General features: G+C 37.9%; 6 protein-coding genes, 1 long non-coding RNA gene and 3 pseudogenes across 47 annotated transcripts; 6 read left to right on the top strand and 4 right to left on the bottom strand.

Moving 5' to 3' along the window:
* Positions 1–27,621: 27,621 nt before the first annotated feature.
* On the top strand, positions 27,622–28,209 carry LOC132660387 (NADH dehydrogenase [ubiquinone] 1 alpha subcomplex subunit 5-like; annotated as a pseudogene).
* Positions 28,210–518,021: 489,812 nt separating this feature from the next.
* Positions 518,022–526,664, top strand: FZD8 (frizzled class receptor 8). Its single transcript, XM_060658952.3, has one exon. The coding sequence runs from the start codon at positions 521,230–521,232 to the stop codon at positions 523,309–523,311; it is 2,082 nt and encodes a 693-aa protein (XP_060514935.1). The 5' UTR covers positions 518,022–521,229; the 3' UTR covers positions 523,312–526,664.
* Positions 526,665–554,380: 27,716 nt separating this feature from the next.
* Positions 554,381–557,433, bottom strand: GJD4 (gap junction protein delta 4). The gene is made up of 2 exons (XM_060658970.3): positions 557,370–557,433; positions 554,381–555,937 (listed from the first exon to the last, which is right to left on the bottom strand). Exons 1-2 carry the CDS (start codon positions 557,431–557,433, stop codon positions 554,892–554,894), a joined length of 1,110 nt encoding a protein of 369 aa, XP_060514953.2. The 3' UTR covers positions 554,381–554,891.
* LOC132694948 (uncharacterized) lies at positions 555,914–561,069 on the top strand. The gene is made up of 2 exons (XR_009617570.3): positions 555,914–556,042; positions 556,891–561,069. It is a non-coding gene; the product is annotated as an uncharacterized LOC132694948 (long non-coding RNA).
* A 23,989-nt stretch (positions 561,070–585,058) lies between these two features.
* On the bottom strand, positions 585,059–900,295 carry CCNY (cyclin Y). 3 transcript variants are annotated; one of them, XM_060658953.3, is made up of 12 exons: positions 900,197–900,295; positions 899,704–899,811; positions 899,294–899,360; positions 664,450–664,524; positions 644,064–644,098; positions 628,884–628,984; positions 622,489–622,524; positions 619,032–619,089; positions 618,826–618,945; positions 600,286–600,452; positions 591,256–591,418; positions 585,059–587,425 (listed from the first exon to the last, which is right to left on the bottom strand). In XM_060658953.3, the coding sequence occupies exons 4-12, from the start codon at positions 664,514–664,516 to the stop codon at positions 587,309–587,311; spliced, it is 864 nt and encodes a 287-aa protein (XP_060514936.1). In that variant the 5' UTR covers positions 664,517–664,524; positions 899,294–899,360; positions 899,704–899,811; positions 900,197–900,295; the 3' UTR covers positions 585,059–587,308. The 3 variants fall into 3 exon arrangements, with proteins under 3 accessions (XP_060514936.1, XP_060514937.1, XP_060514938.1); XM_060658954.3 differs by having other exon boundaries at positions 900,164–900,265; XM_060658955.3 differs by lacking the exons at positions 899,294–899,360; positions 899,704–899,811; positions 900,197–900,295 and adding an exon at positions 816,209–816,412.
* On the top strand, positions 816,412–917,833 carry LOC144617001 (uncharacterized). The gene is made up of 6 exons (XM_081796085.1): positions 816,412–817,170; positions 820,239–820,279; positions 895,556–896,853; positions 897,099–899,027; positions 903,271–903,316; positions 917,592–917,833. Exon 1 carries the CDS (start codon positions 816,536–816,538, stop codon positions 817,067–817,069), a length of 534 nt encoding a protein of 177 aa, XP_081652211.1. The 5' UTR covers positions 816,412–816,535; the 3' UTR covers positions 817,070–817,170; positions 820,239–820,279; positions 895,556–896,853; positions 897,099–899,027; positions 903,271–903,316; positions 917,592–917,833.
* LOC144616957 (transmembrane protein 126A pseudogene) lies at positions 851,108–853,034 on the top strand (annotated as a pseudogene).
* Positions 893,274–921,201, bottom strand: LOC132695412 (52 kDa repressor of the inhibitor of the protein kinase-like; annotated as a pseudogene).
* A 225-nt stretch (positions 921,202–921,426) lies between these two features.
* Positions 921,427–995,114, bottom strand: CREM (cAMP responsive element modulator). Of its 33 annotated transcripts, XM_078450264.2 has the most exons (11): positions 993,914–994,173; positions 989,108–989,222; positions 985,368–985,468; positions 974,384–974,507; positions 957,089–957,235; positions 953,184–953,281; positions 952,681–952,823; positions 942,997–943,185; positions 931,909–931,944; positions 927,738–927,894; positions 921,427–922,165 (listed from the first exon to the last, which is right to left on the bottom strand). In XM_078450264.2, the coding sequence occupies exons 3-11, from the start codon at positions 985,409–985,411 to the stop codon at positions 922,021–922,023; spliced, it is 1,083 nt and encodes a 360-aa protein (XP_078306390.1). In that variant the 5' UTR covers positions 985,412–985,468; positions 989,108–989,222; positions 993,914–994,173; the 3' UTR covers positions 921,427–922,020. The 33 variants fall into 33 exon arrangements, with proteins under 33 accessions (XP_078306390.1, XP_078306392.1, XP_078306388.1 ...); XM_078450266.2 differs by lacking the exons at positions 989,108–989,222; positions 993,914–994,173 and adding an exon at positions 995,026–995,114; XM_078450262.2 differs by lacking the exons at positions 989,108–989,222; positions 993,914–994,173 and adding an exon at positions 994,317–994,559.
* On the top strand, positions 994,816–1,153,211 carry CUL2 (cullin 2). Of its 7 annotated transcripts, XM_060658974.3 has the most exons (23): positions 1,048,472–1,048,652; positions 1,049,069–1,049,225; positions 1,049,675–1,049,801; positions 1,070,653–1,070,793; positions 1,081,156–1,081,258; positions 1,084,995–1,085,089; positions 1,092,545–1,092,650; positions 1,098,982–1,099,064; positions 1,122,746–1,122,842; positions 1,122,935–1,123,045; positions 1,126,333–1,126,495; positions 1,129,384–1,129,508; positions 1,131,019–1,131,126; positions 1,132,066–1,132,125; positions 1,132,820–1,132,948; positions 1,133,058–1,133,144; positions 1,134,128–1,134,280; positions 1,134,542–1,134,619; positions 1,139,692–1,139,758; positions 1,145,842–1,146,044; positions 1,147,798–1,147,899; positions 1,149,018–1,149,134; positions 1,150,160–1,153,211. In XM_060658974.3, the coding sequence occupies exons 4-23, from the start codon at positions 1,070,675–1,070,677 to the stop codon at positions 1,150,289–1,150,291; spliced, it is 2,238 nt and encodes a 745-aa protein (XP_060514957.1). In that variant the 5' UTR covers positions 1,048,472–1,048,652; positions 1,049,069–1,049,225; positions 1,049,675–1,049,801; positions 1,070,653–1,070,674; the 3' UTR covers positions 1,150,292–1,153,211. The 7 variants fall into 7 exon arrangements, with proteins under 7 accessions (XP_060514962.1, XP_060514956.1, XP_060514957.1 ...); XM_060658975.3 differs by lacking the exon at positions 1,049,069–1,049,225; XM_060658976.3 differs by lacking the exon at positions 1,049,675–1,049,801.
* The last annotated feature ends 222 nt before the right edge of the window (positions 1,153,212–1,153,433 follow it).

Genomic DNA, 1,153,433 nt, shown 5'->3' with positions numbered 1-1,153,433 from the left:
AATTTTCTCATCTATAAATTAAGAGGTTTGATAGATAGGAAAGCCCTCTTGGAACTATTGTACCAATAATTCTTTAAACCTAATTTCGAAAAGGCTCACCCGTAGGAGATATTGAAGACTGTGTCACAGTCAGCAACTAATATCAGGGAAAGAAAAGTTAAGGCTAATTTTCTACAGCAGCTACTTTTGCTACAAAATAATAGAATTCATTTCCTCCTCTCCGCCCATTGCACCTCTGCATGGCTGTTAACCAGATTTCAAATTGACAGGTTTAAAATTCCATCTCATTTCTTGCCCACCCTAAGCTCAAATATCTAATGAGCAGAAAAATGACCAGAAGACAGGAAAGAGGATAAAAACAAAGTACTAGGATGATAACGAAGAATGTGACAGCTGAGAACTGACTGCTACTTGTTGACCTGTTCAGGGAGCTTCTTGAATAAATATATGTGGTTTAATTTTTTAACAAGGTTTATTTTTCAAGACCCTTCCCCACAAGAATAGTAAAAAAGAAGTAAAACAAGATCATTTATTAAAATGGTTTCAGGCATTCAAAAATCAGAAGAAAGAAAGATGAAGTGTAAAAAGAAATCTGGGTCTTTCTAGAAAGACAACAGATAGTAAAGGATTGAAAACCTCTAAGTCATAAGCATTTCCTGGCATGAGCCTAATCTTTTGTCCTCTGTGACAGTCCCAGTTACAGCCTTGAAGGAAGCTCCTATCAGTAGCACCCACCAGCACCTATCCGTGGGTGTGTGGTCACCAGTGAAATCTCCCCGCAGTTAGTACAGCTCTCACCCATGCCACTCTTATGTGGTCGCACCTTCTGATAGCAGTTACTAATTCTCTAAGCACCTGTCCTTTCACCCTGTCATCTGGTCACACACATTCTGAAGCTGTAATTCTGCATAGTGAAATTCTCTCATCTCCACCCCCACAGAGTGGCTCTTTCGAAAGCTAGCCCTGGAAAAGGCCAGAGACCCATTTATTTCTCATATCTCAATCCCACCCCTGTCAATACCCAACACTCTCTCTCTCTCTTTCTCTCCCTCTCTTTCACATACCCATACCCACCCACACACACCCCACACACACACTTTTTTCATAAGAAAACCAAGGTCCAGAGATATAAAGCAGCTTAAATCAGTGTACTAGTCCCTCAGCGTTCATTCCACCCTCTGTATCTCCTAAGGATGGTAATTAAAGGAGCTCTTTGAGATGCAGCTTGATCATTCAAAGGAGTTACACTAGGGAAGACCCATAGTGCTGCACAGCATCATACTCCTTGCTTCCACTTTCTTCTTATTATGCAGAAACAACATCTGCACACGTGCCACAGGAAGTCTTCCAAGGAAATGTGCTCTTTGTCACTTCATGAAGGCCGTGACTAAATGTGGGGACTAAGACAAAGGAATGGTGGAAAGAGCATGGTACTTGGCAACAGCAGTTTATATTATTACTACTTATTAATTTTATACTTTTATGTAAGTCATGCAAACATCCTCATGTTCTAAACTTAAGCATGGTATATGAAAATAATTTGTGAATAGTGAATGTGTTGGGAATACTGGATTTAGCAAAAGCCTCATTTTTCTTTTTATATACAAACCCTGCTCCAGAAGAAACAAAAAGCAGATGTGGAAACAGTTCAAGCTACAGTCCTAATTGTTTTACTATCCCCAACTAGTTATGCAAACTAAGCTCCAAAGGGACCCTGAATTTTTAAGAAAGAAAGTGTTTTTTAATAATCATAGTCGTTTGTCAAATGCACTCTAATCATCATTGGGATTTGTATAGTGCTTTACACAAAGTTCTTTATAGCTTCCAAAGAGCTTTTTCTTTCATTAATTGTAGTCATAGCATTATTAAGCAGTGAATTTGGGTTTGAAACCAGGTCTTCTAACTCTTATACTATTATCCTTTCAGTTTACCCAGTATCTGAAAATTGTGGGTGAATCTGAGATTATGAGAGGAATGGTGTGCATGTGAATTTAGGACTATTGTTTTTAAGTAAACCAAACAATGTTAATGGTTGAAGGGACCTTTTACTACTAGGAAGTCAACACATTTTATGCACAGATAAATGGAAGCCTGAATAGGAAAGAAAATTTCAAGTTTGGAGATATCTGATGTTACATCCTTGGCTGGAATTCAGATATCCTGATGACTACATTACATTCACCCTGGGCACATGCACACAGATTGCTGCTAGCACACAGATCCCTGATTTAATTAGTCATTGACTTTTCTCCAAGCGGGAAGAGCCATCTTGGCCAACTCACTTTGAGGATCACATTTCCATTACCAATAATAGACAAGTGCGCTGGCACGCATTGTAGAAAAAGAGAGGAGGTGTAGTGAGGTGCTTTTGGGCACAGTTTCCTCAGAAGATAGGGACTCAAGAGAGAGGCAACACTTTCTTCTGCCTGTGGAAGTTGTTTAGCTGTGGATGTGATGCCTGGAACTGCTGTAGCTAGAATGCAATCCTTAGGAACCAGCCTTAGAATATACTCAATTTAGGAAATGAATTAGTCTTCATTATTTAAGTTTAGAGTTTTGTGTAGCAACATAATGCATTCTTATTAGTTTAAATCACTTTGAGTTGTAGTGCCAGGCATTGTGCTTAATAAAGATAAAATATCCACACGGATGGATGGACAAATGGACTAATGGACGGATGATAAATGGATGAGTGGATATATAAATTAATATAATTATATAACTACCTATTATTTAATGCTCATGATAATCCAGAGCAAAAATTATTATGTGTATATTACAGAAAAGGAAGATACAGCTCAGAGGAGTTAAATATCTGTCCAAGGTTATATAGCTTTTGAGTGACATAACCAATTCATACTCATCCTACCTGACACATCATCCATGCATCTACTGCTTCCTAATACAATTTAGAGATACAAGGAATGAATATCTGAACAGTAACGAATGTTTTCCATTTCTAATGATACAAATAGCTGTTTCATAACAAAGTACAGGTGATTACCCGGAGAATAGCTTTCTACACACAAAATTAGAACTAATTTCTCTATTTATTGAGTAGTGACCCAACAATTCAACAAACAAAGTAACTAGAATGACTACATCATCTATTAGCTAATTCAGAACACTTTTGAGAGTGAAATGACATACTATTAATAATTAAGCCATCACAATAAGCATAGACCCAACTGTTCTATGATAATTGGGATATACGGTCAATCTAAAGGTAGCCAAAGTGCACGTCCTGGATCTCTCTGTTAGAGACATCAACATAAAGAAAAATACAAATGAATTGATGAGAATTGTCTCATCCTCTCCCTGTGCAACTGAATCACTCCATACCCTTCCCTATTACACATAATAATTAATAATTTGTTCTGAAACTAAGAGTAAAAAATATAGTTCAGGAGTTTGGGGGTGACTTGGGGGTTGAAAGCAAACAGTTCCAGAAAGAACTCAAGCTAGATAAGCAGTAATAATGGTACTTATCATTTTACCAACTGACAGGCAGGGAAGAACAATGTAGGAGAGGGAAACTGTGCCATGAAAAATTGAAATAAAGAAGAAAACAAAATAGAGAGAAAATACAAAAGAACTGGTCCTGAAAGAGAGCTGGTATCCAGGAGCGTATTTTACTTGCCCTATTTCACCATAACCCTGGGATACTTTTAATTACTTGGCTCTTTTACAAACAGCGCCTGACTATTTTGTCAGAGGGTCAAGGATAACAGCGGGACCTGCCCTTTCCTTGTGCTTAAAGGGACACCACCCCCATATACTTTCAGGGACACCCAACCTGGAACGACTCGTCAAGGACACGCATTTTTCCTGAGCGATCTTTCCCCAAAAAAAGCCTCTCCCGGAGACTGTGCTTGCTAAACCCGTGAGAAGAAGTCGGCATCATCAGACACTGTCTAATAACCCAGAATAAGATTTTGTCTGAGGTGCAGCAAATGCCTAGTCGATCTCATATTTAGTACTCACACTGAGACATGTCCAGACAATGGAATTAGAGACACAAAAAGGAAAACCAATGAATAAAATGCCAATGTTTAAAAAAAATTTTTGGAGAAAAATAAGACATGATTCTTTTTCTTTTGCCTTTTTTTTTTTTTTTACCAGTTGAGGAAATGTGCCTTTTTCCTCAAATGACATAAATTACACTTTACTAACAAAGCCATTAGATTAAAACATTCAATAGGATGCAAGAAGATTTAAACTGGGAATTTATCATATAGCAGAGTTAATTAAAAGGATGCTTGTGTAGAAAAATCCAGCCTATTTTTACATAAGAATGAAAAAACAATCATGTCCATAATAGGGTTAAAAAGGATTATCATTTTCATATTTGTTACTTCTTCTTTAAGTTTTATATTTTGCTTCTCTCCTTAACTGTAAATCTTTAACATTGCATAACCCCAATTAAGAAAAATAAAAAGCAAAATGAGAGCCTGTATTCATAGAGGAATGCTCTTGGCTAAGGCCCCAGATATTTTTTGTATCTCCAGTGAATTGCTTGTAAAATTTCCAGGAAGTTTGGGAAAACTTTGCATTGACATCACTCAGCAAACCTTGGAAAAGTTTTACCAGGGGAAAGATTGGAAGCCAAGCTGACCGTCTGGGGTACTGATCCTGTGATATTTGTAGACTTGCTTAATGCTGATGAATTTTGCAGAAATCTCCATTCTCTCCTTCTCTCCTAGGTTTCTAGTTTATTCAGGAATAAGTTAATAATTCAACCATGTTTTGTTTTATCTTTTCTCCAGTTTTTCTGCCTTCTCAGAATTTTGTTATCTTTGTTTAATATTTTTGTTGATGTGGAAAAGCAAAGAAACTAAATTTTAGGTTTATTTTACTTTAAATCAAAAAATACATTGCAAACCTACACAATTGATAAGTTTATACATAAAAATTGTATTATGTTTGTATATTTAAAATTATGATTGGAAATTGTCAATTTTAATTTAATTTAATTTAAATGTGAATCTTACAAAGAAATATTGTATTAGTAAGAATATATTTTTGAGACAAAATATGTGAACTAAAAAAAGTGTGAGCATTTACATGTTGTAGTGTTCACTACTGTGTACTCTTGGTCAAGTGTTTTGGTAACAGTTTTATTGAGATATGGCACATATCACACAGTTCAACAATTTAAAACTGTACAATTTAATAGTTTTTGTTATATGTGTATATGTACAATCATCATCACAGCCAAATTTACAATATTTTCATTACCTTAAAAAGAAACTCCATATGTTAGCTATAGCCTCCTTATCTCCCTCCCCCTATTTCCATCCTCAGTTCTAAGCAGCCACGAATCTATATTCTGTCTTTATAGATTTGCCTATTCTGGAAATTTCACATAAACGGAATCAGGTAATATGCGTTGTTTTTATGACTTGCTTCTTGTACTTAGCTTAATGTTTTCAAGGTTTATCCTTGTTATGGTGTGTATCAATATTCCATTCCTTTTAATGACTGAATAAAAGACTTTTTAAGTATCTAGATTTGAATTGTTTTTTTTTTCATTTAAGTCATTAAATGACTTAAAATGAAATTCTGATCTGCATTGATATTAGGATGCTTCAAAAATACATTGATTTTAAATTCTTAATATTCTAAAATTTTCTATATCTTGCTAAATTTTTCTATAAAAATAATGTATCAAGTAACAAACCTCTTTCTGAAATCTATCAACAAAGAACTAAGTGTTCAGTAAAAATATACATGATTATTTGTTCAATAGGGTCAGGTTTTTTTAAAGGAATGAATCAGGTAAGATTTATTATAGATATTTTGGGAGAAAACTTTTACAACTGAAAGGATTTCAAGCATGTTTTGTGTTATTACATGATAGTTATTATTTATTGAAGACATTATATATTGGAGTGCTTACATGTGAGGTGCTTAGTTCTTTGCACCTTCATATTTATTGGACACTTATGTCAACATCTCCCCCAGCTGACAGATGGAGGAACTGAGGCTTTCTTAATTTTCTGGATATTTCTCAAGATAACAAGTAACAGAACCTAAGTTTAAACCCAGAGCCTAATTTCATATCCTATTTTCAAAACCCTATTTCAAAACCATTACTATGACAAATGTAAATAAGTGGAAAGAATTTTAGATGGGATACTAAACACCTAGATTCTGTAGTTAACATTATACAGTATTTGATTTATCACATTTCAATCCATTTGTTCATCCCTTTGTCAGTCCATCACCCCATATTATTTTTTAAATTCAGTTCATAGCAGAGTCCAGTTTGTGGCATTAGGCAGCTCAAAGCATAAATCATGGCTCACCTTCTTAATAGTTTCTCAGGCTAACCTCCGTTTCCTCATCTGTAAATTGGAAACAGTAATAGTACTATGGAAGATTCTTTGTAAGAACAGTCCTCATTTTACTTCTAAAGCTATGTCCCATTGTAAAGTGACTTTATAACTCTTCCCATCAAGAGGCAGAGTCTATGTTCCTCCCCTTGAATTAGCGCTGGTCTTGTGGCTTGTGACTTTCTTGGGCAACAGAAAAGGAGCAGAAATGATAATGTGCTTGTTCTGGACATAGACTCCAGGAATCTTCTGTCTACTCCTTCTCTTAGAAACCTTCCCAGCTGCTACATGAAGAAGCTTAGGCCAGAATGCTGAAAGCCAGATACTATATGGGGCTATAAAAACAATACAGCTCAGCCCATTCTAGACCAACCTGCCTCCTGATAACCCAACAGCTGACCACAGATTCACAAGGGAGCCCAGCAAGACCAGAATAATCACCCAATGGGCTGTAGCTTAAATAGCCAACCCACAGAGAATCATGAGCTAAACAAATATTTATTGTTTTAAGCCACCAAGTCTTGGTGTAGAACACAATACAAAATTGATACAAGAATCTACTTCACAGAAGTATTGTGAGGATTAAAAAAGATATAAGTGCTTGGGGTTGTGCTGATATGCAGGAAATAGCCAGTACTAATATTAACAATCATAGTTACCATCATCATCATCATCATCATCATCATCATCTAGGCATAAACTACTATGGTTTCTTAATGGTAACTCTAAGATCCTCCTCCCCTCTAACCGTAATAATGCTTCCCTCTCTTCCTCCCTTGGAAATATTTTCAGGCCCAGCCCAAATGTCACATCCTTGGAGAAATCTTTGGGTTACCTGCCAAATTAGCTTTGTCTTCTCTTAAGTACTTTGTTCATTTCACTAATACCATACTGTGATATGCATATTTGTATCAGTGTCTCTTCCCAAACTATACTGTAAGAATCCAGAGTATATCTTATTCTAATTTGTGACCTCGGCAATAGCATACTACTCAGTTAATAGTAATTAAATAAGTGAATTTTTAAAAAAGATCCATAATGCTTTATGCCAGAAGCTCAAAAACCATATTTGGTGTCCTTATTTTATTCATATAGGAAATCACTTTCCGATTTCTTTTCAAACCTAGCTTTTTCAGACTAATGACATCTAAATTCCACATTCACCTTGGAATCTTGCACTTATAAATACATCACAATCTAAAACTTTCATCAGAACTCATTCATCCTTTAAATTGTCTTAAGTTACTTATATAAGAAATTTATGCCATAATATCTAACATTTGAAACAAAGTGTGAATGTAATTGTGTGTTGTTAAATGAGGACTTCACTCATGTCCAGGCAAACACTGATTTATTTACAGTTAGAACTGTCCTTTTCCTCTCTGGAGTCATTTTGTAAATATTTAGTGATAAAATAATTAGTAAAGAAGAAACATAGCCTAAGTCATTAAAGCCATGGGGGGAAAATGTCATAATTACAAATCACATACAACTCGCCAACCTTCTGACTCGTCAGTTCATCCTTAATTGTTTGCCTTTACATCCCTTATTTGCACACTGTCACATGCAACCAGCTAGAACTGTAGAACATAAAAGATACATATAAAGTAGGAATTAAATAGGGCATAGGAAAGGTAAAGGGCATACTCTGTTGTCAAGTTTAATTAATTTGATGGTAAGTTTTATAACACCTTTTATATGTAATATGTGTTTAGTAGTTATGTTTCATCACTAGATGAAACCTAATAAAGTAGGTAGAATACCCAGAATAGGATCAGTGGATACTTTATGGACTGGAGAAAGCAGAGAAAGGACTGTCAACATGAATGAGTCTTTAAGACCCATCATTCTACTTTGTCTCTATAAAAAGTGTATTATTTCAAAACTTACTTTTGATGAATCCTAATAGTAGAAAACAGAAATCTGGAGGCAAGGTTTTTAGCTCCAGCTTTTAAGCTGTCTTCTCCCATGGGTCTGAGTAACCATAACTTTTCTGTGACTCCATTTTATTTTGTTCACTTGTCTGGCTACTCTAACTGTCCTTGTGTGGATATTATCCCCCCCCCCCCAAGAAAACTATTATTGAAATATTCTGAATTGAACTGGGCTCCCCTGTAGCACATGTTGCTCATCCCCCACCAGTAAGACTGTAATTGTCTCTGCCCACAAAACAACAGATTTTGGTTTTCTGTTTTTCCATTTTTGTTACTCTAGCCCTCACCCAATACCTCAAACAGAAAAATTATTTGGTAAAAGGTGGGAAGATTAATGGAATATTTAATAATTCAAAGCTTTGTGCTGAGCTTTGTAAGGGATCCAAAACCTTTCCATATGCCCTCTCAGGAATGTTACAGTCCAAATGGAAGATATGACATGTATATGTGTAAAATCAGATAGCTTCATATATATATATATCTTCAGTATCTTCATGTTTACATGACATATTGCCTAGAATTTTATTGTTTCACCAATGTTGATAAGGAGATACTGGTAGCATATTGTTAAGTTTTAGGAGTATTTAGATTTAATTGGTCCTAAAACTGCAGTCAGGATCAGCACACTATGTCTAAATGTACAAATTAATTATTTAACTGAACTCACTTTATTTTTAATGTAGGTTATTGACTGGCAAGTTACTCAGTAAAGTCAATATGGTTACAGCACATAGCACAGTCTCATGGTAAACATGCAGCTCCAATTGCCTCTTCACAACAATAAAAAGTGGATAGATAAACATTACCTGCCAGAGCAAAAGAAAGAAATGTATATCCATGAAAATTTCCTGAGTATTCTTTTTTTTTTTGCCTTTTTAATACCATTTTAACCATTTTTACATACAATTTTTATTAACATAAGTATGCAATCTGGTGATATTAAGTACATTCACAATGTTGTGTGATCATCACCACTATTCTCCAGAAGTTTTCTATCATCCTAAACTGAAACTCTTTACTTATTAAACAATAATTTTCTATTCCTCTAGCCCCTGGAAACCACTACGTTGGTTTGTTTCTATGAATCTGCCTATGCTAGGTATTTCAAGTAGGTCAGATCATACAGTATTTGTCCTTTTGTATCTGGTTTATTTAACTTACCATGTGTCTTCAAGTTTCATTCATGTTGTATCATGTATCAAAATTCATTCTTCTCTATGGCTGAATAATATTCTATTGTATGAATATGCCACATTTTGTTTACTCATTCATCTGTGGATGGACATTTGCATTGTTTCTACTTTTTGACTATTGTAAATAAAGTTGCTATGAATATCAGTATACTAAATTATTTTAGAGTTCCTGCTTTTAATTATTTTGAGTATATACTTAGGAGTGGAATTGCTAGTGTTATGGTAATTCTACGTTTAACTTTTTGAGGAAATGTTATACTGTTTCCAACAGTGGCTATACCTTTTTACATTCCTACAGCTATACACAAATATTCTAATCTCCATCCTTGCTAACACTTATACAATTCTTTTTTTTTTAATTTTTAATATTTTATTTTATTTTATTTTATTTTTGAGAGAGAGAGACAAAGCGTGAACAGGGGAGGGGCAGAGAGAGACGGAGACACAGAATCCAAAACAGGCTCCAGGTTTCAAGCTGTCAGCACAGAACCCCATACGGGACCTAAACTCACGAACCATTAGATCATGACCTAAGCCAAACAAAGTCTGATGATTGACTGAGCCACCCAGGCACCCCATTTTATTTTATTTTATTTTATTTTATTTTATTTTATTTTATTTTATAAAAATCACTTTTATGGATATGAAGTGGTCTCTTTCTGGTTTTGATTTGCATTTTCCTTATGGCTATAAGTGTTGAGTAAATTTTCATGTACTTATTGACCATTTGTATATCATCTTTGGAAAACTCTCTTTATCAAGAACTTTTGCTCGTTTTTTAGTTGGGTTATTTGCTTTTATTTTTTTCTTGTTCTTAAGCTGGAGGAGTACTTTCTAAATTCTAAGATATTTATACCATATCAGACATGTGATTTGCAAATATTTTTCTCATGTTGTGGATGTCTTTTCAACTTATTGACAGTGGCCTCTGATGCACAAAATTTTTAATTTTGAAGTCCAACTTAACTATTTTTTCTTTTATTTCCTATGTTTTTGGTGTCATATATAAGAAATCACGGTCAAATCCAGTGTCATAAAGATTTTCTCCTATGATTTCTTCTAAGAGTTTTATATTTTTTTTTCTTATAGTTAAAATTTTTTATTCATTTTGAATTAATGCCTATATAATGTAAGGTAAAAGTCCAACTTCATTCTCTTGAATGCATCTTTCATTTTCCCAGTACCATTTACTGAAAAGACTGGCCTTTCCTCATTAAATGGTCTTGGCACCCTCATTGAAAATTATTTGACCATATATGTGACAATTTATTTCTGGACTCTCTATTTTTTTTACCATCTCCTATGTACCCAGAAACTACATATACTGGTACTATGCACTATGCAAGAGAGAAAATCAAGTGGAGGAAAAATGATGGAGGAGAACCTTGAAAAGATGCAAACTTACTGAAGTCATAAGAAAAGGGTGTCTGTTACTCCTTGCAGGGTAGAATACCCAAAATAGGATTAGTGGATTTGAAACAGTAGAGAAGGGATTCCTAAGATGATTTTTTAAGAATCTACTGAGAGCTGCCAAGTATCCAATCCTTGGACTGAAGAATGGAATTTATTGTTCTTCCTATATTATGTTTTAATTTTCTTTCACACACAATCATCCATCCAATTATTTTGTCTTTCTCTTTTTACCATTAACTTACTATATCATTTTGTATTATAAAGCATGTTACACTGATTGATTATGAGTATCTCCAATGAAAACAAAATACACATGGAAGGAGCTACACAAAACATTTAAACTATCCCTCTATGCCTTTATTCCTTTTCTCACCACCAAAACTTTCATTCACTACGTAAGTTAAGAAGTTATAAATATGGAGATAATGAGGGACAAATGCTATTCAGTCTAACACAATTCATTTAACTTTACATAGAATCTTCAAGGCTATAATTTGAGACGAAGACTGAACTCTTCAGAGTTCCCTTTCACAGAGAATTTCTGGCTCTGAGAGAATTCATTGATGAATTTTCTGACTGACCACCTAGACTGGAAACTGCAGTCTGATTGGCTGAAGTCAGCCATGGTTAGGTTTCTGCCAAAGATATTTTTTTTCTAAGTTTATTTACTTATTTTTGAAAGAGACAGAGAGAGTGAGCGGGGGAGAGTCAGAGAGAGAATCCCAAGCAGGATCTGCACTATCATCATGGAGCCTGATGTGGGGGTTGAACTCACAAACCATGACATCATGACCTAAGAAGGAACCCAGAGTTAGTCACTTAAAGGACTAAGCCACCCAGGTGCTCCTCTGCTCAAGATCTTAATGGCTATTCACAGAATTTTCTTTTAATGTTCTAAGAACTTCCTACTTTAATAATCGGCACTTATCAAACATTAACAATAAATTAATCCATGTCCACTTGTTCATAGGCACTCATGACAACTGTTAACCTTCAAGTCTTACCATGTGCTTTTCTACATTTCAGAAGAAATTCTCCATTTCCCAACCAAAGCCATTGTTCAAATCCCACAGCTGGCTTGGCACTCACCACACAGTGGAATTCTAGATGCTTCAGCTTGCTTCCTTCCCTTGAATGCACTCTTGACCCAACCCTGGGCAGAAAGCACCTCAAGGCAGGGATTGTGTTCATCTTTGGCACAATTTCATCCATTGTGCTTGGCCCTAGATGTCTCTGCCCTTGTATAAATATTAAATAATAACAAGACAATGACTGTTCTTTCCCCTGGAGGGAAGGGGATGTTTTCCAGTACTTACTTTCACCTTCCTCACTTATCATTTAAACATTTTAACTGAAACCTTTATTTTTAAAAATAACCAAACAATGTATATACAAATGAAACCTAATTTCTGCACACTATTATAGTGCCTTAAAGAAAAACACTACTCACAAAAAAAAATATTGGGGGAAAAAAAACATTAAAAATGAAATGAAACTTTTTTTAACACAGTCCATGAGCACTCCATACATTCTCATGTGCCTTGCACATCAGCTGTTGCTAGCAGGGTAAAAGTAAAATTATGAGGTGTAGTGTTCGTTTTGTTAACTACCGAGAAAGGAAAGCAGGTCTAAACTCAGGGAGGAAAATGTGAGCATTGTGAACTGCCATGTCTTCCTGCCCCTGGGAGATTTATTTATTGGAAATTATATTGTGAGGAAAAAGTCTAAATAAATTAAGTCCCTAGTTATTATGTCACAGGTAACTGCGTTTTAGAATATAGCCACAATTTTCCAGTTATGTAAACTAAGCTGTCAAGCACTTGTTATTTTAAAGCTGGAACCAGGCAGCTCCCCTGACAGCCTTGCAGTCCCAGCTCCCAGCCTGATTCATGGCTGGTGCTGAGACACAGGAAGTTCGTGTCTGCTATAATCTAAACACCATGAAAATGGAACATAAGAAGCAGTGCAGAAAGGTAAAAATAGGCTAAACCCCATAACCCAGACAAGAACCATACAACATACTTGGAAGAAGGAGAAGGAAAAAATTAAGCCTGTGGAGTACAGCAGCAGCTTATTCACAATTAGGGATATCCAGGCCCAGCCACAGTGTTTGCAAGCCCCAGTGCAAAGTGAAAATGAAGGGCCCCTTGTTAAAAAATTATGAATTTCAAGACAGGGACAGCAGGGCATTAAACCAAGTATGAGGGCCTGCTAAATTGCCTAGCCCTGTTAACTGCACAGGCCACTCATGCTTGAAGCTAGGCCTAAGGCTACCTTTTAAAAATAGCTGACTAGTTAAGAAGAGTGAGATGTCATTGCTACAGATAGAGAGAAACAATGTCCCTCATCTGTATTTTTCTATAACAACATTGTGCTTTTAAAATATAAATATACAATGATACACATTCTATACATTTTTAAGCTTTTTTTAAAAAAATGCGTGGTTGTATAGCAAATGCTTACAGTCAGTATAATTCTTTCCATATTTTTCTGCTCAGACATAGTAATCTGAATTTTACATCAATTTGACAGGAACAAAATCTGAACTCGTTGTTTAGCTGGAAATTATATTCACTGCTCCAGGATTAGACACTGGGAGAGAACGTTTATTTAAAATACACTGTTATAAATCTGTTTGTTTGTTTGAGGAGAGAGAGTTTGACCATTCCTACCCTAAATAAAGGTAAGCTATGATTTGTTTCTTATAACAAAAAATGTATATTTTACTGCCCACATTTCTTATTTAAAAGGAAATTATTCTTTTCTCTTGTTATACTGTACCTAAAAGAAAAGGGACAAATTTTTGTCTTCAAAAACAAGAATTTACAAAAGTAAAAAGCATGAGATTACAGGGGCAGCAGAGTTGAGCAGCAAATCTGATCCTCAAAGCATCTTTCTTTTTAGCAAAAAGGTACCTTTTTGGCAGGGGATCCTGAGCCACTGCCTCTGGGGCCTTCTATTCAGCTCAGCTCAGAGCAGAGAGACAAGGCACCCCTAAGGAAGCTCCTTGGAACAGTAACATTATCTGCCATAATTTGCCTGCACCAGAGACCCTGTCAACAGGCAGTGGTAGGCCATTCTGTTTAAACTGAAGTAATTAAATCTCTCTGCTCTCATAAAAGTAAAATAAAATAAAAATACAACTGTCTGCTGCTGGTCGGTGGAAATACATTGAGTGGAGTTAAATTTTAATTTCACGGTGCAAGTGTTAAGTTATTGCCCTCTAAACTTACTGCCAATTCTACATGAAATCTCACCACATTTTAATAATTCGTCTTTTGTTTAGGATGGAAAAAGACTTAGAAATAGCACATGTGTTATGATTTGAAGGGAGATTTTTATGTGCAATTAGGCTCCTGAGAACCACAACAACATAATGACATTCAGGTTCTCTAATTGGACCAAGAGGAAACCATCATTTCTGAAATGTTTTGGGGGGACTTAACCTTTGTTCACCTTCTCTAGAACACTTGAAATTATTTTGATAGTGTCTGTTTATTTTCAAGATTTAAATTTAATTTTAAAACTGCATTTTATAGATGTGCATGTCCATTATTATGTAAGATTGTTAATAATCAGTCTCTTTCATCACATTGTGAAACTATCAAGAAAATTGTCATTTATAAATAATTCTACATGAGTCTTTAAAAACTTGTTTTTTAGCATAATTTTAAAAGAACCCCACTCTATGCCAAGACTCAGAGCCAAATAAATATCAATAGGTAAATTATGTCTGCAGCAACTAATCAGTAAAAGTTAAATATTTAGAAAATGTCATTTTGGAATATTAATAAAAGTCTCAAAGGTTCTCAATGATGAGCATTGAAAGAGTCTTGACATAGTCTCATATATATCTCATAATTTTTGCATAACTACATCTAACTAGTGAAATCAAAATGTTAAATAACTTTAAATGAAGAAAGTAGAAAAGAACTGCTTTAGTTTGTTTTAATCAATATTTTATATTTTGCTAGGACTATGCTGTGTTTGAATCAATGATTCAATACATCCCTTGTAGTTCAATTGATTTGCTGCCCTTAGACATTCTGCATAGCTATTAACGTAAAATGGAATTAAAATAGAATGCTGTACAGTCAGAACTGAATAATCCATATGTAGTTTATCCATACTCCAGGGTATCTGAAAAGACTACTTAGGGAGTGAATCAGCCTGACATCCTCCATATGCTATTGACTTGTTGAATTCCAAATTCTTTAATCTGAATAAAAATAGCATTTTCAAACTGACTCATATTGGAGAGATCCAGCTACATCAAAATCAATAATTCCTTAGACACAAAAGAGTGCATATTCACCAAATAGAGCATGGAATGCAAAGCAAAGGTGAATATGTGTGTGTGTGTGTGTGTGTGTGTGTGTGTGTGTGTGTGTGTGTGTATATTCATTCTTGGCCATTTATATATGTATTTTTTAATGGGGCAAGGATTTAAACATCTAGATAACCAGAGTTTAATTTATAGAATATTTGTAATTGGAGTAAGAAGAAAGTATAAGTATCAGGAATGTGGGTGATAGGTGAAACCTGGTAAATCAGCTCAGAGTAAAATGTTCTCAGATGTATGGTGACTTAATTCAGCAGGGTTTTAAGTTTTCAAGCAAGGAATAATAAATAACCTATGCTTATTTCATATTTTCAAACTAGTTCTTGACAAAAGCTTCCATTTTTAATTTATGTTTATTTTAATCATTTTCTTATTTGCTGTAAGATATCTCTGAGTTATCTTCACTGCCCTTTATTTCAGGAAGTTCAAGGATGAAAGTTTTCAATGGTCATAATTCGAAATCTAGTTTAAGTAACCTTAATCCCCTGGAGCAAATCACCTCCATCCTTCAGCTTCTCACAATAAAATAGAATTCACAGAACATAAATGCAAACATACATATATATGTAGTGGCAATTATGTGTTTATACCTATATATTTACATATAGATGTGTATATGTATTCATCTATATATCTATATAGGTGTATATACACATAGACATATGTATTTTTATACATACTGTGAATGTATATCCATTCAAATGTCCCCTAAGGCAACAGACTTAAAAGGCATAGATCCAAGAGAAACTTTGAGAAGTCTTTGGACCCTGTCTATAAATAAATCGTTTTCTTGGGTCATTTCAAAAGAGATGGTGGACATTGAGCAAATAGTAGTGATTGTTGAGTCTGGATGATGTATTTGGGGTTTAATTGTTCTATTCTTTCCACAAATGTGCACGTTTTACAATGTTCATAGTGAAATGTTAAATATAATAAATGGAAGGCTATGCTGTTATTTTGATTTTCTTTTTTGTTGTTTTGCTTTCGGTAATTGTTTTTCCTCATTCAGGGAATCATAGAGTGCCTGGATGGCTCATTCGGTTAAGCATCTGACTCTTGATCTCAGCTTAGGTCTTGATCTCAGGGTCATGAATTCAAGCCCTGTGCTGGGCTCTGTGCTGTCAAATGTCATCAACAAAATATAAGACACAGTGTTATATTATGGAAGATGAACCCTGACAATTAAATTATTGAAAATCATCTCTCATCCCTTTATAATTTATTTCATTTTAGTTTTTTACTTTTATTTTAGTAAAAACTCTTCTAGAATTATTTAGACATCAAGATTATCATACAACACTTAAGCATACATAAAAATGAGAATATAAACAAAATAAATTAGTAAGAATTATTTACTTCCTACTCTGATTAGGAGGTGCTAAAGTCTATAACTTTGCACACAGTATCAACCTCCATACAATGAAGAGCATTGATGATGCAGTATTTCTTGGGAGTGCTCCATTCTTGTCTCCAGAAATTTTTTCCGAGCCACTGACACCTATTCTGTAAGTTTGTATGTGTGCATATATGTGTAAATTCTACATATATAGTATTATTTGTCTAAGCTTTTTATTTTGAAAATTATCAAACCTGTAGGAAAGTTGAAAAAATGTATGATGAATACTTGTAAACCCTGATATATTATACATATTACACAGTTGCCTTATCTTTCCCTATTTGGACTTTGACAAGCCATCTGAAAATAAGCTTTGACATCATGACATGTCACTCTTAAATATTTTAGTGTGCATCTCCTATGAAAAGAACATTATCCAACATAGCCATAATATCAGCATCCTATTAAAGAAAATTTACATTAAATCAGTAATACAGTCAATCCATATTTAAGCTTCCATAACTGTCCCAAAATGGTCTTTTGTAGCTGTTTTTCCCCTGATCCAAGGTTCAATCAAGTTGGTTATTACATCTGTAAGTTTATTCTATTATGGTATAGTTTCCTATATTATATGTGTGTGTGTGTGTGTGCGTGTGTGCATCTGAATGTGGTTTGTATTGTGGAATTAACTTTGTTGGAAAGTCCAGGCTATCTTGTTGAATGTCTCACATTATAGATTTTCCTAATAGTTTCCTCATGATTATGTTCACGTTAAACATTTTTGATAAAATGTTACATAAGTGATGTTATATATGTCTAATTATATCACATCAGGAGCCAAATGATATCAGTTTGTTCCACTATTGGTATTGCTAAACTTAATTACTTGATTAATCTGATGGCTACTATAATCTCATTATAAAGGTAACATTTCCCTTAAAAATTAATAAGTATCTATTGAGAAATACTCCAAGACATTTTCAATATCCCATTCCCTCAGCAATCTATTACATAACATTTTTAATATTCATTAATATCGTCTGTATAAATCAATCATTATTTTAGAAGTTAGAAACCATTCTGCAAGTTTTGATACAGGTTGCATCTTAATCTAATCCAAAAATATCAACGAAGGTATATATTCAACAATTTGGATTCACATAACTTCCAATAGTCTCTAAATGATACATCAACTAAATTAATAAGATGTTCTAATTGTTCTGTCAGCCATTAACAATAGTAACCAAGTTTGTATTTTCATAGGCAATGGCAAGTACCATATATATGGATTTGTCTGGACAACAGGTAAGGTATTCATAATAGGTCCCTCCCCTGCCTCAGCACCAACCTTGGTTCTTGAGTTCAGTTAAGAAAGAATTCAGAGCCAAACTTTCAAGTAAGAAAGAGTTTAATAGCAATTTAAAAGAAAGTATACTCTCAAGATGGGAGAGTGAACAGACCCAAAGGCAGCAACTATACCAGGGGGTAGGTTTGTCTTGTTTTTTATACTTGCATGGGTTATGAGTCATACCTAGGGTGGTCGCTAATTGAAGTTCCTTCCAATCATCTTGGGGATTCCTCCCGTAGTTCGGGAAGGGAAGTTTTTGGCCCTATATGGTCCTTGTTGGAACTGTCATGGCATCCCTCCTCTGCACAGGGTGGGATCAGAACCTCAATGTAGGGGCACCTGGGTGGCTCAGTTGGTTGGACTTCAGCTCAGGTCTATGAATTCGAGCCCCCTGTTGGACTCTGTGCTGACAGCTCAAAGCCTGGAGCCCCCTTTGGATTCTGTGTCTCCTTCTCTGTCTCTCTGCCCCTTCCCCACTTGCACTCTGTCTCTCCAAAATAAATAATAAAATCTGTCAAAAAAAGCCCTCAGTGTAAATATATTATAATAAAGCTATAGATTACTGTAGGACAGCAATCATAGGGAAGAACACATGCATATCCCCCCAGGGTCTTTTCAGGCTGTTTGGAACTTGGGCAGAATGCCCTTTTTAATAGTCAGAAAGCATTTGTTCCTTCCTCATATCTGGCTAACTGTCCACTCTATCAAGATGTCACAGAGATGGTACAATGCAAAAGAAAAAAAAATTCATCTCAGAATGAATGAAATAGGGCAGTTCTGACTTTTACCAACCAAGTAGTACTACTTGCTTTTCTAAATACTTTTAACAATTCCACAAAAGAAGAGATGAATTAAAGAATTAATAAATTAGACGAATTAGTGAATGAGTGCATGAGTAATGGAATGTGTGCTTAAATAAGTGCAAGTGTGATATTAAAAGTCAAATATACTGGGGCGCCTGGGTGGCTCAGTCAGTTAAGCGTCCGACTTCAGCGGGGTCACGATCTCACGGTCCGTGAGTTCGAGCCCCGCGTCGGGCTCTGGGCTGATGGCTCAGAGCCTGGAGCCTGCTTCCGATTCTGTGTCTCCCTCTCTCTCTGCCCCTCCCCCGTTCATGCTGTGTCTCTCTCTGTCTCAAAAATAAATAAATGTTAAAAAAATTTTTTAAATAAATAAATAAATAAACGTTAAAAAAATTAAAAAAAAAGTCAAATATACTGTTATGGAAATTCAATCATAAGAATGATTTGAAAATTTAATACGTGCTATCTGGAAGACTGCTCACAAAAACAATACCCATACAGAGATTAGCATGCAGAAAGTTTATTAGGAAGAACTTTAGGGATTAATAACTGTGGGGGAAGGGAGGGATTGCACAGGAGATTCAGCAGAACTGGGTTTCACTGTAGTCACAAACAAAGGCCTCAGTAGACCCCTCTGGTTGCTCTAAAGCTGGAATGATTCTTCAGAATTGACTTGAGTTGAAAGGAGGGGACTGAGACATTAAACTTCCAACTTGACCAGTCACTGAATGCAGATTGCCCCCTGGGAGTGGGCATGACCTTGAGAAAGGTGATTTTTTTCTGTCAAGGGCAATTCCTAGAAAGATCTGATAGCTAAGGGAATGAGTCTTTTAATTCTGAAATATATTTGGATACTAACAGGTATAGGCATTTATGGAATAGGTAGATCTGAATAGCATAGATGATAGGGACTTATATATAACAGATTGCTTGCTTGTTGAAGATTATTTAATTTTGTCAATTTTAAATATATTATTTCTTTTTTAATGTTTACTTATTTTTGAGACAGAGAGAGACAGAGCATGAATGGGGGAGGGTCAGAGAGAGGGAGACACAGAATCTGAAACAGGATCCAGGCTCTGAGCTGTCAGCACAGAGCCCAACGCAGGGATTGATCTAACGGACCGCGAGATCATGACCTGAGCTGAAGTCGGCCGCTCAACCGACTGAGCCACCCAGGCGCCCCAATTTTAAATATATTATTTCCAAAAATATAACAAGTGTAATCATACTATATACAATCAAACTCTAAGGTTTTATCCATAGTTTTGATGTACATTATAAAATATTGATAATGTCATTTCATTAGACATACCACATTGTCTAATATTATGGTTATATATATATCGGTAAATACTCTATACTTGTTTGTCTATCAGTTAATTTCTTTCAAGTTGGAACTTCTGATATCCTGGATTGCCTGTTTATTTGTTTGATGGATTTGTGAAATGAAATATCTCATTCGGGGCGAATTAATAATAGTTTCTCTGAAGACTTATGTTACATTAGACATTTTATAAATTTTGCTGAGTATTCACTGATATTCATCTACTTTGAGAACACAAAAGTATAATTAAATTAAGCTACTGGTGTAGACAGCTTCCAGTTTTAGTCATTCTAAGTACATTCATTTATTTCATAAATATTTTTCCTAAATATACTATGGGCAGACGCCAGGCAGTAAATATATAATAAAGAGCTAAGTTTAGAGAGATTGAGCTTGACAAATAAAGCAACAATAAAAACAAAGTTAGATTATTACCATGGCAATGGGTCTGTAGAAACACAAAAAGAAGGAATCAAAGTCAACCTGGCTGAATGAAAACTTCCCAAGGTGTTAACATCTTAATTAAATCTTAAGAGAGTAGGAGTGGGTCAGGCAAAGAAGAGAGGATGGAGGTAGAGAGAACTTATGGAGATAATAGTCATTTGTTAAGCATTTATTATGCATCAGACACTCACCCAAGTACTTTACATGTATTATAACATAATCATCAAAACAACTCTTTTGATCATATCCTATGACTGCTCTTTTTTTTTTTATACATGAGGTTTCTGACACTTAGAGAAGGAAGGAAAAAGCCCACACACTCACACAAGTAAATAGCAGAGCTCAGGTTTACACCTATAGGGAGGTAGAGAGGTGTGAAACAACATTGTATTAGGAAAGAATGTGAGAAGATCAGGAAATTTAAGACATAGTCTGAAACCAAATCATGGATTCTCTATGTTGAGTTTATGACTTTGAACTTCATCGAGGGAGATGAGTGACAAGATTGTATTTGTATTCTAGGAAGATTATTTTGATATCATTATGAAGAATACATTGAGGTTGTTAGGAAATAACTGCAGAATTCTAAGCTGTAAGCAGTGAGTGCTGGTAATAAAGCAGTGGCAGAAGTGAGGAAAGAGAGACAGATTTTTTAAATTAAGTTTTGAAATCAACAGCACTTTGTTTCCAGTTAGCAAAGAGTTAAAGAACAGAATCTGCTAGACTTCAAATTTCTATCTTGGGAAATTCGATGGATGGATGGATTCACTAGGTAACCTAAATACCATAAGTATTTGCAAAGAAGATGATTCTTAAATTCTTACAATATTATATCCTAATATGACAATATTTTTCCTAGAATATCAATGTACTACTCCTTAAAGATCTTTGTACATGGTTTCAGTTTGAGCCAGGGTTCCTGTTTCCATTGTTCCATTTCTTTCCATGTTTCAATATGCTGTAGACCTTACTTCCTTGTTTTCTTCCAATCTTTCCCCCTTTACTACTTCAAGAGTTAGAAGGAAATTTTCTGACAAGTCAACTCTCCTTGGGTATCAGTTATCTATTACAGTGAGATAAATTATGCTGAAAACAAAAGATTACATAACAATGGACATTTACTATGTTATATAGTTTCTGTCAGTCATGAATTTGGGAGCAGCTTAGCTAAATGGCCTGGCTTGGCTTTTTTCATAAGGATGCTATCAAAATGCTGGCCAGGGCTGGTGTCATCAGAGGGCTTATCTGGGGTTGGAGGGCCTACTTTCAAAATAGCTCACTCACATGGCTATTGGCAGGTGGCCTCAGTTCCTTACAATGTGAATCTCTCCATAGGGCTGCTTGACAGGGTATTGTTGTGACATTGGCAATTGGCTTCCTCCAGAGCAAGAGAATAAGCATGGAAAAAGCTATAATGTCTTTTATAACCCAGTCTTGGAAGTCACATACCATTACTTCCACCATACTCCAGTCTTTAGAAGTGAATTACTACATCCATTCCACAACCAAGGAGAAGGGAGATAATGTACTTTAGTTAATAATAATGTATCAATACTGGTTAAATGGGGGAGAACTGAGACAAAGGCAAGAGGTTATATGGAAACTTGCTGTACTGTTTGTTCATTTTTTTGTAAACCTGATACATCTTAAAAAAATAAAATCTAATAATTTTTAAAAAGAAAATTAGAAAGTCTGGATGAAAAAGACAATTCAATTTTTATAGCAAGTGAATAAATATCAAATATAAGGAGAAGGAAGGAAGGAACGAAGGAAGGAAAGAAGGAAGGAAGGAAGGAAGGAAGGAAGAGAGTGAAGGAGGGAGGGAGGAAATGAGGGATGAATTATAGTTATCTTTCTAAAATTTTTAAAATTTCTTCCTCTTAACTAATTTCTGTACCATCAACACCAGACTGTGATAATTACATATTTTTTATATTTGATCAAAATATTATTTTATAAGACACTCTGAGATCTAAAGGAGATTCTACTAGACCAGAGGGTATTTTTATGATTCACTGCCTTGAGTAGCGTTCTGTCTCTCATCACTTCATAATAAAAGAGAAACATACAACTTGGTAGTTAACAAAGCTCTGGATTCAGGCTAAATGAGTTTAAACCTGGTTCCATCACTAATTAACTGTGTGATGTCAGGTAATTAGTCTTAGGCATATAGTAAGCATTTAGTGTTTTGCCTTTAAAGCCTCAATATTAATGAGAATGAATAAAATGATCCAGTTTAAATTTCCTAAGTATATCTTTCCTAGGATATTTCCAACAGATTTTCATCAATATTGTTCCCATTTAGAAAATCCCTCTTTACTTCAAACTGAAACCTTCCACTTCACATCTCTCAGGTTCTCTATAAAAGTAGTTTAATTTTTAATCTCCATCATCCTACTTTGTTACATAACAGAAAATTGGAAATACCTATTTTTCTTCAGTTTGGCCAACATGGGGGCAAGTTCAGTGCAGCAGGATCTGCCTGAGCAAAGTCATTGAACCCAAACCCCACAAATGCTGCACCATGAAGCTACAGAAATGGTGACCTTAGGAAAACCATCCCCAGAAAGGCTATAGAAAATTAAATTAAGATCATATTTCAGAAAATATGCTTTTTAGAACAATGATACCTGCAATCTCATATATTACATTCAAAGCTTCCTTCCTTTGATGATGTCCTGAGCTCAAATCCCTGAGAAGCTTGGCTATGAAAGGCAACACATATTCCCAACATGAGGTCTTTCTATTTCAATTTTCTAGCTGTAGCAACTCTGAATCCACAAATTTCAGTGATGGTTATTACTAGATATATGACATTAGTTGTACTCTCTTTTTTCCACTGTCACAGAAACTTAAGATTTTCCCCTTTCCATGACCAGCCTTGCTTTCATTAACTTATCTACTGTGCCTTTGAGAAATCTTAAATGATTGAGCCAAAAAGGGAGGAAATAAATTTCTGCCTGGTGACACTTATGATTCTAGGTCCAAAGACAAGGATTATTTTATTTTATTTTATTTTATTTTATTATTTTCTTTTACTTATTTTATTTTTAGATACAAAGTACTGAAAACCCAAGAGCTATTAATTGATAATGTCTCTGTCACACATAAACCTAATTTGCTTCTATTAACTACTTACACTAATAACATAAATCACAAAGGCCATTTATTCCTTCATCTAAAATATGATTGATTATATTTCCATCTCTGCATGATATTTTTTAATGCCAGATATGCATGTTACTTTTCTGGAGCACTCAAAATAGCTTAATAATTCTCTGCAAACTGAGTTGCCAAAGCTGCACTAGAATTTTGATGTTTCCATTAATAAAAGATACATGCCTGCAGGAGGTACAGATTTGTGATCTCAGGATCCAGAGTTTAGGGTCAAAGGGAAAATGGCTTGCATCTGTACAATGATTAAATGTATGTTCAGAAAGAGGAACTCTAAAGTGTCTATACAGATCTAACAAGACCTATTTGGACCTGGGGCTTGCCCCTGCAGGGTGTTTTTTGATAGCTTTATCTATGTCAGACACTGGGGCTCTATCCATTCTCACTTGTCAATATGCCATGATAGCTTCAGAGCTGGAAACAGGGAGATGATGGGCCACACGAAGAGAAACCTGAAAGTCAGGGAACCATTTCACCAACTCCCTACATAACCTAACCAAAATGCAATGTCAGAAAAAAAAGAGACAAATCAAATGTCAGAAAAAAAAATTAAAAGGATGCCAATCAAGCCTAAAAATGGAATCTGTAATTAGTAAAGAACTTAAACTTCTCAAAAGAAAAACTGAAGTAAACATACTTAAGAATCAAATATTAGTCCTAAACATCTGCCTCCTGGAGAGTGTAGGAGAGAGAGCACCATGAAAAGAGAACTGAAAATAAATAGAATCTAGCAATACTGTGTTTCCATGAAGGCTTATTGTGCTTTTGAAAGTCATTTTAACAAAAACCTTCCAATTCATACAATCTAGTCTTTATTTGTTTTAATCAATACAATTTTTATTATGCCCTTTCCATACATAAAGCACTATGCTAGATGTAAAAGAAAAACAAGAATCAACTGAGTACTGATCTTTTTTTTGTGAATTAAAATGGATTTATTTTTGTTCTTCTAAAAACAGATACTAATTGTAAATATCTAGAAAAAATATGCCAAAAACTGTAAATACTGTCTAGAAAAAACCACTATTAACATCGTGGGATATATTATTCTAGTCTCTCAAATATATAAACATGAAAATGTTATATATGTGTCTCTATATAAACGTGTATATTATAAAAGGATATGCTTATATACTTATAATTTATATGTAATATTTATTTATACATGCATACACTCATGTACACACTGAAACATATAGCATTAGTTTGTTAGGGCTACCATAACAAAATATCACAACTGGGTGACTTAAACAATGGGGATTTATTTTCTCTAAATTCTGGAGGCTAGAAGTCCAAGATTAAGGTGTGGGCAGGTTTATTTTTTTCTGAATTCTCTCTTTTGGCTTGTAAATGGTTTCTTTCTCACTGTGTCCTCACATAGTCTTCTCTGTGCATACCTGCTTCCTTGGTGTTGCTTTATCCGCGCAAATTTCCTCTTCTTATATGTCAGTCAGATTGGATTACCCTAATGATCTCATTTTAATGTAATCATGTCTTTTAAGGTCCTATCCCCAAATATATTCACATTCTGAGGTTTGGGGGATTAGAACTTCAAAATATGAATTTTGAGGGGACACAGTTCTGCCTAAAACATACATACATAAGTATGTACATACAGAAAGAAAGAGGGAGATTTCTATTTTCATATCAAATGAAACCCTGTTAGGCATCCTAATTTATAATGTGCTTGTTCATTATCCATTGATATATTTTTGTCATATATAATTAATATGACTATGTAATAGGTTATTCGTTGAATTTAAATTTAAATCAATTTACTAAATTGCTATTATTCAACACTTAGATTGTTTATGATTACTTAATACATATAAATTATCTATCTATCTAAACTTTATATTAAACCTACATGTACGTTCATTTGGACTTTTGAAGGGGTTGTTTCTTTAGGAGAAATGACTGTAAATGGAATTGCTGGATTAAAGGATATGCACATGATACTTATTTTTTTTTAATGTTTTTATTTATTTTTTGAAAGAAATCATAAGCGGGGGACGGGCAGAGAGATAGGAGGACAGAGGATCTGAAGTGTGTTCTGCATTGACAGGCTGACAGCAGCAAGCCCGATGTGGGGCTCAAACTCAAGAACTATGAGATCACAACCTGAGATGAAGTCGGATGTTCAACCGACTGAGCCATCCAAGTGCCCCATAATACATATTTTTAAATAACTCTTTAGAAAGTTTTGATTAATTTTCAAAAGAAGTTTGAGTACTTTCCAACATCCTGATTATACTATTAGTGTTTATTTTCATCTTTGAAAATAAGATAGGTGGAAAATATTACCTTGGTTTTGTTTTATTTGCAATTATTTGCTTACTATTGAATCCAAGCATCTTTTTTTGTTTATTGTCCATTTTAATTTATTAATTTTTTAATTCCATGCTATATCTTTTGCTCAATATTCCATTAGGATGTTCCTTTTTTCCTTATCAACTTGAAAGAAACGTTCACATATCAGAATTAGTCATTTGCCTATAGAAACTAGATTTTTTTTTCAGATTCATGGTTAGCTTTCTATTATTGTTTTATAGTGTTTTTCTGACATTATAAATTTTTTTTATCTCCTGTTTTTATTTAAGGTTTTTGTTGTCAATCTATGAACATTTCCCTATGGTTTTACAGTTGGCCGTGCATAGAAAGGCCTGACCCCACGGGAAAATTGTTTGTATATTCACCAATTTGCATCAAGTATTTTATGGATCTGTTTTGGTAGTTTTCAATTTAGTTACAGTTAAAGTATGACATAACAATGTAATATTGCCCATAAAATATGGTTAGCTCATTTTGTTAAATAAATAGTTCACTTTTTACTTAATGATTTGATGTGTCATAATACTATGACATAATACTATATGTATATTTTAAGTTAATTTATTTATTTTTGAGAGAGAGAGAGAGGGAGGGTGAGCACGAGTTGGGGAGGGACAGAAGGAGAGGGAAAGAGAGAATCTCAAGTAGGCTCACATTGTTAGTGCAGAGCCCGACAATGGGCTTGAACCCATGACAGTGACACCATGACCTGAGCTGAGATCAAGAGTAGGACGCTTACCCAACTGAGCCACCCAGGTGCCCCTATAATACAATATTTTAATACTATAATACATATAGACTGATGGTTCATATACTATATTTTTATCTATACTTGTCTTGATTTACCTTACCATTATAGTCTGGTTCTAATCTAATCTACTAGAAAAATGTTGTCTATTTATTATAACTTCATAATATGTTTTAATATGTGAAAGGATAAATTATTATTTTTTCAAAACTTTCCTAACCATATTCTTTCATATGTATTCTTTAAGATTAATTTAAGAATTATTTTATCAAAATTAAATCATACCAAGAGTTTAATTTTTAAAGATTTAAACATTTAAATTATTTACTCTCATCATCCAGGAAAACAGAATGCCACTTCTTTTATTCAGCTTTTATTCTATGACACCCAATAGAGTTTCATAATTACATGTCTTATATGTCTTTTATTAAATTTATTCTTGAATAATTTATAGATTATTTGCTATTGTGGATATGTTTATTTTTCAATTGTATTTTCTAATGTATATAGGAAAGCTATTATGTCTTGGTATCTTTACTAAATAAATGATTACCTATTCAAATTTTTATTAGTTCAGATGATTTTGTAATTGATTATCTTATGTTTTCTACAGTATCAAAAAATAGTAACTAATGGCAAGTTCATTCCAAAGTGAATGGATTCTTATTTCTTTTTATTTTCTTTTTATACTTGTTAGGACTTCCAGAACACTGTTGGTTGTAGAGGCAAGAGCAGGCATTGGTAGTTCTTGTCATTAACAGAACATCCTTTTAGTGTACCTTCATTCAGCATGACATCTGCTCTTGGTTCAGATAAAACATCTTAACTATACCTAGTTTACCATAGATTTGGTTTTTAAAAAATTTTATGGGAATGGATTCTAAATGGTTGTCATGGCAAGTTTCCTGAAGAAAACCACCAGCCTTATAGGATTGGTTTTTTATGAGTCCACACAAGAGGCTAAGAATATTATACACAAAGGTTCTTGAGGTTCTTGAGCAAATTCCTAAAAATGTAGCATATAGAAAGTATACATAACAGATTACAAATGAGAAGCCTAGTATGGTTAAAATGGAAACAATTGGTTTTTTTGTGTTTTTTTTTTTGTTAACGTTTATTTATTTTTGAGACAGAGAGAGACAGAGCATGAATGGGGGAGGGGCAGAGAGAGAGGGAGACACAGAATCGGAAGCAGGCTCCAGGCTCTGAGCCATCACCCCAGAGCCAAACACGGGGCTCGAACTCACAGACCGCGAGATCGTGACCTGAGCTGAAGTCTGACGCTTAACGACTGAGCCACCCAGGCGCCCCAAAATGGAAACAATTGTTAAGAAATTAGAAGACCAGCTTCAGGGTGGCCACCTGATTCTTCAGGCTGAAAAAGAACTCGATCTGGCAAAAAAAAATGATACAGTGGAAACCATGGGAAACTTTAGTTTTCAGAAAAGCCTTTTGCTAACCAATGGAAATGGTCAGTATAATCATCATTAAATGACTAGTGTGTTATATTTTTTAAAAAATGGATGCTGAATTATAACTAATGTTTGTTTGTTTGTTAATTGGTCATGATGGCCATGAATTTTTCTACTAATATGAGGAATCACATTACTGTATTTGCCAGTATCTAATAAGACTTACATTCTTGGACTAAGTAAAAATTATTATGCATAATCTTCTTTTCTTTTGTCTTCTGTTATTTTTAATTAAGACAATATTTGATACATGTAAACAAACATAAGCAACATATGCATAAGTTATAAAACATAACTTCTTCTTTTTTTTTTTTTTAATTTTTTTTTTAACGTTTATTTATTTTTGAGACAGAGAGAGACAGAACATGAACGGGGGAGGGTCAGAGAGAGGGAGACACAGAATCTGAAACAGGCTCCAGGCTCTGAGCTGTCAGCACAGAGCCCGACGCGGGGCTGGAACTCACGGACCATGAGATCGTGACCTGAGCCAAAGTCGGACGCTTAACCGACCAAGCCACCCAGGCGCCCCAAAACATAACTTCTAAAAACACTCTCAAGAAATTTCCACCCAGGCTAGGAATAAGAACATTTTCAATGTCTTATATATCAGTGCCCTGTCTGTCCTATCAAGCCAACCAGTGTCTTGAATTACATTATGTACTACGTTCTTCAAGCACACTATCTGGTTGAACATGCTAATGATTTTTTAGAGATGTTTTATCTATATTCATATGGGAATATAGTTTATACTGTTCTTTTCTACGTTTTTGTAGCGATGTTTAAAAGTATCAAGCCTCAGGAAATTGAAAAGCTTTCAATATTATCCTAATATAAAATTTATCTGTTCCTTGAATTCCTGGTAGAGCTCATTTTTAAAACCAAAGGTTAGGGAATAAATTCTTTTGTGACTTGTCTCATTCTTTATAGTTTCTATTGTAAGAAGTACTTTACTTTGTTATGGTTTGTCTTGTTTGGGGGTTTTCCTTTTAACTCTTATTGCTTCACTTTTAGTGATTCATATTTCATACATAGCACACACACACACACACACACAAATACGTTAGACCAAAATTCAAATTAATATTTGTTTTTCATTAATGATGTCTATGTAGTCTAATTCCTAATGTCTGAACATGAATTTCATTTGGCTTTTTTGTTAGGTTTTCTCACCCTGCAATTGAATTGTCAATTTTATGACAGTCTTCTTTAAAAAAAAAAAGACGCTTTTTGTTTCTTTGTTTGTTTATTTGTTTGTTTTAGGCAAGGAGATCCTATAGATTGAAAGTAATAAAGGTTGCTGTAATGTCAAAAAATTTTTTTAATATTTATTTATTTGTTTTGAGAGAGAGACAGAGAATGCAAGTGGGGTAGGGACAGAGAGAGAGGGAGGGAGAAGCCCAAGCAGGCTCCACAATGTCAGCATAGAGCCTGACTCGGGGCTTGAGCCAATGAACCGCAAATCATGAGCTGAGCTGAAATCAAGAATCAGACGCACAACCACTGTGTCATCCAGGTCACCCAGTCTCCTTTTTAATTGATTAAATATCTTGTTTTTATTGTTTTATTCCTTTTTAGCAAACTGTTCTCTCTTGGTTCTGGAGTTGATCCTTAGCAGTAAGGCCCTTTATTCAAATTATTATCAAAAACTTTAACTCAAGAGAAAAAAAAAAGGTAGAATTTTGCTGGTATAAACAAAATGGAGATCTAGAATCACACAGACAAGAGAGACTGATAACAAATGCTAAAGATTATAGTATATACTGTTTTCATTGCTGTGAATTTTTAAATGACATGAAATGTTGGTTTTTGTTTTCTCATTGAACCTGTCAACATGCATTTAAAGGGTGTTTAAAAATTATTTTCCAAGGAAACTGTGTTTTAGCTTTTAGCTGTGTTTCTATAGCTTTGTTGCACTCTACAGTCTGTTAAACAGACTGCAATTCTGACTAGGTTAGTCTGTGTGAGATTGCTTTGTGGCTTGTGAAAACAGTAGTTTTGTATGTTTCAAACAACACTTTGGGGAATGTATTCATGTTTTCCTTATTACCAATTTTTATAAATACCTCATAAATACTTAAAAATAACATTGTTTTGGGGGCGCCTGGGTGGCTCAGTCAGTTGAACACCTGACTCTTGATTTCAGATCAGACCATGATCCCAGAGTTGTGGGATTGCGCCCCATGTTGGGCTCCATGCTGAGTGTGGAGCTTGCTTAAGACTTCTCTCTCTCCCCTTCTGCCCCTTTCCCTACTCATGTGTTCTCTCTCTTTCTCTAAAAACTAAAAAATAAAAAAATAAAAAAATGTGTTTTCTTTGTGAAATATATAACCTGCATGTTTATTAAAAAATGCTCAACATCACTCATCATCAGGGAAATGCAGATCAAAACCACAGTGAGATACCACTTCACACCTGTCAGAATAGCTAACATTAACATCTCAGGCAACAACAGATGTTGGTGAGGATGTGGAGAAAGAGAGTTTCTTTTGCATTGCTAGTGGGAATGCAAACTGGTGCAGCCACTCTGGAAAACAGTATGGAGGTTCCTCAAAAAATTAAAAATGGAACTACCCTACGACCCAGCAACTGCACTATTAGGTATTTATCCAAGGGATACAGGTATGCTGTTTTGAAGGGACACATGCACCCCAATGTTTATAGCAGCACTATCAACAACAGCCAAAGTATGGAAAGAGCCCAAATGTCCATCGATGGATGAATGGATAAAGAAGATGTGGTGTGTGTGTATACACACACACACACACACACACACACACACACACAACAATGGAGTATTACTCAGCAATCAAAAAGAATGAAATCTTGCCATTTGCAACTACGTGGATGGAACTAGAGGATATCATGCTAAGTTAAACTAGTCAGAGAAAGACAAATATCATATGACTTCACTCATATGAGGACTTTAAGACACAGAACAGATGAACATAGGGAAAGGAGGCAAAAATAATATAAAAACAGGGAGGCGGACAAAACAGAAGAGACTCATAAATATGGAGAATAAACAGAGGGTTGTTGGAGGGATTGTGGGAGGAGGACTAAATGGGTAAGGGGCATTAAGGAATATACTCCTGAAATCATTGTTTCACTATATGCTAACTAACTTGGATGTAAATTTTAAAAAAATAAAAAATAAAAAAAATAACCCCCCCAATTAATTTAATTAACCATATTATTCGGATGCTGTATAACAGGGGCTTTTCAACTTCTAGCCACAAACTCCTGCTTGCTATATAAAATTGCACAGTGTCTATAATTTCAAAAATTTATACTTACCATTAATTTTATTTTGCTAATACTGCAATTTATTTTGAAATTTTAGAGAACACTTAAGGAGAGTATGAAATTTTTATGTTTATAAAAAGGGAGAATTGTTTTTTTTAAACCATGAGAATGACTACTTAATTATTTTTGGCTACTTAACTGGTAAAGTATAAGACAGATATGTTATACCTTCTTACTTTGAGATCTTATAGTTTCTCCTTATGTTTATATGGGTTATTTCTTTTAATATGGTATAATACTTCAGGTTCATAGTGATACATTTTTGCTCATCTTTATTCTAAATCATATATTCTATCTCAAGATAACATTCTTTTCTCCCATTTAATATGTGTTTATTTTGAATTCTTCTTTGTCTGATGTTGATATTGCTTATCTGCTTTCTGTTGGTTTTCATTAGCTTGATATACCCTATATTTTCAACATTACTCTCATTTTTGTTGAAGAGTGATGCCTTAAAGATAGAATAAAAATGAACTTTTTTCTATTAAAGTCCTTGTTTTTCAAGAGTAATATATTTTACTTACATTTGTTTTAATCATTGTATTCTTATTTCAGTCTTCTCATGTCTTCTTTTTTAAAATGTCTTTATTTTTTTGTATTTTTTCCATATTAATTCATTAGATCATTCAAGATATTTATTAAGCACCTGTGTGCCAAATATCATTGCCCAGTTAATTTGTCCTTCCCCTAATTATAACTGTAATAGAAATAGTCAAAATTTATTAAAGGTTTCCATAAAATAGATACAGTCTCCAAATTTCAAGCTACATTAACAGATTTAATACTTACAGCAGGTAAGTTGGTACCATTGTTATACCCATTCCAAAGAGGAAAAAAGTGATGTAAAAAAAATTCAAGGGGTGCCTGGGTGGCTCAATTGGTTAAGCATCGGACTTTGGCTCAGGTCATGATCTCTCGGTTCATGAATTCAAGTCCCTCATTGGGCTCTGCACTGGTGGTATGGAGCCTGCTTGGGATACTTGCTCTCTCTCTCTTTCAAGATAAATAAACATTATATATATATATATATATATATATATATATATATATACACACATATATATGTATATATATATATACTTATATATACAAATATATATATATATGTGTGTGTGTGTGTGTGTGTGTGTGTGTATGTATATATACACACATATATATTCAGAGACTACTCAAGGTAGGGAGTTCTGTAAGTGGTGGAGTCAGGAAATGGAGCCGGATAGTCTGACTCCAGAGCTCTCTGATTTGGAATTTTTTTTTTCTATTTTCATTCCACTGGTTATTCCATCTTTAAGTGTATTTTCACTTATATTTAGCAACATGAAAATGGAACCAAATTTGTGTTTATTCTCTTAAAATTTTCATCACTATATTTTCTCCTAAGAGTCTGGGTCCAGTTCACCACCCTGTAGACTCTAAACTCCATACTCAGTCTTTTCCACCACCCACCTGGCACACAATAAATACTTGTGAATATTGCATAGATGAATAGCCATCCATATTTACCTATTTGGTTTTGTGAGATATCCAATTTGTTCTTCATTGCTTCCATTGAGTTACTTCTTAAATGTTCGCCATCTTCCATTACTCTATATATTTTCACATCAGTCCATTTTGATAAAGTTAAAACTGTCACTTGAATCTCAATATTTTTCCCATTCTCTTTAGGAAGAACTATGTTTCTGATTCACTTGAATGAGTCCTCTTTTTAGAATATATCCCATATATATGGATCTGAGAATAGAATATCTCATGATTTCACTTTATATGATTTGAGTAAATATTTGAAATTTTTTGTCGTTATTGAAAAAGAATCAACAGAAAATCTAGACAAGCTATTTTTAACCAATAGCTCTCACTAAAATATGTGTAATTTCATTAAAAGAATGTGAGTTAGTTTTGTTTAAACAGAACCACATAAATGTATCAATGATGCTATAAAATATTTTTCCCTTAAGTATTTACTATTCCATAGCTTTAGAAAATCTGATTTATATATAAGAAAATGGAAAGGAGTACCAAGTAATTAAAATGCAAGAATTGCCTCTGCAGTCAGCAATCACACGCCACCACAATCCACATCAGTACACATATACGAGGCCACAATCTCCTCACCTCATGGAGATACTCTGTGTAGCCATTGTATACACCGTGACAATATTCTCTTCTGTTGATTTTTTCCCAATGCATGTAAAGTACATTATTGGCTCTTTTTCTCCTTCTCAATGACATGTCATTATTTGCTAAGTGTTTCATATGGGTTTTAGGAACTCTATAGCTAGAATATTTTTGTTAACTAGACAAAGAACATGGCTCTTTTCAAATTGCAGGTTAAGTATCCTGTTTGGGGTGGGTACAGAAAGAACAGGCAGAGAAATGCCCTCTTGGCTGGAAGAAGGGAAAAGAATTGAGTACACATTATAAAAGCAATTATTCCCTTTGCTGTAGAGTATACAGAGAGAAAAGTAAGAAGGCCAAAGAATTACTAAAAAGGAATTTGCTGCTTCAGTGACCCTGTTAGATACCTGTTAAGACCTTTTGCTTCCTCCATCATTTCTAACTAAATCTCAGCAAAAAAGAGAAATCTAAAGAAATGGTGGGAATTATGTTAGAACTGGGCATTTTCTTCTTCAGTGTCACTGTAGCTGTTATTCCCTGGCAGCATAATTGTAACTAATTAGAATCTAGTTACATACAGAGACAGCATTAAAACTCTTTGCTTATTTTTTCTCCCTTGATGGTCACAGTTTGTGCTTATATCTGTTCAGGGCAGGGGAAGTTTCAGTTCTACAATCACTTTTCAAGTTTAGTTTTATCTGTTTATTTTTTCTTCCAAATAATTTGCACAGATTTTGACATTTCGCTGCGGACTCCATGAACCACTTTCAACACTCACTGCCAGGTTAACCACTGAGTCCACTCAAGGCAGGATAAAGCACATCTATTACCCCAGTAGCTCTAATTGCAGGATAGCCAGAGGGTATCCATTTGGTCTATAATTAGGTCATTTCTCTCTCATCCCCTGCAAGTGTGTATAATTATAAATTAATTTAAAATCCCACTGTGAGAAAAGAAATTCGCTGTAATATAAAGGAAAGACAAAAGCTGCAGGAAGTATATCTTTAAAAACATTTTTTGGCATTTCCTTCAAAACTGATCCTTAAACCGGGTTTTCATTCTACTATTCATTTTCCTAGCTAGGAGCTTCATCATTGTGCATTTAAATTGTGGGTCAATTTAAAGTTCTACTGCAGCTTTAAGGTTTTGATGCTTCCTGCAGAATTTACATTAGCAGATCAAAACTATTCTTTGGGAGAAATAAAACTCATTGAGAGGCCAGTCTCTGAGTGATGCTTAAAGGTGTGGCTCTGTGCAGGCCCTGACACGATAACTTGTTATGTTTGGCATTCTCTCTAGGTGCCACACGTTGGCCCTTTTAACACTTGCCTTTCTGTTTTCACAATAAAAATGTTATGTGTTATACTAGGGAAGATGAAACATTAAAAACAAAAACTGGTTCACACTGCATACTGCAGTAGCTGTTCTTTTCATCTGTTTGGCTAAGCTGCTTCTGTTTTCCAAAACCATGGTTAAATGTATTACCCTGCACACTTTAGAGAGATGGTACAGGTGAAAACATGCATGTCTGACAACAGGATAACCTCAACCAAGCTATTGAGTCAATGTTTTGACTTGCTAGACTTCTTGTTTCTGTCAGGAAATCAGTCTCTTTCGTGGACTTGGTGGAAATGTGGCAGGTGGTGCCTAAGCCAAGACAGTGTGTGTAAAACCTAAACTACATGTGTGACTTTTTTATTTCCTAAACACTGAAAAATGAGAGAGTAAGCAAGAGACAAATGTTCTGCCATCTGAAGAAGAGGTATTGTATTTGAGTACTTTCTCTAAGAATATCCTGCTTAATTAATTAGAATCACTATAGAAATGTGGAACATTTGTTTTTCAAAAAATAATTATTTTACTGTTTTGCAAAGATCCTTACCTGCTTCTTACATTACTATCCATTTAGAGGATAATAATAATAACACTTCACACTTACACACTGTTCTAAATTCTTAGCATTCAATACACCCTACAAAGTGTATACAAAGAAAGTGAAACACAGGAGTTTAAGAAATATGATAAAGGCCTACCCAGGAGGCCACTGGAACTCAGGCACTCAGTTTTGAGAGTGCTGCTCTAACCACACAATGCCATACCAGGGTAATAGGAATAAAGCATGACCAGCCAGATGCCACACTCTACATGACATGGGAACCTGAAAGGGCAGGAAAGCATTTGACTGGTACTCTGCAAGTGCTCACCAACTATTTTATGGACTTAATATGGCAGCATCTTCTTAAATCTAGTGATACTATATGGTCAAGTTTGCTATACAAAAGATTATCTCTATCCAGAGAATAGCTAAAGATATATCATACCACCAGGGAATTCCATAGTTAAAAGCTGCAGAAACTACTTCTGATACAACCAAGTCTAGTTTTAATTTGTGTTTATTTGGCAACCAAATGAAAGTAGAGAATGGAATGCTACTGAAACCATTCCCATCATCAAAGGCTTTAAACTCTCAATAACATATTCTCTCATAAAAATAAGCATAAGGAGGATTTTACCAAACACAGAGGGGAAAAGTTTTGTTTTCAGAAAGTCATAGTTCTTACTTCTATTGTTTGAAATTTTAAAGACATTTGGATTCAATTAACAAATAACACTGAATTTTGAATTTTATGAGAAGCTAATCAGCCTAATATATTTCCTTCAAAACAGGTGAGAGCAAACTTCTATTGTAAAGGGCCAGATGGCAAATATTTTGGGTTTTGTGGGCTATATGGACTCTGTCACACCTATTCTGTCATTGCAGCACAAAAGCTGTAGATGGTAGTTTTTTTTTTAAGTTTTTTTTTTTTTTGAGAGAGAGAGAGAACAAGCAGGGGAGAGCCAGAGAGAGAGGGAGAGAGAGAATCCCAAGAAGGCTCTGCACTGACAGCATGGAGCCTGATGTGGGGCTCAAGCTCATGAAGCATGAGAACATGACCTTAGCAGAAACCAAGAGTCAGATGCTTAACTGACTGAGCCTCCCAGGTGCGCCCATAGGTGATATATTAATAAATGAGTGGGACTGTATTCCAATAAAACTTTATTTACAAAAACATTTAGTTGGCCATATTATGCATGCAGGATGTAGTTTTCCAATTCTAGAATTATAACATAGAAAGATCATGTATAATTTTTACTTATCTTCTAGCAAATAATAATATATTTATAAATCAAATTATTTTTTCAACATGACAATAAATTCTAAACAAGACCATTTCTATATTTAAAAAACTCCCATATTTTACCCAATAGTATACTACTTCTGCAATTGTCTTCTAACTCCCATGTACTCACCATGGATTATATTCCTCTATTTCAATAAATTGATATTCAGACCCAGCCAAAGTTCTAGAAAATTAAGGGAAGCTCTCTAATCTTATACATAGCTGTGAGATCTGAGCCAACACTAGGTACTATATTGTACTTCATAAGCATCAACAGCAGCATGGCCCATGACTCCATTGAACATCACATGGCAAAACAAAATTACTGACAGCCAAGTGTGTGGCAATCAGTGATTCTGCATCCCTTTTCGTCTGTCTGCTCCCTTCCTGATGAAAATATGCACATTTTTAGTATCCAAACCAAGTTCTGGAACTAACCAAACTAAATAGATTCATTAAGCCAATGCATTTTTTAGAATTCTTCCCGGAGAGAGAACAGAGAGGAATGAAGTGGTAAAAGTGCCTGGCATAAGTGAACTTGATCTTTTGTCTATAATTAGCTTTAAATTTGGGATACCCACTTTTCCTGTCCTCCATAAATGGTTAAGAATTTAATGACTTCTTAATGAATAAATGTGTTTGTTGAACAAATTTATTGGACATGCCCTGCTTTATATCTAATATAAATCTTACTTTTTAGTAAAATATTTTTAGACAACTGGAAAGATTTATAAATGACACAATGAAATTATCTTTTTAGGATCACTGAATGAAGGGCCTCAGTTTTTTTCTAACTAGATGCATTACTAAAGCAATCATTTCTGAATATAAACTATTCAAGTATACAATATGCCCAATTTGTTCTCAAAATGACTGATTGATCTCAGAATTATGTTTTTCTCCTTCTCCTTCTTCTTCTCTCCAATGCAGATAGAGTGCCATTTTCCTATGGACACCTCAGAGTGTCTATTCATCTCAAATTAAATCACCGAATTCTTGAAAGAACTAGGTTTTGTTAAATCATATAATCAGTACTTTTAGGGCACTAGAAATAATTTTTAAACAAACATAAATTATAATGATTCCCAAAGGGTAGGAAACAAGACCAGATATCTTTGTGATTTTCTCCCGGTGCTGGTTAACTTCTCATGTGTCCTCAGATTTGGGGCAATTCTCTCTGGAGGATCTCTACAAAGGCTTCGCTGCCTGTTAACACTAAAATGTCCACCTCAGTCCTCATCTATTTGCCCAGATAGGTCAAAGTCACAGCAGCTCAGGAAAACCCAAGAGTCTTGGAAACTCTGCAAATATAGCAAGGTGCTCCTTAGTCTGTTGGGAATGAAACAGAAATCTGGCAGAAGGTCAGGAGAATTCATTAGCTAGGCAGTGCAACACAGCCACTGTGAGGCAGAAAGTGGATTTAGAGCAAAAGGCTAATTACTCCAGTACCCGGTTCAATCTCCTGCTAGATTTACTGCTAATTAATTTTCTCTTCATTTTTACCTATCCAGCCAGTGAATCAGGAGCTATTACTCACTTTCTGCTATTCCTCCTGTAACCATCACTAGTTTCTGCTCCATTAGCAAATTGCCTCTTGAGTTTCTCTTTTCTAAAGGTTGGTTGCCTGGGCGATCTCATGGTCTTGACCTTGGGAAGGCCTTTGAGCAAAAGGACTTAGGGCAATCAGCTGCAATGATTTAAAAAACAACAAAATGGGGATATAATAATGAAGAAGGGGGGTTGCTACTTTTTTCTTTTGCTTCTCTCATAAGGAAAGAAAATTATTTTTTCATGATTCTTATATTTTTCCTATTTCTTAAAGAGTTTATGTAAAGAAGGCATAATTTCTAGGACTGGTGCTGGTCAGGGAAGTAAATGCCTGTGAATAACCACACAGAGCATATGGTCAGCATTGAATGGAGAAAGAGAGAAAGAAAACAATCTCAAATGCTTTTATTTAGATTTTATAAAGATTTATAAATGTCTTATTTTAATCAAACATCAACACCCTTAAACACATAAGAATATAATGCAAGCCTGTGTTTATATGCACCATCTAGTACTTCTAAAGAGTTGCTATCTACGAAAATAACCAGTGTGATACAAGTTTGCTATGCCAGAACTAAACAATGCTCCAATAGCACCAAATAACAGCTTTCTATAAACCAAAAGGAAGCTTATTGACTGGTTTGTTTCAAGAAATTTATTTCCATAATGTGTCTTATGTGTTTTCTATGTGTTCCAAGATGACATAGAGCTTTACTATTAGCTTCCTTTTGAACTGAATTAAATGAATGTTTAGACATATGAGCTTTTCAATGGAAATATCATGGCTTTGAATCCAAGCTGTATTAAATATACTTTCTAGAGCTGAGGTCTGTGGATAAACACATATCAGTTATGAATTTTGGTTTAGAAGGAATTGGAAAATGGATCAGTAAATTAATAAATATAAGGTTATGAAAATATTGTAGAGGAAAATGAAAAGATGTTCATAAACTCCTAAATATTAAATACTGCCTATAAAAACAATCTCTACAGACTGTTTATGGTGGCCCTTTATAACATGAACACTGTTCATGGCACCTCAATTCTTGCCATCCATTCCATGGAAACAGGTGGCTGAAGGCTTTCTACCTTGCCTAAGAATCAAAACCCTGTAGTAGTGGATAGGGTGACATTCTCATGGGTTTGCCACAGGTAATTTATTTGGGCTTACTTATTATACATCAGCTACTTCAATTGAATAAATCTAACTTCCTGAAGTAAATTTTTGTTTTTTGTTTGTTTGCATGTTTGTTTTATTGCCATAGATGTCATTCTCAACACTTTTCTCTCCTGGAATCCTTATTGTATACTTCAGAAAGACATGGGTATCTTTGGAGAGGTAAATACGAAAATTTTGCAGGTTTTTTCTGTGAAATGAGACATATATAAAATATTAAAGACATAGCCATAATGAAGGCAAACAACCATATGATTTAATACCCACTCTACAACTACCCAAACAAACTATTTCAGAATCAGTAAGCTAGGATACCATGACTTTCATGAAATAATAATCAAAAAAAACCATGATATCATCAAAATATCTACACATGACACCAGAAAGTTTAAGTCTTAAGTTTTAGATGATTACATATAGTTGACATTTAATAACAATATTTTCAGATGCTATAAAATTATCTAGATTTGCCAATTCTAATATAACCTAATAAGATTTATAGTGATGGTATCAATGGTATTTTGGAGATAAATAAATGAGTTCATAAATAATAGTTATGGCATCTTTATCACAACAATTTAGAAATGTAAATGGCCAATAAAACTACATTTTATATTAAGGATCCACTGAGTTCTGGCTTACTTCATGGGAGACCAGTTAGTATTTGGGAACAGAAAGGGGAGAAAGATGTGGGGGAAGTTGCTAATACATCCTAACAATATCAAGAGACTCAAGAAAACTGCTATTATGAAGGCTGGGAGGAGTTCTAAGGAGCTTCTAAGGAGCTAAGAATAATCCTAGGCCACATCCAAAGATTATATCTGCTCTGAGAAAAACATTCATGGGATTTGGTTCTAGAATTGAGTGGATCCAAAATATTCATATTATTCAGATATTCATTCCAGAAGCTAAGAGATTTTAGAATACCTATAGAGTAGGTTGGAAATACAGCATAGGTTTCAGTTAGTGAAATATAATTTCACCCAGACTTCTTTACCCCTAATGAATCTTAACATTAAACATCCAACTAAATGTCATATCCAAGGTGAATTGTAAACATTTACATGATAGTTGTAAAGCATTCCTAGAAAACAACTGTAAACAAATTTGTCTGCTTTATTATCTATCCAAAGGAGAAAGTATTTAGTCCACAGGACATCGTTGGACCATGATTTAGCAGTTCTGATGCATAAAGAAAACAGTAGGCCTTGCTAGCTTCAGAAATTAAGTCATATGGAAATAAGAGAGATTTTAAAGTGCATTTTTCTCATCGACTAATGTTGGGTGTGCCATGCCTTAAATCCCTTCCCATGATGGAAAGCATACCCATGCTATGGCATCATGGGTAACTCATTTTATTTCTTGAGCTACAATTTCTTCATCTGAAAAGCAGAAATGATGATAGTTAACTTTCAGTAAAGATTAAATAGGATAATGTATGACATATTGCCCAAGAAATAGTAGATAATTAAGAATGTCCCACCAATATGCCTTCACATAATGGGGAGGGATATTATAACTGGGCAAGTTATATGTCAGAAAAGACTTTTATGAGTTTATTCAAAATATTTGTAGATGTCTAAGAAAATAATAATTTCTTTGAAGTTAATTGCAACCTGCCCGGAGCTTAAACAGAGGATCTTTTAAATAAGAGAAAATTCAGCTTTGTAATAATATGGATTTATCTTACCATAAATAACTGAAATTAGCAAGAGAAATTATATACATATGTGGGCCTATTTTTCAAAAAAAATGGAAATATAAATATTTGGTTAAATTTTATTATTTTTTTAGTTTTTTTTAATGCTTATTTTTGAGAGAGAGAGAGAGAGAGAGAGAGAGAGCACAAGCAGGGGAGGGACAGAGAGAGAGGGACACACAGAATTCAAAGCAGACTCCAGGCTCTGAGCTGTCAGCACAGACCCGACACAGGGCTCAAACTCATGAGCTATGAGATCATGATCTGAGCCAAAGTTGGACACTTAACCAACTGAGCCATCCAGGTGTCCCAAATTTTGTTTTATTATTTTAAATGAAATTGTCTCATTATCTCAGTATTTAGTGTGTTAATGAACACACCTACTATAAAAGACTCTTTCTAGGTTTTAATCATGACAACTAAAATGTTATTGTTCTTGATTATGTTAACTCCCTTCTGCTTTATTCTACCACTGTCACTACTGTGATTAATTTAAATAACTTGTAGAAACCATGGAAAATAAACTGAACATGATGTCTTAATAATTTCTTAGAAAATTTTTAATAACCAAATATATTCAAAATTTCATTCCACTTTGTTGATTTACATTCTCACATTTTAAAAATAGATGTTCACTTTGTATTTCTAATCCTCCCACTTCCAGGTAAGTCTGCCCTTGCCCATAAGTAGGGTGAGAAGCCATCTCCTTTTTTACATAACAAGACATTTCACATACAAACATCTTACTTCTTTGTCTAAAATTATCCCTTAATGTTAAATTTTAGCCTGAATATTTCAGGCAGCTATGAAAGCAGAAAGGTTAGCTAAAAGGTATTACCTATTAAACCATCATGGGCCCTTTCTTGCCAAAGTATTGGACCTATGGGAATGGATATGGGAAGAAAGGAAGGAAAAACTAGCATTGGGTGTTGGAGGAATTCTTGAATCATGACACACACATTCCCGAAGGGAAGAGCAGAGCACAAAGTGGCTGGAAGAGCCCAAAGAAAACCTAGTCTACTTCACAATTTCGTCATGGGCCAAAGCTGATCCTGCTGAAGTCCTTCCTTCCTGCAGCCCACAAAGTACCCTTTAATTTATATACCTGCTTCTTCTCAGGCAAGTGGGGGATTATGAGTGCAGCCTTTGCCTGCTTCCCTTTACCTACACTAATCTCACAGCTTGATGCTAAGGCTAATTATTTGACTAGGATCGTAAATCCTAACAGTTACTGTGGAGTTAACATCATTGGAAAAATAGAACCATTTAGCTGAAGAAATCTATAACCTAGTTTGTGCTCAGCCTCTAGGCAGTAAGAGTCAACTGACAATTCCAAGTAGTAGTGCCCACATTCTTCTTATAGAGCTTTAGGTAAGAAGCTTTAAAAGTTTCTTTTTTTCAGTGTTTTACTACTTTATTACTAGGAAAGCATTCTTTAAAAAAAATCTTTCTGGTACAATTTAAACCAATATCCCTTTGTCTGGAGGTCAAGTAAAACCAGGTGAATTGCCTGAGAAAAAGTATAAACTTCATAGCTTTACAGACCATTCATAGTGTTGGGAAGATCCTTAGAGATCATTTAGTTCATCTCCCTTATTTTTCTTCTGGGGATTAAAATACAAGGTTATACAGTTACTTCACCAAATTCGAACAATCATAGATCCCCATGAGCTTTAATCATATGCATTATAAATAATTCTAAATCATTCACCCTTGGATGACAAGGCTTTCCCAGGAAAATAGATAAGCTCAAACAATATGAGTAGGTTTAGTCAAGAGTCAGACCACCTGGGTTCCAATGCTGGCTCTGACACTTACTGTTGAGACTTTAGGCAAGTTCACTTCATTTGCCCTTCAATTTCCTTATCTGTAAGATGGCATCAATGGTAGCACTGACTTACAAAGATGTAATGAAGATTAAATGATCCCATGTACAACATTAATAACATATTTTTATGTGTCCAGCACTATTCCATGTGTTCTATGCATATTAATTTCTACAGCAAACCTTTGAGGTAAATACTATTTTCTCATTTTACAGATGACAAAACTGAGAAACTCATAAAAGTGCCAGGCACATAATGAGTAATCAATAAACTTTAGTTGCTGGCATCATCGCAATTATCACTCTCATTAGGAGGTGGTGATTTACATGTAGATTAGGTCTTTTTGAGCAGACTGGTTTGCTACTATGGTACTTCCAACCCAGGGCAGTTGATGAGCTCAGAAAATGTAAGCATTAAAACAAAATTTTACCTGAAAAAAAAATCTGTGGCCCAAAGAAAATCACAAACAGCATTTCAGTGCCAAATGAAAATAACAATGGCATTATTTTTTATTTGGAATTATCTCCATGTTCCTCCCTTTGGTTGTATGAATAATAAAAAGCACACGAAAAAAAAAACCTTTTCCCCCAATTGCTAATGAAATCCCCCCCCCCAAAATTGCCATATGTTACTATAGTATTAAGATTCTTGAAATATATGGCATTCACATGTATTTCTTTTTTCCTGAAATGTTCTTGTGACTCTTGACAGCTCATTAACAATCCATACAAACCCAAGCTGGGCTTACATGTGCTGTAACCAACTGCTCTCACCTCTCAGAATATAGCTGCCACAGGCGTGGACTGGGCAGTCTGGAGGGAGGGTGGATAGAGAGAGAGAATGTTTAGTAAGACTTCTCAGCCTCCCCTGCTGGCTTTTATTTTGACATATGGGGCTGTAACCCAAAGTGCACAAGGATTAGAGATGTCATTTTATGTCAGTTGTAAGACAGAATACAACAGAAACTGAGAGCAGATATACCATCATTTGTCGGCAGTGACACTTCCAGAAGGGAAGATGCCATGGTCAAATCAAACAGCCGCCTTTTCAGATAGGGTTTTTCTTTGCCCAAACTGTCAGCAGTTTTAACCAGGGAATTTCACAAGCTGCAAAACTCAACTTCTTGCAAGAGAATGATTCTACTTCTCCGCAAATGGGTAAATGGAATGGGTGGGTGTAACTTAGAAGCTGCTAGAATCCCCGAAAAAGAAAGTCACCAACACAAATCCAAACCTGACACAATTGGGTTTCCAAGTAGTTACACCTACCTAGCATTTCGTGGGTTATGCTAGAACATAGCAACTAAACTTAATTTTTCAAAGTATAACTAATTCCAAATAATTTGCTTACATAAAGAGTAAACAGGGGTGCCTGGGTGGTTCAGTCAGTTAAGTGTCCCACTCTTGATTTCTTCTGTGGTCATGATCTCAGGGTTGTGAGATGGAACTCCCTCTGGGGGTCTGTGCTGAGCTTGAAGCCTGTTTAGGATTCTCTCTTTCCCTCTTCTCCTCTCTCCCCACACTCCCTGCCAAAAAAAAAAAAAAAGTAAACAATAAAACGTATGGAGTAATCAGCAGGGTACTAAAAAGGGGATTCTTCCACAATACATAATTTGCTTAGTAATAACTTTTTATATTTATTGAACATTCCTTATATGCCAGGGAAATTGCTTTGTATCCCTTATATGTTGTCTCATTCAGTTCTTTTATTTTTTTAATGTTTTATTTATTTTTGAGAGAGAGAGAGAGAGAGCATCTGTGAGTGCCTGTGCATGCACGAGCAGGAGAGGGGAAGAGAGACTGAGACAGAGAATCTGAAACGGGCTCCAAGCTACAGTGCAGAGACAGATGGGGGGCTCAAATCACTGACCATGATGTCCTGATGTGAGCCAAAGCTGGATGCTTAATTGACTGAGGCACCCAGGCATCCCTCATTCAGTCCTTAAAAAAATATGAACGTTAGGCTCAGAGGGCTGAAGTATGCTACCTACAATCACATAAGAAAAAAGTGGCATAGCCAGAATGCAAACTTTTCTTCTTGATTCTAAAAGTCATATTCTCCCCTAATGTTCATTCTCTCAATATGGGGCACATATTTCCCAGAGGCATCTGTTCAGAGGCTAGGGTGCATTTCAAACAATAGGTAAAAATGATGCAGCTTCCCAACATTTTACTGTAGGTATAGAGAAACAACAATTTAAGTGTTTGAAACTTAGAAATATTATGTTAAATGTACTTCTGCAAAAATCTCCACTTCCACTTTTCCACTCCTGCCAGTATGAATATTTATTTGTTTATTTATTTGATAGCTAGGGAAAGAAATACTTATATGTAGTAGGAGTTTTGAAAAGTTGGTGACTGATTTACATAGCTAATACCAAAGTAGACTTGTTGACACTGCAGATTTCTTAGAAAGTGGGTGGAAGATCACAAATTGGACTTTAAAATAAATTCTTAATTTTAATGCCTTTTTTAAAATTTCAACTTCATAAATGATCGCCAAAATATGTATTGACTATGTTTAGTATCACTACTCACCAAGGGATTATCCTTAATAACTTAAAAGTACTGAAATTCCAAGGTTTGTGATTTTTTTGCATCATTCTTCACTTCTTTCTCTCTCTGTCCTTTGAGAGAGAGAGAATGAGCTGGGGAGAGGAGCACAGGGAAATAGAGAGAGAGAGAATCCCAAGCTGGCTCCATGCTCAATGCAGAGCCCAAAATGGGCTAGATCCTACTACCCAGGATCATGACCTGCAACAAAATCAAGAGTCAGTTGTTCAACCGACTGAGCCACTCAGGCATACCCAAAGTGATATAATTTTTAAAATATAGTTTCAAATGAGGACAAGATTGGTAGATAAAAATTACAAGTCTTAAGTATATTATTGATACTGAGAAAGACCAGTATGGGCCAAGTGAGATAGATGGTATGGTTCCTGAGTAGTCACAATACTAATACGCTTGTAGCAGAGAAGGTAGGACCACGATTCAGGCCACAATGGCAGTCAAAAAAACAAGGCATGCACTATTCATCCAAGCTTATGTACAATATGATTAATATTACTGTAAGGATGAAAATGAGTAGAAACCGTGATGTCTCTCGTGCAACAAAGAAACAAAGAAACAAACAAAACTACCCAGAGTAATAACTATCAAATTGTTGTTCTTGAAGTAAATTTAAAACAAATCATGCACATCTCAAAGGAAACTCAACAGATTATTACAAGTAAACAGAAATTACATTAAATTTTTTTTTAAAAAAACAGCACAAATCAAACTAAAAAATTTTAGTCTTTCAGGTTTGATAACCAATTTCAGAATCACTTTGAAAGATGATGTTTATGAAATAAGAAAATAAGGTAAATTTCTATTCTTCAGATATGAAAAATATCTCCTTTTGATAAAGACAGCAAAGCTAAAGAAAAAAAATTACTTCATTCACACATATTGCCCAATAACACACTTTTAAGTGACCAAAAATCCAAATTGAATTGGTTAACAGACTTTAGGTTCTTGGGCAATTAGTTCACATTATATTTTAGATTTTTTCACTATATTTATACTGATTTTATCTATGAAGATATGTTTATTGAAAATGTTTATAGTTTTTTTCTTTTTAATTTTTTGAATTTAAAATTTTAACAATAAAGATATTTATATGAGTTATTTGTCAATCTAGCACTTTTCACTTGAAGAATACACATGTGCCTGTGTGGATAGGGAACAATTTACAAGTGGTTAAAACTATATGAGTCATCACTTACATCGAGGCCATCAAAACCCCATTTTTGCCAGTAATTACTGAATCACTCAGCAAGAACACCTGTCTCAAATAGTTTTATTTATGATATTGTTTACTTTATTCATTGATGGTAAGAATGTTAAATGTTCTTAAAACAATAAAAATACTGGTTTGAATATTCGTTCTTTAGAAAATCTGAATTAAAATGGAAATGAACTTTGGAAGTTTGCTCTACTACATAGATCTATTCTGGTACACTCAGGGGTAGATGATGGACAGCATTTTTATACTCACATTTAATTATTATTTTTATTTGTGAAATATAGAGAAGGTAACACATTTTTTAAAAGGCTAAAATCCTGCAAAATGTTTGTTGACCTAGAGTTAACTTGTTTACCAGATATATTCTTAAGGCTGAATACCTTAAGTCAAGGCAAAGCTACATGTTTCAATTGCCTATGAAGATTGCTATAAGGAAGGTAAATTGGATGAAGAAATTTGACATTGGAGATTATGAATCATTGGACTCTTGATTTGCTGGTGTCAAAGTATCTATGGTAAGATAATCTAAAACCATCTACCATTATCTAAAAGAGTGTGAATGAGTATTTTGCAGTCATGGTAATACAATCTGATCAATGTATCAGAGACCCTCATAGTATATATTGTTATATATAACAAAGTGACCTAAGAGATACAGTTAATGAATTTCTTCCGCAATAGCTTGAAACACCAAGAAGCACAAACCTCAAATGCCCTAACGGCAACATAAATTAGTGAGCCTGAGGAAGTAAGAGAGAATATCTGCTAAAGGCAGTTATTTTACTTTCTTGGGGAAGGGTCCAAATTTTATTCTCAGGTCACTAGTATGTGACCCCTGTACTCTAATATGTCCCTTTTCTGGCATAATTTTAAGTATCTCTTCTCAGTCATTATTCTGACTTTACTTCATATCAGAAAGTGCCATTTTGTAGAGCTATTATGTGAGTCAGGACCCTTAAAACATGTGATGTCAAAATGGGACCAATTGGTCTGAGCATTGATCTTGTCACTCAAAATTAGCTTTATGTAATGAGTATGATTTTTTGAAATTGCAAGTGAAATTTGCATCAAAATGCATTGTCTCTTAAACAATGGCATTTAAAATGAATTTTAACTCAAATCAGCCATTGTTGATCCATTAGCCAATAAGTGAATTTAGTTTTGTTTTAATTTGTCTTTTGAAGATAAATGATATGAAACATTAAATACAATGTAAATGAATCCTGTAATAAAACCTTTTGCCACTTCTTTAACTCAGTAGATTGTTTAAAGAGCAAAAGTTGGAGAACATTCAATAAATTAAAAGTTTTGAATGAATAAACCAAAAGGTAAGACAAATAATTTTATAATTAAAGAAGGAAAATCTTTCAAAGAGAAAATAATAACACTTTTTAGACAAATACTGACAGATTTTCTAAAACGCAGACTTTCTCTATAGGAAACTCTAAAGGCTATTCTCTAGAAAGAAAGAGAAAGTAATATGTCTGGAAATCTAGTCAAACGACGGTTATACAGACAACAATGGAAATAATAATACATTTTATAGAATTTAATAAAATAGAGTTTAAAATAGAGCTTAAAATATTTGCATTAAAGTATACAAAGTGGAAAGAAAGTGATCATAAGCATGAGATTTTGAATTTTTTTTTAATATATGAAATTTATTGTCAAATTGGTTTCCATACAACACCCAGTGCTAATCCCAAAAGGTGCCCTCCTCAATACCCATCACCCACCCTCCTCTCCCTCCCACCCGCCCATCAACCCTCAGTTTGTTCTCAGTTTTTAACAGTCTCTTATGCTTTGGCCTTCTCCCACTCTAACCTCTTTTTTTTTTTTTCCTTCCCCTCCCCCATGGGTTTCTGTTAAGTTTCTCAGGATCCACATAAGAGTGAAACCATATGGTATCTGTCTTTCTCTGTATGGCTTATTTCACTTAGCATCACACTCTCCAGTTCCATCCACGTTGCTACAAAAGGCCATATTTCATTCTTTCTCATTGCCACGTAGTATTCCATTGTGTATATAAACCACAATTTCTTTATCCATTCATCAGTTGACGGACATTTAGGCTCTTTCCATAATTTGGCTATTGTTGAGAGTGCTGCTATAAACATTGGGGTACAAGTGCCCCTATGCATCAGTACTCCTGTATCCCTTGGATAAATTCCTAGCAGTGCTATTGCTGGGTCATAGGGTAGGTCTATTTTTAATTTTCTGAGGAACCTCCACACTGCTTTCCAGAGCGGCTGCACCAATTTGCATTCCCACCAACAGTGCAAGAGGGTTCCCGTTTCTCCACATCCTCTCCAACATCTACAGTCTCCTGATTTGTTCATTTTGGCCACTCTGACTGGCGTGAGGTGATATCTGAGTGTGGTTTTGATTTGTAATTCCCTGATAAGGAGCGACGTTGAACATCTTTTCATGTGCCTGTTGGCCATCTGGATGTCTTTTTTAGAAAAGTGTCTATTCATGTTTTCTGCCCATTTCTTCACTGGGTTATTTGTTTTTTGGGTGTGGAGTTTGGTGAGCTCTTTATAGATTTTGGATACTAGCCCTTTGTCCGATATGTCATTTGCAAATATCTTTTCCCATTCCGTTGGTTGCCTTTTAGTTTTGTTGGTTGTTTCCTTTGCTGTGCAGAAGCTTTTTATCTTCATAAGGTCCCAGTAATTCACTTTTGCTTTTAATTCCCTTGCCTTTGGGGATGTGTCGAGTAAGAGATTGCTACGGCTGAGGTCAGAGAGATCTTTTCCTGCTTTCTCTTCTAAGGTTTTGATGGTTTCCTGTCTCACATTAAGGTCCTTTATCCATTTTGAGTTTATTTTTGTGAATGGTGTGAGAAAGTGGTCTAGTTTCAATCTTCTGCATGTTGCTGTCCAGTTCTCCCAGCACCATTTGTTAAAGAGACTGTCTTTTTTCCATTGGATGTTCTTTCCTGCTTTGTCACAGATGAGTTGGCCATACGTTTGTAGGTCTAGTTCTGGGGTTTCTATTCTATTCCATTGGTCTATGTGTCTGTTTTTGTGCCAATACCATGCTGTCTTGATGATGACAGCTTTGTAGTAGAGGCTAAAGTCTGGGATTGTGATGCCTCCTGCTTTGGTCTTCTTCCTCAAAATTACTTTGGCTATTCGGGGCCTTTTGTGGTTCCATATGAATTTTAGGATTGCTTGTTCTAATTTCGAGAAGAATGCTGGTGCAATTTTGATTGGGATTGCATTGAATGTGTAGATAGCTTTGGGTAGTATTGACATTTTGACAATATTTATTCTTCCAATCCATGACCAGGGAATGTCTTTCCATTTCTTTATATCTTCTTCAATTACCTTCATAAGCTTTCTATAGTTTTCAGCATACAGATCTTTTACATCTTTGGTTAGATTTATTCCTAGGGATTTTATGCTTCTTGGTGCAATTGTGAATGGGATCAGTGTCTTTATTTGTCTTTCTGTTGCTTCATTGTTAGTGTATAAGAATGCAACTGATTTCTGTACATTGATTTTGTATCCTGCAACTTTGCTGAATTCATGTATCAGTTCTAGCAGACTTTTGGTGGAGTCTATTGGATTTTCCATGTATAATATCATGTCATCTGAAAAAGCGAAAGCTTGACTTCATCTTTGCCAATTTTGATGCCTTTGATTTCCTTTTCTTGTCTGATTGATGATGCTAGAACTTCCAGCACTATGTTAAACAACAGCAGTGAGAGTGGGCTTCGCTGTCGTGTTCCTGATCTCAGGGAAAAAGCTCTCAGTTTTTCGCCATTGAGGATGATGTTAGCTGTGGGCTCTTTATAAATGGCTTTTATGATCTTTAAGTATGCTCCTTCTATCCCGACTCTCTCAAGGGTTTTTATTAAGAAAAGGTGCTGGATTTTGTCAAAGGCCTTTTCTGCATCGATTGACAGGATCATATGGTTCTTCTCTCTTTTTTTTGTTAATGTGATGTATCACGTTGATCGATTTGCGAATGTTGAACCAGCCCTGCAGCCCAGGAATGAATCCCACTTGATCATGGTGAATAATTCTTTTTATATGCCGTTGAATTCGATTTGCTAGTATCTTATTGAGAATTTTTGCATCCATATTCATCAGGGATATTGGCCTGTAGTTCTCTTTTTTTACTGGGTCTCTGTCTGGTTTAGGAATCAAAGTTATACTGGCTTCATAGAATGAGTCTGGAAGTTTTCCTTCCCTTTCTATTTCTTGGAATAGCTTGAGAAGGATAGGTATTATCTCTGCTTTAAACGTCTGGTAGAACTCCCCTGGGAAGCCATCTGGTCCTGGACTCTTATTTGTTGGGAGATTTTTGATAACCGATTCAATTTCTTCGCTGGTTATGGGTCTGTTCAAGCTTTCTATTTCCTCCTGATTGAGTTTTGGAAGGGTGTGGGTGTTTAGGAATGTGTCCATTTCTTCCAGGTTGTCCAGTTTGTTGGCATATAATTTTTCATAGTATTCCCTGATAATTGTTTGTATCTCTGAGGGATTGGTTGTAATCATTCCATTTTCATTCATGATTTTATCTATTTGGGTCATCTCCCTTTTCTTTTTGAGAAGCCTGGCTAGAGGTTTGTCAATTTTGTTTACTTTTTCAAAAAACCAACTCTTGGTTTCGTTGATCTGCTCTACAGTATTTTTAGATTCTATATTGTTCATTTCTGTTCTGATCTTTATTATTTCTCTTCTTCTGCTGGGTTTGTGGTCTTTGCTGTTCTGCTTCTCTTTCCTTTAGGTGTGCTGTTAGATTTTGTATTTGGGATTTTTCTTGTTTCTTGAGATAGGCCTCGATTGCAATGTATTTTCCTCTCAGGACTGCCTTCGTTGCGTCCCAAAGCGTTTGGATTGTTGTATTTTCATTTTCGTTTGTTTCCATATATTTTTTAATTTCTTCTCTAATTGCCTGGTTGACCCACTCATTCGTTAGTAGGGTGTTCTTTAACCTCCACACTTTTGGAGGTTTTCCAGACTTTTTCCTGTGGTTGATTTCAAGCTTCATAGCATTGTGGTCTGAAAGGATGCATGGTATAATTTCAATTCTTGTAAACTTATGAAGCGCTGTTTTGTGACCCAGTATATGATCTATCTTGGAGAATGTTCCATGTGCACTGGAGAAGAAAGTATATTCTGTTGCTTTGGGATGCAGAGTTCTAAATATATCTGTCAAGTCCATCTGATCCAATGTATCATTCAGGGCCCTTGTTTCTTTATTGACCGTGTGTCTAGATGATCTATCCATTTCTGTAAGTGGGGTGTTAAAGTCCCCTGCAATGACCACATTCTTATCAATAAGGTTGCTTATGTTTATGAGTAATTGTTTTATATATCTGGGGGCTCTGGTATTCGGCGCATAGACATTTATAATTGTTAGCTCTTCCTGATGGATAGACCCTGTAATTATTATATAATGCCCTTCTTCATCTCTTGTTACAGACTTTAATTTAAAGTCTAGTTTGTCTGATATAAGTATGGCTACTCCAGCTTTCTTTTGGCTTCCAGTAACATGATAGATAGTTCTCCATCCCCTCACTCTCAATCTAAAGGTGTCCTCAGATCTAAAATGAGTCTCTTGTAGACAGCAAATAGATGGGTCTTGTTTTTTTATCCATTCTGATACCCTATGTCTTTTGGTTGGCACATTTAATCCATTTACATTCAGTGTTATTATAGAAAGATACGGGTTTAGAGTCATTGTGATGTCTGTATGTTTTATGCTTGTAGCGATGTCTCTGGTACTTTGTCTCACAGGATCCCCCTTAGGATCTCTTGTAGGGCTGGTTTAGTGGTGACAAATTCCTTCAGTTTTTGTTTGTTTGGGAAGACCTTTATCTCTCCTTCTATTCTAAATGACAGACTTGCTGGATAAAGGATTCTCGGCTGCATATTTTTTCTGTTTAGTACACTGAAGATATCGTGCCAATCCTTTCTGGCCTGCCAAGTTTCAAAGGAGAGATCAGTCACGAGTCTTATAGGTCTCCCTTTATATGTGAGGGCACGTTTATCCCTTGCTGCTTTCAGAATTTTCTCTTCCTCCTTGTATTTTGCCAGTTTCACTATGATATGTCGTGCAGAAGATTGATTCAAGTTACGTCTGAAGGGAGTTCTCTGTGCCTCTTGGATTTCAATGCCTTCTTCCTTCCCCAGTTCAGGGAAGTTCTCAGCCATAATTTCTTCAAGTACCCCTTCAGCACCTTTCCCTCTCTCTTCCTCCTCTGGGATACCAATTATGCGTATATTATTTCTTTTTAGTGTATCACTTAGTTCTCTAATTTTCCCCTCATACTCCTGGATTTTTTTATCTCTCTTTCTCTCAGCTTCCTCTTTTTCCATAACTTTATCTTCTAGTTCACCTATTCTCTCCTCTGCCTCTTCGATCTGAGCCGTCGTCATTTCCATTTTGTTTTGCATTTCGTTTAAAGCGCTTTTCAGCTCCTAGTGACTGGTCCTTAGTCCCTTGATCTCTGTGGCAAGAGATTCTCTGCTGTCCTGTATACTGTTTTCAAGCCCAGTGATTAATTTTATGACTATTATTCTAAATTCACTTTCTGTTATATTATTTAAATCCTTTTTGATCAGTTCATTAGCTGTTGTTATTTCCTGGAGATTCTTCTGAGGGGAATTCTTCCGTTTGGTCACTTTGGATAGTCCCTGGAGTGGTGAGGACCTGCAGGGCACTTCCCCTGTGCTGTGGTGTATAACTGGAGTTGGTGGGCGGGGCCGCAGTCCGACCTGATGTCTGCCCCCAGCCCACCACTGGGGCCACAGTCAGACTGGTGTGTGCCTTCTCTTCCCCTCTCCTAGGGGCGGGATTCACTGTGGGGTGGCATGGCCCATCTGGGTTACTTGCACAGTGCCAGGCTTGTGGTGCTGGGGATCTGGCGTATTAGCTGGGGTGGGTAGGCAAGGTGCACGGGGGCAGGAGGGGCAGGCTTAGCTCGCTTCTCCTTAGGTGATCCACTTCAGGAGGGGCCCTGTGGCAGTGGGAGGGAGTCAGATCCGCTGCCAGAGGTTTGGCTCCACAGAAGCACAGAGTTGGGTGTTTGCGCGGAGCGAGCAAGTTCCCTGGCAGGAACTGGTTCCCTGTGGGATTCTGGCTGGGGGATGGGCGGGGGAGATGGCGCTGGCGAGCACCTTTGTTCCCCACCAAACTGAGCTCTGTCGGGGGCTCAGCAGCTCTCCCTCCCTTTGTCCTCCAGCCTTCCCGCTGTCTGAGCAGAGCTGTTAACTTATGACCTCCTAGACGCTAAGTCGGGCTTGCTATGGGAACACAGTCTGTCAGGCCCCTCTGCTTTTGCCAGCCAGACTCGGGGGCTCTGCTTGGCCAGCGAGCCTCCCCTCCGCCCCGGCTCCCTCCCGCCAGTCCGTGGATCGCGCACCGCCTCGCCGCCCTTCCTACCCTCTTCCGTGGGCCTCTCGTCTGCGCTTGGCTCCAGAGACTCCGTTCTGCTAATCCTCTGGCGGTTTACTGGGTTATTTAGGCAGATGTAGATGGAATCTAAGTGATCAGCAGGACGCGCGGTGAGCCCAGCGTCCTCCTACGCTGCCATCTTCCCTCTCTCCCTCCCGAGATTTTGAATTTTTCAGAAAGACGGTAAAGATACTGATTAGTTTTAGACATTTTTTAAATGTTTATTTATTTTTGAGAAAGAGGGAGAAAGAATATGAGCCAGGGAGGGGTAGAGAGAGAAGGAGACAGAGGATCCAAAGCAGGCTCTGTGCTGAGACCAGAGAGCCCAATGCTGGGCTCAAACTCGCATACCATGAGATCATGACCTGGACTGAAGTTGGACATGACTGAGCCATACAGGCATCCCTAGTTTTAGACATTATTAAGTTCTGTTTAACTTTATTATGCTGAACTTGTTCAGGTAATAATTAAAATATAAAAATAGGGGAAATAGAATAAAAAAAACAAGTACTTTAAAGAGGTGAAGAAAAGTAAAACCTAAAAAAGTGAGACAAATAGAAATAAAAAAATATGGTATCAGTAAGCCTAAATATTCATATAATAATAATAAATATAAATAACCTCCTTTTAAAATATAAAAATTATTTTTTATAGAAAACTGAGTTTCAAAATGTTGAAAGGAAATTACATAAAAAAATACACCAGGTAAATAGTATTTCCTTCCTCCTTCCAAAACAAAGTTGCTGATGAAGCATATTACCAGACTTAAAGCAACAATTATATCTACAGAAAAATATATAGTCTCTAGATAATAGTGAAATATTCAATTGACCAGGAAGATGATATTAAACTGTAAAATATATAATGGAAAAATTGAAAAAATTATAATGGGAAATCCCATCATAGTGGAATGTTTTAATATTCTCCAAGAGTCATAATTTATTAGAGATTAGAAAATTTGAGCAAAACAATTCAGAAACTTAGAACCTAATAGACAGTTACAGGATATTATATGGAATGGTTGAAGAGCATTTTTCAAAACTCTTGAAAATTCAGAAACATTTAAAGACATGCTATACCATTAAGCAAGTCTAATAAACATCAAAAAATCATGTATCAGGAAGAATACCTTCTCTAATCCCAACACAATTAAGTTATAAAAAGAACTTTTGAATCCCGTAAATTGGAAGTGTGTGAGATGTAACTTTGAATAGCTCACAGATTATATATAATATGTATATATATATTGGGATCCATGCTGATAGTGTAGACCCTGCTTGGGATTCTCTCTCTCCTCTCCCTCTGCCCCTCCTGTGCTCTCTCTCTCACTCTCAAAATAAATAAATAAACTTAAAAAAAAAGAACTACATGGTAAAGATATTAAATATAAATATTTGTGTGATTGTGCTAAAAGACTAATGGTAATTTTAAAAGCTAAAATTCTTGTACTAAAAAAGAAGGAAAGATAACATTAATATGTCAAACATTTTCTTTAAAGAGTTAGGAAAAGAAAACAGAATAAATGCACCAAAAAAAGCAAGCAGAAGTAAGAAAATAATAAACCAAGAGCAGAAGTTAATAAAATAGAAAGAAAATTAGTTCTTCAAAAAGAATAATAAACATGAGAAACCCATCACAAGACTGAAGAAAAAAGGTAAAAATAATATTAAGAACTAAAAAGAGAATATATTTAGTCAGACAGGAGAGACAGTCTCTATAAGAATATTGGGAATATATTTATGCAAATAAATTTAAAATCTTAGGATAAATGGACAAATCCTTACAAAAATATAAATTACCCAAACTACCTCAAAAAGAAGTAGAAAACATCACTTGCTACATCCGTTTTGAAAAATTGATCACACTTTAAAACATCCTTACCAAGAAAGCATCAGTTGTTTTACAGATTCATTCAGTTACACATTCACGGGAAAAAAAAATTCTTTCAGAGAAAGGGAAAAGGGACCAGAGTAAGGGAAACAGAACCCTCCCTATTGTTGAAGTCATTACAATCTTGTTACCAAATCCAGACAAAAAAAGCATGAGATAAAAAATAATTATAGGCCAATTTCACTCAAGAACATAAATGCAGAAATCTAAGTAAAATATAAGAAAACAAATATAAGATAATGTATTAAGACCGTATGACCTCATTGGGTTTACCTCAAGAGCACAAGAGTGGTTCAACTTAAGGAAACCTATTAATTAAATGCACTATCAAAATAAAGTAAAAAAAAAATAGGATTACTTCAACAGATGCAAAGTAAATAGTGAATAAAATTTAGTACCTATTCACAATAAGACAAAACATTAAATTACAAATAGTAGGAATCTTCTTTATCTGAAAACATTCCCTTCAAACTCAGGAGCAAGACTAAAATCACCATTTCTTTTCTTTTCTTTTTAACTTTTATTCATTATTGAGACACAGAGAGAGACAGAGCATGAGTGGGGGAGGGGCAGAGAGAGAGAGAGACAGAACCTGAAGCAGGCTCAGGGCTCTGCAGGCTCCAGGCTCTGAGTTGTCAGCACAGAGCCTGATGCAGGGCTCAAACCCACAACCGTTATGAGATCATGACCTGAGCCGAAGTCGGACGCTTAACCAACTGAGCCACTCAGGTGCCCCTAAAATTACCATTTCTGTTGAGCATTATCATGTATATCTAAATTTTCCATATTGGATAAAATAATAACAACAATAATACATAATAATAATAATAATAATACCTTAAAATATAAGGATTGCAAAGGAAGGAACAAACATTCCTTACTTGTAGATGATATGATTACTACATGAAAAACTCCAAAGAACGTACAGATAAATTACGTAAATTAATAAGATACCTTAGGAAGATTTTTGGATATATAATTAATATTTAATTTAGTTGCATTTTTATACACTTAACAGAAAATGCAGGTAGTTAAAAATATCATTAGTCTTCTTTGTAGCAACAAAAAATAAATAAGATAAGAAGTTTCCTGGTGTGGCAGTTTTATAATAGGGCTCCAAAATGCATTGCTATTCCTTTCATTCAAAGGAGAGTTTGTGACTGTTTCTGCCATTGTAGCAGAAATGATGCTATGTGTCTTTCAAGGCTACATGGCAAAAATTTGTATAGCTTTTACCTTGTTCTCTTAGAATACCTGCTCTTACTACATTTGCTTACGGGGCAATCTCTTTTAAACAAAGCCAACACACTATAAGAAGATCAATTTGTGGGGCACCTGGGTGGTTCAGTTAGTTAAGTGTCTGACTCTTGATTTTGACTAAGGTCATGATCTCATAGTTTGTAAGTTCAAGCCCTGCATCAGGCTCTGCGCTGACATTGTGGAGCCTGCTTGGGATTCACTCTCTCTGCCCCTCCCCTGCTCCTGCTTTCTCTCTTTCTCTCAAAATAAATAAACCTAAAAAAAGATCAATTTGCATTGAGAGACCAGATAGAAAGTTCCTAAAGCTGGTGTTTTTGTAACTCTAGTTGAGCATCTAGCCAACTGTTAAGATCACCTGCCAGCAATGTAAGTAAATCATCTTTTTTGTTTGTTTAGACAATGAATTTATTTGTTGTTGTTGTTGTTTTGTTGCTGTTCATTTGTTCAACTTAGTTTGAAATGGGTTATAGGATATATAGCTTCAGGCATTGTTGGATCCAGGTGCTCAAATGATGTTGGAAGGGTTCTGGCTATCTTGTCACATCTGGAATCTGCATCTCACTGTATGTTTGTGTTATTCTCACATAAGCTATTTCCAGGTGGTGAGAAAGATGGTTGCTAGCATCCTAGATCTTTATCCTAATGACTCATGATATTATCAATAAATATGAACGTGGCAGTAAAAGATGAGTAGATGGTCTCTATTCAAGAGCCATGTACATGTTTAATAAACATCAAACAGTCCACAATTTTTCAAAGTTGAGCCCTCAGGTGATACCAGCTTCACCACCATCACTATCTGATGGTCTGATTAACACTGTATGACAGTGTTATACACAAAATAAGAACCAGTCCCTAGTTGAACTATCCCAATCCATATAACTATAAGGGCTGATAACAAATTATTATTTTAAGTCACTAGTTTTGGGATATTTTGTTATACAGAAACTATAATAATATACCTGCCAGTAAATATAATTAATATTGTGTAAGATTTTTATGAAGAAATTCCAAACTTTTATTTAAAAAATACTAAAGAAGACCTCAGTAAAAGGAAATAGATTGATTTTTGGATGGGAAAGCTTACTAACATAAAGATGTCACTTTAGACAACTTGATCCTTAGATTGAATAAAAATCTAAAAGGCAATTTCTAGATAGATAGATAGATAGATAGAGGATAGATTCTAAAATGCATTGGGAAAAAAAGGCCAAGAAGAGCCAAGACAATTAAAGAAAAAGGGAGAAAAAAAATGAAGAAGACAAAGGAGGAGGAGGAAGAAGAAGAGGTGAAGAGGGAGGAGGAGGAGTGGGAGAAAGAAAAGAAAGAGAGGGTGGAGGGAGAAGTGGAGGGATGGAGGGGGAGAAGAAAGAGGAGGAAAAATTGGAGATGCCATGAATCCCAGATATCAAGAAATACAATTAAGCTACGGTAATTAATATAATATTAATGTAGGGGTAGACTAATAGACCAATGAAGAAAAGAGTGCTTGAAAGTAAATCCATGCATATAAGAAAACTTGACATAGAATATCTGTGACATTATATAGTTCAGTGGAGAAAGAATAAATTACTCAACAAATAGTACTTGGGTATACACTCATATACGTGAAAACAAAACACACAAAAATCACTTAACATATAAAAATCAGTTCTGGATTGATTAAGTCTTATGTGAAAGTCAAATTATTAAGACATTTAGAAGAAAATGTGTTCCTTAATACTTCATGGTAGATAAAGATTTCTTAAAAACAAAGAAGAGAATAAATCATAAAGAAAAAATTTTAATTTTTTTTACATTTATTTATTTTGAGAGAGGCAGAGAAAGCGCAAGTGGGGGAGGGCCAGAGAGAGAGGGAGAGAAAGAAAATCCCAAGCAGGCTCCATGCTGCCAGTGCAGAGCTTGATGTCGGCTCAAAATCACAAAACTGAGAGATCATGACCTGAACTGAAACCAAGCATCAGATGCTTAACCTACTGAGGCACCCAGGTGCACCAGGAAAAGCTTTAATATATTTTACTACATTAAAATCTCTTGATCAAAGACACCAATTAATTAAAAAAAAACATAAATTAAAAGATGATAATTGCAACACATATCATTTGACAAATGATTAGTCACTACAATTGTATAAATTAAAAGAATCCTATAAATCAAACAATTCCTCTAAATTAATGAGTAGCAAGAAAATGGCAAATAGCATAAGAAGGCATTTGAAAGGGAAATATATTTAGCCAAAACTCACTAGGAATAAAAAAAGATGTAAATTAAAATTGCAGTAAGGCATTGTTTTCCTCCACATCAAATTATCAAAAATCAAGAAGTTTGATCATACCAGAGTTACTCAAGCCATGGAAAGTAATTTGGCATGTATTTTAGCATTGCCAACTAAAGCTTAAGATGGTGTATACATTTAGTCTAATAATTACATTCTGGAGAAAATAAACAGATGATGATGATGATAGTAATAAGAGATGATAAATAGATCTTATAGATGACAGATAGATGATAGCTAGCTAACTAGATGATGATGAGATAGATAGATAGATAGATAGATAATAGATGATAGAAGATATTCCATAAGAAAACCTTCTACATAAGTATGAAAACATGGAAATGTACAAAATTGTCATACAAATGCTGTTTATAAAACAAAAAATTGAACATCACTCAAGTGTTTATTGATAGAAAAGATAAATTACACACACACACACACACACACACACACAAATATCCCAGAACATTGAAAGTTATTCAACCACTGATATGTTCATCAACATGAATTAATTTTAAGGCAAAATGGTTAGTGAAAATACACATAGCAGAAGAATATGTATTTTGTTATTCCTTTTCTATAAAGGTCAAAAATATGCAAAGCTAAATAACATAGCATTGTTTTTTGGGCCAGCATGTATGAAGCTTAGAATTGTCATTTCATTCTAACAAGTGAAAAGTTGAACAAACTGAAAAATCAACAACTCTTCTTAGGTCTGTAGGAGAAGGGAAGTTATAGGACAAACTGTTGCTTTTAACTGGAGACCAACACTGGGGCTCCTGGGTGGCTCTATTGGTTAAGCGACTTCACCTCAGGTCATGATCTTTCAGTTTGTGACTTTGAGCCCCGCATCGGGCTCTGTGCTGACAGCTCAGAGCCTGAAGCCTGCTTCAGCTTCTCTCTCTCTCTCTCTCTCTCTCTGTCTCTCTCTCAAAAATAAAGATTTTTTTTTTTAAATTGGAGACCAACAGGCAAATACAGAGAATCACAACCTACCAGAGTAGAAACTCAAGAGATGAAATCTCTGTAGACCAGGCCAGAGTAGGAAAATCTGAATAGTACTTGATAAATTGTTGGAAGATTAGTATGGACAACTCAGAGAGTTAAAAACTCCAGAGGAAACCATTTAGTCATGGAGGGGCCTCACATTTTTGTGAATGTTAACTCCAAGGGCCTGAAATGGTTCTCACAGTGAATTTCAAAGAAAAATCCCCTCATGGTTCTGATTAGAAGAAGGGCAAGAGCTTGAATGACTAGGGGTTTAGAAGAGCCTCACTGTTTTGATGAAAAGGAAATACTCAACTTCAGTCCACTCAAGTCATCCTGTCTCAACAAAGGAATGAAGAGCAAAAAACCCAGAAACATGTATGATATTCATAGCCCAGAGTTTCAACCTCCCCAAAAGACTGAGACCTATTCATAGAACTATAGAACACTTCCCCTCTCCCCAAACATTACTATCACATAACTAAAGGCCTATTTACCTAAAATCCTTTACCTAGTATATCATGTCCAGCTATCAAGAAAAAAATTAATATATACACTAAAAGGAAAAACAAAACCCAGTTTGAAGAGACAAAACAAGCATCAGAATGAGACTCTGATATGGAAGGGATATTGGAATTATCAGACTGGAAATTTAAATTAATTATGATTAATATGTTAAAGGCTCTAATGGATAGAGTAGACAGCAAGCAAGAACATATGGGCAACGTAAGCAAAGAAATGGAAATCTTAAGAGACAAAAAGAAATGCTATAGATCAATGCCTTTGATGAGATTATTAGTGGAGTGAACATGTATGAGGAAAAAAATCTCTCGGTGTGAGGTTATCTCAATAGTAACCTCCAAAATGAAAAGCAAAGAGAAAGAACTTTAAGAAGAATGAAAAAGAATAGCCAAAAACTATGGGGTAAATATAAAGGGCATAAAATATATGTAGTGGGAATACCAAAAGATAAAAATAAAGAAACAGAAGAATTATTTTAAGCAGTAAGGACACAGGGACACCTGGATGGCTCACTTGGTTAAGTATCCAACTTTTCCTCAGGTCATGATCTTGTGGTTTGTGAGCCCTGCATTGGGCTCCATGCTGACAGCTCAGAGCCTGGAGCCTGCTTTGGATTCTGTGTCTCCATCTCTCTCTGTCCCTCCCCCGCTCACTGTCTCTCTCTCTCAAAAATAAATAAACAATAAAATTTTTTTAAAAAACAAGAAGGACACAGAATTTCCCCAGATTAATGTCAGACACCAAGCCGTAGATCTAGGAAACTCAGAGACACCAACAAGAACAAATGCAAAACAACAACAACAAATCCCTACACCTAGGCATATTATTTTCAAACTAAAGAAAATCAAATATCCTAAAAGAAGCTAGAGGATAAAAACACCTTACTTATAGAGAATCAACAATAAGAATTACAAGTCTTCCTAAGATATCATGCAAGTAAAAAGAGAGTTGAGTGATCTATTTAAAGTGTTGTGAGAAAAAAATAACATCAACCAGAATTCTGTACCCAGTGGAATTATTTTTCTAAATTGAAGGAGAAATAAAGAATTTCTCCAGACAAACAAAAATTGGGGGAGTTTATAGACTTGCCCAGCAAGAAATATTAAAATAGTTTCTCTAAATTTTTTTAATGTTTTTTTTAAATTTTTTTTAACGTTTATTTATTTTTGAGACAGAGAGAGACAGAGCATGAACAGGGGAGGGGCAGAGAGAGAGGGAGACACAGAATCCAAAACAGGCTCCAGGCTCTGAGCTGTCAGCACAGAGCCCGACGCGGGGCTCGAACCCACGGACTGTGAGATCATGACCTGAGCCCAAGTCGGACGCTTAACTGACCAAGCCACCCAGGCACCCCAATGTTTATTTATTTTTGAGACAGAGAGAGACAGAGCATGAATGGGGGAGGGGCAGAGAGAGAGAGGGAGATACAGAATCGAAAGCAGGCTCCAGGCTCCGAGCCATCAGCCCAGAGCCTGACGCGGGGCTCGAACTCACGAACCGTGAGATCACGACCTGAGCTGAAGTCAGACGCTCAACCGACTGAGCCACCCAGGCGCCCCTAAAATAGATTCTCTAAAGATAGGGAAAGTGATATAGGTCAGAAAGACAGACATGAAGAAAAGAGCATCAAAAAAAATGAAGGTAAAATAAAATTTTGTTCTTATTTTTGATTGATCTAACAGATAAGAGTTTGTTGAAAATAATAATAGTTACAATATCTTTGATTATGAATGATTATGTGTATATACTTGCTTATGTATGCTCATGTATAAGTGAAATAAATAAAGGGAATGATTCAAGAAGTTGGAAGGAGGAATTAGGATTAATTTGTTATTGTAAGGTACTTACATTACCTGTGAAGTGGTATAGTGTTATTTAAAAGTGGTCTTGGATTAGTTGTAAATGCTTATTTCAATCTTTAGTGTGACCAATAAAAAAGTTTTTTAAAAAAAGCATAACTCATACCCCACCAAAGAGGAGATGTTGGAATCCCATAAAATCCTCAATTAAAATCACAAAAGGGAGAAAAAGACAAAATAAGAATAGGAAAAAAGAATAAGGTCAACAAACAGAAAACAGTAACAAATACCATAGATTGTTAATCCAACTACTTCAATAATCACTTTGAATATCAATGGTCTAAATGCATCAATTAGAAGACAAAAATTATCAGAACAGATCAAAAAGAAGAGCCAACTTTATGGTGTGTACAAGAAATCCACTTTAAATATATAGACACATATAAATTAAAAGTAAATGGATGGTTACTCTGGAAACTATAGAACACTTATGGAAGAAATTGAAGAAGACACAAAGAAATGAAAAAAAAAACAAACATTTCATGTTCATGGATTGGAAGAACGAATATTGGTGAAGATGTGGAGAAAGGGAAATCCTCTTATACACTTGATGGGAATGCAAACTGGTGCAGCCGCTCTGGAAAACAGTATGGAGGTTCCTCAAAAAGCTAAAAATAGAACTACCCTATGATCCAGCATTGCACTACTCAATATTTATCCAAAGGATACAAAAATATTGCTTTGAAGGGGCACAGGCATCCCAATGTTTATAGCAGCACTATAAACAATAACCAAATTATGGAAACAGCCCCAAATCCATCAACTGACGAGTGGATAAAGAAAATGTGGTATATACATACAATGTAGTATTACTTATCCATCAAAAAGAATGAAATCTTGCCATTTGCCACAATGTGGATGGAACTAGAGTGTATTATGCTAAGTGAAATAAGTCAGTCAGATAAGGACAAATACCATATGTTTTCACTTATATGTGGAATTTAAGAAACAAAGTGATGAACATAAGAGAAGGGAAGGAAAAATAAAATAAGATAAAAACAGAGAGGGAGGCAAACCATAAGAGACTCTTAACTATAGAGAACAAACAGCATTGCTGGAGGGAGGTGGTGGGGATGGGCTAAATAGATGATGGGCATTAAGGAGGGCAGTTGTGGTGATGAGCACTGGATATTATATTTAAGTGATGAATTACCAAATTCTAATTCTGAGACCAATATTACACTGTTAACTAGCTTGAATTTAAATAAAAACTTGGGAGAAAAATAAATAAATAAAATTTTAAAAATAAACAAAAACAACACATAATAAAAATAAATTAAAAATAAATAAATTTATTTATATAAATAAAAAATTTTTCTTAACAAAAAAGAACACATAATAAAAATAAGCTTTTTTGTGCTACAAAAAAAAAAAAGTAAATGGATGGAGAAATATACTATAGCTTTGGATCTGACCATTCCTTTACTTTAAACTCTCATATTCTATTTTTTGTGGGTTTTTCCTGCATTTTATTTTGTTTTATCTTATTTTATTTTATTTCATGTTTGCCAGTAAATACCATCAAAATTCACTAGTGGAGCTGAACATTTATTTTTTTACTTTAAAAAATGTCATTATAATTGTTTATATATAAGTATGTATATATAATATATATAATATAACATATATTTTTTTCTGGTCAATGGATACTAAAATATATTATATATATATATATATATAATATATATATATATTATATATATATATATGTATATTCACATGCACACATACACAACACATACACACACACACATAAATACATAAATTCTTTGATCTCTCAGTACCACATCTCCTCTGTGTCCCAGATTTCCAAGGCAAATGGTTTGGGAACTACTGCCCTGTATCTTTTAGTGTTTGACAGCAATAATGCTGATAATGGTGAAATTACTTTTCTTTTAAATGAAAGCAAGAAGCAAAAATGGATAGAACTGAAAAGAGAAATAGATGAATTCACTTTTATGACTGGAGACTAAGGAGGCTTCTCTCAAAAATGGACACATCCAGAGCACCTGGGTGGCTCAGTTGGTTAAGTGGCCTATTCTTGATTTGAGTTCAGGTCATGATCTCACAGTTCAGAGACTGAGTCCCACTTTGGGCTTCACACTGACAGCACTGATATTACTTGGGATTCTCTCCCTCTCTCTGCCCTTTCTCTCTCTCTCTCTCTCTCTCTCTCTCTCTCTCTCTCTCTCTCCCTCTCTCTCTCAAAAATAAATAGTTAAAAAAAAAAAGAAAAAGAAATGGACACATACAGCAGATATAAAATCAAAAGGCAGAGCTGACCTGAACAACATTATCAATAACTACATTTAATTGGCATATATAGCCTACTTGATCCGAGAACAGCAGAAATACACATAATTCTCAAGACCACCTGGAACATTCATCAAGATATACCATTTCTGAACCAGAAAATACACCTCAACAAATTGAAAAAGTAGAGATTATTCAATGCCTACTCTCAGACCACAATGAAATTAAACTAGAAATCAATAACAAAAAAAAAAAAAAGCTGGAAAATCCCCTAAAAATTTAGAGATTAAACAATAGACTTCTAAATGACACATAGGTCAAAGAAGACATATCAAGTGAAATAATAAAATATTTTGAACTAAATGAAAATGAAAATACAACTTTTTAAATTTTGTGAGATTCAGTAAAGGGAAATTTATAGTATTCAATGCATATGTTAGAAAACAAGAAAGATCTAAAATAAATCATCTAGGGGCACCTGGGTAGCTCAGCCAGTTGAGCGACTGACTTCAGCTTAGGTCATGATCTCACAATTGGTGGGTTCAAGCCCCACTTCAGGCCCTGTGCTGACAGCTCAGAGTCTGGAGCCTGCTTGGGATTCTGTGTCTCCCTCTCTCTCTTTGCCTCTTCCCCACTCATGCTCTGTGTCTCTCTGTCTCCCAAAAATGAATAAACTTAAAAAAAATAAATAAACCATCTAATCTTTCACCTTAAGTAACTAGGGGGGAAAATATATGAAGAGAAAAACAGATTCTTAAATACAAAAAAAAAAACAAAAACAAAAAACAACTGCTTGTTGCCAGAGGGGAGGTGAGTGGGGGAATGGATGAAATAGATGAAGGGGATTAAGAGTCACAAACTTCCAGTCATAAAATAAATAAGTCGCAGAAATGAAAAGTACAGCATAGGAAATATAGTCAATAATAATGTAATAATGTTGTATGGTGACAAATGTGACTACATTTACTGTGGTGAACATTGAGCAATGTATTGAATTGTCAAATCAGTGTTGTACATTGGAAAGTAATACAACATTGTATGTCAATTACACTTCAATAATAAATAAAAGTAAATAAATTGCATATAAAAATTAAGCTAGGATAAAAGCAGAACAAATTAAATCCAAAGTAGGCAGAAGAAAGGAAATAATAAGAATTAAAGTAGAAATCAATAAAATTAAAAACAAGACACCAATAGAGAAAAACAATGAAACCAAAAGCTGGTTCTTTGAAAATATCAATAAAATTAATAGAAGAAAAAAGGAGAGACAGCACAAATTGTTAATATTGGAAATAAAAGAGGGGCATCTCTACAGATAATTTAGACATTAAAAGGATTATGATAGGGGCACCTGGGTGGCTCAGTCAGTTGAGCGTCCGACTTCGGCTCAGGTCACGATCTGGTGGTCTGTGAGTTTGAGCCCCGCATCGGGCTCTGTGCTGACAGCTCAGAGCCTGGAGACTGCTTTGGATTCTGTGTCTCCCTCTCTCTCTCTCTCTCTCTCTCTCTCTCTGCCCCTCCCCCACTCATTCTCTCTCTCTCTCTCTGTCAAAAATAAATAAACATTTAAAAAAAAAGATTATGATGAATATTATGAACAACTCTATGCCCACAAATCTGATAACCACGATAAAATGGACTAATTCCTTATAAGACACAATCTTCTAAAATTCACACAAAAAGAAATAGACAATCTTAGTAGGCATACATATGCTAAATAAATTGAATTGATTAACCAGATGGATTCACTAATGAATTCTTCCAAACATTTAAGGTAGAAATTATAACAGTTCTCTATAATCTCTTTCAAAAATAGAAAGAGGACTACATGCTAAGTCATTCTCTTTCTATGAAACTGTAACTACCCTAATAGCAAACCAGATAAAGGTACTATAAGAAAAGAAAATGATAGACCCAAATCTCTCATAAATATTGATGGAAAAATCCCCAACAAAATTCTAATGAATTGAATCCAACAATATATAAAAATAAATATCTACCATGACAGCATGAGATTGATCTCATGTATGCACGTTTGGTTCAGCATTCAAATATCAGTGAATGTAATCCACCACATTAATAGACTGAAAAAGAAAATATGGTCCAATCAATAGATGCAGAAAAAGTATTTGACAAAATCCAACACCCATTCATGATATTGAAAAACTCTCAGTCAACTGGGAAGGAACTTCCTCAACTTGGTAAAGAACATCTACAAAAAACTTAACATTAATGTTTAAGAAAACTGAAGCTTTCCCACTAAGATCAGAAACAACGTAAAGATGGCCCATCTTATCACTCCTTTCAACATCATGCTGAAAGCTCTAGCTAATGCAATGAGAAAAGAAAGGGAAATAAAAACTACACAGATTGTAAAGGAAAACATAAAACTGTCTTTGTTATAAACATTGGGGTACAAGTGCCCCTATGCATCAACACTCCTGTATCCCTTGGGTAAATTCCTAGCAGTGCTATTGCTGGGTCATAGGGTAGATCTATTTTTTTTTTTTTTGAGGAACCTCCACACTGTTTTCCAGAGTGGCTGCACCAGTTTGCATTCCCACCAACAGTGCAAGAGGGTTCCCGTTTCTCCACATCTTCTCCAGCATCTATATTCTCCTGATTTGTTCATTTTAGCCACTCTGACTGGTGTGAGGTGGTATCTGAGTGTGATCTTGATTTGTATTTCCCTGATAAGGAGTGATGTTGAGTCTCTGAGAAAAAAATGTGACTGTTGGCCATCTGGATGCCTTCTTTGCAGAAATATCTATTCATGTCTTTTGCCCATTTTTAATTGGATTATTCTTTGGGTATTGAGTTGTGTAAGCTTTAATATATTTTGAGTACTAACCCTTTATCAGACATGTAATATGCAAATATCTTCTTCCATTCAGTAGGTTGCCTTTTAGTTTTGTTGAACCAACAATCATAAAATTTGTATGAAACTACAAAAGACCTGAATAGCCAAAACAATCTTTAAAAAGAAAAGCAAAGCTGGAGGCAACACAATTCCAGACTTAAAATTATATTATAAAGCAGTAGTAATCAAAACAGTATGGTAGTGGCACAAAAATGGACACATAGATCAATAGAACAGAAAACAATACCCAGAAATAAACACAATTATATGGCCAGTTAATCTTCAACAAAGGATGAAAGAATATCTGATGGGAAAAAGACAGTCTCTTCAACAAATCGTGTTGGGAAAACTGGGCAGCTACATGCAACAGAATGAAACTGGACCACTTTCTTACACCATACATAAAAATAAACTCAAAATTAATTAAATACCTAAATGTAAGACCTGAAAGCACAAAAATCCTAGAAGAGAACATAGGTAGTAATGTCTCTGACATCGGCCATAGAAACATTTTTCTATATATGTCTCCTAAGGCCAGGGAAATAAAAGCAAAACTATTGGAACTACATCAGAATAACTACATCAGTGAAGGAAACAATCAACAAAACTGAAATCTCTGTAGCTTTTTAATTTCACTGTAAACCTAAAATTTCTTCATGAAATAAAGTCTTTAAAAAAAAACTATTTAGACTTTGGAGTGTGAAAAAAAAAAGAGCAAGGAAAGATAGACACAAAAGTTAGTTAGCTCTGAGAGCAGAGGTAAGAATTTATTAAGGATGGCAACTAAGAAGGTTTTAAAAATATTAGTAATATTTTTTTTTAATTGAACAATGTGTACAACAGTGGAGCAGCATCTTTTTAGACTTGAGACCCTTACTTTTATTTATGCTTTGGATCCTACTCACTCCTACTTTACCAAGAAATCTAAGATATTTTATTTTTTCTCTTGTATAATCATTTCCCTTAAAAATGCCCTTGTTCCACACAGTATGGGATTGTGAAATACAGAAACTATGTCTTCTATATATTTTAACATTCATAGCACCTAACTTATTGTGAAAGTTACTAAAGATGCCATATTGATAATTTTTTAATATTCTGTATTTTATGATTTGACATCTTAAAAAGCTTCCTGGCCAAGGAGAGATAGATCCTGATAGGGCTAACCATTTCCTAGGGTATACTTTTCAAGAACAAACCAATCAGTTCAAGTCTACACCCCAACCACTTGCTTATCTAACTCTCACACACCAAGGTCTAAGTCATCCCTGACCCAGGTACCACCAACCACAGACCACCCCTGGAGCCCAAATTTCCCAAGAATTACTTAATCCTAAACTCTTTATTCTGATTTGCCTTGTTTTTTCCCACCAAAAAAAGGAAAAAAAAAAACAATAAAATCTCTACCCTAGACTTTTCCTTTCTTTCTTATCTTCTGCCACCTGACCAAAACCTGGCACCTCTCCTGGCCAGGTGGCCCTGCATAGCATGCAGTGACTCTCTTTCTGGGACCTGTAAGTATGATAAACTTCCTCCTAAGTCTAGTTTTCATGTCTTCCTATGGCTGCACCAACTTTACCATACCATCCTTAGAACAGATATCATATAAACCTTTCTGTAGTCTTGCATTTCTTAACAGATAAATCAGTTTTTTGAAGCCTGCGTGCATCACTTATAGCTTCTGTAACTTTTCAGAATTTTGTGTATTGTGTATGTCATATATAAATGCTTCTTTACACTGGAATCAAAATACACATTTTACAAAGTGAGTTCAACATTTTAGCCAGTTTTTATTATTGATACTTAACATTTTCCCCACATTTAGCCAGGTTGTTTAAGCCTTCAAAACACAAGATTATTTGTTACAAATAGCCAGTATCTGTATATGGTTCAAAGCATCCACATAGAGAAGTTGAGTCTCTCTATGGAAATTCATGGGTTTTGTCACACTTGTTCTGGAAATCAATGGATTATAAAATTAGCTCAGGATTATTTTTAGTTTGACTAAGAAGCAACTCATTAACCTGGTATATCCAATATCAATGTCATTTCCTTGGAGCAAAGGCAATTAAGGTGGGAGGAAGGGAGAAATAAAAATTAATAAAAATTTGGCAGAATTGTCTAATATAGTTCCTGGTCAGATTTAATTGTGTCTGGGAAGCTCTTATCATCCCACATAGAAATCACTTCCAGGTTTCCAGAATGTCCCTGGTGACTTATTTGGCAGTAAGTAGTTGTTATGGCCTCAGACATGAACCAACAAGAGGGCCGACTCACTGAGTCTGCACAGACCTGATATGTGCCTTCTGAGCCCCTTTGACAGTTAGGGTCATTACAGTACATTTCTCATGGGGGGAAAAGTGTTGTTATAGAAAACAACATGACAATATTTGACAATAGCAGTGCTATGGGGCCTGAATATTGATTCTAAATTCTAGGTTACCTAAATACATGTAAAAGAGGGCCATGGTATAGTTATCAGGAGAGCCAATTACTCGAAATGCAAGGGAAACATTACTTTCATTTTGATCTACGTGACATTGAAGCATATTTTATCAAACAAGCACAAAAGCTCAAAGCTGTATCAAACACTATATTTCAAAAGGGTCAAAAACAAGGAGTAAACTAAGCGTGTATAACTTCAACTACCAATAATTTAAAAACTAAAACACTAAAATTTTCAGTATAGATAAGGCTTTGTTTAAAAAGAAAAACAGAATGATGAATTCTGTGAAAGCAGAGAGGAGAAGAATCTACATCTTTCCTTTCCCCCATTCCCACTCCTTGGTTTTTACCACAAACCATAAAAAGTAGCTATACTGAGTCCCAACCACAAATGACCTCTGGATTTCACCTGCAAAGAGAATTCTGCTCCAGGACTCATGGGACAAGAGGAGTGTAAGCCCAAATGCAGCTCAGGTTTACTCATATAAGCCAAATAATTGGTGAGTTTGGCTAATATTCAAGTTCATTCTGAAGCATTAAATCAAAGTGTTGCAGGTTTGGTTCCAACATTTCAGAATGCCTGTAGCAGTGAATTACAAATCAGTCACCTTCCTCCCCCTATAATCAATCTAATCTAGGTGACAGAAGCAAAGTAGTGCCAGGACCTGGCTTGAATGACAAAAATAAGCCAAAGAATTAGCACAGTAAATTTCATTGTTAACAGCTCTTCTGAGGAAGGAAGAGGGACTGAAAAAAGAAAGGAAGTGATCCAATAGAGAAGACACTTGGAAGAGAAAGGAAAATCATTTCAGTGCAGAATTAGAGAGAAAGAACAGGAATAGAAAGCAGAGAGAAAAAAATCTTAACACACCCCAAGTTAGGCTAAATTGTAAAAGACAGTTGGTAGAGCACTCTGAAGTTGAAAAAAAAAAATTAATGGAAGAAGAGAAAATGGAAGAGACAAAAAACAAATTGGAGAAAATGTGCATTTCCCCAAGGATATACTAGAAGTAAAAGCTCACAGGAAAAGATCTCTGAGGAAGGTGGGAGATGCTGGCTCTGGCAAGAACCAGAAAGGATGTCTGAGAGCCTGAGACATTAACTCTTTACTTTCTAAACATTGAAAACAATGAGGTTATCACTTGGAGAAAAAAATTGTTAAATAGATAAATAGTTTTTAATTCACCAGAAATAACACTGAAATATCAAGAGGGAACAAATGTCAATTATGCTTTTCAGACCAAGACCATTTTGATAAACAAAATTGCAATCTCTAGCATATAAACTCACAGAACTAGGAGAATACTCAATTAAATCTGAATTTTTTTATAAATAAAAAGCAGATGTGAGGAAATTCTAATAAGCAAATGCATTACACTTTCTTTTTGCAAAACATAAATTGGGATGTCTCGATTAATAGTGACACCAGCCTCCACTTAATGCCTGCAAAGGAAGATTCTTTCGGGTGAGAAGACTTACTGATGCTGCTACATGATGCTAAAAGCATTTTGGTCTAAGAGACTGGGAGGGATGGTGGCTGGAGGTGGCTGGGGAGATGGAAAAGAAATGATCATCTTAACTAATGAATGGGATACAAAGACAGGACTCAATAGCAATTCAAGCTTTCCAAAGCAAAGATGAATAACAATGGTAAGTGAAAGTAAGCATATGATATGCTAAATGTTATTGCTCTATTTTTAAAATGTCATTGTTAAACATTTCACTTTTATGAAAAAACAAAAATCAGTTTCTTTCCCCTTTTCTTCATGTAAAAGTCTATATTGTTATTAATTAAGGCTGGAACATTTCATCTTATTTGACAGATTCTTCTACTACGCTATAGAAAAGAACTTAACTCAGAACTGTACAGCCTTCTCCACAGATTCTAAATAATCATGGCTCCATAGATTATCTTCCAGTGTCTGTGAGGAACAGAAAGCTTTTCCTAGAATATGGGGGGTGGGGAGGGGTAATTCTGAAGCAGACTAAAGGCAGTTTTTCCCTAGCTCTCATGTGATTTTTTAAGAGCCAGCCGGTCTGGAAAATGTTGAATTTGTTTGTAGGAAAGGTAAACACTGCCAAAATCAACAAGTTCCTTCCTTAGGGGGCTGTAGAGAAAATTGGTCTACAGATTAAGACAGTTCAGACAACTTATGTTGGAGTAGAAGTGAACCCCTTCGGCACCCAGGTTTTACCCCAGAACTCTATTAGAAAGCTGATAAATCTCTGTTGGAGGAATTACAAACTGTGTACTCATGAGGTTAAGGAAATTAAAATTGATCTCTTCTATAAATATCTTAGACAAAGTGATTTTATTTAATGAGTAAGTAGGCCAAGAGGCTTAGTGAATTGGGTTAAATGGCTCAGCCACACTGGCTACATTGCTTGTTCTGTGTGACTTAACTGATTAGACCTATATAAAATGGTTTCATAGGTGATTGGTTGCAAGTCAACAAAAATGTTTTGACTAAAATGGAATGGCTAAACATTTTCTGCATGTCATGTAATTATGGGTGCCAAATAAAAATGCAGGACACTGGCTACATTTGAATTTCAGATAACAAAAATTTTTTAGTATAAGCATGTCCTAAATATTGCATACAACATATTTATACTAAAAAAATTATTAATTGTTTATCTAAAATTCAAATGTAACTGTGTATTCTCCTTTTGTATTTACTAAATCTGGCAAATTTACCTATAATACATATAAAATAGAGTATGTGTTTTTTTATACCCCCCACCAAAAGCACACTAATTTTATTTGAATAAGTATAGCAAATACCTATGTATAGAACCCTAAAGATTAAGTATTATTTATGAGAGAAAAGTCCAGGCAGGGTTTCCTAAGAAGTTAGTTATAAGAATTACTTTAGGGAATTGAATTGCCTGAGTTTTCTTCTAGGTTGCATTTTATAACTATCTGGGGAGTTTTAAAACTCCCTGTGTCCAGGCTGCAACTCAGACCAATTAAACCAGAATCTCTGGGTGGGACCCAGGCATCTGTACATTTTAAAGCTCCTCAGTAATACCATTGTGCTGCTATCATGATAATCACTGCTCTAGATGGTACCAACTTGCCAATCTACCAACCTGCAAATACATACACACACACAATGCTCCCATTTGAAATGGCATTTAGGTTAGCAGAAAATTTGGTTAGTTTTGCTCCTTCCAGTTTTGGAATTTATAAGAATATATACTGCTAGTGATGGGAATCAGATGGACAGGTGAGAAATAGTAAAGATGAGAAGGTTTTTTTGAAGTCTAAACTAGATCTTCAAATATAGCAGCCTTATGAACTTTGGATATGCTAAATAAAGTTTAATATCCATAAATCTATGTTCTTATCAAGATATTAAAACTATATAAAGATATATATTTACATTTACAGTCCATGGGTAGAAGTCACAAATTATATGTTTCAAGTACATATTTTCCCATTGTTTTATTGTATTTCTTTCCAAAAACGTGATCTAACAATGTCAGCCAGAGAAGTCTGAAAAATTACAGAAAGCCCCAACCAAATTCATTGCTTTTTATTCAAAGTATGGGTTCCTTTCCATACCAATGTACTCTTTAAATTAGTGAATGTTGCAAAGATCACTAAGGTTACTTTTTCTCAGCAAATGTAACTGACAGCTGAGGCAAATGTATTGCCTGAAGATTAATAAAGAAAAATTCTTGCTTTATTTGTCCTGGAAGTTGACTGATAAGCCTGCTGCAGTGCTGCATGCTTTCAAGCATTCCTTGTCAGAAAGCCCAAAGAATTGTTATGTTATTAAAACCCCAACCCTAGCACTTACAAGGAGAGTTCCAAAGCAAGCTTCTATATCTTATCACATACCACTGGCTCCACAGTGCATTTTGACACAGAGTATATTTACTTTCAACACTGACAACATTCCCTTTGCTCTACTCATGTATCCTAAACTCTCCAGGATTTAAGAATTCCATGTATACTTTTCAATAGGTTGTATTTGTAATTTCAGCCCTGTAAAGGATAAAAGAGTTAAATCTTTCATTAATAATGAAGGATTGATAGTCTCTACATATACATACTGATAAAAGTTTTAGTTTTTCTGGCACAAAAAGACATAAAGAATAGAAACCATAAAATTATTTCATGTTTTACTTCATCTCAAGTCCCTTATGAATACTAAACACTGTGCTTAAATGCAAATGTTTTCCTTTGATGGGATTGTGCCTTTAAATTAAGGGGCACATACTGGACACGTGACAAGAGAAGTCATCTGTCACCAGATTCATCCCAAAATGTACGTGATCACTATGATTCTGTTCTCCATTCTCTTCTCCTCTTCCTCTGTCTGTTCTTAAGCAAGTCTTTAATAATTTTCTATGTGTGTATTACCTTCAAATATGTATTTCCACCTCTAAATTCTCTTAATTTAACAATCTCACTTTCCAATTGTCCATATAATATATCTCAGGTTCCTAGGCTAAAAATTGTGAAGAAATTTTGACACATCAACCTTTACATAGTCAACAAGTTTACCCATTCATCCTTCTTTCACAAAAGTTTCCATTTATGTCCTTTAATATACATTCCTACTGCCAACTCCCTGCATCAGACTTCATTAGTTCATAACCCAACTATTACCTCAATCTTCTAATTGGGTTCCCTTTATCTACTCCATATATATTTCTGATAATGATATTCTAAGGGGAAAATAATTTAAAAAATTTAGTGTGCTCTCATTTTCTAACTGACTGAACAGCACCATGCTAAAGATATAGAAATCAGAGTCTGAGAGTATCAGTGGGGAGAGATGCTAGCAAATACTTTGAGATCTCAGTAGGCACCCTGGAAGTTTAAACCCTACAATTGTTGGAACAACCAGAGATAGAATTATCAATACAAAAGCCCAAAAAACCTGTGACACAGCCTTATGTAAACTCAATTCTTGATCAGATTGTCATCTGACCCTACTGTATGGTTCTAGTACAGGCTAGGATAAACTCTCTTGGACATAAAAGTTAATATTCAGAGCCCACACGATGACCATTGTTGAATAAAAAATTTACTGGGCATACCAAGAATCATGACTAAGAGAGAACTTTAACTCTCATCTAACCAAGTTATTAAAGTTATCAAAGATGGACTCTAGAACAGATATATTTAATATTTTAAAAAATAGATGGCAGAATAGAGTATTTTACTAGAGAATTGAAATGATTAAAGAAAATAAAATTCTAGATTTGAAAATGTGATAGACTGAAATTTAGACTTTGATAGATGGGCTTAACAGCCAATTGATACAGCATAAGAAAGAATTAATGAACTTGTGAAGAGAAACTGATAAAAGTATAGACCAAACCAAAAGAAAGAATAATAAAGAGAAGAACTCTATCCATATATGACAGAGAGAAAATTATAACATATATAACTGCAAGCTCAGAAGAAGGAGAGAGAGGGGGACTAAAGAAGAAACAATATTTGAAAAGATAACAGATTTTCAAAAACTGACAAAAAATCAGCATACAGATCTTAGAAAAACTGTGGATCTCAAGCAGGATAATCACACATGCACACACAAAGACCCCACAACTAGCCATATCATAAAGAAACTGCTGAAAATCAGAGACAAAGGGAGTATTTTTAAAATTTAAAGAAACATATGGGAAATTTATTGCCAACAGACTGAAACAAAGAAAAAAAAAATTGGAGAGAAAATGATCCCAGGTAGCAACATAAAAATGTGGGAAAAAATTTAGAGCAACAAAATGTATCTGAGTGATTGGAACACAGTATAATGATTGAATTTTATGACCAAATAAAAATAAATAGCTCTTCATTATGTGCACTCCAGTATCAGTCTCCTCAGTTAGTGCTGCATCCATGAAGGCAGGAAATTTGTCTTATTCTCTATTGTATCACTGGCGACTAAAATGGTGACTGCTATATAGTAAGTACTTAAAAAACATCTGTTAATTGAATGGCTAAATGGATACAGCCTACAACTTTGCACCATATTTGAAAGCATTGGGCAATAATAGATATGACTTGAGCTATCAGAATGCAGTATTAAGGAAATTATGGACTGAGATGAAAATCCATGTTTATTTTTTGGAAGGAAAGAAGGAAGGAAGGGAAGAGATAGAAACTCAACACAATGCTGTGGAGCTAACACAGAGAAAGACAGGGTGAGGCTTCAAGCCCATGGTAACCTCCAGTCCTAATACATTAAAAGGAAAATTTTGTAGCTGTGGTATAGAAAATGCAGCCAGGTTTCCCTCTAGATATATTTAATGATTTGTCATTTGTGGATCAATACTGTTTCATAGGTCATAGTAACAATTTTAAGAGCACCACAGTAAGGCTAATAATGCCTACAATGAGAATCACCATCAAGAAAGGGAATGAAAGATGGTGCATATGTTAGCAGGTTTATAATCAGTGAGACTCACTGCTGTTATCCCATTAAGTTGGAATGGAATGGCTGTTTCTGTAAGTGGATAATGTGACTCCCTGCTACTATCATCTCAGGGTGCCAACAGCATGGCACCGCTATTATCATTCTAGGGTGGTCATGAGCTCATGCTATTTTCTTCTACAAGTTTGGGGAAAGATATGTTGCTGTCACAACAGGCTAATAGTAAACAAGTGTCATGGTATTACACAGGCAGGCAGAGAAAAAGGAAACAGACTTGGATCTTTAAAAAACTAACTACAGCCTCATTTATAAGTTTCAAAAATAAGTAGTTGATGACTAAGAGCTTAAATTTTCAGATCTCTCACTTAATTGGGTCTTGCACACCTGTCTTTGTATTTGGATAAATAAAAAAGAAAATGTAAATTACATGTTACAGGATTGTGCAGAATATAAGTTCCAGTAAGAGTTGTTCCCTTTTTCCCACTAAAGTTTTAGGTACTTATCATCTAAATGTATCAATTACATGTCATAAAAAGCAAATACCTAACTGCTGTTAATATTACGGTTTAAGTTTGGATTATTTGAGAATTTCATATTAGTCTAGCATTAACTGAGCTCATGTAGGGGTAAATTCTTTTTTTAATTCCATCACTTGTTCTCTATTTCTATAAACAAATTTTGAAAGTCTACACACACACACACACACACACACACACACACAAAATCCTGTATAAAATCCATCTAGGATCTTCCTCATTAGTAACTGGCATGCTTTCATAATTCTTTCTCAACCAGTGAGTTTGGTAGAATAGTCATTTTAGACTTATTTCTGTCCTTGTTTGTCACGTCTACGTCACAAGGGTGTTGGAAGGATTAATTAGTTAACATGCAAGATTCTTTGAAGATGAAAAGCACTCTGAAATTGCTGAGCGGTGCTAGCATACCTCCATAGTACATATTTTTCCTTTTATATTTGTAAAAATTCATCCACCTCCTCTTAACGATTCTTGCCGACATTATGTACTTGGAGTACCTTTTTAAAAAATTTACTAGCCTTATCTTTTCCTTCACAAGGCGTATAGTATTTATCTATTTATGTCTTCATTTCTTTCCTCTCTGTTTTCCTTATTAGTTTTTTTCTTAGTAAGAGGTCCTGAAATCTTACTGACTAGTTATCTTTTTCCTACTTACATTTTTTTTGTATTTATTGGAATTCTAGACTGGTGTGCCTAAAGATCACTACAGAGAAAGGGAACAGTCACTATTACCAAATCTTAGAGGCTTAGGCCATGAGAATCATTAATTTGGATTAAACAGAACAGTCCAAAGGGCAGGCAAATCTGTGCAATTCACTGAGCAAGAAAGAATCAATTGTTTTTTTTTTTTCCTACAGATCTAATTTTTTCATAATGAGTTATTTTAAATGTCTTTTATGAAACTGAAATATATATTCAAATAAATCTGATGAGGTGCCCCCAAGTATTCCAACTTCTGACTCTGGATGCTGCAGACAGTGGCGCTGGACACAGGAGGAGGAAAGTTCCTTTAGCAGAAACAATCTGTGATTAGAAGGTTCATTTCCAGTAAGCATCTAAACTTAGAGATACTTATCTAGAGTTATCACAATTATTTTAACTACCTAAGGCTGTAAAACAGAGGTGATTGTCTAGGAGGAGACTTTGGGGTTTTATTCACAGAAATAAGCCCTTATTTGTGCACTATATTTTTGACACTTTTTATTTTGATTATAAGTGGGACTGTGAAATGTTTAAATATATCAAATGTGTTCAAATGTATCAGCTTTTTATTTTTTTAACATTTATTCATTTTTGAGAGACTGAGAATGAGCAGGGGAGGAACAGAGAAAGAGAGGGAGGCACAGAATTCGAAGCAGGCTCCAGGCTCTGAGCTGTCAGCACAGAGACTGACGCGGGGCTCCAACCGACGAACCACGAGATCATGACTGAGCCGAAGTTAGTTGCCCCACCGACTGAGCCACCCAGGAACCACTAAATGTATCAGCTTTATATTTTTTTAATGTTTATTTATTTTTGAGAGAGAGAGACAGAGCACGAGCAGGGAGGGGCAGAGAAAAGGAGAAAGAGAATCGGAAGCAGGCTCCAGGCTCGGAGCTGTCAGCACAGAGCCTGACACGGGGCTCAAACTCACAGACTGACTGAGATCGTGACCTGAGCCTAACTCGGGCTGTCAACCAACTGAGCCACCCAGGCACCCCTATGTATCAGTTTTTTAAAAGAGGTGTTTGCTGTTTGTTTGTTTTTTTTAAGCCCCCTGACTGCCAGCGCACCTCAGCCTGCCTGAGCACCCTGGAGGCCACATGCCACCCTCCCTGTGCCTATGCCAGGGCAGAGAGGACTTGGCAGCTGACTGTCCCAGGAGTTGGAAGCAGAACTCTGTCCGGGAGTGGTGGCGGGGCTCTGTTGGCTCTGTCTGGAGGTGGGAGGCTGAAAGAGATGTTCTTCATATTGTCCCCAAAAGATTATGGTACTGACCAGTATCTTTATGAAAAACAGAGGTTACAAAACACAGCCACATGCAAATACTTTTGTCTATGTATTATAAACTTAATTCAGCTAATATTTAAACATATTAAAATAACAGATTTCTCATACTTCCTGTCTTGAATGAACAGAAAGCTATGAAACACTGCAAAATGAAGTGGAAGATGATTTGGCACAATATATTTCCTATTATATACAACACACACTCACACATAAGTATATACGTGTATGTAACATATATCTTTATCTATATATCTACATCTATAGATATATAGATATATATATATAGATATATATATAGATATATAGATATCTATAGATGTAGATATATGTATATATATAGATATGTAGATATATGTATGTATATATCTACATAGATATCTATAGATGTAGATATATGTATATATATATGTATATATGTAGATATATACATCTACATCTATAGATATCTATATATCTATATATCTATATCTTTCTTAATTACAATGCTATTAAAGGACAGCATATTTCAAGAAAAATCCCATTTCCTTATTTTGATTCACCAAAAAGTTGTGCATAATTAATATATACAATTTTATGGGGCATCTGGGTAGCTCAGTTAGTGAACCATCCTACTTCAGGTCAGGCCATGATCTCACAGTTAGTGAGTTGGAGCCCCATATTGGGCTCTCTGCTTTCAGAACAGAGCCCACTTAGTATCCTCTCTCTCTCTCTCAAAATAAATAAACATTAATAAAATAAACACACACACACAATTTTATGAGTTTGGAGATAAGTATACACCCATGAAACCATTACCCCAATGAAGGCCATTCAGCCATTTACCTCCTAAAATTTCCTCCCACACTCTTTTATTCTCTAACTCCCTCCACTTCCTCTTCCTCTTCCATCTTTCCTCTCCTCTCTTCTCCACTTCTTTCACCTCCTTTACTTTCCTCCTTCTCCTTCTTTTAGTATTATTAATATTATTATTGTTATTATTATTATTTTGTGATAAGAACACATAAGTTATACCCTCAGTAAATTTTTAAGTATACAATACAGTATCATTAACTAAAGACACTGTGCTATACAGATCTCTAGGACATATTCATTTTGTGTAAATGAAACTTTATTTTCTTTGACTAGTACCTCCCGCCAACCTCTGGCAACCACTATTCTGAACACGGCTTTCACGAGTTTAACCAATTTACATTCATTATATAAGTGATATCATATAGCATTTGTATTTCTGTATAGTATTTTTATCTCACTTAGCAAAATATCCTCCAGGTTCATCCATGTGGTTGGAAATGCTAGGATTTCTTCTCTTCTAAGGTTGAATAAGTTTCATTGTATGTGTGTACAACATTCATCCATGGATGGTTGTTTTAGGTGATTCTCCATGTCTTGACTATTGTGAATAATTAATGAACATGGGAGTGCCTATATCTCTTATGGATCCTTACGTCAATTCTTTTTGGATAGATACTCAGAAGCGGTATTTCTGGATCACATAGTTGTTCTATTTTTAGTTTCTTGAGGAATCTCTATACTGTCTTCCATAGCAGTTGCACCAATTTACATTCCCACAAATAGTGTACCAGGGTTTCCTTTTTTTTCTACTTTCTCATCAACATTTGTTACCTTTATTTTTTTTTTTGAATGATAAAGTGACATCTCATTGTAGTTTGAATCTGCATTTCCCTGATGATTAATGTGGAGCACAATTTTATATACATCTTTATATGTCTTCTTTGGAGAAATGACAATGTAGTTACTTTGTATATTTTTCAATTCCGTCAGATTTTTTTAAATTTTAACTTGTTTTATTTTTTATTTTTTTTAATTTACATCCAAATTAGTTAGCATATAGTGAAACAATGATTTCAGGAGTAGATTCCTTAGTGTCCCTTACCCATTTAGCCCATTCCCCCTCCCACAAACCCTCCAGCAACCCTCAGTTTGTTCTCCATATTTATGAGTCTCTTCTGTTTTTTCCCCCTCTCTGTATTTATATTATTGTTGTTTCCCTTCCCTTATGTTCATCTGTTTTGTCTCTTAAAGTCCTCATATGAGTGAAGTCATATGATTTTTGTCTTTCTCTGAATGACTAATTTCACTTAGCATAAACCCTCCAGTTCCATCCATGTAGTTGCAAATGGCAAGATTTCATTCTTTTTGATTGCCAAGGAATACTGCATTGTGTATATATATATATATATATATATATATATATATATATATATATTCTTTATCCATTCATCCATTGATGGACATTTAGGCTCTTTCCATAATTTGGCTATTGTTGATAGTGCTGCTATAAACATGGGGGTGCATGTGTCCCTTTGAAACAACACACCTGTATCCTATGGATAAATGCCTAGTAGTGCAATTGCTGGGTTGTAGGGGAGTTCTATTTTTAGTTTTTTGAGGAACCTCCATACTGTTTTCCAGAGTGGCTGCACCAGCTTGCATTCCCACCAACAATGCAAAAGAGATCTTTCTCCACACCCTCGCCAACACCTGTTGTTCCCTGAGTTGTTAATGTTAGCCATTCTGACAGGTATAAGGTGGTATCTCATTGTGGTTTTGATTTGTATTTCCCTGATGATGAGTGCTGTTGAGCATTTTCTCATGTGTCAGTTGTCCATCTGATGTCATGTTTAAAGAAGTGTCTATTCATGTCTTTTGTCCATTTCTTCACTGAATTATTTGTGTTTTGGGTGTTGAGTTTGACAAGTTCTTTATAGATTTTGGAAACTATCCCTTTGATATGTCATTTGCAAATATCTTCTCCTATTCTGTTGGTTGCCTTTTAGTTTTGCTGATTGTTTCCTTCACTGTGCAGAAGTTTTTTTTATTTTAATGAGGTCCCAGTAGTTCATTTTTGCTTTTGTTTCCCTTGCCTCTGGAGACGTGACGAGTAAGACGTTGTTGCGGTCAAGATCAAAGAGGTTTTTGCCTGCTTTTTCTTCTAGGATTTTGATGGCTTCCTGTCTTACATTGAAGTCTTTCATCAATTGTGAGTTTATTTTTGTGTATGGTGTAAGAAAGTGGTCCAGGTTTATTCTTCTGCATGTCGCTGTCCAGTTTTCCCAGCACCACTTGCCAAAGAGACTTTCTTTATTCCATTGGATATTCTTTCCTGCTTTGTCAAAGATTAGTTGGCCATACGTATGTGGGTCCATTTCTGGGTTCTCTATTCTGTTCCGTTGATCTGAGTGTCTGTTCTTGTGCCAGTACCATACTGTCTTGATGATTATAGCTTTATAGTATAGCTTGAAGTCTGGGATTATGATGTCTCCTGCTCGGTTTTCTTTTTCAAGATCGTTTTGGCTATTCAGGGTCTTTTCTGTTTCCATACAAATTTTAGGGTTATTTGTTCTAGCTCTGTGAAGAATGCTGGTGTTATTTTGATAGACATTACATTGAATATGTAGATTGCTTTGGGTAGTATTGAAATTTTAACAATATTTGGTCTTCCTATCCAGGAGCATGGAATCTTTTTCCATTTTTTTGTGTCTTCTTTAATTTCTTTCATAAGCTTTCTATAGTTTTCAGTGTATAGATTTTTCACCTCTTTAGTTAGATTTATTCCTAGGTATTTTATAGTTTTTGATGCAACTGTAAATGGGATCGATTCCTTGATTTCTCTTTCTGTCACTTTATTGTTGGTGTATAGGAATGCAATTGATTTCTGTGCATTGATTTTTATATCCTGCAACTTTACTGAATTCATGAATCAATTCTAGCAGTTTTTTGGTGAAGTCTTTTGGGTTTTCCATATAGAGTATCATGTCATCTGCGAAGAGTGAAAGTTTGACCTCCTCCTGGCTGATTAGGATGCCTTTTATTTCTTTGTGTTGTCTGATTGCTGAGGCTAAGACTTCCAATACTATGTTGAATGAGTGACGAGAGTGGACATCCCTGTCTTATTCCTGACCTTAGGGCGAGAGCTGTCAGTTTTTCCCCATTGAGGATGATATTAGCATTGGGTCGTTCATATATGGCTTTTATGATCTCGAGGTATGATCCTTCTATCCCTACTTTCTTGAGGGTTTTAATCCAGAAAGGATGCTGTATTTTGTCAAATGCTTTCTCTGCATCTATTAGGAGGATCATATGGTTCTTGTCCTTTCTTTTATTGATGTGATGAATCACATTAATTGTTTTGCAGATATTGAACCAGCCCTGCATCCCAGGTATAAATCCCGTTTGGTCATGGTGAATAATTTTTTTCATGTATTGTTGGAGCCGGTTGGCTGATATCTTGTTGAGGATTTTTGCATCCATGTTCCTCAGGGATATCAGTCTATAGTTCTCCTTTTTAGTGGGGTCTCTGGTTTTGGAATCAAGGTAATTCTGGTTTCATAGAAAGAGTTTGGAAGTTTTCCTTCCATTTCTATTTTTTGGAACACTTTCAAGAGAATAGGTGTTAACTCTTCCTTAAATGTTTGGTAGAATTCTCCTGGAAAGCCATCGGCCCTGGACTCTTGTTTTTTGGCAGATTTTTGATTACTAATTCGATTTCCTTACTGGTTATGGGTCTGCTCAAATTTTATATTTCTTTCTGTTTTAGTTTTGGTAGTATGTATGTTTCTAGGAATTTTTCCATTTCTTCCAGATTGCCCATTTTATTGGGACATAATTTCTCATAATATTCTCTTATTATTGTTTTTATTTCTGCTGTGTTGGTTGTGACTTCTTCTCTTTCATTCTTGATTTTATTTATTTGGGTCCTTTCCTTTTTCTTCTTGATAAAACTGGCTAGTGGTTTATCAATTTTGTTAATTCTTTCAAAGAACCAGCTTCTGGTTTCATTGATATGTTCTACTTTGTTTGTTTGTTTGTTTGGTTGGTTGGTTGGTTGGTTGGTTGATTTCAATAGCATTAATTTCTGCTCTAATCTTTATTATTTCCTGTCTTCTTCTGCTTTTGGGTTTTATTTGCTGTTCTTTTTCTAGCTCCTTAAAGCGTAAGGTTAGGTTGTGTATCTGAGATCTTTCTTCCTTCTTTAGGAAGGCCTGAATTGCTATATACTTTCCTCTTATGACTGCCTTTGCTGCGTCCCAGGGGTTTGGGTTGTGGTGTTATCATTTTCATTGATTTCCATATACTTTTAAATTTCCTCTTTAACTTCTTGGTTAGCCCCATTCATTCCTTAGTAGGATGTTCTTCAGTCTTCAAGTATTTGTTACCTTTCCAAATTTTTTCTTGTGGTTGATTTCGAGTTTCATAGCATTGTGGTCTGAAAATATGTATGGTATGATCTCGATCTTTTTGTACTTACTTAGGGCTGATCTGTGTCCCAGTATATGCTCTATTCTAGAGAACGTTCCATGTGCCCTGGAGAATAATGTATATTCTTCTGCTTTAGGATGAAATGCTTTGAACATATCTGTTAAGTCCATCTTGTCCAGTGTGTCATTCAAAGCCATTGTTTCCTGATTGATTTTTTTGATTAGATGATCTGTCTATTGCTGTGAGTGGGCTGTTGAAGTCTCCTACTATTATGGTATTACTGTCGATGAGTTTCTTTATGTTTGTGATTAATTGATTTATATATGTGGGTGGTTCCACATTTGGCACATAAATGTTTACAATTGTTAGGTCTTCTTGGTTGATAGACCCCTTGATTATGATATAATGCCCTTCTGCATCTCTTGATACAGTCTTTATTTTAAAGTCTAGCTTGTCTGATATAAGTATGGCTACTCTGGCTTTCCTTTGTTGACCATTTGCATGATAGATGATTCTCTATCCCCTTATTTTCAATATGAAGGTGGCTTTAGGTCTAAAGTGGCTCTCTTGTAAACAGCATATAGATGGATCTCATTTTATTATCCATTCCATTACCCTATGTCTTTTGATTGGAGCTTTGAGTCCATTGATGTTTAGAGTATGTATTGAAAGATATGAATTTATTGCCATTACAATGCCTGTGTAGTTGGAATTTCTGGTGATGTTCTCTGGTCCTTTCTAATCTTTGTTGCTTTTGGTATGAATATATATATTCATTTATATGTGTATATATACATATATGTGTGTATATATACACACACAAAACTTTTATCCTCTTATAAAGTCCCCCTTAAAATTTCTTGCAGGGCTGGTTCAGTGGTCACAAACTCCTTTAATTTTTGTTTGTCTGGGACACTTATCTCTCCTTCTAATTTGAATGACAGCCTTGTTGGATAAAGAATTCTAGGCTGCATATTTTTCTGATTCAGCACATTGAATATATCCTTCCACTCCTTTCTGGCCTGCCAAGTTTCTGTGGATAGGTTTGCTAGAAACCTGATCTGTTATCCCTTGTATGTTAGGGACTTTTTTTCCCTTGCTGCTTTTATGATTCTTTCCTTGTCTGAGTATTTTGTGAATTTGACTATGATATGCCTTGTTGATGGTTGGTTTTTGTTGAATCTAATGAGGGTCCTCTGTGCTTCCTTGATGTCTGTGTCTTTCCCCAGGTTAGGAAAGTTTTCTGCTATGATTTGTTCACATAACCTTTCTACCCCTATTTCTCTCTTCATCTTCTGGGACCCCTATGATTCTGATTTTGTTCCTTTTTAATGAGTCACTAATTTCTCTAATTCTTAAATCGTGGTCTTTTGCCTTAATCTCCCTCTTTTTTCTGCTTTATTATTCTCAATAATTTGTCCTCTGTATCACTGATTCTCTGTTCTGCCTCATCCATCCTTGCCGCCACTGCATCCATCTGTGATTGCAGCTCAGTTATAGCATTTTTAATTTCATTCTGGCTATTTTTTACTTCTTTTATCTCTGCAGAAAGGGATTCTAATCTACTTTCAACTCCAGCTAGTATTCTTATTATTGTGATTCTAAATTCTGGTTCAGACATCTTGCTCGTATCTGTGTTGGTTAAATCCCTGGCTGTCATTTCTTCGTGCTCTTCCTTTCATGGTGAATTCCTGCTGAATTCTGTGATTCAGGTTGTGCAGATTGTTGTGTTAATACTCCAATCAGTTTTCTATGTGTGTAGGATGGTTTAGTGTTGGTATGGATGTATTTCATGGACACAAGACACACAAAAAACTTCCATGCTGTTCTGTCATCTTGGATCCTCCTCAGGTCATTTAGATTTTTTACCATTGAATTATGTGAGTTTCTTATATGTTTTGGATATTAACCTCTTATCAGATATGGCTTGCAAAAATTTTATTCCATTACATTCCATTGCCTTCTTGTTGTTGATTGTTTCCTTTGCTGTGCAAAAGCTTTATAGTTTGATGTATTCTCTCTCGTCTATTTTTGCTTTTGTTGTTGTGTTATTGGTGTCATATTCAAGAAATAATTGCCAAGACTAATGTCCAGAAGACTTTACCCTATATTTTCTTCTGACAGTTTTATGGTCTCGGGTGTTAAGTTTAAGTCTTTAATCCACTTTGGGTTGATTTTTGTGTATGGTATGACATAGGGACAAATTTCATTCTTCTGCATGTGGCTGCCCAGTTTTCCTAATACCATTTAATGAAGAGACTATTCTTCCCCCATTATGTATTATTGGCATCCTTGTCAAAGGTCAGTTGACTGTCCATATGTAGGTTTAATTCTGGGCTCTCTATTCTGTAACACTGGTCTATGTGCCTGTGTTTATGCCAGTACTATACTACTGTTTTGATTACTGTCATTTTGCAATATATTTTGAAATCAGGAAGAGTGATGCCTCCAGCTTTGTTTCTCTTGCTTAAAATCATTTGACTATTTGGAGTCTTTTGTGGCTCCATATGAATTTTAGGATTTTTTTATTTCTATAAAAATGCTGTTTGGGATTTTGATGAAGATTGCATCGAATTTGTAGGTCACTTTGGGTAGTATGGACATTTTATTTTATTTTATTTTTTAATTTTTTTTTAACGTTTTTATTTATTTTTGAGACAGAGAGAGACAGAGCATGAAGGGGGGAGGGGCAGAGAGAGAAGGAGACACAGAATCGGAAGCAGGCTCCAGGCTTCAAGCCATCAGCCCAGAGCCCGACGTGGGGCTCGAACTCACGGACCACGAGATCCGTGAGATCGTGACCTGAGCTGAAGTCAGACGCTTAACCAACTGCGCCACCCAGGCGTCCCAATATGGACATTTTAAAAATATGAATTCTTTTTATACATAAACAGGGGATATCTTTTCATTTATTTATGTCTGCTTTAATCTCTTTCATGTGTTTCACAATTTTCGGGGTATAAGTCTTTCATCACATTGGCTAAGTTTATTTCTAGGTGTTCTACTCTTCTTGATGCTATAAACATCATTGTTTCTCTAAAATTCTGTTTGGATAACTTGTTAGTGTGGAGAGATGTAACTGATTTCTGTACATTGATTTTGTATTCTGTGACTTTGCTGGATTCCATTGTTCTAATATATTTTTGTGAAATTTTTAGCGTTTTCTACACATGCATTCATGTCATCTGCAAAAAGATATAATTTTACCTTTTCCTTTGTTATTTGGATGCTTTTCATTTCTTTTTCTTGTCTATTACTCTGCCTGGGATTTTCAGTACTATGTTACATAAAATTGATGACAGTGGGCATGCTTGTCTTATATTGGATTTTAAAGGAAAAGTTTTTAGATGTTAACTGTGGGTTTTTCATATGTGGCCTTTATTGTGTTGATGTAAGTTCCTTCTATACCTAATATTTTGAGAGTTTTTATCATGAGAACATGCTGAATAGTGCCAAATGTTTTTCCTGCATCTTTAAAGATTATCATGTGATTTTTTTGTTTATTTTGTTAATATCACATTGATTAATTTGCACATATATAACTATCCTTGCATCCCATGGATAACTCCTACTCAATCACAATGTATGATACTTGATATCCTGTTGAAGTCAGTTTGCTAATACTTTGTTAAGGATTTTTGCATCCATGTTTACGAAGGATATTAGCTTATACTTTTCTTTTATAGTGGTGCCTTTGTCTGTCTTTGGTATCAGAGTAATACTGGCCTCCTAAAAAGTGTTGAAAGTGTTATTTCCTCTTTTAATTTTTGAAAGAGATTAAGAAAATTGATATTAATTTTTCTTTTAATGTTTGGTAGAATTCATCTTTGATGGCATTTGCTTATGGTTTTTTATTATTATTGTAAGACTTTCATTATGGATTCAATTCCTTTATTTGTTATTGGCCTATTTATGCTTTTTATTTCTTTTTTTATTCAGTCTTGGTAAATTGTATTGTCCAATTTGCACAGAATGTCCAATTTGTTGAAATAAAATAGTTTATAATAGTCTCATGACTTTTTAAATTCTTATGTCATTGGCTCAAATATCTCTTCTTCCATTTCTGATTTTAATTTATTTGAGTCTTCTCTCTTAATTTCTTAGTCCATCTGAATACTTATCAACTTTGTTTTTCTTTTCAAAGAACAAATTCTTCATTTTGTCTACTTTTTCTATTTTTCCTCTCTCCTTCCCTTGCCTCCCTCTTTCTCTGTCCCCCCACCCCAACCTCTTTATTTCTCCTCTAATCTTATTTCCTTAATTCTAACTTTGGACTTAGTTTTTTCCACTTTTTCTAGTTCCTTAAAGCACAATGTTAGGTTGTTCATTTGAGATGAACAATTTAAACTATAAATTTCTTCTTTTCCAAGTAAAACTATAAGCTTCCCTCTTTGTACTACTTTTGGCACATACCATGAGTTTGATATGTTGTGTTTTCATTTTCATTTGTCTTAAGATATTTTCTAATCTCCCTTTTGATTCTTCTTTGATCCAAATGAGATACAAGAGTATCTTGTTTTAATTCCATGCTTAATTCCATGTTTAATTCCAAAATTTCATTTTCTCTTTGTTACTGATTCCTAGTTTCATTACATTGTTGTGAGGAAACAAGTATGTTGAATGATTTTAGTCTCAAAATTTTTAAGATTTGTTTTGTAACTAACATGATCAATCCTCCAGAATGTTCCATAAGTCTTTGAGAAAAATGTGCCTTCTACTTCTGTTGGAAGGGATGTTCTGTATATCTCTGTCAGGTCCATTTGGTCTATAGTGTAGTTCAAGTTGGCTGAGTCCTTATGGATTTTCTGTCTAGATGATCTGTCCATTATTGTAAGTGGGATATTAAAGTCTCTTACTATTAGTATATTGCTGTCTATTTCTCCAAGTCTGTCAATATTGGCTTTATATATTTAGGTGCTCTGGTGTTGGGTACATATGTACTTACAATTATTCTATCTTCCTGTTGAATTAACATTTTTATCACTACAGACTTTTTTTGTCTCATGACAGTTTTTGACAGTCTATTTTGTCTGATGTACGTAACATCTGCTCTCTTTTCTCTTCCTTCACTTTCAGCTTATGTGTGGCCTTAAATCTAAAGTGGGATTTTTGCTAACTACATACAGTTGTATCTTTTTATATTTGTTTTGCCACTCTATGTCTTTTGACTGGATACTTACTCTATTACATTTAAAGTGATTATCAACAGGTAAGAACTTAGTATTGCCATTTTATTAATTCTTTTGTATGTTTTATAGTATATTTTTGTTCTATTCCTCTTTTGCTTACTTCCTTTGTGATTTGATGAGTTTTTGTGCAGCAATATACTTTCTTTTCTCTTTATCTTTTTTTATATCTGCAATGTTTTCTTTCTTGTGGTTAGCATGAGGATTATATAAAATTTACTCTTACAACAGTAATAATACACAGCCTATGTGAAGCTTGTAACAACTTAACATCAATTGCATACAAAAACCCTTCACTTTCAGGGCACCTGGGTGTGGGATTACTCCGTTAAGCAACTGACTCTTGGTTTCATCTCAGGTCATGATCTCATGGTTCATGAGTTCAGGCCCCACATTGGGCTCTGCGCTGTATCAGTGCAGATAGTGCTTGGAATTTTTTATCCCTCTCTCTCTACCCCTACCCCACTCATTCTCTCTCTCCCAAAATAAATACATAAACTTTAAAAAAAAAAAAAACCTTTCACTTTTACTCCTCCCCCTCAAGGGAGTGTTACAAACTCCCTTAGTTTTTGTTTGCCTGGGGAAGTCCTTATCTCTCTTTTATTTTTAAAGGGCAGTTTTATTGAATATAATATTCTTGTTTGGCAGGTTTTTAACTTTCTTTAAGCACTTTGAATATATAACCTCACTTTTTCTGGGCCTGCAATATGGCTATTGAGGAAATCCACTGATAGTTTTATGGGGGTGCCCTCGAATATGATGATTCCCTTCTGTTGCTGCTTTTAAAATTCTCTCCTTGTCTTTAACTTTTGATAATTTAATTATCATATAGCTTGGTAGACCTCTTTAGGTTCAAGCTTTCTGCCACTTTCTCATTCTTTTATTCATTTGACACTCTCAACAATGCATGTATTTTTTTCTTGATGGTGTTCCCATAGTCCCTGCATGTTTTCTTTACTCTTATTCATTCTTTTTGTGTCATTGTTCCTCTAAGTAGGTAATTTCACGTGACCTGTCTTCAAACTTACTGAATCTATCCTCTGCTTGATTTTGTCTGTTATTAAAGCTGTCTATTGAATTTTCTATTGAAGTCATTGTCCTTTTAAGCTCCAGAATTTGTTTTGGTTTTTATGGTTTGTATCTCTGTTGAACTTCGTGTTTTGTTCATGTTTTGTTCTTTTTTTCATCTAATTTAGTCATCATTCTGAGTATTTCACTGAAAAATATCTTAACATTTTAAGGGGCACCTAGGTGGCTCAGTTAAGCATCTGACTTCAGCTTAGGTCATGATCTTGTGGTTTGTGAGTTTGAGCCTCTCATGCAGCTCTGGGCTGACAGCTCAGAGCTTGGACCCTGCTTTAGATTCTGTGTCTCCCTCTTTCTGCTCCTCCCCCACTTGTTCTGTCTCTCTGTCTCTCAAAAATGAATAAATGTTAACAAAAATTAAAAAATAAAAAATTAATATATTTTATGATACTAAATCACCAGTATTTCTCCTCAATCATTACACTTAAGTTACTACCCTATGACCCAGCAATAGCACTACTAGGAATTTATCCAAAGAATACAGGAGTGCTGATTCACAGGGGCACATGTACCCCAAGGTTTATAGCAGTGCTTTCAACAATAGCCAAATTATGCAGAGAGCCCAAATGTCCATCAACTGATGAATGAACAAAGAAGATGTGGTTTATATACACAACGGAATACTATTTGGCAACAGGAAAGAATGAAATCTTGCCATTTTCAGCAATGTGGATGGAACTGGTGGGCATTATGCTAAGTGAAATAAGTCAGAGAAAGACAGATATCATGTTTTCACTCATATTTGGAACTTGATAAACTTAACAGAAGACCATGGGGGAAGAGAAAGGGGAAAAAATAGTTACAAACAGAGAGGGAGGGAGGCAAACTATAAGAGACTTTTAAAACCAGAGAACAAACTGAGGGCTGATGGGGAGGGGATGGGGGGAGAGGAGAGAATGGGTGATGGGCATTGAGAAGGGCACCTGGGATGAGCACTGTGTGTTGTATGTAAGCGATGAATCACGGGAATCTGCTCCCAAAACCAAGAGCACACTGTATACACTGTATGTTAGCCAACTTGACGATAGATTATATTGAAAAAATCAATATATTTAAAATTCTCAAAGCTGTATAAATGTACAAAAAATATCCCAAATATAACTTTTCTTATCATTTTAATTATTCTTCAATGATTCGTATTAAGAAGTCCAATATATTAAACATATCTCCCTTTCTATTCTGGGAGATTGGATTACTGTTACTAAGTATTCATCTCTTCTGTATAGGAGAATTATATATCAGTGTCTATTCCCATGTGACTTACAGAGATCCCTGTGGAAGAAGTATATATTTATATCTGGCCAGTGACTTACCATGACCAACTAGAGACTTTAAGAGCATCGCATAATATATTTCTCTTTCTCTCTGCCATCAAACATATTAGATGGAAGATGAGTTTGGGCCTGGGTGTAAAATGAAGGAAATAACCAGAATAAAGCTATCATTTAATCATAACAAATCATTTTTTTTAATGCAAAAAACACTAATGTCCAACTGAGAAGGTAAAACAAAGGATAGAAATTATCAGAAAATCATGAAAAAACTACCCAGGTTTAACAACGACTTTTTCCAAAAATGAATGGAGAAGACATGCACCAGAACATATTACAATGAAATTTCAGTACAACAGGGAAAAAGAAAAAAAAGAATCCTAAGATCTTTAAGAGAAAAACAAACAACCAAGTCACATTAAATACTCAGGAACCAAGTAGCATCATAAATCTCAACCACAATGCTGGAAGCTAGAAGGCAACGGGACTATGCAATCATATTTTGAGAAGAAATTATCAATTAAAATGTGATGTATAATCAAGTTTTTAAAACCATGTAAAAGTAGAATAAATACATTGTCAGACAGGCAACTCCTCAACAGATTTACTACTTATACATCTTCTATTAAGAATTTACTAGAGTATGTACCTCACTAAAATAAGGAGTAAACTCAGAGAATGTTGGATGTAGAATAAAAACAGAGGGAATACCTAGGCTGATGCTTTACCCTAATTTTAGAATGACCACCATACACCAGGTACAGAGGGAAACAGCTTATATTGGGGCAGTCAAAAAATTTTAGGCTTTCATCAAAATTAAATATACAGAGTACCTGATGCATCTGAATGCCTTGCAAGGGGAATAAGATAATTGGGAAAGACAGTGTGGCTTGAATTCATAGGAATGTAAGAAATAGAAATACAAGATAATTATTAGTGATAGAGAAAAAAAATTTCAGGAAAGGCAGAATACCATTAATTTAATAGCATCTACATGGCTTTGATAATATAAACACTGAATGTTAATTTACCAAAATTAATACATAATTCTACCTGAAAGATAGAATAGGAAAAGCACATGTGAGGTGGCAGAGATGGGAGGAGGAAATAGTTCAAAGGCCATCTTCAGTTTTGGGAAGAAAAAATGACTAAGAGGTAGCAATATGAGAGTAATACTTAGAGATATGATGCTATGAAAGAAAAATACTTAAAAAGAGAGGAAGATAAAGAAGATAAGAAAAAAATAAGAGTAAAAGGAGAAAAAGAAGAAGAAAAAGAGAAACAAAGGAAGGAAAAAGAGAAGGAATAAGATGAGAAGTTTATATAGAAAGATTCCATCATACCAGATATCAGAACTTCTTATAACACTACAGTAGTTAAAAGAATTTGGTAATTACATAGAAATAAAAAGATAAATCAATGGAACAGAATCTATTTAAATTTGTAAAAAATACCACACATACAAATAAATTGACTTGATAGGGTGGCCTTGTAGATCAGCCTGAAAATTATGAACACTAGAAAGTACAATGCCAGGACATGGCTAACCATATAGGAACAATAAAATTATACCTAACTTTGCAATATACATGAAAATCAATCTCAGATGGAGTAAAGATCTTGAAAACAACCCATAAAAATCAGAAGAAAATAATGGCTATGTTTATGAGCTTGGTGTAGGAAAAGATTCTTACACAAGACAGAAAAAATGCCAAACATAGGAAAAAAGATTGACAAATTTAACTATTTTAAAATTAGCAATGATCAAATATCAAAATACATTATAATTAAAATTAATGAATAAGTTATAGCATGATCAAGTACATTTGCAAAAATTAAAGTAAGAAATTATTAAAATCCAAAATATATTAAAAAAAAGTCCCCAAAATTAATAAGTAAAAGGCAAACAAGACCTACAAATGGGCAAATAAATCTACAGCTGAAAAATGCAATGGCCAATAAATCTAGGAAGAGAAATCCTCACTAATAATTGTGGAAGGGAAAAATAAAAGAACAATTCACATTAAAGATATTGGCATAAAATTTAAGTTTGATTATACCAAGTATAGATAATGATAAACAGTAATTGGAAACCATCTTCTTTACCATTGAATATTCTTGTCTCTTTTGTCATAGATTAATGACCATAAAAGTGCGGGTTCATTTTTGGATTCTCTATTCTGTTCTATTGATCAATATGTCTGTTTTTGTGTCAGTACCATACTGTTTTAATTACTATAACTTTGTGGTATATCTTGATATCTGGAATTTTCAAGTGTCCATTGATAGATGAAAGAGTAAGATGTGGTGTACATATACAATGAAATATTATTTGGCCATAAAAAGAATGAAATCTTGCCATTTGCAACAACATGGGTAGACCTAGAGGGTAAAATGTTAAGTGAAATAAGTCAGAGAAAGACAAATACCATATTATTTCAAACTTATGTGGAATTTAAGAAACAAAACAAACAAAGATTTAAATAAAAAACAAAAAAGCAGACTCAAATCAAAGAACCAACTGGTAGTTGCTAGAGGGAAGGTTAGTGGAGGGATAGGTGAAATAGATAAAGAGGATTAAAAGTATACAGAGAAAGACAGATACCATATGGTTTCATTTCACTCTTATGTGGATCCTGAGAAACTTAACAGAAACCCATGGGGGAGGGAAAGGAAAAAAAAAAAAAAAGAGGTTAGAGTGGAAGAGAGCCAAAGCCTAAGAGACTGTTAAAAACTGAGAACAAACTGAGGGTTGATGGGGGGTGGGAGGGAGGGGAGGGTGGGTGATGGGTATTGAGGAGGGCACCTTTTGGGATGAGCACTGGGTGTTGTATGGAAACCAATTTGACAGTAAATTTCATATATTAAAAAAATAAATAAAAATAAATAAATAAAATTTAAAAAAATAAATAAAATTAAAAAAAGTATACTTATTCTGATGAGCACTGAAAAATGTATAGGGATTGTTGAATCATCATATCGTACACCTAAAACTAATATAACACTGTATGTTAATTATGCTTGAATAAAGCTAGAAAAATAAATAAAAGAAACTATTTTAAAAATAGTTACAATGCTTACCACTAGTTACCACTTACAGTGTATTGAGGTTATAAGCTGTCTTAATCTTCTGGAGAGATATTCAGCATTATCTACTAAAATTGGAGCAAGTCCCATGACTCATCAATTCCATTTACAAGTATAAATACCATAAAAACTCCACTTTATGGACAAGGGGACACATACCAGAATTCTTGTGATGATATTTTTATAGCATTTTGAGTGTAAACTAAATGCAAATGAAAATATAAGAAGAATAGGGGTGCCTGGGTGGCTCAGTCAGTTAAGCTTCTGACTCTTAATTTTGGCTCAGATGATGATCTAATGGTTTGTGAGTTCAAGCCCCACTCTGGGCTTTGCACTGACAGTGTGGAGCCTGCTTGGGATTCTATCTCACTCCCTCTCTCTCTGCCCCTCCACTGCTTGTACACACTCTGTCTCTGAAAAAAAAATAAATAAACTTAAAAAAATAATAAACACATTGTGTGTATTGACACATGATGGGATATTTATAATAATAAGATGAATTAGAGCTGCAATGCATTAGAAATCTCAAAAATACATAAATGGAGAAAAGTAAGGTGTATAAGAATATGTACAGTATGATGCAATTATACAAATTTAAAAATATGTAATATGTTGCTGAGGAATATATACTATAAATACTTCATGGGAATAATAAATAACCAAAGATTTATGGTATTTATCTCTAATGGACAGGAAGGGAAATGTGATCAAAAACAGTCTATAAAAAAAAAAAGTTTATCAGTGGCTTCAGTGGTATTTATAAAATCTTACTTCTTAAATGGGGTGATGTATCCATGTATATTTGTTATATTCTTTTCAATACCTGAATATATCTGAATGCCTGAAATTGTAAAGGGGAGTAGGAGGTATAGGCTTCCAGTTATGGAATGAATAGGTCATGAGGATGCAAGGTATAGCATAAGGAATACAGTCAATGGTATTGTGTGGTGACAGATGGTAACTACACAGAGAAGCATAGCATAACATATAGAGATGTTGAATCATTTTGTGGCACATCTGAAATTAATGTAACATTGTATGTCAGATTGATATAAAGTAAATAAAACAATCAGCTGGTTTTTCAAAGACATTTTAATTCTAAGATGAAAATTATAAAGATATGAAATATAATTATAGCATCTAAGCATGGGTATATTTAGCCTTGAACAATACCTATGTAGTCATAATTAAACACTGAATAGTGATTTAATCAAAATTTTTAATATGCTTTTATTGGAAGGATGGGGAATGGACATATTTTTTACAGCAAAGAGTGTGTGTAGACAAGCTAAATCATTTTCTCCCATAGTGGCAACCTAAAAGAGAGTATCAAAACCCATTTATTTAGGAATATTAAGGTACAAGAAGAATCAGAAATATAGTTGCCTCTGGGAAGCAGGATTCAGGAGTTTGAAAGGGCAGATAGATGACTGCTATTTGAATGCTAAGCTTTGGAAGAATGTTTGAGTTGTAAACTATATATGTATATGATTTTGATAAAAATAAATTTTAATTTAAAAACATAAATTAAGAATCTACATCATACAGAACAGACTCTGTAACCTAAACTGAAGCTACACCTAATACTGACCTATACCTGCCAATAGGCATGGTTTGAGTCCCCTTCTCTCTGGCATGCTTGTGTTAATATCATCCACTGTTGTTCAGAAAAACTAATATTTTATCTGTCAAATAACTCAATTGTAAAATTCCAAAACATCAAAATAAATTTTTAAAAAAGCACTCTCATCCTCACTACCTGAGAAATCAAAACCAAACAGTAAATATGACATAGAAAAAAATAAAATCCATAACTGTGACAGCTCATGTTACTAGCCATTTGTGGAAAAACAGAAAATAGAGATGCAACAGATTATTAGGTAATCTTGTTTCCTACAATATGTATTCTCTAGTGGTTTATATAGCCAGTCTTGTTTTGAATGACTTAAGAAAAGGCGTCGCTCAGCCCCACTACCCAGGGAAATCTATGCTGTATTAGCAACACAGCACCTGCAGTGATAGCATCACACAGATGTGCTAGATGGACTGAGAAATAGAAACAACTCTTTGGGGAACAAAAAAAGAGAGACAGGGAAACAAGTTTCTGAAAAAGTATTCACTGACACTAGCATACCATGTAATTTCCCAGGATTAAAAAAAAATCCAGAATTTGTAGAGAAAATATTTTTCACATTCTAAATTTTGTGCCATTTCACCTACATTAAAGGTGGCCATGGCACCAGCCAGATTTAAGGAAAAGTCAGTAAGACCCCCAAATCCAAGTAATTTATTAGAGATGTAGAGGAAGATGAGAAAATGAATCATACTGAAATAATCACAGAAAATATTTTTTATCCTATTTATCTGCATGTAAATATAGTGAGCTGCAATGAAAAGCAATCTGTCCTAAATGATTTTTGCCAAATTATTCCTTCTTCCATCCCAGAATGATCTTTTCCCCCAACATTCACTTTCTTATCTTTTTTGACAACAAAGACATAGTGAATGATGCGCTCTGCTTTTTTTGTTTTTCTTTAACCAAGTTGAGACATTCATATACTTTAAACTTTATTTATTGGGTACTATATGAACCTCAGATGATATACGCAAAAATAATCACAATAGAGACTACTACTGTTACTACCAATAGCATTAAACTTAAATTACCTCTTTTCATCCTCACAATGAAATTCGTACTTCCTGGTTGTAGGGTAAAACTATTTGGTGCTTCAATTTTCACATCTATAAAAAGTGAGAATGACAGTAGTTAGACAATACTTCTAACTCAAGTAATTGTGAAAATAAATTAGTCAATGTATGACACAGTGTATGACACATATGTATGACACATAGTCAGTGTTTGACACATATAACCTATTATTATTATAGGTGATGTAAGCCAGATCCATGGCTTTAAATGTCATTTATATATGCTCAAGAGTTCCAAATCTAGGTCCCTAGTACTTATCTCTCCCCAGAACTGCAAATTCATATTTCCAAATGCCTGATTTAATCTTAATATGGATGTCTAGTAGCCATGTCAACATTAACAACATTAACAAAACATGTCAACATTAACAACATAACATAGCCATGTCAACATTAACATAACATAATCAGTGGGACTCTTGATTTCTTCTCCTCCCCAGAAGAAAAGCCAGCTCTTATGCTAGTAGACCCAGGAAATAACAGCAAATGAGGGTCCATATAGAAGTGCTTACTTAAGTATACAGATTACACAACCAAGTGCCCTAGGTTGAAATCCATCACATAACTACTTTTGTGACCTTGGGCAAATTATTTACTCTCTTGGTGTCCCAGTTTTCTCACCTTAAAAGACTGGAGATAATAGTAGCTTCCTTGAGTTGTGATGAGGTGTCAATACAAATGCTTAGAACCATGCCAGGTACACACAGTAACCACTACATGAATGTTATGTACAATTATCATGTTCATATTAATCATTATTATATTTTTCTTAATTACTTAAATAAAACAGCTAGGAGTTATCTTTGATTCTCTCCTTTACCCTTCACACTGAACCCATGAGTAAATCCTATTGGCTCTGTTCCAAAACATATCTCAAATCCAGTGACATATACACTACTACCATGTCCCTATACTGGGATCAGTCACCAATACTTCATGCTTGACTGTCACAATGGCCTCCCAAGCAGTCTTTCTGCTGCTACTCTTGTCTTTCCCCCATCCTCATCCACTATCCATCACCAAACCATAATGATGAACCATTTCAAATGTAAGGCAGATCAAATCACCTTTCTAGTAAAACTTTCCAGTACAACACTCTCCTCACATTTTGAATGGAATCCAAACTCTTCATTTAGTGGAGTGTCTGACAACCGAGAACACAGAGCTAGATCACCACTGTGTAACCTAAGACAAGCTATTATAACATTCCGTGCTTTAGTTTCCTCATCTATAGGATGAAGATAATGTTAGCACTCAGCTCATGGGCTGTATTGAAAATGAAGAGTTCATAGATCCAAAATGCTTAGCCTAGTGCCTGACAAATAGTGCACAGGGTATACATGATTAATGTGTATATTCACATTTTCCTCTTCCTCCTCTTCCTGTTATCTCTTACTCTCTAGCCACCACTGCTTTTCATCTGTTCTTTGAATAGACCATGTTCATTTCTGCCTTGAGACTTTAAAACAGCTGTCCTTCCCACGCAGATTGTTCTACCACAAGATCGTCAGGTACCTGGCTTCTTGTCTGAAGGAGCTTAATTGTGTCCACAGAAACTCCTTCTCTCATAAATCACCCAATCTAAAGTAGACACTGTGACTCCCTGTCACATAATTTGATTTTATTCTCTGGATAGAACTTTTCAATATCTAATTTTAAACATAACTTTTTACCTATTTATTTACTAATTTTCTCCCCTGCAAAAAATAAACACACATGAGAGAGAGCAGAGATGGAAAGAGAAACCCAAACTCCATGAAAGCCGAGATTCTGCTTGTCTTGTTCCCTACTATATCTTTAAAGTCTAGATTGGTCCCTGTTTTATATGGAGTGCTTCATAAATATTTATAATTTTCTGACAGGGCACTTTATTTAAGGGCATCTTTAAATACTAACATCAGCTAAGACTAATAACATTGGTTCTGATTCCTGAAAAGTTAAGAAAGCAATGACATAGGGTGTTTAATAAATATTTAGATGGTAAAGGTATTTCTATTTTGTGCATATCTAAGGTGAATATATCATAATAGTATATAATTGCTCAGTATACATAATTTTTCTATTTTGGTGCTTTGAGTACAAGATTTAATTTAATACATGAGTTATATAAAGACTATAAACATAATGTCAATAAACAAATCAATAAATAGGTAGCATATTGTATTTGCAAATCATATTGTATGTACATTTCTTGACAAATCTGGATTTACTGAGCAGTCTCCAGAGCGGCTGAGAAGCAAAGGGAATTTGTTAAGAGGGTATTTAGTGAGGCTGGATTCAGTTGCAAATTGTTTTCTCTCCTTGCAGATGTGAATTAGCTGAGGTGTGAAGTCATCGTCATAATTTGGCACATTATTGAGGTGCTTGGATGGAGGATTTCTAAAAAAATAAGCAAAGAATTAAACTGTGGGAGAGCTTGCAGTGCAGCTGGAAATAGCAGTCTCTGATGAGTGAGCTGAGCCAACAACCAAAATTAAATAATGCTCTGAAAAGCGATCCTGCCTCAAGCACTCCATTGCACTGCTTCTCTGACATCCCCTTGCTAAGGTCAGCAGCCAGGACAAATTTAAGACTTACAAATACTGCCCTTCAAAGACTGACATGGAGCCAGATTTAAAACCAGATGCCTATTTGGAAAGGAAATTAGGAGGCAGCCTGAAACACGTTACATGAGAATATTATTTATTTGATCATGTATTAACTGAAACATCAACCATTTCAGTCTCAAACTGTATTGAGTAAGCAGTGATTCTATGAATGTACACTGCAGTAATTAAGCGAAATGCCATGTGTTAATGCAAGATGAATGACTATGTTGCAAATATCTCAAGAGGGCATGTAGAAACCGTGACTTAATAAGCTACTACCCCAGAATAGTTTTGTCTATTAATGCTTTGTAGATTTTTATAGAGATATTAATGCTTATAAATCTAAAAGTGGGCCCATATAACTCATAAAGGAGTTATTTCCTTATTTTGTGTTATGAACACATTTCTTCAGCCAAGGATCCTTATAGAAGTTCTCAGTTCTTGATAACTTTATTTGGAAACAATCAACCAAATGGTATGGGGTGCAGGGAAGCTCCCTCACTGAAACAAGAGTCACACATGGTTCACAGTTCCTGACATCAAAAGTAGTGAACACAGAAAATGCAATCTATGTGATATTTTTAAAAGAATATTACAAATAAGAAGGGCTCTTTTCACTTTTAGTTATATACATGGTAAAGGTGTGAGCAGTTCTGAGTTTTACCAAGGTAGGAAAAGCCCTCTTGGAACTAACATAGTATTATAATTTTGTGAAAGGTATTTTTGAACTACCAAACTGGTGCTGATGATGAGAGAATATTGCTTTCCCCTGAAACTGATTTTTTCATTTCTAATAACCAAAAATGTGTTCTCATTTTACTGAAATACCACCACTGTTTTCCTGGAATATTTCTCAGCATCTTCCCCTATAATGTGAGCCAGACTGATTAGTCTATAGTATCTTTCCTCTCAGTAGGGAAAAAGTGTTTACAGTTTTCCTACTGCATTCTGGCCTGGGTCAGGTATGGGACAGTACATATGACAAATATTTACTGATGATTCTCTGTGCTCCAGTATGTTTGTAGGCATTAAGAACTACAACTAAACACTGGGTTATATGGACTCCATGCAAAGAGAGACTTGATTGGGACCAGATATTTTTATTCTCTGGAATGTAAATTTTATTATTTCAGATATAGCATAACTATGAACCAAAAAATAAATGGACAATAATTGGCAAAATGAGGTGAGTGGCAAAATTAACTCTTCAAAAAGGCTCTGCAGTCATAATGATGTATCAAAAACATTAAAATGTGTTTCCAAATGTAAAATTTAGTGTGGAAATAAGAGTTAAGGACATCATGGGACATTCCTTGAATCACTAATACTTTTAAGTTATTGAATTTTGAAGTTTGTTATTCATAGAAATTTACTTGTTTTGAAGTTTGTTGGATATAGAAGTTTATATATAAATAAAAACTTAAAATTCGTTAAATATTTCCAATTATTTTCACACATTATTTGCATTAGTATAAGTCTGAAGCTTATTAAATACAAAGTAATAGCATTTTTACAGTATATAAAAATGTACAGTCTTCTTCTTTGTTACAGAATTCACTTCTGAGCTGAGAGTTACTGGCCAGAATGACTGATTAAGACATTGGTGAAGTACAGGGTGAGTAACCAAGTGTGCTCCTGTTGTCCAGAAACACCTGCAAATGTTCTAAAGTGTGTTGGTCCTAGTTCTCAGTTGCTATTTTTTTCCTTTTTCTGAATTAAGAATTCTTATGACCTGGTTAAACAAATATTCAGTGGAAGGATAGCCTATATTTCATGATGAAATGCAGGGGAAAATAATATGCACCTTGTCTTTCTATGACTAATGCAAAAATCTAATCATTCCTTCCATTCCATGGCCCACACTGGGTTTAAACAGCTAGAGCCTGTCTGCCAGGTAAAAAGACTTAATGTCCCTCTTGAGAAGAAATTAACTGCTAAAACAGACCAACGTGAAATGGAGTTTTGTCTTCTGTCCTCAATACAACCATTTTTCTCTTTTAATCTTGTTCTTCCGTTCAAGCAGAATGAAAACTTGGAACTTTGCCTTGAGAAAATTTCATTTCTAAGGCTCAAATTCTGGGATCTCGTTTAATTGCAGAGGTGAGCTACCCTTGTAGCACTTTTAAAATCAGTCAAGTCCCTGCTCAAGAGCAGAAAAAGAATAAAGTGGTGTTCTACTTCTTAAGTCACACATTGCTGTGTAGAAACCCTTATTCAGCACAACCTTGCTGAATTAATTAATACTGCAAAATTAACATAGCCCAGATAACACAATCGTAGCAAAAACAAAACAAAACAAACAGACTCAGGTGTGTGACTCAGGCTTCCCCAGCCAGCATGGCTATGGCTTTTTATCCAGGGATATCAGGAAGGAGAATGCTGAAGGGGAAAGTAGTCTTATTAGAGCCTTCAGCCAATTGACAATAAAGAATTCTTCTGGTAAGATGACTTATCTCTTACAAAATGACAATTGGGTTCTACAAAGTAGAAAGGTATGTTTACTAAACAGGAATGTAAAAAGGAAATCTGATGTATTAGTAACAAACAAAACCAGTAGAATAGATGATAGACAACAGATAGATGATAGATGATAGATGGATATGAAGAGATGTACTATAAGAAATTGGCTCACACAATTATGGAAGCTGGCAAGTCCAATGATCTGCAGAGTGAGTCAGAAAGTTGGAAAAGCCAGGAGAGCCAATGGTGTAGTTCCAGTCGAAGGCTGGCAGGCTTGAGAACCCAGGAAGAGTCAGTATCCCAGTTTGAAGATCATGACGCAGGAGGAATTCTCTCTTACTCAGGGGAGGGTCAACCTTCTTGTTCTATTCAGGCCTTCAGCTGAATGGATAAGGTCCACTTACATTATGGAAGGCAGTCTGATTTACTCAGTCTATCTATTTAATGTTAATCTTGTAAAAAAAAAAAAACACCCTCACAGAAAGACCCAGAATAGTATTTAATTGACAATCTGGACACCAGTTGGCCAAGTCGGTTTGAGACATAAAATTAACCGTCACAACTGAGGTGTTAGTTCATGTGATGTGAGGGGCAAACCCCAGCATAGCCAACCTGACCTCAAGCCTGCATCTAGTCCTCTCCTGGCTCCTATCCACAATAAATGTATAGAATGTTTAGATGCTTCCTTTCCTTGTACTTCTTTAATTTTGTGACAGATCAAGTTGTATTCCATGGACCTATTTATAACCTAAAAGAATACTTACATAAGTATATTTATAACCTAAAAGTATAAAGATCCAGACATGACATTGACTTATTTCATTTCTTTATAAATATCTCCTTTACTCTTCCTCTTCACCCTTTTGTTTTTATCAATGTTCAGGCAAACGGTCTAAATACCTAATAACTTTCATTATACATTATCAATAAGTCTATAATCCATGAAAGAATAATTGGTATTCCTTGATGTAGCTTCTCAATCAAAAATGAAATACCTGATCTTTGACAAAGAAGCAAAGGAAATTCGATGGAGATAGTAATCTTTTCCATAAATGGTGCTGCAGCAATTATGGGGGGGAAATGAACCCAGACACAGATCTTACCCCTTGCATAAAAATTAACTCAACGTGGAAAATTGTGTTGAAAGACAATGAAAAACAGTAAAAGTTATAGAAAAACTAATAGGGGAAATGTATATGACCTTGGGTTTGGCAATGAGTTTATTGATATAATAGCAAAAGTATGATCCATAAAAGAAAAAATGCTAATTTAGACTGTATTAAAATGAAAAACTTCTGCTTTGCAAAAAATATTGTTAAAAGAATAGAAAGACAAGTCATACATTAGGAGAAAATATTTCCAAAACATGTATCTGATAAAGAGCTTATGTCCAAAACATACAGCTATTAGAATGATTAAAATCCAAGAAAAAACCTGACAATACCAAATTATGGCCAGGATGTAGAGCAACAGGACCTCCCATGCATTGCTGGTGGGAATAAAAATGGCATAGTCACTTTTGGAATGGCAAGTCATTTTGGCAGTTTCTTACAAAGCTGAAAGACTTTTAGCATATTACTCAACAATTGTACTTTTAGGTATTTACTCAACTTATTTGAAAATCTGTACCCACATAAAAACTTGTGCATGAATGTTTACAGCAGCTTTATTCAAAATCACTAAAACTGGAAGCAACTAAAATGTTCTTCAAAAGAAAATGGATAAACTAAATGTGGTACACCCATACAATAAATGATCAGGTCATAAAAACACGTGGAAGAATCTTAAATACATATTGATAAGCATATTGATAAGCTTCTAAAAGGCCATATATTGTATTATTGCAATTAAACTGTATTCCAGAAAAGGCAAAAAGTTTTAAAGATTTTTAAAAAGTTTAAAGATAAGTCGTTGCCAGAAGTTTAAGGAATGGGGTGGAGTATTGAGATGGTAAGCCACATAGGATTTTTTAGGGCATTGAAATTACTCTTTATGGTAATATAATAATGGATACATGAGGTATTTGTCAAAACCCGTGGTTTACAGCACTAAGAGTTAAACAACGCACAACACATTTTTAAATGTTTTTCAGAAGTTGGACAGATATCAGGATAAAATACAGATTCAGAAAAATCTAACTTGTGCACAAATGTATGGAACAAATCACTGAAGGGGATGGGAAGGTTCTGTCCTCAGTAATTTGGAACTGAACAGACTGTAGGACTGAAGGCAGAAAGAACTGCAATGCATTATACTCTAGTTGCAGTTTTTTCCCACAGGGGTCCTGGCTAAATCCGATTCTATATATGTGTATATTAGAGTTGAATAATTGAATAAATGCACAGTGGATGGTGGAAGCCAGGTTGGAGTTTACAAATAAGCTAGGAAAGGAGGTGCCTTTGATCCATATGGTGATAGACCAGAGTGAGAAACATCAGTATGAACTCATATTGATTTATTAATTGTAACAAATGCATCAAACTAATGTAAGATGTTATTAGTAGAAGAAACTGGGGTATGAGAACTCTCTGTACTATCCTCACAACTTTTCTGCAAATATAAAGCAGTTCTTTAAAAAAAGGTAAATGTATCATCTAGTTACATGTTATCTTTAAATTTCATTGCAAGAATTGAATTATAAAAAACTGTTATCCAAAGTTCTATTTTGAAATTTATTTTATAAATATCACTATGTTCTAAATAAGTTTATATCATTTATTTTAAGGAGTTAATCACACTGACTAATTAATTCACCTTTCTCTCAATGTTTTTGGAAGATCACTAAGAAAAAAAATTTCCAATGAAAATCTGAAAATTCCAAGTATCACAGGGTTACCCTGTCCCTATAAACTGAAGAGGCTATTTCAGACCAGCCATGTACAACAATGGATTTTTTTTAATGGTTCTGGCTGAATTTATTTCCCAAGTTCTAATGCTTTTTAGTATTATGTTTCACAAAAGTAAATGCCAAAATAACACAAAATTGGAATAAAATAAAATATCAGAAGCCTAAGTAAATCTTTGAATTTACTATGTTAATCTTGTTGCCATCATGCAAGACCCTATCTAAAATAGGCAAGCAGATGACACCCTACTTCACTTTTGTTTATCTTCCAGAAAAAATATGCAGATTCTTTCACATATTTAATAATCCCTCTTCCAGGGTCCCTTTTTAGGTTTGAATTCAATCTTTTATACTGTTGCTTAATACCATTTCTTCCTATTGTTTTTTCAAGTAAAGATAGAAAACAGTTACTGGCTATTTCCTGCATAGCCATCATGCATGTGTATATAAAGATTGTCATCAAATAACCCTTCTCTTTAGGTTAAATGAGTACAGTTCCTTTAACCTTTTCAATTCAAAGCCAATCCTTTTGTCTTCTTGTGGGCAGTTATTATCTGAACACGTTTCTAATTTGCTAGTCATGTCTTTAGTCCAGCACCAAAGACTTAAACTTAACATTCAAGACAATATATTTGTAAACCCTTGTTTGATCTTGGAGGAAAAATAGCCTATGAAAAGAATAGGGTTATCTAATTTTATCATTAAAAATGAATTTTACTGAAAATATTTCCAACTAGAATTTCAACCTTGCTTTTGTGCATTTGGATACAAAAGGGAATGTAAAATCTGATAGAATATAACTTTTTGAAGAACATCCCCGCCATGTGAATATTAAAATACAGGCTATTTGTTGGGACACTAGTGTAATGGATTGGTTGGCAAATTGATTCCAATATAAAGTAATAATGGAGGAAAATACTCGATATTTTGCCATCCCTGGCAGCTCTCATTTCAGGCAGCAAGATTCCTTAACTGTGAAAAGGCTTTCCTGCTGCTCACAGTATCTGTAGCCACATAGCTTTTGGAAGAAAATTTGCTGCTTTTGTCAAATAGGCCTAAAGAGACATGACATTGTCCTCTGGGCTCTGCAGGAGATCCTCTCCCATATGGAGGCTTGGTCATTTGGGCCTATATGAATAGGATTAACTCATCCCTTTCACAAACACAATGGGTTACTTATGTGATCACAAAGGAAAATATATGTAAAGTACTTAGCACAGGTCTCCTAAGGATCCAGAAAAATAGCTAGCTCTTTTTTTAAAAGGGAATTTGCAAATTACAAAGTTAAGGCGTTGTAACCATAGTAGAAAGATTTTTTTTCCAATTTTGTAAATGAGAATTTTTTTTTCTGACAATTTCTATTTGCTTGGTTATATGGAATTTATCTTAAATAAACAGGACTCCTGTCCTAAGAGATTTGAGAAGTGAAGTTGACATTCTCATCCTCAGCTCTAAATGGTGTTACACCCTTAACCAGTTTGTAAAACCAAATTCTAACCTGGTAGTTAAGGTAGTAAGTGTTCTGACTTTTGGCTATCCCTTTCCCTCTCTCTCTCTTCAGAAAGTCTTCTTAGTTCCCTGAAACTCTTACCTAGGAGCTCCTTGCCAAAGGCCCTAGCCTCTCTCTTCTATTCCAGCCTCCATTTCCTCCCTTCCCTGTCTGACAAGCCATGGAATAAAGCCTCCTCTTCTCTCACTTACAAAACCCGAGCAACCTCAACTTTCACACTTACTATGTGAGGCCTCCCCTCACCCCCAGGTCCATCATATACTGAGATACTGACATACCATCAATTCCAGTGCAGCCAGTACTGTGATTATGCATGATTGTTAATAACAGAGAAATAAGTATGGACATATGGGCATAATACCATGTGTCCATGAGGGGGGCCAAATACACAAATTGAGAATGTTCATCATCCCCCTGTTGGGTTGTCTTAGGAAGCCCCAGAAGATGTGACCCATACCTTTTAAGTATACAGTGGATCCTCATATAATATAGCATTATATAATACATCATCTCCAAGGATGATAATTACTGGACTGGAGTTTCAAGACTACAATAAGCAACAAGACATCTAACAGTGCTGTGGATTGGGAAAGAAGTTCCTAAGAAAAAGCAGTACTCTAAGTCTTGTTAATCAAGATTTCTCTGTAACAATTTGAAGTTGAAGTAATGATTTCAGATCAACAAAACGCCTCTGGCTAACTTACCTAGGTAATTGAGATACATTTGGCATTTTTTGTATGAGACATCTGGACAACAAAACTTTTCATAAGAACCTATCAAATAATTTCTTCTTTAGGGATTTTCCTTTTCAAGAATAATTATTTTTTTTAAACCTAATCTCCCCCAACTTTTTCCTCACACTTGGACATGTTCAAACCAAGATGCAGAAGCCCGCACCTGTTGCTAAGTAACAATTCTGCTTTGAGAATACTCAAATGTATGAATATATACATACATTTTAAAAAATCAATTCAGGGCTCACTTTTGGATTTTCAGTGTATTTGAATCTTCTTTATGGAAGGGATATATCATAAATATGGCTTATTTACAAGCTTCTCAATAATGCAGCACATGCAGGGATTTATAAAAAAAAAAAAGAAGGAGAAGGAGAAGAAGGAGAAGAAGAAGAAGAAGAAGAAGAAGAAGAAGAAGAAGAAGAAGAAGAAGAAGAAGAAGAAAATAGCTACAGCATCAGGAGCCCAAATCTTTGTTTCAGGTCTGGAATGGAGCTTTAATCTCACACCTTGAGAAGCCTTATCAGTGGAAAGAAACCCAGTATGGCAGCTTAATAACATCCCTTCTATCAGGACTTGTGTTCAGAACTGTGGTGTGCATGGCAGGAATCCTGCTTTAGGAATGCAGCTTCTGCTCAAAACACATTAAAAAAAATACACCAAAATGATGTACAGGGACTGCTACCCTGAATCAGACTTACATCCTTTTACAAAGAGATTGCATTTTAAAAACTGTGGTAAGGGGGCACCTAAACCATCTGCCTTCTGCTTCTCAGTTGCCTGTCACAGAAGGTCATCTGACTCAAGAAAAGAAACATTTCCATTTTATAAATAGAAAGGGCATTACAAATATATTTTGCCTAAAGAAAAATATTAATGAGATAAATAAACCCAAATTTTGGTAGAGTGTCAGCCAAAATATGTTCATCACTGTCAGTTTGAGTCAATCATGCAACATTCTGAAGTTAGGAACAGCTTGAGGCCATTGCTAAATTGGGATTATAAAAGATGTCTTCATACTCAGGATCTGTAATTCCAAGGAAGAAGCAGGATGAATTTCCCCTACTCTGTATAAAAGAAAGACTGAAAATTACCTAGAGGAAAGCCTCTCTTTGTGTTTTATTTTAGTTACAATCACCTCCCCCTCCTTACCCTACCACCACTGCATCCAGAAGAAACTGCTCTATTCCATGGTTGAAATATACAATAATTACAATGTCTGAGGCCAAACTGCCTATGTTTGAATCTTGGATTCCCAGGTAATTCTATGGCAGTTAGCAAATCATTTCCCAGTACCTCAGCATCCGCATCTAGAAAATGGAGATCATAATGAAAACTTTAGGGATTTTGTAAAGGTCAAAAGAAATAATAAAGCTTAAAGTTGTCAGGTGAGTGTTCAGCATGCAGGTCAATAAATATTAGCTATTATTAATAGAAATGCCCAAAGCATTTTCTCTGAGCCTCTTTCTGTGCAAATCTTACCACCTCAAAATATTTGGAAGTTCTGTGTTGAAAGCATCTTTAAATTCATCCAGCACAATGCCTAAAACAACACTTTTTCTGAAACAAATGTAAGATTATCTTTCATACCTTGAAAAGTCTTCATATAAATGTATCACAAACCTCTGCATTTTCACTTTGATTAATGAGGGCAATATTCTTTCAACCCAATTATTGATCACCTATCACTCTCCATTAAAATATACCAATATTTGATTTTAAAATTATTATAATTTAAATTGTAGACCAACATGAAATACTTCTGCTTTATCATTACTAAAATTGGGAATGTGAATTCTGCTCCATCCAGAATGAGGGCAATGGAGAGCAAGGTAGCTCAGGATGAAATCCCATAAGAACCTGGCAACGACATTGGACGTGCACGCTTTTTGTGGAGGTGACTTTCACTTATCCCCATTGCTAAGGCAGCATCATCAACCATGGCAAATATTTATTGTATATCTATAGTTCTATGAAGAACCTGCCATATGTTTATGAAATACATGATTTACAATAAATGTATTAACATTTATATCTAAAATTGATAATTTTTTGACTCTCTAGGAAGTAATTTCTTGAGCAATATATTCAACATATTTAACTTTTAATAGTCTCTAACATAGTACATTTTCTTGCTCACATGAACTAAGGACAGCAACGGGATTAGATTCTCTTTCTCTTCAATGCCTGAACACATGTATTCCCTGATGACAAAAGGAGGTTTGGACCAGGAAAGAATTCTTCTATCATGCTCTGTATGTCTTTTCCCAGAGGGCATAAAAACTATAAGTGAATTCCCATACAACTCAGGTAATAGAATAATCTTTACTCATACTATAAATAATTTTATCTTTTGGGTATAGAATTATGTTTTCAATTTAGAGTAAATTAAGTAGCATAACACATACTACCCTGCCATTAATAAAATAAGATTTGGTGATAATTGTCAGATTTTTTAAATTATTACAATCTTACCTTATACTGTAATTATATAAGTAATTGTGACAATCCCACAAATTTATTTCAAAGTTTCAGTTAGGTCTTTAGACCACTTAATGTTATTTTTAACTTAGTTTAAAATTCATGTGGATAAAGGGGAAAAATGGTGAGGTTTTTTTTTCCTCTTGGTTTTATTCATTCTTTTCCTCAGAGTTCTCCAACATCTATTTTAAAGCTCAGTTGATAAACAATATTTTCTTCCTAGTAACTTGGCACTTTGTACATAAAACCACCACAATACTATTATTTATTCTTTCACATAAAATGAGAAAATATGCAAAACACACAGACACACCCAAGAGACACACACAGAACCACTAATCAAGAGAAAAGTGTTGGTCAGGACCCAAAATAGCAGGTAAGTTGCTGCAGTTTACTGAAATTAAATCAGCCTAGGGTTGACACAGACCCAGCCAAGACCTGTTGACAGAAGCTTTAAAGAAGCCCTACTAGACACATTTCAAATTACTCTCCAGCCCTGGAAAATGGGTCATTTAAAAATCTATTGGTTTTAAAAGGCATTTTCCTGATGATTTAACCTTTGCTTGGCATGAGCATTTATGACTTGGCCTTTAAAACCCTCTACAATTCAGTAGTGGTAGTTGTTCCAGGTGTCAAAACTGCTTAACAAACCATCCAAAACTTGGTTGCTTAAAACCACAATCATGGAGCGCCTGGGTGGCTCAGTTGGTTAAGCTTCTGATTCTTCATATTGGTTCAGGTCATGATCTCGTGGTTCATGAGTTCGAGCCCCCTTTTAGGCTCTGCACTGACAGTGCGGAGCCTGCTTGGGATTCTTTCTCTCCCATTCTCTCTCTCTTTCTGTCCATTCCCTCTTTCTCTTTCAAAATACATAAATAAACTTTAAAAATAAAAAACAGTCATCATTTACTACCTCTCAGTTTCCAGAGGTCAGAACTTTAGCAGTGGCTTGGCTGCTCAATTCTGATTCAGGTGCCCTCATGACAATATAGTCAGGTGAGGGCTCTGGCTGGGATGTCACCTGGATTCTTCTGTCATCTGTCTGGTGCCAGGGCTGGAATGACCCAAACTATGGGGGCTTGTTTCTCAAGCATCTCCTTCTATTTCTATGTGTCTTTCTGTGGGATTTCTCTCATTCGTGGCCTTTTCAAGGGAGTAAAACTTCTACCATGTCAGCTCAGGGCTTCCCTGGTATGTGGAAGAGAGCAGGAGAGCAGAAGCCCATGGGTCACCCAGCATCATTTTCACAATGTTCTAATCATTAGAAGCCAGTCACTAGCCCTCATTAAGAGAGAGGAATTAGGCTCCCTCTTTTTAAAGGAGGTGTTCAAAGAATTTCCATATGTATTTTAAAACCATCTCAGCAGTTATGCCTAATAATTAGTTGTTGTCATAAGTACTGGATGGGTTTTACCCAATATAATAACAAGCATAGACTTTTCTTCCTTAATAAATTTTAAGCTTAAACACATGCCATATTTCTTCATTTTTTATTATATGCTGAAATAATTCTTAAGCAAATCCCTTGCAAATTTATATTTGCCAAATAAATAAATATATATATATATATATATATATATATATATATTATAAATAAATAGGACAAATAAAATAAACACAAATATGTGAATGAAATGTCCATAAAGATGTCAGAGTGATGACATAGAAAATATTATCAGGTTTCTGGTGCCACTTTTTTGCTATAACTCTGAATACTGTTCTTTTGCTATTCCTCTGTATGATATCTCTCAGAAAAGATAAAGGTTGGTGCTTTTAATAAGTAATATTCACCATTTTAAATGTGGGTAGAAATGATGGATGTGGAAACTAAATATCCTCTTACTTTCTCTTACAAAATCATTACCCCCAAATCACTGACACTCTTTTCTGGAAAGTTTGACATTGAAAATAATTCTAGTTTTAAGCTGATGGAAACTAGAGTAATTATTAACCAAACTCAATAAGTAGTAATTAATTTTTGCCTTCTTCTTTGTGCCTCATGAAATATTTCTGCAATCAACTGATATGCCACCACCTGGATTAACACTAAGATGTTTGGTATTCGACAGGTGTTAACACTGACTAAGAATCAGAGCCTTTTAATTAGCAAAACTCATTTTGTGGAGGGCAAGTTAGGCTTTTATCAATTAAAAAAATCCTTTTTGAATAATAATGAAAATTTAGCCCAGAACTTGAGTGTCACCATAGAGGTGACAACAGGCAAAAAAAAAAAAAAAAAAAAATCACTAAACCCAGAAAAGAAGAAACAAAAGCCAATGTTTACCCCCTTCCACAATGTTCCCAGAAAGAATTCTAGTGGATTTCCTGCAGGGAGGTTAAAACTTGGAACTCTAAATAGAGTAGCAAAAACCTATAGGAAATATGGAACCTAAAATCAGCCTAAGATTAGGCAAAGCAAATCTGTAAAAAGCAAAATGCACATGCTGAGAATTTTTTTTAATTTTAGTTTTAAGGTTGCCAAATGTTATCGAATCAATGTACTGATCTATTATTTCAGGTAATTTCCACATTTTTCTATAATAAAACTTGATGAAATTAAAGAGGAAGAAATTATCAGTTCTAAATGTGCCTCATATTTGCCAATAATTGCCACACTAAAATAACCAAAATAATTTAAGAACTAAAGAAAGATACCTTTCACAGGAGGAGTGTCTTTGTCTACCAACTATCATAGAGAAAATAAGTGTCTATTCTTGTGGAGAATGTCAAGGCTGAGGCCAGAAACCCCTGTAAAAACTGTTTAGTAAAGGGTTGTGCTTTTGAAATAAGTAAAAAAAAAAAAAGAAAGAAAGAAAGAGAGAAATTACAAAGTTAATTGCCAAATATACTACATACATAACATCCTTTTTATAATGGAAAATAGAATTAATTTTTAAAGCTGAGGTATTTTCTTCAGATATATTATTTTCCTAATTCCTATAGTTTAGAAGCAGATTGGCCCTATCGGCTGTTTCACATAAAGTATTAGAATGCTGTCCTTTGAATTCACACCCTTATATTAATAGTCCCCACCACTCCAGAGGCTTTGTTATATGGCTAGGGTTTTAATACACTTTTAAAATATAAGCAAATTTGAAATTATAGTTTTAGAAATGTCTAGTTAAAAGCCATAGTGGAGGCCAGGACTAAAGTCAGGGTGATCAGCTCTCAGCTATGTTAACTTTAATTTCTCACAGAATGCAAAAAAACACCAGAATGGAAGTGAAAGATCCAGGTTCTTCATATCCTGGACAACAGTGAGCTCTGAGAGTTGGAATGAAGGCTGTCTCTTGGGTACTCCATTTCTAAATCTGTACACTTCACTAATTATCTAACATACCTCCAACTCTCAACTGTTAAGATTATTTGAAACCAACCCTACAATCTCTGTAAGAAGGCCTTAAGCCTAAAATGAAATTCCAAAAATGAGATAACCAAGAAACAAACTATTACTTAAATTCCCCTTTGGACACTCTATTTGGTTATGATATTCTCAGTCTGGTACATAAAGACTAGCCAGTTCCTATTGCTAAACAGACACGTATACAAGGTCACCATTAATTTATTCATAAAACATTTATTGAAATTCAGCTAGATACAAGATATGGTAGCAGACACTAAGAAAGAGGCAGGAGTAAGACAGTTTCTCCCTGGAGTTGCATGCACAGGGATCTGAGACAAGCAGGGCTCAGAAAATAAAACATGATGTTGTACAATTAAGTGATAAAACAAGTGATTGTTATATTAGGGCATGTGCAGAGGGGAAATGTCTAACCATTTTGCTAAATGTAACAATGGCTGGGAGGGCTGTGGCTTTAGTTTCCCTATAATCTCCTTCAGCATCCTGCAGAGTTACCACAAATAAACATAAAATCTATACAAGAAATGGTGTGCTTGCCATGCAAATGCACTTTCAAGACAAGTCCCAAAGTTTCTACATCCAACCAATGAATCATATCATTGTCCTGTTCCTGAATAAAAATGCTGACCTACCCTTGTTTATAGTCATTTTTTAAAGAGACAAGATTTAATTGTTTAGTGACTAATCAATTCAGTTTGGAGCTTATATCCACTAGCCCGCAAAAGCATGCATTAAAAATAATGAAAAGGATATAGAGGGTTCCACCTGAAACTAAAAATGTAGACTTGTGCCTACAAACAGGAAGATTTATGAAACCAGGTCATGAATTTAGAGCAACACATCACACATAGGTACCTAGTCAAAAGTTTTCCCTTCAGTCACTAAGGTTCCTCTCCATAAAGATGCCGTGTTTCTGAACAGAAACTGTCCAGATTATAGACACTGGATGAAGTGATTTATCCAGTCAGACCATAATAGATGAATAGGGAAGATCTGTAGCAACATGTGTAGATTGAGGAAGAATATTTTTGTTAATTCTAGTTTTTACTGTGTGTGGCCCACTAACTCAGTCTTTATTCAAATAGTTATTTAAGTTTTTACTTTCATCCTCCTCTTTCCTGTCCTTTATTCCCCCATGATGGACTTCAACCCAAATAGAAGGGTCCTGCTATGTGGCAGAGGAGAGACACAGCTGAGATGAAGAAAACAAGGGGGCAAGTGGCAACAAAGGAACCTCAAGAGAGAGATAAGTGGACCATCAGGACAAGCCTCCCAGACTTGAGTTAGAAATTGAGACTTCATCTTATGGGCAGTAGATAGCCACCGAAATGTGTCCAGGAAGAGAAAAGTGGTGGAGGAGCATCATCAATCCATTTCTACACTATCTCTCAGACCTCAGAATGGAGACTACACCAAGGCAACTTCTAGAATAGATCATCAGGCTTCCATGAGGGCCCAGCAGTATGAGCAAAACAAGATGGTGACTTGAACTTGGCTGATGACAGTAGAACAGGAGCAATTCAAGAGGAACTTTGGAAGCAGAATCAACAGATTTGTAAATAGACTATATTTTTTGGCATGATAGTTTGAGTGTCTAATATCATTGCACACTATTCCTGACATCTCCAGAAGGATTCTGTTTTCTTTACATAGTCCCCTCTCTGGAACAGGAAAAGTGGGCAGCAATTCTAACACCTAGAGGTGACGGTAGCATTCCCATTTTTCCAGTACCCAATGCCTTGGAATAATTATGACCTCCTGAGTACCCAAATTCAAATTGAATTATATTTAAATTATATATATTTGAATTATATATTTAAATTATATCTAAAAGAAAATAGTTTTTAAAAAATTCACAGTAATAAGCCCTTTGTTTTCATTTGTTTCTACCATGTCTGTTACTCAGTAGGATCTGAAACTGAAATTTCAAGATACCCTAAGAAATAAGATTCCTCTTTTGTTTCTGACCACATGGAAGCAAAAATAATAAGACAGGCTGAGAGTCATCATGTTTACAGAAAAATTCTTAAAATAAAAAATAAAAGATTAAGCATTTCACATTCTGAATCCCTTTTCAAACTGAGCCACATTATTTCCATTTTCAAAATCATAAACTAGTGAGGATTTCCTATTTGTTGTTGTTGGCATTATTCAAATGCATGTTTTACAACCAGCTCTTTTTGAAGGCTTTGTGCTGGTTTGTTTTTCATGGTGCCTAGCCATAATTAAAATAGGTTGGATTTTGAAAAACATACAATTTTTAAGATAATGTTAGTTTTAAGAGAGAGTGCATTATCACCATTGCTCTTTGTAGATTAATCTTCCATTAAGTGTTACATCCAGAAAGTATTAACATTCAGGAAGAATGTAAACAGTACCAATGACTATAAGTAATTTGAGGATGGGTTTTTGGTGGAATAGTTCTGGAAGATGACTAAATTCTCTAGGCATAAGTGCCCTGAAACTAACAAAGCACAATAGATGTAAATTCTCAAAGTGACAAAAAAATATCCTCAAATAACACAATATTATGAAGTAGAAATAGCAAAATGATAAACAAATCCAATTTTCCTAGGAAAAATCTCAGGAAGTCATTTTCCACAGACTCTTTTTATGAAAAAATATTTGTCTTGAAACAATTTACAAACACAGACACATACACAAACAAAAAAAGATACATTAAATTAAGATAAAGGAAATGGGCAATAAGTAATGCAAGGGGCTCTGAGGAGAGGTTACAACTGTCACCATATCAGTTGTCTCTTCCTAGACCTGTGGAAGATGCTCTTCTCAATCCCACTGTATAGTGTAGACCAAAGAAATGTGAGGGAAAGTGGCATGTATCACTTTCTAGCAGAGGCAATGAGAATTCTACATGTGATTCTCCAGGTTCTCTCTTCCCTGCCACTTCAGCTGAAGAGGCTGTGTGTTCCCAAGAATAAGAGGTGGAGACAACCTCCTCTGGACATTGGACAGAATATCTGAATGGATCAAAGTTCTTGCCAATCTGCTCAGGGTTTTGTTTATTCTGCCAAGCCATGGAAATTTGAGGGGTTTTGTTACCACATAACTTAGACTGTCCTGACCAATACTGTTAGTGATTATTTTGAAAAGAAAAAAAAATTGTTCACCAGAAAGTATGGATAAATTAACAGTGATATAAAGCATATAAACTAATTATTCACAAAATGTTATTAAAATATTAGGTTATTTATATCTATTAAATGCTCTACATACATTGTCTCATTCAATCCAGATGTGGAAAGTAGAGTTTAAAGGGATTCAGTAATTTACATTATTTCAAAGAGAGCAGGATTGGGGCGTCTGGGTGGCTCAGTCAGTTAAGCATCTGACTTTGGTTTAGGTAATGATCCCAGGGTTTGTGGGTTCAAGCCCCACATGGGGCTCTGTACTGACAGCTCAGAGCAGGAAGCCTGCTTCAGACTCTGTATCTCCCTCTCTCTCTGCCCCTCCCCTGCTCATGCTTGTTCTCTCTGTCTCTCAAAAATAAATAAATGCGGAAAAAAAAAAAAAAAAGAAAGGAAGAAATAGAGCAGGACTTCCACTGAGTGGGTCTGATCTGAGAGCTGTACTTGGGACTGTGGTCCCAAAGGAAAAGTTTTACATAAGGCATCACCTGGTAAAATTACCGTGACTCAGCAGGAGAAAGAAACGTTTTCCTAGCTCTGAGTAGACTGGAACTTGGCACATGAATCTTTAAGTAAGGAACATAACAGACAATTTATTTGATAGTAAAAATTAATGAAAAGAACATGGGCTATGGGATTTGACAGACTTAGATTTAGATTCTGGAGTGATCGCGCTTTCTGAGTGAGATATTTAAGAAAAAAATCAAATGCATACAGTGTCTGATGAAATCCAGTGCTCCCTAAAAGAGATACTGCCTCATCTTTTTTTTTTTTTTACTTTCTATTTCAAAGTGTGGTTGAAATATTTCAACTAATAGTATTCTGAAGTAATTCAACTTACAGAGTTGAAAAATAGCATTCACTGAGATTTAAAAATTGTTGACATTTTATCACATTTGCACATGCTCTCTCTCTCACACACACACACACACAAACACACACACACACACGTCGTTTTGCTATGAAACATTTAAGAGTTGCAGACTGGTGTCATCAAAATGCAATGTAAGAGACTCCAACCTCCATTCCCCAACAAATATTAACAATTATACAGTTATCCATGAACAGCCTGAAAGAGCTCTGGAGACCACTTAAGAAATTTTAGCAACACAATGGAACAAAAAAACCTGAGAATAACTGCATACTTCACCAACTTTTGCTTCACAGATATCTGCAATCACTGACACCTGTCACTGGAATTCCTCTCCACCCCACACTCCTACCTACCCCTGACCATCTTGGAGCCCTGGAAACAGCAACCAGCTCAGGCTCTGTGGTTTCACAAATGCAAAATGCCAGACTGGATCCTACAGCTGATCCCCTCTGCTGTTTATGGGCTCAGGGCTAGCCCCTTTGGCTGTATAGTTGTATGCTGCTGGCCTCATGTCCATCTCCCACCTTCACTACATTGCACACACCTAACAGGAGATTGGTCAGCACCAGGAAGAAAAGCCAATGGTCAGGGCCCCTGCAAATGCTTATGGGCAAGATAAGACCCTGTCTTCTATCACTAGCCTGAACCACCATGTTTGCCTGTAGCTAGTCCCTCCAGCTACTCAACTATATGGTCTTGGCCTGATTCTCATCACCAGAATCCATGGCAGTGCACATGCTTATGGGGGAGATTGTGAAACCATGGGAAAACATGTCAACAGCCAGGGCCCTGCAACTGTCAGTGAGCCTGCAGTTGATCCTGAACCTTGCTGCCTGCCCTGGTCCACAGCACTAGATGTATGTCGGCAACTGGCTCCTGCCACTAAATATGCAAATACTCTTAGCCCCTGTAGCCTAGTGTGCTCATCACCAGCTCTAGCTCCCACCATTCTGTGCCCTGATCCCTTGTTGCTAGGCCTACAGATGCCACTGAGTGTCTCAATAGACCCCCCACAGTATATAACAAGGACCAACAGTTGTCAATGCTATGGACCCCAGTGGTCCAAGCCAAAGGGACATCATGCTCCCATAGATGTGATGGCACCCCTCCCATACACCTGGCACCTTTCACCATTGAACCTGGGATCACAACACACTCCGGCATGCTCCCACTCACAGGTGAAAGTCTTCCCTTACCAAAATCGGTCCATAAGGTCTGGAAGAGGTTAATGCTCTTTCAAATGTTAAGACACCTACACAAGGCTAGGGTATCAAGGAAATATGACTCCACTGAAGAAATACAGTAAATTTCCTATAACTGGCCTCCAAAAAATGGAGATCCAGGAATTTCTCAACAAATAATTCAAAATAATTAGCTTACAAGAGAACACAGAAAAACAATTTAAGAATATCAGGAAAACAATGCAAGAACAAAATGAGAAATTCAACAAAGAGACCAGAAATCACAAAAAAGAACCAAACAAATTTTGGTACTGAAGAATACAAAGACAGAACTGAATAATTCAATAGAGAATTTCAATAGCAGACTTGGCCAAGAAGAATGAATCGGTGAGCTAGAGAAGATCAATTGAAAGTATCTAATCTGAGGAGCAAAAGAAAAACAAATGAAAAGGAATAAAGAACGCATATAGGACTTATAGGATACTATTAAGAGAAATAATGTATTCATCATTGGAGTCCCAGAAGAGAAAAGAAGGAGAAAAAGGCAGACAGCTTATTTAAAGGAAAAATGACTGAGAATGTCCCAAACCTGGAGAGAGACTTGAACATCTAAGTTCATGAAGTTTATAGGACAACCCAAAATTTTAATCTAAAAAACCTCCTCCCAGATATATCAAAATAAAACTGCCTAAATCAAGGAAAAAGAGAGGATTTTAAAAACATCAAGAGAAAAAATTTTCTCTCATAAAAGAAAGCCACATAAGGCTCTCAGCAGATTTCTTACCAGAGGCCTTGCAGGCCAGAAGAAAATAGGATGATATATTCAAAGTGCTGAAAGAAAGAACTAGCAACCAAGAATACTTCACGCAGCAAAGTTGTCTTTTAGAAATAAAGATAAGATAAAGACTTTCTAATAAACAAAATATGAGGGAATTCATACCACTAAATACTCCTTACAAAAAATGCTGGAAGGAGTTCTTTAAGCAGAATTGAAAAGATGTTCATCAGTGACATTAAAACATATGGAAATATATAACTCACTGGAAAACATAAGTATATAGTCAGATTCTGAATAGACTAATGCTTTAATATAGTGATGTGTTAACTATTTAACTAGCATTTTAACTAGCATAAAGATTAATGGAAGAAAGTAATAAAAATAGCTAAAACTACAATAATTTTTAACAAATATTCAATATAAAAATTTAAATTGTGACATCAAAAATATAAGAGGGGATTAAAAGGGAAGAGTTTTTGTACATTACTGAAGGTATCAGCATAAATATCAGCATATATATTACATTATATATCTAAAATCTATATAAGATATATGTTGTTTTCTATAAGCTTTATAGTAATCACAAAGCAAAATCCTGCAGCAGATTTGCAAAAGAGCTTAAATAGAAAGGAATCAAAGCCAATACAGAAAATCATTAATTCACAAAGGAAGGCAGGAAAGAAGAAGAAAGGAACAAAGGAACTATGAAACAGCCAGAAAACAATTAACAAGTTGCCATTAGTAAGTCATTACCTATCAATAATTATTCTAAAGGTAAATGGATTGAATTCTCCAACCAAAAGACATAGGTATTGGACAGATTAGAAAACAATAATTAACTATATGCTGTCTACATGAGACTCACTTCAGCTTTAAGGACACACAGATTCAAAGTGAAGGTATGAAAAAATACATCCCATGTAGATAGAAACTAAACAAGGACAGGTGTAGCTATATTTATATCAGACAAAATAGACTTCAGCCAAGAAGGGGAACAAGAGACAAAGGTGATTATGTAATTATAAGGGGGTCGGCAATCATAAATATATTATAAATTATGCATATATAATTTATAACATATACAACATTCTACCCAATGTTATAGCATTTAAATATATTAAACAAATGTTAACAGATAAAGGGGAAAATAGAAAGAAATATAACAGTAGGGGACTTCATACCTCACTTTCAACAATGGCTAAATCTAGACAAAAAAATCAGCAATGAACTGTTGGACTTGAACCATACTTTAGACAAAATTAACCTAACAGACATATACAGAATATTCCATCCAACAGCAACAAAATACCCACATACTTCTCAAGCACCCATGGAACATTCTCCAGGTTAAATCATATGATAGGTCACCAAAAAAAAAAAAAAAAGCCTAGAAAATTTAAGAAGATCGAAATCATACCAAGTATGATTTTCCAACCACAGTGGTATGAAACTAAAAATCAATAACAGAAGGGAAGCTGGAAAATTCACTAATATGTGGAAACTAAGCAACACATTCCTAAACAACCAATGGTTCAAAAAATAAATCAAAAAAGAGTCAACAAAATAAACAACAGGTAGAACTATATCCAACTAAAATACTTCTGCCCAGTAAAACAATCAACAAAATGAAAAGGCAATGTATGAAAAGGGAAAAAAATTGCAAATTATATATCTGATAATGGGTTAATTTCTGAAAAATATAAAGAACTCATACAACTCAATAGCAAAAAAAATCTAATTAAAATGTGGGCTGAGGTACATTTTTCCAAAAAGACACACAAATGGCCAACAGGTACATGAAAAGGTACTGGACATCACTATTCATCAAGAAAATGCAAATCAAAATAACAGTGGGATATCACCTCACACCAGTTATAATGGCTATCATCAAAAGGATGAGAGATAACAAATATTGGCAAAGATAGAGAAAAGTGTTCCCTTGGACACTGTTGGTGGGAATGTAGTCTGGTACAGCCACTATGAAAAACAGGATGGTGGGTCATCAAAAAATTAAAATGGAACAACCATATGTCCAGCAATCCCACTTTTGGATATATACCCAAAGAAAATGAAAACAGGGTATTGAGCAGATATCTGCAAAAATTGACCTCTGACCAAAGTGTAGATCCAAAATATTGGCCCTATCACCCCCATATTGAGAGTCATCCTGCAGTTCAGGGCTGGCCACTCGCTGCTCACAAAACACAACTTACGTGAGGCTTGCTGATGACCTCCTTGAAGCCCAAATGTAGAGAAACATGTGCACTTCATGTGACTGAAGGATCTGCTTTCTACTGCTTTGAATGCATATGAAAGTTTCTATAATAGCATCCTAGCAGGTTCAGTAAAACCACATATAAAATAGTCTAGGGTCACCTAGGTGGCTCAGTCGGTTAAGTGTCTGACTTCAGCTCATGTCATAATCTCGCAGTCCATTGGTTTGAGCCCTGCATCGGGTTCTGTGCTGACAGCTCAGAGCCTGGAGCCTGCTTTGGATTCTGTATCTCTGGTCCCCACCCCCCCCCGACTCCCATTCTGTCTCTCTCTCAAAAATAAATAAACATTAAAAAATTTAAAAAAAATGTAAAAATGCCACTATGTTCCTGACATTCATTTTCCAAATTGGTAATGGAAGTACATGAAGAAGAGTTTGCAGTTGGGCAAATTCAGAAAACGATCAATCATTTTCCCTATCCGGTTTATTGTGCTTTGTTTTGTTATTGTTTTGGGTTTTTCAGATAGATAAAAAAAATAGCAGGGGGTTATGAAAACCCCTTATTAGTAGGGCAAACAGAAACTTAAAATTGGCCTCATTTATCTTAAAAATCAGGTAGATGCAGTATATGATAAGTAACCTTCAACCATGACCGTCCAGTAAAATGTACATCTCCTAACTAAAAAAGGCTTTGCATCAAATGAGAATAGTTTTCATGTTGGAGTCTACGAACACCTAGAGGATTACCAGCAATGAACCATGTTCTCATTTAAAGAAAGGGTACATGTTTTTGGAGAGGCTCTAAAGCATTAATTAAATTTGCAAAGTAGCCCATGTTGGGTTAAAAACAACTCCAATGATATCAAGTGGTTGGTGTTGTGTGATCACAGGGGTCCTGGGCTATTTTTTCTTCTCTGACAGCTGATTTCTTAGATCTGATATCTATCTGACCCTTTGGATGTTCCCAATCCCTGGCTGTTGTACACTCTTCACCCTTGCCTTGTCTTTGCCTGGATTCTGGACCGCGGAATCTGCTTCCTCCTCTGTGATCTTATATACTTTTTTCTGCCCATCCACAATTATGTCAGACTGGCAAATCCTACCTTCCTGCAAGAAGGTTCCTGTTGTGTGAGTTATTAAAAATATTTATGATAGTCTTCGGCAATATGCATCATCAGGTCAATAGAGATGTTAGGAATAACTTATATAAAGCCCTGAAGTGTATTTAAGCCAAATATAATGGTTGTAATTTGTTTTTAAACACATACATTAGAAAATAAAGTTATTACACTCTGTTATTTAACTGAGTAATTTCAAAATGAATATACTCTTGGATAGCTTCCATAACTGAGTTATACATCTATATACTGTTAGGATGTCCCTGGAAAGGGATGGTCCTCTCGTCAGCGTGCCGGAAGAAACTGAAGGGCAACCAATCACCAAGCGCCAGCACAACCCAATGGCGAGCCCTGAGCAGCTCTCCAGAACGGAACTGAAGGTCAACCAATTACCGAGCAACAGCACAACATGGCAGGAGAGAAAGACCCACCTGAGCCTAAACCTGAGCCTAAACCCAGAACTGCTACAGCTTAAAAACCCTACCCCACCATATCTGGGCGCTACTTCTCTGACTCTCTCCTTGAGTCACGGAATCTCGCCCGGAACCTTAGTTCCCAATAAAGCCTTAAACTGCAAAAATTATTTTTGACTCTAACTCCTATCTTTACGCCGCACAACGCCTGACACTAACATATACCTTTTAAATGATGGAGAAATTATCATTGTTTATATATGAAATATGGATAGCACAGGTCAAATACTGACTTGGTGAAGGACAAAGCAATGAAAATTATTTGTTCTTGAATTTCTTTGCAATGATTAAGTTAAAACGCCGAGCTACAGAGAAGTGGAAATTCAAGGATTCACCAGAATAAATGATGGTATTTTCCATGGAAGATCAAAAATTATATAATATAATTAAAACATTTTATTAAGAGGAAGGCACATTTTCTAAGAACTTGCCTAGAATCACAATTATGACCAAAGGCTTCAGTCACACTAACATTTGACTGGTTCGGTAACTGTTTTTGCTGGGGGCACAATAAAAAATCTTAATTTAATTTTTTCACTATTTTCAGGGTCAGATATCCCCAGCAGGCACTAGAGCATTTGCCCACTGACCTGCACTTTTCAGAGGAATGTGAAAGAGCAGTGATAACTAGAAATCTACCGAGCTTTGATTCTGACCCTCCATACTCCCCCTGGCAATGCATTTAAGTCCTAACCATAAAAAACTGCACCTCTACTCATGGACTGACATCATGAGAATTATGCCAGCCTGAAGGAAAACTTAATCAATTCTGAAGGAGGAAAGATGGAGTAAAAATGTCACGTATAAAGTGGTTGGCAGAGTGAGAACATCGTGCATTTGTGTACACTTCTGGTTTATAAAATATTTTACATAGATTACCTTATTTGATACTTCCATCCACTAAGTGAGGTATTTTTAGCCTTTTTGACAAACTGTAATTTTTCCTTAATTATCGTATGAAGAAGAAACATCGGGGTTGTGGTGTTACATAATAGTCCTGTATACAATGAGGCCAGCTCCTCGAACAATCCCGCTAGTATCATTTCTACATCTTTCCACCGCTGCTAATGTGAGCAAGGAGTCATGTTATCAAGATGGCCTTTTGTTAGCAGTTCTGAGCATGCAAATATGGAAGTTTCCCTTCCTGATTCCTAGCCTCACCCTTCAGAGAAGTTGCCACATAATTAGCCCTCTACTTTCCTTTACTCAGCAGCTTCTTTTTAAAGCCTCACGTCTGGGAGGAACCTGCTTTCAAGTTAGTAATATGGACAGACTTCACCACTGACAGGCCACGTCTGTTCTCGCAGCTCAGTGGAAGAGCCAAAGGAAATGAGAACAAGAGCAATTACAGAGGCCATTCATGTTTACCTTTCTAGGATTTGGTTTCCTTGTATTTAAAATGAGGGACCAGGACAAAATAAATCTCCAAGATCCATACCGATTCAAACATGAAATGTTTGCAGTTTGTTAAAAATATTTGTAAGTCAATCTTGCTTACAAAACTTGTCTGTAAGGCCACTGAAGCATCTTTAGAGTTTCTATTAATTTATACTTTCACTGCCAATGAACATTTTGATCCAAACTCACATCTAAACAATCCCACAGCTATTATCACAGCCTTGTAAAGAGCATCTGAAATGCTAGTAGAGACAACCCTTACCTATAAATGACTCAGGAATATGAACAGCATGTGCAAATGCCCCTTCCTCCCTTTGTCTCCTCACCTCTGGAACCCCTGGTGCTACTGCCAAAAAGCCATTCTGGGCAGGCAAAAAAGCTTTAGAGAAATTGGAGGTTCAGAAGTAAAGAAAGGAAAGATACTGTGAAAAAGGAAATGCAGCATGGAGCTGACCAGGGACAGGTGCGCAGAATGAGCTGACCTCCACCAGCCCAAAAATATCTTTCCCCTACTGTGCCTGAAGTTTTGACTTCACTTTGGCATGCTGACTGAAATCGCATCACTGAGACATGCTTCCTGGATAATAAGCAGTTTTTTTTTTTTTTAATGCAACTAACTTGAGGAGATTTCAGAGACCGTCAAGCCTTTCATGAATTTGTGTGATTTCATTGTTTTCCTCCTAACACCCAGCTGAGATCAACAATCCTCAGTTAATCAGAGTTTTGAACAGCTGGAAAGAAAAGGCAGGTAATTTTGGTGAAAGATAATTTGAGAGAATGTGCTAATTTTGGCTAATATTGATGGAGAAGTTTAGAGGTCTGGAAATTAGGGCACGAGAAAGTGGAGGGTTTGTAGATACCCGAGAAAGGAGGTGCTGGCCAGTTTGCCAGATGCTGCATGCTCTTGAGAGTTAGGTGATATTATTTCTTTTACAGGTAAGGAAACTGAGGCTCATAGACATAAAGGAACTTGCCCAGGGTCAGGGTCAGATCATGTTAGTCACCATTTCACACTGCCTTCACTTTTACTCTCTTTTTTACCCTCCTCCTTTCTGTTTTCTTACCATGCTCTTCTTCACTGCTACCAGCATTTAAATGAAGTGGGAAAATGTCATTCAGTTACAATTTCTGTGATCCAACCTGGAAGAAAATATGTTTTGGTCTCCATATAGCTAACTTATAAATGAGCTGTTGGGATACAATTGTTCTCAAGTTGAGTAATTCACACACTTTTGATTTTTTTCCAACTACATAATTCATTGATGAAAACTGTTGAAATAATTCCTTGTTTGTAATCTTGTCCAATTATTACACAGTACTATAGTCATAGTAGACTATAAACTCTTCACACAGGGACTTTCCTGCACTGGTCATACTAGGAATTCAGTAAATGTATTGAATCAATAAATAAAAGTGAATGAATAAAATCTAATCAAAATGGCCTACTCAATAATATAGTTGTATGCAGTTATGTTTTAGACTAGTCACCACAGAAAACCATGGACTAACTCTGGTTCTGGCTGCCAACAAAAGACAGTTCAAAAGCAACTGTTGGTGGCATCCTTTATGTGGTTTAGAATGAACAGTTAGGACATGTATACCTTTAATATGGCCTGGGATTTTTACTCCCTTTTTTTGGTAATTTTTAGTCTTTATTTTTATTTTTTAAGTTTATTTATTTTGAGAGAACAAGAGCATGAGCAAGAGAGGAGCAGAGATAAACAGGGAGGAAGAATCTCAAGAAGGCTCCACACTGTCAGCACAGAGCCCAATGTGGGGCTCAAACTCACAAACCATGAGATCATGACCTGAGTCAAAACCAAGAGTCAGAGGCCTAACCAACTGAGCCACCCAGGTGTACCTAGTCTTTATTTTCATATCCAACAGTTTCTTTTAACATAGAGTTGATAACAATGAAATAATTCTGGACCAAAAGTAAAGAGTTAACCTTGAAATTTTAAGAGCATTGGTGATTTCAGGAGCAAAATCTTATGTAGAGGTACATTGTGTCATAAATCACGAGCAAAAAAAACATAGCCACATGGAGTTAAGTAGCTGAGGTATTAATGGAACAGTACCATTGTGGAGCCTTTTAGGAGCAAAAGCATAAATCTCCCTCTATTTCCATGATCAATCTGTGGTCCAATCTAAGGGGAAAAGATTGACCACTAGTTAATGATAGATCTTTTGTAAATTGAGCTTTCTGAAGCAGCAGCTCAAAAAAAATTACTTAATAAGGAAATATCTGCAGTGGAATCATTATTTCCAGGACATGACATAAATATGGGAGAATAAGACAAATATAGTTTGAACCATGATCCCCTTGCCTGAAGGAAGGGGCAAAGATGCCCTATCAGAAAATAGGAACTGGATGTAGGGGAAAGGTTTCAGGACACCTGGCAGTACTAGATGCAGGAGCTATGCAATAAAACTACTTGAGTTCAAACTCCACATTCACCACATCCTATCTGTGCAGCCTGGACAAGTCATCTCAAACTTCCTTTATTTCGAAGTGGAGGCTGATACTAGTCCACACTGTAGGGAGGAATCCTGAGACCTAAATTAGTTAATACATGTAAAAGTTCTTAGAAAAGTGCTTGGCATAGAGTAAGCCCTCCACGAATGTTAGCTTTTCACTCCATGCCTCAGTATGTATGAGACCTCAGACTCAGTGAAGTCTCTGCTTCTCAGGATGTCATTTGTCCCCTCAAGATGACACAGTGAGTCAGCACTGAGCCCAGGCCTTGCTCTGCAAGCAGAATTAGTGACCCTCTTGGGGAGTAAGCATTTGTCATTGTACTTCTCAAGACCATAGCATAGAATTAGAGTTGGGGAGATTACAAAATTCACTGCAAGCATTTTCCTATTAACAAAGGAGTTTTCTGAACTGCTGCCTTCGTTCAATTACAAGAAATCTGCTACTAACTAGTGGTCAGCCCACCCCTTAGCTTGGAGATGTGAAGTGTAGGACAAAGATTGCCCACAGAATTGGAAATTTAAGATTTTGCTATTAAAAAGTTCTAAAACGGTATCAGTTAATCAATGCTTCAGCTACTCTACTGCGATGACTGATGTGTGGCGGTATTTTTTTAATTCATGATTTATGATTCAATGCACCTGCTACAAGTTGTTCTGATCCTGAAATTTTCTATGCCCTTAAAATTCCAAATTTAACTTTCCTTCTTTGCCCCAGTAATGTCCTTCCCTGAAAGCATTCTTTTACATACCCATGAATTTCACCTCCAGTCACAATTCGTTGCCCTTACAGTCACTCCTGAGGCTGAGTCTGTCATAACCTCTTTACGTATAACTCTCCCATCAGCATTTCAGCTCAGAAAATTCCAGGCACAATTGCCTTCTGGGGATCTAAATCAGGTTATGGTAATGTGACAGCTCATTCAATATCCTGTAACTCCCCAGCCTCTCGCCATCAACTCCCATTCACAAATTCATATTTTATAGAAAAACTTTAAATGAAAGCTTAGATTAGGCAAAGATTGTAGTTTGCTCCAGATACCTGCCGGGATTTACATACTCCATGGAGGAATCTGACTAACTCTAAACAGCAATTAAACACATTCAATATATTTAAAAGTTTGGGTGAAGGCAGGCTGACTGTATATAAAGGACTGTGGTCTGGAACTTGAATGAGGCACCCATACATTTCAAGTTTCAAACTTCCTTTGAGCACCATGGCTATACCACAGCTCTTTTGGTTCAGGAGGAAAATGTCTATGTCAAGACCATGTTCAAGTAGATCATACTTTTGAGAATCTTGGAATATTTGGTCATGGGAAGTGTATAGTACATGGGCAGACAACTAAGTGGAGGTCAGAAGGTTGAATCAATGAGCTTTACTGCCAAACCACTAATATGGCTTTTGTTCTTGGACAAGCCACAACTCTCATAGCATTCATTGTTCATCTATTAAATTAAGGTAAGGCAAGATGACTCCTAAATCCCAACCATAATCCATATTGAAAGGTTTTTCCATGTACATTTAGCATCCAAGCCCAACTGGCAAGTCCCAGTCTAAATGTAATACTCTTAGTGAAACTGTCTCATGCTGATGGTTCTATACTTGCCCATTTTGGGGGGAAGTATATTTACAAAATCTTATCCTAATACCAAATTGGTATAAATTATTTATTTTTCCTTTTATAGGAGTAATGAGATAGGTTTTCAGTTTTGAAAACATGTCTATAGGTCATATCTGAATGTGAACTTATTAGCTGTGTCAAGAACAAAATTCCTTTTGCCCAAGTCAGTAGAACTTGTCTTAAAGTTTTTCTTTGTTTGTTTGTTTGTTTTTTTGTTTTAATTCTCACTTATGAAATCACTGTTTCATCTAGGAAGACACCAATAAGGAAGACATTGAGGTACCTGGGTGGCTCAGTCTGTCTGTTAAGTGTCCAACTCTTGATTTCAGCTCAGGTCATGATCTCATGAGCCCAGAGCCCCATGCCTGGTTCTGTGCTGACAGCAGGGAGCCTGATTGGGATTCTCCCTCTCTCTCTCTCTCTCTGCCCCTCCCCCATTTGTAGTCTTTCTGTCTCTCTCAAAATAAATAAACTTAAAAAAACAAATAAGACATTGTTATGGTAGAAGGAGACTATGTTAACTCTAGAAAACCTAATCCCAGTTCTACCTCCTGTATAAGTGTTCTTATGTCTATGTTACTTAGCTTCCCAATAGTAAATAGAGAAGTAGAGGTAGTCTTTAACATGCATTCTTTCTATAAAATTCTGTTATTCTGGAAAATAAACTCCCCTTATTTCAGCCTAAATTCTTGTAGGGAAAAAATTTCATGTAGGAAAAATGAGTGTCAGGTAGATAAAAAGCTATCTATAAATAGCTGTTTAATATAAAACAAGTGAAGCAGAGGTATCCACTGAATTCTACTGCACTCCAATTTATTATGAGCATGAGAAAAAAACAGAAGATTTCAGAGGAGGAATATAAACATATGTCATTGCCTTTTCTGGCAACTCCTTAACTATTCACTTATAAATTCACATTAGGAGCATATATCTCCCACAACATACTCTGACGGCTTGTATGCCATGTTTGCAGCTAAACAGAGTATTTTTAAAAATTATATCATGCTATTTACACTATCACAAGATGAGTCCTGTAGCTATATCCTTTGAGATTTTCAGTTGCCACAAATGTACCTACTCTAATGCATGGCTGAAAGATTGCAGAAAGTTTATTGTTGTATTTGGGATTGTTCAAGACAAGGCAGGCATTAAAGACACTGCAAATCAGGACTGTAGCCAGAGAAATCTCAGCTTTTTCAGAACTGATGTTTTTATGTCTGGTTAAAGGTAATCTCCCAATGTACTAAAAGCTGTTGTGTTATCTGGGGAGAGATATTAATGGGCTGTGTGACCTTGAGTGACTCCCTTAGTTTCCTATTTGTAAAATCAGAACTTAAACCAGGTATCTTTTCCAGCTCTAAACTTCCATACCTCTAAGAATTAATGCTTTCTTGTAGATGAAGTTAATCCTGATACAGACGATACAGTGTAGTTCAGATATAACCCAAACAAAATCACATCTTCCCCAGCACAAAAACAACGTTGAGACCAAGCAGGATTTACATGGGAATTAGATCTGGCCTCAGGTTTCAGCATTATTATGAGTTCTCACCAGAGTGCTCTGAATTCTCCTCCACCCCGTTCAACTGCGCAGTAAATCTTCAGGATGTGAGATCAGTGCTAGGTCAGATAAATAAATGAATCAATGTTAAGCAAATGCAGTAAATCATCAGCTTCCCTCACCTCAGTCTCCCTTCCCTGCCAAATTCCTATGGAAACAAACAAACAAAAAAAGTCAGAGGAGAAAGGAAAGCAGAAAATATTTTCGGCCTACTACATGATTTGTGTGACCAAGATTGCCCTACATTTTATCAGCATGGCCTCCACCTGCCCTCCCACCTAGAAGAACTATTTTCAGCACATAGGCCAATGCTTATTTTTGTAGATGTATTAAACCATATCTCCTGTTATGCAGTTTTTTGTTAAGGAAGTTATTCCTTAAGCCCATCCAGCTGTTTTCTCAATTGTACCTTTAGGAATAAGGGGACAGGAAGCCTGAGAAGACATAGCTAATTCAGCACTACCCCTCACAACTACAACCCAAGAAAAATATCTCACAGGAACTTACCTTGTTAATAGCAGATCAGCAGCACATCCTTGTATGAAGGACAGTCATCTCAATTTCTTTAGTTGGCCATTGTTAAGTCCTGGGTAATTACTTTTCTCATTCTAATTTAATTTGCATTAAGCCTAGTGTGTTTAGTTTTTGAGACCTAACACTCAAATCTGGCAGACATTGGCCTGTGGTTAGGAATGCAAGACTCCTGGGAAAACATCTGGTCTCATTCTGAATAAATGCCTGAATTCTCTATATTCTCATCTGAGAACTCTCTGAATGTCCTTCCTAATGGAGTATATGCTGCACATACTTTATTTTAAAATATAAACAGATTAACAAATGACCACTGAGGGAACGATCAGTAGGAGAATGTTTGATACTTTACTGTGAATTGATCATTAAAATTATTCATAAAATTATCGTATTATTTTAAAGAACCACATGCCAACTTAAGGCATTCCTATTTGACAAATAATTTTGAATGGATTGCAGTCATTTTAGCTCTCTCCTTTATTCTCACATTGTCATAGTGCAAAGTGTAAAGTAACGAATAACCTTTTCATATACAGTAACTATTGTGTGGTTACTAAGGAATAGAAAACATCACAAAAAGACTATGGAGATATTTATTTATAAATTATCTAATACTCATTTAATAGATACTGTTAGATTATCACCAACATACAAAACATGCACACACATGTACCTATATACATACATGTATATGTATGCACACAAGTACATACTGTACCTATATACATACATGTATATGTATGCATACAAGTACATGTGTGTATGTATACATTGAGCAATAAATTGGGAGTGTTTTTACTTCAATTTATGGGCTATGTTTGAGAAAAAACATTTTTTCCAAACTAATATTGATGCATCTCTAACTTAAGGCATTAGAATACTATTTATCCATTTCCTTTATTGTAAACAGAACTTCCAAGAAAACACTAACTTAATTCTAATATTTATCTTTGTTTACAGGCCAGAAAGCTGAGAGACTGTGAACACTTAAGTTGATAAAATGTTGCTGAAGCATCCAATGTAAGTGGATAGGGAGTATAGTTGAATTTAATGAGAGCAAGAATGAAAAAATCCTTGTATTTCTGCATTTTCTCCTTCAGAAATGGCACTTGACATTTGTGGAATCAGAAAATACAAATGACCAAAAGCAATGTATGTCAAACTCAAAGCCTTAGCTCTCTGTCTTGATTTGATAATTCTCAAGAGTTAACATTAGTGACATTCTAATTTTGCATAGACAAATGACTAGTGTTTTATTTTTTACAATCAATAAGTACAGTAATTTGCTATACTCCATTATTTTTTTCATTAATTCTCCACAGCAAGTAGTGGCAATGAAATATTGCCATTGCATATGTTATATTCTCCTTTTCCAGCCCTCCTGAATATATTGAAAATTTGTAAAAAGTCTCAATAAAAGGTCTTATTAACAGAATATCCAAGCTACCACAATATTCTAATGTTTCATCTGAACTGCAAAGAATCACTGAGTATTCCTAGATTACAATAAAAGTCATACTGCCTCACCATATGGGATCCTTGAATTATGCGATATTAGTGACACATGCCTCCATTTCCTCATTTTCTCAGATTTCTCTGAATACTTTGAAATTCATCCTCCTCACAAGGCTCACTGAACACCTCATTGGCATACATTCCTCAGTTCTCCCCTTCCTTACCCAAGCCACCAATGTCCAGAGGTTGCTAAAAATATCTTCTCTGTGGAACATATTTATAACATTTTTGACCTGGTGTCTCCACTGTAGGCATTTCAGCGCCAGGGGCTCTTTGACACTGTCACAGCCTATTTTGATCCCCAACATTTTGATACAACTTAAAAAAGTAAAATAAGATACTATAAGATAAGCTTGTATACTCATAACTTAATGTGCAAAGCCTTACACATTTCAGACCTACAGATTGTAAGGTGGGCATCAGCAAAGAGATATGGGTCAAGAATGCAGAGTCAGAGATGAGACTGAGGTTGGTCAGACCAACTACAGAAGACAGAGCCATGTTTTTTGTGTGTTTTTTTTTAATATATGAAATTTATTGTCAAATTGGTTTCCATACAACACCCAGTGCTCATCCCAAAAGGTGCCCTCCTCAATACCCATCACCCACCCTCCCCTCCCTCCCACCCCCCATCAACCCTCAGTTTATTCTCAGTTTTTAACAGTCTCTTATGCTTTGGCTCTCTCCCACTCTAACCTCTTTTTTTTTTCCTTCCCCTCCCCCATGGGTTGACAGAGCCATGTTTAACAATAACGCCTCACCCCCAAAACAGACAACCAGCCACTCTGAGCAAACTATCTGCTTTTTCTCTGAGAAGTCATCTATATTTTGGAAGCTCTATAGCACAACTTTTCATATTTCTCCTTTATATTTAACAATACATAATTAGAATGATATAAAAGTGAAAACATCATTTAGGTTGTACAAGAAATCTGCAATTACAATTCTTTTAATATAGTTCATATATAGAACATCTTTGTCTGTGGAGACTAGGACCATTAGCTCATCTGGAGGCAAATCCACTTTAAAACTGAGATTTCACTTCTGGCATGATAGCATGAGGCCCACTCTCCAGAAAAACTTGTCAAAATTATATATTAATTATTAAAATATTAAATTATAAAAGATATATTAATAATGTGTGTATTTAATTTGTATTAAACATATACTACATATAATATATTTCTATATAGATACACACACACACATGGGTCTTGACTGTCCTGTCTCAGTTGGAAAGATAGAGGTTCTATATTCAAAGAGGCAAGCCAAGAAGACTTGGGGATGTTGCTCTGTCTCCCCCAACTAAGCACTAAGTTCCTAAAGAAGTGGTGTCACATAGAGAGAAGCTTGGTCCTGTCTCATCCCCAGCTCCTAATTCTTAGCTCAGAGATTTTTGCCTGGGAAGAAAGGGAAGCCAATAAAAGCTATTCTTTTCCCAAATAACTGACTTCATTTGCAACAGAGAGCAAAGCAGTTAAAGCCTAAGGACACTCTCAAAACAGCAGAGGTTTCTGTGATGGCAATTAGGGTGAGGTTGGTGGATTCACTGACAATAGAAGCTAAATTATAGCCTAAGTAGTTTGCTGGAGCAAACTGGTGAAAGAAACAGTGTAGAGGAGCCTTCAGGGGGTCAGAATGTATCTCAAATACTGACCAGATAGCAGGGTGAGGTCAATGGTAAGAGGCAAAGAAAGCCCTGTGAAAATACTGTCATCCCAACATGACTTTTGACAGAACTAAGGCTGTACTCCCAAGGCACAACATCAGAAGTTTCACACTGTGGGATGGGGTGGGGCACGGCCCTCACCACAATAATGCAGTTACAAAACAAATAAAAAACAAGCAAAACAGCCAGATAAATAAAACTAACAGGTACCAAAGCTCCCCTCCCCCGCCCCCACTTCAGAAGTATGGGTAACTACTACTGAGAGTTGGTAGACTATAATATCTAAAATATCTAAAATGTCCAAATATGCAGGAAAAAAGGTAAGTATTACCTATAAACGGGGGCGGCGGTGGGGGGGGGGAGGGGGCGGTGGGGGGGGGGGGCGGTAGGCAATAGAAACTCTGAGAGAGCGACCATATATCATATTTAACTGACAAAGCATTATAAATATGCTCAAAGAATTTAAGAAAAAACATGATTAAAAAAGTAGAGGAAGGTTTGGTTACAATGGTGCCTCCAATAAAGAATATCAATAAGGATATGGAAATTATTTTAAAAGAACCAGATGGAAATTCTGGACTTAAAAAATACAATAACCAAAATGCTAAAATATTCTAGAAGGGCTCAATAGTAGATGTGAATCACCAGAAGAAAGAATCAACAAATTTAAAGATAGATTGAAAGAGATTATACAATCTGAGAAGCAGAGAAAAAAAAGAAAGAAAGAATGAAGAAGGCCTTAGGAAAATGTGAGACACCATGAATTGCAACAATGTGCCTTTAATGGGAGTACCAGAAAGAGAAGAGGGGAAGAAAGGAACAGAAAAAATATTCAGACATAATGGCTGAAATATCCCCAAATTTATTGAAAAACATAAATGTACACATATGGAAAGCTCAACAAATTCCAAAGAGAATAAACAAAAGTGATTCACTTTCATAAACAGTAAATATGTTCAAAACCAAAGATAAGAAAAAAATCCTAAAGCAGCAAGGGAAATGTGACTCATCACTAACAAGAGAATCCCAATAAGAATAATAGCTGAGCTTTTATCAGAATCAATGAAGGCCAGGGACAGTGGTATATATTAAGATGTCTCAAAACAATAACAACAGCAGCAGCAGCAATAACAACAGTCAGCCAATAACCCTATATCCAACAAAGCTGTTTTTCAAATATGAAGTTAAAGAAATTCCCATATAAACAAAAACTGAGACAATTTGTTGCAAAGTAATATTACAAAAAATACTAAAGAAAATTCTTCAGGATTAAAGCAAGTGATCCCAGAGGGTAAAAAAAATATATAAAAACAAAGAGCACCAATGAAGGCAACTGTGTAATTTTAAAAGAGATACAAATGTGTATGCCTTTCTTTTGTTTTGTCAACTAATTGAGGAAGCAATTCTATAAAACAAAATGCATATATTTTCCAGCTGAAATATACAGAAATGTAATATATTTGTGGTTTTTAAAATTTTTTTAAATGTATATTTATTTTTGAGAGAGAAAGAGACAGAGTGTGAGCAGGCGAGGGACAGAGAAAGAGAAACAGATCCAAGCAGGCTCCAGGCTCTGAACTGTCAGCACAGAGCCCAATGAGGGGCTCAAACTTATGAACCATGAGATCATGACCTGAGCCAAAGGCACATGCTTAACCAACTAAGCCATCCAGGGACCCCCAGAAATGCAATATATTTGTAAATAATAGCACAGAGGATGTGGTTGGAGCAAAGCTGTAGTGGCCTAAGCAATCACTCCAAATGGTTACTCAAATCCACAAGAACAAATCAAGAGATCCAGAAGTGATAAGAAGGGCAATATAACTAAGGCTATAAATATATTCTTGTTCTGCCTTCTTCTCCTAGCTTCTTTAAAGGAGATAATCCTATATAAGGTAATAATTATAAAAATAATGTTGGGTTTGTAACTTTTATAGTGTAATATGTATAATAAAATTATTACAGAATGGGAGGTGGGAATAAAACTTTATAGGATTAATATTTCTATATTTCATTGGAATTAAGTTAGTACAAATTTGAACCTGATACTTATATGTTAGTATGTTTATGGAAAACTGTAAAAGTGACCACTAAGAAAGTAACTGTTAGGAATACTGAGAAAAAAATCATTAAAGAAATTAAAATGCTATGTTAGAGACTACTTGCTTAAAGAAAAAGAAAATAGAAAAGGAGTGATAGAGGAGCAAAAAAGAGACATATAGAAAACAAAAAGTAAATGACACATGAAACTCTAACCATATCAAGAAAGACATTAACTTTGAACGGTTAAACAATCCAATCAAATGTAGAGATTCTCAGACTGGAATAAAAAAACAAACAAACAAACAAAAAGCAAGATCCTGGCTACAGAAGACACACTTTAGATTCAAAGATATAATTAGATCAAAACAATGAAAAAATACTTAGCCTGCAAACGCAAGCACGAGGAAGTTGGACTGGCTATACTAAGACACAATATACTTTAAAGCAAACAAAAAGTTACTAGAGATAAAGAGGAATATTTCATAATGATAAAAGGGTCAGTTCATTAGGAAATATAAAACTGAAAACATATAAATACATAACAAATATATACCAAAATACATGAAGCAACAAGTGATAAATATTACCAGATAGATAATCCAACAATAATAATTGGAGACTTCAAAACTCCACTTTCCATAATGGATGGAACATTGAACATTGAACAACACAATGAACAAACTAGACCTTATAAAATAGGTCTAGACATCTAGACATCTATAAAATACTAGACATCTATACAATACTAGACATCTGAACAAACTAGACATCTATAAAATACTCTACCCAATAGAAGCAGGCCATACATCATCCTTAAGTGTACAGAGGAATATACTGTTCTAGGATAGACCATATACTAAGCCATAAAACACACCTCAATACATTTTAAAGGAGAGAAATAGTAAGAAGAATGTTTTCTGACACAGTGGAATGAAATTATAAATCAACATAAAATTTTGAAAATCCCATAATTAGGTGAAAATTAACAAAATCTTTTTTTTAAGTTTATTTATTTTGAGAGAGTGTGAGGGAGGGGCAGAGAGAGAGAGAGAGAGAGAAACCCAAAGACTCTGCACCATCAGTGCAGAACCTGATGTGGGGCTCCAACACTGGGTTCCATGTGAGCCCAAACTCAAGGATCTGTGAGATCATGACCTGAGCCAAAATCTGAAGTCAGATGCTTGACTGACTGAGCCACCCAAGTGCCCAGAAATTAACGTATTCTTAAATAAACTATAGGTCTAAGAAAAGTCAAAAGAGAAATTAGAAAATACAGTAAAACCTTGGTTTGTGAGTATAATTGGTTCCAGAAACATGCTTGTAATCCAAAACACTTGTATATCAGAGTTAATTTCCCCATAAGAAATAATGGAAACTCAGATGATTCATTTCACAGCCCAAAAATATTCATATAAAAATGATTACAATACTTTAATATAAAATAATAAAAATACAAAATATAAAGAAAAATAAATTAACCTGCACTTACCTTTGAAAACCTGTGTGGCTGGTGTGAGCAAGGTAAGAGAGAGGAGGGTGATTATGTAAAACAACTTTCACTAAGGGAATCACTATCTATTGGCTCAATGGAATCTTTTTCTTTTTGTATAACTTTAACAAGGAATCTATCCAATGACACTTGCTTTTGCCTCCTTTTGAGGATTTCACAGAAATGTGACATTGCGTTCTCATTAAACGGATTTATCACTTGCACTGCTACAGCCTTATTCAGGTGGTGTTTTCTACAAAATTTTGCACTGTTTCCCACATTTTACACATCTCCCTAATTTCATTTGAAGTGAAGGATTCCTCTGCCTTTTTCTCCTCCTCCTCTGCAGATGTAGACTTATAAAGTCTTGCAATTTCAGCCACTAGAACTTCTTGATGATTTCCTTCTTTACTTCTACCTAAATCATCCCCTTTTCCTTACCACCCTTCTTTTTAACATTTTTCTGCATGGGGTCCAACTTGCACCAATGTTGACTACAGTATAGTATTAATAAACTCCTGTCATATACTGTATTTAATGTAACTGGCAATAAGGCAGCTGAGGAAAAGGTCTTTATCTGCAGTCAGCCTGACCTAGAATGAAGCAAAGCACTCCTAAACCTACTTTTGTATGGAAAAGCGAAGGACTGTCCATACATGCTTTGAAGTGACAAAAAATACACTAGTGCCAGTTGTGGGCACCTTCCAACATTCTGAAAAATTGCTGATTTCTGCCAAACTCTGCAGCCTGGGACTGAGCATCCAAGCATGGGAGATGCTCACCCACAATCTCGCAGCAAGAGAGAGAGAACCATTGGCTCAGTTGTGGTCATGTGACCTTCAGCATCACATACTACTCAAATTGCAAGACATCATTCGTTTATCAACTTAAAATTTATTAGAAATGTTTGCTCATCTTGTGGAACTCCTGCAGAATAAGTTACTCACAATCTAAGGCTTAACTGCACTTTGAAACAAATGAAAATGAAAAGAACATGCAATTACTTATGGGATGGAATTAAGGCAGTACTGAGAGGGAAATTTATAGCTGTAAATGCCTGTATTTTTTTTTCAATCTTAAATCAGTAATCTAATTTTCCATCTCAAGGCACCAGAAAAAGAAGCTAAACTTAAAGCAAACATAAGGATGGGAATAATAGAGTGGAAATTAATGAAATAGAGAATAAAAAACCAGTAGAGAAAATTGATGTGACCAAAATCTGGTTCTTTGAAAAGCTGAATAGGATAAACTTTTATTAGCTAGATTGATTAAATACATGAGAAGAGTCAACTTGCTAAAATAAAAAATAAAAAAGGGGCATTACTACAACCCTACAGATGTAACAGGAATGCTACAAGCAATTGTATGCCAATAAATTAGATAAAATAAATGAAATAAGAAATTCCTATAAAGACACAAATTACAGAAACTAACTCAGTCTGAATAGGTCAATAACAATAGATTGAATTAAGAATTAAAAGAAACTACCCAAAGAAAAAGCCTAGGTCCAGATGTCTTCCTGGGTGAATCCTACCAAACATTTAAAGAATTTGTACCTGTTCTTCACAGACTCTTCCAAAAAATAGAAGAGATGGGACTACTTAACTCATTCTATGAAGCCAGTATTACCCTGATACCAAAACCAAAGATATCACAAAGAAAACACACTATGGACCAATATCCCTCATATATACAGAAATAAAAATCCTTTACAAAACATTAGCAAATTAAACCCAGCAATATATAAAAGGAATTATATCCCATAAAAAAGTGGGATTTATTAAAAATAATAAGGTTGGTTTAACATCTCAAAATCTATTAAGAGAAAGCATCAAATCAATGAACTAAAGAAACCAAAATAATATAATTATATCAATAGTTGCAGAAAACACACTGGACAAAATCCAACACCCTTTCCTGATTAAAAAAATATAAAGTCAACAAACTAGAAATAGAAGTGAAACTTTTCAATGTAATAAGGGGCATCTATGAAAAACTAACATCACATTTAATGATGAAAGACTAGGGGTGCCTGGGTGGCTCAGTCGGTTAAGTGTCCGACTTCAGCTCAGGTCACGATCTCACGGTCCATGAGTTCGAGCATCGCGTCGGACTCTGGGCTGATGGCTCAGAGCCTGGAGCCTGCTTCCAATTCTGTGTCTCCCTCTCTCTCTGCCCCTCCCCCGTTCATGCTCTGTCTCTCTCTGTCTCAAAAATAAATAAATGTTAAAAAAAAAAAAATTTAAGAAAGACTGAGTTCTCTCCCCTTATGATCAGGAACAAGACAAGGTGTCTGCTCTCACCACTTCTATTTAACATTGTACGTAAGGTTCTTGTCAGGACAATTAGGAATAAAAAGTAAATAAAATGCATTTAGGTCAGAAGGAAAGAAGAAAATTATTTTATCTGCATATAACATGATCTAGTATGTCTACAATTATAAGGAATCCACTGAAAACTATTAGAACTAATAAAAGAGTTCAGCAAGTTTGCAGGATATAAGGTCAATATAAAAGTCAATTACATTTCTATACATTAGCAATTAACAACCTGAAAATGAAATTAAGAGTACAATTCCAAGGGTGCCTGGGTGGCTCAGTCAGTTAAGCATCTGACCTTGGCTCAGGTCATAATCTCACAGTTCATGTGTTCAAGCCCCTGTTGGGCTCTGTGTTGTGCTGAAAGCTCAGAGCCTGGAGCCTGCTTCAGATCCTGTGTCTCCCTCTCTCTCTGTCCCTCCCCTGCTCGCACTGCGTCTGTATCTCTCTCTCTCAAAAAAATAAATATTAAAAAAAAATTTTAGTTACATTTTTTACAATTGCATTTACAATAGCAGTAAAAAATAAAATACTATACTTAGGAATAAATTTAATCAAGGAGGTACAACTCTTATACTCTAAAAACTATAAAATACTGGTGAAAGAAATTTTAAAAGATCTAAATAAATAGTAATTATTCATATTCGTAGATTGAAAGATTTAAGATGGCAATATTCCCCAAATTGATTTACAATTCAGTGCAATCCCTATCTGAATCCCAGCTGGCTTCTTTGAAAATTGACAAGCTAAAACTAAAATTTATGTAGAATTGCAAATGACTTAGAATAAGCAAAACTGTGTTGAAAATAAAGGATAAAGTCGGAAGACTCACATATCTTAATTTTTAAAATTTTTTTTAATGTTGATTTATTTTTGAGAGACAGAGGGAGACGAGCGTGAGTGGGGGAGGGTCAGAGAGAGGGAGACACAGAATCAGAAGCAGGCTCCAGGCTCTGAGCTGTCAGTACAGAGCCAGACACAGGGCTTGAACTCACAGATCGTGAGACCATGACCTGGGTCAAAGTCGGATGATCAACGGACTGAGCCACCCAGGTACCCCACATATCTTAATTTTGAAATTACTACAGAAAAACAGTAATCAAGACAGTGTGGTACTGATGTAAAAGTAGACATATAGATTAACTGAATAGAATTGAGAGTTCAGACATACACCCATCCATCTGTGATCAAGTGATATTGAGAAGGGTAAAAGATTGCTCAGTGGGGAAAGAATGGATTTCTCACAAATGATGATGGACAACTTGATAGCCACATGAAAAGAATGAAGTTAGATGCTTTATCTAACATCACATATAAAAATTACTTCAAAATGGATCAGAGACCTAAATGTAAGAGCTACAACTTTAAACTCTTAGCAGAAAACATAGAAGTACGTCTTTATGACCACAGATTTGGTAAAAGTTTCTTTGCTATGACACCAAAAATCGCAAGCAACAAAAGAAAAAAATTAGACCAATTATATTTAATCAAAATTAAAAACTTTTGTGCCTTAAATGACACTATCAAATAAAGTGAGTTTGTGCTTCAAAGAACACTATCAAGAAAGTGAAAACACAATCTTCAGAATGGAAGACAATGTTTGCAGACTATGTATCTGACAAGGTATTTGCATCCAAGATATATAAAAACTCTTACAACTCAATAATAAAAGGACAGATGACTCAGATAAAAATGGGTGAAGTATCTGAACATAGATTTCTCCAGAGAAGATATACAAATAACCAATAGGCATATGAAACAATGTTCAAGATAATTAGTCATCAAGAAAACGCAAATCAAAACAACAATATTATATCATTTCATCTACACTCAAACACTGCTGGTGGGAATATAAAAAATGGTGGAGACACTTTGAAAACCAGTCCGGTAATTCCTCAAATGGTTAAACTTAGAGTTATCACATGACTTAGAATTCCACTACTACATATTTACCCAAGAGAAATGAAAACATATCCACATAGAAACTTGTACACTAATGTTTAATAGCATTATTAATGATAACCAAAGAGGGAAACAATCCAAATGCCCATCAACTGATTAATTGATAAACAAAATGTGTGGCAGAGCTGTACAATGGTATATTGTTTGACAGTGAAAAGTAATGAAGTACTGATACATGCTGCAACATGGATGACCCTTGCAAATGTTATTCTAAGTGAAAAAAGCCAGTTGTAAAATATCACATAGCATATAATTCCATTCATAGGAAATTTCCAGAATGGAAATACAGAGCAAAAGTAGATTTGTGGTTGCTCAGGGCTTGGGAGAATGTGAAATGAGAGAAAAAAAATAACTAAAGGATAAGGAATTTCTTTTTGAGGTACTGAAAATTTTCTAAAATGGACTAAGGTGGCAGTTGCACATATCTGTAATACACTAAAAATCACTGAATTGTACACTTTAGAAGAGCGAATGCTATGGTATGTAAATTATATCTCAATAAATCATTAAAAATATATAAAGTCTAAAAATATCTTTGCTTTTTTTAATTATAAAAGTTACATAATTCAGTACTGGTAATAATAAAAATAGTTTTCAAATCTTTAAAATAAATAAAATATAGTTAAACTAAAAGAAACGATCACTGCCTATAAAAAATGTAAGCAATGCAAACATGAATAAACAAGACCCATAAACTTGGTGGGCGAGGGTGGAGCAAGAGGCAGGGATATAACTTTAAAACACTTTACTCTTTGATAGGGTCATTTTTGTGTAGTTCTGTCAAAACCGATTATTCAAAATGGCTTTGCCAAAATGCCCCCCATTGCTGTTGGAATTACCCTTTGCTGCGATCAATTCATCTTCCAAATTTTTTGATCTGTTAACAGCTTTGTTGCCACCTTCCAAGAATCTGTGGCCCATTCTTTCATTTCAGGCCATTAAATTAGTTAGTTGTTTTGGGGGTTTTTTTTGTTTGTTTGTTTGTTTGTTTTAATTCATAGTTCAGCACCACTAAACTTCTACTGATTTTTTTGAGAAAAGAGAATAAGTTAATTGTCTTACCCTAAAACCTAATCATTCTCTGTTCTCTTTATCCTTTTGCTTTGCTGGCCAGAGACTCACATCCTGTTTTCTTTGAGGTTTTGTTTTGGTTGGTTTTTTGTTTCTTTTTTTTTTCCTTTCTCAGTCAATCCTTCAAGGCACTCTGCCCATATTTTTCCAATTCTGTTTCTGTCTCCATTACAAATGTTTACATATGTTTTTAAATAAAATATTAACATTTTAACATCTTTATTAAATAATTGTATTAAATTGTTATATAATTCTATTCAGCAATGACAATGTAGTTTTAAAAAATGTGTTATCTTAAAACAGAACCATAGACTAAAAGGAAATCCTAGACTAAAGGATATAAAAAAATTAGATCATAAATCCAAAGGGTCACATAGTTTGTCTTTTTATAAACCAGGAAAAGAGCTAATTTTGATTCAGCTTGTAAAACTATGTGCTTCACTGTTGCTTGCAAAGTAGACTTCTCTACTCTTTGGACATTTACAAAGATTTTTTCAACCCACAACTGTTAAGCATGTTCTCAGCTACTGAGAGGGTTGCCTTGGGATTATTCTTGGCTTTATTTGTTGGGTTTTTTTTTTCCAATTACAAAAAAAATGCATCCACTGGTCAACTTTTATGTATAAATGCTACTAAGCTTGCTTCTGCTCTAATGACATTATTTTAACATGATTCTAAAAATGACAGGATAAGCATTGCTCTAAAATTGCAACAGTAAAGCCAATTGCATATTATCTCAGAGCTAACACTACTAAAATAATACAAATTAAAGAAAGAGTAAAGGAGAACAGAAATAAATACAATGCAGATGCTTCAAGTAAAAGTACTTTAATAAGGGAGTTATACAAAGAGCCTTGGAAAAGGTTAAGGTAACTAGCGAGGACTACTGAGACACCCAAACTCAGAGCAGTGAGAAACTATTAATACCAGGAAGGCTGAAAAGACAGGGAGATGACAATGTGCTGTCAGAGCCCTGTGAGAGCATCTGGAGGGCAGAGACATCCAGCAGGAGCTTCTGTTACTGAGGAACACTGGCACAGACACAGACAAGGGAGAGAATAGGGAAGATCATCCCAGATCTATCTCTTTCCTCTGGGTCTTTGCTTTTCAGCAAGTGTCTCCCATTAGCCAAATCTAAGAGAAAACTGCCAACCGTGGAGCCCAGGAAATGAAACCTATAGGAATTAGCTCCCTTACGCATAAGGAAAAGGCCAGGAGAGGAAATTTACCTGTGGAGGCAAACATGGACTAGGTACTAGGAAAAAGGAATCTAGAAATCTCAAGAAGTATCCCTGCACCAAATACACAAGACCCAGAAGTAACTGCCAATTTTTAGCTCTTATGTAAAAACAGTATAGTTTCCAAAAGGTATTTCCACTGATACATAGAATGTTCATTTACCTTTGCTGTCTCCTCAAGATTTCACCTCTGAAGAAGAACCCTTTTTTCATGGTCATCCTCTGGCTATCTAAATGATGCATTAAAATTTTCCTGGAAAGAAAATTCAGAGGTTGAAATAGACACAATGACATTCCTTTTATGGGGTCTGGACTGAATACTGGAATGCTCAATCAGACTGGGGAAGTCAGATTATTGGTCAAGAGGCCACCACCTCCCTCTTTTTCTTAAAGCTACTGCCTGTACACTGGCATCCTTACCCAATTTAGTCTCAAAATGCAGGTTTTTATCTTATAAAGCCATTATCTTATAATTGTCATAACTAAGCTATCACTATTACCGAGCAGCACAGAAGTCATCACAGAATAGATTCAAATCTCTGTAAGTGCCTACAGGCTTGATCATATCAGCATCATTGTGCTTGTGTCAGGCAGGGTGACGGCAGAGGAAGAATTCTACTCTGATGACTCAATTGAAGACATTTTAATAAGACAACTGCAGAAGTGTGCACAGGGTTAAGGGCAACTGCAAAAGATTGAGACACCCAGGAATTGAGGGAAGATCTTACCACCTTTTGAGCAGCAGGGGCACAGACGGACAGTGGATAATGTGACCAAATCCTTGTGAGGGCTGGAACTCTGGAGGAGGAATGGGAAGAAACTGCAGTTATGTGGAGTGACATGGCCACTTCCAAATATAAAATACAGAAACAGGGAGGAAGAGGTAAATTCCCCCACTTCTCTCTCTTTCTCCTTCTAGCCTCTAGCTGACCTCTCCCACTGGCTACACCTCACTACCTGGCACTGACAAAGGCACTCAGGTAGTATGGTCCATTGGGGTCAACCGTCCTGGTACACAGCAGCAAGACACAGAAGAACAGGTTAGGTGGGGGTGTGCCCGATGGAAAATAGCCAGAACAGCATCCCTGGATAATAACTCATTAAAAGTACTATAAAATAAATAAAATATTGGAAGAAGCCTAGATTTGACTCTTTTCCAAGGGGACCTAATTACTAAAATGCCAAAAGATATTGCTAGTTATATAACAAATGTCTTAGTCAAACCTACAAACAGCAGTAAACTTTCCATTTGGGGGCTAACAGTGTGGCTCCGGCATAGAAATACTAAGAATACAATCCATTTTCTGGAATTCTGTATGTTAAATGCATATATAGTGTATATCTTCTATTTTTGTCTTATTGGTAACCTCCTTCAAAACTTTTTTGGAAATAACTTTATTCGCTAAACCAACTAAAGTGTGGTATATTATTTTGAAAGAGTGGGATTGTTAATTATGGAAATTATTTCAAATATAAATTAAGTACTATGATTTGGGATCAAAGCACAGTAGAAAGGGATTTTCTATATCACCTTATTTTCTTGTTTAGTATGCACAAAATTATATGTCTCCTTTCCACTCCAGCTTTATTATATCTGCCACATCACAAATAATATGATGAATCACAAAATGTCCCTATGGTCTGATGCATTGTTTTTCTGAATTTGGCATTTTAATTGCTTTTTCATTTTATAATGCGGGCAGCAAAATTGGTTATAGATCCAAAATTAAGCCATATTGGTAAACTGTAAGAAGAAATATTGCATTACAAATGAAAATTTCACCAAATAAAGTTTCATTTAATTGTAGCTTTTGTAAGGACAGCATTCCTCTAGTTTAATCTTCAGATACAATTGTTGCCATGCCTTTTGCTCTGTTGCTGTTAGAACTACATCTAATAAGGTTAACTCTTCTTTTGATATTATTTGAAGCAAGCTGTTTACACAGTTGTAGCTTTATAATGACTCCAGAGACTTTAAGCTTCTTGATGTTTTTTATTAACATTTTAACATCTAGGACTAAAAATAAAATATAAATTATATTTTAAATATTTACTTGGATCTCTTATGATTGGTTATTTTATAATCTCATGTGCCTTTAAAGAAAAATTTTAAAGAGTAATTAAAACATATCTTTCCTTGAAACACAATGAAACTTTTTAAATGGCTTCTACTTCAAGACAAATCCATATTCACCTTTCTAATTTTCCCGTATCTTATTGAATGGTATCTCTCACATCCTCATGTAAGTACACATGCAAATGCAAACACACACACACACACACACACACACACACACACACACACACATCCATTATAGCACTGGGAAAAAATAGATGGATTAAGATTATATTAATGATTTGGAAACCGTATAATTTCTATAAAAATAAAAACAAAACGATGATATTACCAGACACCTAATTATATAAACTAATGGCCTAAGATCCAATTCAGGGCAAGGAGGGGACCTCTAGATAAGTTAAATGAATGCATTTTCTTAACCAAACCCCAGATAAACAAACAAACAAACAAAACAAAACAAAACAAAAAAAAAAAACACTTTTTCCACGTTCCACATCATGGAACTCCGCAAGCCCATTGAAATCATTGATGGCTGAGTTCATGCTATGTTCTGTGCACACAGAGGATAACTACAGCACTTCTCATGTTTCTATCAACAAAACTGCTCCTCTCAGGAAATAAATCTGTCACAGTGGACCCCTTACATGGACAGTAAGTCTAGAGACACACAAGGCAGTCTTCTACCTAACTAGCCTTTTCACACCACTGTTGCCAAATGAGCAAAAACCTGTCAAAGATGGAAGAAATATCTCCCAATGTGCTCCACCTGTAGGGGAAATTCTTCCTTCCTTACTTGAAGGAGTCTGTGGCCTACCAGCATATTCCCCTCCCACATACCTTAAACAGAAACACACCAATCAGTAGGTCCAAGAAAAGCCTGTAAGCTTGGTGCTTGGACTGCTTCTCCTACACTTACTTTGTTGGTGGATTCATAGCTTTAAATACCAGCACTAAACCTGTCACTCACAAACTACTATCGTTACCCTGGATGTCTCCCATGAACTGCACATGTACACATCCAAATGCCTACCTGTATCTAGATATCTAACAAGTATTTCAAATATAGCATGTACAACACTAAACTCCTGATCTCTCCCTAAAACCTTGTCTCAATAATAGTTATTCCTCCTTTTCGACACTTAGGCCTGAAATCTGGGAGTCATCCTTGACTCCTGTCTTTCTCCTATATCCTATGTGCAATATGCCACCAGATCCTTTTTTTGTTTTTCAAATTCACCTAGAATCCTACTGCCTCTCACAGCTGGCATTGCTACTACCTTGCCCCAGCATCACTGCTGTTCCCCTAGGATAATTGCAATAGCCTTTTCTAACTGGTCATCCTACTTTCACTCTTGCCCTGTTGCTATTATTCTCAACATGGCAGCCAATGTGATCCTCTTAATATTAATCAAATTGTCATTGCTTTACTCAAAACCTCTGATGGTTCTCAATTTCAATCAGACTAAAAACCAAAGTTCACAAAACCCCAGATTATTCAGTTCTACATCACTCCTTGACCTTATCACCAATTCTTTGTCCTTCAACCCAAACACTGCAGTCATAGTTGCCTCCATGCTGTTCTTGGAACATTCCAGGCACATCCCAGCTTTGGTCTCATCACACCCATTGTTTCCTTGTAATGAAACACTCCTTCTTTGATTCATCTTTGGCTTGCTTCTTCACCTGCTTCAGGCAGGTCCTTGCTCAAATGTCATCCTTTCCATAAGACCCACTCTGAATCCTCTGTTCAATTTACAACAGCAACCTCCCTTCCCTGTTAGCATTTCCAATCCTCTATACCCTGCTCTATTTTTCCCATAGCATCCATCATCTGTATTTTCTGTGTTTATTGCCTTGCCTTTCTCTCCCCACTACAATATAAGTTTCTCATGGCCAGGTATTGTTGCTTTTTTTAAAATTATTGTTTCCCGAGTGCCCAGAACAGTGCTTAGCTCACAATAGCTCACAAATTTATTATATGCAAGAAATGCCTGTTGAATGAATTAAATGAAGATCTCCAAAGTCAGCTCCCATATTCAAAGGGAAATTTAACAGTGATCTGCAAAATTCCTGGTGGCCCTTAATATTGATCAACCTAATTATTGATCTATAAATATAAATAAATAGACACTTGGTCATTTATAAAAAATCAGCAGCCTTAAAGAGGGTAACCAAACAAAATAAGCAATAAAAACACTCCTGGTAAACAAACAAAACATTAGAACAATATGATCATTTCAATAGACACAGAAAAAGGATTTGACAACACACAACATCCATTCATGATAAAAACCCTCAACAAAGTAGGTGTAAAGGGAACATACCTCAATATAATAAAGTTCATATATTAAAAACCCACAGCTAATATCATCCTAAATGGGGAAAAACTGACGACTTTCCCTCTATGGTCAAGAACAAGATAGAGATGTTCACTCTCACCACTGTTATTTAACATGGTACTAGAAGTGCTAGTCATAGCAATCAGGCAACAAAAATAAATAAAAGGCATACAAATCAGCAAGGAAGAAGTCAAACTGTCCGTTTGCAGATGACATGATGCTCTGTGTAGAAAACTTGAAAGACTCCACCTAAAAACTGCTAGAGCTGATAAACAAATTCAGTAAAGTCACAGGACAGAAAATCAGTGTACAGAAATTTGTTGAATTTCTATATACCAATAATGCGACAGCAGAAAGAGAAATTAAAAAATCAGTCCCCTTTAAAATTGCACAAAAAACAGTAAGATACCTGGGAATGAGCCTAATCAAAGAGGTGAAAGACCTATACTCTGAAAACTATAAAACATTGATGAAAGGAATTGAAGATGACACAGATAAATGGAAAAACATTCCATGCTCATAGATTAGAAGAATAAACATTGTTAAGATGTCTATACTACTAAAAGAAGTGTACACATTTAATGCAATCCCTATCAAAATGCCAACAGCATTTTTCACAGAACCAGAACAAACAATCCTAAAATTTGTATGGAAGCACGCAAGACCCCAAATAGCCAAAGCAACCTTAAAAAAGAAAAGCAAAGCTGGAGGCATCACAATTCTGGACTTCAAATTATATTACAAAGCTGTAATGATCAAAACAGTATGGTACTGGCACAAAAATAGATCAATGGAACAGAATAGAAAACCCAGAAATGAACCCACAACTACATAGTAATTAATCTTTGGCAAAGAGAAAAGAACACGCAGTGGGAAAAAGACAGTCTCTTCAACAAATCATGTTGGGAAAACTGGCAAGCCAATGAAAAGCCATTGTTTCATTCAAAACAATGAAACTGGACCACTTTCCTACACCATGTACAAAAATAAACTCAGAATAGATTAAAGACCTAAATGTGAGCCTTAAAACCATAAAAATCCTAGAAGAGAACACAGGCAAGTAACCTCTTTAAAACTGGCCATACCAAGTTCTTTCTAGATATGTCTGCTGAGGCAAGGGAAACAAAATTAAAAAAAAAAATAAACCATTGTAACTACATCTAAAGAGCTTCTGCACAGTGAAGGAAACAATCAACAACACTGAAAGGCAACCTACAGAGTGGGAAAAGATATTTGCAAGTGATATAGTCAATAAAAGGGTAATAGCCAAAATATATAAAGAACTGATATAATTCAACACCCAAAAAACAATAATCAAATTAAAAATGGACAAAAGACATGAACAGACATTTCGCCAAAAAAGACATGCAAATGGCCAGAAGACACATGAAAAGATGCTTGACATCATTCATCATCCAAGAAATACAAATCAAAACTACAATGAGATATCACCTCACACCTGTCAGAATAGCTAAAATCAACAACACAAGAAACAACAGGTGTTGGTGAGAATGTGAAGAAATAGGAATCCTCTTTCACCGTTTGTAGGAACATAAACTGGTGCAGCCACTCTGGAAAACAGTGTTGAGTTTCCTTAAAAGTTCAAAAATAGAACTATCCTTCAATCCAGCGATTTTACTACTAGGCATTTACTCAAAGAATACAAAACTATTAATTCAAAGGGAATGTGTGCCCTGATGTTTATAGCAGTATTATCTACATTAGCCAATTATGGAGGCAGCCCATGTTTCTACTGACTGATGAATGAATAAAGAAGATGTGGGATGTATATATATGTGTGTGTGCGTGTGTGTGTGTGTGTGTGTGTGTGTGTGTGTGTATACACATACAATGGAATATTGCTCATCCATAAAAAAGAATGAAATCTTTCCATTTTCAAGTATATGAATGGGGATAGAGAATACTATACTAAGCAAAATAAGTCAGTCAGAGAAAGACAAATACCATATGATTTCATTCATATATGGAATTTAAGAAAAAAAAAATGAGCAAAGAGAAAAAAGAAAGAAAGGCAAACCAAGAAACAGACTCTTAACTACAGGCAACAAAATGATGGTGCTAGAGGGAGGTGGATGAGGGGATGGTTTAAATAGGTAATGGGGATTAAGGAATGCACTTGTTCTGATGTATGGAAGTGTTGAATCATTATGCTATACACCTTGATATATCACTATATGTTAACTAACTGGAATTTAAATTAAAACTTTAAAAATAAACAGAAAATTAAGGAATAGGTCAAGTTATTTTTTAAACAAGAACTGTGAATCTTGGCTTCAAAGACTATCACATTCACAAAAGAACAGGTTGTTGTGCCAAAGGAATCATCAGAGAACCAGAAAGTCTTTCTGGGATTTAAAAATGTACTTGATAGAATTTATAAACCAATAAATGAATATTATTGCATAACTGTTGCTTCAGAAAACTGAATTGGTGATTTGGAACCTCATCTTGAGCAATTCTTCCAGAACTTAAAAAGAAAATAAAATAGAAACTACAGAAGGGAGCTTAAGAAATATGGATCCAAAACATATAATATTGACTTATTAGAAGGAGAAGAGAATGAAGAAAATTATAGAGAAGAAATAGTCACAAAAAAAATCTCCTGAGCTGACGATGAACTTGGGGTATCAGGACAAAAGTGAACCCCAAGTATCACAAAGAAAAGAGTGTATCAAATTAAAATAAAATATGTATGTAGATATTTTCTTGTCAAAATTCTATAAATAAAAGAATCTAATTTTTTACAAAAAAAAATGCTTACCTAGATGAGAAAGACATTCAAACTAACATTAGATTTCTTAATTATAATTGTAAATACTAAGAAATATCTAATTGACAGACTACTAGAGAAGAACATGTCTATAAATGTATAGATTTAATATATGTTTCTATGCTCTGACATAAAGTAATTAATTAAAAGCTGTTTAATACTTATGTGAAATACATTCTTCAATTCTCTTTTCTCACATAAACATTTTAAACTAAAGAAACTCTTCAGGAAAGGAATTATTGTTACTTCTCTCCTCTCCTCTTGGAAAAAAATCTTAATTACTTTAGACTTGCTACAGACTAAAGCACCATAATAAAAGGTATTAGGAAGGAACTCCAAAAGTACATTAAAAGTATAACTACATTTAAAAATAGAAATAAGTAGGGGCACTTGGGTGGCTCAGTCATTTAAGTATCAGACTCTCAATTAAGGCTCAGGTCATGATCTCATGGTTTGTGAGATCAGGCTCCATGTCAAGCTCTGCATTGACAGCACTGAGTCTACTTGGGATTCTCTCCCTCTGTCTCTCTCTGCCCCTCCCCTGCTCATGCTCTCTCTCTCTCAAAATAAATAAAAATAAACTTTTAAAAAATAAAATAATAAAATAAGTACACTACATCATATTAATACACTCAGATCTAATAAGACTGATTCACAATTACTCACAAATCTTGTACATTAATTTGAAACAAGATCAATGTATTTAATAAATGAAAGCTGATTTACATTAATCATCATGTGGGAAAGTATGAAATAACTATAATTGGAAAAATGAAGTAAACATTTATATATGAGATACATAAACATACATATCTATCTATCTATATATACATACATCTATATATATAGGTAGATAGATATAGATAGATACATAGATATAGATATAGATATAGATATAGATATAGATATAGATAGATATATATAGATTATAGATATAGATAGATGATAGAGATATATATAGATAAATATAGATAAGATATAGATAGATATAGATATAGATATAGATAGATATCTCGATACACACACACACACACACACACACACACACACACTCCTTAACAATTACCTTACATTTTTCATTCCTCCAATTATTCCATGGAATCATTTCCACTGTCCCCTTCCCTTATACATCAATAACACAGCAAAAGACATAGTTAGTAGATAATTATGTTTCCTAGGATTTTTGCTTTTGCAGCTGATGGACCTCATCCTATTTTATATTCCCCAACTCATAAAGGTTCTAGACATATTATTCATAATTATGTCTATCTACTTATTGAAATGACTATTATTAGATCATTAGGGAGGCATATCTCTTAAAAATACTTATCTTGGGGCGCCTGGGTGGCTCAGTCGGTTAAGTGTCCGACTTCAGCTCAGGTCACGATCTCGCGGTCCGTGAGTTCGAGCCCCGCATCGGGCTCTGGGCTGATGGCTCAGAGCCTGGAGCCTGCTTCCAATTCTGTGTCTCCCTCTCTCTCTGTCCCTCCCCCATTCATGCTTTGTCTCTCTCTGTCTCAAAAAATAAATAAACGTAAAAAAAACAATTAAAAAAATACTTATAGCACATATATTGGCATACCACTAGAAACAGTATGAGCAGAAAAATAATTTGTACAGCAAATAAGAAAAATCACTTACATTACACAAATTTTAAATATTCAAATCAAATGGAATATAAGCTTACCTTATTCTACTTTCCTACAATGATACCCATCATACTGAATACAATACCCATCATACTGAATAAAACACATTTCACATATCATGTTCAATAATTTATTTAGCTTCATAACACACCAATACACATATACATACATATCACCCTTCCTAGTGTATAATTTTGAATTCGACTGAATTAAAGTTAATGTGATAAAATTGTACATATATCCATACACACAAAGCTTAAATAATTATCTATACACCAGTGTTACAATTACTCCAGGCATTCTGATGAAAGAATTTATAGTTTTACAGATGCTGCCTAAAATTTAGGTGAAAGATACCCTATAAAACCAATACCATAATTGCTGGGGGAAAAATTAGTGTGCAGAATAGTTTTCCATCTATGCCTCTCTTGTGATCATTTTAGTAGACAACCTAAACATCAATCCAAGTTTCCTTTCTCTACATATTGTTAAGTGTTTTCCAGTGCTAGAACACTTCTTTGAATCAATGTTCAGGTAAGACCCTCATGCTTCTCAATGGTTTTGTCTGATCATTGAATACCCACAGAGTGTGGCCTTTTGTTGTCTTACCATTAGAAAGTAAGTGTAACATCCATAAGCAGTGACAGTTGCCATCCCTATCAGATCTCTTTCACTATCTTTTGAGGTAGGGGAGAGGTCACCAAGTGTTACATGTAGAAAATAGAATTCCTATTCTACATTGTTTTAAAGCTTTCCTCACTTGTAACAAATACTTTAGTATCTTTTAGCTTCTCTAGTAGCACTAACTCTCTTGATGTTTCTTTAAAAGAGGTATTCTCAGATTACAATCAGCTTTTCCAGTGTCTTCACCAAAAGAAGTGAAAGGAATTAGATAGTGAATACCATACAGTTTTGTGGATAATATCTCCTGGACTGCTGACATGATATAAGCATTCTCTGCTCAGATCCAGCACGTACCATGTGTATACCTCTGAGGCCAGCAGCTCACATCAGAAAAGCCCCTAATCTAGGTTTCAGAGCTTCTTCCTTTCAGTTATAATAAATTATAATTGAAGAAGTGCAATATTAAAGATAATTATAACATACCATCCTTCCTCTGTTATCCTCTTTGAAATAAACATACAGAAACACACTTTATATTTTAACAACAAACTCATCTCCTCAAAACACATGTTTCAAATGCTTCTCTAGGATATCCTGAGAAATGGTGATGCCATTTACTGAAAGGTCTGACTTGACATTGAAGAATAGCATAGATCATGGAAATCATAGCCATTTCAACATATTATGTTCACCTAAGGTGGCCTTTTATCCAGATACTACACATCTATGAGGCAAGTAGATTAAAGGGACTTGTAATATGGAAAGGGGACTGCCTTGGCAGACAACCTAATAACATTCCACTTATCTTTCTGTATTTGAAGTTTTCCCAGATATACACTTCTCTCATTTAACAAATAATCATTGAGCGACTACTCTGTGTCAGGCAGTGCACATTCTGAAGATGCATAGGGAGCAAAGACAGAAATAGTCCCTTGCACAAGAAGATCACTGGTGCCCTAGTGACAAGGCCACTCCATTAGGGTGCTCTGATGAGGCAGTGCTGGATATGAGCATCACCATGGAACACACCCAATTTTCACACTGAAGCCCATCTGAATGAATCTGGCTCATCAGCTGGGAAATCTGGTGTCAAGAGACTTTAATAAAAACATCAAAATAAAAACTTTGGAAATCTTTTTCTCTCCAAAAGCTGCCTGTTAGACAATTTCTATAAAGTTCTAGCAAATCCCAGAAACTAGAGATAAATAACTTTCCCATGAGATTCATAAATTATGAGAAACATTAAACTCAAGAAACTGCCAAGTTTCCAAAAGTTACATGTTTTTCTAAGCTTTATCTGAAATTCTGGTCATACCATGAGGCCAGTTAGAAAAAAAAAAATAACCAATCCATGAGCCTTGCATGTCATAGCTGTCTAATACTCCCAACAGAATTCTTAGACAGGACTACATTTTGTTTTTAAGTAGTACATGTAAAGTTAACCACTTGTATTTACCTTTAATCTGCTTTAAAGATAAACCTTGGACCTAAGGTTGAAGTTTGGGTTCTCTCCTTATATCCCACGGCATGCTGGACTTCACCCTGAGTGGCTTCAGCCCCCAGGCCTGTGGCAGCCAGCTTTCCTGCTTGTCCCCTCCACAGTCCAATCTCTTTATGAAGACAAGGTCCATGTATCCCTTGGTCACCGCTGTACATCCCAGTGCTTGGCAAATAAAAAGTACTCATAAATATTTTTGAATAATTGAATAAATAACAAATTAATGTGAACCTTATTTAAAAAAGTATTATATAGGTATCTATGAGTTAATATCTTACTCAAATAAAATTTATTTTGTTTAAAATTTCCTTACAAGTTTATTTTCATCTTCATATCTATAAGGTATTATAGTCAAGATATTTCTAGATCAAATCCTGCTTGAATCAGTGACTTCAACTTCTCTGCTACTTCAAGGTAGTTGCTGTTAGAGTACTATGAGCATAAAATGAGAAATACTGTAAAGTATTGAGCCCAATACCCTGTTAGATGTTCATTTTGTTTGCCAATAGAGCACAAATTGGTATTCCACCATACAGGGAAACAGATCTTTGGTCCACACCATTCATTGCTGTTTGCAGCACTCTTAGGGGCTTTGCCTCAAAATTAAACATGGGACTATGCCTAAAATAAGGCATGGTTTTTTTTCTTTCTTTGTCTACTCAGATGAGGTTGTTGTTTTAGAAGCAGCAACAGACTTTAACAGAACAAATATTCCTATAACTAGCCCCTCCTCCAATTTCTGCATCGCACATCTACAGAAACCCAAAATCAACAAAATGATAATAATCAACTTTACCTGAATCACAAAATGCCATGATATACATAACATGCATTCCCTCACAGCTGGCATTTGTGTAGTGTTGGTGAGTGCAGCCCTTACACAGGATAGTTTAATAATTCCACATCTGGAAAATGTATACACAAAGATGTTAAATAGGATGGTGTTTAATACAGCAAAAATATTTAAAATCTAAACCTCTATTATTTGACTACATTAAGAATTTAACAAAACCATCCTTCGTACAAGGTTTCAGGATTTTTAATTGATTTTTTATAATCATATATATGCTTAATATCTATAATGGGAAAGTCTGTATCTTCCTATTAGGAATGTATTCAAAACTATCTAGGTAATGAACAAACATGAGAAAAAGAAAGAGAGAAAGCAATAAAATAGTTTCTGGAAGGATGTTCAGCAGAATACTAACTTACAGGTGTTCATATTTTTAAACTATATAACATTATAGTGGTTAAGTTATTAAATTTATGTATTGTCTTTTCTGTTACACAGACAAATTTAGAAACCATTGATACATAGGAAAAGATCTTCACATGTCCATCTCTATACAACTTATTTCAGGGCAATGATCATTATTTGTTGGATAAATATAAACATATAAAATAAATGAACAAAATATTGAACAGAATCATAAAAATATCATATATACTATCTGGAGAAAAAGCAATGAATTTGAATCCTTGGTAAATAATAAATCTTGACAAGAACATTATGGGCCAAGATCTCCTTTCCACTGAGAAAAGAAACAGCCAAACTAAGCTAGTTCTTGAATAAAGTTTAGAACTTGACAGAGTTGTGTTTTGCATCCTCCCTTTTTCCTCCATGTCAGTTTCACACTTGAACACTCAGGACTCTCCTATTCTCTCTCCCACTTTTAACAAAACCTGCTTTCAGGAAATTATTAGATATCTGTTATGTATATGTTGACATGAATTCAGTTCATTATTTCTCCTCCCAGGTGTCTTGGTGAGGTTTTAGGTTGGCTAATCTTCTTTTGCTTTGTAGTCAGGTTCTTCAGTCATCAGACTCCAAAGTGATGTCTATGATCCTAAGATGTACAGTTAGCTGATGCAACTTGCTTAGAATGCATCATTTTATGCATCAATTCTACGTTTGAACTGGATGTGAGGAGTTGGCTTTTAGTTATGTGTTCAAAAAGGATTGGTAGGTTATGGGCTGTGCATGTGTGCAGCCTCAACATCAGTATTTAGACCCCACTGATGAGAAGAAAACAGTTCAATAAGTACCTAGGTGATTCCTGTAGATGATATTGGCTGGTTTGATCCCTGATACTTGGCCATTCTCTCCCAATTAGGAGTATATCCAGCTCACTCTATGTGAGAGAAGGCCCAGTGACTGTGCCTCAAGGCCCACTTAAGGCTGCAGGACCTACATCAGGTCCTAGATTGCTGTCTCTGCTGGGTCCCACTGGTGGAAGAATTGCTCCTCCTTTGACAACCAAGACCTACTTTCTATGTGGACCCTTTCAGGATGACTCCACCTGACTCTTTCCTCCCTCTGCATACACAGAATCTAATAAAGAGTTGAGAAACCAATTCTTTGGACTTACCTCTTTCGCAAGACACAAGTACAACTTGCCTGTGCTTTAGTCATATTCTGTGAGACTGTATCTTCATGTAAAGGCTCATGTATTTAAAGGAAAAATAAACTGCTTTTTCTCTACTTCTTCCACTAGTGCACTGTGAAAATTATGGAATGAAATGTTTTTAAAATTCATCACCAGTGACCAGGATCCTGCCTCAGCACCTTTGGACTTGCTATTCTCAATCCCAGACTGTTTTTCCCCAAATATCTGCTACTTATCTCCAAGTTTTTACTCAAATGTCATCCTCTCACTGTTTCATGAACATTCTATGTAAATCTGCAGCCCCTTAACCACTAGGATTTCTTATTTCCCTTTTCCTTCCTTAATTTTCTCCAAGCAGTAATTAACATGTTACTTCTTCTATATCCATTTTATTTATTGACTATTTGCCTTCAGTGAAACATAGACTCCATTAGGGTGTATATTTTTGTTGTTTCCATCTACTTCTGTGAACTCAGTGCCTAAATTTGTGTCTGCTACATAGTAGGTATTCAATACATGTATGAAATAAATTATTGTACAAATATTTTATAATTATTACAATAGTTATTGGTGTAGGGTTTTGTGAGAGAGGAAGTTAAGTCCGTTGAGAGGGGCAGAGAAGGCTTCACAGAGGGTGTAACAATTGAGGATGGATGATTGGCACAAAGCAGTCAGGCAGAGAGGCTGGTGAAGAACATCTGGCAGAGAGTCAGCATGGTAGTGGCTTTGAGGCCAGAATTATGTGGTCTAAGACCTGACAGAAGATAGGTGCTACTGGAGAAAAGCAAAGCAGAGGGTGGTCTGAATCTGGATGAATGTATCAAGAGTCCAATCGTTAAGGGTACGGGAGCCATGTAGGCATTTTGGATTTTATCCTAAGAGGAGGGGCCAGTTAACCATTTTAAGTAGAAGAGTGATGTGATTATATAAGTGTTTTAGAAAATTTATTTTAACTCTAGTGTAGAGAATGATTAAAGGGGGGCAAGACCAAGTAGGAGGTCTCTACTCTCATGAAGCCTATATTCTCAGGAAGACAGGAAGTAATACATAATCAAATATTGTATTTCATCAATTCAAAGCACTCATTTTTCCACATTTCAAAATTTCTGAAATGGGAATGTATTACAACCAACAGTGTCTTAGATGTGATAAAATATGGTGAACAAGAAAACAGGAGATAATGATTTGAGGAAAAACATAATGACATGACAGAGAGTGACTATAAGACCCCTTTGGGATGAGTGGTCAGGCAAGGCCTTTTACATCCTGAGGTTTAAACTGAGATCTAATTGACCAAAAAGAGCCCTCTGTAGCAGATGTAGGAAGAAAACATACAAATCAGAGGGGACAATTAGTATTAGGACCCAGGGATAGGAATAAGGTTGGTGTGTAGCAGTTATCTACTGCTTAGTGACTTAGTGACTTAACACAACATCCTGTGTTTGTCACAGTAGGTTAGCAGTTTTGGCTGGGCTCAGCTATAGCACTGCATCCCATGACCACTGAACTCACTCATGTATAGGGCTCACCCCATGTCTGGAGATTGAGTGAAGGTTGGCAGAGATAATGAAGGAAACTGAGCCATGTGTTGTTCATGAAACAGCAGGGTAATTCAGTCTTCTTCCACAAGCAGCCAAGGAGAAAAAAATTCCCAGTGTGTAGTGTTTCTCAAGCCTCCTCTTATGTCAATTTTGTTCTTGTCTCATAGGTCAAAATAAGTCACAGGACCAAGTCAAAGTTAATATTGGAGGGCCACAGAAGAACATGAATACAGGGAAAGGTGACTTATTGGGACCCTTTCTGTGACAATATCCCACAGTGAGTTTGAGGAACAGAAAGAAGGCTAGTGTAACTGAAGCATAATCAACCAACAGAGAGTGGTGGGAGATAATGTATTAAAAAAGGAAGGTAATCAAGATTCAAATCATATAGGCTCTCATAATCCAGAAAAGGTCTGACTGTTTTCAAAGTGAATGGAGAGACACCATAATGTTCTAAGAAGGGAAATAATTTGATTTCATGTACATAGTTCATTCTAGCTACTTATAATTCATAATTATAGATGTACATTATTTAATAGGATGAGAATGTAAGCAGGAAGCCAGGGATCCTGGGAAAGGACAATTGTGGTGTGCATAAGGGAGGTGGCAGTGAGAGACGTGGATGAACAGAAGATCCTGAGGAGGTAACATTAAGACCTTGGTTAGATCTGGAGCATAAAGACCACTGGGAGCCTTGGTCTCTTCCTAGTAACTCATCCTAGTTCCTGCAGCTCACATGGTTCCCAGGACCCATGAAAGGCCTTATTCAAAGCTAGCACCTAGTACATTTGTTAAACAAATAGATAGATTAGCAGGTTAATCACCCCTTTGATTTTAACATCAACTGCAACTGCCTAGACACAGGCAGAGGCTGCTAACTAATTTAGGATTTTCATCCCATTCTGGGATGTTTTGCTGCTATCTTTACTGTACTATTTGTCTTTTGCTGTGTAGCAAATTACCTCAAAATATAGTGACTTACAATAAGAAACACTTATCATCTCACAGGAATCAGGATGGTTCTGACTCAGGGTCTCTCAGGAGACTGCAGATAAGATGTTGACCAGGACTGCAGTCATCTGAAAGCTTGACTGATTTGGAGGATCCCCTCCTAAGGCAGCACACTTACATAGCCAGCAATTTGGAGCTGAAAGCTGGCAAGAGGTCTCAGTTTCTCCCCGATGCTGGCTTCTCCATGCAGACCTCTCCACAGACTGCTTAGACATCATCACAACATGCCAGCTGACAGCAAAAGTCTCCTCTTTAGGACCTAGTCTTGGAAATTACACATCATCACTACAACCACATTCTATTAATTATGAGTCACTAAGTTCAGTCCACATCCAGAGGGAGGACAATCAGTTTCCACTTTCTGAAGGGAGATGAATCAAACAATTTGTGGGAAGATTATAAAACCACTATACTACTAATAAAAATCACCATCTTTGGAGTAACAGATATCAAGAACTGTGCTTGCTATTTTTTATATACACTGTCTTTTATATATTTATTATATACACTCTCTCACCTTTACCTTAAAACTTGTACCTTACAGATGAGGAGACTAAGGCTCAGAAGGTTTACTGACTTGTCTAAGATATCAAGGTTATAAAGTAATAGAACTAGGACTCTGAATCCAGTCAGTATGATCTCAAACTGGTTTCTATTTTATACTCCCACTGGGCCTTCACTCTTTCTCCCAACCACATACAGAACCTTAAGGAAAAGCTTGGCAATTCAGAAAACTAATCACGTATAATGCTTCATCTGTTTATTTTAAAACATCTGCTGCACTGAAGCACTGACACCTTTCTTAAAAACATAAAAGCATATTAATTTGAATCTCTCCAGAATTGTGATAATGATTAAGATGCATAATTTAAACTTTTAAATGAGTTGATGATATAAATAAGATTGCATTTAAAATGTGATCGTTTTCACATTGTGCAAAATTAAAAACCAGTACTTTCAGTAAAGCAGGTCTAGTAAGACTCACATGGTTTAATGTGGGTCTTTTTTAAGTTTATTTATTTATTTTGAGAGAGAGAGCAGGGGAGAGGTAGAGAGAGAGGGAGAGAGTGAATCCCAAGCAGGCTCCGCACTGTCAGCACAGAGCCCAATACGGGGCTCAAACTCAAAAACCATGAGATAATGACATGAACCAAAATCAAGAGTCAGAACTGATTCACATGGTGTAAAACTCATGAGAATCTGTCTCTTTTGGTACTGGAAACAATTAAATGCTAAATTTCTGCAAAGACATGCTTTTCAACTGGTTCACTATTTCAAGCTGACTTTCTTCCTCATCCTCAAAGATATATGGTATATGGCATCTTTATTAATGTGTTTTCCTTATTTTTATTTAAATGTGGTGTGATTGAAGATATTTTAATGCCTTGAATCCAAACTACTAAAAAAAGGATGCTAATAAAGGAATATCTTTTGAGGAGTACTTCTGACACTCGTTAACATGCTAAGAAATGTAAGCTCCAGCTGTACACAGAAGCCATTCTGCTGAATCTGGAGATATGCTCATCTCAGATTATGCCTGCTATGAAAAATAAGCTTATTTTAGAGGGCCCTGAACATCTGTCCTGAAAAATGTTGGCTTACATAAAGAAAAATGCAATAGAATAGAGCCTCCATAGCGCTGAGAGAATGAGTTAGAATCAGATTCCCCCAGTCTCTAGCCTGTGGCAGACACCTGCCTTCCAAACCAGCTCATACTTATGTATGAGTGAGGACCAGGCTGGCGTGAGAGAGGCCAAGGTGCATGCCTATTTGCCTTCTGGGATTCCTTTATGGATCTCCCACTGGGAGTTTCATATAGTCCCCAGAAAGCATTTTCATGTTTTTCCCTGCCAAGTCACCACTGTCTGTCTCTATGAGTTTTTATCTAGTTTATGTATGGTATATATTCTCTCATATTTTCTCACTCTCTGTCTCCCCATACTTCCCTTCCTCACAGGCACACTATCAGGGAAAAATCTGCCACTGTCTGCCTATTTTAGATGCGATTTCTAGTAATTTTGAAAACAAAGTATATTCTGCAAAAGCCTAAATAATAATAGCTAATTTCTATAGGAAGAGCTCACTGTGTGCCAAATACTCTTCCAAATGCTGGTCACATATTACCGTAATCCTCACCACAACCTGTAAAGAAGGTAACACTATTGTTCACATTTTATAAAGAGACCCAAGGCACAGAGACCAAGTGATATTCCTACTATCCTGAAGATAATAGTGGCAAAGCCAATGTTCAAAGCCCTGTTATTAATAACTCTACCCCAACTGCCTCTCAAGCTATCCCTAGCTAATACAAAAAAAAAAAAAAAATGCAACCTGAGTAATAAAAAAGGTTTAACCTTGATCTCCAATGTTCAGATAGCTTTTGCTTTTTCAGCCTACATTTCAGGAAGTCTATAATCCTATTAATATGTGGTTTATTATTCTGTGAATTTGAATAGAACATGGATCAAATCAAACTCCTCAAAACACAATTACACACTAGCCAGCAAAAGAATGGTATATGTTTATACCTACATCATCCTGAATACTATAACATCTAATATTTGTGTTTTACATGAGAAGCAATTTGACCTGAACAACCATCCTGTGTAGATGGTTCACAGGATGTGAAGAACCAGTGTGTTGGAGAATCAGTGTGTCTTCCTGGTTCTGGACGAGATGTCCTGAATAATTATAATTCTACCACTTAAGAGTTGGTTGTTGTCTGTACCTCACCTCTCATATCTGTAAAATGGTCATCATAATGATACTGACCATGTAGGCTTGAGGATGAAAAAAGTTAACATTATTAAGCTATTAGAAAAGTGCCTAACACATAATAAACTCTTAAACCTGTTAGCTGCTATTTAACTTGAAGAGGTACTATTCTCACCCCCATCTTATACATAAGGAGACGGGAAAAGAAAGGTTGGATGGCTATCCCCAAATCATACAAGTAGTTAAAGCAATTCTTGACCTCAAACCAAATATTCTTTTCATAACACACAATCTTATGGAGAGGCTAAAAGAACACAACTCCATTTTACAATTTGCATCTGTCAGTCTCACCTTGTTCTCTCTCCACCCCACATGAAACACCATGTTATGGTGCCATGTTTACAACATCATTTCACCTGTAGAGCAATGCTGGTGAAGACAGTGAAGTTGCTGATTTACCACATACACTTTTTGGAATTGCCAAATTATGCTAACATTTAATATTTCCCAAACATATAAGCCCCTCCAGATTTAGAGACAATATCCTAAATTATTAAATGTTCCACAGTGAATTCTTTAATTATACAATGCTATTTTAGAAATGCTGTTGAGTGGCAGACTGTCATCAGAGGCAGCCATAGGATAAGAAGCAGAGAGAGGCAGTTCAGCCTAGGGGATTTTAACCTTTTGCTCTTGCCTGTGGCTGGATAGTGACTCTATCCATGGAGTTTACAGAGAGTCTGCCCATGAGGAAGGAGGTCATGCTTTGCTGGAGATAGAAGTACACACACAATCAACTGATAAACCCCACTGGTGACACCCCTCTTCCCAGAAGTCTTTCAGACAACCCATGTGAGACATACTGTCCCCTTTCCACTGTTCATGTAGTGAGACTCTTGATTTTACATGAGCACAAATATGAGGGATTTGGTTGGGGGGAGGGACAGAAAAATCGTCACTCTTAATAATGGCCCTATATGAATCACAGACTTCTAAAAGCTGCCATGTTCAACAGGTACAGAATATAAAATAGTGCAAATCCCCCTCTAGAAGCTCACAACATGCTAGGAGCAATGTGACCAAATTTAGTTTCTGTAGGAATGAGATCAAAAAGAAGCTAAGTTAATGTGTAAACAGGAAAGTATTTTTTTAGAGGGTGGACCTTAAATTTTGACCTTCGTATTGAAGAAAGAGTGAGAAATGGAAGACTATTCTTACATGGTAAGAATGACCGCTGAGACAGGGGCGCCCAAGAGGCTCAAGTGCTTGGGAGCTGAGGGGCTATTTAGTGATGTGGGTGTCTATGTTAAGGAACTGAAGACCAAAAAGTTCGGAGGCTGTGGGAAGACAAATGGATGATTATTCAATGGAAAGGTCATTTTCACTTGGATGCCTTTGAAACTAAAAAGTCTTCAAAACTCTAAGTTGAGACACTCCAAAGATTTCTCTTTGGGCTTTATTTAGAACAATTTCATGATATGAGTGTTACCCAAGGCATGCTAACATATTTCATCTGAAGGAATGATAATTTTTAAGTTTTATATAAATATTTCCTAACTCCTCATTCCATCCTGGCTAATGGAGAAAATGATATCTTTATTAATCAAGTAACTTAAAGAGAGTAATCAAACATGCATTGGCATGGGCATTAGTGATATATATTCATTCACAGAAAAGAAATGTACCATCATCCTATTTTTTGACCTATTTCTATTTTATAACTTTAAACATATTTGGGGACATGTTTTAGATAGCTTGCTTATCTTAGAGACTGGGTCAGAAGATTACCTCTCAAAATCAACTGGGAGAGGCATGGTATTTCTAGATCATAATACAAAAAAGCACAATGTCATAATATAAATAACATTGTACAAAATAGAAACCAATGAGGAAAGCCGAGTCTTACCAAGAGAGGGCTATTTCACATATGGTAAAATTTACCATGATATAATTCTTGAATCTTTATATTACCAGATTTTTTCATTTTAACAGTTTGTTTATTTTGTAATAAAAATTTTATATTTTCCCCAAATTAAAATAGAATGTGATTTATATACGAGAGTATTTCACATATGCATGGATTCTGATTATAGAGAAAAATATTTATTGGGCACACAAAAGTTGGAAAGTAATATAAAAATGCACTAGAGCCAATATTCAAATGATGTACCCTTTAAAAGAGCAAATTTGTACATAAAGTTCTTTGAATACAAAGAATCTTACATAATTGCCTTCTTAGTACCACTTTGGGGACATTTTTTTATTTCAAGTTTTCATTTAAATTCCAGTTATTTAACATATAGTGTAATATTAGTTTCAGGAGTAGAATTCAGTTGATTCATCACTTACATACTCAGTGCTCATCACAAGTGCCCTTCTTAATACCCATCCCCCATTTAGCCCATCCCCCACCAACCTCCCTCCAGCAAAGCTCAGTTTGTTCTCTGTAGTTAAGAGACTGTTTAATGATTTGGGGCACATTTGTTTGACCAAACATTAAATACACATACATGCATGCGCAGACACACACACATATAAAAACACACACTCAAGTTTCAAAGTAAAACTTAGTTCAATTATCCAGCTAATATAAGCTTCTCTTCCCAAACTCTGCTCTTTTCCTCAGTTCATCACTGGCTCCATTTTTAAGATATTTTGGGGGGAAAAAATTTTGCCTAGCTTCTTAAATGTAATAAGCTCATTTCCCCTCCCTCATACAGCCCCAGGTTGCTTGGGCAAGGGAAGTGACAGGCTCAGTGTCACCTCTCCTTTCCCTGATGATAATGATCCTCCCTTACATACTTAGATGCTTCCTCCTGAAACCTGAGGCATTTTGCCTCAGGCTATCTCTTTTCTTAAGAGAAATTGGACACAGCTTAAAGATTTGATTATTCTGACTTCCACAGTTCATTAAGATAGCATCACAAGCTCTGAGTCCAGGGACACCCAGAAATGCACCAATTCTGCACAGAGTTTAGTTACTATTTCTGGGTATTTGCATCTGTCTGGAAAGTGAACCATATAACCCAGTCACAGACATCATACTCAGTGTCTGTTAGTTTGATACAACAGAGGTCATCCCATTTCTGCTCAAAACCGTCAATGATTTCCCTTTCACACACCCCATAGTCCTTCCTCATGCCATCACAGGCTAATAGTTTTTTTAAAAGATAAAGAACAGCAGAACAGTGCATGCACAGGGCTAACAGGTGTCATAAGCAACTTCCCACCTCCCCAGTCTGTTAGTAACATCAGTGTTTCCTCAACCATGATGGGCTGGCAGTTGCAATGGATCAGGAGGCCTAAGAACTTCACCTGTTAGCCAGGGTCTGTCTTCACAATCCTCCCCTACTAGGATTTTTTGACATTTCTTCCAGAAAACATTTTTTAAAAAGAAAAAGAAAGAGCCTAATGTACCATCTGACTTCAAAGCTTAATCTGAAGTAAATACACTGACAATTCTTCCAAATCATCAGTTTTCCTGTGTTTATTGCTTTGCACTGGTATTTTTACTCCCATCTTTTCAAATAACTGGCAACTCAACTCCCAGAAACAGGATAATTGCCAGCCCTCTGGTTTCCTCGCTTCCCACTTGAGCTGACCACATGGGAGGTTAGGGCTCTGATGAGGTATCACTCACCTATAGCAGAATCATAGTCTCCAGTTGCTCCGGACAAATGAAAGAATTCCAATTTACCATAACTCCAGCATTTGGAGAGCACAGCTACAGATTCTGCCAAAAAGATCCAGCCCCTTGACCAATCATTTTCTATTAACTAATATGTTTAAAAGATTACCCAATATCTTGGAAAGAAAAAGGGAATAATGCTGCTCAGTCTGTAAAAACAAGGCACTGTCTATATAGAAACAAGACACCCTGTTTTTTTTTTTTTCTTTTGCAAATCCACACTTAAAGAGAATCCCAGACCAGAATGCAGGAAGATCTCCTGGATGACCTTCTCTCCATTTCCTGCCAAAGAAGGAATAGGCTCCTGAGACCATCCAGCAGACTGTGAGGAAGTCAGGGTTACATTGCTCCAAAAATCTTAGGGCTGAGCAAAGTTTCATCTTTAAGACAAATCTTGGCACTCTGACCAGGTCATTGTTTAATGAGAAAATGCTTAAGATTTCACCATGGATTCAGAGTCAAAAGGCAAGAAGGCAAAGAAAAATGTCTTTTTACAGACAATAGGCTTTAGAAATATCAAAGAGCTCCCTTGTAGAGCAGGGATCTACCAGATGAGTTGGTAGAGACTGGAACTTAAGAATTAGTCGAAACAATGTTGGGTGTGAAACAGAATTGGAATGTGTCTATGTAGCTCGTGCACAGTATAGTTCTGGAGCCCTATCTATAAAGGGAAAGGAACTGAATGCCTTTCTAGTACTGTCATCTCCCACCCTACCTCTGATATGCTCATTTAAATAAAAGCAGAAGTATTTATTAAATCAACAGTATTTTGATGGTAGTAACAAAAGACAGCATTTATATGGTAGATTTGTTTTTTGTTTGTTTGTTTGTTTATTTGTTTTTATATGGTAGATTTTATACCCATAACAATGATGTGACACAGAAAATATTATGATTCTCATACTGACCACTGACTACCGACTCCTGAAGAATATTTCCCACTAGCCGCTTTGTTAAAGATCACCATGGTTTCCTAAGACTGCCAATGTCTTCTTCCTTAATGTGTCAGCTAAAACCCCTGTATATGCACTAAATCTGAGTCCTGAGCATTTTATTTTTAGATTTTTGCATACCATCTAATTAGTGGTGATTTCAACCTAGATAGGCCCTGTCCATTTTGTTCATATTTGTCTTTGTCCTCCAAATGTGGCTTCACCCACCATGAAATCTGAAAACTAACAAACAAAAAAAAGCCAATGTGGTGTGTAAGTATTCACATCATTCACCTACAAAGTACTCTTGAAACTCCCTTTATACATCCCATGTTTCTATTCATCCCCTCCAATGCAAAATGCAAAAGAGTACTAAGAGTAGATATATAATAAACCAGAACTGAAATTCACTGCTGTCTGTGAAATGGCTCATGTCCTAACTTCCTCAGTAACAATGACTGTTTAAATTGCTTGCTACCCTTTAATGATAATGACAAACTTTACTGATAATGGTGAGTTAAATCAACCAACCTCAGTATTTTGAATTAAAAAATTCACAGAGTAGAATAAAAGAATAGTGAAGGAAATCAAACACAAATAACAATAACCAGAACCATAATATCACTATCACTAACATGGATGGAGTTAATTATCATGAAAAATAAATAATTGGAAATAATTAATTAATTATTGTGAAATATAATTAATTAACCATGTCACCATCCTAATTAACTAGTTGGTATATAACTGTCATTATATGACATAAGATTTTGAGGAGTGTAGCACAGAATTGCTAACACTAGCAGGGAATGTCATATTATTATTATTATTATTATTATTATATCATAAAAGGGTATAGTTTCATATATTATATTATGCATATAACAAGTTATACAACAGAGATGACATATTATATAGATCATATTTAATGATCTAAAGAAGGGAAAAGGAAAGAAAAAATGAGCAAATGAAGGAAAGTTGGTCTATATCATTCCTAGATAACGCATTGCAGGTGAGGCAGAGAGCTGGCCCCTTTGCCCACACTTCACTCTTCTTTTCAATTCATCTTCAATACTCTTGTCAGAATGAACTCTAAAATAAAAATGATTATTCTATGCTTTCCCCACCCCAGCCTACAATCCTTCTGTAGCATGCAGTGGTATCTTTCAATTCTTTTTACTGTAACTCACAGAAGTACATTTTATGTCTTGACACACATGTATGAACACACACACAAGTAAAAAGTATATTTCATGAAGAATAGATTGGTAGTTGGCAGGAGCTGGGAAGGGATGAAGGTAGATGTGGGTAAGGGAGACCTATGGTAATGATAGAGTTCTGTATCTTGATTATGGTGGTGAATACATGAGACTACATGTGCAATGGAATCACATGGATCTCTATGTGCACACTCAAATTAATGTGTACAAAACTGGTGAAGTCCAAAGAAGCTCTACTGATTATACCAATGTCAGTTTTCTGGTTTTGCAGGACTGTGTTTAGAATGTTAACATTGGAGGAAGCTGGAAGAGAGGTGCCTGGGACCTCCCCGTGCATTTCTTTTCAACTTCCCATGAACCTAGAGTTGCTTCAGAATAAAAAGTGTTTTTAAAGTTAATAAAAAGAAATTTCACAAACAATACTTAATATAGGTGATATACTCTGATATTTTCTATTCTAGTCCTTTGTATTCTTTTTTTTTTTTTAATTTTAACACAGGCTATAACCCACCGAGTTATTTCATGACTTGTGACTGGATTTTGACACCCACAATTCGAACAACACTGACCTAGAAAAGAAAGCCCTAATCATTTAGCATGATCAGAGATCAACCTTTCTATTTTCATCTCCCATCACTCAACATTGGATCCCAATGCTGTACAACCTTGGGACATACTAGTTTCTCAATAAATGCTGAACAAATGAATGAATGACAGATGCAAGAAACATGTTGACTTTCTTCTACCTCATCTTGCTTCTAACTAAAACTAATAGAACAAACTTTATGGGGATCTTCTGTGTATGTTAATAACATTTGCGTTTATTCTAGTAATAAAAATATGTTCAAAGTAGATAATTTAAGAATATAGACAAGTAAAAGATTAGAACAGAAAATCATCATTAACTAATCCTATAATCTCCAGAGCTAATCACTAATATTTTGATGTTTCCCTTAAAAGGTTTTTTATGCATAAATGTGTATAAATGTGTGTGTGTGTGTGTGTGTGTGTACATTTTATGATGTTGGAAACAATGATTATATCAATTTATGTATTATTTCTTTTTTTAAATTTTTTTTAACGTTTATTCATTTTTGAGAGACAGAGAGAGACAGAGCATGAGTGGGAAGGGGCAGAGAGAGGGAGACACAGAATCTGAAACAGGCTCCAGACTCTGAGCTGTCAGCACAGAGCCTGACGTGGGGCTCGAACTCATGGACTGTGAGATCATGACCTGAGCTGAAGTCGGACACTCAACCGACTGAGCCACCCAGGTGCCCCATATTATTTCTTATATTATTTATTGTTTCTTATTTCTTTTACCATATAACTTGAGCATTTTCCATGCCATTCAATATTCATTGAAACACCACTTCTAAAAACTTCACTATAGGGTTGTGTGTTAACCTATTCTCCTATTTGAGCACCTAGCTTGTTTTCAGCTTTTGCCACCATAGATAATACTGCAGTGAGCATCCTTAAACATTCGTTTTCATAAAAAAAAAATTTCTCACTATCCTTGAGTAATACCATGTTTTCATTGCTAGTTTGGAAGGCAAAATAACAGTTCACATTGGTTGTTGGGGGGTGATAGTAGCTGATGGAGTCTGTGGCGTGCCAGAAGTGTAGACCCCCTTGACACACTCACTGAGGTCAGGCTTTGGAACAATGTGACCTGGACTGAGGGAATGTGAACTGACTTCCTATCATCTGAATACTTGTTCTCCTTTTATTAATGTCAAAGATAAACTTTTTGTAATAATAAACATTGATCAGATTACATAGGAAAACACACGCTGTCCCATACTTCTGAGCCATACAAACGTGCACCCAGTTTCACTCTTGGCAAACTGTTCTGCCACCCACTACACAAGGCCTCCAGACAGGGCCACCATCTCTCTGGGGTAGGCTTGCCTCCCCCTGGTTCCCTCCCTCCAACCACCCCAGTCTGCAATCATCCAGTCCATGTGCTCCAGAGCCGCAGTGAATGTCAGCCTCTCATTGGCCCCTTGGCCCCTTCCAGCCATGGAGACTCTCCAGACCTGGCCCTTCTAGGGCCTTTCCCTGATAACAAGGGATCCAGGCACTCCAGGAGCTACTCCACTCATCCACTGCCCAGTCGGGCCTGTGAGCACTGGGGCAGTGCCATGTTCTCTTCACCTTTCATGGGGTCTTGTGTGTGAGGAGCCCCTGGAACACCACCTGCTTACAGGGACCCAAAGTAGGGGCACTGGCAGCTGCTCCCAACTTTCCTCTCTCTCCAAAGGACCTTTCCTTCTCTTTTCAAAGGTATGCACAAATAACACCTCTTTCCTGGTAAAGAGAAGCAGATAAATACAGCATTGGCTTTAAGAGTGTTAGAATAGGAATTGGGACAGGGTTCTAGCCCTAGGGCTTCCATTCCCTAATCATGTAAGAACAAGCACCGACAGGATGTCATCATTTCTTTATGATTTTCTTTGCCCGCAAATGGTGATATTCATAGTTGCCTGAACAAAATGAGAACAGCATGAGGTCATAAAGGTGACTGTGTGTGCAAAGTGGTACCACTGTTGCAGGTGGGCAGTAGCATCATTGCAGGAGGAGGCAGTAGCTTGGCAAAGTCCTCACAATATACACAGTCACCTCCCCAGGCCAGGCACCTCACCTGGTGGGAAAAGTTCCTGGGAGCAAATGCATGCACAAAGAACAAAGGCAAATACTCACATCCCTTGCAACTTTGCTGCCCAGCACACTCCTTCTCCGTGCTGGCTATCATTGTGCCCAAAAGGTAAAAATAGCTCCGCTTTCAAGCTTCACCTCAATAAATTAGGGTTAGAGGCCAAGGTTCTAGCAGAGGGAACCTTACAGCAACAATGGGATGGCCCCTAGACCAAGGAGAGGTTAGGCCTGGGGCACAACCTTCACTAATTTGCCTCCACTGACTTCATCTGGCTCTGACAGCACCACCCACCTAAAGATCAGATGCATGTTCCTTGATACTGAGTGGTCTTTGAAAAATGAATATGTTCAATAGAATCTATTTATCTTGGGGGGAAATGAATATAATTCCAGTCAGTGTTCAAAGACACTATTTTTTTAGCCTGCACAGTAGCATATGGTTACGGTAAGGTAGCGTGTCAAGCCAAAGTCTTTTGTGAATCCAGGGCAAAGCTCTTTTCCAATGACATAAGATAATTATGAATAGAAGGGTGATCCTCCTTCATGTCCAGCAGGAGCTCAATTCTGACTATTCATATTGGTCATACCCACTCAGAATGACAAAATCATTTGATGGACAGTAGACAGATATGCATTATTCACAGAGGCATCTTCAAAGAAATTCCATAAATTATAGTTTCCTGAAACTGAAAGTTCCAGTGAGCTGGCGGTGAATGCTAGGGGTGAAGAGGTGTAATCAGCGTGAGTATTGTTCCTGGTTAATTTGTCCCTTATAGGTGGCTGCATTTTATGCCCCAGGAAGAAGGGCTCTCTTTGTATTTTCTCAGAACTGCCTTCACTCTTCCCAGAGACTGCCTACAGTTACTGAGTCTTGACCTGGGCTGCATATTAGTATTGCCCTGGAGTCTTTTAGACTCCCACTGCCAGGGTCACTCCTGAGAGATTCTTCATTGATCTGAAGTGAGGCCTGGGCATCAGTATTTTTTTAATCTCTGTGGTTGATTCTAATGTGCAGCCAGGTCTAAAAATAATGAACTAACCACTATAATTGCTTAAGAGATTTGCACATTTTTAGCCAACCAGGTTGTGTTCTTGAATACCTTTCCCTGTATACTCAGATTCCAAATACATAAATCAAGGTCCATTTAAGTCTGGGTTCTCCAGAGAAACAGAAGTAACAGAATGTATATATAGAGAGAATTATTTTAAGGAATTGTCTCCTGCAATTGTGGAGTCTGTCAAGCCCAAAATTTACAGGGCAATCCAACAGGTTAGAGACCCAGGAAAGAGTTAATGTTGAAATTCAAGTCCAAAGGCAGCCTGGAGGCAGAAATCCTTCCTCCTCAAGAGACATCAGTTTTTTCTCTTAAGGCCTTCAACTGGTGAGGCTGATGCACATTTTGTAGTGTAATTGGTTTTATTTAAAGTCTACTTATTTAAATGTTAATCACATCTAAAAAGCACACTCACAGCAACATCTAGACTGGTATTTGACCAAATGGCTGGGAACCATGCCCTAGCCAAGATGACACAAAAAATTAATGATCATAGTAACCTTCAATGGATGCATCTGAACAGTGCATAGATGACTCAGCCCCTTGGCCATCTGGCAAAGTGCTTCAACTCTGTACTCCTCCAATTCTTCTTTATTTACATTATTGACTAAAGACTAATTAGTTCATGTTTGTATCTCCAAAAAGAACAGGTGTGGATACTAAGTGATGGTCACCAGTAGGGCTGGAGAATTCTGGGAAGCAGTGCAAAAAGCATTTGAGATTGAAGTCCTGGAATCAGTTGGAGAGAGAGCTGACAAGATATCAAATGGACACATGAAGCTAGGATCTAGAAATAAAGTAACAGCTGCCATTCCCACTTAGTTACTTCAGGTAGGGAGCTGAAGGCTCTCCATCCTAGAGCAATTGACACAAACTATTGACACAATAGTTTCAATCCAGGCAGATAGGAAAGGGGAAAAAGTGTGTTCCCATATGCAAGCCCTGTAAATGAGGAGCCAGCACCAGGCCTATAGAGAAAGTTCTACTCACCATCAGGCCAGTAAGAATCATTGTGATATCTAAAGTAGGTCATCAGCACAGTTGTTGACCAATACCAGTTTATCTTCTAGCTATATGAATAACATGAAAAACTTAATACCAAATTGAAATATAAGATATGCCAATCAAACACCTTCCACTGCATCAGGGAACACTCCTGCTTTCTGGCTTCCTTCAGTAAGGTGGAACAGAAAATTGAAGGCATGGAGAATCATGAGGTTGGTGAATACATTCCCTAGGATCCTTTCTAGGCTGGTGATAGGCTGACTGACAGCCTCCCTCCACCAAAGTTCCTACAGACAAACTCCTCCTCACAATCCTTTTTTTCCTCTCCAGGTTCAGGCTTATAAAGGTGCACACTGGCACTTGTTATCAGAGACTGCAAGTCAACTGCAAGGTTAGGGAAAGAGTGGGGGGTGGATTCTGAAGGCAGTGGAAGGTATCTAGCAGATAGAACTTGGAAGAGGTTCCTACATTCCCATGCCTTTCTCATTGGTTACTCTTTCCTATCAGGACACTGGTGATACCAGAACCATCTACCATGAATGTGAGACTCAAGCTTCCTATAACCAGCCATGGGTTCAGAACGAATGGCAATTATCCAACTCGGTTCAGAAGCAAGGCAAGTATACCAATTGGCTTAAAGCTAGATTATGTCTCTATTGTGTCCCACCTGTGTGACCTTGGAAAGGTAACCTCTGGGCCTCAGTGCCTTCATGGGTAAAGTAGGGATAGTGGTATGATCTCCTAAAGACAGTTGCTTTGAGAACTAAATAAGTTAGTACATTTAAATCACAGCATAATACCTGGTATATAGGCATACCTTCTAACTCTGGATCATTGGTTCTCAAAGTACATTCCACACACTCCTGAGGGTCCTAAGACCTTTCAAGGGGGGACATGTGGTCAAAACTATTTTCATAATAACACAAAGACATTATTTGCCTTTTTCATTCTGCTGACATTTGCACTGATGATAAAAAGCAGTGATGGATAGAACTACTGACACCTTCACACAAATCAAGACTCCAAAAGGCAGTAGTGGCCGGGTATTTTAGCCTTCACTGCCACAAAGTCAGAAAAAAAAAAAAAGTCAACGCTACATAAGAACTTAAGAATGTCCTCAGTGTGATAGAGAAGTAAATTGATTAATTTTATCAATCTCAACACAAGAATGCATGTCTTTTTAATATTTAGCATGACAAAACAGGAAGCATGCACAAATCACTTTTGCTGTATACCAAAGCTGGGATAGTACTTGTGCATTCATTTGAATTGTGGACTGAACAAGTCACTTTTTCAAGGAATAGATTTTTACCTGAAGGAACTATGGACAGACAAACAATAGTCCTTCAGATTTGGGTATTTGTCAGGCATTGTCTCTAAAATGAATGACATGACCTTGTCAGCTCAAGGGAGAGGACTGACAGAACTTGCCAATGATAAGAATCTAGCTTTCAAGTGAAAACGAGAACGCTGCAAAACTTGTGTCTGCCACCATGAGCTTGACAGCTTCCCAATAGTTAGAGACTTTTCTAAAGAGACGGAGGAATGATATAACAAATGTGATCTTTTGATGTTGTTTAATGGAATATGTCAGTATATGGAAGATCAATACAAACTAATATTTTCCAAGTGACCAGTGCATGAAGTTACAAAATTACACACAGGCATAAGATCCATCCTAAGTCTACAATAGACCAATAGATTATAATGTAGCAGAATTGTCCCTTCCTTTTGCTTTTGTTGTTATTAATATGGTTTCAGATTCTATGACTGCAACTAACTTTTAAGAAATTACTTCTTATCAGAGTACCTGGGTAGCTCAGTTGGTTCAGCATCCAATTTCTGCTCAGGTCATGATCTCATGGGAGTTCAAGCCCCACATTGTGTTCTCTTCTGTGTGCCCAGACCCCGCTTCTGATCCTCTGTCTCCCTCTGTCTCTACTCTCCCCTGTTCGCTCTTTATCTCTCTCAAAAATAAACATTAAAAAAAAAAGAAGTGACTTCTTGTCGAATTCTAGTATAATACCACAGAAGAATATTTGCAATTATTTGAAAATGCTATTAAAATACTTCTCCCCTTTCTAACCACATATCTATGTAAGGCCAGATTTCCTTCAGCTTTTTCAACCAAAACAACATATTCCAACAGATTGAATGCAGACGCAGATAAAAGAACCAGCTGTCTTCTTTTAAGATTTGCAGAAACAATGCCACTCTTTTCACAAAAATGTTTTGTTTTAGAAAATGTAATTGTATTTCATGAAAATATTTTATTTATTTTAACTTGTAAGAGATTTAGTATTGTTATTTTAAATATAGTAATAAATGTTTTAAAATTTCTCATTTTTCTGATTTCTCAAATCTAACACAAACTGATAGAAATTACCCACATAAACAAAAATTCTTTGGCATGTTCAATAATTTTAAAGAATGTAAAGGGATCTCAGTATCATAAAGTTTGAGAACTACTGATCCAAGTGATCATTATCACACAACTGAAGCTAGTCTGGGAGAACATCCCACCAAAGTAACAATCCATTGCTACAGTATCTTTGTAATTTTGGCCCTTCAATTTGCTCTCCCTGTTTCTCTTCATCCACCCAAATCCTGCTCATTTTTCAGCAGACACATCTGAAGTGCGCTTAAGTCCAAGGAGTCCTTCCTGGATAACGTAAGAATGACATCACACTATCCCTTACCTACCGCTTTTATGTCTATGCCTCATAATATGTTCTTTACTTGTCCAATGTTACACATCTTATCACACCAACTTGATTGTAAAGCCTTTGAGAAGAGAAACTCTGTTCAGTAATTATTTTCCCGTATCCAGCACATGGGTACATAATCTACATAATATAATTTAAATGTGATCATACAAATTGAATGTATGTATCCGCGTAAATCATGTGTGGCTTTTGCCACACAGCTTCCCCCTAAGAAACTGATCTATTCTCATGGCCCTTACATTTTTATCTTTGTATAAATGAAGAACCTTCTATACACATTGTTCTTTATTTGCTAAAAGGACTTTTCTTATATTTGGCTAATGCTTATCTCAATAAATGCTAAGTGGAGGAGACAGCATATTTGATCCTGTCTCTTTATTATTACACACTTTTCAAATACATCTCCCAGAATCTCATGGCCAATTATAATCGCTGAAAGAGCTATGGTCCCAATAAGAATCTTTTTAAATTTTTTCTTTTTTCAACGTTTTTTATTTATTTTTGGGACACAGAGAGACAGAGCATGAACGGGGGAGGGGCAGAGAGAGAGGGAGACACAGAATCGGAAACAGGCTCCAGGCTCCGAGCCATCAGCCCAGAGCCTGACGCGGGGCTCGAACTCACGGACCGCGAGATCGTGACCTGGCCGAAGTCGGACGCTTAACCGACTGCGCCACCCAGGCGCCCCTAAGAATCTTTTTAAAGCTGGATAAGCTATGAGATTAATTGTGGAAATGTGTATAGGTTAAAAAAAAGTAGTTTTAAAACCACAAATGTGTAATAATTATATTACAATGCTGTGGTTATGGATGATTTTTTCTGTTTTTCACAGATGTTCTCTAATGATATTTGTATTATTTTTTTTTTTTTACAGTTCTATTGTTTATTTAAAATCCAGTTACACATTTCTTACCAGTTGGGATTTATGAGCACATAGATCAAAAGCCAACTGTGAAAGATTATTTGGTATATGAACGATCCTCAATAATGTTGTTATAAAAAACAACAACTGTGGCTTACTTGGTGGGGATTTACATGCATTAAATATTGCGTAGTGGGAGTTCACAAAAAATTCTGGGAAGTTTAGGAAATAATATTGGCAGAAAACAGAGCAAACCTAGTAGCCCAGAACCCAGCCAAGTCTGCACCGGAAAGTATGGCTATGGTCGCAGTGCTGGTATTGCCTCCCCTGGACAGTCACCACTGCTATAAATTTCTACGGAAAGCCTCACAGTGTTGGGCAGGACGATCTGATTGGCCAAGTCCAGGTCACACCGGTGGTAAGAAGTGGGGAAAAGGGATTATTTGTCCCTTCCTTTTGCTTTTGTTGGGAATCTTGGCCCTCCCTACCATCAAGATCTGCATGATGAAGGAGAGCCTCCAAGCAGAAGGGTGTTCAAATGCTGGAAAGCCAAAAATTGATATATATTCACACATAATGCTATATACAACTGAAGCATTTGAAAGGGCCACGAGTGAAAATTACAGTAAAATTCATTTCAATGAGTTAAATGAATAATGCTTTCCTTTCACTTAAGAAGAAAACTATTTTCTGCCTTTTGAAGATATGCTGAAAGTCTCAGTTCTATTAGGCTGTATCTTATGGCAGCAGATAGCTCAACTTACCATCATCACTCCTTTTAAATTTTGCAAACCCTATCCACTCTTCAAGTCCAATTTGAAGTTCCTACTCGTCCATGGGGTAACTTAAGTGTTCTTCTGCTAAAACAATTACCTACCCATTGGCAGAAATGTATTTGCAGACACTCTAGAATCTAAATAAAAGAAAATGTTAGGATGAGAAGAGTAATTCTGATGCCAACTACATCTATTGAGAAAACAATATCTAGATGCTGCTGTTAAGCAGTTGGCAGTCAACAGGAGTGTTTCAACCATGCAGTCTATCTGGAAATATAACACAGTGGCTTACTATTTTCACCTGGAGCTACTAGCTTTCATTTCAAGTCCCACTTTCTCTATTTCCTGGTGATATAATCAGGGTCAATTTACTTAACTCTCCAAACTAGAGTTATCTCAACTGCAAAATAGTAACAATAATAGCTCCTACCTCTTAGGATTGTTGTTGGGATTACATGAGATAGTGCACATAAGTAGCAAGAGCCTTATCGATATCACTTGATAAATGTTAGCTATGATTATTATACATTGACCTCAATGTAGATTTCAAGTTTAATTCTTCCTGGAAAGTACAGGATGTAGATTTACCCTGCTTGACATTTAAGTAGCCACTTAATATTAGAAGATAATTCAGCTATTAGGTAACATATTTTTAATGGCTTAAATTGTCTCATTGTTTTGTCCCAAGTTTTAACTGGTTCACATAAATTTCAGTCCTGTTAAATGGTTACATCAAGAATTTATACTGCAGGGCTAAAACACAGGACAAAGATGTGATCCCTCCCTTGGAAAATGATACTCAGGCAAGCAGGAAACATTACAACCTGCTTAGGAAAAGGAAGAGGAAATGAATTTGCATGCTAAGGAGGGAAGTGGGGACAATCACAAATAATGCACTGCACTTGTGAGCACCTCCAAAGTATTCTGAAATGTTATTCACTGCTGAGAGAGGAAATCTGAGTTGACATGTTATTTTCTGAACTGTTTATTAATACATTGACTGAGGAAGAAGCCGATCAGCCTTTAATCCCATCCCCCAATTCAAAGTCAGTGTCTTGTCACCAGCTCTCTCTGCTAGCTGAGAGAAGGGGAAAACTAAAATTCTGAAAAAGCTGTTAAGAACAGTTAAGAAAAGAAACCTGATCTTCACCAACACCCCCCCCCCCCCCGCCTCCTTGCATGAGTATAACAAAGCTTATGCTTTCAGTGGGAGCATCTGAAGTGGAATTTCCATTAATCTTGGGCCAAAAAAAAAAAAAATGCCTTCTGTTCAGCTACCAATCAATCAGCCCCAAATGAAGGAGGCGGTTAATGTTTTTTACCCAACTGAACCTCTCTGCCTCTGGACTAATATCAGAGCTAAAGAAATTAATCAGGCACATACTGACGGCAGAGCTTCAAACTGTAATCTACCTTGATGGATTCTAACTCTGCAGTTCACCAGTTAATGGGAAAAACAGACCTTACCAGGGGCTAAGAGGTAATCTTGCTGCCACAGTAAACAGCATAAATGCTATTTTGACATAATATAGTAAAGTGACCAGAGCCCATCACTCCCTTGAGAAAAGGGAAGAAAAGAGGGGATTAAAATGTATTTTGTGAGATTGGAGTGAGACAGAAAGAAGGATTTACTGATACCTAGAGGTGTTCAAAATTAGAATCAGTCAGCTCCAGACATGATTTCAGCTCCTTTGATTTAATCTTTCTTCTTTGGAGTTTTTTAAATATCAGATTAGCTCTGGGGCGCCTGGGTGACTCAGTTGAGTGTCTGACTTCGGCTCAGGTCATGATCTTGTGGTGTGAGTTCAAGCCCCACATGGGGCTCTGTGTTGACAGCTCAGAGCCTGGAACCTGCTTCAGATTCTGCGTCTCCTCTCTCTCTCTTTGCTGCACCCCCCACACTCTAAAATAAATAAATAAATAAATAAATAAATAAGCTATGTTGTTATGAGTTCATACTTGAGTGAATAAGGAATAAAAAAATATTTAAAGGGGTTCCTGCATGGCTCAGTCAGCTGAGCTTACAACTTTGGCTCAGGTCATGATCTTGGGGTTTGTTGGTTTGAGCCCCACATTGGGCCCTGCACTGACAGCTCAGAGCCTGGAGCCTGCTTTGGATTCTCTGTCTTCCTCTCTCTCTGCCCCTCCCCCACTCATGCTCTATCTCTCAAAAGTAATTAAATGTTAAAAAAGTTAAAAATAAAAAAATAAAAATCAGACTACCTCAGATGCTGCTCTCCAACTACTGCTCCTGACCAGAAATGCACTCATGCACTTCTGTCAAATAAAAATTGGGAATCAATAGATTTAAAAAAGGGTCAGTTTCAAACTCTCTCAGACCAAGCACAAAATCCAAACCCCATATCTGCCTATGTTTATAGCCACCTGTTTAAACTAGAATCTATGGAATAAATCTACAGGACACCAAACCTTTAAAAATTCAACTCCGCAAGCATTTATTAAGTAGCTATTAGTGCAAAGTGCTAATGTGTTGTGCTAAGTGCTACAGGATCAAGAGATGAATACAGGTCGAGTTTATGCCCTCATACAGCTAAGAACCTTATTGGAGAGACAAATATGCAAACAACTATAGTAAAAAGCAAAATTATATAAGGAGTGGAAATGGAGAAATAAGGAAATGCTGCAGAATGTAACTGGGATGACTCTCTTTTTCCCTCTACCACAGCACTGTCACTTGCATTAAATGGTTGCCAAAGTAAATGACCCAACGGTTGAATCACTGCCACCTTCCTATTATAATTCTGCACATGTCACTTTCCTACAGAGCCCTTAATCAGCACATTCATTTCATTCACCAAGATTGAAAAGACCTGACTGCAGAATATTTGCAGAAGGTTGTTTTTCCATCCGTGACCAGTGTGGTTTGGAAAGTTACTATCTTCAGAGAAAGTAGAGGCTCATAAAATAGTGTAATTTTCCTCTTCAAGATCTTTGCAAAAATACCTGATATGTATTGACTAGTATTTTGCAAATCAACATATGTGAAAATTTCTAATTAGCATATTATGGAATCATATACCTCATCTTTTTTCTTCCCTCTGATCTCTTCCTAGTTGTAATTAAACCAGCTGTGGCTATTTAGGCCTTTTTCATGTTCCAAGAATAACCTTCCGCTCTATCAGAACCATTAGAAAAAAATAAAGTCTTAACATTGCCTTGGATGAATCACACCAGGATCTCATTTGAGTCCATAATTAAAATCCATTTTAATCCATAGCACATAATTAATCTAATCTAGTGGGCCTCAGTGAGAGACTACCATAATAAATGCTCTTCATGTACCTGATGGAAATGACTAAAAAGAACTATCCCACCAACTACCTTCCACGACTTCAAAAGATCCATGAAACATTAGAACCACAAAGAACATTAAAAGCTTTCATTTTGTAATCTAAAAGAAGAAATAGTTACCAGGCACTATGCTAGAAATGTATCACATTCACCCTACGTGCACCTGATCAGGTATACATTGTTGTCCCTCTCCTAGAAATGGATAAAGAGATTTGGAAGGGTGGAGTCAGGTTTTGAACCCAGGTCTCTTGAACAAGGTACCTCTGTCCACTGATCTGGTTCCTGCCCTATGCTGACCCCCTCCTCCCCACCCCAAGGGTCGACTGAGTTCATGAACTTCATGTGACAGAGGAGGAGTTGGGTACTCCCACCATGTTGGCTATCAGTCCAGGGCTCTTATGGCTGTGCAGGCTAAGTTCAGAGAGGTATGTGACTAGAGGACAGTGGCCTGGTTCCAATCTGATGCTGCCAGAAAAGAAGCTCTTAAGATTCCCATAGGACAGCTGTCCCTATCTTTATTTTCCCTCTTCCTTATTCTTTATTCTAATACTATGTTCTTGATACCAAAACAGAGTGAAAATTTAATTCACCTTCCCACAAGTGACCACTTTTTGGTATCATTTTGGATGTTCCCTGTGCCTTTGTATTCTATAAAGACATCTTTTCACATTTATGCAATTATTACATTTCATTCTATGATTTGCTTTTTTCTTTTTTTAATATGAAATTTATTGTCAAATTGGTTTCCATACAACACCCAGTGCTCACCCCAACAGGTGCCCTCCTCGATACCCCTCACCCACCCTCCCTTCCCTCCATTCCCCCCCCCCCCCCCCCGTCAACCCTCAGTTTGTTCTCAGTTTTTAAGAGTCTCATGTTTTGGCTCCCTCCCTCTCTAACCTTTTTTTTTTCCTTCCCCTCCCCCATGGTCTTCTGTTAAGTTTCTTAGGATCCACATAAGAGTGAAAACGTATGGTATCTGTCGTTCTCTGTATGACTTATTTCACTTGGCATAACACTGTCCAGTTCCATCCATGTTGCTACAAAAGGCCATATTTCATTCTTTCTCGTTGCCACATAGTATTCCCTTGTGTTTTTTTCACTTAACATATCTTAGCGATCTTTCCGGATTACATTAATATAATTCTCAATTCATATTTTCCACACATTCATATAATCCTGCTTATTCATTTGAACTTATACTGAGTGTCCTATTGTATGAATGCACCATGATTTCACCAATGACATTTAGTTTGTTCTCAGTTTGTTGTTTTTACAAATGGCCATGTAGAAACACAAAATTATAAAAGTAGTAGAAGAAAAATACAAGAGAATGTAAAAATGAAATCCTAGGCAAAAGAAAATATATTTTCAACAAGATCTAAAAACCCAGAAAATAAAATATTTTTAGTCTTCAAGCAGTAACATTCTAAATTATTCAAAATATAGGATATTAGAAAAAAGAAAAAACACTTTCAAGGTAAATATCAGAGGGCAGTTAATATCCCGAATACATAAATAACCCCTGTAAATAGGTAGGAAAAAAGTGCTATATTGAAGAGAATACAACTATTTTATATGAATGTGATGCTTTCTTTTATCTCTTTTTTATAGTCACAATAATATATTTTCTAATGTTGAACCATCCTTGTACTCCTGAATTCAATACATCAAAATCAAGTACAGTTTTTCTTTTAATAAGTTAGGATTAAATATCTTGAGTACTGCAATCAGATTTGTTCATAAGATTGAAGTATAATTTGTGAGAAACACATTTTATTATTATTTTCACCATTTTTTCTGTTACAGAGTTTTTGACATGTTTTTGTCTGAAAGTGATAATTTTTGAAGCAGAATTTAATTCACATTAATTAGAACTTAATTCTGTAATCTCAGTTTCTCTATTTAACATTCATTCTTATTGATTTCTGCCCCTTCTTTTTAAGTTTTGTTTTTATTTATTTTACTTTCTTGCTTTTGGTTGTATTGGTCAATTTTTCTTTATTGCATTTTCCCCTCGAGTTATCTAGAAGTGATAAAGTCCAATACTGTTTTATTAATAGTTGCTCTTAAAATTTTTACACACTAAGATAAGTATGCTTATTTCATTATTCTCTTTAGAAACAGAAGGAAACTTAGTGTGCTGTTATACTCACCCTTTCCTCACCACTCCTGGGTTGATAAATACCATTGATTTTAGTTCTGAATTGCTGCTTACTGTCTTTATATTATGCATTAGTAGTTATTTTATCTTTTCTGTACTTCTTTGATCACTACTGTGACCACCATCATTTCTTAAATTCATTTTTCATTTCAATACCATCTATTATTGAATATTGAATATTTGTTTCAGAGACGGTTAGTGTATGGTAAATACTGAGTTCTTGAATGTTTCAAATTGTCTTTATTTCTCCTCATGAACTTACCATGTGAAACATTCAAGGTTGAATATATTTTCCTCTCTTTTGGCAGGGAAGGAGGTAAAGAAGGGGTATGTTCTCAGTCAGCCAGGTGGACCCACTTTTGGAAAGGGCTTTATTGTCTTCATTAATGAGAACTCTGACACCACTGGGATTCTTATTTCTCTGTAGGTAAGTTGTTGCCATCTTTCCTGAAAACCCGTGCTTTCTGCAGGTGGTCTCTCACTTTGGTCTTTTGCTACTCATTGTGCACAGTACTGGCCATATTCTCTCATTCTTAAGGCTGAGAATGGTCTCCCCTTTATGGAAATTATCTTTTAGTGTTTCCCTAAACAGTTAAGAACACAGGCTTTAGAAACAGTCTGTTCTAATCTCCTCCACTACTTACTAGCTCTGTGGCTTTAGGCAAATTGACTAACCTCTCTGCTCCTCATTTCCTTCATTTAAAAAAATGGGCTAGTGGGGCACCTGGGTGGCTCAGTCAGGCATTTGACTTCGGCTCAGGTCATGATCTCATGGTCTATGAGTTCGAGCCCTGCGTTGGGCTCTGCGCTGACAGCCTAGATCCTGGAGCCTGTTTCATATTCTGTCTCCCTCTCTCTGGCCCCCCTCTTTCCTGCTCTGTCTCTCTCTGCCTCAAAAATAAACATTAAAAAAAATTTAAAAATGGGCTAGTGATAGTCCCTACCTCTTACAGTTTAGAATTAAGGGATGAGTCCATTTATGAGAAGTTCTTAGAAGAGTGCCTGGCACATAGTAAGTACTTGATAATTCCCTTTTTTCACAGTTCTGTTCACTGAATCATTTCTGTTTTCTCTGGAAGTAGTCAGCACCCCCCTACCTCACATTGGCTTTCCTTAAACACCTAATAATCCTTTCTTATCATGATGACTGAAAAACCAGGTTAGCTGGGTTAATGAGTACAGATGACTGCTGTATGTCTTGTCTGCAGTCACGTGGCATTGTTTTCCCAAAATGTCTGAGAGCTGACTGCTCTTACCTTTCCACCTGTTTTCCCCCATGCATGTTTTAGGCTTTGCTTCCTCAACCCTTTCCAGCTTCCAGGGATTCCTCACAAGTTATCCAAAGATAACTTTCTCTCTAACCTTCCATTTCTCTTTGCATTATTCTTTTAAAGACTTATTTTACATTTTTAAAGGGGAATGGAGTCAAGAGGGGGAGAACATGTGTCCTCACTTAGCCCTCCAAATGCAGCCCCTTTTTGACTACTTTTTACCTCCCTTTTCTCCTGCTCTTTAGTGCATCTGTAGGACAAATTCCCAAGTCTGTGGCATGGCTTCTAAGACCTTCTATTCCTGGATTTGGTTCCTGCATATCTCTTCCAATTTACCTCTCTCCGCCCTCCTTCTATCACACTCTATGCTATAACCATATTGAATACAATATTTATTTCTTAATACATCTTCTTTCGCCTCTTGGTTTTCACTCTTATTCCTTCCTTTGTCTAGTGACTAATCTTCCTTTGGGTCTCTGATTCTGTTTCCTCATTAGTAAAACAAAATCTGGGAACAAATTATCTTTAGGAATCCTTTTAGCTCTTAAAGTTTATGATTGTATGCAAATATACTCCTTGACATCTTAACACTTTCTCCTACTTCCTCAATTTAGTTCAATGTCACATATTCTAAAGAAATGTGCAGGATACAAATGCTTAATTTTTTATCTTAGTTCTCTATATAACACCTCAGACTTACAGAGCTTTTAATTGCAGCCAACATGTTTCTCAAATGCTGAGTAAGGAATTAATGTCAACACAGCAGGTCAACATAGAGATGACTAAGAATAGTAGCCCAGCTATCTAGTTAACACCTCTTTTAGTTTGGAGCCTTGATTAAGAAATGGTTTCTGACAGCGCCTAGGAAATTTTCATCAATTAATAGAAGAAACTCAAATTCTGATCTTGAATTGCAACACTTTTAATAGAGATTTTTAAATTTTCCTCTCAACACCAGGGGCAACATATGTGACCATGTGCAGTCTTGCTGATAACAATTTGCCCTCTTGTAGTTTAACAGAGAGAGCAGGCAAATAGTTTGCCTCGGATTCCAGTCACATTGCCATTTCGTCCCATGCTATGGGGCCAGAATAATTTTCTATATCCTGCTGTAAATATCACTTCTTCAGAACAACTCATAATGTCTTCTTAAGTTCTACCTCTATCCCCCACTCCTCAGTTTGTTTCTTATGTTTCCCTTCCCCCAGGAATGCCTTGCTCTCTGGAGACTTAATACCATCATAATCCCTATGTCATAAAAGACAAAACCTGTCAATAAATGCTGCAGCTGTGGTCATGGAAAAGTAGGAAATTCTCTTTAAATCACCATCTCTGAAATGAAAAAATGTCTGGTCCAGAAGGACATTATATGCAGTCTGGAAAGGTCTTCACCAAAGTCACACGGGAAGTGGTGGTTTCACATTGCTACAAACACTGTCGTTATTGTTCACACTGATGAATAGTTTCAGTTCTCGCTAATATGAAATTCCACCAAATGAATATCCTGGAAAATAATCTGAAACTCCAAGAATAACACAAGTATGAGTTTACTCTCAGGGTATCTGAGATTCAATATATTGACCTCTTCATCCCCAGTAGCTATGGGACCATATAATTTATCATCCACACTGAAACAGGATTGAGAGTAAAAGATCTATTAACAGCTATATCAGGTCAACAGGTACAAACAAGACTATCTTGGTAAAAAGAACTATATCTTATCAAAGATAAATATACCAACTATAGAACTAAGTCTCTACATAAATCACTTGTCTTACTGCATATTATGGTTCAAAGAATTAATCAATTCTATTTCCTCTTAGAGAGGAACATTTATTCCCCACTCTTCATGATTCCATAAGGAGGCACTTGAGTGGGACTTGCCCTCCCTACCCCATTTCTTGTCCCCCAGCTCATTTGCATCTAGCTATTAGTGACTTTTCTAATGAGTTAGTAGAGGAAAGTGATGACAGTGTTTTCTGTTCAGCCTCCTAAAAGCCAGCCTGCCTACGAAGGATATGATGCTGGTTCTCTTTCTACCTTGCAGTTGCAGCCTGCTCCAGGTGGCAACCTGGAGATGCCCAAGCCCACCAATGACAAGGGCATAAGTATATCTAATCCATTTCGGATGTTTGAACAAACCCTTTGCCCACAAATCAAGAGCCACATTCTCCAACTGAATTTATCAGTAAGGAAGCTGACTTTAGACCTACATTTATCTTTCTCCTTGTTCTTAATTCTCAATTGCTGAAATGGAAGGAAAAGTAATGGGTGTTATGTTTTGACAAGACTCTTACCATTTTTGTTTGCATTGCTGGCTGGAAACAGAAGCTAATGAGAATCTCAGGAATGTATAAAAAAATAGCAGGCATAAAATTAGGTAGACAAGCATCTCTTATCTTTTATGGTAAAATAAATACCTTGCATTTTACTTAAAAGGTAATTTGAATATAAGATTTTTTAAAGGATTCAGCATCATATTAATTTTCACACACACACACACACACACACACACACCCCTAAAATGATTCAGCCATAGGAAATTTTCTTTTTAAGGATATTCCTCCTTAAGGAAGAAATCCAGGCAGAAGCACTGGAGAGAGTACATAAATATCTTAAAAAGGTGGCAGTTTCCAGAAACATAAATCCCATAGACACATCATCACAGAGAATGTTGCAGTATCTATTTTGCATACACACATGCTCACACACACCTTGCATGCACACACATCATATACACTCACACACACACAGCATTCTAAACATTACCACAAGAAAAAGATGTCCACTCTTGTCACTTTAATTCAACATAAAAATAGAAGTCGTAGCCATAGCAATAAAATAAGAAAAAGAAATAAAACACATCCAAATTAGTAAGGAAGTGGCAAAGCTCACTATTTGCAAATGACATTGTTCTATACCTAGAAACCCTGAAGACTTCACCAAAAAAAATTAGAATTAATAAATGAATTCAGTAAAGTTGCAGGTTAAAAAATTAGTACACATAAATCTGTTACATTTCTATACACTAATAACAAAAGAGCAGAAAGAAATTAAGAAAACAATTCCATTTACAATTGTGTCAAAAAGATTAAAATACCTAGGAGTAAACTTAACCAAGGAGGTGAAAGACATAACTTGGAAAACTATCAGACACTCATGAAAGAAATTAAAGATAATATAAATAAATGAAAAGATATACCATATCCATGGATTGCAAGAATTAACATTGCTAAAATGTCCATACCACCCAAAGCAGTCTACAGATTCAATTCAATACCTTTCAAAATACCATTTTTCATAGAACTAGAAAAATTAATTATAAAATGTGTATGGAATCATAAAAGACCTTGAATAACCAAAGCTATTTTGACAAAAAAGAAGAAAGCTGAGAGTATTACACTTCCAGATTACAAGATATACTACAATGATACAGAAATCAAAGCAGTATAGTACTAGCACAAAAATAGACACAGAGATCAATGGAACAGAAGAGAGATCCCAGAAATAAACCCACACTTATCTAGTCAATTAATCTATGACACAGGATGCAAGAATATAAACAGGGAGAAGATAACCTCTTCCATAAATCACGTTGAGAAAATTAGACAGCTATATGAAAAAGAATGAAACTGGATGACTTTCTTACAGCATACACAAAAATGAACTCTAAATGGATTAAAGACCTAAATGTGAGACCTGAAACCATAATACTCCTAGAAGAAAATCTAGGCATAATTTCTTTGACGTTGGCCTTAACAAATTTTTCTAAATAGATCCCCTCAGGCAAGGGAAACAAAAACAAAAATAAACTATTAGTACCACAACAAAATACAAAGCTTTTACACAGTAAAGGAAACCATCAATAAAACAAAAAGGCACCCTACTGAATGGGAGAAGATATTTGCAAATGATATATCTGATAAGAGGTTGATACCCAAAATATATGAACAACTTATATGACTCAACACCAAAAGCAAACAATCCAATTTAAAAATGAGCAGAGGACCTGAATAGACATTTTTCCAAAAAAAGAAATACAGATGGCCAACAGATACATGAATAGATGCTCAACATCACTAATCATCAGGGAAATGCAAATAAAAAACATAATGAGATATCACCTCACAACAATTAGAATGGCTAGTATCCAAAAGACAAGAAATAAGTGTTGACAAAAATGTGGAGAAAAGAGAACCCTTGTTCACTGTTGATGAGAAGATGTAAATTGGGGTAACTACTGTCTAAAGCAACATGATGGTTTCTCAAAAAAATTAAAAGTAAGAATACAATTCAACCCAGTAATTCCAGTTCTGGGTATTTATTCCCCTAAAAATGAAAACACTAATTTGCAAAGATATATGCATTCCTATTTTTATTGTAGAATTATTTACAAGATATGGAAGCAACCTGTATTTATCAATAGATGAATGGATAAAGAAGATGTTTTACATATATAAAATGGATTACTTGGCCATAAAAAGGAATGTGATCTTGCCATTTGCAACAACATGGATGGACCTAGAGGGCATTATACTAAGTGAAATAAGTCAGGCAAAGACAAATACCATACAATTTCACTTATTTGTGAAATCTAAAAACCAAAACAAAGCAGAAACAGAGCCATTCATGTAGAGAACAAACTGGTGGTTGCCAGAGGGGTTGGGAGAGGAGGGAATGGTCAAAATGGGTGAAGCAGAGTGGGAGATACAGGCTTCCAGTTATAGAGTGAATAAGTCATGGCAATGAAAGGTGCAGCATAGAAAATATAGTCAGTCGTATTGTAATAGCATTATATGGTGACAGATGGTAGTTACACTTGTAGTGAACATAGTATAACATATAGAGTTGTCCAGTCACTATGTTGTACACCTGAAACTAATGTAACATTGTATATTGGCTAACTTCAATTAAAAAAAATCATCATTTGTATCATTTTCCTCTATTTCTAACATGAACAATTGCTGAAGTTAGTGATAGATTTGGAAATAAAATCTCCCTAATGAGCAGGTACCAAGAAAAGAACATACTTATCAAAACATATATTGATCATTTTATCATGTCATGTCACAGGGCTCAATAATCTTGAAATGTTCAGTACTCCTAAATGTTGACTCTCTTGTTAATGAGACAAAAAAAAATTTTGTCTAATTTTTATAGCCCGCCAGCCATCCTTTAAAACTACTAATTATTGCTAGATAACTAATTCCACAATACAAACTATTTTCAGTGTAACATTATTTCAAAAGATACAAATGAAATATCAACAATTTTTGTCAGATTTGCTTCAGATTATGCTAATTCTTTCTTTTACTTTATTATTTCTTAAAACTGGGAAAGGCAAATTAATTAGCAGCTGTTTGAATTAAGAAACTTCTAATTTCTCCTGATAAGTTATGGCAGTTGTATAATTAATATTTTAACCTACTTGCTGTCCCACCAATTGGAATAGCAAATGGCTTTTAGACAAGGATCAGCTGGCACTAGACACCACATGCTTTCACCCAAATGCTCATGTACACTGTGTTGAGAGAGCTGTAGGTGTTAGTTTGTATAAATCTACCAATAAGTTTATACTTTTAAGATGTAACAAGAGAAAAGGAAGTCAGTGCACCAAGAATCGACTCCAGATTTAGGTTTGTGCAATTGTGAGGTACCTATCTTCCTAGGTCTTTATGTTTCTACTAAAATATTCACCCCTGTTGGTCTAATTATAGCCCCAGAGGAAAATGGAACACATGCAGTGAGTGGGAGCACAATCCTCAAAGATTACCCACGTGGAGAGAAATGGGAAAAATTGACTTTTTTCCAGCTTCATCACCGAACAAAAATAAGTATTTTTCACTGAGCAAAGGTTTGCAAATTTTGCCATAAGCAAAACACATTTTTATTCCATCCTGAGTAATTTCCCATGATAGAAAAATATTTCCACCTCAATTTTGAATTTTTGGCTCACAAAATACTAAAGCTTTGTCAAGAGGTGAAATACCTAACCCCAAATAATTTGGGTAACGAGGAAACTCAAGGATAAAGGGGGGATTTTACACACTCTTCCATGTAGTTCTTCCGGAAATGTACAAGACAGGACATTTGGAAACCCCCGGCATAAACCAGGTAGTGTCTTGGGGGGTTTCAGGGCTTTCTATGAACACAACACCATGTAACTTCTGGATCAGGAGGGAAGAAATTAAATAAGTTGTCCTCTCAGCCCAAAACAACCCATATCTGCAATCCTATGCATACAGCACTAGAGCATACCCAGCAGAACTGCCCCCACCAATCAACACTTGTACACACCATTTATTTGACAGAAATGCAGGTTAAGCCCTGTTGGGTGTTCAGAGCTCCCCAGTCAGTCTCTATAAACTGAAAGAAGTATCCCAGAAGCACATCAGATCAGGCCTTCTACTGCACATGAAGGGGAAGGAACCCAACTCTCATACACATTTTTCTCTGTTACTATACTACAAAATGCATGAAGACAGACCAGGTCTTATTTATATTCACATGTCCCAAAATGCTGAGGAGGCCCTGGCACATAACACGTAGTGTGTTCTGATGAATGGTTTCTGCCTTCTTCTATTTTCCTATGCCTGTGTCTTTTGTAAAAATAAATCAATCTTCAAGAGATCATATGTTTCCTGAACTAAGAGAACTGACCCCATGTTTACTGAAGATTTTCCCCTGAGAGATTCATCCCACCAAAGGGATTTGTCCCAAGTCATCTTCACAAATGAGTTTTCAAACTAGGGGTTACATCTATTCTTTGATGATTTGAATTGACCCATGATGTCATTATGACCCTACTCATAATACCAATAGTGTAGTATAGGTTAAAGAGCCCTTTCTTAGTGTAGGTGGTGTACCTGAGTATTTGAAGTTCCATATAGCTCCATAGCTCTTTTGTATGCCTGAGGCTGTACATGCACCAAAGCAATAATGTCCACTCCCAACAGAACTAATCAAGGGAGTGAATGGAACCATTGCACATCCTGGAGAAGTGTCAGCATACTTGCAATGCCCATTTCTGCACTAAGACAACTTAGAGGGTAAAAGAATGCTTCCCTGTATCACTGTAGAAGTATAACTGGAAAAAAACAGAAAAATTTCCAGCTCAGTCTTTAGGGAAAATATGACTGCCCTAGAGAGGACAGAGGAAGAGCAGACAAAGGCAATCAGAGACTCTCTTTCTGCACATGCTGGTACAATTGTTAAATAAGAAAGAAGCTAAAGAAGCAGATTTACAAGGGCTACTTATCCCCACAGATGAAAATCCTACTCTGAAACAGAAAAAAAAAAAGAGAAGAATTTCTCTTTAATTGTTTTCTAAAGAAAAGAGAGGATTAATAAGATTCTCTGTTACCATGAAATTAGCAAAGAATGGTATTTTCCACAATCAAAAATTATTTGCAACCTCTGAAGGGGAAGAAAAAATCATAGAAGAGATAATAGATATGGACTATTTGGCCCACCTCCCACTTCCTTCAGGATGGAAGATATTGATCACCTTTTTCTTAATTAAAAAAATAATAAAATAACTAAATATAGTTTCTAAATATATGAACAGTTGAAATCTAAGCTAACATTGCTATCAGATATTTTTCAAACAATATTTGATTTGTTAATTTTGGTAATCAGTTAGTGCTCTAAACCAGTCCAATTCAAGACCCCATGGAAATTATTCTTGAGTCTCAAAAAAGTTAAATTTATAGTTTAACGAATTCAATTTTTATCTTGACATAGTACACATAATGGACAGTTCCACTGCCTTGCCCGTTCTTTTTTTATTTTTTTTTTAATATTTATTTATTTTTGACAGACAGAGAGAGAGACAGAGCATGAGTGGGACAGGGGCAGAGAGAGGGGGAGACACAGAATCCAAAGCAGGCTCCAGGCTCTGAGCTGTCAGCACAGAGCCCGATGGGGGGCTTGAACTCACAGACTGTGAGATCATGACCTGAGCTGAAGTCAGATGCTTAACCGACTGAGCCACCCAGGCGCCCCTTGCCCGTTCTTAATAAAAGAAAGAGAGAGGTATCATGAAAACCCAGAGATACTAGAACTCTCAAATTCATCCTGTTCTGACATCATTTCCCTTACCAAGTCTATACACTAAACATTAATTTCTACAAGGAAGTGTGAGAGTTGTATTTCTAGTGATATACAATGAGTTTCTCAGCCATGATGAGATAAAATGGAATTAATTTGGTATCAAAGACATTCAAAGAAATATTTGGTATCCTTAGGACAACAAAAATACAAATTATTTCAGAAATTTTTAATGGAGTGGTATACAAGGAATCTCTCATCAGAGTATAACTCAGAATTATACAGTCTGACTTGAAGCTTAAACTGAATTTATGAGTTTAGCAACCAAGAAGGAAATTTTAAAAATTCATCAAGATTTTAATAATCATAATTTATATAGTCACATCAACTTCATATAAAGGGGAAAGTGTATACTTCAAGTTAGAAGAATAAGGTTGAACTTAAAACGATGTTTATTCCATGCCTGACCCTGGAGGAGTCAATTAATAATAAGCATTTGTTGAGGAGCTAATGTGCTTTAGGCACTGCTCTAATAATTTAACATGTGTAAAGTCATCAGTACTCAAAACAAAAAAAACCTATGACATAAACATTATTATTAGCTTCATTTTATAGATCAAAAAACTAAAGCACAAAATGGTTAAATAAGTTGCAGACAGTTGCAAAGCCAATAAGTAGCAGAAGTGGAATTCAAAGCAAGGAAGAGTCAGACAACAGAGTCCAAACTCTCACACCACTATACTGCCTCTCAACTTAAGTTCATTGAATCTTAATCTCCTCAACTGCAATTTATGGAAAGTAGCATCTACCTTATTGTTCTGAAGTCAAAATTTGGAAGCATCTTGATAAAGAGCTAAAACTAACAAAGATATAGGGCACTATTGATATACTGTTAGCATAACATATCCATTGTATTGCCTAGCAGAAATCCCTGATTAAATCTACATTCTTTGATGTAACAAGAATAAGTGTTGTGAGAGAGGAAGGAGAGAGCAGGATTAACAGAAAGGACAGGATGCTCCTATATATTCCAGAGAATTTAAGATACACAGCCAACAAAAGAGATGTTCATCAGAACGAAAAAAAAATCCTGTAAGAATAAGTAATAACATGTACAAATTCTCATAATTCTTAAGTGGATGGAAAATACAGTATTATCCTAATGTGAAAAAAAATATGTGTCTTCTTACATATAGAGCACTGGAAGCATGGAAGAACGGAAGAATGAGCATTAAGATGCGGAGTAATAGCACTTCGCTTAAGGCCATGATGGAATAACAGGACCAGACTTACTATCCTGCCTTAACCAAATAGAAAACTAGACAAAAAATGTATAAAACAACAGTTTTCAAACATTGGGCAAGAGGAGTGCAGGACAGTGATCCCTGAATGAAAGAAAACAAATGAGATGAATCTTGGAAATGCCCCAGCTCACTGCCTGGAGAGTTGCCAGCTGTCATTGCAAAAGAGGAGAATCAAAACAAAGTCTATCAGTCTCACTAATTGGAGGAAACAGTGTTCAGAATTTGGGGAGGCTAAGGTAGACAGAATTTACATAGTAGAGTAACAAAGAGGTGAGAGATACATAAAATGAAAGCTCCAAGTATCTGAGAGGGGTCCACTTGAGTCATTGGCTTGGTACTATCTACACATACATGTAGAGAAATTATTGAAGTCATAAAGGAAAGCACCAAAAAGGTAGATAGAATAATACCTGGAGTACACATAGAGCCAGGAATGGTTTACATTTGTATCAGTCATAGTGAAAAGCTGTATAATAGATGGGCCATCAAGTAAATTCTGAAAAACAGTATTGCCTTGATAAAGACAACAAATTAGTCCCAGACAAAAGGTTACTCTGGACTTACCTTAAAAGTGCTTAAAAACAATTTTTCAAAAAATAAAATTGATTCCCGACTATCAAAAGCAGGTCCCAGAACAAAGCCCCCAAATAGTTAAAGGAATACAGAAAAATATCCAACATTTACCAAAACCCAACCAAAACTTGCCAGGCATGCAAATAAGCAGAAAGATAATCAGAAAGTGAAAAAATCAACTAATCATAATAATAATTTCAAGTGATAATTTCAATAATAACAATAATCAACAGACCAGAAAAATATACATGTGACAAAAGGATTAGCATAGCTATTAAAAACATATTCTGAATGCTCAAAAAGGTAGAGAGAAACATACATGGCAAGGAGAAAAATAGATAATATAAATAATACCCAAATGAAACTTGTAGAGATGAAAACCAAAATATTTGGAGTGAAAAATCATTGGATGGGAGTAACAACATATTAAACACTAAAGAAGAAAAAATCAGTGACTTTGAAGATAGCAAAAAAGAAAACTATCTAAAATCAAACACATTAACAAAAAATCTGAAAATATAAGAACAGAGCAGTAATGATATTTAGGACAACATCAAGTGGCCTCATATATGGTTCCTGAGGACAGGTGAAAGAGTGAAGAGACAAATAATTTAAAGGATTTGATTAAAAAGTGTAACCTCAAAATTTGATAAAAATGTAAACCCAAAGTGAAAAAAAAGTAAAAACTATACCAATTCCCATCATAATCAAATTGCAAAAGGCACAGCAATAATGAGAAATGCTTAGTAGCAATCAGTGAAAGGAAAAAAATCTAATTAAATACAGATAAAGTTTAAAATAATAGTGAAAAAATAAGAATCAGAGCAGAAATCAATGAAATTAAGAAATTTCCAAAAGTTGGTTCTTTGGAAATATCAAATAAATTGAAAAGCCTCTAGCTAGGCTATATAAGGAAAAAAATAAGATACAAATCACTAAAATCAGAAATGAAAGAGGGGACATCACCATAAACACCATGGAAATTAAAAGGATAGTAAAGGAATACTATGATCAATGCTATGCCCACAAATTTGACAATGTGAAATAGACAAATTTCTTGCAGGACACAATTGGCCAAAACTATATAAAAGAAGATCTGAATAGGCCTATATCTGTTAAAAAAATTGAATCTATATTAATAAACTTCCAAAAAAGAAAGCACCAGTCCCATGTGGGTTCACTGGTGAATTCTACCAAAAATGTAAGGGAGAAATTTTACCAGTTCTCTATAATTTCTTCTAAAAGATAGAAGCAGAAGGAATACTTCCTCACTCATTCTATGAGGCCAACATTACCCTAATAACAAAATCAACCAGAAACATTACAAGAAAAGTAAACTATAGATCAATACCTCTTGTGAACATAGATGAAAATATCCTTAACAAAATATTAGCAAGTTAAATCCAACAATATATAAAAAGAATTATATACCAAAAAACAAATTATATGCCCAAAGCAAATATAGCCTAGGTATGCAATGCTGGTTCAACATTCAAATATCAGTTAATGTAACCTATCATACCAACAGACTAAAAAAAAACACCCATTCATAATAAAAACTATCAGGAAGCTAGGAGTACAGTGTAACTTTTTCAACTTGATAAAGACTATCTACAAAAAACCTACAGCTAACATCATAATCATGAGAAACTTAAAGTGTTTCCATTAAGATCAGGTATAAGGCAAGGATGTGCCCTCTTACCACTCCTTTTCAACATCATTCTTCAATTCTACCTAATGCAATAAGACAAGAAAAGGAAATAAAAGGTATATTAACTCAGAAGGAAGATAGAAAACAGTCTCTGCAGATGACATGATTGTCTATGTAGAATATCTGAAAGAATTGACCAAAAAACTCCTGGAACTAATAAGCAATTATACCAAGATTTCAGGATACAAGGTTAATATACAAAATTCAATTGCTTTCCTACATATCAATAATGAACAGGTGGAATTTGAAATTAAAAAACAATACCATTTACATCAGCATCTCCAAAGATGAAATATTTAGGTATAAATAAATCTTGCACAATATATACAAGATCTGTATAACAAAAACTACAAAACTCTGATAAACAAAACCAGAGGAACTAAATAATGGAGCGATATTCCATGTTTATGATTAGGAAGACTCAGTATTGTCAAACTGTCAGTTCTGTCTAACTTAATCTATAGATTTAGTCAATTTTATTTATTTATATTTTAATTTGAGAGAGAGAGAGTGCATGCAAGTGTGGGATGAGGGTAGAGGGAGAGAGAGAGAGAGAGAGAGAGAGAGAGAGAATCTTAAGTAGGCTCCACGGTCAGCACAGAGCATGACATGAGGCTCCCATGACCCTGGGAGCATGATCTGAGCCAAAACCAAGAGTTGGACTCAACAAACTGAGCCACACATGTGCCCCAATTTAGTGTAATTTTAATTAAAGTCTTAAGTTATTTTGTGGATATTAACAAACTGATTCTAAAGTTTATAAGGAGAAGTAACAGACCCAGAATAGCCAACTCAATATTGAAAGAGAATAGCAAAGTTGGAGAACTGACACCATCCAACTTTAAAACTTACTATAAAGCTATAGTAATCAAGACAATGTGGGATTGGTGAAATAATAGATAAATAGATTGAAGGAACATAATAGAGAACCAGAAATAGACCCACATAAAAATAATCAGTGATCTCTGACAAAGAAGCAAAGACAATTCAAGGAGGAAAACAAAGTCTTTTCAACAAATGCTACTTGAACCACTGGACATCTATATACAAAGAAATTAATCTAGACACAGGTTTTACATCCCCCTGAAAAAAATAACCCAAAATGTATTATAGACCTAAATATAAAATACAAAACTACATAAGCCTAGAATACAACTCTAGAAAACTTAGATGACCTTGGATATGGTGATGCCTTTTTAGCTACAACACCAAAGACACAATCCATGAAAGAAATAATTGATAAACTGGACTTTATTAAAATTAAAAACTGCTCTGCAAAAAGCAATATCAAAATAAATAGAAAACAAACCACAGACTGGCAGAAAATATTTGCAAAAGACACATCTGCTAAAAGACTATTATCCAAAATATACAAGGAACTCTTAAAACTTAACAATAATAGGGGTGCCTGGGTGGTTCCGTTGGTTAAATATCCGACATCAGCTCAGGTCATTACCTCATGGTTCATGAGTTGAAGCCTCACTGTTAGGCTCTGTGCTAACAGCATGGGGCCTGCTTGGGATTCTGTCTTCCTCTTTCTCTGCCCCTCCCCCACTCATGTGCACACGCACGTGTGTGTGAGTGCGCGCTCTCTCTCTCTCTCTCTCAAAATAAATAAATAAACTTAAAAAAATTAGGGACACCTAGGTGGCTCAGTTGGTTAAGCGTCTGACTTCAGCTCAGGTCATGGTCTCATGGTTTGTGGGTTAGAGCTCCACATGGGGTTCTGTGCTGATAGCTCAGAGCCTGGAACCAGCTTCAGATTCTGTGTGTGTGTCTCTCTCTGCCCCTCCCCTGCTCGCACTCTGTGTCTCTCTCTCTGTCTCAAAAGTAAACATTAAAAATTTTAAAAATAAATAAAGGAAAAGAAAAAGAAAAAAAACCTCAACAATAATACAGCAAACAACCTAATAATAAAATGGGCCAAACACTTTAAAAGACACCTCACCAAAGAAGATATACAGATGGCAAATAAATGTCAGAAAAGATGCTCTACATCATATGTTATCAGAGAAGTGCAAATTAAAACAACATTGGGCTTAAACTACATATCTATAAGAATGTCTAAAATCCAGAACACTAATAATACCACTGGAAAGGAGGTGGAGAAACAGGAATTTTCATGCATTGCTGGTGAGAATGCACAATGGTTCAGCCACTTTGGAAGACAGTTTGGGAACATCTTATAAAACTAAAAATACTCCTACCATACAATCCAGCAAAAACACTCTTTGGTCTTAAACCAAGTGAGTAGAAAACTTATGTCCACAAAATACCTGAACACAATGTTTATAACAACTTAATTCATAATTGATTAAACCTGGAAGCAACCAAATGTCCTTTAGTAAACTAATGGATAAATACACTGTGATATATGCAGGCAATAGAATATTATTCAGCACTAAAAAGAAATGACTGTAGAACTATGAAGAGTATGAAGAGTCATGGAGCAAACTTAAATGCATATTACTAAGTGAAAGAAGGGAATCTGAAAAGGCTACCTACTGTATGATTCTGACTATATTACACATTTAAAAGGAAAAATGATGGAGACAGTAAAAAGTGGTTGTCAGAGGTGAGGTGGGAAGGAGAGTTAGAGCACAGAGGATTTTTAGGGCAGTGAAAACACTCTATATGCCATTGTAATAATGGATTTTATACAACTTATCCAAACCTATAGAATATAGAACATCAAGAGTGAATCCTAAGGTAAACCACAAAATTTGGGTGATTATGATGTGCCAATAAAGATTCATCCTTGGTAAAAAATGTGCCATTTTGGTGAATGATATTGATATGTTGATAATGGGGAAGGAAGGGTATGTATGTGTGGAAGAAAATCTCTGTATCTCCCTTTACACTTTGTTATTTACCTAAAGCTGTTCTTTAAAAAGACTTTGAAAATATATATGGAAAGAAAATAATAGAAATATATCTTTAAAGTAAAGAAAGAAAAAAATATCAACCTAGAATTCTATATCCAGCATACATTTCTTGCAAAAGATGAAATAAAAATGTTGATAGACACACAAAAGCAGATAAATTTATTGCCAGCAGACCAGTGCTTTAAGAAAGGTGTAAAAAAATCTTCGAGCAAAAGGACTATAATACCTGATGGAAATACAGTTGACCCTTGAACAATGTGGGGATTAGGAGCACCAACCCCATGAAGTTAAAAATTCATGTATAACTTTGGACTTCACCAAAACTGAACTACTAATAGCTTACTAGTGCCTGGAAGCCCTATGGATAACATCATTATTCAATTAACACATACTTTTATGTTATATGTATTACATACTATATTCTTGCAATGAAGTAACTAAAGAAAAGGTTATTAATAAAATCATAAGGAAAAGAAAATACATTTACAGTGCTGTACTATAAAAAGATCTGCATATAAGTGGATCCATGCAGTTCAAACCCATGTTGTTCAAGGGTAAATTGTACACATCTATCCCATGTGATAAAAACCACTGGAGATTATTAATGCAGATAAAGAAAAATAGCATTTTTCTCGTGTGTAGTATCTCTTTAAAAGGAAACTGACCAATAAAAGCAAAAATTCAACAACTTTGATAAAATGGATAAATGTCTTGATATTTACAAGCTACCAAAGCTCACTCAAAAACAAAAAGTAATAATGCATAATCTTAAAGGACAATAAAAATAAAAGAAAATTTATAGTTAAAATTATTCTTTATATAGCAAATTCTAGGACCAAATTGGTTTACTGATGAATTCAACAAAACAAGAAAGAAATAATGCCAATTGTATTTAAACTTTTCTAGAAAACAGAAGAGGAGTGGAGGGGACCCATTTCCACCTTACATAAGGCCAGCATTTCCTTGATACCACATCAGAAAAATATATTTCATGAAAGGAGCCATAGATCAATATGCCTTGTGAACAGACACAAAGTCCTTAACAAATTATTAGCAAAGTCCAGCAATATACCAAAGGATTATATGTCACCACCAAGTTGAGTTTATACATGGAATTTAAGATTGGCTCAATTTGAACAAAGCAATCAACCTAATTCACCATATCAAAAAACTAAAAGAGAAAAACTCATGAGTGTCTCAATAAATACAGTTAAACAAAATCTTGACAAAACTCAGTTCTCATGATAAAAAAAAAAAAACACCCTGCAAATTAGGAATAAAAGAAAATCTCCTCAACCTAATAAATGATATAACCAAAAAAAACTGCAGCTAAACCAAAACAAAACAAAAACCTGCAGCTAACATCATATTTAATGGTGTTAATAGAAGGACTGAATGATTCTCTTCCCCTAAAGGAGAGAACAAGATAAGAATGTCTGTTGTTGTTACTTCTACTCAACATTATAATGAATGGCCTATGAGTGTAATAGGCCTACCAGTGTAATAAGGTGAGGGAAATAAATCAAATGCATATATATCAGAAAGGAAAAACTTCATGCAGAGACAACTTGATGATTTATTTAGAAGATCCTTAAGAATTAATCAAAAATCTTCTAGAACCAATAAGTGACTTTATTTTTTTAATTTTATTTATTTATTTATTTATTTATTTATTTATTTATTTATTATTTAAATTGAAGTTAGTTAATATACAGTAGTCTTGGCTTCAGGAGTAGAACCCATTAATTCATCTCTCACTTATGACACCCAGTGCTCATCCCAAAAAGTGCCCTCCTTAATGCCCATCACCAATTTAACCCATCCCACCCTACTCTAGTAACCCTCAGTTTTTTCACATATTTAAGTCTCTTATGGTTTGCCTCCCTCTCTGTTTTTATCTTATTTTTCCTTCCCTTCCTCTATGGTCATCAGTTGAGTTTCTCAAATTCTACATATGAGTGAAATCATATGATATATGTCTTTCTCTGACTGACTTATTTTGCCTATCATAATACCCTCTAGTTCCATCCACATTGTTGCAAATGGCAAGATTTAATTCTTTTTCATTGCTGAGTAGTATTCCATTATTTGTGTGTGTGTGTGTGTGTGTGTGTGTGTGTGTGTGTGTGTGTGTATACCACATCTTTTTTACCCATTTATCAGTCAGTGGATATTTGGGCTCTTTCCATAAGTTGGCTGTTGTTGATAGCACTGCTGTAAACATTGGGGTGTAGGTGCCCATTTGAATCAGCACTTTTGTATCCTTGAGATAAATTCCTAGAAGTGCAATTGCTGGGTCGTAGGGTAGTTCTATTTTTAACTTTTTGAGGAACCTCCATACTATTTTTCCAGAGTAGCTGCACCAGTTTGCATTCCCACCAGCAGTGCAATAGGATTCCCCTTTCTCCACATCCTTGTCAACATCTGTTGTTGCCTGAGTTGTTAATTTTAGCCATTCTGACAGGTGTGAGGTGGTACTTCATTGTGGTTTTGATTTGTATTTCTCTGATGATGAGTGATGTTGAGCATCTTTTCATGTGTCTGTTAGACATCTGGATGTCTTCTTTGGAAAAGTGTCTATTCATGTCTTCTGCCCATTTCTTCACTGGATTGTTTGTTTTCTGGGTGTTGAGTTTGGTAAGTTCTTTATAGATTTTGGATACTAACTCTCTATCCAATATACTATTTGCAAATATTTTCTCCTATTCCATCAGTTGCCTTTTAGCTTTGTTGTTTCCCTTGTTGTGCAGAAGCTTTTTACCTTGTCAAGGTCCCAATAGTTCATTTTTGCTTTTATTTTCTTTGCCTCCAGAGACATGTCCAATAAGAAGTTGCTGTGGCCAAGGTCAAAGAGGTTGCTGACTGTCTTCTCCTGTAGGATATTGATGGTTTCCTGTTGCACATTTAGGTCTTTCATCCATTTTGAATTTATTTTTGTGTATGGTGTAAGAAACTGGAACCAATAAGTGACCTTAAAAATGTCGCAGGAGGGACACCTGGGTGGTTCAGTTGGCTAAGCATCTGACTCTTGATTTCAGCTCAGGTCATAATCTCACAGTTCATGGGATCAAACCCAAAATCCAGCTTCATGCTGTTTTTCTTTCTCTCTCTCCCCCATTAGTGTTCTTTTTCTCTCTCTCAAAATAAATAAACATTTTTAAAAAGTAAAACTAAAAATGTCACAGGATACAAGATTGATATACAAAAGTCATTTATTGCTATTTATTAGTAATACACATTCAGAAAATAATTTTTTTAAAAGTATCTTTTACAAAATTATGAAAAGTTTATTGAGAAATTTAACAAAAGATGCTAAAACCTGTACACTGAAAACTACGAAACATTGCCAGAATTAAAGATCACATAAATGAAGAGATATGTCAAATTCAATATTGTTAGGAAACCAGTTCTTCCCAAATTGATCTATATATGCAATGTAATTCCAATAAAAATTCCAATAGGATTTTGGTAGAAATTGACAACGTGATCCTAAAATGTATGTAAGTATGCAAAGGACCAAAAATATCCAAAACAATTTTGAAAGGAAAGAACATAATTGGAGGCTTTGACTACCTAATATTTACTAGAAAGCTGCACTGTCATAAGGCAATGTGATGTTGGCATAATAATTATTTTTCAGTTGAACAGAATGTAAAGGCCAGAACTAGATACATACTTGTAAGACTAATTACTATTCAACAAAGGTGCCAAGGCAATTCAATGGGGAAATAATCTTTTCAACAAATTGTACAGACACAATTGGATTTTTATATGTAAAGAGACAGAGACAGAGACAGAGACAGAGACAGAGAAAGGGAGGAAGGAAGGAAGGAAGGAAGGAAGGAAGGAAGGAAGGAAGGAGAAAAGAACAGAATATTGACTCTTACTCTTGCTTACTTCACATTATACTGAAAAATGTGGCCCAGACTTAAATGTAAAAGCTAAAACTATAAAATTTTTAATAGCAAACATAAAAGAAAACTGTAGGTTTTCTTAGTACGTCTCAGACTAAGCATATGTGGTTTTTTTGTTTGATTTGCTTTTTAAATGTTTATTTTTGAGAGAGAGAGAGAGAGAGAGAGTGCATGCTTGTCAGGGAGGGGCAGAAAAAATGGGAGACAGAGGATCTGAAGCTGCACTGACAGCAGAGAGCTGATGTAGGGCTCAAATTTACAAACCATGAGATCATGACCTGAGCCAAAGTCAGATGCTTAAACAACTGAACCGCCCAAGCATGTGTTTTTTTTTTTTAAGAGGATACAAAACCCACAAAGTATGAAAGAAAAATTGGTAAATTTGAATGCTTCAATATTAAAATATTTTGCTCTTCCAAAGAACAGACTGAGACAATTAAATGCAAGCCACACACTTTAAAAAAAATGTACAGGATTCCTAGGTGGCTCAGTCAGTTGAGCATCCAACTTTGGCTCATGATCTCGTGGTTCATGGATTCAAGCCCCGCATCAGGCTCAGAGCCTGGAGCTTGCTTCAGATTCTGTGTCTCCCTCTCTCTCTGCCCCTCCCCCAACTCATGCTCTCTCTGTCTCAAAAATAAATAAACGTTGAAAATAGAAAAAAATCAGAAAATGCTTGCATAATGTTTATGTGGTAAAGGACAGAGATATAGAATATACAATTGACCCTTGAACAACATAGGAATTTATGGCACTGACCCCCATGCAGTTAAAAATCCATATACAAGTTTTGATTCCCCAAAAACTTATCTACCAATAGTCTACTATTTACTGAAAGCCTTATCAATAATATAAACAGTTAGTTAATACATATTTTGTATGTGGTACACCAGGGTGGCTCAGTCAGTTGAGCATCCGACTTCAGCTCAGGTCATGATCTCGCAGTTCACAAGTTCAAGCCCCACATTGGGCTCGCTGCTGTCAGTGCAGGGTCCACTTTGTATCACTGCCCCCCTCTCTTTGCTCCTGCCTGACTTGCACATTCCTAAAAATAAATAAATATTTTTTTAAAAACATATATTTTATATGAGATATATATATATATATATATATATATATATATATATATATATATTATATTGTATTCTTACAATAAGGTAAGCTAGAGGAAAAAATATTAAGAAAATCATAAGAGAAAATACATTTATAGTACTATACTGTATTTATTGAAAAAAATCTACATATAAAGGAACCCACACAATTCAAACCATGTCATTCAAGAGTCAACTGTATAAAGAATACTTATAACTCTCTACTAAAAAGATAAAAAAAATTTAATGGGCTAAGGATACTTTCTCAAAAATAATATGCAGATGTCAAATAACTACATGAAAAAATGTTCAAAATTAATATTCATTAAAGGAATAGAAATTAAAACCAAAGTGAGGCACCACTACATACACACCAAAATGACTACAACTAAAAAAGTATTACAATATCAAATGTTGGTGTTAGTTTCATCCTAAATGAAGCAACCATTTTGGAAAACAGTTTGGCAGTTTCTTATAAAGTTACATATGGAATTTACCATATGACTCAGTAATACCAATCCTAGGTACTTACCCAAGTGAAATAAAAAGGTATGTCTAACAAAGCCTTGCACACTACATGAATCTTCAGAGCAGTTTTATTCACAATAGCCAAAAATTGGAAATAATCCATATGTCTACCAATTGGCAAATGGATAAACAAATTTTGATATAGCCATGCAAAAGAATACTATTCAGAATCTAAAATGAAGATCAGACTACTGATTCAATGCAACAATATTGAATCTCAAAGCATTATGATAAGCTAAAAAAGCCAGTCACTAAGGACTTTATATTATATGATTCCATCTTTATAAAATTCTAGAACAAACAAAACTGTATTGCTAGCATATGAGTGGTTACCAGGGTCAAGAGTTGGGGGGAGTGGTGTTAGAAATGATCTATATACTATGGTTGTGGTGGTGGCTATGCTACTGTAAATATTTGTCAAAACTCACCTAAATGTAAAGTTAAAAAAAGGTAGACTTTATGTATAAATTATACCTCAATGAACCTGATGTACCCTTCCCATAATGTCCAGTGATTCTTACAAGTTATTATGAATAGTTTTTTTCTCCTCACTTTGCTATGGTTTTCAAACTTTCTATAATACATATGAATTACAATAAAATATAAAACATGAAAATTCTATAATCACTAAATACTTTATGTCTAACTAACAGTAACATAAATAAGGAGAACATAAAGGAATTAAGGGAAGTCATAGAGATACACATCATATGTGTATAAAGAGTTGGGAAAGGGGGGGGTGCCTGGGTGGCTCAGTTGGTTAGGCCTCTGACTTCAGCTCAGGTCATGATCTCGCGGTCCGTGGGTTCGAGCCCTGCGTCGGGCTCTGTGCTGACAGCTCAGAGCCTGGAGCCTGCTTCGGATTCTGTGTCACCCTCTCTCACTGCCCCTCCCCGACTTGTGCTGTCAATCTGTCTCTCTCTCTCTCTCTTTCTCTCTCTCTCTCTCTCTCTCTCTCAAAAATAAATAAATAAATAAACATTTAAAAAAATAAAAATAAATAAATAAATAAATAAGAATTGAGAAATGGACTTCCATTCCTAGATATCATGATAGATATGTGAAGAAATCCTCTAATAACGAACCTATAAATGATGGATGAAACATTTAAAGAAACATAAAATAAAATAAAAAATGTTTAACTTTTTGGGAAGTAAAAGAATCATCTGAGGCCAGATAAAATAAATGCTGTACTTTGTCAAATGATTTTTCTGCATCTATTGAAATGATCATATGGTTTTTATTCTTTCTCTTACTGTTGTGATGTATCATGTTGATTGCTTTGCAAATATTAAACCACCTTTGCATCATGATGCAAACATGCCACTTGATCATGGTGTATGACTTTTTTTTTTAATATATTGTTGGATTTGGCTTGCTAATATTTTGTTGAGCATTTTTGCGTCTATATTCATGAGAGATATTTGCCTGTAGTTCTTATTCTTATCTTTTGTGGTGTCTCTATCTGGTTTTGGTATCAGGATGATACTGGCCTCATAGAAGGAATTTGGAAGTTTTCCTTCATCTTGTATTTTTTGGAATAGTTTGACAACAAAAAGAAATAAAATGTATCCAAATCAGTAAGGAAGAAATAAAATTTTCACTATCTGCAGATGACATGATACTATGTATATAAAACCTTAAAGACTCCACCAAAAAACCCACCAAATCTGATAAATTAATTTAGTAAAGTCACAATATAACAAAATCAATTTACATAAATATATTGCATCTTTATACACTAATAATGAAGTAGCAGAAAGTGAAGTTAAGAAAACAATCCCGTTTACAATTACACAAATGTAATAGTATATCTAGGAATAAACCTAACCAAAGAGGTACTCTGAAAACTAAAACATCGATGAAAGAAATTTAAGGCAATGTAAAGTAAAGGAAAGACATTCCATGCTCACAGAGTTGGAAGAACAATATTGTTAAAATATCTATACTACCCAAAGCAATCTACACATTTAATACAATCCCTATCAAAATCCCAACAACATTTTCCACAGAACTAGAGCAAACAATCCTAAAACTTGTATGAAACCACAAAGACCTTGAATAACCAAAGAAATCTTGAAAAATAAAAAAACTGGAGGTATCAGAGTTCCAGATTACATGTTATTTTACAAAGAGTAGTAATTAAAATAGTATGGTACCAGCATAAAAATAGACACATAGATCAATGGAATAGAACAAAAAACCCAGAAAGAAACCCACAGCTATATGGTCAATTAGTCTTCAACAAAGTAGGAATGAATAATACATAATGGGAAAAAGACAGTCTCTTCAACAAATGGTATTGGAAAACTGGACAGCCAAATGGAAAAGAATGAAACTGGACTACTTTCTTTCACCATACCCCAAAATAAATTCAAAATATATTAAAGACCTAAATATAAGATCTGAAACCATAAAAATCCTCAAAGAGAGAATAGGTAGTAATCTCTCTGACATTGGCCATTGCAACATTTTTCTAGATATATCTCCCAAGGCAAGGGAAGTAAAAGCAAAAATAAACTATTGGGTCTACATCAAAGTAAAAACCTTCTGCATAGTGAAGGAAACAATCTACCAAACTAAAGGGCAACCTACAGAATGGGAAAAGATATTTGCAAGTGACATATCCAATAAAGGGTTAATATCTAAAATATATAAAGAACTGATACAACTCAACACCCAAAAAACAAATAATCCCATCAAAAAATGGGCAGAAGACATGAACAGACATCTCTCCAAAGAAAACATCCAGATGGCAAATGAACACATGAAAAGATGTTCAACATCACTTATCATCAGGGAAATGAAATCAAAACTACAATGATATATCACTTCACACCTGCCAGAATGGCTAAAATCAAAAACACAAGAAACAGTAAGCGTTGATGAGGATGCAGAGAAAAGAATCCTTTTGCACTGTTGGTGAGAATGCAAACTGGTACAGCCATTGTGGAAACCAATATGGAGGTTCCTCAAAAAGCTAAAAATAAAACAACCTTATGATCCAATAATTGCACTGTTGGGTGTTTACCCCCAAGATACAAAAACACTAATTCAAAGGGATACATGCATCCTGATGTTTACATTATTTACAATAGCCAAACTATGGAAGCAGACCAAATGTCCACTGATAGATGAATGGGTAAAAAAGGTATAACACACACACACACACACACACACACACACACACACACTCACACTCACACACGCACACACACACACACACACACACTCACACACACACACACACACACACACACACACACTGGAATATTATTCAGTCATAAAAAAATAAAATTTTGCCATTTGCAACAACATGGATAGAGAGTATAATGCTAAGTGAAATAAATCAGTAAGAGAAAGACAAACACCATATGATGTCTCATACATGGAATTTAAGAAAGAAAACAAACAAAGGAAACGAGAGAGAGAGACAGAAAAAAAAACAAGAAATAGACTCTAAAATATAGAGAGCAAACTGATGGTTACTGGAGAAGAGGTGGGTGGGGGGATGGGCCAAATAGGGAGTGGGATTAAGGAGTACATTTATCATGTTAAAAAAATTAAAAATGTAACATTAAAATGTGTATATGTACATACACATATTAGGAAATTTTAAAACATGGAAAAATAACTCTTGTGTCAAATAAGAAAAAATAATATAAATACTTAAAACTGAATGGTGATAGAAAATACTACTTCTAAAAGCTGTAAGATATATTTAAAATTACATAGATAGGGTTATGGTCTTACACATACATTTGAAAAAGAAGGATTAAAAATAAACAAGCTGAGTATATCATGTAAACATTTTTCTTTAAAAAAAGTTGTGTTAGAATAACACTTCTCAAAAGAAGAAGAAAAAGGAAAGAATAAAAATAAGAGAAAATAAGGCAATAAAAAGTATTTTTAACATTACAATATTAACTATATTCCCTATGTTGTACATTAATCTCCACGACTTATTTATTTTATAAGTGGAAGTTTTTACCTCTTAATCCCCTTCATCTATTTTTTTAATGGTACAAAGTTGGTCTGTTGAAAAGACAACTATATTGGTCAAATTTGGCAAACAATATAAAGAAAATATTTGGAAAGACACAAACAATATAGGAAATGAAAAAGGGACAGTGTGACTGCAGAAATGAAATGGATGTATCTGGAAAGGGACACATGGGAACTTTTAAAGTTACTAGTACTATTCTTTCTTAAACTTGGTGAGTACAGTATTGACATACATTTCTTATAAATTATACATAAGCGATGGATACATATATGTATATATGAGCATGACTTTTGTGTGTAGATATGAAATGTTATTACTTTATATTCACACTTTGTACATGTGAACAGTATGAAATATCCATATAGAGATAGGCATATATGGTGAGAGAGAACTGGAAAAGGTGGGAAGAGAAAGAAAAGGGGGAGGGGAGGAGAAACCATGTGAGAGTTAAAGAGAAAGAGGAAATGAGACAGAGAAGGCAACACAGAGGGCAAGGAAGAGAGAGAGAGAGACAGAGCAAGCCAAGGACCTAAAGTAAGAGAATTGGTGAGAGTGACCAAGAAACAGAGCTTTGTCTTTGTTTCTGTTTGTGAGGCTGGCATGGCACAATGAGAAGGAGGCTGTAACTGGGCTTCTAGACAAGGGTTCCTTATGTCCTTCATCTCCCATCTCAGACATTTTTCTGTTTTAAGTTCCAATATGGTAAATATAGAAAGATATGGTTTATGTAAATACAAGCTCAGTTAACTCACCTAACCAGAAGTTTCCCCTGTTCTCTATGGGCAGCACTCATGTATTCTCTTTGTTCTTAATTACTTGTCTCACTTCCACACCAGCATCCAAGTGCCCAAAGATGCTGTTGCAGCTTCTTAGACTCATCCCTATTCCAACCTCTCCCACAATCACACACTCACACCTCCACACAAAATACCTAGAACCCGCTCCACACACAGTTGGAGTCTAATAAATGTTATTGACTTGACGAATTCATATTCCATTAACAGGTAAGATGAACTGAGTGAAGATATTGACTGAACCCAGACCCCTGAACTTGAGCTTTCTTCTAGCTTGATCACTGTGAACATCTTAACCTTGACGTAATCACACCATTTTGTCATTCCTCAGTTTTCTCACTTCCAAACAACATCCTCTATTTACCTGAGTTCAGGTGTCTCTGTTGAAGGGTTGCCTCTCCTTCAAGCACAGACCCATCCAAATCACCACCTCATGTTTGATCCCCATACCTAATGCTTTTACCAGTCAGACTGGCAGCCAGTGTTTTCCACTCATTCTCCCTTGTCATTTGCCAAGTAACATCACTTTCTAATTTACAAACTCCTAAAACTCCTCATCCATGCAGGAAGCCTAACTGGTTAGATTAGAAAACCACCCTTTTCCTGAAAACCCTGTCAATTTACTGAGCCTGCCCTTTCCCTGCTCCTCCTCATTCCTTCCAGGCATTCCAAATAAAAATGGAAGAAAGAAGAGTGAGAAGGAGAGAAAAAGGGAGAGAAAAGGGGGGAGGGAAGAAGGAGAAAAGAAGAGAAGGAGAGGAGAGAGGAGGGAAGAAGAGGAGAGGTGAGAGGAGAAAGGAGGAAAGAGAAAGAGAGGAGAAAGAAGGTAGAGGAAAGGAGAGAAAGGTCTAGAAAAAATGACTTGTGTGGTAACTCCATGAGAGAGTTTGCAGGACAAAACCCCAACTCTTAAATAAGAACAAGATCTAGAGTACAGTACCCAACTGGTGCAGCAACCAAGATGAGCTCTGTTAAATTAGTTGGTGTATAAATGACCAAGAGGTAGCCTCAAGAGTCTGCAGTGAGGCTGAATCTACAGCATCTGCTGTGGATATGAGAGGGCTGCTGTGACCTGGCACAACCTCATGTGTGCTGTTTGGGGTACCAATGGAAAAGAGGCTGGGTGTCTGGGAAGTAAAAAGGGAGCATGCTGCAGGGAGCAGGACTAGCAAAAAGTGTAAGGTAAAAAAGACAGACTTATTTTGCAAAATCTATAACATTACCTTTATGGGTACATAAATTTATTTTTTTCTTTTCAGAGTCTGAGTCCTGCTGTGGAATGTACATGTTGTGAAATTCCAGCACATTATGAGAACACAAACTTTTTCTCTTACCAGTGGGATTTATCAGCACAGAATCTTTTACTTGAAGCCAGCAAAATTTTCAGCGTAGGCAGGAGCAGTGTAATGAACCTCTGTTCATGAATAAAGGCGTTTTTCACCTGCTGAGGCCATTAGTCATTATCCAGGGTCTCACTGTGACATGCATGGTAGAGAAACCAGTCCACTGAAAATAAGATAAATTGGTAATTCCAAGTTTGCAGGATGAGTGAGCCTCCCATCAAGTCTCTTCCCTTTTACATTTTTAGGTTAAATGAACAGGTGTTATCATTACCATCTATATATTTACATGTACACCTTCATAAATTCTAGTCACTCTTCCAGGGAACAAGTCAGCACAGGATATGAAAGAATTAGCATTCCTTGAGCACTTTGTTGGCTGTCTGGGGTTTACAACACCACTCAGGTCTTTTCCCTGATGGAAGTCTAATTGGGGAAGCATAGAGATAAACAAAAATAAATCCCAGTCATTATCGTTTACAAGAATCCACAACTCCAGTTGCAGGAATCTCTGGTAAACCTGGATTGGAAAACACGGCTTAGGCTAGGTAGCTTCTTGAATCTTTATTTTGGAATCAGCCTACTTGTTCAGGTCTGTAGAGACAGGACAAAGACCTATCAGACTCCAAGAAGTCTGACTTAGCGGTAGGCTGCAGAACCCAGGCCTGTCTCACATGCCCAGGTGCCAAGGAGATCAAGAGAAAGAGAGGCCAACTACTCCCAAAGAAACAGAAGTGGGAAAGAAGGCAAGAGAGCCTGCTCTCACCTTCAACACAAGTGCTGAGCCCATCGGGGAATGAATGTCAACTGCTGACTAGGTAGAGGACTAATGAATTAGGAGGAATAAGTACGGAGGTTGAGAGAAAACAATCATTTCCAGTGTTCCCTCTTACATCTTTGGGATAGACTGAAGTAGGAATGTGAAAAGAGGAAAGTGAAATCTCCCACAGCATTTTCCACGTGTTACATGATTGAATTCTCACTCTTCCCATGTAACATATATATGGTTATCTCTATTTACACAAATAAGGGAAGAGAGGTTCAGAGGTTAGGTTACTTGCACAAGGTTAAAAAGTAAATAAGAGTGTATACCTTAAAACCTAAATCTACTCCAGGATTCATTTCATGTTCACTTCATTACACCTTGATGACCAGGACTGCTGTAACAAATTACCACAGATTTGGTGTCTAAAATAAATTTATTATCTTATAATTCTGGAGGCGTTAGAAGTCCGAAATCAAGGTGTTGGCATGGCCACACTCCATTAAAAGATTCAAGGGAAGATCCTTCCTTGCTTCTTCCAGCTTCTGGTGACTCCTGGTGTTCCCTAACATGTGGTGGCCTCACTTTGCCTCTGCTTCAGTCTACATGTGGCTTTCTTTTCTGAGTATCTGTAGTGTCCTCTCCTCTTCTTACAAGGAGACAAATCATTGGCTAACTCAGTGTGACCTCGTCTGGTATGGTTTGAATGTGTTCCCTTAAAATTCATATATTGAAATCTAAACTCCCAGAGGTGATAGTATTAGGAGGGAGGTGTTCTCAAAGAGGATCTCAGAGAGCTCCCAAGCCCTTCCCACAACATGAAGATGCAGAGAGAAATCACCAGCTATGAACCAGTAAAAGGACCCTCATCCAACCACACTGGCACCTTGATCTCACACTTCCAGCCTCCAGAACAGTGAGAAATAAATTTCTGTTGTTTATAAGCTACCCAGCTTGCAGTATTTTGTTACAGCAGCCTGAATAGGCTAATACATCATCTTAACTAATTACATCTGTGAAGACAGTTTCCAAATAAGGTCACAACCTGAGGTTCCAGAGACAACCCACTACAATAACTTTTACAGGGTGACCTTCTCAGCCAACTAACTAGGGAGTGTGAAAGGGCACTACAGGGACATGCAGAATGGTCTGTGCTGTGCACTAGATTTGATGGGCAGTATGCTTAAGGCATAATAAGGACTGAATCTACATGATAATAGAACATTAGCTGTAAGAGAGTCAAATCAGCTTTGTGGAAGAGGGAAGGGAATATGAAAAGGAGGAGAAGAGAAAGAGGTGACAGTGGTCATATGCTTATGTTTGAATTGATTCCAAAGGTTATTGGGATGTGCTCCAGGAAGTTTAAATTAGAGGTGCATAAACAATACCAACAGGAAAAATATGATGCTTGCTTCTGCTTGCAAAATAAATTAGAAGGCAGAGAAGAGTTAGAGTTAATAGTGGTATATTCGGCTCAGCTTTAGCTGGTTGTGGCTGAGGAAGAGGGACAGAATGAACTAGAAAATGTCAGGAAATATTTAACAAAAGATTAACTGTGAAGGGCAAAACTAAGAGAGAGGCCAAAGATAAAGCCAAGTTTGAAAAAGCTACTGTAAAAAGCTACTGTCAGTCCCAGTAAGGGACGGGTGGGATTTCTAACAACCACCTAGCCCAACAAGAACCAAAATATAGCAAAGCAAATCATGCACTATGTGGAGAGAGAAAAAACTACACCCCCGGCCTAAAATGCCAATGCTCAGCTTCTCACATACAGAAAGTACAACAAATTTCCCTGTCCAAATGGGGCTGCACCTTTCATTCTGAGGACTAATCTCAGCAGCCAGCTGGATGGTGCCCAAGCCTGAAGAGGTCCTCTTGCCTCCTATGAGTGGAGGAACATCCTCAGCGATGATTCTGGTTTAGGCTGAATATCTCCAATATCCCAAAATTGAACACTAATTGTTTTATTATTTTCTTCTTGGTTCTTTGGGTTCTTTGATCCAAAAGATCCTTTTCCCCAACCATTTTTGGTCTATCATGACTAAAGTGGCTATGTATATTTGCATACAAGTCTGTGTGTTCATATATTCTATTAGATTTCCAGTAGAGGAGTGACATCTAATTTACATTTTCAAATAGGCTAGGTTTCAGAGCAGTTTTAGGTTCACAGTAAAATTGAGCAGAAAGTACAGAGTTTCCATATGCTTTGTGCCTACCCAGACACAACCTCCCCCACTATCAACATCCCACACCAGCGTAGTACATTTGTTGACCTTTATAGATACATCATCACCCTAAGTCTATTTACAACAGGGCTCACTCTTGGTGTTGCATATTCTATGGATTTTGACAAATATATAAAGTCATGTACTCAGTATTAAAGTGTCATACAGAGTAATTTCAGTGTCTTGACAATCTTCTGTGCTCTGCATATTCATGCCTCCTTCTGCCTAATTCCTGGCAACCACTAGTTCTTTTACTAGTTTTACTAGTCTCCATGGTTTTACTATTTCTAGAATGTCATGTAGTAGAATTATACAGTATGTAGCCTTTTCAGAGTGGCCTCTTTTGCTTAGTAACATGCGTTAAATTTTCTCTGTATTTTTTCATAATTACTTTTTTTTACTGTTAAAAAATATTCTATTGTCTAGACATACCCCAGTTCATTTATTCATTCATCTACTATAGGACATCTTTGTTGCTTCCAAGTTTTAGCAATTATAAAGCTGCTACAAATATCCATATTCAGGTATTTTGTGGACATAAATTTTCAATTCATTTTGGAAAATACCAGGGAGAATAATTGGTGGAACTATGGTAAGACTATGTTTACTTTCATAAGAAACTACCAGACTCTTCCAAAGTGGCTGAACCATTTTGCATTCCCACTAGCAATGAATGAGAGAGTTCCTATGGCTGCACCTCCTCAACAGCATTTGGTATTATCAGTGTTTTGAAATTGGGCCAATTTAATAAGTGTGTAGTGGTATCTGTTTTAATTCACATTTTCCTAATGACATATGATGTAAAGCATCTTTTCATAGTATATTTGCCATCTATGTTTTATTTGGTGAGGTCTTTCAGGTCTTTTACCGAATTTTTTAACTGAGATTTTTTTTTTTTTTACTATTGTGGAGTTTTAATACCTTTTACATATTTTGGTTAAGTCCTTCATTAGATATATCTTCAGCAAATATTTCCTCCCAATCTGTTTTCTCATTCTCTTGACAGTGTCTTACACAGATCAAAAGTTTTTAAAGTTCAATTATTTCTATCATGTATCCTGTCTCTGGTGTTGTGTTTTAAAAATTATAGCCATACCCAACGTCAGCTACATTTTTCCTATGTTTTCTTCTAGGAATTTTATAGTTGTGGATCTCTATGATCCATTTTGAATGTCCTCTCCTAAAGGATATAGGGTCTGTATCTAGATTATCTAGGTTCTTTTTTTTTTTTTTTTTTTGCATGTGAATTTCCAGTTGTTCCTGCAGCATTTCTTGAAAAGAATTTCTCATTGTATTTCTTTTACTTTCATCAAGATAAGTTGACTATATTTATGTGGGTCTATTTCTGGGTTCTCTATTCTGTTGCATTAATTTGTTTATTTATTCATTCACCAATACCACAGGGTCTTGATTTACTATAACTTGACAGTAAGTCTTAAAGTCAGGTAGTGTCAGTCTTCTAACTTTGTTCTCTCAATATTGAGTTGGCTATTTTGGTTTTTTGCCTTTCTATATAAACCTTAGAATTGCTTTTTTGATATCCACAAATAACTTGCTGAGATTTTGATTTGGATTGTATTGAATCTATACATCAAGTTGGACAGAACTGACATCTTGACAATGTTGAGTCTTCCTACCTTAAACATAAAATATCTCTCCACTTATTTAAGTCCTTTGATTTTATTCATCATTTTATTCATCACATTGAGAAAATTCATCACATAATTTTCTCCATATAGATCTTGTACATATTTTGTTGGATTTACATCTAAGTATTTTTAGAAATGCTAATGTAAATGGTATTGTTTGTAATTTCAAATTCTATTTGTTTGTTGATGTTATATAAGAAAGATATTAACTTTTATACATTTAACTTGTACCTTGCAAATTTGCTATAATTACTATTTTTTTAATTTTTTTTAATGTTTATTTTTGAGACAGAGAGAGACAGAGCATGAATGGGGGAGGGGCAGAGAGAGAGGGAGACACAGAATCAGAAGCAGACTCCAGGCTCTGATCCATCAGCCCAGAGCCTGACTCAGGGCTTGAACTCACGGACTGCGAGATCGTGACCTGAGTTGAAGTCAGACAGTTAACCGACTGAGCCACCCAGGCGCCCCTGCTGTAATTATTTATTAATTCTAGCACTCTTTTGTCAATTCTTTCAGATATTCTACATAAATGATCATGTCATCTTCAAAGAGAGTTTTATGTCTTCTTTCCCAGTTAATACAGCTTTTACTTATTTTTCTTGTCTTATAACATTAGATGGAAATCCAGAATGATGTTGAAAAGAAATGATAAGAGGACGCATCCTTGCCTTGTACCTGACCTTGGTGAGAAAGCTTCAAGTTTCTCACCATTAAGTATGATGTTAGCTATAGGATTTTTTGTTCATTTGTTTGTTTTTGTTTTTGATTTTGTAGATAGTCTTTATCAAGTTGAGTGAGTTGCCCTGCATTCCTGTATTACTGAGTTTTTATCAAAAATTTGTATTGGATTTTGTCAAATATTTTTTTTGCATATCTTGATAGGATCACATGATTTTTATTCTTAGCCTGTCTCTGTGATGAAAAACAATAGATTTTAGAGTGTTAGATCAGCTTTTGCATACCTGGGATAAGCCCCATTTGGTTGTGGCACATAATTCTTTTCATAGATTGTTGAATTTTATTTTCTAATATTTTATTGAGAAGTTTTCATCTATGTTCAGGACAAATATTTGTAGTTTTCTTGTCTTATAAGTCATTTGGCTGGGTTTGGTATTAGGATAATGCTGACTTTGTAGAATGGGTTAGGACGTATTCCCTCTTTTTCTATCTTCTGAAAGAGATGGTTAAGAATTGGTACCATTTCTTCCTTAAATGTTTAATAGAATTCATAAGTGAACCTATTCATGCCTGGTATTTTCTGTTTTGGAAGGTTATGCATTATTGATTCATTTTTTTAAATAAATATAGGTCTATTCAGATTCTCTATTTCCTCATGTATGAGTTTTGGGAGATTCTGTCTTGCAAGGAATTGGTCGATTTATTCTTGGTTATCAAACATATGGGCATAGGGTTGTTTATAGTATTTCTTTATTATCCTCTTTATGACTATAGGATCTGTAGTGATATTTCCTCTTTCATTTCTGATACTAGTAATTTGTGTCTTTTTTTTCTCAGTCTAGAAGAAAAGAGAAAGTCTAAAAGCTTTTTTATTTTATTGATCTTTTCAAAAAATTAAACACTGGTTGTTGATTTTCCCTATTGATTTCTTGTTTTCAATTTCAATGATTTCTGCTATTATTATTTCTTTTTTTCCTGCTTATTTTGGATTTAATTTTCTCTTCTTTTCCTAGTTTCCTAAGGTGGAAGCTTACATTATTGATTTTAGATCTTTCTTCTTTTCTAACATATGTTTTCAATGCAATGAATTTGTCTCTATCCACTTCTCTTAATGTATACCACAAATTTTAATAAGTTATATTTTCATTTTCATTTAGTTCAAAATATTTTATAATTTTTATTGAGACTTCTTCCTTGGCCTTTGTGTTATTTAAAAGTGTGTTGCTAATCTCCACATACTTTTGGATTTTCCATCCATTTTTTACTTATTGATTTCTAGTTCAATTCCATTATATCTGAGAGCAGACATTGTATGATTTCTATTCTTTTAAATATACTAAGGTATGTTTTATAGCCCGGAATGTACCCTGTATTAGTGAATGCCCCATGTGGGTTTGAGAAAAATGTGTATTCTGCTGTACCTGGGTGAAGCAGTCTATAAATGTCAATTATGCCTAGCTGACTGATGGCATTATTAAGGTCAACTATGTCCTTATTAATTTTATGTCTTCTCATTCCATTTCTAATAAAGGGGTGCTGATGTCTCCAACTATAATAGTGGATTTATCTATTTCTCTTTACAATGTTTTACTTCACATAGTTTGATGTTCTACTGTTAGTTCCATACATTTTAAGGATTGTCATGTCTTCTTAGACAATTGATTCCTTTATCATTATGTATGCCCCTCTTCATCCCTGATAATTTTTCTTGCTCTGAAGTCTGAAATTAATATAGTTAGTCCAATTTTTTTTTGGTTAGTGTTAGCATGGCATATCTTTCTCTATCCCTTAACTTGTAGTCTACATGTGTCTTTATATCTAAAGTGCATTTCTTGTAGAAACATATAACTTGGGTCTTGTTTTTTGATCCACACTAACAATCTCTGAATTTTGATTGGTATATGTAGATGATTGACATTTAAAGGGATTATTGATAGTTTAACTACAACATTTGTTACTGTTTTTATACTCCTTGCTCTTGTTCTTTGTTTCCATCTTTATCTTCCACATTTTCTCCCCTTTCTGGTTTTAAATGATGGCTTTCCTTAATTCTATTTTCTCTCCTTTGTTAACACATCAGTATTTCTTTTCTTTTTCTCTTTTTTTTAATTTTTCTAATGGTTATAGTTTGCAATATATGGTTACAACTAATCCAAGAGAACTTTCAAAGAACAGTACACCACTGTATGAGTATTATTGTTTTCCCCCTCCTGTACCTTGTATTATTGTTGTTCTTTATTTCACTTATATACATAAACTACAATTATCAAATACATTGTAGCTATTACTATTTTCAACAAACTGCAATCTGCTAGAACAATTGAAAGTAAGAAAAATAATAAAAGTTATTTTACCTTCACTTATTCTTTCTTTAATGGTCTTCTTTTCTTTTTGTGGATCAAAATAGAAATTGGAATGACAGATATCAATCTTCTCTAATAAGAACTTCTTTACCAGTTTTTGTTAGTCAGGTCTAATGGCAACAAACCCCTTCAATTTTTGTTTGATAAAGTCTTTATTTCCCCTTCACTTTTTAAGAATTATTTCACAGGGCACAGAATTCCAGGTTGGTGGGTTTTTGTTTTTTCTCAATACTAAATATTTCACTTCCATCTCTTCTTGTTCACATGGTTTCTGAGAAGTCAGATGTAGTTCTTACCTTTGCTTCTATATGGGTAAGGTGTTTTCTGCCTTTGAATTGTAAGTTTTCAGATTTTAAAAAATCTTTTATTTTCTGCAGTTTGGATGTGATATGCCTACATATAGTTTGGGTTTGGGGAAGTGTTGTTTTTGGTTTTGTTTCGGCATTTAACCTATTGGTGTTCTCTGAGCTTCCTAAATCTGTGGTTTAGTGTCTCACATTAATTTGAAGGAATTCTCTGTCATTATTGATTTAAATATTTCTTCTGTTCCTTTCTCTCTTTTTCTGATATCCCCATTATGTGTATGTTATACCTTTATAGTTGTCTCATAGTTATTGGATGTTCTGTTCCTTATTTTTTATCTTTATTCTCTTTGATATTTAGTTTGGAAACTTCTATTGACGTATCCTCAAGATCAGAGATTTTTTTTTCTCCCTCAGCCATGTCCAGTTTGTTAATAAGTCCATCAAAGGCATTCTTCATTTCTGTTACAGTGTTTTTTATACCTAGAATTTCTCTTTTATTCTTTCTTAGAATCTTCCCTCACTTTGCTTAGACTCTGGCAAAATCCCAAAAGTTTAGGCTATGGTAAAATATTTTCTCCCGAGGGCAGGCCTTGTTAAGAAGAATGGAATGACATGGTGTATTTCAAAATACTTTTGTTACTTTTCTCCCTGCTAGAAGCATGAAGAGATTGTTCCCAGATATTCATTGTAAGAACCTGTTAGAACTCCTGAAGATAAAATTCAGCAACTCACTTAGCATAATAGCCTCTAGAAATGTAACTATTTCTAAGGAATGTGTTTAAAAATAATGCAATTCTATTATTAAGTGTAAGAGAAATGGTAGATGTTGACTAAAATCTAAAAAGTTTATATGTTGCCTATCATATAAACTTTTTAGATTTTAGTCAACAGCTACCATGTTTTCATCTACCAAATGAAAACAGATGACCATTCAAAAGAATTCTGGAAATAATCCTACACACACACACACACACACACACACACACACACCTCCCACTCATCTGTCAATGGATTCTTAGGTTGCTGTGACAATATGGATGGACCTAGAGGGTATTATGCTCAGTGAAATAAGTCAGACTGAGAAAGACAAATACTATACAATTTCACTCACATATGTAATCTTAAAAAAAAAGTGAGTAAACAAACAAAAAGCAGAATCACACCCATAAATACAGAGAACAAACTGACAGTTCCCAGAAGGGAGGGAGTTAGGGGATGGGCAAAATGGGTGAAAGGAAGTGGGAGATGCAGGCTTCTGGTTTTGGAATGAAAATGTCAAGGAATAAAGGGCACAACATAGGGAATATAGTCAATGACATCATAATAGTGTTGTATGGTGACAGACAGTAGCTACACTTGTGGTGAGCATAGCATAACCTATAGAGAAGTTGAATCACTATGTGGTGTACCTAAAACTAATGTAACATTGTATGTCAACTATACTCAAATAAAAACTTTAAAAAAATAATTATGGGAAATGTAAATGACAATATTTTAAAGGGTTTACTTACCATCAAAAATAACTCCTGGGGCTCCTGGGTGGCTCATTTGGTTAAGTGTCTGACTTCAGCTTAGGTCATGATCTCGTGGTTTGTGGGTTTGAGCCCCACATCGGGCTCTGTGCTGACAGCTCAGAGCCTGGAGCCTGCTTCGGATCCTGTGTCTCCCTCTCTCTGCCCATCCCCTGATCAAGGTCTGTCTCTCTCTTTCTCAAAAATAAACATCAAAAAATAATAATAATAAGTAACTCCTATAAACATGTCAGTCACAGATCTCCTGGATTACACCACATCATAAAACAGAGGCACCATTCTCAATTGCCATTGTTTACCAATATATGATTAAATGCATTATATCCACAGCAAGATTTATGTACTTCAGAAACCCATACAGTGAGAAACATGTGTCAGATGATCTATATTTTTCCATGGGTACCAAGACAGTCTCACTGTATCCTCAGGGTTAACACATCAGTGAGAATTACAGGTACTTGTTCTTGTCCATCTTCTAAGATATGAATATTGTCCCCTTCTAAATGTGCTCAAGGCAAAACTTTGGAGACAGTAAGATTTCTGTGCTCCAAAGATGGTATAAACTATTTTTGAAGGTTTTTATTACTGTTACTTTCAGATACTGAACTCTTTCTAATATCAAAATTTCCTGGGTCCTATTTTCTTTCAAAAAGCAGTGGATTATGTTAACGCTCTATGCAGAAGGGTTAGGAAATAGACTTTAATGCTATAGCTTGTAAAATCATATCTCCTTCTAGACCAATGTTTCTTAACTGTTTTTCAGTCTTGCCCCCTTAAGGAGCTTTTTTAGACATTTTTTCCCCTAATCACAATCTCAGCCACACCGTAAAATTTTAATACCACAGATATGCTGTATGTATTGCAGCCCCTTGGAGGACCATACAACACTGAATATCTAAGTTTTTTGCTCCACCCCCAAAAACTAAATTTTGTCCCTTTGGGGGTAATATATTGCCTTGAGAGTCATGCTCTAGATGCTAAAGATGTTTCATACCATTTTTGGTGGAATATTTTTATGACAGGGACTGTATCCAGATTCTTTCACATGTAATAATGACACTGAGGCCTGAGTGTCTATGTCAGATTTCCTTCAGGAGGTCAAGTTCAGGTAGACCTGCACCTTAGGAACTTCAGTGGGAACAAAAGAGAGTCTCTGGTTATACCTTTATCACCAGATTTGCACAGTCAAGCACCTAGCAGGTAAGTCCTCCTCTGCAAAGTCCCCGTGGACTAGAACAACAGTGAAGGGAAGCTCTGAATTTATCTTATTTCTGAGAATACCATTTAACTGGATTCTCGAGTCTGTGGCTCTCTCCAAAGCTGGACACAAAGCTCATGGAAGAGATTGACACAAGACTAGACCACTAGTCCTGTGTCTAACCCAGACCCAAAATTAATAAACTCAAGAGGGCAAACCAGATGTGAGGGGTATAATAAACAAGTGTTAAATATTTCATCTCAGGTAAACAGGGGTGGTTGCTGACCCAATACGCTTATTAAAGCTGAAACCATTCAGGGAAACAAACTTGTTTTTGCCTTTCCTACCCCAAACCGACACACCTCTTCCATATTGCCTGCATAGTTCATCTACTTTAGTTTGCCTGAAAATCTTGCAATCAAGTGAACCATACAGTTTCTACTAGAAAAGGAAAGCTTTTTACATCTTCAGTGATGATGATTCAGTTGAGAGTCAACCATTCCTAGTCCTGAGATCCCTATGGTTTCCCTCATGCCCAGGGCTCTGGAAACAAATATGACTGGTAACATGAAAAATGATTTCCCCACTGACCAAACTCCTAATTCCTCCCCAGAGGATATCAAAATTCTAACACCAACAAAATTATACTGTGAAATAAAAATATCATACTCATCCTATAACTATGAAAAAATGTAATAAAATGTTGCATAAGGAAAACCAACATCTATATTAACAGTATCCCCAACAAAGAAGAGATTAAATTTTATCTGCAGCATCAGTGGTGTGAATAAGAGTTACATTTTATACTTCATTTTCCCGTATTTTGCTTCATTACTAGATTTCAAAGTTCTAAAACTTAATGCTAGCTTTTATAATTGCCTATTAAAAATGTACCCAAAAGGTATCCTACCCTCCCTGAAGATATATACCTATCCATTGTGTCCCTTATTTCTGTCCCACCATGTTCTTTTCAAGGTCCTAAAAGCGAAATGAATCCACCCACATGCCCATCATCCAGTCTTGTCCTTTTGCGATGGATTCAGCCCCTTCCACTTATGCAGTAGCACAGCCCAATCATCTTAATCATATATTCCCTTGTCCAAATTATTTCAGTATCCACTAGAATCTGACTACTTGAGTTCCTGTGTATTTCATTCTTCAAGAGTTAATGGAAATGTTTTGCTTCTTGGAAGAAGAAGAACTGAATGGAATTCCCACCATGGTAGAACTTCACTGTTAGATATTAATGCCCTACAGACCCAGTGTGAATTGACTCATTTTATGATTTAGCAATTATAATGTGAATACTCAAAACTATATCCCAAGAGTTATTATACTCAGCTTAGTATAGTTAGATGATGTAGTTGAGTTTTAATTGCTGCGAATTTGATATAGAGTAGTGTATTTTTTAGATACAAAATTTCACTTAATGGCAAATAAAGTTCTGCCTTCATTCAAAATATCCCTCCTTTGTCCTCCAGCCTTCACTGACCCTCTCTTGTAGAGGATCCCAATTAGACTAGGAAATCTACTAAAGTGAGCAAAGGGGTCAGGGGAAATGAGGGAAGGGTGAGACAAAAAGGGAATGGGAATAAAAGAGAGAGGGAGAGACAGGACAGCACTTCCCATACTTCACCCAGAGGGGATCTTTTGCCAGACATTGAATTTCACTCCAAGTAGCTTTAGCAAATATGGGTCCTTTTCACACAGTACCTCAAGGGATTTCATTTGGAACTTTGAAATACTTTGCTAGTGCAGAATTTCACAGCTTTGCTACAAACAGGAATATGATATTTATGATTAGCACTTTTACAGAAGCTCCAGGCCACAGACTGTCGGTGATCACAAGCATAGAAAAAACAGTCAGCAGAACTGTAAGATCCATGCATTGCCCTTAAACCATACTTACTGTCTGGATCACACAATGGTCCTAATTGTCTTAGTAAAGTTATTTCTTTATATGTGTATTTCTTCTCTTCCTTAAATTAGAAGTTTCTTGAAGGCAGGGATTATATTTTTTTTCACCTACATATTTCCTACAAGACCTAGCAAATATTATAATAAATACATAACTATTTTATCAGCTGATAATTACTAGTGTATGATATTAAAATAATACACATGGATTTCATCACATTGAAGTCATTTCAGGAAAAGTACCTAATAGACAATTCTTTTGAAATTCAATTGTTTACATCACCATAAAAGGCAGATTTAATTAAATAATAACTAACCTTTTCCTCCTCTTTCTCCCAAAATATAAAAATAAAATAGTTTGGTTGTAGTTTGGATAAGATAAGAGATGGCCAGAAGCTATCCACCCCCACCTCTGGACCACCCTACTATCCACCTCTAGGCTATCTGCTCCAACTATTCACCTAGAAGATAAAATTTCTCTCTGGGTGTTTATTTATGGAAGGCAGTGATATCTGACTAAGAATAAGTTGAGGAATAGGAATAAAAACCTTCTAGCCCATCTCTTTTGCTCTTTTATAGCTCATAGAGAGTCTCCTTAACAGACTCACCTATTTGGATATTCTCTGCATATAAATGTCAGAAAATAAAACATACAGATCTGAAAGTATTTGGCCTCCTCCAAATCATTAATGAAGTCCCTAGAAAAACACTCACGCAAATGGACTCTGGTTTAGCTTAAAGATAGTATTTGCCTCAAAAGCTACTATCTTTTGTTTATTTCTACTTATTTCCAGGCTTAAATACCTGGGAGAGTTACCCATGACTTTATGTTGCAAACCTGTCAATGGCTGATTTATGATTTAAAAGGAGGCAGAATAACGACAGTTGTATGAATGCAGATGTAGGCAGAGACTCCTAAGGCTTCATTCAGGTAATGTTCACTCAGGGTTCCATGAAGGCTTAGGCCAGTGCTAGAGGCAGATTAGCAAAGAAATCTCTGAGAACTGAAAAAACTTTCAGTGTAGCTGTGTTTCCCCATATCTTTAAAAGCATGGATATTAAAAGGGCTCTCTCTACAAGCTAAGAGGCTATGGGAAGGGGTGATTCTCTTCTCTTCCTTTAAATATGTTGACTAAAAATATATATGTACATTGTTTGATAAAACACATGGGGAAATGTTTTTTTCTTCCTTTTGCAAAAGAAGGATAAAAATAAAACAAAGTAAAAGCCCTGGTGCTTTGGGTTTTATCACTAATCCCAGGCAGTGTTGATCACATGGAAGTCCCTAGGGCTCAGGGAAGCAGAACCATCCAGACTAAAGACTGGCAAGGACTCAGAGAGGCCTGCAGGGGAGCTTTGCACCCCTGAGGCCAGGGTCTCAAAAAATGGCACGCACCCAGTTACAAAACCTTAGAGATGCAAATTACTGCTGTTCTATTCCAATTGGCTCTCCAGGACTAAAACTGAAAAGGGAGGAGGTTTTGTTAAGATCTACCCTAAGATATGAGAACCAGGAGCAAGAATTCAATGGGGTTTCCAGTTTCAATTTTGGCAAAGCCAAAGGAGATAGTAAAGAAAAGTAAGCTGAGCACCTGGGGCCTGAGGAAAAGTTTCACCTTTCTTTCAGGATTTGTGAGCAGCTAGTCTTTTTCAAATGATCCCAGAGCTTAATGTTAGAGAAATCTTTGTGAGGATCTGACCAGAGACAGCAATATATACCCCCAGAATGCTGCAAATCACTCAAGACAGGCAGTTACCTATTTTATCTTTGCAAAGGATCCCCTCATTCACTTTTTCATGCAACAGTAGTCACTGAGTACCTAGTCTGTGCTAACTGCTGAGATGTTCACAGAGAGCAAAACCCACAGAGCCCTACCCATATGAATTTCACAATGCATCAGGGAGAGTCAAAGCACCACATTAAACATTATAAGCAATTTCTATAACTGAAAAGTGTAAGATGTTATGAGATCATATAATAGGGTCCCCAGAAAAGTGATGATTGTAGAGAAATTAAATGTGCATATGGAGGTGGAAAACAACATGTCATAAGATGAGACAGCATCCTATGAAAGAAGTGTTGGTGTTTTTTGTTAGGTAGCCAAATGCTTCAACTATCATCATATGTTTCAACACTGGTCTTTATGGCATATTCAAATTACTGTAACTCCTCCCCCCCAAATCTAAGCAAGACCAATGTGACTACCATTGTAATAAATATTTGCTAACAGAAAATTCTAAGATCATATCTCAGGTGTACCTTGAACTAATTAACTACTTAGCTTAAGTAGAGAAAAAGTTCACTGCAGGCACTTTCGCAGTGAAGACAAAATACAGAGTTCTTTTGCATGTCTTAGCACATTTTTAACCAATTAAAGTCCTGAGGGAAACAATACCAAAAATGATTTTATAAAGGCAGAATTTAATTTTAACCTTCACATTTTATGTCTTGAAAATGCTTAATGAATTGTGGTCGAGATCACTAAAATATATAAGCACACATATAGGTCACAAAAAAAAGGGAATGATGAAAAATTAGTATTTCTTGGTCTAGCTCCTCAGAGACATTGATGGTGATTAAACGAGTTTTGATCAGATACTGGTAACAGTAATATTAAGCATTTTAAAGAAAAAATATCTAATTGATTTTTTCCATATGTGATCCTATATTAACAAAATATTTATTCCCTTATAAGTATGATTTCAAAGGATGCTAAAAATTCATTGACAGCTACTATAGTAGACTGCAAAAATGGCACCCATTCTTCACCTGCATTGTGTCCACATTCTGCTCTATAGCTTTGTTTTGTTCTTATCCTTCGGTTATGTCATTCTAGCTAAGGACACCCAAGGTCAACAAGCAGCCAGCAAATCCCAGAAGTATGAAGGAGCCCACCCAGACAAGGTCAGCAGTATATCCTATTCACATGAGCAATAAAACTTCCTGATGCATGTAGTCGAGGATCATGGGTGTTTGTTATATAGCATTAGTGTAGCAATACTAAAGCAATAACCATCGCAAAATAATCATATTTCCAGCACACTCAGTTCTCTTGCACGTATGCTCTACATTACCCTTTTGAAAAATTCCATCTAGTCATTAATCTAGCTTTCTCCTTGTTATGCCCAGAATTCGTGATCCCCAAAGCCCACTAGGGAGCCGAGTCCGATGCAAAAGCAAAGAGCCTTTATTTGAGCTAGCTCGAGCTCAATCCCCTACCTGCACCGACACAGCGGTGAGATGTGGAGGGGAGGGGGGGGGAAGCGAGTTTCAAAAGGACAAAGGTTTTATTGGGGCCTAGGGGCAGTTGTGAGGGTAACCGCTGTGGCCCCAGCCAATTGGCTGGGGAAGGGTCGGAGTCCTGTTACACAGGTCAATGGGCGTGTTTTGATCGGGAAGTTTGAAGGGATGAGTGGGAGGTTACTCAAGGGGAGGAGGAGTCAGCCGGCGTAGGCCCGCCCTTTCACTCCTCCCTTCACTCTAACATTTGTATGGCTAAGAAATGCTGAATAAAACCATAAAACCAATCATATAGGGGGCTTTTAGAAACTGATGCTATCCCATTTCACCTATTATCTCACACAACTGAGTTAACTTATTCTATGTGTTTGGTGAGATCCTTCCCCCATTCTCCTCAGGAGCTGCTTCAAACTTTCCTGGTGTTCCTCAAGCCCCTAACTTCTTCACTATATCCTTTATCCTAAGATAAATTTCCCTCCATTTTTCTTATAACCCCAGGTGAATATAGAGACCCATGTAGTCCAGTTTTGGAGAGATGTCTAATTCAGTAAAACATAGTCCTCCACAAGAAAGTGTAAAGTAACAACAATTCTTCACTATTTTTCTCTTAGAATATAAAAATAGAATCCAAATGTATAACTTACTGCCACATTTATTATAATTCTCTTTCTTCATTTTCTTATTTAGTCCCTTTCAAAAAATGACAACAAAAAACCTCCAGAAATTTTAACCAACCCCCAAAATCTCTCTCACCCATTCTAAACAACTTCTTTTTCTAATTCCTTCTGTCTATATATTCAAAATACACAATCTTAGGTCCAAAGCTAAACTTGCTGAATCCAAATTGCTATGGAAGAGGCTGGGAAATTTGTGAGTTAAAAAGTACCATGGGTAATTCCTATAATCAAGTGAGTTTGGAAAGCACTGCTATCTTGAACTCTGGTTCTCAGTCTTAGTTACATATTGGGATCTCTTGGGAAGTTTAAAACACTCCTGATGCTTGTGCCTGCCCCTGAACTCTCCACCCCAGGTTCTGATTTAATTGAAATGGAACAAGTCCTGGACATCTGTACTTTTAAGAGCTCCCCAGGTGATTCTAATGTGCAGCACAGTTGAGAACCAGTGGTCTTGTGTAATATCATACATATATTGCCCCAGGTGTACAGGGGAAAACACTGCAGGCATAACTGGGCATATATTTGGAAGAAACCAAAAAACTCACATATGTAAATCTTTCCCCTACTATAGTCCAAACAAATACAAAGCCTATTTCCCTTTAAAATGAAGAGCAAATGAAGGTTATGGGTTTCTTCTTGCATCCAGAGCAATTTCCAGAATTTGGGATATGGGAGGAGGGATGAAAAAGAAGGTAGAGAAAAATGAAATGGGATAATGTAACACATTATAAAAAGTTTACTGAACACACATAGTAGAGACCAGAACTCCTTATTTTATTATTAATTAAAATACCTCAGTATTGCACATTTTTTCACAAAGTATACAAAGAGAATATAACTTCCTTTTTCTTTCTTTCTTTCTTTCTTTCTTTCTTTCTTTCTTTCCTTTCCTTTCCTTTCTTTCTATAGCAGACCTAATCTTCCACTTCAAACCCCTTGCTAAAGAGGAGAGAAGACAGGGGACCAGATAGATCTATACAGACAATCTTACAAACTCAGAATGATTCAATATGCAAAGAATTCCTTGTGGTAACTAATCTCTTTGTCAAGGTCATTTTTTCAAGGTCCAGATCTTGGCTCGTGTAGTCTTCAGCATCATGGGAGAAGAGATGGTGTGGAATCCATGTGTCCACTGGATCCTTGGTGTCTTTTGCTGAGAGTGTCTTCTCTGGTCTTGTCCCTGATATATAACCCTGAGGCATGTGGCTACTGTTGTCTCCCCTTGAAGAATGACATTCTGGCTCCTATGAGTGCATTGCCCCAACTTTGAGCCTTTAGTCTCAGAGTCCTTCACATACATTATAGCCTCTACATTCTGACCTCCAGCCTCCAACATCCAGTGACCCTTCAGCAGCTCAGCATCCCCTCAGTAGAGCACACACAAATGTTTGAATCCTCTGCACATCATGTACATGCAAAGGGGAGCCAAGGGTGCTGCCATGGGCCCATTGTTCTGGCCTCCTCCTGCTGCCATATCCACTCATTAACCCCACACTGGGTTAGATGGGTTCTGACCCAAAGTCTGAGGTGTTCGTAGGTATTGTCAATCTTCCCCAGGCCATGTCCAGGGGAGCAGGCTGCTTGCCTGGTATTCTAGTGCTCCTTCATGCCTATGTGATGTTTCTAAAAGCACCACCACTTTTATTCTCACCGCCATTCTCCACACATTGAAGTGATAGGGTTTCCTTTGGTTCTCCTTGCCTTGTTTCATATCTCTCTCTATCCTAATCCCTGTCTTATGGCTCATCCTTAATGGAAGAAAAAGATACAAAGAGAGAAGTTGGCTTAAATGTAAGAGAATATAAATCATGGAATATTTCAAAAAATAACATTTCTCTTATGCAAACATTCATCCTAGTTATCTTAGAGAAAAAAAATTGGCAATAAAATCGATATTGTCCAAATCTTGTTTGCAACCTAATCTAGCTACATAATTTGTGGGGCCCAGTATGAAATGAATGTGGAGCTCCTGTTTCAAAATATTATTAATAATTTTAAGGGGCACCTGGGTGGCTCCATTGGTTAAGCGTCCAACTTCAGCTCAGGTCATGATCTCACAGTTTGTGAGTTTGAGCCCTGTGTTGAGCTCTGTGCTGACAGCTCAGAGTCTGGAGCCTGCTTTGGATTCTGTGTCACTGTCTCTCTCTCCGCCCCTACCCTGCTTGGGTTCTCTCTCTCTCTCTCTCTCTCAAAAATAAACATTAATTTAAAAAAAAAAAAAGAATTTTGAGACAGTGATATAGAGCTTCAACCAAACGTGGGAATCTTCTGAGTTTTACAGGACACAGGTTGTACATCCATGACACAAGCCCTGACTGCAATCATACTAGAAGATAACGTCTTTCCCCTTACCTACCAGATTTGTGGCAAAATCTGAGGATAGACAAAAAAAAATCAAAGGAATCAACTTGTCTTATTTTTGAAGATGTCTTTCAAAAATAGTCATTTGTACTCTAAGTTCTTCAACCCTCCTGCTATATCCATCCTCCAGTTAAAGGGGAGCTCCCTGAGCTAATCAAAATGCAAAACATAAATGTTTCCCCTCTTTTCCCTCCCTCTCTCCCTTTGATATTTGAAATAAAGTATGTTAATCTCAATACACCTTTACTTTACCATCCAGTTAATTATAAGGCTGTCAGAGATTCGCCTTTATGGAAAAGGTTGTTCAACATGCCACATTCACTCTGGGCATAACAAGCCCTCAAATTATAGAGTAAATGGCAGCTTAATGAAAAGCAAAAACAATTTTTTAACAACAATTTATACTAGTTTCTCAAGATTCATCTATTCCTCCACTCATATCCAGGATATGGCAAAAATGGAGAGTAATGCCACAATTCATTTAGGTTGCATTGTCTTGAGAAACTACTTGCTTCCTTCAGAACAGATCTGAGTATATTTTATATTGTTGTAATTACTATTCTGCTAAGATTCTCTTTCAATAACAACATATTATCAAAAGATAAATTCACTTTATAGTACAAGAGAAAATTAAGCTATTGAAAATACCCACCATTATTCTTTGCTTAATGACTCCAGTAGTGCATTATGGGGAGTTCCTAGCAATATAAGAGATATATGAATGATATAAATATGAACTATACAGGAATACCTTGGGGTTCATTTAGCCATGTAAGAGCTTTTGGTAAAGCAATGGATGAATCTGTTGGCAGGTGCTTCACCCTAGTACAAACTTTAGTATAGTCCAGATTTCTAATTATCAATATTAAAGAGATTGGGTAAATTGACAGAGGGACAAACTGTTTACTTAGCATTAGGTTAGCAAATTGTCGTCTATACTACTTTATGGTGGTAACCATGTGTGAAAACATATCTAGATGTATTTACCATATAAATGGCTCTAAGGCAAAGCACCAAAACAATGAGCAATAACAACAATAGTTAGTGTGAATTGAATTCTAAGGGTTTAATATGTACTCATTCATTTAATCTTTTCAAGAACTCTATGAGCTAGGTACTATCATTACACCTATATCGTAGATGGGGAAACCAAGGTACAGAGAGGTTGAGTAACCTCACCACAATCACTCAGCCAGTATAGTCACAGAGGTGGAACTCAAAAGGAGTCTACCTCAAAAGTTTGCACTCTAATCCATACACTATACTATTTCTCACAAGAAAGCAGAAGACAAATTTAAGAACTATACCATAATAGCACAAAATTTAGAAATCTAAAATTCACCTGGCTTAATATCTTTATCTTACTCAGAACAAATGGCATGACCTTTGAATATTAGATGTACAGGCAGTCATAGCCAGGACTTAGCACTTGAATTTGAATGCAATAGCATTGTTAATCTGTTCTAATCATAAACAAGTTTATAAAGCATTATAACATAGCTAGCTTTATAAACATGTCTCCTTCAAAATAACTTGAACAATTTTATGATAATTTAAGCAAATTAACAAAAATTAACAATTGATTGTAAATTTAATTAACTGCTTTCACATGCAATTGCCAATGATTTCTTTCCTACACAGTAAGTCACCAGCTTGCACATTTTTAACCAGATGCTAAAATGTGCAAGCGAACTCTTAGCCTGCTCTCATTTTCCAAGTTAGGGGTGAATCAAATCACCCTGAGAATTGGGGTCAGCTGCCTTGCTAGGAATTTGAATTATGACAGAGAACTACTTGGTGTAAAGCAATTAAGTCTGACCAGTCATGATGGCCATTTAATGAGCCTCCTTGTGGCAGAAGGGAGTTCACTCTACCTGTCTCAAATAGGTTGTGATATGCCATAAAGCTAACGTAATAAATAATTTAAATGCTGAAATATTCCAGTAGAAAGGCTTTCTTGCTGACTGTGTAGTACCTGGCTGTACTGTCATAAATGGAGACAGTAGTTAGGAACCTGCCCACTGATTGGTTAACTAAGAGGGATGGGAAATACAGCACCTCTTTTTATGAGTAAAGAGTTAAAACACTGGTTAAGAGTTGAGGATATTTGTGCTTGTACATTACATCCATTTATCGGGCACAATGGACAGGCCCTGTCTCCTATGTCAGGCACCTAGAAGGCATGGCCCTGAGATTGAATTAATGGTGAGAAGAAGGATGTCCTATAATTACACAAGAAATCACATACTATGCCATTTAGCCAGCAAAGCTGAGTGGTTTCTGTAGATGGTAAATTAACCCAGTGGGGATTGGGTGAATATTTCTGTGCAAAAGATTTCTTTATTCATGAGAATAATTGGATATTGAAAAGTCATCATGTATTGTATCTTGATTTGAAACTGTCAACTGATATGAGAAACCTTCTCCCTCCCTGCCCCCTCTCCTCGGCCCTGTGTGTCTTTTGCTTTGCTTTGCAAATTATGGAGTCTTCTAGCTGCAGTGATGCCCACAGCCCGGGACCAACTATAGCTCCCAAATCACAGAGGCTGGGTCATAAACCCTCAGCTTGAGGAACCTGTCCTGATCTGCACTGTCCATTTGTGTCATTAAGTGACCCCAGGAAAAAAGAATAATAATTATATATTTTTATAAAGAAGATAAAAGAACAGTCCACTTTTAAGGCAGAAATGTGAGCATTAGCTTCAAAGTAGCATCCTCTAGAAATTAAAAAGTGCTTACTTTTACACTTACTGCATGCATTTGCAAGCATTTTCTTTCCACATCCACATTCCAAATATATCATTTAGAGAGAAAACACCAGACAAATGCACTGGAAGTTCACAAGTTATGAGGTAATTGCATTAGCACATAGAGAAAAGGGAAAGTATGCACAAAATCCTGATTGGCATTTCTCTGTTTAAAAGGCATTATTTTCCAATACCTGAGCATGCCCAGAGGAGCTGTCTCTGAGCAGCTGTGAAACAGAACCTTTTTACTTCAGGGTTAGTGCAGGGAGCTCATTAGCACCGGCTCTACCCTCAGCTAAACAGCCTTGTTTGCATATTGAAGCAATAGAATGTGAAGGTGTTAAAAAGGAAGAATTGCTGCCGCTACTCCTGACTGACATGTCTATCTGGGCTCTTGTGTTTACAAGAGAATAACGAAGCTGCCCCAAAGCCCCTACTGGGCCTGATTATTATGCAGAGGCTTCTTAGATTATGTATAATTGATATCCTTTTTCCCTCCAGCTAACCAATGGCAGCTCTCAAGAGTAATGCTAATTCTCCTGCATCTTACCATCCAAGCAAACACTGGAAATTGCTATCTTTCTCTCTGCTTAATAATTTTTAAAGACCAAAAAAGTGACATTTACGTTTTTTAGAAACACAATGACTGTACAGTTGGTGTGGGTTTACTGCTTAATAACAATCATTGAATCAAACAGTTGAGAGACAGTATTCAGGACATGCTTAGCCTCTGTGTTTGTGTGTGTGTGTGTGTGTGTGTGTGTGTGAATGTGTACTATGTGCTTAATAGAAATACACTGAACAACAGTCACTCTTTCTTTAAGGCAAAGTATTGCATCTCATAATCTCCCTTCTTTTGGGGTGGGAGTGGGGAGCAGGTCCTTCAAGACAGTGAGCGCTGTGCATTTGAATCCCAGTTTACATTTGAAACACTTCAAAAAGAGCCACTATTACTTGCAATTTCTAAACATACCCATGTCTTACCATCAGCTTCCATTGGGATGGTTCTTTGGTGCTTTAAGTCTTGGAAGTTATTTTTTGAAGGGGAAAGTCATAGATATGTGACATAATTAGGTGAAAGGGACACAGTACAGCTGGATTGTGTCTCTGATCTCAGTTTGTAGACTGCTTGGAAGAGAGAAATGAAGGAAAGGTCAATTGGTGGTATGAGTTCCCTGTACTCCAGCCTCCTGGACACCACTCAGTCTCCAATGTCGTCAAACCTCCCAACCTCTTGTAAACATAGATATCAGTGTGCTACTTGGAGTTTGGAGCATATCAGCTTAAACATGTCTACCAAAAGACAGCAATGACAACCAGTTCAGCTAAAGGACAGTTCCCAGCATGGATATAGTACCTAGAGAGGTATCCAGACAGCAGAACACCCTCAGCCCTGATACAAATCCAGACATGGCTCTAGAAGCAATCTTCCAAAGAAACAAGAAAGTTTGGATCCAAACTGGTGAGACATATTTATTTTATAAATTTTGTTGAGCAACTATTTAGTGCCAAAAATAGTCTAGAAGCTAAATGTGAGCAATGTTGGGTTTGTACCTCACTGAGCTCACTGTCTGGTGAGGGAAAGAAACAATTGAGTAGGCATTTGGAATAAATTGTGATGTGAACCACAGTAAAGGAGGCACAGGATGTTCTGAGAGCACTGGGGAAATAAATCCTGGACTTCGGTCAACTTGTATAATCAAATTTTCTCCAAGCCAGGAGAACCAGGAGACCTCTCCTGTGCCCAGAATGACTCAATCTGAAGACCCAACCTGTAGGAAATGATGTAAGACCTCAGGAAGAATGAGGCTATTCTAAACTCAGAGTGGGCTCTCAGTCTGACAGCCTGTCCATGCCATGGAAGAAATTATGGCAAAGCATGATTCTTTTCAGCGATAAACTATATACCCTCAAAAAGCTTCCTTTAATTACTCTTTGTAGACTTTCCTTAAATTTTACTTAATTGGTTTTAACTTATATTTATTTCAGTTGCTACTTTTTGGGGAACTGCATTCCCCAGAATTGCATTATTGTATGAAGAGGAGCTACAAACATGGAAAGAATGGAAGTTGGGTGCACAGTGAAGAGTGATTCCATTTTTTTCTCCACTGATTGCTTGCTTCAAGTCTATTCTCAAAGAAGAATGAATGTAAGGCATAAGGTCATAGATGGCTCAATTCAGCTGGATGATGTGATGAAGAAAGAGCTAAAGTATGAGAAAAAAATAAAACAAAAGATAATTGTATTTTCATTCAAAATAATTTATCCCACAATCTTGGCAATGAGTCATAGTGTAACCCCAAATTCCTGATGCTTAACCAACCTCTGAAATTTAAGAGGGGGTTTGGTCATTAATCTTAATCATCACACTCACCAGTATTCGTGCACCTTGAGGAAATTCTAGCACTTTGTGTTTGAGTTGGAATGTTAAGAAAACAGCCATTCCCTAGTGCTGCGACAGCTTCATTTCTAATCCTGGCCTTTGGGTAGGGCCAGGGTGGGAGTGGGGTTCTTTGAAACTGCAAGAAGCAGCAGGTCAGATCTGGCCTCAGTTTCCCTAGTCAAACCACATTCCTTTTCCAGGACTCCCTTTAGGGAGAAAAGAAAAAAGGAGAAGCCTCAAGCCCACAAGCCACTTAGTTACCAGTTTTTACCCAACTCTCCAACATCCACAGAGTTTCCTCCTCTCCTATAATTCATCAGCCAAAGTTACCAAAGACAAAATTTCAGCAAAACCAGAAAGATACAGCCTTTGAGAAAACAACTCAGGTACACATATGTCCATATTTGTCACTCTCTCCTTTAGACTGTGGGTCAGCAGATATAACGCCATATTCCATGAACACAGAAATCTGCATTTCTTCCCTATGTTTCAATATTCTTCTCTTTGAATGAACTTCTTTAAGGCTAAGGTTAATTGTGTAGTTTTTATTTTTAGGTTAGTTTATTTATTTATTTATTTTGCCTAGATTTTCTTCCAGATCTATTCCCTCCAATTATCTTCAAAAAGCAAGGCAATAAGAAGGGGAAAAAAAGACAGATTGTCTCTACTAAATTACAAAAAGAATTAAACAATCATCTGTATGCAAGTTTCTGTCTGGTATCATCTTATGTTGCACCAAGAATATCAAAGCCCTTCTCTTTCCATTAGTATGACTAACAGAATGTGACGGTCTGGTTCAGACTAATCCATGTTAGCAGTACTTACAATCACTTTGGAATTTCTCCACAGCATCTCTTCTACAGTAGGATAGACTCCAAAAAGGGAAAGGGAGAAAAAGTTTGCTTCAATTTTAATCAAACAGAAACAATAAAGATCACTATTGTAATCATTGTGCAAATTGTGTAACATGAAGAGTTTCATTCAGAAGCAAATAAATGAATTAATATGAGAAACTTGCTCTGCCCTATATAGCAAAGACAAGGAAAACTGGTGAGGAGTTTAAAACAGTTGTGTGCATAACAGGACAGTCCTGTATAGGGAGCCTCTATAAAGTGACAGAGCTACCTTGGGGTGCCTGGGTGGCTCAGTCAGTTAAGTATCCAACTCTTGATTTCAGCTCAGGTCATGATCTCATAATTCACCGGTACAAGCCCCACATCAGGCTTTGTGCTTACAGCACGCAGAGCCTGTTTAGAATTCTCTCTCTCCTCTTTCTCTGTCCTCCCTGCTCACAGGTTTGCTTCCTCTCTCTCTCCCTCTCTCTCTCTCTCTCTCTCTCTCTCTCTCTCTCTCTCTTTCTAAATAAATAAACTTAAAAAACTTTTTCTTAAGTGACAAAGCTACCAGAATTTAAAAAAAGATGAAGTTCCCTCCAGGAATGCCCAGACTTCTGGGTGAAAGATTTTGCAGAGACAAAATAAAACAGAGGAAATTATATGCGGAGGGGAGCTGAGAGGTTGTAGGCAGTCAGGGGAAGAGGAGATTGACATTGAAGATATTCAAGATGGTTCCACAGGGAAGGTAGGAAATGATGTTTTGAAATATGAGTGGGAGGAAAAGGCAGCCCAAGAAGAGAGAGCATTCTATGAAAAGTAAGAAGATATTAAAGAGGGTGAGGTCTAAAGGAAATAGAGGGCCTAGAACCTGGAGGTTCTGGAGGTCCTGGAGGAGGAACAGGCCATCACATTGGAAGCCAGCCATAACATAAATGCCTTTGTGAAAATTAGTTAATAGACCAACAGTAGAAGTTTATTGAAAATTTGTTCTCACAAGAGCATCCTAAAATTCAGAGTGCCAGCCAATGAACACAAAGTTCATTATAACCTGAACTCTTTAAAATATAGTCAAGATTGGGGTGCTTGGGTGGCTCAGTCGGTTAAGCTTCTGACCCCGGCTCAGGTCATGATCTCCTAGTTCGTGACTTCAAGCTCCGTGTTGGGCTCTGTGCTGACAGATCAGAGCCTGGAGCCTGCTTCAGATTTTGTGTCTCCCTTTCTCTCTGCCCCTCCCCAGCTCACACTCTGACTCTCTCTCTCTCTCTCTCTCTCTCTCTGTCAAAAATAAATAAATATTAATTTTTTTTTAAATATAGTCAAGATCTACAAAGACTTTTGAGCAGTTATGTGGTTTTCCCAAAGCTGCTTGCCTAAAGCTCTAGCATGTCCTTCATAAGACAGTGCCTCAAACTCTTACACAGAGTCATTTATGCTTATATTGAAGAGAATTCTAATAAATTAGACTGTCTTCATGGATTTGAACTAGTAAATTGAAGGGATGGTATAAGCTATTAAATTGACTTTGACATTATAATAAATAATATTTAAATGAAGAAAGAAAAAACTTAAAAAACCCAGTGATCTGACATAATGAGTCGTAATTTTCCTGATTGATGAAGATTTAATTTTTAAAATTTTAGAGCAGTAGAGTGCTAAGTTCCAGCGACAAAATCTGAATACATATTTAAAAGTAATATCTTACTTTCATGTTAGTACTGATGATAAAGTTGTACATGTTATTAAAATATGTTTCTAAGCATTCCAAAGACTGTACTGTTATAATCTGAGAATTTAATTTCTAAGAAACTGCATGTTATCAAATGATAATATAAATATAATTGTTTAAATCAGTATTCCTCACGAGGCGGTGATTTTGTCTACCAGAAGCCATTTGGAAATGCCTAGAAATATTTTTGATTGTTACAACTGGGGAAAGGAGTGTGCTACAAGTGGACAGGAACCAGGAATGATGCTAAATATCCTATTTGCACAAGACAGCCCCTCATAATTATTCAGCCAAAAATATCAACAGTACCAATGTTGAGAAATGCTGATTTAAATGAAGGAAATGTGTTAGGGTCCTAACAGTTTCATATCTATGACATCAAATTTATTTTTTCCTAGAGAACTTTCAATAATAAAGAAGATTAATAATTATATATAGTTGTGTGTATATTTTAATTAGTAACTAAAACACTAATTTTTTAATCAAAAATGAAAAAAATAAGTCTAAATATAACTAAGTAAGTATGCAAATAAACACATGTGAAACAGCATATGACCAATCCAAAATCAGTGAGTTCATCAAAATAAGTCAAAGAGTGGGGCGCCTGGGTGGCTCAGTTGGTTAAGCACCTGACTCTTGATTTTGGCTCAGGTCATGATCTCATGGTTTATGAGTTCAAGCCCCTGCCGGGCTCCCTGCTGGCAGTGTGGAGCCTGCCTGAGATTCTCTCTCCCTCTCTCTGCCCCTCCCCTGTTCATGCTCTCTTTCTCTCTCTCTCTCTCTCTCTCAAAATAAATAAATGAATAAAGTTTTAAAAAAATAAGTCAAAGTGTAGTACACAATCACCATGATAAACAAAATCAGTGCCAGTTGAGAAAGCAGCCATATGTAAGGATACAATATGTAATAGCTGCTTTGCCCATGTGAAAGAGGCTGGTTCCCAACCAATGAAAGTCTTCCCATAATCAATAATTGTCTCTAAATTGTTAAATCATGTCACTAATTAACCAAATTCCATTTGGATATGAAAATTTTGAAAAGTAGAAGAGCTCCCTTTACCATAGACTGTCCTCACAAAGGAAGGTCTCAAGTTAATCTACTGCTTAGTGAAAAACAGAAGTTGTCTGCTTCTATGAATTTAGGTTATTTCAACTCATCTCCAAAGTCATAAAATACCAACCTTAAAAAACCTTGAGAGAGGCACCTGAGTGGCCCAGTGGGTTAAGCAACTGATTCTTGATTTTGGCTCACGTTATGATCTCACAGTCCTGAGATCCAGCCCCACTTGGGCTCCATACTGAATATGGAGTCTGCTTAAGATTCTCTCCCTTCCTCTCCTTCTGCCCCTTCCTTGCTCATGTGTGCACATGCACACAAGCACACAAGCACACTTGAGCACATGCTTTCTCTCTAAAACAAACACATATGTATGTGTGTGTATATATATATACATACATATATATATATATATATATATATATATATATATATACCATGAATATACTTATTCAAGGGAATAAGTATCAATCCATCAATCCACAATAATCATCATCGACCAAATGCCCTGTTTAACTTATTCCTTCACTGATAGAAAGTCTAAGGATACAAGAATACAAACAAATCAAATGTATATTATGTCATTCATTTTATTTAATGTAGACCCAAAAATTAAAGTGGAAGCAGGCATGAGAATAGGCTGGATGGTTCTCCTAAGATATTTCTAGCATTGCATTGGATGAAAAATGACTCTAGGATAAAGTAAAGGGTGTTTTATGAGATCTCTCAGTTATATTGTATCCCTAATGCAGGAGCAAAGGCCCCAAAAGAAATCTGTGATATTTCAGCTTGCTGTCAGGGCAGGGGTGAAGTTATGACAGCCTCATGGCCAAGCCTCCAGTTTGCTTCCTAAATGAGACTACAGCCACCCTGTCTGGTGGACCGTAGCCACTTGTCATCATGTCCTAGCACTACTGGACATGAGGGAAGTAAGGGGCTAAAAAGCACTGGAGAATGTCATTTCACATATATACCAATAACCATGAGTTTTATGGATTCTGTTCATTTTTATGGACACACTACCTTACTATTCTTGAGGTCAGAAAGCTTTCATACCACAAATCACTAGAAGTTCAACTTCTGTGAAGAGTGAAGCCATATTCCTCTGATAGAGGAATATTGAGATCTATCTTCACCTTCTTTCCTAAAGTGATATAAAATATAATATTAAATAGCATCCCAATTGATAATTAGAGTTAGCTCCTCTCCTGTGGTCAAAATCCTCAATCACATAACAATATATGAGTGGATAATTCCTTGGGCTTTTCCAAATCTTTATGATTGGTCAATAATTCTAGGGAACATTGGGTTTTTATAATGTATTTCTGTAATACATCCTCTTCTGAGATAAATCAATGATTAGTGATAAGAAAATAGAAATGAGTTTATTCTTTTTCAAATTAATAAATGTTTCTCCCTCTTGTTAACTCCAGCTAACTCCTAGTAAAGCGATCTTATAATATTTTTCTGAATATGTATGCTACTACCAATTATTTCTCTCTTGTCAGCATGTGAAATGTTTTCTCACACTTATGGACAAAAGGATTTAATGCTTCTGTTAAGAATTGTCATTTGTAGTAATCAAAATAGTATGGTACTGGGACAAAAATAGACACATAGATCAATTGAACAAGACAGAAATCCCAGAAAGAAACCCACGATTATATGGTCAATTAATCTTCAACAAAAGTGGCAAGAACATGCAATGGGAAAAAGATAGTCTCTTCACTGACGAATGGATAAAGAAGATGTGGTTTATATATACAATGGAATACTACTTGGCAATGAGAAAGAATAAAATCTGGCCATTTCCAGCAACATGGATGGAACTGGAGGGTATTATACTAAGTGAAATAAGTCAGAGAAAGACAGATACCATATGTTTTCACTCATATGTGAATCTTAAGAAACTTAACAGAAGACCATGGGGGAGGAGAAGGGGGAAAAAGTTACACAGAGAGAGAGAGGCAAACCATAAGAGACTCTTAAATACTGAGAACAAACTGAGGGTTGATGGGGAGGATGGGGGAGAGGGGAAAGTGGGTGATGGGCATTGAAGAGGACACTTGTTGGGATGAGTACTGGGTGTTGTATGGAAACCAATTTAACAATAAATTATATTCAAAACAAAAAAAAGATAGTCTATTCAACAAATGGTATTGGGAAAACTAGACAGCTACTTGGAAACCAATGAAAGTTGACCACTTTCTTATGCCATACACAAAAATGAACTCAAAATGGATTAAAGACCTAAATGTGAGACCTGAAACCATAAAAATCCTATTAGAGAGCACAAGCAATAATGTCTCTGACATTGGCCATAGCAAAATTTTTCTAGATATGTCTCCTGAGGCCAGAGAAATAAAAGCAAAAATAAGCTACTAACACTACATCAAAATAAAAAGTCATAAAGTGTTAGTATCTAAAATATATAAAGAACTGATAAAACTCAACACCCAAAACTAAAATATTCCAATTCAAAACTGGGCAAAAGACACAAACAGACATTTCTCCAAGAAGACATCAAAAGGGCCAACAGACACATGAAAAGGTGCTCATCATCACTTATCAACAAGGAAATGGAAATCAAAGATACAATGAGACATCACCTGACACTTGTCAGAATGGCTAAAATCAACAACACAAGAAACAACAGGTGTTGGAATGGATGTGGAAAAAAAGGAACACTTCTGCAGTGTTGGTAGGAATGTAACTGTGGAAAATAGTTTGAAGGTGCCACAAAAATTTTTAACTAGTACTACCCTAAAACCAGTAACTATACTACTGGGCAGTTATCCAAAGAATACAAAAATACTAGTTCAGAAGGATACATCCACCCCTCAGTTTATTGCAGAATCATTTACAATAGCCAAATTATGGAAACAGTCCAAGTGTCCATTGATAGATGAATAGATAAACAAGATGGCACATATATATATATATATATACATATATATATATATATCCATAAACACACACATATATATGCCATTTCATATATATATATATATATATATATATATATATATATGGAATATTATTCAGCCATAAAAAGAGGGGAATCTTGCCATTTGCAATAGTGTGGATGGAGCTAGAGAGTATTATGCTAAGCAAAATAAGCCAGTCAGAGAAAAAAAAAATATCACATGATTTCACTCATATATGGAATTTAAGAGACAAAACAAAAGGGAAAAAAGAGAGAGAGAAACAAACCAAGAAACAGACTCTTAACTATAGAAAACAAACTAATGGTCACGGGAAAGGGGGTAAAATAGGTGAAGGAAATTAAGAGTACATTTATCATGATGAGCACTGAACAATGTATAGAATTGTTGAATCACTGTATTGTATGCCTGAAACTAATACAACAGTGTTTGTTAACTACTCTGGAATCAAAATTAAAAACTTAATAAGAAAAAAAAGAATTGCCATTAATTTGGATTTCCCTCAATCCAATTCAAAACCAAAAGTTGTTAAGTTGCAGCCATAATGATGGCTTCGGAAAATAAATAGGAGGCAAAACCAAGTGCTCAATGTGTCACTGAGACCTGCTTTCTTGTTCTTGCTGTTGCTGTTGTTCTTATTTCTGATATCTTAATTTAGCAACTTAGGGTGAGTTCTCCTAATATAAAGTCAGAGGTATACAGTGCTGGTGGGTTTCTTGGAGGTTATTCTTTTCAAAACTTTTATTATTTTTTCTTATCACAGAAGGAAACTAGTGTTTGGAGAGGTTAAGTGATTCGCAGAAGGGGCTATTGCTAACTCGCAGCAAGATTGAAACTGCCTGGCTCCAGTCCCAGACCAGCCCTAGCACTGTGCCCTGCCTTCCAACCCCTGGGTTATTTTCTTACCAGCCCAGCATTCTCTTAAAGGAAGGACACACCCTCCTCCCAATCCCTGAGTACCCAAGGATGGCAAGGGGCTAGGGAGGGGGAGTACAAAATAGGGCTTTCCTCCTTGGTTGCTACAGCTGCTGCCTGGGAAAGGCAGGAAAGTATCTGCCCAACACTGCAAGACGGCAGGGAAGAAAACCAGCTTTTCTGCAGAGCTGGATTGTGACAGATCCACGCTCACCTCTCAGGGAACACCGTCTGATCCATCTGTAATGAGTGACAGCTGTGACAGGTGTAAATACCCCTGTGTTGTAAATTTCATGAAAGCAATACACCTGGGCCATCTGGCTCAACACTGCAGCCTGCTGTGCACTCGTCCTAGACACCCCAACTGCTGGGGAAAGCACAATGCATAGCCCATGCCTGACAGCGAAGGAATAAAGGGGGAAGTAGGCAAAGCCTCCAGACTGGCAAAATATCACAGTTCTGTGTTTGGATCACTGACTGCCCCAGTTACGTGCATTTTTAAATTTATATCCATTCATTTAAACTTCAAATTGGCTCTATAACTTAGATAATATCCTCATATTACTGATAAAGACACAGACTCAGAGAGGTTAAATAGCTTTCACAGTGTCCTGAGCTAATCAGCAGCTGAGCCATGATTTAAACCCAGGTCTGTTGACTCCAGTACTCAAGATTTTTATTACTATACTAAAACATTTTTATCCTTCGTTTCCTCCCTATGTTCCTCTGCTCCATTGCTCCAAGAGGTGATAATAAGGGTTTATTAATGTAAGAAAAATCAGTGATCTGTAAACTCTCACCCTAGAAAGTCTAAGTAGAACATTTTCTTAGCCTTTTAGAGGCTGCTATGGGGCCAGACATAATAGTTAAACAGCTGGAAGAATCACTTTAATGACTCACTACAGCTGTACTTTCTTCTCTCTCTCTCTCTCTCTCTCTGTCTTTTTTTTTTTTTTTTTTTTTTGGCATTGGCTGTTTGGATTAAAACATGGAAAATGTAATGAAATCTTTTCAAGAGAGGAGTGAAAAACTTACAACAGAAGCTGAATTCTGAAATACATTGAGATATGATGACAGACAAAAGCCATCATAGGGGTTAAGTACAGCAGGGTGTTAACACTACATCTGTTCAAGAGCAGGGTCCTGAAAACCATATGGCACTTCATGCCAGACATCACCAAGCCCTTACAGATCCTGCCAATGTGTTTACCCATCAGTCACCAGTTCATCATCATGGCTGTGGATTCATGGAACTGAAGATTCAGAGATAAGGCTATGATTATAAATTATTCCCACACATGATTCAAGGTTTGTATGGCATTAGGAAGCTGTTTAAAACAACAATACATAAGAAATTAAGAATAAAAGAGAAATCTGAAAATCACTTTTTTAAAGAATTCTCAGGAAAGGGTCAAATTTGAAAGGCCATTACAATTCCAGGTACATTTTAACACATCTGACAGTGACAACCTCCATTTCTACATAACACACATCCAGGCACTAGATGATCATTGAAAACATGGTCATGCTAGATGGGGCAGGCTCTGATGTTCTACAGATTTTAGAAGATGTCTTATTATTTGGGTAATTAGTGTTCCAAAATACCACTACTATGTCTATCAAGCTGTGTATAAATTATCTATTACTGCATAACAAACCATCCCACAACTTAGCAGTGCAAAATAACCAACCATTTATCTGGTCACATCTCTGGGGGTTGAGAGTGAGAGTGGAGTATAGCTGGGATGGCTGAGGTAGTGATCTGCTCATGTATTATTGGCTGGGCTCCTTCATGCATTTGCAGTCAGTTGGCAGATCAGCAGGGGATTCCTCATCTTAGGTGACCTCACTCACATACCTGGCAACTACCTGGGGCTGTCTGCTAGGGCACTTTGGTACACGTTCATATGGCTTCTCATCTTCTAGTTGGCTAGGCAGGGCTCTTTTTTTTTTTTTTCATTATGGTAGAAGCATTCCAAGGGGCAAGAGGAGAAACTACAAGGACTCTTGAGGCCTTGCTCAGAAGCCATGAAATAAAACATCCAGTGTTCTATTCAGCGAAGCAAGTCACAAAGTCAGTCCAGATTCAAGTGGTGGGGAAACGGACTCCAAGTCTTAGTGGAAAGAACTTCAAATAATCTGTGAATATTTTTAATCCACCACAACATGTTTACAATATCCTGTGCCATGAACTTCCACATCCTTTAATTATGATAGTAAATCCCTTTTCTGATGGACATTGGTTACTCTATTGGGTCTAGAGTCCTATACTGAGCTGTAGCCTGTTGGGTTCTGGTTGCCCCCTGTTCCTCAGAGCATATGTGTTCTATTAGACCATAGCTACAATGTTGTTCCAATATAAGCATGCTCTTATCATGGCAAGAAGCTCTTGTGGCTCCTATCCTTATAAGATCAGACACCAGGATGTTAAATTTTGGGCCAAATCATTCATCCAATAAACGTTTACTAGGTTTCTGTTATGTGTCACTAGGTACTAGATACTTGAGGATTTTCTGCTCTTTTTTAAAGATAGATATGCATATGTGTAACTAAATTGCATTGCAATATAGTAATTGTGCTACAGAAATATGACTGACAAACTTACGGGCACCAAGGGCTGGGGGAACTTGACCAAAGAGGAGATATCTAAATTGGACTCTAAAGGATGAATAAGAGATTTCTAGTTGATGATGATAGAGAAAGAAATTTCAGGTAAAAGAAGCTACAAAGTCATGGTGAGATGTTTTGTCATATTTAGAAAACCCTAGTAAGTCCTGTCTCATGTGGACATGAAGGTAAGCACAGGGGATGAGGCAGAAGAGGTAGGTTAAGTCATATGGAGAAGCAGCTAAACTGAGAAGTTTGTTTCTTATCCTGCAGGCTAGAATACAGCTGCTAGGTGTTCCCAGAGTTGTTGACCCTCCCAATAACTAGGATCTCTGCCCATCCTAGTGAATCAGAAGAGCGTTGGAGCCTGGGAGTCTGAGTTGTTAAAAAATTGCCCCAGCAGACTGAAGCAGCAGACTGAAAAGATATTTCTGTGGAAGAATCACCCAAGTTTTATGGGGGTGGGGTGAAGGGGAGGTAAATCAAAAGGAGAAATAAATAACTTTACTATTTCCAGCTCTGAAGTATAAGTAGATAGAAATGCCATTAGATGAGTTCCAATATTTGGAGAACCAACTTTAGGGAGAATGATAAAGCATTTGACCTTAGACATGTGGAATTTGAGATATTAATAAGACGTCAAGGTGGATCTGTCCATATGATAGTTGGTAAGTGTATTTGAATCTTCAAAAGTAGTAAATAACCCTAAATTGAAAGATATCAACAAAAGTGGCAGCAACTAAACCAGGGCAGTAAATGGGTTGACCAGGGACCATGCAGAATAATAGCTCTCAGACTTTAAAGGAAGCAAGTATCATCCAATAAGAGGCATAGTCCTTGGGCCATTCCCTAGAGATTCTGATCCAAGAGGTCTGGGATGTGGCTAAGGGATAAGTTATTTGTAACCACAAGTACAGGCAATTACTGGGACCATATTTTGAGAAACACTGTTGCAGAAAGAGCATAAAGATAAGTCTGACACAATTCCTGAGAGCACTAACAAATAAAAGAGGCAAAGAGGGAGAAGCCAACAATGGAAGCTGTTGTAGATTGAATTGTAAACCCCTGAAATTCATACGTTGAAGTCTGAGCTTCCCTAGTACCTCAGAATGTGACTGTGTTTAAAGATAGGGCCTTTAAAGAGGTAAGTAAGGTAAAATGAGGTCATATGCATGGGCCTTAATCTAATATGACTGGTGTCCTTATAAGAGGAGATGGCACACAGACATGCACAGAGGGAAGACCATGTGAAGACACAGGGAAAATATGGGCATCTATAAGCCAATGAGAGATTCTCATTGAGAGAGAAGAAGCAAACTCTGATGACATCTTGATCCTTCAACTTTTAGCATCCAGATCTATAAGAAAATTAATTTCTGTTGTGTAAGGCACCCAGTCTGTGCTACTTTGTTTTTGTAGCCCTAACTAACTAATACAGAAGCTACAACTGAATGTCAGAAAGGCCAAAACTGAAAATAAGAGAACATATGCCCAAAAAACTAGGGAAAGGGGCAAGCAACAGTATCTGATTCACAATGAGATAAGAAAGATGAGGCCTAAAAAGAGGGCAATTGCTAAGGGACCCAACAAGACAAGCAGCAAGAGTGATGAGGCATAAAGCAGATTGTCCTAGGTCAAAGACTGACTTTGGCAGTTGTGAAGTAGGATTTGGGCTGATACCTTGAAAGGTAGGCATATTTGAGGGTAAGTATTTTTAGGATAAAGGAGATTTTAATATGTTTGAGACTAAGAAAAGAACCAGCAAAGAAGGCTATGTTGACAGATTAAAAAAAAAATTAAGGCAAGGGACAATGAAAAAAATAGAAAGAAGTAAAAGTACATGTTTAGATAGAGGGGGAGGAGAAAGAGAAAGAAGTGAAAGAGATGGAGAGGGAGAAGAAAGAAGGATGAGGAGGGGAGGGATCAGAGGAGAAAGGTACACCTTTTTCTACAACAGAAGAGAAGGAGAGGGGCTGGACTCCCGCTGCTTCTCTCCTGGAGAGAGGAGGACTGGGTGGCTCAGTCAGTTAAGTGTCCAATTTTGGCTCAGGTCATTATCTCTCAGTCTGTGAGTTCAAGCCCCATGTCGGGCTCTGTCCTGCCAGCTCAGAGCCTGAAGCCTGCTTCAGATTGTTTGTCTCCCCCTTTCTCTGACTTTCCCCCACTCATGCTCTGTCTCTCTCTCAGAAATAAATAAACATTAAAAAAATTTTAAGAAAAGGAGAAAAAGATGTATTATAAACAAATTTGAGATGGAATGTTGGACAGAGAGGAAGTTGATGCTCTATTTCTGAAAATAGACATTTATATTCCTAGCAAAGTAAAAGGTGTGGTTATCAGCTGAGACGGGGGGTTGGGGTGAGAATTTTATTTAGATTAAGTGAACACATGGGATATGTTGAATGGGAACCCATACAGATGAGATATGATGAGACCAGGGTGATCTAATTTCATCCAGTTTACAGAATAAACAGGGGGTACTCAGAGACAACATTTCCGAATGCATCTGAAAATACGTCATTTCAGACTTCATATTTAGCTGCTTGGTCAACACAATATTATCCTTAAAATTTAAGGGTATGAGATGAGAAAAATAAAAGTCAGACAAACTGATCCATGCAGTCAGCCATTTTGTAGAATTAAGAATTGGCTTTATAAATTCTGTTTACAACTCTTTATTAAGTTTCTTATGTATGTCAATATGGTCACTGGAAAAGACAGGAGTTACAAAAAAATGAATAAGATCTAGTCTTTGATCTTGCACAAGTAATAATCTAATAGGAAACATAAAAATTGCATTCAGCATAAGTGCATAAATCTATAGATAAACATAAGGTAGAGAGGGAGTGACAAAGAGAGATAACAATGACTAACTCTGTCAAATGAAGTCAAAGGAACTCCTCGGTGGGAGTTCACCAGGAGAAAAGGCCAGGAAGGGGCGGGGGGGGGGGGGGGGGAGTATGGGAGACTGGGAGATAATGACCCCAGGCAGTGGGGACACACAAACCAAGGCATGGCGACAGTGAACAGCCTGAGTTGTACAAAGAACAGCATATAACATGAAAGTGGTGTAATTTTGGACACAAGGAGTTAAATGGTAAAAATAAAATTGAAAGTCAGACAAAAAGGTATGGCATAAAACTGAGGGCCCTATTTACTTGGCGAAGGGGCTGCAGACTTGAACAGTAGGCAGGAGAAGCCACGGGTACATGGAGGATTGCTTGGGACAATGGATTAGAAAGAGAAAAGGTTCAACAGCAGTAAAAGCTTAGAGAACACCAATATTCAAAGAGAGCAAGAAAGAAGCCTGTGGAAAAGCCTGAAAAGAAGCAATCTGCACAGGGGATGGAGAACTAGCTGAAAGTGCCATCAGAGAAGGAAATAGAGAAAAGAATTTAAGGGGAGCATGTTGGTCCACAGTGTCAATGTCACAGAAAGGTCAACAAAAGACCTAAATTCTATTTGATCTGGCAAACAGGAGGCAATAGATATTAGCAAGGGCAATTTCAATGGTGTGGTGACAACTAAGGGGTTAGTATCTAACCCCTTTGACCTTTTAAATTTTCTCCAATGTCCTCATACCACAGTCAACATAAGGTGTCAACAGGTAAGTCATGATTTCTCATGGTCTAGATAGTTCTTCCCACAGACACAGCTATCTGAATTTGAGAATGTAGGACACAATACTACCAAAATTATCCTAAAAAGAATATTCAATATTTAATTAAGAAACAATTTAGACAAAAATCAAACATGTAAGTACAGTTAGATAAATTTCTTTTTTTTAATTGTGGTAAAGACTGTTAACATGAGAAGTACCCTCTTAACAAACACTTAAGTGTACAATTAGGTATTGTTAACTGTAGGCTCTATGTTGTACAGCAGATCTCTAGAACTTAGTCATTTTGCATAACTGAAAACATGTGGATTTCTTACTAATCTAAAAGATGTTGACATTTCCATTTTCGTGGCCATTTACCCTGGTGTTCCCTGGCCTTGAGTCAACTAAAGCCTGCTAAATTTATCTCCTCCAACAGGAGCACATCCAATGGTAGATGTGCCTTTTTTTTCCTTTTAGAGAGTTTCCACTTGCCCTTGATCATGTATGTCCAATAAGAGATACCTAATTACTTGCAACTGAGTAAGAGGAAGCCTGTTAGGTTTCTTCAAACTCTCTCTGACTCTAGTGCAGTTTATTTTTGCCTTGTAGTAAAGAAAAAAAAAACAGAAATGATATAATAGCAGAAATCGAGTTTTACAACATTTGTTTTATTTTCCAATCAGTCATTCCATACCCTCCAGTACCTAAGGCTTTCCCAATTCTTCCTAATATCAAGGACCCAGAAATCTTAACATTAACTATCCTGATTACAAGGAGTTTTAGAGATTAATGAGTGCTGTTTTCTATTGGCACCACATATGATCTAACGTTTTTAAACAAAATATACAGTGTTTTTAACATAAAAGAATCTTGCTTTATCTCAATAACAACAATTTTATACTCTATTTGTTTTAAGGATGTCAGCAAATAAATTAGCATGATACCATATGAGGTATACCCATGGACTAGACTTTAAACAAAATTGAGTTTCTCTTCCATTGCCCTATCAACCAAGATTTAAGTGACTTTCTTCCACTCCTGATACCTACTCACCCTGAGATAAGAGTTCTAACCTCATAACTTATAAAAGCAGCTGTTTTAACAGACACTCCTAAAAATTTTACAAAAGACTTCAAGATCTTCAAGATCTAAATACTGAATTCCTAATGATGACATTTTAGACCCTGTGGCAACCGAGCTCAATTTGGAAGAAAGAGGTGTTGTCTGTTGCCTTTTAATCAACCTACACATGTATACTGATACATGGGGTTGAACAGGGTTGGGTTGGTCTGACCCATGGTCTGAAAGTGCCTACAGTGGTTGAAATTGGGACCACCCAAGCACACCTATGATATGTTGATGTCTTTCCCTCTCAGGGTGGCCATATGTCCTTCCATGCATAAAGCATCCAACCTCTCAGAACATTTGTAGCTAGCCAATCTATTTCTTGGCAATCAGAAAGCAAGCTGTTGAGTCTGCCAGCCTTACCCACCTGTCATGTGTCTTGATCTCCAAACAGCTGGTGAAAACCAATATCACACTGAGCGCTAACCCCTGCTGTGGAGGTGGATGTGGCTGGGGAATAAAACACACACATGTTCATTAAAGCTCCTTCTGACTTTGCAAACACATTGTGACAAGTCACACACTATTCTGAACAGAACCACAAAGGCTTTGGTTTTGATTACATGAGATGTCTCTGGTAAAAAGAAGCTATTTTTCAGTGACATGTGATGTCTGACTCCAGATTTTGGGTGGAGCCCCAAGGACTCTGCCTGTAGAGTCTGTCTGTTCCATTTCCATATACTCTGGGCTGAATTCTGTCCTGGATTAGGCCAGCCCTCCTAGCAGCAGGGAGCCTGGATGGGAATCTTTTCCCAGACATAGCCCAGCAGGGCTAAGATTTTCCCATGCAAAAGAAAAAAGATGATCTTCCCTCATCACTGGCTCCATTTATCTTGAAGGCAACTATTTGACACATTGCATTTCTCTGTTGTAAATGAACTCAATGATGTGAGACTTCCAGGTTATAGCCTTACTGTGAAGTATCAAATGTTACAATCCATATCTTGATATAATAAATTTAAGACTTTAAATCTAGTTGGGACTATCCATCAAAAGAGCTGGGCTGTTCCAGAGGAACAGCCTGGCAAGACTAGTGCTATGTCTTTAAGGAGAAAAGGAGTGTAAAAACCAATAACAGAGTTTTTGTTTATTCATTATGATTTTTAGGATACCTCACAAGGAGAAGAGGAAATGGCAAAGGGCAGACATAACGCCTTTTTATCATTTACTATGTGTTAAGTGTGCCACGACCCTCTGGTGAGACTTACTTACCTATGTACTTAAATATTCCTAACCTACTCTTTCTGCATCCACCCGACACTCCTCCATTCCTCAGATTTACTTTGTGGCATCTTTATCCTAATATGAGCAAAACCTGCATGTAGGAAAGGACCAATTATTTACACATGCATGTGCAGTTAAGTCAATGTGACCCCTATTTCCATTAGATTTAAAACCTCATCTCTGATGGGGATGAGAGAAGGAAGACTTTGATGTTCTCTCATTTACCTTTGATTACTTTCCTTTGCCTATGAAATAAAGTCCAAATTCTTTAACATCAACAAATATTTGAGTCTTAAACATGTTTATCATGTAGCCCTAATACTAAGGAGGAAACAAAAACCATCTATCAACAGAGGACATGATATATAACCCATAAATATTTGCTGAAAGAATAAAAGAGCAAATGAACCAAGAAGTGGACAAAGCATCTATTATCATCCTTATTTGTGTTTGTGGTCTCATTGCAGAGGTAAAATATTTATTTGGGGTTACCATAACTGTGTTCTGAATCAATTAGGAAACAGGCAAGTAGCAGGAAAATGAAAATCAAAATAATACCTTCATTACTGAGAATGGCTGGGTTGGAAAATGTGCCCTTGGTGTATGGCAATAATGGGCCCCCTAATATGAAACTCCCAGAATTAGACAAAATCACCCACTCATAGACACAGTGAAAAAACACAGGATTTCATGTCAAAGTTGTCCTCAAAAAACTTCTCAAATAGCAAAGCAAGGAATAATGTGTTGAGCAACCTGGCTCCCATGACAGAATGACAGAGAAAGGGGCCATGCTATGAGCACCCAGTTTCTTTCTCATCCAAGGTTCACTTCTCAGGGCAAGAGGCCAGTGTGTTTAAGGAAAAATCCTTCTTCCTGGAAACAAGCAGAGTTGAGAATAAGCATCACTCTCCCTTGACCATTCACTATGAAAGTTGTCCAACATAATATATAATTACATGACAAAGAACTAGGGTGAACAAGAATTTTATGGAAGGCAGACATCATCTAACACATTGGATTAATAGAACCATCTGGGCCTGAGTCTCAATGGGAGGGTTTGAGTGGAGGAAGAGGTATTTGTGGGTGGTGCCTGTGGAAGAGCAAAGCTAGAAATGAGCATACAATTATCCAGTCTCACTTCTCCTCTTCACTCCTGTCCTTAAAATGCTCTCATCATTCCCTGCACATGCCCTCATGTCCAGTCTCTGTACCTCTGCTTGCACTGGTACAATATATATTCACACATTCATTCAACATATCTTTTTTTAGTCCCTACTAACTGCCATGCATTGTTAAATCCCAGAATTGCCTCTGTGAAAGAATCATTATCTTATACTTAGAATGTCATTTTTTCAGTGAGACCTCTCACCAAGCAAGTGTGAGGAAAAATGTAAGCTACGGAAAGTGCATCCCTGTGCTACATCATAGGAAATTAGCACACCAAAAACCTTATAGAAATTACAGAAATAGGTCAGCTGCAAAAGGACATATAGGGAGTTACATGTTACACTAATTCTTAGTGAATAAATATCATGTAAGATTGGAGCAAAATTATTATAAAATAGGTATTTGTGAAGGCAAATTCTAGCTTATACCACATCCATAATTTGGTTAGAAGATACTCCATGAACACATCAGGGAGAAAAAGCAGTTGTTACTGATATTTTGTTTTGCTTTTACACACAGAGCTTATTAAAATTTCTTTCTATTAAAATCATATCCTCTCAATCTTTAAAATAAAGTAAATCATTTAATTGTAGAATTAATCAATAAGGAATTTTAAACTAAGCCAGAAAGGTGTACAACACCATGGATGGATGGAGTACAGCGACGCTATTCCCCATGGTGAGCAAAAGAGAAAGGTTTGCATCACCAAGGGCGAGTCTGGGTGACTGCAAGGTCACCACTTGATGAGTGGAGATAGAGTCAAGACAAAAAATAAAGTCAGGAAAGTCAGTGCTGCTGGGGAAACAAACACACAAAGCATAACTCACAGTATTGGAAAACCCCCAACATTATCAGTCTCAGTCAGGATATAAATCAGATTTGTAGTTAACCATTTGACCGTTTACCTGAGGCCAATAAATTTCAGGGAAAAGCATGTCCACACATGCCTACTCACTGGGTTCTAGAATCTCACCTCCTTACGTTCTCCAAATATGTATCAGCAGGGAATTGAAGAGCAAGCAAGAACTGTATATAGGCATCAGGAATGGAAGTTCATGTGTACTGCACCACATTAGAGGTAAGCACAGAGTACTAGCTGAGACACAATTTTTAAAAACCATCTCCATGCTATATGAAAAATCCAGAGGAAGCCTCGTAAGTCTTTCAGAACATAATCATGCATCCATGAGGTACTGCTCCTATTTCTGACATAGCAAGACAGAACCAACAGACCCAGCATTGCTGGAGCACAAAAAGCAGGAAGGAACTTTCAGAAGTCACTTAACGGGGAAGAGCCTCAAAAAGAGCTTGACACAGGGAGAGCCTCACATAGTAGGCGAGAGGCAAGTGAGTCCAATTCAGCCTACTCAGTTCCACCAAGAGCAAGTTACACAGTGCCCTCATGCATCAGTTTCCTCAGCAATAAAATGGACTGGGGGGCCCTCAGTAGGTTTTTTACTTATTTCAAGAGCATGATGGTTTGACTAGAGTTTGCTAGTAAATACAATGGAGTATTACATTAGGTTTTTGCTTTGACAGCAAAGTGTCTTCATAAAACACAATTTAAAACACTGAACTCTGGTTGATTAAAGAATACTGCCTTAAATAATTTGTAAATCCTAAAAAAAAAATGAGGAATACCTTATAAAATGTCTTTCAGAAAAAAATATAAATAAGCATACAAACAGAATTCAGTTCACAAATAAAGGTAAGCAAGATTTGAAAAAAAAATCAAAGACTCAAATTAATATGACGTGGAGAAATTTTTGGCAAGCAGAAGGAAATGTGGAAGTACTTTGTCTCTCTTACAACCCAGCCCTAGGCTAGACATGAAAATCCAGTAATGATAAATTAGGCTAAACCAATAAGTGGGTGTATGTACACCTGACATTTGTATCAATAGTATATATACTAGACACAAATTATCCAGACTGTATTTCTGCAAAGACTGGTTAGAAAAGAGATCAAAGTCCATTTGAAGTGGAAGAATTGTAATTTTAAAATTAAGGAAAGGGACAACAGATTAAATTGTGTGGTTCCTGTTGCCCACTATGATAAACCCTTCAAAGTCTTCATTACTCTTTCTTCTAAATTCAAAACATAACCAAGACAACAAAAGTAAAGGTGGTTGGTAGGATTCCCCCCTGCCCACTCCCAACCAATGCCCTGTCTTTTGGCGGGGGAAGGGAAGTTCAGTGGGAGTTGAGAAGGAAGCAAGTTCTGAATTTCCTGGCTCTATAAGAAAGCAAATCACTCACATTTTACACATGATTCGTTTATTTAACTTTCCCTGAATAAGGGACTTTCATGCCTGCTCCAGCTGGCCAATTCACCTACCAAATAATGCCTCTATATTTCACCTGATAAACAATTATGATACAGCAAACTTTATCTCAATTGCCCCATAGTCCCTAGCACCTTTGAAAGTTCTTCTTTTATTCATTGGAATATCCCTAATCAATACCAGAGCAGTGCATTCCCATAGTTGAGGTAAAATAAATATCAGATGAGAGAAGAAACAAATGCACCACAGAAGAAATAAATACACTGGCCAAGGAAAAACTCACTGATGATAGTGGATTGCAGGAATGTTTAAATCCATCTTCTGGCTTCTAATTCCTCCAGATTCACAATCAACTCCCCTTCTTTAACCCTCCTCTGATCCCTCCACTCCTCTAGAATTCCTGGGTTCTTTTGTCTCCTTGTCAAGGAGATATGGCCAATAATTAAACCCATCCATTTTATTATGTTTTTAAAAAACTTGGTCAGATAGGTGAAAACTTTTGTGTAATCTGAGACTAAATCAGGAATTGGGGTCTGCTCCATCCCTTCACTTCTTTTTCAGTTTCATGTTACTAAAATAACAAAGAATTAGCTGTGGTGCTGTTAATGATATTTGGTCTTTCAAGGCTGTCTCCAGTCCACAAATTGTCTTTTTGCAGCAAAACATACAGAATCATGTGCCACTATGATTTGGTCTTACTCTGCTTCCTCTATTATTTTGTTTACATTACTTCCCCACAGAGCTTCCCCCTTAGGCTTACCCCTGACATGACCCTAAAATGCTTTTCTCGAAACCCCTTCTCTTCCTTTGCCTTTTTAATGCCCCACTCAGATGCTACCGGTGATTTAATGACTTACACACTCTCTTTTCTGACTTTTTTTTCAAGGTATAATTGACATACAACATTAGGTGAGTTTCAGGATGTAAACCATAATGATTCAAAGCTTGACTACATTCCAGAATGGCTACCACAGTAAGTCCAGTTAACATCCATCCTGATATATAGTTACAAATTTTTTTTCTTCTGATAAGAACTTTTAAGGTCTATTCTCTTAGCAACTTTTAAATATGCCATATAGTATCATTAATTTTAGTCATCATGCTCTACATCATGCATTACATCCACAAGACTTATTTATAACTGCAAGATTTTACTTTTTGCCCCCCTTCACCCATCTCACCCACTCCCTCCCATACCCCTGGCAACTACCGGTGTGTTCTTTGTATATATGAGCTTAGTTTTTTCATTTCATTTTGTTTTGTTTTATTTCTTAAGATTCCACATATAATTGAGATCATAGAGTACTTGTCCTTCTCTATCTGACTTATTTCACTTAGCAAAATGCCCTTAAGGTCCATCCATATTGCTGCAACTTTTTTGACTTTCTATAGCTTTCAACAAATATGAATTCCTCATTTACTGCTTGCTTGCTGCTTTGTACTTTCCTCTGATTATCTAGTGAGTTTCAGCTTGGTCTGTGCTTGAATGCAGAGTTCATGTCTTACACTTCTTTCTAATCCAGAATATACTTATCAGCAATATGTGTCTATTTGCTAATTCATTGAAACCACAGATTTATCTCTGTTTTTTAAAGGGAATGTTATACCTTGTCCATATCATGTTGGTTGTCTTTAGTAAAAATAATATCAAAGGACATAGCTTTCTAAGTTGCTACATCCCTAAAACTGTTATACAGCACTGGGGCATTAAAAGGATCAGGTATATCTCTGACCAAATTAGGATCGTCTCTCTCTCACAAAAATTGTACAATCGTAATTTACAATTGTAAAATTCCTGGATCAGGCCCTTAACCAAGAGTATCTACTTTATTTGCTTCTTCATTTACTTTTCACTCATTTACTTATTTATATATTCAGCATAGACTTTATAAACACCTATGTGGAAGGCACCTTCTAAGTTTCTTTCTCTTTCCTTCTTTCTTTCTTTCTTTCTTTTTTTCTCTATCTCTCCCTCTTCTTCACTCTGGAGAATGTCAATAAACTGAAAATCATGTTGCCTGATATACACAGAGCTGCATAAACACATAGGTGCAAATTACAGGGAGCAATCACAAATGATGACACCAGATCTGTGGTGTGGTTCAAGGAAGTATCTCGACACTCCAGACTTCACACATTCTGAGTTTATAGCTGCACTGACTGAGTCCAAGCTGGTGTCTACAGCAGAAGCTCTCACATAGCATGTTGACAAAATATGTTCAATTAGGTTGGTTAATGCATTTGGCACTTTTTTTTCCTACTGTTGTCTGCCTTTTGATGTCTAGAAAAGTGCCACTTGCTAACCAAGTTACCCAATTTGAAAGAAACTCCCCCTTATTCAGAGCTTTGCATGGCCAGACTTGCCTTCTCTCTTTTAATTCCATTTAAGTATGTTCTGGTCTCTAACTTCAAGGCTGCAAACTTCAAGGGGGTTGACAGAAGAAGGGAAGAAAAGAACAAACCTGACATCACATCCTCTTTGCCCTTGAAAGCTACTGAATGGCTTCTTGGTCCATGGGTTTATTTGTTTTCTAATTTTTCTTCTCCTCTCTCTCTCACCAACTAGTTTGTAAATCATTCAAAGGTAGAGTTGCAGTTTTTAAAAGAGTGATCCTATGTGTAAGATCCTTTAGAATCTATCCCTTAAGAAAGGGAAGCAGGTAGCCTGGGTTCCAGCCCTGGCTCTGTCATATATTAGCAACAGAACAATAGCTAAGGCAAATAGTACCATTATATATCATTTATTTCATCAGTTTTATTTTCCCTCCTTTATAAACAAAATTGAAAATAAAGAAAAACAAGAAACTGAGGTGATTTATAGTAGTTAAACAGGTTAAAATAACATGAATAAGGAAAATGGAAGAAAAGATGAACAAAATAAATAATTTACAAAACATATGTACTATGAGTACCAGTTGGGGATTTAAATTAGGTATTAAGGTGCTTAGTGATCTAAGCAAACAGTATCACTTAGATTTAATTTATTTAATTATCTGTACAATTGGAACAAAGAAATACACCTAAATTATTATATAACTAGCAGTGCAGTGTCTAACACTGACAACACCCTAAAATAAATTAAATCTAAATTTAAATATTTTTGAGCACCTGCTATAGCAAGATCATTTTGAAAGTTTAAAATTCTGTAAAATGCTATTATTTTGTTAACCTGTGTGTCAGAGCCATAATATGCTAAAAGGGGATCATTGCCTCTGATGAGCTCATCACGAACTGTGGCTAGAAAACAAATCTCAGTACGATTTTTATTTTCCTGTGAAGAATTTGAAATTTTACCAAAGACTACCACTATTTCTATAAAACTAGAAAAAACTTGTGCCAGTGGACACTTTTCAGCCAAAATGTCTTCTCCATGTGGTCCTCAATGCTCTCACTTATTTCTGGGTCATATTTTATAAGAGTTGGAATATGCTATATTTTGCTGATAGTTTTTCTTGTTTAATGATAATTAATAACATTATTTATTCAATACTTTTAATTATTTTTAAACTTTAAATTCACAGAAAATGATATAATCATTTAGTGCATTTTTAGGGTATGATAGCAGCATCTCAGTTTTCACAGAAGGTGTTATGGGTCATTTTTGTAAATGTATAAGGTTTCATAAAATTAGAGTTTAACTCTGAGTTGTATAAAGTCACTGAGGATCACCAGGGTGATCTAGCAGCTGCTATAGAGCTAGCACAATCACTACTCTACTGAATTTACAGCTTCCTCTCTCTCCCACCCACCACACACAAAGATGTTTGGTGAGATGCTTACATTAGGTGGGACCTTTGGCCTCTTTGTCACCCTCCCATATTGTGGCTGGGGAAAAGGAAACCTTGTCAGACTGACATGATGAGTTAGTGGCAGAAGTGAGGCTCTAGTCAGGTCTCTGAATCCAAGTTCTGTGCTCCATCCACCTTGTGTATAGAATTTTCAACATTTATGGGAAAACAGTAGGTTCTATAGTTTTCCTATGTAATGACCTTATGCAACAAAAATCAGGAAATGTTTGAAAAAGTCTGGGAGATGATCTGTTAGGTCCTCTGAATTCAAAGAGGGTGCCTGGGTAAAGCAAGGCAGGATGAGTACACAAACATACAAACACATACCTACATCCAGCACACACATACTCACACATACATTACACATACATATACACACATACATGCACACAAAGAGACACATACTCCTACACAAATACACGCAAACACATACACACACACACAAAAAAAACCCACACACTACATACACCTACATACACATACACACACCCACACTCATATACATACACACAGTACTGGCTAACAATAGATGATGAAAATGTTTAAGGATGAAGAATTAAAAGTTTGAGATTACTGAATTTATTTACAGTGCACCTGATTCATATATACACTGAGAAGACTTTGCTTTGCACATGTCATACTAGCTTACTATAACTTTCTATTGTTTGTGGTCTAATCTACACATTATAAACACTTTGTCTTGTTACTTTTCAAACTTTCACATGTGCTGAAATTAGACAGCTGGGCATTGCCCTCTAAGACCCTATAAAGCTTTGAAAAGAAACTTTTACAGTCCATAAAGAAAGAGTAAACTATGCCCCACTACACTATGTAATTTTTCACATTTTGGAAGAGACCACAGCTTCAGAAAAGTCTGAAAGGGGTGATTGTTAGGCCTAGAAATTGTACCTTTACTGCTGGGAAGTAGAGGATGCCGCATAATCTTCCTTTCAACATGCTTCTGAGAATGTCTTTAATGCTGTATGGGAATGTCCCTTGGCTCTGCCTTGTTCCTCTCTTGACTAGCCCAAAGACTGTGTGACTCTATTTAACAGGCATGAGATAGTAACAATCACACCAGATTGTTCATCTGTAATTTGAGATTCCTGGAAGAAAAGTAATGCACAGTAGCTTATGTTTGACTTTAATAGTTGAATTTCTTTCAGAGTGTTGATGATAGAGGAAATATTTCTCATGCTCCGTCTGGTTGGCATGTCAGAGTTAGGCTTCAGAGTCAGACAAGTGTGGGTTCAGACCTCCAGGACTGCTGCTTGTTAGTGGTGAGAATTTGAGTGAACAATTTAACCAAACTTGAACCTATCCTTTCTTGTTTTTAAATGAGAGTAATGCTACATACCCCACAGGATGCATTGCAAGTGACTGACCCATAATGGACTCTAAAAACATTTGTTTTATTTTTTCAGTTCATTATTCACACCTTCAAAACAACCATTATCTCAGGGGGAATGATGAGTATTATGCAGAAAAAGCAATTATTTTATTGTCTTTAATTTTTCAACTATCTGCTTTAGTAAATTACAGAGGGACTTACAAAAGATTAATAAAATATTTTCAAACTAAAATCATAATTTTATTGATAAGAATACTGTTATTAATTAATAATAGCATCTGGGGCACCCGTGTGGCTCAGTTGGTTGAGCGTTCAACTTCGGCTCAGGTCATGATCTCATGGTTCATGAGTTTGAGCCCTGCATTGGGCTCTGTGCTGACAGCTTAGAGCCTGAAGCCTGCTTTAGATTCAGTGTCTCCCTCTCTCTCTCCCCTGCTTGTACTCTATCTCTCTCTCTTTCTCTCTCTCTCTGCCTCAAAAATAAATATTTTAAAAATTAATCAATAATAGCATCTTGATCAGTTCTTCATTTTTGACAACTAGAAAATCCTTCAGTTATTTATTGAGCAAGAAATTAAAAAACGAATGTAACCCCTTATCAATTTTTGAGCATTTTTTAACTGTTAATTTAACATCAGTGTAAGAGAACTTTTAACCCTGCCCCCAGCACTAACTACAAAGGCAATTTTAGCAAAACATAAAAGCAATGTTTATGAATTGTGTCCAAGTCATAGTTTTTGTCTTGGTTTTGGGTTTTGTTACATACAACACCTGCTTTTGTGTAAAAGATATCTCAAGTCTATCTGAGTGTCTATGACAGTCCATCTGAAATCTAAGAGACCAAAGAGCTGGCAGCTGCCGCCATCTTCAGATAGACAGCTGGGGACTTCTATCCATTGCATGGCAATGACATCTCCTTTACCTGGAAATTCGTTGTTCCAAATGGTTCATTTTTCCCCAAAACTTGATCCAAATCTCTAATGTGTAGGCTTAAATAATTACAGTGCCACATATTCAAGAAATCTTTGACAAGTTTAAAACTTTTATTCACTCATATGATAAGTGCTGCTTGTGGGGTAGGCTTGATTTATGCTAAAAACCAACAGTAATATTGTAATCTATTGCATACACACACACACACACACACACACACACAATGTCAAGCATCCAGAGAAAGTTTAAAATTTGGGGTATGTAACTAGGCATTTGTTCTCCACTCTACACAAGTTCAAATACTTATTAACAGATTTTTAAAATTTTTTTCAAATAATCATTTGAAAAGAAACTTTCTTATAGATATGTATCCCTAGTTAAACTACGTATGCAATATAAGAACATACATCTACTTAGTCTCAGAAAATAAAAAGGATGTAAAACTCTGTGTTTTATTATTTTTAGGAAGTAGAGGATCCAGTTTAAGATGTTCCCCCCAGATGTTTGCTTCATGGAAAGAAGCCAACAGTGACAAGAAAAACCTGACTCTGTCCAAGATAATCATTATTAAGCAATGTGTCTGGAAATGTGTGCCATAAACCTTAAAAAGTTAAAACAATTATAGACATTTCTGTAACTACTCGCTGCATATTTCCTTTACTGGAAATGGGGTTATTTTTTTTTCTTGTTTGCTTTCTGTTTCTTTTAGTTAGATTTTTTTTTCCTTACAGGAAAAAAGGATAAAAAAAGATTTAAAAAATTTGATAATGCATTTCTACCTTAATTCCATTTATTATTTTTTAACTTTTTTTAAAAACTTTATTTATTTATTTATTTTGAGAGAGAGAGAGAGAGAGAGAGAGGGAGAGAGAGAGAGAGAGAGAGAGAGAGAGAGAGAGACAACAAGCAGGGGGAGGACATAGACAGAAGGAGAGAGAGAATCCCAAGCAGGCTCCAAGCCCAACACAGGCCTTGAACTCATGAACCGTGAGATGATTCATGACCTGAGCTGAAACCAAGAATTGGATGCTTAACTGACTGAGCCACCCAGGCGCCTCTTAACTCCATTTCAATATTTAGATTTAAAACTCAAAACCCAATAATAGCATTCACATTTATTGTGTAGTGTTCACCAGTCTCCTCTCTAATCATGCAAATGCACATTTTCCAGACTTACTGGATGTCTCTAGCCTGTAGCCTGAGTGAGCACTTTTCCTCCCTCAAAACTTCCTTCTATGAAATTAACTCAATAAGATTTTCCCTTTAGGTCATACACCACAAATTATTACCAGGACTTCGGTATTAATCACATCAGACCAACCGAAGAAGGTCAATTGTGAGTCTGAAACAGTTTGGAAGGATAAACCAGAACACTTGGGCCTGTAAAACTAGTTCCATTATATACAGTAGCACCTGGATGGAAAACAGGCCACCAGCAAATCATTGGTACATCAGGAACCTCCTCTCTGAGACTTTATCATCAATTAGATCATTTAAACAAGAGTGAGTGCCCAAGATATTCCTAGATGAAATGTCAGAGGTCATGTACTTATTTTGCATAAACAGCTTGAAACCGGACCATGTGAGCAGAGCCAGCATTTGACATCCCATCTTTCAATCTTTCTTTTGTCCATAAGTGGCCCCATTTAAATTAAACTTGGCAGTGATGCAGTCATCTGAAAAGCTTGACCAGAGTGTGGAATTCTGAAAACTGTCACTGTGACATAAAATGAAGCCCCCTGGAGTTGCTATAAGATTTTTCATCTAGGGGATGAATGGCTACATGACTAAGGAACTCAAGTTCTGATCCTCACCTTGGGACACTGGAACTACAGTGGAGTCCACAAGACCTCACAGCTTCATGTGAGCCCCACAGTAACAAACATGTATACAGAATATTTTCACACTCTCTCTGAAAGCAGTAAGCATATTGTATGATATGGCTGTGGCATCATATCAATATGAATGCCCAAATGGTTTAGGTGTAGGTTTAGCTGACCAGCATTGGGAAAATTTAGAAAGCAGGTGAAATTTTTATATTTTGCTAGCTTCCCAATTACTCCATTAGCATGCCATTGCCACATATCAATGGCTAGTTCTCATGATTCAGTAAGATGCAAACTTCCTTTTTTCTTGTAAGGGCATAAGATATTGTATCAATCTATTAAGTCTTATTTAAAAGAATCTATTAGTGTACTGGGATCTGTTTTTAAAAAAACTGACTACACAAAGGAACAATGCACAAATCCCATCCTGAGAACAGAAAGTTAAGAAGATATTTGGGGACTGGCATCTTCCTAGAGCCCCTCATTCAGTTCAACCCACCAGATGGCTGTCTGCACAAGCTACAGTGAAGATGACCCTGGAGAATGTATGTACTCTGGCCCTGCCTGACCCCAGCCCAGAGGAAGAATCCTCAGGGAACATTCAGATATCCACACATTTCAAAAGAAAACTTCTGTATGTTCTATCCTGGGCCTTCTCCTTTTGGCTGAGGTAAAGTAGAAACACAATAAAATCAGCTATTGTGTAGATGATTTTTCAAAACTCCATTATGTGACTAATCAAATTGGATCAATCTACTTTAAAATAATCAGCCCAGCTATGTCATAGTTTGTCTTCAAGGGTTTAATATATACTACTAAGGAAATGAATAGAATTATAACTTATAGTTTTTATTTTTTTATAATTTTTTAATGTTTGTTTATTTTTGAGAGAGAGAGAGAAAGAGAGACAGAGCATGAGGAGGGGAGGGGCAGAGAGAGAGGGAGACACAGAATCCAAAGCAGGCTCCAGGCTCCACGCTGTCAGTACAGAGCCTGACACAGGCCACCCAAGTACCCCTTCACTATTGAATTTTAAAAGTCCTTTATATATTTTGAATATTAGCTGCTTATCAGATATACAGTTTGCAAATATTTTCTCTCATTCCATAGGTTACCTTTTCATTTTATTTATTGTTTCCTTTGCTGTGCAGAAACATTTCACTGGATATGGTCCCACTTGTTTATTTTTTATATTGGCTATGATTTTTAGGATATGACACCAAAAGCAAAGGCAACAAAACCAAAAATAAATAATTAAGACTATATCATGTCTTGATATGTAAATCACTTTAGCAATATATCAAGTTCAAACTTTTAGTTTTTTAACATGAAGAAATAAGGGCCCAGAGGTAAAATAATTTATCCAACGTCACAGGCAGTCATTGATAGTGCCTGGCATAAATTCCTCTACTTGTGGGTTTGAGAACGGCAAAGGGCATGTATGAACTCCCAAATATAAGTTTCTTTTTATATATTCTACCAGTTAGTCATTAATTTACCTGATGAATTCTTTTTTGAAAATGCAAAATTATACTGAGAGGACTGAGGTCAACAATAGGGAGGGAGGCAAACCATAAGAGACTCTTAATACAGAGAACAAACTGAGGGTTAATGGGGAGGTGGGGGAGAGAGGAATATGGGTGATAAGCATTGAAGAGGGCACTTGTTGGGATGAGCACTAGGTGTTGTACATAAGCCAATTTGACAATAAATTATATTAAAAAATAATAAAAAATAAATTTTCCAGCCTTGCAGAATTCTATGATGTTGATGAAGGCAGAGGGGGAGACAGAAGTTGCCAGAAAAGCAACCCCTGATGGAAACTGACAGGACAGCTGCATGGAACTTTGTAAAGCAGAAGGCCAACACTGGTCTCATAGATGCCTATATATAGACTCTTAAAAATTAGTTTAGTGTTTTTCTATTAAAAATGGAATGAAAAAAGTCACATATGTCATTTGAAACCAATATCACTCAGCATTTTAGTATATTTTCTTCAAGTTCTGTGTATACATTTTCATAGAGCTATGACCAAGCAATTAAATGATTTTACTCATTGAGTATCAACATGTTGCACTAAAATGAAGTTACTTTTTACTAAAATATAAGGTAGGAGTCAAAAATAATACCACAAATTTTCTGGCCTCTGTAGTCAAAGGTCCCAAAACGTCATCATTGTTGAAGAGTCATAGTTGGGGGTGGAGGAAAGTAGAAAAAGAATATGTTTTATTTACATAAAAGCAAACTGGAAAATAAATAATACAGTAAACCATGAGTGTAAGTGGCCCAAGCTAACTATTTCCACTTTCTGAACATGTCTGAGGGCATGTCGTCCACAAATACCAAAAGTTACACTGAATAAACTGAAGAGCAATTAAAGGCAAATCTCTTCCTCCAAAATGTCATAGCATGAGTGAATTAATGGTAATAAAAATATTCAGTTAACCAGAATTAACATAATAGCCAACCATGGTGATTAAGTTAGAGTTTTTCCCAATGGAACTCCAATTGTCTTAAAGACAACTATAAGCTTCCAGATCTTGTGTTCCAATACCATTCTCCAAAAAAAGGAACCAGGATACTATGGAGATACGATTCTAGGATGAAGGCAGGGATATGCAAGATGAACTTGGAGCATCTTGTAGTGCCAGAAAATAAAGTACTCAAATAAAACAAAACAAAACAAAACATCCCATAATGATGAGGGTATGTCAAAAGGAAGGGACAGGAACCAAGTGAATGAATCCCAATGTCCAAAGTTATAACAATTTGGATAACTAAATTACGTAGCATTGAATTATAATCCAAAGTCTAAAATAAATATCCTTAAGCCCATACTGATAAATGAGTAAATTATTAAATGGAGAAACGGAATATACAAATCTCGTCCTGTGTAAGAATTCCAAGTAAATTATGTAGATACTTTGCCCTACAGGAAGGGGAGCATAATGCCCTGATCCTTAAATGTGGGCTGTTTCATGATCTCCTTCCAAATATTACAGTACAAGAAATGGGGGAAGGATAAGTTTAAAGTGGGGATATTTGACAAATGCTACTTCAGCCAGGTGATCAAGGTCAACATCAACAACTGATATTATATACCCTGGATAAGATATGATGAAAATGGCAGTTTACCTGTGTGATTTTCCTTCTCAAAACCTATAATCCCAGTCTAATCATAAGAAAAACATCACACAAATTCCAATAGAGGGGCACTCTACAAGAGTAGAGTTCCTAGTGTTCCTCAAAACTGTCAAGATCATAAAAAAAATAAAGAAGGTCTCAGAAACTGTCACAGCTAAGAGGAACATTGACTGAATAATTGTCATGCAGTATCCTGGATGGGATTCTAAGACAGAAAAGGACAAAAATTAGAAAAATCTGAATAGTTCTTAGTTCATAATAATGTATCAATATTGGTTCATTAATTTTAACAAGTAAGTGTTAATAATAGGGAAAACTATGTATAGGGGGTTTCAGTATGGTGAATTCCCTATACTATCTAGCAATTTTTCTGTAAATCTAAAATGATCCCATTAATAAAAAATAAAATAAAATATAAGATTCATAATAAGTCTTTAACAAAAATGTCCTACTTGGTCTATTTCTTGCATGTAGCTCCTAACAAAATAAGTCTCTTCAGGTGGGGAATGGTCTACGCATCGGTGGCTCTCAACCCTGGTAGCGAATTTAAATCACCTAGTATATTTTGATATCAATAAATAAGAATCTCTGCCAATGGGCACCAGTAATTTTTTAAAGCCTATCACACTACCAAAAGTCTAGTTTGCCAACAGAAAAATTTCATACTACAAAATACTAAAATTGCACCTTTGGTCACCAGCATGAAATGTCTTCTTTTCATGGTAGAAAACAAAGATGCTCCCTTTTTCTTTCTCCCTTGAGAGACTTGGGAGATTCAGCAATTATTCTGGCAATATAAAGATAAGCAAAATAGTAACTATACCAACGTAACAAATTTTAGAAACTTTGATGCTTTAAAGCTATAAAGCATCAAATTATAGAATCCCTCTTCTTTTATTTTCTTGGAAAATTATTTAAGTTATTGAAAATTAGTGTTGTTTGAAAAGAATGATGAGTTTGAAAGAAGAGCAGAAAAATGAAAATTTTTATCTTAAAATTTAAATTCAAGGTATCTAAAGTTCTGATGAACACAGACAAAATCCCTGCTAGCTTTAAGAAAGTGCTATCAACACCACCTTTCTGGAAAACAAAAAGTACACATAGCTTCCCAAGTGCATCCTGGACAGTAAATCACAAGACAAGCCCTGAGCCCCTGGTTAAGACTACAAAGTGTGCTGATCCCCAGCTCCCAGCATAGCTTACGCTAATGAAACAGGGGCTTCCCAAATGGTTGGGAAGCCTTGCCTGGCTCTAAGTCTGTTTCCATCCATTTTCATAATGCTGTTTTAAGGATAGGAGTCCATCTTAGCCATTCAACCAAATATGCGTCATTTATAGACTTATTGAACTCTCCTGTGTTGTGAAATCAGGAAGCTGCAACACAAATGTGAACACAAATATGAAGAAACTCAAATATGAAGAGAGGAATCCAGGGTTTGTTTTCAGCCCCTCACTGACTATCTGATCTGGAGTGGTCAAAGAGTGTGGAAAGCCCTGAAGATAGCAGGGTCTATCTCAACAACTGGCTTTAGCTGAGGTGTTTTTTTTTTTTTAAAGGGGGCTTCCATCAGACCACTGGTTGCTTAAGACAGCCAGAGAAACCTTAGAAGGAGCTATAGGCCCTTCCTAGATGCTTCTCTCATCAAATTAAACCTCTGGTTTGTGCACTGTGATGAAGTAGAAATTACAGGCATTTTGAAGTCAGAAAACATATGGCCTAAGTGCCAGTCCCAGTCTGACAAGATGAAGGTCAGTTTGTTTGAACTTCTGTGCCTTAGTTTCCTCATGTGCAAAATAAAGCTAAGAATACTTAATATATGTAAGGATGGGATTCTAAAGATCAAATGGATAACATATGACTTCGCTTTATACAGTGTAAGTAGACAAAGGGCACACATTTTTAACCATAATATTAATATTAACTATTTTAAGGTCTACCAAAAACTGACACTCTCACCTCCCACTGACCTTCAAACTCAGCTCATATATATTTCAACCAGAAATACTTACCTTCCACCCCCCACCTGTGTGGTTGCATTTCTTTGCCACTATCCCTGCCTCATTCATTCTTCAGTACCCACATCCCTTTTCTTCTTCAGCACTCTGCTCCATATCTGCCTCCCTCAGGAAGTTATTCCACTCAATCACTCAATGCCAGTCACTTCACCACCAAGACCCACAGATACCTTTGCATGTATAATCAAAGCTTCCACACTTGTCAAAGAATCATAAATTCAAATTTTATAAAGGAGGAAACAGAGGTTCAGATCACCTAACTAGCCTATTAGTTGGTGGCAGAACAGAGACCAAATTCCAGATTTCCATGGAATATTTGCCAATATTTGGATCCAAAGCTGACAGCATTAATTATGGCAGTGTCAATGTTATTTACTAAAATACATAAACATAGTTCTTAAATACAAAATATGGATCTCTAAAGTCTCATTTTCTAAGCACTAGTTAAGTTCCCTATAACCAAGAAGTGTAGTTGGTTCACCTAAAACAGGTAAGTGACGTAGAAGCTTGGAAATGTGTCTTGACAACACTTAGTATGTGTTAGATACACAGAAGAGGCTCAATATTGTTTGGCGAGTCGGTACATGCATATATGAATAAATCAGGATTCATGATGGAAGCATTTATCAAAACCTTCACATAGGTATTCTACTAAAGAATTTGAAAGCTTGATTTAGCACAGAAATTCATTCCTTTTCTAGAAACTTAGACCTTTCAAAATTAACTTTGCAGAATTCATGTGCTGTTTAGAGACAGTATTCCACATGCGCAGAGGTAGAAGGCAAAAAAAGGATTATATATTACACTAATGCAGTTCTAATCAAAATTCCAGCTGGATTGTGAAAAAACAAGACCAATGTAGGTAGAATTACTCTACCAGACATTAAGACACTGTACATGCTGTAATGATTAAAAGATTATATCTCTGGTCCAGTGATTTAAAAATTGAGCATTGTAACAAAATGGAGAGTTTAAAAACAGATCCATACTCATATGAAAATTGAGCTATGATAGAAGTGGCATCACACATAAACAGAGAAAACATGAATTATGTAATCAATGGTGCTGGGGAAATTAGCTCATCATAATGAAAATGCAGTTATATCCCCATCTTATTCTAAAAACAAGAATATTCAGATGGGTTTAAAACTTTAGTATAAAACAAACTATTGGGGGAGAATAGCTTTATGATACTGGGATCAGGGAAGATTTTTTTGAGGATGTCCAGAAAGGTACTACCTGGAAGGAGAAAAATAGGAAGATCTGATTACATCAAAATTAAATATCTCTACTCCACAAAATATACTACAGACAAAGTTAAAAGACTGGTGAAAGATGGGAGAAGATATCTCCAATGTATATAACCAAGAAAAGTTTAATACCCAGAATATTTATGAAACTCCTATAAATCAGTAAAACAAGAGGCAACCCAACAGAAAAAAAAAAAAAAAGGATACAAATGGGATGGCTGATATGAAGAGATGTTTGTCCTCGCTGGTAGATAACCCGAAAATTTCAAAACACAGGCATTGATTTAGAGCTACACTGACCAAAAAATAAATATTCAGACAATAGCCAATGTCAGCAAGCATGAGAGGAAATAGGAAGTTTCACCTGTGCTAGTGACTTTGCAAATACGTGTTATAGCATTTTGGTGGGTAATCTAGCAATATGTCATAAAATTGTGTTAGCAGATGCCCTATAGCACAGGAATTTCTTGATTTGTACCTCCAGAGAACTCAGTAAACACAGAGATATTATAAAGATTGTATAATAGCAAAATAAGGGGGAAATATTTTTAAAATGTGTTTTATGCATCCATATTAATCAGAGGTCAAAAGAAATGATTAATTACCAAAGACAGAGCTGAAAAACAATGTTGAGAAAAGTTCAACCTGGTATATAGCACACTGATATTTAGGTCAAGTTCATGGCACATGGCAAAAATATATTTTTCACAGAGATTCATATGTAGAAGGAGAATGTCCACTAAAAATATGAGAATGAGTACCTTATGGAAGCCAGACAACTGGTAATGCAGTTGGGAGACAAAGGAAGGAAAAGGAGGTCTGAGGCTGGAATAATTATTTTAATGGATACAAAAAAAGGAGCAGCGTTGGTCATATTCGTACAATTTTGTGCACTAAGAGGCCAAAACAGTTACAAATAATAAAGAGAACAGTTAAAATGGGGTGGAGCAGAGAAAGTAAATTACCTATCTTTAATTTACAGACAGGTAATGTAAAGAAGGGGTTAACCTACAAATTCACTGAAGTCAGAAATTTCTTTGGGTGACTGGCATCCCCCCCTTGATAGCCTTTCATAGTCAAGGGGTAATTGAGTGTTAATTCTGCTGACCTTATTTGCAGCATGCCTCCATTCCTGCAGCACCCCTGGCTGTCAGGCAGCATGCTTTACATAGCTGTCGACTTCATGTTTTTCTTTTGACTGAATTTTTTTACCTGAGGCATTTCAATCCTGTAACTTCAGCAATCAATTTAGGCCCAAAGCAGCACAGGCCTCTGTCCCCTCCAAGCAGGTATTTGCATGTGAGCTAACAGCTTAAGCACCAGGGAAATGAGCTAAATCCAAACAGATGTAAGAAGTAGGACTGTATGCTAAATCACTACACAGTCAGCTCATTTGCCTGCCATGGAATTACACTTTGTGTGTGAAAGTGAGAGTGAGTGTGTGTGTGTGTGTGTGTGTGTGTGTGTGTGTGGTGGGAATATGATTAGTTAAATTTTTATACTATTTTTAAAGCTAATAAGCTATTTTTAATGGTGTTTGTTTTAATGATCCTGAGCCAATATTTTAAGAAGTAATCATGAAATTCTAATAGCTAGATATGTCATAAAAAGAAAAATCATTTAAAACATAACATAAATGAAATTATGCTAAGAAAATCAGAATATTTTTTTTATTTTTTAGACAACTCAATTTCTTCAAAATAGAACCCAAAAAGGGTATGTGATAGGATGCACTGTCAAGAAATGGAATGTAACTTATACAGAGAATTTGTCATTATATATTAAAAATTCTTAACCTCCAAAGTGACATAGAAGCCATTTTCTACTCATTACAAGGAATTCTGGATACAGGATAAGATATTTGTTGGGATTATGCAAGCAAATCAGTAGCATCATTTATTACATCCAGATCTTTTAATCAAGGGAGAAACTGTCACATCCATTGCCGTCATTTGTGAAAGAAGTAGCCAGAATCTCAGTTTCCTGTATCCTCCTAGCTATGTTATAGAATAAATCTAGTCTAAATAATCAAGCCTATTGATTGGCATATAAGGAATCTCAGATCCAGGTATTTTTTTGTGAGTGTTTGTAAAGAGAACAGCTCATCTCTCAGCTGTATTGTAGAAGAGAAGAAATGTAATGCCTTCTCAGCTGGCCTTCATGGATGACAATCAATATTTTTAACCCCACCCAACACACTGCAGGAACTGAGTCCCTACTAAAAGTCACAATAAAATAATTTTATTTACCCTATTGGCCAGCAGGTCAGTACTGAGGTAAGAAGTAGTTCCTTAGTAAAAAGCAACACATCCATTTATGTAAGTCAAGAAAAGCCTAGAAGCATATAGAAAACCTAAATTCAGTAAGGAATAAGTTTGTCTGAAAACTGAAGCTAACATATTTCAGTCCACACCATTGAGATGAGTTACTGGAGATACAGAGAAACAAAGACAGGCATTCTGTGGGAGCCACAAAACATAAGGTAAATAATGGATATTCTTAGCAGCAGCATTTGTCCCAATTATATGAGGATTAATAGGAAAACATTTCACCTAGGAGAAACATGTTCATGGGTAAAACATTGCCTTTAAAAATGAGCGATGCCTCCTGCCCATGGGGCTCATGGCACCTATTAGAAGTCATGATTACTGACCATGCTGCCCCAGCATCTTAAACACAAGCTTCCCCCTCCATGAACCACCTGGACCACCAGCAGTAGGAAGGGAAGTCAGCAATAGGCTTCCCATTCCCATTTTAGTAGTGATCCATAACAGGAACTCAGAATGCCCAACTGAAGATAAGACCATTTTGCGTTTGAAGTTTTAATAAGGTAACTTAAGATGTGAACAGAGAGGGAGGTGGAGGATGAGATAGTTCTAAGGCAGCATTTCTCCAACTGTAACATGCATATGACCCAGCTAGGGATTTGTTGAAACACTGATTCCAGATTGGCAGTTCTGAGGTGGGACTGGAGATTGTCTAACCAGCTCCTGGAACTGATGGTCTGACCACACTTTGAGTAACCAAGTCTAAAGGAATAATGAAAAAAAAAAAAAAAGCTAAAGGGGATGATAAATGCCAAAAGTCTTCTAATGTGATAAAATGATAGGGGAAGACACTGTTAAAGTAAATACCTCTATACCTTCTGGCCTCAGGAGGAATGTGTTTTCTGGAGGTACTTGAAATCCACCATGGGGGCCCTGAACTCTCCATTTCCCCCAATTCTGCTCCTTTCCCCATGTGCCTTGGTCTGTGAGTGGTGTCGTCAGCCTCCCAAAGCCTTGAAACAGAAAACTCACATTTATTTTCAACTTCTCTCAACCTTGCTCGATTTTCTTTCCCTTTCAAACAGGGAAATGCCTCCACATTGCTACAAGCATTATAATTCCAAATCTCAAGAGTAATCTCTATTATGTCACTGTTAAAATTCCTCCTGCCTGACACAGCTTTCCACCCCCTAAAGGATAAAGAATGAAGCCCTTAGCAGGTTTCCAAGACCCTTCATAATTAGATCCCAGCATTTCCTTCTGGCCTCAATTATTATTGTTTTCCCCCTTTTACATTCTGCTCCTTTGCAGGGATCTGCCTTCACTTGGACTCAGGCCCTGTTCACAGTGCCGTAAATTCAGCCAGGTCCTTCCTTGGCCTGTAGCAACCTCAACCCAGCAGTCAATCTCCAGTACTTCTTGACCTGGAAGCCATCTTATTCCACAAAATTCAGGTCAAAAATTGTTTTCTCCTCTACAGAGTATCCCAGCTCTATTAGATCCTGACACACGGTAGGCAAACAAGCAATATTACCAAACAGTGTCAGAGAGTTGTAGTCTGACTAGAATGGCTTCCTCTGAGGTGTTCCAGCCACACAAGTAGGATGCTAGCTCAGGTTTGGAGACGGGGAAGACAGAAAATCAGATGGAAATTCTCATGTTCCACAAACTTCCATTCTAGCCATTGAAATTTAAAGAGTCCTATAATTCAGGGCCTCCAAAGCTTTTTTCTTCATCATCAAGAACAAGATCTGGAGCTAAGAGATGTTTTAAGGCACTCACATAAGCACCTAAACATAGAGGATCTAAGGTGGTATGGAGTAAGAGGATATTTTTGCATCTTCTCAACATCAAAGTTGTTGTTCTTTTATCGACCACTTTACTCTAAAATAGATCTCAGAGCAATTTAGAAGCTTGGAAGAAGTTTCTAAAACCTTGCTTAATTGGCCCCAGCAAAGTGGTTAATAGCATGAGATGAACAAGCAAGAAAAGGCACCAATGATGGACTATCACACTTGTTTTCTCAGATGCCAGTGAGGGTTTATTGAAGTGAATGCTGTTACAGGACACCTGGGTAGCTCAGTTGGATTAGCATCCCACTCTTGGTTTCAGTTCAGATCATCATCTCACAGTTCATGGAATCAAACCCATGTGGGTCTCTGCACTGAGCACGGGGAGCCTACTTGGTATTCTCTTTCTGTCTCTTTCTCTGCCCCTCCTGTGCTCATGCTTGTTCTCCCTTGCTCTCTCTCACTCTGTCTCAAAATAAATAAATAAACGTTTTGTTAAAGCTAATGCTATTGGGTATTTCTGGGGCAACAAAAGAAGGAAAATAATATCTAAAGAAATGAAGTTCATAACCATTAATTTGAGTCCATAACATGGTCTAATGAGAAGGACAAAAGAAAATCATATTTTTCCATGAGTTGTAAACATGTTAAAAAATAAACAAATATCTTTGGTGTGTTGAAGGAAATAATAAGAAATTTTCAGTCCACTATTATATTTCCTATCCCTCACACTGGAAACAGTAAAAATGTCCATACATTCATTTACTCATTCAATCAATCATTTAACAAGTATTTATTGAGTACTTTGGTGGTTTTTAAAACATTTCCATAGATTCTTTGAAACTTCCTCCCCACCAAGGAAGTTAATTCCCCTCCCCTTGAATATGTTCTGGTATATGATGTCATTAACCAACAGAGGCAGTGGAAGTGATGCTTCTTGACTCCCAGGATAAGTTAGAAAAAGGGCATGCAGTTCTGCAACATTCTCTTGGGGTATATGCCTTTAAACTTGAGTCACTGTGTAAGAAGTCAAGCTGCCCTCAAACAGACATGTTGGAAACACCACATGGAGAAACCAAACAGAGATAGAGAGATAAACCTAAAAAGCACTGGCTGCTCCAATTGAGTCTTCTCAGCCCAAGCAAAGACATGAGTGAAGAAGCCTTTGAGATCAGTCTAACCCAGTCACCATCTGACTGCAATCACATGAGAGACTCTAAGCAAGAACCTCCTACCTGAGCCAAGTCAACCTCAGGACCACAAGTAGTAATAATAATAAAAATCATAATAATAATAATAAACAATTGTTATTATTTTACACCACTAAGTTTGGGTTGTTACCCAGCAGTAGATAACTGGAATAAGCAGCTACTGTATGTGAGGTACTGTGTAAGGTATTGAGATCTTCCTCGTATGGAGTTTAAAACTTGCTGACCAAGCACTCTGTGTGAAGGTAAATCTCTAAATTTGCAGTCCAAATAGCAACATAGGAAATATTCATATAAACAGATATGTACCAATATAAGAAAAAAAGACAGATGCTATAGTTTTGAAGAGCAAACAGAATTGACTGGAAAAAACAAAACTTTTGGAATCTGCACAGAGAAAGAGTCAGAAAGGAATTAGGAACTGGGTTAAATGTCCAGGATTTGTGTATACATAAAGGTGCTGGAGGAGGGGAGAGGCATTTTTCCTGAGGTGGTGTGGCCTGCTGTAGTTTGGGAGGGGGTTCCCACACAGGGAATGTGTGAGGGAAAAGAATAGGAACATCAGAAGGAGGCAGATGATAGAGGGTCTTGAAGGTAATAGTAAGGGTTTAAAAGGACTAAATTAACTTTCTGGGCAAGTAGATAGTACTGAAGATTTACAACACATAGAATGCTGTGATGAAAAATACAAGACATCCTGACAGTGGAAGGAACATGGATTGATATATTGGAATTTGCACAAGAAGCAAAGAAACCAATCAGGAAACTCTTGAAATAGTTTTCAAACATCGTAAGAAGGGTCTTTCACTCTATTGTAAACCCCCTCTCATGACATGCCCCACCCCAGCTCTTCCAAAATGTCACTTTTTGTCCCTCTTGTCTGTTTCAGCTGTTTCTGGACTATTGTCTCATGGCATTCTCTACTGATGCATGTTCCCGTGTGCTGGGATCCAGTTACCTGGGCACTGCGGCCAGCTAGCAACTGAATGGGTGGGCTGTTCCGTCACCACGCCCACTGACAGCTGCTTCCTGGTAATCCACGGGGTTCTTAGTGCCTATCATTTGTTATGACCGTTTGATCCTCTGTGCTCTACACAATATCATTAGTTCACCGATGCCTGACAAGTTTTATCCTAAAGCAAGTGATACATGTAAAGACACGTTCAAGTGTTCCCTGAAGTAGAAGCATTCCTGGATTTTGGAAGAGATGATATGTAATAACAATTATATGGCGCTTTCATCTTCAAAGCCTTATGCAAACATTATCTAATTAACCCTCATTACATACCTGGGAGGCAGGGAGACATCATTAAACCTGAGTTTCAGGAGAAGAGATTGGAAGCTGTAAGTTAAATAGCAAATTCTCCACCAGACAGACTTGACTTATGGTGGCAAAACTGGTGCGGAAGAGCCCCTAACTCTTACTCCCATGCTGAGGCCAAGGACGAAACTCAACACTGAGGTGTTTGATATATTACTGGGGTCATAGGCAATATTTCCTTGTAAAGTTTATTAGAGCACAGGGAAGCAGACTGTATTCACACAGGGAGGTAGGATTCTGGGGTGCTAGTACTGGATTTTTACTGTCTAGTATGACCTCTCTGCACTTTGAATACTCATCTGTCAAAGAAGTCCTATTAGTCTGTGATTGCCATCATATAATGGCACTAAAACAATTCATGAGAAGAGCGCTCAGAAAATGAGCTCTAATGAGGTTGTACGATACAGATCATTTTAGCAGCTGGCAAAAATTGTAAGATAGGTGAATCTTCATCTTCCCTTTTTTCAAAATTTCCACCTCATTCTACCACGCCCCGCCAACGGCAATGTCCCTCATTACCTCTCTGAGCAACGTCCTCAAGATCTCTCTCCCTGTCCCCCATCAAACCTGCCTCACAGTCACTGAAATGCAAAGCAATTTGAGGTTGAACGTCAGCTGTCCCAGGGGGGTTTTCATTTTAACAGAGGGTAAAAGTCCTATTCAGCCAAACTGAAGTCCTGACCATGGTATTTTGGCCACAGGAAACTGACTTGTAGAGGAGGTACCTGGGGTGGTGGGACCCTTCTATCTTACCACCTTGAGCCTATAGCAACCACAGTAGCAGCCAACATTCTTTGAATGCTTACCAGTGCTAAGCTTTGTTTTAAAAGGAAGTCTGGTGTCATAGTTAATAGCAATGTTCCTGGTCTTTCTACAACTAAGAGTTTGCTTTGTCTCTCTGTGCCTCTGTGTATTCATCTCTAAAATGGGAATGAGAATTTGTCCTCTAGTGTTCATATGATGATAAAACGAATTAATGCACAAATGTAGCTGCCATTATTATACGCACCTTACTTATACTAACAAGTTTGTGTTAGTACAATCTTACTAGATGGGCACTATTTCTAGCCCCATTTTACAGATGAAAAACTCATGCACATAGGTGAACACACTTGTCTCAGTTGCACAGCTGATCAGTAGTGGAGTTGGGACTCTTACCAAGGCAGCCAGACTGCAGAGCCCAGACTTGCCACCATGCTGCACTGTCCAGGTTACAGTGTCCAGGGCCTCCTGAAGACAGGGCCCCAGTGCAGCAGCAGCAGGCCAGTGGCTACAAGCCTGGATTCAAGCTGTGACTCATCCACATGAGACTCACTGAGGGGAGATCTCCCCCTTCTCTCTCTCTTGGGATTTTTATCTTTAAAACAGACATAATATCTACTATACAAGGTGGCTATGAAGATGAAATACTGGTGCAAGGAGATTTTGAAAATTCTTAAGTGTTCTCTCTTCAAATGTGAGGAATTATTATTATCTACTGCAGGATGAGCTAAAGTGGAGCAACTATAAGCAAAAGGCTAAAGGGAGCCAAGCTCCAAAGGCCTCAGAAGGTCACTTATGCCACAGAGGATCCTCAGTTCTTAGAGACCAACAGCCAGAGGAACTTAATCAGAGCTAGGCTGGGAACCCAGGATCCCCAGTACCTTTAGGGGGCTGGGGGTAGTCTGGGGCAGACCCCATGCTACAAACTATTTATATCCTGCCACACAACCTTCCCATCCAGCTCTTAAACCAAGAAGCCTGTCATGTTCCAAGCACTGTGGGAAACTACCCTTCATCCCTCCCAGAAGCCCCTCTAAGGCTGAGAAGATGTCCTGGGGACTATGGAACCCAGAGGTAACCTTTCTTCTCTGAGAAAGGTAGGATAAAAGGGCAACCTTTGCAGAGTCTGCAGGGCCCCAGTGTCCTGAGCCCCCACCATGGGGACTTTATCAGCCCTCCTGTCTCTTCTGTTTTATGGCAGAGCCATGCTGCAGTCCCCAAGGTGCTGTGGGCCACTCTGGTCATTGCCTTGTTGAGGGTCTGAGGAAAATGCACTGCCCAGCACTTGGGAGAAATTCACCTCAACTTCTGCAGACATGTTATTCCTAGTGTGTGGCCTTTTAAATAAAGGCAAATGACCCAAACTGCTCTACTGAGGATGTTAGAAGTTGTGCATTATACATTTTCAAATTACTGATTCATTTTCTCTTACGGCAGCAAATCTGCTTTCACAGCTAATCAGAATGATCTCTTTTAAAAGTCATTACTTTCCTATCTTGTGCTTTGGTTAACAAGAGCCACCATCCCACAGCTGGTATAAGAACAAACAAAGAACAAAGGGCAGCCCTGAAAAGACAGTCTCCAGCCAACACTCCCAGTTGCATCTTCCACCTGCAGTCTCGGCCCAGGTGCCAAACTGGCTAAGGTGACAAGGTCGGGATAATTACCCTGGCAGCTTCTGAGCTGTTCTGGGATCCATCGCTCCATTAGTTTGCTCATTGGCTGCCACACCACTGGGCTCCTCTGAATGCTATTTCCTGTCCTCACAGCTTGATTTCACTACAATTTGCACATACTTTACCACTTATGAATAATGCCCCCATTTAAATCTGTCACAGGATGCACTATATTTTGGAACCTACTTAATGGCAAAGGTGAGTGCTTTGCCCAAAAGTGTATGTATTTTCAGATTCCTACTTGCCACTGGTTTTCTAAATGCCACCTCTGGTCCACAGTCTTTGCCTTGTTGTTGTCACAGTATTACCATTTAACATGGATCAGGTATGCTCTGTGTGTCCAGCACTCTAGCAAATAAATAGAAACATAATGTTCCTGCCAAGTTGATTTTTTATTTAACCAGAGTGAGCAAGAGAAGAAACAAACAGTAGGAGAAGATGTACCCTCACACTGAGGTTAGACCATGGTAAAACTGGGCCAGGCGTCTTTGTTGTGCAGCCTTCTGATACCTCCCACAGACAGCTGCTTCTCCGAGGGAGACTATTGTGGGGAGCTTCACGGAATTTTTCTTTCCTGAAATAAGGTTACCACTCTATTTGGGACATCCCCTAAAACAAGATTCTGGTCCTGCTCTAGGCAGCCCCACTTATCCACCACGACCCTGACCCACACCTCTGACCCCCTTTGGTCTGCCACCCCCATCCTATCCTTCAACCAGGAAAGAAGGCAGATTTGAGAATCCTTTATACACTCAAGGGAAATATTTATCACACCTGTTTCATGAAAACAGACTTTGTATAGCTTGGGTCCTTAAAGCCAAAAGTAAGCCAATGTCACCTTCTGGAATTTCTCGTCTCAATTGGCAATTGGGTGACATTGGTACTTTCAGCTACATTAACTCTTATTTTAAAGTTAATATTGACCACAATTATGAAATAAATCCAAGAATCAGCCAGGGCCAGGAGAGTTTATATCAGACAAAGTCTCACAAAAATAAGGTCATAAAGAGATGGAAAATCAGCATAAGGCAGGGGATCTGAGAGGAATTGGCAGGTATTCCATGCCCCAAAGCCACAAAGAAGAGTGTTGTCCAAAGCATTTCCCCACAAGGGTGGAGCCAGACACCCATGTCTGAGGATAAGCCTCAGGACAGACCTTCCCAGAGCTTAGTTGGAATTTTGGCCTGAGCCTGGGAGTTTATTCCTCCCCAGTCATTGAGTCAGGAATTTTGAGTTGCTCTACATCAAGACTCAGTGCTGTTTCCTACTCTCATGGACAAACTTCTTAGCAGAATTCGAGGAGTAATTCCTGAGGACAGAGGCAAGCTGTCCCCAGGGTGTCCGCCTAAGAGAAAAGCAGATTATCTTTGGTTTCTACCTTGAATTATCTCACTTGACCAGTTCTGGCCCACCTCCCCCACCTTAAGGGTCTCCAGGCCCTGCCAGAATCCTTGAAAACCTCTGCTCTGAGTAGACCTCCAAGTTGAGACTAGATGTACTGTATGTGGAGTCCCTGCAAGGACAAGTAGTTGATTCCTAAGAGAAATGCTCTAACCAGCTAACCCACAGCACCTACTTTGTACCTGGAGTGGGTGCCAACTGCTAGCCATTTAAGCTTGATTCTTTTCAGAAGCTCTAATAAGCTCATGCCCAGAACCTGCATTCTCCAGTTAGCCTTGAAGAAGGGGCAAGTATGTGTGCCCTACCCAGTATAGCCTTACAGTTTATAAATGTTTACAAAACCTATGAAAGAGAGACTATTATTTTTGGCTTCATTTTAGAGTTAAAAAATTTGAGGCTTAAAAACTCTAAGAAATTTCTCCCAAGTTCATCCAGTTAGCAAGCAGTGGGGACAAGATTAGAACTCAGTCTGTCTAGCTGTTATTTCAAAGTAAACTACCTTTTAGAGCCACAGTGGTTGTAGAACAGGGACCTTCTCTACCAGAATCGGAAGTCAGTCTTTTTTATGGGAAAAAAAATCAGGATAATTCTTAGATTCTCATTACATAATATTTTTATTTACTGACATGTTGTTTGATCACACTCTTGAGTCATTTTAAGTCTATTTGCTTCATCTCCTCATTAGACTCTAAGATTCTCAAGGATAAGCACCATATTTCCTTATAAATGGTGTTCTTCTGGGGCACCTGGGTTGGCTCAGTTGGTTAAGCATTGGACTTTTGATTTCAGCTCAGGTCATGATCTCACGGTTGTGAGATCGAGCCCCAAATCAGGCTCTGTGCACTGACCACGTGGACCCTGCTTGTGATTCTCTCTCTCTCCCTCTCTCTCGTCCCCTTCCCCACTCACACTCTCTGTCTCTTTCAAAATAAATAAATAAACTTTTTAAAAAATGGTGTTCTTCCTTACTTAGCTCCATTAAAATAATCTCCAACCTGATTACAAAGTCTGCCTAACCTGGCAGGACATGGCTTAGAAGTCAATCTTTGGAATTTTGTTCCATTTTTTAAAATATAACTTTCCTATTGCATCAGCTGAAGCTTCACCATGGATGTATTACTCCTGAGACAAAAGTTTATTCCTAATGACACTTATCCACTTAACCACAAATAAAACTCTCTTAGGTCTGCTATCATAAAACACAGACTGAGTAGCTTACAAACAACAGAAATATATTTCTCACAGTTCTAGAGTCTGAAAGCCTGAGATCAGGGTGATAGCATGGTTAGGTGAGGGCCCTCTTCTGGGCTGCAGACTTCTCATTGTACCCTCTCATGGCAGAAGGTGGCCAGAGAACCCATTAGGGACTTTTTAATAAGGGCACTAATGCTATTTATGACCCACTCACCTCCCAAAACCCTCATTTCCTGCTCAAATTGGACAACCTAAAAAAAAATGGATAATTCCTAGGAACATACACCTACCAAGACCAAATCATGAAGAAATAGAAAATATGAACTGACCCATTTCTAGTAAGGAGACCAAATCAGTAATCAAAAACCTCCCCCAAAAAGCAAAAGTTTAGGACCAGATGGCTTCACTGATGAAGTCTATCAAATATTTAAAAAAGAATAGATACTAACCTTTTCAAACTCTCCCTTGAAAATAGGAGGGAACACTTCTAAACTCATATTACAAGGCCAGCATTACCTTGATATCAAAACCAGACAAGGACACCACAAAAAAAGGGCCATAAAACATAGATGCAAAAATCTTCAACAAAGTATCAGCAAACCAAATTCAACAATATTAAAAGGATCATACACCATGACCAAGTAAGTGGGATTTATCCCTGGAATGCAAGGATGAATCAACATCTGCAAATCAATCAACGTGATACACCATTTTAACAATCTGAAGGATAAAAACCTGATCGGGAACAAGACAAGGGTGCACACTCCCATCATTGCTATCCAATAAACTACTGGAAGCCCAAGCCAGATCCATTAGCAGAAAAAAGAAATAATAAAGGAAAAAGTATAATTGCCTTTGTTTGCAGATGATATGTGGAGAAAATCCAAAAAACACCACCAAAAAAACTGTTAGAACTAATCAACAAATTCAGTAAAATTGCAGGATACAAAATCAATATACAGAACTCATTTGCTTTTCTATACATTAGTAACAAACTATCAGAAATAAAAGTTAAGAAAACAATCCCATTTACAATTGCACCAAAAAAAAATAAAATAAATTTAGCCAAGGAAATAAAAGACCTTTACGCTGAAAACCATAAGGCATTTTTAACAAGGGAAAGAAATATGGGGCACCTGGGTGGCTCAGTTGGTTGAGCGTCCAACTTTGGCTTAGGTCATAATCTCATGGTTCATTAGTTCAAGCCCCCGATCGGGCTCTGTGCTGACAGTTCAGAGCCTGGAGCCTGCCTCAGATCCTATGTCTCCCCTCTTTCTGCCCCTGTCCTGCTCGTGCTCTGTCTCTCTCTGTCTCAAATTTTATTTAAAAAAAAAGGAAAGGAATTTTAAAGACACAAATGAATGGAAAGGTATTCTGTGCTCAAAGTTTGCAAGAGTTAATATTGTTATAAAGTCAAACTAATGCAAGCAATCTCCAGATTCATTGCAACCTCTACAAAATTCCAGTAACATTTTTGCACAGAAATAGAACAAAGAATCCTAAAACTTGTGTGGAACAACACAACACCCCAAGTAGCCATATCAGTTGAGAAAAAAAAAAGCAACACTGCAAGCATCACACTTCCTGATTTCAAACTATATCATAAAGCTATAATAATCAAAACGCTATGGTATTGGCACAACAATGAACACATAGGTTAATGGAACAGAATGAAGAGACCAGAAATAAAACCACACAATATGGTCAATTAATGTATGGCAAAGGAGCCAAGAATATACAATAGGGAAATGTTAGTCTCTTCAGTAAATGGTACTGAGAAAACTGGACAGCCACACACAAAACAATAAAATTGGACCACTTTTACCATACATGAAAATCAACTCAAAATAGATTAAAGACCTGACCATAAGACCTGAAACCATAAAAATCCTGGAAGAAAACATAAGGGGTGAGCTCCTTGACATCCATCTTGGGGATGATGTTTTTGGATTTGCCACTAAAAGCAAAGGCAACAAAAGCAAAAATAAACAAGTGGGACTGTAGCAAACTAAGAAACTTCTGCACAGCAACTGGAAACCATCAACAAAATGAGAAGACCACCTACAAAACTGGAGAAAATGTTTGCAGATTATGTATTTCATTAGGGGATAATATCCAAAATATATAAAGAACTCATACAACTCACTAGAGGGAAAAATTCCAATTACAAATTGAGCAGAGGATCTGAATAGACATTTTTCCAAAGAAGGCATGCAGGTGGATGACAGGCACATGACATGAAAGGTACTCAACATCATTAATCATCAGGGAAATTAAAAAAAAAAAAAAAACCACAATGAGGTATCACTTCATTCCTGTCAGAATGGCTATTATCAAAAAGACAAGAAGTATTGGTGAAGATATGGAGAAACAGGAACCCTTGTGTACTGGTGGTAGAAATGTAAATTGGTACAGTCACTGTGGAAGACAGTTTCTTCAAAAACTAAAATTAGAGCTGTCATATGATCCAGTAATTCTACTTCTGGGTATTTATCCAAGGAAACAAAAATACTACCTAAAAAGTATCTGCACCTCAGCGTTCATAGCAGCATTATTTACAATAGCCAAGATATGGAAGTAACCTAAGTGTTCACTGATGAATGAATGGATAAGGAAATGTGGTGTGTGTGTGTGTGTGCGTGCATGCGCGTGTGTGTGTGTGTGTACACCCAACATGGATGGATCTTGGCATTATGCATTAAAATGCATCTTGGCATGAAAATAAGTCAGACAAAGACAAATACTGTCATCTCACTTCTTTGTGGTATCTAATAATAAAATGAACTGATAGATACAGAGAACACACCGGTAATTTCCAGAGGTAGGGGGTGGGGTGAGTGAAATGGGTGTAGGTGTTCAAAAGGTACAAACATTCAGTTAGAAGATAAATAAGTCCTGGGATGTAATATCTACAATAGTGACCATAGTTAACAGTATGCTATAGTACATTTGAAAGTTGACAAGAGAGTAGATCTTAAAAATTCTCATCATAAGAAAAAAACTGTAATTATGTGTGGTAATGGATATTAACTGTATTTATTGTGGTTGTCATTTCTCAGTATATGTATATATACATATACAAAATCATCATTTTGTACACCTAAAACTAATGCAATGTTATATGTCAATTATACCTCAATTAAAATACAAAGAATTTCAGCAAAGGCACATAGAGAGTTCCCTCCAAAAATTCAAAACAGATTCTGAAGATATACTTTGATGTACCACATATCATCTTGAAGAGAATAGACATTCCATTGTAATGTTAGGGTAGGGTTTGACATTTTTAATACAGCATCAGTAAATTAAAAGAAATCATGATCCCCTAGTGTTTTGATCAAAAGCTTCATCCCCTTATTTACTAAAGAAGTTATTTCATTAGAATTATTTTGGTGTTGATTTACTTTGGACACTCAGAAATAGGAATTATTAAAAGACATTATTTTAATTGAGGACAAAGGATATTCTCCTTAAAGTTAAAGTCAAATTTCATAAAATGTAAAGTAAAAATGCATATAGTACTAAAAGATTATTGTCCCAGTTTGAAATAGACTTTCAGTATGCATCCTCATTGTCAAGAACCCAGAAATATCATTTCTGTGAACCAAAAGGAAGGCCTTTACTGAACCCATGGAAATCTCAACATAAGAATATTGAATAAAGCCCAATTTGACTATGAGTTTCTGGATACTGTCTCCAGGGAAGAATTTAAAGAAACTGCATACCATCAGAATACATAAGAGCAGGAATGTCATCAATGTAAGGCAAATGAATCTGCTATAATCTACATAGATGCATACTAGACTACTATATAAGCATACTATACTAGAAATATAACAGCAGACCTACACCAATAATAATAATAATAGTTTTTTCTTCACCTAAGTAGTGTAAGTCTCTCTAATGTAATTCATAATTATTTTGAAAACATAAAAATTGACAGACAGGGCCACCTGGATGACTTAGTTGGTTAAGTGTCCAACTCTTGATTTTGGCTCAGGTCATGATCTCACTGTTTGTGGGATCAAGCCCTGTGTTGGGCTCTGCGCTGACAGTGTTGAGTCTGCTTGGGATTCTCTCTCTCCCTCTCCCTCTGCCCCTCTCATGTGCTCTCTCTCTTTCTCTCTCTCTCTCTGAAAATAAAATAAACTTAAAAACAAATTAACAGACACAAATTTAAGAAGTAAACTTCTCCAGGGGCACTTGGGTGGCTCAGTTGGTTAAGCATCCGACTTTGGCTCAGGTCATGACCTCATGGTTTGTGGGTTCAAGCCCCGCGTTGGGCTCTGTGCTGACAGCTCAGAGCCTGGAGCCTGCTTCAGATTCTGTGTCTCCCTCTCTCTGACCCTCCCCTGCTCTCTCTCGCTCTCTCTCAAAAATAAATAAACATTAAAAAAATTTTAAAGTAAACTTCTCCATGTCAAAGTCAAAGTCTGCTTTTGAATAACTCAAAAGTCTTATAAATATGATTACATGTATAAAGTATTTAATGTCCACCCCTTGGTTCATTTTGCTGTCTTTTCAAATACCTGGTGTCCCACAATAACAAAATCCTTGAATTAGAGGGTGACATTACTTTCCAAGGGTCTGGTGACTCAGTACTTCACTCTTCTTCAATCATCATATAATAAACATGGAAAGGAAACAAAGCTGACCTGAATATTCCTGCCACCTGTTGCTCATGATACCTTCCCATGCTTAACTATGGCTCTGGGCGATAAGAGTAGGGAGAAGCAAATCTGTTCCCCAGCATGTAATGTGCTTCTAGCGGCTTCTCTTACTTCCTCTATTTCTGCAGCACTCTGGTTAATGAGTCAGTTTGGAGTTTGGGTATAACTTGTTGTGTAACATTTGTGTAACCTTGATTTTTAAAAACAAGCAAGAAAAGGACAAAATTTTGACCACTACTTGTAGATTTGTTTTTCTTCTTTGGACTATATTTAAAAAAAAAAAAAAGTAATGCTTCTTAGTTGTGGCTGAAAGCACTCATTATCTTTATCATCAGAAAGCACTCATTAATTCCTAATTGGGCCAGGTGCTTCAATTAGAGATGGCACCATTAAATTTGGAGTTATAGGAAGCTTCTCATTGTACTCATAATGGAAAGATGCATGTGTCTGAGAAGGGTTTGGCTTCACATATTTGAAAGTATGTTCAATCCCAAGGGATTTGTTTTGTGTGAGTCTCTAGATAGCAAGATGTAAGATGAGAGGAGAAGGGGGGGTATATTCGCTTGCTTGCAAACAGACACTAGTGTCTATCACTAAAATATAGATATGCACATATCTATATTCCCCTGAAATAAGTCCCTATAATGAAGGCATCTGCCCCTAGAGAGTAGCATATTTAATTAGAATGGATTTATGTACGGCTTGACTCACCAGGATAGCCTCAAGAGATGAACATCTTGTTATGGGAAAGCCCAAGAGGTGTAGCCGCCAATCTTCCTCCAGCCGACTTGGCACAATATGAGCACTAAGTACAGGGTGTTCTGCTTGGAATAAAGACACAGGGTCAGAGTCACTGGCTTCTGCTCATTTTTCAAGAATGGCCTCTCAGAACTCAGGTTTCCCTCCTGTCCCACATTAGGTAAACCTGCTTCTGTGTCAAAGCTGAAACTTCAAGAACCCACAGCTTTGCCTCTCAGCTGCTGTAATTAGCAAGGAGGAAGGGCCTCCTTCTACCCAAATTCATATCATGAAGGATTCCTAAATATAAAGCACCCAATCCTTTAAATGCAAATATTTCCTCTTTCTTCTATAACCAAAAAAAGCACTCTTAATAATACTTCACCTAGGTCCATTTTTTTCCATTAATCCCTTCTAGAAAATAGTAAATTTCTTCAAAATAAAGTTTTACCTTGTCAATTATTAGAGAAAAAGAAAAATGTAACGATTTTAAAGGGATGGTTTTTTATATAATTACTATTTTTAAACTAAAATAATGGGTACACACATTAAAATATTAAAGAATGGAATGTTAAAATAGCTTACATATAGCACAGTCCCTTTCAGTTGACAAAAATCTGATGAATCTTTACAACTGTTTGAGTAGGGCAAGGAGGATGTCACTATCACTCACACTACTCCAGCAAATCATATTTTTCTCTGGTGAGTTCAAAACTATGAAATACATACAGTGCCTGGGTGACTCCGTGGGTTAAGTAAGCATTAGACTTCCGCTCGGGTCACTATCTCACAGTTCATGCATTCAAGCCCTGAATTGGGCTCTGTGCTGACAGCTCACAGCCTGGAGCCTGCTTCAGATTCTGTGTCTCCCTCTCTCTCTGCCCCTCCGCCGCTCATGCTCTGTCTCTCTCTCTCTGTCAAAAATAAATAAAACATTAAAAAAGAAAAATTAAAAAAAATTTTTTTTAAATTTTAAAAACTATTAAATAGAGACTGTAGTTCTAAATTATAAGAATTTTAAGTAGAATTATAGATTGTATTAAAGTAACGTGATGGAAACTGCCATTTTGTACACGCACATATTATCCCAAACTGCTCTGGTCATTTTTATTGGCTGACTAGCAACTTCATTTTGTTTGTTTGTTTGTTTGTTTGGGGTTTTTGTTTTGTTTTGTTTTTGAGAGGGGTACTTGGGGGGAGGTGGGGAGAGAGAGAGAATATCTTTAGGAGGCTACATACCCAGTATGGAGTCTGACTCAGGGCTCAATCTCACAAATGTGAAGTCATGACTTGAGCCAAAATCAAGAGTCAGATGCTTAACCAATTGAGACACCCAGGTGCCCTGACTAGCACTTCTAATACAAAATTTATGTAATCATTACTAGTGTTCATTTTAAAATGACTACATGTTCATGTGGAAAGTAATAACTTAGCCTCTTGGGTCACCCCTCTTGTCCAGCATGGATAACCCGTAACAACCCTTTGACAACTAACCAATTTAACTGAAACATTTCATATCAAAAAAAGTTTACAAGAGTGATTCCTTTCTCTTACTGTGTACATACACTCAGCTACCCTGGTGATCATTAGCAATGCAGAAAATTGCTTTATCAGGAGACTCACCAAATAAACCACAGATATTTAGCAAAACTGAAATAGAAAAAAAAAACCTTTCCAAGAGTTTATAGCAAAAAGACACAGGCAAAGAACACAGGCTAAAATAATGAATAGGCAGCTTAAGAAGAGGAGGCAGAAAGAGTAGCAAACACCCTCCCAGGGTTCATTATGCCTCTTGAGCTGCTGGTAGTAAAGTTAATTTTTAAATGCTTTGAGGTGATTAAGAAGCTGGGCATCACTCTAAATGTAAATAAGTCCCATTTCATTTCCTTGAAGCTGACTCTGATTGGGGCAGTCACCAGCTACTTAGCCTGCTGATAAATTTAAGATCCATAGTCTAGTTCATAATTAACCCTGTCTTCTTATAAAGTCAAAGCTTAGCAATCTCATTTGTAAATACAAGCACACCCAGTGACCTTGTTCTCAACAGTTTCACTGGGGAAAAGTTGGTGTGTCAGGGAAAGCCATGTTAAGATCCGAAAGCCTTCTTGTGTTGTGATGGAGTGCTGACCAAATATTTGGTGGAAAGTGATGTTATTTCCTTTAACCAAACCAATCTGGAAAATAATTTGAGAGATCAATCTAGCAATTGAATTTTGGTCCTTTTTTTGATAACAAGATCTCTGTCCCTTCAACTTACAGGTTCTGGAAGGAGCCCAATGAATTATTTATTTCCCACTCACTTGCTCTTTCTCCCTGCGTAGGCTCTATTCATTCCTCTATCTTATCGTAATAAGCCAGGTCACCGCTGAACTGAACTTAAATCACGACTGCTTGGCATTGCCTGCTTTACGGGCCTGGATGGCCTACTTTATATTGTTTGTACTTCAGTCGGTGTGCGGGTGTAAGATTGTATAACTGCTTTACCCCGGGGACCCTCATAAAAATGAGAGGGTTGGCTCATAAAACTGTCCCACTGTGCAAAACTGTAAATAGCTTCCTTAGAGGCAGGATGAATCCAAGGCTGCAAAAAGTACAAACCATCGGTGCTAGAGAACAGAACCGCCCCCTCTAGAGTTTGTATCTCCGCGGTCCAGTGGGGTCCTGTTTGTCCTGAGAATTGCAATGCCAATTGTTTTATCCATGTTTTGCAACTCAACACCATTTCCTTACTTGTATTTCCCTTCTATTTCCTCTTTGAAACTGTTTTCAGACACAGGAAAAGGCCAGTAGGCTCACATGAGGACAAGGCCCCTGCTGGGGCACGGTCATGTTGACAGGCCAAGTGATGATTTGTCATCATCACTGTGTTTACATGAGGGATTAAATAAATAAACAGTCTCTGTACAGCTGCTGTTTTTACTATCTGCTTTCAAGATTCAGAATGATGTTCCAGGATAGATAGACTCTGACCCTAGTATATTGAGCAGACACAAATTGGGGATTATTTAGATACATATATTGTTTGTAATTCTTCCACCACCAGCACGTTGGGACATACTAAATATCTTCTGCAGTCAGAATAACTTCTCTTTTTTTTAATGTTCATTTATTTTTGAGAGAGAGAGAGAGAGAGAGAGAGAGAGAGAGAGAGAGAGAGAGAGAATGAGAGCACACACAAGATGCGAGGGGCAGAGAGAGTGAGGGAGACATAGAATCTGAAGGAGGCTCCAGTCTCTGAGCTGTCAGCGCAGAGCCCGATGCAGGGCTCTAACTCACTAACTGCAAGATCATGACCTGAGCCAAAGTCGGACACTCAACCAAATGAGCCACCAGGCTCCCTCAGCCAGAATAATTTCTTAGGAAACACTGAAGGCCTAGTAGAATCCAAGAGGACTTCACAGGTACAGATGTGGCAGCTGAGAGAGCTGGTTCTTCCTTTTATAGGTATTGTGAATCTGAGCTGCAAATTAATTGCAAGCATACATTTCACCTTTCCTAGAGCAACTCGATCACAGAGGGAGGGTACAAAAAGGTAATATAGCTAGAGCAGTGGTTCTCAAAGTAGAGTCTCCATTAACATCATCTGGGAACTCATTAGAAATGCAAATGATCAGACTCATGAACCAGAAATTTTAGGAGGGAAATCTGGAAATCCATACTTTTAAAAGTACTTCAGGCAATTTTGATGCAGCTAAAGTTTGAGAACCACTAGTCTAGAAAGAAGACAGCATACAGCAAAGCTGGAGTCTATCATCAAACTACTGTGTGCAAGCCCTGGCTCTACTGATCTGGGATAAGTTATTTATATTCTTTAAACCTCCATTTCCACATGGAAAACAGGCAGTAATAATCTGTTGGGACCATTTAGTGAATTTTTTGGTCTGTTGACACTTAGTACAGGGCCTGCTAATATAAAATACTCAATAAATATTAGTTCTCATTGTTTTTACTCTTAAAAACACTAGGACTGAAAAAAAGGTCTATGCTCAACAAATGAAATGAACAAATGAATCCATAAATAAATGACAGCATTACAGATGGTCAGTTTGTGTTGAGAAGGAAAATACTAATGGAAATATATAACTAGATCTCTGCTTTATGAAACATACATCAGAAAAATAAATGTACTCTTCTCTGAGATCCTGTTAACATCAAATTGCATTTAACAAATGAAAAAGGTAGGAAGAGAGGGAGGAAAGAAAAAAAGAAAAGTGGAGGGAATGGAAAGGGTAAGAATTAAGATTAGTTGTTTTCCTGCATTGCATTATAAATGCAGACTGTGGCTCTGAGCATGTATTTCCTCCAAGTAACCTACCCTAGAGCTGTGAGGCCCCAATGCCTTTAGGGTCTTTATTCTCTTTTCCTTTACCCCTTCTCCCTGCAGTTCAAAGCACCTTCTTCTTGCAGTAGAGGTACCTTAGGTTTCCCCTAATTCTGATGCTTGCAAAGTAGGAATGTTGGAGAGGTTCTGAAAATACCAGGTAAAAGGAGGTGGGGATCCAGGGACTACTGAGGGGAGTTCAGACTCCTACTTATGGGATCTTCACAGGCAACATCCATTCACTGTATCTCAGTGGGTATCAGATCGTGGGATAATAGGGACCATCTGATCATGGCTTTAGAAAACAGTATGGCCACACCCAACCCAGGTTGAAAGTTAGATCAGGTGAGGAAATGGAAACTACTAGCTGGAAATCTTTGTAAAAACCAGCTGAATCTGATAACTCTACTGCCTTCACTTTGCTGTGAGAAAAATCTGCAGTGACTTGATAAATTGAGAAAACCTTTGTTTTTTTTTCTTTTTTTTTTCCCCCCTAGGGATAAAGTCAAGAATTAACTACCAGACCCAAATGGAGACTACCTGTCTTTCATTCAAGCCAATAGTATATTTCCTGTGCTGGATACAACTACCAAATTCTACAGGGAAAACAAAGAGATAGCTGCAGAATGTTCACAGGTAGATCTTCGAAGTTAAGCTGAGCATTTCTTCATTTTTCTACCCAAAGCGGATCTTCTCCCTTCTTTTCATGGTTTCCTAAGGAGTTATAACTTAACATCTTATTAAGTACAGTCATAATTGAGGAATATAAAAGTTGCTCCATTAAGGGAGTGTTACCAAGTCGACAATAAGAACTCTCATCTCTAAGAAAATAACACCCTCTATGCCTTTTTTAATTGTCATTTACTGAAACACTAGAAGCAGCAAAACAGTAATCCACAGCTGTGTAGACAGTGAATAAAAACACCAACTCAGGGGGCGCCTGGGTGGCTCAGTCTGTTGAGAGTCTGACTTTGGCTCAGGTCATGATCTGGCAGTTCGTGAGTTCGAGCCCCACATTGAGCTCTGTGCTGACAGCTCGGAGCCTGGAGCCTGCTTCGAATTCTGTGTCTCCCTCTCTCTGCCCCTTCCCCACTCATGCTCTGTCTCTCTCTGTCATCTCAAAGATGAATAAATGTTAAAAAGTAAAAATAAAAAAAAATTCCAGCTCAGGAGCCAGAGATTCCAGTCTTGGCTCCACTGATTAGTATGTGGTTCCACTTCTCTAAGCCTCAGTTTTCTGAACCAGAAAGTGGGAAAATAGTACTATTTCCTTCAAAGGGTCTTGTGAGGATTAAAGAACACATTGTGCATATCACATAATAGCTGGCACCTAGCAGGAATTTATCTGTAATTTACTACCTCTACAGTTTTACAAAGAACATGTACTTACCCTGCCCCGTTTGATCCTGACAGCATCAATATGAGGCAGGCAAGCATTATTATTGTCACCTCCATTTCACAAATTAAAATGAAATTAGATCAGATTGATGAATTGACCTGCATTTGCTCACATAGCACATGGTAGATAGGCCAGCACTTAAATCCAGGGTTTCCAACTCCAAAATACATGCTCATTTTACTACACTATTTTATACTTTTGGGTGATTATACATTTCTTTCATTACTCACATAAAGTTATTTTACTTGATTCTAACAGCAATCACATGACACAGGTGGGGTAGACATTGTATTTTGCAATTTGTCAAATGGGAAAACAAGTTAGGGCACCAAGGTTTGCTAGTGTCAGGGCAGCAACTAAAACCAAGTGTGTTGCCTTTTTGACTGGTGAAGAACCCCCAAAAGAAGAAACAAACTCCTCTTAAACTACAATGGAATCTAGTTTTTCAATTACTGCTTTAAAACTTTCAAAAATTAACTATGTTCAATTTACAGAAGGTGCTTCCAGCAAATCCAGTGCAGTTAACCTTTCAGAACTTTTAAAGGGCAATTTATAATCAAAGGTGGGAAAGATAAGCTATCTAAGTTATCTAATAAATATGCATCACCAGGATTCCGCCTAATCTTAGGCTCTCACTTTGCAGACTCTGGGGTTGAGGGCTGGGGTAGGGGAGGCACACAGAGGGACGGCAGGCATTGTCCACTGGTCTCCTGGCTCCTGGAGCCACCTGGGCTGGGGAAGCCTGGGGCAGGGGAGGGAGGTGTGGCTGGCCCAGGCCTAGTGGCTGGCCTCGCCAGCCCCTGGAGCTCGGGTTTTCCCAGGAAATGTCACCTATTCAGGTGTCTCAGGATAGCCATTTCCAGACGGGAGCAGGGCAATTGTTCATTGAACTCGGCCCAGGGAGAGGAGATGTTGTGGCTCTGCAGGAGAGCTGGTAATTTTGTAACCAGCAAATGAAAGGGCAGAGAAGAATCACCAGGAAACCTTTCATTCTGAGGTATCTCTAATTTGTGCAATTATGTAAATGCATTATGCAGCTCTCCTTAGATTCAGTACTGCAGGGATAAGGGATATTCAAGCTGTCTGACAAGGTTCACTTGGTCTGTTTACTGGGTATTTAGTTGGAAGACAGAGGGGTCAGAGTAGAGAGCTTTATTCAAATATTTCATAGTTTTGGAATCTTTTATTTCTGCTTCATTTTTTAAGTCTTAGACTAAAGCAGAAGACTGAGACTTTAGTTCTGTACTACCATCCAGTTTTATAAAAATTATATACAGACTGACAGTCTCTAAATAGAGTTATTTCTCTACAACAAGCAAGATCAGAGAAGGCAGGCACATGATTTGACAATAATGGAGAAGGGGAGAGGATTGCACACCCACTGGAGGAAGGCTGGGGTCTTGGGAGAGTTAGTAGTGCAGGACCCAGCCAGAACCACATCAACGAGGTCTTGGCCACTGTGAAGATAAGATACCAAATTGAAACTAAAATATCAAATAGTGTCAGTCTTTGTAGGCATTTTGCAGTGACAATTACTAGTTTTTAAAAATTTATTGGCTTGAAATTCATTTTGTTTTGTGTTCCAGAAATGTTGTAACTAGACTTGATGTTCAAGTAAAGTAACATCTCACATCTGGTAAAAAGAAATCCCTTTGTTTTATACAAATTTCTTCATTCCCCAATGTGTGAGCCTAAGCACAGTTGCAGTTGAGAGAAGGAAGGCAAAGTGTACACTGGAAGTCAAGTGAGGGGAGGGAGAGCTCTCCAAAGGCCGCAGGGGCTGGTGGTGATGGGCCATGGTCACGGTGTCAGGCCATGAGTGAAGACAGTCCACAGTAAAAGACTAAGCTGGGATACCAGATTGGGGCAATTCAGGGGCTGGATGGGGAGAATTAAGAACCTGGAAATGGGTATGAGAAATTTATAATTATTGCATTTGTGGCTTAAAACATCCCTAAAAAGTGATTTTTTTTTTTTTTGGTCTCCATTTTATAAGTGAGGAAATAGGCTCATTAAAGTAAGAGATTTGCTCAAGGTCATGCAGCAACTATAGGGTAGAACAAGTCCTACATACCAGGCCTCAGTCCAGTGCTCTTCTGGATGTTGATGAAGGCTGTTGCATAGAATGAAATCCTTATTCCAGGGCGTGATGGACACAGAGGTTGCCACCTGATTCCCATTTCCCCCTTCTTTTTCAGATATATATATATATATATATATATATATATATATATATATATATATAAAATCTATCAGATTATATTCCATTGATGTAACAGTTAGTCTGCATTTGTACCTCCAGAACTAGTCTCATTCCTTTCTTTCTCACTCTGTTCTGTGCATCATATGGCCTTCTTTGCCCTTTGGCTTCTGTTTGGGATCAGCCTTGGGAGGCCCTAGCAGCTGGACCAAGGCTCCTCTCTACTGGACTCTCCACAGCTATAACTATCCTTGTGTTTCAGGAACACTCTTCCCTCCCCTTGCACCTCAGGCTTAAGGGAGGTACTAATTCCCAAAATTACTAGCCCCCAGGAGCTTTGCTGTTCTTTACTGGCCCCTTTAACCCTGCCCCCACCTCAGTATTTTGCTGGTTTATTCAATTCTTTTGGAATCAAGTGTTCCATCTGATTCTTGTAGAGACTGCTGTCTTTGCCCTTCCACAGGGTAAGTCTAAGCTAGTCAATAGATTGCATTCCCTTGACCACTGTTCTTTCCAGGAATTTTCAAGAGACTCAGTCTTAGCCAATCAGCCTGAAGAGAATGGTGCATATTGCATGTTTAAGGGAACTCACTGTGTCTGTGTCTGTTTATCTCTCTCTCTCTCTCTCTCACACACACACACACACACACACACACACGCAATTCCCATTGCCAGGAGCCACCACAGACAGCACCACAGTGAAGCTGGTTCTGAGGACAGAGTAGGAGGACAGAGCAAGCCTGGGTTCTTCATGCAATCACTCACCTACTGATAATACTATATCTTGAGCCAGTTCTACCTTTGGACTCCCAGTTATTTGACATAATAAATTTTCCTTTGTTTAAATCCGTTTAGGCCAAGTTTTTCTACTGCTTGTAGTCAAAAGCATTCCCAAACAGAGAAAGGGGGGAAAGACTGGAAACAAAGAGACATAAGAGACTATCACATTTGTCCAAATTGTAAAAAGAAAAAAAAAAACAAAGACAAAAAGAAAGAGAGAGAGAGAGCCTAAAGTAGGACAATGGCAGAGACAATGGGAGAGTGGGAAAGAGACAAATCTTAGTACATATCTTTTCTGTATGTTGCATGTATGATAAATACAGAGCCACATAAAAGCCAAAACAATGTGTAGAAATCATCACATTAAATAAATACCCAGATAAACTATGTTGAAATTTGTTTCAGAGGTCAGACATGAACATGCTGTAGATAATATAAGGAATTATCTTTAAGATGGTTTTATGTTATCAGGCCATTCTAAATTACTGTTTCAATTTTGTCAGATATATTATTGTCAGAGTTGGAGACATGTGGTCTTCTGTCGGTTCTAATTTTTTACTAAATATTCAAATGGTACATGGTGTTGGAAGCATTACTTATATGTCACCTGTAATATGATTTTCTGTAAATAATGGCCACACATTTTATATCTTAAGTCCTCTAAGCATGCATTTTAAAAAATAAAACCTGCACTAAACCTTTTAAAATGTTTTGTTAAAATGAAGAATTCTCCTGTAAAGCAAATAATCACATTCTTGATATGTGTGCTCAGATTTATAAATTCCTATTTTTGCCTACAAAAAAAATTCTTAAAACAGAGCACAGTTTTAGAAACTCAGTCTCTAGAAATTACATTATTGAATCAACAAAGATTTATTGTTTATGTGATACTTTTCTGGGTACTCTGAAGTTCAAAAAGTCCTCAAATACTTTTTCAACAGCCTAGTTAAAAGAATACAACAAGTAAGCTTTACTAGAAACCAAAAAACATAGGTAAAAAAAATGCATTAAAGCTTATGCTCCCAGAGCATAAGATCTCTGGGAGTTCACAGTAGGCAGAAATCATATAGGATCAAAATAGTCAAATAATAGCAGATATGTGTTTACTTCCCCAACTCTTTCCAAATGCCTTCTAGAACACCAAGCCAAAGCTACAATCTGCATTTCTCAGACTACTTTGGAGCTGTGGGCTCTGGAGATAGTCTAGGTGCTGCCTAAGAGCTGCACCAACGTAAGAAGTCTGTCCTCTGTAGAGGCAATCACATATACAGCTGGGCTATTCTTACTAATGCAGTAGCATAAGTGTGGGCTTCTGTGGTAACACTGGTTGAAGTTCTTGTGTCCCTTCCCTATTATCATAGATGCAAAGAGACATGAGGTTGTGGCAGTGGAATTTTCACTACCTTCTTACATCTCCTGACTGGGGTGGTTACCAGCAGTGTAGCATCCAGACCTGGTTTTCACACCCCCTGGGGATTCTGTAAGCTATTTAATACACATGAATAAATCTTCTTGCTTAGACTAGCTAGAAGGAATCTAAGAACCCTGTCATATAAAGTCAAGGAAGACTACAGAAAACAAGAAATCGGAGCTAAGCATTTGAAAACTGGGTAGAATTTGAATATTGAAAAAGAGAGAAGAGGAAATTCCAGGTGACAAGAGACAAAAAAGTAACAGACAAAAAAGACATGTGGAAAATGGAGCAGAGGGTTCTAGAGACTAAAACCAATGACACTAGAGGGTTGATATTGAAGAGTTGCAGAAATTAGATGGAAGAGGAGGTCAAGCTCAAGTTGCCCTGTAGATCCCTACCTGACAAACTAACATAGCTTCTGTTTTTACCCTAGGTTCAACACAAAAGGTACTAAAGACAGGTAGATATGATATACAGCCATCAAACTAGAAAGCAAAATTGATCAAAGACTGGAAAGCATTAAAGGAGGAAATAATAAACAAAATAATAGATAAGTAAAAAACATGAATAAGAGAGAGGTCCTAATCAAACTCTAATTATAACCCAGAGGCACCATGGCATAATGGTTAGAAATGTGAAGCCAGAACCAGATTCCCTGAGCTTGTATCCTGGCTTCTAGCTGTATCATTTCCTTGTTGTGTAACTCTGAGTAATTTCCTTAACCTAACTGTGCCTCAGTTTCCTCATTTATAAAAAGATTTCATCTACTTCATAAGGTTAATGTGAGGATTAAGTGTATTACATCTATGAAGTTGTTGGAACCATGACTGGGATGAGTAGTCACTACAAAATTGTTTGTTACTGTAATTAATACATAAATATAAAAATACATAAGCTATTACATTGAAATCAGCTCACCAATTAAAACCTTGTAGCTCAGATTGGGTTAAAGAGAGAGGACAACTATATTCTCCATTTAAATCTTAAGAATACAAAGGTTGAAAATAGTGCAGCCACACTGGAAAACACTATGAAGTTTCCTCAGAAAAAAGAAAAATAGAACTACCCTGTGATCCAGCAATTGTACTACTCACTGTTTACCTAAGGAATACAAAAATACTAATTCAAAGGGATACATGCACCCCCAATGGTTAAAGCAGCATTATCTAAAGGAGCCAAATTATGGAAACAGTCGAAGTGTCCATTGACTGATGAGCAGATAAAGAAGAGGTGGGATAGATATACAACAGAATATTATTCAGCCATAAAAAGAATGAAATCTTACCATTTGCAACAATGTGGATGGAACTAGAGAGTATTGTGCTAAGTGAAATAAGTCAGAGAAAGAAAAATACCATATGATTTCACTTATATGTAGAATTTAAAAAAACAAAATAAATATGCAAAGGAAAAAAAGAGAAAGTAAGAGAGAGACAAACCAAGAAACAGAGTCTTAACTATAGAGAACAAACTGATGGTTATCAGAGGGGTGGGAGCAGGGTGGGATGAATGAAACAGATGAAGGGGATTAAGGAGTGCAAGTTTTGAATCAGCTATATTGTACACCTCAAACTAGAATTGCACTGGATGTTAACTACTTGGAATTTAAATAATAACTTAAAAATAAGTAAGTAGATAGGGGTGCCTGGGTGGCTCAGTCAGTTAAGCATCTGACTTCAGTTCAGGTCATGATCTCACAGTTCATGTGTTGGAGCCCCATGTCAGGCTCTGTGCTGACAGCTTGGAGCCTGGAGCCTGCTTCAGATTCTGCGTCTCCCTTTCTCTCTCTGCCCCTCCCCTGCTCACGCTCTGTCTCTCTCACTCTCAAAAAATGAATAAATGTTAATAAAAAAGTTTTTAAATAAATAATTAAATAAATACAAAGGTTGAAATATAGAGATAAAAATGGATCATTAACTTATATGCATCTGACATTATAGCTTATCAAAGAGATTGAACAGAATCCTTATAGTGATAAATCAAGCTGTCAAAAATTAGCATATAGAATATCTAAACAGTGTGACTAATAAGCTTGAAATATTAGACATGAAAAATCATACCTACCAAACATAAAAATGATTTTTTAAACATACATATGGTATTTATAAAACCTGACCAGTAACAGACCACATAGCACTCCTCAATAAATTGCAGGAAAAAACAGTATAGACCATGTTTGTTTATCACAACAAAGTAGAAATGGAAATCATTGATAAAAAATGCTAGCTAAAAAAAAATTTTAAGACCATATGTCTAGAAACAAAAACACCACTAAATATATCTTATTTGAAGAAGTTATGTGAAATTTGAAAATACTTAAAACTGAATAATAAAAATGCTTGTGTCAATATGCATGTGATAAAACAAATGTAATACTAAAGATGAAATGTATAATTCCAAATGTATTTACCAGAAAATAAGAGAGATAAAAAAATAAATCACCAAAGTATACTAAGAGTACATGTAAATGTAGGGCTTATTTGCACTAAAAGCTTTTCTCTGTAGTTTTAATTCAGTACAAGGAGATTTAAGGAGACATAAAACCTTCTTAATTTCTCCTTATCGAAGATCTTAATTTATGTTCTTCTAGGGACTGGCAGAATCATGTTCCTAGAGTATTTCTTTTCCATCATTCTATCAAGGCTTGGTGATATGACTAATTTTGCCCACGCCCCACTCCTTATCTAGCAACAAGGCACCAGCTGCAAGATTCAGTACCAGCTCTTCACCTTCCAGTCACCAGGGTCCTTAGGATTCTTGCCCCCAGGCATCTGTGCCAGAAACATTGATGAAATCCCCTGACTCCCTTCTTCCCAGGCAGCCCCAGACATGCAAGACTTACACAAACTTGTCAGGTCTTTCTATTCTCCGGGTCTTTTTATTTCCCCTTATTCCTAAATATTGATTTGGAAATATTTCTGATTAATACAATAAACTATCTATTTACCACTTGTAGTAAATTTCCTCCTTTCTTCAAAAATTAAAAAATATATAAAATATAAAATATGATTCAATGCTCTGGAGATAGATGTGTATATATTTACATATACATATCTACATTAAGGATATATATCTATCTATATCTATCTATATCTATATCTATATCTATATCTATATCTATATCATCTATCTATATCTATATCTATCTATATCTATATATATGAGAGACAGAAACAGAACACTTAGTTCTTTTTTGCTCTAAATTCTAGGGATATAGCCAAAAAAAAACCCAAGATGTCAAATATCCCCACCCTGGGACTTTACAATCTTGGACACAAAAACAAAATAAGTCTATCAGATAGCATGATGATGCTGAGGAGAAAAGTAGAGCAAGTAATGGATAAAGAGTACCCAAGGGTGTGAGAGAGACAGGTGGTAATGATCCAAGGACAGAGTTAGAGCTCAAATCTGACTCCAGTCAGAAGAGACAGTAGAATCATTCTCTAGTTGACCAATACCAGAATCTCCATCACTGTAATTCCCTCTTTTCTTTCATCTTTACTCCCATCAAGGGACCAATGAATTTCTTTATGTTTTTTTTTATATTTCTAATATTTTTGCAACCTATTTATCCTCCCCATTTTCCAAATGTGGATGCCTCTGTCCTCTTTCTTCTCCCCAAGACCCTACCCACAGCTTGGCCCTTCTGGGAGCTTCCCAGGAATGTTGGCCTAGGCCTGTCTCCCTGATGTCTACATTCCATCCAGCAACTCTCTTCGGGTACTTAGCATCACTGCTCTAAACTCTTGCTAGGAACTCGGCTTTTTGAATACAAAGGAAAATCTCAGCTAATGGTGCTTTGAGTACAAAACTTTCTTTGTATCAAAGTACCTGAATGAGAAGAAACAAAAAAGCAAATTATAAACTCTTGAAGCTATGCCACAAAGGTCCACAGAGCCTCCTGGAAATCTGAGGATTTTCACTGTGTGGCTTCTGAAACCTCTGCTTCCTCATCTGTAGAATGGGAGTGAATAATCCCTACTTCATAGTATTGTTAGGACTGAACAGAATTGAGTACTTAGTATGTGCCTAGTACATAGTAAACCAATCGATGTTTCTATCACCATCATTTCAGATATAAGGTTTCTCTTCTGCTTCTCCTCTTGGTAATCCTTCTCCCTGCATTCAGATTCCCAGAGTTACCCTGAATTCCCTCCCTCTACCTCTCCCTAGATGAAAGTTTAAAAAGCAAGTCTGTTATCACTCATTTGTACTTGACCAGTAGTGTGATCCTAATTTATTGGGGATAAATTTCAGTGTGTCACCTCAACCAGTGTTTACATTTTGTTACATTTATTTATTTTTTAGAGAAAGAGAGAAAAAGCACTAATAGGGGAGGAGCAGAGAGTGAGGGAGACACAGAATCTGAAGCAAGCTCCAGGCTCTGAGCTGTCAGCACAGAGCCCCACATGGGCTCAAATTCACAAACTGCAAGATCATGACTTGAGCCAAATTCAGAAACTTAACTAACAGAGCCACCCAGGTGCCCCCAGTATTTGCATTTTAAAATTTCAGTCTAATTTCGGAAGATTTTCTACCATACCAAGGAGGTTGGGAGAAATATGGGCAGTTAAGAGGGTTTGGAGTGAGCTTCCAGAACCTCTCCTTCCTGCTTCCCTGAAATGGATAATTAAAAGTTCATCCAGTTGCAGCTGTGGAAAGCTACCACTGTGGTCAGGGACATTTTCCAGAATCTAACATTCAGCTCCCTGAGAGCCCCTCCTCACTTCTCCCCTCCTGTCATGAATGTTGAATATAGGTTTCAACCTACAATGTGTTCAGGAGAGTTCTGAACACCATAGGAGACATCTTGCCTTTTGAGAAATGCAAGACATGCTGTTTGCATCTTTTCCCACAACGAACCCAGCTATAGGAATGTCTGTATGTGATGCTGTTATAAGTAATATCCCAGTCTTCTTTGAACTTTGGTTTCTCACCATAAGTGAATATTCAGTATCAAGTTTTTTGGTCTCCCTTTATGGCGTGAATTTGAGTAGCTCAAACCCAAGATGCAAGAGCTGACAATTCCCACAGCAGAAACTGCCAACTAGGTGTCTAAATCTGCTAATGGAGCCAGAGCCCAGATTGAGCTCCAGGTATGTCATCAATGGGAAACCAAATCTTGTTCTGACTCCATAGTTTTAAAACAAGGGTAATATGATGAAAAATATTTAGGATTCATTACATAATAGGGCCTGGTCTCCCCCCTCCAAATACAATTTCTTTGAGAGAAGAATTAGTTTCCTATGTGTCCAATCAATCCTTAGCACTGTGTATATGACATAGACTTTGTCACCTTTGGTTAATTAAATATACCCAAAAACAAAAGCTGTGTTTTTCCACATTCCATATCCCATCAGACATTGTTCATGGATGGGCCCCTATTGGGAGGGGGCAATCTCTGGGAGCCTTCAACTCTTTACTTTTGGTGTCATGCACATGATGAAAAGAAATTGGACAATGTCATCCAATGGATGACTGGAAGGAATTCCAATGTTAGCAACAACACTCAAAAAAGAGTACAATAAAGTTCTGAGACTAAAATATAGTGTCTTCTGTTGAAAGAGACAAGACTTATGAAAAGTTTCTACCATTTGTGCAAGCTTTTCCTTATAAAGCACTGATTAGAAACATGAGATTGTAAATTACTTCTGGCTGGTAGGGCCAGTTTTTACTGTTGCCAATTACCATACACTCTGGATTCACAATGCAGAGACTTGTGTGTGAGCAAGTCAACCTTCTGGAGCTGCCAATGATGAAACCAATTCTGAGGGAAGAGCCACCAAGAAATGAGATTATTAGCTACATGGGCAAAAAAGAAAATGCTTAGTGAAAAAGAAAAAATTGTTTTAGAAAAATCACCTGAGCAACAGAATCCCTTGCTTTCTTTTAGCAGCTTTAAAGATAGACTATAATAAGCACCAAGGAGCCAAGCAGCTGAGCCTTGTTATTCTCAGCTGCATCTAATCGCACACCTGTTCACATTCATTAACCCTTAATGTCTGATAGCATTTCCACAATTTCCATGGAAGCTGGCATTTTCTCCTCACCTCAGTAATGAACTGTGCAGGGGTGTGCAGCTAAAGAGAAAACCAGTGAAAGCCTGGGGATGATGAGCCCATTCAGTGTTCGAAGGGTCCTAGCTGCACATGCAATGGGCACCCTGGTCAATGGACACCCAAGTGAAGAAAGACCCTTTCTGTCCAGTGACCCCAGGGGGGGCTGCAGTTTAGTATGACTTCTTGTTGAGCCAAGGGCAAGAGCTCTTTCCTCACCCAATAAAATGCATTCTCATTACAGGCTTGACATTACTTACAGATAAACGACATTCCCATTGTTCAATATTCTCCCTGGAAGCCTAACTCACACGGACAGTAATCGTGTTTAGCAGAGTATCCAAATTAACTGGGACCTGACGGTTTCAAATGACCTGCACAGTCTAATAAGTCCTTGTACCAAAATTATAAGAATTACACACAAAATCTCAAAGGTATTCATAGCCACAAGGGGTGATATTGAGGAGGGAGGCATAGATACAGTAAAAGTTATTTCTACAATGCCCTTCTTGTGATTGCTCTGACTCAGTCACCTGAGTGACTGAGCACTGATTTTGCTGTAATGCTGCTCGTGCTTTTATATTTTTTCTGTCAGCGTTCTTATAGCCCAGTTAGCATTAACTTCTAGAGAAGGCCTGTCATCTGTATGAATGTCAGGAAAACCCTGGGCACCGGCTAGGGCTCAAAAAAGTTTTCAGTGCCTGACATTGAAAACTACCCTCCAGTCGGCCTCAGCATCATGACTTTCTTTGCCCTCCCTCCCCATTCTTATTCTTTTCCTACCTGTAAGAGAGAAAAGCAGAAAAGAAATGCCTCCAAGAGAAGTTGATTTTGGTCATCAGTGTGGAAGCTTTGCCAGGTCTGAAACATAATTCTGAGAAATGTTGCTCCCCACTTTTGGCTCAGAACCAAAATGTGCCTCCTCCCTGAATTCCGGGCTGAGAAGCACTTGGGAAGGAGACACCTGGAAGGGACAGTCTGTGTTCCCAGGCAGCTGAACCACTGACCTGGGAAACAGTGTTCCAACCAGCCCACAAACCTTCCTCACCTTCAGAGGGCACATGTTGTTTTTAATTCCCTGTCCTAGATGTATCCACCACAGACAAATATATATCTGTCTTGGGGCCTGTCCTGGAAGCAGAGGGCTTTCTCTGCTCACATCACATCCTCATACTTTGTACAACACTGGCATGGACTAAGCATTAAAGGGATGTCTTTTGAATAAACAAGCAAATATGTCAGTCTATCAACTCCCTTCCTCCATGTTCCTCTGTCCCTCAGACTTCACTGTGGCCCTTTATGATTTTCCTTTCCCTTCATTCTCACCTGGCACTCTGATTTTATCTGAATGAAAATGTTGAGGAAGGAACAGAAAGCACCATGAGAGCTTCTCACAGAATCTCTTCATGTTGGTGCCAATAGACACAAATACAAGGGTAGTTCTTGTTCCATGTTTCAGTGGTTGAATTTGTTATCATTATCATTATTATTATTATTATTTATTACCTAACCAGTTCCCCAGATTTCATGAGAAAAAATTAGATCTCCTATCACTCTACTAAATGCTTACTAGTTTAACTTACCAAAGCCAGTCCAAAACAAGGGATTGATCTGAAAGACCTGGTAAATACTTGGGATGTTGTAGTAAATTAGAGGGGACAATGTAATGCCACCTTTTTGTACCAAATTTCCCCCCTACTTAGTTCATCCTTTCTCAGAGTCTATAAACAGATATAAATGGTTTTGGGTCCTTTGTTGCCACAATTTAATTTTACACAGGATTCACCTACCTCTACATTTTACCCCTCCCCAAATGCAACAGCTGTAGCTGCTTTGAAGCCATTGGATGGGGATAGAGTTCATACAGGATAGATTTATTTAGGAAGACACTTGAATAGGAAATTGAGATCACATTGAAAGAGTGAGAAATTCGCCATTATTCAAATAGGGAGCCTTTAGAAAGATTGAGAATAGGGAGGAAGAGCCTCTAGAAAGTTTCTCTTCTGTGCTTGTGAGCCACCCCTGCCTTCAGCAGCAGCTCAGAAGCCCACTTGACTTTAGACAGTAGAGGAAGCTTGGAGGTGGTATGGGAGGAGGGGCTGGGAGGCTGAGAAGAATCTCACAACCCTCCCAAGCCCAGGAGAAGAGACTCAGCAGCCACCTAGGGCCCCTCCCCAGTCTGACCCCTGCCCAGGTCCTCTTCCTGAACACATACCCTGGACTCTGCTGGCAACTGTGAGCACTGGAATGGGATGTGGGATAGAAAAACAGTGAAGAGGAAGGATGTGGAAGGGATATTTTAAAATAAAAAGTGAAGAATTAAAAAACAATGTAATAAGAGCAAAATGAGAGGGGTAACACCTGGAAAAGCTCTCGTGGGAATTTGCAATACCAACATAGGAATATCTGGAGGGAGACACTACTCCATTTCATTTGATGAAAAACGCCTGTGGTTTCTAGCAGCTATATGTAAATTGCATCAATGACCTTCTCTTGTTTCCACTGCTATGCCCCAAGTCCAAGTTAAGGTCACCTCACTTGAACTATAAAATAGCCATATAACCTGCCTCCCTGCCTTCCAGCTGTGGCCCTCAAACTGTTTTACACAATGACCAAAGGCTCTTTTTATTTTTTTTTTATTTTTTTTTTTTTCTTTTTTTTTTTTTTTTTTTTTTTTTTTTAATTTTTTTTTTTTTTTTCAACGTTTTTTATTTATTTTTGGGACAGAGAGAGACAGAGCATGAACGGGGGAGGGGCAGAGAGAGAGGGAGACACAGAATCGGAAACAGGCTCCAGGCTCCGAGCCATCAGCCCAGAGCCTGACGCGGGGCTCGAACTCACGGACCGCGAGATCGTGACCTGGCTGAAGTCGGACGCTTAACCGACTGCGCCACCCAGGCGCCCCAAAGGCTCTTTTTAAAACATAAGTCTATCCATTGATTCCCTAATTAAGACTCATTAATGGGACACACCTCTCTCAATCCAAACACAGATAAGAAATAGATAATATAGAAAAATAGAAAACTAAAGGCATTAATAAGGATCTAAAAACAGGATAAATCTCTATATTATCCAGAAACAGAAGAGAAACACAAGTTTTTCTTGCTCTGCTGAGGCCAGGGCCTGTAAGATACCCATTCTAGAAGGAGGCCATAGCAGCCTACAGTTTGGGTCCAGTGGGGTAAAGAGGATAAAATTCCTCCACTCAAAAATAGGGATCCAGGCTAGAATTACTTAATAACTCCCACCCCCACTCCCAATAAGGTTCAAAAAAGAAAGTAAATAAACTAAAATTTGTAGCTAACCATCCCCTGGGGGCTAGAATTTTTAGCAAGCTACAAGTCCAGGAAGAAAACAGAACATAGAAATGAAGTCCCCAGTCAAGTCAGGAAGTAAGCCATGATACTGTCCCCAGTACCACTGTGGGACAGGAGTCCTCTAAAGCCAGGTTTAGAGCAGGGAGTCCTGAGCAGCTGGGCAAAGGGAACCACAAAACCACTGGCCTAGGAAGGGTAAGCACAAAAGGAAACAGAAAAAAGAAAAACAAAAACAAAAGCCTCCCACACAAAATAAGCCTGCAAAGCAAAATTCCAAAACAGAGGAAGAAATCTAATACTGAGGTAGACAGCCAACAAAATCAACGTTCAGAACATGAATATGTCCCATAGGAAACTAAGTTTGTGGGAGTCATGTGCCAAACTTTAAAATAGATATTTGACTTGTCCAATAAGATAAATGAATAACTTCCATTTTAAAAGACTGAAAAATTTTTGAATAGAAATAAATGAATAATATAAAAGCATTGAGTTGAAAAAAACTCAGTAAATGCGATATTTCTAGCCCTGACATAGAGAAGTGGTGCATTGCAAGGAATGTACCACAGAGAGATTTTATGCAATTGAGATACACAGAGAATGACTTGAGCAGCTCTAAATACCCAACAGAAGTTCTCAGACAAGGAAGTGGAAGCACTATCCAGAATTTAAAATTGTCCAAATTTGAAGAAAGACATCAGACTAATATTCAGGTGGAAAGTACATTCCACGTACCAATCAGGGTAAATAATGGTAAAGCCATTCCCAGAAACATCAGAGTAAAACTCTGAAGAACATGAAGAATAAAAAGAAAATGTTTACAGCTACAAGAGAGAAAACAGATTATCTATAAAGGAATTACATTTAAAATTACAGTGGAACTTCTCAACAACAATAGATGACAGAGACAATGAAATTATATCTTCAACTTGAGAAAAATTAGTAAATCTCAACCGCAAATTTCATACCCAGATAAACTATAACTCAAGATTCAAGACATAGAAAAATTAAAAGTACCCACAGACCCTCATTTAAAAATATTTTTTAATTAATAAAAAATATTAAATGATTAATTCAAGAAAAGGGGGAAAAAGGGTAAGTGAAATGTGGCAAAATGAAGGAAAACTGAAAGGTGACCAGAGAAAAAGATAAAATGTTTTGGTAAATACAAATATTAAACAGAAAAACAAAACCTTGTTTTTAAAGGAAACAAGAAACAAATACAAGATGGATAGAATATTTTACAGATAGTTTATATGTGCTAAGGACCACGTCACATTCAGAGGCAGGATAGAAATGCTATGTTAGAAAAATTTATAACTAAAAAGATGTTGGTTTACAAGTTAAGAATAACTAAAGAATAGAAACCAAATGTGTAGCTTCCAAGATGGAGCTTGGGAAGAGGGCAGAGTAAGGAGACTCTGACCTCACTCCAACCCACATTTATATCAATAAACCAGAGACTGATCCGAAGAGTGGCAGAACAAATTCCACAACTAAATATAGAGAAGAAGCTGCATCTAAAAGTTTAGGAAGATCAGAAAAGCATGGAGAGGCTTCCTGCAAGAGAGGGGGAGCTGTCCACCTGGATAGGGCAGAGAAATGGGCCCTCACACCAGGAAACTCACAGAGGGCAGACTAATCCCCTGGGCTTTAAAAGTCAGAGGGGCTGAATTCTGTGAGTTTTTAAAACTAGTTGGACTTGGAGCCTGGAGCTTTAAAAGTCAGCTGACTCAGCACTGAATAAGCCAGGAGGGCAAACAATAGCCAGGTCTCTGCCCCTAAAGAGATAGCAGACTGCACAGAAAGGCAACGTAAAAAGGGCAGTATGCATAATGTGAGGGGCAAACAGGAGACAGATATATTCATACTGATTTCAGAGTGTGTTCGGGAACTTCCTTGAAAATGAGGGAACTGGCAGGACCATTTTCCTCCTCTACCCCTGCCCCCAACATAAACACAGAGCTACTGCAGGACGTGGCACTGCAGAGACACTTGGTACCTAAACTACTAACAGCACACTATGCCCATGAGTTCTCCTGAAGAATTGTCCACTCCAAGTCTACTAGTCTTAGCCATGGGCTCAAAAAAATTTTTGTTGAAGTTGCCTGTGCATCCCACCTGGCATCAGATGCACAGCTGCCAACAGGTGCTGCATCAGACTCTGCATGGTGACCAACCACCTGGTCCCAGCCACACTCAGCCATCACCTTGCACCACACTGAACCTCATGCCTCTGGTCACTTGGGTGCACATCCCCCAGCCACCACATCACTTTGGAGAATCTGTTATAGGACTAGTGGCCCAGTACAAATTTGCTAATAGTGCCAACCTGCTTCAAGTTCCTGGTGAGCACACCACCCCAAAACTTGCCTGGATAGGTTCTATTAAAACCACAGAGAGCAAGTACAGCACACAACAGACAGAAAGTCAGTGCAGACAATTGCACTGAAAGGAAAAGTAACTCAGACACAACAGCAGGGTATAAGCAACACACACAGGATACTCTCCTGAACTGGCAGGTTCTGGTGAACAGGGGACACTGTACTGCAACGCACTCCAGGACCTCTTCTTCATAAACTCACTACTTTCAAGAGCAGAAGACATAGTTGACTTTCCCAACACAAAGAAACATACACAGAGAAGCAGACAAAACATGAAGACAGAAATTTATCCCAAATGAAAGAACAGGACATGGACATGGCCAGAGATTTAGGCAAAACAGATATAAGTAACATTCCTGGTTAAAAAAAATGTAAAGCAATGATCATAAGGATACTCACTGAAATTGAGAAAAGAGTGAAGGCATGACTGAGACTCTTAAAACAGAGATAAGGAATAATATATAAGAGATAAAGAGCTCGATAAATGAAATGAGAAACACGCTTGATAGAAAAAGCATCAGGATGCAAGAAGCAGAGGAATGACTTATGGACCTAGGAGACAAAGTAACGGAAAGTAATCAAGCTTAGCACAAGAGAGGAAAAGGATTATGCAACACAAGAACAGACATGGGGAACTCAGTGACTCTATCAACTCTAATAACTTTTTTATTATACGAGACCCAAAATGATAAAGAAAAGGGGACAGGAAATTTATTTGAAGAAATAATAGCTGAAAACTTCCCTAATTTAGGGAAGGAAACACATATCCAGATCCTGGAGGCACAAAGAACTCCCATCAAGATCAACAAAAGCAGACACACACCAAGACATACTGTAGTTAAATTGGTAAATTATAGTGATAAACAAATTTTTTAAAACCAGACAAAAGAATAGGGGCACCTGGGTGGCTCAGTCAGTTAAGCGTCTAACTTCAGCTCAGGTCATGATCTCATGGTTCATGGGTTCAAGCCCTGCATTGGACTCTGTCCTGACAGTTCAGAACCTGCAGCCTGCTTCAGATTCTGTGTCTCCTTCTCTCTCTGTCCCTCCCTGACTTGTGCTCTATCTCTCTCTGTCTCTCAAAAATAAATAAATGCAAATTTTTTTAAACAAAGAATAAAGTAACTTACAAGGGAAAACCCATAAGAGATTTTTCAACAAAAATTTTGCAAGCCAGAAGGGAGTGTCATGATATATTCAAAGTGTTGAATGGGAAAAATCTGCAGCCAAGAATATTCTATCCAGCAAGGCTATTATTCAGAATATAAGGAGAGATAAAGAGTTTCCCAGATAAACAAAAATTAAAGGAAATCATGACACTAAGCCAGCCCTGCAAGAAATACTGAAGTGAACTCTTTGAGTGGAAAAGAAAGACCAAATGTAACAGTATAAAGGTAGAAATGACAAAAGTTAAAAGAGAGAGAGAGAATCACAAAATCAGTAAAAATAAATACTTCTGTCAAAAATCAGTCAAGGAATTCATAAAAAATGATATTGTATATAAAAACATACAGCTAAAACATGGGGAGGAAAAGAGAAAAGAATGGGTTCAAACTGAAATGACCATCAACTTAATATAGACCGCTATGTGTAAAAAAAAAAAAAAAAAAAAAAAAGACTGCTATGTGCAGAAGTTATATACAAACTTAATGGTAACCATATATCAAAAACACTAATAAATATACAAAGAATGAAGGGAAAGAAACACAAATATATTACAAAAGAAAATCAGCAAACCATGAAAGAGGTAAAGATAAGAATGGATCACAGAAAATGTTCAGAAACAACCATAAAACAAATAATAAAATGACAACAAACACATTTCTATCAATAATTACTTTGAATATAAATAGACTAAATTCTCCAATCAAAAGACATAGGGTAAGAGAGTGGATAAAAAACCAAATCCATCTATATGCTGCCTATGAGAAATTCATTTTAGGTGTAAAGATACCTATAGTTTGAAAGTGAGGGGATGAAGAAATATCTATCATGCAAATGGCTGTCAAAGAAAACCAGAATAGCAATACTTACATCAGACAAAATAGAATTTAAAACAGACTGTAACAAGAGATAAAGAAGGACTCTACATAATAATAAAGGAGATAATCCAACAAGAAGATATAAAAATTCTAAATATTTATGCACCCAACATAAGAACACCCAAATATATAAAACAGTTAATAACAAGCATAAAGGAACTAATTGATAATAATACAATGATATTAGGGGACTGTAACATCCCACTTACATCAATAGAGAGATCATCTAAATAGAAAATCAACAAGGAAACAATGGCTTCAAATGACACACTGGATTAGATGGATTTAACAGATATATTCAGAACACTCCATCCTAAAACAGCAGAATACATATTGATTCAATGCACACAAAACATTACCCAGAATAGATCATATATTATCCCACAAAACAAGCCTCAACAAATTCAAGAATATCAAAGTCATACCATGAATCTTTCCTTGACCACAACACTTTGAAACTAGAAGTTAACCACAAGAAAAGATCTGGAAAGACCACAAATACATGGAGATTAAATAATTTGTTACAAAACAATGAACGGTTCAACCAGGAAATCAAAGAAGAAATTAAAAAGTATATGGAAACAAATGAAAATGACAACACAACCGTCCAAAACCTTTGGGATTCAGCAAAAGTGGTTCTAAGAGGGAAGTTTACAGCAACACAGTACTACCTCAAGAAGCAAGAAAAATCTCAAATAACAACCTAAATTTACACCTAAAGGAGCTAGAAAAAAAGCAAAAAAAAAAAAAAAAAAATCTAAAACCAGCAGATGGAAGGAAATAATAAAGATTAGAGGATATATAAATGACATAGAAACTAGAGGGATGCCTGGGTGGCTCAGCCAGTTAAGCATCTGGCTTCAGCTCAGGTCATGATCTCAGGTTTGTGAGTTCGAGGCTCTGTGCTGACAGGTCAGGGCCTGGAGACTGATTCAAATTCTGTGTCTCTGTCTCTCTCTGCTCTTCCCCAACTCACGCTCTGTCTCTCTCTCTCAAAAATAAATAAACATTTAAAAAATAAAAAAATAATAAAAAAATAAATGACATAGAAACAAACAAACAAAAAATAGAACACATCAATGAAACCAGGAGTTGTTTCTTTGAAAAACTCAGTAAAATTGATAAACCTCTAGCCACACATATCAAGAACAAAAGAGAAAGGGCTCAAATAAACAAATCCCTAATGAGAGAGGAGAAATAACCGGCAACACCGGAGAAATAAAAACAATTATAAGAGAACATTATGAAAAAATATATGCCAATGAAGTGGACAACCTAAAAGAAATGGAAATTTCTGGAAATTCCTGGAATTCCTGGAAACATATGACCTACCAAATTCCTGGAAACATATGACCTACCAAAACTGATATAGGAAGAAACAGAAACTTTGAAGAGACAGATAACCAGCAAAAAATGTTGAATCAGTAATCAAAAAGCAACAAACTAAAGTTTAAGACTAGATGGCCTCACAGGTGAATTCTACCAAACATTCAGAGAAGAGTTAATATCTACTCTTCTTAAACTTTTCCAAAAAATAAAAGTTGAAGGAAAACTTTCAGATTCATTATATGAAGCCAGGATCACTCTGACAACAAAACCAGATATAGATACAACAGAAAAAGAGAACTACAGGCCAATATCTCTTATGAACATAGATGCAAAAATCCTCGATAAAATACTAGCAAACAGAATTCAACAATACATTAAAATATTTATTTAACACAATCAAGTGGGATTTATTCCTGGGCTGCAATGGTGGTTCAATATTCAAAAATAAATCGATGTGATGCATTACATCAAGATGAGAAAGGATAAGAACCATATGATCACTTCAATAGACACAGAAAAGACATTTGACAGAGTACAACAACCATTCATGATAAAAAAAAAAAAAAAACCCTCAACCAAATATGTTTAGAGGGAACACACCTCAACAAAATAAAGGCCATATATGAAAGAACCCACAGCAAACATTATCCTAAATTGGGAAAAACTGACAGCTTTTCCCCTAGGGTCAGGAACAAAGACAAGAATGTCCACTCTCACCACTTTTATTCAACATAGTACTGGAAGCTAGCCATAGCAATCAGACAACAATAAAAATAAACAAAAGGCATCCAAATCAGTAAGGGAGAATAAAATTTTCACTCCTTGCAGATGATATGATACTATGTATAGAAAGCCTGAAAAACTCCACCAAAAAAACCCTACTAGAACTGAAAACAAATTCAGGAAAGTCTCAGGATACAAAATCAATATACATAAATCCATTGCATTTCTATACACTGATAAGGAAGCAGCAGAAAGTGAAATTAAGAAAACAATCTCATTTACAATTGCACCAAAAATAATTAGATACCTAGGAGTAACCGTAACCCAAGATGTGAAAGGTCTGGTCTCTGAAAACTGTAAAACACTGATGAAAGAAATTGAAGATGACACAAATAAATGGAAAAGCATGCCATACTCATATATTCAAAGAACAAATATTTCTTAAATGTCTATACTACCCGAAGAATATACACATTTAATGCAATCCCTCTCACAATACCAACGGCATTTTTCAGAGAGCTAGAACAAACAATTCTAAAATTGTATGGAACCACAAAAGACCCCAAATAGCCAAAGCAATCTTGAAAAATAAAAGTAAAGCTCGAGGAATCACAGTTCCAGACTTCAAGTTGTATTACAAAGCTGTAGTAATCAATAGAATGCTACTGGCACAAAAATAGATGCATAGATCAAGGAACAGAATAGAAAACACAGAAATAAACCCATGACTATATGGTCAATGAATTTTCAACAAAGCAGGAAGGAATATCCAATGCAAAAAAGACTGTCTCTTCAACAAATGGTGTTAAGAAAACTGGACAACCATATGCAAAAGAAATAAATTGGACCACTTTCTTGTGCTATACACAAAAACAAATTCAGGATGGATTGAAGACCTAAATGTGAGACCTTAAACAATAAAAATCCTAGAAGAGAGCACAGGCAGTAACCTCATTGACATTAGCAGTAGCAACTTTTTTCTAGATATGTCTCCTGAGGCTGTGGAAACAAAAGCAAAAGTGAACTATGAACTACATCAAAATAAAATCATCTTCACAACAAGAGAAACAACCAACAAAACTAAAAGGCAACCTATGGAATGGGAGAAGTTATTTGGAGATAACATATATAATAAATGGCTAGTATCCAAAATATATAAAGAACTGGTACAACTCAACACCCCAAAATCAAATAATCTAATTTAAAAAATGAGCAGAAGACATAAACAGACAACTCTCCAAAGAAGACATATAGGCGACCAACAGACATATGAAAAGCTGTTCATCATCACTTACCATCAGGGAAATGCAAATTAAAGCTATAATTAGATATTACCTCGAACCTGTCAGAGTGGCTAAAATCAACAATGCAAAAAACAACAGATGTTGGTGAGTATGTGGAGAAAAAGGAACACTTGCACTGTTGATGGGAATGCAAACTAGTGCAGCTACTATGGAAAAAAATACGGAATTTCTTCAGAAAGTTAAAAATAGAATTACCCAAGTACCCTATGATCCAGCAATCACACTACTCGGTATTTACCCCAAAATACAAAAAGAAAAAAGAAAACAAAATTCAAAGGGAGGCATACACACCTATGTTTATAGCAACATTATTTACAATAGCCAAGATATGGAAGCAGCCCAAGTGTCCATCAACTGATGAATGGATAAAGAAGACACACACACACACACACACACACACACACACACACACTAGAATATTATTCAGTCATAAAAAACAAAGAATGAAAGAATGAAATCTTGCCATTTGCAACGACATGAATGGAGCTACAGAGTATAATGCTAAGTGAAACAAGTCAGAGAAAGACAAATACCATATAGTTTCACTCAAATGCATAATTTAAGAAGCAAAACAAACAGCAAAGAGAAAAAGAGGAGAGAGAGAGAGAGAAATCAAGAAACAGACTTTAACTATAGAGAACAAACTGATGGTTACCAGAGGGAGGTGGGTGTGGGGATGGGTGAAAAAGGTGATGAGGATTAAGGAGTGAGATTGTGATCAGCACCAGGTGTTGTTTGGACCTGTTGAATTACTCCATTGTGCACCCAAAATTAATAGAATACAATGTTAACTGACTGGAATTTAAACAAAACATAAATTTGAAAAAATAATAAAGTAAAATAAAAACTTAAAAGAAATGTGTAGCTTCTAAATCTATAAAGACTTAACAGGGAGAATCTGGAGTGCCTGGGTGGCTCAGTCAGTTAAGTATCCAACTTAGGCTCAAGTCATGATCTCATGGTTCGTGAGTTCAAGCCCCACGTCGGGCTCTGTGTTGACAGCTCAGAGCCTGGATCCTGCTTCAGATTCTGTGTCTCCCTCTCTCTCTCTGCCCCTCCCCAGCTTATGCTCTCTCAAAGATAAAAATAAACATTAAAAAATTAAAAATAAATAAATAAAAGGGGGAATCTGTAAAACTTTATCAATCTAATGGAGTAGAAAAAGCTGATAAGGAGTGATAGTCTAAAAAAATTTTAAAAAGGTTGTTAAAACTATATCAGTAATAATAATAATTGAAAAGGATTCACCCATCCATTAAAAGAGATTAACTGATTTGCTTAAGAAAATAACTCCCACCATATGCTACTTTCAAGAGATGATCTAAAAAAAAAAAAAGAAAAAGAAAAGAAAGAAACTGTAAGTTTAAAATACAGAAATAAATAATATGGCATGCAAATACATTATTTAAAAACAAACTTATTACAATTTTAATACTAGGGAAAAATTAAGGAAAAATGGATAAGGATGCATAGAAGTGGGATAGAAAGGAATAGAACTATATATAATTCTGCATCCAAAGAAATGGCTACATATATTCTTTTTACATCATTATTTTCTAATGATGATGTTTTGGTCACAAAAGAAGTCTCAATGAAAATCAAAGATTTAGTACTCTATAAACCACATTTTTTTTTACCAAAATGTAATTAAGTTATAAATGAAAATTAAAACATAACACCAAAAAAAGTGTAATTTGAAACTTTAAAGTGCTCACAAAAGGAACTTATAGTTGAAACAAGAATTCACAATAGAAATCGGTAATGTTTAGAACTGAACAATAGTGAATTAACTGCATAAAAACTTATGAGATGAAGCCATAAGGATATTTAATTATATAATTAAGGTGTTAACTGTATTAATTTTAAAAATTAAGATCAAACATATATGAGTTAAATATTCAATCTAGACATGTGGTGGGAAAGAATACATCTAAAAAAGAAAATGGAAAGGAAAGAAAGCTGGTTCTTTGACAAAGATAATAAAATAGACAAATCACCCATAAGTCTGGTTAAGAAAAAAGAGAAAATACAAATTAATAATATTAAGAATAAAAAGAAGCCATGATTGTAGGCATAGAAATATGTAAAATTGAGATAATTCAATAAACTATTTTATAAAAATAAATTTGAAAACTTAAATAACTTTTTAAACATTAAAAATTACCAATATTAACTAGAAGAAATAGATAACTGAATAAATCAATAATTCATTTTAAAATTAAATTAGTAATCAAATCTCTCTCAAAACTTATCAGACCTATAGTCTTCTAGAGGTTGAGTGTTACCAAACTTTTATGCAACAAATAATTTCTCTTTTACTGTTTCAAAGTTAGATGAGAATAAAAAGGTACCCATTTGGTAAGTATCAATGTCAAAAGAGACAGGAGCAATGTTGCAAATACATTTTTAAAGGTATTTTTAAAAAAATTTAAATTAATTTTTACAAAGCAAGTCAAATTTAAATGCTTAAGAAAATATTATATGATATAATAATATAACTATTGCCAAGACAAAGAGAGATACAAGTATTTAAATGATATTTCAACTTAAGAAATACAATACAATACAAAATAGAGATTACAAGAGAAAAATTGTCAAGTCAATAAATTAAGGAAAGGCATTTGATAAAATTCAACACCTTTTCATTATCAAATTGTATTTGAAACTACAAAGAATTAGGAAAATTATTAAACTAAATAACTTACTAATAACAATATTAATATTACACTTCATGGTAAAACTTTAGAAAAATCTTATTCAAGTCATGGAGTTTTTTTAAAGTTTCCAGTTATCACCATTTGTATTCAACATTACACTAAATGTTCCCTTCAAATCAAGAGAACAGGGGGAAAAAAGGTATATGAAAATTAGATGAAAAGACAAAATTTTCCTTTATTTGTAGATGCTATGATCTTCCACAGAGGGAATCCAAAAGACTATAGCTAATACTGTAGCCCTCATACATAATACCAAAATTTTACAATGGTATAGGTAGGTTTGCCACCCTCTCTAGCTTTCATGCTATAGTTTTATACATATCCACACATTTTTGTAAACACCACATTGTTATAATTTATGCCTTAAATAAGAATATGTACTTTAAAGAAATTAAAATGAAAATACAGTGTTTTAAATGAAACTGTTTTATAACCATTTCTGGTGTTCTTAATTTCCTCCTAAAGAACTGGATCATTTCCCTTAAGCATGACAAACTTCCTTCAGCGTCTCTTGTAACTGAAGCATTTCTTGTAAGCATCGCCAGGTTGGCTGGCAATAAACTTTTTAGTTTTTTAATCTGAAAATGTTTATTTATGTATTATGATTACTATTTCAGAATATTTTATTTAGGTGTAGAATTCTGGGTTGGCAGCGTTTTTCTTCTTTTTCTTTCAGCACTTTAAATATGTTATTTTATTGACTTCTGAACTCCATTATTTGATGAGAAGTCAATGGTCATTTCAATAACTACTTCCAATTATATATTGTATCATTTTTCTCTGTTTTCAATATTTTCCCTTCCTCTTTTTTTTTTTCAGTTTGGCTATGATGTTCTTTGGCATGTTTTTGTCTACTTATTCTACTTGGGATATACTGAGCTTCTTGAATGTATAAATTTATCTTCCACGAAATTTGGAAAAAAATTTTGCCATTATTTCTTAAGTAAATTTTTCTGTCCATTATCTCTCTCCTATACTTGTGGATCTCCAATTATGCATGTGTTAGATCTGTAGTATTATTTTATATTCTCTGGGGCTCTGTTCATTTTTTCCAAGCTTTTTTCTCTCTGTTCTTCATATTAGATAATTTATATTGATCAATTTTAAGCTAAATGATTTCTTCTATCATCTGCATTCAGTTGCTAAGCCTATCCAGTGATTTTTTTTGTACTTCATATATTTTATTTCTCAGTAGGTCTAGGATTTTCATATTTCATAGTTCTTACTTTTCTGCTGAGATTTTTCTCTTTGTCCATTATTAACATATTTTCCCTTACACCATTGAAGATTTTTATAATTTCTGCCTCATAAGCCTTGCCTGATAATCCCAAAATCTGGAGATTGGTATTTGTTTATTTTCTTTCCCTAGAAAATGGCTCACATTTTCCTATGTCTTCAAATTTGAATAATATTGTTGTATCCTGGACATTGTGAATATTATGTTATGAAGACTCTGAATTCTGTTACAGTCCTCCTAAGAGTTTGGATTACTTTTACTTGTTTACAAGGCAATTAAGACAGTTGGACTGAAGCTGAAAACTCTGTGGCTTAAATGGCAACTCAAATCTCAGTTCATTTCTTTCATCTTTAGCTGAGCTTCTCAAACTCTGTCTCAAGTACATTTGGATCAAAAATCAGGCAAGATTTGGACAGTTTCTACAGAGAATCTGGGGATTCCCTCGTGGGCTCTCTCCTTTCTATAAATCCTCCTTAACTCTCCATAGACTTCAGCTGCCAAAATTTGTCTTCTCTTTCTTCATGTCAGAAATACTATAGATATTCTTGAATTTTAGCTGTCCCACATGGCAGAGAATCCCGCCCCCCCCCCCCCCAGTTTGCCTAAAAATGAGACACTCATCTAGGGCTATTGCCTTATTCCAACTGTTAACTTCCTTCCATTATATTCCTGCTTTGGTTAACCTTACAATGCCTTGAAAATTATAAGTACTTGGTATTAATCTGATAAGAAATTTATAAGAACTGTATAAAAAAATTCTTAGTGGACATACAAGGGGTATGGAATCAATGAGGAAGCAACAATATTTATGGATGCAAAAATTCATCCCTGAAAAAATTAAAAATATCGTATCTCCAAAAACAAATCTATAAAGTCAAAGCAATTGTGGTTAACAGTCCAAGAGTGTTTTTCATTGACAAGCTGATCCTTAGATTCATATGGATAGCAAATTTAAACAACTGGAATAATTACTTACCATGCAAGATTTTTATAAAGTTCTGTTATACACTGTATAGCAGTGAGATCCAAAAATACACTAATGGAATGCAACAAAGAGTGCAAAAGAGGACCACACATTTTGAAAACCAAGTATATGACAAAAGCAATAATAGAAGTCAGTAAGGAAAAAGTTGGAAAACTCTAATGGTGTTAGAACAATGAATTATTCATATGGAAATCGAGTAGAATTATATCTACACACAAAAATGAATTCTAGCTCTATTAAAGATATAAGTGAAAAGTCAAACTTTGAAACTTTTGACAATAATATAATAAATTCATTTTCAGCACCTTGAGAAATTATTCCTTAATTTGGACAATGAAAAACACAACCCATAATGAAACTATGCAACATTTTAAGTAAACTAAAGGTTAAAATTTACTGCATATCAAGAAACATCAAGAACAAGAGTGAAAAGTCAATGAATAAAATAAATCACTGAACTGGAGAGGTTATTTACTATGCATACAATCTATAAAGGATTAGAATCCATAGGTGCAGAAAACTCAAGAAGAAAAAAAACACATAGTAATAAGCATGAACAAAGGACAGGAAAAGGCAAATCATTGACAAGTTGATCTTTTAATTCATATGAAAGATTAATTTAAAGAACTAGAACAAGTACATGCTATATAACATACCAAGACTTACTGTTAAACCATTGTATATATCAAGATTGAAAAACAGACAATGAAAAGTAATTTGTTGAAAGTAGCATGTATTGTTCAATTCAACAATTCTACTTCTAGGCATATTTCCTTAAAAAAAACTCCTGTTTATATGATAAGCCATGTACAAGAATATTCTTGGGGGGAGGAGCCAAAATGGCAGAACAGCATGGAAGTTTTTTGCATCTCATGTCCATGAAGTACAGCTCAACATTAAACCATTCTAACAGCTAGAAAACTGATTTGAGGATTCACACAACAATCTGCACAAGCTGAACCACAGAACACAGCAGAAATTCACCCCAAAAGAAAGAGCACAAAGAAATGACAGCCAGGGACTTAACAGATACAAGCAAAATGTCTGAACCAGAATTTAGAATCACTATAATTAGAATACTAGCTGGAGTTGAAAATAGATTAGAATCCCTTCCTGCAGAAATAAAAGAAGTAAAAGCTAGTCAGTATGAAATTTAAAAAATGCTATAACTGAGCTGCAATATCAAATGAATGCCATGGCGACAAGGATGGATGAGGCAAAGCAGTGAATCAGCAGTATAAAGGACAAACTTCTGGAGAATAATGAAGCAGAAAAGAAAGAGGGAGACTAAGGGAAGAGAGCATGATTTAAGAATTAGAGACACCAGTGACTCATTAAAAAGGAACATCAGAATCATAGTGGTCTCAGAAGAGGAAGAGAGAGAAGGGTAGAAGGGCTATGTGAGCAAATCATTGTGGAAAACTTTACTAACCAGTGGAAAGACACAGACATCAAAATCCAGGAAGCACAGAGGACTCCCATAAGATTCAACAAAAACCAACCATCAACAAGGCATATCATAGTCAAATTCACAAAATACTCAGGCAAGGAAAGAATCATGAAAGCAGCAAGGGAAAAAAGTCCTTAACCTACAAGGGAAGACAGAGCAGGTTTTCAGCAGACCTATCCACAGAAACTTGGCAGACCAGAAAGGAGTATAAGGATATATCCAATGTGCTGAATCGGAAAAATATGCAGCCAAGAATTCTTTATTCAGCAAGGCTGTCATTCAAAATAGAAGGAGAGATAAAAAGTTTCTCAGACAAACAAAGATTAAAGGAGTTTGTGACCACTAAACCAGCCATGAAAGAAATTTTAAGGGGGACTCTATGAGGGGAGAAAAGATGAAAATAAAAAAAAAAGCAACAAGACTAGAAAGGACCAAAGAACACCACCAGAAACTCCAACTCTGCAAGAAACATAATGGCAATAAACTAATATCTTTTAGTACTCACTCTAAATTTCAATGGACTAAATGTGCCAAGCAAAAGACATACAGTAACAGAATGGATAAGAAAACAAGATCCATTTACATGTTGTTTACAAGAGACCCACTTTAGATCTAAAGACACCTTCAGATTGAAAGTAAGAGGGTGGAGAACCATCTATCATGCTAAAGATCGACAAAGAAAGCTGGAGTAGCCATACTTATATCAGACAATCTAGATTTTAAAATAAAGACTGTAATAAGAGATGAAGAAAGACATTATATCACAATTAAGGGGTCTATCCACCAAGAAAACCTAACAATTGTAAACATTTATGCTCCAAATGTGGAACCACTCAAATATATAAATCAATTAATCACAAACGTAAAGAAAGTCATTGATAACAATGATAATAGTAGGGGACTTCAACACCCCACATACAGCAATGGACAGATCATCTAAACAGAAAATCATCAAGGAAACAATGGCTTTGAATGACACACTGGACCTGATGGACTTAACAGATATATTCAGAACATTTCATCCTAACGCAGCAGAATATACATTCTTCTCCAGTACACGTGGAACGTTCTCCAGAATAGATTACATACTGGAACACAAATCAGCCTTCAACAAGTACAAAAAGATTGAGATCATACCATGCATATTTTCGGACCACAACACTGTGAAACTCGAAGTCAACCACAAGAAAAAAATTGGAAAGATAACAAATACTTGGAGACTAAAGAACATCCTACTAAAGAATGAATGGGATAACCAAGAAGTTAAAGAGGATATTAAAAAGTACATGGAAGCCAATGAAAAGGATAACACCACAGACCAAAACCTCTGGGACACAGCAAAGGTGGTTATAGGAGGGAAGTACATAACAATCCAGGCCTTCCTACAGAATGAAGAAAGTTCTCAGATACACAACCTAACATTACACCTTAAAGATCTGGAAAAAGAACAGCAACTAAAGCCCAAAACCAGCAGAAGACAGGAAATAATAAAGATTAGACCAGAAATCAATGCTATCAAAACAAAACAAAACAAAACAAAACAAAACAAAACAAAACAAAACAGTAGAACAGATCAATGAAACCAGAAGCTGGTTCTTTGAAAGAATTAACAAAATTGATAAACACCTAGCCAGTTTGATCAAAAAGAAAAGGAAAGGACTCAAATAAGTAAAATCAAGAATGAAAGAGGAGAGATCACAACCAACACAGCAGAAATACAAACAATAAGAGAATATTATGAGCAATTATATGCCAATAAAATGGGCAGTCTGGAAGAAAAGGACACATTCCTAGAAACACAAACTACCAAAATTGAAACAGGAAGAAATAGAAAATTTGAACAGGCCCATAACCAGTAAAGAAATCGAATTAGTTACCAAAACTCCCAAAAACAAGAGTTCAGGGCCAGATGTCTTTCCAGGAGAATTCTACCTAACATTTAAGGAAGAGTTAACAGCTATTCTCTTGAAGCTGTTGCAAAAAATAGAAATGGAAGGAAAACTTTCAAACTCTTTCTATGAGGCCAGCATTACCTTGATTCCAAAACCAGAAAGAGACCCACTAAAAAGGAGAACTATGGACCAATTTCTCTGATGAACATGGATGCAAAAACCCTCAACAAGATATTAGCCAACCGGATCCAACAACACATTAATTTATTCATCACAACCAAGTGGGATTTATACCTGGGATGCAGGGCTGGTTCAATATCTGCAAAACAATTAACGTGATTCATCACATCAATAAAAGAAAGGACAAGAACCATATGATCCTCTCAATAGATACAGAGAAAGCATTTGACAAAATACAGCATCTGTTCTTGATAAAAGCCCTCAAGAAAGCAGGGATAGAAGGATCATACCTCAAGATCATAAAAGCCATATATGAAAGACCCAATGCTAATGTCACCCTCAATGAGGAAAAACTGAGAGCTTTCCCCCTAAGGTCAGGAACAAGACAGAGATGTCCACTCTCACCACTGTTATTCAACATGGTAGTGGAAGTCTTAGCCTAAGCAATCAGACAACACAAAGAAGTAAAAGGCATCCAAATCAGCCAGGAAGAGGTCAAACATTCACTCTTTACAGATGACATGATACTCTATAGGAAAACCCAAAAGTTTCCACCAAAAAACTGCTGTAATTGATCCATGAATTCAGCAAAGTCAGGATATATAATCAATGCACAGAAATCGGTTGCATTCCTATACACCAACAATGAAGCAAGAGAAAGAGAAATCAAGGAATTGACCCCATTTACAATGGTACTAAAAACCATAAAATACCTAGAAATAAATCTAACCAAAGAGGTGAAAAATATATACACTGAAAACTATAGAAAACTTATGAAAGAAATTGAAGAAGACACAAAAAAATGGAAAAAGGTTCCATGCTCCTGGATAGGAAGAACAAATATTGTTAAAATGTCAGTACTACCCAAAGAAATCTCCATATTCAATGAAATACCTATCAAAATAACACCAGCATTCTTCACAAACCTACAATAAAAACAATCCTAAAATTTGCATGGAACCAGAAAAAAACCCAAATAGCCAAAGCAATCTTGAGAAAGAAAACCAAAGCAGGAGGCATCACAATCCCAGACTTCAAGCTGTATTACAAAGCTGTAATCATCAAGACAATATGGTACTGGCACAAGAACAGACACTCAGATAAATGGAACAGAATAGAAAACCCAGAAATGGACCCACAAACATATGGCCAGCTAATCTTTGACAAAGCAGGAAAGAATATTCAATGCAATAAAGATAGTCTCTTCAGCAAATGGTGCTGGAAAAACTAGACAGCGACATGCAGAAGAACGAACCTGGACCTCTTTCTTACACCATACACAAAAGTAAACTCAAAATGGGTGAAAGACCTGAATGTAAGGCAGGAAGCCTTCTTACTCAACACGTCTCTGGAGGCAAGGGAAACAAAAGCACATATGAACTATTGGGACCTCATCAAAATAAAAATCTCCTACGCAACGAAGGAAACAATCAGCAAAACTAAAAGGCAACCGACAGAATGGGAGAAGATACTTGCAAATGACATATCAGATAAAGGGTTAGTATCCAAAATCTATAAAGAACTTATCAAACTCAACACCCAAAATCAAATAATCCAGTGAAGAAATGGGCAAAAGACATGAATAGAAACTTCTCCAAAGAAAACATCCAGATGGCGAACTGACACATGAAAAAATGCTCAACATCACTCATCATCAGGGAAATACAAGTCAAAACCACAATGAGATACCACCTGACACCTGTCAGAATGGCTAATATTAACAACTCAGGCAACAACAGATGTTGGCGAGGATGCAGAGAAAGAGGATCTCTTTTGTGCTGCTGGTGGGAATGCAAACTGGTGCAGTCACTCTGGAAAATAGTATGGAGGTTCCTCAAAGAATTAAAAATAGAACTACCTTACAACCCATCAATTGCCTACTAGGTATTTATCCAAGGGATACAGGTATGCTGTTTTGAATGGGCACATGCACCCCAATGTTTATAGCAGCACTATCAACAATAGCCAAAGGATGGAAAGAGCCCAAATGTCCATCGATGGATGAATGGATAAAGAAGATGTGGTATGTACGTGTATACACACACACACACACACACACACACACACACACACACAAATGGAGTATTACTCGGCAATCAAAAAGAATGAAATCTTGCCATTTGCAACTACATGGATGGAACTAGAGGGCATTATGGTAAGCGAAATTAGAGAAAGACAAATATCATGTGACTTCACTCATATAAGGACTTTAAAATGCAAAACAGATGAACATAAGGGAAGGGAAACAAAAATAATATAAAAACAGGGGGAGGGACAAAAACATAAGAGACTCTTAAATATGGAGAATAAACAGAGGGTTGCTGGAGGGGTTGTGGGAGGGGGGATTGGCTAAATGGGTAAGGGGCATTAAGGAATCTATTCCTGAAATCATTGTTGCACTATATGCTAAGTAATTTGAATACAAATTTAAAAAAATAAATTAAATTTTTAAAAAAGGATATTCTTAGCAGCATTGTCTGTATCAGCCAAAAAAAATAGGAAAGTTCCTAAATGTCTATTAATTGGAAGATGCATAAATAAATAATGGTATATTAATGGTATTGTCACACACTAAAATATCATTAGCAGTAAATGACCTTACAAACCTTACAAAACCATATTATATATTATTTTGGCTATATGTAAAGTTTTAGTGACAATGTAAAAGCCTGAAAGTGAATTGTGGATACAAATGCTATAGAATGATTATCTCTGAGGAGATGGTGAAATCAACAAGGTATGCATAAAGGTTTTATAAGTACATCTACAGTGTTACATTACTCTAAAACAAGAAAATTAGGGCAAAATGTCCAAATTTAATAAAATTCTGTGGTCAATACATAGATCTTTGTTTATTACATTCTATAACTTCCAATATGTTTGAAATATTATATTTCAAATGCAAACTTTTTGAAGATCATGCAATTGCTGTTCATTGTTCTGAGTATAAAGATAAGAATTCCTAGTTTGACCTAATCAGCCACTCTCCTCCTGGCTCTTTTATTTCCAGTCTCTTTCGGCTTCCCACTGACCCTTACTTTCCCTGCCTCAGGGCCTTCATATAATATATGATTTCCCTCTAATAAGAACACTTGCATTTCATCCCAGTCCCTTAGCTAACTCCTCTTCCACAGTCAAGCTCAAATGTCATCTGCTGAAACCATTATTCTTATCCGTCCACCATAGAGCAAGTTAGGTTCCCGGTTACAAACTCTCACATGCTATGAATTTCATTTCCATTGTCCTTACGAACCTAAAACTAATTTTTTATTTATATAATTTTTAAAATGTCCACTCTGTAAATCCTAGCCTTTTGCTAGGCTTGACACATAGTATATGCTCAATTGTTGTGTTTGAAGAAAGTGAGTAGAAGAAAGTAAAGAGGGGAGGGAGGGAGGAAGAGACGAAGAAAGGAAAGAAGGTAGGAAGGAAAGGAAGGAAGGAAGGAAGGAAGGAAGGAAGGAAGGAAGGAAGGAAGGAAAGTAGGAAAGGAAGGAAGGAAAAAAGGAAGGAAGGAAGGAAGAAGGAAGGAAGGAATCACAAACTAAGCACCGTATTTATATAAAATTATAAATACTGGAAAAATGCCACAGGCAAGCTATAGCATTTTTAAAGAACTGCAGAGATTATCTAGCAACCAAACTCTTGCTTTTTAAATAAGGAAATGAGACTCCCAAGAAGGTGACAGTTAATCACCTGGCTGCTAGAACCAATCCTAGAATCCAGATCTCCAATGGTGATCTGCAAGCTCTTTCCACTCTACCAAGTTATCAATTAGCACTTTGGTGTCAGAATAAGTTTTGACCATGTTTGTTTTCAGTTTATTATATGATGTGTTCACAGCAACACTTCTACATATAGCATAAGCAAATGTTTGTATGCTGACTGTGAGTGTTTAATATTTTGCTACTTGACAAATCTCACATTTCCTATCTTTTAGCTGTCACATGAAATAAAGAGAAATCAGTCATATGCTTATTACCTTGTAACAAAAAGAAAGACTGTGTGGTTTTTGTAACCTGTCCTCCAACAGATGCCATTCTGAAACACCTGACAATGGATATTGAATATAAGTTCAACCAGTGGGGAGAAAGCAGTTGTTTACTGAGCATTTTGGCCATTATGAATTTTTGGTTGTGGATGGCAAGTCAAGAGAAGTAGAGGAGAAAAGACAAAGATAAAGCAAGATTATACCCAGGATAATGTTAATTTCTTAAAATCTATACTGAAAAGAGCTTGGGGGCTGGTTTCTATCAGCCTACACTCAGTTTTCCAGTGTTCAATTAGATACAATTACTGGTCTATAATTCTATATTTCCAACAGGAGCCCAGTTGTAGGAAGCCATGATTAAGGGCTCCTGTAAATTGGCCCCTTGTGTATTAGTCATTATTTTAATATTCACTGTAACAACATATTCAAGAGTGTATCTGTATATTTAAAAGGGTAGACAGGAATTATTCTGTGTTAATACCAGGCATTAGTTTAATGGATAAAGCATTTAATTTAAGTGAAGTCTGGTAAGAGCAAATAGAGTTTTCAAAACTTGGATCTACTAAAACACACAAACATACTCAAATATTCTCATACACTAATACTCACACGCACACTCATACACTTCTTAATTTATTATTAATGCAATAAATATATATTAGAAAATAAATATGAAAGATTTGTTTCTGAAGGATTTGAAGAATTTCAAAGCTCTTTTGTATTTTAAAATAAGATAACAAAGGTGATGCTGATGCTTATTATGATGATGATGATGATGATGACTATTGATAAAGAAGATTCACTAACATTTCCATTTAATTATATAAACATAGGTGTTTGCTATGTTCCAAGCATTATACTACGCACTTTACATGCATTAATTATCTTAACCTTCATAAGATATTATGATATAGGTAATTTTATTACTCCATTTTACAGTAGACAAAAATGAAGTATTCCTATCCAAAAATTATCTAACTTTAAAGCCTATTTGCCTAGCCACTTTGCTAACTGTCCTACCTGCCCCACATTGCTCCCAATAAAACTGTCACATGCACATGCAACACACCACACACACACACACGCATGCACACACACACACACACCTCAAAGTTCACTTGTACAAGTATATAGTGGAAACCGAGTGGGGAAAACTTTCATTAAAATATTTTAAAATAAAGGCAAAAGGAAAAAAATTAAGGAAGCAAAAGCAGATCTACATACTGAATTCCTCAGGTTCTAGAATAACTAATCTAACGTTCCCCCCTCCATGTTTTAATTCTGAGCACATGGCAGCACAAACTCTTCAGTCATGTTGGTTAGTATAGAATTTTCAGACAATTCAAAGTCCTGACAGATGTTTGAGCCTAAACATCAAGAATTTATAACATTGACAGCCCCACATTCCTGATTTTTTGTGCATTACAAAGAACCATACTCCACATAGTTCGTCTGTTTATTTTAAAATAAGTAGAGTTGTGGGGTTTTATTGCAAAAACACGTTAAGTGGCATTTTCAGTTAAGAGGACCACACAGCTGATAAAAATGAATGGAGATATAGCAATCCATGTCTGAGAAGGAAATCTAATTTCATACAATTTCTATGAGTATTCAGAAGCCATGCAAATGGAAATAGCCTGTTTCCTAACATTGGATAAGAGTTCAAATGCACTAATTGAATCCTGAATGTCCAGAATTCTCAAACAACCATCATAGCCATAAAATACCCAATTTCAAAGGCATCCTGAGCTCAGATGAATTTTGAAAGCAAAGCAGGTGCCTGTCCTTTCATATAAAAATGGAACTTTAAAAGTGAGAGTGAATTTTCTTCTTACCTTAAGTAATGTTGGAATAAACAAAAAAAATGACATTAAACTTATGGAGAAAAGAAAACCTAAAAAGGCGAAATAAGTGAAGGGGATTAAGAGGTACAAATTTCCAGTTATAAAATAAATAAGTCACAGGGAAGAAAAGTAAATCATCCAGAATATAACCAATGAAAAAGACTTAATTAAATAGAAGAAAAATCGAAATACTTCCATAACTTTTCAAATAGATTTCTTTTCCATTTTGCTTTTCCCCCTCACACGCCCTACCAGAAAGAAAAAACAAGCAAACTCTTAATGGGAAGGGAGGAAACGGGACCATGGTTACCATATTTTGTTCCCAGATCTCCAATACAATGATCAATACTTCCAAGCTGAACAGTAATTTTACTGTTAAACAAAGAATGGCATTCTCAATATAATTCACTAAAAGCTATTAATGCTCATCACTATAGTATAGAACTCTATAATAGATAGAAAGATTTACACAGGCAAATTTAGTTTCTCCTAACCTTCCTCTTGTTGTATGTGATTTTGGACATATTAATCTGTCCAAGTCTCAGCTTCTTTGGCTATAAATAAGAGCAATATTTGCCTACCTTCTAACACAGGAAAGCACCTAAAACACCACTGGGCAGACACACAGCATACTGAGTTAATCCAAGGAGTAGAGTTTTTAGAGAACATCATGGAAGCAAAGAATTTCAGAATCAGAAGGAAACTTACAGATCATTCTAGTACATCCTCTTCATTTTAAGGAAGAAGAAACTGAGAATCTTACTATTCATTAGAATCTTTTAATATTTAATAGGAGCACATTAAAATGATAACTAATAAATTAGCTGATTGCAAAAGATGGTATTGACACACAGTAAAGTCCCCAATGAACAGGGCAAAGCAAGGGCCCAATACATTTTAGTGGAAGAATGACTTCATAGAAAGACTTTGCCAATACAAATCTTATAATCCCCAGTTTCTCAAGAGAACTCAAGGTCAGCCCATTGTTTTTAACTAAGGCGTCTGGCTACTTGGCTTCCCCTTAACTGGCACTGAAATAGGGGTTCTTTTTCCAGTGGCTTGCTTCCAATCCTTCCAGTCAGAGCCCCAGTTATTACAACTATGTAAAAAAAATGCCATTTATTCCCATTGCTGAATTGTTGTCCTTTTAAATTAGTTCTATCTCTGAGAAGTTAAGGAGAAGAACACAAAGAGAAATAGTTCCCATATAATTTTTTTTCATACACAAGGCCTGCAATTAACTATAGAATAATAGAATCTATGATTTGGGCCTTATTCCAACCTCCCAGTTGTTGAAAGAATCCCACCTAAAACATGAATGACCTGGTTCTCCCATCTCAGAATATATCTGGGTTCAGGCATTCCCTGTTTGACAAAGACATCTGTTCCACTTTTAGATGGCTCTATTTCATGGAAAAATTTTTTCCCTAAAATCTGCCTCCCAAAACTTCTTCCCCTGATTCCTAGTTCTTCCTCTAGAACTACAGCTTGTGTCCTGATGTATTAATCATATTTTTTATTCTCTATATTTTTATGATATTTCAACATCTTGTGGTTGTAAGGCTAGCTGACCAGGAGTAGACTGCTCCTTGCAGGGCTAATTCCTAAACTCACCTGTGAACATGTTTTCCAAAAACAAAGCAATAAATCCCAATCACTTCTAGTCACCCCCCAGTCACTTCCTTATCCAACTCTCACACACCAAGCCAATATTTCCTCTGCCCTAAATCAACTTACAGCCAGAAATCAGACAACTGGAAGTATCCCCTATATCCTAAACCCTGCTAGAATTATTCAAACTAGCCAATCCTAAACTGATTCCTTTGTCCTGCCTTGCCTTTCCCATGGAAAACACAATAAAATGTATGCTTCTCCTCACTCTTTTCTGCCTCCTGACCAACACTGGTGCTTCCCCTTGTGGCCCTGCATGACATGACATGCCCCTCATCTAAGGATTATAAGTAATGTAAATCTTCTTTCAATGGCATTAACCTTTCTATGTTGTCACTTAATCACCTCTATAATGTAATATCCCACAGGTACAATCATTGAGATACCAGATAACCCATTGAAGGATGTTATCTTGTCCCAAATTTCCCCTTTATGACCTGCACTCTTATCCTTCATTACCTTACTCAAAACTTGAAGGCTACTCTAGCCCATCCATGTCAGAATCTGACACAGTCTTTCATATAGGGGAGCTGAGCATAGTCTTTCATATAGGGGTTGACAATTTTAGAGTGCTAATGGACTCTTCTTTGACCTGAGCAATTCATCAATTCAGCCATTATCTTTTTGAGTAACTAATTTACAATACTGGTTAAAACAAAACTTTCTTGTTAACAAAAACCTCCAATTTCATTTCATGTGAACATTTGTTAGACCAAACTTTCTCAGTCATTTCTTACACAATTCATTTTTTTAAACCAAATGTTAGAATTCACTATTGTCTCAATCGAGTTTGCAGGTACCCACCAGGACAGGATACCTGTACCTTAGTATTTATATATTATAAGTAATATATAACATAGTATACTTCACAAATATATATCACACAAATTAGTATTAAAATGAATTCAAATTCAGATTTAAGTCCTATATTTTCTTATCTTATTTTTTGCATCTTATTTTAGTTTTTGTTTTTATCTTCCTGTTAAATTAAATAAATAAAAATCTCCATTATATTTATCTTTATAGACCAGCCTCCTTAATTGTATCTTGTGAGTGCTCAGATATGTGTTTTCATTGGATTCTATGTTAAATCTTGATCATTTCATCAATTATTGTCCAGTCTGCCTGGATTTGCACAGATGTCTTCTTTGTTTTCATGCTGCCATTGACAAATGTACTGAAACATATGAGACTCTGTAACATTCCCCTGAGACCCTCTTCTCTTTAAGATAATGTTGGTGACTGATGTATAGTTGTTCACAAGCTATGGATCCCTCTAACTAGATTACTCCTTTCAATATTTCTCCCTACATATATACCAAGTGCTTCCTGAGTGTCAGCTATCATTATTATCATTATTTCTACCTGAATACTTATATCCTACCATGAGAAAATTTTTCAATGATTTTTAAAATTGTTATTACATCAAGTTAATAGTAATGCACTACTCTAACAGTAATCACTTTTCTTTAAAAAAAAAAAAGGAAATGGGTTTGTTTCCTTTCCTTTGTGTACAAACACTGGCTCACCCATTTCTATTCTGAGCACTCTTTCTGCCTTTAACAATATATTCTAGCTTCATTGATGCAAATTGTGATTAAATTCACCACAATAACTTCTCCATCATCCTTATGCCTTGCACTCTAATGGTACTTCACAATTTACAAAAAAAAAAAAAGAAAGAAAGAAAGAAAGAAAAGAAAAGAAAACTTTCACAAAATGTGGGGACTCAGTGAATCCCCTGATTGAAGATATCAACTCTACAAGGCATAGAAAATGGAATTGCTAAATTTAAATTCAATTTTCTGTCTGTATGTCCAGAGCTCCTTGCATCCTACCACAACAAAGAGGAAACAAGACAATTCAGGCTCTGTGATTTCTTAGCAGCCTATAGAGACCATCATCTGGAAGTGGAGACAGGGTCCATTTTAAGTATTCAGGAGGCTCCTGCAATCATCTCTGCATCCCTCTTGTGTTTCACTCCCCTCCTTGTGAGGTTGTTCTCTACTTCCAAGTATAGAGGTCACCATACCTGATTACAAAGATAAAAAGCCCTAAAATATATATTTACATGCACAAGAGTTTACATTCCTTTCAATATTCTTATAACTGTAACTCTTGACCTGGAAAATCTTTCCAAAAAAGACTTCAAACTGCAGCATTCAGCATGGAAAACATTGCAGAACACCTTCCAAGAGCAATAAAAGTAGAATTTGTAACACTTGGTTGGTGGGGAGGGCGATGTGTTTACAGCTCTAAGGTAGAGCCGTGCACAGCTGCTCTGTGCTTTTTCTCACGGGGCACAGTTTCAAAGCCCTTCCTTCCTCTGTGCCCCAAATCTGTTTACAATAGTCTCTCTCCTCCATAGTACTTGCCACAGGTAGTTGAGTGTGAATAATGACAACCAAAAAAAAAAAAAAAAAGAAATAAAACTAAATTCCCATTACTAAGGAAAAACTCAAGCTAGCCCTCTGGGGGAGATGCTCACAAGGATTAATTATATTGTAGGAGTTGATATCTTTCTTCATTTCCCTTTCCAGCAGTTTTGCAAATACATTTTTCCACATTTTTAAAGAAATGTAAGAACTCCCAAGTTCCACAGCCAGAAAATCCTGACAGTCTCTGATAGCTGAATAATGGATGAAGCTCCACTGTTTACTTAGCAGGGGGAGGGAAAAAAAGGGTGATAGAGAGGTCCAGATAAAGTGCAGGAATCTGACATCCTCTTGTACTGGACAATGGTGAGAAGAATATCCTGGCTTCTATTCTTTTTTTGTCCATGAACAAAATGTATATGGAAACAACAGTGCAGTATGAGGTTTATTAGCATTTCAGGCCTGTGCCTAGAGTTAATCCAGGGATTCTACTTTGTGTCAATGTGATTGCTTACTGAAGTAAGAGGGTAAGACCTGGAACATAGATTGCTAAGCATTTGCATCCCAACAATCTCAGATCTCTCTTGCACTACCACTCAAGAAAACTTCCCTGATATATTGCATAATTTTCTCTGGTAGAAAACCCCTCCAATGTTGCCACATATTCACAAATTGGAAAATTGACTAAAACATTAACTTATAATTAGCAAATATTAAGGTTTTCTTTTCAGGAAAGTTTAATATTTCATTGCTGATTAATTCACATTCCCATACTCCTTTGTAGGGCCAACCATACCAAGTCAGTGGAGTTGAAGGCTGTCAGGGTGTTTGTCTTCAGAGAGAACCCTCCCCATAAAATCTCCCACAATGCCTGTCACAAATACCTAAAATTCCACCATTAGAGATTCACTCTTTTGGTTCTGGAGGCATTTTAATCCCTGGGGGCTCTATTAAAATGCAAAAACTCTGAGAAGAATAACAGCATTGAAAGCTATTATTAACTGACAGCAAGGAGGCCCTTGGGAATCGGACACAGGATAGAGCCTGAGAAATAACTACAGGAAATCAGGACATAAGGAGAAGGAAGGTAAGATGGCAGCAAAACAAACTTTATCTACTGCACCATTTTTCAGGGGCAAGGCAACCCTACTTTTGGTATTCCGTATACTAGGGAATTCCACTCAAGGTGGGATGACAGACACTATGTAAGCAAATTATTTTCAGTTGTGCTAAAAGAGAAAATCAGCAGTGACACATAATATATTTATGTAGAACTCTGACTTTAGTTAACTATGTTTAATCAGGATGTTGCCCCTGGACTTTCTCCTTTAATGCCTTGAAATAGTCACTTGGGCTTGTCAATAAGGGTTGTATCTAAATCATATGATTATATGCTCATGTTCGTCTATTCCTTCATCCTCCTGGGAAAAAACTAGAATCAATGCTACCATGATGGAGTTGGCAAGATGTATAGAATATTTTTCTGTCTTAGGAGACAGCAATATGGGAACTTTATTTCTTGTTTGCTTTTAAAATGGTGTATTTTAAATACACCAGGAGTGTTCCTTTAGAAAACACAGAAGTGACTTACACTAATAAGGTCTCCAGAAGAGAAGGACTTGGAAGCTACTAAAGCTGACTTTCTGAATTTCAGGAAAATCTGTCTTCATCCAACATATTGCTGGCTTGCATCAGCAAGAAATGGTCCTGGAGCAGTCTCTGCATCCTTCAGAGATGCCTCCTTCCTTCAAAGGGTAATCTGAATACTAAAAGTTTCAAAAATGTCAGAAAAGATTGAAATTCTGTTATTATTATATAGTGGTTGGTGTGTGTGTGTGTGTGTGTGTGTGTGTTTAAAGGTATAGATGCACAGTGAGAAAAACTACAGTGGGAGATTAAAGTTTTCCCAGAATGATACCTTAAAGTATTTGAAGGTATTATGCCTAACATTGGAAGAGAGAGGTTGAAAAAAATGTTTTTATATTTTTTTATGTACCTGTAATAAAAGATTATGGAGGTATTGTCTATGTTTTCTTTATTGTCAGTGTTGTCATTTTTATAGTATGAAGAAAGAAGTATTTGACTTAAACCCAGACCCACCTCAGGGCACTTCTAGGTGCATTCAAAGCTCTGCTCAATGAAGTGTGATCAGTCAGCAAAGGACTTCTAACCAGAAGAGAGGTATGGTCTAAGAAAGAAATCCCTAGAGAAATAAAATGAATAAGCCTTAATAAAATTGTAGATTTGGGGTGCCCAGGTGGCTCAGTCGGTTAAGCATCCAACTCTTGAGTTCAGCTCAGATCATGATCCTAGGGTTGTGAGATCGAGCCCCATGTTGGGCTCTGTACTGGACATAGAGATTCTCTCTCTCCCTCCCATTATGCCCCTCCCCCATGCTCGCTCTCTCTCTCTCTCTCTCACACACACACACACAGATATACACAAAGAAAATTGTAGATTTGAAAAAAAAGAGTAGATTTATTTCTTTAAATCTTGCTTCAAATAGTGCCTTCACTCTAAGTGAATAACAATGTAACTATAGTTAATTATAGATTGATGGTCATATTATTATTTTAACAAAGGACTATACTTTTGTTCAGAAAGCCTAATCAAGATGTCTTTGACACTCGTCTGAGTTATCTGAGCATGATGCATATAGTCACTATACCTTAACATAACAGGCACTCCTCAAACATCATGTGCTCCATATCTGATGGCCCAGAAGAACAAAAAAAAGGTCAGAAGCACCTAAGAAAAATCCAGGAAAATCCTAGGTCAATAAAAAAGATTTGGTACCACACATACCACGAAAAAACAAAAGAAACAAAACAAAAAACCCACAGTTAATGTCCTTCTGACCATGGTTCAAAAGCCTTTATGTATGTGAAAAACAGCAAGGTCATTTTCTGAAATAGCAAGCTTATTTTCCTCTAAGCACCGTGCAATGGCCTTGCTCTACATTCTGCTCTCTCCAGTATAAAGAAGGAGGAGCAAGCATCTGGAGGGATTTCCTGAATTTGCCTTCAATAGTCACTTCTGAAAGAAGTAATAATGAATCAGTGACTGGGGACAATCACTATTTTTATCATAGATGTGGAGGTACACAAGTGTGCACATACATGCTGTGTTTATTAATTTTAAAAAGACAGTTGCATTTGTTGCTGATAATAGTCACAACCATGCTTTCAATCAACAAATATTGAATACCAATTGGATGTCAAGGCAAACACTAAATACTAAGAAGGAAAAAAATAAGAGTTTTTGACATTTAGTAGGCTAGGCAACTATTCAATAGAATAATGACAGTATAAGATATTAACTGTTACAATAGATGTATGTGTGAAGTGCTATGAGCTTTAAAAGCTGTCACTATAGGGACCCCTGAGTGGCTCAGTTGTTTAATCCTCTGAGTTCAGCTTGGGTCATGATCTCAGGGTTCACGGGTTCAGGCCCTGTGTTGGGCTCTGTGCTGATAGCTCAGAACCTGGACCCCTCCCTCAGATTCTGTGTCTCCCTCTCTCTCTCTGCCTCTCCCCTGCTCATGCTAGCTCTCTCTCTTTCTCTCTTTGAAAAATAAACATTAAAAAAATTAAAAAGTAAAATAAAACTGTCACTATAAGAATTATGATTATGTATTGTGATTAATTTTTTAAATAACTTGAATAATTACTTTGTAGTGAGCAGTCACTGTGTGGCAAGCATATACATAATATCTCTTTTGCTCTTTACCCCTCTTGAGTTAAGTACTATAACCCAGCTGAGGAGCTAATTTTTCAAAATCAAACTGCTATGGTAGAGCTGATGGTATCTAAAGCCAGGTCAGGCCTGACAATGGCCATGATCTTAACCACTAAGCAATATTAAGTCATGGTTCCAAATCCTAAAATATATTCTGTCTTCTTTATCTTGGTCAGTGCTACTATACACTGCTCCAAAGACTTCTAGAACTCGTCTTTGAAAATTATACCCACTGTTTATAGCACACATTGTTTAACCCATTTGTACTGGGTACAATTGATCCCCAAAGAGATGCCCCTGGTACCTTAAGAATGAAACACTCTCAAGTAATTAAAATAAAAAGTCAGCAAACTTCAGCAAAGTGTCCCAGTGGAGAGCCATGTGCAAGGAAATATTCTGAGGTCATATAGGAGACAGTAATCTTTGTTTGGGAGCCAAAACACACTTCCCTAGTGAGGCTGCAGGATACACATAAATAATCCAGCCTGGAGAAAGGTCAACTCTGAGGCTAGATCCAGGGTTAGCAGTGACAGCTTGCAAACCAATTGCTCTGAAAATCTTCAACAAGTCTGGCTGAGTACCACAGGGAGAGTGGTGCTGAAAGCAGATAAGACTTAACTCCTCTGCAGGAGGAGCCAACCTTGAACCCTATTGTTGCTCAGTAGATTTTATTAGGCATCACACTGCTTTCTCTGCTGCGAGGGAAACCACAGAGCAGACAAGTGTGCTCCTTGAGGGACAGGAAACATAGGCCACAGAGCATTCAGAGAGGTCACAAGACCACAGGGCAGCAGGCAGGAATCAATAGCACTGAGCAGAGTCCAGGGGGATCAATGACCCCTAGACTTTGTGGCAGTTTAGCAAACTTGATTAACAGTGCATGTGGGGTTGCCCAAGGCTGTGAAGGCAGTTACAGACACCAGTTTTTAGAGAATCAGCAGATTAAGACTGAAGTGCACAGTGAAATAGATCTGTTAAATATAATTCCTAAACAAGGATGCCCAACAAAGGCAGACCATATGGTCACCTATGTATGATTTGCAGAGTCCAGGAAACCATTCTTCCCTGGTGCCTCCAGGCCCGAAATTGCCACTATCTATTCTCTGTGTTAAATTGTTTTTCTTCTTCATGTTATACTATTTTTAACTCTTTTACTATGAGAAATTTCCAACATATACAAAAGCAGGGAGAATGGTAAACTAAACAAACCCCCACATATGCATACTGAATAGCAACATTTACTAATTCATAGCCAAACTCTACCTATTTTCTACCTATTCCTTCCCCCTACTCTATTGATCTCTACCCTATTCCTTCCCCCTACCCATGCACACTCTACTGCATTTGTAGGGGATAAATCCTAGACATCATAATATGGTTTTATCTGTAGTACTTCTGTTTGAATCCCTAAAAGGACTTCTTTTTTAAACACACCACACTACTATCACACCAAAAATACATTGAATAGTTCCTCAATATCTTCAAAGATCCAATTAATGTTCAAATTTCCTCTGTTGTCTCTTTGAATTAGAACTTAAAAAAGGACTATACATTACAAAGGATTGATATGTCTCTAAGTATTTTTAAACCTTTATGTTTCCTTCTTCTCCTCTTTATTTTTCTTTGCAATGTAGTCACTGAAAAACTTGGGTCTTATGTAAAGTTTCTCAAGTTCTGGATTTTGCTGATTGCATCCACGTGGTGTCATTTAATGTATTCCTCTGTCCCCTGTATTTCCCGGTAATTGAGTCTAGATATGTGATCAGGTTCATGTTCTGTTTATTGGCAAAAATGTGTCATAGGTGGTGTTTTACACTTGCAACAAGAAACACATAACATCACCTTGTCTCTCATGTTTTTATGTTACCTGCCATTGATGATTATTGTCAGGATCTATTCATTTAGGATTGAAAAATTATATTTTACTTCTATCATTTCTCTTTTATCTAATAGGTAGAATACTTCTATGTGGAGAAGCTGGCCCTCATCGACAATCTGGTTACCTAGGGATGCAGGATAAATGTGCCTCTGAGGAGCCAAGTGTTCTTGAGTCTTCTCCTCTATTTACTAGTTTCTAAAATTACCGGTTGTTTCACCAGCACCCTCAAAAGAGTCTTTTACTATGATCCCACTGACTTACACATGACTGATATATTACAGTCCATTGCTGCTACTAATACTCAGGTTACCCTATCTTTTACCAGTGGTAGCCTCTTCAAATTGCCTCAAAGTTCCTTTTGACAATAACTTTTAATAACTTGCTTACTTGGTCACCTTTTCTATTTCCTGCCCCTGACCTGGAATCAGCCATTTATCTAATAAATGCTTGTTCTCAGATATGAAAGGTCATATTTGAGACCACAATCCGCACTTACAGGCAATAATCGATGATGAATTGATCATTATTTCTACATCTAGGACTCAACCAGGGTATATCTTTTTTCCAAAGAAAACATATTTCATGAGTTTATATAAGCATTGCCAATTAAAATTTATGATTCCAGGGTTTTAATCTCTGTAATATTATATTTGTACATGTTTCTCTTATATTGAGATTAGTTCCTAATAAAAGTAACAAAATTATGCAATTGCCTTATCTGATAGTAGCTAATAGCTTTAGACTGGCGACACCAATATTATTCCTAAAAATATGATTACTAAAAACACTTCAAGATTGTTCAACAGTTTGTTGTTGCTGTTTTGTCCTTAGGGCATACTTCTCTAGAGCTGTATAAACAAATTATTGTGTTTAAAGCCACTTGAAATAATTCTCAGTGTGGTTATGCCACCAATTTGATATATGGTTAGGTTTATTAATTCATTTTGGTACTCTTTTTATTTTATTTCTAGGAGTTGCTTATTAAACTTAAGTTTACTTTTTGATTTTATAGCACACTTACATGGTTCTAAATTGCAGCTACAAAAGAAAGTATATTCAGAGAAATTTACCTTCTCTCTGTCTTCTCCATTCTGTTTCATCTTTCCACCTTGAGTAAATTTTTGTTAGGTTTTGGTTTATTACATATAAATATGTATATTTGTTATATAAACATGTATTTGGATAGATAGATAGATAGATAGATAGATGATAGATGAAGGAATACACTCACACAAATATGTATATATGTATTCTTATCCCTCCTTTTTAGATAAGTTTAGATAAGTTAATTACTCTTCTTCACTTAAAATATCTTGGAGATTAATTCCTAACAGTATATAAAATATTTCTCACTTCTTTTTATAGCTACATAATACTCTATTTTGGTGCTAGGTCATAGTTTTCATCTAGGTCTGCCTGGATTGATGGGTATTTGAGACATTTCCAATCTTTTGCTATTGCAAATAATACTCCAATGACTGATCATATCAGTATATCTTTTTCTTTCTGTCTCTCTGTACTGCTGTCTTTCTGTCTTTTGTTATTGCTGCCATACTGTTTTTAGGAGGCAAATAATTCTCAGAGAGATAGACATGTATTAGTGATTCTCACTTCTAGGTGCATTGGCTTATCAGATTCTAGCTTAGAATATGCATTCAACTGTTTACTAAAATAATCAGAATCATTTATTTTCTGCCCAGGATTTAGGCAGTATGAGAGCAATTGGCACAGAAAAGGAGGTTTGGCACTGAAATTTGAGACGGAGAAGTAAGAGGTTTACTAGCCCATTTTATAATTTTGCCTTTATCAGGGATTTAACTGAGATCAAAATGCTTACATGAAATCTTTACTTGCTTTTCACAAAGAATATAATTCACTTGATGTTACTTTTCTTTCAAATTAGCAGAAGTCAAGCATATGTTCCTTTTGGTAGCCATTTTGTATAGTATAATTTGTTTTATTGCAATCATTTAGATAATACTAGTATTAGTAGTAAGACTTATGGCGTAGGCATGCATTTACCCCTGAACAGCTACTTTAAAAAATGCAGCAACCTTCATAAATTGCAACTTCCCCTTTACTAAAGAATCATGGATCATCTACCATTTCAGGGCAAAATAATTGGAATTTAAATAGGCCACTTTTCACTCCTTTAAGAACCATCCTCCAAATTCCTAAAAAGAGCCACCAAGACAAAAGAATTTTAAAAGCAAACCATTTATTTTTATGAATGAATGACAGAGAAGGATAGAGAAGATTTGCAAAGTATTTGGAAAATGATAACTGTAGCTAGACTAATTTTTTTTCTTTCCAAATTTTGGTTTGAGGCTTGGTTACATTTTTGCTAAAAGGAGACCAGATAGAGAGGTGGAGTTAGAAGGCCCAATAACCCTTACTGATCTCTGCATGAGGTTTGAGGGGCTATGGAAATTTAGTAGGACTAAATTTCATCCCAGGAAAAATTGCAAGGCAACACATTGATAAAAAGAAAGAGGAAGAGTATACAAGTGCAGGGCAGTATGAGAAGAAATGAGAAGACAGTAAAAGCTTTGAAGTAAGAATATCACACAGCAACTTTTACTTTTGTAAAGGTATCAACAAGGCAAACAAGGAATAAATTCCTGACCAATGTCCACCATATGCTGAGTGCCAGCTGAGCTTCTGATCCTTTGTATTCTGTCAGATGGGAATTCCTGTTTACCTTTCAAGACTAACCTGCGCATGAGGTTTGTCCCTAATCTCCACTAATTTATGGACATTAGTTTGTTCTGGCATGGCTGGTTTAAATTCTTCTGGGTATTTCTGCTATGCTGTTGTCATGGCAACCTCCATGTTATAAACCTCTGAGCTCAGGGGAGGGTTGATTACATCTGGAAGGAGGAGCATATTTAACCAGACAAGTGAGGCATGCACCCAGCCTTCCAGACTGGGCAGACTGGTGGAGGAGGGATGGATGGCATGATGATGATAAGAGGGAGGGAATAAGTACTCTAGGCATCATTTTCCAGAGAGATAGACATGTGTAGGTGACTCCTCTACAACAAATCCATTTCTAGGCACTGCCAAGACTCTCCACTGCCTATCCCGTGAAATCTAATTGCCTCAGCTTACCCTCAGATGTCTTCCACCAATATCCTTTTCCCTTTCTCTAGTCCCTTGGAAAAACTCCTGCATCAAGCCAAACTTAACTCATTGGCACCAAATTTTGCTTGCTTGTTGCTACAGTCAACTTGGGTCCTCAGTTAACCCAAACCACTTTCTCAGCTTCTCTCTGTCCCCAACTTCAAAACCCAGAGAATAATTTACTCCTTTCAGTAAGCCTGATTCACCTAATCATACCTCACAAGTCTTTACTCAGCAGGGACTATGACTGTACCTGGTGCACAACAGTATGTATTTGCAGACATCCACACTCCTCCTTTACTTTCCAAGCAGGATGAGGAACTGTAGACCAAATCTGAGCTTCTAAGATATAAGTGTGGCTGTCTCATGTGTGAGAATGCATCTGCCTTCTGGATGTTTACCTCTAATGATAAATTCAAGGACAACCATTTATCACTTTTGAATGAACCACAGTTTTAGAATGCTCATTTCAGAGTTTCTCTCCACTGGCCCAGATAATCAGCATGCCTGTCTGACTCCTCCAGCTCCATGCTCTTCCCCATTACTTGTGTAGCTGGCTCCTGATCATCCAGGATGAAGTGCAGACAACACCTCTTCACAGAAGCCTTCCCTCACCTTGCAGAAGCCTTCCAGTTATTCTTACTGGCTTCTCACTATTTTGCTTTCATCATAACATCGATGATTTCTTGTGTACTATTGCATTATTTCTTTATTATCTCTGTTTCCTCACTAGAATGTAAGACCCAGAAAATAAAGGAGTTCATCCATCCTGCTTGCAACTTGCCCCTGGAATAGTTGACTGGTATATATTGCATAATCATTAAGTATTTGTTGGTAAGTCAGTGAATTAACATTCTAAGAAAGGAGTTGTGATTTTTCTTTAATTATTCTACCCCTTCATTTACAATAAAGTAACTACCTGATATCATGGGAAGTTTTCCAATTCACTTTAAGGTTCTTTTCTTTTGTTATTTTTACAATGAGAAAGACCAAGGCAACAGCATTTCCAGAGTTCTTACACCCAGACTTTCTCCATCCCATCGTTTGGACCTAATTAATTAACTTGTCAGATGCCAAATGCAGATGACTTCAAGATTTTTAATAGACTTAAGAGGTGTTTCAGAGAGTTGGAAGGATCTTTACAAGCCTATGCACAAGGACTGGTGTAGAACCACATGACAGAAAATGGGACAAGGATTCAGAGTGTTTAAATGCTCATGTCATAGGAGTAGTAATGGATCAGATTGGCATTCTACCTGGGTCTTTTAATTTCACATTAGCCATTTGTTCCTCAGATCTTCTAACACCAATTTCCAAGAGGTGGCATCATATCATGAAAGGAATCCTAGACCAGGACTCAAAAAATCTCTCTTTATTCAAAGTTTGGCTTGTCATATGCTGGCCATGTGACCTTCAGCAACTTTGGTGTCTTAGCCCAGGCTGCTATAACAAAATACTAGCTTATATACAACAGAAATTTATTTCTCACAGTTCCAGAGGTTGCAAGTCTGAGATTAGAGTGCCAGAATGATCTGGTTCTCATGAGAGCTGTCTTCCATGGTGCAGACTGCTGACTTCTCATTGTATTCTCCCATGGTAGAGAGCACAGATGGAAAGAAAGCTGTCTTGTGATTTTTATGAGGACACTAATCCCCCCCCCTTATGACCTCACCTAATCCTAATTACCTTCCAAAGGCTTCACCTTCTAATACCATCAAAGTTGGGGGTGGGGAGGCTCAACATATGAATTGAAGGGGGGAGGCACAAACATTCAATCCATAATAGCTGGGAGAGCAACCCCCTGCCAACTTTATATGGTGGCTGTGATGAGCAGAGGGATAATGTACATCAGAAGACAACAGTGCAAGTAAAGAATGTATCCCAGTGGGTTTGTGTCCTGACTGCCTGTCATCCTACCCTCTTTGCATCAAATCTATTCCAGAATCTTCTAAAGCAAGAGAGGAGTCACAGGTGAGAAACTCGATGGATTGGGGCACTGGAATGGGGAGTATCTAGAGAAACCTCTTCTGGAAGAATGAAAATGTAAATAGCAACTAGCACTCAGGCAATTCTGCTTACTGAAGTGAAGATCAGCTTGCATTCTCTTGGCAAGTCCTAGAGATACATTTCACAGAGACAACAGGAGTTAAAGATGGCGTGCTCCAGCTAGCACATTTCAGTAGGTTTAACACAACAAACCCAAAGGAAACAAACCAGCCCCAAAGGGGACTGAGCTCATAGCTCTCCATCCCATGACTGACAGTTAATACTCAATATGGCAAACTGCTGGAGGATATTCAGCAATTCCATTCTGTCTCCAACTGAGGATTCAGATCTGACAGGTCAAATGAAACAAAATCATCCTTTACTCCTTCCTGATCAAGTTTTCCAGAGAAACTGGTGAGAGAACAAAAACAAATCCCTAGAATAATCTTTTTCACAGAATCCTTTTCAAGCCTATAACTAAACTAAAACAAAAGCCAATAATAATAAAAAAAAAAAGCTAAAAGTTTTTCACATTTTAGTTGAATCAGGATTTGTGTTATGACCTAGATAAGTGGTTCTTATATATTTTTTTCTTTTTCCTTAAGACACTATTAAAATGAGACTCTTAATATTCTATCATAAAAAGACTTGAACAAATGTATAATTTATGTTATGATTTTTGAGAGATTTTACCTGAAGGAAGTGCCAAGCCTATCAGAGCTCTATCAAGCTCTCCTTGAAAATGCTTTCCATTACTAATAGACAGAACCTTTTTTCTTATTATTTATACAAGGGCTTCTTTGATTTTCTGTGTGTGACACTTTGGGATGAAAAACTGGTGACTGCATTAATTAAAAACAAAGAGGAGATGTCTTATTTTTTCTCTCCAGACAAATTCCATTCAAAGTCCCTGCAAGCAGACCTCAATGTGAGCCTACAGCCTGCCAAGCAGAGCCCAGAACTCAGGTTTTTGTCATTTGATCTGATACAAGCTTAAGTCACTGATTAGAACCATTAATTGGTAGGTAAGATGAAGCAGTTAAGTGCTAAGTGGTAGAAATAGGCTTGGGTGGCAGTTTGATCAGTCATCTCAAAATCTAAAGAGAAAAGAAGACTCCACCTACCTCCTGCCACCTCCTGCTTTCTTCCCCTCTCCTTCCTCCCCATCCCCAAGTGCTGGATCAGACTTGAGAAAAGAAGAACAAAGGATGTGACATCTGCCTCAAAATGCCTTAGGAAGAGGCTGTCCTCCACTTAGCCTCACTTGGAGGAATCTCAGGTGCCTGGGAGACAGCATTATCTGGATGCAAATCATGATCAAGAAGTCCTATCTTCTCCTCCCTGGGAAAACCACTGGCCAGTAAATGACAATATCCTTGTATAAGAGAAATGCACATGCTTTCAGTTGTGTTATTCCACTGGAACAACACAACATTACTGAAAGGACAGTATGGAACTTTTGCATTTCAAGGATGAAGGATGGTGGGTTTGCCCAAGATTCCCTTACTAGAGAAAGAAAAGACTCAACTACTAGAACTGGGAAAGCAGATGGGTTTTTCATCTCCGGGTCAGTGCTCTTTCTTACTTCCCCACCTCCTTTAAATGAGTAACTATCATAAGGCAAAGGAAGAAATAAATACTAGACCTGATTTTTATCATCAAAGGGCTTCCCATTCTGTTTGGAAACACAGAATGTCATGTGTCTGTGAGTTACCAGCTGCAACATTTCAGTATAATCACTGTGTTGCTATGTAAAAGGCAGCGAGTTTATACTTCCATTGTGGGAATGGTCAGTTCCTGGGTGCTCGTTAGAAGGCCCAGCCCAGAGAAGTTCGGCAGCACAGTGCCACAAAGGGCCACACAATGAGTTCTTCCTTCATCATTATTTCCATTGAAAACTGACATTTTGCAGAGCAGTATGGCAATTCCTCATTAAAAATAGAGTCACCATAGGATCCAGCAATCCCACTTCTGAGTATATACCCAAAAGAATGAAAGTAGGGTCATGAAGTGATATTTGTACACCCATGTTCAACATTATTCACAACATCCAAAAGGTAGAAGCAGCCCAAGTGGCCACTGAAAGACAAATACATAAACAAAATGTGGTGTATACACACAGTGGAATATTATTTGAGCTTAATAAGGAAAAAAAAATTCTACCCCTGCTACAACATAAATAGACCTAGAGGATATACTAAGTGAAATAAAACAGTCACAAAATGACAAAATAGTATGATTCCACTCATATAAGATACTTAGAGTAGTCAAATGCATAAGGACAGAAAATAGAATGATGATTACCAGGAGCTAGGGAAGGTGGGGAGGGTGCATTGTGTTTAATGGGTTCAGAGTTTCAGTTTTGTAAGGTGAAGAGTCTGGGAGATAGACGTTGATGGCAATTATACAACAATGTGAATGTATTATTGACACTGAGCTATAAACTGGTTAAGATGGTAAATTTTATGTTATGTGCTTTTTATCACAATTTAAATAATAATAAACAAATTTTTAAATATTTGTTAAGAACTAACATTTTGTGAATGAGCATACTGGGTATCAAACCCAAAAATGGGTTTTGTGGTCAAAGTAATGACTTGTAAGTAGCATGATAAATATTAGAAATTGTCTTTCACTGGTGATATTAACAGTATCCAGGGTACATGGATTCACTAAAATTATTTAGGAACACTCCCCTTCTTGCATGAAGTGGTCAGAGCCAGGCACAGGGCCTGTAGGGAGTTCCCCTAAGGAATACACCCAAAGTCTAGCACAGGTCAGTACAAGGTGCAGTCAAGTGCTTGGTACTGACTAGAAGATACAGAGTCTACCTCAAGAGTGCTGTTGGGCTTGCCTTGACATACCCTTTGTGGTGGGAACACTAAAAGGCCAGAGGCTGGGTCTTCACTGCAAGAACAGGTTTTATAAACTGCTTTGTGCCTACTTGGAGTGAATATTTGACTAATAAATGTCTGTATATAAGTGTCAGTTCATTATAACCTGATAGAGAGGGTATGAAGGAGTAGCCATCCCTTACTACCTCCAACATCTCATCTCAGTGGCTCTTTACCAAATTTAAGCTAAAAACTGCAGAGAGGCAGATCTGCTGTGAAGCTAATGACACTTCAGCTTCAAGGCTTCAAGCTTCATTGTATGGGCCTCTTCTCAGGCTCCGTATCTAATTTGCTGGTCACAGTTTTGTAGTCTTTATCTTAACAAGGGTCACCTATTGAATACATTTCAGGCTCAACAATACTTGGCTAGGCCTCTGACCGGAGAATGACTAAGTTAGCTTAGGTCAGTTCCAAGGCAGGTTATCTGGAAGTAGCAGTCTGCTTGTTCTCCCCTTCTCTCTCCCTTCGTTGGTTCCTGAGGGCTGTTTTCTCTTCCCCAACCCATGAGATTAGGGGGATAATGTTACCTAAGTTTGAGGCAATATCCTCTGCATCATGTCTGCAGAACCAGATGTCCCCTCCAGGACTAGATAAGACATGGCTGGGGGGGAGGAGTAAGGACTCAAGAGGAACCATGGAGTCCCCAGGTGACACTGATGAAAGCCTTCTGGCATAAGAACAGGAAACATGGTAGAGGAGCCCAAAGGAAAAATCATCTTTAGGCTCGGAAGCCCCAATCACCTGTGGACAACTGACATATGTCAGTCCCCTGAATGGGTATAGAAACTTGAACTCTCTGTGAGGTAATGTGAGAATAAAAGGAGAACCCTAAGGTACAAACAGATCTAACCAATGGAGAATTTCCCTATGAGTTGGACGTGGTGGTGCCACTTTGACACATAGGTTAAAATGACAGAGAATGCTACAAAGCAGCAGCACCACTGATCATAGAGAAGACATCAGAACTAACAGAAATTCAGGGTTGGCAATCCGGTCTGAGTTCAAATCTCTGTCTCATTGCTTACTAGCTGTGCTGTCTTTGGCAAAGCAGTCAATATCTTAGAGTTTGAGTTCCCTCTGGTAAAAGTGGGGGAAACAGTAATTACTTTTTTTAAGGATTATTTTATGTCTTAAGTGGAAAGGAAACACATGAAATGCCTGCATGTAGCAGCTACTCAGTAAGTACCAGTAAGTATACTAAAATGGCCTAGAACGCTCCACTTTTTAGAGGCTGCACCAGCTACTGGGTAGGGTAGGATCATAATGGCAAAAAAGTCTGCTTTGCTCTCCACAATTGAGTTACTCACCCCTTCCATTAGGCATTATTTCACTGCAACACAAACCCAGAATTTTTTACAGGGCTGGAAAAACTGTATTATTTTAGGTGAAAACTAAACATCTCTGTTCCTATTTTTAAATTGACATACTTAAAGTTTGGAACCAAATGCGTGCATTTTTTCCACCATCCAGCATTCCTGCTCCAGCTTTTACGTACCAGGACCTGCCCAAGTCTCCTGGCCATCTCCACTGCAACCCTGTTTCTGGGTGGGCATAGATTTCAGCTTGACTTACTCATGCACTACCCCTTTCCTGTTCCCTGTGTGTGCTTGGCTACCTGAGGTTCCTCAAATAGTTGTCTGCAGCCAGGTTATGACCACCCAAGACAAGGAAGCAACAAAGCAGAGGCAGAATAGAATGGATTTCCTCTAACCTCCCCAACTGCTCAGGGAAGGTTGACAGGGTCCTGGCAAGAGTCCCCCAGCCCCCAAACCAGTCTACCTTCTTCTATCCCATGTCCTTCCAGAGAGAGAAAAAGGGAAGCACAGATTGTGGGGTTATACTCATCTGGGTTACCCCAACTGCTCCATTAAAAAAAAATTTTAATCTTTATTTTTTTGGGAGAGAGAGTGAGACAGTATGAGCTGGGAAGGAACAGAGAGAGAGAGAGACACAGAAGCAGGCTGTGAAGCAGGCTCCAGGCTCTGAGCTGTCAGCACAGAGCCCAACATGGAGATCAAACTCACAAACCATAGATCATAACCTGAGCCGAAGTTGGATGCTTAACTGACTGGGCCACCCAGGCGCCCCTAGCTGCTCCATTTTAAACTGTATTATTTTGGTCATACCACTTAAGCTCTTTGAGCCCCATTTATCCTTATTTGTAAAATTAAGAAAATGATATATATGCCATTGGGTTGCAGAGAAACAAGCTGTACCATGCCTAATAAGTACCAGGTATCTAGACAACACAGTACCTGTGTTAATTGTTATTATGAAGAATGTTCTAGAATTGTTGAGTCACTATATTGTACACTTGAAACTAATATAACACTGTATGTTAACTATACTGAAATTAAAATTTTTTAAGTAATTAAAAACAACAATGTCCTACAGTGAGTGTCTGACTTCTCAGTTTCTTTTCATGATGTTCTCACAACAAGCAAACCATCACTGGCTAGTAACTCAGAAGTGTAGGAAGTGCAAGGACAACAGGGGATGGTTTGGGAACACCCAGGGAAGCATGCACCATGAACATGACATGGTTGATGAGCTCCCATAGTGGGGAGCAGGGAAGGAGCACAGGCAGGATGATGAGAGAAACAGCTGATGCCTAAACTACCCTCCTGTCTGGGATAGGTTAGAGTCACCACAGGCACAACATTCATCAAATCCTGCTGGAACAGCATGGGCAAAAATACCAACTATTTCCATTCTGGCTCAGCAAGTAATAGTTGCACAACTAGCAAAACTGACTTCATAACACAGCCTTTGGAGAAAGAATTATTTTCTATTTTTTTCCTTGGTAAAAGTGTGGTGGGTGCTATTTAGCAACTGCAGGCAGTGCAGCCCCATCAGAGCTATGTTCCTTGTAGCAGCATAAAGTGGTGCTTTTTCACCCTTTGGAGCCCAAACCTCCATTCCAAAGTCAAGGAAAAAACCAAACAGCCTATATTCAATCAGAGGTAGCAAAAGTAATTGGGATACGCTCGGCTCACTTTTCATATTCTCTTAATTTCAAGGCTATATTCTTTTCTCTCTGGTTATGTCTCTGAAGTAACTTGAAAACTTATTCTTTTTCCTTTGCCTTTCCCAAGGTCATACCTTTTCTGGTGTCTGTGGAGAGCGTTCATATTGAGGAGGAAGGGGATGTTCCCGGCTTTTCCTCTCTTGCCTTTGTGATTTCTTTCTGTTTGGGCCACAGAGGGCTTTGCAGGAGAGCAGAGATTTTTTTTTTTTTTAACTTCATTCATTGAATATTCATCAGGTGATGGATTCTACCTCAATGATCAGCCAAGGGAATAAAAATAGTTTGCAGCCAGCTCTCTGCCACAGATAGAGCTCCAAACCATTGTAAGGTGGAGTTTTTCCTACCGGGTGAGGTTACGACAAGCAGCTGTGATTTCCCCAGACATAGCCCCATGCTCAGAGTAGATGCCTGTCAAACCAGCCCCCAGTAAGTGGCAAGAGTGATCTCACTTCCTTTCCCTAAAGGTAACTGTCCTCATTACTCTCATTACCGAGCTGAATGAACCTTGGGTGCATAATAGAATTTTCTTTAAAATATTCATCATCTGACAGCTGATATTTCAGCCATATTTCCTTGAAAACTACACTGGGAGAGGAAGGCTGAGCAGCAGTGCTCAATTAACTTACTATTTTGCTCACCTTCTGAAACTACTTTTCAAGCCCAAGTCATTAAAAATTCATGGCACCATGTAACATGTTACTCTCCTGTGAGCTCTCTGAGCAGGACAGAGGTGGCCACCGATGCTCCAGCGGTCCCTCCTGCATACACAGCAGCAGCTGTAGAAACCAGCATTTCTCTTGGCAGGAATAAATGGAAACTCCTCCTGCTTTTTCCCCTTTGTCCCCCCAAGTGCACCACTTCATGCAAGAGGAATTGATACCCCTTTCCAAGCCTTTTATGGGTCTTCCAAGTAAGCAGACCAGCTTTTTCTTGGATTCCAGATAAAAAGGAAGCCACGGATATACAGGAACACATTTGAAACATGGTAAGTGGGAAAAGGTGTAGACAGACACACCTGGATTCACATGCCAGTTTTGCCACATAGTTCTCTGAGCCTCAGTTTCCCCATCTGTAAAATACAAACAAGAGTTACATTTCAAGAATTGGGAATTGCATGGAGAACATGCACTGAACATGCATCACTGATGTCACACTGATGTTAACATCACTGATGTTAAATAAAAGCCCTCCCTCATCATGGGGGCAGTACTCAGTGGCCACTAGACCACACACATCACACTATAACACAACTGGCTGCCAACTTGTCTGCCTCCCCTAACAAGGGACAAACTCCCTAAGCCCAGGGCCTATGCCATGTTCACCTCTATCCTCAGCGTTCAACATGGTCTGATATATGAAAAGAACTCAATGAAAGTTTTACAAGGTAATTATAATTATTCTATGATAATTATTAATTCATATAATAACTACATGTAATTAGTATAATTATGCATTATAATTATTCATTTTTAATCTATACGAATAATATTAAATATTAAAGTTGTATATAATAATACATAAGAATAACATATAAAACTATAAAGTGAGCACCAATTAGTTATTACCAACATTATAACTTTCAAGCAAACTTTTAACAGAAAACTGACCAAAATAAGTTATACTTCTAATTACTACTGCTGCCAGAGCCTAGGCAAGCAAGAATTTCACTTCAGAAGAGAGCAACTGAAAACAAAAACTGGCTCTTTGGACATGGCTTAAAAACAAGCTTGATAATTGCATCCTAGTTGCTAATGGACATTTGCCCATAGCCCCTAAACCATCCCATAATTTGAAAATTTTCAGTTTGTTTGTCATTTCTCAGTTTTCTGAGGTTAGGTTCTGTCTCCACATCCAAATGTTCAGAATCTTATTCAAACCAATCCAAACCACTCTGGTCTAGAAATAGGACTTGAAATCTGGCCAGCCTGGGTTTTTATGCAATATTTCCAGTACTTCTGCTTTCAAAACAAGTTGGTGGAAAGAAAACACTAGACAAGCCATACTGTGGTATTCCAGAGCTTTCCCAGTTCAGCCTGGAAATTTTGGTGTTCTTCAGAAAATTGTGAGATACAACCAAGAAAAATAAAAATAATACTACCTTACATTTGTATAATATTTGATGGTCTGTGTGTAGCTAATGTTTATTTAGCACACTGTGTTTCACACATAATGTCTATAGAATCCTCCAAACAACCCTGTGAAAAAGGTATTCTCTCCTTTTCACAGAGGATCCTTTTTACAGGGAATTAAGTGTCAAGCCCAGGTTCTTGGTTTTCTTAAAGCTTCCACATCATTATCTTATTCAGTCATCTGGGAACGAAGGACAGCAGGTAATGTGAGCTCTGCCATGCAGAAGCAGGGTCAGAAAGGCGACTTTCCCAGGATCACACAATCAAAAAAAAAGCAGAACTGTGGCAAGAACTCAGAGCTCTGACTCCTGGGTCTGCACTTCGACACATCATGTGTATTCTACATATAAAACCTGTTACATTGTAACTACCATCTCAATACTTAGGTTGTTGTTGTTGTTGTTGTTTTTAATTAATTATAGAAATATAGGTGTGCCATATGTAACTAAAAGAAGTAGCCTAGGTTTGAGTCAACTTCTAATGTATTCCAACACCATTACTGTAGCATTTTACCCCCACCATGCAGTGAAACAAGAGTTCAGTAATGTTGATACTAGGTCTACACCCCCAAACTGGATAACAAATAACAATTTACCCTGACTACAACATAAACAAATTAATGAAGATTGAAAGGGTTAGTAGAATCCAGGCCTCAGTAAATCTAGCTTACTTCTTTTAAGGCATGATAGGGTAGCCTTTAGTAGCTTCTAGATTGAAACCCTTCATCTATTTACTGTTCTGATATGGCTGGGAGGGGGAGGACAGCAGAGTGGTACTTAAATTATCCATGTCTCTGTTTTCTCATCTGTAAAATAGGGATACTAATGTTGCCTACTTCATGCAGGTGTTGTATTAATTGAATTAATATATGCTAACCCTTCGAATAGTCCTTAGCACATAGTAAGCACAATATAAGCTTTTGCTATCATTATTGACTACACTGATCCTCTAAATGAGTATTGCTGCCTTATTGTCACAATGACTCCTGTCACACGTGCATGCATATTTTCTATCCCCAATGAGATCATACATTCCCTGAAGGAAAAGATGGTTTGTTATTAATTTGGTCCCCATAAATTCCCTGCACAGTAGCAGACATATACCAGGTGATTAACACTCTTAAAAATACTCTTATAAATAGCCAATTAAAAAATCTTACACTGCCATGTACCAACTCAAAAATCTCCAATGATTTTGTTGCCTTGGGGATCAGATCTGACCTTCTCAGCTAGGCAACCAAGTCTCTCTTATGAGGCCTGATACATCTTCCCCTCATTCTCCATTTTGCCTCCGTTGATTCACTCACCACATCCTAGGCATGGGTTCCCACCTTGCTGCCTCTGCTTATTTTCTTCTGTTCCTGGAGTACCTTCCTCCTACACTCTGCCTATCCACATCATTCGCCCCCTTCCTTCCTAGTCCAGCCAACCCCACCTCTTCTCAAGATTTCTTCTCCTCCTCACCAAGTCAGGCAGTTACCTTCATCTACTCTTGACTCCTATCCCTTGTAAACTACAATTCACTTGAAATGTCTCATATTTAGTCTTAATTTTTGGTCAAAATATTACATATGGTTCCATCATACTTACTCTTTTTTTTTTTTTTTTGCTTTTTTAATTGTGGTAAAATATACACAACATAAAATTTACCATTTTCACCATTTCTAAGTGCACAGTTCACTGGTTATTAGATACATTCATATTGTTATGCAACCATCACCACCATCCAACCCATAACTCTTTTCATCTCATAAAATTTAAACTCTGTCCCCATTAAGCACTCATTCTCCATTCTCCCCTCCCCAACCAGCCCCTGTCAACCAGGATTATACTTTCTGTCATGATTTTGACTATTCTGAGTACCTCATGGAAGTGCAATCATACAGTATTTCTCTTGGTATATAATCTTTTTAATATGCTGCTGAATTCTGTTTACTAGTATTTTGTTGAAAATTTTTACATCAATGTTCATAAAGGACATGGTCTGTAGTTTTCTTTTTGTAGCATCTCTGGTTTGATAACAGGCCAATGCTGGCTTCACAGAATGAGTTAGAAAGTTGTTTCTTCCTCTAAATTTTGGAAAAATTTGAAAAGGGCTGGTATTAGTTCTTTAAATGTTTGGTAGAATTCACCAGTGAAGCCATTAGATCCATGGCTATCTTTGTTGGGAGATTTTTTATTACTAATTCAATCTCTTCACTAGTTATAGGTCTATTGAGATTTCCTATTTCTTTGTGATATAGTCTTGGTAAGTTTTGTGTTTCTAGGAATTTGCCCTTTCAACTAGATTATCATACAATTGCTCATTATAGTTTCCTATAATCATTTTTATATCTGTAGAATCAGTACGAAAGTCCCACTTTCATTTCCAATTTTAGTAATTTGAGTCTTCTTTTTTTCTTAGTCCATCTAGCCAAGTATTTGTCAATTTTGTTGGTCTTTTCAAAGAACCAACTTTTGGTTTCATTGATTTTCTCTGTTGTTTTCTATTCTCTATTTTGTTTATCTCTGCTCTAATCTTTATCATTTTCTTTCTTCTTCTAGCTTTGGGTTTAGTTTGTTCTTCATTTTCTAGTTCCTTAAGTTATGAAGTTAGAGTGTTGATTTGAGATCTTCCTTTTTTTAATGTTTGTTTGTTTGTTTGTTTGTTTGTTTGTTTTGAGAGAGCACATGTGCACGAGTAGGATAAGGACAGAGAGAGGGAGAGAGAATCTCAAGCAGGTTTTACACTGTCAGCACAGATACTGACACAGGATTCAATCTCACAAACAGTGAGATCATGACCTGAGCCGAAATCAAATTTGGACCCCTCACTGACTGAACCACCCAGACACCCCAGAGATCGTTCTTGTTTCTTTTTTAATGTTTTTTTTTTTCAGACAGACACAATGTGAGCAAAGGAGGTGCAGAGAGAGAGGAGGAGAGAGGATCTGAAGCAGGCTCCATGCTGACAGCAGAGAGCCCAAGGTGGGACTCAAATTCACAAACCATGAGATCATGACCCAAGCCAAAGTCAGACACTCAACCAACTGAGCCACCCAGGTGCCCCTTTCTTGCTTTTTAATGTAAGTATTTACAGCTATAAATTTCGCTCCTTGGCACTGCTTTTGCTGTGTCGCGTAAGTTTTGGTATGTTGTGTTTTTTGTTTTCGTTCCATCTCTAAGTATTATTTAATTTCCCTTATTTTTATTTTATCCATTGGTTGTTTAAAAATGTGTTGCTTATTTCCACAGTATATATCTATCTTTGTAAATCTACTGAGACTTAATTACGGCCTAACATATTATCAGCCTAGAAAATGCCCCATGTACACCTGAGAAGAATGTTTATTCTTTTGTTGTTGGGTAGCATGTTCTGTATATATCTGTTATATTTAGTTGGTTTATTGTGTTTTTTAGGTTCTCCATTTCCTTAGTTTTCATCTGTCTAATTGCTCTATCCATTATTGAGTCGGATATTGGTATCACCAACTATTATTATAGAACTATATTCCTCCCCTCAATCCTGTCAGATTTTGCTTCAGATATTTTTATACTCTGTCATTAAGTGCATAATGTTATAATTGTTATATTGTCTTGCTGTATTGAATCTTTTATTAATGTATTAACACCCTATTTTGTCTCTTGTAATGTTTTTTGTATTTAAAGCCTATTTTACTCTGCTCTTTTTTTGCTTACTATTTTCATAGATTATCTTTTTCCATCCTTTTACTTTTAAACTGTTTATGTCTTTGGATCTTGAGTGAGTCTCGTGTAGACAGCATATAGTTGGATCACATATTTTTATCCATTCTGCCAGTCTTTGTCTTTTGATAAGAGTATTTAATATATTTATATTTCAGTAGTTACTGGTAAGTAGCTTACTTCAGCCATTGTTTTCATTTTCTATATACCTTAAAGCTTTTTTTGTTCCTCATTCCCTGCATTATTGTCTTCTGTATTTTTTATTTTTTATAGTCAGATTTTTAAATTCCTTTCTCATTTCCTTTTGTGTATATTCTATAGCTGTTTTCTTTGTAGTTACCATGAGTATTACATTTAACATCCTGAAGTTATAAGGATCTAATTTAATTTTAGAACTGTCTAACTTCAATAACATGCAAAAACTCTGCTTCTTTCTTTCTGTCTCCACTCCTTACAGTTGTTGATGTCCCAGAATTACATCCTTATGCATCATGTGCCTAAAAACATAAGCTAATAAGTCTTCTAAATGCATTAGCCTCTTACATTATGTAGAAAACAAGATTAGGAGTTACACACCAAAGTTATAGTAATCCTGGCTTTTATACTAATAACTGTTTTTTTTTCTTTAAGTTTATTAGTCTCTTAAATCATGTAGAAAATGAAAAGTAGTTATAAACTATTGTTACAATAACACTAGTTTTTATAATAATCTATGTATTTACCTTTATTGAGGTCTTTATTTCTCCATATGGCTTCAAGTTACTGTATATATCCTTCCATTCACCTTATAGGACCTCCTTGATCATTTTTTTCAGGACAACTCTAGTGATCACAAATACTCTCAACTTTGTTTTTCTGGGGATGTCTTGAATTTCTTACACTTTCGAAGGGTAGTTTTGCTAGATATAGGATTTTTGGTCCACAGTTTCTTTTTTCTTTCAGAACTTTGAGTATATCATTTTACTGTCTTCTGACCTCCAAAGTTTCTGATGAGAAATCTTATTATGGATTCCTCGTATGTGACAATATTTCCTTCTTGCTGTTTTCTGCTTTTGCTTTTGAAATCTTGGTTATAATGTGGGTTTCTTTAACTTCATCTTACCTGGAGTTCACTGAGCTTCTTGGATCTCTATATCTTTCATCAAATTTGGGAAATTTTCATCCATTATTTCTCCAAATATTCTATCTGTCCTTTTCTCTCTCCTCTGTCTCTGGGACTTCCAGAATGATGCACACAACAATACAACCATGATGTTTGTCTGTTGAATGGAGTCCCACAGGTCTCTGATGTTCTGTTCACTTTTCATCAACCTTTTTTCTTTCTGGTCTTCAGAGTCAGTAATTTCCATTGTTTTTTCTTAAGTTCACTGGTTCTTTCTTTTGCCTGCTCAAATTTGCCTTTGAATGCCTCTAGTAAAATTTTCATTTTAGTTTTTTTTTTACTTTTCACCTCCAGAATTCTTTTTATGTTTTCTATCTGTTCATTAATATTTCCATTCTAGCCACATATTATTTTCCTGGCTTCCTACACATCTTCTAATACTGTGAGCACTTTGAAGATAGTTGTTTAAAATCTTTGTCTAGTTATCCAGATAGCTAACAGACACATGAAAAGATGCTCAACATCACTCATCATCATGGAAATAGAAATCAAAACCAAAATGAGATATCACCTCACACTTGTCAGAATGGCTAAAATAAACAACACAAGAAACAACAGATGTTGGTGAGGATGCATATAAAGGGGAACCCTCTTACACTGTTGGTGGAAATGCAAACTGGTGCAGGCACTCTGGAAAATAGTATGGAGCTTCCTCCAAAAGTTAAAAATAGAACTACCTTATCACCCAGCAATTGCACTAGTAGGCTTTTACCCAAAGGATACAAAAATGCTGGTTTTAAGGGGCACATGCACCCCAATATTTATAGCAGCACTATCAACAATGGCCAAATTATGGAAAAAGTCCAAATATACATCAAGTGATGAAAGGATAAAGAAGATGTGGGATATATATATACAATGGAATATTCCTCAGTGATCAAAAAGAATGAAATTTTGCCATTTGCAACAACATGGATGGAACTGGACTGTAGTATGCTAAGTGAAATAAGTCAATCAGAGAAAGATAAATATCATATGATTTCACTCATATGTGGAATTTAAGAAACAAAACAGATGAACATAGGGGAAGGGAAGGAAAAATTAAATAAGATAAAAACAGAGAAGGAGGCAAACCATAGGGGACTCTTAAATATAAAGAACAAACTAAGGGTTGCTGGAGGGGAGGTGAGTGGGAGAATGGGCTAATTGGATGATGGGCATTAAGGAGGGCACTTACTGGGATGAGCACTGGATGTTATATGTAAGCAATGAATCACTAAATTCTACTCCTGAAACCAATACTCCACCATGTGTTCATATAAATTTAAATAAAAATAAATTAATTAATAAAGTCTTTGTCTAGTGTATCTGCCATTAAGTCTTTCAGGGACATTTTCTGTTGATATATTTTTTTTCTTTGAATGGACCATACTTTCTGGTTTCTTTGTATGCCTTGTGATTTTTTTGTTGAACACTAGACATTTGAATCTAATAATGTGGTAACTCTGGAAATCAGATTCTCCTCTTCCCTTGGAATTTGCTGGGTTTCTTTGTTTTTCTTTTTGCTTTATTGTTTCATGTTGTCCCTGTGCTGAGGATCAGCCTGAGGTGTAAATTTAAGATTTTCTCAAGTCTTTTCTGAGCCTTTCCCTGGGCTAGTGCGGTCACTTTCTAATTTTTCCCTTGTATACAGTTGTTTTGTTTTTTTAATTTCCTAGTCTTTAATGTCATGCTTCTAAAAGGGGAAAAAGCAAAAAAATTAAAGGGAAAGAGAAAATGACCAGCTCTTTAAATCCCCCTGGAACTCACTTCAGCCAGAGAGGGAGGGCTTGCAACAATGGTGGGGGTGAGGGGAAGGTGCAATAACAATGGCTGCCAGCCTCTTTGTCTGCACCTCTGTAATTAGAAGCAGCAATTAGTGATCAGAGTACAGATCACTGATATTTGGAGGATTTTTGTTTTTTTCCACCCTGGCTCTCATAAGCTCTGTGCAAGTTTCTCTAGGAACACATGCACAGTTGCCTGCTGTGTGGCTAGGGGTGAGTGATGGGTAGCTGCTACTGTGCTAAAAGCTAAAATTTATCTAAATTAACTTCAATTTACCCACCAAGTACTCCCCTGGAAGTTGTAAGCCTTCAACAGACTCCAGAGTTCCAAAATGGTTACATCAGATTCTGCCAGTGCAATCACTAAGTCAGGGGACAGATTCACGGTGCTTCCTACTCAGCCATCTTTACAGAGCCTCTCTCATGTTTATTCTTTGATTATATCCTTGATAAATTATAAGCTGGGAGTATGACAGACATTGTTCATCTTGATTAGCATTTGACCCCCAGAACAGCACCTGGCACATGCTAGAGGCTCAGTATTGTTGTTGAGTAACAAATCACCCCCAAAAACTGCTTGCTGAGAATAAAAATAATCACTAATTGCCTCTCACAGTTTCTATGGGTCAGGAATTCAGGAGCAGCTCATCTAGTCGTTCTGGCTCAAGGTCTTCTCTGAAGTTACAGCAGGTGTTGACCAGAGTCACAGGGATCTGCAGTCTCCTAGGGCTGGAGGATCCACTTCTGACATGGCTCACTCACCTGGCTGGCAAGTTAGTGCTGGCTCTTGGCAGAGGTCTCACTTCTTTCCAGAGGGCCTTCCCAGTGGGCTAGTCTCCCAGCATAAGTCTGACTCCCCCCAGTATGAGCAATCCAAAGACCAAGGCAGAAGCTGCAATGCCTTTTAGGACCCAGCCTCAGAAGTCATTCAGTGTCTAGGAGAGCTGGTTATTATACTAAACAATCAGTTTTGGTGTCTTCTCCTTCACTGGTTTGTATGCTCTTTGAAAACAAAACTGTCAAAACTTCCTTGTAGAATCTGGCACAATGCTTTGTATCTAGTAAACATTCAAATCTTTAATGTATTTATAATTAATAGGAATATATTTGCCATTATATAATTTTCAATATTTTCATAATCAGACAAATTATGACTTAATTTTTAGGTTTTCACTGAATAATTATTTTATTCAGATGAATAATGTTTCAGAAAATAGAATTCTCGGGGCGCCTGGGTGGCTCAGTCGGTTAAGCGTCCGACTTCGGCTCAGGTCATGATCTCGCGGTCCTTGGGTTCAAGCCCCGCGTCGGGCTCTGTGCTGACAGCTCAGAGCCTGGAGTCTGTTTCAGATTCTGTGTCTCCCTCTTTCTCTGACCCTCCCCTGTTCATGCTCTCTCTCTCTCTCTGTCTCAAAAATAAATAAATGTTAAAAAAAAAAATTAAAAAAAAAAAAAAAAAAGAAAATAGAATTCTCATCTTCAAAATTCTTTAAATAAGCCAAGAATTTTGATGGACACCATCAGGAACAAGTTGCATAGCTACTGAGCGTTAACACTTTGTGATTTTCTTATTTGAGCATTATGTCTACATGTTTGAGGTTTTCATTTGCTTTTGTTGGCATAAACTCACTGTTTCTAGACCACCAGTACTCCTAAAGACCAAAATTAATTGCCAGTTTTATATGTCTAAATGATAGGGATGCCAGATTGTTTCAAAATAAAACACATCTAAATTTAATAAAGTTCAAAGGAAGAAATGTTTATTTATGGATTAAAGTATATAATGATCTGTTGCTTTTAGTTATTGAAATAGTGACAGCTCTTCTTAGCAGGAGTAGGGAGGATGAACAGGGAAGAGCAAGGGAGAAAGTTCTTCTCTGATGCTGAGAGTGAATCAACAATCCATAGAGACAAATAAAAAGGCTCTGGGTCTTTTGACACCAGTTGAGAACACAGATAATATACTAGTGAAGTCTGAAGAAGGAAAGGGGAGGCTCTGGTAATAGGGCGGAGGTTTTGTTCTGTCAACTCATCACACATTTGCACAGGGATATCTTGACATGTCTTCAGGAACAGGGCATACTTTGTCCCTTTGGGGCACAGCTTTGCTGGTTGTTGAAGTTCAATGATATCACAAAGCATTCCCAGAGTTGTTGGAATGGAAGGTACAGAGAACCTAAACTATAAGCCCACCAAAGAGACTTATTTACATGTCTTTTATGGCAATCACATCCTTGTTAATGCATTGCTTGAAAATACATCATTGGGTACCATGTTTTTTGGAGAAGAAAGAACTGGACAGCTGTCATAATTGAGCAAAATTCCTGAACGGTTCTCTACAGCCTTTCATTGTTTCTAAGGATTTGAGAACATCTTAACAATATTTTCCCCATTGCAAAATAGATAAATTTCTAATTATACTTATTTTACAGCAAGACACTTAAATAATTACATTCCTCATTTTGTTCAGTCTAAACTTGTGCTAATTCTAGGATTTTGGAATATTGCACAATGATTTGATAATTTAACATTTAGGTACATAATTTCTATTAAATGACTTTCAAATTTATCCAAATGCTATATTAGCTTTCTCTGAAATGAATTGCAGTTTACATTTGGTGAAAGAATGTTAGATTTGGAGTCAGAAAACCCATGTCTCAATCCCAAATTTGCTGCATATTTCCTACGTGATCATGAATTTATCACTTCTCAGAGTTTCATCTCTGTTCCTTCGTATATAAAGCAAGGATAATCTTATTGCTGTCTGTATTCTGTAAGACTGCTGTGAACATCAAAAGCCATTGATGTATGTGAAAGCCCCTTGTAACATAAGTGTTTTGCAAGAGTGAAATATGTTAATATTTTTATCTTACATATAAGATATGCAAGCAAATGTTCCCACTAACATTCAGTGTGTCCTCTGTTTCACCTGCTACTGCCACCACCACCACCACCTCTTAACCCCAGAAAGCTAATTCATCATGCTAACTCTATCATAAGCTCCTGATTTTATAGATGGAAATTGCTCATGTGTCAAACTGTGTGATCCTCACATAGATTGTAGATTACTGATGCCCCTTCAAGCCTTGGTTCATAATATATTACTACCAATTTGAGAGGACAGAAGTAATTTTCTCACAGATCCAATTTTAATCCCAAATGTTGTGAAATGAAACTATTTTCTAGCCCCTTTCCTTCTCTATGTTTAAATAATTTGATGCATCTTTTAGATGGATTAGAGACATGTTTTTACTAATGTGAACATGAAATGGTCTCAAGAAAAATATTGGACCTGACATCTAATTACCATCAAAAAGAATAACTCAGTAAAAATAATGCTGGAATCAAAAACCACAACTTGGCCCATACCATCTTCACTGTTCAAATTAAAGATACTAAATAACTCCACCCAAGAGGCTAGTTTAGTTCTTTTTTGGTATATTGTGTAGCTAATTCCCAGTGTAGACAGGCAGGAGTATTTAAGACCAAGTGGTCCATAGGGATTATAGCACAGTTCTTCCATGCTCAGGCCAGCCAACTGGCAATAACTGCCCTTTGACATTTTCCAGGCCCCACTCATCCCTTCCATGATCTATGCATGGAACAACAGGGTTTTAACCAAGGAGACAGATCCAAAGCTGCTCCACAAAGCTGTTCCACACTGGGGCAAGAATGGCTTTCCCAACAAGGAAGTATTCAGTTGGTGCTCCTCAACCTTCATAAGAAATGTCAGTTTTGCCACCTGTGTGTCTGGTGTCTGATGAATTTGGATGTCCCTTCAATCAGCAGCAGAGGTTCTGCCCTCCAGGCACTTGCCAAAGAATACAGGTTTGAAATCTCTGCTCCATGTTGCTAAAAGCCCATGGAAACAAACAATATTTCAGAAAGGAATTGCTCACAGTCCCTTAAATACATTTCTTAAATACACACAATACCTTTCTTTTGGAATCTGGTACCAAGAAAAAGCCTATTTCATCTGATGAATTACATTTTATTTTATCAGGCAAACAGAAGTATAAAATCTATGCCTTGGCATACATGTATTTAGAGCTACATTTAGTATTGAATTATAAAAAATTTAAAATTTTACTTCCATCCTCCTTTCTCAGTCTATGGTATTTAATTTTCATTCAGATATTCTTAGTGCATATAAATATACACACACACCATCATCATCATCACCATCATCATCACCACCCTCATCGATGTAAGCAATTTTGGAAAGTAGGTAAAATATAAATATTTTAAATAAATAAATCTTATAATTCTACCATATATGTTAGAGCCTAGAAACATAAGAGCCTGGAAACATAAGAACGATGTATACATTATTTGGATCAAAAATATCCTCAGTATCTCCTGAAAGCAAACCCCTAGCCCTAACTTGACTAATTCCTACTTATTTCTCAAGAATCATCTCTGGAACTACCATATCCAAGAAGCTTTTCAATTCCCTAGAGCTCTGGCCATAGTTGGAGCCTCCACCCTATAGCCAAAGCTGTCTGTCATGACCCAACCATATTCTCTGCTGTGACCTGTGAGCTACCTGAGATCAGAGACTGTGTCTCGCTTCTGAATGCCCAGCACCTAAAACAAAAGGCCTGACATAAAATAATGACATAAAAAATGTTCATGGCATAAATATGAAAATACTTACACCACCTCTCTTTGTAAGAAGAGCTTTGCAAAGAAGATAATAAATAGATACCAAATATTTGATTTTTAAACTTAAATTATTAAAGTATACACTGAAATAAATCAGCTCTTTATATGTTGTTCAAACATCAGTCTTAATCTTATTTGAAAAAGGTGAATTGGCATGATTCTAAGTAGTACACTCTCAAAATACTTTTAATTGATGCTATCACTATACACAACTGCATTAGTAAAAAACATAAGGTAACAACATGTATAGTCTTAGCCAAATGTAGTATAGCTCCAACACAGAATTACCCAAGTGGCCTTAATATTAACCAGAAAATCAGAAGAATTTTTGATCATTAAGAAAACACATACACGGAGCAGATTGTCCATGGTAGAGTGAGATGGTTAATAAAATGAGAAGATGAGATGCTAAGATTCTATTTATTTTCCCAAGCTTTTGATATTAGATAGTCACAGTAGCCGAGATATGGAAACAACCTAAATGTCCACCAATGAACAAACGGATAAAGAAAATGTGGTATAAACACAGAATGGAATATGGTTCAGCTTTAGGGGAAAAACAAAAAAGGAAACCCTGCCATTTGTGACATGGATAAACCTAGAAGACACTACATTAAGTGAAATAAGCCAGGCACAAATACTACACTATACAACTTTTTATGGAATCTAAAATAGTCAGACTCATGTAAACAGAGAGTAGAATGGTGGTTACCAGGTCCAAGTGGAGGGGGAAATGGGGAGGTATTAGTCAAAGCGTTCAAAATTTCAGTTATGCCAGATGAAGAAGTCCTAGAGATCTACTGTATAACACAGTGCCAATAGTTTGCAACACTGTATTATACGCTTTGAAATTTGTTAAGGAGGTAGCTCTTATGTTAAGTATTCTCATCACAATAATAATAGCAACAATAAATAAGGCAGGAAGAAATTTTTAGAAGTGACAGATATATTTACAGCATAGATCATAGTGATGATTTCATAAATGTATATTTATCTCCAAACACATCAAGTTGCAAAAAATAATAATAAAATTAAAAATAGCTTCAATAGACACAAACCCATAAATACACAGACACAGAAGCACACCTTCTTGTTTCTTCCTGTTTATGAAAGTTCATTTTGCCCTTTTCCTTACAACTACAATGTTCCAGAAGTGTAAGTCCACATCATAAGAGAAATAGATGAAGATTCTTCTGCTGTCTTAGTCACTACTTAGTTATTGATGTGTCTGTCAAATGTGCTCACCTCAACTGAGGAATTAGTGAAGACTGGAAACTGCCTATTAGCTATCTGCTAAAGGACAAGAGTCAGAGCTCAGAGACAGAGAACCATCACTTATCAAGAGAACAGGAGGCAGTGACAGGAACTGGATGTGCATAAAGACCATAGGTGGTGTCCAAATGTCCCCCAGAGCAGCTCACTGAAGATAGCACCAAGGTCCAACTTCATATTTAGATATCTTGTATAAATACACACAGCATCTCACACATCTAGAAATGTCTACTTGCATGTGCTAAAGAGAGAGGCACTTTAATGTGACAGCTTTAGCTGAACTGAGTTTATGTAAAGAATAAAGAAGACCTAGAAACTGAGGAGAAGATGTGATGGGAGAAGTCAGTTATGGAAATGGCACAAGAATTTATCCTTCTTAATTTGAACTCATGTCTGAAATAAATAGGAAACACACCATTCCCAGTACACATTCTGGCTCTGAAAATGTAGCATTTTCTCTTTTCTCTCTCACTGTATCTATTTGTCTTCCTTTTTGCCTTCCTCACACACCATCACATTCACACAGTTTACAAAAAAAAAAAAAACTGCTTATTTTCTTTGGTAGTCCATTCAGTGTTCTATCAAATTGCCAATAAGACTTTATTCACTCCCCTCCATGGATAAATAGCATGCAGCTACCTGTGAAAATCCATGCAAGTTTGGAGACAAATAGTGAACTGTGGTGTGTGCATGTGTGTGTGCATGTGTGTGTGCCACGCGCTGTGTGAACATGTGTATGTATGCACTTCTTTGTGCATGTGTGCATTTGTGTGTGTGAACACGTGTGTATGTGTGTGCACATATGTGTACATGTTGGGTGGGGCATAATCAGAAGGGAGACAGAAAAAGAGGAATCAAGAGAATGAGGCTGCCTATATACCTAAGGAATTGTTGATGAAAACAGAATTAGCTCCTGCAATATCTCATCCACCCACCATCCACAATAAAAACAAAGTAAAATACAATTAGGGATGGAGGAATGCCCTTTTATCTAAAGAAGGAGGAAGCATAAGAGAAAAAAGTAAGCAAGCTAAGAAATATAGACCTGTACCTCAATTTTTTTTTTACCAAATTCAAAATGTACTGCCTATAACTTTGGCCGTTTACAATGGCAATTAACATCAATCCTAGGGTCTAATTAACCTCAATCAACAAGTCTAAGTAGGTTAATTAAATAGGATTTGGCTAAGCATGAAGCACAAAAATACAGCTGTCTCATTTAAATATGATTTACAACGCAAAGTCACCATTTACCAAAGTTTTTCAATTTCTTTTTGGGCAGCAAAGCATGGGGGATAGGGTGGGGCAGAGGTATCATTCAGAAAACATCCCCTGGTCTGCCTCTTTTCAGGTTTTTATGGTACTAGCCAGCAGCACATAACTCAGATATTACCTCCAGGTTATCCGCATTTATCACAAGCTAATCTCCTTTGGAAACATGGACTCATCCCTTTGTTGTTTATTTTTCTTCTATCCTACCCACCCCCACTCTCTTATATTATAAATTCCTTCAGGGCACCAAGCCTATTTGATTCATCCTTGTCTCCTTAAAATCATCAAGCAAAGTGCTTTGTGAGTAGTAAGTGCCCAATTAATTGTTCTTTTAATTGGATTTTCATCATAATACACTTTTTTCTCACCATACCCCCAATATAATTTGGATTCCTGGACTTTTAGATAAAAGTCCAGATTCTGTGTGGGAAGGTAGCATTCTAAACTGTGATTGCCTGGTGTCCTGCCTCGTTTACTTCCTCACAATCATTTTACCTCTGTCATTCACAATGGGATCGAGGAGTCCATTTTAGTTAATAGTGGCTCCAATGATTCTAAATACTCTAATTTCAAAAGGGATCCTCAGTACCCACATTAGGAACTCCACAAACAGAGGTCACTGCTATGGCTTCACAAGGTCAAATGGGCCAATTCTTATTCTGCATCTGTTCTGTCATCTAAATACATGTGTTTTTTTTTTCTCTGTATAGAAGCATTTCAAGTTGCATAGGTATATCTGCCTTCTCAATCTCAGATCCAAATAAGTCCCATCTGATTGTTGATACTCTGAAAATGAACACGAGATTCTTCCTGAGTCTGAACTCTGAGATCACAGAATCTAGATCAGAAGGGACCCTAGGAAGCAGCCAGTTCAACCTTGTCATTTTACAGATATAGACTAGTCAAGTGGCCAGGTCATGCCACTAGACTGACCCCAGCCTAGAGCTCATTCTCTGCCCCCTGTGGCTTCTCTGGTTGGTGGGAAGCCACTGTCACTCCATCAGGAGGGAGAGCCCAGTGTCACACAGGCTTGCTACAGCTCTGCAGGAGACACGTAACTGCAGAAACCCACTGAATCATAATCGTCAGAGATTTGGTGTTGTCTGCACCTAGACTAGAGAAGGAGAGTCCTACCAGTTATGAATTGCCTACTCAGGGCCAGTGATTGTGCTGGGCACTTAACAATGCATTTCATCTTAATAAGAACTCAAAAACATCATTTTAACCCTTATTTTTAAGTTTGAAAACCGAGGCTCAATTTTTTTCCAAGCCCAGATCTTCAAATCCTACATGTTTAAGACCAGTTGAGCTAGAAAATCAGGCAAATCAGCTCAAAGATGATGTGGACAGTCTTGTCTAACACTTTGGCTGACTAACTCATAAAAAGCTAATTATACCAAACAAAACAGATGCTCTCTTTCCAATCTCTTATCATCTACTCTTCATTAAACATCCTTACTTGCTTTCTTGTTTGTTTTGAACCCTGTCTAAAACTGTTCTCATTATATAGTCCTTAAAACTGTTCCCTCTCTTAACTCCCCAGTGCCTGTTTAAGGTAGCTTCATTCTTTGGTCACTCAGGCTAGAAGCTCAGAGTCATTCATCACTGGCTACAGCTTCACATGTGATTCTGCCTATCCTTGCCTATCTGCAAGACGATTTTTCATTCCCACAGTCACTGTCCTGGTGACACCCTTCCCTAGGTCAAGCATCTCCTCCCCAAAATCCAATCTATCCATCAAGACCAAGTTACTCATTTTAAAGACTGCTTTCAACTAATTATTACATTCTAAGATAGTGTAGTCCAACACAACTTTCTGTGATGATAGAAATGTCCTATATCTGTTCTGTCCAATATGGTAGCCACTGGCCACATATGCCTATTAAACACTTGAAATGTGGCTAATGTGACTGAGGAACTGAACTTTTTGCTATTTTATCTTATTTTATTTTAAGGGATTTAAATTTAAATAACCGCATGTGTCTAGTTGCACCATATCCATAGTGCAGTTCTAGGCAGTGATCGATCCATTCACTGTCTCTGGAATATGACTTGCTATTTCCCTATCCTCACCTAACCATAATAGCTGGAACAGGGAATGCTTTGTTTGCTGTACCTAGAGAAAGGGTTCACACGTGGTAGGTTCCCATAGATCATCTTTCAATGAACAAATTTGTCTCTTCCACCTATCTCTTTCTGATGGTTCAAGCTTTGCTAAAGTTTACATTTTTCAAAAAAATCAATAAATAGCATGTTTTATTGTGTGCCATGTTTATCATATAAAGTAAAAGTATAATTTATATTGTTAAATGTATTCTCATGTGCTTTACTTTTGATTTTTCAAGATTCTTGAGAGCAGAGACCAGGTCATACAACCTTTGAATCCCACAGCACCAAACACTAGACAACACATGCAGCTGGCACTCACTTTTGGTTAAATGGGCAGTTCCTCTAGCTCAGTTATCCCACTGAGGTCTCAGAGCACCAGCACATCAATTTCCCCTCAGCTGAGGCTCTTGCTCATCTTAATCCAGTGCTCCTGTGGCAACTGGAACAATTCTGCCAATAAAGTCTCATTTCTTAGGCCATAAAATTAAATCTCAGCTGGTCTCAATCCAGCAGTGGCTTCTTCTTCATAGCAGCCAGAGATGCCCATGACCAACACTTTGTCCTGACATCCAAGAAAACAGCAGAATCATTAGAGAGGAGACCCATGGAGTGGGTATCACAAAAGCCATGTTCCCTCTCTTATTAATTATGTGACCCATACTGGATTTTCTTATCTATAGAATCAAAGTAATCAGAGTTGTCACACCTTATCCTCTATGCTAGTTATTTATTTAATATATGTGAAAGTATTTTATGTATTTAATATATGTATTTCACATATTTAATATATGTGCAGGTGTTTTATGAAATTATAAAACCCTATGCAAATACAAAATATTTAAGTCAACACATAGCTGAGGCATTGAGATTTTAGCCAAATTATTGGTATAAAGTATTTAGGCCATTTATTCAACAAATACTTACTGAGGAAAACCACTGTGCTAGATGCTGGGAAAAAAGCAATGAAGAAGAACCACATGGTTCTATACTCAAAGAGTATCATTCTAGTGCTAGAGACAATTTTAAACAAGAAACATAACAAATCATGTAATATTGTGACACGAAGAGAAATGCAAGGTGTTACATGCATGTATGAGTATAGAAGGAATTTACTAGGTAAAGCTGGACAAGGAAGAGCATTTCAAGCAGCTAGGACAGCATGTGCAAAGATCCTGAGGTGCGAAGGAGTGTTTACACCTGAAGCAATGAAAGACCCCAGTGGTTAGAAAGCACAAATCAGGAATAGTGGGGGCAGGGGCATCCATCTGTACCAGGAGGAAGTAAGCAATGAGGCAGGAGAAATAGTCAGGGGCCAAATCAGGTTGAAGCTGTAGAATGGTGGTTTTATATCAAGAGCATTGGAAAATCATTGGAGCATTTTTAAAAGGTGGATGATATAGATTTGCATTTCTGAAAGACTCCTCTGGGAACACTACAAAGAATGAACTGGCCCACAGCAAGAGTAAACAGGGAGAACCCTGTGAAGTTCTGAGATCAAAAACAAAAACTTGTCTCGAGGAGGTCTTAATTCAAACTATGGTGTCAGCAGAGAAAATAGGGGTAAGTGTACAGATGCAAGAAATAAATAAAGAGTAAAATCCCAAGACTCCTTGATTGATCGTCAATGAGTGAAAGTGAAAGAAATAATAATAATAAACATAAGAAAGCACAGTGTAACATAATACCTACCATTAGGAGTAGTAGTAAAGAGCTAACAGTTGAGCCCATGCAGCCTGGCCCCACAATCCGTAAGAATAAACTTCCAAACACACAGCTCCTCATAACAGGGACTTTCTACTTCCTAGCATTATTCACTAAGTCAGGAACACTGTATGGAGTGGACCTGTAAGAGAGTCACAAGTGTATCATTGGAGATGTTAAACATGCAGTCCCTGTAAGATGTTCAACAAGTCATTGAACATACCAGTCTGAAGCACAGAAGAAAATTCTAGAAAGTGTAGATCAGACATCAGCAAACTATGACCCACAAGTCATAGTTCTTGTAAATAAATATTTATTGGAACATAGACAATATTTGTTCACCTATCATCTATAGCTTTTTTTCTTAATACAATGACAGAGTAGAGTAGCAGCAACAGAGACCTTATTGCCTGTACAGCCTAAAATATTTATTACTCAGCCATCTATAGACAAGTTAGCCAACACTAGTTTAGATGGCATCACCTGGGGACAGAGAATATAACATGACAAGAGAATCTGACCGGCACGGTTAAAGTGGATAGAGAAGATAGAACTGGAAAGGGAGACTGAGAAGTGCAACCAGAGAAGTCTAGAAAAAAGGAGTGAAGAAAAAGGGAGGGGGAAGTGACACCAAAGGAAACAAAGGCAGAATGTTACCAGAAGAAGGAGCAGTCTGCTGTGTTAAATGTTGCTCAATGACCAAGATGGTTTAAAGTGTCCACTGCAAGATTACTGGTAAATCTAGTGGCAATGCAGTGCAGTGTAAGAATTGGACACTAGACTGGAGTGGGTAAAAGAGAAAAAGGAGGTGAGAAAGTGGCAGCATCATGTGGAAGCAACTTGAATCAAGAGGTGGGGCTCTAAAGCAGAGGAAAAAAGCGCGGCAGTAGCTAAGGAGATGAGGGCAAGAGCAATGCTCAGTTGAATCAGAAGAGTTTTGTTCTTAAGTGTAAAACTGACCTGATTAATGATCTTACAATTAAAACAAACTTGTTGATTTTTATATGGTTAGTAACTCAAGATGAGATTTAAAAACTTTCCCCCCTTTGTAATCAATGTGGGATACTCAGCTTCAGTTTAATGCAAATATAGAATTTTACTTAGTGAATTTGAAATCATGATTATTAGCTTATAATTATCCCTACTGATAGTAAGCTTCTAGCTGATAGTGCTTGCACTGTCCTGAGGGCTTCTATTATTTGAGTCTGACAATAACCCCATGACCTCATGTACTATCATCTTTTTTACTGTGTAGATAAAAATCTGAGGCACAGAGAGGTCAAATGACTTACTCAAGGTTAAACAGTATGTAGTAAAAGAGAAGAGGTCAAGCTCAGTCCCCTATACTCTACTTCTCTGGCAAATAAATGGGAAACATTTACATATTCAATTAAATTTAAATTATGACTGTATTTGTATTACACTTTATTTGTTTTTGTATTACACTGTATTTGTATATTTGACCTTCATACAATTTTTTAAAGGTAGTCTAGAACAATTTTATTAGTCTCTCTCTATGATCATGCACAGCTCAGGAAGGTCAATTACCCTGACTTAAGTCCATTGGGCTGTCAGAGGCATAGCCCAGACCAGAAGTAGAGTCTGCTGACCAATTGTACCATTCCCTTTCTATCAGCCCATTTTCCTCAGGGGGAGATAATACTGCTCCATAACCTTGAACTAACAAAATTTCTCTGCACTTTTAATTTTGATTCCAGTAGTCATCAACTTCCCCAAGATTTTCCAGGAAAAAACACAGTCTGATTTTTCAGATCAATTGACGCCAACCAAGTCAAAAAAAAAAAAGGTGGGAAAGATAGTTTTGAAAATGGTTAACTAGTAGCTAGTTTAAATATCTTAACTTTATATGCTATTTTTACAAAATATTTTTACTTCTCCATATATAAGGTGTTTGTTTAAGGGTATGTTGTTTCCTTTGAATATGGTACTAACAATGTATTTTCAAGTTACAATTTTCAAGTGAGTTATCTTTAATAAAGCTATGTTGACATTTTCATTTTGTCATTATTTTCCTCTATTTTACCTGTGTGGGCAAGAGCTAAGTGCCACACATCTATCCAAAGGCAATTTACCGTGCTATTCCTTTTTATGTTTACCAAAACACTGCCAGAGTGAGAGGGTGTTTTCTCAGGGTAATTCTAAGGTTCTGAAAGGGTCTGTCAGTTAAAGCCCTCTAGACAGCCAAGCCTCACTTCACAGGATGCTCACTGTGGCACTATTGTTACCTGTACATTCTACATATCAAGAGGAAACAAAACATGTTTTATAGCCATCAAAACCAAATAAGTGTGCTTAAACATTCTGATTTAAAGTTTAAGGGGCATCTGGGTGGCTCAGTCGGTTAAGCGTCCGACTTCAGCTCAGGTTATGATCTCAGGGTTCGTGAGTTTGAGCCCCATATCAGGCTCTCTGTCAGCACACAGCCCACTTTGGATCTTCTGTCCCCCTCTCTCTCTGCCCTTTCCCTGCTGGTTCTCTCTTTCAAAATAAATAAATAAGCTTTTTAAAAAAATAAATAAATAAAGTTTAAAACAGACATTGGCTTTCCGTCACATAAAAAATAGTGCGTAAGCTATATAAACTTATTCCTCACTTCTGCAAACTCTGCTAAAATGAAAATAAAAGAATGAAAAGGTCACGCTTAAAGTAAAGCATGAGAGGGGACATCAGTGGATGAAAACTTTTGACAAATTTTACATGGCATCCTGAACAAAAGAGTGAAACCTGCTTTTGCAAGCAGCCAAAGCCACAACGTAAAGGGCATGCATTTAGCCACACCATTTAGAAACAAGTTACCTTGTTCAACACAGCCCCAGATAGATCAGGTATCAGTGGCATCAAAAACAAGGGAAAGCAGTGTTTAGGCCTCCTCCTCCACCCTCTACCTAGGACACTTACAACAAGTAAGTGTCCCACCACACCTGGGCAGGAAAATGGAGGTTTTTTCCCTCCTGTAAAAGTTAAATGTGGGAACCTTGGGATCTGGAAGCACCAGCCTTAATAGAAAGCAGAAGTGCATCACAGGTCTATAACAGGGATATTCATTCAAAACATGCACATGGCATGGCCAGAGACCTGGCCCCCTGACAGAGACAGCCCTCTCATTTCTGAGAAATTTCAGAAGAAATTGAGTAGCTACAAAGGAAAACCCTCCAGGTTCTGATCTGTTTAATTCACCTGGTGAAAAACCCAGCTCCCTACTAGGTATCCAAAGTGAAGTCCTCCAGCCAGAAATCCCCATACAAGTCCACAGAAGATGTCCAATTAAAAAAAAGAGCCCAGCATGAGGAAGAGAATAAAGAAAGACAAATGAGCCAAATGAAATAGAATGCAAGAGCTAAAAGAATACTTCAATAATAGCAATATCCTCAGGGAAATATACAGCATTATATTACATCAGTGAAATGTAGGCAAGACGTTATAGTCAATGAAAAATCAGAAAACAAGAAAGAATTCTTGAAAAGTAAAATTATAGGAGACATAAAATTCTAACAGTTGAGCAGAAAATAAAGTTGAAATCAATTAGATTTGGAACAGAAAGAGAATATCAAATATATTGAGTAGCTCCCATGTTCTAGGCACTGTTCTAGGTAGTAGGAATACAAAGTGAACAAAAATCTCTGCCCTCACAGAACTTACATTCCACACAAAGAAATAAAATATGTGAGGAAAAGAATAATGTTTAAATCTAAGTGACCAAACTCTCAAGAAATATGAATTCCAGAAACTGTAAATGGAAAAAAAAAAGAAGATAGAGATGGAAAGAAATTATCAGAGAAGTAATACAAGAAATTTTCTGGAATTAAAAGATACAATTCTCCAGATTAAAAGGGCTAAACAAATGTCCAGCAACAAAAGAGTGAACATTACAATGACAGGTCGGAAAACCAGATATGGAGATTCCTAAAGGCTTCTAGATCTAAGCAATGTATTACATTCAAAGAAAAAGAATCAGAATTCTAAATAGAAATAATGAATGTGGCTAAGCCTAAAATATTTTAGAGGAAATTATTTTTAGCCTAGATACCTATAAACAAACTATCAAGTTTATTGTGATTACACAATAAAGATATATTCAGATATTTGAGGACTCAAAAAATTAACTTTAACAAACTCTTCCAAACATTGCAACTGAAGACAACAAAGATAAGAAATCCAAAAATAGAAGAGTTTCAAAAATAAAGTTCAGGGCTGATGACAGTATAAAATAGTACAAAATAACAACCAGACTAAATTGAAACATGAAAGTGAGGGGCCCCAGGAATGTAATTGTGAAGGTTATAATGTGGACTTTGTGAACAAAACTCCAGAGAATACAGCCATACATTTTCAGCAATAATTTCTATGGCACATCAAAAGCACAAACCTGCTCTGAAGAAGGCATACCCACTAAAAATTACCCTTATTTTACAACAACCTTGAAAGTACCAAGCTGAAAAATTACCCACCTAACCTTAGCATAGAACTCTACAGTGTTAAAAAGAATGAAGTACACCCACATATATTGATATGGAGCAATCCCCAGATACATTGGTAAGTGAAAAAAGCAAGGGGTAGGACTTTCTTTTTAGTATGCCAGCATTTATGTCAGAAAGGTGAAAAGGCATATTTAGAAATATGCTTGTATCCACAGAGAATATCCCTGAAGAAAATGCAAGAAACAGAGTAGTTTTCTCTAGGAAGGGATACCAGGGTCTAGGAGACAGGAAGTAAAAGAAAGACTTAGTTTCATTGAGTTTGTTTACCATACATATGTACTATCTAATCAAACTGACTAATTAAAATTTTAAACGATGTTAGTATTTGTTCTATTTAAATAGACTTCAAGAGGCTGAGAGGATTACGGTATTAAATATTCCTATCATAAGTCCTCAGGATTTTTTAAATTTCTCATACACTTCAGAATTATCCACAAAATTCCATCTATTTTATCCAAATCATCTTCCATTTAGTCACTAGAAATCTGGTTTGTAAAAACATTTATGCATGCAAAGAACTTCAAAACTGTAACTCATAACCTCATCACATTATTGGCTGGTAAATTTTGTCAATCTCATTAATACTACCTAATTTAAAGATAGATTTTCAGGGGCGCCTGGGTGGCTCAGTCAGTTGAGCTTCCGACTTCAGCTAAGGTCATGATCTCGCGGTCTGTGAGTTCGAGCCCCTTGTCCGGCTCTGTGCTGACAGCTCAGAGCGTGGAGCCTGCTTCGGATTCTGTGTCCCTCTCTCTCTGCCCCTCCGCCACTCATGCTCTGTCTCTCTCTGTCTCAGAAATAAACATTAAAAAAATTATAAAAAAAAGATAGATCTTCATACTTATATTTGGCTGCCAGATTTTATTCATTTATTATTCTTCAAAATATTTTCATGAGTTAATTACTATCCATATTAGAAAAGAGAAAAGATATTGGACAATAAGTCAATGTCCTATTAAAATGAAGTCAAGACAATGAATTACATAACTGAAGTCTAAAGACTTAGTTTTTCTATCAGTACCATTAAAATGCATAGCCTTGAAAATGAGCCAAACTTTCCAAATATCAGGCTCCCGGCAAATACTCATTAAGCATCTACTGCACAGAACACAGTGCAAGAAGCACATGAGGAAAACGTTTGAAGTGTGGTCCCTCCCTCCCTAAGAAAAATGTCTATTGGGAGATATGAGACATGTGTACCCATGAAAATAATTATGTGAAATAGAGCTCCATGAGATTAGTTTCAAGTGAATGATATGGCCAAAATATGTAAAGAGAACTAAAAAAAAAAAAAAAAAATTCTGGCTAGGGTGCTCAGAAAAGGTTTTGTTAAGGAGATAAGATTTAAGCCAATATTAAAGAGTAGATACAATTTTTTAATATATGATCCAAGTGTTCAGTGTAATTCAAATAAGTTGTCACTTACACAAATTTATCCTGGTTATGTTATTTCACCACATTAAAGGTCATATTAGATCAATCACCATCATTCACCAAATTAGATTAATCACTGTCAATCACCATTGTGTAACAAGGAATTGTTAAGGCAGCCACTCACTTCCCTTTCACTCATCATTCTTCCCTGCCCCTGCCCTCAATCCCTGTCCTATTCTTCTCAGCATCCCCTCACCTCACCTACCAAACAAATGAATCAATTGCAAAGTTGTTAAAAAAAAAAAAAGAAACAGCAAAAGTGCTCAAGAATGCTATCTTTGCACGTTCTAGCACAGGTTTTTACACAGATACAGGTATTGTTAAAAGTGCAACTGCATATTGTGAAGGACCTCATCATTTCATTATGGCAATAGGATTTCTTTTTTTTATGATGAGTTTCACACAATGATGTCAACTTGAGTTCTTCTAAGTTTACCATGGAGGAAAAGGCCTAGGGAAAAGGCCTACAAATGTTGTTTTTAAGAATTCTCTGCTTTTTTAAGGAACCTGCTTTAGCATATTTCATGTTAGCCTCCGATACCCCCAAAAGAGGTCCAATGTAGAAGCATATAGATGTCATCTGTCAATACCATGGCTCCCAGTCCAAGAGCTCAATTGAAAGAAAGCCTTTAGTGGTATAGGGGTGCTTAGGTGCCAGCCATCACAAATCCAACCCTTTCAAAAGTGGTTTTGTTCTGTCCTTATCATTGCAGTCCTGCATCCTGCTTTCCCAGAGCAAATCTTTAGTTAAACAGATTTATTCTAAATCCCGTTGCTGCCTGTCTCAGGGACAATTTCCAAGACATGGCCAGCTGTACTGTGTCAGGCCTCGTGACATTTCTGCCCCCAAACCAACCACATCAGTTCACCACCAGATACCCATTATGCACATATTGGTAGAGCTTTCTAGGGGACACATGATCTCTTGTTGAAGGGAAACATTCACTGCAGAAACTTTTTGGTGTTCTTTCACCCTGCCTTTGCTTATGTATACTAACATGCCTTTGGCTAATGCTAAAGATGCTTTGTCCAGAATTGCATCTGCTGGTTGTGATGGTTCCCAAACTAACAGTCTCTTGGTTGCATAATTCCATCTTTCTTATTAATACCTGGCATAAAGGGTGATGGTGAAGATGGACAATATTAGAGCTAAGAGTGAGAAATGCTGGCATTCTGCCCTGCCAATCACCCTTTTATGGTAAAATTCCCGAAGAAGTGCTTTCACAAGGAACTCTAGTCAATAAAGGAGATTGAGATGCTCTTTTATTGCCATCAGGGCTTGGAACCGATACTCCAAAGCTGACCTTTGCTAATGCAGGCTTGACCACCTGCCCTAGGTTCAGACTCCAAGCAGGGCTTTTCCTTTTTCCTTCAAATCCCAATCTTGCAATCAGAAAGTAACTGACCACAGCTACAAGCAACATTCCCAAACACGCAAGCCCATAGTCAAGCAAGAGCAAGTTGGATGTGTAAGAAGAGGCAGAGCCTAGGGATCTCCAACAAAGAGAACATGGCGTTTGGGTCTTTGACCTTTAAAGCATGTAAGTAGCCAACCAGAGTCTTGGGATGACTCTGATTAGTGACTGCTACAATTAGGAAAGGGGACTGGAAGGGAGGGAAAGACTTAGAATTTTCCTCTCCATACAATTTACAACTACTTTACAATACTTGGTACGATATGTGAGAATTTCTCCCCAAAAGATCATGAGCTTTTTGAAAGCAGGAGCCAATAAATTTTCCTTGAATTTCTTTAAATCCTTTCTTCAGGAGCTCCCGCCCAGGCCTGACTGTGAAACAAACATTTATGAATCAGATTTCTTGACCAGCCTCTGGTCTGGTTGAAGTCACTCTGATGCCACGCAAGGCCTTCCTGATCTCATCTTTCCCTTCTTTTGTCCAGGTTTTATGTAGGTTTTATGCATCCTGCTGCAGTTTCAGGACCCCGTGGCAGTTCTTCCAGGATGGTCTTGGGCTGAAGGAGACTTACTGACCACAAGTTGGTACACACCATAGTCTTCAGGCTCCTGCCAATGCATGGAGCCTGGTGGCTATGCAAAACCACAGATCCTCTGGAGCACATGAGACTTGGCACTTGGGAACCTCCTGTTGCCTCCAAGGAACAAAGACACACAGGAAAACTTAATGGGTCAACAATTTTGGATATTCTTGAGTTTAAAAATTATAACAATAAAAATAGAGTAAGAAGAGAAGGAAGCAACCATTGATTTTCCCAAAATGATCACAAGCCTAAATCTGTTTAGCAGTTGTGGAGGGATCAATAATTTGTTGGGCAGGGATTTGTGTTCTAGTTCTGACCCATCTGCTAATTAGCTATTTGATTTCAGGGAACTTGGTCCATTGGGTCTCTTCTTCCTCATCAGTAAATGAGGAGGTACAAAGTCTAAGGTCACTTTCAATCTCATAAATTTACTAATTTTGGAAATAGTCCAGAGTTTTAGTTAGAAGTATGATAAAATAATTTACTCCATGCATTTCAACATTTATAAATGTAAACTGATCGTTAAGATGAATAATCTTGACTACCAAAGTAAACACCCTCTTCTATCATTTTATTCATATAAGGTTAAAAACATCCAGTCTACACAGAGCAATTTTATGTGAATAATTTTAATTTCATGTCTTTTCTTTATTTTCCTTTTTAGAAATAAGAAAAACAATTGATGGGAAACACTGGTAATGTGATACTAAGATCAATGCCAATAACAACATTATGATTCTGACTGTAACCTTAAGTCACCCACAAGCCACGTAAGCTCCTCATTAGAGAACATAAGAAGCCTTATACATTTCATGCAATGATGGAAATTCACAAAAATTGTACTCATATTAACTTCTGCATTTCTCCTGTTGGTGAAGTTATTTAACATATTTAATCTACTGCATTAATGTGTAGGAAGTTTCATTTGACAAATATAATTGTACAATATGTATTTGAAGAGAATTTGGGAAAATGGCCTTTCTAGGTATTATACCAATAAAAAAAAAAAGATGTCATATTTTCTCCTAAAGAATTATAAATTATTTTAATCCATCACAAAAGTATTTGGCTCCTCTCTAAAACAGTTACTTAATTAAAAGGAAAAAAAACACTATTTAGTCCACCCTAAATGTTCTCTGACCAAATCTTCTAGTACTGTGGGGGGATCACCAAACTTTGCTCAGAGTGTCTTTATTCCTGTCTGCCTTCTTCTGCCAGAACCATTGCCTTTGACATCTATGACATATTTCCATCATTGCTGCAGGGGGAAATCATGACGTGTTCTCTAAAGAGACTCGGTAAAGTGTGAAGTGACAGCAGGGGGAGCAAACAATGTCACACAGGCCCAGAAAGGCAGCAAGCTCTGCAGGAAGGAGGGAGTTATAGCAACTTCTACACTTTTTACTGGCATGCATACCCTAACTTCGAGGTACTGACTTTATTAGGAATTATATTGTTCTCACCACTGCTCTGCTCCTTCAGGCCACAATATGTTGGAGGCTTATTTTGAGAATTTACTTCAGCAGCAAACTCCGGGGAAGGCAACTATGCAGGAGAGGGTGGCTTCATGCAAAGTCTGCACCATCAACAAGAAAAATGGGTAGCAGGAGCTGGGACTACCTTGGGGAAATGTATAGTTAGAGATGATGGAAATAGAGTAGAAACTGTTTCATCTGTGATTAGACTTCAGGACAAATGGCTCGAGAATAAAAAGAAAATTAGAGATTTGGGCAAAGGGGTCATGGGAAATGGCTAAGAACCCTTTTCAAATAAGACCAATGGGACAGTCACCCCTGTGATACAAATGTCTCTTGAGATCTTCAGTTCTAAGACAACAAAGGCATATACATATGCATAGGACTCAAATTTTTAAAACTACGTAAAGCAATAGAATAATGGGAAAAATCAGAGCTTCTGACATTAAGACAGGCCTGGGTTTCCAATCTTTCATATAAACTTTTGCAAATCCAAACAAGTGTCCTCAGCCTCTGGACCTCAGTTTCCTTTTCTGTTTCTGTTCTTTCTTTTCTGTTCTGATTGCTACCTTTCATATCTGATGGACGTTGAGAGATTATGCACACACAGGGCTTAGAGTAAGCTTGCAAGAAGGAGCAGTGGTAATTACTGTATCCCTGTGATCACCAGGGATGGATGGGTGGGGGGCGGGGCAAGGGCAGTGCAAGGGCTTTAGTGAGGATGGTGGATCTGCCTCAGCTGATGCTCTGTGGTGACATGACCAAGCCTTTCAGATTTGAAGGATATTACCCAGAGCCTGGCAGACATTCAAACCACCCAAGTCCAATGGGTCTGGCAAACTCACCACCCCCCAACCACCACCACCACTATTCAAATGTTGTTTGCTCCACCCTTCACAGCCCACAACCTCATATCAGTTTCCTGGAAGGTGAGTCATGGTAACACAAGAGCACAGAGAAAAGAACACACGACAGGAATTATGTAAACTACATTTCCTTGTCCAAAACAGATTAGGAGTCGAAGTGGTGTGAACCCATTCAGATTGTCTGTTCGTGCTGAACAGCACACAGGGCACACATGAGCTGAGGAGCCAGGAGGGGCCCAGCCAAGCACAGGGAGCTGCACCAGCATTGGCCTCATTTACTCCAGTGACCTGCCTGGCCTTTGGAGCAGGAACCCGGCCAGGAGTGTTATTCTCACAGGGACCCCGTTGTTTTTTCTATCAAGTCAGGGCCTGCTGTTCAGAGATTTCTCCTGCTGTATCTCATTTTGGTCTCTCAGGGATTTATTCTCTGACAACGTGCATATGAAACTCGCCTCAACAGGAATCAGAGTTGCCGCAGACTGACTGAAAAACCCAGGCCAAGGCTTTGATAACAGAGTATGAAGCTGGAAACAGAGTCTGAGAGCCAACTCAGCTCCCTCCACCAAGATGAGCCTCTGACCAGTCTACACCAATCTAAGAACTGTGTCAATTCATCCAATGGACATTCACTTACAAATAATCCTTCCCAGGCTTTCAGCAGTGTCCAGGAGTGCTTTCCTGCAGGGCACCTTCCAGAGGCCAAGGAGCCCTGGACCCTGAACTGAAAGCTCCAAGCCACTGGTTTTGCTTCCTGCTGCCTGCCTTTGGAGGCTGGGCTGGCCAGGGAGAGGGCCCAGAGAGGAGAACTGTACTGTTCCCCAGGCTCTGTCCTCCACCAACCAATAGAGAATTGTCTGGTGTCACAGGAATGTTTTGTGACAACAGCCCACAATTTTCCCAACCCCCTCACAAAAGGGATATTTGATGGCCGTGTCTAGCTACAGTGGGAAACTCTACCTTTAGACCTTTCACTGCACCTTCACCTACACCCCCTTCCCCAGACTAAAGGTCTCCCCCCAGGGAAGCTTTTCTTTATCAGTCCTGAGCAGGTTTGGCCTCCAAGCTTCCTCACATCTCTGCCATACTGCCCAGCCTCTGTTAGACAGTGCGTTCCTGAGGACAAGGTCTGAATCATTTTTCCTTTAAACTTTTCAACCTGCCATAGTTCCTGAATTAAAATCTAAAAGTAATTAAGCATCTAATATGTGGCTGACATCTCATGCATCCAAAGCATTTGCTTCTCACAAAGATCATCACCAGTTTACAACTTGGGGAGACCCAGACCAAATAAGTAATTTGTGCAAGAGCACCCTGTGACTGATTCCAGAGTGAGAATAGTAGGCACATAGTAGGCACTCAATAAATGGCTGGCAAATTAATAAATAGATGCATAAACATGTTTAATGTTATTTACCTACTACTATACAGCATTTCATTTCATATAAATTTCCTTAAGTTTAGGGAAACATGCAAAGAGAATAGAATTGCTTAGATATGATTACACAATGACTTTTTCATAAGGTCAAATGTAAGAGTAATTTTCTTAAGACAATGCTGATGAGTAGCTCCCTCTCTTGCAGAGGAACAAAAAAAAAGTGGAAACAATTGTCAATTGAAGCAGGAAAAAAATATCTCTATTCTGAGTTCTCAACCACTAAATTAAGAGATATTTTGGAATCTCCATCTCAAGAGGTTTTTCAAAGAAGAGAATGGAGAAACCAGCTGTCCTGAGTGGATTAGTCATTGAGCAGGTCTTGGTGTCCACGGGGCTTAAAAGGTAGTTCAAATAAGAAGCCCCTTATTCATTCAGTGGTACCTGAATCCTGACGCAGCAAGCCTCTCATCTGGAGACAGTGGAGCGTCTTGGAAAAATGGAATTTTGGAGCTGGAGTTTCACACTCAACTACAGGCAATGCCTGGTGCCATTATGCAGGTTGTCTCTGGACAAAATTGAGATACAGTATTTTGAGTCTGTTTTAAAACATCAGCCTTCTCTTTCTACACAGCCTCTTCTCACTGACCTTTCTCCTTCTTTCCTTCCACCAAATTCTTCCCCACAAGGAGTTTTTTCTGTTTACATACTTAGAGTATAATAATCTGCTATACTATCTGCCTTCTAAATACCTCTCTTCCAGAGCCCCTTTGGCCTTGTGGTCACCTATGACATCTTTTAGCACCAACCAGCCTTATCTGTGATTTGGGGCTCCTACCACGAACACATGACAATCGATGCTTTTCGTCATTGTGAAGTTGACTTCCATGTGATGACAGCAGCACAAGAATGCTTACCCAGCTTACGCCTCACACACAACGCATCCAAGTACCCTTGTCACACCTGAGAAAAATGAAAACACACACTCTTTATCTCTCTGGTAATAATTTCATCTTCAAGGCAATTGGTGTTCATTTAATCTTTACCTTTAGGAATAGTACCTTACATGAATTCTCATGTGGAATCGGTAATCAAGTTTATAAGAGACTATATAAAGTCTTCCTCAGAAGCTTTCATCCTAAACTGACATCATAATTAAGCACTGTCACAGAAGTGAATAGTTTGAGACTGATCTGGTAACAACTGTGCTCCCATTTTGAAGTGAATTTATCTAATGATAAATGGTTATGTTTTTAAAGCAAGAAAGATAAGAGGTGTATCTGCTGCTGGAAGCAGGAGCCATGCTCCTGAGAGAGGCCCACTTTTCCCTGCTGGTGTAACCATGGCTTTCTAATACTAATGCTGGACTGACACCTTACCCTAATGTGTAGGACCTTACTGAAACGTAAATTGCAGTTAGCCAAGGAAATCTCACTGCAACCTGCACATTTTTAAGGACCAGTTATAAGAAACCACTGCAAGTGTTTCTCTGGCCTCTCGTGTCTCTCTGCCACAGGGCTCTGTGGCCACCAATGACCTGAGGACTCAGCAACAAGCCAGACAAGGAGAAACACAGACACAGCAGCTGATAGTTGTTAGGCTTAGCAATGATAAATCACTTCTTCTACTGTCCCTGTTAAGGCTCTGAATTTGTAATATCTTTATACTGGCAAGTCCCAGCTAGGTTAAGTTTAATTATTTATAGCTGCTGCTAGATTCAATTTCTTTAAGACTTGAGCATATGTAGAAGTATTCTATAGTCAATGAGGCAAATAAGGTAATATTGGGTTGAATTGGGTTGAATATAATGCAAAGATGCTTTATTACAATATATAGAGAAAAGTTTCTCCATATTTAACCAAAGTCCACTGCCTGCTATCAGCTGTGGAGTCTGTCAGTGCTCAGCTTCCCGGTACAGCTACAGTCAGAACAAGCATCTGGTAGCACGAGTGAAATGGAGTACACAAACTCACAGCAAAGCAAAGTGAAGACTTTTAACTACAGCAAGACTGATAATACGCTCCTGGGTCACAGTTACTGTCTGAAGTGATGAAACTGATTATTCCAACAACTCAATCAGCATGTTCCAATGTCTAAATGATGCTTTCTTGCATTTTGTTTATTTATTAATGTGCTGCAAAATGAATCCTTGGCATGCAATAGTTATTGAACACTCCTGATTAAGCACTGTACATATTCTACTATTTCTAAAAACAAAAATTTTTTTAAAGGGTAAGGATTATTTGAAAAAAGAAAAAGGGTAAGCATTATTTGGTTTAGAAGTCCTACTTTGAAAATGAGAGGGAGAAACGGCATGACTTATCCTCAAATAGCATTGCTGATTCTTGGGATTCAAATTAGGTGGGTACCTAATTTTAAAATGTCATTTAAGTCACTATTATTTCATTTCATTTGTTTACCATTCACTTTTTAAAATTGCTATATTTATTACCTCTTTGATCTGTGACTAGGCCCAATGCCTAGGAAAAAAGTAAACACTCTGTTAGTTGATTCATTTTTTTTTCCTTCTGCTAATATTCACTGAGCATTTACTATGTGCAGGACACTCTGCTAGACACTGATGGTTCAACAATGAGTCAGCACTGGTCCCCACTCTCAGAGGAGGAGAGACGTATAAGTAAGAACTCTAATAAATTGTTGTACACATCATCATAGAAGTATATGGACAAGGTACCATGGCAGCCCAAAAAAGAAAGTAGTTAGCTCTATCCAAGGTATTAATGGAGTCATAACATCAGAGGTAGCCCATCAAATAGAGTATGAGGTATGAGTAGGAGTTCACCTGGCAGACAAGGGTAGAGAGAGTCAGCCCAATGGAAGGAGACACATGAGAACATGCACTGAAGGCTGGGGACCAGAGCACACGCTCAAGGACCCAAAGGTATGCACCCTTGAATATCAAATGCCTACTGTGAAGTAGTAACAGGTAAGAGAGGCCAGACATCTGGGCCTTAACCCTGAACATGGAGTAAGAAAAGGGGTAGAACAGCCCCACTTGCATTTGAAGAGGAGGTGCTGACAGTAGTGTGCACAGTGGAGACAGCTAGGAAAACACTGCAACAGCCAAAGTGATGGCTGGAGGGGCTTACCTAAGGCCACAACAGAGGTGACAGCAAGGAGGGGTGGAAAGTGTGGCTTATCTCCCTTTTTCTATAACTCATGAGTTGCAACATGGGTAAGAGGGAAAACAGACTTTTGAATAAAAAATCTCTTACAGTTTAAATATCGTCTTTAAGCTAAGTAATCAATCCAAGATTCCACCCCCTATCAGCACTGGTTCAGATGGTCTTTTTAGGTAAGCCCATCCTTTTGGGGAAATGTTAAGTCTTCTAACTCTCCAGCATAGGGTCTGGGTGGATGAGAGTGACCTCCTCATGGTGGAAGATAAAGGTCTGAAGATTGACACATTTCTGCCCCCCTCACACCTCTGCTGGGGCATTGGTGAGCAGGTCTCATCCTCTGGTCCCACATGGCTTTTCAAGGCATTCAACTGTCTCTCACCCTTGGAACCTGGCCAATTGCCCTTTTGCAACAGAAGGAAAGGCATGGTATACTGATCCAGAGGCAGGTAGGTGGGCAGACAAAATGAAAAGTGTGTGCAAGTTCTCTTCTGACCACCCCTGCTTTCTCAGTTAAACAGGAAGCAAGACTATCAGCTAGATGAAGAAGGCAGTAGAGGAAAGAGAGGAGGCAGAGTTGTGGACAAGGGCCACGAGGATCAGGGAAATGTGATCTGACTGCCTCACTCACTAATGCCCACCACAGGCTTGTGGTCATAAATGTAAGTTAGCGCTGACATCCTGAGCATATGTTTTTCTCTGGCCACATTTAAGGGACTCAGTGCAGGCACAAAGTAGGTAGAAACTGTATTTAACCAATGTCCAGAGTTTTCAAGGTAAGTCTACCTAGAAGAGATGGGACAGAAATGGAGGATGATACAAGGGAGTGAGTATAATGATGAAGTTGGAATCAAAGCTGGGCACTAAGGGGAAGGAAGACAGCAAGGGGATGAGGGACAATGAAAGGGAAACAGGGCAAATGAACTGTTGGATCAGTCTTGATGATGCGGTAGGAAGGAAGTGAGTGCAAGTGGAAGGAGGAGGTGGCTGGAGACTGGGGATGCTTGAAACATCAGTTATGAAGACTAGTTATGGCACGGTATGACTGCAGAAAAAGGGATGGAGGTGGTGTCTAGACTGAGGTCTTTGGACAATGAAGAGAACAGAACATTGAAAGGGTCATCTGCAAGGATATTTAAATCACCAAGAACTGGGGTAATAGTTGTGTTGAAAGAGCAACAGTGAGCCAGGGGGGCCACCATGGGGTTCAGGATGACAGCAGAAAGGGTAGGGCAGCAGGCAGGACATTCACATCCAGGGCTCTTGGGGAAGAGGAGTGAGGGAAGGGAGAGTCTGGAAGTAGCATTGCACAGAGGAACGAGGTGATGGCTGAGCCCACACAGAGGCCCAACGGCAAGAGAAGTGTAGCAGAGGAAAAGCTGCTTTTTGAAAAAGCAGCAGGGAAATGAAGCATTAGCTGGAAGGAAACAATAGTACCAAGAAATGTGCTATTTATCTGAGACATTCTTTCTCGCCCAGCAGGCTGCCTTGTTCACTATTTGCAAAGATTTTTAAAGGAGTGATGATTCTGAGGCTAAAAGACAAAATGTGTTAAGTGTTAGCTTTGTGAAGAAGGGCATAATCTTAGCTTAGAGCAAATGTGAGAGTCTGTTAACACTAAACAGTGCCTACTGTATTTGGCTTCAGAGGCAAGAAATCTAGAGGGACAGATCTGAGTTTTCCATTACCACTCACTTTAGTCTTTGTCTTGAGGAAATATAATAGGCAGCTTGGAACAGTGTACTATTGTTCACATTATATGGGTGGGAAGATTAAGCACTTAATTAATCAGGGAATGGGTAATTGATAATTGTAAGTCCCTGAAAGTAATCACGATCACATGTGAGTCCATGAAATCAATAATTGTCTCTGTCCCTGAAAATGATCATGATTGCTCATGAGTCATTTTGTAATGAATGCTGAATCATTGTTCACCTGCCTGGGAATGGTTTGGTGGAGCTCAGAAATTTCTCAACATGGAAGACTTCCCACTATTCATATCAGGCTCTTTTGGGAGGGAGATTTCCAGATTTAAATATACCTGGAAGAATAAAGGAGCAATGGGGTGAGGGGGGGAGGGAATTAATGAAAAGAAAACCAAACTTTTTAAACAAAAGTGATTTGAATTCAATGCCCAAGGAAACCTGGTGGCAAAGTCACTTTAAAGATAAGAATTCAGAATCACTGGGGCACCTGGGTGACTTAGTTGGTTAACCCACTTCCACTTCGACTCAGGTCATGACCTCGCGGTTCCTGAGTTGGAGCCCTGTGTCAGGCTCTGTGCTGACAGCTCAGAGTTGGAGCATTTTCAGACTGTGTCTCCCTCTCTCTCTGCCCCTCCCCTGCGTGCACTCTGTTTCTCTCTCTTTCTCTCTCTCTCTCTGTCTGTCTGTCTCTCTCTCAAAAATAAATAAACATTAAAAAAAGAAAAAAAAAGAAAATATGGTATTAAAAAGGAGTTCAGAATCACTATATTAAACCTTTTCTCAACTCATCCTCCACTGGCATCATCTTTGTTGGAAGAAAGAAAAGAATGGAGAGGAGGGGAAGTAATTACAACTATGAATACAGAATAACTGCCAACAAGATTTTTAAATTCACCTCCACTTCCTGGCTTTAATGTTCTCAAGTTTAGGATTAACTTTATCTATGGTCTTCAAGTTATTGTTTTCCCAAAAACCTTCTTTCTTGGCTATGTTGAGTCCAAGAATGAATCAGAGGTTCTTTCAAGTCACAGAATTCACTGTGCATCTTCAGTAGAAAATTTCCTCTCCTTCTGGCAGACCTGCTGTTACCCTGGTGTTAAAAGCATCCACATACATAAACATAAATGGATATAAGCATGTAGCTGTATTTTGCAAGCACAAACAATACTTCCTGGTAATGTCATAGCATGAACTGCAAAGATGAAAGTTTCATCAGGAGAATCTCCCTGAATAGGTTATGTAAATCATCAGTACTGGACATGGTACTTAACACACAGTGCCTTCATCAGCCATTGTACTGTTTATTCAGACAGATGTAGAGAATTATTTATGCAGCCAACTGCACTTGTCTGTTTGGTCAGGCAACAGTTAGCTTGGATTGTGTGAGAAACTCAAGAGCTGTTCAGATTATCCTGACCTGTTGAACTAGAACTCTGGCTAACTGTCCACAGCATGTTCCAGGTTCCCGGCACTTGATAGAATCAATGCAAGTGCACTCAGCAAACTGAAACAAGGCAATAAAGATTTACAGAGCAAATGCAGTTATTATTCACTTAAACAATGACAAAAGATTGTTTTATCGAAAACAAAGTCACCACACCATTTCTTTGAATAGCAACTTCTTCTAAAGCAATTTAAAAGTTAGTTTTCATTGAGAACATTTTATTGACTATTGTGGGAACTTAGGCATCTCTGTAAGTAAGGATTAGCCTGTCTTAACATTCCCAGTACCACTTTAAGCCACCATGATCAGGAAAAGTGAATTGAAACAAAGGCTGAATTTCCTGTCCCCTTTTTTCTTCAAATACATAAGAATTCTTCATTCATATACATTCCCAGTTAGGACCATGTAATCTTTTCACACAGGTTTGTTCAAGCATATCTTTTAAAGGAGAACACATTTGGTTGGGGTATCACTTCTGTGTTTTTCTTTTGCTCTCCTTCTTTTTGTCACTCTTCCTTCAGCTTTCAAAATTCTCCTAACTGTCCCAAATCAACCAACAGGGACCCCCACACAGATCTGCCATGGACCCATGCTGGCTCTTCAAACCATACCCATCCTGTGTCACTTTTCTCAATCCCTAGTGTCCATAAGTCTAATTTTGGAAACAAATCCATGCCTAGGTATTAATGGATAATAGTTTTTTAGCATTACTTCTTTTATGTGATATGTCTGCATTTAAAGTTGACACCAAGCTAAAGAACTGGAAACCTAAATCCTCCAAAGTGTTGGAGCTCAAGATCCTCAGGATGCCATCATTCATATCAGCCTCTTTTGAGAGGGAGATTTCCAGATTTAAATATATCTGGAAGAATAAGGGACCAATAGGGGGGAATTTTGGCAAAAAGAAAAACAAACTTTTCAAATGAAAGTGAGGTTGTTTGCCATCTCTCTCCCTGTTCCAAGGACAGATGAAGACACTCCCCTGAGTAACCCAGAGAGACACTCTTTGTGGGGTCGTGTGCTCCAAAGAAGAATATGAAGCTCCCATGCACATGTCATGGGTTGCATGCAATGGTTTCATGTCTCTTGTACTCACTGATGCCCACTGAACTGTGATAAAGACTGACATAGTTTTCTGTATCAGACTTGTGACTCCAGCCCATATGAATGAAAGTGAATTCTGTAGGAAGCAGCCACCCAAAACTTCTCTCCCCAGAACAGATCATCATCTATGATGGAGCATTAAGGGTTAGAAGTTCAGAACAATTCCAGAGAGGTAAGTTTTTTAAAAAGGCTTATGAGGGGGAGTTGAATGAAAAACGATTGAATGTAGAAAGATTGGATCAAGGTGGTTCTAAGTGGAAGAAAGCAGATGTTGGAGGACTGAGGAGACCAGGAAAAAGTCAGAATGCAACACCACCAAGAAGTCATTCTTTGGAGGACTTCTGACACCAGAAACAGAACACTGAGTTCAAAACATGTAATCCAGGGGTGCCTGAGTGGCTCAGTCAGTTAAGTGTTCGACTCCTGATTTCAGCTCAGGTCATGATCTCATTGTTCATGAGTGCCCTGTATTGGGCTCTGCACTGACAGCTCAGAGCCTGGAGCCTGCTTCAGATTCTTTGTCTTCCTCTCTCTCTGCCCCTCTCCCACTCACACTCTGTCTCTCTCAAAAATAAATAAACATAATAAAATAAAAACAAAATTCTATCTTCCCTTGTTTTACACAGACAAATAGGGAGCAGGAGCCTGGTGATACCTGTCTTCAGACTTCAAATGTCTAAAAAGGTGAGACAATAAATTTCTGTTGTTTTAAGTCATCCAACTTGTAGCATTTTATTACGGTACCCCAGCAAACTAATAGACTCACCATCAGAGGAGGCCTCACCCAGCCAGGGCTACATGGTGGGTAGGTCAGCCTGTCTCTGGGTCCCATACTGGCAAACCCACTTGCTTACCAAACCTAACACCACATTCTCCAACTTTGTCCTTTTTAACTTAATATTTTGGCCTGAATCTGTCCCAGTTAGTTTAAATTATCAAATTCTTTAGATCCCCAGCAGGGTCAAGGGGTAACATTTGTTGAGAAACTTTCAGAAATACCAGTCGCTAAATACAGTATACCACAAATCTCCACACTGTCCAGAATCTCTTTGGGGACAAAAGTTATCTTTTCAAGAGCACATTTCTTGTCATTGTAAAACTTCCCTTGGTATTCCACACATCTTGCCAACAACACTGCTAAACGAAAAGTTGATGAAAGAAATAAAATTATTGAAATCAAGCAGCTGTTGAAATAATGAATGCTAACCACAACTGCCATACTGTGATATATAACTTAATCTTTAGGATAAATATATTATTATAACTGACATTAGGATAAAGGACTGGGTGTTTTAGAGTAAGAGTGAACCTTGAGGACAATGTGCAGTGTGCTGTGAACACCACAGAGAGTGGCAGCACTAGACGGGCAGAAGGCGCTCCTGCAATCCAATCAGGATCCAATCCACTTCTAAGGTCAGCTGCCTTTCCGTTACACCAAACTGTTAATGGCACATGGTGAACAAAAAAGGCAGAAATAACTACCATGGAAAGCATTTCCATTTTACATGGCACATGACTTATTTGTAAAATGGGTGCCTCTCAGATATTCCTGCAAACTCAAGAAGTGTGAGATGTGGACTGCCCAGGCTCCTGAAGCCTCCTGAGGCTGAAGTATCAGGACAAGGTGCAGGAGAGGAAACAAAACCTGGCAGCCCAGCTCCTACACTGACCACAGAGAAAGAAAACAGCAGGGAAATGTGAGTCCATTTGTCTTCTGCCAGATTTGAAGCCAATATCTACTCCTTCAGAAGCACCCTCCATAGCAAAGTGGGAAAAACTGTGGTTCATTGCTCTGGCCACAATGGCCCACTGTATCTCTACATCTCCAACTTTGGAAACAGAGCTCTTCAGGATTTTACATCTGGCTACAGTATGGGTGAAGTGTGAACAACTGGAGAACAATTCTATTCATGTCTGGAAGCCACTCTTACCAACAGAATTACTCAGAAGCTTCTAGGGAAGCACAACAGACATGTTTCCCTAATTTTCTGTCTCCATGATAAAGAATTATTGGCAGCACAGCAGACACTTGTGTTCCACTTTCAGAGCTGTATATAGTTCTCAAATCAGTTTAGACCACACCTTGTGTGTTTTGTATACTTCAGCTTTTAAGAGCAGATATCCTTCCAAAAAAAAAAAAAAAATGTTTGTTCAACCTTTCAGGAGATTAGGTAATCTCTTGAAAGTGGAAGAATAAAACTGTAACTAAAGTTTAAAATGCATTTTGCATCCTTCTCACTGCCCCCATCATTCCCTAAAACAAGAAGACATGTGGGAGAATCAAATGCTCCTCTAAAAAGCCTATGGGAGTAGTCCCTTAACTATCAGCTGGTTCCATATAGAGCTCATAATTTTTTTTTGAGAGAGAGAGCACTAGCAGGGTTGAGGGACAGAGTGAGGGAGAGACAGAGAGAGAGAGAGATTAAGCAGGTTCCATAATCAGCACAGAGCCCGACACAGGGCTTGATCCCACAATCCTGGGACGATGACCTGAGCTGAAATCAAGAGTCAAACGCTCAACAGACTAAACCACCCAGGCACCCCCATATAAAGCTCATAAATGTTAATGCCTCATCTTCAGATGGATCTTAGCTGGGAGTTAGCACAGACTGAATTTAGACACTTCTTACTTTGAATCTGGCCTCTACCAGTTCTAAATTGTTTGATGTGATATTTAAACCTTCTGAATTTCAAATTTTTCATCTCTAAAATGCAAATAATAATATGTATTTCCAGAGGTTATTATGAAGTTAAATAAAGTGTATGACAAGTACCTACCTTCTGTGAGTTTGTGAAATGTAGCACTTGTTGGCCCATGCTGTAGTATCCTTGGAGAATAATTAAGCACAGGGATGATGACAGTGGTGATGGTGATGTTAAATGATTATATAGCATTTACAGCATGCTATGCACTGTTCTAAACCTTCATTGTATATTAATTCATTTAATCCTCACAATGGCCCTACAAGGTGTTCTACAGATAATGAAACCAAGACTCAGGGAGGTTAAGTCACTTTTCCAAGGTCACACAGCTAGTAAGCAGTAGAGCCAGGACTCCATACCAGACAGTCACAGGGATTCCTTTGCAGGTAGTTGTTACCTAGTCTGCACTCTTAATCATAACACATGTTGCCTCATGGTTTGATGATAATCATAGTAGTCTTTGACTCTCAATTTCTCTTTCTAAATAAGGTTCCCTTTTCCTATTGGAGTAGAGAAGGTGGTGCAGTCAGTGGTCTTTCTCCAGGGTTCTGAATGATCTGTCCTCTCTTTCTTCCTCATCTGGAAGCCCTCCCCTCCCTCTCTGGGCTCCAACCACACTGGCTTCCTTTTGTTCCTCACACACAGCATACTCCCTCCTCTGCATGGAGTTCTCTTTTCTGCCTCCTTTCCCATTTTTTTTAAAGATTTTATTTGTTTTTAAGTAATCTCTACACCCAGTGTGGGACTCGAACTTACAACCCTGAGATCAAGAGTCACATGCTCCACTGACTGAACCAGCCAGGCACCCATTTGCCCTCTTTTCCTTGAATACCCTGTATTCATCTCTCAGATATCAGCCCAATTGCTATCTTCACAAAGGAAGCCTTCCTGGACCTCCCTGACCAGGGGGACTTCCTCATGCATACAGCTCCGTGGACCTCTTCTAAACTGTGTTTGTCCATGAAAGTAGAGGCTGTGTGCCTTTTTTGCTCACCATGTGCCCATAAAGTCTGGTCAAATCCCACACATATAACAGGAACTCAATAAATAGTTGCTGAATAAATGAATGGAGCTTGCTCTGTGGTTGAAAGCGGCCAGCAATGTCAACCTTCTCATAGCTTGTAACTTACTTCTGCTGTTCCCACTGGGCTCAGAAACCTTCAGAAAGTTCTTAGAAATACAGAAAATGTCCTTCTATTGTAGTAGAGGATTTAAGGGTCACCTCTCTTTCATCATTCAAAATAAACTCAAAATACTATTAGTTGTAACCCTTAGAACACTATTGTAATAAATATTTAAAAAACAATATGCACATACACTTGAGGTCATATCCACACATACCTGTGGCCACACTGTAATCAACAAATCCTTGCCCAATCAAAATTAGTTGAATATTTGTAAATCCCTTACGAGAGAGTTCCCTAGAGGTTTATATTTTCTCCCAGCTTGTACTGTAACATTATTGGATTTCAAATCTCCTGAGCATGGTTTAGCTTGTAGCAGCCAGCAATTTACTGCTCCGGTTTAATTTGTCACATGCACGGCAAGAGAGAGAAATGAAATTCCTGTTAAGGAAATACTATGAACTTTTGCCTTCTTATATTTACTGTTCTCTTAACTTGGGGATCTTCAACTTGAAACACTTAGTGAGAAATTTGTTCTTAAGGACTATTTTACTTTTTATTCTATTCTTTGTGACTATCCTATTTCTGCCCATGGGGTGAGTTACTCTCTTATTCAATTACAGAGAATGTGTCATATAAATATTTTAACATTTTAATTAATTGTATTTTCATTATGCTTGTCCTGAGGCTTCCACTGCTAAGAGTAAAATGTATTAAATCTAAAAGAGAAAACCGGTGACTTCAATTAGTTCTTAAGTGAGATCAGTTTCAGTTTTAGACCAAAGAAACTGCTTTATTGTGACTGAGGTGGTACAGATAGTCTCTGTAGGGTTTATTCTAATGACAGTCAAGTCTCCTGGCCCCAAGTTAGCAGTATCTCCCCAACACACATACACACACAGAGTTAATGCCTGTCATTACTCTATTATTTCTTTAGTTCTTGAAGGCTTCCTGGCCTTTTAAAATACCACTTGAAGGTATTAAGCCTTATCAGTTCATAGCTTTGTTATCAGCTGACACCATAGTTGACAACCAGCTGAGAGTGAGAGCTTGCCAGGAATGTGACCCAGATAGGTGCCGGGACTGGGGGAGGAGAGAAGGGATGTCAGAAGGGAGAAGGAAGATGCTATGGGGGCAGAGGGAGGCTCTAGTAACAGCTTGGTGCAGGATGCAGCTGGCCTTGCCCACCATCAAGCATGTTTTGCTCAATGCTAGACTTCAGCTTCCTGGAAAGAAACATCCTGGCCCACAGAGCTAAGGAGCAAGACTCAGAGGAAGACCAGGTTGGAGAAAAGGCTCACTCAGCTGAGGACAGGAGTACAGATCCTGCTCAGTCATGAAACAAGTGTAAGTTTCTTACACTTTTCACACTGTTGACATCAATAGCCTCATCCATATTGACAATGCAATCATCTATGTCATCCACATAAAGTAGCTAACGATCGTATAATAGTACTGCATCCCAGACACCATTCTGAATGTTTTACATACTAGGTGACAGACAATGTGACTGGCTATCTTCTACAGATTAGAACTGAAGTTTAGAAAAGTAAAGTAACTCGCCCAAGAGCAAACAGCTAGTAAATGGAAGAAGTAGGAATTAAATAAAACCAAATTTGTCTAACTCCAAAGCCTAGGATTATAGCCACTATGCTTTTGAGATTCTTTGTTTATAAACCTCTTTAAAAAGCTATTATTTTACTTACTTACTATCAAAATATCCTGGGAAATACAGAGGATGTATGTGTTCTATTATTTCCATTTTAGAAATTAAAAAGCAAAGACACAAGGGGACATAAAATTAATCGCCTTAGGTCTGCAATCAACTGCCAGAGGACAGATAGAAACATGTTCCCCAGGTGCCCCTCAAGACTTCTTATAGAAGGCAGTGTATGTTCCTTTGCCTCCCTCCACAATGCACACCATACTTTTATTCATTTGCTTCTGTGTTAGCATTTGTTCTTTATCTACCATTGAGAATATATCTTGGCCAGAGATAAGCCTCCCTATCAAAACATGATCTACTTAATTTGTTCATGAATCCAGCTCTGTACCTTGGATACAATTTAGGTAAAACTCATTACATTAGGAAGTTTTAATCAGGGTAATGTGCAACAACCATGATTATTGTAAGCATTCCTGAGAAAGTCCTCCACTGATCATTTAGACTCAGGAAAGTCCCCTGAAGAAATGGAATAGAAGGCCCACAGTGTGGCTGCTAACAAAGCCATCCAGCAGCTTTAACAAGTAACACTGGTTTTTTATTGACTTAAAGGGAAATGGAGTCAAGAGGGAAATTCCAATAAAATTGTAGGTAAGTCAAAGGTTTGTTTTTGTTTCTATGGATTAGTTCTTACACATTTCCTGTTACTAGACTTTTTTGGGTTATGTGTAATTTTAACCACAAACCTAGCATTAAGCAATGTGCACCAAAGGCTATTTCCTGATGAACTTGAGAAAGGTCAGAGGTTAATTGAGCCATGCCTGGTTAAAACACCATAAGCTTGAATGTGCAGCTTCTCACCTCAGCATAGTGCATTACAACATTATCAGAACCAAGGATGGTTCAGTGACTTAGTAATAAGTAGACACATGAAATGTCATAGGTTTAGAAAAACCAATCTAATTTGCTCTTAACTGTGCTACACTAAATAAGTGACTCACACTTCCTGAAACCTTAAGAAAACACAAAAAGGCTTTTGGTGTGAAAGTCTAGGCCTCACCAACATGACTTATGTCTCTGCATTCACTGCAGAGAACAGAAGCCACCTAAATTTATACTCATCATCAACTACACAGAATCATATCTGTCACCAGGCTCCAAGGCTGAATTTTACTGGGGAAAATTAATAACATACATTAACAAAAAGTCTAAAGGGGATTTAGCAGGGACCTCCACAAAAAAGGTACAAGATTCCACAGATTCCAGTGAAAAGTGAGTTTTGGAAACTGAATGCATCTAAAAGGTCAAAGAGAACAGATTTTCTGAAACACAATTACTGATTTCCACGTAGAACTTCAGTTGAGATGATAGTAGACAAGGTAAGATAGAGAGAACAACTCAACATCTAGATATTCTTTCCAACATGTCTGTCTTGAATTAGCACAACTGCTTAGAGAATGGTAATGAGGAGTCAGGTGAAAGTAGCACTGAAACCCAGAATCATAAGGGGCAAATAACTGCTGGGGATAGGGTATTTACGAATAATTTACAAAAAAAGTTGAACTATGACAACTGCTATACAGATTAAAAATCATATTTCTCTTTTCAATTAATTGCTCAAGTTCCTTGTTTCAGCCATAATTTTTGAAAAAAAAAAATAAAGAAAGAACAGACTGAAATGAAGTTTGTGCTAGAAGTACTGGGGTGCATAGGGCTTTCAAACCTCTCCAGAGTCAGTTCAATGTATTCCTGAAACCCACGTATCTGGGACAAGAGAAGAATGTGTCAAAAGAGTAAACTCATGAACTGATTTCTCACAGTGACAAACTAATGCAATGTCTTTGACAGAAGAGAGATATAGCTAAAGGAAGATTTTTGTGTTCCTGAGCATACTCTAAGACTTGGTCTATTCATTCAGAACTTTGGGGACAATCTTTCAAAAAGAATACTATCTTACTTTTCTTACTGAAATAAAGTTTGAGGTTTTAAATAAATGGAATTACCTAGTCTTTTAAAATTCCACCTTAACTAAACAAGTTCAAGAATGCTTGACAGGAGGGTAGGGTAGTGATGTTATTCATATCTGGGAAGATAAAACAAAGGTACACAGTTTTTCTTGGCTCATATCTTTATATATTTTTACTCTTAGAATATAAATCTCTGAATCTGAAGGGAAGGATAGTGTTTAAAATGCTGCCTTTGTGCCCTGCTAGAGTGAGTTTTTTTAAGAAGGAACTCTTTTTAGCCAGATTCTCTTAGTAAGTAAATTACTCAAAGAAGGCACTTTAGGAAACTCTAGTCTCACTCTACGACACTTTCTGTAACAATAATTTGAGGTTTAGTTATATACAGTCAAACTGAGAAAGATCAGCCACACTGCCTAGGTCATGTGAACACTCAGGACTGCCCCACCCTGTGGCAGGTCCACACAGAATGAATGAGCTAACCAACATGAACCATGCATCCTGCTATGTGTCTGCCTTCCAAAAGAAGCTTTCTGTCCCTGATAAAATATATTTAAATAGGAATCCACTAAAAAAAGTTTAAATAAAATTTAAAAACTTTAAAAAGAACATGTCCCTTAAGGTCAGCCAATAAACAGAATGTAAAAATGTATCTTAAAAAAAACTGAAAAAAATAGGCAGGAATATGCCAAAATATTGTAAGTGATCGCCCAGAAATAGGCAATATTTTTCTTGATGTTTTTCTTAAATTCCCATATTTCATACAGTGAATAAATGTTACTTTGAAAGTCATTAAAAACATAGCATACTAAACAAATCCAGAACTTCTAGTCAAGATGACATTTTAAGACCATGATTTGAACTCTCTCTGTTCCATATATATATATATATATATATATATATATAATCACAGGTAATATTTTTAAGAGAAAATTAGAAGTACAGAACCATATTCCAAAGCAATAGATCAGTAGTCATAATGTGAAAAGAATCCCACATAATAAAAAAGGAAATAAAGAATGCAAACAGAAAATTTACAGAAAGATTCCCATAGTCTCTAATAAGGAGATCATTGTAAACTTGAAATATGATATCATTTCATGTCCATAATTTTGGCAAAATTTTAAAGTGTTAACATTCCAAGAATTGGCAAGAATTTGAAGAAATGAAAACTCCCATGTTGCTAATGGTTGCATAAATTGATATATCATTTTTGAGAATAATTTGATGAGGTTTAGTAAAAGTGAAAATAGACATATTGGATGACTGGATGTGAACCCTATTACAAAGTATAACTCTGCCACTTATGCACAAGGAGACATGTACTAGATTGCTTATTGCTGCATCACTTGAATATTGAACAATGAGAAATAATCTGACTGTCAATAGAAAAAAGGACAAATAAATTGCAGTATGTTCATAAATTAGATCACTTGAAATAAATCAAAATAAGCAAGATATAACTGTATCAGTTACATATATACATATATACATATGTACATATGTACATATATACATAATATATTTATAATTTATTATAATTAAATATTATTAAATTAAATATAGTAGATATGGTAGATAAATTAAATATAATTAAATATTATAATTTATAATAAAATTAAACACAATAATTTGAATAAGAAAAGCAAGTCACAGATTTATATATGCACTATACATTAAGTATCTATGACTTGCTTTTGGTATGTAATGCATTACCATTTATGTGAATTTTTAAAACACAAAAAATAACACTGCATATTGAATAAATGCCAACTTCATAATACTATCTAGCTGTCAGGGAAAGAAGGAAATGGATGAAGAATAAATACAAAATTTCTCAAATATATCTCTGTAACGTTTTATTGCTAAACAAACAAAAAACTTTAAATATCCTAAACATAGCATTTGTTATACCTGGGTATTGAGCATATGAGACTGCATCTTTTTATTATCTGTACTTTTCAAAATATTTGATATACTTCATAACTTAAAAACATCATTAAGTGTCCATGGGATTTTTCAATTAAGACATCATTGTTTAGGGCACCTGGGTGGCTCAGTCGGTTAAGTGTCCGACTTCAGCTCGGGTCATAATCTTGCAATTCATGAGTTCAAGGCCCGCATCTGGCTCTGTGCTGACAGCTCAGAGCCTGGAGCCTGTTTCGGATTCTGTGTCTCCCTCTCTCTCTGCCCTACCCCCATTCAAGCTCTGTCTCTCTCTCTCTCTCTCTCAAAAATAAGTAAACATTTAAAAAAAGACATTGTTTAATTTTTAATTTTTTTAAATATTTATTTATTTATTTTTGAGAGAGAGAGACACAGAGTACAAGTTAGGGAGGGGCAGGGACAGAGGGAGACACAGAATCCGAAGCAGGCTCCAGGTTCTGAGCTGTCTGCACAGACCTCAACTCAGGGCTGGACCTCACGAACCATGAGATCATGACCTGAGCCAAAGTTGAAGTCAGAGGCTTAACCAACTGAGCCATCCAGGTGCCCCAAGAGGTCATTGTTGATTTCAGCTGAATAAATTTTTGCAGTGGCACAGCAATGTCCATATTTCAGAGGTTAGAGGAGGAGCAGAGTTGAAATAAATGCTTGTTATTAACTTGGAGAAAACCTGAGCCCTTATATAGATATAAAGTGGCATGAAAAGAGCTGGTGGAGAAGGTAGGGTTTGGGGAGCTGGGAGGATGAGGGAGGCAATGATTAATCCCTGAAATTATGAAGGAGAACTGGATCTGGAGACTAAAAAGGAAGAGATAAAGTACTCAAAGTATTTGAAATGATAGAACAGTGCAGTTGATGCTACATAGTAGAAAAGATTGAGGTCATGGAAGGACTGCTAGAAATGAGAAGCGGAAGGACTCAAGAGTGTGGAATGTTCTACAGTGTGAAAGAGCAGAGGTCATAGGATTAAAATAGGGTAAAGGTGGGAAGGTAGGAAATTGTGGTCAGATAGCAGAAATCAGAAACAGAGCAATTCCAGATGATGTCCAGGTCTGAGAAAACACATAGTAAGTGTGGTTGAGTGGAAAAAGCTGCTGCTGAGGAGGTTATACTGAGTGGTCAAGGTGAGGGAGGGCCCAATATGGACTCTGGAGTCATCAGGACTGAACCAGGATCTGGGGAAGGGAAGAAAGCAGAGAAAGGAAGACTGAGCTACATGCCAAATGTCTCAAAGTAACTGACAGGTGGCGAAAAAGGGAAACATAGAAGAGGACATAGATGATCTTCCCCAACAAAGGTTCTCTGACATTACTTTTGCTCCCCAAAAATATGTTATTAGGGAAAGTAAACATTAGCAGAGGTGACTTTACCTCTGGGTAAAGCAGGGAGGAGCCCCAGAAGTATGTTCACAATAGCACATGCTTTTTCTAAGTTTCAGAGGGGAGACATTTTAAGAGAGATAAAGTGAAGTTTCTGTCTCTTTCTACCCCAGTTTCCCCTCTGTCATATTACAAAAGTGTTGAGAAGACTTGCAATGACCATGGGCATTTTTGGCTTCTTATAAGAGAGATGAGTGGAGGATACATTTAATTTGGATCTACAAGGACATATTTATATATTTTCAGTCACTTCTGTGTAGTTATTGCTACCCATCACAGGATAGTAACAGCTTCCAGCAAAAATCCTGCTGTCCATCCTGCCGACTTACTTGGCATCATGATCTAAGGGCGGAAGCCAGAGGTCTCATTGTTGTAAGAATGAGTCCCATGGTGCTCACTGAGAAAAACTGAGAAACAATCTTTGAAACAGATGGAGGCAAAAGCTAGATGTGGGAAAATTTTCAAATCATCTGATGTGTAGAACTGTAAATTAAGGAAATGTAGTGAAAAAAGCATTTTAGCAGCATGTTGTGGGTTAGTGTAATAAGTAAATTGTTTTCTGCATTTGTAAAGTTTGTGGTATTTGTCAGCTTTGGTAAATTTGTGTTTTGTTTTATTTTTTCATTCTAAATTATCATTCAATTTCATACCTAATTTTATATTCATAATTTGAAGAGGGCCCTCCAAAATCGTACAAACTTCCCCCAAATTTAGATCATTTCTGGTGGTTAAAAACTGGATTCAAAATAATAATGAAGAGTCATTAAGAATTAACTTTGGTTCTCCATCTTCAGTTCACAAGATTTTATCTTTTCCCCAAAGAAATGTAAGATTTAGCCAAACATCATTTATTGTATTAAAATTTATGTAATCTCTATTTTCTTAAAATGTAATCCAAAGACCAAGAAATGAGACCAAAATCTTGAATACAGTGATTCTTGCCAAGTTTAATGACCTCTTAATGGTATGAGATTTTTCCATGATTTTATATTTCTATTTGCTTTTTTATTATTGTTTGGAAAAATTGTGCAAAACAAAAAAAATAGTATTAATGATAATCATAGCCTTTTTTTTAATGGGGATGCCAGAATTCTGCTCATTATATAATGACCCAAACAATCCTGTAAAGCACCGTGTCCTTACAGAAATAATCCACAAGTAAGAGGCACAGGATCTCACAGTCCACCTACACATGGAAGAAATTAATTCAATCCATACAAAAAGGGAAAGACAACTGCAAAACTCACATGGAATGGAAACCCACTCAGCTCTGCATGTCATTCTTCAATGGAAAACTGAAATAGCCTCGGTAAATGATGGTCATCTGACTTGTAGAAATATTCTTTTACTTAATGTCAGGCTTTCCAAACACCTAGCCATTCAGACTATAGATTTGTATTAGAATATTCCCTTTAACAAACTTTCAAATGATTTACTCACCCTAAAACCAACAAATGCCTGATCTCCTTGTCTTTCTGACAGACATCCCTGAATATTTTAAAGAAATCTTTTGAGATAGTTTGGCCTATCTTCTTAAAATGTTTTGTTATTTAAGAGAAAGCAATGACTTGCCTACTCAAGAAAGGTGTCAGCTACTCATTGTTTTCATTCTCAAATTCTCCAGTGTCCTTTCTGCAAAGCACATTGGAACATAAAGCTCACCAGAGCCTACCTTAATAACCTTCCCCATCTGCTCTCTGCTCTCCGGGCCATTGGTGAAATTTGCTGCTATGGGTGGTGAAATTTGAAGAGTGCCAACAAAACCTGCTCTAAGACAAGGAGCATTTATTGAACAGAATATTTTGTCTAAATGTTCTTTGCCACCATTTGTATGTGGAATGAGAGGGAGTACATGTCAGAATTTACTAACAACTGGGAGAATTGATTTTTATTTTCTCTTGGATTTCTTTCTTTCTTTCTTTCTTTCTTTTTCTCTTTATTTATTTTCTTCTTTCCTTCTTCCCTGTCTTTCCTTCCTTCCTTTCTGTACACAAGTAAAAACAGAAATCAGTGACTTGCTTATTTCTCCAAATTACAGATCATTTGCTTTTCAAAATTAATCCATTTGTGGATTAATAAGCCATATCACTCAGGATATTTGACAGTGACCAAAAAGGAAATTAGATCTTAGGACTGGATAAGACCTAAAAGGCCATTTGTTCTTGTGATTGCATTTTACCTAAAAGCTAGAAGAGGCAGAATTTGCCATAGACTGCTTGTAGCAGCAGACTCCAAGACCTCTAATTTCCAGGTTATTTGGTTTTCCCATTATACTAAGCTACTCCTTGTTAGTTAAAGTTAAAATTAATATTTATATAATTTAAAAGAACATCTTATATTTTGTATCAGTTTTCCCTTTAAGAGATAGGTAATCTAATTATATCTCTCTAGTCTGGCCCCAAAGTATCTTCCATTCTCACCTCCCACCCCCACCCCTCTACAATCCCTGGCATACTCATCACCCTCAAACTTTCCTGATACTTTCCAGCTTTGGGGATTTACTCAAGCTTGAAACTTCCACCACTTTCCCTCCTGTTCTTTGGACTAGGCAAACCCCATTAGCCACTCCAACTGTTAACTAATTCCTGCCTCCACAGCCCTGCAGATACCTGCTCCCCTTGTGACTAGATCTGGATTATGACTGGATTCACACTGAATCTATAATATCATATGGAACTCTTTCTTGGCCCCTTTGAACTATTCTTAGCACTTGGAGTTTTATTTAACTTTTTCCATATTTATGTCTTAATTTCTCAAATTGGAAGTCTCTTAAAGACAGACTTATTTTTGACATAATGCTTTGAATTTTCCAGAAAACTGTTTAGTACAATTCCTTACTTATAACAGGTACTCAATAAATATTAATTAATTCAACCTAATTTGTAGGATAGATGGATGTAAATTAATACATATCCATGCATAAATCAGTGAATTTAGATCTACAAATTCCAAGAAAAAAAATCTTTAACCTGAAATGTATCCAAACAGAATTCTATTTATCTAGTTTTGTTTGTCTATCCCTGACACTGATTCTAATGATCAGGTAAGATCCACTCACTCATGGTATATATATTTAGAAATATCTGGAAGGATTCTTTAGCTCATAATGTTCCAAAGATGATAAAAGATTTTGTTGAGAATACCTGAACACACTGTGTATAGTGAGAATCATGACAAGTAAGTAGGCATATTTTCATATAATGAACTATAAAGGATATATGGTTGTTCTGATATGAGTTCCCATTTTTCCTGGTTAAGAAACTACTGATAATCCTCCCCAGCATAGCTAGAGATATCACTCTGTTTGGATCTTCTGAAGGTCCCCCATTTCTCCTATGCCACAACTGTTGCACTAGAATATTGTTTCTTGCAAGGACCTGTGTAATTAGCATTAGACTTTGTTTATGTGCTTACTTTAAGAAAGGGTAAGTACAGAATCCTCACCAAGTTTACCAACTGCAGACGATTCTGTAGATGCCATTCAACACTAGCTGTGGTTGGTTGAGATTTCAGGTGCTTCTCCTCACTGAGGTTGTGGGTCTGTGTGATCTTCTTCATGGCTGCAGGCTCTCCTGGGATCAGAATCTTCCTGCCTGGTAGCTGTGGGAGGCAGGCCTTAACATCCCTTTAGTGAGAGATCTCCATATGCAGACACGAGTTCAGTGTAAGCCTCCTCTGCAACACAACTACCCGGCCCCTGGGAACAGTAGCTTCAGCTTTTCCTAATCACTTTTCACCCAATTTTGTGTGAGCTTTAAGTCAATTCAGAGGAAACAAAGGGCCATCAATTTTTGTCAGGCAGGTGACAAAAACTCAAAATGCTTGAATAAATTTGTCTCTTTCATTGTGAAAACTTGGTTAAAATGTTAAGACAACTAAACCTCCTTGGGCTTTGTAATAGCGTTTTTATAGTCCCTTAAAGACTATTTTAAAGCTTCCAACATAAAAGACTTCCAAGTGAAATTCACAATCAGTTCAAATTATGAATTAAAAAGTCTCCAAATGGGCCCTTTATAACACCAGAAATATACACTTCATTATTTACAAAAAAAAGAAAAGCTACCTCTTTTAAATGAGTATTTCAAAATTGCCTCCTTCTCATCTCCTGATATTGAAGCATTGACTGTGCACCAAGTCTCTGCTCAAGGGCCTCAGGCAAAGATCCTTTGTGATACTTTATACCTGATTCATAGTTATTGTGACATTAAGCCAATCTACTGGGTCTCCCTTGAGGGTTGTATCGTATCAGATTCATCTCTGTGTTTTATGTAGTGACAAACTATGCACATTGCAGCCACTTAATAAATGTGGCTGGGATGGATACGTGAATGAATGCTTTCTTGTATTTGACCAGTCCAAAGGAAAACATATGTTTTAATATCAGAAGTAAGATGTCCAGAATCAACAATCATCCAAAGGTAACATATCAATATTACTCTTGTAGCATAATTCCTGCAAAGGAGAGTCACACACCTAAACAAGCAAGTGTGCTCAATGTGCAACAGCAGGCTAAGAACTCCTGATGAGTCTACCTTTTACTCCAGGGATGGGCATTCTGTGAGTAACTTTCATTTGTTCCTTCAGTCAGTCAATAAATATTTGCTGAAGAGATAAAACATGCTGGGCTTATGCTAGATACTGAACATACAGAGGTAAGTAAAGCATGGACTCTATCTTCAAGAAGCTCCCAGTCTATTGGAAAAGACAGATATGATGCAAATAATTCCAATTCAAATAACAGATCAAAAAAAAAAAAAAAAAAAAAAGAGCAAGTGCTAAGGGATCCCAATAGAGGAAGCATTAAAAAAAATGGAGTTTTGGGATCCAGGACACGTTTCCAAGAGGAGATGGTATTTGAGCAAAATTTTGTAGAATATTTTAGGATGAGGAAATGTCCCATGCACTAGCAGGAATGTTAGGGTAAGAATGACAAAGTCAAGAAGAAAATCCATTTACTGTGGCTGGAACATGAAGTGGGGAAGGGCAAGGGCTGAAAATGAAACTGAAGGAAATAAACTGGAACTAAATTGTGATGAACACATGACAGCAATCTACAAAAACTTTGGAATCTGCTAAAAAATTATTGAAGTGCAAGGCAAACTCAGTGAAAGAAAGATAAAGCCATGAAAATAAAACAAATAAGAAAGACAGCTCAAAGAGATGCATTCTATGCACACATGTACTAACTACATTTCTTTGGTTTCTTAAGTTGTTGAGAAGCAGCTCTGGTTAACTCAAAAGCCAGAAACTCACTGTGTCGTCCAGGCAAGGCTAGAGATCTAGGCTGGACAGAAGCAGAATGCTTGCCCAGGTCAGGTGGACAGGGACTGCTCCAAAGTCTCATCCTGACAATCACTGAAGAAAATGAACTCCAGGGGCGCCTGGGTGGCTCAGTCGGTTGGGCGTCCGACTTCAGCTCAGGTCACGATCTCGCTGTCCGCGAGTTCGAGCCCCGCATCGGGCTCTGGGCTGATGGCTCAGAGCCTGGAGCTTGCTTCCGATTCTGTGTCTCCCTCTCTCTCTGCCCCTCCCCCGTTCATGCTGTGTCTCTCTCTGTCTCAAAAATAAATAAACGTTAAAAAAAAAAAATTAAAAAAAAAAAAAAAAAAGAAAATGAACTCCAACCCTGGTTGGTCTTTTCATCACTCTGTTCAAAATTCAAATTCCACAGGGAAGGACTCACATTCCTCAGCTAGAGGAGGGCAGAACTCCCAGATAAACAGTCCCTCAGAATGTATCCAGTGAGAGAAGTACAATTCCCCCCAAAAGAAATCAGGCTAGGGTCAATGACAGACAGCCAAAAACATGAAGACAAAAAATTCAGTGCAATGAGCAATACTGCAGAAGGGGAAACCAGCACAAAACAGAGGAAATACTTAAAGAGTTGAGGGGAAGAAATCCCTAGACTAAAGAAAGGCCTGAATCTGCACATCTGTAGTTCACAACAAGCAGCATGAAGCACGAAAGATGAGTATAACCCCGGACAGATTCTGTGAGCTGTTTAATTCCTCCAGGTGCAACCTGGGGACCACTCTTGCCATGCCTCTGGGTCCTGTTCTATGCAAGAAAAGAAATAAAGGCATCTATTCCCATTACACTTAGAGAGATGGAGAGGGAGAGAGGGATCCAGGCCCACAGTTTGAACTGTCCTTAAATGAAGAAAAAATCATTCTCAGATATCTAGTGGCCATGGCCAGAGCAGACAGTGGTCAAATTGGGAAGGCACCGGCAGCGCACTGCTTCTATGTACAGGGGGCTCTGGAGGGCAGGAGGGTAAGAGTAGGATCCTGACAGTGTGAAACACAATCTTCACAAGGAGCAGGGAAACCCTGTACATGTTGGCCTTTAGGAAAACAATTACCTGAGTTCATTTTAAAAGATTTTAGAAGACCTCCCTCTCTGCAAATTATTGTTTGTCTTTGCAAAGGGTTGTGTGCTGCCCAAGTGTTACTCATGGACCAAAAATCCCAGTGAAGATGAAGGAAGCTCATCCTCATATGACACTGATAGAGACACTGGGGAGACTGACCAGTGTGGTACAAAGTGCACTCTAGATTATTTTGCTTGACTCAGAAGCCCAAACCTACCAAGGTCTACTGTGCTAAGTCCTGTGTGTTAGCCAGAATTTCTAGGTCATGCTCTGGGAAATCTGTGGCTGTGGATTAGTAGGTCCCCTGAAATGTCCTGTGGGAAATGAGGTACCCAGGGAAAATTTAATGGAGATGTACACCTAAGATTTGTTTATTGTTGCAGATTGTACCTCAATTAAAAATTATCTGCTGATGCTTGGGGATGGGATGTTCTTAATAATGTGGCAAGGGATACTGAATAATTGAAGGAAGGACTCTCTCAGGGAAGTGAAAGAGCTGGGTGAAACCCAAGGCAGAAAAGCAGGAATCAGGAAGCAAAGAACTCCAACAAAATATTTATCTTTGTTTTATTGTCTTCCCTTAGCCTGTATGGAATCCTCTATAAGAGTTTTTTACTATTTTATGATATCCTCTAGTTAGCCTTCAAGTTTTAGTGGAAAAGAAGCTATAAGGTAGTCTTGTGAGGAATTAAGAAATCAGCAGTAAAGGGGCACCTGGGTACTCAGTCGGTTAAATGTCCAACTTCAGCTCAGGTCATGATCTCAACATTCGTGGGTTTGAGCCCCGCTGTCAATTCAGATCCTCTGTCTTCCTCTCTCTGTCTCTGCTCCTTCACTGCTCATGCCCTCAAAATAAATAAATAAACATTTTGAAAAAAAAAATAAGTCAGCAGTAAGGAAAAATTGGCCTTCATTATCCTGCTAAGGCATGAAAGTAGTGGTAGGAGCTTCACAAGGACAGACAGGGGATTGGAGGACTAAGTGATCAGTCAGCACTGAAGAAAGAAGTGACAATGCTGAAGGAAATACAAGACTAAAAGTTTACTTCCCTGAAATCTACTGCACAAGATCATTGTGATGCAAGGAGCTGATGCAAAGATTTATTTGGGTCATTCAAAAAGATACACAACCAAACTTATAAGTATCCAAGCAGAAGAGCAGCTTACTTAGCAAAAAATAAAACAAAACAAAATGCCCATAAAAGTTGCTTCAGACTTCTCTACAACTCTAAATACCACAAGATAATGGATCCAAGAAACATATAGTCATTGAAATTATTATTCAAATGCAAGGAAAATATAAATGTAATATCTCTCTCTCTCTCTCTCTCTCTCTCTCTCTCTCTCTCACACACACACACACACACACACACACACACACATGGAGTTTGGGAAAGTAGTACCTACACTCTGAAAGAGGAAATCACTGAAAGATATAATAAAAAAAAAATAGATACAATTAAGTAAGTCAAGATTGGGAAATTTGTAGTAAAAGTTATAGGAAAAATAATTACCCCCAAAATAGAAAAGATACAGTAAAACTTTTGGCCAATGAAACCTAAAACCAGTTCTAAGTCACTGTTTATAAAATGGTCATAAAACTAAAAGCAAGTGTCAAAAATATTGTCATATAATTACATGATGTAAAGGTAATTAAATAATAATCGTCTGTATCCAGAATTAAAATGTCATCAAAGCCAACTAGACAATGGGGTGCTTAATAAGGAAGAATTATCTCATTCTACATTTGTCTTCTTATAAGGATGAAATAAGTAGTTACTATTTCATTCATGGTGTGAATATTAGAGAAAAATGTACTTACATTTTCAAACTTAGTGACAGAAAGTAAAGATAAAGCCATTAAATCATTGTGGGGGGTGGGAACAGCTATAACAACAAGGCACCTGGGTGGTTCAGTGGGTTAAGCATCTGACTCTTGATCTCCACTCAGGTCATGATCTCATGGGTCATGAGATTGAGCCCCACATTGGACTCTGCGCTGACAACGCAGAGCCTGCTTGGAATACTCTCTCTCCCCTCCCTCTTTTTCTGTGCCTCTCCAACTCATGCTCTCTCTCTCAAAAATAAACAAAAAGAAAAAGAGAAAGAAAAAAGACAAAAGAAAAAAGAAAAAGAAACATAATTCTCATAGTAAAAGACCCAAGTTTTTTTTAAATAACAGCAAATCTCTATAATTTTTGTTTAGTATTTTTCATCCAAAGTGTTTTCACTCATATTACCTTTCCAGAGTAATATTTCATTCTTGGTATAAATGCATTTGTTAATCCTAACAAAGCTTTGATCTTTGCTTCTTGGCCACAAAGTTGAGGGGAGCAAATTATAAGACTTTCAAGATGGAAACATTAATATTTCATAGAATTTTTTTCTTACCTAGCAAGTTCCCGAATTGAAATTTTGGCAATAGAATGAAAACTTCACCATCAAGGGCAGAAAATAGGATACGTTTCTATTTTGTTTCTTTCCTTTTTTTGATTTTTCTCAGCTTTATTGAGGTCTGATTGACACATTAATCTTTGTACATATTTAATGTGTACAATCTGATATTTTGATACACACATATAGTGAAATGACACCCCAGTCAAGTTAACTAAACTTTGCATATTTACCCTTTTTGTGTCTGTGGTAAGAACATTTAAGATCTACTCAAAGCAAATTTCAAGTATACAATACAGTGTTATTAACTGTAGGCATCATGGTGTTCATTAGATTGCCAGAACCTATTCATCTTATAACTGAAAATTTGTACTCTGACTAATACCCCTTCATTTCTTTCACCCTCAGTTTCTGGCAACCACCATTCTGCTCTTTGTTTCTATGAGTTTGACATTTTTAGATTCCACAGAAAAGTGAGATCATACAGTATTTGTCTTTCCATGTCTGACTTATTTCATTCATTTAGCATAATGTCCTCTACATTTATCAGTGTTGCCAAAAATGTCAGGACTTCCTTCTTTTTATGGTTAAATAGTATTCCATTGTTCTATGTACAATAAATAGTAATCCTACCAATAGTGCACAAGGTTTCCGTTTATCTACTTCTTTGCCAACCCTTGTTATTTTTTGACTTCTTAATAGCCATTCGCACAGGTATAAGGTTATATTTCACTGTGGTTTTGATTTGCATTTCCCAAAAAATTAGTGATGTTGAGCACTTTTTTAAACACTTCTTGACCATTTACATGTCTTCTTTGGAAAAACGTCTTTTCAGCTCCTTTGCCCATTTTTTAACTGTTCTTTGTCTTTGTTGTTGTTTGTTTTGATGTTGAGGTTTTGTTTGTTTGTTGTTTGTTTTTGCTATTGAGTCATATGAGTTTCTTATATATTTTAGATATTAGCCCCCTATCAGATGTATGGTTTGCAAATATTTTCTTCCATTCTGTACATCGATTTTATTGATTTCTTTCCTGTACTGTGCAGAAACTTTTTATTTTGGTACAGTCCCACTTGGTTACTTTTGCTTTTATTCCTGTGCTTTCCATGTTATATCAAAAAAATTATTGCCAACACCAACGTCAAGGAACTTTTTTTTTTTTTTTTTTTTTTTTTTATTTATTTTTGGGACAGAGAGAGACAGAGCATGAACGGGGGAGGGGCAGAGAGAGAGGGAGACACAGAATCGGAAACAGGCTCCAGGCTCCGAGCCATCAGCCCAGAGCCTGACGCGGGGCTCGAACTCACAGACCGCGAGATCGTGACCTGGCTGAAGTCGGACGCTTAACCGACTGCGCCACCCAGGCGCCCCAAGGAACTTTTTACCTATGTTTTCCTCTAAAATTTTTATGGTTTCATGTCTTACATTTAAGTCTTTAATCCATTTTGAGTTTTTTTTATATAGCATATACACATAGTTTGTGTCTAATTACATGTCTTTGGCATGTAAATATCCAATTTTTCCAACATCATTTATTGAAGAGAACATTTTCCCCATTGAATATTCTCAACACCTTTGTTGAAGATTAGTTGCTTGTATATGTGTGGGTTTATTTCTGGGCTCTCTATTTTGTTCAACTGGTCCATGTGTCTGTTTTTTTGCTAGTGCCATAGTGTTTTGATTACAATCCTGAGCACTATAGCTTGGTAATATAATTTGAAATTAGCTTTGTTCTTTTTTCTCAAGATCTCTTTGACTATCATGATCTTTTGTGATCCCCTGTGATTTTTAGAATTTTTTTCTACTTATATGAAAAATAACATTGGAATTTTGATAAGGATGTATTAAATGGGCACTATAGATATTTTAATATTAATTCATCCAGTCCATGAACATGGGACATTTTTTCATTTATTTATGTCTTCTTCTGCAACTTTATTAAATTTTGTTGATTAATTCCAATAGTTTGATGGAATCACTAGGGTTTTCTATATACACAATCATATCTGCAGGTACATTTTACTTTACATTTTACTTCTTCCTTTCTAATTTGGGTGTCTTTTTTTTTTCCTCATTCCTCTGGCCAGGACTTCCAGTATTATGTTGAATAAAAGTGGCAAGATTTCAGCATTCTTGCTTTGTTCCTGATCTTAAAGGAAAAGCTTTCAGCTTTTACTGTTAAGTAGTTATTAGCTGTGGGCCTGTCATATATGGCCTTTATTATGATAAAGTACTATGATAAAGTACATTCCTTCTATACCTAATTTGTTGAGAGTTTTTATCATAGATTCATGTTGAATTTTGACAAATGCTTTTACTACATCTATTTAAATTATCATATGACTTTTATTCTTCATTCTATTAATGTGATATATCATATTTATTGTTCTGCATATATTGAATAATCCTTGCATCTCAGGGATAAATCCCACTTGATTATGGTGTATGATCATTTTAATATGCTGTTGAATTTAGTTTGGTAGTATTTTGTTAAAGATTTTTGCATCTACGTTCATCAGGGATATTGGCCTGAGTTTTCTTTTCTATAGTGCTCTTGTTGGCTTTTTGAATCTTATTTCTCCAATACCAGAAGTTTGTGAGTTGAAATTTCCTGTTGTGAACAATTTGTGTATTTTCCCTTTCCAACTGAGAGCTGGAATTGTAAGCATTTTCTTGACCTTTAAAAAGAATTGTAGGGGACGCCTGGGTGGCTCAGTCCATTAAGCAGCCGACTTTGGCTCAGGTCATGATCTCACAGTTTGTGGGTTCAACCCCCGTGTCAGGCTCTGTGCTGACAGCTTACAGCCTGGAGCCTACTTCAGATTCTGTGTCTCCCTCTCTCTCTGTCAGCACTTTCCTCACTCGTGCTCATTCTCTCTCTCTGTGTCTCAAAAATGAATAAAAATTTTAAAAAATTAAAAAAATAAAAATAAATAAATAAAAAGAATTGTAGTTTTGTCTATGTTTCCTATACTGCAAAATATTGCTATATATGATTTACACAAAAATTCCTATATTCAGCTATCACAAAAATATTCTTTCATAGTTATAAATCATAATTTCATCCCGATAGCATGGCTGTCAGCTATGTCTATGTCAGTCTACCTGGCTATGGTATTTCTACAATGCCTATTAAATCCAAAAAGTTAGATAGATGCCTTCTCACTTTTTCTTTTTACGAGATAAACCCTAGCCTATAGCATTATCTTTTTGGATTCTGGTGATTAAAAAAAAGAAAGATGTAAATATGTATGATTCTGTCAACTGACAATTACAGAAGGTACCATATATTCAAACCTTGAATTAGTGAATTCTTCTTAAGTTTCTATCACCACCCTCAGTAGGGAAAAAATATACTGCCAAAGCTTTAGATCATTCTTAATATTCTATAGACATAGTAGACAAAAACGTTTTCCAAACTACCAAAACCAAAATGAAACAAAAAAAGAAATCAATTTCAATTAAGTAAGGTTAAGTTGGCTTTTATTCTAACTGTGAAGCTCTAAGTCTGAAAAAAAATGACTGAAAAATTCTTTCTATTTTTTAAGTAGGTTTAAGTCTGGGAATAATTCTTGAAAATTAAGCAAAAATTCTTCTTTATGATAAAGTATCTAGGAAAAAGCAATTAATTTAAGCCCTAGTCTTCATCGACATAGTTTTATGTTGTTATCTTAGAGCTAAATAAACAGAAGTCATACAAAAGTCACTCTCCCTCAAGAATTTAAAAAACTTTTTGTACTTCTGGATCTCAGTTGTTCAGATTGTTTCAATTGTGGTCAGCCATGACTTAAAAAACACTAATTCGAATTTGACATTTCCTAAGATGCCTTTCCTGTATATTCAGGTCAAAATCATATAGTCCATTAGATACAGAAATAGTCATATGACCCACCCACAGTTGTTCAGGCTATTGGCACAAAAGACACAATCACTAGTCACAAAGATATGATTATTGCCTTATAGGTTAAGAATAAATAACTGAAGCTCACAGGTTACCTGTATGCTATGCAATCTGGAATTCTTCTTCTGTGTTTTTCTTTTTTTTAAGAGATAGCACATGACTTGGAAAGAGAAAATCTTAAGTAACACAGGGGCTGAATCCCACAACCCTGGAATTATGACCTGAACTGAAATCAAGTCAGTCACTCAACTGACTAAGCCACCCAGGTGCCTTATCAGCCTAGAATCCTTCTAAGTGTTGTCTCAAGACATCAAGAGTGAAATGATTTGGGCAAGCCATGGAGGAAGGTGGAAACAATGTAATATTTATTTCATAAAAAAATACCTTTTTAATACCTAATCTCCTAGATCTATCAATTAACATTGACTAGCTATTTTTCTATGTTCATTCCTCCTTGCTGGTAAAACTTCTGTATCAGCCCCTGGCCTTAATTGAGCATATGTTGTACAACAGACACTATGCTAAGCACTTCACTTTTATAATCTCATTTAATATGCCATGAGTTCAGGGCTCTTTATTTTTTAAAGTATTGTTATTTCATGGGGCTTCCCTTTAGTTTCACATGCCTTGGTCATTTTTGCTGTTGTAGAAATGTCATCCAAAGATAGGGTACAGATGCATCTTTAAAAATATCTTAGCTTAGAATTAAACAGAGTTTATTGTACATTTATCAGCAACTAAATGTCAAGAAAAGCATGCTATGACATGTTCCAATCCAATTATATCTGAACAAAGAAAGCTGGAACTCAGGTCAATTTAGAATCATTTAACAATTTGGACAAACTTGATTGAATTAAGCATTAATTTCCATTTCAGTATAGTTGTTAATAAAAAAGTAAGGGGAGCTTAAATCAAGGTGGGGAGTTGGAATTCTTCTCAATTAGAATTGGATTCCATGCATTTTAAGCACTGAGGCTCAGATTCAGACTCTACCAAAGAACAATCATCCATTTGTCCCTCAGGAGTTACTGAACAATTAGAATAGACTGGGGATGTTTCCTGGAAGTCATTAATGACTTTCCATCAAGGAGTTTGGCTCACCTTGGTTTCTGAAAGAAGAAGCACTCTACCTTGCCACAGCCCATATGGCACCTGGATATGATAGAAAAGCCCCTCTCTCTTCAAATCATTTTGAATGAAATGAAGTTAAATTAACTTTTATCCCAGCTGTGGTTACTGTAAGTATGACAAGAATAGATTTATATAAATTCATATTAAATCAATTTATAGAGAATCCACAGTGTAGAGCACAAAGCAGCACAGATATTAGCCCCAACTCACCTACTTGAAGGCCTTGGTGCCTACACAACCTTTATCTTACCTGGCTCCCTGGGGCCTGAGATAGTCATAAAATTCTAGAGCACAAGGGACTGTACCAGGCATTCTTGGTTATTATTAAGATTTCATGCTAAAACTTCATGTATGCTTTCTCTCCAGACACAACCCAAAGTCACATTATACTTAAAAGTCTGCATCAAAGTAAAAAATATTACTTATGTTTTTATATTCTTCAAAAGGACTATAACAAACTGCTAAAATGAAAAGTATTACCACACTACCACCACCACCCACACAATGTATATCCCCACATGAAGCCTTTGTCAAATTTCTAACTAGTGTTGAATTCAGGAGACAAAATTTAGATTATGGTGATGAGCAAAGAAACATGCTATAGGAAAAGGGTCTTGCATGTCCTGAGGAGAGCTGAAAGACAAAGGGTATTAGCAAAACAGAAATAATGCCAGGTATTTTCAGCACAGGGAGTGAATACACTGAACTGATTACAAAATTATTGGAAGGGTTGAGGAAACAAAGATGAACAGGTAAATTAACCCAAAAAAGAGTAATTTTAGGAGGCCTATTGGTGGTCAGAGACCAAGGCTATTGGTTACTCCATCCTTCTAACAGGACCTTATGCTTGTTGGCAGAAGGTCTCTTAGTGGAATGTCAACTCCTCTCCTCACTGGTAGAAGCTGAGACAAGTTGTGACTCACACACAATAGTCACCATCCTCCTGGACCCTCTGTCCAAGTTGAGTAAGTACATGCAATAATAGTGGAATGAAGGGCCAGCGTGAGGAAGATGTGGTCATTTCAGTGTGAAGTGAGGAAAAGCAAGATATCCAAAGGGAATAGGTAGTTGAAAAACGGATTGATTTTTGCTGAGAGAAGACAAAATGACAAATGTTAGACTGTTACCAAGGTAGTAAAACTTTTCATTTGGATAGCTATATACTGTACTAAGTATCTTTACAAACATCACCTCACTCACTCCTCACAAATTAGAGGACACTAGAAGGGACATGGCTCACAAGGATGGTGGAATAGCTGGAAATATAACAAGACTATGCGGAACCCCAGCAGTGAGGGGAAGACAGCGCTTCAGGATGAAGGTAGTGGTAAAATGCCAAGAGACATTAGGAAGAATGAGGCTGCAGAAAGGCAGAAAAGGAAGCCACTGAAAACCTTGAAAAGTTCAATCAAGAAACCAGAGGGAACAGAAGCTGGATTACAAAAGCAAAAACGGAGTCAGAATAATGCGGGTAACAGATCCTCTTCATTTTGCCATGGAAAAGGCAGAACACGAGACATTTCAATTCTACATGTGTGTGCGCACACACGTGCGTTTGGTTTTGTGGTTTTGTCTTTTGTTTGTTTGGTTTGGTTGTTTTTTTTTTTTTTTAGTGAAGCCTGAGACTCCACTTACAGCCTCAAGTTATAATAACATTTACCTTTTGATGTTTTGAAGACTGAGATTCAAATTCTTTCTCTCTTTCCACCTCCCTTCCCCTCTCTCTCCTCTTTCCCTCTCTTCCCCAAGCTGAGAGTGGAAGAGAGATGGAGAGAGAATTTATTTTTCTCCTTTTGACTTTTCAGGCTTTTTAGATACAAAGAAAATTTGTCAGCACAACTTAACCTTTGAATTACCAAAAGAATTCAAATCTTAATACATAAATATGCCTATTGATTATAGCAATTATTTAATTCTTTCAAAGTTTTGAAGTCCTCATGTTTCCCTAGTAGTAGCTCACATGCAGGAACATAGATCCTGCCCCAAGAATCTACTAGCTGGAGAATCATTCTGACAGCACTACCATCTCTAGTGAAAAAAAAAATACGTTTAAATCAGAAAGAGGGCATTTAAATAGCCTCAGGGTTTTTTTTGTTTTTTTTTTTTTTTTGTTTTTTTTTTTGAAAGTGGGCTTGAGGCACTGAGGATTAGACAGTCTTCAGACTGGCAGAACCTAAGGCCTGAATGGCTCTTGTTGGCATCTTCAAGTCACTGCAGATTTGGGGCCTTGCCCAATTGCTGAGGGGTGCGTTGCCCAATCACTGAGGACTCCACGCTTGGCTCCATCCAGTCACCAGGTTACAGGCTGTTATGCTGTGGCAGCATCGCCTAAATTCAAATGATGGATTTCCTGCCAGAGCAACATTGTTTCACCGGAACCCGCTTCTCCCACTGGGGCATTTTTCCCCTGCTTTTGGCAGACACTCTGACCTCAGGTAAAGTTCTTATTCTCATTGAGTAACTCTTTCCAAACAGACCAATGAATTGGCCCCTGTTTGTTGCTTGAGAAACAAAGGTGCTGCCTGAAAGGGGTTCCTTTTACATGACATTGAGTATTAAAATCCTCCACAGACCACGTCAGAAGTTTACCTGCCCAACTCTATGACTGCTAAGACATTTTGAAAGCAGCCTAATCTTCATTTTTCAGAAAAGACCACACATGACCAACTCGGTCACTAACAGAGGCTTCTTGGAGAAAAATCAAATAATACCCATCATCTGGTACTATCTAGAATCCATTGGATTTCTTCTGCCTCACCAAGTACTACCAGCCATGTTAGTCTGTATCACAGTTTGTTAGCCATTGTCCTAAAAGGGGAAACCCACAGAAAAGGGGTTGATGCTAGTGCCTCTGAATTCTAATCCAGCTTCAGGGATCTCCCTCCTGTCATTCTCTGGGGACTATGTTCTCTGCGCCTCATTGTAATTCTAATTCCAAATTACACTCTCACCTCAATAATCAAGTTCCTATGCCACGTTTTCAATGAAACCTTGACCAATTGTACTAGGTCAGAGTAATATCTCTCCCCTTCGAATTCTGGTAGCTTCTAGGCTGTCCTGCTCAGTAGGGATTAAGTACTGGTACCCCATATAGTAATTTACATTTTCATATACTTCCTAAGACATTACTTATAAACACTTTGAGGATGAAGACTGCCTCCTTTGTGTCCACTACAAGTGCTGCCCAGGGGAGTTACTCAACAGATATGGTGATGACTCCATGTTTGCCATAACCTGTTCCTTAAGTTCCGACATAGATGAGTCTGTAACCAAATCATCACTTTTCTGAGGACAGGAATATTGTCCTACACAACTTGGTTATAGTCATGTAGTGGTGAGTCACACATAGAGAGTCGGAACACGGAGGCTTTCTTTCCAGGAAGCAGCTTTATTTGTGCCAGCACAGGCTCTGTGGACTAAGACCCAACAGACTGAGCCCCAAGTGCAGCAAGGGTGGAGGGTGTGCCTTTTGTACAATTTTTGTTCCTTTGTCTTCCATATATGGTAACATACAGTCTGAATGGGTGGTCTATGCTACAGAGTTGTGAGGAAGGTTGCACAGCACACACACACATAGCCAGGAAAACCTTGTCTTGAGGTTTTCACCACATTCTTTAGTGAGGGGCTCTACCACAGAAATAATACTTAAGACAATCTTGATGCCAACCATAAAAATGCAGTGCTTGACTAATTATTAAAGCCATCTTGATCCTTCTATCAATTTTAGTTGTCCTATGGTTGTCCTGGTCAGCAAAATAGGATTTGAGCACACTCCTCTAGTTTCTTATTTTGGACCTCCAAATGGTGTGAGATGTATAAATCAACCACACTCATCACAAAGTATTTGGCCACAGTCTGACACAGGGCCTAAAGAGACACGTGAAGTTGCAGGCTGCTATATTAAATACCAGCACCCAGACTGTAGAATTACAAATAGCTCAAGTCTGTGCCTTTTGTACTTCAATTACCATTTTAAGCCAATAAGAAAACATAAATATACTACTTCTAACCAGAATTTTGGAGGAAAAAAGAAGATGCAAATATTTGAAATGAATAATTTTAGACTTCAGCTTTGGATAATGTGAAATCAGTTCCCTAATACATGATATATAATAAATTACTTTCCCCTCAGCAAGAAAACTAATTAAGAAGCAAAATGCAGGCAGACTATCACCATCTTTTAACGGACGCTTATTTACAATTGTCAGGATACCAGAAAAGGTTGTGTGCAGAAGGAACAACGTTCAATTCCTTCCATTTATAGTCTTCCTGCTTTGGCTAACAATGTTGTACTGAAAGCCAGAACTCTCCTGAAGGAGAATAATCAGTGCACTGGCAGCTTAGGACCCCAGATACTGGTTAATAATTCAAGAGCAATAAGCTATCAAGTAGTTCTCATGTGCTTTTCTCGCAGAAATTTCTTTTAGGGCAAAAGATGTCTCAGAAAGGTTTCCCTCATTTCCACCAGAGAGGAGACCGGTCTGAAAACGCCAAATCTAGACCCACAGAGTGAATTCAGAGACACACTGCAGAGCTCACAAAACAGAGGCCAAATTTTTTAAGGATTTTACCTCTCTGTATTGACCAGCCAGCCTCAAAAAGATGTCAGGTTCATCCTCTTGAATACATTCTTTAATTCAAATGATAAATACTTCTTGCACCTGCCCAGGCTCTTAAATGTTTACAAAAGACCTAAAGTGACTGATTCCTAGCCTGCCTTGTCTCCCTGTCTAAGGGTGATCTCACCTCTCTCTGACGCCCCGCCCCCATCCTCCCACCGGCACTCACTGCAGCTCAGCCCATCTACAGTGACTCTCAGCTCCTTGCTGGCATTCTCCTTCAGTCTGCTCTGTAGTGAGCTCTGCAATATCATTTAGCTCTCCATGCATTTTACATCTTGGCTCCTTAACTGGACTGAAGACTCCCATCAGGCAAGTGTTATATGAGTGGGTCTATTAGTCAGCAGCTGTTTCTTCAGACTAGTTTCTAAGATATTAACCCCTCTTTATCAATGGTCAGGCTCATGCTTCTCCTTAATCATTCACAACAAAAGGGATTCCACACAAGTATCAAGAGTTCATGGATGCATGTGGGTTAGTCTAGAGATGGAGAGTGACTAGAATCTCAGTAATTTAAAGGGAACTTAACTTCTAAGGATAAGGATTATGAAATTCAGATCCCTAAAAGTTCCCTGCCTAAGTCTGTGTTCTGGCCAACTTTCTCAGGGCACTCAGTTAATATGAAACAGAAGTGGCCCTCCATCTACCTGTTAAAAAAAATAAAAACATAAAATAGTTAACAGGCACCTGGGTGGCTCAGTCAGTTAAGCGTCCAACTCTTGATTTCAGCTCAGGTCATGATTTCACGGTTTCATGGTTTCAAGCCCCACATCAGGCGCTGCACACTGCATGGAGCCTGATTGTGATCCTCTCTCTCTCTCTCTCTCTCTCTCTCTCTCTCTCTCTCTTTCTCTGCCCCTCCCCCACTTATGCTATCTCTGTCTCTCTAAAAACAATAAATAAACTTTAAAAAAATATAGCTAACATTCATTGCACACCACCATGTGCTTAGCACTGCTCTAAGTGCTTCACTTAGCTATGAATAGATACCACCATCACCTCTGTTTCACAGAACAGAAGATTGAGCCATGAAGTATGTGCCCACAGTGCTGGGATGGGAAGAGCCAGGATGGAGGGCCAGGAAGTCAGCCCACACAGAACCTGTTCTTCACCTCTGCCCTACACCACCTTTGCTCCACCTACTTCGAAACACAAGGGTTCCCCACCTTGCCTTAATGTATCTTCTGGTACAATAATTCACCACAGAATTGATGAAACTGATAAAAATTCTCTGAGTGAAAACAGTGGATTTTTTAATGGTACACTCTTTTTTACCCTAACAATTCCCAGTTGAGCTGCTATACAACTACAGGGGTGCCATTCACATTGTCTTCTACATAAATAGTGGCTCTGGATTGTGCAAGGTAGCAGCCCAGACCCCAACATCCTGGTCTACTTCTTTCTTCCTTCTTGTTAGATAATCAATATGTGTTATTCATTTGAACATTGTTGGTGCACAGAAATGCTTGAGATCCCTGTGTTCCCTGGACACTATATAACTCAAGATTTGGTTGCAAGTACTAGAGACCAATTCCAAATAACTTCAACATAAAGAGAGAATTTACTGGTTCACATAATTAGAAAGACATCTGGAGGAACACCTGACCTCAGGCACAGTGGAATCCAAACACTCAAATGTCATCAAGACACAGTCTTTCAGTTTTGGCTTCATTCTCTTCAGATGATCATTAGCAGTTTTAGGCTCAAAACTAGCAATTTCACAGGACAGAGAGTATTGCATTCATGTAGCTCTAGCAACAAGCCTGGGAGGGCTCTCTTGTACCCATTCTTCAACTCATCATGTGGCCTGAAGAATCCAGAACTCCCAGTGGCCAAGCCAATGTGCTCTGGCCCCCTGCAGAGAGGTCAACCACCCCCCCCCCACAGCCTGCACCCACATGAAATGGCTTCTTTATAAGAAAGAGAAAAGAGATGATGAAGAGATAAAAACAATAATTTTTAATAGAGATGCCATCACCACACATATCAGAACACTTTAAAAATTATTCCCAATTATGTTCTTTATATGCAATACTTTATTCTTTGTAGAATCCTATAGACCTGGCAAACTAAAAAGATGTTCAAGCCATGGATAAGTCAAATGCTCTGAGTTTCAGTTTCAAGTCAGTAAATTGTTCTAAACAACCATTAAGAAACTTCCTTCTCCTAAAAAAAATAAAAATAAATAAATACAAATTAAAAATCGCATCATTTAAGTCATTTTCCCCATTAGAAATAGACCAACTCAAAGAATTATACTGTACTGACAATCAAAATTATACTCTGCCCTAGCTTCTAGGTCACAGAATTATGTAAGGTAATTAATGCTTTCAATAATTAGAGTCACAAGTTAACTTTCTCAGCAAAACATTGCAATTACTAATGTTTATAGAAAAGTTTTATCTCTAAAGAATCACACACATGACAGCTGTATTTACCATTTGACTTTAAAATTTTGAAGTATATCCTAGAAAATTATTTACATTTAGGGGCATAATGATTTTGCTTTGTATATCCATTCATCAAGTGAAACCATCATCTTTGGAATGTTACTTTCTGGGAAGAAAAATAATAATATACACTGCGCTAGGTTTGTCATTCAAACTCTTTGCCTGTTCAGGATGCTGTAAAATACCACAGTCTGGGTAGCATAAAAACAATAGAAATTTATTTCTATCCTAGAAGCTGGGAAATCCAAGGCACTAGCATGGTCAAGTTCTTGTGAGGGTCCTCTCCCTGGTTCATAAACAGCCCTTTCTCACTGTTCTCACATGGTAGAAGGAGCTAGGGAATCCTGTGGGGTGTCTTTTATAAGAATGCTAGTCCCATTTATGAAGGCTCCCCCCTGATGACCTAAACATGTCCCAAAGACCTCACCTCTTAATGCCATCACCTTTGGGGGATTAGGACTTCACTTCATGAATTTTGGGGGCACACAAATATTCAGACCATAGAAGACTACATTCCCATTCTATAGCTCCATGAAGTCTAACAAGGTAGAATGATGCCAATCATAGCAGAAAATATATTATGTGCACAACTGAAGCCAAATGCCAGGATGAACAATGTATACCTAAGAAAGTCACATTTTTATTTTGACCTATATCATTAAAAGATTTCTTTTAAGAAATTAAGTGAATTGATTTTTTTTCTATAGACATCATTGTAATGTAAAAATCTTTACCATAAGCTCCAAAATGTTTGAAGAATAAATTATAAAGCTCTCATTTTGCTTAGGCTTTTACTTTACCATTAAAAAAAAAAAAGCTTCCATAATGGCTGAAATTCCAGATATGTGTTCCAGTAAGAACACACAATAATATCTAGTGAGGTGTAAAACTATAAGCCAAACATCCAGATGATCTGTTTCTTTTACCATGACTAATGACTATATGTGGAAACCTCCAGAAGTTCAGGGTCATGTAGCCAGTACATAAATTCAATCAAACTTGCTTCCTCTCCTTGGCCTATAAACCCCTTCTAATCTTCCATTTTCCTAAGGTTTCATTTTTCATACCAGTTACAATCTTATCATGTAGCACTTTAATGAATTTAACTCTGTATTTCCATTGTCTTAGACCATACCTTGTAAATGAAAAAGATTTGGGGAAATATAATCCACACCCTAAGACTACCAGTCTTTTACCTTCTTGAAATAGTCAAACTCATAGTATTCAGCTCTTATAATCATTCCCAAGCATGTTAATATTTGCTGCTTTGTTCTATGGTCAAAAGAAAATGTGAGACTTCCCATTGACCTATAGCTGAGAGATGTGCTGGCATTTCAAATGACAGCTCAGTAGCAGTAGCCTTCAGAAGGTAACCCACTGCTTTCTTAAACCTAGAAATTCAAGCTTTTCTTACTGATTTAGCCAAAAGATGACATGACACCCATCATTATTCCCAATATAGAGTCAGGATGAGTGACTTGGTCCAAACAAGAACAGTGTTATTACATAAAACTAATTGTGAATTTTATAATAGCATTTCAGTTCTTTTCAAATTAGTCAATATGTGCTGCTTTGACTCCAAATTCCTAAAAAGGAAGATTGTTCTCACAATGTTTTCAGCTCAATTTTTACAACATTTGAAGCCCTTATATAGCATCCCCTATTTTAAAATGCCAGACAACTTTTTGGTTTATTGATGCCTGAAATTTCAGGCTGGCTTGTACCTATTCCCTCTACCCCTATTTAAAATATGTAAATGCAGATCCTTCCCTAATGCTGAAAAATAAGAGGTTTTGAATTTTTTAACTCATCAAAATCTAACAGTGAAAGAAAATTGTTCCTAGTTTTAGGACTGTCACAAAATCCTATCCATTCTAATTCCTAAATATCATCTGAATTCTGCTTCCACCCCTTAACCATAATTGCCACAAACTTCTCACTTAGATTCCTGCATCAGTAGCTTACTAGTCTATCTGCCCACCATTTCACCCACCTACAATCTATCCTCCTTACCATCCACTGGAAAACTCTTTAAAATCCCTTGGTTGGCGGCGGGGGGGGGGGGGGGGGGGGGGGGTCCATATCTATAAAACAAATGTTAGGGGTTGTACACACTGTAATTTGCCTACATACTGTTGATTTCCCCTTCATTCATACTAATAAAATTCTTTATTTTTATACAGTAGCTATGTGTCCAGCTAAAAATAAACATCTCCCTAGACTCACTATGACTGTTCTGGCCAATGATATGTAAGTAGAAGACTCTGGGTGGCACTTCTGGAAAGCTTTACTCTCCTGATCAAAAAGGAAACTTGACATAGGCCTTTTGTCCTTTTTGCTTCCTTCTCATTTCTATCTTGAAGGCATCAACAAGGGCAGGAGATATGGCAGCCACTTTAACACAGTCTGAAAGGAATACATCCACCAAGGTTGAGGAGGAGGCCAATTGAAGAATGTGAGTCTCTCTCAGTACTTTTGAGCTGCCATATCAACCCTGGCTGCATTGTACATGTCTGGCCTTATTTCCCACTTCTTATGGGAGAAAAAATAACCCTTACTTTTTCAAACTACTGTGTTTTGAGTTTCAGTTTCTAGCAGCCAAACACAATCTAACTGATAGAGGGGTCAGGAAAAAAGCCTCATAAAGCCCATGTTAAATGCCACATGGTTCCAGAATTCAATGTAAATTCACCTCATCAATAGGATTTGATCAAAGAAAGTTAATGCCAGGGTACCTTACCTCTAACACCAAAAAAAGTTCATTTCCCCACATCTAGAGGCTGTGTCCTGATCAAATGGTTTCCCTAAGTAGAACTCATTAACACATGCTCTTTATGTAGAATAATCAATGCACAGAATCATAGAGAACATCAATTCAAAGCTTTATTCTATGCGCTGTAGAGTAATAATGGAAGTAAAATATACTCCTTGCACTTAAGAAACTCATAATCCAGTTGGAAAGATAAGAAATGACAAAAAAATTATTGTAATGAAAATAGTTGATATCAAGATAATAACAGAAAAGACTTCATAAGACAGAATACAGATTAATCTTTTTTTAAAAAGCTGTAGAGACAATGAGAGTGTTAAAGAAGCTTAAATCAGGAGTGCCTCTTAACTGAATATTGAAAGGGATAAATAGGCATTAGAAGTTTTTTTAGTCTTCTAGTCACAACAGCATGGTGATTCACACTTTTAAGTATACTCTCTCTTTCAAACACATAGCAATTATAAATAAAATGTAGAACTTAAAATGAAAAAAAAAACAAGAACCACTTTCAAAAATAAGAGAAAAATATCCACAGAAGAGAGAAGTAAAACAGTAAGTCTGATTAAAGCCACAAACCTGCTGGTGGTGGTAGGTAGAGGTTAGTTCCTGTGGGTTAGATAAAACCAGGTGTTTTTTATGTCACATAACTAGTCAAGGTGAAGCTTGAACCCAGAGGCTACTTTGGTGCTCTGTGCTGGGCATATAGGCAAACAAGACTGAATGCTCCCTAAAATACCAGATTTGAACAAGCTACAGCCCTAGAAAGATTGGAAGGCTTAGATACAGCCTCGTGGCCAAAAATTAAACAAGCCACCTGCTGACTCAGTGACTGAATCTGCAATATCCTTACTATGACTTGAGATAAGTTTCCCCAAAATTACCTTATAAAATCTAGTATGGACTGTGGCCCAGAGATCCTGGTGGAGAAAATCGAAATACCAATGACAAATAGGAGTAGGAACAGAGAAAGACTAGGCAAATATAAATAAATAAATAAATAAATAAATAAATAAATAAATACCAACCATTTAAAATGAGCCTGAAAATAGCCATTCTAACAAATGTGAGGTAATAGTTCCTTCTAGTTTCAATTTGCATTTCTCTGATGATTAGTGATATTGAGGACCTTTTCATGAGCATGTTGACCATCTCTGCATGCCTTCTTTGGAAAAAATGTCTATTCAGATCCTATGCCATTTTTAAATCAGATTTGGCTTTTTTTGATATTGAGTTGTAGGTCTTCTTTATATATTTTGGATATTAACCCCTTATCAGATATATGATTTGCAAATATTTTCTTTTATACAATATTTTCTTTTCCTTTTGTTGATGGTTTCCCTTAGCTATGCAGAAGCTTTTTAGTTTGATGCATTCCCACTTGTTTATTTTTGCTTTTGGTGTCCAATCCAAAAAATCATCACCAAAACCAATGTCAAGGAGCTTACTGCTTATAAAGATAAGCACATTATAAGAAATGTTAATGATAGAAATTTTAAAAGCCACCAGAGAGAAAATACAATTACCTACAGAGGAAAAATAATTCGACTTACATCAACAACAATAGATTTCAGAAGACAATGATGCAAAAGAAATAAAGTAAAGCAACCCCCAATTTAGATTTTTTTTACACCACTCTCTCAAAATTAAGAGCAAAATACAGGTACTTCCAGACATGCAAAAACTAAGAGTTTATCTCCCTAAACCCTAATTTAACAAAAGTTTTTACAGTATACAAAACATAATATTGAGTGCAACATATGATAAAAGCATACCAGTTAATTAAATTAAAATTTAATGGAAAAAAATGAATTTAACTCTTTTTGTATTAAAGAAACACATCAAAACAAAACCCTAGATAACAACCATAAAAGGAGGGTTAGGGAGTGGTGTTTAGTGTCATGTTGAAAAGTAGGAAAGAAATACTAAAAACTGTAAATATCATTAGAAAAATGTATGATCTAGGGTGTGCTTTTAAAAATATAATAAATAAATAATTAAAATATAATAAACACAGTAATACAGCCTATCCCATCTAAACCAGCAGAAATTAAAGGAGTCATAATTTTTGATCAAGAGTCCTTGCATTTTCATCCCACTAGGACATGACAATTATATAGCTACACCTGGCCAAGAGAGAGGGATAGTAGCTCTACTTTTCTAAGGAGCAGTCATGGTAAAAGCAAACAGTTAGCCAGCAGACTACTCAGAGACTTAACAGAGAGTTCCAGGAGGTGAAATAGGCATTGGGGCCCTGATAAGGTCTCCACATATTCCAAGTTGACTCAATTTCCAAACCTACTATAAAGCTACAGTTATCAAAATTGTGAGATGTTAGTGTAAGGATAGTCATAGATCAATAGAACACAATTAAAAGTTCACAAACAAACCCTTACATTTATGGCCAATTAATTTTTGACAAAGATACCAAGACAATTCAATGCAGAACTGGTAGTGTTTTCAATAAGTGGTGCTGGGACATCTGGGTATCAATATGCAGAAAAGAAAAAGAAAAAAAGAAACTTAGACTCTTACCTGGCAGTATACACAAAATAATACAAATTGGATCATAAACCTAAAGTAAGTTTTAAATTATAAAACTACTGAAAGAAAACATGTGAAAATCTTTGTGACCTTGGCTTAGGCAAAAGGGTTGGGATACAACACTAAAAGTACAGTCATAAGAAAAAGTGTTGAATTGGACTTCATTAATGTTAAAAATATTTTGCCTCTAAAGACACAAGAAAATAAAAAGATGAGCCACAGACTAGTAGAAGATATTTTTAACTCATACATCTGATAAAGGACTTGAATTTAAAATACATAAATACTTACAACTCAATATAAGAAGAAAAACAACTCAATTTTTTAAATGAGCAAGACTTGAATAGATTTTTCACCAAAAAAAAGACATATACATAAGTAATAAGCACATGAAAAGATGTTCAACATCATTAAGCATTACAGAAATACACATTAAAACTATCATGAGAATACTGCTATACATCCACTAGAATAACAATATTCAAAAAGACAGACAATGCCAACTGTTAATGAGGATGTAGAGAAACTTAAACCCTCATTAATTGCTGATGGGAATGTAGAATTATACATACACTTTGGAAAAGTGTTTGGCAGTTGTTAAAAAGCTAAATAGAACATTACCATGTATTTCAGCAATTCCACTCCTAAGAGCATACCCAGTGGAAAGGAAATACGTCTATACAAGGACTTGTGTTCCAATATTCATAGCAGCAGTGGTCATAATAGCTACTGACTGGAAACAGCCCAAATAATCATCAACCCGTGAAAAGATTAAAAAGTTTCATATCCATACTATTCAGCAGTGAAAAAGAACAAAATACCAACACATGCTACAACATTGATGAACATCAAAACATCATGGTAAGTTAACAAAAAGACTAGATAGATAGATAGATAGATAGATAGATAGAATAAGTGCTTTATAGGCAATGTCCATAAAAAAGCAAGTTTTTAGAGACAGAAAGCAGATCTGTGGATTTCTAGGACTTGGGGGATATAGAGTGGGAGCAAAGACTGACTGCAAAAGGGCTCGAGGGAAATTTGGTGGGTAATGGAAGTGTTCTAAAACTGCATTGCAGTGATGGTTCTGCACCTCTACAAATTTGCAGAAAAATCTTGTATGCTTACAATGGATGAATTCCATAGTATGTAAATTATTCCTTTAAAAAATGTCGTGGGGGCACCTGGATGGCTCAGTCAGTTAAGCATCTGACTCTTGGCTTCATCTCGGGCCATGATCTCACTGTTCATGAGTTCGACCCCGCATTGGGCTCTACACTGACAGCATGGGGCCGGCTTGGGATTCTCTCTCTCCCTTTCTCTCTGCCCATCCACTGCACTTTTGGGTCCATAGGGTAACAAATGACCCATGAATGAGACACAATTCCACTCTTTTAGATTTTAGCCTATTTAGGAAAACTGACACATAAAGGAAAGCTCAGGTACAAGGTAGATGGCAAGATGTATGGCAGGTCTGGAGTTCAGTCCCGCTAAAGTGATCTAAGAAGACTTCGGGAGGGAGGAACAGAGATTGGAACTGAATAAGTGGATCTGGCAGGTTATAAAGTGGGAAGGAGGGTATTTTAAAAATAGAAGACAACTTGAACAGGGGCCCAAAAGGTGTCAGGACAATAGTGAGCAGACCTACAGGGTTAAATCTCAAGGTTCACAGGTGAACAGGGTAACAACTATAGGAGAAGGCCTAGAGAGAAGAGGAATTTGAACACCAGGAGAGGATGAATTTAAGTCTCTAAGGAATTGAGAGTCACTCAAACGTTTCTAGGAAGAGTAGAGGGAACAATCAAATAAGATCTTTCTGTTGACTGGGTAAGTGGACAAGAGACTAGGACATTAGCAGTGATCTAAGCAAAAGGGAACAGCAGTCAGAGTTTAGGACAGTGAAGACAGGCACAGAAAGTTACAGGGAATATACTTCAGAAATAGAAACTCCTCTTTGAAGATCCAACTAAGTCATTACTTCACAAAGAGCCATTTTTGTCGATTCAGATCAACATCATAACTTGATAGCGTCTTTCTTTTTCTAGGATATAAATATAAAGCAATATCACTAAATATTCTTCCCCTGTTTAGAGAATTCTCTCAACCTAGATTTGCACATCCTCCCAAAATTAGAAAGCATCACTTGCTTTGAACAAACCCCACACTGTACAACTGAATACAGATATTTTACATGAAAGTCCTCAACTACACAGTTCAAGTACAAGACTAGAAACCTCATTCTCCAAAGTTCAAACATAGAGTTTGAACATAAGCTCCTAGGTTTCTGAAGGCAGAAAGTGGCAGGTATAAAATCTCAAAGCTCATATTTCTGATAAATTCAAAAAGCTAATGAGTGCTAAATCCCTTGCCTCTGTTTCCTTGAGTCTGCTTTCTATATTCCTGGCATGCAGAAAGTGCTTGGGGAGCCCCCAACTTTGTCATAAATGTGCTCATGGCAAGAACTATAATGCAATGTAATTATAATTCAGACTTGCCAGTGTGCAAAATTTATTTAAAGATTTCTATCAAAAGATCTCACGGTACATTGAGTACCTTTGGATCACTTTCCAACATTAGATATTTTATAATACTTTCTGTGGATCACTCTCACAGTGACTTGGTTAAAAAAGGGTAGGTAACTTTATTTCCATTTTACAAATAAGAGCAAATCTCATATAAAGCAGATGAGCAGTGCCCTGCTAAGATATTTGAGGATAATGATGATTCTTTTCAACTGTGAAAATAAATTAAAAAACCCCATTTACAATAGAGTCAACAAGCCCTGAACCAGGAGCTCTCACACACTACCACTCATACCCCAAAAAAGAAGCTTACTTTACACACCCTAGCAGGGAGCAGGAACTATTTTTCTTTGCCTATCAAACTCCCAGCTAATAAGAATTCAGGGAAATAGTCCCTCCCAACTTTCTCTTTTCCCCTATAAAAGCAAACACCTCCCCTCTGTTCTCTGGACATGCCTATTGTTTGCTATAGTTTGCTTGTCCTGAGCTGCAGCTGTCTGTTATTCTCAAATAAATTTATTTTTCGGGTGAAATAGATAGCTCTTTTGTTTTTTAAAGGTAACCTTACGTGGTGTCAGAAGTGGGATCCAAATGAGATGAACTCTGAGGAACTAATGACCCCTGGAATCATGTGAGGTACACACCTGAGCCTCTTGAGCTCTCCATTTCCATGAGTTGTCCTTTTTCTTTCAGCTTGGTAAGTCTCTCTGACCCAAGCTCCCTCCTTTTAGATAAGCTGTTTGACTTTACTCAGGATCTATTTTTATGAAGGCATTGCCCTTTCTGGTGAGTATACTCTTCCATTTCCTGAACTCTGGGTTTTAAGTAATGGGATCCCTATCTGCCAAATTATTTCAGGACACCTTCTGGGACACCAGCAAATTTTGTTTAAAAACTAGGCTCTCTCCTGATGCACATTTTTAACTAATTGGATCAACTTAACCAAAAACAATTTAGAACTTTAATGGTTATTATGAAGAACTTTCAATCTCCCCAAACTTTCTTTTTTTTAGAACAAAATTAAAAGAACATGACTCTAAAATAAAACAAACTAAATGAAATGTCTATTCAAGTTAGTATCTTGAGGCTTCCAAATGTATTCAGGACTCTAAAATTGCCTCTTTACAAAAACTATTTCTAAATGGTAATTTGACTAAGGCAAATAAACAATTGACAAAAGGTAAAAAGGAATCAGAAGACTCTTCACCCTGCCGCACACACACACACACGCACACAAACTTCCTCTTCCCCTACCGAACTTTTTTTGTACCCTCCACTTCTTCATTTCAACTCTCTCACTAAACTTCTCTTTTCTCTGAACCTATCTCTATTTCTTCCTCATCTGAACCCATTAGAACCTACTCCTTTAAAATTAGACCTTCTGAGGATCTTAAAGCTAAGATCCTAATTTCCTATGTCCCCTAACTTAAGGCTGAACTACAAGCTATAGTCAAAGATTTTCCTCAAGTTACTGAAGAACCTCATAGATTTGCTGAGGAACTTAATATAGTGGTCCAGACCTACCAACCAGATTTCTCCAGTTTGTACCACCTAGTTCACAGGCTCATTGGGGAAGACCAAGCCCAACAATGGAAAAAAACAGCTAGTTGGGATGATCTTGAAAAATGTCTAGAACTGCAAATGTAAGACAACTCCCTGTCTTGTTATATGATCATGCTTGACAATCACTAAATGACTTCACTGGGCGGTCCCCATGGCTTTCCCAAAACCTCTTGATTGAAATAAGATTCATGCTTGTACCCAAAAGCCCAATGAGTCTGTGCATGATTAACCAACTCCATATTGTTTTTAAGCAAAATTCTGGCCTTCCTATGGATGTTGAATCTATTTAGGTAGCCTCAAGTCTATGTTTTTTAACAGGTTGAACCAGAATCTTTCCCTTCAGTTAAAAAGACCAGAATGGAATGAGAAACTATGTCCACTCCAGATTTAGTTAATTTAGCAAATCTGCTTGCCTGTACCCTAGAGATTTAACTGAAAGGTAGTCCACTGAAATCCATAATTTTCCATTTCAACAAATGGAGGCCCTTAAACAAAACAAAACCCCTCCCAGTCAATGTTATTATTGCAAAAAGCCAGGACATTAGAAAAAGATTGTTAGAAACCTAAATGTCCCAGGCACCTTCAGCCCTCTAAGTAGCCTTTCCCTAATTATGGGGCTCTGAAGAACTACAAGGACTTTCCCCAATCTTCTGTTTTAACTAACTTGGAGAAAGAGCTCTCCATATTGGAAATGAAACTCTCCATTCATAACATATGAACCATTAGAGCTATACTCTCAGTGCTCAACACCACTGTTATTAAGCAGCTCCTGCCTCACAGTACTAAAATAGTGCTTCTTGGTTTCTCTGTCCCTATTTATTTACTGGGCCAAGATTTCTTAGAGAAATATTATGCTGGAATTTCTTTCTTCCTAAAGTGGGGGATAATTTGAGAATTTGATAGCAGCAACCAAAATAGCCAACTGAGTAAATAAATGACCCACATCATTTTTCTGTCCCATCTCTGACACTAGAGCTAATGTTAGAAATACTAACCATCTGTCCCTACGGGATCAGCTGTAAGGCATCAAGCCCATAATAGAAGATGATAAGGCTCAAGGCCTCATTATCCCCTGCCCCAAAGTGAAGGCCAGCCCATATCATTTTGCCTTTACTTGGGAAGAAAAGCAATACACCTGGATAGTAATGCCTCAGGGTTTTACTGAAAGTCATTCCTATTTCTCCCCACCGTAAAAGTGGATTGAGATGATATAAAGTTACCTGGAGGCTCTACTTTATTACAATATGTAGACCACTTGCTTCTCTGCTCCCCTTCTCACACCTCTTCACAAGAAGATAGCATCCACCTGTTAAAACTTTGAGCCCAGAGATCCTGGTGGGATCTAGAGGGATTTAGATTTAGAGGGATATAGAGTCTCCTCAGAAAAATTTCAAATTTGCTCAATGTCGGGTTTAATATTTGGGACACCTGATCTCAGAACAAGGGCTACATTTAGATTCAAATAGGTTTCCCCAAACCCAAAACTAAAATGGATGGGGGGGGGGGGGGTAGGCCCTGGCCCTACTATTTGGGGAGATTAGGAAGGAAAGTACTGAAGGAAATCTTGATAAATCTCCCTGCCCTTGGACATCTCAATTATAAACTTCCCTTTTACCTTTTTGAATGTGAAAGGAAAGGGAATGCCCTTGGAATACTCACCCAGTAACATAGGAACTACCATCCACTCATAAGGTATTATAGCCAATAGCTAGACCCTTTGGCACAAGGATACCCCCCAAGCTTGCCTCAGAGGCATTCCTGCTACTGAAGTCAAAGCCACTGAAGAGATAGTCATGGGCTCCCCTCTGACCATTTTTGTACCTTGTATAGTAGAACTCTGCACTCTGGATCACTCCTGAACGCTTATCACACTTAACACTTTTCAGCCATTATCTCACCCACCAACTATGAAATCTTCTTGCTAATCACTTCTCACTCAACTTCTCACATCCTAATTCTGCCACCCATCTTCCTTCCTTTAAGGGCAATACTCCTCCTGACTGATTCTGACAGGTCACTTCCTGACTCCCTTGATTTACAGAAAACTCTTTTGGGTAACAATTACTTTTCATGGTTTACTGATGTTTTTTTTTTAAGGTAAAAGGATATGGTACATATTATGCTGGGTGTGCTATTGCAATTCCTTTTGAATTCATCAAGGCATCACCTTTGCCCTTGGCTGCCTTGGCCCAACAGGCTGAATTGTACACTCTTGCTTGGGCCTGCATTTTAGCCAAAGGCAAAACTACAAATATCTATACTGATAGTAGGTATACCTTTGGAGTAGCTCATGATTTTGGAAAGAATGCTGCTTTCAAAGGAACTAACAACCAAACTTTTGTCATGGTCCTAAGGGATGATCCCCAAATGATAATCAAGAAAAAATTGAAGATGCACAACAATTGGCAGAAAAGGAATTATTGGTTCAATAATAAAAAAAAAAAAAAACCTTGACTTGGGCCAAATAATAAGCCAGTCCTGCCAGAGACTCTTGAGTTCCCATTACTGACTATTGTACATGCATTAAATCATTGGTCTACTGATAAAATGATAACTCTTATACACCAAAAAGTTATTAGCAAGATATTAATAACGTTGCAAAAAGTATCTGCATTACTAGCCCCACCTGCCTGAAATACAATTCAGGAAAAGCTGTCTTCACTGCTCCTGGACACTTTAAATCACCTAATGGAGCATTCAAGTTTTGGCAAATGAATTTTATTCAGCCTCCCCCATTTCATGGATATAAATATATGTTGGTAATGGTTTGTATGTTTTATCACTGGACTCAAGCTTTCCCTTGTAGGTAAGCTACTGCTACTTCTGTGGCTACAATCCTACTAGAAAAGATTATCCCTACTTGGGACTTCATAGTGATCTCAAACTTCATAGTGACCAGGGAACCCACTTCACTGGTCAAGTGTTTTGTTAAATCTCAGGTATGCCCCTTTTGGAATCCATAAACTCTAACCCTGAGATAATCACAATATGCCCAATGTACAGTAAAACCTTGATTTGTGAGCATAATTCATTCCAGAAACATGCTTGTAACCCATAGCGCTTGTATATCAAAGCTAATTTCCCCATAAGAAATAATGGAAACTAAGATAATTCATTCCACAACTCAAAATATTCATATAAAAATGATTACAATACCACAATATAATACAAAATAATAAAGAAAATACAAAATATAAAGAAAAATAAACAAATTAACCTGCACTTAACTTTGAAAACCTTCATGGCTAGTGTGAGGGAGATAAGAGAGAGGAAGTTTATCGTATAGGACAACTTTCACTCTTACTAACAGAATCACTGCTATCTGTTGCCTCAATGGAATCTTTTTCTGAATGGGAGCCATTGTATACACTCACATGGATGTTGACTACCGTACAGTATTAATAAACTCTTGCCATATACTGTATATAATGTCCCTGGCAATAAGGCAGTGGAGGAAAGGGTCTATATCTGCAGACAGCCTGACCTAGAATGAAGCAAAGTATTCCTAAGCTTACTCTTGTATGGAAAAGCAAGGACTGACTATAGGTGCTTGAAGTGACAAAAAATACACCAGTGTCAGTTGTGGGCACCTTTCAACGTTCTGAAAAATCACTGATTTCTGCCAAACACCATGACCTGAGACTGAGCATCTGAGCATAGGAGATGACCACCCACAATCCCTCAGTGAGAGAGAGAGAAGAACCATTGCCTCAGTTGTGATCATGTGACATTCTGCATCACATGCTACTCTTATTGCAAGATACTGCTTGTTTATTGAGTTAAAATCTATTAGAAATGTTTGATCATCTTGTGGAACAGTCACAGAACAAGTTACTCACAATCCAATGTTTTACTATACTTGGTTCCTGCTTCTTTTGATTCACAGCTGATAAATGCATCTGTTGAGGATAACCATGCTTTAGTAGAACAGTATTTCCACAGCATGATCCCAGGAGATGAAGCACACCTTGTAGCCCAGAGTTATCTGCTGGAAAAAAATATTTCTAGAAAGAGTATCTTCAACCTGTTGGAAGGGCCCATATCAGGTATTATTACCCAACACTTTTTGGCTCCTCCTCCAAGGAATAGACTCTTGGATCCATGTGTCACATCTAAAGAAAGTACCAAACCCTGACTGGACCCACACACCAACTGTTGACCTGAAAACAAAGATTTTCAGGAATTGAAGCTGACAACAGCTGAAGGCAACAGCTTTGCCAATATGACTAGACTAGGCCTGTATACCTTTATCTTACTGTTGCTTCTTAGCTTATTCCCTCCCTTTCTTTTTTTGGCCCAATCTATTGCAACAAGGGGAAATCTTTCTGACTGTTTGATCTGTTACCAGAAACTGATCTGTTATGATGTCAGAAATCCCTTGTTCTTCTCTATATAAATATAATCTGTTCCCCTGCACCCAAGGGAAATATAAATAATGTAATTCCTCTTTGTAAAGCTTCTAGAAGACCTCTATAGGCTGGGGTGGTTCTTTGAAGAATGTCTGCTCTTCATCTTATTCTGTATAATTATTTTTAAGCTTTATACCTATTGCCTGTCAAACTTTTTGTAGAAACAACTTGCCCAATAGGGTGATGGTAGCTCAGCACTTCAAGATGATCTCCAACACTTTTGACCTTGATGAAATAAAGACTTCATATAGGAAATGCCTGAGAGTTCTTTCTCCTACCCTTCCTTGTTTCTCAAATGTGGCCTTAATCATTTCCAGTCTATGTACCTTCCTTCATACATGGGAAATGAAAACCAAGGAAAGCCCTTCCTGACACTGAAGGATGAAATCCTTAAATATGAAAAAAAAAAGCCTGACTCTTGACCAGAGATGACTTTGAAGAAAAATCTTGATTAAAAAGGGAAAATAAGAAAATAAATACAAAAGGTCTCCAACTTATGATGGTCTAATTTCTAATTTTTTGACTTTGCAATGCCACAAAAGCAATATGCATTCAGTAGAAAACTTACTTTGAATTAATATCTTTTTTCCAGGCTTGCAGTACATAGAGCAGTTCTCTCTTGTGATACTGGACAGTGGTAGCAAGCCACAGCTCCCAGCCACATAGTCACAATTATAAACAATCAATAATACACTCACAACCATTCTGTACCCATCCAACCAATCTGATTGTCACTTTCAGTACATTATTCAATAAGTTATATGAGCTATTCAATACTTTATTATAAAATATACTTTGTTTTAGATAATTTTTCCCAACAAAAGGCTAATGAAGGTGTCCTGAGTGTGTTTAACGTAGGCTAGGCTAAGCTATGAAGTTCAGTAGGTTAGGTTTATTAAGTGAATTTTGACTTACAGTATTTCCAACTTTTCCAACTTATGATGGATTTATTGAGACATAACCCCATTGTAAGTCAAGAAATATCTGTAAAGGACACATTTTAAATGAATTCAGGAAGCTCTCACACACAACCACTTAGTCCCCAAACAGAAAGAAGACTATTTTACACACCCCAACAAGAGGAAGGAAGAATTGCTCCTTGCCCAACAATAGCCCAGTCAATGAAAACTCAGCAAAACAGCCCCTTCCAGTTTCCTTCTTTCCTGTATAAAAGGAAGTCTCTCTACTCTGTTCTCCAGATTTACCTATGGTTCACCATAGTTTGCTTGTCCTGAATTGCAATTGTCTGATATTCCCAAATAAACTCACATTGTTTGTGAAATAACTGGCTCTTTCATTTATTAAGGTCAACACAAGAAATACAAAATTGATATCTATATATTGTTATGGGCTAAATTGTGTTCCCCCCAAATTCTTATGTTGAAGTCCTAACCACTGATACCTCACAATGGACTGTATTTAAATATAGGATCTTCAAAGAGGTAAATAAATTAAAATGAGATCGTTAAGGGGAGATTTAATCCAATATAACGGATATCCTTTTTTTATATGAAATTTATTGTCAAATTGGTTTCCATACAACACCCAGTGCTTATCCCAACAGGTGCCCTCCTCAATGCCCATCACCCATTTTCCCCTCCCTCCCACCCCACCTCCCATCAACCCTCAGTTCATTCTCAGTTTTTAACAGTCTTTCACGGTTTGTCTCCTTCCCTCCCTGTAACTTTTTTTTCCCCTTCGGCTCCCCCATGGGCTTCTGTTAAGTTTCTCAAGATCTACATAAGAGTGAAAACATATGGTATCTGTCTTTCTCTGTATGACTTATTTCACTTAGCATAACACTCTCCAGTTCCATCCACATTGCTACAAAAGGCCATATTTCATTCTTTCTCAGTGCCAAGTAGTATTCCATTGTGCATATAAACCACAATTTCTTTATCCATTCATCAGTTGATGGACATTTAGGCTCTTTCCATAATTTGACTATTGTTGAAAGTGCTGCTATAAACATTGGGGTACAAGTGCCCCTATGCATCAGCACTCCTATATCCCTTGAGTAAATTCCTAGCAGTGCTATTGCTGGGTCATAGGGTAGATCTATTTTTAACTTTTTGAGGAACCTCCACACTGTTTTCCAGAGCAGCTGCACCAGTTTGCATTCCCACCAATAGTGCAAGAGTGTTCCCATTTCTCCACATCCTCTCCAGCATCTAAAGTCTCCTGATTTGTTCATTTTAGCCACTCTGACTGGCTTGAGGTGGTATCTCAATGTGGTTTTGACTTGTATTTCCCTGATGAGGAGTGACATTGAGCATCTTTTCATGCTCAATGGCATGTTGGCCATCCGGATGTCTTCTTTAGAGAAGTGTCTATTCATGCTTTCTGCCCATTTCTTCGCTGGATTCTTTGTTTTTCAGGTGTGAAGTTTGGTGAGTTCTTTATAGATTTTGGATACTAGCCCTTTGTCCGATATGTCATTTGCAAATATCTTTTCCCATTCCATCGGTAGTCTTTTAGTTTTGTTGATTGTTTCCTTTGCAGTGAAGAAGCTTTTTATCTTCATGAGGTCCCAGTAGTTCATTTTTGCTTTTAATTACCTTGCCTCTGGAGATGGGTCAAGTAAGAAATTGCTGCAGCTGAGGTCAAAGAGGTCTTTTCCTGCTTTCTCCTCTAGGGTTTTGATGGTTTCCTGTCTCACATTCAGGTGTTTCATCCATTTTGAGTTTATTTTTGTGAATGCTGTAAGAACATGGTCTAGTTTCATTCCTCTGCATGTTGCTATCCAGTTCAGCCAGCGCCATTTGTTAAAGAGACTGTCCTTTTTCCATTGGACATTCTTTCCTGCTTTGTCAAAGATGAGTTGGCCATACGTTTGTGGGTCTAGTTCTGGGGTTTCTATTCTATTCCATTGGTCTATGTGTCTGTTTTTGTGCCAATACCATGCTGTCTTGATGATTACAGCTTTGCAGTAGAGGCTAAAGTCTGGGATTGTAATGCCTCCCACTTTGGTCTTCTTCTTCAAAATTACTTTGGCTATTCGGGGCCTTTTGTGGTTCCATACAAATTTTAGGATGGCTTGTTCTAGCTTTGAGAAGAATGCTGGTACAATTTTGACTGGGATTGCATTGAATGTATAGATTGCTTTGGGTAGTATTGACATTTTAACAATATTTATTCTTCCAATCCATGAGCATGTAATGTTTTTCCATTTCTTTATATCTTCTTCAATTTCCTTCATAAGCTTTCTATAGTTTTCAGCATACAGATCTTTTACATCTTTGGTTACATTTATTCCTAGGTATTTTATGTTTCTTGGTGCAATTGTGAATCGGATCAGTTTCTTTATTTGTCTTTCTGTTGCTTCATTATTAGTGTATAAGAATGAAACTGATTTCTGTACATTAATTTTGTATCCTGCAACTTTGCTGAATTCATGTATCAGTTCTAGCAGACTTTTGGTGGAGTCTATCAGGTTTTCTATGTATAATATCATGTCATCTGCAAAAAGTGAAAGCTTGACTTCATCTTTGCCAATTTTGATGCCTTTGATTTCCTTTTGTTGTCTGATTGCTGATGCTGGAACTTCCAACAGTATGTTAAACAACAGTGGTGAGAGTGGACTGATCTCAGGGGGAAAGCCCTCAGTTTTTCCCCATTGAGGATGATATTAGCTGTGGGCTTTTCATAAATGGCTTTTCTGATGCTTAAGTATGTTCCTTCTATTCCAACTTTCTCGAGGATTTTTATTAAGAAATGTTGCTGAATTTTGTCACACGCTTTTTCTGCATCAATTGACAGGATCATATGGTTCTTATCTTTTCTTTTATTAATGTAATATACCACATTGATTGATATGTGAATGTTGAACCAGCCCTGCAGCCCAGGAATGAATCCCACTTGATCTTGGTGAATAATTCTTTTTATATGCTGTTGAATTCGATTTGCTAGTATCTTGTTGAGAATTTTTGCATCCATAATCATCAGGGATATTGGCCTGTAGTTCTCTTTTTTTTTGCTGGGTCTCTGTCTATTTGGGGAATCAAAGTAATGCTGGCTTCATAGAATGAGTCTGGAAGTTTTTCTTCCCTTTCTATTTTTTGGAACAGCTTGAGAAGGACAGGTATTATCTCTGCTTTAAATGTCTGGTAGAATTCCCTAGGGAAGCCATCTGGTCCTGGACTCTTATTTGTTGGGAGATTTTTGATAACTGATTCAATTTCTTTGCTGGTTATGGGTTCATTCAAATTTTCTATTTTCTATTTTCTTCCTGTTTGAGTTTTGGAAGTATGTGGTGCTTAGGAATTTGTCCATTTCTTCCAGATTGTCCAGTTTCTTGGCATATAATTTCTCATACTATTCCCTGATAATTGCTTGTATTTCTGAGGGATTGGTTGTAATAATTCCATTTCAATTCATGATTTTATCTACCTGGGTCCTCTCCCTTTTCTTTTTGAGAAGCCTGGCTAGAAGTTTATCCATTTTGTTTATTTTTTCAAAAAACCAACTCTTGGTTTCCTTGGTCTGCTCTATTGTTTTTTTAGATTCTATGTTGTTTATTTCTGCTCTGATCTTTATTATTTCTCTTCTTCTGCTGGGTTTAGGCTGTCTTTGCTGTTCTGCTTCTCTTTCCTTCAGGTGTGCTGTTAGATTTTGTATTTGGGATTTTTCTTGTTTCTTGAGATAGGCCTGGATTGCAATGTATTTTCCTCTCAGGACTGCCTTTGCTGCATCCCAAAGCATTTGGATTGTTGTATTTTCATTTTCATTTGTTTCCATATATTTTTTAATTTCTTCTCTAATTGCCTGGTTGACCCATTCATTCTTTAGAGGGTGTTCTTTAACCTCCATGCTTTTGGAGATTTTCCAGACATTTTCCTGTGTTTGATTTCAAGTTTCATAGCATTGTGGTCTGAAAGCGTGCATGGTATAGTCTCAATTCTTTTATACTTATTAAGGGCTGTTTGTGACCCAGTATGTGATCTATCTTGGAGAATGTTCCATGTGCACTCAAGAAGAAAGTATATTCTCTTGTTTTGGGATGCAGAGTTCTAAATATATCTGTCAAGTCCATCTGATCCAATGTATCATTCAGGGCCCTTGTTTCTTTATTGACCGTGTGTCTAGATGATCTATCCATTTCTGTAAGTGGAGTATTAAAGTCCCCTGCAATTACCACATTCTTATCAATAAGGTTGCTATGTTTGTGAGCAATTGTCTTATATATTTGTGGGCTCCTGTATTTGGCACATAGACATTTATAATTGTTAGTTCCTCCTGATGGATAGACCCTGTGATTATTATATAATGCCCTTCTTCATCTCTTGTTACAACCTTTAATTTAAAGTCTCATTTGTCTGATATAAGTATGGCTACTCTAGCTTTCTTTTGACCTCCAGTAGCATGATAGATAGTTCTCCATCCCCTCACTCTCAATCTGAAGGTGCCCTCAGGTAAAATGAGTCTCTTGTAGACAGGAAACAGGTGGGTCTTGTTTTTTTAATCCATTCTGATACCCTATGTCTTTTGGTTGATGCATTTAGTCCATTTACATTCAGTGTTATTATAGAAAGATATGGGGTTAGAGTCATTGTGATGTCCGTAGGTTTCATGCTTATAGCGATGTCTCTGGTACTTTGTCTCACAGCATCCCCCTTAGGATCTCTTGTAGGGCTGGTTTAGTGGTGATGAATTCCTTCAGTTTTTGTTTGGGAAAACCTTTATCTCTCCCTCTATTCTGAATGACTTACTGGATTCTCGGCTGCATATTTTTTTCTGTTCATCTCATTGAAGATTTCCTGCCATTCCTTTCTGACCTGCCAAGTTTCAGTAGATAGGTCTGCCACTACTCTTATGTGTCTACCTTTGTAAGTTAGAGCCTGTTTATTCCTACCTGCTTTCAGAATTTTCTCTTTATCCTTGTATTTTGCCAGTTTCACTATGATATGTTGTGCAGAAGATCAATTCAAGTTACATCTGAAGTGAGTTGTCTGTGCCTCTTGGATTTCAACGCTTTTTTTCCTTCCCCAGGTCAGGGAAGTTCTCAGCTATGATTTGTTCAAGTACACATTCAGCCCCTTTCTCTTCTTCTTCTGGAATTCCTATGCTACGGATATTGTTTCATTTGATTTCATCACTTAGTTCTCTAATTCTCCCCTCATACTCCTGGATTTTTTTATCTCTCTTTTTCTCAGCTTCCTCTTTTTCCATAATTGTATCTTCTAATTCACCTATTCTTTCCTCTGCCTCTTCAATCTGTGCTATGTCCACCTGCATTTTATTTTGTACCTCATTTATAGCATTTTTTAATTCCTCATGACTATTTTTTAGTCCCTTGATCTCTGTAGCAATAGATTCCCTGCTGTCTTCTCTGCTTTTTTTCAAGCCCAGAGATTAATTTTATGAGTATTATTCTAAATTCTTGTTCTGTTATATTGCTTAAATAGGTTTTGATCAATTCATTAGCTGTCGCTACTTCCTGGAGTTTCTTCTGAGGAGAATTCTTCCATTTCATCATTTTGGCTAGTCCCTGCAGTAGCTCCAAACTACAGGGCACTTCCCTTATGCTGTCTGGAGAAACTTGTGTTGGTGGGCGGGGCCGCAGTCAGACCCCATGTCTGCCCCCAGCCCACCGCTGGGGCCACAGTCAGACTGGTGTGTACCTTATCTTCCCTTCTCCCAGGGCAGGACTCACTGTGGAGTGGTATGGCCCCTGTCTGGAATGCCTGCACCCAGCCAGGCTTGTGGTGCTGCTTCAGTGAGATCTGGCCAAGGGTGTATTAGCTCGGGTGGATCTGCAATGTGCACAGGGCTGGGAGGGGCAGGCTTAGCTAGCTTTGCCCTCAGTGGTCTCCTGCGGGAGGGGCCCTGCAGCACCGGGAGGGAGGCAGACCTGTCGGAGGGATCAATCCACAGAAGCACAGCGTTGGGTGGCTGCACAGTGCAAGCAAGTTCGGTGACAGGAACTGGTTCCCTTTGGAATTTCAGCTGGGGGATGGGAGAGGGAAATGGCGCTTGCCAGCACCTTTGTTCCCCTGCCAAGCTCTGTCCCTCCAGGCCTCAACAACTCTCCCTCCCAGCATCCTTTTGCCCTCCCCACTCTCTGAGAGCAGAGCTGTTGACTTTTAACATTCCAGATGTTAAGTCCCACTGGTTGTCAGAACTCACGCAGTCTGGCCCCTCCGCTTTTGCAAGCCAGACTTTGGGGGTTCTGCCTTGCCTGGCAGGCTACTCCTCCACCTGCCAGCTCCCTCCTGCCAGTCCATGTAGCACGCACCACCTCTCTGCCCTTCCTACCCTCTTCCGTGGGCCTCTTGTCTACGCTTGGCTCTGGAGAGTCCATTCTGCTAGTCTTCCAGTGGGTTTCTGGGTTATTTAGGCTGATGTGGGTGGAATCTAAGCAATCAGCTGGACGAGGTGAGCCCAGCGTCCTCCTACACCGCCATCTTTCTCACCTATATCCTTAAAAGAAGAAGAAATTTGGACACAAACAGGTACAGAGGAATGTGAAGACACAGGGAGAAGGTAGCCATCTATAAGCCAAAGAGAGAAACTTTAGAAGATACTGTTACAGCCCTAGCAAATTTATGTGATTTTATTATGTTTCAATAGGCCATACAGATATATTTTATCTGTGAAATGTGTCTAGATTTTTAAAAATGGGCAATAATAAGTGTCTGCTCTATTTTGGATGAGCACTGAATTGGAAGACCTTGATCTATCACCATCCAGCTGTATGATCCTAAAAAAATCACTTAATCTCTCTAACCTTCCATTTACTTACAGATTGACTGAGGAGCTGTTAAACTAGATGAACATTTTTCAAACTGTGTTGAGCAGAATTCTGGGATTTCAGAAAAGTGCCCCAGGAACTGCCTGGAAAAGCAAGAGTAGTTCCACCTCTCCCTCTTTTCTCTTATGGGTTTGGCATAAAAATGTAAGAATTCATTCTTAATGAGGAAAGTTAAATACAATTCCATTAGCCTACAGAAGTATCTCCATTTGTTAGTTCTGGTTTATAATATTCAAGTATTCGAAACAAAGGTGCAAGTTAATGAACCTTGAGAATATACATCATAACGTTGCACAGAATTTCTCATCACTATTGAAATTCTGGCCTAGATGATTCCTTGTCATGGAAGGCTGTGTATTATAGAATATTTAGTGTCATCCCAGTAGCAACCAGTGCCACCCAGTTATGACAACCAAAAAATGTCTCCAGATATCACCAATGTCCTTTGGGGAGTCAAAGTTGCCCCAGGCTGAGAATCAAATCTCATAATCTCAAATCTCCTCACAACCCATTAAAAGAGACCAGGAAGATGTGATCTCAGCCCATGATTCTCAAATATACTATCATGCACTTGGAACCAATGAGCATCTCCCACAAGTAAAAGAAAACAGAGACAAAGAACAAAAGAGTGTTCAGCTACTATGTTTCTTCTTTGATCAGGGGAAGTTAACACGTGAACAGTTGCCATACTCGTCACTTGAAGAAAAGTCAGTAAGGAAACTGCATTGCCCCAGACGAGCTGACCTCACCACCTCCCAATCTGCAGGTTCTCACAGAGCTTTGCTCATGTATAACGGCCCCGAGCTCAGGGCTTATTGCTCTGCTGTCTCTGTCTTTAAATTCTTTACAGAATTGTCCTTAAAATCTTAGAATTTGTATTTTGTAAGTGAAGCCCCATGAGACAATGAGGCATGGTCTTCCTCTCCCTGACTCCCTACCTCTCTGGGACTAGTTTTCAGCCTCCCCCTTTCCACTCCTGCCTCACAGGTGCATATCAAGGCCAGGCAAATCAGTGGCCATCCACACCTTATGCTGGCATAGTCAGGAGCAGAATTTGGCAGGGACCTCTTACCAACCCCAATCCAGGCATGAGTGTGCCCACTGCAGAAGATGTAGTTCCTTAGCAGTTTGGTGGCACAGTTGGGGATCAACCACCTTCTGTAATTTAGGAATGCAGGCATGGGAAGAGGAAACTAATCTCCCTGTCCCCTGAGAAAACCAGCATATTCAGTTTGCAAATTTTATATTCAGACCTGCACCCAAAAACAGAAAACTGGAGTTTCTCTACCCATATCCACAAGATACTTGGAAGTGTCCTGCAATCTCTTAGAAAGTAAAACTGAGCACTAAACTAGGTCAGGGATACCCAGAGGATGCTAAGGCTTGCTCTACAATCCACCACCATACATAAGAGCAGCCTGCAAGAGGTTAGGTCCATAGGTGTGGAAACACAGGATGCCTATCAGGACCAGCCAGGCCCAGTGGCAGTGAGCACCAGACTATGGAGAGGAGAGTGCCTGCCCAGGTACTACTTGTGCACCCAAAGGGAACTGGAAATTTGGTAATGTGAATTGACTTCTGGGCTGACTACTTGGAACCTACACATGGAATGGATGGGTTGAGGGTTTGCTCTTTACCAGACTCTTGGGTCTTGGTTTTCTTGACCCCTTTGTGAGTTTTATCTGCCTTGGGGTTACTGCTTCCTTGTTTCCATCTCACCTTCACTCTCCTGACTTTCTTAATCTCTCCCTATTCCTTTCATCTCTTTCAAGGGTCCTGCTTCTCTGCTCCTTCTTAAAATGTTTGGGTTCCTAGGCCTCTTCTTTTCTTACAACTTCTCTGCTCCCTCTTGAAATGTTTGGGTTCCTAGGTCTCTTCTCTTCTTACCTTGTGGTCTATCTGTACAATCTCCTTGGCATCATGGTGTCAAACACCATTTCCATGCTGGACTTGGGAGTCCTTGTTCCAGCTGCATAATGTGCAATGCTCAGTGCAAAATGAAAATGTGGGCCCATTGTCCAAAAAAACAGGACAAGGTGCTGGTAAAGGTTCTAAAAGAGAAAACTTTTCTTTTGTATGGTCATTCTTTATTTGGCATGATAGGTTTCATAATGTCACACTAAAGAAAAATTAAAATTCTGAATTATTGCATTTACCATCATCTGTATATTGTACAATGCCAGTTTTAAATATAAATATAGGAGTATTTAACTCCCATGCAATGTCATAAATTTCATAAATTTCATAACTGACATTTCATAGTTTACACAGCATATACATGCATTACCAAAACAGTAGAAACACTGCACAAAATTAATTCTACTGTTTATTTCACTTCTTGATAGTCTGACCAACATTCTCTACCTTTATCTTACCAATAAGTAAAAACTTAATGGAAAAGGATTTATGGGTCCCCCCATCTTTCTCTTTCCTTCTTTCCTTCCTTTATAGTGCATTTGGCTAATTATGGGAATTAACACAAGTAGGAATGGATATGATAGAGCTCCTTGGTCATTTCTGTTTCTTGGAACGCCATTGCATTCTTTCTGTGTTCAAAGTAGGTTCTAGTTTAAATAAAAAGAGCAACCTCTCAGTGATATCAGCACCTCTACTGAACACCCACACACTGTGGGTCTGACAGAATCCTGTGCTCTAGGAAAATCAAAAATGGTACATGTCAATGAGGCAAGTAAGAACCATGGAGCACATGCAGATCATGGGATCTCCTCTTCTCATATGCTCCATTGTCCCATCAGATTTCACAAGCCCCAAGATACATTGGTAAGAATTTCACTATTCTACCCTTAACTGTATTGCTGTGCAACCTTTTTTCCTAGCTAATTAAATAATTTATTCTGTTTCCTGGGAACCGTAATTAATAAGGCTGATGGTTTTCAGAAACATTCTTTTCCCTGTAAGTACTTGGTAATGTTCCATAAACCAAGAACATGCTTGCTTTTCCTCGCCTCTGTGTCCCCTGGAAGCTAGTAAACTGTCTGGAATATAATAGGTCCTCAATAAATATAAATGAATAAATGAATGAATGAATGAGACCCACCCTCCAATGCCAATTTTTACTTTTTAGGAAATTCTTTAGTGTCCTGTGAAAAAAAAGCAGGGAAAACTAAGACACAAAATTATTTTTATATTTGGCTCAAAAAAAGCATCAATAGCAAAGCCAAAAATAATAGACATTTATTTAATCCCCACACAGAAGAGAAGGAAAAAAATGCCTATGAAAATGAATCTTGCGAATGCTTTAATTTTCTGCCAAAGTCAGGAGATATACCAATGAGCTGGATTACCACAAGGTAAAGAATGCACTCATCTCTGGGATCAGAGCAATCTCTGCATCATGTTAGAACTAGCATCATGGTGTTATAGTGATGAACTATATTAAACTGTTGCAACCGAAATTAATTGACCATTTTCTGTAACAAAATGGTCTACATGTTACTAAAGCCCAGGCAAAACAAAAAACAAAACAAAACAAAAAAAAAAAAAAAAAAAAAAACATGTAGTTGGAGTTCCACAAGGAAATTCTTACTGCAGAAGGGCAGAACCATCATCAAGTTCTGAACTGGAATAGTCATAATGTTTTGTACAATTTCTAAATGATAAAAGGGTCATTTTATAGGTGAATAATTATAAGCACTGTTTGTTTTACCCTGGGAATTTTCCAAAAGGCTATTAACGAACACAGCGCATTTTCCCATTATCATTAAATTGCCTGATGTTGGTTATGCAGCAATAGGTCAATGCTGAATGAACTCCAAAAGCAAACTTTTCACTGAGAAGGGAGGCCATGCAATCACTGCCCATCTTATGTTCTTTTCTAAAGAAAGGCAACAAAAGAAATGGAGTTTCCTAGGGTCCAAGTTCACCAATGACTAGACCAAGACTACAAATTATATTGAAGCAGCTACTTTAAAAATGAAGTCATTCCTCATACACCATGAACATGTGACCTGCTCTGAGATTAAAAATAGCAAACACATTTTTTGCATGCAATACCAAAATATTCCTGATAAATAATGTTTTGAAAATTGACACCCTGGACTCATTTCAGCTGCTTTTTAGTACCTAAAAAGTAGATAAAGCTCAGTAGTACACCAAAAGGATAAAGTTGAATACAATGATCAGAATATACAAAACAGTTGCTCACAGAAAATAGTGCCAGAGAGGACTGAAATCACAAGTCCTTGGACACCTGGGTGGCTCAGTCGGTTGAGCTTCTGACTTAGGCTCAGGTCATGATCTCATGGTTCATGAGTTTGAGCCCCACGTGGGCCTCTGTGCTGACAGCTCAGAGCCTGGAGCTTGCTTCAGATTCTGTCTCCCTCTCTCTCTGCCCCCACTGACACTGACACTCTGCCTCTCTCTCTCCCTCTCTCTCTCTCTCTCTCTCTCTCTCTCACACACACACACACACAAATAAATAAACATTAATAAAATTTTTTTAAAAAGAAAAGAAAACACACATACTCTCAGCTACTTTTCATCCAACATTGCTCATTTGAAATGTGTTGGTAAGTCATTAAGGACAAATAATTCTGCCTTTTCATATGTACACCAGGCATTACATGCAGTAACTACAAACAAAAATTATTTATCAAATTTTACTTCTGCTCATCACCACAAAAATGAAGCTCCTATGTAAAGATTCCTCTGATGAGAAATAGAAACCTGACACAAAGTAGCTCCAACAACAAATTTTTTTTGCTAAATTTTATATTACAAAAAGAGTTCAGAAGTAAGGAGATTGACTTCCAGATTGACTCAGCAGCCTAACAATAGTGTCAAGTATCTGGTTGCTTTATATTTCTTCATTTTTTAACCCTCAGTAGTAATTGTAACTGGTAATTATTATTGGCATCCTATCCACACATAACAGTCTACAGGAAAAAAAGGAAAAACAAACAACTCTGTTCTTTTTTTTAAGGGGAAGAAAACCTTTCCCAGATGTCCTCCAACAGACTTATCTTTGGCCATCTTTTTCTATATTGGTTCACAGGCCACAGTGGTCTCAATGTTTGTATTCCCCCAAATTTCATATGTTAAATCCTAACATCCAAGTGATGGTATTAAGAGGTAGGGCCCTTAGGAGCTCTCCCCCCATGGGTAGGATTAGTGCCTTATAAAAGAGGCCCCAGAGGCCCCTTGCTTGCCCCTTCCACCATGTGAGGGCACAGCATGAAGTCTGTGACTCAGAAGAGTGCTCTCACCCAGCTTCTAGACTCCAGAACTGTGAGAAATAAAATTCTGTCATTAAGAAGTCATCCAGTCTGTTGTATTTTGTCATAACAGCTTGAGCAGACTAAGACACAGGCCTTCCCTAAACCAAGAACTAGAATCTGACCTTATCAGATTTATTTTCTGAGGCTGTATTTGGTGATAAAGTGTCACCCACAAGGACCAAAACAGGTAAAGCATTGCTTCCCCATCTGGCATTTCCTTGAGAAAGTTTGAAACCTTGGGACAGGATAGATACACAGATGGAAGGAGCTAAATCCCTTAATATCCCTGCTGGCCAGGAGCACCTGCGTCAGACTTCTAGTATGTTGTGTTACCAAAATTTGGGTGGTTATTTGTCGCAGCATCTAATGCTAGGGCATTTATGAGGGATTCCTGAGGCAACACAAATTTGTTGAGAATAACTAAATTCATATTCAGGAATTGGGGTAACAGAAAACTCACTCTATGTCAGTTATAGTCAACATCCCCTAAAGAATTTACAGCAGATGTCTGTTTCCAGTTCTCTCAGGAAAGAGCCTTGAAATCCCTTTAGGGTGGCCAAGGACTGATTCCATGTCCTGTGGCCTTTTTGGAATGTCTACTCCTTGATTTAGGGAGCCTGGTACTTGGTTGGTCTTGGGCTTTGCATATGCTCATGCTCCGTATGTGCTTAATGGATTTCTACAGAAGCCTCTGCTCTCCCCTAATACCTTTGAGAAATTCTGAGCATGAACCTGTATTGCTGTAGCTGATTGTCTAACAGGGAATGTAATGTTGATGTATCCACTACCAAATCAAACTCAGCCTGTGGTAATGGGCAGGAGACAGAGAGGGTAGCAGACCTGCTGGGGAACATGATGTGGGATGGTTAACATCATTTTCTAGAGAAGACTTGCTGTCTGCTTAACGTTGGAAACTAAAACTGGTCCTCCAATTTTTGCAGCACTGACCTATCAAGGACTCTCATGCATCTTTCTGTACAAGTCACATGAGATGGTTATTATTTATTCACATCCTACCCAGATTTCTCTAATTTATAACTTCATGAAAATCATACTCTGGGATATATGCAGATTAAAACTGAATAAGGCAAAAATGTGGAGTTTAGGTAATTTATTTTGGAGAACACATATTTTGAAAATTGAATTAAAACATTCAAGGACATTTTCCTCAGCTTTGGTGAGACTATATCCCAAGAAGAATAAGCACAAGAATGGTTTTTAACCTTTCAGAAGCCCTGAAGTGAATGAAAATTCTTCAAAGCAAAATGAGTATATTATTCCTTCTTTTATTCTATTCCTGTACCAAAACCAAAGGTTGAAGGGGAGTAAAAGGGTAGAGGGTATTGGAATGCACAAATTTTTATCCAGTTTGTTGATGAAGGCTTTGTGAAATAAGTAGAGTTTTAGGAGTTTGGGTAATGACACAGAGAAAAAATTAAGCACATCAAGGTGAAGGTGGTAACTCAAGAGTTAAGATGTCCTGACCCAGACAAAGTTCAGAGATGAAACATAATGAATAAATACAAAAGCCAATTTTATTTTCCTTCATCCATTCAATCAGAAGTCTGGATTCAGAGCTAGACACAAACACCTCTTTTCTGAATGTATAAAATCTATCTTATGCCAAAATCCTGATTCTCACTACGGTTTACCACAAACTGTTTATCTCTTTAGCAACAAAATGTAGCAACAAGATATATCAACAAGACATAGATTTTCTTCTAAACTGCTATTATTCAGCTAGTTCATACTTCCATCTAAAGTTGAATTAGAAAATAATACTCATAATGATTTCTGAAAAATTCAAAAATGAAGAATATTTAAAGGAAAAAAAGCAGAAAATTTAGGTTTTCTTTTGTTTCAAAAGCAACCTTGATGGAAGAAGAAATTAATTTGTAACAAAAATATAAGTTCACCAAATTAATAAAGCTCTAAAACAAAAAGATATATATACATCTTTTTGATCTATGATTTAGGCCAAAAGATCCAAAGCAACTCACTGCCCTTAGCAGTTCCCCTAATTTGCCATAATCATCTCACTTGGGCAGGTCAGCATGAGATGCCAGGAAGGACCATGGAAAGTTTCTATTTCAACCCCATTATTTTGCAGATAAGGAACCAAAGATCCAATGACTTCCCCCAAAATAAATTGGGGACTTCACAGCACCTTGGCAAGAACTGCAATTCGGGGTCTTCCCACTACAATAAACTTTGCACTCCTGGAAAGACATTCCTCAGTCAGAAAAAAAAATACCCAGATGTCATCACCAGGAGATTTTCAAATTAGTGGATATTATCTGAGGGAAAGATAAGTGAGGTAGTAGGATTTTGATCAATTTGCTGGAACAATGTTTACTTTTTTCTGGATAAAGTCTTGCAGTGGGTCCACTTGTTAGGAATTTGTTTAGTAAAACAGATTCTCAATCTACCTTTGAAAACACAATCCAGTTCTTTTAAGCAAAATAAATGCAAATCTGCACCAAAGTTCATTTTTATCTTATGAACTGAAATATATTCTCCTTGTCTTTCATAAGAATTTGTGAGTCTGGATCACTTCCTTCAGAAATCATCAAGATGTAGTAAATGGGGCTCACACATGAATACCATTGTGTTTATAATTCCATCAGCAACTTTATATGTACAAAACTTGTGGTCCGAAGCTGAGAATTTTGCCTTTAATTTTCTATTTCCTCATAATTATTAAATATGCAGCCTCAAAACATGCAAATTTATACTACTGAATGGAGAGAAAAAATGTTGCTAAAAATGCTGCAAAACTGGGGAAGAAAAAGAAAAAGTTTGTTTCAATAGCTTTTGCACGTTACAATTTGCCGCATCTTCTGAACAAATATTTATGGAAACATAATCAAGACTTTTTCAAACTTCCTGCTTCCTTTTTGACATTCTTTTCCAATGTCGTCATAATAAATTTAGCATTACATTCATTTTTCCACCTTGCCTTTTATTTAAAAACCATCTGAATATACATAAAGCAAAATCAGGTTGATATTATTGAATTTAATATTTGTGAGTTCAAATAAAAATAATCACTGGTTCAACAAAAACTACAAGATGTAGACATTTTATGGATGTCAATTATAGGAAATACTATAAAACAAGACACAGAAACTGGATAAATCACACCATTATTTAAATTACTTTAGCAGTTGGTCTGAGCACATGAAAAAAAAATCTATAATCAACCACAAGCTGACAAATATAAGATTTACAAAAGGTAAATATTAAGAGCAGTGTGAATATATCATCTCTTTGTAATCCAGTAAGAATTATTTTCATAATAGACGAGTAATTGTATATGGTGACTTTGGAATTTTGTTTGTTTAAAATACTGCAATTCCTTCCCTACTTCTGTCAAAAATATATTACTCTCTCCCTAAATTAACTACTCTACTCTACCCCTTACCTTTTTCTCTGAATCCAACAAAAGAATATTATTATGAAATGGGGGGGGGGGGGGGAGATTCATGAAAGCTGAAAATAAGGGAGATAGGGAAAAAGAAAGAAAAGGAAAAAGAAAGAAAAGGAAAAACCCCAAATCTAAGAGACTCTTTATAGTTAACTTCCAATGCTCAATCTAATTTGCTTAGCTATTATGACAGTAAGTGACTCATTGGATCCTGCACAGTCAACCTAAAATGACCATTTTGTGATTGATGCATTAATAGCTAATCTGATTGACCACGTTGATTGGCCCTAGAGAAACATTACTGAGCTAAAACAAGTCCTGGGCTTATGTATTTATGAGTCCATAAGGAATACTCAGTTTCACTTGGCAACATTAAATGGAAAAAGAATATTATTAAGAAGGTCAGCAATCAAGCAAATGAACATCTAGAATTTTGATTTCTCTTGCCAACCACTTAACTCATTCCCTCCCTTCATAAAGACTGAAACTTTATACAGAATAAGCAGTCAGCTTGGCCCATGGGGACTTTCTATCATTCCTTAAAGGTACTTTGGTACCAACTATACACAAATGTTTCTTTGCAGTCAGAAGATTAACAACCCTACCTTGGATCCTCTTGTTTCTCTAGCTTTAATGTTCTTCATGTTTATTTTGTAAATTGACCCAATTTCTTGAGTATTCACACCCATTTCCTTCTTCTCTATGGGGATTATTTCTAACCTTCTTCTTTGATGATCTATGCCAGTGGCCCTCAACCAGGGTAATTTGGCACCCCAGGGGATATCTAACATTGTCTAGAGACGCCGCTGGTGTCACAACTTAGGCAGTGGAGGGTGGGGGCGTTGCTCCTGGTACCTAAAGAGTAGAGGCCAAAGATGCTGCTAACCACCTTACTCTACAAAGGAAAACCCTCCCAACAGGGAATTTGTCCCAAAGCTCAATAGTGCCAATGTTGAGAAACCTTGACCTATATGATGTCTTTCCTCCAGCCTTTGAGACCAATAAGTGTGGTCTCAAAGCACACTCTGCCTTGGCTTTCCTAGAAAGACAGCCCAAATCTCTCTCTTCTTCTTCATCAACATATAAACCGGATTTAAAGTCATGAGGTTGCATGAGTTGTCCTGGGAAATGAGTATAGATAGCACTTTTTAAATTGTTTTAAGAGGTCCAAGAACTGAGTCCTGGGCTACTCCAGCAAGTAGAGGTTAAATAGATGAGGAGGATCCAACAAAGGAGGCTGAAAAGGGAGGTCAGGAGGTTGGGAGGAGGCCAGGGCAATGGTGTCCCGGAAGCCAAGGGCAGACAATGTTCCAGCACAGAGTGATCAACCGAGCCAGTGCTTAAGTCAGTAAAGATGAGGACTGAAAAGTGGCCAGTGGATACCATTCGGCGGAGCCATGAATGACTTTAGTTATAGCAGTTTGATAAAGCAGCAGGGGCAGAAGCCTAATTGGAAAGTGTTCAAGAGAACACATAGGTGAAAATTGGGAAGGGTATACACAAACTTCAAGGAGAAGAACTCTGCTCCCATCCTGCAGTTATTTTTGCTTGCCCTTTAGTTACTTTTCCTTTTTTTATTTTTTTAATGTTTATTTATGTATTTATTTTGAAAGAGAGAGAGAGCATGAGCAGGGGAGGGGCAGAGAAAGAGAGAAAATCCCAAACTGGTTCTGCACTGTCCCCACAGAGCCCGATGTGGGGCTCTATCCCACAAACCATGAGACTGAACCATGCATTGAAATCAAGAGTCAGACACTTAACTGAGTGAGCTACCCAGGCATCCTACCCTTTAGTTACTTTTAGGAGATAATTTTTCCCCATCAATTATTTCAGAAGTGTCTCCCATAGATGATATCTTTGATTTGGCCTTATACTTTGAAAAGCTCTTTCCCAATTACAGCAAAACAAAAGATGTTTTTAAAACCCTGCTATGACCCAATGACTTAAGGAATATTTCCAGATTTCATATCATAACCTTCATGCTGAATCCCCTTGCTGTCAAGTGACCTTGATATCTCTCTGGTTGACTTGTATCTGCATCCTGCTTCACTGTCTAGCCTCTTAGAATAACACTTTGTTTGGACTTCGCCTACATTTATGTTTTAATTTCTTATCCCAGATTTTTATCTCTTGGGTTATAACCAGCTCCTGACTCTACAACATGTGGACTGAGCCATCCCCAAGCCTGTCCCAAAATCAGGCTTCAAGGTGTCCCAATCCTAATACAAGTTCCTTTACTTCCAGGCCTTTTACAATTAAATATTACAATTAAATATTATTTTAACTTAATTCCAGACCACAAATCTTTTAATAAAATATATATCTCACTTTGGATCTCTTATGATTGTTTGATTTGATCTTATTTGTATCATCTTACTTTATACTTACTTTAATAGTGTTTCTTAGGGGTTTTTTTGTTTGGTGTGTGTGTGTGTGTGTGTGTGTGTGTGTGTGTGTGTTTGTAGACTGTACAAGTTGCTTTTCTTCTACAATGATTCAGAAGGTAGAAATTCTGTTTTTAATTCTTATGATGGCAACCAAGTTTGCCAAAATAATTATTAAATATGCATTTAATTATCAATAGCAATAACAAAGTAATTTTTATTGAAGTATAATTGATATGCAATATTCTATTGTGTGTATATCCTACTGATTTGATATTTTTTATGCATTACAAAATAATCTCCATGATAAGTTTAGTTACTATTTGTCATCATGCAAAGTTGTTACAATATTATTGACTCTACTGTACATTTCATCCTCATGACTTACTTATTGGAGGCTTGTACTTCTTAATCCCTTCACCTATTTCACCCACCCCAATCCCTGCCTTTCTGTAACCAACAGTTTGTTTCTTGTATCTATAAGTCTATTGCTGTTTTGGTTTTTGGTTTGTTTGTTTTGTTTTTTAGATTTGACATATAAGTGAAATCATATGGTATTTGTATTTCTCTGACTTATTTCACTTAACATAATATCATCTAGGTCCATCCATGTGGTTGCAAATGGCAAGATATCATTCTTTTTTATGATTAATATTCCATTATACACATACACACACACACACATACACACACACACACACACACACCACATCTCCTCTATCCATTCATCTATAAACGGACACACTTAGGTTGCTTCTGTATATTAGCTATTGTAAATAATGCTGCAATGAACATACAGGTGCATGTACATCTTGGAATTAGTGTCTTCATTTTCTTCAAATAAATATCCAGAAGTGGAATTACTATATCATATGATAACTCTATTTTTAATTTTTGGAGGAAGCCACATACTGTTTTCAACAGTGGTTGTACTAGTTTACATTTCCACCAACAATGTAAAAGGGTTTCCTTCTCTCCTCATCCTTTGTTTTTTATCTTTATGATAATAGCCAATCTGATAGGGGTGAGGTGATATCTCATTGTGGTTTTGATTTGCAATTCCCTGATGATTAGCAATGTTCAGAATCTTTTCATGTGCCTGTTGGCCATCTGTATGCCTTGTTTGCAAAAAATGTCTATTCAAGTCCTCTACCCATTTGTTTTTGTTTGTTTTGTTTGATATTGTAGAAGTTCTTTATATATTTTGGATATTAGCCCCTTATCAGATATATGATTTACAAATATCTTCTCCCATTCAGTAGATTGCCTTTCATTTTGTTGATTATTTTCCTTCACTGGGCAAATGCTTTTAGTTTAATGTAATGCCATTTGTTTATTTTATTTTTTGTTGCCTTTGCCCAAGGAGACTGGCCCAAAAAAACTATTGCTAAGATCAGTGTCAAAAAGCTTACTGACTATGTTTTCTTCTAGGATTTGAATGGTTTCAAATATTTCATTTAGGTTTTTAATCCATTTTGAGTTTATTCTTATGTATGATATAAAAAAGTGGCTCAGTTTCATTCTTTTGCATGTTGCTGCACAGTTTTCCAAACACCATTTATTGAAGATGCTGTCTTTATCCCATTGTATACTCTTGCATCTTTTGTCATAGATTAATTGACAATATAGTTTTGGGTTTATTTCTGAGCTCTCTGTTCTGTTCCATTGGTCTGTGTGTTTGTTTTCATACCAGTACCATACTGTTTTGATTACTATAGCTTTGTAGTATAGTTTGAAGTCTCGGGGTATAATACTCCCTTCTTTGTTCTTCTTTCTTAAGATTGCTTTGGCTATTCAGGGTCTTCTGTGGTTCCATACAAATTCTAGGATTCTTTGCTACAGTTGCATGAAAAATGCTATTGGCATTTTTATGAGGATTGCATTGAATCTATAGACTGCTTTGAGTAGTATAGATATTTTAACAATATTAATTCTTCCAATCCTTGCACACAGCATATTTTTCTTCAATTGTACTATCTTCCATTTTTTTATCAATGTCTTATGACATTGATTTCAGAGAAAAGGACTTTTACTTCCTTACTTAAATTTGTTCCTAAGTATTTCATTACCTTTTTGTAATTCTAAGTGGAATTATTCTTAATTTCTCTTTCTGATAGCTCATAGTTAGTGTATAGAAACACAACTGATTTCTGTATATTAATTTTGTATCCTGTGACTTTATGGAATTTATTTATTAGTTCTAACATTTTTTTGGTGGAGCCTTTAGGGTTCCCTATATATAGTATTGTGTCCTCAGAAAATAGTGATAGTTTTACTGCTTCCTATCCAATTTGGAGGGGGCGGGATTGTTTGTTTTTGGTTTGGGGGTCTTTTTGCCTAATTGCTGTGTCTAGGAATTCTAATGCTATGTTGAATAAAAGAGACAAAAGTGGGCATCCTTGCCTCATCCCTGATCTTAGAAAAAAAGCTTTCTGTTTTTCATCCTCCAGAATATTAGCTGTGGGTTTGTTGAATACAGCATTTATTATGTTAAGGTATATTCTTTCTATACCTACTTTGTTAAGAGTTTTTAATCATTAAATGGATATTGAATTTTGTCAAATGCTTCTCTGCACTTATTAAGATGATCATACAATTTCTACTCTTTGTTTTATTAATACAGTATATAATAAAAGCAACATTTTTTGGTGTTTATATAAGTTGGAACTTTTGTACCACTCCACCATCCAACACAACTTTATCAGTTTTATGATGTGATTTTATGATATGAAATATAGATTGTTTCTTTAAAATATCTTTGTATATATAATTCTTTTTTGTAATTAGCTACTGTTCTGCAGTTAACTTTCAGTTCTTTTCAGCTAAAGTTCTTTTTTTAAAAAAATGGTTTGTTATTTATTTTGAGAGAGATTGCATGAGTGAGCGAGGGAGGGACAGAGGTCCTCTGTGCTGTCAGCACAGAGCCCGACGCGGGGCCTGATCTCACAAACCATGAGATCATGACCTGAGCTGAAATCAACAGTCAGGCACTTACCTGACTGAGCCACCCAGGTGCCCCCCCAACTAAAGTTCTTAATTTTGTTTATTTTTCATTGTTATAGGAAATGTTTTTGACTAGTTTACGTAGGTAAGGTAGTTGGATATTTCCTGGATAACTTCACTTTTTAATTAAAATTTTTATTGATATAATTGTAAGGTCGCATGCAGTTGTAAGAAATAATACAGACTAATTCTATATTCCATTTACCTAGTTTCCTCAGTTGTAATATTTTGCAAAATGATATCACAACCAGGATTTTTATATTGATAAAACCTACCAATCTTATTCCAATTTCCCCAGTTTTACTTGTATCTCTGTGTGTGCACATGTGCACACTATACAATTTTATCACTTGTGTAGATTTGTGTATTCACCACCACCATCAAAATATTGAACAGCTCCATCATAGCAAGGATCACTACAGTTGCCGTTTTAAATCACACTATCTGACTCCTACACCCTGCCCCTAACCTTTGGTAGCCACTAATCTGCTCTCCATTTCTAAAATTTCCAAATTTCAAAAATGTTATATGAATAGAATCATATAACCTTCAGGGATTGGTTTTTCACTCATTATAATTCCCTAAAGATTAATTCAAGTCATTGTTTTAATAATTAATTGAGTGTATTAATAATTTGTTCTTTTTTATTGCTGACTGGATGTGCCACAGTTTGTTTAACCATTTGTCTATTGAAGGACACCATGGCTGCTTCCAGTTTGGGGCTATTAAAAGTAGACCTGCTATGAACATCAGTGTACTGGCTTTTGTGTGAACATAAATTTACATTTCTCTGATATAACTGCCTATGAACGCAATTGCTAGGTCATAGGTAATAGCATGTTTAGTTTTTTAAGACACCGCCAAGCTGTTTCCCAGAGTATAACATTTTACATTCCCACCAACAATGTATGAGTGATCCAGTTTCTTCACAGCCTTGCCAACCTTTGACATTGTCACTTAAAATTTTAACTTTAGCTGTTTTGATAAATGTGTAGTAATATCTCATTGTGGTGTTAATTTGAATTTCCCTGAAGGTTAATGATGTTGAACATCTTTTCATGGACTGATTTCCATCTGTATATAGGCTCTGTTGAAATGTCTCTTCATGTATTTTACCAATTTTCTAATTGGATTGTTTTGTTTTTTACTCTTGAGTCTTATGAGTTCTTTACATATTCTGGACACTAATCCTTTGTTAGATATGTGGTTTACGAATACTTTTACCCAGTATGTAGTTTATCTTTTCCTTCTCTTCACATAAGCTTTCACAGAGTAAAACTTTTCAATTTTGATGAGGCCCATTTTATCAATTTTTCCTTTTATGGATTACACTTTTGCTCTTATATCTATAAACTCTTTACCTCACTCCCAAAGATTTCATTTTGTTTTCTCTAAAAGTTTTATAGTTTTATGCTTTACATTTAGGTCTGTGGTCCATTTTGAGTTAATTTTTATATAAGGTATAAATTTTAGGTCAAGATTGCTATTTTACTTATAGATATCCAATCGCTACAGAAACATTTGTTAAAAGGCTATTACTTTTTTTTATAGGAAAGTCTTTCTTTGACATTATTCATAATTGACAACTTGCCTATGTGCACAACACTTGGGCATTTCAGTTAGCATACAGGCTACATTGCCCTAACAATGTTATCTGTTCAGACAAGGAAGAAGTCTACTTCTCTTACATGTCACAGTCCAAAGGGAGCAATCAGCAATTCCAGAGTCACTCAGAAACCCAGACTCCCATAGTGTGTGGACCCACCAAGTCCTCCAGGTACTGATCTCCTCTCAAAGGTCCAGGCTGACATTCCAATTTGAGGGAAGGAACAAGAGAGCCCAACCTAAGCAGCCTCAACTTTAAGAGAATGACTTAACACACCAATTCTGATCCCATCTTACTGGTCTGCACTGTCATATGACCACCCCCTAGTAGAAACAAGGCTGTGAAATGTAGTGTCTATCTGGGAAGCCAGGTGACCAGCTAAAACCAAGGGTTTCTGTTTTGAAAAGAAATGGAGAATGAATGCCAGGGATGGTGATCAGTTTCTACCTCAGCAGGTTTGCATATTTCTCTTCAAAGTTCTCTATATTGAACCAAATTTTTATGTTCATTGTTTTAAAGGTGTATCTGTAGTTATCCTCACGGCCTCATTGCTTTCTTTCCTAAATGCTTATAGAATTTTTGGCTCCAGTGTTTAAATTTCTTGATATGATATCTAGGAGTAGGTCTTTAATAATTTTACCTAGATCATTTTAAATATTTTCATTGAAGTCTTTCTTTAGGTCAAGAAAATTTTCTTCAATGCTTTCTTATTACTTATATTAAATTTGTTCCATTTTATCAGCATACTTATTGTCCTTTGACTTATTATCCTTATCCTTCTTATCCATATCCTTCTTATCCATTGACACCATCTTTAATAAATACCTTCCATAACTATTTTTTTTTCTCTTATATTTTCATCTATCTTTTACCGTTTTGTTTTCTAAACACTCTTCAAGTTTTATTTCTGTTTCACTGATTTTATTTTCTTCACTTGGCAATTTATTCACTGCATTCATTGACTTTCTTGTTTCTTATAACAACCTTTTTCAGGAAAATATTACCACTTCAAAAATTAATCAAAAAGAGTATAGCTTCATACTTTCTATGTTGTCTCCATTCATAGGGAGATTTGGGTAAGCCAGTTATTAAGTATTGCCAAATAAAAATCATTTTGGTTGTGGGGGTGCCTGTGTGGCTCAGTTGGTTAAGCATCCAACTCTTGATCTCAGCTCAGGTCATGATCTCATGGTTTGTGCATTCAAGCCAGCTACAGGCTCTGCACTGACAGCAAGCATGGAGCCTACTTGGGATTCTGTCTCTTCCTCTCTCTGCCCCCTCCCCCACTTCCTCTCTGTCTCTCTCAAAATAAATGAACTTCAAAAAATCAATGTGGCTGTGTTCCAAATTCACAAAGCAACCTCTGATCCAATGTAGAAGAAAAGAAAATTGAGTCAGTACAAAATGGTTTTGTTTGGGGCAAGGGGTAGAGGAATGAAGTTTTGGTTTTTCTTTCTTTGTCTTCTGCTATGGTTTGGAAGGTACTCTACTGTCTTTTGTTTTAATGTTTATTTATTTATTTTGAGAGAGAAAAAGAGAACGTGAGCAGAGAAGGGACAAAGAGAGAGACACAGAATTCAAAGCAGGTTCCAGTCTCTGAGCTATCAGCACAGAGCCCGATGCGGGGCTCAAACCCACGAACCCACAAGATCATTACCTTAGCCAAACAAAGTCAGACACTTAACCAACTGAGTCATCCAGGTGCCCAGATACTCTACTGCTAATCCAAGTGTAATCGCCACCTTCCAGAGCATGGCATAGCATAGCCACCACAGGAAGCCTTGTGTCTTCATTAAATAGATGGATCTCCAAAGAAAGCCCTACTGTATGCCCAGTTTTCCATTTTGTGTGGCAGCCATGTCAGGATCAAGTAAGGGGGCCTTAAAAACTGTTGGGATAATGGGACGCTTAGGTGCCCAGTCAGTTAAGTGTTCGACTTTGGCTCAGGTCATGATCTCACTGTTCCTGGTTTTGAGCCCTGCATCGGGCTCTGTGCTGACAGCTTGGAGCCTGGAGTCTGCTTGGGATTCTCTGTCTCCCTCTCTCTGCCCTTCCTTTGCTCACGCTCTGTCTCTCTCTCTCCTCTGTCTTCTCAAAAAATAAAATAATTTAAAAATAAATAAATAAAATTTAAAATCTGTTGGGATTCTAAGGCTAGTGGTTCACAGAGGTCAGGAGAAGCCTAAGAATTGGACATCCTGAAGTCCTGTCAGTCCATTTTCATTTACTACCTGTGCACCTGATGAGGCTCCTCTCAGTTTTCAATGGCAGGATTTATCCTTAAGTTATGGCAGGCACCCCTCTGACTTATGACATAGTTTCACCCAGGAATAATGTTATTATTTTGTCATTTTGGATTTTTTTCTTCTTCAGTCCAAGCTCTTTAGCAGATATTTGACAGGAATTTCTCTAGGTTTCTGGTATGTGCATATATCAGAAAGTTTGAGGAAAAGGGGAGGAAGTCAGAAAGGAAGTGAGAGAGGATAAAATTGGTTATTAGAAGAGTATTTGTGGGCGTGGAAGTTCTATGTCTCTAGGTCACCCATTTACCCAAATATCCTGCCCTACAACTTAAAATGTTCAAGTGTCCCCAAACCGCAGTATATCAATAGTCACCTATAGTTAAATAAGGCATCGATCTGTTCAATTCTAGCCCTCCCAAAACCCCTTCCCCCAAGCCTTCCCTCCCCCTGGTTTTGAAGTTTCCATTCCCAATGCAGATATGTGCCCCAGTAAAAATCATTCAGTTTGACTTACCAGTCAACCATCAGTTTTCCTCAGGTTCTGAACTCAAGGCTTGATTGAGGTGGGCCACAGGCACTCACTGGGACCAGACTGCAATAAAATGCCTTGTCTGACTCTTTAGCAGATGTGGTATGTTTTTACCCCTAATGTTAAAACCAGGTCCAAAATGGTCCAAAGTAAGCAATTTGCTGTCATTAGATATTTCCCTTATACCACAGAAAGAATTCACACACCATACCTACACCATCAGGAATCCAGAAAGATCTCACATTGAACCCATACAGCCAGTTGCTATTCATAAAGGCTGTTCAGTGCCTCCAGTTCACTCATGAATTTCTTTAGTTATTCAGGAATTGAACAGCTTTGAGACCTTTGGGTCCCTGTTATAGTACAGAGCCAAGTATTATATTACAAGTGCAAAAATTAATCATAGCAATTAAGCAGGGAAGGGAGGTGTCAAGCCAGCTCACGGTTCCTGGAGCAGAGTTAGGTTACCACACATGGATTACACAAAATATTGTTGTAGTCAGCTTCTTTAAGGCCATATTGGGACCTCAGATGCCTACATTTTAATTTCCTTAATAGTTTTTAAATCCTGAACTGCTATTCTCTCAACAATGATGACAAAAAAACACTATTTTAGTCTACATTTGAGTCACCTACATCCCCTCTACGTTATATTTCTTAATGAAGATAATCTTACATTGGTCATTTTTAATTATGTAAGATATATTTTGGGCTCAAACCATGCCAATCCAAAATGTTTTTTAATCCCTTTACAATGTGGACAATGCTTTTACCTAAACACATTCTCTTCTTTCACTTCTAGAAAGGCACATGCTGTGAAACCAGGTGCTAAACTATTCAGGAAGTGCAACAGAAGTTCAGCGAAGAAAGAAGTCCCAGGGGCACAATAGTGGAAACACTTTATGAAGAATTCAGGCCTTGAGTGAGACTCTGAAAGATAAGTGGGCTATAGAAGGTGGCTGGGAAGGAGGACATACTGTGGGTGGAGGAACAGCATATACAAAGGCATGGGAATCAAGTAATAACATAAAATAGATACAGGGTGCTGCTCTATGGGATAAACAAAGAGAATAAAATATGTCCTAAAGGAGTATGGAAACTGGTTGGAAAAATACACACAGGGTTAGCAATACATTTGACTTAGAGGGAGCCATAAAAAGCATTTTAGTGGTAGAGTTGCTAATTACAGACATGTGGATGTGAGGAAAACAGAAGATTGAAAGATCAGTACACAGAAGTCTGGTAGGAAATTAGGTGAAAGAAAGAGAGTGGGACCAAGTTAAAAGTCTTGAAGTCAGTCAGGGTTTAAATTTGATAAATTCAGGTAATCTGTTTCTATTCTTGGTCCAAGAATCAACACCAAGGAAGTTATATAACAATTAAAAGTTTACACAATTAATTCAATTCCATTGAATTACTGGTCTTCACCACCACACTATAAGAAAAGTAAACTGATTATTAAACCAATTTAAAATTAAGGAAATCAAGACTCAGATTTATACCCCAGCCACTAGTTTTCATGATTTCAAGGCCAGTGTTCTTTCTACTCTTGCTTACTTTTGTGAGGCATAAAGTTGGGTTCACTTAGCTTTTATAGAAGACTTCCCCTCTGTCCAACCCACTCTCATATGTTATCCTAGGGTTCCAATAGAATTCAGCAGATATTATTTGATGTGAAGCAATGGAGTAGTAACTAGATTTACCACAATAAAGCAAAATGAAAATGAATGGGATAAGTGCATTAAAAGTATCAATAAGACTCGAAGACTGAATAGTCACTGAGGGCTAGGCACTTTGGCTTCATGAGCTTTTTCGTCCACAAAATGTATATATGTAGTGATCTCAATCACTATTACATATTAAAACAGGTTTTCTTTATCTTTTAAAAGAAATTAAAACATTTCCATGTTCCTCTAAAACTATCATAGGTCCTGGGCACTGTGCTTATTATGCCTAATAGACAAATCAGTTCTAGCTAAGGAGATAGAAGGAAGACAAAAGTTTTAAGATTTTTAACAAGAGAACCAAGTAAGGTCTCTAAAAGAAATGAAGACATTAAGAAGAGAAATTAGTTTGTAGAGGAAGATAATTTTGATTTTGTACATGTGGAACTTGTAGTGACTAAAGAAATCCAGACAAAGATGGCCAGTAAGTAATTTGCAATGTATCATCTAAACACATCAATATTTACAAATCAATGGCATAAAGGTGTTATTGAAAACTATGAAGTGAATGATCTCTCCCAAGGAAGTGGATTATAAAGGGAGGCACTGGAAACTAACAGAAAAGGCTTATGAAGTATCCCATAGTTAAGGATATATAAGAGGAAGAGAAATCAGGAGTACCTTTAGAAATGGTGGCTTCTCATGCTCCTGAGAGAGATGGTTGGTGTTGTGATTGGGATTGTGGCTGTACTTTATTTTAAAATGGAAACCTAATAGAAGTGATATAATTATGAAAATGAAGATGGAGACAGCAGCCACATCTTTTTCATTCTTCCTTCCTATGTCTTTCTCTGCCCCTCAATACCCAACAGATACACACACACACACACACACACACACACACACAGGGGCATACACACACGTGCACACACAGGTGCACACACACACACGTGCACACACCTGAACATAAGCTTCCCACATTATAGGACATTTCCAAATGTCCATTCAAGACATCTTCTGAATAAAAATACACAGATTCAACTGAAGAAAACAATCTGGCAACTCAGCAACCTAACGCAAAGCACACTAATTTGGCAAAGCAAATGTTAAAACACTACATTTACGATCAAGGCATGAGCAGATGGGAAATATGGAGCTTTTTTCTTCACCTCAAGAAAAACTTTCCTTGTTGGTAAACTACTAGCTCCACTCTATGCAGTCCAAATAACTATAATCATTGTCCCTGGTTTTGTTGAAGTAGATACAGATAATACAGTCATACTTAAAATTTATTGTGAAAGTCTTGTTTTCTGTACTAACAGTTCCTTAAAGAAAATTACCATTGATGAGGATTGCAACACATTTCCCCTGAGACTGTAGATGCTAGGTATTTCAGTGCAATTGCAATAACCTACTAAGAAACAGATGGATTTGTGAATGATTGATGGATGAACAGGGAGGTGGTTGTTTAAGGTCAGTCATCTGAATCATGTCTTGGGAGAGTTCCCATAAAGTTACATAGGATGAAAATCTGGGCCAGTATTCACATGCCTGATTATTGAAGTAAGAACAGCTGCGTTTATTTCAACATTCTCAGCTTCACACATACATACATGCCAGTGAAGCTGAGAGGTTAAAATGTAAGAGGAAAATCACAAGTAAGATAATAAGAAAATAGAACTGAAAAAATTGCCCTGGAAAACTAAACACGTGCCTCAGCTAGGCTGGAATATAAATGTGAATAAATTACTAACATACAGTACAGAGGAGAAAAAGAAGAAAAAGTGTGAGAGGTTGAAATGTGGAGGAAAGAATGAGAAGCTCTAACATGCATGGAATTGGAACCTTAGCAAAAGAGTAAAGGTATAGAGTAGAGGAATTATGTAGAGATAATAGCTGAAAAGTTTCCAGGATCAATTAAAATCATGAATCCACAAATGAAAGAAAAAGTATTCCAAGCAAATAAACCAAAAGATAACATTAATTCTTCAAGACCTAGTCAAAATGAGGAACAGTTTAAGAAGAGTTAAGATCTTAGAAGCACCCAAAAAGAAAATCTAGATCACCAACCAAAGGACAATTAGACAGACAGTAGACTTCTCAGCAGCAATAGTGGAAGAGTGGAATACCTTCAAAATGGTGACATTTTCTGTCCATACATATAGAATGGTATATCAAGCAAAAGTATCTTTCAGGAGCAAAGCCCTCTTTTAAGAACAAAACAATAGTCAAAATATTTTCATACTTTAAAAGAATCTGAAAATTTTCTAATGGAAGAATTTTAGGAAGAAGGAAAATCTATGACATAAAAAGCAATGGACAGCAAAGAAATTGGTAAATTCAAATTAGTAAATTTGAATAAAGCTAAACATAAGAAATTAAATAATAAACTGGTAACAACTGATTTTTGAGGTTTACAAAATAGAGTCAATCTCAAAGACTGGACAGCAATAGCATGTGGGCATGTTGGGGTTAATGGAGCTCGGTTATAAGTCCTTGTATTTTTCCAGAGGAGCAAGAAAGTCACTAATTTACTTTACATTTAACAAGTTCAAATGAAACCAATACATGACAGAAATAAAATTTAATTTCCACACAATAAAAGGTGAAATGAAAAGACAGCAAGTAGGAAAGAGATGAATGAAACATAATAAAATTAGGATAAACTCAAACTAAATAAAATGGTAAAAAAAAAATCCAAAGATAAACAGAAAACTTGCTAGTTAAGAGACACAGGATGATCACAATCTCTTTGAACAAATGGGATCTAGTCACAAGAAACAAAGCAAGGTCCAGACAGCAAGTGACCTATTACTAAAAATTTGAATATGCATCACTAAAACATATGCTAAAAGTCTACAGAGAAGAGTGAGTATGCAGTGTAATGTGATGGCAGCAGACATAACATGGTTCAGCAATCACATAATATCTGTGTGATCTTGAGCAAATGTTTAACATGAATTTTACTTCCTAAAGCAATAGAATTGAGATAATAATAGTATTTACTCCATGGAGTTATTGGGAGGATCATACGAGATAAAACATGGAGAGTGCTTACTACAGTACCTGGCACTGGGATAGAGAGAGAAATTAGGATTAGGGTGGACTGAGGGAGCTTTGGCAGGTTTTAGACTATGAAAACTCTTGAATTTAAGGAATAGGCAGTTGGAATTAGAGAAGTTAAGATCGTAAAAGGACAAAAAATAGGGAAAAAATGAGCAAAGCCAAAGAGACAAACTATGAAGATGAAATGCACTGGCCTAGGGTGGAACACAGGCGGGTGGGCTGGCTGGAGAATGCCTCTAGTTTCCTTAGTGTCCCATTTCCTCTCAACCTCTCTTGTCCCTCCAGGATGTATTGCTGGAAGTCAATGGTTACCATGAGAAAACATCTGTATCTGAAAACAGCTGTATGCACATTTGTCTCATTAAAAAAAATTTTTTTCAGAGTCTGAACATTAATGTTGTGTGTCACCAGCAATGTCATGAGAAATCCAGAGAGAAAAACGTAGTCAGTGCAATTAGTAGCCCTCAGGCAATAAAGCTTCTGTTTCAGACAGTGTCAAAACACTGCAAGATCCAGGAAGACAGAGTCAATTGCCAGAGCAGATGCCTAAACTCATATTGTTTCTGGCTTCACAACGCACATACACACCTATACGTACAAGGACACACACACATCATGTGCACGCACTGGCATAAAGCATGCACCACACCACAAATGCACACACGCACAGCACATGAACACATGTGCACACATGCCATGCATGCACAGCATACATACCAAACGTGTGTACACACGTACACACACATTCACATACCACACACTCTGCACAGTACACACGTGTGCCATTCCTGCATGTGTATGCATATAAATATGCACATGCATGTAGTGCCATATGTGTGCACACATATTGCACATGTGTGTGTGCATGGTCACTCATGAAGACACTTGTCATACACATGTATATACACATACACCACATCCATGTGTGCGCACACACACCAACATGCATATACACACCACACACGCACAAATACACCTACTGGAAAAATAATTATTTAAACAACAATTAACAACAATCAAATGTTCTTATATCTAGGTTTATTTTAATTCTGTATTTATATTTCTTGTGTTCTTCCCAATTTTTGAATCATAAAAACAAGAACTATCAATGTTAAATTTATTTTAGGAATAATTAAGTATATTCTTAAGGGTTACATTATTCAAATAGTATTCTATGCTTGAATCTGTACTGAGTAATGAATTCATTTATGTACCTTGAGAATACAATGATTGTAATTTTATAACTATAAAATTGTCCCTCTTCAAACAGACAGTGAAACATTTTATTACATTATTATATTATGCCTATGGTAAAATTATAGTTATATAATAAAAAACATATTTCTGTGTAATCCATTGAATACTATTAAATTTGAATAGGAAATCTTTGGCACAAAGACTCCAACAGTTGTAGAACATACCACAACAACTTTCTGAATTATCTGCTTGTCTTTATGCCAATATACTGCAATTCTCTGTCTTTTCCAGTGTTTTCTTAGCTTTTTATGAGTCTAAAATAGGCTTTTCACCACTTCCCTTGGTAGCATAGTAGAACACAAAGTTGCATATAGATTGTGCTATAATTTACCCTGGACTTGTGGGGAAAAACTTTCTCAAGTGTGTGTGTGTGTGTGTGTGTGTGTGTGCACGCACGTGTGCGTGCACGCATGTGATCCAATGAGTCAGCTACCTCAAGACAGTGTACAGTCTTGGCAATTTGTGTTTAGGTTTCTACACAAAATAACATAATGTATAAAGTATATTTGGAATTACAATCATTTATCAAAAATACTTCTTTTAATAAAAGGGGGTTTGTATTGAATTAATAAATTTTTAAAAATTGTTAATGGCTCATCAAAACCAGAAGAAGTCCAAGAGTTTAATGTAAGTCATCATATCTTGAAATTTTAAAAAAATCCTTCCGAAAGGCCACCCTAGCATGACACCCGAGACCCAGGGAGTTAGAGTGTTCACACAGCAAACACCAGCTGGTGCTGTTGCTGAACAGCTAGTGTGGAGCGGGGCGCCGTAATGGGGAATGATATGCAAGTCTGGAAGATAGACCCAGAGGTCTAATTAGCTTTGGTTAATTGTCTATTAAAGTTATTGCGTCCAATTTTTGTCTCCATATCTTAAAAGGGATATGAAGGCATGAATGAAGATCCTGGGAAGACTAAAGACTGACCAAAATGAAGAAAGCAGACCCTGAGAGAGAAAAATTGGGATGGTGTTGTTTTGACTGGATAGAAAGCAGAAGGGAATCTAGTTCTCTCTTCTAGTCTAGAAAAGATGACTCCTCTGTGTACCTTCCTCAAGCAGGAGAGACTGGATCTGTGCACTAAAAGGTGTGGTGTTGGATATCGATGGATGTGGAAAGACCCATCCTTATATGTGCTTCTCACCAAGCTCAGGATCCCCTCAGAAGGCTTCAACCTCGGGTGTTAGTTTCCTGGTGAGAATGGGCTTAGTGAGGCATCATGCTATAGAAGTCAGCACCACACTGCACTGCAGTAGGTGAAAGCCTGAAGTCTCTTGACTTAAGAGCACAGGTTCTAGTGACAGATAGCTTGAGGTCCCATTCCAACTCTGCCAGTAACTGAGGAAAGTTGGGCAAGTCACTTCACCCTTCTGTGCCTCTGTCTTTTCATCTGCAACATGAGGATAATGACTGCACGTACCCCTGAGTTGTTACAAGAATTAACAAATCCACGTGTAGAAAACTCTAGCCCAAGAACATGGCACATGGTAGACCTCAGTCAGGTAGCTCACATATTTCACTATATGGCCAGTGGGGATGGTTGACAAAAGAGGAAAATAAGACTTAGGGGCTTTCCAGAATATCTTGTGTGCTTGTTTAACCAACCATTTAAACTCTTAGTAACAGTTCCTCATCAGTAATGATGGCATGAAATGAGCTTTGCATTAGAGGTCAGAAGGCCTGGGTTTGAGTTCTGTCTCCATCATGCTCCACTAGGGCCATGAGCAATGCATTCCCCTTCTCTAGGTTTAGGTTTCTTCATCTCTGCCCTATTTATCTCGGGGTTGTAGTGAGGATCAAATGGAAATATACATTTATCATGTATCTTGTGCTGATTATTGTGCCCGGCCTGGGCTGCTCTGGAGAGGGCCAGGCTGGTGAGGAGGATGGTTCGTGCAGAAGTCATTACCAGTTGCTACAGTAAACCACAAAGTGCTGAGCAAGTGTTAGTTGTGGATGTGCACATTACTATTCCTAGGACATAACTATAAAGTAATAGTCAAGGAAGAGACTTTGAAAAGTGCTTTAAAGTTCAAAGTGGTATCTATCTAATGTAAGCAGGCTAAGTGTTTAGTCAATGAGCTCAAATTCACTTGTGAAACGAATGAGATCAGAAAGACTCCCTTAAGGGTGAGACACTGGGTCTCTCAAGCTTAGTGCTGATGCCATGGAGTTCTCCAATATCTAAACTAATATTTTTCTTCTAAATTTGTTTTGGTGTGATTTCAGTTATTCCTTTCAGTTTGTCCCCACCCTTCCCTTAAGTGGCCAGTAAAGTCACACTGAATGAGACACTGAATTCCAGACAAAGCCTCATGTTTGACATGCATGAATGTAAAGGTGGCTCATATATGTCCCAAACACTCTTAGAATATATTTGACTCAGAATATATTTGACAGCCTTGGAGCAACAAAATGTTTCTCCCTCAGAAGAGAATTTATATATCAATAAGAAAGAAACATTATAGTTTATAGGAAATTTATCAAATTAGTTAATCAAATTAAACAGTGAGACTCACCAGTCAAAGCAAATCATCTCTGGAGGCTTTCAGAAGTAAAGGAAATGACCACCCCTTAGAATCAGCCTTGTGACTATTATAATATTTGTTTCAATCTTGCTCAAAATTATTTAGGTCATTTCCTGCAATTGATAGAATTGTCCATTAGTGTGATGACATTTGTAAGGCAAGAGTCAAGAAGATTTGTTTTTACCCGTTTGGAATATTAAGATGCTTCACACAGGTCTGCTCCCATAAACTTATTGTAACCACATATAAATGTTTTAAAACATTTGGTTGCCAAATATCAGTCAACATGTGGACAGCTTAACAAAGCAAGCCACCACTGCTGGGGTCACCAGTTTCTACTCTGACCTAGAGAAGAGTGAAAAGGGAGGTGGGGGGGGGGGGGGGGAGACAGACCATGCCAGCTCAAAAGAAAGCTTTTTGCTTCCAGGACTGGCTGCCTTCCCAATTATTAATGAAGAAAGACTCCTTTTTTCCATTTCCTAATGATGTCCACAGTTGAAGTGCAAACTGACTACAGCTGAGAATTTAAGTGGAATATTTCAAGGACATTCATCATGAGTGGATACAGAGAGACCAGACTCCTGTTTCAGCTTCAAGGTTTAAATGTCAAACACCTGGAGACATAATTACTCAACCATAAAATCATTCTATGAGTTCATTGCTCTGGTTCAGGGAAAGTCAAACTAGTAAGTTAAGTTCAAGACACCGGGCTGGGGGAAGAGAGGGTGCAGAGGGGTGTGGGAGGGCAACGAGGGAGGGATTCGTGATGATGTACTTAATCCAAGAGCACATTTGCCCCATTACACTATACCAAGGAGTTCACGTACCAAAAAACTGTTTGTATATAAAATTGGATGGGAAAAATGAAGGAGTCTCTGCGTGCTCGAGGAATCAGGTGCAATCAATTGAAAAGGCTCTTACTGAAAGTAATCTAAAAGTTTGCCATGAAGAATTTTAATAGGGATTTTAATATTAAAAGGGCGTCTTTGTTTCATATTTAATTCAACTACGATTTCTAACATCTTAGGTCTAATTGCTGAGACCTAAAGGGCCATTCACTAGCATCAGCAGATTTCCAGAGCAGAATAGACATATATCCTTTATTTCATTCAGATGTTTGTAAAGAGTATGTTCTCCTCCTAATTTCTTTACCCTGTACACCTAAACTCCTTCTACTACTCATCCACTATGTCTTTCAGTTTCAATGTAAGTGAAAAAACAAAATAACATGCAGATTAAGGATGGTCTGATCAATTCCATATACTTCCAGAAACCCCTGACTCAAAGATGTTTCAGAATTCTGAAAAGCAGGACTCACACACCCCTGAGTACAGTCTTCTTAACTGACCAAATTCCAGTGTCTTATTACTCATAAAATACACTTTTCCATTTCCACTGAGCATGTGGAAAGGATTCCTGGGGTACTCACCCAGAAATCCCAGCTACGAAACAGTCCCCTTGCTTCCCAGCAGCCAGAAACTATCTTCTCATCCCAAGATGGCCCCTAACACTCACTGTCTCCTGCTACAGCATGAAACATGGCAATGACAACAGTAGCTAAAGAAGAAGAAAGAAAAGGTCCAAACTTGAAGCTAGGTCGCACAGAAATGGTGAGTGGCAAGTCAAACTGGAAACATTTACAAACCTATGATTTTACCTAAAACTATGAAAAAGCTTGGGGCGCCTGGGTGGCTTGGTCGGTTAAGCGTCCGACTTCGGCTCAGGTCACGATCTCGCGGTCGGTGGGTTCGAGCCCCGCGTCGGGCTCTGTGCTGACGGCTCAGAGCCTGGAGCCTGTTTCAGATTCTGTGTCTCCCTCTCTCTGTGGCCCTCCCCCGTTCATGCTCTGTCTCTCTCTGTCTCAAAAATAAATAAACGTTAAAAAAAATTAAAAAAAAAAACTATGAAAAAGCTTAATTCTAGTATATTGTCAAATGTGTACAAAATATTTATAATTTCTACTGCTTGTACCCCCTAAAAATCTAACCAAATATTTGTTTTCTTTTCCTGAAAACCCAGTGGAAACCCTACTTGAGGTTATTCCCGGGAAAAAGAAAGCTTTCTTGATTCACTCACCCTAATGAACACTAAACAAATTAAAACAATTCAAAGTAACTTTTTAGCCTAATAAAACCTCTAAATTGGCCTTAAGAATTTAGGCAATGCCACCTTCTTAATTAACAAGGATTACAAATGAGAATGTCAGAGGAACAAGAAATGCAAATCCAACTGTATTAGAGAGCAAGGAGTCACTTTTTTAAAAAAGCTTATTTATTTATTTTGAGTGAGTGGGGGGGGGGGGGCAGAGAGAGTGGGAAAGAGAATCTCAAGCAGGTTCCCCACTGTCAGTGTAGAGCAAGACATGATGCTCTGTCCCAGGAACTGTGAGATCACTACCTGAGCCAAAATCAGGAGTCTGATCCTCAACCAACTGATCCACCCAAGCACCCCAGGAGTCACTTCTAATCTTGAAGTTAAGGACCCAGTTAGAAGATAAAACCAGTTTATCTCCAAAACAAAGTAGATCTTAGGTTAATCTTTCTACTCGTTAAAGTTTTGGCTTATGCAACTTTCTCCCTTTTAGAATAGTCTTCCTCCTCCTGACTGACCACTGAACAATATAGTCCATTGCAATTTATTTTTGCCAAAGCTGCATGTTATCATTTCAATTAGATTAATGGAAATCCTGGATATATGTGTGGCATCAGTGTAAAAAGTGGACAATATTAAGCAACCTAACTGCAAAATTCATAGCATACTTTCACATAAGAGAAAAGCTTAAGGGCCAAATGATTAGCTATCATTTATTCCATTTAAAGTTGGTCGTTAATTCACCAAAGCAGGAAATTTCAAAAAAAAAAAAAAAAATTGTTTCACCTTCCAAAAGTAAGAGCTCAAAAACTCAGGTCCCTGATAGGAAAGTCACAGAAGATAATTGTCCGTTTACATCTATACTCAATCACCTGGAAATGATTGGCCCTGACTCCTTCTGAAGGATTATTCATTAAAAAAAATAAAGTCCTCAAAGGGCACTTTGCTGGGTGCTGGAAATATGAGGATAATTGGATGTGGCCTCTTCTATCAAGGGGTTTACTATCTGATAAATATAGAACCAACTTTAGGAAGTGTGATATAAGTTGTAATATATAAAGTGTAATATAGGTATGAACCAAGTATTGCAAGCTTACCATTATCTGAGAATCCCTTGTCAAATTTACTTTCAGTAGGAGCTCAATTTTTACAAAATATGTTTCACCTCGCAAAAGTAAAAGCTCAAAAAGTTGGGTTCCTATTTGAAAAATCCTTAAAAAAAATAATTATCACTGCCCCCACCACCAGCCTAAATTCGATTTCTGTTCAGTTGATGTGATCATTTATTACACTGATGGTGTGGGGAGTACCCACAGGGATGCGGTTCCATCACAGGGGCCACAGTGTTCTCAACTTCTGCAAATATTCCCAGAATTACTAGAATATTTATGTTTATTAAAATTATTTCCCATATTATAAGCTTTAGAAATTTGAACAATGTGTTTCAAAGTTAGGGAGAAAGACGCCCACTGTGTGCATAAATGTTACATGTTGTCGAAGGCAGTTTCTAGGACTATAAAACAAATCCCCCATGTTTCTTTTGAGCGGCACAATTGCAAGCCTACAAACTCAAGCAGTCTGCCAGTGAAGACTCTCAGGTGGCAAAAGTCATCTCAGGATGCATCAGGAGAGCTTAACTGGAAGTTTCCCCCGCTCTCATTTCTGGTTCAATGTTTTCATCGGAAACATTGGAAACTGGAATGGAAGGTAAAAAAAAAAAAAAAAAAAAAAAAGTTCCAGAGTTTAAAAATGCCAGCATTTTGATTGATTAGAGTAGCTTTCCAGCTTAACCAGCAAGTTGATTTGATGTGTTCATCCGTTAATACAGTAAAACACATGTTAAAGATTACAAATTGTTTAACAAGTTTTGACAAACAAGTCCCCTGGTGGTCCCGAAATTTCTGAGAAGCAGATGGAGGAGGGACAATTTTATAGATTCCCCTTCCTATCTGCACAAAGCCGCAGAGGTCTAAAGTGGGTATTAGTGCAAATAAGGGACATTGTCAGACAATAAAGAGACACAATTGCCTCTGTTAGCACAACAATTAATTTTATTTGCAGAGTACCAGTCAGTCTATTTGTTACCAGGAACGTGCTAATTATTCTTGCTAATTACATGCAAAACATTCATTATCACCTATAAGTGGAGCCGGACCCCTCAGGTTTCAGTGACAAATTAATTACTGTGTTTTCCTTCTGAATGTATTTCTAGTCCGTTCTGGTATTATCTGAAAAATAAATGGTTTAGCAGCCCGCTTGTCTTTCAGAGCCACTCATTAAAATGAAAAGTAGGCATGCAGAGCCATATCAATCTTCCTTCCCTGTTCTATTAGGGTGGCAGTCCCTGAAATTCTCCAAAGTTGTACCACAAATTTATAAATCCCAAAGCTGGTGAAATACACGCATCTGTGTCATTCAGTACCAGATGCATATTTCCACCAGTTGCTCACCGAGCCTCAGGAAGAGGGCAAACTAAAGAGAAGAGGATCCTATACCCTATATACTCACCAGCACCCTTTGTTTGACCTTGCCTTTCAAAATGTTGAGGCAACAAATTTAGGGTACTTTAGTTTTATTCTCCCTCTCAATTTGGGATTCAGTCAATCACAAAGCAAATCTTGAATTGCCAACTTCTGTGGCCCTTACATCTTGGTTAGGAACAAACCCAACAGTACAGATGTGTATATTTTTATTCTAAATGTGGATTACATTGGAAAGACCAGTATCTGCACATACGCAATTTTGCCTTGACCCTAGATTGCCTGGAGCTGTTCTCTAAATATCTTTATTCCTCCTAACAGACAAAGAACCAGTCTTTCTCTTTGACTCTCTCCTCACCTTACACTGGCTTGCCATAGTGCCCCTTTACTGGCAGCCCACCGAAGGATTATGGAAGGAAAAGATGGATCTGTAGGTCTTTGGGCCCATGCTGATATGTATCCTAAATCAATAATTCAGAGTTAGCCCTCACTGACTCCTCTTTCTACCATTTAAGCTCACTTTCTGGAAGCCTTTAAATAGAAAGCATTTCAAGAGAACATCTGTACCTGAGAGGGAGATGGGAGAAGGCTGTGGTACCACCATCTCCACACCCCCAGAAGCCTATCTACATGGCTCCCTGGAACACCTGCATCGTCTCCAACACAAATGGATTCAGATCAGACCAGAGTCTGCATCACACACAGGAGAACCTATCTCCATTTTAATCAGTCATACTCCTTTAACCTACCACATGCCCACCACTGTAATGGACATTTTGCAAAGGTCAGGTTCACATGGTTCCATAAGTCTGTATCGAGTTCTTTCTAAATCTTCCTCTTATTGGTCCCTTCATATTTGCTTTGGCTTTTTTCAAGTGCATGTGCTTTTATACATCAACATTTGGCCTTTTTCTTTTTTTTTTTTCTTTTTTTTTTTTTTTAATGTTTATTCATTTTAGAGACAGAGAGAGACAGAGCATGAATGGGAGAAGGTCAGAGAGAGAGGGAGACACAGAATCCGAAACAGGCTCCAGGCTCTGAGCTGTCAGCACAGAGCCCGATGCAGGGCTCGAACTCACGGACTGCGAGATCATGACCTGAGCTGAAGTTGGCCGCTTAACCGACTGAGCCACCCAGGCGCCCCTTGGCCTTTTTCTATAGTAGCTCTGTAACACAGCTGCAAATAGTAGTTCTTGATCATAAAGTGGTAAAGAAGTTTTCACCATCACATAATTTACTGTTTCCACCATTTTCCATTTAAAACTTATATACAGGATATACAGGAAGCTAAATGATAGTCTGCTGGAGGTACACATAAATTTCACACATTCTGAATAACCCGTTGTAGTTGATTTTTCCAGAATTTGGGTTTATGCTATGGCTTTTATGTTTTACAAAGGAAGAAGTTTAGAATGTTTGTTTCTTTGCTTTCAGTATTACATTTATTTCTTTCTCTAATTTCCCTAAGTTTGTGATCACCTTGTCTGAAATGTGTAAGTTTACATAGCTAAAGTAAACTTTGTGTTCTCTAAAACAATGAAACCAAAAGTGCCGGTAAGAGATCATGGGCATATTTCTGCTTAATTTCTGCTATGATAATGGAAAGAGCACCTACCTGAATTTAACCTCTGTAGCAGGTCATATCTGTCTCACCACCCCCCTTTCTTCACCTCCCTGAGGCTTTTTTGATGTCCTGTTCCCTGTCCAGTCTTCACCATGTTTGTACCTTGCTTTTGCTTCCCCCGACTTTCCCAAATCCCATCCCTTGTTTTCACTAATTCTCCAGTGTTTCTTTACTATTGATCATTTTACCTTTTTTTTTTTTTACTATTTTACTATTTGTACACCATTTAATACTTTTTATATATTCTAATTTATTTGTCTTTTTCTTATTATTTCAAAGTTTTGCTAATATTATCAAATCATTCAGGCTAAAGTTTTAATATGTTATTTTAGCCAGGTCTCCTACTACTTGTAGATCTTCAAGGTAGTTCTTGAGATCATTTTAATGCAAAGGGATGAATTTCTAATGGTGAGAATGGCTAATAATGTGCTATCATGGTGACAGAATTATTTCGGAAGTGGCAGGAGGCCCTTGGCAACCCAGTTAAACCATACACAGTATGTGACCACTTGCCCAAATCTAACATAAGTCCTGCCTCCCTCCCATTTTTTCTGTTCTTTGGGACTTTCAGAGAGTAAGATCTCCTCCTGAATGCACTGAGGGAATTCTCTATACTTACTCTGACCTCTTCAACCAAATGTATAACAAAAACTTCAATTTCTTAAAATAATAGGTGTTCTAAAATAGAAAATGACTTTGTTATTCTGAAGGTAATTGTCCAGCATGGAATCATTGGATGTCAGTCTCAATAAATATTGAGATCATGGACCAGAGCCCTTTGCAAGGGAGTTTAAGTGCATGTGCCATGGAGTCAAGGAGATATTGGGATTGTACCTAGCTCTTAATGTTCTGTGACAAGTCTTGGTTTCTACATAAGTAGGATATGAGAACATCACAAGGTGGTATGAAGATTAATTGTGAAAAAATATCTGACATTTAAGTGCCTTATTGACCTAGCATATCCAGGTAGAGTTCAAGAACAGCTTCACCATCTCTGCGTGTTACTTGAGTTTGCACATTGTTGTTTTGCCCAACCCCTCAGAATTAAAGAAATAAACAAATTGATTCCACTAACCCTAAACTGAAGATCTCTTTCCCATTTAGTTTACACTTTCAAAACAAAAAACTCCTCCCAAATGGAACTACAAAAAGTTTTATGAATGTCTGGTATTAATCAGTACCATCATGCTGTGGGCCTGGGACCACAGAGTACTTTAGCACAAGCAGGGGATGTAGAAAAGAGGCATGGTGGAACAGAAGAGCAGAGAAGGCTGGACTCCAGGCTAGTTTTGAGGATAGTAGGCACAAGTTACTGCAACCTTCTCCTGACCCCAGAGTTGACATCCAGCTCTCATACTCCACGCACTGCACACAAATATGGAACCTTCCACCACTGACATTCCAACCTGAAAAACACACGTGCTATGGGCAGAAGATAAGAGGAAAAGTCAGGGGAAATCTTGATGTATCTTTGCCGTAGGACTGAATTTCACCTGTAGGACCATGTTTTTAAAATTTTCAGTTCCTCTCTTCCCCTGCAGTTAAATTAACCCTAAATTCTACTTCTTGTGGCCCATTTCAGGGCTCCAGACTTCACATTTTTTTCTACACAAATTAAAACTACACAGTGTATCTTTCAATAGCATTCCTCTTTTAACAATTCTTGCAGAGAATGCAAGAATTCAGTGTGAGGGAGCCTCTGGTAGTATGAACTACCATCCCACAATGAGTGCCTTAATCTGTAATTCTGTCCTTCTTGAGATGCTTCTGGCATGACTCACCCTCTGCCCCCTTTGGAAATCCAGCAGCATTCTGATTATTACACCGGGCACAAAAGCATCTTCTGTAAGATACATAATCCATTTCCATTTGGCAATTTCCAAACCAGTTTCTTGAGAATATCATAGAAAGAATAAACTTAATGAATGACCTTCCTGAGAATAAAGTCAGAACTAGATTTCTGCTCTCCTCACCCAAAATCTCACAGCATAAAGATCTTAGTATAATCAGTGCCCCCTTAAGTTTTATTGCCAAAAATAGATAATAATTGATGATACGTGCATGCACTATTTTCTCTAGGACTTGCAATGTAACAGAAGATTTTGATCATTGCACCTATATCCAAAACATAGATCACTGAAAGAAAGCTACTCAAATTCATCTCAAAAGAGTGTTAGAAAATATCACAGAAACTTAATTGTTGGATCTAGGTGGCTTTTATTTAGCAATTCCATGAATCAGAAAGCATCCAGTCAAGAAAACAGAAAGGAGCTCTGAAAAGCTATACAAAGCCACAGGGTTATATAGCCCAAAGTAAGCATGAGCAAGAAGTTATACCAGACAAACATGGATTGGTTAATGCAGGGTTGCCTTCCTTATTTGGAATAACAAGGAATTGGACTAGGTTAGGTAACAGAGCTGAGTAGGCAAGTTCCGAGTGGCTATGTTTTGGTTTCCTCACATAGGCTGCCAGTTTTGGCTTGCTTACATAGGCTGCTAAGATACTAGAACCACCTCAGTCTAAATAATTTAACAAGAGACACTGTCTTAGTTTAGACTACTATAACAAAATACCATAGACTGGGTGGCTTAGAAACAAAGGAAATGTATTTCTCATAGTTCTGGAGGCTAGCTGTCCAAGATCAGGGTTCCAGCATGTTCCGGTGAGAGCCCTCCTCCATGTTATAGACTGCTGACTTCTCTTTGTGTCTTCATGGTGGAAAGAGAGCAAGAGACCTCCCTGGGGTCCCTTTCATAAAGGCATTAATCCCCTTCTTGAGGGCTCTACCCTCATGATTTAATCATCTCCCAAACGCTCCACCTCCTAATACGATCACATTGAAGATTAAGATTTCAACATATAAATGGAGGTGAAAAGGACACAAACATTCAGTCCATTGCAAACATCTATGGAACTGAATAACATAACCACAACCTAGGCAGTACTCGACACATAACAGTCATTTAATAAGTTCTTGGAACATTGAGTTGCTGGGTGTCATTTGGGAAGTCTCTCTAATATCAAACCAGTCATTATCTGCTCTGGTATTTAACATGAAGTCAGGTACCCATGACAGTGTATTCACATTAAAGTGACATTCCACTGAAATATATGAGAAAGTACGTCCCTTCCAGGGTGGGATGTCCAAATTTCTTCACAAGAATTCAATCAAATTGGTTTATTTAAACAGTAAAACATCTAAATGTATCCTGAGCATCTGAACTTTGAAGGACAGAAAATAACTAGATTGCTCAGTGTCCCCATCTACTCCTTAACAAAAGGAAATAGTCTGGGCCTCTGCTATTGCCCTGTGCTGAGGTGAGCTGGCAGCTCAGTGACTGATCTGGACATACATGTAATTTATTTGTTCTGAACAGGGTATAGATTTTTATTGGCTATAATTTAAAAATTGGAAGAATGCATATAAAATCTGCAGTTCCAACTTGTTTTTAAAAATCAGAAACTCTGGCAATATCAGGCCACATCCCCATATGACAGTAATTGGCTGGACTGAGTACAGGCCACCCTCTGTAGCAGAGGCCAGTGTTCTGGAGGGCTCTACCACCTCCCCCTACCTTCTGTAATTTTCTATCTGGCTCACTTGCCTCCTAGCTTATCTGCTTGGCCCTTGTTGGCATGAGAGTTTCTGACTGAGCTATAAATAAGTAATAAATATGTTTAACATTTACTGATTTTTCTTAGGTTCTTTAAAGGTCATAGTTATCCTGAAGAAAATCTTGGCAGAAAAAAATGGAAAGACTTTTTTGCCCAGTACATCTAAAAAAGAAGAAAGGATCCCTAAGAATTTGAAAGATTATTAAAGACCTAGAGGAAGAAGAGTGGTCACATTAAGACCTGAAAAGCAAAAGGACATTGTTGACCAAAAGACTGAACATAAGCAGAAATTCCAGCCAGGAGCTGGTGCAGCCACCCTATATGTGAACAACTCTATCCCTGCATGGGGTAGGAGGTTGAGGTGAAACCAAACTATTCTGATGAGAAACTAAACACATTCATGGTTAGAAGATATATTCCATAATCAGATTGCTTTATAAAGCAATGTGCAACCAAAAAATCCTATCATTCCTACAGAGAGTCTTGAAGTCGACTTGTTCCCGATTCATGAAACAGTGCCTGAAAAACTAGCCCAGCAGAGACCACTGTCAGATGTAAGCAGGCAGACAATATGCTATCTAAAAGACCAAGGGAATTAAAACAATCTCCAGAAGATGAAGGAGCCTTATTCACTAGGAAACAAGGTAGATTGTCAGCAATTAGGCAAATCAGGACAAGAGAGGGAAAAATGATCAGAGAGAAAGCCCTTTCACAACTAATATCTTCCTTTAACAATGCCATAGCCCACAGCAGCAGAGGCAGCAGCAAACCCAAATCCCGTCTTCCGTGGCTTGTAAATCCTATGTTTACACTGCAAGACACAAATAACACTTGAAATTGTTCCACTGTTTGTCCTAAAAACGTCAAAAAGAACACAGTTAAAAGAAACCTGGGAGATCACCTAGATTAAAAACCCTCATTTTACAGATGAGGAAACTGAGTCTCAGAGGGTGACTCTTGGCTATACCCAGCTGGCTAACGTGGAGCTGAGTGACTGCTGCCTTCCCCACCTCCTGCTGCTGCAGCCTTCCAGTTTCTGAAACAATGCGCAGCATTGAAAATAGAAGTTCTGTGATGCTTTGAATAAAAAATAATATCTCTTTAGAGAAGAAAATCTGAATAAGAGAAATAGGAGGTAGAATGGGCCTACTCTGCCTTATTAATTGATAAGAAGGATCCTTCTGAAAAATGCATATCATTGGTAATTCTCATCTTCCACTATGCTATTCTTTACCTCCGAGTAGAAAATGTTTCAAATATTTAACAAATGAAGCTAATTATTCAAAAATAGCTGAATCTCTAATATAATGCCTCAGAGAATTCATTTTTTGAACATTTCTTCATTTCCAATGTGAATCCCAGGAAGATAAAACACCAGACAGGTTTGGAGAAAGAAAAAAAAAACTCTACCTTTATTTTCAGGCCTGCACTTGACTCAGGAAATAAGTTAATTATTAAGCTAGTTTCATTTTTTAAAAGCAAATGTAATCATTCCTTCTTTATTCCAAATGTATGCTTTACTTAGGAGTAGAGATGTCATTCTATTTGAAGAACTGTTTGCTCAAGCTCAGAATTACCCCAGGGCAATGTATTATTGATAAATCCATTTTCTTATATAATCATCACTTCACATTTACAGCATTTCACAAGATTCTGTCTGTAACCTTCACATGGATTTCCTAGGCAAGGGCACTATGGTCCATGTTGCTCAGAAAAAACAACCCTATTCTGCTAGGTTAACTTTTGTTTCGAAGCCTTAGAATAGTTTGACAAGACTTTCTCACAGAAAACATACAATTGAGGTTACTTGTAGCTATAAGGCCTGAAACATTTTAAGACTCATATGCTTATCTGCATACATTTACATGTATTTAAAGCACCTCCATTCAAAAGTATAAAGGTCCACTTTATAGTGACGAATATGGAGGCTATGACTGAGTGACAACACAAAGGCTTATTTAAACATTATTGGTCTCTGCATTCATCTATTTTCTGATGACAGAGGCGTCAGCTAAGGATCTTTATCTCTAATATGCTTCACTAAAGCAGTATTGTACTTTTTTTCTTCCTTTTTTGTTGTTGAAGGTTGGTTGGTCGGTTTTTGGCTTGTTTTTGCTTTTTTGTTGTGTGTGTATTTGGCATTTATTTGTGCAATGGGAGAAAAAAAAACATACCAGCTAACATGAGGTGAGAAAAATGCATGGTGTACTATAGCAGGATACTCAGGAATCTCTCAAGTGTTTGAATAAACACATACCACACCAATTAAAAAAAAAAAAAGAGCTGGTTTAGCAAAAAGACAAACATAGTCTTCTGAGGCCGTCCAACGGGCAGGCATGTCCAAGTGCATTCCTGGAGCCCAGGACGGCACTAACACTTCCTTTCAGTCTAATGGGCCCTGAGCCCCATCCTTTGTCTGCTGATTAACTGCTCTGTTCATTGACCAAACCACTAATTGCATGTTCCTTATAGTTACCCTCCATTACTGTAAGAATTAATGAGACACAATTACAGCTCCCAGAAATCTCAGGCCTGGCCAACTGCACAGTACTCCAAGTGAATTAGAACTCTCAAAGAGAAAAGAGGGGGAAAAAAACTAGTCAATTGTTCACAGGAAGCAGAATGTTTTTTTGTTTAAAAATTTGTATTTATTTGAAGTCGTTTCATAATTAGGCCTAGGGGTGAAGGTAAGAGGAAAGAGGGAAAGAATGGATGAAGGACTTGGGAACTGAGCTTTCACTGAGAAATCACGGATGCAAAACAACACGTGATTCAGATATAAGAAAAACTTAGATGTAAGAAAAATAAACACACTATCAATGCTGTGAATTGTTCATAAAACGAATAACAAATCGGCTATTTAAATAGAGCATATAGTACACAGAAACACACTATAAGAATATTCTTTTAGTTTTATCCCCCACACAAATGATATTTTGTCCAAAATTTTGCCCAAAATTCTGAGTTGTATTAATATTCTTCAACTCATGGAATTTGATGTTTGTTAGAACCCATGGTTCATTTGCCAAGTTTTGCGGAAGAATTCCAAGTGGCCCAAGAGGGGATGGCTCATTATATAGCAGAGGGAAAAGAAGTAATTTTCCACTTACCAAATCTTTTCAAATAAAAAAAATTCATTCTGAGTGTGGAAATAATTCTAAGATACTTTAAATTGCAATTATTCTAAGACTCCTAGTAGGTTTCACTGATCTTGGTTTTCTCTGCATACAATGACTTGTTCTCATACATTTCTATTAAGGTTACTTTATCAGCAGTCTGATAAAAAGTACTATTTTAATCCAATTTCTCCCCAAATAAGGATATATTTGTATATATTTGTATATATATTTGTGTGTGTGTGTGTGTGTGTGTATATATATATGTATATATATATATATATATATATGTATATATATATACATATATATATATATATATATATACATATATATATATATACCTCACATGAATTACTGCTACACCCTCAGAGGAGGTTTGTATATCCACACACCCTGTCCATCCCATCAGGACTGTCTACCTGCCATATCTCCTTTCTTCTTTGCAGAATTCCCTCACTCTCCCCTGCCTCTCAAATCTTATCCGTGCTTCAAGGCCAGCTCCTTTATACCTACCTCCCAACTCCATCCTCCCTTCAAAAGAAATTACTCTCCCCTCTAACATCCCAAGGCACATAATGCTTGTACCATCTTGTACCAAACATCTGTCACTTAATCATATGTAGTATCAACTTTTCTGCAAATAAATGACTCGATCTCCGTCTAGACTGCAAATTCCTTAAAGAAAGGAAAAAGCACTTTTCCCCCTCTCTACTGCTGCCCTCCATCCCAAGAGACACTTAGTGTTGCCTTATATACCTGTGAGAACTTAATAAATATCTTAGGAATAAATGAATCCATGAACAAATGAATCAGTGCAGAAAAAGGCAATTGGAGTGAAAAAGTAGATGATAAGAAACAGCATTGGTTTAACATGCTAAGACATTTATGAACAGACATACAGACAGTGGGCTCAGGGCTAAGGATCCAAAGTCTTTCTTGAATCCCCTTTATTTGAATATGCTTCAGTGAGAGGGGGCTTTTGAATGACTTTGAGGGAGGAGAGGGCTACCCCTAGAGCTCTAGAAGTACAAGGACTCATTAGAGGGAGGAAAGGTTCAAATGAATGAATTAGCTGTGATCAGAATTGCTGTGAGATTAAATGTCAGAAGTGGGGAGGAGATTCAGAGCAAAGATTCTGGGTATTGATGCAGAAATAAAGAGAGTGACCAATGCAAACATCCAGGGAGAATGTTCATCTTAGTATATAAATTAAGAACAGATGACGTAGAGGCAATGAAGTGGAGATAGAACAGTGAGCCCATGGTATGTCGTTTCCATGCTCTTTATAAAAGTAAGAAGGAAGAGGATATTGTGGGAAGAAAGGCATACACGGTTGCAAGTGAACATGAGCACAGGAGACGTAGAACGAGTTGACTTAGCTCTCTGAGGCAAAGGAAGGCAGATACGCTGGCATTTCTACCAGTTTGTTAGCTTTCAAACAATTGCAGCCAATGCTTAGCAGTACCATAGTAAGAAATTAAAGTAAGGCTAGCTAACAAGATAGGCTAATTTTCATTTTTCTCTCAAAACACTAATATGTCAATAGGTATTCAAACTGGACAGGACATAAATAAATCTGAAATTTAAGAGAATTTCAAAGGAGAGGGGAAAACAAAAGACATATATTTATTCCTTACAAGCACATTGAAAAGTGCAGCATTAGGGACAAGTATATAGAGAAAGAGGATAAAGAATTTTAAAGACAGAAATGACACAACTACATAAACCAAACATCCAGATTTTTTGGGTAGTCTCTAGATGGTCAAACTAAATTTTCACATTACATCCAGATGTTTAGTATATTGTCAACAGCATCAGAATTAACTTTTCATAACTTTGGAGATGTCATATTAGTATCATTTAAATTATGAGATAAATTAAGCTTGATCTGGTGATGGTTTTCAGCTAGACTCATCAGCTACAGGCATCTATAGAATAACGTGGACCAAAACCAGAACAGCAATTATATTATGTTGTCTAGTAAATTTAAGAAAGTCGAGTAACTTTATCAGTAAAGTACTCAACTAGAAATTGTACTCATTAAAACATTGTTTTAGGGGCGCCTGGGTGGCTCAGTCGGTTAAGCATCCGACTTCGGCTCAGGTCATGATCTCGCGGTCCATGAGTTCGAGCCCCACATTGGGCCTGTGCTGACAGCTCAGAGCCTGGAGCCTGCTTCCGATTCTGTGTCTCCCTCTCTCTCTGACCCTCCCCCATTCATGCTGTCTCTCCCTGTCTCAAAAATAAATAAACGTTAAAAAAAATTTTTTTAAACATTGTTTTAATTACAAACAAGCATATCAAAAAACGTTCAATCTCACTAATGGTATTATTATTTTACATGTATATAATATATATGTATATTTACTATTACATGTAAAATTTAAACACTAACAAGAATTTTTTTATCATAAAATTGATTTTAGAAGAAGGACAATAATCAGAGTTGACTAACAAACTGGTAAACAGAAGTTTAAATTGGTATAAGCCTTTTGGAGGGTAATTTGTCACTAGCTATTAAAACTGAAAATATGCACATCCTTTATTTTTTTCCTTTTTTCTTTTTATTTTTTTTTTAACGTTTATTTATTTTTGAGACAGAGAGAGACAGAGCACGAACGGGGGAAGGTCAGAGAGAGAGGGAGACACAGAATCTGAAACAGGCTCCAGGCTCTGAGCAGTCAGCACAGAGCCCGACGCGGGGCTCGAACTCACATACCGTGAGATCGTGACCTGAGCCGAAGTCGGATGCTCAACCGGCTGAGCCACCCAGGCGCCCCAATATGCACATCCTTTAACTCAGCAATTCTACTTGCAGAATTTTTCCTAATGAAATGCTTTCACAAGTGCACAAAGATATTCTTTAAGCAATATTTTTAAGTGTGGAAAAATTAGAAAGAGCACAATTATTCAACAATAAGCAATTGGTAAAATAAACTATGGCAAAATATAAGCAATAAGATAATATGCAGTACTTTTTTTAATGAACATATAATCTATATAGACCAACCAAAAAAATGTTCAAAATACTGTTAGTAAAAAAGTTAATGCCAGAATGTATTTACGATATATCAATATGCACCAATAATAATTATAACTATTGCAACATATGTGACAAAATTTGGAAGAATATACATAAATTATCATGGAAGAGTGGTGAGTAGGCAGAGGAAAGATTATAAGAGGCTATTAATTTCTGTGCTACACATTTCTGTGCTCTTTTGAATTTTTTTAACAAGGATATATTATTTATGTAATCAGGAAAAAAAGCTAAAATATAAAGAGTAAGTGCTTTAACTCTTTGAAGTTTCTTCCCAGTCAAGGTCAGCAATTCTACTGCTAGGAAACATGTGAATTTTTCCTTCCTGAGCAGCATACTAAACAACATTACAAGCACACCTACATGAGCTAGTCAGGCACCTTCTCAAACGTTTTCGTCAGCTTATTTTCACATCTATCATCAGTCAATTCCATCATACTCTATATTTAAAAATATAAAAAAGGTCCAGAAGAGATTTGTAGCTATACTGACAGAAAATGGAAATAATTTTAGGATGTTTTAATTAACATTACTCAAAGTACTTTAGACTCTTTTTAAGTAACATACTCATTGGATGGATTTTAATGTATTTCAGCAGCACATATCTGTTCTTACATCTTAAAATATCTGTAGTAAACCCACTTTGCTCGTGAAATTAATTTAAATATATATGTAAATATTAATGCATGAACATGATGTAACTAGCCAAAACTCTTTCAAGTCCAAAATATATCATTAAAAATGAGAATGCTTGGTGTCATACATAAGCAAATCTATACCTAGCAGGACTCTCCATAATGGAATCAAATGTCAGCTTTAATACATGTTGTTACATGTTCCAAAGCAGTCACTTGGCCTCCTCTGCACCACAGTGCAATGTGAAGTTTCACACAGGTTTATATTTTATATATTTGTTCTCATACACAGATATGTTGACAACGTAAGTCAGCTGCCTTTTAAAACAAACTCTCCAAGAATGAAACTTAGTGACTTCCAGTTTCTGGTCCTGCATGTAAAGAGCTAAGAAGTTGCCAACTACATCCTAACAACAGGTTAAAAGCTGACCAAACTGAAAAGTCAACAACTCTTCTTAGATCTGTCAGAGAAGCAAGGTCACAGGATAAACTGCCACACTGAAGATCGGAGAGACAGTCAAGTGGATATAGAGAAACACATTTACCTGAGCAGAAACCTACAAGCAGAAGCCTCCTCTGGAACCAGTGTTGAGGTAGGAAAATCTGAACTGTATTTCACAAACGGCTGGAGACTCCGTGTGGGCAAGTCTGAAAGTAAAAATTTCTAGAGGAACCCTGTTGCTGGGGACCACTATGCTTTTGTGTGTTTCAACTCTGTGAGCTCTACTGGGTCTTCACAGTGAATATTGGAGGGAAATTCCACTGAACTTCCAATAGGGAAGGGGAAAAGGAAATACTTTGAAACATACCAGAGCATCTATTCTTCTTCACCAGGTCTGCTATCAGGAAAAACTAGTTTACCTGGAGGAAGGGAAATATCCAACTCCAGCCAACTCTAACCATTCTGTCCCACCCAAGAGGGGGGAAAAAAAACAAAACAAAAAACAAAAAACGAAAAACAAAAAACTGGGAAGCACTCGTGAAGTTCACAGCCTAAAATCAGAGGCCCATCAAAACACTGAGATCTATAAAATGCTTTTCCTCCCCTCACACCTTACCACTCCATCATTAAAGGACCATTTATCATGATTCCTTTTACCCAGTACATCATGTCTCCCTTCTAACAAAAAATTAGAAGGCATACTAACAGCAAAAACACAGTACGAAGAGATAGAATAAGCATCAAAACCATAGTCAGATATGTCAGAAATATTGGAATTATCAAACCAGTAATTTTTAAAACTATGATTACTATGCTAAGTGCCTTAATGGAAAAAGTAGACAGATAATGTACACAGAGAGATGGAAATTCTAAGAAAAATCAAAAAGAAATGCTAGAAATCAAAAACACTGCTACAAAATGAAATATGCATTTGAGGGGCTCATTAGTAGTCTAGACACAGATGAGGGGAAAAACATGTCTGAGGATATGACAATAGAAACTTCCAAAATTGAAAAGCAAAGAGAAAAAAGACTGGAAAAACCAGCACAGACTATTCAGGAACATTGGGATAGTTATAAAGGGTGTAACATATGCATAATAGCAATACCAAAAGGAAAAGAAAAGAGAAAAGAACAGAAAAAATATCTAAAGGGATGATGAGATTTTCCCAAAATTAATGTCAGATGTAAAACCCCAAACCCAAGAAACTCAGGGAACACCAAATAAAATAAATAGGAAAACAAACAAACAAAAAACCCTACACTAAGGTATATAATACTCAAACTTCAGAAAATCAAAGATAAAGAAAAAAAAACTTGAAAGAAGTCAGAAGCACAGAGCACCTTAATTATAGAGTAGCAAAGATAAGAATTAAACTGACTTCTCCTCAGAAATCATTGCAAGCAAGAAGAGAATGGATTGAAATATTTAATGTACTGAGAGAAGATAACCATCAACCTAAAATTCTGTAACATGAGAAATTATTCCTCAAAAGTGAAGGAGAAATACTTTATTGGAAAACCAAACATTGATAGAATTTGTTGCAAATAGACCTACCTTGCAAGAAATGTTAGAAGTGCCTCAGAGAAAACAAAAATGACATAGGTCAGAACTTTGAAGATCTACATAAAGAAAGCAAGAGCATCCAATAATGAATTAATGAAGGTAAAATAAAAACTTTTATTTTTCTTATTTTTAATTGATCTAAAAGCTAAGTTTTTAAAATAATAATAGCAACAATCTATTTGCTATATACAGATAGATGTTATATATATGCTTATATATAAGTGAAATGAATGACACATGCACAGGAGAGAAGAATTAGGTATATTTCATTATTATAAGGTACTTGAATTATCCATGAAGCAGTATAATATTATTTGAAAAGGACTTTGGTTAGTTGTAAATATATATTGCAAGCCCTAGGATAACCACCTTAAAAGGTTAAAAAAAAAAAAAAACAAAGAAAGAAAGAAAAAATATAATTAACAAGCTAAGAACAGAGAGAAAATAGGGTCATATAAAATAACTAACTAAAACCACAAAAGAAAGAAAAAGCATGGAAGACAAAAATACAAAGAACAAGGTCAAGAAATAGAAAAAAGAAACAAATATGGGACATACTGATCCAAATATGCCAATAATTACTTTAAACATCAATTGTTTAAATGCATCAACTAAAAGAGATTGTCAGAGTGGATCAAAAAGACCCAACTATATGTTATCCATAAGAAACCCACTTTAAGTATAAACAAAAAGTAAAGGAATGGTGAAAGATATATCAGGCTAATGTTAATCAAAAGAAAGTGGAAATGGCTATATTAATTTTGGAGCAGACTTTATAGCACAGAAAGTTACCAGCGATAGAGGAGGCATTACATAATGATAAAGAGATCCATACTTTAAGAGACATAATAATCGTTGGGGCGTCTGGGTGGCTCCTTCGGCTAAGTGACCAACTTCAGCTCAGGTCATGATCTTCCGGTTTGTGAGTTCAAGCCTCGAGTGGGGCTTTGTGCTGACAGCTCAGAGCCTGGAGCCTGCTTTGGATTCTGTGTCTCCCCGTCTCTCAGCCCGTCCCCTGCTCATGCTCTGTCTCTCTCTGTCTCTCAATACTAAATAAGTGTTCAAAAAAAAAAAGAAGACTTAATAATCCTTAGTTATATATAATAATTCTTAATTGTATATACCTAACAACAGAGCATTCAACTATGTGAGTCAAAAACTGATGCAAACGAAAGGAGAAATAGATGGCAACACTATTATCTTGGAGATTTTAATACTTCTCTATCAAAAATGGACATATCCAGCAGGCAGAAAACCAATGAGGACATAGTTAAACTCAACAGGAACATCAATCACTGGCATTCATAGACTATTCCACAATCTGTTCTACAACAGCAGATTATATATTATTCTCAAGATCAGCTGGAGGGGCACCTGGGTGGCTCAGTCAGTTAAGTGTCTGACTTCAGCTCAGGCCATGATCTAGTTGTTTGTGAGTTCCACCCGCTTCAGATTCTGTGTCTCCCTCTCTCTCTGTCCCTCCCCTGTTACTGCTCTGTCTCTCTCTGTCTCAAAAATAAACATTAAAAAAAATATTTTTTAAAGATCACCTGGATAATTTACCAAAATAGACTACATTCTGGGCCATAAAACACACCAGAATAAATTTAAAATAATAGAAATTATATAAGGTCTTCTCTTAGACCACAATGAAATTAACCTAGGAGGATCCTGGGAAGATGGCAGCATAGGAGGATGTTGGGCTCACCTCGCGTCCTGCTGATCACTTACATTCCACCTACACCTGCCTAAATAACCCAGAAAACCTCCAGAAGACTAGCAGAACAGAGTCTCCGGAGCCAAGCGCAGAGGAGAGGCCCACAGAAGAGAGTAGGAAGGGCAGCGAGGCGGTGCGTGCTCCACGGACTGGCGGGTGGGAGCCGGGGTGGAGGGGCGGCCTGCCAGCCAAGCAGAGCCCCCAAGTCTGGCTTGCAAAAGCGGAGGGGCCAGACGAAGTGTGTTCCGACAGCAAGAGGGACGTGACATCTGGAAGATTAAAGCTAACAGCTCTGCTCAGAGAACGGGAGGGCTGGAGAACAACGGGAGGGAGAGTTGAGCCCCGGACGACAGAGCTCGGCTTGGCAGGGAACAAAGGTGCTCGCCAGCGCCATCTCCCTCGCCCATCCCGCAGCCAAAATCCCAAAGGGAACCAGTTCCTGCCAGGGAACTTGCTTGCACCCCACAAACACCCAACGCTGTGCTTCTGTGGATCCATCCCTCCGGCAGCAGGTCTGACTCCGTCCTGGTGCCACAGGGCCCCTCCCAAAGCGGATCACCGAAGGATAAGCGAGCTGAGTCTGCCCCTCCCACCCCTGTGCACCTTGCCGATCCACCCCAGATAATATGCCAGATCCCCAGCACCACAAGCCTGGCACTGTGCAAGTAGCCCAGATGGGCCATGCCACCCCACATGAATCCCGCCCCTAGGAGAGGGGAAGAGAAGGCACACACCAGTCTGACTGTGACCCCAGCGGTGGGCTGGGGGCAGGCATCAGGTCTGACTGCAGCCCGGCCCACCAACGCAAGTTATTCAAGACAGCACTGGGGAAGTGCCCTGCAGTTCTGCACCACTCCAGGGACAATCCAAAATGATGAAACGGGAAGAATTCCCCTCAAAAGAATCTCCAAGAAACAGCGATAGCTAACGAACTGATCAAAAACTATTTGAACAATGTAACAGAAAGTGAATTTAGAATAATACTCATAATTAATCGCTGGGCTTGAAAACAGTATAAAGTACAGCAGAGAATCTCTTGCTACAGAAATCAAGGGACTAAGGAACAGCCAGGAGGAGCTAAAAAATGCTATCAATGAACTGCAAAATAAAATGGAGACAACTACAACTCGGATTAAAGAGGCAAGGAGAGAATAGGTGAACTAGAAGATAAAATTATGGAAAAAGAAGAAGCTGAGAAAAAGAGAGATTAACAAAAATCTGGGAGTATGAGGGGAAAATTAGAGAACTAAGTGATGCACTAAAAAGAAATAATACACGCATAATTGGTATTCCAGAGGAGGAAGAGAGAGGGAAAGGTGCTGAAGGTGTACTTGAAGAAATAATAGCTGCGAATTTCCCTGATCTGGGGAAGGAAACAGGCACTGAAATCCAAGAGGCACAGAGAGCTCCCTTCAGACATAACTTGAATCGATCTTCTGCATGACATATCATAGTGAAACTGGCAAAAACAAGATAAAGAGAAAATTGTGAAAGCAGCTAGAGAAACATGCTCTAACATATAAAGGGAGACCTATAAGACTCGTGACTGATCTCTGACGCTGATCTCTGATCTCTGACTCTGACCCTGACTCTGACTGAAACTTGGCAGGCCAGAAAGGAATGGCACGAGATCTTCAATGTGACGAACAGAAAAAATATGCAGCCGAGAATCCTTTATCCAGCAAGTCTGTCATTTAGAATAGAAGGAGAGATAAAGGTCTTCCCAAACAAACAAAAACTGAAGGAATTCGTCACCACTAAACCAGCCCTACAAGAGATCCTAAGGGGGACCCTGTGAGACAAACTACTAGAGACATCGCTACAGGCATGAAACCTATGACATCACAATGATTCTAAACCCATATCTTTCTATAATAACACTGAATGTATATGGACTAATTGCGCCAACCAAAAGACATGGGGTATCAGAATGAATAAAAAAACAACACCCACTTATTTGCTGTCTACAAGAGACTCATTTTAGACCTAAGGACACCTTCAGATTGAGAGTGAGGGGATGGAGAACTATTTATCATGCCACTGGAAGTCAAAAGAAAGCTGGAGTAGCCATACTTATATCAGACAAACGAGACTTTAAATTAAAGGCTGTAACAAGAGCTGAAGAAGGGCATTATATAATAATCACAGGGTCTATCCATCAGGAAGAGCTAACAATTATAAATGTCTATGCACCAAATACAGGAGCCCCCAAATATATAAGACAATTACTAACAAACATAAGCAACCTTATTGATAAGAATGTGGTAATTGCAGAGGACTTTAACACTCCACTTACAACAATGGATAGATCATGTAGACACACGGTCAATAAAGAAACAAGGGCCCTGAATGATACATTGGATCAGATGGACTTGACAGATATATTTACAACTCTGCATCCCAAAGCAACAGAATATACTTTCTTCTCGAGTGCACATGGAACATTCTCCAAGATAGATCACATACAGGGTCACAAAACAGCCCTTCATAAGTATACAAGAATTGAGATCATACCATGAATACTTTTAGACCACAATGCTATGAAGCTTGAAATCAACCACAGGAAAAAATCCGGAAAATCTCCAAAAGTGTGGAGGTTAAAGAACACCCTACTAATGAATGGGTCAACCAGGCAATTAGAGAAGAAATTAAAAAATATATGGAAACAAATGAAAGTGAAAATACAACAATCCAAATGCTTTGGGATGCAGTGAAGGCAGTCCTGAGAGGAAAATACATTGCAATCCAGGCCTATCTCAAGAAACAAGAAAAATCCCAAATACAAAATCTAACAGCACACCTAAAGGAAAGAGAAGCAGAACAGCAAAGACACCACAAACCCAGCAGAAGAAGAGAAATAATAAAGATCAGAACAGAAATGAACAATATAGAATCTAAAAATACTGTAGAGCAGAGCAACGAAACCAAGAGTTGGTTTTTTGAAAAAATAAACAAAGTTGACAAACCTCTAGCCAGGCTTCTCAAAAAGAAAAGGGAGATGACCCAAATAGATAAAATCATGAATGAAAATGGAATTATTACAACCAATCCCTCAGAGATACAAGCAATTATCAGGGAATACTATGAAAAATTATATGCCAACAAACTGGACAACCTGGAAGAAATGGACACATTCCTAAACACCCACACACTTCCAAAACTCAATCAGGAGGAAATAGAAAGCTTGAACAGACCCATTACCAGCAAAAAAATTGAATCAGTTATCAAAATCTCCCAACAAATAAGAGTCCAGGACCAGATGGCTTCCCTAGGGAATTCTACCAGACGTTTAAAGCAGAGATAATACCTATCCTTCTCAAGCTATTCCAAAAAATAGAAAGGGAAGGAAAACTTCCAGACTCATTCTATGAAGCCAGTATAACTTTGATTCCTAAACCAGACAGAGACCCAGTAAAAAAAGAGAACTACAGGCCAATATCCCTGATGAATATGGATGCAAAAATTCTCAATAAGATACTAGCAAATCGAATTCAACAGCATGTAAAAAGAATTATTTACCATGACCAAGGGGGATTCATTCCTGGGATGCAGGGCTGGTTCAACATTCGCAAATCAATCAAAGTGATGCATCACATTAATAAAAGAAAAGATAAGAACCCTATGATCCTGTCAATCGATGCAGAAAAGGCCTTTGACAAAATTCAGCAACTTTTCTTAATAAAAACCCTCGAGAAAGTCGAGATAGAAGGAACATACTTAAAGATCATAAAAGCCATTTATGAAAAGCCCACAGTTAACATCATCCTCAATGATTGAGATCTCCTCATCCTCAATGGGGAAAAACTGAGAGCTTTTTCCCTGAGCTCAGGAACACGACAGGGATATCCACTCTCACTGCTGTTGTTTAACATAAAGGCATCAAAATTGGCAAAGATGAAGTTAAGCTTTCACTTTTTGCAGATGACATGATATTATACATGGAAAATCCGATAGACTCCACCAGAAGTCTGCTAGAACTGATACATGAATTCAGCAAAGTTGCAGGATACAAAATCAATGTACAGAAATCAGTTGCATTCTTATACACTAATGAAGCAACAGAAAGACAAATAAAGAAACTGATCCCATTCACAATTGCACCAAGATGCATAAAGTACCTAGGAATAAATGTAACCAAAGATGTAAAAGATCTGTATGCTGAAAACTATAGAAAGCTTATGAAGGAAATTGAAGAAGATATAAAGAAATGGAAAACATTCCGTGCTCATGGATTGGAAGAATAAATATTGTCAAAATGTCAATACTACCCAAAGCTATCTACACATTCAAAGCAATCCCAATCAAAATTGCACCAGCATTCTTCTCAAAGCTAGAACAACCAATCCTAAAATTCATATGGAACCACAAAAGGCCCCGAATAGCTAAAGTAATTTTGAAGAAGAAGACCAAAGCGGGAGGCATCATAATCCCCGACTTTAGCCTCTACTACAAAGCTGTCATCATCAAGACAGCATGGTATTGGCACAAAAACAGACACATAGACCAATGGAATAGAATAGAAACCCCAGAACTAGACCCACAAACGTATGGCCAACTAATCTTTGACAAAGCAGGAAAGAATATCCAATGGAAAAAAGACAGTCTCTTTAACAAATGGTGCTGGGAGAACTGGACAGCAACATGCAGAAGATTGAAACTAGACCACTTTCTCACACCATTCACAAAAATAAACTCAAAATGGATAAAAGACCTGAATGTGAGACAGGAAACCATCAAAACCCTAGAGGAGAAAGCAGGAAAAGACCTCTCTGACCTCAGCCGTAGCAATTTCTTACTTGACACAACCCCAAAGGCAAGGGAATTAAAAGCAAAAATGAACTACTGGGACCTTATGAAGATAAAAAGCTTCTGCACAGCAGAGGAAACAATCAACAAAACTGAAAGGCAACCAACGGAATGGGAAAAGATATTTGAAAATGATATATCAGACAAAGGGCTAGTATCCAAAATCTATAAAGAGTTCACCAAACTCCACACCCGAGAAACAAATAATCTAGTGAAGAAATGGGCAGAAAACATGAGTAGACACTTCTCTAAAGAAGACATCCGGATGGCCAACAGGCACATGAAAAGATGCTCAATGTCGCTCCTCATCAGGGAAATACAAATCAAATCCACACTCAGATACTACCTCATGCCCGTCAGAGTGGCCAAAATGAACAAATCAGGAGACTATTGATGCTGGCGAGGATGTGGAGAAAACGGGAACCCTCTTGCACTGTTGGTGGGAATGCAAATTGGTGCAGCCACTCTGGAAAACAGTGTGGAGGTTCCTCAGAAAATTAAAAATAGACCTACCCTATGACACAGCAGTAGCACTGCTTGGAATTTACCCAAGGGATACAAGAGTACTGATGCATAGGGGCACTTGTACCCCAATGTTTATAGCAGCACTCTCAACAATAGCCAAATTATGGAAAGAGCCGAAATGTCCGTCAACTGATGAATGGATAAAGAAATTGTGGTTTATATACACAATGGAGTACTATGTGGCAATGAGAAAGAATGAAATATGGCCTTTTGTAGCAATGTGGATAGAACTGGAGAGTGTTATGCTAAATGAAATAAGTCATACAGAAAAGGACAGATTCCATATGTTTTCACTCTTATGTGGATCCTGAGAAACTTAACAGAAACCCATGGGGGAGGGGAAGGAAAAAAAAAAAAAGAGGTTAGAGTGGGAGAGAGCCAAAGCATAAGAGACCCTTAAAAACTGAGAACAAACTGAGGGTTGATGGGGGGTGGGAGGGAGGGGAGGGTGGGTGATGGGTATTGAGGAGGGCACCTTTTGGGATGAGCACTGGGTGTTGTATGGAAACCAATTTGACAATAAATTTCATTTAAAAAAACAATAAAGTTAGCTAAATAAAATGACATTAAGAAAATCATAAGGAAAAGAAAATATATTAACAGTGCTTTACTGTGTTTTTAAAAATCCATGTATGAGTGGACCTCACAGTTCCAACCTGTGTTGTTCAAATGTCAACTGTATAACACAATGGGATGACATTTAATGTGCTTAAAGAAAAATATTATCAACTTATAATTCTATGCCCAGTGAAAATATCCTTCAATATCCATGTCAAAAACCCAGTCAACACTCTTCAAAGTTCCTAAATCTCTGTCAGCAATCCCTCTTGTGATCAGTCTTTTCTCAGCCTCCCATACCTGAATCATCTCTGAATCTTAAATTGCAATAAATCACTGTATCCACAGCACTCTCTTCTTTTAATATGATCATTTCCTTATTCTTGCTATGCTTATCTGTGTACTGATTCCTTCACTATTTATTTGAAATATTCTTAAAATATTTTCATCATAAAAAAAGAAACATAGTTGATCCTGTATCTCCTTTTAGATACAACCCTTTCTTCTCATTTTTTGTAGCCAACTTCTTCACAGGGATGGTCTACCTGCAGTGCATTTTTCTCCTGCAGCTTATCTGACTAAACTACTCTAAGATCGCTAATGGCATGTTGTCAAATTGAATTGATACTTTTTTGTATCATCTGAACCTTTCAGCAACATTTAACCCTGCCGACTACTCTTTTCTACAAATTGCATTCTCCTTTGGCTGTCTCTTCTGGATCTCCTCTTGTATTTCTGATGGTTCTTCTTCAGTTTCCTTTATAATATTTACCTTCCCTTACATGTGCTTTTTTCCCATCTTAAGTGTCTGGGAGTATACTGCCTCCTCCAGGATTCTAAGATTTTAAGAAGGTTGGTAATAAAAGATCACACATCATTTGTCTATACATGAGTGTTTCAAAATAGTAATGACTTTACTGTTGGAAAATAAAAGCAATTGTTTGTACTGCAGTTAATACCATTGATTAAGTAAATCACATGGAAGAGTGATAACTCAAAATGATGATTCTCTAAATTTTGAGAAAGTAGAGAAATTTTAAAAAATGTTTTTGTATTTTTGCACTTTCATTAGCTATAATGTTAACAAAAATTCTAGTTTCTATTATTTAAATTAAATCATACTTTCCTACTGCCAGTAGAGCTATTATTCAGTTACTATGTGTTAGGGCATCCATGAGGCTAACATTCCTTCAAATTCATTTTTGTTGTTGTTTGCTTGTACTGACTTATATTAAAATATTAGTCTCCATATCTTGAAATTCATTCCAATTTACTGTTTTTGCTACTTGCTTTATACCAATTTTATTATTATATATGCATCTATACATCTAAGAATGTATTTTTTTCATTTATCTATCACCATAGTAATGCTGCATAACAAAAACAAATCATCAATGGTTACAACAATAAACATTTATCTTTTGCTCACGAGTCTCTAGGTTCACTGGGTGATTCTGGTGGGTCACTCAAAAGTCTATATTTCATGGGTGGGTTGACCAGGAGCTGGCTATTTTAGGATAGTCTCAGGTGGGGAAAACTCAGCTGTCCTCCATGTACTTTCTCATCTTCCAGTGGACTGTCCCAGACTTGCTGTCATTGCAGTGACAGGGTTCGAGGAGACCTAGCAAAAATGGACAAGTCTTCTTGGGGCCAAAAGTGGCACATGGTCACTTCTGCCACAATCTGTTGGCCAGTATGATTCACAAAGTAGGCCAGATTTAGGATGGGAAGATATAGTTCATCCTTCACTGGAAGTAGCTGCAAGATCATATTGCCAAAGGTATGGATACAGGAAGCAGTGAAAATTTGGGGTCATTTATGTAATCAATTTATCATAGTGGTCAATTTTACTTTGTACTATGACTTGGTTTATCATTACAGATATCCACTGAATGTTGTTATCTGTGAATTTATTTTGTTACATTGTTTGCTATACAGACACATCATATTCATATATATATATATATATATATATATATATATATATATATATAAAGATAGATGTAATGTATCTATCAGTGTGTGTTGTGTGTACAAAGCTCACACACATGCATACATATATATTAGCATATAGTTTACCTTTTTATACAAGTGGTAAACTATTATTATTATTACTGCATTCTAAGAGCTTATACTTTTGTATTAGACTCAGTTACACTATATTTACTTGAACAAATGCTTTCCCTAAAGAATCAATTTTAAATTGTTTCAATGCATGTACTATTTTAAAAATTCAATTTTTCTGAAAATAATAAGAATGTATTCAGAAAAAATACTAGCATGTATCTTCTATAAGTGTGTAGTCATATACAGATGTGAATATAGTTTCTTCTTTCCCCTTTTCACTTGAAAACATTTGCCTTTACTTGCTCTCTATTTGTATTATGGTTTATGGAGGTTTGCGCTGTTTAAATGTAATCATGTTGGACGTTAAGAAAAACAGAAGAAAGATCATTAAAACCATGATATTAGAATCACCCAGGTCCAGCTATCCACTGTCTCTGGGTCTATGGTCAGAACTGAGTGGTACCACTTCCAAAGCAGTAGGATTCCTGTATGAGACTTTTAAGAAAAACATCTCTGAAATGTGTGCAAAAGTTATATCTATAAGCTCACTCCCTGTATCTCATCACTTGTTATAAAGATGGAGGGTTGCATGAAGTTTGCCAACCTGGGAACAGGTAATCAAACATGAATAAGGATGGAGCACCTGGGTGGCTCAGTCAGTTGAGCCATCTACTTGGGCTCAGATCATGATCTCCCAGTTGGTGAGTTCCAGCACCACATCAGGCTCTGCGCTGACAGCTCAGAGCCTGGAGCATGCTTCAGATTCTGTCTCTCTCTCTCTCTCTCTCTCTCTCTCTCTCTGCCCTTCTGCACTCACACTCTGCCTCTCTCTCAAAAGTAAACAATTAAAAAAATTGTTTTAAACAACAACAAAAAAACATGAACAAAGGACAAAGCTGATATAAAAATTTGTGAAAATTTTATAGATGAGCCTAGGGCCTTACATCCCCCATTCTCAGGGGCTAACGCCCATTAGGGCACTATAAGACCAATAAATTCTCCTAAGACTCAGCAAAGCAGACTGACTCATTGCTCCCAACCAATGGGAGGCCCTAAATACTGACTCCCTAAATACATTACTCCCACACAAGCCCTTCTCTCCATTTCCTCCGATGATGTCTTGACCCAGGACTTCAGTGCCTTTCATCTTAATTTCTGCCAAGTCTTGAAATTAATGCTCCTGTCTCTGTTCTCACCTATAATAAGCCACGTTGCTGGTCAAATCATCCTCCTGCCTAATTATTTTCAGTGGCTCCCAGTGCCTACATAATAAAATCCAAGTCATATTATCTCCCACCACCTCCCAGGTGCTTCTGTTTTTGTTTATACTGTCCCCCCTCGTCCTGGATTGACCTACCCTACTCAGAGTCCCTGGCATCGCTTTTAAGATGAGACCCAAATGTTAGCATTTCTATGAAGCTTTCATGGACTACTCTGCCTCCCACTTTCTACTCCCAGTAAAATCCTCCACTCCCTCTTGTTAGGCAGTGCCCTGCTCTGGCATGGGACCCACAGGACTCCATCGCATTTGCTTATTACAAGGAGGCCTCTCTCCAACCTGCCAGCACCTTAAGAGCAGGAACCACTTCAAACTTCTATTGTAACCTGAGTACATGACATAATGCCTGCCATATAAGAATTTACTGTGGTAAGTGAATGGGATGAATTCTTAGGACTACAGCACCTAGATGCCTAACCATTTTGAAAATTTTAAGTACACTCACTAATATTCCCTCTTTAAGCAAAGGATTTCAATTAGAATTGATATAGTCAAATAAGACTTTCCTAAAATAAACAGCTCAGAAAAAAAAGGATGTCAATTACCACAAGCATAATAGTATCAATATATGGTTAATTAATAAAACCAAGGAAAGATATCAACAGCTAAATCCCTCAGTATTAAACTTATACAGTATTTAGGTATATTCTCAGAGGCAAGAAAAATAATTCTTATTTTCTGAAGGCATTATAAAAAATCCAAAAATTCTGGGTCTTCAAAAAGGGAGAAATAAACACATTACAACCAAATTATTTTCCATACTTTTAAAGAATCTTTCTTCTTGAAAATTGTAGTTTTCTGGAGTACAAGAGCATGAGACCTCCCTATAGTTTTAAGCCAGAAACTGTAAAGGTCCTTGTTAGACTGGATATCCCTGAGAGCTGAGCTTGAGACAAAGGCTTGTGTGCAGGTAGTTTAATTGGGAAGTGACCCCAAGACACAGAAGGGAAGGATTAGGAAGGATGAAACAGGGCCAAAGGGATAGCAGCTGTAGGGATGTGTAATTGAATTGGCCACTGCTGCAGGCAACTGGTGCTGAATCCTGCCAGGACCTTCTGAGGAGTCTCATTGAGATGCATGTCATAACTGCCTGCCTGGGGGAGGTAAAGGGGAAAAGCTTATTCATTGGCTTTTGCCCTTGTTGGTCAAGGGTGGCACCTCAGGCAAAACTCCCCATTAACTCCTCCCCACCCCCAACACACACTCACACTCTTAGTTGCTTATGCTTGAGTGTTGAGCCAATTCTCATGGTTAGGCATCCCACTCAGGGAAGCTCTAAGACTAGTAGAGACAGGAACTGCCATATATTGAGGTGATTACACCATCAGATTACACCTGCACAAAACTGGTTGGAGCTTGCAGAGAACTGGTCATTGTAGTAGCAGCTGGGATAAAATGGAGATAGTGGTACAAAGGTATGCTTGATATATTCAGAAACTATGCCCCTACCCCACCCAAGTTTCTAATGTATTCAATACACTTTCTTGCATAATACATTATAATACTTATGTTTATTATTTAACAAACTTTTGAACATAGTATTCTATCCAGATATCCAGAAACCTAGTGTAGGATTTCCTATTATTTCCTTTTCTCTCCCAAGTATGTTCCTCTCCTTCATTAACTGAATGGTGTCTAACCCACACAAGAAATGTAATGGAATATTCATTAATTTTTTCATTCAACCAATGTTTATTGTGCATCAAATATGTGCCTATTACTGTGCCACCTGCTGGAAATACAGCAATGCACAAAGCATAACTTCCACCCTCACATCCAGGAGGGGAAGTACACAGGAAGCTCTGCCATTTTGATGGAGCGTAAGTGCTATAATAGAAGATAAATGGAATCCCAGTGGCCAAGTACAGAGGAGGCACTGCTCAAAAATGTGCAGTGGGAGAAATGGGGCTCAAGATGCAATTCCAAAAGGAAATGATGCACGAGTTTAAATTTGGAGAATAAATTTAAGTTAGCCAGATTGGTGAGATGAAGAAATAAATTCCCGACAGGAGACACACTGTGAGTTCTGGAAACGACAGTGGGTTTGTGTAACTGAAGCCAGTGGGCAAGGAAGCTACCAACAGCAAATGTTGGCAGGGGACCTCTAATGAATGCTAGAGGTCTCTGTATATCAGACCATGATTTGACTTGAGGGGCAAAAGGAGTGCCACAATCAGATTTGTAAATAACCATAGATGTGCCTAAGAATATATCACATGGGGATTTTCCCTGCAGGATCCTTGCAAAGCAAAATGAGACAAACCAAACACCCAACAATATTGTCCTAGTTCAATAACATATGGGTGGTTTTTAAAAAAATTAATATCATATTTTCAAAGAATATCTAATAATATGAAAATATAGTCATCATAAAGCAATTGAATATAGATGTTTATAAAAAATAGCTACTGTATGATCTTTTATTTGCTAATGGATGCTCAGATGCATATATGCATGCAGGTGTGCATAGATGAATGGCTATGTGGCTAGGAATGTAACCAACATTGAATAGAGTTATATCTGAGTGATTGGATTATGGATAGTAGAGTGCATGTGTGTATGTAAATATATATGTATATATACATATATACCAATTTTATAAGTGTTATAAGTATTCTATAAAGAACATATATTTTATTTTATAATAAAAATAAAAGTTGTTTTTAAATACATCATTGTTTTATCCCAGATTATATATAAAGAAATTGAAATATAGAAAGGCTCTGTAATGCCTACAATCTTGCCTACCAAGATGGGCAAAAATGTTAGTATTGAAACTCTGGTCTCTTAATGCCTAGTTAGGTTTTAACCTGCTATACACTTTGTCTGGAAAATTAAAAATTGTTCAAATCTGTCTAAACAGTGTTGAACTCTACTTCAGTTAAGACTCTTTCCCTCATTTGTATATATTAAAAACAACCTCAATTCAAATGAAACAGAGAAAAATGTTAAAAGCTTTTCTTACTGTCGGAGTAATATGAATGTAAACAATGTGAAAGAGTCCTTCAGATGGTTTAATCTAAACAAACAAAAAAAATTAAGAATTCAGCCTTGTTTCACTTTTTCCCCAGAAAATAGACTCATAATTAAACTTTTCACCTTTCCAAATTAGTAACTCTGTATCCTGCACAGTGGGTGGTTTTCTTTCCAGACATTCTGACTTGGAACAATGTATAAAGCAGGGGTCCCTGAATGGAATTTATAGCTAAATTTAACTAGGCACATTTTAATAAGATTAGCATATCTTTGTTTTTCAACACTAAGTACCTTGCAATTAACTGAATTTAGACAGCATATTGTTTCATCAGAAGTGAGATTTGAAGCTTTAATTTCCATATTTATTGATGTTGTATGTGGAAAGAAGTCTGAGTAAAAATTCCTCAGTCTGCCCTAAAGAGATTTCAAGAAGGAAAGTGTGTTAACCTTTCCAGGAAGCTCATGTAGACACAGAATCTCACCTAGTCAATTCTGACTTCTGGAAAAATTCAGCGTGGCTTTTGCTGGGGGGAAAAATAATTAAATAGGAATGCCTAGATGTTACAACTATGGGTACTCTGTCTAGACAGAAAGAAACTCAAAAGTTGTGAGTGACAACATGGCAGCATGTAAGGCTGTCAGCCCTTCCCCCAGCACAAAATACCTATGAAAAAACATTGTCAGAACCTATTGTCTTCTTTATTACCATGCAGTGACCAGATAAAAACCCTCAGTATAAACAAACCAATTCAAAATTGACCAAGGCTCTTCAAAAACATTTGTACAATGTAACCACAAAAATACAATTTTCAATAATCTAGAAAAATCAGTCACAAGGGACAGAAAAGATGTTCCTTTTACATCTCCAAATTTTCCATCTTGGAAAGCATACTTATAAGAAGGCATCCAGTTAAGAGTGCATATACATAGGCATTACCCACCGAGAACTACCTTGAAGGGGGGAAAATTAATTTGGCAAATTGCTCCGTTCCTCACTGGAAGCTGTGAACACAGCAGTTGGTCACTGGAGGGACAGGCTCTGTTTACTGAAGGTAATGAGTGAAAGATGGAGTTCCTCCCAGGTATAGGGACTGGCTTTTCATGGGACCGCAACGAAGAGATGTACAGAAATCTCCCTCCTCCCTCCCTGAAGCTAATTAGCAGCAATGCTGCATGTAAATAAACCCAGGAGGAGGTAAAAAGAAGTGAAGGGAATTAGAGCTGCAAGTTATCACGCACAAATAGCTATATGTCAATAATACAGTATAAGAGATAATGAAAGGAGTTCAGAGAAGAACACCAGAATCAATATTGTCTACGTGTATAAGTCAGCACTCTTAACATCTTATTAGATGAAATAGGCTTCTAAATATAAAAGCAGTGCCTACCAAACTCAAGCAAATAAATCATCTTTGCTCAATAAAAAATTAGACCTTTTAGAATAAACACACTCTCAGAAACTAACATGTCAGTATTAATTGAAACTTTTAGTGGTACAGTTGGAATAAACATTAAACAGCATTGAATGGACTAAAAATGTGGCTACAGAATAGTCTCATTCACTTTAAGGAAAATTGAGTGAACTCAAAGTTAAATATTTACAGAATTCTCACTATAATATCCAAATATTTATTAGAAAATTAATTTATCAAATAAGGAAAGTTTTATGTATATGTTAATATTTCAGTGACATATGGGAAACGTTCTGGCAGATTACAGATTCTTGACTTTACTTTCCAGATTATTTGTGTCAGACCAGTTGTTTTGCTTTCCGTTGCTGCCAATAAGTAACAGTCATCATATAATAAATTTGTGAACTGTTTTAATATTTTTCTGAGTTTTAGTCAATTATTTTATCTAGTGTACTGCATTGTTCAGTGAATTGGAAGAAAAATTTTAATGTTAGCAGCAAAATATTTTACACCTGCATCGGTTACAATATTATTTCACCAAGGAAGAATTCCACACTTAACAAAGGATATGTGATGCTCTAAATGTCATAATTTAAATAACAACCCCACACACACCTCTCAATCAAGAAACTTTATGGAAATCACTGTACACACCCCATCTTAGTCCAATAGTTGCGTGATGTCAAACCAAAAAATCTAAGAGGCTAACATTTTCTCAGAGATTAGACAGTCTCTCAAAATGTAGAATGATGATGAGTCATAGTGTAGATGAGCAGTACACACCTGTTTATTTTTTAAACGTTTATTTATTTTTGAGAGAGAGCATAAGTGGGGGAGGGGCAGAGAGAGAGGGAGACAGGATCCCTAGCAGGATCTGCACTGACAACAGAGTGCCCAATGTAAGGATCAAACTCACGAACCTTGAGATCACGACCTGAGCTAAGTCAGACACTTAACCAGCTGAGCCACCCAGGCACCCCAGTGCACACCTATTTTATCCTTGTAGGAAAATGGTTTTCTATCTAGTGAATAATGGTGTTTGTGTGTGTGAGGGTGTGTGTGTATGTGTTCTACAGTGGAACTGTACACGTATTCACACAAGAATAAGAGACTGGGAAAGAAAAGCATAGAATTCTTAAAACTGCAAATTGACACTTAAGTGAAAAACTATATTTTTAAAATTTTTTGTTTTGTCATCATAGTTTAAGTTTTGTCTTCAAGATAATAAATCAATCATAGAAACATAGCATTTGGCACAGATTCAAAAAATCAATAAGAAAATAATATTACATAATTATCATCACTAATATTCCATGATTTCTGAAAAAATTATAACTGTTATTACAAAACTAGAGTTTTCATTCTTAGTTTCTGTTTATTTTATTCTAATTGATCAACAAAATGAAGCATCCTTTGCCCTGCTCTTTGTAAGTTACATGAGCATGCCAAAGAGATAACTTTGGTATTTTGTCTAGCAGAACTCCTTTCCCACAGAACCACAAAGCTGTGGTATAGACAGAGAATAATAAAATAGTCAGTCCCTGCTGACAGTGGACTAACTTTATGTGATACACTGCGGAAACATCAGAAATTTTAGAAGATAAAAATTTGGACTGGATGAACGGAAGTGACAAAAATTTAATCTCTGCTTATGTCAGTTTCAAAATGATAATTCACTAGATTCTGAATGTTTCAAAAAAAGAGTAATTACTAACTAAATTCATACTATATTTAAATCATTTAGGAAAAATGATACCATAACATTTTGTGTGGTATTTGCAGACAGAACTCCAAAACTGCACAAAGAAAAATCATGCTGGCTGACACTTTGGGCACCATAATGACTAGGCTGACTGCTATAGTTTTAAAAGAATAAGTCCCAGAAGTTTACCCTTTCTTGGATCCACTTTACTAACCTTGAAACATGAAGAGATATATCTCATGAAGAAAGGAACTGAACACAGAAGAAAGAGGCAATGTGTTTTTTTGTTTGTTTGTTTTTTTTTAATTTTTTTTTCAACGTTTTTTATTTATTTTTGGGACAGAGAGAGACAGAGCATGAACGGGGGAGGGGCAGAGAGAGAGGGAGGCACAGAATCGGAAACAGGCTCCAGGCTCCGAGCCATCAGCCCAGAGCCTGACGCGGGGCTCGAACTCACCGACCGCGAGATGGTGACCTGGCTGACCTGGCTGAAGTCGGACGCTTAACCGACTGCGCCACCCAGGCGCCCCGAGGCAATGTGTTTTGAAGAAGCAGATATAAGGAGGAAAGCTAAGAAAAGACATGGTTAGAAGTGTCAATAAATATGAGTATTGATCATAAAAAATTATGGCAATAATAATGATGATGACTAGTTTGGATGATTAAAAACAAGTTGGAACTATAATACTAGAAAACAACATATGAAATGAAGAGGCAGTAGAGTCAAAGCAATAAATGTAATGAATTGCTGAAGAGGTAAATAGTGGGGTGCCTGGGCAGTTCAGTCTGTTGAGCTTTTGATTTCAGCTCAGGTCATGATCTCACGGTTCATGAGTTCAAGCCCCACATTGGGCTCTGTGCTTACAGTTCAGAGCCTGGAGAGTGCTTCAGATTCTGTGTCTCCCTCTCTCTCTGCCCCTCCCCTGCTTGTGCTTTGTCTCTCTCTGTCAAAAATAAATAAATGTTAAAAAATTTTTTTAAATAAATAAAGAGGTGAATAGATATCATATTAACAGAATGGATAAAAACCATATAATCATCTCAATAGATGTAGAAAAACCATTTGACAACATTCATTCATGATTAAAAAAAAACTCCCAACAATATAGGTTTAGAGAAAACATACATAATAAAGGCCATATGTGACAAATCCACCACGAACATCATACTTATTGGTGAAAAACTGACAGCTTTTCTTCTAAGATCAGGAACAAGACAAAGATGTTCACTCTCACCACTTTTATTCAGCATAATACTAGAAATCATGGTAATAGCAATCAGGCAAGAAAAAGAAATAAAAGGCATCCAGATTGGTAAGGAAGAATTCTCTATATACAGAAAATTCTAAAACTCCACAAAAAAAAAACTATTATAACTAATAAATAAATTCAGTAAAGTTGCAGTATACAAAATTAATACACAAAAATCTGTTGTTTCTACACCAGTAATGAGGTAGCAGAAAGAGAAATTAAAACAATTCCATCTACCAAAAAGAATAAAATATGTAGGAATAAATTTAACCACGGAGATGAAAGACCGTGGAAACTGAAAACTATAACGGACAGCACAAACAATGGAAAGAATTGAAGAAACTGAAGATGACACAAACAAGTGGAAAGATATACCATGCTTACAGGTTGGAAGAATTAATTGGTAAAATGTCCATACTACCCAAAGCATTCTACAGAGTCAATGCAATTCTTATCAAAGTTCCAACAGTATTTTTCACAGAACTAGAACAAATATCCTAAAATTTATATAAAACCATAAAAGACCCTGAATAGCCAAAGCAATCTTGAGAAAGAACAAAGCTGGAAGTATCACAGTCTCAAATTTCAAGATATATTACAGGGCTACAATAATCACAGCAGTATGGTACTGGCACAAAAACAGACACATAGATCAATAGAACACAATAGAAAGTCCAGAAATAAACCCACACTAATATGATCAATTAACATTTGACAAAAGAGGAAAGAATATATATTGGGGAAAAGACAATCTCTTCAACAAATGGTGCTGGGAAAACTGGACAGCTATGTGCAAAGGAATAAAACTGGACCACTTTCTTACATCATACATAAAAATAAATTCAAAATGGATTAAATACCTAAATTTGAGACTTGAAACTATAGAACTCCTAAAGAAAACCTAGGCAGTAATCTCTTTGACATCAGCCTTAGCAACATTTTTTCTAGATACTTCTCCTCAGGCAAGGAAAACAAAAGCAAAAATAAACTATTGGGACTACATCAAAATAAAAAGCTTCTGAACAGCAAAGGAAACCACCAACAAAATGAAAAGACAACCTATTGAATGGGAGAAGATATTTGCAAATAAGGAGTTAATAGCCAAAATATATAAAGAACTTAGAACTCAACACCAAAAAAAAAAAAAAAAAAAAAAAATGGGTGGTCCAATTAAAAAATGGACAGAGACCTGAACAGATATTTTCCCAAAGAAGACATACAGATGGCCAACAGATGCATGAAGATACTCAACATCATGAAGGAAATACAAGTCAACACCCCAATGAGGCACCACTTTACACCTGTCAGAATGACTGGTATCAAAAGACAAGGAACAAGTGTTGGTGAGAATGTGAAGAAAAAGGAATCTTTGTGCACTATTGGTGGGAATGCAAGCTGGTGCATCCACTGTGGAAAACAGTATAGAGCTTCCTGAAAATATTAAAAATAGAAATACCATATAATCCAGTAATTTACTCAAAGGATACAAAAATATGAATTCAGAAAGATATATGCACCATTGTGTTTATTGCCGCATTGTTTACAATAGCAAGTTATGAAAGAAGCCTAAGTGTCCATCGATAAATGAATGGATAAAAAAGATACGGTATATATACATAATGGAAGTTTACTCAGCTATAAAAAAAACATAAGATCTTGCCATTTGTAACAACATGGATAGACCTAGAGGGTATTATGCTAGGTGAAATAAGTCAGACAGAGAAAGACAAAGACCATATGATTTCACTTACATGTGGAATCTAAAAAACAACAAATAAAAACAGAAGCAGAATCATAAACACAGGAGATAAGCTGGTGGTTGTCAGAGCGGAGAAAATTGGGGGTGGGTAAAATGGGTGAAGAAGATTAAGAGGTACAAACTTCCAGTTATAAATAAATTATAAATAAATCATGGGGATAAAAAGTACAGCATATGGGTATAGTCAATAATATTGTAGTAACATTGTATGGTGACAGACGATGAACTACACTAATCATGGTAAGTATTAATGTATAGAATTGTCAAATCACTATGTTGTCCTCCTGAAATTAATATAGCATTGTATATAAACTACACTTTAATTTTTAAAAAAGAAGTGAATAGAGATACTGAATAACTTTATTAAGTCAAATATGGATGTTAAAAACTTAGTTTACAAAATAAAATAAAATAAAATGTGTAACTTCCAGTCTAGTAATGGAGACTAAAGAAATCTTGATCCAATGATAGGCAGGAAAGGTGGGAACTTATTCCAGAAAAAAAGGTATGTCAAAGAGAAATCAGAATAAAGCATAAAATAACTTTCATCTTTGTATGTAATTAAATTATAAAATGTTTCATCCATTCTAAGCTGCACATGCATTCACGTTTTAACATCTCTGAAATCAGAATGTGTATTTCAACTGATGGTGTTTTAAAATTACTGTTGGCCAGGCAGAAGCTGTAACATGGATGTCAATGACTATGTATACATGAACATCAAAGTGCCAGCACCAAAACTTGCACTGGTGTCAGTACCTCAGAAGAAAAACCTGCAAAAAATAGTAGAGCAGTATTTTAAGTGTTAAGAACCAAACAGTTGTGGGGAGAGAGTGATGAGAAGGTGATGAATCAAACAGGTTTAACAACATTCCCAAAGCTAGATTCAAAAAGAGGTTTATTCTATATAATTGCCAAGTCAGTAGAAGAGCCCATTCTATTCTATTTTAGTTCTTTTGAGAAATGCTGCTTTTGATAGCACAGAGGGTGATAGGGCCAGGCAAACACAAATTTTGGTAACCCTAAGTCAAAAACTAATTGAGAAGAGTTAGACTCTGAATATGATGGCTTTTAGAAATACTTTATTCATTTATTTCCTTTATATTTATACATAAGATCAACATATTATTTTTAAATATCTATAACTAACTATAAAAGGGCTCTGAATAAGGTTCAAATAAACATTGTGTCACTGTTTAATTCTTATATTTTTTGTTTCTTAATAGTAACTTAAATGATGTTGCATCTTACAATCAATCACAGCTTAGATTTGATGAAATATAATATAATAGTAATCATAACAAATGTAAAGAAAACTAAATTTCCTAGATAAGATACAGAGACTTCCAGATCGTATTTTGAAAATCCAGTTATATTTTGTTAATAAGAGACTCATTTTAAACATAATGACATAGAAAAACTGAAAGAAAAAAAAGAAAGTAAAAGCAAGGGGGGTGTTAAATCTCTGAAAAATACTAGCAATAACAACAGCAAAGCCGCATCTAAACATATAACCATCAGCAAAATTGACTTTAAGGGGGTCGAATGATTAAGAATAAAGAGAGTTATTACTCAATAATGAAAGGAGCAATCCACCAGGAAATCTAAGAATTTTGAATCTTTATGCACCCAGCAACACAGTCTAAAACTGGATTTACTGGGAAGAACCTAGAAATTCACAATTTCAATAGGATATTTTAACTTAAATTTTTCAATTTTCATTTCTAGAACCCTGCATACAACAGGGAAAATCATACACCTTCCCCCCACACATAGAACATTTACAAAACTTGACATTAGACAGAGCCATAACTCATTAAAAAAATCTACATCATACAGAATACGTTCTCTAACTAAAACATGATAAAAATTAGAAGTAAAAAACACTTCTAAATAATTCTTGATTCAAAAGAGTAATTATAATAAAAGTTAGATTCAACAAAACTAAATACAAATTCCTTAAAAAAGACTAAAAAAAATGAACAAACTTCCGACAAGATTATTTAAGAAAATTATTCAAATGGTACAAATTAGGACTAATGGGGAAACAAAGCCATAGACACAACAGTGTTTTCACAAAAATTTAAACAAAGTGGTACTGAAATTCTTGGAAGAAAATAGATGTAAAAAACCAGGATAGTTTTGAAAATCAAGATCAATATGTCCTCACCTACTAGAAACTAAAGCTTATAAAACCACAGTAATTAAAATATGTGTTAGTGCAGAGGTAAAAAATAGATTAGTGTAACTGGATAGAACTTAGTAACAAACTTAGGTACATATAAGTGTACAGGTATACACTAGAGGTGACCTTACAAATGAAGAAAATTAATGGACCATTGAGTAACTATATTCTTAACTGGCAATGCATAAGCAAAGAAATAAAATTAGATACCTACTTCACATGAATCACAAAAATAAATTCCATATGGGTTAAAACCTAAATATGACAAGAAAAGCCTCAAAACTTTTAGGAAAAAAAATATAGCATAAATAACTTTACATGTTAGGGGAGGATTTCTTAAACAAGACCAAAAAATAAAAAAAGAGAAGACTGATATATTTGAGTAGATTAAAATTTTTAAGACTCTGTATTACCAAAGATATAATAAGAAAACAAAAATATAAGCCACAGACTCAAGAGAAAACATCTTCAAAGCATAAAGGATGAATATCCAAGACATTTTTAGGACTTCACCAAATCAAGATAAATAAAGAAATGGCAAAACAATGCAGGAGGAAAGAATGGACAAAGAATAAGAAGTAATTTGTAGAAAAGGTAATGCGAATGGTCAAAAAATATATACCATTAGCAAAGAGAAACACAGATTTAAAAAATGAGTTTCCTTTGTAAAATTAGACCGATAGTGTGATCTCCCCAGTGTTGGTGAAACTGTGGGAAATTGGAAACTCCGGTTTAGTCTATTTGAAATTAAACAAAGTCAGCTAACTGTCAGCTCAGGAGATGGGGAAACTTGATTTCTTTAAGTCAGTGTGGTAGTCCCATTTCTTTTACCAATGATTGGTTTAGGAATGGGGGTCCAGCCCAATACAGCCATGTAGTATTCCAGATTTTGAGGAAAGGTGTCTTCCTAAGAAAGGGAAAAGAAATAGCCCCGTTGTTGTTTGTTTGTTTGTTTGTTTGTTGTACCTCATGGGATATTGTCTCTAGACATGAAGCCCAGAACTGCTACAGCCATCTTGTGACCCTGAGGTCACCACTGTCAACACCCTCAGGGAGGCAGGACAGAGAAGACAGAAAGAACCTGGTTCTTTGATGAATTTTGAAAACCTGTATCAACCAGCCTGGAAATCTACCCTACTTCTATACTTCTTGTTATGTGAGAAAATAAATTTTCATCTTGCATGAGCCAGTTTGAGCAAACAGTTACTAATAGCCAAAACATCCTAAACAATAAAAAAAAAAAAAAGTCAAGCCCAAAGCCTCACACATCAAAGGCATGCGATAAATGGCAGTATAACATTATTATTCTACTCCAACCTTGTCCATCCAGTCTTCCTTCACTATCCTCCAATACACTACCAATGTAACACAGATCAAACTACTTCCATCCTTATTCTGGTCACTCCTATTCTTAAGTGAAGTGACTATTCCCTATAGTAACTATTTGTAGAGAATCCAAACTTCGTTGCCTAAGTACAGTTTTCATTGCTCACTTGGAGGATTTAGGAACAAGGCTCACATTCATCACTCTGCAATTATGAATTATAGGTTAGGGTTCACTCTTAGTTTTACCTACATTTTTTACTCTAATAAAAAAAATCGGGATGTATAATTTCAATGGATTACCTTCCAGCAGAAACCTTGATATTTTATTACCACAAGGTAACCAAACTCCAATAGAATCCTAATGGAAAATGAATCTTTTCAGATTTTTGACAGATAAAACATAAGGTGAATTGTTTTGTTCTATTTATTTTAAGACTGGAGGATAAGACCAAAGACATACAAAATGAAGAGATGCTGCCACGGGAGATGTGAAGATAGACATATTTTTTGAAATAGGAATTCAGAGACCACATGGATCCCATTGGAAAACATAATGATTTAATAATCAACCGGGTAATAGGCTAACAAGTAAAATGAGAATCCTTCCTTATAAGCTCCCAAAAGTGGCAGAACATGATAAAGAAAATACATCTGAAGAGCGATTTTTCCCCCAAGAGTGACAGTAGTTTACTGAGGCACAGAGTTACAAAAGGGAGTGGGAGCAAATAGGTAACATGAAAAGCCACCTAGGTGTATCTGGTTTACCTTGGGTGAGACAGGGGAATCTCCTGGTAGAAAACCCTGTCCTAACAAGTCCAGTAATCACATTCTACTAAAAGGTTTGTAGGCAAGATTGCGTAAGCAAGGAACCCCTTGAACTAGCAGCTACAGAAGAAAGGCAATTGCCAAGATCAATACAGAAACATTGCTCAGTCATTATGCCACAAAGATTCTCCTAAGAAGCATGAATGTTGTAAAGATAGGAATAATATACAGAACGTGAAATTGAATAAGACACAAAATGCTAGAGGAGAGATAAAGTACAATCTTTCATGGGTCATAATTCTCTAGACATGGGTTTGTTTGGGGGCACTGGTTGCAGGCAGTTGGACATAACTACAGAAACACCCATATGGTTCCCCTGGATTCTACTTTCTCTGCAGCTTCTTGCAAGCTTTTCATTACTCGGAGCCATGTGGTTCTGGAAACCACACAGGTGAGAAATAAATTTTCATCTCTGGCAGTCCTTAACAGTCATGCTTCCCAGCTGTTTAGTAAGGTGTTCCTTCAAGTAATTGCCCTGCAGGGAGTTTGTGGTGAGACAGGGACATGAGCAAACACTACAAACCACCCAGCTCGTTCTGCCAGACAGCCATTCTCCAACCTGGCCTGGCCAAGAGGCCCTAAAGGCAACTGGATTTCTGAAAGCAGAAATATACTATCCTTTTAAGCAAAACACATTGCTCTAGTGAAACAAATAACTGGAATCTTATTAACAGATCCCAGCTGCATACAGTTGTGGGGAAAGGAGGAGAACAGACTTCAGTTTTGCTGGTAATTGACAAAGAGCACGAGAATCTTCTTCAAAGACTGCTAGGTTATACAGTGTCTGACCTTGGACAATAGGAGCTAGGCCCAAAGAAATACCAGCTTCTTATGTGTGGTGTAACAGGCTGTGGGGTTCCAGCAGAGACCCATGGTTACCTACATAAGGCTGTCCCCCTACCCTTCTTCCTAGGTGGAAAAGCCTTGATTTTGTTCAAATGATCCCTCCTCAGCTAGGCAGGGCTCACTGTTGTGACCTGTCACCCAATTCTGTTCCAGGAAAGGCTGGAGACACAGACAATATTCCTCTTTCTACCTCTGGATATTGGTGTGTGAAGATATGAACTGTAACCAGTGATCTGCAACCACTTTGGAACCATGAGGGAAACTAACCAACATACTGAGGCTAACACAGAAAGAAATAGAAAAGACCCCATCTCTAGGGCATCATGGTTTCACAGTATTAACCAACTTTGCAGCCATCCCACCCCCAGATCCCAGGTAATATGAGATAATGTGTCCTCTAGGTCACTTTGAGCTAGCATCTCGTTATTGGAAGCTGAAAACATACACTGAACTCTGTCTATCCAAATGTAACCTGCCAAAGGTGCAAATTATATTAACTGATTAAATGCAAATAAAAATGTTTCTGTTAAAGGAATGTTCTTGCTGTTACATGAGCAAATGTAACAAATGCAAAGGCAATTATCTTGGAGATTTGTAAATGCTGTCACATGCTTAGAACATTAGGCCTCTCCTCAAATTAGCAAACTCAGTGATCATTCTCTAAAACCTCTGCAAAGGCCTTTCCCAGCTCTTTTCAGCACATTCAGTTGTTCCCTAATATTATTTCCATGTAGTTTGTAAATACTTCGATGAAATGGCTTTGTAGTTGTATATCTGTAGCTGTCCCATGTGAGTTTCCTATAAAAGAAATAATATCTGTGATGGTTAATTTTATGTGTTAACTTGACTAGATCACAGGGTACCCCAATATTTGGCTAACTATTATTTCTAGGTGTGTCTGTTGAGGGCCTTTCTGGAAGAGATTAACATTTGAATCAGTGGATCCTAAAGCACACTGCCCTTCTCAGTGTGAGTGGGCATTGTCCATCCACTGAGGGCATGGATAGACCAAAAGTTAAAGGAAGGGAGAATTAGCCCCTTTCTGCCTGTTTGATCTGACACATCAGTCTTCTCCTGCCCTGAGACTGGGAATGACACCATCAGCCCCCTTTGTCCTCAGGCCTTCAGAGTGGGACTGAGCTACACGCCTGGCCTTCCTGAACCTCCAGCTTGCAGATCCAGATGTGACACTTCTCACCCTCCAAAATCGCATGAACCAGTTCCTCAGAATAAATCATATATATCCCATTGGTTCTGTTTCTCTGGAGAACTCAGACGAATACAGTGTCTCATCTATCTTTATAGCTTTAACATTTAACATAGGACCCAGCACTTATTTGGTGTGGCAGTTCTAAAATATGGACCCCAATGTGTTTGACTTTCCTTCCATCTGAGCTGGCTTTTACAGCTTCAACCAGCGGAGTACAGCAGAGGGGTGCTGCATAAATTTGCTGCTAAATCAGAAAGAAAGAAAGAAAGAAAGAAAGAAAGAAAGAAAGAAAGAAAGAAAGAAAGAAAGAGAGAGAGAGAGAGAAAGAAAGAAAGAAAGAAAGAAAGAAAGAAAAGGAAGGAAGAGAAAGAAAGAAAGAAAGAAAGAAAGAAAGAAAGAAAAAGAAAAAGAAAGAAAGAAAGGAAGAAAGGAAGGAAGAAAAGAAAGAAAGAAAGAAAGAAAGAAAGAAAGAAAGAAAGAAAGAAAGAAAGAGAAAGTTCATGCCATTTTCACCTGCTTCTCTTGAGATGCTCACTCTGGGGAATGCCCCACCCTGTAAGGGGTCCAAGGAGTCTAACTACTCTGATGTTGCCACACTGGAAGGTACACGCAAAGGTGTTCTAGTTGAGAGTATCAACTGGTAGCTGATTGATTCAGCCACCTTGGTCATTTAACCCTGTCAAGTCCTCAGATGACTGTTGTCCTACAAGGGAAATCCCAAGCAAGGTCTGCAAGCCCCTCCTAAGTTCCTGACCCTTAAAATTGTGAGCACACACACACACACAAAAGGTTATTTTAAACCACCAAGATTTGGGGTCAGTGCTACACATCAATAATAACCAAAACAATCGGTACTAAATATTTATAGAATTTATGAAGGAGAGGTAAAAAAGATCTTCCTCCCAATAAAAAAAAAAAAAATTTAAGTATAACATCAGGATAACTTCATCTTGCAGCTGTAATTTCGTGGTCATAGATACATTTCCTATCACTCTAGCATTAAGAGAAAACTCTTATGAAGCTCAATTCATTTAACTCCAGACGTTGTGCTTGGTGCCTTTTAGCTTGTAGCATATCTAACTCTCACAACCAATGGGGGACTCATGTGTGTCATTCCATACTTTAACCATGAAGAAGTGAAGCTCAGAGAGGCTGTAGGCTACCTGTCCCCATGGGTACCTACCCCCAGAGTTCTGCTTCTAATGCCAGTTCTGTGGCCCTGCAGTAACAAGCTTCCTTCCTCCTTTCCTCCCTCTCACCACATTCAAAACTGCAGATTCTCAATCAGAAGGATAGTTCTGGAGCACTGGGAGACAGAATCATACCAAAGGTAAGGACAATAAGTCAATCTGTAAATCGACTAACATGCTTTGACAGCATAGTATTATACATGGGATAGAATTTCTGTGGGGAGAAAGAGATAACTAAGACATGATTCTTGCTCTCTGGTAATTTTCATCCATGTAAGGAAAAAAGACAAAATATGGAAAGTAAAGAACAGCCCAGGGGCACCTGGGTAAGTGTCCAACTCTTGATCTCTGCTCAGGTCTTGATCTCATGGTTTGTGGAATTGAGCCCCACATCCAGCTCTGCACTGACAACGTGTAGCCTGCTTGGGATTCTCTCTCTCTCCCTCTCTCTCTGCCCCTCCCCTGCTTGCACGGTCTTTCTCTCTCTCTCAAAACAAATAAATAAAACATTTTAAAAAAGAACAGCCAAAAATAATGCATAATAAATGCTAAACCTGGGGTTGTTTCAAGATAATTTTTTCTCAGTATAAAATTCAGACCATTATAAAAAAAAGAAAATAAAGATTACTCTTAATTAATCCAATTCAACCACAACTATAAGTAATATTTTTGTGAACTCCTTCCAGTTTTTTTTTTCTACACATACATAATAGTATAACTGGGCTCATACCATATAGTTCTATATCCTGCTTTATTTCACTTGATAGTATATTTTGAACACATTCTGGACTAAGACTTTCCAAACTAAACTCTACAGAATTGTTTTGGGAAAGCACACCAGGAGTTCATATTAATGTGATATGATATGATTTCAGTAAATTTCACATACTAATTGCACCCTTTTTTCTTATTTTGTCTCTATAAATTAATATACTATGAATTAAACTTACTGAAAACTATAAGGTTAATCATTTAGAAGTACATTTGCTTCTGAGAAAGCATGCAAGACTCACACCAGACAAAAAAACAAGTGCTGTCACCTCTTGAATAAAATTACATGTAGGGACACCTGGGTGGCTCAGTCGATTATGCATCTGACTCGTGGTTTTGGCTCAAGGTTCTTGGAGATGGAGTCCCATGGGCTCTGTGCTGACAGTGCAGAGCCTGCTTGGGAGTCTCTCTCCCTGCCCCTCCCCAACTCATGCACGTGCCCTTTCTCTCTCTCTCAAAATAAATAAATACACTTAAAAAAATTACTGCCTGTTGGGGCACCTGGGTGGCTCAGTCAGTTAAGCATCTGACTCTTGATTTTGGCTCAGGTCATGATCTCACAGTTCGTGAGATCGAGTCCCACACTGGGCTTTGCCCTAGGTGTGGAGCCTGCTTAATATTCTCTCTCTGCCCCTCCCCCACTCTCTCTCTTTCAAAAAAAAAAATTTATATATGTTTACCTGAACCTGGTCAAAGATAAACAAAATAGAAAGAAATGCCATTGTCATCATCACCACTTCCATGCCCTTAGTGCCCATATAGTTATTATTGTATTACTCATGTAAGTTTTATTATGGTTTCAGACCATAATTTTATTTTTTTAAATTTTTATTTATTTCATTTTGAGGGGGAGAGAGAGAGAGAGAGAGAGAGAGAGAGAGAGAGAGAATGTGAGCAGAGGGAGGAGCAGGGAGAGAGGAAGAGAGAGAATCCCAAGCAGGTTCCCCACTGTCAGCACAGAGCCTGAACAGGGGGTCAGTCTCTCCAACCAAGAGATCATGTCCTGAGCCAAAACCAAGAATCTGATGTTTAACTAGCTGACTCACCCAGGCACCCCCATCACTTAAAATGGATCATTGTTACCAGAAGTAAACTCTTGCCTTTTGAGAGAGACAGTGACAGAGTACAAGTGGGGGAGGGGCAGAGAGAAAGGGAGACATAGAATTCAAAACAGGCTCCAGGCTCTGAGCTGTCAGCACCAAGCCCAATGCGGGCTTGAACTCATGAGCCTGAAATCATGACCTGAGCCGAAGTTGGACGTTTAACTGACTGAGCCACCCAGATGCCCCCAAAATTTTTTAGTATAAAGATTCTTTCACTTCCATGAGCCCTTCAGAGAGAGGATTCAACACCGTTTCTCTGTATTGTCTATATTTGTCTATTTTTTAAAGTCATATCATATAACTTAAAAGAAACAATGTAATATTCCAGAATTGTGTCATTGTTTTTAATGAAGTCTCCAAAAGGGAAGGGAAGGACCTAACAAAAAGGAACTAAGCAGTTATGGTACCCTGTTTATACACATTATGAGTGAAACAAGTAGTAAACTGTTGGACATTTATTTCACACCAACAGTACAGAGAATTGTATTGTGTGAATTTCAAAAGGAAAAAAAAAATGTAGATATCAAGGTTTTCTTGGGTCTAGATCACACTTAATTCATAGCCCTGAACAAAATACTCTGGAAGATGAGGCATGTTGGCAAAATGAGACTCCTTGAAAGTTAATTTCAACTAGCAATGTGTGCCTGACTTTTGCTTATCTCTCAACAGCCATTCTCACTTCCTTGATTTCCTTACTCCTAGAGCCCTGCCACCAGCCACCCTCCAGATCCTCACTCTCACAGCCTCCCTTGCAGCTAAGAGTGGCATGGCAGGTTCCAACAGTAGGACCTAAGCGGATGATCTTCAAGGAAAGGTTTTCTTTTCTAATGGAACAGATGCAAAGGGGGAGTTTCTGCCACTCTTCCTGCCTCTGCTGTGGTCCCATGAAATGTGAGGACTTGACAATGGGAGGCCCCAGGGAACCAAAGGGGAAGCCAAGAGCTAGAAGCCTATCTGCAGGCCTAACATGGAGTCACAATGGTGGAACTCCCTGCTTCCAGATTTATTGACATATGATAGTAATTAAGTGTCCTTCTTAACTAATCCAGTTTTACTTACTGGTCAACTGCACCAGAAAGTTCCCAAACTAAAGCACAACGCATCCTATGGCATGAAGAGTTTTGGTATCTGGCCAATATTCCAGTGTGGATGAAGAAAAAGCATAATTATTGATTTCAAAAACATATTCCAGAAGAATTATGAAATGAAATAATGACAATATAATTGCCATTTTCTAAAATGGCAGCTGCATGTAAAGTGAGAATGTGACTCCTGGCCAGTCATTTGTGTTTGGCTCCATTATCTCCATCCATTCACAACCGGGCCTTCTTACAGCAGACACAGCAGAGCACTTCCTTCTGACAGGATCCTTTTCCTAGTTGTAGAGAAAACACAAGAGGGTGATCTTTAATAGAGGTTAATGTTAACATGGAAGAATATAAAAATAATCTCACCCATTTTAATTCTAATAGCAACTGAAGGAGGACCAGTTGACCTCTACCTTCTCTTCCATCTATGTAGTGGGTGATTCAAAACATAATTTTTTGAAAGATTTTAAAACACCAAGAAACCCCAATATTACCCTATCAAGTTGTATATTCTCTAATAATATAGTACTTGGTTGTTTCCCTGAAAGAAAATAAGCTTTTAGGAGAAACAATTGTTGTTTTATATAATGCCTGAGAATTTTCATTAGTTACTAAAGGGTTCTCCACTTAATCTTGAATGAATCATTTTATTGACATTGATACATGGGCCCACTCTGGCATCAAGATTTTTATGTTGGATTTTTAAACTATAATCCACTGAAACATAATTTCCCCAAAGTTTCTAAATTCAAGACATACACTATATTGATAGTCTCCTATCTAATTTGGTATCCAATGTTTTATGAAATATTCCCTCCTCTGAGTTAGCTTCCTGCCTCAACTGTATATATTATTATGCTTGTAGGCTATTCAGTAACAAGACATCTGTTCAGAAATCCCTCTAGAAAGTTTCCTACATTATTTATGTCACTGCTAAAACTATTTCCCCTCCCTTAAAAAACAGCTGCTTTACATACAAGAGGAAAAAAGATCATTATTTAGCCAGCAATGTTGATAAATGATTCTGGTGTCTTTTAGCTGTCATTGCTTTTTATACACTAATTAGCTTCATAAGTCTCTTCTGCTCTCAAAGATTGTTAAGTAGCCATTTAGTAGTAATTTTAAATGCTACTCTTATATTCTCTCAATTAAAAGTAAATTTTAATGATTTTTACGTAAATGGTTTCAATCTCACAAATCAGTAAGATCTCCCAAATAGCTTGTACTATGATTTTTGAGAGCTCTGAACTTTTGTCTGCTTATTTTCTCCTGCAAGCTTAATATACTTACCAAAAATTTCCACATTCCACATCATCAGAGCTTTCATCTTGTCTCAAAAGAAAAAAGAAAAAAAGTTGAAATGCCGATTAAAAGCCAAAACCAACTATTTTCAGCCTCAATTTTCAAATGTCAGTTTGTTTTTACCTAATTCTAGTAAATTTATATAGTGTAATTCTAAACTTTGCTATTTGACAGTTTCCCTACTGAAGAAAAGCAGTAGAACTTTTCACCACCTGTGTTGCTTTTGGAGACCAGCCCCTCCCCATCCGTGGTCTGGGCAACCTCGTGCCAGGCGGGTCCTCACAGAGGGGACTGCCTTCTCACTGCTCTCAGGGCTCCTGCCATTACCTGTTGTTGCTCTGCAGCTGACTGTCCTGGGGAATGGCCCAGGATGAACAAGGTACTAACCAAAGAGGTGACTTTCTACATTCAGCACACCATAAAAGGGAATTCCAAATAGGAGGAAAGGGGAAAGGAATCCATAAAAAAGACCAAGTAAAGGTCAAGTCTTTGCATTTTTGAATAGAAATCATTTTCTGCTGAATTAGCTACTACAGTATTTCTCAAGCCTTTGAATTTGATTCCTACGGAGTTTAGTTTTTCCAAAACAAAAGTGGGAAGGAAGTGTTGTTTTTCAGAATAAGGAGGTTTAACTAGATTTCAATTAAAAGAAAAAAGAAAAAGATATACAGCCTGATAGATATGCCTAGAATTTTTGGCCAAAATACAGAAATTTGCCAAAACCCAAGGGTGGGTGAGGGCGGGGGGCAGAGGTAGTTCTGCCTGTTTAGAATGTGGTGCATAATGAGGTTGCTGAACTAAGCTAGAGAAAACAGGAGGAAGACGCAGATTCCATTAGCTCAAGCAATATACAAATGCTGCTAATTAATTATTTTTGTTTCATGACAAGAGTTGTTTTTAAACAGACAACTACCACCACCATACCCCCCTCTCCCCAAAAAACTGAACTGGCCTCAAATGCACCCTTAATTCTTCTCTGTTCCCACACCCTCAACAACCTTGGTTCTCCAGTCCTACTCATTCCTGCCATGAAACCTGACAAACAGCAAAAATCCTGAAACAGAAAGAGAGAGAGAGGAGAGAGAGAGAATGGGGGGAGAGAATGGGAGACAGAGAGAGAGAGAACGTATTTTGCCACCCTCCTGGCTAACTGAAATGCTTGTTCCCGAGATTACAGTAATTACAGCCACAGCATGAGTTCCATACAAGCGCTAAATGAAACAGCACATCAATTAAAAAATAAACACTCCATTCTAGGAGAAAGACAACCCCCTGGGACGTCCTAACAAGCGTAAATGAACCTGCCAGGCCGCCGGCCCTTCAGGCCTCCGCCTCCCCTCCCTGTCTTAAGGTAGTTGCGGAGCTGGCGGGGGCAAGTGCTCATTGGCGGTGTCCCAAGTGGCTGCTAAAAGCAGCTCAGGTCCCGCTCTGCTCCTTGCGGATCGCTGATACGTGTCTGTGCGTCGGCGCCAGGGCTCAGCACCGCCTCCCACGGTAGAAAAGGAGGCTCTGGAAAGAATGTGAACTTTGGATAGACATACATATGTTCCAAAAGTACGAAGCGAAGAGAGGGAAGCCAGCCGCAGTTTCCAGTCCGTCCTATTTATAACTTACTTACTTTTTTTTTTCTTTTTCTTTCTGTCTTTTGCTCTTTCTTTCTGTTCCTTCCTCTCCCTTTCTTTCCTTTTTCTTTTTTTTTCTTTCTGGAAGGGAACTATATCTTCATAAGGAAGAACTTCGTCCCAGATGCTTTACGTATTTTATCCCACCTAATTAGCGGAACCCCCTTTGAAATCTGTACTACTACCCCACTTTTCAGGCAAGAAAACTGAGGCTCCCCTGACCAATCAGCGGAGGCGGGAGAATCCTGGGCCCGCCCTTGTGCCTGGAGCCTCTCCCGCCCCTCGCGTGCTGGCGGCTGTGCTCCCGTACACCTTCTGGGGCGCCCTCGGTCCAGCCCCACTATCCAGAATGAACTGCAGTCTCCCACTCCTCTCACCCTTCCAAGCCTCAAACATCATCATTCTAAAAACCCCAAGAGGAGCACACCTTCCCGGTTCTCCCGCACAGCCCGGCCCCAGTCAAGGTCCCGTGCACTCCAGTGGGGGTGGGTTCCCCACCGACCCGGCTCACAGAGGGGCGCGGGGTCACCCACATCAGGCAGCAGCAGTAGGCAGGGACGTGACTTGTTTGAAAGGAGCCTAAAAACGCACGCGCAGGCAGAAAACCCCCATCCCAGTCCCCAAGTGCAGACTCGGGGAAAAGGAACCAAGAACTCAAACGCACTGAGCGCTGTGGAGACAATCGTGGCAAAACCTCGGTCTCTGCGGTCAAACCCAAGGTTACCAAAACTCTCCATCCGCAGAGGGCTCGCATGGCCGCGGGGACGCTCCGGGCCGCCTTAAGGAAGGCCGAGACTTGGGAGCGCGTAGACTCCGCCCCCTCTCCTGGCGATTGGCGCGCCCGGCTGAGGGCGGAGACCGAGTCCGCGCTGTATAAATATTCATGAGCCGGCCGGGCGGTGTGAGCTGGGCCGGAGCCGGGAAGTTGGGTGAAGGGCGCTGCTCCCGCCGAGGAGGAGGAGGAGGAGGAAGAGGAGGAGGAGGTGGAGGAACAGGAGGCGGCGGCGGAGGCAGTGGTGGCTGGGCGCGGGCCGCGCCGCTCAGGTGTCTATTCCGCCTTCTGGTCTGGATTTGGTTCCGTGTGTCTAGCAAGAAGGGGACTGCCTACACCTCGCCGGATTCCTGGCCGAAGCGCGGAGCGGACTTTTACCGGAGGTGGAGTCTGTCAGTCCCGGCGGTGGACCGACGGACCGACGCCTGGGAGAGAGGGCGGCGGCCTCTGCGGAGGCGGGTCCCGAACTCCGGCGGCAGAGCAGCGCAGCGTTGGGGGCAAGCATGAGTCCCTGGGGACAGAAAGGGGGCTGCAGGGGCTGACCCTGAGCGGCGAGCGGCCTGGCCCAGCCATCTTGACTGCGCACCGAGGCCCGAAAGGAAACTTGCTGTGCCGCCGCCCTCTGTGCCCAGCAAAGTCACCGCACCGTCCCCGGAGCCGCGTGGAGAAGTGGCCGGGCGCGCCGGAGAGAAAGCGAGCGAGAGAGGGACGATGAGCGGGGGGCTAGCCACTGTGCTGCGAGAGGGCTGAGTTCGACCGACCCGGAGTCATCAGGGCAGACTCTCGGGGACTGTGGTGCACGCCTGCGGCCACCCTCACTGCCGCTGCCCAGGCTTCGGGCCCCGCGGTGCGGACGCGTCCCGAGAAGGGACTAGGTTAACTGCAAGACACCCCCCACCCCCTCACTCCGCCCGCCTTCCGGGAGAGGCAGCAAGGAGACCAGCAGGGCACCCGCTCTCCCCTTCTCCGGCTCCCTCGCCGAATCCCCCGGCGCCCCTCCGCGCTCCGCCTGGAGGGCGAGGGCGCGGGGCCGAGGCGCGCAGCATGGAGTGGGGTTACCTGTTGGAAGTGACCTCTTTGCTGGCCGCCTTGGCGCTGTTGCAGCGCTCGAGCGGTGCGGCGGCTGCCTCGGCTAAGGAGCTGGCTTGCCAAGAGATCACCGTGCCGCTGTGCAAGGGCATCGGCTACAACTACACGTACATGCCCAACCAGTTCAACCACGACACGCAGGACGAGGCGGGCCTTGAGGTGCACCAGTTCTGGCCGCTAGTAGAGATCCAGTGCTCGCCCGACCTCAAGTTCTTCCTGTGCAGCATGTACACGCCCATCTGCCTGGAGGACTACAAGAAGCCCCTGCCTCCTTGCCGCTCGGTCTGCGAGCGCGCCAAGGCCGGCTGCGCACCCCTCATGCGCCAGTACGGCTTCGCCTGGCCCGATCGCATGCGCTGCGACCGGCTGCCGGAGCAGGGCAACCCCGACACGCTGTGCATGGACTACAACCGCACCGACCTCACCACAGCCGCACCCAATCCGCCGCGCCGCCTGCCGCCGCCGCCCCCGGGTGAGCAGCCGCCCTCCGGCAGTGGCCACGGCCGCCCGCCCGGGGCCAGGCCCCCGTCCCGCGGCAGGGGCGGTGGCGGCGTGGACGCAGCGGCGCCCCCCACGCGCGGCGGCGGCGGCGGCGGCGGGAAGGCGCGGCCCCCTGGCGGCGGCTCCGCTCCCTGCGAGCCGGGCTGCCAGTGCCGCGCGCCCATGGTGAGCGTGTCCAGCGAGCGGCACCCCCTCTACAACCGCGTCAAGACCGGCCAGATTGCCAACTGCGCGCTGCCCTGCCACAACCCCTTCTTCAGCCAGGACGAACGCGCCTTCACCGTCTTCTGGATCGGCCTGTGGTCTGTGCTGTGCTTCGTGTCCACCTTCGCCACCGTCTCCACCTTCCTCATCGACATGGAACGCTTCAAGTATCCTGAGCGGCCCATTATCTTCCTGTCGGCCTGCTACCTCTTCGTGTCCGTCGGCTACCTGGTACGCCTGGTGGCGGGCCACGAGAAGGTGGCGTGCAGCGGCGGCGCGCCCGGAGCGGGCGGTACGGGAGGCGCGGGCGGCGCGGCGGCGGCAGCGGGAGCGGGCGCGGCGGGCGCGGGCGCGGGTGGCCCTGGCGGGCGCGGCGAGTACGAAGAACTGGGCGCTGTGGAGCAGCACGTGCGCTACGAGACCACGGGCCCGGCGCTGTGCACCGTGGTCTTCTTGCTCGTGTACTTCTTCGGCATGGCCAGCTCCATCTGGTGGGTGATCCTGTCGCTCACGTGGTTCCTGGCGGCGGGCATGAAATGGGGCAATGAGGCCATCGCTGGCTACTCGCAGTACTTCCACCTGGCCGCGTGGCTCGTGCCCAGCGTCAAGTCTATCGCCGTCCTGGCGCTCAGCTCCGTGGACGGCGACCCGGTGGCCGGCATCTGCTACGTGGGCAACCAGAGCCTCGACAACCTGCGCGGCTTCGTGCTAGCGCCGCTCGTCATCTACCTCTTCATCGGCACCATGTTCCTGCTGGCCGGCTTCGTGTCGCTCTTCCGCATCCGCTCAGTCATCAAGCAGCAGGGCGGCCCCACCAAGACGCACAAACTGGAGAAGCTCATGATCCGCCTGGGTCTCTTCACCGTACTCTACACCGTGCCCGCCGCCGTCGTGGTCGCCTGCCTCTTCTATGAGCAGCACAACCGCCCGCGCTGGGAGGCCACGCACAACTGCCCGTGTCTGCGGGACCTGCAGCCAGACCAAGCGCGCCGGCCCGACTACGCCGTCTTCATGCTCAAGTACTTCATGTGCCTCGTGGTGGGCATCACCTCGGGCGTGTGGGTCTGGTCCGGCAAGACTCTCGAATCATGGCGCGCCCTGTGCACCCGCTGCTGCTGGGCCAGCAAGGGTGCTTCGGGGGGCGCAGGCGCTGGGGCCGCAGGGGGGGGTGGGGTGCCGGGAGGTGGTGGGGGCGTGGGGTCCGGTGGGGGCGGGGTCCCGGGCGGTGGGGCGGGATCCCTCTACAGCGACGTCAGCACCGGCCTGACGTGGCGATCTGGCACGGCCAGCTCCGTGTCTTATCCAAAGCAAATGCCATTGTCCCAGGTCTGAGCGGAGGGGAGGGGGCACCCGGAAGGAATGGGGAGGGGGGCGAGGAAACCTAGTGCAGCGAAGGGACAGTCGACGGGCTGAGGTTCCCACCCCTTCACCGTGTTGATTGCTATTAGCATGATAATGAATTCTTAATGGTATCCATTAGCTGGGACTTAAATGACTCGCTTAGAACAAAGTACCTGGCATTGAAGGCTCCCAGACCCAGCCCCCTTTCCTCCATTGATATGCGTGGAGCTCCTCTCGCCAGGCGTTAATCTCTGTTGGCAGCGGAGGGTGGACTCTGCTGCTGCGTTTCAAAACGCAAGGTTTGTAGCCCTCGCTGGTTGCCATTTGCTGAGCTTGAAGCCAGATCTACAGATTTCACCTGAGGGACCTGTTTTTCTCCCTCTACTCTCCTACGTAAATTCTTACTCCTAACATATCCTAGAGGAGGGATGACCGAGACCTAATGGAATTGCACGGTTTGGGTATTCTTAATGACCAGGCAAATGCCTTAAATAAACAAACAAGAAATGTCTTAATTATACACCCCAAATCAATACGGGTTTCTTACATTAGAGGATGTATTTATATAATTATTTGTTAAATTGTAAAAATGTGTAAAATATGTACATATTCAAAGATATACAGTCTGTACATTTTTTTTGTAAAAAGTTTAGAGGCCACCCCTGTAAGAACAAATATAAGTATTCTATTTTGTCAATAAAATGACTTTTGATAAATGATTTAAACATCGCCCTCTCCCCCTGCCTCTTCTAAGCTGTTACCTTTAAAGTGCTTGCTAAGGACACGCTGGAAAAAATGGACATTTTCTGGTTTCTCATTTTGTACTCTGACCTTAGGCATGGAGAAAATGACCTGTTAAACTCTAGTTCTTAAGTTGTTAGCAAAGTAAATATCACTGTTGAACTGAAATCAAAATTGAGTTTTTGCACCTTCCCCAAAGATGGTGTTTTTCATGAGAGCTCTTTTCTGATCCATGGATAACAACACTCACCTTAGTGTATGTAAGTGGAACTTTTGCAAGGCAATAATTGCACTCAGGCCTTGTTATTTATCTTGTATAATATGACTAAAGGCTTCAAAACCCCGCATTTATTTCTTGGTGTGCCTGATTTTGAAAGCACCTGGGTTTTCAGGGACCGAACACACTGCTGAAGTGCAGACGTTAATGTTTTAAACCATCGATCGCACTTTACAGTGTAAGTCACTTGACTATCTGGTAGCGGAGCAGGCGTTCTTTAATGGATTAAACTAACGGGTTAACATCTTAATAACCTTCCAGGCTTGTGTATATCAAATGTGCTTCTTTTTCTAGAGAAAAAGCTATTGTTCCTCTGTCAAGACTAAGCTAATTTATTTGAGCAGAAGGCTGTTGAATTAGCAGAAGAATGCTTTGGCAATTGTTGAACTTTTTACCTGTCTGCCCAGTGGCCCAGCACATCATTCCTTTAAGAGGAGCTAAATGAATAGGGTTAATCTGTAGGGAACTTGGTCTTTTGAGTTTGAAAAACTTTGATCTTTTCTCCTCTCCAAATGTGCTGTATAGTCTGAAGTTTCTTTCCCTGCTGCCCGGCTCCTCTTGGTGCAGACCAATTGGCCACCGCGGAGCCTTAAAGTTCTTCCATTAAAGGGATGTGGGACTTTTACTTTAAAAAGGAGAGAGAGCGAGGGAGAGGAAGACTTGTAACAGTTAGTGAAGACCAGAGGCACAAGTGCGCTCAGCCTTTTAAACAGCTTTTCCCGGCATTGTTAGCCAGCCTGCAGGCAGCTAGGCATGGGTTGAAGCATTATAGAAAAGGGCTCTGAATGCCCTACAGGTGGTCTGTGCACATAATCCCCCAATTTAAAGCGTTTTCCTTTGCTGGACAATTGCATTACAAAACTCCCTTCTTTTTCGCCCCTAATTGAACCAATGAACTATTATAAACTACAAGTTTTTCTTAAAAAAAAAAAAAAAAAGGAAAAAAAAAACCTCAGTGCCTAAATTCTATTGAGTAAATTCTGGCAAGTTTTCTGAACTGAACCTTTTAAAAGCACCGGAAGTAAATGCTTCTTCAGACATTTCACTTTTCCAGATATTTTTATTCCTCATGCTTGTTATTTTCTGACAGATTAGCAATAATTTAAAAGTAATTGGTAAGGTTGTGTGTTCATACTGAAAAGATAGCCCCAGGTCCCTTATTAACCTGTCAATCAAGATAAGAAATGGGCAGCTACCCCTGCTAATGATGGGGGGCATCAAACATTGCAGGGCGGGAGGCGACATGTTCTCTGCATCCTGCTAAAATGTTTGTTCTCTTTACTTTTCTCAATAGGAATATTTTGTGATTAAAAAAAATTTTTTTTAATTAATAGGATGGAAACTACTTCCTTGGCTGATCTTTCTCGTGTGAGAGGCTTTTAAGAAGAGTTTCTTAGTAGAAACATTTTGCAAATCCTTTCCAGAGTAATTCTTGGTGGTAATTGGATTTTTAAATTATATATGCCATAAAAGAACACCTACTTTAGCTATCATGCTGCTTATATTTCTTAAAGTCAGAGGCACTGTAAAATCTTCACCTCCCAGCAGTTTTATTTATTAAAGAATTACTGTTTTGTAACTTAAGTACCAATAAGTGGCCTGCATCGAACCCATGTGGTGACACTCATATAGAGTATATAAGCCAGCCATAAACTTTACAGTTTCAGTAATAAAGTGTAATTTTGAGGGCACTTCCCATAGTCTTTACCACATATATGGGTGGGGAGAGAGCTAAAAGTCACTACTTAGCATATTGGTGTTCTAACATAGCAGCATTCTCATTATTGACACATTTCCAACTATGTGACAGTGGGAAATGTCCAACTTTGAAGCTTTTTCCTTTATTAATTTTTCAACATATCTTTGTAAAATGCCATACTTGATAGCTTTTGCAAAATGACTATAAATGTGCACAATATAAACAAGTTTATTAAACAAGCAAAAAAACCCTCCTGACATTCTGAGGACAACTCTTAGAAGGTTTTAGTAAGACCTGCACCTGTAATCACTAAAGACTGATTTAAAAACATACTGAAACACAAGTGCTGGTTCTTTGCCTTGAAAACTAAAACTTGAGTTGCAAAGTTGCTAATATCCAAATGGTATCTATTAATAGAATAAAAGACTCAAAATTTATTTGGGGGGGTGGGAAAATGGAGGAAGAGTCTCATTTTGGCCATTTGCCTTAGTTAGACAAATGAATAGGTTCCTTGCCAGAACACCCTCTTTGTGCTACATTAACTATATGGAACAAGTGTTTTTTGTTTTTTGTTTTTTGTTTTTTAATTTTGTCAAACATGGGAGGTGAGGGAGCAGGGAGGGGATATGGTGAATGTGTGGCTAGAAGATAGTGTAAATAAAATCTAATATGGTTAAATCCATTAGTAAAGCCAAAGCTCATTATAATTACTTGTGGGGAAAGCCATGTGAACCACTTTGCTTTATAATAAATGCAATTTGAAAGTACTATAAAAGGGGACAGAGTGGAGGGGGGGAGTGTATAAGAACGTTTAAAGAGCAAACTGTCATTATTACAGTTTCCTAACTTGCACTGATGGCATTGCTGGTTCCTATAATCCTTGAAAGTTTCGGGGAAGCAAATCAGAATGTCTTGCCAAAAGAAAAATTACACAGAGACTCAAGCAGTTGCAGAGTACAGGACGCAATTGAAAGTATAGGTGCAAACATTCTGTAAAGTCTCTCCAAAACAAATCACGTGTAACCATCTGCTTTCCACGTGTGATACCATACCGCCACCTTGTGGTACCCAAAGTTCCAGAACTGGGAGGTTCCTTCATTCAATTCCTTCATTCAAAAATACTGAGCCTCCACAATGCTGGCCCTGTCCCATGCACAGTGCCCACACAGAGGGCCTGCAAGCATTTTGTATTCATAATTTTGAATTCTTCAGTTTAAGGCCCCACAATATCTTATTGAATTAAATACTCAATATAAACTTTATACTAAAAATGTAATTAAGTTCTTTCTGAAATTATCTTCTGATTAACTTTTATTTAAAGAGTGGGCTACTCCCCAAAGATCCACCACCTAATGAGGATGGATCCAAAATTTAATGGGAGAAAGGATGAATCAGGAAGAATATTTTGAGGTGGCATGTAGTTGGCTCGCTTAATGTACTGTTTTCCAGTTTCCCACTTAGAGGTTGATCTGCTGAATCCAGTGGACACTCTTCAGTGCTGTACATGAATGCTCTTGGGTTGGGTGGGATGCAGGCTGTCCCGGTTACCCAGCCAGGTGTTTGTGGGAACACACCAAAGAATAGAAACTGTGCTGGGAAACAAGGTCAGCCAAAGGGAGGAAGGGAGAAGCATCTGCTCTGGAATGTCTGAGCCCTGAGGGAGGAAGATTCCCATACACAACAGTGTGGGAAGACCAGGCCTTTAAGGGGGCAGGGGCTGCATATAGGGAAGAGGCAGCCTTACAAAGCCTACATCTGAAGACTTCCTGTTATGAGAATCAGAACGGCTGATGGGGACAGGAGGGAAGGAGGAAGCACTGGTCAAGGGGATACAACTAAAGATGTTAGAGGTCACCTACCAAGATCATGGAATTTTTAAAGACAGAGATCCCAGGGTCATGGAGAACTTTGCTACTCCATGGACAATTAGCAGGGGCAAGATCTAGGAGCATGATGGATATGTAGAATCTCAAGTCTTGCTTGCTGAATTAGAAGCTGTATTGTAACCAGATCCCCAAACCCAGAAGCCCAAAGAGGTCCAGACATGCCAAAGTTCATACAATCAAGAGCAGACCTAGGCCTAGAAGCCACTAATCCTACTTGCCATTCCTATTTCTATAGTTCTTTCCCAGCTGCTCTGCTGTCTCTGTAAATCCCTGAGATCATCACTATGTGCATCCATGCCTGAACATCATGATCTTACCAGAGCTATGTTTACTAGTTACACAATCAGAGCACAGTACAGGTTTCTCCACAGTTTGGTGCTGACCTACACACAAGAACATACACACAGACTGAGAGTCTGCCAGATAGCTTTGGAAAGGTTTGCCTCTTAGGTCCCTGATTGACTTAGGCCAACTCACCTAATCTTTGCTGCCTATGATCACAGTAATGCAATAATTGGCATAGTGAACATTTTCTTAGTTAATACGAAAGGCCCAAGGGCACAGAATCTGCCTGCTAGCTTAGTGAGGAGGAGCAGTGACCTGGAGAGCTCATAGTGGGGAGAGGAGCCAAATGTGGGAAATGCCTGCCCTGGTCAGCAGAAGCTTCAGGGGCCTTCAGGAAGAGCCCAGCTCAGGGTCGAGGATGGAAGGTGAACAACAGAGCCAGTGGGCAATGAAGGGAAAGGAAGGGAGCAGGAAAAGAGCTTGGGGCCTATGAACTACAAGGAGAGCATCCTGGAAATCTCAGGAGTGAGAGAACAAATCAAAAAGCAAATTAGTTCAGCTGACTTAAGCCACAGGCCCTAGGAGATGACCTAGGAGGATGGGTAGTATCTGAAAGGGCAAATGGTGGCTACAGAAGGATGGAAGTAAAGGAAGACTGGCCAGGCAAGAGCAAAGTCAAGATAAATTTTAACTAAACAACCACGGTTTTTGTTATTGTTGTTGTTTTTAAGTTTGTGTATTTATTTGAGAGAGAGCATGCACACATGTACATATGCAAGCAGGGGAGGGGCAGAGACAGAGAAAGAGAGAGAATCCCAAGCAGTTTCCATGTTGTCAGCCCAGAGCCCAACAGGAGGCTCAATCCCATGAACTGTGAGATCATGACCTAAGCTGAAATCAAGGGTCTGATGCTTAACCAAGTTTTAATGGGTTTCCAAGCCTTGGCAGAGAACTACTATTCACAAAAAACAAAGTACCTATTTATATCACCTTATTTAACAGTAAGGTGAGCTAAAAATGTAATTAAGCTGTATTGAAACTTTTATTTAAAGAGTGAGCTACTCCCCAAAGATCCACCACCTAATGAGAACAGATCCAAAACTTAATGCGAGAAAGGATGAGTCATGAAGAATATTTCAAGGTGGCATGTAGTTGTCTCACTTACGTAAATGCACTATTTTCCAATTTCCCACTCAGAGGTTGATCTGCTGAGTTTTCTAAATTAGAGAAACAATCTCCAGCATAGGTCCCTTAACTTGTTTCTAATGAAGTAACACCCTGCAGTGGTTCTCACTCCTGCCTACAAATCCGAAGCACTTCGGGTGTTTCTTAAAAATACCCATTCTGTGGCACCACCCCCAGACCAATGCAATCAAAATTTGGGGGGATGGAATGTGGGAGTCAAAGTTTCTAAAACTATCCTAAGTGATTCTCATATGTGGCCAGGGTTGAAAACCAGAGAACATAAGTGAATATGGTGTTGTGACCTAAAATGAAACAAAATAGAAATTGATAAAGCAAACTAGCTATTGTCATCCAACTTGACTGATTTAAATAGAAGTGGGTTTTTTTTTTTTTCTTTTTTTCTTTTTGTCACCTTGAGTAAGTAAATATTTGGGAGACGACAGGAGTGCCCTCACCTGGTCCAAAGGCAGAACTTCATGCTTTGTTGTTTGGAACTGAAGATGTAACCACACAGAGCAGTTTTGGAAAACCCTGCTTTCTTTCACTTGTAAAGAAGTAAGAAAGAATTGTTTACATAGGGGTAATTCTATTAAACTAGAAATTAAACCCAATCTGTGGACCTAAAAGGAACCAACGATGTTGATATATTAGTTAGGAAGGATATTTAAAATGTTTTCTTTTTCTTCAGTAAATGTTTATTCAGTGGAACCAACTCAGCTGGAAGTGAAAGCTCATCCTGTAGTGACCTAACAAGAGCATGACTTTCCAAAAACAGGTGGTCTGTCATTTTATAGTCCAGGAGGCAGGTTGGCTGAAATCCTAAATATGTGTCAGTATGTGTATGCATCTTTAAAGGGAACCTGATACTATCTTACCTAATGATGGAACTTTGCTCAAGTTTTGGAATTTTAGGATAATGTTTATGCAGTGCAGAAATCTACTTTCTGTGGATCCCTGCAAGATGTAACAAGTCCTTAACCAGAGACCCAGAAAATAAGATTCATTACTGCAAGTAAACTCTGAGGTTTTCCTGAGTCTATGTAACAAATATGATTTTAGATCTTAACTGGTAAGCCTCATGAATTTCTATAAGAAGTCTGAGCAGAGGGTAATAGGTCATGAAAGGGATACAAACTTTGTGTAATACTATTAAAGAGTATCTAGTAGCTATATGAGATATGTAGCTATGAGAGCCAAAACTAAGCTAATTATTCAATTTAATCATTCTGGAAAATATCTTACAAAGAACATTATTTTTACATGATTAACTAGAGGAACTCCAGTAAACTGCAGAAAGGCAATAAAACAGAGACATTAAGAACACTGACTCTGAACCCACTGCCTGGCTCCACTTGTGTGTGATCTTTGGCAAGTTACCTGTCCTCTCTCTGCCTCAGTCTCCTCATCTGTAAAATGGTATTAAGAATAGTGCCACTTCATAGGGTTGTTGGGAAAATTAAATCTTAATACAGATAAAATGCCTATAACAAGTCAGCTACCATTATTAAAGAGCCAGTTTTTTATTGTAGTGATGCTTCTATGTATATTTTGTCTTGTTTATGTTTTACTGTGGTTAAAAAAAAACGCATAGCACAAACTTTACCATCTTAACCAGTTTTTAAGTGTACATATTTGTAATGTTAAGTATATTCACGTTGTTGTGAAACATCGCCAGAACTTTCTCACCTTGCAAACCTAAAACTCTACAGATTAAACAACGCCCATTCCTCCTCCCCTCAATCCCTGGTAACCATCATTCTTTCTGTTTCTGTGAATTTGACTATTATAGCTACCTCATAGAACTTGGACTCATACAATATTTATCTTTTTGTGACTTATTTCACTTAACGTCCTCAGAGTTCATCCATGTTGTAGCATGTGACAGTATTTCCTCCTTTTTTAAGGGTGATTGATAATCCAGTGGATGTATACATCGCATCCTCTCTGTCTATCCATCCATTGATGGGACACTCAGGTTGCTTCCACCTCTTGGCTATAGTGAATGATGCTCCTGTATATATATAGCTATACAGGAGCATCATTCACTATATCACATCTTCTTTATCCATTCATCTGTTGATGGACACTTGGGCTGCTTCCATAGCTTGGCTATTGTAAATAATGCTACAATAAACATAGGAATACAATATCCCTTAGATTAGTGTTTTCATATTCTTTGGGTAAATGCTGAGTAGTGTGATTACTAGATCATATGGCAATTCTATTTTTTAATTTTTTGAGGAACCTCCAGGCCGTCTTCCATGGTGGTTATACCAGTTTGCATTCCCACCAAAAATGAACAACACATCCTAACACTAGCTGTTTCATGTGTTTTTTATTTTAGCCATTCTGACAGGTGTGAGGTAATATCTCATTGTGGTTTTGATTTGCATTTCTTTGATGATGAGTGACGTTGAGCAGGTTTTCATGTGTCTGTTGGCCATCTGTATGTCTTCTTTGGAAAAAATGTCTGTTCATGTCTTCTTCCCATTTTGAAATTAGATTATTTGAGGGTTTGGTGGGAAATGTATAAGTTCTTTATATATTTTGGATATTAACCCTTTATTGGATATGTCTTTTGCAAATATCTTCTCCCATTCCATAGGTTGCTTTTTAGTTTTATTGGTTATTTTCTTTGCTGTGCAGAACCCTTTTATTATGATATAGCCCCAAGAGTTTATTTTTGCTTTTTTTTCCCTTGCCTCAGGACACATATCTAGAAATATGCTGCTACCGCTGATATCAGAAAAATTACTGCCTATGATATCTTCTAGGATTTTAATGATTTCAGGTCTCACATCTTAACACATTTTAGTTTGGTGTAAGGAAGTGGTCCAGTTTCATTCTTTTTCGTGTAGCTGTCCAGCTTTCCCACAACCATTTATTGAAGAGACTGACTTTATCCCATTGTGTATTCTTGTCTCCTTTGTTAACGATTAATTGACCATAAAACTGTGGGTGTATTTCTGGGATTTCTATTCTGTGCCATTTATCTGTGTGTCTATTTTTGTCCCAGTTCCATACTATTTTGATTACTGCAGTTTGTAATATAATTTGAAGTCTGAAATTGTGATACCTCCAGCTTTGTTTTTCTTTTTCAAGATTGCTTTGGTTATTTGAGCTCTTTTTTGGTTTCAATTTTAGGATTGTTTGTTCTCGTTCTGTGAAAAATACTCTTGGTATTTTGATAGGTATTGCATTAAATCTGTGATTGCTTCAGGTAGTATGGGACATTTTAACAATATCTGTTCTTCCAATCCATAAGCATGGAATGTCTACATTTGTTTGTGTAGTCTTCAGTCTCTTTCCTCAGTGTTTTATAGTTTTCAGAGTACAGGTCTTTTACCTCCTCAGTTAAGTTTATTCCTAGGTATTTGTTTTGGTGCAATTGTAAATGGGATTGTTTTCTTAACTTCTCTTTCTGTATTTAGTGTATAGAAATACAGTGGATTTCTATACATTGACTTTGTATTCTGTGACCCTACAGAATTCATTTATCAGTTCCAGTAGTTTTTTGGTGAAGTCTTTAGGGTTTTCTTATTTGTACTATCATGTCATCTGCAAATAGTAAGAGTTTTACTTTTTCCTTACTGATTTAGATGCCCTTTATTCCTTTCTCCTCTCAGATTGCTGTGATTAGGACGTACAATATTATGTTGAATAAAAATGCTGAGAGTGGACATCCTTGTCTTGTTCCTGACCTTAGGAGAAAAGCTCTCAGTTTTTCACCATTGAGTATGATGTTCACTGGAGGTTTTTATAGAAGGCCTGTATTCTGTTGAGGTACATTCCCTCTAAACCTACTGTGTTGAGGGTTTTTATCATGAATGGACATTGTGCTTTGTCAAATGCTTTTTCTGCATCTGTTGAAATAATCACATTTTTTATCCTTTCTTTTATTGATGTGATGTATCACATTGATTGATTTGTGAATATTGAACCACCCTGACAACCCATGAATAAATCATACCTGATCATGGTGAATGAATTTTTTAATGTATTGTTGGATTTGGTTTGCTAATATTTTGTTAAAGATTTTTTGCATTTATGTTCATCAGAGATATTGGCCTGTAGTTCTCTTTTTTTGCTGTGTCTTTATCTGGTTTTGCGGTCAGGGTAATGCTGTCCTCATAGAATGAAGCTGGAAGTTTTTCTTCCACTTCTATTTTTTGGAAAAGTTTGAGAATAGGTATTAACTCTTCTTTAAATGTTTGAAAGAATTCACCTATGAAGCCATCTGGTCCTGGACTTTTGTTTGTTGGAAGTTTTTTGATTACTGATTCAATTTCATTGCTGGTAATTGGTGTGTTCAAATTTTCTATTTCTTCCCGTTTCAGTTTTGGTAAGTTATATTTTTCTAGGAATTTCCCATTTCTTCTAGGTTGCCCAATTTTTTGGCATATAATTTTTCATAATAATTTCTTATAATCCTTTGTATTTCTGTGGTGTTGGTTGTTATGTCTTTTCTTTCATTTCTGATTTTGTTTATTTGAGTCCCTTTCTCTTTTCTTTATGTTTTCTTTTCTTTTTTTTTTTTTTAATGGGCTACAGGTGTAATTTTGTTGATCTTTTTGAAGAACCAGCTCCTAGTTTCATGATCTGCTCTATTGTTTTTTTAGTTTGTATATCACTTATTTATCTTTTAATCTTTATTATTTCCTTCCTTCTGCTTGTTTTAGGTTTTGTTTGTTCTTGTTTTTCTAGCTCCTTTAGGTGCAAGATTAGCTTGTTTATTTAACATTTTTCTTGCTTCTTGAGGTAGCCCTGTATTGCTATAAACTTCCCTCTTAGAACCACTTTTGCTGCCTCCCAAAGATTTTGGACCATTGTGTTTTCATTTTCACTTATCTCCATGTAATTTTTGAGTTTTCTTTGATTTCTTAGTTTACCCATTCATTTGTTTAGTAGCACATTACTTAACCTCCATGTATAAGTGTTCTTTCCCAATTTTTTCTTGTGGTTGATCATAAAGCTGTAGTCAGAAACATGCATGTATGTCTCTGATCTTTTTGAATTTGTTGAGACTTGTTTTGTGGCCCAGTATATGATCTATTCTGGAGAATGTTCTATGTCCACCTTAAAAGAATGTTTATTCTGCTGTTTTGGGATGAAATGTTCTAAATATATCTGTTATATCCATCTAGTCCAATGCATCATTCAAAGCCACTGTTTCCTCATTGATTTTATGTTCAGATGATCTGTCTATTGATGTAAGTGGGGTATTAAAGCTACTACTATTGTATTACTATTGATTATTTCCTTCATGTTTATTTTTAACTGTTTTATGTATTTGGCAGCTTCCATGTTGGGTGCATAAATACTTAAAATTGTTATATTTTCTTGTTGGTGTGCCCTTTTACGATTATGTAGTGCCCCTCTCTGTCTCTTGTTGCAGTCTATGTTTTAAAAATTTTTTTGTCCAAAATAAGTATTGCTATCTGGCTTTCTTTTGATACCCATTTGCATGTTGGATGTTTCTCGATCCCATCACTTTCAATCTGCATATGTCTCTAAGTCTGAAATGAGTTTTGTAGGCAGAATATAGCTGGGTCTTATTTTTTTTATCCATTCTGTCACTCTATGTCTTTTTGTTGGAGTGTTTAGTCAATTTACATTCAAAGTAATTATTGATACATATGTATAAATTATCATTTAGTTACTTCTTTTGTGGTTGTATTTCAAGTTCTTCTCTGTTCTTTTCTTCCCTTGCTCTCTTCTCTCATGGTAAGTTGTCTTTATTTAGTGATATACTTGGATTCCTTTCTATTTTTTGCATATCTATTACTGGTTTTTGTATATGGTTACCACTAGGTTTGTTTATATCTTCTGCATATAGCAGTCTATATTAAGTTGATAGCTGCCTAAGTTTGAACCCATTCTTTATTCCTCTCCCCTCCATGTTTTACATGTATGGTGTCATACTTTACTTTTTTTTTTTTTTAATTTTAGGAGCCCCTTGACTGATTTTTATAAATATACTTATTTTTACTACCTTTTTGCTTCCTACTTTTCTTACTTTTATTTATGATCTTTCCTTTCCAGTCGAAGGTCCTTTTTAATATTTCGTGTAGAGCTGTTTTAATGTTCACGAATTCCTTTAACTTTTGTGCATCTAGGAAACTCTTTACCTCTCCTTCTATTCTCTCTTTTTCACTACTTTTTGCCATTTTAATTGCTATATATCTTGGTGTGGGCCTCCTTGGGTTGATTTTTATGGGGGCTGTCTGTGCCAGGTAGATCTGGATTTCTGTTTCCTTCCCCAGATTTAGGAAGTTTTAAGTTATTATTTCTTCAAATAAATTTTTCCTCCCTTTTCTCTCTCTTCTCCTTCTGGTATTCCCATAATTCAAATGTTGTTATGCTTGATGGAGCCACTGATTTCCCTAAGTTTTTTCTCATTTTGCAGAATTTTTTTTTTTTCACCTGCTCAGCTTGATTACTTCCCATTACTCTGTCCTCCAGGTCACTTATTTGTTCTTCTTACTCTAGTCTACTATTTATTCTTTCTAGTGTATTTTTAACTTCATGTATTGAATTATTCACCCCTAATTGATTCTTTTTTCTCTTTCTTAAGGATTCGCTAATGTCCTTCACTCTTCCTCAAGTCTTTGATGAGTATCTTTATGATCATTTATTTACATTCTCTATCAGAAATTTTACTTATCTCTGTTTTGCTTAGGTCTCTTGGTGTAGTTTTGTTCTATTCTTTCATTTGGGATGTAGTTCTCTGTCTCCTCATTATTTCTAACTTTCTGTGTCTGTTTCTATGTATTAGAAAAGTCAGCTATGTCTCTTGCTTATGGCCTTCTGAAGAAGAGGTCCTATAGTGCCTTGTAGTGTAGGATCCCCTGTTTACCAGAACCTGGCCCTTCAGTGGTGTCTTCTATGTGTGTTGCATGTGTCCTGCTATTGTGGCTGAGCCACTTTTTCCGTTAGTCCAGTTGTTGGCAATGGCTTTCTTTGCCTGTTGTGGGCAGAGTTTGGTCTTTGCGGTGTTAGTAGGCCAGTCTTCGCTGCCTTAGGCTTGAGTTGAGTCAGACCAGACATTTCCAATGATTCAGTAGCACCAAACTGCAGGGCACTTTTTGTGTTGTTCTCTGAGAAGCTTTCACTGGAGAGGGGAGGGCCTGCAATCAAACCAACTGTCTGCACCCAACCCACTGCTGGTGCTGCATTCTGACTGGTGTATGTAGTTATCTTTCTTCTCCCAAGGTCAAGAATCACTTTGGAGCAGTGCTGGCCCCTGTCAGGGCTGCTAGCACACTGCCAGGCTTGTGGCCCCAGTTTGAATAGGCTTCTGAGAAGAGTGTATTGGAGGGTGGGTACAGGTGCAGATCCTCAAAGTACGTGGTGCATGGTGCGCAGTTTTAACAAGGTTTGCATGCGATCCATCAAAACAGGAGATCCACTGCTGCTGCCCCAGGACTGAGGCCCTGCAAAGTGGGCAGGTGGGAAGATGTGGTGTTGGCAAGGTTTGCACCAGTCTTCTGGGGGAAGGGGACCATAGTGCCCGGAATGAGGCAAGCCTGGGGCTGAGAGCAGATCCCTGAAGCCTGGATGGGCAGAGCTTGGTGTAAACAAATTAAGTAGTGAAAGTCTGTGGAGCACTGGTTCTTACAGGTGGATGGACAAATATTTATGCTGGGAGGCTGGGGAGGAAAATGGCACCTGACAGCTCCTTTGTTCCTGGAGGGGTCTCCCAGTTATCTCTGCCCCTCTAGGATATGCTCTAAGGTTAATAAATAACCCTTTCTCCTGTATTCCCCAGGCATTTCTCAAAATGCTGCTTCCACGCTATATATCTCTATGAGCTGTTTGTTATGCTATCTCTTTAAGGTCAGGGACTCAGCTTCCTCTCACCCTCCCACCTCTCTCAGAGTCCAGTCTACTGATTTTTAAAATTCTAGGCTTTAAGTCCCACTGGTTGAAAGAACTCACAAAATTTGGCCCCTCTGGTTTTTAAAGCCAAATGTTATACAGAATCATCTCTCCTGTGTGGACTCTCCAGTGTGGTAGTCTGTTTCTCTCCCTTCTCAGGTCCCTCCCTCCCAAGGACAGTCCCACAGGTAAGTTTAGCTTCCCACCAAGTCTTGGCCCTTCCTACCCTCTTCAGTATGGCCTCTTCCTTACATTTAGTTGTGGAGTTTATTGTGTCAGCCTTTGGGTTGTTTTCTGGGTTATTTACAGTGATGTAAGTGTTATCCAGTTGTATCCATGAGATGAAGTGATCTTAGGGTCCTCCAACTCCACCATCTTCCCAGCAATCCCATTACTTGTTATCTTCCAGGTTTTGGTAGTAGCCACTTTAATGGCTCTGAGGTGATATTTCATTGTGATTGTGGTTTGCATTTCTCTGATGATTACTGATAACAAGCTTTTTTTTATATACTTGTTGGCTATTTGTGTATCACCTTTGGTGAAATGTCTATTCAGGTCCTTTGCCCATTTTTTAATCAGGTTATATGATTTTTTGTTGTTGTTGAGTTGTAAGAGTTGTTAATATATTCTTGATTACCAGATATATGATTTGCTAATATCTTCTCCTTTTCCATACATTACCTTCTCATTGTGTTGATTGTGTCCTGTTATGTATGCAAGTTTTAAATTTTGATGTAGTCCCATTTACCTATATTTGCTTTTGTTGCCTATTCTTTTGATGTCATATCCAAGAAATCACTGCCAAATCCAATATCATGAAGCATTTTGCCTCTGTTTTCTTCTCATGTGCAATTTTTAAAGCAAAATGGACAAATTGGCAATGGTAATAAATAAAACAAACACATCATTCTTAAAAGATATAGATAGCAGAAGCCTTGTACAGCAGTGGATTTAGGGCCCTTTCTAATATAATAACACTCCTTACTTCATATGGGACGTCTGCCTATATAGGAAAAAATTCAATATTGATCCTGTCCAGAGTCCAGACCAAGCCTAATGTTCTACTGTGAAAATTGCTCTCTGTAGGAAAATAAATCCCAGGGCATAGTACAGGCTTAGAAGTTGACTGTATTCCCAACCCAGGGACAGAACATTGAAATCAGGACACCTGATTTCAAAGAAGCATGTTATCTTATCTTGACTGATAAATACTAGCTTATGCAAATAAATTATTTTCTCCTAGAAACCATAATTATCTCAAAAATGTATCTACTCTTAAGAAGCATAAAATATTTGTTTAAACCTTAAAATACACAAACTTTAAATTTGGTTATCAAAAATTCTATTTTTAGAAATAATATTCTTAAAATGGAAGTCGGTATTAAAAGCAGTTTGTTAGAACCAAATAATAGGTATCATTTCATAGCTTCATGTCATTTCTGATCTAGAAGGAAATTGTGAACCCATTTAAGTCAATGTTTTTGATTCTGGTTGTACAGTAGGATCTGTCTATAAAATGCTGGTGCCTGGGCACTACCCCCCTTCAATGGTTCTGATTCGGTAGATTTGAGAACTACTCAGCTTATACAACCGACCCCACATCTGTACTTGAAAATGAAGGCATAAAGCCGGTGACTGGTACCACCTTTCTTGACCACTTTCTGTTTTAGCTCTCACTGTTTTGCAAATGCTCCCTGCAAACACGTCATGCTTTTGAATGTGTTACCCTCTGCCTGCAAGTTTGTTGTCTCTTAGCAAACCGCTAGTTAGGGATCTTTTATTTTTGAAGACCCAGGCAAATTTTTAACTCCTCTCTGAAGTCTTCCTTGACTGCTTCACACTGAGTTATTGTTCCTCCTTTCTCAACTCATTCCTCTCAATTGTCTTCCCAATTCATCCTTCTTGATATAACCCTTGCAACACTATATCTAATTTGTACATGTCTCTCTCTCTGCCTCTCCCACTGGACTGTGTGCTATTTCAGAGCCAGGACACTATCTTATTTACCTTATAGTAGGTTCTCAAAATTATGATGTTGTACAGAAAATTACTTCCCTAAAACATTGTGCCAGTGCCTAGAAAAAGATGCAAAGAGACTTAAGACCTGTTCCTGTTTCCAAGGAGCTTAAGGACTAACAAGTGACACAGCACCTGCAGGGTCCAGTGTCAAAAGAAATTAACAGACTCAGAATTCTCTTAGATCTGTGATGGTGCCAGTCGACAATTTTCTGGTGCTGCAATGGGCAACTGATTTATTCTAATAACCAAAAAAAAAAAAAAATCTGGTTATGCAAATTCAACTATTTTGAGAACTCTAAGGCACAAGAGACAAATGCAAAGAGAATGTTACCAACAATAACAACTTCAGGAACTTTTTTTTCCATTTTTAACTTTATTTTTTATTTTTTTAAATGTACATCCAAATTAGTTAGCATATAGTGAAGCAATGATTTCAGGACTAGATTCCTTAATGCCCCTTACTCATTTAGCCCATCCCCCATCCCACAAGCCCTCCAGCAACCCTCAGTTTGTTCTCCATATTTATGAGTCTCTTCTGTTTTGTCCCCCTCCCTGTTGTTATATTATTTTTGTTTCCCTTCCCTTATGTTCATATGTTTTGTCTCTTAAAGTCCTCATATGAGTGAATTCATATGACTTTTGTCTTTCTCTGACTGACTAACTTCACTTAGCATAATACCCTCCAGTTCCATCCACGTAGTTGCAAATGGCAAGATTTCATTCTTTTTGATTGCCGAGTAATACTCCATTTTATATATATACCACATTTTCTTTATCCATTCATCATCGATGGACATTTGGGCTCTTTCCATACTTTGACTATTGTTGATAATGCTGCTATAAATAACTTCAGGAACTTTTAGTGCCACCTTGGGATGGTAGGGTCAGAGAAAACTTTCCCATCTGAATTGGGCTTTGCTTAAGCAGTTTACAAATCATGTAGCATGTTTCCCCCAGAAGTGGTGATGGATTTGCTGTATTCCTTTGCTAAGAGATTTGGTCTCTTGAGCTCAAATATCAATAATCATAATTGGTTATATTCATTTCTTATTGTCACTCTAACAAATTACCACAAACTTCATGACTTAGAACAACACAGATGTATTATTTTATAGTTGTGGAGGCCAGGGGTCCAAAATGGGCCTTATTGGGCTAAAATCATGGTTTGACAGAGCTACAACCTTTCTGGAGGCTTAAAGGGAGAATCTGTTTCCTTGCCTTTTTCAGCTTCTAGAAGCTGCCTGCCTTTCTTGGTTCATGACCGCTTCCAGCAATCACATCATTCCAACCTCTGCTTCTGATATCACGTCTCCTTCTCTGACTCATCTGCTTCCCTGTTTTACTTATAAAGATCCTTATGATTACATCGGGCTGACCCAGATAATCCAGAATAAGAGATAATCACATCTCAAGATCCTAATTTAATTATACTGACAAAGTCCCTTTGCTATGTAAAATAACATCTTCACAAACTCTGGGGACTAGGGCATAGATACTTTTGGGGGACCATTATTCTGCTTACCATACTAGGATTAGAAACACAGTATATAGCAGCGCCTGGGTGGCTCAGTTGGTTAAGCATTGACTCTTGATTTCCACTCAGGTCATGATCTCACAGTTCATGGGATCAAGCCCACGTTGTGCTCCATGCTGGCAGTGGATTCTACTTGTGATTGTCTCTCTCCCTCTCTCTCTGCCCCTCCTCTGCACTCTTTCTCTCTAAAATAAATAAACATTTTTTTAAAAGAAGTACAGTATGTAGCTATAGATACTTTGCTTGTGAAAATGAACATATAAGTGTGTCCTAATGTATAAAAGTCCCTTTCTAGAACCCAGTGGTTTGCACCTTATTTGAATCAGTGCATTTAGGATATTGATACAAAGAGAAAAGGTTTATCTCTTGGACCTCATCCAGCCTCTAGTTATTTTGTTCGTCCATCCATTTTACTCTAACCATCCATCCACCCATTTACCAATTGATCCATGCATTACCCATTTATGCTCTTTAATTTCTCTATCAATCAAAATAAGTTAGGCTTTGCTACAATAACAGTTCCAAAATCTCAATGGTTTACCACAACAAAAAATAATTTGTCATTTACATGTGTCCACTATGTGTCAGCAAAGGGATTCTGTTCACCCTAGGTGCTCAGAAATCCAGGTTGGTGAAAGCTTTATCTTGGCATGTGCTTCCATTGTCCCTGTATATTTGGGAAGGAATATATCAACTGATTCTTAATTTCTTCCTGGAAATGACAGGTGTCATATCTACATGTGTCATTAACCAAAGCAAGTCATATGGCTATATGGTACCGAAAGGGCACAGGGAAGTAATCCTAGCATGTGCCCAAAAAAAGAAACTGGAAATACTTATTGAATGCCATTAATGACTACCACAGCTCCCCACACTAATATATTCACATGTCATCTTTCTCTTCACCATAGTTAAGTCTGCCTTCAACTGAAAGTAATGTAGTAAAATACAAAAAAAAAAAAAAAAGACTAAAATCAGAATTTATGTGTTCTTGCCCTAGTTTTTAAGTAGCTTATAATCTTGTCAATTTTTCTGGACTTGATTTCCCTTATCCATGAATGAGGATAATAATTATTGCTCTGCTGTTCTTTTTTTTCCTCCCTCCCCCCTTTTTTTCCCCTTGAGGTATAATTAACATACTGTTGCTCTGCTCTTCTCACACAGTTCTTCTGAGGAACAAATGATATGATTGAGACAAAAATCAGATATTTTAAATCTCTATTTATAAAAACAGAGAAGGAAATTCAAAATATATACTCTTCAATGAGATGTTTGTGATGTCCAATGTGTTATAATGGTTAAGGATCAGTGCTTTACCCACTCAAAAGAATTTCTTTTATTTTTAAAATTTATGCCATTCTAGAAGTCTGTTCATTCAACACATGTTTTTTTGAGAACTGAGAATTACATTCGGTGTCTCCATTAACTGCCATGATATGGGAGGGGATTTTTTTGCACCATATTCAGTTGTAGACACTTTCTTCGTGTGAAACTAATTGACCCTGGAGAAAATGAATTTACAGTTCATAGCAAGAAGAATATATAAATAGGAAGAAGAAGCAAAAAATAATATAGAAAAAAAGTTCAGATGAAGCAAAAAAAAAATTACATCAGAGTTGCAACAAAAAGCTGTAGTCCCAGCAATATTACATCCATGCAGTTTCCATGTTTTAGACTTGTAATTCCATACACTGGAAAATTTTACACTTCATAATTTTTATGCTGGAAAGTTGGATTTCATGTGAAGGAAATGACTAAGTCCAAAATACTCTAGGTTTAAAATGACTCACATACTCTTAAGATTAACAGAACCTAACACTGTATTATGATTTATATATTTGCACTTCAAAATTCTCAAAGGATTTAGCAGTCTGAGACCAAAGATTGGATTTTTCCAAATCACACAGAAGCTTTTAAATCCAAGTTTAGTCTAATTAAAGGATGAATGTGGTGAATTCCATGACTTTCCAACACAATCATATTGTGCCAACTCAAGAAGGATTAGTACAAGACTAACACAGATGTTTCCAAGTTCAATAAAGTAAGGGTGGGCCTGATGTGAGTCGATAACTCTTTTCTAGGCCCTGAAGTTACTGATTTAGTTTTACTGTAAGCTATTCATTAACTTGTGTGAGAAGTGTCAAGTTAACAACAAAAGGCGTTAATTCCATTTGGATTATCAGCAGTGTAAATTCCCTAGCACAATCAAGCCTTTACTGAAACATTTTGGATGCCATCCTATGTCCTCCTTTATGTGATTCTCCAGACCTATATTTTGCCTCTAAATCTCCCATGATATCCCCCATTCAACCAGAACCTATCTGGAGGCACTCTGCTGGGCTTGGGGCAAGGACCAACTTAAAAAGTAGGTGAAATGTGTCTTTGGGATCCTGTGAACTCTCTTTCTGCATCTTCCTCTTTGATGACTTCCATATTTCCTTCTCAGGTACCAAGTTCTGTCCTGTGTCCTTTTATTTACATTGAAACCTATTAGTCTCTTCACTAGCCAAACCCAGTAAGACTCTAAGGAAAGGAATACAGAACAGAGTACATGCCCTGTCCATACCAGAATTTCTGTGAGGCATAAAAAAATATTATAGAAAGTATGCTTTCTGACCCAATAGTACCTAAATGGGTAATAATGTATTAGAAATAAATACAGGTGTTAGAAATACATCCAGGGTTACTGACAAGTTCTACTGGGGGGTTATACCTGGGCAGAGTTTTCCAACACCCCATCCATCCTACCACAAAGAAGATACATGCACTCCTTTACTTTTGAGTGACTCAGAGGAATCTTCTGTGGACCTTTGATGATCCCATTTAGAAATATGCAATTATTAATATATCAGCTAGGCCCTATAGACCTCTTTGATCTACATGCCCACAAAGGCAAGCAACCATTCCTTCATTTCCCCAAATGTTCAAAGCCACCATGTTGCATCTACACCCCATTCCAGCCTCACTCTGATTCCAGGGCCTTAAATTCTGCCTTACCCTCTGGTCCTGGTGTTTGCCCTTGATCTCCTCAAGTACAAAGAGCTACAGGTCCTGGTGTTCCCTGCCTGGGCTCCCCTCTCTATCTCTTGGCATCTCTTACACAAAGTTGGTCTTTGTGACTCCCATCTCTCCTCCTTTTCACACTCTTCCCTCTTTGGTGCCAACAACTTCTCTCTTTCCCAAGAACAGGCCCTCTCTCATCTTCCTCCTCCTTCTATCTCCGTCATTTTTCTGATCTATCATGCTCATCAAATGCAATTGACCCATAAAGGATGATATAGGGAGCCATTCCTCCCAAGGCATTTGGATTTGGATTTTAAAAGGTATCCAAGCATGAATACTTAACTAAAGGGTTGAGTCTTTGATGGTTAATTTAAAAAATCAGCCATAGGTGGGCCCCACTCAATTAGAAAAAAACACATAAGAGTTTTAGAAATAACATTTCACATCTGTGTTTTAAAGACTGGTTGGATTCACTTTATGAGAAGTGTATTTTAAAAGTTTTATATAACTTTTGAAATTTAAGTTGTGGAAAAAGGCATGGTTAAATTTACTTATAACCAAGGCAGACTGATTCTGTGCATGTTGGGTATCTGATTAGAAAAATCAAGTGCAAACTTCTTTGTACTGGATTTGAGAGAGATACATAGAATGGGTTAATCAAGCAGCTGAGAAATCCTCTTTTGATTAAAAAAATCAGCAGTTGGCAAGGTAGTACTTCCGCAACCATAAGCATCTTCTCTGTTCCTAGCCCAGAAAAGGAGTGATTAAAAAGCCTTGAGCTGGCCAAGAGTTGATTACAGTGTGGGGAGAGCTTTTTTCCATAATGAGCCAAAAGTTCACAAGAAGCAGTGGGGTGTGGGAAAAGAACACAGGTTTTTGGAGTCAGGTTTAAATTCCTACCCCAGCTTCTTCCACTGCTGTGTGACCTTGAGAAAGTGAGCCTCAGTTTCCTTACCTATAAAATAGTATTCACAAGGTTACTGAGAAGATCAAAAGACATGGCCAATGCTCTTGGCATGCAGTAGACACTCAATAAGTGCTCTCTCCAGGCACAGGAACACCAGGTGACCTCTTTTGTGTGTTCGTGGTCAGCTTCTGCCCCTGTTGCTTACAGTGCTATTTCATACTTAAATCCTCTTCTCAATTCCCCACCCTTAGTACCTCAATTCTCTCTCTAAACACACTTGGCCTAGAGAAACTCCCTTTCCCTCCAGTGAACATCCTTATTTGCTCCCACCCTTGCCCTTTGCCTCTGGTCTCTAAAGATTTCTCCTTTCTGGGCACCTGGGTGGTTCAGGTAGTTAAGCATCTGACTTTGGCCCAAGTCATGATCTCACAGCTCATGAGTTTGAGCCCCGTGTCAGGCTCAGTGCTGACAGCTCAGAGCCAGGAGCCTACTTTAGATTCTGTGTCTCCCTCTCTCTCTGCCCCTCCCCCACTCACGCTCTGTTTCTCTATCAAAAATAAATAAGCAATAAATAAATAAATAAAGATTTATCCTTTATGCTGAAAGCCAATCCCCTTACCTGTGTTCTTTGTCTGATTGTCTATCAACTCAAATAACTGTTCTGTTATTGATTCCCTCTCTACCTTATGTCTTCAAACCTCCCCATGTGCTTCCCTTGTCCCATAGGCTTTAAGTGAAAATTAATTTTAAAAATTTTCATTGAACACCTACCCAGTCTCAAACACTATGCCATATATTAATGGGCTACAGTGGGGAACATGGGGCTTATCGAAGCTTCTCTGACCACTGTTTCTTCATCTGTGTCTTGAATACCCCTATAGTATTCTAACTATGTTGTGGAAGATAATGATATACTGTATTAAAAAATCCAGAGAGGGCACAAAACACTGCCTGGCACTAGTAAGTCCTTATTCAGAGTTAGACTCTAGTGAGAAATACAGCCCTATAAACAGGAGGTCAGGAGACAGAATAAATAGTTATGGGCAGTTGAGAAGTTCCCATGGGATGACTTCTCCATATAACAGGAAGTAAAAATATGAGGATAGAAGAGAAGTTTAAAATGGTTTTTGGAGAAAAGAAAAGTGAGCTAACTAGAAAAATATCGAGTTAGGGGAACAGTGTTAAGGGCCCTACTGGAAGCCTTGGATTTATGATGGCACAAATTTGGGTGCTAGAGCCATTTTCTCCAGAAAAGTCAGCTGCCAAGAAGCCCCTTCAGGCCACTACCCTGGCCATCTTCTCTTCCTAGCAACCTATGCATTGTCCCTGGGGCATCTTGTCCATTTGTGTCTGGAAAGTAAAAGTGGCAATAAAATATATTAGCATGTTGAAATTTAGTATTTCAAAGAAAAAGATAAATTCAATCTGAGAAAAAGACAATTTGGCAACCAGAACAAAAAAGGGAAACAACAGTATAAGAACAGTTTCAAAAATAATCGAGTCTGACACTAACTCATGTCTATAAAATTAGTAATAAGTAACTCTCAGCTCTCTCCACCAAATAAGGTAGTGGAGGACACCTGAACACTCCCACTTACAATGACATAGTAATACAAGTGAGTAGAGAGTAAGAGCCTCTTCGGCCAGGGGAGGAGTCCAGACTGTGAGCCCACCTGAGGTATGGTAAAGACTATCCCTTCAGACTTGGCATGGACACCTGAGTAGTGTCAGAAGAGGGAACACAGAAGGAAAGAGTTTAGAGTTTTAAACTCAAACACGGATATTTGAGAACTTTTGGAGTTCTGACCCAGTCACCACTCAAGGTAAATAAATCAGGCTGCTTTGCTAAAGGTTCTGCTTCCTAAATTGGAAAACAAGAGATTGTAAGCAGCAATTGTAAGGATCCTGATAGCCTTGCTGACACCATTCACTTTTCCTGTCCATCAGGGTTACCAAGGAGATGTGGGGTTACCTGAAGCAGGAGGTAGATTCTGTGGGCAAGAATACTCAAAGATTTAACAACAGCTCTATATTGCTCATTCCCATATCTATCTCCTGTCATACCACTTTCTGAACTCTGGTCCAATAAGTCTAATTTCCCTCTAAGCATCTCCTCCTAAATGCTCCACAGCCAACTCAACCTTGGCAGTTTTAAATCACAAACTGTTAGCATCCCTTCTCCTCCACCAGGAATTCCTCTTAGCAGGATGTAACCAAGTCAATCAAGCCAGGATCTCCTCCTCTCCCTCATTCCCCCAATCCAGCCAGTAACAGAATCATGTAGACTCTGCCTCCTGAACATCTGTCTCCTCTAGACAAATCTTTCTCAGCATCCCAATTTCCAGGGTGTAGATGGGTCTGGGGTTCCTGAGTTGAAATAAAGTAGATCAGGGAGAGGAGCCAGGGAGCAAGCCAAGATCAGCTCTTCATCAAGGCAGCTAGGAGCCATGGGCTAGAAAAGATAGAGTTGAATTTTTTTGTTTATTCTGGACTGAAACTTATTCCAGAAAAGCAATTTTCTCAAGTATGAAAGAAAAAAAAATCATGATTTAAATAATTACAACATAGAAGGCCTTTAAACACAAGCTGATTAAGTTCTTTTAAAGGTTGACCCAATTTGTAAATCTTATTGAATTTAAATATTTTATACACAACTATTTTAATTCCTGGTTAATTAGTAAAATATAATCAATGTGCCTCACTGTGATTCAGTTATATGCCCACTGGAAAACTTCACTGACAGACTTAGTAGGGAGAGCTCAGACAACCCATCAACCTGGAGGGAGATCACCTAAGTTGTAGACAAAGCACCAGAGGGAAATGGCATTTTTAAGGTTGGCATTTTACATTTAACCTATGAAATTATGGCAGCATCCCAAATAATATTAAGAATTTAGTTGAAGCTAGTTTAATAGTTAATATTTTATGATAACTTAAATTTTAAAACCTAAGAAGCTAAGAATACAAGATTATGTTATTGCATTATGGAAAAAGGATACGGGCATTATTTCAAAACTTCTGTGTTCTTATAATTCCATTATAATTTTTTTAATTTCAAGAAATGTTTGGGGTGCCTGGGGGGCTCAGTTGGTTAACCTACCGACTTCGGCTCAGGTCATGATCTTGCAGTTTGTGAGTTCAAGCCCCGCGTTGGGCTCTGTGCTGACAGCTCAGAGCCTGGAGCCTACTTCAGATTCTATGTCTCCCCCTCTCTCTATGCCTCCCCTGCTCATACTCTGTGTCTCTCTGTCTCTCAATAATAAAAATAAAAAAATTTTTTTTAATTTAAAAAAAAATGTTTGATCTAATTTGTAATCAAACACCAATTTCATTCTTCTTCTATGATCTACTGTAGGACCCTCATATTGCCTCGAATACCACTATTAAAGTGACTCTTAACCCTCTGTTAATTTGTTAACACTCCTAGAAATCTTACACTGTTGTGAACATTAAGTTTTGTGAACAATAGTCCCTTCTATATGACTCCTTCAAAAAGGCATTCTGAAGCAATAAAAGGAGGCAAAACCAGCCAGGAGAGAGAAGGGTTGGCCACTAACTGACCAGATTATCTTAAATGAGTTACTTCACCTTCCTGGACCTTCAACTCCCCCATAAAATGAGTTGTTGACTGGAGTCTCTAAGGTCCCTGATGAATGGAAGATTCCATGATGCTGAGGTTGGTACTGAGGGAAAGGGGTTCTGCAGACCTCCTGGGGGGTGAAGTGCGGGTTATCTGGAATTAGCAGCTATAGTCAGCTAGGGCAGAGAAGAAGAAGAAGCCCAAAGAAAAGGCACCCGAGGGCCACAAGAAAGTGAAGAGGGTTAATACTGAAAGCTTAGCCTTCTTCCGTTCCCCAGCTGAGTAATGGAGGCAGCCCAATTCCTTGACTTTATGCCAGAAGTTTTGCTGTTTGGCAAAACTATAGTTTACTTATAAAAAAAATAGATATTTTATGGTGAAATATTCAAGTCTGAACCATGAAATTTAATTTTTAAGTATGTGTTGCCTTCATGTATTCCCCAGTTGTCTCACTGGAAGAGATTGTCCAATGCAAGGATAATCTTTCCTCATCTTTCTCTTGTGAGTCATTCCATGCCTTGCACAAGTACCAGACATAGAAAAGATGCTCAATACATACACAGACACAATGAGTAATCTTTAATATTTTTATTTATCTTACTTCAAAAAAGGTAAAAACTCTTTAATCCACACTGACAAATATCACATTTCTAGCTGGAAAAGTGACACTTCTTTTTATACATGAGGAACGATAAACACACAGAGAAAACTAATGTTCTCAGAGCTCTTAGTGAAAGAATGGAAAACTTTCCTTGTCTCTGGAGTACAAGTCTTAACCAAACTCTTTACTTCCCCTGAAGAACCACTGTGGGCACACAACAAAATATGATGAACTTGCTTTAGCATAAGACTTTATTTCCTTCTAATGGCTAATCACACACACCACCTCTATAAAATTACTGAATTTTCATTTCTGAAGGAAATGGCACTGGATACGCTTAGCATAAACTTTAGTAATGCCTGAGGCTTTATTCGGATCAAATATCCCAGGTGAAGAAGACCAATTTATGGATATTTAAATTGCTTCCCAAATACTATTTCTGAGATCAAAAGTACTTCAACTTTCTAAAGCACAAGAAAAGGAGAAAAAAAAAATCTTAAACATAAAATAACACATCATTTCATAACCCAAGGGGAGAAACCTCATGCACCATTGCAGATTCCTTATTTGACAACTTAAAACCATAAAGGAATTTTTGTACCTATTTAGTACACAGCTGAGGAATCTTACAGGAAGAAAGAATATTTATGTTCTGTTGGCACCCACTACCACCTTCCTGAGTAGTCACACCATTGGGTTTGCCTTATTTACTCAGTTCCACCATTGTGTATCTTGGCTGTCATCTTTTATTATGAATCTACATCTCCAGCTAACCCTTTGCAGTTAGCATCCTGATCACATGAAAAGCCAAGGTAAAGGACAATCTGACACTTGTGGGCAAAATAAATAAATTTAAATAGAAATAAGGAACTGCATCTTAACCCCAAGAGGATGACTCGTTGTCCTTTTAAATGATCTCTTTCCCATGAGGCCAGATTGTCCACAATTTCTCCATTATCCCTAATTTCTCACCCCCTCTGTTATCCAAAGTAACCTAATACAATTTCCAGATCTGCTGCTGAGAGTTCCTAAATCCTGATTTTTCTGGGCAGAAATAAGCAAAAACATAGAAGCGTGGAAATGGTCAAGAGTTACCTCCAGACATAAATTACCATTTTCGTGTTTATAAATATTGTGTCCTAAATATGGTCCAAGAGAGGCCTCTGTTGGTAAGAAAGGATATGGGAAGAAGGTTTAGAGCATTCCTACGTCTGTGGACATATAGAAATATGCAAATTTTATATCATCGTGCAAATATTATATCATCACAAATTCCTGGAGAGACCTGTTTAGGGTGATGTGTCACGCATGGACTAGTTCACCACCCAGGGAACATCGAGACACACAGTTCTGTCTCTCTCATGGGGCGTCCACATCCACACTCTCATCTGAGCTACCCAACAGCGCCTACAACATGAGGTAGTCCTTACAGTGCCCAGATCAGCCCTGAGAAAATTAAAGTTGACAGGAATCAGAGGAGTTGTTTCAACAGTGATACTAAAACAATGACATTTTGTTACAACTCTTTCCCACCAGTTTGCTGGCCTGTCATGTGATAAGTTTTTGTTTTGTTTTGTTTTGTTTTTTGTTTTGTTTTTAGCTTCATAGAAACAGAAATAAGAGATTAAATGCTAGATACAGAGGCAATACTCATAAATACTGGTTTATCAACATAGCTCCATTGATTCGAAATCTTGTCTCAGCCTGTTGATAAAACACTCACAGGAGCTATGTGAAGAATAAGAAGCACTGCTAGAGAAAGAGTTGGAGGGTTGGAGGATTCCATGGAATTCCATGGAGGGAGAGGAACCAGAGCAGTGACACACAGGTGACAGACTGGGGAGTCTTTCAGCTGTAAGATGGCCAAGGAAGTGAATGGCCAACCGCTGTCATGGCCAGGTAGGCACGCTCTTTACAATCACTCACTATTTTAAACATGATATGTCTCTACTCTGCTTGTCTGGGGAGGGAGGGAACACTTCTTAATAAACCTGGTTTTTGCATTTGACTTTTAATTTCCTGAATTCTCCGTGAAACTAATTTCATCCAAGTTCAGTTTGAAAAAAATGTAGTCACTTCTTTCAGCTCTATTTTCTGCCACTCACTCTCTCAGGTCACAACACAAAGAGCAAGTTCCCCGAGGAACAGATTTGTTCTATGATTGACAAGAGAAAGGAAAAAAAAATTATATATATATATATATATATAAAATTATATATATATATATATATATATATATATATATATATATATTTCAAATGGTAAGGGTGAGACATCTAGGAAACATTTTCTAGGTTTCTAGGAAACATGTAACCTACAGCACAACCAAAATGCAGCTGGCGGGACTTCCAGACTCCACAGCTGCCCCTGCCCCTGAAATTGGACCTCTCAAGTTGGGGGCGGGGGAGGGGAAGCGTCTCCATTGTAAGAGACCCTCAGCAAGTCTGTGCCTGAGAAGCCTAGATGCCCCTTCTCTTCATCTGCAAAGCACCACCCTGCTCTGTCCTTGCCTGAAACCACATTGACACTCAGAAAATTCCAAGTAGGTCCTCACAAGAGATTGCAACATCCTAGAAAAAAAAAAGTCACATTTATTAATTCCATAAATAATACTTTTCTTGGCTACACACAAGCATAATCTCATTGATTTTCATAATCTTTCTTTTGTGTTTGTCTCAGCAGACAGCTAGCTGTAGTACGTGTTGCTTCAGCATTTGGATTCCACCAGTGGGTTCCCATCACTGCTGAACCACCTGAAAACCACCTGGACATTAACCTGGGAAGACTTCTGAATTAAAGTTCCTAGAAAGTTACACAATATCTAATGAGCCATTCTTACCTTGCAAAGACAAAAGAGCTCCACCACAACATGCACACACATGGACACTTAAACCACCTAAGAGCCATTCTTATCTAAAATGATCATAATTAGAGGACTCTCTCAAAGTACAAAAGATTTGGGTTCTAGGCCCAATTCAGTCAGTTCTCTTCACTCTTGTCACCTTTTTCTCCTCTCCAGCCACACTACATCCAAAGACCTGAGCTAATGTCCTTCTTTAGCTTCCCTTCCTGTGAGACTAATCCTGTCCTGTTCTTACCATTCTCATCCTATCAAAACCCATGCTTAGGCAGTTAGCAGAATTGAAGGGTCTAATAAATTAACCCCTATTAATGTTTTTTTTTTTTAAGTTTATTCATTTTTGAGAAAGAGAGACAGAGCGTGAACTGGGGAGGGGCAGAGAGAGAGAGACACAGAATCCAAAGCAGGCTCCAAGCTCTGAGCTGTCAGCACAGACCCTGAGGTGGGGCTCAAACCCACAAACCACGAGATCATGACCTGAGCCAAAGTCGGATGCTTAAACAACTGAGCCACCCAGGCGCCCCATTAACCCTACATCTGCACGTGGCACATGGCATTGACAAATTTCTACATTTGTAGAGCACTAATAAATCATCTAGTCTCGGTTCCCCTTCACTGAGAGAAGGAAATTGAGGCCCAGAGGGATGAAGTGACCCGCCAAGTAATGGTGATATGGGATGAGAATCCAGGTGTCTTACCCTTGGCTCCTTACCTCTCCCCATCTCTCTTGGCACCCATTGCTTTGAATAGTATTTACAGTTTTCCATGAAACAAACCTCAAGGCTCTGGCTCTCTGATAGTTGGATTTTGGACATCAGCAGAGAGGCAAAAGTAGCCGTTCCCAGTACCACCCAAATAAGACCAGTTTGTTTGCAGACCCAAACTTGAGTATAGACTCTGGCAGGAGAAGGAACACAGACATGCTCCACTCAGTTCTCTGTGGGGTTGTGGCCAAGAGAAAAGTCCAGCTCAGCCCTTGCCACCTTCCTTTCCTAGCTGTTGTCCAGGCACCCTGCGTGGGCACACACCACCACCATTTGTTGAGTTGATTTCCCCACTCAATATTATCAAGACTAGTATTGGGGTGCTTGAGAGATCCATGGAGCTTATTTTGTAAAATAGTAATGAAGCTGGGCGCCTGGGTGGCTCAGTCGGTTAAGTGTCTGACTTCAGTTCAGGTCATGATCTCACGGTCTGCAAGTTGGAGCCCCACGTCGGGCTCTATGCTGATGGCTCAGAGCCTGAAGCCTACTTCAGATTCTTTGTTTCCCTCTCTCTCTCTCTATGCTCCTCTCCCACTTGCACTCTGTCTCTCTCAAAAATAAATAAACATTAAAAAAATTAAAATAGTAATAAAGCAGTAGATAATTCTTACATTTCTATGACTACACCCAACCATGGGAGGTCCACCAGAATGGCACCCTCCCAGGGATAAGAACCCAATTTGACCCTGAATACTTTAGGAATAGATTTTTGAACCGTTATTGAGCACTTGCTGTGTGCCAGGCATTGATCTAACTATTGAAGAAAGGAGTCTGAGTCATGGCTCACAGTTTTCAGTGAAATGAGGAGCAAGAGAAAGAGATTTACTGAATATATTAAAAATAGACACATTCATTCAAGTATTTTTATGCCAGAAACAATTTTGGAAGATTTAAGTTTTAACTAACTGTTTTGATATCCTGTAGATATCTATACCTATAGATAAATGGATAGATGGATAGATAGATAAATATAAATTGATAGATCAAGCAGGATGCTATTCTCCATCCTGGCAGATATTTCACTGTCAAATTCTTCTTTAGAACAGTTGAAAGTGGCCATCGTTTTCATGAGTGCATTGGTTCACCGTTTTTATTATTTGTTGGACTGAAGGGCAATTTCCTCATCCTTAGCCATTTCGTGTTTGGAGACTAGAAGACATTGATCAATTCTGGAAGTCTAGCCAGATAGCTCTTCCTCCTCTCTTGAGGAAGGTAGGCAGGTTTATCCTGTCTGTAGTAGCTCTTTCTGCTACACTGTGTCCATCTATGTGGCAGCTAAAGGCAAGTCTAAAATCTCTAACAAAGTCACTTCTAACTTGGGCAGCACCTAGGCCCAAACCAGGGTGACTGAAAGGTGCAGAGAGACGCTTATGTGAAGCTCACGTCCAGACACGGGAAGTTTCTGTTCCTAGTGTACAGCCACAAACGTGAACACAGACTGTGAGGCCACAACACTAACAGTGTTTCTTATGTGCTCCCCTGGAACATGAAGACTCTCAGGGCAACCTTAACCGTACAACTCCCTAACAGACACAGACAAAACCTAGAAAAGATGTAACAGCTCTCCCTCCACACATCAGCAGCACCAGCGCCTCTTCTATGTCAACTACACTTCAATTAAAAATAAAAAAATAAAAAGATAAGCAAAAACGTGTTCCCTCTACTCAGTGAGGACAGCCACTCAGCAAAGGAACAAGCATGCCAGAGATCCATCCCATGCCTAGGCATCTTACAGTCACAAGCAAAGACAGTCTAAGATGCCTGCCGCCCAGAGTCCCCAGTGGTTGAGAACCACATTCTCTGCATTTGTCATTTCTTCTATAACACTGTGAATTGTGAAGTGTGACATCAGAATTGAAGTTTTATTAAAGGGGTTGGGAGAAGTTAAACTGACATCTATTAAAGACATGCGTAACAGTGCCCCTTTTATCCAAATAGACGAACAAAAACAAAATAAAGAATTCTATAATAACTCGCATGAATGAGTTCTATTAATGTAAGGCAACGTGCTGTACATTAAGCACATACTATCATGAAGGACAAGAGTGTCACATTAATCAATCACCCGACACTCTCTAATTAATCATTTTAGCCTCCAGTCACATTGTCAAAAGCACAATGTCAAGTGCTTTGGTCAAGAGAAAGTATTATGTACATGAAATCTGTATCTTGAGGATTTGAGTCCCGCACAAAGTCCATGTGTCCCATGCCGGCTCGCCTTTCTCTCCGCCGGTTGATGAGGATTTCACATGGGCCAAAGAGGATGTGCATTTTCGTGGGCCAGGTCTCCGTTTGGACTGGACTATGCACCCCCCTCCGCCCCCCGGCCCCCGGCTGCCTGGCGTTCCCTCTTCAGACCCACTCGGACTTTCTGGATCTTGGGTTGGCAGGCCGGTCGGGGGGCTGCAGCTGACCGGACAGACAGCGCCGGGCCAGCCGGCTCTGAGGCGCTAAGGGGTGCTCCTCTGACCTTGTGGGACCCTCGTCCCTTGGGTCCCCGGAGGCCTCTCTGTGGGGCCTGCTCCCCGGCTCTTTGCAAGCCACGGCCAGCTTGTCGCTGGCTGAGGACATCACCTCACTGTCCTCTTCATCAGGAAGTCCGGTTCGCCCTGATGCGGCGGACTTACGGCTGGGGCTGTCTGCACGCTCCCCTGCAGCCCACGGGCCGGGGTGGACGGACGCCCCCACCTCTGCCCATCCACCGCCGCCGCCGGCCACCTGACCTGGCCTCGAACCCAGGCTCTGCGCAGGCCGTGGCCGGGGGAGAGGGGCGGCTGCGCGCCCGCGCGCTCTCGCCCTCCTGTGCACGCTGCAGACGAGGTCCGCCATGCTGAGCACCAGAGACAGCGCGCTGACCGCCCACATGAAAAGCATCATAATGGACTTCTCCGTGGGCCTAGAGACGTAACAGTCCACCACGCTGGTGCAGGGAGAGTGCGTGCAAGAGAATCTCTTTGGGACCAAGAATCCAAATAGGAGGTAGTGCGAGGCACCAAAAGCTGCCTCGGTCAGCATCCGAAGAAAGAGGTGGACGATGTAGCCAGAAGAGAAGTCTGGCACGGTCAGGAGGCGCCGCTCCCTGTCCCCGGGGCTCAGGTCAGCGGGGTCAGGGCCCCCGGGACCGCTGTCCGGCCCGCAGAGTCCGCGGGCGGCCAACACAGCCCCCCTGTGCAGCACGTAGACGCTGAAGACGGCAGAAGGGAGGAGCACGGACACACTCTGGATCAGCCAGAACCGCAGCTGGGACACCGGGGAGAAGATGTCGTAGCAAACATTGGCGCATCCTGGCTGCAGGGTGTTACACACAAACCTCTCCTGCTCGTCCTGGTATACGGGGGAGCCTGCCAAGATGATCACCACCATCCTCAGCAGTATCATGAAGATAAGCCATACCTTCCCTAGAAAGGAAGAAGCAGGAAGGGCACCATCACCAGCATACAAACACATTTGCACCCAACACCATGTCTTAAGTATTTACAGGGTGGAGGCTGGAGAACTGAGAGGTCAGTAAGCATGTATTTTAGTCACCGCTACAGCCTCTGCTACTTAGCTCATCTGCCAAATATTTATGGAGCACTTGCAGTGTGTCAGGCGCTGTGCTGGGCTAGTTGTTTGTTAAAGGCTTTGAGATTTTAAAGAAGTGTTAGAGACTAAAGATGTTTGATTTGACTCCACTAATTCAGATTTGTGGTAATGTCTCCCGGACTGAAGCTTCTAGAAAGAAAGTTGAGCTGAGCAAATTAATGATGTAAATAAGATCTTATTATTCTCTATAGATAATAAGCTTTTGAAAGGCTGTTAGCACATTTGTGTAACTGTGTGTAGCTGCTAATTTTAATTTAGTGGTCTTTATTTATGATAGTGGTCCACAAGATCTTTACTGTTGCTTTATGGTCCTTGGAATCAAATTTCTTTAACAACATTCAACTTTTCAGGTTTGTCAGTGACTCAGAATTCCTTTTCCTTCTATTCCAGTTGTTATGATATATTGAGATTCCTCTTTCTTCAATTTATCATGAATAAGTGAGACCAACCTAGGAAATCAAAATAACCTCAAGTCCAATTTTCATGTCATGAGTTAACTCTTTCCTAACATGTTTAAGACTCAGTTAAAATAATCTGCAAATATTTTGTTTTGTGACAAGATGCAGTAAACATCACCTGACATCAGAAAAAGCTCTGTTATAAACAAAGGCAGTTAAACTCAAAGAATAGAATTATGTGATCAGGTCATTGATTCAAACTTGTAAGACCAAGTTGACTTTGTTTAAATTCTACAAAACAATGAGTAAGAAAAATATCAACCACTTCATGGGTATATTTTAATCCCTTACTCAATTCCTTCTTCCAGGAATACCATACCTCTCTGAAAATTTAATGCGTCTGCATCAAACTCAGAAATATTTATTACTTTCTTAAAAAAATAAACTAAACTTTGGATCTGGCTTGAAATACACAAGAGAAATTACTAATCTTTTACAAATTAAACTTCAAGAAAAGGATGAACAGGAAGAAAGTGTAATCAAGGCATTAATCTCTCTTTAATTTTTACTATATTGTTCCTTCTCCTGATAAGGTAGCCAGAGAAGAGTTACACAAAGATACTCCTTCCTTTTGCTTCAGTCCTTCAGGCTCAGTACCTGAATGTCAGCAAGAACAGGCCCCAGCAGAGAACACTCACATCCAAGCCTTCCTTAAATGATGGTAGAGCTGTGGAGCGATTAAAAGTAAAGCTTGAGCACACAGCTCCCTTTCTTCATGCAATAAACAGGCCAGGCAAAGTGATGAAAACAAAAACACAAGAGCTTTGGAGCTGTTTCCTATACTCACCCACAATGGTCATGTTGCAATTGAAGGTGATGAGAAGGAATCCCAGCAGGTCCAAACGTTCCATGCCTCCTAGCGTCACAGACTCAAGGTTGTTGGAGACATCGGAAGCCTGTGTTCTCCAAGAAAGTGGAAAATCTTTGCAGGAATAAATGTATCTTCCCTACAAAAGACTTAAAGGTGAGAGCTGCAGATATAAAAGGAAAGCTTGGAGCCCAGGAACGGGGTAGGTGGTGGGCGATTTTTCCATCTCCAAGTTGAGACAGCCCTGAGCTGTCCTCTGAGGCAAAGCGTTCTTGACAACTGCAGTGACCAGAAGACAGCAGGAGTTGTCTCTCATTGTGGGTTATTCTTACCCTCTTGGGACATTCCAGGCCCAGGGCAGTGCTCACATGTCTCTCCTGGGAGAGCCAGATGCTTCAGGATATAATAGAAGCTACTACATTTAACCCAAGAAAGAAACAGTTCTGTTAACTGGCTAAGGAAATTTTGCCACTAAAAAGGTGTTTTCTCCTTGCAAACATTTCCATAACCCCTTCACTTGTTAAAGAAACATTAAAATATTCATGTTTTGTCTTCTCTATGAAGCATAAGCCATCTTAACTCTGGCATGCAAGGGTCTGGCCCTCATTCTGAATTCCTACACCATGGATAAAAGCATAAGTCTGCATCTCAGACATGTGTCCCAACTTTAGGCTGTGACTCACTGACTCTCTAGCTATTTCCTGTTTGGGTGAGAGATGAGAGCTTTTTACTTGGATACAAAAGGCCTGGGTACAAAGCCTGGGGCAGCTACCTGGTCAGTGGGGGAAGTCACTGAATCTCCCTACATATCCTCATAAGGATCAGGATCCCTGCATTAGGGAGAATCATGCTGTTTCATTCAGGGTTTGTGGGAGGAAGACACAAAATGATGATGTTGAGAGCACCTAGCATGTAGTGGGTGTGCAACAACTCAAATCACTGGAATTTCCATCCCTAACTGGCCCCCAACACCTTCATAGATTGCGTCTTCCTTTTGTCTCTCCCAGCCCCATCTAGCCAGGGCTGCTCCCGTTGAATCAGCTTAATAAATGTCCATTAAATTTGTAATAAAGTATCACCGTCTGGACCTGCTGACATCAATCACAGTTGCATCAAAATCCTCTCGTGGCTGTCACCTTTATAGCTAGGAGGAACCCATCTTGCAAGGCTGGGGATCTATCATCAGGCTGGAAATTGTGAACTTTAAAAGGAATGATTTCAATTTTCCATGAAAGCTATTCTTTTATTCCCATCTTTTCTTCATTTCTGATCTATTCTTGACTTTAGTAATATCCCTAAAAAGATTCCCAGAAGAGGAGTACAACAAAGCTACTTTCATCTTTATTCACATGACACATTTCCACCCACAGAAAACATTTTGACCCCCTTAAAAGGCACAGTAGTTTTGCTATATTTTAGTCAAATGCTTCAACATGAACAATGAAATTTAGAGAAATTGTAGTTAAATAAAAAATATTGAAATAGCCATGTGGTTCCAGTATAAAATAAAGGAAAATATCTTTGCTTCCTAATAGACTGTTTGTGATACTGCTTAAAATCTGAAATATCAGGAAACTAATTTCTGAATTTTTCTGTGTGATATAAAATAACCTATTCTGAATGCAGAATAAAATAGAATTTTACAACCTCAAGTAAATCACTATAGCTTTTGATGCCTTAGTTTTCTCATCAGTAAAGCAGAAAAAAAATGCGTTCTTTGCCTACACCGAGTCGCTGTGATATACAAAATAAAATCAAAGACATTAAAATGATTTAAAAATATAAAGAATCGGGGCACCTGGGTGGCTCAGTCAGTTGAGCTTCCAACTTTGGCCCAGGTCATGATTTTGAGGTTTGTGAGTTCAAGCCCCAGCTCACTGCTGTGAGCCTGTCTGTGCAGAGCGCACTTCAGTTCCTCTGTCCCCCTCTCTCTGCCTTCCCCCACCTTGTGTTCTCCCCAAAATAAATATTTTTTAAAATAATTTAAAAATTAATAAAATAAAAACAAAGTATTACTTACGCATCTCAGGGTCTACTCCTCTGGGTTCCTGCCCTTTGTCTATCCCTTTGCTCCCATGGCATCTTCTGAAAAGGTAACACTGCCTGTCTCTCTCCACCCTTATCTGTTTTCATCTTGCTTCTCTAAGTCCGTGTCATTTCCATTCTTTGCCTTTTTCCTGCTAGAAGATATTTTTGCTCTGCCTGGAAATTTAAACCCCAGTGACTGCCAGAAGCAAGATGTGAACAAAAGAGGAGAAGGACAGCGTGTCTGGAGCATCAAATACATGGCTCTCCATAAAATTATCCCAGCCCCCAGTCCCAGCCTTCCCAACCTTCCAGACCCAGTGCCAGTGACAGGACATGGATTCTGGCTGACTTCGAGGCTAGCCTCCTGAGGGACATCTGCTGCAGCTTTCCCTGCTGGGGGAGCTGCTTGCAGTGAGCAGTACCCAGCCCTGTTGCCAGACCTGGCGGACAAAGTGGCCAATGTGTATGAAGCCCGAGGTTTTTTCTTAGACTTGGAGCCTATGCCTGGAGCCTTAGCAGCCATACAGAGATGAAAACCAGGCAGGACATTGTGGTCTTCATCTGCACCAGCCCTCCAATGAAGTATGAACACTATGTGGGTGAGAAGTCCTGCAGGGTGGACAATCACCTGGGGCCTTAGTTTGTGGAGTGAATTATCGTGATGGACAAGATGATGGTGTTGGGGGACCTGGTCACTGAAGACAAAGACACTATCTGAGGCCAAGAGGAGACCCCAAGCAGGGAGCATATCTTGTTCACCTGCTACCACAACCAGTACCTGGCCCTGCCCCCCCACAAGGAGACAGATGCTCTCCTGGAGTGACACCTGGAGGGAGATCATAGACAGCAAGCCAGGGGCAGGGACAGTGGAGAGTAGCTGAAGGAAGGGAAGGCAGGCCAGCTGGGCACCCCAGCAGAGCTCAGTGACAGAGGGCAGTGTCATAGCAGTGTCCCCCAGCACTGTGGAGCAGGGTGACACAGTGACCTCCGTTCTCACAGTTAGCCACCTGGAACGTTGCAAGATGGTTGGCAAGGAAACATGATGGGAAAATCACTTTAGGGAACTTTTTCATAAAACACTTTGGTTCAAAAAAAATTATCCTGGAATCAACGAGGAGATTTCCATTTGAGTGACTATAGAGCAAAGCTTTTGGAAAGTACTGTGATCAACCCAATGGAAAGGAAATCCAGTGGGAGTCAGGGACATGGATATGGCTGAATTGCACAAGATGCCAACCTGGAATTTGTTCACAAATGAACTGAGTCAAAAGGAAAGAGAACAACAGAGCCATATGCTATTCAGCCTTGGCACACCTCCCTCTAGCTTAATGATGTTGCCAAATTATTTAGGCCTGAGTTTTACCATCTATAAATTAGAGATGATACTTTGTTTACAGAGTTGTTGAGAATTAGGATTAATTTAAATGAGGTTCTAGCACATTATGTGGCCTATAAGAGGCTCTCAATAAATAACTACAGTCATTTCTCATTTTTCATGGTAGATATATTCTATAAAGTGGCCACAAACACTGAATTAAAGATTGCTAGGGACTCCTAAGGGAAATACGGAGTTGGTCTGGTCACAACATTTCAATCAGTCAATACAAAGCTTTGTTTTATGTGGGTTTCTATTAAAAGACAACTTATTTAACATACGTTTTTATATATATTTAATATAGTTGGCTCATTAACATTGAACTCATGGCTTATAGCGCTGTAACTCATGCCTGACTGAAGCTCAACTAGCACATGTATTTTTCTCTGTGAGGCTCATTACAGACTTCTTGCAGTTGGGAATATTAGCATTTCAGCACTGTGTTTGGGGGGGGGGCATTTTAAAAGCAAAATCACCAACAGAAAGCACAAAAATTTGAAAACCTTGCCATTAAGTGGACGCCCCCCCCCCCCCAAAAAAAAAGCTTGTTTACAGTTATTGAAACAAGAAGGCAGCCCGTCACCACCATGTTCTTCCCAGGAAACATGCACGTGGGTGACAAAGTCTTCAGTGCTCTGTGCATGTCCACAAATAACCATGACAGCCCCTTCGTGATTCTGTGGTTACAAATAAATTGTAGCAATTAGGCAAATTCACAAGTAAAGAATCCATGAATAATGAAGATTGACTAATAATAGGGATCTGCTAGAGGAGAGAAGCTGGGGCTGATAAAGTGTCCATTCAGAAGCGCAGTGTGACTCTAGCAGCCCCAGGGGCTGCAGAGTCAGAGGAGGGAGGGGTCAAGGCACAGACCCCACCCATCCCACACCTGCTTCAGTCAGAACACTTTTCCACTTCCATCTTCATTACTGTTTATGTTTTGGCCAAGAAGGCAGCCTAATATCAAGGTTTAGAACACAAGTTCTGGAGTCTGACAGCCTGGATAAAATTCTAGTTTCTTGACTGTGTGGCCTTGGGAAATTACTTAGTTTCCTCATTGTAAAATAACATTATCTAACCCCTACCCTAGAATGTGAAGAACAAATGAGAAAAACCTAAAACACATAGAACAGTGTGTAGCCAATGATGTGTACTCAAACTATTCATCTTTATTCTTATTATCCCAAGAATCAGGCACCAGTGAAGGAAGGCAGGGGTCTTGTAGTGGCTTTTCCTCCCGAGGATGGGTGCCCCAGGGCCCTGATCAGCCGGCCCAGAAACCTGGCCGGAGAAGGGTATTTTTCCTCTGAGACTCATAGGTAAATGGCTTGTAGGGAAATAGAATTCAGCTTCTTGAGGACTTGGAAATGATGGCATCTGTCTTGTTTTGGTGTGTGTGTGTGTGTTTAAGGAATAGATTATCTAATCTGAGAAATGAAGGTTTTCATGTTCTCAGGATTTAAATGACTTATTCAGGATTGTGGCTAGAAAGCAAAGGTTCAGTAGCTGCATCAGTACAACAGACTAATGATGCCAGCAGTCACACATCATCTGCATATGTAAATCTAGTAACAAAATTGATTATAACCACTTACTTTTCTGACAATATAAGCATAGGTAATCTAGGGTGAGCCAGCTATGTGTAGACCTTCTACCACCTGTATCCACACACTCCCCCACACTGGATTTACAGCTAAAAATTAACAACCTAGGCAACAGGAGATCCTGAAGAACACATACAAGGTGGAAATGTTCTTCTGGTAGGAATTTCCTGCTCCTATGGTCCCAGAACTGTCAGTCTTTTTTTTTTTTTTTTTTTTTTTTAAGTTTATTTCTTTACTTTGAAAGAGACAGAGACAGCATGAGTTGGGGAGGGTCAGAGAGAAAGATTCCCAAGAAGACTCTGCACTCTCAGTGCACAACCCAATGCAGGGCTCGAACTCACGAACCATGAGATCATGACCTGAGCTGAAATCAAGAGTCAGATGCTTAACCGACTGAGCCTCCCAGGCTCCCCCCACCCGCCGAAGCTGTCATTCTTAAATTGTATTTTTTAGCTCCAGTTCAACTCCACTGCTTTTGGGAAGGGAGACAGATGTCTTCTCTCTACCAAGATGGCATTGACAGTGTCCCCTGGAGTTTGTTTTGCGGCACTTAAGCTGGTTCTTATAAGCAGAGAGGTGTGACTTCTCTCCCAAAGGAAGAAAAAAGTTTCAGGACAGATTTTCTTTGTGAAGAAGTGAAAGTCTCCATCATAAGCTTGCCTTATGTTCACAGATCTTGGGAAGTATATTAGAACAGTCTTCCTGAGTGCTATGGTTTAAATGTTTGTGTCCCCCGAAAATCCGTATGTTCAAATCCTACCCCCAAGACGATAGTATTAGGAGCAAGACACAGCAAAAAGAATGGCTTTCTTTGAGCCAAAACCTTCCTCTAACTAGACACCAAATCTGCCAGCAACTTGACCTTGGACTTCCAGCCTCCAGAACTGTGAGAAATAAATATCTATTGTTTATAAGCTACATAGTTTATGGTATTTTGTTATAGCAGCCCAAATGGACTAAGAAACTCAGATGTCAGTTGAAATCAAATCCAATGGATTTTCTCACCCTCCCAAAGGAGTCATCCTCTACTCATTATTGTTACTATCAATGCCTTCTGACTTACTGATGCCTTTCAAAATATTGTTTATAGTGTGATGAACACAGTTATGTCAATAAATATTTACTGGGGCACCTGGGTGGCTCAGTCAGTTAAGTCTGACTTCAGCTCATGTGATGATCTTGCGGTCTGTCAGTTTGAGCCCCACATCTGGCTCTGTGCTGACAGCTCAGAGGCTGGAGCCTGCTTCGGATTCTGTGTCTCCCTCTCTCTCTCTTCCCCTCCCCTGCTCATGCTCTGTCTCTCTCTCTCAAGAATAAATAAACATTTTTAAAAATTTTTTAAAAATATTTACTGAGCACCTACTATGTCTCAGGCACTGTTCTAGCACTGGGGAAATGGCAGAGAATGAAGCAGATGAACATTTCTGTCCTCATTGAACTTCTATTCTAATGGAAAGAACTGACAATAAACAAGATAAACATCATCAGCAAAATTAATTAGATAGTGATAAATGTTAAGGAAAAGAATAAAACAGAGAAGGAAGTCGAGGATGTCAAGGTTTAATGGGGTAGCCACCTCCTTAAGAAGAGCACATTTGAACAAAGACTGAAGCAAGTAAAGGAGGGAGCCACACAGATATCCTGATCCACAAGTCCTTCCTGATTAGTTTCTATTCTCCTTTCTACTTATCCTGGGCTTATGCCACATAGCACATTTTGAGAGTTACTAAATGCCCAAAAATCCTTTCCAGGGTGAACATGTGGACCATACTACCTAGTACAACCTTCCAGTAACATCATTTAACATTCCGGTCACAGAATGAAGCATTAGAGCCACACTACAGAGCAGGGACGAGGCACACAGTGGAACTATTTCTAGTTGTCCATGCTGTTTTCTCATATGGCCACTGCAGGTGTCTAATGGGGGTCTGCACTTGCCACAGATACGCCTATTCCTTTCACTGCTGGTGTTTGTTTTCAGAGTCAAATCAGCTAAAAATTATCCATCAAAGCAGGTGCTGTAGTCAGAGGTAATAGGATGGAAATAACACAGACTTTGAGGTTAGATGAATTAGGTTCAGTCCTGGTTCCAAGCACTTTACCAGTGTTTGGTCTTGAACGAATATCAACGTATCTGAGCTTGGTTTGTTATCTTCAAAAGGGAGATGATAATATCCACTTCATGGAGTTGAAGATTCATTCATTTCAAACGTATTGAGGGGCACCTGGGTGGCTCAGTTCAGTGTCCAACTCTTGATTTTTGCTTACGTCATGATCTCACAGTTTGTGAGTTTGAGCCTTGCATTAGGTTCTGTGCTTGGGATCCTCTCTCTCCCTCTCTCTCTGCCTCTCCCCAGCTCTCTCTCTCTCTCTCTCTCTCCTCCCTCTCTCTCTCTCTCAAAAAAAATAAACTTTTTTAAAAAAGGTATCAAACACCTACTAAGAACTCTGCTAAGTGTTGGGAATATAATTGAGAAAAAGCTAATGGGCTCCTGCCTATGGCAGAAAGATAATTTTAAAATGCAATAAGTGAGCAATTACAGTAAAGTGTGATGGATACAGCATAAGGAAAGTATGGAGTGCTGCTTTGTGGGAACACATGGAAGAATACCCAGCTCACAGGCGCATTAGAGAAGAGCACCAGAAGAGGTCTCTTAGGATCTGAGGGCAGTTATGAGGAAGTCACCAAACTCCTCCCTGATTTCATGATTTGCCTTTATTATTTTGGAAAAGGTAGTGGAAAATTAGAAAATAAAAGTTATATTGTTAGCGACCAGAAGTAAAGATCTAATCACCTTCACAGAGTTGATCCATAGATAGGAGTCACTGATCAGACCCAAAGGGGTAAATCTTTGTCCTCAACAAAGAGCTAATTATTAAGCTAGTTAACTCTGTGTTCAGTCTAGAAAGGAAAGAACAAAATTAAAATTGCATCTTAAACACAAATGTTTCAGGATTTCTTCTTTAAAGCTCTCTAGAAATAGAGAATACTGGTCTCTTACATATTTCATTTAATGAGATTTTCAGAATTGCATTGCTTGGGAAAATAAGAGACTATATGTTCGGCTCCATTCTGGACATCACCCTGGAGAACTTACACCTTAAACTCACATGTCCAAACTAGGTGAATGACACTAAGATCCATCTCAGCCAAGGCAAAATCACAGCACTCAACTGCTTTAAACATTTTTTTAAAAAAATTACACTGCTTAAAGCCCTTCAGCGTCTCCCCATACCTTCCAGGATGATGTCAAGTAGAGCTCACCAAGCCCTGTGAGACCTGGCCTCCTCTCTCCCCAACTCAGCATTCTGCTTGCCAAAACACCCAAATTTCTTGCAGCTCCCATGATCTAGTTGACTCTGACACCTGCCGCAGCTGTTTCCTACATATAGAGCATCTTATCTCCTCTCTGGCTGGCTTCCAGAGACAGCCTTCTCCTCCACTCAAGACTACCTCTTTCATGCTCACATAACATCCTGTGCTTATGCTCATGACGTGTAATATCAATTGGGCAATATCGTTGCACAATATCAATTGTTTATGCATGCCCCTGCCCCACCTCTCTGCCCCACCACCTTAGCTCCCTCAAGATCACAACTAAACTCCAGTTCTCCTTACTGTCCAGAGATCTTCCTTTACCCTCATTGCTTCTCAGCTGAGCATCGGTTCAACTTAGCAATCAAGAGTAGAAAGCATACAATAGAATAATGTGGATTTGAGTCTTAGACCCATCACTTATTCTGGGTTTTATTTCCTCAGTTGTAAAACAGGGGTAACAATAGCACCTACCTCTTAGGCTGTTAAGAGAAGGAAACAAGATAAAACATGTAAACTGCCTGGCACAGTGGAAACATTCAATAAATGGTAGCTATAATTAAGATCACTTTTTCTTGTCTCTCCTACTTCTTTCACCTCATTCATTTTTTTTTTTTTTTTCATAAAGGGCTGGCCTTTTTTGGCCAGCCAGCCAGAGTGGTTCTTTCCCTTTGCTCAATGAACAGGGAAGTCACAGCACACCGGAGGTACTTTGAGCACTTCCTGACTCAATTTTCCTTGGCATTGGACATTTGTCATCAACCATTTTGTCCCAACTTTGTGGAAGGAAGGGAGGAAGACACTGGGTGGCTGTGACTGTGACTGTCGTGTGAGCTCAGTGTTAGATGAATAAAGAACAAACCTGTTCATGCCCCCCCTGCCCCCACTTCACGTTTGTCTCTGTTCTTTACCATGTAATACTAGAAGGGGGCATGAAGGAATTTGATCTATTTTAAAACTCACAACTGTTAAATGCTAACCCTCCAAGCATTCACAACCTCTTTGATTTGTGACAAGTGATTAGCCTGTTTGTTATAAGTGAAGGATATATTCAGAACCCTAGACAGTGGTGTCTCAAAGAGCAGGCGACAGTTAATTTGTCTCTGAGCCAATATCCTACCCAGCACACCGGCAATTTGAGAGACAGGGGGATCTCCTCAGGCAGTCTTTTTTAACTCAGGTTTTCTCTTAAGGAACAAAATGAAAGGAAGGTATGGAATATCCATTTCATTTGCTCCAATGCAGTTGGTACAGCCAGGACCTCCACAGAAACCAGCCGTGCAATTACGAAGCTCTATTTCCATATGAAAGTGAAGACAAACAACAAAGCAGAAAAATTAAGTGTGAGGATAATGGACAAGAGTTTAAAATAGAATGACTGGGTGATAATGCAGAGTTGGATCAGGCGCCTTCAACCGTCAAGAATATCACTTTTTAGGGGCGCCTGGGTGGCTCAGTCGGTTAAGCGGCCGACTTCGGCTTAGGTCATGATCTCGCGGTCCGGTCGGTGAGTTCGAGCCCCGCGTCGGGCTCTGTGCTGACAGCTCAGAGCCTGGAGCCTGTTTCGGATTCTGTGTCTCCCTCTCTCTGACCCTCCCCCGTTCATGCTCTGTCTCTGTCTCAAAAATAAATAAACGTTAAAAAAAAAATTTTTTTTTAATAATAAATTAAAAAAAAAATCACTTTTTAAAAAAAATTTTTAATGTTTATTTTTGAGAGAGAGAGACAGAGTGCAAGCGGGGGAGGGGAGAAAGAGAGGGAGACACAGAATCCAAAGCAGGCTCCAGCCTCTGAGCTGTCAGCACAGAGCCCGACATGGGACTCAAACTCACGAACTGCAAGATCATGACCTGAGCTGAAGTCAGTCTCCCAACTGACTGAGCTACCCAGGCGCCCCAAGAATATCACTTTTATATTGAAGAGTGTGATTTGGGTGACAATAGGGGACAGCTCAGAGGAAATAAACAGCACTGTGCCCTTCCTGCGTGCCAGGCTGACCTGGCCAGTGTACACACATTCCTTTATTTTCTTTAAGTTTTTACTTAAATTCCAGTTAGTTAACATACAGTGTAAAAATAGTTTCAGATGTACAATGTAGTGATTCAACAGTTCCATACAACACCTGGTGCTCATCACAAGTGCATTCCTTAATCCCCATCACCTATTTCACCTTCCTGGCACCACACCTCCATCTACTGATGATCAGATGTTCTCTATAGTTAAGAGTCTGTTTCTTGGTTTGTCTCTCTGTCTCTTTTTTCCCCTATGCTTATTTGTTTTGTTTCTTAAATTCCACATATAAGTGAAATCATATGTTGTTTGTCTTTCTCTGAATGACTCATTTCGCTTAGCATAATACTCTTAACTCTACCCATGTTGTTTCAAATGGCAAGACTTCATTCTTTTTTATGACTGAGTAATATTCCACCATATATATGCCACATTTTCTTTACCCATTCATCAGTAGATGGACATTTGGGCTGTTTTCATAATTTGGCTATTGTAGATAATCCTGCTATAAACATCAGGGTGCATGTATCCCTTGAATTAGTATTTTTGTATTCTTTGCATTAGTATCTTTGTATTCTTGTAAATACCTAGTAGTGCAATTACTGGATTGTAGGATAGTTCTATTTTTACCTTTTTGAGGAAACTCCATACTCTTTTCCAGAATGGGTGCTTCAGTTTGAGTTCCCATGAATAGTGCAAGAATGTTCCACTTTCTCCACATCCCTACCAACATCTATTGTTTCTTGTGTTGTTTTTAGCAATTCTGACAAGTGTGAGGTGATATCTCATTGTAGTTTTGATTCACATATTCCTTTATTTGATGGCTCAAGTTTACCCAGCTAGTAGGTGGAAGAACAGGAACTTGAACCCAGGTCCTGACATCAAAGCTCTTCACCCTTTACCCCCAGAAGAGTGCTATGGTCCCAGCTGTGAGGGAGCTATGAGAGAAGCCTGGAGGAGTTTTAAAATTTTGCTTTGTTCTTGTTTTTCTTCACTAAAGAAGGTAATGGAGAGCTTGTTGAGTGAGGGTTCCATTCAACAATAATAATGCCATCTACTCTGTGCCAGATACTGTGTCCAGATACGGATATAGTGAATTTAGACACAGCCCTTCCCACTAAGGGGAAGGAGGCAGACAAATACAATCCTAACAGGAAGAACAATGAGCAACTTCCCAGATTCCAGAAGATCTAAGACATGGTCATATAAGTGTAATAAATGGTAAGGCCTACAATAGAGGTATAAGGTGAGCATTAAGGAGAGAACTAGTATTCGGAGTATGTGTGTATGTGTATGTGTATGTGTACAGACCCATGAATGAAGTATGTTATAGATGAAGAAAATGAGGCTCCATGATGTTTCATGACTGCCTAAGACCACACAGGTTGTAGTGGCAAGGCTGGGATTCTTTCCCAATTCATTTGACTCCAAAGTCCATAGTCTTTCCACAATACAAATAAATGGAAGCAACTGGGAAACCTGGGGAGAACTTCATAGAGAAGCTCTCATTCCCAGGCAACACTAAATGAGGCTTCTCTTTTGGGCAGTTCCTTTCTGGAACTAGGTAAGATCTATAGCAGGTTTGTGGTAAGCTACTTTAATCTTTCTTGGAAAGAAGTGGCATAAATAAATTCAATCATTGATTAAAAGGCAACAAAGAGCCCTTCTTAGCTGAGTTTGGATTTTTGGAAAAGCTCATTTAGGGATAATCCATTCTAATCCCAATACTACCTCTAGGCAGTTTTCTTGGGAAACATGACTGAATTTTAAAAGATTAAATTGTGGGTATAAAGTGGATTTTTAAGAATGATTTTTCCCAAGGAGTGGCTCCTTTGTCTTCTTAAGTGGGACTGGTTTAATTAACTATAATGGGCGTGAATCACCCTGAGAACTTATCTTTTTTTTTTTTTTTTTCTCAAATGTATTCTACTAATGTGAGTGTAGAGGACTCACTGCTTGCTTCCAATGGGTAGAAAGCAGGGTAAGGAGACCATAGAAGCTCACTGCAAGCCTTATGGGGACCCAATGATCCTCCACCAGATTCCGCGTTCTGAGGGTTATAGCTGAACCTAGAAGAAAGGTCAACCGGGAATCTGGTGGAGGATCATTGTTAGTGTTAATACCAGAGATCTACTTTAGGGTCCCCATAAGGTCACTTGGGCATAGGAGAGATGACTAAATAGCTACTAAAATGTTTTTAAGACCAGGAACTAATACCTGGAGATGGGAAACAGCCAACAAGAGCTTAATGATGTGTTTGATTCAAAAATTGAAAGGCAGAAATTTAAGAAACAATACATGAGACATATGTTTTAATCTTTTAATTACTGTGTGTGTGTGTGTGTGTGTGTGTGTGTGTTCTGTATTTCAACCTTATTGTGAACTCCTTGAGGTCAAAGACAAATCTGTTAAACTGTTTTTCTGTCACCCCAGTAATGCCCTAGGATAGTTTACTCAGTAAACCTATGGTGGCAAAGATAACTTTGAAAATAGCCATGTAGTATTTCCCTTTTTAATTTAAAATGGCAGCTATAGATGTTATTTCCTGATTGACTACTTTTATGAAATTTTGTTATCAGGTGCATACCTATTAAGATTTTTATGTCCTATTGATGAATTGACCCTTTTATCATTATGAAATGTCCTTCTTGATCTCTAGTAATATTCCTTGTCCTGAAGACTATTTTCCAGGTGTTAATATAGTCATTTTCCTCATCATAGTTGTTTTCTTTTAAATTCTTGAGTTTATTTAGAATAATTTGTCTTACAGTCTTTATCTGCTAATTCCATTATCCAGATCTATTATTCCTGGCTCTATTAATACTGACTGATTTCTCTCCTCATTGTGGGTCACCTTTTCCTGCTTCTTCACATGTCTAGTTACTTTTATTGAATGCTGGACATTGTGTGTGTTACATTGTTGAACGTCTGGATTTTATTTTCCTTCAAAAAGTATTGAATTAATTTTACAGGCAGTTAAGCTGTCTATTAGCTTGATCTTTCTGAGGCTTATTTTAAGCTTTGTTAAAGTGGATCTAGTTTCGCCCTACTATGAGGGTATTACATTTCTAAAGTCTTTACTGAATATTCCCTTGTTTAACAAGGTAACTTCAGTTTGGCTGGCCAGAATTTAAGTGTCTCTCTACCCTATGCAAGGCCTAGGAATTTTTCAGCTTAAAGCTTCCATTTACTGACCTTATGGAGTTTTGCTCTTTGCATTTGTAGCTTAGCATTTAGCCAAAGACTCAAGGGAACTTGTATGCACATTTCTGGAGTTCTCCCCTTTCTCTGGTATCTTGTCCTATACCCTCCAGCTGTGTCAGTCTCCCCAAACTCTGATCTCTGTCTTCTCAACTCAGTGAGACCTCCAGACTCTGTTTGGGTTTTCCCTGCATACAGTCCAAAAAATTGCTTCCAGTTAAAAAGCTGAAGTAATTGTAGACTGAAGCAATTATAGGGTTTACTTCATTTTTTCCCCTAATGTCAGAGATTGCAGTCCTTTGCTGCCTATTTTCAACAACTGAAAACTTTCGCTTCGCATATTTCATCCAGCCTTTTTAGTTATTTACAGTGGGAGATCTAGTTCAATAACATTTATTCTGTCATGACTATGGGCAGAAACCTTACTTAATGATCTGTGCCAACCTTGACCCCAATTTCCCTTTACTCTGGGGACATAGAGAAAGAGCAATATCCTCCCCACCCCCCATTTATTCTTGCTATATGGAGATGTGTATTTGCTGCCAGGACTCTGCAAGTAATCTGATCTGAAGTATCCTAACCAGGCCATGAAAATGATAGGTAAACCTGGTTATAATCACATATGGAGCAGAATGAGTACCTTTTAGGAAGAAAAATGAAAAGCAATGGAAGAGGAGGAAGAACAAAGGGAAGAGACTGCAAAGAGAGAAAATCACAAAAGAAGAACAGATAAGAAAAAGAATAAATTTTTAAATCATCATGAATTAAGTGTTTTTAATTTTTTTTTTTTACATTTATTTATTTTTGAGAGACAGAGAGAGACAGAGCACAAGTGGGGGAGGGGCAGAGATAGAAGGAGACACAGAATCCAAAGCAGGCTCCAGGCTCTGAGCTGTCAGCACAGAGCCCGATGCGGGGCTCGATCTCATGAACCGTGAGATCATGACCTGAGCCGAAGTCAGATGCTTAACTGACTGAGCCACCCAGAAGCCCCACCATGAATTAAGTTTTTCAGAAGAATAACACTTCTGCCTACAATCTTGTGGCTCACCAGGGGTGCTATGAGCATTGAGGCACAGATTAGAAAAAAGGTTCAAAACATTTCTGTTTTTATCATTTCATTTTCTTCATTTTACAAGGAAGGACCGATATCTTAAGACAGTGAAAAGATATCTTTGTAATAAGACAGTGAAAAAATGATAGTGAAATATTTTAACTTAAGAATTTAAGTTATTAAATGAAGACAGTGGATTGTGGCAATGGAATGAAGATAGGTATGGAGTGATGGAGATGTCAGTGAATTGAGCCTGTTTCTAGATTAATATTCTAGCTGTGCCAGATAACACAGCTAACACATTTTAGCTCCTTTGAGCTTCCATAGCAAAATGGCTTACTATGTGTAGTCTATGACATCAGTAAATAATCCACCCTAAAAGGCAACAGGTATTGAGTTCTTCTTACTTGTATTTCTTTTTTGTTGTTTATTTATTTATTTTGAGAGACAGAGAGTGTGTGTGCACATGCACGAGCAGGGGTGGGCAGAGAGAGAGGGAGAGAGAGTCCCAAGCAGGCTCCACACTGTCAGTGCAGAGCCTGATACAGGGCTTGATCTTATGAACCATGAGATCATGACCTAAGCTGAAATCAAGAGTCCAGTGCTTAACCAACTGAGACACCCAGGTGCTCCCTTATTTGTGTTTCTAATTTTTTACTTGAATTCCAGACTTAGCTCTTTAGAAACAAAGTCCATACTGTTGCCATAGTTGCCAGAGTTATCAAAGTTGAGGGTATTTTTCTGACAAAAGAGAAATGGCTGGAAATTAAATGTGTTTTTGTTGTTTTGTTTTTTGGCTCAATGGGAAAAAAAATGCGGTTATTCAACAAGAATCCTCAGCAATGGACCGAATAGGTTGGGAATTGTAGGGGATTTCCTAGGAGTGTTTTCTACCAGTTCTCAAGGACAACCAAAATGTAAAACTAGTTTCCTGTTTATCCCTCTTTTTGTTAGATTGGAACATGGAGACAGACCAGAAGTTGAAGATGTGAAAAGATGTCTCAAAGTACAACTGTTTCAAATGGTCATTAGGAGCAATTTAAGTGACCAAGGATAGTATGTGCATGAGCTTCTGACATTAGCTACATGGATGCTTCCTCTATTCGGAGCTGAGTAGAGAAAAGCCTTCCCCTAAAGGATGATTTCAGGCAAGAATTTACTTTAGCTATCAACATGAGAGTTTGCTGAGTTTCCCTATCAAGCCCACCAGTCTCTTTATCTCAGAAGGAGGTAACACGCATTGATTCTAAACTAGTTAAGGGACCATTAGCAGATGTGGGGTGGGAGTACATATCCTGAACCACACTCAAAACTAGGTTGAGAGCAGGGGTATGCCTGTGCCTCCCTTCAAGTGGTGCTCTTAAAGTATCTGTGACAAGTGGAGCCCTTATTAAAAATGACATTTATGGGGGTGCCTGGGTGGCTCAGTCGGTTGAGCATCTGACTTCGGCTTGGGTCATGATCTCATGGTTCACAAGTTCAAGCCCTGCATCCAGCTCTGTGCTGATAGCTCAGACCCAGCCTTCCTGGGATTCTGTGTCTCCCTCTCTCTCTGCCCCTCCCCTGCTCATGTTCGGTCTCTTTCTCTCTCAAAAATAAACACTTTTTAAAAATTTAATGAAATTTGTGATGTAGGGGAGCCAGAGAGCACAGCAGCTGCAGTATGGCTGGGCTCAGTCCTCCTCTGAGTGCCCTCTGTTCACTGACTGCCATTCTGAAGTTCAAGCTAGGCAGGAGGTTCAGATAGCCTTGGCAATGGCAGCATCAGCAAGTGACAATGGATGGAAGGGGATGTGTGTTATCTTCAGATGGGGAAGACAGCATGACTACCGCCATCTAAGTATTTATAATCTCATAAGAAAGAGAGAAGCACACCTTCCCAGGCAACATTGGTAGAGAAAAAACAGACCTCAGAAGTCATTGGCTCATCTAAAGGAATTCTTCAGACATTAAGAAGCAAAAATGAAATTAAGAAAATTGTTATGGGCTAAATTGTGTATCCCCAAAATTCATATGTTGAAGCCCTAACCCCCAATACCTCAGAATGTGACTGAATTTGGAGATGGAAGCTTTAAAGAGGCAATTAAGTTAATGAGGCCATTGGGATGGGCCCTCACCCATCCAACCAGTGTCCTTAAACAAAAGGAGGTTAGGATATACACCCATGATGCAGGAACACAGAACAAGACCACAAGATGCCATGGGGAGGTGGCAGCCATCTACAAGTCAAGGAGAGAGGCCTCGGAAGAAACCCCCAAAACTGTGAGAAAATGGATTTCTGTTGTGTAAGGCCCCCAGCCTGTGCTGCTTTGTTATGGTGGCCCTGGCAAACTGATATAAAGAGTAAAGGGATTTGTCCAAGTTCACATTAGAATTTGGAGTCAGAGCTCTGAATCTTCCAGAACTGCAGTCTTCCCATTTAACCACAGAGCATACACATGTGTACACAATAGAGGATTCACTCAGACTTTCAGAGGGTTTTTTCTGTACAATCCTATGAAGCCATAGAGGTCCAGAATTGGAAACTGAGAGCAATTCAAATGCTACTTCCAGCAGTCATAAGAAGTCTAACTGAAGACTCGCATCAGAAGCTGAGCTGGTGGCGCAGCAAACACTAAACTGATCCCCTGGGGCCCAGGCACCCTGTATGGGGCATATGTGTGATGGGGCCAGAGACAGCGCCACGAAGGGGGAGCCTGTGGCAACGCGGCTGAGCTAAGCTGCAGGACCTCTGTTCCCTTCCCAGATGGTTGCAGCCTGTTCTGGGTGGTAAGTGCCTTTGCTACTAGCACCAAACACACCCAGCTTAAGGGGAAATGCCTCTCGTGTTCCTGTGGTGCCTAAGAGCTTAGATTGGGGCTATTTCTGAACGACTGTGCACAAAGAACAAATAAATGACTCTTGCTTAAGTGCAAGTTGCTCTGAGGCCCAGGCCCTAAATCTTGGATGCTTGTCCAAAGATTTGGATGCTTGGATGTAGAATGTGCACAGGGCACTCTCTCTCCCTGGACATTGGGTCAGAGTTCTCTGCACCTCACCTTTCCTTCAGGCTTCCCACTCAGTGTCGGGCCCCCAGCTCAGCGTGCCTGACGGTGCCTTCGGCCTCGTTTGTGGAATGGACATTTCCCTGTAAGTTGGGTTAGCTAATGTATTTTCACTCTGCAACTGTTCTCCATGAAATGACTCCCCTAGCTTCACAGTATCACCCAGAGGACCTTGTGTCAACATGGTGCTTTCCTGTCTGCAGGTGTTTTCCACTGCTGGGTGGCGGCTGAGGGGGGACCTGTGTGCTGGGGTGGGAGCACCTGAGGAAGGAGCCTCCCAGCCTCGGTAACCGAGCAGACAGGGCTGCCATTCTCTAAGATGGGCACCCCAGAGAAGGACCATGGATGGGGAGTAAGAGGGAGCAGGTTCAGTCAAGCAGAGGTTTCTGTGGCAGTTGGACATGGGCATGTCCTGGGCTGGAGGCGAGACTCAGAAATTCTCAAGCAGAAGAAGACTGACGGGTGAGCGGCCTGCTCGTTAGGGGCATCTCCCTGATTTTTCAACACATTCCATATTACAAGCTCCCACCACATGCACCTTCCCTTTCTGTAGATGTACAGCGAGACCTCTATTTTGATACATGAGGGCTTGGCCACTCTGCGGAAGCAGAGATAGGAAGCGTCCACCAACCCAACCCATTGTAAAAATGCCCTTTCCCTAACTTTGACTCCCGCTGTCACCTGCTGCTCAAATTCCTCCTTCATCTTCCCTCTCCAAATGCAGCTACCCATTTGCACCCACGCTACTAGTGCAAGCCTTCTTTGCCAAAGGGAATGAGGCTGTGTGCCTCACATCAGCACTTTCATAAACACTTTTTCTGCTAGAATCATCCGTGGGAAGCTGGAGCCAGACAAGCCTTCTGGGGCTTTCTGAGAAACAATGCTCAGTGGGTGGCAGGGGCGTGGCCCGGATGACTTCCTCCAAGCAAAGCTAGAGGGAAGCGATCATTAAGACCTCTTGAATCAACAGGGAGTTGATTTTCATAACTGAGTCAGCTCTCATAAAGCTGGCACCTCTATATCGTCTTTCTCTGTGTCATTCTAAGGTCTCCCACTACCCTCAAGGCCCTGAGCATCTGCTTTGGGCTTGGGCTTGGACCCCAAATAAATAAACTGCAATGCTAGAAAATCCTGTGTTATGCCCAGTGTTCCAGTTATTTCAGGACATTTTCCTGCTAACAGGTCGTGTCTGACTGCCACACATTTCCACAGGAGCATCAAGTCATCAACTCAATTCATTCCAAGCTGACAACTCTTTGATCTGAGGGCTTAAGAACAGAACCTGTTTACTCTAACAAGTATCATGCAGTCAGAATCTGGATGGGGGAAATGTCTTAACATAATTTAATGCCACAATTCTTCTTTATAATTGGTTACATAAACAACAAGATGCACAAGTACCTGCAAATATTTATTCACAAAATCACAGATATTTCAACAGCTAGGGACATTCAGATTTCCCCAGTATTTGGTTCCAAGAGATTTGATCAGTGAGACTGGGGGGGAGTTGCAAAAAAGCCAAAGACCCTGATGATGGAAAGTAGCAGAATAAGTTTGATGTTGCACCAAGTCGGGCTAATTGGGTATCGTGGACATAGATTTGCTGCAGGGCAAATCTGTATTCTCTGGAAACTCAAAAGAACAGGCCTGGGAAGATGAAAATCGTCATGGGGTAGATTTAGAGACTGTCTTGCCTTGTTAGTATTAAAGTTTTCTATTGTAGCAGTGTCCCCAGAGCTTATGTTTGTAACACAATTATAGCTTTTTAAAAGTTTTGGAAAGCAGTAAGTCAAGCAATTTGCAAAAGCGAAGGTCCTATAGTGGAAACAACAAAATAAAGGATTTGAGTAGGTTTTGCTACGAGCAATTTCTGCTGCTGCCCAGTGACTGAAAAGATAAAATACGTAATTGGAGTTAAAAACCCCAAGCACCCACAAGTGTCCAATTTCATGTTCAAAATGCCATGTCTAGTACTAGCCAGTGGGCCTTTCAAAGTCCCCGTTTATTAGAGCATGAAGGTAGTGAGGGAGGGCAGTGCTGTGGATTAATGAGCTGGACACCTAAGGGGGCAATGGGTGGGAAAGTATTTTCATTGGTATTCAGTACTGGGCTCTTTAATAAATAGACCATTGACTACTGAGAGAACTCTTTTCTATGTGCTCAATTCTTTTCAAGCAGTGGCTTTGCACTCGCAAAACTTTTTAAAGCAATATTTTCTTGATGCATCTCTGTTGTTATTGTTACCAGGATTTCTAGGGAAGCAAAATGAACAGAATTTGAAAATCCAAGAAATCACATGAAGCTTGTTCTTCTTCCTGGCAGACTTTTTAACAATGGACTGGCTAAGAATCAGACTGGCGTGAGTTCAAATCCTTGCTCAGCCACCCTCGAGTTAATTAACTTCTCTTCACCTAAATTTTCCAAGCTGAAAGGAGTGGGGGGGGGGGGGGGAAATAATACCACTGCATAGGGTAATTGGAGAATTTAAAAAATAATGTAAAAAGTGATTCTCAAATTTGTTTCTTAGAACGTTGAGGTTTTCTAGTGGGATTTTGGGAATTGCTAAGTGGGTGGAAGGTGGCCTTCCATGATTTCTTCCACTAAAGCAGATCTGTGTGTCTCTGTCCTAAATACACTGGGGTTCCAGAGAGGCATTCATCACATGAAAGGGCTGTGCTGCAGAAGCAGACAATAGTTACAACTGATGTGTGCACATCTGGCGTGAGCATGCAGTGAAACGGTAGCTGCCATTATTTAAATGTGGATTATGCTGGTGGCCCCACCCTGTTGGCCCCGTGGCATCAGACAGGGAGAGGTGCCTCAGCTGTTGGGGCCACGGACCTCCAAGGCACACCTTCTTCTTTCTCACAAGCCTGTGTGCAAACTGAAGAGAATGATGGTAGAAAGGGGAAGGCATTGTATGGGACAGGGGCATGTCAGAAACCTGTGTAACCCTAGTGTTCTTCCAGAGACCCCCGGGACCCCAGTTTTCTTGCCCATCAAGTGAGTAGGTTGAACCAGATGATCTTTCTAGTTCTATTTTATAATCACAGGGAATAGCAACTCACGAAGGGAGCACAAGTCAAGCCCAGAACTGGACAGAGTCCATGTGGCTTCTCTCCTCAGCCAGCAATCAGCGGCCTCTCTGCCATCAGCAGCCAGTGTACCTTTGCCACTGGGCTCAGTGACCGGGTAGATGCCCCCATGTGGCCAGAATACCTTTGCCTAAAAGACTGAAGGAACCACTATTCAACCATTGGCTTTTTCAAGTCTGTGTTTTTGGCCAGTTCTGCCCTCGCGAATGATGTTGGCACGTATTCTCAGCTCCGGATGGCCAGTAGTATGAGTAGAGCCATCCTGGCCAGGGCTAGCTCAGGCACCCAGCAGCCCCAAATACTTGTCCTCTATCCTTTATACAGATCAAATCCTGTACTCTGAGTCCACTCACTGATTCTTACCCCTCTCCTCTGTATCCCCGGAGGTCATCATGGACATGGTGAGAACTGATTCTCCACCTAAAACAGAACACACATGTCCACTTGGCGCCTGATGCCCCAGGTAGAACTAAGCTACAGAGGCATGCAGGCAGGGGATGTTTTCTAAAACTCCAGGAGAGAATCCATAGAGGAACAAAAATAGGTCATTTATAAATGGATGGCAGGGAACCTGTTTGGCCATGTCCCTCTAAATTCCATCCTTTCAAAATGGCTCAGTCAACACATTTGATCAATTACCTCCAATCTTCCAATGCTGCAAATGACGCCTTCTGCAAGGAAAGGAGAATATTTTGGATCGATATCTTTGCAAACGATAACTAGGACCTGGTGCCGAAGATCTTGATTCTACCACAGTGATAATAACAATAGGAAAGAGATATACTATGGCAGAAGTAGCCTACCTGAAAGACAAACTAAATACCATCTTTGAACACATGTCCAACCCACAGGATTTCTGAGAAAGTCAGGCCCCTGCCCACTTAGTGAGGAATCAGGCCCCTGGAGTTTCTTCTTGGTCCAGCCCCTGCTTCTGCTCTTCTCAGTTAACATCAGGACAAGGCACATATTTCCACCTCTGGAGAGCTGCTACCCTTAGAGAGTCTTCCTTACACCAAGCAGAAATCCATGTTTCTGTAACTCATACTGACCACTGGGTCCTGTTCTCCCTTCTAGAGCCACAGACTAACATATACTCTATCTTTCATCTTCTTCATTCAATCCTTCAAAGTTCAGATCTCACAGACCCTCCCAGCATAGGGGAAGCTGTTAAGACGTTTCATTCACCCATTCATTTAACAATATTTACTGAACATAGAATGGGCATTTTGCTAAGCTCTGGGGATACGGTGGTGAACAAGACAGGATATCTTTGGTTTTAGAGAGCTGATGGGGGTGGGGATGGGGTAAAAGTTTCTTTCCACTTGGGAAGGATGGTGGTTATTTGGCCACACGAGTAACCATCAGAACTGGTTTAAACCCATTCTCACTTGAATGAGAACTTCAGAGCATGAACAGGGGAGGGGCAGAGAGAGAGGGAGACACAGAATCTGAAACAGGCTCCAGGCTCTGAGCTGTCAGCACAGAGCCCGACGCGGGGCTCGAACTCACGGACCGTGAGATCATGACCTGAGCCGAAGTCGGATGCTTAACCGACTGAGCCACCCAGGCGCCCCTTGAATGAGAACTTCACATCAGCAGTCAGGGCCAGGCAGTCAGCATCAGCCTCACTTAAATAAACACACCTCCACAGGTAAATGCCCGTCAAGCCCTAAATGCTCTGGGAACTGAAATCCCCAAGCGCCATGCTCTCCAGCACCCTTTATGAGATCTGTTCTCCCCTTGGGTCAGAGACAGTGCTTCACAGCTGTCCCTCCCTCAGAGTGCAGTAAATTCAGCTTTCTGTGGCAGACAGGAGTGGCAGTCTCTGCCTCTGCTAGAGAGGCGGGCAACCGAAACCCCAAGTAAATAAGCTGGTGCTCTCAGACAGAGACACGCCATGAAAGAAGTAAAACCAGGAGGCTAACATGAGTGATGGGTAGGAGGTGAGGATAAGGATAAGGTGAGGAAGAACAATCCACACTAAGACATCCAGTGAAAATCAGAGGCTGGGCATTATTTTGAGCTGGAAAATGTGCCTCAAACTTAAAAAATGAGAAATCACAAGTACAGAAAAATAAAAGTCCAGCAAGACCCACATGTGCCAGAGGAGAAGCTACAATTTAAGGGAGGAGCCAGTTGTTTTCCAGATTGTCTACAGCACTTGAACTAAGACCTGATGGGAAGAAGATATCACTGGAGGGCCAAGCAGCAGCTTGGAAATAGCAACTCCTAGGTTTCTGTAAAATGCCTATTAACAGGCCAGACCCACCATCTGCATGCTATCTATACTTAGCAACCATAAAAATAGCAAGCTCTCTATTCATGCTTTAGATATTGCCAAGCTTATTTGAAAAAGCTAAATGCTGCAGCTGTCTCTTCTCCAAGGATAACACTCATGGAGATTCACATGACAGGTGAAGCTGGCCTCCTCGGCAGTTTTAGGGGCAACCGTACATGAACTGGAAGCTCCATGGGTGGCTGATGATGACACCTTTGCCGAGCCTTTCCTGACTTCAGCTCCGATCTGGAAAGCAATGGGAACATCTGCTCCACTAACATTAGGGGACTGCTGAGATAAGGTGAAAACTTTGTGATCGGAAGGCACCCAAAATATAAGGAGTAAGTAGGTTTCTGGAGATGAAGGTTATGTTAAAGGCAAATACTTAAAGACTGAATGACACTGTTCAAACTTCTCTGGCTGATTTCCAAAGTCTTCCACGTACATCTGTACTGACAGTAATGCCTCCTTAACACTGTCCATCAGCAATGTCGAGAGAGAACATTCTTGAGCAGAATTCCTTTCCTATTTATCCAGATCCCACACACATCCAGTTCAAGTTCTGCTTTCCTTAAGCCTGCCTCAAGGCTGTCCTCGGTTCCAACTCTCTAAATGCCCTTCCATCCCTCTGAAGGGGTGAGGTCCAGGTTAGGTGTGGACACAGACAGGACTGCTGCCCTCTGAGCGGTGTGGAAGGAGCAGGAGCAGGAGGCCCCTGAAGAAATGACAAGAGTGCAGCGATGGCAACCAGGCGAGGCTGAAAGTGGGGTGCTGCAGAAGCCATGAGGAGGGTGGCCTTTGAGGGGGCAAGGTCACAGCAGGCCTCTTGGACACGTGACTTTAAGCAGGAGTCTTAAATGAGTGATGCCAGTTTCTGGGGGAACACACCAGACAGAAATTCCAGCTCAGAGAACGGACTTAAATGGAGACAGAACTTGGGGTGCTCAAGAGAACACTGGCCAAAGGGGAGAGCAGTAGGGAAGAAAAAGGACATTTTTACAGTACCGTGACTTCCCACCCAGGAACACAGTGTCCCTTTGGGTCTTTTCTGATGACTGCCTGTAAAGTGCAGCATTTTCTTTACTTAGGAATGGCACATGTATGAGTTTCCGAGAGTTGCCACAGCATCGCCACGCACAGAGTGGCTTACCACAGAAACGGATTCTCTCATGGTTTTGGAGGCTTGAAGTATCGGGCCTTGGCCTCAAGACTCCTTCCCTGCCTCCCCCAGCCTGCTAGCAAGCCTTGACATTCTTTGGCTTGTTGTTGCTTCACTCCAACCTCTGCCTCCGTTGTCACACGGATGCTGTCCTTAGGTCTATGTATCTTCAAATCTCCCTCTCTTTTTTTGAGAGAGAGAGAGAAAGAGCGAGCAGGGGAGGGGCAGAGAGGGGGAGATAATCCTAGGCAGGTTCTGTGCTGAGAGCAGGGCTTGATCTCAAAACAGTGAGATCATGACCTGAGCCCAAATCAAGAGTAGGATGTTTAACCAACTGGGCCACCCAAGTGCCCTCAAATCTCCCTCTATAAGGACACCAGTCATTTGATTTAGGGTCTACCTTAATCCAATATGACCTCATCTTAACTAATTACATCTGCAAAGACCCCATTTCCCAATAAGGTCATTTTGCAGGTTTTGGAATGGCATGAATGTGTGTGTTGGGGGGCAGGGAAGACTAGAACACATTTCTTGACAGGTGTTCTTCCCTAATGAAGGCAGTAAAAGACCATATAGCAGGCTGGCTAAAATTAAGCTCTGGAGTCAGGCCAACTCTCTGACTGTGGGCCCACCTCTGCAAGCCTAAGCATCATCATCTGGAGTAGCAGCAGCCACCTTGAAACTGATAAGCATTCAATGAATTAAATTGTGCCACATGCTTAAAGCTGGAGTGGCCATCATAAGCATTTGATGTTTCTGTTCTCAGGTTATAATGTGATGGTTTCACATGGCATCTCTGCTCCACTGTATTCTCTAACTGGTTAGTGCTGGTGACTAGGGAAACTATCACTTTTGTACAGTGACCTTATAACTGCCATTTTACTAAATTCTTATTTTCCAGTGGTTTCTCCTCCATGTTCTTGGTAGCAATCACATTAGCTTTAAGGACCTCACAAAATACCAATCTGTAACACTGAATGATCGTAGAACTCCACGAATGTCTGTGGAAAGAAATGATGCTCAAGAAGCCCCTCATACACAGGTCTCTTACCAGAAACAGGTTTAGATATTCTTCTTCATGCTCATGACAGGATGAAATGTGTGTCTTATTTTCTTTACTGTCATGTCAGAACCACTGATCCAGACCAAATCAATTCAGCTTTACATGGACAGGGGCCAGATTTTAGTCCTGATGGACTCCCACTGTGTGCAATGCCTAGTGGACAGCAGGTGCCTGGTACTTCTGACTAACCTTGTGAGCAGGTCACCTGCAGTCAAAATGACCGACACAAGAGGAAATAATTCTCCCCAGTTGTTGTATGGCAAGAACCCTATCTCATGAATATGCTAGTTGCTCTTTATCCATATCCAATCAATGAAGGGCACAGAATTATTCTGGAATGCCCTTCTACTATCCTGCATTTCAAATAACTTATTTATATAAACCAAGTTTTTAAAGACCTGTACCTATATCAAGGAACTAAAAGACACAGGAAAACTTGGAGAGAACTGTAAAATCCAAACACCACTCAGTAAGGTATTTCAGAGCACATTTCTTACTGTCACAGGTCCGTCCAGAAGGCCTTCTACAAAGACCTACAACGGATAGCACAGAGGCTGGGACAAATCCTCACCTGAGTGCTCACTGCTAAGACCCACAGCAATGCAGACACACAGAACCCTGCAAAGACTTCCAGTCTAGAGATGTGAATAAAAGCAGACCATTTCAGTGCTGATCACTGAACTCTTGAAACTTCGAATGGAAAGTGACTCAGTATTCCTTCAGCACCTTCAGAAGTTCAAACTTAGAAAATCAAACAGGAAGACCGGAAAGGAAATCAGCTGAACTGGTCAGGTCCACACTCCATCACCCATTTTGTGAGTGCAAGCACATTTCTGCAGCTCCCTAAAGCAGGGGCGGGGTAGAAAGGGAGCATCTGGTTTAGATGCAATAGCTTTAGAAGGCTCTACACTCAGCAACAGGAAATCATGATCTTAATGAAGTTATGTGTAGTACTTTCCTTGCATTCCCATATGGTTTAAGAAATAAATCTTCTTAAGTATTCTTTTCCCATTTCAGCCTGAGGGTATGTTTCTTATTTCCTTCTCTTTTTCAACAATACAGGCTCTCTCTGGTTGGCCTTTCAAAAGACAATCCATGTCTCTAAGATCCACCCAACATAGTCTTGAGATGTGGATTCCAATGAAGTCAAAGGAGATAAAGTCATTAATACAAAATAGGGTATCAACACAAAAGTGACATGCAATATCTCAATTAGAGGTTTCTAAGAGATGCTTGATACTTTTGTGAATTGCTCAAGACTTCCATGACTAGTAACACTTTTCCCATTGCTCTTGCAAAGAAGAGGTTCATACTCAGCATCTATAAAACCTGTTGAATTTTATCTCAACATAATATTCAAAAAAATGCAGCAAGAAGGCACTATTTGTTCTATGTATTTATTTATTTAACACTTATTAAGTACCTACAATGAACCAGGAATTATATTTTATTGTTTAAAAAATTCAAAGCTGTAAAATATGGCCCCAGGTGAGAGGTTACCAAAAGCAGCCGGAAAGGATCAAAATCGCTCACTCCCAAAATTCTGCTTTGCAGTTAAGCTGAGGATCAAAATCCCCAGAACCAAGGGAAACCCCAAGATGGAGATGCCCCTGCCAAAGACCAAGAGTAGGAACTCGGGAGAGCCAGCCCAGAAGAGGAGCCAGACGATGGGTACAAGGCTCTGACACCGGCCTCACCTAGTGCATTAAGGCATAGGAACACATCTCGGATCATGGTACGATCTCCCACCTTGCCCTCCAATTTGGTTTTAAATCCCTGACTTCTTTCCCTTTTCCCAGTTAAGAAAGTGTAAAACAAATTAAAAAAAAAAAAATCACTGGGATGTACTTATTCTCCCAATGACTGTTAAGTCAAATCCAAAATTAAAGTCAACAAAATGTGTAGTTTTCTTCATCTTCTATTAATGATGAAAACTGTCCATTCAAAAACTACACTAAGACAATGTAGTCCTAAATAGCAATCCAGCTTTAATTGTAGGGCATCGAATCACCTTGCAAACAAATTACAGTCACTATGATTTGCCAATAGGTACTGTACTGGGTGTTGCTGGGGTTTCTTTTTGGCAAACTTAGAACAAACCAGAGAACAAAATTTAAGTGTTCATCATCATGTAGAAAAATAAAATAAACAAACCTAAAGTATCTACCTATGTGTCAAGTGATTCATACTGCAAAAGTAAAACTAAAATCTACACTTACAGCAGAGTTTTAAAAATCCTTAGTGCAAGAAACATAACCAATTAATACAGATCAATACTTATTAATGAATATGGAAAATTTTCCTATACAGAGGTAGAGTCCAGTGCACAAGGCTAAAACAATATTCAATAGTCTAAACAAGACTGAGTCAGGTTTTACGGAATCCACTTTAAATTTTAAGTTATCAGACTGTATGTACATACATACAATAAATAGACTATACAATTTTTTAAAGTAGTTTAATAAACTCCACAAAATAATAGCAGATGCATTGAAATATTTACATAATTCAATTTTCAAATCTCTCTCATTCAAATAAAAGGGATAAAAATAAGCTTTCTGCTTTAAAGGCAGCAGAACCTCTTTCCTGAAATGGATCAGTAAAATAAGATACTTTACATGAGAGGAACTAATTTATGCTTGAGAGGTATTCATATTCAGCTAAGAAAATATGTCCCTTTTTAAGCTATATAGATTAGGGAATATAAAATGATATTTTCTACATTTTTAGATCTCTAGTTAAAGTTCTAAATCCAACTCTTACTTGAAGAGAGAAGCTAATTTTGGTACCCATACAGAGTATATCAACACCATCACAAGGGAAAGATAATTAACTTTTCAGATTCAGTTTGTTTGCTTTTGGAAGTTTAGGCCAGAAACAACTTGACAATACTTCTGGTCCAAACAGTTGTTTACACATGATACAAATTTCATTGAAACCGGACTAGCACATTTGGGTTGGGGATCTTGGGATTTCAACTTTCTGAATCCCCTCCATCTCCAAAGTACGTTCCATCAGGAGTAGGCCTGTCTGTGCACATGACCTTAGGGTACCCAAGACGAATAGGATTCTAAAGTTTGATTCTAAAGTTTTCCAAGTTCACAGAGGAGAAAGGTGAAACACAGAGTATCTGCTGCCATTTGCCTCGCAGAAACTTGAAATGGGAAAAAACTTAGAAACCTGTCATTGTGACCCAGGGAAATACGCAAAACCCCAAAGCAGTATATGCTTCATTGACTCAGATTCTTAGACTTAATATCAAATTTACTCTGATATTCTATCATTAACCTTTTTATTTTACTTGATATAAAAGATTCTTATCTAGCCCATAAGGAAATTAGGGATAGTCAGAAAACAAAAAAGTACGGTCATAATTAATGAAGCATAAACCTTCACAGTTTGAATTTTGTATAACTTCTCTAAGCACCCACAATGAAAATGCAAGTTGAGTTTTTTTATTCAATCATCCTGTGAAAAATACCTCGGTTAATAGTTAACATTTTGCCCTTCATTGATCTTCCCACTGAATAACCCCTCACCCTTGTTTTTTTTTTTTAATTTTAGATTTTTAAAAAACTTTATACAAATAGACTAACTTTGATTTAAAGTAAACATATAAAAATTGAGAAGAATATTGCTTGCAACAATGGACATGGAAGTAGAGGAATGAACTGGGCAGGGGGTACACAGAAATGGCTCCTACTCAGTAACTTCAAGCAAACACCTAGCACTCTGGAAAAAACTTCAACCAGAGAATACCCTCTGCTGCACATTGTTTCCTTCAGTTCACAAAGTCTGACTGATTTGTAACTACGACTTCAGGTCAGATAGGAAAAAAAAAACTGCAAGAAAATTGGAAGGCACAAGCACCCATGTGATCTAGAATTTTCTTGGGGTGAGGAAATAAGAAGGGAAAGGGATACTTTTGGTTCAGCACTACAGTCAAGTTAATTTTGCCACCGTTGGAGAAAAACTGTATATAATAAAGGTGTACAGAAATGAAACAAGCGCATCCCACTTGTGAGGAAGAAAGCTCAGAAGACAGCTCACAGGAATAGTGCAGAGAGAAACAACCAATACTATTTATTTGGATGTCTGTGCCATGATGGGTACAAACTATATTCTCTGCTCTGTGGGACCAAAACCAAAACAGAATAAAAACAAACAAAAATCCCCCAAATCCCAAAAAAGCAGCTAGAAGGAATGCAAGAAGTCTTACAGAACATACTGATCCAAATGGAGGTGATAAACGCAGCACTCTTGTCTTTAATGCACATCCAACTTTGTTACCTACTGTTGTGTTTTTTCATCGTATTCATCTACTGACCAGACGGGGACTTAAGAAATGGCTGAGCCATTTAACCCTTTCCCTGCCTCTACACGACTTCCCTTTCCCTTTTTCTCCTTCTCCAGGATGAGAGTCCTTTTCCTCCATGAGGGAAGTGCTGTTAATGATGACGGGAAAGGCATGAAACAGGATTTCCGGAATACTGATTTCACTTCCCTCGAGGCCTTGCTGCGTGCGTGTGGGCCACGCAGCCTGGAGGCAGTCATCAAGGCAGCCTGACAGAGCTATGAATTAAAAAAAGAAAAGGAAAGGAAAACAAAAACAAAACCACCCCAAGTCTATCTTTTCTCAAACTAAAGGAGAAACTGAGGGATGGTACGGCCTCCAATGGGGACCCCCACGGTTAGGAGATGATGGCCGGGGACCACCTCGGCAGAGTCAGATTGTCAGCACTCGCTGACCGCTTCCTCGTGGGTCTTCTCAGGTCCTTGTACTTGTCCTCGCAGAGGCGCGAGATGGCCTGAGGGGCAGAAGAGAGATAAGTCAGGTCAGGGAGGGCTCCAGAGCAGGCGCCACTGTCCCCTCAGGGCCAGCCCCTCACTCCCTCCACACCCCCAACAACTGCTGCGCATGGAGGACAGTCAGGAAAAACACCAACAGCAGGTCCTGCCCTGCAGAGTTCACACCCTGTGGCCCTGATCTGTGCCCGGCACAGTGGGGGCTATTACAGAAGTGCAGACACAGGCCCTGTCTCCAAAGTGCTTACAGTCTAGTTGAGAAAATCATCTCAAAATGTGAAAAAATTACAGGATAGTGTGGCCTGGGGGGCAAGCTTAAGGGGGTGTGACCCCGGGTATGTTCCTGTTTTGAGCACCCCCCTTGCGAGGCCGTCATAACGCATCAGGGCTTCATGATGGGCCATGCTGGGAACAGAGCTCAGTACTTGACAGTAGTCATTTATTGGAGACTGAGTCTGCACAGATGACCAGATGTCTGAGTCAACTCTACATGACTGATGAAGAAGGGAACCAGGAGGGGCCCGGAGCAGCATGGAATGAAAGCACAATCCACACTGTCCTCCCTTTCTTGATGAGGACAGTGAGACTCTGGAGGGGAAGGCCTCAGCCAAGAGCAAGGCTAGATCTTCCCTGGGGCTCAGAGCCCGGTCGTGGCTTTTTCAGGGTTGCTGCTGGGTGTGGGTCAAGGGCACGGTGATGCCAAAGGCTGAGCCAGCTCACACCACCCCAGATGTCTTGTCCTAGTCACATTCACCTTCCCTTCTGTCAGAACGACCCAGGGGTGGAGCTGACTTCATTCCCGATGATGCAAACATCAAGTCTTTTAACTTGTATACAATTCAAGCAACAGGCCAAGAATGATGCAGGGTCCAGGGAAACAGACACAGTACCCACTGCCAAGGGGTCACCATCAAGGGACAAAGGCACAGAAGGAGCCGACCCTGACCATATCATCACGGCTCTCACAGGAAGGACAACAATAATCCTTCCAGCTGCTCTCCCTGCTTTCCCGTTAGCTAGCTCTGCGATCTCCTCTCCCATACTCCCTCCTGGCCTCACCCACCCTGTTCTGTGGCCCCCTCAACCCCCATCACCTAAGCCTGAGCTTGCTCCCAGCTGCAGGTTTTGCAGCATCTCTTCCCTCAGCCTGGAGGTTTCTGCCAGGCTAAGATGTCCCACGCTAAAGTCCTCATGCAAACACGGCCCACTCAGTGAGGCCACTGACCACAGCAACTCCCCACCTTTCTTCTATTTTACTCCCCTTCTAACATACTAGCCAGTTTATTATGTTTGCTGTTTACTGTCCGTGTCCTGCCAGCAGAATATAAACTCCAAAAGGGCAGGTTCTGTTAGTTTTGTTCTTGATGGTGCCTGGTAACCAGTGTTGAGTATCAGAAGACCCTAAGTGAGTATGTGTAAATATGTGTCAAATGGATGTGTGAGTTCCAATCGAGATATGCATATAACAGAGGCATGCACATAACAGGGAATGATCAAAGTATTGGAAACACAAGGTACTGTGTTTATTCTTGTTTATTCTCCAAAATAAACTGATTCTCGTTTAGTTTCCAAAACCCACCAAGTGCACTTTAGAACAGCAACTCCAGTGGCAGCAGGAGGAATGGACCGGAGGGGAGAGACGGGAGCTGAGGATGTCTTCCTCCAAATGACAGATGAATGAGGGCAGGAGATGGGCTATAGCACTGAGAATTCCTCATGTGAAATATATTTCATATACATAATATAGGTGACATACTTAAAGACAAAATCAGATTCTTTATAGACATTAGAGCAATGATTTTTGAAAGTAAATAATTTTCATTTATTTAAACATTTTGAGATTACCATCTGTTGTTTCTTAGCTTACAAACAGTACATGGGTCTGAATGTTACACCATAATAATGAATTTGCAATGTACTATCTTATTCTAGATTTCATTATGCAAACTCTTTGCTTTAATCCCATCTCCTACATGCATTCAGAGATACTAATTTATTTCAAAGAGAAGTGACCAGGCTAATGAAAAGACCACTTTGCATTTGCCTTGGTTCCTGGTGTGCTCTTATTTCTACACTCTACCCTGCAACTAACATGTCAAGTCAGCCATTTGGCGGTTCATCTGAGCAGGCACAGAACTTCAGGTAACAGCAACTTCTAATATGTCTCACTCCTCCTCGCTTTCCATGACGGGATTCAGGCTTGCTAACCAGATGGACTAACAGGGATGCTGGAATCTGGAAAATAATGAAATCTCCTTCCTTAAAAATTATTTCAAAGGCATGCCAACTGCTTTTCCAGATGGTGCCTTGTCCAGCCCTACAAAGGAGGGAAGGCCTGCATCTTAGGAAGCTCCGATTCTTGGGAGAAGAGAGTCTTGTCAGGACTACTGACTTCCTCTGCCCAGCGGGCCCATGGAGCATTTGGCCCCAGGAGAAGGCGAGTGCTCCCTCTTCCCAATTGGATAACCTGCTGGAGTTAACAGCAGGCACTGACTGCTCCAGTCTCAGCCTGTGTGCCCACGACTTGGCTGACGTGCAACACAAGATACTGTCCTTCAGAGAACCACAGACCAGTGGCTCCTCTCCTTGGCATGAGAGGAGCCACTGGGCACTAGGGCTTCCAGAGCCTGCTGTCCAGGCTGAAACGGCTCCCAGGCACCGTGAAATCAAATTCTATTTCATATGTGTGCTCGTGAAAGTCTGACAACATTTGCCTTGGAGCATATCCTTCAGAGGAAGGGTTTTCCATTTCTTGCTCAAGAGAAATGGAAGAAGACTTAAACGAGAAGTTGCATCCTAATGGCTTGTACACAATTACAGCAGGTGCAGAGTTCTGAAAACCTCACTGGCTTTTTATTTTAAATGCAGTGCTCTGCATTCAGTTGTTTCCATAGTTTTACTATGTTTCTTCTGGGGATTAGCATATTATTTACCTTTTACAATTTTAGTTAAAATTTTTGTTTTGTTAAGTTTGCAATCCATAATGATCTCTTCCCCACTACCTCTACACTTTGTTTTGTTCATAGCTAAACCTGTTAGACCACTCTGGCCACCCTGATCCTGTACTGAATAGGGGATAACGTTTCACTCAGACTGGACAATGGGGCAGGCAGCACAGACCTCTTGGGTGTCACCAAGCTTGGGACATGATTATACCATCCATTGCTTTGATCAAAGGTTCTACGGAATAAGACACAACAGTGCTTGAGGACGAAGTTACAGAGGGCCTCAGCCCCCCTCTCTGGAGGGAGGCGCTTCACCAGTGGTCCTTCTTATCACCCCACTACTTTCCATCCAATCAAATAGTCAGATGGGAAGAGGTTGGTGCAAATATGAAGCTGAGCTACAAAAGTCATACTGCTTAACAGTGAAGGCCCTAAATCCAGACCAATACCAATGATGCTGGCCCCAGCTCTCACTGGGCTATGGAGAAAATATTTTGAAAAAATAAAAAATAAAAAGTAGAATCAACCTTTTGGGATTCCCAATCATTAGGGCCACCTGGTATCTTTTTCCTAATAAGAGTGCATGTCAAGAAATACTTTTTTTGTGACTTTATTTTTTTAAGAATTGGGTCTCTTTTTTTAAGATTTCAAGAATAGAATCAATGTACATTAAATAAAAACTGGTATTAAGAAGGTTATTAAAAATATGATAGTATGAATTATAATCAACTAAATGAATTGACCAAATCTAAATCGAGGGTAACTTGTCCTTATTTTACAACAACACATAGTGGGAAAAATTAGCATTGTGACTTCACACTTTCCATGGTACCAAGATGATGCATCTGCAATAGTGCATAAAACCCCAGTATGTTGAAGCATCTTACCTCAAGCTTATGAGCCCTCTCCCTGCTCAGGGGCTCCAAAGGAAAGCTCAGGTTGTTTGCTTCTGCCAGAGAACGAAGATCAAAATAATACTTGGCATAAACACTGGAAGGAACATTGATGTTGAACTGGAGCAATTCAAGAAACTGTCGTTCTAGCTCATTCCTGCAAAGCAAAGACAAAACAGCACATGTTTAGCTGCCATACCATGCTGCGTGGCCCGCCAAGGCAAGCCGCTGGAGACCAGACTCCAGAAAATTGCAACCTCCAAGGGAGAAAAGATATCTAATTAATTGCCTGGTTGGACACCAGAGTTGCCGCTTAACCACTAAACTGGTATTAAAAGCCGAATGATCGAGTGCCCAGAAGGATGAGGCCTGATTAACTTGGATGATCACTAGGAAGTGCTTCAGGGTGATTCATTTCATTGAGACCCAACACACACACAGCGGGCTCTGGCTGCAAATCTCAGCATGAACCATCACATAAGGGGCAGATGAAGCAGTCAAGAGCTGTCAAGTGAAGTCTGGTGAGGGCCTGAGACAGGAGCCCACGGGAAAGTCACTGTTAGCCTAGAGGCCTACCTTTCCTCAGTGGCTCTTCCTTGCCTCCTGGGAACAGTGGAGGAGCTGCTGTAGGGGCTTTCTTCCGCAAAGCAGGGGGCGGGAGAGTGAATCACAGCCCTGGATTTGCAAAAAAGGGGACTTCCCAACCCAGAACAATGAAGGCAGCAGTTCCCAAACCTGAGCATGCATCCGGTCATGTGGAGGGCTTAACACAGACTGCAGAGTCCACCCCATCCTCTGGCTCGGCGGGTATGAGAATGTGCCTTTCTAACAAGCTCCCACGAGATGCTGATGCAGCTGGTCCCGGCCCATGCTTCTAGACCTACTCACCTACAGGCATTGGTCACAGGTATTAAGATCCATCTGGCTCACCCATCTATATAGTTGGGTGAAAATGAATGATGGGAAGTCAGAATAAATGATAAAACATCTATATGGAGAACTTTCCCATATCAATTATCTTTTAGATCAGGTTCATTTCTTGCTAGTTACTATCTGGAAGGAGAAAAGTCCTTGGCGATGGATCTGTTGAGCACTGGTCCTGGGTTGGGCACACAGTTTCAGCGTCGCACCCTGTGCTCCCAAGCACACTACACAGCCCTCTATTTCTGTCCATCACACTTCACTCCAAGTGTCACCTTAACTCAGCCTCCTCTACCTGTCTCCTCAGAGACAGAAACTGTGACATCAGAGTTTACATACCTGGCCCCTAGCACAATGCCTGACAATTAGTGCTCAATAATTCATGTTACTGAATGGGACAGACCAAGCTCAGCCTGGGTGGAGAGACAGAGGAAGGCTTCCACAGAAGTAACAGATGAACTGAGTTTGGGAAATGCAGAGCTCTGGTGGAGAGGAAGAAGGGTGGGGGCAGGGTATTTCTGGAAGGGAGTGGGGGACAGGATACCTGATCACCATCTCCTGTGACTGAAGCTGAAGGCTGATGAACCAACCCTGTCCCGAGTGCCAGGTCTCCCCGGTCCTAAGCCCTGACCCCACCTCCGCTGACTCCACCGAACGCCAAGCCACCCAATTCTGGCTCCTGTATATACAGACACCTGATTTTCTGCAATCTCAAACTAACGTAGCACCATCCTGTCCCCACAGTGTACCCTAGTCCCAGTTTGTTCCTGGTGTCACCTCACTAAGCCATCAGAGACTGAGGGGGACTCTGTCCCAGTCTCATGCTGCTGTGACAACAGGGGCCAGGAGCACTGAGGTGACAGGGAAGGAAGGCCAGGATTTGAGCAAGGGCAGGCGGCTTTAGAGATTAAAGGTACTGGGAAAATGAGTTAAGAAATGTCAGCAAGTTGCTAGTGAAGGTCTGAGGGCTTCAGATGGGAACATGGAAAAGTCACATTCAGATCTTTTCATCAGAGAAACAGCATAACTGCATTATGTTTCTAGACAGTCCAGTGAAGGTGGTGAGCTCCAAATGTGCACATTGTGCTAAATTTTATTCTTTTCAAGAGTCTAAATTACTGACTTATTTGGGATAATTTTTACTTCAAATAACTTTTATTTATGCCTCCCTTAAGTGAGATGTAACAAAGATCATCCTGTGAAATATCGGAACTTAGCTAAGATTTTAATAAAACAAGAGAGCCAAAAATACTGCTAAGGCCAGAAGTGCCAAAACAAATGGGCTTGAAGGAGCTTTCCTGGGGGATGGTGGGAGCTGCCTGGGGACAGACTGCCGTCTGGTGGCCGAAGGTACCACTGCAGCTCTTACTCTCCTGATGCTAAGAAAATCTTGTCTTTTTAATTCTGTAAGAAAGCTAGTCTGTTAATCCTGCCCCAAATGGTATATTGATAGCAATGATTCTTGTTGAGGGTATACACTCTGATTAGAGTCAAGAGGAATCTTTTTTTGGACAAGATGGCATTCTCTCCAAGGTTCCTTGGGAAAAAAGAACAGCCTTTCTTCAGGCTTTTCTTGGATGTTTTTTTTTTTTTAAGTTCTGAGGGAAATATGGGCTTTACAGCTGTTGTGCTAAGGCAAGATTTAGAAAATAAAAATAATTCCTCAAATCTGGACTTCCAAACTGTAGTAGTACATCTTACAGGGACATGCAACAACTTTCTATGTGATAAGTCATAATAACAACAGTGGGGCGCTTGGGTGGCTCAGTCAGTTAAGCGTCCGACTCTGTGCTGAGAGCATGGAGCCTGCTTGGGATTCTGTTTCCCTCTTTCTCTGCCCCTTCCCTGCTCACACGTGCTCACTCTCTCCCCCAAAATAAATAAATAAACCTAAAAAAAAAATACTAACAGTGACACAGAAAGAATGGGCTTGATGGATTTACTGCCCTCAAATGAATAATCATGAGAAAATAGTTCTGCTGTAAAATTTTACAAGAAATAAACTCAAGTCAATTCACAAAACATATATTCAGAAATATGTTATATTAGATCAAAACTGTAAAGAAACCCTGAATTCACACAATTTAGCAACTTACAAAGGGGCTTCTAAAACAGAGTAAGGAGAGTTGTTTTGATCATCTCTACATTTATCATCTGTCCGCTTTTCTGAAAAAACGGGTTCACTTTAGAAACCAGCCACCCACAGTCTAGCAATCCCACTTCTGGCTATATACCTGCCAAAAGAACTGAATGCAGGGACTCAAGGAGATATTTGCGCCCTGTGTTCATGGCAGTATTCACAACAGCCAAGAGGTAGAAGCAGTGCAAGTGTCCAAGTGTCTACTGATGGATGAATGGATAAATACTGTATGTACACAGACTAGAATATTTTCAACTTTAAAAAAGAAGGAAATTCCAATATGTGCTACTATGTAGATGAATCTTGAGGATATTATGCTAGGTGAAATAAGCCAGTCACAAAAAGAGGAATACTGTGTGATTCTACTTAAATGAAGTATCTAGAGTAGTGAAATTTATAGAGACAAGGCAGCATGATGGCTGACAGGCCGTGGGGGAGGGTGAAATGGGAACTCACTATTTTATACAGTTTCTGTATCCATTACCAGAGTTTCTAGTTGGTGATGGTTGTACAACAATGTGAATGTACTTAATGCCACAGAACTACACACTTAAAAATGTTAAAGCAGTGAATTCTACGTCATGTATATTTTATCACAATTAAAACCAAAAACCAAAGACCAGGTACCCTACACCTATGGAGGTTTTGAGGATTTGCTCTGCGCCTCTATCTGCTCTGCAGCACTAAGACAAGTCTCTTGGCTTCTCCTTGAGATTCCTTTGTTTACATATGAAAATGACTCTTACTAGGTTATTGCAAAACAAAAACAAAACAACCCAAAGTGTAATTTTTTTGACAGCATTTTTGCCTATCAAAGTTCATCATCCTCTTTCCCATCCACAGCAGTTGTCATCAAGTGCTCAATGTTGACCTACAACGGTGTGACCACTTACTGTTAACAAGAGAGAAAGAGACCTACTGGCCCATGGCCCTGTCTTGCTGCACAACATCAGCCTGAGCCTGAAGTCTGATGTTGGTGGCCCTGAGTGTTCTACCCACAAGTTTCAGGGTTACTTGTCTTACAATGTTCTTCAACGTACATTCCTAGCCACTTGCCCACACGGTCAGCTGCCTTCCAAGCCAGAACCCCACTGTCCCTTGAAAGGGGCTCCTAGTCACGTTCCTTACTGTTAGATGATTCTTTGGCTGGAAATGAACCTGTGCACAGAAAGGTCACATCAGGATGCTAGAACACAGGCAAGGCCAGCAACCGAGAGAAGGGTACAGAGGGAGACAGAAGGATGCCTGGAAGTACAACACATTTTATAAAGCTTTCCATCTGCAACTTGTGGATCCTCTTCCTGCTAAGGAGCTCCAAAGGAAAGCTCAGATTGCCTCTACCAGGAAATGAATACTAGCTACTGACATAACACTGACACATTGCGAAGTGCCATAGCTCTTAGCTTCCAGTGATATCCCACAATGCTCCTTCTCCACAGACAGGGGTACTTAGAAGCCATTTTCTCCCCAAGCTCATAGAGATTTCCTGGAAAAGACTGAAATCAAGCACTCATTTTAAAAAGTCCCAACAGTAAATCTACAATTCTGTATAGATGCTACAAAATCACTTAAAGCTCCTATCTCTACAAGCTTGTTCAGCAACACACACCTCCGAATGGCTTCTTGACCACATTGGATTTCATTCCTTATTTCAATAATGTTTACTGGAGGTATTTGTTTGCTAAGGCTGCTATAACAAAATAGCGCAAGACTGTCTAATCTCTTAGAGGGCACATCATATTGGATTAAGGTCCATTCTAATGACCTCATTCTGACTTAATTAATTCTTTAAACACTTTATCTCCAAATATGGTTACATGTTGAGGTACTAGAGGTTAGGCCTTCACATATGCATTTGAGAGAGAAGGCCCTCAACCCTTCTGGTCCACCTCACGTGCAGAATACATTCACCCAATCCCAAAAGTCCAAAAGTCTTAACCCCTTCCAGCATCAACTCCAAGTCCAAAATCTCATCTAAATCAGACATGGGTGAGGCTGGAGGTATGATTCATCTTGAGGCAAAATTCCTCTCCAGGTTTGCACCTGTGAAACCAGACAAGTATCTGCTTCCAAAGTACAATGGTTGCACAGGCATTCCCATTACAAAAGGGAGAAATTAAAAAGTAGAAAGGGGTTTTGGGTCTCAAGCAAGTCTGAAATCTAGCAGGGCAAATGCATTAGATCTTAAGGCTTGAGAATAATCTTCAGCTGATGCTCTATCACCCAGCCTGTTGAGGTGGCAGCAGCCCCACCTCCTCTGGCCAGGAGAAGGCAGCCTCCGTGTCCCCAGACCTGTACCTGCTGTGCCTATGGTGGCAAAGGCAGCCCTGCCAGTTTCCAAACTGCCTTCAGGGTCATTTTTCCCCTTTTTTGAAGACTAACACTTCACAGCAGGAGAGCTCTGTTGGTCCATCTGGTAGAATCCCAGAAGTCTGAGAGCCTTCCTTCATTTTGTCCTGTCTCTGTTCACTTTAGTATAAGCTGGCAACATGTCTGCTGAGATGGTTGATCTGATCCCTGAGCCACTCTTGTAGTCTCTTTGGCAAACACTGTCCAGCCATACCCTTACTCTTCTCTCCAGAGCACACTTTCTCATTTTTTGCAAAAGGGATAGGCAGAGATTAGAAAATTTGAATTTTTCCAAATCTTCAACATCTGGTCCCTTCTTACCTAAAAATTCCTTCTTCAATTTCTCTCTCCTCAGCTTTTATTACAAGCAGCAAGGAGAAACCAGGAAGCACCTTTAACATTCTGCTTAAAAATCTCCTCAGCTAGGGGCACCTTGGTGGCTAAGTCAGTTAAGTGTCCAATTCTTGATTTCAGCTCAGGTCATGGTCTTGGGGTTCGTGGGATGGAGCCCCGCGTTGGGCTCTGCACTGATGGTGTGGAGCCCATGTGAGATTCATTCTCTCTCTCTCTTTCTTCTCTCCCTCCCTCCCTGCCCCACTTGTGCTCTTCTCTCTCTCTCAAAATAAAAAATTAAAAATAAAATAAACTTTAAAAAATCTCCTCAGCTAAATATTCAAATTTGTTCCTTGAATGTTCTACTCTCCACAAACACTAGAACACAACTTGGCCAAGTTCTCTGCCACTTTATAACAAGTATTACCCTTAGCCCAGTGTCCAATAGCATGCTTCTCATTTCTGTCTGATACCTCACTTCAGAAGCACCTTTCGCATTTGTATTTCTAGCAACATTCCGCATTCTGTTGGTGGTCATACATGTATACTCTAAGGTGAGAGAGGCTTCCTCTAAAGCTCTCCTCTTCCTGAGTCCTCATCACAACCACCTTTAACAACCATATTGCTACTAACAATCTCTTCAGGGTAATCTAGGGATTTTCTAACATGTGCCTCAGAACTCTTGTAGCTTCTACCCATTGCCCAGTTGCAAAGCCAGTTCAGCATCTTAGGTATTTATTACAGCAGCACCCGACTTCCCAGTATCAAAATCTGTACCAATCTACTGGGGCTGCCATAATAAAATACCATAGACTGGGGGACTTAAACAACAGAAATTCATTCCCTCACAGTTCTGGGGGCTAGAAGGCCAAGGTCAAGGTGATGGCAAGGTTGGTTTCTTCTAAAGCCTCTCTCTTGCTTGCAGATGGTCATCTTCTCTCTGTGTCCTCACATGGCTGTCCTTCTGCCTATGCTGTCTGACCCACCCTAATGATCCCATTTAACTTAATTACCTCTTGAATGACCTTCTCTCCAATACAGATACATTCTGAGTCCTGAGGGTTAACTTCAACACAGGATTTTGACAGAACACAATTCGGCCCATAACACTGGGTATCTGTTGCAGCGCTCCGAGGAGCGCTGGTCTTCATGCTGGCGTATGTGCTCCCTTACAACACACAAAGCGTTCCGAGTACGCCTAAAAATACAACTGCATTAGGGAACAGATTTCTAGACCTGTATCTTTCATTTCTCATTCTTTAAAGTGACTTCCCCAAGAACACGCCAAGTGTGTGGGTTCTCCTTTTGGCTCCTCCTTTCCCACTCCTCTGCTCTGGGAGAGAAAGGCAGGCCACCACCAGCCCTTACTGAGGCTCACTGTCCTAAAAGGAAAAGCCTGCATGGCCATGGCGGGGCAAACATGTGATTACCAAGCATCTGCTCTTTTTATCTTCCTGTGAACTGCCCTCCTCCCCATTGAGGCCCTAGGCCCTTATCCCATTCCTTAGCTCAGGATGGCATACAAGTCTCACTTGCCTGACTGCCTGTGAGTCCCATATTTTTAATGGGGCTCCCATATGTGCAAAATGGAATGTGTTTTCCTCCTGTTTATTTGTCTTACATCAATTTAATTATCAGACCAAACAACCTAACAAGGGAAGAAGGGAAAATTCTTCCTCCCTCATACATACATCATCAGCACAAACAAGAAAATGACAACCATGATGTCATTCCCGCAGCACACAATCCAGTGTCAAATGATGTCAAGAAGTTGAGAGAGTAACTCCCAATAAAGGAAACAAGTCAGCACTTGTTACCACCTTGCACCCTCCTTTGTGGTCTGAATAACAATTATTTTAGTAGCTGTTTACACATTGAAATATAATCAAGACTTTAATTTTCCTTACTATCAAAAACTTATTTAGACTTTTCTTACTTTTTATAAGAAAGAATTAGAGACACAGGAAGGAGTTTTTAGGTCTATAGCAGAAATAAGCTCTGCAACAAAAGACCTACGAATATAAACAAGTGTGCTTCACAGGGTACCACAAAAATGAGGTGCCATCAAATCAGTAACCAGAGGCAAGAAGGGCGCTAGGTGGTGATGTGTCCACATGACACCCCCACAATGGAACCGTGAGGGTTCCGCATCTCCAGGATTATTGGGTCTAGGGAATGGAGGTGGACTGACACAGCTGGGAACCTCCTCCAGCCTAAAGCTTTCTCAAGGAAGCTGAACGAACATGAGAAGACTTTCAGCAAGAATAGTGTCAGAAATGCCTAAAAACCATAAGGAACTGTAAACAGTTCATCCTGATTGTTTTACAGAACAGCTCCTTTCTCCTCTAAGAGGCTTTAAATCTATTTCCTGTATTCCCAGATCCCAGAAATCCCAGATTATAGGCCTGCAGGTCTCCTGTTAACAATCCTCACCTCAATCTATGGACTGAATCATCTGGGAAATCCTAAGGCTGCCCTGAGAGCTGCGGGAGTGGATGCCCCCCACCCTCAAAGCTTGTGACACTTCGCTGAGCTGGGGCTCTGAGACCAGCTGGAAGAGAAATGCAGCCCAAATGAGACACATGAAAGGGCTCATGAACAAAATGTTGATTTTAAGCAACTGAACTTGCAAATTCTCTCTGAAACTAAACAGAAACAGATAGTATTTTAGCTCTTCTGCTTTTTGGGTTAGGCTGTTGGTATGGAGCACTGTTATTGGTGGTCTGCAGTGAGATACAGAGCCAGAACAAAATCCATCACAGACTGCTTACGGCATTGGTCAACACCGGTCTGTTTTATTTATTTATTTATTTATTTATTTATTTATTTATTTATTTTAAATTTTATTTTTGAGAGAGAGGGTGGGGGAGGGGCAGTGAGGGAGACAGACTATCCAAAGCAGGCTCTACGCTGATAGCAGAAGCTCAACGTAGGGCTCAAACTCATGAGCCATGAGATCATGACCTGAGTCGAAGTCGATCCAAGCGCCCTAGTCTACACCTTCTAAAATTAAGGTAAAGGAATGTTTGCCTAGAATATAAATATAGTTTCAGAAATTAGTTTTACAAAATCAAAAAGTGTAACCAGTGCCTGCTCATGATCCCCAATGAAGTGGAGTACAGGTTTTTGCATGTAATATTCCACAAGTGTGTCCTGGTTGTGCCCACTCACAAGAGACATTTAGTCAAATTCATTCACTCCATACCATACAGACTATTCAGAAGGTATGTGGCTCCTACCCAAACTGTGCCTCACTCCCCAACCCCAATACACACACTCACATGTCCTCCACCGTAATGTCTTTCAGGATCTGGCAGTAATCCACATTCCACACAGCCTGGTCATCCCAAACCTTGGAGGCCAAAAGGATCGCCCCTAGAACAATCCGCTTCCAGTTGGCCGGACAGATGTCTATCTCTGCGTATGTTAAAAGTCTTTCAAGGTATACCTGGGAAGACATGAAAATGCCAGAAGTAAAGGACTTGAGCTGTTTTGTCCTACCTGCTAGCACACACAAATTCTAAAACGGACTCTGTTTCACCAGCCTTTAAACAAATTTTTATCATCTGATCATACTTATTTTTAAAGAGTCAAAGAGCTCAGCTAGTCTAATGTAAAACAAACACATGCTGTAATTGAACAGTGTGGATGTAGCTGTATCTTAAAAGACTCTAAGGTAGGAGCAAATTCCAGGTACCACAGGTTAATTTCTTACTCTATCAGCTATGATATCAATACAAATTCAACAAAAACAATATAAATTTCAACAAACAATGTAAATGGAACAAACTTATGTTTCTATATGTAAACTTTTTATTTTGAGGCAAGTGTAGATCTAAATACAATGTTGATAAACTTATTTTTTATTATTGTGCTAAAATATACATAAAATTTACCACTTAACCATTTTTAAGTGTACAGTACTGTAGCACTAAGTACATTCACACTGTTGTAAAATCACCAGCAATCTATATTTCCAGAGCTTTTTCACCATCCTAAATTAAAACTCTACCTACTAAACAACTCCCTGTTCCCCCTCCCCCCAGCCTTTGGCAACCACCATTCTACTTTGTCTCCATGAATCTGACTACTCTAGGAATCATTCAATACTTGTCTTTTTGTTCTGGCTTTTTTCACTGGGGACATGGCAGTGAAGCCGACAGTCCTATCCCAGAGTCCAGTGACCCCAATAACCAAGCAGGTGGGGCTGCTGTAGGAGACTCCGAGGCTTCCTGAGATGGGGAGCCCTCGTGGGGGAAAGGCAGTTACAGGTGGACGTTTTATGTCTGAGACACCCCAGAGGATGCCATCCATGCAGGAAGTGCACCCGCCTTTGTGAAGTTCAAAGGAAACAGCATTCAGATAAGAAATGCGAGTGTCTGTGACACACAAAACAGAATTAAGCATGGATACGATGACCTGGGGATACAGCTTAGGAGAGAGGAAAAAAAAGGGCCAGGTCAGAGCCTTAAGAGCCCCTCCTGTTTTAACATCTGGAGAGGGTGAAGGAGCAGCGAAGAAGTAAAATCTACAATGTTCTGTGCTTAAGATGTGTATACTTTGAAGAAGAAGCTACAAGGCAAACCTAGGTGTTTCTAAGTGCTGAATTAGGCTTACAATATTACACAGGTGTCAAAGAAAGAAACGGAAGTGGTCCCTTTCACAGTGAAAAATAAAATTAAAGATGTGAAAACACTTCAGGCAGTGCCCGTGTGGGTGGAGAGGGGCAGGGGAGGCGAAGGGGTGAAACAGGAGGGAGAGTAGGGAGAGAGAGGGAAAGAGGGCGAGAGAAGGAGAGGGGAGAAAGAGAAGAAGGGAGGGAAAGAGGAAGAAATGATCCTTAATGGAAGCAAAACTCCAGGCCGATTAAGAAAAGTCAGACTGGGGCGCCTGGGTGGCTCAGTCGGTTGAGCGCCGACTTCGGCTCAGGTCACGATCTCGCGGTCCGTGAGTTCGAGCCCCGCATCGGGCCCCTGTGCTGACAGCTCAGAGCCCGGAGCCTGTTTCAAATTCTGTGTCTCCCTCTCTCTGACCCTCCCCCATTCATGCTCTGTCTCTCTCTGTCTCAAAAATAAATAAACGTTAAAAAAAATTAAAAAAAAAAATGTTTAAAAAAAAAAAGAAAAGCCAGACCATCAGCTCGCAGCTCCTCCACAGAGTCTCCCGTGGTTCTCTTGATCCCTAAATCACAGGCAGAGGAGAGTCATATGCTTCCTCCAAAGCAGCAGAAGTCATGGCTTCTTTTGCCAGTTTGTATTGGTCAATTGTCTGGGAAGTTTGGAGGAGGGTTCAGAATGTTTTCTCTTCCACTGAAATAGGGGTTTTGCCAAGATGGGGTGGTGGCGGGCACTCAAATGTTTGCTGAATGAGTAAGTAGATGAACAATGGTTCTTTTGCTTTAGAAAGGTTACTGTTCTGTTTTTAGGGCTTTATTAATGAAAAAATAATTTTTTAAATCTTAAAAACCTAGATTCTTATGGGTCATCTCAGATACCAGGTATTCCTCAGAACAGATCAGGGGCACTATACTAAAAGACAAAATCATGAGACGAAATTACTAACATATTTCAAATCCCAAAGACAAAACAGCCAATAAACTGTTAAGAAGAAGTCCAGTCCTAAATGTACTGAAAGTAATAAAATAGGAAACCATTACAGGTCAAGTCTACTTTGACTTACCCCAAATTAGTTTGGGTGACCCTCCCATTCACTCCCATTGCTGTGTTTTTCTCAGTATAGCATATGTAGTTGCCTCACCAGTCTCTCCACCTAGTAAGCCACAAATTCCCAGAGGACAAGGACTGCATCTCATTCCCACTGTGTGCCCAGAATCTAGCACAATGCTCGGACAGGGTGTGACCTCAGGCTGCTTGTTTAACAGACACATCATCCTGCAGAACAAATAAGGAATAGCATCTACAGAAGAGCTTTGGCTCTGGAATAAAGCAATAGGAGGGTACATTTTAGTGTAGGAGATTTAGGGAAGAGAATAATCACAAGAAAGGGAACTGTATTTATGAAGGCAGAGTGGACTTAAAGGTAAAACTGAGTGCTTGGTTTGTAAGACAGGTGCAGTGGTGAACAAGGAAGTTCAGAGGACACAGCCCCAGAGAGACAGGGTCCACTCTACTGTGCCAAGTGCAGAAAGTGAAAAAGGCTTTCAAGTAAGCCCCAGGAAGTCACAAAACATGGCATGCTAACTGAATCCTATGGACCTTTGTGGGAGCTTCCAAATCTCTCTCACTGAACAGTAGCATGACATAGCATTTGGCTGTGACAACTACTGGTGAAAACAAGTAGGTGACTGAATAGAGCTCAATGATCTTTTCAATTTTTGAAGATTTTAGTTTTTAATGGCATTGATTATATTAAATGAACAAAATGAGTGAGCTAATGTTTAGATCGTGACTTTTATTTGTGTGAAAATTAATTCTTCAGGTAAAGATCGAGGCCAGGTCAAGCAGAATTTCAGCCAGATTCTGTCTGTCCTTGGGACCCCAGATTGTGGGGGTCACAATCTGACAACTAACTCTTTTCATTTTCCATCAAGAGGAGCTACACTTGCAGTGGGCATAGCATAATGTATAAACTTGTCAAATCACTATGATGTACACCTGAAACTAATGTAACAGTGTGTGTCAACTATACTCAAAAGAATTAAAAAGTAGAATCATAAAATGTGTAATAAAAGTGAACTAAGAGCAGAAAACTAAGACTGGACCTAACTAAGCTTCCAGATTTTTAAAGCATGAGAAAAAGGAGGTTGTGAAACAACATTCACCCTACACCCTAAGACTCTACTCCTGTCCATAGATAAAGTAAGCAAATCTCTCCCAGCTCCCCACTGAAACAGATTCTCACTAGCTCAATGCAAATGGGTGGCCACTCAATTTTCTTCTTACTTACTTTATACCATAGTTGGTAGACATTAATAAGCATGCTAGATGATATTTAAGATAATATTTAATGGTAAGGAGAAAGGGGAACCCTGTTACATTGCTGGTGGGAATGCAAACTGCTATAGCCACTCTGGAAAACAGTATGGAGGTTCCTCAAAAACTTAAAAATAGAACTACCCTACAACCCAGCAACTACACTACTAGGTATTTACCCAAAGGATACAAAAATACAGACTGAAAGGGGTACATGCACCCCAGAGCCCAAATGTCTGTTGACTGATGAATGGATAAAGATGTGGTCTGTATATACAATCTACTACTCAGCCATCAAAAAGAATGAAATTTTGCCATTTGCAACAACCTGGATACAACTAGAGGGTATTATGCTAAGTGAAATAAGTCAGAGGAAGAAAATACCATAGGATTTCACCTATATGTGGAATTTAAGAAACAAAACAAATGAACATAGGGGAAGTGGAAAAAAAAAAGAGAAGGAAGCAAACCATAAGAGACTCTTAACAATAGAAAACAAATTGAGGGTTGATGGAGGGAGGTGAGGGGGTGGGCTGAAATGCATGATACTTATTAAAGAGGGCACTTGTCAGCTCAGAGCCTGCAGCGTGCTTCGGATTCTGTCTTCCTCTCTCTCTGCCCCTTCCCCACTTGTGCTCTCTCAAAAACAAACTAAAAAAAAAAGGGAGGGCACTTGTTATTGATGAGCACTCGGTGTTAATATGTAAGTGATGAATCACTAAATTCTACTCCTGGAACCAATATATGCTAACTATATGTTAACTAACTAGAATTTAAATAAAAATTTAGGGGGGAAAAAAAAGGAACTTGGTTGAAATACAAATTCTCCAAAAATAAATTTAATGCTAAAAAAGAACCTAAAAAATATCATTCCATGTCTGATCTTCCATTAGGTCTAACTAAAGGAATTAGATATTACAATACACTCCATTACCAAGGGAAGCAGGTTGTTATGTTAGGAGATGAGGCATTCATAATAAGCTCCACTTAATAGCATGCAATTTAGCAGAACTTGTCAGTAAGGCCATATTCAAGGGTCAGCTGCAATTTCTTTACTAAACTCCCAGCTGGGTATTTTAATTCTCTGCCAAGTAAAATAATAATTGATTTTTCCTAAACAATATTCCTAGACTATTCATTGCTAATAGGACATTCTTGCTCAATTAAATTTTCAGATTTAAATTCATGAGGACTATCCTAAGGAGTCTCTAGAAAATATAGGTTAGTGAGCAATGAGAGTTACAGAGTATTCAGTTGATCACACACAATTAAACTGTTCAAAGGCATGGGGGAGGAATAAAAAGCAAATACAAATACATATATACCAAAATCTTGATGATACTGAAATTATTCCAATCCTATTTTAAAGAGTTAATCTAGAACTCCCAAGGAAGATGGGGTAGGAGGACCCTAAGCTAACCTCCTCCCACGGATACAACTAGGTTAACACCCACATCAGCATAAATAACCCAAAAAACAACCTGAAGACTGGCAGACCAAACTCTCAACAGCTAAATGTAGACAAGAGGACACATCAAGAGGATAGCAAGGGCAGAGATGCGGTTGGGAGACAAATGGACTTGTAGGACTGTCCCCAGGAGGGAGGGGCACGTGGGCATAGAGAGGGGAGAGAAACAGAACCTCACACCAGGGAGCTTGCAGGCGGAACTCACAGGGGAAGACAAACCCCAGTAACACTGGGCTTTGAAAACAAGAGGGGCTGAATTTTGCAAGTTCTTACAATCAGTGGGGTTTAACACCACCTTCAAAATCAGTGGGTTCAGCTCTGGGAGAGCAGAGGAGTGAAAGGAAACTGAGTCCCTGCCCTTTAAACAGCACAGTAAACAGCCCCATGGAAAATAACAGCATAATAATTGCAGTCTGAAAAATGCCTGGGGCATAGGGGTGGAAGATTTGTGTACTAACCTCAAGCATGTCCGGAGGGCAGAGATCCTTGCGAGACTTCTCCAGGAACAAAGGAACTGAGGGAGGGGGGCATTTCCCTCCTGCTCCCCAGCATAAACACATGGACACCTGCTGGAACCGCACAGTGCAAACATACTCCACCTAACTTGCTCACTGTGTGCCCCACACTTCCACATTCTCCTGCAGACATGCCACCTCCAGCCAGGCCTCTGATCCAGATGTCCTCCCACAACAGACCCAAGCAAACCTTGCTAATACTGCATGTCCTGAGCCCAGGTGCTTCTGCAAATCTACCCTCTCCAACCTGGCAGGCCTCAGTCCCCGAGGCTTAGGTCCCCTACCTTAGCGGACCAGCACAAACCTTGCTAACAATGGTTATCTGCACCTGTGTTCTCCTGCCGTCTTGTCCTCTCTAATGAGGTCTGGCAGTATGCAAAGAGCCCCAACCAGGACTAGCACAACCCCAAAGTGACTGCTGACCCAGGAACAGGGAAGATAGTCACACATACCAGTTCGACTGTGGCCCCAGGAGTGGGCTGAGGGCAGACATCTGGTATGACTGCAGGTTCCCCCCCTCCACCAACGAAAATGTCTCTGGCAACAAAACAGGGAAAGCCCACTGCTGTTCGGTGCTACTACATCTCTGGCAAATGTTTAGTCTGACTCAACTCAAGCCCAAGGCAGTCCCAGACTAGCCCACTAACAACACAGGGACTAAGCCTTCCCAAAACAGGCAAAGAGAGCCATTGTAGACAACTAGACTGAAGGCAAAAGCGGCTTAGCCACAACAGCAGGGCACACAAAACACACATGGGAGATACCCCTGAAATGCCAGATTCTGGTGACAGAGGACATTGCACTTCAGGGCACTACAGGACCTCTTCTTCAAAAGGCCACTATTTTCAACAGCAGGAAATGTAGATGTACTTTCCTAATACATAGAAACAGACACAGAGAGACAAAATGAGGAGACAGAAGAATACGTCCCAAATGAAAGACCAGGACAAAATCACATCAAGAGACCCAAAGAAAACAGATAATAAGCATGATAGAAAATTGAAAATAATGGTCATAAAGATACTCACTGGACTTCAGAAAAGCATGCAGGACTTCAGTGAAACCCTCAACAAAGAGATAGAAAACATAAAAAAAAACCCAATCAGAAATGAAAAACTCAGTAACTGAAATTGAAAATACACAAGATGGAACAAATAGTAGACTAGAGAAAGTAGAACTGATGAGCAACAAGAGGACAGAGTAATGGAAAGTAATCAAGCTGAACAGGAGAGAAAAAATAACAAAAAAATGAAAATAGGTATGGGGAATTCAGTGACAACATCAAGCATAATAACACTGCATTATACAGATCCCAGAAAGAGAAGAGAGAGAAAAAGAGGGCAGAAAATTTATTTGAAGAAATAATAGCTGAAAACTTCTTGAATCTGGGGACGGAAACAGAAATCCAGATCCAGGAGGCATAGAGAGCCCTCAGCAAAATCAACTCAGAGATCTAGACCAAGACACAGTAATTAAAATGGCAAAAAGTAGTAATAAAGAGAGAATGTGAAAAGTAACAAGAGAACAAAGACTGCTACATATAGGGAAACCCCATTAGGCTATCAGTAGACTTTTTAGCAGAAATTCTGCAGGCCAGAAGGGAGTGGCATGATATAATCAAAGTGCTGAAAGGAAACAACCTGCAGCCAAGAATACTCCATCCAGCAAGACTATCATTCAGAATAGAGGGAGAGATAATGAGTTTCCCAGACAAACAGAAGTTAAAGGAATTCATGACCACTAAACCAGCCCTCCAAGAAATGTTAAAGGGGACTAAGGGGATTGTTTTGAATGGAAAAGAAAGACCATAAGCAAAAGTAAAAAAAAAAAATAAAAAAATAAAAATTAATTTAAATTAAATTAAATTAAAAAATGGCAGCACAAAAAGCAGTAAATTAAGTATATTTATAAAAATCAATCAAGGGATTCACAAAAGGATGTAAAGTATACACCATATACCTAAAACATAACAGGGAAAGTAAAGAATGGGTTCAAACTTAAGTGATGATCAACTTCATACAGACTGCTATATGCAGAAGATGTTATATACAAATCTAATGGTAACCATAAATCAAAAACTGGTAATAGACATGCAAAAAATAGAGAAAGTAATCCAACACACAAAAGAAATCCATATCACAAAAGAAAGCCGATAAATTATGAGCAAAGAGAGTAAGAGAAGAAAGGAACAGAGAAGAACCACAAAAACAACCATAAAACAAGTAATGGCAGTAAGTACATAACTTTCAGGAATTACTTTGAATGTAAATGGCCTACACACTCCAATCCAAAGACACAGGGTGACAGAATGGATAAAAAACCAAGACCCATCTATATACTGTCTACAAGAAACTCATTTCAGACCTAACAACATACGCAGATTGAAAGTGAAGGGATGGAAAAATACTTATCATGCAAATAGAGTGAAAAGAAAGCCAAGGTAGAAATACTTACATAGGACAAAATGGAATTTAAAACAAAGGCGGTAACAAAAAACAAAAAAGGACACATTTATAAAGGGAAAAAATCCAACAAGAAAATATAACAATTGTTAATATTTATGGACCATACATGGAAGAACCCAAACACATAAAGCAGCTAATAACAAACATAAAGGAAGTAATCAACAGTAATAACAATAGAGGATTTTAATACCCCACTCACAGCAATTGGTAAATCATCTAAACAAAAAATCAACACGGAAACTAGCTTTAAATGCAATATTGGACCAGATGAATCTAACAGATATATTTAGAATATTCCATCCTAAAACAGCAGAATACACATTCAAGTGCACATGGAACATTCTCCTGAATAGATCATACATGAGGCCACAAAACAAGTCTCAACAAATTAAAAAAGATCAAAGTCATACATGCATCTTTTTTTTTTCTAATGTGTATTTTTGAGAGAGAGAGAGCATGAGCAGGGGAGGGGCAGAGAGAGAGGGAGACAAAGGATCTGAAGCAGGCTCCGCACCATTAAGAGCATCTTTTCTAACCACAGCATTATGAAATTAGAAATCAACGACAAGAAATGTTCTGGAAAGAATAGAAGTTAAAACAGGTTACTAGACAATGAATGGGTCAACCAAGAAATCAAAGAGGAAATAAAAAAAATACATGAAGATAAATGAATTTGAAAATACAATGATCCAAAATATCTGGGATGCAGCAAAAGTTGTTCTAAGAGGGAAGTTTATAGCAATACAAACCTACCTCAAGTAGCAAGAAAACCCTCAAATAAACAACCTAAATTTACACCTAAAGTAACTAGAAAAACAAGTACAAATAAAACCCCAAAACAATACGAAGAACTAAATAATAAAGATTAGAGTAGAAATAAATGCAATAGACACTAAAAAACAACAGAACAGATCAATGAACCTAGGAACTGGTTCTTTGAAAAGATCAACAAAATTGATACACCTTTAGCCAGATGCGCCCCTCTCCCCCCCAAAAAAAAACAGTGAGAAAGACTCATATTCAGAAATGAAAAAGGAGAAACAATAACCAACACCACAAAAATATAAAGAATTATAAGAGAATATTATGAAATATTATAAAGCTAACAAACTGGATAATGTAGAAGAAATGGATAAATTCCTAGAAATGTATAACCTCCCAAAACTGAAACAGAAAGAAGTAGAAAATTTGAACAGACCAATTATCAGCAATGAAACTGAATCAGTAATCAAAAAACTCCCAAGAAACAAAAGTTCAGGACCAGATGGCTTCACAGGTGAATTCTATCAAACATTTAGAGAAGAGTTAATATCTATTCTTCTTGAACTATTCCCCACCCCCAACAAAGAAGAAGAAGAAGAAGAAGAAGAAGAAGAAGAAGAAGAAAAAGGAAAGATTCCAAATTAATTCTATGAGACCAACATTACTCTGATTACCAAAACTAGATACAGACAACACACACAAAAAGAACTACAGGCCAGTATCTCTGATGAACACAGATGAACATAGACTCCTTAACAAAATATCAGCAAACTAAATCCAACAATACATTAAAAAAATCACTCACCACAATCAAGTGATATTTATTCCTGGGAAGCAAGGGTAGTTCAATATTTGCACATCAATCAATGTGACACATTACATTAGCAAAAGGAAGGATAAAACTTAAATGATCATTTCAAGTCATGATTAAAAACCCTCAACAAACCTCAACATAACGAAGACCATATATGAAAAACCTGCAGCTAACATCACCCTCAGCTTTTCCCCTAAGGTCAGGTACAAAACAAGGACATCATTCTCATGTTTATTCTACATAGTACTAGAAGTACTAGCCACAGCAATCAGACAACAAAAAGAAATAAAAGGCATCCAAATCAGTAAGGAAGAAGTAAAACTTACACTATTTGCAGATGACATGATACTATCTATATACAAAAAACCTCAAAGACTCCACCAAAAAACCGCCAGAACTGATAAACAAATTCAGTAAAGCCACAGGGTACAAAATCAATGTACAGAAATTTGTATTGTATTTCTACATACCAAGAAGGAACCAGCAGAAAGAGAAATTAAAAATCCCATTTACAACTGCACCAAAAATAGTAAGATACCCAGGAATAAACCTATCCAAAGAGGTAAAATACCCCTACTCTGAACACTATAAAGAAACTGAAGAAATGAAAGAAACTGAAGACGACACAAAGAAATGGGAAGACTTTCCATGCTCATGGTTGCAAGAACAAATATTGTTACATGTCTATACTATCCAAAGTAATTTACACATTTAATGCAGTCCCTATCAAAATATCAACAGCATTTTTCACAGAACTAGAACAAACAATCCTAAAATTTGTATGGAAACACAGAAGACCCCAAATAGCCAAAGCAATCGTGGAAAAGAAGAGTAAAGGTGGAGGCATCACAATTCTAGACTCCAAGTTATATTACAAAGCTGTAGTAATCAAAACAGCATGGTACTGGCACACACATACACAAAGACACATAGATCAACAGAACAGAAGACCCAGAAATAAACCCACAATTATATGGTCAATTAATCTTCAACAAAGCAGGAAAGAATATGCAGTGGGAAAAAGACAGTCTCTCCAATAAATGGTGTTAGGAAGCTGGACAACCACATGCAAAAGAATGAAACGGGGCCACTTTCTTACACCATACACAAAAATAAACTGAAAATGTATTAAAGACCTAAAACCATAAAAATCTTACAAGAGAACACAGACAGTAACTTCTTTCACATCAGGCATAGCAATTCTTTTTTTTTTTTTTTTTTTTTTTTTTAAGATATGACTCCTGAGGCAAGGAAAACAAAACCAAAAATAAACTCTTGGGACTACATCAAAATAAAAAGCTTCCACACAGTAAAGGAAACTATCAACAAAACTAAAAGGCAACCTATACAATGGGAGAAAATATTTGCAAGTGGCATATCTGATAAAGGGTTAGTATCAAAAGTATATAAAGAACTTAGAAAAACTTCAAACCCAAAACCAAATACTCCAATTAAAAAATGGAGAGAAAACATGAACAGACATTTCTCCAAAAAAGACATACAGATGGCCAATAGACACATGAAAAGATGCTCATCATCACCTACCATCAGGGAAATGCAAATCAAAGCTGCATTGAGGTACCAACTTAAACCTGTCAGAATAGCTGAAATCAACAATACCGGAATCAACAGGTGTTGGCAAGGATGTAGAGAAAAAGGAACACTCATGCGCTTGTTGGTGGGAATGCAAACTGGTGCAGCCGATGTGGAAAACAGTATAGGTTCCTCAAAGTGTTAAAACTAGAAATACCCTATGATCCTGCCATCACACTACTGCATACCCAAAGCATACAAAACACTAATTCAAAGGGATACATGCGCCCCAAACTTTATTGCAGCATTATTTACAATAGCCAAATTGTGGAAGCAGCCTAGTGCCCCTTGATTGATGAATGAATAAAGATGATGTCGTGTGTATGTGTGTGTGTGTGTGTGTGTGTGTGTGTGTGTGTGTATATATGGCATATATATATATATATGTGTGTATTGTATGTATACATATATATATTGCATGTATATGTGTGTGTGTATACAATGAGATATTATTCAACCATAAAAAAGAATGAAATCTTGCCCTTTGCAATAACATGGATGGAGCCTAAGAGTATAATGCTAAGCAAAATAAGTCAGTCAGAAAAAGACAAATACCATATGATTCCACTCATATGTGGAATTTAAGAAACAAAACAAATGAGCAAAGGGAAAAAAGAGAGAGACAAACCAAGAAACAGACTCTTAATTATAGAGAACAAACTGATGGTTCCCACAGAGGAGGGGTGCTGGGTGAAACAGGTGATGGGGATTAAGGAGTGCACCTACCATGATGAGCACTTAATGATGTATGGAATTGCTGAATCACTATATTGTACACCTGAAACCACTATAATACTGTAAATTAATTAACTGGAATTAAAATAAAAACTTAAAAAAAAAAGAACAAGGAAAATCTGAGAAATAATTACAGACAAGAGGAGCCTAAGGAGACATGACAACTGAATGTACTGTGGTATTCTGGATGCGATCCTGGAAAAGAAAAGGGACAATGGGTAAAAACTAAGGAACTCTGAATAAAGCACGAACTTTAGTTAATAATGTTTCAGTATCAGCTCCTTAACTGGAACAAAATATCATACAAATATTAAGCCAATAATGTTTCTGGATGTTATATAATATTATAGATGTAATAAACTGGGTGTGAGATATATGGGAACTCTGTACTATCTTCACAATTTTTCTATATATCTGAAATAAAACCTTACTCAAGAAAATATATCTATAAAAATTAACATACCAAACAACATACCAAAATATATGCAATGAAGCTTAGAGGGAAATTTATTAAATTCCTATATTAAAAAAGGAGTATCTCAAATCAATAACTAACCTTCCACCATAAGCTATAATTTCTTTGGTTAACTCCCACTTGGGTATTTTAATTCTCTACCAAGTGAAATAATATACAATTGATTTCTAAATAATATCTGTAAGAAACTAGAAGAAAAAGAAGAAGAGCAAACTAAAACTAAAGCAAGCAGTAGGAAGGAATTAATATAGAGAGGAAATAAATGAAATGGAGAATAGAAAAATAGAAAATCAATAAAACTGAATGTTGGTTCTTTAGAAAGATCACTAAAGGGGCGCCTGGGTGGCTCAGTCAGTTAAGTGGCCGACTTCGGCTCAGGTCACGATCTCGCCGTCCGTGAGTTTGAGCCCCGCGTCGGGCCCTGTGCTGACAGCTCAGAGCCTGGAGCCTGTTTCAGATTCTGTGTCTCCCTCTCTCTCTACCCCTCCCCTTTTCATGCTCTCTCTCTGTCTCAAAAATAAATAAACGTTAAAAAAAAAAAAATTTTAAAAAAAGAAAGATCACTAAAATTGATAAACCTTTAGTCAGACCAACCAAGAAAAAAAGAAGACTGAAATTAGTAAAAGCAGAAACAAAATGAGGCATTATGACAGATTTTACAGAACTAAAAAGAATTTTAAGAGAATACTATACACAACTGTTATCCAACAAATTGGATTAAGTTATGAAACAAATTCCTAGAAAGACACAAACTGACTGAAGAAGAAATAGGTTAACTGGAACAGACCTATAAGGAAAGAGATGGAATTCCTAATATAAAAACTTCCAAGAAAGAAAAATCCTGACCAATGACTTCAGTGGTGAATTCTAACAAACACTGAAATAAGAATTAATACCAAACCTCAAACTCTTCAGAAAAACAGAAGAAGGAATTGCTTCCTAACTCAGGAAGTCAGTATTACACTGACTCCAAACCAAAGAGATCATAAGAAAATCAAAGAACACTATCTGCTACAAATAGAGATGAAAAAATCCTCAACAAAATACCAGCAAAGCAAATCCAGCAACACATAAAAATAATTGTATACCACAACCAAGTGGGATAATCTCTCCCAAGAATGCAAGGTTGATTTTAACATATCAATAAAGAACAAAAACCACATGATCTCAGTACATGCAGAAAAAGCATCTGACAGAATCAAATACTCTTTTAAGAAAAAAAACACTCCACAAAATTAGGAACAGAAGGGAACTTCCTCAATTTGACAAAAAGCATCTATGAAAATAACATCGTATTTAACAGAAAAAGACCGAAAGCTTTCCCTTTCCCTGTTAGGTCATGAATAAAACAAGGATGTGCACTCTCACCACTTTTATTCAACAATAAGCTAGAGGTCTAGCCAAGGCAAATATGCCAGAAAAACGAATAAAAAGCATCCAGCCTAGAACAGAAGAAGTAAAGTTTGCAAATGACATGATCTTGCGTGTATAAAATTCTAAGGAATCTAATAAAACACTGTTAGAACTAAAATGAGTCCAACATTGTGGGACGATATAAGATCAATTTACAAAATTAAATTCTATTCCTATACACTAGCAACAAACAATCTGAAAATGAAATTAAGAAAACAATTCTACTTAGGAATTGCATGAAACAGCATTAAATACCTAGGAATAAATTAAACAAAGTATAAGACTTATGTACTGAAAACTATAAAACTGGTGAATGAAACTGAAGAAAATCTAAATGAAAAGACACCCCATGTTCATGGATAGTAAGACTTGCTAGTGTTGGCCTAAAATATTTCCCAAATTGATCTATGCATTCAATGCAGTCCCTGTCAAAACCCTAGATGGTTTTGTTTGTTTGTTTTGCGGAAACTTAACAAGCTAACTTTAAAATTCATATGGAAATGTAAGGGTCACAGAACAGCCCAAAAAATCTTGAAGGAGAAGTACATAGTTGGGAGAGTCTTACTTTCTGACTTCAACTACAAAGGTATGGTAATCAAGACAGTGTGGTATGGACATAAGGAAATACAGATCAATGGAATAAAACTGAAACTCCAGAAATAAACTTGCACATTTATGACTGATTTTTGACAACAGTGACAAAACAATTCAACGAGGAAAGTGGAATTCAACAAATGGCAAGGGGAAAACTAGATATCCACAGCAAAAGAATGAATTTGGACCCCTACCTCACAAAAACGAGTTAAAAATGGATCATATACCCAAATGTAAGCCTTAAAATCACGTAACTCCTAAAAGAAAATACAGGAGTAAATCATATCACCCTGAGCTCTTCAATGGTGTCTTAGATACAACACCAAAAGCACAAAAGATAAAACAAAAATATATATATAAATTGGGCTTTATGAAAATGAAAACCTATGTTGTAAATGATAGCTTTAAGAAAGTGAAATGACAACAAGAGAATAGGAGAAAATACTTGTGAATCATTACATGACAAGGGACTTGTAAGCCAGAACATATAAAGAACTCTTAGAATTCACTAATACAAAGACAATCCAATTTAAAAATGGGCAAAGAATCTGAATAGACATTTCTCCAAATGGCTTCCTCTCTCCCTCCCATAACCCATCACTGCCACTCTCTAGATAGAACCATTCTTGTAGACAACACTCAGTCAGGGGCTTGGCTGGGCAATGTCTCCAGAGCTAAAGACTTTGCCACCCTCCCTTCAGAAAGCTTACCTAAATAACGTAAGCAGTGAAACAGCAGAATAGGAGTTAAAGTTATAAAACGCCCAGGGTACGGGAAGACTACAGCAAATAGCTACTGAATGCTCCCTGTGTTTCAGGCAAAGTGTGAGGTACATCAATACCACTTTTATTTACTTCAGCAGTAGGTAGTTATTACTATACTTACTCTGACATTTAATAAATATTTATTAGGTACCTGGCTGTGTTCCAGATGCTGGTCATATTGTAGTGAACAAGAAAGACAAAAAGATTTTTTAAAAAATCTTAATTATAAAACTTACAAACAAAATAAGATAAATGAGTAAAACCTAAAGAATGTTAACTGGTGATAAGTGCTATGAAGAAAAAGAAAGCAGGAAATGATGAGAAGGGAATGTGGGGGGCGAGGAAGCAGGTTATAGAACTACCCTTTGAGCAAAGACTTGAAGAAAGGCAGGGAGGCACCACATGCACATCCTTGAAAGAGGATTCTAGGCCCAGATGGTGTCACGTGCCCAAGTCCCAAGGCAAGTACTGGTATGTGCAGGAAAGACCAAGAGGCCCAGATGGAAGAGTGGTAGCAGCTGAGCTGAGATGAGAGGTGGCCTAATCTTGCTACAGGTCATGTAAGGGCCTTCTCTTTGTCATCCTCAGAGAAAGATGGGGAAGCACCAGAGATTTTGAGCAAAGGAAAGTACACAGTGAGAAAAACAATGGCTCAGGACAGAGCCCTGGGCCCCTTTCAAAGGAACTGAGCCAATCACTGATGAAGGCCATCAAAATTCATCCCCTCTCCAAAATCTAAACTAAACACCAGAGGTTCAATTAGCCAGTGTTGGGCCTTAAGTGAAAAAGTGACAGAGAGTCAGGGTTAGGCCAGCTACTTCCCGGCCACATCCATCTGAACAGAAGGCAGCCTGGAATTTAGTACTGGTAGACCCAAAGGGTGGAGCAGAGGCAAGAAGAGACAGCCCCAGAGAAAGGAACCTGCTGTTGATCTCATTATAGAGTGAGGACAGGCATGTATGGGACTCCTGAGCCTTCCAATAAATCTCCTGCCTTAGCCTCTTTGTGTGGGCTTCTCATCCTCATAATCAAAATCCTTGGCTTAGACAGGGAGCTATGGTTTGTTATCCAGGTACCACACAGGGGACTGAAAAGATTGTTCATGGCTCTAAGTATAACCCAGCTGCAATAAGTCCTGAGGGAAAGGATGGGCTGTATGGAGGGGCAGTTGGGCACCATAGCCTTCTACCCAACCCCAGCTTTCCACAGCTGTTGTTGAGAATATTACACAGTGCCCTTATGTGAAAACATTAGAGATCATCAAGGTGCAATATTAATTACCTCAACCTCTTTTTTAAAATGTGTCAGTATCAATAACACATATCATAGCTTTTAGAATATTCTGCAAAGCTAAAAAATATATTCAGTGATATTTAGTTATTGTTAATGAAGCTATGAAATATCTGCTTCGAGTTATAACTCCATTCTGGGTATTTGAAGGTCCTGGAAGCTCTCTTACCACAGGGAGGCTGCAGTTCTGTTCTTCGTGGGCAGCAGGACCAGAGAGAACTATTGTCCTTCCCCTACCACCCACCTCCTCCTGGGTGGCATGCCAAGATGCCAAGAGAATGCCCAGCAGAAAAGTAGAGATTAATGCATCTCTGTCAACTCTAGACTGAACCTGTTCTAAATGGCTACTTCTAATTCCAAGGGACACAAAGAAAGGAAGAATTATCATACAAGGGTCTTGCCCAGAGCATGCATCTATCTGCCTTCTGCCCACAGGTGTGCAGGCTGACTCTCAGTCACAAGAGAATCAGTCTGCAGTGCTGTGCCCACTATGTGGGACCCCAAAGCTGCTCATCTTTGAACTGTAGCTATCAAGACCCCAGTACAAGCTAATCTCCTGCTAAGCCACCAGTTTATCTATCCGGACGAGTGAAGATGTCAGTAGTTACAATTACCAATAAAAATGTACCACTCCTACAGTACTCTAAAGACATGAACTAACCAATTGTCCCCATGACCCTCTGGGGGAGAACACTTTAGATGTTCTCTCAACATCTGGGCTGAAACTGGGGAAGCGGCAGGGATTAAGATCTCAGTCCTGTGTCCTCCACAGGACACTAGCCTTCTCTTAACAATCGAGTCAGAGTCAGGCCATAATTTTCGTAGGAATTAAAGGTAAAATATGCCCACCACATTCCATCTCAGCAGCTTCAAGATAAATCTTTTTCATGGTATGAAGTTTAGTACTAATCTCATCCATGGTTTCATCTGGTTTTCCTACCCATCTTTTCTCTTCATCGCCATTTCCCTTTTCAACAATTTCAACCCTGTTTCCCTGCAGTTTGTTTTTTAAGAACTTGAAATCCTTTGGAGGAAGAAGGCTAAGCAATAAATATACTTCTCAGATATGACAGAAGAACGTAGAATCATTCTAAATCACCCAGCAATTACTTAATGAATGTCTGTTTTACCCAGTAGGTGGCAAGTTTAGTGAGAGAAAGAGTGAACAAACAAATGGATGAACAAATGAATGAATAAACAAACAGGTTTACTGTTGAATTAGCTGAAGGGCACAAAGCTCTTAGTGTGGCAGAGATACAAAAGGTCCTTGGGTGGCCTGCAAACTTTCTATTAGACAATAATCTCTTCTCAGAAACAACAGGGAATGGCATTCTGATCTTCCTCTGGTATGGCTCATTCACAGGCAGAGCTAACTTCTTATCTGAGTTGCACACAACATAAAGGTCAGTGAGAATGGGTTCCACTGTCAAATCTATTTCCCAAATGAGAGCTGACCTAAATAGCCCCTAAAGTTTTAAGAATCTAAGTAAGAATATAGATATTTATCTCTTATTTGAGTCTTAAAGTGCAGATTACCTCCAAGTTGTCTTTGAATATCTTACAGATGCATTATTATCACAAAAATCACAAAAGAGAAGACAGTAATATATAGCAGGCATTCATATAGGATGTATATGTTCTTCATCTCTAATTCATGTCATTAAAACCTTTGTAGGGAATCAACAACAGGAAATCTGGATGTTAGCAGGAAGTGAGTGGCTTTAGTTCTTATTTCTCTTTAGCCCAAGGTTTTACTTACCTGCATTTAACATTTTGACATTTACTGGCTCTGAAGGTGATTTTACCACTGACTTTAGGTGGGGACTGTGGAACAGACTTCACTCCCTCTATTGGGAGATCCATTCTCTACTCTCCCAGAAAAAAAAAAAAAGACAATCTTGAAGGCAAAGATGTGGTTTCCCTAGGGCACCTGGTGAGATCCCCTGCTTGCACCCCACCCAGTGGACTACAGAATGGCTGTGTCATCGTGAAGGCACTCACCAGGGTGACAATGGCACATTCAGCCGTCAGCTGAGCAGCACTGAACAGTGTCCGAACAAACCGGTAAATCTGCTTCTGCTCTGGGTTGTGTTTGTCATAATCTGGTGGCACTTCGGATTTCTGGGGAAGGAAATGTTTTCAGATGACTGGCCACCCAATAAAAACAAAAGAGAAATAATTAAACAACATCAGAAGGTGGAGATTACCGAAAGAGGGTGAAGGTTTTCATCAAAAATATCTAAGAGCATCCTTCCATCTGGGTCCCTGGTAGGGAAAATAAAAGAAAATGGAGTTTACTTTCTATAAGAATGTCATTCAAAATAAAATAAAAAAATATTTTGACTTAGTATGTTTTAAGAAACTGAAGTCAGTGTTAAGTGTAGGAGATGCTATTGGCTACCCATGAGCAATAATTTTTCTTATGTACAATATTTAATCATTTTTGTTTGAGCAGTCTATGAAATAAAGGTTATGAACCACATTTAATTGAATTAACCTAAGGTAAAAAAATCTAGATTTTCATTTTCTGAGTTTTCAAATGAACTAAATCTAAGCAAGTGATAAACTTCTTTAAACATCTTCTTTCTGAGCAAAGGCTGATGGATATGCTTAAACCATTACTATGTTGTAGTTGATAGGAAAGAAGTTCAAGGGCAAAAATGAACATTCAGTGTGTCCTAGAAACTAATTTGAAGTTTTCACAACATGCAACTTAAACACTTTGTTAATTAAGAGTTTCAAAATTTTACACTGAAAAACAAGAGGTGACATGTAGAAAAGCTTAATTCAGTAACCTATAAACCTATAAAAGAATGGCTCGTTGTTACCAGGGCCAGTAAATGCCATTTAAAGTGATGGCTTTCCCTGTAGGCACAGTGTTTTGAGCGGGGCTCTGTAGACACCAACCATACTTCATCAGCAACAGCTCTCCTTTCATCTGTTTTATGTCACTTGCCTTCGGCCTAAAAACTATTCTTTAAAAAGCAAATTTGGAAACCACTGCTTTTAGTAACATCATATAATTCCCACAGTCTGTGCTTCCAATGCTGATTAGGCTTGTGAATATCAGAAGGGTACAGACCTGTCCCTAACATATACCCTTTGTAGCAAACACTATAATTTCTACTCTACAAATTTACTGTCTGTATAAAAACAGAAAGAAAGAGCTTAACAGAACAACTCTGTTTTCATTACTATGTTTACACAACAGAAATTATTTTTAAAGCTTTGGGCATTCATACCTGTGCTCATTTTCACTAGCCTACAGGAAGACAGGCAACAAAGATTTAGATAAGCCTAAGTAAAAGAAAGGTTCAACTAGGCAGGACCTGCTAACAGGGTCTGAAAACATAAAGACAGCTCCTTCTGGGTGCACCCAGTTACACTTCTTTTATAACGACCCGGCTAGTAAGAATCAGCTGGTCCCTCATCTCACTAACAGCCTCTGCAAGATCTTCAAGGGGCTGTGTGACAAAGCCTGGCCCTGCATCCCATTTCCTTGGGCAGTTCACTCCTGTTCAATATTTCTGATGAATGAGAGACCCTAAAAAGCTATTCAGCATTCTAGAGAAATATTCACCAGAAGTAACTTTAAAAATGAAAATATAGGATCAAAAATATAAAATGAGGAATAAGAATTTAAGCTAAAATGACTCTGGGAAAAAAACGGACTCCTCTGAGAAAATGGATTTTGCTCTCACTTTCATTGAAAGCTACGTATCCCAGCTGAGCAGCACCCTCTCAATCAAGCTACTGGATGTATCACCAGTTCCAGAGGTTAGCCCAATATGATTTATCAGGAAAAAGTCTGCATAGTCATGCCGCCTCTTTCCAAAGGCCTTCAGGTTACAATCTGTGGGCTTATCATGCCTGTTCACAAACGCTCACTTTTTTTAGTTGGATTTTCTCCACTTCTACTCACTAACTTTTGTTCCATTTTATCACCATTACCCCAGTAGATTATACGATTTAAGGTCTCAGTATATTGCTTAGGTTCAATCCCCAATTCCCCAATTTATTAGCTTTGTACTCTTAAGCAAATTATTTCTCTGTGCCTTAGTTTCTTTACTAAGATAAATGGAGATAATATCAGTATAACCTCATGGAACTGTTTTATAAACTAAATGAGATAAGCATATAAATAGCAACCAGGGTAGCCAGAGTAAATGCTTAATAAAGATGGTTCTTATTACTTTCAGTTGTGGCTACAAATTAACTTTGAGATGCACAACAGTCTAAGAACTGAGAAATCACTGACAGAGAGATGCTAATGCAAAAGTGGTTTGAGAACACATTCAAGTTTCACTAGTGGTATTATAGTGTTATGTAAGACTTAAATGTTTAAAAGTCTGAACTGTTATCTTAGAAACAGGCAGCAAGACCAAATCTGTACTTTCACTGATAAGTTATTCTGGACAAGGTTCAAAGTTCCACTATGCTCCATTTTCTAAGTTCTTACATCCAAAATTCTCAAGCACCAGAAAGAACTTGGGAGTCACAATTACAATACTGAGAAAGGTCACTGCAGAGAACACCTTTCCAAGTGTTTGCTTCCAGGTATTTGTGTTTTCCCATAACATTGTTCATTCATTAGATGCTCTGTCATGAAAGCTCCACTTCTCTGACTTACCACAACTCTCCAATGTCCCCTTTGTAAAGCAGACTGACGATGATGTGGCTCCCCTCACTGAGAGCCATGCTAACTAACCATGAGGTGGCTGTGCTTGTTCCCAGAATTGGTTCACACCAGTTGTACTTGTTATATTCATGTAACATATGAAAATGTTATATATCAATCAATGAAATATGACTGCAATGAGAGTGGCTTTGTTCTTCTGAAAATAAAGAAGGAATGCTTTGGAAACACCCAATAAAAAGTTATCACTAAAAATAAATTTGTTGTAGATTATGTGTGGTCATAACCTGAAAGATTCTACACTCAAATTATTTTAGAAATGTCTTAAGTTTTGTCACTATTGACTTAAAAAAATATGGAAAGGATGAATTTCAGGTGTGGCTTATAAAATAAAGTCACTTTGGTACTCTAACCAACGCCCCAGACTCAAAGCAAAAGTTTTGACGCTGCATAAAAATATGGCAACGAATGTACTTTTTACACATTTTATGTTGAGATAAGATGTTTAAAGTAAATTTTTAGAATGATTTTCCTATGATTTCCTGTTTCAACTGATTTTAACTAAATTGTCTCCAGATTCACTTATATCAGAGAGAAGGATTCTACTACATTAAAATAGTTTATATCTAAATTTATACCATAATTTCTTCTACTGATTTAAAACTATAAGCATTTTTTTCTCATGTTGAAGTTGCACATAGTAAATTTTTAAAATAATTTTTATAAAAGAATGTTTAAACAAATTATACAGGAAATCAAGAGTGAAGAGGAAAGCTGAGCATTATCAAGATGTGTTCTGTTTTGCTGGCTTCAAACACAAACACCCATTTGGTCTCCTCTGATTGAGAAGCAGTTTGGCACTTACCTGGGAAGTTTTGGTAAATTGTACTAACTCTAGAAATTCCAAGAAAACATGACTAGAGAATACAAAGGCTGAAGCAAGTAGACATAATAGGGAAAAAAAGAGAGAAAAACATAGTAGGAGATAACGTGTAATGTTTTTAGCACAAAATTAATCATCCACATACCTGTTTTTGATGTGGTAATATATTGCGAGAGCTACACTGTAAAATAAAATGCAGGGTTCAATGTTTCATAAGCGTATCCAAAATGTTATATATTATCTGTCTAATCATAAAATATTTAAATTTAAGTAAAAGTCAAACAATCCATCTCAAAAGTCCCAATTAAAGCAGAATGCTGATCAAGAAATCTCTTTAAAAAAAAAATCATTCTTCAAAGTAAATCAATCTTGTACTCATTTCCAGCAATTATTAAATCTTTTCCAGAAACACCAAAACCTCAAGAGGTATTTAGAAACAAATTCTCTTTCTACTTGAAATTTTTAGCTTTCTTCACCTGTAAAATATAGACACTATGTAAAAACAGGTAGTGCAAATCAAGCACCTTTAGAAATTTCCAACTTATTACCTCCCAGTTTAGAAAATTTTTGGTTTATTTATAACTACCAGAAAAAAGTGAGTATCACCCACAGTGGTTTGCTGTTCTTTTCTCTTACATCAGTAACCTCTTGGCAATCCACCTAACTTATTCATTCACTTGCTAAAATAGTAATATAAATCCTATTTGTAACACTACCTTAAAATTTTTATTTAACATTTTAAAAGATCTGAATTTAATGAAGACACTCCCTTCTCCTGAATATTTTTTTTCAAATAATGCTTTTCTGATTAAAAAGGCGTTATATTCATATTGTAGAACTTCTGGGAAATATAGGAAGTGTAAAACAAAAAGAAAAAGTAAACCCTTTGCCCAAAGAAGACTACTTGAGATATGCAGATATCTATTTCTGTCTCTCAATTATATGTGTAAATAGGTTTACATCCTACTTTTGTCCTCATTAATATTTTTCTTACCATTAAAGTACGCTTTAAAAACAGGACTTTAAATGGCTGATTATATTCCATTTATATAGTTACTGAATAATTTATTAACTATCCCCCTACTATTGAACATTTAAGTTGGTTCTAATATTTCTTAATTATAATTACCACCATACTGATATTTTCAGAGACAAGTATTTGTGCAACCTATGACTATATTATTTCCATAAGAAAACATTCTGTAATGGGAATTACTCAATCTAGAGTCGTTAATAATTGAAGGCTCTCCACATAAACTGACAAGTATTTTTGCAGAAAAAAAAAAATGTACCAGTGTATTTCCCCATCAGTGTCTGTTTTAACCTTATACTTGCTGACACTCACCTTAAATATTCTGAAAAAATGTTCTCCAACGTAAAGTGTACTTGTTTTCAATTTGGGTTTCTGTGATCACCTATGAAGTTGGTGGGGTTATTCATGTTAACTGGCCACTTTTTTTTTTAAATTTCCTTTTTTGTAAGCTGTCAAGATCATTCCACTACTTTTTGTTTTACTTTAAAATTTATTGAGGAGACCAAAATTTATTTTTTAAGCTTCTAAGAATATCACTAACTGACTGCATCAGATTGTGTTCTGGGTACTTGGAGCACAGAAACTGCCATCCAGGCACGACACAGAGGTAGAGGGGTCAGTCCTAAACACAGCTGACTCAGCGTTGGATTCCAAATAGCTCAGTGGCTTACCTATGACTTCCTATGACAATAGACAAGAAATCTCTAGTCTTCCAAATGTCTCTCCAGACCTATTCCTTCAAAATGATTTTTGAAAAACATTATTCAGATAAATGTTAAAAGTCCTCATGAGCAAATGGCAATATATTCTCTTCCTCCTAACATATTCAAGAGCATCTAAGCTAATGAAGGAATTGTAACTTGGGTGAAAGGACTTCAGAATCAAATAATAATAATAATAATAATAATAATAATAATAATAATAATAATAATACTGTTTTCAAGCATACATTAACAGCCTTGATATGAAAAGCAGCAGATGTTATTGACTCTATTTCACAAATGAGAAAAATTCAGGTTCAGATACTGGATACCAGGATTTCTGACTAGTATAATGATTTTGTGCCCTTTAGTTCTAACACGTTGCCTCTAGGGAAAAGGATGAAATTATCATTTAATTCGTTTAACAGTCATACTGTGTGACTGCTTTCTAATCTAATGTCAGATTTAGATTGACGTTTCATATGATTGGGTTTGGTGCAGTGACTAGTTTAGTCACTTTGATTGCTTGAAAAAGATAATGGTTCTTGCCTCCTCTGTGTGGAGTGTGACATAGGAAAAATATCCCCGGACTAAGTCAGAATAAGCTGAGTTTAAAACCTGGATCCTTCATTTATTACAGTTCATTCATCTCTCAGAGCCTACATTTCCTCATCTATAAAATTAGGACAATTCAACCTACGTCACAGAGATGTTATTATAACCAAATGAAATATACAAAAGGATTATTTCAAATACAAAAATCCAAAACAAAAGACATTATTATCATGGTTACTCCCCTATCAATAATTTCATCTCAAGCATCTCATAATTTGCTTCTGCAAACTGAGTTAAAATCTTCAGGGCCCCAAGGTCACTATCTTCCAAATCTCCTGAGCCGACTGCAAGACTGGACATTATCATGACCTTAGGCCTCCATGAAAAATAGAGCCACACTGTAGGACAAATTCCACCTGAGGTTATATCCCCAAAATTAAGAAAACCAAGCTCAGAATTCACATACAGTACAGGTCCATAGGCCAGTTTAGTCAGTCATCTTGGAAGAAGTGATTGCTGGGGGCAAAGGGCAGTCAGTGGAAAACTGCATCAGTCCCACGCTTTAGGCTTCAGAGACCTACTCAGTTCTGATACGTACTCAGAAAATGGTGAGGTCTCACCAAAGATGGGCTAGACCCAAACCAGAAGTACGTTTGGATCAAAGGGTTTGCTCAACTGCTTTTGCCACATAGCTTGGAATAAAGAAATACTATTTTCTTGACCAAGAAAGCAAAACAGATTTGTGACTGTTGGCCCTGTACTTGTAGGAGCCTAGAGCTAATACAGCAAAGCATGTGACAAGCCTAAAACCTTTGAAGACCAAGAGGTGGTGGGTTCTGCCAGCGCTGAGGAGCTCACACCTGCTCCCCACCCTTTCCTTTAATGCCCCCGTAGGGGATTCTGGCTGGGGGGCGGGAGGGGAGACAGAGGTCAGCTGCAGAGGTGTGTGTGTCGGAGGGCGGGGGGGGGGGGGGATGGCTAGCAAACTCTAAATTCAATACCACAGCTGTTGGCATTTAGGGGAAAGATGGGAAAATTCAAATTGTCAAAACAGAAATCGTGCCTATGAAAAGAATGAGCACAGAATGCTCCCACTTTTACACTTCAACTTTCCATTCAGAAGAGCACTCACCCCTCCATGCACTCCTCAACTAGAATTTGTAAATACATGTGTTCATTTTGGCAGCCCACAACTTGAAGAAGGGGTTTCTCTTAAAACTTAGGTTAGAAATCGATGTTTAGAATTCAAAGGATTTTCTCAAAGAAACAAGGTCATACTTGGTTTTCAGCCCAAAGATACTCACTGTGTCCATAATGAAGCTCAACTGTATTAATGGTTTTGGTATTTTTAATGTCTGGGGGGGAAGGGACCAAGAAGAGGCCTTGGATTTAGGTAAAGCAGAAAAAGCAGAAAAGGGGAAATAGGGGTTTCATTTTGATAGGTGCAGGATAAGTTTAAGGCACAATTTTAGAACAGGAGGGCATTCAGATTTAGCTTCTTCCTACCCTGCTTTTTTGACTCTTCTCTCCCTTCCGAGTATCCCTTTCTCCTTACACCTTCAAAGACCCTGGCTGGAACTCACCCAGGCCTGCTAACACCCTGAAATATTTTTTTTTACTTTTTACCTCCTTGATTATAACCCAGCCAAGAGTGAGATGGAAGCATTTATAGGGAAGATTCTGATCGACCTACTTCAGTTAGGGACCACCCTGCTCTGAGGTCCAAAATACAAACTTTGTTGTTGTTTTTAAAAAAAAAATTTTTTTTAACGTTTATTTATTTTTGAGACAGAGAGAGACAGAGCATGAACAGGGGAGGGTCAGAGAGAGAGGGAGACACAGAATCCGAAACAGGCTCCAGGCTCTGAGCTGTCAGCACAGAGCCCGATGCGGGGTTCTAACTCACGGACCATGAGATCATGACCTGAGCCAAAGTTGGACGCTTAACCGACTGAGCCACCCAGGCGCCCCCAAAATACAAACTTTGAAAAAAAGGGGGGGGCACTTTTTAAAATAAATGAACTACTGACTGAAGAACTTTCACATTTAGCTAGTGCAAAGGAAATGTCATTTGGATCAGGGAAGTCATAGTATTCACACTGAATGTTTTGTTTCAACAGCCCACTATTTAACTGGGCCAGCTTTTCAGCTCTTTTTCCTCCATTTATTAGTCTATAATTTAGAAGTTTCAAGGAACTTTGGTGGGGGGACAGGAGAGGAACTGTTTACTTACATCAGGAGTTCTCAACCTTGGCTACCTACTACAATCTCCTAGGGAGGGTATTAAAAATCCAGATACCAGAACTGTATGGCGAGACATTAAACTGCTGATATCAACATGTTTTTCAGCTCCCAGGTGACTCCAGGATGTAACCAGGGGTTGGAACCACTGATTTGCACAGCAGCACATTTGTAACTTGGGTGACACTGACATATCAAAGTGCTACCCAGTTTTCCCACTAGGCTCCTAACTGTCTATGTCACAAGCAGTGGCAATTTTAAGTTACCCAAGGGTAAAGTGTTGAGCAACTGAGTCGGATCCATTTGTAAATTCCAAGAGCTCTTGTTGGCCCTGAAAGTAAAGGTGCCCTCTGCTCCACTTGGCCTCCCTTCCTGTCGAAGAGGATCCCAGGATTAAAGAGAAGTTAGCAGCTTCTGTTCTGGGCTCTCTGGAACTTGTGCAGATGCCAAGAGCCACATGGTACATAGATCTTCAGGGCTTTCCACTCCTCTCCACAACCACGAGTGATTTACTCCAGAAAATACTTCCAAGAGATACTGTACTTCCTATGTCCTGGCAGTAAGCCATGGCACAAAGGCAGGAAGTGGCTTAGTGAAGGCCACACACTGTGGAGCTCTGACACACATACCTCTTCCCAGCTGCAATCATGGACTGTGAGTTTATGCCCACTTGTCATTTATCAGGCTCTTAAAAGCCAAGGTAATAAGGGAAGAAGCTACATTTCTATTTAGATCTTAGAAAACATGCAACCTTTCAGGAGAGAAGGCAGCTTGCCTTGAAGTGGTTCTATCTTCCACCTCTCCCTCCCAGCTGGAGTGGATGCTGTCCACAGAAGACTGCTACAGTCAACACTACCTGACTGAGGCTGTGATTTATTGTCACATATTGATCACACTCAGAGTAGGGCTTCTAAGTCTGAAAATGTAAGCCACTGAAATAATACTTCTTATTTAGGAATTAAAACACATCATACACTAAACTGGACTATTGTTAAATGTGTAATTTCTGAAGCACATATAGAAATAAAATATCCCAGGTTTTTGGCAGTTGAACTGATGACCACAGACCTCAGCACATCCGGTTTTCTGTGATCTCTGTCAAAGGTCTTGATTATCACAATGCTAATGGAAACATAAAAGAAAAAACAGTGTTCCTTTCCTCTTATCTTCCATTTTAAAATTAGGAAACTGAACCCCAAAAGGGAAAGGATTTTATCCAAAGACTCCCCTTCCTCCCTTAAACCCCACTTTAAAACAAGGCTACTGGGGCGCCTGGGTGGCGCAGTCGGTTAAGCGTCCGACTTCAGCCAGGTCACGATCTCGCGGTCCGTGAGTTCGAGCCCCGCGTCAGGCTCTGGGCTGATGGCTCGGAGCCTGGAGCCTGTTTCCGATTCTGTGTCTCCCTCTCTCTCTGCCCCTCCCCCGTTCATGCCCTGTCTCTCTCTGTCCCAAAAATAAATACAAAACGTTGAAAAAAAAAAAATTAAAAAAATTAAAAAAAATTAAAAAAAAAAAAATTAAAACAAGGCTACAAAGAGAAGGGTTTTACTAAACCCTCCCTGTTGGTGAGAGACTCAATATCAGAACTCAGATCTCTTGACTCTGGGCAAATACACTTTCACTATCAGGCCTGCTTTCTACTGTAGCCTCAAGTCTTAAAGGGGACCACAGAAGCCCCGCTTTATTTCAAAGGTAAAATATTAGCAGAGTTACTCCAGGATGGCTTTAATAAAAAGTGGGAAGGTAGGAGGTATACACAGAAATCAAATACATGCTTTCACCTATATTTGAAATAATTTTTAAATTTGCTCTTTTATGTAAATGGTAATGTGCACAAATATTTTGAACACCCCACATTTTAACTACCAAAGTTACTTTTTAAACAGATTTCCTCAATAGTCAATGGCTTTCTCCAGCCCAATCTTACCACTCTCAGACCCCACAACCAACCAGTTAGCTATCAGGTTAAGTAGAAAAAGCATTCAGTTAAGCAAAACTGTGTATACCCACCATTTAATTGTATACTTGAGGTTTGGTTGACTGACTGTGCTATCATCTAGGAAAATAGTGGAGCAGGAGCTGTATTTCCTCGCTATTTGTCCTGGAGGATGCTAGAAAACAATGGCAACAAAGAAGGAAAATTAAATGGAGCTCAAAATTCTTCCAAGAAACATCATCACCTTAAACTTGATAGCAGACCACAGAAAAAAAAGTCTTAGCAATAAACATTAATACTACCAGCAAGAACAGTACAAAAATACTTTCTTCCTACAATGAAACTCCTTGTTCTTCCACATGTACAAGTCACCAAAAGCACTGTTAGCCGCCTTCAGTGGGAGTACAGTATTCTCTTGCAATCAAGCATCAAAGAGTGTGTTAGAGAGTCCATAAACATCACCTGCCCTGGGGCCTGTGTAAAAAAAGAAACACACTAATCTTTACATCAGTGAAAGCCTCTAATTAAGGCAACATCCCGGTTTTATGCATCAAGATCAAGGCAAGAGACAATTGTACCCATTTTCTCTATTCTTGAGGTACAGCTGATTTGGAGGCCATGGAAAATGCAACCAATGTAAATTTAGATCTTCTGGTTAATCTGCTTGAATATCAGGAAATGAAGTTATAAAGAATAAAGTATTCTTTTTTTAGGGGCAAAAGATATTTTAAAGGGGACGGTTTCTGATACTTTGGAATATACAACCAATTGATGACCTTCAGGTGGTTCCTATTCAGTCTTATGACTGATTCTTTCACAAATGTATAAAATATGAGCTCTTTGAAGAACTTCAGAATGAGAACTACCTCTGAAAGGTATTAGTAAAGAAAACAGATTTTTATCATATACTGATGACATCTAATTGAATACTAGGTAGATTTTTGGCAATATGATTAGTAGACATTACTCCAGATAATTCTTGTTCAAAAGCAAGTAAGGGGAACAAAAAATCAAATCACCCAAACAAGTTCCCATTTGCCTGGTGCTATGTTGACAGTCCAAGTGGCATTTCCAGCAACCAATACAAATAATCCCTCAGGGATAATAAAATTGTCTGCCTCAACTGCCAAACTGCAACAAAGTCCTCAGTGACCACACTTTACAAGGAGGCTTAAAGGTAATCAGAAACCAAATGCTCTATTCCACACTTTAAAATTTACTTCTTTTAATAAGGTTTTCTTTGCAATAAAATTATGAAAATATGCAATAGCCTAAGAAATACAAAAACGATGATATAAATAGAATCTCCCCTCTAAACTATAAATGGTAATAGTCACTATTTGAAGTATCCAGTTCCCTCAATCACAGCTAGAGGGCACCGCACTACTGAAACATTATAAGCCTCCCTAGCACTGGTTTTATATAAATAGCATGTGGGTCAGAAGGAAATAACCAAAGTCAGGAAATTCAGTTCTTGGGCTTTCCTTCTTAAGTTCACACTGTTCTGTGCCTGTGTAAGGAAATGGCACAAAGAAAACTTGCAAAGATCAAGTTACAATTAGAATGTCAATTTTAAAATGGCATTTTCACATCCAACAAGTTAATCACAACATTCTCATTAAGACAATCCAAAGGCACTAAAAATTCTTTTTCTCTTCTTAAGCTCTTATAGCAATCACATTTAAGTCACACAAGACACACTATTAAACTCAGAACGTAATATAGCTATTTACGGTCTTGTGAAATTTTCCTCATGGGTGCAAAATCTACCACAAACAATAATCTCAACAGATATTATGTTTAACACCAAAATTCAGTAATTAATTGATGTATTAATGAATTTTCAGAGATAACAGGGTAATTTTAGGTATAATTCCAAACATGAAGCAAAAGGACAATAATAACTTATTTTTTGAGTAGTTTCAACTATTCCCTCTGACATAAATTTCACAAGATTAAAATGTGAGGGGAATTGCATGAGCATCAGAGTCGATGAGAGGAGATGAGAGATGCACTCAGGTGAACACAATCTCCCTCAAAGTCTAAGAAACCCCTTTCCACGAGCCCACGGGCAGGCACACACACCCCAGGGCACACACAGTCTCTAACAGTCAGGGTTAACTCGAGACCAGCACCACAGAGCACAGCCTCCTAGCACTCAGGGTTGGTGTGCCAAAGTCCTCAATTTGCCAGGGGAACATCAACCAAGCGTTCAAACTACATCACAATTTCCAAATTGAAAATAAATCCTAGGTATTAAGTTATAAAGATTTTTAGTTGCAGGGTGCCTCATCACTCTAAAATATCATTTGGGTGTTAAGTCACTTGTTGACTGTCAGGACTACAAGATTCAGAAAATGCAAACTTCTCTGGATCTGAAATTCACATCACTAAAAAGCTGAAATAATTAGAAGCCTGTAGAAGAAAAGCTCTTGACTCTGGGGTTGCTTTCCTGCTCTGGTTTCTGTTTTGAACTGTTCTGTGTAGCAGAGGGAAGAGACCAGCCCGGGCATCACCACCTTCTGACATGCAGCACCACTACTGTGTGCGTCCTGCAACACGGACAGTTTGACCTCTGCAATGCCTCTGAAGCATCGGAGACCCATGGACATTCACAGAAAACTGTGTTCTAATTTGTTAAATATTTTTCATAAGCACAGAGTGCAGTCGTAGTATTACATAACATAATATAAAGTTAACATTAATTTATTTGTCCCATGATTCTAAAAAGTCAGTATGCTTGTAGACGTGTATGTTTGGCACATATAAGCTCTTCCCCTTAGGTTCTAGTCCTGCCTCATAAATCCTACGGCCATGGTGCACTGGAGAGCAGCAGGTGAAAGGACAGGTAGGTGCTAGGGTCACAACCCCAGGTGTGACCCTGACATGGCCATACTAACTCTGTGAGCCAGGCAAGTTGCTTAGCCTCCCTCTCTGTGCCTCCTTGTCCCTGTCCTTCAAACAGAGATGAAGATAACAGACGCTCCCTTACAGGTCATTATGAGGAGTAGATGAGTTAGTATTTGTAAAGTGCTTAGAGCAGGGCCAGCACATAGTACTCGTTAAATAAAAAGTACATTAAACATGTCAAAGAAAGCGATAGGAATGCTTTTTATGCTAATGTCTGTTAACATATTAGAATACTAGAAGTATATAGAAGAAAATGACAAATACAGTATTTTACTAGAGAAGGAAGGGCATAGCATTATAGTTAGCTGGCTTAGAAAGACAGTACCAAGAATGACAGCTGTCTTGGTGAGAGATCAGATATTATAATGCCAACCATAAACTGCTTGGAAGGGGAGCAGAGAACAGTCCAGTTAGCAAGAAGCCGATTATGGATTTTAAGGAAATAAGTTTTAAACTACTGTTCAAAGTATTTTGAGAAATAAAAGTTACTGTCTTTGAAATAGTGTGTATTTTACAAATTAAGTACTAAATATGCAGAATAAAAGTTTAGAATGGAAAGAAGAACATCTAGTCCACCTATTCACACCAATAACCTATTACTTCTACCAAGATCCACTAACACACAATTGCTGGACTGTATATTTAAGAGGATTTTATTGAAGACTTATCATGTGTGCCAAATAATGAGATTATCCTTTTCCGTAACTCCAATCAGATGTCTGTCAGATACAAAGATATATACACACACGTGCACGTGCACACACACACAATCTAAATGCAGGACAAAGAGAAATGGGGGTCCAGAGATAAGATCTCCACTGGACCCTCCACAACGACCAGAAATTCTTCTCCCAACTATTTCAACCCCCCCTCACCACCTTCTCAGATCCTCTGTCTGCTGCCTCACCCTGAGCTCCTGTCCGCAGGCAGCACGCATCTCAGAAAACTGAGAGGCCATCAGGCAAACACCCACTCACCTTACTGCTTCTTCTTCCCTGGAAAATGAACCTATAGTACTGCCTCACTCACCTCCAGTGAAAGACCTAATACCCTCCAGGCTGGGGCTAGTGAATGACTCAGCTTCTTCAACTTTTCTAAAAGTTGGCTCACACTCCGCACATAATACCCATTCACAAAGAACTCCAAGCTCTACCACAATGAGTACTTTCCATCCCAAGCTCCCTCCTAGCCTCCTTTTATCCTTCTGGCTACTCAGTCCCCTTTTGTGGACTCAGCTTCTCTCAATTCAGTGGAAGGTGACTGTCTTTTAGCCTCCCTGTGTTCTTTCCCCCCAAGGGGGTCCTGCTCTATTCCTGTTAGTTCAACTTCCTCCTGCTCTCCTTTGAGCCCCACATCTCTCCTCTCTGGCCCAGCCTCTCTCCTGAGCTTTCCACATAAATGTTCCTCGTAGGCACCTCAAATGGCAAATTAATCTCTTCTTCCAGTCAATTATGATGACTTAAAACCAGAAATCTACAAAATATTCAGGAATATTTTGTCTTTCCTTTGGTATCTTTGCAAAAAGTACTATTGATTCTACTTCCAAACTATATTTCAAAAGAATTTTCCTCTACATCTTTCCAGCCATTAACCGGCGTATGAATGGCTTCCATTATTTCTCACCTTTATTACTGCAAAAACCATCCTGCCTCTAGGTTCATTTCTCTCCAAACCAGTATTCCTCTGATGCTACTGTGATCTTTTTACAAAGCAAATCAGATCATGTCACCTCCTTGCTTAAATGATTCAGAGGTTCTCCACTGCAGGAAGAGGACATTTATCATCTCTTCATCTTCCCAGGTCACCACTCACTTCTTCCTTGCATGTACACTACACTTAGGCATAATTAAACGATGACAGTAACAACAACAACTTTTATTTAATGGCCATGAAATAAAAGCCAACAGTATTCTGGATACTTTACATGTATTCATTTACAGCTCACAAACCCCTAGCAAGACAGGCAGAATTCTCATTTTACAGATAAATCAAAGGAGGTCAGAGAAATTAAGTCATGTTTCCAAGGTCAAATCTAAGATACCAGAATTCAAAGCCACATTTAGAGCCACATCTGACTCCAAAGTCCATGCGTTCCTACCAAGAGCAGAAAGGAGAGTGCCATTTATTAACAACTTGGCAAACAGGAGCTCATGGCAAGGGCTCATGGCACTGGACAGTGAAATAATAACATGTTCAGGACATACTGTGGTGTAGCAGTGGTTGGCAGAAAGGGGCCAAAGTCCTGGCTCTCCTGCAGTCCTGCTAGGAATTAGCTTGATGTGGATGAGACACTCCAGGACAGGTGAAGCAAGATTATTGTCGGAGTTTGAAAGCCTAGAGTTCAGGATGTAGCTCTGCCACTGATTGGCTGTGTAAACTTGGGCAAGTTGGTTACATAGGATGATGACTCGCTGGGGACAGTCCTAGTTTGCCCCTGTTGTCCCCGAGTAACCAATAAAAGCACCCCCTTTCACATTCAGTAGAGTCCCAGTTTGGGCAATAAGTTATAAGGTCACCATATGCTTCAATGTCTTCATCTGTGAAATACGGGGAGCAGAACCCACCCCTCATCATGGTACTGTGAGGGCTCTACCAGGACAATATGCAGAATGCTTAGCACATGGACATGATCAATGAATATTATGAAGTCACGTAATAACACTTCCTTAATCTCTGTGCTTTAACTTCCCATTTTCAGTGGCTGGACAAAACTGACCTTCTTAGGATTTTGTTAAGGGTCAAAAAAAAAAAAAAAGCATTAAAAAATATGAGGTAGTATTAGCAGGGGAAAAAAGTTGGAAAAGTTTGGAAAAAAAAATGATATAAAAATGAAAGTTCCCTCATTTTTTTTTAATCCTAAGGAGAGCAAACCATGACCTTGATTGAGAAGGTTAGATTCTCAAAGCACAGAGAAATGAAATTTGCACCATTACTCCTTTATTAAGAATTAACTGAAGGCCTAATGTGTGCAAACATGTGTAGGAAGAGCACAGGAGCACTGGACAAAGAGACAGGTGGCCACTGCCACCACCTGCCACCACCTGAACACTCACGGTGTGCAGATAGTCTGACAAAATCATGAAGGCAGAGTGTGATAGTTTCCTCACTGGGTTAAGAAAGTATCATTACCCAAGTCACAGCCAATACAGAGTGGATACAAGGACATTCTGTACAATTCCCAAGTTCATATAAACTCAGGGCACTTATCCAAGAGCACAGAAGCACTCACAGCCAAGAACAGGGCTGCGACAGAGAACTCCACCAGCCCTTCCAATACCACCACAGGCCTCAGACACAATGACAAAAGAAGAAAACAAACAAAACAAAGACCCCTCATTTCTGATCTCAAGGTAGTAACAAACTAATATTCCATGGGGGAAAAAAAAGGGGAGACTGAACAGCTTTTGGCAGGATCAATTTTTATAGCAGGGAAAGACGATAAGTTCTGAAAGACTAAAAGATGAGAAGAAAAAGCAAACAACCATGGAATTAAGAACAGAAGCAGACAAAATCATTAATTTATGAAAGCAGAAAATAAACCAACATTGGATCTCAAGAACAAAAACTGGGCAAATGCCAACACTGAGGTCAAATTTTGCTCTATTGTGAGTCATGCATGCTGTCACCACAAAATAATTACATTCATAATGTACTTTACTCCCAGGTCAAATCTCGGCTTTATTATGGCTCAGTGTACTGACTCTACAATGGGAAGTACTTTTTCTCATTAAAGTTCTGGTGCTGTGAGGCAAAATGCAGAACTATAATCCTTTAGGCTTGGCATCATCTGACGTAGAGGGGTTCCCTGACAGCACTGAGGGCCATGCAGGGGCCCCTTGCTCCCTCAGGAGGCTTCTGCACACCAACAAGCACAGGGTTTACTTACTGCTGCAGCCACAAAAAAAAACAGAGGTTCATTTTCCAACTAATATTTTTCTGTTACTTAATTTCTTAAATGCAATGGCATATATAGTCCAGGCTGTACTTTTTGGGGCAGGGTGGGGTGGGAAACAAGCATATTCCAGAATATTGGGGGTAAGTAGGGTGGATGTTCATCCAATGTAGGTCTTAAAATGTAAGAATATACATTTACCTCAGAATGTAAGAAATTCAAGTTTCTTTCCTGTTTGGTTTGAGCTTGCTCTTCTACATAATTAGAAAACTGTCGCAGAAGTGCAAATATGCACAACGCAACTGTTTAAGGGTCCACACATATCCTATCTCCATTGCCATTCATAACTATCTTGGGAAACAATTCTGGGAGACAAGCGATATCATTCCTCTTTATGGGTGACAGAAGCAAAGCATTTCCCCAAGTCAGACAGGAACTAGGCATCACAAAGCATATCAGAACAATCAGAATTCAGGCCACTTGACTCCTAATAAAGTCTTCTTGCTACACCAAGTTGTTCTTAAGCAACATCCCTTCAGAATTCTCAATGAAAGCAGCTATACTGCTAAAAACATTTCTGGCTTCAGAAGGTCATTTCTTCTTTTAGGAAAAATTTAAAAAATAAAAGTTGTAACCTGAAGAAACAAATAGCTTATTGTTGATCAGAGTTTAAAACTGAATCCATAAGGCCACAAATACAACATTAAAAATCAAAGACCAGCTACTCTGAAATGTTTGGCAATTCCTCAAAATGTTAAATATAGAATGACCATATATCCCAGCAATTCTACTCCTAGGTATATGCCCAAGAGAAATGAAAATACATGTCCACACAAAAACTTGTACAAGAATGTTCATAGGAGCACTGATGGTAATAGCCAAAAGGTGGAAACAACCCACATGTCCATCACCTGGTGATTAGATACATAAAATGTGGCCTATCCACACAATGGAACAGTATTTGGCCATGAAAAGGAGTGGAGTTCCAATACACACTCCAATATGGATGCACCCTGAAAACATGCTAAGTGAAAGAAGTCTGTCATGAAAGGCCACATATTGTATGATTAGATTTATACGAAATGTCCATAACAGACTAATCTGTAGAAGCAGCAAGCAGAATAGTGGCTTCCAGGAGCTGGGGGGAGATGAGGAACAGAGAGTGACTGCCAATGAGTGCAAGGGTTCTTTTGGGGTAAATAAGTATGTTCAGAAATTGACTGTGGTAATGGTTGCACAACTCTATGAATATACTAAAAGCCATTAAATTGTATACTTTAAAATGGTGAATTTTATGACATGTAAAGTATACTCAATAAATCTGTTTTTTAAATTAATAATTATTAAATAAATTTTCACAAAAGGAAAAAATAGTCAAAAACCAAAAGCAAGAAAAAAACCTGATAGGATGGACTAGAACTGGAAATTAAGGCATTAGTACAAATTAATGATTTCTAAAATGTCTCTTTCCTAGATATGTCTGCTGAGTGGGCCAGCTAGAAATGCTGACAGCAGCAATGAGTACACATGAAGTCTAGATCCGGGTGTCTAATACTGCTTGCGGCTGAAAAAACAAATCAGGGCTCCCTGGAGAAATGGCTACTTCCAGGGTGGACCCAGGGAAAGACAAAATGAGCTTAGAATATCTTACTGTGCCAAAAATTTGGCAAGAGGGTGCCAGAAAGAAAGAAAGAGACAGAGAAAGAGAGAAAGAAATGATAGGGGCATGCCATAAGAACACAGAGCCAGTTTGGAAAGATTGCCACTAGACAAATCTAGGGAAATGTGAGCATCAAAATAATTAAAGACAGGAATGGCTATAAATCACTGAAAAAAACCCAGAAATCCAGAAGTCCATATTAAAGATGGATGGATGACAGAATGGGTGGACGGGAAGAGAGCCCTCTCCCCTGAGAGCAGAATGACAACTGCCAAATGGGGAGGAGGCAGTGGGGCTGGAAAATTAGCATTTTCCAACCAAAATATAAGGATTGGTTCAAGCAAGAATGATCAATAGATGCTAAATCTGGGGATGGAGATAAGGAGAAGGATGTTTGCATGGCCCACAGACTGCTTAATAGTTGGCAGGGGAAAAGCAGTTAAATACATGGTAGAGAATCTGGACAGCATCTTGCAGGGTGATCAAAATCAACATCACCAATGAAGTCAGATGGATATTGTGTCTCTAGATTTGAAGCACTAAGAAGGACAAGGGAGGATTCCATGAAGTAGTCTGGCTGCAAATGGTTCACACAAATCCAAAATAAGAAACAGTCTGTTAAAAATAACATAAAATAAAATAAAATACCTGGCCTTGTATTCTTCAACAATGCCAATGCCATGAAAGACAAGAAAAGGCTGAGGATCTCTCCAGATTAAAGGACATTGAGGGGCATATCAACTGAATGCCATGTGTGATTCTGGATTGAAATCAGTACCGGAGAAAAACACGCTACATAGGACATTATCATGCGGCCACTTAACACAGTTGGACTATGGCTAGTTAATTAAAAAGAACTGTACCAATGTTAAATTCTTGATTTTGTTTTTTGTTTTCATAATTATTATTTTTTTTGAGAGAGAGAGAGAGAGAGAGAGAGAGAGAGAGCGTGCGCACGCACACACAAGCAGGGGAGTGGCAGAGGGAGAGGAAGAGAGAAAATCCCAAGCAGGCTCCAAGCCCAGTGTGGAGCCCAACTCAGGACTCGATCTCACGACCATGAGATCATGATCTGAGCCAAAATCAAGAATCAAACACTTAACTGACTGAGCCATCCAGGAGCTCCAAATTCTTGATTTTGATAACAACGTTGTAGTTATACAGAGAATACCCTTGGTATTAGGAAATACACAATATAGTATTAGGATGTAAAGGGAATAATGCAGACAATCTTACTCCCAAACATTCAGAAAAAATAATATTGGATAATGATCAGAGGATGGGTAGAAAGTGATAAAACACTGGCCTAAAACTGGTGAATCTGGGTTAAGAGTATATGGGAATTTATTGTATTATTATTACAACTTCTAGAAGTTTGAATTTTTTCAAAAAAAGTGTAGAAGTTATATGTGCTTATATGACTATATAACATATATAACTATAAAACACATATAACTTTATATAACACACATATATATAACAATGTTTATATAAAATATAAGAGCAGACTGTAACACACAGATGCTGGAGTGGGAACCTCTGCTTAAAAGGTAAGAGGAAAGACAATCTGCTTCTTGAAGGGCTTTTCTGGCAAAGTCCTTGCTCATTCTCAGACTTCATGTTTTTTCTTTGCTTTCTCTACTCCAGAAGTCCCTAAGCAAGGTGATGAAGTTGAAACAGGTTAAGAGAGCAAGGAAGTGAAAAATAAAGTGGCATAGTAAGAGGGTGCCTGTCTGGCTCACGTGAGCAACAGCTGTGCCCCCTCTACCCTTAGTGAATGACAACAAAGGAACTAGGAAGTCACAGACTGAAGTCCTATAAGAACAGCTCCTTCTGTCCATATAGCAATGTCTAAGCAATATGAAAACCAGGTAACCGTGGTCAAGAATTTGTGCTGGCTTATTCACAGATGAGATCCTAACAGTACATACAAAAGATCAGGGTTTCAAACACAGCAACTCCCACCGACAACATGCCATGAATTTTCTAGGACAAAGCCTAACACTGGTTCAGTGACCCCTTCACTTGTCTTAACAAGGATAATGTAGTTTTCAAAATGACCTAGGAAGGCACCAGGGAAGCAATTCCACCTGTCAGCTATATTTGTACAGAGCATTACATTTTACAAGCCTCACTTTACTTGTGCCACACAACTAGAGTAACAGAATGAAGAAAGGGAAGGGTGGGTAGGAAGAAACATGAAAGAAACAGGGCAAGAAAAGGTGCTCTATATACATAACCAAGACATTCAAAGACCTGACATCCTACACAAACTTCTCATTTGTCTCAACATTATCAGTATGCACACCATTATTATTTCTAGACACTCTAAAAGAAACCTGAGAGAATATAACAAACTGTGTCCACTACTTCAGCATTCTGTGTCAAGTGAACGAGTGTGTAAGAACCAGAGTATCTAAGGTTCCCTTGGTGAGCTGTAAAAATTCTGTACTCTTGTATTACTACAACTTTCCTATAAATTTGAAATTATTTCAAAATGTAAGTTGGATTCTTTAATCTTCCCGGACTTTTAGATTCTTACTGAGATTAAAATCGTAATGAGGCTTCTTTCATACTGTCCAAGCATATTGTGTTGATGTTAACATAACAGTTAGTCAATAAGTTTGTGTTATATTAAGAGCAAATTTCCCAAAGAAGCAAAACAAGATTTAGAATTTTTAAAATTTCAGTTCCTGAATCAAACTCACTTCATTCTTGGGCTTCTATGGGTTAACAGATGAAGAGTATAGCCAGAAGAGACACATTTTAGAAGGAATCTACTCTTATCCCAAAGATAAGATCTTCAAAGCTAGAAGGCAGAAAGCTAGAAGGCAGAAATCAATTCAGAATTCTACTACTTAAGAGGACTGTGAACTCTCTACAATAATATTCTCAAACAAAGTTGAATAGAATATATTCCACTCTGATCTTAACAATTATGAAAACACTATATCCATACTCAAAATACCAGACTTTCATCAGTTTTGATATTGAACTTGGAAAATTAAACAGAATTTACCTATACTCTAATAGACAGTAACAGTAATAACATCAGCATATTTATACAGTGTTAAAATTAGTTTGAAAATCACCTTCCTTTCTATTATATCATCTGAGTCAGGCAGGCCAGGAATTATGACCCATTCTATGAGACGGAGACTTTTTCAAGGTCCCCAAGTTATCAAGTGGTAGGTCTAGGACTTGAGCAAAATCCTTTTGGCTCCAAGTCCAGCTAAAAGTGTGCCTGTTGCTTAACTGATAAATAACACCCTTTAGTTATTTTATTCTCTCACCAAGTTCCTAGAACTATCACCTGTCTCATTATTAAGACAAATACTGTAATAGTTTTGCATGAGAGTAAGGTAGGCCAGCCACTCAACTTCCTGTTCATTCTTTTTGTATCTTTTTTTTTTTTTTTAAAGACTTCTTAGAATGATCAATTCACTTTAGGTATGCCATCACCAAGTAGCAAAAGGATGTCATAGAAAAATTAGACCAAAGTAAAAGGCATGAGTTTTCCCTAAGTTTCAAAAGTGATTCCAGACTCTAGATACTTGCAATGCTACTCACAATTTATAATCAGAGATTTTCACATTTTAATTAAAAGATTCATTAAAGTAGCTAACCTTAAAAAGCAAAGCCAAAACTTTAGCAAATGTTGAATAAGAGCTTTAAGTAAAGCTCTTTAGCCCACCCTCTTTTAATAACCTAAGTGTCTTTCATAATGTACTAAATTTTCCTACAACTGTTAATACTAATTACATCTAAAATATAGATGATGATTCTAATACTAATCTTTATAATTCACCCTAATTTAACTGTCAAAATACCAGAGAACTTTACCCTCAAATGGTTTCAAGCTTTAGAACTTATAATAATTCTTTTAAAAGCAGCTTCCTTTTACTTATTCCTTTATAACTGTCTTAACTCTTCTCAGGCAATTAAAGGCCCATCTCTTTTCCAGCCTGGGGTTCCATTCTCTAACTGTAGATCCTTTCCCTGTAGATTGTTCCCAAAGTCTACTCCTGTCACTTACTAAGGTACCAATAGCTAGGAGCCAGAAAAATCTTATTCTTCTCCACTTGATGGAGGTTATTTCCCCTGAAGTCATCATTATCCAGAAGGGGAGCTGACTACCCCCACCATTCTCAAATGGCTTACCTATAGCCACTGCTTTCATTTTTCCTGAACAGTAGCCTCTTTGTAGATTATCTTAGCAACATGTACTAAGTAGGTTCTTCAGAAACTCGAAGGAGAAATTAAAGAAACAATATCCCTCACAATAAAGCAAATAAAAAACAAAGTGTTTTATAAGCAAGGGCAAAGAATAACCATCATTTCACAGTTTAACAACAAATTAGATACCAAATTTTGGTTAGGGCCCGTATTCAGAAATGAGTCCTACAAACTATCCCATAAAAATTAAATTATCTCTAACTTCAGATAAAGAAGCTAAACCTCCATTCAAATGGGAACTGGCAAGAACTGGCAACATCCTCTGAGAAACAGTATATAGGGATGAGAGCTAAGAGGGGAGTTCTGGAGCCAGATCACCTGGGTCCCAATTCTCGTTCCACTGTTTATTTGGCTAACTGCTTTGTGCCTCACTTTCCTCATCTGTAAAATGTAAATGATAAATAGTACCTACCTAGCATGGTTACTGAGTAAACAGGTTAAACCAATTAGAACAGCCTGGCACAAACATGGCAAAATACTCAATAGACTGTACTGTTGATGATGACTCATCCTTTGTCTACTGCTCTAACTTATAACACCCAAGTGTCTCAAAATCTGAAAAGCACAGTTGGTTTATAAGCCTAAATGAATCTGCAGTAATTTCACTCAAATGACATTTCAGTTGGTTGGAATAGCACATTCCAATGGCTTTTCCCAGCACAGGCAGAGCCAATATGCTACTATGCAACTGGTCTATTCATGAACTGGAGGGTCATGCTGTTGCACAGTCATCTGTTATATAAGACGGCACAGAGATTTCTTTTATGCAGGAACAAGTACATGTGAGCAGATTTCAACAACTGTGTGATTTCACTCCTTGTGTCAGGATATGAGAGGTTTTATAGTAAGAGTCTGAGGGCTGAGCTGGGTTACAACACATAGCCCACCACTCTAATCCATATTCTGAGCCCAAGAGATATTTACTCAGTGTGTGCCATGTCTGTATACAACACAAAGTGTGATGTTAAGTGGGAGAAAATATAAAAACAGATCTGCAGATTAGCACTATGAGAGCACAACTCTGTCTTGCTAGCCACAATCAGAACAGGGTGGCATGTTCTTCCTCTTTCTTCAAAACACCTTAATACAGCTGCAATGTAAAGGTAGCGTGACTGCAGTATCAGTTCCTCTTTCCCTTGCAAGTCCCTTGGCAGACGTGCTAATGAGTCAGAAAGTATCCAAGAGCATCCAGCAGGCAAATAGATGAAAAGTAAGGATTTATAAAATTAGTTCAAATCACTCAAATTTCTATGTCTAGGTATATACCACTTTTTTAAAGAAAGGTATATATTTTCCTTGTGACATAACATTTAACTTCAGAGATGCTTTACATATTGATGCTTCAAAATTTGAGAAGGCCAGGGAAGAGGTCATGAATGCTTTAAGAATCTGAAAAAAAAACTACAGACCCCCTCTCTGACCCTTTGAACATTGTATATGCATATATACACTGACACTGCCTAAGAAGGAATTACTGACCTCCTAATGGCCAAGCATGGAGCCCCTTGAGAGCATGGGCCCAGCTTATGAATTTCTTTTCAACTGCATTTTTCCAGATTTCTAAAGGTCAAAGAAGGCAGTATTATAGCTATAAGTCTCTTTAACACAGCCTCAGTGCCATATACTTCATAATCGACAAATACATACAGACAGTCTAGAAATTTTGAGGAAAAACCCTTGTAAGGTCAAATACATCATTCCTTTTTTCAGCATGAGCATTTATAGCACACTTATTTTGGTAAATTTTACCTACTTCACCATTCCATACCTCATGGAGACAGTTTTCCTTCCTAAATGAAGAGACATCTATGTGGAGGGAGAGGAAAGTGGCAGGTCTCCACACTCCTGCAGGGTACAAGCTGGGGTATCATGAGGTGGGGAGGTTAGTGGGAGGATGAGTGGAGCAGAGATGTAGCTAGCCAGTTGCATCTGCTGCTCAAGGAGGAACAACAAAGTAGCTCACAGGGACACTTTATGCCTGGCCAGAAGGGGATGGAGATACAGCTTGGGACGGCCAAAAGTCTAGAGCTGAATTTTTGTAATCCTTTTAAAACTAAAGAGTTATCAAGTTTATTCTTCTGTGAGCAAAAGAACACATAAACTCTACTAGAGGATCTATAAATAACAATTGAGGAGAGGAAAGAGTGTGTGGAGGCAGATAGCCTCTTTGAAATGATTCTGTGTTTATTCAAATAGAAGTGAGTTACAGACAAAAAAATAGTAATTTGGGAGTTGGGGTAGAAGAAGGAGAGAATGAGGAATTTAAAAGAAGCGGCTTTCATTTGTACCTGCATAGTATGTGCTATGGTGTTGTTCACACACATCTTCCCATGAACAACTGCAGTTTGGGGCTTCTGAAAAAACCCTTGGGGCAATGGAAATATCAAGCCATGCTTGTCCAATTACAAACCAAAGTGAGTACATCATAACATTCTTCACATTCTTCCACGTACTGATAAAATACATGAACCATCTGCACCTATTACAGACATGGTTATTTAAGCTCTTTACACAGTATAATCATTATGAAGAACACAAGGAGACAGCTTCACTTACATGGTTAATGAAGAGACTCTTGCGTTTTTCTCTCACTGTGAAGACAAAAGATGCAACAGAAATGTTACATGCCTGCATGCCAACCCCGTGCAGGTCGTTGAGAGGACTGGGCCTCTTGTGTCACAGTCCCATCCTTCCATCAACCAACATACCTAGTTGCTCAATTCCTATTTATAAGACTATGTGACCTGCACAAATGCAGATCTGAACTTGGCTAACAGAGCAAACCATACACCCACTTAAGGTATAGCACCCTAACAAAACAACTGCAGCTATGATTAACTGAATGGTGACAGCTTTCCAGTAACTAAACAATATATTAATTAGTAAATTTCTCACAAAACCTATATGCATCCATTAATTTAAGATGATTAATCAATAATAAGAATACTTGTTTCTAACCCACCAGACCCATTAAGGTCCCTAAAATCTAGGTGAAATATTTAACAACAATACCCATAACATAGCATTAAGACCAGGGAAAGATAATGTACATCAATGGTGCTCTTTATCACCGAACCCAATTACTCTCCGTGCTGGGTGCTAATGAATAAAAACCAGGCTTTTCACTAGGCGGCCTCCTGGAGCATCCTGCAGCACCCTCTCCCTCAGAAAGGCTGGTAAAAGTCACAATAAAAAAACATTGCCCTGGAGTGCCTGGGTGGCTCAGTAGGTTAAGCGTCCGACTTCGGCTCAGGTCATGATCTCCCAGTTCATGGGTTCAAGCCTCACGTTGGGCTCTGTGCTGACAGCTCAGAGCCTGGAGCCTGCTTTGGATTCTGTGTCTTCCTCTCTCTCTGACCCTTCCCCACTCGCTGTCTCTCTCTCTCTCAAAAATAAATAAACATTAAAAAAACAACCACCAAGAAAAAAAAACAAAAAACACTGCCCTGTCTAAAAGATCATTTCTCCTATTGCTGTCTATGCAGCATGGCCTATACTGAATGGCTCAGCCTTCCTTACACCAGTGTTAGTGTTCCCCAAAGTAGGGGTCCTCAGCCCCAAAGATATAGAAGGGTGACAGGGAGCTCAGAGGATTATTAAAACTATTTAGTATAATTGAGTTTTGCCTCTTCTTTCCTGAAGACTTACTTCTGAGAGTACATAATAGTCAGCTGACACATTTATTGAGTAGGTCACTGCAGAGGATATGAAGAATGGGCCTCCTTCAAGGAGATGACATCCTTGGTCCCTGGGAATCAATAATGCTATCTCAGGGTATCCTGAAATAATAGCATACAAATCCACCTCATCTGAGGTGGACTTTTTTCTTGGCAGGCCATGACCCAAATGCAGATTCACTAGTTTTCAAAAGCCCTTCAGCTGCTCTGACTGAGGGGCCTGTGAAATGTTTTCCTATGTTTACATTCTGTTTTCAATTCACAAGGAAACATTTGTTTTCCTGAGAAGTCCTAATATCCCTGGAATGACTGCTGTCCCTCTTCCTATGTCAAAGATATTTGAGATACAAAGCAAAAACCAGCCTGAGGATGCTGCTGGGAGAAGGTGCCTACGCTTGGCATCAGAGGAATTCATTTGCAGGCCACTGACATGCACAGCACACAGACTGTGAATCACCCTGGCCATGCTGGAGACCAGACACACACACAGGGAGCTCAAGTGCATATACAACAGTGTCTGCTATTCACAGTGTGGAGGCTGCAGGGTTTCTTCTGACCTAATTCCAAAGAAGCATCATCCACATGTGAACCATAACAAAAGAAAAGTCAGGATCTAACAGGAAGCACTGGGTTTGAACTTCCTGGCATACATACTTTGCGTGCATGTGTGTGTGCACATGTGCATGTCAGTACTAAATTATTATGCATCTAGTCAGAGCTGCTTTACCACATAGGGGTAGGATGACATTTCTGTGGTGGTTTCCATTGGCTGAAGGGATCTGGAAACACTTTCTATACAGGCAGTAGACCTGATGGGCTTTCCAGCAAATTCCTTGGGTGACATTTAGTCCTTCCAAGGGCATCCAGAAATAGGTTTGTGCAGAGGCTCTGTGTCTCCCAATTATGGGAACTGCCTCCAAGGTCACCTTAATGCCCTGTATCACCCAGCCTCCAGCAGATAAAAGATATCCATGCTTCAAGGAATATTAGAGCTTCTTTATGGATGCTACTGGAAAAATTAAGAATTAATCAAAAACAGAGGAGAATCTTCAATAGTATGGGCTGAAAGTTTTAACAAGAAAGTTTGTAACCAAAAAATAAAACAAAACCACACTAAACAAGTAGGAATACTGTAAAAGTATATACTCTTCTTGTACATCTTCTACAAATATAAATCTGAGGGAAGAATCAGGAGATTTCCATGAAGCCCAACTGGTTCAAATTAGAATAGTAAAAACCAAACTTCATGAACAATTGTAAAATACCCAAGGATAAAGTATCCAAATCTATTACAGAATTATCTTAGGCCCTCACTGTTATTATACAAATAAATACCTACATATTACCCTATTTCCCTCAGAGCAACTGGGCCTGCTGAATCTGATCCAAAATCTGGGTTCACAGGGCCTGAATCATTATTTTGTATTTTGTATTATTTTGTGATGCCACCGCTAAGAGGGCCTTTGCAAAATCAAGTCTACATTGTATCTGAGAGGCTTTTCCACACATGCATACCTATGACTGAGTTCGTGATGGAGTGTCTCCTGAATTCCCAAACCAACTGTCAGTCCCTACACAAACAAAAATAACTCCCAATACCCATGCTTGTACTAGGTGACCCTGGCCATAACTGCCTGGAACCAGGTAGGTACCCATTCCTAGCTGGGCTAATTCTCTCTCCTGGGAACCTGCTGCTGCTAGCCATCACTGCCAGCACCTTATCTGACGGTATGGGGTGGGCGGGATGAAGTGCATCTCCTGTGCAGAAAAGAGTGAACACAGAAGGTCTGACTGCCATCTCTAAAATGGCTTGTTTGCAAGAGAGGTGCCTGGGAATATGGATTTGGGGATGGTTCCTACCATTCCATAACTGTTAAAAGTGTCTCACTACACAAACAATATGGCTTATGCTGTATGCCTGCTTTCCTCCTGGGAGTCTAGAATTTTGTACATACTAGGCAGAGGCTGCCTACTTAGCCAGTCCTCAGTAAAAATCCTGGGCATTGGATCTCTAAGGACTTTCCCTGGCCAGCAAGTCACGAGTTGTCACTGGGAAAACCTAGTGCATCCTGCAGAACTCTATTTGGAGCCTGTCCCTGGTTTCCTCTGGACTTTGCCCATGCACCTTTTCCTTGTGCTGATTTTGCTTTGTATATGTTCTTTGTAATAAGCCATAGCCATGTGTATGACTATACTTTGAGAGCTATGACTCCTCCTACTGAATAAGCAAAACTTTTGGGGGGTGGTGGTTAGTCTTGATCTCCAACACAGCTGCCATGCAGAGATGAATGGAAGCCAGGAGAGTGATGAGGGGAAGGTAGGTGCTTCCTTAGTTCCTAATGGATTTTAGTCCTTACTTCCAATGACTTGTAAGGTTTCTCGGATACCCTGGTGCCCTTACAATTAATTATTCCTTTTCCCCTAAGCTAGCAGGAGCAGGATTAAGATACTACCATAGAAGAAAAAATACTAAAAGTAAGTGGAACCTCTTACAATGGTATCACCAAAAAAAGATGAATTATATTACCGAAATCCAAATCTGTCTTTAAAATAAATCTGAAACCACTGAGGCCATTACTCAGCTCTGAAATTGAAATGGCTTTTACACATTTTGTTTTGTGTAATGGGATAAGCAATATGCCAATTCATTTCTGATATTAGCTTTAATCATCTTTAAACTTGAATATTTTTGGTTACTAATAACCTATCAATCAAAATCTCTGGAGTCCTCAGAGTTCTTACATAATTGAGAGACTAATAGTCATATTTTGCTTTGTTGGAAAAACAGGCAATAAATTGGTGTCAATTATAAATCTCACTTTCCTGGGAAAGAAATAATAGCTATCTCCTTTGATCCCATCTATGATGGTTTAAGAGAATTTTTAAGTAGCTATTAAAATAGTCCATAATGACTTAAGTAGAAAACGTATTTGAGGTTTTAAAAATAAGCCCTCTAAAATCAGCAAAGACGCTACGGTTAGCATTAAAGGTCTTCTCCAGATAAAATGAGGAGAAAATGGCAGAGTCTGTAATCCGAGAGAGCCAAAACTTCACTTAGGTTGCTATGTGACATTCCCTTGTCACAATGTCACAGAAGAAAAATTCTACTTTTAAGAATACAATTTTCTATTTAAAAAATTTTTTTTAACGTTTATTTATTTTTGAGACAGAGACAGAGCATGAACGGGGGAGGGGCAGAGAGAGAGGGAGACACAGAACCGGAAGCAGGCTCCAGGCTCTGAGCCATCAGCCCAGAGCCCATCGCAGCGCTCGAACTGACGGACCGTGAGATCGTGACCTGAGCTGAAGATGGACGCTTAACCGACTGAGCCACCCAGGCGCCCCAAGAATACAATTTTCTAAAAAAAAAAAAAAAAAAAAAAAAAAAAAAAGCCTAATTGCTGAGGATTTGTTAACAACCTAAATGCAATTTCAGCTAATCTCTTGTATAGATAGGCATTTAAAAAATTATCTTGGTTTTCCCTGTTCCATCTCTAAAATAGATCTCCCAATGGCAAGTGGACACAAAATGTGAGGACTAAGTAAGTCCTTAAATAGGTAAGCCAACCTCCTTCTTCTGACAATGAGGAAGCTGCCCTTGCAGGCCCAGACAAGGAGTGACTACAAGGGAAAAGACAGGGATGGCTTGCTGGGTTCCCCAGGCTCCTTTCTCTGCACTACCCTCCCTCCCAAGGCAGTGTCCCCGGTGCCTGTAACCTGAATGAAATGAGTTCCATTTGACAACAGATAATTAGTATCTGATATGAACAGAGCTAAACTACTCCACAAAGAAAAATTATTTAGCTTATTAATTACTCTGAATGTGAGGGACTGGCAGGCCACACAGGGAGGCCTTGATGACAATGTAGAGAATTACAGAATTTTGTTTTGAGATGTAAAAGTGATTGCTGGGATAGCAGAGCCAATTGGGACCACAAAAATTTGTTTCAAAATAAATTTTTTTTCTTTTCCTTTCTTTTTTCCTGTGGGTAAGCATGGATCATGCTTTAAACAATTAAAGTTCATATTAATTTTTCTTATAATAAGTTTGAGACTACCACACAATTTCCACAGTTTTCAATAATTCAGTGAATTCAATCATTCACTTAATTCAAAACACAACCATTGAGTACCGTTAGAAAGCACAGCTTGAAGGCAAATGCATAGATGATTTGAGGTTCCAGCCTTTCTAAGCTCATAGCCTGCCAGGGATGTAAGTCATGAACACCAATGGCAGGCACAGATTTGTGCTGTGTAGGAACATTCACCCCATGCGTACAGGCCCTGCACTGGGCATCCTGATGAGGTCAGTACCCAACAAGGTGCCCCTCCTGCACCTTTCCCAAGAACTCTGGCCCACTCTGAATTGTCCTACACCAGCATTTATTTTTAAACGTGAGTATAGAGGAAGGGGGCATTCTCTACATTCAAAGTGAAATCTAAATAAGCAAGGCAGATAAAACAAAAATGAAAAGGTGAGAAGAACTGCAAAGACATCTAGGGCAGATCAGCTGTGGAAAACAGAAGATTCCAGAAGACAGAATAGGTGACAAAAGTAACGGTTCTCCATAGGTTTATGGAGAAAACCATTCAAAGATCAAGTGTCCATCTAATAAACTACCAACTAACTTTAAATGTTTTGTTTACTTTGGAGAATACATTTGGAGGGTCAAAGGATTTACTCAGAAGCACAGAAATATAAATAAAATGGATTCTTTTAGAACTTTGCTGATTATAAATGTATGCTTACTGTAAAAAAAAATTGGAAAATGTAGAGCAGTATAAAGAAAAAAATACAAATAAAAATTTAAATCAGGAAAATATAGAGAAACATAAAGAAAAAATATATAATCCAACAACCCAGAGATAACTTAGTATTTTAGTGTGTTTCGTATCAAAGGAAGTCTTTTCTCTATACATACTTACACAGATGTGCCATGTGCATTTTTGCATTTTAATATATTTATATATAAACATGTGCAAACATGTATGTGCACATATATCAGCACACCAACAGAAATACTGACCATTTTTCTGTTGGTGTTAGCAGTGTCATTGTTTGTATGACAATTCTTTAGTACATAAGAGTATATTAATCCTTTGTCGTTAAGTATTAAAATATTGTTCCCATTTGATGGTTTAATTTTTATGATGTATTTTGACACAAGTTCTCAAGTTTAGGCAATTTCTCCTATTGGTCTTACAAGCTTACATGCCCCCTTCCCCATTATGAGATTAACATTCACTTATACTGTTTGTAGATATTTATAATTATATGCATCACTGTTAACCTACAACTAGTTGACCTACCAGAAATCTATTCTGGTACATGGTGGTGAAGTTATCACTTGATTTTTTTAAATATTAATTTATTCATGTATTTTGAGAGAGAGAGACAGAGACAGAGAGAACAGAGGAGGGGCAGAGAAAGGGGGAGAGAGAGAATCCCAAGCAGGCTCTGTGCTGTCACAGTGCAGAGCCTGACGTGGGGCTCAATCCCACGAACCATGAGGTCATGACCTGAGCCACAGAGTCAGACACTTAACCAACTGAGCCACCCAGACACCCCTCACTTGATTTTTGAAGGTGAGATTCAAAGTGCTCTGTATGGTTTTTATAAAGGGCTGCTATCAAATGCTGTTTGCTATCTGACCTCTTCCTGGTTTGCTTCCAAGGTGTGTGGAAGCAACTTGTAAATGAGAGGGTCGACCTATCTGTATCAAGAAATGTAGACGGAAAAAGATGGGCCTGGGCACAGCAGAACCCAGACACCACCCTTCACTCTTCCACTGGTAGTCAGTCATCACTTCTCTTCCCAGTCACACCCAGTGTTCAGCGTGAAGGACTGAACTGCAGTCAGCATAAAGAAGGACCCACATCTGAGACATGCTAAGATGGCAGAGACCGAGGTCAGGGAAGAAACTCAGTCCAAGTGAGCAAATGAGTACCTACATCCCAGAATAAGGACCGCACCTACTGAAAACCTATGCTCTCTTAGGTACTGCACTCAGAGCTTTGATAGATTACATATTTGGTCTCCCTGACAAGGTCATGAGGAGGTACTCTCATCTACTTTGGTTCAGGAAGACCATATGGATCAGATGCACAAGATCATACAGACAGTGATGGATGTAAACTTGCAGCTGGTTGATTCCAGAAGGTTGTGCTTTAAAACAAGACTATCTTCAGGAAATCTTTCCAAGGTATTATTTGCTCTTGGTACTGACTGACTTGGTACTTGACTGACTCAGACTTAGCAATGGAACTCAGCTGCCATCTATTTGTCATGGAGCAGCTCACCACAAACTCCAACCATGTAAGGTAGGCTACAAACATGAGGGGCTGTGACAAGGACAGAAAGGGTCAGCTTGTGCTAAATGAAGGGAGACTGAAGGTCCTCACAGTTTAAAAAGGAGAGCTGAAAGTTGTTTGTTGAAAAGAGTTTATCATTACCAACACGCCAGAGGGCGATAGGCTAACAACAGAATACAGCTGTGGTGATGGCATGAAGCTCCACCCCACCTGGGATGAATTACCACCCCAAGCCTTTGCTCTGGGTCTCAGCTCACTAAGCAATTTTCTGACGACTAAATCTGGAAAAGCACAGATAGGTTAGGTTAGGAGAGACAATAAAGTAAAAGGCATATTAAGGAAAAACTGACATGCTGGGTCTAATTTGATTTCAGCGGAGTTTGTACTGTGCAAACAGCTTTCTCCAGAATGGAAGGCCCAAGAGATCAGACACTGGAGCAAGGCGATGTTTCCAAGAAAAGTGGGTCACAGAGCCCAAAAAAGACCTCCCTTGTCCATTTAACTTACAGGGCTTAGTATGGCCAAGAGTCCCCACATCACCCTACTTCATTAAGTCAAGAAATGATTGTAGAAACAGGGGAGCTGTCCTGAAGCTGGGATGGTCCTGTCAAGTTCAGACCTGGGAGGGGGAAGTCCAAATACACTGCCTAAGCCTAAAACAAACCTACATTCTCCTGCTCTCAAGTAATGAATGTGTTTTTACTAAAGTTAGGAAACGTGGAAGAAAGTGATGCTGCGGCATAAAACAGAAAGCCACTTTGTCACGGAGACTGTCACAATGCTGTAGCATGTCTGCCCAGGATGGATCATGATTCCCTGGCTTCATTCTTTCATTACTTTATTCATTCAAAACATTTTCTTTTTAAGTTTCTTCTACCTGCTGGCTTCTGTGCTTGGTACACAGAATGCAAAATGAGGAAAACAGTCTCTATCCTAAAGCAACATGGAATTTAGTGGATACATCAACCCACTATTTCTTTATTTACAAACAACAATAAAAAAAATCAACTCCACAATACGGGAATATACAAACCCCACTGCATTTAATGCCACTGATTTTATGGTACACCTTTATTCTATTTGCCACTAAGAAAGGAAAAAAAAATCCTGCCAACTAAATTTTGAGAAGCCATTGCCTGTCCTGATTTCAGAGATGTTACATTTGGGGAAATGTCCATCAGAATGGGGGAAATGTCCATCAGAATGGGTGAAATGTGGGGATGTCCAGGAAGCACCACCTAAGAGGCAGACTTAGGGAAGGGCACTGAGGACAGAGGATGCTGCATCAGCTGTGGTGTGACAGAGCAAAGGGACTGGCCTTTCAGGACTGGAAGCAGCGCAACTGTGGGAGCACACAGTGGGAGGCACAGGAGGATTGGCAGGGAAGGCAGAAAGGGCCCAACGGGAATGACTGCATGCCATGCCGAGGGCTCACTGTCCCTTGTGGGTGATGGAGAAGGACAGTTTGAGCAGGAGGGGTCCTAGTGGAACTGTGTTTCAGAAAACTCTTTCTGGCAGCCAGAAAACTCCTTCTGGCAGCTTCCAGAGATGGAAACAGGAAGGTGAGAAAGGGCAGTGGTCACAGACCAAGGGAATATGAGCTGTGGGTCACGACACTGGAAGAAGAGATACCAACTATCTAGGTGATAGATGGGATGTAAGACGTTGATCACAGGGCTCCTGGACTGCTGGTTGTGGACCCAGACTGACCACGGGTTTATCCTTGAAAAAAACAGGAAGAGGAGGTAGACAGGAGAAAAAAGATGGTGACTTCCAATTTAGATATGACAACCTTGAGGGGTTTGTGGGATTGCCAGATGGAATGTCTATCAGGTGGTGGGAAATACGCATCTGGAAAACATAATTACAGTGCCAAGAGAGGGGATGGCTTCTCCTTGCCTGAGGTCCTGGGATAGGATGGCTCAGGGGAGTCCCAGGTATCAGCACTGAGGGACCCGAGTATCTGCTTCACATGTACAAGAGTAGGCACTGACTGTCAGCACTGACTGAGTGCTTACTAGAAGTTCAAGACATCTTCCTATTGCCTCATGACAACAATCTACCAATATGACAGCTATGATCATTGCCAATTTATAGGAAAATATGACCCAGGAGATTACATAACTATAAAGCTAACTAATGGCACTGAAGAGCCTAAGGTCAGTCCCAGAGCCCTGGCTGCCAAATTGGAGAACAAAGAATGATTCCCTGCAAGCAGGGGCTTGCCACAGGCTGAACAAAATCACAGTCAGCCCCATACTTATGGACTGGCATTTCACTACTCTGGACTTCTGATATGTCTTAGGCCTCTACTCCCCCAGACAAGAAGGAAAAGATAGGGTAAGGCAATACTAGTTTTCATAATTCTTTCCCCAAGATGATCTTGTCAAAGGAAACTCAGGGCTGGATTAGAGCAGCAGTGTTCAAAGAACTCCTGAAGATGGCTGAGGTGTGAGGCAGGGGCTCCATCCCCACCTCCTCTTTCACAGCTACCTTTCTCCCACGTCTCAGAAAAAAGACATGACAACCCATCCTGGGCATTCACCAACCCAACATGAAAGACCTCTGCAGCGGCACCAAAGGGGACAAACAAGACACTAGGACTGAGTCTGCTGCCTTTAATCCAGGTTCCATGACCCAAAGCACAGCCTGGAATCGACCCAGTCCTGTGGACATTTCTACTAGGGGTGCAGTGAGGACTTTTGGCTCCGAATCTACAGATACCACACAATGATGACAGTTTCTATTAGCACCGGGCCTCTTCAAGGTTTAGACTCCTTCAAAGATGCAGGCTCTGAAGGAGAGGCCAAGGGGAGCACAGGGATGAGCATGAAGGTGCAGCAGGCTGCCGGCAAGACACATACTTCATTATCCCTGTCTGGAAATTTACCAGGATCAGAAGAGTGAAGGTGGTCGCGGGCATGTGTACTGACACGTGACATGAATTGAAGAGAAATGAAATCAGACCATTTCTGACAGAAAGTAAGTCTGATTTGACTGTCTGGTTTGACAATGATGCCTACCTTTGCCAACAAGATCATGTGAAGGACACAGAACATTCTGACAAAAATATATTTAAATCAAAAGAGAAGCTAAAAACATTAGTTCAGAGGAAAAGGACAGATGGGGATGTTTCATCCAACATATATTAGAGTTTCTTCTATGGGCTACTCACTGTACATGGCTTAGAGATGTAAATGCAGTAAAACATAATACAGTGAAGATCACCGCCGCTTTAGGGGGGTATACAGACTGCAATCGGGTCAGAGGAATCAAACAAGGGGTTCTGAAATGAATCACAGATTTATTTTCCCAAGGCTCCTGAGTGTATCAATCAGGTTAAACCCAGTGCCACCAAATGCAAATGGTATTCTTTAACAACAGATATAATTAAAAGTCATTTTTATATGTCTGGTAAAGTCTTTTTGGTGTACTTCCCAGAAACTGCAGAAGTGAGAAGTTTCTATAACTGGGTGAGAAATTCTCTTGCAAATCAAAGGATTCCAATTCCTTTCTGCCAACAAAGCTGAAGGAGAACAAGACAGAACTGTAGCTGATTATTAGGAATTATTTTGGATGATAAATCACTTGGAGATTTTTTTACATAAGAACCAGATGAAATAGAAAGCATTTAGTGATATTACTATAACAAATCTCCTACTATTCCCATGTTATTTGTGTATATGAGCAAAGTTCCTCAGCACTTACATCTATAAAAACAAAGAATTTGATGATGACTAACACCTCATTCCAGTAATGTGTAATATTCTTACATAGAAGCATCTCAGTAAGAGATGTTTTTCTAAAAATTATTTCACTTTTCTGTTCAATAATTATTCATTAAAATTTTAATATGTTTGTGTTGTTTCCATCGACTAAGGGCTAATGATAACAATAATGATACATCAATCCAGAATTTACTTTTAACATTTAGATACTCATAATTGTGAGAAATAAAAATTAAAATTAGTTCCATATTTTCATAGAATGGAAGTATAACAGTGTAATAAATGACTTTTAGAAATATATTACATTGGGGGGAGCCAAGATGGCAGAACAGTATGGAAGTTTTCTGTGTGTCTCGCGTCCATGAAATATAGCCAGACCAACACTAAACCATACTACACACCTAGAAAACTGATCTGAGGATTAACACAACAATCTGCACAACCTGAACCACAGAATTTAGCAGGTATGCGGTGCAGAGAGGTGAACTTGGGGAGAGAGAAGCCACGGAGGGCACAGAACGGTTTTTGCGGGGGGAGAAAGGACAGAGATGGGGGTAATGAGGGGGTGGGGTGGAGAATACGGGAAAAGCACCCCTCCCCAAAAGCAGCTGGAGAGAAAGTGTTAAATTGGAAACAGCCACAGGGACTAAACTAAAAAGGGAGAAAGGAGAAAGGAGAAAGGAGAGGGCTTAAATTCCATTAAGACTGTAAACAAGGGGAGCACCCAGTCTGCAACTCTGCAGCTCGATACCTGGCAGTGCTCTGGTGGGAAGGGCGAATCCCCAGGAGCAGAGTGGGGTCCAGGAGATTCTTGGGCCACATGGGGAAAAGCGGTTCCACTGCTGGAAGGACATTTGGTATAGAGGCTGTGAGGCCACCTGGGCCCAACAGACCCCCCGAGAATGGCCACATTGGCTGGCGCTGGAACAAGATCGTTAAGGGTCAAGCCTGGTGCCAGATGTGTGTTGTGATTTTCCAAAATCCCTGAAACGCTACTGCTACACTATCTCCTGAACTTTTTCTGGGGCACACCGGCACCTGGCCACAGTCTCTTGTCATCAGCAGCAGCATGGTCTCAGGAACTTTCCTGGGTGCAGCCGGCATTTGGCCATTGCTCGGTGAGACCCCCCACAGAGGGGTGGAATGGGTCAAAGCCGCAGTCCCTCAGAAGTAAGGGGCCAGGGAAAACAGCCATATCTGAGACAAAACTCGGAAGAGAGGTACTACCTAGGGCTTGGTCACAGACAGTGAAAAAGCAGGGAGTGGACGAAAGCTGAAGACAAAGGATGGGTGCGCAATTGCTGATTGGGGAGAACATAGTTCTGATACTAGAGAATGGGTAGTTGGGTGACACCACTTTCACTGCTCCCGCGCATGCGCATACACACCTATGAGCTCTACGACAATCCACCCCAGTAGGCTAGCAGCGCCATCTAGTGGAGAACAGAGCCGTTACACTAAGCCCTGCCCATCTGGGCCAACCTCACTCTTCAAGAACACAAGTCTCACCACCTACTTAATTTATGGAGTATAAAGCACTTCATAGCCTGACTTCTATGGGAAAACATAGTAATTTCAGTCATATTTCAATCTGTTAGCAGGTCCATCTATTCAATTTTCTTTCTTTTTTTTCTCTTTTTTGTTTCTTTTCTTTTTCCTGAATACAGAAAGAGTAAAAATTCATTTTTATTTTCAATTTTTATTTAAAATATTTTTAATTTTTTCTACTATATTCTTTACTTTTGTGTAAATTTTTTCAAATTCTATTTTACTTCCATCATTTTATTTTAGTCTACTTCAGTGTATTCACTTTTTCAAATATTCAAACAATTTCCTTTTTTTCCTTTTTTCTTTTTCATTTCTTTTCTTTTTCTTGAATACAGAAAGAGAAAAAATTCATTTTTATTTTCAAGTTTTATTAAAAATATTTTTCTTTATTTTTTTCTACTATATTCTTTACTTCTGTGTAAATCTTTTCAAATTCTATTTTACTTCCATCATTTCATTTTAGTCTACTTCAGTGTATTCATTTTTTCAAATTGTCAAAGGATTTCCTTTTTTTTCCCCCCTTTTTTCTCTATCAAGCCACTTTCACCACCCAGACCAAAACACACCTAGGATCTAGCATCATTTATTCGATTTCGTGTGTGTGTGTGTGTGTGTGTGTGTGTTTAATTTTTTAATTTTAATATTTTTTTAATTTTAAGTTTTTCTACCTCATTAATTCCTTTTCTCCCTTCAAAACGATGAAATGAAGGAATTCACCCCAAAAGAAAGAGCAGGAAGAAACGACAGCCAGGGATTTAACCAACACAGATACAAGCAAGATGTCTGAACCAGAATTTAGAATCATGATTATAAGAATACTAGCTGGAGTTGAAAATAGATTAGAATCCCTTTCTGCAGAGATAAAAGAAGTAAAAGCTAGTCAGGATGAAATAAAAAATTCTATAACTGAGCTGCAATCATGGATGGATGTCGTGGCGGCAAGGATGGATGAGGCAGAACAGAGAATCAGTGATATAGAGGACAAACTTATGGAGAATAATGCAACAGAAAAAAAAGAGGGAGATTAAGGCAAAAGAGCACAATTTAAGAATTAGAGAAATCAGTAAAAAGGAACAGCCTCAGAATCATAGGGGTCCCAGAAGAGGGAGAAAGAGAGAGAGATAGGAGTAGAAAGGTTATGTGAGTAAATCATAGGAGAAAACTTTCCTAACCTGAGGAAAGACACAGACATCAAAATCCAGGAAGCACAGAGGACTCCCATTAGATACAACAAAAATCAACCATCAACAAGGCATATCATAGTCAAATTCACAAAATACTCAGGCAAGGAAAGAATCATGAAAACAGCAAGGGAAAAAATGTCCTTAACCAACAAGGGAAGACAGATCAGATTTGCAGCAGACCTATCCATAGAAATATATTATATTAGGCACACCTGGATGGTTCAGTCGGTTAAGCGTCTGACTCTTGATTTCAGCTCTGGTCATGTTCTCCCAGTTGGTGAGTTTGAGCTCTGTGTCAGGCCCTGGGCTGGCAGCTTGGGGCCTGCTTGGGATTCTCTGTCTCCCTCTCTCTCTCTCTCTCTCCGCCCCTCCGCTGCATACAGGGATGTGTGCACACTTTCTCTCTCCAAAATAAACATTAAAAAATATATATATTACATTAGGATAAAACTCTATGGAGAAAATGACATGGAAATACAAGTTCAAAATGAAAAAGAAATCATATGAAATTTCCAACTGTTAAAGAAGAGTTGTTCATACATTTTTAAATTATGGTATATTTATGGTGGATTATCAAATCACTAAGGTATTGAGATTTTATTTGAAACATTAAAAAAATGTTTTTAAATGTTTTATTTATTTTTAAGACAGAGAGAGAGACACAGCATGAGTGGGGATGGGGCGAAAAAGAGGGAGACACAGAATCTGAAGCAGGCTCCAGGCTCTGAGCTGTCAACACAGAGCCCAATGTGGGGCTTGAACTCACGAACTGTGAGATCATGACCTGAGCTGAAGTTGGACGCTTAAACAACTGAGCCACCCAGGCACCCCGAAACATTTTTTTAAAGACAGATAGTTTTACTCTAAAATGTCAATATTTACAATACATCAAAAACTACATCCTTGGATAGGATGAAAATTTTTTGGCAAACATAAAAATGTTCAAGGAGTTCATAGTTTTTCAAAATTAATTCCCATGGTATGTAAGCGAAAGAAAAAAAATTATGAAAATCACTGGTGTAAAAGCTTTGGGGTCCTATGGATTCTTCCATATCTAACAGCAAAAATATTCCCTATGGAACCTGATAAGCTGTAAGGGAGACACAGAGAGTGACTGACAGAGAGGTGGAGAAAAGGGCATGGTAGAACACAGCACAAGAGAGGGTTACAAAGAGAACCGGGACATGTGGGAAAGGTGACAAGAGAAAGGTCATGGGAATGCTCAGATGGAAGAGATTCTCGGCAGGGCACAGGGTCAGCTGCTTCTAAATGCCAGATAAAAGGAGTACAAAAAGGTTGGTTCCCTCATGACAGAGAAGTTCAACACTGCCCAGGAACAAAAATATGACCCTAAACAAAGGAAGGCCACAAAACAGTTTTTTCAATTTCAGTATTTCTGAAAGAATGTGCAAAAAAACCATGGCTCATATTTTTATTTCTGAATTTTAACACTTCTACTTTGGCTTCAAGTCACTCAACAGTGGTTTTTATTCCTTTAATTGTTTCAAGGAACTCTTGAACACAGATTACATGTGCACGCACACACACACACACACAAGCACACACACATAAGTTTTTATTTTTGTACAAATTCTTTTTTAAGGCAAAAGAACCTCTATAAACCATACCTAGTTAAAATTAAAAAGATGTGGTTTGGCTGCTTTCTCCTAGTACTTAAGAGTAGGCTCTCACATCTTTAAAACAATAAATAAAATAGTATAGAAAAGGAAAAGCTACTAGGAACTGTAATTCTTCCCCACAAGCCAAAATGATAGCATGAAAAACCAAGGTAGGCCAAGCTAACTAATTTCTCTCTCACCTGGCAACTCCCCAGGACCCCACCTGCTCCTGAGAGGAAGCCCTGGTCCCTTCTTTGTTGAGTGGCTCTCATAAAAGAAATACTGCAATGACATCCCATTTGTGTGAGGAAAAGACTGAGTGAGCCGTCAGTCTGGCTTTGGACAGAATACCCCTAACTTTAGCCAGCTGGTAGAGATCTAATTAGGCAAGCACTACATTATCATTCTGTTATGATAAACTTTCCAGTCTCCTTTTGAACACTGAGAAAAAGGATCCAAGGCCAGCTTACATCTCTTTGATATCACAGAGAAAAGAATTTAGTAGATTCTAATCTAACTCCTAATGACTTAATACAGATACCACCTAGAGCAGACAGTGGGCCAGTGGGGAGCATGGCAGACAGAGAGTGTTCATCAGACCATAAAGTGTTGAAGAAGGAAAGAGGATGATGGGTCTGCACAGCAGAGAGCTGCAAAGGCAAAAGAACACCTGGCTGTGGTCCCAGGCAGTAGCTGCCCTAACATAACTGCCATCACCCCAACAACAGCCTCCTACCCACAAATGTAGTCAAAACTACTAAAGGAGTACATCAACCTCAAGAAGAAAGGAGGGATCACCAGATTCAAAAGAAAGGAATCTAAAGGGTGCTGTGTGCCTTATAATCTCACATTATGACATTTCTTCCAATTAAAAATAAATTGGTATAGGAAGGACCTACAATTTTGAACTGCTCTACTACTCTTAGAAGTATGAGGGTCTACAGGTGCCTAGGTGGCTCAGTTGGTTAAGCATTCGACTTGGGCTCAGGTCAGGATATCATGGTTCATGGGTTTGAGCCCCACATGGGGCTCTGTGCTGACAGCTCAGAGCCTGGAGCCTGCTTCAGATTCTGTGTCTCTCTCTCTGCCCTTCCCAGCTCATATTCTGTCTCTGTCTCTCTCTCTCTCAAAAATAAATAAACACTTAAAAAAAAAAAAAAGTAGTATGAAGGTCTTAGGGGTGTCTGGGTGGCTCAGTCAATTGAGCATCCGACTCTTGATTTCAGCTCAGGTCATGATCTCAGGGTTGTAGGACTGAGCCCTGCGCTGGGCTCCACGCTTAGCATGGAGCCTGCTTAGGACTCTCTCTCTCTCCCTCTGCCCTTCTCCCCTGCTCATACTCTAAAATTAAAAAATGTTTTAAATTAAAAAAAAAAAAAAAGTATGGAAGTCTTGTAATGAAAATGTAAGTCTATGCAAGTAAAGAATGATGACAAACAAATAAAAAATGTCTTATGGCTGTGTCATTTATTTCCTTCTTTCAATCATCTGAGTTGAACATATCCTCTGTACCAGGCAGAGCAGGGCACACAGGGAATACTGAGATCCTTTATCACATGTTCCTTTCCCTCTGGGAGCTATTTGGCAACACAGACAAGAAAATCGCTCTAAATACCCCCATATGGTTCACACTATGAAGAAAGCATTCAGATACTACAGCACAAGCTCACCAAAGGCCCACTTAACCCAGCCCAAAGCATCGAGGACATCTTCAGGGAAGAAGTGATAGCTGAAATGAGTCTTGGCAACTGAAGAAATGAGCGGTATAGAAGACAGAAGGGGAACTCCAGGTAAACGCAAAGGCACATGAGGGCACATGGCACACCAGGGGCAATGCAAGGGATTTCATATGGCTGAAGCACAGAGATTCAAAAGAAGGAAGTGGGCTGAGAAGTCAGGCACTTCATGGATGATGAAGGGTCCTGTCTATTATCATACTAAGGCATCTGAAATTTAATTCTAAGGCAACTGAGGAGCCACTGAAAAAAATTTAAGCCAGCAAGTGGCATAATCGGATCCGATTTACAGAAAATCTTTTCACCTAGCAATAGTAGAGACATAGGGCTGGAAAGAGATAAGGTCAAAGGCCAGTCCAGAGGCTACTGAGTAATCCAAGTGAGAAAATATGAGTCTCAACTGAGGTGGCAGCAATGGGAATGGGTAAAGAGCAGTCAGATCCAAGGGACGTCTAAGAGGTAAAAAATAATACAACCTTGATCACCTGGCTGCAATGGTGTGCTGGTAAAAGTTTAACAGCTGCCTTAAAAAACAAAACAAAACAAAAAAAACTGCCCTGATTTGTAGCATTTGCCAACTTCTATGGTGTAAAAACTCCTATTGTGGCTATTTTCAAACTCCCAAGATGGTGTCAATGAACTTGGAGCTGGGAAGAGATGCGCACAACCGGCTCCTGCAAGTCAGGGTGAGTCCACTCCAGCACTACTGCTAGCAATGTGAGACTTGGGAAGAGGGGGGAGTCTAGGAAAATTCAAGGCCTCCCTGGCCTGGGGGACCTGTAGATTACAAAATGCAGGGCGTCAGGTGTAGTTACTAAGTTCTGATTGGGACATGCTGAATTAGAGACATATAAAGATATCCAGCAGGCAGATGGACACAAGGGATTTGAACACTGCAGAGAAAAATCTGGCTAGACATTATAGTTGAAATGGATACCATAATCATGGAACTGTGCGCAAACCCAGAAGATAAGAGAGTATAATAAAGCACAGAAACCTAGAAATACCAACATTAAAGGGATAAATGGACAAGATGCCTGAGAAAGACCTTAAAGAAAGGGAGGGTTTCTCAGGACCAATTCCCCAAATAACTCCCTGACTGATAATCAATACACCGAAGAATTAACTTATTAAAGTTACCAAATTTACCTATATTTAAAACCTATTTCTTTCAATTATTTATAAAGCAATTGTTCGTTAGAGAGACTTGTTTTCAACAAATTGGCCTGTTTAAATATAAAAGGCCAAAACAGAGTTTTAAGGAGCAAGGCAGCAAATGCCACATAAGAGGTCAAAAGAGCTAACAGAAGCCAGAATGTCCCCAAGCAACCTTACCATATATGCTCCACAGAACTGCATTGGTGGGAAGATCCCAGTGGAAAAGAGAATGCTGAGATAAGCAGAGATAGAGAGGAAAGCTCAGGGAGAGACTATTGATTATTTTTCCTTTTCTTGTATTTCTTTTTTTTTTTTATATGAAATTTATTGTCAAATTGGTTTCCATACAACACCCAGTGCTCATCCCAACAGGTGCCCTCCTCAATGCCCATCACCCACTTTCCCCTGCTTTCCACACCCCATCAACCCTTTTCTTGTATTTCTTGCGTGACTCAAGTAGGTTTACATGTTGAATGGAAAGATCCAGCTTTTAAGGAGAAACTGAAGGATTAAACAGAAGGGTCTGAGTAACCAATACCCTGATGTTCCAGAAGAGGAAGGGGCAATGAGATCTACAGTAAAGGTGAAGGGGGAAGATACACTTCCTCCCAACTCATTTCTGAGCAATCCTTCTGTTAGGTCAGAAAATCTCATTTCGTTTTACCATGACAATCAAGGTATATGTCATCTATTTAGAGGCTCTTTTGAAATTCTATTTGCATCTAGTTAGAAAATATCTTGAATGATGTTGGTCTATACTTTGAAATCACAGGAAACAGGACCCAAACCTGAAAGTATGCCAACCTTGCATTCATTAAGTACAAAAACTTGTTTTAGATTCTCATTGTTCCAAACCGTCATCCCCACTGTCACTTTTCTTCCCTTATAATATCCTACCCCCCAGTGGCTTCCCACTTTACTAGGCCAAGAGAAAAATGTTCTGTTTTGCTTTTACCCAATATATTCAAAACTTATTTCACAGGTATTTGACGCCTAGAATCATTATTCTTACACTTGGAAACATTGATTGTTTTGTAAATGTACCAAATTCTTTCAGATCAAGTCAGTGGCCTGCTTAAGTAAAGATCACCAATATTACTTCAGCATTATGCCATGTCAAAATTGTCATCTAAACATTATGGAAAAGTTATCAGTTCTTATAAATGAAGTCTCTGTCTTAACATATGTTTGATTATTTTCTAGTCAATTTCAGATTTTCTCTAAATTAGAGCTTAGCTTAGTGATTCACGGATTGAATCACATAGAACTCTAGCATTGTAAAATAATATCCTGGTCACTACATTGTCATTTAACAAATTTCTCCTGCTACTCTTTTACAGGAAACCAACTGAGAAGTTTCATGTTCACTATACTGTATAACTTATATCTGTCCTTTTGTAGCCAAGGGCCAAGGAACAGTGAGATAAGCTAGGGGCTGAAAAAGAGAGAAAACCTCCTAATAGAAATTCCACACATACCTGGGACAAACCACAAAGATTGCAGAATAAGCTGGTTAGTAGATGTTTGGCAAAAAGAACACATCTACCTTAGTATACAGGTTCAATTCAGTTCTCAAATGGCACAACAGAGATATTACTGCTTATATTTAAGGATTATATTTTGCTTTCTTTAACAAACTAAAAAAACAAACACTTCTGATCTTTAGAGTTTTATGTAAATATTAATTCCTAAAGGAAAATGTCTGACTCTAGTGTAAAAACTGCTACTATAGAAGGTACACAGAAATAATTCAGCAAACTGGCAAAATGAGGATAGTTGCTGCAAATAGGAAATTCTAAAAACGTAACTTACTACAAAAGAAAGAAACCCCAGAGAACACCATCAAACAACACACTTTGGGGATTACTAAAGGGGATTCTATTTTTACCTTGAGAATCACATCCAGTAGAAAATCAAGACTTAGGTTACCAACATGAGCCTTTTTTCCCCCTAAGAAACACAAATAAATTAGTAACCTACCGTCTGTCTGAGATTTACTGAGGAATATTGTGCTGGCCCGAGGATGGTCTGAAGGATTGAATTCCATGTTCAAATCTTTAAAGAAAGAAAAAGAAAATACATCAATATTCATTTGATAACTAAGGGAAGTCAAGATTAATTTTCAGTTTTTTTTAACCTTAAATTGCTAATACGTTCAAGGATGTATTTAAAAAAACCTAGTTATTGTGTTGATAGATCCTTCTAGGTCCAATTGAGAACACTACTATTTAGAAATCTGAGAAAGTCACACACAAAAATTAGACACTTGCTGGGAGATCTGTTGGCCTAAAACTCCATTTTCTTTTTAAAAGTCTGCTCTGTGCCCAGGATACTACAGAACAGCAAGAAAGAGTTATACCACTGAAGGAGAATTATGTGCTACAATGGACTCACCTAAAATCTGCAGTTATGTGAGTGGTATTTCCTTATTACAGGTGATTGAAATAGAATGATCTAAGCCAAATCAGCATCCACAAACTCTGCTTAATTAACAGTTCTTTTCTAAAAAGGCGAAACTTATCCTTCAGAGTAGAGGCCTCAGATTAGCCATCTGTGGGCATAATCTGGGGCCATGGATATGTTTCATCTGATTCATCCATTTCTTTTTAATTTGAGCCAACATAAAATGATTTTTATATATCGAGCATACACCACAAAGAAAAAAAATCTGTATTTCCAGCTTCTCTTGAGAAATCAGATCATTTGGCAACACTGGCTCCCCGCCCCAATGGTACAATGGGCTGAGACGCAGCAGCTGCTTAGCCCCTCCAGGTGGGACCTAAGATTCCAGTCTCCAGTAGTCAACCCTCTCTGCAATCAGAATGAAAACTATTTTGAGTTCAATTATTTCAATAAATTTTCAAAGAAAACTAATCAATACCAATAAAAATGGATGGTATCTATCTTTAGTTTTAACAGCTAATCAAGTCAAAAATAAAAGGAAAGGGGAAAAAAAAAGGACGGTCATATACATACCAGAAGCAACACCTACTAATCACTCATCCACAGAGACTCACCTCAGCAAACCTCTGAAGTGAGGCAATCTTCCCACATCAGTCAATCACTTACTGGACTATAGTTCCTGACCTCTCACTGGGTGCTTGATTAAAGAAATGCAAATTGAATCTTAAATGCTATTTCAATTATCTGGTCCTTCTTCTATGACAACTACTAAAATTATATACACAGTGTAGCAGTTTCATAGCTAAAGCCGATGGGAGGAGAAAGGCCAAAAAAGACAATTCTCATACTTGCCTCAGTTTGAACTAGATAGATAAATTTAGGCCAGATATCTCCTGGTGAAAGTGAGTTTTTATGAAGGGGTTTCTTGTTCAAGTAGAATTTTGTTCTAAAAAGGTCAAATAACAAATGTGCTACTCACAATTATTTTTTTGAAGACTTCAGCATATGAAAACTGAGGGCATATATGTAATCCCAGCCATGATGAATGTTGTTAACTTCCAAAACCTTAACTTATAGTCCCCACAGAAAAATATCAACTGAAAACCAATGTGCCTGTGGTGTTCCATGCTGGTGGCGGAGCAAAAGCAAGCACCCAATTCCTCAGCTTTGGACAGTGTGAGCACTGCAACCTCTTGGTTGGTTCCCTTAATACCCATTTTGGACTCATCTACCAAACCAGGTTTGTTTGTTTGTTTTCTGTTTTGTTTTGTTTTGTTTGCAGGGGTGTGGTTGTGGGAAGACTGTCTAATGACAGATTTTTAATCTAGATGTTTGAAAAATAGACAGGCCATCCTATGCAGACAAGTTCTCTTTAAGAGTCATTTCACCGCAAGCAAAAATGTAAAGTTTTTCTGTTTCAAGCCAACAGTGGAGCCCACAAGACAGCCATTTCTTAGGGAATTGAGAGCCTGCCACTTCAAAATTCAAGAATGGGGGCACCTGGGTGGCCCAGTCAATTATACATTGTCACAATCTCATGGTTCATGGGTTCAAGCCCCATGTCAGGCTCTGTGCTGACAGAGCAGGGTTCTCTGTCTCCCTCTCTCTCTGCCCCTCCCCTGCTCATGCGCTCTCTCTCTCTCTCAAAAATAAAAACATTAAAAAATTTTTTTTAATTCAAGAATATCCTGGAAGACAATCCCTAGAGATCAGGATTCTATGCTATAATGGTCACAAAGCCTAGAAATTGCTAAGAATGGAGACATTCACAGATTGTGAGAGAGGGCTGCCAATAACAGGGCATTTGTTCTAGTAAATAACAGTGTGCCTAGATGGTGGAATGCTATGCCACCATAAAAAAATCATGTGAACTACATTCATCATAGGGAGTACAGTATAATGTATAGAATTGTCGAATCACTACGTTGTACACCTGAAACTATATTTTGTATGCCAATATACTTCAACAAATAAAGACTATTTCATAATTTAAAAAAAAAACATGAAATATTCAACATGAATATTTTATTAATGTTGAAATAGCAATACCATATGCCATTAGGTAAAGAAAGCAGCATGATATCATCTGGGGGGAGGATATGCATAGGTATAGAATACATTTTAAAAGAATATATACTAACATTTGGTTACCTTTGAATAATGCAACTGAGCCCTTTTTTTCTTTTTTCTTTCTTTCTTCTTTTTTTTTTTTTTTTTTTTTTGCTTTTCCATGTTTTCTAAGCTTCCTGCATTGAGCATATTTTTATTACTTTGTTTTTTTTTTAAGTTTTGTAATTTCAAACACTTACATTTTAAAACAACTTGTGAAAAATGATTTCAAGCCTTCATTATCCTCTAGGTGCCTGGCCTATTATTTCTACAGCCCATGCTGGTGTTCCCATGAGATGCCCTGAGGCTCTCTTGGCTGTGGCTGTCACACCCCTTTCCCACAGGTCAGAGAGGACTGGCACACAGACACCAAGATGAGTGTCCCCACCAGCACTGGCCGCGTGCTGTAAGGAACTCATGACGAAAGACTATGGGCTGTGAGAGACCCCTGAGTGGAGGTGCCTTTGTCCTGCCAGCAGCCACCATGTGTGTACACACCTCCTGGTCTAAACAGAACAGGGCCACAGGGGGCAGGGGATGGTAGCAACTGCTTGTTCTTCCTGGCAGAACCCAAACAGCAGGAATCATGTTTTACACTGTCCCTACCAAGTGTGATACAGCAACAGGCTATTGTAGGTTTCTTTCATGGCCAAGTCATAATTGTAGGTCTGAACATAACACTCGCTCATGTCAGAGATGGTTTTCTGTGTGAGTGACAGGCCAGGTATCATCTCTACCCAGTTCAATGACACAGAGCAAGTCATAAAGAGTTCAGAGGAGTCTTCAAGATCAGAGTTTGACATGATACTCACAGATAAGGCAAGTGAGGCTGAGAGGTTAAGTGAACCAAAACTCTGGTCTCCAGCTGAAATGAAGAGTCCAGGGTTTTTCCCACTACCCCTTCTAGGCCTGATCTTGCCTCAGATCCTGACTGCCCTAGAAGGACTAGAGTATGAAATAGGAAGCAGGCAAAAGACAACACAGACGAAAATCCAGAAGCCCTTAAAGCTGGGTTCACATAATCTTTCTCAAGTTCTCCCTGGAATTTAAATTTTAGGATCCAGATCCTGGATGAAATAACCAGGAAGTCTCTACACAAAGAAATATCAAGGAAATCTCTTCTTCTAGATGCAAGAGTACATGGAGCACTGCTGAGGACATCAGAGATCATCAGCTAATTGTCATCTGAAAGCATGCCCAGATGTTGATACATTAGAGCGCAACACTTTCACAAGCTGCTAGGACATTACTCAGAAAAAAGCATTTAACAACATGCTGGTTTGCATTTTCTCCAATCCTAACCCAGATTCATATTTCCTAACCACAGAAAGGAAAGTGCTAAAACTTTTGCCACGTACAGGCCGACAGGCTAACTTTGCACAGGACAAGTCTAAAAGCCAGATCTCTCAGAGCAACTTAATGTGAAGGTGGGCCAACCACAGAACCCAGTTTATCTGTCACTGATTTAAATATGCACAACGGCAGAAGACAAAGGTACAAGGAACTGCAGCCATATCCTACACACAGGTTTAAAAGAGCAACCCCAGATCCTGAAGAGAAATATGGCAATTACAATATGTGCTTTGGCAAGAGAACTCCAACTTTTCAGGGAACAAAAAATGGGAAAAGGCAGCATTCTCACAAGCCAAGCAAAATAAACCGGCCATATCACCCAAACTTATACTCTGAAGTCAAGCATGACAAAACTACTACTTTAGACATAGAGAAAAAAATCCCCATACTGCAGACAATCAGGAAAAGTGATACTCCAAATGTTAACAAGTTGAACACACATGGAAGAGTGTAGTCATCTCAGTTCAGCTCAGTGATGTTTCTGAATGGCAAGAATCAAAAGGAAGAAATTCATGAAATATTACGCTTAAAATCAGAAATGATAGATGAAATAAACTTCACTGCTAAAGAATGCTAACCATTCTGCTAAAGTCCTAACTGACAGTATATTGCCTATCTTAAAGTCATAGTTTAAACACTAATTGTTCCAATAATCCTCCTTCAATCCACCACCATATTAAGTACTCCTCACCCTCTGCAAATACTCTCCTGGAAACTCACACAGCCCTAGCCTTGCCCTCAAACTCACCTTACCAGAGCACTCAAGGCTTTGATTTTTCCCACCTGGCCCATCAAACTCCTGAAGTACCTAATGTGCTAACTTATCCAGAAGAAGTAATAACTTACAGAATTAAATATCTGCTTGGCAGGGTGCCATTTAAATATAATTTTAGTGGAGACCACACTATTCTGACTAAAAAGGGCAAATCCCCACTGCAGTACTTCCATCCCCAAGAAAAGACCCACAGAGATAAGCTGGCTAGTGACACCACATAGGAGCCAACAGCTCTGCGATGTCAGCAGTTGGGCAATCTCTGGAAGGGGCACAGAGAAGGCTGAGATGCAGTTTATCCGACAAGAATTTACAATTTAGTCAGTGAGACAAGATGAAGTACATGACCCCATCAAAGTACAGGACCAGCAATAAATAATGAAGAATGAAATATCTAACCAAATCCTATGAGACAAAGAATAGTGTGCTTAAAAATGCTTAAGGAAAGCACTGCATTTGTTATACTGCGTTTTTCCTCTCCTGGCAAGTCCATTCAATTCAATTAAGTTAAACTGAACAAATACTCATTGAGTCTATACTATATGCCAGGTACTGTGCTCAGTCCTGTGATAACAAAAGATGACTTTGGGTTGGTAAACATGTCTGTGTCTTTAGCTTTCCTATTATCTACATGAACTATTTCCTAGACATGAGAATGCATTCTTGATTTTCAAAGTAATGGTGGTGAGACAAAATATGTATTTAGATGATTTTAAAATGTTATTTCTATCACATATTTGCCTTAATAATTACATTATGATGGGTCAAATTAGCATTTTATTAGATACCATGAGTATGAATACTGTGGATGTTTGTCAAGGCAAGTCCAACCTGCCAAGTTTTTCATTCATTCATTCAACAATCAACAAGCATCTTCTAAGTGCCAGGTACTGTTGAGTTCCACACACCGAGGATACAGAAGTGAACAAAACAGATCAAGTTCCTGCTCTAACAGAGCATCCTTCTAATTCTAAGGTGTGAAATTCTAGCAGAGAAAACAAAAGAATAAAAAACCAATCAAGAACACTCTATGAATTCTACAACCCACATTAAGAATGCTGAAAATCAACTGTACTAGAGTTTTCAGAATCATTCACTCCCCAAAGAGAAGCTCAAATGGTGGAGTAGAAATAGCACCCTACATAATGTAAAAGATCTAGATTTGAATACATCTCTGCTAACTCCATGCCCTTAGGCAAATTGCCATACTATTCTGGGTGTCATTTTCCCCATCTATAAGATGGACAAATAACCTAACTTAGAGGACTCCTGTGAAGATTAGAATTTTTTCATATAAAGCAAAAAACAGGATATCTGACACACAATAGGTGCCCCATAAAGAAAGGCTATTAAAATTTTAAGGTATTAAAAAAACATTACTCCACAGCATCTAGTTCAGTGCTAAAGACAAAAAACGCTCAAAATATGCATGCTAAAAAAGACAATAAAGATAATGCTAAACCATCATTATACAATATCTGTTTTCTAAGGACTCCCGGTTGGAAACTGATGTTTAAAACTTCAGTGTTTCACACTCCTGATACAGGTTCTCCTACCTCTTATTAAAAAAAAAAGGACAAGGTGATCCATAATGACAAGATGAACTAGCCTCTGAGGCAGTGATACTTCAGAGAGAAAAGGCAGTTTTAAGAAATGTTATGGGATTCCTAGCACTGACTTCAACCTAAATCTTGGGAAGCGGAATTTTAAACTACTGACTGCTTCTTTATCATGATGATATTTATTAATACACAGTCAAATTAAAATATTAATGGAACAGACATTCTAATACTCTACTGCCTGACTTTCAGGTGATAACAGAGATGTTTGGTCACACCGCTCTCAGCCCATTTCAGCTGAGGACAGGTGATGATGGAATCCCTTTATTCAAAACTGAAAAAGATCAAAGGGTGTACTTGCCAACCAGTTTAATTCAGCAGTATTTTCCTATGCCAGGTAACCTAATTTTCTTGTTCTTTCCACAGATGTCGCAATATCAAAGGTCCACAATTACTCATCTTGGCTTTTAAACCAGCACCAGCATTATAAAAGACTCATGTAATAAAATAATTCCCAGGATAAGCAGGAGTCATCATCTATCATTCCTGGCCTAGAATGCTAGGAAAACCAAAAAAGGAAAACAAGAAAGTGCAGCAAGGCCTAAAATGTACTGGGTCTAATATGGATGGAAGAGGAGACACCAAAGACAACCTGCACAAAACAGAAACTTTCCACCTTTTACCTCTTTTTTCTGCACTGCCAGCCTCAGGTGATCATCATTTCCTGTCTTTAGACAAATATTTGACATGATCAAAATCTCAAACTTTTAATTTCAGTTTTAGGTAGATATATTTCTAAATCTGGCTATGATCTTCAAGGCAATGATGAAATCAACAAATAGACTGTTAATTTTAAATCAGGTTCATTTACTTTTTAAAAAATTACTATTGTCCCACTGCTTAAAAATCAGTGATTATTTCCATTTATTAGTGCAATGAGCTCAAAATCAAATGGTTGACCCCCATGCCCCAACTGGTTTGCTCCATCGGTTGCTACCAGGCAAGCCCAATGCCAACAGCCCACATCACATTCCCATTTATAATAACCACTGTTGCTGTGGCAGCAAACTGCTGGTTCCAAAATTCCAGTTAATTCTAAAGCCATCTTTTCTACTCCCGCTGATTTTGAGTTTATTCCTACAACTATTCTAACACTCTTAGATTTGGTTATTTTCTGTTTTTACTCTCTACTTTTAGCTGCCTGCACCCCTGAGGGTGGACCATGTATGTGAGCACATATCTCTGGGTCCACACACCTATGTGGTGAATCTCCAGGTCTGAGTCTGTGCCTGCATGTTTGTGTCTCTGTGTGCATCTCTCTGCACACACGTCTGACTCTCATTCATGTGCTCTTTTTCTCTCCATCAACCTACCTATCCGCGTCTCTACCTCTTTCCAACCTGTCTCTCAGTCTCTCCTCCACTCACTCTTTTCCTCCTCTTACTCTCCCTCCCTATTCCCATCCCCCCCCAAGTCTCTCCACTGTCTCTAATACTCTATCTTAAGATGAACCAAAGGAGATAAAGATCTTTTTTTTTTAATGTTTGTTTATTTTTGAGAGATAGAGAGGCACAGAGCATGAGCCAGGGAGGGGCAGACAGAGATGGGAGACACAGAATCTGAAGCAGGCTCCAGGCTCTGAGCTGTCAGCACAGAGCCCGACGCGGGGCCCAAACCCACGAACCATGAGATTGTGACCTGAGCTAAAGTCAGACACTTAACCCACTGAGCCACCGAAGTGCCCCTTAAAGATCTTAACATTGAGACTAAAGACAGATTATTCTGCCAATACAGCAGAAAAACTAAAAGCTCTCACACTACAAGCACTTAAGAATGTGAAATAAAATATAAGACATCCTTTGAAAGGCCTACAAGAGAGTATGCCAAGAAAATGAGGGACATGACCTGAGGCCCTAATGAGAAACAGAACTGAGGTCTTCCAGCATGGATGGGCCATCCAGCAATGTGAGCTGGGTCTTAGGTCTCACCTATTATCCTGCCATAATTACTAATCTAACATCATTTATTTAAAAGTGCTTTGGGGGGCGCCTGGGTGGCTCAGTAAGTTGAACGTCCGGCTTCGGCTCAGGTCATCATCTTGCGGCTTGTGAGTTCGACCACTGCATTGGGCTCTGTGCTGACAACTCGGAGCCTGAAGCCTGCTTTGGATTCTGCGCCTCCCTCTCTCTCTGCCCCAACCCACTCGCATTCTGTCTCTGTCTCTCTCAAAAATAAATAAACATTAAAAAAAATTTTTTTTAATAAATAAAAAAATAAAAGTGCATTGGTTTAGGGGCACCTGGTGGCTCAGTCGGTTAAGTGTTTCACTCTTGATTTTGGCTTCAGATCATGATCTCACGATTTGTGAAATCGAGCACCGCATGGGGCTCTGCACTGTCAGTGCAGAGCCTGCCTGGAATTCTCTCTCTCCCTCTCTCCCTGCCCCTCCCCTGCTCATGCACTCTCTCTCTCAAAATAAATTAAAAAAACTAAAAAAGAAAGTGCTTTGGTTTAGAAACTTTATTTTAATGTCCTACAGGATAGGATATAAGCCCTTAGAGTGAACAGAAGTTAGAAGTGATGGTTTTACATATATGGGCTACAATCTCAACAAAACTAAATTGGAAAAAAACAATGTCATGAACCCAGAGGTAAAAGGAAGCTGGACTGAGACAGGGAGAGAGGAAAAGGCTCCTAATCACCTAGTAACTGGTAAACATTGGTGTGTTCGTATCTCTCATGTGGTTTTGGAATTCTGCTCTATTCTACACACATAGTTCAGGAATCCCTAGATACATTTATACAAAATTGGTCGCATGTCAGATATCCCCGGCTACCTGACAAAATTAATTGTAAACCACTTGAAAAATCCTGCTTCCCAGAGCTCCACCAGCTTATGCTCTCTAAAGACAGTCTCACCATTCCAAATGGCAAGACACAGGAGGAAATAATCCATTACAAGCAAGAGTCAGAGGACACAACACATAGCAAGATTAGGCTTCCAAGAACTTGGGATAATAAAACAACTGTATAGAGACCATTAAATAAATACGTGCTACCTAAACACATAAAGAAAAACATAAGGCAAAGAGAGCATTTTGGAAAAAACCCATGTCCATATATATATTCATATACACATACACATGTATGTATACATGTACATGTAAACACATATATATTCCAGAAATTAAAAACACAGTCATTAAAATCTAAAACTGAATAGATGGGTTAAATTACAGATTAGACACACCTGAACACAGAACTGGTGGCCTGAAAAACATATCTAAGAAAATCACTTAGAACAAAGCACAGAGAGATAAAGAGTTAATAATGTATAAAATGAAAAAGTCCAACTAATAGTGATTCTGTACTCCATAACCATTCAGGATAAAAAAGACTCTTAGCAAATCTCTTTAACCTGATAAAAGACTCTTAGCAAATCTCTTTAACCTAAACCTTAATAAAGGCTGTTAGCCCAAAACCTAAAGCAATCCTCATACTTAATGGTGAAACATTAGGTGCATTCTCCTGAGGTCAGGAATGAGGCTGGGATCCAGTTACCTTCGGTGCAACATTGTTAAGAGATGGGACAAGAAAAAAAATAATAAAAGGAGAATTTATTGGATTGGAATGAAACGTAACTGTTGGTATTTGTATACAATCCTATACTTAGAAAATACAAGGGGCTTTACAAATCTATTGGCATTATATACAAATTAAGATATAGAAATTACTATCATTCATTTACCTTAGCAATAGTGCTCAGCTAAAGGAGCAGCACTATCTCCCTTACCCCAGGGGTGTTTAGAAGTGTATGGGGACAGTTTTGGCTGTTATGATACTAAGCAGCTGCTACTTATCTGTTACCATAGTCCCACACAATGAGTAACTGTGCCTCACAATGCCAATGGGGCATTCACGGAGAAACACTGTGGCCTAGAGCAATAAACAACTAACAAATGTAATAATGATAATATTAAAAAGGCTCAATTTACTAAGCTACAAAAAACTATCCTTAAATTTAACAAGACTGTAAGATCTTATACAGAAAATTATAGTATTTTATAAAAAGAGCTAAAATAAATGTCTATGTATAGATATTCTGCACACACACACAACTCATACACACATACAATTATTCACATACACACACATCCTTATTCAGCATCATACCTACCCCATGTCAGACCCCTTGCTACATGGTGAGCTGGGGATATAGCACTGAACATCAGACAAGGTCCCTGCACACAGAATTACCAATCCAAGTGTTTGAAAGTTTAAAGATTATCACCCTGTCTACTCACAGTTCATATTACAAACTATCTCTTCTACTTTAAAACTGAAAATTCAGGCAGTGGCTTTTCCATTATTTCACATTGCTTCACATTGCTCTCCTTTGAGCATTTTGCTGATTACTATTACATCCACTAGAGGTCAGGCAAGGAAGAACATAAAAAAGGTTATGAAAGTCATTTGGGTGGGGGGGGGAACAACAAGAACAGTGCTGCTGCCTACTCCCATATTAGATTTAGTGGAAGCACAGATAGAAGCTGACACATTCAAAAATATTTTGTTATACCCACAGTCCTGGGACACACAACAAAACTGTTATTTGCATATAATCATCCACTTAGAAAACAGGACTAGCTCTCACTGGCTTACATGCTCAGTCATCATTCCTCTGTATAACTGGTCAGCCCTATACAACTGGCTGACCTGATTTCCCACTTATCTTTGACTTATACCCTTATACTTTGCCACCCCCACCCCCCCCTCAGCTAATATCCTTGGTTTTTCATGGGCTTGACCAGACCATCCCCTCTGCCAAGAACAACCCTCTCTAGGTCAGCGCATTGCTGCTCCCACCTCAAGTCAAAGGCTTGTAGTCCCTGGAAGATTTCCTGACTCATCTAGGTTCACTCACTTGTCCTTCTCCACTCCAACCAAGCTTGGTGCATGTTGTGTTCTAGCAATTTTCTTCTACCTCCACAACCATTGGTTTGACTGTCCAATCCCCCAAATGCATACTGACTGCATAAAGGTCAGGGAATGTATTCAGATACCTTCTGATACACCACCACAGTACTGAACCAAACACACATATTAACACAAAGATACTCCAGTACGGTCCACCCTATCAAGGAGCTTCTATCTCCTGACACATATACACACAAATAATCATACACACAAATAATATACACAAATATAAAATATACACACAAATAATATTTCCTCAAATAATCCTTAAGAGATTCAGAATGCAGAAAGGATCACATGAGGGAAGTGCTCCAAGCTTTACTGGTAGAACAGAGATGATTTCCTAGAACAGATGAGATTTCAGTGAACCTGACAGATTTTTATTTGAAGAAAGGTGCTCAGAGTAGGACAGCATTTCAGCCAGAATGAAGAGGATGGGCCAAGGCACATGGTGGACAAAAACTTATTAGGGGATAGCCAGGAGACATACAAGCAAGCCTGGAGAGTTCAGAAAGAAAAGCAAGAAAAGTGGATTCAGGCCAAACTGCAGAACACCATGAATGCCAGAACAAGAAGCTGCATTTTTCCTGTGAACAAAGTGGGACAAGCCACTGATGATGTTCAAAAATACAAATCTGGCTGCTGTTTAGAAAGATATCCACTGGAAAAAAATTTGAAAGTGAAGGGACAAGTTTAAACTTAAAAAAAAAAAAAACAAAAAAACAGAAAAATCATGCATCAGATAAATTAATTGAACAATGCTTAATTTGTCCTGGCATCAGATTATTAACCACATATTACAGTGTTTAAAGTACAGCAGAAAACAAGATTTAAAAATGTGCAATGGAAAGCTAAAAGACTGAATTCTGGTTTCTGCTTAGCCAATTAGTCATGTTACTTCTTTGAGTCTCAATAAAATAAGGACAATGGTAACTGAGAGCTTCATTGGGTCCTGTGATGATCAGAGACAGTGCAGGTTAAAGCCTGTGGGATTCATGGGCCCCACATAAGGCCTGAGTGGAATCAGTACCACTTTAGGATAGGGACCATGTGTACAAAGTCCAAATACTCAATAATAATTAACAGAAAATGGAAATGACATAAAAGAATGATCAAATGAAGGGGCGCTTCTCAATAACTAAAGGAAAGAAAAAGAAAAATTGGCAAGGATCAACCATTAACACAAATGTAGATTAATTCAAAGAGAAAGAATCTCCTAGCAACCAGCCTCTCCTGAGAGGCATGAATTAGCACTACCATTGAAATAGGAAAACACCACTTGGATCACTGATATTTTAATACCAGGCAAATAACTAGGTCTTTTATGTATGGGTAATATTGAAGAAATCTGCTACTGTAGACAACTAAAAAGTGTCCAAAAATGACACTCTGAAAGCCAGGAAAAGAGACATTTAACTCCCTTATCATTACTTAATTCAATAATCAACAATTATTTATTGAGAATCAATTTGATGTAGGCATTATGTGCAAGAAATATGTCAGTGAAAGACCCTGTGGCCCTCTAGAGTATAAAGGCTGGAAGAAAGGCTAGCATGAAGCAGACAAATCAGTTGTGTTTTACTAGGGACAAGTGCTATCGGAGAACCAAGGAGAGAGCTGAGGCTTCCAGAAAGAATAGGTGGGTCAGCCACCCTAAAGGGGAGAAGAGTAAGGGTATTTAATGCAGACGAAACCAGTGTATCAAAGACAAAAAGTTTAAAAAAAAAGGGCATACCAGGCCTTTAAGACACACTTAAAATATGTCATAGTATAAGGAGGAAGTGATGAGAAATAGTTCTTGAGAAGTTAGGATTTTATTGCAAGGACACCAGGGAACTACTGAAGGAGTGATGAGACATGATCAAATACACACTTAAGAAAAATCATCAGGGATGCACAGTAGGAAAAAACAAACGAAAGGAAGACAAGACTGGAAGATAGGATATTGGGAAGGAGGCTGTGGCCATAATCCAGGTGGGAAGGAAGGTGGTTAAGAGAAATGGATGGTCTGAAGATATTATAGAGGGACAATGCACTTGATAATGGGGCCAACCACAGAGGTTAGGCACAGAGGATGGAGGAAGCACGGGAAGACTCACAGGATGGGTGTGCTGCTGGGTTTAACCTACCTGTGGGAAATTAATCCAGTTAAACCCCAAACACTTACAGCTGTGCTAAATGCCTTTAATTGCTCATGTTCCCCATTTCCTGGAACCATTTCCTCCACTCTAAACAAGCTAACCTGTTACCATCCAGCATAATGGAGGCAAACCCAGCATGGGCAGCAGTTTCCTGATCCTTCTCTGCCTACGGTTTACTCTGAAAGCTTCAATGATAACTACTGTGTAACTCTTGACCTTCCATGATGTAGTTTCTTTGTCCATGATCAGAGAAGGGGTCAACAGCATGAATTTATTTCCCAAATCAGGCTTACAACTGCATATTTTAAAGCAAATGATGGTAGAAATTTTAAGCTGTGCAAGTGTTTATCATTTGCTTCCATGCATAAATTCCCTTTGAAGTATTATTTTTTCCACCTTTTCTCTCCAAGGATGCACTCCCAAATTTAATCAGTTTTTTAACTATTTTAATAAATCTTTTTAAAAGTTCTGTTTGACATATACTTCCCAAGGTCTTGTAATGATGTCATTTGTTTCAAATTGTAATCAGTATCATTGATTCTGCTTCCTTTCTAAACTTGGTGTTGCTGGGGTTTCATTATTCATTACCCTCCACTAGCTCATGAATCCTATCACCAATCATTGGTTTGGTTCTTCCAAAAATCATTGGTTCTTCCTTCTGCAGGAGTCTGTAATGCAGGGGGTGCCTGGGGGGCTCAGTCAGTTAAGTGTCCAACTCTTGATATCAGCTCATGTCGTGATCTAATAGTTGTGGGGCGGAGCCCTATGTTGGGCTCCCTACTGAGCATGAAGCCTGCTTGGGATTCTCCCTCCCTCCTTCTCTCTCTCTCTCTCTCCCTCTCCCCACCTTCCCACTCACACACATTCTCTCTCTCTCTCAAAAATAAACAAATAAATAGCATGGAAGTTTTTTGTGTGTCTCGCGTCCATGAAATAAGCCAGACCAACACTAAACCATAGAAAACTAAACACTAAACCTAGAAAACTGATCTGAGGATTAACACAACAATCTGCACAACCTGAACCACAGAATTCAGCAGGTATGCAGTGTGGAGAGGTGAAATTGGGGAGAGAGAAGCCACAGAAGGCAGGGAGCCACTTTTGTGTGCGGAGAGAGGACAGAGACAGGGCGGGCAGGGGCGGGAGGAGAATACGGGAAAAGCACCCCTCCCCAAAAGAAGCTGGAGACAAAGTGGAAAACTGGAAACAGCCTCAGGGACTGAACTAAAAAGGGAGAAAGGAGAAAGGAGAAAGAAAGGAGAGGGTTTAAATTCCATTAAGACTGTAAACAGGGGGAGCACAGAGTCTGCAACTCTGCAGCTCGATATCTGATGGTGCTCTGGTGGGAAGGGCGAATCCCCAGGAAAAGAGTGGGGTCTGAGAGGTTCTTGGGCCACACGGGGAAAAGCAGTTCCACTGCTGGAAGGATATTTGGTAGAGGTTGTGAGGCCACCTGGGCCCAATAGACCGCAGAGAACGGCCACATTTGCTGGTGCTGGAACAGGGTCGTTGGGGGTGAAGCCTGGTACCAGATGTGTGTTGTGATTTTCCATAATCCCTGAGGCGCTGCTGCTACACTGTCTCACAAACTTTTTCTGGGGCGAGCTGGCACCTGGCTGTAGTCTCTGGGCATCAGCAGGAGCACGGTCCTGTGGGCGTTCCTGGGTGTGGCTGGCACCCAGCCATTGCTCGGTGAGACCCTCCACAGAGGGGCAGAGTGGGTCAAGGCTGCAGTCCCTCAGAAGTGGGGGACCAGGGAAGGCAGCAGCATCTGAGACAAAACCTGGAAGGGAGGTGCTGCCTGGGGCTTGCTCACAGACAGTGTGGAAGCGGGGAGTAGACAAAAGCCGAAGACGAAGGACAGGTGTACAATTGTTGTGCAATTGCTAATTGGGGAGAACAGAGTTCCAATACTAGAGACTGGGTAGCTGGGCGACACCATTTTCACCACTCCCGTGCATGTGCATAAGCACCTACAATTGCCACAACAATCCACCCCAGTAGGCTACCAGCACCATCTAGTGAGGAACGGAGCCCTTACACTAAGCCCCGCCCAACTGGGCCAACCTCGCTCATCAAGAACACAAGTCTCACCACCTGATTCGTTTATGGACTATAAAGCACTTCATAGTTTGACTTTTAGGGAAAAACAAAGTAATGTCAGTCGTATTTCAGTTGGTTAGACGATCCATCTATTCAATTTTCTTTCTTTCCTCTTTTTTCTCTTTTTTGTTTCTTTTATTTTTCTTGAATACAGAAAGAGAAAAAATTTTTATTTTCAATTTTTATTAAAAACATTTTTCTTTAATTTTTTTCTACATTTTTTACTTTTGTGTAAATTTTTTCAAATTCTATTTTACTTCCATCATTTCATTTTAGTATTCACTTCTTCAAATTTCCAAATGATTTCCTTTATTTCCCCCCCTTTTTTCTCTAATCTATCAAGCCACTTTCAACACCCAGACCAAAACACACACAGGATCTATCTAGCATCATTTATTCGATTTTGGGGTGGGGGGGGTGTGTGTGTTTGTTTTTAACTTTTTAATTTTAATATTTTTTAATTTTAATTTTTTAAATTTTTTCTACCTCATTAATTCCTTTTCTCCCTTCAAAAGACAGAATGAAGGAATTCACCCCAAAATAAAGAGCAGGAAGAAATGACAGCCAGGGACTTAACCAACACAAATACAAGCAAGATGCTTGAACCAGAATTTAGAATCACAATTATAAGAATACTAGCTGGTGTTGAAAATAGGTTAGAATCCCTTTCTGCAGAGATAAAAGAGGTAAAAGCTAGTCAGGATGAAATAAAAAATTCTATAACTGAGCTGCAACCTCGAATGGATGCCACAGTGGCAAGGATGGATGTGGCAGAACAGAAAATCAGTGATATAGAGTACAAACTTATGGAGAATAATGAAGCAGCAAAAAAGGGGGAGATTAATGCAAAAGAGCATGATTTAAGAATTAGAGAAATCAGTGACTCATTAAAAAGGAACAACATCAGAATCATAGGGGTCCCAGAAGAGGAAGAGAGAGAGACAGATAGGGGTAGAAGGGTAATGTGAGCAAATCATAGTGGAAAACTTTCCTAACATGGAGAAAGACATCAAAATCCAGGAAGCACAGAGGACCCCCATTAGATTCAACAAAAACCAACCATCAACAAGGCATATCATAGTCAAATTCACAAAATACTCAGGCAAGGAGAGAATCATGAAAGCAGCAAGAGGAAAAAAGTCCTTAACCTACAAGGGAAGACAGATCAGGTTTGCAGCGAACCTATCCACAGAAACTTGGCAGGCCAGAAAGGAGTGGCAGGATATATTCAATGTGCTGAATCAGAAAAATATGCAGCCAAGAATTCTTTATCTAGCAAGGCTGTTAGATAAATAGAAGGAGAGATAAAATGGAGTGATAAAAAGTTTCCCAGACAAACAAAAATTAAAAAGGAGTTTGTGACCATTATACCAGCCCTGCAAGAAATTTTAAGGGGGACTCTCGGAGGGGAAAAAGGATGGGAAAAAAAAAATAAATAAATAAAATAAAATAAAATAAAATAAAATAAAATAAAATAAAAAATAAATAAATAAATAAATACCAAAAGCAACAAAGATTAGAAAGGACCAGAGAACACCACCAGAAACTCCAACTCTACAAGCAACATAATAGCAATAAATTCAGATCTTTCAGTACTCACTCTAAATGTCAATGGACTAAATGCTCCAATCAAAAGACACAGGAAACAGAATGGATAAGAAAACAAGATCCATCTACATGTTGTTTACAAGAGACCCACTTTAGACCTAAAGATACCTTCAGATTGAAAGTAAGGGGATGGAGAACCATCTATCATGCCATGTCAACATATCATATCATGTCAACAAAAGAATGCCAAAGTAGCCATACTTATATCAGACAATCTACACTTTAAAATAAAGACTATCAAGAGATGAAGAAGGGCATTATATCCAAATTAAGGGGTCTATCCACCAAGAAGACCTAACAATTGTAAACATTTATGCGCCAAATGAGAAAGCACCCAAATATATAAATCAATTAATCCCAAACATAAAGAAACTCATTGACAGTAATACCATAAGAGTAGGAGACTTCAACACCCCACTCACAGCAATGGACAGATCATCTAATCAAAAACTTAACAAGGAAACAATGGCTTTGAATGACACACTGGACCAGATGGACCTAACAGATATATTCAGAACAATGTATTCTAAAGCAGCGGAATATAGATTCTTCTTCAGTGCACATGGAACATTCTCCAGAACGGACCACATACTGGGGCACAAATCAGCCCTCAGCGAGTACAAAAAGATCAAGATCATACCATGCATATTTTCAGACCACAATACTATGAAACTCGAAATCAGCCACAAAAAAAAAATTTGGAAAGGTAACAAATACTTTGAAACCAAAGAACATCCTACTAAAGAAGGAATGGGCTAACAAAGAAGTTAAAAAGGAAATTAAAAAGTATATGGAAGCCAATGAAAATGATAACACCACAACCCAAAACCTTTGGGACGCAGCAAAGGCAGTCATAAGAGGAAAGTATATAGCAATTCAGGCCTTCCTAAAGAAGGAAGATAGATCTCAGATACACAACTTAACCTTACACCTTAAACAGCTGGCAAAAGAACAGCAAATAAAACCCAAAATGAGTAGAATACAGGAAATAATAAAGATTAGAGCAGAAATTAATGCTATGGAAACCAAAACAAAAAACAAAAACAAAAAAACCAAAAAAAAAAAAAAAAAAAAAAAACAGTAGAACAGATCAATTAAATCAGAAGCTGGTTCTTTGAAAGAATTAACAAAATTGTTAAGCCACCAGCCAGTTGGATCAAAGAGAAAAAGGACCCAAATAAGTAAAATCAAGAATGAAAGAGGAGAGATCACAACCAACACAGCAGAAATAGAAACAATAAGATAATATTATGAGCAATTATATGCCAATAAAATGGGCTATCTGAAAGAAATGGACAAATTCCTAGAAACATATACACTACCAAAAGTGAAACAGGAAGAAACAGAAAATTTGAACAGACCCATAACCAGTAAAGAAATTGAATTAGTAATCAAAAATCTCCCAATAAACAGGAGTCCAGGGCCAGGTGGCTTTCCAGGGGAATTCTACCAAATATTTAAGGAAGAGTTAACACCTATGCTCTTGAAGGTGTTCCAAGAAATAGAAATGGAAGGAAAACTTCCCACCTCTTTCTATGAGGCCAGCATTACCTTGATTCCAAAACCAAAGACCCCACTAAAAAGGAGAACTATAGACCACTTTTCCTGATGAACATGGATGAAAAACTCCTCAACAAGATATTAGCCAACTGGATCCAATAGTACATTAGATTATTTTCCACGGCCAAGTGGGATTTACTCCTGGGATGGAGGGCTGGTTCAATATCTGCAAAACAATTAACATGATTCATCACATCAATAAAAGAAAGGACAAGAACCATATGATCCTCTCAATAGATGCAGAGAAACCATTTGACAAAATACAGCAACCTTTCTTGATAAAAATCCTCAAGAAAGTAGGGATAGAAGGAGCATACACGGAGATCATAAGAGCTATATATGAACGACCCAACGTTAATATCATCGTCAATGGGGAAAAACTGACAGCTTTCCCCCCAAGGTCAGGAACAAGACGGGGATGTCCACTCTCGCCACTGTTATTCAACATAGTATTGGAAGTCTTAGCCTCTGCAATCAGACAACACAAAGAAATAAAAGGCATCCAAATCAGCCAGAAGGAGGTCAAACTTTCACTCTTTGCGGATGACATAATACTCTATAGGGAAACCCAAAAGATTCCACCAAAAAACTGATAGAACTGATTCATGAATTTAGCAAAGTCACAGGATATAAAATCAATGCACAGAAATCGGTTACATTCCTATACACCAACAATGAAGTAACAGAAAGAGAAATCAAGGAGTTGTTCCCATTTACAATTGCACTAAAAACCATAAAATACCTAGGAATAAATCTAACCAAAGAGGTGAAAAATCTATACACTGAAAACTATAGAAAACTTAAGAAAGAAATTGAAGACGACACACACAAAAAAAGGAAAAAGATTCCATGCTCATGGATAGGAAGAACAAATATTGTTAAAATGTCGACACTACCCAAAGCAATCTACATATTCAATGCAATCCTTATCAAAATAATACCAGCATTCTTCACAGAGCTAGAACAAATAATCCTAAAATTTGTATGGAAACAGAAAAGACCCTGAATAGCCAAAGCGATCTTGAAAAAGAAAACCAAAGCAGGAGACATCACAATCCCAGACTTCAAGCTATACTACAAAGCTGTAATCATCAAGACAGTATGGTACTAGCACAAGAACAGACACTCAGATCAGTGGAACAGAATAGAGAACCCAGAAATGGACCCACAAACGTATGGCCAACTAATCTTTGACAAAGCAGGAAAGAATATCCAATGGAATAAAGACAGTCTCTTCATCAAGTGGTGCTGGGAAAACTGGACAGCGACCTGCAGAAGAATGAACCTGGACCACTTTCTTACACCATACACAAAAATAAACTCAAAATGGATGCAAGACCTAAATGTAAGACAGGAAGCCATCAAAATCCTAGAGGAAAAGCAGGTAAAAACCTCTCTGATCTTGGCCGCAGCAACTTCTTACTTGACACGTCTCAGGAGGCAAGAGAAATAAAAGCAAACATGTACTACTGGAACCTCATCAAAATAAAAAGCTTCTGCACAGCGAATGAAACAATTAGCACAACTAAAAGGCAACCAACAGAATGGGAGAAGGTATTTGCAAATGACATATCAGATAAAGGGTTAGTATCCAAAATCTATAAAAAACTTCTCAAACTCAACACCCAAGAAACAAATAATCCAGTGAAGAAATGGGCAAAAGACATGAATAGACACTTCTCCAAAGAAGACATCCAGATGGCTAACAGACATATGAAAAAATGCTCAACATAACTCATCATCAGGGAAATACAAATCAAAACCACAATGAGATACCACCTGACACCTGTCAGAATGGTAACATGAACAACTCAGGCAACAACAGATGTTAGCGAGGATGTGGAGAAAGAGGATCGCTTTTGCATTATTGGTGGGAATGCAAGCTTGTGCAGCTACTCTGGAAAACAGTATGGAGGTTCCTCCAAAAACTAAAAATAGAACTACCCTATGACCCAGCAATTGCACTACTAGGTATTTATCCAAGGGATACAGGTGTGCTGTTTCAAAGGGACACATGCACCCCAATGTTTATAGCAGCACTATCAACAATAGCCAAAGTATGGAAAGAGCCCAAATGTCCATCAATGGATGAACGGATACGGAACATGTGGTATACGTATACATATACATATACATATACATATACATATACATATACATATACATATACATATACATATACATACATATATACACACACACATATATATACACACACACACATATATATATATACGTACATATATGCACACACACACACACACACACACACACATAATGGAGTATTATTCAGCAATCGAAGAGTGAAATCTTGCCGTTTGCAACTATGTGGATGGAACTGGAGGGTATTATGCGAAGCGAAATCAGTCAGAGAAAGACAAATATATGACTTAACTCATATGAGGACTAAGGAATCTACTCCTGAAATCATTGTTGCACTATATGCTAACTAATTTGGATGTAAATTAAAAAAAAAATAAATTAAAAAACATAATAAAAAAATAAAACCTGTAAAAAAATAATAAAAATAAACATTAAAAAAAAAGATTTTATAATGCAAAACCCTAGCTTGAACTCCTCTAGTGAAGTAAGTCACCTACAAGCCATGAAGATTAGGAACATCCATCTGCTGAAAGAGATGAACGGTGTGGTGCATTCAATGAATGGAAATCCCCACAACCTTACCATTGGCTTTTTTGTTTCCATCTCCCCAAATATCCCTAATAAAGGTAGAATATCACGACACATGAACAAAAATATCACTTCTTCTCTTCTTTTGCCTTCTCCATGGCAAAGCAGTGAGCAACACCTCCTGAGGACACAAAACACTGCAGTCCAGGACACAGCCTACACAGGCGGTTCCAGACTTGCAAGCTGTTGCTGTAGGGGGAATAGCTGGTGCTTCTGACCCGGGCTGGGGAGTGACTTTTCAATCCACTTCCACCCCTGTCTGCCAAATGCAGCATGCAGTAAAGGTTATGGCAGAAAGGGACCTTACCCTCAGCATTTCTGAAAGTTAATCTGCTTCCTGTTAGGCTCAGAATGAAGCTCACCTTGGTTCCCAGCTTCAGAATGTCACAGTTTTCAAGGATTCTTACAAGCCTGTTCTCGAGGATCCTTGCGGATTGCAATGGCAAAACAACAGCAAAGCAGCAAGTGCAGGGATGGAGAGAAGTTAAATGGAGATCTTAAGGAGTGAAAATATGGGAGAAAAGCAGAGAAGAAAACTATCCAGTCATGAGATCAAGATCCTTCTGTTGCTGGCAGAGTAGCTCGAATGCCATTCCAAAAGAGGCATACAAAAAAGGTCCACTTCTTAACATGGCCACTTGGAAAAACACTGTTTCTCTGGATACAAAAATGCAATATTGTTCTTTTAGTAAAAATATCAGCTTTCCTTTATGGTAATACTAATACTAATTAAGGCCACCATAAAAATTCCTATCCTTTTGGATTCCTACTTTTGGAGGCTTATGGATGAGCTGCAAAGACTTTATTGTTAGAGTCAGAATCAAACTCCAGTATTCCATTGCTTAGAGTGTGGCCACCATTCAAGCAAATGCCTTAAGTTGGAGGCAGGAGCGGGGTGGGGAACAGACTGTGAAGCAACTTACATTGTGTGTAAGGTGAGAGTGTGTAGGGGAGTGGGGCGTGCTAGGGATAAAAACATAAAAGCATAAGGAAATTCAGTCCATAACAAAATTTATTTATGCATTTTAGAAGCAGGCTACATTGAATAACATCAGCGGCAAATAAAGTTACTAATGTTGAGACAGCCACATAACAAATCAGACATTTTTTTCTACTTTTAAACACAAAACTACTGAAAGCCCATACCTGCCACAAAGAATATACGACATGAGAAACTGGGCAGCAATTTGATCTCTGGATCAAATTCTCATCAACTGGTCTAAGGCATCCCTTCAACCCCCAAAAAAGGATCTCCAAGATGCTGGGCAATGGTCCTAAAGAAAGTGCTTCTGGACTCAACCATCAATCAAACCTCAAGCACAGGAAATAAAAAGTGTCATCCTGAATTCAGATCTTTTCCTTTTGTAACTAGGAGGCCATCAGCCAAGCCATGAGAGGGCCTTGGGAGGTATCCAGGTCATGAGTCAGTGTTTCAGGCTGACTTTGCCCACAGTTGGCCCTGTCCTACTGCTCTTACCCTTCATATTCCTTCTGCAGTTTATGATACCTGGATGTCTGAGCCCAATCTCCACATACAAGCTCCTCTGATAACAAATACTATATCCTGTTCACTTTAAAACACATATAGTGCTTAGCACAGAGCCTTCCCTATCATGTATACTCAATAAATGATCAAGAAATAAAAGGACTGAACCTCGTGTGCCAAAATGAGGAAGTAACTGAATTAGGAATCTTACAGTACTGTACTGTGTCATACTACTGCGATGCCATTTTCATGAAACTGTAGAAAACCTTTAAGTAATGGAGCAGATAAAACAATAAATGTGTTCCACAAACATTTCTCATGCTGATTATTTCCTCAGAGCTTCTGCTACAAGTATTCCCCTTTTTCTCTCCCTTTGCTCATTTTCTATTTATAATAACAGCTTGATTCTTACTGTACCAAGGCATTTCACCTACAGGAAATCCAATTCTCCACCATAACCTTGAAGTTGCTATGCTTGTCCTCACCATAGTTTTTTTTAATGAGGTTTAGAGAAGTTAAAGAAAATCCCCCAAGCTCACTTGTAAGTAGCAGGCAGATTCTGGGCCTGGAAGATCAGGGAGATCTGACGGAAGCCACAGGTCGTCATTCTTTTCTGTAACACAATGCTACCTTGGACCCATGAAGCTGGCATCCACAGATGTCATGTTAATGTCCCCTATTGTTCCACAAGCATGCAACAGCTACAAGGTCTTTACAGCTTTTGTGTCTTCATTGCCAGGCTGTCAGATGTTGTTTTACACTGCACCAATCAATGCATTTACCTCAGCCAGTAATCCCTCTTTTTTCTTTCTTTCTTTCTTTCCTTCTTTCTTCCTTCCTTCCTTTCTTTCTTTTCTTTCCTTCCTTCTTCTTTCTTTCTTTCTTTCTTTCTTTCTTTCTTTCTTTCTTTCAATCAGTCTGACTTCAGCCTGACTTCAATCAGTCAGGAACTGGGAGATCAATTAATTATACTTATTAGACCTGGTGTGAAATACCCTCCCTCCCACCGCCATGATATGCAACATGAGGTGAGCCCCACATAGGTGCTTACCCAGTACATGCCTGATTAAGGAATGGGTATAGTGATTACCCGCCCATCCTTAGCCTCCAGGCAAGTCATAACAGCATGATGGGCTGAGCTGGGGTAGCAGCCAGAAAGGGCACACCACCATTCTCCCAGTCCGTCTATTAGACTGGGAGTCATTCCAACAAAACATTGAATCTTCTACCATGTAACTTCCTACAAACTCTAGAAAACTGGGGCCCACCTTGCCGCAACACTAGGTGTCACGGAGCCTCAGAAGATGCCATCCACTTCAGTCCTTCCCCGCTTTGGAGGAGACTGCACGGCCCTCTCTGCTAACAGTGCCAGCCCTTCTCTCTGCTCTCCCTCACAGTGGGTTCGCATCCCTCCGCATTCCACTGAGGAATCCCATCTGGGCAAACTCCATCTCATTTTACCCTCTTCTAAACCCAAAACTTATTTTAACAGACTAAAACTTCTTTACAAAATATGATGGACTTCCCTGCATGTGCTAAATAGAATTTATTCTCTCTGATGTGGCTCAGGCTTGAGGTCCTGAGGTGTTTGAAGGAGTTCTGCTTCTCAGGTTTAACTTCTCTGTCTCCTCTCTCCCTGTGTGTGGATCAGCACTCTTGCCTCTCCATTTTCTGCTTTTAATCGACTAAGGGTTGAGAAAGGAAGCTATTTCACTTGCTTAGGACTGAATGCAAAGGAGGAGCATGAGGAGTCTGCCTAGGGAAAGAGCCTAGGGCAGTGGTACCCCCTCATGCCCAGGGCACTGAGTCCCTGAAAGTAGAAACCCCTTGTGAATAAGACATACAGCCAGACTTGGGGAGCACTGGTTTAAAATTTCAGCACACAGACTTTAGGAAGGGCTTCAGCCACACTCCCCATGTGTCTCCTGCATTCCAGACAGCTGAGAGAATAGATAAGCAAGATTATAGTACTTTGCTTGTCCTCTGCTTTCACCCCTCCCGGCTCACTACAATGGAATCTCTGAGGGAAGAGATCTGAGGGAAGGGACTTTCTATCTTGTTCACTGTGGAATCACTGAAGCCTACAGCGCCCAACAGAGTGTAAGCATTCCACAAATTTGCTGAATGAGAAAGTAATGAATGAGTAATCTAGTTAAAATTTCTCTTCCATAATTAACATCCACAATTCAAAATCTTTTATAGACTCCTTATGAGCTAAAACAAATAAATTCAGGAAAATACCAACAAACTGTGACAGCAGGAGAAAGTTGATTCTTTTCAACCTTAAAAGACAGGCAAGTACAATTTCATCAAAGTAACCAGTTATAGGTATATAGCCACCAGGATCAACAATTCTTGAGATGTGCTGGCTGGGGTCCTTCAGCACACGGACATGCCCCCCCACTCCACCATCACCCTGCAAAAGCCCACTTCCCCTACAGAAGTCAAGGACAAATATACAGAAACTACCCTCCTAAACACAAAACACCACTTTTACCTTGTAGAGGAGGTACTGCCTCCGATTGTTTTTTAAACAAAGAAAAAAATATATATATCATGTCCTATCCCCACCAAAAAAAAAAACAAAAAAACAAAAAAAAGGGGGGGGAGAGGGGAAAGGGAAAAGGAGGAAACAAAAAATAACAGATGGAAAAAATTTTAGAGAGAATCCAACTCATATTTTTGCATTTATGATTTCCCTAGAAGAGAGTTAAAAACTAAAGCCTGAATTTGGATTACAGTGAAATAAATGTGCAGGATCCAATATAAAGATGACTATAGATTCGTTACTTACTTCCAGCAAGGCACATCATCTGTCAGAAGAAACTAAAGGCACTAAGAGGCACAGCCTCCTCTGGCTGAGCTCTGTCTACCCAGTAAGAAAGAACAGGTAGGGAGAACATGCAATGAGACCTGTGGACAAAACAACCAGGAGCTCCTAGACACCAACAGATGAGAACAAGAACACTGATTATACACCAGACTGAAGCGAGGCAGACATAGAGATCTGAATTAGGAGTAACACCCAAAGCAAATGGAGAAAATGGAACACTAAAGTCATGCCTATATAATCAGAAATTATCTGAAAGTAATAAAGAAACTAGATAAGCCAAGTAAATAAATAAGATTATAAAAGTATTACCTCAAGGATGGAAAACCAGAATATATAATTCAGGACAAACACAGTGGAGCCAACACATAAGAAAACATGGTCAGATAGCTACTCTGAAGTGTAGCTAACATGTATTCCTCGCCATCCCCTTCAGAATTTTCAGAGAGAGAGAATAAAGAACTGGCTCACTGCTTGAATCAGATGGCATATATTAACAGATGACATGAGAAAAGCAGAACAAGTCAACCTCTTTTTACAGCCATTTATATCCCACAGAATCTGAAGATTATTTTTTTCAGTCCCTGTATGGCATTCTACAGCACTTCTATGATTCCTGGCAGTCAAATTCATCACATCTGCAAATGAGAAAAAACCACCCATCGGTATTTTACTCACTTTCAGATGTGATATATAAGATAATTTAAGAAAAAAAAAAAGAATTTACTTCCTACCTCAATCTGTAACTACAACCTGCCTTTCAAACATTCTGATTCTGAGGAAAATAAAAAAGGAATACTGTGTCTTCTGAGGGTCACCTCAGACACAAGGAAATACGATGCATAACTAATGACAAAATTTGAGATGCAACTACCAAGGCAGAGCTGTTCTGAATTTAATCAAGTCTGTTGAGCTTCAGAGGGATGGATAATAGGCAGCCAGATGGACAAGATTTGCATTCAGAAAAGCTACACTGGAAGATCCAAATAAACGTGCCTCAGAATCCTGGCATCAAAGATCTGCTGCCCAGTTTAATAAAACCTGAATTAAAACAATCACAAAAACAAAAATGTTTAAACAATCCATTTCAATTCTAAAGCTGAATCAATAATAAGGCAATTAGCCTAGCACAATAGAAGCTCAGTCCTAATTCTTTTTTTGTTCCACGTGAGTGCTCAAGCATTGCTGCCACATCAGGCTCTGATCCAGGTTGCACTAAGAGAAACAGACACAGAGGATGAGAATGTGTGAATTACCTCTCCATAACTATTTGGTGAATGGTGAAATCAACTTTATAATCTTGAACACATGTGAGTGCAATTATACACACACCAGTGCACAACAATAACCGTTACTCCTCTGCAAAACCTGAGACAATGAGACATGGGGTAAATATGAGAGGAAAAACACTGGGCTATAATGTTACTGCAAAGTACCTAGAGTCTGCTACTTTAAGTCAGCATGACTATAAAAGAAAAATAAAGCCAGATTTTATCAGGGTCTTCAAAGGGTCATTCACGTTTTCTGGTTTATCAATCTACTAAATAGAGTTCAATAAAATAAAATAAAATGAAAGCCAAGGCTCAGCACTAGTCCTGGCTCCTTCTCCTCTTAAGACCCAGTCAAAGGACGGGTGGCCAAGCCAACCACTTCCTGCAGAGCCCTAGGCATGTTAGGTAAGTGGCCACGAGATGTCAAGGACCCATTTTTGCACTTGCCTAGCTCCAAAGACTAAGTGGAGGGGCTGAGATTCAGAGGTACCCCAGGCATGTCCAGTCTCATTGGTTCAGTTAATAGCAACCCCATGGAGAACATTTTCTTTTAAATTTTTGAAGGAAATTTAAGTGGAGCTGCTGGTAGAGTCCCTGTGTCAGAGAAAAGAAGGGGAAAACATCCACATTTATTCAATTTTTTTCCTATTGCAATCTGCCAGGTTTGATGAAGTGTGATTTTCAAGGCAATGTTTTTCTCAGTATTCCAAGAAATCCAAAATCAACAATATATGTCTACTTTCTATCTTTCAGTCAATCAATGTGACTGTGTTGAAAACAGAAAATGTTACTTGTTTACATGATATAATGACCTGCCCTTTAAGAAGAGAAAAATGTTATCACTGATTAGTGTTGATTTCAGTGATGGCTTTATAACTGATGAGGAGAAAGAGGTATCTTCTTCCATGATTATAATATCCCAGAGAGAGCATTAAAATCTAAACTTTTCATGGTTACTGTCTCCAATGGAAGGGTACATTTCATTCAAAGAAAGTTTTCAGTAACATCAGGCTCTTCTGAAAACCCTCTAGGTAAAATGCCCCTTTCCACATGCCATTCCCAGCTGGTCATCCACATTATCCTGAGAAGTTTAAGCCTTTCAAGGTTTTGTTGTAAGTTAATGCCAGCCTCCTCCACAAAGCGCTCACTGGACTTACTCTTTTTGGTGAGGACTATTCAACAACAAAGCCAGAACGAAGTCTGTGACCAGAGAGAGCACTCCCTTCTGGGCATAAAGTCACTTCAGTAAATGAGACTGGGCACTGCACACACCACCTCCTCCAGATACACTTTGCTCAGCACCTGCTGGACATTTAAAGGCAAAGGGAAGTCACTGAGGTTGTGAGGGACCAAGAAAAGTAATCAGACTTGCATTTTCAACTGATCCTTCAGCCCTCTGTGAAGATCTTCCTCCGCTGACCAAAACATTGCTTTCCACTTCTAACTCTCCACCATTCGTGATCAGGTTTGCCTGGTTTTTCAAGGAGCAAACTTCAGAAAGAAAAGTTGTGTTATGCCTTGGTTTACTTCTGCTTGTTGTGCCACAGTTCTTGGGTGGGTTTCATAGCCCATTCAAGGTAAACAGTGTTTCAGTAAACCTGTACCTAACCAGCTTGGCGGTGTCTTTCCTACAGAAGTCATGTGGTCCTCCTCTTGGATACACGACCCAGGGTGGAATGGCTTATGTGCTGTAAGGTGTAAAGGCTCCAGAATGCATGGTGCTAAGATCCTGGGCTTTGGAGTCACCCAGAGCTGGCTCATGTCCCAGTTTGACCACTAATAGCTATGTGCCCTTGGGCAAGATACTAACATGCTTATGTCGCAGATATTGCCAGGATTCCTACCCACACAAAGAATAAGTAAAGGCAGTCAGAAAGAAAAAAGAAATGTGTTTCACTGAATTCATATCTGTTATATAGTGCAATGTTTTTTCAATCCAAGTTGGATTCTTTAGGAAGATATGGTATCAATTTGGAGGACCATGACTCATATTTTTAAAAAATAAAATAAAACAGAGTAGAAAATTTCAGAACATAATATAAAATGATAAGGGTGAATATTGTTTCATGTGTGTCCATGAGTATAAAATATAGATTTGGATTCAAATGTAAAATATTTTCTTACTACAGATCACAGTCAAAAACCTGGAAAACCACAAGTGGATCAGTAAAACACCAATATGGTTATTACTAGAGAGTGTGAGGCCAACTACAAAGAGCCTTAAATATACCAGGTTTCCTTTCATCTACTGATTAAAATCTTTCAAATGATCTAGTAACTTAAGAGAAGAAACTAAAAAGAATCCAAAATAAGCTACCAAATACTGCTCAATTTAGACATCCAATAAGTAGCTCCAGCTAATCCAAATATTAGTATCACGTATCTTCTCATATAGTAATTTTATAGAGTGCATCTGCAACTTTAAGTCATTAACTCCACTCCTGGGTTTCTACCCTACTGAGATGATCTGATGTGCAGACAAGGCTTCAGGTTCAAAGATGTTCATTACTGCATTATTTATAATAGGAAAAGGAAAACAGGAAATAACCTAAATGTCCAGCAATAAGGAACTGAATAACTAGGTGGCAAATTTACTATAAGAAAAACTTTATAGCTATTAAAAATGATAAATGTTTAAAAAATGCTTAATACATTGGTAATTGGGGAAATCTTTGCTAAGTGAAAAAGAATATACAAAATTTATATGCAGTATCAGCACAATTATATTTTATACAGATTGGGGGTAGCGGTTTGCTGTTTCAGTAATGGTAGTTTTCTTTTAAACAAATCCAGCTTCTTACAATACTAGAAGAAATTACACATAAATATTCACAGTAGAATATTCTCCTTGTATAAGTAGAATAAATATTCTCCTTGTATAAGGCAAGCTATAGGAACTTTTCCTTTTGTTTTTAACTTTTATGTATTTTCCAATTTTTCTCTAATGGGCATATTGCACATTCAAAATGGAGATAATGATATACCAAACTTCCCTTTTTAAGTATACCAATGCCACAAGGTTTATAAATTCAACCATTAAGTTTTCAACCTCAAAGAACAAAGAAATTTATTCCAAAATAGCAGAAATGTCAGTAAGAACGTCAAACCATGAAATGGGAAGACAAACATTAAAAATTAAATAAGGTTGAAATTTATTTATCTCTGAATAAGAATACTGCTTCATTCTAAGATAAGCAGGGTTATGCTTTATTTAAGGCAGACCACCCCAATATTACTATTGATCTGATACGATCTAAAAAGCTACTCTGATGTCTGAATACAAGGGAAGAAATCCGTATTTCATGTCTCATTTATGCAGCATTTAATCTAAAGGTATATTCAGAGATGCACAAAATTCATAGGACAACTAATAATCACTCTGAGCTCCAAATGTGGAATGAAGTACAAACTGTCATAGGAGGATATTTTCAACATGCTCACAGTTTACATCTCCAATAGGTAGTCATTATTTACCATCTTTTCTCTGACACTCAACAGGACAAGTTCTACCCTATTCCTTCACTTGCACCCAAATACATTAATTCATGTAGGAACACAGAGAAAATTATTAAACTAACAAAGTATTACTTGGATCTTGGTATATGTTACTATTTGAACTATTAAAGAAAAAGGGGAACACGGTCTTATTAAATAGTTCACTATAATACAAAGTTGAAATAAAAGTATGAATAAAAGCTCAATGTTGCTGACATTCAAGTCGCCATGGAATGGACTCAAGTGTTCCACAGAGCAATGTGTGTTGCTGGCTTGGGGTGAACAGTGGGAAGGAGACGGTGTGCACTGCCCAGACAATTCCCCAGGAGGAGTCCGTAACCCAGGCAGTCAGCAATCTCACACTGAGCTGCACTGTTCTTGGGAGTGAAGGACAAGAGCCCCAAGCCTGCCCCCAGGTAACAGGTCAAGGCTGGGCTGACCCAAAAACTAGAAGGGACTAGCCTCAGGATGCTCTTTGGTGTCTCTGTGTCTGTTCTCAACCTATATGGCAAACTTTTACTTCTCAAATCTAACCACTTCAGTTGAGTGTCATACAGAATTATTCCTCACAAAGGCTAAAAAAAGAAGAACCAAATCAAACAAAACTTGCTTGGAAAATTACTCTGGTTTCACTTGTTCAGCACAGCCTTTAGTCTGGCTATACTCTGATATCAAGAGAATCTGTGTTAATCACTGATTTTCTAGTTATTTTAAGAAGAAATGGAAAATTACCACCTCATTCTAAGTCTGAGGCACTTGGTAACATTTACAATTTCCCAAGTATGCACACAAAAAGCTAAGAATACAGCCAGCTCTAAGCCTACCAAAGAAAACAACTACACCCAAGCAGCTGATCAATCTGTGATGAACAAATCATGTTTCTTCTCTCCTCCTCTCTACTTCTAATCCACTTTTATATAAGGAAGGAGAAGTATGGGAAGAAGATTATTTCACAATTTATAAAACATACATGGTCTCAGTGTTCTTTAAGTCATCCTTCCCAAGAGTACCTCCTCTGCAGGGAAATTTCATGTTTATTCTATAAACACACTTTATTTTTTATTTATTTTTTTATTTTTTTAATATATGAAATTTATTGTCAAATTGGTTTCCATACAACACCCAGTGCTCATGCCAAAAGTGTAAACACACTTTAAAAAGAATACTAACTTGTGTAGAAAATTTGTTAGCTGGTGTGTAAACATGCAATAAATAAACTTAAAAAAAAAGAAACTGGAGATCATTATTGCAAGAAACATTTTTAATAAATTTAATAAATGAATGGAAGAGTTTAATTTTAAAACCAAAAGATCTTATAGTAGAATCCCCCCACCCCCAACTCACCCTTTTTAAACAAAGGAGTAAAGTCCCAGAGGAAGTAATCTCTACAAGGTCCCAGTTAAGTGACACAGATGCCTTGGCTCCCAGCCCACTGCTCTAGCATACTCAGCGCCCTTTAGCAACACAATCTACTTTAGACAAGAAATTTGACCCCTTGCATTTAATAGTGTCCTGCTCCAAAACAGAGGAGAGAAAATTTTTAAATTAAGTAAAAAAAAAAAAAAAAGTAAAAAAAAAAAAAAATCTACCAGACCTTATTAAGAAATACTGATCTACCAAGGGTAAAAAATAAAAACCAATAATATCACCATCCCCCTTGAGTACTCATTTCCAGTATTCAGAATATAAAGCAGCAGCTCTAGAACTATGAAATCCCGACAAGGTATTCTTCCTAATACACTACAGAAATCTTTCACAGAATAATCCCTTTATCCCTGTTTATCTCAGTCAATTCAAGAAACCTACAACTCTGTCCCTTAACATCTGTCTCAGTCAATTCAAGAAACCTACAGGCTGTCCCTTAACATCCCAATTCTTACCCTCAAAAGGCTCTGCAACTCCCAAAACCCTTCCTTCTGAAACTCATAGTTATCCTCAGCAAAATACGCTATATCCGCCACACTCAGTGTTCCCTGCACCTCCCTGCTCTGAGGACACCACTTCTCTACACTGTCTGGTATTTTTCTCTCAAACTACACTGCCACATTCACACCATGACTCATTTTCCCTACGGGCCATGCTCATCACTTTCTCTCCCACGTTAAAAATCAAGGTAAGTGACCCTGCCACTGTTCTGCCCTCTACCTCCTTGACCTCCTGTCTGCCATGACCATGTCCTCACCCTACCCTGGCCTTCTGTCTCCACAGTCATACACCTTGTAGTAACCAATGACGACACTCCCTGACCTCAAAGCTAAGCAGTCCCCTCCAACCATCATCATCCCAGCTCACTTACTCTGGTATTCCAACCCCAGTTCCAATCAATTGTTCAACCCATCAAGACCACACACAATGAATCTACTACCTTTTTGCTACCTAATCCCTTCTGTGCCCTCACTTCCCTCTTTATCCAACTCAGAGTTAATGAGTCATCAATGTAGTGGCTCCCTGGTATAGAGTTTGTCACCACACCCCTCCATCCCTCTACAGAACTCATTGGTAAACCCCAAAGGAGGTTAAATTCAACTCTTCATGCTCTCCGTATCTGCCCCAGTGGCTGTACCCAGCTGGAGAAACATGCACAGTCATGTGACTGGTCCCACTCTTAATTCTTGACAAACCTCCAGTGGGCCCTTGGTGTTGCTACACAGCCTCTCTCTATTTGCAGAGTCCTTGCCCTCCCTCTCCTCAAACTCCTACCACCCTTCTCACTCTTAACTTGCTGCCCATCCAGCTGAGAAGACAGCCTGGAGAAGCACTGTACCCACTCCCGCCTCCACTCTGCCTACCCACCTGCCTCTGCCCCTCAAACACTTCTACCCTCTGGTTCCTACTAAGACACACGCTTTACTCCTCCCCAAGGCTGACCGCCCCACCCCATCTCTCAGCTCAGGTTACCACACTGGCAACTCCTCTTCATTTTCCCTTGCTCCTTCTTCATCTCCCCTCCCCAGGACTCAGGACTTAATCCTTAATACCTCAGTCCTTTCCCTTTCTACATAAACTAGCCTACTTGGTAATCTCAGCCACCAGACTCTAAATAGCCTCAACATGCAATGGCTTCCACATGTTGTCCCCTGCACTGATCTCTCTCCCCTGAACCCCCACACTGACCATTTTACAACCTCGACTACCTACTGCATCAATCAAAATTAACATGTTCAAAACCTACTCCCCTTCCAGTCTTTCCCAACTCACCAGATGGTAGCTCCACCCCTTAAAGGACGCAGACCTGGACTCATGTTCCACTCCTGTTTCCCACACCCACACATCCAATACATTAGCAAATCTGGTCAGCCACACCTAGGATGTAACCACTCCTTACTACTCATGCTGCTGCAACCCATCATCTCTCCCAGATCTCATGCTTCTGCCCTTGACTCCTCCACAGCAGCCAGAGGAATCCTGTCAAAACCTAATTTGGAGCATGTCTACTCAAACACTGAAATGGTACCTATCTCAGAGTACCACTGAGAAAGTCCTCACAATGGCCCTAAGGTGAAACATGCTCTGCCCCTGCTGCCCCTGCAACCTAGCTCTCAGGGTCCCACTTGCTCCCTCTGCTCTCATACATGAGCCATCTTGGTGCTCCTCAAACCTACCAGGCACACGCCCATTATGCCTAGAAGCTTTCTCCCCCAGATAGCCACATGGCTCATTCCCCCACAGCTCTCAGGTCTCTGCTCAACAATGTCACCTCACATAAGAATAACATCATAATAACAGTTTATATAAACATTATCACAATACCTAAGACACAGCGGTTATGAATCAGGCACTGTTCTAAGAACTTTATGTATATTAACTTATTTGTTGTTGAATACAATTCATTTAATGGTATTATCATTCTCATTTTACCAACAAGGAAACAAACATGCAGAAATTAAAGAGCTTGCCCAAAGTCACACAGCTAGTAAGTGCTGGAGGATGGATGTATTGCAGCTCCAGCGGTTCACTGCCTTTCCCTGGCGGCAGAGGTGCTCTCCTCCACAAGCTACAGGACGGGAGCAATGGGCTGGAGGCAAGCTGAGCACAGAAGCAGAGACGTGGAACAAGTGGCCTTTCGGGGAGGAGAACATGAGCAAGTAGGTATACCATGAGCAGCCAAGTGCTGCACCAGACACCTTTATCAAAGGAAATCCAGGGATCAACCTACACATTTTGGTTAAAAACATATCATTTGTTTCTTGCCTGTTATTTCCTTATAAACCATCAGTGATTACAGCCACATCTTCCAATAAAATTATAGACCAAGCACAAATAGCCAACATTTGCAAAATATATTGAGCAAACCAGTGAACAGCAACCACATAATACCCAAAAACTCCCCAAAGTGTCACACGTGCTCATTACTTCTGGCATTATATGGCAGAAATGCTATACTTGGGTTATTATTTATAAATCTTTCAAGGTACTTAAATGACACTGCTAAAAAACCTTAAGTAACACCTAAAACTCATTAAAACTTTAGAAATAAGATTTTATTTATATGACTTTCAATCTTGCCAGATTTTCTTAAGAAACAGAACTGTGTGGCTAAAAATCCATAAGAGAAACAACTGAGATGATGAGGATGATCATTAACATCTGAAGAACCAGAGCGATGTTTCCTATCATCTGCTTTTAAGTATAAATAAAAATATCTCTCTGGTTTACCATGTTTTCACCAGTAAAGCACATCCATCTCAGTCTCTCCTGGGCCCAGCAAGCTGGTGCCAAGGAGGCTGGACACAAATGGACCACTGCTCTCCACCAATAGAGACCCTTGCAAAGAAGGGAAGCCACTCATGAAAGACAACTTGATATAACATTGTAATTCCTGTTCATGAGTTTTATGTTCAAAATATACACTATACATGGCAACTGTACGCTGCCAAGCCTTTACTAAAATGTTCTGTATTTAGGGGGGAAACTCCACATTTTTCCAGTAAGCATATTTGTCCAGTGCCTAAATCAGAGATAACACTTTAGAGATTTATTAGACTTGTTAAGTATTTTGAAAAGAATTTTGAACCTCACTGATCTGTTATCTCACATCTCAGACAATAAGTAAGAGAGTATTACACTGTGGCATCAAATATTCGTTAAAAGTATATCATTGCTTTCTTGCCTGTTATTTCCTTATCAGACTATATGATTACAGCCACATTTATTTCAAAAAGGTCTAAACTGCCATCATTTCCTTTCACCTTTTCTGCTCACCGGTACCCACCAACAGAGATCAATATCTAAAAAAAAAGGTGTATTTAAGTCTTCAGTATAGTACAATCCCAAATTTTCTCCCATGAGACACATAACCACAAAAGGTGGAGGAGACTTTCTGATTGTTTCTTAATAGAGCTTCCCAAAGACCTTTTCCTATGAGAGTAAAGGCTAAGTACAACCCATAAAACATGAAATATTTACAAGCAAAAGCACCTACTGCCTTCAACTGACTGTCAAATAGTTCAGGAAAAAAAAAAACAGTATGTATGAAGAAAATAATAAAGCAAATGTGGCAAAATGTGAACAACTGGTGACTACAGGTGAAGTTAGTGCTTCTAGTCCAATTTGAAGTTTGAAATTGTTTGCAAATAAAACATTAAAGAAGATGTATCAGCAGGTTTACTACACAGAAGAAAAGTTATTTAAGATATGAACTATCTCCCACACACATTCCACACCTTTTCTTCCCTCTGGTTTCCACCCTGACTACCTCCTTTCCTAATCAAGCTTCTATGAAAAGTAGTCTGTCACCTCCTACACCCTGCTCCAAGTAGCTTCAAAACATGGCTTCTGTCTCCTCTCAAGTGAAACTGTTCTCACCAGAGTCATCAACGACTTCCTAGTTCCCAAATCTGCCAACAAATTTCAGCTCTAACTGCACTCCATCTTTTCTGGTAGGGATGTAGATTTAACTCCTCCTTCTAAGCTCAGTGTCTCCATGCAGTTTTCTTCCTCTGACCCTTACATTTTGCGATTTCATGTAGGATTGCCCCAACTTGTGTCAATTCTTCATGCACTGCCTTGAGAAGCTCTTGAAGATCCCACAGGCTCAGTGGGAATGAGTGGTGATCATTTAGCAATGTCCGCAGTGGGGAGAGAGTGGGAGGTAAGAGTGGAGGAGGAGCAGCGTGTCTCCTGGAATCTGACATCCCTCCCTGCTCTACCTACATTTGATTTCTTGCTCTACATGCTCCGCTATGTGAAGTTATTTCCTGCTACAATTGCAACTGCTTATTTACAATACCTGCCAAATTTTATCTTTTAAGGCATTCTTCTCCACTGATTTCCAGACCTGTACTGCCAACCACCCATGGGTGGTTGCATTTACTGTCCCAGAGGTGTGAACTCACCCACCACCAAAATGCACCCTTTATTCCAAAACCACAAACTGAGTTAAGTGGCACTGCTGGTCACCTTCTTGTCCAACCAAAGCACAAACCTAAACATTTCCCAGGATCCTTCACATGTCCAAATCCAGTCAGTTCTCCCACTGAACTGTATTTAGAAGGTCCTCTCTCATCTGCATCATTACTTCCACCACCTTAAGTCCTCATCATCTGTCACTTGGACTACTGCAATATACTCCTAATTCCTCTCTCTACCTTTTGTCTCCTCCATCCCCAAACCTACTCCCCACACTGCTTTCTTAGGATTATCTTTTAAAAATACAAATCTAACTTAATTTGTAAAAAAAAAAAAAAAAAACCAAAAACCTATAAAACAAAAATACATGAAATGAAGGGGAAAAGTAGCAGGTCATGGCCCCATCCCACAGTCCTCTAGTTTCTCACCACCCATCATCAGTGAGGCTGACATTTCTCCCTGGGGCCCCTCCCAGCTTCATTTACTCACAGTCTGTATGTTCCAAACATGACAATGTCTTTTGTTCCCAAAAGAATCATGTTGTTTCATACCTCTATACTTCAAATGGTTTTCCTTAGTCAGTCCTTGTCCTACAGGCAAACTCCTATTTGTCTTTTAAAACTATGTTCAAATGTCAAGTCCTATAAGTAGGCCTTCCTAACTCCCACCAAAGAACCTGCTACGCAAATGATTTTAGATGTCTCTGGTCATGTTATTTCAAAACCTTTTAATTATAAAACCATCTCTCTCCCCATACTGATTATGCCTGATGCATAATTGATGGCTAATAAACTGAATTAATTTTATGTCCTTTTAATGACTCACATTGCTTCTGCTTCAAAGTTCTAAGTTTAACATTCAAGGTTACCAGTGATTTGTCCCTTATTTATTTCTATTATGTATATACCTACATCTTCCACTTCTACCAAACTGATGTACTTATTCATGAACCACCCCTAAGTGGTCAGCAAACTTTCCCCATAAAGGTCTAGATAGTAAATATTTTAGACTTTGTGGACCATGCAGTCTCCATAGAAACTACTCAACTCTGCACTGCAGAGCAAAAGCAGCCAAAGACGAGATGTAAATGATAGTCGTCACTTCAAGCAGCATAGTCTGCCCTATGCTAATTTTCACCCCAGGTTTGTTCACACTATTCCTCTAGCCTAGAAAGCCTTATTTTCTCTCTACTGTATGCCTACCTGAGTTCTGCTCAAACCCAACTCTGATCTAGTGCCTTCACTCAGAGACCTTACATGATGCTCCTTTCTCTACATTTCCTCAGTACTTAAAATAACAGCTCATTTGATATTTAACCTCTGCCATCCAGTGAACATAGAGCCATTTATTTCTCTGATTTACCACCATGAGCCTTGAAGGGCAACAAGCCCTGACTTCAAGGTCTGCAAAGGCCCAACCCTAGCCCATGACCCTATACATAACGAGCATGTTAACACTCTCTGCCTGTCATGTAGGGTAACTGACATTTCTATCCCATGTGTTATGCCCAGGTACACTCTCACTATTGCTTTATTCTTCAGACATTGAAACTGTTCTTCAAAATCCCATTTCTTTATAACTATTTCACCATTGTATATGTTTTCTATTAAACTATATCTGAAAATTTTCCCTTTGATATATTCTTTTATAAGGTTGAGTATTTTCTTAAGTGTGATCATCTTAAATCCTAATCCCAAGTTTATTTTCCAGAGAAACACATTTTCTTTTATTTTACAATGAGTCAAAGGTAAAAAGCTTCATTAACTGAATTAACTTTATTAAAGGAATCCGTACTTTAAAATAAGGTACACCAGTACCAACTGAAGTACCTACTGCTTTTTTCCATTTACAAGCCCAATTTCTAAGCTAACGTCATGTTAGTGGAGCACTAAAATTAAGAAAACAAGTGTACAAAACGCAGACACACAGGAAAAGAAACCCTGTGTCATTTTCTAAGGCCACAAGCACATAACATCTGGGAAAGCTCTTATTCTTCTTGTCAATGTCCCTGCCAGAGTAAAAGTAATTTCAAAAAAGACTGTTTCTGCTGCTTTGCTAACAATAGCTTAAAAGCCAACTTGTTCTCCACTTACAATGGCTCCATTCTGCAACATGGTAAAACAGGCTGTATTCAGAAGGAAGAGGCTAAAACACCTGTCAGTGCTGCAGAATCTCCCCCACCCCCACCACTCCACCTCACCCTTAAACCACAACATTCCCCATGGGGAAAGGTCATGCAAAGAGAACAAGAGCCCATCTTCTAAAGTGTAAGATATTATTGAGTATGTTTTTGCTCAGGCTATTTTATAATTGTAGCACTTGGAAATCAGAATTAAGTTTCTGTATTAAACTTCTACTACTAGATTCTATGTCCCTTTAGCAAGAGGAAAGCGTCTATAAAGCTGAGATTTTCAAAAATTTTATATTTCAAGCAATTTAGTCAGTATAATCTTAACATATCCCTTTCTTTAATAAAGATGAGGGAGTAAAAAAGAAGAAAATTTATCGTCTTTGATTTTCTATTACAGGCCTGGTCTCAAGTAAATATTCTATATGCATGCTATTCATTTCATTCTAGCTCCCTGAGAGACTCCTCCTTTCTATTTCCAGCAAATGGGGTCTTGTCAGGGAGGTGCTGTTAACAACACAGAATGAACTCTGGATTGGCAACGATGATACTCTCGGCTGGAGAAAAATCACACCATTTCTCAATGCCTAGGTCCCATGGCTATATAATAGAAGAGCAGCCGTCCTTTAACAACTTCATGTGAACACAAAGCAAATCAAATGATATGTAAAAAGAGAGGTCTTAAAATAATGACGCTATATGAAAATCTATACATATTTCAGCTTAGTTAATTTATAAGTTAGACAATCTCTCTAATAGCATAATTAACAAGTATTATTAACAAATGTATGTAATGTTTATGAGAAGTCAAAATAACAAGGGACTGGAGTCCTAGTGTGCTCAACTACATATAGGTCATTCTCCTTTGGAATTTGCTTCAAGCTCCATCATTTCTGCTACCCAGGGTCTCTGTATTTCCAAAAGTCGGAAGGCCTTTTTTTTTTCCTTGAGGTCTTTTTTTCCCTTCCTACAGGCAACTGCCACTATTGGAGATGTTCCAAGGCGCAACTGTGCAAAAACAAGATGCCACAGACAGGGGCCTAGAACACTGGTATGGCGGCGTTAAGAAACCTCAAAGCTTATTAGAGGACATCTAGGAAAGAACCATCTGGAGGAGACATGGGAAGTAAAAGTCCAGGGCAAGTGTAGGCAAATCCTGCCCCAAGTTGTTTTTGTAAGTAAAGTTCTACTGGAACTCAGCCAGGCCTATTCATTTGCCATGGTGACCTCTGTACTACTATGGCAGAGCTGAGCAGCTGAGACAGAGATCATGTTGGCCTTTCCAGAACAGTCCACTGACTGCTGGTCTAGAGCTAAAGTAAAAGGCCAATGCTGAACACTGGGAACCACCTGGATACAGGGAGTACAGATGTCATTCCCCAGGAAAAGAAGAATGTTTGAGGTAAGTTAATTTCCAAGAGGCATACAGGAAAAAGTAAGCACAGACCACCCCAGAAGCTCTAGAAATAGTCCCACGTTCTCTCCCTCCTGCCTCCCAGTAATACCCTTCCGAAGCTGCTCTCTTCTAAGCAGAATCGTAAGCAGATTACCTGTTTTAAGAAAAACCACAAGAAATGGAAAATAATTGTGTTTAGCTTTCTGAAAATGATTGTTTCTTTAAAAAAATAAACAAGCAATATTATTCCATCCTTTTTATCCATGTATGGAAGAAATATAAGGATAAATCATTTATTCAAGAGTCTCCTATTCTATTAATGATAATTATCTCAAAAAACGTTCAACACTTAAAAGTGTTTAAGGGGTGCCTGGGTGGCTCAGTCGGTTAAGCGTCTGACTTCAGCTCAGGTCATGATGTCACAGTTCATGGGTTAGAGCACCATGTCAGGCTCTGCACCGACAACTCAGAGCCTGTACCCTGCTTCAGATTCTGTGTTTCCCTCTCTCCCTTTGCCCCTCCCCTGCTTGTGTGTGCTCTTTCTCAAAAATAAATAAACATTTTTTAAAAAGAAAGTGTTTGAAAAGCATTTATATAACCTAAATATATACTTAAAAATAACTCATGCACTTTGCTCTCATGAGAACATTTTTATGTCCTCATGCCCTACCATTTGCCTTTCCTTTGTACACAATGATAACACAGATAGGGTGTGTGTTGATGTGTTCTGCATATTGTGGAAGTTAATAAAGTTCAAATGCAGTTAGTTAAAGCAACCTTATAAAAGTAGTTTATTTTTTTAAGTAGTTATTTTTGTCCCCATTTCACAAAAAGGAAAACTCCATAAATGTAATGTAATTTCAACAATGTAAAGAAATATATTAGAAAAACCAAACTGGGAGGAAATAAAATGTTAAAAGTGATATTCTGAGGGATATGGGGCTTCAGAGTGAATATTTTTTTCTTCTTTATATTTGTATCCAATTTGTAAATTCTCTGTTGAGCATTTATTATTACTATAAACAGAAACAAATAATTTTTCAAAGCAATACTTTTAGAAGTACAACCATTCAGACCAGTTGAAGGTCAGAGAAAATAGTTTCATACATTTCAATCAAGGCTGATGGTCACTCTGTATTTGAGCACAATTAAATAACTGCCGAATCATCAAGGAGAGTTGAATCCTGTATAAAAGACACTGCATTAGAAAACAAGAAAGCCCATCATACATACCATAGATGTGCTTACTTTCAGAACCAGAATGGACCTTAGAGATCATTGGGTCCAACTTACTTTACAGATGGACAAACTGAGGCCTAAAAGCTTAAGTACTTTCCCAAGGATATGCCAAAAAAAAAAAAAAAAAGTTCTTTTGACTATACCATATTAGAAAGATTTCTATCAAGTATAGGCAAAATTAAAAGTTTCAATCTTTAAAGTTGTTAAAGTGGTAAGATTCAAGTCTTAGGAAAGTCACATGTATGTAATTTACTTCATTCCCCAATTATGCCAATAAATAAGACATTTCTCATTATTTCTGAGTGGCTATAAAAATAAAAGGCAATGACTACATCATTGTCTTTATAAACATTTTACTACATCTTATTCAGCCTCTACTGCAAGGCTGCCTGTCCACCACGGTTAATTTCTAGATTTGTTGCTAGAGCTTAGAACAGCATCTGTGCCATTTTCTAAGCTAAACACAGACAATCATTTGTTTCAATGCTAGCTACTCTTTCTTTTCCTTTCTTGGCAAAACTGGATCTGTGGCTACTAATACAGAGATCTGGATTTTGTAATTCTGTTCTACAACCACCTTTAGTGACAAAGTAAGGAAGTTAGCATTTGTTTTCCACCCTTCACGCCTTAACACACACACACACACACACACACACCCTTTTCCTGTTTCTAATACATGTGTAACATGCAACCACAAAGTGATTTCAGTTTATGGTTCAGTTATAGGTGGGCATGCTTGCCAAAGATTAATCATTATGGTATTATCTCTGCAGATGTGAGGGTAGCATTCTCAAACCGCTGAATTCTGAGCATCTACCTTAAAGAGAATAAGGAAATCCCACAGGATTATTTTAAACAGTTCTCTCAAGAAATTCAGACCATATTCTATCACAGTAAGCAGTAGGAAATCCTGAGCCATTCTTCAGAGGCTTGAAAATGAGCAAGAAATTTTCCCTAACCAAAGTAATAAACAAAGAACATCTTCATGAATACCTATAAGAACCTAAAGAAAACTGCAATCACAAAACTAACCTTAGCAGGAATAACTCTTTTAAGATCATCCAGTTTAATCCCTTCCATCTGTAGATGGTCAGAAAGCACACGACAGCAGCCCCTGGTCATATAGCCAGCGAGTGACAAGGCGGGGGAGGAGGGACCAGGGCTTCTATATACCAAAACTAGCACTTTTTCTTCCACATATGCAGCCTGGAGATTCCAGAAATCCAGCTTCCAAAGACAAAGGTACAAGGCAGACTACAATAGGGAAGACTGTATCATGATGGGGAAGGGGAGAGTGGCATGCTACTCACAGGTGCACTCAGCAAGCACCTTGTATCATCTGTCCCTGGTGGATTCCCTCTTCTTTCTGCTCCTAGTTGGGAAGAGAGGATGGGAATGTAGGAACCTCAGGCCCATGGAAAGTCAAATAAGGACACCCAGAAGATGACTTTCCTGGTCACAAAAGACCATTCGGAGAGCCTCTCTAATTCTCCCACCAGGGCACTTCAATCAAATCAGATAAGTCATGGGATTTGGACACCTTAGAACATTCTACTTTTAAAAATTCCCAAGTTGGTCCAGGCACTCTAATATACTGCTGGTGGGAAATGTAAACTTCTGTGGTGGGGAATTTGAAAATACCTATCAAAATCAAAATGCATATGCTACTTCCACTTTCAGGAAGATGGAATGAATGTATTTTCCCTGCTAAATACAAAAAAAATCCCTGGACATTATATATAAAACAAACATAAGAAGACTCTGAAAGGTGGAGAGCACACAGTGGTGGGTTCTGTGATTTTTTTTTTTTTCTTTTTACCTCTTACGGCTGAGACTTGGAGCTGAAGAAGCTGGTAAGTGGCAAAAGGAAGAAATGCAGACCAACAAAAACCTGCCATCTCTAGACAAAACACAAAGGTACCCATCTAGTAAGACACGAAACTTTTAAACAATAACCACTCTACTCCAAACAAACACCTCAGAAAAGAGTGTGGCCCCAGCTCCACTCATACCAACAAAGGCTAAGTAAGAAGCTAAATGTCTACCCTCAAGAGGCAGCTACAAGGTGCCCCAACACCCCCACCACAGTAGGGTCAGAGAAGGCCAAGTAGGGAGCTAGCTGGGACTTCCATTCCCCACTGACCAGTAATAAAACTCCCTCAACAGCAGTAATAGAGAGCCTCCCACCTCAAACACTCCCTTTAGGTATCAACAGAACCTGAACTTCTACCCCTATCAGACAATAACAAGGCATTGTCCCTTCTGTCTCCTATCAGTGCAATGTTATAAAATAGCTAAAGGAGAAGGTTTAGAAAAGAGCCAGGGTCTTAAAGCATGATAAGAAAACCAGGTTTCAATCAAAAAATCACTCATCATACCAAGAAGCTGGAAGATCTCAAACTGAAAAAAAAAAAAAAAAGAAAGAAAGAAAGAAAAAGAAAATCAATATATGCCAAAACTAGGATGACACTGTCTCTGCATTATTAGAAATAGTATTAGGGGCGCCTGGGTGGCCCAGTCGGTTAAGCGTCCGACTTCGGCTCAGGTCATGATCTCGCGTTTCATGAGTTCAAGCCCCGCGTCGGGCATCTGTGCTGATGGCTCAGAGCCTGGAGCCTGTTTCAGATTCTGTGTCTCCCTCTCTCTCTGACCTTCCCCCGTTCATACTCTGTCTCTCTCTGTCTCAAAAATAAATAAACCTTAAAAAAAAAAAAAAGAAATAGTATTAGAATTATCTGACAAAATTTTAAAGCAGCCACGATCAAATTCAACAATCAGTTATGAACACACTTGAAACAAATGCAAAACTAGAAAGCAGTAGCACAAAAAAACCGGAGTCTCAGATCAGACACAGAAAAAGGAGAACCAAATGGAAAATTCAGAGCTGAAAAATACAACACCCAAAACAAAAAGCTCAGTCGATGGGCTCAACAGCAGAATGGAGGAAACAGAAGAAAGAATCAGTGAACCAAGGGGAAAAAGAAAAAAGAGAGAGCAAAAGAAATTATCCAACCTCAACAAAAGAGAAAAATGGAGAAACAGATTGGAATTTTTTAAAAAATCTATATCAAAAGCAAAAACAAAACAAGTAGAGCCAATAGGAACTTTTGACAAAAGATCTAATATCCAAGTTTCTGAAATCCCAGGAGAAGAGACAGAACTTGAAAAGTACTTAAAAAGTAACAGCTGAGCAGTTCCCAAATTTGGCTGGCAAGAAACATAAACCTACAGACTCAAGCTGAGTGAATCCTAAACAGAATAAACCAAAGAAATTCACATCAATAACTTAACTTCTAAAAACTAGAGACAAAGAAAACTTAAAAAACAAATTTAACGTTTACATATTTTTGAGAGATAGAGACAGAGAGACAGAGCACAAGTGGCAGAAGGGCAGAGAGAGAGGAGACACAGCATCGAAAGTGGGCTCCAGGCTCTGAGCGGTTAGCACAGAGCCTGACACGGGGCTTGAACTCATAAACCGCGAGATCATGACCTGAGTCGAAGTCGGATGTTTAACCGACTAAGCCACCCAGGTGCCCCTAAAGAAAACTTCTTGAAAGCAGCCAGAGAAAAATGACACCCACCTATAAAGGAAAAACAAAAACAAACTACAGATTTCTCATCAGAAGAAAGTAGCACAACTGTTAACAGGTGCTAAAAGAACTGTCTACCCAGAATCTTATACTCAGCAAAAATATCCTTCAGGAATGAAGAGGAAATCACATGAAAACTAAGAGAATTTGTTGCTACCAGACCTACCCTGAAAGAATGGCTAACAACAAAGGAAACACAAAGGAAATGACAAAAGTAAAAACCAACTTTGGAACATCAGGAATGAAAAAAGAATAGGGTATGCAAAAATATGATAAATACAAAAGGCTTTCCTTCTTCTCTGAATTTTCTAAATTATACTTGACAGTTGAAGCCAAAAGTGTAACACTATCTGATGTGGTTATGAATGTAGGTAGGGGCAATATTTCAATTATGCAGGTTGTAACAAATGACCTGTTACTTACAAGGATATTCACTGAATAACAACAAAACTCTGGAAACAACTTTAATGTCCACTAACAGAAGACTGGTTAAATAAACAATGGAACAGTTGTACAATAAATTGTTACATAACTGTTAAAAAGAATAAGTTAGAAATTTACATTCTGGATACAAGAAGAACCCTAAGGTAGACTGTCCTGGAAAATAAGCAGGCCAAGGCAGTGTGTATTATGCTATCATTTGTGTGAAGATAAATACACACTTTATATCAGTATATCTATAAATGCAGAGACTGCCTGTGGAGAGCTACAGAGAAGCTGGTAAGAGTGCTTGCTTACAGAGAACTGCCATCTATGGAGCAGAGGAGGCTTTGGGGCAAATGGGACAATTTTCTCCATTTACTATTTTCATTCCTTTCCATTTTTTTATTATCTAAATTTAAAACTTTGTAAGAGAAAGTAAAAAATTCTCAAACTGAAGACAAGACCTAGAAGGATTCATCTAAAGCTAGGAGGGAACTTACTTAAACACAGCTACAGATTTTATAAACCCTGAACTTACCAAGCGAATTCTTGCTATATGGATATCTAGCTTCATTTAAAATAATATTTTTAATAGTCAAATAATAACTGAACTAAAAAGTATGCTAGCGGTGTACCTGGGCGGCTCAGTTGGTTGAGCGTCCGACTTCAGCTCAGGTCATGATCTCACAGTCTGTGAGTTTGAGTCCCATATCAGGCTCTGTCCTGACAGCTCAGAGCCCGGAGCCTGCTTTGGATTCTGTGTCTCCCTCTCTCTCTCTGCCCCTCCCCTGCTCATGCTCTGTATCTCTCTCTCTCAAAAATAAATAAAAACATTCTTAAAAATTTTTTTTAAAAAGTATGCTATAAATGTTGAGCCTAATGCCACAACTATAGAAAGACATTTCAAAGGATCAGGTCTTTATCTGAAGACACAGGACAAACAGGACATAAAACCCTCACCTGTTTTGATAGTTCAAACCCAGTTCCATCAAGTCACACCAAATGCTTTTATAAACAGGCATTTTAAATTATGAACCTGTAAACCAGGTCACTGATAGGGAAGAAATGAAAAAAAAATTAACTCATTTTAAGCTTTCTGAAAATTCCATTTTCATCAAATGGACAGACATCAAAACTGGCACAAGTTTTAAAACCTCAGAAACATCACAATCATCACAATGCATCTCTCCTTGGAGCAAGGCTCAAGCTGAGATGTGACATAGGCTAATACGCTGCACACTCAGGTGAAGCCAGATTCCCTCATGGTCACCCCACTGTAGACCAACTGGAAACTCTTCAGCCAAGTTGGGAGGTAAAGTGAGAAATGGCAGCAGTGGACAAGGCCATGGTGAAGAGAGTCAGAAGCGAGACTGGAGTGATGCCTGTGCTGGGTTCTGACAAAAGGAAGGCAGGGGGAGTATCAGACTCTAGAGCAGCCAATGCTTTGTGCCTCAGGACAATCTTCTTAGCTACGTGTTAAAGAACAGGGAGACAGGGAATGCAAGCTGGTGCAGCCACTCTGGAAAACAGTATGGAGGTTCCTCCAAAAACTAAAAATAGAACTACCCTACGACCCAGCAACTGCACTACTAGGCATTTATCCACGGGATGCAGGTGTGCTGTTTCGAAGGAACACATGCACCCCCATGTTTATAGCAGCACTATCAACAATAGCCAAAATATGGAAAGAGCCCAAATGTCTATTGATGGATGAATGGATAAGGAAGATGTAGTGTGTGTGTGTGTGTGTGTGTGTGTGTGTGTGTGTGTGTACACACACACACACACACACACAATGGAGTATTCCTCGGCAATCAAAAAGAATGAAACCACGTGGATGGAACTGGAGGGTATTATGCTAAGTGAAATTAGTCAGAAACAGACAAATATCATATGACTTCACTCATATGAGGACTTTAAGATACAAAACAGATGAACATAAGGGAAGGGAAGCAAAAGTAATACAAAAACAGGGAGGGGGACAAAACATAAGAGACTCTTAAATATGGAGAACAAACAGAGGATTACTGGAGGGGATGTGGGGGGGGGAGGGTGGGCTAAATGGGTAAGGGACACTAAGAAATCTACTCCTGAAATCATTGTTGCACTATATGCTAACTAATTTGGATGTAAATTTTAAAAAATAATAAAATTTTTTAAAAAAAGAGAGATTCCATGTTAAAAGATATTTGCAAATGACATATCAGATAAAGGGTTAGTATACAAAATCTATAAAGAACTCACCAAACTCCATACCCGAAAAACAAATAATCCAGTGAAGAAATGGGCAGAAGACATGAATAGACACTTCTCTAAAGAAGACATCCAGATGGCCAACAGGCACATGAAAAGATGCTCAACGTCACCCCTCATCAGGGAAATACAAATCAAAACCACACTGAGATACCACCTCACGCCAGTCAGAGTGGCTAAAATGAACAAATAGGAGACTATAGACGCTGGAGACGATGTGGAGAAATGGGAACCCTCTTGTACGGTTGGTAGGAATGCAAACTGGTATAGCTGCTCTGGAAAACAGTGTGGAGGTTCCTCAAAAAATTAAAAATAGATCTACCCTATGACCCAGCAATAGCACTGCTAGGAATTTACCTAAGGGCTACAGGAGTGCTGATGCATAGGGGCACTTGTACCCCAATGTTTATAGCAGCACTTTCAACAATAGCCAAATTATGGAAAGAGCCTAAATGTCCATCAACCGATGAATGGATAAAGAAGATGTGGTTTATATATACAATGGAATACTACGTGGCAATGAGAAAGAATGAAATTTGGCCATTTGTAGCAACATGGATGGAACTGGACAGGGTTATGCTAAATGAAATAAGTCAGGCAGAGAAAGACAGATACAATATGTTTTCACTCATATGTGGATCCTGAGAAACTCAACAAAAGACCAGGGGGGAGGGGAAGGGGGAAAAAAAAGTTACAGAAAGGGAGGGAGCCAAACCATAAGAGACTCTTAAATACTGAGAACAAACTGAGGGTTATACAGGGGGGTGGGGGAGAGGGGAAAGTGGGCAATGGGAATTGAGCAGGCGATGGGAATTGAGTGGGCGATTTTGGGATGAGCACTGGGTGTTGTATGGAAACCAATTTGACAATAAATTACATATTAAAAAAAAAAAAAACAACAGGGAGACATATTGAGAATTAACTTACCTTGGAAAGAGTTACTTTGTGAGCACTGTGTCCCACCATCAAACATACCTTTCAAAAACTCTGTATTCTCCAAAAGTCAATGTTCCTGGCGTGGCATTCTAGGCCCTGCTCCCTTGACCCTAAACAAAACTTCCCAAGCTCCCATCCCACTATAGCCCTCCCCTGTCCTTCACGCCCACTCTCTCAAACTGGGCTGATGTGCTGACCCTGCCCCCCCCCCCCACCTCTCCAGTTCCCATCTATGCATTCCTCTGTCCACCTGATATGGGCTCTTATGCACTATCCAGAGTGTATCCTTTGTAACTCAGTTTACATCTCCCTCACTTTTTAAAATTCTTGCTGACCACCTCCACCTATAATGAGCTTTCTGATTGAGAATGGTAAGAGGAACTATACATCATCATTATTACTATGGTAATATGCAAGGAACTTAAACATCTTACTGACCATTGTGTGCCAGATATTATCTCACTCAATCCTCACCCAAACCTACCAATTGATACCTACATAGCATAAATGAAGAAGATGAGGCTCAAGGAGGTTAGGAAGGACACCTTAGTGTAAGTCCACATACTCCTAAATATAAAAGCTTTTGGCTATACCAACAATTCAAAGTTTGTCACTGAAATATCCTAATGAGCAAAAAAAAGTAAGTCAACAAATAACTCAGGAAGGGCACAAAGATATAATGGCAGGTTGACCATGTCATATTATCTTTAATATAAGGAAAAATGTTGCATTCTATGAATACAATGTGCATTTGCTTATTTTAGTATAAAAATAATCCTTCGGGGGTGCCTGGGTGGCTCAGTCAGTTAAGCGTCCAACTCTTGGTTTCAGCTCAGGTCATGATCTCACAGTTTGGTTCGAGCCCCATGTTGGGCTCTGTGCTGAAAGCACGGAGCCTGCTTAAGGTTTCTCTCCCTCTCTCTCTGCCCCTCCCTGGTTTGGTCTCTCTCAAATAATTAAATAAATAAATAATCTTTTTAATAATAATCTTTCACATTACTTACCCTCAGGCAGAACCAGTCCTCCATGCACGTGGGCCATATGGCCTACAGTATAGCCCTGTCTGAGACCCCCTAGGCTACACTGCTTCCCAAGGGTATGCAGGCTTATTCTGCACACTGGACTTAACCCTTTATAAGGGGCCTCTGTGTACATTCTATCTTATTTGACCTTCACAATAAGGCTGTGAATAGGTAGAGTGGATGTTATTTCCATTATTTTACAAATGTGGAAACAAATTACCAGGGAGGTGAGCATTTTATCTAAGGGTTCTGCAGCTACTAAATGCCCTGGCCAGGATGGGCACATGGCACTTCTGACTCCTATTCCTGTAATATTTGTTTCCAATCTTTCTCCTCCATTTACTTGCCTTCAACAGACCATGTCCCTCCATCTCTGGGACATGTACATATCGATGTCTCATTTCCCCATGCCGTTAGAGCCTGTGAAGAAAGGGGGCTGGGTTTTCTCCTTCAACACCTCTCCCCCTGACTCTCCTTCACCAGCCCACCATCCTTCAGCACTGCAGATAGAGAATTCTGTTCATTTACATTCTAAAATTAAGTTTGGGCAGGGAGAACATAGAAGATAATACATTAAAAGGCAAAAAGGAAGACTAAGGGGCACAAAGTGAAGAAAAGGGGAAACGAGAACCAATAAATCAGATAGCAGTTAACTGTATACCCCCAAGTAACAGCCATAGTTATGAACAGTAAATTTGCCTAGACTTGGCTAAAAAGTACATTCTCAGGACTGCAATATAAATGAAACAGGAAGAATCATTCCAAAGATAGCTACGTATTGACTTCATTCAAAGCATGCCTGGGATTAGAAAGTAATACTTCATTAGCAGAAAAGGGATTCTTTTTCTTAAACTTAAGAAAAAAAAATTTGTGGGGCGCCTGGGTGGCTCAGTCGGTTGGGCGTCCGACTTCGGTTCAGGTCACGATCTCGCGGTCCGTGAGTTCGAGCCCCGCGTTGGGCTCTGGGCTGATGGCTCAGAGCCTGGAGCCTGCTTCCGATTTCTGTGTCTTCCTCTCTCTCTGCCCCTCCCCCATTCATGCTCTGTCTCTCTCTGTCCCAAAAAATAAATAAACAAAAAAAATTTAAAAAAAAAAAAAAAAAAAAAAGAAAGAAAGAAAAAAAAATTTGAGGGGCGCCTGGGTGGCTCAGTCGGTTAAGCGGCCGACTTCGGCTCAGGTCATGATCTCACGGTCCGTGAGTTCGGGCCCCACGTCAGGCTCTGTGCTGACAGCTCAGAGCCTGGAGCCTGTTTCAGATTCTGTGTCTCCCTCTTTCTGACCCTCCCCCGTTCATGCTCTGTCTCTCTCTGTCTCAAAAATAAATAAATGTTAAAAAAAAAAAAAAAAAATTAAAAAAAAAAAAGAAAAAAAATTTGACAAATAGTCACATCAGGACAAAGAATAAACACAGGAAATAAAGTTCAAAATTAATCCATTTGTCTTTGTTGACTTTTTAAAAGACCATTTGCCAAATAGTGCAAGTCCCTAAAATTGAACACTCATTTGAATAGTTTTAATCCCACCAATGAAGACAGGGTAAAACTCTCCAGGCAACGGCCAGTCTCCTTCCACCTTGTGGACATGCTACTCAACAGTCTGCCCAGCTGAGCCTTCATTGAGGGCCGTGGGAGTCATAACTAATTCATGAGGGTATAAAAATTACACAGCCATTGCTTTTCCCTGAACTTGTTATGCCCAAATCCCCTATTCAGACAGAGAGAAACAACATAATAACACATGGCACCAGGCCAGTCTTTTCGAGACTTGCCTTTGTAGGGGAAAAATCCAAACCCATAATGGGAGCCCACATCAGAATCACATTATCAACTTGGGCTGCACCTTCCTTCATGCTTCATGTCACTTAAAATACTCTAAAGAGAATTAATTAACAAAAGTTTATTCTCTAGCTAAAAAAAAAAAAATTCACAAGCAGCCACCCTCCTTCCCTCTCTTGTCTACTCACAAGAGTGTGAATATGACTGATGACACTTTGTAGCACTCCAATTTACTGTCAAGGAAATATTGCCAATACCAGTCAAATTCTCAGAATAAAAGGTATCACTGTCAAAAACTACTATTTCTGAAGACAGCAGAGCTAAGAGAATATATATATAATATATTGGATATACATCAGAAAATCTGGATATCTTTTTATCCATAACAGTTAACATCATCTGCTTAATTATTCTACTTTGCTTCTCTTCTTTGACAATAGATGTGTTTTACTATTTGACAAAAACCTGTCAGACAACTACATTGATATGAGATTTCCTTAGAGTTAAAGGTTAAAAAGAAACTGAAAAAGTGTTTCATTAACTAAATAAAAAATAAGGCAAAAAAATAAATTTAAAAGCTGAGAAAAGAGTAAAGGGAAAATTATTTTCTTTCATTCAAAGGTCTCACAGTAGAAGGGGGGGCAGAGATAATCGGGGGGGGGGGGCACTTTAGCTGACATAATGTTTTAAAGAGAAGCTATGTTCATATCCCTGTCCCAAAGTGAATCCTCATTCAGGAGGTAAGACCAAGGTACTCATGGTACTAGAACATTAGTCCAACTAAAAAGATTTAATAATGTTTTACCACATTCCAGATAGGTAAGGATCAAATAAAAGGCACTGATAAAAATGACAAGCAAATGAACACAATGAGCCCCAGAATGTCCTATGCCTAACAGAAGCCACTCAGGTGAGACTCCAGAGGCCAAGGTCACAGTTCTCAATTCTGCCACCGACTAGCTGTGACCCCTTTTGAGCATCAGTTTTCTCAACTATGAAATTGAGCTAGATGTTCTATTAGGGTTACCTTCCAGTTCTAAAATTCTACATGGTGAAGAAATTGCTAAAAAAAAAACTTGGGGGAGATACCAGAAAATTTTATTGGAGATCTTGTCCTTTCTTACACTATGTAATTAAAATATGTGTTTTGTATTTCATGTTCTATTACTGTATTTCTCCTAGGAAGAACTGAAAAGTTCCTTTCCAGAAAACATTTGATTTTCTAAGCTTAAGCATAATTAAATTTATAAAACCCAAAATGTGAATTTGGTTTTGTTTCCATATTGAAGAAATTTTTATTTTGTGATCCAAACGTTTTACTGGAAGGAATGGATTATTTCTCTTGATGAGATATGTTCTACCAGATATCTTATTAAGAAAAGCAGAGAAGGGAGAAGTACTTAAAACATTATAAAAACACTCAAGCAAAAGTATATATCGTAATCTTATGGCCACTGTGCACGGTAGTCTGTTAAGTTATTCTTTTTTTTTTTTTTTTTACATTTATTTTTGAGAGAGACAGAGAGAGAGAGAGAGACAGAGAGAGAGAGAGAGACAGAAAGAGAGACAGAGACAGAGAAAGAGACAGAGAGGGGGGTGGAGGGGCACAGACAGAGGGAGACACAGAATCCAAAACAGGCTCCAAGCTCTGAGCTATCAGCGTAGAGCCCTACGCAGGGCTTGAACACACAAACAGCGAGATCATTACCTGAGCCAAAGTCAGACACTTAACCGACTGAGCCACCCAGGTGCCCCTGTTCAGTTATTCTTAAGTGATACAAAAATTACACGAAGGACTGGCTAAAATTCAAAGTTTCAGTCAAAGGTAAGCAGTTAGAAAGTTAACTTTACAAAATTTAGAGAGTTCCTCTTTATTAGGGCTATTGTACAACAGGCACTCTTAGGGTTGTCATTCCAATAGTCTTCTCAGGCAACTATGATTACTATTTTCATTCAGGATGAGGGCACCAAAGCTGAGAAAAATAAAAATATCCATCCAAATTAAAACAGCAAGTAATGGAGCCAGAATTCCAACCCAGCTCTTCTGATTCAATTCTAATGCTCCTTCCCCACTGTCAGACAATCAGTATTAACTTACACCAATAAAAATGTGCCATATGACTCAAATATTTCACAGTGATATACCAAGAAGGTTCGCACACTGATACTCTGTCCACGATATGCTCTCCCTATGCCTGTGCCATTCCTCAACCGTAGAAAATGCACCATTCTTCCCAGACACTGCGTTAAATACCTTACATACCTCAATACCATCAAACCCATGGTATAGATATTACTTTCTCCACTTTACAGATATGAAAACAGAGGATCATAATATGAAGCTACATGACTCAACATAAGACCAACACCCTCTAAGTGCTGGAGCCAGAGGGCTAACCCAGACTGTGGGTCTCCTTAGCCTGATTATAGACCACATGCTTAGGATGCTTCACCTTACTCAACAAAATGAACGTGGCTTTACTGGATTTTGCAATAAGAATACAAGTCAAAACTCTAAAGAATGACAGCTTAGCCATTTTTTTTAAGTGCAGCATTGGCTTCTAAAGCATTTGTCTGCTAGATCAGAGAGAATTCAAAGGTTATAACCTCAAGGACTATTTCTCCCTCTCTTTCTTCTTCCTCCCCACAGACCACACCCCTGCCCCTTGAAAGCTTACAGAAGGGAGAGAGAGGGAGAGAGGGAAAGAATTAAATGTGAGCAATTTCACTTACAAGATCAAAGGACAGGAAAAAAACTATAACAAATTGTAACAAATTATATAATCATGTTTCTCTGCAATTAACAGGCTTAGTGTTTAAACACATTCATTAAAAAGGTTTATCCAGGGGAGCCTGGCTGGTTCAATTGGTTAAGCGTCCAGCTCTCGGTTTCAGCTCAGGTCATGATCTCACAGTTCGTGAGTTCAAGCCCCACGTCAGGCTCTGTGCTGACAGCTCAGAGCCTGGAGCCTGCTTTGGCATCTGTGTCTCCCTCTCTCTTTCTGCCCCTACCCCACTTGCGTTCTCTCTCTCTCCCTCTCTCTCAAAAGTGAATAAACACTAAAAAAATTTTTTTAAAAAGGTTTACCCAAAGTAACCAAAGATGAATTTAAATATTAAATTTAAAAAAAAATTCTATATACAGGGGCACCTGGGTGGCTTGGTCAGTTAAGAACCGACTCTTGGCTTCGGCTCAGGTCATAATCTCACAATTCGTGAGTTTGAGCCACACATCTGACTCCACACTGACTGTGGAGCCTGCTTGGGATTCTCTCCCTCTCTCTCTGCCCCTCCTTCACATATTCTGTCTCTCAAAATAAATAAACTTAAAAAAATTTTTTTTTAGTTCTATATATATAACTTTTTTGGAAATACACCTGTTGCATAAAACAATAAGTTATACCAGTGACACAGGTATGAACAAAGAAATCTGTTTTCTTCTTAAATTGGGTTAAAACTTCAGTCATTACCCTCATTTCTGATAATAGTTACTCTTTAAACTCTAATTTTCATCTCTTAATCAGCTTCTGTGTTGAGCAGTTAATACTCTGCACTAAAGGTGCTATTATGCGGCCAATCTATTCCTAAAGTGAAAAATTCCTATGCAATTCAAATGGTTATCTCTAATTCATCTATTTGATAACTTCTAATTTTCAGTCACAAAATCATCCACATGTTCCTCTTTCCTTTCCTACTTCTCCCTCCACCTGTGCCTTTAAGAAAAAAAATCACTATGAAATCCACTATGGCTTGAACTTGAAACTCTATGGTAGGATTTCAGCATATCACCACTTTTTTGTTTTGTTTTGTTTTGTTTTGTTTTGTTGTTTTGTTTTAATGATCAGCCTGAGAGGCAGGGACTTCTCTAAGGTCACAGAGTTCATGTGTGGCAGAGCCAGGAACAAGACAAGTGGGACATGCAAAGTCTTCTCTGTTCCAAAGCTGTTCTTTAATGTTATGCTAAAACTGCTACTGATAGAGCCCATCACTATTAAACTATAAATCAATACTTAAGGTCAGTTCCTGAATAATCAAGGATTATTTCAAAGGTACTCTTCTAAGACCAATTCACTTGTTTAATAGGTATTTTTTAAACACCTATCCCAGCAATAATAGAGATTCTGCATATTTCTAATACACAGACACATAAAGAGATTTTACAATGTGGTTGAAATGACCCCAAAAGAGCAACAGCTACTAAATACTAGGAACTGAGCTAGGTTCCTTTAAAGAGGTTACCTCTATATTCATAGCAACCCCATTTTCTTCCCATTTTGAAGATAAGGAAACAGAAGTTAAGAGTTTAAATAACTTATCTAATGTTACACAGCCAGGGAGGACCTACATCAGTTATTTTCAAACTCTTTAGTCTTAGGACCCCTTTATAACTCTTAAAATTATAGACCTCAAAATAGTTGTGGTTTATGTGAGTTGTATCTTTTGATATTTATTATATTGGAAATTAAAATTGAGCAATTTTAATATTTCTTTATTCATCTTAAAAAGTTTTATGTTACAATAAAAATGTATTTCTACAAAAAGTAACATTTCTCAAAGCAAAAATTTTAACAGTGATGTTATCTTACATTTTTGCAAATCTCTCTCCTGTCTGGCTTAAGAGAGGACAGCTAGTTTTCCTATTTGCTTCATCATTCAATCGATGCCAATACACTGCTTTGATTGAAGTAAATGTAGAAAATCTGGCCTCACATATATGAAGATGGATAGGGGAAGAGTATTTTAATAGCCTTTTCAGATAATTATATTCTTCTTTGATATCCTGCCAAAAATTTGACAAGTGTTAGTTTCTTAAAGGTTAGCTGCAAATTCAGAATCTGAAATCACATCAGTGAACCTTTGTAGTATGTTACATAAAAATCCATTGGTCTCTCTTGTGCTTTGAATGGGTATTTTATTCAAGCAAGATTCCCTAAAATTTTATGTTGATCATTTGAAAAATATTTATTCATTGAATTATGTAGATCTTCTAAATATTGACATATTTCATTATTCATTTTTTTTTTAAATCACATTAGTATAACCCCATCTCATCAGAAAAGTCTTTAAGTAACAGTAAACTGTTAAAAACTCAGGTAGCCGATACAAGTTTCCCCAAATTCTAATTTTTCCATGAAAGCATAAACTTTATCACTGGCAACAAATATTGACAGCCATTTTCCTTAAAGGGACCATGTCGTTTTATTTCAGGAAAATAGCCACCTGAATAAATCACTCAATTGTTCTTTCAACTAAAAATGATGTTCCATGAAAAGAAAAAAAAAAAACAAAAACAAAAGGCAAGTTTAGTTTGCAACTCAATAATCCCCAGTTGCTTTTCCTGGAGACAACCATTGTACTTTGGTATGAAGCAGATGTGCTTCATACATACTTTCCATTTCTTCACACAGAATACTGAAAAAAATGTGTATGCAAGAGGCAAGATGTAACAAAATTAATATTTTTATTGCTTTGTTGAGGATATTCTGAAGTAAACTTTTTTTTTTCTTTTTACTGTGAGTTTGCAGCAAGAGAGAGTAACAACCACAATGTGCTGTCACTGCCTTAATGCCTGGTAATGAGCCAACAGTTCTACCCACCACTGCCCCTGTACCATTAGTGCAGCGTCATAGTGAAAAACACAAATAATTATTGGCATTATTTTGAAAGTATTTTTGACCTCATGAACTACCCCTGAAAGGACCAAGGACCAGATTTTGAGAGCTGCTGATCTACATATCTGAGACAGCTAGAATATAACATACCCAGTATTAGAACAGGTTGTATAGCATTTACTGAACGCTTATTACATATTGGGCACTGAGCTAATTTTTTTATGCACATATTCATTTAATGTTCAGCTAGCACTGGGGCACCTGGGTGGATCAGTCAGTTGAGCATCTGACTTCGGCTCGGGTCATGATCTCATGGTTCATGAGTTTAAGCCCCGCATCAGGCTCTGTGCTGACACCTTGGAGTCTGGAGCCTGCTTTGGATTCTGTGTCTCCCTCTCTCTCTGCCCCTCCCCCGCTCGACTCTGTCTCTTTTTCTCTCTCAAAAAAATAAACATAAAAAAAATTTTTTTAAGAGTTTAATGTTCAGATAGCACAATGAGATGATACAGATGATAAAACTGAGGCATAAAGAGATTTAAATAACTGGCCCAATGTCTCAAAACTAGAAACTGGCAGACCAAATATTCAAACCTCAGTCACCTGGCCCCACAACTTATTAACCATTTTAATCTTCTGCAGATCTAAATGATAGGTGAACTAAACATGCTAGAAAAGCAAAAAGGTACTTCCATTCAGTGCTGCCTCTAGGGTATGATGAAAAAGGACAATTGCCCAAGATGCTTTCTCTTTGCCGCCTAAGAAAAGTCAAGACCCAGGAATGCAGTAGTTAGGTGAGGAGCTGATGAGTCCTTGGTACATTTAACCAATCCCCAAATCTACACCCCCCCTCCCAAGGTCCCTTGTGGTAATTTATAGTCCCTTCCAGGATAGTCATACATGTTATTTAAACCATTAACTATCATTATTTTGATTGAAAAAAGGGAGAGAAGTCTGGATGTGGTTCAGGCCCTGAAATTACTTCAGTAAACTCTGGCCTCAGTATGGGAGGTACCTAAAGAACCCAAATTTCCCAACCCAAGATGATCCTGGTGTTTCTCAATAAAAATTAAAACAAACACAAGGCTCTTCCCCACCAACTGATACTTGTTTAGTGAATCAAAATAACTTTAAAAGAGAAACTAAAGCTGGATGTTTCATCTCTTTTGTCATTTCAAGTTTTGTGTTTCACAATATCCAGTCTGATTTTTACTGCAGCATCAGCCATAGGAAGATTAGAAAGAAAAACAAAACAAAGTTGGCAGCTTCCACCTTTAACTCCCATAGCGCTACATTTCTGGCCAGTCTCACGTCCTCATGCTATTTACAGGATGAAAACTCGTTGGAGAGCCAGGACTAGATTGCATTTAATGGTTGCATTTTGGTTCGCCCAGCATTTACAAAATGCTTACTAGGTACAGGACAACAGACCAGCTCTGGGGACATGCCCCTGAGTCCCAATCTTGCTCTCAAAGAGTTCATGGGACAGTACCGGTCAGCTTAAGATGCAGACAGGCTGACAGATATAAGAGTATACATGCATATACCCCTCGACCCCTGCCAGTGCAATCTCCAAAATCAACATCACGTTCTTTAACACAATTATCTCTCATTGTCCTCATTGTAACAGTCCTCATTGTAACAGATTTCCCTTGGTCAAGCATGCCTGTGAGAGGTGTACAGGATCAAGAAGGAACAACTGTTGTGTGGTTGAGTGATACCTTCCTTCAAATTATTTTTCTAAACAAGAATACCTTAAGATATTCCCTTGAATATCTCAGTTTGTCAGATACAAAGACAATCTAGTGAATTTATCACGTTTCTTTTAAGACAGCATCTCTAAATCAAAGACTACATCACACTACCCAGACTGGTTAGATCACTAGCACTTGGTGTTGTGATTCTAGTAGAAGGTGACTAGAAATACTTGTTATGAGCTTAAAGTGTATATGGAAAAAATCCCATCAAAATGGAAAAAACAAACAAAAGGGGAAAAAATACTAAAACTAAACAGTGTGGCTGCTCTTCAAATATTTAGGTTAAAAAAAAGTACTTGTGCTGTACCCTGAGTAGGGGCCAAGCAAGGACTTTGCTACCCTAGGGAGGGTAAAACTTTCCCTAAAGCTTACTCAGTAAACACGATCCTGAAAAACTAATTCCATGTGAAAACTAAATTGTCAATGTACATACAAAATTTGAGAAACAGCCACAATAAAGACTTCAGTTAGCTTCAAAAAGGATTGTACTCAATTCTTCTCACATGTCAGGAATCTGTCATACAAGCGGGTGAGCCGTGGGGAGTCAGATTTTTGCAGGACAGATTAACTCCAGGTGGCTGGTTTTTCCCATCTATGTTATCACTCAGTCACCAAAAGTAAGAACCAATAAAATACCACATTTGGCAGTAAAATTCAGTTTCACAAACATGCAATCTCTCTTATGTATGATCTAAATTTCTTATGCACTAATATTTGAACAATACAGACTTATACTATCTTTTTAAAAATTAAAGTTCATCAGAAAATTTTTTTTTATTTTTTTTAACCTTTATTTATTTTTGAGAGAAAGAGAGCATGAGCGGGAAAGGGGCAGAGAGAGAGGGAGACACAGAATAGGAAGCAGACCCCAGGCTCTGAGCTGTCAGCACAGAGCCCAACGTGGGGCTCGAACTCACAGACCGCGGGATCATGACCTGAGCGGGAATGAGATGCTTAACCAACTGAGCCACCCACGCACCCCTGACAACAATTTTTTAAATGTTAAACCATGAACACCATTATGCCTCCTGACACATTTGAAAGGTTAATGTGTTCTGACACACACATTACCATGGTCAGACGACATATACAATGACTACATAATTAATCCAATTAATGCTCCAAAACCTAAGGTAACATTTTACTTACACTGCACATGGATATGCTATTTTCAGTGAATGCTATTCAGTATTACGTGTCACTAGTTAATGCTTAGAGACTTTTAAAATAAGAAAAGTGACGTCAGATGTTATCAAGTAAATAAAGTGCTACAAAATGACCAACTTGATGCTTTATCTATCACTCAACTACAAGGATCCAAATTTTAAAGATCTTAAGGTCACACACAGCAAGGGGTTTTGCCAATTTTACTATACTCTGGGAATGAAACTCCCTTTATATTTATGTCTATCTACTGTTTGACTCTCAGACTCTCTTCAAGGGAACCATTATGTACAAATGAAGCAGTTTGTCTTTTAAATTTATTTGCCAAAGTCACTGGTACCAAATGATCACTGTGAAATGAAATCATGCTTTGCTAAGATAAAGAGCCAGCTTAACTTGGCTCCAAAACTGGTATTTTAAAAGAAGATATAAGATAAACCATATATGTAAGAAAAACCATAATTCAATATGTCTTAGGAATAAGAGACATTTTCTACCACACAAAATATTTCCTTTCAGAAATCATTACTGGCCAGGTGTGCCTGGGTGGCTCAGTTGGTTAAGTGTACAACTTCAGCTCAGGTCATGGTTTCACGGTTTGTGAGTTCACACCCCACATCGGGCTCTGTGCTGACAGCTCAGAGCCTGGAACCTGCTTCAGATTCTGTTCTCCCTTTCTCTCCCTCCGCTCCTCACCTGGTCTCTCGTTCTCAAAAATAAATAAACATTAAAAAAATAAATAATTATAATAGAGTGTGGAATATATGAAATGTTGTAAGCTGGATTTTATTGCCTATTTTCTTCATTTTAAAAATATATATGCTCATTGAAAATTGTTTAGAAAATACAGGAAAAATAAAAACCCCAAATCCCTCCATTTTGTCAACATTATACAGTATTTCCTTCCATTCTTTTTCTTTTATTAATACAAAGTTGAACTCTGTGTCCATATAAAAAGTACTTTATTCTAGCACAATTAGCACTGGGACATTTCTAGATGCTATTTGGAAGGTAACATAAAAGAAGCACTTCCTTACAGAAAATATTTACTTATGGGTTTTGTTTTGCCATATAATTTCTAAAATACTTACTCAAGTCATTATACATAAATCTACAGATAGAAAACACAGTTACTGAACTTTTTTGGTAATGAAATCACCACTACGATAATTTTTATAAAATTCTATCTTGGCTGAAGGGGTAAAAAAAACACAGTGTAATTCTCTTGTCACATTATCTCAACCACATAAATACTAGTTTCATGTTATTATAAGGTCCTTAAGTACTGAGAGAGATAGAAGCCTCTGCTCTTAACTGGAAATGAGGAACATTAAGACTGTGTCCTGAAACACTATCAAATCTAAAAACATCAGAAAGTAACTATAAATTGGCTCAGAATTTAGCTATAAAAAGTCACTGGTACACCAAGATTGCATCGGTTGTTATAACAGCCCACCTGAACCTAATCCCTCCCCTTACACCAGATTCTAGCCCTTCTTATCTTCTTAGAAACCTTAACACTATAAATTATCCCTTCTCTCTCCTGCATTGGTTTTAATCTCATCTATATTTAAACATGCTCAAGTCTCATTTTTAAAGGGAAGAGGAGAAACTTTCCTTTCATTTAGTATCTCCACCCCAACCTACAGCTACCAATCAAAAGCTCTTGACAGAGTCACTAGATAGGATGTCTCCATTTTCTTACCTCGTCCTCACTTCTTAACCCACTCCACTCTGGCTCTCTCATCTTGCTGCCAAAACTTGCCTCCCCATGGCTGCCACTGACTAACATGTGGCTAAGTGCACAAGCTTTGCAAAACCCTCTTGACTGAAGCAGCATTTGTGTGTGCTCACCATCCCATTCTTCTCTGCACGCTTTCTTCCTTCCAATCTAGCTACCCCTTTGCAGGCTCCCTCAGACTCAGCCTCTTTACCACGCCATTAAGTATTAGAGGCACTCAAGGTCCATCCTGAAGGCCACTTCCTGACTCAGCCTCTGTACCCTCTCCTTTGGTAGGCTCACTTGTACAAGATGGCTCAGAATCATGCTTTGGTCTTAGACCTCTCCACTAGGCTCAAGACCAATCTGTCCAATTTCCTACTACACACGTCCATTTGGAGTTCAAAGGCAGTTCATACTCGAATATATCCTCGTGCTCTGAACCTGACCTCTCTTGTGCTTGAAGTTGACAATGCAGTTGCACAAACCAGAATGTAGTTCCTTCACCCTGCATATCCAACACAACCTATCAATGTTACCACCTGATTCTCTCTCAAACACATTGACTTCTCTTCATTTCTATCATCTCTCACCTATACGACTCATCTTCACATATTCAATCTAGATCTTTCTAATCTATTCTCCAGAGCAGCCAGCCAATTCTATGTCTCTCTGCCTTGTATGCATCTCCCTCCAGCCTTCCATCTTTCTCTCCCCCCACTCCCTTGCTTGAACCCCTTGCTTCTCATTGCTCTTAGTAAAACTTCCAAAAGTGTTATTATGTCCTACAAGGCCTTACTTAAACTAGCTCCTGCCTGTCTCTCAGGGCTCACCCTACCTCACTCCTCCTCCCTCTCACTCTCTTGTTCTAGCCAGACTGGCTTCCTGCAGTTCTTGGATGATAGTTCACATGCTTTCCCCTCTACTCAACACACCCCACACCACCACTCCCCTAACCCATCCTTCAGACTCAGCTCAGTGATCACATCTTCAGCAAAATCTTCTCTGAGCCAGGGGTTGTCAGGTTCTCTTTGCTCTAAGCTTTCATGGGATGCACCCAGCACTCATCTCATCAAGTGGTTTTTTCTAATGCCCTTTTAGCCCGCCTGACTACAAACAACAGAAGAGCAGTGGCAACATCTCTTTTTGTCCAACATTTTAACCCAATGCTTGGTTTACAGTAAGTGCATAATAATAGACATTAAATGAATAGAAGAATAACTTATAATCAGAATGTACTTATACATGTATAGAAAGAATGAGTCAATCAAGAGTAGTCCAATTTATGCACCCACAAACTGTAAAAGTGACTTTCCCCCACCTTTATCACTAGGTAATAACAGGTATTTTACCAAAAGGAAGTGAAGTTTAGATGTCTTGGCTAAGTGGTTCCTGCCAAGAACTGTTGCCAGGCCCAGAGGGGACCGTGATCCAAGAAACAGCTTGTGGTGCTAGATTCCTCTAACAGTTGGCAAATGTCAGCACTTGGTTTGCTTTTCTTTAAATCCCAACAAGGGATATAATTTGAGACTGGATTTCAGCCTGTCTTACCAAGACCTGTAACAAGTTCCACCTGGCATTATACCTTATTTTTGGTATAGTCAGTTAAAAGCTAGTTCCAACTTCCTTGTGATCTATATCATTTATTTATGTATATGACTCTGTGGTCACAACAAATTACACACACACACACACACACATATATACATATGTATATAAATTTATATATTTATATAGAGAGCATGTGTGTGTATATATACACCAATAAATATTATATTATTTATACAAACACATAGTAACACCTATAGAGCACTTATTATGTGCCAGCATAACACAAAAGGTTTTATGTGCATTATTTCAGTTATTTCTTACCACAAGGCTTTTAGAAAGATTCTATTATACCCATTTTAAAATAAGGAAGCTGAGGGACCGAAGGGATATGTAACTTGTGCAAGATCACAGGCTGGTAAGTGGCAAAGCTGGCACTCAAAGCCAGTCTGTCAGGCTCTATACCCATGTTCTCTATCACATCTCTGTCATCTCTTCTCCCCAAGAGATCCTTTGGATAACTTTCCTATGCTTCTGCCAACTAGAGGCAATAATCGGAAGCTCATGGGGAGCTTAAAAAGAATTTGTTATTTGGGCCTTTTGGGGGTGGGGGGGGAGAGGGAGAGGGAGAGGGAGAGGGAGAGGGAGAGGGAGAGGGAGAGGGGGAGAGGGAGAGGGGGAGAGGGAGAGGGAGAGAGGGAGAGGGAGAGAGGGAGAGGGAGAGGGAGAGGGAGAGGGAGAGGGAGAGAGGGGGGGGAGGGGGAGGGGGAGGGGGAGGGGGGGAGGGGGAGGGGGAGGGGGAGGGGGAGAGGGAGAGGGAGAGGGAGAGGGAGAGGGAGAGGGAGAGGGAGAGGGAGAGGGAGAGGGAGAGGGAGAGGGAGAGGGAGAGGGAGAATTCCAAGCAGGCTCTGCACTGTCAGCATAAAGCCTGATGTGGGGCTTGAACACACAAACTGTGAGATCATGACCTGAGTTAAAACCAAGAGCCAGATGCTCAACTGACTGAGCCACCCAGGCTCTGAGGCTTTTTTTTTTTAAGAGGAAAAATAAAAATACCATCTGTAACTTAATGTTTCCATGCCAAAGGCAGGCCCTGGCCATATGATGAGCTAACACAATGGGTTTATTCTGAGATTCATCTCCACCATGGAGTGAATTTGGGGGCCAGATATAACCATACTCAATCATATGCATCAAAGAAAAGGGGGGTGGGGGAGCTGCAATGAGTAATACAATTTATTTTGTAAGTTTTTTGAAATTAGCTTTTTTGATTGCACCCTTGCTGGCATAGATGGAAAACTACAATACGTGCTTATGAAGTAAGATTTTTAAGCACTGAGAAAATAACCATGTCCCTCCCTGGAAAATGCTCATGACATACAAACCCCAGATACACAGCAACACCAGCACTCTCCACTCACACCATTACTCCTTGTCCACTTTTATCCCTTGTCTACTTTTTAAAAACAAGCTTTATTCAAAATTGTCAGAGAAAGACAAATTAAATGTGGAATTTAAGAAACGAAGCAAATTAACATGGGGGGGTGGCGCAGGGAAAGAGGCGAACCAAGAAACAGACTCCTAACCATAGAGAACAAACTGATGGTTAGAGGGAGGTGAGTAGGGGGATGGGTAAACAGGCAATGAGTATTAACGAAGGGCACTCTGGATGAGTACTAAGTGTTGTATATAAGTGATGAATCACTAAATTCCACGCCCGGAACTAATATTACACTATATGTTAACCAACTGAAAGTTAAATAACTTGAAAAAAATAAAAATAAGCTTTACTGAGGTAGTAATTTACATATTAAATGTACCTACTTGAGTTTCAACAAGTTTATATACCATATATCATAATCAAGATATAACCTCAAAACATGCCCTTGTGCCCCTTCTCAGTGTACCTGCCCTCACTCCTGCGTCCAGGCAAGCCCTGATCTGCTTCTGTCACTGTAAACTGGAATTGTCAGTATAAATTGGATCTGCCCATTTCATATAAATGGCTGTATACAGTATCTACTCTTGTCCACTCTTTACTTATGAATCTTTACCCACGGTTTTGTGCACAGTTTTGCAAATGTTGATATTTAATGTATTCCAGCTGTTCTACTTCATGCAGGAATGCTTTATTTCAGCGAATCACAAGGGGTGCCGAGACTGGTTCAAAACCACATTTACGTATGTGTGTGCGTGTGTGTGTCCACACACACACAGTGTGAAAACACAAAGCCCTGGCACAGCACTCTACCTAGAGCATACTGCTGGCAGCCCAGATAAGCCCAGATGGGCTAAAGTGAACAAAGAAAGCCTGGGAACCACTGGTTTACTGGCTGCTACAAAACTGAGAACCTAAGTCATAAGAAGCCTTCAGGTCTCTCATTTAAGTCTCATTTTGGTCTCAGTTTACATTTTCAACCTCAGTTTTCTGGGGTTTTTTTTCCTTCCATTCTTAATTTATGAACTCTAACAAGTGTGATATATCAAAGAGAAGAAGGAATACTCATTTCTTCATATGGACATTTGGGCAGGAAGGCAAGAATGGAACTTAAAACACTCTGTGTTCTTCCTCACACAGGGAGAGCTGTTCTCCACAACAAATACTCATTAATCCATCCCGTCTGCAGCAATTCTCAACCCTGGCTGCACAACAGGGAAGTTGCACAACAGGGAAGGCTGCACAACTTCTCTGGGAAGTTTAAAAAATGCTAATGCCTGAGTCTACCCCAAAACTTCAAAATCAGTAGGTCTGGGATGGGGCCCAGGCCTGGCAGACTGTAAGTCATTCAGGGGATTCCACTGGGCAGCCACAGTTAAGATGCACTGCCCTGGGGTTAGCCTCTAGGCAGGGCTCCTTATCTAGCTAGCCACACTAGTATGAAAGACACAACAGAGGCGACGATCTCTGATATCTGCCACAGTTCTTCATTCCGATATTTTAATAGCTATTTTAAAGCTCCCAAATTTTTTTTAAAAATCTTAGTTCTACTCTGCGTAAGACACAAATATACTTTCTTTTTATATTTTACCTCACTGTGATGTTTTATTTCTTTTTGATTTTATTTTTTATTTTTTAAAATTTACATCCAAATTAGTTAGCATATAGTGCAACAATGATTTCAGGAGTAGATTCCTTAGTGCCCCTTACCCATTTAGCCCATCCCCCCCCTCCCACAACCCCTCCAGTAACCCTCAGTTTGTTCTCCATATTTGACTCTCTCCTGTTTTGTCCCCCTCCCTGTTTTTATATTATTTTTGCTTCCCTTCCCTCATGTTCATCTGTTCTGTGTCTTAGAGTCCTCATATGAGTGAAGTCATATGATATTTGTCTTTCCCTGACTAATTTCACTTAGCATAATACCCTCCAGTTCCATCCACGCAGTTTCATTCTTTTTGATTGCTGATGGATACTCCATTATATATATATATATATATATATATATATATATATATATACATACATACACTACATCTTCTTTATCCATTCATCCATTGATGGACATTTGGGCTCTTTCCATACTTTGGCTATTGTTGATAGTGCTGCTATAAACATTGGGGTGCATGTGTCCCTTAGAAACAGCACACCTGTATCCCGTGGATAAATGCCTAGTAGTGCAATTGCTGGATCATAGGGTAGTTCTGTTTTTAGTTTTTGGAGGAACCTCCATACTGTTTTCCAGAGTGGCTGCACCAGCTTGAATTCCCACCAATAATGCAAAAGAGATCTTTCCCCACATCCTCACCAACATCTGTTACCTGAGTTGTTAATGTTAGTCATTCTGACAGGTGTCAGGTGGTATCTCATTGTGGTTTTGATTTGTATTCCCCTGATGATGAGTGATGTTGAGCATTTTTCATATGTCTGTTAGCCATCTGGATGTCTTCTTTGGAGAAGTGTCTATTCATGTCTTTTGCCCATTTCTTCACTGGATTATTTGTTTCTTGGGTGTTGAGTTTGAGAAGTTTTTTATAGATTTTGGATACTAACCCTTTATCTGATATGTCATTTGCAAATATCTTCTCCCATTCTGTCGGTTGCCTTTTAGTTGTGCTGATTGTTTCCTTCACTGTGCAGAAGCTTTTTATTTTGATGAGGTCCCAGTAGTACATTTTTGTCTCTATTTCTCTTGCCTCCTGAGACGTGTCAAGTAAGAAGTTGCTGCGGCCAAGATCAGAGAGGTTTTTACCTGCTTTTTCCTCTAGGATTTTCATGGCTTCCTGTCTTACATTTAGGTCTTGCATCCATTTTGAGTTTATTTTTGTGTATGGTGTAAGAAAGTGGTCCAGGTTCATTTTTCTGCATGTTGCTGTCCAGTTTTCCCAACACCACTTGCTGAAGAGACTGTCTTTATTCCACTGGATATTCTTTCCTGCTCTGTCAAAGATTGGTTGGCCATACGTTTGTGGGTCCATTTCTGGGTTCTCTATTCTGTTCCATTGATCTGAGTGTCTGTTCTTGTGCTAGTACCATACTGTCTTGATGATTACAGCTTTGTAGTATAGCTTGAAGTCTGGGATTGTGATGTCTCCTGCTTTGGTTTTCTTTTTCAGGATCGCCTTGGCTATTTGGGGTTTTTTCTGGTTCCGAATAAATTTTAGGAGTATTTATTCTAGCTCTGTGAAGAATGGTGGTGTTATTTTGATAGGGATTGCATTTAATATGTAGATTGCTTTGGGTAGTATCGACATTTTAACAATATTTGTTCTTCCAATCCATGAGCATGGAATCTTTTTCCATTTTTATGTGTCTTCTTCAATGTCTATAGTTTTCAGTGTACAGATTTTTCACCTCTTTGGTTAGATTTATTCCTATGTATTTTATGGTTTTTGGTGCAACTGTAAATGGGATCGATTCCTTGATTTCTCTTTCTGTAGCTTCATTGTTGGTGTATAGGAATGCAACTGATTTCTGTGCATTGATTTTATATCCTGCAACTTTGCTGAATTCATGAATCAGTTCTAGCAGTTTTTTGGTGGAATCTTTAGGGTTTTCCAAATAGAGTATCATGTCATCTGCCAAGAGTGAGAGTTTGACCTCCTCCTGGCCGATTCGGATGCCTTTTATTTCTTTGTGTTGTCTGATTGCAGAGGCTAAGACTTCCAATACTATATTGAATAACAGTGGTGAGAGTGGACATCCCTGTCTTGTTCCTGACCTTAGGGGGAAAGCTGTCAGTTCTTCCCCATTGAGGATGATATTAGACACAAATATACTTTCGAAAAGCATCAAAGTTTCTACAATTGTGGTTCTATCTGTCTAGGCCAAAACAGGAAGCCCCAGAGGCACAGTAGTAGCTCTTTATAAGTCAATCTAATACAAATGAATACACCACAAAGTCTATTGTGGTACATAGGCAGGTGAAAATTTGGCTCCTTCCTCAGGAGACAATTGCCAAGGTCTTTTCTGTTGGAGTGCTTGCTTATGCAGAAATGAAAATTCAGAATATTGCTCCAGCATGGAGGAGTTTCCAGAAAGATTTTTGGCCTCAAGTGGACATTTTACATTTGAGACGGAGAGTATCAAGAAGACGGATTTTGGCTTTAAAGTCAGTGAAACCATTGGTCAGCCTCAGAAAATTTCCAGATAACCTACACTTTAATATACCACACTATTAAACAAATTCTAAGAGAATTTTTAAAAATATATTGCACACAATTCTGTCTTCCTAAACAGTGTTTTAAATAGAATTTTGCCTGTTCTTGATGCCTGTCCAATGTTACCATAAACCTCAGTGACCATGTATTAACAGTGAGGTACCCTGGGATAGTTGCATCAACACTAAATGGAGTTTGAATTGTGGTGGGGTTTTTTGAGACCTTGGTTTATATTTCTTTTTATTTTTGTAACGTTTATTTTTGAGAGAGAGAAAGAGAAAGTCGGGGAAGGGCAGAGAGAGAGGGAGACACAGAAACTGAAATAGGCTCCAGGCTCTGGACTGTCAGCACAGAGCCCGATGCGGGGCTCGAACCCATGAACCATGAGATCATGACCTGAGCATAAGCTGGACTTTTAACCGACTGAGCCACCCAGGTGCCCCCCTTGGTTGGTATTTCAATGGTTTTTCTGTCTCCTTCACTTCAATAACTGTTGCCAGCTGGGAAACCAGGCAACACAGCATGTTTGTAGAGGTTTCAGAGCAAAGGCTTAAGTGCTACTCATTGTGTGTATATATTGGGGGAAGGTTGGGATGGGGCCTGAGTATGTGAGAATGGGTGTGGATATGCATGTTGTATGTGTCGGTGCAGTGCTGGGCAAAGAGGAGCCAGGGTTTCCACTGAAAGAAGGCTCTGATGTGAGAAGGCCGATCAGGCTTCTTGGTGGTGTTGGCTGACCGCAGGGCTGAGTCTCCCAAGGAGATAGCAAGAGACTGCAGTCCCTTCCTGAAACCTCTCGGGGCATGAAAACCTCCTCTTCCAAAGGAGCATCAGGTTCAAGGCTGGTCACGGGCACTGGCTGAGTCACTGACAAGGAATTATCTGTTGGTTTTGTTTTTAAGTTTTTCTGAATGCAAAAGCAATACATGTGAGTATTTATTTAAACATTTAATACAGGGGGCACCAGTGTGGCTCATTCAGTTGAGCATCCAACTTTGGCTCAGATCATGATCTCACGGTTCTTGACTGTGGGCCTGTGTCAGCTTGCTGTCGTCAGCGCAGAGTCCACTTCAAGTCCTCTGTCCCTCCCCAGCTCACATGCATGCTCTCAAAAGTATATAAAAATTTAAAAAATTAACACAATACATAAATGTTAGTTTATGAAGTGGAAAGTCCTCTTCAATAATGTTACACTCCCTGGGGTGCCTGGGTGGCTCAGTCGGTTAAGCGTCCGAATTTGGCTCAGGTCATGATCTTGTGGTTTGGGAGTTCGAGCCCCACATCAGGCTCTGTGCTGACAGCCTGGAGCCTGCTTCAGATTCTGTGTCTCACCCTCTCCCTGCTCCTCCCCTGCTCATGCTCTGTCTCTTGATAATAAATAAATGTTAAAAAAAAAATTTTTTTTTTAAATAGACTCCCTCCACCCAGGTATACTGCTGCTCTAAACACATAGACTACTGCTCATAAAACGTTTTTCTTACTCATTCCTTTCTTCCTCTGTAGTCTGTCACTCCCCCACACTCTGTTTACAAACCAACATTGGATCATTCTTACCTTACTGCTCTTCAATGAGCTCCTCTTACTTATTTGAGGTACCTTTTCATAGTAGTACTTAACAAAGCTCATTTTAAGCCTTGTATAATATCCCAGTCTAGGAATGTACCATAACTTATACAACCAAGCTCCAATAAAGAGTTATTGTAAACTATGCTGTGATGAACTCTCTAGACCTCTGCAAACTTGTACAACTATTTCTAGGATAAATTCCTTGACATGGAAATTCCTAGGTCAACGGGCATGAATAAAATTAAACAGATATTGTCCAGCTGCCTTCCAATCAGGTTATACCAATTTACAGAACAGTTTTTAATACAATACCAATGCAATAATCTTTAGGCCTGTCCAAAGTTCCTAGCCAACACAGGGGAGAAAATAATAAAGAACAAATAAAATAAATGGGTTGTATCACTAGTTGCTTTGGGAACTGCAATCCCAAAACCAATCCTATTTGGAGGGAGACCCTCCCATATCAGTCTGGCAATCTCTGCATCAGGGAATGGTGCCTGCCTCCCTGTATACCCAGGAACATGACTACCCATGCATAGCGTGGGAAGAGGGGTTTCCACAGCTACTCTCGGGACACAGCATACAGGACCTCTTCAGAACCAGAAAAAATACCCAGAGACTAAGATCCCAGCCAGTTTATTAGGGCAAGAAGAGGGTATTAGTGGCAGAAACCATGGTTCTGTTTGTTTTTATAACCAATGCTACATCTGACATTTTTACTTTCACATCCCGAGCTGGTACAGCTGAAGGACAATGTGAATTAGGCATTTCTCTAGAACTGTACTAAAAGCAAATCGGTTCTCAGCCAAAGGGCTATCTAAAATCACAGAGTCCTTCAGAGTTTTAAAGCATGAATTTTGTAACCCTTATGTGCCTACTCAGGAACATTTTGGGACACAACACGTTGGTTCTCAGCTGCACTCCCATGTTATAAGACAAGGCACTGATCCTGCCACTTAAAAGCTGGATGACCCTGGGCCAGCACTCAATAATAACAGACATGCCTCCATCAGATGATTCTGTGAGCATCAAATGAGATATTGAATGAGAAAATACTCCAGGAACCACAAATTACAGCACAGAAAGAATTACAACCCACTTTGGGCAGATGAAGAAACAAGGCCAAGTCAAAGCAACTTTTCCAAGTGCCCAGATGCATAGGCAGCCCAGGCAGTCTGACTGCAGAGTCAGGCTCTTACCCTCTCTGGGTCTGACACCATATGACTGGCATAGGAATTACCCTCCCTGGCCTCAGTTTCCTCACTGCTACACTCAGATGTCATTCAGGAAGGCTCATTCCCAACCCTGATGTTCTAAAATGTGATTTCTACTAGGCAACTGAAAAACTGACCTTTGGATAAGTGTATCATTACTGGAACTTAGAAAAAGCTAATTTGAGAATTTTCAGAAGACTATGTTTATGAAAGAGTTCTGCTACTTTTAATCATTTACCTCATCTGGCTATGGCCAATCATTTACCTAATCTGGCTATGGCCAGTAACCCCAGGAATTAAGGCAGGCCAAAGTTCTTGGACAAAAGATTTCCTTGCACAGGTCTCCAAAGGACTAAATTATTGAAACCAAACTCAGACATCTGCTACCATTCAACAAACTCAGAGGGAAAAAATTCTTTAATAAAGTGTTAGTTTGCAGTATATAACCTGCTGCTTATAACACACATCATCAATGCACATGCTCTTTCCCCCCAAAAAGGCTCTTTCAGTAGAAAACTATTAAATAAAATAAATGAAAGGAACCTACCTATGAAGAGTCAACCCGAATTAAAGGCAGACATCACAGAGATGAAATGCTACCCAAGGAGGGCCAGTCATCTTATTTTAGGAAACTGAGGGAGGTGGAAAGCTCAGTATACAAAACGTACTCAGAATTGTAATTCATAAATCAAGTGATTTTTTAGCCCTGGTAATTAAGGCAGTAACTGGATGATTTCGGACCACCTAACACAATTTGAAGTCAGTTTCAAAGACTGCAATTTACTGAAAGCAAATACTATTTTATTGTGCTTTTAGAAAACTTTTGTACGTGCCTTTACTCTAGCTAGACAATTAAATGAGTCAATAGTTTTTAACGATAAAGTAAACAGGAAAAAATGTGCAAAAGATAAGTATCTTCATACTTAACTAGATGCTAAAAGTATTTTGTTTTGAATGGCAAACTTCCTCCTATCCCTTCAGCTCTTAAGTGATAATAAATAAATAAATAAGTCCTTGCTTTCTCCCAAACTGAATGAATATTAAGAGAAACCTCTTTTTGGTCCCATCCATTATAAACCAGATTTGACTGATTAAATGCTAACTAAAAATAGATACTTCTAAAGTTAGTAAGTTCCCAACATTTTTAATAATAAGCATAATAAATGCCATTTTCTGAACATCTACAAAGCACCTCAGTACTTACTCATATTTAAACTTCCCAAACCCCAATGAGTTAGATCAGACCATAATATGAGGAAACTGAGGTATGAGAGGTTAAAGAAGCCTGCCGAAAGTCACACGATTAGGTAAATGTTGAAACCAGGACCACAGACCTAATTCTAAGCCAGAAGCTTTTTCCAAAATATCACAACTGCCTACATAAAACTGTGGCTGAAAACCGTATGAATGGGCTAACCCATTCATGGGCCATGGTGGCCAGATGAAAACAAAAAAAGATTCCAGAGAGCAGAGATACCAAGAACTAGCAAGTGCTATACAGCACTGTTTACAACACCAGGCTCTGGAGTCAGGTTGTCTAAGTTCAAATTCTGGTTCCCCTACTTAGCAACCTGATGACCTGGCACAGTTTCTTACCCTCTCTGTGCCTGTTTCCCCACCTGTGAAACAGGCATAACAGGAGTACCTACCCTCATAAGACTTTTGAGGACTGAGTTAAAATTCACCTAAGACTGAGAACAATTTCTGACCTATACTAACCGCTGTACTCATATTAATAGCAAAAATAGAAGGAAGTACAGAACGACTTGATTCAAACCTAACAGGCCAAGAAAGAAATCAGAAGTTATAAAAATACAAACAGGGTGAGAAATGGCATCCTGAGTGAAAATGAGTGACTAAGCTCAGAAAACAGGGAGGGAACTTCCCATAACTAGAGGAAAAAGTTTACTCCAGACTCCAGGTTAATGGAATCTGGGTAGGCAAACTCACTAGCAACTGAATAAGACTAGCAGGGTGGTTTTGAAAACAAGCCAGTGGGGCCTGAAACTGAGTGCCTGACAAAAACAACCTGAGTCTTCTAAATACCAAAGAGAATTGAAAGAAAATTACTTGGCCTTAGACTGGAGATGAGAACATGAAAGCAGACTAGAAAGCTCTGGGTTGTTCATGGTAACGGGGTCTAGAAAAACGCAGAAATGTGGCAGCTGGATAGAACAGGAGGACACTGAACTGTTAAATCTGCAACAAGCTGAGCAGGAGAAGAATTGGGATGTATTGCAATTAAAGAGGGAGTAGCATAAAACACCCATGTGCTGTTACTGATGAATCCTGCTGTTGATTTATCCTACAGTATGAAGACAGTAGCTTCCAGAGAAGAGAAAGTAACAAAAAGTCCACAAAGCAGGAATGCCCTGTTAAAGAAGAAATGTCCTGGGATGCCTGGATGGCTCAGTGGGTTAAGTGTTCAACTTTGGCTCAGGTCATGATCTCACGGTTTGTGTGTTCGAGCCCCACATGAGGTTCTCAGCTGTCGGCGCAGAGCTTGCTTTGGATCCCCTGTCTCCCTCTCTCTCTGCCTCTCTCTCTCTCAAATATAAACAAACATTTTTTCAAAAAGAAGGAAAAAAAGAAATGTCCTTTCCTTTTACACTTGGCCTTAGAAAAGTAACCTAAGAAAACACATAGGTGGGCTTCTCCAAAGGTGGCTTTTTGGACACTTGTGTGCCTACATCCTGTGGCCTTAGCCAAGTTCTCTGGACTTCATCCTGCACCTAAGACCCAGCACCAAAGCAGAGCAGGCACCGGCATGAAGGCATGCAGCCTGAGCTCAGAAGACAGACCTATCAATTCAGCTGGCTGTGTTGTTAAGAAATAAATGAAAATATGCAAATTTACATTTGGCTATGACAGGCTCAAATTTGGCCTAAATGCTACAGGGTATGATTCTGAATTAGTAAACAATGACACATTTTTCACTTCAGGCAGCCAAAAGACATAGTTCACATAAGATTTGGAAAAGACAATTCAGACTCATTTCCACCTAGATTCCAAAACAGTTAAGAGTTATCCTCCATTCACATTCAGCTTAGGTTTGACAAGCAAAACCACCAAAAGAAAGCATCTATTTTTGCAACCTGGAAGCTATTTTTTTTTTAAATTTACTTATCATTCAGTTCTTATTTTTTAGGTGAGAGCGTTTCCATTTTCAAATGAGATTTTGAGGTATGACAGTGATTTTCTTCATGATTCAATTATCAGCGACTGGATAAGGTGATCCTGGATCCCACATTCACTCTCTAGAATCCCCATCACAGGTGTGGGTTTTACATCATTCAAATCACACTCTGGCCATTTTCATCTTTTTTTTGCACCTCCAGTCAAAGATATTCAGAAAGAATAGGTGTAAAGTCACCAAAAAGCTACCTGTGCCGAGTCTGAGGCATAAAAATATGATCGCAGCAGCTTCACATCTTCTCAAGAAAGAAGACATCAGTGAGAAAGACCCAGAATATCCAGGAGGACATAGTGTCTTGAACCAGCCCCAACCAGGCCATTAGGACCAGATTCCACAACCTAGTCTCTGTTGCATACAAGGCCTAACAATTCCAGAACTTTACTAAACACTTCTCTTGCACAGAGCGGGACATGAATCATTTAGGAACTGTTATATACACTCCTTTCAAACACAAAATAAAGCATGATGCAGGTTTCTCTAGGAAGCAAGGTTGTTTAAATGAAAATTTCTGGAATTTATATACATGATGATATTTCCACTATTTTATCTGTAAAAGACAGCACAGGAAAAATATCAGGAAAGCACAGGCATAGGACCCCAATTAAGAACAACAGACGGTGGTTCAGTAGGTTGAGCGTCTGACTTCGGCTCAGGTCATGATCTCACAGTTTGTGAGTTTAAGCCCTGCATCAGGCTCTGTGCTGACAGCTCAGAGCCTGAAGCTGCTTCAGACTGTGTGTGTGTCTCTCTCTGCCTCTCCCCTGCTCTCCCCCTCCCTCTCTCTCTCTCAAAAATAAATAAACATTCAACCAAAATTATTTAAAAAAAAAAAGAAGAAGAACAAAAGAAAATTAAGAACAGGAGTCACCAAGACTCTTCATGTAGAGAAAAACAAAATTGGATAAGGAAGAAATCATTTCCTGGACCAAATCTGAACTGTGCTTAATAAATATGACAGTCATGTTTCTTTTTCTTTTAATTTTAATGTATAGCATTTTATGAAATAAAGCATTCACGATCAATTCAGGGGCCCCTGCATGGTTCAGTCAGTTGAGCGTCTGACTTCAACTCAGGCCATGATCTCACAGTTCCTGAGTTCGAGACCTGTGTCGGGCTCTATGCTGACAGCTCAGAGCCTGGAGCCTGCTTCGGATTCTGGGTCTCCCTCTCTCTCTGCCTCTCTCTGTCTCAAAAATAAATAAACATTAAAAATTTCCTTTAAAAAAGATCAATTCAAAGAACTAAATGAAACTAAATTTAATGGCATGTCTACAGAGGTCTAGTCTGGGATAGTCTCCAAACTATATCTCCAGTCATTTTCTCAATCTATAATTTAGCACCTCTCCACACTGCAACGAAAGGGAAAGGTCCAATGTAATCCAGCCATCACCCTTACCAGGTGCTTACCAAACACACCTGTATTAGTTATTCCAATAGGTTCCAAGTCCGTCTTCCTGCTGCAAGTTTCTTTCTACCTCAGATCCATCCTGGACCACTCTGTCAGTGTTCCAATGTCCTGAAAACACTTTCTTCATGCCACTTATTTACTTAAAATTTTTAAGGCTTATAGGATAAAATCTAAATTCTTTAGCATCATATCACATTAGAGATGCTTCACAATAAACTCAACCTACTTTTTAAATTAATTTTTCTTCAAAAACTCCTAAATAATAACTCATAGTATGTCAAGATAGCATCCTAAGTTCTTTACATGCATCAACTCACAACTATTGTATGATATAGATACTATTATTATCCCCATTCCATAGAGGAAACTGAACACAAGCAAATAAACTGCCTATGTCTGATCTCCTATGAGTAAGCAATGGGGCCAGGATTCATATAAGTTGGTCAGACTCCAGAGCCAGACTATACCCAGAACCACTATGCTATGTTTGTCTCTACCTTCCATGGTCCCCCTACACGCCTCTCATGCACACACTCTCCCTACTCTGAGTTCCAATAGCATATTCTCAGTAATAACTTATCTCATTTGTTATAATTTTACGTAGAACTACGTACACACCACACCTGAGTGCACAATGTCTTGCAGACAAAAGAGTTACCTTATATGAAATTCTGTCTGGGTTGCCTGGGTGGCTCAGTCCATTAAGCATCTGACTTCAGCTCAGGTCATGATCTCCTGGTTCACAGGTTTGAGATCACATTGGGTTCTGTGCTGACAGCTCAGAGCCTGGAGCCTGCTTTGGATTCTGTCTCCCTCTCTCTCTGCCCCTCCCCCCTAGTACTCTCTCTCTCTCTCTCTCTCTCTCTCTCTCTCTCTCAAAAATAATTTAAAACATTAAGAAAAATTACCAAAAAAAAAAAAAAAAAAAAATTCTGTCCATACTACATGGCTCTCAGAGCTTGATATATAGAAACTGGTTGACTAATTCCTCTGCAGGCTCAAACAAGGGCATGTTTTCTCTGCCTTGTTCTCTGCAATTTCTCCCTCCCAGGCAGAGTGAGCTTTGCGGCACAGTAGCTTTCCTTGGAAAAGATGCAGTGATATAGCAAGGAGGGTTTCCAAGCCCTTCTATTCCTCTATCCCAACTGTAGGCAGATACAAGTATGTACTGGTTGTGAGACAAGCTCATTAAAAAAACTTTATAATGTTTATTTATTTTTGAAAAAAAAGACAGAGACAGAGAGAGACAGAGTATGAGTGGGGAAGGGGCAGAGCGAGAGGGAGACACAAAATCCGAAGCAGACTCCAGGCTCTGAGCTGTCAGCAGGGAGCCCAACGCAGGGCTCAAACTCAGGAACTACAAGATCATGACCTGAGCTGAAGTTGGAGGCCCAACCGACAGGGCCCCCTAGGCAGCCTAGTTGTGAGACAAGCTCATTAAACACTCTACCCAGGCCACAGAAGAAAGTTTCCTATTTGTCCCTGCTGCCAACCATTAATGTTTGCAAGCCCTGATATAAAAGAGAGCACTTAGCTCTCTGTTACATAAATTCTCAGCCCTTCACTAAAACTGAGGCTAAATGATTCAGTTTCTACCTTGCAGCAAAAAATCCATTTTACACTTAACAACCTCAGCCTCAAGCTTTACTGATGATTTTTCTCCTAAAGGAGACACCCTCCAAAAGGCCATGGGTTTAAAGTTATTTTAGACTGACTGCAAATGGTATCAGCTGAATGTCACACAGCATCTTGCTGAAGGCTTCCTTGGAAACAGCTGATGAGAAAAGAGAACAGATTGCTGGAGAGGTCAACTATTCCTAGTGGCTTGCTGTTCACTCTCCTAGCTCTGTCAATCCACAGACATGTTGAGAGATCCTTAATGCATGCAGCATAAAATCTCTTACAATTCTCTGGAGCATAGCGAAATCAGTTCTGATAGCTGCTTTGTTCATTATTACTGAAGCACGCAAGTTAAAATAAATTAACACAATTAAAAGATGCAGATTTAATTCCCTCAAATACCTAAGAGAAGCCACAGAAGGCAAACACAGGAGAATTAAAATTGTGCACAACCCAAACCATTACAAAGCATCCAATGTTTACAAATGCATCCTGAAGAATTGGATTTTAACCTTTCCCTTCATTAAGACAAAGAAACATACTCAAACCTTTTAATTGAAACTGACCATCATCAACTCTTCTTTCCCCTATAGATAAAACCAAAAACAGACATGAGGATTACTTATTAGCTCTTGATATACATACATGCAAAGGACCAATGATCTTGCTAGCACAGGATTAGAAAATACAGCGACAATGATAAGTACAGACAGTATTCTAAACTTCACTCACTTAATAATCATTTTATGTTTGCAACTGTCCTATGAGTGACCCTGTTTTACCAATAAAGAAATTGAGGCAGAGTAGCTTAATAATTTGATCACAGTCACACAGTAAGTAGTGGATCAAGAATTCTGACTCTGATGCCAGAGCCCATGCTCTAAGCCACTATGTTCCACTGCCTATGGGGTCAGCCTTTTCTACTACTCCCTAAAAGGCACTGCAGAAAGAAAACACCTCTATTACAATCCATAAAGATGACTGATTCTGGCATACCTCCTTGACAGAAAAGCTATTACGAGAGGTCAATGCAGTGCAGGAAGTATAGCAAAGACTGGTTAGTGTTTCATGTGCTTCCCTCATTTCCCAGTCACCCTTGCAATGAGCTGGGGCCAAGTGATGGGTTCAGGCTAATAAACTGTAAAGGAGAAGTGATGTTTCTCACTTCCAAAGTAAGGCAGTTAAATATACCTCTTGCATCTCTCTCTTCTTGCTGAAGTGACCCTGGAGAAGATGGAAAGTCACCTCGCCAGCATATGATTTTGTGTAAGCAAGAAATAAACCTCCATTGTATTAAAACCTGAGACTTGAGTGTTGATGAGTTGTGAAAGCTAGCATTAATGATATGACTAATATAAGAGGCTTAAGAACATGTTACCAGGCTTGAATTTCCTTCCTGTTGTGCTTAAACTGGACTCTTCCTTCCCCGGTTTCCCGGGGATTATTTTGCTTCCAGAGGCCAACTTAGTCATGGCTGGAGTGATCTCTAGGGCCACAAGGTCATGTAAGCAGGTGGTTCAGGTCCGTCCTTCCAGCTGGGCCCTATTCCAACCATCTATTAAACACTCATGTTTAGACAACGATAACAATCAAATCGCTGACATGTACTTTTGCATAAGAAAAAAAAAAAAAAAAGCCCAAGAAGCAATTGAGAATCTTGCTCTCGCTCTGTGGTATCTTCACTACCATTTTCTCAGGTAAATTTAATACAGTGTAACTTGGAAATTCAGGAGATAATTTGGCAGCTACTTGGCATCACACTTTTCTAAATTTATGACTTACTTATAATTACAATTTCTTCTCAATCAAAAGCATTCCCCATTCTCTTGGACAATGAATGACCTGGAAAGATCCATGGGACCTCCATGAGGCCAGCTCACCTGCACTCCTCATAAAGGCTATATAAGCCAGTAAGATCCTGGTGTTATTACCCCAGTAAAGCTATCCAAGAATTTCTACAACATTCCAGATAGTCATCAAATTTCAGATTAAACACAAACATTTAGGGAGAACTTACCACTTTTTAAAGCACCTTGCATCATTATAAAACATTTCTTAATACTGATGCCAAATTTACATCCCCCTATTTTTCAACCTTGGACCTACTCTTACCCAGAGATATTTTGTAAGACGCATAGAACATCCTCATATTTGTAAACAACTGTCATGTGATGTCTTAGACTCAAGGCTAAGCATGCCACATTCCTCCAACCATTCTAGGTAATCTCTGTCCGTCAACATTCCTTTAAATATCTTGGTCTTGGGGCGCCTGGGTGGCTCAGTCGGTTAAGCGTCCAACTTCGGCTCAGGTCATGATCTCACGGTCCGTGAGTTCAAGCCCTGCGTCGGGCTCTGTGCTGACAGCTCAGAGCCTGGAGCCCGTTTCCGATTCTGTGTCTCCCTCTCTCTCTGCCCCTCCCCTGTTCATGCCCTGTCTCTGTCTCAAAAATAAATAAACGTTAAAAAAAAAAATTTAAAAAAATACATAAATATCTTGGTCTTATCCCTCAAAATATACCCTCAATTTTGTCAAAATCCTAAACTATGGTGCTAGAATTATAACAAATGGCCTGATAGATATGGCCTGACCTTGGGAGAAATCCCTTAGGAGAAAACAAAACGTATCTTGGCTTTTTCTTTTCTTTCCCAGTTTAGCATAGCAGCACAAACGGGCTGCAAGATGGGAAAGATACAGCCTACCATAACCTTGTTTCAAACAATATAGTAGTCAACCCAAATCCCTAAGCCTTGATCCTAGGAGATGATTTCAAGCCTCCTATATTTATATAGCTAACCTGCAGACATTTCACATGTATCACTGCTAAACATTACCTTGTTTTATCAGTCCAACGTCCCAATGTACCAAGATCATTTAAAGCCACACTCTGCCATTCAACACTATTAACTAGCCTCCCTCTCCAACTTTCTGGTGCTCCTTTTTTGACAAACACATTTTTTGTCATTTTAGTCTCTGATGAAATTATTTAACAGGTGACGGTCAAGGTTGGGGTACTCTAACAACACATGGAAGAATCTGTTCAAGGTAAAATGGTGATGACAAAGTTGCATATGCTGTTTAATCAGACAGAAGCCCCTCACCCTCCACCAACCACCATTAATACTCGCAACCGACGCTGTTTAATCAGACAGAAGCCCCTCACCCTCCACCAACCACCATTAATACTCCCAACCGACAATGTCTTTCTATATTCTCCAAAAGTTGTAAGACTTGCCCCATGTCCAGCAACAGTAAATATATGAGCGGTGTTCTCCAGACCAGCAGCATCAGTGTCACCTGGAACTTTTAGAAATGCAAAGTTTTTGGGACCATCCCAGACCGACAGTGTCTAAAACACACCTATCAGTGATTTGGATGCTTTGAAGCAGAGCTCTAGAGCATTTCCTTGACTGTCCTGTCCAGCAACTCTCTCAAAAATGAGTATGATATCTTTCTGCTGATTTGCCCTGTTTGAACTTAGGTCTGCTCTCAGTTAGCTCTTATTTCTGAAAGCCATTAACTATTTAATTAGCCTTTCTAGCAAAAGTAAAAAAAAAAAAAAAAAGCAAAGTCCACCAGTCCAGAGTGCATAGAGGTTGTCTTTGCTCCCTTTTAGGAAAATCAGAACATTATTTACCTTATCTTGTAACATTTCTTTCCCATTGTTGATTTCCCGAAAATTATCCACAATGCTTCTGTGATTACATGTGGTAGGTCCCTTAGCCTCAGAGAACTTTTTAAAATCTCTCTTAATAACTGTCCCCCAATCTGGGGCTTCAAACTGTGAGACTGGTATACAACTACAGCAAGGATGGAAGCCGGAAAGAACCAAGTTGTTTTATATCCACCTGTATCACTCATGAGCATGTCTCTTTTCTGGTCCTGCTCAAGACATAAGATTCTGTTTCACTGTTTTACTTGGTCTTCAACAGTTGGGAAAGCCTCAGTTTAGTCTGTGCTTTGACATTGTTCCAAAAATTCAGTGCTTCCCACATATCTATAGTTTCCTCTGAGGGGGACAGAACTAGGTTGATTTCTTTTTTATTATTTTGCTCTCCTGTACATTTAAGTAGTAAATAAGAATCATAGATAACTTGTTCACACGGGGGCAGAATATTTCTACCTACATATTTAACTTTTATTTTAATGTGAGTTCTCTGAAGCATTCCCTACACTATGCCTTTCTTCCCTAGGAATCATCTGTACATCAGTTTAAATTAAGACTTTCTTTTTTAACTTTAGAGTTATATTTTTCTGCTCCTTCATCTTCTTGCCACTCTGGCCCAGCCTCCAGTGAGCAGGACAGCAGCCTTTTTTCTGTTCACAGCTGTTCTTTCCCAGCTGCCTGCAGTTACTTCACAGTGACTCAAACTTCTCGGAGTGTGTGGCCCAGCCGCCCTGCGTGCAGCTGCCCCACCTCAAACACTCAGACAGCAGCTGCGACAGCAGCATGCCGTCACCCACAGCCAGGCACCCATGCCTGCTTACCACGGTGGGCTCTCTCAGGCAGAGGACCTGAAAAAAAAGGCAGTGAAGGCACTGAAGCTATCATTGTTAAAAGCTGGGCACACCGCAGCAGGCTCATTGGTATTCAAGTGAACTCACAGCAGCAGATGCCAGACTTATCCCCATGAAGGCAGCTGGCTACACAGCATCACAGCCCCCGACTTGGATTTGGGGCAGAATCTTGTTAACTCCTGGTTGCAATACATAGCCTAACAGTCTCTGGGGGCAAAACAAGGTGTTCTTAATGCAGTCTGTTTGCCTAGTAATAAGGTATCATATAGAGTAAATGTGACTTCTCCATCTCTGCACCTGGATCAAAGCGAAAGACTAATTCTTTACTTTTGCTTTTCTCCATAACTAGAAAACACGAACAATAATTAAGCAGGATGATGGAAGGAAACAGAGTTGAGCCCCTAATAGTGAAACAGTATGGTTTGTTGGTTTGTTTTAATCAACTTCTACTGTCAGTTTCTCTAAGCCTTTGTTCACTGCACCTCCAACATCCCAAAGCAAAGCTGGAGATTTTTGGTTCCTTTCCTCTTCTGAGAATAAATTTCCCTCAGTTCATTATTACACTAATTTTGAGCAAAAAAAAAAAAAAGTACTTCAGAACGAGAAAGGAAGATGCCTTTGCTTGAAAGTAGCCACTCCCTATCCACCCTCCAAAAAAATACTTTGGGAAATTTAGAATTGATTCTGTTCAGGATAGCTATTCAAAGAGAAGACTAGCAGATAATCATTTCATTTGGAAATAACAGAGCTAAAAGGAAACTGTGTTTTGGGTCCTCTCACAGATTCTAGGGTTTCAATATTACCACACAAGCAATGAAGATTTAACTAGACAGATAAGCATCATGATCACAAAAGAACACATCTGCAGCTTTGTCTCCTCAAGTGAATATTCTTTCACGTAGAACTTGCACATATCTCTGCCCCTCAGCTCCCCTGTTTTACTCTTATTAGACCTGAGAAGGAATCATCACAAAGGCAGCAAGAGTCCAAGGCTTCTACGCAGTGGACATTCAGTATGAAACTCCACCAAAAAAAGAACTTCTGGTGCCAGACATAAGCAAACGCAACCGACGCTTGGCTGGGGTCTGTCATGCTGCACCTTTGTTGTGGACAGTTCTGCATGTCCTTCAGAGCACAGTTTATTTCAGTGTTCCATAAAGCACACATTCAAAAGTCTCTTTTCTTCTCCACCATCCTCTTCTCTCAAAAGAAATAAAGTGCATGTTAAAATAACAGATCAATGCCACTGTATGCCTATTATTAAAAAGACAAACACCATAGTCTGTAAATTCATGCTAAGGTTTCCACAGCAACTGTTCAACTTACAACAATAACCATTCCATTCCAAAATGATTTAAAGGACTCCAGAAAAGAAAGGGGAGGGGGTGGCCAAGTTATAGTACTGGGAGGAAGGAATAGATATTCCCTTGTTTTCATGTACTTGAGTTCTCCCCATTGAAAATACTGTTTAAGTACATACTGCACCATTAATATTCCCAATCCCAATTATCTAACAAACAGATAACTCTGGAAATATCTACTGATAGTTGTTTTGGTTGGAGGATAAGAGAGATGTTCAGGAAAAAGTCCTAATTTTTAAAAAATGTTTATTTATTTTGAGAGATAGAGCATGAGTGAGGAAGGGGCAGAGAGTGATGGAGAAAGAGAATCCCAAGCAGGCTTCATGCTGTCAGCACAGAGCCCAATGTGGGGCTTGATCTCACAAACCCTTGAGATCATGATCTGAGTCAAAATGAAGAACAGACACTTAGCCGACTAAGCCACCCAGGCACCCCAACTCCTAATTTTTTAGGACAGAAATATGCTTTCTCAATAAAGCACAGTCTTCCCCTACTTCAACAAAACATAGTTTTAACCAAGTATTTTCCCCCCAACAAAGCACAGTCTTAACCAAGCATTAAGCGGTTATTTCAAATAATCCAATCAGGTCAGCAACTACAAGGCTCCAGACAATGATACAAAGTGTCTTTTCCTTCTGTGAACTGGCTAATTCAAAGGGACCAACAGAAATGCCCTGAACATTCATTCCTAAAGTTGAGGAGAGGGGATGAGAAGGCATTAACTGTGCTGCTTCCTCTCTAAGAGGGGAACAAGCCCTGTACCAAGGAGATTCTGAATGAAAGGCCTATTCACCAAACTACAAGTTAAAGTATCTAGGACTTCACAGAGCTCACCAGGATTCCTCTATAAAACTGCCCACATCAAATATATGTTGCTGGAAGGGAATCCAAATATAAAGAAAGGCTATCCATGTGGCTTAAACCAGAAAAGAGAGATTGGCATGTCCAAAAGGCTTCGGTAAGACTCCAGCTCCACATATTTTCTGAGTGCCCCTATAAAAAGGAAAACAATAAGCCTGGCCTTCCATTGCAATATGGGTATGTGGCCTCAACCACCAGTTTGGAGGCTGATCCTGTGTTCAGCCCAAATATCCCCATTCGATAGAAGAAAGCTCCCTCAGGGTTCTCAATACAACAGCTGTAGAATTTTCTCCCCCATGTGACATCAAGGGAGCATATTATTGGGATCTGCAAAGGGGAAATCCAGTTATATATTTCCCTGCCAAAACTCTGACATATAAAAATAAAAAATCTATTGCATAAAACATATAACCCCTTTTTAATTAAGGAAAAACAAACAAACAAACATACAAAATAGCCTGTGTTTTCCTTTGCAGTAAGATGCTCATCCCTGATTTTAATCTATAAGTGTGCTTCCTGTGTTGATCCGTATGGCAGGCAGGCTGGGACCTGAGATCATATAGCCATCTTCTCATCACTTCCAATATTCTAGCACCCAAATTCAGTGGTGGGGCAGGAGGCTTCCAGGAGAGGAGAGCAGAGAAGCACAAGGCACCAACGCCCAAAGGAAGCCTGACCCTGGCCAAGCATCCTTGAGCATGGAAAAAAAGTCCTCAGTATGGAAAAGAAACTCTGGGCAGTCAAGCTGAGTGTCAGCAGCCAGGCATGGGGTCCACAGCCTTCACAGCCTGTTAGGGAGTTATGATCTGAACACCACATTAGGGAGGATGTTCACAATGACTCCGTTTTCAAGATGCATTTATGATCAACTGTCTTATGATCAAGCACACATAGCAATAGGTCTAAAGCAGCAACTTCATAAACTATGAAATGAAAAAAAATGGAGAAACCTAGTCAGCCTACAATATTTATTTAGAACTCAAAATGCATTTCTGCAGCAACTCTGCTATAATCCTGCACTAGGGTGGATTTAAGGGCAGAACTAAAAGACCATGGAACCCATGTGTTGTGTATGTCTATTCCCACACAGAGGAAGCTAGGTGGGGCAATCAGGCTCTCAGGCTAACCATCTTCCAAGAATAGCTTAAGAATAACTCCTACAGATGTGGTTTAGTTAAACTATACAGTAAAAATGAAGCACATTTTCAGTTTTAAAAAAAGAAACATTTCATCGGAAAATTTGCTTAACTGGACACTTTCATGTTATGCATTCGGTAAAATACAAGGGGCTCCCCACTTCAAGAGCAGTTACTAAAACTTATGTTTTTGGGCACCTGGGTAGCTCAGCTGGTTAAGCATCCAACTCTTGGTCTCAGCTCAGGTCATGATCTCACAGTTGGTGAGTTCAAGTCCCGCATTGGGCTCTGCACTAATGGCTTCAGATTCTTTCTCTCTCTCCGTCCCTCTCCCACTCGTGCACTCACACGCTCTCTCTCTCTCTCTCAAAATAAATAAGTAAAAAAAACTTTAAACTTATGTTCTCGGAGTCTGAATTACAGACTGACATTTAAAGGACTGGATGGCAAATGATTTCAGCCACTGGGAACTCGGTGATATCTGTATCACACAGAGCTGTTGGCCCCAGATGTCAGAATATAGGAACTAAAAGGCATCGAATGGAAATATAAATAAGCCTGGAGTAATGACCAAACAATAGGGCTCCATGACCATAACAAAAATACCTGCTAAGAGGATGAGAAAGGGCAGTAACTCTGAATCTACCTCACACAAAAGGACAAACTTCTGAGGAATGCAAATTGTATCATCTAGCCAATTTCCACTTGCTTTTGGGCCACTTCTGTTTCTCTGGCAAAATGTATCCAGTCTTCTGATTTAGTGTATCAGGATCACATCTGTCTCCACACCCACTGCAAAGAAAGGCAGCTGCACACAGCCCCAGGCTCCCACCAAGTGGCTCGCACGTGGTGGAAGACCTGCTACTGGCCTGTTGGTCCTACTCCACAACCATGTGCCTGTGTGCTCCGCCTTCCACAGGCCCCTGGAATACTACTATCCTCCGCTGCTGTCACCAACACCCCACTCCATCTGCATAAGGACGTTTCTCCTACACCACTGCTTGGAGAACAGAATAGAGTCACGCTGCTTTTCCATTCGCCTCTTGTCCTGGAAACATTCACATAAAAGCAGTGATTCCTGACTCTTTTATTTTAGGTCATCACTCCTTCTGAGAATCTTAACCCAAGGTTAGAAACTGGCAGTTTAAAGTCTTCTGTGATGCTACATTACCTGACCATCTTTCAGCCAGGTACCATGCTTAAAGACAGGGCTCAAGTAAAATCTATGCCAATTTCAAAGGAGGTTCTAAAAGTCACTCATTATTATCCTGGGCACTACAGTGAGAGATGAGCATGATGAGCCTGCAAAAGTGGATCCTGAGCCTGGAAAGCCAGCCGGCCCCTTCCTTCTCCCTGACATACGATAATAACATCACTCTCCAGAACAGCCTCCACCTCACATGGGGAGCAACATGAGAAGCTGAAAGGAAAGCAGAAGGGAAGGACACACATGAGTAGGTGGGCAGGAAATGAGGTAGCCAACAGCTCACTGAGGCAGCTTTTGGTATCTCTTCATAAATAAGGAATCTCCTGGGATTATTCAGACATAACTCAGGCACTGCCAGCATTACAACTTCTAGGCAGAGTTCTCCGTCTTCAGTCTAGGAAAAGGGTTCTTTTGGTGCCCTGCATATAAGGCTGACCCCAGAAATATATCTTGATTCCCTCCCACCACAAATTCTGTGTCTCTCCCTCACCTCCTAGAATTTATCCTCCTCAATCCAGGGCCCCATGTCAAATACCTGTCCTAGCCTCCAAAGTATACTTAACCCCTAACTATCTGAGTGTCCCTAACCTCTGACACCACCAATCAAAACTTCTTCTTCTTTAGTTTGGAGATCTCAGCTAGGTGGCCAGTCAAAAACTACCTAACTGAACTACAGTGGGAGAAAATAAGTGATAGCCCCTTAGAATCCCAAAAGTATAATATTTGTATCTAAAAAAACAGTAAAATTTATTGAACTTAGTAGGCCAAATTTCAGGCCAATAAAGCTAAATATATTTACCTGGGATAAAGAGACTTGAAAGGAAGAGTCTACCAGAGACCTCACTGCTGCTTGCACACAGGCCCAGATACCAGGACAAAACCCCTGGACACAGCTTCTTTTCTTCAGAATACAAAAGTTTCCTACTAGCCTCACATTTGTTTTGCCCCGTTTATTTTCCTTAAGAGTTCATGCAGCAATGGGAGAGGGACACTGGCCCCGGGAGGGAACAGCACTGTGTTATGAAGTGTAAGGTGGTGGTTCAAACAGGTGACTGGGGCACCTCTGTAATAAGTATTACTTTGAATAACCCCCCCTGTAAACCCAACACTGGAACTGTAATAGGCAGAAAAACTGATCTGATTCTAATGCTTCCAAATTTTCCATACCAAATAGGAACCAGGATTACAACCCTTTAAAATTGAGAGGCCTAGAAACACAGAACTTTAAAGGAACCTTGCAAATGGCCATTTACCCCACAAGAAAAACAAAGCTGCATTAGTAGGCTAGAGCAGACGTACAGATTCCTGCCTGGTGAGCTTCATGGGGAAAGAGCCAGCAGAGGACTGCAGCATGCCGGACCCAACCTCAGCAACCACCCCTATAGTTGCACAGGTAGGAGGTGACCCTTGCCCAGCAGGAATCTTCTTTTCTCATAGAAGTGCCCCCTTGGCCAATGTTGAATTGTCCTGAGCTCCCCCATCAACCCTACAGAGCAAAGTTGGAGCACTGCCCCACCTCCACAAAAAGAGAACCCAGAATGGAAGAAATTGTTCCTTAGAGAGTCAGTGGAAATATCAGGGCACCATGGCTCATTAACGGTACCACAGGAGACTGCATAACATTCAATTACTCAGGACCAAGAAGAAGAGCTAATTATCCAACGCAGGGATTATCCAGGCCTCGCTTCCCCCTGCACCCGTCCTTCTCTTGGCGGCCTGCCTTCTCTCATGCTTCAGCTAGGGAGGAGTGAGGTAAATAAGAGAGGTGAAACACCAGTCAGCTTGTCTGATAAGTGGTTTGGGAAGGAGTGAGAATGAAACTACTAATCAAAAGGAAGCTTTCAGAATAATTACAGCTGTCTCTATTCCAGGCTCCTTCTATTGGTTTCCATATTCCATGACTCCCCTGATCTCATTACCATAGATTACAAGAGATGGTCTAATTTTCATTAGAATGACACATTCATTGCTGCATGTACTATTTATTGAGCACTTGCTCAACACTGTGCAAAACACTGTGCTGGGACAAGCAATATGAAAAAGCTTATAGAGATCCTAGCCCTCTGGGAGACCAATTGCACTGTCATATAGCAATATGTGTGCTAGAAGAGACCAGAATCTTCTCTTAGGTGCCAATCCCATGACACTCACACACTGGGCTCTCAGGTAGCCACAAAGGATGCAAGCTCTGCCTCTCCAAAGAGCCCCAAGCCCTAAATGGAGTCTTCTTTCAGAAACAACAGAACATGAGGTAATGCTTTTTCAATTTAAAAAAAAAAAAAAAAAAAAAAGGCTATAGGAATTAAAAGTGACATGCAGTCACACAACACATAGCTCAGGAAGCCAGCACTACACCTATCTCTTTCTGGTGAAAGTATTTTTTTCCCCATTATTACTACCCCAGTGAACAGGACTCCAGGGAGAATAATGCAGGAGTCACTAGTCTGGGTCACTTTTAAGAAAGCAGATTAATGAGGAAACGTAGGAGGATAAAACAAAACAACTATTACTTTGTTAAAGGAAATGATGATGCTTCATTATGCATCTACTTCTCTTCACCCCTAAATTCCTAATTCCTATTTTAGAGAGGAAGAAAAAGCAGGGAACGGGAACAAAAAGAAACAAGTAGAAATGACCATGAGGTTTCAAAAGAGAAATCCTTCAGTAGGACCCTGGGGAGACAGTAGGAAGCACCAGCAACTTGGCTCCCTCCCCCACCTGCAGGGGCAGAATCTGTCTGAAATAACTACTTTGGCCCTCTGAAGTCTGTTGAAGACTTGGGCAACTTCCAGGGAAGAACCAGACAGTATATTGCGGTCGCGGTCAGGTCAATACCAGCTCTTAGCACAGTAGTAGCAATTCATCCCCCACTCCCAGTTGTGAGTGTGTTCCTGCAGCAGCTTGCATACAGCTTGCAGGAGCCAGGGTGGGCAAAAACTAACCTGTCCTCCAAATATCAAGGATCCATGTTCTGACTGCTGACTGTAGCTTCTGACCACAGAGGCTGACAGAGGCTGGCAACTTTTGTTGCAAGCCCCTCCCCTTCTGGATGAAGTGTTACCCTGGGGACTTAAAGAGCTGGCAGCATTTTGCCCTCTTCATTTTACCCATTTTCCTCTCTGGAGAGCCAGATGTTAAAAAACTAGAAATAAAAAATGCACACACTACATACACAGGGAAAATCAGAAAGTCATTGCACATGCCCAAGGAAAGGCTCAGAAAAGACCTAACGCTCAATACTAACAACAACAACAACAACAACAAAAACAACAACAACAAAATAGCAAACCCTGGGGAAAGGAAAGAATCTGATTTCTGAAGTTACATTATAAAATTCAAATGTCCAGTATTTAACAAACAACAACAAAAAAATCACAAGACATACAAAGAAACAGGAAAATATGACCCATTCAAAGGGAAAAAAAATCAACAGAAATGATTCCTTAAAACAATGGATAGCATACATACTAAAGAAACACTTTTTTATTAATAATTTATTTATTTTTGTAATTTACATCCAAGTTAGCATACGGTGCAACAATGATTTCAGGAGTAGATTCTTTAATACCCCTTACCCATTTAGCCCATGCCCCTTCCCACAACCCCTCCAGCAACCCTCTGTTTGTTCTCTATATTAAAGAGTCTCTTATGTTTTGTCCCCCTCCCAGTTTTTATATTAGTTTTGCTTCCCCTCCCTTATGTTCATCTGTTTTGTATCTTAAAGTCCTCATATGAGTGAAGTCATATGATATTTGTCTTTCTCTGACTAGCTAATTTTGCTTAGCAAAATTTTGCTTAGCAAAAATACCCTCCAGTTCCATCCATGTAGTTGCAAATGGCAAGATGTGATTCTCTTTGATTGCCGAGTAATACTCCATTGTATATATATACCATTTCTTCTTTATCCATTCATCCATCGATGGACACTTGGGTTCTTTCCATACTTTGGCTATTGTTGATAGTGCTGCTATAAACACGGGGGTGCATGTGCCCCTTCGAAACAGCATACCTGTATCCCTTGGATAAATACCTAGCAGTGCAACTGCTGGGTCGTAGGGTAGTTCTATTTTTAATTTTTCGAGGAACCTCCATGCTGTTTTCCAGAGTGGCTGCACCAGCTTGAATTCCCACCATCAGGGCAAAAGAGATCCTCTTTCTCCATATCCTCACCAACATCTGCTGTTGCCTGAGTTATTAATGTTAGCCATTCTAACAGGTGTGAGGTGGTACCTCATTGTGGTTTTGATTTGTATTCCCCTGATGATGAGTGATGTTGAGCATTTTTTCATGTGTCTGTTAGCCATCTGGACGTCTTCTTTGGAGAAGTGTCTAATCATGTCTTTTGCCTATCTCTTCACTGGATTACTTGGTTTTTGGGTGTTGAGTTTGCTAAGTTCTCTATAGATTTTGGATACTAACCCTGTATTTGATATGTCATTTGCAAATATCTTCTCCCTTTCCATCAGTTGCCTTTTAGTTTTGCTGGTTGTTTCTTTCACTATGCAGAAGCTTTTTATTTTGATGAGGTCCCAACAGTTCATTTTTGCTGTGGTTTCCCCTGCCTCTGGAGACGTGTTAAGAAGTTGCTGCGGCCAAGATCAAAGAGGTTTTTGCCTGCTTTTTCCTCTAGGATTTTCATGGCTTCCTGTCTTCCTTACATTTAGGTCTTTCATCCATTTTGAGTTTATTTTTGTGTAAGGTGTAAGAAAGTGGTCTGGGTTCATTTTTCTGCATGTCACAGTCCAGTTTTCCCAACACCACTTGCTGAAGAGACTGTCTTTATTCCATTGGATATTCTTCCCTGCTTTGTCATAGATTAATTGGCCATACGTTTGTGGGTCCATTTCTGGGTTCTCTATTCTGTTCCGTTGATCTGAGTGTCTGTTTTTGTGCCAGTACCCATACAGTCTTGATGATGACAGCTTTGTAACACAGCTTGAAATCCGGGATTGTGATGCCTCTTGTTTTGGTTTTCTTTTTCAAGACTGCTTTGGCTATTCAGGGTCTTTTCTGGTTCCATACAAATTTTTTTTTAAAATATATGAAATTTATTGTCAAATTGGTTTCCATACAACACCCAGTGCTCATCCCAAAAGATGCCCTCTTCAATACCCATCACCCACCCTCCCCTCCCTCCCACCCCCCATCAGCCCTCAGTTTGTTCTCAGTTTTTAAGAGTCTCTTATACTTTGGCTCTCTCCCACTCTAACCTCTCTTTTTTTTTTTCCTTCCCCTCCCCCATGGGTTCCTGTTAAGTTTCTCAGGATCCACATAAGAGTGAAAACATATGGCATCGGTCTTTCTCCGTATGGCTTATTTCACTTAGCATAACACTCTCCAGTTCCATCCACGTTGCTACAAAGGGCCATATTTCATTCTTTCTCATTGCCACGTGGTTCCATACAAATTTTAGGATTATTTGTTCTAGCTCTGTGAAGAATGCTGGTGTTATTTTGATAGGGGTTGTGTGGAATATGTAGATTGCTTTCGGTAGTATAGACATTTTAATAATATTTGTTCTTCCTATCCAGGAGCATGGAATCTTTTTCCATTTTTTTTTTTGTTGTCTTCTTCAATTTCTTTCATAAGCTTTCTATAGTTTTCAGTGTATAGATTTTTCACGTCTTTGGTTAGATTTATTCCTAGGTATTTTATGGTTTTTGGTACAATTGTAAATGGGATCAATTCCTTGACTTCTCTGTCTGTTGCTTCATTATTGGTGTATAGGAATGTAACCGATTTCTGTGCATTGATTTTATATCCTGCCACTTTGCTGAATTCATGGATCAATTCTAGCAGTTTTTTGGTGGAATCTTTTGGGTTTTCCATATACAATATCATGTCATCTGTAAAGAGTGAAAGTTTGACCTCCTCCTGACCAATATGGATGCCTTTTATTTCTTTGTGTTGTCTGATTGCTGAGGCTAAGACTTCCAATACTATATTGAAGAACAGTGGCGAGAGTGGACATCCCTGTCTTGTTCCTGACCTTAAGAGGAAAGCTCTCAGTTTTTCCCCATTGAGGATGATATTAGCATTGGGTCTTTCATATATGACTTTTATTATCTCAAGGTATGATCCTCCTATCCCTACTTTCTTGAGGGTTTTTATCAAGAAAGGATGCTATACTTTGTCAAATGTTTTCTCTGCATCTATTGAGAGGATCATGTGGTGCTTGTCCTTTTATTAACGTGATGTATCACACTGATTGATTTGCAGATATTGAACCAGTCCTGCATCCCTGGTATAAATCCCACTTGGTCACGGTGAATAATTTTTTTAATGTATTGTTGGATCCAGTTGCTAATATATTGTTGAGGATTTTTGCATCTATGTTCACCAGGGGAATTGGTCTATGGTTCTCCTTTTTTAGTGGGGTCTTTGTCTGGTTTTGGAATCAAGGTAATGCTGGCTTCACAGAAAGAGTTTGGAAGTTTTCCTTCCATTTCTATTTTTTGGAACACCTTCAAGAGAACAGGTGTTAACTCTTCTCTAAATGTTTCGTAGAATTTCCCTGGAAAGCCATCTGGCCCTGGACTTTTGTTTATTAGATTTTCGATTACCAATTCGATTTCTTTACTGGTTATGAGTCTGTTCAAATTTTCTATTTCTTCCTGTTTCAATTTTGGTAGTTTATGTTTCTAGGAATTTGTCCATTTCTTCCAGATTGCCCATTTTATTGGCATATAATTGCTTGTAATATTCTCTTGTTATTGTTTGTATTTCTGCTGTGTTGGTTGTCATCTCTCCTCTCCTCTTGAAAGAGGATTTTATTTATTTGGGTCCTTTCCTTTTTATTTTTGATCAAACTGGCTAGGTGTTTATCAATTTTGTTAATTTTTTCAAAGAACCAGCTTCTGGTTTCATTAATCTGTTCTACTGTTTTTTGGGTTTAGATAGCATTGATTTCTGCTCGAATCTTTATTATATCCTGTCTTCTGCTGGTTTGGGGTTTACTATAGAAACACTTTAAAACAAATGTCTTGGGGCACCTGGGTGGCTCAGTCAGTTAAGCGTCCGACCAGCTCAGGTCATGATCTCACAGTTCATGAGTTCAAGCCCCACGTCGGGCTCCGTGCTGACAGCTCAGAGCCTGGAGCCTGCTTCGGATTCTGTGTGTGTGTGTGTCTCTCTCTCTCTGACCCTCCCCTGCTCATGCTCTGTCTCTCTCTGTCTCAAAAATAAATAAAACATTAAAAAAAAATTTTTTTAAATAAAAATAAAAAAATAAAAAAATGTCTTGGGGTGCCTGGGTGGCTCAGTCAGTTAAGTGTCCAGCTCTTGGTTTTAACTCAGGTCATGATTTCATAGTTCATGAGTTCGAGCCCCCAGTAGGGCTCTGTGCTGAGAGTGCAGAGCCTGCTTGGGATTCTCTCTGCTCCTCCCCCCACTCGTGGTGGCTCTGTCTCTCAATAAATAAATAAACTTTAAGGGGAAAAAACAGTCTTAAAGATACGCAAATAACTAAAGGAAGAAGTGGGAAAAGTCAAGAAAATGATTTGTGAACAAAATGGAAATACTGATAAAGAGACAGAAACCCAAAAAAGAAATTCTGGAGCTGAAATATATAATACCCCAAATGAAACATTCACTACAGGGATTCAAAGGCAGATCTGACCAAGGAGAAAGAAGAATCAGTAAACTAAACAATAGAACAACGGCATTTATCGAGACTAGGGACACAAAGAAAAATAAGAAAAGAAGAGAGCCTAAGGGACCCATGAAACCCTATCAAGAAGACCACCATATGCATCATGGGAATCCACTGCTCTACTCACAACTCTGCAGCACCTCCAGATCTCTCCAGGATGAGCCTGGGATTCAAGGTGTTCCTCACCTTCTCCTAGGCTCTTCTACAAGGACATGCCCTTCCACCTAATTGGCCACCTGCCCCTCACCTCTCCTCTACCTGTTTCCCCACCACCAGAATGAACCCCTTTGACATCTAATGAAATCCTAAATCATTTCAAGATCTGGTTCTAATCCCAATGTCTTTGAGGTCTTCCCAGACCCTCCCAGCTGACCTCCTCATCCTTGATAAACCCACAGATTATTTTTCAAAGCATTTAGCCCCATCTGAGTTGTAACCTCCCTGAGGGCAGGGATCCTGCCTTGGACCACTCTACATCCTTCACAACACTTTGAAGAGTACCTTCCTTTGGTCTTTATATTCATGGGAAAGACCTTTCCCTCCTTTGCCATAAAAATCAAATTAGCCAATAAAACACCAGAGGCTTAAAACTAATAGGAATAATCTATCAGAAAGTATGATTACATTCATAAATCAGGAAGAGAAAAAAAGAATAAAAAGAGCGCTCCTGTCTTCAAAGATTTTACAGCTATTTTCTTCTAGGGTTATATACATTTTCTAAATGTTCTGCAATAAATATATTACTTTTATCAACACAAAATGTTGTTTCGAAAACACTTTACAAGAACACATAATAAATGTTATCAGAACTTAGAGACAGCTAAGATTCATGTGACTAGGAACAGGCAATGAGATGGTCATGGAGAAAGTGGGACCAGTACTAGCTAGGCAGGGAAGGGCAGGCAGATAAAAAGAGGACTGGGAAAAGGAAGGGAGAAGAGGTAAGGGGAAGGAGCAAGACGAAGGAGGAGGAGGAGGAGAACAGGAAGAAGGAGAAAGGGGCAAGGCAGAGAAGAATCTCAAAAGCAACAACTGAGGCTATCATTTACTGAGAATCTACTAGATCCCCGGCCATTTACAAACATAATCTCTACTAGTCCTTACAACCACCCCATGAGGTAGGTATTATTCCTATTTTAAAGATGACAAAACTCAAAACTAGGGTGTTACTTGCCCAAACCCACACATCTAGTAAATGATGGCATCTGTGCTCTTTCCACTCTGCTAGGAAATTTTCAACTGAGTTCTGTGTTTGCCAGAGGGATCTGTAGATACTCGGCCTCAGGCCCCAGCACTGAGCAGGAAGGCTCTGGGCTCCCACTAAGCATTAACCTGAGCATTTCCACCATAAACCATTTTGTATACTTTGAGTGTCAATATAAGATGGCATTTTTTTAAAAACCAGGAGTTCCAGCACTTCAAAACATAAACAGTAGTTTGAAAACCACTGCCCAACAACAAAGACCCCTGAGGTGGCTGAGGTACATTTGGTAGGTCTGCTGGGCTGGGGAATGCCAAAGAAGAAAGCAGCCTGTCCTGGATATTGTGTTAGGAAGCACAGAGAAATGAGACTGAAACATGAGGGCTCAGAAAGTTCCCAAGACCCTGACATAAGGCAAAGGTAAGGAAGCCCTTTTAAGAGTTGACAATTGTCAACCTTTGGCTCTCACTAAAACCAGAGGTGCAGGCACATCCTCTAAGCAACCAACATTTAAACAAAAATTTCAGAAAACCTCATGTTTTCATCAAGGTTAGCTTCGATATAAAAAATTTCAAATGCCAAAACAAATGCAACAGATGTGCAACTCTATTTTAAAGCCACTTGAATATGTGCCGGTCTTCCCAAATAATGTAAGTTTTCTCAGCATTCCTGCCCCTGGGGTGAGGATACTGTCTGCTGGCTCACCAGGCATCTTGGGCAAGTTTTTTGGGGTGTTTCTCCATCCCAGGTTTGCTCCTACCAATTAATCATTGAAAGATAACACAAAATGCATTTAGACAAAGTCAAAATTAATTGACAAGAATTTATCTATATTCAGCCATAAAGTAGGATCAAATTATGCTATTGTATTGATTTAATATATAACTATATTTTATAAAAAACATAATCTGATAGTTCTCACAGTTTGAAAGTATAATCCTTACAAGCAAGTCAACAAAATGCTTGGTATGAAATTTTCCTCACTTTCCTAAATGCCGAGCTGATTTATTACTAAGTGATATTCTCTGTTTAGAGGAGAGCAGCTTTCTGATACACAAGCGGTAATTCATTTTGTTTATTTGGTTTCATGCTCATGACCAGTATCAGATGATGCCTTTATAAGAGATGGTAACAATAATGCATTCTTATTGCACACACAGGTTTTCTGAGCCTGGCATTTAATGGCTTTATGGAAGTCAACAGATAAAAGGGTTTTTGAATTCTCTCTGCTTTGCTGTAAAAGTCACAATTCTCTAGCTCTTAAGTTTGTTCATAAATAAAATCAGGGAGCTCAAACAGTTCTGTTTGAGCAAACACTTAGCACCCTATTATATGTACACCAGGTGCTTTGGTAATACTGGCAATTCAAAGATGATACAGACACAGAGCCTGCCCTTGAGAAGTTTATGAAAGGTAGTAGCAGTGAAATACATATAAACAGATAAGTTCTACTAATTTGGTACAGATCAGGGTACAAAAACCCAGAAAGAAACAGTGGTAGGCAAAATAACGGCCCCAAAGATGTCCACATCTTAATCCCAAGAATTTGTGAATATGTTACCTTACAGTGGCAAAAAGGAATTAAAACTGCAAGGGAATTAAGGTTACTAATCCACTGACTTTAGGACAAAGAAACTGTCCTGCATTATCTGGTGAGCCCAATATAATTATACCACTTAAATGGGAAGAGGTGGGATGTCTGGGTGGTTCAGTTGGTTAAGTAAGCATCAGACTCTTGATTTCGGCCCAGGTCATGATCTCATGGTTTGTGAGTTCAAGCCCCAGGTCAGTGGAGCCTGCATGGGATTCTCTCTCTTCTCTCTCTCTGCCCCTTCTCTCTCTCTCTCTCTCTCTCTCTCTGAAAATAAGCTTTTTAAAAAAAATTAAAAATGAAATGGAAAGAGGAGACAGAAGAAGAAAGAGATGTGAAGACAGAAGCAGAGTTCAAAGATTCTATGTTGCTGGCACTGAAGATAGAAGAGGGGACCAGGAGCCAAAGCAATAGCCAAGATGAGGAAAGAAAACAGGATTTGCCTCTACAACTTCCATGAAGAACTGCCAACCCCTTGACTTTAGCCCACCTAATACCCATGTCAGACTTCTGGAGTAGAGAACTGTAGGATAATACACTTGTACTGGCTTAAAGCACAATGTATGTAGTCACTTGTTAAGGCAGCAATAGAAAATTATTAAAGAGCCCTTCAGTTGGAAAATATAATTATTTATATGTGAAAAGAGCACATTTATTCTTACCAACCCTTTATCAGCCATACTCAGCCAGAAGATCAAGGCCAGTAAACCTTAAAGCTCAATCCAGAAATGCAAATGCCAAGTTGTACACATTCATCATGTCATAAAAAGTCTCCAGGGACTGCTCCTAAAACATCCTTCATATACTCACCAGCAAAAAGAGCTGTGCTTTGGGAGACAAACTACTCACCAAATTCAAGGCCACAACTATTCTGCCAGTGCTGCCACTCTGAACACTTAAGTGGCATGTATACAAAATGCTCACATACCTTCCAAAATGTCTGCTGTAAGTCTATTCTGCTTCAGTCTCAGTCAACTGAGACTCTACAAATATAGCTTTCAATGGAGCACAACATTAAAATGTGATAACCAGGAAAAGCTGCAGAATCATTTTCCAAACACTGGCCTGGAGCCAGAGAGCGTCTACTCCTCTGGAATTGCTCTCCAGAGGAGTCCAAAATAGCCCCAAAATTACCTGCCAGGCCACATTCTGAAAACATTAAAGAGCATGAAAAAGCAAAGGGGGTGGCTTCCCCTGGATACCAGCCCAGTATTTGTTTGCTCACTTGAGATGACTCCAGGGAGCACAATCTCAGCAGGACTGAGGCCAGAGGGGAAGGGCCACACCTAATTTGGTTATTTTCAGGGAAGCCAGGCTTGGGTACAGAATTCTACAGCTGTGTTCGCAATCTGTCCAAAGATCTGAGGCTCTAAACATTATCTGGTGGATCCTGGTGGTAAGTTCACCCAGGGGGTAAATTCTACATTCTATGCATGAACTGCTAAATTTATTATTACATTAAATCCAAAATTTTGTCTCGTTTTCTGAACTTAGAAAATTGCCCACAATAAGTTTTTAAATAACCAACTGCATGTATAACAATCACTTTTAAGAACATGTGTATGAGTATACTTCCCTCCTCCCTTTTCTTGATTTCTTTCTTTTATCTCCTCATCTCTTCTTAGGATTAACCACCTGACATTCTACTTTGCATATCTGATCAACAGACTGACTAAAGCCAGTCCCCTTTCCTCTATCCTTGTTCCATATGTGCATGCGTGCCAAGAGAACACTGAGCAAATAGTCTTGTTGCACCTTAGGGTTTACTGTTATCTTAGTGTAGAGCAGCTTCCTCTTCATTTCTATCCTCCCCTGGCACTCAGAGGGACTCACTGTCAGTCGTTCTAATTTTATGTTTTCCTACTGGAATTCCTCCAACCTCTAAACACACTAAAAGGGAAAAGAAATATATAACCACGATACACACAGCTCTCCTAGGAGAGGCCTGCAAAATTAAAATAATTAATATGCTTTACTAAGGATCCCCTTTCCAACCCAGACCTGCCTTTTCTCTAACACCAAGGTTAATAGAAGCTAAGGATCATAAGGCCCCACAGACTCTGGAATAATACAAAGATAACAAAAGAAATCACAGAAGTATGTGGTTAATGTGAATGTGATGAATGATTTTTCTACCAGATGATACCACGGTAACCATCCCAGTAACATGACACACATTCTGAGCTAAATCTAATGGAATTATACATCCAGAGGTCCAAAAGTACAACCATTTCCTATTCCGCTATTTATTTTAATCAGACTGTTGGAATAAATATATAAATAAAGGAGCAAGACACTTAAATCAAGGGAAACACTAGTACAGTACACAGTGATGTTTAAAACTCACACATATTTATGTCTATAAACTGTCTTAATGGTCACTGAAATTGACAGTACAATGCTAACCCTTTTTCTTTCAAGTGGCTCAACAAAGAGCTACTGCCACTTTCAATTAAAATACCTAAATATCTCATTCTTGGAAGGAGAGACCACAATTTTCTCATTTATGGAACACATATCAATATCTTACATCAGATGGTTCTAATGACGCATACTGCCAAGGGCAACTGGGTTTTAAAACCTTTTTGTCTACTATTAGGAGGAGCACGGTGAAACTAAATTTCCCTTGTTAAAAAGTAACATCAGGTGTTGGTGAAGATGTGGAACAACTGAAACTCTCAAACTTTGCTGCTGGGAGCATATATTTGAAAAACTGTTGACAAAGTAGTTCACGTATGAACTAAAGTCTGCAAGTACCTAATAACATTATATCTCAAATTCTTTCATGATTTTAAGTTTTAAAATATTTATTTATTTTTGGGAGAGTGCAAGTGGGGGAGGGGCAGAGGGAGGAGGACTGAGGATCCGAAGCAGACCTGTGCTGACAGGCTGACAGCAGCAAGTGGATGTGGGACTAGAACTCATGAACTGAAAGATCTTGACCTGAGCCAAAGTCATCTGACTTCAGTCAACCGACTTAGCCACCCAGGTGCCCCGTAAATTTTAAATACAAGCAAAAACTCCCGTGGTCCTACAGAATGAGAGAATTACAATGACTGTGCTAGCACTGTTTGTTCAATCCACTGTTTAACACAGCAGTACCACAGGGGTTGGAGACACACATAATGCCCAAAGTGAGCTCAAGATTACAAATCATTATGAACTTCCCCATATAACTAATGTGTAAACCACCATAACATATATGGAGCCAAATGCACAACATCTAACTTCCATGTAAAATAGAATGTTTATTAAAGTAAAACAAAAGGGGCACCTGGGTGGCTCATCGGTTAAGTGTCCAACTCTTGGTTTCGGCTGATAGATCCTATTTGGGATTCTCATTCTCTCTCTCTCTCTCTCTCTCTCTCTCTCTCTCTCTCTCTCTGTCTCTGCTCCTCCTCAGCTCCTATGCACTCTCAAAATAAATAAATAAACTTAAAAAAAAAGGAAAACAAAGTAGTTACTACAGCAAATATTTGGAATTTAGACCAACAAAAGATTTGGTGGGGGAAGAATTATCACTGACACTGTTTAGAATAGCAGGCACATGGCAATTTAAAAAATTTTTTTTTAAAAAGTCTTACTTTTTAGTCAGCTTTCTCACTGATCTTAAATCCTCTCCAGACAACAGACCCTTTTATTGCCTACACAGGGGCAGGGGGAGGCCAATCATTCCCACCTTCCTATTCTTGGTTAATCACTGTGTGCCAATTAGGGTTAAAAAGGGTAAGTAACAAAAGTGTATTAATCTGAAGTTTACATACATTTTACAAATATATGAAATTTCTTTGACCTAATACCTCCACTTCTAGGCATGTATCCTGTAAAAAACATGCAAATGTGTGCCCAAAGAGACATGCAAAATGTTCCTGGCATCAATATTTGCATATACTATGAGAGACAATACACTGCATTGAGTTAGAAAAAAACAGAATAGCTAAATAAAATCGAGTATAAGGATACAATTGAATAGTGTATAGCAATTAAAAGGCATAAACTGGTAGAGCTCTAGGTTTTATCTCTAATATTCTAATTTTTAAATTCACATATTTATATAATTCAAATTTAACACTTTCAAATTCAATAATGAAAGATGTAAGCAACCAGATTATTAGCCACCATCAATTCTCAGCAGGCCTATAGCTGTTATAGTCTTGAGTCTCTGCTATCTTGCTACCGATGAGCTCAATCCACATGTTGGGAATAAAGGTCCCTGGATCTGATTTTGTGCGTTAATGTGAGCTCCTAGAGATGAAGTGGCGGTCCAAAAGGAATTGATCAGTCATCTAAGCACTGGCAGAAATTTCTGAGTCAAACATGGGTGTACATCTAGGGGAGAAATCAGATAGCCCTCCCAAGGCATCACATGAGGAGCCAACAGAATTCTCAGAGGGCAAAACTGCTGCCATCATAAGTCCACAAAAGTGTTTGCTAAGGGAAGCTCCTCCATAAATCCAAACTGAGAGTATGCTAGGCCAATCCTATGTATGGGACTGGCCTGGAGCCATGTCAGTGCATAAGTGTGCGGACCCAGATGGAATCAATGCATGTTCAAGTTATATTCTACTGAGTCATGATCTGTATCAATGCCATTCTTCCAGTGCAAGGTCATTACTCCCATCTGCTTATCTTCCAGGCATTACAAAGCCAAATAGCTATCCTGCTAAAACACTAACAGGAAACCCTCCTTTAACTAGAATTTGTCAAGAGTAAGTTGTTATAATTCACTGTTTCTGAAAGGGTTGTCTGTGGAATGTCATACTGCCATGTGCTTATAATACAAAGAGGATTCCATATGTAAGTAAGTTTGGGAAATGTTGCCTTTATATATTCTTACTCCCACTCCCCATAATGCATGCCATTTATCACATTAAACATTCAGTGAAGAGCTGTATAAAAGAAATCTGCTTAACTCTAAGTCAGGGATTCCCAAACTTATTTGACAAAGGAAACTTTTTTCCAACCTCAAAGGGCAGTTTCCCATAAGTGATCTTAAAAATCACCTAGGTTTACTGTTAAAACTAAGGATTCCCAGACTCTAACCTCTTGATCAAAATCTTCAAGGGAGGGCTTAGGTCATTTAAAATAAACATCCCAGTTAACTTAGAGCAGTCTGAAAAACACTGACAAACTAGCATTTAGTCAAAAACCCTACTTTTTGTTAAGAATGTTTCTAAGTCAATTCCCTGATTCAAGGTCACTATTCTGAGCATTATTATCCGCTTATAGTACTAAGGAGATAAACAGTATAATATCTGTATGGGTCTTGAGAATATGACAGCAGCAGATTTTTCACCCTTTGGGTTTTCTAAATTAATCATAATCATTACAGTAATAACAACTGAGCTCTGAAATGTATTAACTCCCATAGTTTTTCACAAAAAATTTATCAGAGAAGTATAATTATTTTCCCCATTTTGAGGACATGAGGAAGCAGACTAAGGAAGTTTAAGCGATCTGCCCTAAGTCAGAGTTTCTCAGCCTCAGCACTATGGACATTGGGTGCAGGAAAACTGTCTGTCAGAGGGGTAGACAGCCTGTCCGGTGCCCCACAGGATGTTTAGCGGCATCCCTGCCTCCACCCACTAGATGCCAGTATCACTTCCCCCTCCAGTTACAACAACTAAACATGTCTCTAGACCTTGCCAAATGTCCTCAGGGGGCAAAATCAGTTAGGAAGCAAAGGTAAGAGCAAGGAGCCAGACCTCTCACCACTAGTGTCAAGGCCAGTCAGCCTCCCACAGCAGATGCTCTTCCCCTCTTTGCATGCTTCATCCTTTGCATGCTTATAAACTGAGAAGCAAGCCCAGCAGGCCCTGCTGGGAGCTCTCACAGCTCTGTCTCACAGCCAGTCAGCACTGAAGAAAGGCCTGAAAGAAGCTCAGCAGGTGACTTAGTGAGATAAAGGTGAATCAAGTGCCAGCAATTTCTGGCACAGAGTACTAAATACATCAAGAGAAGTAATGTCTGTGTGTGTTTCTTCCTGTCTGGACACTGCAAAGGGTTCAGATGCACATATGAAAGATTCTCAATTGGCCTCTTAAAAATGAATCATAGAGGGCTGCCTGGATGACCCAGACAGTGAAGCATTCAACTCTTGATTTTGGCTCAGGTCACAATCTCATGATTTGTCAGATCAAGCCCCACAACAGGCTCTGCACTGAGCACAGAACCTGCTTGGGATTCTTTCTCTCCCCCTCCCCTGTTTGCATGCACACTCTCTCTCTCTCAAAATAAATATTTAAAAAAATGAATCACAGAAAAAGCATCCTGCCTACAATGGCATACCTAGTTAATTCAACACCTGGGAAAGATTTTTTAACGCACTCTCTTCATATGAAAACATTATTTTCTATTACAGTTATGTAAAAAATCAATAACTATTGTTTTTTGAGTTGTTCTTTAGTATTAAAAGAATCAATTTTAAAATGATAAATTTCAATACATATTATGCAAATTTAGCAAAACATTTATTGTATGAACTAAAATTGGCACTTACCAAACAAAACTATTACACTTCAAGGTTTGCACTGTTCCACTGTTTTAATTTTTAAGCAGAAACAAAAACTCCAAGTGGTTCACACACAATGATAGAATTATAAACCTCAATAATTCTATCATTGTTCATTTCAAATCTACTGTTTAAATGCAGAAATATGTAGCCCCACAGGGGTTAAATGCAAGAAAAATGTCCGAGGCAAGCTCGAACAATTTTAAACTCTTAAAAATCTCTCAAAATGAATGCGTGTAGCTGAGTCCCCAGTATTGGGGGCCAACTGTATAATTAGGAGTCTCTGATTTAAATTCCATGTAGTACACAATTTCTATTAAAGGATAATCAAAAAGTGCTCATTTGAAGCTTACATATATATTATTAAAATTCAAGTTACTTTAGCAATTATTTAGAACACACACCAACAAAAGACTTTTGGAGAAAGAATATGTTATCACTGACACTGTTTAGAATTGCAGGCACATTTCTAGACTTTTAGACTTCTCAGACAAACTTCTTGGATGGCTTTTTTATTGTCATTAAATTCCCTACAAACAATGCACCCCTTATCACCTGCACCAGAGCAGACTATTCTCACCACTCAGTCCTTGGGATAACACAGTCTCCCTAACATGGTTAAAATGTTGGGTAAAATTAGATGGATAAAAAAGACTAATGGAAAGAGATAAGTCACAAGAAAATAATCATGATCAAGAAATGATGCAATGGTCAGATCTCTTGTTCCCATTTCTAGTCCAATTCCAGCTTACCAATATGTAAGACAAGCTGTAAAACTTCTTCAGGCAATGCAGTGGACAAGGTGAAAAGACAGGCTTTGAATGCTGGCTCCTGTGTAACCGTGGGTAAGTTACTTAATCTCTCTGGGCCTTTCAGCTTTCTCATTTTCAAGGTGAAGATATAGGGGCATCTGGGTGGCTCAGTCAGTTGAGCATCTGACTGTTGATTTCAGCTCAGACCATGATCCCAGGGTTGTGGGATCAAGCCCCTCAACCAGCTCCATGCTGAGTATTGGTCCTGCTTGGGATTCTCTCTCTCCCTCTGCCCCTCTCCCCCACTCATGTGTGCTCTTTGTCTCTCTCTCTCTCTAAAATAAAAAAGTAAAAAAATATATTTAAAAAAAACAGAGATATAATAATATCTGCCCCCCATGGGGCTGTTGAAGGTAATAAAAAGAAAGCATAGTTAAGGGCTCTCTACATAATGGCTGCACCTGGGCAGTATCTTGAAATTATTGAATCTGGGTGATGAATATATAGAGATCTCTTTAATTTTGTTGTTTTTTTTTTTTTTTTCAAACTAAATGTTTGAACTTAGTTGTTATCCTAATATTCTTTATAGAGGCACACCTCGGAGATATTGTGGGTTCGATTCCAGAACATTGCAATAAAGCAAATCAAATGAATTTTTTGGTTTCCTATTGCATATACAAGTTATATTTAAAATTTTTTAAAAAGTTATATTTATACCATACTGTATTCTATTAAGTGTGCAATATCATTATGTCTAAACACAATGTACATACCTTAATTTTAAAGTACTTCATTGATTTTTTAAAAAAAGGTAACCATCATCAGTTTTCAGCAAATTGTAAATCACTTTGCTGGTGAAGGTCTTATCTCCTTTTTCCTTTTTATTTTATTTTTTTAATGTTTATTTATTTTTGAGAGACAGAGGGAGACAGAGCATGAGCAGGGGAGAACAGAGAGAAAGGGAGACAAAGAATCTGATGCAGGCTCCAGGCTCTGAGCTGTCAGCACAGAGCCCGACATGGGGCTCGAACTTACAAACCATGAGATCATGACCTGAGCCGAAGTCAGATGCTTAACCGACTGAGCCACCCAGGTGCCCCTCTTATCTCAATGTTGATGGCTGCTGACTGATCAGGATGGTAGCTGTTGAAGGTTGGGGTGGCTGTGGCAATGTTTTAAAATGAGACAACTATGAAATTTGTCATACTGATAGACTCTTCCTTCCACAATTTCTGTTTGATAGCATTATGCCCAGGGCAGCACTTCTCTTGGAATCAATCCTCTCAAACCCTGCTGCTACTTTATCAACTAAGTTTATGTAATATTCTAAATCCTTTGCTGTCATTTCAACAATCTTCATAGCATCTTCTCCAGGAGTGGATTCTATCTCAAGAAACCACTTTCTTTGTTCATCCATAAGAAGCAACTCTTCATCTGTTAAAATTTTATCATACGATTGCAGCAATTCAAATATAACAATAATGAAAATGTCTAAAATACTCCAAGCATTATCAAAATGTGACACAACACAATGTGAGCACATGCTGTTGGAAAATGGCACCAACTGACTTGCTCAATGCACAGTTGCCACAAACCTTCAATATGTTAAAACAAAACAAAACAGTAACTGTGAAGTATAATAGAGCAAAGAACAATAAAACATGATATGCCTACATGTAAAACACAGGAAAGATAAAAATTTCTAAGATCTCTTTGGACTCTAAAACCCTATTATATCTCCTACACTGGAAAGACAACTCCATTCCTTGGTGCAAATCAGGAGTGAGGTTGAAGGGGAGACATTCCAGAAATAAGCTCAGACCACCAGTCATCTCCCAGAGTGATCACTGCATAATCAATGCTTTACACATAAATGTTCAATGACTGGATGTCAGACTAATTCTAGGCATTCATTACAAAGCACAAACCAAAATGGGACGAGCATTTCCAGATCCAAGCCCTCAGTGATCTGAGAATGGTGACTGACCCCAGAAATAACCTGACTCTTTCTACCCTTCATGGATAAAAGACCAGTAACAGATACAACAATGTTAATCCTGAGTGAGGGACTTACCCCAAAAATTGCTGTATGAATTGAATGAATACATATCACAAATGACTCAAAGGCTTTCTGGAGAAATTTTACTTTCAAAAGATGGAAGAATGGGCATTCGTAATTAATCATATTTGCTAACTGTACAAATAATGAGTAAAATGTCAGCAAAACTTAGAGAATCTATTATAAGCCAGGAAAAACACCTACAACCAGACAAATACACTTTCTATCAAGCTGGAATAGAATGTCTGTCTGAATGTACACAACACGCATAGCTAAAATAAAACTTTAAAGACAGGAAAAATAGTTCAGACAGACCAAAACAGTGGGGAAAAAAATTACAGTACCCTAGAAAATGACATAATTTGACTTAAGAAAACATCCTAAGAGTCATGTTTCTGAAAGACACCACTGACCACAGTAAAGTCACCTTCTGAAAAAAGACAAACCGTATCTCTTCCCTAGCTCCGAGTGAACCTCAAAGCAGCATCTTCTCTTCCACTAAAGCAATGCAAAAAGTAAAAGCAAGTTTTAAGAACTAGAATAGAGGTTTCAACTTTGATAACCAATATTATAATTCCTCAGTATTAAAACATATAACTACATAGTAGTCTGTCAGAGTTCATGTCCTATTGGCTTCCAGAAAACATCTTCCATTAACCTAACCAATAACTGAAGGTTTTCCAAGTTCAAAAAGTGCCATCACAAAGTAGTCCTCATTCAATCTACTAATCCGTGTGCATTTCTTTACCCAGCTGTGCGACCTCCTTTATTGCACAGCTTCGGCATGATAAGTACCAAAATTTCTGGAAGAGACAGCTCGAATTCCCCATCCTGTGTGGTGAAACAGGGTTTCAAATCCTCCAACAGATGGCTCCACTGACTGTTGGCCCAGATTAACTCACTACTTAACAACTCCCAGGGTAAAACAGGGCTGGGATGGAGACCAGACAAGCAAGAGAGAGCTCTCAGTAGAAGAAAGCAATATCCCTGCATTTGTGGTCTTTCTATACCACTTTCTCTTCTTTTCCCACACACTACCCTTTGTTCCCAATAGTCTAACACTCTAAATCAGCTAAAATGCCTAATTCTATCACGGGAGAGGAGAAGTGCAGTTACAGGATCCGCAGAGCTGAGATCATGCAGAGTTATAATCATAGCTAAATCCAAAAGTCCTTCCAACTGCTCACTCAATCACTCCCCTAGAATCAAACTGCTACTTGCTAGGTCCCTGGAGAAAGATGTCTTTGCCTGTAATACAGTCTGGCTCCGTTTCTGATGTTGGAACGCTGACAGCTTTCAAGCCCTACCCCTCCCTGCCCCACATTTGGACAAGTTGGTGAGAAAACCCAGGGCCCCCTCCTTTGGCACAAGCAGGAATTTCATATCACCCAAGCCCAAGCAGGCAGGCAAGGAAGACTTCAGCCAAACTCATCTCTACACAATAAAGCCAAGCCAGTCTCTTCTCCCTGCCCTCTCACAATACTGTTGACCTGCTTCAAAACCTGCCTCGTGCTCACAAAGCTTCAATATGTGAGTATGAGCCTTCTCATACTCTCTTGGTGGTTGTGGCCTCATCAGTTTTTGACATATGAATCGAATTTTGAGTAGGGTCCATCCTACCTTTGCAGAGTGGCAACAGCATTTCCCCCAAGCAAAAGACCCCGAATACTCCTGACTTCAATTCAAGCCTGCTCTAAGGCAGCCACTTAGCACACCAACTCCTCCAATGTCTCTCTTGACTCTGGCCATGAGAAACCTGCCTCACTAATTAAAACACGCAAGTGTCCATCAGGAAGCAGGAGGCCCGAGGACTGGTGCCCATTCCAGCCCATAATTATATGCCTTTAGACTGACATTCATGAGTCTCATTTTCTACACCTATAAAACAAGTATAGTAATACCATCTCCCTGTAAGATCATGGTGGGGATCAAAAGGGGCAGAATACAGGACATCACATGGACAATCATAATGCCTACACATACCTTACATAGGTCCTTGAGGTGGGAGCCCATCTTCCTCAAAACATCCTGCATTCCAGCTCCCTCCTCCAACATGCAGCTCTGCTCTTCCAGTGTCCTTCAGGCTCCCTTCTCTCTCTGCTCTAACGGCTCTTGTAGGGAGCTACTAGTTCACTAAAACAAAACAAACCAAAAACCTTCCTAATAACTCTTTTTACCACACATACACCCCACTGTAGCATAAGAAGCAACCAGAGAGAACTCCAGGCAACCCTTTCTAGGAAGTTAGGTTCCTAGGTTAGGACATAGATTAACACCAGGTAAAATCTCTTTTTTATGTAGTAAAACACTAAAGATCACATGTCTTATCACACCCACCAAGACCAAGATCTGAGGTCTTCTTCCAACTCCTGAGCCCTTTAGAAAAAGAGAGGTATTTTGGTCACATCACAGAGAATCCACTTACAAAGGAAAGCAACTTCTCCAACTTAAAACAATATCTGTAATAAGAAAAAGCTCAAAAGCCTAGCAGATGTACATTTTGAAAAATCTAAATATGACAACAGTCACTTGCAGGTTAGTTATCAAAATAGCAGGGTTGGGATAAAGTGTACAAAAAAACTCCTCCAACTCTTTTTTTTTTTTTTTTTTTTTAATTTTTTTTTTCAACGTTTTTTATTTATTTTTGGGACAGAGAGAGACAGAGCATGAACGGGGGAGGGGCAGAGAGAGAGGGAGACACAGAATCGGAAACAGGCTCCAGGCTCCGAGCCATCAGCCCAGAGCCCGACGCGGGGCTCGAACTCACGGACCGCGAGATCGTGACCTGGCTGAAGTCGGACGCTTAACCGACTGCGCCACCCAGGCGCCCCATCCTCCAACTCTTTAACGTATTGCTCCAGTACTCACAAACATTTGTCATCAAATGAAACAAACAAATAAGACACACTATTTAAAGTGCTGAGAAGCCAGGTCATAATGCAAAAACGGACCTAGGTGAAACGTGATCCCAGTATTGGCACTGGCTGTTTTGGGGCAAAGTACTCCTCGACCTGCCCATGTCTGTACTGCACAGGCATCTGCATTCTGTCTACATGTCCAAATGAACAAGGGAAGAGCGGGCTATGGAAATTACACACACTCTGCCTGCCTCAGACATCTTCATGAGCTCAAATACCACCCACAAGCACCCTTCCTTGACAGGTAGGAAAACAGCCAGAAGTCAAATATACAAATTCTTCAGGTATCTAGTGTCATTCATTATTAAAGTTATCAAGAAATCACCAAATGGTGATCTCTGCATCCAGTAAAGCAGCCCCTTCCACCTTAGCATCCAGAACAACAGGCGGCTATTTAACATGCCCTCCTTCCACTCCTAGCCCACAGGAGTTCATGCATTAATCTCATAATTATCGATGTCCTAATCCCTCTGGGACACTATGTCCAGTACCAGGGATGAAAAATAAGAGCTTGGATGAAAGAAGACAGACTTACAAATAATACAAGACAATAATATCAGTTTGGATATACATTCTTAACATCTACTGTGTGCTAGTCCAGCAGTTCTCAAAATGGGGTCTCTGAATCCCTGGGGGTCACCAAGAAACTTTCAGGGGTTCTGCAAGGTCAAAACTACTTGCTCTGTAATACTGAGACTTTTTGTCTTTTCACTGTGTTGACATCAGCAGTAATGGTGCAAATGCAATGGATAGTAAATCTGCTGACACCTTTGCACAAAGCTAGTCAGTGACACCACACTGTGACAGTAGTTATTCTATTCTTTACCTCACGCACTCACAGGGGAAGAAAAGAAAAAAAAAAAAAAAGGTCAGTTTCACTTAAGAATGCCCTTGATGAAGCAGTAAAGATTATTAGTTTTATTAAAGCTCTAGCCTTGAGTGGGTATCTTTTAATATTCTGTGTGATGAAATCAGAAGCATTTCAATGGTCACCTTGAGGAAAAGCACCTAAGCATGTGGCAAAGTTTGAGTTGTAAACTTACCTAGACACTTTTTCACAGGATACCATTCTTACCTGAAAGAACTAATGACCAACCATGGCTATTCAGGCTTGCATAGTGGTTAATTTTTGAGAAAATATTTGACAAAGGAAGCCTGTTACTTTTAATACTAACGGCCAAAGATAAAACTGAGCTTTCACTAGAAGTCAGAACTCTGGAAAACTCCTATCTCCCACGATAATCTTGAAACTTCCCAATAATTAAAAGACTTTTCTGATGAGATCACTGATGAATCAAAAGCAATCTTAGATAAATAGGTTGATGAAATATGTCAACAATAGGAAGATCTGCATAATAGTAAAGCAATATCTTCCAAATGATCCAAGCATGGTGTTACAAAATCTTGCATGGGTAAAATACCCCCTTCCAAGTACATGCTAGATTAATAAATTTTAATATAACAAAACAAATGGGTTCAGATTCCACATTGCAACTAATCTTTAATAAACTATCACCTGTCAAGTTTTGCTACAGTATCAAAGAATATCCACATTCATATTTAAAAAGCTAGAAGAAAAATACTCCCAATCCCACAGCTAACATCATAGTCAATAGTGAAGGGCTGAGAGGTTTTCCTCCAAGATCAGGAAAAAGACAAAGGTGCCCACTGTCACCACTCCTTTTCAACATAATACTGGAAGTCCTAGCCAGAACAATCAGGCAAGAAAAAGAAATAAAAGGCAGAATTACAAAGAAGGATGTAAAACTGGTTCCATTTGCAGATATGATTTTGCACACAAAAAAAAATCCTAAACACTCTACCAAAAAACTGTTAGGTATCATCAATGAATTCAGTAAAATTACAGGATAAAAATTTAACGAAAAATAGTAGTGTTTCTAAGCACTAACAATAAATTATCTGAAAAAGAAATAAAGACACTCCCATCTAAATAGCATCAAAAACAATAAAATACTTAGGAATTAATTTAGCCAAGAAGGTGAAAGATCTCTACACTGAAAATTACAAGACACAGATGAAATAAATTGAAGGAGACACAAATAAGTGGAAAGATATTCCATGTTCATGGATTGAAAGAATTAATACTGTTGAAATATCTAAACGATCCAAAGCCATCTATAAGTTCTGTGCAATCCCTATCAAAATCTAATGGCATTTTTTACAGAAATAGAAAAAACAATCCTGAAATTTATTTGGAACCACAAAAGACTCCAAATAGCCAAAGCAATTCTGAGAAAGAAGAACAAAGCAGGAGGCTTCAAAAGATCAACAAAATGAAAAAACCTACAGAATGGGACAAAATATTTGCAAACCATCTATATGATAAATATCCAAAATATATGAAGATATGAAATATATTTTTCAATCATCCAATTGAAAAATGGGCAAAGGACCTAAATAGACATTTTTCCAAAGAAGATATACAAATGGACAACAGACACATGAAAAGATGCTCAACATTACTAATCATTAGGAAAATTCAAGTCAAAACCACAATGAAATAACACCTCCTACCTGTTAGAATAGCTATCATCAAAAAAGATGAGAGATAACAAATGTCGGTGAGGATGTGGAGGAAAGGAAACCTTTGTGTACTGTTGGTGAGGCTGGAAATCAGTACTGCCACTATGGAAAACAGTAAGGAGGGTCCTCAAAAAAAAGAAGGAAATCCTGCCATTTGTAACAACATGAATGGACCATAAGGGTATTATGCTAAGTGAAATATGTCAGAGAAAGAAAAATACTGCATGATATCACTTATATTTGGAATCTAAAAAACTCATAGAAAAAGAGATCAGATCCGTGGTTGCAGAGGGGAGAATGGATGGCAGGGGACTCATATGAAGTCATATAAAATACAAACTTCCGGGAATAAGATACATAAGCACTGGAGATGTAATGTACAATATGATGACTATAGTTAACATAGCTGTCTGGTATATTTGAAAGCTGCTAAAAGAATATAAGAGAGTAAATCCTAAAATTTCTCATCACAAGGAAAATCACATTTTCTTTGTTTCTTTTTATATGTATAAGAGATTCTTGATGTTAACTAAACTTTTGTGGTAATCATTAGACAATATACGTAAGTAGTTACTATGCTGTACACATTAAACTTACACAGTGCTGTATGTCAGTTATATCTCAGCATAACTGGGAAAATAAAAACATAATTTTTAAACATTTTTTAAAAGAAAATACTCCTTTCCTTCTCCAACCACATCTGTTTAAGGCTGGATTTTCTTCTAATACTTCAATCAAAGCAATGTATCACAAAACAGACTTTAGAAGCACATAATAAATGATATAATAAAAAAATATATAAAATGTAAAACAATGCTACTCTTAACACTAACTTGTTTTGTTTTGGAAACTTTAGTTATTTTTTTTATAAAATATGTCATATATGTTAACATAATGGGTATAATGTTTTAATAAATTATTTTTTAAATTATCAATTTTAGCTTCTAATATGATAAATATCTATAGACAAACTCTCTTTGAGGAGATTCAATAATTTTTCAAATTTTTTTAAATAAATTTTTTATTTAGATATAATTCACATACCATACAATTCACCACTTGAAAATTCAGTGGTTTTTAGTATATTCACAAGGTTATACAACCATCAGCATTATCTAATTCCAGAACATTTTCATCATCCCAAAAAGAAATCTCATACCCATTTGCAGTCAACTCCCATTCGCCCCTCTTCCATTCCCTAGCAACCACTAACCTACCTATTTCTATGAATTTGTCTATTCTACATATTTCACATGAATTGAGCCATACTGTATGTTACCTTTTCTGAATGACTTCTTTTACTTAGCACGTTTTCAAGGATCATCCATGTTGTAGTATGTATCAGTACTCCACTCCTTTTTATGGCTAATTAAATAATACTCCATGTACACAGACACACCACATTGTGTTTATCCATTCGTCCACTGATGAATATTCACATTGTTCCCACTTTTTGGCTATTATGAATAACACTGTTATAAACATTTGTGTACATGTTTTGGTATTAACATATGTTTTCAATTCTCTTCAGGATATACCTAGGAGTGGAATGGCTGGGTCACACGGTAACTCTGTTTTACTTTTTGAGGAACCACTAAACTTTTTTCCATAGTGACTATACCATTTTACATTCCTGAGGGTTTCAATAATTTTTAACACTATAAATGGGGTCCTGAGACAAATTTGAGAATTGCTAGGCTGAGGGAATACTGAGATAAAAGATAGTCCCCTTCCTTAATGAGGCCATTATGTACCACAGCTCAGACTCAGAAACTGACAGATTCAAAAATTATCCCCTAGAGTTTCTGAGATACAGTATAGGTAGCAGCTGTCCTGCCACCAGCCCACTACCAAGCATGGAGCAGTTCTCTGTCATTGCTGACCGTGGTTCTAACACCATTCATTGTCCCACCACTGTATTCTCTCTTATTCTCTCATCTCTGCTTTACTTCAGTCCTTAGTGTTTCTTTTTCTCCTATTGTTTTTGCTTTGCTCCATAGCTTTCCATAAAAGACTGCTAAATATATCAGCAGGCAAACAGGGCACTTAACTTTCTGCCCTTATTAAGCTCCTCTCCATGCACCTGCCATAGTCTGAGAACTTGTTTCTTTACCTACCAATAAAATTTCTCTCAAGTACTTCTAAGTTTCAGTGGTGCTCCTGATTTCCAAGGGTATACTCTGTGTAACTGAGGTTTTGCAATATTTATTACATTTGTAAAGCAGCAAAAACTAAGGCCTAACTATACTGAAACCAAGTCTCAGATGATTTTTGGAAAGAGTAGTTTCCCCTGAATTTCAGTACCCTACCAAAATTCAAATATTATCACTTGATACTCAGAACACTGAAAACTAGTATCCTTAGGAATACAATCACAGAAGTGGGAATGTGCTTTGCAGTAACACGACCCCAAAAGCTTCCTATAAATTTTAACGGGAAAAGTGCCTGGGTGGCTCAGTCAGTTGAGTGTCTGACTCTTGATTTTGGCTCAGGTCATGATCCCAAGGCTGTGGAATCGAGCCCCACATCGGGCTCTGCACTGAGTGTGGAACCTCCTTAAGATTCTCTGTATCTCTCCCTCTGCCCCTGTCCCCTGCTCACATTCCCTCCCCAACTCCACCTCTTAAATAAATAAATAAATAAATAAATAAATAAATAAATAAATATTTTAGCTGGAAGAAAAGTATAAAACAAAATTGCATAGTAATGACCCCCAAAGATATCTATGTCTTAATACCCAGAACTTAGGAAGATATCACCTTTCATGGCAACAGAGAATTAACATTTCAGGCAGAATTAAAGGCGCTAATCAGCAGACTATTTTTCTTATTTACTTATTTAAGCAATCTCTACACCCATTAAGGGCTCAAACTCACGGCCCCAAGATCAAGAGTTACACTCCCTACCAACGGAGTCAGCCAGGCACCTCCCTAACCAGCAGACTTTAAAACAGGGAGAGTATCCTACACTTTCCAGATAGGCCAAATGTAATCGCCATGATCCTTAAAAATGAAGAAGGAGGCAGAAGAGGAAATCAGAGTGATGAGGTATAAGAAAGACTCAACCCACTGTCACTGACCTTAAAGATGGGGAAAGGGGCATTACAGCCAAGGAAAGTGAGCAACTTCTTAAAGCAGGAAAAGGCAAGGATATGGACTCTCCCCTAGAGCTTCCAAAAAGAAACACAGCCCTACTGACAGCTTGACTTTTGCACATTGAGACCCATAGCAGACTTCCAAGCTACAACACAGAAATAACAAACTTGTGTTGGTATAAGTCAAAATTTGTGGTAATTTGTTCTGGCAGCAATAAAGAACTAATATAAGTTCTTGTTTTTCCCCAGAAATTATACTTTTAAGATTCCCACCGTCCCCCACTCCAATACCCTGCCCCCACCCCATTCCATAAGAGGCAGGGATCTGTCCACACTCTTCCCCTTGAGCTTTTCAACTTCCTTTCTTATAGTTTAAACCCTTATTCTTAAGCCTTTTCTTCTGTGAAATGACAAGCATCAGAGTACATGCTTAGTTAGTACCACTTCCTAACAAGTGGTGACACATGCTTTTGTCTCCTTTGCATCCTGTTTTTAACAATACTAATTTCTTACAAAGAAATTGCAATGAAATTTCAAAGTGGCAATGACCACTTTTCCCTCTTCTGTCAGCATTATCTTTGGCATATTTACGTATCTTCCAGACACATTTATTAGGATATCTAACATGCTATGAATATAAATTGTTTCAGAATGCATTTATGACAAACCACAAAGCAGTTTGCAAAGATCAAAGTTGCATCACCACTCAATAATATCTTCAGTTGGCTCAAGTATGAAAGAGTACCTGCAATTGCAAAACATGTCAACACAATCTGTTTGAAAGTATGTTTTGCCACTGGTCTCTATGTCATAAGACATATTTATAGCATTAAAAATTAATGTGCACTCATTTATCACAAATATGGATTACACATAAAATTCCCTGTGACTAGCTTTGGATATCAACAGAGTACTCTGTTAAAACATTTATATTGGTTTGTCTAGTTCTCACAGAGCAAGTTTCTTTTTACTGTTTCTCTGTTAGGAGACATTTGTATTCCTACTGAGAAACTGAAGGATCCACTACCCAGGAACAACCCCAAATGCATTAAAAATTAATAAGAAAAAAATTAACCCCATGGTAATATTCCATCTCTAGTTTCATAAGCTTTATGATATGTACACTTCACACAGCTGCCCTACTAAAACTTTGAAGCCTCAGCATTTGTTTTGAAAAGGAAAGGGCCAAAAAATAAATCATTCAATATGCCCAGAAGTCTTTGGGCAAGAACAAAGCATAGTGACTTTAACTGGTAAACTTTAACTTTATAAGCTGCGCTTCTTGCTATAAATATTATAAACATCTAATTATGTGCTATTTCCAACTAGTTTTCAATAAAAAAAACTGTACAAAATGACACTATCAACCACATGTATACTACTTTCTTAGAACAAATACTTCCTTCTATTCAATCACCATGAAAAAAAAATGAAACTGTTATTTGGGGCACTTCAGAAAACAAATTTATATAGTCATAAAAAGTCATTCACTTCCTCTTTATGGTATACATTTTAGTAGCTACATAAACACTGGAACGAAAGAACAAAGTAGAAGAGAATCCACCATCCTTGCACTCAAGGTAATGGGAGAGGACACTAATCCACTCTGCTCAATCCTTCATCATCTATCCAGATATTCAGCCAAATATTGTTGGGAAGCAAAGAATCCATTATTAAATCTACTCAGCACTTATTATGTGTCAGGCCTAGACTCTACCTCCCTGAAAAGTAGGTTTTATTATCCTCACTTTCTAAATTAACAAAGTGATATCAAACTAAATCCAGGGAGAAGCAGAATCAGGATTCAAACTCGAGTCAGCCCAACTCAGGCATGTCCACACTGGCACGTTTTCTTATTTTATTTAAAATTACCCCTGGATTTAAAAATTCTTCCAGTGCCTAACCTGGCAGAGAAAATAAAAGCACAAATAAAAACAACATTAATTTTAAGCAGTGTGTTTCAATTCTCTATGAGATGAGATACAGGGTTAACTAGCACATAATGAAACACAAAGGAGGAAGGCGGAGCAGGAAAGGGTAACTCCCAGCAAAAGAATGAGCCAATGTGAGCAAAGGCATGGCGCAAACCCTGCAAAAGAATGAGCCAATGTGAGCAAAAGCACGTCGCAAACAAGCTAGGGAATATTCAGAGAATGACAAATGGAACAGTCTGTGAAGGCACACAGTGAGAGAAATGGCCTAAAAGAGATGGATTGGAGACACACGTCATGGCCCTTGCATGCCATGGAAGACACTGGGGCTTTATGCCAAAAACTCACAGTGAGTCACCTACAGTTTTTGAAGAGAAGATACACAAGACAGACTATTGCAAGATTAATCTTCATAGAATCAATTCAAACTACCCCATGCACACTGCTAACAAGTGAAATTCCTCTTCTACTGACAGATAAAAATGAAGCAATCTGAGTGCAGTGGCTCCCTCCTGCCTTCATTCTCTCCTCCTTCCTCGCTGTCAGAGTTAAGGGAATCCCTGGGAGAACCCCATCCTTTGCCTCCTCCTCTAGCTTCACTCTTCAAATTATTTTGAATCTTTTCTTCTATACTGGCTTATCCTCTGAGCCTTCAAAACACATAAGCATCTGCCATTTGGGAAAAAAAAAATACGCCTTTTCACTTTCAAGTCTCAAAATGAGTTGTCTGCCCTCATTGCTGCATCCTTTGTCACCTTAGAAGTAGCAGTGTAGCTTCTGTTCTCATTTCAATCTTTAAGGAACATTTTGGGATGAGCATTGGGTGTTGTATGGAAACCAATTTGACAATAAACTTCATATATTGAAAAAATAAAAATAAAATAAATAAAATAAATAAATCTTTAAGGAATACAGGAGAGTACCATTAACAACCCACTGAATGCAATGGAATTTACTCAACCTTCACCAACTTGCCTAGACAATACTATTGATGATCCTCTTCATCTTGAAGTTCTTTCTTCCTTTGACTTTTATGGCTGCCTCTCCTGGTTCCTGTCCCAACTGGCCATCCTTTTCTGTTTCTTGTTCCTCTACTTGCCTTCCCAACATGGGTATTGAATTCCCAAGGCCTACTGCCACTGCCATAGGAATAACCACGTCTCTGTCCTGCCCTGATCCTCCTAATCTCAAGTCCCACATCTAAAACTGTGAGGAGGATGAAAAGACCCGTCATGTCTGGTACAGACTTGGTTTGAAAAGGGCAGGATGAGACCTTTGGAAAGGCAGATAGAAGTGAGATTTTGGAGGGTGTCACGTGCCAGTGAGGGTCAGTGAAGGTCACCGAGGAGGGAAGTGGCTTGTTCAAAGTAATGTCTGCAGAAAGTTAGCCTGGCAAGATTGTGAAGAACGGATTTAAAAGCAGAAGCAGAGGCAAGGAAGACCATTAAATAAAACCTTGGGAAGCCTTGGGAAATAAAAAACAGGCACTTCTGTGACAACAGTGGAAACAGGAAGGGGAGGTTTTGTGAGAGAGAGTCAAAGTGGAATGAACAAAGAAACATTAGCTGTCCAGGTCCCCTCTCATCATCGCTCAGCCAGTCACTGAACAGGTATCACCTCCTCCTGTGTTCTTGCACTGGGCTGGGCAGTGGTATTACCAACATCACCCATATACAGTCCCTATTTTGAAGGAACACACAGGCCAAGTGGGCAAGACAGGAAAAGAAATCCAGCCTCTTTTTTAAAAACTTCATACAACAGTAAGTGAAATAAGCCACTAAGAGACAATCAACAATGAATTGGGCTTCTATCTAAGATTAGATAGGAAATAGTAGACCCAAGGAAGAAGAGTAGTAATAAGGAAAGTATGAAGTGCTTCACACTATCTGGCCAAGTCTCTGGAATAACTGCACAGTGATAAAAACAGAGCAGAAGACTGAGAATCTTTATCATCTAAGGTCTATAAGTAGCTAAGTTTATAATTACAGTGTTCAATTTAGGTTTCATACCTAGGCTGCTTCCAGACACACAGCAAATATACATAAATCCCCAAAGAATATGTGGGGTAACAGAACTCACTCCCCTTCTTTAAGCATATACCCTCATCTGTGAAATCCTGGGATTGAATCATGAGGCTTGAACAAGGTATAAAGCAAAGGGCAAATCATCTGCACAATTACTGAAAACACATGTTCCCCAGTCACATACCTATAAATTCTAATTTCAAAATCTGTATTTTTGTTTACTTACAAAAAACATTTTTAAGTTTCTTTATTTAGAGGTGCCTGGGTGACTCAGCTGGTTAAGCATCTGACTTCGGCTCAGGTCACGATCTCGCAGTCTGTGGGTTTGAGCCCCGCGTCAGGCTCTGTGCTGATAGCTCAGAGCCTGGAGCCTGCTTTATCTCCCTCTCTCTGACCCATTCCCCTGCTCACAATCTGTCTCTCAAAAATAACATTGAAAAAAAAAATTGAGTTTATTTATTTTGAGAGTGGGGAGAAGGAGATAGGGGGAGAGAGAGAGCTAGAGCAGGGGAGGGGCAGAGAGAGGGAGAGAGAGAGAGTATCCCAAGCAGGCTCTGCAAGGTCAGCAAGGAGCCCTACAGGGGACTCAAACTCACCAATTCTGAGATCATGACTTGGGCTTAAACCAAGAGCCCGAGACCCTCAACTGACTGACCCACCCAAGTGCCCCTAAAAATCTGTATTTTTAGTAATTCTGGTGCACATACATATACAGGTCACACTTAAAAACGTTCTTAAAAATGGTCTGAAAATTTTAAAGTTACACAGGTCAGAATTCAAATGCAGCTTTTAAAGTATTTGGTCACCTCTAATATAATAAAAATATTGATTTCCCAGGGGTCCAATTCATGAAATACACACATGTGATAATGGGCAGAAGCAGAAAAATATTCAATTGTACAGTAGTATACTTCATCTGTTAAACACATTTCAGTTGCAAATGTTTCTATATCTTTAGCTTACTGAAGTGTCGGTTCAGCACAGTAATAAAAATCCTATGAAAATCTTAGGTAACACAGACTCAATAGGGGAAAGCCCAATGGAGCAGTTTTCTCAAAAGCATATATTAAGTCAAGAATTTATTCTCTTAATTTATATTTCCACAAATCTTTCCCATAAACAATTGATTTCTTCTGTGTTTTCTGAAAGCAAGAATCCTAAGTTTTCAGTGATTACTGACAAGAGTTCTTTTTAACCCTTACTAGAGACCACAGCTCCTAAACTCTGTTGAGCCTTTTTACTCTTAGCTTTGCAAATGTGATTAAGAACAAACCTACCCCTGACACCAAACAATGTTCACACCCTTAACAATTTGGCCGATGCTCCTGGCGGGATGAGATATGAGGCTCCTGTGTCTAAGGTCACAGGCAGGATCTCTGTCAAGGCTCATTTGTCCTGCTTTGTCCCTCTATCCCACTGATACCCACATGGGTAGAAGTCATCACCTACGCAGTCACCAGCACTTCATATACTCATTACTCATCCTGTCCACAATACACTGTAAGGCTATTCCTGCCTGATAATTTATTAGTCCAAACTGCTTTTTATAAGTTTAGCACTGGACTACTCCCACAAAGAAAACTGGACAGATTTCCATGATGTCAGATCAGCAGGAAGTTCCACAAGATAACAGGCAGGCTACCACTATTCCATCCTGTACACCAGAAAAGCGGAACACTGAATAATCTGAATATAAACAGCGATAAGATCTCAGAATACAGTAGTAGAAAGCATACCAGTGTGGAGTCTGGAGATCTATTCATTCAGCCCAACCTGGTGACCTCAGATAACTCTGAGCCTTGGTTAAGGAGAGCCCAGTAAGATGATCTCTGAGGCCCCTCTGAGAACCTAAAAATCTATGATTTTATGACTCTTTCCATCGAAACTCTTCAACACCAACTGAGAAGGGCAATCCCCATGCCTGCAGCAGGCCTACCTCAACCCAATACACTCAAGAGGGAAGAGATCTGCTTCTAACTCCTCTAGAAGAGGCCACCTTAGGGAGGCCAGCTCTTTCAGAACTGCATTCCAGAGATGTCTAAACTGTCAAAAGTTTTAAAGTGTGTTTTATTCTGTAAAACCCATGATATTTAAGCCCATGTTATAAGAAATTATCTTTACCTAGCAATATTATTAATAACTAATATTTACTGAGTGCTTACTTTGTACCAAGCACCTTATCTTTTCTTTCATTTTTATGCCTGCAACAATTCCATGAGGTAGATATTTTTATTATCCCCATTTTACAGAAAAGGAAGTTGCAACTGAAGAAAGTTATTAAGTAACAGACCCACATTCTCACAGTTCGCACATGGCAGAGCAGAGAGTCTAACCTGCAACCTGACTGGAGACCTACCCTCCTGACTCATGGGTCTTCCTGCGTTTCACTAACTTTAAAGGTAAGAACAACCAATGACATTGGGAAATATCCCTGTCTTCAGACAGGAATTCTGATTTCCCTTTTTTTAACCCCCCCTCCAATATATCCTACCCACGAATACCCAGTGAATCCCCTAAAAACTCCCAACTCAATCATCCCCTGAGAAAAACATTCCTCACTGCCTAAGAATAATGCTCAAATTCCCTAGCAGAGCCTCAGATGACTTCTACAGTCTTCTCTCTTCACTTCTATGAACTTTTTATAGTGCCAGAAATACTCTCTAAAACGCGTGCTTCAAATTCACTTTATTCAAAATAATTACTGGGCACCTACTACATACCACTTATTCATTACTTTTTGTTGAACATCTATAAGTGCTGTGCTAGACTCTGGGGTATGATGGTAAACAGGATGGACTTGCCTCTGCCCTCACAGAATTGAGAGGCAAGCCTTATTCATACCACCCTCCATGCCTAGAAAGCTCATTTTCTCCTTTTCATCAAAATTCCACATAGGCTCCAAGGTTCCACTTGAACCCTCCTCCTCCAACATGGATCTCATGGCCTGCAACACTCACACAACACTACCCATTGGTACCCCTGATATTCTTCTACGGCTACAACAAAGTCGATAACGGGCATGAAGCACAGCACAGTTCCAGGCACACTACACATATTCAATAAACATTAATCCATTCACCTCTTTCACCTTTTTACATAATAAAGATTTTTTTGTAACTTTTCACTGTAAATCTTATTTCCCACATAAGCTCTCTATTCTTTAATGAGCAAGTATGGTTATATTCTCATCCATATGCAGCCCTACATTTTGCATATGTTCAGTACTTATTAAAAGATCTTTTCATCATCCATTCTACAATGTGAGGATTTCATCTCCCTGCTAGTAGTCCAGTCATGCACCATCCCCAGCTACTGTTTTAGTATAGGTCTATTCCCACCACAATTTTAAAATTATTACTTATGGACACCTGAGTGGCTCAGTCGGTTAAGTATCTAACTTCAGTTCAGGTCATGATCTCATGGTTTGTGGGGTGAACCCCACATCGGGCTCTCTGCTGTCAGCACAGAGCCTGCTTCAGATTCTCTGTCCCCCTCTCTCTCTGCCTCTCCCCCTCTAGTGCTCTCTCAAAAATTAAATAAACATTAAAAAAATAAAATAAAAAAATTACTTAAAATAATGCAAGCAACTAAGCACCTGAAAAGATGTTCCACATCATATGTCATCAGGGAAACTCAAATTAAAACAACAAGATACCACTACACACCTAACAGAATGGCCAAAATACAAACCAGGATGCAGAACAACAGGAACCCTCATTATTAAGCCGCTAGCAGGAATGCAAAATGGTACAGCTACTTTGGAAAACAATTTGGTGGTTTCTTAACACAGATGATGATACTCTTACCATACAATCCAGCAATCACATTCCTTGGTATTTACTCAAAGGAGCTGAAAACTTATGTCCACACGAAAACTTGTTTGCAGATGTTTAGAGCACTTTTATTCATTAATTACCAAAACTTGGAAGCAACTGAGATGTCCTTCAGTAGGTGAATGGATAAACTGTGATACATTCAGAAAACAGAGTATTATTCAGCACTAAAAAGAAATGAGCTATCAAGCCATGAAAAGACATGGAGGGACCTTAAATGCATAGTACTAAGTGAAAGAAGCTGTAGGGGCAAGGGCAGGCTGCTCCAAAATGTGCCACTTTGGCATACTGATTATTCTGAATAAAAGGTACTTAAGAGACTTCCTACCTAAGACGAATATTCACACCCTCTTCTGTCCCCCTGAAAGCAGGAACTAAATCTCCCATGGGAAAGCTGCCCTCCCTGTACCTGAAGGTAAAGAGACATCCTCATCACCAGAGATGGGAAATTTAGAGCCCAGAAGGCTGCATAAATACCCTTTATTACTTTTTACTTTTAAGTGCCCCAGCCCAAATTCTACTTATAATTCCTTATAATTGATGCTTCCAAAGTTAGGGTTTTTTTTTGTCTTATCAGTTCCTTGCAGATGTATTGTCTCTTTGTCTAAAAAGTATAAAAATTGCCTGCCTCAGTCATTTCAGTGAGGTGTCAATTTCATTATTGTGCCACCTTGTGCACAGAATAAAATTTTGGTTATTTCTCCTGTTAATCTGTCTCATATAAAATTTAATTCTTAGTCCAGCTATAAGACCTTAACGGATAGAAAATAACTTTTCCTTTCCTTCAAAACCAATCTGAAAAGGCTATATATACTGTGTGACTCCAGCTATATGACATTCTGGAAAGGGCCAAATTATGGAGACAGTAATAAGATGAATAGCTGCCAGAGGTTGGGGTGGAAGGGAGAAACAAACAGAAGGTACACAAAGGATTTAAGGGTAGTGAAAACATTCTGTATGATATGATAATGATGGATACATATCACCGTACATTTGCCCAAAGCCATAGAACATAGAACACCAAGAGTGGACTCTAAGGTAAACTATGGACTTTGGGTGATTATGATGTGTCAGTGTAGGCTCATCAATTGTAACAAATGTTATCACTCTTGTGGGAGATTTTGGTAGTGGGGGAAGCTATGTATGTGGGGCAGCAGGGGGTATAGGAGAAATCTCTGTACTTCTCAATTTTGCTGTGAACTTGAAACTGCTCTATTTATAAAGACAATAAAAAAAATAACACAGGCCACTTTCTTTCAAGAAGCCTCTGAACTTGAGACCTTTTGAACACTAAGATAAGGTAGCATCCTAACCAAAAGTGTGAAAGAAAAAAGGCCCCCTTTTGTCCCAAATGTAAAGTAAGCACCTATTTTCAATGCCAGATTGGAGGCAGTGACCAGACAGCTAGCTGGCTAACTCCAAATGAAGATGTGCCAGCTTCAGGAACACCACACCACTATGCCTTTGGTATCAGAGAAGGCAGCAGCACTGGTGCACAGGGCAATAACACAGAGCCGTGTTCCTCAGCCTGTGAAGAGAGCGCTGAAGGGCTCCAGGAACCAGGTTTCTCTATTAAGCAATGCAACAGGCAGCATGTACAGAACCACAGACAGAGAGAAGGTTGGCAAGAGCTCCCAGTGGACCAAATGAGCTTCACCCTTGCTCCACAGAGGCCCTTTTAAAGACATCCCCAATGTCAACCCAAGAATTCAGGGTCACTTTATTTTTGCCCTGAACAAAGCAGAAAAAATAGACAAAGATTTATGAATATGTGGATGCTACCTTAAAGCTACCTTTGTGTAAACATAAAACCCTTAAAATGTTTCTTGTTCTGATAAACCACCTTTCACAAATGCCAATTTAGAAGGTAAACTGGCACAACCTTGTGGGGAAGGTGGGAGCAGGTGGCAACAGGGAGTACTTTGGCAATGTACATTAAACAAACCAGAATCTAAATATATACCTATCCTGGACTCATAAAATCTAATCTTAAAAACTCCCTAAGGAACAAAGATGTGGCCCCAAAATGTACATACTTGATTAGTCTTCTAAGAATTTTATGTAATATAAAAATTGTATGTAATATAGAAAAGGATGAATAGATTAGACAAGCAAATGATGCCAGGGTCATAAAATAGAATACAGGGATTAAAAATGATGAGACTCGGGGCGCCTGGGTGGCTTAGTTAAGCATCCGACCCTTGACCTTTGCTCAGGTCATGATCTCACAGTTTGTAAGTTCAAGCCCCCAAATCAGGCTCTGCACTAGTAGTGCTTAGGATTCTTTCTCTCCTTCTCCCTTTGCCCCTTTCCCATTCTCTCTCTCTCATTCTCTCTCAAAATAAATAAATAAACTTTTTAAAAAAATGATGAAACAGAAGTATATTTACTGACATGGAAAAGCAAATGTGAAAAAAATTAAGTTTTATAAAAGTACCCAAAAAGGTACCTCTCACACAAGGTATCCCAATGAGTCAACAAGGTAACATTGTTTCCACAGCAAGTCAGTTAAAATCCTTTTAATGGAGATTTTATCTTGAACAGTGGACAATTCAGTTACTCTATGAATGTCTCTGTCTATTCCCTTCTATCACACTTAAACTGGCATCCAAAGTACACATGCAAGAACTAGCAAGGACAGCCCTAGATCTGTGCTATCCAACAAGAGACACTAGCCACATGACTATCTACATTAGATTCTTTAAAGTTAAATAAAATTCAAAATTCAGTTCCTTGGTTACACTAGCCACATTTCAAGTGCTCAGCAGGCAACATGTGGCTGTGACTACCATATTAGCACAGATATGGAACACTTCTATCATCACAGAAAACTCTAATGGAGAGCACTGCCCTAGAACAAAAGGAAAGGGTTAGTCTCAAAGAAGATAAAATAGGGCTTAACTAATAAAAAATGGAAGTGCATGCAGCCCAAGCTTCCAGGTTAGTGTCCACACTAAGCTACAGCATGGCCCATATAGCAATTGCTGAAAAACCTCAAACTCTCATCTGTTAATACAGATGTCACCAATAACTTAAATTAAACATAAAGTATGCATCTCAGTGAAATTCTCTTAAGCTGAAACCTACAAATGTTAATATTAGTTCAATAATATGTCCACTGCATAAAAAGGCTTCTTCACTGTTCTTGGGAAATGAATTCAGAACCAGTTCATTTCAAAAAACAAAACAAAACAAAACAAAATCAACCTCATTTCTTTCTTATAGTTTATTTATTTTGACAGAGAGCAGAACAGGGGCAGAGAAAGAGGGAGAGAGAGAAGCCCAAGCAGGTTCTGCACTATGAGTGCAAAGCTTGATCTGGGGCTCGAATTCACAAACCACGGCATCATGACCTGAGCTGAAATCACACGCTTAACTGACTGAACCACCCAGGCACCCCCAACCTCTTTTCTTAAATTTAGATCCAAATTAGTATTAAAGCATTTGATCACTCAACTTGCACATGAAGCCCCAAATCACATGCTTTTTGCAAAATAAAGGAATCTATTTTATTCTCAAAAAGTAAATCATTGCCACCATCCCATCAAAACATATGTCTAACAAGCTAAAATGAAATTAATATTTTTAGAAAGCCAATGACTTCATTTAGAGGCACTTAGGGCATACAAAAATTGGTATCTGTGCATATACTTACACATACAGATACAAAAAGTGAGAAAGAACAAGTATGCAATTTACTAAACACACTTAATTTTTCAGGTCAATGAACATGAACAAGAAATTCAACCATCTAAAGATAAAAGAATCTCTTCCCATTCACTACAATAGATAAATAAATTCTTCCATCCGGTTTTGTAATACACTAATCATTTTGTAGTTGATAAATTAGTCTAATCACTTTTAACTTATTTTGAAATAATTTTCAGATTACAGAAGAACTGTAAAAATTTCAGTTCCCTTCCCTCAGCTTCCCCTAAGGTCAATAGGCATAGTATAATTTTTAAACTAATATTAATACTATTAGCTAAAGATTTTATTTAGGTTTATAATTATTTTCTTTTTATCTAATATTACACTTAACTGGCAATTTCTAAGCATACAAGGATTAATGGAGGCAAAAGAGAACTGACAACTCAAAACCCAGGGAAGTTAACCAAAACCATCTCAATGTGCAATAGGTAACCCAATAGCAGGTAATCCTGACAAGAGCATACAAATCAGACAATTTTAGCTCCAGTTATTCTTCTGTGGCTTTTAATTTGTGAAGTTTATAATTTATCTACTAGCAATAGGAGGCACAGAAATGACTCCTTATTTGTTAAGCACAGAAGAAATGAATCTAGCTTTTCTTTTGACCTTTTGATGAGGGGGCATCTGGGTGGCTCAGTTGGTTAAGTGTCCAACTGTTGATTTCAACTCAGGTCATGAGCACGGTTCGTGAGATGGAGCCCCGCATCAGTCTCTGTGCTGAAACTGGGGAGCCTGCTTGGGATTCTCTCCCTCTCTCTCTTCTCCTCCCTTGCTTATGCTCTTTCTCTCAAAATAAATAAATAAACTTCAAAAAAAAAAAAAAGATATTGAGGCAACTAAGTGGCTCAGTCAGCTAAGTGTCTGACTTCAGTTTAAATCATGATCTCATGGTTCTTGAAGTTAGAGCCCTGTATAAGGCTCTGTGCTGACAGCTCAGAGCCTGGAGCCACTTCGGATTCTGCGTTTCCCTCTCTCTTCCCCACTAGTCCGTTCTCTCTCTCTCTCTCTCTCTCTCTCTCTCCCAAAACTAAATAAAACATTTTAAAAAAAATAATTAAAAAAATAAAAAGATATTAACACTGCAGTTAAACAATCAATCACTCATTGCCACCCAAGTCTTTATATCAAGAGGACAGTTAAACATAAATATGAAAATAAGTATTTTTTTCTTTTCTAGCTGAGTAACAAATTTATGTTATTCTTGCTTTCAATTTCAAATGTCCTCAAGAGAAGATAAGCAATGTCCTCCAGGAAAGATAACCTATCTTATTTATACTCCATAAGCCTCACCAGCTCAATAAACATTACCAGGTAAGTTTGAGATAGAACAGACTCTTAAGTATGAAGCCCAGTGATAAAAATCTTTCACCCGCATTTGGAATTTCCCACCTTCCAAAGTACTAATCACCAAATTTCAACATGATAAAAAAAATCACACCTTTGTTTAAAAATACCTTTGTTTAGGGGCAGGCACCTGGACAGCTCAGCCAGTTAAGCATCGGACTTCGGCTTAGGTCATGATCTCTCTCCGTTTGTGAGTTGGAGCCTTGTGTCTGGCTCTGTGCTGACAGCTGGGAGCCTGGACCCTGCTTCATATTCTGTGCCTCCCTCTCTCTCTGCCCTCCCCTGCTCACACTCTGTGTCTCACTCGCTCTCTCTCAAAAATGAATAAAAGGTTAAAACAAATTTTTTTAAAATACCTTTAAGTTGACTGTTAAACATATAGTAACATATGTATATATATATATATGGTGTACTTGGACTTAAACCAGCACTAGGCGAACTCACAATAAAAAAATGTTCACATTTCAACTAAAACAGTAGCTAGAAAAAATGAACTAGAATAATGAAAAACATTCACAAAAGTGAATTGCCTATAAACATACTAATGTAGATAATGTTCATATGGGGCACCTGGGTGGCTCAGTTGGTTGGTTAAGCGTCCAACTTCGGCTCAGGTAGCGATCTCACCAGAAGTGTGGAGCCTGCTTGGGACTATGTCTCTCTCTCTCCCTCTCTCTACTCCCCCCCCCACCACCACCACTTGTGCTCTCTCTCTCTCAAAATAAATTTTTTTTTTTTTTAAAGCTGAGTTCGAGCCCCGCATCAGACCCTGTGCTAACATCTCAGAGCCTGGAGCCTACTTCAGATTCTGTCTCCCTGTCTCTCTGCCCGTCCCCTGCTCCCACTCTCTCTCTCTCTCAAAAATAAATAAACATCAAAAAAAAAAGCTGACTTTCACATAAGAATTCAAAACTCTTTAGAAATGTCATCTTTAATATTTTACACTACTACAAATATGAATTCAAAGATTATCCTAATGATCTGACCCTCCCACCACATTTTTAAATTAGTTAAATGCGGGGCATGCCTGGGTTGCTCAGTCAGTTGAGCATCCAACTTCTGCTCAGGTCATGATCTCTCGGTTCGTGAGTTTGAGCCCTGCATTGGGCTCTGTGCTGACCACTCAGAGCCTGGAGTCTGCTTCAGATTCTGTGTCTCCCTCTCTCTCTGCCCCTCCCCCACTCATGCTCTGTCTCTCTCTGTCTCAAAAATAAATAAACATTAAAAAAAATTTTTAAAAATAAATTAGTTAAATGCATAACATTATTTTTAACCAATTTATAAACATATGTCTGGTGATCAAAAAGCAAAATTTTGGTATATCTAATTACATGGGGGACAAATAGGATGCAGAATTTAGTCAACTTTCTGTTACTAGTGTTGATGTAGAGCAATGCTAGCTTGAATAACCTAAAGACAGGAATAAAAAAAAAAAAAAAATTCTGTTATCTGAGTACTTCAATTTCACCCCTGCATGCCTGTTGTCTTGTTCAGATGGATGGGGACTTTATGGGTCAAAGAACTAAAAGACCAGAAATCATCTGAGATATGAGATCAAAGGATCCCAAACCACCAAGAGCACTGTAACACACATTCTCATCAAGTAAACTGACTATAAATCTGGATCCTTCCATCATCTCTCTGACACCAGTCCGAGGATAAGAACATTCAGATTTTTCCATTACTTGAATTAGAAAATTATACTCTTTTTCTTTTTTTTTAAAGTTTTATTTATTTTGAGGCAGAGAGAGAATAAGCATTAGTGGGGGAGGGGCAGAGAGAGAGGGGGAGGGGCAGAGAGAGAGGGGGAGGGAGACAGAGAATCCCAAGCAGGCACCACACTGTCAGCTTGGAGCCTAATGCAAGGCAGGAAACCAGGGAGATCATGACCTGAGCTGAGTCAGACGCTTAACTGACTGAGACACCCAGGCACCCCTAGAGAATTATATTCTTACAGGAATCTATTAAAATGAATTTTGGAAAAACTATCACTTACCATCAAGAAAGACTGTATAAACCCATCTAAAGTCAAAAATTTCACCTTCTCCCTTCTCAAAGCCAATTCTTCCTCCTTACTGCTCCAACCTCCTTTACTAGAACAGCATCCATCTGCAAAAATTCAGGGTCAACTCTTGAATCTTCCCTCACTCTTACACCTTTAGGCACAAAATTATATTGCTGCTTCACTCATTTCTTTCAACAATGATTTCATAATTACTCAGTATCAGGTGGGTAGAAATACAAAGACTTCTGTGAAAGCCTTTGCTCTGACTCAGCACATTTGCAATGTCAGAGTTAGGGAAAGGGAGTGTGGCAGTAGCAGGATAGCTTCTTTGTATACCCTCCTTTTCAATCCAATTATCTTACACAGATATTCTCAGTGAACCAACACAACTGATGTCACTGATTCTGATCTTTTCCCATTCCCATCTACTTCTCATATCTCCAACATATTAATCTTCCTGGGGCCTCTTTAATCAAGTGAGCAGACTACCCAAAAACCCTGACACTCCCCAACTTGGCATTCAGGGCCCTATACCACATGAACACATTAGGCTGCAACAGACCCAAGACCTGTCCAGACTATTCTACCCCTCTTCTGAGAATAAACTGACTCCATTCACCATGACCCAAATAAATCCTGTACTTTCCCTCCTCTAGGCCTTTTCCACTGTCATTCCCCCTTTATCTGAAAAGTCTTATATTCTATTCACAAGAACCACCCACCCAAAAGACCAAGCCCAAACCATTCTTCCCTGAAGCTATCCCAAATCACCTGCGGTCAAAAGTCATCTCTTCCACCTTTGACATCTTACAGCACATTCTTTTTGGTCTGATTTTAGCACCTACTTTTGTAACAACTAACATGGTACATATGACACAGTGCTTTAAATGATAATGTATATACTTCTTATCTTCACAATTAGAATTTCATGATCTATTCAAATTTAGCGACCTAGAGTCAGAGGCCATGTCTTGTGTATCTCTGTAATACTTATGCACTTAATATAATGTTGTGGTCCTCCATAGATGTTGAGTATTATTTCTTTAATGAATTAATGAAGATTTCAGTGAACAAATTGACAATTCTCAAACCTATATTACAAATTACTCACATATACTTGAAAAATAGCATCCAGTTTTTTTTTAATTCCTGCCTACTATGTATCAAGTTTTCTTTGTCTCAAAAACATGACTTTTAGAAACACACCCTAAGGAAATGTCGGCAAAGACATGCAAACAAAATACTGTATTTTTTTTTTAAGAAAAGAAAAACTTCAAGGACAAAACCTAAGAATTCAACGCTACAGGGGCATCTAGGTGGCTCCTGGGTTCTGGTGAAGTATGGGGCCTTCTGCACACTCCTCCACCCCACACCGAACAGAGTTCCAAAATATAAGCTCAGTTAGCTGCAACTAGCCTTGGCTTCTTGGCAGAGTGTATCCCATGACACATGCACCCACTGGCCTCTCTTATTTAGTGTCACTTTGGTGTGTTGGAAAAGGATTACAGGAAGCTGGTACCTTTGGCTTATTCTTTTCTCTGTAAGTAATCAACCATCAAAATTCAGAAGTGATTTGTTGTATCTTTACCGACCAAATTAGTCAGGCCTTGGCCTTGCCTTGTCTTGTGTGTATGAGCTCTAGAACAGGTGGTCACAAATGGCGCCAAGTTCTTGAGACTACTGCTACAAAGCAAATGATAATCTTTACATGTAAGCAGGATAAAGAAGACAGTTAGTTGCAAAAGTTCACCTTTTCAATTTCACTTGTTCTTATGTGCAGTACAATCTTGTCTTCCTCCACTAAACCCATCCTTAAGAGCAGAGATATGCTCTCTTCTACTTTCCTTTATAGTTTTATCAGTTCCAGGTAGATAGCTTTATGCAGTGGCAGTACTCAATAAATATTGCTGACCATCTCACACAATGTTAGTTTGTCCCTAAGCTACAGGTAGATAAGCTGCTGCTCTTTGATTTCACAGAAACAACAGGCAAAATCATGACAGCTTAAAAAAAGAGAGAGAGGGGCGCCTGGGTGGCTCAGTCGGTTAAGCGGCCGACTTCGGCTCAGGTCACGATCTCGCGGTCCGTGAGTTCGAGCCCCGCGTCGGGCTCTGTGCTGACAGCTCAGAGCCTGGAGCCTGTTTCAGATTCTGTGTCTCCCTCTCTCTGCCCCTCCCCTGTTCATGCTCTGTCTCTCTCTGTCTCAAAAATAAATAAACGTTAAAAAAAAAAAAAAAAAAAAAAAAAACTTTAAAAAAAAAAAAAAGAGAGAGAGAAAGTTATTTAAGGTCACATTTTCAGGCATCATGATTTGCTACTGATGTTACAATGATGTTCTGTAAAAGAAAACATTACATCCATATTTTGTAAGAGGGAAGAAAGCAGATTTTCCAAACCAAGATAAAAATTATTTCTAAACAGCAAATATCCTGCCAGAAACTAAGGAAGTGCTCAGGAATGATGAGGACCCATCTAAAGAACACAGTTTGGAAAGGAACCAGTTTGAAGAGGCTCCCACCAACCAACTCTGGGACAACTGAAGCAACAAAAAATAACAGGTTACAACTGACTGAATACAATAAAAATCCATGACTCAATGCTGACAATTATACAAATGGGGAGAAGGAAGAGCTGTTCCTTATAGTGCCTACTAGGAAAACTGAGATGATGCTAATAATTACCAACAGACATTACAACTAATGAGTAAAACTTTGATAAATAGAATACTCACTGGCATGCCTGGGTGGCTTAGTGAGCTGAGCGTCTGACTTCAGCTCAGGTCATGATCTCACAGTTTGTGAGTTTGAGCCCTGCGTTGGGCTCTGTGCTAACAGCGCAGAGCCTAGAACCTGCTTCGGATTCTGTTTCTCTCTCTCTCTCTCCCTCCCTCCCTCCCTCCCTCCCTCCCTCCCTCCCTCCCTCTCTGCTCCCATTCATGGTCTGTCTCTGTCTCTCAAAAATGAACAAACGTTAAAAAAAAAAAAAAAAAAAACTTTAAAAAAAGTAAAAAGAAATAGAATACTTACATACTCTCAATCTCCATACAAATTACTTATTAATTATTATTAATTAAAGCTACTTAAGAAACCTGAATAGTACCACCCTTAACCACACAATGCTCACCAATGCTGAGACAGATAACATGTGCCTCTTGATATGATGCATCATATCTGCAGTATTCCTCCCAAAAAATGTATATAAAACCTGAATCTAATCAAGAGAAAACATCAAACAAACCCAAACTGAGTGATATTTTATAAAATAACATGTGCTCTTTAAAAATGCCAAGGTTGTGGGGAGCCTGGGTGGCTCAGTTGGTTAAGCAGCCAACTTCAGCTCAGGTCATGATCTCATGGTCTATGGGTTCAAGTCCCACGTCAGGCTTTGTGCTGACAGCTCAGAGCCTGCAGCCTGCATCAGATCCTGGAGCCTGCTTTGGATTCTGTGTCTCCCTCTCTCTCTGGCCCTCCCCCACTTACACTCTGTGTCTCTCTCTCAAAAATAAATAAACATTAAAAAAAATGTTTTTTAATGCCAAGGTTGTAAAATACAAAGAAATGTTTATTAGATGTTAAATGAATGCAGTATCTCTACCCATTCAAATATTTACTGAGCAACCACCATGTGCCAAGTACTGTTCTAGGTAACGGGGATATCATGGTGGATATCATAGTCCATATCCTCATGGAGTTTATCTTCTTATGGGGAGGGGAAGACATACAACAAATATGCAAACAAGGTAAAATGAGAAAATGAGGTAGCTGGCACAGTGGTGGGAGGGTTCCTTTCTCTGCATTATGTTTCTAGGAAAAGACTCTCTGAGGAGGTAACACAGGATGTCCAGGAGCCAACCAGCTAATCACCTCTGGTATGACCTTGTAAAGTCGAAGCAATAACAACTGCATAGACCCTGGGACAGGGACAAGCTTGGTAGTTTGAAAAACATCAAGGAAGCCCTTATGGCTGAGGTCCCTACGTGAGAAATGAGGTTTTATGTGGCAGGCAGCAACAAATACTAATTAATGACTGTGAGCCATCGGGAGGTGTTTGTGTTTTACTCGAACCATAAGAGCCAAGCAGGGTTTTAGGCAGGGCAATGACATAATCAACTCCACATTTGTTAAGGGGAGAGACAGGATTGTAAGAAAGAACAGACTAAACAGAATAAATCCTAAGAAGCAATTAATTATAAGAAGCCAGAGAAACTTGCTGTATATTCCCAGAGATCTCTGCAACTACAAACAGAGTCATTTTTCTATACCAGACCCTAACAGGAAATAGCACTATTACCAAATTTAAATCTACAATAATGGAATATTATGTAATACATTTGGTTAAATAGTGGGAGTAGATTTTTCCAAAGGAGCACCACCCAGCAAACTTTACTGAAACCAAGTTAAGTAGACCCTGCCATAATTAGAATCACTCTTCTGCTCTCCACACCCACCTTGCCCCAAAGCCACTTGCCTTGCTTCCCCCATTCATATATATCACCAGGTTCCCCGCTCAGAGACTTCTGAGCTATCTACCATACAGCAATTCCCAGAGGCTACTCTGCCAGTCTCAACTTTTAGCCAACAAAACAGTGTCTTAACATGTATATAGCTAAGCATTTACCACATACTTACTCTGCTTTAATTGCTGCTATTGACTGCTCAAATCAAACTCTAAGGGCAAAAATCTAATCAACTGAGTAATCTATAAAGCAAAAAGAAAAACACTACCAGGAAAGACTTTCAGTTTCTATCTCCTTAATGCAAAAAAAATTTTTAGCTGTTTATTTTTCAGAGAGAAAGAGGTGGGGGGAGGGGCAGAGAGAAAGAGAGACAGAAGATCCGAAGTAGGCTCTGTGCTGACAGCAGCAAGCCCCGTGTGGAACTCGAACTCACCAACTGTGAAAACATGACCTGAGCCAAAGTTGGACGCTTAACTGACTGAGCCATCCAGGCACTCCATAATACAACAATCTTTACAGCTATGTCAAAGTGTACACTATTTTAAAATGCTATGGAAGTAAACAAACATGCAAAAATGTCAATAAAAACCTTCTTAGCATTTTTATAATTTATTTAAATAAATTAGAGCCAAAAGCATAGTGAATGTTAAGACACTAAATGGAACATTTTAGAAGTGCTAAGTTAATTTAAGTTATATAAACTGCTAAAAAAAAAAATCTAAGATGGGAGAGCTGACAGATGTTCATAGCATAAGAACATTCTGTAAAAAGTGGACAAACCTGGAATTTATAAAGGGCAAGTTCAGAGAGAAATAAATTGTAATTTTATTTATAATTTTATTCAAAACTTACTTATTTTCTAGCTTTCAAGTCACCAAAAGTCTCAAAGACTTTTTTTTTAATTTCTTAACATAACCATGCTTTTCTGCTAACGCTAAGGTTCATCTTTTCAAAAGAGGGTGCTAACTTCTCCCCAACCTGAGTTTTACCCAAATTCACTCATTTTAGGTCTACTATATTTGGGAATGCCTTAGGAAAACCAAAACAATGATCTTAAAAAACAAATATATGAGAAAACTATTTCTAACTGCCATTCTCTGAAATCTGCTTCCCCCAACCATTCACTAACCCCTCCAACCTCACCCTTTATATTCATTCTCCACAACAAACAGTGGAAAGGCTTCCTGTCTATATCCCCAACCTTGACCTTCACTACGCCATAGATGACTGGACACCTTTTGTCGGGGGGAGCCATCCTATCAAATAATCTGAGTGAACGCAATCCTTTCTCCAGGGGAATTAGAACACAGAGATTCTAGTCAGTCTTTTGTGGACCTAGAATTGAAGACATTGGGGTAGCCATTTGTACCATGTTCAAAGAAAGAAAGCTATTTTATAAAGAGAATAAAGATTTACAGAAAAATAAATATGAGACACAGAGAAAGATAAGATCAACTAAAACTGACAAGAGAATTTAAAAGCAAAATACTGAAAGAGATAGCTGCCTCAATTCCTACAAGCTATTCAACTCCCAATTCCAAGTCCTTGTAAGACTCAGTTATGTTCTGCACCATGGCAGTTCATAAAATACACTCATATACTTCCAATAACTCTTCCTTCCCCCATTCTCCACTCTAATCAGTTTTAGTGGACTTCTGTTACAACCAAAAGAAACGTAATTAATGTTTGTGGTAAGTAGCCTCCAAGAGGCCCCTAAAGTATCTCTAGGTTTTCACACTCTTATGTAATACCATCTCCTTGAGTATAGGTTGGATTTCAGAGACTTGAGCCTAACAAACAGCAATGATGGCATGTTACTTCCAAACTCAGGTTATAAAAATGCTGTAGCTTCCATCTTGGGGGTCTCTCATGCTCTCCCTCAGATCGCTTCCTCTGGAGACAGCCAGATACCACGTTGCTACCTGCCCTAAGGAAAGGCAAACATAGCAAGGAACTGCTGACAACAACCAAAGAGCATCTGTTGCCATGAACATCCATTTGAGTAAGTTTAATAGCAGATTCTCTCCTAGTTGAGCCTTGAGAGGACTATATCCCCAGCCAACAGCTTGACTACAATCTCATGGAAGAACCTGAGTCAAAGGCTCCCAGCTAAACTATGCCTGAAGTCCTGACCCACAGAAACAGAAAAAATACTGTTGCTCTAAGCTGCTACATTTGGGGATAATTGGTTACACAGCTTAATAACTAACATAATTCTCTAAGACATAATTATCATTCAGGTTGTAAAAAAAAAAAAAACAAAAAAAAATTAAGATGGGTCAAGATTAACTTCTTCTTGGGAATATTTAACCTTGTTGTGGGAACTGTAGTGTTGAGTGAAAAGGCTCTAACCTTCCTGCTTCTTTTCCTCCCCCAGCCCAATCAGGGGACTTGCTCTCAGGCTGCAAACCACTATAAACTAGTTGTGTGATGCTGAGGAGCAATCCCTCTTAGCTCAGTTGCCTTATCTGTAAAATGAGGATCTCTATGGTACTTGACAGTATGAATGTTCTAGGACTCTATTTTCTCATACTCAACAAAAACAGCATATTGCTTTCATAGGTCTGAAAACCTCTATTCTGTCTTCCATGTTACAACTTTGAGTAATCCTTTTACAAAATCTAGAAGATATGCAAAATACACAAAACTGTTCTCCAATGCACATCCATCCATCATGAAATCTTTTAGAACAAATGTCCTCCTAATGAGCATAATCCATTATGTAAGATTTTTGGGTATTAAGCCACCAAAAAGTTCCACATTACTTATTGACTTCAGAATGAACCTATGTCCCAACGCATCCTGGATCTTTCAGAAACAGTTCCATCTGCCTGTAGCACACTTCCTGTCTCTTGCCCACTCCCACCCCTCTTGTCATTGCCATAGGGCTGTCCTGGCAAAGCCTTCCCTGACCACATACCCTTATCACCCAGGGCAGAGGTAATCATTCTGGCCTCCCTTCTACCTCTGTATACTACAATCATTTATTTATAGATCTGTCTCCCTTAATAGATCATTAGGACCTTAAGGGCAAGGTCCAAGTTATATTGCTACTGCATTCCCAGCATCCAGCAGGGAACAGGGAACTTAGCACTTAGAGGAACCAATGTTTGTTGACCTACTTAAGAACTGAACCTTAAAATCCTATAGGGGGAGGGGGCAGTGGGCATCAAATTCTCACACTTCTTAAAAATGCCCCCACCACAAGGGGGAATTCTATGGACCGACTAGAGTAATCTGACTACTGTAGTCGTGACTCTGAGCCTAGGCATTGCAGGTACCACTAATTTCCCCCTAACGTGTTGGAGAATAGGCATCTCTCAGCCAATACCTGCCTACTAAATTCCATTTTCTCTCCAACTTCTTCTCTGTGGTTGAAAAGAACACATTCTAGAATCACATCCACATAGAGGATTTACGACTTGCTAAAATGCTAGTTTAAAAGGAAAGGAACTCGCCCCCACTTTGTTTGCCTAGTTCCTCCAGTATTAGCATTCTGCTTAATACGGTCTGTTTATCTGCAGCAAGAATTCCAAACTAAAAACCTGTCACCACTTTTGAACTCTGGTTCAAAAAAAAAAAAAAATTGTGATCAGTTTTCAGCCACAGCCACCATCAGCATTAACAGTTATTTTCAAATAAAAAATAGTTAACAAGACATGTATTCTAGATAGACTTCAGTGGAGTAAAAAAAGTGAAATGGAAGCCAAAACATCATTTACCAAGCATCTTATAATAATATCTAAATTAGATGAACTATTTACACGGTCTGAAACAAACAATACAGCTAATTTAGATCTGAGTGATCACTCCCACCATGGGCTGGCTAAATTGAACCACCAAGCTGTACAAGGAGAAATGGCTCCATAAACTGGTAAGCTAAAGACACTCAAGAAAAGCATCAGTCTTTATTAAGAGAAAGGATTTCAATGCATCATAAATACCCCTTCATATACAATACCCTAATAATTAGCTAGTTAACTGTTCACCAAAAGAGGTCCTGTAAGGGCACCTAATAAGCAGCACTTTTGTTCCTCTTGTTCCAATGCTTTTATATGCTTAAAATGAAAATATCTTAAATATTCTATAATCATAATTTTCTGTTTCAGAATTATATCCCTGGTCCCCACAAACTGCTAAAAGCCCTTATGTGGTACAAAATATGTTTTGTCATATTTTCATTTTGTGCAAATAGGCTTTGTATATAATTTGCATCTGAAAAGCAGGTGAAAGAGCTCAAGAATACATTTAGCTTGGGTAAGGCTAGACCTTCCCTGAGAGACCTTATTTCATGGAAACAGGCATATACTGGGGTTGGTTAAGCTTTAGATTCACTGTAAAAATAATACTTAATGTCACTTTGGAGAATACAGAAAAAATAAAGAGAAATAACCAAGGTCTAACTATTTCTTCATGGCTTAGCTTGATCAGATGAGTTTATCTTCCACGTCCCTTCCAGATGTGCCTTATAAACAAGGTAAGGCTCCTTCTTATGACTCCAAAAATGCTACTAATGGTTCTGCAGACACTGACAGCCCCAGAAATAGTCACAGCACTGAACACTTGGTCTTCCCATCTTTCTACCAGGAGCCTTTTCAATCCTGTAGTAATGGCTCAGGCAACCCTGTTTCCCTCTGTGCTCTGTAACAAGGGTGCTGAAAACCACCTCTCTAATGAATAGCTGCATTCTATAATGATAACGTTTCCTAACAATGTGTGCTACATGGACGCAGAAGAGGTTGATTATACATTTTCAAACCTCAGGCTTTTGGAAAATATCTTCAAGTTCAAGAATCACTTCCATTTGTATCTTTATACTTTTACATCTAAGGGACTGACATTTTTGGCTCAAATATTTTTAGAGAAAACAATTAATTGTCAGGAATACAACACACCACCACATTTCTTGGAGCATTCTTCATCTAGACAAGCTACAAATCAAGACTTAAATTTTTAACCTCTATTTCAATAAACCAATGCCACCACGTCCTTATTCCAACAGAAGTGTCCTCAGGTAAAGAAACTGACTCTTGAAATCAAATAAATAGGTACCTCCTTAAAATTTTTTTACCTAAATGTGTAACAGTGCCACACAGATGCAACAAGGGTTTCCCAACTCTGCCCCAAAGGTTTCTACTAAGATGTTCTTGAATGTCAGACCCAAGAATCAAACATCCTGTGTTCACTGCCTGACCCTGGAGGCCAGGTTATCAAGCTGTGGTTGATGAAATTTCAAAAGATCCATAAAATACTAAATTGCACTGAGCATTGTCAAACCAAGCCAAAGCTACTGTCAGAAAACATAGACCAGAGAATTACAGACTATACAAGACATTCCATTTTTATATTCTTTATCAGAATAGACTCTCAAAAGGAAAACCCACTGTGAGTACTATAAAATACGAAAAACCCACACACAGCACTAGCCGATTTTAAAATTGAAGTAAAAAATAAAACTGTTGGCTAAAAGAAGAAAAACTCACCGTACCTTTCAGTATATTAAAAAATAAGAAAGAAAGAAAGAGGAAAAGTAAAAGTAAAAGAAAAAAGAAAAAGAAAAAGGAAAAGGAAAAGAAAAGAAAAGAAAAGAAAAGAAAAGAAAAGAAAAAGAGAGAAGCTGTAAGGGAAGAAGATTAAGTGATTTTTGAATTTGAGTAAATAAATTACACAACTCCCTGGTGCACACCATCCATTGTCAGAAATGCAGGCAATGTCTATTCTGTCAATAATACCATTAGAAGCACCATCTTAGAACACGATGCTAATTCTAAACAGTTCAAATGAACAATGCAATGCTGTGCAAAACTGGTAGAGGAGGGGCAGGGCATCATTCACATCAAGTCTGAAGTTAATGGCACTCCCTGGAGTCTATACAGTTTTACCCCAGGCCTTGAATGTGTGAAAGTGACCAAGATAGCCAAACCACTAGGAAGTTACTCTACTGTTTATTTTTCACCTTGAATCCTAGAGCCTGTAAGTCAATGGTCCTCAAGAGAAGTAAAGGGAGAGTTGCTCCTTGGGGAAATTGTATTTGGCAATGTATGGAGACATTTCTGGTGTCATGACTGAGAGTAGGGGTACTCTACCAGCACCTAGTGGGTAGAGGCAAGGATGCTGCTAAACATCCTACAATGGACAGGGCAGCCCCCACCAACAACAACAAATATCCCACCCAAAATGTCAATAATGCCAAGGCTGAGAAACCCTGGTATAGCTTCATTAAGAACTCCTGCTTTACTGAAAAGGTCCCTGAATTTTACACTAAGAAGCTAGGCTCAGTAAATACACTTTCACATGTGAATGTGGCTAAACAAGACAAAAACCCATATGAACATTACTTTGAGAAATAAAAAACTAAAAAGTACATTGTCAATTTATACTGTTATTCTCTACTAAATATCAATATTGTAGTTTGACACGTTTCAGTGTTAATTACAGCCAGATACAGATAGCAAGGAAAAAAGCACTCATTTGATACCATGAAGTATCAACCTTCCATGTCCAAAGTGAATATACAGATCCAGTCTGAGGACACAGGAGACTAAGGGGCAAGGACAAGGCTGCATTAAGCCATGCCTAGTGGAGGTAAGTGGCTTCCATCTAGCAGAATACTGTACACACTCACCTACAGACATGAGCCCTTTGCACTTAGATTTTCACTTCGGCCAAACACTCCTTCCCACAATCCCCTTCATTCTTTCCTTCTAGTCCTGTCACAATGTTGTCTTATAAATACCCAGGCACAAGAACAAATTTCATTTTCAAAAAACTCAACAAATGTTCCTCTCAATATGTACTAGTTAAATGAGAGAAGACAATTTTATCTGGATATCCAGTCTCCTGGTTTCATGTCAGAAGGCCACAGGGCCTCTCCCAGGAGACCATCTCCATCAACTCAGAAAACCACTGCCACGGTTGCTATCCATCCCAAATTGGTCTCAAGGATGCAGAGGCACCCAAACATCACCAATTATAAAAGCAACCATTCCACTTCTGATGCCTATTTCTCACCTCTCAGGGCGTGGCCTGGCTGTTATAATGCATGCTGCCTTGCATTTGGGTCCTCCCTGACTTGTCCCACCTTAACCATTCTGCCACAGCTCCTCCTCACCTCCTTTGTTCATACACTTGACCTCCAACACCCAGAGGCTGCCAACAGCTTCATAACCTGAGCTACAAAGTAACCCTCCTACTGCAGAAGAGAACCCTACAACAGCCCAGTGTGCACAGAGAGCACGCATGGTGCTTAAGATATGTGGCCTGTCAGAAACACCATCTTCTACAGAAGCAAATGGTTTACAAAGCAAGAATATATTCCCTACCCCTTAAATTTATCCCTGAGTGGTTAATACTTCTGAATATCAGCTTTGCTAGGCTTTACTTCCTACAAAATATAAGAAATGGAAAAATAAGACATTAGATTTACTTTACAGAAAAGAGTCAAATATATGCCAAAAATAAAGTGAATAAACAACTTGTATCTCTTCAGTAACATCTACTCTAGCTCTCAGAAGAAAGGCGGTGATCTCTAATGCTATATAAACCCTGTTAACCAATGCTTTCAAGTAAAACTACACATTAAAGTAACAGCACGCTTACACACAACTGGAGAGAAAAAAGGCTGTGGAAAAATAAAATTACCCATATAAACTGACAAAAGTAATACTCACTGGAAATGAAGTAATCCTTGATGAATTTGTGAGTTTGAAATTTTTGAAACTAAATTAAACAAAGCATCATGATTTCATTTTTCAACCTGGACTTTGACAGGATACACAGGAAGTCCTAAAACCTAGACTTTTAAGCAACTATACAAAGTCTGCATCCATACCTAAAACCAAGAGACAGCTTAAAGGATAATTATGATTATACTTAATGGAAAAGCTGTAATCAATTAATATTCTATAAAAATATAGAGTCATAATGGACAGAATACTGAATTTAGAGTGAAATCTTTTCTTGAGAGGCAAAGAACGGACCTCTTAACCCATCTATCCATGCACTAATTCCTCTAGTGGTAAATGTGCAGAGTGAGACATGGAGTTTACCAAATATAATCAAAATATTTTTAATAACTTCTTTTCCCTTTTTTCCCACCAAGAACAGAAGCATCCATCCAAAGGAAAGAATTTGTTTATAAAATGTTTTAAACACTACATTTACAGTTTTGCAACACAAAGCTATATTACACATGAACTCCCATGCAGGGTATTTCCTGTTCTTCCTCCTTAAAGCCAGAAGGTCTATAATCAGAGGTATCCAAAATAGAAGTGACTTGCATTTCATTGTCCAACTAAGATTTCTGCAAGGCTCAAAAAGCAAACTGGCAAGGATGCAACTGCAATTGCTAACAATTATCTTTACTATACCCAGCTGTATTTTTCTCAGTGCCAAAAGCCAATTGACATGTCTACAGATGCTAGTACATTTCCACTGAGCGTGGCACTTACAAGTATCATACCCAATGAAGCCCCCCTATACATCCCCAGTAGGGAATAAAGCGTACAAAATAATGACCCAGGAATTAAAATTCATGTACTAGGTAATGCAGTTACAAAGTAATGAAGCCAGATTACAGTAATTTTTTATCAAGGTAGTATAACCATGAAAAACTAGACACTTAGCCTAGAAATATTACCATTGCCAAACATTTTAGAACTTCCTTTTTAGAACCGCCTTTCAGTCCAATTTTTCAACCATATTAAAAAACAAATCAAAAATAAAATTTTCTTTACAAAGTCAAAACTAATGTATAAAATGTCAATATTCTGGGGGCGCCTGGGTGGCTCAGTTGGTTAAGCATCCAACTTCGGCTCAGGTCATGATCTCGCGGTTTGTGAGCTCAAGCCTCGCGTCAGGCTCTGTGCTGACAGCTCGGAGCCTGGAGCCTGCTTCAGATTCTCTGTCTCCCTCTCTCTCTGCCCCTCCCCCGCTTGTGCTCTGCCTCTGTCTCTCAAAAATGAATACATGTAAAAAAAAAAAAAAATGTCAATATTCTGACAAAGATGAAGAAAAAAAGATCTCAAGGTTTTCCAATCCAGTTTTTAAAAACTCGGTGCACCTGGATGGCTCAGTTGATTAAGCATCCGACTCTTGATTTCAGTTCAGGTCATGATCTCGCAGTTCATGAGCTCAAGCCCTACATCGGGCTCCACACTCTCAGTGTGGATTCTCTCTCTCCCTCTCTCTCTCTGCCCCTCCCCCACATTCTCTCCCTCTCTCTCTCAAAATAAACATGTTAAAAAATAATAAAATTTAAAAAAATTTTTAAAATAAAATAAAAACAACCTTGACAGGAAGGCAACAGAGGTGTCCAGAGTGTAGTAGTTTGTAGCTAACCAACTCCTGAGGTGATCTCTTCTCTCAGATTCACTGAAAGACTTTCCAGGCAAAATCTTACTGATTTGAAGTCATCTGTCAGATGACAACAATCGATTGGAGCTTTGGAACACCCCTTTCCTCCAAGTAGCAGATAGTGAAAAGAGCCCCTAGAAGTAAAGGAAGAGAGCCACAAGAGGAAACAGCTACAAGCAGCTGAGAGAAGGAAGGGAGAAATGGGTTAGAGATCTGAGCTCTCTGCAATTGTGGATCTAGGTAGACTCCTTCTAGAAAGAAATGGGCACAAACAGCCTCCAATAACTTGTTCCAGGCTGACTGAGCTCATTTTTCAGCCCATCAGTTCTCCTTTTTATTTTTTTGTTTATTTATTTTTGAGAGAGAGAGAGACAGATCACAAATGGGGGTGAGGCAGAGAAAGAGGGAGAGACACAGAATCCCAAGCAGGCTCCAGGCTCTGAGCTGTCAGCACAGAGCCCAATGTGAGGCTCAAACCAATGAACCCCAAGATCATAACCTGAGATAAAGCTGGAAACTTAACCAACTGAGCCACCCAGGCACCCCAAGTAGTATTTTAATATAATAAATTTATGCACATGTGCACCTTAAAAGTTTCTCTGAAGAATAGAAACAAAACAAAACAAAAACCTGGCTTCATCCTCCATCTAAGGGTACATACTAACATTAGTAGGAACGTCGCTCCCATGGCACAGTCAGCAGACTGCCTGGGTGGACTCTATTATTCCCAGGAGTCCCACTGCTCATTGCATGCCATCACGGTATGACTTTGGAGAGACTGCAACCCAGAAGGACAATAAATGTTAGAAAGAGTAATATTTCTATTCCAAATTCTACTGCCAGCAAGATTCCCATTCAAAGGTTATACTGCTGTGTATAACCTCATCCTACCCAGCTCTAAAATTCCAGTTATCTTTCTGGCACTACCTTATGAACACTGACTGCATTGATGTCTCTACTATGATGAGCCCCTCAGGCTTCTAGCCTCTCTGGTTATGGAAAGTTCAAACACACTTTGTTATATATCTTGGAACACATTTAATATTTAATGCAAGAAAATCAACATAAGTACTATGTTCAATGACACACATCCATCTAGTACTTTTTGGTTTATTAAGCATTTCAGCTTCATTTTGATTCTCATTTTAGGTACCTCAGGGCATAAGGCAAGACAGTACTCTTACACACATTCTTTTTAAGCAAAAAGGAAAGTGAGGCCCAGCAGGACAGAGGTCCCCTGGTAAAGGCAGAGCCATGTCTGGAACACAGGTCTCCTGATTATTCAGCTCCTGCTCTCTGCGCTCCACCACACTTCACAGAGCTAAAGGCACATCCATAAACCACCTGGGAAGACCCTGTCCTGGATTTATCCTTCTTGAGCCCTGATTCATTCTTCAGGAAAGGTAGGATAGAATAATGTTGAGAGTCTCAGAGTACAGAGAAGAAACAATCTCCTGACCAAGAATCCCAGCAACAAACTACTCAACGTTTCAAGATGATGCAAAATGCTGCAGGGAAAATGAACTCTTTCCCTCCTTCCAGCCATACGCTGAAAATCTGAAAATGATACTGAACACATGATATCAACTGCTATTGCCATGGACTGAGCCTGGCTGCCTATATGTTGACTCATAAAAGGATTTGTACTCTGAAGTATGACAAGCATGATACCATCAACAGCACTCTTGTGAAAAATACCAAATGCTGCTTCCTTAAAGTAAACTAAATATGACACGCTTGGAGCTAAATCTCTGACCCTGTGTGACTAAAACAGAATTTCAAAGCCACTCACAGGTCCTGCATCTTATTATTTTTTTCCTTTTGGTTCTGCTCTTTCCTAGATACCAACAAAATTTAATCTTTGTGTTGGTTTCATCCAACCAGAAATGTGAAAGTAATTTGTCTCCTTAAGATAACAGAAACAATCAGCTTTGTAGAAAAGGGTGAGAAAATTTACCATTCAACAAAATCATTTAATCTTTCACTCCTCTCAAAAAGCAGGCAGAAAAGTAAAAATCCTAATCACAAAGTATTGTCAACCCAAAGAATACAGACAATGAATGAACGGCTTAAAGCAGGCATGGGCTAGGCATGGGAAGAGGGGGGCCAGATTTTAGACCCAGGTCACTCCCTACTTAGCTGTCACAGGGCAGTTGAGAGGTGGAGCTTTAGCAAGTGACAGCAGATTGAATCCCAACTCTGCCATTAACTAGCTATGAAAACTTGAGCAAATTTCTTAACCTGTGAGTCTCAATTTCCTCTTCTGTAAAATAGAGAGAAAGATATAAAGATCTTTAAAAATACAGGTCAAGTAATCAGCACAACACTTGGCCCAAAGTTAACACATAGTAAATTCTACTGCCCTTGTCCATGATTGGCATAACCCAGGCAAGAGACAGCACCTCTCCAAATTTCAGTTTCCTTATCCGTAAAATGAGGGTGGGGAGCAATGACTCCATGATTCTAAAATAGAGAGGAAAATAAGTGTAGTAGAGGTCATGGAATCATCATAGTGCTTTGGAGAACAGCGCTCTCAGCAAACCTTTAAAGTGTACCTCTCCACATTGCCTAATATGCATCAGGCCATGCTTGATCAGGGTGTCTTCCCAAGTCTTACAAGCAGTGCGGCTAATAAATCTTAGCCTGGAATGAAAGTCCAGGTATAGTTTTGCTAATCAGGCTGGAAATGGTAAGTGGGTCTGAGACACAAGAAAAATGAAGCCAAAGAGATAAGGCTGCAGATATCCAAAAAAAAAAAAAAAAAAAAAAAACCAAGAACAATAATTTAAGCTAATACTATAACAGGTGCTTAGATCTTAAATTGCCCTTTTGTCTCCTCACCCTTGTAACAGTGAGAGCACTTTTTCCAGTCATCTTTCCCATACCGAGGATGAGCCCCTTAGGCTTCTAGCTTCTCTGACTACAGAAGTGAAAACATCATTTGCTGTATATCCTAGAATACAGTTCATGTTTAAAGAAAATCACCATGAGTGGCTATGTTCATAGTTGCATATGTTCATGCAGTACTTTTTGGTTTATTATGCATTTTGGCCTCATGTTGATCTTTAAGGATGGAAAGCCACCGCTAAAGCCATTCATCTGAAGAGATAAGGAAAAAAAGATTAAATATATCACGTTGTTAAGCAGACTTCCATTAGCCATAGTTTATTTCAGTTTAGGGTTTTTTTTCCTTTTGTTATGCTTTCTTTGTTATGTTTTCTTTCTTTTCTTTTCTTTTTTTTTTTTTTTTAAGTTTACTTATTTTGAGAGAGAAAGAGGCAGAGAGAGAGAAAGAAAATCCCAAGCAGGCTCCACACCATCAGTGCAGAGCCCGATGCAGGGCTAGAACTCCTGGAACCGTGAGATCATGACCTGAGACGAAATCAAGAGTTGGACACTTAACCGACTGAGCCACCCAGATGCCCCACTTTAAAACCTTTCTTAAGTTTCATTTTCAGGATTTTGCCGTACCTGCTACCTCTCAGGTCAAAACACAAAACCAAAAAGTTACATATCCACTCTACTTTCATTATTACAAGTCTTGTCATTCTCTATTTCCCTCCTATGCTTCTCATGCAATAAATAGTCAAGATGATACTCTGACTCCGATGTCTTGAAGTTGTTGGCTTCACTCATTCATTCAAACAAAGAGTGTCTTCAGGGCAGCAGGCACTTGGGTTACATCAGTGAACAAAATGAAAATCTTCTAGTAAAACTTAAATACTAACAGACAGAAATAGTTGTTGTTATGACATATGTATGTAAATATTTATAATGCACATTATAGGTGATGTGGAAGAAAAACAGTAATTCAGAGAATGTGTACCAGGATTGCTGATGGGGTAACAGGAAAGATGTTAAATGCAGGCCCATTTAACATCCTTCCTGTTAATGCAGGAAGGCTTCACTGAAAAGGTGAGGCTTGAACCAAGACTGAAGGCAGTTGAGAGAGTTAGCCAAGAAGAAACACAGAGAAAAACACTCCAGGCAGAGGGACAGAGCAAAGGCCCTGGGGTGAGAACATGTCAGGTTTATTCAAAAACCAGCACTGAAGGAGGCCCATGTGGCTTGTGTGAGCTAGCAAGTGAGCCAGGAAGGCAGGCAGATCACACAGGGCCTTGAAGTCTATTATAACGACTCCATGGTAAAAGTCCATTGTAAAGTTCTTATTTGATGTGGAATAAGGAATCACTCAGTTTTTGAGCAAAGGAGTCACATGCTAGTTTTTTTTTGTTTTGTTTTGTTGTGTTTTGTTTTGTTTCGTTTTGTTATAAAGGATCTCACCATGGCTGCTGTGTTGAGAACAGACTGTAGTGGGCAAGGGTAGAAGCAGGGAGACCAGTTAGGTGGCTTAGCTCAGAAGAGCAGCAGGAGAGGTTTTGAGAGCAGTTAGATTCTGGATATATTTTGAAGGTTGGGGGCCATTCTTTCCTAACAGATTAGATACAGAATAATAGAGAAATTGGCTTGTCAAAGAAGACAACTGATCTACAAAGGATGAAACTGCTAGCAATCATTTTGAGGCAAAACCCTAAATTGACACTTTGGTACAGATGTTACAGGCATCCTGTTCTACTTTCCTCGGTCTCATCAAATCTCAAATTCTCTTTAAATCCACCCCTCTTTCTCTCCTCCCACAGAAATAATCTAATTAGAGAAGGGCACTCTATTGCAGATAGATGATATTTCCTCTGAGAAACTGTGGCTATGACTGCAAAGACAGACAACCTGCCCCAGGCTATCCAAGCAACAATGGGAAGTTTCCATGTGTCATGTACTGGCTGTATGACTTTGGGCAAGTCATTTCTCCTCTCTCTGCCTCATTCTTTTGTCTTAAAGTTAATACTATCCACAGGGTTATTGTGAGTACTAAAAGAATGAATAGATATCAAGCAGTTAGAGCAGCATCTGACACAGAGTACACAATATATAAGGAGTGCAATTATTACTGTCACTGTCATTAAGTCTTCTGTTATTTCTCAGTCTCAGAATAATTTTATGAGAAATAATATCTACAGAGATGATGAGTCTAATATGTATTATTCCAAAAATATGAGTAATCTAACACCAAGGTACTGAGTACAGGGCAAGTTGCTGGTAGGTGTCATAGAAGCCTAACTGCCCTAACTCAGTCACTAAAACAGTACAGGACAAATATTACCCATTGTGTGTTTTAGGCAAGGAAAACATGGATTCATACCTCATGTCTCTGTGATTTTAAGAAGCTGACCTATCACAGAAGCCCCATGAACTTCTCTGAACTTTTCAAGTCTAGTTGTCTGAGATGTCTTAAGGGATATAAAGATGGTATCTAAACACTTCAGCTTTTGTTACATACCAGAATCAAGAATGTTTCAGCTGTGGTTTTAGAGTGTTCACTAATCATCTAGCAATATAATTCAGAACTTAAAATCTGTATCTATTTCTATATGCTACTTAACTTAAATCTGTTCTCTTTTCCCAGCTTCTGATACTGAATGAATATCTATGGAAAATGCCACCGAACAACAGGTAACACTTTCAAGACTTATCCAGCCTGGGATTCTCAATCCTACCTGCATCTTAGAATTACCTGGAGAGCTTTAAACATATTAATGCCAACGCCCACGCCTAGATCTCTGGTGTAATTGAAACCAACATTGAGAACTATGGATAGGTAAATCCTATAAGTATTACTTATTGAACGGGAGAGACAAAGAGAGTATTGTTTAAATAGTGAATTAGTATATCTGGATTTAAACTAGCATCATCTGGGGTGAATTCTGGGATGGGAAGAAACTACTAACCTAGATTAGAAATCTTCTTAAACTGCCCCAGAGTCTCTTACACTATCCTGAACTTCCAAAACAAGAGGTGATAATCTTCCATATGTTTTCTCAAAAATGACTTGATGACCAAAACCTAGTTTTCTTTCAAATGAAAGAACACACAATACTATTCTATTTTCCTTTGGCAAAATCCTTCCAATACTTAGTGCCAAATAAATGGTTATAATTACTATTTTTCTCCATTTCCTTATTATAGTCAATAATATATAGCTTGCCTTTAAGAAGTATGAATCTTTCTTTCATCTCTATTTTTTAATTCATTATCTAAAACATAAAGCCTCTTCTCAGTAATAGTGCACAACACGGAGAAATTATTTCCAAATGTTTTTGCCTGTCAGCATTGTATAAGACTGGGTAATAGCTTTCTATAATAAACTCATTCATTCATTCACTCCTTTAAAATACAATACTTACTAAATCTTTACTATACACTAGAAATGACATTTCTTTCAGCTGCTTAGATCATACCAGTGATCAAGACAGACCAGACCTTAATATTCTACTAGATGCCTTTAAATGCATAAAATTAAAGTAGAACTATAGGGCAAAGACATCTAAATAATAGGTTAAGATAATGGAAATGTAATATAACTACACTACAAATATCATATGGAACCCTAATTTACTAAATGTCTACTATAAACCAGATGTTATATTAGTCCCTTTAATATATGGTATTCATTTAATAAAACTGCTGTCCAGTAGAGATGACATTACTATTTAGAAGAAATTAAAAGAGGCTAAACAGTAAGAAAATTCTTTCCTTTAGCAGTTTAAATTTGGCTTTCCACGCTAGAGGAAATTCTACATCCCAAAGCTGTCAAGAATGACTTGTGACAGAGTTGTGTCAATTCATTTCAACAAAAAAATTTTTCATCTTTGTTCAACTACATCAACTGTGAGATTTGGGGGTTTAAAAAAAAAGAAATAATCACATTGTCATAAGAATATGTTACCAATTTCACATTTTTTAAGTCGAAAATTATGTAAACTGTGTTTCAAGCATAATGCATAAACTACCTATCCATAGATATTAAGCCACGCAGCTTAAGGATAACTTAGTATTAACAAATATACTGAGACCAATAAAATACATAAACATTACTAGGTACAGTGATGAATCCTTTAACTTCCTTTACAAACACTAGTCCAAACCAAACGCCACTCAGCTCAATCAGAAATCTATAGGACTGTAATTCCACCCCAAGGAAAAACTGGGTGACAACCCAAAGCTGTCTCCAAACCATTCTAATAATAATCTAGTTTTGTTTTTTGTGTTTTTTTAATTATTCGTGTGAAGCTATCCAATCCTACACGCCCCCCCCAAAAAAAAAAAAAACCTTTTTTTTTTTTTTTTTTTTTTTTTTTTAAGTTTTTAACTGACATAGGGAACTGCCAATTGGGGTCAATTTATAAGTTTCCGGGGAAAGCTGATACATGCCAACCCTGTTAACTAACTCTAGGTAGAGACTGATTCCAAAATGGGATTCACTCCCTCCTCATTTACACCAAGGATCATCCATTCCCTTCGCCTTTTAAAGGACAAACGAGCTCTGATCGTGCACAACTTGGCTTGTAGCTACGTTCAGACAGTGCCTGGAACGCAGGCTCTCGGGCCGCCCCCGCCCCAGAACTGGCCGCTCAAGTCTGGACAAGGGCCAGCTCCTGTCACCTCGCGACCTGCGCCCCTCTGCCCCCACGGTACTCCCGAGCCGCCCGCTGGCAAAGTTTCCCCGCCGCTCACTCGGGGGTACATCCGAGAGGGCCCCTCGGGGTCTGGAGGACCCCGAGCTCCCGGGTTACGGAGACGAAGACATCGTCCTGCCCTGGTTACAGAAGCAGGCTGAGAAAGCAAAAGCAGCCTCGGCCATACAGACGCCCGGTTGTGCAGGCAGAGCACCGCGGATGCAGGCGGGGTGCGGGGACGTCAGAAGGGGGCTCAGCGAGGTCCCCGCCCCGCCACCCGGACTCGCCCGCACTCACCGTCGATGTTCTCCCGGTCGCTTATGTGCTGCAGGTTGCAGCCCGTGTCCTCGCGGCTCAGGTCCGTGTCGGGCCGATAGGACTCCAGTCGGGAGTGGGCATTCCTCCGGAGCTTGGGGCTGGACGACACGCAGCACGAGGTAGTGTTCCCCATCTTCGGTGGCCCCCCGACTCCTGCTGCTCTCGCCTTCCTCCCCGTCCCCGGGCGCGGGGCGCGGGCGGCGGGGGCGTGAAGGGGAGGCCCGCCCGCCCGCCGCCGCGGGAGGGGGCGGAAGCCGCGGCCGGCCCCCGGGTCAGCAGCAGCGGCGGCGGCGGCGGGGCCTCGCCATGGGCGGTGGCGGCGGCGGCGACGAGCGGGCGGCGGCCCCGGCTCCCCAGGCTCTCCCTCGGCCTTCGCGCGCGCCCGCCCTGGCCCGGCGGGCCTGTCTGCGGCGGAGGAGCGCTCGGGTCCGCGCGACTGCGGCCGCCGAGCCTAGCTCACCCCGCCGCGGCCATGGCGGGCGGCGCCGCGCAGGCCGCCTCCCCCCTGCGCTTCCCGGTCGGCCCCCGGGTCCCCGGCGGCGGCGCTGGCCTCCGCAAGAGGTTCCGGTTCAAGCGGGGGAGACGCGTGTCCGCGCGGGGCGGAAGAGCTGGCGGGCGGACGTGGGCACAGCCCTCAAGCCCCGCGCAGCGAGGCGCGGTGCTGCCCGCGAGGATGCTCGGGCGCCCTCCCCCGCCGCAGCCCCCGCCCCGCCCCGTCACCGCCTCTTCCCTCTGCCCTGGAAGCAGATCGGCGGCCGAAGAGGGAGGTCCCGTGCCGGCGCGGCCGCGCGCGAATGTGGGGTCGGGACCTGGGGCCGCGCCTCACGCAGGCAGGCGTGAGGAGCCGCAGTCCACGCCGTTGGAAGCTTAGCGCCTCGGTGTCCTTACCCTCCCGGTCTCCGCGTCCTCCACCTCCCTCGGGCCTAACACTGGGACGAGAGGTGTGTGTGGCGGGCCTGCGCCTCCCTGGGCCCGGCCGGGTCCCGGTAGTCCGCAAAGGGGCCGGAGCGAGCGGGGGCGCAGACCAGGAGCCGGAGGGGAGGGCGGGGGGCACGGGGTGGAGGAGGCCTGGGGTCGCGGCCGCCGCCCTGGGGTGATGGAGCCTGCGTGGCTCACACCCGGCAGGGGGCGGGGGGAAATCTCGCTCTTTCTTTCTTTCTTTCTTTCTTAATTTCTTTCTTTCTTTCTTTTTCTTCTCTTAAGCATTAAAAAGGAAACTGCATGTTGATTTGGGACTTCTCACTTGTTGATGTTTGCCAGGACTTAGTGGCCTTGTATTAAGCGGTGAAATAATTCTTGGGGCCCCCTGGGTTACATTAATGTTGAATTAGCTGCAGAGTGCTTTGAGTTTCTAGGAAGTTAATGTGAAGTAGAGACAGATAACACCACTTTATCTTTCTTTACTTTTGAATGCTGTCGGGTTGTGTCCTGCCGCGACCAGTTTGACCTGAGGCATGTTAGAGTGCTTGGCTCACAGCAGACGTTCAGGAAATCGAGGGCTCCATTCCCTCCCGACACCCCAGAAAGACCTTCTTGCCTCAAGAGCATAAGGTGGCAGAAATAAGCTCCCCACTCTTTTTCCAAGTAGTCAATGAAGAAGGCACGAGGAGACTCAGGGAAAAAATGGTTTTGAGCACAGAAAAATCTGGCACAACCTTCTTAATTTTATATATAAGGGAACTGAAGTCGCGAAAGATTAAGTGCCTTGATTTGCTCCACATCTCAGTACTAGTTAGTGACAGTTGCAAGTACTAAAAGGGAAGGAAAAGAGTAAGGGAACTAACACTTATGTAGCATCAGCAACGTGTTATCCAGTTAATGCTCTGAACTGGATTAATGCCATTTGTTGGGATCAGTAGCAGATGTCCTTGGAAAATAAATGGCATCAAAGTGCTGATGTTGACAGGATGAGAAAGGAACTGTAAAGGGAAGAAGTTCCAATGAACTGCAGCCCTGAAAAGGTGGGTAAAGAGCAACAAGACACAATAATGCTCTTTATTAAAGCAGTTCTGACCGTCTTGCTTCCCAGGAAAGTTTGGGACATAACTGCAAGTCAGTGAATGCGTATATTCACATTTTCAAGGCCACAGTGTGTGGGTAAGATGGATGAAAATTGGGACAGGGGTTACCATATTGTCTGCTCTGATTGCTGTTTTATAATTTGGACATTATAAGCACCCAAATACTGAACCATATGTGTATGGCATATCCACTCATGCATATTAAATACTTTTCATTTAATTGCAGAATTTTTAGTATTTATATTAATGATATGGCTTGGAAGAGTTAATAGGAGAGACAGAGTGCCATCTGCAAGCTTACTGTGCTGGCAGGTCATTCGGGAGTGTTAACTGAAAAGAGCCTCTGGAGGTGAGGGAAGACAGGACTAGGGGTAGAGATAGCCACAGATTTTTGGCCAAAGGATGGACAGCCACTGGTCAGCAGAGGTTTTTTGGTTCCCCACCTTCCCCATCCCCTCTTTGACATTCCTGCTATGTTCCCTTTAGGAGTGCACCTGTTGGGCTTATTCAGATGTGTGACTTTTGGTCAACAACAGGCCCAGACCTAGTGCTAAATCCTCACCAGTGATTTACCTGAGTGCCACGCCCCCTGCCCCTCCCAACACACACATACCTCAACACAAACACACCTCCTCCACAGAGAGCTACCTCCTCTTTGACACACAATGAGACTTTAGAAGAGGTTGCAGAAGCAAGGTGATACCAAGATGATAATGAAATGTGTCATTTATTGAACATCTGTTAGAAGCCATGCTCTGTACTGTTTTTTTTTACATCCTCAGCCTATGCTGTTTCCCACATTTTACAAATCAAGACACTTTCTGATAATTAAACCCAAGATCAGACTACTGAGAAAAGGTGTAATCAGATTTGAACCTTGGTTCTTACTGTGAAGTCTATAAGGTCCCCTCTCAGTTGTATCCACCCCAACACCTCCTGCCCCCACCAGTAGGTATCACTGAGCAGGAAGGGAGGAGAGAAGCAGGTTAGAATAATGAGAGAAGAAATCTGCAAAGCTTTGGAGTGAAAAAGAGATTCTAGTGTTGCTTCTTTCCTTTTCTATTCTTTTTGAAGGAAGCTGGCAGTGACTGCTTAGGACTAGCTCTAGACTTGAAGAAGAGAGGGGAGCCTTATTTCTGTGGGCACCACCCTTCTGACCAAAGTAGACACACAAGAAAGTTGAAGAGAAGCAAGAGAAGCGTATGCAGAAATAACATGTGCAGTTAGCCACAGCATCTTTGACATTGTGCCACGTGGGAATCTAAATGCAAGGACACTTCCTCAGTAGGGTAAATCTAGCCCAGGATTGGGCCAGAGGGAGAGAGAAAAGATGAGCACTGCAAGCCAAAACCCCTGTCCTCAACTCAGTCAGTTTTGAGGAAATATCAACCTGCATCTACTCATAACCCACACCCTGCTCTTTAAGCAAAAACAATCATTTGGGCATTTTTCTTTCCTTCAGCTTTCGCTATGATGACTATTTAAGATTGTAGTCATTGTGAAGAGTTAAATATGGAACTTGGGTGAACCAGCTAAGTCAGTGCTCTTAAATTTTTTTTTAGGAGTAGTAGCTTTTTTTGAACAAAATTTTCAATGGAACCACAGTATTTAAAACGTGATTGGTATTAGTATTAATCTATAAAATCTACTTATAAAAAACTGAGAATAAGCTACCTTAATTGAATCAGGTTTTCAGTCACACTTCTATCCATGAAATATGGATCAGTCACTTGCACAATGCCCTGAATCACCTCCTAGAATACAGAAAACACTGAGCCAAGTTAGTGGCCTGGACTTTGGTCAAAAGAAGAAAAATGGGTAGAGTCTTGGGGGAAAAAAACCTTCTCAGTATATCTGCCCTTTCCTTATCACTTGGTAACCAGGTTTCTGTGTTAGTTACTCAACATTTGTGAGGCAATTATGGAAAAACCAAGACCCTTTGTCTGTGGTACCACCAACGCTCTTCCTGTCACCCTCTTATTTTCTAGTGACCTCCACTGTAGATAAGGCCTCTCCCTAGTACTTGAAGGTAAGTAGTCTACAATGTAACCAGCTATTGGGGAAGTATTTGCTTTGATAGCCACTTGACCTTGACCAAGGTAGGTGATTCATTTATTGATAAAATATTTCTCAGAAGTGTACTGAGCCAGGCACCTTGGTGATACAAAAATGGTAAAATATAGTTCTTGCCCTTGAGAAATTCATCATCCAGTAAGGTAAAAAAATCAAAAGATCAGATGTAGAACATGTCCATCTATGTGAGTGATTGTGGTCACTTAGTGGTGAAATCTGAAGAATGCCAAGACTATATATTAAGTAATTTTCTCCCCTGTGGATGCATGTAAAATTCCACTATAAGAGATTTATTCCTATGAAGTAAAGAATTATACCCAGAGATTCTGTCAGAGTGAAAATTCCCACAAGAAATTAACGATGGCTAGTATATTTAAACACTAATGCCAAGTCTTTTGTACTAGAGTAACTGCCAGGAACAATATGTTGAGAAGGATTCTAAGGTCCTGTTTCCAGCCCAACAGGGAAGAATGCTGCCCTAAGGAAAGGAGGAGGAGGAGCAGGAGATAGCACTTGTGCCACATATTTCCTATCCATGAGTCAAACCTTTGTTTATGGAACAAATAATGAAGCTGGGGATAGACAGAGTCTTTGGGTTTCTGGGCGAAGGCCCACAAGGAAACTGATTTATCTACCACACAACTGAGAGTTCACCACCTATCCCCAGGCTAACCAGCCTTAAGAAGTCTAATCTCTCTCTTGCCATTGCCAAACTCAATCTTTATTCTTCTGTGCTCAGCAGGAATAGAAATGGTAAAGGTATGTGCAGTCTTTGAGAACTAGGATAAGGCAAATCCCAACATCTCACAGGGTTGGTCTGACTGGGAGAGGCTGTTACTTCTCTACTCAGGATCAGTCCTCCCATCTTCCCTTGTTATGGAATCCTCCATTTTGTGAGGACCAGCAGCATACCCCCCTCAAAGATGACAGCTGGCCATGTGACTAGTTTGGCCAATGATATGTGAGGTGAATCTTACAAGAAGCTCTCTGGTGGTGTTTCCTCTTTTGTTTCTTAGAATGTGGACACGGTGGCTGAAATTCTAGTCTGTGCTTTGTAATACCAACTGACCTTGAAGATGAAAGCCATGAACTAAGATCTGTCCCTGTATGCTTCTTTTACATGAAAGAAATAAACTATGTTGTATAAGCCACTGTTATTTTGCATTCCCAAGTAATGTGCAGCCAAATCTGATCCTGATTTGGTGAGGATCTGATACTATCCTTTCATAGAGTTTTATGTCTCTGTGTCAGCAGTTTTCACTCATTGGCCCCCAGAAAATGGGGATTCTGACCTACAACTGGGCAGTCATCATGTGTACTTGGCTGCCCATAGTAGAACGCAGTTTGGAATGGGAAAATGCAGTAGGCAGGCTCGAGCCAAGGTAAGATTTTGTAGCAAAAAGAAGTTGTTCCTCCAAAAGGCAGATTAGTCCCCATGGAAATTGAAAGAATTAACTGCCTGATGCATTATTTTAATACAGCATTCTTTCAGTATTCCCAGAACTGGAACTGAGCATACTATGCTGTATGTGTGTCTTACAGACATACTGTGGTAGATGTTAAAGATCCACCTGACCCAGGAAATTAATTCTCTCCTGTTCAAAAAGTTTTTTCTGGACCTCTCTTCATGACTCCTCCACTGACTATTTGGAAAAAGGCTAGAAAGTTGGTTTCTGCTACCTTATATTCTTCCAAACACAGGCAAGAAGTCTTTCTAGTCTTTCTAGTCAACCAAAGATGGTTGGCATTGGGGATGTTGGAGGGGATTTCTCCCATGAGCCAGGCACTTTGCATACCTTTATGTTAGTTAACTGGCCTCACGTTAGACCCTGTTGCCAACATGACAAAAACTAGTAGCATTTTAAAAGTAAAATAAAGATAATTGATAAATTGTGTTAACTTATTGCCTGTACCGCACATTTATGATCTCGAGGGAACTTTAAACACTACAGCTATAATTCAACATTCAGACAGCCCTAGTGTCCCCAGGAGCAGCTGGGTAGATCCTGCTGAAGTGGGCAATCCTGTCACTTCCCTGCTTGAGGTTTGTCAATAGCCTCTCACTGGCTGTAGAATAAAAACTCCACTCTGCCTGGCATTCAGGCCCACCTTTCTCCAGCCCATCAGCACTGTTCACAGTTAACAGGCCTGTCATTCTGGTCTCACTTTACTCGTGTGACCTCATTACCTGAACACCTTTCCTCCTCTGCTGCCCAGCTCCACGTGTTTTTAATCCTTCTTAGCCTTCAAGGCCCAGCACAAGCACTGTTTTTTCTCAGTCCCACATGCTGGAAACCATAAACTCACATAGGTTTTATCTAAAACCATCCATCTTTTCTAGTTGTTGTTTTTATGCATTAATTTCTTTCATCTTGCCTACTAAACTCTAAACTCCTAAAAGACACCCTTGTTTGCTTCCCTGAATCTTCTTTGCAGCACTTTGCCATGTGCCTGGCATGTAGGAAGTGCTCAAGGACTATTTGTTACCTGATAAGACGTTAGGCAACCTGAACACGCTCCTTTTTTAACCCCCTCAGTCTTCGGGTACTTTTCTTTCTCTCCATCCTTTATTCTCAGCAAGGAAGGACCTACTGAATTGGAGGCAGGGAAAGGGGGTTGTGTTAGTGATGATTGTAGAAAGTCTTTACTGATAATTCCCTTTTATTGTGTGTTGAAATATTTGAGGAAGTATTTCTTGCGTTGTAAAGCTTTTGAGATCCATAGAGATCTACAGGCAATAAAGTGTTTATTACCTTTTATGCCTTCTTGCAAATTAATTAGCCAGGAAAACAACTTTATGAAATGAAGTTATGCTTTTCAGAGCCTGGTTCTGACTGTATTAGGAAGAAACACATTAGAGAGTGTCATTCATTAACTTGTCCACTTCAAAAAGAGAAGATGGAATCTCAGAGCTTAGATTGCCACGCTTCATGTTTTTTTAAACCTGAAAGCACCCAAATCCAGAAGAAAAAAGGTAATATGCCGTATATGTGTATGCATGTGTGTACGTGCATGGAATACATACATGCTCAAAAGCCATGTTCATTCAGTTGACAAATTTTGCCAGTTTGTCCAAATCAGTGAAAGGGCAGATTGCCCATGTCTAGAGACCTTTCTTGTCACCGCTGGGGAGGGAATGCTCCTACATCCAGTGGGTAGGAGCCAGAGATGCTGCTAAACATCCTATAGTGCACAGGACAGCCCCCACAATAAGCACTGTACAGCCCAAAATGGCAGGAGTGCCAAGGTTGAGAAACCCTGTCTAAATTTGCCAGTTATTCACTTCACAAATGTTATTCATTCTTTGTATTAGGAGGTACACATCCTTACACTTTTCATAGCATCTGAAAGAAAATAACAGCAATTACACTCTATCACGAATTCATTATCTAGTTTAGCTTCCCACTGAAAACGGTTTAAAAGGAAAAAGTAACACTTGTTTAAAAAAGGAAAAGAAAGATTGTTGATTTCAAAATACTTCTTATAACTTCTACAGGAGGGCTTTTAAACAGTCATTCTGGTTCCAGTTTTCCCACGTCATTCTAGAAATATATATATATGTGAACTTGGAAACATGCCCAGTTGCAGATAAGCAGGCCTGTAACAGACTTTTTTTTTTTTTTAACTAAATGAGAAAAAAACCTAAGAGCTTAGAAGCTTAAGAGCCTCTTTGAGAACATTGCTGAGATGATGTGCAAGGCACAGAAAACACCACTGGATTTACTCTATTTAAAGTCAGAGATTAATGACATTTCCTTCGTATTAGCTCTCATTCAGTATTTTGTTAATACTTTCCCCTTTTTTGAGGGTAGCATGATTTCTTTCAGCCATTTGATCATTTCCCATATATTTTCTTTTATAATAATGTGATCATATAGCCTCCATTTTTTTTAGTGTCTTAAGTACTTTCCCAAACCAGTTAACAATTTTTAAAAACTATCACAACAGCAAAATATATCCTATATAGATGTGCCATAACTCATTAAACGTTCCACAATTATTGGACATTCCATTTGTTTCTTTTCAGTATAATAAACAGTTCTGAGGTGTGCATTTTGATATACTGATCTTTTTTGCATCTACTTATTTCCATAGAAGAAATTAGTCTGAGTCATTTTGACCAGATAGGAACATCTTAAAATCTCTTGATAAGTGTTGCCATATAACATTTTAGAGAGTTTATGCCATTTTGCAATTGTTTCCTTACTGAAACTCAAAGCTCAGAAAGGAACTTCTGGCCATTCTATGATCTGTAATTGGATGAGTTTCCATTGTCTCTGACAACATTTTATATACACCTTTACCCCAGGATTTATTATATTTTCCCCACCTCTCTCCAAGTAAACTCTGAAGTAGAGAACAGAACTTGTCTTATTTTTTTGTCGCGCCAGTATTATGAAAATAAACACCTAACAGGCATCAAGGTACTGTCAGGTAAATCTCCGGAAGCAGTAATTGTGTCAATCTTAGTTTCCCTGTGATGGACCACAGTGGTTTTATACATCTAACAAAGGGAGGCTGCATATAATTAGAGAGATGTGTTCTAAATCCAGTCCTGACAATTCTTCAGCATGTTGTTTTTCCAAGTTCTGAATTGCTTCAGTGTGTCCTGTTATTTTTATTTTCCTTCTGTCCAGCAGGTGAACTTATAGCTGATAATAACCTGCAGTGTTTCGTCATAATGTCACCTTATCCCAAGACCTTCAAGAGCCATGATTGTTACAAACCTAATAGAAACTTCTTTCTATTACTTAGTTGCATTTCTTGGGAACTTTACCTTGGCAGGATATGTGACGCTAAGTTTTAATGAATGTTGAACAGTCATTGTATGGTAAATACCAAGAAAAACAATGAGTGATGCAAGGAAAGAAGTGAAAATCTGTACCTTCTGCCTTTAGCCCCGTTTCATATCTATACCTTTTAGCATCAGCCCCAACGATTGGGTCTTCTGTTTGAAAATGAGATCAATTTCATAAGTTCTGAATACTTGCTATGATACTGGGCTGGAGAGAAGCTGGCACCTCCCTCAATAGTGTGGCCTGAAGATGCAAAGTCCCCCCTTTGCTTGGTGATAATGCCATCAACTGCCTAACAGGATGCTTGAAATTCCCCATTGGCCTCCCTTGGCAATAAGGCTTTAGTCTCATTTTGCCTTTGATAAGTGTTATTTGGGTTATTCACACATGAAAATGTTACTGTTCTCTACTAGCACAGTACCAGTTAATACATCTGATTAGCCAGATGGATCACTTCTCAAGGCTCCAAAGGTAGAACACAGGGCAACATCTTCACTCACAAAACTCAGAGGGACTAGAGAAAAAGCCATGAGAGAACAAGACGCACTCTGAGTGGAGCTCAGCCAGGAGGCACTGTGATGGGCCTGGGGTACTCAGAGGAAAACATGATGGAGGAGGGGTGCACCAAGTGATGGGGGAGGGGCTCAGGTGAAAAACAGTAAAATCAGTGCAGAGAAGACTCAGACCTAAGACCTTCCACTACTTTAACCTGCTCCAAGAATGCATAGGTCACAACTCTGCTTTGGGACACTTCTGTATATAAAGTGCTAAACAGGGGGCACCTGCGTGGCTCAGTTGGTTAAGTGGCTGACTTTGACTCAGGTCACGATCTCATGGCTCATGGGTTCCAGCCCCATATTGGGCTCTGTGCTGCTGACAGCTCAGAGCCTGAAGCCTGCTTCAGATTCTGTCTCCCTCTCTCTCTCTCTCTGTCCCTTCCCTGCTCACTCGCTCTTGCTCTCTCTCTCAAAAATAAATAAATGTTAAAAAAAATTTTTTTAAAGCGCTAAACAGATGAGAGGAATAAGATTTAGGTTCCCTCTCCCATACTCTAAAAGGTGCACATGGTAATATTGTGAATAGAGTAGAAAAAGGTTTTCCTTCTCAGGAAATAAAAATACTTCCACTCTTGTTAATAGTTTTCTCCACTCACAAATCTGTAGAACTGATTTAAAAAATATTTGAAAAGAATATTAACATTCATAGATGTTAAGTTATTTGTGTGAAATATGGTAATTATTGCCATTTAATTTATAATTGTGAAAAAACTGGATGCAACCTAAATGCCCTTGAAGCAATGACTAGTTAAGTAAATTCTGCTACATACAGTAGGATCTATGAAGTCATAAAACTAAAGATGTATATATATATCTACACTTATTTTAGAGAACCATGAAATGTTGAGGGGGAAAAGCAGAGTACATACCTGAATGTATCATTTGATTCATGAAAAATTATATATCCCTATGAATATACATGCAAAGGGATGTGTTTTGGGATTCATTAAGAATTTTTGCATCTACAGCACCTGGGTGGCTGAGTTGGTTGAGCATCGCCTTTTGATTTCAGCTAAGGTCATGATTTCAGGGTTCATGAGTTCAAGCCCCTTGTGTAGAGCCTTCTTGGGATTCTCACATGCACACCCACTCTCTCTCACGCTCTCCCTCTCTCTTTCTCCCCCTCCCCTGCTTATGCTCTCTGTCTTCCAAAATAAATAAATAAAATTTTAAAAAAAGAATTTGGGGCTCCTGGGTGGCTCAGTTGGTTAAGCATCCAACTTTGGCTCAGGTCATGATTTCAGGGTTCATGAGTTCAAGCCCCGCATTGGGCCCTGTGCTGACAGCTCAGAGCCTACAGCCTGCCTCAGATTCTGTGTCTCCCTCTCTCTCTCTGCCCCTTCCCAACTCATGCTCTGTCTCTCATCTCTCTCAAAAATAAATAAACATTAAAAACTTAAAAATTAATTAATTTAAAAAAAGAATTTTTGCATCTATGTTCAATGAGGTGTATCAGTTACTAGTTTTCTTGTACTGTCATTGGCCTCAAAAAAAAAAAAAAGTGGAGAAATGTTCTCTCTTTTTTGGAAACGGTTTGTACACAGTTGGTATTACTTCTTTCTTAAATGTTTGGTAGAATTTACTAGTGAATCCATCTGAGCCTGGAGGTTTTTTTGTGGGTAGCTTTTAATGAATGATTTTTATCTTTATTTTAATTATTAATTTTAATTACTAATCTTTAGTGAATATATAGGGCTACTCAGATTTTCTATTTTTTCTTGAGTCACTATTGTTAATGACTTTCAAAGAATTTGTCCTTTTCACCTATGTTGTTATATTTGGTTTATTTTTTGCTGTAATATTCCTTTATTTTTTTTAATGGTTGCAAGATCTGTGGTATTGTCCTGTCTTTTTTCTACTAATGGTCATTTTTTTTTTTTTCTTTTTCTCTCTCTCTCCCTCTTTCTCCCATAACTGGTCTGGCTACAGGTTTATCAAGTTTGTCATTTTCCAAAGAGGTTTTATTAGGCTTTATTGATTTTCTAATATCTATTCTATGTTACTATTATTTTGTTTCCTACTTTATCACTTTTAACTCCTATATTTATGATTTCCTCCCTTTTACTTTGATTTAATTTGCTACCCTTTTTCTGGCTTCTTAATATGGAGACTTAGATTGATTTTAGCACTTTCTTCTTTTATAACATGAGCATTTAAAATTACGCATTTTCTTCTAAGTATTCTTTTTATCCTACAAATTTTGGCATATTTTAAAATTTTCATTCAGGTCAAAATGTTTTATAATGTGTGATTTCTCCTACCCATAGCCTATTTAATTTGAATGTTTTGTTGTTTGATTTTAAAATATTTTAGGATTTTCTAAATAATTTCAGATAATTCCATGTTTTCAGAAAATGCGATCTATAATTATTTCAATCTTTTTAAATATGATGAAGCATATTATATGACCCAGCTTTTGATCTATTTTAGTAAATGTTTCATGTGCACTTGAAAAAAAATGTGTTTTACTGTTGTTGGGCTAAACATACTATAAATATAAATTAGATCCAGTTGTTTAGTAGGATTGTTCAAATCATCTATATCATTAATGATTTTCTATTTTTTGTATCAAATACTAGGAGAGGGGAAATGAAGTCTCCAGCTATACATTTGTCCGTTTCTCTTTGCACTTCTATCAGTTTTTCCTTCATATGTTTTGAAGCTCTGTTTTAGGCACATGCAGATTTAGTATTTTTATGTCTTCTTGATGAACTTCCAAATCTACATTGTTCTTCTTTTCCTACCTTCTTTTGGGTTGTTTTTTAAAAGCCCATTTTACTTCCACTAGTAGTTAATAAGCTATTTCCCTTTGTCCTAATTATTAATGGTTGCTCTAAGATTTACAATATTGTTCTTTAACTTATTCAATCTACATTGAAATAATATTATACCATATCTTATATAAGATATGTAAGACTCTTACAATATTATGCTTGCATTTTTCCTCTCTTGTCCTTTGAGCCCTTGTTGTACATTTTATTTCCACATGTGTTAAGATGTGCTTTTGTTGTTGTTGTTTTTTGTTTATTTTTGCTTTGATCAGTTACCACTGAAGAAATGAATAAATTGATACAAAAATTATTTTATATTCACATATTGACCATTTCTGGTACTCTTCATTCCTTTGTGTAAATTCAAGTTTCCCATCAGATAGCATTTTCCTTTTGCCTGAAGAACTTTAACATTTCTTCTAGTTCAAGTAGCAGGTGACAAAGTCTCCATTTTTGTTTATTTAAAAGTTTTCTTTTGTTTTGAAGAATATTTTTACTGGATATAGGATTCTAAATTGATTTTTTATTCTTTCAGCATTTTATAGAGTCATTTCACTTTTTCTTGCATATTTCTGCTGAGAAGTCTGCTATAATTTTTATCTACATTCCTCTGTTTGTAATGGGTTTTCCCCTTCTCTGGCTGCTTTTAAGATATTTCTCTTAATCACTTGTTTTAAGCAATTTTTCTGTGATATACCTCAGTTTGTGATGCAAATATGTGTATTTATTCTGCATGGGATTCCTTGGGCTTCCTGGTGTGTGGTTTATAGTTTTCATTAAATGTGAGAAGTTTTTTAGCCATCTGTTACTCACCTTCCCCTTTCTGGGAACTTGGTTTCATATATGTGAAACGACTTCATATTGTCCCTGAAACTATGTTCACTTTTTTAGCCACCTTATTGAGATATAATTTACAAACCATAAAATTCAGCTGTTTAAACTGTACAAGTCAATGGTTTTTAATATATTTACAGACTTGTGCAACCATCACCATAATCTAATTTTAGAACCTTTACACATCCCCAAAGGAACCAATTAGCAATCATTCACCATTCCTACTCTCCCTACGCCTTCCAGGTCTAGGCCAGTAATCTGCTTTATGTGTCTGCAGACTTGTCTATTCGAGACATTTCATATAAATCATCATATAATATGCGATCTGTTGCAACTGGCATCTTTCATTTTGAATAATTGAGGTTAGCATGTAGTGAGGTTCATCAATGTTGTGTAATTTATCAATACTTCATTCCTTTCTGTCACCAAATAAAATTTCTTGTATGGATATACCCTTGTTTATCCAATCATTAATTGATGGGCATTGTGTGGTTTTCACTTTTTGGTTATTATAAATAATTCTGCTTTGAGAATTATATGTCCACACAAGTGTGGACATATGTTTTCATTTCTCCTGGATAGATATCTAACAATGGAATTGCTGGGTCATATAGTAACTCCATGTTTAAATTTCAAGGAATGACAAAACTTTTCCAATATGGCTGCACCATTTTACAATTCTTACCCACAATGAATGCGGATTCCAGTTTCTCCACATTCTTATCAACATTTGTTATTGCCTGTTTTTCACTATAGCCTTCCATTGGGTATGAAGTGGCTTCTTATTGTGATTTTGATTTGCATGAAGTTCAGTATCTTTTTGTGTGCTTATTGGGACTTTGTGTGTATTTTTTGGAGAAATGTCTATTCATGTCCTTTGCCTACTTTAAAACTAGGTTATTTATCTTTATGTTACTGAGTTGTAAGAGTTCTCTACGTATTCTGGGAATAAGACATTTATCAGATATATCATTTGTAAGTATTTTCTCCCATTCTATGGGTTGTCTTTTTTACTTCATGGTTCCTCACACACAGAGTTTCTGTCACATGAGGAGGGTTCTCCCATGTTATGGAAGGGGTGAGAACACAAATCAGCCCTTAGTGTGAGAATATAGAAAAGATAATACTGTAATATGTCAGATATTGATTTGCCACTGTTAACCAATTTTGAGTCACTTGAGTGCCTTGGCAAACTTGATTTGTGGTATCAAATATTGTTAGCAGCCAGAATCATGGTTGGTGGGAGATCTGTTATATAGAGATTAAATTCAGACATCAAACATCAAGAAGCTATTTCCGGGGCGGCTTAGTCGGTTAAGCATCCGACTTCAGCTCAGGTCATGATCTTATGGTTCTTGAGTTCGAGCCCCGCATCAGACTGTGTGCCGACAGCTCAGATCCTGGAGCCTGCTTCAGATTCTGTGCCTCCCTCTCTCTCTGCCTCTCCCCCACTCACGCTCTCTCTGTCTCTCTCATGAATAAATAAACATTAAGAAAAAAAATTTTTAAAAAGCAGCTATTTCCCTAAAATCTAGGAGTCACCTCATGATCTATACAAAAGAATTAGGTAATTGGCATGGTTAATCTTCAAAAATGTACCTAGGTTCAAAATCACAATTTTTTAAATTCATCTTTAATAAATTTCTCATGTTTAAATGTTAGTCCGTACACTTTGTAACGTAAAACATCCTCTAACCAATACATCAGTTATTGATTTCTTGTCTATCAGCACATCCTGGTATTCAGTTGTGATTGTACTACACTATCTTGGTATGTTCAGCTTTCATTCCTCATTGCTGCAGTTATTCCCTTAAAAGTAAACAAGAACATAAACAGTTTCATAACCATCTAATAGAGTCCAAAAACCAAGAAGTTTCTTTGGCAAGATACCCATAAGACAACTTAGTAAACAAACAGAAGTATTCCCGCTGAAAAGTATGCTTGTTTGTTTTTTATTTTTTGTTTATTTAATTTGCATCCAAATTAGTTAGCATATAGTGCAATAATGATTTGAGGAGTAGAATCCAGTGATTCATCCCCTACATATAACACCCAGTGCTCATCCCAACAAATCTTCCTTAGTGCCCCTTACCTATTTAAATAGTCCATTCCCTTGCCCACAACCCCTCCAGCAACCCTCAGTTTGTTCTCTATATTTAAAAGTCTTTTATGTTTTGTCCCCCTCCATGTTTTTATATTATTTTTGCTTCCTTTCCCTTATGTTCATCTGTTTTGTATCTTCAGTTCCACATATGAGTGAAGTTATATGATACTTGTCTTTCTCTGACTGACTAATTTCACTTAGCATAATACACTCTAGCCCCATCCATGTTGTTGCAAATGGCAAGATTTCATTCTTTTTGATTGCTGAGTAATACTCCAGTGTGTGTGTGTGTGTGTGTGTGTGTATGTGTGTGTGTGTGTACCACATCTTTATCCATTCATCTGTCAATGGACATTTGGACTCTTTCCGTACTTTTGCTATTGTCAATAACGGTGCTATAAACATTAGGGTGTGAGTGCCCCTTCAAAACAGCACACCTATATCCTTTGGATAAGTACATAGTAGTGTAGTTTCTGGGTGATAGGGTAATTCTATTTTTAATTTCTTCAAGAACCTCCACACTTTTCCAACTGCACCAGTTTGCATTCCCACCAGCAGTGCAATAGGGCTCCTCTTTCTCCACATCCTTGCCAACATCTGTTGTTGCCTGAGTTGTTAATTTTAGCCATTCTGACTGGTATGAGGTGGTATCTCATTGTAGTTTTGATTTCTATTCCCCTGATGATGAGTGATGTTGAGCATTTTTTCATGTGTCAGTTGGCCATCTGGATGTCTTCTTTGGAGAATGTCTATTTATGTTTTTTGCCCATTTCTTCACTGGATTATTTGTTTTTTGGGTATTGAGTTTGATAAGTTCTTTATAGATTTTGGATACTAACCCTTTATCTGAGATGTCATTTGCAAATATCTTCTCCCATTCTGTCAGTTGCCTTTTAGTTTTGCTGATTGTTTCCTTTGCTGTGCAGAAGCTTTTTATTTTGATGAGGTCCCAGTAGTTCATTTTTGCTTTTGTTTCCCTTGCTTCCAGAGACATGTTGAATAAGAAGTTGCTGCGGCTGAGGTCAAGGAGGTTTTTGCCTGCTTTCTCCTTGAGGATTTTGATGGTTTCCTGTCTTATGTTTAGGTCTTTCATCCATTTTGAGTTTATTTTTGTATATGGTGTAAGAAAGTGGTCCAGGTTCATTCTTCTGCATGTTGCTGTCCAGTTTTCCCAGCACCACTTGCTGAAGAGACTGTTTTTATTCCATCGGATATTCTTTCCTGCTTTGTCAAAGATTAGTTAGCCATACGTTTGTGGGTCCATTTCTGGATTCTCTGTTCTGTTCCATTGATCTGAGTATCTGTTTTTGTTCCAGTACCATACTATCTTGATGATTACAGCTTTGTAATATATCTTGAAGTCTGGAATTGTGATGCCTCCAGCTTTGGTTTTCTTTTTCAGGATCCCTTTGGTTATTCAGGGCCTTTTCTGGTTCCATACAAATTTTAGGATTGTTTGTTCTAACTCTGTGAAGAATGCTGGTGTTATTTTGATAGGGAATGCATTGAATATGTAGATTGTTCTGGGTAGTATTGACATTTTAACAATATTTTTTCTTCCAATCCATGAGCATGGAATATTTTTCCATTTTTTTGTGTCTTCTTCAATTTCTTTCATAAGCTTTCTATAGTTTTTAGTGTATAGATCTTTCACCTCTTTGGTTGTGGTTATTCCTTGGTATTTTATGGTTTTTAGTGCAATTGTAAATAGGATCAATTACTTGATTTCTCTTTCTGCTGCTTCATTATTGGTGTATAGAAATGCAACGGATTTCTATGCTTTGATTTTATAACCTGTGACTTGGCTGAATTCATGGATCAGTTTTAGCAGTTTTTTGGTGGAATATTTTTGAAAAATTTTTTTGTTTAATGTTTATTTATTTTTGAGAGAGACAGAGACAGAGTATGAGTGGGGGAGAGGCAGAGAGAAAGGGAGATGGAATCCTGAGCAGCCTCCAGGCTCTGAGCAAGCTGTCAGCACAGAGCCTGATGCAGGGCTTAAACTCAAACTGCAAGATCATAACCTGAGCTGAAGTCGGACACTTAACCAACTGAGCCACCCAAGCTCCCCTTGGTGGAATCTTTAAAGTTTGACTTCCTCATTGCCGATTCAGAATCCTTTTATTTCTTATGTTGTCTGATTGCTGAGTCCAGGACTTCCAAAACTATATTGAATAACAGTGGCGAGAGTAGACATCCCTGTCTTGTTCCTGACCTTAGGAGGAAAGCTCTCAGTTTTTCTCCATTGAGGATGATATTAGTGGTGGGTCTTTTGTATATGGCTTTTATGATCTTGAGGTATGATCTTTCTATTCCTACTTTCTTGAAGGTTTTTATCAAGAGAGGATGTTGTATTTAAATGCTTTCTCTGCATCTGTTGAGAGGGTCATGTGGTTCTTGTCCTTTTATTAATGTGATATATCACATTGATCAATTTGCAAATATTGAACCAGCCCTGTATCCCTGGTATAAATCCCACTTGATCATGGTGAATAATTTTTTTAATGTATTGCTGGATCCAGTTGGCTAGTATCTTGTTGAGAATTTTTGCATCAATGTTCATCAGCAAAATTAGTCTCAGTGGGGTCTTTGTCTGATTTTGAAATCAAGGTAATGCTGGCCTCATACAATGAGTTTGGAAAATTTTCTTCCATTTCTATTTTTTGGAACAGCTTCAAAAGTATAGGTGTTAACTCTTCTTTAAATGTTTGGTAGAATTCCCCTGGAAAGTTATCTGGCCCTGGACTCTTGTTTTTTGAGAGGTTTTTGGTTACTGATTCTTTACTGATTATGGGTCTGTTCAAATTTTCTATTTCTTCTCATTTCAGTTTTGGTAGTTTATATGTTTCTAGGAATTTGTCCATTTATTACAGGTTGCCCAATTTATTGGCATATAACTGCTCATAATATTCTCTTAATATTGTGTGTGTTTCTGCAGTATTGGTTGTGATCTCTCCTCTTTCATTCTTGATTTTATTTATTTGAGTCCTTTCCTCTTTCTTTTTGAACAAACTGGCTAGGGGTTTATCAATTTTGTTAATTCTTTCAAAGAATCAGCTTCTAGTTTCATTGATCTGTTCTACTGTTTTTTACTTTTTGTTTTTTATAACATTGATTTCTTCTCTAATCTTTATTATTTCTGTCTTCTGCCATTTGGGGTCAATATTTCTTTAAATATGTTTAAAGAAAATTACATGCAAGGAGTACCCAGGTGGCTCAGTCAGTTAAGTGTCTGACTCAGCTCAGGTAATGATCTCACAGCTCGTGGGTTCAAGCCCCACATGTCAGCCCCTGCTGTCAGCACAGAGCCTGTTTTGGATCCTCTGTCTCCCTCTCTGCCCCTCCCCCACTTTCTCTGTCTCAAAAATAAATAAACATAAAAATTACACCCAATGTTGGCAATAACACTGAAGAGATGAAGAGTATTTTACATTACTCCAGGAAATATAAGTTGGTTCTAACTTTGACAATTTTGCAATCAATACTCATCAAAAGCCTTAGAATATTTTAAGCCAGTTAATCCTAAATTTCCATGTCTATGAGTTCACCCAAAAGAAGTAATCATTGATACATTTAAAAAGAGAGATATATGATGGAGCACCTGGGTGGCTCAGTTGGTTAAGTGATCAGCTGACTCTTGATTTCAGCTAGGGTCGTGATCTCACAGTTCGGTTTGTGAGATCAAGCTCCACTGTGAGCTGACAGTACAGAGCCTGCTTGGGATTCTCCCTTCCCTCTCTCTTTGCCCCTCCTTCACTCATGCATATGCTCTCGCTCTCTCTCTCTCTCTCTCTCTCTCTCTCTGTCACTCTCTCCAAACAAACAAATAAATAAACTTATTAAAAAATACAGCTATATGAGATATGCATTGCAGTAGTGAACATGTGGCTAAGTTCTACCATTAAGGAAATGGGTGAAAAAGAACACAGGGGAAAGGTTCACCTGAGTATCTACTTTGGAGTATCTGCTCAGGGGAAACCCTCTGTGTCTTTCACTTCCCATCCCTGCCCACTGGCCAGCTCTACTACTCTGCAGGCAAAATACCACCAAGTGTTCAACAATAGCCTATTGTTAAGTAAATATGATCCATTCAATGGAATATAATGCACCATTAAAAATCATATTAGAAAGGAATATTTAATAACAAGATACACTGTATGTTATTACATATTTTAAAATAATATTACTAAACAATGATTTTATTCCTATTAATAGAAGGGAGAAATGGTACCATTTACACCAAAATGTTCAAAGAGGTTGGGAATACAGGTCATTTTTTTTTTTCTGTTTATCTCTCTTTCCTAAATTTTCCAAACATTGAATCATCAGAAAAAATTATTCAAAAATGATTCTAGCCCCACACAAAAAAGTTGTTTTACTTTCATCTTGGTTATTTAAGCAAAGCAAGTTGTGTGGTATCTTTCTGTGTTCTGAATTGTCTGAGTGGTGTATAAATTGGGCTTTGGGTGTGCCTGGCAGAGTCCATACTAAGGGGAACCATCTGGAGACACTTGCCCATCAAACAGGCAGGAAGTGCAGGCATGAGACTTTGTTGACAGGAAGAACAGGGCTTTTGCGAGACAACGTGAAACAGAAGGGACCTCAGGGAAGTAACAGTTATATGCCCAGTGACCCCAGAAAGCAATGTGTAAGCATTTCTAGCTAACAAGAAGCATAGTTCTGCCTGTAAGCATTACACTTCAGTGACTTGAAGTAATAATAATCAAAGGATTTGCTACATTGTAAAGAATTTGGCGGGGGGGGGGGGGGGGGGGGGGGGAATGGTGTACCATGTGGAATCTGTGTGGTCTAGAGATGAAATTGCAATGCATTTGGCGATTTTCCAGTTTTTGTAACACTTTCACATACATTAGTCCATGAGAACCTATGCAGCCATTTAAGTAAGGTATGACAGGTCTTTTCATCCCTGGTATGTGAATTAGGAAATTGAGGCACAGGGAGGATAAAGGAGCTTGCCCTAGGGCATAGTATACAAGTTGTAGACAAAGAGAAAGTTAAGACCCAAGTTCCTGATTCCCAGTCCAAGGCATAAAACCTACACTAAACAAAAAAGAAGTGCTGCGTTGTAATAATAATAAGTGTGATTCTCCCATTTCCTCAGTTTTTCACTCTCTAAAGTTGTGTTCTCCAAGGCAGGGGTGGGGGCACATGCCCCAAGGTAAGATGATTTATTGGGAGGTAAGAGAAAATAGTAGAGCATCTGTGGATATCCATTTCGTAGCAAGGAAGGAAGGTAGAGGGGGAAAGAGGGAGGGAGAGGAGAATTAGGTTGTATGAATGTTTAATATATAGACTGACCCTGGTATACTCACACAGTCCTACATTAGACAGCCATGGGTCAAGAACAGGATGTGTGATTCCCTGAAGAAGGTGTGGGGCCCACTTTCTACAGACAGGAGTTTGCAAAGACCTAGTTAATATGGATTATGTTACATAGCTTTACTAAACAAACCCTCAGCCAAGTACAAGGTAAAAACAATGACAACATAATCAATTCTAATAGGAAATCACCCCAAAATAATTCTAAATTATCAAGAACAACATTTTTTTTTTAAGTTTGTTTATTTATTTTGAGAGAAAGATGAAGAGAGAGATGAGCAGAGAGAGAGGAAGAGAGAGAATCCCAAGCAGGGATTCTGTGCTGTCAGTGCAGGGCCTGATGAGGGACTCGATCCCATGAATCATGAGATCATGACCTGGGCCAAAATCAAGAGTTGGATGCTTAACTGACTGACCCACCCAGGAGCCCCAAGAACAACATTTGAATTATAAAATTATATACACATTTTTAGTAATGTACTCACCCTGGTGAATGATGTACCTTGAGATATTAGCTAATCATGGTAGTATATGTATATAAAATTCAAAATTAAATATGTATACATTGAAACTGAATTCTCAAAAAAATTATACTACTAGATATAAGCAACCAAAAAAAAAAAAAAAAAAGGCTTGGAGGTCACTGTGATAAAGTCAATGAAAAATCTCCACTTCTGTTTGAGTCGGGGGCATGGTCTGTACTGTCCCCACTTCCATTTAAGAAAACTGCAAAAAGATCCTCTCCCCAAAGTTTTTTTATGTTAAACCTATCTGTTTCATAATTGTAGAGTTGTGAAATTCTCCGTGTCCACGGCCAATCACATGCCTTCAAACATCCCCACACCATTTAATTCTACAAAGAAACAGAGACAACCTTCCTTTGGCCCTGTGTCCCCTTCCACAGTAGGCCTATCCTAATTCTCAACTCCTGGAAGTCTGTAGATTCTCCATCATCTCTGCTCACTCCCTTCCATTCCTCCCCCACCTACTTCTTTCTGTGTGGCCTCTCTCCACCTTCACAATCTACTGAGCCCATGAGCTTCCTTCCTCAAAGAGCCCAAGTGATCACCTTCTGACCTGTCTTATATAGGGTGCCGTTATTTTTTCTATTTTCCTGATTTTCCCATAACTATCCAAAACAATCACTCTCTTTCCCTTTGCAGCCTCTTTTCCTTGTTTTGGCACCTAACCCTATGCATTATCATTGCCTTAGAGATATATCCTTTTTTTCTCCACATGGCTGATTCTCAAATCTTTGTCTCCAGCCTTGACTTCTCATGCATACTCCAATCTCCATTAGCCCAAATGTTTTACAGGGTTCCCAGAGGCAGCTTTAAGCTCAATGTGCATAAAACAACAACAACAAAAAGCCTTCGCCACATATCTTCCTGATTTTCACTGCTTCATCAGAAACATCACTATTTTCAGTACTGCTAGGGCAAGAAATTCTGGAACACTCTGATCCTCCCTCTCTCATGTACCATCCTCATCCAAGCTGGCACAGAGACCTGGCAATTTGCCTTTAAGGAGTCCCGTAGATCTGATGTTTCCTCTTTGTTCTCTTCAGCACACCCTGCTCTGGGCCCTCATCAGCTCACACCTGCATCCATCCTACTTCCTTTGCCTGTCTGCCTTCTCAAGCCAAAATTGACCCTTCTAATGTGCCACTGCCCATTAGGCTGGAGCCAGGCTAAACTCGGTAATAACTTGTTTCATCATGTTTCTCTCTCCAGGGCTTAGGAGCCAGTGAGCTTCCCACTGCCACCAGGTGAAGTCCAAGCACCTTTACTTGCCCTGTGGTGTCTTTCTAAGGAGACCATCCATAGCAATCCCATTTTATCTCTAGCTCCCAGTAAACTCTCTGTTCCCACTAGAATTGGCTTCATTGGTTTCCTGCCCTCCACACCTATTTCAGTCAGCCTTTCACACCTTACACACCCCTCTTTTTGCATGCTCTTCCATCAGATAACCTGTGCTCCAGTCCCAGCTCTGTCATTTATTACCACTGTCACCTTAAAGAAACTAACATCTCTTAACTTCAGTGTCTTCATATGTAAAATGGAGATATGACCACCTGATTCTAGGGGTGTTGAAAGGATTGAATGGCACAATGTATAGAAGGGTTATTTAGCCCAGCACCCAGCACAGAGATCATAACTATGCCTCTTCTTCAGAGTAGCAAAGCATGGTTAGCAAAGTGAATGTCATGGGGTAAACGCTCAGTTGGGTGACTGAGTAATAGAAGTAGTAAGTGCTTAGTGTATGTTGGCCTCAACAACCTTCCGCCTCTATTAACATTACCTGACCACAGACCCTGAAAAATTTCATTCTTCTTTAACTCCTGTGACATTTAAACCCTAACACGTAAAACTTTATGACAGACTCTCTTTTGTAAATCTTTCATGTCTGTTGTCCCATTTCCCCTAGTTTACAAGTTCCTTGAGGACAAGGATGGTGATATCATTATACCTGACATTTATTGAGTGTGAACTATGGGCTAGCACTTTATATTGATAAACTATTTAACCCTCGTAACAACCTGATGACAGCTTGCTGTTGTCACTGCTGTGTTAGGAATCAGGGAACAGAGGCCTGAAATCCAGGATGCTAGTGAGCAGTAGAGGTGAGACCCTGCAGTCTGGCCCAGGGACCAGGTGTGCTACAGTCTGCTGCTCCCCAGGGCGTGGGATCCCACCCACTGGGGTAGGGATGAGAGTACTCAGTATTTGGTACAATTCCCTTATAGTAGATGGTTGAACTCCCAGACACGTTGTTTAAAACTATTTGAGAGGAGAGGTGCCTGACTGGCTCAGTAGGTAGTGTGTGCATGTGACTCTTGATCTTGGGGTTCTCAGTGCGAGCCCCACGTTGAGCATAGAGATTACTTTTTATAAAAACTATTTGAGAGGAAAAGAACCCAAAAAACTATTTGAAATAGAACTACTGCCACCTTCCTGGTCCCCTAAAGACTAAACTTTTCCTTAAAGAGCATCCTAAAAGAAATCAGAATTATACGCAGAAGCCAAGATTATTGTTGGATGCTTTGCAACCTGAAGGTTGTTATATCATATAGGAAATTGTTATAGTGTAAATGTTTGTGTCCCCTTACAAATTAATATGTTAAGTCCTAATGACCAAAGTGATGATACTAGGAAGCGGGGCCTGGAGGTGATTAGGTTATGAAGACTCAGACCTCACGAATGGCATTAGTGCCCTTATAACAGGCCCAAGAGAGCTCCCTAGCCCCTTCCAACATGCAAGGACACAACAAGTGACCCCAAGAGAGTCTTAACCCTACCCTGCTGGCTCTCTGATCTTAGACTTCCAGCCTCCAGCACTGTGAGAAATAAATTTCTATTGTTTATAAAGGACTTGGCCTACAGTATTTTGTTACAGCACCTGAAACAGATGAAGAAATGAAGGAAGAAAGGAAAGAGAGAAGGGAGAAAGGGAATAGAGGAATATGGGAGAAGTAGGGGGAATAGCGAACAGAAAAAAAGGGACACCAGAGAGGAGGACAGATCTTCCCAAATAGCCTCCACCAGTATGGATGTCTCATTCTGAATGACCAACAACCTTCATTAATTGTTGCTTTGCACTTGCCCTTTATTGGTCCCCACAAGGAGGGGAAGAGTTCTACCCTGAGATGCTGGAATGGATGGACTGGAAGCTAGGGAAGAGGCTTCTGGAAACCTAGAGCAGAGGCTGGTGGCATTAATGCCCCACCAGGGAGACCTCTCCTCCCCCAGAACTGTCCTGTGAGATTGAAATATTGCACAAGGCAACACAATGGTTGGGGCTGACTTTTACACTGTGCCCAATGATAAATTCAAGATGGTATATAAAACAATTTATTTTTTTAATGTTTATTTCTGAGAGAGAAAGAGAGAGAGTGAGAGAACATGAGTAGGGGAGGGGCAGAAGGAGAGGGGGCAGAGAATCCCAAGCAGTCTCCGCACTGTCAGTGCAGAAACCCATGTGGGGCTCAAACTCACCAGTTGTGAGATCATGACCTGAGCCAAAACCAAGAGTCAGACGCTTAACCAACTGAGCCACCCAGGGGCTGCACAAAATAAGAATTTAAAGTGCAAACTCACACAGGATGTTTTCCAACCCTAGAAACTCACTTTGAAAAATATGAGTGGATTTCATGCATCTTTTATCAACCAGTTTCATGGTAGAAATGAAACACAGTGTAAGTGATCCCAAGCATATCTGTGTACTTTTATAAGGGACCAGACTGGCACCATAGTCCCAAGGGTTGTCACTTCTAAAGATCATGTATCAAGAACCTCTAAATATTGTGTATCAGGACCCAGATTCCAATCAGAGAATTTCATGTCATCGGTGTAAAGGCCACCAAGCAAATATCTTTTCCAGATGAACATATACCTAGAAGCATCCACATATCCCAATTATCAACACTCAAATACAGAAAGATAGTATGACTGTTCTTTAGTTCTTACAGATGCAGAAAATAAGGAGAATTCAGAAAATGAAGCATGGCAGCAAACCATGGGCAGCCTAAACCTCACCTAATCTCTGCCTTGAACAGCAGTTCTGTTAAAACTATACCAGATGCTGCAACATTAGTTGGTTACAATGAACTCACTATTAGCTCCTGTCACTGGAATAAACAACAAGTGTGCAGTTTTTTCAAAACCAAATTGTTTTGCATCTAATATCTACTTCATTTTCCTGCTCCCTCAAGCCTCTCCTGAAACCGATTTGATAATATCCACTACATTTTAAGGAGTGTTGTTTCACATTGCAAAGAGTAACAGCATGGATTTTTATAATCTACGTCTTAGCAGGAGGGAATTACAGCATACCCGCAGGAAAGTTTTCTCTTGCACAATAAACGGAAAGCTTTGTAAATATAAAATAACAATTTGCATTAAAAGGTGCATGTTTAAATTTGGTATTTCCAGTTATATAAAGGGGAAATTAATTCCAGCAAAACGACAGTCGGCCACAACCTTTCCATAACAACTCTGGCTGTGGTTTTCTCCAAGCAATGTAAGGATTCATATTTTTCTGGAAGAGACAATAGGGAATCCCTCATGAATTGTTCCTTAGATTTTTAGTTGAGTACGACCCAACACTTCTGTGTTAGACTCCAAAATACTACATGTAGCTGTAATAATACCAGTAATGAGTCACTATCTTTAGATCAAATTACACTTGAATTAATTATCTTCCATCTACCTCCTTTCTTTGGCTCCTCTTCCTCTGATCTGAGCATCTGATATTCCCAGCCTCTAACGTCACCATTCCCCCTTATAGCCTAGTTGTTTCCAACTGTGGCAATTTTGCTCCCCAGGAGACATTTGGCAATGTCTGAAAAACATTTTTGGTTGTTGCACCTGCAGAGTGCTACCGGTATCTAGTGGGTAGAGGCTAGGGATTTTGCTAAACCTCCCACAATGCACAAGGACAGGCCCCCCAACTGGGGGTTTAAATATATTCATCTCACTTCCCAGAGTGGTGTTGGTTTGCGCTGTTCCACAGGACAGTGTACACACCTTTAACGCTGGGGCCAGGGTGTGGCCCCAGGGCGCCTGGGTGGCTCAATCGGTTAAGCGTCTGACTCTTGGTTTCAGCTCAGGTCATGATCTCACGGTTCATGTGTTCCAGCCCTGCATTGAGCTCTGTGCTGACACATGTGGAGTCTGCTTGGGATTCTCTCTCTCCCTCTCTCTCTGCCTCTCCCCCCATCTCAAATAAATAAATAAGCTTAAAAAAAATCTGGTCCCAAATGTCCATAGTACCAAGGTTGAGAAACCCTGCAATAACCTAACCAAAACATTAAAAAAAAAAGCCTTCTCAAGAATCTGCAGTGGATCCTTACTTATTACACTATACATTTTAACTTCCTCAGCCTTACTTTCAACAACTTCTAACGTACAACTTTTAACCATAACTAAATAAATATCTGATGAACTTCTATCATGTGAGGAGCTGCAAAGATACCAGAAGAGTCAGAGAGGTTGGTACCCTCTAGAAGTTCAGCCTCTGATGCAGGATACAGATCATTGACAAGGTGTCTAGTACAGGGCTAGCACCCGGTAGGTAAGAGGAATGGTCTCTCTCCTGCTCCTGGTTAACTCTCATCCCAGGCAGACCGTGATGAATGCCCTGTACAGAGCAATGGAAGCTTGCTTCCCACTATTCCCCATATAAACCCAACTCTTGGCTTTCTTGCAAAGAGATCAGGGCACAACATTCAGATTTCTCAGTGAGTAGTGACTGTGCACTAAGCGTTCTCCGCTCCTTCCTAGCCCCGCTTGAGGATTTGTATGCAGCCAGCAAGGGCTAAAAGTGTGTGCACTGCCCTGTGGAACAGCGCAAACCAACACCACTTTGGGAAGTGAGATGAATATATTTAAACCTATATCACTAAACCTCCATTGATCAAAATCCCCAGGAAGAAAGAAAACATTTGTAAGTCCAATATGCATTTGTTATATGGGAGAGGACTATCATAGAATAGTCCTCTCCCATATTATATCATAGAAACTCATGGTTTTCATTTTCTCTTCCTCCCTTGTCTCTTTAATTCCTAATAAATTATTTTGGTTATACTGATTAGGAATATGGTACCTATAATAAGCATTTATATTTGGACTTCTCAAAATGCAATTTTCTACTCAGACTTGATTATCTTTTAGTGTGCATGGTCACTCCACTTTTACTGCTAATTGAGGAATTAATATTGTTGTCAATGGCTATGATCTAGATTGAATTTGTCAACCATAAATTGTTCCTCCTGAGATGCCTTTGGGTGTTCCCAAATTGTTTATCTCAGATTGACAGCTTTGTTCTTGATTTCAAAATATTAACAAAGTATTAACCTGTTTTGATAGAAAGATAGCAATAAAAACTTGCTTCTGGACAGAAGAGAAGACTTTGTATGTCAGATTCACATATCTCAGGTGTTGAAGAAATGAGAAGAGACATTCAATGCATAAAAGCTCTGTGCAGCCAAGAACTATCTGCAAAATGATGATTACAATTCACCACAGACCTTCATTCTCCTGGGTAGGACATAAATGATTCCACTCTAGGATATTTCCAGGGATGTCTTTATACCCTCTTTCAGACGTCTTTTTCTAGTGTTGATGAAAACATATTCATATTTCAGTCTATATTCATAGTTGGGCCTCCATCATGTCTAAACATAGTGACCATAAATCTATTAAAAAAGGGATATTATGCCTGTGTTCAGGTAATGGTTGTTCTGAAAGCTAATAGAGTGTCCTATTTTTTTTCATATTTTTTTTTCTTTTTTGCTAGTAGAGTGTTCTAATCAAGATCTTAGCTCTAAGGCCAGCCAGACTGTCTGAGTTTGAATCCTGATCCTGCCACTTACTAGCTGTGTGACCTCTCTAAAGAGGTCTTTCCTCCAATTGTCTTAACATCAATCTATCAATCTTTTCCTGCTTCAGTAGCTATAAAGGAGGTTAAAAGTAGAACCTATCTCATGGGGTTGTGTTGGGCCCTAAATCAGTCATAAAAGGGGCTAGCTAGCACATAATTGACATTCAATAAATGGTAGCTTTTATTTCATCATGTGTGCATAGGCAATATCCATTCATTATGCACTCATTCTTCAAAATGAAAAAATTTCTGGGGCAGTTGGGTGGCTCAGTCAGTTAAGCATCTGGCTGTTAGTTTTGGCTCAGGTCATGATCTCAAGATTCATGGGTTCTGACCCTGCATCAGGCTCCAAGCTATCAGCTTGGAACCTGCTTGAGGTTCTCTCACTCCCTCTCATTTATACTATCTCTCTCTCCTTCTCAAAAGGAATAAACTTAAAAAAAAAACTGAAAGAATTTCCTGGAGCACCTGGGTGGCTCAGTCGGTTAAGTGTCCCACTCTTGATTTTGGCTCAGGTCATGATCTCGTGTTTTGTGAGTTCGAGCCTCCATGACAGGCACTGCGCTGACAGCCTGGAGCCTGCTTGGGATTCTCTTTTTCCTTCTCTCTCTGCCCTTCCCCTGCTGGTGTTCTCTCTCTCTCTCAAAATAAATAAATAAACTTAAAAAAAATTTTCCTGATTATAGTTGTTACAGATACTAATTGTAACAAAATAGTAATGACATAAACAGACATGAAAAAAGGAAGTAAAAGTCCTTTCTGACCCTTCCCCTTAAAAATAACCACTGTTAAGAGCTTGGTATAGATCTTTCCAGACATTTTTATGCATAAGCTCATTCAGACATACACACACACATACCCGCACATACACAGGCTTATACATTCATACCCATGTACATGAGCTAATATTTTTCTTTCAGGTTTCTGGGTTTGGTTTCCTCTCCTTTAAAATTGTGAATATCTTCTCCTCAGTGACTTAACTTTTTTAATGTTTATTTATTTGCTTTGAAAGAGAGAGAGAGAGCACAATCTGGGAAGGGGCAGAGAGGAAAAGAGAATCCCAAGCAAGCTTCACACTGTCAGGGCAAGCCCAACGCAGGGTTCAATCTCATGAATTCTGAGATTATGATCTGAGCCAAAATCAAGAGTCAGACACTTAACCTACTGAGTCACCCTGGCACCTCCTCAGTGATTTATCTTTATGTTTAACTCTAATCCTTTTGGACTTTATTTTTGCATGTATTATGAAATAAGAATACGATTTTTCCCCACATGGTTATCCCATTATCTTAGCACCAATTATTAAACAATTCCTTTCTTCCCTCATTGATTTGAAATGCTAATTTTAACATATACTAAATTATTACATATTTAAGTCTATTTCTAGACTCTATTCTCTTCCATTCATCTATCAATCCATTCCTGCCTCAATAACACACTGTTTTAATTATACCAATTTTATAATATATTTTGGTATTTGTATAGTAATCTCTACCTCTTCTTAGCAAAATCATAGTTATTTTTAATTTCACAGATATTGGAACTCACTGAGGTAAGAAAAATAGGGAGTCACTATGAGTCAACTACTCAGAGAGTATTATATAAACTGAACTTTATCAATAAGAATAGGATCTTATTGTTACCAGAAGTAACTGAGAAATGCTTTTAAAAAATATAAAGCCCCCAAATAGATATTTGGTGCTTCCCACTGCTGTATAAAAAATACCATTGCTTTATCAGTAATTTGAAACTTGGGCAAATGAAATGTATCTAATCTTAGTTTCCAGTAAGGATAGGAAAAAAGAAGATAAACTTCCATTATAAGACAAGTTTAGGCTAATACATATTGGAATTTCCTAGTTACGAAGAGAGCATACTTGAGTTATGTTATCTTTTTTACTGTAAATTCTTAAGAAAGGCTCAGCTCACTGCTTGCACAAAAGTGGCATGAATCTAGTTCTTTCACCCAACAAGAAATGGGACTGAAAAACCTCCTGTCCAATACCTAAGTCACTCTGAGATTGTGATGTTTCTGTTGTTTAAAGTCACATTTTTATTCTATTTAGGAGCCAATGAATAAAATTACATACACTAAATACTAATTAATAATAAAAATGTGGTGAAAACTAGCTTGAATAGCTATTAGCTTGAATAATAACAGGCCTTGTATCACTTGTCTGAAAAAAACCTCATATTTAGCCTAAAAGTTCTTCAAGCAGTATATCTGCAAGCATATTTTACCCTCTGAGAAAGCAATTACTAAGTAGTAGAAAGGAATGAACATGTATTTCCAAGAACCATATGGTAACAATAAATAAAAAATAGATCATATAGGCAAATGCAAAAATAAAGTTATAAGAAATACAAATATAACCAAAGAGTAAACAAATGCTTCTGACCTGAAGTAGTAACTGGTACTAGATTTTTTCTACTGTAACAAACAACAGGACACCAGAGAAGATACATAAAACAATTGTTTTCAGACAGTGAATAACAGAGGAAGCAGAACTATGACCCCTGAGAGAAGCGATACAAATAAAGTGAGGCTTGTGATGGTCCCAGTTTTCTTTCGGGAGCTACTTTTTGGATTGTGATGCAGGGAAGGGTAATTCTAGGAGAACATGGCAACTTTGTTGAATTGAGGAAACAGTGACCAGAGTTAGGGAGGCTGAGGCAGCTGGAATTTTCAGGGCAGAGTACCAGAAACGAGTAAGCTAGGCAGAGCAAGAGCTAGAAATCTGAAGAGGATCCGCCTTGCATCTTTGGTTAATACACAGAGTAAGACTCTATGAGGCCAGGCAGAGAACATTAGTTAAGGAGCTCTAAGATGAACAACCCCCAGAGCTCACAGAGATCTGCAAGCTGTTCAAATTCTGACCAAAGAGAAGGACCTTGGAAGTACAGTTGACCCTTTAACAACATGGGTTTGAACTACACAGGTACACTTACACATGGACTTATTTTTGATAAATACAATACAGTACTGTAAATGCATTTTTCTTATGTTTTTCTTAATATTTTCTTTTCTGTAGCTTTATTGTGTGAATACAGTATATAATACTATAACATACAAAATATGTGTTAGTCTTCCTGTCAACAGTAGGCTATTACTTAGTAGTTAAGTTTTGGGACTCAAAAGTTTTATGTGGATTTTTGGCTGCACTATGAGAGGGGTTGGATCAGTGCCCCTACCCCAGTGTTCTTCAAGGGTCAACTACACATTGATGAAAATTCTTACATTATTGCAGAAGTGGCACACCACTATTTAAAGGTACACTAATAATTTAAGATGCATGCCATAAACCTTATATCAACCATTAAAAAGTAAAATGAAGTAATATAATAAATTAGTTAATGGAGGACATAAAATGGAATATTAAAAAAATATTCACTTAATTCAAAAGATAGGAAAAGAAGAAAAAAGAAAGTATATGGGGCAAGTAGAAAACAAATAGCAAAACAGTAGATTTAAACCTAACCATATCAATAATTACACTTAATAAAGATGGACTAAATTTCCCCATTAAACGTCAGAGGGGCCCCTGAGTGGCTCAGTCAGTTAAGCATCTGACTTCAGCTCAGTTCTTGATCTAACCACTCGCGGGTTCGGGCCCGGTGTTGGGCTCTGTGCTGACAGCTCAGAGCCTGGAGCCTGCTTCAGATTCTGTGTCTCCCTCTGTCTGTGCCCCTCCCCTACTCACACTCTGTCTCTCTCTCTCTCTCAAAAATAAGTAAACATTAAAAAAATAAGTAAGTAAAAAGTCAGAGATTGTCCAACTGGATAATAAAGTCTAACCACATTCTGTCCACAAGAAATTCACTGTGAATGTACAGACAGAGGAAAAATATAAGTAAAAGGATGGAAAAAGATATACCATGTAAACATGAAACATAAGAAAAGTGGAATGACTATCTTCATATTAGACAAAGTAGACTTTAGAACAAGGAATACTCCCAGAGATAAAGAAAGATGTTTTATAATAATAAAATGTCAAGTCACTAAGAAGAAATGACATTCCTAAATGGGAATACACCCAATTGCTTCAAATTACATGAAGGAAAAACTGACAGAATTGAAAGGAGAAAAAGACAAATCCACAATTAGAGTTGGATATTTCAGCACCTCTCTCCACAATTAATAGAAATAGTAGAGAAGTAAATAGGAATATAGACAACTTGAATAATTCTGTCAAATAACTGAATCTAATTGACTGTTATAGAACACTTCACCCAGCAATGGCAGACTTTACAGTATAATCAGTGCCAGTGGAACATTTACCATATACTGGGCCGTAAAACTAGTCTCAATAAATTCAACAGGATGGAAATCACATGGAGGATTTCTCTGACAAAATGCAACTTAACTAGAAATCAATAACTGAAAGTTATCTGCAAATTACAAAATACCTGGAAATTAAACCATGAGTCACAAAAGAAATGAGAAGAGAAAAAGAGAAAATATTTTTCAAAGTTTGTGGGATGCAGCTAGCTAAAGCTTGGCTTTAGAGAGAATTTTATTGTACTTTTGTACTGTAAAATTTCCATTTGTTTTGAAAAATAGTTTCTATACCTTTATACATATTCTTTATTTGATGTGACATTGTCATCATAGCTTCTTTGTTAAGCTGTCTGCTTCATTTGGTATTATACATAAATATTGGGCTTCACTAATTGCTAGATGATTGCTCTGTTGTTCTACAAAATGTCCTGGGGAGGTAAAAGGCCATGGCTCAAGTGCCACAGAGTCTGGCTGTTCTTACAGATATTTAATAATTTTTTTTTGAATAAATGTTTCTTCATTTGATATATTTCCTCAGGACAATTACTATTTACCAGTTATGGTTGTTTCACTGGGGAACAGGTACCTGGAGCGCCTCAGATAACCATTCCAGAAGAACCCCCACACTATTTTTCCACAGTGGCTGCACCAGTTTGCATTCTTTTTCCAAAGGGAAAGAGAGTTCCCTTTCTTGTGGGATACCATTAAGTACACCAACATACATGTAACAGAAGTACCAGAAGGAGAGGGGAAAGGAGCAGGAAAAAGATTAGACAAAATGATGACTTGAAAACATCCCAAATTTTATTTTTTTTTTCAACGTTTTTTTTTTTTTTTATTTATTCTTGGGACAGAGAGAGACAGAGCATGAACGGGGGAGGGGCAGAGAGAGAGGGAGACACAGAATCGGAAACAGGCTCCAGGCTCCGAGCCATCAGCCCAGAGCCTGACGCGGGGCTCGAACTCACAGACCGCGAGATCGTGACCTGGCTGAAGTCGGACGCTTAACCGACTGCGCCACCCAGGCGCCCCCCAAATTTTATTTTTAAAAATCTACACACTTGGGGAACCTGGGTGGCTCAGTCAGTTAAGCGTCTGACTTCAGCTCAGGTCATGGTCTCCCAGTCCATGGGTTTGAACACCGCGTAGGGCTCTGTGCTGACAGCTCAGAGCCTAGAGCCTTCTTTGGATTCTGTTTCTCCCTCTCTCTCTCTGCCCCTCCCCCACTCACACTGTCTCTCTCTGTCTCTCAAAAATGAATAAATGTTAAAAAGATAAATAAAATAAAAATCTACACACTTAAGAAATTCAAAGAACTCAAAGTATGATAGATGCTATATAGCAGTAATATCTATATCTCACTGGAATTAAGCTAGTGTAAGTCTAAAGTAGGTTCTAATATGTTAAGATGTATTTAGTAAACCCTGGAGAAACCACTAAAAAAAATAATTAAGAAAATAACAAAAAACACAGTGAAAAATATTGTTAAAAGAAGTAAAATGTTCCACTAGAAAATATTTACGTAAAACAAAGAAAGTAGTACAGGAAGAAAAAAGGAACAAAAAAGATGAGACATATCGAAAACAAAATGTAAAATAGCATATGTAAGTTCAACTATATCCATAATAAATTAAATGTGAGTGTACTAATCAATCAATCAAATAGCCAAGACTGTCAGGCTGAAAAAAAAGACTAAAAGAAAAAAAAAATATATATATAATGTCAGTTTTGCATTTTGGTGGCTCTGTTGGTAAATGCATATATATGTTTATAATACAATTATATAAAAATATATGCCTATAATACAGATAAACATTCATGTTTATAATTGTATTATAAGTGTAAGTTTATAAAAAATTATGTTTTTATAATGCAATTATAAACATATGTTTGTAAAAAATCGTGCTTTTATAATATAATTATATAAACATATGTTTATAATATGCTGTTGTTTATACTACAATTATAAACCTATATGTTTATAATACAATTATAAACATGTTTATAAAAAATCATGTTTTGAGAAGGAGGGCATTTGTTGGGATGAGCACTGGGTGTTGTATGTAAGCAATGAATCACGGGAACCTACCTCCAAAACCAAGAGCACACTGTATTCACTGTGTGTTAGCTAACTTGACAATAAATTATATTAAATAAATAAATAAATACATACATACATAAATACATAAATAAACTTTAAAAAATCATGTTTTTATAATACAATTATATAAACATATATGCACCTACCAACAGAGCCACCAAAATGCAAAAACTGACAGAATTAAAGAGAGAAATAGACAATTCAACAGTAATAGTCAGAGGCTTCAATACTCCACTGTCGATAATAGAATAACTAGAAAGAAGATAAACAAGGAAACAGAGACTTCAACATTTATAAACCAACTATACTTAAAAGACCTTTATAGGCCACCCAAACAACAGCAAAATACATATTATTCTCCAGTGCACATTCACCAGGATAGATCATTGCTAGACTATAAAACAAGTATCAGTAAATTTTTAAAAATTTAAATTATATAAAGTATATTCTACAGCCATAATGGGGTGAAAGAAGAAAATCAATAACAGAAAGAAATTGGGGACTCACAAATATGTGGAGTTAAATAATATATTCCTAAATAACTAATGTATCAAAATAGAAATAACAAGGAAGATATAAAAATACTTTGAGAGGAATCAAAATGAAGCTACAATTTGCCAAAAATTATGTAATGCAGTAATAGTACTTAGAGGGAGAGTTATAAATGTAAACACCAAATTTAAAAAGAAGAAATATCTTACATTGATAACCTAAACTTCCACCTAGAAACACTATGGCAAAGAAAGCAAAATGAACCTGAAGCAGACAAAAGGAAAGAAATAACAGAGATTAGAGCATAGATAAATAAAATGGAAAATTGAAAAACAGCACAGAAAAATTTAAAGGATCAATTTGGCTCTTTGAAAAGAAAAGAAAATTGACAAATATTTAGCTAGTCTGACCACACAGAAAAAGACTCAGATTGATATAATCAAAAATGAAAGGGGGCACAATACTACTAACTTATAGAAATTTTAAAAGATTATAAGGAAGAGTCACTTGTCAGCCAAAGATGGCTGCACTCAGGCTAGTTGAGCAAAGGTTGGAGTGAGCCCCCATTCACTCAGCCCCCTGTCAGAGGAGGACTGGTGGAGGCACCAACTGCTGTGCAGAGAGCATAAGGCTCAAGATGGATAATTGTGAACCAGATGATATTGTCAAGGAAATTTAATTTTCAGTACCATAACCAGAAAAATTAATGAACTCCCAGAAGCAGAAAGGAATCTCTTTGAACATGGATCAACATATATTGGACTTAATGCTGCTATCTGTGGTCTAAGAGCAAATAGTCTTTATCAACACATCTTAAATGTGACACAGGCTCATATAGCTGCTGGCTTACCAATCACAGTGATCCCATTTATTACAGCACATGCATCTTACAAAGGTTTTGTAAATTTACCTTTGAATACAGATGATTTGACTTGTGAAACCTGTACCATAACACAGGTCTTATATCCTGTTTTCTTGGTGATACCTATGAATGGTTGTAGAGCAGTTAGATATGAGCCAGCCCTGCTACCAGAGAAAGGAAGCATCTTAACTTGCTGGACTAGAATTTCTAAGCCTGTCTTTAGAAAGATGTTACTTCCCATTTGCTCTGACTGTGTTTGTAGCATACCTTGGATCTAGACAATATAAACTAATTATAAAGTCTCTTCAGTTACCTGAAACTGGCCTGGAAATTCAGTGACTGTTAAACAAATGTGCACACAAAAATAAAATTGTAATGTATAATTAAACATCTAGTGTGTGAATTTAAAAAAGATTATAAGGAATACTATGAATAACTGTATGCCAATGAATTAAATAAGTAGAAGAGACAAATGCCTAAAAGAGACACGGAAAAATTGACTATTGAAATTGAATTAAAAAAGAAATAGAAAACTCAAATAGACCTATAACAAGTAAAAAGATAGAGGTATAATTAGAAAACTACCAAAATAAAATTTTCAGGCCCAGATATCTTCACTAGTGAATTCTACCAAACACTGAAATAAGAATTAATACCAACTCTTCACAGACTCTTCGAAAAAATAGAAGAGGATGAAACACTTTCCAAATCATTCTATCATACCAGTATTCCGCTGACACCAAAACCAGAAGACATCACTAGAAAAGAAAATTGACCGATAGCTTCTGTGAAAACAGATGCAAAATTCTACAACAAAATACTAGCAAACTGAAACCAGAAACATATAAAAAGAATTATGCACCATTATCAAGTGAAATTTATCCCAGAAATGTAAAGTTGGTTTAACATCTGAAAATCAATGATTGTAATACATATCAACAAAACAAAGGACAAAAACCACATGATCATCTCAATAGATGCAGAAAAAGCATTTGACAAAATTTAAACTTTCACGATTAAAAAAAAAACTCAACAAGAAATAGAAGGGCACTTCCTTAATCTAATAAAGGGCATGTCTAAAAAATGTACAGCTAGCATAATGGTAAAAGACTGCTTTCCCCCTCAGATCAGGAATAAGATAAAGATGTCTCCTCTTGCTACCTCTATTCAATATTATACTGGAGATTCTAGCCAGGGCAGTTAGTCAAGATAAAGAAATAAAAGGCATCCAGATTGGGAAGGAAGAAGTAAAATGCTTTCTGTTAGCAGATGCAATGATTTTTATGTAGAAATTCTAAAGAACTTACTAAAAAAGATTAAAACTAGTAAATGAGTTCAGCAGGATGGCAGGATATAAGATTGATATACAAAAATCAACTGCAGATATATACATTTCCAATAATCAATCTAAAAATGAAACTAAGAAAACAACTCCAAAGAAATAAAATACTGAGGAATAAATTTTAATAAAATAAATGCAAAACTTATGCTTTAAAATATATTTTAAAAACTATAAAACGTTGAGGGGCCCCTGGGTGGCTCAGTCAGCTAAGCACCCAACTTCAACTTAGATCATGATCTTGTGACTCCTGAGTTTGAGCTCAGGCTCTGTGCTGACAGCTCAGAGCCTTGAGCCTGCTTCAGATTCTGTGTCTCCCTCTCTCTCTGCCCCTCCCCGCTCACATGCTGCCTCTCTCTCTCTCTCTCTCTCAGAAATAAATAAACATTAAAATTTTTTTTAAAACTATAAAATGTTGAAAAATTAAGATGATTTAAATAAATGGAAAAACAACCTACATACATGGATTGGAAGACTTAATATGGTTAAGATAGCAATACTCACAAATTGGTCTATAGATGCAGTGTATTTACAAGCATTCCAGCTGATTTCTTTGTAGACATTTCAAGCTGATTCATATGGAAATTTAAGGGACCCACAATAGCCAAAAAAAATCTCAAAAAACAAGAACAAATTTGAAGAGCTCCTACTTCCCTATTTCAAAACTTATTAGAAAGCTAAGTAGTCAAGACTGTGGTTTTGATGTAATGACTCACACTGAAAGTCCATAAATACACCTTCACATTTACAATGAATTGATTTTTGACTACAGTGCTGAGACAATTCAATGAGGGAAAGTGTAGACTTTTTAAACAAATGATGCTGGGACCACAAATATTCACACACAAAAGAATAAATTGGATAGCCTACCTCACACCATGTACAAAAACTAACCCCAAACGAATCAAAGACACAAGTGTAATAGCTATAATTATAAAACTCTTAGAGGAAAACATAGGAGTAAGTCTTCATAATCTTGAATTAGGCAATGGTTTCTTAGATATGATACTGAAAGCATAGAAAAGAAAAGAAAAAATAAATTAAGCATTATAAAAATTAAAGACTCTTGTGCTTCAAAAAAATTAAAAAATAAATTAAAACTCTTGTCCTTCAAAAGATACCATCAAGAAAATGAAAAGACAATTCACAAAATAGGAGGAAATTTGTAAAGTATATAAAGAACTCTTGTAACTCAGTAATAAAAAGACAACCTAGGTAAAGAAGGGCAAAAAATTGAATTTCTCCAAAGACGTACAAATGTACACCAGCTATTAGGGAAATGCAAAGCAAAACCACAATGAGATGCCACCTCATACCCAATAGGATAGCTATAACCCTAAAGATAATAACAAAGATGGTAAATATGTGGAGAAATTGGAGCCCGCATATACTACCACTAGGAATGTACAGTGGTACAGCCTGTAAGCAGTCTGGTAGTTCCTCCAAAGATCAAACATAGAGTTACCACATGGCCCAGCAATTTTACTCCTAATATATACCTAAGAGAAATGAAGACCTATGTTCGCGTGATAAGTTGTGCACAAATGCTATAGCAGCATTATTCATAAAAGGAAAAGAAAAGTGGCAACAACAGCAACAACTGATGAATGGTTAAGTAAAATGTGGTCTGGTTGTATAATGGAATATTACTTGGCAATACAAAGAAATGAAGTACTAATACATGCTATACCTTGGATAAATTTTAAAAACATTAGCCTAGGGGTACCTGGGTGATTCAGTCAATTAAGTGTCGGACTTTGTCTCAGGTCATGATCTCACAGTTCATGGGTTCAAGCCACACCATCAGTGCAGAGCCTGCTTGGGATTCTCTCTCTCCCTCCCTCTCTGCCCCTCCCCAACTTGCACTTTCTCTCTCTCAAAATAAATAAATAAACTTGAAAAAAAAATTTTAGTCTAAGTGAAAGAAGCCAGCTTCAAAAGACCACACATTACATGATTCCATTTATATGAAATGTTCAGAATTGTCAAATCTATACAGATAGTAGATTATTGTGTACCCAAGGCTGGAAGAGTTGGGGGTAAATGTGCAGTGACTGAAATGATCTAAAATTAATTATGGTGTTGATTGCACAACTCTGAGAAAATACTAAAAACCATTGAATCATTCACTTTAAATAGACAAATTAGGGGCACTTAGGTAGCTCAGTTGGTGAAGCATCTGACCTCAGCTTAGGTCTTGATCTCAGGGTCGTGAGTTCAAGCCCTGAAATGGAGGGTACTTAAAAAAAATGGATGAGTTATATGGTGTTGGAATTATATCTCAATAAAGATATATTCATTTCAATAAATGAAAAAGAAAACTATTTAAAAGTCATAGCAAAATAGAACACACTTTTAAGGTATAAATACCAACAAAGCCACTTTCTTAATCGAGGAGTAATTCAAAATAATTCAAAGGCAAAGTAATTAAAAGGCAAAGACCTGATAAATGGCATGTACCAAAAAAAACCCCAAAACCAACAACTAAAACTGAAAAAACCCTAAAATAAAACATACCTAATGGTGAAGCTACCAGATGCTTCCACGCTAAGACTGGCAATAAAGTGGGACATTTACTTTCACCACTTCTCCACTTTTCTGGAGGGCCTATCTTGTGCAATAAAGTCAGAAAAAGAAAGGCTCAAAAGTTGAAAAGAAAGAAGAAAAACTTTCTTCATTCACAGGGACATATTTGTGTCTGAAGGAAATCCTAAGAAGTGTACAAAAAGGCTTATAGGACTAATAAGTGATATTAATAAGGTCATATGATACAAGGTCAATATACAAAAACCTATTATATTTTTATATACCATCAACAAATAATTAGAAAATGAATATTAGCATCATTTATAATAATATGCAGAATGAAAGGATAAATTTAACAGTATATACAAGATACAATGAAAACTCAAATATTGCTCACCAAAATTTTTTTTTCTTTATGCATTCTTTTTTAATTTTATTTATTTATTTATTTATTATTTTAATATGAAATTTATTGTCAAATTTGTTTCCATATGGCTGAACAAAAATGTAAAAGACCTAAGTAGTGAAGAGATATCTATGTTCATGCATTGGAAAACAGAACCTCAATCTATAGATTCAACGCAATCTCTATCACAGTTTCAGAAGGATTTTTGAAATTGAAAAGCTGATTCTAAATCCAAAAGACCTAAGATAGTCAAAACAGCTTAGAAGAAGGACAAAGTGGAGGTCTTCTTACACAGCCTGATTTTAAGACTTACTATAAAGCTATAATAATCAAGAAAGTGAGGAAGAATCAGAAATATATTTATGCATTGGTGGATATTTGATCTGGTCAATTGACTTTCCCCAAAGTTTGCAAGGTGATTGAATGGGAAAAGAATACTCTTATCAACAAATGGTGCTGGCACAACTGGATATCCTTATGAAAGCAAAACAAAACCCTTGACCTTTTTCTCACTCCACACACAAAACTTAACTCAGAATGTCTTATATACCTAAATGTAAGAGCTAAAACTTCAAGGAGAAAACTTTGGAGAAAATCTTTGCAATCTTGGGATAAGCGAAGAATTCTTATGACACAAAAAGCACAAACCATAAAAAAAATTATAAATTGACTTCACCAAAATTTAAAACTTCTCCCCATTAAATTTTTTTTAATGTTTATTTTTGAGAGAGACAGAGACAGAATGCGAGTGGCTTGGGGCAGAGAGAGAGGGAGGCACAGAATCCGAAGCAGGCTCCAGGCTCTGATCTGTCAGCACAGAGCATGACGTGGGCTCAACTATTGAACTGTGAGATCATGACCTGAGCCGAAGCCAGACGCTCAACCGACTGAACCACCCAGGTGCTCCAAAACTTCTCCCCATTAAAAGAAAGCATTAAAGAAATAAAAAGGCAAACCACAGACTACAGAAAATATTGAAAATACATATATCTGACAGGTGATTCATTACTAGAATATTACTAGAATAGAAAATAGAATAATGAAACTTCTGTAACTCAAGACAACCCAAATAAAAAAATGGGCAAAAGATTTGAAGAAGTATTTCTCAATAGAAGAGCTAGAAATGACTCATAAGCACATGAAAGGATGCTCAATGTCCAGTCATCAGGGAAATGGAAATCAAACCATAAGATTTACTACCCACATTTAAAGACTGCCTGCCAGTACTAACTATGAATAACTTATGTGCAGCAAGTTCAATACTTGTATGTCGCTGGTGGCATGTAAGTGATAACATTTATTTTGGAAAACAGTTTGATATTCTCTTAGAAAGTTAAACATGTTTACCATATAGCCCAGCAATCCTACTTGTAGGCATTTACCTAAGAGAAGTGAAAACACATATCCACACAAAGACTTTCACAAGAATGTTCATATCAATTTTGTTAGCAATAGTTAACACCTGGAAACAAACCAAAAGTTCATTAAAAAGTGAAATGTTAAGGATGCCCCGGTGGCTCAGTTGGTTAAGTGTCCAATTTCGACTCAGGTCATGATCTTGAGGTTCATGGGTTTGGGCCCCGCTTTGGACTGTGTGCTGATAGCTCACAGCTGGAGCCTGCTTCAGGTTCTGTGTCTCCCCCTCTCTCTCTACTCCTCCCCCTGCTTGTGCTCTGTCTCCATCTCTCAAAAATAAATATTTTTAAAAATTTTTAAATAAAAATCAACAAGAAAGTTTCACTTAGAACCACAAAGTCAGAACATGATATTAAGAGTAGCCTTTAGAGCTGATTAGAAACTCAGACTCACTTCAAACATAATGATATAGGTAAATTAAAAGTAAAAGAATAAAAAAAGATATACCACCCCAAAAAAGATACCCCTCAAACATTAATCAAAGGAAACCTGGAGCGGTTATATTAACATCAAAGTAGACTTTCTAACAAAAAAATTACCAGGGATAAAAAGGGACATTGCACGATAATAAAATGTTCAATTCACCAAGCAGACATAACAATCTAAATGTGTGTACACATGACAACAGAACTGCAATACTGCATGAGGCAAGAGCTGACAGGACTGAAGGGAGACATAGACAAATCCACAGGTAAACACTCCTCTCCCTGTAATGGGACCAGTAGGTGGAAGATTAGCAAGGATCTAGAAGAACTGACAACACTATCAACGAACTGGATCTAACTGGTAGTTATAGGACATTCCAACAGTTAACAGCAGAACATACATTCTTTTCCAGTACATATATAATATTCACCAAGATAGAGCAGTTGAACCATAAAACAAACTTTAATAAATTTGAAAGAATTAAAATCATACAAGGTGTGTTCTCTGAACTTAATGAAATTAAGCTAGAACTCAGTAATAGAAAGATGAAAATCTCCAGATGCTTGGAAATTAACACACTTCTAAGTCACTCAAAGTCAGAGTCAGAAGTCCCAAAGGAAATTAAAATTGAAACTAGAACATAGCAAAATTTGTGGGATGCACCTAAATCAGTGATTAGAGGGAAATTTATAGCATTCAGTGCTTATATTGGAAAAGACAAAAGGTCTCAAACCATAGTCTAAATTTCCACTTCAAGAAACCAGAAAAAGAAGAGCAAAATAAACCTACCACCAGTAGAAAGAAGGAAACAAACATTGAAGAAGAAATCACCAAATTTGAAAACGGAAAAGTAGGGAAAATTAGTGCCATTCCTCTGAAAAGATCAATGAGACTGATAAACCTCTAGAAAGACTGGCAAGAGACAAGACACTAATTACCAATATCAGGAATGAGAGAGGAGATATCATTACAGATTCCACAGGCATTAAAAAGAGGAAGGGGCATGAGGAAACTTTGCAGATGATGGATATGTTTATTTTCATGATTATGGTGATGGTTTTACAGATGTATACATACATAAAACTTACCAAATTATATATTTTAAATACATAGTTTATTGTATGTAAAGCATACTTCAATAAAACTATTTTTAAAAACGCTTTATGGAACAGAACATTTTCCCTTGGAGATGGTTAGAGCCCTCACTACATCCATTACCTGCTGTCATAGCTGTCCGTACCCCTGCACATCATTCCTCCACCATTGACTTTCTCAAATCACAATAACCGGCCCTACCTAATACTTCTAGTGTGTACAATAAAATACTATATTTTCTACCCACTCCTATCTCATCCTCGATGCACTGAATTATAAAACTGAAAGAAATTAGTGTCTACTGTGGCTTGATTCACTTAAGTAGAGAATAGTTTCTATCATCTAGTATCATCAATTATAACAGACTGGAATTATTCACAAGTATGTTCACCAGAGAGTTCCTAAAGGAACATGAGTCAAAAGCCAGTTTGGGCTCCAGGGAGAATCCACTGACTTCAGTAAGGCTGTAGATTACAGAATTTTACCTAAATGATCCCAGTGGGGCAGTGAAACCCAGGTGAAGTTCATTCAGTGCACAGCACATCTTGACACTGAAAGAAGTACAACCTTGGAAACATAGCATGTAATTACAAGCTAGAACTCTCTCGGGCATACAATGCTTGAGCACCATAAGATTGATCTCTTTGCTTTCATTTTTTGTTAAGCAGCAATATACAACTTATGGATTCTAACATCACAGTAATAGCTTCTTCATTGAGAATTCACAACAACATATACTCTCAGATTCCCGTTTTCAGTGTGCAGCAAACACTTGATTTCAGGAGGCTAAAAGACAGAAAGGGTGCACAGAGTGAGCCTCCTTTTTGGTGGAAGCTTTAATTCACACATTTCTGTGTTGGTACAACCTACTTGGGAGCTTTCTCCTCCTACCCTACCCTCATCTAGCTTCCTCCATGACCTTCCTGTCTCCTGTCTCATCCTATCTATCACAGAGTAGTTTACAGCATGCTCTACCATATCTTTGTTCCTTTAAAAACGGAGATACAAACACCTATCCTGCAAGACTAATGTACAGATTTGAAACACAAAAACACACACAGAGCAAACACTAGCAGAGTGATCTGTATAATAGACACTCAAAACAGTGCAAATTCTCTTTACTTTCACCTTCCTTTCTAATACCAAGTATCAGCAACCAGAGAAAAGAAGAAAATGTGCAGGCACAAGAATGGTGAAAAGCAGAAGAATCATGCCAAATGCCTGTTTTCTCTTCTCAGAACACAAGTTTTGCTCAAAATGATCGCTCTTGAGCATATCCCTCTGTTCTATAGCAGTTCACCTGGCTCAGGTAGGAGGCTTAGGTGGCCCAACTACTAACACACTTCTATTCTTCCTTTGCTTCAAACCACCACTCAAAAATTGATCATTTATTTGGAATATCGTAGATATTTAGCCCACCCTTTTCCTGGCTATTATCTGTCATTATTTAAACACACTAAGACGCTACTTAAAGAAGGAAAGAAAAAAAAAACTATCTCTAGCTTCTTCCCACTCCACCTATAAATGCCTGGTCTCTTGCCTCTTTTTCATAGCCAAACTCTATAAATGTTTTTCCACTTCTCACCTCACATTTACTCCTCAATTTACCACAAACTGGCTGCTGCTCAAATCATCTAACCATTTATTCTACAACTACTTGAAGTGCCTCTACTCTCTGCTAGACATTTCTAGGTGCAAAGAAGCCAGTGTGATTGGATGGAAAGAAGCATGAGATGTAATAAGAAGGGTAATCAAAAGCCAGGTCATGGAGCACCATGTGAGCCATAATAAGAATTTGGATTTTTCTTTGAGTGAGATGAGAAGCCATTGGGAGATTTTGAAAAGAAAGATATGACAAGGTCAGGGGTGCCTGGGTGGCTTAGTCAGTTAAGCGTGCAACTCTTGATCTCAGCGCAGGTCTTGATCTCAGGGTTGTGAGTTCAGGCCCCACATTGGGCTCCACTCTGGGCATGAAGCCTACTTTAAAAAAAGAAAAAGAAAAAGAAAAAAGAAACATATGACAGGGTCTAATTATATTTTAAAAGGATCACTGTAGCTGCTATAAGAATAGACAGAAGCAAGGGGTAGGGGGCAAGGGTCAAAACAGAGACAAGTAAAGTGATTACTGAAATAATCCAAGTGAGGGATGATGGTGTCTTGGACCAGACGAGTAGCATTGGAACTAGTAAGAATGATTCTGATTCTCATTGGTTTTGAAAATGAAGTTGATAGAATTGTTAGAAGGGGATGTGAGAGACAAAGGAAAGTCAAGAATGGCTCAAAGTCTTGCCCTAAACAACTGGAAAAATGAAGCTACCATTTACTGAGAAAGGAAGTCACAGGGAGGGTCTGATTTGGGCAGGTGATGGAAGTAGAAAATCAAAAGTTCAGTCTTGAGGTGCCTGGATAGCTCAGTCGGTTGAGCATTCAACTCTTGATTTTGGCTCAGGTCAAGGGACTGAGCCCCACATCAGGCTCTGAGCTGACAGTGCAGGGCCTACTTGGGATTCTCTCTCTCCCTCTGTCTCCACCTCTTCCCTGCGTGCAGGTGGTGCTCTCTCTCTCTCTCTCTCTCTCTCTCATTCTCTCTCTCTCTCTCTCTCAAAAATAAATAAATAAATAAATAAATAAATAAATAAATAAATAATATTTTTTAAAAAGCTCAGTCTTATATATACTAAGTTTGAATTGCTTAGTACACAGCTAATTTGAAAATGGTTAATTTTGTGAGTCTGAAATTCAAAGGAGAGGTCTGGCTAGAAATATAAATCCAGGAGCTATTAGCATATAAATGATATTTAAAACCACATGCCCCAAAAATGGATCCATAAATATAGAGAACAAACTGATAGTTGCCAGAGGGGAAGGAGATGGGGGATGGCCAAAGTGGGTGACAAGGAGTGGGAGATACAGGCTTCCAGTTACGGGATGAGTAAGTCATGAGGATAAAAGGTACAGCATAGGGAATAATAGTCAATGGTGTTATAATAGCCTTGTATGGTGACAGATGGTAGCTACACTTGTGGTGAGCATAGCATAGCATATACAGTTGTCAGATCACTATGTTGTACACCTAAAACTAATGCAGTGTTGTGTGTCAACTATACTTCAATTTTAAAAAATTAAGATAAAATAACCTAGACAATAAGTAGCAAGAAAAGTTTAAAGCCTGAGCCCTGGGGCGCTCCTTTATTTAAAGGGTAAAATGAGGAAGATCCAATGAAATAGAAGGAGCAGGCAATAAAATAAAGTAGTAGTAATGTCCCTGAAGCCAAGCAAAGATAGTATTTTATGAATGGGGAAGAACTCTGAATTGTTTTTGAGAAGTCCAGTAAGACGAGAACTAAAAATTAACTATTAAATTTAGAAACATTCATATCTCTTTTATTGTAACAGCTTTATTGAGATATAATTCACATATCATACAAGTCACCCTTTTACAGTGTAGAATTTAATGGTTTTTAGTATATTCAAAGAGTATTGCTGCCATCATCACAATCAATTTTAGGACATTTTCATCACCTTACCCATGATCATCCATAGTTGTAAAATATATCAGTACTTCATTCCTTTTTAAGACTAAATACTATTCCATTGCATGGATATGCCAAATTTTGTTTACCCATTCATCAGTTGATGGACATTTGGGTTGTTTTAATCATTTGGCTATTATGAGTAACAATATGCTCCTCTGAGCATTTGTGTACAATTTGTTTGTGTAGACATATGCTTCCATTTCTATTGACTATATATTTCTGGGTCAAATGTTAACTTTTTGAGGAACTACCTAATTGCTTTCCACAGAGGCCATACCATTTTACATTCCCACCAGAAGTCTATGAGGGGTTCTAATTTCTCCATATCCTCACTAACCATTCTTATCTGATGTTTTTATTATAGCCATCTTAGTAGGTATAAAGTGGTATTTCATTGTGGTTTTGATTTGCATTTCTTTAATGACTAATGGTGTTCAGCATCTCCCATGTGCTTATTGGCCATCTGTATATTGTCTTTGGAGAAATATCTATCCAAATCCTTGCTCATTTTGAAATTGGGTTGTCTTTTTATTATTGAGTTGTAAGGGTTATTTATATATTCCAGATACAAGTTCCTTATAAGATATGATTTGTAGAAATATACTCCCATTCCATGGGTTGTCTTTCTATTTTCTCATAGTGCCCTTTGAAACACAAAAGATTTTAATTTTCTTGCTGTCCAATTTTTTTCTTTTCTGGTTGCTTGTGCTTTTGGTGGATCCATTGCCAAATCCAGGGTCATGATTTTTATGTTTCTTCAGAGTTTTATAGTTTGGGCTCTTACATTTAGTTATTTGCTCCATTTTGAGTTAATTTTTATAAATGACGTGAGGTAGGGATCCAACTTCATGATTTTGCATGTAGCTTTTCAGTTGGCCCAGGGCCATTTGTTGAAAAGACTATTCTTCCCACACTGAATGGTCTTGGTATACCTGTTGAAAATCAATTGCCCATAGAAACACGAATGAAACATTGAGATTTGGGTATCTGCAAAAAACAGTTTTAATGAAATGATGGAGACAAAAGTCTAATGGAAATGAGTTCATGACACAATGAGGGGAAAGAAATTGGAAAGAATGGATAGAAAAAGTTTTTTGCTAGTGGGAGGGGCAGAAAAATGGAGCCATAAGAAAAGAGTGAGGAGGGGCGCCTGGGTGGCTTGGTCGGTTAAGTGTCCGACTTCGGCTCAGGTCATGATCTCACGGTCCGTGAGTTCGAGCCCCGCGTCGGGCTCTGCGCTGACAGCTCAGAGCCTGGAGCCTGTTTCAGATTCTGTGTCTCCCTCTCTCTCTGCCCCTCCCCTGTTCATGCTCTGTCTCTCTCTGTCTCAAAAATAAAAATAAACGTTAAAAAGAAAAAAAATTTAAAAAAAAAAAAAAAAAGAAAAGAGTGAGGAGTCTAGCTCCAGGCTAAAAACTTATGTGTTGTCAAAAAGAAACCCACAGGCCCCAAATGGAGCCACTTATGTTAAAGGGCCCCATGCCACCAAATTAAGGTTTAGGTAAATACCTAACTTAACTACATTTTCACCCCCTGCCCCAGTCAACCTGGAATTTCCTGGTCAACACTGGGAAATTTACTGATAGACTCCTGTTCCCTTTAGGAGGGTGACCTTGCCTAAAACAATGCATTCTTTGCTAATAATTTCATTTTTTCCATTCCCTCTTTGCCTTGCCTTTCCTGCCAAACCTTGCCTTTCCTGCAGCTCAACAGAGCTCCTCTCTCTCTACTTGTTAGATAGGATGCTGCCAAATTCATGAATTCATTAATAAAGCCAATTAGATCTTTAAAATTTACTTGGTGGCATTTTTGTTCTTTAACAGTGTAATCTTTCAAACTTGACCATAGGCAATTACAAAGGCCTTCCCTGGCAGACCTTACAGGGGAAAGCTGTAAGGTGCACAGACTTGGTGCACAGCCAGTGTGCTGCAGCCTCTGAAGGGAGTTGCAGTTAAGGACTCAGATTCCTCTGGCTTAACCTTGCTCTTATGCACATTTGTAGTCTGATCCAGGCACCTCCAACAGAAGCCTCTTTTTGGGGGAACCTCTTGCACTGCTGGTGGGAATGCAAATTGGTGCAGTGACTCAGGAAAACAGTATGGAATTTCCTCAAAAAAATAAAAATAGAATTGCCCTACGACCCCGCAATAGCACTACTAGGAATTTATCCAAAGGATACAGGAGTGGTGGTTTGAAGGGGCACATTTACCCCAATGTTTATATCAGTGCTTTCGACAATAGCCAAATTATGGAAAGAGTCCAAATGTCCATCAACTGATAAATGGATAAAGACGATGTGGTTTAATATATACAATGGAGTACTATTTGGCCATGAAAAGGAATGAAATCTTGCCATTTGCAACAATGTGGATAGTACTGGAGGGTATTATGCTAAGCGAAATAAGTCAGTCAGAGAAAGACAGATATCATATGATTTCACTCATTTGTGGAATTTGAGAAAGTTAAAACCATAGAAGGGCAGGAAAAATAAGATACAAACAGAGAGGGAGGCAAACCATAAGAGACTCTTAAATACAGAGAACAAACTGAGGGTTGATGAGGGTGGGGAGTTGAGGGTGGGGTTGGGAAGATGGGTGATGGGCTTTGGGGAGGGCACTTGTTGGGATGAGCACTGGGTGTTGTATGTTAAGTGATGAATCATGGGAATCTATTCCAGAAGCCAGGACTATACTGTATGTTAGCTAACTTGACAATAAATTTAAAAAAAAAAAAAAGCCTCTTTCTCTGAGGTCTTCTGAAGCCTTCAGATGCCTCTTCTTTTGGAGAAAGGAAGGGAAACCTTGGAGACATCCTTTCCACCCTGACTCAGTGCTCAGTTCTTTTCCATTCCCAGCACTTCTCCTTTTCCTTCTCCCCAGCCCAAGGGTCCAGAAAACCCCAGGATCTTTCAGCAATGAGACACTGAGAAGGATTAGCCACCCCTAATCAACTGACCCTTGACTGACAGGCAGTTCTTTGAGGGAAACAAGAAGGCAGAGAGAGTCAGTGATTTCTACAATTTAGCTTCTTGCTCTACACTATTGCTTTAAGCAGTTAAAGTCTTGACTCTCGCTTTCATTTTGGCTTGTTTTGATAATTATTGCAATACCTGGAGGCTCAGCTCCCTCAAGCTCCTCTGAGCCAAGCCAATAACAAAGGTTTATTTCTTTAATGGAAGGGATTACCAGCAGAATTGTACGCTGAGGAGGATGAGACAATAGAGAGAGAAGAAGGTAAAGTGAGAGAGAGATAGGATTGCTGGAGTGATCAGACATAACAGATCTGCCTAGATCCTCTCTTTAGGGCAGACACACTCACCCACAACTGCTTGCAGCATAGGCTCAGAGCCATGTCCTTCACTGGGAAATGCCCTCAGCCACAGGGCACTGCCTTGCCCAAGGCTACTTCCCTTCCCAAGACTAGTTTACACAGGGACACAAAGGTATATGCTTCATCCCAGAGTACCCTGTAGGAGTGGCTTAGCTGCAACTGCATTATAGGTCAGCTTCTCTCTCTGCTCTATTGTGTCTACCTCACTTTCTTACACATGTCTCTCGAGCATTTCCCAACAAACCTTGAGCATGCAATGCTCTATGTCTCTGTTTCCAGGGAATAATCTAAAGATTGGAGAGCTCCTAGGAAGTAGACTCTAAAATGGAACTTTTGAGCTGGATCGCTTGCTGGCAGGCTAGCAACAAGGACCCCATCACTAGTAGTAGTGCAGTGTGTATAGGTCTTGGAATGCCGTAGTTCTGTTGCTAAAACTTTTACCCACAGTGAACTAGGCTGGGACATGACTGGAATAGGATACAGTGGCTGGTATAATACCTTTGATCCTCAAGAGGTAAGAGGGAAATGATAACTATAAAGACTATGGAATTGGGTGGCTGTCGCTAAGCACATAGGTTCATTGAGAAGAAATAACAGGTGTTATTGACAGGTGTTCAGGAAAATTGATTCATCACCAATTCAGGACAAAACATGAGAGCTAGCGGGTCTCTTGGCAATGTTTAAGGAAATCCTAATCTGTACCTGGAGAGCTGATAAAAAGGAGGATGGGGCTCAAGGCTTAATCTTAACAGTAGCAGAGCTCAGAGAAGGTTGACTTCTCAGCCCCTTCTCATCTCTGTACAGGGTCAGGGTCTAATAGCAAAGAAGTGGAACCCCTAAAACTTGGGATGAGATTATCTGTAAAGATGCAATTGAGAACCTTGAAGCCACTGGGCCTGCAGAAGTGATCCATTTTCCCTTATTAAAAAATAGTACCCTCCCTTTGCTTAAAGATCTTGTAGAGGCCTCAAATGAGGCGAGTGCTTTGCAACACCATGCTATCAACCCTAAGGATTACTCCCATCTCCTCTCCTGGCAGCCAGACCATCACAGGGGTCAAGCCCCAGCATAGCCCATCTGAGGATGTCCTGAGCCTACCAATGGAAGAGAGGGACTACACACCAAAGGAGACGCAGAATCCAACTAATATATTCCTGCAGGAGCTGGGAATATACATGGAATGGAATCCCCAAGGTGCTAGATACAGAGCAACTGAACATCAGGTTGGGTAAGTAGGAGTTATCCACTCCGGTAATGCAGGATTTAACACACTGGCAGTGTTGAGACTGTGAGGATAGCTCTTGGAAGCTTGAAAAAAGTGCTGGGCCACATGAAAGGAAGGCATGTCTCACAAAGCCATGTTCCAAATGAGGGCCCGGAAGATACTATTTAGCAGAGCGATGGGGACAGGACTGCTGGTGAGGGGTGAGAATTGTGAGGAGCTCAGTGGTGACTGTCCTCTGGAGACTGTCACCAATGAAAGGAGATACCCTTCACAACTGGGCTCCTTGACATACAACAAGCACTGCAACGTCCAAAAGGATAGAGGCAGGTGGCAGCATTTAACCATTAAAATCAAGGTGAGTGAGGACAAGTTGGAGTAGCAGCTAAGGGAGTCCCCATACAGGGAACCAGGAAGAGGGCTAATTAGAACACATTTTTTAAAAATCAAAGTCATTGATCCCTTGCCCACCTTCTGGACCTGAGCCTGTTCTTAGACCCAGAACTTACTGACTGAAGGAGAAACCAGTGTCTGCAAAAGCATGGCAGGTGTATTCAATAGTGACTCCTCAGTACTTCCACAGAGAACTATGGCTGCTTACACAGGTAACCATGCATTGGAGAAAGGAGAATGCTTAGGTTATTTTGAGGATTATTGGACAGTCTGAATTGACATTGTTACCCGGGGATCCAAAGTACCACCATACCTTCCCTGCTATACTGGAAGTGGATGGGACCAGAGAGTCAGTGGGATCCTGGTCCAGGTTCAGCTCACAGACGTACACATTGGTCCCTTCAGCAGTCCCAAATTAACAATAAAACTGGGCATACTTTTTAGTTGACAGAACCCTCACCCACGTAAGATAAGAGCTTTTGCGATGGAAAGGCCAAGTGGAAACTTCTGCAACTCCTTCCTTCCTCAGTCAAGGTAGTAAATCAAAAACAATGCCTCAAAATCAATACCATCTTCAAAGCCTTAAAGAATGAAGGGCTAGTGGTCTCTTTCATATCCCCATTTAATTCACCAATCTGGCTCCTAAGAAAGCTGGATAGATAATGGCAGATAACAGGGGACTGTGGTAGCTGTAACCAAATAGTAGCCCCAATGGCAGTTGCTGTGCTAGATGGGGCATCTTTGCTACAGCACATTAAAGCAACCTCTGGTACACACATATGTGGCCACTGATCTGGCAAATGTATTCTTTTCCATCCTATCAGAAAGAAGGATTACAAGCAATGAACATTCACATGGGCAGGAAACAATATACATTTCACTCTTTCCCCAGTACTATGTTAGTTCCCTGTCTTCAGTCACATTCTAGCTGAAAAGGGACTTGGACATTCCACAGAGTAAGACATTGGTCCACTATATTGATAGAATGGTGCTAATCATACCAGAGGAAGAAGTGAAGACACCAGAAGTCTAGAGGATGGGAAGTAAGCCTGTCAAGGTTTAGGAGCCTGCTACATCACAGTGAGGTGTTCAGAGCTCCAGAGGACTGGGGCATGCTGATATCCCATCACTAAGAAAAAGGCACACTGCGTGATCAGCCTCTCAGGGTCTGGAGGTGGCATATTCTACACTTGGGAATATTACTCTATCCCATTTGGCAGATGACATGGAAGGCTGCCAGAGGGGACCCAGAGAAAAAAAGGACCTGCAGCAAGACCAGTCATGGTGTGAGCAGGCATGTTGCTGGGCCCTCTGAGGTACCTGTGCTAGGAAACAATGCTGTGGGAGTTTATGGCAAGCCGGGTAGGAGAAGCACAACATAGACCCCTCAGGTTCTGAAAAAAAGGCTGGCTACCACTTCAAATAAGGAAGCTCCTGTCAGGCAATTGGTCTTGTGAGAGCTGATATATCTAACCACAGAACATCAGGTAACCCTGAGCCAGAGCTGCTCATTGTAACTTGTGTTTGCCAAATGCACTGGGTCATATGGTTGGGGCAAGGGGTGGTCAACAGCAAGCCCTCATAAGAGGGCACGGGCACACCCATGTGGGATTGGACCCAGGCCAGGCCAGAGAGTGCCAGCAAGCTGCCTGACCTGTTGAAAATAAGAAGGCAGTGGCTTTGGATACTTGACAGAGAATGAAGGCAAGATGCACATTTAGGGGAGTGCTGGACAGAATGGGATAGGGAAACATGGGCTTCTAGGCAACACAGTTTTAGTCCATGACACAGTTTTAAGTCAGCATGGGTTTGCGTTTTTCTCCATCCACATTCAGTTGCCTGGATGCAAGTTTGGGTATTATTATTACTTTTTTTTTTTTTTTTTTTTTTTTACCAGGACTGGGATTGTTGCTTCTATAAATGCAACAGAGGAGAGAGGGGCATGTGAGGTGAGGGTGTAAGCCAGGGAGTAATTATAAGGATGGACTGGGGAACCCAGCAGGTACAGAAGGAAACAAGAGGCAGGCAGTGAGGTAAGTAGATTGGAAGTCCCCCTGGGGTTGAAGGGCCGCTGGCATAAGGCTAAAAGAGTGAGCTGGAAAGATAGGTGGAGGTGACTGAGAGGAAAACTCAAACTCCTGAGCCTGTCAGAGGACAGGGGTCTGACCAGAAGAGGCAGAACCTCTAAGGACAGGTCGCATGGACAGAAAAGCACCTAGCAGGTCACCTGATAGGAATCTTACTCTTTCAAGGGACACAGAAGTTCTGACACTAACCTGCAGTCACCATAGAGTCTGGGAAGCCTTGTGGCATTAAACCTTTAACCCATCCCTGGAACACTGCCTGTGGATTTCCGTGACACTGACTTGGGGACTTGGAGCAAGAATGATTTGTCTTCAACTTTCTACTGCATGACAGACCCACAGTTGCTAGACCCTGCAACTACCTTAAGGAATTTGAGAATTAAATGAGCTGATATGTATACAGTGCTCAAAGTAATGACTGGCATATAACTAACTCTCAGTAGGTATTAACCGTCACTATCTAGAGAACAAATAAAATAGCAACATTACACACACACACACACAGAGAGAGAGAGAGAGAGAGAGAGGGTGAGAATAAGCAAATCTATAGAGGCAGAAAGTAGATAACAGTTGGGGATTGGAGAGAGCAATGAGGATTGAGTGATAATTGGTACAACATTTTTGTGTGTGTTGGGGGGTTGAGTATAAAAATTAAAGTAAAATTAGATTGTGGTGATGATTGCACAAATTACTTTAAAAACCCCATAGAATCGTACACTTTAAAAGGATGAATTTTATGGTATGTGAATTATATCTCAAGAACTGTTTTTTTAAAGAAGCAATAATGAAAGTTATCCCAGATAAAGCTCTCAGATTGTTGCTATTGAGAATGATGCTTATCTTCATTACTCTTCAAGGGAATTTTTCTATATTAACTTTGTAATATCCTGTGGTTCATTTTTACCATGCCAGTGATAGTACCACACATATGAAAATCCCGAGAAATATGAAATCACAGTATAAATGATTGTACATGCCAGGTGGCTAGGAAGTGTTTATTTGAATGCATTTTAATTCGTGTAATTGCATTTCTTGGAGGGAGCATTTTCTTCAGTGTCTCATTCTGTGTTGGCTTTTTTACTAGCCTGTTATCTACTCACATAGAACAAGAAAACCATGCACTCCTAGGGGATAGGAATAATGCTAATTTTATTCATTTGGCAATACTAGGGGAAAAGATAAACTGATACAGAAAAAAATAACTGATACTTTTCTTAGAAAAGATATTTTCATAGAAATATCTGCTTGTTTAATGCCTTTGTCCTGGTTTAGGCTTTAATGCTTGACTGAAGGTACCCTCAGGCACTCCTCATTCATTCATTCAACAACTATTTATTGAACTCCTTCTGTTTACAAGAAATAGAATACTGCTGTAATGTGAGTGGAGAACTATCTTATGAAAAAATAAATTTAATTTAACTTTTTATAGCTTCTACTTCAAAGCTTCCTAGTGTGTACATACACAATGGAGGAGGCCAAATCTAAACGTAATTCCAGAAGAAGCATAAGGGAATTGAGCAGGTGCCTGGTGGTGGTGGTGGCCATCATACAACTCACCCTTGCAGTGACCTCTCAGCAGCCCACCTAGGACTGGCCTTCTCCTTGTGGTTCTCAAACTCGCTGTACACGAGGACAGCCTGTAGGGCTTGGTTAAATACAGATTGCTGTCTTTTCCCTAGAATTTGATTCAAGAAATCTAGAATGGGGCCTAAAAATGTTCATGTCTAACAAGTTTCCATGAGATGTTGACACCACTCTTAGAAACGCTCCCCTAGCCGGCACCATGAGACAGGAGACATCTTTAGGACCACTGTCTTTCTTCAGCTTCCTTCTTACTTTTTGGTATGTATGGGAACTTATTACTAAAAAGAGCCCCTACCTTGGACCAAACCCCGTATTCTGATAATTTCCTTTTTTTCCCCTCAATACACCCAACTTCTGGGTCCCTTCTATTCAAGGCCCTGCTTTTTGTAGGGAACAGCCAGCCAATCTAATAAAAGAATCAAAGGAATGCTTAGCTGTTGCCAAGGCATTCATGGGTGACCTTATGCTATAAAACTGCTTCAACTTGATATTCAGCTTGAATTTTCTCAGCCTTCCTTCAGGCCAAATCTGTTGTTCTATGTATGACAGCTTTGGCAGTAATGTCTACGCTAATACTCCATTTTAATAGTTTGTTATCAGTTAGAGAAGGCATAGCTTCATTAATAATTTGTTAAATTATTAAAACAAGAGAAATCTATCAGTCTCATATTCTCAGCATGGGAATCAGGCAGTATCTTTTAAATGTCTGGCACATAAATTCTCCTAAGATGCTTTAGGAACGGGCTCATAAGTAGGTCTTATAGCAGAAATCAGAGAGGATTTGAGCAACGCTTTAAAATTCTTTGTTGATACCCATGCAGGTGGCCTCTGACAAGTTGCTTGACTCCCCCTTAGGAAACAGAGGAGTGCCTTAAGCCAGAATCCATGCAGTAGAATGAAAGACAAATACTGGGAACCATAAGGCTAACCACCAAATCATGAGTAGAGACTGGATTTTATCTTACTTTACTTTATTTTAATGTTTATTTATTTTTGAGAGAAGGCATGAGCAGGGGAAGTGTAGAGAGACGGGGACAGAGGATCTGAAGTGGGCCATGTGTTGACAGCAGAGAGCCTAATGTGGGGTTTGAACTAATGAACCGTGAGATCATGACCTGAGCTGAAGTCAGCTAACTGACTGAGCCACCCAGGCACCCTGAGACTGGATTTTAGAAACAAAAGTTCTATGCTGTAATGGAAGGTAGGTTGGCAGGAGTTGTGAGAAACTAGGAACTGAGGAGCAATCTTCAAAACCAGTTCATGTTGCCTTCATGGCTTCACAGGGGCATAATTCTTGGGTGGGTTTCCTTAGCGTAAAGGTCTTTGTGGGATGGGCAGCTGTGAAGTCTATATGTGTATGTGACTAAAGTTAATAAGTCATTGTATCTACAGAACCAAAATTAGACTTTTTAAAAGGAAGGGAAAAATTAATGTGAAAGAAGATTTAAATAATACTGTCAACTACTTTGACCAAACAAACATATACAGCACCATACACAACAACTACAAAGATATATATTCTTTTTAAGTAAAATGGAGAATTCATGAAATAGACACATAATGAGCCATAGATTAAGTCTTATTGTCTCAAAAAAGGGAAATATTATAGCATATATTCTATAACAACACAATTAAATTAGAATTCATTTAATTAAGATATGAAGAAAAGCCCCAACACACTTTAAATAACTTATGAACAAAAGAATAAATCACATGGAAGTTAGAAAATATTCCTAACTGAATTATAATGAAAATACAACATATTAAATTTTATGGGATGCAGCCAAAGCAGTACTTCCTTAGAGGGAAATCAATACTTTAAAATGCTAAAGTATTATGCAATAAGAAAAGAAAAAACATTGTTTAAATATCAATGACCTAAGGTTGCAACATAGAGGCTTCATACGTAAAGAAGAACGAATTAAATCCAAGGTAAATAGAAGGAAGGAAATAAAAACCAGAAATCAATGAAATGGAAAACAAACAAATAGAGAAAATTAACAAAGCCAAAAGTTGATTCCTCAACAAATTCAAACAAGGTGATAAACCTCTAGTAAGACTGATCATGAAAAATACAGAAAAATGTAAATTCAACAATTCAGATGAAGTGGGCAAATTATTTGAAAAACACAATTTACCAAAAAGAAGATAACCTGAACAATTGTATATCTACTAAGTAAATTGAATTTGGTAATCAATAATTTTCTGACAAGGAAAACTCTAGGCCAACGGTCTTGGTGAATAGTTAAGGAAAAAATAACGTCATTGTACACAAACTCTGTCAGAATAGAGATAAGGCCAGGAAAACTTATAAGACAAGAAAAGAAAATTGTAGAACGTACACAGAGAGGCAATAATCCTTACCAATAATTAGCAGTTGAAGTGAAAATGGATAACATATCATGACTAAGTAGGGTTTATCCCAGGAATGCAAGATTGGCTTAATATTTGAAAAACAATGTAATTCTCCGTATTAACAGAATAAAGGAGAAAAACTATGATTGTCAATATACTCAACCAATGCAAATCAAAATCCCAGTAGACTCTTTGTAGTAATTGAAATTTTTTTAATGTTTATTTATTTTTGAGAGAGAGAGAATGTGTGAGCAAATGAGGGGCAGAGAGATGGAGACACAGAATCCAAAGCAGGCTCCAGGCTCTGAGCTTTCAGCACAGAGTCCAATGCAGGGCTAGAACTCACAAACCGCTAGTTCATGACCTGAGTTGAAGTCAGACACTTAACCAACTGAGCCACCCAGGTGCCCCTGTAGTAACTGAAATTTAATGCTAAAATTTCTATGGAAAAGCAAGGGGCAGTTTTTATGGAACTACCCTATGACCCACGGGAAGTGAAATTATGTGTCCACACAATCTTGTGAGAGAATGTCATAATTGTTGGAGCACCTGGGTGGCTCAGTCAGTTAAGTGTCCAGCTCTTGATTTCAACTTAGGTCATGATCTCATGGTTCATGAGATTGAGCCCCAAGTTGGGCTGTGCGCTGACAGTATGGAGCCTGCTTGGTATTCCCTCTCTTTCTCTCTCTCTCTCTCTCTCTCTCTCTCTCTCTCTGCTCCTCCCCCATCATGCTCTCTGTGTCTCAAAATAAATAAATAAACTTTTTAAAAACTCTTAAAAAAAAAAGAATGTTATAATTGCATCACATATAAAGCAGGAACTTGACACAACCCAAATTTCCATCAGAAGAAGTATGATGAATTGGGGCACCTGGGTGGCTCAGTTGGCTGAGTATCCGGCTCTTGGTTTCAGCTTGGGTCATGATCCCAGGGTTGTGAGATTGAGCCTTGCATTGGGCTTCATGCTGGGCATGTATCTTGCTTAGGATTCTCTCTCTCTCTCTCTCTCTCTCCCTCTGCCCCTCTCCCCCACTCATGTTCTCTCTCTAAAATATAATATAATATAATATAATATAATATAATATAATATAATAACAAAAGAAGTTTGAATAGACAAATTGTGATGTATTTATTTAGTGCAATATTACTCAACAATAAAAAAAATGAACTACTGATACTTTCAAAACTATGGATGAATCTAAAAAATATATATTAAGGGGCACCTGGGTGGTTCAGTCGGTTGAGTGGCCGACTTCGGCTCAGGTCATGATCTCGCAGTCCCTGAGTTCGAGCCCTGCCTCGGGCTCTGTGCTGACAGCTCGGAGCCTGGAGCCTGTTTCAGATTCTGTGTCTCCCTCTCTCTGACCCTCCCCCATTCATGCTCTGTCTCTCTCTGTCTCAAAAATAAATAAATGTTAAAAAAAATTTTTTTAAATAAAAAAAAATAAAAAATATATGTTAAGTGAAAGAAGGCAGACATAAAAGAGTATATACTGTATGATTCCTTTCAAATGAACTCCAAGACTGAAGTAAACCAATATGTGGTGATAGAAATCAGAACAATAATTGCTTAAGGGAATGGGTACAGGAAACCTTTCTGGGGTGATGGAAATGTTCTAAATTATGATTTGGTGTAGTGATTACATGGGTATATACATTAATCAAAACAGATTTAATTATACACTTAAGATCTGTGCATTTAACAGTAAATAATTTTTTAATTAATAAACTTTATTTTTAGAGAAATTTTGGTTTCACAGCAAAATTGAGTGACAAGTAGAGAGTTTCCAGATATTCTCTATCCCCATATACACACAGTCTCCCTCACATCAACATTCTGCAACACAGTGGTACATTTGTTACAATCAGCAAACCTACATTAACACATCATTACCCCAATCCATAGATTATATAAAGGTTCATTCTTAGTGGTCTACATTCCATGGTTTTTGTTTTTAATTTTTTTTAATGTTTATTTTTTGAGAGAAGGAGACAGAGTGCGAGCAGGGGAGGGGAAGAGAGAGGAGGAGACACAATCTGAAACAGGCTCCAAGCTCTGAGCTGTCAGCACAGAGCCCGACTCAGGGCTGGAACTCACGAACTGAGAGATCATGACCTGAGCCGAAGTCGGACAAAGTCGGATGCTTAACCGACTGAGCCCCCAGGTGCCCCTACATTCTATGGGTTTTAACAAAAATATAATTACATGAGGGAGAGGGAGTTAAGATTAGTGGAGTAGTAGGGGAATCCTGGGCTTGTCTTGTCCCTTGAACACAGCTAGATTAACAGCAAATCATTCTGAACACCTAGGAAATCAATCTGAGGCTTAAGAGAACAAGTTGCACAATTACAGGGAGAGAAAATGTCTGGTATGAGATGCAGTGATGTGAACTGGGGGAGAGGAAAGCTATATTGCCACAGAGGGAACCCTTTGGTGGAGAGAGAAGAGAGAAGGGGAGAGCTGCATATTGGGTTTGCACAAGAAAAGCACTCCCCAAAGCAGGGAAGCTCAAATTCTGAGGTTTTAGAAGTCTGCACCATTGGCTGCAGTCAAGCCAGCTGGGCAGCAATGCACCTGGGGAAGAGGGCAGAAGCCTGGGAGCAGACAGCATGGTGTAACGATCTCCTGGGTCCCACTGGGAGAGAATGTTCCCCTTCCTAAAGGACATTTGGAAGAGGGGTATATTGCCTCTCCAAGGACAAAAGACCCTTGCCAGCACCATTGAGTGGCCGTTCATCAGCAAAGGACAGAAATACAGACAGAGGGCATATAATCTGGTCTCTGCTTTTTGCTGTGCTTCACCATAAACTCCAAGCACCGGTGCAGCCATGCAACTGCTTTTCTGGGACAGAACAGCACAAGACACAGCACTATGAGGCTCTCCTCTGAAGGACAGGAGAAGGTCTGCATCGTACCAGGCCCTTCAAGGTTTGGAGTTTTGGATCTGGGCTGGGTGCCAGAGGTAAAACAAAGGAGAACTGTGACACCGGGTGTGTTGACAGCTTGGGCACAGACATGGTGAGGGCAGGGATCTGATGGAAGCTGGGACACAAGAGGGGAGATTGTTCCCTTGTCTGTGAGTGCTTCCTCAATAGTGGCAGGTGCAATCTTCCCTCTCTAGAGACTAGACAGCAGTGTAATGCCATCTTCCCCTGGCCTACCAGTATGGTTGGAGTTCAGTGAGCAACACAGCACCCCCAGTGGAGGCTGAAGCTGCTTACACCAAGCCCTGCCTCCCTGCACCCTGCGAATGCATCGTTACTAGGGCAGGTCTGACTGTGAGCTAGGACAGTGGGCCTCACCCCCAGAAGACCATCACAGGCCCCCACATTCACCAAGTCTATTAATCATAGAGTGCTCCAAATCATCAGCTTCAGTCTGGTGGAAATAGGACCAGGCATTTATTTATTTATTTATTTATTTCCCTTGGAATCAGGCTTATAGTTTTTTGTTTGCTTTTCTTTTCTTTTATTTTCTTTTTTTTGAGATCAGGCTTCTTTTTGTCTTCCTTTTTCTTTGAAATCAGGGTAATGTTTTGTGTGGCTTTTTTTTAAAGTTTATTTAATTTTGAGAGAGAAAGAAGGCAGGCAGGGAAGAGGCAGAGAGAGAGGTAGAGAGGGAATCCTAAGCGGGCCCTGCACTGTTAGCACAGAGCCCAATGTGGGGCTTGAACCCATAAACCTATGAGATCATGACCTGAACCAAAACCAAGAGTCAGATGCTTAACCGACTGAGCCACCCAAGCACCCCAGGCTTATAGTTTTTTATTTGTCTATTTGTTTTATTTTGTTTTGTTTTGTTTTGTTTTGTTTTGTTTTTTATTCCTTTTCATTTTCTCTTTATGTATTTATTTATTTTTGGATTGGCTTTTTAATTTTTTTTAATTAGGCTTATTTTAACAAGCAAATCAAAGCACGCCTAGTTAAATGTCAAAACACTCCCCACTGTAAGCAAGGAGAAACTCTACAAAGGACTGACCTGGGGAAAAGAGCAGTCAGAAAAACAAAAGCAAAGTATATACAGCATACACCAGAAACACTCCCTGAAGTACTGGGTCCTGGGATAGCATATGACCCCCTTTTTATATAGCATTACTCTCAGGAGCAGGAAACATAACAAGCTTTCATAACACACAAAAGACAGAAATCAAGGCAAAATGAAAAGATGGAGTAATTCTCCCCAAAGGAAAGATCAAGAAGAAATCACAGCCAGGGATTTACTCAAAACAGATATCAGCAATATATCTGAACAAGAATTTAAAACAACAGTCATAAGAATATTAGCTGGGCTTGCAAGAAGCATAGAAGACTCCAGAGAAACCCTTGCTGAAGAGATAAAAGACCTAAAACTAGTCAGGCTGAAATAAAAAATACTATAACTGAGATGCAAAACCAACTGGTATAATCACAATGAGGATGAAAGAAGCAGAGGAATGAATGGATGATATAGAAGATAAAATTGTGGAAAATAATGAAGCTCAAAAGAAGAGGGAAAGAAAACTATTAGTAAACTATTAGGTCGCGAATATAGACTTAGGGACCTTAGCAATTCCATAAAGTGCAATAATATTCAGATCATAGTAGTTGCAGGCAAAGAGTGGGGAAAAGGGGCAGAAGTTTTATTTGAACAAATTATAGAACTTCCATAATCTGGGAAAGGAAATAGGCATTCAAGGCCAAGAGGCTCAGAGAACTCTCCTCAAAATCAATGAAAACAGGTCAACTTATATCATAGTGAAACTTGAAAAATACAAAGATATGGGATTATGAAAGCAGCTAGGGACAAAAATTCCTTAACCTAAAAGGGTAGGCACATAAGGTTAACAGCAGACCTATCCACAGAAACTTGGCAGGCCAGAAGGGAGTGGCATGATATATTCAACGTGCTATATGGGAAAAATATCCAGACAAGAATACTTTATCCAGTCAGGCTGTTATTCAGAATAGAAGGAGAGATAAAGAATTTCCAAAACAAGCAAAAACTAAAGGAGTTTGTGACACTAAACCAGCTCTACAAGAAATATTAAAAGGAACACTTTGAGTGGGAAAGGAAGACCGAAAGTGACAAAAACTAGAAAGGAACAGAGATAATCTACAGAAATATCAGCTTTACAGGTAACACAATGGCACTAAATTCATATCTATCAATAATTACTCTGAATGTAAATGGACTAAATGCCTCAATCAAAAGACATAGGATATCAGAATGGATAAAAAAAAAAGACACATCAATATGCTGCTTATAAGAGACTTATTTTAGACTCAAAGACACCTCCAGATTGAAAGTGAGGGGATGGAGAACATTTATCATGCGAATGGACATGAAAAGCTGGAGTAGTCATACTTATATCAGACAAACTAGATTTTAAAACCAAAGACTATAATAAGAGATGAAGAATGGCACTATATCATAACAAAGGGTCTATCCAACAAGAAGATCTAACTATTGTAAGTATTTATGTCCCCAACTTGGAGAGAAGTCAAATATAAACCAATTAGTAACAAACTTAAAGAAACTCATTAATATTAATATAATAATAGTAGGGGACTTTAACACCCCACTTATAACAATGGATAGATCATCTAAGCAGAAGTTCAACAAGGAGACGACAGCTTTGAATGGCACACTGCCCAGATGGACTTAATAGTTGTATTCAGAGCATCTCATCTTAAGTAGAAGAATACATATTGTTTTCAAGGGCACAGGGAACAAACATTCTCCATAATAGATAACATACTGGGTCACAATTTATCCCTCAATGGGTAAAAAAAGATTGAGATCATACCATGCATATTTTCAGACCACAACGCTATGAAACTTGAAGTCAACCACAAGAAAAAAATTGGGAATACCACATATACATGGAAGTTAAAGAACACCCTACTGAAGAATGAATGAGTTAACCAGGAAACTGAATAAGAAATTTAAAAAATACATGCAAGGAAATGAAAATGAAAACATGACAGTCCAAAACATTTGGTATGAAGCAAAGGTGTCATAAGAGAGATGTATATAGTAATACAGGCCTAAATAAGCAAGAAAAGTCTCAAATACACAACCTAACCTTATACCTGAAGGAGCTGGACAAAGAAGAGCAAATAAAGCCTAAAACCAGCAGAAGAAGGGGAATAATAAAGATTAGAGCAGGAATAAATGATATAGAAATCAAAAAAAGCAGTAGAACAGATCAACAAAACTAGGAGCTGGTTCTTTGAAAGAATTAACAAAATTGATAAACCCTTAGCCACATTTATCAAAAAAAAAAAAAAAAAAAAGAGAAAGACCCAATAAATAAAATCATAAGTGAAAGGGAAGAGATCACAACCAACACCAAAGAAATACAAACAATTACAAGAGACTATTATGGGCCAACAAATTGGGCAATCTGCAAGAATTGGATAAATTCCTAGAAACATATAAATTACCGGGGCGCCTGGGTGGCTCAGTCGGTTAAACGTCCAACTTCGGCTCAGGTCATGATCTCACAGTTTGTGAGTTCGAACCCCATATTGGGCTCTGTGCTGACAGCTCAGAGCCTGGAGCCTGCTTCAGATTCTGTGTCTCCTTCTATCTCTGCCCCTCCCCCACTTGTGCTCTGTCTCTCTCTGTCTCTCAAAAATAAATAAGTGTAAAAAATAAAATAAAATAAACATATAATCTACCAAAACTGAAACAGGAATAGAAAATTTGAAGAAACCCATAACCAGCAACGAAATTGAATCAGTAATCGAAAATCTCCACAAACAAGAGGCCAGAGCCAGATGCCTTCCCAAGGGAATTCTATCAAACATTTAAAGAAGAGTTAACACCTATTCTTCTGAAACTGTTCCAAAAAATAGAAATGAAAGGAAAACTTCCAAACTTGTTCTATGGGGCCAGCGTTACCTTGATTCTAAAACCAGAAGAAAAAAAAATCTACAAAAAAGGAGAATTACAGACCAATATCCCTGGTGAACATGATGTAAAAATTCTCAGCAGGATAGTAGCAAATCAAATCCAAAAGTACATTAAAATAATTATTCACCATGATCAAGTGGTATTTATTCCTGGGCTGCAGGGGTGGTTCAATATCCATAAGTCAATCAATGTGATACACCACATTAATAAAAAAAGGGTAAGATCCATATGATCCTGTCAATAGATGCAGAAAAAGCATTTGACAAAATATAACATCCATTCTTGATTTTAAAAACCCTCAACAAAGCAGGGATAGATGGAATATACCTTAACATCATAAAGGCCATATATGAATATATGAAAGACCCACAGCTAATATCATCCACAGTGGGGAAAAACTGACAGCTTTTCCCCTAAGGTCAGTAACATGGCAGGGATGTCCACTCTCACCACTTTGTTCAAAATAGTACTGGAAGTCCTAGCCTCAGCAATCAAACAAAAAGAAATAAAAGACATCCAAATCAGAAGAAGTCAAACTTTCACTATTTGCAAACAACATGATACTTTATGTAGAAAGCCAAAAAGACTCCACCAAACTATTGCTAGAACTGATACATGATTCAGCAATGTTGCAAGATATAAAATCACGTACAGAAATATGTTGCATTTCTATACACCAATAATGAAGCAGCAGAAAGAGAAATCAAGGAACAGACGTCACTTACAATTGCACCAAAAACCATAGGATACCTACAAATAAACCTAACCAAAGAAGTAAAAGATCTGTACTCTACAAAACTATAGAACACTTATGAAAGAAATAAAGAAGACAAAGAAATGGAAATACATTCCATGCTCATGGATTGGAAGAACAGATATTGTTAAAATGTCTATACTACCCAAAGCAATTTACACATCCAATGCAATCTCTATCAACACCAGCATTCTTCACAGAGCAAAACAAACATTCTAAAATTTGTATGGAAACAGAAAAGACCCTGAATAGCCAAAGTATGTTGAAAAAGAAAAGCAAAGTGGGAGGCATCACAATTCTCAACTTCAAGCTATATTACAAGGCTATAATCATCAAGACAGTATGGTACAAAAACAGATACATAAATCAATGAAACAGAACAGAGAACCGAGAAATGGACTCATAACTATATGGTCAACTAATCTCCAACAAAGGAGGAAAGAATATCCAATGGAAAAAAAGGCAGAGTCTTCAACAAATGGTGTTGGGATAACTGGACAGTGACATGCAGAAGAATGAAACTGGACCACTTTCTTACACATACACAAAAATAAATTTAAAATGGATGAAAGACATAAATGTGAGGCAGGAAACCATCAAAATCCTAGAGGAGAACACAGGTGGCAACTTCTTTGACCTCAGCTGTAGCAACTTCTTACTAGACACATCTCCTGAGGCAAGAAAAACAAAAGCAAAAATTAACTATTGGGACTTCATCAATATAAAAAGCTTCTGCACAGTGAAGAGAGCAATCAAAAAAACTAAAAAGTAAACTACAGAATGGGAAAAGATAAGTGCAGATGATGTATAGGATGATAAAGGTCTAGTAGCCAAAATCTATAAAGAATTTATCAATCTCAACACCCCCAACATAAATAACCCAGTTAAGAAATGAACAGACATTTCTCCAAAGACGACATACAAATGGCTAACAGACACATGAAAAATGCCAAACATCACTCATCATCAGGGAAATATGAATCAAAACCACTACCTCACACCTGTCAGAATGGCTAAAATTAACTCAGGAAACAATAGATATTAGCAAGGATTTGGAGAAAGGGGAAACCTCTTACACTGTAGGTGGAATGCAAACTGGTCCAGCCACTCCAGAAAACGGTTGGAGCTTCCTCAAAAAGTTAAAAATAGAACTACCTCATGTCCAGCAATTGCACTACTAGGTACTTATCCAAAGAATAGAAAAATACTGATTCAAAGGGGCACATGCACCCCAATGTTTATAGCAGGACTATCAACAATAGCCAAATTGTGGAAAGAGCCCAAATGTCCATTGACTGATGAATGGATAAAGAAGATGATATACTCAGCCAACAAAAAGAATGAAATCTTGCCATTTTCAATGATGTAAATGGAACTAGAGTGTATTATGCTAAGTGAAACGAAATAAGTCAGAGAAAGGCGAATACCATATGATTTCACTCATGTGGAATTTAACAGACAAAACAAATGAACATAGGGAAGGAAAAATAAAATAAGATAAAAACAGAGAGGAGGCAAACCATAAGAGACTCTTAACTAGAGAACAAACAGTGTTCCTGGAGGGGAGGTGGGTAGCGGGATGGGCTAACTGGGTGATGGGCATTAAGAACGGCACTTGTGATGGGCACTGAGTGTAATATGTAAGTGATGAATAACTGAATTCTACTCCTGAAACTAATTTTTAAAAAAGATATAATTAAATGAATCCACTCTTGTAGTATCATGTGTCATACAGAATGATTTTCACCACCTATGTGCTCTGGCTATTCTTCCTTCCTCCCCACCCATCCTCTGGCAACTACTGATGTGTTTATTTTCTCTACAGTACTGCATTTTTCAGAATGTCTTGAATACAGTATGTATACTTTTGAAATTGGCTTCTTTTACTGAGCAATATGCACTTAAGTTCCTCCATGTCTTTCATAGCTTGATAGTTCATTTATTTTTTAGCACTAAATAATTAATACTCCATGATCTAGATGTACCACAGTTTTGTTTTGTTGTTTTACTAATTTACCTACTGAAGGACATCTTGGCGGCTTCCAAGTTTTGGCAGTCATAAATAAAGGTGCTATAAACATCTGTATGCAGCTTTTTGTGTAACCCAGTTTTCAACTCCTTTAGGTAAATGCCAAAGAGCATAATTGTTGGATCATATGGTTAGAGTATGTTTAGTTTTACCAAACTGTCTTCCAAAGTGTCTGCACCTATTGCTCCATATCCTCAGCAGTATTTGTTATGAGTGTTTTGGATTTTGGACATTCTAATAGGTATGTATCTCATTGTTGTTTTAATTTGCAATTCCCTAATGACATGATGTCAAATATCTTTTCACATGCTTACTTCTCATCGGTATATCTTCTTTAGTAAGATGTCTGTTCAGGTCTTTGGCCTATTTTTCAATCAGCGTGTTTAACAATCCTTTATCAGATGTGTCTTTTGCAAATTCTCCCAGTCGGTGTTTTAACTTCTATTCTCTGTACATTGGGTTTTGCAGAACAGAAGTTTCTAATTTTAATGAAATCTATCTTATCAATTATTTATTTCATGGATTGTGACTTTGATGTTGTATCTAAAAAGTCATTGCCGGGGCTCTTGGGTGGCTCAGTCGGTTAAGCTTCTGATTTCAGCTCAGGTCATGATTTCACAGTCCATGAGTTTGAGGCCTATGTTAGACTCTGTGCTGACAGGTCAGAGTCTGGAGCCTGCTTTGGATTCTGGGTCTCCTCTCTCTGCCCCTACCCCATTCTCTCTCTCTCTCTCTCCCCCTCTCTCTCTCTCTTAAATAAAACATTTAAAAAGTTTTTAAATAAAAAAAGTCATTGCCATCACCAACATTTGGGTTTAGTATCTAGGTTTCCTCTTATGTTGTCTTCTAGTAGTTTTATAGTTTTGTGTTTTATGTGTAGGTCTATATTTAGATCAATTCTGCATGTTTGTGAAAAGTTTAAGGACTGTGTGTAGATTCTTGTTGTTGTTGTTGTTGTTGTTGTTGTTGTTGTTGTTGTTTTATGTGGATGTCCAGTTTTACCAGCACCATTTGTTGAAAAGACTATCTCTTCTTTGTTCTCTTGTTTTTGCTCCTTTGTCAAAGATCCGTTGACTATATTTATATGAGTCTGTTTCTGGGCTTTCTATTCTCTTCCTATTCTTTCATCAATGCCACACTGTCTTGATTGTGGTAGCTTTATAGTAATTCTTCAAGTAGAGTAGTGTCAATCCTCCAATTTTGTTCTTTTCCTTCAATATTGAGGTGGCTATTTTTTTTTTTTTTTTTTTGCCTCTCCATCCATAATTTAGAATCAGTTTGTTGATATCCACAAATAAATTGCTGGGATTTTGATTGGAATTGTGTTGAGAATAACTGACATCTTAAATCTTTGTATCCATGAATATGGATTATCTCTACATTTATTTAGTTATTTGATACCTTTCATCAAAGTTTTGTAGTTTTCCTCGGATAAATCTTGTACATATTTTGTTGGATTTATACCTAAGTATTTCACTGATTTGGGGTGCTAATGTAATTTGCAATGTGTTTTTAATTTCAACTTTCACTTGTTCATTGCTGGTATATACAAAAGCAATTGACTTTTGCATATTAACCTTTTATATTGTCACTTTGCTATACTTGCTTATTAGTTCCAGGAAGGTTTTTGTTGTTGTTGTTGTTGTTAATTCTTTTGAATTTTCTACATAGTGATCATGTCTTCTATGAACAAAGATAGTTATTTCTTCCTTCTCAATCTGTAAACCATTTATTTCCTTTCCTTGTTTTATTGCATTAGCTTAGGACTTCAAGTATGGTGCTGAAAGGCAGTGGTGAGAGGAGACATCCTTGCCTGGTTCCTGATCTTAGTGAGAAAGTTTCAAATTTCTCACCTTTAAGTACGTTAGTTGTGGGTTTTTTGTAGATGTTCCATATCAAGTTGAGGAAGTTCCTACTTTGTTGAGAATTTTTATCATGAATAGGGGTTGGATTTTGTCAAATGTGTTTTGGCATCTCTTGATGCAATCGTGTGGTTTTTTTTCTGCAGCCTGTTAATGTGGTGGGTTACATTAGTGATTTTCAAATATTGAATCAGCCTTGCCCACCCAGGACAAATCCACTTGGTCATAGTATATAATTCTTATTTATCATTGTTGGAGTCTATTTGCTACTATTTTGTTGAAGACTTTGCATCTATGTTCACACATATATCGATCTGTAGTTTGTTTTTTTCCTTGTAATGTCTTTTTCTGGTTTTGGTATTAGGGCAATCCTGGCCTCAAGGAATGAGTTAGAAAGTATTCCTCTTGCTTCTATCCTCTGAAAGAGATTGTAGAGAATTGGTATGATTTCCTCCTTAAATATTTGGTAGAATTCACCTGTGAACCCATCTGAGCCTGGTGCTTTCTGTTTGAGAAGATTATTAATTATTGATTAGATTTTTTTGATACAGGCCTATTCAGATTATCTATTTCTTGAGTTTTGACAGCTTGTATCTTTTATTTTTTAATTTTTTTTAATTTATTTTATTTTATTTATTTTTATTTTCCACAGGGTATAGAATTCTTGGTTGTTGATTTTTCCTCCCTACACTATAAATATCTCACTCCACTCTCTTCTTGCTTGCATGGTTTCTAAGCAGAAGTCAGATATAATGCTCATCTTTGCTCCTTTTGTCCCCTTTTTTTATTATTTTTTTAAATTTTTTTTTAACGTTTATTTATTTTTGAGACAGAGAGAGACAGAGCATGAATGGGGGACGGTCAGAGAGAGAGAGGGAGACACAGAATCTGAAACAGGCTCCAGGCTCCGAGCTGTCAGCACAGAGCCCGACGCGGGGCCCGAACTCACGAACCGCGAGATCATGACCCGAGCCGAAGTCGGACGCTTAACCGACTGAGCCACCCAGACTCCCCTGTCCCCTTTTTTTAAATGTTTAGTTTATTTGAGAGAGAGAGAGAGAGAGGGAGAGAGCAAGGGAGGGAGCAGAGAGAGAAGAGACACAGAATCCAAAGTAGGCTCCAGGCTCTGAGCTGTCAGCACTGAACCAGATGCTTGACCAACTGAGCCACCCAGGTGCCCCATCATCTTTGCTCCTTTTTTTTTTTTTTTTTAATGTTTTATTTATTTTTGAGAGAGAGAGAGAGAGAGACAGAGTAAAAGCAGGGGAATGGCAAAGAGAGAGGGAGACACAGACTCTGAAGCAGGATCCAGGCTCTGAGCTGTCAGCACAGAGTCCCACATGGGGCTCAAACTCGTGAACCACCTGAGCCGAAGTCGGACGCTTAACTGACTGAGCCACCCAGGCTCCTTTTTCAGTAAGGTGTATCTTTCCTGTGACTTTTTTCAAGATTGCTTATCTTTGCTTTTCTGTACTTCGAATATGATATGCCTATGAATAGTTTGTTGTTGTTGTTGTTGTTGTTGTTGTTGTTGTTGCTGTTGTTGTTTTAGCCTTTATCTTGCTTGGTTCTTTGAGCTTCTGGGTCTGTGGTGTGGTGTCTGAAATTAATTTGGGGAAAATTTTCAGTCAGTATTGCTTCAGATATTGCCGCTATTCCTTTGACTCTTTCTCTTCCTTGTGGTGTTCCTGTTATAAGTATGCTATACCTTTTGTAATTGTCCCACGGTTCTTGGATATTCTGCTCTGGCTTCCTCCCCCCCCCCCCCCCCCAGTCTTTTTTCTCTTTACTTTTCAGTTTTGGGAGTTTCTGTTGTCATTTCCTTAGAAATTCTTTCCTTAGCCATGTCCAGTCTACTAATAAGTCCATCAAAGGCATTTTTTTCTTTCTGTTACAGTATTTTTCATGTGTAGCATTCTTTTATCCTTTCTTGGAATTTCCATCTCTCAGGGTGCCTGGCTGGCTTAGTGGATGGAGTGTGCAACTCTTGATCTTGGGGTTCTGAGCTCAAGCCCCATGTTGGGTGTAGAGATTACTTAAAAATAAAATCTTAAAAACTAATTTCCATTTCTCTGTGCTTACATTATCTCTCTGTTTTTGCATGTTGTCTACCTTTACTATTTTGGCCCTTAAATATTAATCAAAGTTTAAAAGAATTCTTGGTCTAATACTTCCCAACATTTCGGTTTATGGTTCTGATGCTTGTTCAATCTCTTCAAACTGTATTTTTGCCTTTAGTATCCCCTTCAAATAGAGAGTTCAGCCCCACCTCACATCCTTCCAGACTTGAATGCATCAAATGTAATGAGTTGCCTGTTGAGGACCATGGGCCTGACTTCATCTAAGCATGCCAAATATTGTGATTCAGTTACAATCTCAGGTTCTCTCACTTTTTCAGCTGGGTGTTAACCTATCACCTTCTCAACTTTGTAAATCAATTACTTTATTCTGCCTCCCAACTATTTACCTGACATTACTCAACTCAATCAGGAACTTATAAGGTAGACAAAAGGCCACAGTCATGCCTGAACTGTTTTGTTTTGTTTTGTTTTGTTTTGTTTTGTTTTGTTTTGTTTTGTTTTAATTAGTTGCTTTGGTCTTAATTCTGGGAATCAATACTTGGCATCTTTTTCTATCACAAATGAGAGCAGGAGCCCCATCATCTTCCTTCCATACCTGCATCTTCAAAGGAGCCTCTCCCTTGGCTTCCCACTGAATTCAGACCAAATCCACTCCCATCTTTCCACTGCCTAGAAACACTGGACACAGGCTGTTTATCCCAGCAGAAATGAGTGCTCTCTGCTATGTGAAAGCTATGAGCTGCTCCCCTCAATGGGCTGTTTAGTCCATTCTTCACTTGGCAGTTGTAGAATTAGACAAACCAGGAAATTTTGAATATGTAAGCAGAACCCACACAGGGAATAGCTTTGCAAAAGTCCTAGGGTGAGGTGAAATGAGTCTCTTCTGGAAAGGGCTGTTCTGTATGCTATCGTTACTCACAGTATGTCATCCTTCAAGGTAAGCCTTAGAAAGTAAATAAATTCCATTCAAATCAAATCAACAAATTCTTGCTAAACCACAAGTAGGAAACAAGAATCCTGACTAAGATTTATCTTGCTGCTAAGGATTTCCCACCCACCATCTGCTGGAGGGAGAATCTCTGTGACTGAGTCTCCATTAGGGCTCTTGTTCCATTCTGTTCTATTCATTCACTGTCACTGAGAAATATTGTTAGTTCTACACAAGAGGATCGTCTCTATATGGCTTACAAATAGAACAATAAATATGTGTGCTTGTGTCCAGCTTGAGAGAGTTTTAAACCAACAGCCCTCCCACAGGGTAATCAAGAGAAGCATGCTAAGTTTCTCCTTTAACAAATTATCTGAAGGTAATGTAAAGCCTCTTCTGTCATCTTTTCTTCTCCATAACCTACCCAAGGATGGCTTATGTCATTTAGATTGTAAAAGATAATTACACCTGTAGAACATGAGGAATGGGGCTGCCTTCTGCATTGTGACTCATAGCCTTTCCTGCAGGTCACTTGCAAGTGTGTCCCTCAGAGTGAAGGGAGGAAGTAAGCATGTCAGTGATATGCTACTGAGGCTGCATGTCCGCCTCTGCCTTGACCAACCCACCAAGACTTATTCTGTGTTCCTGATTCTTGTAAGCTGTATGCTTTAGAGCACCATATCCTGAAAAGCCCACTTTGTCCTTAACCGCTAAGGAAAATTAGCTAACTCAAGGCAACCATAGGCCACACTTTAGTGGCATGATGCCTTTGTACATCCTGAAATCCTCATTTAAAGTCAGGTGTGGGAGGAATAACTTGAGTCCTTTGGCATTGTCCTTTCAATACTCTATTCAAATGGTTCTCAACTCCGGCTGTACAAGGTAAAGATCCAGTACACATGGGGGTCACTACAGGCAAAATGCTCTCCAAGGAAATAAATTGTGTAAGTGCAAAAACTGCAAATGTATGTTCAATAAGTGACAATAGAAATAACCCAGAGATCCACAACCAAAAGTATTGCAGAAACCCTAACCTCCAACTCTCTTCTCCATTTATCTAATTTTTCCCCATTTGTCAAGAAAACATACAAGTGTAGAACATAATATGCCCCAAATTATTTCTTCACACTATTATCTTCATTATCATATATCTCCAGTCTACTAATATTCTCAGTATATATCCAGTCCTTCAATTGTTAAGACTTTTATTGTGGACCATTCCCAAGCATATCATAGCATTCTTAAAAGTAGAGACACTCTTCTCTCAACATCCACTTTAAGAAAGTACAAATGCTTTTTTTTTTTTAAGTAGGGTTCGTGCTAGGTGTGAAGCCCAATGTGGGGCTTGAACTCACAACCATGAGATCAAGACCTGAGCTGATATCAGGAGTCAGATGCTTAACTGATGGAGTCACCCAGGTACCCCTAAAAATGCTTTTTAAATGATATATCTTGCTTCTTTCCTTCTGTCCCGCTCTGCTCTGCTCCTTTCCCCTCCTCCTCTCCTCTCTTTTCCTTTCCTTCTTCCCTCTTCACTCTGTTCTTATCCTTTAGAATGCTAGTAATACTTTCTTATGTTCTATTTCTACATATTTTCTCAAGTCATGTTTGGGTCAAGGTACTTGAGAACTCTTTCCAGAAAAGACTGGTTCAGAGAAGTCCAAGGTCAGTAGTTTTTCCTCAATATGGTTTGTAGAGAATCTAAAGGGAAGTCAATACCAGGATAATCCAAACTTTTAGAGTCCTGGTCCCAGTATTAATCAGTGAAATTCTCAACTTGTAATGGATTCACCCTGACTTTCTTCAAGTTTTAGGTTTGATGCTCATGCTATTCATTATTTAACACACCAAGCCTTTCAGGAATCCCAAAGAATTTACAAAAAAAATTTTTTTTTAGTTTTATATATTTATTTTGAGAGAAAGAGAGTAAGTGTGCAAGTGGGGGAGAGGTAGAGAGAAAGAGAGGGAGAAAGAGAGAATCCCAAGCAGGCTCTATACTGTCAGTGTGGAATGCCATGTGGGGCTCAAACTCACAAACTGCGAGATCATAACCTGAACTGAAGTTGGACGCTTAACTGACTGAGCCACCCAGGTGTCCCCCAAAGATTTTTAAATTTAACTGTTAAATTCTAAGGTAATTCAGGGATCTCAAAAGTTCCTTCAGTTATCTTTAGTTGGGATTTGGGTGTAGCAGAGGGAAATCAAGCCCTGATGGCAGGCCCTGCCTGGCGATGAGAACTGGACAGTGATTTTAAACCCTGGAAAACCATCTGATTGAGCTCAGGTGGGGCTCAGGCACATTTTTCTGAAGTTTTGTAGGTAGTCCTCATGCTTAGCCAGTGTTTAGAAACTTTATTTTAGGAAAAACTTGTATCTTTTAGGGTTTGCCAACTGGATGCTTTCTCAGCCTTGTCCCTGATCCAGGTCCTAGACTTGACACACTATGACAATTCCAAGAGGGAAGAGGGCAGTGGGAATGATGGAATGGTTTCAGTCCACCCTGGAGTGGGGCTATGGCAGGAGCAGGGTCATTGTTGCAGGAGGTAGACTCTTACACGTAAGATTTGCTCTGCTTTGACCTAAAATAAAACCCATGATTCAAGATTCTCTTCCCTCTAAGGTCTTGTCGAACAGACTCTGAGAGGAGTTAGCAGGAATTAGTTCATCAGTTGCTTGGTTGTGATAAGAAGGATCAGGTAACATGATACCACTACAGAGTAAGTTGTGCTTTGGGAGCAGGAGGGCCCAGAAAACAACAGAAAAAGGCATTGAAGTGGAAATAGACAAAGGACAAACTGGATCAAATTCTCAGTCTGACAGGGAGACTGTGCTTTCTCTGACCCTACTGCTCTTGTTTTCTTTCTGAGATATTAGTAGAAGACCATCCTAGGGGTGAGGAGAGCGACTGACTTTCCATAGCGATGTGCTATCTCAGGGCCCCCCTTTCCAAACTGCTGGTTGGTTATGTTTGAAACGTCTAGGAGACCACATTTTTTTTTTCTACTTTGAGAAATTAGGCTGAAAATACAATCCCACCCTGGGAAGGGTACCAGAAGTTAAAGTCATGATTTTTAAAAAGGCCTGAGTTTAAATCTAGGGCAGTGGTGGGCAAACCAGTCTGTGGGCCAAAGCCCACCTGTTGCCAGTTTTTGTGTGGTCCAGTTTTTGTGTGGTCCAGTTTTTGAGTGGTTTTTAGATTTCTAAATGATGGGAAAAGAAATCAGAAGAATAGTATCTTGTGATGTGAACATCATGAAATTCTTTTCAGTGCCCGTAAATAAAGCTTTATTGAAACATGGCCATGCTCATTTGTTTACATGTTGTGTACTTCAATGGCAGTTGAGTAGTTATGACAGGGATTGTATGATGTCCTCTATCGCTGTGCGGAACTGCTCAGTGACACAAGCAGTGTCACGATTTTTAATTGAACAGCATTTTGAGTGTTGTACATATTGCCATAGCATGACATATTATATGTATTTTTTAAATTCACATTTTATTTAGGTTGGAGTAAACTATACAAAATCGATTTTCTTCACCAAAAATAACGGCAATATTTTCTGTATTATTTCTAGATAAACCACAAAGCACTTATTTTTGTAAGTTTTCCAGTTTTGTTTATAAGATGAGATGAAGCAGTACACACAGCCATGGAAAAAGAGGAAAACAGACAAATCAGTTGTTGGTGTCCATGGCCTCTGATCCTGTCTTGACCATGAAACAGAGGTGTTCGACATATACCTGCTAAAAAGCTTATGAAGATGGAGGCTCAACAAAGGAGTGTAAACAGCAACAAACTGATGCACAACAATGGCAGGCTTGCCCATTTACACTTTTATTTTTTTTTTTTAATTTTTTTTTTCAACGTTTTTCATTTCCATTTACACTTTTAACTGTAGCTTGTTCCTTTAAGTTCATTTGGTAAAGACAAAATCTACACTGAAATCCTTGCTTGGCAAACTCACATGTTTCTCTCTCACTGTCTGGTAACTTAACTGTCCATTACAGATTTTTTTGGTAATGTTTATTTCATTATTTTGAGTGAGAGAGAGAATGTGTCTGAGTGGGGGAGGGGCAGAGAGAGAGAGGGAGAGAGAATCCCGAGTCAGGCTGTGTGCTGTCAGCACGGAGCGGGACTCGGGATTGGATCCCATGAACTGTGAGATCATGACCTGAGCCAAGATCAAGAGTCAGGACAGACACCCAACCAACTGAGCCACGCAGGTGCCCCACAGATCTTTAACATACTTAACATTCCTACTATTCAAAGGTCACTTGTGAATTTCATTGTAACATTTTATAAAATGTATTCCTTCCTCCCACACCTCTTCAAAATCTATTTCTTCTAAGAAGTGATAACTCAATACCCAACAATTGGATCCAGTGATAATAAATGTTATGTCTAAAATGACTTAACTAAAACAATTTCAAAGTGCCATTAGCAGAGATCCTATAGAAGTGTAATATGGCACTTTCAATGCTATCTTCTGGAATAACAGTTATATCTCCAAAACATGAGAGTTCAATCAGGGGCCATTTAAATAGGCAGATTATCAATGGCTAATATACTCCATGAGAAGTCAATAGGTCAGGATATTCAGTGAGTGGGGCACCTGGGTGACTCAGTCAGTTGAGTGTGGTCTCTTGATTTTGGCTCAGGTCATGATCTCACACAGTTTGTGGGTTCAAGCCCTGCATCGGGCTCTGCACTGACAGTGCAGAGCCTGCTTGGGATTCTCTCTCTCCCTCTCTCTGCCCCTCTCCTGTTTGCATTCTCTCTCTGTGTCTCTGAAAATAAACATTAAAAAAATATTTTCAAACAAGATATTAGTGATAAATGGTCTATATACACCAGACAGCTTTTCCATAAGATGTTTTCACATTTCTTACAGATTTTTCCAAATAACAAGCATAAGAGAAAGCTTACTTTATTTTTTTTAACTTTTTTAAATGTTAATTAATTTTTGAGACAGAGATAGAGCGTGAGTGGGGGACTGGCAGAGAGCAGAGACACAGAATCTGAAGCAGGTTCCAGGCTCTGAGCTGTCAGCACAGAGTCTGACCCGGGGCTTGAACTCACAAACCGCAAGATCATGACCTGAGTTGAAGTCGGAAGCTTAACTGAATAAGCCACTCAGGTACCCAAGATAAAGCTCACTTTAGAGGTCTGTTAGGTATTTTCAATGGTTTCTGAGTTATCTGTAGGAAGCTCTTAGTTGTAGAGTTTGATATGTGTGTCCACAATTAAATCAGGATCATGTTTTATATCAAAATTTAGGTTCAGTAAAGCCAAGTTACTTGACCTTTGGTCTGTCAAAGTGTTCCTCAGGTATGCTTTGAGGCAATTTTACCCATGTTCATAGCATTCATTCTCAACCTTCATCACAGGAAGAATACATAGGACTTTCAGCAATGCATAAACACTAGGAAAAACTTGATGTCTTGCAGGTGCAGGGTTTCATAAATGGTGAATGGAAGCTCTATGTCTTTCCCTCTGTGTTTCCACTTGATTCTCCAATAATGCAGCTCAGGTGAGAGTGTGTCATGATTAGGCAAGTCACTTCTGTACATGTCAGCATGGTGCCCCCCCCCCCCCAGTGTATTAAATTTGAGCTGTCCCATGACAGAGGGTACCAGAGATAAGCATTTAAGAGCTCTGAGGTGCTGTTCTGAAAATGTATCTTTCAGTTCCTGAATAATGAGTTCCACTGTTGGGACATTAGAGTTTCTTTATAGTAACTCTCAGAAGTTAGCTGGGATTCCAGGTTACCTCGCTGGGCTCTGTGGAATTCTCCAGGGAGTTTCAGCTGAATATCAAGTTTGGTTGCCAAATTTATAGCTTTTTCAAGCCGAAATTCATGATAAACTTCAATATTTTCCATCATTTCATTTAATGAATGCAGCACTGCAGTCAAGTTACTGGCTACAAAGAAGACATCAGAAGTTTTCCCCTGGAGATTTTTCCCAAAGGCTCTTGTAAAAGATAGAACATTTTTAGGAACAACAATGGTAAGAATGAAATCAAAAGCTGTTCCCAGCTATATAGTTATTCCACCCAAGGTTTGTATCACTATACCATCTAAACATAAAACACGTGTTTGCAGGAGGTCCACTAAAATTTCACAAGCATCATGCCTGCCTGTCCACTGGGAATGACAAATTTCCTTCAGTTCAAGCTCTAAAAGCAGTTGTGGAGATCAATGGAAGAAAGAACAAACTTCCTCTATTGTTCCTAATACAGCAGGTACTCTCACAACAGGCACTGATTTTGCCAACCAAATATTTAAGGCACAGGAAGAGCAAAGTGTATAGACAGCTTGGGGATATTTCTCTAAAAGTCTAGAAACAACAACTTTCATTTTGGAAGCAAATCCACTGGACACAATGTAAGCCTGGCCATGATAATACTCCAGCTTAATCCCCACTTCTCCATTATCAACAGTATGAAATTTCAAAATTTCTGCATCAACCTCATAAGGCAAGAAGTCTACAAATTCCTCTCTCAGGTTATGAGATTCATCAACAAACCTCACCAACACAGACAAATATTCTTCCATGATATGCCACTATGGCATCAGTGATGATGGAAAAGAGGAAGTGGCAGCCTCTCACTCCCCGAGGGTTTCCTCCCAAATGCAGCTCTCACAGATCTCTAGCATCTGCCTCTGCTATGTTTTCGAGCAGAACAATGTGTTAACTGCTATTGTCTCAATGCTTTCTATCAACTTCTTCACCAGAATTTATCCCACGCTCCAGCAGTGCTTGAACAAAGAGATCCTCTGGGAGTTCATCAGTTTCATGCCCTTCCAGAGGCATGTCTTGTTTTCCCATAAGAATAAAAATTTCAGGGGCACCTGAGTGGCTAAGTAGGTTAAGCATATGAGTCTTGCTTTCAGCTCAGGTCAAGATTTCACTTGTTCATGAGTTTGGCCCCACTGTCAGTGCAGAGCTGCTTAAGATTGTCTCTCACTCCCTCTCTCCCTCTCTGCTCCTCCCCTGCTTGTTGTCTCTCTCTTTGTCTCTCTCTCTCTCTCTCAAAATAAATAAACTAGAAAATTTTTTTAAAGAATCAAAATTTCAAATAAAGATTTTAAGTATTCTTTGTTTTCTTTCTTTTCAAGAGTTGATGAAATATGTCTTCATCCTGTTCTTCAGCCCCTTCTTCCGCACTGGAATTCTGAGCATTGCTATCATTTATTTCTTTGTTTTTATTCCTCTTCAGAATTTTCATCATTGTTTTTTCTGTTTCAGTTTCTTGATTTTATCTTCACTTATTTCTTTTGTTAGTTTTTTGTGTCTACTATGTGGATTGTTTGAATGACTGGCAAGAACAAACAAATATTGTTGGTATTGCATTATCTCCAAGAACTGTCCCATAAGGACTAGTTCTACAGATCATAGAGGTCTCAAAATGTTTGGCACATAATTGATAATGTTTATTTAGTTGATCAGGTGTTTTATCTTCTAAGTCTGCTCTCCCAGAATTCTCCACCCACTTCTGACATCTGGTGGGACACCTTGGGAACCCAAAGAAGGACAGATCCTGAAGAAGGCCAGATCCAACTTCCTCGTGCAGCTGGGGGTAGCGTGGAAGTTCTAGAACATCAGTGCCCACACAGACCCACACACCCTCCCCTCCTCTCCTCCTCTGGGCAGCCTTTCTGCAGGTTGGGTCTGGGAGGGAAGTCAGGCTGGAGCACCAGGGGGAGGGGCCTATAATTTTTTATGACAAGTTCATGCACATCATGTCAAGACAAAAATGGGAGAAAAGTAACTTCAAATATTACACGTGTAAGACATAATGGATTATGGATTATTTTGTCATCAATTGGATGACAAAGAACTGTGTTTTTTATTATGAAGTGATGTTATCATTGTGCTAAACCTACAGTATCTGTCAGTATTACTTAGGACTAAGCAATCATAACAATATTCCCAACTTACAGGAAACCACTTGTCAGAAAAAGTGGAAAGTAGAAGAAGGAATACTTCATTAAGGTATAATTTTTTTCACTAATTTTTTTGAAATGAAGCTGCAACTGAAGTAAGTTTCCAAATAGTTCATTTGTTAGATAAAGCGAGTCATTGACCAGTGGTGTTAATTAAGTCATATTTGATTCCAAGCCAAAGAAATGTGTCCAGAGAAAATAAACTGGTTTAAGACTATTAACTTTGGGGGGGAAAGTGACTCAAAAGAGTTTAGGACATTGGAAGCAATATCAATAGTCCATTTAAAAAGAAGTCAAATGATTTCAAGGGGTTTTCCTTGGCTTTTGATAAGTCAACATACTGTTCAGTTGTTTTTTCAAGGACTAATGCCAGACCCAAAGTCACTGAGTTTCACCTATGAATGGTCTGTATGAAACAATTATAACTGAGAATATTTTTGAAAACAGTGAGAAAACACTAATCTAGTACAACCTGAAGTAGAATCTGCTAAGATGTGCTATAACTGATGGTGATAAAAATATATGTGGAGAAGAAAAGCTCTTAGTTGGATGAATTTACAGATTTTGAAAATTTAAGGTGTTTAAAGACTTCATTATATTCATTGTATTATTTATCAGCAGGTACTTCTTTTTTAATGTTTATTTATTTTGAGAGAGAGAGAGCATGTGTGCAAGTTGGGGAGGAGCAGCGAGAGAGGGAGAAAGAATCCCAAGTGGGCTCTGCACTGAGATCATGACCCAAACCCAAATCAAGATTCGGTTGCTTAGCTGACTGAGCCATCCAGATGCCCTTATCAGCAGGTACTTCTTTTTTTTTTTTTTTAATTTTTTTTTTAATGTTTATTTATTTTTGAGACAGAGAGATACAGAGCATGAACGGGGGAGGGTCAGAGAGAGAGGGAGACACAGAATCTGAAGCAGGCTCCAGGCTCTGAGCTGTCAGCACAGAGCCCGACGCGGGGCTCGAACTCACAGACCGTGAGATCATGACCTGAGCCGAAGTCGGACGCTTAACCGGCTAAGCCACCCAGGCGCCCCATCAGCAGGTACTTCTGAGGAACATATTTGATATCATGTCTTACGGAATCGGCAGTGTCAATAGTGAAATTCTACTCTCATGGACTTAATATCTTCAGCACCATAAATTTTGTCATAGATAGAAGTAAATCCTTAATTGTCCTACCATACAGCAGTGTGACATTTTAGCACTGATGAAATTATATTGAGATTATATTCAGCCCAGGATCAAAATTGAAATTCCTCTGAATGAGGACTTTCTTCAATCACTGTTAATTAACAGTGAGTGAATTTGGAAATTAGCTTTTGCTGCAGATTTGATGTTTCTTAATGAATTGAACCTAAAACTATTAGGCAAAGCTGAGCTTACATACAAAACTTACACTGCAGTAAAGTCATTTTGATGACAACTAATGTTTGAATCACAAGTAGTATCAAGCTGCTGTATTTACTTCCTATGTTGTCAAAAATTAAAACAAGAAGTTAAATCTCCACCCCACACGAATTTTCAGAGAATATATTTTCCAAGCTCAACCTACAGTTCCAGAAGTATTTTTTGGACCTTGCTTCACATGCAAAAGAAAAGTCAAATATTTCAAAATCCATCTAATTGTGCAAAATCCATCTAACTTCCACTTAACTTTCAATTGAACTGATTAATCTACAGTAACATACTAAAAGGTACATATCAAGGAAAGAATATAATAGAATTCTATAAATGACTCAAGTAATATTTCCTATTGAAATCACATGCTTATGATTGGTATCACTATTCAGCAGTACCGATTTGTGTGACAAGACATTTTCTTATTATATAAGTACCTGCCTCAATTTTGTCTCTTAACCTATAAAACCTATGGATTTACTATCTGGCCTTTTAGAGAAAAAAGAAAAACCCCTGATCTAGAGGACTGTGGGTGTCTGAAAGATACAGGGAGACCTCATTGAAAGATTGCTTGCTAGAAAGTTTGGTTAAGTATGAAGTCTAATTATTCTGATTTAGCAAACAAAGCTTTGCCTGCGGTCATATTACTTTAATCAAAAATAGAGCTGGCCCCAAAGCTATATCTTTCTGCTATAAACCTAACATGTAAGATTTAGTTTCAGCAAACAACACCAGCTGTCTCACATCAACATTGCCAATTTGAATTTTTATTAGTTTTATAGTTTTGTTTGTATTTCATTTGTACATCTTGCTTTGGCTTCAGACATCAGTAAGACTTATTCTCTATGTGAACATAGGTGAGGGCCCCTTAACCCTCCCAAATGTATTTTCATTTCTTGAAAAGGAACACAATGAATTCACATGAATCTGTTTCTTCAGGAAGTGTTAAAAAAATTAAGTGAACCATTTTTCATTCAGAGATTGTGGACACAGGGTGCCTGGGTGGCTCAGTCAGTTGAGCATCTGATTTTGACTCAGGTCATGGTCTCGCAGTTCACAAGTTTGAGTCCCACATCCAGCTCTGTGCTGGCAGTTCAGACCCTGGAGCCTGTTTCTGATTCTGTGTCTCCTCCCTCTCTCTCTGCCCCTCCCCTGCTCGTGCTCTGTCTCTCTCAAAAATGAATAAACATTAAAAAATTTTTAAAAATAAAAAGAGATTGCAGACATGATAGAGTGTCTAGAAGAGACTATGTCAAGCAGAATTGACCTTAACAAAGGTTAGGTCTTTCCTCTTCAAATGTGTTGGTTCTCAAACCTAACATGCACAGAATCACCTGATGAGCTTGTTTAACATGCACTGTCCCAAACTTTTCTTCCAAGGCCCAGGAGTATTCACCTCTGTCACACATCTCAGAACACCCTGATTGATGACACACAGACCACCATATTTTGAGAAACATGCCTTCAGATTCTTGATTTTCACCGCTTCATTCTGCCCTTTACTTGAGAACCGATAGGATCCTTCATGAAACAACCAGGTGATTTTTTCTACAAGAACTCCTTACCATAAGAGGTGAGATACGAAGAAGGGATTAGCCCATTTCACCTTGGTATCTTATTGTTATTACAAATCCTAAACTACACTTGTTTACGGAACATTCTAGAATACAGCAAGTGCCTTGAGCTATTTTGTGACTAACTAGAAGTAACTAGGGCTTTAATATTCAACCACCAAATAAAGAAAATTTCAGGTAAAAAATAACATGTGACAGGAACACATTTCCTATCAATCTAGTTATTTTTTCAAAAAGCTTTAAACAACAATCTCAATAATCTTACATTTTAGTGATTTTCTGCAATTTCCACTGAAGGTTCAAACATACATGAAAAGCCCTTGCTTCATTGCCTAAAAAAACAGATGAATAGATATTCATTTAGATAAAAATCATTAGATAAAAATCATTAGTCCAGCACATACTTAATGGTTAATATAGAATCAGAACTACTGAATTGATGTCTCAGTGTAAAGGCATCAAAAACCTAGTGTCTCTAAACAAGCACAATCACCTAAATTCGGGCCACTTCTTAAGCTAACATTGCTGAAGACTTTTACTGGATAAGTTTGTACAAGTTCCCCTGTCCCCACAACCCACTGCCCATTAAAACATAAGATACATTTATTAGAAACAAAAGCTTTTTCTAGGAAAGAATAGATTTTTGGCACTGGAAAATTATGGATCAAGGCTCACCTGTTAGCAAAATGCTGCAAGGCGGTGAATTCCAGTCCTAATTCAGCTTCTGATGTTGATATGACTGAAGGGGCTTGGGTTCACTGCCCAGTTTCCTCACCCATGAACCTGGAATAACAACACACCCTCCTTTACAAAGGAACCATGTTGTGTAACACAAAGAAGTGACGACAGCCTTTTCCCAATTCAAGAGATGAAATTATAGCCCCATTGTGATATTCCTCACACATACTTCAACAACTCCCTGACATTTTAACTATTAATTACTTGTTTATTCTCAGTTTCAATACCTTTTATTCAGATCCTTTTGCATTCCTTAACCTTGCTTGTCTCCCTGGCTTTCGTATCTGTGGGTGAACCCCTCACCAACCTTTTGGCAAACATTACTCTTGACTCCCAGATCACCTATCTTTCCTAGCGACTCTGGGGGGTCCTCTCATGCTTCACACACAGCGCTCACCACCGTGCCTCTGCCTGCTGCCTCTGGACACACCTGTCAGCCAGCCAGCTATCAATGGGCTGGCAGCAGTAGCTCTTGCATGGGATGGAGTGCACATCCCTCCCTGACTTTTACCCATTCCTCCCATGTGCAGCCCCGCACACACTGTAATAATGCCCCTTATGTGTCATAACTATGTCATTACCCCCCCTCAGGGCGTATGTCACTTCCTGACTTCTTTCAGATTCCTGGCATTCTGTACATGAGGCTGTTCAATATACCCCCCCAAATGGTAATTAATTGTTAGACTTGTCATTCTTCAATGGTTTGGTTTGTAAATTTGGCTTAGAGAAAGATGAGAGGAAAAAGGATACAACTCCAGGAATCCTATAGAAATCTGAAAACTCTAATATCCACCTCAAATATCCTAGATCTTAATATTCAACTCCCCAAGATTGTTCCCAGCTAAATGGATTCCCTCTTTCCTGAATCAATAAAAATTTTGCCATCACATAGACACCATTAACTGAAAATGTTGTTTTAGTGTAGTGTTTGTACTTATTATATCATGATTTATATTTGAAAGGCATCTGTTTGATTATTATATATGTAAATAGTAACATCGCACTAATGTGGCATTACAAGGAAGGCCTCCATTCCATGCAAGTGAAACTTCTGGATAAATGAAAATTGCCTCCTTAAAGACCAATCTTTTGATTGGTCTCAATGATAAATAAACATTAAAAATTTTTTTTTGAAAAAAGGAAGGAAATTCTGTCACATGATACAACAAGGCTGAACCTTGAAGACATTATGCTAAGCGAAATAAGCTAGACACAGAAAGACAACACTGTGACTCCACTTATATGAGTTACCTAGAGTGGTCAAATTCATAGAGATGGATTGGGGGGCTGGGGGGCAGGGAAAACAGGGAATTGCTGAATGGGTCAGAGTTTCAGCTTTGCAAGATGAAAAGAGCTCTAGTGGGGCACCTGGATGGCTTAGTTGGTTAGGCATCCTACTCTTGATTTCGGTTCAGGTCATGGTCTCACAGTTTGTGGGATTAAGCTCCGTGCCAGGTTCTGTGCTGACAGTGTGGAGCCTGCTTAGGATTCTCTCTCTCTCTCTGCCCCTCACCCTGCACACATGCGTGCATGCTCTCTCTCTCAAATATTTAAATAAAAGAAAAAAGAAGAGAATTCTAGAGATTGGTTGCACAGCAATGTGAATGCACTTCACACTACTCAGAAGTATATGTAAAAAGGGTTGAAATAGTAGGGGTACCTGAGTGGCTCAATTGGTTGAGCATCCAACTTTGGCTCAGGTCATGATCTAGCAGTTCATGACTTCAAGCCCCACATTGGGCTTGCTGCTCTCAGTGCAAAACCTGCTTCAGATCTTCTGTCCCACTGTCTCTCTGTCCTTCCCCTGCTCTTGCTCTCTTTTTCTCTCAAAAATAAATAAAACATTTTTAAAAAATTAAAAATAAATAAAAATGTTTGAAATGGTAAATTTTATGTTATGTGCATTTTACCACAATTAAAAAGAAAGATATATAAAAAAGGTAGAAACATGCATTAATTCATTCAGTTAATATTTCTTTTGTGCCTACTATGTATCAGACCCTGTATTAGATCCTGCTCCCTGTTGGTGCCAGGGAAAAAGTGCTGAACAATACAAAGTTCTGTCCTTTATGGAGGTTATATTCTACTGTATAGTATTTAACAGGATATATACCTTTGCAATCTACCTAATAAAGTACACAATTTTAGGACACTGGTTTTTTGAACATAAATGATTTGTCTGTAAGATCTGCAACCTGACCTGTTTGGGTGTAGAATATATCTGAAGTTTAAGTATCTTAATTCTAGAAGATTATAATGATTAACATTTTAAAACTGACCTATCACCAACACCTTTTGGGTATGTTTGCTTAGTTTTTCTTTCCGTTATTTAGATTATGGAATGGGATATGACAGACTGAATATACAAATGTTCAATGGCCAGACCATTGTATGAAAATAAAACTTTGACCTGCAACCTGCAGCAACCTGTCCAGGAAACCAACCTCTTATCTACAATAAACAACCCAGGAAGCCGGCCTGCTATAAATCAGACTTAAGGGGAACAAGATGGCAATCTCCAGTGACACTGCAGGAAGCTAAACAATAACTACTGTAACAATCAGCCTAAAATGTCCAGGACTTGATTAAAACTGACAGCTTCCCTAATTTTTGTCCCTGCTTCCAACGTAGGACCAACCAGAGAAAGCCACATATGCACCCTGACCAATCACCTAGGATGTCCTGTTTCTAGTTAGACCATCTACAGATTCCCCATGCCGACAACTTCCAATCAAGCACTCCTGAAGCCCCCACTTTGTGCATTTTATAAAGCTTTCCCACTCCTCTGCCTGCCTTTGAGTCCCCACCAAAACACAAGGGACGGTGGCTGTCTCCCTTACTATAGCAAGCTCACAATAAATAGCTTTGGCTTTTCTCATTTTGGTGGTCTTTGTTTATTTCCACAGATGTTTGCTATATACTTGCAAATTGCTATTCAATCTTTTAAAGTGGTTAATAACTATCCACACATAATTGTTCCAGCTCCTTGGTTACAAGCAAGATCTCTGTCTTGCCCATCACCCTCTACCTGGTTCCCAGCTCCCACACCAGGTGGCCCAACATTAACTAGTCATGCAGTAGATGGCATGATTGCCATGCACCTGCCCCAGATCAACAGTTCTTTTCATTATTACAGTGGCATAATTTTTAACAAATAATGATCATTTGAAAAAATTCTTTTAGAGAAATTATTTTTCCACTTAGATTCCTAGTTAATCTTCTACTATAGTTCTGGCATTGAGAAATATTTTCCATTTGTTTGTTCTAATGTTTGTGGATAGTTGGATGACCTCCAAATAATAGGAACATTTCTACATCCTACTTGAGAATATATGTGCAAGAACTTAGGAATGATTTCTGTTTGCTTGTATCTGAATAACTACTAGATAAACATCAGGTGTAAGAAAATACTTGATAAAGCTGGGTTGACTTTGGTGCTGAATAATCATTGTAATGAATATTATCTTTAAAATACATAATGTTCTTTTCTCCCTGTGCCTCCAGGTATATGACCTCCTTCTATTCTGTTGGCAGCATCCATTTGCCTCAGGTAGGATTATCATTCTTATGGCAGGAAGGCAAAGAGAAAATATTACATATTTTTTGCAGTCTAGTCTTTGTTTTTGAGAATTTTGAAGATCACAGGCTTGCAAACAGGTTTTAGAAGAGAAAGATGCCCTAAATTCCAAATACTCTCTCTTTGTGTTTCAAGAGGCAAATCTGGCTGGCTTAGAGATTATTCCAAGTATATTGTTCTTTAACAATGGATGGTCATTTGAAAAATTTAAACATAGAACAATTTTGCTTTTTTTTTTTAATGTTCTTTTTTGTGAGAGAACATTTTGCCTGGAATAGGGGCAGAGAGAGAGAGAGAGAGAGAGAGAATCCCAAGCAGGTTCCACATTGTCAGCGCAGAGCCCAATGCAAGGCTCAATCTCCCCCACTGCGAGATCATGACCTGAGCTGAAATAAAGAGGCTGACTGAGTCACCCAAGCACCCCGAACAATTTTCCTTTAAACAGAGTGTAAGGGAATCATTGGAAAGGAAAAGGAAAATAGAAAAATCTCTTGTCTTTCAGGTCTGGGGAGCAACAGCAAGACAAATGTATGCTAAGATTTCCCCTCTAATGAGAGAATTACTGGGGAGGATGACATCTCCTGGGCTGCAAGGAGAGATTTTGGAGATTTCTTGTGCTTTTTCAGGCTCAATAAATCATTCCTCAGATTAGATTCTTGCTTATAATGTTAAGTTAAATGCATTGTGCAATGAGTCTTAGAATTCGGTATTTGGGTATTTCACACGAGTCTCTGCTCTATTCCCTGCTCCAGCCCATCTTCACCTGCAGGCAAATGGAAAAGGTATATAGCACAAGGGATCCTTTTGTTGAAACCCATTTATTGTTTGTTACCTTTTTTTAGACATTGAATGTCCTAATTATGTTATTTCAAGAAAGTAAAAAATATATACCTTTTAGAAAAGTGACTGATTCACACATAGGGCTTGTTTTGAATCTGCAGGAAGACTAATCAGCCCAGGATATGGGGTGTCATTTGTTTCTTTATCAGTTTGGCTCCCTCTAGCCGTCAGTTTGCAAATTTTAGTAGGTTCTAAAATTAAACATTTTTGGCCCCTTTCTGTAGCACAATTTTTTCATAGGAAGGTTTTGGGGGAAATGATTAACTGATAGAATATATTTTTAGCAAAGATCATATTTAGCCTTTTTATGACAAATTACTAAGGTTTATATATAGGGTTGACAGATTTAGCAAATAAAAATACAGTGTACCCAGTAAAATTTATATTTCAGATAAAAAAAAACAAGTAATTTTTTAGTGTAAGTATGCTCCAAATACATTAATTGGGCAACTGTATATATTTGCATAGTGTTTTACATCTCATTTAACAAGTGAGGATTCTGAGGATCAGAATTTCCAATTCCAAACTCTATTTTTCTCATTTTCCCATGGCTTGTTCTTGCTTTTTCATTCTTAGTTTCCCTGTAAGTTCCCAAAAGAAATCAGGTCAGAGGTCTGATCACAGGACACTTGATTTCAAGTTCCAAGGATCCTAAGATATCTTTGTTTTAACTTCACTAAAGGAAATGATTCAATAAGTACGATCTATGTGCAAGTCCCCAGGAGATCTCTACCTCTCACTAAATGAGGATTCAGTGAACGTAGGAACTATTTCTGTTTGCCGGGTTCCATTTGGACCCTAGTGTTGACCTGCATATCTATAGGCAAGGAATTAAGGCTTAGAGTCACTTGTCCAAGGTGACACTACTACTAAGTAGAGAGCTGAGATTTAATTCACATAGTCGGCCAGAACAAGATAGTAGCCGTTTCAGGCTTTGTGGGCCATGCAGTCTCTGTCAGGACCACTCAACGCTCCCATTGTAGGGCAAAAGTAGCCATGGGCAACACACCAATGAACAGGCATGGGTCGCCAAGCTCCAATAAACTTCATTTATGGGCACTGAAATTTGAATTTCAAATAATTTTCACATAGTATTATTTATTGTTCATTTGAATTTTCCCAATCATTTAAAAATGTAAATACCATCCTTAGCTCTAGAGTAGGGATTGGCAAAGTGAGCCTGTAGGTCAAATCCTGCCCACTGCCTGTTTTTGTAAGTCAAGTTATTCATCATTTCTCTCCTTGGTGTTCCTCTTGAAGGACAGTCCCATTAATTCTTCATGGTAGATTAATTCATACAGCAGATGTTGTGATTAATCAAGTCCAATGTTTCATCTTTCCCTGGTGCAATATAGGGCTTTTACTAAAGTAATTGGCTTATATTCTTCAGGAGCTCTTCTAAAAAGTAAATTGGTAACATTACATTGTATCTATGCATTGGCATAAAACTAGTGGTTATTATAATGAAATTGTTCTTTAATCAGATAGTCCATTAAGCATTTTCCTCCTAGTTGGGCACTAATCTATGCACAATAACTATAGAAAGAAATCCACTTACCTTTGGTGACAATTCATCAGGAGCATATACTTGAATTTTTCTTTAGAATTACATCTGTGCTCATCCCTTGTGGAGGGACAAATAACTGTGATAACCATTGAAATCCTGGTGGCACCTCACTGAGTATTCTCACTTGTGCTGCATCCAGGGGAAGGTGAAGGGAAAATGGAGACATCTACTTGGGAGTTTTGTTTTTTTCTAATACCTATTATTAACATGTTATATTTTTTCCTTTCAAGCAGTGACATTTTTTTCCTCCTAAAAAGATTAAATCTTTTTTTCCAAATATTTATTTTTGAGAGAGAGAGAGAGAGAGAGACAGAGTGTGAGCAGGGAGGGGCAGAAAGAGGCACAGAGACACAGAATCTGAAGCAGACTCCAGGCTCTGAGCTGTCAGCACAGAGACCAATGTGGGGCTAGAACTCACGAACTGGGGATCGTGACCTAAGCCAAAGTAGGATGCTTAACTAACTGAGCGACCCAGGTGCCCCAAAATAGATTAAGTCTTAAGCCCAAAACAAAATTTATAGCATCTGAGACAAAAGGTGAATTTGAAATGTCAAGATTTAGATTTTTAATTATTTTTACTGTGTCTTCTTAACTTTAAAAAGAAATGTATGAATCATACTGGATTATGGGAAATGGTTAAGGTATTAGGTATTGTAGGGTGTCAGAATATGCACCCCAATATATACCACGTTTGCATAAGGATTATTTTGAGCTGAAGGCAACTAAGAAGCAGATACAAGAAAAGCTCTCTGCCCTCCCCCTATTTGCCTGAAAGCAAGACATACGTTTACAAAGGTGTCCCCCTTCCTTCTCTATTAGTAAGGACCAAAATTAATCACCAGAGACAACTTTAGACCTTAAGCACCCTGGAGACAGCACCAGAGGAATCTACATAACAACTTCTACTAAACTTTTATTTACCATTAGTTTGTCATTATGTGCCTTCCCACAGTTTGGCTTGCCAGAGACTCAAGATTCTTTTCCCTTGTCTCATCGCTTCTGTAACACATTAGTGTTCCCTTGCTGAGATTCCACATAAGCCCGAGTTCTAAGCACCACTTTGAGTTACTCATCTCTGAATACTCCAGGTGTAAGGGTGGTACACATGCTAATGAACTTTTGCTTGCTTTTCTCTTATTGATTTGTCTTTTATCAGCCTAGTTTATAGGGCCCCAGCCAGAAAACCTAGGAGAGTATAGGAAAAATAATTTCTGTTCCCCTATAGTATCTTGAAATTATGTTCTCTGCTTCACAAAGGGATTGTGCTCCTGGTTCAGCATAAATCCATTCCCCCAAACACATCCTCTGAAGCCTGAGACCCTGGTTATAGCAGGTGAGGAAAAGAAGAGTCTTTACAGATGCAGTTGTCACCTCTAGCTGGGTGTCAGAATTTTCTGGAGGGCTTTTATTTTTTAAATGCTTATTTATTTTGAGAGTGAGTGTGAGCAGGGGAGGGGCAGAGAGAGGGAGAGAGAGAATCCAAAGCAGGCTCCACACTGAGCCCTGGAGAGCTTTTAAAACTGAAGTTTTGGGGCACCTGGGTGGCTCAGTTGGGTAAGCTTCAGACTCCTTTTAATTAAAAAAATTTGTTTAACATTTATTCATTTTTTTGAGAGACAGAGACAGAGTATGAGGGAGGAGGGGTGGAGAGAGAGGGAGACACAGAATCCAAAGCAGGCTCCAGGATCCAAGATGTCAGCACAAAGCCTGAGCCTGACATGGGGCTCAGACCCATGAACCGTGAGATCATGACCTGAACTGAAGTTGGACGCTTAACCGACTGAACCATCCAGGCACCCCTAAGCTTCAGACTCTTTTTTTTTTTTTTTTTTTTTTTTTTTTTTTAAATTTTTTTTCAACGTTTTTTATTTATTTTTGGGACAGAGAGAGACAGAGCATGAATGGGGGAGGGGCAGAGAGAGAGGGAGACACAGAATCGGAAACAGGCTCCAGGCTCCGAGCCATCAGCCCAGAGCCTGACGCGGGGCTCGAACTCACGGACCGTGAGATCGTGACCTGGCTGAAGTCGGACGCTTAACCGACTGCGCCACCCAGGCGCCCCTTCAGACTCTTGATTTTGGCTCAGGTCATGATCTCATGGTTAATGGGATTGAGCCCCACGTAGGCTCCGTGCTAATAGTGTGCACCTGCCTTGCTCGTACTCACTCTCTCTCTCTCAAAAAAAAAAAAAAATTAAACCCACAGTTTCCCTAGAGTTTTGGATTCAGTAGGTCTGGGCTGAGGCTCCATAGTAAAGAACACTTCCTCTTGTAGGATTGAGTAGGAGTCTGTAGGAGTTTCCTGTGGCTGCTGGAATAAATTACCACAAACTGGGTGGCTGAAAACAACACAAATTTATTATCTCAATGGTGGAGGGGGATGCTCCATCCCCAGCACTCTGACACACACAAACATCACTAATTGACCCACTCTTCAGCTAGTCTTTGCTTTTGCAAGAGAGGAGGGCAAAGAGAGAGAGAGAGAAAGAGGACTAGGATGTCAGGTCTTTTTTGGCTCAGCCACCTTTGCCCTCCTTGACATCTGCATGACTAAAGTAGGGATTTTACCACAAGGATAGTATCCTATAAAAATCCCATCCTCAGGCACCTGGGTGGCTCAGTTGGTTACACATCCCACTCTTGATTTAGGCTCAGGTCATCATCTCACAATTCAGGGGGTCGAGCCCCCACATCAGACTCCACACTGATGATGCCGAGCCTGCTTGAGATTCTCTCTCTCCTCTGCTCCTTTCTTGCTCATGCTCTCTCTCTAAGTAAATAAACTTAAAAAAAAAAAAAAAAGTCCATCCTCTTTGCAGCCAGTGCAATAATACACATTTCAAACTCAGTGAATCCCCCAAAGCCATGAAGTTGTTGCCATGGTAGGCAACAAGTGTGCCCTAGCAATGCCTGTTGGTCATCACAACACTAACCATGACCTAAGGCCCCACACTGGAGAGAAAGTAGGGCATACATCGTCTTGATCATGGCCTTGGGCTTGCTCCAAGGGCACTTTGGCTCAGCAGCGAGACATGTCTATCTCTGTCTCCCAGAACTTTGTGGTCAAGAATTTAGCATCCTGAGTTATGCTTGCTTCCACTCCACTGTTCACATCTAACCACTCTATTGGTCCCAGAAGACTCTCGATGTGGTTTCTTCCCTCTCTTCCTCTTGAACTTAGCTTCCTTACCAGATAGAATCAGGGCCTCTGTTTCCTCAGTAGTGCTCTGCTTTCCTGATAACTTGGTCCAATAGAGCCCAATTTCACAGACTGCTTCCAGTAGCTCCACATCTGCCCTGTGCTTGTGGCACAAGTCTTTCTGATTTGGTACATATGCAGAGGTCTTTTCTCCTGTCAGTGTGTGTTTAGAAATCTGACATATGATTCCTGACAACACACTTTACTGCCGAGTCTCCCTCTGAATGTTTCCAAGCATTCTGCCACAGGAACACTTCCTGTGTCAACCAGTGGGTTGACAGCACTAAATCCACCCAATCCACTACTGAAGGTGTGACTCCATAAATTCTTTCTTAAATCTCTCTTGCTCTCTGCCTCTGAGGCTCCCATTGCTGCAACATTTTGTGGCAAGTTCCAAAGACGGACAAAAAAAGTCCCTATCTAGTTCCTGGCCTGCATTCCACAGTAACATACCTGGTTTCTGGTATCTTCTCACCTCAGATGAGTTTCCCCACTTGCTAATAGCCAGGATCATACCCAACCTGATACTGCAGGCTCCAGGGGTTCCCATTTTATAGATAAAATAGAATATGGTCTTAATCCAAACATGATTGCCACAGATCCTTCACTTTCCCATGAAAGTTGCCAATTTCTCTTTTTAAATTATATGTCCACTCTGGACCTTGAGTGTAAAATGGAGAGAGAGTTCAGAAAAGATAATATCTCCCCCAAATTAATGATTACAAAAATGGGGAGATTAAAAGCAAAATGATGCTGTAGCAATAAAAAAGGTGTGTGTGGGGGGGAGGGGGTGTCACACTTATAATCTTTAAAAACTCATCAACAAGAGAGAAAAACAGCAGATTCCTACTATCTTCTTGACTGAGCAGGGTTCTAGATGCTTCTAATTCATCCCAGTTCCCACCCCCAGGAGCAGTATAAGAGGAAGGTAGGTGAGTGGGGGGGAAATCCCATAAAAATCACCTTAATACTCCCAACAAAAGAGAGACAAGTCAAAAAGATACATAGGAGCCCAGGGCTAAGTTTCCCTCAAAAACAGAAGATGCTGCTTTCCACTCACCATCTTGGTTGCTCTTTGCTAGAGAAGAAGGCAGAGCAGTGGAAATCAACCAGTGGTGATTATAGCAATAAATGGAGATTGGGGAAAATAGAAGACAAAATGAAAATAAGATAAGATTTTATGAGGAAAGAGGGGTCAAAGGAAAAATCAGAGTGGTCAGTTTCATCTCTTGTTTGTTTTCCTTTATTGATCTGTTGTCCTCAGCATCAAATATGATGTTAACTGGTGCTTTGACACACACGTATTTAAAATCATACAAACCTTTCTACTATAGATTTTTTAAATCAGAAACGGGTGCTGAAAGTAGTAAAAATTTTTGGCATCTATAGAGATATTTTCTCCTTTTTAATAAATATGTGAACTATATTCATAGATTTATTAATACTGAATCATTTTTACATTCCTGAGATGAACTCCACTTAGCTGGTCTCTATTATTCTTTAAAAGTACTGTTAAACTATATTTGCAAATAGTTTATTCAAGATTTTGGCTTCCATATTAAAAACCTAAATTGGTCTGTAATTCTTTCCCAATCTCTGGCACCAAGGCAGGTTGGTTTGACAGCCACCATGATGAGAAACTTCTGACTAGATTCTAGTTTATTTCCAGCTGTACCCACTGTCAGAGATAACAGGAAGAACTCCAAAACGTGAGCAAGACATCAGGTGCATTCCCTTATTTCTGCAACTGTTCATGCCCTGAATGTATACATGGATACTACTACCACAGAGTTACACACACACACACACACACACACACACACACACACGTTTTCCTTTTGGAGGATCTAGGGCAGAGCAACTGGAAATGGATGCCTCTCACTGCCCAGGAAACCATCCTGGTAACCTAGAGGAGTTTCCAGGTGCACAAAGACCTGTGCTGCCCATTCTACACCCTTTTCAGGACATCAGAAGTACATAAACTATCCACATATCGTTAATCAGGCCACCTATAGATACGTCTTGAAACGCACACAATGACCTGTCAGTATTGTAACTGGAACGTGGTGTTCTCTTTGTATCCACCGATAAGACACAAAGCCCAAAGACACACAGTGTCTTGGTTGGTGAACCTCTCTAGGCACAGAGGAGTCAGTGCCAGTTCTGAGTCTCAAATTTACATGGTATTCCTACTATTAACGCACACAAAATTTCTAGTGGAGATGGAATGTACAGAATAGGATGAAGAGCTTGATGTGTACAATCAACAATTCCAGTAGTCTTGATCATGAAACCCAAGACAACCATATACTACATTATATTCTTTCCTGTTTTTCTAAAGTATCAAGATCAAAAATAAGAAGCACCAGGATTCACAATTATTCAAATAGGGTCAAGAAACCTCTATAAAAATATATAATTTCATCAGTGAAAATTTTGCCTTAAGTCCCAATATCTATTCCATTTCTTCTCCCTTTTTTTTAACCTTACAATGTGTTGAGGTACTTCAGAGTCCATCGAGGGGTGAGGAGGTGAGGGAGCAAAGGTTGATGGATTTTTAGTTTAATGTTCTATTGATAGAAACCAAGCTTCTCAGGACCAGATCAACAGAAATGACAAATAAGCTTTGCAAAAACAGAGGCAGTGTTTATGCCTCTGATCCCTAACAGCTCGTACAGGGTGTAAGGTCCTTTGATTTGGATAAGCCTTCAATTATAAACAAATCCTTGAGTGGCAAATAGGATATCAGTAAAATCATAATACTTTAAAAATACATGTTTAATCCCTTAATAGGCTTAATAACAATGGATCTTTTAATTTCTGAGTGTAGTCTTCACCTGATTGTGTGAAATGTACTCAACCAAAGATGTAATAATTCTGATTTTTTTCTAAGTGTGGCTCAAAGCCTAGATGCTAGCTGAAGAAATACAAAAAAAAAAAAAAACAAAACTTCAGGAATAGAATTCTTTTCTAGTTATTTTGAAATTTCCAGGCATTTCAAATTACAAAACCTACTTAACCATTTCTGTATCACAGCAAACAAAATAAAACCAAATTAGTTGACTATTGGAATGTGAAACACTTATTGGAGTGTGAAAGTGTTCCAAATCTGGATAGTGGTGATGATTGCACAATTTAGCAAATTTGCACAAAATCATTGAATTGTATACTTAAAACAGGTGAGTTTTATGGAATGTAAATTATACCTCAAGAAAGTTACATGCAACAAATTAGTTGCAATGCTTCCTATGACCACAGAATGTCAGCAAAGTCAAGCCATGAAGGATTTTTCCATAAACCTAATTTTCTAAGAAGAAGCCAGCAACTGCTAGATATAGCTGTCTTTCACTACAGAAATGCCTTTGTTCTGGCTCTCAGATGCTTGAAGTTATCAAAGAGTTAGGCATCAGGAATAAGGAAACATTTTCTTTTTTTTTTAATGCTTATTTATTTTTGAGAGAGAGACAGAGTGCAAGCCAGGGAGGGCAGAGAGAGAGGGAGACACAGAATCTGAAGCAGGTTCCAGGCTCTGAGTTGTCAGCACAGAGCCTGACGCAGGGGTCAAACTCAACAAACTACAAGATTATGACATGAGCAAAGTCAGACACTTAACCGAGTTACCCATGCGCCCCAGGAAACATTTTCAAATGTTGTCTTATACAGATCTACAATGATTGAAGCTATCAAATCATTTTATTCATGGTATATACAATAAATAAAACTAACTTCAAGCCACAATAGTTTTGAATAAGCTATTCATTCTTACTGAAAATAACAAAATCATTAAAACTAGTTTTGGACTACTTATACATTGTAGTAAACATATAAACTTTGACTTTTTACAACTATTTTATCTTACATTGTACATTTTAAAGGGGAATTTTTAAGATGGTCTAATTCCCTTTAAGTTAGACAAACATTAACCAGTGAACTTTTCAAGTAACTAGGTAATATGAAGAAATCTTTTAAAAGGAGTACGGTCTCTCTCATTACCTCCATAGATCTTCTGAAAACATAAAATACATTGGATTATAGGAAGGTAAACCTAATACACATTGAAAACCACAACTATTTCTGGGCTAAAACTTCCTTTTGCTCAGTGCAGCCCTGTTATGATTAAGGGCGGAGGAAACTTGTGAGCTGGAAATTTTTCTCTCACATTTTAAGCAGATTTACAAGTAAAGGAAATAAGGTTTGTCCAAATAAAGTTTTCAAGTGTCAAAATATTAACCTAGGTTTCCCAAATCAAAATAGATGCCCTGCCTTCATCATGAGGTCAGTTTCAATCTAAGGGCTTTTTGCTTTTGAATTCTGGTTAATACTAAAAGCAACGTGAATGACAATTTCTTGGATTAATGATTGAGTACCAGGAATCCAGAAACTGCTCACAGAGATAAGAAAAAATAGGATCTGATGAGATGATACTTACATTAACTTTTCTCAGAAATTTGAGGGTCTACTGTTTCCTTCACAGTATCACCAAATGTCAAGGTCAAAGTAGAGAAGACAGAGGTTAAGTGACATGTTAAGTGATCTGGCCAAAGTGACAAAGGTGGTTAATTGAACAGTTAGGACTAGAACCAGGTCTTGTGGGCTCTCAGCCATAGACCCTAGATTCAAACACATGTCCAGGGCACCTGGCTGGCTCAGTCAGTTGGGTATCCAACTTTGACTCAGGTCATGATCTCACAGTTTGTGGGTTAGAACCCTGCATCAGGATCTGTGCTGACAGCTTGGAGCCTGGAGCCTGTTTCAGATTCTTTGTCTCCCTCTCTCTCTGCCCCTCCCCTGCTCATGCCCTCTCTCTGTCTCTCTCTCTCTCCTCTCTCTCAAAAATAAGCGTTTTTTTAAACAAAATCACATCCGTTATTCATTCTGCAATTTACATGATCTGTAACATTGGGGATTTTTGTTGTTTCTGTAGTTCTTTCTATCCAGGGCAGATTTGAAAAACACAGATAACCACTGTCTGATTCAAGAACCGTAAAGTAAGTCATGAGACAACGATGCTAGGGATGCTAAATGCTCTGGAAGAAATATTCAAGTAATTAGTTAAGGTGAAAATGCCTTATGACTGAAAAATTACACATGGAGTCCTAATGTGCTTTGGTGAATGAAGTCTATGCCAGCAGTGGAAGGGGCCCCTAGCTGTTCTGCAGTCCATGGCAACCCAGTCTTTTTCACTCTCTACCATTATGCTGGGAGCTCCAGTTACTAAGCACTGGTCTGCCAACTTCCCCTGCCCTCCCCCAAACTGCATGATCCTATAAGTATTTCTGGAGCAAGAGCAACCAGGCATTTAATGACGTAAGTCATGTCTCTTGACTTGAAAGATTAATGGGTCAGGCATGTTATGTACCCTTGATAAAAGAGATTTGTGTTCTGCCCTTCAGGGTCTAAATTCCCAACAAAATCCAGCTGGGTAGTATCAATTCAGACATCTCAATAAAAGGATAAATGAAACCATGCAAATAATACAGACCTATACTATGCCTGAAAATATATATATATATTTTGCATTGTCTAAAAGCTGCAATCTTAGTGGCAGCAAATGTGTTATTTTTAACACTATGAGCTAAGTGAGAAAAAGGATAGTAAGAATTCTGGCTGATCAAAGTAGCATACATGCCTGTGTATTTTAAAACATTTTTGTATGTGAAAAAAAAATCTGTGTATTTACTTTTTAAAAATTCATATTGAAATGGATTAATGTTACAAAATCTGGAATTTCTAACATTCTGCTATTATTCCTAATTTCATATATCACATCAAAAGTCCCTGAATTTCAGTTGTTCAAAGGCATAGCACTACTCTGTCACTAATCTAACTTCTAAGCAATTGCCAAATATCATCAGTGCCTTAATCTCCAATCACATTTTTTTGAACTTTCAAGCTAAGATAACAAAACAAATGCTGATCTTGACATCTACTAAGCAACAAGATATACTACATTTTTTAAGCTTGAAAATATCACTGCTCTCCCACAGTGAATGAAAGATGTACTTTCCCAGTATTGTCAATAATTTCTAGTGATATGATCATGCCCCCCGATCCTTTGGAATCCCACAGTCTGATAACAGGTTAAGATAAGAATTAAAATGCTATCCATGGCCACAACTGAGTGACACCCACACATAGTATGGGGGGCAAGACTCTTTAACATTGATCTCATTTTCCATTATGTTCTAACCACCTAAAATAACTAATTATAAGCAATTCAAACAAAATCAGCAATTTTGCTGCAAAATGATTCATTTTAAAATCACTTATTTACCCATCAGTTTTTAAGCCTTCATAGACTAAGAATGTTTAAAACAGAATAAGGAGTTACAGAAATGGCACATGCATCATGTTGGGCAGTGGCTATAACACTAAATAGTCTTGTATGCTCAGTAAATATTGGATGGGTGCAACCATCCATGACTTAGGGGAAAACTGGGTGAGGCCTGACCCCAGAGTGTGTTCTCCAAAATTTAATGTGCTTCAGAAACAGGAGTGCAACTGGGTAAAAATAGGAATGCTCATACCTACTAAATAAAAATTCTAGATATATGGAATGCCAAACAATAAACATATAGGTACAGTCATGTTATCCTTTATCTAAAAAGTTGATTTTTAATAGCTTCCCTATTAGGCTACTTACTTCCTCAAAAGTGTACCAATAGTTACTGTGTTTAAAAGGTAGGAATTTTACATTTTTTTAATGTTAATCTTTGAGAGAGAGAGAGAGACAGAGCATGAGCAGGGGACAGGCAGAGAGATAGAGAGAGACACAGAATCTGAAGCAGGCTTCAGGCTCCGCTGTCAGCACAGAGCCTATGCGTGTCTCAAACCTATAAACAGCAAGATCATGACCTGAGCTGAAATCAGATACCCAACTGACTGAGCCACCCAGGCGCCCCTAAAACGTAAGAATTTTAAAGTTTATTCCTAAGTCAAACCGACACTGGTCTGCCATAAGTCCGTGCTTTCCAGAGCTCATCAAACACTTGTTTGGTGTTAAGGCTTGTTGAGAGCTATTTGTTCTAGAGACCCTTACACCGTATGTCAAATGTCCTCATAAAGTAGTAGGCCATGACAGACCTGACAGGGTCCCTGCATCCTCCCACTGTTTCCCAGAGACCAGCAGGACTTTCCTACAGTGAGTGACAAGGCATTCCTTCATGAGCTTCCCTCTCATCAGACCACAGGGGCAAAAAAAAAAAAAAAAAAAAATCAAGGCATCATGGTAATATAGATTACTATACTAGTTAAAAGGTCTGAGTATTCTGGTCTCTCCATGGCCAAGAGCTATCAGTAGTTAAGTAAATTAACCTGAAATTTGGCTTTCTGGTCTATAAAATTAAAGGAGTAAACTACAGTTGATCCTTGAACAATGCAGGGGTTGGGGTGCCGACATCCCCTTCCCTGCTGTAAAAATCCAACCCTTTTGACCCCCCCGCAAAACTTTAATAGCCTACTATTGACCAGAAGACTTAATGATAACAGTCAATTAACACATTTTATATATTGTGTACTGTATTCTTACAATAAACTAAGTTAGATGAAGAAAATGTTAAGAAGATCATAAAACACATTTACAGTTTTGTACCATAAAATAATCATGTACAAGTGGACCCATGAACTTCAAACCATATTGTTTAAGGGTCAACTGTACACTTTCGGGACTTCTTTCACCTTGATGATTTGACTTCAATGAGTACAACTGTTGATGTGATGTGCCAATAGCCAGTTAAACTACAGAGTCATTTTCTTCTGATCAAAATCAGGGATTTTAGAAACCAGAGAAACTAATAAATGCTTTCGCTCATTAGGAAATAAAAAGTTTGGAGATTTCTAGATCTAACCACTTGGAACCACAGAACTATCACCACAGCAGCCATCACCTGCTTGGCCAGCATGCACTTCTTATGGTCCCTCTCCTACAGTTGATCCAGGCTAGGTCAGAGCCCTGAGGCAGAGGCATTGTGTCCCTTGCCTGGTTCTTTCATTTTTTTATTTTTTTATTTTTTTAATGTTTATTTATTTTTGAGAGAGAGAGAAACAGAGACAGAGTGAGAGGGGGGGAGATGGAGAGAGAGAGGGAGACAAAGAATTTGAAGCAGGCTCCAGGCTCAGAGTTGTCAGCACAGAGCTTGCACAGAGCTTGAACTCATGAACTGCAAGATCATGGCCTGAGCCGAAGTCTGACACTCAACTGACTGAGCTATGCAGGCGCCCCTCCCCTTGCCTGGTTCTGCTCTTGATCTTGAGCTCTGACAGCTATGGAACCTTGGGCAAGTTACTTGCCCTTGTCTTCAAGCCTGTTTCTTCATCTGCCAACTGGGGATGACAATAAAAGCACCAACACTTGTTGGGTTATGAGAATTAACTGTGATAAGCCCTATATGGCACATTGTTTGGTGCCTGGCACAGAGTAAGCACTCTGTAAATGGCAGCAATTATTTTTGATGACAGCCGCATGGTTATAGCATCCATAGAACTCAGCACATGACTGAAGAAAGTCCAACAACAAAAAAGTCCATGAAGTCACATGGTTGTCACAGCCCCTGGTCCTCTCTCCTTCTGGACTTACTCTTACTAATGCAACCTCACTTGTTGACTTGTTGAATGAATGTGCTGACTCTCTATATCTCTTTCCAGAAACTCCAGATCACACAGCTCTGACGATGGGATAATAATTTAAGGAAGCAGGTGGCATGATCGATGAATTAAAGGTATCTCTTTCACAAAAAAGAAACTGGTAATAGTGGTTGCCCTCCCAGGAGGTGGCATCAAATCAGGGACAGGAGACTGACTTTTCACCATATGCCATTGTAGCTCTTGAAATTTGAACCTCAAATATGTGTTACCTACATTAAAAAGTGTTCTTTAACATGCTAATTTTTGAAAAGTAAAAAGTCAATTTGTAACTTAGAAGAGCATATGTCTTCCCCTCATGAGAGTTGGGAAGCTGAAAGTCCAGCCTCACGTGCCCTTCAGAGTATCTGAGTGCCCGTGGTTGCTACCCTGCCCATGCACCCCCACAACTGGGAGGTGATGGACAGACCCCATGGGAGGTGGGACAAAGAAAAGGAAAATCTTTCTGGTTCAGAATTATTTCAGGTTTTGACTGGTTTCTGCACAGAGGAATCAAAGGAATACCTACTGTAGATTTAGAGCAGGGCTTTATGTCCAGTTCTATTCTACTGCCCAGGGAAGGCAAAGACCTGAATTAAAAGAAAGAACAGAGAGTGAATGAAGTGTGTGTGTGTGTGTGTGTGTGTGTGTGTGTGTGCGTGTGTGTGTGTGTGTGTACTCCAAATAACCCATGCTGGCTCAGCTTTTCGATGCTCTTTTCCCAAATATTTTTCTGATAGAGAAATCTGAAAAAAACTCGGCATCCTTTTGAAAATTAAGACTGGCTTGGAAATAACAAGGGCCGCACTTTATTTGAGCAAGTACAATCTAGTATAACAAAGTTATATAACAAGGTTAGCTTTCTCCTTTTACTCATCATTTTCCATCCCTGATGGAATTAATTATGTGTGGATGTGTAAAGAAGATGGCCCTGAAAAGAAATATCTTAAATCTCATTGTAAGCTGTCACACAGCACCCCATGGCAAAATGGATCTTTGAAGAACAAACATGTTAAAAATGCTTTGCACTAAAATACATTTGGAATTCTAAAATGCATAAATATGAAACGTAGCTATGATAAAATGGATTTATATAGAATATTGAAATATACCATGCTCAAGTAGTTCAGAATCAGGCCTGTGTCTTTGGGACGACCTTAGAAAAGATGAGCCACATTTAAGTTCCTGAAAACCTTGGTACATATTATAAAACAGGAAAATCAGTGCATCATGGCTAGCCGGCTGGCTTGCAACTCTGCTTAGCTCACACGTGTCCAAATTGCTTCATTCTTTTTGGTTGTAGACTAGAAAAACTGTGTCGGTTTCACAAGTCCTCATTTGTTTTCAAAGTGTACTTTCAGCACGTAGGAAACAGACCGTACTGGACATTAAGAAGAATATAATGAAGAAAACCTAGAAGTGTGGTTGCTGATGTGAAAGGTCCTCCTTCAAGCAAGCCTAGAGCTGAAACACATTTAAATATGCGGCAGAAATTCATTTCCTTTATTTTCTCGCTTCAAATGATTTAACATCGAGAACTACCTAGTTAAATCTGAAAAGGAGGCGTAATCCCACAATTCACGATCGGTAATTTCTACATGCATAAGTCCAGATTCTGAAAATTATAGGAGAAAAAAAAAGAGACACAAATGCAATGACAGCTGTGGATTCTATGCAACACTGTTCTACAAGGTGTACAATATCCATGCAGCTTCCAATTCGCTGCTCGCTGTTTAGCGAGAGGTTGTAGTCAGTATCTGTTGAAGGCCGAATGGAGAGCTATCAAACTGTATTTTTAGTAGCACAAGTTTTTGTTTCAGGGACACACTGGAGAAGTAAGAATTAAAAGTTCCCACACACCTCTGAGAGCTTGGCCCAAGTCCCCTCTTAACAACCGCCACTTAACTTCCTGGACAGTTGAAGCACTCATGCGTCTTCCTTACGTTGTCAGCTGCCCACACACCATTCTCCCAGAGCCCCAGTTTGATCCAACACTGATGGCCATATGCTTCATAGAAGCCTGAAACCCCCTCGGCCCCAAGGGTAGAATCTTCACTAGTAATCCACTCCTCTTGCCAGTGATTGGTTATGGAGGGAGGTTCTGGTGAAAATCTAGCTGGTAAAACTCGAGGGAATCTGCTGCTGAAGGTCTGGTGTGCAAGTCTTCTTTGCTCTTAAAACAGGACAGAAGAATGGGGTGTGCCACTTGTCCCCTCTCCGGTGCCTGCATCTGTAGCAGCAATATTGAGATTGGGGGAACCAGCCAAAACAGGGAGCAATGATCTGGTCGTGAGGCCATTGTTAAGTCACTAAATTAAACAAGCATGGGATTTCCTACCTCTGCACTTCTTGTTTGGGGAGGGCATAATATCTCCTCCTAGTTTAAACCACTGGGGAATGAGGAGACACCTGCTTTTTGTGGCCCCAAGTAATCAGATGCAATCTCCTTCCTCTGAAATAACAAGCTATTTTATAGCGCAGAGACCACACAGGAACACATGCACAGGCTTTCCCTCTCTTGGAAACTAAACTCTTGTGCGAGGAGTAACGTTCTAAATTCAAGCTCCTTGGAGTATAGCGCATGCGCTGCATGCCCCGTCCCGAATACCCTCCTCCCCCACACTATCACGTACTTCAGACCCGGTTCAAAATCTGCCTCCTCCATGATAGTTTCTTATTTAATCCTTGCCTACATCTGTCTGTAATTCTAACATATGGCATTCACTGCCTCTAACTTTTTTACATCTTGTCTGCTGATCCTTGTGTCTCCCTCTCAGCTCCACACTGAGCACACATTTGATTTACAGCGACTGACTGAATATGAAGCCCCATTTTCTTTCACCTGAAACTTGGGATTTTCCTTTCCTCTTTTCTTCCTTGTCTTCTTTCCTCATCTTACTTCTCTGTAGAAGAAAAGACAAAAATTGAGATAAAAGAGATTCGGAGCTCAGATTCTGAAGGTAGGTAAGTCTTTCTAAAGAAAGGCCCAAATGGCAGGCCCTACCTCTGGGAGTTACAGATAAGGGAAAGAATTATGACTGGTGGGGGCTGGGGGTACAGCAGTTAGACACAATACAAATGACCTCCTGTTTCTGTACCTCCCTGACATACTGACCAGGTTCCACTATTGAAAGTAGGGGTTGGGGGGGGGGGGGCACACCCTGAACAAATCACAAGTTATGAGAGAACACAGAGCAGAGTCTAGCACATGGTAGGCATTCAACAAATGTCTCAGGAGTGAAGGAGAGATGACAGAGCATCTTACCAGTAGGGCTTCGGGCTTATACCTTGAAGGTTTTTATTATAAAAACAGAACGAAATGTAAATACCAGTAATAACGCTGGTAGTGAACTTCATCTGGATGTGCTGACAAAAAAATCTTTGATCTGGTGTAGATTTCAAGATGTTTTGAAAGGGAAAATAAAATCTTGGGTTGTTTTGGTTTTTACTTTAAAACTCCTATGGCTGTTAGCTCAAACTCACAACCAGGGGCCGTCAACAGGAGATTTCCAGACTATCTGCAGAAAGGCCTACTCCATCACACAACCTGAATCTCCAGCAGCCGCTCTTCTGTGTAACAGCTCTGGGGCCATCCTACTGATGAGATGGCGCAAAGGGCATCTGCAAAGAGCATGACCCAGTGTAGAAACAGGCTTCCACACACGTGAAGCTATGCAGATACATTTTTAACGTCAACTTTTAACACGTTCCAAATATTAAAAATTTGTCATAACTTTCATTAGGCTCATTCATTCAAACCGACACTAAGAACTTTTCTGCAAGATCTTTTATATTACACAATAGAGTAAAAACTGTAGTAAAGGTTCAGATAGTTAAATGAGCACCACACACTACAAAGTGTAACCAACATGGTTCTATTAAAAACTCTCTTCAACTATGGCATTGAAGGACAGCAATACAATATTTTCTTTACAAAGCAAGTAATATAAAAATCTGCAAATGCCATAAATTCATTTATAGGCTATTATTTTCATATAGGCATATCATTAGATTCTTTCAATTTTTTCTTTCAATTCTTTCCTGAGGTATTTTTTTGTTTGTTTGTGGTTTGCTTTTACTGTACTGCTGGATGCATTATCTTGATCATCCTTCCCTAAAATGATTTTTAAAGACCTGCAAAAAAATTTTATTGCATAGGACACTATTCATGACACAGAGGTTAGGAACTGCAAATATGTGGCAATGGAACAAGTCTTACAAATATTGCATTTTAAGAATGTTACATACATTTTTTACAGCTGTCTCTTTTTAAAAAATTGAAGTTATAGCTAATAGTTAACTACGTACAGTGAGGCATTTTAGGAATGTCAGAGGTTAGAGAATATGATGAATGATACAAAGGAAAAAAGCCGTAATTCTTGCTGGCTATATATTGTATTGCCTTCAAAAGCAACTGTACATGTTGTAATCAGTTCATAGTTAAATATTTCTACTAATCTGTTTTGGGAGAGCAAATGTCTTTCAAAGTTTCAAGTTCCTCTATGAGCTTCTTGTTCTGAACCTCCAGCACTGCAACTCGACTCTCCAGACATTTTACATATTCTTTCTTTCGACGTCGACATTCTTTAGCAGCTTCCCTGAAAAAAAGTAGAAGCAAAGGGGGAAACAAAACACTTTTTTGCATGCTATTGACAAGCAGGCTGAAGTAAGCTTGCTAAATGTGATCATGGCTGCATTCCAAATCTTGGAACAGCGTTCCCAATTCAATGTCAAACACTAAGCCAAACTGGATTCTTAAGGGTCACAAGTGTCCCTTCCACAAGTCCACATGGCAATTAGTAGAATTGCTGCATCTCCTGCCTTGATTAGAGTTCATAGTAAACAAGGTCCAAGTCAAAGACAGTTACTCTGCTTTATGGCAATAAAGATCTTTGAGGGCCTTGAGTTCCTCAATGAGAGTCTTGTTTTGGTTTTCAAGCACAGCCACACGATTTTCAAGACATTTGACATATTCTTTCTTCTTCCTGCGACACTCCCGGGCAGCTTCCCTGGAACCAACACAAGGCAAATGACTACAGGAACAACTTCCCAGCACAATTCAGACCAGCTCAAATGAACTTCTGCCCCCCAAACTCAACAGCCAATCAATCCTAGGTAAGGTTTATACAAAGCCACACAACAAATGTAACCAAGCACATGCCTTTTATAAGATTACTTTAAAACAACAGGACCAACTTGAGAGCACAATTTGCCCATCATTCGTTGTACATGGTGTTTTCTTAGGGCACACATTCCATGATCACAGTGACCAGAATGGTTTTCAGTAACCTAAAACAATAGGACCACATTCCCAAGTGGAAATTCTACAAAAACACTTACAGATCCTTTTAAGTCTCTTCGTTATTTTTGTCCACCAAAAGCCACATATTCCATCACAATGAATTAACTTTATTTGATCAAAAATACTGGAAAAAATTAATCCTCAGAAACTTGAAATGTCATTATTGGAGATTTTGATTCTTCAAGACTAAATACCAGTAAAACAAATAAGCTCAACCACGACTGCAAGAAGCAGTTTATTGGCTAGAAAACAACCTGGATACAGACAACAGGAAGCAAGTCATGTACATTTTCATGAACCAAAATGAAATGGACTCTGCTTTTGAAAATTAAGGAAGAGAAGAAGGGAGGGTACATAATACAACACTCAGTAATTCAGATAATTTAAAGCCATGAAGTCAAAGCACCACAATTAAAATTTTGGAAAGGAAGCTACTATATAACCCAAAAGTGTATTTCAAGACTGTTTTCTAATCAAGTGCATTAATAACCCAATATACAGATTGTTGAAGCACTGTAGGCATGCCCAAAGGACAGACCAGCCAAAGCAACAAACACAAACAGATGAGCTAGTCATTTTCATGTATAGCCCCACCAAAAAAGAATAAATACAGCCAACATTTTTCTCTTTCTCCTGATTTTTAGGGTGGGAGGGGGTGGCAACCACATCATTTAAGTCCTCTGTAGAATGCACCCTCTGATAACAGTGTTATTTTGGAGTAGTCAACTGAAAATAACTGCCTTTGGGGTGTGCTTCATATCAAAAAAGCCTACACTGAAACAGATAACTCACACATATATTAACAAAAGCTGTGTTGGATGGCTGAACACCAGTTACTATAATGCCGACTCACAGTGCCCCAATTCTGAACCAGGAGTGATGTGCACAATAGATTTGGCCAATTCTGCTGTATTTTTAGGATGGTTTACTCTCACTAACAACTTGTTATCTGTGTTTTCTCCGTGGGACCCAGTATCAGCAGAAAAAAGACCTTGAAATCCCAGTGAACTGCAGGAAAAGATCAACTCCTACTTCCTAGCCAAGAACAATGCCCTCACCCTGTGAACTCACAAAGCTCTCAGACTTCTCAACTAGTTAACAACAACAACAAAAAAAAAAATGTAAAAAGTGAACTGAATCTGTTTAATACAGATTTATTTAATCTAAATGATGCATCGGGAAAAATTGAGAATAAATCCAAGCACGCTCATAAATTTGCCAGTTTGAGAACATAATTAAACTTTTCTATAAAGGAACTAAAATACATTTATTAATACCAAGATTTTCATGATTGGATCATTATATTAAATTCTAGATTTGGAAGGGAGATAGTCATTTTACAAAGCAAGTTACCATTAAATGAAATTTGAAATATCTAATAGCAGTGTTGTGAAATATTTATTTTTTTCATTTTCTTTACCAAAGTATACTATTTGTCATAAATATCATAATTCATATCTCATGTGGGTGCAGGCGCATGTTACCAGTGAAAATGTTCCAAACACAAAGCTTTAAATGATCACACCAGTAGATGGTACATTCCTAAGTATTTCCCAGCTATGGAAAACACCTGTTTCTTCTATTAATAGTTAGCTCAGTTTTCAGGCCGTGCATTTATTTGGATATATCCTCAGCATGAAGAGGAAATACATAGCAAAGAGGAAATGTTGACACGGCTGTAAAGAAACACAAACTGTCACTGGACTGGGAGAAATATCTATCATATCTATCATAAATGCCAGCCAAAGAATAAAAAAGGAAATGTATAAGAGGTCTTTCAGGTTAATAAGTAAAACCTACATACGTTCCATGAAGTTAAATCTGAAGCTTACTCTGAGGTCTTTCTGAGATGACTCTGGTATAGTACAGCGGGCAGGCTCTGGAATAAAGACTGCCTGATCGCATACCCAGGTTCTGTCCAGTGCAGGATGCTACAACTTACTACTTAACCTCTCTGAACCTGAGTTCCTCTTCTGTAAAGTAAGGATCATAACCACACCCTTTCTTATGTGAAAGTTACATGAGAGTTAAAGAAAGAAACAGTAGAAATGAAGCACTTAAAACCTACCTATGGTACTTGCTCAAGTGAGCAACCTATTAGCCATTGATCATCTGCTTTTCCCTTGTCCTGCTCTGAAGTTGAGATCTGGAAAGCTAGAATAGATCCTTCTCAGAATCCCTTGGAGCTAGGGATTCTATTAGCTATTTCTAACCAAGGAAATGTGGGTGAAAGATGCAGGGGGGTAGGGGGGCTGGTGTACCTGGGTGGTTCAGTCAGTTAAGTGTCCAACTTTGGCTCAGGTCATTATCTCACTGTTCATGCATTTGAGCCCAAATCGGGCTCTGTGCTAACAGCTCAGAGCCTGGAGCCTTCCTCAGATTCTGTCTCCTTCTCTCTCTGCCCCTCCCCACTCACGTGGATGCTCTCTCTCAAAAATAAATAATAAAACATTAAAAAAAAAAAAAAAAAAAAAAAAGGAAAGAAAGATGCTGGGAGGGTCTTCCAGGAGAAGTTTTCAGAAAGGTTAGACTCAGCCAGCCCCAGTTTTGGGCTCTAGCCCTTTTCCCTTCTTCCCGCCTGATGAAATGCCTAGATATGTGGCAGCCATGTTGTGATGATAAGAACAAATGTCAGTGCTGAAGATGACAGAGCAGGGAGGAGAAACCTGGATCCCTGATGACACTGCTCAGCTTTTGTTCTGGCTGTACATATCTCTGGACCAGCCATAGAAGATCAAAATAACACCTACAAGGTTAGGGCTCCATTTCCCTTGGTTATTCACAGCCCAAACACAAACGCTATCCAATAGTTGTAATTTGCTGATTACTTTTTTAAAACCTAAAATTTCATGATTTTTCTGGCCAGGGAAATTTCTTATGCATGTGTAGGTACTTGTGGGGCACATTTATAGGAACCCACTGCCTAACAGTTCATCAATTTCATTTTGATAGTTCTACTGACACAATTTTTTAATCTAAAAATAAAGGTACAAAATAATGACAAAAGGGAAAGAAGAATGCTACTTTCTAGGTCTTTTTATTTTCTTTAGGAAAATAAGACACCAATGAATAATTTTACAGTCTGCATTATGATCACATTTTATATTTCTTATTGAACTTCACAACTTCCTGCTGTGACCACACAAGCAATTATGTTCACAGCTCCAGAGACCTCTGAAAGTACAGTTTCATAATATCCATATTCCTCCATCACATCTGAGTTAGAGACCATCCATAAAACAACTATGTATGATACCATGTGAGCCCCATCCATTCAGCTCCTTCAGGATTTCTGAGCAAAACACTGACAATGGAAAATATGAATCCAGCATGACTTAGTTAATTTGGAACAAGCCCTGGGAAAGATGTGTATACCTGAATAATCCTATTTCTGATAATCTGTACAAAACTCCACCTAGTGGTCTGTGATAATTAATTTGCTTGGGAACTGAAGCCACTTTAAGGAGTTCTATAATGTATAAAAATGTGACATTTTAAGGGCTGTTAGTAAACTGAACATAGCTGCTACTGATTCACATTCAGTTACAAAGGACAGTTAGGAAGTCACCACTTATTTCTGAATCATAGCAGCTCAGAGGCCACAATTTCTAGATTAACTAGCTTGCTAATAATGCCTACTAAACAAACTACCGCCATGTGGTCCTGGTCATAGGTAAGCACATGATCTCCTCTGAAATGTTTTGTGTTCTTACAATGAGAACATTATTAGGAATAAGGCAACAAGACTTAACTGAGAGAACTCTTAGACTATTCTGTTCATTTTGAAAATCAGATTAATTTGCACCATTTTCCATCATAAAAACTTAATCAAGAAATATACAAGTCAAATTAAAGAATTTTGGAAAACAGTATTTTTAGGACATACTCCTGTTTAAAAATAAAAATACAGAGACATGGTACAAGAATAAGTGAGAAAAGGAGACAGCATAAACTGAAAGTACATACACTATAACATTAATAGGCATCTCTAGATGATGGGGCTATGAGTAATTTTATTTCTTTGTTGCTTTGTATTTGCACTTGACTAAAATTTATCAGAATTAGTATGTATTTCAGTATAACAGAGAACCAACAAAGTTACAAACTAGATAAAAGGAAACTACATAGGGGCGCCTGGGTGGCTCAGTTGGTAAAGCACCCAACTTCAGCTCAGGTCATGATCTCGCGGTTTGTGAGTTCGAGCCCCGCGTCGGGCTCTGTGCTGACAGCTCAGAGCCTGGAGCCTGCTTCAGATTCTGTGTCCCTCTCTTGCTCTGCCCCTCCCCAGCCCATGCTCTGTCTCTCTTTCTCTCTCTCTCAAGAATAAATTTTTTAAAAAGAAGGAAACTACATATAAAAGGCTTAGAAAAAAGATTTTTAATTAATTTTTTTTTGAGTAAACTCTACCTACAACATGGGGCTTGAACCCGTAACCCCAAGATTAAGAATAGAAGGCTCTATGACTAAATCAGCCAGGTGCCCCTAAAAGGTTTAGAAATGCTTAACTCACACATTTATTTTGCCCATAAAGAAACTAAAAAATTATACTCATTACCTACTTCACAAAGTAAGTACCAAGTTAAAAAAAATCTTTATTTGTAATAAAGTACTTCCATCATGATTAAAAACATTAATGTATCTTTCACACATTACCCTTTTGACACATAAGGATGTACCATGGTTTCATGGCTAGGCACTCTCATTAGAAGACAATCTAATTACCATCACATGCAGAGCACAAACCCAAATATGCCACATAACAGTTAACTTGGGAGAAATGGCTTAGAAAAAGCAATTTCTTTAAAAGCCCCACAGCAATAAATTATGTGCCCAGTAAGTGGTTCCTGATTCCCAGTGAAACATCCTACCTGTTTTTCATTAGCCTCAGCTCTCGTTTGCGTGTTGCTTCTTCGGCTAGTTGCTGGGGACTGTGCAAACTTCCTGGTGAGGCAGCCATCACTACTCCCTGTGGCAAAGCAGTAGTAGGAGCTCGGATCTGGTAAGTTGGCATGTCACCAGTGGCTGCTGCAATGAAACAAAATATTACAAATTTATATAAACAATTTACAACTTGATATTTTATATAAAATTGACCTGGAAATAACATATTTCTTTTTACATGTCATAAGAGGTGAACTTGCTAATGTTTAAGATGATTATTCTGAGCATTAAAGAAGTCTGAGGTATCAAAGACACCTGGAACAATTTGGAACAATAATCTTCAGCATGCTCTATACATTTAAGGTAGAAAAACATCCCAGTGCATTTTAGAAAGGTGTTTATCAAAGGCTAAAGTAGAGAGTGCTTCAACTGATAGTTCATTTAGCCTAAACTCAGTGGCATGCTGACAAATGTTTAATAACCAGCTCTCTGGGGGAAAACAGTCCTGACCTGTTTATCAATGCGTATGACGGAAATACTTTCACCATGGCCAATTTCAGGCTAGCAGGGTGGCCTCCCGGAATGTAGAGATGGGAAGACATACACAGTAAGTAGCACATACAGATAAAAGACATGTAAATAACCTCAAGAGCAGAGATAAAATGATGAGAAGTGATGAGTTTTGAGTATTCATTGTTTTTTAATGTAACTTATTTATTAAATATGTATGTATTTCTTTATATATAATCTTTAATAATGGCTCTTTTTACAACCAGCTTACAAAAACCCTGAAAATTTAATAATCACTCTACATACCAGTGGGAGCTGGTTCTAGCATAACACTGCAAAAATTTTAGCTAAGCAGAATATCTCCATTCTCTGAATATTCCAGATAAGAGGTCTTCCTGAACCCTATATCAGGCCTGAAACAGTTACTGAATGTCTTTAAATACAAGTCCTACTACCAGATGAGTGAGGTACTGGAAGGAAAATACTAGCTTACTATATTTTCAGTTTAAAAACCAAAACAAAATAAAAAACAAAACAGCAAAGCTCTACTTAAATCTAGTTTCTCTGGGGAATGATAATTTTTGTCTTTTGAGGGTTTCTTGAGAAAATAATATATTTCTACGTATTCATTTAAAAGGTTTTCTAATTATAGTACAATCATAGTCAAATGACAGACTTAATATTTACTTAGTATTCAGATTGAATACTAATAAAAGTCCTCCAAGTTTCCTAATTTATATTCAAAATTTGCTTTTCTACTACAATAAACATAGCTTCCTAGAAAAGACAGATAGATTTAAGTGATGAAATATGTTTCTACCACCACTGTTTCAACTTTGAGAAGGTATTGTCCAGAGTTAATTTGACACTCCGACATATTACAAAATTCATGCTGTCTCAAAGCTAAAGGCAAGAAAAAGAGTTTTTAAAGTTATTAAATCCTACAAAAATTGGCCTGAACCAATGCCAATCAAAATGTAAAACACATCACTTCCATGCTTCATTAAAATGTATTCTAACTATTGAGTAAGAACTGAACTTTTACACCAAAGGGACACAGACTTTTTCCACTTAAATGGAATATTATCACTGAAAATAGCCAACCAATTTAAAGGGTCAGTCAAAAACTAATCTGTGTGCTCCTTTTGGGTAAATGCCAGTTCCCCGCCACACCACCCCCCCCCCCCCCCAGAGCTTAAGAATTAGGTGAAAAATAAAGAAAAAAATTTAAAATATGGCGTTGGGGGAAGATCACTTAACGGTCTTCATAAGATTAACAAAAATACCATTTAAAAGGTTGCACTGCCCCTTCCTTCTATAATTTGAAAAACAATGGTGATTAATAGTAACTGTGACAAATATAATGATCACCAGCAAAGTCTCTATTAATAAACTTGGGGAAAATCCTAAATTGGTTTTTGTGACTATTTAAAATATTATATACACAGATATCTCATTCTATGCCATATTATCTTACAGCTTGGAAATGTTTAAGAAGATAATTTTATAAACAGTTATAAACTGCTGACTAAAGATTTTTTATATTTTAATCTCATTGTCAGAGGAGATAGAATGGAGCATAGAATTGCATTGTTCTGTCCTCTTTTCTCTTTACCCACATCCAGGGAAGAAGGTTATGGGATAATAAAGGTTGAAACAATAGAACAGCTGGAGGCTACACAGACTTTCTAAAACTGGAACAATAGCCAGTGACGGATGAGAGGTTTACATGTCATCATGTTGACATTTGCAGGCAGCGTGGATGCAGACCTTGGTCTGGGTTGTTCTTTTGCACACACACTGGTCACAGAGAAGTGCAACAAAATTAATAGGAAGGTACAGAGGGGTTCATTATACTCTCTCTCTCCTTTTGTATACATCTGCTATTTTCTATACTATAAAGTTAGAGCAGAATGCTTATATGATCCATAAAAGTTTGTTTAAGGATATATATATATTTTTTTTAAAGGAAAAAAGGGGGGCAGGTATACTTCACACATGAAAAATAAAGTTCATTCATTGGTCTTAAAACCAGAAATGGTTCTAAACTTTTGCCTGTTTCCAAAAGCTGAAACCACCCTCAAAGGACCAAATTTGGTACCATGGAGGATAAAAGCAGTTCAAAGCAAGTATGCTTAAAAGATTTTGAGGGGCGCCTGGGTGGCTCAGTCGGTTGAGCGTCCGGCTTCAGCTCAGGTCACGATCTCACAGTTTGTGAGTTGGAGCCCCGCGTCGGACTCTGTGCTGACAGGTCAGAGCCTGGATCCTGTTTCGGATTCCCTCTCTCTCTGCTCCTCCCCTGCTCACATTCTGTCTCTCTCTCTCTCTCAAAAATAAATAAACATTAAAAAAATTTTTAATAAAAGATTTTGAGCCAACAGCTAGGGAAATAAAATACCACTTCAAAATGATAACTTGGAAGGGGATGATATATTTAGATGTATTAGTTCTGCGATGTCAGCTAATATATTGGGTTTTATTACAATGTTTGAGACATACTCTATATTTATCTCCTTCAGTAAAAATCAGATTGCAGCTCAGTAGTTTATGACAGAAATATGAATTAGTATTAATTAGTAGGAATTAAGAAATGTCTGTAATATCCCAAAGAATCTATATGATGGTACACTTTTAGTGGTCACAGAGTAAATGTCAATGGATGAATTCCATATATTCAACTATGATCTTAGTAAATACATTAAAAAGATATGGGCAAAGAGAATCTCTTATTTTGAGAAAATCCAAATGTCAAAAAATGTTGTTGTTGAAACAAGTGGCAAAAAAAAAAAGTTTTTCTCTTAGTTAACTTCAGTTTCCAGAAGTATGAATTCAGTGGTAATTTAAAGTAGATTGGATACCTAGAATCACAGTTCAAAGAACCATCTTACATTCTTTGATGACACAGTCTTATCTCTGTACTCCTATAAAGGCCAATTTCTGTCCCATCTAACTACTAAAAGTGTCCACATTATTTTTTGTTCTAGTACTTCACTGTATACATTATTTCTGAAAATAAATGAGTCATCAGTGGGGGCTTTACAGTTATGACTGAAGATAATAAGAAAAAGATATTTACATACTAATTTATTCTAAGGCAATAAAAATTTTAAATACAAGTCAAGGATATGTTTTTTTACTTTGGTACTCTCTATAATCTAGCATGCTACTTGGCATATAATGGATGCTTGATGGGTTTACACATACACTACAAAAATTTTGAACTTCCCAGGGTTTTGCACAAGCCCACTGTCATTTGAATGTTTAAAATAAGCAGTCTTATTATTTTAAGACTATTATTAGCTGTTATTATAGCTAAGTCTTTAAGTCTTTAACACTGAGACATGGGAAGCCCTTACAAGATGCTCTGTATTTATTCAAAGTGGCATTATTTCCTACTCTTCCCTTAGATACTAGTCATCTGGCACCTGAGAAGCAGATGAGTTCTAACTATAGTATATGTCCAACTATCCTGACATGAATTTTTTAGTGTGTTTTAGGTTTAGTATCAATATTTCATGGGAAAAGAAAATCCTAGAACTCTCAATTTTGGTCATTAACTTCATACCTCTCTTTGCAAGCTATAAACACGGTATAGGAGAAAAAGCACGGGATTTGGAGTCTGGATTCTAGTCCAGCTCTGCCACTTACCAGCCATGTGACTTGGGGCAAGTTCAGTTTCCTCATCTGTAAAATGGGGATACATTATCTCATTTAATACTCACAATAACCCCTGTAATGTATGTCAAAGTGTCTAGCACAGTGCCTGGCACATGGTAGGCATTCAGCAAATGTTAGTTCCCTTCCTCTTCCCTTCCTTAAGTTCTGAAAGACAATGTTCCAAATTATGCTTATGCTGTATATTAGTTAAAAGGCATATAACATCCATAAATATATTTTCCCCTGGAGTTTCCCTTCTAACAAACCTGGGTAATAGAATGATTGAAATGTATGGCTCTTATTCCTTATTTTGTCCAGAAATATGCCTATTAAAAATTGTTATGCTGTATTATATTCCTTTAGAAAATAAGTTATTAAAAGATAATATAAAATGTCCTTTTCAATGTTTATAATCATTTAGAATGGAACCTCAAAGGTGGAGAAATACAAATAACCAAATGGTGCAAGCTCATCAGACTGGTAATAAGACAATGAAAAGCCTCACAAGTCAAAGAGGTGTTTGTTTCTTCCTAACAAAGACAGAAATAAGAAATTCAGCCAAATGCCTATCCTGATAGCTTTCAAAGTGGAACAACTTTTCCGCATCCCAAATGGTGGTGATCTTGCTTGTGTATATATCTTATTGAGATCTCTGCAGTACTGAGCGCATTAACTGAATAACAACATTCTTATAAATGGAGCTTCCTACCTTCATGTGTCACTTTGCTAGGTGTCCCTAATCCCAAATATACCTAAGGAACAAGCAATAGAGGTAAGTTTGAAGTCATACTTATAAAGCGGGGGACTTTTTCTGTAGCTCCAAGAAGCTACCGATGTCTTCACTTTTCTCATTTGGTTCGCTCCTCTCCTACCACCACACCAGTGTTCCCAATGTGCAAATCAGTTGTGTCCTTGCCTGGTGTCTCACACTGTCAGAGACTGTTCCTTCTCCACTGCTCTACTTTTCCCAGGAAAATTAAACCCTATATAAACATGACTGTTTAAACACTGAACATTTTCAAATTTGTTACAATAACTATGACACATAGACCACAAAGAATTAAGCCATTAAATATTTTTACTTTAAGGTACATAGAGGGAACTTCCTGAATTGTTTAAGTGAAAATCTTGAGTCAAAAAAAGTTTACGTAGATGAGAAATTATAAATATTGAAATTAAAGGTTCTATATCATAGCAAATACACACTCTATTGTCCTATGAGAGTAATAATAAATACTCTAGAAAAAATCCACTTTGACTACTTAAAATGATGCTAACCTAATTTTGTATGTTTTATAACTAGCATGTAGTATTCTATGATAGGTAACTCATCTAACATTAACATTAACATCTAACATTAGCATTAATTTCTCAGGTGACCTTTGTGGAGCAATGTTCTGTGTGAATGTTCTGTGGAAACAGAACGAGACAAGGTCTGTTCTGGAAGTCTGAAGATCCAAACTGGTTCACCACTTGTTAGCTTTGTAAACTTGGAAGAGTTATTTACCACACTGACCCATGTTGTCATACAAAAAATGAATATAATAGTATCTGCTCGGAGTGCATCAGTAAGAATACATGGAAAATGCTTCTCCTTTTGGGTATTTAAATATAGTTTCTTCAGTGAGGCCTACCTTAACCTATATTACCTGCTTCCTATAGGTCTCTCATGATCTGATAGTTTCTTTGATAGCACTGACCACATCTGTATTTGTATGTATACTCCAACATTGTTATTTTTTTATTTTAATGCTTACATAAATGCAAAGTATAATTATTTTATTAGGTGATATAGTCATATAGGCAAATAAAACCAGGCAGAGTTTTACAATCATCCCAAATTATATTTCACTGAAATTTTTTCAAAAATAGTGGGAAAATAGCACAATAGAAATGCCAGTAAACCTCCATACACATTTGGAGTTTAATTAAAACTTAAGGCAGATAAATGACTTGGGTTTTTTTTCCCACTTACAACATAATTATAACTTGCTTTGCTACCAAATTTAAGCTGTTACACCTAATCCAAACCATTCTTTATGTGAAAATTCCCAAACGAAAACCTTTTCAAGTACCCCCCTTTCACAAGGTGAAACGTATTCTTATTCTCATGCATCAAATATTAACTAAGATATTATTTTCCAAATATGAATAAGTTGGAATGTTTGTTTCTAACAGTTCAGAAATCCAGGCTGAATACAACATATTAGAATTTTTTAGACTCAGAGACTAAAACATATGGAATTAGGCTCTTAACATAATCAGCTTATGAATAAAGCCAAAAACTATTTCTAACAAAAAATTAGACTATACCCAAAAGAATCAATAATACAATTCTATAAACCTTAGGTATTCGCTTTCTGCCTTTGATTCTATGATCCTATAAGTAAATACTCCTAGGGGCTCCTGGGTGACTCAGTCGGTTAAGTGTCCAACTTCAGCTCAGGTCAGGATCCATGAGTTGGGAGTTCATGGGTTCGAGCCCCGCGTCGGGCGCTGTGCTGACACCTCAGAGCCTGGAGCCTGCTTCAGATTCTGTGTCTCCCTCTCTCTCTGCTCCTCCTCTGCTTGTGCTCTCTCTTTCTCTCTCAATTTTAAACATTAAAAACTCATAAAAACTCTTCCCAGACCAGTCATTGTTAGGAACCTGATTTTGGTCTACATCAGTTTTTCAAACTACAAGTTGTAGCCCATTAGTAAGCTATAAAATCAATTTCATGAGCCAAGAATAGCAATTAAAAAAAAAAAATAGAAAAGTACATCATCTTTACTATATGTAAAGATAAGCATTATTTTTAAAATTTGTTTTATGCACACACACACACACACACACACACACACACACAGGTCTACTGCATCATTATGTAAAATGTGGGCCATGGTAAAAAAAGTGCATAAGCCAAATATCTAGATCAGTCCATTTGGTTCACCAATCCACACAAGTAGCCCAAAATGATATAATCCAAAGGTGGGTCCTAAAGCTGCTCTACTATTCTTTCAAAAAAGTCTCTTAAACCCTATGCTCTTTGGGCTCTTCAAAAAAAAAAAAAAAAAAAAAAAAAAGTTTCTCATTTTTAAACAGCATTTCAAAATAGAATTGGTTCTGTGAAAACTAATCAGATTCTAAAAATAATGATTTCCAAAACTAAATGAGGTCTTGTGAAAAAAGTTTGACATTTTTTAGTTTTAGCATTTGGAAATTTTTAATTTGGAAAAACTAACTCATGTTTAACCATTATGAATAAAACTGAAAAAAAATCCATTCAAGGATGGTGTATGCTCATTGTGTCACATAAATGTATAAAAATGTTCACTTATTTACAAACAATGGTTAAAAATATATGCAAATTTTTACCTTTAACTTTCATCTTTAAATATATTCTGTGTATTTTCAAATCTTTTATATTTTACTTTTCTCTCATGGTTAGACATGAGAATTGGAATTAAAAGTTAGTAAGAAAGATATAAACCAATTAAAATTTTTAGCAAATAAACATATGCGCAAAATGCCTTTTGCTTCTAGCATATGACATGTAGTATTTGAGATTAAGTCCATCTATATCTTACAATAAATTTGTTATTTGAGAACTTCTGTAACCTATAGCTTCTCTAAAATTTCATAAAAACTCCTGAGAAAAATAATAGTGCCTCAAGATAATTTTCAAAACGCTTTAATACCGGTTTTAGCTGCTCAAAACAATGGAATGTTCTCATCTAGGAAGAGAACCGAGACCCACTAACTCTGAAAAACTAAACCGTGGTGAAGCTGTTCATAATCATCCATTCTACAGGAATTCAAGTGCAAATTCAGAACAGAGTTAGAAATGAGACATCCCTGAATAAACAACGATGCAACCACATACAGGATATTAGTAACTAAGTCAGAATCATTACCTGTACTTAAGAAAAGCAAACCACGGAAGGATTTCAGACCACAACTTTAAAGCACTGTGACGGGGTGGGAAACAATTTAAGCCCCGCACTTCCCTGACTGAGCACTAGAGGGCACTCTGACTAGCAAGTGCCGGGAGCCACCAAAGGGTACGGAAACCCTGGAGCTCCTGAGCCCACCTCTCCCCGGGCACGTGCCGGGCGGCCTGAGCAGGAGGCGCAGCCTTCCCACGTCCGTCCACAGCGGGACAGACGGCTGCGGAGTTCTGCTCAGCCAAGCATTACAGGTTTCACAAAGCGTTCCCCCTCGTCAAGCAGATACTTACCTCAAGATCAAGAGAAATGTTAAAGTAAGGCTTACGAGAAAAGCTATTCAGTCTAAGAGCGATCTTGGAGATAGTGGCAGCGGCGAGCTAGTTAACAGCTCTAAATCTGTCAGCAGCACTTGACAAAGCAGAAAGGAACTGACTAAATCACAGCATGACTCGGGGCTGACGTCAATGTGCAGCTCGCTTGGAGTTTAACTTTTCCACTTCCCTGCGGAACACGATTCCAGGAAATGTAGTGACGTCAGCTCTTTGAACTCGATTAGCTGAGGTACAGACCATTTTAAATACAGGAGGAAAGAAACAAGTAGGCACACAAACACCCCTAACACGATGGGTTTTCCTATTCTGTTTTGGAGCGACGTTTGTACACAACAATGAAATCGGAAGCTTAATTTTTTACAAGTTGAACACTACGTATGTTTAACTTGTAGCTGCATTGGATTTGCAACAGGTTGCAGATGAAGTAACAGCTTATTTTAGTAAAGCAGTATGTGGAAGACGAGAGACAGGATTACTGCCTTGGTCAAACAAACGATATGCTGAGCAAAGAAGCACTTACACTAAGATGCTTTAACAGAGTGTGTTGAATACATACAGATACATATTAAAGGAAACTTCTTACCCCTCAGCTAATAGAAAATTAGCACTTTTTGAAACACTGAGGGTCCTCATTTTTCTAAACTTCAAAAAAAAATCAGAATTAATTTAAATCTCTCTCTAAAATCCTTACCTGTTTCATCTCCAGTTACAGCCATGATGGGCTTCTGCATACAGAATTGTCTTGCCTCCCCTATCACAGGTCCACATACAGTGTTCCAAACTAGCAAGCATGTGCAGGATAAGTAGGAGTAACTGACATCACAATGACATCATTAGCCTATCACTGCCATCAATTTGCTTTGTCACAGAGGAGCTCAATGAAACCAAACCCCTATAAAAAACCTTCCTGTAATAAACCATATTAATGTTTTTGTTTCTTATTTTTACATAGAAATCTGTGGTGGCTCTGGCAAAAAAACCAAAACAAAACAAAAAAAACCCAACTCATTAGCATTAAGTTCCAAGATTGTTTCTTATGGAGCAACTAACTTCTTTATTATTGTTCTATCCAAGGTTTCTAGAAAAACGAGGGTATAAACTACATTTTTCGTAACTTAGGAGAAAAAACATGGAGATTAAAAACAACAAAAACCTGATAATCAGCCCAGAAAAACATTGTGAAATACACAGAAATGTATTTCTTAGACACTTCTAAATTCATCAAGAAAGAAATATCCATCCACCTTCATTCACTTAACAGTTTTATTCGTTGTACTATTGCTACAGCACCATAAAATCCAGCTGTTCCTAAGGTGACACAGAATTTGCTAATTTCACTTAAAAGGAGTAAATACATTTAAAAAATTCACTGTGCCAAATGTAACCACTATTATGTAGCATTCTTCCATAAATATTAGTTTGAACCACAGGAATTTGCTATTTGATCTTTTTGACCCACAAAACAGCAACTTCATGAGGCTCAATTATTTTATTAAGTTAAAATCCCATGAAAAGAATTCGGGGATTTAAAAAAAATTCATAAATAAATCACAATTACTACTCATAATTTTTCTTAAAAAAATTTTTTTAATGTTTATTTATTCTTGAGAGAGAGACAGAGAGAGATAGAGTGTGAGTGGGGGAGGGCCAGAAACAGAGGGAGACACAGAATCCAAAGCAGGCTCCAGGCTCCAAGCTGTCAGCACAGAGCCTGATGCAGGGCTCGAACTCACAAACTGCGAGATCATGACCTGAGCCAAAGTCGAACGCTTAACCAATTGAGCCACCCAGGTGCCCCTCATAATTTTTCTTTTAATGCCAAATGTTATTTGGATCACTTAATGAATGTTCAGTGCATGAAGAGCTAGATCATTACAGGAGATTTAACAGTGGCAAGGTTAGACAAAAAATTAGGTCTTGTTCCATATAACAGACCATAGTCTGGGAAAAGAAAGGATTTGCATGTCTACTACACAAAAATAAGTGACACGGCACTCAGGCCTTTTATCTTCTCCAGTGGGTTGAATAAAACCCATTCACTTACATGATTAGAATTCAACCTAACCTTATGCCAACGAAAGGGCATTCCACCACATTTTTGCCTTATTCAACTAAGCACTTTTTAATAAAGGCAGGACTTTATACTCAGATGGAGGTGGAATTTCTGGGAGTATTCAAGATTCTACTAATTCTCCAAAGCACATGAACTGAAGACATCTAGTTAAGTAAGAAAGTCTGGAGATCAACCCGGACATCGATCCCAATCAGAGGCTCCATGACAGACTCTTTTCCATTCCAGCCCTACCTAACGGTTTGGGTTCAAGGGTACTGGTCAATTTTATTACCAATTTCAGAAAGTTCAAATTGATTTTAATCTAATTTCTTTAAATTGGCACTTAGGTGTTCAATAAATATTAGTATAAAAAAAGGTGAAGGAAAGAAAGGAAAGAAGGAAGTTCGCTGTTTGGTTGATTACTGCTGTTAGTGAAGTTTTAATACATTCCATGGACCAGATAAACTCAGTTAACCAGCACATAGAACTAATAACATTTTCACAGAAGAAGAGAATTTCACTTTCATTTAATAAATAGTTATTAAACATTTATCATATGCCAGGGACTGTGCTAGGTACTAAGGATCCCTATCGAAACAGAAGTTACTGTCTAAGCATGTCTCACATAGTCAAAGAAGGTACAATAGGAACTGACCGCACATTTCCTGAACCAGATCTGCAGGATCGGGCAAGGCTTCCTGGAGGACATACTATCTAAGATGAAGCCCAAATACTGCAAATGATGGGCATAAGTGTTCCTGTCAGGGCAATGGCTAAGTGTGAAGCCCTGGAAAGGTGAGAGAGCATGGCACAGCACAGAAAATTAAAGAAAACCAGCACACAGCTGCATTACAAAAGAGGGAGAAGTCTAGTAAAGGAAGCAAGGCCTAGATCAAGCAGCAATTTGGGTGTTAAAGATTTTGGACTTTGTCTAACAAGAAACAGGCGATCACTGAAGAATTCTGAACAGGAGACTGACATGATTAGATTTGAATTTTAGAAATACCACTCTGAACTGCAGAAGTGAGAGTAAAATGGAAAAAAGAAAAGGTTGAAGGCAGAGACTTTTGTTTTTAAGGATTATTAGTAGCTCCCAGAATTACTGAGAGGGATGAAGAAAGGGAGCCTGAACTTTCAGGAACGATTCTCAAAAAAACTGGGCCAAAAAGGGATCTGCCACCTCTAGCATGATTAGGAAAATCAGGAAGCTACTCCACAACTACCAGCTTCAGGGCAGCCACCTGGCAGAGGGAATGACAGGTCAGAGGGGACGGTAGCCGGAAGTAGAATGAGGACAGAGTGGAGAGGGGTGGAGAGATGTGTGGTTTGGCTGGGAGGAAGAAGGGATGACACACGGGTTTCTAGCCTGAAGCAACAGGCTGGGCAGTAGTTCATTGCTGAAATAGGGTAAACCAAAGGAGAACTGGGGTGGGGAAAATGGATGTGGTTTTGGTCTTAAAAAGTCAAGAGATGTGTGTGGAACCTCTAAGTAGCCAGCTGGAGTCAGGGGCATGGTCACATTGAACTGAAGCCATGGTCAGGCAGAGTGCTCAAGTCAGATGAAAGAGGGTCCAGGATTCAATCTTGACTAACACCACTAACACTGAAGAGATGAGCAGCAGAAGACTGGACCAACCAAGGAGACTGAAAGAGATGTAGAAGAAAGAGAAGAAAAAATGGTAAGAATACAGTATCAGGAAAGTGAAGGAAGCAGAAGTCAACCGTGTTAAATACTGCTGAGGGATCAATCTAGAAAAGGTCTGAGAACTCACAAATTGCTGTGACCTTCCAAAGGAATGACAGGATGTAAGGTGATAGGGAGGAACATGAGAATGCCCACTGACCCTGTATTGAACATAGAAGTGGAACTCCTAACCACCAGTATTTTAAAGAGAAGGGAGAAAAAGGAAAGGAAAGGGCAAAAAAGGAAAAGACAAAAAAGAAAACAAAAGGAATAAAGCCTGAAAGGGAAGAAACAAACATCTTACTAGTATTTGATATAAACATTCACATACTATCAGAGATAGATTCACAAAGAATATGCACGTTACTAGAAGTAATTTTCAGTTTGGCAAGATTAATAAATAAAAAAAACTTTTTAAAAAGTTAGTGATATTTCCCTACACCAGCAACTACTGAAGAATGTATCATTCATACTAGCAACAAAAACCATAAAGCATTTAGGAACTAACTTAACAAAGAATATGGAAGACTTCCATTCAGAAAATTTTCAACTGTTAAAAAAAGTTAAAATAAGATCTACATAAATGAGACCTTCTGTGCTTTGGAATAGGTCAGTTTAACATTATGAAGACCTCAGTTCTCCCTCACCCTTGTACACTGTTGGTAGGAATGTAAATCAGTGCAGCACTATAGAAAACAGTATGGAAGTTCCTCAATAAGTTAAAAATAGAACTACCCTATGATTCAGCAATTGTACTACTGGGTATTTACCCGAAGAAAACAAAAACACTAACTGGAAAAGATATATTCACTCCCATGTTCATTGCAGCATTATTTACAATAGCCAAGATATGGAAGCAACCTAAGTGTCCATTGATAGGTGAGTGGATAAAGAAAATGTAGTGTGTGTACACACACACACACACACACACACACACACACTGGATTATTATTATACATAAGAGAAGGAAATCTTGCTATCTGTGACAACATGGGTGGAACTTGAAGGCAATAAGCTAGGTGAAGTCGGACAAAGGAAAGACACTGTATGATGGTACTTGCAAGTGGAATCTTCACCACCAACAACAAAAAACCCAGAACTCAGATACAGAGAACAGACTGGTGACTGCCAGAGATGACAGGTGCTGGCACCAGGGAGGTGCTGGCAGGAAGGGTGTAAAATGGGTGAAGGGGATCAAAAGGTACAAAAAAGTCCTGGGGATATAATGTACAGCATGGTGACTATGGTTAATAATACTATGTCACCTATTTGAAAATTGCTAAGAGACTAAATCTTAACAGTTCTCATCACAAGAAAAAAGCAATTTGTAACTGTGGTGATGGATGTTAACTAGACTTACTTGTAATCACTTACTGTATTTTAAACAAATGTCAAACCAGTACAGTTGAAACTAATGATATATGTCAATTATATTTGAATTAAAAAAAAGACTTCAGTTTCCCCTAAATTAATCTATAAGTTAAATGCAACCTCATTGTTGGTTTTATTATTGTATCATTATTTAGAAACTCAAATTTGTTCTAAATGTATATGGAAGAATAATGGGTCATAAAAGCTAAATCAGCACTAATAGAATTTTTTTTTTTAAGATAAAAAAGGGAAACTTGTTCTGTTTGAGAACAAATCAGTATGGTACTGGCATACAGAAAAGGAGACCAATAGTACAAAATAGACAGTTCCGAAACAGATCTGAGAATACATGAGAACTTACTATATAATTAACATTGCCCCACAAGTTAATGGGGAAAGGGTAAACCATTAGTAGGAGAAAACTGGCTCCATATGTGGAGAAAAATGACAGTGAATTCCCACCTAATACCATATACAGAAGTGGACCTGGGGTGGACTAAGGACATAAATGTGAAAGGTAAAGCTATAAAGCTAATATAACTAATATAGAAAAATGTCTTTGGCTTACAGAAGAGAAGATTCCTTCAATAAAACCCCAAAAGCACAAAACTCATTATTGTATTATCTATGCAAAACACAAAACATTTTTAAAGCTCTCCTTATGTTAAAATATCAGGTTTACAGTAGATTTTCCACATAAAAAAAGATAAATTAGAAGAAATGATGACTTTTTATGATTATTTATTTAGACATAGAGGGTTCATGGGAATCGGGAAATAAAACAGATGATTTTGATTTTACAAAGTAAAGAAAACAAAATACTAGGGAAGTACTATGGATTTTTTTACTCCATAAATGAACTCCTTCAGTTCTCCATATACTTTTATTATAGTCCACATTAACCTCCAAAACACCTAACAGTAAAGCTAATTATCAAGAGACTCGTCAGTCAGAATCTGCTTTTTTTCCACACTTGCAAGACTTTCAAACCAAAAGAATGAATATTATCCCCCTTAAAATTAGTGCTACATCGAACATCTAAGCAAATGCCAAGAGGAATAGAGTTATAAATTAAAATATAGGGTTTTTGCAAGTTGTATTAAACACATTATAGTTATTATGAGCACAAATGAATGATATTAAAACAATGTATAACTTGAATTTAACTGAAATCTTAGGTTACCCTGAAAGCTTAGGGCTACATCCCAACTATTTTATGTCACTACTTCCATATGAAATAGAGTGGATACCTAGAATGGTCTAGAGAAACAAATATCAGCATTTGTTTTGGAATGAGATGTCTAGAACTTAGACTTGAGTGTAACATCTGGGGAAAACCCCCAATTCAGTACACCATGCACTGGATACTTAAATCTTCATAGACCAGGTAATAAAAATATGTATTAGGTATAATATTTATAACCCCCAGAGAAAGGATATTTAATTAATTAAAAAATTCTCTCATGTGTCCAAGTCCTTTTTCCGCATCATGCTACCCTGATTGGAACCTTTCTTTAGAGCCAATAAAGCCCACGAAAAAGTAAAAATCATATAATTTAGCTTGTTTAACGTACTAAAATATTCCCTCTTCAAGCCTTTTAAAGTGCCTCCCCCCACCCCAAATCTGCCTCCTGTATATTTCACAAAACTATAAAATCACCACTAAATGGTGTGATAGTGTATTCTAAATGTATTAGATTAATAAAATGTACCTTGCACAACAACCTGGCTGCCTGGGACAAAGAACTGCTGTGTGCCATCAGCTGACTGTGCTGCATACTGTACAATTGTAGCACCTGGAGGAGGAGCTCCTGAATTTGTCATTGTTAATGCCTGTAGTCCCTGAACACCATCAGATCCTGGGTTAGAAATCTGGATTGTTCCACCTTGGGCTATAGCAACTTAACAGAAAGAGAAAAGAAATATTAGAGAGTTTCAAGATTCATTTTTAATAATCCCGTATTGGAAGAATATACTGCGGGCATATTAATTACCAACACTCCTCATTCTCAAGTTACCCTTATTTCTCTATGCTGAATTGATAGGGAGGTCCTTCTTCATGGGAAAACACTCTGAAAAATCTCATCAACCCTTGAAGATATGTTATATTCAGAATTATTTGAAATACATAGAACCCACGGAGTTTCCCTCCTCCGTGGTATCCAACCAACTAAATTATTTAAGAAGAAGAGTGGAGATGCAGACAGGGAGAAAGTTCAGCTTCTTGATTTTCTCCACTCTTCCAGATGTTTTTAGTTATAGATAAATAGCATTCTTCTAATATTTAAAACACGGTCAGTGCAATTCTATCGAGCATCACAACTACAATGAATTTATACCTTCATTCAGCTAACTACTTTCTAACCTATCAAAAGAAAGTAGCTTTTATTCTTTTTTTATTTTTTATTTTTTTAACGTTTATTTATTTTTGAGACAGAGAGAGAGACAGAGCATGAACGGGGGAGGAGCAGAGAGAGAGGGAGACACAGAATCGGAAGCAGGCTCCAGGCTCCGAGCCGTCAGCCCAGAGCCTGACGCAGGGCTCAAACTCACAGACCGAGATCGCGAGATCGCGAGATCATGACCTGAGCTGAAGTCGGACACTTAACCGACTGAGCCACCCAGGCGCCCCAAGAAAGTAGCTTTTAATGGAACCTATATTACTATATATTTTGGTTTTAAAACTTAAGTCTACAAAACTGCAACCTTTACCATTTTGACTATGTGATGAAACATAAAATATGAAATATAAAATGTTACATTGGAAAGGATCTTAAAAAATAACTACTGAAAGAATTTGTGCTACAATATTTATGTCTACCAAATGTCCTGAATAACTGCAGCTCATAGCAGCAGATAATGAGGTAGACTTCCTCTGAACACTGAGACCTGCCAGCCATGTTTAAAAGTTAACATATTAACCAAAAGTTTCCAAAGAACGGATCAAATGTTTTCTTTTTGAATTTTACTCTAATTCAATTCAATGGTAATTCAATTTCAATTCCTGTTAAAATATCCGAGACTTCAGTATAGTTTAACATAAATAGTATGACCCTATGTTTTAAGTACCAGACATTAAGTAGAACCCTTCAAAAAAAAAAAAAAATCACATATAAATCAGCTCACTAGATTTACAATGAAGGTAACAACACATCAGAATAACACAAGGCCTATACATCAATGCAAATGCCTTACAGGAATGTTACAGTAGTGGGGGAATGTATGTCAATATTTCCAACTTATTCTCTATCGTTTTTTTCCAGGATCTAAGCAAAGGCCCATTTAGGTTTAGGCCCATTTAGATTGTATAAATCTGTCAGAACTACTGGAAAGAGTAACGACAAATCTTTAGTTCTAGGGCCTAAATTAAGAGAAAGATGGGTTAATATTTTCAAAAGGTTTCAGCAAGATGCATTCTCTGTGTTTTTGTTCTTTGACAGGCCACCACTAGGATATGATTGACAAACAGTGAAGAATCAGTTATAGAATGATAACAGTGCTGAGGCTGAGAAACTCACGTAATAGCCCTTTGTTCATCTGGCTCATGTAGAGCATTATGTTCTGTACATATTTTCTTTTTTAAAGTTTATTTACTTTTGAGAGAAAGAGAGAGAGAAAGTGGGGGAGAGAAGCAGAGAGAGAAAGAGGGAGAGAGAATCCCAAGCAGGCTTCACACAGTCAGTGCAAAGCCCAACATGAAGCTCAATCCAAAAAACTGTGAGATCACGACCTGAGCTGAAATCAAGCGTCATACGCTTAACCAACTAAGTTACCCAGGTGCCCCTCTGTACACATTTTAAAAATAAGATTTCAAGGGTCTCAGGGTTCACCCTTTATAATAAATAAAAGCGTTTGGAAGAAACCTAACTATGCCTACTTTCTTAAAAGAGAAGAAAAAGAGGAGGTATTGCTTCCTCAGATCTTCATGCCTGGATATGAATGAATTTCATATGTTATCATATATTTGAATGTGTGTTTTCAGTTGACAGTTTAGTGTCAGAAGAAGAGGCACCGGCCGTGTATGCACAGTGTGGGAGAAGCACAAAGCTGAGTGTATAGCAGGCATTAACGATGAATGATGGTTATCATTTCATGACAAACTGTATCATAAACAACTGAGCCATTCCTGAATCTAGAATTCAATAAAGTATGGCTTTACGTTCTAACTACAACTTAATTTTCAATGCCAATGCAATTAGTAAGCTTTGGGACTAGCCTTTTGTAAAAAAAATCTAAGGCGAGAGTAGTTGCTGCTGAGGGTAAGAACATGAAATAGATAACAAAGACCCTTACTTTTTTCTTTCCATATTTTCTTATTTTTTTTTCAATGTTTCCTCATAATTCCCATCAAAACTTCTTTGCTTTCACACAGTGAAAAGTTGATATATCAAGAATTTGTTCCTCTCAGCATTTTATTTTCTGGTCATTATATAATTAGATGTGGAAAATAAACCTAAACACACATATGCATACAACCTAGCTCTAGGGGAAAACATTTCTACTGATAAGTCTTGTACTTTAACCTGGCTTTTATTTTTTATACCAAAGGCCCTCTTGATTTTGGCATTATCAAATGGCAGAAGATCTTCCCATTCAAAATGTTACCTCTCATTTGACAATTAACAAGATTTCCCAATGCTTCAGGATACTAGAATTAGATTTTGTGTGTGTGTGTGTGTGTGTGTGTGTGTGTGTGTGTGTGTGTATTCAAGATTTGAAGAGCAAACTTTTAGGCTACAAAATATTCAAAGATAGCAAAATATGTGCTTTCAGTAAACACACATCAAGATACATAGCAGGAAAATTTATGATGAAATTAACTGAGTTTAGTCACATCTTTTGTTTTACTTAATTATTTTTAAATCTTTTTTAATGTTCATTTATTTTTGAGAGAGACAGAGAGAGACAGAGAACGATCAGGGGAGAAGCAGAGGGAGAGGGAGACACAGAAACCGAAGCAGGCTCCAGGCTCTGAGCTGTCAGCAAGAGCCCGACGCAGGGCTCAAACCCACAAGCCACGAGACAATGATCTGAGCCAAAGTTGGACTCTCAACTGACTGAGCCACCCAGGAGACCCTACCTAATTATTTTTTTAAAACTTATGGACATTTTCTAGCAAACATAGAAGTACAAAGAATTTTGTGTCATCTATTTTCCCTGCCCACTCATTCCCAAACTTTTTTTTTTTTTTTCTGTTTTTGGTCTGGAGTATTTCAAAGCAAATCCCAGATACATCTGGCTAATCATTTTTAAATAAAATGATAGGCCCCTCTGAAGGCCATTAGTAACTAATGAAGTTAAAATACCTTTGTATTTCCTACTAATTTTACTTTGGGGACCTAGGCTTTATTAATGTTTTCTTATGACACATGCAACTGGGGCATACAAGCTTATATCTGTGGCCACACTGCTGATCACAATGAAGAGTTCACACTGGTCCACGAAGACTGATTGGGACTCAAGCATAATTAAAAGCGTTTTTATTTTAGATTATATGCACACTGATTTTCCTCTTTTAAGTCATCAAACATTAGTTTGATAAAATTATCTAAAATGAATTAAAATTGAACAGTAGATTATATAATCAATTAAATTCTACTTCAATGTCTGTTATTAAGTGATTCAAGCCTGCTAGCATATTATTGGTAGTAGCAATGGTGGGTAGAGGGTAGTTGTCCTAGTTGCTGTGAGAGTTAGTTTTTTTTTTTTTTTTTTTTTTTTTTTACTCCTAAAGTGTCAGGTAAGCTATACCCCATAATTAAGTAGCTCACTCTATACACAGGTTGAATGTTGAGCACATTGACCTTACATGAAGAGTATGTCTAGAGTGTAATTCATTAATGCACTAAATATTGCTCTACTAAGGTGGTTTTAGTGGTTATACAAATGTCTCTGTGTACATCCTTATACAGTCATGGTATTTGGTTTCAAATCCGTATTAACCCAAGTATGGTTTCCCCATCTCCAACTTACCATACATCACAGTAACCAGTATGATATATCAACTAGTCTAGGTATTAAGTTCTTTAAAATTCCTGTATTTAAAAAATCTGTGACTTCTACTCATTGCCATTGAGCACTCCTCCCCTAGAGCTACTAATATCATAGGAGTAAGGAAAAGATTATGTGTGGGATGAAAATTTGAGGATTTTGGTAAAAAAATAATATTCAATTTAAAAAAGTAGTACTTTCAAGTCTTCATAATAAATGAAGAAGAGAAAGATAAATAAGGGTGGAAAACTAAAAAAAAGAGTTCATAACCAAAAGAGGAAGGAATAAAATTTACTTAAATTAAGATTTCATCTGACTTCTTTCTACTTGATACTAACATCTTTACAGTCCTAAACTTGTATGTAGGAGCCAATTCAAACACATAAACATGTAAATGTTTAATTAGAATTTAAAACCATCTTTATTCCAAATTGCAAAAAAAAAAAAAAAAAATGTAAATAAAACTTCACTGAATTAATTTTAAAAAAGAACAGCAGACCCTAAGTCAGTGAATTCTGACTTAAATTTAAAAAGTGATGGGGCACCTGGGTGGCTCAGTCGGTTGAGTGTCCGACTTCGGCTCAGGTCATGATCTCATGGTCTGTGAGTTCGAGCCCCGCGTCGGGCTCTGTGCTGACAGCTCAGAGCCTGGAGCCTGCTTCAGATTCTGTGTCTCCCTCTCTCTCTGACCCTCCCCCGTTCATGCTCTGTATCTCTCTGTCTCAAAAATAAATAATAAAACATTAAAAAATTTTTAAATAAATAAATAAAAAGTGAGCATAGAACAGAACCTGTGAGTACTTGTGCCTTGAAAGCCAAGAGGTGCATACAGCTAAAGAAAGACCAAAACAGCCTCATGCTGTAACAATAGCAACACCAAGATTAAAAAGTCAGATTTACATTAAGCAGATACCTTCTATGTTTGCTTTGAAAGCTATCTTGGGGGCGCCTGGGTGGCTCAGTCGGTTGAGCGTCCGACTTCGGCTCAGGTCACGATCTCGCAGTCTGTGAGTTCGAGCCCCGCGTCAGGCTCTGTGCTGAGTGCTCAGAGCCTGGAGCCTGTTTCAGATTCTGTGTCTCCCTCTCTCTCTGACCCTCCCCCGTTCATGCTCTGTCTCTCTCTGTCTCAAAAATAAATAAACGTTAAAAAAAAATTTAAAAAAAAAAAAAAAAAAAAAAAAGAAAGCTATCTTGGGAGAATTTAAGCAAAGTCACTACTAAGAATTATAAATGCAACTGCATTTACTTTAGAATGTATGCACCTATCATGCAAATTCCTTTTATGAGGGAATGGAATTGGTGTTTACTCACAGGAGAGGTCTCCTGAGAATTCTAAATTCTTTTAGGCAGCCCAAAAAGTTCACATAGATCTCTTTTTATAATGGATTTTGGACTGAGCCACTTACCTTTAATGTGTAAGAATTCCAGTAAGGATGAGTTAATACAGACACATTTTAATAAGGTTCGTCATAAAATAGAGTAGGAGCAAGCGGAGACAAGGGACATTTAGGAAAAAAAAAAAAAAAAAAAAAATCTTGGGTGATAGTCCTTAATTGGTAAGAGAAGAGGTCAGGTATAGCAGAGTAAGGGATTAGAAAACAAAAACCCGAAACAAACAAAAAAACCCTTTTTCATTAGAGAAAATTTAATGAATTAAGAAACTGCAAACTTATGGGGCGCCTGGGTGGCGCAGTCGGTTAAGCGTCCGACTTCAGCCAGGTCACGATCTCGCGGTCCGTGAGTTCGAGCCCCGCGTCAGGCTCTGGGCTGATGGCTCGGAGCCTGGAGCCTGTTTCCGATTCTGTGTCTCCCTCTCTCTCTGCCCCTCCCCTGTTCATGCTCTGTCTCTCTCTGTCCCAAAAATAAATAAAAAACGTTGAAAAAAAAAAAAAATTAAAAAAAAAAAAAAGAAACTGCAAACTTAACTGTCTTTAGTTGCTTTTACTCGATATATGTGTATGACTCTCATTTAATGGAGATCTTAAATGTCTTAGGCACAAGTAACATTCTTTGCTGATTCTGAGATTATCTGAACTGCTATCTTTCAGAAATATTCTCTTGAGACATACAAGATTTTCTTTGGCCAGAATGACTTAATTGGCATACAACGAACCTATCACTAAGATCTGTACTTCCAGTAAAGATTTTGCAAGTGTAGGTCTTTTACGTGGTGTTGCAATAATGAATCCCTGCCTATTTAGAGTTATTTTTACTATTCCCTGGGAGTAGCCTATTCTAACTTTCACTTCTTAGTTTCTGTGATTAAAAAAATAAGTTGAAACAGTAAGGCCTACTTCTGTCATATAGCTAACTTTCAATTATTAAAAATATAACTGATTATATATGGGAAAGCCTGAGTACACTCATTTATATTTTATTTCTTCAACTTTGACACACAAAGTCCTTTAGTTTATTTCTTTTTGTTTTTAACCCCAACTTCCTCATTATACCAAATTAAAAATAAGCAATCTAAAATAATAATCTTTGAGGGAGCCTGGGTGGTTCAGTTGGTTAAGCGACCAACTCTTGATTTCAGTTTAGGTCATGATCCCAGGGTCGTGGGATAAAGCCCCATGTCGGGCCTCACACTGGGTATGGAGCCTGCTTAAGATTTTCTCTTTTTCTCTCTCTTTCTCTCTGCCTCTCCCCTGCTCATGTGCCTGCTCTCTCTCTCTCTCTCAAAATAAATAAGCATTAAAAAAAATGATAATCTTTGAAAAAATAAACAAAGTTGGGGGAAAGTCATCCACAAATAAAAGTTGAAGAAAGAATTAAACCTAAAAAAAACACATTTTACAGTAAAACCTTATGAAAGGGTCTTGAAAACAGATACCCAGAAGAATCTCCAAAAATTCTAGTAAAATAAACTCCTCTAGTCTAAAAACCAGTAATTGTTTCTATTTCTAGATATCCAGGAACAACGTGAAAGCATTAATATCTGTTAAGTTATTCCTACTAAGAAATACGATTAATTAAAATGGATCTTGTCTATATGTAAATATACATTTACCCTCCAATTAAAGTAAATGTCTTCTAAAAACTTTAAATGTTAGTATTCACCTTTCAGAAGAAACAATTATAAACCTAAGCAAGTGTCGCTAAGTGTTTAACAGATGCATTTTTAACAAAGTTAGTGTCACTTTTCATGAACCAATAAAACTGGTAATTTTTACCTGCAGACAGCACATACAGAACAATCACAGCTTTTAATTAAAATAACTACCAGGATCTAGTGTATGGGTCCAAATTAAAGAAACCTCAATAAAAGACAGTCCATGACTTCTAATGTGGCAAACAGATAAACGTCCGACTTCTAAACTTTTGACTTGCTATTCTCCTGACTTGACCACCCCACACCCACACTGACGTTTCACACAAAGCCCCTGCTGCAGGCACACACACTCAGAGCACAAGAAATAAAGGCTCTGTTGTTAGCTGGAGGGAAAAGTTTAATGACCATGTAGGAGACACTGCCATAGCTACCTTACAGCTCTGTTTTGTGTCAAAAGTAGCATGTCTGGCTTTCTCCCACTTTTACCTGTTATTTCCTTTTGCCCAGAGTTTGACAATTTTGTATTATTCCCAATTCAAAGACCCTGAGATGGGAAAATAAAGCTTCTCTCTCTGATCCAGTTAGTGAATGGCAGGACCCAGTGCCTCCTCCACATCATCTGTAGCCTCAAAATTCTCTCAACCCAATGTTTTCACAATTTCAGATTTTCAGCTAATAAACTAGGCAAAATAAACTACAGCACCCCCCTCTGTATCACTTGTAAAGAGATCACCACTTCTATAAACTCTGAAGCAGCACTGGGAAATGCCAGGAAATATTTAAGGTGACAGCATCTTAGATCGTTCCCCAAACTTTAAGATGTCTTAGCATTATTTTATCAGTGATTTCCAACCTTTTTCCTACCACATCACAAATAGAAACTGATAGTATGTACACAGCCCACTGCTCAAGGCCAGATCTGAATAGCCAGGAGTCTCCAGCAGCTCCAAGCCCTGGTGGGCCACGCTTGGGGATGGAGGCATGAGGCACTCACACTCCCGTACCTGTGTGCTACACTGCAGAGGCATACCAGTTGGCAAATTCTGACTTACAGTTCTAAAACTCCCACCATATATTCCCACTGGGCCAGACAAAAAGGCATTTAAATCAGAGAAGTAATACAAGAAAAATAACAGTTAAAACCTCAAGGTGTAACTCTTTACAGAGACAGTGGGGAGTTTCCTTTTCCTAATATTGACTTTGGACATGTCCACTCAGCACCCTATAGAGGCTGTGGACAAATTATACCCCAATTCTGCTAGGTATCATGGTACGAGCTACCTGAAGAACCAGAATTACCAAGGGAGATTTAGTTTAATATTGCAAATCTGCCACCACCAACAGAAAAACCTCTAAAAAAACTAGTGACTACATAAGATCTGTTCACATATTAAGGATTATAGTTTAACAGCCACATCTTAAGATTTGAGAATTTTTCTAGGTATTACTTTTTTTTAAAGGGAAAACAGAAGACATATGTAAAATCTTACCATCATATTTAAACCAACATAGTACTTATTACCACACATATTCCATTACCTAAGTAGCTTTTTTTAAAGATGGGTTTTTTTTTTCTGTCCTTTTTCTGGCTTTTCTTCCCCCTTTTTTCTTTTCTTCCTAGCTCTTGTTTTTTTACTAAAGCATTTTTATGTATATCAAATGTACTTGATTTGGGAAAAAATTAGTGCTTTAATTAGAGCAAAAAGCACAGAATTAACAGCCCATTAAAATGCACAAGACTAAATGTGAATGTATCTGTTTATTTACAGCTTTTGATGTTTAAAATTTCAAATAAAATGATCTGTCCAATGGCTGCAGTTTTTAAAAATAAATCATTTTTCCATTCTCTTCTAGAAAAAGCTGCAGCACAAATTAACAAAGAGTAGTGAAAACATAATTACATTTAAAACATAATTTAGAAAACATTATGTACCTCTTTTAGATTAGGAAGCATAATATTGTAATTGTTGGTAACAAAAGCCAACAAGAATGAAATACAGACATTTATAGCTTATGTTCACATGCATCTTATAAAGACAACAAAAAACAGATAAGTTTTAAACTTTTACTAGACATGAATATAAACATATAAATAGGCAAACCCTCCCTTTATTTTCACCCAAAAGTTTTCTTCTATATTCAGTCAAAAAATTTTGACTTTTCAAAAGTATATGACAGCTGTCAGTACAAATCTCTCCCTTCTTTAACATTTACTTTTAGTTCTATGATACATAGTTTGGATATTATGATGCATTTTAAAATGGAACAGTTTAATGCTGAACCCAAGTTACTTCAATGTAACTAGAGAAGACTTAAAGCTAGCACTGTACCATATCGAATGCAGCATACATACTGTATTGCCCCGTGCTAGTCTGATATATGCTAGTCGGTACTGCCATGGTAGCGATGTTAGGTGGCGTTCCTTCTTCTTCTGATTTTTCTTCTTCAATCTTGGGAACACCAGGCACATCAGAGGAAAGTTCATTCAATATTTTTCTAAAACATAATTAAACAACAGAAATAATTAAGATATTTGAATGAGGTTTAAAACAAAAAAGCTATAATGGACTAACTGCTTTGATATAAAATTATTCTCCTTTTTTGGAAAAAGTATCATTACAGGGGCGCCTGAATGGCTCAGTCGGTTGAACGTCCGACTTCAGTTCAGGCCATGATCTCGCGGTTTGTGGGTTTGAGCCCCGTATCGGACTCTGTGCTGACAGCTCAGAGCCTGGAGCCTGCTTTGATTCTATGTCTTCCTCTCTCTCCGCCCCTCCCCTGCTTGCACTCTCTCTCTAAAATAAATAAACATTAAAAAAAAATTTGTTTTAAATATCATTACAGTAGGAGACTTACCTATAAGAGGGTCTTCGTGAAAGGATTTCTCTACGTTTATGAGAATCAATTACACCTTCTGAATCTGCAGACTCATCTGTCTCTGCAATTGTTGCTACCTATAATACAAAAGTTTCTGAAATGCATCAGAAAATATATGACCTCCTTCAACCAAAAAATGGTGCTGAAGGGTCTGTGTGTGCAGTACTAAACCAGCTGCTGGCAAAGCATCCAGCAACAGAACACACAGAACCTACACTAAAGCAGCTCACACCTGGCATTAGGAAAAGGAGCACAGACATACACATTTCAGTTGTAGAGCAGGTATGTGTGGAAAGGAATGGGACAGATAATAAATAGTACAGAAATGCAAATGAAAGTCATTGGAATGGCAGGTGAGGCTTCACAGGAAAGGACTAAATATAAGATACGTAAGACCTAAGATCTCAACCTTGAACATACTCTTACAAATCCAGCGGGGGATTGAGAGGCAAAATAAAGCATCTCTACCTCACTGCCCTCTTCACAATACCACAGCTGACTTGAGCTAGGTCTTCAAGTTAGACATCAGATAGGTTCAAAGAAGCAAATAAAAAAGTAAAGGGGCGCCTGAGCGGCTCAATTGGTTGAGCGTCCGACTCTTGGTTTCATTCAGGTCAGGTCATAATCTCCCAGTTCATGGGTTCAAGCCCTGCACTGGGCTCTTCACTGACAGTGTGGGGCCTGAGTGGAATTCTGTCTCTCTCTGCACCTCCCCTGCTCACTCGCTCTCTCTCTCTCTCTCTCTCTCAGAGTAAATAAACATTAAAAAAAAGAAATACTAAAAAAAAATAAAGAAGCCTGATTAAAGTTAAGATTTATATTTCAAGAAGGTTGGAGCTTGATGGTGGTAACTCCTGAAAGTCAAAATAAGGAATTTCTCCTTAAAAGAAAGGTCAGAGTTTTAAGTAAGGTTTCATTTTTCAAGTCACATGATAATAACATGATTATAAGGAAAGGGTGAAAACTAAAATAACGAATCTCTACAACATGACAGTTCTCAATATATTTAGCCAATTCAGGGCATAGGGTAGTTCTGAGTTTATAAAACTCACTTTCCTTATTGTTATAATTATATGAAAATTTGATTTGGGCAAAATCAAAAGAACTTATTAACATGTCAACAATATGAGCAGGAATATATACTTCCCAAGGCACACTGATGTACATCTATGTTCACCTACACATACAATCTTATGCATCTCTGGTCATAGGCACTCCACACATAAGCACACATACCAATAGAACTTAGAAAAAATGTTGTTGCAATCAACAATCATGTATCACCACCAAACATTTACCACATTATACTGGGCTTTCACACATCTCTCATATAATTATAACTAACCCCTTATGTGAGGTAGGATACTATTTTAACCATTTTAGAAAGGTGAAGCCGAAGTTCATGTACAGACATTAAGTGACTTGACCACTGTTCAACAAGTAGGAATTCTAAGACAAGATCCACTGGCACTTACCTCTACCAAGACAATTAAATCATCCACATAACAAAATCCAAAAAAGCTTACTGAATATAAGATAATACTTTCTTCCAACAGCAGCCAAGTTAAAACTAGAGTAGAAATACCTGCACCCCAACAGAAGTCATAATTCAAAAAGGAGAGTGGAAAGACTTTCTTGTTTTATAATTACAGTCAGAAAGATTCAGAAAGTCTTGGAATCAAGGGTCATTATGGAAAAGAACAAAAAAAAAAAAAGACTGCTAAGAATGACTCTTACTCTTTTGAAAAGATACCTGTGTAGGAAAGATAGCTAAGCTTTTAATGAATGTGGATTTATTACTTCAAATATAATTTTGCAAACTGTTTCATTATTCTGCAATAAGCTGTACTCAAATATGCAAGGGATGAGATTAAGTATGCATATCTATGTTTTCCTCAAGATCTTTCTGTCATCAACTATGTTCAAGTAAATTTCAACATTTAAAGGATAATTACTGAAGTAAAAAAGGAACAGAAATAAATTCAATAACCAAGAAAGTATGCTTTTAAAAAATGCATACTTGAGGTGCCTGGGTGGCTGAGTCAGTTAAGTGTCCAACTTCAGCTCAGGTCATGATTTCATGGTTCATGGGTTTGAGCCCTTTGTCAGGCTCTGTGCTGACAGCTCCAAGCCTGGAGCCTGGTTCAGATTCTGTGTCTCCCTCTCTCTCTTCCCCTCCCCCACTCATGCGTGTGTGCTCTCTCTCTCAAAAAAAAAAAACATTAAAAAAATTAAAAAATTAAATTAAAAATGCATATTTACTCACAATTATCAGAATGGCTGAAATCAACAACACAAGAAACACCAACATCCTTCTTGGTGAGGATGTGGAGAAAAAGGAACCCTCATGTGCTGTTAGTAAGAATACAAACTGATGCAGCCACTGTGGTAGACAGTATGGAGGTTCCTCAAAAAGTTAAAAACCCTATAATCCAGGAATTGCACTATTGGATATTTACCCAAAGAATACAAAAACACTAATTCAAAGGGATACATGTACTCCTATGTAGCATTATTTACAATACCCAAATTATGGAAGCAGCCCAAATGTCTATTAACTGATGAATGGATAAATATATATATATAATGGAATATTACTTAGCCACAAAAAAGAATGAAATCTTGCCATTTATAACAACGTGGATGGAGCTAGAGAGTATAATGGAAAGCAAAATAAGTGAGTCAGAGAAAAACAAATGATTGATTTGAAAGACCATATAATTTCATTCATATGCAGAATTTAAGAAACAAAACAAACAAGCAAAGGGAAAAAAAGAGAGAGAGAGACAAACTAAGAAACAGACTCAGAGGACACACTGATGTTGGTTACCAGAGGAGAGGGGGGAGTGGGGGGATGAGTGAAATAGCTAGAGGGGATTAAGGAGTGTGCTTATGATAAGCATCAGGTGATATATGGAAGTGTCAGATCACTATATTGTACATCTAAAACTAAAATTACACTGTTAACTGCAATTAAAATAAAAACTTGGGGCACCTGGGTGGCTCAGTCATTTGAGCATCCAACTTTGGTTCAGGTCGTAACCTCATGGTTTGTGAGTTCGAGCCCCTAATCGGACTCTGTGCTGACAGCTCAGAGCCTGGAGCCTGCTTCAGATTCTTGGTCTCCCTCTCTCTCTGCCCCTCCCCCATTCACATTATCTCTCTAAAAAATAAGTAAACATTAAAAACATTTTTTAAAATAAAAACTTTAAAAAATGCATACTTAATTTATATCTATTGATGCAAAAAATGTTTTAGGTTCAAGAAATGTTAAGGATTCGTGACCAACTTTGATAATAATAAATAATAAAATAGATCTCCAGATCATAACCACAATAATCCTGTCTACAAAAACCAAGGTTTCATCTGAGTGGGGTTCGTGATGTAGAAGTCTAACACCAAGGTGACAATAATATCCTATGTTTCCTACAAATTACACATATTAAAGATAAACTTAAATTTCCACCTACCTACTAATGTCAGTATTCATGAAAACAGCCAATACTATAATCTTTACTGTGTTTATCAGACATCTTTGCCAAAGAATCCTCAAAATATTTTTAAGCACCACTGGAGAGCTTTGCTAAATAAATCTGTGTTTGAGTACAGAGCAACAACTCAAAGAATTACTCATCTGACAATTACTCATTCTGCAAATTGAGAGCTAACAACCAAACTGCAAATCTTTGGTCAAATCTATGTATCTCACAGGGCACAACACACTCCACATAGGAAAGGGAAATTCCTCCAAACTTCTAATAAAAAGATTTGAGCATAAAAGCTACACAAAGAAAAAAAAGATGATAAATGAATTCGTAAAAGGGAAAAGAAAAAAAAAAAAACTGAAGAAAGTCAAAGACCAATCATCCAGGAAGGAAGCTAACCTGAACAGTTTGTATTTGTGGTGACTGAATAACCGATGGCTGTGGTGTCTGAATTACTCCCTGGACATGCACAGTTTGGCCCGAAGGTAACTGCACTAGAGTTACAGCTGGGGAGCCTCTTCCGGTGCCTGATCCAGCTACAGAAACCTGCAAAAACGATCATCATTGAGGATTAAGACTGGATCATTTTCTGTTCTTTTTGTTTTTGTTTTTTTTTTAAAGAAATACCAATCACTATTAGGACTGGCCAATTCTTCCTTTCTTTCTTCTGCTTCTAAGAAACGATGAGCGTGCTGGGGTACTTACCATTAGGAGGCGGTTACTGTGCTGGAACAGTCATTCTCTGATGTGATAGATATTAAAGAACCCATGCTCCTCACTTTCAGTTCCCATGCTTCGCTGGCTAAGAATGTTCCAAGCGCAAAGTTCTAAAGCAGTTAAACTACCTCACTACAACCTCAAGACTACCAACAGTGAATCCTTATTTTGGCCAGAGTATAAAGTACCTAACTTCCTAAGAGAAATTAGAGACAGAACTTAAATGCGGTGAATTATTTTTTAATAAATGAAACGTTTGCCACATTCTAGTATTACTCCAGATGCAAGTTAATGCCTTGTCTCTATGTTAATGGAAATCAGTTACTGTTATCCCCCCATAATCACAAAAAAGGCACAGGCCAGAGGAATTCCAAGACCCCTCATGCCCTTAGTGTGTGTGATCCAGAGAAAGTACATGCCTTGGAGCTGGTATGGCCCTCTTACAGATTCCCTCCCTGCTAGCTCGAGCATCTAGAGAAGAGGGCCAGAACCATCATTCAGCTTGCACAGAGTACAGCCATCTCCCAGCACCCCTGAGTGCTTTCAACAGAGACCTGTACCAGCAAAACACAATACCTCCACTCCCCTGGATTTAAAACCTGCTAAGTTTCCTACTGACTAAACAACCCAATCCTATAGGCCAATGTAATCTTAGAAACTTTGCCTCCTTTTACTGTTTCACTACTCATTATAACTTACTCAAGAACCAAAGACTTTGGATATGAAATAAGTGAAATAAGCTACCAGCTTCTATCATGAATGGTAGTAGAACCACAAGATCTAAAACAAACTTTGAAGGAAGTCTCTGTGTAGTGCCTCACATTAAGAAACACCAATCTACTTTCCAATCTACTTATACTTTAAAGCAATTACTAAAAACTGGGTTTATAACAAATAATAAGATTTATTTACAAGATCATTTCCTTAGAAAGCAAACTTCTTCGGTAACCTGGAAGTAAAAATCGTTCATCCATGCAAGAGAACCTATGTGGTGAGCATTGTACTGGGTGCACTAGGGTATAAAGTAGAATTGACAAAACTAACACCTAAGAAACAATAGCACGCCAAACAGTATAGAACTAATTGCTCCATTGTACAGGTCATGAAAGTCAAGGAGTACAGAATAGAAAGATCAGCATGGGCCTGAACAGTAAGTAGAGGCTTTGTGTAGAAGCCACAACTTGAGCCAGGCCCTGATATGAGCTTACATAACCAACAGAAAAGGGCAGAGACACCCAAAATGTAGCCCACAGAGCAAATTCAGCCCACCTGCCCTTGCAGTATTATTGCCTACGTTAGATTTTGGGGGAAAGAAAAAGATCATGCCATAATAGAATCGATAAATTTAATAACTAGAAGTTAAAAAAAAAAGGGGGAGGATTTGTTTTACAAATGACAAACCAGCACAAAAGACAAAGCTGTACGAATAATAAAAGGGCATCCACCCCTTTGTGGGCCAGTTACCAAAAGGTATTCTTTTCACCACACAAATAATTCTCAAACTTTTTAGTCTCTCAGGACACCTTTATACTCTTAAAAATTACTGACGACTCAAAAAGCTTTTGTTTATGTGATTTATATCCAGTAGGGTGCTGTCAACATTTGTCAATCAGTTTTTGGGAAAGGAGAACCTTGATTTGAAAGGTTTGCTGATTTCCATAATGTAAAAACTCCTACTGTGGCAGATTTCAAGTTACCAATGGATGACACTGAACATAAAGTTGGAAAAAGATGCACATAAGTGGCTCTCACAAGTCAGCTCCAGCATACCATTGGTTATGTGCATTGATATTTATCATATTAGAAATGAAAACTGAAACATTTTTACATTTTAAAAATAACAATTCCATTACATGCTAACATAAATAGCATTTTATTAAAAATAATTACATTTCCAAAACAAAATCTTAGTGACAAGAGTATCAATGCTTTACTTTTTTATAAATTCTTTTAATGTCTGGTTTAATTTAAATCAGCTGAATTCTCATACCTACTTCTGCACTGAATCTGTTGCAATATGTTATTTTAGTCAATACCTGAAGAAAATCTGGACCTCACACAGACATATCATTGGAAAAGGAAGAGTAATATAATAGCTTTTTCAAAATATGTGGATAGTGTTCTTTGTTACTACACCAAAACTCAACAGGTGGTTGCTTCACATAAAGATTAGTTGCAATGTGGAATCTGGAACCATATCAGTTACATCCATGGACCAGTCTTATACTTTGAATGGATCCCATGCATGATTCTGTAACACCATGCAGTAGTTATCTGGAAAATAATGGCTCACTCAGTTAAGCAGATCTCCCAAATGCGGACACATTTCATGATACTTTATCAGAAAATCTCATTCATTAAAATCAACATCAATCTCATCAGAATACTATAAATACTGAAAAACTATCAAGTTCACAATGGTAGATGCAGGACTTCCAAAATTCAAACTGCTTAAAAAGCTTAAATTTTTTCACTGACAATAAACACTGTCAATTGTTTTCCTTGAAGTGACAAGCTTACTTCATTTGCTTTTAAGAAAACGTTTTCCAAATGCTCAAGTTTGAATAGCATAGTTTGGCTATTGGCCATTCTTTTAAGAAAACTGATGTCCTATGGGAAAAAAACCCAGCTAGTTCATCTCGCCACTCAATTACTCAAGTGTTTTTCTTCAAGAACACCGTCAGTTTTTACTACACAGAAATGCTTTCAGTAAACATACCGATTTCCTAACACAGAATATAAAAATAACATGTACTCAAGGGTCAAGGTTTGATACAATGGGTAATATTTATTGCTTCACCAGGGCATTTTTAAGTGAAACTGGTATTTTTTGAAAACTGCAAGAGAATGTCCATGAAGAACACAATGACTACTGGCATAGTTTGATGCCTCTGACTTGATTCATGCTAAGGTGCCAACAGCTTTACCCCTACCCTCTTCTATTTTTACACCCATCAGTGCAAGTATCAATATAGAGAAAAAGGAAAAGAAGCCTTAGCATTATTATGAAAATACTTTAGTCCTCCTAAGCCTCCTGAAAGTCTCCTGGAGTCTCTCCTAGGGTTGTGCACACCACACTTTGAAAACTGCTGCTGTATCCCAATGTAGCTCTTAGGCCCTGGCTCGCAGCGTAAAGAACTGAGCACCACAGCAGGCTGTGATATCAACTACACCACAGCAGCACAGCCGGAACCAATATATCCAGTAACCCTGATAGTTCAGATGTCAGACTGAGTAAAATAGAATATGAATTATACCCAAGGGTACTATAAGTATTACAGACTGGACCTGCAGATTGAGATGGCAGATCAGTTTTCTCAAAAGAATGGCCAATAGCCAAACAAATTATGCTATTCAAACTTGAGCTTTAGGAAAACATTTTCTTAAAAGCAAATGAAGTGAGCTTGTCACTTCAAGAAAAACAACTGACAGTGTTTATGGTCAGTGATAAAATTCAAGCTTTTAAGCAAAGTTTTAAATTTTGGAAATCCAGCTTCAAAGACGTTAGATATTTTGAAGAATGAACAACTCAAGAAAGATTCATACAGGTTTGATAAATATAAATCATGTTCTAAGTTGCTTTACTTACCTTTCAAGTATAATTTTCAAGATTTTAAATTATTAAATAATCACTCTATCAAAGTGGCTTAGTATCAAGAATACCTGCTGTGGAAAGGGAGCTAATACAAACTGTATTCCTAGAATTCTGGAGATGAGTTATAGGAATTCTATAACTACAGTGAAACTTCTCTATGTCCAAACTCTGGGCAGTGCAAAAGCTCACGGGTCAGCTCTTTTGTTAAACTGCTGAAATACACGTAGAGAACCAGCAGAATGACATACCCTAGAGTTAGAATTAAGATATATCTTTGGGAAAAAAAAACAAAAAAACAAAAACAGAAAAAAACCCTTAGATCTAGAGACATTCTATACTCAGACATTCTATTCCCATTGATTTTACCAAAACTGATGTGACTAGTATTAGTCCTATCACTGAACTGGTAGAGTTAATAGGCTAAACCACTGTTATTCATTAAAAAACAAAACAAAACCTCATGTGGCTCCCTACATTTACATCTTAGTATTATCATTCTATTATACTGATCACTTGGGCCACAAGTGCAATATACAGCATCCTTGAAGTGGTGTATTGTACACAGGTGGCATAGAACGAACACTGGCAATGATTCAAGAACATGCATGGAAGTTCTAAAGCCAAAAGTGGGTAAATAAAGAAGCATCTTTTTGTTTTGTGTCAGGTGGTAGATTCAGTTTTAGGTAGGCCAGGTTGAAAGCAATGGTAGGGCAACGAAGTGAAAATGCTAATAAGAAGGAGAATTGTGTGACTGATGCCTTAGAGCCAAAAAAACAAAGATCTGAGCAACACTAAGAAAGAGCAATCTATTAAAAGTATTATAATTACTTTATTCATAATGTGCAAACAGAATTCTAAAGAAGCTCTGGAAAAAGAAGAGAATTAAGTCTTTCCTAAAAAGACATTGGTAAAGGGACATAAACTTTAGTTCATCTGAACTGAAATATGCATACTGCAGGTAGAAATAGAGAAATATTTCTTATAAATGTCAACTACTCATTCCAAGGCTAAATACACACAAAAAATCTCACAGAAACAAGTCATACTTATGAATTAACTCATTCTTTTATTCTCTTGACAAATACTTATTGGGAGCCTGCCATGTGGACCAGTCTAGACAGTGGAGATAGTGAAAAAGTTTCTGCTCTCCCAGATCAGGAGACAGAAAACAGATGAAGAGACAAATGTATCATTTTGGGTGGTGTTAAATTCTTCAAAGAAAAATGAAGCAGAGTAAGAGATCAGAGAGTGACAGGCAGGGGTAGTGTGGAAGGAGGCTAATCAAAATATACCTGTTGTGGAAAGCTTCTCAGAGGAGGGAACAGTTGCTTTTATAAAAAGCTTAAATGAAGAGAGGGAGAAGGCCATAGGAAGATCTATGAGTATATTCATCACATTCCAACAGTCATGTAGACAGCTCCTCAAAAAACAAAAAAATAAAATGGGTATATTTTATATTTCATATTTATATCTCTTTTTATGAGGCTCAAAAAGTGTGTAGAATGAACTCATAGTAGACATAATTTACCTTTTCTTCCAGATCCCCTGAATAATCCTCTTCTATTGGGTGCCTGAAACATAGATTATGCTGATGCCACCACATCCACCACCAACCCCACTAGACAGTAGTTGATCTGAAGTTAAACTGATGCAACCGACAGCCTTACTTGGCTTTGCAATAATAATTTAAAAATCCTTATAATGACGCTCGTAACTGGGAAAACCTCACAATGTTGTAACACAGCACTTGATTAGCACCTAGTGGACTACCTCCAATCCATAGCCAGGTTCCCTTATGATGGGGTTTATGATGTCACAGTGCAGCTGCAAATGTCACAGAGCTATTGGGCCTGCATTCAAGACAGTTAATAAAGGGTGGGAAAAAATGTGAATTCACATCATAGCAGATTTCACTGTCACTTCTGCTCCTGAGAAATCAAATCTACACATTACCTATTTTAAGGACTACAATTAAAATCTACTAATACTCTAAGCAAGAAGATGGGAAACTATCTTGATTTCTGTGTATTAAAACAAGATTCTTAAAAGAGTCTGTTTCTTCTATGAGAAAAAAAGTGTTTACAGAATATTTCACATATTTTAAGGTTGGAATCAGGGAGATAATATTATAAAAGTGAACACCTGAATAAGATGCAAAATATTTCATTTTATTTTTTTAAAAGTTATTCTTGGGGCACTTGGGTGGCTCAGCTGGTTGAGAGTCCAACTTCGGCTCAGGTCATGATCTCACAACTCATGAGTTCAAGTCCCGTGACGGGCTCTGTACTGACAGCTCAGAGCCTGGAGCCTGCTTCAGATTCTGTGTCTCCCTCTCTCTCTCTCTGCCCCTCCCCCACTCACTCTGTGTGTGTGTGTGTGTGTGTGTGTGTGTGTGTATCTCAAAAATAAATAAAAACATTAAAAAATGAAAAGTTCTTAATTGTACTAAATGAAGAAAACACAAAATGGAAAATATAGACTTTGTCTCATTTTTAGCGTCCTTCTTTCCTACAGAGTTTCTTTTCTTTTCTATTTTTAAGTGTGGCTAACAGACTGCAAAATTCAACACAGTTAAATTTTACTTAATTTTACCTTGGGAATTTCAAATATTTACTGATAACACACTTAGCACATAAGACTCAGATTTTTATATCTACTATGTTAAAATTCTAAAGAGAACTCCATGGGAATGCTGTTGTGTCACATGCTTTTATTGTGTAGGGGGCATAAACAGATACTATATGAAATCTATAACCTGAATACTATAAGAAGGGGGAAGTGGGTCACAGTTTCTGGTACTGTAAATATAAATGGCTGAATATTAAGTCTCTTTAAAAAAATTCTCCTCTTGGGGCTCCTGGATGGCCTAGTCAGTTAAGCATCTGACTCTTTGGTTTTGGCTCAGGTCATAATCTCATGGGTTTGTGGGATCAAACCCTACATTGGGCTCTGCACTGACAGCACAGAGCCAGCTTGGGATTCTCTCTCTCCCTCTCTCTGCATCTCGCTCGTGCTCTTCTCAAAACAAATAAAAAATGAAATAAAATAAAAATAAAAACTAAAATTTTTTTTTTAAATTCTCCTCTTGAAAGCAAAGCAAATATTGGAATCAAGTCATTCTCAATTATACAGAGTCTATTTTGATTATACATACATCAAATGGAGGATCATTTGAGCACAAATTAAAATTAGGGGTTCTTCAGCCTTTGAAAAACAATGTTCTAGCTGATTTGTTTCTCCTACCTGATCCTTATAGTATCTTGAACTTCCTATTTGTAACAGTTGGAACATCATTTTTTATGCTAACCAATATGAGATGTGCTTCATTAATCATACTATATTTTAAAAGCACTATGAAAATGAGTATTATCTTAAAGAAGTCATAATTCTTTTAACTTGAGAACTTTTAAAAATCAATTTTATATTTGGTTTCAGTAAGACTGAAACTAAAACTGATCATAATTACATATTTGCCAGATGCAAATAAGCACACCTAATGAAGCTGCAGTGAAATCCTGAGCCCAAAATGGCATTTACCGAGCAGATATAAGAATCATAAATATTGAAACTACTCTTAACAATAATACAGATCATTTCTAATAACGAATAAAAAATGTATATGCCAAAAGCCAGAAACCACAGAACAAATGTTGAAAACCACTTATTAGCCAAACTTCAGGTTAATCTTTATTTCTGAGCAAAAAACTCTTTGTAAGAATGTCTATAAAGCAAATTGCAATTCACTTGAATTATTTTATTTTGTTTCTTCAAGCAATAACTTGGTGTAAGTTCCTAAAGAGTACTGAACTGGCAAAAAAACAAAAACAAAAGCAAATACAAAACCCCGTAAAAAAAGTAGTAACAGGGGCACCTAGCTGGCTCGGTTGGAAGAATGTGTGATTCCTGCTGTAAGTTCGAGGTTCACATTAGGTGTAGAGATTACTTCAAAAATAAACTTCTTTAAAAAATAGTAATAATAAACAAAATGTGGTGTATATATATATACACACACACACACACACACACACACACACACACACACACACAAAGGAATATTATTCATGGAAAAAAATCCTATCACATACTATGACACGGATGAACCTGGAGGACATAATGCTATGTGAAATAAGCCATTCACAAAAAGACAAATACTGATCCATCCACTTACATGAAGTATCTAAAAGTAGTTAAATTCATAAAAACAGAAGGTAGAGTGGTGGTTACCAGGGGTGAAAGCAGAGGTAAAAGAAAGTTTGTATTTAATGGGTACAGACCTTTGGATTTACAAGATGAAAATATTCTGGAGATCTGTTTCACAACAATGTGAATATTCTTAACACCACTAAACTGTACACTTAAACTTGTTAAGACTGCAGATTCGTGTATTTTTTTACCAAACACAAAAAGTAATAAATAACTATGGCCCCATATTTGGTGGATATAGTAACTAACTAGCTTCTTGGCAGGAAAGCATTCAATAAATTGATTGTACCAAAGGCAATGGGACTGATTTCTTCATCATCTTATAAAATATAATTCTAAAACTCTGGGTGCTCTTGGCCCAGAGTTATGGTTCAACACTTAAAATGGGTACTGGCGCTAGATATAACATGGAAATAATTAATAATACATCAAAATGGATAAAATTTAAATTTTCTATGCTCTTCACACACCCCAGATGAAAAGCTGAGTTGGAATCTAAATATGTAACTATCCTGGGGTGTCTGGGTGGCTCAGTCATTTAAGAGTCTGATTCTTGGTTTCAGCTCAGGTCATGGTCTCACGGTTCCTGAGATCAAGTGCCGCATCGGGCTCTGTGCTGAAAGCGTGGAACCTGCATGGGATTCTCTCTGCCTCTCCCTCCCTGATCACATGCTCTCTCTCTCTCTCTCTCAAAATGAATAAACTTAAAAAAATGGAACTATCTTAATCTGCCACTAAACAATGAAGGGATAACAGTATACAGTCTATATGTAATAGATACTGCATAGTACTGCATGTGTGTGTGTGTATGTAGACACACATATAGTTTTATACAGCAACTATATGTAACATGTATTTATTATATTCCATTATTATGGAATTTCCAAGGTACTGTCTGGTTCAACACAGAGTACCCTATGTATTACAAGTAGACTGCTTAATGAAATCTAAAACCAGATTGCCTGGGTTCTAATTTTGGCTCTGCCTCTAACTAGCTGTGTGAACTATGAAAAGTTATTCAGTCTCTCTATAACTTATTTTCCACAAGTGCTAAGAATGAAAGAAGTACCTTTCTACAGAGTTGTTATGAGGACAGAGCCCAAGTGCCTGGCATATACTGAGCATGCAGTAAATACTCACTTTTGTTATTTTTATTATTGTTGCATTTCATTTAAATAATTTAGTCACGAATTTAGAGGTTAATTAATTTACATGTATTAATCCTCTGATTTGCAAAGGTTAAAATACTCTTTAAGTCTTCCTTGAAAATTCAGGTGGGAAGTTAACAAAATTCAAAATCCAAATCAGTGACAGAATATGACTAGACCAAATTGCATCCTTAAGTTTTTTCAGTTTCAGTCCAAAGGTCAGAGTACATACACAGGCAAGTCAAAGAATTTTGCTCCTAAAAAAAGCATTATAATGAAACTTGGTCTTAACATGAACTCTAAAGTCTAGTAATAAATCATAATTTAGGTTTTTAGAGCCAAATGGCATACAGAAATTCTTGCAATGTTTTAAAATCCCTAAAAGAAATCCAAAGTATAAAAATTTAGGAGCATAGGGCGCCTGGGTGGCTCAGTCAGTCAAGCGTCCGACTTCAGCTCAGGTCATGATCTCATGGTTTGTGGGTTCAAGCCCCACGTCAGGCTCTGTGGTGACAGCTCAGAGCCTGGACCCTGCTTTGGATTCTGTGTCTCCCTCTCTCTCTGCTCCTCCCCCACTCACGCTCTCTCTCTCTCAAAAATAAACATTAAAAAAATTTTTTTTTTTTAATTTAGGAGCATAAAACATACCAATTAAAGAAAGTTCATGGCATCATAGCAGAATGTTGCTTATAAAACAACTATAAATTATCTTTCCTTTTCTATACCCTCTGGAGGCCTATTTGAGCATAGTCAGTAGATTTATATTACTTTTGAATGAATTTCTAATACAATGTATTTTTAAACCAGTATAAGCCACTTCGTCTTAAAGCCTAATGGCAACCACTGGCCTAACTGCTACCACTCTAACCATCTGAGGCAGGTTGGTTAATGATAAAAGCAAACAGGTGCCAAGCACTGTACTTGCACTTCACACACCGCATCTCCTTTACCTTAATCTATGAAATTAGTATTTTTATGTTTTTAAGAAATGAAGATCAAAGAATTCAGTGTTAAGTATTAACTTAAAACTATATATAAACATTAAGAAACTAATTTTGTGTCTTTAGTGTTACAAAATAGTACGAAAAATACTTCACTACTTTTAAGTAAACAGCTACATTTAATTCAAACTGTGCATATATGTATTCATGAGAGTTCTTTTTCCTTACACCAAGTGCAAAGTAGTAAATAAGTCCTTAAAAAAGGTAAAACTAGAAAGTTCTAAGGACCTGGGAGACCAACTTACACTAGCAATACCTATCAGTGTATTAACATATCTGATTATCAAATATATACCCATTATCTTTTTTTTTTTAAAAAAAAAGGTATTATCTGCCAAAGTAGAGGTCTACTGCTGTATAGAACATACCTATTTAAAGGTAAGTTTTTTTTCCTGAACTATTTCTGTTTGCTTCATCTTCATTTGATATTGTGTCCACTTAACACATTCACTACCATAAGCAGGCTTTTCTCTCCAATGCCATTTTGGAGAACCATGAGAGATTTAGCTGTCAGGCTTATAAAACTCACATTTCTGAAGAGCACTATTAAGCTGCCATCACAATTAATCAATGAAGTGAAAATTTCCAAAAGCCTCTGTGTTTTGTAGTTCTTTTAACAAATCTAATTCCTTTAACAGTTTGGAGTTTACAAAGGTCATAGCAATGTTAAAAATTAAAATCAGACAAACTAAATAACCTCTGAATCTTATTCAAAGAAGAAACCACAAAAATTAACATTCCCTTTTTTCAAATTTCAATGTCTACTTTTTGTTGTTTTTTCCATTATTGTCATAAAGTTAGAATAAAATTTGCCATTAACCATCTTAAGTTTATAATTCAGCAGTAAGTTATATTGACACTGTTGTGAAACATTCATTCAGAACATTTTCATCTGGCAAATCTGAAAGTCTGTACCTCTTAAACGTCAGCTTACCTATAAACCATTCCCTGAGCCTGCTCTTTTACTAGAAAACAATCACAGAGAAAAGGGTAAAAAGAGTAACAATGTTTACACTCGGTTCTTTTTCCATTACTGCTAGTGACAAACCACATGTTTTACTAAAGCTGAGAACTTGGAACATGAAACAAAAGGTATCCAAACCTCATAGAAAATCATTACAAATGAGGGAAAATCTTTAACAATCTCTCCAGCACTAAAACTAATTTGTATGTATTTCTTTCTGATTATAATAAGTATAAAAACTAAATCTTTTTCTGCAATTTGCCTCTGATTGCTTTAAACCTGCTTAAAGCACCTTTGAAACATTAAATTTTATTCAAAGTTTTATCACTAAGATGCAAATGTAGAGTGCATCCTACAACTAAAAACTAACGTTTAAAGAAATGTACTTAGCTATTATATACAAAATTACAAAATATGAGTACAGATATAGAAATATAACGTTCTTGTTCAAACTGAACAAGTTCACAAATTACTCACTTATGTCCCTCAAACCTTGAATTACCTTCATGAATGAGTTATATCTCAAAACTGTATTTTCTTGAATTAGTTGACTAAAGAATATCATACAATGCAGATTTCACATTTACTGAAAAAAATTCAGTTTTACTTTTTCCTCCAACTTTTGTTCATTTTTGAGATCATTCTAAGTGAATAAAACATTACATAAACAATTAAATTAAGGCAATGAAAAAGAGCCAGAAGAAGGAATACATAAAAATAAGGAGCAATAGAAAATTAATACTGAAATGAAAATTTTTACCTCAAAATCTTGAGAGGAATATTTTTCTCCTTCAGGAAGAATCCCTCAAGTAACGGAATTAGTAAGTTGAAGTCGGAAAACCAAGATTCAACTAAACACTAAGCTTAAACTAGATTTAGTTAGCTAACAGTAAATATACTAAATAAACACAATGCAGCCGATCATTAGCATACAAATAGGAAGCTGCTGACCCATTATCAAGAGCAAATGTTGCTTTTATTTTGTTTCATTTTGTGATAGCCAAACACATCCTTCCTGGTCCTACTTAGGACCAAGAAGGTGGATTTTTGGCACAGCTAGCCAAAGCAATGAGAAATGTCATCGTAATTGTCCACCAGATTGAAACAGAAAACATAAAACTCATACACTGAAATGTGTCTTTTGTTAAATCATTCCTGCTTCAACCCCTTGCTGCATGCCAGGCCTGCTTTCTTCTTCTTTTTAAAAAAAAAAAATTTTTTTTTTTTTAATGTTTATCTTTTGAGAGAGAGACAGAGCACGAGCAGGGGATGGGCCGAGAGAGAGGGAAACACAGAATTTGAAGCAGGCTCCAGGCTCTGACCTGTCAGCGCTCACGAACTGCAAGATCATGACCTGAGCCAAAGTGGACGCCTAACTGCTAACTGACTGAGCCACCCAAACGCCCCTGGGCCTGCTTTATTCTGAGGTGCTTCTTTAAATACTGTTTGCATTTAGAACAGACAGGATAAGAAAGGAGATCAGCAGAGCATATGATCCTTGAACAGTCCCCAGTGGTTTTCTCTGCTGCCTATAGTCTTGTTTCCAAAAATACACAGGTCCAAAGGAAAGATTAAATTTTATATTGGAACAAATTCTCTTGAGGCAATATAATGACCCTGATTATCTCCAGAGCTTCGAGCTCCATGACTCCTGTGATTCTGCTCCTTTCATCTTTGCTGAAAGCTTGAGAACTGGTCATTTATAAAGAAGAGGTATTTCAGAGAAGAGGTGCCAAACTCAGGCCCACAGACTTCATCAGCCGCTCTAAGGAATGAGGCTCCAGAAAGCTAGTTTTAAAGCCCATCCTTTCCAGTGGCTCCATGTGGATTATTACCTCACCTACCCACATCTTCATGGTGGCACTAACAATCCCCAAGAGGCTTACAACAAGTGAAGTTCAGGGTGTCCTCAATCTTGCTTTCAGAGTAGAGTACACATTTGTGAGATAAATGGGAAATGTGAATAAGAAGTACATATTATGTCAAGGAATTATGCTTGATTTTATTAGGTATGACTGTGACATTTGTCACAGTAAAAAAAGTCCATAATCTTTTATAAGTTGTATACTCAGAAGGAGTAAAATGACATGATGTCTGCAATTTGCAGAGTTGCTTAAAATACTTCAACAAAAAAAGAAGATAGATGAGACTATAAAATCTTAGTAACTGTTTATATATACATACATATAAATTTATAGTAGCATTGTTCTAGTCTTGCATATGTTTGAAAGCTTACATTATAAAAGAAAGTTTAACTTCCCATTATCCATTTAAAGATTATATTATTTCCAGAGGATGTGTGACTATTTTAAAACTAATTGTATATACAGTAATATATACATATGTGTATACTTATGCACACACACGCGCACACACACACATATACATATATATATGTGTATATATATATGTGTATACACATATATATATACACATATATAGTAATTTTGCTTTTCACCATTTTGGCTTTTGGACAGGGTTTTTTCCTGGTTTGGTTATCTAAAATAAACTCTCCAGGGATGCCTGGGTGGCCCAGCTGGGTTAGGTGTCCGACTCCAGCTCAGGTCATGATCTCACGGCATGTGAGTTCAAGCCAAGTAGGGGTCTGAGCTGACAGTGCAGAGCCTGTTTCAGATCCTCTCTTCCTCTGCCCCTCCCCTGCACGTGTGTGCTCTCTCTTGCGCTCTCTCTCTCTCTCTAAATAAAAACTTTAAAAATAATAATAAAGTAAAATAAAATAAACTCTCCAATTTATTACCAAGAGTTTTTCCAAGGGGAGAGGGGAATGGAATCTAGTCTTACATGGCAACACATACACTTAACAAAGAAGAAAGCAGCTTCAATTAAAAATAAATCAACATGAAAAATAATTCAGGCAAGAAGAAAGCCAACTCGCAATTTAACCTCCAGGATTTGCCACCCCAGGGTCTGTTTATGGAAACTCCTGCTTTCCAGCTCTTTGACATTATCACCACTGTGACTTCTATATACTTTTGAAGATACACAGAAGGAAAAGACTCCACATATCTGGGAAGTTATAAAACAGAAAAACTGGAAACTTAAAACTCTAGCCTCCCTTTGTACACACAGAGGCCTGAGGGCACAGAGCAAGCTCAAGCTGTCAGATCTTCATGAATGTGATGGTTTTTGGAGTACCCTTGATTTGGTTTTTGGAGTACCCTTGATTAGCAGAAGCTTTGGAAAAGCCAGGGTACTCAAAACTACTACTAACAAATGATCAGATGCAAAGGATCAAACTGATCAAATCTTTTGGTCTTTTTGTTCCTATACCAGTTAATGATAATTTGACCATGTAAAAATGAAATTAAATGTTACAAATTCCTCTCTATACAAAATAGTCCTCTAATCTGAAAAAAAATGAAACAGGTGGCAAGTATACATTGACATCAGGAATTATTCAGAAGAGTAGTCACTTTTAGTATGCATTATAGGTTTAAAAAAGAGTTCAACCTGATTTCCTAATACTTATATAGTATTGCATAATAATGAATACCTCATAAATGAACAGCTTCAGGCATCACAAGAATATAAATTGGTAATCATGTTTAGAAAATTTTGACTACTAAGAACTGTGTCTTAATTCTTCAAAAAATCATGATCCATGCATGGCACAGAGAATAACTCTTAGTTAACCAAAATAATCAATGATTCGACACAAGGGTTATCTTAATCTCTCAACATGCTTAATGTGTGTAAGATAAAAACCATAGTTTATTTTTTGATCCAATCTTTAAGACACATAGAAAATAAAATACTAGAGCAAGTTCATGTACTTGCTATTCAGATTTAATAAATACCAACATTTGATTAGTTGAGACAGTTAAAAAAGCAAGCATTATAAATGTAAGTCACAGGCTTTTCCTAGGTCTGATTCAGCCTTCTCACACGTCTCTCTCTTTCCATTTTCTTCAAAACACTCAACTTTCCCATACCCCTGTTCTTTCTCATACCCCTGTTCTCATTCCTTTGTCTCACAGATCCATCTTTCTCTATAATTACACAGAAAAATTTCTTAAAGAATCTATACTCCCAATTTCTACCTCCTCTACCTCTTATTCATTTTCTAATCTACTAAAATCTAGTTTCTGTTCGCTGGGCTCTTATTTAATTCTAAGACCTCATAAATTCAAGGTTATTTTTCAGACTTCACATTACTTGAACTCTTTACCAACTTCTGAACTGACGCTCACAGAGCTGGGTGTCACCCTGGCTGAAGGTCCTCAGAATTGCAAATTATCAGTTTTAGACAATGGAGAGCTATTGTTTTGACTGTGCAGGCCCACAAGAGGGAGGGGGAGGCTTTGTGAGGGTAAGTGAGCCAGTACCTAAGAGGAGGGTGGTGGAGGCGAAAGGAAGATTTGCTTTCAAATACTGCTTCAGCAAAGAAGGGCAGAATTACAGATCAGGAATCATAGTGATAAAAGCTCTAGAGGATCACAAATTTATGAAAAAATATATGCGTACTGTATTCTATTTATACGGATCATAAGACTAAAAGATATATACCAAAATGTTAACAATGATTAAATTTCTGGATGTCAAGATTATGGACAGTTTTTATTTTCTTCTTTATAATAATACATATTTTGTTAATTCTCTACAATGAACATACATTTTGTTAATAAGAAAAAGGCTGCCCCCCCTTTTAAATAGCAAAAGGTCTGCATGCCTGTGTCAGGGTAACAAAGAGGGGGTGTTGCCAGGGAGATGCAGTTCCACAGAACACTTGTGAGAAAACCCCCAGGGGGTGAGTGGGTGTTAGAAGTTTGAAGGAGGAAGGAAAAGCAGGCTGGGTGCTTGGGGTCCTGTCCTGGGGATGAAGGACCTCACAAGAACCAGTCTGGCCTGAAACAACCCAGGAAGTACCTGGTGTTCCCCCTGGACCTCCAGTCAGCCATCTGGGTCCTTTCTACCCTCCCTTCAAGATCCTATGAAAATCTCACCACTCCACCATATCCCATAATACCATGATTCCACATAAATGGTGTCCTCTCTACCCGTTGGTTGACTTCCAATCCAACCTCCACATAGTCCACACAGCTACTAGTGTTCTAAACATAGTGAACATGGAAAATATTTCAAGAATATTTAGAATCCAGGATACTCTACACTCTCAAATGTACATGACCTCTGCATACCTTTACCAACTCAGCATCCTAGCCCTGAGGCTGGGCTCCAATTAGCTTCTACACCTGTAGTTCCCTGACACCATGTACTCTCTGGCTTTGTGCCTCTGCACACACTCTTTCCTGGCCTACCATATGCTTCCCTATCCTTGTCCGCATGGCAGACTCCTACATCAAACCCTTTACATCTAGCTCAAAAGTAAGAATCCTCCGCAAAGTACTCCCAGTTAGCAGCTGCTCCCTCTCCTCTGTCAGCCTTACATAAAGTTTTATGGCACTTCTTACACTATTGGAATTATCATTCAGACACCTGTCTTCCCCACTAAACCATGAGATATTTAAGGCCAGAAACTACACCTCCCCATGCATCTAGCAAAATACCTACACATTGTAGGTACTCAATAAATATTTGATGAGCTAAATAAACAAATGTGTTTGTTTTTACTACATATTTTTATACATATCTCAGAAATAAATTTTAGGAGCTGAAAACCAGGCACTAACTCATTCTGGTAGTCTCTAAATGAGACCAATTCAAAGATCTAGCTAAAAAGAAAGTAAAGATCAAAGCAAATATATACCAGGCAAATGGGAAGATTTCTGCAGTATTTCTACCCGAGAATATAAGACTATACCAACTTGGAATTACCAAACTTCTCAAACAGTAACTTGAGGATTACATGTCGTAGACAGGTTTTTGTTTTTCCTTTTGCATAAGTGGTGGTGGTGGAGGGAGCACAGCAAAGTGTCTGTTACAAGGCAAAAGTAATTAAAATACGTATCTTCTCTTTGAAATCAAATCAGCAAGAATGGCTGATAACCAGGGAACAGAGGAAACTTAAGGTCAACTTCAAGAAAATAGAATTTCCATATAGTTTAACTTTCATCAGTGCCTGCCTACTGCCTACATTAAATTTACCTGAGCTAAGGTAGGGATTGAATTTTGACCAGTCTGGGTCTGCATATCAGCAGATTCTCTCTCTGCCACAGAATCTGTTACACTTCCATCCTGCTGAGATTCAATTGTTTCCATGGTCATTTGTCTGAAAAGACAATAAAAAGGAAGAAGTATTAAGGCCCTTTCTGAAAGATTTCTCTGCTTTTACCTGGCCTTCTGATATTCATTTCTGTCATCCAACTGTTCTGCCTTACTTTTTTTTTTTTTTTTTTTTTTTTTTTTTCAACGTTTTTATTTTATTTTATTTTTGGGACAGAGAGAGACAGAGCATGAACGGGGGAGGGGCAGAGAGAGAGGGAGACACAGAATCGGAAACAGGCTCCAGGCTCCGAGCCATCAGCCCAGAGCCTGACGCGGGGCTCGAACTCACGGACCGCGAGATCATGACCTGGCTGAAGTCGGACGCTTAACTGACTGCGCCACCCAGGCGCCCCTGCCTTACTTTTTAAGAAATAGGTTCAGTGGCAGTCTTAACTCTCCAAACTAACTCTGCTCACCGCACACAAACATTACCAAGGGAGCCCTGCAAAATGTTTTATGGGAATTCATTTATTAAAAAAATTTTTTTAACCTTATAAGAATGTCTCCTTGATAATTATTTTAAGCCCTCTAGTATAAATGAGTGAAAAAAGTAGGTTTTCTATCTTACAGTGAGTATAAATATTCTAGGACTCTCAAGGCCTAATATACCTGCTTGATAATATATACTATCAAAGAATTTCCCCATTGTCTAAATTAAATGCATTATAATATAAAGATGTGTCTAGCTTTGCCAGCACTAAGTTTCTGATAAGCCCCTCAAACTGAATCACACAGGGTTGACCACATATTCTGCAACTCCCCAGTTCCTTAAAAAAGAGAATCTAATTTTTTCAGGAAAAACTTTTGACATAATTTTGTCTGTGATTTCAATTTAAGTTAATGATTTCTATATTTCTATATTTTATCCTGCTAGAAGAAATTACAAACAGAATAAATTAAACAAAATCAAATTTTACAAACTTATAGGAACTGTGTTGCCTACTCTTATACATCTTTTCAACTGTCAATGATAAATGTGTTTTTCTCAGTTTGGTAGTCTAAATACATAGCCCATAAGTATGCAAGCCACTTAGAACTTTGAATTAAAATGTACAGACCTTTCTTCCAGAGGTAGTTACAGATCCTACAGATCTTTCATCTATGTCTTGCACTCAATTATCTTCTTTTGTATTTCAATAGTCATTACCTGAATCCAAGCCTTCCATCCTCAAACCTATGAGTTACTCCTCACTACTGAAAAGCATTTTCAGTACTTATAACTGATCATGACAATTTAGAGCAATTATAAAAGATAAAAATCTACAGTCTACTATAAAAAAATGTCTTTCCCTCAACACTCCCCAATTCCCCTTATCTCTCATTATTTTCCAGAATAGTCTAGCTAAGGATAGATCATCACCCTGTATCAACTGACAATTCTTAAAGCTCTGCTTTTGCTTATGTGAACAGTTCCCAAAAAGAATACCTCAGAACATTAGTTCTGCAGGATATGAAAAGGTATTATCATTAAAAGAGGGTAAGGGGTGGGGTGCCTGGGTGGTTCAGTCAGTTAAGCGTTCAACTCTTGATCTCGGCTCAGGTCATGATCTTGTGGTCGTGAGAATGAGCCCAGCATGCCCTGTGTTGACAGCATGGAGCCAGCTTGGGACTTTCTCTCTGCCCTTCCCCATCTTGCTCTTGTGTGCACTCTCTCTCTCTCTCAAAATAAATAAACTTTTTTTTAAAAAAGAGAGGGTACACTCTCTTTTTTTTTTAAAAAAAGAGAGGGTACATTTTAAAATGGAACACTTAATGAAAAAGTTGTAAGTATCCAGGGTTAAAAGGTTTTCTTTGCTGAACTTCTAAGAAGCCTGAATATGCTAGTGTGCTTTCAGAAGGTGAAGGGTGCAATAGGCAGCATTTTCCAAAAGTATCTGCCAACCAAAGACTTTTTCCACCTGGTAGGTCCCAGAAGTGGTGTTTTGAAAACAACTTGAGAAATGTTGTCTTATGCTATTTCTTACACCTTTTAAAGCTCTCTTAAGGCTCCGCCAAGAACTTGAGTCTCAACTCAAACACTATATATGCTAGAAGGCCTTCTCCAATAAACTATTCATTTTAGAAACATTTAGTTAGCTCCATCTACATGACAGGTCCTGAAAATACAAAAGTGGGTAAATCACAGTCCGTGCCCTGAAGGAATTTATTCATTAGTGGGTCCCTGGACAACCCTTATCAGAAGTAACTAACGTACTTGTTTTGGGGTTGGGGGTGAGAAGCAGATTCCCAGGCTCAACCCCAAATCTACTGAATCAAACTTTCTGGGACATCCAATTTTTTTTAAATACAAGAGATTCTGATATATATTAAAATTTAGGAAAAACTTAGCTTATTGGTCAATTCTATCAGGTAGACCCACAAAAGGGGAACACAAGTAAAGTAACTTTTTTTTAATGTTTATTTTTATTTTATTTTCGAGACAGAGAGAGAGAGACAGAGTGAGAGTGGGGGAGGGGCAGAAACAGAGGGAAACACAGATTCTGAAGCAGGCCCCAGGCTCCGAGTTGTCAGCACAGTGCCTGATGTGGGGCTCAGCTCAAACACCAAACCACAAGATGATGACCTGAGCCAAAGTCAGACGCTTAACCAACTGAGCCACCCAGGAGCCCCAAAGTAACTTCTTAAATTGTGTCAAGGATATTATGCATAAAATGCTTTGGGAAATATAGGAAGTAAGGATTATATATACCTGCCTGAGGATAGGGCCATATGAGTTGTGTATTAAACAAGAAGAAGAATTTAACCAGGTAGAAGAGGAAAGGAGAACTATGAGAGGAAGTAAAGTATGGAGCATAGTTAGAAAACACAATAGCTGATGGTGGTAGAGAATCTGGCTGCTAAGGGAGCCTACTTAGATTCAGTGAGGAAGAGGCAAAGCAGGACTGTAGAAGTAGGGCTAGAAAAGGTTGAACGGAACCAGAGAAAGAATAGCTTTTAATGATCTAGAAAGAAAAAAAATTTCCACCTCACTCATATGCCTCCTCTACTCTAGGTCCTTTAGTGTATTTTGTCCATCTATATAGTATAACGTTTCAACTATTTGATATCTACATAGAATTCAGTAAACAAGTCAACAATAAGCCAAAGTTACTTGTTAACAGGCAAAACAAATGGCCTAAGATCCATACACTAAAACTTATAAAACAAAGAGAACTTCTCACGGGTTCATACTTTAAACTCATTGATTTTTAGGGGCGCCTGGGTGGCGCAGTCGGTTAAGCGTCCGACTTCAGCCAGGTCACGATCTCGCGGTCTGTGAGTTCGAGCCCCGCGTCAGGCTCTGGGCTGATGGCTAGGAGCCTGGAGCCTGTTTCCGATTCTGTGTCTCCCTCTCTCTCTGCCCCTCCCCCGTTCATGCTCTGTCTCTCTCTGTCCCAAAAATAAATAAAAAAGGTTGAAAAAAAAATTTTTTTAAACTCATTGATTTTTATTTCAAAACAATTCTCAATCATCTAGTTTCTAAAAATACTAGATATAAGAAGTGACAGCTGACAATGGCAGGGATGGAGGGGGTATGATACAGAATATAATAAGCAGATCTAGAATTCCAAGTGTGTGGCAATTGGGTCCATACAGCATAAAGTTGCCAAGTTCTTTACATTCAAGAAATTGAAAAATGTAGGAGTTAAAATTCAATAATGGTAAGTATCATAACTATCCTGAGTCATCAACTAAAGGTTAATATACTCAGTCTACTTTAAGGAAAGAGATACACATAATAGAATGCAGGAAGACTCTCATCATAAAAAGCTCTATTGGGGGCACCTGGGTTGCTCAGTCGGTTAATCATCTGTCTCTTGATTTTAGCTCAGGTCATGACTCATGGTTCCTAAGATTGAGCCCCACAGTGGGCTCTGTGCTGACTCCACAGAGCTTGCTTGGGATTCTCTCTCTCCATCTCTCTCTGCCCCTCCCCTGCTCGTGCTCGCTCTCTCTCTCTCTCTCTCTCTCTCTCAAAAAATAAACATTTAAGAAAAAAAAAAAAAAAAAACTTTAATGCTTAAAAGGTCACCTGAAACTAGGACTCATTTTTTGAGATATAATAAAAGACTTTGTAAGTTATTAAGCATTTTAACTGTTTTACACATGAAAGTGTTTTTATATACATTATCTCAATCACCTTACTTGGACCATTTTTCTCCTGGGTATTTCCCACAGTTCAATTCTTTGCCCTTTTCCTTTTTTCAATCTACTTACTATGGCTCCTTCAGTCCTGTATGCAGGTGACTCCCAAGTCTGTATTTGTGCACACTCCCCTCCTATGATGCACCTCAATCTACAGTTTTCACATACCTGTCCCTTCCCTAATATTCCTTCTTTTAGTCAAGAGTATTCAAGCACCAAAGCTACAGGTTACAAGCGTGTGTCTACATGTGAGTCAGTACCAGATCAGCTACAAAAACCCACAGAGCTAAATATCAGCCAAATCAGGATGCTGTGATGAGCTGAGCCTCCCAGTAAAGAAAGGCAGAAATGGGAGGTCAGCAGCCACCCCTGTTCATCTTCCCCACCACATGTGGTGTCATCCATTATAACTTCCTTTCCCAACACTGGACCAAGCTGCTGAGTTGCTGCTCCTCACAACTGCTGCTGTCCATTCTAAAGATGACATATCACACTTGGCCTCCCTGTAAGCCATGACTAAACCATGATGCCCCTTCCTCCATGCCAGAATCATATCCATTAATACCTCACATTCCTATTTCCCCAGTCACCATCAAAGATGTAAGTTCCTCCCATACTCCACTGTCCCTCTCATAAATAGTGCTTCCTTTCCCTCTGTATTTCAGTTGCTTATTCCTACTCCTATTCTTCCAAGCCCTTGCAATGTGCTATCTGGAACTCCCAACACCCCCTTCGGTCCTCTCAGGAGGGACCAGCTTGTCTTCCCACACCTAATCAGGATTAGAATGTTGACCTGGTATCCTCTTTGTTCCCCACTATTTCTCAGCTGTTCCTCCTCTGTGTCTTTGTAGAAATCCCTGTTCTGTTGAGGCCCAAGGATATTAGGTGTACCATCTTATATTCATCCATATGATAATCATCTTCTCTACATCCAGGATGTAAAGTGAAGACTTTAGCACTTGACTTAAGAGCTTTCCTCTCCACTATTCCATGTTCAACACTCAAAGGAAGGACCCCTGCCTCACCCTGATACTTTAGTGCAAGATTTTCTCTACTCCACTTCAGCCATCTACTTACCTGGTCTTACAATGGACCTAGACCATGTCCCAAACTATTCCACCTATGAAATGATTCTGACATCCCACCCTAACTACAGCATTCTATTCTCCCAGGTGACACCTACCCTTGATTACTCCCATCACACCTGTTGTTCCACCACACTGAGATCTCCAGACCACTTTCCCCCTTTCTTCATATCTCATCTTACTCAGCTTAGAATCCATGGTTTCTCATTTCAATTACTGTCTCCCAATACTCTAAATTCTCTTGTCCCTTTTCTTTTTGTTGTATCTGCCTAGTAAATACCAATTTCAGATAAAACCAATTCAATCTCCTCTATGACTCTATGAACAATACTGAATAAAATTATAAAACAATATTATTAAGGCTATTGAATTCGTGGTTTTTAACCTCAAGTGGGAAGCAATCTTACTGTTTCCCTAGTGAACTTACTTTCCCATTCTGTACAACGCTTTCAAATGTTTCTCCTTCTTCTCAAATCCCTGAGCTCACCTACACTCAATGTAAGACCTTGCTTCCTGTTTCAGATGAGTACTCCCTCAATTTCCTGGCACCATATCAAAAACCACTTACCTGTATACCCACTATTTTACCTTGCCTCCTGCCTCCCCACTCTTAAACTCTTTTATCTGTCCTCTGGATCTCTAGGCACTATAGTATCAACTATCCTCTCCCCTCTCCAATGGTTTCCTCCTATCAAGATTTAAACCTATTCAAATCTCTTCAATCTCAAACACACACACACACACACACACACACACACACACACACACACACTGAACCAGAAGTTCTTTTCTAACTATTCCCTTGAATGTCTCTTCTTCCTCTCACTGCTAAACTAAAGAATTACCAACACTATGTCCATTTCTTTCTTTCTTTCTTTTTTTAAAGTTTATTTATTTTTTGAGAAAGACAGACACAGTGTGAACAGGGGAGGAATAGAAAGAAAGGGAGAGAGAGAATCCCAAGCAGGCTTCACATTGTCAGCACAGAGCCTAATGTGGAGCTCAAACCCACAGAACTGTGAGATCATGACCTGAGCCGAAACCAAGAGTCAGCTGTTTGAGCCACACAAGCGCCCCAACACTATCCCATTTCTTTACCTCTCACCTATTCCTACACAACCCTAAACTGACTTCTGCTTCACTAAACTTCTCTAGTAAAGGTAACCAATCTCTGTCACTAAATCTAATGTTCATTTTAAGTCCTATCTGGTTTGATCCCTCAACAGTATTCCAAACTGTTGATATCTTCCTTCTTAAACACTATCTTGATGTCATTATACTGCATTTTCTGCTCTCATCGGATTCTCTGACAATTCCACAAGCTCCTTTGCTAATTAATTCCTCCCCTTACTCAATGTTAACCTTCACACTGCATGTCTTCAGGAATCTGTTTCGCCTTCTCACCTCACTCTCAAATCTCCCTCTGGGTATTGTCATCCATTTTTCTAGATTCAAACACCAAGCTTCAGGGTTATCACTCTCAAATCTAGATCTCTAGCCCAGAGGTCTCTCTTTAATTCCAAAATCATATATTCGAATGCCTAACATCTCCAAATAGGTGCCCTACAGGTACCTCAAACTCACTGGATCCAAAACTAACTTCCTCTTATTCCTCCACAAATATGTTCCTTTTCTGAGTTTCTTACCTCAGAAAACGGGGCCTCACCATCCATCCAATTGCTCAGTAGAAAAGCTGGGTGTCATCTGTGAGACTCTCTTTCATTCCCTACAGCGTTATTACCAAGTGTGATGACTGTACCTACTAATGAACAAGTTAATCCCCTTCTCCACCACCACTCAATCTCCCTACTCCAATCCCTGCTAACAGTTCCCTTTCTCAAGCATACATTTCTGCTTAAAATACTACTCTGCTTAAAAATCTTTAGTAGCTCCCTATTGACTGTAGTATAAAATTCAAAGTTCTTATGATAATCATAACCACAACTATTGGTTGGTGACTACCATGTGGTAAAATCATACTAGTTTTAATCCTTAACAACTTTATAAGACCTGTATAGTTAGTTCTTCTTTTAGAGATAAAAAGCAAATATAAGGAAGTTAAGAATCTGATCTTACCATCAAAGTTTTGGGCGGCATAGCCAGGTTCTACGCTAAGGTCTTTTTCCAAAGTCCATATTCTCAATTACCAAACCAAACCAAACTGCCATTCAATCTCTTTCACAATGTGACTCCATTTCACTTTTATGGCCTCATTTCCAATCACTCTATTCTTTCCCACATTCTCTATTCCAGCCTCCTCATAAGCAATTTCTTTCAAGTAAACATCCTATTCCCCCAGTTCTAATCTTTGCTATCTGTTCTTCCTTTTTCCTGAAATACCCTTCATCCATTCTTTGTCCAATAGGCAAATTCTTACTAGTTTTTCAAGGCCTGGCTGAAGGACACCATCTTTCAAAAGCCTATTCTAACAGCCAGGGACAGAATTAGTTGTTCTTTTCTGAGTTCCCAAAGGATTTTATGCAGTACTTCCATTATAGCACTTGTCTAGCAAAGAATGCATTTGTTCACAAAGTACTAACACTAGTGTAAGAAGCTCAAGGACAGGGATTACATTTTATACTTCAATGTATTCCTAGTGCCTACTACAGAATCTACCATAATTGTTAAATAAACTAATCAACTTTTGGGAAGACTATGCAACTGTCAGATGTCACTAAAATGATAAAAGTACAGTTTAGAGAGATCAAGTGACTTTCTATAGGGTACATAATAGGTAGCATGACAGAGAGTGAAGAAGTCTTATGATTATGACTCCAGGGTTCCTTCCACAGCTAGCGTTCTGGGCATTCCAGTTTAGACAACATTTTATAATAAAGATGTGCTTTTGAGTATGCTGCAACTGTTGTTATAATCTTCATCCAGCCATGCTTTGTTTTTACACTGGGATATAGGGGATCTAATTTTATACCATTTGTATTCTTCAGGAATGCCTAGTATAATGCCCAGTACAGATCATTCAGTAAAAGTTTGATACTAAAATCAATTTATTTGAGAGGCACCTGGCTGGCTCAGTCAAAAAAGCATGCAACCCTTGGTCTCAGGGCCATGAGTTTGAGCCCCACACTGAGTGCAGAGATTACTTTAAAGATAAAAAATAAAAAATAAAAGCATATTAAAAAAATAAAATAAAATCTATTTATTTGAAGGTAAAAATCATTTACAGGAGAGTAAAGCCAGCACTATCAATTTAAAATACAGACTTTATCATTTTCAAGCAATTTTATTCTACTGTCAATATCCAACTGTTTTCTAGTACAACTCTTCTCCTAAACCCACTAAAATCCAATCCCAGGACTCAGGGAAGAAGAGTCAACTAAGAGTTAAATGTTGAATATGGGTCAAGCACTATACTAAGCATTTTCAAACAGTATCCCAGCAGGAGATACAGGACCCAGAACTCAGTATAAATGATGTACATAAAATCCTAACACCTGTAAATCAGCCTCACTAGTCCAGACATAATTCATCTATAAAGTATAAGAGAGGGGTGCCTGGGTGGCTCAGTCGGTTAAGCGTCCGACTTCGGTTCAGCTCATGATCTCATGGTTCATGAGTTCGAGCCCCCGCGTCGGGCTTTGTGCTGACAGCTCAGAGCCTGGAACCTGCTTCACATTCTGTGTCTCCCTTTCTGCCTCTAACCCACTTGCTCTCTCTCTCTCTCTCTCTGTCAAAAAGAAAGATTAAAAAAAAATTTTTTAAAATAAAGTGTAAGAGAAAAATCCATTATAATCCTTCATTGTTCATTATGTATTTTATAGTTAAAATTGAAGAGAGGTATCATAAGGTATTTTCCCTAAAATCTCACTTTCTATCAATATTAAACATAGTTGTACTATAGTTAATAATCTATAAATTAATTAAGCAATATTTTAATCTTTTAAATTTTTTTAATGTTTTTATTTATTTTTGAGACAGAGAGAGACAGATCATGAGCAGGGGAGGGGCAGAGAGAGAGGGAGGCACAGAATCCAAAGCAGGCTCCAGGCTCTGAGCTATCAGCACAGAGCCCTACGCGGGGCTCGAACTCACGGACTGTGAGATCATGACTCGAGCTGAAGTCGGACGCCCAACCGACTGAGCCACCCAGGCGCCCCAAGCAATATTTTAATCTTAAATAATAATCCTTATTAGAAAGAAAGACCAATTAGTAATTATAAATTATACAATATTTAAAAATAAGACATAGAAAATAATAAAAAACTAAAAAAAACAAAAGTCCATTAAGCACTATAAACTAATAGCAAGCAAAATACTGGCAAGTAGTTGGTTCCACAATTCTAAAAAACCGATAAGGATTGTTAAAATGGGCATATTTGAATTTATAAATGATTAATAGTAACAATACACTTTTTTTATGAAGGTTAAATTTCTTCTGAAATGCAAACCATTTTCTTCTTTGATAGAAAAATAAATGTTACCCCAATATGCTCTGAATATATCAGGATTCAGTTTAATAAAATGTTAATATAGCTATGTCTTAAAATAATAAGATCCATCCATTAGCACAATTTTCAAAGACTTCTAGGCTGAACTACTTTCAGAGGGAGAGACCTGTATTTGTTTGCTTACTCTGTTATTTTCCAGAACTTTAATAGAACTACATCACACTGCAATAACTTCTGAAGTACAGCAGTAGAGTACTATTTGTATAGTACAACACAATAGGTAGACAACCTATTATATACCTTCTAGAAATGAATACGAAGGCATATATTCATAAAATTATATTTATAGAAATACCGAGGCAATTAATGACCAGGGTTATTTAGGATCCCTTTGCATCAAGAACATATAAAACATTTAGTAGAAGGAAAAATCAGAAGAAAAAGGAAAAACATTTTAAAGGGATGTTATCATGGTACTTATGAAAGTGTTTTTAAAAGATAGAAAACAAAGAAGAGAAAAGGAAATATAGGTCAAATATACCTAAATGAAAAATAAGACAAAGGCAGTTGCCTAATTAAAGTGTTTGATTAACTAATAAACTTCTAAAAGCTTAGTTGTATTCCATTTGCAGACAAACTACACTGCAGAACAACTATATTTCCACTTGTAAAATTTTAAAAATAGAATCCAGCTGCAAAAGGAAAAAGTATTAGTTCTTTCTATTCTTTGTGAAGAGTTTTACATAAAATGTCATAGAAAATTTATTTTCTTTTTAAAGCTAGATCCAACAAATGAACCAGAAGGTCTCTGAAAGCAGCCAAAAAGAAAACTTGAAAAACTCTATATGGATTTTTGTAAAAATATGGTAGAGACTTTGTTTTGTTTTACGTTAGGTATAAGCATAGCTTAAAGGCAAGGAAAAAAACTAAGACTCTGTCCACATCCTTATACATGGTCTCCTTTCTAAATGAAAAGGCCAGCATGCAAAAAAAAGCTGAATGTAAAAGGTTCGCTGCTCCCCCCATTGCCTAGCACAGTACAGGGTAGAAGATGAATGAATGTCTTAATTGAATGGCTGACCACTTTGGGTACACACTACCATTCTCTATTAGTATAATATACACATATACACATACATATACATTTATGGATGCATGTTAACATATATACATTATTCACTTATCTATTATTTTAACTTTTACCTAAGCAAAATTTTCAAAAGAACAGAAAAACATATATCCACTTACCTTAGATTTGTCTTAATATATTTTTTCCTGCCACATTTGCTCATTATTAAGACATTTGTAATCAATGCTTTGTTCCTTCCCCGTTTTCTTCTTTATTTATCCTGCAGAAAAATTATGATGTTGAATTGGGAGACCATAACATTTTATTTTTAAAAAAAGTCTCTCAAAACGATAACAGAATACCCGAGAATATCCTAATTTCTATAAAACTGAAAAAAAAGAATAGAAAGCTGAAAACAAGTCTGTATTTTTTTTTTAATCTCACTTCTATGCAATTTTGTTCTAGGAAAAAAATTTAAACATAAATCATGAGCTATTTATCAGGTTATTTTCTACCAAAGAGAAAGTAGTGTTGTCTAAATCATTTAATACATGCTACATATAGTTCATGGAATCAGCTATATTTTAAAATAATAATCACTTAATAAATGGAGTGAATTTATCATTGACTTAAATTTCATTCCACTGCAACAAATTTGTCAACCATTTTTTATTTACCTTAAATTTAAAACTGGCTTTTTTTTTAAGCTTATTTATTTTGAGAGAGTGAGAGAGCACGCACACGTGCTCATGAGCCGGATAGAGGGAGAAAGACAGAATCCCAAGCAGGCTATACACTGTCAGCATAGAGCCCAATGAGGTGCTCTATCTCATGAACCGTGAGATCATGACCTGAGTGGAAATCAAGAGTCAGACACTTAACCAACTGAGCCACCCAGGTGCCCGTCAAAATTGGCTTTTGTCAAAGAATTTTAACTGTAAGTAAAATATTACCAGTTCCTTTAAAATCTCCTCCACTAGCCTTCAATCCATTTAAAAAGTTGTTTTAGACACTCTACCAATTAAAACCCATTTTTTGTTACTAATATCCTTTAAAAATATGAAGTAAAACTGGCAAAGAAAAAGACAAAGGAATTGGGAGCACTTATTTTAGAGGTGGAAAAGACAAATGTCCACAGCCCTAAGTATCTTCTAGGCATCTTCAACAGCAATGGTTGTGCTTAGCTACAGACATACTGCTTTCAGGGTTCCCTCCTAAGTGGCCCCCTCTAAAATGGTGTCCTTTTAAAACTGAGTGGGCAGGTTGGCCTAAGGGCACTAGGGCAACGGTTATAGCTACCATTTGTCCCCCATCTCCCAGCATAGGGACAACAGGAGATGGTCATTTGAACCAGGCTACTTACAACATGAACAAAAAGCGAGGATGGTGCTGTCCTTTGGACTAAATCTTATTCTGCTATACTCTACTGTCGTTTTACATGGGGACATCTTAACCTTCCATAAAAACTGTGTAACCTAAAGGCAGGGACCATTTATTTATTAAACAGTGATTGGCACCCATGATATGTCAGGCCTTTCAAATGATAAAATGTCCCCACTCTCCAGGAGATTGCATTTTAATGAGGGAGACAGACATTTAAACAAAGAATACTAATAACATTATTTGAATAATAAAGAGAGAAGTAAACCACTAATTTCTATATTTCTCTTGGAAATACCATTTTCTTTGTTTAATTTCTGACTTAGTAATAAATTCTTATGGTTCAGAATTCAAAAAGTAGCAAAAGGTATTCACTGAAGTCTAGGAACAGCCACCCACTTGCTCTTCCCAGAGGCAATCAGCATTGAATAAAGTACGAGCTTCGGTCACCACAGATACCAAGAGAAAATGAGAAAATGACTAGTCTCGTACCCAAATAATGACGATCAGATAAAACTGATTCTGACTCAGGCTTATCAAAGAATGATTTCTTCATAACTACTGTCTAAGAAATCATCACTGCCTGCTTGTGATTGACTGCCTGCTTGCCAAATCTAAAAGGATGCTTTCTAGTCCCTATCTTTATATTCCTACAGCATTTCCTACTCCACAAATTTTGTCCTCCTTGAACTCTTTAGGACACCGTGTTCATGCTTTTCTTCCAAACCAGCCCTTTGTCCTCAGTCTTCTTTGGCCACTCTGTAAAGGCTGGTATTCCCAGGCTTCCCATCATAAAATTCTCCCCCCCCCCACACTCCCTAGGCTTACTTCATCCTTACTTGATAGATCTCAGATTTCATATCCAGCTTACACTTTTCTCTCCTGAGCTCCAACCCATATGTATCTGCCTTTAGATATATCTCTTAATGGTTTGCTCACAGATCCTCAAGCCCCAAATGTTCAAATCTTTCCTCTTGCTGTACTCTTATCTTAGTGACTGACATCAACACTGCCTCAGCCACCCCAGCCACCCAATCTGGGAGTCCTCCAACATGGCCTAGTAGCAACAATGTGTGGTATAAAAACACACTATTAACAGTCAACCTGAGTTCTATTGTTTATTAGCTATATGAGATCAGACAATTAGAAACTTCTCCAAGCATTCTTTCCTGTCAAATGGAGATCTTGTTGTGAGGAGAAAATGTAAATAATAAACACAAAATGTCTAACTGTGCTTGGAATATAAGCAAGGACCATTACCTTAATGGGCCTCAATAAATATGTCTCCTGTATCTTGACTCTGCTGTATTCTCTCTGTCCTCACTGCCACTCCTTTAGTTCTGAAACTTATTACTTGACATGATTAAAGCAATAACTGCCTCCCTATAAAGCAATTCATCTCTCCCTATAACTTCACTAAACCTCTCCCTCAACCCCTCTTAATCCACTCCACTAGACCACAACACTCTACTCAAAATGCAAATCCAAACATGCTATTTATTTCCTTATTCAAAATCCTCCAATAGACCCCTTGCCTTAATATATAGCCAAAGTTCAGGGCCCCTGGGTGGCTCAGTTGGTTAAGTGTCCAACTTCAGCTCAGGTCATGATCTCACAGCTCGTGAGTTCGAGCCCGACGTTGGGCTCTGTGCTGACAGCTCAGAGCCTAGAGCCTGTTTCAGATTCTATGTCTCCCTCTCTCTCTCTCTGCCCCTCCCCTGCTCACACTCTGTCTCTCTCAAAAATCAATGAACATTAAAAAAATTAAAAAATATATATGTATACATATATAGCCAAAGTTCTGGCATTATAATTTGAGGTACTTGGTAGAGGCTTCATAAAGTTTGTTGCAAAAGCATTCAGATTTTAAAGTATACCAAACCTTTCCATTACATCAATTTTCCAAGTCCAAAATTACCTTGTGGGGATTTGTAAACCAGGTGATCCCATTTTACTAAAGCATAAACTATGCATACTTTGGAAAACTTAGCTGTATACTATTGATCTCATCCAAAATCTGGTTTTAATGTCCTAGAACATGCTATCCTTGGGTAGACAAGGATTGACTTAGCATCCCCTGCTCCCACATACCCAAACACCTGAATGGTTTTGAGCACAAATATCCTAATGTGTTCTCATACTAAGCTTAATATGATAAATATTCTACTTAGCCTAAAACATACCCCTTGAATTCATCATATTTCATGATATAGTCTGAGGTTATCATTTTTAAGCTGATCTCCTTATGCCTAAAAATCACAAAGGGTACTGATGAAATGTCCTGTATACTACCAATTTTCTACAAAAATAATTTTAGGGTCCTATCTGCTAAAGAAATTTTCTCTTTTAGAGTAGAAAGCACATCACAGATTAGTTTTTTATAGACAAATAAGAGCTTATATTAAGGGAGAAAATGAGTTAAAAAATCTTTGCCTATATGTAAATTTCTGTGCTGTATCTGGAGAAAAACCACTTACACTGATAAAAAATTTCCTATCATATATTAGGTTTGAATACCAAAATAACATTTGACATTCACCTTACTCTTCATCAGTGTCTTGTTCTATTCATTCTCCAGCGTACAGATTCAATTAATTTCATTGCTTCAAGTACCCCTTAATATAGAGCTCTCCAGAACAGGGATTTAAGATATGCTGATTAGAGAAAAACAGCATTATATTTACACTTACAAAATCTGAGTATCTACCATGCTGTGGTTAATTACATTCTATCTTAATTTAACTTTTTGGAAAAATCAGGTTTATGTAAGAATCAAACTTCTTGAGCAACTTTACTAGAATATAAAAGCTTACCTAACCAACTTCCTCCTCCCCAACCAACTCTCTGTTATTAGCCAATGTTCTCTATTTCTTCTATAAAACCTACAGTATAATGTCCACAAGTTATTCTCTAGTGTTCCCAAGCACTTGTCTTCCTAACAGCTGTGGAGTTAGTCATATTTATCACCAGACTTGATTATGCCAGCCATACTTACTATTGTAATTTTGCTATTCTGTTAAATATCATGTTAGATTAAATTATTAAATAGATTTAAAAGATTTATAAAGGAGAGCTGCTTCTATGAAAACTAAGTTGAATGTCTTGGAAAGACAATAAAGGCAAGTTCCTTTAAAAAAAAAAAAAAAAAGTCCTGCTTTTGGACTAGGGTCAAAATAAAAAGAAAAGAACATGGAATAAAAGGCAGTATACCCTCTTATGGAAGCAGAAAGAGAGACCACAGAAAAATACAATGTTTCTCTGGTTCTGGGATGAAGCAAGGTGTTACTTCCTTGGGAAAGTAGGACATCTCCATAGGTTAATCATGATTTAAATACCAACAGCAAGTAAGGTTTGAAAGATAAGGGAAGAAGAATAGAAGTGCATATAAAGCTGGTTCTTTTCAATCATGACGATTAAAAAGTTAGGGAAAGGTAGGGCTGGCTAGAAGCGAGAACTAATTCCAAAAAGCCAAATACCTTAAGTTGACACTGATGAACCTACGCTTGTTGTGCATTTTAGGTGAAGGAGAATCCAGGAAAAACAAAGTGGGATAGCAGTAACAGGACATTATACCACTTTTAAAGTTTTGTAATCATTGTGACACAAAGTTAAAATAACTTTCCAATAACATTCTTTACACTTTTGTGTAAAAACAGAAGTACCCAGGAACAGTACTTAGAAATAATTGAAACACTTGTAAATAATGTCTTTAATATTTTAAACATGAATCAAACAGAACATCAAGTGGTTTTTTAATACAGATTCAAGGCCACTCCAATTTAACTGCTTCAGAGAGCTACTGTCTAAGAAATCTTAACTCTTTATAAAATCACCAAAGGATTAACTATTTCAGTATCACTTTCTCAATTTACTCCCCACCGGGCACCTGCCTTTGGCTATTTGACAGTCAATGAACAGCAAAATTGGCTGCTGGGGAGGAAATGAAAAAATTCAAATAATCATCGCCTACCTCCATCTCTCCAAATACCACCCTCTCCACTACCACCAGTTCAGGGAAGGAAATAAATTTAAAGATCTTCTGTGGGAGCTATTTGCTTGACTAGAGTCATTGCAGGGCTTTCTTGTTCAGCATCATATTACTGCACTTTAAGTACATTTTAAATACTTATCTACATGAAATACAACTCCAGTGACTAGTAAATCTGGGAAAGAGTAGATAAGACACTTGAATTAGTTAAAACTTAGAAAAATGAATTTCAACGTTATTATACTTAACTAGATAGGTCCTATTTTGTGTATATGAACAAAACTGCTACCTTTCAAAGTGCTGAAACGTATTTAAATGTGTTAAATTTAATTACCCCATCAGTATAAAGAAGAGCAAACGCATCCCAACTGTCCACATACAGTATATTGGTGTTTATGCATGATACAGTTTTCCAACACTTGAGCTAGAAGCTTTTATCATATCAATGCTAGGACACAAATTCCAGTTTAAAACATTTCTAAGCAAAAAAAAAACAAAAACAAAAACAAAAAAACATTTTGGGCTATCAATGAAAAAAATTGAGGCTATTTGAGATTATGAGCAAAACTGTATGACATTTGACTTTGAGTTTTGGATAGTCTAAATTTAAGTCTGCTGTGTTTAAAAACAAAGCTTTAATAAGGGAACTGAAAAAACTGAGTTTATTTTATGAAATTCTCAAAGTAAAATATCAGAATCACACGAGCTCCATTGTTAGAATTTCATATGGTTTTGGGGCACCGGGGTGGCTCAGTCATTTAAGCATCTGACTCCAGCGCACGTCATGATCTAGCAGTTCATGAGTTCAAGCTCCTCGTTTGGCTCTGTGCTGACAGCTCAGAGCCTGGAGCCTGCTTCGGATTCTGTGTCTCCCTCTCTCTCTGCCTCTCCCCTGCTTGTACTCTGTCTCTTTCTCAAAAAAAAAATAAATAAAAATTTAAAAAATGAAAAAAAAAGAATTTCACATGATTTTGACATTTAATTGGTCTGGTTATCAGTGTTCAGAAAATATGCATGAAGATGCTTCCCACTTTGGGAGAGCTGTAATACTTCAAAACAGCCTCACAAAAGAGCTCCTAGCGAGGTTTCTCGGAGGCAAGTATCTGCCCTAACCAGTGAGTTATTCCAATAGACTTTAAGCAAAATTCCCACATAACTTCCTAGATTATGCTTTTCCTCAAAACTGTTTTACATTCACCTTGCTGACAATTTCCTCTAACACTCCTGGCAAGGTCAATCAAAAGATGTGCAAGATCGATATTTTACTTTTTAAACTTTGCTATAACTGAATTATACCAATAAGACTCAAGTTGTCTTCATGAGTAATATTCCACTTAGTGGGATAAAATCACACTTAGTGTTATCCTTGGGTTTTCCTCTTCACTCTCCCTTATTCTCTCCTGGATATCCTAAAGCATCAGAAAAAGAAAACCCATGTGTGAAAGGATTTACTCTTAAGAACAGTGCACTCTTTATTGCACAGTTCTCAGGATAGAAAGTATTTTAAATATATTACAATATCTTGTATAGTCTCTAAAAGGAAGCTAACAAAATGATTTAAAATGTTTCTTTCTACCTATGTGTACTGGATGAGAAACTTTCCCTGAAATCTTTACTTGTATAATCTATCTGTATTGATAATATTGAAACTGCATTCAATGTACAATAACTCTTCTCAAAGTTGACTTTTTAATACATATATGGAATCCATTAGTTCAACAGAAAATACTTAACAGAATTCAAAGATATTTCAGGCTTATTTCCTTAATGACCAATGTTGATTACATGTCAAAATATCAAAGGTTCAGCGGTTGAGTGTTAGGATTCTTCAGTTTTACTTAAAAAAATCTATCTATATGGAACAGGATATTTGAGTGCTTTCCAACGGACTACCACTTCAACAATAAACCTGGCTCAATTTTCTGGCTCATTATTCGCTTGGAGAGAATATCAAGTTGGAGAAAACAGATCAGAAATATATGTATATACTAGTCAAGTTTCAGTCAGGATTCCTTATGTATGTTAATAATCTACTTTTCATGAAATGGCCAGAATTCTAAACAAGATTTCATATTTTGATCATGTAACGACTTGCCTCCGTAGGAAACTAAAGTGGTCCATGGAGTCTGGAGTTTGTTAAATTCATCAGTAGAAGCAAATTTTATTAACTTTCCAGGACAATGCAAAAACAAACACTGAAGAGCTCCTCTGTGTTTATCCATTGAATAAAAATTTATTCATATACTCTTACAAGATATGTACACAAACATCGGTATAATTACAACTTCACACTCAACAAAACGATACCAGGTTGACCAGCAAAGTCACTGGGAAAGCATCTGCTTACACTGATCTATTTACAGATTCGTACCAAAAATGTTTGTGTAATTATTTTAATATGACAATGCTTTAAGTGTTCACTCTTTCAAGATCAAACCCATTTCCATTTAAATATCTTTTTTAAAGTTGTATCTGGATCAGTAAGCAGTTCTTTAAACACTATTGTTTTAATACCTAGCTTTTATTGGCCAAAACACACTATTTGCAATTTGCCTTCCTTGGGAGAAAAAAATTCAAAGATTTAAAAACTGTGAAGGGAAAGCAGCTTGTTAACCAAAAATAGGACCAAGACCAGGAGAAAAATGTGGTACCCGAAGCGGGGCGGGGGAGGGAAGGGGGAGGGAAGGGGGAGGGGAACCAGAGAACATGAATTATTAATGTAATCTAATACGATTTTCATACCGCTCTATCGCTGTGCATCTAGGTTTGTATTTCTCTAAAGGGAAGCTGGCTGCACTCTCATCAGCCCGCCAAATTAAGCTTGAAAAGGAAGACATTTTAAGAAGTTACGTGGGTAAGAGGTACTGTTAAAAGGGGCTCTCTCAGTTTTAGTCACCTTCAGGCTGATCCTGTAAGTCAAAACTGCCGAAAATGTGATCGTAAGCTGACAGCTGCTCTGCTTAGCGCAGTGCAGGAAACGTCTCAGCGATTTCAAAGTTAGGGATCTAGCATACGTGTAATAGGCAGTAAGGTGAATAATGTGTCTATTCCCTCTTCCGCAAGTTCTGGGAATCTTGCTAGGTGGTTCTAGAAAGGCAAACGTCGAAAGTACAGAACAAAACCTGAAATTTCTGTTCGCTGTCACGGATTTGTTCCTTCTCGGCTATCATAAAAGTCTTCGCACTATATCATCAGGTCTATCGTGTGTGAAGACCCAGTGACTCAACACTGCTGTCCCCGGCTCTTGTTTCGGAGAAGATAGGGGTTAACGCTGATTTATATCTAACCTGAGTACGTAAAATTGAGACAAAAGTGCTACTAATCGTCGGCTGTGAAAATAAAAACCAACGTCCTTACTTCTCGCTTCCTTTTCTTCTCAAAGAGGGAGGACCACACTCATCAGAGCAATAAGGCTTTTTCCGAAAGACTTGTCCAACTTGTACCAAGTTCAAAAGGAGTCAAGGATTGCTGAGAGAGCAGACCAGCCCCGCTGTCCTATCGGGAGAGCTCTGCTACTAACCCGAAGGCAGTCCGCGAGCGGAGCCGGAGACTGAGAGGCCGCCGCACCGCCGGGTAGCCCCGGAGCCGGCGCCCGTGGCCGGGCTGCTCCCGCCCTCCCCGCTCCCCCGCTGGCTCCGGCGGCCCCGCTGTCCCGCGCCCCCGACGCCCCCAACCCGGCTCCGCTCCGCCTCCTGCGTCCGCCTCCTGCGCCGCGTCGCCGGCTCCTAGGTCTGTGGGTCCCGGCCGACGCACCACTTACCCGCCGCGATGAGATTTACGTAGCGGACCTCGTCACTGATTACGGACGGGAGGAGGTGGAGACGGCGAGCCCGACCGCCGCTCAGGAGCGGCGCCACCGCCCAGCAACCCGGCGCCGGCGCCGGCGGCGGCCCCACGTCGCCCCCACGTCAGCTCTGATGCGGCAGCCGCGGCCTCCCTGCCGAGCCGGGACCAAAAGTAGCGCAGCAGCCGACCGAACCGCGTCCTCGCGCCCCGCCCTCCCTTCCCCCACTCCACGACTGCTTCCCCGGGGACGCCCGGCGGAAAAATCCAAGCTCGAACTCTGCCCCCTGCTGGCCGCCAGCGGGAGTGCAGCGCTGACAATCCAACAATTAAATGGAACGGAGGGAGGGGGGAGGGGAATGAAGGGCCAGGGGGCGGGGCCTAAGTGGTAGTGAGGTAGGGAGGCGGGGCCTAAGGGTGGAGAGGAGGACTAGGTCGCGGGGGCGGGGCCGGAGGAGGAACTAGGCTGCCCCGGGAGGAAGACCCAGTCCAGGGCAGGGCCTGAGGGGTGGGCTGGAAGCCGGAAGCCGCCCCGCCGCGCGTGCGCCGGAAGCCTGGTTAATTACAAACTAAGCTAACGGCCGTGCTGGGTTCTCTGCTTCGAGGTCTCTTGTTCTCTGGGCTGCGGCCTAGAGCGTCTCCCATCCCAACCCAAGCTGAGGTACGCGGGCGTTGTGGGTCTTTACCGGCCAGAGGCGCTTCCTGCGGATTCCCGGGGCTGCTGAGCGGACACCTGGAGCGTCCCCACTCACACGTTCCTGCAGCGTCTGCCATTCTGAAAGACGCTTTTAGGTCCTGGACTTGAGCTTTCTGGGAAACCCAGCTGGCTTGTTCTCAGACTGCTGCCGCCTCAACAGTGACTTTGTGCGTCAGTGTCGTGGAGAAACAGCGACAGTCCCCACTTGGAGATGTGACAGAGGAAAGGAAGGCTTTTGGTGACAAGCAAAAATCCCTGCCTTTAAAAAGAGGAGAGTTTAGTTTTCATCCAGTGGAAACCGAGGGCTTTCCAGTAAGAGGAACGTTGCTGACCCGTTATAAACTAGGAACCCACTTACGCATACTCAGAACGTACTGAATTGTAAGGCTGAGTAAGCCCTCAGAAATGGAGGCTTTGTAGCCTATAGATAAGTCTCTTTACATTAAGGAAAAACGAATTCAAACAATGATTACCACCCAACTTTATAGTACTCAGGAATGTGTCATGCCCAAAGCCAGTGTCAAGGACACCACTTGAAAAGTTGCTGAGAAAAAAAAAAAAAATCTGTCAACGTAGAGCAGGTAGAAAAGGGAAGCTTTGTGAAATATTAGAATCCCCGTAGAGTGGGAGAAAATTCTGAACTGTCTTCACTGCCAGGTTTTGGCCAACCTGAACTACTTTCAGCTGTAATGCATACTAACAGAAATAAGAGGAAAACCTGGTAAGTTCACTTCCTCCTACTGACATAAGCAGAATTCTGAAGTTCCTCCTTGCGGTATAGTAGATAAGCCCATCACCGCCTGATAAATAGTAATTTCTTAAGGAACACTAGCGAGTTTACAAATTAAATTTACAAAACAACCAAGTCTGTAGTAAGACAAGGCTGGCACCGAATATTTATGCATCCATAATACAGCTCATTTTAGCTCGGGGGAGGGTCATTAGAAGGGAAGAAAATAAAAAAGGATTACCAAATCCTCAAAATCATACCATTCATTGTGGTCAAGGTTGACCAGTGCAAGATGAATGGATTTTTATCTACAAGTGATTGAGGGGAAATTGTGATCATTCTTTCCCAGAACATTGTTCTCCACCTACTTGTTTGTTCCTAAATTTCTTTAACAAAGTACACATTCTAAAGGGCTTAAAATGGGGGTGCCTGGGTGGCTCAATCCCTTAAGCCTCTGACTTCAGCTCAGGTCATGATCTCATAGGCTCTTGAGTTCAAGCCCCACATCCCCGCATCCAGCTCTGTGCTGATAGCTCAGTGCATGGAGCATGCTTTGGATTCTGTGTCTGACTCCCCCTGTGATCCTCCCCCACTCACACTGTCTGTCTGTCTCTGGATAAAATGAATAAAGGGCTTAAATGTAAGAATTAGTGGTAAAGCAACATACACTAAGATGTAAATGTCAAATCCTTGAGAGTACCTGCTTTTGAAAACAGGAGAGTACCTGGGATCTGAAAAGAGAGGGCATGACATAGCAGCGGGGAAGGTACATGCAATTTCCTAGTGCTGCTATTTGAAATTACCACAAACTTACTTAAAACAACACATTTATTATCTAACAGTCCTATAGTACTCAGGAATGTGTCATGCACAAAGCCAGTGTCAAGGACACCACTTGAAAAGTTGCTGAGAGGGGCGCCTGGGTGGCTCAGTCGGTTAAGCGTCTGACTTGGGGATCTCGCGATATATGAGTTCGAGCCCCGCGTTGGGCTCTGTGCTGACAGCTCAGAGCCTGGAGCCTGTTTCAGATTCTGTGTCTCCCTCTCTCTCTGACCCTCCCCCGTTCATCCTCTGTCTCTCTTTGTCTCAAAAATAAATAAATGTTAAAAAAAATTTTTTTTTTTTAGAAAAGTTGCTGAGAAAAAAAAAAAAAACATCTCAATGGGCTAAAATCAAGGGGTTGTGGGCTCCAGGGAAGAGTCCATGTCCTTGCATTTTTCATCTTCTAGAGACCACCCACATTCCCTGGGTCATGACTCCTTTTCTCCATCTTCAAAGCCAGCAACAGCTGGTTCTTTCTCATGCTGCCATCTCTCTGATTCTCTTGCGTCCCAGTTCTCCTTGGTAGAACCACTGGGCCCATCCTGATGATCCAGGATAATATTCCTGTATCAAAATCAGCTGATCAGCTGCTTAATTCTATCTGTAATACAGCTTAATTCTACCTGTAACTTTAATTTCCCTTTGCCATGTAATCTGACATGTTCATAGGTTAACAGTGATTACAATGTAGACATCTTTGGGGAGTGGGAGCATCATTCTGCCTACCCATAGTGAAGGATTCTAAAGCTTGAGCTCTGAGACAAATCACCTGCCTCTCAGGGGTATCCCTTTCAAATAATTCAAACATTTCATTAGAAATGCCAATAGCTGATTTTTCGGGGTTTTGTTTTGTTTTGTTTTTGTTTTGTTTTTTACATAAGATAAAGATAGAAAAAATTTTAATGGGATATCAGGGATAAAAAAGAGCAGGTTATGAAGACATAAGTTTTTTAAACAGGAAGAATAATAGTACCTACTTATTTGCATTGCTACAAAGATTAAATAAAGTATCTACCATAAAGTGTGTGCTCAAGAAAAAAAAAACTAGCCATTTTTATATTGGTCTAGTGTCTAGATTTTTGGGTTCCTCACCTAGGCAATATTTAATTCTCTGTTGAGAAACAACTAGAGCACCTACTTTCCTGAGAAAGTACGGGCTGTCAGTCACACCCAAATACTCCCTCTTCCCCTGAAAATCTCTTAAATTATCCCTCCCTTTGTGAGTCAGGCGGAACACCTCCTTCCAAATACAGTTGTAAGACAGGTGTCATTTTTTTTGATGTTTACTGTTTTGTTTTTTTATTTTTTTACTTTAGAGAGAGAGAGGCAGTGGTGGGGCATAGGGGGAGAGAGAGACTCTTAAGCAGGCTCCAAGCTCAGCACAGAGCTTGATCCAACAACCGTGGGATCATGACCTGAGCTGAAATCAAGAGTTGGATGCTCAACTGAGCCACCACACCACTCCAAAATAGGTGTCTTTTCTTTCCCATATTGTACCTTTATTCTCTCTCTTCCTCTTAGCTCCTTCTCCTCTCCCTGCAAATGTGTTCATATCTTGCCTCTACTTGAAAACTGTTGACACTGCTTTTCCCAGAAGGAAGGCTACAGAGTTTCTAGCTCTAGGGTGCACGTTCACATAACATTTTTTTGCCCAGATGGTTGTTGTTCCAGCTCTTGCCAATCCTCTCGCTATCAGAATTCTCAAGAATAGAAAGCACTTGCTATTTTCACTTCCTTACCACCTACTCATTTCTTATTTCCTGGCTGTCTGATTTTTGCCCTCTTTCCCCCTTCTTTCTGATTAGAGAATCTGAAACTTTTTTTTACATTTTTCATCCTCCTTGACCTCTTTTCCTAATTAATACTACCTTCTTAAGGTCTCCCCCCACCTCTGAATTTCCATGACATTTGACTCTCTTGGCTTCACTCACCTTTGTTTCTCTAAATGCAGATAGTTCTGAATTTTCTGCCCTTGATCATTTTCTTCTACATCGTCCTCCTTATTTCATCATTCCCATTTCTGTTGGAAAGGAAATTCTCAAAGTTATACCCCAAGCTCCCAACTTCTCTTCCTAGCACCAAATCATATTTCCATCTATCTGATAGAAGTTTCACTTACATGGCCTATGATAATTTCTAACTCAATAGATTCAAAACTATATCATCTTCCCTTTCCATTCTTGAACATTGTTTTTATTTCAACAATGTAGCAGCACTTTTCAGTTTCCAGTCATCCTGCCTTTAAATCATGGAGTCATTTTGGTCATTGTATACTCATATCATTGAGGATCCATTTAGTTTATAATTTAAAGAGCCTGCTATGTTCTAGGTCCTATGCTAACGCCAATCCTATTGCTTTCATGTGTAGAAATTTGCATCCATCCTTTCCTTCTCATTCCCACTATGACCAGTGTGACTGAGGTCATCCTTGCCTCCAATATAGTTCTTAAATATTTCTATCTGGTTCATTTTCCCAATACATGGCTCTTGTGATTTCTCTTCTTAAAAATCCTGAATGATTAAGAGGGACTGGGACTTAAGGAGTCAAAGGTGGAAAGCAGATTGAGTTCCTTTTGTTGGCCTCTTGAATTTTCTGCTACATGCATGCATTACATATTCTAAAAATGTAAAATTTTAATTAAAGCAAAAAAGTCAGTGAGATCTTACTGGCTGAGTCCAAGTATCTTAGTTTGGCATAAAGCCCTTGATGATCTGAGTCCAACTTAGGTATACAGGCCTATTCCATGTTAGTCCTTTGTGTTTTATACCACACTGCTTCTTATACCTTGCTGCACATCAGAGTCATGTGAAAAACTTGTTGAAAAGATGTTCCTAGGCCATAGGCCCTACCTGTTGACTTACTGAGTCAGAATCCCCAAAAAAAGAACCTATAAATCCACTTCTTTTAAGATTTCCAGATGAGTCTAGTGTGCTGCAAGATTAAATGCTGGCAGCATTTTAGCCAAACCTTACTACTTACTGTTCCGTATAATTACCTTATATTTTCCAATCTTTTTGGGCTTTATTCACTCCATTTTCTCCTCAATTCTCTATATCTGCCGATTAAAATCTTCTGCATACTGTAAGACCTAGCTTACATGCTATCTCCTTTACTGATCTTCTTAGAAATAAAATGTCTCCTCTTTGCTTGCGATAAATGATTGTTGTCAGGAAACAGGGCCAGAATTCTGAGTTAAAATTCCAATTTTGATACTTTACTAGCTGTGCAAATGTTGGGCAAGTTCCTAAACTGCTCTGTGCTTCCATTTCCTCGCCTATGAAATGGAGATAGTATTAGTACCTGACTCATAGGTTGTTGTGAAGATTAATTCATGTAAGTATATAGAATTTTGTGCTTGGCCCAGAGTAAGCACTGAATAAATGTGAGTTATAATTAATACCTTATTACTTGTGCAAGTTCCTTCATTGACTTGTGTGGAATCTAAGCTCTAAATCCACCCCTTTGTTTTATAAATTAGAAAGTGGAGGGGCGCCTGGGTGGCTCAGTCAGTTAAGCATCCAGCTCTTGATTTCCGCTTCAGTCATGGTCTCGCAGTTTCATGAGTTCCAGACCTGTGTTGGGCTCTGCGCTGATCCTGACAGTGCAGAGGCTGCTTGAGATTGTCTGCTTCTCTCCGCCCCTCCCCCGCTCTCACTCGCTCTGTGTCTCTAAAAATAAATAAAATTAAATTTTAAATGTTTATTTATTTTTGAGGATTAGAAAGTAACAGAGTGTGAGCAGGGGAGGGGCAGAGAGAGAGGGAGACACAGAATCTAAAGCAGGCTTCATGCCCTGAGCTGTCAGCACAGAGCCCCACGCGAGGCTTGAACTCACGAACCATGAGATCATGACCTAAGCTGGTCAGACGTTTAACCAACTGAGCCACCCAGGCACCCCGATAAATAAATAAAATTTAAGGAAACTAAATTAGGAAGTGGAGGCTGAGTAGTTACAATACTTGCTTTGGCTAACCAATAGTAATATCGAGACTAGAATCCAGGATTTGTGACTTTTAACCCTGTGCTACTACTACTATACCACAAGATCTCAGAATTTTGCATTGTTTAAATGGCTACACTCCTTTTTTGTTTATTTTATTAATTTACCGCAGGAGAGAATTAGAAAATGGATTCACTTGAAAGGTATTTACACAGGCCCTTTCTATTCAAGCTTTAGGATTTGAGACTCTAACAAATATAGTGTGTCCAGTTTAAAAATTTGAGAAAAGGAAAAGAAGTCAATGTAATATGCACTTGATTTATGATGTCTCCAATTTGCTGTTTGGGAAGAAATGTTTCCTGCTACAAGAAAGTTAACAGTCCTACTTCCAGCATAGGAAATATCCTTTTATATGTGGGGGTGTGTTCTTTTTTTTTTTTTTTTTTTGAGGATTATAAACTTAAACATCAATATCTACTGGCTGTGAACTCAGCAGAATACTTAGAACCATGGTAAAAGGATGAGTATTATAATACAAACTCAGGCCACTGAATTCTTTAAAACTAGGAGATTGTTTGCAGTCATTAAACTGTCACGTATCATTTTTTAAATCATGAAAATCTACTTTCAAATGTTTTTTACATGTTTTTATTGACCACAAATTCAGTTGCCTGCCAAGATTTTTTTTTTTCACATAGAATCACACTATAGCTAATGTCAGAGAGAACCATAAGGACTGGAAAACTAAGAAGCTTGTCTAAAACTGACCACTGTTCAACCTTGGAAACTGCAGAATTTGATAGAATTAGTTCTCCAAATATTTTTGATATAAAAATGATAGTAATTAGTGTTTCTTTTTTCTATTTTTAAGTATGTAAATGAGATGCCAGAAGAACACCAGCATGGCAGAGACATGAATGATGACTCATAGAGCATATGAACTGCTGAGTACTTTATTAATTATTTTAATTATTGAAAAGAAATTTGAAACTGGTCTCAGAATTAAATCCAATGTAAAATCCTTTAAAAGAATTGAGCCCCATGTTACGAGAGGATTAGAAAGTTACTGGATTGAAATAAAACAGCATCTCCCATGACAAAGAGGGCTCATTTCAACAACTGTTTCATCAGGACTAAATTCTGAAGACTAAATTCCATTACATTGAAATGGCAGCTATTGAAACTCAGATGTGTGCATGGTTGTCAGAAAAAGGAGAAATCAAGTAAGCCAAATTAAAAACAGATATCAAGAGCCAGCAAGAACTGAGTAAAAAAGCATCAGGATCAATTCAGATGGTGAAAGATCAAAAGGAAGGGAAAAAAAGACTAGGCTAACAGGAATAGAAGGTGTCAGTGCTATGACTTGGGGTCACTGTTCTGGAAAATAAATCAGGTTATCAGCAAAAAGGTTTAGGGGTGGAAAGAAAGAATAAGAGAGGAAAAGTAACAGGGTAGAGACTGTTTATATATACACACACACACACACACATATAGACATATATACATGTATATATACATACACATATGTACATATACATACATGTATATATACATATATATGTACATACACACACAGCCCTCTTCAAGCCTTTAAGAACTAGAGCATGGGAGAGGCCAGGCAATAAGAACAGAGACATTGTTATTACCAATACATCTCATATTGGAAAAGGGCTCTGTGCCACAATTTTTGCCAAAATTATGTCAAAAATTTTAGCCCCACTCTCAAGCCTACTTTTCCTTAGCTGTAGAAGAGGAATCATGATACTGATCCCATAAGGCATTTGTGAAGAATCAATTAATAAATATAAAGGCTTTAATATAGTACAAAGCTCAGTAACTATTCGCTATCATTATTTATATAGTCAGTTTATATCATATTCATAGTATGGTAGAAGACGTGGTAGAAACATTTTGAAATCATCTAGTAAAGTTTAATCCTTAAGACATGTACAGTAGTTACATTTTGAACTTACAATATGTGAAAATGGTATCGAGAGGAATAACCAATTGTACACTGCACTTTAGCCTGACAAATAGTCTCTCCTTAACCAAACTTTACACAGGCTGCTCTGAGCCCTTTTCTCACCTAAGCCTCATCCTTGACTTCAAAGGCTTGAACAAAACACAAGCAAACATAGTTTCTAACAGCTCAAGGTGTCAGCCCTAGAATGACTCTAGCTCCATTTGAATTGCTTGTCCAAGAAAACTCAAAGCTGTCAAAAGAAATTATAGCTTGTTCTCTTGCCAACACCTAAAGAAAGGACCCCTGTCTCCCAATCTCTGTGGGAGGGCAAGAGATTCCATAAGTACCAGTTAACAAATCTAAATGGCTCAACTCTGCCTTGTCACTTTTTGTAACTGATCACTTCCCAGACTCTGTTGAGCTCCATTCTTCCCCCTCTCTATTCCCCCCTCCTCCCTTTAAAGCACCCAGTCGCCTCTCTACAAATCCAAGTTGAGTTCAGTTCATGCTGGACTCTTTTCTCTATTGCAATAGTAGAGATATGATTAAAAACCTGTCTTTACCACTTTCACTAGTGTCCAGCTTTATCTTTGACAAGTCACAGGATGCTATTAAATATCCCTGGCTGACCTCACTACCTGTGACAGAGGAAGGGGGGTTCTGATCTACCTTCCTTCTATTACTTTCTTCATTGAAGAGATTTTTTTAACATCTGCCATACTCCCTTTCTTGGTGCCTTTAAGTGCTCATGTAACTCAGGTTCACTATAGGCTGCAAAACTCTCCTTTTGTCACTGGGATGCGGTGGCTTCCTCTTACACAGCCACACCTGTGCCCACTCCCCCATGTTCACACACTCACCCTTTAGTTTCTCCTTTCCTCTTTTGAACTCCTGCTCAATTGCTAAAGGATGGGAAAAAACCCTTTCTTCTTACTTTCTCTGATTCTATTTCATTTAGGAACTAGAACACATTTAATCATGCTGTTTGGGCAAAAAAAAGTAGAGCTAGTAATACAACTATACCAAGGAAAAGAAAGTTTCAAGTTTTAAAGTAAAATTAGGCTAAAAAGGAGTCAATGCCCTCAGTCTGTAAAGAACTCTTTAATGTGCATAGAAGTTCTGTTTAGAACTTCCAGAAGCCTCCATTGATCACCTAAAGGTTTTTCTAATTAAATTATTCTCTATCTTCAGCATACAATATACATTCTAAAATTACTTCTACTTTATCTTTCTTCTATTGTTAATTACTTATAATGCAGAACTATTGTTTATTTAAGGCATTGAGAAATATATATGGGGAACATACTTTATTCAAGGAGAACAGTCCATTGTAATTACAGTGTGGCTTAGATAGGCTTCATAGTACTATTATTTATACTATTTTTGCCATGGAAAAGTATGTTTCCTTCTAAACAGCTAGTTTTCTATCAAACTTAAAATATAGTTCATCTGTAAATTGGATACAGTGTTCACATTTAGAGATCAATGAATTGATAATAAAACATTTGAACTAAATGCTGATTTGTATAGATCAATCAAGATGGGATGGCTTTTTGTTAATGTTCTCAGTTACTGATATATGCTGCCTCAGTCCTTTTGCACATGCGATTCCCTGTGATTATAATGCTTTTCCCTTTCTTTTACCTCTTTAATTTTTTTAAAATATTTTTTTAATGTTTACTTTTGAGAGAGAGAAACAGAGTGCAAGCTGGGGAGGGGCAGAGAGAGAGGGAGACACAGAATCTGAAGCAGGCTCCAGGCTCTGAGCTGTCAGCACAGAGCCCGACGTGCGGCTCAAACTCACAAACCGCGAGTTCGTGACCTGAGCCGAAGTCAGACCTTAACTGACTGAGGCACCCTGGTGCCCCTTAGCTCTTTAATTTCTAAGCATCCTTCAGAGCTTGCCTCATTCATGATCTCTTCTTCAGTGAAGCTTCCTTTTATTTGGCAGACTGGATTAAAACCCTTTAACCATTTATATGTTTTTATTTTACTTAGACATCTCCTTTGTAGTGTTTACTATAATTGTAATTAATAATGTCAACATGTAGTTAAAGCCTATCTCCCCTGCCAGAATATAACTTCATGATGGCTCTGTCCCTATTCCTAGATTAGCCTTTAAAATAACCTATGGGAAGACATGACATTATGGGAATGCATTAAGTAGCTTCCAAAACAGTTGAATGCTCACAACAGGCTTCTAAATACCTTTTCGTTTGGTTTTGTTTGACCTATCTAGTTCAGTGCCATATACTAAAAATGTTTAATAACTGTTTTCTATAAGGTCAGAACTAAGATGCTGTTATTAAATGAGACATGTGAAAAATGCACTGGAAATTAAGTATTAGCCAGTATGTCTCTATAAAATATAAGGGAAATGATATCCATATTATCTGTATATAAAATGCCTTATTTTTAAGCATGCTTCATCAATAGCAAGTACTCCAGAATTTACCAAGTTCTTAGTCTTCATAAATTGACAACCTCTTATTTTGTAGGTTATAGTGCCATCATGTGGATATCATTTTCCTAAAATGAAATGTAACATTTTTTGTAATAGAAACTATTTTCATGGTTGGGAAACCCAGTTACCCACATCCAGGCATGACAACTGATAATTTAGCGTTGATTTCTAAGACTGTGTATAGATTCACTTGAGATTTCTGAATCTGGGTTGTTAGTATGAAGAATTTGGAAACATTCACGTAGAGATAAAAAGAAACTTTCTGAATATAATAGTTTGAAGATTCATGGGGTCTCTACAGATGGCCAGGTTTTTTTTTTTAACTTATGTTTATTATGAAGGATACAAATGAACAACCAGATGAAAAGATACATAGATCTGGAAGGATCCCAAGCACAGAAGCTTCTGTCCCTTGGAGTTGGGGTGTGCCACCGTCCTGGTACATGGATATGTTCACTAACCTGGAAGCTCTCAGAATATAGTTTAGAGATTTTTATGGAGGCTGCATCAGATAGGCAATCTCTAGACCCCAGAGGAGGGGGGTGGTTCTAAAAGTTCCATGTTTCTAATCATGGCCTGGTCTTTCTGATAACCAGCCTCCATCCTGAAGCTATCCAGGAGGCCACCAAGAGTTGCAACATTAGAACAAAAGATGCTCCTATCACTCAGGAAATCCAAAAGAGGTAGGAGCCCTATGCCAGGAACCAAGACCAAAAACCAAATGTTAAAACAAAAGATGCTCCTAACATCCCTATCACTATGCAAATTACAAGAGTTTTAGGAGCTCTGTCAGGAACCCAGGGGCAGAAACCAAAAACATATTTCTAATTATGTTGCAATTAGCCATTCTATGGGTATGCAGAGATATGTTGCTGTTATTTTTATTTGCATTTCCCAAATGTCTAAAGATGTTGAGTTGAGCATTTTTATGTGCTTATTTTCCCTCTTTATATCTTCTTTGGTGAAGTATTTTTGCTCACTAACAAATTTTTTTTTTACTTTATTATTGAATTTTGGGACTTATTTACACATTCGGATAAATGTCCTTATTCTATATGCATTCTGCAAGTATTTTCTCCCTTTCTCAGCTTGTTTATTACCCTACTAAAGCCTTTTGAAGAGGTTTTTAACTGCTGAAATGCAGTCTATCAATTTGTTATCTTATGGATCAAGCCTTTGGTATCATACATAAGAAATCTTCTCCTAGAAAGCAAAGATTTTTTCATATGTTTTCTTCAAGAAGGATAATAATTTCAGCTTTTACTGGTCAGTTTTCTTTCTTTCTTTATTTTCTTTATATCTGGTTAACTAGGTTATGAATAAGAAATCAGAAGCCAAAGTCTTTTTTGTTATGTTCTGAAAATAGTAAAAAACGGATGTTAATAAAAAGAATCAACAGAATCACTTCAGAATGGTTCAGAAGAGCAATTTAGTGTAAGGAAAAGCATTCCAGAAGAAAAACCCTCCTTGAAGATTTCTAGTAAATCTAGATGTGAATACGAAAATATTTGTGTAGAAGGCTAGCCACAGTGACTTTCACCGAGAGCTAAAAATTAGCAATGAATCCTCTCAATGTTAAGCTGACATCCATCAGAGACTAAACATGGTAAAAGTATATGGTTCAAGCAACTCTACAGTACAAATGTGGACCCACAGAAATATAGAGTTGGGAGGAACTTTAGAATTATTCTGCATTTAAGTTTTGTTTAGCAGTTTAACTCCTTTTTAACATAAATAACTGAACTATTAAAAACAAGTACTCTGAAGCTGAGAGTACTTAGCTCCTCCAAGAAGAAAGATGTGGTTGGAAAGGTCCTTTGGCTTTTTCAATTAGAAAATTGTTTAACAAACACTGAATGTTATTTTGTGCAGGCACAGTGTAAAGGCAATAAAAATGTAAACCTGCCCAGTGTTACGGAAAATAGGAATGTGCAAGGAGCTTTAGAAAATAGCAACTTTTAAGGGGTAGGTAGAAAAAACAAGAACTGCCAAAGACATTTGGAAGTGTGGCCTATGAGACAGGAGCAGAGCACAATGAGTATGGACTGGCTGGCCTGCACCTGTACTCTCCCACCAGTAGCAGTGACTGGTGGAGAGGGATTGTCAGATACCCTGGAGGGTAGGTGATTGATGCCCAAAGTGGAGAAAACAGTGAATGCTTGAGCCAGATCACTGCCCTAGAGACACCATTTCCCCAGTCCTAACCTCTTCTGGAGGAGCATGAACCAATATTTAGGCTTTTCTTCCTTTCCTTTGGATAGGCATTACTAGCCAAGGCAGCTGATGATCCCAAAGAGTAAATATAAACAGAGGGGGAAAGCTTCTGAAACATATAAGGAGCAATATAACAATTAAAGTAAAATGGTTATAGAAACTACTTGTATCAGAGGAAGTCAAACTAATGGATCAAAGTGGAAAAGAATTTAAAATAAACTTCGGGGTGACTGGGTGGCTCAGTCAGTTAAGTGTCCAACTTTTGATTTTAGCTCTGGTCATGATCTCACAGTTTCAAGAGTTTGAGCCCCCTGTCAGGCTCTACACTAATAGCACCGAGCCAACTTGGGATTCTCTCTCTCCTCTCTCTCTCTCGCAAAAATAAATAAGTAAACATTTAAAATAAGCTTCATAAAAAGCTTCAGAGAAAGAAGGAAGAATTTTGGAAACACAATGCACAAACATTTGTGAGTTCGATTGGGTTGAAGAAGAGAACAGTATAATTCCAGAGTTATTTCATGAACTGGATGGTTAGATCAAGGAAGGAATTATGAAGTGGAAAACAAAACAGGAAATATATGAAAGGTAGAAGTATAAATATTTTTCCTAATGAAAATCTCCCAATTGAAAAAAAAAAAGCTAAGGGAAGGTGGAGGAATTATTGTTGAGAATTTTCCAGAAATCCCAGAATAAATAAAATACATAAAATGAAATGCAGTTGTGGAATTCATGGTCACATATTTCTGTAAATTTTTTCTTTCACACCTATGGTCTACACAGAATTAATATAATCCTCTAGTAATATACCACTTCACATATAACGTAAGGTCCTTGCAACAGTATATTCCCAATTCCTCCCTTCCATTCATTGTGCTATTGTTGTCATATATTTTGCTTTTACATATGCTCTAAATATACAAGACTGCAGTGCTTTTACTTTAACAGTTATCTTTTAGAGCAATTAAAATAAAAAATATTTTATCTGCATTTATCCATATCCATCATTCTTTATTTCTTTGTGTACATCTAAGTTTTTCAAAAAAATATTTTTAATGTTTACTTTTGAGAGACAAAGAAACACAGTGTAAGTGGAGGAGGGGCAGAGAGAGAGGGAGACACAGAATCTGAAGCAGGCTCCAGGCTCTGAGCTCTCAGCACAGAGCCTGATGAGGGGCTCAAACTCACAAACCATGAGATCATGACCTGAGTTGAAGTTGGACGTTTAACCGACTGAGCCACCCAGGCGCCCCTGTGTACATCCAAGTTTTAATCCATTGTCATAATTTATCCTCTTGAAGAACTTCCTTTAGCATTTCTTGTGGAATAGATCTGATGGCAATGGAATCTCTGTTTTTTTTTTGTTGTTGTTGTTGTTTGTTTTCTTTGTCTAAAGAAGTCTTAAATTCTGCTTCATTTTTGAAAGATATTTTTGCTAGGCATAGATTTCTAGGTTGATAAGTCCCCCCCCCCCCCCCCCCCCCCCAGCATTTTAAAGATGCTACTCCATTGTCCTCTGGCTTGCCTGGTTACTAACAAGAAGTCTGCTGTAATTCATGTCTTCATGTCATTCCCTCCTCTCCCCTGTGGTTGCCTTCAAGATGTTATCTTTGTCTTTTGTTTTTAGCAATTTGCATATGATATACCACTGGTAGTGGTGGTGGTGGTGTGTGTATGTGTGTTTTAATTCATCTTGATTAGTGTTCTCTCAGTTTCATGGATCTTTGGTTTGGTGTCTACCATTAATTTTGGAAAATTCTTAACTGTCCTTTGCTTGAATATTTCTTCTGCTGCCATATTCTCTTCTTTTTCTGGGGTTTGAATTATGCAGATGCTAGACTGCTTGATATCTCACAGCCCTTGGATTTTTCTGCCCTGTTATATTTTACTTTTATTTCTCTTGGTGTTTTAGTTTGGGTACTTTCTATTGATTATCTTCAGGTTCACTGATTCTTTTCTTAGCTATGTCAAGTCCACTAATGAGCATATTGAAACAGTCTTCATGTCTGTTACTGTGCTTTTTGTTCTAACATTTTCCTTTTGATTCTATCTTGCTAAAATTGCCCATATGATATTGCATGTTGTCCACCTTTTCCATCAGAACCTTTAAATGTTAATCATAGTTATTTAAACTCACTGTCAGATAGCTCCAATATATGTGTCATATCTAAATCTGGTTCTGATGGTTGCTTTGTCTCTCAGGAATGTGTTTTCTTTGCCTTTTTGTATGACATGTAATATTTGGTTGAAGACTGGACTTCTTGTGTTGGGCAGTAGAATAATTTCTATGCCTGGAAATGGGTACCTTTCCTCCTCCTAGGCCTTTAGTTGGAGGGGAGGCAGGAGGTTAATCTAGGTAGGGCTTGAGCTGAGTTTAATTTTAAAATTTCTGTAGCTAGACTTTGTGTTTAGGGCTGGGTTGGGTTCCTAGAGTAATGTCTGTTCAACCTGAGCTTTAGGTCTTGCTTTGTTATATGTCTCAGAGATCTCTTTGCATACGCTTACATCTGCAGTCATTCACCCAGCAGTATTTTGATGTTATTTTTTATTCCAAATTTGTTAACTTGGAGGGGAACAGTGCTGGGAGGGGGAGAGAGAAGTGGTTTGATCAGACTCTCTCTCTTTTTCTGATTAAGCCTTAGTTTTCAAGCAGAATCTATGGATCCCTAGATCTCTGAGGCTGTGTTCTTCTCAATTCTCCTGTCTCTCCACCAAGGGTGGGATTTTTCCCCCTGTTCCTTCCCTGCTGAAATTACTTTTCCTCAGCACCCTGGGTACAATAGTATGTGTTGCTCTTCATTTTAATGAAAGATTAAGACTTTCATTCCATAGTGAAGAATCACAGAATGAGCTGTCCTCTTCTAGATTGCACACCAATGGACACTTTATTAGGGCTCTTTCCAATCTTTCTTATAAGTGCTGGTAAGGTTTGTGGAGAAAGAGCCCATAAGAAGGTGTAGACACAGTCCATTTCTGCAGCCACTATGATTTTCATATTGTGCTGACAGCTCACATTCAGCCTTCATGAATTTCTCAATTATTTTAGCTGAACTTATCTTACCAGTGTCTGGTTGTGTCCATCCCAGTATGTTAGTGCTGATATATCTTCTCTTTCTGCAGACATTTGTATTTCCTTAGATTTTGGGCCAGTTGGTTGCTCTGTGACCTCAGCTGTCTGACAGCTTCAAATATAGTTGGGCATTTGAGGTTAGTTTACCTGATTTCCTTTTTTTTTAATTAAAAAAATTTTTTTAATGTTTATATATTTTTGAGAGAGAGAGAGACAGAGCACAAGCAGGGGAGGGGCAGAGAGAGAGGGAGACACAGATTCCAAAGCAGGCTCCAGGCTCTAAGCTGTCAGCACAGAGTCTGACCCAGGGTTTGAACTCATGAACCACGAGATCGTGATCTGAGCTGAAGTCTGACACTTAACCAACTGAGCCACCCAGGCACCCCAGTTTGCCTCTTTTCTATTGAAGTGATGAGAGAAATGCTCCTTCCAGCTCTCTATATCCCCAAAACAAACTGAAAGTCAACTCTGGGTAACTTTAAAATATACAGATACCTGGCCTTGCTTAAGACTAATTGAGGTATAATATCTGTGCATGAATGCCAGAAACTAATATTTTTTTTAACTCCTCAGATGATTCTTATCTTCACTCAAGTTTGAGAAGCACTGGGAGAATGAATTGGAGGGATGTATTGGAGGTGGGAAACATTTAGAATTCTAGTAAGTATGGTGTCAGTTCATGGTGACTTGTCTTTCAATGGTGTCATTGGAAATGCAGATAAGTGGACTTACCAAAATCACTTTTATGACTGATGGATTGGAGAAATAAAGCTAGATGGAAATCTAAGGAAAATTTCTAGGTTTTTGATGGGTTTGAAGTCACATCAAGTAGGGGAAATTTATAGGAGCATCATGTTCGACAGTAAGTATAACTCATTTTTGGACATGTTGATTTAAAATGCTTATGAATAGGCAAATGTCGAAGTAGACAATTTGATATACCAGTATGGAGGTAAAAAGAAAAAGAGAGATTGGCTGAAGATACATATTTGTGAGTTGTTAGCATAGAGATGGCAATAGAAGACACACAGTGTATTATGTTAGCCAGCCTTTGAGTAGTAAAGAAGACAATGTCATTATTCTACTAGAGCTAGCAGTATTGAAAGAAATGCCAAATATTCATTTATTTGGCCAGTCATAACACTTAGACAAATAATAGCACTTAAATTTACTGAGTAGTGCACATACTAAACACTTGACATAGTGTTTTAGAATTCTTACAAGTCATATTCCTATATTATAAAAAAAAAGAATAGTTTCAGACTGAAAGGGCTTGAAGAGTGCTAAACAAGAAGTAAGAGGAGAAGTCACACCCAGACACATTATTGTGAAATTAAAGACCATCAGAATAGAAACAGCGGGTAAACTGGTGGTTGCCAGGGGCTTGGGGGGTAGGGGAAATGGGTGGTATGATGGTCAAAGGGTACAAACTTCCAGGTATAAGATGAATACGTTCTGGGGATTTAATGTACAATATGGGAATTACAGTTAACAATGTTTTATTGCATACTTGGAAGTTTCTAAAAGGGGATCTTAAAAGTTCTTAACACACACATACACACACGCACACACACACATAAAGGTAACTGAAGTGATAGATGTATTAACTAACCTTATTGTGGTATACCATTTTGTAATACATTCCTCTATCAAACAGTCACATTGTACACCTTAAACTTTACACAATGTTATGTGTCAATTATATTTCAATAAACCTGGAATAAATAAAGACTATAAAAAAAAAGTAGATATATGTATTTACAGGTTATCTGTTTCTTCTTGAGTAAATTTTGGTAGTTTGTACTTTGTAAAGAATTTCTCTTTCATCTAAGTTGTCAAATTTATTAGCACAAAATTGTTCACAGTATTCTCATATTATCCTTTAATGTCTGTAGGATTTGTAGTGATGTTCTCTCTTTCAAGCCTAATATTTGTAATTTTTGTATTTTCCTTTTCCCTCTTTTTTTCTTTATCAATTTTATTGCCCTTTACAGAGAAATGGTATTTGGATTCATTGACGTCTCTCTGTTTTTGTTTTCTACTTCATTAATTTTTGCTCTTTTATTATTTTTTTCTTCTGCTTACTTTGGGTATAATTTGCCCTCTTTTTCTATTCCTTAAGGTGGAAACTTGAATCATTCATTGGTTTGAGACTTTTCTTGTTTTGTAGTGAAAGCATCAATGTCATAAATTTTCCTCTAAGTACTGCTTCAGCGGCATCTTACAAAGTTTTACACATTACATTTTCATTTTCATTAAGTTCAAGGTATTTCCTAATTTCTTTTTTGTTTTCTCCTTTCCCTTTTGGGTTTATATTTTTAAAAAGTCCTGTTTGTGTTGGTGACAAATTCTCTTAGCTTTTATTTTTCTGAAAAAGTCTTTATTATGACTTCAGTTTTGAAAGATGTTTTTGCTGGATAAGGAGTTCTATACTGAATTTTTTTTCAATGCTTTAAAGATACCTCTCCATATTTTTCTCACTTTCATTGTTTCTGATGAGAATTATGTTTTAATTCTGTTTTTTCTATATAATGTATTATTGATGTGCCTTATAATGTTTTTCTTTATTCTGTTTGTGGTTCTTTGAACTTCTTGGATCTGTTTAGTTTTCATCAAATTTGGAAAATATTTTAGCTATTATTTCTTCAAAACTTTTTTTGCCACCTCCATGTTTCTAGACTCCAATTACACACATATAGACCATTTCATAGTATCCCACAGGTAACTGATGCTTTCTTCATTTTGTTTTCTCTTTGTGCTTCATTTTGGATAGTTTCTATTTGCTCTTTCTTCAAATTCACTGACCTTTTCTTCTGCAATATCTGGTCTGCTTTTAATCCTATACAATGTATTTTTATTATTTCAGACCTATTTTCATTTGAAGAAGTTCTACCTGGGCTTTTAAAAAATATTTTTCTTTCTCTCTTCATCATGGTCATGTTTCCCTTTACCTTTGTGAATATGTATCTGTATATATATTCACATGTATCTGTAAAATCTGTTTTAAATAGTTTGTCTGCTAGATCCATTATATCTGTTATTTCTAGATTTGTTTCTATTGATTGATTTTTCTATTTTTCTCCTGATTATGGATATTTTCTTGTTTCTTTGCATGCTTCATAATTTTTTAAAATATTTTTTAAATTTTTATTTATTTTTAAGAGAGAGAGAGATAGAGCACGAGTGGGGAGAGGCAGAGAGAGAGAAAGACACAATCTGAAGCAGGATCCAGGCTCTGAGCTGTCAGCACAGAGCCCGACACAGGGATTCACGGGGCTCGAACCCACGAACCGTGAGGTCGTGACCTGAGCCGAAGTCAGACGCTTAACCGACTGAGCCACCCAGGCGTCCCTGCATGCTTCATAATTTTTAATCAAATGATAGACATTGTGAATTTTGCATTGTTTGTTACTGGGTTTTGTTGAATTTCTTTAAATAGTGTATAGATAAGTACTTGAAATCAGATCCTTTTGAAATTAAGGTTAGTCAGTTAGGTGAAGAGCAGCCTTTAGTCTTGGATGATTTAATCCCATAATTAAGGCAATAATCTGTTGAGAATTCTATCTGACTTCCCTGTATAATGCAAGACCCTTCCACTGTGTCTTATGGGATCACAAATAATTTATTCCCAGCCCTGTGTAGGGTCTAGGAATTAATTTTGTCTACTATTTTACATAGGTCATTTCCTTGAACCCAGTTACATTCTTTTCCTGCACGCACAGCTCAAAATTCAGCCAGTCTCCTTCAGGTCTCAACCTGTCCCTACAGAGCTCTGTCCTCTGAACTACTCTGTCCTGCAAATTCTGGGGACTTTAGCCTCCCTGAACTCTCATATCTATCTCTTCAACTCAGCCAAAGATCCAGGCTTTGTCTGGGTTCTCCTCATCTGTGCTGCAGCCTGGAAACTGCCTCCAGGCAGAAGTAAACTGGTTCAATGTAGGGCTCACCATTTGTTCCCCCTTCCCTCAGGGATCACAGTCCTGCACTGCCTGTTATCCATTGTCTGAAAACTGCTGTTTTATGTGTTTTGTCTGAGTTTCTTGTTTTAGGCAGGAGGATAAATACAATTCTAGTCTCTCCATCTTGGCTAAAAGCAGAGATCTAGCAGATGAGATTTCTGCAAATTTTTGTAAGATTGAATATATGGAAGAATGATAGCTAATAGTAGATAGAAGCTACAGAAGGGCATACCACTGAGAAGCAATTTGATTCACTGTGAGGAACTTCAAAGAGGTTCATGACAAGTAGGTACCAGGTATGTCATAATATGGGGGCTGAAAGTAGGATTCAGTTGAGAATTTATAGAGGCATCAGGTACACTTTTGGATTCCTCTTCACACAGAGATCCTTGTGCATTTGAGTGAATCAGTCCTCTCTGACTGCAGTCTCAATTTCTAGACAGGAGACTGGAAGTTTGTACTCTGCAGAAATTGAATCAGGCAACAAGAAAAGTTTTGTTGAGTAGTATGATACCTGAAACACTGATGATTCCCAAATAAATTAATATATATCTGTCCCTGGTCTTCAGACACACATGTGTAACTTTCTATTTAACATCTCTATTTGAATGCCTAATAGGTATTTCAGATGTAACATGTTCAAAATAGAATTCTTGATTCTTGTTTTCTCTGCAGACTTGTCCCATCCTGGTCATCTCAGTCTCAGCAAATGGCAACCCAGTTGCTCAGGCCAAAAACTTGATAATAATCCCTGAGTCCTTTCTTTCTCTCACTTAGAGGTAGCAAACTCATTCATGCTACTTCTAACATCCAACCATTCCTCACTATTTCCTATGGTAAAAACCCTAATCCAAACCACTAGCATCTTTAGCTACAACACTGCAGTAGCATCCCAACTGGTCTCTATGTTTCCATTCTTTTTTTTTTTTTAAGTGTATTAATTTATTTGGAGATGGGGGGGGGGTGGTGGGGGGGGTGGTGGGTGGGGTGGGGGAGAGTGGCAGAGAGAGAGGAAGAGAGCATTCCAAGCAGGCTCCACACTGTCAGCGCTGAGCCTGACACCGCGCTCAAACCCACAAATCATGAGATCATGACCTGAGCTGAAACCAAGAGCTGGTCACCTAACCTGAGCCATCCATGTGCCCCTTTGTTTTCATTTTGCCCTCTATTATGGACTGAATTGTGTCCCCCTCAAATTCATATGCTGAAGTCCCAACCCTCAAATATGTAATCATATTTGGAGATAAGGTCTTTAAATTAAAATGAGGCTATTAAGGTGAGGCCTTAATCCAGTTCGACTGGTGTTCTCACAAGAAGAGGAAAAGATAAGGTGTGTGAGAGAGAGGCTGTATGCACAGAGGAATGAACACATGAAGAAGCAGCAAGCTCTCTGCAAGCCAAGGAGAGAGACCTGGAACAGACCCTTCTCTTCTGGCCCTCAGAGGAAACCAACACTGCTGATACTGTGATCTTGAATTCTAATTTCTGGAACTGTGGGGAAATAAATTTCTGTTGTTTAAGCCAACCCAACCTGTTGTATTTTTGTGTGGCAGCCCTAGAAAACACCAGTGGATTTTTAAAATATGGTAAACCAGATCACTGGATTAGATTGCCCATGCTTAAAAACTCCCAGTGACAGGGCGCCTGGGTGGCTCAGTCAGTTGAGTGTCCCACTTCAGCTCAGGTCATGATCTCACAGTTCGTGGGTTCAAGCCCTGCATTGGGCTCTGTGCCGATAGCTCAGAGCCTGAAGCCTTCTTCGGATTCTGTGTCTCCCTCTCTGTCCCCCCCCCCCCCCCTTGCTCTGTCTCTGTCTCTGAAAAATGAATAAATGTTAAAAAAAAAATTAAAAAAACAAAACAGAAAAACTCCCAATGACTTCCCATGCGGTTAAAATGCCATCTAAAATGGGGCACCTGGGTGGCTCAGTTGGTTAAGCATCAGACTTTGGATCAGGTCATGATCTCACAGTTTGTGAGTTCAAGCCCCACATCAGGATCTGCACTGACATTTTGGAGCCTGGAGCCTGCTTCCCATTCTGTGTCTCCTCTCTCTCTCTCTCTCTCTCTTACTCTCTCTTTCTCTGTCTCTCAAAAATAAATAAATATTAGAAGAAATTTAAAAAATGACACCTAAACTTCTTACCATGGTTTATAAGCTCTTCTTCCTAGAAGATCTGGTATTTGTCTTCCTTTTCAGTTCATGCTGTAATGCTCTCTTATGTGTTCACTATGCTCTGATCATAGTGGCCATCTTTCTATTCCACAAACATACCAAACTCATCCATTCTTCAGGCTTTTTTCACTTGCTGTTCCCTCTGTCTGAAATCATGTTCTGCATATTATTTTGTGACTGGCCACTTCTTGCCAATTAAGCTCAGATGTCACCCCGTCAAAGAGGCCTTTCCCAATTGCCTTAGTTATCACCCCTATCACCTTATTCCACTACTATGTTTAATTTTCTTTAGAGTATTAATTACTAGATTAAATTATCTTTTTCATTTGTTTACCTAGTTTTTATCTGTCCCTTCTTGTCTTGTTAGAATGTAAATTAATTGAGGCCAGGACTCTGTGAATGCTGTGCCCAACACCTAGAACATTGCATGGCACAGAATAGGCAATAATGATACAGTGAATCAATGAATGAAAGGATGGGTACATAAATGTATAATTCTTGTTGAAATGTTTAGTTTCTGAGGTTTTTTTTGTGTTTGTTTTTTTAAGTAGGCTTCACGTCCAGTGCAGAGCCCAACACAGGGCTTGAACTCATGACCATGAGATCAAGATCTGAGCTGAGATAAAGAGTTGGATGCTTAACCAGCTGAGCTACCCATGCACCCCTATTTTTTAACATTAGTTCAGTGAACACTGAATTCCTATGTGACAGCTAACATGTTATGAGGAGACTCAGGCAGTCCTTTGTAGAGGTCCATACAGACGACATGGAACTGAGGCCTCCTCCCAACAGTCACTGAGAAGGTGATGTTTTCCACCAGCAGCAATGCGAGTGAACTTGGATCCTCCAACTACAGTCAGTCTTTCAGATGACTGCAGCCCAGGCCAATATCTTGACTGAAACCTCATGAGCAACCCTGAAATTCCCAACCTACAGAATCTGTGGAAAATAAATATTCTTTTAAGCTATTGTGTTTGGGGATAATTTGCTGCCCAGCAACAGATAACTAATATGTTCACAAATCTGGAAACTAGGATTCTTCCTCAATAACTTTCTTCTCCCTCAATTCCGATATCAAAGCCATCAAAATATCTCCCAAACCTTCCATTTTTCCCTGTCTTTCCCACCATGATCCCATTCTAAACTACTGTCAGTTCTCACTTAGGCAAATGCAATAGTCTCTTTCCTGGTCAGCCTGCATCCATCTTGGCCTCCCTTTAATTAATCTGTTCTCCACTCTGAGGTTAGCATGTTCTTTTCCAAACACGTAAATCTCATGAATTCCTCAATTCCTCTAAAGAAATTACAATGAACTATGACAAATTCTAAAGCAGAGGTAATCTCTGAGCAACAAACTTATTAAGAATAGAAACAAGGTCTTGTACTTGTTTTGTTAATAGATAATACATAACCTTGGTACAAAATTCAGTGACACTGAAGGGTTTGCAGTGAAGATACAACTCTCCCATCTTTGTGTCCCTAATTGTCTCCAGAGGTAACACTTACGCACTACACTTTATGCGTATCTGTTTATTGGCAATTATGGGAAGTGCTTGAAGTAACCTACCTTGTCTCTAAAGTTTTGGCCTTCACCCTGCTTTCAAACATATTGCCTATAGTCTCTTTTTAGATTAAAATCACTCTTCTTTCAAAACCAGGTAAGGGCAATGCAGACGTAATTTATCTTTTTTCTTTATTGCCCAAAGGAGTTATAATGGTAACAGTAGATCTACACATTTTGATTTAGCCTGCATCCCTCTAGCCCATTAATCCTTTATTTCAATATTCTTGAGGATATACTTTTCTCATCTTTCATAGCTATCTACATATAAAATACATTGTCCCATGCCAACATCTCATTTTTGTGTGTGTGAAGTTTTTTTTCTTATGGTGTTTATCGTGTTTGTTGATGTTGTTTACATTTTCACAGATTTTTTTTTTTTTTTTTTTTTTTTTTTTTTTAAGGAGACTACCTTTTTCAGGAGGCAGGTTTGTGGCTTTCTTTTAAAGCTTATGATTAGGGCTCCTAGGTGGCTTGCTTAGTCTGTTAAGTGTCCAGACTCTTGATTTTGGCTCAAGAGTTTGTGAAATCAAGCACAACTTCCACCTCCCATGTAGGATTCTCTTGGGTTCTCCCTCTACCTCATGGAGGGTAAGATGCCCCCCTCCATGCAAGTGCACACGCTCTTGCTCTCTCTCTCTCAAAATAAATAAGCTTTTAAAAAAAGAGGAAAAAAATAAAGCTTGTGACTAATATTAATTGTACTCTCTTTATTGTGTGTAATTATTTAATTATTTTGAACCTAAATCCAGGGCATCACATTTAATCTTTCCTAAATGTCACGCTATTTGTTTTAACCCATTTCTGGAGCCTGAATGTACCTTTAAGAATCTTGATTCTGTGTTGACCTATAAATTGAATTAATTTGACATTGATTTATTGAATGCCTAGTATTTGCACACTACTATGCTTTCCTAAAATTTCACCTATCTTTAACACAAAAACCAGAAAAGAGGGCCTGCAATCTCCCTTCCTCTGCCACACCAAGGTTCTAGGCAGCCAAAATAAACAGGAGTAGAAAACAGGAAGTGAAGAGGGAGGAGAGAAAAGGGAAGGAGACCAGCAAATCAAGGGGTGAAACTCAATGGGAAAAGTAAAAAAATAGGGGTGCCTGGCTGGCTCAGTAAAGTATGTGACTCTTGATCTAGGGATCCTGAGTTTGAGCCCACGTTGGCAGTAGTTTACTTAAAAACAAAACAAAAGCATCTGGCGCCATCTTCTGGATTTGTGCATCCTTGGGGGTATGTATGTGTAAATGTGTATGTGTGTATCATAGTAGCATTCTTTTCTTGCAACTAATGGGGTGTATTTAAACTCTTCTAAATGTTGGAGACTGAAGTGGTTTACCATAAATCTAGTGAAGCTTAAGTTTCCTTTCAAGGCCCTTCTTGCAGCCCTAATATTTTTTAAAATTTACTTTTATTTTTAATGTTTATTTATTTTTGAGAGAGAGAGAGAGAGCCTGAGCAGGGGAAGGGCAGAGAGAGAGGGAGACACAGAATCTGAAGCAGGCTCCAGGGTCCGAGCTGTCAGCACAGAGCCTGATGGGGGGCTTGAACTCACAAACTGCAAGATCATGACCTGAGCCAAAGTCGGACACTTAACTGACTGAGCCACCCAGGCACTCTGTGGCCCTAATATTTTTTATTTGTAACTTTATGTTCTTTTTCTTAAAGAGGAGCCCTCAAGTCCTGGATTTGGTGAAGTTTCATCTCATTGTGAAACTTTAAATACATCTGGGAAAGGATGAGTAAGGGGCAGTATATGAGAACAATATTAGTCTAATCAGGCTGGAGAAAATCATACATTGAAATAAACATTATGCACCAAGTAGATTTGGGGTGGAATATCCGGAAATCTCATTGGTTTCTTGCTTAGGTCATTTACAAAGACCCAACATATTAAACAATGAAAAAATATTAGCTTTTCATACTGATTTTTTTCTTTCCCTTTCCATTATTTAGTTTAGTTTTTATGGAATTTCAACAGTTTGGGCTGGAACTAACATTGAAGATCACCTAATTCAAGTTTCTTATTATTGACTCACAGACATTTAAGTGACTTGTGTGATGTTAGAGCTACAATTGGATCTCCTGTTTCTTGTGGTCTGTTATTACTACTCCCTTTAATTAGAAACCATTCCCCTCTGGTGTGCCAGAATTAGAGCAATGAACTGAGCACAAGCTGTGCTACTACCAATATCAAAAGCAGCTGCTCTCATTCTGGGCTTATCTGGCACATCTTCCCATTATGTTTTTGTCACTGGAGTAGACTGAATTGTGCAAAAGATTGGTTTGGAGTTGGAGTATTATAGGAGAAGTAGGAGTTGATTCAGAGGAAACAGGAGTGTTTGTGTGAGTGGTGACCGGGCTGTAAGAAGATCCAGCATGCCATTACCTGAGAGGGGTTGAAATCTTGGTCTCAGAGGTTCTACACTTGGAAATTAATAGGCACGAATCTATTGTGTTGCCACTTTCATTACTCAGCTCTTCATTCTAACTTGCAGAATAGCAGGGATAATTATTTACCCTAAAAATCAAATCAGTGACATTGATTAAATTAATATGATAATATTAAAACAGTTTTTCATGTATGGCTAGTTTATGCTACTAATGAGGTCAAAATGTGATCTTCATTTATACCAGTCAGTTCTGTGGTGAAAGCAACTGGTTCTGTAGCCACAGACTGTCTGTCCCACAATTGTATGCCACTGTTGCCAAAAGAGATGAGGTAAATGAATGTCTGTTGATGGCTTAATACCTATCATCTTTACTAGAAAAAAAGAAAGTCAAATTACGTGCTCAATTAGTCATTCTAAAATGCTCTTCTTGATATTGAAATAGTGACCCTTGGGGCATCTAGGTGGCTCCATTGGTTAAGCCTCAGACTCTTGATATAGGCTCAGGTCGTGATCTCTCAGTCGTGAGATAGAGCCCTGCATCAGGCTCTGTGCTGGGCACATGGAGCCTACTTGGGATTCTCTCTCTCTCTTTCTCTCTGCTCCTCCCCCACTTGCACTCTCTCTCTGAAATAAATAAATAAACATTAAAAAAGAAAAAGAAAGAAAGAAAGAAAGAAAGAAAGAAAGAAAGAAAGAAAGAAAAAGAAAGAAAGAAAGAAATAGTGACCCAGTAATGGGCTTTGAGAATGGTGAAATAGAGATTTTTAAATTCTGGTTATTATTCTCACAGACAAAGTTCTCATCTCTGATGAAATTATGTCTTTTAGTCTTTCTAGACCTCAATTTTCTCTTCTGTAAAATGGGATAATAACACTTGTCCTGCCTATCTCAGAGATTGAAGGACAAAATTGGACAACATGAACTCATACTTTTCTTTATATATTAACTCATACTTCTTGTGTTCTTTGTAGCAGGGTGTGGAAATTTAACACTGAAAAAAAATTAGCATGGCTTCTTATTTTCCTTTCCTGCTTTGGGAGTTCTCCCGCCCATTTTTAGGGGGTAGGAATTGGAGAAAGTTGGAAGGGAACATTTTCCTGAATGGAATGAAAAGGTACTAGTGATTTGGGTTTGATTTCCCAGAGGGTGATCAGGAATTTTAGCAGGAAAATGGGAAAAAAAATTAGGAGAAAAGAGTTAAAGAGGGTAGGGCTGGAGTTAATAGTCACAGGAAGCTGTAGAAGAATATTTAATATTTGTGATACCCTCCCTATCAGGAAAATGACCTAGGCAGGTCTCCCAAGCCCAGAAGATGTCTAAACCTGGAAGTAAAAGATTGCTGTTGAGATACTGCTCAAGTACCTAGAAACTGTGGGATCAGAGTGTTGGCTAACTGACTGCTAAGGTTATGAGCAGTCTTTTCTCTGCCAACATCATGTTCTTCCATACACATACAGCCCAGCAATACCTCCCCCACCCCCACAAATCTGTTAACCCAAAGAATTCCCCTTTATTAGCTTGATGGTATATGAACATCTACTTCATTTCCAAGAAATAGACTCTTAACTCCAGAGAACAAACTGATGGTTACTAGAGGGGAGGTGGATGGGAATGTGGGTAAAATAGGTGATGTGGATTAAGGAGTGCACTTGCTTTGATGAGCACTGGGTGTTTGTGGAAGTGTTGAATTGGTATGTTGTACACCTGAAACTAATATTCCACTGTATGTTAATTAACTGGAATTTAAATCAAAACTCTAAAAACAGAGACTATAGGGACCACTGGGTGGCTTAGTTGGTTGAACCTCCAACTCTTGATTTCCACTCAGGTCATGATCTCACCTTTTTTGTGAGATCAAGCCCCACACCAGGTTCCACACTGACAGCATGGAACCTGCTTAGGATTCTCTCTCCCTCTCTCTGCCCCTCCCACACTTGTTCTCTCTCTCAAAATAAATAAATAAATAAACCTCATATAAAAAAGAGACTATATTTTCCCTATTGTATATTACCTGTGCTATGCATGGTTGATTACCCACAGATGAGATCATGAAGTATGGGCTCCTCATATCCTCTAGCTCTGTGAATGGCACTAGGATCACCATCAACAACCTAGAAACTTAAGCGTAATTATTTTTCATTTATGGATAAACTAAATGGGTATGAGTAATTATAGTTTGGGTGAGAAATTACAATTCTGGTAGTTACGGTGAAAATAAGTTTAACAAATTTTTAAAATGAAAATCATTTTGAGGAAATTATGATCAGAGAATATGACCTATAATTTTTTTAATTCTACTTTTAAAAACATTCTAAATGTTCCTCTGTCAAGTAACACCAGTTTTGGGGTACCTGAGTGGCTCAGTCGGTTGGGTATCTGACTTTGGCTCAGGTCATGATCTCATGGTTCGTGGGTTTGAGCCCTGCATTGGGCTCTGTGCTGACAGCTCAGAGCCTGGAGCCTGCTTCAGATCCTGTGTCTCCCTCTCTCTCTGCCCTTCCCCTGTTCATGTGCTGTCTCTCTCTCTCAAAATTAAATAAACATTAAAAACATTTTTTTTTAAAAAGTAACATCAGTTCTTGTAAATAGTCTAGGGCATCCAATATATATAAAGTTCTGTGTTTAAATGCTAAATTTAGTTCAGTTATTTTGTATTCCTGTATTGAAATATGATTTTAAAAAAAGTAAAAATCATGCCTTTCGTGTAAGAATACCATATGTCAAAGACTTTAAAATTGTTGCTATTTATCTTCCTTTTTTTTTTTAAGCCCCTTTATTGAGGCTGACATGTAAAAACCTACACATGTTTAATGTACTCAACTCTACTTTGGGATTAATACACTCATGAAACTATCACCACCATCAAAGTTGTAAACATTTCCCTTACCTCCCCAAATTTCCTTACTTTCCCTTTATGATATGATGACATAGATAATGGTGATCATTTTAAGAACACTTCACATAAGATCTACCCTTTTAGCAAAATTTAAGTACATAATGCAGTATTGTTAGCTAAAGGAACTATGCAGAATAGCAGATCTCCAGAACTTATTTACCTAACAGAATGAAACTACGGGCCTTTTGACGTTCACCTCCTCATTTTCCCTACCCCCTGACCTTGAAAATCACCATTCTTGCCTCTGCTTGACTATTTTATTATGAGTTTGGGTATTTTATTTTATTTTATTTTATTTACTTTTTTAAAAGTAGGTTTCATGCCTAGCATTAAGCCCAACACAGGGCTTGAACTCACAACCATGAGATCAAGACCTGAGCTGAGATCAAGAGTTGAATGCTCAACCAACTGAGCCACCCAGGCACCCCGTATTTTATTTTATTTTAAGTTTTATTTATTTAAGTAAACTCTACACCCAACATGGGAGTTGAGCTCACGACCCTGAGATCAAGAGTCTCACACTGTTCCGACTGAGCCAGCTGGGCACCCCAAGTTTGACTATTTTAGATTCCACATACTATAAGTGTTTAGATTCCACATACTGTAAGTGAGATCTTATTGTTCTCTGACTTCTTTCACTTAGCATGTTGTCCTCCAAGTCCATCATGTTGTCACAAATGGCAGGATTTCTTTCTTTTTAAAGTCTGAATAATATTCCATTGTATGTATATAAAACACTTTCTTTACCCATTCATCCATCAATGGACATTTAGGTTGTTTCCATATCTTGCCTGTTGCGAATAATGCTGTAGTGAACATGGGGGTGCAAGTATCTCTTCAAAATCCTGATTTCAGTTCATTTGTATAAATATCCAGAAGTGGGATTTCTACATCATATGGTAGCTCTATTGTTTATTTTTTGAGGTCCATACTGTTTTCCTTAGTGGCTATTCCAATTTACATTCCCACCAACAGTATGCTAGGGTTTCCTTTCCTCCACAGCTTCACCAATGCTTGGTATTTTCTGATTTTTTTGGTAATGTGCATCCTAACAGGTGTGAAGTGATATCTCATCGTGGTTTTGATATGCATTTCCCTGATAATTAGTGATGTTGAGCACTTTTCATGTACTTTTTGGCCATTTGTATGTCTTCTTTGGAAAAATGGCTGTTCAAGTTCTTTGACCATTTTTAAATTGGATTTTTTGGGGGGCTATTGAGTTGTAAAAGTTCCTTATATATATTGGTTATTACCCCTTATCATATATATGGTTTGAAAATATTGTCTCACATTTTATAGGTTGCTTTTTCATTTTGTCAATTGTTTCCTTTGATTTGCAGAAGCTTTTTAGTGTGATGTACTGTCACTCGTTTATTTTTGCTTTTGCTTCATGTGCTTTTGGTATTATATCCAAAAAAATCATTGCCAAGACCAATGTCAATGATTTTTTCCCCTATGTTTTCTTCAAAAAGTTTTGTGGTTTAAATATTTAATCCATTTTGGATTGATTTTTATGTATGGTATAAGATATGAGTCCAATTTCATTCTTTTGCATGTGGATATCCAGTTTTCCCAGCACCACTTATTTAAGAGACAATCCTTTCCCCATTTTGTATTCTTTGTGTCCTTGTTGAAGATTAGTTGACCATATGTGCATGGGCTCTCTATAGTCTTCCACTGATCTCTGTGTGTTTTAATGCCAGTACCATACTGTTTGATTACCACACCTTTGTAAAATAGTTAGAAATCAAGAAGTGTGATACCTCCAGCTTTTTTCTTTCTCAAGATTTCTTTGGCCATTTGGGACCTCGTATGTTTCCATATGGATTTTAGGATTGTCTTTCCTATTTCTATGAAAACTTCCATTGGAATTCTGATAGGAATTTTATTGAATCTGTAGATTGCTTTTGGTAGTATGGACATTTAACAATAAATATTGATTCTTTCAATCCATGAACAGAGAATATCTTTCCATTTATTTGTGTCTTCTTCATTTCTTTATTTTTTATTTTGTTAATTTTTTAAAATTGAAGTATAGTTGGCATACAATATTACATTAGTTTCACATGTACAATATAGTGATTTGATATTTATTTATATGATGAAATGGGCACCGTGATAACTCTACTTACCATTTGTCACCATACAAAGTTATTGCAATATTATTGATCATATTCCCTATGCTGTACTTTACAACCCTGTGACTTATTTTATGACTATCAATTTTTAGCTTTTAATCCCCCCTCACCTGTTTCACCCATCCCTCCACACACCTCCCCTCTGGAAACTACTGGTTTGTTCTTCGTTTATGGGTCTGTTTCTGTTTTGTTTGTTCCATTTTTTAGATTCCATATATAAATGAAATCATGATATTTGCCTTTCTCTGTGATATTTCACTTAACATATAGGTGCGTCCATGTTGTTGTAAATGGCAAGATTCCATTCTTTTTATGGCTGAGTAACATTCCATTCCATATATATGTACCACATTTTTTTTATTGATTCATCTATTGATGAACACGTATGTTGCTTCCATATCTTGGTTATTGTAAATAGTGTTGCAATGAACATAGGGATGCATATAGCTTTTAGAATTAGTGTTTTTGTTTTCTTTGTATAAATATTCAGAAGTGGAATTGCTGGATCATATGATATATTTATTTTCAAGTTTTTGAGGAATCTCCATACTGTGTTCCATAGTGGCTGCACCAATTTACAATCCCAACCAACAGTGCATGAGGTTTCCCTTTCTCTTCATCCTTGCCAATTGTTATTTCTTGGCTTTTTGATACTAGCGATTCTGACTTGTGTGAGGTGATATGTCATTATGCCTTTGGTATGCACTTCCCTGGTGATTAATGATGTTGAGCATCTGTTCATGTGTCTGTTGGCCATCTGTATATCATCTTTGGCAAAATGTCAATTCAAGTCATCTGCCCAATTTTTTAAACTGGATTATTTGGCATTGTTTTTGGTATTGAGTTGTATGAATTCTTTATATATTTTGGATATTAACCTCTCATCAGATATATAATTTGCAAATATCTTCCTGCATTCAGTAATATCTTCATGGCTTTTCATTCTGTTCTTGGTTTACTTTGCTGGGCAAAAGCTTTTTAGTTTGATATAGCCCCAAGTGTTTATTTTTGCTTTTGTTGCCCTTATCTAAGGAGACAGATCCAAAAAAATATTGCTAACACTGATGTTCAAAGAAGACTATGTCTTCTTTTTAGGAGTTTAATGGCTTAAAATCTCACATTTAAGTTCTTTTTAAAAAAATATTTTAACATTTTATTTTATTTTTTGAGAGACAGAGACAAAATGCAAGCAGCGGAGGGGCAGAAGAGAGGGAGATACAGAATCCAAAGCAGGCTCCAGGCTCTGAGCTGTCAGCACAGAGCCCGATGTGGGGCTTGAACCCAGGAATGCAAGATCATGACCTGAGCTGAAGTCAGATGCTTAACCAACTGAGCCACCCAAGCGCCCCTTAGGTCCTTAATCTATTTTGGTTTTGTTAATGGTGTATGAAAGTGATCCAGTTTTATTTTTTTGCTGATATCTGTAAAGTTTTCCCCAAGCCATTTATTTTTTTAATGTTTTATTTATTTTGAGAGAGAGAGCATGAATGGGGAGGGGCAGAGAAAAAATGGAGAGAGAGAATTCCAAGCACACTGTTAGTACAGAGCCCGATGAAGGGCTAAATCCCACGAATCCCACGAGGGATCCACAAATCCTCAGATATCATGACCTGAGCTGAAATCAAGAGTCAGATGCTTAGCTGACTGAGCCACTCAGGCACCCCTTCCCAAAACCATTTATTAAAGAGATTCTCTTTTTGCCTAGTGTATGTTCTTGCTTCCTATGTTGTAGATTAATTGACCATGTGAGTGTGGGCTCATTTCTGGGCTCTTTATTCTGTTCTATTGATCTATGTGTCTATTTTTGTGCCAGAACCATGCTGTTTTGATTACTATAGCTTTGTAGTATAGTTTGAAATCTCGGATTGTGATATCTCCATCTTTGTTCTTTCTCAAGATTGCTTTGACTATTCAAGGTTTTTTTTTTGTTGTTGTTCCATATAAGATTTAGGATTATTTCTCTATTTCTGTAAAAACTGCTATTGGCATTTTGATAGAGATTGCATTAAATCTGTAAATTTGTTTTGGGTAGTATGGAAATTTTAAGAATATTATTCTTCTGGGTCACCTGGCTGGCTCAGTCAGTAGAGCATACAACTCCCGATCTCAGGAGTATGAGTTGAAGCCCCATGTTGAGCATTGAGCTTACCTAAAAAAATAAAATACCTAAAAAAATAATTATTAATTCATCCAATGTACAAGCATAGAATATCTTCAATTTCTTTCATCAATGTTTTACAGATTTCAGAGTATAGGTCTTTTACCCCTTTGGTTAAGTTTATTCTTAGGTATTTTATTGTTTTTGGTGTAATTTTAAATGGGATTGTTTTCTTAATTTCCCTTTCTGCTGTTTCATTATTAGTACATAGAAATGCCACAGGCTTCTGTATATTGATTTTGTATCCTGCAACTTTACTGAGTTTGTATTAGTTCTAGTAGTTTTTTGGTGGAGTCTTTAGGGTTTTCTAAATATGGTATTATGTCATCTGCAAATAATGATAATTTAACTTCTTCCTTACCAACCTGTGTTCTTTTTATTTATTTTTCTTATCCAATTTCTTTGTCTAAGACTTCCAGTACCATGTTGAATAAAAGTGGTGAGAGTGGACACCTTTGTTTTGTTCCTGACCTTAGAGGAAAAGCTCTCATTTTTTCACTATTGGGTATGATGTTAGCTGTGGGTTTTTTATATATGACTTTTATTGCATTGAGGTATGATTCTTCTAAACCTATTTTGTTGAAGGTTTTATCATTAATTGGTGTACTTTGTCAGATGCTTTTTCTGCATCTATTGAAATGATCATAGGATTTTTAAAGAAATTTTTTACGTTTTTCAAATTTATTTTAAGAGAAAGAAAGAGCATGAGTGGGGGAGGGGCAGAGAGAGAGAGCAAGAGAGAATCCCAAGCAGGCTCTATACTGTCAGTGCAGAGCCCAATGCAAGGCTCAATCTCACAAACCATGAGATCATGACCTGAGCCAAAATCAAGAGAGTTGTATGCTTAACGAACTGAGCCACCCAGGAGCTCCAAAATGATCATATGATTTTTATCCTTTCTTTTGTTGATGTGATGTATCACAATGATTGGTTTGTGACTATTGAGCCATCCTTGCATCCTGGGAATGAATCCCACTTGATTGTGGTGACTGAATTTTTGAATATATTGTTGGATTCTGTTTGCTAATACTTGATGATTTGTGGACCTATGTTCATCAGAGATATTGGCCTGTAGCTATTTTTTTTCATAGTGTCTTTATCTCACTTGGTAGCAGAGTAATGCTGGCCTCATAGAATGAATTTGGAAGCTTTCCCTCTTCTATTTTTTGGAATAGTTTGAGAAGTATAGGTATTAACTCTTCTTTAAATGTTTGGTAGAATTCACCTGTGAAGCCAACTGGTCCTGGACTTTTGTTTATTGGGAGGTTTTGATTCTTAATTCTATTTCATTGCTATTAATTGGTCTGTTCAAATTTTCTATTTCTTCCTAATTTCTGTTTCTTCCTATTTCTTCCCTGTTTGGGGAGATTATATGTTTCTAGGAATTTATCCATTTCTTTTAGGTTGTCCAATTTGTTGGCATATAATTTTTCATGATAATTCTCTTACACTCCTTTGTATTTCTCTGGTGTTGATTATTATTTCTCCTCTTTAATTTCTGATTTTATTTGAGTCCTCTCTTTTCTTCTTTCTTTCCTTCTTTCTTTCTTTCTCTATTTCTTTCTTTCAGGTAAGTATGTCTAAAGGTTTACCAATTTTGTTGATCTTTTCAAAGAATCAGCTCCTGGTTTCATTGATTTATTCTATTGTTTTTTAGTTTCTAATTCATTTATTTCTGCTCTAATCTTTATTTTCTTCCTTCTACTGGTTTTGGGCTTTTTTTTTTTCTTTTTATAGCTCCTTTAGGTGTAAGATTAGGTTGTTTATTTGAGATTTTTCTTGCTTCTTGAGGTAGGTCTGCATAGCTATAATCTTCCCTCTTAGAATGGCTTTTGCTACATCCTATAAATTTGGGACCATTGCATCTTCATTTTTATATTTCTACATGTATTTTTTATTTCCTCTTTGATTTCTTGGTTGATCCATTTATTATTTAGTAACACATTATTTAACCTCCATGTGTTTGTGGTCTTTCCAGATTTTTTTCTTGTGGTTGATAGCAGCGTGGTTGAAAAAGAAGCAGGATATGATTTCAAACTTTTTGTACTTGTTGAGACTTGTGAAATGGTTTTTTCTATTGATGTAAAGAAGAGAGGGAAGAGTGAAATCAATTGCATGTTTATGGTGCAAGAAGTATTTCAGTTGCTATAAGTTATTTACAAATTGGAGAGTATAAAATATTCAAAGACAATGAAAAGCAGATTCCCCCAAAAAACAGATAAGCAAGAAAGATGTGCTATAAACAAGATGTGCCTGATTTTCCTTTGAAACAAAATTTTTCCCTATAATCTCTCATCTTGTGATCAAAACAATCTTAAAAGAAAAAAATATTGTTTATCACAAAATGAGACCAATTTCATTAGGTTTGGTCTGATTGTTGGTATAGATATAGCTCAAGTGTTATTTTACCATATGGGCCTCCTTAAATTACTTAACTTTGTATCTACTTATTTTTATTCAGTATATATATCCAAATCTAAAAGCTGTATATATGTTGTACTTATATTTATCTTTCCTTACATATTGATTATTTGTGCTTTATGTGTAATATAAATATTATATATACGAAGTTGTACCTTTTATCATTGTATAAGTTTTTTTTCTTGCTATTGTTTTACATACATATTATTTCATCCAGTAAGATGCACTATTTCACCCAAGAAGGATTGCCCTTTTACCCGAACAAAATGAGGTCCATAGAGTAAGTTCATTCTCTCATATCCTTTTCTTCCTTCTGCCCTCTGCTCCTCCTATTTTTCTTTTCATTCTATTTTTCAAGTCATATAACCCAGTCACCCACTGAAGGAAATCTGGGTTATTTCCAATTTGGAGCTATTACAAATAAATCTTCTTTGAACATTTATATACAGCTTCTTGTGTGAATTTAAGTCTTCATTTCCCTAATATAAATGCTGACAAGTGAAATTGCTAGGTTGCAGAGTAGTTGTATGTTCAGTTTTTTAAATGTTTATTTATTTATTTTTGAGAGAGAGAGAGGGAGAGAGAGAAAGAGGGACAGAGCATGAGTGGGGTAAGAACAGAGAGAGAGAGGGAGACAGAGAATCCCAAGCAGGGTCTGCACTGTCAGCACAGAGCCTGATGTGGGGCTCAAACTCACGAACTGTGAGATCATGACCTGAGCCAAAATCAAGAGTCTGACATTTAACCCACTGAGCCACATAGGTGTTCGTTTTTTAAAGAAGCCTCCAAATTGTTTTCTAGAGTGACTGATTCCATTTTGTATTCCAATCAGTAATGTATGAATAATTGATCAAGTTTTTTTGCATTCTCACCAGCAGTTGGTATTATCACTATTTTTTATTTTAGTCATTCTAAAAGACATATAGTGATAGTGCATTGTGGTTTTAATTTGCATTTTCTTGAGAGCTAATGAGGTTGAACATTGGTGTGTTTATTTTTCATATGTATATCCTATTCAATGACATGTCCCTTCATATTTTGTCTATTTTCTATTTTAGAATTTTTGGTTTTCTATTGAGTTTTGAGAATTCTTTCTATATTCCAGGTGTGAGCACTGGTTTAGTACATTCGGGCTGCAATAACAAAGTACCACATACTGGGTATCTTATAAATAAGAGAAATTTATCTCTCACAGTTCTAGAGACTGGAAGTCTGAGCTCAGGGTGCCAGCATACTTAAATGAAGGCCCCCTGCTCTGTTGTAGACTTCTCATTGTATTCTTACATGGTGGAAGGGGTTAGGGACCTCCATGGAGCCTTTTTGTAAGGAACTAATCCCTATCATGATGATGGAAACTTCATGACTTAATTACCTCCCAATAACCCCACTTACTAATACCATCTTCTGAGGTTAGGATTTTGACATATGAATTTTGGGAGGATACAAACATTCAGACCGTAGTAAACCCCTTGTCAGGTATATGGCATACAATATCCCACCCTGTAGCTTGTCTTTTCATCCTCTTCACAGAATCTTATGCAGAATGTTTTTAACTTTGATAAAACCCATTTATCAATTGTTTCCTTTCATAGGACATGTTTTCATTGTCAAGTCTAAGAACTCTGTGACTAGCCCTACATCTTGAAGACTTTCTCCTTTGTTTCTTTCTAAAAGTTCAATAGTTTTAAGTCTGTTATTCAGTTTTGAGTTTTTAAAAAAAAAATTTTTTTAACGTTTGTTCATTTTTTAGAGACACAGAGAGGCAGAGCATGAGCAGGGGAAGGGCATAGAGAGAGGGAGACACAGGATCTGAAGCAGACTCCAGGCTCTGAGTTGTCAGCACAGAGCCTGATGCGGGGCTTGAACCCATTAATGCAAGATCATGACTTGAGCTAAAGTCAGATGCTTAACCGATTGAGCCACCCAGGCGCCCCTGAGTTAATTTTTATATAAGGTATGAGACTTATATTGAAATTCTTCTTCTTTTTTTTTTTGCCTGTAGGTGTCCAGTCACTTCAGTACCACTTGTTGAACTGGTCTGCTGAACTTTTTAATTGAAAAATTATTTTTAAGTGTTGTACTTGAATCCCTTTAAGTACTTTTGTTTGTTCATTTTTTTTATATATTCAGATTTTTATCTGTCTTTTCCAGCACTTCAGTTTAATCATTAGAACTCCTTGTCCTGCCTGGCCTTTCTCCCTTTGGGAGCTATAGAATGACTATTCCTTTTCTTATTTTATCATTGAACTTCAGGTCTGCTTATCAAGGTATATTAATGAGCAGAAAGGCTATAGGAGGTGAAAGATGAATAAATGCTAGCCTGTTACAGTGTTCAGGCAGGCTAGCATTTTCTTGCCGGGAACTGTTCTCTTCCCCATTTCCCCTGTGTTCTTCTAGCCTCAGAGCCGGGGGGCAGGGAGATAAAAAATCTACTAAAAGTGTAGCCCTTTTTTAGCATACTAATATTGGTATTCACCGTGGAGTTCTGATCTCCTCACATGAGTCATCACTCCCAATAAAGACCAACACCTCCCCCAGCTGCTTTTGATCCCAGGAACTATTTCGTGTGGGAGAAGGAAATAGGCTGGGGTTGGAAATGCAGAAGAAAGAAGGTCTATTTAGTTCCTGAGAATATGTGCTTCATGAAGAATCTTTGATCTTATTGTTTTTAACAGCTGCATAGTATTTCTCACATAAGAAATTCTGTGTTTCTAGTTTTGTTACTGAATTGCCTTTGCTGTGTTGTTACTCTGGGTCCAGTGTTTAAGAAGAATAATCTAACATATATCCCTAATACTCAAATTTTAGTCTCTAATACTAGTCACTACTATAGGGAACTGGTATTCCTTATAAAGTTTCTTGATTTCTTATCTCCATACAGGGAATTTTTAAATGGGCACAGAGCATCTTGTTGCCAGAATCAAAATTCTGGAGTACCAGTGAACAAACATAGGAACAAATAAGATCTCCCTGGCCAAACTGTAATAATTTGAGCACTCAAAGAATTATAATTATATTTATTGGAATAATTTTAATCTATAAAAGGCTATGAATGCATAAAGATACTCTAAAGGAAAAGTATTAAAAGCAATGTTCCAGATCAACATGGTAGTGTAGAAGACTCTAGCCTCTGTCTCCCTATAAAGATAAAAAATTAAATAGCTATCCATGACCAAAACCAGCTCTGGGAGAGATGTGGAGTCCATTTAAAAACTCCAGAAACACTGTGGAACAAAAAACTGGAGAATTACTGCACAAAAGGGGAAGGAAAACATCTTCATTTTTCCTGCATCATTCCATTTTCCAAATGGGCATTACTCAGTGCCAAATAGGAACTCCCAAGCTAGAAATAGTTCCCTTCACTGGGAAAGGGAGAGCAGAGTGAGTAATCAGCTTCCCAGCCTTTCAAGCACTCCCCACCCCACCCCACCCCATAAAGGACCTGCTTTGGTTTTATCCCACTCAGAGACAGGCAAAGTTGAGACTTACAGAGATGGCTAGGAACACAGAATAAAAACAGGAACTACCAATGTCAGTCTCTCATTGGGATTGACCTTGGTTCCCAGTGACCAGTACTACAGAGTACTCTAGCAGGTTTCACCACTGAAGAAACCAGTGACCAGCACAGCTGTCACAGGCATCCTCCAGATTTTACCAGTTTTCACCCCATAGGTATTCCCATTCCCAGATGCCAGGTGCCTGAGTCTCTTCTGGCTTCATAAACATCCTCTCCTCCACCCACACTACCCCCTTCCCTGTGCCTGCTGAAGTCCAGGCCTTTACGGCCAACAAATGCAGGATGCCAACCTAGACCCTGACAGCTGTCCTCCACCAATGTGTGTACAGTCGAGGATAGCCCCTTTAGGTGTACACCCACATGCCAGTGGCCTGATGTCTGTCACTGGCCTCCACTGATGTGTGAAAGAACATGGCAAGATCTTGCGGCCAGGGAAGTACATGCTCACAGCCAAGACTCTCACAGCTGTTTGTGGGCCCAGATTCAGCCCCATCTCCTATTACCGGCTGGCACTACTAGGGTCACCTGCAGCTATCCCATCCCTGCTGTGTTTCTGTATGCTCCTGCTTCAACCCACGTCACAGGCCTCCACTGCCATGCACCTGTGGAGAGACCATGGCACCACAGAAGTGCATGCACATAGCCTAGGCTCCTGCAGCTTCATGTGGGTACAGATCTGGCCCTGCCTCCTGCCACTGGCCTGTACAGTGAGGCTCACCTGCAGCTAGCTAGCCTGTCTAGTTATATACCTGCATGAGTCCCGACTAACTTCCAACTCCATTGCCTTGTACCTTTGGCAGGACCCATAAGCCATGGTAGTGCATGTTGACAGCCAGCACCCCTACAGCCACCAGTGTGCCCCACAGCTGGCCCTGGTTCTTGTTGCTTGCCCTGGTTCCCACCAACTAAATTTGTATATTCAACTGGCTCTTGCCACTATACAGACACCTACAGCTACCAAGGCTGAATCATAAAAAAATAGAAAATCAGAGCAGACCAATATTGTTATTGATACTGATTTAGTAACCGATATCCTCCCAAAAAAGAAAACCCCAGGACCAGATGGCTTGATGGGTAAATGATACCAAAGACTTTACGAAGAGTTAATACCAATTCTTCCCGGGGCACCTGGGTAGCTCAGATGGTTAAGTGTGCAACTCTTGATTGTGGTTCAGGTCATGATCTCACGGTTTTCAGGATGGAGCTTTACTTTGGGCTCCCTGCTAACAGCATGGAGCCTGCTTGGGATTCTTTCTTTCCCTCTATTGCTCTGCCCTTCCTCTGCTCATGCTCTCTCGTGCTCTCTCTCTCTCTCAAAATAAATAAATAAACTTCAAAAAATACCAATTCTTCTCAAGCTCTTCCAAAAAAATTGAAGAGAAGGGAATACTTTCAAACTCATTTTGAGGCCAGAATTACTCTGATACTAAAGCCACACAAGGACACTGCAAGAAAACAAAATTACAGGCCAACTTCCCAGATGAATGTATAGGCAAAAATCCTCAACAAAATACTAGCAAACCGAATTCAACAGTACTTTAAAAAGATCATACACCATAATCCAACGGGATTTATTATGAGGAGGGAAAGATGGTTCCACATATGCAAATCAATACATGTGATATACCATATTAATAGAAAAATAAAAGCCATATGACCATCTCAATAAATGCAGAAAAAAGCATTGGACAGAATTTAACATGCATTGGTGATAAAAACACTCAACAAATTGGATATAGAGGAATGCACTTCAACTTAATAAAGGCCATATATCACAAAGCCACAGCTAACCATCATACTAAATCGTGAAAGGTTGAAGGCTTGCTCTTTAAGGATCAGAAACAAGACAGGGGTGTCCACTCTCACCAGTCTTTTTCAACATAGTACTAGAGGTCCTAACCAGAGCAATTAGGCAAGAAGAAGAAAAAAAAGGCATCCAAATTAGAAAGGAAGCAGTACAGTTGTCCCTGTTAGCTGATGATATGATACATATATACAAAATCTTCAAGCAACTACACCAAAATACTGTTAGATTTAATAAATGAATTCAGCAAAGTTTCAGATACAAAACCAACATACAAAAATCAGTTGCATTTTTATACATTAGGAATGAATTACCTGAAAAAAAAAAAAAAAAGAAAAGAAAAAGAAACCCATCCCTTTAAAAATAGCATAAAAAATACCAAATAACTAGGGCACCTGGGTGACTCAGTTGATTAAGCATCCAACTTCAGCTCAGGTTATGATCTCACAGTTCACCAGTTCGAGCCCCACGTCATGCTCTGTGCTGACAGCTCAGAGCCTGGAGCCTGCTTCGGATTCTGTGTCTCCCTCTTTCTCTGCCCCTCCCCAACTCGCATTCTGTCTCTCTCTTAAAAATAAATAAACATTAAAAAAATTTTTTTAAATACCAAATACTTAGGAATAATAAATCTAACCACAGAAGGAGAGATCTATACACTTTAAACTATAAGACATTTCTGAAAGACATTAAAGTCACATAAATGGAAAAGTGTTCCATGTTTATTGATCACAAGAGTTAATATTATTAAAATGTCCATACTTCTCAAAGCCATCTACAAATCTGATGAAATTCCTATCAAAATTCCAATGGCATTTTTTACAAAAATAGAAAAAACAATCCTAAAATCTATATGGAATCACAAAATACTATGAATAACCAAAGCATTCTTGAGAAAGAAAGCTAGGGGCATCAGACTTCTGGATTCCAAAATACATTACAAAGTGATAGTAATCAGAACAGCGTAGTACTGGCATAAAAGCAGACACAGAGACCAATGGAACAGAATCAAGATCCCAGAAATAAACCCATGCATATACTGCCAATTAATATTTGATAAGGGAACCAAGAATATTCAGTAGGAAAAAAAGAGAGTCTCTTTAATAAATGGTGCTGGGAAAACTGGATATCCACACACAAAAGAATGAAATTGGACCTCTGTCTTACACCACTCACAAAAATTAACTCAAAATGGATTAAGAACTTAATTTAAAAGTGGAAACTAAACTTCTGGAAGAAAACATAAATGATAAGCTCTGATATCAGTCTTGGCAATAATTTTTTTGGCTATGACACCAAAAGCATAAACAATAAAACAAAAATAAACAAGGAGAACTATATCAAACTGAATGGGTCTGCATAGCAAAAGAGACAATAAGCAAAATGAATAGGCAACCTGTGAAATGGGAGAAAATATTTGCAGATCATTTATTTGATAAAGGGTTAATATTCAAAATGTATAAAGAATTTCTAAAACTCAATAGCAAAAAAAAAAAAAAAATACAAATACAAAATGGGCAGAGCACTTGAACAGACATTTTTTTCCAAAGACGACATTCAAAATAGCCAATAAATACATAAAAAGGTGCTTCACATCACAAATCATTAGGGAAATACAAGTCAAAACCACAGTGAAATATTACCTCACACCTTATTAGAATGACTATTATCAGAAAGAGATAGCAAATGCTGGAAAGGAGGTAAAGAAAAGGGAATCCTGGTGCACTGTTGGTGGGAACGTAAACTGGAAGAGCCACTATGGAAAAGAGTATGGAGGTTCTTCAAAAAATTAAAAGTAAGTTTTAAAAATTAAAACTGCCATATGATTCAGCAATGTCAGCTCTGATTATATATCTGAAGGAAATAAAGTCACTATCTTAAACAGATATCTGTACCCCCGTGTTCATTGCAACATTATTCACAATACCCAAGACATGGAAACAACCTAAGTGTTGATCAGTGGATGAATAGATAAATAAAATATGGTACATATATGCAATAGGATATTATTAAGCCATGAGAAAGAAGTAAATCCTCCTATCGTGGCAACATGGATGGACCTTGGGGGCATTATGCTAAGTGAAATAGCCTTAGTTAAAGACATATATTGTATGATCTCAGTTATATGTGAAATCTAAAAACATTGACCTCCTAGAAACATAGTGTAGAATGATTGGCTGTCAGTAGCTGAATGATGGGGGAAATGGGGAGACGTTGGTCAAAGAGAACGAACTTTGAGGTGTAAGATGAGTAAATTCTGGGGATTTATTATATGGCATGGTAACTATTGTTAACAATACTGTATTGTATACTTGAAAGTTGCTATGAGAGTAGAGCTTTAATGTTCTCACCATAACAACAACAAAACCAAAATGATAATTATGTTAGATGAATGATGTGTTAACTAACCTTACTATGGGAAACATTTCACAATATACATATATATCAAATCATTACATTGTACACCTTACACTCGCACAATGTTGTATGTCAATTCTATGTCAATAAAGCTAGAAAAATAAATTAAATGAATTAGTAAGTAAATACAATCCTTTCCCACAAAAACCCCTAAAACAAAAAACAATGCACCAAAATGGTAGTTGTAAATTTCCACACACAAAAAGTGGCTCTATTAAGATATATTCACATTAAATCTTGTTATTCACCTTGTTTTTGCTGTTTAGTATTAGTATTAGTTTTGCTGCTTTGTGCTTATTATAAAAGAACAATACAAATTATTATGTTAAGTTTTACTTTAGAAGTCCAGCTTTAAAATTGAAGAGTAATAGTGTAGCTCATTAATAAGAGGGGGATTATCAACAAAATAGCTGTAAAATGATGGTTGATGAGATCTCTAGGGAATATACAAAGAAGCCACAGTGTCTCTTCAGTGTAAATCAGGCAATGCAGGTACTGGTTGTAATTCAGATAAGAATGTTAATCTAATCTATCTCAATCAGGCCACATGAAATTATATAGCAAACCAAAGTAAGAAAATGGGTAAGATTGAAACTTAAGGTATACCCAGAGGACACGTTAAAGTTATACAAAATTCAAACTTACTCTAAATCCTGATTGAAAGCCAGGGATTTGGGTGGGATCCCTTGTTACCAAAGCAGGTCAGTGATGACAGCAGGAAGGGCTAGTGTGTTACTGCAAAATAAAACAATCATGCTGGAAGTAGCATTCTGAACCCATGTCCCAGTCCAGAGTCCTGACTACGACTCAACCCTCCCCCTGTGCCCAGTTCTGAATCGCATATGGGGTGACTTCAGCAAGTCTGAGAATATTTCTGTTCTTCTATGCTGAGAATGTGACTTTGCAGGCCTGGGAAGAGGTAGAAATAAACAGACATGTAGAAAAGGTAAATTAAGCCCATGGTATTAATACTTCATTGCTTGGTTTAAGAATAAGCTTTATTGGGGCGCCTGGGTGGGTCAGTCAATTAAGCATCCGACTCTTGATTTCGGCTCAAGCCATGGTCTCCCAGTTCACAGAATTGAGCCCAGCATCAGGCTCCATGCTGTCAACTTGGGATTCTCTCTCTCCCTCTCTCTTAGCACCTCCCCTGCTTGCTCTTTCTCTCTCTCAAAATAAATAAACATTAAAAAAAAAAAAAGACTAAGCTTTATGGTAATTGTGTACCTTGTCTATGTTATTTTTGTACTTTAAAAAGTTTGAGACTGATGAAATATAGTTTTAATTTGACATATTTAAAAGAACATGATGGTAAGGATCTGATTAGTAAGCTGGTATGTTTAGAATAGATTTGTAAAAGTATTTATGTCCTAAGGAAGATTTGTCATTACTGCAGTAAAGTTGACATTGCTTTGTTTAGTGTGTGAAATGCTTGAACAATTTTTATATATTAACTTTGTGATGATGGTTTAAAACGTTTAAGAGAAATTACTTAATAAAGCTTGTATATGTTTGGGAAAGAAGTTTAATCCATCAAAATTATAAACTGAGCATTAATAACAAGAAGAAGTGAAGGCAGGTATTTTTAAAATTTTAATACAGAGTATACTTGATTTATAAACAAAGATTTGTTAGTGGAGCTTAAAGGCTTCTGACAAACTCAGCTATTGACTTCAAGTTTAATAATTGAATATGAATTTAAACACAAATAGCATATTGTTCTTCCTTTGCCTGGTTAATATCTAGTATTTAGCTTTTAGCTTTCAGGTTATATATCTTTCCAAAAGGAATGCATCTGTATTGTTTAGAAATGCATTTAGCTAGGAGTAAAATAAAATCATCAGTGGCTTAAAGATGTAATGGGTTTATTTGTCTCACAAAATAACAAATATAGGGATGAATCAGTGGCTTGAAGATATTTATAAGGACTGGGGATTCTTTTTTCTGCCTTGCCATCCTCAGGGTGTGTCCTTTGTCCTTAAAATCACTGGATGGGTTGCTGCATCTAAAGACATTGTGCCCAAGTTCAGGCAGGAAGAAAATAATGAGAGACAAAGGGCAAAGAACAAAAGCCTCTTGTGAGACTTTTTTTTTTTTTTTTACTCAGGAAAGATAATTTTTCCCCTGGGACTTTTGCCTACCTCCTCATTGGCCAGAAATGTGTCACATGGTTATCCCTAGCTGCAAGGAAGTGTTTGCTCTATGTAGAGGGAGGCAAAGGAGAAGAGAATTGAGTGGGTGCTGAATGAGTCTGTATCTCTGATCTCTGAGACTGGATTAGATGCTCCTTTTTTATTTTCCTCATAGTACCCAGTAAATGAGACCAACTGGAATATCTTTGAATGCTATAATCAGTGCAGATTTGAAGTGTAGTAGTGGATATGAAAATGCAAAGAGTATATTCTATTATATTTTGCCAACTTAGATGGTGTCCATGTATATTAAAAACAGTGACTAGATTGAAAACTCTTTGAGAGCAATATATTGCATATATGGTGGTTGCCTAACACCTTTTCTCTTCACTTATTTTGGTTGCATTTTTTGAGGTATAATTGACATATAACATTTTATTAGTTTCAGGTGTACCAACAATGATTTGATATTTGTATACTTTATGAAACGAACACCTCAGCAAGTGTATTATCCATCATCATACATGGTTACAAAAATGTTTTTTCTTTTTTCTTTTTTTTCTTGTGATGAGAACTTCTAAGATTCACTCTCTCAGTGACTTTCTCAGCACCTTTTCCTGAGCTTACTACTCAAAGTGTGGTTGTGGACCAGTAGCATCAACGTCAGTAAGGAGCTTGTCGGAAACAGAATATCAGGCCCTTCCCAGATCTATGAATCTGATCTGTATTTTAACAAGATCTCTAGGCATTTGTTTGGACATTTAAATTTGAAAAGTACTGCTTTAGGGCATCTACCTGTGCCAGCTAGCTCTCTGGACTTCCTAGTTAATGTGAACCAATACTGGGGCACCTGGGGGCTCAGTCGGTTAAGTGTCCGACTTTGGCTCAAGTTATGATCTCGCGGTTTGTGGGTTTGAGCCCCGCATCTGGCTCTGTGCTGACAGCTCAGAGCCTGGAGCCTCCTTCTGGATTCTGTCTTCCTCTCTCTCTGCCCCTCCTCCACTCACACTCTGTCTCTCTCTCCTTCAAAAATAAATAAACATTAAAAAAAATTTTTTTAAATGTGAACCAATACTTTTCTTTTGTGCTTGAACTTGTTTCTGCCATTTATGGTTGAAAGAGTCCTGACTGATCCAAACAGTAAACATGTATTGTTAGGTGCTTCATTCTTTACAGTGATTCATACATTATTATTGCTTTGAACTTATAACGGAATCAATCAATTATATATACTTGGATCACAAAACAAATACATCAAGAAGAGCAATTGCATTTCAACTCTCATGCTGACCTTGGTCGATTGTTAATGGCTCCCTGGCCACAGTCATTGTGTTGAGAAGGACTCTAGATTAGCATCAGGTCTCAACAGGAAGGAGTACACTTAGTGATGACTGACAGTCACAAGTTATAAGCATGTGGTGACATTGATGCCACCCTTTTATCTCAGAGGCACATTCACATTTCATAGTGTAGAGAGGGGTGGTGGTGATAGGCAGGCCAGCGTCAATATTGCTCCTCATTCATCGATTCAACTTATATATTCTTTTCCTGTACATAAGTAAAGCCTGTAATAGAATTGTAAAATGTGGAATTGGGACTCTTCTAACCTAGTATTCTTCTGCAACCTGGACTTAAGTGTTCTATCACTAACGGTAAAAAAAATAATTGTCTTAGTAAGAAGAAGCGTTAGGCTAGTAGACATAATCTTTAAATTTTCTGTTTATCTTCAAATTTTTACACAGTTTGTGGTTTCTATTTTAGAAAATAGAATCTAGATAAGACAGCAACTGAATTAGAATAAAATTACATATTAACTGTTAAAATTGTAAAAGAATTTTTTCATCGTAATCCTGTAGAACATCTTGACTTCCAGGTGCTGGGCTGTGTCTCTTACATAAATTTAAGCTCTCCCAACTCCTTACTTTCATAGGTGAGGAAGCAGAGACTTCCTTGGTAATGAGACTTATCCAGATGGAAGACTGGAAACTGTGTTCTGAATACATTTCCTGCTTTTCCACTACCCAGAGGGCTTCTTCTCCTATTTCCTCTTCCTCTTTCTTTTTACTACCAGATACCCATCCACAAATAACAGTCATTGTCTTTTCCCATATTCTTTGCTAGGATCAATTGGTCAGAAATCAGAGAAGATGAGAGAAAAACTTAAATGAGAAAGAACTTGGATGAGAACCCAGGATGACATGGAAAGAAAACAAAGCAATATCAAGAAATAGCATGAAATAGCTTGCTGAGGGTGACAGAACTCTTCTGAGTTCCAATTCTGTGGTGGCTACACAAATCTACACGGGTGTTAAAATTGACCCCTCCCCCAGTCAGTTTTGCTGTATGATAATTTAAGATAAAAATAAATAAATAAGATCGGAAAACAAACTGTCAAACAGGGCAAAGAGGCCACACTTCCAGTCTTTCCTGAACAGTCTTAGAGGAAATGTGATGAGGATCTAGGCTATACAGTGAATCCTTGTTACAAATAGTGTAGGTTAAAAGATCTACCAAATTTACACATACACTGATTTCCAAGACTATATATTGTAAGTGTTTCACTTTGTTTTATCTTTTTTTACCAGCAAAGTACATCTTTTTGGAAGGAAGTAGTTGGTAACTTTTTTTAGGTTGGTGTGATACATGAATTGTTTTCACAGCATGTTTTTATTAAATAGTAAGCTATTGTGCAATTCTTAGTATAATGGTAGTCTTATTTGTTTCCCACAGAAATCTAGCCAAGTAAACTGTAGGTTAATGATGGTGTGTGTGTTTGCTTACTTGACTCATGTATGGCTACTTATTGGAAAAGGCATTGATGCCCAGCTAAGGCTCTTAACCTTGCTTTGACTTAATACTCTACTTTAGAAATCTGGTTGCATATTCTTGTATAGTTCCTATACAACATTGATGTTAAGCATGCTTAAGCATTTAGGACCCACTCGGCACAAGTTAACACTGTTGACTGACCACCTTCCTCTGTCCAAAGAGTGTCTTTTAGCCCATTTACCCTTTCTGTAAATTAGTTTGCTTCCAGATTTGCCACATTTGATTTGCTCTGCTTTGTCCCTTTCTCCTTAAATAGGATGGCCTATATTACTTATTTTTGTTATGTTACAAGTTCTCCCAACTTCCCCATTGCATTTATCTGGGTGGATCATGATTCTTGTTCTACGCTTAGTGACACATATATATTCATACGATCTAACCATTGAGGAAAATGTCACCTCTCCTTCATTCACATATCACATCTTACTAATTGTAATCCATTACTCAGATTCACTCTCTCTTTCCAATTCCTAGAAATTACCTTCTAAATGTACTATCTTAAATCGTGAAAGTTATATTTCTTTAAAATGAGCTCTCTTTCAACACAGTTTTGGTCTTTGGTCTTGTTAAATTACCTATCTGAATGTGACTACAAAGAAATACAAAGGATTTAAAGGCTTTTTTTTTAATAAAAAAATTTTTAATGTTTATATATTTTTGAGAGAGAGAGAGAGAGAGAGAGAGAGAGAGAGACAGAGTGTGAGAAGGGGAGAGGCAGAGAGAGAGGGAGACAAAGAATCCAAAGCAGGCTCCAAGCTTTGAGCCCAAAGTCCTAACTCACAAACCCACTGAGCCACCCAGGCACCCCTCCTTTTTTTTTTTTTTTTTTTTTTTTGGAAAGAGAATACCTTTTTTTCCCCTCTTTAAATAGCTTTCAACCAGAATTGTCTAGGAGAGGCAGAGATATAACCTGTTCATCTGGTTCTACTTTACCATGCAGAAAAATCTCATAGGCTCCTAGCTTTTCTGATTAGAAACCTTGTACTTTTTCTTTTTTTAAGTGTACAGTTGTATGAGTTTTTTTCATTGATAGACTTTTAAAAAATTCTTTCATATTAAACAGAAATTGAGCAGATAATGGAGAAAGAATTCCTGTATACCCTCTTCTCCACAGCCCGTTTTCCCTGTTAACATCTTACATTATTAGTATGGTATGTTTGTTAAAATTAATGGACCTATTCTGATACACAATAATTAACTAAAATCCATATGATTCTACGTTCCTTAGATTTTCCCTTATGTATTTTTCTGTTCAAGGATCCTATCCAGAATGCACATTACATTCACTAGTCATGTCTACCCTTGGCTGACAATTTCTCAGACTTATCTTATTTTTGATAACCTTAACAATTTTGAAGAGTACTTCTCAGGTATCTTACAGAATGCCCCTCTAATGAAATTTGTCTCATGTTTTTCTCATGATTAGATTGGAATTGAGCGTTTTGGGGAGGAAGATCACAGAGGTCAAGTGCCATTCTCATCACATCACTTCAAGGGAACATATTATCAACAATGAGTTATCTTGTTAATGTTGACTTTAATCATCTGGCTATGTGATATTTCTCCACTGTAAAGTTACTCTTTTTATTTTTTGGAAGCAAGTCACTTTTATGGTGCACACCCCCAAAATGGGGAGTCATGCTCCCCTTCCATTTTTTTTAATGTTTATTAATTTTTTTGAGAGAGAGAGAGAGAGAGAAAGAGAGAGACAGTGTGAGTGGGGGAGGGACAGAGAGAGAGGGAGACACAGAATCTGAAACAGGCTCCAGGCTTTGAGCTGTCAGCACAGAGCCTGATGCAGGGCTCGAACTGATGAACTGCAAGATCATGACCTGAGCCGCAGTTGGACACTTAACCAACTGAGCCACCCAGGAGCCCTGATGCTCCCCTTCCTTTAGGTGGAGTATCTACATAATTTATTTGGAATTCTCCTACAGGAGATAAGATTGTTTCTTCCCCCCCATTTATTACTTTATTCTATCATTTATTTATATTAGTATGAATCCATGGTTATTTATTTTATACTTTGGGCTATAATTCACTAATACTTTATTTTCTTTCCCAAATTGTTCTAGTTATGGCCATTGGAAATTCTTTCACTTGGCTCTTGTGCCCTCATACATACTCCAATCAATATGGATGTTTTTATTTTTGAGGACTTCCTTACCTTCTTACACTACAAGATGCTCCAGGCTCATCTTGTGTATTTTCTGCCCCTGTCCTACAGTCAGATATTTCCCCAAAGAGCAGCCTTGCACTTTTATAAGCACAAAGCAGCTTCTTAATCAGCTACTCCAAACATGAAAACTGTTTTTCGATATCTCTCTTTTTTAAAGTTTTATTTATTTTGAGAGAGAGAAAAAGAGAGCAAGTGGGGAAGGGGCAGAGAGAGAGAGAAAGGGAGAGAGAGAATCCCAAGCAGCCTCCATTGTCACTGCAGAGCCCAATATGGGGCTCCATCCCATGAACTGTGAGATCATGATCTGAGCGGAAATTCAGAGTTGGACACTCAACCAATTGAGCGACCCAGGTGCCCCCAATATCTCATTTTTTTGTTTACTGGAAACAAACGGTGGAAAAACATTTAAAAACTATATAACCAGGAAATGCAAATTCCCAGTGAAGATTCAAGGACAGATGAGTCAGATTTAGTATACAGAATGTAAAAATGAGACAAATTGTTTGAAATCACAAATGTCCAGGAAAAATAAGGGTTTTTTGGATTTCATGTGTGTAAAGGAAGCTTATAAAGGCAGAAGATGATTCTGGTTGGGCTCCTCAGATAGTAGGTACAGGGAGATTAGGAAATGAACTTGGAAAATTTTTAAAGAGAAGATTATGTATACTCACAAGTGGGAAATGAAATAGACACACTTTTTTTTACTGATTTATATAATGACATATTAGGATATTCTACATAAAATATTTTTCATTAGTTTTCTTCTTTAAATACTAATTTATAAATTACTGTGCCTAAGAATTATTTAATGGTCTCAGACCAAAATCATAAAGATTTTGAAATGTAAATAACTGACTACTAAAGAGCATATCTATAACAGGATCTGATTTGCATAAATGTATTTAATTATATTCATGGAAAAATTTTTGAGAAATATTTATCAATTTAAACATGGTCATCTTTTTCTGCAATATAGGTAGAGTTTTTTTCTCTCTCTCTCTGATTTTTTTTTTTTTTTTTACAAAAACACATGTATACTTTAGAAATCAAGAAACAAATAAAAGAATTCAATAAATATTATGTAGGCCAAAACACATTTTTAAATTTTTTAATATTTTTAATTTAAGTATTTATTTATTTATTTATTCAGAGAGAGTGTGAGCGGGGGAGAGAGAATCTTAAGCAAGCTCCACCCTCAGCTCCGTCCCACAGCCCGGGGGTCATGACCTGAGCTGAAATCAAGAGTCAGATGCTCAAGTGACTGACCCGTACAGGTGCCCTGAAAACACATTTTTTAAGTAATATATGTAATTTCTTCTAAAAATTAAAACAAAGAAAGGATTCATAGATGAACTAAGGTTTGAGGTTAGGTTTGAGGGTAAAGACCAACATTGCTTGAAGTAGTGGGTTGAAGTGTTGGCCAGAAACAATATCTTTTTTTCTGGAATGAAGAACTAATCTCAATTTAATATTAAAAGGCTCGGATGCTATAATTTTTTTCAAAACGTAATTTCCGTATTATATAGGTTGGATAAGCTATGAAGGGATAAGAGGTTTCTGGAATTTAGAAATAGGAGGTGTTACAATGATAGTGACTCATGTCTGTCACCCTTCATGCTAATTCACTTCCACCTAGGGTTTAAAAGGAAAGTGGCAAGAGCAGGGGCAGTTCAGAACTTAGGGCACTGGTTCTCAACTTTTTGGTCTCTGCACATCTTCACACTCTTAAAAATTATTGAGGATCTCAAAGAGCTTATGTTTATGTGGTTTATATCCAGCAATAGTTACTATGTTAGAATTAACAAGGGAAATTTAAAAACCCTAATTATTAAAAAGTAATAAATGCCTACACATTTCAACATACATCACATATTTTTATGAATAATAACTATATTTTCCAAAATAAAAATTAGAAGAATGGCATGGTTTTACATTTTTGCATATCTCTTTATTTTTTTATTTTATTAAAAACAATTGTGGGGCGCCTGGGTGGCTCAGTCGTTTAAGCGTCCGACTTCGGCTCAGGTCATGATCTCGCGGTTCCTGAGTTCAAGCCCCGCGTCCGGCTCTGTGCTGACAGCTCAGAGCCTGGAGCCTGTTTCAGATTCTGTGTCTCCCTCTTTCTCTCTGACCCTCCCCCGTTCATGCTCTGTCTCTCTCTGTCTCAAAAATAAATAAAAACGTTAAAAAAATTAAAAAAAAAACAATTGTAATGTTTATTTTTGAGAGAGAGAGAGAGAGAGAGAGAGAAGGGGAGGGGAGGGGCAGAGAGAGAGGGAGACACAGAATCTGAAGCAGGCTCCAGGCTCTGAGCTGTCAGCACAGAGCCTGACAAAGGGCTCAAACCCATGAACCATGAAATCATGACCTGAGCCGAAGTTGGACGCTTAACTGAGCCACCCAGGCGCCCCCGCATATCTCTTTAATATCTGGCTTAAAAAAAGTGTTCTCTATGATTCAAGTATATGAAGAAAATAGAAGGCTCTAGGAGGAGAATTTAATAGTCTTTTCAGTTAAGTGTGAATATTCTTTTCTGATGCTACAGAAACGTTGACAAGTGGTAATTTCTTAGAGGTTATTTGCAATGAAGAATCTGAAATCATATCAAGGAATCTTTTGTACCTTGTTTTTATGTATGTGTACACACAAACACACTCAAACATATTTAACTATCTCCATTGGTCTACCTGGAACTTTGAATGTATCCTTTACCTATGCATGATTTTGTGATGTCCTGCATCGGACATTTGGAAAATATTGGCTCACTGTGTCATGTAGATCTTTCATACGTTGACATATCTCATCTCACAATATCAAAAAGTCACATTTATTAACAGCACCAAAGTCTCATCAGGAAAGTCTTCAAACTCTGTTTACCTCACAAATCAATCTGCCAATTATTTTACCAGCAAAAGATGGGTTTCTATGAGAATAGCAGAGAATTGATATCCTGGACAAGGAAGCAAACAGGGTTTTTTAATGGGCCTTAAAGGATTGGCACAGATAGTTTTAAGAAAGAGCGTTGGAAGGGAAAAGGTTTTAGAATTTGGCTATAGACAAAACCTGCTAAAGGAGTATGTCAGAAGGGAAGATAGTTTTGCTAATACATTTTTGATCATTTGAAAAGATCCCCCATTGTGGGGGTATCAGAATATTCACACAGGTCTGGAAAATACTTCTGTTGAAAATACCTGACTAGTAGTATTGTGACTAGTAGTCCCAAAACTTGGTGGGTCGAGTCTCTTGTGCTCAGCCAACTACGACTGCCTCATTCGCAGGGAGTACCGCAAGGAGTCACTTTGAATGCCGATTTCCGTGGCCTTTCGCAATTGAACTAAACCAGGCTCTCTGCGCTTGCCGTAACGCGGACTCTACCATTGCTTTCTGAGGGGGGTATTGGAGGTAGCGAAAGAAGGAGATCGAAGCGTGTGTGTCGGGGGGAAAAACCGGGCGATCAGGAGGACGGTTGTTTTACGGATCCCGTAACCAGCCCCTCCTACTCCCTTTTCCCCTCTCCCCGCCGCCCCTGTCCCGTCCTGGAGCGGCGGCGGCCTTGAGCTTTGTTGTGTTTGCGCGCCGTGGCAGGTGAGCGTCCGGCGCGCGGTCTCCCCGGGCTTCGCTCCCACCCCCCGTGTCTCCTGGGCCGGTGGCGGCGGCCGGCCGGGGAGGCGGCCTCGGCGCACAGTAATGGCAGCGCTGTGAGCAGGGGAACGCGAGCTGACAGCCGCCGCCGCCGCCGCCCACCTTCCTCGCCCGGGGCTTCGTCCTTCACTCCTTCGGGCTGTCTCCCCCTCCCCTTGTCCCCTGTCCCTTGTCCCGCTTCTGCAGAAGGTAACCCCGCTGAGGGTCGGGGAGCCGGGCTGCAGGCGCCGGGAAACTTCGCTTCCCGGTTAATGGGTGGCGGGGATGGGGCGGAGGAAAGGAGTTGGGGGCGGGGAGGGGGGAGGGGAAAGGGATGAAAGGGGGGCGGCTAGGGAAGATGGTGTCCTATAAGGGACCCCGGCTCCCCGGAGCGCTGACCCCTAAGCCCGGCCACCCCCTGGACTGGATCCCGGGCCTCCCCTACCCGGCCTTGGCCGCCCCTCCCTCGGCCCCATTTTCTTCCGAAGGAGGGAAGGTGAGAGTGCGTGTACTCTTCTGCTTGTTTACGAGCTCACACGGATACACAACTCTGTGTTTGGGGGTGTGTGGGGGGGCATCAGTCTCTTATATCCTTACCACGAGTATTTTCACTTTTGTTTCCGCAGACAGCGAAGATTGATAGCTGTGGGGAGGAGTATCCTATGTGCACGCCAGACCTGTCTCTACAGTTAGGGTCTGGTGAAATAAGATTCTTAGACTCCTCAGAGCATTTACACACTAGGGAGTCTGGACTATTACCTACAACCCCACAGATACGTTCATGTAAATAAAATATCTCTGAATTGCAGACTGTTATTATTGTTAAATCATCTCCTTTCCCTCGGATATTACTATTACCAGTTGATGGGCAATACCGTAGAAGTTTAAGTTTTGGAGATAAGATATAAACTATTAACATTCACTGTAGGTGTTTTGACTTGACAGTATAAAAATCTTTGAACTAGGTCTGTTCCAAATGTACAAAGTAAAATATGAGAAATAATCAGTTTGTTCTGATTGACTACTGACTACCTAATAGAAATTTAAAAACACTGAAAGGGCAATACCCTACCCTTTAGAATCTCACATTCCTTTCTAAGACAGACAAATGAACAAATTGGTTATCCTTTGCCTCTTTTGCCCAAATACAGTGTTTGGAAGGCCCTTCCAAAAGAGTCCCAGATGAAATAACAGATGTACAGTGTTTTGAGTTATCCTTTTTTTCTTTTCAGATGCTGTTTATAACTTGGGGGAACATTTCTGCAGTGTGCATGCACATAGTGTGTGAAAAATACCTTTTCTATGTATTTGAATGTTCAGATGCATCTGAAATAATCTTACTTCAGGCTCCATCCTCTGGTGATTTTCAGTGTTTTATGACTATTAAGATGGTTTATCCATGTCTTTAATCCTCAACAGTCTTGTCATTAAATTAAATGTTGTGGACCTTCTTTAGAGCTGGTTTTGCCTTTTCACTTAAATATTAAGTATTTCGTTTGTATGTCAAGCATTATCACAGGCATTAGGGGATAGAGCAGTAAGCAAGAAGTGGAGTTTCTGCCCTCCTGGAGCTTCGATTCTGGTGTGGGAGAGAGAGACATAATACATAAGGAATAAAAATAATTTCAGAGAATCATTAAGTACTATGAAGGAAATAGGGAGTTGTGGTATTAAGAGAAGACTGAGATGCTGTGGTCAGGAAAAAAACCGGTCTTAGGGGACCTTTGACCTGATAACTGAAAAGTCAGAAGGATTTAGCCTTTGGAAGTCTGAGGGGAGAGTATTCCTATATGAGGGAACAGCACGTGGAAATTCTCAGAGATGATATCAAGCTTGGGGTCAGCAAACTGAAAGAAGCTCAGTGAAGGTGGACCGTAGTGGGGAATAAGAGGTTAGGTCATAGCCAGGGGCCAGATCTTGTGAGGTCTTATTGTCCAAAGGAGTTTGGCCTTTATTCTTAAAGTACATTGAAAAGCTGTTGGAATTTTTGTCGAGATGGAAGTGATTTGCAACATGACTGGAGGAGGAGATTGAATAAAAGGAGAAGAGAAGCAGAGAGACCGAGAGAAGGCTGTGGTAGATTTGAATAGAATAGTGACTGGCGTGTTAGAGACAAGTTACAAAAGATTTTTGAGGTATATTTTGGAGCTAAATGTATTGATTGAACTTGTGGCTTGCATGAGAGTGTAGTTGCTTGGATCAGCAGTGACTCCTGGGTTTTGGGCTTCAGCTGGAGGCTGGTGATGCCATGTATTGAGATGAGAAGGTGGTGAGGGAAACATAGGGATAAAGTTGGATTGGACATGTTAAGTAAGACCTGTTAGATGTTCAAGTGAAGGTGAGAACATCTGTATATCCAGATTTGGATATACAAATCTGGAATTTAGTGGAGAGGTTAAGAAGTCATTCATTCAACAAATGTTTTTCAGGCACCAGCTATGGTCCTGGCAGTGGGGATATAGTAGTGCAAAAATAGACAAAAATCTCTGTCTTCACAGGACTTCAATTCTAGTGGGGAGAGAAAGAGATGGGGAGTCATCAGCACTTACTGGTTGGTTTGTTTATGTTTTGAAAAGAAACTACATTCATATGATTCAGAAAATGTTTGGTGGGGTTTAGAGAAATTTTTCCCTATTTCTTGTCTCCCATCATCACCCAGTTTTTTTGGGGCCAAACAGGGTTTGTGTTTTCGTACATATCTTTCCAAAGATATATTTTATGAACATACAGACAAATATGTATATATCCCTCTCCCCACTTTGCCAAAATGGTAGCATACTTCACTTGCTTTGACACCATGTATTTTTTAGAGTATTAAATAGTATTTAAAAGTTAATGAAACAGGATGAGACCACCTAAGGAAAAAATGTAGAAAGAATTTTAGAAGGCTCCGGAATACTGCAACATTTTGTAAGTTGGTCCCTGCTCTCTGAGTTTTGGACCTACAGATGTAGAGTTGTTTAAAGAGCTGTTACTTTTTGTGAGACTTTTTATAAAAGTTTGCTCTGTTTCTTTTGTGTTCACTTTATCTTCCTGTTCTCTTTATTGGCTGGAAAATATCTGTGATTGGGAGCAGTGTTTTCCTGTATATACTGTCAATTAAATTCAAGTAAATTAATGACAGGATCAGCCCTGGAATCTTAATATTGTGAAGACTTTTGACTGGCTATTGTTAAGTCTAGGAAAAAGAGACAGATTTGGAATGTTAGGAGGTTATAACAAGTTACTGATATTTAAGATGTATGAGTGAATCCTCTCTCAGTAATCAGTTAATCACAATATCTGTTCAGAGCAATCTGGCTCTTTGCTGGGTTTGAATCTTAGTAGTAATGTTTCTATTACATTGCAGATGTTAGTGTAAACCTTGTATTACTATCTTTAAGAATATGTAGAGTTGGGGCGCCTGGGTGGCTCAGTCGGTTAAGCATCCGACTTCGGCTCAGGTCATGATCTCACGGTCTGTGAGTTCGAGCCCCGCGTCAGGCTCTGTGCTGACAGCTCAGAGCCTGGAGCCTCCTTCAGATTCTGTGTCTCTCTCTCTCTCTCTCTGCCTCTTCCCCATTCATGCTCTGTCTCTCTCTATCTCAAAAATAAATAAACGTTAAAAAAAATTAAAAAAAAAAAGAATATGTAGAGTCATTCTGTTACTTTTTGTTTAGGAAGGCTTATTGGAGAACACTGCAGTTCTTTTGATTCTTAAAAGTTTTGAGACAATGAGTAGTGTTAAGATCATGATATTGCATCTGCTACACCTTTTGTGGTATGATTGAACTCTGTTGATTGACTTATGTGGAGTTGGGGAGATGGAATATTTTTTATTGAATGTATAACACTTTATATATTGGTTGACATTTTGAATTCCTGTTAGCTGTCTTTAGCTACTTGCTATATAAATTTTAAATTTACCTGGTTTTTTTTTCCTGCGATTTTTCTTGATTTAAAAACTTAGTTCAGTTCTATTTTTGTGGTTATTTTTGCTATTCTCTTGTATTCTTTTTGCTAGAGATTAAAGTAAGCCAACTTATTTCTGCATTGGAGAAATATAATCTTTGATGGAAAATATTTAATGGTCCTTTTTAAAGTATTAGACACTAATTACTAGGTATAAGACTACCATGTGAAATATATGTAGTGAGTGTGTTAAGCTAACTTAAATTCTGTAAATGTGTAGGTGTTAATGTCCTATTTCAAGGTTTTAGTTATCTAAATGATTTTCATTTATATACTTTATGAATGATGTGACTAATTGTTATTTAATCATGGGATTATAACCTGATTGTGTCTGTGTCAGAGTTTTTTGATTATTGAGGTCGACAGTTATCATTGTTTCTCTTACCAGCTGTAAGTTTCTTGAAGGCAACATCTCTGGCATCTGTAAATACATAATAAGTATCTATTAATACCTTAAGTCTTGTTTCAATGTAGGTTGCTTTTCTAATAATGAAATGTTGGATTTATGCTGTGTAAATACTTCTTGAATTTCTCAACTTTGTTTTAATTCAGTTGAGAACATGCATAGAATACTTAAAAAAATTTTTTTTGTTAAATTTTGAAACATATACCCTTCGCCCAGGTGCCCTTTATCCAGCTTTCCCTAATGTTAATAACTTATGCAACTAGAGCACAGTGATTAAAGCCAGGAAATCAACATTGGTACAATACTACTAACTACAGACCCTATTTGAATTTCACTAGTTTTTCTAATAGTATCATTTTTCTGTTTCATAATTCAATTCAGAATCATACATTGCATTTAGTTGTTGTGTTTCCCTAGTCTCATATGATATGATCTTTTCTCATCTTTCATGACTTTCACACTTGTGATGAGTGTGGCCATTTATCTTGTAGAATGTCTCTCAGTTTGCGTTTGTCTGATATTTCCTTGATTTATTGAAGTTATGCGTGTTTGGCAAAGATACTACAGAAGTAATGTTGAGTCCTGCACATCACAGAGTACAGGATGTCAGTATATCCTATTTGAGGTGATGTTAATTCTTATATGGTTGAAGTCGTGTCTGTCATATTTCTCTCCTTGTAGAGTCACTATTTTTCCTTTTGTAATTATAAGATATCTTTGGGAGAGTCTTTGAAAATGTGCAGATATCCCTGTTCTTCTCAAACTTTTGCTCAGTCATTTCAGTATTCTTGGTAGATCTTTCCTGAAGCAATTATCATAGTGGTGTTTGCCTGATGGTGATTTTATTTTTCTCATTTCTTTCTATATTTCTTTGTTTGCCTTCTGTATTTATTTATTTTTAAATTTTTGTTTTCAAAAAAACAAAATTTATTTAAAAATTTTGTTTTCCCTTCTACATTTATTTTTAAATTTTTGTTTCCAGCTTGATCCCCCCTCCTTCTTTTTTAATTTTAGAGAGTGGGAGAGAGTGCACAAGTAGGGAGAGGGGTAGAGGGACACAGAGAGAGAACCTTAAACAGGTTCCATGCTCAGCCTGGAGCCCGACATGGGGCTCAATCCTATGACCCTGGGATCATGACCTGAGCCGAAATCAAAAGAGTTAGATGCTCAACCAATTGAGCCTCCTATGTGTCCCCCTTCTACATTTATTAATTGGAATTCTTCTGTAAAGAAGAACTGCCCCTTCTCTTTATTTAGTAATTTGTTTATATCTGTACTAAGTCATAGATATTTATTTTATTCTGTGGTTTATAATCTAATGCTGTCATTATTTTGTTGCTCAGATTGTTCCAGCTGTGGCCTTCAGGTTGGCTCTTTGTCTTTTCAACATACTTCCATTCTCTTTTTTTTAAGAAAGCTCTACTTTTCTGGCACCAAAAATTTTCCAGGTTCATCTTATATTTCTCTGCTGCAGCCCTAGAATCAGTCACTTCTCCAAGGAGCTCTGGTTCCTTCTACTGGAGAATGATACTTAGAAACCAAGATCTGGATGCTATGTGTGCTTATTACTGCTGAGGTGTCATTGCTCCTAGGCCCTCCCAGCAGAGCTAGAAATATATTTATGTATACACATTAATCCATGTGTGCACAAACATCCATGTTTATTTCTGTACCTTTTTATTTGTATGTGTGTATTTATGTTGTATTAAAAACCATGAGTTCATACTGATAACTGATTCCAGTTAGACACTGTAGAGTTTATGTTAGCCATCCCCCTTTTTTATAACTATTTTCTGACATTGAGAAATAGAGCATACTTTTCTTACAGTCCTAATAATCACATAAGTAGTATGAAGTTACCAAAATAATGAATGTGACAAGAAAAAGATCCACAAATAGTCCTGAGCCTTAAGAAACATGTTAAACTATCTGTCAGAATATTTCTTTTATTTGGTAGAAGTCTATATGAACCAAAAATAATGACATTTTGTCTTCTAAATATTAGAAGTATTCCAAGGATTAGAACTTCTAAATATTGTCTTGATTACATTTAAAATTTTTTGGAGATCACTTTGCACTGAGATTCAGATACTTTCTTTTGCATCAGAACTTTGTTGTCCATATGATCTGGATTTTAAGCATTTATAAGGACAGCATCTTTTTTAGGGGGGCACCTGGGTGGCTCAGTTGGTTAATGTCCAACTCTTGATTTTGGCTCAGGTCATGATCGTGGTTTGTGGGATCAAGCCCCACGTCATGCTGTACACTGATAGCACAGGACCTGCTTGGGATTCTCTCTCTCCCTCTCTCCACCCATCCCTTGCTCACATGCATGCTCTTTCCCTCTGGCTCTCAAAACAAATAAATGAAAAGGACAGTACCTGCTTTTGTATTTTTTTTTATTGTGGTAAAACACACGTACCAAAATTTCCCATTTTAACCATTTTTAGTGTGTAGTTAGTTCGCTAACAGTAATTGTACTCACAATGTCTTCACAACCATCACCACTATGTATTTCCAAAACTTTTTCATTATCCCAAATAGAAACTGCAACCATTGAGCAATAGCTCCCCATTCCCTCCTCTGCCAGCACCTGGTAACCTCTAGTCTACTTTTTGTCTTATGAATGTGCCTCTTTTGGTACCTTATGAGAGGAGGATCATACAGTATTTATTCTTTTGCATCTGGCTTATCTGACTTGACATACTGTTTGGGGGTTCATCCATGTTGTAACATGTATCAGAATTTACTCCTTTTTAATGAATGAATAATACTTCTTTCATGTGTATTGCAATTACTTATCTATTCTTCTGTTAATGGGCACTTGAGTTCTGTCCACCATTTGGCTATTGCGAATAATGCTGCAGTAAATGTTATAACACGAGTATCTTTTCCATTGCCTACTATTCAGTTCCTTTGGATGTGTACCTGGAAGAGCAGTTGATGCTCTTGTATGGTAATTCTGTATTTAGGTTTTTGAGGACCTGTTGAAATGTTTTCCATGGTGGCTGCACCATTTTACATTCCTACCAGCATTGCACAAGGATTCCAATTTCTCCACATCCTTTCCAACATTAGTTATTTTTCATTTTTGGCTTGTTTGCTTGTTGTGATAATAGACATCATGTGAAATGGTATCTTACTGTACTTTGGATTTACATTTCCCTAGTGACTTGTGATGTTGAACATCTTTTCATGTGCTTGTTGGGCATTTGTGTATGTTTGGAGAAATATCCAGGTTCTGTGCCCATTTAAAAATTTGTTGTTGTTAAGGTGTTCTTTTATATACTCTGGATGTTAATCTCTTATCAGACATATAAGATGTAGATATTTTTTCTCATTTTGTGGATTCTTTTCACTCTCTTGATAGTGTCCTCTGGTGCATAAAGTTAAATTTTGATGAAGACCAGTTTATCTATGTTTTCTTTTGTTTGTGTTTTTGGCATCATATACAAGAAATCATTGCTAAATCCAGTGTCACAAAGCTTTTCCCCTGTGTGTTCTTCTATGAGTTTTTGTTTTTTTGTGTGTTTTTGTTTTTTGAGAGAGGTAGTGAGCAAGAGAGAGGCAGAAGGAGAGAGAATCTTAGGCAGGCTCCATGCTCGGTGCCTGACACAAGGCTTGTATGTGACCGTGAGGTCATGCATGACCTGAGCCCAAATCAGGAATCTGACACTTAACTGACTGAGCCACCCAGGCACTCCTGAGTTTTTGTTTTCGTTAAGTATGGATTTTTTAAAAATAAAATTTTTAAATGTTTTTTTATTTTTGAGAGAGAGAGAAACAGAGCATGAGCGGGGTAGGGGCAGAGAGAGAGGGAGACACAGAATCCGAAGCAGGCTCCAGGCTCCGAGCTGTCAGCACAGAGCCCGATGTGGGGCTTGAACCCATGGACCATGAGATCATGACCTGAGCCAAAGTGGGATGCTTAACTGACTGAGCCACCCAGGCGCCCCTACCCCTGAGTTTTTTGTTTTTATATTTTTATATTTTATTTTATATTTTAAATATTAAATATTTATATAATATATATTATATTTATTATATATTATATCTTTTATATTTTATATATTTATATTCATCTTTTAAGTATATGTCTTTCATCTTTAAAAAAATTTTTTTTAATGCTTTTATTTATTTTTGAGGGAGAGAGAGAGACAGAGCATGAATGGGGGAAGGGCAGAGAGAGAGGGAGACACAGAATCTGAAGCAGGTTCCAGGCTCTGAGCTGTCAGCACAGAGCCTGACACAGGGCTTGAACTCACGGACCTGGAGACCATGACCTCAGCTGAAGTCAGATGCTTAACTGACTGAGCCACCCAGGCGCCCCTGTTTTTCTTCCATCTTGAGTTAAGTTTTGCATATAATGTAAGTAAGGACAGGGTATTTTGTACGGATTTTCTGTAGATGGCTTTATGTTGGCACTTAGAGATCTCCAAACTTTGACTAGAGCTTGGAAGTTAAATTTTAGAGGGCTAAAAAAAGCAGTTTTGAAGAAGATAATTGAGGATTATGGAAATTGGCATTATGATGAAAGGAATTGTATTTTTTCCTATCTGAAACCCATAAACATTAAAATGAACTGCTTATGAGAAAAGTAGAATGAAAAAGTCTTTAATTGATAGTTTGGGAATAAAGTATGAGAAAGAGTAAAGGCATAAAGATCTCAGCAGTGATACAGTTTTGGTCTTCATTAGATTCAAAAGCATGGATGGAAAATTTAAATTACAGAAAAGAGTAGAAAATACTACCTGAACTTAGCATTGTCCAGCAAACTTGAAATGTATTTATAAATATTGCCTTGTTATACTGTTTTTATGTTATTTAAAAAGATTTTTAATGTTTATTTTTGAGAGAGAGAGAGAGAGAGAGAGAATATTAGTGGGGGAGAGGCAGAGAGCCAGGGAGATGCAGAATCCGAAGCAGGCTTCAGGCTCTGAGCTGTTAGCACAGAGCCTGATGCGGGTCTCGGACTCATGAACCACAAGAGCATGACCTGAGCCAAAGTCAGATGCTTAATCGACTCAGCCACCCAAGTGCCCCTATACTGTTTTTATGTTGTGCAGATGGAAAAAATGAAATAGTAACTAGTCTAGGATCACATTGCCATTGACAGAATAGTTTCTTGATTGACACCCTTTAATTTTTTTTTTTAGATGTTTGTTTATTTTTCAGAGAGAGGGAGAGAAACAGTGACAAAGTCTCAAGCAGGCTCTGACATGGGACTCGATCTCACGAACCATGAGATCATGACCTGAGCCAAAATAAAAAATCGGCTGCTTAACTGACTGAGCCACCCAGGCACCCCCACACCCTTTCATTTTTGAGTCTAGTATTTTCCTTCCTTCCTTTCCTTCTTTCTTTCTCATGTTTTGTTTGTTTTTTAAAGTAAACTCTACTCTCAGTGTGGGGATCAACCCACAAGAGTCAACCCTGAGATCAAGAGTCATATGCTCTACCAACTGAGCCACCCAGGAGCCCCTCTTTCTTATGTTTTGACATCTAGCAGAAACTTCCTCCACCGCTCTGAGACATTTGACTTTTTTATGTTTTTATTTATTTTTGAGACAGAGACAGAGCATGAGCAGGGGAGGGGCAGAGAGAGAGAGAGGGAGACACAGAATCCGAAAAAGGCTCCAGGCTCTGAGCCATCAGCACAGGGCCGGACGCGGGGCCCGAACTCACGGACTGTGAGATCATGACCTGAGCTGAAGCCGGACGCCCAACCGACTGAGCCACCCAGGTGCCCCGAGACATTTGACTTTTTAGGTGCTACTTGCCTTCTTGTAGAAGGCTTAACTATCATCCATCCACTTGCTCCGAGCCAACTGTAGTTTCTAATAATAGCCATTTTGGGTTATTCTGAGGAATTAGATAATGTATAAAATGTATACAGCATCGTTTCTGGAACATATGCAGTCAATAAAGATTTGCTATTATTATTGTTATTAACAACTCTGTAGTTAGGTGTTACGATGGTGGTAAAGAATGGGCAAAGTACATCCTGCTTAGTGTCCCTCCTATGGGAAAATTGGTGTCATTATGGTGTCATTTATTTTTACAACTTGCTATGTTGGATTGTCTTTATTCTTTACCTTAAGGGACACTTAAGTGAAAGAATGGGATGGTAAGAGGTTGTGTTGTTCAAGCTGTGTTGGGGATTTTAAACAGGAGGTGGTGGTCAGCAAAGCTGATGTGTATCTGCCATAGCTGTATCACCTTTTCTTTCTTTTTTTGTTTTAAGTTTATTTATTTTCGAGGGGGGAGGGACAGAGAGAGGGGAGAGAGAGAGACTCCCAAGCAGACTCTGCGCTTATAGCCCATCTCATGAACTGTGAGATCATGACCTAAGCCAAAATTAAGAGGTGGATGCTCAACTGACTGAGACACCCAAGCGCCCTGTATCACTTTTTTCTTATTCTCCCATGTCTGTGTCTTCTATAACTGTGCTAGAACTTAAGTGGGAATTAATATACAGGAGCTTGCAAGTACATTAATTTGTTTGGAAAAAAGGACCAGTTGAGAAATAGTGATAAATAAAGTTGGTAAGAATTGGAAGGTGAAGCAAGGACTCTGAATTTTAGTACAGCCAATAATAAACCAGTAGCAGCTGTTCAGAATGTGATTCCCCTCCTCCATAAAAGTCATGTAACCCATAACAAACAAAAAACTTGGCTAAAGCAAATTACTATTAATCCTTGTATTTGTGAAAAAAATTTAAGTCCAATATTTTAAAATATATATGATTTATCTTTCAAAAGAATAGGATAACAAATACTGCAAGTCTTTGGGTAGTGTAAAGACAGGGTGATTAGGGTAATCCTTTTCAATGTTTGGGTAGGAGATCAGGCCTAGGAAAAATTGTGCTCTGGATGTTGCAATTATTTGTGAAAAGGCAATTATTGTGAAAAGGTAATGGCTTTGTCTAGTGTGCATGCCAGTTTGAGCTTGCCTACCCATGAGGGAGTTAGATTCACATTCTGTAACTCATTTGAGATAGGTATATGAGAATGTTTTTGTTTTTTCTTTTAAGGCTGGTTGATGTCTTAAAGTCCTTGCCTAAATTATTAAGAAAAGAAAAAAGTGAGAAAGCAAGTAAAAAGGACATTAAACTTCATGCTGATAAGAGCGATGTGAAAACTTGAAAAAAAGTACAGTCTATACTGACTTGCGGGAGAATTTCAAGTTCATTGAGGAAAGAAGGGTCTTTAATTCTGGTCAGGTGGATTTAGTTTGGAAGCACTTGCCTTCTATAACTTATTTATTATAGCATAATCCCTTTCTCCCCACTGTCCTCCTCCTTTTTTTTTTTTATTTGAGACTTACAGGTTTTCTTCCTGCAATCTACATTTTGCCAACCAAGATTGATGAGAGACTACTGTATTTCTCTTTATTATTTTTCCCCCACTTCCTCCTCCTTTTTTTTTTTTTTTTTTTTTGAACATACAGAAATGACCGTTGTAGAGTACTTAGAGCTCTGTGGATCAAATCTTATTGCAACAAAAAGCATTGTACGGCATGTCTCCAAACAATAAAGATATCTCTTCGCTCTATCTAATGGCTCTCTCATTTGAATAGAGCAAGAAGAAATTGTTTAGATGAATCCTGGAGCTTATTTTTAAATGAAACAACAGTAGTGTTTTTAGTCAGTGTGTAGTAGAGGTAGCATTTCTTATGGAAATGGAAAATATTCCAAAGTTAATAATGCTCTGTATTAGGCTTTAAAGTATTTTCTTTCAATTTATATTAATTATAATTAGTTATATTCTAATTACATTAATTCAAATATAACCTGCTGTAAGCCCGCTGAATGTCATTTAAAAAACTAATTATGGGGACGCGAGGGTGTCTCAGTCTGTTAAGCTTTTGACTTCAGCTCAGGTCATGATCTCATTGTTAGTGGGTTCGAGCCCCTCATCGGGCTCTGTGCTGAGAGTTCAGAGCCTGTAACCTGCTTTGGGTTCTGTGTCTCCATCTCTCTGCCCCTCCCCCATTCTTGCTCTGTCTCTCTCTGTCTCTCTCTCAAAAATAAACATTAAAAACTTAAAAACAAATTATGGGAACGTCTGGGTGCCTCAGTTGGTTAAGAATCTGACTCTTGATCCGGACTCATGTCTTGATACGTTGTGAGTTCAAGCCCCACATTGGGTTCTACACTGAGCATAAAGCTTACCGAAAAAAAATTATATGGTATATTGACTTACCTGAAATTAATTTAGGCCCTAGTATTATATCTTATTGGTAATTTTTGGAATAGTCAAATTTTTGCCTGTATTTCAATACTGAAATAAAAAGTCATTTGGTAGTTTTGTTTTTTACTAAAAAGAGAACCACAATATTAAGTGTTTAGCTATTTACATTATTGATGAATCCTACTTTTGGAAGTCAGCTGAAATGTGGCACACTAAAGCATTTATCAATAGTTAAGCTACAGTCACCTTCATCAAGATGTTAAACATGGTTATACATTTTACTAAAATAGTTTATACTTCAAATAAAATATTTATCCAGTTATGTACCAACCTCAGTTCTATACTTAAAATTCAATGTTTTGAGATTCTGTTAACTGCTTTACCTGCTGAAATGTAATTATCCAAATTAGTTCTTTATATGAAAAATGTTTAAGTGAAGAACAATATTGATTCAAATTAAAATCCATCTGATCTTGGCAGTTATGTCTTTTTTAAAATTTCTGTTATTATTAGTAAATTTGTTTTTATTTTTATTTTATTTTTTTTTTTAATTTTTTTTTTAATGTTTATTTATTTTTGAGACAGAGAGAGACAGAGTGTGGACAGGGGAGGGGCAGAGAGAGAGGGAGACACAGAATCTGAAACAGGCTCCAGGCTCTGAGCTGTCAGCACAGAGCCTGACGCGGGTCTCGAACTCACAGACTGTGAGATCATGATCTGAGCTGAAGTCGGACGCTTAACCGACTGAGCCACCCAGGCGCCCCAATAAATTTGTTTTTAAAACATTTTTAGGGATAGGAATTTTGTCAGGCTGTGTTACCACATCATAGTTTGGGCAGTAACATGTTCTTTTGGAGCTCTCTTTCAGCCTCAGAAACCTAAAACTTACTGGAAAGTTAAGATTCTCAGGAGAAAGGAAAGGCTAGTGACAGGTCACCTTTTAGTGTTCTGAGGAGTGAAGTATGTGTAGTAAGGAGAAAAACTTAAAATTTGAGATTTTAGAACAGTTCTGTCAGAAATCTAGATAGCCTATCTATGTGATTTTCCTGATTATTTCTTTATTCTCTTTATCTTAGGTTGCCTAGCTATTCTCTTAGAACTGGTAACTGATTAAAAAATTTTTGTTTTCAGAATATTAGTAAAATATTTACGAAATTTTCTGGGAAGGATGTTAGAGTATCAAATTAAGACAGCACGGAGTTTTATTTTTTGTTAAACAGTAAAATATTTGATACATACTAAAGACTTTAAGTTAGAGTCTTTGAAGAATTTTAAGCAGAGGGTATGAAATGATAAGATTTGCATTTTAGAAAGCTTACATTGGCCATGATATGTGGCATGTACCAAGGCATCAGAAAAAGATATAGGCAGGTCACTTAGGAATCTATGGCAGTAGCCAGGTAAGAGGTGGTGATTTGGATTAAGGTGTTATCAGTGGGAATGGGAAGAAGCAGATGAATTCAAGAGTGGTTAGAAGATAGAGTTGGAATAACTTATTGATTGGATTGATTTGTAAAGAACAGTAAGAGAGAAATCAAGAATGACTAATAAAATTTCTGGCTTGATCAATTCAGTGAATGAGGATGTCATTTACTGAGATGTGGAATATTGCAGAAGAATGGACATCTTGAGTTTGAGGGGTCAAGTTTACGGAAGTGTAATTTACACCTAGAAAAATTTACCCTAAAAAATTCTTTGAATTTTGATAATTTTGTATGGTCATGTAACTACCATCATAGTTAATATCACCCCAAAAGTTTCCTATTGCTCTTTTGTAGTCTTTACTGAGCCTTTGACATCAGTGATCTGATGTATGTCTCTCTATTTTTGCCTTTCCCAGAATGTCATGTAAAGTGAATCCTACAATAGGTAGTCTAATGAATCTCTTCTTTGGCTTAGCTAATGCTTTTGAGAATCCATCATCTGTTCTCATCCATATATCAGTAATTTGTTCCATTTTTTGCTGAATAGTATACCACAGTGTGGATGTACCACATTTTGTTTTTTCTTTCACCAGTTGATGGGCATTTGGGTTGTTTCCAGTTTGGGGCAGTTATGAATTAAAGTGCTCTAAAAATTTGTGTTTAGGTTTTTTTTATAAATGTCTACCTTTATTTCTAATAGGAATGGGATTACTAGGTCAAATGAAAAGATACATGTTTAAGAGAAGCTGCCTAGTGGTTATTTCATGTTAAATTTCCACTTGCACAAATGAGAGTTTCTGTTGCTCCACATCCTCATCAGCATTTGATTCTGTCAGGTTTTTTGACCCATTCCAATAGGTGTATAGTGGTATCTTGTTGAGGTTTTAATATGCAGTTTTCTAATGACTAATGATGTTGAATTTCTTTTATGTTCTCATTTGCCATCAGTATTTCTGAACTCTTTGGGTCTTTTCACTATTTGTTAATTAGATTGTATGTGTTCTTATTAATTGAGTTTGAGAGTTCTTTATATAGACTTCTTTGAGAGTTCTGGATACTAGTCGTGCATGTGTGTGTGTGTGTGTATGTGTGTGTGTATCTGTCCTATGCCAGGTATGTCTTAAAATATTTTCTCCCAGGCTGCAGCTTTTCGTTTTCTTTTCATTCATTTTTTTTTTCTGTTGAGGTATAATTGCCATATAACATTAGTTTCAGGTTTACAGCATAATGGTTCAATATTTGTATATGTTGCCAGATGATCACCACAGTATGTCTAGTTAACATCAGTTATACATAGTTATAAAACATTTTTTTCTTGTGGCGAAAACTTTTAAGATTTACTCTCTTAACAACTTTCAGATATGTAACATGGTATTATTAACTGTGGTCTTCATGTTGTACATCATATCCCCAGGACTTGTTTATTTTAATACCGGAAGTTTATACCTTTTGACCACCTTCACCCATTTTGCTCACCCTTCACTCCCCATGTTTGGCAGCCACCAGTCTGTTCTCTGTATATGTGAGTTTGTGTTATTGTTTTGTTCCATAATATCTTAGCATTGTTTTTTCTATTTCTGTGGGGGAAAAATGCCATTGGAATTTTGATAGGGATTGCATCGACTTGGTAGATTGCATTAGATAGTATGGACATTTTAACATGGAGTGTCTTTAGCATGGAATATCTTTTCATTTGTTTTCTTTAGTTTTTCCTTCAGTGTCTTATGGTTTTTAGTGTACAGGTCTTCCACCTCTGATTAAATTTACTCCGAAGTATTTTTTTTTTTTTTTTTTGGTGCAATTGTAAATGGGATTGTTTTCTTCATTTCTATTTCTGATAGTTATTAGTGTATAGAAATAAAACTTTTTTTTTTTTTTTTTTTTTTTTTTTTTTAATTTTAAAGAGGGCACATGAGCTGGGAAGAGAGGGACAGAGGGAGAGAGAGAATCTTAATCAGGCTCCACGCTCAGTGCAGAGCACAGTGCGGGGCTCAATCTCACGATCCTGGTATCAAGACTCGAGCTGAAATCAAGAGTTGACTGCTCAACTGACTGAGCCACCAGGTGCCCCAATGCAACAGATTTTTATATACTGATATTGTGTCCTACAACACTATATCGTTGATATGATTCAGGCTTTTTGTGTCCTAACTAGGAAGTCTTTACTTAATCCTTTGTTTACGTTTTAATGTAATGCACCTAAATTGCCCCCAAATTCTCCACCAGAGCTGCCAGCTTCTTTCTGTGTCCAAACATAGCACCCAATGAGAGTGAGGGTGTGGAGGGAAGGGTCCAGGCTAAATATGGCCCAGCAGCCAAATCTTTCCCTCTCCCTGTTTTTCATAAGTAAAGTTTTATTGGCGTACAAACATGCTCATTCATTTACTTGTTTTCTGTGGCTGCTTTTGTGCTGCAGTGGCAGAATTGAGTAGTTGTAACAGAGACTTAATGGCTCTCAAAGTCTACAATATTTACTTTCTACTTTTTTTACAAGAAAAGTTTGTTTGACACCTGAGATAGTCTATTAGTTCCTGCTTCTCCTTTTCTTGAGGATAACACTCCTGGAGCCCTTTATTCTTCTGTGTCTATCTGGACAGATTGTTTTTATTTTTTTATTAAAAAAAATTTTTTTAATGTTCATTTATTTTTGAGAGAGAGGGAAAGAGAGAGGGAGACACAGAATCCAAAGCAGGCTCCAGGCTCTGAGCTATCAGCACAGAGCCTGACATGGGGCTCGAATTCATGAACCATGACCTGAGCCAAAGTGGGAGGCTTAACCAACTGAGTCACCTAGGTGCCCCTGGGCAGATTGTTTTTAAAATCTGCATAGGTGCTATTCTGAAAAATTCCTGTTCCTTTCTCCTTTGTTAGATCCCTCTCTTTCTGGGATCCCAAGTCTTTTTTTTTGTTTGTTTCATTTCCTCCTGATAGAATGTATTTTTTATTTTCCTACAAAAAGAGACTGGATGGGAAGTAATATCACTCTTGACAGAGATATCACTCTTGACAGAGAATCCTAGGTGGTTAGTTTATTTTCCCTGAGAATTTTGAAAACATTGCTTTATATTACTTTCCAGCTTCCAGCGTTGCTATCAATAAATCTAAAGACTTTCCAACTCAGGGTTTGTTGTAACCTGTTCTTCTTTTCTGAAAACTTTTGGAATCTTTTCTTCATCCCCAGTCTTTTAATATGTCAAAGAGAGGTGCCTCTTGTTTATTTTTAAAACTAAATATTCTGGGTATTGTGTTGATCTTTTTTAGATGGAAAACTCATGTTCTTCATTCTAGGATATTTTTTTCTCTGATGATTGCCTCTCATTCTGATTTTCTTAGATACATACTGATTGCATGTTGGACCACTTAGATTAATATCTTTTTTCTTTTTTAAGTATTCTTATTTCTTTTATGTGCTCCCCTACCCCATGTTTATGAAACTATTAATGCTGTTGAGGAGGAGGATTTTTACCTTTTTCCTTTGGAAAATTGCAAATATATACCAAAAAAATAGTAAAATAAACCCTCAGGTACTTGTCACTCATTCTCAACAATTATTAATTCATAAGCAAGCTATTAATTTTGAAGCATATCTCAGAATTTCATTACATTCATACATATTTTGGAATATGACCCTAATGGATAAGGACTTTCATTAAAACAAATTATCATTATAAAAACTATAAAAAATAATTTTTTAAGGTCATCAGATATCCCATCATTGTCTAAGTTTCCAGGGGTATCATAATTTAATGTAAAAGACCTCAAATCTGCACCCAAACAAAGTCATTCATACTGTGATTGATTAATGTGCTTTTTAGTCTTAGTTAAATTCCCCCTCCGTATATCTCTCCCTCTCTCTTTTTCTCTTCTCTCTTATCTGTGTGCATAGTTTATTGAAGAAATCTGATTATCCAGTAGTTTCCTACAGTCTGGATTTGCTGACTTTCAGGTTGAAGGTTAGTAATGCTTGAATATATAACGTACATAGCATAGAAGGCATTCTGAAGACTGCCTTTATGACGAACTTCATTCTCTTAGTATAATGGTTTTGAGGTTAATCCATTTTGTAACATCTATCAATACTTCTTTTTCTTGTATTGAGGAAGAATGATCCATTTTATGTATATAATGTATTTTATCCATTTAAGTGTTGATAGATATTTGAGTTATGAATAATTATGAATTTCTGCCTTTATGAATAATGTTGCTGTGAACATATGTGTACAAGTTTTTGTGTGGCCATGTTTTCTTTTGGGTATATATGTAGGAGTGGAATTTCTGGATCATATAACTATAATTATGTAAGTAATTTTTGTAATTATTTAATTTACTATTTTTTTTTTAATTTTTTTTTAACGTTTATTTATTTTTGAGACAGAGAGAGACAGAGCATGAATGGGGAAGGGTCAGAGAGAGGGAGACACAGAATCTGAAACAGGCTCCAGGCTCTGAGCTGTCAGCACAGAGCCTGACGCGGGTCTCGAACTCACAGATCGTGAGATCATGACCTGAGCTGAAGTTGGCCGCTTAACCGACTGAGCCACCCAGGCGCCCCAAATTTACTATTGATAATACATATTAAGAAGTGGTTCTCTGAGAAAATCTAGTCTATAAGTTGTTTTCAAATGCAATGAAAAGTTTACAGATACTATAATTAATAGTGATGATGTTATTTGGAAATAAAATGACACATGAATTTTTTTTGTTTTTTTTTTGGTTTTTTTTTTTTTTGTTTTTTTATTTGGAGCCTGGATTTGTTTTTAGGGCTCATAATACTCCTGGGCCTTAGGCATGGTACCTATGTACTGCCTAAGTGTTGCAAATCCTAACATTGCATGAGTGGAACTCAGAAGAAAGCTAAAGTGGTAATGTGACACTTGAACTTTGTGGATACTCAGTGGGACGTAATCTGAGTGGGGATGGAAATGGTCCTGGCAGGCTGTCAGGCATAGGACCTTGGTGTGGTCCCTAGTAGAGCACAGGGATGAAGAAGACTCTTACTTGTTTTTATGAGTTACCAGACAGCTTGGAAGATGTAGGAGAATAGTGCAGTGATTGTGGCCCTGTTTCTTTATTTGCTCTATAGTATTCTTACATAAGTTCTTAATGAATAAATTATCATGTAAGCAATTTAGATAAAAGAACTTAGATTTTTTTTTAGTTATGTGAACTTTCTATTGTATAAGCAGAGAATTTAGTAGACAGTTTTAGCATACTTTCAGCTATTGGTTCATGAATTTCTAGTATGTTTCACTAGGCTGGTGTTTTTTTCACCTTGACCTCTGTCTAAGTATGGATTATCACTGCACATGATCCCACTTTACCATAAATCTGTTGGCCTCAGAAGAGAAGTCAATGGCACTATGATTCATTTGAATCAAAACTTGAATGAAGCTAAAAGGCAATCTATGCAACCATTAAAATAATTTACAAGCAGTGGATAGTATATCCCATTTTTATAAGGGAAGAAAACTGTTATGAAGGGAACACTGACAACTTTTTGATATATAGTTGCAAAATAGGCCCTACCCTCAGGAAATACTCAGATAATTACAGTTCAGGTTGGTTAATGCTCTAATAGAAATAAGCATAGAATTCTCATGTAATACGTAAGATAGGGCACCTAACCTAGTTTAAATGGGCCCAAGAAAGTTTTTTAAAGGCAGATATACTGAACCAAGGCTATATAGTGTCAGTAGGAGTTAGGTGAATGGGTAGGAGGGAGGAAGAAAAAGAATTTTAGGTATAGAAAACAAAATGTAAAGGCTGGTTATATGAATCAGCCTGTTGTGTTCAGTGACCTCTAAGCAGAGAGAAATTACTGGATTGTGATGTTAAGGAAGGGAGTCCCATGAGAAGAGGAACCTGGAGAGAGGCTTTAGTCTAAGGTCAAATCATAGAATCATGTTGTCAATGAGCTTAAACTTAGTGCTATCTATAGTGGGAAATATCAAGCGGCTGTAAGTACAAGAATGACGTCAACTTTTTGGTTTAGGTAGGTAATTTGTCTTTGAGTGTCAGTTCTGAGATTCTGACCTTGAAGGTCATGAATTTAAATTTTTTTTATGTTTATTTTTGTGAGAGAGAGCACATGCGCATGTGCGTGCGCAAGTGGGGATGGGGCAGAGAGAGAGGGAGACACAGAATCTGAAGCAGGCTCCACATCTGAGCTATCAGCACAGACCATGAAATCATGACCTGAGCCTAAGTCAGATGCCCAACTCAACTGAGCCATCCAGGTGCCCTGAAGGTCATGAATTTTATTTATTGACCACTGTATATACTCAGAGGCTAGAATGGTACCTGGCAAGTACTTAAGTATTCACCAAAGATGCTAGTTAGGCAGTATAGTTGCATATAGCAGTTAAGAGCATGGGATCCAACACAGGTCTGAATCCTCCTGATGCCACCATTAAGTAGTGCTGTGACCTTAAGTGGGTTTCTTAGCCTTAATCACCCTGACTCACTTTTCTTATCTGGAAAATGGAGGAAAGAGTTGGACCTACCTAATCAGATGATTCGGAGAATTGAATGAGTTTATGTAAAGCAGTACCATATAAATATTAAGTTATTATTTATTTGGTGAATGAAATTTTAATACAAACTAGAGTTGGTAAGGCTCTGATCCCAGAGCATTTATAGGGTTACACAGGAATGGATGGATTTAAGAAATATTCAGGAACACAGTCGGATAGGATGTGGTAAATAAGAGTGGCAAGGAGTTAAGGTTAATTCCCTGATGTAAAGCTAGAGATTTAGGTTCTCCCCGCCCTCCCATTTCTCCCCTACCCCTTGCCAGCACACGCTCGCGAGCGCGCGCGCGCGCACACACACACACACACACACACACACACACACACACACACTCCCTCCCTCCCTGCCTCCCTCCCTCTCACTCTCACAGATTACTGCTTATCCATTCTGGTTAGTACCAGAAGTTTAAATAAAGCCCAGTGGTTAGTCTTTGGTATGTTGATTCAGTGTGACATATCCTCTTGAATTTTGTTTGGTTTCTTTCTGATTCCTTTTCTTTCTCTTCCTCGAAGTCTCTTGGACTCCTTGGATTCTTCTCAGAACAGAAGTGTAAGAAGGGCTTAGGGCTATCTCCAGTTGTGTACCTACTTTCCTCCCCTTGTCTTCTCTTCCTTTTCTTTATGCTTCTTTCCCTCCTCCCCATTGATTTCCTACTCCCACAGTAGGAGATAAGAGAAAGGGTTTCCTCCTTAGTTGGCCCTTGCCTACAGACTAGCTTGGTGTTCACAGTTCCAGTCATAATGGAAAACTTTGGGGAGTGTCTTAAAACACATGTCAGAAAAGTATTCCCTTCAGCAATTAAATTTAACTTTAAAAGAGGTCTCTTTTAATTGTTTTTCTGATATGATATTGAGAAGTGTTTGGAATCTAGCACTTGAGCCAGCTAACCTTAGGATCCTTCTGTTATAGAAACCAGCTAACTTGTAGAGTATAGCTTGTCTTTTAGGCAAAAGGAATCTTTTAGCTTGCTGCTAGGCAGGTCAGGGTCACCTGAACCAGAGGTTCCATGCTAGAGCTGTGCTTTCATTAGGAGAATGGGACTGGATACTCCGAGAGTCTAAGATGGAGCCTCAGCTCTCTGCTGCGGCCCTGCTAGTCTTTGAAATCTATACATTTTTTAAAAAATCTTTAAGTTCGTATAAATTTTGCGTTCTACTCTACAATTCATTTGTTTTGATAGAAATGTAAATTTCCTCCCCTAATCTTTTGCCTAAACTAGTGCTCTGGGAAAATAAACCCTTTTACTTTCTTGTGTCTTCTCATATTCCCCCACATACTACCTCGTTCCCCAGTTTAAGAAGCACATACGAGGATTTGGAGCCAAAACCTTTTTATTAAGTGTCTCTTGCATATTTCTCATGATGAGTTTCTCATGAGGAGTTGGCATTTTGGCTAATACAGTCCAGCCTTTTTTTTCTTCAACACATTAAGTGAGGCTTCTAAATCTTTGGAACAACATTCTTGGTCATAAACAGTTTGTAGTAAAAGCTTTCCATTTCCCAGAGTTTGTAATGAATGTAAATATTCTATGTAATTCCTCATCTGGGTAGTCATGAAAAGATAGTAGCCAGTGTTTATTGTCTTTTTACTATGTGCTAGGTTCTCCTCTCTTTTGTCTATCATGCTCTTGAATTATGCGATGCTTTGAAAACAATTAACTTGTCTGTAGAATTCATGCTAACATTACTATTGTTTTTAATTAACAGATTTCAACACTAAACTTGCACAATGTCTTTGAAACCAAGAGTAGTAGATTTTGATGAGACATGGAACAAACTTTTAACGACAATCAAAGCTGTTGTCATGTTGGAATACGTTGAAAGAGCAACATGGAACGATCGCTTCTCGTATCCTTTAGTGGCATTGATAAATGTTCTTGTATTGATAGTGATATTGTATCAATAAATGTATCAGTGAACGTTGATAAATGTCCTAAAATTGACAAACTTGTTGAAAAGTGAGAACAGGTTTATGCTTTTGTGATTACTTTCAAATGTATTGTTTACATTTCTAAGTTCATCACCTGTATGAGGCAGTCAGCAATCTGATAACATTTCATTTAACAAATACTTATTGAGCACTTATGTATATGGCAGGTATGCTTGAGACTTTGGGAACACAGTTGTAAAACACAAACCACTTTCCCTTCACTCTACTAAGGGAAACAGACAATAAACAGGTATTAAAATAATCTAATGCCAGTGCTTCTACTAACAGGTAGTAATAAATGTTGTGGAGAAAAATCAAGCAGGGTAAGGCCATGGAGAGTGATTAGAGTATGGCAGCTCTTTTAGATGGGATAGTCTTGGAAGGCCTCTCTGAGGATGGTGATATTTGAACTAGACTAAAGTGAGGGAGCAAGTCATACAGATACCTGGGAGAAGAGTGTTCTAGGTAGTGAATGGCAAGTTTAATGACTTGACAGTTAGAAATATGTTTCTTAGTTGGTTTGTTTACATTTATGAATTAGCAGTTTTATATGAAAATACAAATTTGTGGTTTCCCTAGAACAATCTGAACCCTGATGTCCTGCATTCCTACATGACAGCTATCTTTTTTCTTTTTTAAAATATATACATAATATATATTACTTACAAATATATATAAAATTACTATTCTACCCCAGCATTTGGGGTATAAACTCTGGCACCAAGAAAAAACTCTAAAATATTAAAATACTGCAGCTTCTTGGTATTTGGAAAGTTAAAGGGGTCTCTAGGAACCCTTGGCATCTGGGTATCTGGGGCAAAGCTATGGATGGCAGTCTCACCAACTGTACGCAGTGTCTTCCAGGGCCCAAGGCTGGGGCATGGGGGCAACATATGTACTTTGAGCATGGGGGCAACATATGTACTTTGGAACATATTTACTGTCAGACTCCTGAACTGCTTCAGTCTTTTACCGTAGGAAACCCCACACATGTCATGTCTCAGGGTAAAGAAAAGGGATCGGGTTGAGATCTGGTTGTCTCTGGGTCCAAATGGCATGGCAGTAACCCAGGGCCCTGAAGGAGGCCTTGACGACTGGGTGGATACTGTAAAAACCAGATTCTTTCCCCAGAAAGGGAAATTGAAATGTGAAGGTATTAACCAGAATGTGTGTGGAGGTTCAGAGTTCTCTCAAACTCTATGCTGCCCTCTCTAGCCGTCTTCTGGGTCTAAGGGGTGGCTACCCTCTCTATGTAGGCATACATTCTTTAGAAAAGCTTGGATTTTATAACAGTGATTCAACTTGTTCTCAATGCCTAACTCAGTTTTTTTTTTTTTTTTTTTTTTTAATTTTTTTTTTTTTCAACGTTTTTTATTTATTTTTGGGACAGAGAGAGACAGAGCATGAACGGGGGAGGGGCAGAGAGAGAGGGAGACACAGAATCGGAAACAGGCTCCAGGCTCCGAGCCATCAGCCCAGAGCCCGACGCGGGGCTCGAACTCACGGACCGCGAGATCGTGACCTGGCTGAAGTCGGACGCTTAACCGACTGCGCCACCCAGGCGCCCCGCCTAACTCAGTTTTTATATTAAGCTGAATATTGATACAAGAACAGCGAAGTTCTTTTAGACCAGTAGCAAACCATTTCTTTCATTACAGTTGTAGTCGTTAGTAAGAAACATTTGTTAGGCTACCTATGTTCTAGGCAATAAGATAAATAAAATGATGGTAATGTTCCTGGGAGCTTTCATAGTTTGCAAAGATGTTTTTATATTACTTGGTACCTCAAACAAGACTGTCAGATTGTGGGGCGGATATAATTATTGTCTTTATGTAACAGATGAGGAAATTGATATTCAGAGATTAAAGGACTTGCCCAGACTCATGCAGGTAGTAACTGAATGAGCACAGACTTGAATATGAGATTTTCAGCATCTAATTCCTATGCTTGCCAGTGTATCTAGAGGATAATTGATATAGATTCTGCCTTTGAAGAACTTATTATTGAATTAATTTTTTCGTAGAACATCATGGATTGGTTTTGGGTAGGAATCTTTTTTTTTTTCTTTTTTGCGTAGGATCTTAATAAAATGGAACAAGTGTTAAAGGCCACTTGGGTGTTAATGAGATTCCATTAGATGAGTACATAGGTAGTTTTAGGGCTATTTCAACTAAAATAATGAACAGAGAAAGGAGTTGGTCTTAGAAATACCCAACTTCTCTGGAAAGTGCCCGTCCAGTCATTATTATTTCTAAGATGTTTATTGTGTGATTCATCCAGTTATTCTTGACCTGTGTGTGAATTTTCTTCTCCTCCCTTTACAGAAAGCTGCAGAAATGGTAAAGTTAAGAATGGAATTTCTTACTTTAAATTTTATTTTGGAAAATAAAGGACTGTGTTACTAATTGTTTTGAAGTAAAATTCTCACCTTTTCCCTATTATTTTTGCTTAAGAATATAAGGTGACTTCTGACCCTCAGATTTCTTAGGTATAAATTTTAGAGGCTATAAAACTTTAATCTTTTGAAAATGGAAAGCCTCCCCCAAATTGTGTATCACTATGTGTGATAGTACGTGATTTAAAAAAAAATTTTTTTTAATGTTTATTTTTTTGAGAGAGAGAGAGAGAGGGAGAGAAAATGAGTGGGGGAGGGGCAGAGAGAGGGAGACACAGAATCTGAAGCAGTTGACCCTTGAAGAGCACAAGTTTGGACTCTGTGTATCCACTTATAAATTTCTTTTTTTAAATAAATACAGTATAGTATTGTAAATGTATTTTCTCTTCTTGGCAATTTTAATAAGATTGTCTTTTCTTTAGCTTACTTTATGTAAGAATACAGTATCTAATACATATAAAATACAGTATATGTGTTAACCAACTGTTTATGTTTCACTTGCGGCAAAGTCAACAGTAGGGTATTAGCTTAGTTTTGGGGAAATGAAAATTTATACGTGTTTTTTTTTTTCTGAGGAGCTTGGTGGGCCTCACTCGCATGTTGTTCAAGGGTTAACTGGTACATATGTTAAAAAATTCCTAAGATGTACACGTGGGATTGAACAGATAATTATAAAGCAAACACCCGCATAATAACTGCACAGGTTAAGAACTAGAACACTGCCAGAATCCAATTCTCCCCCCTACTTACAGGTCTGTCTCAGTTCACGATTCCACTCCTTTACCTTGGAAGTAACTACTATTCTGAGTTTTGCAACTGTTGTTTCCTTGTTGTTGTTGTTTGTTAATAGTATAACTGCTTATATATACAGCCCTAACAATTATTGGTTATTTCTGTGTTTGGAACTTTATATATATAAATGGAATCATACTGTGGTACATTTTTTTTGTGTGTCGTAATTTTTTCTTTCAACATGTATATGTATGCAGTTAATTTGTTACCAGTGATATTGTGAAATATGCATTACTAGCCCCATTTTACAGTTGAGAATGTTGTGGCTTACTGATGTGATAAGATGCTTTACTGATACTGTAGGATAGAATGCGGAGGTAAAATGCTCAAGTCCCCTTATACTCTTTTTTAAAAAATTTTTTTAATATTCATTTTTGAGAGAGAGAGCGCACAACCAGGGAAAGGCAGAGAGAGAGGGAGACACAGAATCTGGAGCAGGCTCTAGGCTCTGAGCTGTCATCACAGAGCCTGATGTGGGGCTCAAACTCACGAACCATGAGATCATGACCTGAGCCAAAGTTCGATGCTTAACTGACTGAGCCAATCAAGCGCCCCCTCTAATATATATTCTGTCAGGCATGTTTTCCAACACAGACCAGGTTTGACTACATTGAAAAATATTGAAGTAGGTCGTCTCCATCCTTGACGATCCTGACAAAAATTTTAGGAGAACTTCTTACTAACCTTGGCACTTAGTAGCCCATCATTCTTAGATTGTACAGATTGGAAAAGGTTTTATCTGTAGTTGTCTCTGCTTGAAGCATCAGTAACATTTTCACTCTATTCCAAATTAAATCAGACTAATTCAGTTATTGTGAATCAATAATTCAGTTATTGTGATTCTGTAGTTACACTTAAAATTTTTCCATTTAACCAATAATTTTATATCCATGCTTGCTAGTAGATGATTTCATAGATACTGCATCTTTTACATGTTGTGTGTTTTTTCTTCCTCTTCAGAAATGTCAATAAAGAAGATCTTTATCGTTTATTGCCGCTACTGTTTTGGTCATTGTACCATTTTCAATTTTCAGATCATCTTTACCTTTTTTAAAAAAAAAAACTAAACCAGCATTGTTTAAAGTTTGTTTCCTATTATATGTAATATAAATAACTTAAAAGCACATCTTTACAAATCTGCAAGCTATATCTTCATAATGAGAACCCATTGTACTTCTCTTCCTTGGGCTTGGTTTTCTTTTTTTCTTTTCTTTTTTTAAAATATAATTTATTGTCAAGTTGGCTAACAGAGTGTATACAGTGTGCTTTTGGGTTTGGGGGTAGATTCCCATGATTCATCGCTTATATGCAACACCCAGTGCTCATCCCAGCAAGTGTCCTCCTCAGTGCCCATCACCTGTTTTCCCCTCTCCCTCACTCCCTGCCCCCCCATCAACCCTCAGTTTGTTCTCTGTATTTAAGAGTCACTTATGGTTTGCCTCCCTCCCTCTCTGTAACTATTTTTTTCACCAGGGTTTGGTTTTCTGTCTTCACTTTTTTCCCTTTTTCTTCTTTCTTTTTAATTTTTTTTTTATGTTTGTTTATTTTGAGAGAGAGACAGAGTGAACAGGGGCAGAGAGAGTGGGAGAGAAAATTCCCAAGCAGGCTCCATGCTAGTAGCTGGGCTCGAACCCATGAACTGTGAGATCATGACCTGAACCGAAACCAAGAGTATGATGCATAACCAACTAAGCCACCCAGGTGTTTTGCCATTTAATTTTTTTTTAATTTTTTTTTAACGTTTTTTTTATTTATTTTTGAGACAGAGAGAGACAGAGCATGAATGGGGAAGGGGCAGAGAGAGAGGGAGACACAGAATCAGAAGCAGGCTCCAGACTCTGAGCCGTCAGCCCAGAGCCTGACGCGGGGCTCGAACTCACGGACCGTGAGATCGTGACCTGAGCTGAAGTCGGACGCTTAACCGACTGAGCCACCCAGGCGCCCCTAATTTTTTTTTTAAAGATTTTATTTTTTTTTTTTATTTTATTTTTTATTTTTTAACGTTTATTTATTTTTGAGACAGAGAGAGACAGAGCATGAACGGGGGAGGGGCAGAGAGAGAGGGAGACACAGAATCGGAAGCAGGCTCCAGGCTCTGAGCCATCAGCCCAGAGCCCGATGCGGGGCTCGAACTCACGGACTGTGAGATCGTGACCTGAGCTGAAGTCGGATGCTTAACCGACTGAGCCACCCAGGCGCCCCTAAAGATTTTATTTTTGAGTAATCCCCAAGATCAAGAGTTGCATGGTCCACCGAATGAGCTAGCCAGGTGCCCCTCTTTTTCTTGTCTCTCATGAGAGTCACCTGCAGTGGCCCTCAGCAGGACCAGGACACACAGGATGAGGGCCGTGGGGTGGGGGAAGTGGAGGCAAGAGCCCAGACAGAAAAAGACAAGACAGGGATAGTGATAGTTGAGGGGAAGGAGAGGCAGAGTAAAGGAAGGTGGATTTTGCAGCCCAGTGTCAAGACCCCAAAAGTAATAATACAGTGTTCCTTCTTTCTTAGAAAATGGTTGATGGTGTGTGTCTTGCTGCTTTGGATGATCTTTACTTTCATTCCCATTGTAGAACTCATTGTTTTTGACCCACGGCACAACAGAATTAATAGTGTTAAAATTCAAAATTAAACCCAAGCATAGGAAGCACCTTTTAATAGAGAAAATGAACTAAAATAGTTTTGCTGCTGGTCAGCACTGTCTTTTGGTTGTAGCAGCGTTCAGAACTTTTCTTCTGGAACAGTTGTGTGCTTTTTTTTTTAAAAAAAAATTAATGTTTATTTATTTGAGAGAGAGTATGCGCATGCATATGCACACATTTGAACTGGGGAGGGGCTGAGAGAGAGGGAGAGAGAATCCCAGGCAGGCTGCATGCTCAGTGCAGAGACCTTCCCAGGGCTTGATCTCACCTGTGAAATCACGACCTGAGGCAGTATCAAGAGTCAGAAACCGACTGACTCTTGATTTTGGCTCAGGTTGGAATCTTGCAGTTGGTGGGTTCAAGCCCCAAGTCCGGCTCTGCACTGACAGCATGGAGCCTGCTTGGGATTCTCTGTCTCCCTGTCTATCTCTGCCCTTCCCCACTCTTGTTCTCTCTCTCTCTCTCTCTCTCTCTCTCTCTCTGTCTCTCTCAATCTTTCTCTCTCTCTCAAAGATTAAAAAAAAAAAAAAAAAAAGAGTCAGATACTTAACTGACTGAGTCACCCAGGCACCCCTACAGTTTTGTTTTTTGACGGTGTGAATTTATAAGTGGAAAGTTCATAATAGAGGGATTTTTATATCCTGGATTACTAAGGAGTAACTTGAGGAAAAGAACTTTGGAAAAGACAATGTTTAAATCTGACCTCCAGTTATTTCCCATTTTTTTGTCTTTTAAAAGTGCCTTGTCTATAACCAAATCACAATTGAGTGGTAGAGAGTTGGGTGCTCTTCCTAAGGCCTAAACATTTTCAGGGTGGTTAGATATTTCAGTAGGTTAGAGAAAAATAACATTTAGGAATATATTTTAGACAGTTAAGTGACATGATACAGTGGTTAACTGAGACCCCAAACTATGATGAGATAACCAATTAAAAGATTTATCAAGGTGGACGCCATTAAAAAGAAATACAAGAGTAGGGATTACCTGGGTGGCTCAGTCAGTTAAGCATCCAACTTCAGCTCAGGTTGTGATCTTGTGGTTTGTGGGTTTGAGCCCCACGTTGGGCTCTGTGGTGACAGCTTGGAGCCCGGAGCCTGCTTCAGATTCTGTGTCTCCCTCTCTCTGCCCCTCCTTCACTCAAGCTGTCTTTCTCTCTTAAAAATAAATAAACATTTAAAAATTAAAAAAAAGTACAAACCCAAAAAGCACAGAGATACCATTAAAAAAAAAAAAAGAAAAATGTAAAAGTACATTCTCACTGAAGATGTCAAACAGTATATAAGTCCTGTATATGGGTTGAAATAGTTTCCATGTATTTCCTGCCCTGCACAGATCCTTTTACCCTAAGTGGAAAGTCCTTTTAATCAATTTTGTTTACATGTACATGTGGTGGATAAATTGAGATACTAATTTTGGTGATAGAAACCATTTGGGCACATAATTAGCATATCATGCTGAAATTAAGGTATTGAATCATGTTAATTTTTCAGTATCAAGTAAGTTGTGTATTCTAGAATTAAGTGTATATATGGCTTCAGGAAGAAGAGAGCAAATATGGATGAAATTTCTTGAAGTAGGTATTCAGAACTTAAAAGATCTTAAATATACCATATCTCTGCTAAAAGAATTGTTGATCTGGATCCTGGCTAAATTTAGTCTTTTTTAAAAAATTAAATTTAAATTTAAGTGTAGTATACACTGACTCATTAATGCACAGGTGAATTTTCATAACATAAACATACCCATGGACCCAATAAATAGAAAACTCCTAGCATCCCAGAGCACCCTTTCTTACCCCCTCAGTCAGTAGAAGTAACCACTCTCCTCACTTTTTTTTTTTTATTTTTATTTATTTATTTTTTTACATTTATTTATTTTTGAGAGACCTAGAGAGAGACAGAGCACAAGTTGGGGAGGGGCAGAGAGAGGGAGGCACAGAACCCAAAGCAGGCTCCAGGCTCCAGGCTCCAGGCTCCAGGCTCCAAGCTGTCAGCCCAAAGCCCCATGTGGGGCTCAAACCCACAAACCATGAGATCATGACCTGAACTGAAGTCGGACACTTAACTGACTGAGCTGCCCAGGGGCCCCTCTCCTCACTTCTAATACGTTTAATTCTGACAACACTTTTATATCTGATTTTACTAGGGTAAGATTGAGATAACTAATTGAGACTGAATATAAATCTCTATGGTAAAAAACCACAAAACTATTAGAGATTTAAATTATGTAGTGAAGTAGGACTTCTTTTTTTCCCCACGGAATTTATAACAAACCTAGAGGGGCTCCAAGCTGGATCCAGGAGTTCATCTAATACATTATTTTAGGGCAGCTTTCTTCTGTATTTATACCTTTCTTCTTCTTCTCTCCCCACACTACTATCAATTTTCTGTAAAATTTCTAAATTTTTACAAATTTAGGTATAGATTTCTATATTTATATAGAAATAAATTTATATAGAAATAAATTTCTAAATTCTTTCTTAGGCGATGCATGTTAAAATTTCTACTTTTTTTGTAATATAGGTTAATATATTTTTGTTGCTGTTGGTAAGTAGTTCTTATATACTATTATATTTAATCTTCTATTTTTTAATTTTCATTGTATCTAAGTTGATTTAAAATAATCGTAAGGGGTGCCTGGGTGGCTGAGTTGGTTAAGTGTTGACTTTAGCTCAGGTCATGATCTCATGGTTCATGAGTTCAAGCCCCACGTGGGGCTCTGTGCTGCCTGCTCACACTCTGTCCCTTCTCTCTCAAAAATAAATAAACATTAAAACAAAAATAAAAAAATAAAATTGTAATAGTTTGTTTCATACTGTACTTTTTTCTACAAAAAAATCTGGTGCAGCAGTATTGCACTATATGGATATTTTTGCTTCTCTTTTTTGCTGTAAACATTTTTTGTTTATGTTTAGTATAATAGCATACCGAAGAAATATGTACATATATACATGAAAATATTTTATCAATTACTAATTGTAATTAAAAATAAAAGGATTTAGAAGGAACCTGGGAAAGTCTGACCAAAGTCTACCTGTCAGTGACCTCATGTGGAGAGGGCTGCTTATTCTTTCTGGAGTAAGGCTACTAGGTAAATAGGCAGAGCATGTGATACTGATTCCCTATCTTCCTTCCATCACCAAGTGTTTAATAAATGCCTATAATGTGCCAGGAATTGTGCCTTGAGGCTGGGAATACAGAGATAATTAAGAACAGGCTAGTGCGGATGGAAAAGGTATAAATAATTTCTATTATATAAAAATAAATTCTGTATAAGAAGAATATGTAAAATGTTATGGGGCTATAGAAGAGGAAGAACCTGCATCCTACCTCTGTATTTTTTTAATAATGGAAATTTTTTTTAAGGTTTTTTTGTTTTTTGTTTTTAGTACTAATCTACACACAATGTGGGGCTTGAACTCACAACCCTGAGATCAAGAGTCACAGCCAGGTCCCCTCTACCTCTATAATTTTTATTTTGCCATATTTCCGGATCCTTATTTTAACTATATTAATTTTACTTATAATATAAGAAAAGCATATTAAATAATTGAATCCATCCCAAATAATTAACCTTATTTTCAGTTTTTATCTGCATCTCCAGTTAGGCTGTTCCCAGATTGCTTCATGTGTTCTTTATCTTAACCATCTGGTCAGTAATGCAGTTTATGAAGCATGTTAACATTGATGAGTTTATTTGGTTTTTACAAAGATTCTGTAAGAGATATCAAGAGACGGTTTGTTACCCTTACCTTAGAGATGAGGAAATGACAGTGCAGAAAAGTTAAGAGACTTGGTCAAGATCACTGGCTAGTAAAGCTAAAGTCTCATTCAGATCCCATTTCCTCTGTCTCAGGATTAAAAACTCTGCTACAGTATATATCTACCATTTGTGATACCTAGCAGGGTACTTAGTTGGTATTCAAAAACTTAATTGATTAATATTACTATTCATATTACAATTCTTCTAATGGAATAAATGCTGAAGGATAGTGTATCGGTTGCAGTGTATTTTGATGAGTACTATGATGTAGGAAAATGTGTCACATTAGTAATTTTTGTAACTTTTGTTTCTCAGAATTGCTTATACATATCTACTTCTTATGATATTCTATAGCCTTTTGTTGATATTATGCTTATGTCCATTCTTACATAAACTTTATTTTGTAGGTTTCTGGGTAACTTGATTTCCCAGAACCACTCTGAATTTTAACCTCTTAGAGAAGAACCATTTTCCTTACAATGCTGTCTAATAATTCTCAAGAAATATTTGTCGAATGAGTAAATGAATAACTCAGTGCTTTTTAAAGTAAGCATGGCTATGTATTTTACTCTTTCTATATCTGTAGAATCCTAAATTGCTTGAAATATTTCACTTTTTAATGGCAAACTTGAGTTAAATCTTTTGTTTTAAAATAATATCACTAATGAATATGCAAACCTTAACAACTTAACTAGAGATATCTATGCTTTATGTGTGGCCTATCCTGAACCCCTTGGAGAAAGACTTTATACAGAAACTAAGATTTTTTTGGAAAATCACGTACGGCATTTGCACAAGGTAAGGAGTGATACATACATGATATAAATATGTTTGTACCTGGGTAGTCACTTGACTAGTTTACTGTTTTCCAGTGCAGAATTTATATCAGATTAAGGTTATTTGCTTTGTTTCCTAAATAACATTTTTCTGATTATATATATTTAAGATCTATGAGTTAAGCATTACATTATTAGATTCTCCAAAGGATATCAGGTTTAGTTATTCAAGATTGTATAATTAGTAACTGAAAGAGTGGGGTTTCAAATCAAGGTTTGCTCAACTTTAAAATTTGCTTCTATGTCCTCTGGATGGTGTTTACTAGAACCAAATTTTCTCTTATTCTTCCCACCTCTTGGTAAATCTCTATTATTTTCAACCTTTTAGCTGCCTCTTCATATCCTACATAAAGTCTTACAAAAGCCTAAAACTAAAAAGGGAAATGATAAATTAAAAAGCATGATAGAGACTGTCCTTGTGACCAGTTACTTTAGTTAGTAATGTCATATGTACAAGGGCAACATCACAGATTTGATCTTTGTATGAACAAAAGAATTTCCATGTTGGGGCTATAAACTGGACTTGACCTTTTATTAGCCATGTGACCATGGGCAACTCACTTAATCTACCTTGTGGATTGAAATTTCTTTGTTTTTTTTCTCTTTAAAGTTTATTTTGAGAGAGAGAGGGAGAGAGAGCATGTGAGCAGGGGGAGGGGCAGAGATAGAGAATCCTAAGCAGCTCCAAGCTGTCAGCGTAGACCCCAACTCAGAGCTCAATCTCACAAACCATGAGATCATGACCTGAGCCAATATCAAGAGTTTGATGCTTAACTAACTGAACCACCTAGGTGCCCCGTTTCTTTATCTTTAAAATGGAGATAAAACAACACTATATAATAAGGTGTCTGACCTTGGGCATGGCTAGGTGCAGTTATGTTTTAAAGTGGTGATAACCCCAGAGCATAATTGATTGTTTGATGTTTCCCTTAAAACCTTTAAAGGTAATGCTCTACTTTTTATTATATATGGCAGATACATTTTAGTGTTCTAATATGTACATTTGTTAGTTGATAAAAGCAATTTTAATAACATACTTTAAATTATTCTTAAAATGTTTAGTATGTGAAGTTTTGAAGTTCTGCTATGATAATCTAGTGAACTTTGGTTATACCATGATTGTTACCTGTATGAGGCATTTATCAATTTTGTACTTTTATATATTAGCATAGTTTGCATTTCTTTAAATGTTTTATTTTGAAATACTTTTCAGACTTACAGAAAAGTTGCAAAAATAATACAGAATTCATGTATCCTTTTTACCAGTTTTCTTAAGGTTAACGTCTTGCATAGCAGTGGTACAATTATTAAAGCTAGGAGGGGCACCTGGGTGGCTCAGTTGTTGAAGCATCCGACTCTTGGTTTCGGCCCAGGTCATGATCTCACTGTTCATGGGATCGAGCCCTGAATGGGGCTGTCAGCACGGAGCTTCCGTGGGATTCTCTCTCCCTCTCTCTCTGCCCCTCCCTTGCTTTCTCTCTCAAAATAAATAAATAAACATTAAAAAAAACTTCAAAATTAATAGTGGTATAATTGCATTTAAAAATGATACTGTGAAATAATTTTAGGAAAGTTTAGATTACTTATATAATTATACACCATATGTTTTCTCAGATCCTGTGACAAAAAAGAAGTCGGCTAATTTATTGATGACAAAGTAAATTATTAACATAATCAACAGATTAGAAGCAGTTTTAACTGTGAGAAGAAAATTTGATTTGTTGGGGGAGGGAACTTTTTAAATTACTAAAGCATTACATTGCCGTTTTAGATAATTTAGAACATTCTGGTAAGCAAAAACAGGAAAATCATCACCCAAACATCACTCATGCCTCCAGAATTAACTACATCTATTTTGGCATATATTAATATATATATATAAAACTTGATATTTGTCTTTTGCATACTTTTGCTTTATTTTTTTATTAGAAAACTGAGTCATATACAGGTTTTTTCCTAGTTATTTAGTTTTTAATTTACATCCAAGTTAGTTAACATATAGTGCAACAGTGATTTCAGGAGTAGATTCCTTAGTGCCCCTTACCCATTTAGCCCATCTCCCCTCCCACAACACCTCCAGCAACCCTGTTTGTTCTCTATATTTAAGAGTCTCGTATGTTTTGTCCCCCTGTTTTTATATTATTTTTGCTTTTCTTGTCTTATGTTCATCTGTTTTGTATCTTAAAGTCCTCATACAAGTGAAGTCATATGTATTTGTCTTTCTCTGACTAATTTTGCTTAGCTATAATCTGCTTTTTGATTTTAATAATAATGTAAGTCTCTTTCTTGTCATTAAATGAACTTTTATAATCCTGGCAATGATGTAAAAGTTTTCATTGTGTGGAGGTACTATGATTTGTTTAAATATTCTCATACTGCTGGGCATATGGATTATTTCCAATTTATGTAATTTGTTTTTATAAACAGTGCTTCTGTGAATATCCTTGTAGCTAAATTATTTTTGTGCAGCTGAGTTTTTTATAGGATGAATTCCTAGACATAGAATTATTGAGTCATAGGTCATGAACATTTTTTATTGTTTTGACCTACAGTAACAAATTGTTCTTATATTTATTCAGCCAGCAGTATCAGTTCCTATGGGTGCTCTTTTCTCTAGCATTATTAATAGCAGTTGCTATTTTTAATTAATTTATTAATATGATAGGCAAAAAATACTATTTATAGGTTATTTGTGTCTCTTGAGCCTTAATTATTAAAATCCCAAGTTTAAAAGCATAGTATTTTATCAGAGAATTAATTAGATGGAAATTGAGGTCGACTTACTTAAAGTCATATGGACAGTTAATAAAAGAACTGAGATAAAAGAACCTAAGATCTTTTGAACATCATTTCAGTCTAGTTTTACTGTTAGAATAGATTTATTTTAAAAATTAGACCTCACACTAAATGTTTCATTTTCATTTTTCAAAAAATAATAGATTTCTACTAAGTAAATATAAAACAGCTTATTTGGGGAATATAGAAAAGGTGTTAATTTTCATAAGTAGTCTTATTTACATAAGTGAATAATTCAGAGTGATAATATACTTATGTAACTAGCAGGATGATCAAAAGTGAGGGATTTGAGGAAGTACACAGATACATGGCAGTAGAATTACATCCTACTTTAAACTGATCTTAGGGGCGCCTGGGTGGCTCAGTCTGTTGAGCATCTGACTTTGGCTCAAGTCATGATCTCGCAGTCTGTGAGTTTGAGCCCCGTGTCGGGCTCTGTGCTGACAGCTCAGAGCCTGGAGCCTGCTTCTGATTCTGTGTCTCCCTCTCTCTCTGCCCCTTATGCATGCTCTGTCTTCCCCCTCTCTCTCTGCCCCTCATGCTCTCTCTCTCTGTCAAAAATAAATAAACATTAAAAAAAATTTTTTTTAATAAAAAATAAAAATAAACTGATCTTAATAAAATATTCTAGCCCGAAGACAGCTTCACACCATTACATTTTGTCCCTTTAGAGAGTGAAACAGTTTACTCTTTAGTATGTATGCTTTATTTTCATATCTAAGGCACATTTTTTTCTGATCATTTCAATGTTCTTAAAAGTAGTTAAATTAGAATGTAATTTGTAAATGTAATTTACAATAGAATTATGTCATTTTAGAACATTAATTTTTGATAAATTTCATACCTTGCAAATGAAAATAATTAGTGCTTTCCAAGTAAAAGTATATTTCTTCTTTATATAGAGAGTTCTGGAGTCTGAAGAGCAAGTACTTGTTATGTATCATAGGTATTGGGAGGAGTATAGCAAAGGTGCAGACTATATGGACTGCTTGTATAGGTAAGTATGCCTTGAAACTCTTGACAATCTATAAATAGTATTGCCTGCATTCAGTAATTGAAGGAGTTTTGGTTTTTGGTTTTTGAATCACCTCTTACCCATAGAAATAAACAGAGCTAAAGTGTTCCCTGCTATATGGACTGTGTCTGCTATGGGGAAAATGTAGTCTGGGTCATGGGAGAATATGGGAGCCAGGCAGTGTGTGGAAAGTTATTCTCTGAAAACTAAAACTGTATTTAATTCTGTAGTTCTATGTGCTAAATCTTGACAAGAGTTCCAAAGTGGAACTTCAGCTTGGATGAAGCTTAGCAGAGTAAATCCAAGCCTGTGTTCCCTGCCAGTATGCTCTTTTTGGACTCTAGGATTCAGTATTTTATGTTTTGTGGAAACACTTCTTTGTCAAAGCACTCAGCAGTTTTTCTCTTAAAGTTCTACCCTATCCTATAGGCATATTGAATTACCTACAGTGTGTTAATGCCCTATGGTCTCTCACATTTTTGTCTTTCTTGATGCTGTCATATCTATCTAAATGGCTTTTCTAGAAGCCAGTCTTTTCTAGAACTAATTCTTTTTTTTTTTTTTTTTAATGTTTATTTATTTTTGAGAGAGAGAGTGCGAGCACTGAAGGGGCAGAGAGAGAGAAGGAGACAGAATCATAAGCAGGCTCTAGGCTCCAAGCTGTCAGCACAGAACCTGACACAGGGCTGGAACTCAGAAACTGTGAGATCATGACCTGAACTGAATTCAGACACTTAACCGACTGAACCACCTAGGTGCCCCTCTGAATGAGTAATCCTGTTGTGTTTTTCCACATTCTCCTCTCTGAACTTCCCTCGTCCTTGCTCTACGTAGTCTCCTGCGTAGATCTTTTGTGTTAACTGTCATTCCTGCATGTTCCTATGGTAGTCCACACTGATCCTCTCTAACCTATTCACATAGACGATGGAAATAAATTTCTGGGTACATGAAGCAGAGACCTATTTATTGAAGAATGTTGGATAAATAAGGAATAGTGGCATTAAGTAACCTAGGCCTTTCACCCTTGGAATTAGGGTGTCTGCTCTTGAAATTGTTGTGGCCTCTGATGAGGCAGTGATAATTTTGGCATCTGCATTGTGGCATGGGCTGAGATGGACCCCTGCCTTAGTTTTTCATTGGGGAGAAGCCGAGGAGTGAAGCTGATTCTCAAAACATCATCTGTACAGTTACACTCTGCATTGCTGGAGTAGCACACTGAGGCCAGGGCTTGGTTCTCTTGCTTGGCGTGTTTGTCCTTTGTCACTGATTCATATTCCTGTAGGCTTTTATAACAACACTGGAGTTTACTTACTGTAAGTTGCTTCTGTTAGAAACTGGAACTTATTTCAACAGCCATTAGCTTTTATATCTTCTTAGAAGAGCCAAGTGTAATAAAATCAGAAGCCAGCAATTGCTGACAGGCACAAGATTTACTGTGGCTTTGGCTTTTATAAAACAGTGTTTGCCATACATTAAACATCTTGACATTTCATGTTTTTTTTTTTTTTTCCTCATCCACCAAAGTGAGATAGGCATAAATAGAACTTTAAGAATTCCCTAGCTAAATTAGGAGAATTACAGGAATTTTGAGGATGAAAGTGAGAGCACATGCATGCTTTGCTATTGCTGAGAAGCTTGGGCCACTGGTATATAGATAACATGAGAGAGTATTTAAGACTCTATGCCAGTGCAGTATGCTGTGTGCAGTGGGATACCTCTTGAGCTGAGACATTTTGGTAAAGATTTAAGTTGTTTTTCTATTTTTTCTTAGATTTCTAGGTTCTCCTATATCTGCATCTCTGCTTACCAAAATTAATTTGGTAATTTAAATTAATGGTAATATTAATAAAAAATTGGTAATATTAGTGAACTTTTATTAAATATATATTGTATATACACAAATGTGTGTGTATATAAACCATGTGAGGTAGTTGATATTGCCAAATTTGCAGCTGAAGAGACTAGACTCAGAGAGGTTAAATGATTTTGCTCAAGGTCATTCAGTGGAAAAAAATTTGTGCTAATACCAACCCAGATTGGTCACATTAAACCCATTCAACTTCTTCATTCTACCTTCGTCTCATCCTAGATTCACTCTTTTAGTCATTTAGGTAGATTTTTTCTCATCTTTTATCTTATACTTTGCATTCTTTCTAGGATGATCTCAGTTACTTCTGGTTTTAGCTACAACTTACATATTACTAACCACCAAAATATTTGTATATCCCGGGTGGTCTTAGGTTTCAGAGGAGTATTTTTACCTAACCCGTCTATACCTCCAGGTTATTCTGTGGGTACATTGTAGTATTGCAGATTTCAAAACTGAGCATGTAATCTTTTATATACTGTCCCCAGTATACTGTCCCCAGTATTACTATTTTTAATTGGTAGTAATACTGTACACCCAGGCATAAATGCCGAAAGTCTCAGTTACTCTTCCTTCACTTAGGGTTGTCCTTTCTCCCTGATCTCTATTGGTCACATCCTCCAAATGTCTCTTAAATTCATTATTTCCTTTGCATTGCTATTATAGTTCAAGCTGTTTATCATTTCTCACCTGGACTATTAATGATAAAGTCCCTATAACCAGTCTTCCAACCTTTGATTGCTAATTTATCCTATTTACTAAACTCATATTTTTTTTAACATGCAAATTTGATCACTCTCTAAAATCATGTAGTAACTTTCCACTATCTATAGCAAAGACTTAGAACTAATGGCTAATGGGATTCACATACAGAGAATTGTATTTGACCTCTGTGATGCTGGCATCATGTGGCTGACCATCATTTATTTAATTATATTGGTAGAATAGGTGGTAAGATCCTTTTTATAGAGGATATAGTTGGCAGTAATTACATGAAAACTGCTTAATGATAGTTTTTAATTGTAGGGTAGTGAGGTTATCCAGGCTAGCTATCATTTTTAATCATAGTCTGTAAGGATATATTTGTAGAGAAATATAAAGGAAGAATTCAATTTTGTTTCAAAAGTGTTTTTAAATATTTTTATGAAGTAATTTCTACCCTCTTGTTTATCCTGATTGATTTCTAAGATGGATATGCATTAATATAGGTAATTTAAGGATTCTGACTATAAGGAAAATGCTGATACTCCTGCCTGCCTTTCCCAGTACTACATAGCTCTTTAGACCCTGCTGGCCCTTGGAGTATTAACGACTTTTGAAATCCAGTAGGTATTAGCATGAGAAAAATTTTTGTAATGCAATTTCCTATGATAGATTGAAATGCTTGGTTTCTCTGAGGCTTCAGAGTTACTTTAGGCTGTTCATTATTGGCAAGTACTATTTTTAATTGTGTCAGTGCTAATACTCCAGAAAAGTGAAGGATACTTATTAAGCACTTTGTAGGTAAAATAAATTATAAAAACATAAAAATTATAAAAACTATTGCATCATACATGAGAAGAACAATCAGGTATTGCCTTTAAGAAATTATTGGGACCTATTTTCTTTTATAATTTCTTAGAACATATGTCTTTAAAAACAAATGTGTCATTAATAAAATTGACTGTAAAATATTCCAGTTAAGAATTGTATCCATGTCGGGGTGCCTGGGTGGCTCAGTCTTTTAAGCTAAAAGTCCAGGTCTTGATTTCAGCTCAGGTCATGATCTCATGATTCATGGGTTCAGTTCATGGGTTTGGGCCATGGCTGGCAGTGTGGAGCCTGCTTGGGATTCTCTCTCTTCCTGTCTTTCTGCCCCTCCCCTGCTTGTGTATGTTTGTTCTCTCTCTCTCTCTCTCTCTCAAAATAAATAAACTTAAAAAAAAGGTATCCATATCAAAATGAAAACTTACACTATTTACATTTTAAGTTACATCTTTAAATTATTTTAAAAGCTTGTCTTGTCAAGCTTAAATTTAACATTAAGGGTAGAAATCTGGAATGAGAAAGCTACAATTAATGGAAGTTAAAGTTTTATTCCATGAGGTAAAGAGAATAGTGACTTGTCCTGTCAGAATGGAAACATAAAGCTCCACTAAACCAGTATACTGGCTCAAGAATATACATACAGATCATTGAAACAGATTAGTGATTCCAGACTTCTGCAGGTCTAGCAGCTAGTTCTTCAGAGTTAACAAACCACTATGCTAAGAAGTTTACTCTATAGGTATAAGGGAGCTACTTAGGATTCTGAATGGGTTAGTGACATCCTGAAAGTGGAATTTTTAGATGAATTGGAGATGGCAAAACAGAAAAAAGAGACCAGTCATGAGAGTGTTGCACATGAGAGTGTTGCACATGATCCAAGCAGAGAATTAACAAGAGACATTGGAAGAGAGAAGGAAAGTAATGGGAGAGAATAATGAATAGTTTAGGAGGAGATGAGGACTGGCTGATTAAAAGAGTAGAATGGAAGGATGAGAGAGAAGTGTTTCTAATCTTTTACTGGGATCGCCGTGGTGGTACCACAGACCAAAAAAGAAACTGGTTGAGAGCAAAGGATTCATATAGGAAGGCACATAGAAATGGTAAAGATATGGTAATTAAGTCCCTCCACTCAGGGAGCATGTGTCACAGTTGAAATATTGTATTTGTTCATATTTGTATATTCTCCCAGATGTGTAAACTCTGTGTGGAAAGACCACATTTTTGTTTTTCATCTTTCTGTCCCTAGTGCCTGGCATTGTACCTGACATAGAGTTCACACTCAGTCAATATTTGTTGAATGAGAAAGGGAGAACTCATGAGTTTCTGTGCCAGCTCTTCCACTTACTAGCACATTGACTGTTGGCAAGTTCCTTAAGCTCTCTAAGCTGCAATTTTCTTACATATAAAAGGAGGATCATAATAGTACCACATGTATGTACCTGATAGTATTCAGCTGTATAAAATGCTTAGGGGTATGCCTGACATGTAACATAAGCTCTATAAATGTTAGTGATTACTTGTATTTCCTGGCATTCATGGCTTTTATGATCTGGCTCCAGGCTGCTTTTCCAAGTTTGTGTTCTAATATTAGCTTTTGTTATTCCTGCTGTCTGGAATGTTACCATTTATTTATTCAGTAATTCATCAAGGAAATATTTTTTGAGGACTTCATATTTACCTGCCACTGGTTCTGGATGCTGTGTGTGAGCCAGGTCCTTGCTTTGTAGTTGTTATAATCTAGAGAGGTGACAGATGTACAAAGCAAGTAAACAAATAACAGAATTGGATTATTTCACACAGTAGTAAGTACCATGAAGAATATAAAACAGTTGTGTATAGTCACTTCAGTGGGAGTGAAGTGGCGAATTAAAGTTCATTTGGATTGGGATCAGATCAGGCCTGAGAGAAATGTGTTTGAGCTGACACCTGAATGAGAGGCCAGGGGTTAAAATATCTCTCCAATTTATATATCTTCATTTCAGGCCAGATATCCCAAATCTTCTATTTCAGGTAAAAAAAAAAAAAAAAAAAAAAAAAAGCCATTCTTTCTCTATCTCTTACTTCTGTCTCTGTCAGTCCTATTTCCCTTTCTTCAATTGGAAGCATAAAATTATGAGGATCGTAGTGAGAATAGAAGGAAGGATGAAATGACATTTTGCAGGAAAAATATATTAGGACATTGCACATATGGGTAGCGGAGACTAAAATATCATACAAAGTACCAAGGTTTTAAGCCTTGGAGTCTAGAGGCTTGAAATTAGTGTGGGAGTGCAACTTGTGTACATGGTTGTGTCTATACAGCTTTGGAGTTGTACTTTCAAGAATTGTATTTTGCATCATCTCCTAGAGTTGGTGGTAAAATAACACAGTTGAAATTTTTGTTGCCTTTGTTTTCAGTTTTAGTTGTCTGCACACGTAAAGTGGACTTTTCATTTTGATGCAACAAACATTAGAAAGTGTGTGTTTTAATATAAAGATTTTGTGGTTATTGCCTAAGTATTTATATGTCTTTAACTATATACACATGACAGAACCTTTCAGGTGGTAAGTAAGCATTAAAGGCATTGTAGTGAGGGGCACTTGGGTGGCTCAGTTGGTTGAGTTCAACTTTGGCTCAAGTCTTTATCTTGTGATTTGTGAGTTTGGGCCCTACCTTGGGCTCTGTGCTGACAGCTCAGAGCCTGGAGCCTGTTTCAGATTCTGTGTCTCCCTGTCTGTCTGTCCCTTCCCTGCTTGTGCTGTATCTATCTCTCAAAAATAAATAAATGTTAAAAATATATGTATCAAAAGCATTATAGTGAAATCTAGGATTGTGAAAAGTGAGTACTAGAATGTTTCTTTTTAAAATTTTTTTTAATATTTATTTATTTTTGAGAGAGACAGAGGCAGAATGCCAGTGGGTTAGGGGCAGAGAGAGGGAGACACAGAATCCGAAGCAGGCTCCAGGCTCCAGGCTCCGAGCTGTCAGCACAGAGACCGACGCAGGGCTCGAACTCACGAGCTGTGAGATCATGACCTGAGCCTAAGTCGGATGCTCAACCGACTGAACCACCCAGGTACCCCAGTACTAGAATGTTTTGAGCCCTTTCTACATATTTTATTTACTTTAAAGAACTCTATTCATTTCAGTAATTCTTAGTTACTTGTCTTAGAATATGTTGAAACATTATAAAGCTATTGTCCTGTGGTAGACAAAGTGATTTTACCTTTGTCAGTTTTGCCCATACTTTCTACTGTCTGTAACAGTCTATTTCATTTTCTGTCTACTGATCATGATCTCTTTTTGTTGTTGTTTAATTACATCTTTTCCTGGTGATGAAATATAAGTTGAATGACTACCTGGATTTTTATTTTTTAAGCATTTTTTTTTGTTTAGTTCTTTACAAAGTGAACTTACCAAGAGAATCTGGGAATGAGTTAATTAGATGGTAGAAGGATTATAGAAGCCCCTTAGGGAGGAGTTATTGGGCTATATGAGTACTGAAAAGTTTTAGACCAAATCCTTGAGTTTTAAAAAAAATTTTTTTAATGTTTATTTTTGAGAGAGAGAGAGAGAGACTGCGCACGTGGGCAGGGGAGGGGCAGAGAGAGAGAGGGAGTCACAGAATTTGAAGCAGGCTCTAGGCTCTGAGCTGTCAGCACAGAGCCCCGATGTGGGGCTCGATGTGGGGCTCGAGCTCACGAACTGCGAGATCATGGCATGAGCCAAAGTCAGATGCTTAACTGACTGAGCCACCAGGCGCCCCTACCCTTGAGTTTTTTTGAAGTGAAACTGGGGTGATAGGGTTTTTTCCCCCACTCTAGAGGTCATATATTTTGGCTCTTAAGGCCTTGCAGAGAAAGTTTGGCTAATACTTTTGTTCCTTTTTAATTATATTTCTAATTTCTGCATAATTAATTTGATATATTACCAAACTATTTTATAGTTGATTTATAACCCAAAATTATTGTTTTAAAGTTGCAAGTTATTTGTTTTACTACTGATTTTAACAGTTATTTGTTTTCCTACTTACTTTAATAATAATATTATATTTGTTTTTCAGGTATCTCAACACCCAGTTTATTAAAAAGAATAAATTGACAGAAGCTGACCTTCAGTATGGCTACGGTGGTGTAGATATGAATGAACCACTTATGGAAATAGGAGAGGTAGGAAATTCTTTAAATGACTGGCAAGCATAGGAGTGTTTTTATATATATATTGAGGTAATTTCATTCACTGTCCTTTTTTCAAGGACACTGTGTTGACTACCTTAAAATTGTCGAAATTTTTTTTTTAAGTTTATTTATTTTTGAGAGAGAACGAGCAAGGGAGGGGCAGAGAGAGAGGAAGAGAGAGAATCTGAAAGCTCTCACAGCAGGCTCTGTGCTGTCAGTGCAGAGCTTGACATGAGGCTCAAACCCATGAACCAGGAGATCACAACTTAGACTGAAATCAAGAGTCAGACACTTAACTGACTGAGCCACCCAGGCACCCCCAAAATTGTCAAGATTTGAGACATCCTAAATGTTAATAAAACACTGCAGTGATTTCCTAAGAATCTTCACATAGATGAGAACAGAAGAGATGTGATTAGTATTATTTTAATAATTAGATTAATGATGGATGAATAAATGACAAGGTTAATAGTTCCACTATGAAAAAAGCTCATAAAATGCATTTTAAAAATGTTGAGACTCTTGCAGTTAAAAAGTGGAAAGGTCATGGACTTGAGAGGAAATACAGATTTATGGATATAAGAAATTATTTTTTAAGTTTATTTTGAGAGAGAGGCAGCATGTGTGTGTGCATGCACGGGTGGCAGAGGGGCAGAGAGAGAGGGAGGGAGGGAGAGAGAGGAAGGGAGGGAGAGAGAGAAAGAAAGAAAGAGAGGAGAGAGAAAGAAAGGGAAGAAGGGAGGGAGTAAGGGAGGGAGGGAGGAAAGGAAGGAAGGAAGGAAGGAAGGAAGAATGGATGGAAGGAAGGAAGAAAGAAAACCTTAAGCAGGCTCCACACTCAGCACAGAGCCTGATGTGGGGCTTTATTTTACAACCCCGGGATCATGACCTGCACCCATATCAAGAGTCAGACGTTCAATCGACTGAGCTATCCAGGTGTCCCATGACAAATTTATTTTAACTTTAAAAAGTAATTAAATCCAGAGTGAAACAATTAAGTGTGCAGGTCAAGTAATTCATTCAGATTCTTGAGGCACAGTGCAAATTTAAATGTGGGAATTACATAAAGCATATATTCATTGTGAAAGAAATACTCTAGTACAATGTTTGTTTATTTCACGTACTACGTATTTGTTGACTAACCAGACACTGGGGATACAATGGTAAACAGACAGAAGTTCCCTGTCCTCATGGGGAAGCAGTGCCAAATAAGTACAGAAATTAATGTTAAATTGTGATGGGTGTTAATGAAAGAAATAAACAGCTAAGATGCAGCATGAGGAAAGTTTTACTAGAATAATCCTTTTAGAAAGAAATTTGTCATCGTCTTTCAGTAGACTTTAAAATGTTTAATATTTGTTAATTAGGTAATCCCATGTCTAGTAATCTGCACTGTGAAAATGATAAATATGGAAAAAAAAAGTTTAAATGTTTAAGAGTATTCCTTGTAATCATTGTTAGTAAGGGTGACTAATGGGTAGACAATCCAAATGTCCAATATCCAATAGTAAAAAAATCATACATAGAAGAATATATACAATATGCTTTTGTTATAAAGGCAAAGAGATGAATTAGTAATAGAAAATACTTCATAGAAACTTTAATAAAGGGGAAAATATTTTATGAAAAAATGTGGACACATTGTATGTTTAATAGGAATAAAACTGCAGGGGGAAAAAGGATGCAGAGTAATGGATTAGTGGGAAATAACAAAATCTTAACAGTAGTTGCTTTAGTTAGTAGGATTATAAGAATATTTTAATGATGGTCCCTTATCACCAGCATTGTCAAGCTCACTCCTTCTCCCAGAGGAAATCACCATAAACCATTTGGTTTTTGTCTTTTCTGAATTTTACCTGCACATTTGCATGTAAATATTTATACATACAGTTTAATTTTAAATGTTAATGGAATCATAGCATATATACCATAATGATATCACACCATATATCTTGGAACTTGTATTTCTTGCTTGTTTTGTTTTGTTTTTTGGTTAATGTGTCTAAGTGTTCTTTTTTGTTGTTGTTGTTCATTTATTGTTTTAATTTACATCCAAGTTAGTTAGCATATAGTGCAACAATGATTTCAGGAGTAGATTCCTTAACGTCCCTAACTCATTTAGCCCATCCCCTCTCCAGTAACCCTCTGTTTGTTCTCCATATTTATGAGTTTCTTATGTTTTTGCCCCCCTCCCTGTTTTTATATTATTTTTGTTTCCCTTCCCTTATGTTCATCTGTTTTGTATCTTAAAGTCCTCATATGAGTGAAGTCATATGATATTTGTCTTTCTCTAATTTCGCTTAGCATAATACCCTCTAGTTCCATCCACGTGAGGTGTTCTTTTCATATAAGTTTATTTTTGTGAGAGCTCAGTATTCTATAATAGGGATATAAAATAATTTATTTATCATTTATTAGACTATTCTCCTTAGTTTACAGTTCTTGTTGAAAATACCACTGTGAATATCATTGTTCATTTGTTCATTTATTAAGTATTTTTTAAACCCATTTGTGTGCCAGGCACTTTTCTATATGCTAGGAATTCAATAGTGAACAAAATAGACACAAACCTCACACTCAGAGAGTTAACATTTAAGTATACATCTCTTTGTACATGAGCAGAAATTGTCGTAGAGTTGGTACCTGGAAGTCAAAGCATCCTGAATTTTGATAGCACCACCAGCTTGCTTTCAAAAGGCTTTAGTTTTCTCTCCCACCACAGCTATAAGATCACATTTTCTTTTGTATCACTTTCTTTTTTCCCTGTTGGTGCTATTTAAAAATATAAAAATAAGGGGAAACTTGAAGAATGTTCCTTCTGGGAAGGCAGATGCTTTTACTTATTTGAAATGGAATTACCAATTGATCAGAATAAAGTTACCCCAGGGAAACAGAATAGAGGCTAAAACCAGACTAATAGCTGTATAGATGCAATTAAGTTGGAAACAGAGGAGCAGTCAATTTTTGATACTGAAATAATTTGTACTCTCTATGGGAAAAATATATTGGATTTTAAATGTGGAAGGCAAAACTTGAAAACTTTTAGAAGGCAATATAAGAGCACACATATCCCTGACATTAGGCTAGGGAAGTTCTTAAAAGACATGAAAAATACAAACAATAAAGGAAAAGATTGATAAAATGGAGACATTAAAATATAATGTATTTTTACTAAACACTTTTAAAAGAACTCAAAAGTTAAGTCACAAAACTATGACAAATTGCAGTATGTATGTCAAGGGATTAATTTCTACAGTATTTAAGAACTCCTAGTTTTTATTGAAAACAAGATAAATATTAATAGAATAATGGGCAAAAAGGATGAATGGGCATTTCACAGAAAAAAAACTAAGACATACAATAAAAATATAAAAAGATGCCCAGCCTCGCTCAAGAAGATGCCAGTTAAAACCAAAAGGAGTTAAGAGCACCTGAGTGGCTCAGTCGGTTAAGTGTATGACTTCGGCTGAGGTCATGATCTCATGGTTTATGGGTTTGAGGCCCGCGTCAGGCTCTGCGCTGACAACTCAGAGCCTGGAGCCTGCTTCGGATTCTGTGTCTCTCTCTTTTTCTGTCCCTCCCCTGCTCGTGCTGTGTCTCTCTCTGTCTTTCAAAAATAAAGAAACGTAACAAAAAACGAAAAACCAAGGAGTTACCAAAACAATCTACAGATTGACTGTAATCCCTAACAAAATATCAATAACACTTTTCACAGAACTAGAACTGATAATCCTAAAATTTGTATGGAACCACAGAAGACCTCAAATAGCCAAAGCAATCTTGAGGAAGAACAAAACTGTATCACAATCCCTAATTTCAAACTATGTTGCAAAGCTGTAGTAATCAAAACTGTATGGTACTGACACATAAATACACATAGATCAATGGAATAGGATAAAAAGCCCATGCATACAAACCCACACTTCTGTGGTCAATTAATTTATGACAAAGGAGGCTCGAATATACAGTGGAGAAAAGAGTCTTTTCAGTAAATAGTGTTGTGAAAACTGGACAGCTATATGCAAATGAATGAAACAACCACTTTCTTACACCATACACAAAAATAAACTCAAAGTGAGTTAAAGATCTAAATGTGAGACCTGAAACAATAACATTCATAAAAGAAAAAACAGGCAGTAAAATCTTGGACAGCGGCCTTAGCAACATATTTGTAGATGTTTCCTTCAGGCAAGGGAAACAAAAGCAGTAAGAAACTATTGGGACTATACCAAAATAAAAAGCTTTTGCACAGCAAAGGAGACCATCAACAAAACAAAAAGCCAACCTAGTGAATGGGAGAAAATATTTGCAAATGACATATCTAATAAGGGTTAATATCCAGAATACATAAAGAACTTATACAACTTAGTACCGAAAAAAACAATTCAATTAAAAAATGGACAGAGGACCTGAATAGACCTTTTTCCAAAGAAGACATACAAATGGCCAACAGCCACGTGAAGAGATTCTCAAATCACTATCAGGGAAATGAAAAAATCAAAACCACAATGAGAAATCACCTTACACCAGTCAGAATGGCTAGTATCAAAAAGACAAGATAGAGTGAATGTTGGTGAGCATGTAGAGAAAAGGAAATTCCCAAGCACTGTTGGTGGGAATGTAAATTGGTGCAACCACTGAAGAAAACAGTGGTTAAAATTAAAAATTTGTAATTTAATTTTAATTCCTCAAAAAATTAAGAATAGAAATATGATCCAGTAATTCCACTGCTGGGTATTTATCCAAAGAAAATGAAAACACAGATTCAAAAAGATCTATGCACCCCTATGTATATGCAGCATTATTTACAGTAGCCTAATTATGGAAATAGCCCTAGTGTCCACCGATATAGATGAATGGTTAAGAATTGGTACACACACACACACACACACACACATGATGGAATACTACTCAGCCATAAAAAATGAAATCTTGTCATTTGCAACAACATGGATGGATCTAGAGGGTATAATGTTAAATGAAATAAGACAAAGACAAATACCATATGATTTCACTCATAAGTGAAATTTAAGAAACAAAACAAATGGGGAAAGAAAAAAGAAGCCAAGAAACAGGCTCCTAACTACAGAGAACTGGTTACCAGAGAGGATGTGGGTGGGGGCTGGGTGAAATAGGTGGAGGAGATTGAGTACACTTACCTTGATGAGTACTGAGTAATGTATAGAATTGTTGAATCATTATATTGTACACCTGAAACTAATAGAACACTGTGTGTTGACTATACTGGACTTAAGACAAGAAAAATATTATAGGGACATGTAGACATTTGGTAGAACTATAAAGCAAGGGGATGATTTAACACAAATTTCAAGGTGGTTGTAACCTTTGAGGGGAAAGTAGGAGGATATGTGGTACAATGGTAATGTGGAAGTTGTGTTTCTTAAACTGAGTGGTGAGTACAGGAATGTTTTATTTTATTATTCTTTTAGTTGACCTTCCTTTTATGTTTGTATGAGAGGTTTTGTAATTTCAAAATCAGCCAACAGCTAAATCACTTTAACATAATTCCTTTATTTCTATTAGTCTTAGCCTTTCCATAATACTGGGCATTTAACATTCAATAAATTCTACTTCATAAAAATCTAATCAATTATGTCTTTAAGACTTTCAGTTAATGATAAAACCTTAATTCTGTTTCTTGTACAAGTCTGATGTGGTAGTCATTTTCATTTTAAATTAGAAATTTAGCAGCGCCTGGGTGGCTCAGTTGGTTAAGCATCGAACTCTTGATTTTGGCTGAGGTCAGGTTCTCTAGGTTGTGGAATTAAGCCCCGCCTCAGGCTCTGTGCTGAGTGTGGGGTCTGCTTAGGATTCTTTTTCCCTCTTCCTCTGCCCCTATCCTGCTTGCCCTCTCTTTTGCGTGCGTTCTCTTTCAAAAAAATAAATAACTTAGAAATTTATTTTTTATGTATATTCAGTTTTCATTTGAATTTTGTTTTTTTTTTTTTTTTTTTTTTAATTTTTTTTTTCAACGTTTTTTATTTATTTTTGGGACAGAGAGAGACAGAGCATGAATGGGGGAGGGGCAGAGAGAGAGGGAGACACAGAATCGGAAACAGGCTCCAGGCTCCGAGCCATCAGCCCAGAGCCCGACGCGGGGCTCGAACTCACGGACCGCGAGATCGTGACCTGGCTGAAGTCGGACGCTCAGCCGACTGCGCCACCCAGGCGCCCCTTCATTTGAATTTTGAAAGTTTGGTTATAAATACTTGAAAGAGTATGTTTGCTTTGAAGAGTCTTTTAACATTTTAACAAATGTTAAAAGTAGTTCAGCCTTGATAATTTTTATTTTTCCTGGCAGCTAGCATTGGATATGTGGAGGAAATTGATGGTTGAACCACTTCAGACCATCCTTATCCGAATGCTGCTCCGAGAAATAAAAAAGTGAGTACTGATACTTATCTTCTTGAGTCAATTCTAATTTGCTGTTTGAAATGGTTTCAAATAGTGTACTGTTGCATGGGTGTTGACTGGACATAGGCCATGTGTTACTTAAACGAGCCTCATTTTCCATCTAAATGGCAATGTTTTAAATTGTTTCATAATTTTTTTTGGCAGGTCTTTGGTCCAATATACTTAATAAATAAATAAATCCCTGAAGGAAGTGACCTATAATTTGTTGTTGCAAGCCTGGTACCCTCTTGGATTTTCCAGGGCAGTGCTGAATTGTTTGAACATGTTCTGTCAGTTTAAATCCTGATGAGGGTAACCTACCTATTCAAGAAAACAGATTTTTCTAGGTAGTTGGTTACCTCTTAGCCCCAGTGTTAAATCAGTAACTTGCCTATTAATGTGAGGTTAGTTTATGGGAAAATGGCTTCTCATTTTACTCAGGACCCAGTGTTTTGGACTTTACCTAATTGCTTTGTGAATAGAATTGGAGACAAAGTAAGTTTTCCCATGGAGTCCAGAATAGAACATCCTTGCATCCATTCTGGCCTAAAAGATTCTTACTAGGCTTCAGCTTTGGGGAACCTAAAGCACTAAAAGTCACTCATACAGATGTGTATATAATAAATATCAGGTTATTGGAACTGATATTGTAGGAATTATCTAGACCAGTGAATTGCAACGTGATAACGGCCACTCCATCTGAAAATGCTTTCTCTAAAGAATACCCATATATGGAGTTTTTTATGTGAGGGAAAAAAAAGGAAAGCATTGTTCTTTCTGTGAGCTCCTACTGGGAAATAAGGGACTTAAAAACAAAAAACTAAAGAAAAACATAAAGCCACGAAAAAGGGTAATGGAATATTTTAAAATTTATTGTTAATGCTAAGTAGAAAGTAGATGGTAGCAATTAATAACTTGGTTTTAAAAACCTGTCGCTTCCCTTTTAATTATTCCATTTTTTCTAAAGGTAGTGAGGAGAGAAAAGGCAATACTAAAGCAGTAGGGTGGAACAATTTTTTTCTTCTCTTTTCTCTACTAAACAATAATTAAAAGAATACTCCCAACAATATTTATAGGTTCTAACATAATTTATTTTTCTATTAAATATTAACTTTTTTCTTAACTTGGAATTCAGTTATTTTACATTGAAAGTTTATTGAAAATATTGTTAAAATTTTCTGAATGTTAGTTTTTTGAAATGTCTCTTTTAATATGTTTGTCCCAACCTAGTAAATTTTCTTAAGTGTGATTGTTAGCTTGTTAAAAATGAATTTGATGGAAGATTTTAAGAAATTTTCTAACTGTATAAGAAAAATAATGCAAGTATATGATATTCTGGAAAAGATGCATAGATTATTTGGTTAGAGATATTAGGCCAACTGTTCTTAGTTTTGTTGTTATAATCAGCTTCCATTAAAGTATTATTTGACATGCCCTACTAATACCTCATTTATTTTTCATGTGTACTGTATTAGGTCGGTGTTATCCCACCTTTTACAGCTAAGTAAGCTAAGGCATAATAATAATAACAATAATGGGGCACGTGGGTGGCTCAGTTGGTTGAGTGTCTGACTCTTGATTTTGGCTCAGGTCATGAGCCCAGGGTCATGGGATCAAGCCCTGCATCAGGCTCTGTAGTGAGCATGGAGCCTGCTTAGGATTCTCTCTCTCTTTCTGCTCATCTCCCCTGCTTGCGCCCTGTCTTGCTCTCTAAAATAATAAATAATAAATCAGTAAATAGTAACGACAACAAATAATAAATATGGGAGCTATGTGCCAAGAAGTGTTCTAAAAGCTTTACTGGCATTATCCCATTAATCCTCACCACGCTGGGATGTTGGTACTATTTCCATTTCCATTTTACAAATGAAGACATCAGTGGTGGCACTCTAAGAAGACTAATTTGACTCCAGCCCCTATTTTCTTTTTTTTTTTTCTCTTCAGCTCCTGTCTCCAACTTACCAACTCTATATCCATTAAGCCTGTTTTTTTAATTCACAGAATATTTCTTTCATTCCCAGTTCCAATATTTTAGCTTTTATATACATTTGAGTTTTATAGTGCTTTGAGTATTCTAGTATTTTCACACATAGTACTTTGTATGATCTTAAGGAGGCAGTTTTATTTATAAGTAAATAATTTGAACTTTCAATAGAGAGAAACGACTTCTTGAATTTGATATAGCTAAGGAAAGAAAGTCCATGCCTAGAAACTTCCAATTTGGGTCTTTCTACTATGTTGCTTTAGTATTGTTAGTATTGTTTAGTATTGTTTCCACTATGTTGCTTTACCCATTGTTGTTTGAAATAATATGGCCAGATATAACTTCCGTTACATGGACAAGTGGCTGTGTTAAGTATTTCCCCATTGATAAACTTGTCTGAACAGGATGTGAAGGTGAATATTATCATAGACTCATTTACAAATGGGGAAAATGAGGCTTGCGAAGGCAATCACCTTACTCAGGTCACATAACTAGTACATGGCAGAATGAGAATTAGGATTTAAGGCTAACAGAGAGGTATTTTATTATATGTACCTACAACTTCTTTTTGGAAAGAGCTCCACTAAACTTAAAGTTTAGCAGAGCATATTACAAATTTGATTTCCTATCAGCTTATTTAGTTTCCTTTCCTGTAATCACCCCTGCGTTCCTAGGAATTTTCTACAAGTGTCTAAAGAATAGGGGTGCCTGGGTGGCTCAGTCGGTTAAGCATCCGACTTCGGCTCAGGTCATGATCTCACGGTCCGTGAGTTCGAGCCCCACGTAGGGCTCTGTGCTGACAGCTCAGAGCCTGGAGCCTGTTTCAGATTCTGAGTCTCCCTCTCTCTCTGACCCTCCCCCGTTCATGCTCTGTCTCTCTGTGTCTCAAAAATAAACATTAAAAAAAAAAAATTACTGTGAACTAATGGTTTCTTAAATCTGGCCAGTGAAAAGTTTACACAAGGGATATTGAAAAGTATTGTTCTACAAAAAAATTATAAAATATGTTGATTGTACACAATTAAAAATATATAGAAAGTTAAAAAAAAAATTAGAAGGCCTTCATTTTTCCCCTAATACCTTCAATACTGTTATTTAAAGCAAATCACTATTAAGGATTTAAAGTATTCTCTGAAAAAATTCTCTATGCATTTAAGATTGTGTGTACATTTGTTTATATGGATGTGCATATGTATATATCTACATACGTATAAATACTGCATACAGTATTACACACACATATGTACATGCATTGGGGGAATTTATAGAAGTATTACGAATACCTAATAATGTATTCTTAGAAATTAGAATAGATTAATGGTTGGTATGAGGCTATAAGTATGAGGGAGTTGCTTTATGGTGATACAGTAGATGTATATTTTGAATATGGTGGTAGTAACATGAATCTAGGTATGTGATAAAATTTCATAGAATTACATAAATACAAATATACACAAATGATTATGTGTTAAAGCTGGCAAAATCTGAATAAGGTCTATAGGTTGTATCAGTGTTGATTTCCTGATTTTGACATTGTGCCATAGTTATGTAAGATGTTACCATTGGAGAAAATTGGGTGAACATGTCCAGGACTGCTTTTGTTATGTTTGCAGCTTCCTGTGAATCTGTAATTATTTCAAAATTAAAAAAAAATTTTTTAAGTTTAAATGGCACATAATATGTGAATATCCCTGTTTTCTTCCTTTTAGCTGTAACTTTCTTCTCTTCATAAGTAACTACTGAGAATAGTTTGTACTTAAATATTTGTTTATTTAAGTACAGTGGTTATATTTATTTTTTGTGGAAACTTTATATTCCTTTAGGAAGATGATGAAAGTTTTAGAGCCTCCTCACATAAAAATACTCAATATGCATATGCACACAAAACTTTATGTACGTTTTAGAAGGTTTATGGATTCCTAGGATCAGAATTGCTGCCTTAACATTTATATGGCAGATTTCTTTTTCCCTAAGAGAATCATTTGGCAGATTGCAATCTGAAATAAGTCTCTATGCTTAATGTTTGTTGAATTGGAAAAGTTTTTATTTATTCTGACATTATCATTCAGCAGCAAAACAATCATGACTTTAGTATCCTTTCTCTTGCATAATCAGAAACAAAGACAAGAGTTTAAGTGACAAATGAGAAAAAAATTTTAACTTTATAGCTCCTTTTTTTTAAGTTTATTTATTTTGAGAGAAAGAGAGAGAGAGCATGAGCAGGGGAGGGGCAGAGAAAGAAGGAGAGAGAAAATCCCAAACAGGCTGTGTGCTGCCTGAGCTTGGGCTTGGTCTCATAAACCGTGAGATCAGGACCTGAATCAAAACCAGGAGTTCAACGCTTAACTGACTGAGCCACCAAGGCTCCCTGCTCCTTTTTTTTTTTTTTTTTTTTTTTTTTTTTTTTTTAATTCTTCCTACTTTCTGTTCTGACATCAGACCTCTGTTAGATACCAAAGTTTTCCTTCAAGTGTGGTTCCATATCAGGGCTCTGTTCCATTTGTTTGTCTATCTTTGGCCCATATCTCACTCTGTTCATTATTATAGCATAATAAGTCTTGATATCTGGTCAGACAGACTTGCCCTCCATAAGCTAGAAGTGTTCTGGCTGTTATTCGGCCCTTTACTTTTTCATAAGGCCCTTTACTTTTTTTTTTTTTAATTTTTTTAACGTTTATTTATTATTTTTTATTTATTTATTTATTTTAACGTTTATTTATTATTGAGAGACAGAGAGAGACAGAGTGTGAGCAGGGGAGGGGCAGAGAGAGAGGGAGACACAGAATCTGAAGCAGGTTCCAGGCTCTGAGCTGGCAGCACAGAGCCCAATGCGGGGCTCGAACTCACAAACTGAGATCATGACCTGAGCTGAAGTCAGACATTTAACTGACTGAGCCACCTAGGTGCCCCCCTTTACTTTTTTTTTCGCACAGATCCTGGTCATATTTTGTAAAGGTGATTATAAGTTGCCTAGAATAAATTTTTTGTAGGATTGAAATTCAATTGAATATATAAGTTCATTTGGAGGGAATTTACATCTTTACTGTATTAAATCTTCCTATTCATGAACATATCTGCTATTTTTAATGCCTTCTTTAATGTCTCCTAAGTTTTTGTAAATATATCTATAAAGGTTCTTCACTCCTTTGTTTGATTTATTTCAGGATACTTGGTATTTTCTGATACTGTTAGAAAAAATTTGTTCTGTGTAATTATGCATTCTATTTGTTTTCTGCTAGTATATTGAAATACAACAGGCTCTTTAATATATAAATCTTAACATTTAGCCTCCATGTTAACTTCCGTCATTTGTAGCTTCTTTTCCCAAAAAAAGATCATTTCTAATAATTTGTGCTCATTTTTGTGCTTTCTATGTCAGCTATCATAATCTGTAAACGATAGTTTTGTTTCCCTTGTGTGTGTGTGTGTGTGTGTGTGTGTGCATGCGCACACGTGCACTTGCCTGTGCACACACACAACACCTCATTGGCTAGGACCTCCACAGCAGTGTTGAAGAGGAGTGATGGATAATGAGCATCTTTGTCTCACCCCTGATTTTAAAGGTTACATATGTAACATTTCCCTATTTAAAATGATGCTTCCTTTAGCTTTTTATTAGATACTCTTAATCAGAATGATGAAGTTAATTTGAATTTGGTGTTGGATTGTATAAAATGACTTCTGATTCTATTGAGAGATAAAGTTTTTTTTCTATTAATCTTTTAGTGTGGTAGGTTACATTTATGAATTTTCTAATATTAAACTATCCTCATATAACTAGAATAAAACCCAGGTTGGTTGTTGTCTGTAATAATTTTATAACATGGCTGCATTTGATTTGCTAATACTTTGTTTAGAATTTTGAATCTATATCCATGAGTGGAATGGGCCTATAATTATTCTTTCTCATAATGTCTTTGTCTGGGTTTGGTATTAGGCTCATTCTTGTAGGTTCAATTAGGAACTATTCCATCTTTTTCTTTTGAGTAGATGAGTTTCTGTAAAATTTTTCAGTGTTTAGTAAAACTCCCTGCAAAACCATCTGCGTCTAGGGTTTCTTTGTAAGAAGAATTTTTTTTTCTTGCACATTCACAAAATAACCTTTTGCCTTTATTTTATTTTGAAGTATAGCTGACATGTTAGTTTCCGATGTACAAAATAGTGATTTGACAATTCTATACATTACTCGGCGCTCATCACGATTAAGTGTGGTCACTATCTGTAACCATACATTATTACATTATCATTGACTGTATTCCTTATGCTGTACTTTCCATCTCCGTGACTTATTTATTTTATAACTGGAAGTTTATGTCTCTTACTCCCCCGCCTATTTCGCCTATCTCCCCTATTCACCTCCCCTCTGACATCCACCAGTTTGTTCTCTGTATTTAAGAGTCTGGATTTTTTGTTGTTACTTGTTTTGTTTTACAGATTTTACCTATAAATGAAATCACGTGGCATTTGTCTTTTTCTGCCTGACTTATTTCATTTAGCATAATACCCTTTAGGTCCATTCATGTTCTCACAAATGGCAAGATCTCATTTTTTTTTTTTTTTTTTATGTCTGAGTAATATTCCACTGTATATATACACCACATCTTCTTTATCCATTCATCTATCAGTAGCTACTTGGGTTGCTTCCATATTTTGGCTACTGCAAATAATGTTATATATACATAGGGGTGCCCATATCTTTTTGAATGTGTGTTTTCATTTTCTTTGAGTAAATACTCAGCAGTGGAATTACTGGATTATATGATATTTCTATTTTTAACTTTTTGAGGAACATCCATACTGTTTTCCACAGTGGTTGTACCAATTTACATTCCCACCAATAGTGCATGGGGATTCCCTTTTCTCCATATCTTCACTAATACTTGCTATTTCTTGTCTTTTTGATACTAACCATTCTGACTCATGTGAGGTGATATTGTGGTTTTGATTTTCATTTTCCTGATGATTGGTGACTTGAGAATCTCTTCATGTGTCTGTTGGCCATTTGTACATCTTCTTTGGAAAAAATGTCTATTCAAATCCTCTGCCTGTTTTTTAATTGGATTTTTTGGGTTTTTTGGTGTTGAGTTGTAGAAGTTCTTGATGTATTCTAGATATCATCCTTTCTTGGATATATCATTTGCAAATACTTCTCCCATTCACTGGGTTGCCTTTTTGTTTTGTTGATGGTCTCCTTTGCTGTGCAAAAGCTTTTTATTTTGGTGTTGTCCCAATAGTTTCTTACTGCTTTTGTTTCCCTTGCCTGAGGATACATATCCATAAATATATTGTTAACACTGATACCACCTGTGTTTTCTTTTAGGAGTTTCATCATTTCAGGTCTCATATTTAAGTCTTTTTTTTTTTTAAGAATGTTTTAAATGTTTATTTTATATTTGAGAGACAGAGAGACAGAGCACGAGTGGGAGACGGAGAGAGAGGGAGACACAGAATCCAAAGCAGGCTCCAGGTTCTGAGCTGGCAGCACAGAGCCTGACGTAGGGCTCAAACTCATGAACTGTGAGATCATGACCTGAGCCAAAAAGTCAGATGCTTAGCCAGCTGAGCCATCCAGGCACCTCTCACATTTAGGTCTTTAAGCCATTTTGATTTTATTCTTGTGTATGGTAAGAGAAACTGGTCCCAGTTTCATTTATTTGCATGTAGCTGTCCAGTTTTCCCAACACCATTTATTGAAGACACCATCTTTTCCCCATTGTATATTCTAGCCTCCTTTGTCATAGATAAATTGACCACAGAAGCATGGGCTCTCTATTGTGTTCTATTGCCCTATATGGCTGTTTTTGTACCATACTGTTTGGATTACTACAGCTTTGTAGTATATCTTGAAATCTGAGATTGTGATACCTCCAGCTTTGTTCTTTCTCAAGAGTGCTCTGACTATTCGAGGTTTTTTGTGGTTCCATACAAATTTTAGGATTCTTATTCTAGTTCTGTGAAAACTGCTATTGGTATTTTGGTAGTGATTGCATTGAATTGGTAGATTCCTTTTGGGTAGTATGGACATTTTAACAGTAGTGATTTTTTCAATCCATGAACATTGTTTATGTCATTTTCAGTTCTTTCATCAATATCTTACAGTTTTCAGAGTATAGGTTTTTCACCTCCTTGGTTAATTTATTTCTAGACATCTTATACTTTTTGGTATAGTTACAAGTAGAAATTTTAAAAAATTTCTTGGGGCGCCTGGTTGGCTCAGTTGGTTAAATAAGCGTCCGACTTCTGCTCAGGTCATGATCTCACGGTCCATGAGTTTGAGCCCCGCGTCAGGGTTGTTGGGGTCAGTGCTGACAGCTCAGAGCCTGGAGCTTGCTTCAGATTTTGTGTTTCCCTCTCTTTGTCTCTGCACCCCCCACCCCCTCTCTCGCACTCTGTCTTTCTCTGTCAAAAATAAACTTCAAAAAAAAAATTTAAATTTCTTTCTGTGTTATTAGTGTATACAAAACACATTTCTGTATATTAATTTTGTATCCTGCAAGCCTACTAAATTCATTTATTAGTTCTAACAGTTTTTTGGTGGGATTTTTAGTTTCTATATATAGTATCATATCATCTGCAAATAGTGACAATTTTATTTCTTTCTTACCAATCTGGATGCCTTTTATTTCTTTTTTGTGTGTGATTGCTGCAGCTATGACTTTCAGTGCTATGTTGAGTGAAAGTTGTGAGAGTAGACATTTTTGTCTTGTTCCTAATCTGCAAATAGTGACAGTTTTACTTCTTACCAATTGGGATGCCTTTTATTTCTTTTTCTTGTTTGATTGCTGCAGCTAGGACTTCAGTGCTATGTTGAATGAAAGTTGTAAGAGTGGACATTTTTATCTTGTTCCTGATCTTAGAAGAAAAGCTTTCAGGTTTTCACCATTGAATATGATGTTAGCTGTGGGTTTTTCATATATGGCCTTTATTATACTGAGGTATGTTTTCTCTAAATCACTTTGTCGGGTTTTTTTTTTTTTATTACTAAATGTTTATTAATTTATTTTTGAGAGAGAGAGAGACAGCAGAGGAGGGGCAGAGAGAGGAGAGAGAGAGAATCCCAAGCAGGCTCCATGCTGTCAGCACAGAGCCCATTGTGGGGCTAGAACCTACGAACTGTGAGATCATGACCTGAGCTGAAATCAAAGAGTCTGACGCTTAACCTACTGAGCCACTCAGTTGCCCCTGTCGGGAGCTTTTATCATGAATGGATGTTGTATTTTGTCAGATGCTTTTTCTCTATCTGTTGAGATGATCATATAGTTTTTATCCTTCCTCTTGTTAATGTAAGGTATCACATCGATTGATTCATGAATACTGAACCATTCTTGCATCTCTGGAATAAATCCTACTTGATTGTGTTGAATGGTCCTTTTAATGCATTGTTGAATGTGGTTTGCTAATACTTTGTTGAGGATATTTGCATCTGTGTTAATCAGGGATATTAGACTGTAGTTTTTGTTTTGTTCTTTTGTTTTTGTTTTGGTTTTGGTTTTTTAGTGATAGTCTTGGTTTGATGTCAGGGTAATGCTGACTTTGTAGAATGAATTTGGAGTGTTCCCTCCTCTTCTATTTCTTGGAATAGTATGAGAAGGATCATTGTTAAGTCTTCTTTAAATGTTTGGTAGAATTTGCCTGGGAAGCCATCTAGTCCTGGACTTTTTGTTTGTTGGGAGTTTTTCGATTACCAATTCATTATCATTACTAGTAATTGGTCTGGTCAAATTTTCTATTTCTTCCTGATTCAGTTTAGGAGATTGTATGTTTCTAGAAATTTATCCATTTCTTCTAGGTTGTCTAGTTTATTGGCATGTAATTGTTAGTGATAGTTTCTTATTCTTTGTATTTCTCTGGTATGGGTTGTTATCTCTCCTCCTTCATTTCTGATTTTATTTATTTGAGCACCCCCCCCCTTTTTTTTGTATGAGTCTGGCTAAATGTTGATCAGTTGTGTTTATATTTCAAAGAACCAGCTTTTGATTTCATTGGTGTTTTCTTGTGTTTTCTTTAGTGTCCAGTTATTTCTGCTCTAATCTTTATTATTTTCTTTTCGTTTAAATTATTTATTTTGAGACAGAGAGAGAGAGCATGAGCAAGCAGGAGAGGGGCAGTGAGAGAGGTAGAAAGAGAACTCTAAGCAGGCTCTGCACTGTCAGCACAGAGCCCAGTGTGGGGCTCAAACTCACAAACCATGAGATCATGACCTGAACCGAAAACAAGAGTCAAATACCCAACCAACTGAGCCACCCAGGCGCCCCTCTAATTTTTATTATTTTCTCTCTTCTACTAACATTAGGCTTAGTTTGTTCATATTTTTCTAGTTGCTTTCGGTGTAAGGTTTGATTATTTGATATTTTTCTTGTTTCTTGAGATAGGCTTGTATGAACGTATACGTCTCTCTCAGAACTGCTTTGCTGTGTCCCAAAGATTTTGGACTATTATTTTCATTTGTCTCCATGAATTTTTTGAGTCCTCTTTGATTTCTTTGTTGACCCATTGATTGTTTAATAGCATGTTGTTTAGCCTCCATGTATTTGTGTTTTTTCCTAGTGTTTTTTTTTTCCTTGTAATTGATTTCTAGTTTCATACTATTGTGGTTGGTAAAGATGCTTGATATGGTTTCAGTCTTCTTAAATTCATTGACACTTGTTTTGTGGCTTAACATGTGATCAGTCCCGGAGAATGTTCTATATGCATGTGAAAAGAATGTGTATTCTGCTGTTTGTGGATGGAATGTTCTATATGTATCTTGTTAGGTCCATCTATCTGGTCTAAGGTGTTGTTCAAAGCCATTGTTTCTTTATTGATTTTCTGTTTGGATGATCTAACAACTGATATAAGTGGAGTGTTAAAGTTCCTTACTATTAATGTATTACTGTCAATTTCTCCTGTTATGTGTGTTAATATTTGCTTTCTATATTTAGGTGCTCATATGTTGGATGCATAGATATTTACACTTGTTCTCTTCTCCTGTTGGATGGATCCCTTTATCATTATATACTGATTTTCTTTGTCTCTTGCTACAGTCTTTGTTTTAACGTCTATTGTGTCTGATATATGTATTTATATTCCAGCCTTTTTTTTTTCACTTCCATTTGCATAGAATGTTTTTTTCCATCCCTTCACTTTTACTCTGTATGATGTGTCTTTAGATCTGAAGTGAGTCTTGTAGGCAGCATATAGATGGGTCTTGGTTTTTTATCCATTTAGTTACCCTACGTCTTTTGATTGGAGTATTTAGTCCATAAATATTTAAAGTAATTACTGATAAGTATGTACTTATTAAATATTATTTTGTTTGTTGTTTTCTGGTTATTTTTGTAGTTCTTTTCTGTTCTTCTTTTCTCACTCTCTTCCCTTGTGGTTTGATGGCTTGCTTTAGTGTTATGCTTAGATTCTGTCCTCTCTATTTTTTGTGTATCTACTATAGGTGTTTGATTTCTGGTTACCATTGGGGTCATATATATCTTATGTGTATAGCAGGCTATATTAAGTTGATGGTTGCTCAATTTTGAATACATTGTGAAATCATTAAATTTCTACTCCCTCCCTCCACATTTTACTTATATGATAGCATATTTTACATCTTTTAAATTTATCTCTTGACTGATTTTTGTAGATATAATTGCTTTTAAATTGATGTGAAATTAAATACCTTTATTTTCTTTCCACTTAATGAACTCTCTTTAAACATTTCTTGTAAGGCTGGGTTAGTGGTGATAAGTTTTAACTTCTGTTTGTCTAGGGAATCTCTTTGTCTCTCCTTCAATTCTGAATGATAACTTTGTCAGGTAGAGTATTCTTGGTTGTAGGTTTTTTTCCTGTCAGTACTTTGAACATCTTGTGCCACTTTCTTCTGGCCTGCAAAGTTTCTGCTGAAAAATCAGCTGATAGTCTTATAGTATTTCCCTTGTATATAACTGTTTTCTCTTGCTGCTTTTAAAATTCTCTCTTTGTCAGGGGCGCCTGGGTGGCTCAGTCAGTTAAGCGGCCGACTTCGGCTCAGGTCATGATCTCGCGGTCCGTGAGTTCGAGCCCCGCGTCAGGCTCTGTGCTGACAGCTCAGAGCCTGGAGCCTGCTTCAGATTCTGTGTCTCCCTCTCTCTGATCCTCCCCCGTTCATGCTCTGTCTCTCTCTGTCTCAAAAATGAATAAACATTAAAAAAAAATTTTTGCCATTTTAGTTATTATGTGTCTTGGTGTGGGCGTCCTCGGGTTTGTCTTGTTAAGAGTTATCTATACTTCCTGGACCTGAATGTTTGTTTTCTTTCTCAGATTAGGGAAATTTTCAGCTATTGTTTCTTTAAATAAATTCTCCAACCTCTTCTTCCTTCTTTTTCTGGGATCCCTGTCATACAGAAATTATTACTCTTGATGATGTTGCAGAGTTCTTTTAACCTATTCTTACCTATTCTTATTTTTTATTTTTTTTCTTTTTCTCTCTCTTTCTCTCTCTCTCTCTCTCTTTTTTAGGCTTGTTTTGTTTTGTCTTGTCTTTGCTGTTCAGCTTGATTGCTTTCCATTATCCTGTTCCAGATCACTGATCCATTCCTGCATTTTCTCATCTGCTGTTGATTCCCTCTAGTATATTTTTTATTTCAGCTAATTGTGTCCTTCAACTCTTTTTAATATTTTGTATCTTTGTTGCAGTTCTCACTGAATTAATCCACTCTTCTCTCAAGTCAGGTATCGTAATGACCATTACTTTGAACTCTTTATGAGAAATATTTCATTTCATTTAGCTCTTTTTCTGTTATTTTGTCTTGTTCTTTCATTTGAGGCGTATTCCTCTGCCTTCTTATTTTGTCTAAATCTGTTTCTGTATATAGTAGGTTAGCTGTGTCGCTTGGTCTTGAAAGTAGTAGACTTGTGTAGAAGAAGTCCTGTATTGCCCTGCAGCACAATCCCCCACCTCGTCAGCAAAACCAGGTGCTCCATTGGTGTCCCCTGTGTAAGCTGCATGGGCCTTCCTGTTGTGGCTGAGCCACAGTTGCTGTGGGCATGGTGGTAGATGGGACTGGCCTTCAGCCCAACTGTCTACAGTAACCTACTTTGCCTGCTGTTGGGGCACTGGACAGGATTTGTTCCCCACACTGTTGAGAGGCCCAGCTGTTAACTGCCTGGGCTAACTGGTAGTTGGGGCCAGCACTCACCCTAGCTGTCTGCAGTTAGTCTCTGCCACCACTGTTAGCATACTGAAGAACAAGGGCTGGCTCCATGTGCAGCCAGCTAAGAGGCCTGGCTGCCGGAACTGCGGATGAGCTAGTGTATGGTATTGTGACAGGGCAAGAGCCACTTTGGAAGGCTGTCTGCTGAGATGGGTTTCTTGGGTAGAGCAGGTCAGTAGGGGAACACTGGGGCGGTGCGGACCAGCTGTGGTAGCAGTGTAGATGGGAGAGTGTTAGAACTGTGTCCAATTATATAGATCAGGGAGTAGAAGAGAAATGGCATCCACCAACACTTTAGCTCCTGGAGAAGTCTCCTGCAGATCCCTGCCCCGTCAACATATTCTAAGATTAGTCAGTAAATCTTCACATATACCCCAAGCACCTTCAAACTGCTTTTTTTTTTTTTTTTTTAATGTTTGTTTATTTTTGAGAGAGAGACAGTGCAGGCGGGAGAGGGGTAGAGAGAGAGGGAGACACAGAATCGGAAGCAGGCTCCAGGCTCTGAGCTATCACCACAGAGCCTGACACAGAGCTTGAACTCATGAGCCATGAGGTCATGACCTGATCTGAGGTCGGATGCTTAACCAACTGAGCCATCCAGGCACCCCGAAACTGCTATTTCTATGCTGTGTCTCTGCCAAGTTATTTAGTGTGCTGGTTCTTTAAGGGCAAGGACTCGGTTTCCTATTGCCCTCCAGTTCTCCAGGGGTTAAGCTCTGCTGGTTTTTAATGCTCCTGAAATTAAGCCAGATGATTTTTTAAAGCCATACATTATGGGGACTCATCTTATTAGTGTGGGTCCCCAGGGCTGGAGGTCCCTGGTGTAGGGTCTAATCCCCTCACACCTTCTTGTTTGTGATATCCCTCCCACTTGTGGTTAGTTGCTTAGGGTTTGGTTCCTGACTGCATTTCTGTCTCTCGCATCTTTTTTTTTTTTTTTAATGTTTTTATTTATTTATTTTGAGAGACAGAGAGTGAGAAAGGGGGAGGAGCAGAGAGAGAGGGAGACAGAGGATCCAAAGCAGGCTCTGAGCTGACAGCAGAGAGCCTGATGTAGAGCTCGAGCCCATCAACCCAGAACATGATCTGAGCCGAGGTCAGAAGCTTCACCAACTGAGCCGCCCAGGCGCCCCTTCTCACACTTTTTTTTTTGATGTGGCTTCCTCTACAACTAGTTGTGGAAGATTTGTTCTGCCAGTCTTCAGATTATTTTCAGAATTGTGTAGATGTAGTTGTTGACTTGGTGTGTCCATGAGATGAGGTGAGCTCACTATCCTCCTACTCTGCCATCTTTCCAATCTCCAGCTTTTTGCCAAATCTTAGAGTGCTGGATCCCAAAACAGTTGTCTCAGAATTTTTTACACTGCCTGTAGTTTTTTCAGTAGTCAGATATTTATTTCTTCTGAGTCTGTTGTGAGTTATTTTTTCAGAATTTTTGGAAGTAGTTGTTGACAGTATTTACTTTAAAAAAGTTGTTATTTGAAAGAACTTTAAATTTATAGAAGAGTTGCAAAGCCAATACAGAAAGTTCCTGTATACTTCTCTTTTCCTAATATTACCATCTCACAACCCATGGTATATTTATGAACATTAGTATAAAACTGTTAACTAAACTACAGATTGTATTTGTACTTTCTCAGTTTTTCACTGATTCTGCTCCAGGATCCAGTCTAAATCACAACATTGTATTTAGCTGTCATGTCTCTCTTGGTCTCTTCTACTTGGTGGAGATATTTTTAGTCTTCCGTTGTCTCTCATGAATTGACACTTTTTTTTAAAAAATTAGTGATCAGGTATTTTGTAGTATGTCTGTCAACTTTGATTTCTCTGATGTTGGGTCAGATTAGACTGAGATGATGGGTTTGGAGGAGGAATTCCACATGGTGATATATATGCCCTTCTCATCATATAATATCAAAGAGTAGAGTATATCAACAATACTTTCTTTTTTTTTACTTGTGATACTAACTTTAGTCACTTGGTATTTTATTTTCCTTTTAATCCCCATCTGGAGTGATGTCTTCACTCATAATATTGCTTGCATGTATCTTTTCGTGAGGACTTTTACTAGAGATTTGTGTATTTTGTTGGATTTTTTTTTTCAAAGAATCAGTTTTGTCTCAGTTGATCTTCCCTGTTGTATCTTTCTTTCTCTTTTATTATCCCATTCTTATTTTTCTTTTCTTTCCTTCTTCTGGGAGACAAGACTGTTTTTAGATTGGACTGAAATGGATATAGAATCTTTGGTGAGAGGGACACTTTAAAATCTCTAACCAAAGTTTTGTTTTTTTTTACAGGAATCTGTGTATTCGTTCAGCTGAGATATGATTATATAGTGTGGAGGTTGAGGAAGGGTTCCTAATGTGAGACAGTATGTAGAATTCCTGATATTTAAGCATTGTTTTCTATCTGGTAATCTCAGTTAAAGAAAATAAAGGCATTAATAATTTACCTAGCTTATTGTAGCCCTGTGTTAGAGCTCCATTAATAATTTTTAAAAGCATAAGAAATAGTTGAATTACTGCCCATACTTCCTACTGCAAATGATGAAATTTACTTTTTAAAAAGAGCGATTAGGAGTAAGAAGTAAAATAAAGTGAAAATTGATTGAAAATTACAAGTTTTTAAAATACCAGAGTAGAGTAACTTGTTCCCTAGGGAATATTTTTACACACTTCTGTGATTTAGCTGCCAGCTATTTTTCCCTTGATGCCAAAAGAATTTTGTCTAAATCAAGTTACTAAAAGAGAGTGTTAACAATACCCATTTTATATGGCTGTTGTTGAGATGAAATGAGATGCTTTATGTAAAGTATTTACTACACTCCCTGAGGCATAATAAGGTACAATAAGTATTCAGTAAAATTAATATCCAAGTGAAAACTTTTTATAATAACTCCTTAAAGCAATCCAGTTTGTGTAGGTATTTTTCTTTAAACAGGTTCTTATGTAAAGTTTGTCAAGACAGCTTAACCTTTTAACACTTCTTATGAATTCAGTTAACATTATCTGTTATTCTTCAAATCTGTAATGGATTTAACAGGTTGAAACGCCTTTTGGTTGGATCAGTTTGTTTTTTTTTTTTTCATCCTTGGGGGTTATGCTTTTTTACTTCCCAAACTCTTGAGAAAGTATTTATAGATGTTTTCAGAAAAATGATTCTCAGCCTACATAGTCTTAATCTTCCTTGATTCCTTAGGTCTAGATTCTTGCCCCCCCCCCCCCCCGCCACCTCCTTTTAAATTTTAAGCAACCCTCTCTAAATAATTTGTATGAACAACAGACAGATTGGAAATCAGGGCATTCCAATTTCTTTTATAATTCTGTTTCCTGAATAAATTACCTCATTGGATTCCTGTGAAATAGGGAAGGTTGTATCAGCTGACCTTTGGAGGCCCCTTTCAACTTGAAATTTCTGTTTTCCAGTATATGGTTTTATATGAGGTCTAATTAGATTTAAATAAGAAAGCAACTGTCATAAATAGGATGACAATAATGCAAGAGACTTTGACAAGAGACTGGTAGATTGCTGAGAGCACTAGGAAACATAGTTTGAAAACAATGCACAGAAGTAAAGAGAAGATTATACGTTAAAAAACTTCAGAGTAGAGAATACTAACGAACCAGCAATCCTTGACAGATAGAACTCGTTTCCTTCTTCCGTAGATGGGTCTCACTTAATACTAAAATTATTTAATGTAGTCTGAAAGATTATTTTTATCACAATGGCCAAGAGTTGCTAAAAGATAAAAACATATGTCTTTCCTAATTCTTAAATACTTAGTAGCATGTTTGCTCTTAGATATTCACCATACCAGATACTGGTACTTTGAAACTGTGTTCCAGCAGCTGTCTACATTTCTTTTTTTTTTTTTTTTTTTTTTTTTTTTTGGCCCTATGATTTTTAACACTGTCCTTTAGCTAAAAATGCTTGCTTCTACCACATAGGTAGTTATCTGATACTAATGTGATTGCTCTTTCCTACAATTTGGGTTAGATAATCTCTACCTCAGTTAATTTTATAATGATTATAATTTTTTTTAAAGCAGAGTAATACACTTTTTCCCTCTTTCAGCTGTGTAGTATTAAACTCATCAGTAAAGGAATTAATTTGGTTGCTATCTTTAAAGAAAAGATTACTTCTTAATGTAAGTTTGGTTATGTGTATTAGGTATATTTTATGCCCTACCACCACCCATGAGCCTAGGAATTTTTGTATGTGATCTCACATGCAATTGTCTTACATTTCCCATATTATAATAAAAATATATAGATTATAGCATTTCCAGTCCTGAGGTAACTTCTTTGAAGATTTCAGAAGATTGAGGCCCATCTCAGCGTTTGAAGAAGTAAAGTTACCTGTCAGACTAATGGAAGATTTTTCCTTGTGAAATCAGTATGTTCCACTAAGTGAGGATTCTTACGGAGCATGAATGCTGAAATACTTAGTAAACTATAGTTAGAATTTCATGACTTTTCAGTTGGGTGAAGTGGATCTCTGCAGGAAAGACAAGAAGAAGGTTTAAAAGGACAGACAGAAAAGACAGCAATGTAAAATGATGTAAAAGGAGAAAAGGAGGAGCTGATGGCTTAAAGATCATGCATCATCTGCTTTTAAGATATAAACTGGGACTGAACTCTTTCAGCTTAATTGTATTCTTATAAAGATGGCTTCTCTTGAGCTATGTAAACACTATAGGAATAATCGCAGTTTCATTCATTTTGAAGAAAAGTGTTTCAGAGAAATATTAGGTTTAAAAGTGGAATGTAGGTTGTAGAATTTTTAAGTAAAGGTGCTCCTTCATATATATATATAAGGAAGAAAACACATGATGTAACCATAGATTGTATATTGCATATTTTTCAGTATTTACTTCACTTGGAAAGATAGAAGTAATTTTGTTCATATGGTAACTTATCTATCTTTCATATTAATATAGTAGAATTGCCAACTGGGACTTTCAGTGCAGTAACAACCTAAAGTTGTTTATAATTTTAATAAATAAAATAGTGTAACTTCATGGATCCAAATGTTGTAGTATAAGAATTTGAATATTTTCAGTAATATATAAAGAGGCAAGCATAAATATGGAAAATAAATATTGTGCTATAAATTTTCTGCAAGGACTTTAGTTTTACTTAAAATTAAAATTGGATATATGAAATTATAAAAAGGAAATAAATAGATATATTTTTAAATGCTTATAAAAGGAATTACTTAGATACTTAAGGATACCATTGAAAACCCTGAGTTTTTAATGTTAGAAGGATTCAGAATTGCATTTCTTTTCCCCAGTAATTCTGTAGTTAACTTTTTAGTGTTGAGTACTCTGTAAACAAAAGCAAAAATTGAAATGAAATTCTCCTCTTTGAATTTGGAACACTTTGTAACATAGCCTGGTATGGCTGATGTATGCTTTCTCTGATGCATCCATGTGTTTGTCATTTTTATTTATTAGTTGTATAGACCCTAGAGACTTCACTGAGGGAAAAATACAGTCTTAGATAAAGACAAAAATCTAACTCAATCTTTGTTCTTTTGAATCTCAGAGTTTCTGAAAAATGTATTTTAAAATTTCCCAGCTCAGTTTTAGATTTATTGACTTTTTTCCTTGCAATTAATAGTTTTTGTTTCATACATTTTCAATCTCTGTTTGTTAGTTGAGTAAATATCAGGATTATTATCTTCATGGTTAATTATTTTTATTGTTGTAACATCATATATCTTGTGCTCTTTTTCTTTATTCTGGCACATATTAATATTGTTATATCAGTTTTCTTTTGTATTTGGGGGGATTTTGCTGTGTGTGCGTTATTTAACTTTTTAAATGTAAATTAAGATACAGAAAACTGCACAACACAATTGTACAGCCTAATGAATTATTATAAAGTGAATATTCTTGTTATTACCACCCAAGTCAAGAAATAGAACCATGCCAGCCACCCCTGAAACCTTTATATGTGTCCCATCCCTTCCTTTATGCAAAAGTTACCTTTATGCTGACTTGTAAGGTAGTTCCTTTCTTCTATTTCTTATGATTTTATCACCCACGTGTATATTCCTAGACTCTGTAAGAGTTTAGTTTTGTCCATCCAAAAAATGTTCCTTTGTCCTCTTTATTTCCTGCAAATTGGCAGACTCCTTGGTTCCCTCGGACGAAACTATAGATACTTTGTTCTTTCATAATGTCTGTTTTTTCACTTGTTTTGGATATAAGCAACCACTGATGCTGAATACTGACATCTTTTGTTTAATGAGGTTTATAAAACTGTCACTTTATTTCTATCATTTTGTTTTAACTCCTACCTGGAAGCAATAATTTTATAAAGACATGCTTCCCTTCATCTACTATTTGGTTACCCAATGGTGAAGTTCATATAGGAAGGGTAAAATAACTGCTCAGTTTGTTCTTTACCCATTTGTCAAGATAATGAGTTGGGTTGTTGTTATCCTCAGAAAGTGACCAATTAGCCTTATTCCCCCAGTATATTATGATGATCTTATAGACCTAAATACATTTGATTTGTTTCTATTCATTGTGGTGTTTTACTAAAGTTTAAATTGCTTCCATTTGGTTAGGTGGCACCATGGTCTTTTTGAGAAGATCCTAGTCATCCTTGCAACCTTTCTTGTTACCTAGTGTGTCAGGATGTGCCAGACTCACCTTGTACATTTTCTTCCCTGGACCATGTAATTAGCTACTCAATGAAAAACTTAGTTTTAAATACACAAGTGGTACATACATTCTTGAAAAACTTTGAATGTTCCAGATCCTTTTCTTAGGCTTTCTCTTCCCAGAGGTAATAATCCCTGTTATTATTTGCTTAAGTGTCTTTACAAACCTTTTCCTAGGTCTTTTTATGTTTACATACAGAAATAAGTACAATACAGAGATTGTTTTCTTTTTTATGTGATTTTTTCTAACTTTTGAAAATCATAAATGATGTACATACTTACTAACTTCTTTTTTTATTCAATTATATATCTTGATAATTTTTCTGTTAGTTTATACCACATTCTTTTTAAACTGCTACTTAGTATTTATTTAGTATGGTCCTACCTCATTTTATTAAACCCTTCTCATGGTGTATATTAGGTTGTTTCCAGTTTACCCACTAATCCAACTCTTGCTTTTTATCATGCATGAATGCAGATGTTTGTTTGGAGCCATAGAGTACATGCATTTAGAATTTTGCCAGTTTGCCCTCTGATGCGCTTGTTCTTCCACAAGCAGAATGTGAGAATGCCTGTTTCTCTGCCATTCAGCAGTACTTGCTGTTAGGAAATCTTGCCAGTCTGAAGGTAAAACATTTCCTCGATTTCCCATTGCCTTTCTTGGGTGGGAATAGGGGAAACTAGAAGGTGTTCTCAGGTGAGGGCCGCAGCAAGTCTTCTGGTTGCATCGGTTTCCCTTCTTGAGCTCCGCTGCCTCTCATGCCCCGCCTTACCGCCCCAGAGGGTCACACACACAGAGCTGCGACTCGTCTTGCTTCAGAGACTGACTCTTGCTCCTCATGTCCTGGATGGTTTTATCAACTTTCTGTGCTGTCCAGCTTTCGGTGTCTGCCACTTCTTTGCCTGTCTTCCTCTACTCCCTTCCCATCCTCTCCTTGTAGCATTTCATTCTCTTGTGCATTTTTGCATATAGTTTTATTTTCCCACACTGTCCTGTCTTCTTTCCATCTTTTTTCAATTTCTTTAAGTCCAAGGGCTACCGCCAACAATGGGGTACTAAAAAGTAACCTTCCTGTCATTTCCCAGATTTACAGTAGGGACAGGGGACTGCATTTAGTTTGCTGGAACGCTACTTTCATTTAAACATACGGGTAAAGGGAAGGTTTCACTAAGAGATTAATGTACCCCTTGTCATATATCAGTATCAAGACTTTTGAGAGTTCCAGCCTAACTTTTGACGACTGTCAAAAATTTGGTCTGCTGTTTGAGTTAAAAGCTCATTTCATAGGCTTCAAAAGCTTTGATTTTAAAATGACAATCAGTGCTTTTTTGGTCTCTTTATTCTCTTCTCTAATATATTAAAAATGCTTCCATTTTGTTCCTATTAGTACTTAAAATAATAGGTGGTATTTATTAATTGTTTATTCCTACACCAAGCACTGTGTTACATGCTTTCTTGCGTTATGCTTAATCTTTACCACATCCTCACAGCCATGAGGTGTAGGTACTTTTATTATCCCCACTTTACAGAAGAGGAGATCGGAGTGAGTACCAAGAGGTTAAGAAGTGCCTGCCCAAGGTGACATATTAATGCAGCCAGAACTCAAACCCAGGCAGCCTGACTCTAAAATCCTGGTCTTAAGGTCTATGCTAAATATTTCTTTTGGTCCCTATCATCTCAGCTGATTGGTTTCATTATGTTGGTAATTTCATTATGACTTTTGTAGACATTTGCCACACAGTCCTGTTAAGATAAAATAATTAGCGATATTTCTAAAAATTCATTTCTTTTCTCAGGGTTTATCTCTTGGGACCAAGGTTCTTAGATGAAAACTAGAGTTTATTCAGATGACCAATTTAGTCAGTGCTTTTGTGTATTACTAACTTGGTATCATTTCAGTTTATTTTCATTATCTGTCAGCCTAATAGAAATGCTGTATATTTATAATGTTTTGTATAGTTATAAAAGTGTGTGGTGATTTAAAGATTGAATAATTATGCCTAAGAGTTTCTGAATTCAGCTGTTACCTTTCTAGGGAGGACAGCTTAGTTATTAAGCACTAGGAATATCTGTGTTTCTTCTAGACAGTGTGTTACCCAATTCCAGCTTACCTGGGCCTTTTGGGATCAGAAACAAATGGCAAGAATGCTGAGAATATCAGGAGTGGAAGTTTTCCTGGTGCTGAGCAGGGAGAATAGACTTTGGTCATGAAAAGAATTTTAGTAGTCTAATTTTCCAAAAATTCAGACGTTTCTCATTCTTGACTGATTTTTGTTTGGCCCTAGGCAAAGTTAAAAGAAAAAAAATCTGGTGTGTTCCAAATAGATGAGATAGGTTAGATCATTATTTCACCAGATTTAATTTGGATTTAGGAAGGAACTAATAGAAGGTGAGCAGAGCAGTGTATGTGACATTATAGGAACTCATTGCTTTTGTTAGTAATATCAAAATGTAGATTTTATATCTGAGATTTTATAACTGACAGAATTATTATACCTATATTTGTTCAAGTACAAAAACCTTCCCCCAGACTATCCAGATAATTAAAGAAAGAATGAAAGAGTATTAGAGAGATGCAGGGAGGGACACTAATATGTAAACATCATTGCCTCAACACTTTTCAAAAATGTTAGAAAGTCTTTTTATCCTACTGTAAAGAACAAGATATTTTTACGATGGAATGGTGATCATGTATTTTCTGTTGTTCTCTCTGTAAAATAAATATTAACTCAGAGGAAAAAAAAAGACATTTTAAAGTGAGGTGAAAGATTGCCAGGAGGAAGGTATACCTTTGACCGCATAATGGTTTGATTTGAGCATTAGTACTGAGTCAGAAACTCCCAACTTTGGGCCAGATGTTGGGCTGTGGCTTTAGGCAAACTATTTTTTTCTATTTCATTTACCTCTTTCTGTAATTAGAAAGCCTGACATTCACCTACACTTGTTACCATGTTTAAAACTTGCATCTTAGGGGCGCCTGGGTGGCTCAGTTGGTTGAGTGTCCAACTTCAGCTCAGGGCGTGATCTCGCGGTTCATGAGTTCGAGCCCTGCGTCGGGCTCTGTGCTGACAGCTCGGAGTCTGGAGCCTGCTTCAGATTCTGTGTTTCCCTGTCTCTCTGCCCTACCCCCGCTCATGCTCTGTCTCTCTCTCTCTCAAAAATAAATTAAACATTAAAAACAATTTTTTGATAAATAAAACTTGCATTACAAATAGTGCCTTGGCTAAGTAGGAACTTACCAAATGTCACATGAATAATTGAGGTGATTTTAGATTCCTTTGCAGCTGTAAAGGGATATAGAAATACTGAAACATATCTCACTAAATGTCTAAAATTTCCAAAAACCTTTGTGTTTGCATGGGAAGCAACTCAGTGGCAGATCTCTTAGAGAATAGCACCTATTAGTCCCTTCAGGGAGTAATAATATATAGAGTTTATGTGTACTGTCAGATTATTATGGGCATACTTGTAATGGTCCAGACTGAATTCTGACCAAATCCTCTAGTAACAGTTTGTGGCAAGTCAAATTCAAATATTTTTAACCATCAGTCTTAAAAGTCTTGAATTAATGGCCTCATGTCTACTCTAAAATGAAAGTAGTATCGTCCGAGTATCAATGTAGTATTTACGATTAACACTTTTCTCATTTATTGAAATGACATCTAATGACTACATTAACTATCATAAATATTAATTCAGCTATGATATGAAAAAAATTATTCTTAAGTTTAAAATGCTTTATAAATTGATTAGACCAATAGAATATTAACAGCCATATTTTGGCATTCTTTGCTATTTTTCCATAGATAATTGTATTCTCAATATTTTTTGTTATACCTTGTTTTAGTGATCGTGGTGGAGAAGACCCAAACCAGAAAGTAATCCATGGGGTTATTAACTCCTTTGTTCATGTTGAACAGTATAAGAAAAAATTCCCCTTAAAGGTAAAAAGCCTCCTTTAAAAACATAATCAGACCTTTAATTTTTTAAATTACTTGTTCTCATTTTTTAATTAAATTTTAATTGATTTATTTAGTTTTATCAGGAAATCTTTGAGTCTCCCTTTCTGACTGAAACAGGAGAATATTACAAACAAGAAGCTTCAAATTTATTACAAGAATCAAACTGCTCACAGTATATGGAAAAGGTAAGAAAGCATATTATGTTAAATGCATCATCTCTTATATGTCAGGCATGGTTTTATCTAACATTTGTTTTCTTAATTAAGAAAGTGGAAAAAGCTTTTATTTGTTTGATCATTACTCTGGGTTATAATTAATGTGCAATTCCTCCTATTGATAAATCATTGTTCTTGCTGTGGCATTTTCCATGAGAAAAAGTGCTATCCAATTTTCATCATGGTTGATGCTTTTTGATAAATCCTGATTGCTTGATTTGCTTGCCTTTAAAATTAATATTCACAGTCTTGGCTAAAGGATAAACTATATTTATGCTTAGTAGATAAGTTTAAGGCATAGGATAAACATAGAAGCGAGGTATGTGGGTTTTTATCTTTTCTTCTTTAAAATGGAAGTGAAAATAAGGAAAAATATAATAATTCTAGATATTTGGATAGGTTACTCTTTGGGTCTGTTCAACTTTTGGAAGACTGAGTAAAAGCTCCAGAAGAAACTTTAATTAATCCTTAAACCAACATTTATTGATTACCATATTTAAAACTGTATGTATATTTTCTTGGTAAAGGAATAATTATAAAGTCAGCCATCATATAAGATATATTAAATTTTTAGCCAGGTTTTTTCACTTGCTGTACTGAATTTCAAGCATTTTATTATAGGATGATATCTGTTAGTTTGTTTAGCCAAGAAAAATAACGTATTATAAGTGGAATAATTATAGACTGGCCTCCATAGATGACAGGTTAAGAAATATCTGTACTTCCTGATACATTATATATTCCACAAAGCCCAGGTCTAGAAGTCTGAGCTCTTTTATTCTCTTCCTGCTGTTGTCACTAGCTCTGGTACCTTGAGTAAGCCTCTGGGACATGTTTCTCCATCTATTAAGAGGTTACATTAAGTCAGTGGTTCTTAGCTCCAAGCCCTTTTTGCATCTTAGACTCTTGTTAAAGGTTCTAGGTCCAATCCTGAAAAGTATGCACAGAATATCAGTGATACGTACACTCCTTGTTACATTTGGTTCACAAGGAGGCCCTTGGCAAAAATACTGTATTTTCACTTATGTAGAACCATACACTGTCTAGAATGTGGGATATCTAGAATAGATAAATTAATGGAGACAGAAAGTTGTTGAGATGTTACTGGGAGGAGGAGAGACTAGAGAGTTATTGTTTAATGGTTAAAGAGTTTTTGTTCGGTGTGGTGAAAAAGTTTTAGAAATAGTTGCACAACACTGTGAATGTAATTAATGCCACTGAACACAGTCAAAAAGTGGTTAAAGTGACATATTTTATGTTATATATATTTTACCACAATTTTGAAAACACTAATAATGTAATACACCCAAACCATTGAATTATATTTTAAATGGGTAAATCATACAATAAGTAAATTATATCTCAAACTGTAAAAAGGAGGGCCTTTGGAAATTATGTTTGGGAAATAGCATATATAAAAGTAGTTCATTTAATTTACAGACTAATGTAGCCGTCCTACTTCTCTTTCTGTATTTTACCTGTAGTTTTGGCCTTTCCTCCCCAGCTATAAGTGATTTTGTAACTATTTGAAGCCTTGCACGGAGATACTCCACTCTTGTCTACCTTCCTGTTGATACGTACCCTTCTCCCGATTGTCATTATTTTTTTTTTCCTTTACTCATCCTTCCTCACCTCCAGACTCTAATTCCTGTTGCATTTAGTTAACCCATAAACACTAAAGTCACTTACAGTGCACTATAATGATTAATAGGCATAATCCTTTTAAGGGATATTTTTGTTTTGAAAGAAAAACTTACTGACCAAAATGACTGTCTTCGTTGATTAAATATGTGCTATAAACATCTTATAGGCTATTATTATTATTATTATTTTTTGAGAGAGAGACAGTTCACACATATGCACATGAATGAGCAGGGAGGGGCAGAGGAAGAGGAAGAAAGAGAATCTTAAGCAGGCTCCATGCCCAGCACAGGGCCTGGAGCCCTATGTGCGGCTTGATCTCACAAGCATGAGATCACTTGAGCTGAAATCAAGAGTTGACGCTTAACCAGCAGAGCCACCCAGATGCCCCATCATCTTTTAGTCTGGATACTTTTTTGGCTACCTTTGGTTTCTGTGTCTGCCCTGAACTCCTGGTTCCACAGGGTAGCAAAGATAGGACCATGAATCTCTCTTCCATCTTTACCTCATTTTCATCAAAAGGTATCTGAGAGGTATCCAGGAATGATGTCTTATTTCCCCTCTCAACATCACCTTTCATCCCAGTATTAGCTTCTTTTTTTTTAAGTTTTGTTTGTTTACTTTAAGAGAGAGGGAGAGAGTGTGAGCAGGGGAGGGGCAGAGGGAGGAGGAGAGAGTAAATCCCAAGCAGGCTGCATGCTATCAGCGTGGGACTCAGTCTCTAAACCATGAAATCATGACTTGAGCTGAAACCAAGACTTGGATGCTTAACCAACTGAGCCACCAGGCACTCCCTCCCCCCAGTATTATCTAATTATGCCCAGACAAATCAGTAGTACTCCCTAAAGGCTTACCTATACATAGTTCTCTGGGACCTGTTAAGTTCAAAAACTCTAGTTATATAGCTTTGCATTGCAGGGTATTTTCAAAGTCTATACTATGCTAGCATGATTTTTATTGCAAATGCCGTTTTGTTTTGAGGTAGAAATTAGCCAGATTCTCTAGCTTTTATCTTTATTAGCTGGTTCTTATTAATATTAATCAGTATATTGTTTGTAGCCCAAAGTTTCTTATATAGGATAAGCTTTACTAAAGATCTTGATTGACATATTTAACTAAGACTAAATATATTTGACTGTCAAAAATTTTAATGAAATCTTTAATGTGATAATTAATGTACATACTGTTTACATTTACATTTTATAAGAGGAACCAATATAAAATAATTAGATTAATCTACTTGATCCAGTTGATGTAAATTATTTTTTAGTTTGATAGTTAAATATTCATAAAGTAACCACCTGTTCTATTTTTTAATAATTTTTACCCACTTTTCCTGTTGCATATTAACTTGCCTTTAAAATGAAGACAAAATGTAGACCACTTAACTTTATTAGTTCTTATTCATAAGATTTTGGTGAAATGTAGGTGATAGCTAGTAGCCTAAATAAAAAATTGAAATCATTTATGGAATGTGGACTTACGTTGGTTATATAATCTTTATTTGTTACCTGGCCATATTTAATTGAGCCATTAAATTGAGGCTACCTAAGTTACTTACTGATAACAGGTTTTTCCTCATAGTAGGTCATGACTGTAAGAATATATTTCTAAAGGTTCTAGGTAGATTAAAAGATGAAGAAATTCGATGTCGAAAATACTTGCATCCAAGTTCATATACTAAAGTGATTCATGAATGTCAGCAACGAATGGTAGCAGACCACTTACAGTTCTTACATGCAGAATGTCATAATATCATCCGACAAGAGAAAAAAAATGGTAAGTGATATGAAACAGTAACTATGAATAGATATTAAATTATAAACCCACTTTTTACATCATCTTCAAACTTCCTTAGATTTCAAGTATTTTTAGTAATAGTCTCTAAGATATTCGATGTGCCTTTTTACAGATTTTTAATAATCTACGTTGAAAGACTGTTTTGGAAAAGTATATGTTCAAAGTATATTCCTAAGTCAAAAGTAAAACTAGGAAAATGTGTTTGCACATTTTTGTGTATCACAAGGGCTAATTTCCTTAATACATTAAGAGTTTCTAATAAACAGGAAAAAAAGCAAAGAAGATGAAGAGGAAACGTGAATAGATTGTAAATACACGGAGATGCTTAATCTCACTCAAAATAGAAGAAAATACAAAATAAAGATGCAATGAGATGCTAGTAATAAGCAGTAAAAAAATGGGATTTTTTTTTAAAAAAGACAAAATAGCACTAAAAATTTTCACTAGCAGGGAGTAAACATAACAAGATATGTGCCAGACTTACACAAAAAACTAAACATTGGTTTTTTAATTTTTTTTGAGAGAGAGAAAGTGTGTGTGTGTGTGTGTGTGTGTGTGTGTGTGTGTGTGCATGCGCGTGTGCGTGCATGAGAGAGAGGTGGGGGGAGGGGCAGAGAGAAAGGGAGACACAGAATCCAAAGCAGGCTCCAGGCTCTGAGCTGTCAACACAGAGCCCGTTGTGGGACTGGAACCCATGAATTGTGAGATTATGACCTGAGCCACAGTCGGACGCTTAACAAACCCAGGCGCCCCAAAAAACTAAACACTGTTGAAAGCAACATTGATTTATAGATCAGGAGAATATACTCAAAACTGAAGTGGTTTGATTTTTGTTTGTTTGTTTGTTTGTTTTAATTCTGAAAGTTAAACTCTTAGACTAAGAAAAGTCAAAACAGTCTTAAAGACCATAATGGGAAGACTGCAGGATAGCATGATTTATGATAAAACTACAGTAATTAAGACATCGAGGCATTGGTGTAAGGGTAGAGAGATAGACCAATAGAATAAAATAGCGTAGAAAGAACCCATGCATACATACAATAGATACTTGATTTACGACCAAAGTAACACTGTAAAGCAATGGGTGAAAGGTATAGTCTTTTTAACACATAGTGCTGAGTCCATTGGATAATCACTTGGGGAAAAAAGTAAAATTTGATCTGTACCTCAGACAGCATGTCCAGAATCAGTCAATACATTGTAGGCTTTTGACCTAAATGTAAAACAGTAACACTGTGAGAATATAATGTAGGAGAATAACTTCATGACCTTGAGGTAGGGAAAGATAATTTTAAATAAGACACAAAAAGCACTAACCACAAAGGAAAGATTGATCTAGTGGACTACATTAAAATTAAAAACGTTGGGTCATTAAAAGACCATTAAAAGTATCAAAAGACAATCATAGGGTAATATATTTGCAATGACTGAAAAAGGTTTATGTCTAAAGTATAAAATGGTCAAGAAATTTGAACAGTTACTGCAGAGTAGAGGGTATCCAAGTAGCCAGTAAACATATACAAAGGCCCTCAATCTTATTAAAATAGGGGAATACAAATTAACCACACTGATATCAATAGTCACATTTTGATATAAAATTTAAAAGATTGAATATAATAAGCATTAGGAAATGTGTGGAGTACAGAGAGCTTGTTATACACTAGGCTCAGAATATAAATTGATGCAACTGCTTTGAAACACTGACATTGTCTCCCAGATACATAATCCCCTGCCCAAACTGTGTGCAAATACGTACAAAAAGGTACAAGAATGTTCATTGCAGTGTTATTTGTATCAGCCCCAAACCATAAACAGTTCAAATGTTCAATAACAGAATAGATGAAGTACAGTATATTCATACAGTGAAATATTATAGAGGAGTGAAAATGGACAGATTACAGCTACCATACAAAATGTAGATCAACCTTATAAATATGTTGAACCAAAGTAACCAAACATGAAGGAATTGTATGATTCCATTTTTATAAATCAAAACAAGCAAAACTAATCTGTGGGTTGGTAGTCATGACAGTGATTGCCTTTGAGGAAGAGCAAGAGGAGTAGTGATTGGGAGGAGGCGTGCAGGGAACTTGTAGGTGTAGGAAATGTCTGTTTCTTACCCAGGGTGATCACGTGGGTGTTTATGTGTTCACTTATGACAATTCATTTAGATACATGTTTGCACACTTTTTATGCGTGTGTTATATTTCAATAAAAAGTTTAAAAATACTGCACGGAGACATCATTTTCACCTCTCAGTGGGAAAGATCAAAACATTTGATAACACATTGTTGGCAAGGGAACTTCCTGCTGTTGGGAGCTGTCTTATAAGGATCTGTTTAGAGGATGAAGCTTTGACATAACAATCCCACTTCCAGGGATTTATACTACAGATATGCTTGCTAATATACAGGTTTAGTAATTGTAATGTTGTAATAGCAAGAGATTGGAAAGAACCAAATTTTCATAAATTTGTAAGCATTTGTAATATAGCCATATAATGTGCTATGCAGTTATAAAATATGTGAAATACACTGTGTAATGATATAAAAAGATCTCTTAAGTTAAAATAGTGTGTTATACAATTGCAGATAATACATAAAACGGGCTACACTTTTTGTGTAAAAAGATGCAGAGGAAAGACTATCTGTATTTGTTTGAATGTGCATGAAACATCTTTGAAAAGGTATTAACTACAGTATTCCTTTCCTGTGGGAAAGGAGGACTGGATGGTTGGAGCTGGGTGTGGGGGACTTTCTCTGCATTCTCTTGTAACTCTGCATTTTGAGCCATATATTACCTATTACATTAAAATATTATTTGAACTCTTTGGAAATTTAATAATCAAATTTTCTTTTTCTCTTCAGACATGGCAAATATGTATGTCTTACTTCGTGCTGTGTCCACTGGTTTACCTCATATGATTCAGGAGCTGCAAAATCATATCCATGATGAGGGCCTTAGAGCAACCAGTAATCTTACTCAGGAAAATGTGAGTTATATAAGGAGCTGGGATGTTTTTCTCTTAATCAGAATATCATGGAGTTTTTCTTTTGACTTCACTATTTTAAACAATGGCAGAAGAGTCCTACCATGATAACAAATGAAACATATTTATTAAAATATGTTTTAAACCTATAGTTTGTTGTCCTTATTTTGGAATTACCGTATTATTAGAAAGTCATTGAATGAGATAGGCTTCTTAGTTATACTGATGTGTTCATTTAGCAATTGTTAATTAACTTCTCACAGAAAAATATGTTTGCTGTTTGTAAATGATTGTGTTTCTATGTAACTGGCATTAATAGTTATAGTAGTAATGGTATCTATCAAAGGCAGTATAGGCAAATTACAATTTGCTTTCTTTATAAATGCTCTGAATTTGGTAGTCCAGGAAGCAAATTTAAATTGAAACAATCTTCCCTAAATATATGCTTACTACCCAGAATATCCAGCAGTATCCTCATGTTCCTAACACCCATCTTTCTGAAGAGTTCCTTGTCAGTCAAATGACCGTTTACAACAAGGTGTCTTTCTTCTCAATATGTGTTCGTATCATCAAATCTTTTTGGATCACCACCTTTGTTATCACTAGTGATGGCTTGACAAATAAGATAGACATGACATGAAATGTTACTTCTTTCTTTTCCTGAAGTAGAGCTTTTGGCTCTTCATTTGCAGTAATCTCTATATGGATATCATTGTTTAGGAGCATTTATTAAATGCTCATCACTCCAGTGATTTTTATATCCTGCCACAGTAATGGTTTTGCCACACTAATAAGTTTTCCATTTTTGTAAAGCCTAGGTTTATTAATCTATATTTTTTAGATTCTGGGTGTTAAATGGTACTAGGCAAAGAGGCAGAGATTGGTGTCAAGGACAAGGGGGTGGGAGTGTAAGAGAATACATTTGTAGTAGACCCAGATAATTTTAGCTGACATAGTTCCCTCCATTAAGATCAAAAACTCACTTTTGCACTGCTAGATACTTCTTCCCTCTGAGATGTAGGGAATTGTACTGCTTAGTTCCAGGGGTCTCTGTTTTCACAGATTCTGGCTTTTTAGCTCTCCTTTCCCTCTCAGCCTTCAGTAGCTTTGAAGGCAGTTTTTGTTTATATTATCCTCTATGAAAGTGATAGGCCTGGTAGTTGAGAGGCTGTATCTTGTTACCCTTAAGATACGGTATTCCAACACAGAAGTGTTTTTAGTCGGTTTTTCTGGCAAAAGAACTAGAGTCCTGCATTTCAATGATGTTGAATGACAAGCTAATTTCCATACCAAAGTTTTAGATTTTTAAAGCCATCTTAGTTAAAAACATTTTTGAGGGTCTATATGTAGATATATATCTAGATATCTAGTTATCTAGATATCTAGATATATAATGTGTATATAACATTAATTTGCTTGGGAAAAACTTTACACGTAATGAAGCAATTCTTTAGTGAGCCTAATTTTATCCTTCTTAAAATGTGATTTTGTACTTTGTATTTCATATTTGTAGATGCCAACACTATTTGTGGAGTCAGTTTTGGAAGTACATGGTAAATTTGTTCAACTAATCAACACTGTTTTAAATGGTGATCAGCACTTTATGAGTGCATTGGATAAGGTAACTTTTTAATGTGTATATATAATTCTATTTAATCACTATTCTTTAGGCAGTTTCAGAATTTGAGCTTCTAACTGATTATGTGTATGACTTCTAATCTAGACAAAGTCAAAATTGAAATATAACTTTTCTATTTTTCTTTTTCTTTTTTAATGTTTTTTATTTATTTTTTGAGAGAAAAAGAACAAACAGGGGAGGGGCGGAGAGAGGAGGGAACAGAGGATCCAAAGAGGGTTTTGCACTGACAGGTGACAGCAACAAGCCCATTGCGGGGCTTGAACTCACGGACTGCAAGATCATGACCTGAGCCAAAGTCAGACGCTCAACCGACAGAGCCACCCAGGCGCCTCAAAATAAAACTTTTAGATTAATAACTGAGTGGTTAAATCAAATGTTTGAATTATATGGGAATTGAATTTCCCATGAGTATGCAATATAGGGGAAATTTTTAATAAACTAGTATCTTCAAAAATGCATGTGTAATTTTAATATTCTTTAGTAGTGATTTTTCCTTTAAATATAATACTTAGGCTACTATATTTGAAATATTTGAAATAACAATGATATTTGAAAGAAAAATAAATACGTTTTACAAACTTTTGGATTTTAGTATACCTTAAAGGAAAATTTGCTTACATAGCTATTGTAAAATTTTTTAAAATGTAGTCTTATTTTATCTGTGTTCAAATAGCACTAATGAGTTATAGAGAATATTTTCAGTAGGAACAATATATATAATTTTTATGTAGTTACCATGAGGAATAGAGTTAGAGAAATTTACCCTGTGTTAAATATGAAAACAAGAACACTACCATCAGAATGCCGTGTTTTGTGTGAGCCACTAATTTTTGGATTTACAGATAATAACATTCTCTGTTGAACCATCTGCACTTTTCCCCTATTCCTGGGGACTAATTATTGGTCTGTTTTCTTATGTAGGCCCTTACATCGGTTGTAAATTACAGAGAACCCAAGTCTGTTTGCAAAGCACCTGAACTGGTAAGTTTGATGATTGCTTAAAAATAATCTTACGGAAAATCAGTATTAGAAAAAGAAAACTGAGGAGAACATCAAATTAATTTGCTTTTGTAGTCTCTTTCAGAAAAATAGATGAAATTAAATTATTAAAAATAAAAGTGATTATATACATTGTGTATAATTTGGCATATATTTAAGGAATGCAATTGGCCATATGCTGAAGCCTTTTTTGTTTTTAAGGAATAACTGAAGGAGAAAATATTCCATTTTATGTTTGGGGTTTAAAATACGTTTGCTTTGAAATAATTTGCATTAGGGATTTTTTTTTATCTGAACTCTAAAAAAAATTGATGGTAAGTTTTTGATAGCCTAAAAGAAAAGTACTTATTTAACATAATAAATTACAGAGCCTCTCAAAACTCATCTAGGTGTTCTTTTGAAACTTACATTATTTGTATCAATGCTTTATTGGTCACTACATGTTGATTAGATTTTTGGGTTGTTTCTACGTGTTTTTGTTTTTGTTGTTGTTGTTTTGGTTTTTACCTTAAGACCTATATTTTAAGGTCATGTTCATGTTTTTAAAATAAAAGCTTTAGGATGCCAGAGACCCTGTCCATTGATCTTATTTTGTATTTTTGCCACCTTGCCTCCTTTGAGGCATGATATGTACAGAAGGGCCCTTTCTAAAACTTACTGTCAATTTCTACTTCAGCTTGCCAAGTACTGTGACAACTTACTAAAGAAGTCAGCGAAGGGGATGACTGAGAATGAAGTAGAAGACAAACTCACGAGCTTCATCACTGTTTTCAAGTATATCGATGATAAAGATGTTTTTCAAAAGGTAAGTTATAAATAAGGAAGTTATATTTGTGTTTCAGTCTGCTTTGATTTAGTTTTGCACTTTAAATCATCAGAAAGGAAGTAATCTTTAAAAAATTTTTTTAATGTAGTTCTACGCAAGAATGCTGGCGAAGCGTTTAATTCACGGGTTATCTATGTCTATGGATTCTGAAGAAGCCATGATCAATAAATTAAAGGTAATTTAAGCCTGTGATCTAATAATGTCCTAAAAATTATTCCACTAGCACATAAATATATTGATTTGCAACATTATATGTAGTAACGAAATCTTTCATCAATAGGTGATTGGTTAAAATGTAGAATGTATATTTGTGTGGTGGGATATGCAAATTCTGCATTGAAAGGACAAAATCCCTCTCTATATATTGATATAAAATTATCCACAAGATATAAACAGTGTTAATTTTACAAAAGACTTGTATTACTTATAAATGAATACACCGAAATTATTCTTTTAAGTACAAGTTTGGAGTACAGTTGATTTCCTTTGTAAATATTTCTACATCATTTTAGGTTATGGACTGATGAGATAAGTAGTAGCTGGTTCTTATCCTGTGTTATTCAGTAGTTGATCATTTTCCTATATAGTAGACACAGAATATAATATGTGGTCCTTTTTAAATATATCAATAACTTTTTAAATTTTAAAAATGATGTTAACACAAAGCGTTTTGTATCCCAAGATTAGAGATCCAAATTTTCTGACCTGGTGATGACAGAGTTTTAAATAATTTCAAAGAGGTAGATTTCAATAGACGGCATTAAAAATATGTCTAAATACCCTCCTTTTTAAATTGACTACTGGCTCAAATATTCCCAGTCATCTTTCATGTGTGTTTAATACTATATATAAACCTTAAAAGGTGTCTTACATATAGTGGACATTTTGTAGTGTTGAAATAGGATATATGAATTTATAGAAAAGTTTTTGTTTTAAAGGGAAATTTATTGTTTCATAAATATGTGTTCTCATTTATTCTGCATTTAAACAGAAAAATTTTTTTGAAAGGTTTTGTTTTGAATAGCTGCTTTAGATTATGAATAATATAGGCCTCTGGTGTAAATATACAAGCAGGATGTTTGACTGTAGACCTGTCACATTCTTTTAATAATCAATGTGGTTTTTTATTTTTATTTTTAAAAACTGTTTCTTTTACAGCAAGCCTGTGGTTATGAGTTTACCAGCAAGCTTCATCGGATGTATACAGATATGAGTGTCAGTGCTGATCTCAACAATAAGTTCAACAATTTTATCAAAAATCAAGACACAGTAATAGATTTGGGAATTAGTTTTCAAATATATGTTCTACAGGTATGACTAACCATTTCAAAAACTCTGATACAAAGGATTAATAATGGATGCCTGATTACATTTCTTTCAGTCAGTGGATGCTATCTTCTAAAGTTACATGTTATATTGATTTGGAATGAAATATGTCATGATAGAAATGTTGATGTGCTTTATCAACATTTTAAGGGAGATTAAAAAAAAAGGTGCTTTAGTTGCTTAAATCATTTTAAAAATATTTACTTTTACGTTAGATATTTATTTGTTTAACTTTTTTCCTCGTAGGCTGGTGCATGGCCTCTTACTCAGGCTCCTTCATCTACATTTGCAATTCCCCAGGAATTGGAAAAAAGTGTACAGATGGTAAGTTTGCAGAAAATATATTAGAAGACCAAAGAAATTTTAATAATTGTCTTCACGTTATATTTAAATATTTTTACAAAGCCTTGAGGGCTCATGTGATATAAAAGTATATTCACAAATTATAGTTAGTCTGCCTTGTAGGAAAAATGTAAATTATTGTGGTTCCTAATATTAAAACTAAAATGCTAAGGCAGTGCCTCGGTTGCTCAGTCAGTTAAATACTAAGTTGGCTAAATGCTAAGGGGTTGCCAGGGTGGCCAAGTCAGACTCTTAATTTTGGCTTAGGTCATGATCTCAAGGTTAGTGAGACTGAGCCCCATGTCTTGCTCTCTCAAGGTAAATAAACTAAAAAAAAAAAACTAAAATGCTAAGTGTGTCATCCAGTTCTTTGTCAAGTGTGTCTCATTTTTATTAAATCTGTTATCTGCTCTTAAGCAGTTTTAAGTTATAGAAATTTTGATATTAGAAGACAGCTTAGAACACAGTACTTAAAATGATCATTTTCTAATTTTTCATTCAGTTTTGGAGCCATTTTTGAGCCTCCACATTTATCCCCTGTGATAGTTATTTTTATTTCTGGACTGTGATTTAGGTAAATATATGGAATGTGAAATAACCTAGAAAAAATGCTTTAAAGTGCAACTGTAAATAAACCTTACAATGCTTACCAAAAAGCTTTTAAAAAGACTGTAGAGACTGTATCTTTACAGCTTTATTGAGCTATAATTCGTATAACATATGTCTTAGCCTGTTCAGGCTGCTCTAACTAACAAAAGACCACAGCCTGGGTGGCTTATAAACAACAGAAATTTATTTCTCACAGTTCTGGACGCTGGAAACCTAAGAACAGGGTGCCGGCGTGATTGGGTGAGGGCCATGTTCAGGCCACAGACTTCTTGTGTCCTCACGTGGTAGAAGGCGCTAAGGAGCTCTGTGAGGTCTCTCTTCTATTAGCACTAATCCTGTTCCTGAGGGTTCCATACTTATGATCCAAGCACCTCCCAGAGGCCTCATCTCCTAATACCATCACATTGGGCATTAGGATTTTAGCATAGGAATTTGGGAGGGACACAGATGTTCAAACCATAGCACTATACAATTCACCCATTTAACATGTACAATTTCAGTGGTTTTTAGTATATTCACAGTTGTGCAACCATCACACAATCCATTTTAAAACATTTTTATTACCCCAAAATCGCCCCTCCAAAACCCCCTACCCATTTGTAGTCATTCCTCATTTTTCCTTAACTCCCTTCACCACTCCACTCATCCCGAAGCAGTCTACTTTCTTTCTCTATAGATTTGCCTATTCTGGACATCTCATACAGAGTCATATCATTTGTGACTGACTTCATTCACTCAGCATAATGTCAAGGTTCATCCCATGTTATAACATGTATCAGTAGTTAATTCCTTTTTATTGCCAAATAGTATTCTCTTGTATGCATGTACCACATATGTGTCCATTCATCAGTTGATGGACATTTGGGTGGTTTCCGCCTTTTTAATATATGCATAATGCTGGTGTGAACATTCGTGTACAAGTTTTTTAGTGGACATGTTTTCATTTCTCTTGCAACTAACCCTTTTTGATTTACTAACTCACCAAAAGAGGTTTCTTATTTCTTGACTGATTAGAAGTTTGGGTAACATTTTTTTCTAGAGAAATCTTCATTATTGTTTATAGTCCCTTATTTGGACACTAACTTGAGGTTGTTCATGAACCAGTGGGTTATGCATACGTTATGAAGTTAAAAATGAAAATGGTATTTCATTACACTATTCCCTAGAGATATATGTAATGGATATTTTGAGTCATGTTTTAAAGTAAGTATGTTTTTTGTTTCTTTCAAAATAAGCATTATAAATAAAATAACAGTACAGGCTTTGGAATCATAGTTTTTTATTTTATATTCCTATGCTGCTATTTACTATGTATGCTCTGTGACTTTGGGCACATAACTTTCTAATATTTTAACTGATAAGAGGACTACCTCAGAGTGCTGATACAAAGATAAAATGAGATCATGTAAAGCACTTAGCCTGGTGTATAATAAGTACTCAATAAATGGTAGCTAATATAGAAGAAGTAACAGTTATAGTAGTAATGGTAATAGCAGAGTTAGAGTAGTGTAACCAACCAGGTAGATTTCAAGATACGAGGCATAAGGTAGGCTTTCAAAATAGGAGTTGAACTTAGGGACTTCTTGCATCTTCCTTAGAAAGGCATGGTGGCACGACCATCTTAGAAACTACATGAAGAAAAGCATTCATTTGGGTGGGCATAGTGTGAGCCCAGGTTAGTACGGATTTTCCAAAAAGGATAGATGCAAGCTAGGAGTAGGGTTTGGGTAGCCAGGTAAGGCATTTTGATGTATTTGTGATCTGGCAAGTGGAAGAAAATTAACCTCTCATCTTTGACAGTATTAAAACTTACTTCTTAAGGGCCCAAGTTTTTGAATCACAATTAAGGCAGAAAACAGGTGCTGCCACAAATAGTTTCCTTTTAACTTTATGTTGTTTTTTTTTCTCTCCTCTTGAAATAATCATTTTCCAACATCAGGTTTTTAAACCCTTCAGCCTTTATTAATGTATAACTTTTATCAGGTTTCACTTTCCTCACTTATAAACAGCGGGTTTTTTTTTTTTTTTCTGACTATTTATGATTCCAAGAATATTGTCCTCTCCATTTGGATTTTCGCTAATTACCAGTAGAGGGAGTTTGTCCTCCTATTTTTTTTCTAGTAAATCCAAGGGTTCAGTTACATAGGAATGAAAATCCATCTGTGTACTTAACAGTGTACATTTTTACATGTAAATAATTCATCTTGCCTTAGTGATATTTTCTATATTTTACATCTTAAAATATGTGGTTATTTCACAAAAAATTTACTTTCATTTTACACATGTGAATCTTAAAACTATGGAAATTAAACTTTAATTAAAAATAATTTATTTTTGGGGTGCCTGGGTGGCTCAGTCGGTTAAGCGTCCGACTTCGGCTCAGGTCATGATCTCGCGATCCGTGAGTTCGAGCCCCGCGTCGGGCTCTGTGCTGACTGCTCAGAGCCTGGAGTCTGTTTCAGATTCTGTGTCTCCCTCTCTCTCTGACCCTCCCCTGTTCATGCTCTGTCTCTCTCTGTCTCAAAAATAAATAAACGTTAAAAAACTAAAACAATAAAAAATAATTTATTTTTGCATATTAGACCATTAAATCTTGTTATATTTCCTTTGTACGTGGTCCATAAATCTGAATAATACTGAAGAAATATAAAGTAATCTGTATTAATTCAGCTATTAGAAGTGAATAGGAATTATTCATTTTTAAGGCCTCTTGAGTTCTAATTAATACCCTCAAACGGCATTTAAAAGATGCTGTCCTAGCCTGTTACTTATTTTAAAATTAGAAGTTGAGGCAAGACATATTTTTTACTACTAAACTTTGGTAACATAATTGTTTAAAGATATAATGAAGCAAAGTTTTATAGCTTTTATCTTTGAATACCAGATGAATATTATAATATTTCCATTTGGAACTGAGACTTTTTGTTCTTGATGATTTACAGAAATGAAAATCTTTATAATCAGATTTTAAATTTAAGGTAAAAGAATGTTTTCTGTTGATGTATCTATATCATTATCAATAAAACTTGACTGATAGATCTAGGAGTATAAAGAGGCAAAGCAAGTGCCTTCAGAGCTTGGAATATACATCCTGGAGCTAGTTTTGCACTTAAATAATTTATAAAGAGCATTTTAAAGTTTGATTTTCTTGATTTCAAAATGTTTTATTTTGCTTTTGTCCACAAATTCATTGTAAATTATTCATCATAAAATTATGAGTTATGTAGTAGTAATTGAATTTATTGACACCCCTGGAGATGATTAGTCAAAGCCTGCTTCTAGGATTCTTTGATGACATTATTTTGGCTTTTCTCTTTGTCTAGATTAGAACCAAGCAGAAAATCTTAAGTATTTTAGGTGCCAGGCATTTCCTATTTATCATGCTATTGGAGGGAAAGCGTGCTCAACAAGTTTTAGCTTCCCAGGACCAGGCAAACTTGGAATAAACTGCTGAAAAGAATTCACTAATTCTCTTGGCTGACAGCTATAAACTTCTGCTGTAAAGAGTGAAAGTATGCAGCTGGCAGGTCAAACATTGGTGATTGCTTTATTGAAACTTTGTTTTGGGAATAAAAAAGGTTAAGTTTGATATACAGATAAAAGCTTTAGGTGTAACTATTACATGTGGCACATCATGGCTGAAAGTATGTCCATAATTCTGAATTGTGACATGATGCGTTTATTTTTTAGTGTTATAATGAAATTGAGGTTTGTTTTTTTTTACATTTCAGCATTGTTTTCTCACTATAAATTATGTACTGGCTCTTTAAAAGGTACTTTTTGGATTGATGTCCTACAATTATACATTCAGTTCAAGGAAGATGTTTTTTAATTTTCAAAGCTACAATAATAGAATGTTAATTTTTTTATAATAATATCAACAAAAGAAGATACAAAGATGAGTACCTTGAAACTTTGTTTGTATTTGTGTTTGACTGGATGTAAAGTTAAATTGTAGATGTCACCTTATAGGTAACCACAGAAATATTAATCAACCTGTCATTTTAGCAAGAGTATATATGTTGGCAAATAGGATATTAGAAATGAAGGTATGATTTCCATTTTCATATTGGAAATATATGATGATGTTTTTGGTCCGTAGTTTGTATTTGTAAAGTCCAAATGGCTATCATTCCAAACTCAAAATGAATCATTGACTATGTCATTTCTGAATTTATACAAATAGTCAACTGTACAGGGCTGTGGTTTAGTGGAGAGAATCCTGGACAAAGTTGTAAGTGAAAAGAGCTAGACTAATAATTGTAAGATCTTGGTCAGGGACTTGCCATGGATATGTTTTCTCATCTATACAATGAGTAAGTATACCAGATGGGTTATAATGTCTTTTCTAACATGAACATTTTTTTTACTTTTTCAATGTAGTAATAGCTAGGTAGTTATGTTATAGTAGCTGAAATTAACTTGATTTTTTTCTTTTTCTACAGTTTGAATTATTTTACAGCCAGCATTTTAGTGGAAGGAAACTTACATGGTTACATTATCTCTGTACAGGTAAAATGCATTTAATTATATCTAGTGTAGTGAAATTTACCTGATATAATTATGTTAATAATTTAATGGAAGAGATTTCTTACAGCTTAATGATAGTTTTGTTTTGTTTTATTTTTTTCTAACGATAGTTTTTAACCTCTTTTCCTCTGTTTGCCTTGCTGGTTATCATTAAAGCAACTAATAATGAAGTTCAAGTGCAGCACTTTTTAATAGTATAAGTATAAAATTATGCTGTTTTTATTACTGCTTGGTAAGAAAATGTCTGAATTTTGTAATGGTTTCTTACATTTCTGTAACAAACCACTTTATATAGACAGTAGAAATTTTATTTAGAAACCAAGACTTGACAGGTCAGATACTCTTAAAAAAAACCTATTTTCTCTAAATATGTCAAATGTCCTCAGAAATTTCATTAAACATTATAGGATCATAAGGAGATACAAGCATTTGATTTTTCTTTTTGGTGCTATAGTGAACTGCAATAGTAAATACTTTTTCCAGAGTGTCCCAATTAATTTCCAGTAGTTTTTAATTTTAGAAAAGTCAGAATCTGGTCCTTTGCTTCTTTCTGGAACAGTGGGGTCCACTTATTTGACAGTAGGATTCATAACTGAATGACTGTAGACTGTGTGCAGTTGCTCTGAGTTGCCTGAAGATGTTAGCCAAAGCAAACACTCAAAAATTTCTCTACTTTTGCTAAAGCTCTGCTTTGAAAAGTTCATTGAGTCAACTTTCTCTTTCTATAAGAAGGAAAAGGTATCTCTGTTAAGGGTGTATCTCTTAGAAATGGTATAAGAAAATTTGATCAATCAGGTGCCATAACCTTTATTAGGAAATTCTATTCACTCACTTAAGAAAAATTTCTCTTACCATTTATTTGACTAATTTATATTTGGAATATGATGTCTCATTGTTAGTAATACATATTAGTACGTAATCAGTACACGATAAAACATACTTACACAAGTTTAACTTTATTGAACAAGTTGGACATTTACATTTCAGCAGTTTGTGAAATAAATGATTAAAAAAAATTTTTTTTAACGTTAGTTATTTTTGAGAGAGGCTGAGCGTGAGTGGGGGAGGGGCAGAGAGAGAGGGAGACACAGAATCCGAAGCAGGCTCCAGGCTCCAAGCTGTCAGCACAGAGCCCTAAGCAGGACTCAAAACTCACAAACCACGAGATCATGACCTGAGCTGAAGTCAGATGCTTAACTGACTGAGCCACCCAGGCGCCCCAGAAATGATATTTAATAAGTGGCCATTTTGTACTTGACCTTTAATTTTACATTCTGTTATGAATTTTTTCTATTCTCATTTAGTAAATATAATGGGTTTTAAGAAAAAACATGCTCAACCAGTGTTTTAGATAACTAAAAGAACTAATATATCTTAATGTACTTGAATTTAATTTTTTTTTTTTTTTAATTTTTTTTTTTTCAACGTTTTTTATTTATTTTTGGGACAGAGAGAGACAGAGCATGAACGGGGGAGGGGCAGAGAGAGAGGGAGACACAGAATCGGAAACAGGCTCCAGGATCCGAGCCATCAGCCCAGAGCCTGACGCGGGGCTCGAACTCACGGACCGCGAGATCGTGACCTGGCTGAAGTCGGACGCTTAACCGACTGCGCCACCCAGGCGCCCCGAATTTAATTTATTTTTGATATCCATGAATATCTGTCTTGGGGAGTTTAAACTCTCTTTGTTTTTCTCATTACCTCAGCAGTAATCAGCCTCCTAAAGTATTTTAATGAGGGGCTCACTTTTTTGGTGTTCAGCAACTTAATTGTAATAGAAATAAAGAAAAAAAATGACATAGTTTTTGCTCTTGGAATTTGACCTGAAAACTGTTACTGATGACACCTAGGTAGGAAAGAGAACAACATTCCTTTTCTGTTTTTGAACATACAGAATTCCAAAGCTGGTCCATGATAACCAGATTTTTGGAGCTCATTTGTTTGTTTTTGTCTTGTTTCAATGTTGTGTATATGTGTCTTCATTAGAGTCAAATAGTTTATTCCTTGGAAAAGATATTGTTAACCTTGTAAATTCGTTTTTGTTTTGAATCACTGAAAGCACTGAAAATACCTGTGATCTATTAGTGAAACCATTGGGTAAAATTTTATTTTGGTTTTGTTTCTCATTTATTCATTTACTCATTAGCAAAAGTTGTCAAACACCATCTGTCTTTAAGATGCTTGTTCTGTGGTTCCCACATTTGTCATAAGGTTCCAGGGCTCCTTTAAAACATTGGCTCTCATTCTAGACTAAGAGTTTTGTTTCTTGAGAACCCCTATTACTCATACCTTTACATATAATCAAAATTATTCTTTCCTAATCCATTTGTACATTATTCCAGGTATTATTTGTATTGTAATCCAAGAGTCTTTACAAATGGTTGGAGATGGGGTATAAAGTGATATTTGGAGAAACTTAGAATCAGGAGATGTCAGGTTATTAGCCTATTAAGTCTATAACCTTGAGCAAATTACTTAACTTCTCTGAGCCTATTGCCTCATCTTTCACTTTGAAAAATTCATTTATAACCCAGAGAACATCTTTGTCCCAAGTACTTCTGTATGCCAAGTACAGATAAAATACAGAGCCTCAGCCCTCAAAAAGCTCACATCTAATGGGAGGATAGACAAGTAAATAATTATGGTAAATGTTTTGAATGTTGTAATAGGTGAGCCCAGGGTTTTAGTTTCCCATAGATTGGTGGTAGCAAATAGCTCCTGGTGAAGGAAACCTTCTGAGTAAATAACATCTAAACTTGGTTTTCAAGGATGAATAGGACTTAGCCAAGATAGGCAAAGAAGAATGTTGAGAGCATATTACCAACAGAGGTAAGAATTTTAAGAAGTAAGCAATCTATGCTATCAGATGTGACAGAGATACTGAATGAGAGAAAGATAAAAATTCCATTGGATTTATGACTAGGACATTGGGTAGAATTATTCTGAGAGAACAACTGGATGAAGAAATGACAAATACAGAACCTGGAAACTTACACTGGATATAAATAAATTTTATTTATGGCATATCAAGATTTTATAGGAATCCCAAGTCAGCTGCTGAGAGATAAGTTGAGAAATAAATTCAAGGGAAGTAACACTTCATTGGTTAATACATAGCTATGTAGATAATACATAAATAATACATATAATTAGATTATATAAGCAATTAATGAACTATTAGTCATATAAGTATTGATTATTTGCCAAAATCTAATCTGGCAAATTTGCCAAAATCAAAATCCCACCATATTGCACATACCTTAAAAGGTAATGATCCTATCCTTGACTGAATTCTCTTTCATTATTGATTTCAAATACTTTGACAGTTAAAATTGTGAGGGATTTTAATATTACCTAATGTCCAGTCCATATTTAGATTTCCTTGGTTGTCCCCAAAGAGACCTTAATGCCTGTTTTAATGTAATCAGAGGTCACTGATTGCATTTGGTTATTGTGTCTTCCTACTTCCTTTCCCTACCACCTCTTCCTTAACCCCCTTTACCCCTCTTGACATACTTTTTTGAAAAGACCAGACAGTGTTTTGGATTTGTCACATTATTGTAGATGTATTTGATTTGTTTTCTATTCCCTATACTTTCTGTAAATTAGTATTTCTGAAATTAGGTTCAAAAGTTTGATTCTATTCAAATTATACTGTCGGCAAGAATACTTCTTAGGCAGCTCTATATACTTCATAATGTACCAGAAGGCATATAATATCAGGTTATCCCACTATTAGAGACTCTAATGTTGGACACCTGGTTAAGGTGGTGACCACCAGATAGCTTCATTGTAAAGATACTCTTTTCCCTTTTCAATTAACAGGTGATCTGAGGGGAGATACCTAGGTCCCATATGAATACCCTTTTTCAGGAACAGCTCTATCTAATGGTTTTGGCACCCACGGATGATCATGGCTTGAATCAGTTATTTCATTACTGATTGCAAATTGGCGATACTCTATCACTCATTCAGCATTTAGTAGCTGACATTCTTCTGTAAAGAAAAGCTTTCCCTTAGAGACTAAGGAGCCGACAGGTAATGGGAAAGTAACTTGGATGAAACTATTAAGAGAGTTCTGCCCACTTGTTAACTTCCTGTAGTTGTAAATACCTCTTGAGTTATGGTTGGCTTATTTTTTCAAAGTTTGTGTGTATCAGAATGTTTTGTTCTAGTTTGAAGTTTCATCAAGTTTGCCAGCCTGTTCTGTAGGTAAAATGACCTCGTTTGTATCTTCTGTTTCTGTTTATGGCAGTAACTAAATGAATCGTCCAAATTTGGGATTTCCTACCCTGCCCCACATATTCCCTCTATGCTTTTCCCATTTTTTTTTCTTCTGTGAGCTAATGAGTACTGTGGTGCTTTTCAGTGGTACTGAAAAGGTGGCAAGAGGCCCATGTGCCCCTAATGCTGACAACTAAAAAATAGCAGGGGAAAAAAAAAGTATTACAAAACTAGTTTTCCTCTTATTAAATGTTGCAGAATGAACTTAATAATAAATGCTACATTGACCCTTTATTTACATTGACCCTTTCCTTGCATTGTCTCTTAATGTTCCTTGGGTTCTGGTGGTGATGAAAGACTGCTTGGTGTGGCAGGAGATGCATTCTGTGTCCAAACCCATGGCAGCGTGTTATAGCATCCATAAAGTGTCGCCTGAGGTCCCACTTCATCATCTGCATGTTTGATGCATTACTTCGTACTTGTTTCTGACATATGATTGAAACAGTCATTACACAAATTATGTACAGTTTATGTGATATCTTGCTTCTCACCATATTTCCCAAACTGAAATGTTGAGGTGAGAGTCCTTAAAGTATTTTTGGTACTGATTGTTGGCAGGACACTCCTAATGTTAACTTTTTACTTAAACTCTGTTAAGCCCTCCTTTCATGAAAATTCAGAGATAAGGCATATTTTTCTTTAGGGTTTCTAAATAATTATCTGAATAACAGTTATTTTTGAAATAGGTTGAAGCACAATAAAAATTGGAATAGGCATCTGCATGATAATCAGTGGCAAATTGACTTGATATCCTTTAAATTTTTTAATTACATAATGAATAAATAAGCACAACATCTTGATCAGAGATCCTAATTACCACTCACAGGGAGAATGTAGCCTCTGGGGTAAGTTCATGTGAAATATAGCCTCTTTGAGTATAATGTAGAGCTTTAAAACCAGATCTTGTAATGGTTTAGTTTATAATCCATTAATAGTCGAATAATTCAGGGTGTGTAAGAGACAGAGAGAAATACAGCCACTAAACCACAGCTTTATGCTTTATGTCCTAAAGGAAATTGTTGGTTGACCTGCATTAACTTTACATGTTATAGAGTGCATACATGTTTGTCATACAGTTTATTATAAACTTTTCAGTGCACTGCCTCCCTGGGGTGTTGCAGAACTTCAGTGAGCCTAAACCCGCTGTATCCTTTATAGCTTTCCAGAGTAGTGTATTATCTAGAACTTGTTTATTCTATCAACTATTTCATCAAAATAATGTATCTTTTTGTCTCTTCTCCCATTTGTTTGCCCCTAGAAAGTTACTGAGAAGAAAAATGTTTGTTTATGAGACAAAATAGCATTGTTAAATTTTGGCAGAAACTGGAGGTTAGAGCCACAGGAGAAGCATCTCCCGTGTGCTTGTAGACCTCCCTGTGTGCTTGAACCTTGCCAGATAGACACCCCTGAGGCAGTTACTGGTAGCAGGCTGTCATTCTCTCCTTTTGTCCATTTCTCCTCCTACCCTCACCTCCTCTTACTGCTTTTTTTCATGCCTAAGTCTTAGCTTTCCTATTAACTTTTAGAGACATTGTTACCTACTGGTAGAGGTATTTTAGTTTAATTGTGATTTATACTGCCTACTCAAAACTAACAGTCCTCCCTCCACCCCCCAAACAAACAAAATGATTACATTGCTGGCAAGAATGGCTTTATAACAATTTAATAAGTCCTTGGCTCATTCTTTCAGGAGAAAGTAGCTGAAATAAACAATTACTCAAGTAATTTTGAAATGTTTCTTTGATGATAAGTTTATTGTCACAATTTTGTTTTAATTGTAGGTGAAGTTAAAATGAACTATTTGGGCAAACCATATGTAGCCATGGTTACAACATACCAAATGGCAGTTCTTCTTGCCTTTAACAACAGTGAAACTGTCAGCTATAAAGAGCTTCAAGACAGCACTCAAATGAATGAAAAGGAACTGACAAAAACAATCAAATCATTACTTGATGTGAAAATGATTAACCATGATTCAGAAAAGGTATGGGGAATTTAAGCATTATAAACATTACAGCTTTTTCATGAGATGTTTGCAGTTTTTCAAGTAAGGTTATAATTGGCAATGTCCCTTGTACTTTGGAACACACTTGAGTGCGGAGCCAGCTGCATTACTGTAGGCTCCTTAAAGCTGTGAGCTTGTGCAGTCACAGAGAAGTTGGTGACTGTGTTCCCTTTACAATTTGATTTTATTTGTCCTATACTGTGACAGTTTCCTGAAAATTGTGTAAGAATTGCCACTGAGTAGATTCTGGTTAATTGAGGTTAAAAACAGTAGCATGTTGTAAATCTTTCTGTTTGTTTTTTGTTCCATGTGTTTAGTTGATATTTAATTACATGATTCTGTAATAGGAAATGACCATCTATTGATGTTTATTTGTGTGCATATTTAGTTTGTGTAACCATCCCAAATGCTCTCAATCTCCTGTTCCCTCATTCCAGGACTCAACTAATAACCACCATATATTTGTAATATCTGTCACAAGAAGAGCAAGCCAGTAATCTACTTCTTTTCTTTGTAGCTTTTTTTCCTAATAACAAGTTTTTGTTGTTGTTACAGTATATTTTAGACACTTAAATCGTTTAAGAAGCAGATATGAGTTAAGTGTCCTATTTCAAATTGTGCCTATAAGAAAAAATTCTCATAAATTGTGTTTCATTTTTGTTTTGGTGAAGTTAATAGCCTACAGTTTCTCTCATCAGTTCATTTAATCCGATGATATTTTGTAGCCTATCATTGAGCAGCTTTAAATAGCATGTATTCTGAAAGTCAAATAAAGCTTTTCTTAATACTGAGAAATGATTAATTTTTCTGACTTCAGAATCTTAACAAAATATTAACTTCTTAATATTAAGATTTTAATTAATGCAATTAGTTATAATTTAAGCATGAATTTTTAAACTTAAAACTTAAAATTTGAAGTATAAATTTTTAGCTAAATTAAGTGCTTAAGAAGTTGTATAGTTTTCTAAAATGTATTATTTTTGCTGCCCAGGAGTGTTCAAAATAAATACAGATTGCTTATTCGCACATTAAATTTTAATTATGAATGCCATTCCTTAGCAGAACTTCTTAGGTTATTATTGAAGATGGTTCATTTGCCAAGTGCTTTTTGATCCCGCTGATGGAGAAAACTCACTATAGGACATGAGTGGCTTTCTTAAGCCTGATAGAGAAGTTGTGATTATAAAAATTGGTTTGACAACTTTCACTTGAGAAAAGGCCACTTGCTTCTGGCAGAGTGAATAAAACATGAATTGGAGGGTAAACTTCATCAGAACCACGCCAGAGTCACGTGTGCCACGGGAAACCAGTTGCTTCTGTAGTCCAGTTATTTATCATCGATATTTTGTTACTGCAGCACAAGACCATTGGTTGCTCACTTTTTCAAAATGGGGTGACAGTAGGTCATAAAAATTAAAATGTTAAATTCTGTTTAAGCCAATGAGCTTTGACCCTTTATCTAGTGGTAATATATATAATAGTTGGGCCATAAAATAGCTTATTTCTAAATGTTAAACAGATTAAAATTCAAGTGTAAAACTAGAAAAGAATTGTTTTTTGCTTTCTTTGACAGAAGACAGTTACTTTTCTCTTAAATAATCTTTGTAATGTAAAATGATGAGAGTTGAGTCTTCTTTGCTTGGCCATTTCATTTTAAGGCATATTATTTGCAGCAACTCCTATTTAATGATTTTAATTTTGATAAATATGAATGAATTATTTTTAATTATAGGAAGACATTGATGCAGAATCTTCATTTTCATTAAATATGAACTTTAGCAGTAAAAGAACAAAATTTAAAATTACTACATCGATGCAGAAAGACACCCCACAGGTAAGTGCTTTTTAATGTTGTTTCTCTTGGAAATATTTAAGCATTGGACTTCACAAGTGTAACTGAGAGAATGCAAAACTTTGCACATCAAAAGTAATAATGTGATGCATTTTTTTTCTGGTTTATTCTCTGCATTTACTAACCTTACAAACAAACAAACCCGCTGCCAGTATCTTAGATTATAAAAATAGTAATATAATGGGTATTTAAGGAAAAGGGTATTGTAGTATTGTCACATTTGCTTTTAGACAAAATGTGGAGCATTGCTTTGCATTCTTCACAAAAATTCCTACCTTGACTAGTGATATAATCTCTCACATTTTTCATTTGTAAAATAAAGAAAAGCTTTATAACATATTTCTTTCAAAGAGAAGTTGAAAATGTTTCTAACTTTACATCCTGCCCCATGTCCAGTTAAAAGATAGGATGTCGGGCCCTCTCCAAGAACTTATTCCCCCATGGGAGACAGATGTTAGTTAATTATGACTAAATTTCAACACAAAAATGTTTGAGATCTCATTTTTCTCTAGGCTATTGAATAATAATTTATAATATGTGGGTTGTATTTTGTCTTTTAAAAGCTGTTATGAGAGCCCTATTAATGTGGCATTGCCTGCTTCTATGCCTCACTCTACTGTGTTTCCTTGAGCTGTGTGGAGATAGGCCCTTTGTGGCTCATCCTTCCCTGCTTCTCTGCTTGAGCCAAATAGAATCTTTCACAGCTCTTCTCCTTGAGGCCTGATCCAGTATGCACAGTTACTAAAGCATCTAAAAGCATATATGTGGTATATAGTCTGTACTCCCCGACAGGACAGAAATTTGAAAATTATTGAAAATCTGAAAATCATTTAAATTCTCCTTTATTGCTTATTTACATTAAATACATTTTACAGTAGTGTTAATTTTTTTAATAACCTTCCAACTTTAACCCAAGAAATTATAAATAACTCACTGTAGATATTCCTTTGGTAATGGTTATGTGGTAATGGGCACATGTTAACTACATAATTTGATGCTCAGTATTGATTGGAAATTTATTTAAACTCATTGATAGAATGAATTATGAAAGGTTCAGTGACTAGTGTCTCATTTGCTCTTTTTTCCCCCCTGTGAAACAGGAAATGGAGCAGACTAGAAGTGCTGTAGATGAGGACCGGAAAATGTATCTCCAAGCTGCTATAGTTCGTATCATGAAAGCACGAAAAGTACTTCGGCATAATGCCCTTATTCAAGAGGTAAAAGGCAGGGAAGTCCTCAAGGCTTTTTGGGGCAAAGGGTATTATCAATGTATGGATTAGGAATGTTTCTTTGTAAACATGATACAGAAATAATATGATTCCCAAATAGCATAAAGAAATGTCTCATTACTTAATGAGAACAGTACTCACTTATAATTTCAGTATTAAGTTCAGATTTCCCTTGGCTTAGATTTAGAGAGCTAAGTTCACCAGTATATTGAGCCTCCTGTCCAGTTATTGAAGGAAATTGACTGTATCAAGTATTCATTCATTCCATAAATATAGGAGTGTCTACCATGTGATAGAGGGTTATGCACATCATTAGGGATGTGGTGCAGAGCAACACAAGATATGGTTCCTGACCATCTAATAGGGAAGAAATACATGACTGAAGTAGTATGCAAGCAAAAAATATAAAATTCCATTAACATGCACTGAGAAAGAGATACAGTACTGTGAGAATGTACACGGAAGCATTGACTTAGGGGATTTGGGGGGAAGGTTTCTGGAGAAAGTGTTAGTTCAGCAAGGACTTGAAAGTTTGGCAAGGGTGAAATGGAAGTTGGAGCATGTGTACATGTATTTAGATAGATTAGTGAATAGTTTAATTTTGTTATGTGTGAAAATTATTAGATTTTGCTATATCTGTGTTTTGCATTTTAATTCCTTCACAACATAAACATTAGGCTTTTCCCCTATTTTACATAAAAATTTTATGTCATCAAAATTGATTTAAATTGTTCCCTCTCCCCTTGTGTAATGCCCTCTGAGCTAAAACAGTTTAATACTGTTCATGGCATTCACTTGTTTGATGTATCATACCCATGCATTTAGGATGATTTTATTCAGTTTAATTAATATAATTTCATAATTACTTTAAGCATACTTTTCCCATATGGATTAGGTCTATTTGATGGAACCTCACTCAATGCATTGGAAGCATGTCATATCCGATTAGTTAGTAATGATTTATAACTGACTGATTAGCGGTAGTTTGACACATCAATGTCTCTCTCCAACAGGTGATTAGCCAGTCAAGAGCTAGGTTTAATCCTAGTATCAGCATGATTAAGAAGTGTATTGAAGTTCTGATAGACAAACAGTACATCGAACGCAGCCAAGCGTCAGCAGATGAATACAGTTACGTAGCGTGATGTCGCTCTCCTCTAGTGTGGGTGTGAGAAGATCATTGCCATCACCATTTGGTGTGTTCCTGTGGGAAAAAGCAGGCCTGTGCCTCCATAATTTGGTCATTTGGCAGCCCCTGTTTTTCTGCTGTTTACAACATCACCAGTGCCACGTCATGAGCGTCAGAGAAAATGCCTAGAGATATTTCAAGCTCATGTCATTATGACATTTCTTAAAACTTTATTAAAAGAATGAGTGAAGTATTGCTGAAATGTGGAAATTTGGTTGGGTACCATGCTTTTTCTCCCCTTCACGTTTGCAGTTGATGTGTTTTTTTTTTTTTTTTTTTAATGTATCTTAAAGGACATAAAATTAAAAACTTAAATATTGTAATATGACAGATAACCTAATAATTGTATCTACATTAAAATGACAAACATGATATTGCTGCTTGTCAAATAAAAAAAATAAAGAAATAGAATGCCTTTTTTATGTGGATGGAGCATCACACATAATAGTATAAATATAAATGTTCATGAGTCATCAAAGCAGCTAATGAAGCTTTAGTTGCATTTTTATCTGAATGGTTTAACTCGCTTTTACTCCTACTTAAGTCCTACATGAAAAATGTCTAGATTATTGTTCTTGAATGCATAAAAATGCATTCAACATAAAGAATGTTTTATTTTTATGGACTGGAACTACATTGGATATGAGCATTTTGAATGTTGAGGATTTAATTCTATCAAGAGTTTCTGGTGATATGCTTACACCGCAGAAATAAAGGATGAGGAGAATATGTGGTGGCCTCAAGTCTGGATAGAAAGTGTTTCTCATCCAGAAGTTGTCTTTTATTTTCATAATACATTAATTCTAACGTAGACAGATACCCAGCTGTCTTACCTCTCCTTCTACCTTTCTCTGAGTTATAGGAGATCCTGTGATACCAGTGTATTCCTTCCATTCTCTTACCTGTGTATTACCCTTACACCCCTATACATTTTGATACTAAATTCACTCTCATAAGTCACAGGTGTGCTTAGCAATGTGTAACCTAAATACCTTTGTTTTTGTCTGTATGGTGCATTACACCGGATGCCACTTATTATAGACATGAAATTCCACTATTTTGTTTATTATATATGTTAACAACAGTATTAGACTACTCCAGTCTATTATATTTATTACCCATCTATAAGCTGGAATATTTTAAAGGGTATCCCATGTGAATCATTTTACTTACAGTACTTTAGTTTGTATCTCTGACAGATAAGATCTTTTTTAAAAACAACAAAAACACAACTTTAATGACATTATTACACCTAACAAAAAATAATTACTTAATATCATCTAATATGTGGTCTTGTTGCAAAAATGGCTTCTGCAGTTGGTTTGTTCGATTGCACTTTTTCTGACTCATGTCTCTTTAAGTGTTGGAAAAATCTAAGCTTATAACGACTTACTTATAAACTGTATCTCTCATTTTACCTTTCTTTCTAGAGAGGAAGTAATGGCAAACCATACAATATTGTACATTCACTGTCAAAAAACAAACCTTGTTTTGATGACTTGTTGATAAAGTTTCCAAATTGACTCCTTTTTTCTTAAATATTTATAAATGTTAAATTAAGTCTTGGTATCTAAATTGTCAAGAAAATATATTATATTGAAAAATGGACAAAATACTTGTGCTGAGGTCTACAGAAGTGACTGCCAAGAGTTTTCTTCACATCTTTTTCTCATTTTACCAGAAAGGAAACATTAAAGATACACTCACGCATGAGGAGGAAGAGGCCAGATACACTTAACCAAGTCACCATCCAAGAGGGAGCAGCGTTTAGAATGAATTCTAGCACAGACCTTCTGCTGAGGAGAATGAAGGGAAGGCTGCAGTCTTGTCAAGTTAGGTCAGGCACTTGAAATCATTACGAGCCTAGCACATAGCCCAGAGCACTAACCTGACAGGCCCTGTGTACGGTACCTAGTGCTTGTGGGCAGAGGAGGTCAAAGCTACAAAAGGGGAAGAAGCGGAAGGAGAGGAAAGGGTTCTCCGTGCTTTATCTTGGAAAACAAAAATAATGTGAGCAAAACTTTCAGAAGTTCTTAAAAAATTATTATTAATACTGAGGTAGTTAATGTGTGAGTCAGTGATACATTTTCCAGCCAGACAGCATGCTGCTTTTGTTCACGTTCTGTCCTTCTCTTTGAAACCAGATTATTTTAATTGCTGCTGTAGTTTTATTCTAGGGGTTTAGTCTAAGATTTTATGACCGTTTGCTTTAATATAAACAAAGGTATACTCTGGGGTTTGTGCTTTGCTTTATTTATAACGTACTACCTTTATAGGATTTTATAACCTGTATATGCTACAATGCTATAAAGTTCTGTTAATTTTTTTAACTTTTATTGAGTACAGACTGTGACTGGTGCTTCCTCATATGTTATTTTGTTTGACCTTCCGATAATCCTGTTAACCAGGCAATGCTCCTCTCTCATAGAAGAGGAAACCAAATGAAGAGTTTTCCAGGAGTCATTGTCAGGGACCGCAGAACCTGAATTTAAATCCTAGTCAAAATTGTGGACCTAATAAATACAGTCTCTCTCTTTCTCTTTCTCTCTCTCTCACTCTATATATAAAATAGCCTGTAAGATAGAAGTAACTTCATTTTATACATAAAGAATAGTTTTTCCTGACTTTTCAGAGCAAAAATTTGTTTCTAGGTGATTTGTGAGAATAAACACTTCATATTTGGGATGCCTGGGTGGCTCAGTCAGTTGAGTGTCTGACTTCAGCTCAGGGCATGATCTCACAAGTTTGAGCCCCGCGTCAGGCTCTGTGCTGACAGCTCAGAGCCTGGAGCCTGCTTTGGATTCTGTGTCTCTCTCTCTTTCTCTGCCCTCCCCCACTCAAAAATAAATAAACATTAAAAAAACTTTTTTTAAACACTTCATATTTCAGTTTCTTAAGATATTTAAGATATCAATATACATGTTAAGCAACTTTGCTCATAGCTGATTCATGGCGGAAGGTACTTGTGAATTTAATATTTTACCTTCACATGTACAGCTATAGAATATCTATTTCAAGTGTATATATATATATCCTTAATATACATATACTTAATGCAAACCTGTGTTCGGTTAAAATTTTTTGAGTTATAGTAGCAG

This window comes from Panthera onca, chromosome B4 (assembly GCF_046562875.1).
Source record: "Panthera onca isolate mPanOnc1 chromosome B4, mPanOnc1 haplotype 2, whole genome shotgun sequence".
Taxonomy (NCBI): Eukaryota; Metazoa; Chordata; class Mammalia; order Carnivora; family Felidae; genus Panthera; species Panthera onca.
This window is presented reverse-complemented; position numbering and strand designations above follow the sequence as displayed.

Coding starts and splice junctions, on each gene's coding strand:
- FZD8 (XM_060658952.3), top strand. CDS start 521,230: ATGGAGTGGGGTTACCTGTTGGAAGTGACCTCTTTGCTGGCCGCCTTG.
- GJD4 (XM_060658970.3), bottom strand. CDS start 557,433: ATGGAACGTTTGGACCTGCTGGGATTCCTTCTCATCACCTTCAATTGC. Junction 555,938..557,369: donor TTGCAACATGACCATTGTGG/GTGAGTATAGGA, acceptor CTTCCTTTCTAG/GGAAGGTATGGCTTATCTTC.
- CCNY (XM_060658955.3), bottom strand. CDS start 816,362: ATGGGGAACACTACCTCGTGCTGCGTGTCGTCCAGCCCCAAGCTCCGG. Junction 622,525..628,883: donor CTCAAGTATACAATTAAATG/GTGGGTATACAC, acceptor TTTATTTTACAG/TGTAGCTCTCGCAATATATT. Junction 587,426..591,255: donor AGAGGGCTCATAAGCTTGAG/GTAAGATGCTTC, acceptor TCTGCCCCTCAG/GCCATCTCGCGCCTCTGCGA.
- LOC144617001 (XM_081796085.1), top strand. CDS start 816,536: ATGGGCGGTGGCGGCGGCGGCGACGAGCGGGCGGCGGCCCCGGCTCCC.
- CREM (XM_078450266.2), bottom strand. CDS start 985,411: ATGAGCAAATGTGGCAGGAAAAAATATATTAAGACAAATCTAAG. Junction 974,508..985,367: donor TATATTAAGACAAATCTAAG/GTAAGTGGATAT, acceptor TTGTCTTTTCAG/ACAAATGACCATGGAAACAA. Junction 943,186..952,680: donor GACTAGCACGGGGCAATACA/GTATGTATGCTG, acceptor CTTTCTGTTAAG/TTGCTATAGCCCAAGGTGGA.
- CUL2 (XM_060658979.3), top strand. CDS start 1,070,675: ATGTCTTTGAAACCAAGAGTAGTAGATTTTGATGAGACATGGAACAAA. Junction 1,081,259..1,084,994: donor ACGTACGGCATTTGCACAAG/GTAAGGAGTGAT, acceptor TTCTTTATATAG/AGAGTTCTGGAGTCTGAAGA. Junction 1,123,046..1,126,332: donor GCTCACAGTATATGGAAAAG/GTAAGAAAGCAT, acceptor ATATTTCTAAAG/GTTCTAGGTAGATTAAAAGA.